Source organism: Macrosteles quadrilineatus, unplaced genomic scaffold (genome assembly GCF_028750875.1).
Source record: "Macrosteles quadrilineatus isolate MER2022 unplaced genomic scaffold, UCM_ALF_1.0 Scaffold_8__2_contigs__length_117827958, whole genome shotgun sequence".
Taxonomy (NCBI): Eukaryota; Metazoa; Arthropoda; class Insecta; order Hemiptera; family Cicadellidae; genus Macrosteles; species Macrosteles quadrilineatus.
The window spans coordinates 26,412,418-27,565,850 of NW_026542601.1; the positions used below are offsets into that span (position 1 = coordinate 26,412,418).

The window sequence follows — 1,153,433 nt, forward strand, 5'->3', positions numbered from 1 at the left end:
GGTTTCTTACAATGTCTATTTCTTTACCTGCAACTTCGTATCTAATTTCATCAAATAAGAACGCAAATGCATTATTTATAAAATGACCTTTATCATGATTTTCAATTTCTCCCTTAATATACAGATAACTCCTACATGGTAGAGTTAGCAAATCTTGATTATTAATACATATTCGAATTTCATCAGAATTATTTATTGCTAAAGTATTGTGGGAACATAGGAGTGATTTGTAATTTTAACCACACTATCGTCGAATTGGGATTTCCCTGTAACGTCTAGAAAATCTTCCATTTTTATTAATAGAAAATTTTAACTTTAGTCCTATTGATTTTAGGAACCTAGCATTTTGTACACTTATAGATAAATTCTTATAAATTCTCATATCTTTTTTATATGACAAGTAATTGTAGTTTCTTCTCCGTTAAAGTCAATTGCCTTGTCGTGCTGATCGGCAAATGTAATACTGACAACATCTAAACTTCTCTTATTTACAGGAAAATATATAATATTTCTTGGAACTTCAATAATTTTGTAGCCAGGAGGAGCTTCTGGATAAAAGCTATGTATGGTGTGTGATTTGTTGCCATTTAAATAGGACCCGTTTGCAATATTACATTTTACTCTAATCACATTTACATTATTAATGTTTATTTTATTTGTAGATTCAAACTGAACACCAGGAGTAGAAACACCTTTAAATCCCAATAAAACAGACCCTAAACATGGTTTTGTAAAATCAAACACGTAGCTAGAAAGTAGTGTAGCTTTCATAGTTTTATTATTAGCTGTAAGGAAAAAGTCTGGGACTTGCTTTTGAATTTCCTTTGCAAGCTCAACCACCTCATATGTTCCTTCAGAAATTTCTATTGTAACTGGAGCATTGTGGTTATAATAGAAAACATCATCACCTTCACTAATGGTTAATTTTTTGCCTTTAAGTTGATTTAATTTTGGAATAAGCCCTTTGAATAAAAGTTTGGATTTAGTATTAATTAATGCTTCTCCATTTTTATCTATTATAACTTTAAGTTTGCCATTTAATAACTGGTTTAAATCATCAACTGAGATATCTCCTTTTGGTAATGTTATTTTCTCTACTTTGTAATATGTTAAAGTATTTAGAGGTTTTTTCACATTAAATATAGAATTATAACTTTGAAAATCTACTAATCCAATTACATAATCATCATTTAACTCTATGGGAGGAAAGAACACTGACTTTAGCTCTGGCTCTGTACCCGAAAATGTTATAGTAAATGAATCCATTTTTATAAAGAAATATTTTTTATGAATGATAAACATAAAATTCCACAAATAGAACTATTTAAATCTTGTATTTGATCAGTTGTATAGAATATTTTATATCCCTCAAAATATTTAATTACTTCTTTTGGAGGTTGGATTCCAAATGGGTCAAAATAAATTACAATATCTTTATTTTTACGATATGCTGTCCAATGTGTGCCAGATGAACTGTCTAAATTAACTATTCCGCACTCTTTTACTCTTGGTGTTAGATTTTTTAGCTCGCTTTTTAGGTACACCCCTCTGAAGTGAGGCACGTCTTTTGCGGCCTCTAACAGCTGGTAGTTGTCCATCTTTTTTATTAAATTTTAATCCCATTCCCATTTTTGCTTTTGCCTTCATCAAATTTGTCACTGCATAAGCAGCAGCTTTTTCAGCAAGACTTGCATCATTGGCTGTAACTCTAGTCCAAGCTAAGTCTGCTAATCTCATGTCTGCTTTGTTCCGAGCAGTGGTATCGGGATTATTCATGTAGAATATGTCATGCTCTTTACAATAAGAGTCTAGTTTATTTTTTGGAGGTACATTTTTAGCTAGATTCTCACGTATATTCGTTCCAGGTCTACAGTATCGATATGATGGTATGTGAAGTGGGAATGGAAGGTTATTTATAAGAGTATTCAATAACCCTCGACCCCTGTATGGCTTTAGGAATAAACCTTTGCCCTTTTTACATGTTTTCTTATTAACATTTTTTACCATTTTTATTATATAAAAAATGTCTTTTATTCAACAAAAACACAAATTAAAAATAGTACATACTAAGGAAAATATACCAAAGAAGTTGGGTCTATTTCCTACCAATATTCGATGTGTTATTTGCGGTCCAAGTGGAAGTGGGAAGACGGTTGTAATTTATAATTTAATTGTAAGAAAGGAAGGATTAAAATTTACAAACTTATATTTAATATCCAAATCGTTAGAACAAGAAAAATATAAAAAAATAATTGAAATATTTAGTTTGTGTGATGAAGTGAAATTACACACGTTTACTGACTGTGAAATCACACCAAATGATGTAAAATCACAGTCAGTTGTTGTATTTGATGACATAAATAGTCCAAATATTACACAATTTTTCTCAATGGGTCGACATAAAAATATTAACTGTTTTTACTTGTGTCAATCTTACAGCAAAGTACACAAACATTTACGTGATAATGTAAATTTCCTAATATTATTTAAACAAGATGATTTAAATTTAAAACATGTATATAACAATCATGTTGGTAATGACTTTTCATTTAACCAATTTAGAAATCTCTGCCACCAATGTTGGGATAAAACTAAATATGGCTTTTTCGTAATAGACAAAGAAAGGTCGAAGAATAATGGCAAATATAGATTTATGTTTGATCAATTTTATAATGACCAAGAGCAAGGGTGTTGATGCCATCTTCTAGAATAAACCTCTTGTCATCGTCAAACGATAGTACTTTCTTATTCATGGTCAAGGTTTGAAGGTGATGATTTGTAGATTTAATTCTTGTTACATTCTCATAGTAGTCTTGACCAGTTGCAAGACAGTTCAAATAATGTTGATGTCTAAGGAGATGTTTAACTGTGGCACCATCAGCTCCTTTAGCTTTTTTGACCTCTAAAGCTTGCTTGTCTTCTTCATATAACCATTTTAGAGGAATATAAGAATATAACTTTGGTCTTAAACCACAATATTCATACATAATATGACCATCCAATTCATCTTTAAACTTTCCAGTGACTTTTTTATTTTTATCAGAGTATAAGAAATGGTCTTTACTATATCCAGAGGTATCAAAATAGTGTAAGTCACATTCTATTTCCTTGTAAAAGTCCTCTGTAACTATAGCATACATTAAAGAATCTGTATCTGTCATTAGAAATCTTTTATTCTTAAATTTTGACATATAATTATAGTGGAAATCATACATTATTACTTTACTAATATCCAAAATGGTCATTCCCAAATATATTGGTTTATTAAACTTTACAACTAATTTATTTAAATGTATAGCATGTAAATTGTTATCAAACTTTTTGCTACAATCAAACCTTGGATTAGTGACATATTTTGTTAATAGTGACTCATCCTTGAGATATATATCACGAAACTTTCGTTGATTCATAATTGTCCGACCAAAGAGACTATTATTTAACAATTTGTAAAAGCCTTTTTCGAAATCATTTTTAGCCCATTTTCTTTTTTCAATATTAAAATTAATATAGGGCGCAAGCCATTTTGATTGTCTAAATTTTAAAATTCTGTGGTATTTTGTAACAATCAAACCCAATTCCTCATATTTTTGTAATGCTTTGTAATGTAAAATATATTTAGTTTTGTCATTTAAATTAGGTATTAATTTGCTATTCATTTTCTCTGGTGCTAATGGATAGTCATTATGTAAATCATGTAAGCTTTTATCATATTTTAAATCAACTTCTAAAATGTATCCAAACTCATCATTTTGATTGTATTTGTAGTCTATCTCATTCGTCCAACAAAATCCATCCATGGGTAGCGACTCGCACATCGCTGTGGAGTATAGCGAGTTACAATCTAAATATATTAAATAGACACTCTCTTGATTGGGGTCATAGTGTTCGCCCATATATTTATTATTGGCTTTAGCGTAACGTGTGGAAATCATACTGACTCCTCCTCTAATCGCACTTTCTATAAACAAATGCATGTCAATATCTTTAAACAATTGTAATTTTATACCAGTCATTCTAAGACAGGCCTCCCATGTTAATCCAGGAAGTGAATACATATGTACGGGGTCAAGTTTGTAATCTTTTAAACACAGGTCTCTAAATGTCTCAAACACATCAGCCAGTAGCAATACATCTGTTTTAAGATATAAATCATGATATTCTTGTAAATTATTTATATTAAAATGGGTCCAGACATTTTTAGCATGTTCATATTCAATGGGAGAGATATGTTCTTTAGTTAGAGTACTGTAAAATGCTTCTATAGGAGGGAGATACTCTGCAAACTTATCTGGTCCCGTCATATATTCATAGGGAAATACGCCTTTACGTTGTAGTAGTGGATCGTCTATGAATCTAAATGTATTTAAATTGGAAGCTAATTTGTATAATGGAAGGGACAGAAAGTTGTATGAATCTAAAAATACTAAATCATCAACTGAGAATGATATATATTTTTCCATATCTTTAGCTATGCAATTTAATTTACGATTAAATTTTCCCAAATGTTGCATTATTAAATGGCCATCATAATTTTTCAAGTTATGGAAGAATACTGGTATTTTCTTTGTTACTTTATAGTTTAAATTACAATCATTATGGGCAGCTCCACGGTATTGGCCATTTGAATGACAATGATCTCTCACCCTATCAAAATATAAGGGCTTTTCGCAAATGTGACAGTGTGTTGAGTTTTGAAAAGATGCCTCTTGCTCTGGAGTCATTACAAGGGGAATATATATCGCCATTTGACTTTTAATGAAGTCATAAGTCTCAAACAACCTTTTGAAAAACACATCCATAACATTTTCACCACTATATAACTCTTCAGAAATAATCTTAGACTCTTTAACTACTACGAATGCAAATCCAGATGGAGTATGGTTGTTTAAGTTTATAAAACATTCAAAATCTGCATAAATCACAAATGGGGCTTTAAGTTGATATTTAAAATTTTTAAATTGTAATGTATCTTGTTTAGACATTTCCACTCGTTGAGAATCAAAGTTTTTACAATATGTTGCATGACGCTCCAATTTATCATTAGTGTAAAAATGTTGTAAACACAACTTGCAAAAGTGCTTCTTATTGTTATTTTTTGTAGAGTGGAGCATTAACATATTAAAATCACGAATTAAACAGTAATGTGATTTACGACCTTCTTGTAATAATAATAAATCTATGTGAGTATTTCTATTTAGTTTGGTTGTTCTTAATGGATATACACATTTAAGGTCTTCAACTCCAAAAACATTGACACTTATATTATTCTGTCTTTCGAATTTATCTATATCAGATATTTTTACGGGATATTTTATATTTGTCATATTTAACTGTGTTTCATAGGGTGTATAGTTAGAGACTCTTTTAGCATTTTTATTTTTAGAATTCCTTGGATATAAAGCTGCTAAAATTGACCAAAGGAAGCATTTATTGTCAAAATTTCTTATATTTAGAACTGCTTTTGTCAATTGAATACATTTTGGTGTTGGAATATATGACTTTGGAGTTAGGGGCTTATATTTGTAAACATGTAACTGCCAATATTTAGTATGGTCATATATCCATCCACTGCCTTGGGCTTGATATTTATGAATCGACGCATCAATCTTTAAAAGTGCATTTTCTATTTGAGACTTTAAATCTCTCTTCTCAATGGTTAGGATGGTAAGGCTTCTAAAATCTGCAATACATTCTTTTTCATTAATTAATTTTCCATTTTGATCTATTGTATATTTAATAAATTTGATTCTCCTTATTAAAGTCCATTTTATTGGCAGAGGACAAGACTGAAGAGTATTTTTAAGTTTAGTTTTAATCAATTCACCAACAAATTTAATCATTGTATATGGACATTTGTTGCAAGAATTTACATGTCTTTTAAAATGACCAACAACATTTCTTTTACAGAAACTACAAGTCTTGTGAGTTTGTAATATATGAGATTTTAGAGCTATGTTACTATCACAGATTAAATTACAAACTTTACACAGTTTTACCTTCATTTGATGTTTTAGCTTGTAGTGGCGAATCAGATTGCTTTTTTTGGAGAGCGACGCAGAGCAATGTTGACATGTAGTCTTCATTTTATATATGTAGCTAAAAACCTAGGTTGGCATCTTCTATATAGTAGAAATTACATTTTGAGAATTTGCAATTAATGAGAAATAATAATTAAAATCAGAATTCTAAATTTAAATATATGTTTTAATATTCAAAACAATTTTATACAATAAAATTTGACAATTGCAATTTTCAAAATCAAAACTAAATCTTAATAGTTAAATTTGTTAATTAAAAAATACTTTTTAGCAATTCAGAATGTTGAGTTTACATTTATACAGTGTGTGTACGATAGGAAAGACTACCTATGTTAACTCTGTGAGTGAAATTTGGCTAAGTGTTAAAAAATCAGGACTTAGTAAATTTTTGTATAGTAGAAGTCACATGAAAAACGACTAAGTGTAATTGGAGAATAATAATTTAAGTGTTAAAGAAAAAACTTTGTAACATTTTTCTAAGTTCAAAAATTGGGACTTTAATGTTTAAGTTTGACTGTCACAATTATATTGAGAAAAACTCTTTAGTAGAAATTACATTTTGAAAATTTCAATTAATGAGAAATAATAATTTAAATCAGAATTCTAAATTTAAATATTCAAAACAATTTTATACAATAAGATTTAACAATTGCAATTTTCAAAATCAAAACTAAATCTGAAAAAGTTAAATTTGTAAATAAAAAATACTTTATAGCAATTCAGAATATTGAGTCTACATTTATACAGTGTGTGTGTTATAGGAAAGACTACCTATGTTAACTCTGTGAGTGAAATTTTAGCTAAGTTTAACAAATCAGGACTTAGTAATTTTTTGTATAGTAAAAGTCACATGAAAAATGACAAAGTGTAATTGGAGAATAATAATCTAAGTGTTAAAGGAAAAACTTTATAATTTTTTTCTAAGTTCAAAAATTGGGACTTTAATGTTTAAGTTTGATAGTCACAATTGTATTGAGAAATACTCTAAGTGTCAAATAATAAATACACAAACAGGCAGTCACTTAACTAAGTATCATTTCCACACGAGCAAGTGAAGAAGCGTCCATACCACTGCAATTAATTATGCAGACAGACCAGTCTCAGGTGTTCTATTGGATGCCAGGACAGGGGCATGGCGCCAGATGTCTGGAGGCGACAGGTCCACAGTGCCGACGCCTTCCACTAGCGCAGCCCCGCATGTGCAAAAAAAACTTACCAGAGGAGGAGGAGGAGCTAGAGACCAAGATGGCTGCGCTGCGACGGAAGGGGACTGACTGAAGGAACCGGTTTTCCCCGCCTTTTTATATAATTCCCAGCGAGTAAATTCTATACAATTCATAAAATAATTTTTAACAATTGCAGTGTATTTGTAAAATTTATTTTAACAATTTCTGGAGAAAATTAAAATATGAAAGTACAAATTTAATTTGACACCTGTCACCTGTCATCACATCAATCAGGTCAATGCGTCTGGCGCCATGGACCTGTCTAGACATGTGTCGCCACTCTCTCCCGCGCCGCGTTCTCTCTCTCTCTCTTTCAAAACACCTGAGACTGGTCTGTCTGCATAATTAATTGCAGTGGTGTGGACGCTTCGTCGCTTGCTCGTCGTGTGGGTTCACCGAACCTTGGTGGAGGTACCCGAAGTAGCCTTGATGTGTTGTCGTTAGTGTCGCTGTTGATGGTGAGAAGACCGGTCTCACTCAAGGCCAGCAGCATGCCCAAGTTCGCGCACAAACCTCGCACTGTCAAGTTGATGATTTTGAGAATATACATATGAATGGATGTGGATTTGAAATAGTAATAAAGTTATACAATTGTATTGAACATTAATATAGGCTTGTATAGGTCGAGAGCAGGATCTTTGGAATTAGTGGCTAAAAAAAGCTCACCATGTTATTCTTATGGGGAAAAACGCCCCAAGTGACGTCATATTCTTCTATTGTCACTACTATTTATAGATAGCAATTCAATTATTTTTACTAGGAACACTTGTTTTTAATTTTTATGAGGCTTCCTCTGTATTTCCATTGTTGATTATCAATAGGTGGATATCTAAATATTTTTTTAATTTCGTTACCTAACGTTCAAAACTACCTTGATGTTTTCAATAAATAGAAAATGTTCTAAATAATGATGATACATAAGTAGTGTGGATTCTAATTTTTTTATATTCTGAAGTTAAAATTATATAATTGAAAATAGCCGTGTGTTTGATATTTACGAACCAAATTTCATTAAAACCGGACCTTCTGTGTGGTTTTTATTTAAACACGTATAAAAACCAACGTGTAATACTACGTCTTAGACTCAATGAGAACACAAAAGTAATATTTTAACCAAAACCTAAAACTCGAATATACATACAAATTCAACAACTCCTCTACACACTAACTATACGGAGAATGGTAAAAAATGGACAAATTACTTTTAATCATAGAATGTCAATGACACAGTGAGTAGCCAAAAAGGTAAAGGGATTAAGAAGCTTTTAAATTGCATTAGGCTACTAAAAGAAACATTAAAATAATAGTCAGTACAATACACGTGTATACAGTGGACGTTGGACAATATTGGCGTGTTATGTTACTGTTGTATCAGTAGTTTTACAGTGATTCACTTCAATCAAACGTGTTTTTTAATTGAAGAAAATACACTTATGTATACATAATACACGTGTTATATTTAAATAATGACAATTTATCCCTAAGTTTTGCATCCACACACAGTGTAGGTCTGTAGGCGGTATCAACATCGACATCAATAACAGTGCTGGGTTGAGGTGAATACCAACACAGCAGCTAGCGGGGATCATATATCTTTACTCTCTACCATCACGCGAAACTTAATCCATTCAATTCATTTTTTTTAATCAACCCTTTATAGGAATAGGGTGAAACTCCTAACGTGGGCAATGTTCAGAATGGCATAGAAAAATTGAACAACATAGGAAAATACGTTTGAAAATTCGTGGGATCGTATCTCGGTACTACCACTAATATTTACTTACCGGTATTTATCAGTTTGGACCATTAATGTTCTTTTTTGGCGCACCCCACACTATACTTGGTTCACATACACGCCTGAGACTGGTTAAGCTCAATTTGGGTGATATGCTTCATGATTAAAGCTCTGATGTGGTAAGCATAATAGATTTAAAGAAATATTTAATTCGATGAAAATTTTAATTCATCAAGTGGAACCTGACACAAATCAATGTAACATAACTCTTGTGGACTGTATCTTTCTAGTTTTCATCCCTGTAATTCGTATTTTGAATGGATTAATTGGTCACTCCACTTTGACCGTGGAAGCCTACCATCATGGTAAGCATAAAATTTAATTCTTTATAATAATCTGAAAATACATGGTTTTTATTTATTCCAACATTCAATATTATTTCGATTATTTTGGTCTCTTTAAAACAGTGGATAAAATCAATACGTACAATATTCTCTACCTCTATAAAATAGCTTAGGTTTAAAACTACTTTTGTATGTACCAAGCCAAACCTCACTCTCTTGACATTATTATATGAACAACATTGTACACGAGTAAAATACTAAAGGATACAAATTCTAACAAACGTTCTTTTTCACTTTTTCCTATTATTTAACACGTTTGAACAAACGATAATAGTAGTTTACGCAATCGTTGCGTAAAGATCGTGTTAACGACACAGTATATTATCGATGAACAAGTTAGCATTTGCAGTATTGTTTATTCCAATTGCACTGGAAAAGAATACAATACAGTATGAATTGAAAGCAATACAAAGAATAATTATAAAACAGCTGATTTCAAAAAGGTAGGTAAGGTTTTGTGTCCAAGAGAAAACCGTAGTTGACCACAATAAATACAAATTAACATTGATCAGCTGTTGAACTTTCATTGTTGTCGGACGTTTTGAATATAGCAAATTGAATATATCAAGTTTGATAAAAATATATCCATAAATAAGCAAACTGCAACAATTTTATTTTCCTCCATAAGAATAACATGGGAATTTTTTATTTAATACTAACTTTTATTATTTATCTCAATAACCATTAGAGAAAGAGCAAACCTTGTAACATAAAAAAGATGTATTTTTAGACGTTCTTAAACTTTTGTATTTACAAAAATTCTCTAATACCAATAGTTTGTGAGATATTGTCAAAAAAGTGAAAATTGGCTGCCATTTTCCAAGATGGCGGCTGAAGCACAGCAGGGATTTATGGGGACTTTTGAAATTTGATTTATTTAGGCTTACTAAACAACTGTGCAACGTTTCCACTTAGTCCGAATTTGTTAGGTCGAATGGCTTTATTATTCCTAAAATTCTTGGACTAGAATGCAAGATGCAGCACAAAACTGCTTACACTCAGCAATCACTTTACACAACCAACTGCTGTAACTGATACTTCACCAAGTGTTTGAGTGATTGAAAATAATTTACAAAATGAATTTTTAAATTTATTATTAGATTAAATTTTTCCCTAAAAATTAAATTTGTCCTACCATCACATATGTATGATGGAACCTGTACCATGACTCATCTTCAACCTGGGGACTGGTTAATATCATAGACTAACCAACACAAGTAGACTTCCCATCCCATGGTAAATTTTGAAGCTCGTTTTTCGTGTCTAGTTCATATCCGGTGACACTGGTGGCTAGTGTCGACAAGATTTTGTTTATATTATTTCAGAGTTAATTTCATGGATTTTGCTTTACTGTTTGGTTATATAACTAGAGGATGAGTTATTGTTTAGGATTATATGGTTTTTTTTTGTTAAACGGGGTTTTAAATGACTGAAATAACAAGAAACAAATTGTAAACAAAACACAACCTCTACAGTAAACCGGACAGAACTAAGGATAACATTGGCTATAGCTGTTCCATAAGGATGGGAAATCTACTAAGGGAGTATGTTTTCTCTATGCTAATATGTATGGTGGAACCTGTCCCATGACCCTTCTTCAACCTAGGACCTGACCAATGGTTTCAAGTCCAAGCCAGTCCTAGGTAGACGAATGGTCATGGGACAGGTTCCACCATACATATTAGCATAGAGAAAACATACTCCCTTAGTAGATTTCCCATCCTCACTAGTTTACCTTGATTTCACAGGAAGTGGAGTTAGGTCTGAAGTAGATGTAAGACCAAGTTACATTGATCAAATCAGCTGTTAAGCTCACAACCCCTTTTCCTTTTAGTTTTTCTTGCACTAAACTGAAAAAGTAATAAGAACACTCTACTGTAATCTTTTTCATTTGGGTTTGCTGTGAAAATGTTTAGTTCAAAATTAATGTATGGCAATTCACTTAAACTACTTCATCATTTTTTTTGTATTTACAGTAATTAAAAATCCATTGATGAATATATAACAAAGATAAACTTTTTTAGATTTTGTTAACACTTTGACTTTTGTGGATTATCCATATATTGAATTATTTTGATTTTATTCAATTTGAATTAATTGAATTAGGTGATCGTGGAATAAATAACCTATCGTGATTTGCTTGCTTGGATATTTGTCTAATTTTGTTTATTTCACACTTTTATTTTATTTATTTATCTATCTATACAGGGTGTTCTGGCACTCTCTACCAATATTTAATTTAGGACATTGTTCCTGAGTAAGAAACATATCCTACTATCATATTTAAACTGTCCAGAAGTCCTTGTCACTCAAACAGCCACCATTTTGTTTTTTTGCACTTATTAATAAATAAAAATGGTTAGAAATATGAAATGGAAACTTTGCACAAACATTTATGACAACAGAACTAGACAAAGCTACAATATGACAATTTTTCAAATTCACAAACATAATAGCGGTTATTTAAAATCTTAAATAATTCAAAACCCGTAGATTTTACAAAATTAAATTGACATCCCAACTTAAATATGATATTTAGACATGTTTCTTACTCAGGAACAATGCTATAAAATATTAGTAGAGAATTTTGGGACACCCTGTATATATATATATATTTATGTCACCAATGAATGAGTCAGTTGGCTCTCAACAACTAGATAAACTTTGTTTTGTTATTATCTAACTGTTTCCCCCATCAAAGTTTACTTATGTTATCAGCTTGTACTTATCAGTCAGCAGCCATTATCCGTCAGTAGGCGGCCATCACCAGCAGCGTTGGTACACATCAACCATCAACCGTAAGGACTTTTAAGCCGATCAAACAATGATTTATTACTCATAAACTGTTTTGTCACTTATTGTGTAGATATGTTTATTTATTTTGCAAGAAAATATATGTACATGCATAAATACTAGGAAATAATGTCAACTTAAACTGATAGAATTGTTCTAAACCATTATTAAAAAATGGAAGATTTAAATATTCCAAATCATGTAAAATACTGGCTTACTGAAGCAAAGCATGACTGTTTTTTTGTTGTTGGCCTTGAAAGTGGCCCCGTTGAAAGGGTTGGTGCCATGAAAACCCTTCTAATGGGTTATACCTTTGAGATCTATGTTAGGGGATGGCGAAATGGCTGAAAAAGGCGATATCCGAGTAAATGATGTGGAACCAGATACATTCAGAAACTTTCTAAAATGTATTTATGGAGTAAGTAATCTGATGCATAAGCTTACTTTTGAGGAAAAGGCAAAACTTCTCTATGTTTATGAAAAGTACTTGGTAGATGATTTTAAGAATGAATTGATTAGATATATCGAAGTCACGCTTTCATTTGAGAACATATTTGTTGCTCTTTCCCACCCAGTCTGTCATGTAACACCAAGTCTCAAGGGCAAAATGACTTCAATTGTGATCTACAATCTAGAAAGATTAGTAAGTGATGCAAGATTTTTGGAGGTCAATATCAGTGGAATAAAGTGGATACTACAATTGTGCTTTATTCCAGTCGAAGAAATTGAACTCTGGGATGCAGTTTTGAAATGGGCCAAATTCAAAACAGATTCAGTGGATGGAAACGTTCTCCGGCAGTGCATTTTTGACCTTTTAAAAGATATTCGATTTTTGACAATGAAAAACAATGAATTTTGGGATGGGGTTGTTTCTACAGAAATTCTTAACACAGAAGAAGTAAATGCCATTTGCAGATCGTTTGTATCAGGTAAACCCCATGAAATTGAATACTTGAGTGTAACAACAGTGAATCGATGTTATAGACATCCTGTGGCCAAATGTATAAAAAGCTGTCTATATGAATATCCGAAATATCTTAACAAGCCTCATTTTGCACATTTTCACTACTCTGTTCTTTTGGAAAATTTGGACACAAAGAAAACTCAATACTCTCAAAGTTATCCCTGGGGTGGGCATTTTTGGTACCTTATTGCTAGGCGTGATCACTACTTATCATTAAATCTTGGATGCTACGGGAAAACTGAATACTTTGACTGTGAAGTTGATGTTGAGATGAGTCTCATCAATCAGTGTGGAAAATCTGATGTAACCAATAAGTTTACTGTTAAGTTTAGTCCCTTATCAAGACAGTGGGGGTATTCCGAGTTTTATGTGTGGGATTCTCTAGTCAATAGGGATAATGGATTTGTAAAAGATAACAGTGTCATTATAGTTGTTAAAATACAACATTGAGTAGGCCTAAGCTTTTTTGTGGATTTTAGCTAGACAATTTGTGGGGTCTTGACTGGAATTAACCCAGCTAGATCCACATTTAATAAATATCGTGCTGATTCCACTACCCAATAGCACTCACGTAAACCCTGCCCAGCGTAAGCCAGCTTTGATAAGTCGTGAATAAATTCATTAACTACATTTTTATTTAATTTTAACTACCCCTCGCCATTGAAACTCGCCTGCAGCAACTTGCCCTAAACATGATATCGATAATTGTAAAGTTAATCTAGTTACATCAGTTAATTTATTGTTTGTTGAACCTGCCCTAATTTAGAAAAGATACCCCTTACCCCCTTTATCCCCCAAAAGATTACAATTAATTAGACATTATCGGTACTTTACCAACTGTTGACCAAGGATCAGGACCTCCTTCTTCTTCGGCGACGGATCTCAGACAAACCTGCTTGCCGGCGGTTGGTCTTTTCCGGTTGGAGCGCTAGTCTCGGTCCGACTAGAGCTGTCTGCCTGCCTTTGGATCAGCCGATGGGGTTGACTCTTACCTCAATATATATAATTATTGGCGGTGATGTGGGTTACTCCCACAGCTCTCCCCCGCTCCCCAAAAAAAGGAGCTGGAGCTAGCATGCTGGATCTGGAACTTCTGGTTAAAAGGGGGCAAAAAATTAGTGTTTGGGGTTTTGGTAGGCAAGGCTGCTGCCATGGCTACACTAGACTGCAGTTCCAGTGTTGGCAATTTACTTAGTTGGCGGGGCTTAAACAGTTTATTATAAATATACAAATAGGATAGTAATCCATAAACAAGTAAATAAATATCAATAACAAATAACAATGAATAAATAGTTTGAATTATAACAATGCGATGAAACATATAATTCTTAAAGGTGTATGATCCTGTAGGGCGCTTTTATGTAGGTTCGCTGCCCTAAGGTTAGCATGTTGATCGCATAACTGACTTAATCTACTTAAAACTACCGGTTTGAAGATGAGAGATGTGTTTGTGTAAGGATTGGTGTGTTAGTGTTGGTGAGCGTGTATCCTCAAACTATTTCGAAGTAGGTTGAGGGGAACAATCCGCTCTTCCCCACGGTCATTAGCCCCTGAACTGCGCTAAAAGATGAAAAAAGTTAAAAAAAAAAAAACTAGGCACAGTTCACGGTCTAAAAGAAAATAAAATAATTTTAAATATGCGCAAAAAATGAATTTACTCTAAAACCAATGACGTGGAGGAGAGCTGCAGCTCAGGTTGTAATGGGCGATCGCTAAACCCTGCCGCCTTCTGAAGGGCGTGCCTACGCGAAACACGACCTTAGTCACAGTTGGCGACAGGTGCAGGCTCCATCACAACCCTGTGTGTGTATGTGTGTGCTACGGAGTGAAAAATTGTACAGTATGGACTAACCTAACTTAATCTAATATCACCAGCTGAGAGGGTTCATGAGATGCGTGAGTTTTTGATTTAACGGGTGGGTGGGGGTTTAATTGATGTGGTCGTTCGTGGAAGTCCCTGATTCGGGTGAAAATAGTGCTTGAGCTGAGAGACATGAGCTCGCCTCACAACCTTTCCTGTCTTTGGATCCATTAAAATTACTGTGACAGGTGACGTGTATGCCTGTATAATAGCGGGTTGTGACCAGAGTGGAAGCAATTTAGCATTGATTTTGTTGATTGCCTTGCTCTGGTGGTGTAGTCTAAACATGACCCAATCGCCTATCTTGAAGGATGGGGGGTGTCTTCCCTGATTGTATTGTCTTTCGCGGGCTTCTCGTGCTTTAGTTAAATTTTGGTGCGCTTGTACCCATTTGTCCCTGGTTGTTTGGGGGTTTGTGTTGTAATTTAGTAATTGGTCCAAATCCCAGTTTAGTTCTAATGGATGATTGATCTGAAAACTTAAAAAAAGGTCTGCTGGGGAATATCCGGTGCTTGAGTGTTTGGCTGAATTAAAGGCTATCTGGAAAAGATGGATATTTTGGTCCCAATCAGTTTGATGATCTGAGTGATAAATTCGAATGGCTATTTTGATATTCTTGTTCACTCGCTCGGCATGGCTTGGGTTTGGATAGTATGGAGTGGTGGTTATGTGGCGGATCCCTAACTGAAGACACATGTCTGAAAATTCTTTAGATGTAAAAGACGAAACGTTGTCTGACACCAGATATTTTGGGAAGCCGAAGTAAGCAAAGAGGCCTGAGCGTAGAAGAGAAACTGTGGTTGCTGACGTTGTGTTCTTGGCCGGAAGAAAAATTGCAAATTTTGAAAATGAATCGACAATTGTGAGAAGGTATTTATTTCCTTTCTTGGAACGTGGTAATGGACCAATGTGATCTATGAAAATTTTTTCAAATGGTCTTGTCGGTACTTCGGAGGATAAGAGTCCTGCTCTAGAATTTAGGGCTTGCTTAGATCGTTGGCAGAAGGTGCAGGTTTTGACCATGTCGGTTATGGTTTCCTTAAGGGTTGGGGACCAAAAATGCTGCTCGATTCGAGACCAAGTCTTTTTGATGCCTAAGTGAGCTGTGGTTGGGGCTAGATGATAATATTTAAAGAGAAGTGGTATTAATCGGTCTGGAATAACTACTCTGGGTTTGGTTTGGCTTGGAAATTTGTGTGTCAGTACGTTGTCTACCATTGAATAGTTTGGTGGTGGTTTTTTTCCTTTCAATGACTTAATGATTTGTTGTGTAACTGTGTCTTCTGACTGATGTTCCCTAATATCTTTAAAAGCGTCTGGTATTTTAAATAAAACATTGATTTGATGTGGGTGATCTGATGTGGGTGAACAAGCTACGGGTGATGTGATTGGGGGTGGACAAGCTACGGGTGATGTGATTGAGGGTGGGCCTTCCTCGAACATGCGAGAGAGACAGTCGGCTACTACGTTGTCTTTTCCCTTAATATGATAAACTGTGAATTGGAATGAATTGATTAGTGTGATCCAACGTGCGATCTTGCCTACCTGTCTAGGATGGTTCAAAAGCCAGGTTAGTGCGTTAGAATCTGTATATAACTCAAAATGTCTGTGTTCTAAATATACACGGAATTTCTCGAGGAAGTGAGTTATGGCAAGCGCCTCTAACTCGAAGGCACTATAATTTTTCTCGTGTATGTTTGTGGGACGTGAACCATATACCACTGGCAGAAGTGCATCGTCGTACCTTTGGGACACTATTCCACTAATGCTAGTTCTACTGGCATCTGTATGCAAGACAAAGGGCAGATCAAAATTTGGCATCTTAAGGACTGTAGCCGAAGTTAAAGATTGTTTCAATGAATTGAAGGCCGTTTCCTGCTCTTTTCCCCAAGTGAACTTTTCACCCTTCTTTTTGAGTTTGTTTAAAGGAGCTGATATTTCGGAGTAATTGGGGATAAATTTAGAATAGAAGGCGGTCATACCTAAAAATCTGGACAACTGTTTGAGTGTTCTAGGGGTTGGAAATTCATCTATGGGTTTGGTTCTAGTGTTGCTAATTGATAGGGAGTTGTTTTTGATTTGATGACCTAAAAATTCGATTTCCTGCGAAGCTATCACCATTTTTCCGGGATTGACTGTGAGACCTGCTCGTTCGAGGCGACGAAGTACCTCTTGGATGTGCTGAACATGTTGTTCAAAGGAGTCTGAATAGATTACTAAATCATCGAAAAAAGAAAAAACATATTTAAATTTGATATCACCTAATACTTTGTTCATCAAATCGTTGAGTACCATAGAACCGTTGGCCAGTCCAAAAGGGACATAATTAAATTCATATTGGGCCCAAGGGAGCACAAAAGCTGTCAAGGGCTTTGACTCTTCATCGAGGGGTATTTGGTTGTACGCTGAATTGAGGTCTAAAAGAGTAAACCATTTGGCCTTACCTAAATACTGGAATGCCGTTTCAACTGTGGGGGTAGGGACTGCTTCTAGGGATAACCCATTATTTAAGGCTTTGTAATTGACGACCATTCTCGTTTTCCCTCCTTTTTTGGGAACTGTAAATGCGGGAGCTGCGAAAGGTGAAGTGGATTCCCTAATAACGTTGTTTTTTAAAAGCTCGTCGATATGTTGTCTTAAAATTTCTGCTTTTGGTGGTGAAAATTGGTATGGGCGGGACTTGGCTTGATGACCTGGTTTCATGTTTATATGGTAATTGATGAGATTGGTTCTTCCTAATTTCTTGGTTACCGTATTGGGGAACTGCTCAATTAAATTCTTAAGTTTGCGAATTTGATCGTTTGTGAGATTGTCACCAAAGGTTGGGCCTATTGGTTGTTGTTTGATTTCCTGTGGTGAATCCTCGCCGAGTGTTAATATAAGAGGTTGGGTGTATGGGAAAATGATGGTTTGCTTTGCTATGTTTATTACTGCTTTTGTATATTTCAAAAAATCTACGCCTAAAATAACTTTGACTGGTAATGTTTCGGCGATGTAAAAGGGAAATGTCCATGAGAGGTATTGAATTTTAAAGTGAAGATTGACCTTGAATTGAAATTTTAAAGAGCTTGACGACGCTGTTGTGGCTGAAGTGGAAACTTTAATTGGCGGACCTGTAACCACTCCTTTTATTGCCTTAATGATGTCAAAAAATTCTTTAGAGATAATTGAGCATGATGCTCCGGTGTCTACTAACGCCTGTGATATTTGATGCTGAAATTTTAGAGAGACAAAGGCTGATTTATTTAATTTGGCTTTGAGGTTGTTGTTACTATTGTTGGGTTGGGTGGTTTTTTGTTGTTGGGGTGTGCTAGTGTTGGTAGAGGTTGAGGCCTGAAGGGCTTTAGTTTGTGGTATGGCAGACTGAATGGTCCGGAGAGATGCGCTGCCTAATGACCTCCCCTGGTGGAGTTTAAATTCCGCTTACTATCAGAGGAAGATGGTTGATTTTCACGATTGGGCTGCCGATTGAAGTTAGTGTTACGTGGATACGTGTTGAATCCTCGACTCGGGTTACTTGGTGGCTGATATTGGGGTCGGAAATTGGGCGGTTGTGAATTGAATTGGTAATGATTGGGAAATTGTTGAGTCTGATGATATTGTTGGGGGTAATTGGTTTGCCAATGGGGTTGTCTGTGCTGGAAATTATTTGAGAAGTTAATAGATAAGTTAATAGATTAGATAAGCGTGATCACTACTTATCATTAAATCTTGGATGCTACGGGAAAACTGAATACTTTGACTGTGAAGTTGATGTTGAGATGAGTCTCATCAATCAGTGTGGAAAATCTGATGTAACCAATAAGTTTACTGTTAAGTTTAGTCCCTTATCAAGACAGTGGGGGTATTCCGAGTTTTATGTGTGGGATTCTCTAGTCAATAGGGATAATGGATTTGTAAAAGATAACAGTGTCATTATAGTTGTTAAAATACAACATTGAGTAGGCCTAAGCTTTTTTGTGGATTTTAGCTAGACAATTTGTGGGGTCTTGACTGGAATTAACCCAGCTAGATCCACATTTAATAAATATCGTGCTGATTCCACTACCCAATAGCACTCACGTAAACCCTGCCCAGCGTAAGCCAGCTTTGATAAGTCGTGAATAAATTCATTAACTACATTTTTATTTAATTTTAACTACCCCTCGCCATTGAAACTCGCCTGCAGCAACTTGCCCTAAACATGATATCGATAATTGTAAAGTTAATCTAGTTACATCAGTTAATTTATTGTTTGTTGAACCTGCCCTAATTTAGAAAAGATACCCCTTACCCCCTTTATCCCCCAAAAGATTACAATTAATTAGACATTATCGGTACTTTACCAACTGTTGACCAAGGATCAGGACCTCCTTCTTCTTCGGCGACGGATCTCAGACAAACCTGCTTGCCGGCGGTTGGTCTTTTCCGGTTGGAGCGCTAGTCTCGGTCCGACTAGAGCTGTCTGCCTGCCTTTGGATCAGCCGATGGGGTTGACTCTTACCTCAATATATATAATTATTGGCGGTGATGTGGGTTACTCCCACAAATTGAGACATGTTAATGAAAGTCAATTAACATTTATTCCCTTAACTCTATAATCTTACCTGATTTTATACCATTCCATTTAATAAGAATCTACAATTTTTTTTTGTCAACAACCTAAGTGTCTTTTAGAAAACCAGAAGATGCTGATCATTGTTAATGAATGCAAACTTATAAGAAGTGAAAAATTTAGTCTGGGAATATTTTAATTTTGGATAGCTCCAGCGGCAGCCGCTAGGTAGACTCAAGGCTATTATAGACTATCGTGAGTGTGTGGCAGAATCAGCTGATTGAGTGAGAATGAGTGAGACTAAGAATCAACTGGGGGGGGGGAGACAGAGAGAGAGAGAGAGAGAGAGAGAGAGAGAGAGAGAGAGAGAGATATTTTCTTCATTCAATCTTCTTAATTATTTGCCTCAAATTTACTTTCATATACGATCTTAACTTTTAAGTATATTGCTTCAGGAAATTTGCTATGTTAATGTACAAGTGTATAACAAAGAATACATAGAAGAAAATTTAACTTTATAGGAAAGACTATAATATTGTGGTATAATTACCTCGTCAAGTAATCCAAATGATGTGATGTTAGGCTAAAAACCTACATGTTTCATTTGGATTACTTGACGAGGTAATTATACCACAATATTATAGTCATTCATAGTAATCCAGGGGCCATCAACATGGAATTTTATAGGAAAGATTTGTCAAACAGATCGCTTATATTCAGATATTGTATAGTTGTTATAACACTTTTTAGAAGTCATACCTGAAAATGTAATTTTTGTTCTTATCTTTTAACACTTATAGACTAAATCTGACTTCAATGCTTATCTGTTTAGATTAGTCACAACACAAGATAATCATTATTGGTTAAAACTTACATAAATGTATGTAACCGTGTTTTAGAAAGTAAATTATTTCAACACTTTAAAGATAACAGCAGACACTAAAATGTTATATTAAAGATGAATTTCTGTAGCAAATTATTGCAAATAAGTATGCAAGTATGTAACGTTGACAAATCCTGGTTTTTGACAGTTGTGTTTAAAAATATTACAAAGTTTATTATATCAATTAGTTTGTCAAATCTTTTTTACCGGTACTCTAATTTAAAAAATGGTTATGATTGATTAAATATTTTTTTGTAATTATTATTGGCCTGTATTTTAGTAATAAATATATAACAAGAGTCCAACTTGCAATTTTCATAATTATTTAATTCATAGACAATATTAAAATCTGTGTGTTTGTAAGCAATTAGTTGTACTGATGATTTTAAGTGGTTTGGAAACTGTACCCTTGTAACAATTTCAAATTTTTCAACAAGTATATGGAGTCTGCAGTTATTGTGTGTTCATTTCATTCATCTATTTAGGATTTGATGCTTGATTAAATACTCATGATATCTTCATCTTAGACCAACAAAAGTTGTATGTCTTATGTTATTTTGTGTGATTCACACACATTATTTTGATAATTGTTTAATACTTTGCTTGTATTGTTATTATTATTTGTTTTTGGTTTCTGTTCCAAATTTTATTAATATTTGTTAAAAGAATACAAAATGTAAAAACAACTCTTGGCACCAGTGACATTAAATTTAATGTTTATTGTTACGCTATTATATACCGTACTCAATTTCTGATTGTTTATCTACTACTAATCATTAATTGTTTGTAATAGAATAATACTTAAATATTGAGATTTTGAATTTTTTTTCTTTAATTTTCCATTTTTTGTGGGCATGTTTCATCAAGCCTTTATGAAAGACGCCATTCTGTAGGCCTGTCATTTGTTTAGGGAAAATTATTACAGCCCTGTTTAGCTATATACTTCAACCCATTTTAATTTTTCATGCCTATTAAGGCCAGGCGCACACAGGCAATTTTGAGTCTAGCAACAGTTGCCCTGAGGGACTGTTGCGCAACCCACGAGACTTTGAAGTCTAGCGACAGTTGAGCCAGAGTGCGCACACAGGCAACTTTTTAGTAGTGAATCTAACGTAAGTTGGGCATTACATTCATTAACAGCGTTAACAGTACTGAATTGATTTCAATGATACAGCCGTAGTATGTGCTTTGTTGTTGAAGTTGTGATCTTTGATTTTATCCTCTTGTGTTAGGTTGTTCCAAATCTTTAGTAACTGCCAACTTCATCCCACGACTTCTTCAAATTAATATTCGAATTGTCTTTCAATGACTTTAATTATAAATGTGGCCTTTTCTCAACTTCATCAATTAATTGTTTGACATCCTCATCACGGACAATTCATATTAAAACCATTTTCTAAAAAATTCACACAACAAAAAGAGAGCAAACACTAGTGACAGTTCTGGCCACGAGTAGCTGAATTTCTGAGCCCCCCATACACGTAACGATCGGCGGCCAAACTGAACAGTCTGGCCTGTGAAAGGAGGGTCCCCATACACGCAACGATTCGCCTGCCGGCCGGACTGAGATTTCTCCGCCTAGTGGCAAGTGTGCAGTCAGTTTTCGTACGGCAAAAACGTTTTTGTTAACTTGCTATAAGCTGGATCTTTTAAGTCCCTGTTGTGGTATGCCTTTGTTTTGACCCTCCGCCGACATTCATGCTTTCTGTATTCTTTTATAAAGGCTAGCACGTGCTGATTAGTCCACGTAGCCATATTAGTACAAAGACTGAACAGAAAATAAAGTTAGGTTATGTCAATGACCGTGCCTGACCTTAAAAATGAACGTAAATAAAAAAATAATGCTACTACTGTACTGTCGGCCTTCCGGCGGCCTGCCGGCGACCCCATACACGTAACGATCGGCCTGAAGGCAGGGGTTGGCCGGACGACGACCCCATACACGTAACGATCGGCCGGCCGGCGTGGACTGTTCAGGCCGGGCCGGCCGGCCGATCGTTACGTTTATGGGGGGCAGACTGAGCGACACAGCGACAATTTAGTTGCATGTGTGCGCGTCTACACTTGTTTCAATGGATACCAAACCTGGAGCGACAGTCCCGCGAAAATTGAGTCGCAGAGCTGTCTCTGGCATATTGGGTCCGGGAACATCAGTTGCATCAGTTGCACGACTGTCCCTAGACTGTTTCCTTGGTGTGCGCACTCCAATTTAAAACAATGGTGAACATTTTAGGTGGGCAACTGTTGCTAGACTCAAAATCGCCTGTGTGCGCCTAGCCTAAATTGAACAGATATTTAAAAAAATGTTTATATTTATTCAAACGAAACCTATTATTTTTTGACAAAATGATATGATCCATTTAACTCTAAACAAAATGGTACAACCCACAATGCTGTTGTGAATGCAGTTGCAGTTCAAAAGTAATTGCACTTTTTTATGATTTTACTCATAAAATAAACACCAAAGTTACCCATACAAAGGGGTTTTGACAGACAAGGTAACTGTATGTTTGCTGATACCGTTTATTTTAAATAAAAATGGCCAACAGTTATCTTTAAAACATGCAGCAAAAATTCTAATTGCCTTCTTTGGACAAGATGCTAAAGTGAGTAGAACCTTTTGTGCCCCTTGGCCAGGGCTCACCGGGTCCATTTACTAATGTGGCCCTGAATTTGATCGGTATAGTTCACTCTTGTACTGTACCGGGTCACCGCTTACTTTGCTGGATGGGATACGTTCCATGCACAGGCTCAAGACCTATGTGGACAGACAGTTCTAAAGTTACATACTTTTGACAATTCAACGACAAACAATATGTATAAGGTTTACATGAAGTCAAACTTGTGGGGTTCCTTTTTGCCAACCCCTGCCTTGAGCTTCCCCTTGACCTCTGCCCAGTGGAAGGTCACAACGGGTACCGTTCTGTGACCAAGGACGTCCATGTTGGTCTGCTCCAGGCAGGGCCGGATCTAGGAACCGCGAAACCCCGCAATGCGGGGGGGCCCAAGCCCTTAGGGGGCCCAAAGAGCTCGTAAAAATTAAAATTATTTTAATGCATATAAACATAATTGAATAGGACGGCAAGTTTAGTTTTGACAGACAAATAAATATTGTCAACATCAAAGCTAAAGTTAGAATTATTAAGTAAATTTAGACTTGTGATTTTACTCGTCGACAAACACGACCTAACTAGACCTCGCCCTAGGCCTAGCTAGACAGTTCAATCTCGCCACTTTCAGTCAGTCCATACTCAGTCAGCTCAGTCCAGTCAGCACGTCAGCTGCATGGCGAGCTTCACAGATCCATTACAGTCCGATCGGACCACCCGAGCGACGTACCGAGGACTCCGTCCAAACAGTAGTTTAAACTATTGCCACGACAAGCGCTGGGTGCAGCGAGCGATCTCAATCTGTCAACGCAATTATTTTAGAGATCAGCCAAAATAGTGAATACTACTGTAGTTTTGTTTTGTGAGGTTATGTTTATCGTGCCGTGTCGCCGGTTTTCTATAGTTGTTAAATTAAATAATTAATTAATATACACAGTTGTACCTGTAGCCCAGGCAAATTAGACATATGCTCCCCAAAAAATCGTCTAAAGCTGGAAAGTGTTTTAATACCTTTTGGGGGTCCCAAATAAGAGTCCTGTGAGTTTGCGACGGATTCTGACGTCTGCTTTAGTTTTGGGAGTCGAAAAACCATGAAAATTTTGCACTTTTTTCAGTTTTTCACTTATAGCTCATAAAAGACGAACCCTACGGAAAATGTTGTTCAAAGGTCTCTTTTAGTGCTTTAAATTCTGCGTCGATTGATGTTAAATACGTCAAAATCGGCCGAGCCATTTAGCCGCTGTAGCTTTTTAAAGTTGGATCATTTTCATCAACATAGCCAAAAAGTTGATTATTTGACCAGTTTTCGGCTTACAACTCCTAATCGACACTTGCTATACAAAAATGCACCTGTAGTTAGTTTGGAAAACACAAAATTCTGCGTAACGTGTTTTTTACCAATCAATGATGGTAATTGATTGCTACCTACTTTGTATGGTCCACATTAATTGCTCCACACCCCCCAAACCCCCCGGAGCCCCGTACGCAGCTGTAGGGGCCCTTGGAGGACTTTTGCAAGGGGGCCCATATTTTGTAGATCCGGCCCTGGCTCCAGGATTGGCTCACTGCTGGTCAACTGCATATCTGTCACCTGACTAACCAAACAGATAAGATTAGATTCGTAACGTAGAAACGCATGAGTATTTTAACGCAAATGTAAGTGTAGAGTGAATGAAAATACAGATTTGTAACTACGACTAGAAGTCACCAATTCAATCCTGAGAAAATACAGAAGCTTTTTGGTGGTTCAAAAGTGGACTAGCTGTCCTTGATTTGGCTACAAAACTAGCTGATCTTTGTTGGCAATAAAGCCATACCAATTTAACCTTCACTCATATCATATACAAATAGAGTTAAATATAGACCATCAGCAGTGCTGCGGTTAGCATAAGTTCTGGCAGCCACCGCTGCGAGCGCCGCATAGTTATGAATTTTATGTGCCGCAACTACACGGTGCTCCCAGCGGTAGGCACCAGAACTTATGCTAACCACAGCACTGCGGACGGTCTATATTTAATTCTGTTTGTCTATGCTCATATTCACATTAAAACTCATAGCTTTGGTGTGTTGGCATCATTGAAATATAATCTCAAAACTTTGCCAAATTGTAGGAGCCGATGATACTTACACAGATAAATCTTCTATGTGGAAGTACAGAGACTTCAGATTCTTTGGAGATACCGAGTTGAGTTTTGTCACATCTTTTGTCTAGAATCAGAAAATGGAATAAAAATGTAAAACAATACTCTAGCTGATATTATTTACTCATGATTACAATATAAAATGCTGTAATATAATTCACTTGTATTACAGGTCCAAACAAAACATCATAGGACACGCACATGCAGTGGCGGATCCAGGGCATGATTTCAAGGGGGGGGGGGGGGGGGGCAAGTTGGATTGTAAGGGTAAAATTTCAGAGAGGGGGTTTAAGCAGTATGGAGCAAAGGGGAGGGTCTGGGGGTCCACCCCCAACAAATTTTGGAAAATTTGAACTGGAAACTCGTATTTTTATACAATCTAGAGACAAAACATCATGTTTTGCAATTTGAAACTACAGTATTTTTCACTAGATTTATTTACCAAAGTATCGTGGGGGGATTACCCCTTCCCCCCCTCGGATCCGCCACCGCACACATGTTCATACATACATTTCATAAGTATTAATTACTGTGTATTTATGAATATTCCTTTATTTTAAAACTATGATAAACATTTAAATTATCTGTTTTACCCAACAAAAAATAAAAATACCCCCGCCGCAGCAAACCTGCAGACTAAGCGAATTTCCATTAACCTGATTGGATTTACACTAAAATGCCTCCATAAAAATAGCATATATTTAGCTAAATAGCTATATATTTATTTCCTATTTAAATAGAATTAGTTTAACGAGTACTTAGGTTTGCTGCAACAGGGAGGGTAAAAAAGATTTTTATTATAAAATGACAATAGTTTAGTAAGAAATAAAAGTATTTTCCAAAATCGATCAAAATATGTTCATACAGTTGACTTATTCTCCATAAGAATAACATGGGAATTTTAAAATTACAATTTTTTGAATTTTCTCCGTAACAATTAGGCGCATAATAACGCTTCAATATACTAAATTATTTGTTTTTTTAAGCTCTACAAAATGGTTTAAAAAGAAATTGTGAAATGTTGTGTTTTTAGGGTCAAAAATGGAAAAAACCTATTTTTACCCCATAAAACACCCCATAAACCCCCGTTCCCATAGTCCGATCATGCTGGTTCGCGAACTCATTCAAGTTTATCCCGCCTTACACCTTCAAACCAAACTAGTGTACCTGTTGCTCGAATTCGAGCAATTGCGAAGCATTACAGGCGTTATTTTAAAACGAATAACAGTCATAATTTCCGATGACTTTATAAGAGTCAACTCAAAGATTATGGAAATACTCACAATGTACACAACAGTTATATATAATCAAAATTGTTTGTAAATATCTTATCTTTTTTCAAAAGCTGATCTTGTTTTTTAGTGTTTTCTACAAATTAATGATTCCACTCATAGCCGCATCAGGTTGTCTATAATAACGAATATAAATGAAAAAAAAACAAACATTATTTCTATTTATTCTACTTGGTTGTGTTTTATGACTTTCATATGTTTCCATTGTTTGCAAATTGGCTCTTTCAAAGATTGCTCAAGAAATGTAGCACAGTGTTAATTCAGTTTTATTTGTAGTATATCAAATTGTCCAGGCTTTCTCACTTTTTCCATTGTAATAACTACACCAACCCAAGTATCGTCTACAGATGAAATACGCCAAAGAATATCATCTACGTGTAACACGCCTACGTACAATCTCTAAGAAGTGGTAAAAAGAGCAGAAACCAACGCATAAGATAGATATAAGTTAACTTCATGAAAAATAATTTTAAGAGTTACTGTGATATTAGGATTTTCCACTGATTTGGTAATAGAACATTACATTGCAAAACATGACATGATGCAGAAGAAAATCGATTTTAAAATCAGAAAAAGCCATTGCAAATACTTCATTTTGACAAATTCAGTAAATCACAATTTGAATATTAACAGCTGTTTCATTAAAAAGTAGTGTAAAATTATGCATATGGTCGTAATGTAAACAAATCTGAAGAGGGAACTTTAAATGCCTCTGGGGCAGAGCCCCAAGGGAATTAACTTGTTTCTCTTTTGATGGCTCATCTACAGACCAAGACCTTTCTTTAGAGACCCCTACGAAGTTTCTACGCCCAGCCGTTCCCTGAAATTAGCTGTGACAAAAACCCATTTTCCCCCCATAAGAATAACATGGGATGGGAATTTAAAGGCCACTGGGGCAGAGCCCCAAGGAAATTTACCACGTTTCTCTTTTGATGGCTCATCTACAGACCATGCCCTTTCTTTAGACACCTCTACCGAGTTTCTACGCCCAGCCATTCTCTCAAAATAGCTGTGACAAAGAAAAACAGTTTCAAATTAATATATAGATTTTATCAAAATCGGAAAAAAATTACTCAAGTTATCGTGCGGATGGACACATATATATATAACAACTACAGTTTTCCGTAATTAATATTAATATATATATATATATATATATATATATATATATATATTGTTCTATTTCTTATACAAGAATATTATTCACACATCTTGCTTCAACAAACTCTATTTCCAAACTAAACCAATGTTTACAAAAACATGTTTACAAAAATCATGTGACAACAAAACATATTTAAACACAAATAAATCATATGATAAAAAGAACAGTACAACATCCCGCCTCAAGATGTCCACATCTTTATGAACCTCAGTACTGCCTCGGTTTCTTAATGGACCTTCCGTAACGGGTTACTGTGCCAGCTCCTGGACGATCACGTGAGTTGCATGGACGATTAAGGACCATGGATGAACAGTTTGAAAGAATACCATCTCCTCCGTAGTACGGTGCAGGAACTAAGAACTTCCTGTTTCGGCGAATGGTTCTCTTGTCAGTTTCCACAAGGTAGGAACGTGGTTCGTTCAATTTCCTGACTACCTTACCGTGTCGACGTAGATCTGTGATCCATACCATGCTTCCAACTTCTAATTCACTTAAACCACTCGCTCCATGCCGTTTATCAAATTGTATCTTGTACTTATTCTGGTACTTATTCTCCCTCTCAAGAAAATTCTTGTTTTCCACAGGATTTCCAACCAAAGTAGATGGAAGATTGTCTCTTAATTTCCTTCCAAACATTATTAGTTCAGATGGGGAAAAGCCGGTTTCAAGAGGTGAGGTCCGGTAAGAAAGTAGGGCAAGTTCAAATTTATCCTTGTTTTTCTTCATTAGCCCTTTTGCTACTTTCACAGCTGCTTCAGCTGCCCCATTTCCCTGATGGTGGTGGGGACTACTTCTGAATGTGGAGAACCCCCACTCTTTTGCAAACAATTTAAATTCACTTGAGTCAATATGGTGAAATTGTGTCCCACTATCTGAATAAACACGTTGAGGAATTCCAAAACGTGAAAATGTGGTTTTGCAAACCCGAATCACATCTGAAGCCCTCATTCGATGCATTTCCTCGACTTCAAAGTATCTTGAGTAGTGATCCACGATAACCATATACCACTTGTCTTCGTGTTTGAACAAGTCTACAGACACATTTTGCCACGGGTAATCCGGGACAGTTCTCGGAATCAACGGTTCACTGTGATTAGTTGAGTTCTGAATACACACTGGACACGATTTGATTTTCCTTTCTATTTCTTGAGAAATTCCAGGCCACCACATGGTTCCCAAAGCACGTTTCCTTGTTTTTGTGATTCCCAAGTGTCCACTGTGAAGCCTCTCGAGCATTTCCGCTCGTAATTCCTGAGGCATTATCATCCGAGTTCCTCGAAGCAATAACCCATCAATACAACTTAACTCGTCTTTCACGTTAAAGTACTCTTGAATCTCATTAGGTAAACTTGATTTTACAGGCCATTCGTCTAGAATTTGTAACTTAAGTTGTGCACAGATTGGATCTCTCATTTGTGAGTGAAGTACCTTTGTCACATTTTCATCTGTAGTGTTTATACTAATCAGACTGATTTCGTGGACGAAGGCTTCCACTTCTTCGGTCAATTCGCCATCTTCATTAGCCGGAATAGGACTTCTTGATAGTAGATCTGCTATGGCAAGGTCTTTTCCTGGGGTCCAGGTCATGCGATAATCGTATCTCATCATACGCATTCGGAATCGCTGTAGCCTCGGTGAGAGCTAGTCCAAATTTTGTGTTTTGAAGATTGAGACAAGCGGTTTGTGGTCGGTCTCAATTGTGTACATTTTACCCATTAGGAAACATTTCAAACGGTCACTTGCCCATGTGCACGCAAGCGCTTCTCTCTCAATGTTATTGTAGTTTTCTTCAGCAGGCATTAGAGTCCGAGATATATATGCCACAGGTTTCTTGTTTTTTCCTTCAACTTGAAGTAAAACCGCTCCAAGACCTTTTTTTGAAGCATCACAAGAAAGAATCGAGGGTTTTTGCGGATCGTAAACAGTCAAACATGGCTCTGATGATAAAATCTGTTTTACTGTGACAAAAGCTTTTTCTTGAGCTGGTCCCCAAAAGAAATCGTTTTTAGTCTTTAGCAAGCTCGCAATTGGCTCCAAAATCTCACTGCGGTTTGGAATAAATTTTGCCAGAAAAGTGATCATGCCCATGAATCTTTGTACTTCATTAGCGTTTCTTGGAGCTGGTAAGTCCACAATTGCTTGTACCTTGCTTGGATCAGGCTTAATTCCGTCCTTAGACAGCACAAACCCCAAAAATGTCACAGTCTTCTTGCAGAACTCCGACTTCTGCTTATTCAAGGTGATTCCATTAGCTTGCACTCTCTCTAGAACAGCCCTAAGACACTCGTCGTGTTCTTCTTTCGTTCTTCCCCATATCAGACAGTCGTCAATGTGCACTAAACAGTTCTTTGCCCCTTCTAAAGCTTTTGACATGCGGCGCTGAAACTCTTCAGGAGCGGACGTAATTCCAAAAGGTAACTTACGGAATTTATACCTTCCGAAAGGGGTGATAAATGTCGTGTAATCTTGTGACTCCTCTGCAAGGTTCAGTTGCCAGAACCCGGAATTCGCATCGATCTTGCTGAAGTACTTAGCTCCCGCAATCTCGGCCAATGAAAGTTCAATCTTTGGAATAGGATAAAACCGACGTTTCACACTGTTGTTGAGTTTGGATAGGTCTACGCAGATCCTAACCCCACCTCCCTTTTTTGCGCAAACTACCATTGGTGCGCACCAATCAGTCGCGTGTTCAACTGGAACAATCACTCCTTTCTTAAGCATATCGTCTAACTGCTCTTTCACTTTGGTTTTTAAAGGTATTGGTACAACCCTGGGGGTGGATATAGCGTAAGGAACTGCATTTTCCTTCATTTCAATCTTGTACTCTCCTTTCATATTTCCCAACCCTTGAAATAAATTAGGATACTTAGTAGCCCAGTCAATATCAGGTGAATCTACAGAAAAAATTCTCCTCACCAGGTTCAGTTCTTCACAGGAACGTCTGCTAAGAAGTGGAACAGTGATCTCCTCAGAAATATACGCAAGATCATAAACTGATACATCCTTATGTTCAAGCTTTAGCCTTAAAGTTCCCAAAATATTGATTCGTTCTTTCTTCTTTGCGCTAAACACAGGGGATTTGCACTTTCCTAGAGGCAGAGTCTTAATAAAATCACCGACAACTCCTACTGGAATCATGGTTACATCAGCTGCTGTGTCAAGTTTAAATTTTATAAGACCTAAATCTTGGTTTCCAAAGCTTGCTTTTACCTCCTGGACCCAGGCTTTGTCACTGTTGTCTATATTCCCTATGAAAATCTCAGGAACCTGTTGATAACCACTGTCTGAATCTTGCTGTTCGATTTCCTTAACAACGTTTTTGTTTTTTCTCATCCACTTTTCGTGGGAGGGACAACATCGAAAAAAATGTCCAATCTCGGAACATTTGTCACATTTGGCTTTCCTAGCAGGGCATTCGGCCAGTGATCCGTGCCAGTTATAACCACATTTCCTGCACTTTTTTCTCATAGCATCCTCGGTGAATTTCTGTTCACACAGATTTGTCTTACCGACTTGTACTGACGTTGTATTCACCATAAAAACATTAGTATTGGCAAGTTCACGTTTTTGGCGTTCTAGCTCCTCGTGTTGGCGCAAGGTATTAATTGCTTTCTCCAGAGTCAATTGAGAGTCCAGCTGGAGTCTATCACTTAGAGCCTCATCTTTCATACCAATAATGAGGACCAGAAGCACCATCTCATCGTTCAGTTCACCCCATGCGCACGTTTTTGCAAGACAATGCAAATCTGTTATGAATTTTTCAGATGGATCACTCCCTTGCTTGTGTCTCAGAAATTTTGTTCTCTCATAAATTATATTTTGTCTTGGCACAAAGTATTCATCAAAGGCCCGAAGAGCCTCGTCATAAGTATTCGGTTTTGGTGAAAACGAATCGAAAATATCTTCACTCCTACTACCCATTGTAAACAAAAGTACATCGATTTGCCGAGCGTCGGAAGTGATATCCAGACCGCAACCCCGTCTGTACCTTTGAAAGCGATTCCTCCAGGAATGCCACTCATTCGGAGTAAAAGAGAAGGTTTCTGGAGTTGGTAACGTCAGATTTATCATCGGAGTAGGAGTACACATTACTGCATTATTTTCTCGGTTTGTCTGTCCCAATGCAAAACCTAGTGACTCACCTTCAATCTTTCTAGAATCTCTTTCTGACATGTAGTTGAATTCACTTTGGGCATCGTTCTCCTCAATGTCCTCATACCTTTGCCTACGAGTATTTCGTTTTTTTCTGCCCTTAATTGACATTATGCGTGGTTTTAGACTTTGTTCGATAAAAAAATCCACTAAGCTGCCACCATGTTCTATTTCTTATACAAGAATATTATTCACACATCTTGCTTCAACAAACTCTATTTCCAAACTAAACCAATGTTTACAAAAATCATGTGACAACAAAACATATTTAAACACAAATTAATCATATGATAAAAAGAACAGACTTAATACAACATATATATATATATATATATCTATATATCTAATATATAAAATTCTCGTGTCACAGTGTTTATCTGCAAACTCCTCCGGAACGACTTCACCGATCGTTATGAAATTTGGTGTGTAAATTCTGTAGGTATGCGAATCGGACGTAAACTATTTCCCGTTTCGAAATTCTTAAAAGGGCTCCGCCCCAGTGGCTCTGGAGTTTCCCATGTTAACCTTATGAGAAATGGAATTAATGAATCTTAACAGGTGTTTCAATTAAACAAGTTGGTTCTGTTCTATGATGTTCAATAGCATTAAAGTTACAAGGATTACCAACAGGGTGCAGCACTATTATTTCTTTTACATTTATGACAACAGCTAATTTGCAACCAAAAGGTGAGTGAACGTAGCGAACGAACTTCAACCTGGAGGCGAGTTAGCGTAGCGAACGAGCTAACCTGAAGGCAAGTGATCGCAGCGAACGAGCTCCAACCTAAAGGTGAGTGAGCGTAGCGAACGAGCTCCAACCCAAAGGTGAGTGAGCGTAGCGAACGAACTTCAACCTGGAGGCGAGTTAGCGTAGCGAACGAGCTAACCTGAAGGCAAGTGAGCGCAGCGAACGAGCTCCAACCTAAAGGTGAGTGAGCGTAGCGAACGAGCTCCAACCCAAAGGTGAGTGAGCGTAGCGAACGAACTTCAACCAGGACGTGATTGAGCGATGCGAACGAGATCATCTTGAAAATTAAACGTAACGGTACTTTCTTTCCATCGGTATGTCTTAGGGGAAACCTATAACTTAGGCGATACGAAGTTCGCCGGGTCAGCTAGTAGATATATAAAAATTTGAACGAATGGTGTTTTTGGCCTCTGGGAACATCAAAATGAAAAAGTAAATCGGTCCCGGGCTTAGGTCTTACCATGAGACCTACGGTAATAGCTACTTCCCTATAGGGAAATTCGCTAAAACAAACACAATTACAAGGTTAAATAACCCTTGGAATCCAAAAACAAATGCTCCTGAGCCTAGTTGTAGCCATGAAGACTTCTACTTTGAGATATTATGCCATAGATTAATATATGTGTACCTTATTTTACACAATGACAACTTACTTTTGAAAGCTCACTGGAAAGGTCCTTTTCAGTGGAATCCAAGGCTTCAAGCAAGTTGGAATCTGAAATATAATATGTAATGGATTTAATTACTGATTCCAGGTTATGAATTCTTTTTTTTTCTTCAAATTTGATGACACATTTTGTCAAAATTATGTCTAGGAAAAAATTTTTTTAGGAAGTTTCAAAATCAGTACACCAGATCAAGCGTAAAAGAATAGCGCAGTATGAAAAAGTTTACATCATGGATGAAAAAAATATCTTTTCATCTCTCAATCATTTATATCAACCTAGACTCTGACATTAAACATGAAAATCGTTAGAGGCCTTAAGTGACAAAATATACTATAAAATGTAACAAAATTAAACTCTTTTCTTACCAAGTTGACTCGGAAGTGTAAATTGGATCGAAGTTACAAATGAAGCAGCAAGAAGCCAGTCAACAATGAAAAATCTGATGAAAAACATTTTGCTGAAAGAAAAATACAAAGGTTTACCACTAAATTTTCACTATCACTATGGCATAAAATATTCAAGCAAAACGCATATTTTACAATTTAATTCAACAGTTATACTTTCCACAAGTAAAACAAGCTAATACCTTAAAAGTTAAAATAGTAAATTTATTTTATAAAAATAATAAATTAATATTTCAATAAAATTAATTTTATGAAGAGTTTTTTAAGCAATGAAAAATCACTGTGTAACTTGTATGGATTGGGTGTTTAGTATTTATTCTACATAAGTAATCCTATAATAAATAATCCAATCATTCAAGAACCAAAGACCAATGAACTCGACTCAACTCGTGTACGTAAAGTTAAAGTTGTATGTATGTCACATATACTCATACTGATTTTCAGTTTTAATTTTTTATGAAATGATAATTTTAAAATAACCTAATTAAATACATGGTGATAATAAAGTCTTAAGTTTTCTGTACTAACTGTGCAATTTTAATTGAAAACCCTTTATAATAGTTATTTGTGCAACTAGTGAGCAATTGACTCACTCGAGAGAAATCCTTACTCACGAGCCGTAGGCGAGTGAGGAATGGTTTCTCAAGTGAGGCAATTGTACTTTGCACTCGAGTAGCACATTATATTTTTCCTACAGTTACCATAAAACAAATAAATTGGTGAAGAAACGTAACATATTTTTACACGGAAGTGACTTTTAATATAACATTTAATGTGAAGTGACAAATACAACAATACATCAACTGACCAGCTGATTTACAGCCAGTGCTGCCAACGTATTTCACGCGCCTACAACCTTGTCTGCATGTTACGCGCTTACTATTTCTTGCATTCACGTTGCAAATCTGGATTGAGACAAAGTAATTAGAGTGAGACAATGTTAACATTGTCTCACTGATGAGCGAATTGGCCACTTTGCTTTCTCAAATCAGCGAGAGAACATGTACATTGTTAGTAAAAACGCTCCGTAAAAATGATTTAGTCAGTAACACGAATACTACAGTAACAAAGCTACACAGATCATCTTAGTCCATTCTACACCATCCTTCACTCTTGGATAAAATACACACATAGTTGGCGACCCTATCTCAAATTATAATAATAAACACACTAATATCAAGATAGCATGTCAGATACCAATAGGTAATACATGCAATCTTCATGATAGGATATCGGTATTATGTTAGGTATCATCATTAAACTCTACTATTGTGAGTGGGCGATTATCTTTTAGTGCTGTTAACCGACAAATGTAATGTGTAATGTTATTTAATGTACTGTTTCGGGTATTAATATACTTGTTTATCGATTTTAATAATCTAGTATCGTTTATTATACCTAGGTTACATTTTATTTTACAGCATATATGCAAGCACTTAGTGGGAACAAAGAAAAGTATTGAAATTTTAAACATGACTGAAACCATATTAATTTATTTTTTAAATGCCAATAGGATGGAACTTGGTTCAGAGTAAACTTTATGGTCTGCTTTTTGTGGCAGCTATTTTGGTCATACATATTATAACGTACTTTTGGCCATTATTCTTTACCTAGATGAGCTAAAAATAAAAGTCCATGGCAAGCTCTTGTTTGGACTACGTTCTTAAGTTCAAACAAATCTTGATAAAAATCTTGAAAAAATTTTGTTATTTTCCCATAAGTAAGGTTAGGTCAGTAGTTAACAAATGTTACATAATTTTAAACATTCATCATCCTGCTTCATATTTCTGGCTGGTATACTTCTGGTATTTAGAAGCAATTCTGATAACAATAACGACAACAATCACTACTAGCAACGATGGAGACGCTAGGTCGGTCGCTAAATGTCTGTTGTCATAGCAACAACACGTTCTTGATGTGGATCAGTGTTAATTGATCATCAATTAAGTACTTTTAAAAGTTTGACTGTTTGTTTGTGTCTTACAGTACGTTCTTGAAGGTTTTCTGAAAAGACTTAGAAGTAGTAACGTAACCCCACAAAAATATCCAACTACGTTTGCAATTCATAAAATGTAGGTTTTTTATGGGTATACGTTTATATGTGTTGTTGTTCTATAAATGTATAAATTGCAATTCAATAATCTTTACCAGGAACACTTGTTTTAACTTTTCTATTTAATTTCAGAGGCTTAATCTGTAATGTCCAAAACATTGAGGAATTGCCATCTTTAATCATAGGTGGATATCTATTTTTTTTTTCAATTTTTCAACCTAAATTTCAAAACTACCATGACGCTTTCAATAAACATAAAATGTTGTATATGCTGATAAATGCGTAGTGTGGATTTCTATATTTTAAATTATAAATTTTGAGATTGTCTGGGTATTTAGTTACATACCAAATTTAATTAAAACTGGACTATCGATATGGTTTCTAACACGTATAAAAACCAACGTCTAATAGCACGTTTTTGACTCATTGGGTACACAAAAGTAATATTTTCACCAAAAACTAAAACTCGGATATACACACAAGAGTCAAAAACTCCTGAATACACACAAGAGTCAAAAACTCCTGAATACACTGACAGAAAACAGTAAAAATAACTGAAAATAAAAGTCATTTTGAGTAGACAAAGGCTAATTATAGAGAAAACAAAGGGTTTAAATGCATTTACCTAAAAGAAAGATTCATAAACTTATAGTCATTACGACAAGAAACGTGAATACAGTGGAAGTTGGACAATATTGGCGTGTTATGTTAGTTTTGTATCAGTAGTTTTACAGTGATTCACTTCAATAAAACGTGTTTTTTAATTGAAGAAAATATACTTAGGCTATAAATTCATAATAATTATGCTATATGTAAGGAGTAACGATAATTTATCCCTAAGCTTTGCATCCACAACAGTGTAGGTCTGTAGGCGGTATCAGCATCGACATCAATAACAGCTCTGGGTTGAGGTGAATACTAACACAGCAGCTAGCGGGGATCATATATCTTTACTCTCTACCATCACCCGAAAGTGTATCCATTCAATTCATTTTTTTAATCATCGCTTTATAAAGATAGGGTGAACTAAACTGGGGCATTGTTCAGAATGACATCGAAAAATGGAATAACACAGGAAAAACATATTTAAAAAATGCATGGGATTGCATCTTGGTACTACCATTGTACAACCCCTAATATTTATTTATTTATTTATGAAATGAAATGAAAATTCTTTATTGAGGCGAACTTAGGACCTCACGGTCCTCTCTTATAGTTAACCTCTAAAAAACTATCTAGGGCCTATAATAATAAAACATTAACAAAATAAAACAACAAAGTTTACAATAAACTAATAAGTCTAATAACTTAACATAAATTTATCCCCCTAACATACAATCACACACACATACACCCTCTGCTTCTGCTTTTGGGTGACAGGCTCCATGATTAAAACTCTGATGTGGTAAGCACAATAAATTTTTTAAATTTAATTCGATGAAAATTAAATTTATCAAGTTTAACCTGACAGAACTAAATAAAAAATAACTCTTGCGGACTGACTGTATTCTTTCTAGTTTCCATCACTGTCCTATTCGCAATTTGAGGAGATTAATAATTGGCCACTCCACTCTGGCCGTGGAAGTCTACCATCATGGTATGCATAACATTTATTCTTTATAATTATCTGCATAATACATGGTTTTTATTTATTCCAAAATTCAATATGATTTCGATTGTTTCTTGGTCATTTTAAAACAGTGGATAAAATCAAACCAATACATACAATCTTCTCTTCCTCTATAAAATAGCTTAGGTTTAAAACTACTTTTGCATGTACTAAGCTAAGCCTCACACTCTTGACCATGACATTATTATATGAACAACATTGTACACGATTAAAATACAGGGCGTTTATAAAAGCATCATCAGGTTTTAAAACATTTGATTGACGTTAATGTTTAACAAATATGGCTATAAAATATATCAACAGAAAGGAGAACTCTTAAATTTTTCTAAGATACCGCTATAAGTGCTCAATGTTTGGTCCATTAGCCGTGGAGCAAGTTTCCAATTTATGTTGTAAATCGTCCCATACACCGGCTAGCATCGCAAGGTTCATTGATTCTACAGCATTGTGAATTCGTCCACAGAGCTCTTGAAGTGTTTGAGGCATTGTCATTATAAAAACGTTGTAAAAAATCACACAACGAAAGATCAGAAGATCTACGGGGCCATTTGAGAAGGGTCAAGTCATTATCGTTAAATCTGCCAATCCACCTCAGTTTCTAAGAGAACTTTTGCGTGACCACTGCTTTTACATTTTAATACACCTCCAGAGTTCAACTGGCGATACCACCTTAAAATGCTTTAGTGTGTTTTTTTAAAATGACTCCAAAACTCACGCTGGACGGTTATTAAAGATGCACTTAATGAAAAACACTTTGTCATACCGTAATGAAAAACACAAATTTTTGTTCTTGAGTTGTAATTATTTTGCAAACATGCAAACACGTCCAATAAAAAACCAAGACTGATTATTGAACAGCTGATTATAAAACTTGGAAACATGCTTTTTAAGCACATGTTTCTAATATTAATGTGAGACAAGAATTGGGCGAGGTACATGTCATTAAAACCTGATGATTCTTTTATAAACGCCCTGTACTATAGGATACAAATTCTAACAAACCTTCTTTTTCACTTTTTCCTATTATTTAACACTTTTGAACAAACGGTAATAGTAGTTTACGCAACGATTGCGTAAAGATCGACACGAGTAGAAAATTTAAGGTACGAGCCTTGGCGAGTGCCTTAAAAACTTCTATGAGTGTCGTTAACACTATTTGCGCGAGTTGCGTACACTACTTTACCTACGACGGTGTTTTAATTACTAAAAATCACTACTCATAACTTCTAAAAGAGGTTATGTTTTTGTTTATAACATCTCATTGTCACTGGCAGTGAAGCAAGGAATCAAACACTAATTCACTAATTGCACCAATCAACAATTAAATTGGCCTGAAAAGCTGATTAGTTGAATTTCGAATCATTACAATTTTGCTTCTCCTCTCTCAATCCTTGAACCGCATTGGTCCGTTACCCGTGTTGATATGAGTAAAACTATGCTGTTATGAAAGTAAACAATGCTGTTATGAGATACTTTTCAATTCAAAGAACTGTATTGAAACGGCTACTTTAAAAAACGGTCGTAGGTAAAATACTATGTGTTACTGTAAGGTTTACAGTAACATATAACAAATATTATTCCACATGGAAATGTCAAGTTAATGTTACACTTTCGGTTCAAAGCTCATACCAGGTGTTCACTTTCCTGCCTCAGCCAACGCATTGTTAATATCACAACCAACAGATTCCCAGGACTGCTTCATGTCAAAACCTTCAACTGCAGAATGTCAGCGATGTGTGAGGGATTTCCCTTTACCTATCACATCCAAGTGAGAGTGTGAGAGTACTCTTCAGATTACTAAGATCATGCAATTAATAATATACCTCCAAAACGTGACGTCACATCTCAATTATTTTTTCTTAATCATTCGTAGTTCAGACTACGGTTAATAGACTAGATCAACAGTTGACTGTAATCCTTGTTCAACTAAAATAAAACGTTTGTGTACGAACTACTGTATCTGTAGTTGTGAATTGTCAGCGGACTAATGGTTTGGTTGATGTTTACGTTTTTATGTTTTGTTGACATGTTCAATAATTATTGTAGAGTTCGATTTGTGGGTTTGAACTGGATAAAAGACTGTTTTTTGTTGTTGTTGAGATTTTCGAGGTATAAAATATAAATCTGTTGTAGAAAGCACGTACATTTTGTTTCCAAATATCTGTTATCATATTTAGTGTGCTTTACTCAATACTACTGATTTTGTACGTGTTTTAGAAAGAGATCAGTACGAACCATGTCCGACCCGTCAACCAGTTGCTATCTAGCATAGATATAATCATGTTCTAATATTCTTTCTAGAAATCCTTTGTTAGATCGCATAATTTATTATATCCCAATGAAAAATACTATTGAAACTCATGGTGGAAGGAAATGCATAGGTGTACTATTCCCGTCATATGCTGACGTCACCCAGATTGCAAACAAACAATCACCTGATTGTATTGATATATAAGATAAGTATATATTTGTTTTGATTTGATTGTTATTGTTTTTATATTTTTTCTAAATGGTAAAATGATGTTTGCAATCTGAGTGACGTCAGCATATGACGGGAATAGCACACCTATGTATTTTCCTTCACCATGATTGATACTCAATTTTCCTACTTTCTTACACTAAAATTAACAGCTGAAAATCTCACTAACCAACCTGATTTTGAAACACCTGATATGTGAACAGACATTTATTTGTTCTCTAAACAACAACAATTATGTAAACAATTATCTAAATGAGATGCTTTCCCGTCATATTCAAGTGTATTCCAAGGGTTGACTGTTTCTGCGTATGGTTCAGTCTAAATGTCGGCGGTAATGTGATTGGTTATATGATAGTTTTAGAATCCTTCTTGCTCTTCTTCGGACTGCTCAAAGTAGAGACGGACCAAGCCTTGTCTAACCTGGTAGACGGAGTAGCGGGTTCTTGTTTGTTGATCTTCGGTCTTCTCATCATCGGCGGGATCGCTGACAAGAAAGTGTTTTGGCTGAAGATCTCTGCAGTTGGAATGTTCCCTCCTCAACTCGCGGTTGTTGTTCAGCCAATATTGTTGTCAAGCTGGTTGTCACCTCTGTCGTGTTCACAAGCATGTTTTATTTTCTCCCCATAGTATGCAGTTTGGCAGAGAAGATCGAGATTGAGGAAAAGGAAAGTTTTTAAGAACGTCGGAATTGAGAAGAATTCGAATCAGAAGGCTTTCAAATTGGAGGTGCATGTCGACGCCTTTTCTTAGAACTTCGACTGAGGTTTCAGATCAAGAATCGTCTCGTAACAGATCGTACAGCATGTGAATATCATCGTATGAATATTTAATAGAAGTAAAAGATTTCATACATAGAAAATACGGTATTAAAAAAGTAAGCCTGTTGCTAGACTAGCCAAAGAATTAATACAAAGAATGTATTAATAATACTACTTTCACCATTGTTTGTGTCAAAGATTACTTCGACCTATGTACCCTGTAGCATAATTGTGTTACCATCCATCCATTCTAGAGACCGTAATTGTGTTTTCGTCAACTAAATCAAGCGTGGTAGCGTCCAAATTACTTTACACATTTTTATTTTACCTAATTTCCTGATTTAATTTATTTTGTCTTTGAAACGTCCAAACACATTCAAACAGTACAATATCTGTGGTGTTTTACCCTATAAAACAAATCATTAAAGAAGTTTTAACAGGACTTCTAAACAGCAGTTAAACTCGTACCTGCCCTCGTTTCATTCGACTTAAGGGATATTGCGTACATTAAGAGAACAATGGTCTACTTAAGAGGTTGGAATATCTCAATGTCAATATTCCTCTATTTAGGTTATGTAGTTCATCCTATTATTTAGACTAATAAGCTGAACAATTCGGCGAATTTAATCATCAAATCGTATTTAACTCATGAACTTTGTTGAGTGATTAATATATTAAATAATTATTCTAATTTCGGATAAACTATCTTTGTCATTTGAAGTAGGCTACCTCCCTTTGGTAAATAGAATTTTACTATTGATGATACAGATCTCAGAAATGATTGAAATCGTTGCCTATTTATTTTAAATTTTATCTTATGATAAAGATACAACTCAAGGTAAAATCGTGTTCTTTAAGATGCTATTACACTAATTGTTGCCTATTTGGCCTTAGTACTTGTAATCTACTGAGTCTTGTCAGCCAATTATCTCAGATCTAAAAACAGGTATTACAATAAATATTCGATTCCAATATATTCGAAAATCAGTCTTGGTGTCAAAAATGCTTAAAATCAGATTCCACTTATAATATCAATCATGCAGTACAAAATAAAAATCCTAGGACAATTAATCACAGCTTGAACTACTTCTTTATTGCTATGAATTGAGTTAATTTTTCATCTCGGACTATAAAACGTCCAATAAAACTATCATGATGTATTTACAATCATACTAAAAGGTTCTAAAATCTACACTCAAATAATTCAACCTTTATACATTCAAATATTATAGACATACTGAAGCATTTAATTGAAGCTTATGAAAACAATGTACACTGTACCCTTCAAATGAAAGTGTTTTAAAATCACACAGAAAAATCTCTATCACAAAACATTGAAAAGTAGCGTGTCAAAACAATATCACCCAAGAAACAATGAATGATATTTTTAACAGGAGTCAGCTTAAAGAACAAAATACAAAATTTCAGACAAGTCATAACAAAAGGAGACATGTCAGTTGAGAGCAAAGTAGGGTAAATGAGGGACATTGTTGACTAACTGTTTGATAAATGATGAGCTTTATGTGCTCATGCTTCATGTCCCATGCTTCCACTAAGTCAGCCTTGCTTATTTCACAGATTTTTAACTTGTTAATGGGATTTAAGAATTTATAACTGTAAATTAGCCATAAAATGGGAAAATTTTAATTTGATATTTTGTATTGTTGTAAATCAGATATTTATTGTCACCTCTTACATACACATTAACTGCCAAAGGCTGATTCACAATTTTTTTCTATGTTAAATCTTGAAATATATTCAGTATTATTGTTGTTTTAGGAACTTAAATTTGGATGTGACTTCTACTATATTTAAGAAGAAAAACTTTCGTCTGTAATGGATTGTCAACACCTCAACTCTTCAAACTCGTTTGAACGTTTGTTTCATTTGAAGTAATATTATAGGCTATGTTATTGGCTATAGTTTATTTAAAAGCAAACAAGTGTTTTAGGCTTCAGAACTGATACCACAAAAACCCCCAACATAAACCAAAGAAGTTGTAGTATTGTCTAACGTTTCTACTACTTGATAGAGTTCGTATAAATTGATTGACAGATTTGGGTTTCTTTTTTATCAGATCAGCGGCACAGTGTGTTGGAGCTGTGCTGGCGCCGTCTGTTGCCTTGGTAACTCTGCTCAGATAATAGCTATTGATTCTGGTAATTTCCTTGGAATTTACAAATCATCAACACTTTTTCCATTTTCTCATTATGCATTACCAAAGACTTGTTTACACCATATTTCATCATCAGTTCATTGTGAGCTAAAAACTGGACTTCAACACTTATCCACAGTCATAGAGTTATACCTTTGACTGTATCCAATAGTCAATGGTTATACGTAGAGAAAGTTTTGTTATGTAATTTCTAACTTTTCAATTTGAAAGTTACACTCTCTGCTGATACATAATTAAGTTTGATAAAAAGTTATGAGTAAATTTCATGACAATTTGTAATCAGGACCTATGTCAATAGGGGTTTAGGTCAATCAGTACAAAACATTTACCTTACTTTCTTACTCAGTACCAAGACTATACAGTTTCATATACTAGCTGATGTACCCGTGCTTAATATGTTTTACCCTGACTACTGAACTTTTGTAAGGGAATCTTTACCCACAGCTCATCATGTAAATATCACTGTAAGCAAAACTAAAATAATGGAAAACTGGGAACGTTTTGTTAGAAATCCAACCCCTCCTATTATTGTTCATCAGGACACTAATTCCATCAATTTAAATAAGAAATCAACAACATAATACACAACAGTTCTTTTTACTTTCTCCCCCTATAGACGACCATGAGACACCAATATGAGGTACCCTCCCCCCTGTGGGAATTTATGACTTACGCTTTTTTTTTTTTTTTTGTTAGTATTACCAAAGATTACATATGCTACGCAAAATCTCTCTATACAAACAGTTTCTAAAAGCAATCATAAAATTTGAGACATCAAAGGGCTGTTGATGGTACACCAACAGTATTCAATATCAATTTTGGTTCAGTGAAAAGGTTTTTATCGAGCACAAATGTTAGATTAAATACATCCACTCAACATTTATTTGTTCCAAAAACTGTTTTGAAGGCTTTGAAAACATGTTCAAAGTGTTTGTTGTGGTTGATCCTCTGCTGTATGATAAATCAAACACAATTTATTGGCAAACGATTCTGCAACTCAGTTGATTGATGTGTATGTCCGAATCATAAATTGTGGATTTGAAGCAGTTTTAAACGCATGAAAATTTATAAGATTATGAACCATCAATCAACTTAGTTTACTAGTTATTTACAAACCACTCAACAACATTTTGTTTTGGAGATATTTAGTAGTCTTATTTATTACGTACTGTGTCTCAAAAATAATTAATCAAATCTACAGCCTAATATAAGTCATAGAACCATAGAAAAGTCAACTGTAGCTATAATTTAAAAAATGGCACCTTAAAGGTTTTTTTTAAAGTACCCTTCAACTGTTGATGTTACAGTAATTAGCTGTTCCATAAATGTTGGCACGTTTGAATTTTTAAAACATACAGTTCCAATGTAGAGCAGTTGAAAGCTCAGTGTCAAAAATGGATTAATAGAGACAAAGTATGTGATGTGATTTTTTTGTCTAGGGGCTTGTGAAAGACCAAGTGTATCGATTACTGACCTCAAACATGGTAAACTAAAAGCAAAGATGAAGCAAAGGGAAGCCTTTAGAAAAATATCTTATGAAATATACCAACAATTGTTAGAGCTGGAATACTGACTTGACTTTCTTTGAGCAGATAACAGAGAACATGTAGAGGTTAGGCGGTGAAACCATGGTAGGAAAACTTATGAAGTTAAGAATAAAACTGTATATAAAGCTAACTTTTTTTTCTTTAATAATGTAGTGTTTATGCCAGTTCAATTTTGATCCATTCTTTTCGGGACACAAGGTATAACGTTGAGCGTGTTAAGTTTAGTTTTTATTTCTTGTTATTCAATCAAATCCAAAACATGTAAACCAAATGAAAAATAATTTGTGTGTAACATTTCTTGATAATAAACCAATAAATCACTGTAAAATCATCATCAGCATCATTACAATAGAATACAAAGTGTTCTGGTAATATTCTAAGTCAATGGTCTTTACTAAAGATGTATAAACAAATCACATTTTGTTAAAAAATATATTTTTCCTTATTAATGAAAACCCTAACCCCCCGATTTATTTACCAAAGTAGACTTCTGATTTAAAACGTTTGTGTCACACTAAACAACAGTGCTAATGCAATTACATGGGTATTAAGAGACTTTATAATATATTAAAGAATTCCCTAGCTGTTGCTCAACAGGAAATATCTTTGTTTGGACATGGTTTAGTTCTTGTTTCTGACACCATCATCTACCGGTGTTTTATGTTGTTTTTTTTTACACAAAATATCTTTTAAATTATTTACATAATTATGCATGGCATTTTCAAGATTTTTTCAACAAGTTTTGTAAATTAAATATATTATTTTTTGAGAGAGAGAAATGCAAGAGGCGTCTACACAATTTTCAACCACAGTTCAGTAAATTTTTAGCTTTAAATTTGAATAGTGGAATCCCTACAAAATAAATATAAAATTTAAATTGACTTAAAAATGCTGGTTCCATAAATGAACATAATATACAGTGTTTAACTTATAAACTTCTCTAAAGATTTATCATTGTTCCACAACAATGTATTCAATAAAAATGAATTTATGTAACACATTTTTGTTACGTTAAACAACTGAATTGAATCAAGAAGTTAAGATAATCAGAGAATTTAACAACAGACAAGGAGTAAAAAGGAGTGAAAGGAGAAAAAATTTACAATACTTAATACTGTATAAAATTGTATTCATGTTAGAGAATCTTGGTAATATTTACAATGTAATAAATAGTATAAAAGAATACAATATTAAATATAAATATATTTACATATTCAAACACTGATAAATCTAAGTAAAAAAATACAGCTATAAACTCTTATCTAGGATTTACAAATATATTAAATTAAAAAACTACCAGGCTTTTTCCTTGTTTTTTAATTTAATTGTTTCTTTTAAAGTTATTGATATGCACTATAAATAAATATTTATTGACCAAATGAGCTAACAGAAATTCTCAAATAGAATCCCTTTTAACAATTTGAATAATCTGATCTTGATGTTGATATTTTACAAAGGTAAGTACCTACCAATTCCTTTGAAAGGATGATTTTTTCCGAAAACTTTACTAGTTTAAACATTTAGAACGTAGGTTTTCAATGAGCTTTAACTCCCTATTGAACCTAAAATGTCAAAAAATGTCCAGCAAATGAATATATAAAACTAAGAAAAAACTAATTAAACATATACTGGAAATATGACTAGATTAATTTCAACTGTAGAGTCAAAATCTTTCTCACAACAGTTCATTATTTTAGCTGTCAGAGAGTATATAATAAATAAAATAGTTGCAATACATTCATTTGTTCTGTTTAATTTAATATTAAAATTAATTTTCATGGACAAATAAAAAAATCATAAATATGAAGTTTCAAATATAAAGTTTTAAAATTATTAACAACCAATGTATAAAACAATTCATAACTATTCTAAAGTAGTGATGTACAAGCTTTACATAAATCTCAATTTACAATTTTTAATACCTAAAAATAAAATAATAAAAAATTATTACTATGTACAAAGAGTTTATGTTACTATTTGGGTAGATTTTTTCAAATTAAATTGCCCCTCATAAAATGGGGAATAAAATCGATTATGGAAAGATTTGTTAAATAAATAATAATAATAATAATAATAATGAAACAATTTTACTTGACTCGATTATGGCGCTCTATTACCCACACTAGTTTTCTAATACCATTAACAACTGACATGGTTACATTTTATAGGCCTATAATTGTTTAAAATGTGTTTCTGCACTAAACAGAAGGCCTACGCTTATAGTAAATGTGTACTTGATGGCGTACATGAATAAATACACAACTGTTATTACTGTTATTGTAAACTGGTATTATGGTTATTGTAAACTTCCACTAATTGCCTTTTATGAATGCTTGTGTAGTAATATTTGTATAAATAATAAACCACAATTACAAAATAATTTAATTTTGATTATTTGTTTCCAGACTTTGTGTTTTCTACTATCATATTAGTGATTTATAAAATCCTGTATTTGATGCATAAAAAAAAGAATACTATAAACAAAATTCTTGTTCTTAAAATGAAATAAAGTGAAACAAAATACATTATATTAAATATTTTCAAACAAAATATAAACCACAGCTATATTTTTTAAAACAGTCTTATTACTATCAAAATATGTTATTTTCTTCACAAATTTCCAGCAATTAATTATCCTTCACATTAAAAGCTTTCAGTACAAGTATTATGTACTCCACCAAATACACAAAAAAAAACATTTAAAAATTCATTTTTATTTTGTAGGAGAACACAAATATTTGGTAGTGTTTGGTCTAAATTTGCTCCACCAAACACTTTCACCATTGCAAGTATTTTACAAAATTTTATCTGTATATTCCATAAAGATTTTAATTACTAAAATTAATAATATTTTACAACTCACTCTGAACACATTAAAACTTATTACAACAATTTACAGGGTGTTTTGTTTACACAAGATGTATACAAACCACTAAAAATAATACTGAATCCTTCAACTTTTAAGTGCATCAGCTCAATGAAATACAGAAGGTATTGTGTTTGGCAAAGTATGAGTGAAATAATTAAATATGTTGGAATGATATGTCGATGATGATCTAGGTAGCAGTGTGACTGATAACAGAGTTGCTCATAAATACTAGAGGTAGCGTGTAGAGTATGTATAGATGTCACAAAGGAAATGTATTTCAGAAAGAAGAGACCTAATTTTCATTACAATAAAACCTCTTCTGACAGCACCCTGTTCAACCCAAACCCAGATTAACTGAAACTATGGTAAAAAATTCAAATCAGTTGAAAAATTAGCTGGGCAAGAGAAATTGTTTGCTTTTGCATGAGTCTGGGGGTCTGGCATGGTAAGCGGAATGTAGTCAAGCATATGATGACAATGATCTCATATTGTGATAAGAAATGAAGTATAAAAAAACAAATGATTATTTTGAAAAATCGATTTGATATAAAGTTGTCGATTTGAAGATGACAGGAAATAAAATAATGTAAAAAATCACTATTGTGGATTTTTTAAACCAAAGTAGCCTTTAAATTCCATTCATAGATTTCCTGGGAAAATATATTATCTGAAAATGGCCTTGCACCCTTCAGTTTGTTGCGGTTTTATTGTATTTGCATCAATTTGCTTATTAACAATCGCTACCTATAGTATTAGAGACTCGTTTGCAAACAGATTATGAAGAAGGCTATGGCAGTGTTTGATCACAGCTCGAGATTTTAGGTTATGTACTATACGATCAACTAGGTAGAGGACACGAGCTTAACAGTATGTTATGCAAAGACGTCATCGTCGTCCAGTCTTTTCTCTCCCCACTGATTCTAACGTTACGAATGCAGCCTTTGAAGTTTTCCCTCGACTGCAAAGTTCCGCTGGCTGCATTATCTGCAAACCAGAAATACTGGTCTAAAACAATGCACATCACAAGAGAATTACATTGTGGTTATTGCTACTTTGGTTAATTATATTAAAGCAACCAGCAGTGTATTTGTAGCATGGCAAGTGTGTATCTCCGTCCAACACCTGACTAAAATTACATGCACAGCCAAATTACATTATTTTTACACCTTACTCTAAGTCTAAGATATTCCATCACCAAATTTTAGATGTGTTCAGCTAAAATTTTGATCCATCTATTTTATATTATCTTACACTATGAAAGCACTATTGTTACAAAATAACATAGTTGTAAATAATGTTATTGCGGAACTCAAATGTATCCAAATTTTAAATAAATATATCTTTTGTACAGATTGTAAAAAAATATATTTGGACTATTGAACAAACAACCTTTTATGAATGCTTGTGTTGTAATATTTGTATTAATAAAAAAATCCTGAATACGATTTTAACTTATTTTGCTGTAACAATCAAGTTTGAAAAATGTTTGCACTTGGCAAAACTAAAAATTTAGATGGAATGGTATTAAGAGAAAATGTAATAACAGCTTTTCCTTCTTCCACAAATACCATTCAGAGATTTTATAACAAAGCAAATGCAATCTTCAAAATGTGTTAACTGCATTAGAGAGTTATTTGTTAAAAAAAAAAACTACAAACCCATATTCAACCAACACCTTTATTAGGATTAGCCTACTTACAACTCGAAACCTACTAAGGCCACTACCTCCAAAACTATGGACCAGGGGTTTACTGGGAATTTATTAAGTCTAATAATTTATCAACACAGAACACTAGTACAAAACAAAAGGAAAACAATTAATAAGTGAATAGAGGGTTGGCAATAGTAAGGCATAAAACCTATTTGTGCCCCATTCCATTTAAACTCACTAATAGTACTAGTACATTAGTCTAATAAATTTATACAAAATTTTCCTTTTCGTAGAGTTTTTTTAGACGTTTCCACCAAACCAACTTCTAAATTTCCTCAGATAAAATAGCTGGTTAGACTAGGGATCGTGGTTGTCGTAGCAGACTTATTTAAATGTGAGAGTTCGTCCTAACACAAGAAACACTAAAACTTTACACAAAAATAATTATAGTATATTACTTCGGTCCAAGGGTGGCCATGACAGTTCTTGGCCGTAATCTAACATTGGTTTGAAGACTCAAAGCAAGATGGTGGACCAGTTTTGAAAAGGTATGAGGAAGTTTGCACACGATGTGGGGGTTGCTGCCAACTGAACCTACTAGAGAGTCTGTGTTGATGAGGCCAAGTATTGTAAGGGATACGTGTGACCACTTCAGTAACTCAGTAACTAGATAAGTGTAAAGGTTTTGTGTTTCTTTTGCCCGGATTGACTCTTTCCCATCCAAGCAAGTCTAATATAAAAAAATCCTTAGAATCCTAGGCTGGAAGTACAGTTTGGATAAGAATGATTTGATTGATTGATTGTCTGCAGAGACCTTTTAGCCATTGAAAAAATAGAAAGGATAAGTTAATGTAAAATATCCCTGTCAAGTGTGAAGGATTTTTACATTGATCTCATTTCATCATGTCATTTAATACAACATATATGGAGCTGTTCAGTTCCAACTGTTTCAAATCCATATACTAGACCAACTGAAATTAATTTTTTTCTCTCCCTTATGACTCCGCCAGTCATCCTTCTTTACAGTCCTACATACAAGTTCCTCAGGAAATAAGTTTCAACTACTTATTTCTCATTAAAATTTTCTTTCTTTATTTTTATGCAAGCCACAGTTTGAAGTTTATTTATTATTTAGTACAATATATTAAAATCAATGTTGTTGGACTACAGTGAATGAACACAACATCCCATCACCACAGGACACCCTTAATTCCATCTCAACTGACTTTCAGGACTCCCAAAAGATGAAAGAAACATTTTTCATTGTATTTTAACGTTTCTAGCAATCAACAAGTTCTTCTATTGTAAAGTTAAATCGTCAACTACCAATTTAATCATCCTACAATTGTATTTTCAAAGGGAAATCAAATAGCACAAACAACTAAATGAGAAAATCAAATTAAACAGCACACTTTGTGGAATTCATCTATGTTCCATTTTAAATTTTAAAATGATAACAGCTGATCTACAGATGGAACTAGACATCAATGTCGATGATAAACAAGGTTAGTTATCAGCTGACCTGGAAGGCCGCCGATGTACAGTGGACTGCTAGTGTCCGCTTCCGTCAAGTGTCCGTGGTCAGCCAGCCAGTAGCTCTGCTCCACTCCGTCCACCCTCAGGGTCACCCGTCCCTCCGCGTATCGCGCAGACACGTGGTGCCACCTGTTGTCGCACACCGCATACTCTGTAGCAAACCCTTGCTCTACCTTCCACGGACGTCTGTCGCCCATGTCTCCGGCAAGCACTACCTGTGTACAGATGGTTCAGTGTTGATACAGTTGAATTTGAATTACAACAGTTAATAAAGTGTCAAGTGTGTTAAGATAAATAGTTCAAAACTGGACCAAAGTCCTTGATCATTGGACATTTAGTCAATCGTTCTAGTAAACAACTTTTAATATTTTCTTTGCTTGAACAGTGTTAGTTTTGCATAACAATAACAATATTTCTTCGTAGTCAAGACAAATCATCCACCCGTTACTGTAGGTGTGCAAACAGATCTAATTTTTGTTTAACAAAACTGAGTCTGAAATTTTTTTTTTAATATTATTTTAGACATTAATACAATAATAATTATCACCAAAAGCTTGTTTAAAAATACCTCTGGCTATAAATCCCTATTACAATCAAGTTTTAGTGTGTTTGAAAAATGACAAATTTGAGAAATAACTTACTTTTCCACTGTCCAGTTCCAGTGAAACCGTTGGGTAGCCCTGCGGTTCTGACACGACCAGTAGAATTCCGCTCATCTCGGACGTCCGGAATTCAAGTTCCAAATCCAGCTGACCTCCAACTTGGAAGTGTGTATCTGACAAACGAAATATAAAATATAAGCTATACAAAACTCTGGTATGGTAAATTGAAAAGAGAAAAGAATGTGAGAAAAAAAAATTAAGAAGATTTGGTTTGCATTAAGTGGAAAGCAGATAGAAACCAACATTTCTACCAAAGATGAATGAATTTCTAGCTCAGATTTTTTTGAAGCTAACATAAGCTCTTAATATCTCATTTAACTGCAGAAGTTAGATGTACAAACAAATCTTACCTCCAAGCAGTGTATTTTGATTAATCGTTTTACCCAAAAGTAGATTGACCAAACTTCTGGAATTTTAAAATGAATTCTTGTTACTCACCATAAACCGCATATGCGTCGCCAGGGAAGTATGAGCCCCGCTCTATGTGGGGAAAACACTGCCCCACCTTGTGAGGAACCGCTTTGTCCCCGACCAAATCTTCCCCGCGTCCATTCACCCTCATTCCCTCCATGCAGCCTTTGAATCCATCAATCTTTGATATCTAGGACAAACATATACATAAGTTTTCAAGCCAAATTTTACCTGTTTATTAATTGCATAGGACACATTGATCAAGAATAGTGTAAGGATTCAAATTTAATGTCAGAATAAAGCAAAGTTGTATTATTACAAAAACTTAAAAAGGATACATATTTTTTCCTTAGCAATTACAGGATTAATATAGTTTTGTTTGACGGACATTATTGCTTGCTAACTTAAGTCTTACCAATGACATTGGCAGAGCGAGGGCAGCATTAGGAACTCCTCCCACATACATTACACTGCCTACGTTCATTCTCTTGAATGGAACTTTCATCTTCTCGGGTGCAATGAAGTCAATCTTGAGCCACAGCTTTTTATCTTCTTTCTGAATCGTCACCTGTGAGGAGAGATTTTGAAAACAATTAGTTGCAGTCCGTATTGATTTTGGTTAATATGAATAGGCTATGAATGTTTTCTATGGTAAGGCCAGTAATGCTATGTCTTCCAATCACGGTCAATCAGCTGATCACTTGGGGGGGCGGGGGGGTATGAAGCGCGGGGAGGGCGTCGTAGTCGTGTTCCGGATTCAAGAGCGTGTAGACGGACTTCGATGGTCAAGGCTGGACTCCATCGCCGAATTGATAAGTTATTCTTAGTCTAAGAGATTTATGAATATGTTCTAAATTTTCAGGAAAGGGGGGATTAAGGGGTTAGGGAACTATAAATTATTCCAGCTTAATATGTAAATTATACCTTTTGAGCACACTCGTACCCTTAAGGTACGAGTGGAGGTTTTCAGTGTTCTTTTCCTTATTATATTCATAATTAGATGCATTAGTAATATTAGATCATCAAAATGGCTGTGATATGGATGTGGTTTGGCTCAGTAATTAATTTAAGATCATTATTATTCAACTCAGAATGTCGCTCGCAACACTAGATTGATTATATTGAGCCTTAACGATCCTATGAGTCCAGTACTGTTACTATAAATTATAGTAACACGCTTCATTGCCCATTTTCATGACAAATTTCTGTAAACTTTCATTTTTCAGGAAATCAGTAGTAGTTTATTACACAACAAGGCCGGGTGTTTACATTACAAGCATGATAGATGCTATTTGAGGCTTGTTGAGGGTAGGATTTAATGTGAGTAGACCTACCATTAACACCTTCTCGGATGAGTTGCGTGCAATAATTAATTGCATATAAATCTTGCCACACTACAAGCAACAATAGCATAAGAGAGGTTATGTTTTTGTTATAACCACTCATTGCCACCTAAATACAGTATAATCAGCTGATTGGTGTCCGGTAAAACTCATTACAGTACAGTAGTACACAATGAAACCCCATTTGATTTAGCTGGTGGCAAACAGCTGTTTTCTAAACTAAATCCTTGCGTAGGAAGTTCGTCATAATAATGTAGTGGCGTAAATAAATATACAGGGTAACTGAAATACAACCTACTTACAATCAAAACACTGTCTAGCCTTATATATTTTCCTATCATTTCACTGCTTTGGAAATATGGCATACTCTAACTTAAACCTCATACTTTTTGGATTTATAATGTATTCTGTAATCAATTAATACCTATGTAAATCATCAGTAATCACAATAATCAACACAATGGCAGTCCTAGATCTGAGTGATTCACGTTCAAACTAACAAAATATTAGCATTGGTTCGGAGGGCGGTGGAGGAGCTTTGTCAAACATATAGTAGGAAGCTTTGTCGCCAGTGTAGCATTGATATAGCCTATTGCAAAACTGACCAGTAAATTTACCATTCGCCATCTGACTTCATCGTACTCCAGCTGACTTTACCATCCAATTTCTTTTTTTTAAGAATGACTTTATGGTCCAAAAAGACAAATACAGAAGGCTGCTTCTTACTGTGTAGTGTGATGATTAAACTCTAACTGTTTTTTTAGTTAAATGTTTACGTAAATGCCCCACACACAAAAATTTATGCTATACCTAAACCACAATGTTGAAATAACTTTTAACTTTTATGATAAAGTTTTGGTGAGGTTTCTGTTTGAAACTGGTGTGGAAAGTAATCATCCTTGCAATAAAAGTATTTGAACTATTTTTTTAATGAACAGGTACTGCAGATTATGTTACCATGTGCGTAACCATTGACCGAACACATATAATTTTTTCAAAAAATCTGACAAATTGTTATCATTCAAAATAACCGAGACACAAATGTCTAGAACCAAAAATTTACTTTAATGGCAAAATACTTTAGCAATGGGTAAAATAGCTTTCACCCATTGCTACATTTTAGGAAGAGATTACAAAATGTCAATATAAATTCTACCATGGCATATTATATTACTTACAATTTCGCCAAACTGTATCATAAAATCTCATTTTTGTATACTTTGTACTCACATGATGCCAGGCACCGTCATTGAGCACTGCTTGTGATGAAAGCTCTACTTTTTTTCTTCCTTTCAAAACGGTGTGTAATCGGCCGTTCTGAAGCGAGACCATGATGAAATGCTGCTTCCCCCTGACACCCTGTACGTATCCAGACAATTAATTACATAAGGTTAGTTGGTCTCTTAGATACTTTTCAAACTATATTTAGTTAATGTTCTCTAAGTCCCAAACATAATGTTTTAGTTTGAAAACAAATCATACCAATATTTTGGTGTCTAAAAGTAAAATACTTAGATGGGAATGCAACTGGTGGTTTTTTGACTTGAGCGAAGGATGAATGTAGAATGGACTAAATAGAAAACAGAATTTAGTGAAACCCCTTCTGTAGCTTTACTTGTAACTAACTAAAATCAGCTGGGTTTTCAGCCAAGATCATTTATAACCCAATCAACATGGACAACTGGGTCCATTTTCCAACCGCCAAAAATCCACAAACCTATCCCATGATCAAACTGGCCTCTGACTAATAATAATAGACACGTACAGGCACAACAAAAATCAACCCTTCAGGGTAGAAAGTCCTGAAGCGTATCTCCACGGTGAAGTTCTTCTGGAAAGTGCTCCTCTTGCGGAAGTTGACGTGGACGTGAGTGTACGTGGAATCTCCAAACTTGACGGCTCCAGGCTGCAGTGTGTAGCTCGTGACCTTACGACACCCTGCGACTGCGCGACCCTCCATGACAGGTGCGACTGTAGGCGACCGGCCACCCGCGGGGCCCTCCCTGCCTATGTCCGCGTGCTCAAACGACACTGGCCGGTCAAAGTGGAGCAGCCTACAAACATAGGACAGTTAAAGTGTTTATAGAAACTCAAAAACTCAAATAGCTGATGCTTTGAATTTGAAAAATCAAGCAATAAAGAAAAGTATTCAACATGCACTATAGAAGACTGTAAATTATTTGATATTAATAATTTATTTCCTTTGGAAAAGGATTGGATTGAAACACATGTTTATATGCAAGATAATTCAACTCTTAATCTTCTCAGACAAAACTTAAATCACAATAAGTCTAGTACTTGAAAGATCATGTTTTATTTTTATATCACAAAACATGAAACAATGTTTTCTCTTCTCTGTAATAATCATTACCGTACCCAAAGTTTCCAAAAAAATCATTGGCTCAAATATTTTATCAGTTTTTTTTCCTTTAAACTTCCTTTAATGAATGTTAGACATACTTCATTGGGTTTTCAACTTAAAATCATACACCACCTTAAGTTTGATAACTTGGTCTTAAATCAGCAGTAATAATAGTTACACAAATGGCTTACTGATCATTAAATATGGCGTCCTTGATAGTGCCAATGAATGGAATACTAGAAACGGTTCGCCCAGTGGTGTTGAACCCTGGAGGCAGCCCGCCCAGGAACAGTCCTCCGGCGCTGCCCGGCGCCTTGACAACAGTGGCGCCCTCTGGTAGACTGGCGCTGGCGTGCAGAGTATCGTCTACCCTCAGCTCCAGCCGACGCCCTTGCTTGGTCAGAGACAGGGAGTGGTATCTACAGGACAATACAATAAAGTAGAATGTTGGTGTTATTCTCAGTTAGGTTAGGTTTAGATGCGTTAGAAAAAAGTCATATAAAAAATTTGGACGACGAATAAATATATTGTATAGGCTATCCAATCCACCATGAGAGTGAAAACATCAAATCACCTCTAAGTCACACCCCTACTAGTCCTTCCTGATTTTTAACACACATGTACACAAAGTTTTCTTACCTCCCATCTCCATACTCCGAGCCTGTGCTGGCCAGTCGCACCTCGCCTCGGCCTGCGTTGAGTCTCACGTCCAACTGACCTCTGCGTAGACTCACTGTGTAGTAGCTGAGGCGATCCTGCGTACAACACAACACACTTAGGAATCTCTCATTGTCACATCATACAAATAAAAGTAATTCTAATGTTACTATTTGATTTTAGTTTTATACGTCCCCAACTACAACTTGTTGAAAACAATATACCTAATTTATTTTATATAACATCAACTACCAGTAACAAAATGTAAGGGAGAAAAAGTAATTTTGGACTGTAAGACACTCTGTGTGTAGAGGGTGGAAAAAACTTTCTACTATTCTACTAGTAAAGGCCTTGAAATTGATGTGCATATTAACCTATGCTTACATTTAAGATTTTCTTCCCAATCCTAGTGGGCCGTCCCCCTGAAGAGATAGCGCATCACTGAACAATGTGTTAAAATTATTTTAATAACAAAGAACTGTGTAACAAGTTTTGAATCTATATCTTTATCTTTATCAGTTTTTGAAATATTTAACCGTCCCGGGACTTTTTTCCACCCTGCTATGTTCTTTTTTTCTAAAAGTTGGCTACAACTGGTCCATATAGATGGGATGTCTACTATGTATCCATCCAAATACAACAAAAAAGAGGTAAAAATCTAAAAATGATAACAACTTTATGTTACTAATTGATTTTCAGTATTAGAGATGCAAAAGTGATGTTTAAAAATTGGGCATTTCATCAGTAAGATTTAAGTTGAAAGTTTCGCTAGGCCTGGATCACTTACAAATCAAAATGTTAAAATGTAAAAAAGATTTGAACCAAAACTAAAACTGAATTTACAATGGAGAAACAGTAGAAATAAATAAATGGTGATAATTTGATTCCATCAGAATTACTGATGACCCTATAAATATTTTGTGTTGTCACTTGCTCGATGGAAAATTTCTTGATCTTGAATAATTTTTCATGAAAACATTTCACCGTAAAAATAGTAAGTAACCTAGGTCTCCACTATAAAATAGATTGGATCGTAAGGTAAGCCTTACATTTTAACAATCAATAATTTTTGTAAAGTCTCTTAAAATATTTTGGTTGGATGAACAAGATAGTTTCTCTCTTATTCTTAGGCCTAAACTACGACTAGCTAAATGGTATAAGAGTAACACAATGTAATGTCATGATATATTACAGCCAAATTAAGGTTAATGACCTTAATCAAACTTAAATGCTATGACAGGTATTTTTAATTTCCCATAATGCCCATGGGTCACGTAAAAAAAACTTTCCCTTTTAAAAAAAACCAAAAAAAATTAGATTATCAGAAGATGTTAGTAGAGTTCCCCTACCTCTCGTTCGATAGTGTTAGTAATTTCTTCATTTTCTTCAAGGGGTTGATAAATGCCTGCCTGAAATCAAAACACTTCATATTTAACACCCCCACATGCATAACCAGTCAACTTTAAAGAACATCACAACACAGAACCCATGTTATAATATGCCTCTTCAGGTTAAAGTTATAAATATTTTATAGTTATAAAGTTATAAATATGTATTCCTATAATCTTTTCCCCAGAATGCAATGGAATCAAAAGTTGGGCTAAACTGAATTTTAAAAGTCAATAATAACAATATCTCCTCTTAATACGCTCAACATGTATTTTGGTGATTACGGTAAGTAATGTGCAATTAATTGTCCCTTCAACGGGTTTATGTTATGCGAGCAATTAATGTTATACTTAAAAGTTAAAATTATAGGAAGAATTTGTTTTTTAAACTGAACAGTGGAAAGTATGAGAAAGATGAAGATGTTAGTAAGACTCCTACCTCTTGCTCGATAGTGTTAGTTATTTCTTCATTATCCTCAAGGGGCTGGTAGTGTCCTGCCTGAAATCAAAACACTTTCCAGTTAAGACCCCAGCATGCAAAATTAATTCCAAAGTTAAAAAAAACATTCACATGTTCAATATTAGTAAGTAAATATGAAATTTTAGGATTAAATAGATACCACCGGTGCACTAGTTCAAACATTGAATTGTTTTGGGAAAAAAGAAAGATAAGAAAAAGTGAAAAGTCTGTGAACTAAGAAAATTATGACATAGAAAATATGATTTGAAGATTTGTTTGATTCCATAATGTAATTCACATCACACGACTGATTGATGATTGATCGATTGATTGATTTAGTTTAGCCACGTTAAGTGCATGTGCAAGGCACATATTGTACAGCTTTTGCTAAATTAAAATTGTTTCTGTAAAATTAAATCTAGATGACTAAATCAATATTTTATGTAAAAAAATAATCTAAAAATGAATTTAAAATTAAATATTCAAGAAAATTCAAGAGTTTAGTTTATTGTTCATGCATTTATTAGTGTGACACAGTCTATCCGGGATTCCGGTCAGAGACAAAACCTTCAAATATTCATTTAACCAACCATAGACTATATTTATATAGCTTACCAGTCCTTCAAAAGTAGACAGCATCAGCAAAGCATCTTCTTGTGTTGTCGCAAACACAAATCCAAAAGAAGCTTTCTTCTTGAGAGAATGTGATGCCAACTCTAAGTAGCCGTTACCATTGAAACCAACTACGGTGAGAGGCTGAATACGAATAACATAACTGTTAGTATTATAATAACAATATATGAACTTAAAAACAAAAAGAAAAGTAGAGTAAAAATTGTAAAATTATGTAATGGAACTTAATCCTTCTCTTAGTCTTCTCTTTTTTCACGTCAACGAGTGAAGGTTAAACATTTGAACACATTCACAGTACGAGTTGATTAATTTTTTATACATCAAATAAAAAAAATCAGAAAGCCATATTATATAATAAAAATGGGGTTTGTCATTCATATACATTTTTCTACATATTATATAATAAAAATGGATTTTGTCATTCATATACATTTTTCTACAGTTACCTGACAAAGTGAGCTTCCTTGCACTGGTGCACGCCAAGTAGCTAATTGATGCATTTACTTCCTTTTGGCGCGCTCATTTTTTCCCGCACTCTTTTTTTTTGCTACACTCCAGTATTCACACCAAACAACAAAAAACAAACCCTTGAAAATAAGTTACCAATACTTAAAGATACAACGACTACAATCACCTGGTGCAGCGTATCCAATTTTGTTTAACCCTCTCAACTGGTCAATTATAGTTGTTTTTGTTTAGCATAATCGGGCAACTAAAAACTTTTCAATCCAAGGAAAAATATTTCAAAGAGATTTTCGGTACCGGTACCAACCTTATCAGAACAGGAAGCTTGTACGCCCCAGAAACTGTTCTTCAGCAGGTGGTATCCTTCTTGGAGTACTTGGAAGTCTGACATACATCCCAAGAAAGACCCGGGAATGTTGACGGGTGGTTTGAATCCCGGGGGAACACCACCCACGTAAAATAAAGCACCCGAAAAGTCTGGAATGGAGTCTTGACTTGGAGGTGGTGTAGGGGCTCCGTCTCTTATTTCTGTCTCTACTTTGAGGACACCTAAAGGATAATTCAAAATTAAGTTAGCCTACCATGGTATGATAAATACTCAGTGCCTTATTATATTGGATTTCGGTTTGTTTAATGTATAAAACGTAAAAATAACCTAAAAGTTTATGATTCTGAGCAATGTACAGACAAAACTCTAATTTTATTGAGCGGAGCGAGCGAAGCGAGCGAAGCTCTTTGGGATCAACTTCAATGCAAACAATATAACACCATCACTCAATAACGGCTGAACACATTTCAGCCAAACTTAACAAGACTACTTAGACTAATAATGAGATGGTTTGTAAACAAACAAATTTCAATTAGATAATGCTAATGCAATTTAAAACGAACTTAAATTTTTAAATTTTTAACATTAGGCTTATGGGACTAAAGTAGCTATGACAGTTTTTTTGTTTACAAGAAAAATGTAAACAAGAGAATCATAAGGTATTTCTGAACTTTCTATACTTTTCTTTTAAACGTTTTTAAACCATTCCTATGATTTTAATAAACAAGAAAATGCCGTTACAACATTTTTTTAAGGCGCGGAATTCACTGAAAATCGAGAAAATATACGGAACTACTTTCTCAATGCGCGGAGCATAAACAAGGAGCGGAGGGATACGGACCAGTGACTACTTTCTTGGGAACCTATTTGTGTTGCCAGCTGATTAGAAACAGCCAATGTTAGAAATCAGGATTTAATAAGCGATATATCGAACCACATCGAAATCGATATTTAATCCGATAATACATCACAGATTATATTATGTTGAATTACATCGACGGTGCAGTAAGTTATTACACTTATTAATAAAACGCAGATTGAACACTGATCTAATTTAGGCATGTGGGGAAGGTAGGTCGGGGTTTATGAGTACTCGTGACTACATTAAATGTTTTGAAGTAAGGTTAGATTAGGAAGGTAAAGTGTAGGTTATAGGTAGGTGATCGAGTTGTTTATTTGTGTTGCACCATATAATTTTTATCTTTTGGAATAGTTGGTTAAATGGGGAAACGATTTCAAAAATGTTTGCATATGGTCTTAACAAACCATCTACTGTATTCTAGCATTGACTTTATATAAAGTCAATGATTGTAGCAAATTACTACATAAAAACCAAAAGAAAAGAACATTTGGATTTGGACCTTTGCCCATAGCAAAACTAACATATAATTTATGAAATGTGAAAAGTTGTACATCATTAAATACTATTCTGTAATATTAATAATTGTTCGGCAAATCCTCATTTTAATGGCTCGTCTGAAATGGAATCTGCATTTTGTGAAACAGTAATTTGGTAACAATTCAGTAATTTCAAATGTTGATAACAGTAGCCTATCCTATATAAATACTGTTATTTGATTGCCAAGCCACGGACTATACATACGTCCAGTTATAACCGTAATAAGTAAATAATTAATTACCTGGACTTATAGAAGTACACTTTTAACCACGGTTATCTTTGACTATCAATACAACTAGACATTCCATCCCCACGTTAAATTTATAGCCAGCTTTTTCATCAAAATCTTCTGTATCCAATGGTCAATGGTTTTATTAAGGCCAGTATTAAAATGCCGTCTCTAAATCGTCCCAATAATGGTGGAAGACCTACATTCCAGTTACATTACAATCATATCAAGAATACTTGGTATTAACAATCATAAATTATTTTCAGCAAAGAAAGCTGATTTTAACCGATTGCAAGGGTTGAAATGAAGACCAATGTTTATGTTGCACAGTTGAATTTAAATGTCAAATTTTCCCTCCTGATGTTATACTTTAATACTCACGTGTTTTTTTAAATAGTTACTGTTTTTTATACTTAAATACTTTAAACCGATTGTAAGGGTGAAAAATGAACACCAATGTTTTTGTTGTAGGCTAAAGTTGAATTTGAATGTTAAATTTCCTTTCTCTTTTTTATACTTTAATGCCCTTTTTGGATGTTAATATCAGATTCCAACTACTGTAATATTTTCCTGGTCAAAACTACCAATGCACTTCTGGAAGAGGTGTCTGAATAACAAGATGTAGTAAAAACAAATTTGAATTATTACAATTATAATCAATAAAACAAGCATTAATACATCTATTGACTTTTTTACATTTAGTTACTTATACAAATATCAAATCACGTTTGTTCCGCTCAACTGGCTTTCACCTCTCTGAAAGCAACCCTAGTTTATATAGATAGTTCATAATAAGTTACTAAGATGTAATGATTTTTTATGTTGATATTTTTTTAGTTAAGTTACTTGAAAAAATAGAGTTCAAGTGTTAGACGCATAACAATAGGTTACACAACATAATATTGATATTTCGCCCTTAGATACTTTTTCATTTATGTTGACAATGTATTATTTTAAGGGTATTACATTACCATTGACTATGAGATACTGAAGTCAAAGGTATTACCGAACCTGTCAGCTACTAAGCTATTTGCTTGGCTAACTTCTAAACATAGATAACTAAACAAAATTGTATTACATTTTCCTAGGCCTACACAGCAATTACCTTTTTCAATTTTCTTCTTTCTGTCAAAATAACGACTTGCTTCAAGTCTAGTCCAGTTTCCAGTGTTGTATCTTTTCAAAGTCATCATTTCCAGACTTGAGTCGCCACCATAGCCAATTCTAAACACAACGTGTCCATGCGAGAGTGTTAGAGACACAAATCTGTCCTGAAACCACAATTTTTTTATATCAATAAAGTGAATGTTTTCATGTGTTAAGAACAAAACTTTAGATCAAAATTATATTTTTCTTTGTATAACCTCAAGTTCAAAATTAATATTTTATCCGTTTTGAAATTGTTGGTTAAATATTGTTAAAAGACAATAAAAAGTCTACCTTATTTACATGTGCATCTTGAAAATATAACATCATAGGATATTTAAAAGGTTACATTGTGAAAAAAATATCATATTCTTAAGTTATGTTTGGGTGAACCAAAGCAACCTTTGTATGCATACACATTGAGAATCAACCATTAAAAAAACTACTGGTAGATGATTTGAATTATTATTGGACCAAATATTTGAATACCTCGGTAACAGCTGTTTATTTATAAGGCAACAGGATATGTAAGGCATTTTGGGAGAAAAGAGTCGAGAGTATGAAGTGGTATTACTATTGATGACATCAATGACAACTTACTTGTTGGGAGCTGACTGACAGAAACAACAAAGCATTTTCATCGAAAGTTCGGAAGTTGACGGATACACTGAAGAGATATTTGTTGTAAGCACTGGAACTGTCTTGCCGCAGAACCACGTAACCATCACCCGTGAAAGTGAAGGACTGTTCATCTTTGACTTCTTCGGCTCTAAAATTGTAAAAAAATGAGATGATCATGAAAGTACCACGTCATGCTAAGAAAACAAACTACATAGATGAATGTAAAATGAAATAATTTTCTTGACAACAATACCGTTAATGTTTTCAAACAATTTTAGTCTACTAAATTGATTTTACTTTAAAGCCAAAAATACAATTAAAATACCATTGGCATTGATATTTAAAAATATTTGTCAATGCAATGGTTCTGTTTTTATTACTATCTAACATGGACCTATTACCAAATAGCATCATAATGAACAGTCCATAAAGGCTAATATTAAAAGCTTATTCAAAACTAATAAACATACTTAATTAGTATCAACAGAAATATAAAGCTGTACTTAAAGCAATTACCCTTCTATGCAGGCCGTACAAGCGTTATTGTCTGACTTGAAGTTCCAAAGTCCGATGGGTCGTCCGTCCAACTCAAGGCGATGCAAACACCCGACAAGGCCCGGCTGGGTGGACAGTAGCTGTGGTGGCCTGCGGGGCCCAGGGCCACCCACCCACACCCGAGCGCCGGGGCCCACGTCCAGTCTGCCCACCCCTGGGGCCGACACGTTACTGACGGGAGAGCCACTAGCTAGGGGCGACCCATCAGGCAGTACTTGGGGCCTTACTGAGAGTCGGCCCACATTGCTGATCCTACACACAACCTACTGTTTAGAAGAAAATACCTTACAGAATAGTTATCAATTATTTTAAAAAGGGTAACATTCAATATTTTATTTTCTTTTATAGGCATTTAGTATTAAAACAAATTAATACTATAGCTCACTGTTACAAACAATAAAAAACCTCAGTATCTCTGAATTGTTTTAAAAAGGTGTTGACTCTTGCTAACTAACCTGAGAAAAATATAATCCAAATACTAATGGATACAAACAAATAAATAAAAGCTGACAAAACTCTGAAGCAAAAAGAGTGGAGTGGTTTTTAATCACACTAACCATCTAAATATATAAAAGGCAAAGCCCTCACTGACTCACTCACTCACTCACTCACTCATCACTAATTCTCCCACTTCCCATTTACCTAGGAGGCTGAAATTTGGTACACCGATTCTTTGGGCATTAAATAGGAAAACTAAGTAGTTTTTATTCTGATCGGGCTTTCGGGCTCCGCCCCAGTGGCTCTGGAGTTTCCCATGTTAACCTTATGATTTTTCATATTTAAAAGGAGTTAATGAATCTTAACAGCTGTTTCAATTAAACAAGTTGGTTCTGTTCTATGATGTTCAATAGCATTAAAGTTACAAGGATTACCAACAGGGTGCAGCACTTTATTTTTTTAAATTTATGACAACAGCTAATTTGCAACCAAAAGGTGAGTGAGCGTAGCGAACGAACTTCAACCTGGAGGCGAGTTAGCGTAGCGAACGAGCTAACCTGAAGGCAAGTGAGCGCAGCGAACGAGCTCCAACCTAAAGGTGAGTGAGCGTAGCGAATGAACTTCAACCAGGATGTGATTGAGCCATGTGAATACTTATGAAGTTAAACGGGGCAAAGCCCGCGGGTACAGCTAATATCATAAAACCAAATAATAGTGCGGAAAAACAAGTGAATGAATGCTAAGAGAAGATAAATCAGGAGGCATGATAAAGTGGTGGGGAATGCGATGAGTGTTAGAAATTGAAGAGGTTTTGAAAATAAGAAAGAACAAGTAGGGTTTATTTTGACTGACCTCTCCGCCTCCACCCTGTACCAATGCTGGTCGTTGCTGAGGTCCCCAGCTGTCTGGATGTGGAGGGGGTGAGTCACCTCCCCAGGACCACCTCCTACGTTCCACACAAACCTCATCTTGCGGTTCACCATCTCCACGGCGATAAAGTCATCCTGCAACAGCCAACAACACAAAGTGAAGATGGAGTTTGAAATATTTCCAACATCATCGGCAGAAAAAGAAGAATAACTTCTAGGAATTTAAAAAAAAAAAACATGTAAAGGTTATATATTTTTTTATAATAAACCCATAGCTAGTGTGTTATCAAGGACTATAGAGTGTTGCAAGAGTAATGCTAGCGTGTTACCAAGGTAGTAACAAAGTGTTACTACGGTAGTGGTAGAGTATTCCTGGTGTAGTACCAGAGTGTTAACGTGGTAGCAACAAAGTTTTACCAAGGTACTACAGTACCAGATCAAGATGTATGGAGTGGTACCAAGCTAGTAATGGAGTATTACCAAGGTAGTATTGAACTGTTATCCAGGTAGGGTTAAGGTAATACCAAGGCAGTGTTGAAGAGTTACCATGAAAGTGTTTTAAAGCTAGTGCTGAGTGTTATCCAGGTCGTGTTAAAGTTTTACTCAGGTAGTGTTAAAGTGTTACCGAGGTGGTGCTGGGCAAGTAGAACAGCAGGGCGTCCCTCTGTTGGCTGCTGATAGCGTAACTCAGCACGATGGATGTCATGGTCGATGGCTCCAGCTGCGATGGCTCGTACGACCTCACACAACTCGCCCCCTCGCGACCAGTCATAGACAATCGGATCTGCAAACATACGACATAATCGTACAACAGTGAAAACTCACCTGGTTATCAGAAATTGGTACTACAAGGTTTTTATGAAAATTTTTTTTAAAAAAACCTTGCTTAAGTTTAGCAAGAAATGAACAAGTAAAAAATCAAACATTTTTCAAAAAGTACTTTTTTCAAACATTTTTCAAAAAGTAAATCCGTACCTAAATAACATTAGACTTGAAATTAAAGAATAGCGAACCAACTTCAAATTCAAGTAGCAAAGGCCAACTTACACCATCCGCTATATGTCTTGCTTGCATAATTTTGCTGCGCAGCTCATCAAGTTTTGCTGAGATTGAGCTGTTCCAAACTGCAAACTCTTCTGATTGTTTTCGAGCAGTCATTGTGATCTGAGAGGCAAGATCTTGAGCTTTCCGGACGTTAGCATTAACCTCTGAAACTGTACCAAATAGATTAATTTTCTGACTCCAACTCAAGTACAATAATATCAACAATATGAGTTATAGATATTCATTTAGCATTCATTGGAGAAGTTTTTCATTTGGAAAACGCTCATCATTTTCAAACAGGAAGAGTAAAACAACGTTTCCATAAATTTTTCACAGTCTATAAAAAAGTAGGCCTACTTACGAAAAGATTCACATTAAAGTTCAACTCCAACTTCAGATGAATCAGAATTTTATTTTATTTAAGAATTTCATATTGTTTATCTAGGTTTAAACAATGACTGCTAAAAACTTACTTAAATTCTCAGCTGCTGTGATACTTTCTTCCCCTTCGCTTGAAAGTTTCTTCATTGCAGGTTTTAGCTCATTGTTTACTTTATCCGTCATTAAGTCTGCTACCTCCTCGTAAGCAGTTGTCCGATCTATCAGCTCATCAGCTGCTACAATAGCTTCAGCTGCTTCCTTACCATCTGGAAAAGATTTAAATTGTTTATTTTATTTTTTTAAGAGATTAGCAGCTTTCCTTTTAACCTTGCATTTGGATTTGAAGGTTTACAAAGCCCTGTGTCTGTGCTGGAACATAGCCAGCAGAGCAAGGTGTGAGCCAAAGTACAAGTGAACTGTACTGATAAAATTTAGTGGCCGACCCCAAACACAAACCCTTGACATTGCTGTCGCGGATTCATGGTCTGTCACGTTACCAACTGAGCCACTGACTCACCATAGATTCATGGGTTTAACTTTAAATGTGTAAAAAAATATTTAAAATTTATAAAGTTTAATTTTTTAGTGCTCTTAAATCATTTTGACATAAATACAAGGCTTTTCACCCTGATTCTGTTAGTTGTATCTGTAACCTCCTCTTCTGGGCATTAAAATAACATTATGATAATAATATTTAAAAAATGGTGACACTAATCTTAAAATGTAAATATGTCTTTGTTTTTTCAACCAACATATGAGAATACATACCAAAGTCAGTCGCCAGCTTCTGCAGTTCCCGAGAGATAGCATTATCCCCGTTGCCTGCAGCCGTCAACATGTCTCGTAACACCATGACTTGTGCCTCTGGGGCTCGCACTCCTTCCCGTAGATCATCCGTCAGCCGCTTACGAGCCACCAGCATCCCCTCCAGTGTCCGTCCCTTTGCCCTCACAGCTGCTGCCTCGTCTATCAGAGATCTGTGACCCACGCCTGGATAAACCTAGTGAGAGATATAACCAGTTGACTAACATGTAATTGTAAAACTAAATCATGTATATGATTATGATCAGTAACTTAAAACATTTATCTACAAATGCTATTTAGACTCTATCATCTTCCACTGATGACATACAGGTCTGTGCAGCAGTGCCGGATTTATGATATTTGCGGCCTTAGGCAAAGTTAACTAGAGCAAACCCCCTTGGGTTGAACTTCCCCCTGATCGAGCCAAATATCAGATCAGTCGTGATATTTGGAGTTGAGACTTGGACAATGAATCATATATGTCTAATACAAGTCTCACCAAAGTGGGTTAATCGTCTTTACAGGTTATGTTAGTAGCACTGACTCAAGAACTAAATCTATCACAGACGTTTCAGTAAACAAATTTATAATATTTTAGTTTTTCAGATTTTACATTACTGACAGGTCACTTGGCTTGGTTATTAACAGATAACATACACTTGGACAAAAATATTTTAGTACATAATGAATTATATCATATGAAATAAAGTTGATATTTTGTAGTCCACATAAGTCTGGCTATTATTGCTTTACCTTCTCAAATGCAAAGTCAGCAGCCAGACTAGCATTGTCAGCTGCTTCCCTCGCCCCTTGCAGAGCGTCTGCGATGTCCTGGTAGGCCTTGCTGGCCCGCAAAGCTACACCTGCATCTTGCCTTGTGGCCACAAACAGACTACAACAAAGACAACGATTTGTTCAAGATTTAATGTGTTTATGGTTTGTACCTCCTCCCTTGACATTCCTGGACACTAGGATCTAACATTGAACCACATTATTTGAAACTAGAGTCATAGGGTTGGAGCATTATCAAATGAATGGTGATTGACAAGACTTGAACCCAGAACTTTGGGGATCAAAACCCTACGCTCTACGACTAGACCAGCTCATAAATGTGTTTATGGTATGCAAATCTGAAGTGTTAAGTATTGATTTTTCAACTATTTTCCAATCACAATTTCATCAAAATAGCGACACAACCATGCTTTTTTTATGTTGATTATGAGTGACAAATAAAGATAGATTAAATATATAGATGAGATAGTACTTTGTGTGGAGGTGACTTTAGTTTTGAGGGCTAACTCACTTAAATGATAAAGTTTCAAAAGACTCAAGACAGCTAGTTAAATACTAAATATGTTTTGCCAACATAAAACGATATTCTTCTTCATAATTGCTATCTTAATTGATTTTACGTTCATATATTTTAGCCACTACCAACTACTTACTTTTGTAAAGTCCTGAGGCACAACACAAAAACAAGAAAATATTAGTATTTTATATAAATAAACCCCAACTTGTAAACAATGCATATTTTGCATTTTTGGTCACCAATATGTATATTAAAAAATGGAAATTAAAACACAAGATTACAGTCTTTAAAGTTAAAAAAAAAATAGAATACGAAAATGTCTGACAAATTAATTAGTCCACTAAAGCCAATATGTTTTAAAGTAAAAGCTCGATGATTGAGGGCAACTGGATCCAGTTTCGAACTATCAACAAGCTTATAAGTATTCTCAATAGAGAGTTTGCCACCTTCTTACCTTTTTATTAACATGCAGTGCAGGCTTTATAAACATTGAGCTAACCAGCTATGGTTGTGAAATTTGGTACAGTATATTCTTAAAAATTATGAAAAAAAGGAAATGTCTATTGGTTATTAATAATTACCGATATAAACAGCATTGATATATTTTAAACTGGAAGAGTATCTACAGATTGAAACCATTATGCACACTATCATTATTAAATCATGAGCACATGCAATTCAATCAAAAAGTCAACAACTAACTTACTCAGCATATTGTTGAGCTTTCATCATTAAGTCTTCAGCATGCCTTTCTGCCGGCCGAACATATTCATTTTCATTTATTGGATTCATGATTGAGAGATCGCTTTTTTTCAGTTCCGTTTCGTCTGTCAAGTTTCGGAGTTGGTCTTTCATTATTCGAAGTCCCTAAGGAAAATAAAACCAAAACTAAAGTTTATAGTAGTTACAAAAAGATATTGTAAAAAAATACACAAGCACAGCCACCAATGTTGAACAGTACTATATCACACTTAGAGCCTGTGAGTGGGGGTCACAGCTAAAGTGATATAGCCGTTTCATGAACTGTATGAGTTTACCAAAATATTTTTTTAGGTCTACTATAGCATAGAAGATTGCTATCTGCCAACTGGATAGAGAGTTCAATTTGCCAAAACATTACTAAACAGATTGTAGAAAATTAAAAAGATGCTAGTTTTTAAAAAAGACAATTCAAAATTATTCTCCTCACAAAATGATAATCATTTAAAGTTTCTTGTTTCTAAAGATAAAAATAAAGAGTTTCCCACACACATAAAGTACATTAAGTTAAATAATTGTGTTTTGACAGTAGGAGAAAGATTGTCTAGGACATTTTTCATGCCACAACATGAAATATTTTAGTGGAATAAAAACATGCACACCCTTAATTTTTAATCGTGCAGGAATATTTTATGGGACTTTTAAATTTAGTAACAATGGATAGATTACCTCAAAGTTGTCCCCCGTTTCATCAAGAAATACATTAGCAGTATTTGTCATTTCTTTACTCTTATTCGCAATGCTGTTGATATCCGCTTCAATGTTTGTTGACATGTCAATGCTCTTTTTAGCATTGTCTAGAATCTTCCTGCTATCACCAGCAATTTTTGAGGCCTGAAATATTATTGAAATGAAATAATATTTACGGTAATATAAACACAGTTTTCTAGAAAGCCACTCATACCCAATAATTGTAATTGTCAGTGTACAAACATTACCTACAACATTCAGATTGCAATGTAATGTACAAAAACAGTAATGTTAATGTTGTTATATTTTTATATGTGTCTTAAATGAAGTAGAAAGAGAAAACTAATATGAACATTAAAAACTTGGAAACTGTAAGAATTTTTGATACAGTTAAGCCCAAAAATATAATAACATGGAAGATTGTTATTTAAAAAAAGTTTATTACCTTTGAAGTATATTGGTAAGGAATATGAATAATTTTTTAAACAATATTCAAAGCACCTTAGGCAATTTTAAATCATGGCAAAATATATCTACTGCAATATCAAGTAGGTACAATAGTTACAAATTAGTTACCTATCTTTTACTAGCAACACTACTTCAATAATTACAAAAATTACACCTTTCAGCACCAGGTAATAAATATTGGGTAACTTTAAATCACTTTTAAAACAAATAAGTACCTAAAATATAGAGCTTGAAGTCTATTTACCTTATTTATATTGTCTTTGACAGAAGCCACGATAATGTCCAAATCCATCACTTTTTCTTGCACATCTGACAGCCTTTGTTTTAAAACTTCAACATCGGAAAAATGTCCAATAATCTGTGGCAGATCTTCTAGTGTTTTGCTGCAGAATCTGTAAATAAACAACATGTCTGTGAATATTATATCTTATTTATTTTTAGTTAACTGTTCAGTTACACTTAATTAAGGCTCTACCTGTCCGCCGCACGCTAAATCCAAGGGTTTAGGATCTCCATCATTTTTTGCTTGGTTCTTAACTGATTGAAAATATATTTATGTTGATTTGTTTTTTATAATTTTTGTAAGCTTGTATCGTTTTAAAATTTTTGTAATAGTAGAATTTTAAGTGGGAAATGACTGGTAAATGCCTCTAAATGAACTTTTTTCTCAAGCATTTTCTAGGGATGGACGAGATTGGATTTTTAGTTTGAGACGAGACGAGACGAGATTTTTTATTTCTCATAAAATTTTGAGACGAGATCGAGACGGGATTTCCCTTCTCATACACAACGGGAAATGCACGTTCAAAATTTTTACCTGATTTTGTAACATTGTTAGATGACTGTTTAAATACAAAAATAATGATAATAGGCAAGAATATTTACAATCTTTTATTAAAAAACATCAGCATAACACTTTTTTATTAATCACGCCTAACTTATTAAAAATGCCTACAATTAGGAAACATAGTGATATCAGTTAGGATAGAGTTCAACTTATCCTAAAATAAAATAAATCATAAAATAAAAGCAATAGGCCTATTCATTTTTATAAAATAGTTACTTGTTTTGACTTTTTATAGTAATAAAACATTCCTCACACTGCTTACACTTAACAAAACTTCTCAAATATTAAAGTAATATTATTAAAATAATTAAAGTAATATTTACATTTAAAGAATTAATTAAATAAGAACGCCTTCGCAAAGGAAACGCAACTACAACACGCTCCTGTATTGCGGGTATTGCATTTACTTTCTGCAGGCGTTTTTAATTTTTTTTTTATTTTTTATTCTCGTCTCGATAAAAATCTCGGCCAAAAAAAAATCTCATCTCGTTTGTTACAAAACAAAAGCGTATTCCACTTACTTGTTGACGGAGTCAGCTGAGTTAGACAGATGTTCATAGTTGCCGAGGTCTCGGATATCTCCAATAAGAAGCTTGGCTTGAAACAACGCCTGAGCAATGCTGATTCCCTCCAGATCGCCCTTACCATAGCCTAACAGCTGATCCACAATCCCTGCGTCAGATAACACGTTAAGTTAAAACATATGTTGTATTTTGTGAGAGGGGTGGACTCGTGGTCCAAGTACGTCAACCATTAGAAAACAGAAATTGGTAGAACACCACACTTAGTAATGAATATAATCCTTCTCTCAACTTCTCATTTAACTTGGTTATGTCCTTAGAGCTTTAAGCAATGAAATATTTAGATTAAATAAACAACTGAAACCAATAACTAATAATTTTAACAAGATTCAAAAAATTTACTGTTTAAATTAACTCCATTATGAACTTAGAAAATTAGTCCTAGAACTGGAAATAGTTATTTGTGCAACTAGTGAGCAAAGGGAGCAATTGATTCACTCGAGAGAAATACTTACTCACGAGCCATAGGCGAGTGAGGAATGGTTTCTCGAGTGAGGCATTTGCACTTTGCACTCGAGTTGCACATTATATTTTTTCCGACAGTTACGATATAACAAATAAATTGGTAAAGAAACGTAACATATTTTTACACAGAAGTGAACTTTTAATATAACATTTAATGTGAAGTAACAAATACAACAGTACAACAGCTGACCAGCTGATTTACAGCCAGTGCTGCCAACGTATTTCGTGCGCATAAGACTTTGTCTGCATGTTACACGCTCACTATTTCGTGCCTTCACGTTGCAAATCTGGAGTGAGACAAAGTAATTAGAGTGAGACAATGTTAACATTGTCTCACTGAGAGCGAATTGGCCACTTTGCTTTCTCAAATCAGTGAGAGAACATGTACATTGTTAGGTAACTGTAGGAAAAGTATTTTTACAAGTAAGGTATCTTAGTTTTTAGAATAAAGAGCAACTCAAACAATAATTAATTAGTTCCTCTCTTTAAATTAATAAAATATTTAAAATTTAACTGAGTAAAATTCGCTAAACTTAAGCACCATATTTTTTAGTGTTAACTACTTACCTCTATTCTCAATGTCGGTTTCCTTGATTTCTGAAAATAGGCCCTCTGCTTCTGTTTTTGTGTCAAATGCATTAAAATTTGTTGTGTTGCACAGTTTTTCCATTTTCTTAGCCTGTAAAAGATGAAAAATTTCTTTAGAAACTGATTAAAACATACAATTATTATAGTGTACACACAAATCATTAAGATATATTTGCCTAGCCTATTCAGTTGGTTAATTCAAACTTGTTCAATTATTGGACAAGTTGTTCTGAATCACTTTTATTAGTTTTCTATTCATCATTGTTAAACATTCATTACCATGGGGTATACCATACATACAGAAAACGTGTTGATTGATTTGGTTGAAGAAGAGTAACATCTTCTACGCATAAAAGATCACAGACTGCCATAAGTTAGTCGTGGTAGATCCTTTGATGAAAGGGGTCTAACAGTCCAGGGGACTGGTCAATCGAAAGTTGTTTCATGATCCTTGGGAACCTTTGTTTCTAAATTATTATTCAGTCTAGACCACAATTTGTTGTCTGAACTCCCTTACTTTGATTTCATAAATTTGTATAGGATTTTGGTGTGAGCCAAAAACAACATTCTTGTTTCGCAATTGTTTTCTTCAAAATTTATTTCAATTCTTGTTATCAAGTCTACGTGGTATAAGATTCCTTAGAACCAATTACTTACGATTGTAATGTCCTGTGGCATGAAATTAAAAGAGGAAAAATTAGTATTTTATATTTCAATTTTCAAGCAATGCACTAGCTGGTTAAATATAAAAAATCTTTTGATACAGTAAAATCTCACAAACTCAGCACCTGATAACTCCGCAGTTCGAATTTCTCGGCAATCTTATATACCATTTGTTCACATTCCCGGAACCCTATACTGGAGTTATTTCAATTTTGTGAGAGGCCCTGGAGGAGAACTGTTGAACTCGGTAGCATTAATAGTTACACAGAACATTGCCTGTGCCATTAGGACCTAGTGCTACTTGCATACTGGGACCAGTAACAGTCAGTCAACATGAGTTTGTTGGAAAAGGGTAAGTCAATCTTATATGATTTAATTCAAAAAAATTCAAGGTAAATTTGAAATTTACTATTTTATGTATCAGTTGTTGTTTTTTGTCCTTTTTTCTTATAATCTGACAGTTTGTAGGACGGTACTGTACAAAACTGAGACACTTTGATTTGACATCTCATAATTTAATCCTGCTACCAACAGATCAACAACTCACAAGATTTCTAATAACTTTACAAATACGTTTTTGTTTTACTAACAATACGTTACAGTATATTATGGGATAAACGCCAAACTACCTTGTTAAGAAGCTGTTTAGCCTTCTTGCTAAGGGTGTCGTCTATGGTGACTGGTAGGTTATGCAGAGTTTCACTGATGTTGGCATGTCGCTGCAGCAGCTGTCTCAACTCCGTAGCCGCATGCTCCGCTGACAACAGCTGTTCCCAGGGCGGGGCCAGTGCTCCGTCTACCAGGTGTCCAGCCCCGTAATCCAGCACCGCTTGTAGTTCGTCTACCTTGTCCAGCAGTAGGCCCGTGCATCCGTCGTCACAGGCTGCAAATGTTTAAAACTATAGCTTCTACTGCCACCTTGTACAGTACAACTTATTTACGTTAATTTGTCTTGAAAATACAGTAGTATTAAAAATATAGAATATTTCTTCTTCATATAGCTATTAAATCCAAGGCACCAAAAATTCAGCAATTTGTAATTTTCTTTAATTTAACTGGACTTTATGTGTCAGATTACTGGGAGATTACACTGTCTGTAGTAAAATACTTATATATTTTTATTTTACTGTGTATTACAATTTACAACCCAACAGTGAATAGGGATAGAATATGAGATATACAGAAAAAAAAGTAACACAGAAAGAGAAAGAGAAATTAGATTTTCAAAAGTTAGAGTAAAAGAATGCCAAATAGAGTTAAGACTAAGACTGATGATATCATAAGAGGAGCAATTGAAGACAACTTTTAAGAAGAAGACTAGAATGTCAGAGATGATTTCTAGGTAAACAAAAATTGATGGTTGTAAGAGAAGGTAACTGAGAGGAAGATTAAATTAAGTTGTATTGAAGTGAAGACATATATGGAGAAAAGAGTTGAGTGAAATGGCAGATGATGGGAAAGAGGAACTGAATCGGGATAGAAGAAGATGGATATAACCATGCAATATTCAGACCTAGTTTACAGTCAAGTCAAGTCAAGTCAATCATTTATTTTCACATAACGTTTTATAGATCCAGCATAGCTGGGAAACAGGTGAAATGGTCATGGACCATTAAAATACATACAACTATAATAACTATACAATATGCTAAGAAATCAAATATATACATCATTTAAAAAATCATCAACTTTGTAATACCCTTTATTAAGCAGCAATTTGGTAACTTCTTTTTTGTATTTTTCAAAAGATTCTAATGATTTAATATTATCAGAAAGTTTATTATACAGTTTTTTCCCTAGGTATTGTGGAAGGGTTTCTAGTGAGGTAAGTCTATGAATGGGCAGTTGTAAATCATTTCGATGTCGTGTTAAATAATTATGGTTATGGTTTTCATTCATAAAATATTCAAGATTTTTTTTAATAAATATTAATGTTTGCAGGATATAAACAGACGGAAGAGTTAATATTTTCAATTCTCTAAATAATAATTTACAGGATTGCCTAGGCTTTGAAAATGTCATAATTCTAAGGATCTTTTTTTGAATTTTGAAAATGGTTTCGGCATTTGAGCAGCTGCCCCAGAACTCTATTCCATACAACATGTTTGACACAAACAAAGCATAATAAACAATCATCCTTGTTCTGAGGTCAGTAACATGCTGCAGGACAGACATCTGGAAACAGACTGTATTTAGTTTATTAGCTAAAACTAATGTGTATTTATCCCAATTTAAAGTGTTTTGTACCTGAATACCTAGAAATTTTGTAGATGACGTTTCATTACAGGACAAACAAAAGAGATTGTATGTGATACACTTCACACTAGCAGTAATATCCATCACTCAGTTCAGCATTTCTTATCCCCTGGCCAAATCCATTATTATCTGCAATCAATTTCAAACCAAATATAAATATTGATGTAGACACTTACAAGCACAGCCTTGCTCGGTGAGTATGTGTCGCGCCTGACACTGAGAGCAGTCCCGCCCTGTGATGCCTGCACGGCAATTACACTGTCCTGTCTCCTCATGGCACTCGTCACTCACGCTGCCGTAGGGACTGCACTCGCACGGCACACACGACCCTCCTGGCACCCGTGGGTAGCCGTACCACCCGTACGCACACCTGCAAACACCACCAACACTCTAGGTTATTTTCGTGTTAGTGGAACAGAATTTGTGAGATTGTCATCGTATTTGCTCATGTCTCAACAATGGATAATTCATTCAAAATTGTACCATGGTTCTATTAATTTAATTAGCTGTTGAACATAACATAAATAAATAAAGTAATAGAAAATACACTAAATAAATAACCACCACAACGATTTTAATGTTTTTTACAGGGACTAAATGTGTTCCTCATTGAACTTACGCTATGGCAAATCAGTAATTTATGTAACTAAACCAGTTTGCTTTGTTCCAATCTTGCTTACGTATTGTCTGCTTCAGTAGCCCCACAGTTAGTATTGTTGTGTTGAAGAGGTGATCTCTTCAATACAATAATATGGTAATAATATAATACAATCAGCTAAACGATCAGTTATCTCAAAAACAACAATACAACCTTATGAAGATTATGGTTTTTTTGGAAAAATTACTTATATTAAGTATATATTAAGGAATAAGTTACCCCCTTGGAAGGCAGAATTTCAAATAGGATAATTGTGTTGTAAGATCTTTTGGATGTTTTCTACCGTTTGGCTATTTTTCTAATGTAAGTTAATAGTGTATTTGTTTATTATTCCTTACTAAAATATTAGGATGAAACAAGGTTATAGTATAACAACGGTAGTATAACAACCGATATAACCAAATAACCAATTGTAAAAGTGAATTGTATTTTTACCTGTCGCATAGTTTCCCTGTGTAGCCTGGCCGGCAGGCACAAAATGGTTCTTGTCCGGGCCGCACGTCACATCTGAAGGCAAAGTTCTGCTCCACTGCAGGACAAGGACACGGCCTACAACCCCCTAGCTCAGGGTTACCGTAGAATCCCTCAGCACAGTCCCCGCAGTGATGGCCACCTGTATTATCCGCACAGTCCTACCAACAAAACACATCACCATTAGGAGCTCCAGTTTCCTCTTGGCACTATGAACACAGCTCATCCATTTATAGAATATGTTAACTTTCAGCATTAAGTGCTCTTTCAGGGAGTCATAGCATATTTTTTATTGGGGTTCCACCTCCTTTATTTCTACCGATTTTTTTATAGAGCAAGATTTTTGCAAATTTTCATCCATCTTTTTAAATCGAGACCGAAGAACCGGTCTTGCCATTGCGATTTTTACTAATACTGTTTTATCAGATAAAAACTTTTGTGACATAGCCTTTGCTTCTAATCATGCATAGTTTTTTTCTGATGCTTTAGAACCTTTAGTTTTGAAACTTTGTAATCGGGTTTGGACTTTTTTGTCAAGTTTACATATTTCTAAGCTATATGGCAATAATTAATCATACATTACAGTCAAAAAGTGTAATAGATAGTACAAGAGTATGATCACTTAGCTCTGAATGGGTAAATATGTTCTCAATTTGAAAAGAAAAACATTTGCGCTCACCAATAAATCTATCAAAAACCTAGGCTAGTAAATGTTTTTTACTAAATGAATAATACTCATGCTCTAGCAAACAATTGATACAACTCACCAAACATCTGCCAGTCTCTATGTCGCACACAGACGAACGGTTGTTGCACTGACAAGGGCGAGACTCCCCGATGACCACGGACAACAAGCTGGTCTTGGTCTTGTTGTGGTAGCGGTAGAAGCCCCGAGCAGAGTTTTGGCAGGAGGTGGCGTTGTAGTGTGGTGGACAGTCGCACTGCTCGATGCCTCTGGCTCGCGGCAAACCTCCCCCGGGCGACAGTACTGCAGTGTCCAGGGTAACGTCTTGTAGCCTACAAGGTGAAATTGTGCATTATTTATATATCTATTTACGTTTCAAACAAAACTCATTAAACTTAAATACTCTTAAAGATTGGTCATGGTCATCAAGCTTTTTTAGCTTTAGTTTTGTTTTAAGTTTTTACCGAAGCTCTCAGCCTATAACAACTCTTTAAGTTCATTTTTGGTGAAAGTTTACTTCATTTGATTACTCGTATTGAAGACATTTTCTTTCAGGACAAGCAAAAGCTTTTCACAGCATTTCAGAATGTTGAATCTCAGTTTCACTTAAGCTAGCTACCATCTTGTGAAAAATGTCAGGTTTTTTAAACTTTTTTTTTATAAAACATTTTCAGCTATGACCCATCTTAGAATTCATTTGTTTTAATTCTTTGAATACATATTGGCCACTCAGAGAAAGGAGCAAAGTGCCCGAGCAGTAATAATAATCTTACGATAAATAGTCTTAACTTTTGATTTTTTTATGCCTTTAATGCATCTACAACAGCTAAAACCACATTAAACACAAATCTCTATTTAATTTGATATGGTTTTCATAGCATTATGCATTAAAACAAACCTGAACTAAAATACTTCATGTCTAGAAATACTCACGTTGCTCGCTTTAAATCAACCGAGTCTGTGGCTCTGATCAAGATGTGTTGTAGATTTTGTAAAGCCACCAACAACATGTCTCTACTAACTTTGCTCGTTGGGTTGTTTTTCATCCGCCAAAAATGTTCATGGAACCTATAATCAAACCATGTTTAAATGACAGCACTACACTCTGTGAGCGGTTATTGATGTTCAAAAATTGATTAAGGATGTTTCATATAGATGGGATATCTACTTCAGTATCCAAAAGTTACAAATCTAAAACCATTTTATGTAGCCTATCGTATAAACTAACTTGTTTAAACTTTGCTACAGACAACACAAATCATTCCAGAAATCTTCCTTGCTCACTAATGATTCCTAAAGACGATTCTAAAATTCAAAAATGTACGTTAAAAAAAATCTAAATATACTCTTGTAAAAGTTTCAACACAACACAACTTTTGAGACTCGTCAATGTACAACACACCTGACACTAAGGGTGGCCGAGGGGTTGAACTGCATGGGGTAGTGCTCCAGTATCAGTCTGTTGCCTTGCAGCTGTATGAGAGGGTAGGAGGATAACACTGCGGCTGGCAGCTGAGTGGTCCCTCCCTCTGTCTCTACTGTGAAGCGTAGATAGCCTCCGTACGACAGGATCTGTACACAAGCAGAGAACAGCATTGGAGAAAAGTAATTTCACTGACTATTACAACTAGACATTCATGCCCATGGCTCTAGCCAGTCTGAGTGGACATAATTGTTTAACTGAATGCCACCAACAGAGTGTTTTGATATAAATTAATCTTTTCTGTTGGGTATACAAACTTTTTAACCAAGCCAAATAAAAGGATTACTTAAGCTGTAAGCCTGCAAAAACGAGGCAGGAACCTCTGAACACTTCAAATTCAAATTCTTTATTAACTCATAACATCTTTTTTGTAACAACCAATCAAGATCACTTGTGGCTGGACCTTACGGCCTTGGCCCTAAAAAGGTTGAAATCTCTGGGAAAGCCGCTACTCGAACCTGATGAGATGAGAGGAATGGGCGTCTCACAGCTTCTAGGCTGTTACAAAATATCTTACGACTGTCAAACTGAGCTGAAGAGTGCTACAAAAGATGAACAGGTTAACAGCTAGCTATAGCTGGAAGTAGGATTACCCCAAACTCCCTTATACAAAAAAAATGAAACTACAGCATTTTAGTTTTCTCAAAGACGTTCGGAAAAATCCAATTTCTTATCATAAATTCTTGAGCCGTCAGTGTCTTTACCTTGTCTTGTAATTTTTGTACCATTTGTATAACCAATACAATCATTGCAAGGTAGTAGTTTTACCTTATCACCCAAAAAGTTGGAAGGCAGTTGCCAGTAGACGGGGGAGTCGAAGAGGTAACTAACTCCGATCTCCACGTCCCAAGCGTCCCCTGGGATGATCCTCAGGTTATTGGTAATGTTTAGCCGGCTCTCGTCTCCATTCAGACTCATTCCTTTCGATCCTGGCACTGCAAGCTGTGAACAGTTCTTTATACAGTCTTGACATAGGTAATCCATAAGCCAAAAGGTGAATGAGTTATCAAAGACATAATTGTTTTGATATTTTGTAAAACTTGAATTTTATCAAGACAATTGTGAAACTTGTTATTTCACCAGTTGTGACATGTAAGACAACAGTTAAGTCACTTTCCTCCAACTCAAGGTGACCAACAGGGATGACAATTATTTTAATTAATACCCTAGAATTTGAAGAGATGTGCCTAAAATACCAAATGCAAATGATAAAATTCCTTATCATATATTTATATACTTAAGTTTCCTCAAAACCTAAAGTACTCACACCTGAAGTATACACTCACATTTATGTAGCACACCTCCTGCGTGTTGACTGGGAAGGCGTTCTCGGTGCCGGTGGTGTTGTCATAAGTGACGGTCAGTGTACGAGGTCGAGGTGTCCGCACTTGTGTCCAGGTTGCTGCTGCTTCTCTGCATCGAGTCGTGCGGTTGAAACAGAAACACTGAACACAACCGTCCTGTTGTTCCTCCTGCAGGCCGAACGTTCCTATCTTGCACTCGTCACACTTCTTACCAGCTGCGTTGGCCTGCAAAGTGGATTTAGTAAATAAGTAAACCAGGGTGTATTCAGTAAATAAATTCCAAAAGCTCAACTTCAGCTTGACTCAATAAAAAATCTTAGACACCTATATAAAATACTGATCAAATTATTGTGATTAAATAAAGGGTTATTTACCAAAAAACATGCTACAGACAACCAAACTTGCCCACACAATACACCCACCTTGCATGGGCACTGTCCGTTGTCATCGCAGGAGCACACACCACCCGGGCAGTGCTGAGGCTTGGTGCCCGGACGGTGGCAGTCGCAAGGTCGACACCGTGGGAACCCATGGAAACCTCGAGCGCAACTGTCACACTGAGTGCCTGCGTAGCCCTCATGACAACGGCACTGGCCACTGCGTTCGTCACATTGAGCGCCTACTGAGCCACGGGGGTCACAATTGCATTGCTAAATAAAACAAATCAAATTCTTTTATTTTGTCAAAAAGGTAGGAAAATAGATTACAAAATGCAGAAAATAGTTCCAAGAAACTTAATTTAAACATAGCTGTTTTCTTAAGCAAAATTAAATCCTACATGGGAAGCACCGTGCGTGGGAGAGCATTCGTAATATTAGATATGATCGTAATAGTTTTTTTTTAAGCTTTATTTATGTCAAAGAAAATTTTCTGAACTTTAGCATCACAAAAAAGTTATTCTAGCTTTCATCCATATTTACATTAAAACTTGCGTGAAAGTGAGTGAATGTACGCTAAAATTTAATTTTAGTGACAGTATACATTAGACAGGGCAGAAAAGGGGTACCAACCTTGCAGCCCTTGTTGGACTGGTAGCCCCAGCAGTTAGGTTGGCAGTATTGACACTCAGGTCCCTGTGTATAGGGAGGACACACACATCGGCCGGTGTCAGGGTCACACACGTGACCAGGCTTGTTGCAAACCTCACATTCTGTAAAACATTTAAGTAACAAAAGTGAATATTTTCAGAAAACACAAAATGTTCTGGCCACGCCAATGCCGTCACAGCCATTTTCCTGCACATTCAATTGCTTGTACAAGTGCTGCCAACCTATGTATTTTCAAAATAAAATATTCCAAACAAAAAAGAGAATATCATTTGCATCATTGTCCTTAAAAATCACAATTTCACAAGATATGTCACTTAATTGGTTACACGTTAACAAAATAAAGTGATGTACTTTCAGAATTAGTCTGAAATTAATTGTCGAATTGTGGTTTTTCTCAACATCTAAAAATATGTACTTTTATAATTTCAATTTCACATAGTTCAGACTTTTTGTATGACAATGTGTCCAATATAAGGGAGTCTACAATGCGGTTATCTTTTTGCAATAAATTGTTTGAGAAACACTTTTGAATCCTAGTTAAGTAATCACTTAGTAAACAACTAACTACAAAAAAAACTAACATCGTAAGCTATAGAAAAGGATCCTCACTCTAAAAGTTTTTACTTGATAAAAGGTTTAAGCGCTTGTCTGCGCTTAAACCTTTTGCCATCAAAGCGAACAAGACAGTACACTAATCAAACAGCAAAATAACTGAGCACACGTGGCATAAACATAAACTTCAATTATTGTTGCTCACCTGAGCAGCCGTACACAGAGAGGCCGTAGAAGAGAGGCAGACAGTGATCACACTTGAGTCCTCCAACACCAGGTTTACAGAAGCACTGTCCCGTGGCCGCGTCACAAGAGGAGTTGAAAGATCCTAGCACATCACACTGGCAGGGAGAACAAAACCCAGTCTCATGTAGGCCCCACCATCCAGCCTGTGGTCGATACAGGAGTTAAAGGGGGAAATTTAGAAATATTATGTTTAGCAACAAACACAAATTCTGCGATTATTTCATCCTGGAGGGTTTCAAAACATTTAAGTTAATTCCAAGACATATCCAGGACAAAATTATTATTTTAAAAACAGACAGTAGAGGTGAACGAATAAAATTAATTCAAGCTTTTAACTAACCTGGAAAATCCAATTTATTTTGCCTTTCCATAATCCCCAATAAGCATTGGAGGCCATATGAAACCGAGACATCCGAAATTTAGAATCTATATAATATATTTTTGAGACTCGATTGCATTCTTGCTTGGACACAAACGGTTGCCGTATTTTTCACTAACAAACTAAGTTACGGAGGAAACAAAGTTGATATGTTCATTTAATATCTACCTATCTTTAATATTTTATCTTATCAACTTAATTTTTTACTGGAGGATAGTCATGTAGATAGTTTGATAACCAAAAATAATCAAAAAGTTATTCAGACTATCCTATATGCTAAACTTATGTTTCAGAGATGACTGCATTGATAAGATCTCAAACAAGCAATGTCTAGCTCATCAGCCCAAGACTTAACCACTGAGCTACCATGTTCGCTAACTCATATTTTCACTCTTCTTTGTTCACATTGACATAATGTCATGTACTTAGATGGAAAAATTAATCAAAACTGACCTGACAAGTGTCACAGGCTCGACCCGCGACGTTGGCCTTGCACAGACACTGACCTGTGTCTATGTCACAGTCTGGACTCTCCGAGCCTAAACTGTTGCATCCACAACCTGGCAATATATACAAAAGTATTGGTTACTGTAATATTTGTATTCTGCATCATTAGATAGAACTGATGAGATACCATAACAAAAAAAAATTCACTTCAAGCAAGGAAAACTAATCTGTTCTCAGTCAACTAATCAAAAATCAAGTGAAGAAGACTAAACATAGGATAAGCTGCATAAACAATAACTTTTAGATATACTAATTTATGATGAATTATCTGGCAAAAATTAATATACCCCCGCCGCAGCAAACCTGCAGACTAAGCGAATTTCCATTTGACTGATTGGATTTACACTGAAATGTCTACTTTAAAATATAACATTTATTCTTCATTTAAATAGAATTAGTTTAACAAGTACTTAGGTTTGCTGCATCAGGGAGGGTAAAACTTTTTTTGTAAAATGTGAATTGTAAGTAAGAAATAAAAACATTTTCCAAATTTGATCAAAATATGTTCACAAACAAGCAAACTACAACAGTTTACTTATTCTCCATAAGAATAACATGGGAATTTTTAATTTACAATTTTTTGGAATTTTCTCCGTAACCATTAGGCGCATAATAACGCTTCAATATACCAAATTATTTGTTTTTTGAAGCTCTACAAAATGGTTTGGAAAGAAATTGCTAAATTTTATGTTTTTTGGGTCAAAAATGGGAAAAACCTATTTTTACCCCATAAAACCCCCCGTAAACCCCCGTTCCCATAGTCCGATCATGCTGGATCGCGAACTCGTTCGAATAAACGTACGTTTACACGTTTGTACCAAATTTCATCAAAATCGGATCATTTTTGCTCGAGTTATCGTGCTGACGGACACACACATATATATATATATATATATATATATATATATATATATATAGTTTGATTGAGCCGACGTTAAGTCCTCATTCTAGCATGAGGACGACGATAAGTGCTCGATAGTGAGGACCTGCGGTGAGTACTTAACGTTCCTTCATGCCGACGTTAGGTACTCCCCCCACCACACTTCCCTAGTCTCGCTTGCGTTAGGTCCTCACGCCACCCAAGTCCTCATTTCTAACATGTGTAGCAGATCGTGGGAATAATCCCTCCAATGTGATACGTACACAAAGTGAAAAATACCCGTTTGGTTGTAGCTTTCTCAAGTCCTAGTTTACCTTTTTTGAATAATCAGTGTATGCATCTTAATGCAAACTTAACCGAATAATTAGCTGTCCTTAATACGTGAACCATTATTAAATTTTAAATGTATTTTAAATTAATTACAGTAGTTGCAAGCCAGAAAAGCTTTGTTTTAACGATTATTTACTTTCACGTCCAGCCAGAAATGCTTATTCAATGTATTAACTTCAAACTAATTAACAAGTGGTTGGCTACCTATATAAAATAATGTTAAAATAATTTTAGATTTTTAGATTTTTTAATGCTGTATTATTGTTTATAATGAAAAGTTGATACCCACGTAGTGTGCTTGAAGTTTAACCGTTTTGCCGTATCTCAAGCCGTTTTCGAGATATAAGCATTTGAAAACAATAAAGCTGTGCCGCACCGGCAGCGCCTGGAGTTTGTAACCTTTGCACCTATTTAAGAGTCAACAGTGACACTATATTACAACGCACTGATATAAAAATGAAACTGTTTAGTTTATTGGTTGAGGTCTGAGTTTTCAGTCGTCCGAGTTTGCTAAAAATTACAAAATATTAGGAAAATCAGTTGTCCGAGGTTCATTTGTACAAGGTTTAATAAATAACTAATAATACTTCAATAAATAAACTGTCCAAGTTTTCATTTGTCCAAGAATGGTTTAAATTGGAATGACAGTATTTGGTTAAATCAACTGTCCGAGCTTTCATTTGTCAGAGGTTTTAAAAGAGTTTAAAATAATGTTGAAATATCATTTGTCCGAGTTTTTAACAGTCCGAGTATCATTAGTGCCAAAAGTGACTCCACCGCCGAGGCGCTAGTACAGTCCGCGCAAGAAGTAATCAGACCAACAACGTCATTTAATTACACAGACATACGCCTTTTAATGACATACATTCATAGTAAACATTCAGAGAAACAAAAATCTCTCAAAATTGGGTCGTTGAAGGTTCGTTATTTTATTTCCAAGTAACCATGTTTTAATAGACACTTTCACCAACCCATTGAATAAGGGAAAATTATTTAAATCTTGATGGGTACTCTAGTTTTCTCGGAGTAGGCCGCGTAAATTGGCATTTTGGCGTTATAGACACAATAATAGACAGACAAACAAACAAACAGACAGAAAACGAAATAAATAAGTGTAGTTTTGGATATCTTAAGATGTGAATCTTAAAAATAACAAAAAACTTCATGACTCTACGCAATAAACAGACAAAATAGTATATTTTGTCACTAGGGCCTTAAGTGACTCTTTTTGACCAAAGGTAACGTTTTACAATCAAGGCGAAGCTGAGGTCGGAAAATGAGCAAGGGTTAAACAGTCACTTTTTGCCCGTGTGATTAACTAAATTTTCTTCATATTGTATCAATTAACAAAAACAAAGCTAGAAAACTAAATAATTTGTATTTAATGATAACCTCTCAAAACGACTTACGACTTCCAGCTTGTTTCCAATTCTGCTTATGCAAATAAGCAGCTGTTTGGTAAGTAGTTCAATTATTTAGTCTATTACGATTGTGTTATTATACCATCGATATGTCGAGCAATCGTCAACAACAGACTAAAGCCCTAAATCAATCGATAAATAATTTCGATCAATACGATTTCGATCAATCGAAATTTACTACAATTTACAACAGCTGATTTCTCCCTAGAAAGTAAAAATGCTACTTTAAACCCACAATGCATGCATTAAAAACTGCTATTTTTGCTGTATTATGACGAAAATGTGACTTTATTTGTTTAGATGCCCAGCTGTCTTATTTGCATTTCCACTAGCATCATTTATTTGCCTAGCAAATAAATGGATAACCGCTTCTTTTAAAACATAATTAGCAACTGACGAATAAAAATGAAGAATTCGAAACTAAACTAGAGTTTTGTTTTGAAAGATTGCCAAGTATGTACACCTATTGAATTTTGTTTTCACCTTAAGGAATGTCAACGGCCAAATCGCGTGAAAAGGAAATTTAAAAGGAAATGTAAAACTAATTCATTTCAAACGAAAACCGGATGGCCTATAGTGTGTCCATGAATTTTACGAATGTCTTTATATAGTAACGATAAATTTTACGTTTTTAATAATTATACAATAATGACAATAATCAGCCACAAAGTTACGTTTGTTATATTTTGAGGTCGCCATGTCACACATTTTGTGTTTGAGGTAAATTACAATGATATATCCGTGATCATGAGAGATGATAACGACGTTGCCGTAATCGTGGGAGAAGACCACGACGTTGCTGTGGTCGTTTGAGACAACTACGATGTTGCCATGATCGCAGGAGATAGCAATCTACTTATGACGAGTTGACTGTAGATATATCACGGAATGATTGGGTACTATGTATAACTGGAGCGTGTGCTTCCGCTATCTCCGCGTTCCACCACCTCCGAACCCAAATCTGTCCCGCCACCTCCGAATTCTTGAGTGACCCTTATAATCCCGTCACTGCCTGCGTTGGTAGCTGTCATTGCATCCACGGCTGCGAAGCCCCGGGGATGGGAGATTTAATGAAAATTTATCCCGTGGGTTAGGTTAGGTTGGGTTGGGTTGGGTTAGGTTAGGTTAGGTTAGATTATGTTAGGTTAGGTTAGGTTAGGACGGAAAGTCTTAATGCAGGTAGTAACCAAGGATTATAGGGGTTACTCTGAAATTCGGAGATGGCGGGACACGGAGGTGGCGGGACGCGGAGATAGCGGGAGGTAACCAACAGATCAATTTACTAATTTTCCTTTGAACTTGTGACATAACACTCTGCTATCCGGTAGCAGCAAACAATTCTTTCTTTGCCATTTACGTATGCATATATGCTAAGGGTTGGTAGCTTTTTATGGTTCGAAAGTGAGCTCAACTGTCCTGGTCATTAGTCTTTAAATACACGATCCTGACTTATGAGACAGCTGATCTTAGACTGGCACAAAACTACACAGATCATCTCACAACATTCTAAACTCATACTTCACTCATATTTTAAGTGCGCACCTAGATGGGAAATAATGTTCCTAAATAAACAATAAAGTACTCGAAAAGGTACCAGGTTGGGAAGGGGGTTTACTGATGATTGAGTTATTTGATTGATTTATTTATTTAGTTATTAATGATTTAGTTATTTGTGACGATTTTTCACAATATTACACTTCCTTGATGAGTAAAAATATAACTGTATAAAATATAGCTTTGGTGCAAATTTTTTCAAGGGGTACGAAACATACACAAAATACATTACAAAAGTAACGCTTAAACATCCGAAGCTTACGTATCCCATTCACAAACCTTCTAAATACTTTGACGCCACGACAGTTGTTATGTAATGACAAACTGTGTACATCTTCTTAACCAACGTGCAATAGTTATTTGTGTAACTAGTGTGCGACGTAGCGCACTATGCAGCAAAGGCAATTTACATTCGCGTTACTTTTCCTACAGTTACTATGAAGCATATCTATTGTCAAGTATCCTTATGAGGGGGTTGGTAGCTCAGAACTCAAAGAACGAAACCGTTGATCTCCAAACAAATTTATATTCTCAAAACTACAAAACCCGGTGTCACACAGTCCTAAGGTCCCTAACTATTAAAACAATACAATATGAAACCCTACTATCCCTGCTACTAGCAGCCGTAACAAGTAGCACTCTCTACTTGTCTCCGCCGTTGACCCTTGACTCCGACACCATTGACCACTACAGTGCAACTCGTGGTGTACTCGGGCGTTGTCCACTGTCCAGCCGCAGAGTATGGGGAATATGGGCCTGAACGTCACACTATACATTTAATAAGAAACCTAAATATTGTGATAATTGTTTTGAAGCTGTCATGTAACCAATCACCATGTTCAAGGTTTCGTAGGTCATGGCACGTAGATTTGCAATCAAACAAAGCATTTTTGAAATTCCTTCAGGAATCTGCCCCAGTGACCTTTTAAGTTACCATGTTATCCTTATGGAGGAATGTTTTGTTAACATTTAAATAGATGAATGTTTTGAAATGTACACTAATAAATAACTCGTTGCTCGAAATCGAGCAAAACTGCAATTTGTAATAAAAGAAAAAATAATTGAAACATGAATAGAACTCAATCAAAGAGTCACTCAAAGTTACTTAAAGACTTTTTAAAAATTAAAAATAAATCTTTTTTTCAGCGTGATCAAACACTGGTAATGGGATTAAAACTCCATCTTTGCTTAATGACTGTCCCTGCGCCTTATTGATTGACATCACTAAAGCAGGAGTTATGGGGAACTTTTTCTGTTGTAGTGAAAAAATGGAGAAGTGTCTCATACACGGATGCAAAGGTACACGGGGAATAAGCATCAGCGCACCAGCTGATGTTCTTATTACTACTGCACTTCACAATATGTGTACTGTTTCTAACCTAACCGCATCCTTTGGTGCTCAAGTTTCGCATCAGTATCACCACGGCATCACCCTTTAAAATTAATATGTATAGTGGAAGCCCTGAAACGGCTAAACTATTAAAAAATTCAGTTTAGTCCTAATTCTGAACCCCATCATCATGAGTGGCCAAAATGATGTCAATAATGCCATACACTTTTGACCTGCCAGGCATTTGATTACTGCCACTCTGTATTTGTCTAATGTTCCATTGGGAGGGTGATACAAGAGGAGTAGGTGGCATTTAATTTAAACTAGTGTACATGTTGCTCGAATTCGAGCAATTGCTAAGTATTACAGGCGTAATTTTAAAACGAATAACAGTCATAATTTCTAATGACTTAAAAATATTTGACTCAAAGATTATGGAAATACTCAATATGTACATAATAGATCGATATAATCAAGATTTCTTGTAATATCTTATCATTTTTCAAAAGCTGATCTTGTTTGTTTGTTTTTTCTACAAATAGCCTTACTCATAGCCGCATTAGGTTGTCCATAATAACGATTATAAATTGTTTAAAAAAAATCTTTCTATTTATTCTCCTTGGTGGTGTTCTATGACTTTCCTATGTTTCCATGGTTTGCAAATCGGCTCTTTCAATGATTACTAAGAAATGCAGCACATTGTTAATTCAGTTATCTTTTTAGTATATAAAATATCCAGGCTCTCTCGCTTTTTTCCATTGTAATATTCATACGCCAATCCAAATTCAAATATTAAATATTTTATTTCAACCAAGTCAGTAAATGTCTGTAGCAAACTGTTAAATTAGCAAAATTTATTGACCGTTTACAATTAACATATTATGTTCTTCTTCTCACGTTTAATTTCTGACAACAGCTGGAGTTTCATAAAAATGTTTGTCTCCCATGTTAATATTATGGACAAATACGAAACTTTAAAGGGCCCTAGTGCTTCACTCTATAATTATTTCCCTAAAAAGTCACGCTCTTTCCAATGACACCAAAAACATGTCAATCGGTTCAGTAGTTTCGGAGGAGCAATTGTCACAAAATACCTGCTTGCGTATTAAATAAGTATGGATAAAACACGAAAATTAGTCAAAAAACTAAAAAAAAAACGCAATATAGAAATGTCGATACAACTTACAAATTACATTATAAAAAGGTAAGGTTACGGGTAACTGCACTGCGAATGAGCACTTTTAAACTTTCATTCATCATACCGCACTGTAACCGAAACTAAATTATAATTTACAAAAGCCATTTTGTCATTTTAGGATGTAGATGCAATTTTAAGACTTATTTACTCTTGGTATTTTCGCTCTAAACTTACTCGTTTAGGGGCTACATGAAGTAAAATGTACACCGGAAGTCATTTTTTAATCGGCTGTAGCTCCTGAACGAGTGGGTTTATAGAAAAATGCCATCAATAAAAAAAACTTTAAAATTGCACTTTCTATCCGAAAACATTATAACATATAGGATGCTCCATAAGAAATAATTTCAAATTTGGCCGCCATATTGGAAAATGGAGGCTGAATTTTGAAAAACTAAATTTATATTTTCAACTGTCACAAAAGAATTGTGGCCTCCTTGAGTTGATCACTCTGTGTATATTATAACATTGTACTAACGATTTTCTATTATATTTAAAATCCAAGCATTGGTTAAGCTTATACAGACAAAAATGTAAAGGCTTGCATAGTAGATTATGATCGGAAATCACTTAAACCTTTTCTAAACCCCCTTTAATTTTGAATATTTCATAAATCCCCGTCTACTTGTACATCTACACCATAGAGTGAGCCCCTATGTTGAAATCTTATGATTCAAGGTCATACATGTTTTGAGATAATATAGTGAACTTCTGTCAGTCGGTATTTCACCTTTTATATATTGTATAAGACTAGCTTCTGTACCTTTGTTTCGCAACGCAGAGGACACTAAAGAGAAGCATCTTATCTTAAAATCTGTTGTATGAGTACGAATCATATTAGGCGCTGATGCATGTATGAAAATACTGTACCCATATGATTTAACTTTCAAATGATACGCTTACTTAACCGCTTATTTAGTTGACACACTTGTACATAAAGGCAATAGGTAAAACGGAATCGCACGACATAAGGGTGCTGTAGTAAAACAAAACCAGTTTATATTGATTCAACAAAAAATTAATGCACCTACATCAATTTTCTTCAACCAGCTAACTTGTTGACGTTGAAAAGCCTGGGACTCATCTAGTAGGACTTGATGAACCCACAACTCCGTTTGTTTGATTATTTAGTTTGTAACCTCTTGGATTGAATACGCGTTTCGCTAAAGAAAAAGTAAAAAAAAAAAACACGTTTTACATTATATCTATTTGTTCCAAAGATTTTAACAATAAGTTACACCCACTAGTGTATAAGACACTAGCGCAATATACACATACTTAACACAGGCTGGTATAGCAAAATATTACTCGTATATGATTATAATTACTTTTTCTTTTATGTTTGTAGTTATAGTTAGTTTGTAACTTAGGTTTGAAAGCAAGCTATGGTGTCTGGGTATAGATAAATGAGAGTGGGGTGAGAAGGTAGGAAGGAATGAGACTCGGGCGGTGCCGGCGGTGGCGTTGTCCTGTAATCCAGCTACTAGGAGGTCACGAATTGAGGATATTTATAAGCATGCACTGTGGATGCGATACTCCCTGGTGTTGATTAACGTCCACACTAGTGAGTACTACGACTATCCGCAGTATTATCCTGATAGTTAGACCAAGGCAAAAATGTGGATCGGATTCCACTATAAACTGTAGGTACTTTAGTTGCCATTAGCTGTATGGGCTATTAATTAACAGATGTGTCTAAGTAATATGTCGGCCTTAGTCACTAACAAGACTAAAAGATCGCCACCACTCATCCTACACTCATTTCCATCCATACTTTCCTTAAAATACCTACTTTATGGTCGCTATTTCAAATTAAAGTATTAAAGGTATATATCCGAAATTGTATAAATCGATTTCCCTATGTGACCTTTAGAAATTCAACAATGGCGTTATGGGTTTATTGGTCGCCTTGGCATCTTTTGCAAGATAACAAAAAAAAAAAAAAATTCGTAACATATTTTTGTAAACAAATAATCTAAACTAGCACATTACAAAATTACGGAACAAAATACAAAATAACTAACCAATTAGGCTTATGCTCCATTGACATTACATACTGAGAATAAAGATTCCACGTATGTGAACCAAATTTACCATTGACTTTGGATACTGTACATAGCCATCTCATTTACAGTATGTAAACCAGATGTACACGTACCATTGACTTTGGACAAGGCAAGTCGACCTTTCATTTATGTAAACCAGAATACCAGTGCAAGGTCCTTGGATACTGCAAGGAGACCCTTTTATTTGAACCATATGATATATTGATTTTTAATACGGTACAAGGAGACTTCTCATTTACGTGAACTAGATGTAGCAATGATTTTTGAAACGGCATGTAAATATCCCATTTACAAGGTAAGTGTAACACTTACGGTAAAACAGACGTAAGTGTTACGTCTGTTTAGAAGACTTTGGCTCTAAAGCCCACGAGTTGACATCTCATTAACGGGAATAAGGTCTAGCATTGACTTTGGATACTGCAAGTAGAAATCCCATCCACGTTCATGTAAAATAGATGTAGCATTAGCTTTACAAAATTATTGGGTACGTTTGCTTCGCACAATATTGCCAGCACACAACTGTATTGTACACCTAGGTGAACACTAAATGACATAATATTACCGATAAAATTAATTTATTTTACGTGTTTTATATAGTTTTAAATAACTTCTTGATCAGCATTGTATGTGTTATTAAATTTACGGAAAGTAAATAAAATAAACGTCTTATAACACTTAAATCATATAGTTACCCTTCCAACCAGAGCATATTTTAAGGGATTTCCAGTGGGCGACAGTGGCGCCGGACTTACCGGGGGGCCTGGGGGTATTTATACCCCCATCAAAAAGGGGGATCCGAGGCCCCCCCGGAAATTTTTGGTTAAATTTAATTGAAAATCACACATTTCTTTATATGTTTTAGTGAATTTTTAGATTAGGCTATATTTGCTTGTAAATAGTCCAAAATCATACATATCTCAATACTCTAAAATATTTACATAATGTTATTTTAAATTCCTATAGATTTAAAATGTGAATCATTAAAAAAAATATGCCGGCACCACCCATAGTCACTGGGCGATAAAATCTCAGCACTGGGTGACACTTTTGTCGCCCAGTTAACATGTAATTTTATGCCCTGCCTTCCACGTATACTTACATATAGAAGTGTTATAAGACGTTTCTTTTATTTACTTTCTGTATAATTTTAAAGTAACCCTAGGAGCAAAATCTGGCTTTGCCCGGGTACAAATTATAGACCAAAAACCATCACGCATTTTCATATTTTATTTTTAATGTCATAAAACACCCAAGAATATTCAAGTTCACCCTAGAAAACTCAGAAATGTTGGAAAGAAAAATTAAAACATTTGCACACAAGTTTATATTTAACATGATCTCAAATATTTATCACCTTTCGACATAACATAACCTTTGTACATAACATACTACTTTTGATATGAACATAACCCCATTGTTACAAAACTTGATTATACGGAAATACTTAGGCTATGCAGTTCAAGATTACACATTTTCTTAAAACGCAAATACTTTAGGTCAGAAATCTACATTTAACAACATCGTAAAACCATGTAATGCCGACGATCAATAATTTTGTAAACAGCATGTAACGTTAATATTTTAGTGACAGTTTAACTACAAATTAGTTACAACAGCTAGAGCTACAGTTAGTTAAAACAAATTGCATTGAAACGAACGGCTTATAGACTTTTTTAAAAATATAAACTTAATTTATAAAATTCTGGAACCCTAAACTAAAATTATCGCTTCAACATTCTCTTTCTTTCAACATTACATTTCTTTCAACACAAAACGCACGAAAATCCGTTATGAGTTTGAGTCAGAATCTTGAAATAAAAATAGGCCTACCCTCTACTTAATAGAAATGACTTGCAATATGAATTTTAAGATACAGTATGTGAACTCGATAACTTGAACAATTGTGGTATATTTTGCTAAAATATGAACAGGGATTTTTTTAAGAATTTGTCTTTATGCGAGTCAACTAGCTGTTCTGAATTATATTCGGTTTTTAGCTACTACTCGATTCACCTATGTAGGATTGGTCAAACACTCGTTTTGAAGTAAAATAATATGTTTTGTGAATTCTGAGACTTAGTAAGTCTAATTGAAGTCTATTATCCGCATGGTTAGATTTTAAAATCCGTTTAATTGATTAAATATGAGATATAACTTGAAATTAAGTTAATAGCCACGGTAGTTTAATCATAGATTTTTTGGTCCTAGGACAGTAGGCACGTGCCCTGAATTGTTTTTCACATTACTTTAGGCTAGACCTAGGGGTTACGGCTTTACCACTTAGATAAAATCCATTGGTGATTTGGCGGAATTTGAACCCGGGGCCCTCAGGAGCCGGTCCCACGCTCTAACCACTAGACCAGCTCGACCCCCCCCAGTTTAATCATAGATTAAAGTACTCCTTTAATCTATAGTTTATTCAACAACCGAAACCACAAATACAAATCTGTATTACCGTTGCAGTGATGCAATCTCTTTGCCACTTTGCCCCAATTTTGCACACTTGCATGGAACTTAATACAAGTAACACCCTCCAAAAGTACATAAAGACTTTATAGTTTAGTTTATACCACAGGAGTGACTTCTTGGCATCCTACAGCACCCGGACCCTTGTTAGTGCGTTAAAATGAGAGTGTCTGTGTGACAGAGCGCGCCGGGATAAGTCTCAAGGCATTACAAAGTTACAGTACAAAAATCTATTTTCAAAACTGTTTTTATTGCAGCCTTTATTTGCCATATCATTTAATCAAATACAAGTTATTTTAAAGGAAATGCAACTGTAGCCATTCCGTGTTTTTTTTAAGAGAATCTCTTGGATTCAAAAACAAAAAAATCTCATAAACAGTAGATTTTTAGAAATCATTTTAAAGTTTATTAATTGAAGATTATTTTAGTAATACTTGTCGATGCCTACGTGAAGCTTAATGATTTTTTATACAAACCAAACCTCTATTGCACATGAGGTCTTATACAGATGTTTAACCTCTATACTATTATTATTCAAAATCTAATAAAGATTCTGAAAATTTCTAATATTTTAAATAAAAACTTCATTTAGCGCACTTAGGGCCATTTTTTTAGCAAATACAAAGATTTGGAAAATCTTATTTTATTTGTTTTCCCGTACAGGCATGAAAACCTAAATTGATGTACTTTCGTCACGAATGTTTAGACGTTTAAGATATACATTTTTGTACCACAAACTTTGTTCCATCACGTATAATTTAATATTATACATTTTCAGTAAATGCAAATCCTTTACTGTCAGAAAAAAATCAAATTTATAATGACTGTAAGTGAAACACCATCGATACAGTCTGTTGATCGGTTGTGCGAACGAGATCATCTTGAAAATTAAGAAGTTAAACGGGGCAAAGCCCGCGGGTTACAGCTAGTATATTATATTTTTAAACGTGACAGGGGTTTTTTTTTATTTTAAGATTCTGAATCAACCACTTTCGCAATTTTCGTGATTTTTGTGTTGAAATCAAGATAATTTTCAAAGAAAGGGAATGTCAATGCCATGATTTCATTTTTTTGTAGTTTAATTTTTTTAGTGTAGAAGCCGACACTGACAATTTAAAGTCGTTTCAGTGCTGTTTTAACTAACAGCTGGTTTCAAACTGTCATTGACGTTTTTATGTTACAAGTAGTTGATGTACTTAAATATTGATCGACGGTGTTTGCCCACATACTGTTTCAATTTTAAATGTTGTTTTTTTCTTACCGTAACCGTAGGAAATCTGTAGATTTAAACTATACATCTCTAATACTTCTACACTTGGGTAAAATCAAGATTTGTCTGAAATCAAATCTGTGTAAGTATATGTTTATGCCTCGAAAGTTATGACATGTTTTTAGAATGTGTGTAGTCTATGTCGATATAGGTACCAAAATGTTGAGGGTTATAAAAATGTGAACCGGTGTAGAAAAACACTGGGGAAAATCCCCTACCATATTTGGAGCTGATTTCATTGTTAGTGCTACTTCAGAGTATACCTTTTACAAATAGCATTAACATTTTCAAAATCTGTTTAAAACTCTATGAGGCGCTCTGTTCACAAACTAACCCCTTCCAAATTAATTATGTACATAGGCTAGATAACACTGATAATTATGCATTATGTTAATGTACGAATTATAGTAAAAAGATGAAACTGGCTTTAAAAATACTATAGCTATTGGCAACTTAATTTTAGTTGGATTTATTATTTAGTAAATAGACTAACTATAACTAAATTTATAACTAAACCTTTCCTTAACTATGTTATACAGGGTGGGGCAGCATAACTTCCTTTTTTAAATGTGCGCCATTTTGTTTGTTCATGCCATAGCGAAGACCTAGCAGTCTCGTTTGAGAGACGAGGCTATAAAGTTTTGTCCTTGCACAGTTTAGTCGCCATTATGCGTTGGAACAGTGAAGAGCGTACGTTTGCCATTGAGGCCTACTTTTCCAGTGGTGTCCTACTATTTGCCACCAGTGTCAAATGCCACCAGTAGGGTCAGTTCCCGGAATTCCTGCCTGACCGTACCTATGTGTCACAACCATGTAATTGTACTTATAATTTTTTGTATATATAAATAAATGGTTATAATTCACAGTCACAACTGTGAATTATGAAAATTAATTTTACCATCTTGTTCGGCTAAAAAGAACGCACATTTTGAGTCCAAAACTTCACATAATCACAAGTTAAACAGTATAGGCCTATCCATGTTAAGGTATTTTAAACTATTTGAATATTCCTTACATGGCCTAAGATTAGATAAATAATACAAAAATAGCATTTGTCACAGTATATGACACAACAATAAGGCTAAATCCCATTAAAATCTTGAAACCCTGCAGTGTAAGTGTTTATTATTCTGCGAATATACAGGGGGAAGAACTTAAATGTGCCACCATTGCCATCTCAGAAACTATTCGATTTAGAGAAAACATTATATGAATATGGGGAACTTCGACTATTATCTTATGACATACAAAAATATGAATTCTGGATGATGAATTCATTCTGGGTGAATGAGGACTAGGGTTGGGACTGATGACTCACCCAGCCAGGTATACAGTGGTGGTAAATGACACAAATCCTAGAGCGGTGGCAAATGACACTGGTGGCAAATAACACATATTCTTTCCAGTGGATGCTCAGTGATCGCAGCCCAGCGCGCCTTTCGGAATCGGTTTAATTTGGCCCTGTTGGCCCCTGTTCCGGACCGGAAATCAATTGTTTTGTGGCTCAATATGTTTAGACAAACTGCAAGTGCAACAAAACGAAAAACTGGAGTCCCATGGCCCATTAGATCACCTGAGAACTTTGGGGCAGTGAAAGCTTTATAATTATTGTTTTTATTATATTATAATTATTTACTATAAACATTTTATTTCATTTCCACGTGTTTCATATACATTTTGTACGTTGACGGAAAAAACTATATGTAACTAGCAGAGTACCCGTCCTTCATACAGAGTTGGTATATAAGTATAAAATGCTTATTGCAGTTATACTCGAGCTTTGCGTTTGAAATGGGGGAGGACACAGTTTGATAAAATTTGCATACTTAAATTTACGGTATACTATAGTATTACACATCTACGATAGCCATAATGTTCTACCACTTCACCTAAACAATAAAAAAATAGATTACGAAAAATTTGTAAATTATCACAAATTATTCATGAAATTAAAAATATAAACATAACTATAAACAATCCTACTAATACAGTTCTCATTGTGTATCACAGTTGTTCGTTGTTGCTTAGTTCAATAGCTGTTTTTATTCATGACAAAAATAATAGTGATGCAACCTGTTGGTAAATTTTATAACGTTTTAATGCTTTTGCATATCATAGAACAAACTTTGTTAGTTGTAACAGCTGACTAAATTCTTTAATTCCCTTTACATATGAATACTAATAAGGTTAACATGGGGAACTACAGAGGCACTGGGGCGGAGCCCGAAAGGGTTTTTGAAATAAGCATATGCATATATGTGATTCGGGAATGTGAGCTATTATCATGCCAATTTCAGCCCAATCCGTCCAGAACCTGACGAAGTTAATGCAGGTTAATGAATGTTGAAGTTAATGCGTGATTGAACTTCAAACAAACAAACAAACACACAAACTTTCACACATTTATAATATTAGTAAGATTTATACATTTGATGTATAAAATTAACGGGAAATGTCTAGAGAAAGCACAATAGGTATCGAAGTGTTAATTTGTATTTATCTTAATATTGTCAAAATTTGCGTAATAATACAAAATCCTTCCCATTCATGCCAGTTAAAATCCTTCACATTCACGAGAGTTCAGTCGAGCGGTGGTAATATGGGACAGTCTCCATCCTTGTTAACAATAGCTGGCTCGAGTCACGAGCCCAAGCCCTTCAGCAGGTATACCGGGGGAGATCATGGCAGAGGGAGACCTTTCCGGGGTGTGCATTTTGAAAACGATCGGGGGTAACGTATCCGGTTGACATTAATTGTGATTAGAAAATCGGGTAATTGTATATGATAAATGCATATAATTATCTAATTATTACGCAAACTCAAAATTAACTCGTCATATCGATTAGTGAATGCTGCAACTGAAATTGAGTGTCCGCGGCCGGAAACATCACCCCCGGTCTCTGACGTCATTATGACGTAGGGGGGTGATGTTTCCGGGGGCGACCTTTCCGCGTCCCCTGACTGGTCCACTGAGACAGAGCGACAACCAACTGACCACGTCCCCACGACACAGCTGACGGCCCTTGGTGACGTGACGGAGAGCGCACTGTCGTAGTGCGCACGTTCGCACCGTCTCTAGTGCACTGTCCATGTACATTGTACAACACTGTTTGATTTTGTTCAACGGGTTTTCTGGTTCATGTAGCCTACAGCCTGCTGTATAACCATCTATATGTACTAACTGGAAAACTTTAATCAACCAGACCTCACTCAATACTATACTAAGAACTTCCACAGGAATACTGTTTAATGTTACTAACGATTGGTAGATATTTTTTAATAACTTCGGATATTTTCATGTTTAAAAAAAAATCGTATACGTTGCAGATGTCTTGTATATAATCATATTAACAAAATAATCATCATTAACAAAATAACAATTAACAGGAAACTAATTAGTATCGTTATCCATTCTAATATGAAGCCGATGCTCGTTCTTATAAAGATAAGAAAACTGAAATGTTAATCAGAATGACAACTTCGATATCAAATTGTGTAGCATGCACATACGCTAACTTTTACTTAAAGTGCTGTCGCATAAATGATACTGGTGGATTTATTCACGGAGCTGTAGATTCTCAACTTTTATAATTATAACCATTGATTGTTGGTTGTTGTACTGAATGTTTTATTGGCTATTGTATCATGAATGCCACAAATTATCTTACTGTTTTACATAAATGATTTGATCTATCAAAAACAATGTGCTATGCACAAAAGAAACTGTATTTTACTTATAAAAAAAGTATCGGAAGTCCCAGCCCGCGCTATTTATATAGGCATTCTTCTCTCAAATATTTTGTTGGCAACTAAACAACTAACGTATAACAACTAGAAATACGAAAATAAATCAAATATATATCAATAAAAATATACCAATAATATTCAGTGTTTATATTTAAGACTATCAAGTCAAGTCAAGTCAAATAAATCTTTATTCAAACATACAACAAAGTGTACATGAATGCGTCTTAATCTTAAACTATAACTAATACTAAAACCATTTTCCTGATCCATTTTATTTTTTTACATATTTACATGTTTATTTACATATTTGAACATAGTGCAGTAAATTCTTCAAAATTATAAAACTCTCCACTAATTAGAAAATTCTTAAGCCTTTTTTTGAACTTATTTCCGTTTTCCTCATTTCTGATGCTACAAGGGAGGGAATGAAAAAATGTAACCCCAATATAATCAGGACTTTCTTTGAATTTTTCTTTTTTATGCTTTTTAATTATAAAATTTTGTTTGTGTCTAGTATTGTAAGTATGTACATCTTGCTGTCTTTGCAGTTGCGACTCCCGGCTTTTAACATATAATATAGTCTTATATATATAGAGGCTGTAAACTGTAAAGAATTCTAATTCTTTGAAACGATTTTTACATGATTCATTTTCATTTAAATTAAGGATGCACCTTATGGCCTCTTTTTGTAAATGTAAAATTTCATTTAAGTTAGATTTATTTGTTCCACCATAAATTTCAATGCCATAAGCAATATGGGAGTGTATATTTGAATAATAAACCACACGCAAAATTTCTTTACTGCAAAGGGGATATAGTCGTCTTAAAGTAAAAATACCGGAGCTAATTTTATTACATATTTTATTGACATGTGAGGTCCACTTTAGTGTACTGTCCAAGGTTAGACCTAAAAATTTGGTTTCACATGCAAAATTTTCAAATATCTTTTCGCCAGACTTTTTACATTCAAATTTGATAAAGGTTGTTTTGTTTTCATTAAGTAAAAGGTTTTTTTCATTTAGGTAATCTCCAATTATTTTGAGCGAATCTTTCATTTTTATTTCAAGAAGTTCAATATTCTTCTCATGTATAGACATACTTATGTCATCTGCATACAAGCAGAGGGCATTGTTTTCTACCCGTTCAGATAAATGTTTTGGCATCCCTCCCAAGTAGCACAGGAACAGGAATGGACCCAACACAGATCCCTGAGGAACAGAATACTTAGCTTCCCTAACATTAGATCTAACATTGTACATCTTATTTCCATCTAAATACCCAATGTTAACAAACTGTTGGCGGCCCTCTAAATAAGATTTTATCCAGTCCAGTTCTTTACCACTAATTCCATATGCTCTGAGTTTTTGCAGTAACTTTAAATGATTCACGCTATCAAAAGCCTTAGACATATCTAAAAAGGCGCCAACAACATAATTGTCCTCATCCAACTTATGTAATACATTTTCAATATAAGAAATTAGAGCTGTAGTAGTAGATTTATTTTTTCTATATCCATGCTGTTCTTGATCTAATAAGTGGTTATTTTCAAAATAATCTACTAGTTGAAAAAGTAAACTTTTTTCAAATAGCTTTGATAGAGCAGGTTGAATTGCCAATGGTCTATAGTTTTGCGGATCTTTTTTATCACCTTTTTTATATACTGGAATTATTTTTGATATTTTTAGTTGAGCGGGAAAAACGCCTGTTATTAGTGATGTATTAATCACATGTAAAAGTGGCTTTAACAAAACAGATTTTGATTCTTTAATAATTTTGATTGGAATTTCATCATAACCGGATGACCATTTAGGTTTTATTGAATCAATTATGGATGTCAAAATTGATTCATCGATGGTTTGACACCTAAATTTTATGTTTAAAATACTTTGATCAGAATGTTGTTGGGTTTTCTTTAATTTTGGTAAAACATTTTTGTCAACCATCTCAGCAAAATTATCATTTAAGATGTTTGCGACAGCATATGGTTCTTCTATTTTTTTGCCGTTATGTTTGAATAATTTTCTATTGCTAAGAAACTAAATCAGTAATTGGTAACTGATACCGGTACACTAATCTTTGTCGTAATATTTAGTTTTCCAAAAGTTGGACAATTTATTTCATTCACGTTGGCAGCAATGTGAGGACTTAATGTTCTGACAGTCAATCTTATATTCGTTAAAATATATACCCAGCAAACGTAAAGTACTCGGACTCATGAGGACCCAACGTTCCCATCGTGTATCAGATATATCATGAGTACTTAACGTTCTCCTCGTGTATATATATATATATATAAATATATATATATATATGAATTTGAACGGATGGTGTTTTTGGCCTCTAGGGACCTCAAAACGAAAAAAAAATTGGTCCCGCGTCCAGGTCTTACCATGAGTACTACGGTAATAGCTTATTCCCTATATGGGAAATTCGCTAAAAATGCATACATGCAGCAAATAAAAATTAAAGGCTGGTATAAAATAATAAGGTACTAACTGGCGCATCCAGAGTAAGAGAAGCCGTAGTGTTGAGGAAGGCAGTGGTGACACATCGGACCCTGGACACCAGGCAGGCAGGGACAAGCGCCAGTGACTGGGTCGCACATTTCACTGGCGACACCATCACCGGCACACTGGCACGGTACACAACCTGCAGTCACGTTGCCCAGCCCAGGCTAAACAAACACACACTGATAATGAAGGGGTATCTACAACTGAATTAGACCTACCTGGATGACACATAATTAAATGATTAGTGTTCTTCTTATCAAAAAGTTATATTATTCTTTCAAAAAGGTTGAAAGGTTGTGCTTGAGAAAACCGATTCTTGACCCAATTGTTAATTTAACAGGAGCTTGTTTTTTTATCCCTCAACTAGGCCAACTTGTAACCATAGAATATTGATCTGTGCGGTGATTATAAGACATAGCCTTAACATTATAATGAGAGTCGTATGAAAAAGCCATATATGGCTGCAGTTAGAAGATGAAGACAGTGCAGGCTGTCGGACTCCCACCAGCAATGTCTGTCTTGTGGGTCCAGGGCACTATCAAGCACTGAGCTATTGTTTTTTTACCAAGCATGTCAGTATAGATGTTTACTGAGCTATTCAATTCATAGATATTTTATTGGTGTTTGTAACTGACTTTGTTGTTAGTGTTGTAGCTGTTCATTTAAGAGCACATGATTTATCAATGGACACTGGTAAGTTAAAAAAAATGTCAATAATTTTCATTTGCAAACAAACCATTACAATTGCTGCACACCTGTTCTTAAGCATTCTTCACCACTACTTAACGGTAAGTATTTCAAAATGATTCAAACTTTAAGCTTAGATATTTGAACTACTTTCTACTTACAAGACATTGGTCACAGCTCCTTCCAGTGAATCTTTCCTTACATTCGCATTGTCCGTTCTCGGGATCACACTCTTCATCTAGCGATCCAATCTCATTGCATTCGCAGGCTGCAAACATATCACAATTAAGTATTCATTATTGCTGGTATCTATATTTCCAAACATTAACTTGAAAACTAAACCATGTTGCAACATCAAAACTACATAGAATTTTAATGTCAATATTTTTACCATAGGCCTTAAATCCTTAACACATTTAGAATCCTTAGGCCTTATCGTTAACACATAGCTGTCAAAATACCTGGGTTAGTACTTTTTGGAGTAAAATATCTATTAATTGAGTGTCTTCCACACTTACGTTTACAGTCGTGCAGTGAAGGGTCGCCGTAGTGTAGAGCCTTGCATTTCTCACATCGCCACCCCTCGGTGTTTCCTCGGCAACTGACACATTGCCCAGTCAGAGGGTCACACGGACTGTCGTCACAATCACACGGCTGACAGCTGGAGCCGGGCGTAGTCGGGCTGCCAAAGTACCCAGGGGCACACCTGCAAAAAAAAGCGTTAGTAGATAAGTATAAATATTGGAATTAAACATGCTGCAAGGGCAGGATTTAATGAAAAAGTAAAAGTAAATTTCTCCTAACTAATGGTACAGATTTTGTCGTTGACTACATCAACCATAAGATACATTTTAATTATTGGTATTGGTATGTTTTTTTTTTTTACTATTTAGTAAGTAGGCCTATTCTCTCGCACTCTTGAGTCTTTGAGACATGACACCCACTCAACTTGGACACTGAGTATGATCCATACTCTCAGAGAGATCAGTGGATTCCCTGGTCCTGTGAACCTCAGAATTAAAGACAGGACAAATTTGTAGTCGGATCGCTTTTTGAAAAACCTTATAAATCTGTTAATTTCCACCGTATGTATTAGTTATTTTTAGTGATGTAAAAGTACCTTACCATAGTCTGCTTTGTTAAGAGTTTCGTAATCCACATCTAATATCGTTAATGTAAATTATATATAGTGTTGGTGAAAACTACTTGCAAATACCATCCATGGTAAAAAACAATAAAATACTTAAATTTTTTATTTTAAAATTATTGAAGGAAAAACAGGATCCCACAACAGTACCGGTACTGCTCGTATTTTAATCCTTTTAGCTGTAAAAACGTAATTCAGAGGACTCCCATTTTCAAATTACATACTGTAAAACTAGGTTAGTTGTGCCAGTGCCATCAATAATATAAGTATATTCCAAGAAACCTGAAGTCTCAATACTTCAAACTTAATTCACTATCTTGAACCACTAGATTGAACAAATGATATCCCAAAAACATACTCTTGACAGTGACGGCCTTGGTATCCCTCGGGGCACTGAGTACACACATGGTCATCTCCCTCAGCGTGACACGAGGGGCTGAAGTTGTTGCCAGGGGTAGTGAGGGGACAGGAGCAAGGGCGACAGTCCTGGGGTGTCTGGCGAGTAGCGTCTCCGTAGTAACCCGCTGCACAGCTCTCACAGTTGGCACCTACGGTGTTGTGTACACACTCCTGTAACAAGTAAATAATTTAGTAGTTACTCGAATGTCCACGATTTCATCAAAACTAAACCAAATTAAATCAACCAAGTTAAATCAAAACTAACTATGGATAGTGGAGGGGTATTTCCAAAACAGGGTGGTTCTATAAAACAGTAAAAGCGGCCACATTTCCATTTTATCCTATAGAAATAAGTTTTTAGAGTTTTTAATGCTTGGATATGAAGCTGCATCTCCAAAATTGTTTTTATAAAGGACATTTGATAGCCCTACTCACTTTTGCACAGGAAGGTACAAGTAATATCATACTTCTTGTTCTTGATTAATAATTTAATCAAATTCTTAACTATAATTCTTGTGTAGTTTTTCATCCAACCCATGCTTTAGCTTCACTCACCCCACACTGGCCTGTGACCGGATCACATGAGGCTGCGTGTCCGTGGCAGTTACACTTGGAGCAGACAGCGTGTTGGCGTGCGTTGGAACCGTCCGGTAGTATCCTAGCAAAGCCAAAGTCACAGTCTTCACAGGACAGCCCTGCGTAACCGAGTGGACAGTGGCACTGCTCTAGGTAGCCCACGGCAGTCCCTCCTACACTCAGTCCCTTCACACCTGTCTCAAGCGAGGCAAACGCCAGACTGTGGACAGACAACAGATCAGGATAAATAACAAAAGGGTAAAATGTTTCATTCGATAAATTACAATTAAATGTGAAAAAATGTATCTAATATTATCAAAGCGATTGTTGGAAAATCATTTCCTCTTATTTCTTTTCAAGGGATGCAAAATTTTCCTAGTCAGTCCTCAATATCCAGTCTTATCAGTCAACTATGTTCATTAATTTTTTTTTTTTTTTTTTAACTGGCTATTATAAACATATGGATGGGATATCTAAACACTGAAGGCCTTTGCAAATTGGCAAATGAGATTAAGTAAAGAGGAAAACTGGAATTAGTAAATAGGGATTAGTTTTCAAATACTAACCTCCCCTCTACTTGGTCAGTGTGGAACTTTGCCCTCAGCATCAGATACTTGACATTGGCCAGTACACTCAGTATCAGCTGTCTGGTGGCTGGTCCTCCCTCCAGCTGGTACCAGCCAGTTTCTACCAGTTGCACTGTCACACTCATGTTGTTCTGATGATACCAGCTCTCTCCGTACCCCAGATGTACCCCATTCTCTCCCTAGTGGTAAAACAAAAGACGGTTTATTCTTTGAGGTTTAAATTTATAAAAGAATTATCAAATTTGTGTTGTCTTAGCATAGCTTTTATTTCACTTTGTGATCATGGTTCTCTTAATTTTCATCCAAATCTTTGATTTAAAAAAATTTTGTATGAAAATCTTTGTTAAAACTCCTAGACTACGTCCTGAGGTGTAGCCCTTACCACCAGTACAATATCAGGACCCATGGTGGGTTTGCCGCTAGTGTCGCCTCGCATGACGACCCAGCTGACCCGGAAGGTTAGTGTGGCTCCGTAGCTGGTCAGCTTGTTGCCGAGGTACTCCCCGGGCGCCAGCCAATAGTAGCTCTCCAGGTCGGGCAGCTCGTAGTTACCCACAGACAGCAGCCCTGTGTCTGGGTCCAGTGAGGGCAGAACTGTCCGGCTCACGTTTAAGTCACTAATCAGCCAGTTGGCCAGGGTGTTCACCTTACCAAGACAAAACCAGGGTTACCATTACAATGGAATGAACCATAGCCTACATCATTCAATTACACAAATAAGACATGTAACAGGCAACCACTAACTATGATTCTGCTGGAGAGTTTCTTAAGCAAATGCAAAAATTATGACACAGTGACTATAAGAGTGCTAAACATATTTTTTTAGTTAGTATTCTTAAAGTTGTTTTTGTAATGGAGTCAGTTGTGTGTCATGTGAGAAATGGTAGTGTGGTTAGGTTGAGTTTCATGACAAATTACAGAAAGTAAATGAAAAAGTTTTAAGCAAGTTGGTAGAAAATGAGAATCCTTATGAAGAGGACATTGAAAAGGAGATAGCAACAGCTTCTGAATACAATGAGAAGTATCATGAGGTAACTATGTTAGTTCAAAATACTCAGCTAGCTGTTGCAGTTGATTCACATTAAAATATTAGTATACTGGCCCCTTCAAATTGTAAAGTAAGACTCCCAAAAATTGAGCTTAAAAAATTTGATGGAGAAATAAAAAATTTGATTGGGTTTTGGTCTCAATTTGCTAAAATACATGATGACAATAATTTGAAAGACGAAGTAAAATTTGAGTGTCTTTACCAATCAATGAAACCCGATTCTCCTGCTCAAAAACTCATTGAAGTTTTTCCAGCATCTATAGAAAACTATGCAAAAGCTGTAGATGTTTTGAAGTCCCGATATGGGAAAGACGAGTTCCTCATTGAATATTATGTAAAGGAATTGTTAACCCTAGTTCTTAAAAGAGAGGACAATCTTTCTGTGACATATCTTTATGATAAATTGGGGGTTCAGCTTAGATCTTTAGATTCATTGGGTGTAACCAAAGACAATTTGCAGCAACAATTTTCCCTTTAGTAGAATCAGCTATCCCAGAACCTGTGTTTAAAGTCTGGGAAAGACACCGTGTTCTACACATTGCATCAACTAAAGAACCAGAAAATTGTCTCGTTCAGCTTTTGAATTTTTTAAAAGTTGAAGTTGATGCAGAGGAAAGATTAAAGTTGTGGGTTAATAAGTTTGATCAAGATACTGTTGGTAAACAAGAATGTAAAACGACTAAATCTGTAAAGCCAAAGACAAGCGTCAACGTTACACCACATCTCAAGCAAGACCAAGATGGATGTCCTTTTGTGGTTTGAGATGGCCTTATAGGTTAAGTAACAATTTAACATAATTCACTTTGACTAAAATTAGATATTATATCACTCCTTAGCAATGAAGTGTTACACCCCAATCTCTATTTATCTATAAAATTGAGCAACTCCGATAAATTATTGACATTTTATTTAGTTCAGGACAAAAACCTAACCTTAAAAAATCTTGTTTTGCAATTCCTGTGAGAAACAAAGCGAGAAATTGTTAATGAAAAATCAAAACAGTATTACCAGTAACTTACCTCATGTAGCCTATACCCTGAGGCCTCCACACAAGAGTGGGTGACTCCAGAACAGTAACACTCTGTACAGCCATCCGGATTGTCTCTGTCCAAGAAAAAGTAGCCTGGCTTGCATCTCTCACACCGGTCACCTTCCACATTGGTCTGTGTGAAATAACATTATACAGTACGAAATACAGTTAAGGTAGGACATGGAACAAGAATGAACCTTTTACGGAGGTTCACAAAAAAAGTGGTGTACAAAACTAAGTAGTAAAGTTGACAGTTGAGTTTGTTATTATTAAAATCAATAAAAAATAATGGTGATATGTTTTTAACTTGTTCTAAAGTAAAAAGTAAAGTAGCTTTTTGGTATATCCTAATGTTTTTGGGATATCTAGTGTTGCCGATACTGGCCTTTGAAATAAATGGCATTATAGATGGCTCCAAAGAGCACAGTGAACGTATCCCACTGAATAGTATGAAATAGAAATGTACATAGAGTTTAAGAGAAACTAATGTTAAGACCCACCTTGCATTGGCAGGTGCTGCCGCAGTTGTGAGTGGCTAGAGAGCCGTCCGGGTCGCAAGGGCAAGGCTCACAGTTGGGGAAGTTGTGGAAGCCGACCGCGCAGGAGTCACACTTAGCTCCAGTAAAACCCACAAGACACTCGCAAGTGCCTGCTGGCTGGCACAGAACAATCACATCAGTACAAGCCACTCTTTATCTTTCAGTTTAATAAATACAATCTATGTACGTACATGGTACAGTATTCTACTTTTGTAATGATTATGGGTATTTTTGGAATGTGAGACAGTTCAGCCAGCTTACCTGAGAAATTTAGAGTTAAGAGGGCTTAAAGAGATACACGATAAAATCTCAAGTGCAATTGTACTTCTAGGCCCTCCCCCTTTTATATCGGCTTACCTCTTTACCTAATTATTGTTTTAGAGTTCCAATGTTCCAATCACAATGTAGTCCAGCAATCAACAGATTTGAGGGGTTTTGCTTAAATTGATGATCTCTAATGCCTGAAAAGTGTACCAAGTAGTACAACTTTGTACGGTAGACTCTCGCTCATCCGGATCAGCCTTGTCCGGACTCCCGGTAGTCGGGATCGGCAATCGTGATTTTTTTTTTTAGCGGCACAGTACAGTAGAAGTCCGATTATCTGAGCGAAACGGGACCGAGACTACCTCGAATAATGAAAAAAATCGGATAAAACAGCGGTAAAAATTATTACCGGTGGAAGTCCATATGCCCGGGCTATCATTACTGTGGACCTGGAACAAAATTCAACCAAAAAAATTATGACCGGGGGAAGTGCATATGCCCGGGCTGTCATTACTGTGGACCTGGAACAAAATTCGGCAGAAAAGATTATTACCGGTGGAAGTGCATATGCCCGGGCTATCATTACTTTGGACCTAGAAATAAATTGAAAAATCTGCTATATACAGTACTGTGTATTTGCTCGACTCTCGATAGTCCAGATTTTTCGTAATCCGGACCGGACGTCCGCCACATTTGTCCGGATGAGCGAGAGTCTCCTGTAGTAATAGGTTACATAACTGAAAGGTTTTTGAGTGAAATACTGTATTTGATGAATACTGTAGTTACTGCCACTTTTAAAAATGGCCCAGGGGCGCATGAGGTTTTAATTTTGTAGGGGGCGTTATGAAGAGAAAGTTTCCCCACAAGGTAGGTGGAGAGGGGCGTAATTAACTCTCAGGCTCATAGCGAATCACATGCAAACCGCCGGCTTGCTGTAGTTCTCTATAAGATATTAAGTTTAAGCTTCTGTAAGAAACTGGTAAGAAAGAGGCTGGGGATTTTAATATATTTATTGAATGAAAAAGGATTAATATAAGACACAACAGGGTGCATATCTCAAGGCAAATATGAAGGATAAGTGAAGGATAAATGCAGAATGAATGAGACCACAGCTTTTGTTACCGATCAAGATCAGCTGGTTTTTGGCCGGGACCATTATTAAAAGCCCTTACTAAGGACAACTTAGGAAACTTTTCAAACAATATAAAAGTTGCTAACTTTTAAGAATTTAATATCTCCTACTAGTACCTTAAATATTTACACCTTCACAAGTGTTCTGTGTGGATTACCTTTCCCTGGGAGTCGTCCCTAGCACACAGGCCGCTGGAGCCCTGTCTGTGACAGTTACATGGCAGACAAGGCTCTGCTGCGTCCGGTCTCACACCCAGCGGCCGGTACCAGCCAGCCTCACACTGCTCACAGTTCACGCCCGTCGTGTGTTTCTGGACAGCAGAACAGAGCATTCAAAACAGATAGTATGATAAATCAAGATCAAGTCATCTATTTGGTAGTAGTCTCTGTCATAGACTACGACAAACAGTTCTTAATTGAATAATGTGTACAGTGGAATATCTGTTATCCAACAAAAACTTACCACAGTAAAGTTAGATAACCGGAACGATTAGAAAACATAGATTTAATAAAAAACAAACCATGTAAACAAACTGGGAATCCCTAATATGTTTACTGTCAAAAAACTATTACCGGTACCCTTCCATTCAGGCGCAGGTTTATATCTCAGATCCCTCTCTCTACAACTAATGTGTAAAGTACTCACATGTTACTGCAAACCTCTTAAAGAGCCAACCTTGATTCCAAGTCTTACTTGGTAATCTCCATGAGAGACTACCATGAGAGACTTCTTATCGAGGTTCAACAGTGTTTGTATTACGTCCTCTAGTCAAATCTGATCTAAACCATTACACTTACCGAGCAGTTGTTGCACACTCCGCCGCCAGAGAAGACTCCGTACATGTTGAGGCTGAGCCGAGCTGCAGCAACAGCTGGATCATAATGGCAGGACGAGGAGTGTCCGAAGCACTGACACTGATGACACACACTGCCCGGTCGCCACGGCTCCTGGTGGTACAGTGGACAGCAGCGGTCGCAGTGAGGACCACAAGTGTTATGGCTGCATTCACACTCCGACTCCTATAGAGAAAAAACATATTAATATGCGTTTGGTGCTTGATTTCCTGGGGATTGAGTAATCGGAACTCTACAATAGCCTAACTACTAGGATCTCAGACACTCCTCTCCATTTTCTTGCTTCCACAAAATAATAGAGCTATATGGCACAACAAAAATATGCATTATAGTATTTGTTGGGAAAAATTATCTAACAATTTTACATAAGAGTTTTGTAATTTCAGCTTCAAGTAGTCTTGAATCACTAAAACAAATAAATAAGAGGTTATTTTACCTTGATGTTGTCTAGTAATACCTTTACCTCTAAGAATGGATGATCATTTTTTCACCGACTATGTATGATACTGACTGAGACGATTGTCGTCCACACTAAGAAGTGGTAAAGGAATCCCTCCTAGACAAAAATCAAGGTAAAATAACCTTTTATTGAAAAGAAAGTTTCAAAATTCTGTTTTCCTAAACTTGAACTCAGCCATATCTGAGAAAAAATACATCATAAGGACAAAACAATTTGAGCTGACTACAAACACCACTTCTTAACTCACCCCACTAGATGAACTGAATCTGCACTCAGATGCATGTCCATTACAGATGCACTGGCCTCCCACAGTGACGTCTTTTATGGTGTAAAACATCTTCTTGGGAAAGTCAACATTCTTGAAGAAACGGTCCTTGGAGGTAGGAGCTATGAGGCCTTGCAGTCTCAGCCGGATGTAGCGAGCTCTTGTAAACCTCAGGAGCTCCTCACTGGAAGAGTTCGCACCTGGACGGCCTCTCACCAGCGACACGTGGATCTGTAGTTAACCCAGATTTTTTTTTATAAAAGGTTTAACAAGACAGTGATCTTTAACCAAAGCATTAAAGAGCAAACATCTTGTTGGTGGGTTCAAACTAATATCGGTGGCAGTAGCAGATTATAAGAGGACTTCAGAGTGACATGACTTTTCAACCGAGAACAACCAGATCACTTGATCAATTATAAAATGGAATAATATCCTATTTCATTCCGGACACAGTTTTAAGTGTTATTATCACTACTAATAATGATCCTTCCAGCAACGATTTCCTGTTCAAATTTTTGTTAACAATCAAATCTCTTCTAACAGTATGAGAAACAGTTAACAACAGGATTTTGACAGACCATTTTTAAAACTTCATAATAGTCTTTGGCAACGGTACTAAGTAAAAGAATACACTCTCTAACAAAAAATAATAATCAAATTACCAAGATTGGATAGGCTAGCCGTTTCTATACAAACTCTACCCCCAGTGAGTTTATGTATACCCATCTTTCTTTACATAGCCTGCCTATCTTTAAGTCCCTAAATTTAAACATCCTTCTGGTATTGGATCAATTTCCTACGGAATAGGTCAGCGTTAGACAATAACAAGACCAGGATTTAGACCTAAAAACGTTACCAATGGAGCTGAAAAAGCCAAAAAAAGATTCACACACCTCGCCATTTTCAAACGGCTTAGGCTTGGTGGAGAAGTAGGAGGTGCAGATGACATCAGAGTCCGTCTGCAGATCGGTGTTGTGAGGTGCTGGTCGCACTCCATGGCGTGTCCAACACTCCTCGTCCGAGGGGGCGAAGTACTGCCAGGGACTCCACACCTCACCATCTCTTGACTTCTCCAGCACCCAGGACCCTGGACGTGGGGAAGGGCCAGCCTTCACGATCACATACTGCACTTGGTACTCCTGCAAAGAAAGGACATGTTACAGAGGTAGGCCTTATGGTTATGCTTATCTCTAAGGATTTTTTCACTTGAAAGAATGTTCTTCTTTTCTTGCCTACCTACTGTCCCTCATATTGTATCGGTCCCTCTGAAAAGTCATGAAATGTTTTTGTTCAAAGAAGTATCAGTTTAAAGATGTTTCAAGATCTCATACAGGGTTAAGATATTTTATATGTTAAATAAGGATTTTAGATTTCAAACCAAGTGTTCTTAGTTAGGGAGTAAACAAATGAATCGAAATACCATGATTTTTTTACTTCTTTTATGATCAACCGATTTAATATTAGCCAACACAATCTATCATGAGAGTGTGGAAGGTTTTTTTTATATTGAATTCGAAAGTGTCAATAATGTTTATAACTGTATGTTATTTTACAATGTCTCCTACAAACGTCTTCTAAGTTAGTACTAACTCTTCTTAGGCCTACTTTCTAGTAATGACCTAATAATTTTAATAATATTCCTAACTTTCAAGGTATACTGGTAAAAGAAACAAAACTACAGCATTTTGAATAATATTTCCATTATATCCTGATTCCACTTTCACTTTGTTTGTTTTGTCGTCATTTGCGAGTGTAAACATAACCTCAAATATTTCATCACAATTTTTTCGTTGTTTTGATTTGGAACAGTTTTTTTTTGTTGTTGTTGCATCAGCTGACTTTCTGACAGCTAACTGATAAAGAATCTGTACACCACGTCTCGAAACGTGTTTTTTGCCGTTTATTTTGGCTCTTTTTCTATAATTTTGAACAGAAAAACTCGTGTCGCGATGAACTTGTATGATTATAATATAACCACGTTTCAGGAATATAACAGAAACAGATTCATATTTTTGTTTTACTAGTCAGTGATAGAAGATAGAATCCTTACGTTGTTTCTAAATTGGCATAGCACCTCTTCCTACCGAAGAGGTTTTTTTTTTTAGAAAGAGCTGATAAGAAAGCACTAAACAACATTGAGTATTTGGATTGACAAACATGGCTTCATGGCTACCGAACATTTTATGGGTACAGCAATTGATTATATCACATGGGAAGTCTATTCTGTGTATAGTCAATGGTACAACTGAACCTTTGCTTCATAGACAAACAATTTTACCGAAAAAAGGGGTTTTGTTTATGCACAGGGTTTTATGCAAGACCAAACTACCTGCAAAATCATCATCACCCCAGAATCCTTTACAATCTGCCAAACACCATTAGTTATTTCAGTCAATAAAGGGTTTGATCACGTCACCCACCACCGAAGAACGCGACAAGAATCGATTCGATCTTGATTCTTGACCACCATGACAGCTACAATAGAAACAGACATCGTGCTAGGCATAATAGACAGCATTGCGTAACAATACATGCGTGATGCGTGACAAAAATTCAAGATGGCGACCAATGAGTTGATTGAAGGCCGTTCTGGATAAATAAAGCAATTAAACAGACCACGAGATGACGTGAGACGTGATTACAGGGCGCTAACCGATGGTTTGGTCGGGGGTTTATGGTGGTCGTTGGAGTGACCGAAAACAGACCGCCGCCGCCGGGTCATCTGTGGTATTGATGGTGGTCATTTAGACTGAACGACTTACTCGGGATAATGAAGACTTCGTATCGACAGGAGTACTTCGACCGAGAGCAAGAACAATTCGGCCAAGTAGTTATTAAGATTCCACAAAAAAAAAATTAAAATGTGTTAAGGTTATTAGTCTGTATAGTGAGCTATAAGAGTGTTCTCGTTCTGGTATTTCCCTAGTTGTTATAATATTTAAGATGTCAGTTTACACAGTTTGCGTATTCCATAACGTATTTATGAGCTAAGCAATAGTTTTGGGTGAGATTTCTAGTAGTGGGAAGATCTTGATGAATTTTGAATGAATTATATGACAGCTTTGTTATTGGCTAACTATTAGTGGTTCCTTGGTCAGGGATTCTTTATGAAAAATCCAATGACGAAGGACAGTTGGGTCAATTTTTGAACAATAAAAAAACTTAATGATTTTTCCTATAGCGACATTTTGATTACAAGGCGAGCACTCAGCTACCCAGCTGTGCTTCTTAAATTGAATCCACGACAAAGGCATGTGTATTGTATGATCCCCGTGCAAAACACACGCTGATATTAACAATCACAAAAATATATTAAAAGTGAGTTGAACAGTTTATCATTTCTTCCAAGGAGGGGAAATTAGTAACTCTAATCGTGGTTCTGCCATTAGCACTCATTTCCGAAGGTCACTTTCCTCAACAATTTACATTGGCTAAGTACCGACAAGGCTAATAGGTTCATCCGCAAGCACAGAGGTAGTAAAGTAATAAAACAAAAGTCAAATAATTGGTTTCTTACAGGCTTAATTTCAACAGCACCATAGGAGTGTTTTATTTCGCACTTTTTCACATGAGAAATGCACTTGTCCGTCCAGATGTCCGGTAACACTGCCAGTTGATCTAAAACTCCAGAAATGCCGTCGGTCCGCATTCCACAATTCCAGCGTTCACTGTTTCATCGTTACAAATTCCACGTTTTTCAGCCAAACCGTGCAGATGGAAATGAGCTCCGAACCGGAGCCTTTTCTGGGAACAGAGCGTACTCCAGGGTACGTGATCTGGATGGGAGAGTGGACAAAAACTCCTGTGGGAGAAAGATAGGGATCTCATCGGCTGCCGCGGACGTGGCTGCAATAGCTGATGTCTAGTGGCGAAGGAGTAGGCAGATGGCAGGATAAAACACGGATAAATCCTCCTAAATTAATAGGTTAGTGTATTATGAAATGAAACTATAGAGGGTTAGAACATGCAACCATAGTGAATATCTTTCAAGGTACAACAGGAAGGATTTATATATGCAGTTATTAAAAGAACTAGTGACACAATGGTTTTATGGTTCACGTTTTGGATAGGAATCGGCTTCGGAGGAAACTTCGTTTAGCTCTGAGTGCAAGAGTTGTATGTATGAATTCACCAGAGAATAAAATACTGGCAAGAGTATACTGGGGAGATGAGAAACTCGATTCTAGGACCAGTTAGTTAGCGATGAGCGACTTGTTACACAATCTTCACTGATTGTAATTTATATGGGAACGAGGAAACTAGAGATCATGCAATGCTAACAACATTAAGTGGGCAAACTGAAGAGCCGAGTATGAAAATGTAAACTCATTATCAGGTGAATAAACAGCAACATGGTACAGTACATAGCAGACGCTGTCGTGGTCAAAATTAAAAATGAACTGAATGAATGTCTGAGCTTACTTTCCATTGACATAGGGAACTGCGTGTAATCTCAGATTATTTAATATTTACAGTAATACACTATTCAAGCAAAAGGTGTAGCATAGCACTGGCATACATAATTGAAATGCATGAATTTTCTATAGGAAACATTCAACCTTATCACTTGCTTTTTGATTAATCCTGATTTAATAAATTCCTATAAAGTTGAAGTATATTCTATCGATTGCAGCATACAGAGCAGCAGACACGTGCAATGTTCTCGTATTGTCAGAACAGTTCAAAGCCCTCACCCATCTTCGAATCTCATCGACACGGAGAGCTGGAGTGTTCAATAGGACTATTTCACAGCATGTTAAGAAAACATTTGTGGTCTTTTTGCATTGTAAATTGAGCCCGTTGTGATGCAGACGGCTGGACATATACACACACGCACACACACACACACATGCATGACCGCAGATCGGCGCGGAGGTCTCGTCTGACCACGTGCGCAACATTACCATAACTTGCGACAAAAAAATCTCCGCCTCTCAAACGACTCCGTAAATTCCTGGGCTGTTGACAAATATGACGTTTCCCAAGTGTGAGAAAGGGAGCCGACTGAATCTTAAGTGTAAAGTTTATGCGTGGCGTTCTCAGTGGCATGCGCTGAATAAAATCCCTTCGGTGAAGTCGGGACGGTCGTACATAACTGAAACTAGTGCATCATAAGGGAGTCATAGTAGCAAAGTGGGGCATGAGGAAGCAAAGTAAATTTTGTATTGATTTTTTCAGGGTTATCAAGGGTCGAAAAAGATTCTTAACAAAAAAATACTCTTTGGACACGTCTTAAACTATTTTTTAATTATTTCGAACGATTAAGATATTTGCCATGGTATAAACTACCGTTTGCGGGGGCGCAGCGTAACGTCGCGGCGGACACCCGATCCTTGTTTTCCACCTGACTTGACAATTCAGGAGGATCCGGTGACCTCAGGACCATCGGAAACTCCAGTTGCGAAACCAAAGTTTAGACAAAGCGAAACCTTCCGGATCAGATTGCCTTGATTACTTGTGAGACAATATTCTTGTGGAGTTGAATGGCTTTGTGTCCACATGTTGACAGCTTATGGGCATTCGTGGTGAAACAAGATAGTTTCCAAACAGAGGCAAACTTTGTTCGTGTGCATGTTGACTATGCGAATACAAACAACCAGTTGCTAATTTTAATTCTTTAGATTTAACTTATTTCTCAATTCCAACAGGACACAATCACAATCGCGGCTAACTAATTACTTCCGACTGCGATTTCCACCTTTGCCAAAGTTGTAAAACACCAGCTGGGCGCCACCACGTCACCTGACATCTGTTTTTGATCTCGCGCCAAATTGGCAACATCCGGTGAGACAAGACCTACGCCAACCTTTTTCTACGGTGGCCAATCCCGTTCAACTTTGCAGATCCGTATACCACCTAGATCTTACAGGCCAATTTCTGTGTTAAACTTTGGGTTCCATATGTGTACATTTTCATTTATTCTCATCTCCATCATGATATTTAAAGAATATCGTTTCGTTTATTTTGACCTTTAAACTAGGCACTATAATGGGGTTTTGTCGTAGTCCACTGACCTCCCACTATAAGGCTCAATCTGTTATTATCCACACCGCTCGCCTTGGGGTAGGTAACATTCATGAGACAAGCGCTCTATGCGTCAATCACAGTTAAATGTCATCTATATCGCGTATGTTCTTAGCGTTTCAGTTACATAAATCCAACAGATTCCATTTGCGTTGTTGCTGAACGGGTTTCCGCGAATTGTACAGTCAAAGGATCATGCCCTGTTAACCAATAGACCAGATGGCACAACCTGTTCCTTATTCATTACTGCTATGCTCACAGTTATTATGTATCTCTTCGCCAAATCTGTCGACAAATCAGCAATGCTGATCATGATGGGCGCCATCTTGACCCGCCATCTGCTCCGTTTCGGATCGGAGCTTATGATATTGGAGACTTCGATAGTAAAAGCCGGCTCGTCAGACTAATTATATACATGTTAATGGGAAAAGCGGGTAGGCTCCATTAGGCTATCTATTAGTAACACAAATGAAATCTCCTTCATGCGTTTTATTAACACAGTTAATGCATCGGTGTACTCGAACCGTTCTCTCACGAAAATAAGTTTGGCGTCAAGTAGTACATCAAGAAGTACATCACAAGCAAAAAAATGATGCACAACAGTGTTTGGTGCGATTTCTTAACTCTCCCTAGAACATCTTAAAGACTCTGACGATTTCTTCACACTGTGGCTGAATCTGAACTGAAGAACTTGAACGAGCTCAGTGGACCGAGCATAAAAGCTCATCTGGACGCGAAATTGCGATAAGAAGAGGCGTAATAACAGCTTCCGTGACGATGGACCGCCAGATACGTCGCTCTCAGTGGCACTTTCACCGTATCAGATGCAGTAAAGGGCAGAGCTGCGGGCTAATGATCTTGACAATTATCACCCGTGAGAATGTCACGGCTGAGACTTCCTGCTGAAACTCGACGATTGTTGGGCGAAATAAAATTGTCATTTCATTTGGCTTCGAATGACTGGCGTAAGATGAGTAATTGTTTTCTTCCAGGATCCAAATTTGTGTATGTTTTGTACCAATCTTCAAGTAATTGGTGTCGACTCCTGGCCGGTCTGATCCCTGAATACGGATTATCCACGAACTGCAACTAGTTTCCACTACAGCAACCAAGGATTACGTCATACTTTTTTAACTACAAGATAAAAGTGAGGGTTTGGACAAAGAAAGTTAAATTTCCTTTTAGATTAAGGCTGATTTATGGACTGTGGTGTTGGCATATTTATGAAAACGAATTGAGTTCCAGTTTTAGCTGCATGCCTTGGGAATTTTGAGGTCGGGACATATTGATTAAATGTAGCCTATTAGATGAACACAATTTTATTAAAATATCCAATTTAATTGGTTCCACAATATCGAGTATATTGTTTTACGTGATTTAGAATTAGTACTTTCAACTTGTCATTTTACAAACAAGGCCTCTAAAACTTAGATATTTCCAAAAGTAATCTGCAGCGCCATGAAAGCATATACCTAAAGACAAAGAGGAACGTCTTCATCTTGATAAGGAGGATCCATATTCACAGCTGACGGACCTATCCATTAAACACTTGGGTTTATAGTCTCGTCCACTGTAACCACAGGTTCACAGCTCCGACGTTTACGTTCCGATGGCCCAAACGAAAACGATTACGACGTAGGCGGGAACAACAAAAGGTCCATCGCCCAGTGTGTGGCATTAGGGCCTAATGAGGAACCTACAAAGGGCCGTTTATCTGAGGTGTGTGGTCCCAGGACAGTTGATTGTCAGATTATGATTCATCGGTTTTAGAGGTCTGTGATGCGGAACCCATTTGGCGGTCGGTGCCTTCGTCTGCCGATGTGATTGCGATATGGACGCTTGACGTGACGTGATTTGCATGGGAATGGCTAATGGCCAGATTGATTGGTGTTGATATTCTTGGCAAAATATGGACCGAGGCCCGTTATGGAACGGTGACCTGTAATCTTAGATGACTTGTTATTAGTATTTTGTTTTATTACTCTGAGGTATTGCTAATGTAAATCAAATTGCAGAAAAGTACACTACGATTTCGATTACAAATAATAATTCCACATGCAAATTCATACTTTGTCACATCTTATCAGTTGCAATTGGAATAAATTTAAATTCAAAACCAGTTATATACTACAACAAGACCCAATGATCTTCGGTCCCCGAATATTGTAATGTCGTGTGGAACCACTTCACATAGTTCAGACCACCAATCAGTCCATAGATCTTTCGATAAACAATCATTCAAAACTGGAGACAAATTATGAGATGAGAACAAGCAGTAACAGATATAGAGACGTTGAACTTGCTCTAGGCGTGTTTCTGTTTATTGACAGTTCATAGGCGCGGGTCGAACAAACATTCCAGATGTATCAATTGGTATTAGTGTTACAGGCTTTTCGCAATAATTATTGTTCTTTATAGCTCTGTGTAATATGTTGTGTACTCTGCGTGTACTTGAACAATTATAATTTTTTTTATTCCAAGCAATAAAAAGTGTTCTATGTACATCTATAAAGGCTCGCATACAAAGGGCCGAGTTTACTAGCTCCTGGCTAGCGAGAAAAAAGCTTGATGACGGGTATGACGTACCGATTCCTCCCCAAGTCTGACAAAAACAAAACTATGAGCTGTATGTTGCTTTTGTACGCGTGTGAGTAAACTATTCGTTAAAAAACAGGTGAATGGAATGCAAAGTTTATTTCGAAACAGTTACCTTTTCCATAGCTTTTTAAATACCTAGCGATTGCGGCAAGTGCAGTGGGCTAATTTACGAGATGCGTTTAAAAATCCCCGGTTAATAACCTGTAAACTCCCTGAGCAATGAAACCTTTAGATATATGCGCAGTATAAAGTTGATTGTAAAATAAAGGGTACTGTGGTTAATTTTCTAACCTGGCGCCAATACAACCCATCTGTTTTTAAACACACCTTTAGATCAACCTTATTATAGCCCCTCTCTTTCAGGCTCGTCTAGTAATAGATATTCTTAACCTTCCGAAAAGAAATCTAAGACGTTAACCACAAGCCACGAGGGTTTAAAACACGGCTCAGGGGATGTTTAATCTTCCCCTCTCCGGGATGCATGTTTCCAGATAGTTTGATAGTCTTCCCGTGTTTACTGTTTGCCCCCGTCAGTTTTTATCAGAGGGTGAAGTGTCTGTCAAAGTGTTGAGACTTCTCCTTGGGGAGTCTATCCGTCAAATCCCAGCTTCCAGCTGCTTTAACCCTTCCGACCCTGAAGATAAGGTTGATTCTGTGCCGCTGTTCAACAGAGTGGAATAACTCTTTCAAGTCAAATCTTTTGAGAATTTGAGTGTTTTGCTTTGCTCCTAAATCCGATAATATACTTCTCCGTCGATCAACTATAGAATGTTTTGATGTATCTGAAATGGCAGTCTGAGTGAATTAGCCTAGTCTCCAAAACCAAATTTGAACAGAGAGCACAAATTTGTTAACAATATGATCGAGTGAAAAATACATTTCTTTGTGATAATGTTTACAGTACTTAGCCAAAAACTGTGGGGGATACGTATTATGCGTTTGCAGCAAGTAAATAATCAACAAAGTTACAATGTTTACAATTAAACTACGGGAACGTCTTTTATGTTTTGAGTCAAATGCATGCATATTCTTCTCGCGAACTCATCGCAAGCATTGAATCAAGTAATTAGATAGTTAGGAGCCTTTACAACAGAATGGGCTAATTTGAGAGTCACTACTCCAGTAAACGTGCCCAGTAAACAGCTGACAGCTCATAAAACTGTAATAACTCGTCGGGTTCGAGTTAGACGGATGTTTTACCAATAAAAATGGGACAAATCAGTTAAACATGAAAGAAACCGGGTACGACATAGTTTGTGACCCATAAACAAGGAACTGAAACACTTGTTGAACATTCTGTACGATCATACGTGCGACGACGTCCAAGCCATGGTGGAAGTAAGACATTCAGAGTATGGCAGCATTTATCCGAAATAAATATTACATGACATAAAGGCATGTAATTTCCATGCTTTGATTACAGGATAAAGATTGAGACACTGTGTCTCACAAAAGTGTAAAATATTGTGCTCCCACAGTCGAGCTCTTCAATCAGTGATTTTACCTGTTTACACAACAAAAATCTTATTCAAATATGAGCGCGGCTGGAATAGACAGCTCGAAATTTCTGTTCTGAGGGCATAAATTAAAAATATTGCCAATGATTACGTCTTATGGGGATTATTACCTGGGTTGACAAGGTATCTACATAGAAATCGTTTTAAGGCGGGGGGAAGAAATTTCCCTATGTTGTGGAATTCTCAGCAATATCATCTTCCTATACACCCGCCAAAATATTGAGTTCAAAATGCGATGGATGAGTAATAGTTCTATAATAAAAACTCCTTATACAACACGTCCATGAAATGTGCGTCATTAAATGACGCATTTAAGTGCATTCGCACTTTTGAAGACGGCGGCGTCATAAAATGACGACTAATCTGAAATTGTCATTTAAACATAGAAAGCATAGTGACTTCTTGGTACATTATGGAATTTTGAGATATGATATAATAAACATTCAAAAAAACTATTTGTTTGTCATTTAGACATATAATCTAATGTAAGTTTTACAGATAGCCTTCCTAATATCGTCACAATGTTGATGATCATGAAGCAAGAACTGCATCTTTGAATCAATTAGAACTTGGCTTTAACTTTTTTCTAAGGCAAAGACAGCGATTTTACAGCGCAGTTAGGGATTTCTGACGATTACATCAAACATAAAGCCCATCCCTGGGTGTCGGCGGCCCTTCTGTAACAACACAACAACAGTAAACACGAAGTTTGTTGTGGCTAGACGTGAAAGTCCAGAGAAGCTAGTTCTCACAGAACCGTCAACACTTCAAGTGGGCGGTACAGACAGACAGACGGACAGACACACAGACATCACTGCACCATCAGGACCAGTAAACCATTAGACCATTAGACAATCGGCCGAAAGCAACACTATAGGTGTACGCACTTCGAAACGTGTGTACAATATAATTCATTCGTCTGAAATGTTAAGGCGGAACTTTCGGATTTGGAAGCCTAGTAGGAAGTGAAATTAGCTGAAGCCATAAATTTGCATGTTTGTCTGGTTGTTGATCGTCAGTATCTTTTCAAATGCAATGCAGATTTATTATTTTTCTAACAACATTCAATAGGCTTTTCGCAAGAGAGGGAAAGTCCGTGTGTTTATTCAAATGCATCAAAATCATCCATACATACTATCTCCTTGTTAACACTCCTTGTCTTTATGGGTAGGTTAACACATCACTTAAATAGGAGTGACCGGATTAGTTTCACAAGAGATAACAGAAAGGTCGTTTACGTGATGACTGAAGTAAAAATGTCACAGAATTTAGGCTATAACCCACTGAACTTATACGATAAACTGGATGAACTTTAAGGTATTCAAAAACTTACACTATCTAAATTTCTGGCATGATAATGGATAGGTTTAGGTTACGCCTTTCGAGACTCTAGTTAACGTAACACCCAAATAGTGCAGACCGGTTTAGTTTTATACGTAACACCAAAAGGTCAAACACAAAATCTCAAACTATTATCCACTGAACAATTTACAGCAGATAAAATCTCCGGTTGTAATCGAATACCAAAGGTTGTCACAAGTCTTGAGCCAATCGGGTGTAAAGTGAAAGCAAAGGAAGGATTTACGATCGACTGCAGTGTTGCTGATGAATTGATCTAGTAGATCTCTGATCGCTTGACAGTGAGGTCGACCCAGTTAGGGACCAACTAGTCACACATGAGTAGTCACGACAGTGTTACTCAACATCAACATCGCGGAGAAGAGGCTAGGAATGTCGGAGCTAGAGTCAATGGTGTGCAGTGTTGCTGACGAATTGATCTAGTAGATCTCTGACCACTTGGCAGTGAGGTCGACTCAGTTAGGACCAACTAGTCACACATGAGTAGTCCCGAAAGAGTTACTCAACATCAACAACATCGCGGAGAAGAGGCTAGGAATGTCGGAGCTAGAGTCAATGGTGTGCAGTGTTGCTGATGAATTGATCTAGTAGATCTCTGATCGCTTGACAGTGAGGTCGACCCAGTTAGGGACCAACTAGTCACACATGAGTAGTCACGACAGAGTTACTCAACATCAACAACATCGTGGAGAAGAGGCTAGGAATGTCGGTGCTTGAGTCAATGGTGTGCAATGTTGCTGATGAATTGATCTAGTAGATCTCTGATCGCTTGACAGTGAGGTCGACCCAGTTAGGGACCAACTAGTCACACATGAGTAGTCACGACAGAGTTACTCAACATCAACAACATCGCGGAGAAGAGGCTAGGAATGTCGGTGCTAGAGTCAATGGTGTGCAGTGTTGCTGATGAATTGATCTAGTAGATCTCTGATCGCTTGACAGTGAGGTCGACCCAGTTAGGGACCAACTAGTCACACATGAGTAGTCACGACAGAGTTACTCAACATCAACATCGCGGAAAAGAGGCTAGGAATGTCGGAGCTAGAGGCAATGGTGTGCAGTGTTGCTGATGTATTGATCTAGTAGATCTCTGATCGTTTGACAGTGAAGTCGACCCAGTTAGGGACCAACTAGTCACACATGAGTAGTCACGACAGTGTTACTCAACATCAACAACATCGCGGAGAAGAGGCTAGGAATGTCGGAGCTAACTGAGTCAATGGTGTGCAGTGTTGCTGATGTATTGATCTAGTAGATCTCTGATCGCTTGACAGTGAGGTCGACCCAGTTAGGAACCAACTAGTCACACATGAGTAGTCACGACAGAGTTACTCAACATCAACAACATCGTGGAGAAGAGGCTAGGAATGTCGGAGCTAACTGAGTCAATGGTGTGCAGTATTGCTGATGTATTGATCTAGTAGATCTCTGATCGCTTGACAGTGAGGTCGACCCAGTTAGGGACCAACTAGTCACACATGAGTAGTCACGACAGAGTTACTCAACATCAACAACATCGCGGAGAAGAGGCTAGGAATGTCGGAGCTAGAGTCAATGGTGTGCAGTGTTGCTGATGAATTGATCTAGTAGATCTCTGACCGCTTGACACTGAGGTCGACCCAGTTAGGGACCAACTAGTCACACATGAGTAGTCACGACGGAGTTACTCAACATCAACAACATCGCGGAGAAGAGGCTAGGAATGTCGGAGCTAGAGTCAATGGTGTGCAGTGTTGCTGATGAATTGATCTAGTAGATCTCTGATCGCTTGACAGTGAGGTCGACCTAGTTAGGGGCCAACTAGTCACACATGAGTAGTCACGACAGAGTTACTCAACATCAACAACATCGCGGAGAAGAGGCTAGGAATGTCGGAGGTAGATTCAATGGTGTGCAGTGTTGCTGATGAATTGATCTAGTAGATCTCTGATCGCTTGACAGTGAGGTCGACCCAGTTAGGGACCAACTAGTCACACATGAGTAGTCACGACGGAGTTACTCAACATCAACAACATCGCGGAGAAGAGGCTAGGAATGTCGGAGCTAGAGTCAATGGTGTGCAGTGTTGCTGATGAATTGATCTAGTAGATCTCTGACCGCTTGACAGTGAGGTCGACCCAGTTAGGGACCAACTAGTCACACATGAGTAGTCACGACAGAGTTACTCAACATCAACAACATCGCGGAGAAGAGGCTAGGAATGTCGGAGCTCCAGTAACTGAGTCAATGGAGTAGTGGGGTTGTGTTTGATCAGTGTCCAATAGTCAATGATCATACCAACGCAAACTGCATGACAAGAAGACTAATTGGTGAGCTATTGTCAAAATCATATTCTCTGTTGATAGCATGGCAGTTTCTGGTTTCTCCAAGATAGAACATAAAGAAAGCATTTGCTTTAAAGTTCTCCTTCCAGTTTGGCTTGGTTAAAAGTTGCCAGAGTAATCCGTGGTAGCATTGAAGCGTGAATAAATTGTTTTGGTGATTTAAAAAACCCTCAACTTAGCACATAACAATCTAAATAAAATATAGGATACCTAAGAAATCTCATATAACGGTATAATTTAGATACATTGTTTACATTTTGTGATGGTGATTTTGGATTATGTTATACGTACAATAAATTATTGCAGACGTTTTCCATCACGATTGGGAAAATACAAAAATGTCACATATCCTGGGTTACTATTTTACTATTGTGATAGAAAATGGCCGCAATAATCTCTGAAATAACAGGACTGTATTGTGCTCAAAGATTACTAATTGTCTATATTGTCCTTTGTCTATTTTTTTAAGTGGTGTCATCTGTTTCAATAATTACGATATACAGTGTGCGTAAAGGACTCACTACGTACGTGTGATCTCACAAATAGGCAACCAGATTTATGGCTTCCTTTGATTAAAAATAACTAAGGATGTAGGACTGTTTTAGATCTTACTTGCTTCGTTGATATCCTTTTTCTTCTTACTAAGCATTTTGATCTGCAGATTTTACATGCCCGTGTAAAACCTGGACAGCTTCCACATTCCGAGAAGCATGACGATAATAAAATACATAGTTTTGGTGATATTTTATTTTTGAGTTGTTGTACAAATTAATTACTTTTGAAGTTTTGTGCGGGAAAGGTTAACCATAATAAATAAATATCTCTCATTAAATACGTAAAGAAACTTAAAAATGTAAATGCGTTAAATAAAATTGAGGTTTAGTTTGTTTACTTTCTATATCCACTAAAACGTATCTCCATCCCACCAAACTGAACCCAAATGTTTGAGACTTCCACCCCATTAAAGCAAAATACTCCAATATTACCATACAATACTAAGGGCTCGAGCGGCCGTCCTACTCATAACACATTGCTTCCGTTTGAAAATATATATGGCATTGGAGTTTTTTAAATAAGACTCCCCTTCCTTTGTAGCCCTGCCACCCACTATGGGCACGACGCATGTAGCTATTGTCTAAGTACCAGTTGTCTAGACATGGCTATATAGACTCTAGAAGGAAAGTACTTAATTTTTTAGACAAACCTACTGCTATTTGTGTGAATATTTGAAAAGTCAAAGTAAGATAGTAAATACGTAAAAAAATTTCGTAGGTCAACTACAATCGAAAACAGTGAAGTATTCGTATCCTCATTTGCCGGTTGAATACTTTGAACTGAATTTTACCTATACGTTTGATCACGATGCTTATGAATATGATAGATATTATACTATCTATCTTGATCTCTCTATATGGATGGGTTTATCCTTTATCAATTCTGTAACAATCTTTGGTAACTAAAAAATTACATGTCCTCTCAAGGCCGATTAGAATACTACTATTTCAATATTTATTGAATAAAATAAAATATCTAATTTATAATTTACAAACTTTAAATGAACTGCAATTGAAATTCCTCATGGGAAACGAAGAAACAAACAAGCATTTTACCTCTTAGAAATATCCATATAATATGGTGTGTGTTGAAAAACTTCTAAAATTTCATTAAGAGTCTTCATCGGTAGATATATTGGATTTTAGTTCCATAAGAGCAATGTTAACTTTGTAACCGAATTTCTAAAAAAAAACCTGTTGTGATAAAATAATGATTGATGTGTTAAAATTAAGGTTTAGTGGTCCTCTAGGGAGTGTGGATTTAAGTTTTGTAATTTTTCCTCCACTTAATAAGTTAATGTTTATTATAAGCCTTTGGTTAAAATTTTTTTAAGACAAGAAAAAAACAAATATTTTAAATATAATTTCCTCATCCCCTAGTACTCTATGTTATAAACGTAATTATACATTTTCTAAACTTTATCTTTATAAATAACATGCAGCTTCAAATGATGGTGTGTTCTGTCAAATTTAACATCCCTCTTATGAGACTAAAATCCAATATGTCTACCACTGATGAAGACTCCTAATACGATACTTATCACTGTACAAACTACGTAAACACGATAGTGAGTAGGCGTCTTAGTTTGAAATTCAGCAACTCCTCAATATTTTACACAATCGTCGCTCAAAAACTTAAGACTTCAAACTTGTTATGGACCTTTATTATAATGGTATTTAACGATAAATTCCTATACAAACCAATGCCTTTGAGGGTGCTAAACGTTAGGGATGATGAACACATTGTTTCTATCACAGTTCTGAATCTTCAGGCCATCTCAGCTACTACAAACTCTCACTGATTGCATAGAGTTGGTAGTTAAAGTTTGTTGTGAAACGTTGCAAGAACGCTGCCGGATAAATTAAAGTGGAGAGTTTCTGGAATAATTCATGACTTCCAGCTGGAATGTGATAGCAGGGACCCCTGGCCGTCAGCCAAGGGTCTCTGATCCCAGGAGCAGTTCTGGTCGACACCGTTGCATCTATTGCACCGCTGAAGCTGCAGTTGCACATGCAAATACACCTCACATACTTGCAATGTATACCGATCCTCAACAGGAGGTCCTGCCAACCTACAGGGAAAATACTACTTGTGACATATTCCGTATGTTAATGGTGTTTTGCAAGCAGGTAGTGAGAGGGTATACGAAGAGAGGTACTCGTTAAGTCTTTCGTCTGTTCAATGCTAAAAATATGTTGATTTTTCGCTGACCTAGCTTAACTTGGACCTGGCTAAACAAATGTGAGTGAGTTAGTAAACTGAGCAATAAGTAGTCAATAAATTAGGTGAGTTGGTGGTTATGTCTGTGACGCGACAGAATACGATTCCATGGCAGCAATAGGTCCAAGACTCTATTCTTCTACCGTACTTGTTCACGCTCAGTCTCACCCCAAAGAAGATGTATGAAGTATAATCTATACCACTCAATGCTTAAACTCTCCACATCTTGGTCCACCCCTTGCTTTGCTTATGTTGCACGCATAGGCCTTTGAGGCCCAAGCTGACGGACAGAACTGAAATATTAGGGTTGCGATATTGTGTATTGGTCTAGTTTGTGAAAGCACAAATTATCTACTTTTCACTCACAGGAATCTGTATGAATACCATTACAAATGTACAACAAAACAATAATGACGAGATAGTAAAACTAGATTATTATTAAATAAACATGATAAATATCTATTTTTCATTGTTCTACGAGTTTTCGTTAAGTTTAAAAAATTTATACATATAAACATGATTTTATAACCACTTTTTGGAGAAATTAAAACTATTGCCGGTGGTGGGCATAAAATATGCTTGATAATTAAAACAAAATCGGTATTTTAAACCAGTATTCATATTTATTACGACTTCCATTTAAATTGTCTAACGTAAGTCTAATTATTACATATCAATTATTAATAGATTGTTATGGCAAGTATAGCAACAGTAGCGACAATGTCGGTGCCTAAGCAGACACTGTCTGTTGTCAAACATAGAAGACTCGGATGATGGCTTCATTTGGACCAAATCCAAAACGAACAAAGGAGCTGTTGCATATCTTTCAAACAATCTGTTACACGTAGCACCAGTAGCGCCGTTCTTCTGAACCAATGGGAGTCACTTTATTTAATGCTACAAAACAGACATTCAATCCAGTTACAGTGTAGTGTTCATGTCCAGATCATATTTTTTCCATATGCAATTATAATGTCTGAATACATAAATTGAAAGAAACGCAATATTCGGTATTGAGTTTATGAGTCGCAAATATTGTGTGTTCCTCATTGAATTATGTTTCATCCCGTATGTTTTGTGGGACTCTCGTAATCTTTAACAAAATTATTGAAACAGATTAATTATTTGAGATGGGTACGCAACCTTCTGTAGGTGGGTATTTAAACCCAAATTACAGTGAAGGATGAATGTAGAATGAAGTGAGATGCCTTGTGTAACTGCCTTATTAGTACTGACTAGGATCAGCTGTTTCATTAGCATAGACCATTTATTAAAAGCCCAATAATCAAAGACAGCTGGGTCCGGTTTTGAACCATCAAAAAGCTACTGATTTCTCAGGATTGAACCAGCGACCTTTGGATTGTTAGGCGAGGCTCTATAACTACTCAGATTGTGGGACTATATGCCACAAGATGGTTCCATTTAAGGAATGTATTACATTTAAGAGTTAAATGGAAAAAATATCAAGCCTACTGAAATTAAAATAGAACTGGACCACAGAGAAGTCATTTTGTTTGTCTACACAAACATCCAGTAAAATATATTTGATTTAGTCGTGTTTTAAATTTTTTTAATTAAAACTGTAAAAATACGTTAATAGCCACGAATTATAAATATAACATGGCTTATTAAAACACTAAACTATTAGTGTTTCACTTGTATGCAATTGAATGTTTAAGTGTCCCTGTTAAAGTGTTAAGATTTGTTTCATAACAAACAACAGCTGTAAGCTGTCGAGTGTAAACGAAAAGCACTTCAAAGCGTTAACACTTGGTGCAGTTCAAACAACCTATTGTACGACCAAACCTTTGCTTTTGGAAGGATGAAAAAATGTTTTAAGTACAAATTTAAGTGATCGAAGCATGTATCTAATGTATGTATATAATATCCCCCATTCCAGTTAACACAAATGTTAACAAAATATCTCGTTCCATGCATTTTGAGTAGTTTTATTGAATTTGTATCTGAACTAGTAAAAAAAATCATTCATACCATGTCCTGCACTTGATTGATAGCATTATGCTTATTAAGTAAAGAGTAAGCCTATACTTAGAGATGAAATCTTCAGTATTAACAGGATCAATAATGTATAGGTTTTCTGGATATCATTGTTTGTTGCTCAGTGCCCAGTTAACCCTTTGATAAACGTAAACAATTTATCCCTTTTCATTGTACGTTAAAACTTTGAAACTAGAACTTTTCATTCGTCCGATTAAGTTATTTAACTTTGTTTAACCAAGAATTGTACAGTGAAAAAGTTCTCTAACGATTAGAAATAACTGCAAGATTAAGGTGGTGTATTAAACATAAATTGGTTCTCATTTATTATTAAACATAAGAAGGAAATATATTGTAACTAGCTGTAACCCGCGGGCTTTGCCCCGTTTAACTTCTTAATTTTCAAGATTATCTCGTTCGCATGGCTCAATCGGGTCCTGGTTGAAGTTTGTTCGCTACGCTCACTCACCTTTAGGTTGGAGCTCGTTCGCTACGCTCACTCACCTTTAGGTTGGAGCTCGTTCGCTGCGCTCACTTGCCTTCAGGTTGAAGTTCGTTCGCTACGCTCACTCACCTTTTGGTTGCAAATTAGCTGTTGTCATAAATGTAAAAGAAATAATAGTGCTGAACCCTGTTGGTAATCCTTTGTAACTTTAATGCTATTGAACATCATAGAACAGAACCAACTTGTTTAATTGAAACAGCTGATAAGATTCAATAATTCCATTTCTCATAAGGTTAACATGGGAAACTCCAGAGCCACTGGGGCGGAGCCCGAAAGGATTTTTGAAATAAGAATATGCCTATATGTTAATCGGGAATGTGAGCTATCATCATGCCAAATTTCAGCCCAATCCGACCAGTATTTTTCGCGTTCACTTGTCACAAACATACATCCATACATCCATACATCCATACATCTAAACTTTCTCATTTATAATATTAGTAAGATTAACAGTAGTAGATCAGCTTATCATTCGTGGGTATGGTGTGTAGGTATATCTGAAGTCCCGCTTATAGCTCACATCTGCATACCTCAAGCAGCGAATAAATGGCAAGCAGTACTGATAGAAATTCCTTTTACATAAGATAGGCTGTGATTTATCGCCAACCATATTGATTTAGATTTACCTAAGAATCGTAGAACCTTTCAATTATCTAGTGTTAAAATTTGTGATGTAATGCAACACTTTAAGAGGTGATTACTTATTTTGGGTATTTCCAACAACTTGTTTTTATCTTGAACAGTTTAATTGTTGTGGTCAATAAAGGAAGGAAATAATACCTTTTGGAAAATGACAAACGTGTCACCAAAAAACCACCATTCTACAAGTAGAAACCGTGGAAGCCTACCCAGATAAAGGCAGAGGAAAATTTCATTAACCATATTAGTACAGAAAAAACGTTTTGACCCAAAAAAAATAGCACAAGCAAGAAATTTCGTACAGATGTTGGGTGTACCTTCCTTTTGATCATACTTAAAGTCCTCTAAAATTGAAGCTGTGCTACGGCCGCCATATTGAAAAATGGCGGCATTTCTGTATTGTTGGCTATAGTGACTTTATTATTAGAGATACAGGAAAAATCTGAGTATACAAAATGTAGTCAGTCCATCTAAAATACACATTGTTTGCATTTATCATTTTCTCTAAACCCAACAGTCGTTGAGTTAATTGCGATTAAGTATAGTTAGTTTGTTTATTTATCAAAAATCGGTGATCTTGTAGATAATACAATAGACTCTCGATAACAAGTGGATCTTTACCTAACAATAATAACAAGTGCAATTTGCATTTACCCTTGGTTTTATATTGACCTTAATTACATGTTTTTGCAATCCTCGATAAGAAGCCAACCTTGATAACAAACTTACTTCAGAATCCCCATTAGAAACTTGCTATCAAGGCCCTACTGTAGTAGTAACATCAGCAATTTTAATTACACATAGTCTAAACTCTTCTTCTTTAAATATATTCATCGTCCATCCATACAATATAGGGTAATGCATTAAACACACACTAAAAATAATATTAAATTTGAACCCGGCATTAACCTGTGTCCATACCAAGGAAATATTTAACGGTTATATGGTTGAAAATACTGGGCTTTATTTTCAGAAGTTGTCGAGATAATTTTTTGAATGCTACAATTAGCAATTAATTATAATTAACCATTTTCTGGACCATCCATTTTTAAGTGACAACCATTCGAAAAGATACCAGAAGAGAAAGCTGACCTAAAAAATAACTTCCAATTTGAAGCTGTCACAAGTCTGACCCTATCAAGGAGCATGTAAAGTCACTCATCTTCCAACAACCTGTCAGTCTAGTAATGAATACGTCAACTTATAATCAAGTGATTATAACTGGAACACCCTTGTCAGACAATCATCTTGTTAAGCTTCTAATTGTATGCTAAGATAGAGCTGTAAAATTATTGAAAATAACCAAAACTACTTCCTAGAATTGGAAACACGAGAGGTTATTATCAAAATTGTACTTGTAATCATAATTTTCCAATATGTGAAAGTTTAGAGTTGTTTAGTTTTAATTTATCAAATCTTAGAGGAAATGAGGGGGTTTTTGACGGGTTTGAAATGCCACATGCATATTGTTTTACTCAATTTGTTATTTATTTCGAAATCATTAGTAAGTCGTCTTACCTTTCCAAGTAAGGAATACATTGAATAAATAAATAATACACAGTCTATGGAAATAATCGTAGTTTTCTCAAGTGTTCTATAATTTAACAAGTGTGTTTGGATTTTTAAAATTATATTGAAAGTACTGTACCAAAAACGCACTTGAATACTTTTGGTTATAATTAACCTATTGGAAAAATTTGTTGAATCTGTGTTTATAAAGACATTGTAAACCCCGATCCACAAATTTGTAACTTATTTGATTCATGTCGCTTGATGTATTATAATTTGTGAAATGTGTGTTTTAAAAGAAACCCTACGCCCCTATTTCACTGATGTTAAATACCATATGGCTCAGGTTCAAATCCCGCCAATCACCAATGGATTTTATCATAGTGATAATGCCACGACCTCTTCTACTGTAGACTAGGTAGCTTTCTACAAAGTAGCTCTATTAAGACTATGAAGATTGTCTGTAGCGGTGACTCTAGAAAAAAATATAAAACCAGTAATCAAGTATATGTAAGCTTAATGACAATTATTGACGCCTGTCCAATATGTCAGTACCCAGTCAGCTGTGACCGCTGCAGACAAAGGTCACATATTGACAAACCTGTGCAAAAACTCAAACTATAAAAGTAGTTTTGCCGACAAACGCCTAAGGACTGACAATATGAAATGTAATCAATCTAGTTTAATATTTCAACGACCACTTGGAGTGAGTGAGTTTCGTAGATTCAAATTCAGTTCGGTAATACCAAATTGAGATGGAAAAGAGGAAAAGAAAGTAGTCTACGTTTCAGCACAACATTTTGTAACTTACATTAGTTTCAAGAAAAAAGTGACAACATTTTCAAATGAGGAGGATTAATAGAATTTTGTGAAACTATAGAGATGGTTACTGACGTAAAATAACCCAAAAAACACAAATGATCTCGGAACCTATCTATTCAAACGTATACAGAGTTCAAAAGAAGAAGAAATTTAGAATGTTTTTTTTCGGGGTACGGTTGTTCTGCAGTTAATATACGAACCTTATGTTCTCAATGCTCGCGTTCAATAACTTCAACAAACAATGACTATTTGCTGTGCTATAACACTGAAACCAAATGGCTTAAGCTACTTTAAACAGAAATTCCAACAAATCAATAACAAAATATCCCAAGATGAAACATCCTTCAAGAATAGCCGTTCAACTCCTTTTTAAATTGTCATCACAACTTATGTTTTTCCAACGAGCCTGATACCAGACAACTCTCATACAATTACAAATAGGTTCCCATGCGGCGAACGTAGAAAAATCGTGATGCAGTCAACAACGGCACGACCAGGATTGTACTCGGACATTCCTCTGACCAAACTTGGCCGACGACAATAAAACTGACCGGCTCCGGTACTAAACAATCGCCAGTGCGTGTAAAAATAGCGGCTACCATCTACGGTGCGTGAGTCATAAATGTTGAAGAGGTGGTTGAAGAAATTGACTCACGAGGGATTCGGGGAGAGTGGTGAAAACGTTGTTGCAGTATTGACGTTGGCTTTGTTGTATGGGCGATTAAAGAACGTGCCTATACATAAAATAAGTGGTTTTTATACCTACTTATTAATTCCGATTCTTGGACATTTCAGGGGTTTCAGTGGTTAACAACATAAAAATGTACAACTTATTTTAGAAGAAATTCTTTAATACTGTACAGATAACGTTTTGAATGCCTGAAATATATATATTTTTACATTTCCCCCTGTACCATAATACAGGGGGAAAGAGTTATTTTCTTTAGCATTTTCGAGATTTATTTTTGAGTGAAAATGTTGGTTTTAGGTTCCCCTGAGCCCAAAGAGTTTTCGAAGTGATGTCTGTGTGTGTGGATGTGTACGATGCTACATACCACACATGTGGTCCGATTTTGATTAAGTTTGGTACCTGTGGAAAAAATGGAAACTAATCTATGGTATCTCCAGGACATTTAAATTTTTTTATTGTTAGTCTTAAAGGTGATTTCCTCCCCCCCCCCCAATAAAAAAAATAAAATAACGGAAAAATCTCATAGTATGTTATGATAATTTCAACTCCAAACAAAATGGTGCATCCCCAAATACGGTTAAAAGGTTATTGCAATTGTTTTTATTTTCTCCATAAAATATCATAATTTACTCCCGCCACTTACCTATTTTAAGGGTTGTTTCCAAGCTAAGGGTACAAAGTATGTGTGATTGCTTATACTGTTTATTTCCAAACGTATATACAAGATCCAATACATTCATCTTCCGTACTGTCCATGAGACTGTAGTTGTGAAAACGTTGAGCAATTATCAACGATATTTTCTAGCACACATAGAATATTGCATCTAAATCCTGTATTTGAGAAACATACATATCTGTTGATACAAAATGATACGTTCCAGTTCTGACGTTTGTTCGTCTGTGAATGCTGGAGGCTCCGAGGCGTTCCCAGAATATCCTGTCATGTTAGTCCTACCAATTATACCGTGTCATATATGTGTGCGTGTGTGAGTTAGTGTCTAGCTTGTCTAGCCGCAAAAACCAAAACAACAACAAAACTTAATTTGATTCAATAGGTACCTATGAATGCACCCGGTTGACAAAAGTTTTATGAGAACAAAAAAACTTTGAATGTGTCAAGTGGTTAAAATAGGCAACGTTTTGCATGTGGGTTTTAACTTGTGTTTTATATGTATTAGGTTACGTGTTAAGCTTACGTGTGAAGTACTTGTCAGGATAATTTACTTGGTCAAGCGTGGCGTGGATGGACTGGTGATAAAACTCTGCCATAGAGATTAGTTTACCTCCAGCCAATCGCCAATGGTTTTAGCTGTGATATTGTGATCCGATGGTTAGAAAAAAACGTTCCTGGAGAGTAGAAGGTTCTGAAGAACTTAAACTCTATAAGCCCAATTAATGCTAAAGATTACTCAACTATTTGATGGTAATGTAGACATATGGGTCATGTACAAAGTAAGCCGAACCTCCAATTAAAATAGTTTCTTTTCACAACGCTAATACAATATTTGCAGATTTACATAAATTACTTGTGTTTGATTTACAATAAGTAAGTTTCATGCATAATATAGGTCTACAACTTTGGACGAATCTTTGTAGAAAGTATCATTGCTTGGGGAACTATTGAATTGTGACTAGCAATCCGTCAGCCAAATATTCAAAACACGCCAGCTAAAAAAGTAAATTTTATTTAATTTGTTTGAATTGTGGATATCGCATTCATGCAAAACTCATTCCAGAACCTTATGACATTTAATATAATCTTTGAAATTGACGCGATCGACATATTCACTGTACTGTCAATCGCATCAAAAGCTCATTCTCAAAACACAGCATTTATAAATTGAAAAATCAAATGTCATCGGCCCCTGTCGGGATTAGCCCCGCATGGGCTCGTGCGGCCAGACGGGCCAAATGTGGCCTACGAGTGATTGTATGCAAATCTAGCGGTCCAAAAAGGAGCGACGTGGGACGCGGACAAGACCGCATTCAATTCCGCATTTGCTGAGTTATCGTCGATCTTTTGTTTATTTACAACTCATTTGTTCGCTACGCGGCTAGACGAGTGACTAGCTGAGAGATATCTTGGACGTTGCAATGTGTCATTGTCTTCTGTTCTGGAACACGTTGGTTTCGTAATGTTTGTTTGTACAGTGTTTAGCTTCTGTTCTGAACCCTAGGGCTTTTAGGTGCATAGATTTGGGGTTTGTAATAGTTGGTATGATGGGTGTGACTGTCCAGCCACCAAAGTCGCCTCTATTCCGTGCCAATGGAGTACGGACGCGAACATCATTCGCATTTCCAAAAACATACCTAAAATCCACCCACGCCATAAATTGTAAAGTACCTCCCTCGTTTTACTCAATCTCTTTTAGAGGGAGGTAGGTAGGTACATGAATTGCGCCAAAGAGTTCCTTAATTGCGCCAATCCCTCAAAGGGCCCCAACAAATGTTCCTTAGTTGCGCTAAGCCCAAGCCAGGTAGGGGTGAGTTTTCGGCAGAAGGAATGTCCTTGTTTAGCCCAGGCAAATTAGACATATGCTCCCCAAAAAATCGTCTAAAGCTGGAAAGTGTTTTAATACCTTTTGGGGGTCCCAAATAAGACTCCTGTGAGTTTGCGACGGATTCTGACGTCTGCTTAAGTTTTGGGAGTCGAAAAACTATGAAAATTTTGCACTTTTTTCAGTTTTTCACTTATAACTCCTAAATAACGAATCCTAAGGAAAATGTTGTCCAAAGGTGTCTTTTAGTGCATTAAATTCCGCGTCGATTGATGTTAAAAACGTCAAAATCGGCTGAGCTGTTTAGCCGCTGTAGCTTTTCAAAGTTGGGATATTTTCATCAACATGGCCAAAAGGTTGATTATTTGGCCAGTTTTCGGCTTACAATTCCTAAAAGACGCATGCTATACAAAAATGCACCTGTAGTTAGTTTGGAAAACACAAAATTCGGCGTAGAATTATGATTTTGAATTACTAGATAGTGGTTTATTCCATGGTTATCATCTAAAGGTTTATCCAAGAATGTGTGAAGGAAAGGGTAGCAAGACACCCTATGTAATTTTAAATTTAATTTTGTTATCTGGGGTTACAAAAATTCTAGGATTCGTCCTAAGCTCCCATTTATACGATCCCATCTCTGGACACTCCAAAATGGTGTTTAGCAATTCTAATATATAATAAGATATTACAACGAGAAAGATTTTATTAAATATAGCTAAAATGTTATTTTTTAGCTTAATAAACGAAAGATGATAGTGGGACAGATGTACATAGTTTTACTATGTATTTAGCCTTAAAAAAAAATTGGGAGTTTTCGTAGATTTTACCATATAACTTTTCTACTTCTCATTATTGGAATCTTAAGAATAAGAATTCATTCTTTGCTCTTATTGGTCTTGCCACAAATGATGACATTCGGTACCATCTTTTTCGTCAGATATCGAATTGAGATAATCGTGCCCCTTGTAAGTCTTTCAGACAGTAGTGCATTATATCCCTGCATTTCAAAAGGAGCAAGATAATGTAAACCTTATTTAACATGTACACGATAGTCGAGATAGGTAGACGGAGTTGAGAAGTTCTTGTCGAAACCCATTGTTAACCCATTTTGGTGTTAATTTTCCATCTGAATTAAGTACACTTTTACATGAGCTTTAAAGGATTGGTGGATGCCCCTTTTGTTAGAATCAAAGTCAAAATTAGTTTAAAGTGTCTTCTAGAAGAGACCAACCCTCACTTGATTTGGATATTTTCTGCTCCCAACCATATATAGGGCCAACCTGCTTCTGCAACTTCGCCAAGCGTTGTAACGGTTGTAACCAGTCGGAACACAGTGAGATCCACATTGATTTGAGTAAACAGCATGAGTAGTTTTAGGCTACATGAATAGTTAGATTTTCGACTCTTCTACATCACGCTTTCTTCATCAAACTGCGCTAGTGGGTACCGTACCTATTTCTAATCCAAAGTATGATTCAAATTGAGGCTTGGATTTAATGGGGAATATCACGTGCTGACTGAGGGGGGCAGATTCTTCTTTAATCTTTGCTGTTTGCGATCACAGCTCGCAATTAAGGTCACCACTTCCTTTTATTCTGCAGAGTTTATGGTCATTATAGGCTTGCCTATTTACGATTTTCTTGCAAGCTGTGCCTTTTCATTATGCTTTATACATATCTCATGTTGATGCTATCAGATGGGATAACTGCTGAGCTGATTGACATGAGCGAACTATTTTCAGTAAATGGGTCGTGACACTGGAACCATTTGATGAATTTCTTTTTGATCCCACCGTGTATCCGTGGAGTTTATATTGTCAACTTGCTGATAATATGTTGAAGAGGTGATCCCACAATATCCCTTAATTTGATGGGTAGCATTCACTGCGATGGGCCTGCCAGCGAACCATCGGGCTAGATCCCCATCATTGATTCCCCCCTATCTCTGAAAAGCGCTCTCCACAGTAAGATGTTGCTCTCATGAGCACTTACTTGTTCATAGGCCATGCTGCAGGATCCATGACGTCACACTAGTGGATAGATTCACTGACATATCCCCTATTTTTTTGGTAATTAGGCTGGTTGTTTGCCAGATTTCAATGGTAAGATTTTAAACTTCGGAAACTTGACAAGCATCTGATCTAGTGTTAACAATCAATAGCGGTTAAATGGTGAAGCCGATCTTAATGAATTGGGAAACATTTTACCCAGACGTTTATGCCCTTCAAACTAACTACAGGAACATTTTTTCTATAGCATGCGTTAGAAGATGTAAGCCAAAAACTGAAAGATGAATACAGGGATAGGTCGAATATAATGGGTGGTTGGGATGAATCCTAGAATTTTCGGAACCTCAGACAACAATATTAAACATAAAATTACATAGGGGGTCTTACTCTCATCACACCTTATCATATAAACCTCTGGATGACCATCATGGAATAAACCACTATTTAATAATTCATAATCCATTTAAGGACAGGATCTATGTTGTTACCAATTTTAGTAAAATTTCCCATCTTTAACTTTAATACTTTTTTCAATGAAATGGCGACTATACAAAGTAGGTAACAATCAATTGCCGTTATTGATTAATAAAAAAAAACATTATTCGCAGAATTTTGTGTTTTCCAAACTAACTACAGGTGCATTTTTGTATAGCATGCGTCGTTTAGGAGTTGTAAGCCGAAAACTGGTCAAATAATCAACATTTTGGCTATGTTGATGAAAATATTCCAACTTTGAAAAGCTACAGCGGCTAAACAGCTCAGCCGATTTTGACGTATTTAACATCAATCGACGCGGAATTTAATGCACTAAAAGACACCTTCGGACAACATTGTCCTTAGGATTCGTTATTTAGGAGTTATAAGTGAAAAACTGAAAAAAGTTCAAAATTTTCATAGTTTTTCGACTCCCAAAACTTAAGCAGACGTCAGAATCCATCGCAAACTCACAGGAGTCTTATTTGGGACCCCCAAAAGGTATTAAAACACTTTCCAGCTTTAGACGATTTTTTGGGGAGCACACCCTATATTTGATCTAATTTGCCTGGACTAGTTTACGTGTCATCCTAACCTAACCTATCCTAACGTAACTAAACTAACCTACTCAATCATACAGTCATTTTGAGCAGTTATAAAACGTATCGGGTGGCTCCCTGGAATAATTAGCGCAATTCAGCAATACCCGACTTAGGTGAATTGGCGCAATTAATGCCCACCCGGTGCAATTTATTGTGAGAGTAATTTTAAAAAAATCTTGTGAATGTAGAGCAGAATTTCAAAATAAGGAACATTTGGTCTAGCCTACAGGTTTTCCAGCGTCGTATTCGATGTGTTGAAGATTTGTTTGTCATAAAATGGCTATCACTGCACCAAGTGGTATTAGGTCACTTAGCAATATGCTCTACTACCCGATGCAATAGATTGTGTAATGGCCAAATGACACCACATACAGTGCGATGCTCTACTGAAGGTGTATAACTCAGCATATTAAGCAACCTATTAGTCAGGAGATTGACTCATACACAAGTCGTAGTAATTAAATGTTTGTTGCTACTTAGTCACCGGGCGATTGGTAAAATAGAAACTGTTTGAATCCTTCAAAGTTTTTCTTCAATAATCGTTCAGAAACTTTGCCGTGTTGCAGTAAATGCTAATTTGAGATAGATATGTATACATTTTTTCGATCTGTAGTGTCTGTACATTTTGTGTCCAATCTGATATTTTTGTTTGGTCTGTGACCATATGTATCTGATATGTATGCATTTTTGGGAAGAAGTAGACCTTCATGCAACAATATTAAACCTACATGAATTTTATTTTATTAAATTTGTCTGCATAAGAATTTCTATTTGATGGCAATAAATGACGTAGATATCGGACGGCCAGACGTCTCGCCCACACTTAGCATGTAGGAGACTGAGGAAGGACTTCAAGCCGCCTTTCTGATCTTTATAGCATTTCAGGATCAACTCAACCGAGAAATCCGAGTGTAAAAGTGATTTTAAACATTTAAACATTAAACATGAGTTGCCAACTTTGAATATCATCATCAAAAGTATAAATTCGCTCAGTATGCTTAACCCTTAGACAACGCTTGGATTTGTAAAACTGTATTTCTATTGTGTATATATATTTTTTTAAATAAATTCTAATAAGGGAGATGTAGATTCTAAAAGTCTGCAATTCTGTGTTTGTGTATTTTTGCGTCGTGATGAAAAGTATCGTTCATAACTCGTACCGAAAGTTATTATCCGGCACTTGCTCCATTATTCCCGTCCTCGGCATCGCCTCGTACGTGAAAATACCTCTCACATACTCGGCTTCGCCTCGCACGGGAAATTGGGGTTCCCTGTGATCGGCTTCGCCTCACACAACAACTTGAGCACGCGCCGGAAAATGCCACTTTCGGTCCTAGTAATGAAATATACTATTTCATCAAACAAGTCATTAAATAAATGTACATTGTGCCGTATTTAATAAAAAAAATAAAAAATAAGAAGTTACGACAAAAAAATTAAACAAGACGAAATTTTGTCAAATATGTGGAAGGACATTTAATTTTTTTCGACTTTTAGTGACCTGTTATTTAATCACAGAGTAAAGGAAACACTTCAGCATGTTGCCCTCTGTTGTATATTTAACTAGATTAGGATTACTATCGTTCAATTTGAAAATGTGCTTAAAGTACTTAGTTTATAGACCTTAAATTAAAAAAAATAAACAATTTTACACCGTTGTAGGCCTATTAATCCATTGTTCAAAAAATATTTAAAATTTAATTTAAACAAATAAGAAAAAAATGTATAGACTGCATTTCTATCGTCTTGTGTGTCAAAGAGGATTTAAATTCCTAATCCATTAGTCTGTATCAGTGACACTAAGCACAGCCACCTCTAATACAAGACCTGTATTGAAGGTGGCTGTGCACTAAGTCTATAAAATCTATACTCGAATTGTATATATCTTGCATATCATACACTTATAATAGGATTAATAAGAAACACTAATAACCGATTTGTTTAAGTAAAATAGTTAAAAAGAACACGTTTTAAAGGGAATGGTAGGCCTAAACAAAAATCATCTACAGGAAACTATTATTTGATTTTTAAGACTTTTTGGAATAGTTTTATAAGCGTCTAGTACCAGTTCAGGGCCAATTGGCCGACTACAACACAGTCATTCAATCATTTGTGGCCTTGGTTTGAGTTGTGACTGACGAATTTCGGCAAACTTGACCTGGCGGGGTCATCTGTGATAGTGTTAGTTATCAACCTATAAAATTGATTCATTGATTTATTATCTTTATCATGTCCAAAACGCTGAAGGTTCACCCTAGAAACTCTTAAGTGTGACGTTTATTTACAAGTTTTTCCTAGAACCATTTTTAAGTGTTATTAATTCATGTTAATGACTTGTGTACAATATTTTACAATATTGCGAGATGAACACGATAAGAAAACCTCAATGGAATCTCAAAATGACGTTTTTATTAAAACATTAAAAATGGGATGATGTTATTCAAGTCTAGGGGATGGATCTGTATAACCTAGCTTATGTTATGACATTAAATACCAAATAAGGAAATTTTTAGGTGGAATTCCAAATTTTTAGTGTAAAATTTGAACTCTACAAGGAGTCGATATCCTCTACACCACCCTACAACGAAACACCTCAAGTGTTTTAAATTCAAGAATTCCACTCGCGCTCAATTAGCCCAAATTAATTTGTAAACCGGATTAAAGCGAGGTAACTGAACGTTGTTTATATTGAATTTAAAATTTAAATCCCGTAATTATCCGCGCTGCGGGTGGAGAATTGGAGGGAACTATTTGTGGAGCATTAATCATCGGTCCGGTTCTACACGCGGCGGAGAAAGTGCCGCTGAATTAAACGAGCTATTAAACTATTTTTCGTAATCTAGTTATAATTAAAAACAAGTTGAACGGCCTTGGAGTGGACTAGAGGGAGTGGGGAGTGGTGAGTGGTGATGGTGAGTGGGGGGCGGTCTGAGTGGTAATTGCTTGGTAACTGGTATTAATCGGAGGATAATACTGGGTATTAGGTATTAGATTGGAAGGGAGAAATGGCTATCAATCTATGCTCTATGGTGTACAGTTAGAACTATACTTTAACTAGTGAATTGTGCGCTACAATTTTCCTTCTATTTGTGCATTTATACGGTGTCTTTATATTCTGATTGTGCATTTATTATTAAGTATGGTACAGTAATATCGAAAGTATGGATGGATAGAGCTCAAATCCCGGAATGGTCTAATTTCTTTCCCTTTCGTGAACATTCCGGCACTTCTTGCGATTTATGGTGTTTTATTTTATTTATGCAGTTACTTTGATCAAGTAATTTCGTTTACGCTACATTATACTTTGTACATACATTATTCGAGTATTGTCATAAATTTCCCCACAGTAGTATAGGAAAAACTCAATATAAAAAAACCTGTTTGCATCAAAAGTGCAACTAACTGTTAACAGAATCAAGTTAACGCCAAATTATTGCCTACACTACATACTGAAAGATTGTTTCCTTCCTCTAGGGTATGTTTAATCAATATTTACAGATTGCTAAATAAATTACATCAACGCCGGACGGTTAGGTGCAATTTGACAAAATGTTTGATAATCTAAAAGAAGATCATAAATGATAATCATGGTCATAAATGATGATCACTAACCTGTTTAAGATCCAGAGTGACGGTGACCCACTCGAACTCCGCCCCGGTGGCGAGGGAGGGACTCTGCCACCAGGTGTCGGAGGCGCCGTCCACGATGTGCCTGGGGGGATGGCGCTTGCTGGGGTCGGGACTGCGGGAGTCGCATACGCCACAGCCGCTGCCGCCCCTCAGGCTCCGGCGACAGTAGACCTCCGGGCCACGCTCGCCGCACGTCGCGTTGGCGGTCACCTCCGCCCGCGCCGCGACGTTGGACACCCCAGGGTACAGCGTGCGGGAGTCGCCCGTCAACTTGTCTGAAACACGAGGTGACAAGGTGAGGAAATGAAAACAAACATGGATGGGTGGAATCAATAAACCAACATATCATAACTTCACTTTCCCCACAGCCCTAGCGCATGAACCATCGGCAATACACCAACTGCTACCGGGTTTATGTGCTGATCGTTTCGCTCGATCTTCGATAGCTGCTGTTAAGCCAAAAAGAAAACGTTAACTCTGCTGGAAAGCTTACACACCACCCACCGGCTTTTGAGTGAACTATATCGTAAAACTTTCTAGTCTTCATGATCCCGGAGGAATTGAAATGGTATGTCGTACTTGCCGACAAGTACGTCACTCGCTAGCTATATGTATCATAGCAGCATTGGTTATTTATCTACTCAAAGATAAAAACACTCAATGGAAGTACAGTAGTTGCGAACTCGCCCCCCAAGCCTCTTACTTTTACTACAGCCTTAGCCCATTTACTATTGAGTTGAGAGTACTGAGTAAAGTAATAACCGATACAATTGGGAACCAAGTGAGCCACATGCCACATTTAGGTACATCTTGCTAATACTCACCTGTCATAATCCAACTGTAAGGTTATTGTCGTATACTTTCTTTAATATGATGCTTAATTAAAATCCCAAAATTGCAAGTTTCTTGCAATATTTTAATTTCTACTATGTCGTCGATATAATATCTCTTGAGCATTTCCCCTCACTTCGAGTAAAAAGTGTTATTAATAATTTCTTTATTTTTTTCATACTGTACGTGTACTTTACTGTCGAAAATTCCCTATAAGTACTTTCCAAAGGTTTTCCACACACATTTGTACCAGAACGTCTTAACGTCTAGAAGCACGCAGAACGTTCTGGAGCACTGAACATTCCTCGCTGCAGAGATTAGCATGCGCTGTAGCGCTGCAACGGTGTAACGGTAACTCTAGAGATAACAGTTCACCCCGAGCTATAACTCGGCATGACCCGTGCCTAGTTACGTCATCAGCCACCTGTGCTTCATTACGTCACAGACACTCCACTGTTTACGATCGGCTCCGACATCTGTCAGTTACGAGTCTTTAAGAGTATTTGTCGAGAGGTTGTAAAGTGACCAAGCCACTGCGAGATTGGTCGTGTCACTTGCGCAAGCAAACAACGATTTGTTCGAACGGACAGCTATTTGATACAATGATGTAGCGTTTCGGTGGTGAGTTTCCATTCAACACAACCTTTCTACAAAAATCCCCACAGATACTAAACTTAAAGTAACTTTTAGATCGTTTCCGTGTAATCGAACTTATTTATGTTTCGAGTGATTTGTAGATTATTTTCATGTTATTCCTCTACCGTTGATATAATACTTTATACACTCCATCGTTGCCACATGCAGACTCCAGATGGGTTTTAAGTGGCAGACCAAATACACACATTTAAAAATCTTACCAATCAAATTGGAGCGTTTGTATGCAGACTTAATAGGTTTGAGGAAACATTTTGGAAGACCATATTAAACTATAAAATACCAAGAAACGTTCTACCCTGGTGCATAAGTAATGTTTATAGCAATAAGACCCATAGATTAAATATCAAAGTCATTAATGTAACTAAGAATAGTTTTCCATTTTCGTCCAGATGCAACAAGATGGAATAAATAAGTCCATTCCAGCAGGCTTTCAAGAGATTCAAACTCCGAACCCTGAACACATTCTGGACTGAAAATAACACAGGAGCCTCAATCTTTAGATCTCACGGAAAGACGGCAGGCTCGTAAAAAGACCAAATTATTGCGAAATGAAGACAGCTGCAGGTATATTATTCTTTGGTGGTTTCGAGAAAAGAGCTAAAAGGCATGATGTTCTAATTACGAGTTGAACACAAAGAATACAATGGAGCAGGCGCGAGGAGAGGCCCCCTGGGGGCTCCACGGGGGGCTTTTGGCAGGAAGTTTATGGATGTAAGGGCTTTGAGAGTATCTACCGCCATTAAACAAACAATAGTGGACCGAAGAGAGATCCTTGAGGGACCCCGTGCACTAGTCAGGGAAACGGACAGAGGAGCGCAAGTCGTAAAACTGTCAACCCCTCGGCCGAAGAATTCGTCGGGGGTAGGACCAAGGAGCGCAGATGTGCTTGCGCTCCTCGGTCCGACCCGGGCAAGAAACTAATCCCCTACTTACGAGGGTTGAACAAGACAATGCTTGCGAGTAAATCCCATTAGTCCCGCCTCACTGACTACACCATTGATTTGGGCGTACTTTTCTAGAGCAACTTATTACCAAACTAATGTGGTATCAACAAATTACCAAGCCGTACACTTTCACTTTCAAATTTAAATTGCAATATAAAAGCTGATCCTTCAGCTGAATGTTGAACCACATTTAGATTTTATTTATAAAACTGTTAATAAAAATGTATGTAAAATAGGCTACGTTTTGACAATTGCGATTTAGATAAGGTAGGCGACTTGTGTCTTCATGGTGTGGATCTAAAATCTGTATATTAGTAAGTTTATTCACTTTTAATAGCTGCTTTAAACAACCGTAATCTTTGAAAAGAAAAGGGTATTGTATCGTTAGTTTTACCTTAAAAAATGTGTTGAACCCTATTAAAATTAGCAAATTTGCAATGGGTCCCCTCGTTATTAAATACTAGCAGAACACCCGTCCTTCGTATGGGATTGGCATATATGTATAAAATGCTTATTGCAGTTATACTCAAGCTTTGCGTTTGCAATGGGGGGAGGACACAGTTTGATAAAATTTGGTTCATCAATTTACGGTAAGATATAATATAACACATCTACCATTGCCATAATGTTCTACCACTGCACCTAAACAATAGAAAAAAATATTATCAAACATTCGCACAATATCACAAATTATTCATTAAATTAAAAACTCAAACCTAACTGTAAACAATCCTACTTTGACAATTCTCATTGTGTATCACAGCTTTTTGTAGCTGCTTAGTTCAAATTAGCTGTTGTCATATATGCAAAAACAAAACAATAATAGTGCTGCACCCTGTTGGGAAACCCTATAATTTTTTAATGCTATCTATATCTATAAAAGAGGAACTATGTATGTGTGTGTGTATGTATATACGTTATGGACTCCGAAACCGCTCGACAGATTGTAATGAAACTTTCAGGCATTATTAAGCATCTTTCAAGGATGGTTCGAGTGAAGTTTGGTGTAGATCTATCAAAAGGGCTCTGCCCCAGAGGGTTTTAAGTGGGCCAATGTCAGACTTTTTGATCTACAATGTTTACAAATAAATATAATTTAAAAGCAGATGTTTACTTTTACCAACTGTTTTGTAGGTTTGAATAATTACAACATTCTGTATTAGCATTAGTCATGATTTGAAATAGTGCCACAGTGTTTCATCAATTTACGGTAAGATATAATATAACACATCTACCATTGCCATAATGTTCTACCACTGCACCTAAACAATAGAAAAAAATATTATCAAACATTCGCACAATATCACAAATTATTCATTAAATTAAAAATTTAAACCTAACTGTAAACAATCCTACTTTGACAATTCTCATTGTGTATCACAGCTTTTTGTAGCTGCTTAGTTCAAATTAGCTGTTGTCATATATGCAAAAACAAAACAATAATAGTGCTGCACCCTGTTGGGAAACCCTATAATTTTTTAATGCTATCTATATCTATAAAAGAGGAACTATGTATGTGTGTGTGTATGTATATACGTTATGGACTCCGAAACCGCTCGACAGATTGTAATGAAACTTTCAGGCATTATTAAGCATCTTTCAAGGATGGTTCGAGTGAAGTTTGGTGTAGATCTATCAAAAGGGCTCTGCCCCAGAGGGTTTTAAGTGGGCCAATGTCAGACTTTTTGATCTACAATGTTTACAAATAAATATAATTTAAAAGCAGATGTTTACTTTTACCAACTGTTTTGTAGGTTTGAATAATTACAACATTCTGTATTAGCATTAGTCATGATTTGAAATAGTGCCACAGTGTTTCTACAGAGTGCAGCACAGAAAACTATTTTACTTTTGAATAAGTCCAAATGTATTAAACCCCAATCGCAGCACACCTGTGCACTTAACAACGTTTAAATTCTCCAATGTTAAATATTAAAACATAAAAACCTTTATCTAAGTATTATAAACAATAAAAGGGATGACTTTTAAAAATTTATGACAACAGCTAATTTGCAATCAAAATGTGAGTGAGAGTAGCGAACGAACATCAACCTGGAGGCGAGTTAGCGTAGCGAACGAGCTAACCTGAAAACAAGTGAGCGCAGCGAACGAGCTCCAACCTAAAGGTGAGTGAGCGTAGCGAACGAACTTCAACCGGGACGTGATTGAGCCATGCGAATACTTATGAAGTTAAACGGGCAAAGCCCGTGGGTACAGCTAGTTGCATATAATAGAACTAACTTGTAAAGTTGAAACAGCTGACTAAATTCTTCCCTTTAAATATGAATACTCATAAGGTTACATGGGGAACTACAGAGCCACTGGGGTGGAGCCCGAAAGGATTTTTGAGATAAGAATATGCCTAAATGTTAATCGGGAATGTGAGCTATCATCATGCCAAATTTCAGTCCAATCCGTCCAGTAGTTTATGCGTGATTGAGCAACACACACAAAAACGCACAAACTCAAAAACTTTCAGATTTATAATATTAGTAAGATACAATTTGTTTATGCAGGAATGGTTTGTAAAATCCTGTTAATATAAATCTATGAATACAATTAATTGCTTTCAACATTTACTCACCATTGATAAAAAAAAACCTGAATTTTACATCTTAGTTTTAGGCCTATAGGTAATTTTAACGGACAGAAACCATATATTCTTTATGATATATAGAACGTACCTATCCATTGAAGTATTTTATTTTTCCATTGATTAATAAATATATAAGGTAATCAAAATTATACATAAAAATACGGCATTCAAGACTATTTTGATACATGCTTCTTTTAACTTCTCGAATATAACATAAATGGAACTGCCTATATCAGTTCAAAGGGAATTCCTATAAGTAGTAATATATAAGTAGTAAATATAAGTAGTAGTCCTATAAGTAAATTCCTATACTGTTATATTATACAGTATACAAAATACAAGATTATTTACAACAAACACTTATTGGACGATAAGTAAACAAGGTAAATATAAACAATAAAAAGTTACAATGAACAGAAATATGACACAAAAAAATTATTACATTACAATAAATAGCTTATTCCCTATATGGGAAATTCGCTAAAAAATATTGCATTGAAATATAAACAAAGCTACTTTGGAATTGTGAAAAAGTTTAAAAAACAAATATAAAGAGGACATGTTTTTTTAACAATATCAATTAGACTCTAGTTATTTGAACTTAAATATTGATCCTACAAAACTGACCCGAGTGACCAGAAACACCAAAAACAGGAATGGGCTGTCGTGAAAGGGAAATCTAAGAAATTGCAAATGAAATCCATTCGGAGTAATGTAGGGGATTAACGGGACATCCATGTAAGATCTTCACTCATAATTCCTTTACATTTCCAAGTATTGACTGTTTATAGTTTGTACCAAACAATAGGTCGAATAGTTTGTACCAGATGCCTACGACTACAATTTTCAACAGGTAGTACGTTCAGCATTCCCAGTAATAAAATCATTGTTTGTTCATCAATTAACAATGAGGCATATTGTGTTATTGTTCTAATACAAATGAGAAAAAATCGCCAATTTTTACTGTCCAAACATTTTTTAAATCAACCCCTGCGTAATAGAGCAGGCAGGTTACTTGCCTCTAATGCATTTCAAGCTACAGTACAGAAAGAACTACAATAACTTAAGATTTATAAATCTCTTATTTGATTCTAGACTCAAAAGAATTATTATTTTCTTCATAAATTATTCTATTATATTTTTATAAATAATTTACTTCGTAACTGGTAACACTACTTGAATTAAGACCTTGTTTTAATTTCTATTATAGTTTATTTTTTTTTTTAGATATCCGTCCAGAGTACATGCTGGTTACTGTTATTTTAATTTATCATTAACATAGAGTAGGCCTAATTATGTTTATGTTTATTCGTAATCCGGAGGCTATAACATCTACCTATAACGATGCTTAAACCATACTTGGGAAATAGCCAAGTAAACTCTGATTAAACGAATTTGTGCTTGTGTAATTAGTTAGGAATAATTATTTATAGGAACTTAAGGGTAAAGGTTTTCATTAGATAAAATTTTACGCCGGCAATAATACAGAAACGAAACGAAACAAACCCATCGATTTAAATTCAGATATTCCCAACAATATACTACTACGACAATATACTTCCAGAAAACCTAAGTAATTCTTATAGAAAAAGTATTTTTAAATTTAGACAAAGCCTATGTGAACAACACTACTTTTTGAAGTAAATTTAGTCCAGGCACATTGTAATTTGGCAAATATCACGTTCAGCAATAGGCTCACCCACCTAAGCCGGAAATGCACAACATAATATGTTGTTCTTAAGAATTACTTTCAAAAATGGTATGCGTTGCTTCTAAATAGTACGAACGTCCGGTAGTATATTGAGTCATTCAATATCCTAACTCAACCACGAGAGAAAATTTCAGGTGTTTCCGCAGGACAAAGGGTGAATCACGGGTAGAGAGAGGATCAAGACAAATTATGTACAATCATGCATGTTATAAGCAATAGTCGTCATGCCTTCAATTATACAAACTGTACCTGCAAAACAAAATACTGTACATTATTTAATAACTCTGAAACGCAGAGAGGATGTTTACCTGTCTCACATAATATAATATGATTTTAATCATAATAAAATAATGAAAATTTAGTTCCGTACTATATAGTGATAAATATTTAATTTGTATTAATCTACACTTAGAAAAATATGCAGTTTGTCTGTATTTAAAATGGGCTGATTAACGTCGGACAAAAACAAATTGTTTTTAAGATAACTTTTTTCGAATACTTAATACAGTATCTTGCATTGTCTCTGTTAAAAGTTAAAATATTTATAGTTTCAAAACCACTCCTTTCATTTTCACTTTTAAGTGGTGTATTCAGTGAGGAGTAATTTACTCGCAGGGTCGACCTAGCCATTGTCTCTTTTAATCCGTATAATTGGGGGATTAGTTCCTTGCATGGGTAGGACCGAGGCGCGCAAGGTACCTCTGCGCTCCTTGGTCCTACCCCTACGGTTTTTATTTATGACCTCCCAGTAGAGGAGGTATTGTGCGCTCCTTGGTCCGCGAATCCACTAGTCAGTAGCGCCGCGTGGACCTGCTATAAACTGTCTGGTAGATTTACTGGCTGGACCCCACAGCTTTAATGAGGGCTAAAGTAGGATAGGTCAGTTGTAATGTATGCCTTTTGAGGGATATAAAACCCCTCAAAGAGTTTAGTTCCTTGGGACTTTGAACCGGTTGATGAATCCACTGTGAGTGAAACTTGTTGGGAACCGGTTAATGAACCGACAATTGATAAACTCGTGTAATCTGTTATGTTTGATAACAAGGGACTTTAAGATTAAATACGAAATAGAGATATGATGAATCTAAAAAAAACGTAGAAACCTTTTTTTAGATACTGATAAAATCATTACACAAAGAACACAAACATCTACAAAGGATAAATTAGTTCCATTGATCACGTGGCCATTTAACTAATGGTCTGCACTAAAGAAGCAAGTACTGTAGTTAGTGACTAACAAGCCTACACACGCTATCTCACTTTACATTCATCAATCATCCATTGGTTAACACCTGTGAGTCACTGTTTTACGTTTTAATCTGAAAGGGCTTTCATCGCTGAACAGAGTATATAGTCGGCTGTAAATAATGGGTTAATCCAGTATTTTTTCTCAAATATTTACCAGGCACACTTCAAAAATGGAACAAACATGAAAACAGGTTATCCTCCCAATCGCCCACAGAAATGGCCGGATGCGGCTCCGTTGGTTTACTCGACCAGAAAATTACCAACAATCCGGAAAGTTAGAGCACTTTGTCAGGTAAATTGATCTGTCAGCTGGTTTGGTTGCCTCAATCACATAGATGAATTCATGTGGTTTCAGAGTTGTTGGCTGCATCCTCCTTCTACGCTGTAAGCAAATAAGTGATTCAACTTTCCAATACATACAAAAATTCAGGAATAAATCATGTACACTTTCCTCGTTTCTTCATTCAACAATACCATACACGCTAGTATTGGTAAATAATGCTACATAGTCAGATTACAACCCCAAAGACGTTTGCTTTGTGAAGAAAGCCAAGAGTCCCATACCTCTGGACAAGAACATCAAGCAAGATAATCTGTCGGCTTTCTTCTTCTTTGAATTATTGCTCCAGCAATGCAATTTATTTGCAGTTAACCTTCCGTTAAGTTTAAACATTTCTCTTCGCGAGAATGCCATCAAGCAACTACACGGCTATATATCTTCATCTTTACCAGCAAGTCCTAGTGGACTATGTTGGCAAAGATTCTTTGAGTTGATGGTACCTCGAACTCCTAAAAGTGAGCTTTTAAGTTTCGGTTTGGGGAGCTAAGTAAGTGGTCGCTAAGTGCGGAATCAGAATCAGAGGTTCTATGGATCGAGATTTATTTGAGCTAAGTGACAACCAACTTCGGAATCAGAGGTTCTATGGGTGGGTGGAGATTTGAGTTAGGTGGAAACTAACTTCGGAATCAAAGGTTCTTTATAGATCGAGATTGGAGGACAACTAACTTTGAAATCAGAGTTTCTATGGGTGAAGATTTGAGCTAAGTGTACACTAATTTCGGAATCGTAGTTTCTATTTTAATTGAAACTTGAATATGCATTCATTTAAGAATTTTGATTTCGAAAAACAAATCGTATCACTCTGTAATGGACACTTAAATCAACAATAGTTTACAAATTGTACAGTTATGGCCGGAAGTAAACGGCAACAAATCATCGTCGATAGGCAATTAATGTACAACCTGAAGATTGATTACGGGTTGGGTAGGGGCGTATTTAAATCGACGCCAGCCTGCAGCATTTATTGCCTAGGACAACTATCGTAAAGATCTTCCGGCCGTAGATCACGACGCTTGTAAACGTCATTTGTAGCACCCGTAGTCGCAACTCGGCGTACTCCGAGGCAATAATGGCCTGTAGTGATCCTAGAATACCATTTATTGTCAGTCGTCACACGAAGCTCTAAACATTGGTGTCTCAGCAACAGTGTAACTTTCTTTAGACGAGGTCCCATTGGCCATTAAATTATATTGTTATAGGGAACTTAAGACATCTCGTACTACCGGACTAATATTGGCTTTTGTGGGCTGAAAGATTTGTTGGATTTAGTCTCAATCGACAAACTGATGAACAAATTTGACAGCATTATGGTGCAAGACAAATTTGTCAGTACACTCACAAAGGTTAGTCAACGCTAATCCAAATATAGACTATAGTACATCTCATTCGAGAAACATTGTCTACACAATTCGGTGTCTCACCTCGTGCGAAGCGCCGAACGGACTTTTCTGGACGTTGAACCGTTCTCAACACAACCCGCTATCTCACATTAACACATCGTAAATACCTGAGATAACACAGGTAATTGTGAACTCTACTGGCACGATCGCGAAACTTACATTCCAGGTTACAGGGATGGGCTATAGATTATCTGCAATGTAGCTTTCAGAGCGAATGTCATTTCATTTACCCACGTTGTTAAGTGTTGCTGAGACAGATTCTCGGCATATATCAATCAATAATTATCAATTATCCATTATTTGAGAGGGGGACGCCATCTAGGTGAGTATTTTAACCCAAATATTAGTGAAGGATGAGTGTAGGTAGAATGAGGTGCGATCTGTGTAGCTTTGTTACTAGGATCAGCTGGTTCATTAGCCCAGAGATAAGGACATCTACAGTAAGGTATTATTATGTTATGGAACAAATCGCGTAATTTCTAAAAATTTCTTTAGTCGACTTTGCATTTTGATTTTGGTTAAAGAAACGCCAATTTAACTGAATGAAGGATGTATTTAACTGGAATCATGGATTTAAATTGGCTTTTTCAAACACTCATCGTCAGAAATTTTTCATTAGCTGATAATAAGGCAATAATAAGGCGTGTCTGTCCCGTTTCGTCAATAAAAAAAGCTGATATTATTGAATGTATCCTGGTATTGGAACCAAAGAGTAAAAACATATACTACAAAATCGCCCTAAAATGGGAGACAAATGTTGTGTTCCTCTCAAACGTCACCAGAAATATAATCAACATCAACCAAGATAACAATTCTACAATGGATAATGGAAATAAGTTTACTCTACAAAGCCCATGGTCCAGAGTCCAAGGAAAACCTTGACAATTCATTCAAATACAGAAGAATATATTGTCCTATTGTTGGCGCCATTTGATCTAAATGCGACCATTATCTACATTATTCTATACTCTACCGAACAAATTGCTTCATACAGCTGATAAGTGACTGCAGTTGCTAAGTGCCAAGTAAGTGCCGAGATGAAAGCACTCTCAAGGCGAATGGCACTTGGCACTTGGCACGACCTGCAGTTTATGTCCCAGAGGAGATCAGCGACGGGTTACTGCTTAAATATATAGCTGTTGTAACATCGGCTGATACGAACACGTGTGCCGGTCTCAACAGTCAACACAGTTCAGTCTGTTGAACTGAAAGTGTTAAATACGATGCTGAACTAGAAGATACACTGTATAGAAAACACAAAACTATTTGGTCTTTGTATTGGTATTTCTAATCAAACATATTCAGAATCAGACAACAGGATATTTTCAGTTCGTTTCAAGCCTAGTATTAACAACATTATCCGAATGAGATTGGTCACTTAGATTGGTTGCCGAAAGAAATACAATAGTTTTGTATTGATTGGATTCCTCAAAAGTCTTGTTGATGTGAAGACATTTTCCAAACTTAATGAATGCTGTATTTTTTGACTCACGCAAAGTACAGAAGAGGGCTATTCTCTATCAGGATTACGAGAATTAATGTAACCTATTCTTTAGTACGATTGTACAATAACTTCAAATACCATATCCCGCTCATCAAAAGAAGAAGTGTACAAAGTTATCTAGGATTGGAAAATTAAAAATCGTATTACAAAAATATGTGATAAGGCAAGGATTTTGGGTTTTAAACATCCTCCTTCAAACCAAGGGATATAACACTGTATACAATATTATGTTTGCAAAAATTTTTAAATCTTTCAAAGAGAAATTTGGTGTGGATTGTTGTAGGCCTAAATAAAAACAAAAATTAACTTGTGAAACACTAGGAACGCTTCTGTATCGAGATGTCTACATCAAAGCAGAACCTTCAAGAGAAATTACGCAAAGAAAACTGTAATAGTGGCCGTGAACGTGAACCCATTCGTTTGAGACAAGATCGCTCCATTCAAACAGCAACCAAGCTGGGCGGGTTCCAGTTGGTTAGAGAAAAACAAAGACATCATTGACAGTCTGAAAATTAGATTGTTCAGGAGAGAGAAATAAATCAGGAGGGCGGTCAGGCTTTGGTCACGAGCTATCGAAGAACAATCTTGTTGATTCTTCATCAACATGTAAAGTAGGTTCTTAGTCAATGTGGTTTTAATAAATTTACGAACATTTACAATATTAACCCTACACAGCTGCTACTCGTTCTTTGCTAATGCCATTGACAAAACATACTCCCTTGGTCATCCTTAAAGATATTTGTCGAAACTAAAATCTTCTAAATATTTTGAATGCAGATCCGTATACAATTTTTACATCTAAGCAAGTGGTTAGCTTGTCAAGTACTTTTTTGGTGTTAACAACTTAATTCCACTTATTTAGACAGAATATTCAATTGGAGTTCATAGCTGGTTGATGTTACTTGGAATTTAATGATTCTTTCATAGCTGGTTGATGTTACTAGGTGAATGATGGTTGTATAGAAAAGGTTCTGCTTTACCTTAAAAAGATTTTTTTATTTGAAGTTTACGTTGCAATTATTTCACCTACAACCCAAGACCTTGTTACGATTAATCTAAATAGGAATTCCAAGCGTCCATCAGTAAAATGTAAATCGTTAATGATCCAATACCAACACGAGCCATCTCACCACGTCATTCCACTACACGTGCGAATTACCAAAACATAAACAGCTGGTTTCACAAAGCAACAGAGCAATGCACAGTTTTAGAAAATGAGAGGAGTAAAAACAAACCGAGAGTCGTCGTTTAACGGGCGAGGTGAGGAACCGGTTCCTGGTCCAGCACAGGTGGCAACGTCACCGTCCTAGCGAGCAACGGTTCCCGCCAAGGAGGGAGTCTGTAGGCCGTAGTCTAGGCTAGAAGAGAGTCGTCTCGAACATTCACCTTTGCTTACTCATTTTGTATTGAAATGTTCCTGATAAAAGTGACATAAAAAGGCAAAACGGACTGTGGAAGCATTTTCTTTGCCTATCCTACTGACTACTTGGGGTGTATCGTTTCTACGTCCATGGTACTACAAGATTATTGACATTGGCAAGGTAACAGTTAAGAAAACTGTTGTTTGTTAGGATTGCGTAGAGAATAGAGATGGATCCCAAACTGATCAGTCAAGGGTGAAGGTGAAATCTATTCTACATCTTGTCTCTCGTCCAGAAGTCCATCTAGGAAGTGCGTGAGCAAGCAACAAACGTACTACCTCAAGTTTCTAATGTTTTTATAGCATTTTACAGCAGACAAGTACAGTATTGCAGTGAAGATTCATAGATAAGGTGACATATAGAAGCCTAATTAGATGCCAATCAGTAAATGAATCCGATGAAGACCATGTCGAACTCTTTTTAAACTTACGACTGCCACAGTAAAACTGCTTATAAAAAGCAGTTAATATAGTTTAATATTTTTTCGTTGTCCCGTAAAGTTTCCCCTTTACGTAGTATTTATTTGCACTATCAATCCTCAACACCTGTATCTCCAATACTTCCACATTCCAACCTTCTGTGTTTTACAACGTTTCGCAGAAGGGTGTGAACTCATTCACCTGACAGTTTCAATGGGCCTCGCCCACCCTGGCCACGCACCTGTGACACCCTCGGCTGTAGGACAGGTGTCATTGTGTCATAAATGTGCCACCTGACTCCCTCGCTTTTCACACCCTCACGTTCCTCGCGAGAATACCTCATTTGGTTGATTTATGGGATGACTTTGGAGTTTTCACGTAAAGATCACGTTTCCGACGTACGCGCTTGATTATATTTTCTTGTTGTATAACACTGGAATGTGAGAAAGTAACTTTAGTAACCCGCGTATCATATAATTGCATTTTTGTGGTTTGAAATCTCCTTCGTCACCTTCTTAAATCAAATTGGAAGACAAATGAATACAAACAATTGTTATTATTGTTACTAATTGACTTGGAGACGCAACTGGACGTGTTTTATCCCAAATATGAATTAAGTTTGAGGTTGAAGATTAAGATAACTTGTGTAGTTTTGATACCGACTAAGACCATCAAAGAGACGATGACTTGTCTTATTCTTACTCGAATGGAAGAACAAGTCATTCTACATGAAGTATTATGTATAGCAGCTTATATTAATTTAATCAAATTTAAGACATTGGGAAGCACATTTACCTTTAAGATTTTGTAATAATTCGATTGTTTAACACTATACTTAAAAAACCTAACCCGAAGGTTCACAAGCAAAAATGTATTCTGAAGTACTAAACCAATTATGAATTTAAACAAATCGTGTGTCGGAGATAAAAAGAGAGGTCCCAACTCGCACCCCTGAGGTACTCCAGAGTCGAGGACTCGGGGGAGATTTAATGATTGCTTCGTCACCACAACACTGTGTTCTTTGTTGGACTTGTGAGCCTCTACATCTTGACTGGGAATGTTCACACAATGACAGGCAGGACGGGTCGCCGGAATGGTCGCCCCCGGAAACATCACCCCCCAGGCTAAACGTGACGTCACGAAACCAGACAACCAGCTGGTATAAAATCTATGTCCGCGACCGGAATCGTTCCCCCCCAAGGCTTGACAAGTAATCTATCAAAATCTAGTTGATATGAACTAATTATGTTATTAATTATAATTCAAACAAGTAGAAACGGAAAGGTCTTCCCCGGCAAGGCATCCCCTATGTACACCCCGGAATCGTCCCCCCCTGAAACGCTACCCCTAGTAGGGCTGTGCTGCTCGGCAGCCTACCTGCTGCCCGTCCTCCTCAGTCCATTGTTCTCAGGGTCGGCCGCTCGTTCATTATTATTGTCGCTTGGACAACAGCTTTTCCACAGAAGAAAATTGCAGACGCTGTGGTGGAATATCAATCAGTAGATTTAGATGTGTATGAACTTCTAAGACAACTAAATAATGCGAGCAAAGATTGACTTTAAAAAATGATTCTTTTATACTTAATTCATAACCAACGATAATGCGTAAAGTATACATTTTTTCTGTTGCATTAAATGGTAGTTATACTTATCAACATCAGTAAACTTACCTTACACCCTATGGTAATTGTTAAGCAACACATTTGTTAAAAATAGAATAATTTCTAAAATGTATTAAAAATGAATCGCATTGCTTTAGGTTTGGCCCCGATTTAATTAATAATTTGAAAATTAGAAACAGATTATTAAATAAGAATAAACATAATATCTTTTAGGGGATTAATCCCTTAAACTTATCGAAATAATTCATTGTTAGTAATTACAACAATGTAAATGATACTATTCTAAAGGTTATGCCAAAAAGTACCTTTATTCAGAAACAGCCTAGGCTAGTTTCATATCACTGGAATAGAGTCAAAATATAATGAAAGTATAATCAAAATATCAGAATCACTTTAAATCGAGAAGAGGACTTGCAATCAGTGTTGATATACCAATTAATTAGTTTTGTTATAAGAAGAATAAGAATAAGAATAATGTTTATTTTCCCAAATAGTTACAAATGTGATATTTTGATGTGAAATTGTGATATAAGATGTATATGTTTAGAAAACCTTTTTGCTACTGAAGTTTGCAAAATTATGTTTCATAATTACTAAGGGGAAAATATACTTGAGTTCAAATTTTTAATATGTTATCAAAATTTGAAATGTTGAGCTGTAAACGTATATACTCCAATTAATGTATCACAAAGTGCCAATTATAATTAAAAATACCCCCGACAAAGCAAACCTGCAGACTAAGCGAATTTCCACTTGCCTGATTGGATTTACGCTAAAACGTCTCTGTAAAAATATCACATGTATTCCCTATTTAAATAATATTTCAATATATCAATATCAATTGATATGGGGACGCCACCTAGGTGCGTATTTTAACCCAAATATGAGTGTAGAATGGTGTGAGATGATCTGTGTAGCTTTGTTACTGTACTGACTAAGATCAGCTGTTTTATTAGCCAGGACCATTTATTTAAAGCCCAATGATCAGGAACAGATGGGTCCAGTTTTGAACCATCAAAGTTTAACGAGTACTTAGGTTTGCTGCAACAGGGAGGGAAAAATGTGTTTTTTTTTGTAAAATGATACTAGTTTAGTATGAAATTAATGCATTTTCCAAATTTGATTAAAATATGTATATAAACAAGCAAACTACAACAGTTTACTTATTCTAAGTATAACATGGACATTTTAAATTTACAGATTTTTGGAATTTTCTCCGTAACCATTAGGCGCATAATTAACGCTTCAATATACTAAATTATTTGTTTTTTAAGCTCTACAAAATGGTTTATAAAGAAATTGCTAAATTTTAAGTTTTTAGTGTCAAAAATGGGAAAACCCAATTTTTACCCCATAAAATCCCCCATAAACCCCCGTTACCTTGGTTCGATCAAGCTGGTTCGCGAACTCGTTCGAATTCGAACTCAAAACGAAAAAGTAAATCGGTCCCGGGTCCAGGTCTTACCATGAGTACTACGGTAATAGCTTATTCCCTATAGGGGAAATTCGCTAACACAAATTTAGGATTTTGTAACAAAGTTTGGAAGACAGGTACTTAAATTGAGAAATAAATACACACAATGAGTACTAAATCGTCTATTAGGCCTATACATTTTAATTATGGAAAGAAAATACAAAAATATAACTGAATAACAATTTAATATTCTACAAAGTGTCAAGGAATTTATACAGTACCGGTACAAACTTCATTTACAATATAATTTAAAACAATAAAATATATCAAAACCAAAATCAAGAGCACAAAAAGAAGAAAAAAACATAAAGATAAATTGTTTGTGCTACGCACTTTAAATTTGTGTGTTTCGTTTCTTATTCTTATTTTTATTTCTTTATATAAATACACATTTTGCTACTGTAGTACCTTTACCTATTTGGTAGTGTTTGGTAAACACCTTCTTAAATGGGAAAAGGTTGAAAAATATGTTGATAATATTTCAAATTATCAAATCAAATATTTAGTCATTTTAACTACGTAAAAAATAATGTAAGTAAATAATTAAATATATTTTCTTAATTGTTTTTGGCAACAAATAAATCATTAAAAACCTGGTAAACATTAAAGACCAAGAGCACAACAAATAAAGAAAGCAAAAAAAATTATTTGTGTCCTAAATGAAAAATGGCTGTAAAAAAATAACGTTTTATTAAGTTGTAGAATATGCCTACGGTTATCTGTAAATATAAACCTATGCTCTTATTTAAGATTTCCTTCTGACTCCTTGCGGGATGTCCCCATTATGACAGAAAACTGACAGTCTTTAAAACGTTGTTTTTAGGTGTGGTGTATATGTACCAAATCTTATTGATTTATCTATTGCCGTTTTGAAAATATTAAGCCCATGCGGGACTTCATAAATACACCCTGTATATGTGACCGTGAGCGCGGTAACTCGGGCAACAACGCTGAGAGTTTGATGAGATATGTTACAAACGTGTAAGCCTAAGTTTATTAGAACGAGTTCGTGAACCAGCATAATCGGACTATGGGAACGGGTGTGTCTGAATTGCGAACACCTCCAAAATGCTGGAGACTGAACATAAGTCGCCAAGATTGCGCACAAATATTCGGAATCGGGGAAAATGGATGAGTCACTGTTTCTTGTAATTTATGGAAGATTTAATACAATTGTTTTAAATGTAATGTTTTAAGACTTGACTTGGCATGTACAAAAACGCAAAGAGTGGAAAAGTAAACGGATAAGCAAGAATTCATATGGGTGGGTTTCATCGATTTCCACTAGAGCGTGCAATTAATTGTGATATATTATATTGTTGCGGGCTTAGCAGGTTCTTTACAAATAAAACTTGGCGATTTTATAATAACTATTTATTTACACTAAATATTATCTATTTACAAATTTTACAATTGCCTAACACCTAACTAACCCTATCTAAACCTAGCTAAAGCCTATTCTAATTTACAATGTTTCTACTTACAGCTAGCCTTTACAGGAATTATCACTACTTCTGTCACAACACTGTCACTACACTGTCACTAGTGTCACTACACTGTCCTACACCGTTACTACACTGTAACTCTCACTAGCACTAGCACTGGTCACTTTACACCGACGGGCGCTTGCTAGGACGATTCTCGGAAGGCTCAACTCAACTCAACTGCCGTGTGCCGGAAGACGGTCCCTTATATAAGTTTACCGTGGAACATTCTGGAGGCACCTAGTAGCCCAAACAAAGCTGTTTACAGATCAGCGTAGAATCTTCTGGTGGATGTCAAAGACCCTATTGACGTAGTCCGTTGACATGGGTCTATTGTCTTTCACTGGCACGTACGGAGAAACCCGTGTAAACAAACAACTTTTTTGAGACGGTGCCTGGCTATTGTTGCGCGGGGCTCCTGACTTGTAACAATATTTTTAAACGTGACAGAGTTTTTTTTTCATTTCAGGATTCTGAATCAACCACTTTCGCGATTTCGTGATTTTTGTGTTGAAATATATATAATTTTCTAAGGAAGGGAATGTCAATGCCATGATTTCATTTTTTTAAGTTTAATTTTTTTTAGTCTAGCAGCCGACGCTAATAATTTAAAGTAGTTTCAGTGCTGTTTTAACTAACAGCTGGTTTCAAACTGTCATTGACGTTTTTATGTTACAAGTAGTTTACTTAAATATTGATCGTCGGTGTTTGCCCGCATACTGTTTCAATTTTAAATGTTGTTTTTTCCTACCGTAACGGATCTTTGTATTCAGGAAATCTGTAGATTTGAACTATACTTCTACCCTTGGGTAAAATCAAGATTTGTCTTAAATCAAATCTGTGTAAGTAGGCCTATAAGTTTATGCCATGAAAGTTATGTCATGTTTGTAGAATGTGTGTAGTCTATATCGATATACCAAAATTTCGAGGGTTATAAAAAAGTAAACCGGTGTAGCAGGTCTCTAGAAAACACTGGGGAAAATCCCCTACCATATTTTGAGCTGGTTTTATTGTTAGTGCAACTTCAGAGTATACTTTTTACAAATTACATTAACATTTTCAAAATCTGTTTAAAACTCAATGAGGGGTTCTGTTCACAAATTAACCCCTTCCAAATTAATTAAGTACATAGGCTAGATAACACTGATAATTATGAATTATGTTAATGTGCGAATTATGGTAAAAAGATGAAACTGACTTTAGTAAATAACTAACTAAACTTTTCCTTGACTATGTTAAACAAACGTATTTGGCTCAGGTATTCTTGGGAGGGATACCTGAAGTGGGGAAATCTAAGCTATTTTACAAAAAATACTTCCCGCTATAAATACAGTTGTACTCTACGAATTAATAGTCTGCAAATTACAGACGAATTCCATAAATCAATACTCTGAGAGTAGTGGATACTATACTTAGGATTATGTTCTTTTGCAAACTTTTAAGTTATACGTATTAATATTCTGCGAACTACAGGTAGATTTAAATGTGTAACTTTCAAAACAATGGGCGACCGTTCATGGAATAACTGTACTACTTCAATGTCAATTTAGTTATTTAATATCAGCTGTGTGAATTAATGAAATAAAGTGAATGTGACACTGTTGCTTGTTTCTCTGTCAACGCAAACGTAAACAGTGTGAGATTTTTCCTGTTTATTGCCGAAGAAACTAACCAATATTTACTTTCTAAATTCTTTTTACGGGAAAGAGTCCTTCACCAATATCAAATCAGGAATATTCTCAATGCATTTATTTTACCATAAAATCCAGACAATTATTTAAATGTATAAAAATTAGCATTTATTGCTCAATGTTTACAATTTAAGAATTAGGAAATGTGAAAATATGTTTGTCAAGTGTGCACTGACTGTATTATGATGTTGAGTGGTTGAAGCATGCTCATAGTAATACGAGTTGATTTCTTACCTAATTGTCACTATTACTATAAACATTTTATTTCATTTCCACGTTTTTCAAATACATTTTATACGTTGACGGAAAAAAACTATTATGTAATTTATACATCATTTGATGTATAAAATTAAGGGGAAATGTTTAGAGAAAGCACAATATCAAAGTGTTAATTTGTATTTATCTTAATATCCACAACATTTGCGTAATAATACCAAATCCTTCCCATTCTTGCGAGTTCAGTCGAGCGGTGGTAATATGGGACAGTCTCTACCCTTGTGAACAATAGCTGGCTCGAGTCACGAGCCCAAGCCCTACAGCAGGTATACCGGGGGAGATCATGGCAGGGGGGGACCTTTCCGGGGTGTGCATATTGAAAACGATCGGGGTTAACGTATCCGGTTAGCATCAATTCTAATTAGAAAATCTGGTAATTGAATATGATAAGTGAATATCATATACGCATTAGTGAATTATCTAATTAATACGCAAACTCAAAAATAACTCGTCATATCGACGAGTGCATGCTGCAACTGAAATTAAGTGTCCGCGGCCGGAAACATCACCCCCCGGTCTCTGACGTCAATATGACGTAGGGGGGTGATGTTTCCGGGGGCGACCTTTCCGCGTCCCCGGCAGGACTATAGACTCGCTCCGGGGCGTCTTTCGAGCAAAGAGATGGATTTATCATCGATGAAAAGACCACTCTGTGCTGCATCCGTACAGATACAGACGATTTAACTTTGGTCTGAATAAAAAAATTTGATAGATCAGATGTTTCTTTGGTGGTTGTAAGAATGCTGTAAAGGATATTATCAAGAACAAATTTAAACAAATCTTTTACTACGTTGCAAGAGTCAAAGTTGTGGATTTGCAATTCATTGTAAAATTTTGCTAGTTCAAAAGGTTTTAACATAGATGAAACATACTCCATTGTGTTGGTTAGTCTATCGTTTTACGAGATAGAAAATTAAGTTCAACACTTTAAAGGCAAACTAGAACTGAAGTCTATAACTAAGAAGATTTAATCCTCCTATATCAATACCCTCGACGAAACGCAATAACAGTTCATTCACTTTTTCTCCTCAGCAAGAATATACAGATTTTGACATCGAATTCTCAATACTCAACGTAAAAATTGCGACATTTGCATCTTCATAACGATGGTCTTCTAAAATATCTCAATCTTCGAGGATTGCACTACAAACTCCGTTAAGTGTTCCATCATTGCCATAGTGCATTGTGTTGATAACGCAATAACAGTTCATTCCTTGTTTCCCCTCAGCAAGAATATACAGATATTGACATCGAATTCTCAATACTCAACGTAAAAATTACGAAATTTTCATCTTCATAACGATGGTCTTCTAAAATATCTCAATCTTCGAGGACTGCACTACAAACTCCGTTAAGTGTTCCATCATTGCCATAGTGCATTGCGTTGATACGAGAGCCTATTCGCTATCCAAATCCAACAGTCTCAGATCTCAAGCCCCTGAGAAGCTGGAAGCTGGGAGGTCCTCGCGGCTCGGGTTCACAATTTGATCGAGCGCGACCAACGACGACCCGCCCCAGGAGTGATTCATTTCATAGTTCTCTGGACTGAGGTTGAGGTGGTTTCTTGAACTGTTGGTCTGTCTTTGTCTCTTCTCACTCGGGTGGAACACAACGCTGATCGCTGTCGTAAACCCAAGACTGTATCGGACCGGGTTCACTTTATGCCTTCAGCTCCCCGGGGGTTTTATGGTTTTAGACGTTTTTGGCAGCGTTATCTGATATTTTTTGTTTTAAACATAGGAATGCATGTTTTCAAGTGTATTTACAATATTTTTTTATATTGGGACGATAATTAATTGAAGAAGAAAAATATTTTTGGTGGCTAAAAATCTGTTCATGTAACAATGCGTATTGTGAGAACTACTATAATATTATATCATTTCTGGCTTTTTAAAAGACGGAAACCTTAAAGGTGAAGAAAGGTTTTCGCTTGTGAAGAATGTTACACTCTAATAACAGTTGTATAAATACAGTTGTAATAAATGGCTTGTTTGTATAAATACAATTTTTGTGTCTAAACACACAAAACCAAATATTTTGGATTTTGGGTCTATTTCAACATACAATACTCTTACTGGATTTCGCCTAGATTCCTCAGTTACATAACAAAAAATGCGTTTTCAGGACGAATACTCTTGATATTGGCAGTTCAAGAGACCATCCTGAAGCAACTCTTCGCCTGGACGCCCGTAGCGGACCTCCCTGGCATCGATCATGACACTTGATGTTTGTCATAAAGACACCAGAGTCGCAAGGGGTGTCCGATTTCACACATTACCTGAACACAGTAAAGGTATTTGCAAATTTCTTGTTGTTTCCTGTTATGTATGCAGGATTACAGTTGAAATTCAGTTTTTGTGTTTGGGAAAGTACAAAGGTTTGTATGTGATTGCGTCATAGCAACATCTTAATCAAACACGAGCCGTACTCCCGTTTGGAGAACATTAACAGGGGCATGTTCTTGAAAAATAAACTCTAATCCTTTTGAAGTAAAAGTTCCAAGAAACGATTTCTCAGGGTTTTGAAAGTGGAGATCGTTATTTCAACTCCATCGAATCCAGAATATTTAAGGAAACGTCAAACACGAATTGAACTCCCGACTACCGATGGAAAGTAAAGATTTAAACACGAAATGAGCAACCCATTAGCATAAAACATTTCGGCGCTGATTTGTCAACATGTAACTCCTTCTCCAAACTTATATGGAAATGAGATGCCTTGCCCAACTGCGGCCTTTCAGCCGATCTGTCGTACTTAGGAATGATAAATGAGTTAAATCCGTGCGACGAATCTACCTCGGCAAATGGAGATGAGGTAGGCGTCTGTAGTTAACACCAGCCTTGTGTGTGGATAATTACACGTACTGTGATGATTCTGATATATCAACATGTTAACACTCTTGCCCAACGATCTTGGTACCATGACACGTCGAAGAAAGGTTGAGCTATAGTGTTTGTTAAAGTGGATACAATTTGGGTTCATCATCAGCAAAATTGTACACCAAGAGTTGTCCAAGGAGGCTTGACATGCTTTTGCTGATTATAATTTAGATGTGTACAAAATGTATACAATTATTCATAATATATATATATATATATATATATATATATACTCCTTCAGCTTCAAAAAACGGCCTACTTTCAAAATTTTGTAAATTTCATTCACATTTTTTACGGTTTTCGCTATTTTTTCATATTTAAATAATTTATTTTTGCAAATATTATTAATGCTCTGTATTCTTCTTACTTTACTTTATATTTTACTCATTTAATGGTTTTTTGTATCTCTACTCCTTAACCCCCAAAACTTAGGTTTAATGTCAAAATTTAAAGGTTTTTTACCACTTTTACAAGCCCCATGTTATTCTTATGGAGAATAACATTGAAAAATGCCGACTTTAGTATGCTCATCTGAACCACTTAGAAACGTGCTAGAGACTTGAAACTTGGTAGTATTGTAGTATGGGATCTTATATTACCGGTGAAATTCCCAAAAGTCCCATTTTCAAATTTTAACCCCCCCAAAAATCCAAAATGGCGGACCTCTGAAAACGAAAAAAACACTTTTTTTCAACCGGATGTAGCTCGAAAACGGTAAGAGCTAGAAAAGATTTGAAAGGATCTTAGCGAAAGGAAATTAAATTTTCTACAAAACCCTTTTTGCGTTTTCCGGAAATCACACTCCTTAACCTTCAAAAAACGCCCTACTTTCAAAATTTAGTAAATTTCTTTGAAATTTTTCACGGTTTTCGCTATTTTTTCATACTTAAATAATTCTTTTTTGCAGATATTATTAGGGTTTTTCGTAACTTTACTCCTTGACCCCCAAAACTACGAGCCCAATGTTATTATTATGGAGAATAACATTGAAATTTAATGGTCTTCAGAATCGTTTAGAATCGTGCTAGAGACTTGTAATTTGGCAGTATTGTAGTATGGGATACTAAGTTAAGGGTAAAATTTGCAAAACTCACTTTTAAGTCATTTTAAAATTTTTAACTCTTTTAAACTTTAGTGGGTATCTAAAGACGATATAACACGTTTTTTACGGCTATAACTAAAAAGCAATAGGTGAATGGATTTTCATGTTCAGGAATTTAATTTTCTACAAAACCCTTACACGTGTTTTCCGAAAATTTCTCCCCTTCACCCCTAAAAAACGTCCTACTTTCAGAAATTGGTAGGCCTATTTTTCAAATTTTTACCGGTTTTCGCTATTTTTACATACTTAAATAATCACTTTTTGCAAATGTTATCAATGCTTTGTATTTTCCTTGGCTTAATTTCGGTTTTAATCATACATGTTTTTTCGTAACTTTACTCCTTGACCCCGAAAACTTAAGTTTAATATCAAAATTTAAAAGGTTTTACCAGTTTCACGAGGTAATAATAGACTCTTTACCTTTTCTGTATGCACAAGGTTATTAAAACTATACAAAGTTTACTGTATTAGGGCTAACACCAAGGTATGAATATAATAAGGACCATTTAAAAAGTCCCCCCCCCTCTCGAAATCCCCCTTATATCTATCCTATAGCCACCACAGATTCATCGGTCTAAATCACGTTTACCAATTTCTAGATTAGCTAAAAATCCTGAAATTTGCACCCTGTCCCCCTGTGGCACATTTGTACTTACAAAATTTTACCCCCAATTTTCGCTACTTTTCCCAATCTAAGTAAATTATTTTTGCAAACATTATTAATATTTTGTATATACTCTGGTTTACTTAAAGTTTAATCCCCCTATCGTATTTCCAACCCCCCCTCCCTAATATTATATCCTCCCCCGCCCCAATGTTATTCTTACAGGTGCGTAAGTCTAAATCACGTTTACCCATTTCTAGATTAACTGGATGTCTGAAATTTGGCCCGATTGTAGGTCTTGCGCCCTGTCCCCCGTGGCTCATTTACCCCCAACCAAAAAAGGGGGCCTGGGGCGAGTATATATATATATATATATATATATCTTGAGTGTTTGTTTAGTGTTACGGCATCTTGTTGACACAAGTATAGTATATATTTGTAATGGTGGCATTTCTTGTTTACCGTACATTTACTACGTTATTTCGTCCCTCATCTATAAACTGCAAACCAATCAAAATTATTACAGTATAATGTTACTTTATCGGGATTTTTTCCACGGTCACTCGATCAAAACCCATGTTTCACTTGGCATAAGCACTTGACATTTTCAACAAGTACATAAGCTACAAATACAGCCTATAAAACAAGCTCGAAAGGAATTTCTCAGATCGCGGCAGCCTTCTGAAGTAATTACAGTAGTTGTCGGCTCAACCTTGAAAACGAGACTGGAATTGTCAAACGATGATAATAAATGCGACTGTCTTCCATCTTCCAGGGAACTGGCTGCAACTGCAACTTGAAACGACAAATATAGCCTTCGGCGTTCCGAGGAATAGAAACTTGTCAGTGAAGTTTGGAAAAGATCTTCATCTGCTGTGGGAAACAGTTGTAGGAAAGAAGTTATTTGGATAATTTGTGCCATAAATCGTAGTTTTACATTGTGAAAATTGAAAAATCATGACCCTCAATAAGAAGGACAAAGGAAAGACTTTCATTTTGAGAACAAAAATGCTAAATATTGTTTTTAGTCATGTTTTACTTTTTAAAGCTCCGAAGGGACCATTCAAAATAGTTTTGGACAGAACTAAGTACTTGACTCAATAGTCCTTCGGGGGGATCAGTTTATTCGTAAAGGTTGCGTACTTCGTGGTTATAAACAGTTATAATGTTTAATAGAGGATAAAAAGACAATTTCTTGATTTGAATCAAAATTAAGTATTCTTGATAAGGGTCAAAGCCAATGAATGCTCCCTCCAACCACAGAAAACGGACTACTATAACCCGTTTTCTGTGCTCCAACCCGAATGAATCCAACTACTGGATTGGCCTAAAAACTGTAAATGTATACTTACAGTACACGTTTTAGTAACCATACTAACCTGGGACAAACTTCGCCATCGAGATTTTCATCAGTCCTCAAAAGTAGAGTTTCCTGAATATGGATGGGTAAAATACTATTTTAACCAAAAGTAACGTACAAAATCTAAAACACTAAAACTATTTCCCACCTACATCGAGCCCACCCATTTCAACATCACACAGTGACGTGTCCAGAATAGTAAAGTACCACGTGACAAACAGTCTATTCGCGACGCTTGCGTACTTCATGTTTATAAACAGTGCCTGCTCACGACCCGGCCTACAAGCATTGCGTCAGTGACAAAATTGATAGCAGAACCGGTGATAAAACTAGGACTACAAGCATGCGAATAAAGCGAAGAATAACTAAGGTGAAAGGTACACCGAGGTGTGAAGTTGCATAAGATTATCGCTGCATTCCGAGCTGCAATACAGACGAATCGCCTTGTCGACACATATCGTATTTACATACACTTCCTGGTCGCTTCCGGGAATTTCTGTTCGGAGAAAAGTTTCTTGTGGTGTACGGTGGCAATCTTTATCGTCGATTGGTTTGCTACAGTTAGGCTGTTGGCAGCAGGTACTACCACGAAATAACTGAGGGACATCTTTATTTTATCATACAAAAGAGTGTTGGTGAAGAATTACCTTTCCAAATTGTTTGTGATTCATAAGCAGAAATTAAATAATATTTGCTAAACATCTTTTTTTCTTGTTCTACTCAACGCTCTGATAATGTTAAACATCGTGCAATGCATATACGTCAAACTGGTCTTCACCATTCGATCATCTTATAATGTTAGGCTAAAAAAAGAACAATATCTTATATCCTGAGTTATTTTTGGAGATCAGTTCATGTCATTAGTCAATAGTCTGGTAAAATATTTCCTAGACGTTTAAACCACACACAGCTAAAAAAATATGAAAAATCAGTAGCCTATCAACGAACATAACAGCAGTTTTGGCTCTGAAAAAGTGTGTTCCCTTAAATTAGTTGTTGCATTTGTTTACATCAATTATTTACCAATTATAAAACATTTTTATAGTGTTGAGAAAATAAATTAACTTTGTCTAATTCTAAAAGCTGCTAAACTTGACTTGTTTTTCTGTATAGCTGAGAATAGATTGTTATGATAAATTAATATTCACCCAAACAACCATGGCAACGTAGATTTTTAACAAAATATTTAAATGAACAAAATTGTTTTCAAAAAAGTTTGCAATTAATGAATCCGTTAATTGGTGGAATTTCTCTAACATAATTTGAGTAAATATACAAGAAACACTAAAAGAAATGTCTCGAAATCCCATCAAAGGAAAATACGTTAGCTCAAGCCAAACAAACAAGGATAGGGTGCTAGATTAAACTCAAGAAATAATGTTTTCAAAATATATTGAATAGCTTAACAATCTTTGTTGATGGCAAGAAAATAAATTAACCTTTACGAGTGAGATTCAACTCAAGAAGCAATTTATGCTGAAGGAGTAGAGAAATATAGCATTAAGATATAACTCCAGAAACAATGGATACAAAAGCTACAGATACGAGTTAAGAAACGATGGATGCAAAACTTACATATACAAGTCAGGAAACTATGGATAATACAAACGTATAGATATAGCTCACTTCAAAACTTATGTGAAAGCTTAGAGATGTAGGTCTAAAAAAGAACCGTTTCGCCCGAGAAGCAATAACCACAAATTAAAAGGATCGTAATCCTTATACCACAGACAGGAACTGGTGCCGATATGTTATAGGTTTGACTGAAGGTTTTCACGTAAGTACTCAAGCTTATAATTAAAAATTCCCTCAGATTCACATCTGTAAAGCAGGTGAGTTTAAATACTGTCTGGTAATACCTAAAGCTTTGAAAGTATTTAAAAATATTTCAGAAAAAATATAGTTTAACGTTTTTTGTACGGTAACTCATTCTAGCTAAAAAAGCCAAGCAGGACTTGTAATTAACTACCTAGTTGCTTTGCAATTGTTGTTTATCCACACTTGTAATTGGAAATGGAGGACTCTTAACTAATATTGAAACAATGATTTTGTAAATATTTTAAAAACGTTGTTTTTTAACTAGAAATCATTAGTTTAGTAAGGGGTATATTTTATAATTTTAAATGTAGTTTTTTTATTCTTATTGCTGGTTAATTCTTGATTTGTTCTGGGTAACCTACGGCGAGAAGGGGAGATGGAAGCTATCGAGAACACCGAAGAACCACCAAGACTATTTGATGGATATAAACTATAGATAATGGATTGGACGGGTCAAAAATATGAAAAGAAAGGTTCTCATCAACAGTGTGATAGTTGAAGAGGACAAGAAATGTATAACACAATCAATGTATCATGAACAAGTACGCGTCTTTTGGAAACTAATAAACAGGAAACATACAGACGAGGTTTTGTTCTTGATGTGTTCAAGCTGAGATTTGTTTAGAATTGTATCCAAGATGCAGATTTTACATAGATTATTTTATCTTCTAGCTACACAAGTACAATTAGCGTGTTATGGAACCCTTAACATTATGGGGGAATTTTTAGCAGCGGAGAAGAAGTAAGTATTTATGAAACAAAGACATTAAAATAAACATTTTTATCGCGATTGTGGTCATATATGACTCACTTGCCTAAAGCTATACACTGACCCTGAAAACGCCTCTCCCACATCCTCCCACATACTGTAATATAGTGTCAGGTTCATAAATAAACAATCAGATATGAGTAAAATTCTATGTTAATTACAGACATCGAACATAATCAAAACTAAATCAAATATGGTGTAATGTTGAAAAAGTTTTAACAGTGATTCCTTGTCCAGATGATTTGAACAAAAAGTAAACGTTATCAGCAATCTGACACATACTTTCTCCCAATAGCCTGTCAACAATCAACCCTTACATATGCGGTTGGAGTTAGTAGGTAACTCTATGATTTTTATCGGAACAACCACAAAAGTTGCAATAACTTTTAGACAGTAATTTTACAGAAAAGTGGGTTGAACCATTTTATTTGGAGTTAAAAGAGCCATAACATACTATATCGTTCGGTTCGTTTTTTTAATCTACTGAAATGTAAAAGAATGTGGTAATATCCCTTGCATATAATAACTGTTCAAGTATTTTAGTTATCATATATAAAGTATTAATGGGCGGATGTGAATAATTTGCAATTTGCAGAACTTAGTATCTTTTGAGAGATAAGCACCCGCATCAACAGATAATTTGTTTCCTTGTGTTGTAATAAGAATTTGGGATGCATGTGTTTTATGGAAAAATCACCTCTAAAACTTAATTTGATCAACAACTTTATCGTATTAAAATATCGATTTTATATTGTGTATTCCACGAAGTAAATGTCATCGACGTCACGAACAATGATGTGCTTCTACGAAACAAGGAATTACATTTCTTCTTCACCCTTCTATATGCTGCAAAAGACCATTTTGGAAGACAAACTAATTCCAACCTTAGCAGATCTTTTGAGGAACGTAATGGGTTTCAAAGTGAAAATTAAAGAGCTATTTGACTCAACTAGTCACACATGAGATATGTTCCATCTCCAATGTCGCGACGTCATTGAAGTGTGACGGTCTTTGAAGTGACGCGGTCGCGGATAGATACTGTAGACTGGGACCTCCGTGAGAGATTGGTATAACACATAGCCACGGAGAAGTAGACAGGGGTCATGATTCCTTGTTACTTATCTTGTCATCAATTTCAATTCTGATACTATCAGCTTGCACGAAACACAAATCCTTCGTAGTTCTGGCTATTTTAGAATAAAATCTTTCCTTAGTTTGAAGTGGGACGTATTAATGTTCTCTTTTACTTTCAAATTTTCGGTCCACTCAGCACTCCAAGATTAGGTGATAAATTGGAGGTAAAACATTAACCTTAAAAGTTTTAATTGTTAGGTTCATTCTCAGACATTTGATGTTAAATTGTAACAGTTTTCAATTATGTGATACTATTGAAAATACATAGTCGATTTGTGCTATTTTCGGAAACCAGAAGGTTCTGTTGCATGGATCGTGTTTTGGACCAAACAGCTTTACACACTTCTGCGAACCCATTGTGGTTGTTTAAACACAAACATTGCTAGTTTATCCACTGTAAACTCTCGTGTTTAGGCAAACGGTCTTGATATTGAATGTAACGTTGAGTGAAACCATAAATTACAAGAATCAACAAACAGAAACGAACCAACTACTAGCAATAACAATTCAAACTACTGACTGGAGAAAACATTACATCGGTGGGTGAGTGGAACTATAGTCAATGGTGAAACTCAAAACGTATCTAGCTTGTTTCGTCTCCAGCTCATCCGTTGGGCTATCGTACTGACCAGTGATCACGAACTACAAACTATGATCAAGAAGGAGATAGCACCGACCATATTCATAATATAGTAAAATTCACCTGTATACTTGTGTTGTCTGAAAATATAAAATGGATATGGCAAGGATTTCAAAAAGGAATATGAAAAGAACGTAAGTTGTATTTTGTAAAAGGTAATATTAAAAGACTCAGTAAAATTCTACCATAGTCTTAATACAATTGGCACAGTGTACTATCCTAACATCCAGTCCGACGCCCCAAGAAGGTCTGGAGTCTCTCTTGAGTCTTTTATTTGTCACGATTTGTCTGGCTTCCTTTGGCCCAGTAGCTATTTGTTATGGCCGTCGGAAGCCATCAATGTCTGCTTTATTTCTACAGAACCTACTAGGATCTTTAGAACTTTCTCTCTCGTAGAAGAATACCATTAGTGTAATGTTATATTGGTAAACATGAAACAAACTGTTGTTATTCTGGTTTAAATTTCCTTTAAGAGTAAAATAATTCAGAATCCATTTAGTTGTTGTGTTATAGGAACATGATGAGTTTGTATCAAGTCTTTGAAAAGTAATCACTCAATCAGTACCGGTGGCTCAGTACTGTCACATAAGAGATCTCATTACTCAATTTAACAAATCCTATTGCAAAGAGTCCTTATTAGTAAAAAAATCTTCAAGGAATATGTAAATAGCTCATGAACCATTAGTCAAGCTATATCACAGTGATCTCATGACCCAGGCAGCTTATCACGATGTTGTTGTTACGGGCGCAGTGAAAGGTGCCAACAGGCGGTGTCTTTGAGAGGAAAGCAGCCATCTTGGGCCTCAGGCCGGTGATTTAATGACCTACGGCCTCGGAACTTCAAATATTTCCGAGGCTTTTACCCGCGGTCGCCGGTTGTACTAGAACTAACTGGACGGATGAGATATATGGAGGTCTGTGTGATAAACAATGCTTGCTAATAGGATAGCTGGGAACTAGTTTTCTAGATGGAACTTTGAGGGAGTACATTTTCTGGAGTTTGGGATTGGGAGAATCAGTCACATGTCGGAGAAGAATCGCTGAGTATGACAACGTAACTGGCTGGCATCGAAAGATAAATTGACTTAATTGTTTCATTGTCAAAACACAAATATGTACGATGAGTAATCTAATTCAGTCAGTATTACTTTATCAGGGAATCTTTCAGGCGTGAAGATTGAAGAACTCGTCGTAGGCTACACTAGTTTGAGAAGGAGCCTACTAACTATTAACAACGGCATACAAAATTATTTGCTTCACGCTATGGTATTTGTTTTACGCAAGCAATCTAACGATTACAATCCGGTATGATCAAAGAGGTAGATCTTTTTAATTGCTTTCACAGATGTTAATAACAAAAATCTTGTCATATTTCCTGTGTTCGGAGTTAACTATCTTCCCCTTCAATAGAATTTTGAACCAACCTTGATGTAAAAAACGCTATTGAATGATAATTTAACACGCATAATATGAGCGCAACACTTAATTAATCATTCGTTTAAGCAAATTCAACCCCAACCAAAATTAAATCTCCAAACGAACCTCATTAGTCGTGTTTTGACACAAGCCTCTTATAAAGTCGCGGTTATTTATTTCCACGACCGAAATAGACGTTAATAATCGAACAACACGAACTCGTCTCTTCGGTAATTTACTAATCAAGTGAGATTGAACGCCAGACAGACAGTTAGACAGGAAATCAAAACAAACAACGGTCCATAACAGGTCCATTACCGTATTTTTAGCCGCAGCTGTGAGCTGTTATTGAGCAGTTTTGGTCTGGATATTTCTGTCTCCATAATCATAACCGTAGCGGTTAAATCTTGCATGTGATTGCATCGCTGTTGCAATGTTGTGTAGCTCATCCAGATAGCAGATCGTGTGGTCTATTGCAGATCGCGATACTCTTGATGTTACTAGGCTTGTTCATCATGCAAGAAAGTCTTTTAGAGCTATGGATGTTACGACCATAAAACATGTATTGCATTTTTTTAATACGGAATTGGCCATTTTATGACTTCCAGCTTTGGATACTGAAGTAGACATCCCATTTGTATGGTGCTAATTTAAAAAAAAAAAACATCGTTGAAAATGTCACTCATTGAAAACGGCGTGATAGTTGATGTGGCATAACATTGTTATATGTTGCCATTTTCTGTTTGACTGGGTTGAAAATATGTCTTATTCGAATTAAACTACCCTCTTAGTTTCCTAAAACTAGTTTAATCCATGAGAACTGAACGTCTATTAGCTCCACCGTTAGTCGAAGCTAAGTTACCAGTTACTTATTATTATTATTTTCATAATAATTTTATAAGGGACCATACTTTGGCATGTGCACCTACACTTTCTATTCTATTCCATTCTATTCTTTTTTAATGATTCTTACAAGTTCTATTTTCATTTTGATGGTCGGAATCAACTGGTACATATCTTGTGTAACCTACTAGATCATTCGCCTATTGGGTCTGATGATGATTGGAGTGTCCAATCGAAATCGATCACCACTTACCATCTTTTGTATATTTACCGTCTTGTGAGTAGCAGTATAAGGGTAAATATATGTTTTAAGTGTTATAAGACGTATCTTTATTTACTTTCCGTAACCTACTTGTAAAGAATAACTAATTACTTGACCTGTTATTGCAGTATCAAGGGTATGAAAGTGTTCTAGAGTGTTTTCTTTTCGCCTCATGTTTAGACGTGATCCGCCAAGTCAACCTCAGTACGGCTCCAGACGGAGGCTGTGATTCGTCTGTTATTTTTACTCGCACGCGCCTACCGACGCTGCTGATACTATATAAATAGATAACAGAGGGTCCTCGCCCCGTCTGACACGGAGACATGATGTGACAAGGAGCGGTATCTGGCGGAGAATCTGCAAGTTCATACTGGTAGTCAACACGACTCTGACACGAAGTTGACACATAGTGATAAGAAATCAGTGGAATCTGCAAATTGAAGCTGCTATTGGGTCTCCTCTAAATAGAGAGAACACCAAGTGGCAAGGAAGCTACACAATCTGGTAAAGAATCAGGAAATCTATGCTGATGGGATCCTAGTCTGACATGAAGAGGACACCAATAACATGGATGCAGTAGAATCTGACAAAGAATCTGCAGATTTATGCTGTTGGATGTCTAAACTTGGCAATTAAGCGAATTCCCTAATATTTTATGAAATTTCATTACGTAGTGTAAACAGATGTTAGACTACTGGAGCACTGTCAGGGTTCTAAATAAACAACCATCTTGGGAAGTATGCGAAGTCATTTTAAAGCTGACTTCTCTTGTATTAAAACTGGCCAACATGAAATAGTAGTTGTCGTTACTAGTCCCTAAATTAGGCTTTTTTGGGACGATATCGTGTTTAACTTGTGCTTTGCCGAGTCCGGAAATTCGATTAAGTCACAAAAAAGCATTTTAGGACGAATTACGAACAAGATTTTTCATTACATTTATTATAATATGTAAAAAAGACTAAATGTGTAAAAAGTCTGTATTTCATTTCAATTTGCATACATAACTTAAAAGCAGCAATTGCTGATATGGTCCTCTAGTTTCCAATTATATATCACAAAAAGAATTTAACGAAATAATTCAAATCTAATCAAACTGGACATCGCCTGCAAGTATCTCTCATGTATTTCTACACTCTTAGCATAGCCATTGCTGTACTCGGAAGTGAAAGCAGTCTGCGATAATTGATGAGACAAGAATATCTGGGACATCTTTATTAATTGTTTTTTGATTGAGCTACTCTTACCGAGGTTGATATGTCTATAAATCTTCTACCTTGAGACAAATTACCATCTCTATCTGGTTTAACTTTATAATCGCAACTTCAAACTGGTCTTTCACTATAATTTACGTAATTAACTTATATTTATTAGCAAACTTGTAGAACAAAACTCTAGGATGATTCAGTTGGTAATTTCCATTTAATGCTGTTGTCGAGCAAAATAATCCATTCATCTTTCTTATTGTTATATCTTTTGCTTACAAGTGGACAAACACAAAAAGATCTAGTCAAAGAAACGTAGTTATTAATACATTTTCATTTTCGCATTACATCCCTGGGGAAACTGTTCTTCTTGTATGGTTTTGTTTATTATTTGGTATTTATATTTAAGCTGATTACCTTCATTCTCAAAGTTCTTACCAACCCGTAATTCTTCTATCCCATTCGTATCTTTCGTTTAGTTAACTTATTTTCATTCTCTTCCTCTTCTCTTGGTTTCATTGTATCCAATTATACCCATTTTTAGTATACTTTTCTGATTGTATGTTCATTTTGTTTTCTCAATTGTGTTGTTGTTTTCTATCCGTTCCCAACTTCTCTCTTTGTATTTTACCACCCTTTCTCATAAACTGTTTTGCCCTTTCCTTCCCGAAGGATAAAATATCCGCTTCATTGTTCTTCCTCTCAGGTTTCTCGCTCCACATTCTCCTCTTCATCTTCCCTTGCACTCCCAAAGTCACGAGCTACTTCTGCTGTCATCGACTGGGTCGCGAAGGTCGAAGAGATATAGCATTGCAGTGTCGCTATTTTCTCTGACAACACCACTGATCTCTCTCTCCCTCTCGTTCGCTTCGCTCCTCTGCTACACAATAACTTACGACTAAGGCCCCGTTTATGCACCAAGTGCGGGAGCGGTGCGATAGCGGGCCCGCTCCCGCTGTAAATGAGTCTGTTTATGCACGAAGAGCGATAGCGGTAGCGGTTGGTTAAAGGAGAATGGAAGGGGGACACAGTCTTGCCAACTCAAACTCTGCCAAATAATTAACACAACTATTTGTCCTAAGTGCACCTGCGCGTGGGTCAAGTTGGCAACCCTGGCTTCAGCCCAAGCAACCGCTGCGATTCCTAACTACACAGCGGGCGAATTAGAAATCGCAGCGGGAGGTCAACCGCTATCGCTATCGCTCTTGGTGCATAAACAGCCCCATTTAACTCAATGGTGTTAGAAATCGCTCCCGCTGTCGCTACCGCTACCGCACTTGGTGCATAAACGGGGCCTAACGGTGTACGCGCCGGTCGAAGTAAACACCCAAGATGGCGGTTCCGCGAGCCACCATCTGTAATCTGGAGTTCTGAATAATCCGTTGTGAGGCTGTAGGACATGCTGAAGGGTCTTCAAAGGGAAAAAGGATAGTGAAAATAACCTTAATGGTTCTTTTATAAACATTAAACTTTACAGACATGATACTACGAAACTATGTAACCGAAGGACCAATGATGTTTACCACTACAGTATTATTTTCAAGTACAGTAATTGCTCAACTTTTCAATCATGTTTAGGGTCTATCATGATGCATCTACATAAATATTTTCTCTACAGCACATCAACTGTTGATACTTGATAAGTAATCTATGGATTTTTCCTAGACATCATCTAAATAATCGAACTTTAATGTGATGTAAAAAGTATCGATTTTACCCTTCAAGTCCACCTTTATGACAATGTGACTAATCTCTGCGACAAAATTACACCACGGATTGTGATATTTGATTAACTTCATCAATTACTGGAGCTTCAACCAGATTTTCTGTTGGTTTTATTATCCCAGTTACAAATTACCACACATAAGATTTTAATAGCTTTCAGTTTTCTTCCTGAAACTATTACAGTGCTATTTATAGCCGGCCGAGTAATCGACTGGTTGGCGAAGTCAAGGCAGGAGCTATCACCAGCGGAAGTATTGGGTCATAAGAGCAGAGAGTCAGCTGATAAAACTCTTAAGTATCTTAATGCAATCAGCTGTTAGATTGTCAGCTGTTTGTATTTATTAGGGGCTTTATTGGACCAGTAAAGTTGGACTTTGGTAATTGGGGGCTGTTGATAAAAAGTATGGTAATGAAAAAACACTAATCAAAAGCAAAGATCCGTAGATCCGTGCCTTGATGCAAGAACAAAATTTCCTAAGGCAATTCCCGTTATAGCCTACTATCTTATCGTTTCTAAGTCTGCCGATTATATTTTGGACCCATTGATGAAAATGGGAAGTGTGTTGTTGGTCTATGATTACCGTAGCGCCTTGGACTTGGGTGCAAGAAGTTCAATCCCGACATATCTCCAAAATGTAACAGCGTTAGACCACCTTCCCCTAAAGACTTTGTTATTCATTCATTTTAAAAGGATACAACAAATTAAATAATTAACACCCTAAGAAGATTCGCACTTACATTTCTTCAGGTTATAATGCCAACCAAAATAACTACAAGACAACCGGCACAAGCCAATATCGCAGGCACAAGGTCCCCCAGTTCGGATTTGGTCGTAGCGTATGAATGGACGACCCAGAGGCTCGACGCGAGAGCAGACTCAGGGTGCGTGGGTGAACCAGTGAGTACGGAGTACGACCCGGTGGGAGTCTACTTCCGGTCGTACATCAAGAGAATCACCAGGAGTCAGTACCGAAAGACTCGAAGGTCCTTTATTCCTTCATTTAGTTACGCCTAAGTATCAAACCCTTTACAGTGGATTGGTGTAGTATATTTTTTGGTCCTTCGAACCGGATGAAAAAAATAGAATAGAGGATCTGTTTTGTTTGTCCTATTTTCCCAACATTTCATCCTTGATTTTTCTACGAAACTTCAAACAATAGACTACTGATAATGTCTATGATTACCATACAGTATTACTTTTACCGGCAATAAATCCCACCTGAAAAATAAAATAAAATTTTCCCGAATTCTCGTGTATTGAACAGTTTAAAACTTAGTCACGTTTATCAAGCCTTTATTTTTTGAAAATGTCTTGTGTCCCAGGCTGTACTAGGGAAAATTGTGTGATTTGTTTGTCCTGTTCTAGTACCGGCACCCGAAAGTGTTCAGTGTTTAATCTCTACCCTTGACCGACTAGTTTGAAATAGTTGTTTCATGCTTTAATAATGTTTTGTTGTACTTCGTATTTGGATGGAAATATTTCAAGCTTAAAATCACTATATTCGCTCTTAAAATAAAAAAATAGATGTACTGTACATAGATTTTAATAACGTTACATTTTTAATACTAGCTCTTCCACCCACTCTCCCACTCTCCCTCTAATAATAAAGCAAATGAGTAAAGTGTGTCTCCACGATATCATAGGCGCCCGGTCTCTATTTAGATAACGGTTCCGCTCGCTTGAATATAGACTAATTGCCAAGTTCATCTCTTATCTTATAACACTGACAGCTAATCTAAGCCATATTTTTTTAGGGGTTTGAGCAATCATAAATATTGCAACTGTGTCCACAGGTTAGTCCGATTTTTTAATGTTCTTGTTGAAATTATGCTTGAACCAATTTGAATATGCTTGTGGAAATTTCTAGACCGGTTTCATGGTTAGGAAAAGTTTAGTTTAATTAAAACACAGAGCATAGGGCCTAAAATGAGATTTCTTTATGAATTATAGAGTTTTAGGCTTCATCATTGAATATTTTATTCATTTGTTTGTTTTAGTTTTGCGTTTTCTGAAAGCGACAAATAATAATAGCTTGGCCTCTCAGTGATTGTAGTGCTTCATAAGAAATTAGATCAACTGTAAACAGAAATTTGTCGCCTATTTTAGCTTATCTATATTATTGTAGCTTATCTACATTATGTAGATAATGACACATTCTGCTGTATGACTATTGACTAAGTCAAACATTTTACTGATGTCAACAACGAGTTTATCCTCTTTCGATGATAGGAGAATACCGTATAAGTTGTGATAGAATTACCTTTGAAACTGAGATTAACTTGGCCATTGATCTTAATCTTCACAGTAGAAACGCAGTCATTTAGGAGTGACATATATTCCACAAAATTATATTTGAATTAGCAAGAGGTGGTTTCATTCATCTATCCCATACCTAATATTCTTATGGACATTTTGTTGACTCAAAACACTGCTGAAGGTGTAGGCCTATTGTGTTTACAAAAATACAAAACTGGTAAGTTACAACTGAGAAAAGGTTATTATTACTTTATCAACTTAAGTTCATACCAATTTGGCCAAACTGAAATAGGTACTGATATTTTTCCATATATAGTCTTACACTTTTACGGTAGGTATGGTATTGACAATACAAATAATTTATTAACTAGGATAATCCACCACCTAATTAAATTAACTTTTCTTTAAAATACCTGTAAATATTTTTCCTACCTCTTTTTCCCCAGGTCCAAGCCTCCTGAGCAAGTAACACCAGGGTTAACACACTAACCACCCGCACTAACCCCATGTTAGCACTAACTCTCAGTGCCTACCATACCTATCTCTCGCACTAACACACCCGGGTCACCGACACAAACACAACAATGCGACGCAACAATTAACCTCGCCTATTATTTTTTTACAGTTGTCGCACCTGGTTAAAGGTCTTCGGAGCAGGGAAAGTTGAAGGACAAAGGTTATAACAGGAGTTAAGGACACACGTGTGCTCTGAGGCCGAAGAGGGCAAAGCACGATCTGTTTAGAGCAGAGCGAACGCCGGAGAACTGTCAAGTTGATGTTTTGAGTTGGACGCCGGGCCGCGCGACAGGCAGGATCATCGGGGAAATTTCCCTTCGCGAAGTGAAATTTCCCCGCGACTGAAAAATTTCCCTTCATAAGTTGATTGGTTTGGCTGTCGAATCTTGTGTATGTGTTTTCAGAAAAGCCCTCCTGTGACGATAGTTTTATGAATTTTGTAAATAGCAGAGTTAGTATAGGGATTTAAAATATACCGTAATTACTGTATCTATACTGTATTTCGGTTTATATAAGGTACGTAAAAGAAAAAATATTTCAATCACTTTAAATAAAAGGTAGAGGATATTGGCTATATCGTTAAATATAGGCTATGTGAAAACCTTTGGCAATTTTGAATCAAATGAAATGAATATAGATATTATGACTAATTAAAGAGTTAAATATCAAAAACCTTTTTTATGCCCTTTTTTGTTTGAGGGTACACTAGACCACAGCGCAGCGTAAAAAAACGAGCGAGAGCGCTTAGGCTGGGCGCACACTGATCCAGCATTTCACCTGAAGCAAAATGTTGCACAACGATTTGCTTGAAGCGTTTTGTTTATTTGCTTCTCCAGTGTGCGGGAGGTTCAAGCATGATTCAGCATTTGGTTTCAAGCAAAATTAAGAAAAATAAATATTAGAATTACATATTATGTCTACTCGCCTTATACTGCATTATTGTTTTGACATATGTGACGAGGAAGTCGACTATTACTGTATGTCAGTTTTTGCAAAATGCTGGACTAAATAGAAATACAACATTGGGTTCACCCAATCAATCTGATGATAAAAAGCTTTCCTCTCAGAAATTAAATCAGATCCAGGGAAATTTTACAATCATTGTCGAATAAATGCTATACTATTTTATAGAAAGGGTTTTAAATACCGTAAGAAATTATTATTAGATAGTGTCGTGATGGTTATATGTTATGGTTATATGGTTATGGTTAGGGTTAAAGTCTAAATGAACACTTAGTTTAATGGGTGAAAATAACAAAAGTATGTTTATGTTAAGATTTAGGTAAATAATTAGATTTGAAATGTTTTTGCATGATCAAGAAAAATGAGCTACTCTGCATAAACAACACGTGTACTTAACCTATACAAAGGTACTCAGTTGTATAAATTGTATCCTAGAAAAATAGTTAAATGTGTTTGATCAACAAGTATTCTTAAGGTGTATCACATTTGTCCTACTGTAGCAGTTGAAACTTACCACTAAAGCAACTTTGAACTTTGAAACATTAAATCCAAAAAGCGCTTCTTAATTTTGTTTACCGGTACCGGCTCTCAAGTTAACCGGTTAATCATAGACCAAAAATGTTTAGGTATAATGGCTCACATTCGAAGTTTTGTTTTACCCTCAATTGTTTCTCAAATTCCTCAGTGTTTTCATGGCCAATTCATTGTAGTACTTACTATCTATGAATAATAACGGGCTTATAAGGTTCATTCATTGGTTTTAATTTGAATATAAGTCATTATTAATCAAAGCCTTGTCGGAAACTAGTTTTTCTGACCGTGCTTCGCAACGGGGCAAGGATATAGGAGAATAGTGTGGGTCTGTAAATCTACAAAAGAAATCTATAAAAACACACTTACCATGCGATGATTCAGGCAAATCTCAACCGTAATTGCTGCTTATTTTTTGTGAACCATCTATCGTGTAGTTGCATTAGGTAGGTAGAATCAAAGCTAATAACTTTATCGTAATGTAAACTTATATTATGAGAATAAAAAAATATCTCAGGGAAAAATAAACAAAAACTATGAATAAAAACAAATCTAACAGCTGATGTATCTTCAATTTTTTTGAATGTGATTAAATGCTGCCCTTTATTTGAGGTGCGTGTATTGAAAAAATTATATTTTGTGGCGAAGTTTTACATAAAGAACTTTCATATGATGTATACGGTTGATGGATGTGTGGCTTATGGGTTTCTGAAAAGTTTGTAATATTTATTACTAGTGTAGTAAAAGACAATAATTTCTTTTTTAGGTGTGAAAATACAAATTTTCATTTTATTTACAAAAGAGAATCAAATTTGATGACATTTAACAAGTCTTATTTATTGATATTGACATAATGTAAGTCTTATTTGTTGATAACACGAATTAACAGAAAGTTTGATTTCAAAGCAAGTGGCAGACCAAATGGGAATAAAGTATATTGCTAATCAATCACAACAAATGTTTATCGAATTTCATTGAAAACTAAACTAAAATGTAAGAATCACAACTCTAAACACTATTCAACCATGGACTGAAATTCCCCTCATTCCCCACAGCAGGGACATTTCCCCTGCGTTGGCAACACTGGTGCGATCTGTCGTGGAGCGCGGCAACTACGCCACTATCCCATTGTTGTGGTGATTTGTGCTGGTGCGAGTTGTGCGCATTTGTCTCTTTAATCCCACTTGGAGGCTTGATATACAGCCTACGTGTAAAGACTTCATTTAATGGCTGACAAGGTGTATTTATCTTAGGACGTCAGTTGAAAGATTCCGCTCTTGTTAGTTTTTGAGCTTCAAGATCAAGATAGCAATGTTGGTTTTTACCAGTTCATTCTTCTGAAACTTGTAAACGTTTTTTTTTTGTAAACCTAATTTCTACTGCTGAGTTTGGACCGAAGTTTACAACATGTGTTAAAGGAAATACCCCCGCCGCAGCAAACCTGCAGACTAAGCGAATTTCCATTTGATTTACACTGAAATGTCTACTTAAAAATATAACATTTATTCCCGATTTAAATAGAATTAGTTTAACAAGTACTTAGGTTTGCTGCATCAGGGAGGTAAAACTTTTTTTTTTATGTTAATAGTTAGTAAGAAATAAAAACATTTTTCAAATTTGATCAAAATATGTTCATAAACAAGCAAACTACAACAGTTTACTTATTCTCCATAAGAATAACATGGGAATTTTAAATTTAAAAATTTTTGAAATTTTCTCCGTAACCATTAGGCGCATAATAACGCTTCAATATACTAAATTATTTGTTTTTTTTAAGCTCTACAAAATGGTTTAGAAAGAAATTGCAAAATTTTATGTTTTTTGTGTCAAAAATGGGAAAAACCTATTTTTACCCTATAAAACCCACCATAAACCACCGTTCCCATGGTCCGATCATGCTGGATCGCGAACTCGTTCGAATAAACGTAGGTTTACACGTTTGTACCAAATTTCATCAAAATCGGATAATTTTTGCTCGAGTTATCGTGCTAACGGACATATGTATATATATGTATATATATATATATATATGTATATATATATATATATATATATATATATATGTGTATATATATATATATATATATATATGAATTTGAACAAATGGTGTTTTTGGCCTCTAGGGACCTCAAAACGAAAAAAAAATTGGTCCCGCGTCCAGGTCTTACCATGAGTACTACGGTAATAGCTTATTCCCTATATGGGAAATTCGCTAAAACATTTTTGTGTCGACTGAAATTCGACCAACGGTTTAAATATAAACTAAATTTGCACAAAGGACGATGCATTGAGCAAAATAGTTTATAGTTAACTATAACTTATGTTAGTGCTAATAACTTTAAGTATAAATATATACAGTGTGTAAAAAATGTCTCCCCCCCCCTATTTATTTTTTTTATTTTTTAAAATAATGAAATATCGTTTGGGGAGTGATAGTAACATAACGTGAAGTTTCTTTTGACATAGTTAAAATTTTTGAATTCCCCCCCTAAATGGGGGGTAAGGGGGGTAACTCAAAATTTTTAAATGTAAACCCCTAGCTTGTGACACCTCATTTGAAAGAGCATTAAAAAACTAGGTAAATGGTGAAAACTAGAAATTTCTATCTAATTTCTAACCGGAATTACAGCCAAAAACGCTCAAAATACGATATTTTTGGGAAACTCAAAAATGTAATTATTGCATACACCCTTTGAGTGATCCCTCATTTGAAAGATAAATAAAAATCAGGCCAATGATAAGGATTAATAATTTCTAACAGGTAATTAGATGGTTTTTTATGATTTTTACAAACAAACTAACCTTAAGTGCGAAATAACAGTAGCGATGTTGTGTTCACCAAATAAATTCACAGCAAATGTTCAAACTGAAGTCCTCCTACTTCCTGACAGTAAAATAAACGAGACGTGAACTCTTCCCTCACGTTATGGAATGTTTCCTCAGTGATTTTTCTGCAGGCTTCAACAATCCTGTGTCTCAAGTCTTCAATATTCTGTACGGGAGTTTTATAAATTGTCGATTTAATAAACCCCCATAGAAAAAAATCCAAAGGTGTTAGATCGGGGGACCGTGCTGGCCATTCTATCCGGCCACGCCTGCCAATCCACTGACCATTCAGTTGTGTATTTAGAAATGCTCGGACCTGTCGATGAAAATGAGGGGGAGCGCCATCCTGCTGGAAGTGAACAATATCTTCATCAAACTCATGTGGATGTTGTGCAATAACTTCCACTATGGCTGGAAAAACCGACTCTTGAAGCATTTGCAAATAATGTTCTCCATTGAGGTTGCCATCGATGAAAAATGGTCCTAGGATATGATTACCCAACATCCCAGCCCATACATTTAATTTTTCTGGGTACTGCGTTGAGGATTCTCGGTAAACATGGGGGTTTGCAGTATCCCAGTATCTGCAGTTATGTTTATTGACAGTTCCATTAACAAAAAAAGTGCATTCGTCTGAAAAAGCTACATTATACACGAAATGTGGATTAGCTTTGATTAGTTCTTCCATTTCTTCGCAAAATTGAAGTCGACGGTCTGGATCATCGTCGTTTAATGCATGGACAAGTTTAAATTTATAAGCGTGAAATTTATTTTTCTTTAAATATTTCGAACTGTTTGATGGGATAAGTCACACAGTGTAGCAACTGATCGAGTCGACTGCTGAGGATCCTCTACAAATTCTGCCACAACTTCAAATTGTGTTTCTTCGTCTAAAGATGTTCGGCCTGATTTTGGAGCATTAGCTACGGATCCAGTTCGTCTGAACTTGCCAATTAGTTCCCTCAAATATTTTCGACACACTGGTCGATCAGGATGTGCTTCGTTGAATCTCCTTTCTGTCTCGTGGTAGTTTTCATTCGAGGCACCAAAAGTTAAAACCATTTCCACCTTATCGTCTTTGCTTCGAGCCATTATTAAAAATTTCTAATAAACTTTTAACAAAAAACTAACTATTGAATAAAGAAACTAAATTAAAAAACCTGACTAACTAAATAGCAACAAACTAACAATTAACTATTAACCTTAGAGAATTTTAATGAACAAAAAAGTCTTTACAGTTATCAAATAGTTACATAATTGTTATTATTAAATAGAAATTGAATTTATGCTGGACGCGTTGCAGAAAGTCAACAGTCCCGGAAGGTCAAATAATTTAAACCTGTGCCGCTAGGTCAAAAACTACAATGTTTGCAGTGTCTGTAGATCAAAAATCCCAGAAAGTCAAATAGTACAGTCCGGGCTAAAAGTTTAGTCTATTTTAAAGCAATTGACTTATTGGGAATTTGACTTAATGCAACAGCAGTTTTAATATAACGAAATAAGATAAAATATAAGTTCAGTTTCGCTGAGTCAACAGTGCCGGAAGGTCAAAAGTATAATCTGTTAAAAACAACGATAGTCCTCTCGACGCATGTCTTCAATAATTTCGTGTTTTGGTGTTCTTAAAGTTGTGCTAAAATTTTGAAATTTGGCACAGAGCTTCTTGGTTAGTCCTACTCGATGACTATTTTGTTGGAACTTTAAACTATTTACCGATCTAATTAATAAAAAATGATTTGTATGGTGAAATAGTTTTAAATCGTGATTTCTAACATGAAAAAGTTAGCATGCGAGATTTTTGTTTGTTTTTGGGTTAGAGAGGTTTTGTCTGTGGCAAAGTTGTAGCCAAAAGTGTAATGCGTAAAATATATTTTTTTGAATTTTTTACAATCAGTGGTTCAGTAGATAACTTGGGTTGAAGAGGACGGCAAATGTAGCATTTCGCAACGCATGGAAAGAACTACATCGTACGATGCGACTGCTGAGTGGACTTTTAATTTATCTAATTTAATTTATCTAAGGACAAGAAAAAGGTGAATATACAGATCACCAGTACATTCATATTATTTATAAAACATCTTTCTTTATTACCAGCTAACATTTTTCACTTATAAGAATACATCATAAACAGGGTGTTAAAATAAGCGGGGAGATACTTTACCTAGTAATTCCTTGGGTCAAAATAAACAGATCAAGGATAACATTTTTTCCAAAATAATTTCGTTAACCAGATATCCGCCATTTTGTATTTTTTACATACAAATATTTATCTTTGCACTTTTCCAACCGATGTTTATCAAACTTGGTATGTATGTTAAGGTAGGAGAGACCCATGTTATAAACAAAGATTCATCTCGATTCACCCTAAAATTTCAAAATTTAACACTTAACTACAATATAATATACTCTACTACACCACAATATTTACGTATCACCATAAATCTTTAACAAAATAAAACGTTAACATTTTTAAAAACCAAAGTAAATCAATATAATATTTCTTTTTTGAAAAATATATTTAAAAAACAGGCGATGGTAAAATAACGACAGGCGAGTTTCGATCTGGGTGTTTCAGGTTTGAATCTAGGAGGATTTAACATTAATTAACATTAATGTTTAATCCTCCTAGGTTTGAACTGATTGAGAGGAATACATGAAACCGAAGGGGGGAGGTAGCAACAAGTGCACTAGTATTTACTAGTGTCCAATTACAATTTGATGGATTTAACCAAAACCTTTTCTATTTCACTTATTTTCAGCTGTTAAATTGCAAACGATACGTTTTAGCGACATCATTAACGTTATTATCATCATCCTCGTTTGAGTTTGGGTTTGCAGCAATGTATTTTTATGAATAAAACCTTTAATTTGATACCAAACTTGACCTCTGCTGCTATTAATTGACTGTATGCACTATTAATTAACAGCTGTGTCTAAGGATTATGTCGGCCTTAGTCACAAACAGGACAACAAGATCGCTCCACTCATCCCACACTCATCTCCATTCATACTTGGCTTAAAATGCATACATTTTGTATGGTCGCCATTTCAAAGCAACATGGCTACATTATCAATGACAAACGTGGAAAACCTTATACGAGTGTGAGTAAGTCCGAAAACAACTCTAAAAAACAATAAGCAATAAATTGCAAGAACCGTTGCTTATATCATTGGGTATTCACGTATGTACTGACGTGTATACTCAATGCTTATATCGAACGAATGTACATCGTGAGAATTTCCATTAGTTGTTCCATTTAGTTGTGTGTCCATTAGTATAATAGTTTAGTTGGCTCTTTTAAAGTCAGCGGAAATTGTGACTGTTATTACCCTTGAAATAATGTTTGTGTAGTACTTTGCAATCCTACCAATGCTTATAGAATCATACGATTACAATATTCTGGCTAGAATATGTCGCATAGAGTGGTGACTACTGTATCTTTTTGGTTTGCTTGTAAAACAGGATCAACAGAGATTTTCCATCGACTTAAACAATACGATAGGTACTCTCAAACTGTTCATTGCTATAACAAACTATCACACAGTTTGATGAATATTTGTGTGTAAACCACATACAGTACACCTGTAGTCTATCTATTTTTCCTTTTATTTTTCCAAGACTTTATAGAAAATCACGCATTACGTGATCAGTGAAGAAAGGTGTCAACCTTGTTTTATAGGTAAAGAAGAACACTGCTTCATGTCAGAGCATTCAGTTATCTTTCAGTTATCATTCAGTTTACCAAATATTTGGTGAGAATTGTAAATGCTAGTCGACCTGTACCTACCCTTCTAGACCTGTACGTAAAAAGAAATGTACTGTACACTGTTTAAGCTCGTCAATTGTACTCTGGATGAATGGGCAAGAGATAAGAGGGGCCCAATCAGCTGTTTGATAACGGTATTCGTGCGGTTTACTATTTGAGTTTCCTCGTTCATAATTCTACTATAGGCTTTATTTCTGCATAATACAACCGACTTGCTTGCCCGTAAAATATTTGGGATTGAAACTGTTTAATAGTAATAGTATTCATTAACGTATTATTATTAAATTTCTTGTTGTCCTATTATTCAACAGCGACTCGAAAACCCTTGTTTCTCTGTAGTACAGCAATATTGTTACGCACAAGTATTAAGATTGTTTAATACTGACATTGCATTATTATATTTTAATTTGAGCCTAATTACGACGGTCTACGTACACGTTATTAGTGATATAGTAACATTGTTTATTATCATATTGTTGTATTACACGAAAGACATTAATTTACGACGATCCTTCGGCTTACATATTATAGCCCAGGAATTTTAGAAAAAATAATGCCCTAAAATAGAACAAATTAATAACTAGCTGATTTTTGTTGTGGTGTTAGTATGTCATTAGGTAAGTATTTTGTGAAAGTTCCCCTCACTTCCTCCGCTTGCTTCAACCAGTAAAGGGCTAGAAAGGGTTTAAGTGACGTAAAATACAAAAATATTTATTGAGTGACACCAATGTCACCAATTTTAGAGGTTTTAGTCTTAAATCATTCAGAATGAAAGTAGTCATGCTAAATAATCATCGCAACAATAATTCATAGCACTTTAGGGCGTTTTATTTGATATATTTTAATTTGTATACTAAATTTTAGGTTATTTAAAGAGTTTTTGCTGAGAATTTCAGCTTTTGACAGCTACTACCCCAACTTATTATTTGTTATTTGTCCTAAAATATATTCAAGAAAATTTTAAAATCAAGGAAACAATTATATAAATCATTAGTGTGATTTTGGATGAGCATAGTTAGACCAAAATATAGATGTAAAGTTAAGAGCACTGAACCACAGCGTATGAATCCTTCGCGCATTTTTGACGATTTAATTTCTCATTTATTAACCTTAAATGGTCTAATTAATAAATAAACTCACATAAAGAATGCTAGTAAATAATAATATTAAAAACCCTAATATCCATGGATACGAAAAAATAAATCATAAAAACTACAGGGTGTTGAGAAATTTAAGTTTGGATATTTTGGGTTGGCAGCTCTGAAAAAAAAACGTTTGCCTAACAATGCTTTCACATCTGTTATTATGTACGTACACAGCTTTATACGTAAAATACCCCCACCGCAGCAAACCTGCAGACTAAGCAAATTTCCATTTGCCTGATTTGGATTTACACTAAAATGTCTCCTTAAAAATATCACAATTATTCCTTATTTAAATAACATGGTACTTAGGTTTGCTGCATCAGGGAGGGTAAGAAGGTGTTTTTTTTTGTAAAATGTTAATAGTTTAGTATGAAATGAATCCATTTTCCAAATTTGATCAAAATATGATCATAAACAAGCAAACTACAACAGTTGTATTCTCCATAAGAATAACATGGGAATTTTAAATTTACAGTTTTTTGAAATTTTCTCCGTAACCATTAGGCGCATAATCACGCTTCAATATACTAAATTATTTGTTATTTTAAGATCTACAAAATGTTTTGGAAAGAAAATGCTAAATTTTAAGTTTTTAGGGTCAAAAATGGGAAAAACCAATTTTTGCCCATGTTTTTGCTTACCATGAGTACTACGGTAATAGCTTATTCCCTATAGGGAAAATTCCTAAAAACATAATTATGTTTGAAGTTGTTTTAGAAGACTCTGGTACAATTGTTCTTTTACAATATGTGATGTGAATAAGTAATAGAAGAATTTTGCTTTATATAGGTGTTGTGATTGTTGACAAGTGGAAAATGGCGTGGATCGTCACTTAAGTCTTTTTTTTCACACAAACTTCATAATAAATGGACTTGAATTAAAATACAGTTTTGAAGCTACTCAATTTTCGCTTGGTATCATGGAAAGCTGCGGCTTATGTGGAGAGAGCCTTCTCGAGGCAGGGAACCTGACAAAATGTCGTTACCCGAGGTATTCCTGCTCTTTTACATGCCAGTGAAGAGCTTGGGGACTATGTTCGACATATTTAGGAAGGTAAAACATCCTTAAAGGTCCATGGAAAGTGTCAAACGTAGTGTACACGACCATCGTCCATTGCTACAGCTAATTGCGTAGCAGTGTCAGTCATCTGATTCGTCCTGTTCGGACACAGAGGAGGGCCCCAGTCGTCTCTCTCTCTCTCTCTCTCGTTCAAGCATCGATTCGGTGTTTGACATTAAAGTTCACTGTTTGTTTTGTGGCAAAGATGCCTTGAACTGTGCCAGTACAAAACTCCCACAAAAATATAGAAAGGTTGTGCATGAAGTGCTACCCTACCAATATTTAACTCCGTCAAGAAACGTGCTATAGAATGTAAAGATGAACAGGGTCAGTTGATTTTATCCCGAAAAGCCGGTATTGGAGATTTAGTAGCCGCCCAAGCAAAGTATTGCCGTGACTGTTATTCAACATTTTTTTAGAAACCCATCAGAAAAAGGTGTTGGTAGATCGGAAGACGTCACAACAAGAGATGCATTTTTCAAATTATGTTGTTACATTAAAAATAACAACGAATCCCAGTTTATCGTCATGAGCTATGGGACCTCCCACATCTCTGTAGGATGATGAAGATGTTGATGCGGGATTGTAGTTACAAGAAAGAATGTATGTAGGTAAAGAAGATGCTTTATTTTGGACGGGTTGAAATTCGCCCCAAGAAACTGATCCGTACTTTTTTGAAATGTGCAGGAAAAATTATAAACTTATCTTAGCTATTTTTTTTTTATTTGTTGATATGTGAGTATTAGTTGTATATAAGATTAAAAAAATTAAGGTAAAGAAAGTCCAATATTACATATCTTACAAATGATGCAAGAGTTTTATTTATTTTTTTATATATATATATTTTAGATGAAAAATAAAATATATAAAATAAAACGCTTTAAAGTGCTATGAATTGTTTATGCGGCAATTCTTTAGCATGACCACTTTCATTCTAAATGATTTAAGACTAAAACCACTAAAATCGGTGACACTGGTGACACTCAATAAAGATTTTTGTATTTTTACGTCACTTAAACCCTTTCTAGCCCTTTACTGGGTGAAGCAAGCGCAGGAAGTGAGGGGAACTTTCAGAAAATACTTACCTAATGACATACTAACACCACACCAAAAATCAGCTAGTTATTAATTTGTTCTATTTTTTTACCTAAAGTGCCTGGGCTATTATTGGATCATTTGTTTACGTATCACGATTGTAAACGTTGATTGTTGGGGTATAATTTTAGCGATTTAAATATTATACAGAGCACCTACGGTTAGGAACAAACTCCTACAACAGTTTTATTGTTATTTAACATACTAATCAACAATAACGTTTGCCGCCAATTGTATTAAATCTAATATGGGTCCTTGGAACCTATTTTTGTTAGTTTGGATGTACTATCTCTTCCCGATGGTGTAAGTGCTGACTGAGCCAGAAGACAGGCAAAAAACAGCCTTGCAAGAACAACGACTCATCCGTGCCTACCACGACCACTCCCGCCGTTATCACCGTGACACTGGCGTACTACACCCAAGGCAATAGTTTTAGCATAGATTTATCATTAACTTTAGATACTGCAATTAGAGATTTCATTTAAGAGAAACAGATAAAGCATTGACTTTGGATACTACAAGTAGTCATCCCATTTATGAGAAACAATTATACAATTGACTTAGTGGACTTGTAGGAGACATCTCAATTACGTGAACTATATTTAGCATTGACTTTGCAAAAGTATTGGATTACAGTACTATGATAGCTCCGCTCAAAATTGCAAGCAGACAACTGCATTGTACACCTAGTACATATTAGTACACGCAAAATAATGCAAGGGACCTTGAAAGAAATATTGGCAATGAATTTTTCATAATGGCAGAAAATAATTACAGTACAAAGCACTGTGGTGCATAATCAACACAGTAAATCAATGAAAAAAGAAAAAAGTTCAAAATCTACACATTTCTTTCTACATCTATTATTTCTTACTTTACAAAATCACCGAAACCACGCTCTCCTCGTGTAAGTATAGATATATTGTGGGAACTACATCTGCCCTAGGTTGAATTAGCATAATAGCGCAAGTTTAAATGAGAACAATTGTATGACTAAAACTAGTAAAAATAATTGATTTGGTAACTGATGACGTTGTTTAGACCTATCAGGAAACTACACTCCTTTACCACGTAAATATCTAACATAGTTTGTACCTCTGTGATTTCGTCTAATCATATTCAGTGATTCATTATTTACATAGTTTGACTTTTTCGTAGGCCTGGTTGTAATATAGCTTATGTCTGGTTTTTCATAGGTGTTGTCGTTGGTTATACAGTAGTACTTGCACATATTCGCGCCTTTTTTAATCCCGCGCTTTTATCGAGTGCGTTGACATTGACTAGTTATTCCAACTATTGTCATCAGTTTCTTGTTCTGTAACACACATTCTAATCCTGATGTATCCCTCACTACATTTCCGCCTTGAACTGCATTATTTGACGAGCGTCTGGTTTAAATACATTAATCGATTTACAAGCTACATTATGAAATATTCATAATGTACCTTGCAAATCGATTAATAGATAGTCTACTAACTAATTTACTCCCTACAAATAATTAGGTAATACATTATTTAATACAGTGATATCAATGACAAATGTATATGATACTTTTACTAATACAATATTCTTAAATTTATTACACCTATTTGCAAATGTTTCAGCTACCTTGTCCACAGTAACATTTACATTCGTGTAGTTCTTGACAGAAGACTTTAATACAAAACTAGATGTATGTCTCTTGGACTTGACATAATTTCAAAAAGAAGTGATATTGTATACAACTCACAACAAAAATCAAATAGTTAGTATACGCTGTCCTAATTGTTATTTTTACTTCCGATTTTATAGTTGTAAACAAGGCAATAATGGTGGTTGGAAAACTTAAGTTTTTCGCATACTTGTCTTAATTTACAGATTCGGTTGCATCCTTTGTTAACCAAAAAGGATATTTACATTTATTGACAAAATAAAACTTAGACTGATCGATGATTATAAATTCGATGACAACTGCATTTGCATCACCATACTTATGCAAATAGGTCCAAAATAAATCTCTCATAGACAATATAACTTATAAAGACCGGCCTCTGCAGTAATATGGTTTACCGTACTTATTAATTGCGTACTTATTAATTTACCTTACTTATTAAAAAATAGCAAAGTGCCGAAAATTACCAATTTGTGGGTAAACCAAAGTAATCCAACCTAGCTTACTCTAACCTAACCTAACCTAACCCATGCTTAGATCAGCAAAGTGCCGAAAATTACCGATTTTGGGTAAACCCAGCTTAGGTTAGGGCTGAGGAGCTCAGCTAAAGGTTATTTTAGGGAGTCCTTGGAGGCTAGTGGCCATTTTGGATAATTTCAAACAGCTGCTGAAGAGCGATTTATCGTCCAAAAATATTTTTTCAAACACCAAAGTGATTATAATTTAACATCGAGTATAGTGTGAGATTAGAAATGTTCTTTGTAGTTTTTTATTGTTCTCCAGTGGAGTCAATGAAAGCTAACAGCCATCTTGGATTTGTCCCCCATAAGAGCGATGTTAATTACGTTAATTTCAGATAGCAGCTGGAGATTTATTTACAGTCCAAAAGTATTTTTTTCAAACATCAGAGTGATTGTAATTTAAATATCTAGTATATTGTTAAATTATAAATTGTCTTTGTAGTTCTTACATTGTTTTATGAGTTACAACGTCTAGGCTCCAAGGACTCTTTTACACTCTTTTATTGACACTTACCAGTCAAATGTGGCGATATTAATGATTTATAACGCTTTTAACGATTTTCAAACGTGTTTTTCGTGGTGAAATATGTGTTTGCTGAAAAAGTGCAAGAGGAAAAGAAGTTTGAAATGACTCGAATAATAAAAAATAGGCTTCCATTAAAAGAAAAAAAGATTTTTCAAGCGCTTATAATCGCCGATTTCTAAAGCTTTTCTCGATTTCCAAACGTGATTTTCAGGGTGAAATAGTCGTTTCCCCCTAAAGTGCCAAAGGAAAATAGCATAATTTTGGTAGATAAGGTAAAAAATGCGATAAAACATAAGTAGTGCAAGTTCAGTATTGCCTCCTGGATTTCACCAATCACGTATTCAGACCCTAATTCCAAAATTTAGTTAACCTTGCGCTGAATTTTGAGATAAATATTGCAAACCCACAACGGACCTTTCCAGTTCTTGCTTATCTTTACCGCATATCTCTCTTATCTCCAAGACTACAGACTGCGCAATGAAGGAGGGTCTCGTGCCTATGCCTAATCTGACGAAGAATGAGCAAGAGCAATCGTACATTTGTTTTTTTAATTGTGGTGTAAAACTTTTTAATTTATGTTTAGATGTTATTTAATTTCTTGTTATGTGAGTTTGAATTTAGTATGGTAGCCATTTCAGAAGAAAGTATTAAAGTAATTTGAGATGTTAAGATTATGAAGAAATGTCATTTCTTTAACAGAAATACTAAGATAACTTCTCAAAATGACTTCTAAATTGTTATTTATTTTGCTAATGCAAACAAGCATCTGTTTAGTAAATATAATTAAATTATTTCGTTTATTACGATTGTGTTAGTGTATATTACTATCGATATATCGAACTATTGACAAGAATGCCACATTTAGCTACCCCATTCAGTTTTTCATATTTAAAAATCATATCTTACAAACAGAACTTTCCAAATTAAACATCAAAATTATTTAACTGACCTTTACCCTATAGAATCAGGAATCCCCAAAGGAAGCGTACTTGAACCATACTTGTATATTCCCTTTACATCGGACCTACCAGAAATTGTAAATACTATCGTTGCCACATTTGCGGATGATATGACCATTTTATCTGTCCACGACAAACCGGTTCAAACTACAGCAAATTTACAGTTAAACTTGGATGAAATTTCACATTGGTTTAAAACATGGAGGTTCAAAATTAGTGAAAATAAATCAGAAAACATTACTTTTACCCTAAATCTGGCTACATGTCCTCCAGTATCCATGAACAATATTTACCACCCTAAAGTAACAGAAATAAAATACTTGGGCATGCACTTAGATGCAAAGCTTAATTGGAAGGCACATATCTGGACTAAAAGACAATATCTAAATTTTAAAATAACTAAGCTTAATTGTCTTCTTGGGTCTAAATCAAAACTTAGTACACAAAATAATGTTACTTTGCAGAAAAGTTATAAAACCAATTTGGACTTATGGGATCCAACTTTGGGGATCATCAAGTACATCAAACATTGAAATTTTTCAACGATACCAATCAAAATTGCTACGTAAAATTGTCAACGCACCTTGGTTTGTTACTAACAGAACACTTCATAATAATCTTAGAATTTGAAAAGTCAAAGAAGAAATTACAAAATCTAGTGAAAAAAGATAATCAAATTGGAAAATCATTCAAAATCGTCTTATACAAAACAACTTTTGCAAAACTTATGACAGCTAGCCTGACCATACTACTGGAACGAATTACACGCGGTTGGTACCAAATGAAAGATATTTTCCTGTAGATGTGATGAATCCCTTTATAAATTAAAATAGGCTCAAAAATAAACACAAGAAACGAATTTAAAATTTTAAAAATAACTTGGGCCGTATGTGTTGCCATGTAGGTAACGAAATAACAACTAAATGTAAACAGAAAATAAAACCAAATAGAAGAAATTCCATTTACATGTCTTATTTATAGCATAGGGTAAATATAGATAAGTTGGAAAAATACATACTTTTGGTCAAGTTTCCGACCACAAGGCGAGCTCTCATCTTGCACTAAATTTATTGGACAATCACAACACCATTTACGACATTTAAACCTCCCATTCAGATTCGGCTGTGTTATCAAAATTATCTTTGTCAGCTAGTGTTGAGAGTGGTAAATCACTATACTTTTAACGTTGTATTATTGTTAATGTATTTGCTTATTTTTCTACTTTTGAAACAGACTGTAAATTAAATAAAGTTGAAACCCGATTAAGCTACAACCCATTTAATAGTATATTTCGTACCTAGGGCCAAAAATAAGGTTTTGCCGGCTCGAGATAGTTCGACTTCGTCTCGATCGAGAGCTGCAAAACCATTTCGGTCCGTGGTACGAACGCTATTTTGCACCACACTATACCCTATTGCCACTATTCACCTCTATAATAATGCACACTGATGGTTAGCACAACTACAACTTTAAGGTTATGTGAAGAAATAATTCGAGGCATCAGCAAAAATAAAAATAAATTGTTGCTAGGCAACGGTGACAATAAAATAATTCTATGGATACTGATTGTGTATTTAATATGCATTCATGTTTTAAGTAAGTAAGCGGGCAGCTAATTTTGCGGCCCTAGGGACCAGCGACCACAGAATTAAAATTAAAATTTTAATTCTGTGGTCGCTGCTAGGGACCTGCTCGGTCCCCGAATAACGATGACAGCTAAAAACCTAATAATTCTATAGAATAACAAGCTGTACCCGCTGGCTTTGCCCCGTTAAACTAATTAATTTTCAAGATTAGCTCGTTCGCATGGCTCAATCAAGTCCTGGTTGAAGTTCGTTCGCTACGCTCTCTCACCTTTAGGTTGGAGCTCGTTCGCTGAGCTCACTTGCCTTGGGGTTAACTCGCCTCCAGGTTGAAGTTCGTTCGAAACGCTCACTCAGCTTTTGGTTGCAAATTAGCTGTTGTCATAAATTGTTAAATTGGCACAGCTGTTATGATTCATTAATTCCTTTTAAATATGAAAAATCATAAGGTTAAGATGGGAAACTCCAGAGCCACTGGGGCGGAGCCCGAATGCCCGATCATAATAAAAACTACTTAGTTTTCCTATTTAATGCCCAAAGAATCGGTGTATCGAATTTCAGCCTCCTAGGTAAATGGGAAGTGGGAGAATTAGTGATGATGCGTGAGTGAGAGTGAGTGTGTCAGTGAGGGCTTTGCCTTTTATAAGTATACATAGCACATTCAACCAGCTGTTAGTTAAAACAAATTATATTGGACTAAAACAAATCGATGATTACAAAGAATACTTTAAAAAATAATTTGAACATCCTACTACTGTATTTTACTATGCACATTTAATTAAACTGCCATCCTCGTACCGAAGAATTAAATGTATCAATGGTCAGCATTACACATACATAGTATAAATAAGTCAACCATAAGTATGTATTTGAATTTTCTTCCAAATGCTGAATTTGTGTCACAAATACTGAATGTTACAGCTGTTATGTTAAGCAAATTATAATGTACTAAAAGCTAGCTAGAAGCATTGACTTATTGGAGAAGGTTAGCATCGGCTGCTAGACTTTTTAAAAACTAAAACTTAATTTATAAAAAACTGGGACATTAATTTTAAATTATGGCTTTGAAATTATCTAGTTCTCAAAATTGTCTTTCTTTCAACACAAAACTAATGAAAATCCATCGACTGGTTGATTCAGAATCGTGAAAAAACCCCATTTACGTTATAATAATATATATGATAGTTTGGACAGGTTTCAACCCTTCCGTGGCGTAATACATTACACAGTTTATATGTAGACTACATTATAACTCATAAAATAGTTCTACAATTAAATGGATCTCCTTTTATTTACAAACGTATATAATAACCAGAAATGTTCAGATCGTCCTTGCGTGTATTTTATGCCACAAATTTTGACGAAAGGCTTTTCATTACATAAACTATACCTATTTACAGTGTTGACCAAACAGTTGGCAAGAAGCATTAATAAATAAGCTATGTACTAAATATGATAATTTTAGCTCTATTCTAATTATGACAAAACACGAAGTAACTAAAAGCGAGTTTTGTTGGTGTAGTAAGCGTTGCAGGAGGTCTACTTTACACTGAATCGACGTTCACTTTTATTGCTTTTGATCTTCCGACACTTTTGACTCAGCGAAACTGAACTTGTATTTTACCGTATTTCGTTATATTAATCCTGCTGTTGCATTAGGTCAAATTCCCAATAAGTCAATTGCTTTAACATAGACTAAACTTTTAGCCCGGACTGTACTATTTGACTTTCTGGGATTTTTGATCTACAGACACTGCAAACATTGTAGTTTTTGACCTAGCGGCACAGGTATAAATTATTTGATCTTCCGGGACTGTTGACTTTCAGCAACATTCCCTTTATGCTGCAGTACTGACCTAGACCTGTCTGTAACAGCTCATTGACAGAATGAGTTGAGGAAACCCATGCCAGGGCAAACAGGGAAAACCGGCTGAGCAAAGGTCATCTAATGAAACAAACTCATGTTCACGAAAATTTCTTATTGTAATAACCTTAAATTTTTAGTTTGTACTTGCTCTGTTGTGGATAACCAATACATTTCATTTTCACTTTTTTTCAAAAGATGTTATTTTGCACTTTTGCAATAATAAAGAAATAAAAGATTTTATTAAAATAATAATTTATTAGCTGTAGAAATTTTTGGCTGTAGGAAGTAACAGTTTTTTAATTTAATAACATAAGCCTGATTTTTATTGCTCTTTCAAATGAGGGGTCACTCAAAGGGTGTATGCAATAATTACAATTTTGAGTTTCCCAAAAATATTGTAATTTTGAGCGTTTTTGGCTGTAATTCCGGTTAGAAATTAGATAGAAATTTCTAGTTTTCACCATTTACCTAGTTTTTTAATGCTCTTTCAAATGAGGTGTCACAAGCTAGGGGTTTACGTTTAAAAATTTTGAGTTACCCCCCTTACCCCCCATTTAGGGGGGGAATTCAAAAATTTTAACTATGTCAAAAGAAACTTCACGTTATGTTACTATCACTCCCCAAACGATATTTCATTATTTTAAAAAATAAAAAAAATAAATAGGGGGGGGGAGACATTTTTTACACACTGTATAACTTAATTTACACTGTGTCTTAGTACGTGAATTACGAGAGAAATCTATTTTAGTCATTTTCTTAGCTGTTGGAGGAACTTAAATCAAACTCTGAGAGTGAAAATCGTCCTTCAGACTCAACTTGTGACTTTGACAGCTAGACAAAGAACTGTCAGGAAACTGTTCAGTAAAAGTCTGTACTTTGCAGCAGCGATGAGTCTTTTGTTCTTTTAGCGAATTTCCCCTATAGGGAATATTAGCGAATTTCCCCTATAGGGAATAAGCTATTACCGTAGGTCTCATGGTAAGATTTGGACCCGGGACCAATTTACTTTTTTATTTTGATGTCCCTAGAAGCCAAAAACACCATCCGTTCAAATTCATATATATATATATATATATTTATATATTTATATATTTATATATTTATATATATATATATATATATGTGTCCGTCAGCGCGATAACTCGAGCAAAAATTATCCGATTTTGATGAAATTTGGTACAAACGTGTAAACCTACGTTTATTCGAATGAGTTCGCGAACCAGCATGATCGGACCATGGGAACAGGGTTTTATGGGGGGATTTATGGGGTTAAAATTGGTTATTCTCATTTTTGACCCTCAAAACATAAAATTGTCAAAATTTTCTCTAGACCTTTTTGAAGAGCTTAAAAAAACAAATAATTTAGTATATTGAAGCGTTTTTGTAAGGTTCTTGGTTACGGAGAAATTTGTAAATTAAAAATTCCCATGTTATTCTTATGGAGAATAAGTAAACTGTTGTAGTTTGCTTGTTTATGGATATATTTTAATAACATTTGGCAAATCTATTCATGTTATACTAAGCTATTATTATTTTACTAAAAAACACACTTTATTACCCTCCCTGTAGGCAGCAAACCTAGGTAATCGTTAAACCTAATGTTATTTGAATTTGAATAGATTTATTATTTATAGGCCCTATAGATTTATAAAAACAAAAGTAATGATCAGCTGATGTTACAAATACCTTTTCCTACAGTCGGTTGACAAAGTTAGCTTCCTTGCACTGATCCTTGCAGAAAGCTGCTAATTGCTGCATTTACTCACATTGTCGCACGGTTTATACTTTGGTGCACACCAGTATTCCAACCAAACAACACAAAACAGTGTGGTTTTATTATGCACATAATCCGTGTACGCTTGGAAACAGACAGGCAGAAATTGATATATGACATGTTTTGGATTTCTTTGGCTATGATAGGTAAAAATAACCAAAAACTACACGATTCTACGCAATGTACAGACAAAACTGTATAGCTAATTTCCCATACAGGGAATAAGCTATTACTGTAGTTCTCATGGTGAGACCTGGACCCAGGACCGATTTACTTTTTAGTTTTCATGACCCCAGAGGCCAAAAACACCATCCATTCAAATTCATATACACACATATATATATATACCGGTAAAAATTATATATATAGCCTATGTGTGTGTGTCTCTGTAGCACGACAACTCGAGAAAAAATTATCCAATGTTGATTAAATTTGGTACAAACGAGTCAACCTAACATTTATTAAAACAAGTTTTCAAACCAGCATGATCAGACAATGGGAACAGGGGTTTATGGAGTGTTTTATGGGGTCCCATTGGTTTTTCCTATTTTCGACATAAAATTTTGCAATTATCTAATCCATTTTATAGAATAAAAACAAATAATTTAGTATGGTACTGAAGAGTTGTTGTAGCCTATGCCTAATGTTTACGGAGAAACTTAAAATGAAATAAATTCAATATTCCCATGTTATTCTTATGAAGAATAGTAAACTGTTGTAGTTAGCTTGTTTTTGGACATGTATTAAGAAAGTTGAGTAAATTTACATGAAATGTATCTCAATTTTCCCTGTACCAGTAATCCAAGAACTAAAATCTAAGACTTAGAAAGCTTATTTTCAAGTTGTAGATAGAATTTGTATTTTAAAATATCATTCAAAAGCAAAATAAAGGTATGAACTTAAATAGCAATTTTATTCGTGAACACATGTTTACGTAATCAGCTGATTCACTGCAGGAAAATTGGAGAGTAGCCTGTGTTGTTTTTGTAACTAAATATCTTACTAATATTATAAATCTGAAAGTTTGTGAGTTTGTGTGTGTGTTTGTGTGTGTGTTTGTGTGTGTGTTTGTGTGTGTGTGTGTGTGTTGCTCAATCACGCATAAACTACTGGACGGATTGGGCTGAAATTTGGCATGATGATAGCTCACATTCCCGATTAACATTAAAGCATATTCTTATCTCAAAAATCCTTTCGGGCTCCGCCCCAGTGGCTCTGTAGTTCCCCATGTTAACCTTATGATTTTTCATATTTAAAAGGAATTAATGAATCTTAACAGCTGTTTCAATTAAACAAGTTGGTTCTGTTCTATGATGTTCAATAACATAAAAGTTACAAGGATTACCAACAGGGTGCAGCACTATTATTTTTTTTAAATTTATGACAACAACTAATTTCCAACCAAAAGGTGAGTGAGCGTAGCGAACGAACTTCAACCTGGAGGCGAGTTAGCGTAGCGAACGAGCTAACCCGAAGGCAAGTGAGCGCAGCGAACGAGCTCCAACCTAAAGGTGAGTGAGCGTAGCGCACGAACTTCAACCAGGACGTGAATGAGTCATGCGAATACTTATGAAGTTAAACGGGGCAAAGCCCGCGGGTACAGCTAGTACCTATATACATTTAAGTCAATCACAGAAATCAGGTAAGTCTGTAGTTTTTTTTATTATCATTTAGTTTTGTGTAACTAAATTAACTAGGCTTAGTTACAGTGTACTTTTCCTGAGGGAAACAGTAGGCCTAATTGCCAATGTACCAAGATAGCTCAGCCTACAATGGTCGGGTGGAATTCCTTGATCTGCGATTAGAGTGACCACTAGCCTAAAAACCTGGACTAACTGAAGTCGGACTAGCTCATTTGTCGGCATAACTGTGAAGAAGTCACGAAACAATCATGCACTAATCACTACCAGACCAAAGCTACTCTTTCAGGGGTCATTACTTAGTTCACAACTCTGGCTTTATCCTCACAAAACAATAATTAATTTAGTAAAAAGTGACTAAAACAATGTGAGTGACACAGCAACGCTAACAACCGAATTAACAGTAGTTTACTCAAAATGAAAATTTAAGTAAGTGTACAAGTACTGTAACTAAACACTTAGTAGCTGGTCTGCATATCACTAAGTGATAGCCAGTTTTACCGTCACCGGTATTTATGATTTCTTGAACTTATCAGTGGCAATGTGATGGATGATCATGAATAAATTATTTTCCAAGTACAAAATAAACATAGGCCCCAGATAGGTGGTACATTTGCTACTGAGATAAGTAAGTATGTGAACTCTTATTCGGTTCGTGAACTGAATTTGGTGGGTTTCTTAAGTTAACCACAGAAGTAAAGATAGGCATATAGAGGAAACATGCTTATGGAACAACTGTGTGCTTTTACAATCTCTGTGCTTTTAAAAATACACGAGTACCAAGCCACAAAGAGCCTGAACGGCTATTGCTTACAGTACCAGGAGGTGGGAGTGGGGAGCGGAAGGGGACGACCAATAGAATTTGCACTAGACACAAGCGACTGGTGCTAGACAGGACTTGAGTGTATTATTGAATGTTTCCTCTGTACCTTTTCTTTTCTGCGAGTTACCATAAAATCATGTAACTAACTACCACAATCAGCCTGGACTAACCCAGTTTCTATTGAGTAGGCTATTCATATCTATCATCTAACCTACTGGCCAAGTGCAGTCAACTTTGCACGTTAAATCTTGTAGCATAAATTTGTTTTGCCTCAGAGCTATTGGTTAATTAGCACATAAATACAGCAAAAATAATCCATAGTACATCAATGTCAATAAACATATCCTATAATACTCATTACGACATCTGTTCAGAGCCATTTAAGGATTTTAATATTATTCCTGAAGGAAGCAGAATCTAGCTACTATATCATGATGATATCAGTACGGTCACATATTTATTCTAAAATAATTGAGGGATAACGATTATTCTCATATTAATCCTTATATACCTTATCCAAAATTATGAGATATTTGTCACTCACCACTAGCTGTCTCTACCCAACTCACGACTAAAACTCCAATGTTCTGATTACAATGCACTAATCACACACACTTCTTGCACACAAGAATAAGCTGGGTCATAGAGTGTAGCTCGCTCTGCCGCTGCCAATCGCCTACCTCAACAACAGACTCACAGACAGATAAGTAAGAATAACTTAGCCCATTCTACAACCAGGGAAAATGGCTTGATAAACATTCAATATCTTCTTTCAATTAACATGATACTTAAAAGAGTTAAAGGAACGAATAAATATAGATTAATTGTATTCACACCTGCAAAAGGTACAGCATTGAGCTACCAAAGTGTTATTTTTTTATATGTCAACAAAAAAATATTAACTTACACTCCGTTCACAAAATTAAGGTGGTTTAAGGTGTAGCGATTCCATCTCCACCATATTACCTTAACTTTGTAAAGAATAGTTGACAGCTGATCAGGTGAGTAATACGGGAGCTCAAGATCACTTTCCTTAAACGCAAAGGATGCGCATCCGGCAACCAAACGTCGATTAGGTGTCCGGCAGTGACGTCTACGGGTTGTGGGGGCCCGAAACACCATTAACACAACAATACGGTGGAATGCCGTCGGGTGGCATCGTCCTGTAATCCTGCAACTAGGAGATCAGGAATTGAGGATATTTATAGGCATGCACTGTGAATGTGATACTCCCTGGTGTGGATTAACGTCCGCACAAGTGAGTACTACGACTATCCGCAGTACTATCCTGATAATTCGACCAAATCGTATACACCAAGTCAAAAATGTGGTTCGAATTCCAATATTAACTGTACGGTAGGTCCCACTCCCATTAGCTGTAAGAGCTATTAATTTACATCTGTGTCTATGGAATGTCGGCCTTAGTCACTAACAAGACTATAAGATCGCGCCACTCATCTCCATTCATACTTGGTTTAAAATACCTACTTAGTATGGTCGCCACTTCATAAGAAAGTATTAAAGAAAATATTAAAGTGTTCGTGGTGTAGTGGATAGAATAGAGTAGATAGAGTCGGCTGACGTTCAAGAGGTAGGCCTACATAGATCGAATCCCCTCGGTATCACCAACTTATTGTCAAAGATTTTGCTTAGAATGCCATTTCTTCTTATGAACATCTTCTGTTAGAATTTGAAGCTGCACTTTACTTGACGTCCTACACTCATTCGATTGTTTTTTTCGATTCGATATTTTCATTTGATATATCGTTTGGTTAGTTAGGTTAGGTTATCGATATATCGATCGATATTTTCTTGGAATGAGTGTAGGACGTCAAATAAAGTGCAGCCGAATTTGAGGCATTTAAGTTATAATTTTACTTTATGAACAGAATTTAAATTTCATTTGATTTTTTTCATTATCAGCAAGTTTGGCTAGTTAGGTTAGATTATGACAGTAACTGCCGGACGTCTAATTCTTGTCCGGTTACCGGACACGTATCCTCTGCCTTCCCTAAAACTACCCAAATGTTTTGAACAGAGATTTTTTGCCTATATGGTACCAAAAACAACCTAGGTTTACTTTGGTAAAATACGGCTTATATCATAATATATACTTAAGCTTAAAATACCTACATTCGAATGGTCACCATTTCAGAATAAAGTAGGCTATGAAAGTAATAGAGGTAGGCCTCTGTATGGTTAATTATTACAAAAGTTAAATTTGTATCCTACCAATATATTATTATTAGGCCTAAGATTGGATATATTATATACATAAACAGGTCAATTTTATAAAAACGTACACAGTTTAGCTTAACCTTAATAAACTTTAGGCCTAAATGGTACTTGAGAAGAGTGCACCTGTTTAGAAATCCTAGATTTTATTTCCAAGAATGTTTCATCCTATTAAATATTCTTTTATTAAATATTATTTTTTCAAGCAACTGTATGCCTAAAACCTACAGCAAGTGTTTAGTAACAACTGTAACAGCTAATGAGTTTCTTGTAATTAATAACATGAATAACTTATAAAATGCAAAAGCAACTTGAGCGTACAACTTTAACCTTCGAAGGCTCTTTATTTTATTTATTTATACACGGTAACACCATTTATTTCTTAATCAGTCAGAATATTTGTACCTACAAGGGTTTTGACATCACTGAGTTGGTTTCTTTTCATATTTTTATTTAATGCTGACAGGCGATTTGTCTTTTCATAGAAAATAAGAGAAATTCAATGAAGTTTTCAAATAGCAGAAACGACGACATGACAATGACCAATGACAGCACCATTAGTAAACAAACAACTCGCCATCACAAAAAAACATATTTCTTAATAGCTTATAGACAGACTAGTAGCTAAAAACAACTGTTTAGTCTGGACTGGAAGTAAAACCAAAACACAGTAAACAAGAAGATATGTAACAGAGTAAGGCAGGGTGCACACTGGAGAAACGCGTTTCAGGAAACTGGTTTCATCAAATTGGTTTCAAGGAAACCATTTCTTTAACAAATGCACACAGAAGAAACGGGATTCCATCAGTTTTGTGATATGAATTCGGATGATGATGATGGTGGTGGCTAAAGAAAACGAAAAGAAGGAAGTATTGGGTTCACCCGTTGATTAGGGATGGTCACCACAGTACTTACATTGTAGCTCGTTAATTATGCAGTGATCCTGTCATTTTTTTATATTTTTAGAATGCCTATGCCTCTTTTTTAACGTTTAGTGGAATTACTTAGCCCACTAATAACAAAGAAGGACACCAACCGGAGGTTAGCTCCGAGTGCTGAGGAAAAATAACAATACACTGAGGTAAGTCAATACAATTACTAGAAACGTGAAACTGAAGCCTATACGAAATCTGTTTTTTGGATTTCATGTAAACCAGTTTCAAGAAACAAATGAAATTACAGTTTCATGCAACGCAGTGTGCACTGCCCTGTGTTAAACTAATCCATGTGTTGCGAGCAACTAAAGTTTCTCGTTTCATGAAATCGGTTTCCTGATACGGATTTCTCCAGTGTGCACCCTGCCTAACTTACGTATTGTTCAGGGGAGTATCTTTTATCATAGATAAAACATACTCCCTTAGTAGATTTCTCATCCTTATGGAACAGCTGAAGACAATTTTATTGTTAGTTCTGTACGGTTTTCTGCAGATGTCGTGTTTTGTTTACAATTTGTTTCCCGTTATTACAGCCATTTAAAACCTCGTTTAACCAAATAATACGATCTAATCATAAACAATAACTTGTCCCCTAGTTATATAACCAAACAGTAAAGCACAAAACATGAAATTAACAACAACAACAAATAGAAACAAAATTCCGTTGACACTAATGCCCAGTGTCACCGGACATGAACTAGCCATGAAACACAAGCCTCCAAATTTATATGGGATGAGATGTCTACTTGTGGTTGGTTAGTCTATGGCTTTTTACCGTAGGTCTCATGGTAAGAGTTGGACCTGGAACCAATTTATTTTTTTTATTTTGTTGTCGCTAGAAGCCAAAAATACCATAAGTTCAAATTGATCTATTATGATATTTACTTGAACTGTAATCGAATGAATTTGGCAGTTCAGTTATTAGCTATCACCAGTTATAACACCAATGTTTATGCTATTGAATTAATTCAGCAAAATTTACGTCACAAAAATTATTTCCATACAAAAGCTATTTCAGTTAGGCTTCAGTGTTATATGTTATAAATATGTTACGCTATAAAATGAAATTGTTGATTTCATTCGGTTGTTTTTGACAACAACAGATACGGTACGGAAGTCTACCCCATTAAAGAAGAAGTTTAACCAATCAGTTCAGTTTTTAAAGTGAATAGTAGCAACCAATCACAAACAGTGTTTCTCCAGCATATTCTGATCAACCAACAATTACTGTTCTGCTGGTTTAGTTTCTAATCTATTTGAAACTTGAACCTTCTTTTCGTAGTTTATCAAGTATAAAGTGTTTCGAGCTAAAAAATATTGTAAGTTGTACAAGATTGTAGATTTTTGAAAATTACTTGAAAAGTATCCTATTTAAAAAACAAAAACCTGGATTAAGAAGTAAGTTAAGATAGCCTAACTGTAATGGCCATCAAACAGTTCTTACTAGCCTATGTTCATGTTGTTACATTAGGAGGAAAATTGAACCAAATTGTAAGGAGACATCTAGCCTAGACATATTAGCCTAGGGCCTTTTATTAGGGCCTGATATTTTTGCGGACTTTTTGGGTATAATCTGCTGAAAACCCGGGATGGGCTATATTAGCTAAGCTACCTAACTTAACATTTAATTTAACATATTTATTTAACTTATTACATAAGGTGTAGGCATACACCATTTTTACAAAATATGCAATCCAAGATGGCCTAATTACAATACAATAACATTAACTTAATGCAATAAAATAATATTTAAATTGGCTTCAACGTGGTAATTGACTAAAGACTAAAGTAATTTGGCCTAAACATGCCATTCAATTAAAAAATATATTAACACAAACTAACTTAACAAGCACAATAAGTTAATAACAGGCAATAATTAAGCTAACGGGAAATAGCACTACCCAATCAAATGTAGCCTACCAAACTTAATTAACTTAGGCCTAACTAAAGTTTGAGTTACTGAATGTCTTTCACAGTTAAAATCATGCTTTGCTTTGAAATCTGACTCAATGTAAGTTAAGTTAATACTTATAAAACATAACTTAAACGTAAGTATCGATTCAATCAATAGGCTAACCAAACTGAGGTTAAATAACCTAACTTAACTTTAGCTTACAGGTACTTAAAAACCAAACTTCTTAAGTACTTATAGCGATTGTATGTAACCAGCAATAACTGCATAGGAGTCGTATAGGCTATTAAAATTTTGCCTGAATCCATTCAATTTAAATTTTAAATGTAAATAGGTAGGCCTTATTGGTTTTCCATGAACAATATACAGGGTATTTACTTACAGTTCCGCAGAGAACCTCAAGCCAGCTGTTTGTGTGTAAATTAAGGCTAAGCGCACACGGTCAATTTTTTGATCGGCTGATAAAAAAATCGGCCAAAAATAAATTGCCCTTGATTTATGTCTAGGCGCGCACGTCAAGAAATGAATTTTTTCGAGTGTGTTAAGTAGCTATCCTAAAATGGACTTTGTTGGATTAACCTGTGTTTGTGCTCTTCTAATTAGATCAAAGAATAAAAGAAGAAAACGTAAATATTGGGTTCACCCGATAGTAAGCCAGAGACTTATAAATGGACTGTTTCATAAACTGTACACGTGTTTAGGTGATGACGGTAAAAAGTTATTTAATTACTATAGAATTTCTGTTGAAAATTTTGATAAACTATTAACCCTCTGAGTATTATGTGTCGTAAAAGCGACTCATAACACATCCGCTGTAGTGTTATGTGTCGCTTTTGCGACTCACAAACACTGTTTACGGCGACGGCTCTGGGACTGACTGAATCGAATTGAACTGGATCGAGTTAGGTATCGTTTTTTTCATAAGATTCAGAGCTTTCTCCTGATGTCTGTTTCTATAAGTACCCTTTTCATTTCAGTTCCGAAAATATTGTAGCAGACAGCTGACGTGCGTATTTGTAAACAGCTTGGTTAACCTCGCACCGATGACTGATGTGTTTTATTACGTTTATCATCGTTTTAGTATTAAAAATCAAAAGTAGTGATATACGTGGTGCAAGATTTAAGTGATTTTGAAGGGCTGGTTGATGATTCTGAAGAAGTAGGTAGTGATATTGATGTAAATTATCAGCCAGATTCCTAGCTATGTTTAGGCTATGCATTCTTAGCTAAACGCTATGTACCGAAATCTGTTTTTTGTCCATAACTTATTTATTTGCAAACCTACTTCCTTATTATTATATTTTCGGAATCCTTATAAAATTCTGAACAAAGTGGCTATTTTAAAATATTTCTAGACCCATAAATTATAACAATTTATTGAGCGCAAACATAAATTTTTTTCATTAATTTTATAATTTTTGAGAAATGTTAACCACACAAAAATTGTTGAACATTTTTTTTGTAATGTTTTATATGTTACATTGAAGCCCATAATTTTCCAAACAAAATGATATATAAAACAGTATACTTTACATTGTTTTTAAGTTTCTAACATACATTTTAATAAAACCCTGCGATTGCGCAATAAATGGGCGAACATTAAGACCAAAACTAGAGACACTTGGAGGGTTGAAATGAAATGAAATGAAATGAAAAATGAAATGAAAATACTTTTTTTATTGAGGCGAACATTAGGACCACATGGTCCTTTCTTACAGTTTACCTCTTATGTACTAAATATATACTAAACAATGTATTTTTACAACACTTTTAAAACTATAACTATAACAAAATAATAAGTAAAAACTAAAGTTATAAATCTTTGTCCCTAATATACGCATACACACACACACATTCACTCTTTGCCATACCTAGGCCTAACACTATATGTTAATACACCTAATAATATATGTTAATACATATTACCTTAACTTTGTAAAGAATAGTTGACAGCTGAGCTGATCAGGTGAGTAATAGGGGAGCTCAAGATCACTTTCCTTAAACGCAAAGGATGCGCATCCGGCAACCAAACGTCGATTAGGTGTCCGGCAGTGACGTCTACGGGTTGTGGGGGCCCGAAACACCATTAACACAACAATACGGTGGAATGCCGTCGGGTGGCATCGTCCTGTAATCCTGCAACTAGGAGATCAGGAATTGAGGATATTTATAGGCATGCACTGTGAATGTGATACTCCCTGGTGTGGATTAACGTCCGCACAAGTGAGTACTACGACTATCCGCAGTACTATCCTGATAATTCGACCAAATCGTATACACCAAGTCAAAAATGTGGTTCGAATTCCAATATTAACTGTACGGTAGGTCCCACTCCCATTAGCTGTAAGAGCTATTAATTTACATCTGTGTCTATGGAATGTCGGCCTTAGTCACTAACAAGACTATAAGATCGCGCCACTCATCTCCATTCATACTTGGTTTAAAATACCTACTTAGTATGGTCGCCACTTCATAAGAAAGTATTAAAGAAGAAAGAAAAAATGGGACGGTTATCACATCACGCACAACTCGCTAAATACAAGTTTACTGGAAACTGTGGCTAGGCGGGCGAGCAGTGCGACGGTTTCCCACCACATGGTCCAACATGTCAGGCGGACGGCTCGAGTCGGGTGGTGCTATCGGACCGAGCATCCGACCTGACATATCCGTCGAGCATGTCGGGTCGGAACCCACACACTGTCCAATATGTTCGACAAGACGTCGGATCCCGACATGTCCGTCCAACATGTTGGATAGTGGGGGCTTAAAATGACGCGGGAAGAGGACAGCTGTTTTTAAGTAGGTACCTCAGACCACAGAGTAAAGTGCCTTCCACTCGGAGTAGGCCTACACGTACGAGAGATAAGAGCTGCTTTGCTCTCGCTTGTCGACAGTGTCTATTCAGGTCTCACACCCGACTTTATGTTTTGCTATTCACTGCTGAAACTTTTACTCTAAGTTTTTCCTCTTGCTTTCTAAAAAAACATCTCGTCTCATTTTTTTTAAATTTTTTATGAATTTTTTCTTTAACGAGGGCGCAAATATTGGAATGTTGAGAAGGCGTATCGGCCCACCGGCCAGTCCGCCCCTGATGTGATGATATTTTTCCCGAAAAATGCTATGGAATGATATAGCCTAAGTTATTCTTATTCACGTTTCATCAGATTAGTGCCAAGTTGCCATGTATTGTTTTGTTATTCTTGTTTCATCAGAATAGTGCTAAGTGAGCATAGGCCTATATCATGCGAGCGATATATCGTCAATATATCTTTCAATTCCTTATATGACTAAGGCCCGTAGGCCTAACTTATATATCGTTCCTTAGCACTTTTGAAATGAAAAATTAAATTTTAGCGATATTTTTTCGCACAGTAGACTTTGCCCCCAGGACAAGGCTAGCACTTTTCGGACAAAATTAGTAAATTACTCTAAAATGTTTTGGGAAATTACAAAAAAGTTCTTGATAAAATGGAAGAATTACCTTATCCAACCACAGTTGCTAGTATGACAACTAGTTTCGTTCCTTAGAATATCGTCAGGTCATTGTATGCAACCACATCATCAATGTATAAATACATTGTGGTATGTCAAAAGATCCTTTAAAACACTGTCAGAATCACAATAGTAAAAACTAGTCATGTTGATCAAATTATTAAAATTGAATAAAAAGTGATTAAACTGGTTAAAACTGTAAAGGCTGGCCAGCACTGTCTTATCACTGTCACTGACTAAATAAAACAGTTTTATTTAGTCAGTGATATTTAAATTGAATTAAAGAATCTTAACAGCTGGTTCAACTAAACAATTTGATTCTGTGATGTTCAATAGCATTAAAAAGTTATTATGTTTACCAATAGGGTGCAGCACTATTATTTTTTTTTAACTTATGACAACAGCTAATTTGCAACCAAAAAGTGAGTGAGCTTAGCTAACGAACTTCAACCAGGACGTGATTGAGCCATGCGGACGAGCTCATCTTGAAAATGAACGAGCATTTGACATAAACCCATATTAGGACAGGACGACATCTGTCGGGCCAGCTAGTTTCCAAATAACTTGCATGCAAATTATCAATTACATTTTAAAGAAGACAGTATATACTATGATTAACTGTCTGTTTTAAATGCCTATATGTATATTTAAATTAATTTTTTAATTATCCTTAACAGAAATTTGATCTAAATTATAAGAAGAAAACAACACCAATAATACTAACAGTAAGTACAAGAAGAAACAGTAAGATGAATCAACAGTAAAAGTAAGTAAAAATAACAATAATGAACCCATTCTAATGTGTTGTTGATGTTAAACCGGAACCAAACTGTAAGTACCTACTAGTAAGTACAGTAATTTATATTCTTTGGTAACTTGTGTAGAAACAGAACTTTTTATTAGTCTATTCTTAAGGAAGTAGGCCTACAATTTTTCTTTTAAAATATTTTCAAACAATATTAAACATACAAGTCACATTTTGTCAATAATTTAAGAACTTATTTTATTTTTTTCAGCCATTGAACTAATTTGTTCTTATTTCAAAGTATTAAATCAACATTTTATGATTATTTGTAAAACTTAACCTAACCGAGCCTAATTGTTTTTATTTGAAGTGATCGTAATATCTCCAACTAGGCTAATAAATTTGATTTTTTAGAGTTCAGTATAATTAGTTTGATATATATAGATTCCTATATAGATTCCATTTATATTTAAATTCTTTTACCTTTTAACTAAAAATGCCTAGACTTAAGAGTAAAAGCAAAAATCAAAGACTTGCACAAATGAAGTCTATAAAGCATAAACATAGGTCTGATGAAACAGAAAAATGTATTTCAAAAGAGATAGATAAAAACTCTAAAGCAAGAAGAAGACAAGATCCCTTGATTCGCGCTCATGATAATAGCATAAACAAAGCTTGTCAAAAAAAGAGATTAAACAATGAAGACTATGTAATGAAGCAACGAGAAAGATTAAAAGCTTGTCAGAAAAAACGTTTGGTAAATCCTGAAATGAAAAAGATTCATCAACAAAGAATAATAGAATGTCAGGCAAAGCGCTTAAAAATTCAGGAGAACCGAGAGATTCATAAACAAAGAATGGTCAAATGTCAAGCAATACGCTTAAAAATTCAGGAAAACAGAGAAAATCAACGGGCAAGACTGATAGCATGTCAACAAAATCGACTCAGTAATATTGCTAATAGAAAGATACATCAACAAAGATCACTGCTCTGTCTAAGAAAACGACTGAAAATTCAAGAATACAGAGAAAAACATCGAGCAAGACTGATAACGTGTCAACAAAATCGACTGAGTAATGTTGGTAATAGAAAGATACATCAACAAAGATCTCTACTCTGTCTAAGAAAACGACTGAAAATTCAAGAATACAGAGAAAAACATCGAGCAAGACTGATAACGTGTCAACAAAATCGACTGAGTAATGTTGATAATAGAAAGATACATCAACAAAGATCTCTACTCTGTCTAAGAAAACGACTGAAAATTCAAGAATACAGAGAAAAACATCGAGCAAGAATGATAACGTGTCAACAAAATCGACTGAGTAATGTTGATAATAGAAAGATACATCAACAAAGATCTCTACTCTGTCTAAGAAAACGACTGAAAATTCAAGAATACAGAGAATTACACCGACAAAGATTGAGAAAATGTCAAGCAAATCGTCTAAAACACAAAGAAAGCAGAGAAATACATAAGCAAAGGCTAATTAAGTGTCAAATGAGTCGCCTCATGCTCAAACAACGCCGAGATGAACACTTGATGCGACTGAGCAACTGTCAAAAGAAACGTTTAAGTAATGAACTAATGCATGAGCTACACAGGAAAAGATTGTTGACATCCCAAAACAAACGTTTGCAGGTTCCAGCTTATCTCAATCAGCACAAACAGAAATGCAAACAATCTTACAATAAAAGAGTTACAATTAATAAAATGGAATCACGAAAGAAGCTGTTTGAAAAATATAATACTGAAATAAAAGATGGACCTTATTGGGAATGTGTATCATGCTGTCGTTTGTTCTTTAAATCTTCAGTTACGTTTTGCACAAGTGACATGTTAGGTAATGTACCTTCAACACATTTAGAGACCTGTTGTTTGAAAATGATTTCAAACTCTGTTGTTGGATATTTGTGCTCAGCTTGTAAAAGAAGCTTAATGAAGAAGGAGAAACCACGGTTTTCCTTGTGCCACAAGGGTTTGGTATTTCCGACCGTGTCAGAAGAAGTGAAAAAGCTGTCTACTCTTGAAGAAAGATTTCTTTGCCCTAGAATACCTTTTATGCAAATAAGAACATGTTTTGGGAATCAACAGTATTCTGTTAAAGGAAGAGTAGTGAATGTCCCCACTGATGTGTCAGAAAATATAGATGTTTTGCCCCGATTACCACACCAAACCGATGTCATACCTGTTGTATTTAAAAAGAAAAAAACATACAAGAGCAATGTGTTGTTTCAAACTGTACGACCCAATGTAATTTTCCAAGCTCTCAAATCATTAGAGAACTGTCCAGTTTTTGAAAAAGCCAATGTGACAATAGATTATAATAAAATTAATGAACTTATAGAATTACAACAGCAAAATGAAAATGATGGAAGTATATCTGATGTTAGTGATTCTGACTCTGACGAAGAAATAGAACCAATCAATGTCCCTGCGGATGAAACTGTGATAAGTTCAGAAGCTATTGTATTTACACCTGGAGAGAATTTCCAACCTATTCCATTATTTTTAGACACTGATGCTGAATCAATGAGCTTTATCAAAATATATGGTGGTGAAATCAAACAATACCCAAAGCATATGAGTTACCAAGAAATAACAAAGTCTGAAGTTATGAGATCTGATAAAAGAGTAGCATCCTCTATTGATAAACTATTTTTTTCTTGCACTTATTTGCGGGCTCAAAAAGTATCCAATAGTATTTCAATTTGCCTGAGAAAAAGTAGTGGCAGACATAGTGCAACAGTGGGATCAGTATTGGCAGATGATTTTATCAAAACTATTACAATACATGATAGTGGATATAAAATATTTGCCCCTGATAGAAACTCACCTGCATACTGGGAACAAAAAAAGAAAGAACTTTTTGCTATGATAAGGCAACTCGGACCACCAACTTTCTTTATAACTCTCTCACCTGCTGAAACAAAGTGGGCAGAGCTTCTAGTAATATTAAGTAAGGTTGTTGATGATGTTGAAGTATCAGAAAATGAGGCTTTGAACATGACATATGAAGAAAAAGTCAGATTAATAAAACATGATCCTGTCACATGTAGTCTCTACTTTGATTATCGTATTCGAAAATTGTTCAATGTTTTGAAAACCAAAGATAGTGTTTTTCGAGAATACATACTTGTTGATAGTTACATTAGGATAGAATTTCAACAAAGGGGATCACCTCATGCTCATTGTTTAATTTGGTTGAAAGACGCTCCAAAGTTCAATCCTGACTGTTCTGAAAGCTACAAAGAATGTGAAGATTTCATTGACCGTTTTGTGTCATGTAGTAGCAACTGCTCAGGACTGTCAAGTGAACTGATCAAGTTCCAAGTGCATAAACATACATTCACATGCTGGAAAAAGAAAAAGAATGAAAAGAAATGTCGATTCGGCATTCCATCCTTTCCAATGAAAGAAACCAAAATACTCGAGCCTTTAGATGAATCTGTACCAGAAAATGAACAAAATAAGCACAAGTCAAACTTTAAGAAGATTCGAGCATTACTGGATGAAATGTATCAAAAGGAACAAGATGGAACATTTGATGAGTTTCTTTTAAAGTTAAATTTATCAGAAAATGATTACATAATGTCTTTGAGGAGTTCATTGAAAAGACCTAAATGTTTCATCAAAAGGGAAATTAAAGACATTCAAATCAATGCATTTAACCCAGAGATACTATTCTTGCATAGATCAAACATGGACATTCAATTCATTACCGATGTGTACTCTTGCGCCATGTACATCTTAAATTACATAAACAAGAGTACTAGTGGCATGTCAAAAATCATTCGTGATGCGGTAAAAGAAGTAAAAAAAGGAGATTTCACATTAAGAGAGAAACTAAAGTTCCTTGCAAATAAATTCCTAAATGCAAGTGAGTTTTCTGCACAAGAAGCAGTGTACTACCTACTTAGCTTACCTTTGTCAGTATGTTCACGTGGAACAATTTTTGTAAATACTTCTCCACCTGAAAAGCGAGTTTCGCTTCTTAAGTCCAAAAAAGAGCTAATTAAACTACCAAGTAACTCAACTGATGTATTCAAAAAAAGTGTCATAGATCACTATGCCCAAAGACCGGAGGAACTTAATGGCGTATGCCTTGCTGAATTTGCAGCTTTCTACAATATGTCAACTTGCAAAAAAACAATAGACATTGCAGAGGACAATGAATCAGACAGCAACGTTCTTAGTGAAACAGAATCATTGGAGAATGAGCCAACATCTGAAACAAAATCTTTCAGTAGACGAAAAAAACCAAAAATCTTAAGATATGTAAGATACAATGTTGAAAATGATGAGTGTAACTATTATCGAGAGCAGTTAATGCTATTTCTACCATGGAGAAATGAAGATGAAGAACTTATTAATGTAAACCACAAAAACAAATTTTCTAGTTTCAAGGACACTATTTTAAATAATAGATCTAAATTTATTTATGAAGACTCTGGAGATGATGTCCCAAATGATCCTATTGACACAGCAGTAATTGACCATGGTGCTGCTAATGAAAGTAGTGAAGATGAAAATGATATAAATGCCAATGGTGACAATGAATTTGCAGTTTTAGATGGTGGAAATAATGAAGGTGACATCTTCTTTGATACAGGTATTGATGCAAATAAAAAGAAAACTGCAGATGAAATTTCTTTTCCAGTTCCACATTTAGTTAACGATGAGGATTATGAACAAATGGTCCAATCATTGAATAAAGAGCAAAAGAAATATATGTTACACATTTTGAATTCTAATAAACTGCAAAAAGGCCCTGTATATGAATGCGTACTAGGAGGGGCAGGAGTTGGAAAGTCAAGACTGATAGAAACAATTCATCAAACACTTTTAAGACATTACAATAGTAAGGAGGGGACCGATCTAGAATCATTAAAAATTCTTATATGTGCTCCTACTGGTAAAGCAGCTTTTAATATCAAAGGTGTAACATTACACTCTGCATTTGTTCTACCTTTGAATCAATTTGGATCAGAAATGCCTCCTCTAAGTAGTAGTGTTAGTAATTCTATACTGTCTAAACTACATGATTTAAAACTCATCATCATTGACGAAATCAGTATGGTTGGTAGTAAGGTTCTTGGCCAAATAAACACCAGACTCCAACAAATTTATAGATCAAGTGAACCTTTTGCTGGCAAATCAATTATAATGTTTGGAGATTTTAACCAACTAGCACCAGTTGGTGATAAATATATTTTCAAACCAGACTCAAGCAATGCATACAGTGAACTTGTTGGAAATCCACTTTGGGATAAATTTTCCTTCTTCCAACTAACAGAAATAATGAGACAAAAGGAAGATGCAAAATTTGCAATAGCACTCAACCACTTGGCAGAAGGCACATTAACAGATGAAGAAGTTGCTATGTTTAATTCTAGAATTAATGTCGCAGAACCTACTGATGTGATAAGACTCTACAGAAGTAATGCTGAAGTCGATAGATTTAATGAGTCTGCATTTCAGAAGCAAACTGAAGTTGTGACTGTTAATGCAAGTGACAAAGTTATTGGAAAGGTTCATGAAAATGTGAAAAAAGGCCTTCTTAAAGCAATTAAAGAATTTAAAGTGTCTGCTACATATGGTTTGCCAAAATATCTCAAGATCAGCATTGGGATACATTATATGCTGACTAATAATATAAAAACTGATGATGGATTAGTAAATGGAGCTGTTGGGATATTGAAGTATATTGAATTCAATGAAGCAGGAAATGTGAAAAGACTGTGGTTATATTTCAACGACCCAATTGTTGGTAAGAAAACTCGAACTGAACTTAAGCATGTTTCAATCGCTAAGAATATTGATTCGACTTTGACACCGATTGGAATGGTATCAAAAAATATTAAACCAAGACAAAATACATTAGCATTGGTTACGAGGAGACAGTTTCCTATGGTACCAGCAGAAGCCATAACTATATACAAAAGTCAAGGTGGAACATATGACTCTGCTGTAGTAAATTTAAAGCCTGGTATGAAACGAAATGAAATATATGTAGCCTTCAGTAGAGTAACTTCATTAAATGGCCTCTTTATTCGAGGAAATTTTGTGAAGCCTCAAAAAAGTAATGATGAAGTAAGCAGAGTAATCAAAAATGCTCTTAAAGAGAAAGCAGTTAAATTGGAATTGGTGTTTTTGGATACAATCTCATCTGATTTTTCTGTTGTCTTTCATAATATCCAATCATTAAGAAAGCACCACAAAGATTTAATAACTGATCACTTCTTAACTTGCGCAAGTGTAATAGCACTGGTTGAAACCTGGACATTGCCAAGTGATTGCATTGATATCAATGGCTACAAAGAAGTTTACCGAGTAGATGTTAACAAATCTGTTCGTCATGCTTATGGTTTAGTAGTATATTGCAAAACTGAACTTGAGAATCATGCAGATGTACTATTTGAACATAATTGTGAAGAAAAAGGAAAAGCTTGCAACATGGTAACACTAGGAATTGGAGCATATAGTATCTGCATTACCTACAAACCCCCTTCAACTACTATTAAGACAATAAAATCAAAAGTTGAAGCAATGATTGATGCTGCCTTTGAAAACAGTGACAAAACAATAGTACTGGGGGATTTTAACATAAATTTAATGGATAAAAATGGAATGCACTTGGATAGATACCTAAATTCAAAATGTCTTCATAGTAAAATTAATAAGCAGCCATCTACAAATGGAATGACCCAAATAGACATTTGCTATTCTAACATAGAGTCTCTTTCCGCATCATATTTTGAGTCATACTTTAGCTACCATAAACCAATAATTGGTTTCATCAGTAAGGAAAAAGATACCAATCCAACAGAAAGTGATGTTGTTATTGGTGGTATAAACCCTTGCAGTTCTGAAGATATTGGAACAGAAACTAATGAAACTGAAAATACTATGATTGAACCAGTCGACAAAACAAATAAAGAAACTGTTAATGTTGTTGGTTTTAAAAATGTTGATGGTGTATCATGCTATGCAAATACTGTGTGTCAATGTATTCTTTTTATCCCAGTACTGCGAGAAGCAGTGGTAGCTCAACAAAATGATGTAATGATGGAATTATGTGAATCATATTTAAATCCAACTGGAAACCTCCTAAGTTCTTTGATGGTAAGACAATTAGTAGATACGATCAATGATATTGAACATTTTACCTTACCTGAACAACAAGATGTTCCTGAATTTATTGCTTACCTAATGAACTGTCTCCCAGAACTTGAAAAAATAGTTAAACATGAATTGACAATAGAATACAAATGTTTAAATTGCTCACATAATTACAAAGATGACAATGTTAATAAAAACTTGATTTTGCCAATTTATACATCACACAATACAAATTCTTTAAATCAATTATTTAAAAAATCTTATGGAAACTGGGAAAACATTACTAAAACATGTGGTATGTGTGGTTCCAACAACTCAATGACAAAAAGTACCGTTTCTCTAACTGAGCAATGCTCTGTTATTTTTGTACAACTAATGATTTTTGAAGTTAATGTAGGTAATTGGGTCAAAAATCTTAAAACCCTTACCAATCTACACAGTGAAATTGTTAAAATAGATGATGCTAATTTTAAAATATCTGGTATAATAGATCACCATGGAACAAATATTACTAGTGGCCACTACACATGTAAGCTTAGGTGTGGTAATACATGGTATCAAGCTGATGATAACAAAGTCACAAAATGTAACAAACCTGAAGTTGAAACTAACACTTATGTAATAGTACTGGAAAAATGTTAAAAAAATAAACAGAAAACAATGTTACAAAAATGTTACCTCACAATTATTAAACTGATACAATGCAATGTCCTCAACTGTTTATTACAAAAGGCAGTTAATTGTATAAATGCTATGGCAATGTCACCTTACAAAGTTGAAATGATTAAAGGCTAGTCCTCGACTGTTCTTACGAAAAACAGTTAATTAAATCTTTAAATACTGGTACAAAAGGTCAACATTACCCCCATATTCAAAATTTAAAAATATATACACATTTTTATATAGGCCTACATGTTCAGGTTTTTATGATTTCTTTGGTTACTTCGAACTTTTAAACTATTATTCATTACTTTCAATCACTTTTAAACAAATTTAAATATTCATATTTCTTTATTTGCGTAGTAATTTAAGTGTTTATATCCAATTTTCAATACAAACATTCATCACAATTTGTTTCTTTTAAAATCTTGTGCCTAGAAAATAGCTCCGAAATCATAAAAACATTTAATACTATTGGAATTTAAACAATAGATATCATATATAATTTCTTAAGGTATTTTTTGTAAGAAAACAAAACCAAAATGAACCATGGACAACAACCTAGATACATAGATTTGTTAAATTTCCTAATTTGCACACCTTTACTAATATCCCCCAAAAAATATATGCTAGTTATGGCCTTGTTTACTCATAATTTAACTTCATTACTTTTATTTAAAAAATAAAAAAATAAATAAAAAATGAAAAAAAGAAATCACTTAAAAAATTAAATGTATGTAAAATGATAAAGTCACAAAATACTACTGGTTGTGCTAGAGTCAGGATGCACTAGGTCACTGAGCACTGTTGATTAACTGATATCTTAAATAGAAAACATAATGTACCAGTACTTAAAGGCTTACAAAAATGCTACAGCAATGTCACCTAGCGATTGGGTAGGTGAATCAAGGCAATTGGCCTTAACAAGTTCTTCATAAAAGACAGTTAATAATAAAAGATGCTACGGCAATGTCACCTAGCGATTGGGTAGGTGAATCAAGGCAATTGGCCTTAACAGTTCTTCATAAAAGTCAGTTAATAAAAAAAGATGCTACGGCAATGTCACCTAGCGATTGGGTAGGTGAATCAAGGCAATTGGCCTTAACAAGTTCTTCATAAAAGACAGTTAATGATAAAAGATGCTACGGCAATGTCACCTAGCGATTGGGTAGGTGAATCAAGGCAATTGGCCTTAACAGTTCTTCATAAAAGTCAGTTAATAAAAAAAGATGCTACGGCAATGTCACCTAGCGATTGGGTAGGTGAATCAAGGCAATTGGGCCTCAACTGTTCTTCACGAAAGACAATTAATAAAAAAAATGATTTCACCTAGCGATTGGGTAGGTGAATCAAGGCAATTGGCCTCAACTGTTCTTCACGAAAGACAGTTAATAAATAAAGATGCTACGGCAATGTCACCTAGCGATTGGGTAGGTGAATCAAGGCGATTGGCCTCAACTGTTCTTCACGAAAGACAGTTAATAAAAAAAAAAAATGATTTCACCTAGCGATTGGGTAGGTGATTCAAGGCAATTGGCCTCAACTGTTCTTCACGAAAGACAGTTAAAAATATATATAAAAAAAATGCTACGGCAATGTCACCTAGCGATTGGGTAGGTGAATCAAGGCGATTGGCCTCAACTGTTCTTCACGAAAGACAGTTAATAAAAAAAGATGCTACGGCAATGTCACCTAGCGATTGGGTAGGTGAATCAAGGCGATTGGCCTCAACTGTTCTTCACGAAAGACAGTTAATAAAAAAAAATGATTTCACCTAGCGATTGGGTAGGTGAATCAAGGCAATTGGCTTCAACTGTTCTTCACGAAAGACAGTTAATAAAAAAAGATGCTACGGCAATGTCACCTAGCGATTGGGTAGGTGAATCAAGGCGATTGGCCTCAACTGTTCTTCACGAAAGACAGTTAATAAAAAAAGATGATTTCACCTAGCGATTGGGTAGGTGAATCAAGGCAATTGGGCCTCAACTGTTCTTCACGAAAGACAATTAATAAAAAAAATGATTTCACCTAGCGATTGGGTAGGTGAATCAAGGCAATTGGCCTCAACTGTTCTTCACGAAAGACAGTTAATAAATAAAGATGCTACGGCAATGTCACCTAGCGATTGGGTAGGTGAATCAAGGCGATTGGCCTCAACTGTTCTTCACGAAAGACAGTTAATAAAAAAAAAAAATGATTTCACCTAGCGATTGGGTAGGTGATTCAAGGCAATTGGCCTCAACTGTTCTTCACGAAAGACAGTTAAAAATATATATAAAAAAAATGCTACGGCAATGTCACCTAGCGATTGGGTAGGTGAATCAAGGCGATTGGCCTCAACTGTTCTTCACGAAAGACAGTTAATAAAAAAAGATGCTACGGCAATGTCACCTAGCGATTGGGTAGGTGAATCAAGGCGATTGGCCTCAACTGTTCTTCACGAAAGACAGTTAATAAAAAAAAATGATTTCACCTAGCGATTGGGTAGGTGAATCAAGGCAATTGGCTTCAACTGTTCTTCACGAAAGACAGTTAATAAAAAAAGATGCTACGGCAATGTCACCTAGCGATTGGGTAGGTGAATCAAGGCGATTGGCCTCAACTGTTCTTCACGAAAGACAGTTAATAAAAAAAGATGCTACGGCAATGTCACCTAGCGATTGGGTAGGTGAAACAAGGCGATTGGCCTCAACTGTTCTTCACGAAAGACAGTTACGTGAACTGTCTTTTTCAAGACAGTTCTGTAGAAGGGTTTACTCCATACCACAGTCCTTGCTTGTGTGACCAAGGCTGTGGGAACCTCTTTCCCTTCAGTGGTTCTCAAAAATGATTAGGATTTTACAAACATTTAAATAGTATGACAACAACTTAAAATTTTCCCAAATATTTTGAGTTATCAACTTCAATTTTTTCCCACTTAACTTTTTATTGTCTGCCTCTAAACAATAATCTATTAACTTAATAGTTTATTTAACATATAAATAGGACTGCAACAAAATTATAGACATTTGGACATTGGTGAGAATTTTAAAATATTGACTAGGAATATATCAAATATCTTGCATGAAATGGTAAAATAATAAAGGTACATATGAAAAATAAATAAAGGAACTTAATAAAATTAATAAATTCATTCTAATGTAATAGCATGAAACTTTTTATGAGAGTATTAAATAATTATTTTGTAATTTTCTCTAAACAATAATCTATTAACTTAATAGTTTATTTAACATCTAAATCATAATTGGACTGCAACAAAATTATAGACATTGGACATTGGTGAGAATGTAAAAATATTGACTAGGAATATAAAAAATGACTTGTATGAAATGCTAAAATAATAAAGGTTCATATAAAAATAAATATCGCAACTTATTAAAATCTTTATAGGCCTACCTCCGTCAGTAGTCCAAAATTGTGTCTTAATTCAACTAATGTTCATCAAAGCTTTATTAAAATCACTAAATACTAATGTAATAGCATGGCACTTTTTATGTGAGTATTAAGTAATTATTTTGTCATTTTAAGATTTTTTCTATGGGTAAATTATTTTACTGAGAACCACTGTCTTAAAAAATAGAGTGACCTCCAAGATGGTGGAGAGGTTGACGTTCCTTTGGAGGCTTTTTTACTAACATCCACTAGTGACACATTAATCTACAACTTACTTATGTCGAAAGAAGTGCAAAATTATTTCTTTTAACAAAATCAAACAATAAATAAAAAACTTAACTTCAATTTTAACCAGCTTCAAATAAACATAATCTGATATTGATGAAATTTCATAAAATTTTGATAAATTTCATTTATTTAGGCGAACGAACATGACCGAACAATGAGAATGGTGTGAGATACTTAACTTAAATGAGGGTGAAAACAAACTGTTATTAAATAAATACCAGAACTTGCCAATTCCCATCCAAATTGCCTACACCTGGGTCTAGGTGATAGCAATAGTTTAAACTTTATGAGCAATAGTGCAAAGTAACGAATACTCAAATACAATAAATTAAAAACACACTCCAACCATATTCATAACAGCACTTCAAGTCAATAAACCGACTAGATTATTTTACACTCCGAAATGATCAACTTATTTTTGTCCGATTTTAATTAAATTTGGTTTGAAGGTGTAAGGGGGATAAACTTGAATGACTTCACGAACCAGCATGATTGGACCAGGGTTTTACGGGGGGGGGGGGGGGGGGGGGGTGGGGTGGGTTTATGGGGTAAATCAAAACGCAAAGTTTCCCAATTTCTCTCTAGACCATTTTAAAGAACAAAAACCCATTATTTTGTATACCAAAGTGTTTTTGTACAGTTATTGGTTATGAGAAAAATTCTAATTCAAAATTCCCATGTTATTCTTAAAGAGTTTTGTAAAATGTTGTATTTTTCTTGTTAGTGGAAATATTTTTGATAAAACTTGGCAAATTTATATATTTTATACTAAGCTACTAATATTTTACCAAAAACACTTTATAACAAGCCTCCCTGTAGTAACAAACCTATAGGTACCCAATGGCTTAATGACTTAATGTTTTTTAAAATTGATTTCATTAAAGTCAATTCAGGCAAATGGAAATTCGCTTAGTCTGCAGGTTTGCTGCGGCGGGGGTATTTTGTACTTTCACATTTTCTCAATGTATGGCCAACAATGTACAATGTATGGTCAATGTTTGGTGCTTAAAGGTAATTTTGATAAAATGAGTTTTATATTTTATACATACACTGACTGAATGTATCTATTAAACTAGCTACTACTTGTTAACAATCCATTATCATAAAATTACAAACAACCTCACTATAATTTAGTTGAGTAAAAACACTACGTTTTGTTGACTTTTATATATTGAATATTGTAAAATTGGCACGAGGAAAATTGTTTTTCTACTATTTATAAATTCTTTTAAAAACTACCAAAATAAAACAATGCGTTATTTTGTGCGTGACGGTTGGTAAAAATGGTTTATTTTCGGTATTAGTCTGTCAAATAGAATGTACGTACTCTTCTTTACTTTATAACTATTTTAGAGTGCATTTTCTTTTTTTAAATATAAAAATGTTCTATCTTTTATTTTTACACGTTATACACTGGAGTTCTATAAAATGTAAGACTTTCGTTGACAAAATGATACACAGCTTAGATTCACTAGATGGTTGGTTTTAGGACTTAATACATATTCAACTTGTTCTTGAATAATCAATTTGTATTACAATTAGGACACAGAGATGGTCTAGTGAGCAGAGGTTTTGTCTGAAAGTTCAAATCCATCAATATAAGTTAGCTGGATAGCTGACTGGTTATGGTGTTCTGGCTGCCAGTTCAATCATAAAAACATACAAAACATTATTGAACCTTTTTTTATGTGTATTTAAGAATTGGTCATTTATGTAAAGAAAATGCTTCTGTAGGGGTTTCTGTTCACACAAAAACTTTAAGACAATTTTAATTTTCTTAAAGTTGTAATTGTATGCCTTAAAATTCAATTGTATTGCCACATCATTAATCCCAAAAGTGGTTCAGTACAGTAGGAGTAGCTTATATAAAATACAAAAAGAGTCACAAAGGAGTTTTTTTTTTCACTAGTAAATTCTTAATTGAACTTTCCTTTAATTAACTGGTTCCTGCCCTAAAATGGGAAAGTAATTTCTTCTTCATGGTTAGAGTATATAAACACCCAAAGGTACTTACAATGTTTAACATACCAACCAACCACAATAAATATGCTGGTAAGTACATTAATTGACTATACACCTCTCCTAATAGAGGTTTATTATAGCATAGACAAATATAAACAATATAGACTGTGAAAGGAAGGTCCTGGCACCCACCGCTAGGAGTGCCGTGTAGTTACGGCACACACCGCTGCAGCGGTGGGCGCCGAAACATATGCTAACCACAGCACTGCTGACGGTCTATCCTATACTCTAATACGAGCAAAGTTTGCTTGTATGTATGTATGTATGTATGTATGTATGTATGCTTGCACCAAGATCTCGAAAACGGCTCCGACGATTTTCTTCAAATGTTGTATATAGTTTATTACTGGCCTAAAAACGAGTTTACTGCAATTAGAACTGCCAACAAAAATCTAATTACGTAGAAAAATTAAACTAAAAATCACATTTTTTTTAACATTAGTCTTATGGGTTGCTAGGTAACCATGTTGGCTGAATTAAATAACAAGGAAAATGTAAACAAAAGATTTGTAAGCTATCTATCCACAGTATACATGCAAATCAAAATACAGCACAAAAGGAAAAACATCAGTTGTTACTATTGAGCAAAGATTATACTGAAGATTACTCGATTCTATAGTCAAGGGTAGCAGTGTGGAGTGTGGGATCTGTTTATGACGATTAGATTACGGTATCTGCAATCCTTAAATGCTATGGGAAGGGAGGGAAACATGCCCGCGACGTAGGAAGTAGTAAAGGCGAGCAGTCTGGAGTGTGGGAACTGTCTATTATGATTAGATTAAGGTATCTGCCATCCTAAAATGTTATGGAAAGGGAGGGAAAAAGGTCCACGACTTTGGAAGTGGTGAAGGAAGTAGTAAAGGCGAGCAGTCTGGAGTGGGGAAACTGTTTATGACGATTAAGTTAAGGTATCTGCAATCCTAAAATGTAATGGGAAGGGAGGAAAACAGGACCATGACATAGGAAATGGGGAAGGAAGTTGTAAGGCTAGCTGTGCAGAGTGTGGGAACCGTCCGTGGCATTTATGTATCTGCAATTCTAGTAGTATAAGGAAGAAGGGCAAACAGGTCTACGACATAGGGAGTGGTGAAGGAAGTAGTAAAGGTGAGCAGTCCGGAGTGTAGGAACTGTTAATAACGATTAGATCAAGTTATCTACAATCCTAAAATGCTATGGGAAGGGAGGAAGGAATCAGGTCCGCGACGTAAGAAGTGGTGAAGGAAGTAGTAAAGGCGAGCAGTCTGGAGTGTGGAAACTGTTTATGACGATTATATTAAGGAATCTGCAATCCTAAAATCCTATGGGAAGGGATGGAAAGAGGTCCGCGACGTAGGAAGTGGTGAAGGAAGTAGTAAAGGCGAGCAGTCTGGAGTGTGAAAACTGTTTATGACGATTAGATCAAGTTATCTACAATCCTAAAATGCTATGGGAACGGAGGGAAAGAGGTCTGCGACATAGGAAGTGGTCAAGGAAGTAGTAAAGGCGAGCAGTCTGGAGTGTGGAAACCGTTTATGACGATTAGATTAAGGAATCTACAATCCTAAAATCCTATGGGAAGGGATGGAAAGAGGTCTGCGACATAGGAAGTGGTGAAGGAAGTAGTAAAGGTGAGAAGTCCCGAGTGTGGGAAATGTTTATGACGATTAGATTAAGGTATCTACAATCCTAAAATGCTATGGGAATGGAGGAAAACAGGCCTGCGACGTAGGGAGTGGTGAAGGAAGTAGTAAAGGTGAGCAGTCCGGAGTGTAGGAACTGTTAATAACGATTAGATCAAGTTATCTACAATCCTAAAATGCTATGGGAAGGGAGGAAGGAATCAGGTCCGTGACGTAGGAAGTGGTGAAGGAAGTAGTAAAGGCGAGCAGTCTGGAGTGTGGAAACTGTTTAAGACGATTATATTAAGGAATCTGCAATCCTAAAATCCTATGGGAAGGGATGGAAAGAGGTCCGCGACGTAGGAAGTGGTGAAGGAAGTAGTAAAGGCGAGCAGTCTGGGGTGTGAAAACTGTTTATGACGATTAGATCAAGTTATCTACAATCCTAAAATCCTATGGGAAGGGAGGGAAAGTGGTCTGCGACATAGGAAGTTGTAAAGGAAGTAGTAAAGGCGAGCAGTCTGGAGTGTGGAAACCGTTTATGGCGATTAGATTAAGGTATCTACAATCCGAAAATGCTATGGGAATGGATGGAAAGAGGTCTGCGACGTAGGGAGTGGTGAAGGAAGTAGTAAAGGTGAGCAGTCCGGAGTGTGAAAACTGTTAATGACGATTAGATCAAGTTATCTACAATCCTAAAATGCTATAGGAAGGGAGGGAAAGAGGTCTGCGACATAGGAATTGGTCAAGGAAGTAGTAAAGGTGAGCAGTCTGGAGTGTGGAAACCGTTTATGACGATTAGATTAAGGAATCTACAATCCTAAAATCCTTTGGGAAGGGATGGAAAGAGGTCTGCGACATAGGAAGTGGTGAAGGAAGTAGTAAAGGTGAGATGTCCGGAGTGTGGGAAATGTTTATGACGATTAGATTAAGGTATCTAAAATCCTAAAATGCTATGGGAATGGAGGGAAAAAGGTCTGCGACGTAGGAAGAGGTGAAGGAAGTAGTAAAGGCAAGCAGCCCGGAGTGATGGATCTGTTAATGACGATTAGATTAGGGTATCTGCAATCCTGAAATGCCGTTGGAAGAGAGAGAAACAGGTCCGCGACGTAGGAAGTGGTGAAGAAAGTAGTAAAGGTGAGCAGTCTGGAGTCTGGGAACTGTTTTTGGGAATTACATTAAGGTATCTACAATCCTAAAAAGCTACGAGAAGGGAGGAAAACAGGTCCATGACGTAGGAAATGGTGAAGTAAGTAGTAAAGCTAGCAGTGCAGAGTGTGGGAACTGTCTGTGGCATTTATGTATCTGCAATTGTAAAATGGTATAGGGAAGGAGGGCAAACAGGTCCACGACGTAGGGAGTGGTGAAGTAAGTAGTGAATGTGAGCAGTGTGGAGATTGAGAGTGGATTAATGAATTTAAAATACTTTTCAGAGTAATCTAATAATTTTCCCCGAGCAAAGCTCGGTCCCCAGGTACTATTTATTCTATTTGACTATTATTATAGTCAATGGTACAAGGATTGTAGCTGTAGCAGGTGTAAAAGTAAAACAGGTGTTTCTAAAACTGGAATTACAGCAAAAATCATTGGGATCAGAATATTTTATTGATAATCACCCTATTGAACTTCACCACACAATAATCAAACTAAATAAGTAAAGAAACTTCACTTAATAAGTACTTTATGTACAAGACTAGACTTACTCAACAATAAAATAAAAATTATCTATTACATATTAAGCTCAAACTTATCATGACTAACTATATAATGAGAAATTCAAAATTACAAAACTAATAAAGTTATATTTATTTATAAAGTACACCAGTGCCTCTGTTGGTGGTTCAATTTAAATACAGCAAAGTTCCGCTACTCTATACTGTACCCTAATATTTCGCTGCACATTCTAAAGTTATTGGAAAAACAGTAAAAATACTAATCGTTAATTTGAAATTATTAAATTTTTTATGGCGTTGGTATGACACTTACTATGTCACCTTGAAAGTCGAAGGAGCAAGTAATATTGCCCAAAGCTAGCGATATTGATGTGTTATTGGCAATGTTAGCAATATCAGTGGGTTGAAGAATCCAGCAATGATTTCACAAATGTTAGCAAGGCTATCTATGTTGCCATGAATGTTGGCGATGTTAGTGATGTTGCCTGAAATTTCCTAGAATCAAGTGGTGATGTTGCGAACATTGAAAATGCTAGTGATATCTCCACAACAGTGACAAATTCAGTGATACCACACAAGTCGTCAATTTTTGTAATGTTGCCGCAAACATTGCAAACAGTGGTGAATATAGGTTAGTGATGTCTCTATAAGCAACAGAGGATATTTCAATACACTAAAATATTGCAGCAACATTTTCATCGATTCCTGTGATTGCGGCAACTTTGTTATTATCTCTTACTTAGGCTGCAATAACTTCATCATCTCTCGTTATCATGGCTATAACACCAACATCATTTGCGAACAGAACTACACAAACGTGAACCAATTTTGCTAATGATACGTTGACATTATAAAATCCGCTTATGCTGAATTTCCATTGATGCAAGTAGGGATCGGTCCCAGACAGTTTGGAATAACGGGACACTCTACTCCTACTGTCTATTCATGTAAACCTAATTATAAATTTTACATGGGAATGGGATATATGGGCTACTTATATACAAAGTCAAAGATACAATACAAACACATCAGTCCACTTCAGCTTGAGTGTACTGCAGACATACTGAGGAAGGTTAGAGCCTCTGCAGCATCCAACTCCTCTCTGTGCCTTCCTCTGGTCCTGAGTCTGCCCCGGGGTCTACGAGGCTTCCTGGCGGCCAAGGGAGGACATCCTCCCCAGCAGTGGAGGTTGGGGCTTGAGGAGAGTCTAGGACGGAACCTTGCGGCGCTCTCCAACCACTTGACCAGAGCTGACGTCACTGGTTTCTCTGTAGACAGTGATTCACTCCAGCAATTATCATTGTTGTTGATTGGGTCTACCCTCGATGTCGGAGAGGATTCTTGGTTGGATCCTGGGAAGATAGTTAAGCTTACTATTTGTAATTGGTAGTGAAATACATTTTGTTTTGAGGATTACATGCCTAAGAAGCTCTGGAAAAAGTTAAGTCTACTGTTGAGCAAACTATTGCAAACAAATCAAACTCACAGTTGCTTGTACACAGAGAGGATACACTCCATGGTACACTCTGCACAGTGCTCGCCTTTCGGTCTCCTCCTTGCTCGTCAAGTATATATCCGCCCCAACATATTAGAGCTGAAAGTGTGCAGTTGTCCATAAGCGTGTTTGCTCTGTACCTACTTCTCTGTGGTTTCAGAGACAAGCGGCAAGTAGAATTAGACATGGTGATGTTGGATTAATTTGTTAATAGCAAGTGCAGGTTCTTTTACTTTTCCACAACCTTGCTTTTTACCTACTGTAACTTTAGAATCCTTCACACCCTAGGAAAAGAAGAGATCCAGACATCAAAAGTAGTATGTTTTTCCTATTGGATTAGTAGCTCCTCAAATAATGTTTGTTTGGATATTTGCCCAAAGATTACACATTTACATTTCCAACAGCCCAATACTATGTCCCTTCTGACACATATTTTATTTAGTCCCTACCTGAGAGAGGTCGATGCTGCAACTTGTAGTCAGTCTCATCCCAGATGCTGTCCCTGGATGAGATGCTGAATTGTTCACAGTTACTTTTGCCTCGGACTTGATGATTGTACCCTGTGATCAGATGACCCCAGCCCTCCCCTGGGGAGTTTTGACGCAATTTCCTCCTCCAGTTGGCAAACCAGTTGCATATCTGAACATTAAATGTACAAAATATTTACATTTATGTTTTGTTTACATTTTTGCTGTTACATGAAATTTATATTTTTTACCTTAACATTTTCCTTAGCTTAGCCACAAGGACATAAATCTTTGAAAGGGCATTATGTTTACAATGTTAAATATAATTAATGAACATTACTCTTTTTACTTCAAACTTTTAACATGATAGCAGAAAACATTGGCGCTTATGAAAAGGGACGGGGTAGTAGGTGCCATTTCCATTCTCAAACATGAGAAAAACTGAATTTACTTAGCTTTTCAAGGTTTCAAAAAGATTGAAGTGACAAATAATAACGCATATAACTAAAGCAGATTTTTAATATCATTCTGGTTTGTTTATAGACAGGAAATAATAATGTTCCAACAAAACCGCATCATGACTGTATACAATGTATATATCTTTCAATGTCTTTTAGAAATTAAAGGCAAATGAAGTGCACCTTTTGAGAAACAACCAAGTACATAACTATGCCACAAGAAATTGTTTAAATGTTTTTGCACATAGACACAGGCTGACCAGAACAATTAAATGCTTCCCTGTTTCAGGTTACAGATTTTTCAACCATCTACCAGTAGCCATAAGGGACTTGCCTATTTCAAGGTTCAAGGCAGTAATGAAGGACTGGTTGATAAAAAACCCTTTTTATGACCTGATTGAATTTTATAAAGTAGGACTACCAGTTTTGTAATGCTCATGCACTGACTGCCTTGCATGGCTATTTTCTTGCCTGTTTTTTTTTTTTTTTTTTTTGCATGGTTTTGCTACAGTTTTGTTTTGCATGGTTTTATTTGTTTCCTTATTATTATATTTATCTAACTTGCATTTATTTGTGAATCAAGAGATGGACTATTTATTATTTACTTTGTATTGTAAGTGACTTAGCCTATTGCTTTTGCTTAATGGCCAAATAAATCATTGAATCATTGAATATTTTAAAGTGATTTACAGTTGTAAGTAGGCCTACTTGTTTTTGGAGGAGAGGAGAACCATTGCATCTAACCCCTTGAACCAGGAAAGAATGGATTGCCTACCCTGAAGAACTGTGACGCCCATGGCAGAAAAGCGAATATCATGTTAAAACTACCACAATAACATACTACAACATTACTGTACTATTGATTTAGCAAGTTTTATTTTACCTGCATATAGGTTAGTCCTGTTTGTAAAGCAAGTTCTTTCTTCTCATTTCTGCTGGGATATGGATGTTTCCTTCTTCTCACAAGCCACTCCTTCAGAACCTTCTTAATTTCAGGTGTGAACAATTGTTTTTTACATCTCACATTCTCCACCACTTTCCTAGTAATATCAGTAGTTAGTTATTAATAACAATATTTACACTAAGTCAAAGTCATCTATAACAATAGACAAGCACGATTCTTTAAAACATTTTTTCTCAGCTCGTGTGCATCACAGGAAAAATCTACGCATACTGTTTGAAATATATTATCCTGTAAATGTGCAGAATCCCTTTATAAATTAAAATAAGTTTGAAAATAAGCACAAAAAATGAATTTCAAATAAAAATAAATTAACTTGGGCTTTATGGGTTGCCATCCTGGTGACGAAATCTAATCTAATTTTGGCAAATTAATTCCATGCACTATACCATTAACATCTTCATCAAAACACATTTTCTTCCTTCCCTATAGCCACAAACCTAAATGATATTCGTCAAACTTAATGTAGCCTAATTTGAATATGGAATAAATCTAACATGTTAAGGAAATATTTTTGTTCAAATCCAATCAGCAAAAAACAAAATTTGCCAATCTGCAGGTTTGCTGCAACGGGGGTGTTTATAATAATTACCAACCATGGTAACCAATGTAAACTATTAGTTGATTTTGATTTTGTGTCTAAAACCATAAAATTGGAAACTCCAAATCTCCTATCCATCTCTTCAAAATTAATTTAATATAAACAACCACTATGCTATACCCTGCCAACACTCAATTCTCAATTTATAGTTGACTTAAAATACAAAATACTTATTTTCCTATGGTCCTCATTTCAGATAAATGTAGTACATTAATTAAGTCCAGTTCTCCACTATGCAAATGTTGATATAATCACTTCCATACATCACAACTTATATTATTGTAGAACACCAATTTCAAATATACTATTTTATAAATTCTTTACCTGTATTTTATATTTCTCAATGTTCTACCAGTTTTGGTCATTATGGGTCCATCCCAAACCTTTTTCTCCTTGCAATCATGAAATTCTCTGTCTTTTGTCCATTCCGAGGGAGTATTGTCATCAGGGAGCCAACATTTCACGTCCACAATAATTGAAGAAGAACCCCTTGGACTTGGAGAAGATGAAGATGCAGATTTGGACATACAATACAGTTATTCCCAGTGGTATCATGGGTTTTCTAAAACATAAATACATAAAAAATAATGATTTTCTTTTTATTTACAGGCAATTTTAGACAATATGTTCATGGTTCATATTAGGCAGTTTTAAACATTCCTCACTCTCTACATAACAATTTGGGCTATCATTAACTGTTTAGTTTATTATCTTTAGGAAGATAATTTATTCTCCACAATAACTCTGAATTTTTATATCCCATCTTCTTTGCCGTTTGTTTTCCATTTTTTTCGTGGATCTTACTGTTTACAAAATAAACCATAAGATTTTTTATTTACATGAATATTTCTTTGATTGAATGTTTTTAAATGCACCAGCCCTTGTAAGTAGGGCCTCAGGGAACATTATAACAGAGAGTCGGTAAAGCAGTCTAGTAGTTCACTGCCCCGCCACCAGAATGCACTAGTTATACAGAAACCGATCATATTTTGTGGTAAACATTTTAAAACGTGTTATTTCTGTATAACAACGTTAATAAAACTAAAATAATGAAGCTGAAAATGTATAGGCTAGTTTGCTAGCTTTGGCTTCGAAGTTATCATTCATAAATTAAATATAGTCCTATGTCATCATAAGGAATTTGATGTTTTAATTCCATAACAATACACAGTACACAGTAATACAGTAATGTATTACTGTAATTTAAATTATGTGTTCGTTGTCGAAAACATTACACTTAAACAGCAATAACATCATAAACGTATACACGTGTAATTAATTACATTATTTTCTTTTAATATTTCAATCTTTTCAATTTTTCAGGGTTTTCTTTTAATAATGTTTTAACAATTGTATATAATCTTTATTACTTTCAGTATACATATCCTTTAATTTTCTTTTCAATAAATGAATATTACAACGTTAAATTGTGTCGTCTTTAATTATTTAGGTACACGAAGTTTTTTTCATTTATTTATTATGTACTAGCTGTGTGCCCGTTCTACGCACGGGGATCTTATTGTAGTCAGTTATTGAAACCTTTTTATTAAGAACAGAATTTGGTTTGCATATTTTCAGATATGCTGGCAAAACTATTATACAGTATATAAACCTTCGCAAATACAGTAACTGACAGTTTCAAGCCAAAACAAATGCTTCGAAATTAAATGTAACCTGGGTCGTGTTGGTCCATATGTTAAATCCAATGATTAAACTAAAAAATGCTTTATAGATCTATGAGGCATAGCCCTAATGTAGGCCTATAATTGAAAGTTACCTTCCACAATGGTTAAAAGTATTTAAGGTACTACTTCATCCTCCCAATTTAACACTTTATTCGTGTTGACATTTTCATTATAAAGGTACTTTTGTCCTTTCCGTGAAACACTGAGAAATAAGGACATTAATGCTTTACTAACAGACATACACACAAAAATACAGAACTTAATTAGGGGGTTTGCTACGCTTTAAGCATAACAAAGTACTTGTAAAATTAGTATCTAAAATATTTTGTTAATGTCATCAAATTTCATCATAACAATGTATATTTGCTTGGACCGATGATGACCCGAAATGACGGCTTACTATATGAAATGAAGACGACTGGTCCAGGGTGGTCCAGCCACCCTGGTATAGACGATTGGTAATTTATAGTAAATATTACCAAAATAGGCCACTAACTATTGATACATAAACAACGTAAAGCGTTTAAACAATTCATTATGGTTAGTTGAATAAATGTTTTACTAAAGTGCGTTATCGTTTTCTTAGCATTAACTAACATTTTGGAATCAAGAAAGAAAAAGCAAAAATTGTACAGTTAAGACATCAATTAAATTGAATACGCCTGTAATAATAAATAAGGTGCAACACCAACGATAACTAATTTGTAAAGTACAGTGATGTGTTGGAACTTAAAAATGATTCTTGCTACTACCAATAGTACCAACGGTTCTAAGGAATAGAACCGGTACCAAAAACCAACGTTCACAGTTGAGAACTATAGTACAGCCGACCAATTATATGAGTTAATCAAGTCCCGAGGTTATTGATCTCTTGGTTTTTGATTTTCTCGTAAAACGTTTTAAAACGGCAATCAAAGTTATTTCCCAATAATTGCTTTATTTGTAAACAACTTTTAATGTAAACTTATCTGTGTCAGTTTTTAAAAAAACAACCTCATACAAACAACTTTTTGTTATTTAATAGATTAGGCCCTACGTACCTATTCTCTAAACAATGATTGGTAAAGGCTATCTAATAACATTAGAAGGAAATGTGACAAAAATCACACAACGTTGGGTTTTTGGACGTTTGTAATTTTATTTCTTAAGTAGGTAGGCCGTGTATTCTAGGGAAAAGTACCGGTATCAAGGATCGTCGTCGAACAGTTTGTTATGAATAATTGGGTAGGCGTACGTACCCAAGAGCATGGCTGTATGGTCCAGCGATTGCATCACACGGTGAGTAGGTACTATTGACTATATATATATAGTCAATGGTAGGAACAGAAAATAACACATTGTTATAATCAACCACTGCAGTTGTGATTTTTTACTTACCACTTTACACAACCGCCATTGAAGCGCCGTGTCAATGAGTGGAAACCATATTTCTAAGCCATTGGCGACGATCATTATTAAATTTAAAGTTTCCCAGCCGTATACAACACTGATTCAAGGTCTTCTTTCTGGTTATCAAAACTCAAGAACAATTTATACACAAAGAATCTCTGGTTCCTGAACTGGATGATGCCTAGTTATTTAATTTCATTTACACGGTTACACTATTACACTATATTATTTCACTTTCGATTAATTAAATCCGTTATGTAAGAAAAACGTTTTTAATCACTTGGGATTTACATTCAAAACGTGATTGAAAAAGGTTGCGGTATTTGTAAACAACATTTGTAAACATATCAGTGACAGCTAGGAAAAATAATCTTGATCCGAACAGCTGTTCGTTATTTCATAGACGATTATGCAATAAAAATTGGACGAAAACTTGACATAAATCGCACAAAACTACATTTTTGAACGTTCGTAATATTATTTACAAAGTAGTGAGGCCATATTTTAATGGCTAAAGACAATCTCGCCAATCCAGTGAATACATTAAAATGACTTGGATCTTGATAGGTACTCTCGTTTTCCAGGAGAAGATAGCGTAAAATGCCATCTTGAGTGTTACAGACAAAGGGAAAGACAGACAGACAGACAGACAGACAGACAGACAGACAGAAATTGAGATAAGACTCGTTTATGCTTATTTAATGTATAAAACGTAAAAATAACCTAAAAATATATAATTCTGAGCAATGTACAGACAAAACTCTAATTTTATTTATATAGATTAATGTATATAATTCATACAAACGTATCACGCGATTGCTAAACAAATGGGCTACAGCAAATAATTTGTGGTCAAATTAACAGTGTCGCAGTTGTAGGCCTAATTAAACAATGAGCGCAGTAGATTTCTTCAACATAGTTATATAGGTAAACCGTTATATTATTGTATTATGCGTATCGAAAAGTGTTAGGTTCATTTACAAAGGACGTTTAATAAAGAAGGTTACTTAATGAATTGACTAATAATTTACTTTTAGTGTATGTGACAGATTTAAATTAAACAGGTAACGACTCTTACATTCAAAGAATCTAACTTTAAGGTCCAAATACTTTATCAATGTTATTCCTGCAGAATAAATTAAATATTTCTCTGATAATATTAGCTTCTTGAAATAAAAATTAATAAGAACCACAAATAAATAAGTCGAACATTTAATCTGTTAAAATATATTTTATAGTTGTTTCGAGCTAGAATAAATCGAAGCGTGATAGTGATTTCATTTAAAAATAAAAAAAGATTGTATTGTTTTTAAATATACTAGTGTACATGTTGCTCGAAATCGAGCAATTGCAAAGAAGTACTGGAGTTATTTATAAACAAATAACTTGTTTAAAAACTAATAACAGCCATGATTTCCGGTGGTTTTAAAAGAGTCGACTAAAAGATTATTAACTAATGGAAATACTCACAATTAATTTACATAACAGTCCTATTCAGGTATAAAGGGTTAATTTTTAACTATCAAACTTCCCATGGACGGGAAAAGGTAAGCTTACAATTCAATTCAACGTAAAAAGGCTGTCAGCTTTTATAATGTACCGTACCTAAGTTATTTAGCCAATTTGTAGACAATAAGGTGTAGGCTACTTTAAACTCTACAGAACAAAGTTAGGAAAAAACTGGCAGAACTCTGAAATGGTGTTATTTATCATAGGCATACTTATATGGAAAATCCTAAAAATAAAAATTCAATATTTAATAACTCATATCATTAAACACAAACCAACATCCAAAACTATACATATTTTTAATACAACATAGATAATTTACACTTTGACTGTATACAATTAACATATGTTCTTCTTCTCACTTTTTATTTTTGCTTCGCAACGGGAAAAATCTGTTTCATAATCACTGAAATAGATTTATAATCTATCATAACGTTTAAGATTAATTAAGCCCCACCACATAGTTGTTTTATTTTTTTTATCAGCTGTCTGAAATTGTGAAATAGGCATTTGACATTTCTAGTTGTTAACATTTAAATGTCAAAGCAAATGTAAACATTGTGAATTTTCTCATGCTTCCATGGAGACCAATTATTATTATTTAATTTCTAACAACAGCTGGAGTTTCAAAACAATTTTTGTTTCCCATTTTAATCTTATGGAGAAATACGAAACTTTAAAGAGTCCCAGGGCCTCACTCTCTAATTATTTACCTAAAAAGAAAGTTTCCTGCACAACTTCACGTTACGCTCTTTCCAATGACATCAAAAACATGTCAATCGGTTCAGTAGTTTTGGAGGAGTAATTGTCACAAAAATCCTGCTTGCGTATTAAATAAGTACGAGAGGTCGTCCAGTGGTCGAAACTCGACCAAAAATATGTAATGTAAACTTACTCACTTCTCTATTTCACACTGTAAATAAAACATGTGATTGGAGTTTCTTCCATTTGTTTTGATTTTCTGTTTATATTTCGTTGTTATTTCGTCACCAGCATGGCAACGCATAAGATCCATGTTAATTTTTGAAAATTTTTAAACTCATTTTTGTGCTTATCTTTGAGCCTATTTAAATTTATAAAGGGATTCTGCACACCTACAGGAAAATAGCTTTCTAACGGTATGCGTAGATTTACCCCACGATGCACACAAGCTGAGAAAAAAGGTTTTAAAGAAACGTGCTTGCCTATTAATATATAGACTAGAGGTCGTCCAGTGGTCGAAACTCGACCAAAAATATTTAATGTACAGACTTCTTTATTTTCATTCCACACTTTGAATAGAACATGTGATTGGAGTTTCCTTCATTTGTTTTGATTATCTGATTATATTTCGTTGTTATTTCGTCACCATGGCAACTCATAATATCCATGTTAAATTTTTCAAAATTTTAAATTCATTTTTTGTGCTTATTTTTGAGCCTATTTTAATTTATAAAGGGATTCTGCACACCTACAAGAAAATAGCTTTCTAACAGTATGCGTAGATTTTCCCTACGATGCACACGAGCTGAGAAAAAAGGTTTTAAAGAAACATGCTTGCCTATTAATATATAGATAGATAGATAGATATAGATTTTTAAAGCCTCCAGGAATTACCTATATTTTGAGGTTTTCGTGTTCTTTGGACGTCACATATAGATATGCAATATCATAGACAAAAATAATTAAAAATAGAACGTCAGCTGTGCTGCGGTTACCATAGGTTCTGGCGCACACCGCTGGGAGCGCCATGTAGTTACGGCGTTAGCACTACGTAACTACAACGGCGCTCCCAACGGTGTGCGCCAGAACCTATGGTAACCGCAGCACAGCTGACGTTCTATATTTAATTATTTTTGTCTATGGCAAATATGCACGTGTCCCTGCGCTTATATCAGCTGTGCACTTCGATTGGTCATTAATTTATTTTTAACCTAAACTGCAGCCCTTGGTTTGGCATCGGTCCCCATAACTGCAGCCAACATGGTGCCAACTGTCAAACTGACGTTACCTACTAATTAAAAATATAATATTACTAATCTTATCTTACTAATATTATAAATGTGAAAGTTTGTGTGTTTGTTTGTTTGTTTGTTTGTTTGTTTGTTTGAAGTTCAATCACGCATAAACCACTGGACGGATTGGGCTGAAATTTGGCATGATGATAGCTTACATTCCCGATTAACAGATAGGCATATTCTTATCTCAAAAATCCTTTCGGGCTCCGCCCCAGTGGCTCTGTAATTCCCCATGTTAACCTTATGAGTATTCATATTTAAAGGGAATTAAAGAATTTAGTCAGCTGTTTCAACTAAAAAAGTTGGTTCTATGATATGGAAAAGCATTAAAAAGTTATAAGATTTACCAACAGGGTGCAGCACTATATTTTTTTTGCATTTATGAAAACAGCTAATTTGAACTAAGCAGCAACAAAAAACTGTGATTCGCAATGAGAACTGTCAAAGTAGGATTGTTTACAGTTATGTATATGTTTTTCATTTCATGAATAATTTGTGATATTTTGCGAATTGATAATTTATTTTTCTCTATTGTTTAGGTAAAGTGGTAGAACATTATGGCTATGGTAGATGTGTAATACTATAGAATACTGTAAATTTAAAAAAGCAAATTTTATCAAACTGTGTCCTCCACCCATTGCAATCGCAAAGCTTGAGTATAACTGCAATAAGAATTTTATACTTATATTCCAACCCCGTACGAAGGACGGGTACTCTGCTAGTATTACTATATTTAGCATTATCAATATGTACTCAATATGTAATCAAAATAACTCTTGAATTGGGTTAACATTTTAAACGTCAAAATTACATGCAGAACTATACTAATTTAAAACCATGTTTTCTTCTTCCAAACTTATTCATTGTATTTACAATTCATAAGTGCCAGGAAAGTAAGTTACCTTAAAACCTATAATCAAAATAATTACTCTGATCAATACTTGTTACATGTTAAATTTTAGGTAAGGTAATCAAAAATATGATGTACTAACAATTTAAATATATTATACTTTCCGTGTGAAAACATAATAGAAAACACCATTTCTGTAACTTACGTAACCAGCATTTAGATAAGTAAATAGCAATTTCTCGCAGATAAGTTTTTTAGCCTAAAAATTCGTGTAATCGTTATTAGTTTTATTTTTATCATAGCACAAATTGCTTATAGATAACCTTTAGAAACTTTCCACACCTCCATACCTACGGTTGAGTTTTAAAATATTTTTATTTATATTTAGCTAGTGTAAGACTTATATCCCGACCTACCTTAAGCAGTTCCAATGCACGTCCTCGGGCTATGCACAGCGCGGACTGATGGTTTAGGCTGCGCATGACTATTTTGGGAGACCACTGCAGAGCCTCCCGCGTTTGACTTTTTTTTCGAGATTTTTTCTTATCGACAGTCATTACCATTTAAATTAGGTATTTAAACATTTAAAGGACTAAAAGAGGTCGAACAGACTTTGTGTAGTTGTCAAAAGCATGTGGCATATTTATCACTGTTTGAGTGTAGAGATATTGAATTGATTTTAGATTAAGTTTAATTTTAAGAAAATTTATGAAACTGCATTAAACTGAAGTAAGTTGAGTGAAGAGTGTTTTAAAATCTACACTCATGCTTAAGGTAAATAGCATTTTTTTCGAAAGCATACCAAAGAAACTTTTCAATTTTAAAATTGATTGGAAATGCGAATTTAAATGTGTAGCTTACTGTCCCTACTACTTTCTGCAAACTTGTAAATGAAAATAGAACAATGAATTCTGTTAAATATTTATCATTATACATTAACCTCCTCTGTATGAGGGGGTTGTGAGACTTGGTAGAGAATGTGTTAAAAACCTATTTAGTCTGTGGATTACGATGGATTTATATTATGGAGTTTTTTTTATTGTACGTTTTGAAGTTCGAAACAAGTCTTATCTCAATTTTTGTGTGTCTGTCTGTGTGTTCGTATGTTTGGCGGTCGGTGACACCTTAGATTTTCATTGCGTACCCCGGAAAAAATCAGAGCACCGATCAAGATTATAATTTCCTTGTATTCACCAAATTCTCAAGAATGTCTTCACTGTTGGTCTAGCTTTTATGTAAAAAAATACCCCAGGTGTACGCATTTCATCATACACTCCTCTTAAAATTGTATGTTTTATTTACGTGGGGCTGTCAAAAACTTCCAAACCATATTTAACGGTTATTAGCATTAAGATCTGGGTCAGTGACGTCATTTGTTTATGTTAATGATTTATACCGTTTCTGTTCTAATATTCGTGTTGTTAACTGAAACTGAGACAAAATTCTAAACATCGATCAACCACATATCTTAACAGCTGGTTAGTAACAATATCTATATAAATAAAATTAGAGTTTTGTCTGTACATTGCTAAGAATCATAAACTTTTAGGTTATTTTTACATTTTATACATTAAAGAAACCGAAACAAGTCTCATCTAAATTTCTGTCTGTCTGTCTGTCTGTCTTCCTGTCTGTCACGGCCCAAGAGCCATTTTACGCGGCCTTCTCCTGAAAAAACGAGAGTACCTATCAAGTTCCAAATCATTTAAATGTATTCACTGGATTGGCGAGATTGTCTTTAGCCATTAAAAAATCGCGTCACTACTTTTTAAATAGAATGACGGACGTTTAAAACCCCAATTTTGTGCGATTTTTTGTAAAGTTTTCATCCAATGTTTATCACATATTCATCTATGAAATAACGAACAGCTGTTCGAATCCAGATTATTTCTTCTAGCTGTCACTGATATGTTTACATTGAATGTTGTTTACAAATACCGCAACCATTTCCGATCACGTTTTGTGTGCGTTTTGTCCATAGTAAAAATAAAAGTAGGCAACCGTGTATTTATGTTTTATTTGTCATGTGTATAAGTGTACAGTTCGTGTATGTGTTTCAAAAACTCAAAGACGCACCTAATGGGGAAGCTCAAGACCTTATATTAGGACTGATGATGGCGATTTAATTTCGCCGAAATGCATCTCCTGTAATAGGATACATTAGGATCGACCGGCGGACACAGGTAATTTAACCTTTTATTGATTGTCATACCAATCCGGAACAACAACAAACAACATAAAATGAAGTTATGTATAATAGTTTGGCCAGCATATCTGAAAACATACAAACCAACTGCTGTTCTTTACACTGTATATAGGAAGGTTTCAAATGAATACTATAAGATCCCCGTGCGTAGAACGGGTACACAGCTAGTGTTTTAATTCTAATATTGTGTCACAATTGATTTTGTGTTCAAACCATTATGTTCTACCACTGCAATTCATAAGTAAATTACTATCAAACAATCTGCAGTTTTTAATTCAGTTTTTCGTTATACTGCAGCATAAACAGCAGTTGTAATACACACATTTGTCCCAGTCCCATGAAACACGGCCTGTGAAATTTGTGGCTGTGTGTTTTTGAAATGACGTTTTGCAATTATATTCACAATAGATGTGGTTGATCGGTGGAAGAGACACATGACAAAGCTGAAATGGAAGCTTGCCAATTTGTGTTTACTTTCTGTTTCGTGTTTTGTAGTGATTTTGTTTTGACGTTTTGAATAGAAACAATGGACATTATGTTTTTCAAGACTAGTCGTAATCTGGGATTTAAATATATCTTCCCCCGTGTTCTATCAACGTAAGCTATATATATTTTTAAAAATTTTACGTCAATAATATTTTAATTTTTAAGGAACGGCCCAAGCGATATTTCATCACTACCTAACGTGTTACTTATATCATCGATTAAACATACCAAGGGAGTATGTTTAATCTATGCTTCTATTAGAGCGTATTGGTAGCCCAATGGCAAAAGGAAATCTATGGGTCTAGAGTCCATCCCCCCGGAATCTTAACACCAACCCCCAGATTTAAAGAGAACACAATAACCAATTGGCTAATTCGACAATTTGTTATTTTTAGCAAATTTCCCATATAGGGAATGAGCTGTTATTTACTCAGTCATGGTAAGATCTAGACCCAGGACCGATTTACTTTTTCGTTTTGATGTCCCCCAGAGGTCAAAAACAACATCCGTTCAAATTCATATACTGTATATATTTTGTCCGTTAGCACGTTAACTCGAGCAAAAATCATCCAATTTTAATGAAATTTGATACAAAAGTATAAAAATGCATTTACAGTATTAGAACGAGTCCGCGAACCGGCATGATCAGACCATGGGAACGTGGTTTTATGGGGGTGGGGGTTAATGGGGTAAAAATAGTTTTTATTCTAATTTCTTACCCTCAGAACATAATATTATCCAATTCCTCTCCAAACCATTCTGAAGAGCTTAAAAAACAAATAATTTAGTATATTGAAGTGTTTTTGCACAATTATTGGTCACGTCGAAATTTAAAAATATATTTTACTTAAATTAAAATTAACATTTTATTCTTATGGAGAATAAGTAAACTGTGGTAGTGTGCTTGTTTATGTATATATTTTGATTAAACTTTGTAAATATATTCATTGTATACTAAGTAAAGAAATTATAGATATTTACTCAGAAAAGTGGACATGGTTTTCTCATTCATTTACTCACTCAACTCAATATTTATTTACATTTTTGAAAGTAAACACTAACATTTTATTAATAATTAGAAAACATATGACTTAAATAAAGAAATTATGGTAAAGTCTAACCACTAAGCTATTAGTATTTTAATTTAAAAACACACCTTATTACTCTCCTTGTATCAGCAATCTAGGTACTTGTTAAACCTAATGTTATTTAAATAGATGTAAGTGAAAATCAAATCAGGCAAATGGAAATTCGCTTAGTCTGCAGGTTTTCTGCGGCGAGGGTATTTGTAAAATTGTACTTTAAGGTTTATATTATTTTCTACATATTTGTAATATAGGTAAGCAATAAAACTCGTTTAAAGGAGATTTAAAAGCTAAGTTAATGCTACCACACAAGTACACAATATGTTTATTGAAGTACTGTATATTAAATCTAAAAACGCTCGTATATAATCTCAGCTCATGAAGGACTAGACATAATGTTTGTTCATATTTAGCCTGGGCCTTATAGGTTTATTGGCCGCTATTACATTATTTGCAAGATAACAATAAAAAGGTAAACAAGAGTCGTAACATAAAATGTTTAGTCAACGAATCATCTAAACTATCACATTACAAAATCAGAACAAAAGAGAGGAACAAACGTATTAATATCGTTGAGCATAATTTACAACAAAATGGATAACTATAATTATGGTACCAAGAATGAAGCTAATGCACCATTGACTTAAGATAGGTAATTAATCTAAATATCCATTCCATTTATGTCAACCAAACATGTGTACCATTGACTTTGGATACCGGTACTGCAAGTAGATATTCCATATAGGCGAACCACGTGCACCATTGACTTTTAATATTGCAAGCAGGCAGCATTGTATCCTTAGTAATAAATATGCTATGAAGCACATTACTATTATTATTTCCTTTTAAACCAAATTTCTTTTATTATATCTAAGATTTAATTGTACAGGCATTTTCGCAAAATCATATGTGCACAATAAAGCATTTGACTACAACAGCAATAATAAAGTACATTACTTATTTCCTTCAAAGTACTTCAAAGTATAGTTCATTCATCTTATCCCTAATTCATCTTTAATTTATTTAAGCTTTATCTAGTTGAAGTTTTGTATGTAAAAAGCAGGGTTTGCATTAGTTTACATTTTTTGGTGCAAGTATATTCATCATATTCGATTATTACAGTCATTTTTAGCTATTTTATAACACTCTAAGAGTTGTATTTATCATTTAGTTGTAGGTAACAGTAAAAACTAAATTAATAAATATTTTAATAAATAAAATAAATATTTTGATTAATAAAATAAATATTTTATATTGATACGGAACTCTCAAGTTTGTAACTACCATTGACTATATACCATAAACGTTGGTATATAGTCAATGGTACCTACTACCAAGTACGGTATGTTAATAATCTCATGGGAAGCTCGATACCTTTTTTTTTGTTTTGACTAGTTATACTGTAATAGTTCAGTGAAGACTTGCAATATAAACATTGCATGTCATAATAAATTAAATTACATGGTATGCATAAATACACGACGCACGTATGGTTTAAACTCAAAGATTCTATTTGTCTCGATAGTCACTTTGAGATTGTCGTGACCCACATATATCAAATTAAATCTACTTTTTGTCAGGGATACCGTATTATACCCAACACCCTACTTAGCAACAATGAACACGTGACCGTGAATAACAGGTTGCACTTTAGGGGAGGAAGGTAGGGACGCTAGGGCGTAGCGGCGGACGCGTCAGTAGTGCGGCGACCGGCGACCAGCTAGGGGGTGTAATATCGATCTGTCTGTACCGTCACACTCATTGATAAGATTGATAAGACGGTGACGCAACATTGATAAGCGGCGCATGCGTGAGTCTGATCAGTGAGAGCAGGTCAGTATCAGTGTGCCACAGCCGGCGATACCATGTCTGCTCCTACTCCGCCGACCACGTGCGAAAAGGTCGTGTTGAAAAGGAAAATAACACTACTGAACGGCGTGGCGATCATCATAGGAACCATCATCGGGTCGGGCATATTCGTGTCACCGGCTGGAGTCTACATATACACGAAGTCTGTCGGGGTGTCTTTGATAGTATGGAGCGCCTCAGGGGTGTTCTCTACGCTCGGTGCTCTTTGCTACGCGGAGTTGGGGACGACGATTACGAGGTCTGGGGGAGACTACGCGTACATCCTGGAGGCCTTTGGTGATCTTCCGGCGTTCTTGAGGATTTGGGTGGCGCTTCTGATCATCAGACCGACCACGCAGGCTATAGTAGCCATCACATTCGCTCAGTACGCGGTGAAGCCGTTCTTCCCAGAGTGTGAACCCCCGGCGGTCGCTGTGTCCCTGTTGGCTGCCGGTTGTCTATGTGAGTACAACAGTGCAGTATGGTACAACATTCAAACTTATATAATTTTTTTCTTTTAGGAGAGGTAAAGATGCTCAGGATAACAGATGACCGAGACGAGACTTCTGTAGCTTCTGGTTTCCAGTGAATATCTTATAATAACAAGGTTACAGAGAAATCAGTTACAGTATTTGAGAAACAACAAAAGTCAACAAAATACGTTCAGTAAACAAAACAATGAAAAAGTTAATACGACTCATTGTTTTTATTCATATCTGGAGGAATACGTAAATTTCTAGGAACACATTTATGATAAACTTAAACACAATAATGGTTGATTGTTACGAGCAATCTCAGTTATAGGATCTTCATAGTGTTTACTTAGGTTCAACTATATTGTTTATAAAATTAACAAGTAGACTAACAACACACACCAACATGATTGCAACGTCAACGTTAGTTGGTACGAAAGGGTGTAGTACTACTGTATATTGAAAGAAATGCACAGAAAAGAAGTTGAAATCCACTAACACAACATGATTACACTGCGGTGGATATACAAGTATTTATTTCCGAATTCCGGCCCCAATTTAATTTGTTAAAACTCTGATAGGCTTATTTCTGTTGTAACAACCCTTAAACGTACAACATTATATTTTTTTAACAAGCATTTATTTACAATATATTCTATACTTGAACAATAAGTAAATTTAACATGGGTTAGTTGCACTCCATAAAGTGCACTAACATACAAAAACTTATAAAAAGTTTAACTAAAAACGATTTGGAAGGTCTATTGGATTAACTCTTTTGAGCCTATATGTAGCTTCACTGTTATCGAGGACGTTAACTGCCGGGAAATTTGGATGGCTTTCTAACTTTCTTTGATATTTTTCGCTTTGAACATATAATAAATATGTGAACCAAACGTAAACCTCCAATGGGCATTTAATGGGTTCTGTGTTCAAATCAGCGATCATAAGTTACTTTAGCTTATCAACAAAAACCATACAGTACTTGGCACCGAAGCCATTCATGGGGGCAAGGGTGGATAGTACAGGGGTTGTAGAAGGGGGGAGGGGAACTGAAACTCCGAGGGTGCTACCCTTGTGTGTCGACAGCACTGCTAATATGACGTAACTATTACTGAAAACTGTACAACTAGCTAAAATGAACAATTTAAATAGTTATTGGTTGAGACGAACTTTAGGACATCACGTTTTATTATTACAGCTAAACAATACATAAATACCCCCGCCACAGAAAATCTGCAGACTAAGCGAACTTCAATTTGCCTGATTGGATTTTAACTAAAATATTTTCATAAACAAGTCATATCTATTCCCCTTTTAAATAACATAAGATTTATTGAATATGTAGGTTTGCTGCTATTGAGAAGGTATATTTTGTATGGGATGGTATATTTTTAATTTGATCAAAATATACCCATAAACAAGCAAACTAAGACAGTTTTCTTTTTCTTCATAAGAATAAATTGGAATTAAACCGTACAGTTTTTTTTTTAATTTTCTCTATAACAATACTAGGCCCTAACTCAAAAAACGAGTTTAAGTTAAGTTACTTATTGTTGTGTTTGTTTTACGCCAACGGCGTTTTTCTAGGCTTTCTTTAGAAAACGACCCAAACCCTGGTGTAGAGTTTTTTTAGACACCATCGACAACTTCGATAGCTAATAAATGGCATCTGGGTCCAGTATAGACTTCGATTGGGATTGAACCAGCAGCCATTAGATTTGAAGACAAGCACTACACAACCACTCAATTACCCAAAGAATTTAATAATTTAATATTAACTTTACAACACTGTGTAAACGAAAGTGATTCACAGTAAAGGATAATAATTTTCACCGTTTTTATTGTTACAATGCTTCATTTTTTATTATCACACACATTAAAGGAGAGGTTAGAAGTATTGAAAAATCATGTGTTAAAATTTTAACAAAAAATGTATTTTGAAAAAATTAAATTTTTAATATCAAATCAAATCATTTTATTTGGCCAAAGTAACATTTATACAGTTTGCATTAGCCAGGTCAATACAAATATACACTATACATCAATTACTAATTATAATATGGGTTGAATACTAATTGAATATAAAGTATACCGAAATAACCAAATAGCCATCAAATTGATTAATGCAATAAAAAATAAAAAATATTAACCCTTTATGCGTTCATATTATCAGATAACACAATAAATATAAAAGCCTAATTTTTCAACCAGACTTATTAACACGAACTACACCGTAATCGAAAGTAAACTGATTAAGTTTTTGAAGGATTCATAAGATTACAAAGTGCGACCAGTCATTGTAAGTTGTATGTTTTGATTATTTGTTTGATCAGCTGATTCTTATGTAACACCTGTTGCTCCAACAATGCAATTGTCTTATCATTGTTATCAACAAACCGTGGCTACCGTTGAGGTCCGTGAAGTTGGCGTACCCATATTAGCGTATCCACTTTTGATCATACCAATCGTTGGTTCATCGTTAGTTCTCGATAGTTCCCAAATTTTTTCGTTAGTTCTCAAAAAATAAAAAAGTTATAGCCGATTATAAGTGGGTACGCTAACTTCACACTTCCGGGTTCTAGCACGCGCCGTTTTCTGAGGAGAAATGTTTACATCTATATACCAATCGTTAGTTCTTCGTTAGTCCTCGATAGTTCCCAAATTTTTTCGTTAGTTCTCAAAAAATAAAAAAGTTATGAGGCATACAAAGTGGGTACGCTAACTTCACAATTGTACAATTTCCAGCGGGAACCGTTTTTTTACTATAAATGCCTATATCTATATACCAATCGTTAGTTCTTCGTTAGTTCTCGATAGTTCTCCAAAATTAACGTTAGTTCTCAAAAAATAAAAAAGTTACGAAGCATAAAAAGTGGGTACGCCAACTTCACAGTTATAGAATTTCCAGCGGGCACAGTTTTTTTACTATAAATGACTATATCTATATACCAATCGTTAGTTCTTCGTTAGTTCTCGATAGTTCTCCAAAATTAACGTTAGTTCTCAAAAAATAAAAAAGTTACGAAGCATAAAAAGTGGGTACGCCAACTTCACAGTTATAGAATTTCCAGCGGGCACAGTTTTTTTACTATAAATGCCTATATCTATATACCAATCGTTAGTTCTTCGTTAGTTCTCGATAGTTCTCCAATATTAACGTTAGTTCTCAAAAAATAAAAAATTTAAGAGGCATACAAAGTGGGTACGCTAACTTCACAATTGTACAATTTCCAGCGGGAACAGTTTTTTTACTATAAATGCCTATATCTATATACCAATCGTTAGTTCTTCGTTAGTTCTCGATAGTTCTCCAAAATTAACGTTAGTTCTAAAAAAATAAAAAAGTTACGAAGCATAAAAAGTGGGTACGCCAACTTCACAGTTATAGAATTTCCAGCGGGCACAGTTTTTTTACTATAAATGCCTATATCTATATACCAATCGTTAGTTCTTCGTTAGTTCTCGATAGTTCTCCAATATTTACGTTAGTTCTCAAAAAATAAAAAAGTTAAGAGGCATACAAAGTGGGTACGCACACTTCACAATTATAGAATTTCCAGCGGGCACAGTTTTTTTACTATAAATACCTATGTCTATATACCAATCGTTAGTTCTTCGTTAGTTCTCGATAGTTCTCCAATATTTACGTTAGTTCTCAAAAAATAAAAAAGTTAAGAGGCATACAAAGCGGGTACGCTAAATTCACAATTGTACAATTTCCAGCGGGAACAGTTTTTTTACTATAAATGCCTATATCTATATACCAATCGTTAGTTCTTCGTTAGTTCTCGATAGTTCTCCAAAATTAACGTTAGTTCTCAAAAAATAAAAAGTTACGAAGCATAAAAAGTGGGTACGCCAACTACACAACTATAGAATTTCCAGCGGGCACTGTTTTCTGACTATAAATGCCTGTATCTATATACCAATCGTTAGTTCTTCGTTAGTTCTCGATAGTTCTCCAATATTTACGTTAGTTCTCAAAAAATAAAAAGTTTCGAAGCATAAAAAGTGGGCACGCCAACTACACAACTATAGAATTTCCAGCGGGCACTGTTTACTGACTATAAATGCTTATATCTATACACCAATCGTTAGTTCTTCGTTAGTTCTCGATAGTTCTCCAATATTTACGTTAGTTCTCAAAAAATAAAAGTTACGAAGCATAAAAAGTGGGTACGCCAACTTCACAACTATAGAATTTCCAGCGGGCACTGTTTACTGACTATAAATGCCTGTATCTATATACCAATCGTTAGTTCTTCGTTAGTTCTCGATAGTTCTCCAATATTTACGTTAGTTCTCAAAAAATAAAAAAGTTACGAGGCATACAAAGAGGGTTCGCTAATTTCACAACTATACAATTTCCAGCGGGCACCTTTTTCTGACTATAAATGCCTATATCTATATACCAATCGTTAGGTCTTCGTTAGTTCTCGATAGTTCTGTAATATTTACGTTAGTTCTCAAAAAAATAAAAAAGTTACGAGGCGTACAAAGTGAGTATGCTGACTTCAAATTTATGAAATTTCCTGCGGGCACCGTTTTCTGACTAAAAACGCTTATATATATTTACCAATTTTTAGTTCTTCGTTATGTCGTGTTAGTTCCCCAATATTATTACTAGTTCTTAAAAAATAAAAAGGCAATAAGGTCTTAAACGTGGATATGCCAACCTCAAACCCAAATCATTCCTAGCGTGCACCCTTGTCTGACTAAAAGTGCCTATATCTTAATATTAATCGTAAGATGGGCTCACTCATTTATTTTGTTAGTTCTAAAAAAAATAAATAAATATACGTATAGCCAATAATCAATAGATAAACTTATTTAATGCTTCTGATTTCTAGCGCGCACCTTCATTCAACGAAAAATTCTTACAGTATACTACTATACAACTAAATAAATATTGTCTCGACCCCGCCATACCCAATACGCCATGCTAGTAATGTGTTGTACACATTTATTCCATCCACTACTCCAGTCTCCAGTTTGTTCAAGTCCGTATGACCTTCCAGTCTCGATCCGTGCAACTGTCACTCGTAACGTGTTACGTTTAATGATGTAATTTTATAATACTAATACCGAACACAAACAAATACAAACAATACAAACGATTAGTTTAATTAACCAAACAGAAGTTCTTTGATCGTACATATTTTATCTGCTTAATCCAATTCAAATAATCACTGCTTATAAATTACTTTATACCATTTTACTTAGCAGACTCTGGTTTTCATTTTGATGGATAGTTTATTTTGTTTCCATGATGGACTTTTTATAAAATGCACTTTTTCACACAACTAAGTAGGTATAAATATGATTTCATTGCTTATCTAAAACCAATTTTTGGAAGCGTTGTCTTTTTTGGATGTTCTAATTAACTGAACATATTCAACTGTTAATCATTTTGATAACGTAATCAAAATTATCACTCCTAAAAAATAATCTAACCGAGTGACACCTGCTACTACTATTGCGGATATCACAGATAAGCGCTATCCTGGAACTGATAAGCAATCCTTTCTCTTCGAGAGAATCATAATGTGATAGTTATTCTAATGTCAGTGTTACTTTGATTTTCATTGTGTGAAGATGAATCAAATTACAATGCATGGAACTAAAAATTGGTATATAGATTTAAGCGTTTTTAGTCGGAAAACGGTGCCCGCTGGAAATTTTATAATTTTGAAGTCAGCGTACTCACTTTGTATGCTTCGTAACTTTTTTATTTTTTGAGAACTAACGTTAATTTTGGAGAACTATCGAGAACTAACGAAGAACTAACGATTGGTATATAGATATAGGCATTTATAGTAAAAAAACTGTTCCCGCTGGAAATTGTACAATTGTGAAGTTAGCGTACCCACTTTGTATGCCTCTTAACTTTTTTATTTTTTGAGAACTAACGTTAATATTGGAGAACTATCGAGAACTAACGAAGAACTAACGATTGGTATATAGATACAGGTATTTATAGTAAAAAAACTGTGCCCGCTGGAAATTCTATAATTGTGAAGTTGGCGTACCCACTTTGTATGCCTCTTAACTTTTTTATTTTTTGAGAACTAACGTAAATATTGGAGAACTATCGAGAACTAACGAAGAACTAACGATTGGTATATAGATATAGTCATTTATAGTAAAAAAACTGTGCCCACTGGAAATTCTATAACTGTGAAGTTGGCGTACCCACTTTTTATGCTTCGTAACTTTTTATTTTTTGAGAACTAACGTTAATTTTGGAGAACTATCGAGAACTAACGAAGAACTAACGATTGGTATATAGATATAGGCATTTATAGTAAAAAAACTGTTCCCGCTGGAAATTGTACAATTGTGAAGTTAGCGTACCCACTTTGTATGCCTCTTAACTTTTTTATTTTTTGAGAACTAACGTAAATATTGGAGAACTATCGAGAACTAACGAAGAACTAACGATTGGTATATAGATATAGGCATTTATAGTAAAAAAACTGTGCCCGCTGGAAATTCTATAACTGTGAAGTTGGCGTACCCACTTTTTATGCTTCGTAACTTTTTTATTTTTTGAGAACTAACGTTAATTTTGGAGAACTATCGAGAACTAACGAAGAACTAACGATTGGTATATAGATATAGGCATTTATAGTAAAAAAACTGTTCCCGCTGGAAATTGTACAATTGTGAAGTTAGCGTACCCACTTTGTATGCCTCTTAACTTTTTTATTTTTTGAGAACTAACGTTAATATTGGAGAACTATCGAGAACTAACGAAGAACTAACGATTGGTATATAGATATAGGCATTTATAGTAAAAAAAACTGTGCCCGCTGGAAATTCTATAACTGTGAAGTTGGCGTACCCACTTTTTATGCTTCGTAACTTATTTATTTTTTGAGAACTAACGTTAATTTTGGAGAACTATCGAGAACTAACGAAGAACTAACGATTGGTATATAGATATAGTCATTTATAGTAAAAAAACTGTGCCCGCTGGAAATTCTATAACTGTGAAGTTGGCGTACCCACTTTTTATGCTTCGTAACTTTTTTATTTTTTGAGAACTAACGTTAATTTTGGAGAACTATCGAGAACTAACGAAGAACTAACGATTGGTATATAGATATAGGCATTTATAGTAAAAAAACTGTTCCCGCTGGAAATTGTACAATTGTGAAGTTAGCGTACCCACTTTGTATGCCTCATAACTGTTTTATTTTTTGAGAACTAACGAAAAAATTTGGGAACTATCGAGGACTAACGAAGAACTAACGATTAGTATATAGATGTAAACATTTCTCCTCAGAAAACGGCGCGTGCTAGAACCCGGAAGTGTGAAGTTAGCGTACCCACTTATAATCGGCTATAACTTTTTTTATTTTTTGAGAACTAACGAAAAAATTTGGGAACTATCGAGAACTAACGATGAACTAACGATTGGTATGATCAAAAGTGGATACGCTAATATGGGTACGCCAACTTCACGGACCTCTACCGTTGGTATGGTATGTTTCTGATAAACAAAAAGAATTAAATATAGACTGTCAGCCGTGCTGTCTTGTAACATAGGTTGGCTCAAAAGCGTTGCTTTCTTTTAATTTAATATTATGTAAGATTTTTTTCATATATTAGGTTTTCTTTTTGGATTTGCACTGTATTGAGTATATTTTCAGGATCTTTTATATACAATTTTGAACGAATAGTTTTTTTTTTTGCCTCTAGGGACATCAACATGAAAAAAGAATATCAGTCCCGGCTCCAGGTATTACAGTGACACCTACAGTAATAGCTACTTCCCTATAAGGAAATTCGCTCAAATGTTTATTTTGCATCACTGACTCAATTTAAGACAATTGTGTGAAGCTCTTTGCGTTATTTCATGCAAGAAACGCGTAGGTTAGGTAACACCAGTACTTTGACAATTTGAAGTGTACTTGTTACGTTATTTTTTTATCAAAGATAGTCTGCTACCGATAGCAAATAAGGTGACGTTGAGATAAGAGATTGACACTGACATTGATAAGATCGATCTGATTGTTACACGTTGTCTTATCAGATTGCCATTCGATCAGAGATAACAACTTATGACCAACATCTGATAAGAAATGAGCGAACGCGGAATGTTTAATGAGCTAAAAATAGTGGAATTCATAAATCAGGTGTACATAATTGTTCAAATAAAATATAATTTTTGTTTGAATCAAGGCACAAACATCTCAAAGACAGAACACCCCCTGAGACCATACAAATCAAATCAAATCAAATCATTCTTTATTTTGTAGTTTCATTAAGAATAATACAATGGCGTCAATAAAAATAGGCCCTACAATAATATAGCTCAAACTAGTAGGCTACAAGAGTTTTTTTTTCTTTTATTTATTTTTTTTTTTTTTTCTTAACAATATCATGAAAAATTTATTGCAAGTTAATGATTCAGATCGGATTCAAGGAATTCCTTCAAGGAGTATGCAGGTCTGTTTATCAGCCACTTGAGAAGTTGTGTTTTCAGCGGTTTTCCCTTCAGTGACTTCAGTGATGGTGGTAGGCTATTGTGGACTTTGCGGCCAGTGTAGGATGGTTTTCTGGCGTACTGCGTGGTATGATGTACTGGCAGAATAAAGTCGTTTCCTCGCCTGGTGTTGTAAGCGTGAAAACTTGCACTTTTTGGCAGATTAGACTCACTCACCAGAAGGACTACTGCTTTAATTTAAAGATTTACAACAGTTAGAATACCAAACGATCTATGTATTTTGCAAAGTATCCCCGATACACCGTGAAACAACAAGTATAGCTGTAATTGGTGATAACAGTATGATGATAACAATAAGAGTTCTCCATCAATAATGCTCCACACGAGTGCAAACTTCAAACTCAAGGTGGAAAAGATCAAAGAATCACACTTGTCATTCGAATCAAAATTGATCACTCTACCTGAACGATTATGATTATCAAATAACTTAAACAACCACGATGCTAACTAGTTTCTACACAATCACGATTACCACTTTACTTAAATAATCACTGATCATTATTTGCTACATTAAAATTTATACATATGCTATCAAGGTCTACACGTTACCGCGCGTAATCACGTATGCAAAACTTTTGAATATTATCAAAATACTTTAAAAAAAATGGTTTATTCCGCCAATGCACACTGTATTATTGAATGTATGTTTATTGTTTAAATTCGTTATCTTATTTTGTGTCAGTATTTCCCCTAAATTTGTGAATTTCTACCAGGGTACAATTTGAAACTGCTTAACCATTTCTGTTACAAATGAGTTGATTTGACGTATTATCGGTGAGATGAAGGAAAGTGTCTCCAGTTAACTTGTCAACCACAGTTAGTTTATCTAGTTGACAAGACCGCCCAGATTTTTCAAGGCTGTCAAAACTAATATTCTCAGGTGACCGGCCAGATTTGATCCGCTATCTGTTTCTAGCACCGATATTTGATAGCATGTTGGAACAATTCCATTCTGTTTTTTTAGCGAATTTCCCATATAGGGAATAAGCTATTACCGTAGTACTCATGGTAAGACATGGACCCGGGACAAATTTTTTTTTTCGTTTTGAGGTCCCTAGAGGCCAAAAATACCATCCGTTCAAATTCATATATATATATATATTTATATATATATGTGTCCGTTAGCGCGATAACTCGAGCAAAAATGATCCGATTTCGATGAAATTTGGTACAAACGTGTAAACCTACGTTTATTCGAACGAGTTCGCAAACCATCATGATCGGACCATGGGAACGGGGGTTTATGGGGGTTTTTATGGGGTAAAAATGGGTTTTTCCCATTTTTGACCCAAAAAACATAAAATTTTGCAATTTCTTTCCAAACTGTTTTGTAGAGCTTAAAAAAACAAATAATTTAGTATATTGAAGCGCTATAATGCGCCTAATGGTTACGGAGAAAATTCCAAAAAAATTTAAATTTAAAATTCCCATGTTATTCTTATGGAGAATAAGTAAACTGTTGTAGTTTGCTTGTTTATTAACATATTTTGCCCAAATTTGGAAAATGTTTTTATTTCTTACTAACTATTAACATTTTACATAAAAAACACTTTTACCCCCCCCCCTGTTGCAGCAAACCTAAGTATGTGTCAAACTGATTCTATTTAAATAGGGTATAATGCAATATTTTTAAGGAGACATTTTAGTGTAAATCCAATCAGGCAATAGGAAATTCGCTTAGTCTGCAGGTTTGCTGCGGCGGGGGTATTTTTTTATTCAATAAAATAAAAGTGTAGTAAATATAAGACTACGGTATTTTAACATTTTAGAAAAAATTATTTTGACAGTTGGAATTGGATAAAAAGGAGCACTACGTAAAAATATTGAGGGTATAGTCGCTAAGTTCTGAGTATTGTAAGCCCAATGTGAAAGAAAGATAAGTGTGAACTTGGTGAGATAAATAACCCATTTTTCATGAGATGCCTCGAGAACCATTGTTACCGATAAGAAACAACTAATTCTTTATCCATCTCCAAGGCCAAAGAAACCAAACCAAAGAAGGTATATCAAACCATCAAGACCAAATTATTAGGAAGATCATTATTATTCTTGTCGTGATGAATATTGCATTGTTTACTTATGTCAATCGCTTTGTAGGAATACGGAATTACAGATGAATTTCAACTAAATAAAAATCTGAATTGTAAGTTTTAAATAAAATACTTCGGTATGGATCAATAATGGTACTTAAGTCAGCTACACGTATTTAATTCGGTTTGTCAGTCCCGCGTGAACAAGCCGAACTGACAAGCCGGAATTGAATCTGTGTATGTGATTACTCTTAAAGACAATTCCAACTGACAAGAAAACTTGAACATAGCAAGATTTAGACAAGCAAGTTTAAAATTGAGAGTTTGCATTGTTAAATTTGTCACTTTGAATCGACACAAACCTAGACCATCCTCACAAATTACCTGATCTATACTATTACATAAACAATAATACTCTTAAATTAAAATTAATATTAATACAATTTTATTTTAAAAATTACTTTATGAAATCGCTGTACACATCGATTGTAGTTTATCTGTAGTTTTTGGAACTCCCCTGGGAAAAACAGAACAATTAAACAGTTTGGTCAAAGCTAGAGTGTTTGCTGATAATCAATAAGTAGGCCAAATTACTTCAGTTCAAACAGACCGTCTCTGTGCCCGTCTCACTGCGTCTGTTGTAGGCAGTGATAACAGCTGATAACCGTAGCGCTCAACCACAGATATTTCAATGTTATAACCAGCTTATTTGACCCATATATATTTCCAGTTAAATGCAGAAATTAACTATTTTTTTAGTTATAAAAGTGTCAAATAGATTAACGTATGAAAATTTTGAAAATTGAGAATCTCAATTACTTACTCCCTGGTATTTCTCAAAGAGTATTACCGGTAGTTGAGGAATTTAAGCAATCCTGGCCAAATTTTATTTTTTAGCCCTCAAGCTTTTGCCGATATACGTGTAATTAATACCTCGAAATAAACAATTAATACATTGGTCGTCCGTAGTTTCGAACTGTTGACATTATTGCATTGCAGCTAGTATGACATTATCAAACACCTTCCAGCAACATAATTATCTGCTGTAGCTTCGATGACCCATAAACACACTCACGATTCCAATAGGATCCAATTGATTGGTTGATTACAAATTTTATGTCTGTAAAACTTGCCATTTAGAATAAATTTATATAATTTAAGTAAAATTTAACTACAGGCAGTTTTGTCAAACGACATTTTTGAAACTCCTTTTATCGGACTATTCTGAATTTACATTATTGATAGTTATATCATTGACGTTCATCAATGGTACACTTCTCTTAGATAAAGAACAGCTGGGCAGAGTACTTTGTATTTGGTAGTAAAGAAATAAAATAAGAGTTGCAGTCAAAGATTTTTTACCCATTTTAACCAAGAGAACCATTTATAATTTTATAATATAAGAGTTGCAGTCAATGATATTTAAACTAATTTCGACCAGGAGGCAGGAAGAACCCATTTTTTTCATTTTCTAGATTTTATAAAACATGTAGAAAAACGTTGTAAAATCTGTTGATAAAGTTAGTATATATTCGGAGAACATGTCTTAGCTCAATAAATGTTAGCCATTCTCTGTTGCTTAGTCAAGCAGTTGAGATAATTGAGGTTATCAGTTTTGTGATTTAAAGGGAAAGACTGAGAATCCGGGCTGAATATGTTTATTCTGAATCTCTTTTGGACTACAGTATAGATTCATAGGCATGTATTTGTTATGAAAATGCACGAAATTATAAAATACATAGGCCTACCAGTACATATTGATATTATATCACATGAAAACTACTAAATCACTCCAGTTTTTAATATCAGAACATTTTAAGACGTAAAATGTTCGTACTTATGTTATAATGCTGCTAAAGCCATGCCATGGTGGTATGTGGTATATGGTTAGTTGTCAGGAGAAGTGCGTTTGACACCCATATTGTCAACCACTGACACCCGAGCCCCTCGCCACAATCACGTCACATCCACCTAACCATCTTCCACCTCTGGTCAGCCTAGTAGGTGTCCGGTTACATTAGATCAACCTTGGTACATTGGTCCTCTTCTCACCATACAGCTACTGTACAATACTGGTATTTGGCTGTTTTAGTGAATTTTTCTCATATAGGAAAGCTATTACCTTAGGTCTCATGGTAAGACCTAAACCCATGACCGCTATTCATTTTTTAGTCCCCAGATGCCAAAAACGTCATTGAAATTAATTTATTTTATGTGTTCATTAGCACGATAACTCCAAAAATAAACCAATTTGAATGAAATTTGGTACAAAAGTGTAAACCTATGTTTATTTTAATAAGTTGAATCTATGGGAACGTGGTTTTATAGGGTGAAAGTCATTGGGGTGTCCCAGTTTTGACCTTATAAACAAACACTAAATTACATTATTTTCTTTGGCACTATAAGTTCTTTAATAAGGAATTTTCTAGCTATGCCGTTACAGTTCTAGTTTATAACTATTGGTGTGTTAAGAACAAGTTTAACCTTTGTAAACTTTTAGCGATAAAATAAGATACAAGATAACATGCTCAGCAATTTATCTTCTTCAAAATTTGTCAAGAGCAAAAGTGTCAAGTTCATCGGTTTATTTGTTGATATGGCAATACAAGGGCAAAGCCCGATTTTCCCTAAAGAATTTATAAGAATATTTTAAGTTTTCAGTTGAATTTTTTTTATAATTTTAAACCATGTTTATTTACAATAATAAAGAAACGTTTAGCCATACACTGTATTAGGTTTAGACAGTTCCTATAGAGGGAAACAATAAAGATGCCACCAGCAAAATATAGGGATTGTAATATAAACTAAGATTGTTGCGGCAAACTTACACCAAATGTCTATGTTTTAAAACTCAAGCTACTCAGTTTTAAATGAGTGAAAGATCATTATCATTACTTTAAGATAGGTAGTAGTATTTTGACCTAAAATATAAAATACAAAGGTGTGTGTGTAGAATAGTGGGAGAAGATCTGTGTAGTTTTGTTTCTGAGATCAGCTGTTTATTAAGCCAGGACTATTTTAAGCCCAATAATCAAGGACTGAAGGACATACTGCTAACCCAGGTCTTTTGATTGTATAATCACTATAACAGTCCACTAATTGGTGAAATGGACATTTGACAAGCGACATTGACAATTATACACCCACCATCCTTCATTCACTTGCTAATAACACTGGTAAGACTGAAGTCACTTCTACATTTTAGCATACATTTCATAGTTAAGTAAAAAAATGTTTTGCACTTTATTGTGCGCGCCACATCTTTATTACAGATTTTTTGTTCTAAAATGACTAGTTTGTATAAAGGTATACTCACAATACTACTTTTATTTGCATCTCACTTGTTCATTCGTCTAATAAAAGTTAGAGGTTCTAGGCCGTTCCATTGCATTCCACCTCAAATCTAGCACTGGGTATGTATAAGTATATTCCTCATGACCCATTCATTGTTAACTACATTTTATTCTTCTTTTCAGCTCAGCTGCAGTACAACCATTGACTGTATAATCCAAAACAGTTAATACACATTAGTAACTATTACTATTCACTCAACTCCATTCACCAAATTCAGGTGGTTTGGGCAGAAGTTTTCTCCAAAACCTTTTTTAAATACATAATATGGCAACTGACTGATGTTTTGGCAAACCTCAGCTGTTGAGCTATTATTTCAAAAAGGTATGTTGAAGTGGACGGGATGGATTTCTTCCCCTAAAACCGCCTTTATTTTGTGTTTAACGGAGTATAATGTATTGTTAACCTAAACTAATATTGTTTACAGTAAAAGTTACATCTTCCACAATCGTCATGTGATGTTGCAGGTTTGCTGACGGCTATCAACTGCCTCAGTGTTCGCTGGTCTTTGCAAGTTCTTTCCCTCTCAACGTATGCCAAGCTGTTTGCCCTCTTCGCTATCATCATTGCTGGAGTTTTCCATATTGCAACAGGTAACTTGACAGTTTTATTCATGATTTCATGTACATTTTTAGTGATAAATGAATTACCTCTTAACAGCTGCAACGAAATGCAAACAGCAACAAAAAGGTACATATTTTAGTCTATATTTAGATTTTGAATTATTTACTACATTTAGAACATAGTTTATTAAATAACACTTCTCTATGATTAGAGAAAAAGATCACACTCCTCAAATAGTAGTTTTCATCGCTAGGAGCAAAAGTGGCTCTTTTTGGTATCTCTATCGCCGAGATGGAAAATATGATTAAGTACCAAAAAGACACTTTTGCTCCTTATGATGAACAACTATTTTCACCATACTTTCGAAATAATTTTTTAATGTAACAAAATTAGACCACATAATTTGAGGTTATACAAAGTCATCATGAATTTTTACATTTCTATTGTTTACAAACATAGCTATATATAAATGTGATTGGCAGCTTTTTCATTACACTGATACAATTTTGAAGTTAGCGAACCGAAAAATTTACCATATATTTTTTCTGTTCCCGATTTCAAGTTACCCGAAAACAATAAATTTGCGGACGATTTAGTGGACTAAAAACAGCTGCTTTCTGGACAGTATGATGAAAAAATTTATTTGCAAGAAAATAATCATCTGATGGGTTAAGTAGATTATTATATAATTTTTAAATAAACAAATCATAGTCCAACAAACTATACCTTGATTATTTTCTTTGGTAATGGTTGCTATTTTATTTGTGTATATAGTTATTTTAATCCTATCCCATAATGTATTTTCCAACTATAGTACCATGGTGAGAAAAAAATAAAGTAAAAAAGATTATGACACTTATCATTTATTTAATTAGGTAGCCTAATGCACTTTATGAAATAACAAACAATGTCTCATGTGAATAACAGTAAGAGAAAAGTCATTCATCACATTAAACTTGTTGGCTTATAAAAAATAAGATATTTTAAAATACATAAAAATGATGCACAATTCAATCACAGAACTTCTGCAGACTATAGATTCAATGGTAACAAATCAAATTTTACTCATAGTCTCAGAGTTCTGTTCCTAACTGAGACATCCTCGGATAATGTAATTTTGGGTTTGTATAGAGACCTAATTGCAAATCAAACACTATTGATAGAGGGAATTTTCTTTTTTAGCAATTAATTAAAAAAAAACCTTTACAGTAAGGACAAAATTTTATTTAAAAGTAAAGTTATTATTAATTCTGTTTAACTGTTTTGAATCAGTATATTTGTGGATTAATATAAAGTTCAATATTGTATTGTTTTACTTGTGTTTTTCAGGGAATACGTCACATTTTGACAATGCATTTGAAGGAGACTATGACCCGGGATCAATTGCACTCGCGTTTTTCTCTGGACTTTTTGCTTTTGGAGGATGGAATTATCTCAATTTTGTCACCGAGGAGCTTCAGGATCCTTACAAGTAAGATTTAAAATTATGTTTTCAAATTGTGATATTGTGAAAAATAGATTAGACAGAAGCAGATATTTAATCCAATTGTTGTAACTTAAATTATGAAAAATAGAGTAGCATATGTTATTTATAATTTTTTTCATAAGGAAAAACATTTTTACAAGACAACACATTGAGAAAGAAAGGAAGCAGCTCAGAATCGAAGTCCAAGTGGCTTAGTTAGGAAATGGTGAGCTCTTGAACCAACAGAACATGAGAAATCTCTCAAACTGTTACCAGTGACTATTGACCTTCTATCTACTGCCTCAAAACAGTTTGAAAACAATTATTTTTAAAGTGACACTCATTAAAATGTTGAAAAACTAACTATACAAAATAAAAACTAAATAGGTACAGTTTGACTTGTCACAATTAAATTAAGTTATATAAATAATACATTTCTCCATTATTGGTTATTTATTATTACTGATATTTGATGGTTATCATTTTTAGGTTCATAAGACTGATTATAGTATGGTAACTAAAATGTCAATTACATTGTGAAAATATGATGTAAATGATACCATAGTTTGTTAAGTGTTAACTAGTATAAGAAATGGAAAATACAATCAATCATACATATTGTAGTACGTTATAACATTATTTCATAAAACTATGAAATTCATCTGAATAGTAGACCTAGTAACTTTTATAAATGAAATTCAAAACCACGCAATTAAATCCTCATTATTAAATAATGTTTATCATCACAAAGAAAGTTAATTGATCAAAAAGTAATTAACTACATCAGTATTTTTATGGACATTTTATCATATTATAATAACCTATAGTAATATAAAACATATATTTTCTTCTCTCTGTACATCAAGAAAACAAACAATTCTCCAGAGGGAATCCAATTTCTTAGTCTTTACTCAGCCTTGATTAATAAAACATGCCCTTTTACAATGCCTATCTTTTCTCTTCTTTCTCTTGTTTGTGGCCAGATCAATAACTCAAGTATTCTGCGTCTAAAAATAGGAAAATATGATTTTGTTTGTTAACACTTAAGTTGTGTAAAAGAACATTTTAGGAGGATGTGATATACCTCAGTAATAACAATGCTCATGGCTAAAATGTTACTGACATTTTTAGAAGACAAATACTAGCTATATGATATCAGATGTTTGTGAGAGAAAAAAAGCGCTTACCATATAGAAATGTTTTTGGTAAGGTTACTATACGCCAATGGTTTTCGGGGCAATCTCTGGTTTTGCCAAAGGTTTTGCTGAAGACAATGAATTGTCCCATGTTTCATGACATTGTATAAAAATAATGTTCCTTAAAACATCTTATTATGAAAGATATACCTACTATAATAAAAAATAAACGGTATGTTATCAGCAATCTGACGCATACTTTTTTCCAGTGCTCGATTTGTAAAGAATAAGGGGCCGGAACTGTATAACCTATTTAATGTGATCAGTCAAAAAATAATCAGTAATGTGATGTATTTATGCCAATATTTTATCTTTTGTAAAGATAGGTACAAGAACGCCGTTCCGCCGCAAATCGAGTACTGCTTTTCTCCCATTAGTTTGTCTATCTATATGGACCAGCTGTCAAAAATATTTTATTAAAAAAGAATGTAGTTGTGTGATCCAGCCACAGAATGTGCTAGTGTCTAGAATGGTACCTACCGGTATTTTCTACCTTATTTTTTGTTGCCGACATTAAGACATAGTTGATGGGTCATAACAGTTGCTATAGCTCACAATAAAACGTTACATCAGTTTGACTTGGTTAAATGTAAAAACATTTTGTATTCAACAGAAATTTGTAATTTAGATCAGCGCAATCTGTCTGTGGCTCACATCAACTGGATAACAATTTGATTTAAAAACTGGCGACAACTTTAACATGGGGATGGAATGTCTAGTATTAATAGTCAAAGATAGTACCAAACAACAAACATGAATTACATTAAAAACACTTAAATAAAATTCACACTTGATTTCCCTTCCAGGAACCTTCCCAGGGCCATCTGGATAGCAATGCCAATGGTGACATTGGTATATGTGTTGGCTAATCTTGCTTATTTTGCCGTTGTAACCAGCGAAGAGATGATATCTTCACCAGCAGTCGCTGTTGTACGTATTCAGTTTTATGTCTTTAAGAGAAATCTGTATTTCATGTACAAATTCACACTTATACGTAGATGGTTTTGTATGTAAAATGAAATGTTTGATACAAATTAGTAACAAATGTAGAGGTCAAAGGATGTCAAAGTAAAAGCGGCCTTAAAATATTGACATAGAATATCTTTTTTATGCAATTTTAGAACATTGTATATCTTACTTTCAAAGAACTATAACATTTTTTTCAAGGTGCTATGAACCACCATGAGTGGATATTGCCAACCACTGACTAATTAAATGAGTAAACATTTAAAATAACTTAAACGGTTTAAGTTACTGGTATGTGGTTCTCTATTAACTAATATGAGGTAATAGGTGTCACAAAGAAAATGCATATGTATAGTTGATGAGGTCTCATGAAATTGCTAATAAGATCAGTTATTTTATAGAATTGTTTTGTGGGGTAAAATTGTCCCGCACTTTTCGTTTTTCCAAATGTGGATTATTTATATTTTCCACCTCTCCCTTCAAGCTCATACATTTTTCTGTTTAAATTTTAGACCTTTGGAGACCGAATGTTTGGACCTGTCAGCTGGACTGTGCCGGTGTTTGTAGCGTTGTCTACGTTCGGAGGTGTGAACGGTGTTGTGTTCACGTCTGCTCGGCTGTTCTGTACAGGAGCCCAGGAAGGACATCTTCCAGAACTGTTCTCACATATCCATGTAGAGAAAAGAACTCCCATACCTGGCCTGATATTCTGTGTAAGTATGAGATCCAAAGATAGATGTATGTGGGACACAACCAAACTCTCACTATATATCTCGTGTGAGTAAAACAGTGGTATAAAAAAATGGCTCAAAGTTTTACTGCCGCCTGGGAGTCAAATTTTAGAACTAATATGCTTGGACTTTTGGTTGACAAATGTTTTTAGCATGGTACACAGCCAGGTCTGATCAATGGCTGACCAGTCTATGGCATTGCCCCCCCCCCCCCCCCCCCGCTAGGAGACAGCACCATAGATTGAGGTTTCAAATCCCTTCACAGTCAGGTTGGTGGACGACTCATGTGGAGTTTATCTGTGTCAGTAAACTGTAGACAGCTTGAACGGAAGATCAAATAATGAATGGATTCATCCTGAGTTATACTCCTAATCAGGCCCTCTTCTACTATTTTCTTTTCATCACTGTATGTGTCCACCAAACACTTGTTAGAACTCTTTAGTTTTTTGTGTTCACATTCACAAGATGAGGCAGAGCGAGAAAAATAAAAACGGACTTTACTAAACGACTGGAGTCAAAGTAAAAAGAAATTAAGTGTATGATTTTTACCGAGTAAATTACAGATATGCTGCTGTTACTGGTTTATTGTGACCTGCAAGTCTGCTTGAGAGAGACTGTAGCAATGTACCAGGTGACTATAAGATGTGTACTGTTGCAGTGTGCTGTCTCGTTAGTGATGGTGACAGTTTCTGATGTGTTTGCTCTTATCAACTACTTCAGCCAGACGTTGTGGCTGTCTGTAGGGGCTTGCATCGTCGGCCTGCTCTATATGAGGTGGGTCACCTACTAAAGGGTTATTCAAAGTGTTTGTATTAGATGATAACTTAAGTTAATGGTAAAACTTAACTATTCCTTATTATTTGCAATTTGAAAACTTAAAAAACTCAATATGTTGAATACTACTGAAGGTGAAATAACTTTTCAAGTAAACACAGAGAGAGTAAAAAAAAATTATGACTATGATAATGTAAGCTTTTAAATATACAAAAAATAATATAACTAGATTAAGAATAGCCACTAAACTCTCTATTTGGCAGGTAACATTCACTCCTCACGAGTAGCGGAAAAATTCACCCTAGGGATGGGGGAGATAAGAAACAGCTCCAAGTGTGTTGACAAACACAACCTTGAAAATAAAATGTTCCTCCTGAATGGCAAATAAAATTAATACTTTTTACTCAGCATATTACTTAACCATGATTAATTGAGCTGAAGTGAAGTCAATTTTCAATACTAGTCAACTTGTATTACAGGTATACAAAGCCAGATCTGCCAAGACCAATCAAAGTCAACCTAGCTGTACCAGTTGTGTTCCTGATCTGTGTTTTGTTCCTGGTTGTTGTGCCTTGTGTGTCTCAGCCATACAACACTCGTAAGTAGCCTACTAATGTATTTTTAAATAAACTTTTGATTCAATTTAAAAATAAAATAGAAAAGTGACAAGGGTGATAAATTCAATGTGACTATAGTATTTTCAATTCTACAAGGGCGGTTTTTTTAAGTAAGGGCCGCTTGTATATCTATATCTATGTCGTAGTCATGTAGGTTCCTTTTTTGCCGTTTTTGTAGCTGTGTCCTCTTGTATAAACTCAACACCGAGACTAACACCACAACTGCAGAGATGTTATTAAGTGATTTAACATTATAAACTTTGGGGTTTCTCAGAGGAAAAAAGCATAATTCAAGGTCACACATTGACAGTGGGCCAAGTTGACATTTGTTATTCAGCTATTAAATTATGACTGACTACTATGACCTAAGAATAACTAACTATATTTATTAGTTCTTCTAGAATGATTTGCAATATTTTAATGAGACAAATTAATTTATTTTCTCTGGATTTTTCTTTTTTAAGATATTGTACCATTACATTTTCTTTTTCAGTGATAGCTGTGATTATTATTCTCTCTGGAATCCCAGTTTACTTCATTGGAATAAAGTGGAGATCAAAACCTAAATGGTTCACTGCTTTGCATGGTAAATATTTCTTGCCTTGGTTTCCTGTTAAAATTTAAGACAAACTTGATAGGATATAATTAAAAAATACTGGTAGTTTTACTTCCCGTAACATAAAATTTTTCCATACTGACTCTACTAATGCACATAGCTAACCTGCAAGTACATTTTCTTACAATACATCAGTTCATTAATGCAAATCTTTCTAACAATCAGTTAATGTTGAGCTAATGTAACTTTCTGTACAATATATTTTAACCGCACAATTAATTGTAATTAGACCTTGAGGATGTTTCATTGTTTCTTTAGTGAGATTTTTTGTAATACTTTACCTAAAGTAATGCGACAGAGAAAAATATTACTGTTCTGTAAACAAATTGTCTTTTTTCAGAGGATTTTACAAGGACGGTCCAGAAGTCACTAAACGTTGTCAGGTCTGAAGCAGATATCCAGTGAAGATCTTTAAATGGCCAAGTCGCCAAATAAGTTTATTTACATGGTTACTTTTAATAACCAGACTACAAAGACCTTGCACATAACCCTACTTTGTCACATATTTTCCGTGTGTTAACTCAAGACAGGGAAGGACATACGATTTTACGGTTTTGCTGAAGCTACAGAAGCTTTTACTATTTGCCGTGACCGTAAATTAAAATCAGGTTTTCCTGGTTCAATTTCAAAAGTCCCGTTTTTCTGATACAACAAAATTCCCACATGATTCCCAGAATTTACGGTCTGTAGCCACCCTGAAGGTTGGATATGAATACTGTATGGTATGCAATTTTTTTATCATATGGTTTTTGTGGAGGTAGATCCCAATAAGAAGACAGTTTTCATCACCTGAAAACAATATTTTTATTTGTCCACATCAAGAAGAGGGGCTGCACCTTTCTGTGGTTGGTAACGTTTATTTGAAAGGGGGACTCTTCCCTGTTTGTTGACTGGAGAAGGGAAGAACCGCAACTCAATTTTGTACTAGGATCTTTGCTGCTAGCCCAGTTATACTTCTACGTTAATTTTATCTCTACAAATGTATAAGTATTTCATGTTAATTTGTTATATGTAAGTGCAACAGATGCATAGGTTTATCTCGTATTTTAGGTACTGTTATATTTTTTCTACTTCTATACTTTATTCATATACTTCAGCTTTCTTTTACTTCATATCCAGAGAAAATAGGAAGCCTAACAGTAAACTGTAAATAGGAAGGAGATATCAATAGCACTCTGTGACATATTGGGACTTTTTATACTCATATAGCAGCTTGAGTTTATTTTATAGGCTTAAAATAGATTAGATAGTATGGATACTAAAATGTTCTTACAGTAAAGTTAAGACTAATAACTAAGTATGAATTTCATAACCTGAATGCTTTACACTCCAGGGACTAACCAAAGGCGAAGCTGAACAAATTGTAATACATAATTTTTTTAGAACGAGATGTTTGTGCCACCATTATAAGGCTAGGAATAGTAAAGTAACTTTTATGTTGATTTTCATGCCCTCTCCTGCTTATAAAGTTCACTTGTTGATAAAACAAAACCCCTTTTACCTTGTTAATAAACTATGCTTTCTGAAAGAAGGCCAACATCTGACTTAAGTGGGATTGGGGGTCAGCACTGTTTCCATATATAAACGGATTACAAAATGTCTCTGGTAATTACTCATTCTTTTAAGTAAGGTAAGGTATTTTATAGTTGTTTTTTTAGTAGTTCTTAGATAAGTCCCAAATAAGCTTTACTCAAATAAATGGACAATATTTGCTAATGTTCCTTAATCCTTGTTAGTGATCTGTGAATAATTTACATTGCCAAGCTTAGATATAACATGTACTATTCATTTTATGTAAATAGGAAGTTCTACTTGAACTTTTGGAGGCTGTTAATATGTAATTAATTAGTATTTATTTTTACATACTTTGTAAATATTTAGTTAAAATTTTGTAAATATACTTTGCAGTAATGAGTTTTTATAAGTGTTGTACTTGTTGAATAATAATTGGTTTTTTCCTATTGTTAATTTGTTTTAAGATAGGTTTAAATTAATATAATTCTTACTAATATTATAGTGTGTTACAGTACCAGTACGGTACTTTTAAAAATTATTATTCAAACATGAGAATATTGGTTGTCAAACAGCAACATGATATAATTTATTTACACATTTTGAAACAGTAAAATATATAGGCTATTTTTATCTTTAGTAAATTTACTCAAACCACAAATAGCTACTTTACAACTTTGATGACATTTTAAGTATTTTCCGTGTAAGCTTTAGTACATCCTAGTTCACTTAGTAAGTAGGCTATTCTTCTTCTTCCATACACAAAAAAGAACTGAGATTACGGAATTTTATATTTTGAAGGGACCAATTTAATATACTTGAATTACAATAATTTCTAGAAATAGTTTTCCAGAAGACTTGAAACCAAGAGGCTTGTAAAATAACAGTTATATTTTTATTAGATCATAATTGATTATACGATGCTTGGACCAATACTTCAGATAAGCTCAGGGTAGTCATTGGCTATGAGTGGGAATGAATTCAGTTTAAAAAATACCCAAATGACTGAGTTAATAACACTAATTTTAGAATGATAATTATTACCTTAAAAATATATTTTTGAAAGTAAGTATTTATTATAGGTTGATAAGAAATTGTAAATAAATAACTGAATGTATATAATAGTCTGTGTAATGATTTTTAAAATGACAACATTCCTTTTACTGAAGTTTTAATGTTATAATCAATAATAGAGTTTTAATATCTCATGTAATCCTAATTTTTTTCCATAGGGTTACTCGTGTAGATACCCTTGAAGCAGTGTAAGACTTTAATTGACAATAAAACTACAAAAGTACTAAAACAGGTAAGCCAATGGGAGAAAATTAGGATGACATGAAGATTAAGTAACGTATTGGCAATTTGAATTAGTTTTGTCTACAAATATGTAATAATTGCTAAGTATTTGTAACTGAATACCATAACAAACAACTACTAGTAATAACTTTCAGAGCTATAATTTTAAATCTTAAATGTATTCCAGCTTCTAGAAGAACATAATATACCTATAGTCGGTATATCATGTCGGCATCTCTAGGCTACGTAAAAAGCTGGAGGGACCAACTTTATAAGCAAATGGTATTATTTATCAATTCACTGTGTATGTTCAAATTTAGTTTTAAATAAAAGGTTTATTAAATTAAATTATTATGTTTCTTATATGTACCCTGAGCTCCTCTGGTTGTATTAGTAGCACAAGAGGCTGTGTGCACTCTAAAAGCTGTGAGAAAAGAATATTTCTAAATAATTCAAATGAAAAAATAGTGTCCTGGGTTAAACATACTCCCCAAGTAGATTTGTCATCCTTATGGACCAGCTGAAGACAATTTTATTGTTACTTCCGTCCAATGCCGCAAGGATCGAGTTAATTATATAACCAAAAAGTAAAGCACAAATGATTAAATTAATCCTAAAATGATAGAAACAAAATTTTGTCAACACTAGCGCTCAGTGTCACCAACATGAACTAGACATGAAAAACAAGCTCCAGATGAAAAGTCTATCTACTTTTGTTGGTTAGTCTATGATAGTTTCTTTAAAGATGTGCATTAAAATATTTTAATTTATTTACTGAACCAATAACTAAATGATTGTGAGTATGACAGGAGAATCAATTATGTACTCTGAATGTATATACATTTATTTAATTTTAATTCAGCATTCATACACAATCAAAATGATACAAACTTTACAAAACTGGTAATGATAAATGGATTAATTTATTTTTCCATTTTGGAATTATTAATCTTCATGAGATAGGTTTAGCCCTACATCAGGATTTAATTAAATAAGTTGAGTCAAGATATAGGTTAACAATAAGTGTAGGCCTATTCAGAGCAAAATAATATGACTTGTTATTCTAACCTGAGTTTATGAACCTGAGTTTGAAATGCTCATCTTCTCAGAAAGTAATGAAGGGCTCTTGACTTTTCCTGAATCATGCATGAACCGCACAATCCTGAAACATGACAGATTAATAAATGAAACCGTTGCCAAGATAATGGTAACATTTGGAATGGTGTAAAGCTGTGAGCTCATAGTAAACTCATAGTAAGCTCACAAGAATAATTGGTCCAACTGGATTTGCATCCTTATAAATAAACCTTATAAAACTTATATAGATTTCATTTCACAAGTCTAGAGAAACAAATATACAATATACAACAAAACCTTACTAACTCGTTTTTCGGTAACTCGACAGTCAACAGCTGACAAAACGCAAGCAAAAAAAAATTTTTTTTTCAGAATATTTAGTTTTTATTGTTGAATATTCAACATTTTTTTGGTGATTGTTTGCTCAATATGTAAAAATTAGTCTGTTATGTATTCATTTACTAAAACACATTACAAATCTCAATGTTCTGCATAATTCGACAACCTCTGGTTCCACAAATTGTCAAGTTAGTGAGGTTTTACTTTATGTTTCGAAATGAAATCTAAAAGCTTCATCAGAGCGTGTCTATCTCTAATGATTCTATACATCAAAGGAGTGAAATAACTACAATTTACAAATCTCTTTTTTTAAAGCTGTAATCATAAATTTTCAGACCTCAACAAATTGCCTGACATAATCTTATGTATTCAGCTGTAAATTAAACATAATTGATCAAAAGTAGGCTAAATTTAGCGTATTCAGCGCAGATGAGTGTTAAGTTATCAGGTTGTAGAAAATTCTTATATCAATAGAAATATGTTGCACAAAATTTCTAAATACATTTTTTTATGTTCAAAAAGGAGAGCTGTCTACTTTGTTGCATTTAATTACTTACTCTATCAAGGCAAAGCAAAAAGGTATAACTCACCAATTTCTGTGAACTGAGTTTCTTTAGAGCAAGGTGTTAAATCTGGAGATATTCACATTCAGTGCTTATAACTGAAATTAGAAAAGATCCACTTCCAATAATGATTGTTATTATTTTGAACCTAATTCTTCAAGGATTTTCAGAGGTTTATTGGATCAGGTACTTTTTTGTATCTCATTGAAGTTGTTCCTTTGTTTTTCAGGTTTTCTTCACTAGCTCGCCAGTACACTCGTTCAATACCAAAGTGTCATTAGTTTCATCAGAAGTCTGCCAGTTATTTGAACCTTCATCCAAACAAAACTGAGATGAAAAGCTATTCACATCATTAAAGATGGGCTCAAATTCTTCACAGTTCAAAGAATCGTCTAAATCATAATCTAGCCCATTAGATTTCATGAGAAGATCATTGTTCACATTGCCATCCACAACATTCCATATTTCGCCAGTTTCCTCATTCAAATATGATTCGTTAGGAAAAGGACAGCCAAGTACCTCAGGCTGATAAGTATTCAAACCCGCAATATCAAACTCTCCTGTAAGTTCATTCAAAAACTTGTTATTTTCCTCGTTGGACATAAAATCTGCTGATGCTTTCATGAACTCCTCGTTAAGAAAATCACTATCATCATCAGAAACATCTGAGAGAGTTTCTATATTGTCTTGACTAGTTTTCTCAATAGGGCGATTGTTTGAATCCGGCCCGCTAGGATTGAAGTATATAGTGGATAAGTCTCCCGTGCCTTCATTCAGAAACAAAGCTGTGTCATCATCCTCCATAGCAGTTGGGGCCTCTGAACTTTCATCCATTTTTAGCTCTGTTGGATTTCTCACAGATTGTATACTGAAGAAACTAACCATATTTAGTTCACCTGTGGCCTCATTCAGCACCCAAGTTGAATAAAAACTATTATCGATCTGATTCCAAGGAAATATCCCATCACAATCATCAAGGCCCACTACATTAGGTTGAGGTGTTTGAGGGAACTGCCACTCATCATTATCATCTCTAAAATCTAACGAATACTCTCCAGCAGCTTCGTTAACCATGCCACTTTTCAATTGGTCACCCAAATCTAGAGTTAAATTTTCTGTTACTGGAATGGATTGCTTAGATTTGCTAAAGTTGTTTTGCACTTGAATGTTTGTTAGCGTTTCATCGTTCAGTAGTTCACCAGTAGCTTCATTTAGCCATATGTAATGATTACTTTCTAGGATTGTTTCAGAGGCACGAGTGTCGGTATCGTTGGATTTATTAGTAACGTCTCTAAATATTTGTGAGCTTAAACTCAAAGACTGTGATGAGGATGTGTAACTGGTTTGTAAGTTATTACTTAAATCATCAGAATTGCTTATTTCACAATGATCAATCTCTACTGATTGTTTTCCCAAGTTTTCTGGAATTGATCTGTTTTGCTCATAATCTGATGGATGTGAAAATAGGTTATTTAATTTCTTGGGTTCTACTGAACAACTTAGCTTATCTACTAATAAAGTCTGGTTTTGATTAAGGACAACATGTGAATTAGAAAATGTGCTGTGATTATCGTAGATGACTTGAGGTGTAGCTTCATTATCAAAACCCTGTTCCCCATTGCCTAATAAAGGTTCCTCTGCAACAGAATTATCTGAAACTAGTTTTATGGGCACCAGAATGCTAACAAACTCAGAAGGTGGTTCATTGACTTGTTTAGGTTGTTTTTTAGCGATTCGTTTTTTCTTTTCTTTAATTAGCGTACAATTGTGTTTCTTTTTCAAATGGGTACTTAATAAATCAATCCTATTAGAAAAAAATGGGCACATAGAACATTCGAATTTTGTCGCCTCAAAATGTTTCAATTTGACATGTCTGGCCAAGTTTTTCTTTTGGGTAAATCTTTTGTCACATATCTGACATTGAAAGTTCTTCGCTTTTTGTTTGATTGGTTCAAGATCGGTATCAAGGTGAAGTATCTGGTCCAAATCTTCCCCTTTGACGACTTTACTGTGCTCCTGCATATGTGATTGATACAAATTCAGATCAGTTGTGTAATAATCACAACTCCTGCAAAGGTAGCTTTCTTTGTGTGTTGTTAAATGCTCAGTCAAACTACGCTTTGATAGGAATCCTCTTTGGCAAAGATCACAGTAAAACTTTTTGTTCCTGCAATGAATTTTCAAGTGCATTTTGTGATATTCCCAATAGCGGTTTCTTTTACAGCAAATATGACAAATAAAAGGTTTTGAATCAGAATGACACTTCAAATGTTCTTTGAGTTCACAAACATTTGGAATACCAATCAAGCATATTGGACACTTGTCTTTGAGGTGATCTTCACTTTGTAAATGTTTTAGAACTTTACTTATAGAAACTGATGAGAAATTGCAGAGTTCGCAAGAAATTTTACGCCTTTTTTGTGGCTTTTTAAGAGGAGAACTGATATCTGGTTCTGGATTACAACACATAAACTCACATGACGTTTTTAAATCAGTTGTTCTTTTCGCCTCAGTTGAAAGCTCTAGAGAAGACACTGAAGAATCAATTGGGCCCTTAGGCTTAGTTGAATATGATATGGTTGTTTCTAAGTTATCATCTTTACAACATCCATTCAAATTCAATATCAATTTATCAATGTTACTATCATTGTCTTTCTGTGTATTATCAGAACAAAGCTCCTTATTTGAGGAAGAAAATCCATTGGTGACATTTGACTTGGAAACAGTGAATTGTTTTCCAATTAAATTAGGTGAACGGTTCTTTCCACTGACTATTTCTGAGGAATCTGAGAAGTCTTCTTCTTTAGATTTAGCAAATTGATTATCAGACTTCAACTTTTTTAAAGTTTTCTCTGGTAGTGTGAGGTCAAAGATCCCGAATAAAGTGTTTATCTCCGTGAAATGTTCATAGTGATCTTGCATAATTACTAGCTCTTTTAAATACATAAAGTCTATTATTTTGGAAACACAAATTAAACACAAATCTTTAGGACTATCCCATAAGGATTGCAAATCTAAAACTAAGGGGCACTTTGTACACCAATGAGTTTCTTGATGATCAAAGAGTTCATGAAAGTAAGAGCTGCAAGCAGCTAGGACACAAGCATGGGCTAACATCGTTGTTCCCTGGAGATTGAGCTGAACATCGCAGAACGATCCTTTAGTCTTGAGTTCATACAGTCTTGTCAGTAGATTAAAGGGCTCTGAGAACTTTCTTTTTCTGTTCTCACCGTCAAAATTCTTCATAATAATTTATTATAGTGTTGCTTCGGTCCACCTGAAACAATAAAGCTAGAATATAGATATGTCACACACAATATAAAAATACAGAGTAAAGCAGACCACCCTTCCAAATACTTTCACAGGTCGTATGTTTACATAGCTAGAAACGTGAAACAATTTTTTTGTACAATTTTAGAGAGCAAAAAACTAAATTTTGTCATATAAAATGCATGCTATTTTCAAAAGCCTAAAACTAAAAAAAAACTTGAAATCTGTATTTTTGTATAATACAATTACATGCATTTTATATGGGAAAATTTAGTTTTTGGTTTATTACTGAAATACTAAAAAAAAGACAGTAGGTATAAATTGGAAAATTGCTTATCTTAACAAGATGCTTAAAACAATATGTTATTTGACATATGTTGCCATTTAATTTCTTTGATTTACAGGGCTACCAACAAGGGCTAAACATTCTAAAATTGCACAATGCGAATGCGATATACCTACAGAAGGAAATTTCAAGATTCGAACCCCTGACCTTCATTTTTGGAACACCCTGTGCTTGGATCATGTTCTAAGTACCTACCTATTAAAATGGATTCTTCATAAGTGATTTATGGGAGAATAATTTTATTTCGCGTTTCTAGGGGAATCGTAGTCCCTTAAAAGTATTTGTACGTGTGGTCTGTATTTTATCAAAATATTACAAATATTACAAATATTAAATTTTACCTCATCCTGTATTTTATCAAAGGCTATTTAGGAAGATGGTAAGTATATTTTAACATAGGCTTAAGTAGTAGCAATACACTAAGTCAATCCAAGCCCAAATAAACACCTAAAGTATACTTTCTAAAGTAACTTGAGCTAATAAAAAAAAACTATAACTTCAATCAATATGAGCACTAAGAAGGTGTTAGGGATTGGTATGGAAGAAGATTGGTCGCAAGACTTCTAGAGCCGTGGTGGTATAGGATCTACCCCACGACGGAGACTCTCACAGAGAGTAAGAGGACAGAGCAACAGTAAAGTACCCTTGGCTGCTATACAATGCATACACGCAGTGGCAGTTCTAGGACCTTGTCAAGGGGGGGGGCTTGGGGGGTGTGGAGCACCCCACAACAAAGCAGTGGGGTCCGGGAAAATTTGGAATTTTCAAAGTCAAAGTTTGGTGGTTGTTTAAAGCCATTTTTAACATCTAATACCGTGCCCAATCGTCCATAAACTCCCATTTCCCCTGTTGTTTGTCATGAGAAAATAGACATTTTAAAATAAGTTAAACGATGACGTTTGCATTCATGAATTTCAAAACACACTGTAGCCTACGGCCATATCCTCCTAAAAGCCGTTGGGTGACTTTCTACAACCAGTTTTAACGTCTAGAACTGTGTGCAAAACCTCCGATTTTCCCATTTATTTGTCATGAATAAGAAGAAATTGTTTAAACTAACTATGACGATTGCATTTATATATCTCAAAACATATTGTAGGCTACGGCACAGAAAACGTACTACTATAACCCAGAATGCCAACCGCATGGTAAAAAGCATTAAGCGTTTTGAGAGAGCTTTGCCTGTCAATCCGTAGTCAGCGCCACCAGCGTTGCCATGCAATACCATAGCAACGCTGGTGGCGCTGACTACGGATTGACAGGCAAAGCTCTCTCAAAACGCTTAATGCTTTTTACCATGCGGTTGGCATTCTGGGTTATAGTAGTACGTTTTCTATGGCTACGGCCATATTTCCCTAATAGCTGTTTACTAACTTTCTAAAGCCATTATTAATGTCTATATCTGTGTCCAACTGTCCAAAAACCTCCCATTTCACCTGTTATTTTTGTCTTTGTCATGAGCAAGTAGACATTTTAAAAATCAAACTATGACAAACTTGCATTCATGAATTTCAAAACATAGGCCTATTGTAGATTACGAAGCCATATCGCCTAAAAGCAGTTTGGTGACTTTATAAAGCCATTTCTAACATCTAGAACTATGCCCATTTGTCCTAAAACCTTCCATTTTACCTGTTATATGTCACGAAAGCAAGTAGACACTTTTTTAACCTTATACGTTTTTCTCCATTTCATAGATCTGTCACAGTTGTATAGAATCGAATTCAGTAATAGCTTTGACTATATAAACTTTAACACTTTGCTGATTGATGCCCATGTAAAGTTAGTGGCTAGCAGACAATTTGACAACTAACTATGGAACATCAGGAAATCAGCTGTTTCCCCGTCCTCGCTAGCGCTCGGCACTCGCCTTTGCCCTAGCGTGTCAACAGCTGACTGCTGTAAAAATTGGATAATGCGTACAACTTTCCATAGCGTAATATTGTTTTATTAGTTGTGCTATATTGTCCACAAAGTTTATCTATGTGGAACTTAATAGGCTACTACTCCTGTCATCGCTTATTAAGTTTAATAAAAGCTACATTGATGTCCGTTTTATGACATTGTGTTAAGAACAAAATTTACGTTTAAATTTAGTTTTCCAGGGTCCAAGGGGGGGGCTTTAGCCCCTGTAGCCCCTCCCCCTCCCCCTTGGAACCGCCACTGCATACACGACTGCTACTCTCTGTAGTGTATTCCAACTTAGGTTGGGCTTCAGATATTTAGACCTAGGTATCTAAAATGTGCCTTTTAAGTATTCACACTGTAGGCCAACAATTCAACCTGGCTGAAGGTTACCATATTACGAGGTTTTTTCATATGTCTAGACCACAATAGTCTTAGCAGTTTTTAAAAGGAATCACATACATTTATTATATTAGGCCCTATCTATTGTCAAAAATATGTCATGATGTTTAACGCACCACACCAATGTTAGCCATAAAATTTTTCATACGTATTGTTTTGTTAGCATTTTATTGCATATTAGCGTACGGTATATTATTGTAAATGGTTGTTACCGTACCGTCAAATAAATAAATTTAAAGGGAAAGCGGTTGAAACACATCCAATGTTTGTCGAAATGCCAGCAACCAATCCATCCCTCTACAGGGGTGGGGCACACGGGAGGGACTAAGGCTAACATCATGTAGTGTCAGCGTTCGCCGCTAGAACCGCTAAGTTGAAAAAATTAAAATTTTTTTTTATTTTTAGTTATGAAATTAACTTTTTAATTATAAAATATTGTTTTTAAATTATAAAATAAATTTTTAATTTTTAACCCTCCAAGTGTCCATAGTTTAGGCCTTAATGTCCACCTATTTTTGGCGCATTTGCAAGGTTTTATTAAAACGGATCTGAGAAGCTTAAAACAATGTTAATTCTAATGTTCTATATACCATTTTGTTTGGAAAATCATGGGCTTCAATATTATATATAAAACATAAGGAACATTTTTTAAAAAAAAAAAATTTTAGGTAAAAAAAAATATAATTTCGAAAATTTTCAAAAAAAAAATAAGTTCGCGCTCAATGAAATTTTATAAATTATAGGCCTACAAATATTTGAAAATAGCCACTTTGTTCTAAATTTTATGAGGATTACAAATATATAATAATATAAGGAAGTAGATTTGCAAATAAATAAGTTATGGGCAAAAAACAGATTTCAGTACATAGCGTTTAGCTAAGAATGCATAGCCTAACCATAGCTAGGAATCTGGCTGATAATTTACATCAATATCACTACCTACTTCTTCAGGATCATCAACCAGCACTTCAAAACCACTTAAATCTTCTTATAATGCAACACGTATATCACTACTTTTGATTTTTAACACTAAAACAATGATAAACGTAATAAAACACATCAGTCATCGGTCCGAGGGTAACCTAGCTGTTTACAAATACACGCACACGCACGTCAGCTGTCTGCTACAATTAATTACGATCGGCTCAGAGAACGTACAGCGCTGAGACAGACCTCTGGAGAAAGCTTAGAATATTACGGAAAGAACGATACCTAACTCGATCCAGTTCAATCCGATTCAGTCAGTCATAGAGCCTTCGCCGTAAACGATGTCTGCGTGTCGAAAAATCGACAAGTAACACTACACAAAGTGTGCTGCTTGTCGAATTTTCGTCAAGTAACACTGGGAGGGTTAAATAAAACTGTCATAACATAACCTAACCAACCAGACTTGCTGATAATATAAAAACTGTATAAGATACAAATCTAATTAGTGATTACTTATAATTTTTAATTAATTATAAAATTAATTTTAAAATTCAGTAAGTTTATTATAAAATTAAACTGTCATAACCTAACCTAACCAACCAAACTTGCTGATATGAAAAATTTGTTGACAAAAAGTTAGTTCTACCAGCGGGATTCGAACCCGGGACCTCCTGAACACCAAATCAAAACGCTACTAACTATGCCACGAACGCCGCTGAAAACACTTTGTTTCGTTACGACGGTAATCGTGTTGCCTCAAGAGTAGACATTAGCCACTAGATATATGACGTCACTACACCTTTAGCCTTAGTCCCTCCCATGTGCCCATTCCCCCTCTACAGCTGCAATCCTAGACGCTAACCATTACTTTAGACCCGCAACAAACATATATTTTGAGATCGCGCCACTCATCCTTCACTCACATTTGGATTAAAATATGTACATAGTGTCGTTCCCATCTTAAATAATTGATATAATCGATGGTAAGTAATTTTAGGCTAGGTAGTTAGATGTACAATTTAAAAGAATTGAAATGAAAGCTATAGGCTATTAGCAATAAGGCTGTATAGCCTGAAACTTTATTATTAAGAGTAGTCATCAAATCAAAAGTTTGAAATTTCTCTAATCTAAAATACAAGTGTTTACGGTTGCATCAGGGTTAGCAATTGTAACACATAATAGGCCTACCTACCAGTAAGTTAGTGGTATACTAACCTAATTTACCAGTTACAGTTGATAAGTTAAAAGAAAATTAGGCACATACTAAGCCAATTTAACCTTGATGGCAAATGACACCAAACATTTTAGAATTCATTATGATAACAAACTGCAAAGATACCGTACAATATAAATATTAATGTCCACAAATCAAAATAAACCAAACGAATCAAGATAAAAACAAACAAAAACAATAAGCAGTAAGCACAAGCAGAAGTTTTGATTGTTGAATTGAAATAAATATGATAACAAAAACAAAGCCGAAGCCTTCTTCTTCTTACTCTATTCTTGTTTGCTTATAAATAGCTGGCTTAAGAAAACTACCATGTAACTACACTGTTTCAACTTAATACGCTGATGTTACTAAGGTTAATCCACGGTTAATCACTTTAGGGGTGGGGTGAGGTTCATAAAGTCCAAATTTCGCTGGACAAAGTCCAACGGTACAGTCTGGGCCAGAAGTCTCTACAGTGGTTGCCACGGTCAGATAGCAGGCACCGTCCGCCGGCGCTCAACTACTGATTACTGACGTGTCTCAACTATGTGTTAACACATTAGTGTGCAAATCAAATTTATATTTTTATATTTTTAATACCTTGTAAGATTTGGACCTTGTGAAACGCTCTGTTTATTTAATTTTTTAACGTTGGACTTTGTGAAATTTGGACACTGTGAAACGGTGATTTTTTGAATGTTATAGTTTTGGACTTTATGAAATTTGGACCTTGTGAAACGCTCTGTTTATTTGATATTTTAACATTGGACTTTGTGAAATTTTGACATCGTGAAACGGAGATTGTTTGAATGTTATAGTTTTGGACTTTATGAAATTCGGACCTTGTGAAACGCTATGTTTATTTATTATTTTTCAACCATTGGAATTTGTTAAATTTGGACTTTATGAAACGCACCCACTTTAGTTATTACATATTTATATTTCTTTTTACATATTTACGTAATTGTGGCCATAGCTTGTTTTTTTTTCCATTGGGAGCGTTTGGACAGTTTGTGGTGATTTTTAACTTCCTTTCTTTAATTTTTCATATGGAAATTATCTTATCTTAATAACAAGATTAATACCATTTTTAGAAAGGAATTATATTATGTTTAAGGACCAATTTTGATTCGTAAAAGGGAAATCAAAAACCAATGCAATGTTTACACTTATAACAAAATGTAGTACGGGCTCTTGAGTCAGGAGAAAATCCACAAATTGTTATGCATGTAATTGATTGTAAAAATGGCAATTTTGCCATAAACAAATAAATAAATAAAAATAAATGAATCTTAATCAGTTAAGAAGCTACACGGATCATCTCATACTATTCTACGATTCTAAAAGCTACGCTCATCCTTCACTCATATTTGGGTTGAAATACACACCTAGGTGGCGTCCCCATCTCGTGACAGTGTGTCAGTGTTGAGATTCTTCACTTCAATGCCAAAAAAAAACAACACAGTACAAGAATAGGAATAAGAAAAAGAATATTTATTTTCCTTTTGACAAATTACATGCATATGGAATCGTCAGTTAAACAAGGCACAATGATCACAAGGCATTCACAAGGCAAATTCAATATCAATCAACATGCTTCTACAAAACTCTCAAAATTTCTACAATAAATAAATAATCACTTTAAGCGCGTTCTGGGAACATGCACCGGTGCACCGGTGTTGCCCCGGTGAAAAAATGTGTCGATCTGGGAGACCGGTGAGTTAACCTAGCAGCCAGCTATTTCCTCTTTTTCCTCCACCGGTGCAAGATTTATGCACCGGAGAAATTGTACGGTGCATAATACACCGGCGGCCTCTGATTGGTCTGTTTCTTGGACAACAGCATGCAGCTACGGCAAGATGGTGGGTCCATCGAATAATGTTCATCAGTTTTATAGGTTATAATGAGTGAATAATTTATTCTATGAGGGGGTTAAATTACGTATTAAGTGAATAATTTTCAAATAATTTATTCTGTGAGGACAAGCTTGTTTGGTTTAAATATTATACAGTAAATAATAGGTAAATAATGTGTAAATTATAATCCGATGTGTACCGTAAACCGGTGAATAACCGTTCTGGGATACCAAGAAGACTCTTGCCCCGGGGCGGTACCGGTGAGTAAGTCACCGTTTAATCTGCACCGGTGCACCGGTACATGTTCCCAGAACGCGCCCATTATGTTCACAACTAAAAAAACTAAAAGATGCGAGGTCTAATTACACATGCAAGTCAAATACAGTATGATAATTTTATCTATCAGTTCTTCGACCTCCATGAATCCAAAAAACTTTAACGTTTGATTTATATTGGGTGTTGGTATATCCACTGTGATGTTTGCGAATCATGAGCATCATTGATTTGTTTTAATACTATAAACTCCTTTAGAAGATTTGTTTTGTGTCATTTTCAACACACCAAAATTAATATTGATTTTAATTTTAGAATTCTTGAATTCCTTTGAAGGAATGCATTAACTTATTGTAATCATTTCACCATTATCCATTCTGTGTATTTTAGTATGTATACACTTATTGAATTGCGTTTGAATTTAATTTCAAACACTTTGTCTAATGCAGCAGGCATTGACCCACGTCGACAGTCGGTTTTCAGCTGTGAATATTTTTCCGTATCGTCTGACTTTTGGACTAAATGCCAAATCACAACCGGAGAACTGTGGCATGTTTGTGTGATTTATTAGGGTTTTAATTTCCCTTTATTATTACAAATTTGAAACTACAGTAGAAAAATGGTAAGACAAGCTTTCTATTTATATTGTTTTGTATTTTATAAACTTATATGGTGAGCTTATGGTTGTAGTGCTATACTAACAGTTACCCAAGCTGTTCCTTGTCATTAAAATAAACACTAGGCTCACTTGGTTCTTCTAAGTTCTTAGTAGGCATATGGGCATGGATTTGTTAAAATTCTTTAATTATAAGTGCGCAGGTACCCAAACCTAAGTCTGCAGGTTGAGGGTTGGCTAGTCAATGTTAGTATGATGCACTTGAGAGTGATGCATTGATTACTCAGGATCTAAGCCTAGCTAAAATGGTTGATAATTATTGCATCAGGGCTTCCTTTGTAATTCTATTCCTGCATCTAACTTATAGTAATTTAAAAGACGTTAACTCTTCAGATGTTATTCCTAACACTAAATTAGGAAAAAGCCTTTTTTTGGTAGCATGTAAGATGTAATGCCTAGGCTAACTTATTAGGCCAGCTATTTAATAACTTAGTGCATCAGAACCCATCCGATTTAGTGCAAAAGTTACCTAGAGGCCTAGTGATAGCCTTGGGTACATTTCAATACATGTTGGCACAAATGACCGAATGAAAATATCGATTATTCGGATGTTTAATTCGATATATTATTTGGTTAGTTAGGTTAGGTTAACCTTTCCTAACTAACCAAACGATATATCGATCGATATTTTCATTCTGTTGTTTGTGCCAACAGACATAGAAGTCTACCCATTGTCTAAATCTAAAGAGTCGTTTGAAGTAAAACATTCTCCAAAAATTGTTTACAACAAAAAATACTAATATTGTTTATATCATTTAGTGTTAAAACAATAACGTTTAAGGGGGGGGGGGGATTTGAAAAGAGAGAGACAGAAAGGTAGCCTAGTGGTTTTAACTTGGCTCTTGTTAGGTTTTAGTTCTGTTGTTGCTATTCAAATATGTTTAAAAAAAACTTTACACTGTCACGATGAATGTGTTGGGCTGACTATTCTTTCCAATGTAAGTTAATGCAGACAAATTTGTTTTTTGATCTTAGCACCTATTAATATGATTTATTAATCTACCTATTGTGATTTTTAGTCTAACTTATAATTGTCAATCATATTAAACATAGGTTTGTTTTTTTAATGCTGTGAGACAGTAACTTTACCTAAGAATGTGTTAAGTTACTTTATTTTATTAATGTTTAATGTTTTTTAGGTTCTCATTGCTGCTGCCGTCTGCACCAAGGCAGGGAAAAGTAAGTTTTATGTAGGCACATTAAAGTTAGAAGCTTCATTGCAGGTAGAAACTGTAAAGTCCCTCTTCCAGTGGTAATCTTAAGGATTGCTTTGGCTACAATTTTATGGCATTTCTCCAAATATCTGTTTAGGTACTGTTGTTAAGGTCATTTAAGAGTCTTGTTTGAGATTACAAAATTTTTGAAAAGACCTATCTTGTGCTTAGTTAGGCACATGTCCACAATTAAGTTAGTCATCAGAGCATTAAGTCTCATTTCTCAGTAGGTAGTTTTTTCTTCCTACAATATTTCTCAGAAGAAAGAATTAACCTGTCATCAGACACTATAGTGAATCCAACAAACTAAGCCTGGGAGACTAAACTAATTTCAAATAAACACTATAGGCCTAGTTTATCATCGTAGATTAACCCTTAGTATTTATAACTTAAACTGTACATCCCTACCACATCATCCATTAAAGATGAAGCACATAAGCCTTTTCCGAGACTCTTAACATTTGATGTTTGTTTATTAGCGATAGTCTCCAGACAGTTTGTGGAGATGTCTAAGGCTCGTATTGAGGGTTTGCTCGCAGCGTTCCCTAAGTTGATGTCGACAGGCAAGCAACACACGTTTGTGGAGACTGAGTCCGTTCGCTATGTTTACCAGCCTCTGGAGAAGCTTTACATGCTCCTCATTACCACCAAAGCGTCCAACATTCTGGAGGATCTCGAGACTCTGCGTTTGTTCTCCCGTGTGGTAAGTGCGTTTTTAGTCATCTGTGGATTAAAAAAGATTTATTTTATCACAGCCCCAGGAATCCTTTATTACAAAATAACTAATAAGCTTTCTTATCTCTGTTTTTTGTCTGAATTTCTGTCAAATAATTGTGCTGACTAGTCTTGTTGCAAGCGCGAGAAGCTTCCAATGTGTTGAATGTTTAATTATTTATTTTGATATATGAATGAAATAATTAACTTAACAATTTCTTTTCTACGCCAGCGGCATTTTAATCTATTGTAAGCTAAAGTAAGATTTATCACTGTTTGAAAATGTTATGCTTACAATATAATGAAACAATTCAGGACTATTTTGTTGATCCAACTTAAATTTTAACTAGGTACATAAGAAGGTGATGAAGCTTATTTTGCCCTACCTGTGGATTGTATGCTGCTTTAGACTTTGCAGAATAATTTTTATAATAGGTAGGCCTAATGATTTTCATGCCTCTCTCTAGTTCAGGTTTCAGGATAAAATAGAAACGTCTGATAAATTTTGTATGCTGTTAGAGCATTGTATTGCTAACTGGGTAAGCTGGGCCTGGCTGGTGACTGGGGTTTATGGCTTGTTTACATCCTACTGCCCCTTCTTCCGAGAAAAAGACACTGTTGTTTCAAAAACATTGAATTACAGTTTAAAATCATTGACTTGTGTTGTTTTGGTAATTAAGACCAGCTCTCTACATTTAATTTTACATAGTTTTCCTGGAACTTTTCCCTGTAGGCCTACTTGTCCCTGTTAAGCGGCAATGCTGTAAATACGATTAGGCTACGGTATTTCAGGAGTTGAGGGTACATGCTTTAGGCTTTTTAAGTGTTTTTTTGTCATATTTGAGTAATAGTTAAGTAATGGGTTTAATAAGTTGTTAAGGTAATGTGACAATGTTTAATCATTAATAAACACAATTACATCTCCTCTACATAAAATACAAGTTAGTTACTACTAAGATGTGTAATAATTATTTGATTTAATACATAATCCTTTAAAACAACTGCCCAACAAACAGTTAACTTCTCTGAAAACTAACTTTATTTTCTATCAGTTAGTTTTGAACTAACTAATAACTTTTATCAGCTTACTTTTTACGGGACTAACTAATAACTTCTAACTAGGCCTAGTTTGAATATTTGACTAACTTTCCCAACTATGGAATTAAGATAGACAGTTAAACCTTAACTTAGTATTTAACGTGATTGTTATTATTATTATTTTCATACAGTCTAAACACTATGCAAAATCGCCTGTTTTTAAAGGTTCTGAACTTGGCTTTAAAATACAATCTCTTGTACCAACATTTTGTTTTTGAAGATCAAAATTTATTGTTATTTTCCTTTATAAATAAATTATCAATTCGATAATTGTAGGATTACTCCAAACTTGAAGATTTTTTTATTTTCCTGAAAATGTAAAAAAAAATATGTAAGGCTAATTGAAACAAGTTAAAATAAATGGAGGTGAATTTCAATAAAAAGATCCCCAATAGCAAGTCACCCTTGATAACAATTGTCATTTTTGAATACCCTCAATTTTATACTCTACTCCTAATCACATCTTATAGCAAAGCTTGATAAAAAGAGGATCTCATCTTGATTTTGACAAAAATTTGTAATATTTTGTAATTTTAAAGTATTGAGTAACATAGGCCTAACAAAACTACTATTACGGGTGGGCCTATGTATTTATAAGATAATAAATCAGGTATAAAGTATGGATAGCATTAGCTGTCAGGTGAGACCCAGACCCAGTACCTTGTTAATCTGAAGAGTACTGAATGTATGCTAATTGCCCGTTGTTCATTAATAGCAAGATGTCTGTTATTTGTTCAAAACGTCTGTTATCTCAGTGGCATTGAAGTGTGTTGTGCTCCTTGCAGTGTACTAGTGAATCACATTTTCAAGGCCATCATGATTTTACAAATTAGATAAAAAAAAATTGTCTTGTCCTATTATCTAATTTAGTAATTTTAGTGGAACAATTATTAAATAATAATGTAAAATATTTTTATTTTACTGCAAACAGTTCTTAAAATAAACGGTATCAGCATTCTGACACATACTTTCTCCCATAAGTTTGTCAACAACCTTTATCATGTGTAAGCGGTAAAGAGTAAATATACGGAAATGGGATTTATACAAATTTGTTCACAATTTAAAGGACTACATACTAAATTTTTATCAAAATCTTTCGGGCCATTTTTGTGAAAATCGGATTTTTCCGTTATTTTATGGGGTTTTATGGGAAAATAACATAATTTACAATAACTTTTGAACCATAATTCTTACAGAAATGGGATTTGTACCATTTTGTTCAGAATATAAAGGACTATAACATACAAAATTTTTATCAAAATCGTTCGGGCCGTTATTGGGAAAATCCTATTTTTCCGTTTTTTTATGGGGTTTCATGGGGAAATTCCCATTAAAAATAAAAAATTTTTAAATGAAAAACTATCAAAGTTTTAAGGACCATAACATACTATGTTAAAATAAAACCGGATTTTTTTCTAAAATCCTATTTTTCGTTATTTTATGGGGTTTTTATGGGAAAATAACATAATTTACCATAACTTTTGAACCGTAATTTTTACAGAAATGGGATTTGTACCATTTTGTTCAGAATTTAAAGGGCCACAACATACTACATTTTTATCAAAATCGTTCGGGCCATTTTCGAGAAAATCCGATTTTTCCAGTTTTTTATGGGTTTTTATGGGGAAATCCCCATTAAAAATCAAAAATTCAAAAAAATGAAAAAAACGCCTGGAGATACCATGGATTAGAACCTACATACCAAATTTCATCGAAATCGGACCACAGGTGTAGTCCCTAGCTCTGTACACATCCAGACACACAGACACACACACACACACACACACACACACACACACACACAGACATCACTTTGAAAACCACTTTTTTGGGTCCAGGGGGACCCAAAACGGATATATCCACTCAAAACTCAAACTCGAAAATTTTGACGAAAACAATACTTTCTCCATATACTATGGTATAGGGGGAGAAAGTAAAAAACTTACAAAAAACAATTTCATTCATTAGTTTAGCCTTAAAATAGCATCTGTACATTGTATCATAGACTAACCAACACAAGTAGACTTCTCATCCCATTGTAAATTTTGAAGCACGTTTTTCGTGTCTAGTTCATGTACGTGACACAAAGGCGCTAGTGTCGATGAAACTTTGTTTCCATTATTTTAGGGTTAATTTCTTGATTTGTGCTTTACTGCTTGGTTATATAACTAGGGGACAAGTTATTGTTTATGATAAGATCGTATTATTTGGTTAAACGAGGTTTTAAATGGCTGTAATAACGGGAAACAAATTGTAAACAAAACACGACCTCTACTTAAACCGTACATGAACTAACAGTAAAATTGTCTTCAGCTGTTCCATAAGGATGAGAAATCTACTACGGGAGTATGTCTGTCATCATACATTATGGATAAAAAAGTTGGGTATTATAAAAATAACATATTCAATTCTGATTTGATCTATTCATTACTCTTAAAGCCTTTTTTTTGTTATTTCAAAATATTTTTAATCTCGCTGCATCCACCTCAGAATATCAACCCATAACTTATAATGGATTGAAAGTAAGCAAAGTATGCGGTTTTTATATAATTGTTTGGAATTTGGTGTCTTAGGCGTCTCAAAAGAAAAATAATTTGGGATAATCTAGAAAGGCAGATAATCAATGTGGGAGTTCCAGGATAAACGATAGCCAATGAGTATACCCAAAAAGTTTTCTGTATGAACATAGTTTGTGTTAGTCACGGAGAAGTCTTGTTTAGAGTAAATATAATGTTTTTTCTTCATTTAGTAATAATCCATTTGAATGGAGCATTGAATGAACCTTGATGCAGCCAACATTGTCTGATGAACTGTACTGTCTAGTGTCTAGCTCAATAAGTTTACTAACGACATGAAAGAAGGTAGTATCATCCGCCTATAAATGGACTTTTTATTTAAAGAGGCAAATCATTTATATAAATTATAAAAATAAGGGACCCAGGACTGAACCCTTAGGTGTAACCCATTTCAATGTTTTTTCTTGAGAGATTTTTCCATTGGTAAAAACTATTTGCTCACGGTTTTGTAAATAGGATGAGAAAAAACTAAGAGGTGAACCAGAAAACCCAAGATAATTTAATTTGTTTAAAAGAATATCAAAGTCAAAAGCCTTACTCAGGTCTCAAAAGGTGACCAGATATAAGTACCAAAGTACTTATAAGTACCAAAGTACTTATATCTGGTATAAGGATACCTATACTTTATACCTATACTTATATTCTAGGTATAAGGAATAACCTAAATTAAATTAATTAAAAATAATTTTATTTAATGAATGAATTATCTAACCACTTTGAATTTGTAAATGCTTCTAAACATGACAGATGAAAAACACTTCTTCTTAACTAAAACTTAATTTATTTTGGCTTTTAAACTTTAAGAGTTCTAACTTAGAACAGAAAAAATTCAAATGGTTTTGTAGATGGGATAAAGTTAACAGATTGTGTCAGCTAACTAATAAACTTTATTATAGTATTTTAATACAGATTAATATACTCTGTACACAAAATTTAGGCGGTTTGAGGAGAAGTGATTCCATCCCCTCCACCTCTTCCTAACTTTAAAACAGCTTATACGTTTAAAAATGTGGTGGGGGAGCACAAGAAACCTTCCCTTTAAACCTCCAAAATTTAGTGAACGGACTATATAAACTACATTTAATAACTAAAATGTTTTAAAATAAAGCTATTAGCTACATAAGGACGAGTGTTAGTTTTAATAATTTGTTTTGCTAGTCTATCACAAATAGGCTACGTACTTAAATAAAATCAAAATATTGATAAACAAAAAACTACCTACCCAAAGTATCAAATTTTATTTCTCCATAAACTTGATAGTTTTTGATAGTTGAAATGTGAGAGTGCAGCGTTTACTTTTGGCCTACTGAAAAATTATTTCAATAAACCTAATTAAATCACTCTTTTCATGTAAGATCCTTTATTCTGTTTAGATACCCGAGTACTGTCGCAGTATGGAGGAATCAGAGATCGCTGACAACGCTTTCAACCTGATCTTCGCCTTTGACGAGATCGTTGCCCTCGGATACAGAGAGAGTGTGAACCTTGCCCAGATCAGGACGTTTGTAGAGATGGACTCACACGAGGAGAAGGTCTACCAAGCTGTCCGTCAGGTAAATATTGCAAAACTAACTCACAAGTTTAGTAAAATATTGTTTCCCAAATAAAATGATTCTGTTAAGCTTGCAAACCTGGAGCCTAACAAACCACAGTTTGGATTTCTCAACGAACACATAAATTATTCTTTAATTTCACTTAACCGTGCACAGCTTTAGTTATGATCCTGGTGGCAAACCTTAGAATTCAGTAACTCAATAGTATCTTCGTAATTTGAAGTTGCTACTATTTGTGGTCATTTGAGTCTTGTTGGACTCGGCTTATACCTTAAGACCGAAGCTCTAGCCAGTTAGTATGAACAATAACCTTGATTTTTATGGAAAAACTTTAGTAATGTATTATCTGTAGCTACATTTAAGTATATCTACGATAAAGTGTAAAAGTGATTTGTTTTGCGTGGAATTGATACAGACCAATGGAGGAAATTATTGAACTTCAAAACTTGATTTTCCTCAGACACAAGAGAGAGAGGCAAAGAACAAGATGAGAGAGAAGGCCAAGGAACTTCAACGCCAGAGGATGGAGGCTGGCAAGCGGGGCTTCATGAAGGGCTCCGGCGCTGGGGGCTTTGGCATCAGCAGCTCTGGGGGATTTGGCAGCTCTTCAGGCTTTGCCCCGTCTCCCATCATTGGTGATTCCGCTTCCATTGGAGAGATTAACAAGCCTTATTCTCCTGCCTCGTGAGTGTCTCACGGTTAAATAGTTATCTTTAAAGTCCCTTAATGTTATTTAAGAGATTATTATTGTCTGATTTTCTTTCATTGTTGATTAAAACATGTTTTCACATTGTTTTTTTTTATCTGCAATTAGATTTTCTGCACATAACACGTGGTTTTGAAAGGTATCCATTCATTTTTCTCTGAACTTCTGATAGTTTAATTTTTTTTACGCAACGTTTTGATCCTGAGGTATAAAAAAAGGATTCTACTTGTCTAATTTATACTTCCTTTCTTCATTTGCTGTTTACTTTTAAAAGACAATGACATAGCCAATTATATAGCCAAAGTATTGACATTGCTAAGTACTGCAACTAGTGAAGAAAATAATATTTGTTTTTGAAACTTACCATCATGTATATTCTTATTCTGTTTTCAGAAAGCCCAGTGCCAGCACAAAGGCCATGAAGCTGGGCAGCAAGTCTCGTGATGTTGAGTCGTTTGTTGACCAGCTCAAGTCGGAAGGGGAGAACGTCGTGGCCCCCTCCTTAGCCAAGCAGAACCCCTCCCTCAACTCCAAGCTGCCTCCTCCATCATTGGCCAACACTGATGAGTGAGTTTTGAGTAAACTAATTAGAAATAGTTACTACACTTTTGAAAGTCAATTTTGAGTGAAGGAAGTTTTTGATAATGTTAAATTCAGTGCTCAATTTGTAAGAATTGAGGTACTGGAACTGTAACCTATTTAATGGGATTGTAGCTATTTATGGCCAATACTTCTATCTTTCCAAGAGAGAGGTTTCGGAACTCCTTTCTGCCTTAACTGGTTAAATATATTTTCATTATGTAACATAGGGGTTTCCCATGCTAATTGTACAATACCATTGCTATTTTTAATATACTACTTTGGCTCCTAGTATCTTTTTACTAAGACTTTTTCTCATTGATATAATTGATTTATTTATATTACATAAATACCTGCATGAATAAGTTATGTGCCTGCAATGTTTGCAACTTAAAGAATGAGCTCTATCTAGTTTAGTGTCATCAATAGGTACTGGCACTAAAAAGCAAGAACTGATTTTGGTCAGGAACAGATAGTGCCTTTTGAAAGAGTTTAACACATCACTAATAATAGCTAGATTGAGTTTATTAGCTTCATACAAATGTAGGTATTTGTCACAAATAAAATATGTTTTTTGACAGTTTATGTTATATTCCATTTTGGTACCTTTTTTATACTAAGCCTTCTTTTCATTTTCATTTGATTTTTTATTTATAGTAGTGTAGTAGTCAATGGCTTTAACCTCTAACTAAAAGTGTCACGTATCTTATTTCCGTCACTTCACTTTCTCTTCCTTTATCTTAGATATATTTAAGGGTTTTTTTTAGGGATGGACGAGATTGGATTTTTAGTTCGAGACGAGACGAGACGAGATTTTTTATTTCTCATAAAATTTCAAGACGGGATTTGCCTTCTCATACACATTGGGAAATGCACGTTCAAAATCTTTACCTGATTTTGTAACATTGTTAGATGACTGTTTAAATACAAAAATAATGATAATAGGCAAGAATATTTACAAACTTTTATTAAAAAACATCAGCATAACATTTTTTTATTAATCACACCTAACATATTATAAATGCCTACGATTAGGAAACATAGTGATATCAGTTAGGATAGAGTTCAACTTATCCTAAAATAAAATAAATCATAAAATAAAAGTAATATTAATTTTTATAAAATAGTTACTTGTTTTGACTTTTTTATAGTAATAAAACATTCCTTACACTGCTTACACTTAACAAAACTTCTCCAATGTTATTAAAGTAATATTATTAAAATAATTAATAATATTTACATTTAAAGAATTAATTAAACAAGAACACCTTCGCAAAGGAAACGCAACTACAACGCAACTACAACGCGCTCCTGTATTGCACCCATTGCATTGACTTTCTGCAGGCGTTTTTAATTTTTTTTTTTTTTTAATTCTCGTCTTGATCAAAATCTCGGCCAAAAAGAAATATCGTCTCGTGTAACGAGATTTAAAATTTCCCGAAATTTTGAGACTTGACCATCCCTAGTTTTTTTAAGGGTCGTTGTTTTGGTTTAAATAGGTTCTACTGTAACTTCATATGTCCAGGATAGGACGACAAGAAATTGACTTTCCTTTCTTACGATTGTGTTTTTATTTTCAGTATCCACCTGCGTCAGGAGGAACGTCTAGTGTTGAGAGTGGGACGAGACGGAGGTGTGCAGAACCTGGAGTTACACGGGTTGGTAACACTGCGCATCTCTGACGAGAAGTACGGCCGTGTACGAGTGATTCTAGAGAATAAAGACACAAGAGGCATTCAACTACAGGTGAGTCCCTGTACAGCTTGAGCCTCACCATCAATAGTGATAGAATTAGTATCGCTTCAATTACACTATAGCTTTAGAATGGTTGTGATTATTTTTTTTACCTTATTGTGATTTTTCAGACACATCCAAATGTAGACAAAGAGTTGTTTAAGATGAAGTCACAGATAGGACTGAAGAACCCATCAAAGCCGTTCCCTCTCTCCACAGACGTGGGCGTCCTCAAGTGGAGATTCCAGTCCCAGGATGACTCTTGCATTCCACTATCAAGTGAGTAGATAATAATCCACAATATATTTATGTGAAGACTCTAAATATTTAAAATATTAAACAAGCAAAATCCTGCTTGAAATTAAATGTTTTTTTAGATAAAAAACAGATTCGTATACTAAGTAAATGGTCTTGAATAAAATTGATTGGTGACTAAAATAAATCTGAGCTCGTGAAAAGAATCCGCCTCTATGTCTGAGCACAGAAAACATATTACTATAACCCAGAATGCCAACCGCATAGTAAAAAGCATTAAGTGTTTTGAGAGAGCTTTGCCTGTCAATCGTAGGCAGCGCCACCAGCGTTGCCATGCACTCAGCATAGCAACGCTGGCGGCGCTGCCTACGATTGACAGGCAAAGCTCTCTCAAAACACTTAATGCTTTTTACCATGCGGTTGGCATTCTGGGTTATAGTAGTATGTTTTCTGTGGTCTGAGCTGGTTCTTACCACTGGCGAACAAAGATTCTTTTGAGCCAATTTGTTACTCTATGTGACTTTACATACTCATTTTTCCTTTGTCATCCTTCAATGAATCAAGATAGAATCTTTTAGGTTGTGTAAATGTGATGAGCTTATGTTTTCGCAGATGTCACAATGATATTTTTAATATAATTTACCTACAACTGTTTTTTAACTAGCCTTTAAATTCAATTTTTAGAGTAAAAAAGATTCACTTTCTTGACTCACATTATAGCACTAGTGTGGTAAAGTAACAGACCAAGGGGTTCAAGGCTTGAGAGAAAAGAAGTAAAATTGTAATGCTCCAAATGCCAACTTATCAGCTGGTAATGGCCAATTCAAATGTTGATCTACCAGCAACCGCTAGAAACTCACACATTCTTTCCTAAACCTAAGGTTAACTAAACGATTTGCTAACCAACTTGAAAAAGTGACAGAATAAGTATAGGTTATGAAGTTTTACAACTACAATTATAAAACAGTCGTAGGTAAAGTAGTGTAAGCAACTCACATTATCAGCCTTTACCACACTTGTAGAAGTTTTTAAGGCATTAGCATTAATACTATGTAATTTTAGGCCTAACCAATATTGAATTTTGTATTTATAACTCGTCAATGAAAAGCAGTGTTTATGGTCTGTTTGTCTTGTTTGCAGTCAACTGTTGGCCATCAGAGAACGGACAAGGTGGCTGCGATGTCAACATAGAGTATGAATTGGAACATTCACATCTGGAACTCAACGATGTCTCCATTCACATACCTCTACCGTGAGTACTATTGTAAAAGAATGCCCAATGGTGACAAGGACTTTGCAAAACACCCTTAATGCTCCTCTAATTATTTTGATTATGGATTGGTCTAGCATTCCATGGATGTGTATCGCTCTTATGTTGTTCTGGTTTTTATCTATTACAAGGCTAATAATGGGTAACTCAAGAGCAGCTGTTCTCTTGGTTTGAGCACGCTTTTGCAGTACAGGTTTGAGAAAACTCACAAATCATCAATGGGTTCAGGTAGGGTATGTGATAATACATGAACTGTTGATCAGGCCTATCTAAATGCATATTTCTCCATTTAGGAGAACTTTCTTTGTATTCGAGTAATTCTCCTCTGAAAGCCACTTGATAACTTTTAACATTAACACATAAAACCTTGTTTATTCCATTGGGGCTTGAAGTTTTACAAGTTTACGAGTAAGGAATTTGTTGAAGTGGGATAGAAAATGAACATAAAATTATATTTATTCCTAACATCAAACTTCTCAAATTATATTAAAATCTACTATCTAAAGGAGTTTTATATTATGATTACAAATCAGTGCTATGTTTGTGACCTTTTTGTTCATCTATTAGTCCGTAGATTCTAATTTCCTCCCCTTTGCAACGAATTTCCAATCATTCAATTACCCACTTTAAGTTTAACAAGGTTGTTGGTGTTGCAGTATCGGCTGCACTCCGGTAGTGACTGAGTGTGACGGAGACTACGCACACGACCCTCGCAAGAACAGTCTCACATGGAGTCATGCAGTGATAGATAGCAGCAACCGCACTGGTTCCCTGGAGTTTACAGCCGCCACCGCCATTCCCGGCGACTTCTTCCCCCTCTCCGTCTCCTTTGTGTCGAAAAAACCCTACGCCGATCTCAGAGTGAGTAGCATGAATTGTGCGTTTTGTGAGGAATATATTAGTGGTAAAGCTACCAATTTATACTTCAACTTATTAGCCTTTTGTATCACCCCTCAGTGCAGTCTTGGTAAATCATATCAAGAGAGTGATTTCTTTATTTAGTTAGATCCATAGTCACATTTCCTATGATTTTCAACCATCTAGCTAGAGCTGGACAATCAAACAAGTTTTTGGTGGGTTCTGCCTACCTTGTACAGAATCCACACTGCTCTGTTGTATCCCGTTCTTAAAATATATTTTTATCTTAAAAATGCTGTTGGAAAAGTTGAATCTGGACTATACATAATTTTAATTTTACATTTTTATCCTTCCAGGCCACAGAGGTCATTACAGTAGATGATGAACAGCCCGTCAAGTTCTCAACGGAAACAGTATTCTTTGCAGAAAAATACGAGATTGTGTAAAATATCAACAGCTAAGCACAATCAACTGCTGAACTGAGTCAGTGCAACATATACTTATGAGATCATTAAATGTCTCATTGTTATGTAAAATATATCATTACAACATGTTCAAGTGAACTCTTGTCTCATTCCTCAATCGTTCATTATAATTAAAACTGTAAATTTTTACTGAGGTAGGTAGGCCTAGTGTTATTCAAAATATATATTTACTTTACCCATAGTATGTTGATTTATATTGCATGCCATTTATTTTATTTGTAAAATATTCCATTTATAAAAAAAATTATCCGGCTTGCAATCAAAAATAATTTTTATGCTTATTTTAATTTATGAGTATTTTCTGTGTATAGTCAATGATTATATCTAATCCCAATTTTTTTCATTTTTTTGAGTTGATTTAATTTTTTTAAATCAAGCTATCAAAAACAGAAATAAACATTGTAGCAGTCCAGAATATTCTATGTTTGAAATCCCTTTATTTTGTATAGGAAGATGTAATAAATTAATTACAAAATATCTGTTTAGTTTTTTTTTACCTCAACCGTTACTCCCTTCTTTTCCTTTATTTAGTTAAATATTTGCTAATGTTTAATGTCGTTTGATAATTACAGAAGGATAAATCTGGCCTTCTGACAATGGGATGGGGGTTATAAGTGACGAATTTATTTACCAAAATAAAAGGAAAAGTAAATTAGAGAAAGGGAGGTGAAGGAATTTAGCTCCCAGTGGATTTTTTCCTCAATCTTTTGAGATCAGGCACTGTTTTCACAAAGAATAATAGTACAGTTTTATTTTAAAGAAATACGTTTTAATATTATAGATACTTGTAGTGTTTGGTAAATGGGTAATTAATTTTACATGCTGATTGTATAGTGTGTCTCAAAGTGGTGGGTGAGTTTCTCGTTCTTCCTGAACCACATTATACATCATTGTGTGGCCACAGCTCATTGACATTATAGGTCGGCCGCTTAGAAAACGACCTCCTCCAGCATTGGTTTAGCATTAGCGCGCAGGTCGTTTTCTAAGCGGCCGAACTATAGTTGTGTTACCTTCTCTTGCTGTCTGTAGAACAGCCTACGCTTACAATGAATGCAGACATTCTCAGTTTGTTTTTGGGACACAGAAAATCTCGATCAAATAACATTTTTTGATGAACAGTTATCCTATAAGAATAGTCAACATAGTTACATAACATACCTTATTTCATGTAAAAAATGTCTATTTACTTTTAAAACAGATTTAAATTAAATAAAGTTAAAAAACAAAAAAATTATCTTACTAATATTATAAATGTGAAAGTTTGTGTATTTGTTTGTTTGTGTGTTTGAAGTTCAATCACGCATAAACCACTGGACGGATTGGGCTGAAATTTGGCATGATGATAGCTTACATTCCCGATTAACATATAGGCATATTCTTATCTCAAAAATCCTTTCGGGCTCCGCCCCAGTGGCTCTGTAATTCCCCATGTTAACCTTATGAGTATTCATATTTAAAGGGACTTAAAGAATTTAGTTAGCTGGTTCAACTAAAAAAGTTGGTTCTATGATATGGAAAAGCATTAAAAAGTTATAAGATTTACCAACAGGGTGCAGCACTATATTTTTTTTGCATTTATGAAAACAGCTAATTTGATTGAACTAAGCAGCAACAAAAAACTGTGATTCGCAATGAGAACTGTCAAAGTAGGATTGTTTACAGTTATGTTTATGTTTTTCATTTCATGAATAATTTGTGATATTTTGTGAATTGTTGATAATTTATTTTTCTCTATTGTTTAGGTGAAGTGGTAGAACATTATGGCTATATGTGTAATACTATAGAATACTGTAAATTTAAAAAAACAAATTTTATCAAACTGTGCCCTCCCTTATTGCAAACGCAAAGCTTGAGTATAACTGCAATAAGCATTTTATACTTATATTCCACCCCGTACGAAGGACGGGTACTCTGCTAGTATTTAATAAATAAAACATATATTCATTTTTGGGACACTTAAAAATAGAAATTTATTGAACAATAAAATTTTTTAAATAAATGTATTTTCTATTTTCCTACTAGGGTTTGGGAAACCAAGCAGAATTAGGACAAAGTCCTGTCTTCCATTCTGCTTGGCGGGGTACGGCCCTTGAGGGAACCATTCCGGCATTCGCCTTAGTGAGGAAAGGAAACGTACAAAACTTCCCTCGGAATGGTCGGCCTGATAATCAGACCTTCCGAATGTGAGGCAACGTCACTATCATGATGCTACCTCACTCGGTCAGACTTGTATACATAGTAAAATACTTAAGACTAGATTATAAAATGGATTAAAACTAAGACTTAATGAGATACTTAACTCTAAAATTTGCACGATGTATCAGTATCACAATTTCATCTTCACAAGTCTGATTCTTTTCTAAGTCTTTTTCTTTTTTATACTTCTTCTCCTCCAAGCTATGGTGTCCTATGGCTTCCATTGTAACTCTCGTGCAATCAGCAATCTTTTTCTTCTATTCTCCAGTTATTTTCTGTCTTAGAATGTTGGATCCTCTTGTAGTTGTAACTGTTTTTCTTAGGTTCTGATCAGGATTCAACATATATAGTTCTACCTTAGGCTGTCTTGTTTTCATTGAGAGTTTTATGTTTTTTTTTCTTTCTAGGAGACTTAGTTTTACTAGGTCCTCTCTGTCAGTGTTCTAAGTGAAGGTATGGTAGCTACATGGACAATCTTGTCTACCCAAAAGGAAGTCTTTAGAGTTTCAAGTTTCACAACTGGGTACTTTACATGGTCTTCCATTCTTGAATGTATAGAATAAATCCCTTCTTTTCACAGCTACTTGATTTTCTTGATTCTTGAACTTACTACTTGAAATTTGAAGCATTTTTTACATCACTCACTTTAATGTGTCAGTGATTGAATAATTAACGTGTTTCTATAGAAACAATTACATTTCCTTACTGTTGTTAGGAGTTTGAGTTTACTTTAACAATCCACTGGTCATAGTACAAGAATTTATCTGTGATAAACTTTTGAGGAAAAAGTCTATCTAGTTTGTTATTTTGATCTAAATTTTGAAATAAGGATCATCATGTAATTTTAAATATTCCGGTGAAATGATAACAACAATGTCTATTTTCACCTCTTAAATAGGTTATACCACAGACTATAGACCAATTATATACCAACTATAGACCAATAATGGGATAATGGTCTATTGTATGTGGTTATACATAATGTCCAAAGTTACAGACTGAAGGGTTTTAAAATTATATTCAGTAGAGATAATCTTTTTGTTTCTAACGATCAGGCACAATTCTACTTTGGGGATCCTGGAGATGAATACAACACTGAGCTTCCAACTCCCCATGTATTTTGTTATATTTAAAACTTTCAATATCACTAATACTGCTCTTTTGTCTCAAGTTTTTTATGCCTCTCAGTTCTTTTGGATCTCAGTTCTTAAGGGGGAGCGAGCTGGTCTAGTGACTCACTGTAATCACAGTTCAGATTTTTAAATTAGTTTCATGCAGTCTTCCAAGGATTCTGGTTAGAGACGAACACACTATGCTCTGTGGAGGCGAAGCCTTCAGATATAAGTGGTAGAGCAAAAGACTTTGGTCCCTGAGGTCCCGGGTTCAAATCCCGCCAGATCACACCCTACTATATGTTCCCCATATGGGAAATTTGCTAAAAGAAAAGGATACCGTTGTTAATTAAATGTCTTCACAAGATTGTCATGTGACGATACCAGAGTCTATACAGTGTGTTAAAAAATGCATATGCTATTTTTTTCTTTAATTCTTTATTTGGAACTGTTTTAAAAATAAATACCCCCGCCGCAGCAAACCTGCAGACTTAGCGAATTTCCATCTGCCTGATTGGATTCAAACTAAAATGTCTCCTTAAAAATATCACATTTATTCCCTATTTAAACAGAATTAGTTTAATGAGTACTTAGGTTTGCTGCAACAGGGAGGGTAAAAATGTTTTTTTAAATGTAAAATATTAAAAGGTACTGTGGTTTAGTAAGAAATTAATGTATATTCCAAATTTGATCAAAATATGTTCATAAACAAGCAAACTACAACAGTTTACTTATTCTCCATAAGAATAACATGGGAATTTTAAAATTACAATTTTTTTTTGAATTTTCTCCGTAACAATTAGGCGCATAATAACGCTTCAATAAACTAAATTATTTGTTTTTTTAAGCTCTACAAAATGGTTTGAAAAGAAATTGTGAAATTTTGTGTTTTTAGGGCCAAAAATGGGAAAAACCTATTTTTACCCCATAAAACCCCCCATAAACCCCCGTTCCCATAGTCCGATCATGCTGGTTCGCGAACTCATTCAAGTTTATCCCGCCTTACACCTTTAAACCAAGTTTTATCAAAATCGGACAAAAATTACTCAAGTTATAGTGCGGATGGACACACACACACATATATATATATATATATACATATATATATAAAAATTTGAACGAATGGTGTTTTTGGCCTCTGGGGACATCAAAATGAAAAAGTAAATCGGTCCCGGGCTTAGGTCTTACCATGAGACCTACGGTAATAGCTACTTCCCTATAAGGAAATTCGCTAAAACAAGGAAAAAATACGCTGACAAGTTAACAACAATAACAATGAAATACATAAAAACAGTAGGCTCATAGTGGCTCAGCAGCCGTCTCAGCTGGCTATTCTTGGTCGTCGAGGCTCACATCGTGAGTAGGTCCCTGCTCCAGTGTCTTCACAGATGCCTGAGAACTACACCTGGCAGCCACAATGTGTAGAGGTATTGTGCCAATTGGTTTGAGTGTCCATCTAGTTAGGGGAAAAACTTAAAGTAGCATTTTTTTGCAGTCTCATGGACGTATTCCAAGCTGAAATCATGGTGGAGTCCCGTTGCTTACTTGGAGCTCCAGATATTAAACGAGGATTTTTGACTGAAAATTTGAATTTTCTTCATGTGGCAAAGTTTAGCCGCGCCAAAAATTTGAATTTCATAAGTCCACATAGGTTTTAGAAGAGTTTTGTAAAGTAATAATTTAGATTGTATGCATAATTTGAATTTAAGTAAAGAAAAAAAAAAAAGTTTGGTCCTGGCCCTGGCAGTCTGTTTTGTTGCAATGTGTGTCTTCCAAGTTTACCTCTTATCATGGTGAAGACCAAGATAATGAGTACTATCATTCTGAGGAATTCTTGAGTTATTTATGTACACTGAGGGACAAAAGCCTTGTCTCAATGTAAATGTTACATGATAATATTTTGCAGCCTTAACTTTCACCCTCCAGTTGTTTAACCACACTCGCTTAAAACAAAACATGTGATTTTGAAGAGTTGTTACTCGCATTAACAGGGTCTTCTGATGAACAGATTGTTACAAGTTAAACTGATAAATCGTAGCCCAGACAGCACACTTTATCCCAGGGACATCCCATAGTAGTCCCATATGTCCTGAGAATGTCTCGGGATATGTGCGCTATCCTCAGGATATCCCGCAAAATCCCGGGACGAGTACGAAATCCACAGGATATCCTACAATATACCGTAATGTCCCGGGATTTGTAAGTTAACCTCAGGATATCCTGTAAAGTCCCGGGATATGTACGAATGCCATAGGATATCCCAGAATGTCCCATGACATCCCGGGACATGTACAAAATCCACTGGATATCCTGTAATGTCCCGTAATGTCCCGGTAACAAACTGAAGAAAAAAATACTACCACTGATGAAATGTACAGTATATCTAAATTTAAATGTTCAACAAGGCCAATATATAATAATTTGTTTTTTTTCACTAGTGCTTTCAGAAACTTGGTTTCCATTTTCAGGCTGTGTTTACACTAGTACAAAAAGTAAATATTTACTCAATAAATTAATTTTAAACAAAGTTAAAACAGATGATTTAAAGGATATTGGAAAAATAAAAAATAATATTAGAAAAATTAATCTTTTGAATTTTGGATATGTTACAGTGTTGTTCTTGATGTAATTATTTTCAGTAATTCCGAATTTATAATTGGGCCATCTTCATTATTTAACTAATAATTTTGGTCTGTTTTTTTTCTAAAAATAAGATTCCCACGCATTAAGATGTTGAGGTTTTATAATTTATTTTAAAAGTTTAAGGTTTCCCAGATTGAAAATATGTCTTGTTAATACTATGGCTAGCAAGGGTTGACTTTACTTTACTGACATATTAAATGAAATGAAATGAAATGAAATGCTTTATTGTCGTTAAAACTGAGTACAAAGTTCATGACAATCGTCAAAAGAAAAAGAAAACAATCAAGATGGCAACTAAAACTAAAACTCTAAACCAAAATACTCTTCATGTTTATACAGGCAAGCCTGGGTTAGAGTAGTTTTTAAAACATGTTTAAATTTTGAAACACACAGGTTTTTGATGGATGCAGGCAAGAAATTGTACATTTTAACACCTTGGTACTCAAAACTATAACTCAAGATGAACACACTTTTTTCGTCTGCCCGCGTTCGCAAAGGCCCCACCACGAGGCTTAATACAATGTAGGACAATAGCTGACAGTAGACACGGTCATCCCGATGATGACAGAGGGTGAGGGCATTTCGTAGGTGAGGAAAGGGTCTGTGATTCACCGTGCCAAGAAGCTTGGCTTTGTTCGAGATGCGGTCTCGGTCGGTCATAAAAATACAGAATGCCAGAAACAGTGAGAGCTCTAGGACTCACATGTTCGCCTGACTTGAAGAAATGTAACAAACAAACAATCCCGGGTCTGTGGCCAACAGAGTAGAGGGTTCTTTGGTAGCTGGCCACCTATGTCAATAAAAAGCGTTTCCCCTCCTCTCCCTAGAACCTAGAAACACTGACTGAAGAGGACGTGGTCCTAGAACAGCCTCAGTCCAGCGAGGACTGGGTTTTCGACTTCCTGGGGCCCGTTTCATAATAAACTACAAGTTACAAGTTACAACTTATAACTTGTAATTTCCATAAGGTTTTCATTGGGTGATCAGCTGATTTACTAATATTATTAGTTAATATTATTAGTAATGTTATTAGTTTATTATGAAAGAGGCCCCTGGACTGAAACATCACCAAATAATACCTCTTTAAAAATACGAAATAAAAGAGGTTGTAATGTGTACGTGATCAATGGGCTTAGAAGCATTAATCAAACAACCAAACCTTGAGCAATCTAAATTCGTCTGCCTGCCCCTCCCATTGTATACTGTAGAGCATATTTGAGCTTTCTTCTTGTTTTCTTTTGCATTCGTGTTTGTCATTTTAATGTTCTGTAATAATTTTGCTGAATTTAAAATTATATCTTTTTTATTTTAAACTTTCTACACCTTTATTTTTTTAAAGTTCTTAAATAATATAGTCATTTCTTATGTTAGTGGATCGTTCTATAGGGAATTGTTGTTGGAGAACTTTATCTTTAATTATTTTGTTATCTTTGCCCTTTGCACTGGCATAACAGGGTGCCGATTCCGCATAACCTGTCTATTCATTTCGTGATAGATAAAACATCTACAGTTATTAGATTTCCTTCGCCATGGCTGCAGCCTGTAGATTGTTTGGTACCCTTGAAAAGTTATCTGTTTCCAACATCAAAAAGTTCAGTTTGCCAGGTAAGATTTATTTTTTACTTTGAACCTCAGTTCAATTTAAGCATACCCTAGGGCCAACTTGAGTAGTTTCCAAGCTATGCCTCGTTCTAAGACAACAAAATACTGTTCTTGTAAATTATGAAGGGTAATTTATGCCAGGAATATGATGGGCGATGAGCTAGTAGGCTTAAGTTACTAAATTTAGGGCCTAACTTAATTATAGCCTACATTGAGAAAGGCCTACGTCCTATGTCTTTACGACATCAATCTTTCATCAGTTCCCTTCATCGTCTACGCCAGTTATCAACTACTTTCTGGTTATGGAAATCATGCCAGGGCGCGGAGTAGGACATCAGATCAACTAAAAGCCTAGGTAGGTCGGCCTACTTTCGGCTAGGCTGGGGACTAAGTTAGTTAATGGCCCGTACAATTTTGATAAATATTAAGCCTAGTGGGCTATGTTCTACATTCTGAACAAAATGGTACATTTATTTCAAAATGGTATTATTAAATGGCGAACCAACTTAAAAAGGAACATAACCTAACTATGAATTAAAAATTTATTGAGACAGTCAGCGAGAATCAGCGTGAGCTTTGAAACATATATTCTCATCCAACAACAAACTCACGATTTTTACTTGTACAGTGTTTTTTGGTTTCTATGTATTCATTTTTTATACTGTAGGCCTAGGCTAAATTAAAATTTAAATTAAGTTGTCTTTATTTTTCCCCTTATTGAAGAATCTACAACTTCTATTTTGGTTTTCAGGTAACTTACAGTAGTAAATTTTTAGGAGATGTTTAGACATCGTAGTGAGACTGCAGCTAATCTATAAGTAACCTACTGCTCTATTTATTTATTTGCTCAACAGTTACACAATATTTGCAAAGTCATGTAATACATTTCCTCATACTTAAGCTAAAGCTAGACTAAAATAGAATCAGCAATTGAAAAACAAGTTACAAAATACAAGAACTTTATTGTTAGTAAAATAGGTACCGTACATATTGTGGTACCCTATCTCCTAACTCGTCAGTTAATCCTAAACCTTACATAAACATAATTTAACTTCTTCACCTTATAACATATTCTAGCATTCTATAATTAGTAAATTAAATTTGAGTTATCTTTAGTCACTAGCCAAAATTCGTCTATTGTGAACAAACAGAGCTTAACTTAATTAAAACTTTTCTTCACTTTCAGGATAGCCTATCAAAGTTTTGCCGAAATCTTTAAATTTAGGTCAGAATGAATAGCCTATTATAGATGATAGCCCTAGCATTTAATCTTATTAAGCAACGTTGTATACCGTGTTGCCGTATGTTGTATAGCCAGTGGGTCGGGATGGTCGGGACCCATACGACTAATGTATAAATCAAGCCAAAGATTTTTTAATTGCTAGGCTGCAAATTTTTCCTTTTTAAGTTGTGTATTACTAAGTACAATTTTTAGTTTACAGAATCAGGTCCATGGGATGCTTTCCTCCCTATCCAGATGAAAATTTGACTATTTTTTTATTGCTTGTTACCGGTACTTAGTTTGTTTCATCCAGTAAGGTTGAAAGTTACGTTCATGGATTAGTTTATCATTTTTTTTTTTGTTTCAGCTACTTCATATATATCCAAAAGAAATTACAATGCAGAGGCCACACCTTATGGAAAACATACGAAAACGAAAATTGTCAATGAAGTCTGTGTCATCACACTCGACACCCCTGGTGCTAAGGTATGTAACTTTAAAGTTTAAACTGACTGCTTTTAACAGCCTAGGAACTAAGATAGGCTTACACTTTTTTTAATTGTATGTTCCAAGAACATTTCTTAAATTCTTATTGAGCTTTAGTGAACAATCGTCTGAGTAGGCCTATTACTAGGTGAGATCATACCTTGACTTGACAACAGATGAAGCAGCACAACTTTGATTAAAGAGCTAGCTAAGTAGCTTTGGCTTGCTAACGACAGGGCCGATCTTTCTGCACCAATTTTTAAATTTAAAGGATCAACACACATTTCCTTTGATTCAGTTACATTTTATGGTGTGTAAATCGTACCATACTTCATCCAGATGCATCATGATACTGTAAATAAATTGTTATTCCATTTTGTAGGTTATATTTAACCTTGTTTTAGGCCTTATTGTTATTTAATAGGCAGCTCTAAAAAAAACCTGGTACTAATTCTGCTTAGACACTTACTAATCAAGCACGTCCAGGATGTTTATATTGCCAGAACTAAACGATAGATTACTAATCGTTGCTCAAACATTGTTTTTTTTTTAGTTAGGTTAACAGGAAAACCCCTAATTTCAGTCAAAAGGACATTTTTCAAGTCCTTTATACCTCTACTATATGTGCCAAAAGCCTACTCAGTAAAAATCCTTTCCTAACTTTATTCCTTTTGTTTTGATGTGCTGAATTAGTGGGGTTTTACAACATTATTATTTGTTTTTAGGTACTTCTTTTAAGATAAATTGCGCATTTCTTAAAAATGAAATATAGGCTAAGTTGTCTCGAGTGTAATAGATTTAAGATTTGTTTTATAGCTTTAGTAGTAGTCTATTGTTATCAGAGACCCGGAAGTTAATAGTTTTCTGGCTGCTGGCCAGACAGTTTATCTCATGACCCTGAGATACAATTACATTAGTCTACAACTGGAATTTGATCAGCTACTAGTTTTGCAAACCAAACTGTTAAACCATTTGTTTGCAAAAAAACCAGGAATTAGATAAACCGATTGACTTACATGATTTGTTATAACAATACATTGAGTAACCTATTTGATACTATTTGTGGTTTAACAAGTAACTTAATGTTCAGGCCTATTTCTACTTAATTGCTCCATAAACTAATTTTTTTTAATTAGTAAAATTTGAGTACTAGGCCTACTTTATTACAACTATGTGTGGATATTTCTTATAATGATGCTCATGACTTGCGCTTGTCAGATTATTTACTGTTTGCCTAATGATAGAGGGCTTATCTTGATAGGTGTTTGGTAGGAGAAAGTCTCAAAATGTCAAGAATTAAACTACAGTAACAAGATGGAAGTCAAAAGAAGTTGTCAACTTAAAACACAACTCATCACAAATATTATATTTTGTGGACATTATCTGTGCCTTTCTATTACACTAATTTGGTCAATAAATGAGAAATTAAATAATTCTATCAAATAAATTATTTAATAATAGCCTATACCTAAATACTCTTTTCAATAGGCTAATTTTCATAAAGATTAGTTTTATTTCTTTTCTTCAATTAGATAATTTATAACCTCATTGACATGTCTATCTCTATATGCATAGGCCATAGGCATAATTCTGTAATAGATGAATGTACCCTGATAAAAGCTGTAAAATCACTCTAAAACCTCATAAAAAAGGCCTTACCTCTTCTAAAGTGAATCCCAGCTATTAATACTATTTTCTCAAGCTTAGTAAACATCACAATTAAAAAAAATCAAACAATTTTAAAATAATTTAATCTTACCTTCATATTTACTGCCTCAAAAAAATTCAAGGTAACTTTAATCTTTGTGTCAAAACATTGGAATAAATTTGTTGACGTAAGATTTTTTTATTTTCTTCTATCAGGCGCAAGAGGACAAAAGGGTTTTATTACTAACTTAGATGAGCACATAATAGCTTAACCTGCAAAAAACGATTTTACAAATATTTTGATACTGCTAAATCAAATTTGAAATAGGCTAAAAACAAAATCTGTGATATACAAATGAAAACACTGATATTATGGAGTTAACTCATTATTTGGAGAATGTCCGTGCATTATCTGCTTGGTGGGTTGTCTGTATGTTGTATTTTAACCTTCATTAATAACATTCTTTCTCCCCATAGCGACAAACATTTGTGGAATTTCTACAGCTTTCCTTAAAACTTTTGTTAAATAAAAGTTATGAGATGTTTCTTAAATAATTTAAATTTTTTGGACTTACAAGCTAGAAAAATATAAAAACAAAATTACACGCACGGTAATTGTAAAATAATTCTTAAGTCGACATGTTGTAAGATGTCTACTTCTACTAAATCATGTACACTTTCTTAATTAGTCTGAAAAGTCTATGGTGAGTTGAAGTTTACTACAGTTTTTTGCTGTGTACACATATCGACATATATATATTGACTATGTATATATGTTAAAAAAACACTACAGATCCTTCTTGTCAAGAAACCATGCCATTCATATAGTACTAGACATAGGGTCACTCTTCAGTACATTGTCCATAGAAATGTTATTTATGAGAAAGCTACTTTGTATATGGGTGGGTGGGGAATTTTACTCACACACACTCTTCCTACCCAAATCAGATTGGCAGAAAAAATACAGATAAAAAAACAAGTGGGGAAATATTTAGAACTACTTTGTCACTTATTCAGTTGAAGAATTTGTTTGTAACTTACAGTGTCACTTTTCTTTTTTATTATCTTTTGACTTGATTTGAAAAATATTTATTTTGATTTATATTACCAATTACAACAAATACTCTTTACAATGTTTTAAGAGGAAATAAACTCACTTATCATATTATGTTTACTGGTGATGTAACACAATGTATTTTGTGTGACAAATAAAACATTTAATTTCATTACTGTGTTTTGCAGGTGAACTCACTCAGCAAGGAAGTGATGGAGGAGCTGGCGCAGGCAGTAGAGAGTGTACAGCGCAACCCCACAGTCAAGGCGGGGGTGTTGATCTCAGGCAAGCCAGGCTGCTTCATCGCAGGGGCTGACATCGGCATGCTGGAGAGCTGCAAGACCTACGACGAGGTGTTGACCATCTCACGCGAGGGACAGCGCATACTCAGCCGGGTGGAGGAGTCCAGCAAACCCATCGTGGCAGCCATCATGGGCTCTTGTCTGGGCGGCGGACTCGAGGTACGGTTGTGTAACACATGTCAAGAATACAGATCATCATCAACTGTATCTACTGAGTAATACATGAAAATAAATTAAATACATCATATTTGATATGGTTTAAGCAACATTTACGTACTGGAGTTTGCAACACGTTTTTAATTGTGAAAAAATTTAATTTAGTTTTATCTAAGACATTTCTATGTTTCAACAGTTTTCCAGTGTTAACAATAGCAATTTTGTTTTCCACAAGAAGTTGTGAACACCAATTAATTCCAATAACCAAAACCACTTAAAAATATAATGTGATGCAGTTCCACAAAGGTCTAAGTTTTGTAAACTCAGTTTGTAAAAAGTATCAATGTGAAGTAAAACCGTTCAAGTTATCACTGACTATCCATGATTGTACCTATAGGTTGCCCTTGCGTGTCACTACCGTATCGCAGTGAAGGACCGCAAAACAGGGCTGGGACTGCCCGAGGTGATGCTTGGTCTGTTGCCGGGTGGAGGCGGGACCCAGAGGCTGCCCAGACTAGCCGGCATCCCCTTGGCACTCGACCTTGAACTGACTGGCAAGACAGTGAAGGCAGATAAGGCGAAGAAAATGAGAATAGTCGACCAGCTGGTGGATCCTCTTGGACCTGGCTTGGGAAGCCCTGAACAGAGGTTAGTGTATATAGTAGATTACTCTGTGATGATTACTCCTGTTTGGTCGCAGTAAGTTTGGGTAACATGGATACCTGCGAAAACCTCTGTAAAAATGTTAAACTTATTTTGACATTAATCTAAATAAATGTACATTTTATAGTTACATAATAACACATTACACTCAAACACTTTTATAATGTGGAAACCACCATTAGGCTACTTGAAAAAAAGAGCTATAACACCACCACGGAAACAGTATAAAATAAAGCTATTAATTTCCACCATGTCACAGCTCTCCATTTTCACTTAGACATACGAATAACAGAGAGGTATGCATGTATGAGGAGTAGACAAACAGTGCGGTTATTTGTATTTATTGTAATATAATGTGTAGTCAAATGCAGGCACCTAAATGTACGATATGAATAACAAAAATTTTCTGTTTGATTTGATTTAAAAAAGTGAGGGCAGAGCGTACCTCTTGGTTGTATACTAAGCGTATAGTACCAGTTGCTAACGATAAGTAAACTAAAATAACTCCTCAGGCACATTCTTTAAAATAAAAAAAATAATGAGATGAATTAATTGTAATTTGGAATGATGTTTCTGAGCTTACTCGCTCAAATACTATAGCTAAATAGAAAAGGACAAAGTGTAAGTCTAAATTAATTTTTTTATTTGTTGTTTTAATTGCATTTTGAAATTTAAAAATGGTTTCTTAAGTAAAATTTCATTAATCAGACTGATTTGTATTATCATCTCTCAGGACTATAGAGTATCTAGAGGAAGTAGCAGTGCAGAGCGCAGCAGCTATTGCTGATGGAAAGTTGAAGATTGAGAGGAATAAGGGAATGATGGACAAAGTGATGTCTGCTGCTTTCCAACTTGACTTTGTCAAAGACATGGTGTTCAAGAAAGCTAAAGATCAGGTCATGAAGTTAACCGGTGGCTTGTATCCTGCCCCTTTGAAGGTAATGGATTTTAAATTAAAAATTAAGTATTACACTTAACAACAAAAATTCTGTAGATTAGACTAATAAAAGTTCTTAGTTGTTTTGGTAGTAGGTAAGTTTTCTGGTGCTTAAACAGACTAATTTTATTGGCAAATCCAGCAAAAAATTAGTAATTTTTTGTCAAAATTGTAATACAAATTTTGAAGCAACCTCTTACCAAAGGTTCGGGAATTGAAATTTAAAACTGCCTAAATTTATCCTGTCATCACTTTCATCAGTTAGTTTTGATTCCAGCTGTCTTTTGTCAAATAAATAGATATACTACTTACGACTTAACTTACAGAGTTAAAACATAAAACTAACTACCTACATACTGTGTTTGATATACTTCTCTTGTCTTTTCCATTCAGTTTTACCAAAGATTTACCTCAATCTTTACTTTTTCAATTGTATTGTGTAGTTGTGTATTAGGCCATATTAGGGCAATGCTACGAAATTGGCCAAGCACTCCTATATGTGAGAAATATTTTGACATTATCTTAAGGGTTTGAAAAGTCGATAAAATGTATTCATTCCCTATCCCCTATCACCACTTTTTACTGATTTAAAATAACATGAACTTTTGTTAATAGCCCAAATTAAAATTGAAATGCTGTATAGTTTTTAACTTTTTATTATTAACAAACTAAACACTACCAAAACTAAAGATTTTTTGGTGGATAGGTTGAACAGCAGGCATAAAAGGCTGAACCATGCCTTACTTAAACGTTTAGGATCTTTTTTCAATATAGTGTTTTCCTTCCCTATAGTTGAAGACAAACAAATCTAGCTCAAAGCCATATTTAATGTCTTGTACATAACCTTAGTATAACAGGCAACACAATTTTTTTAATACACATAATACAAAGTCTTAGATTTGTTATTGAGACTGCATTATCTATTGATGTTTTTGGTGCAGATCCTGGAAGTAATCAGAACAGGAGTGGACAAAGGCCCCCAGGCAGGTTATGAGGCAGAGAGTAGAGGGTTTGCGGAACTAGCCATGACTCCACAGAGCAAGGGACTGATGGGGCTGTTCCGGGGGCAGACTGAGTGCAAGAAGAACAGATTTGGAGTACCTAAGACTGAAATTAAGTAAGGTTACCTCTAATTTTTCCTCTATGATAATCAGTGATAGCATGGTTTGCAACTAAAAGTTATTAGAAGCCATCAAATTTAAAGTTTTTCTCCTGAATTAACCTGAAAGTTATAGAATTACAGTAGACCCCCTCTTAACCGACCCTAATGGGACCGGACCTACGTCGGATAACTCAAAAGGTCGGTTAAAACGGGCAATCCCTAAAATCATAACATAATGAAATGCTATTCATTTGGAATTATATAATCAATATTTTGAAGCCATACTTGCATTAGTTATAAATTAAACTACTATTATCTCCTTTTTAGTATTGATAGAAAAGTCACAAATAAACACAAAACATGGTTAAGTCTAATAGGCCTACTTTCAGTGGAATATATTATAATACTAGGCAACAGTCAATAAAATTCCTATCTCAATAACTTTAGTACTGTAATGTATTAATTGATGCTTTCTAAATCACTAAATCCATTGTAATACAGTACAGAACCTTTTGTTGAAATTAAAGATACAAGCAACCATTTTGTTACAAGGGATAGGATGTTTATTTATAACCTCTCACTGTAGGCTGGAGCGAGGCACAAAAACTAGCTTGACCTTGGAGTTGTTAACCCCTCTTCCCTGCCCTCCCTACAAGTTGCGTTGTTTGTTTACTCCAGCGATAAGATAATCAGTTCTCAAAATCGTAACACACTTTATGATGTTATAAATTTGCCACACAGATAACATATCAGATCAAATGTGCTCGAGCTACGATAACGAAAGATGATGACAAACTGACAATAGGCCATGCTATATTTTTTGTGATCAACACGAAATAACTTATTTTTAGTCATATCCTGTGGAGATTAAGCGTATGGTTCAGTTCTCATCACCCAGCGTGGGAGCGGAAATGCCGAGATTCCTAGAAAGCGGCGGTTAAACCAAGCTGCTCTCAAAGCAAAGTCGGTTAAAACAAACTGTATTATTTCACGATCCAAGGCGGATAATCCGATTATCGGTTAATACGAGGTCGGTTAAGAGGGGGTCTACTGTATTTTGATCAAACCATAAGTTAAATTTTTATGCCTGTACGTTGAGCGACTTATTCAGTTTAGCAAAGTATTATTATTGTAATCATTGTTTACCAGTAAGGTAAACTTGCAGTAGCAAGATAAGTGCTCTGGGAAATATTTTGGATAGCAGAGTGGTGAGATTTCTTGCCTTGTAATATACATCTGGTTCTATCGCAAGAAGAGTTACAAGGTTTAACTAGCCTCAACAATCCTTGATTATTCAGGATTTAGTAGATGTATGACTTTAAGTATAAGTTGGTCTAAGTCAATAAGAAATCTCCATCAAATGATTCTAAACCTTTTGTCTTAAACGACAGTGTATTCAATTTGATTGGCCACCAGAGCTAATATATAAATGTACATACCAAATTGTCCGTGGACTATCAGTGAACGTTCCCATTTGACCAATAATTATCACTATTAAGTCTAGGTGTTTTTTACATTGCTGTTTTTGTGTTGTGTTATGTGCTCTTCATGTGTGATGCTTCATGTTATCGCTAGATGGATTATTATATCTAAAAGGCGCTGATATATATGATCATGGCTTGAAAGAAACTAAAACCCAAGTCATCTACATCAAGAATGAGTCAGAGACAAATGAATGAGTATGACAAATTTAATTTGTGCATTGGCGGTGAAGTGATTAGCTGATGTCCTCTGATGGAATATTGGTTAGATATTTGGATATTACTTTTGGTTATCATTAGAATTCTAACTCAGGATATCCCAAACAGTAACTAAACTTTTAACTACGACACATCATAAATTCAAAATTTAATGTTTGAAGTCAACCGTTATTGTTAGTTTCCCGTTGCAGGACTGTGGCAGTATTGGGAGCTGGACTGATGGGTGCTGGTATCGCTCAGGTGTCAGTGGACAAAGGATACAACGTCATCATGAAGGACACAACTGAACCTGGACTGTTGCGAGGTCTGGGACAAATATACAGTGGTCTGGACGGACAGGTCAAAAGGAAAAGGATTGACGCGTAAGTTCACTTAAAGCTTAATTTCCTAGTGATTTTTATATATTTGTTTTACAAAATAAATTTCTTTTCACCATCACCTCCACAATTTGATGTAAAAGTTAAATCCACCAATGTGTCCTCAGATTGGAGAGGGACAGGTTCATGGCCAACCTGGACACAACGCTGGACTACAACAAGTTCAAGAAGGCAGACATCGTGATAGAGGCTGTGTTTGAAGACATCAAGATCAAGCACAGAGTGATACAAGAGCTGGAGCAGGTGGTTCCTCCTCACTGTATCATTGCCTCCAACACCAGCGCCATCCCCATCACCAAGATAGCTGAGGCCAGCAAGCGGCCAGACAAGGTAATACAGTAGACCCTTTCTTAACAGAATAAGAATCTTTATTGGCATTTAAACATTTTAACAGATTTTAGGTCAACTGTTAGTCAGATCAACCACCTTTGGCCAGGTAAAAATAAAAGAGCTGCCTAAATTTAAAATTGGTTAGTTCAACCGACCTTTTTTAGGAATCTAGAGGCTTTACAGTAGAGTCCACGAGAGTCTACAGTTGAGAGAGGAATGCATATTATTACTTAGCTCCATATCTGGTAATATGTTTGGGCACACTTTGGTGCCATCTGCAGACCAAATTTCACATTAAGACTGCGGACTGCATCAGTGTGTTCTTGCGGTGGCCTTGATGACTCCGCAGTTGCTTTTCACAATCCTTTGCTTTAACTATGGTGGATATTGGCTTTATTCTAGTCTTTTTATATTGTTTTTTTCTATATTATAGATTCAAAGTTCTGTTGTTCATTGATTAATTGAATCATTTCTATTGGGTTTTTTTTATAACTATATATCAAGTATGTGTGCCATTATGTAGGTTATCGGGATGCATTACTTCTCCCCGGTAGACAAGATGCAGCTGCTGGAGATCATCGCTACAGACAAGACGTCACAGGACACAGCGGCTGCCGCTGTAGCTGTGGGACTCAAGCAAGGCAAGGTAGTCATCACAGTCAAGGATGGTCCTGGCTTCTACACCACTCGTATTCTCACCACCATGGCCTCCGAGGGACTTAGACTGCTCCAGGTAATATCACTGATTGTGGTACCAGGTACTACTTTCAATGGTGTTCTGAAACTAGTTTTCTATTAAACGTTGATATTCAGTTAGTCTTAGGGAAGAGTTTGTGAACTACTACCAAAGAAATTAATAATATAACAGGAGATATTTACTTACAGGCTAAAAAAGTCTAATCTTTTTATGATCTAATTTCTTTACGATTTTGGAAGCTTATTATTAGGTATTTAAATGCTTGTCGAGTGTTCTTTCTTGTCTGATTTTTTTCTGGTATAACAAAAATATAAGTAGTTTTTAATCTGTTTCTTATCCGTCAATATCTGCCCGAGGACTAAAGCCAAGTAAGTAAGAGGAAGAAGCCAGTGGTAATTTCGCTGGCAAATACTCTGTTACTTATCTAGAAGTAACAGAGTAAAGTTTTTTTCTTAAACTATAATACTGAGAGGATCAATTTTAACTTGGCGAATTTTATAAATATGGCAAAGCCATCTTGCTGTATACTATGAATCGATACACATTGTTAAAATCTCCTTTAACCATCCAATCACCTGAATAGTCTCTTTTTTCATCAATCCAATCCTTCATAATTTAGCAATCTCTTGCTCATGCTAAATAAGACAAGTTTATTCCTCCAACTCCTAATCCATAGAAATTATGTATGAGAAACTAAGTGAATTCACAGGGAACAGAATTTGGAATACTTTACAAGAAGTCACTTAGCAATCTGTTGTTTACAGGAAGGAGTGGACCCTAAGGATCTTGACAAGATGACCAAGAAGTTTGGTTTCCCCGTGGGAGCGGCAACACTCTCAGACGAGGTGGGAGTGGACGTGGGTGCTCACATCGCGGCTGACCTCGGCAACATCTTCGGCGATAGGTTTGCTGGCGGAAGTGTTAATGTGCTCAAGGACATGGTGGATGCTGGTTTCCTAGGTCAGCATTCTTATATAACACTAGTTTGATATCAATTTATAGTCCATCAATTCCACACAATCATTTGGGTATGCAAATAAACATGTTTCTTTCCTTACTAAAATACAAACATAATTCACAGGTAGTTTGACCAACATCAAATACCACAAAAACTAGACATGTTAGCTCATATAATATGCCTATTGTCTTTGCGATATTGGGAACAATATAGTTTTATATTAAATAATTAATATTGTTATTTAATATTTTAGGTTCACCAAAAGCTTATAACAATGTTTTGTTTAATGTTTTTTACAAATATCAATTATCCTTTTCATAATTATACATTTTTCCCCGTTTTAACAAGTGAATTATTGCAGGACGCAAGTCTGGCAAAGGATATTTCATCTACAAGAAGGGCACTAAGGACAGGCCCGTCAACGATGGTGCTCTGAACATTCTGAAGAAGTACAAACTGACGCCACCCAGCCCACAGAGTGAAGAAGACATGCAGTTGAGAATGGTGTCGAGATTTGTCAACGAAGCTGTATTGTGCCTTCAGGAGGGAATACTCAACGGACCCGTGAGTTGAATTTCATGTTTGTTTGATTTGGAAACGAGTTTTGTAGAAAATTGTATTTTGCTACAGTGTTCTGGAAAAATATTCTGAGCAGTATTAGTTCTTGAACAAAACTACTTATGTTCATTAGTTGTGTATGTAACATCAGTATTTAATTTTTCTATTATGGAAGGGAACAGTCCAGCCAGACCATGATCATGTTACTATTTTTAACAGTGAAGTGCTGGTAGCAACATAAATAGCTCAATGGTGGTAGCTCAATAGCTCAACATCAATCGCTGGTAGCCAACGAAAAACCAGTCATTCTTAAGATGTAATTAGTGAGCTTTGAAATTAACCTGCAACCACTAGCCAGCCAACCCAGTACAATAATGGGAAAATGATTTTAATAGTAAATTTGCTAACAACATTATATGCGTGTTTACAACACAAAATTAATTGCTTTCCCTAACAACTACTGTACTAAAAATGACAACTGTTTTGTTTCCCATAGGTTGAGGGAGACATTGGTGCTGTGTTCGGACTCGGGTTCCCTCCATTCACCGGAGGTCCGTTCCGCTGGGTGGACGCCTACGGAGCACACAACTTGGTAGACAAGATGCTCAAGTTCCAGTCGGAGTATGGGTCCCCATTCACTCCATGCCAGCTGCTGCTCGACCACTCCAAGGACCACAACAAGAAGTTCTACCCGAATTAAGAATTAAGACTGATTCATAAGGTGAGAAATGCTAACGGATGGTTGAGCACTAGTCTTTCTAGTCTTTTGAGTAAAACTCGTTTTAAAAGAATACTTGAGGCTAAATGTCTGGGAATTTGTGTTTATTCTTTATCTGTCTTTGCCATGGATAGCAAGAACACTATTAAATTGTCATAGCTTACCAGCCATAACCAAACTCAAAACAGTATATTGTTAAGGTTTTGTTTGGTTTCCTAGTTATAGTCAGAGATTGTAGTAAAATTTCATTGTGTTTATTTCATACTGTGATGAAAAATTGTATAGTAATGATATGGTAAGAGTACTATGAATGCTGTGGAACTTGAAATACCACCTCTAACTTGAATATAACCTTAATACTCCCTTAATAGTTTTTCCATCCTTATGGAACAGCTGAAGCCAATTTTAATTTTATTATTAGTTCTGTCCGGTGCACTGCAAAGGTTGTGTTTTGTTTACAATTCGTTTCTTGTTATTTCAGCCATTTAAAATCTTGACCAAATAAAACAATCTAATCATAAACAATAACTTGCCCTCTAGTTATATAACCAAACAGTAAAGCCCAAATGATGAAATTAACCCTAAAATAATTTAAACAAAAGCTTTGTCTACACTAGCATTGGTTTTGTTAGTGTCACTGGATATGAACTAGACTAGACATAAAAAATTAGCTTCAAAATTTACAATAGGATGAGAAGTCTACTTGTGTTGGTTAGTCTATGGTAATAGTTACCACTAACTCTTGATAATAAGATTTTGGAGTGCATAAGAAAGTTAGACTATCGAGATGCGACTGTACTGCTCAAACACTAGGACATATTGTAATCTTATGTTTATGATCTGTTTCAGATTGTCTTGCATGTAAAGGTGTGTTGTCCATCATCAGCATTATTTTGTAAACCGTGCCTCTTCTTATCTTATATGTATTTTATTTAATGTAATCTTGTAATGTAATGTTGTTAAAATCTTTTAAATACATTTATATTGTTATTTTCTTAGTAATTTGCATTCCATACCCTCCTTTCTATATTAGTTCAATTATTGTGTACATTTGCAATAAAGGTTAAATAAAAATACTTGCATAATGTAATAGGTACTTTTATTTACTTAGTAGGCCAGTATAACATTGTACAGGTCAGTAAACTTCAACACCAATGATAGCATTCATAGACATGTCTAACAAATTGAAAGAAGTCAATTCTAACAATTACAAAATGCTAATTTCACTATGTACACTAATATGTATGTTGAATGAGCTTTTCTTCAACCACAGTCTAATAAGTAGTGACGACTGCTATTTCCATACCAACTATTACTTCCAATAATTGTGCAAACTGTGTTTTTAAATGAAATCATTTTAAGGTAGATTAAACTTTCTAAATTTTTTGATATGCAAGATTGTGACTGCAAACTGGACTGCTTATTATATTAGACTGTGATATTCAAATCAAACCTTATCACATGATAAATTCAATTTTAAGGTTAACGTTAAGGTAACTTTATATGGCTTTAAAGGTGGTAACATTAACACTTTATGTTTCAAAGATCAAAAAAGACTACACAAACAAGACACATATTGAAACATTCAGATTGGTTGAATTAGTCATGCAAATAGTTTTGGAAGAAGAAGAACTTAATACAAAATGTGGTAGGGGGCCTATGTACTTTGAAATTTTAATTAACTTTATTTAAGAAGAGCCATTTTTGATTCAAGAGGGGAAATATACGTTGGAAAAGATACTTAATGTGGACAATTGTCAGCATTTGTTTTCACCAGGCATTAAAATTATAAATTAAACAAACAAATGGACAAATTTTCAAATTAAAAATACATACATTATAAATGTAATCAGAGGTACTAAAGAAACATATAAAAGTATTATTATGTAATAACTGACTGTAAGAAAAAAAATGAAAACTAAAAGAGCTTCTTCAGTAACCTGTTTTAAAATAATTCAATAAACAAATTTTAATTGAGAACAATTTTGGTAACAAATAATTTGAGTTGGTTCAACTAATATGGTAAAATAATAGTGTTTTTTTTATCCTTGATTTGAGTCTGTTGCAAAAAATGTTTGTATCTTGGAATGAAACAAACTAACAAAGTACTAACAATTTTACTTTAATACGTTTAACACCATTAAATCTTTTGATATGTTATTAATAAAACAAAAACATATTACAACTATTTCTTAACTATAAGATTTGGTACATCTAAAGGAAGAAAATGGAATGTACTATTTTCAACATACACTGATAATGGAAGTTCAATATAACAGTCATTATTAAAAATAAACAATATTACTTAATACTAAGGATATTACATTCATATTGTGCTTTAGAATCACAGACATATTTACATACTATTAATTTAAATAAATTTAATATTTAAACAATCACAAATGTAAATAGTTCTCTAATATCTCAAAAATTATGTATGCACTTGTACTCTTTGGCCATTTAAAGGTCAGAGTATTTTTAACACTTATATGGGGCAGTTTGTAAGTATTGGAAAGAGTAAGTAAGTTTCAGTACTAAAATATTATGTTGATTGAAATTATATTATGCTCTCACTGTGTGTCCATATATTTGACTGAAATTTTAAATTAGTAAGTAGGTACTTATTGCAGGAAAACTATTTTTTCTTTGTATATCGTCAATTTGGCAGTGTAGTTACATTCATGTTTTACTTATTGCAAATTATACATCTGAATAAAACTTTTAGTCTCTTAAAAAATACTAATCCAACTATGCCTAGTCATTTGATTATTTTAGGTAATATAATAAAACCTTAACATTTGTGCCACACCCTAGATTAGTAAGGCTCTGAAATAAGGTTATGTAAGGTTTAGGTAATGCAAAGAAAGATCTTGTCTGAGTGAGACTACTTAAAAAAAAAATTGTAAATAGGTTCAAATACTTTTATTCTGTTCGATGAATAATTTTAATTAGTCATAAATGTGAACTAGAGATAGAGATAAATTATGGTAATAATTACGGTTTGTTAAGAGTAACAAAAAATCTGAAAAATCACTTTGCATCAATACTGTGTAAGAATATGGTTGTATTTTCCACAGAGTGCACCTGCGGTTTCCGAAGTCTCGCCCTAGTGCAGCCAGTTTGTAAATACAGTAGACACTTGCTCATCCGGATCGGCCTTGTCCGGACTCCCGGTAGTCCGGATCGGCAATTGTGATTTTTTTAGCGGCACAGTACAGTAGAAGTCAGATTATCCGAGCGAAACGGGACCGAGACTACCTCAAATAATGAAAAAAATCGGATAACACGGCAGTAAAAATTATTCAAAGCCAACATTAAAAAACTTATATGGTTGATTACCAGTGGAAGTGCATTTGCCATGGCTACCATTACTGTGGACCTACAAAAAAATTTGGCCGATATAGTATATTACGTTACTAGTCCTGAAAATAAGTGTTTACCGGACGAGTGTGGTCGTTCCCGTGCGAGACGAAGTCGAGTACGGGATAACCATACGAGTCCGGTACACACATTTTGGACGAGTTACGTACGATAGTTTACGGCATACTACTAAATCCGTACAAATCCTTATATATTTCCACCAACTAAAGGACTAATAAACACTAGTCATATATGTTTTTGTTTATAACTACTAATTGCCACGAAAATACAGTATAATCAGCTGATTGGTGTCCGGTAAAACTCATTGCAGAACAGTATTACGCAATGAAACCCCATTTGAATAAGCTGGCGGCAAACAGCTGTTTTCTGGACTAAATCCTTGCGTGGAAAGTTCATCAAAATAATGTAGTGTGGCGTAAAAATTATTACCGGTGGAAGTGCATATGCCCGGCTATCATTACTGTGGACCTGGAACAAAATTGAAAAAAACGGCTATATACAGTACTGTGTATTTGCTCGACTCTCGATAGTCCGGATTTTTCGTAATCCGGACCGGACGTCCGCCACATTAGTCCGGATGAGCGAGGGTCTACTGTAGACCCTTAGCCAAACAATTTGACTATTCATAAAAAAACGTGTTTGTGAAATACTGTGCAATACATACACTTAGCTCAGACAGCCCTACTCGACTGAACTAGGGTAGATATTTTGTATTAGTTTACATTCCAACCAGAAACTAAAGGACAAGCAGATTTTTGCCATGTAAAACTTGATTCACAGGTAAAAAATATGATTTGGCTGAATAAGGAAGGGCAAATCTGACAGTACAGTAAACTATAACGAGCATACTCTATGGCATTTAATAAAAAAGCTTTAATAAATAGACTTGTCTGGCACAAACACTACAGCAGACAAATATGTAACCTCCACTAACAGGCTTCGCTCTGACTTTGCTCACATTAGCGAACAACTAAAACGAGCAAAAGGTTTGGGGAAATTGGTTTATGAAGTCTTCTAGACTGCCTTATCAATCTAGGGTGAGATAAACAGTAAATGAGTATCCATATTTTGGTGATGAACAAAGTTAACTACAACTACATTATATGGTTATGTGAAAAAGGTCTACCGTTTTGATAGCAGCCACCTCTTACAACTTCACCATAAAACCTTAAACCATTTAAAAATCACATTAGTTAAAATCAGTGACCCCATTGACTTTGAACATTATTGAAGACAATCTTATAAAAAAATTCCAAAAAGTAGCTACGAAATGATACTTTTATACAAAAAGGACATGTAAACAAAGTGTAGCTGCTACCAGACGGTGAGGCACCTAATCCACGAGACTACATTATGCATAAACAAAAAAACTATGGGAGTTCCATCTAAATAACACAACAAATAACATAATGATAACAATCATTTGTGCTTATGGTTAGCAAACTAACAGGTAAATAATACACAACTTAAAAAAATACTCTTTGGTTCAATGCAATAACAAAATAGAAATTATTAGAAATAGAGATGAGTAGAATCAGTAAGGGTAAAATTATCAATTAATATTATGTAAAATCAAAATCACAGCTACAAGTTAAGCTTCTCTAGTTTTTCCGTTAAGTCAACTATCCCAAAGTTGAAAATGAATAGTTTTTGTATAGGAATTGTCTTTGGTTTTTTGGCCCTTGACAATTTAAAACAAGAGTATTATTACTTACTCCAGAGGGACAATTATACGTATTGGGGGTTTGCTTAAAAATGGCTACAACTAAGTTTAAAAATAACTTAAATACTAATATTGTGCCACAATTATGTGATTAATAAAATATTAACAGTGAGTATAAAATTATGCTGCAAGCAGTTGACACTAAAACAGAGCATTGGTCAAAACTGCAATAACCACTTCCATCTCGTAAGGGTAGAGAGGAGAATTAGGTTACATGAGTCAATTAGTTTTCACGAAGATAAAGGAAATGGTGAGTTTGATTTAACTCCTATTTACGTAGTTAATAATAAAATTTAAAATGTAAATAAATAATATAACAATGTAAGGTTTGGACTTATGAAAGATAATATAATACAAAATTATAACATAACAGTGTTCAATAAAACTGCAACACATTTTGTACTATCTATAACAGTTTTGTACATCTTGAAAAATGTATTTATTGCCAATTCTATTGTATTTGTTGCTACAATCAATCTGTGTAAGAAAACATACATTGAGATCACAAATAAAACTTTTAAAACTAAAATTTCAAAATATAAATCGCAGCTCCTAGGTCACTTAGGTGTTTTTTGAAACTTCTCGTTGGAAAAATACGGCTAAGATCCCAGTGGTTTGTTGGTCTGCGTATTGACTGAACGACGAAGCATCCTTTTGAATGATCAGATATGATTGCGTGAGTATAGTGTACACGTCACAAAAATATTTTCAAAAGTACCCGTCGAAAACAACTTCTCAACAAGGAACAAATTACAAAAATAGAGGAATATCCGATTTCAAATACTAAAACACTAGTCTAAAATATACTCATCGATTAACCTAGTATTGATCAACATTAATGTGATATGTCATAAGAATTAGTCTTGATTGCACACACTTTTAACAAAAACAAATACTTTAAGGTACTAAAAGTTCTAACGAAAGTAAGAATACTGAATCACTGATATTTTATCACAGTTAGCTCCCAATCGTCGTCTTTTCTTGAAGAATCAAGTGGTAACCTGCCTGGAAAAGACGCATAGCATTAAACTACATGACTTGTATGAGTTTTTTTACACGGGTTGTTTAATTCAGAGAGATGCAATGTTTATAAAAAGCTGGAAAACACATAAGTGAATTTTGTCTATTAAATATAACAGTTTTAAGCACAGGACAATAAATCTTTTAATTTTTATATAGTTTTCCAGCCAAAAGTTCCAAACTCTATCCCTTAACCTTGCCAGAGGAAATTAGCCAATTATGAAATCGCCAGAGAAAGGGTAGAATCATTGTGAGTTTGACCTCACATCTAAACAGTTTTATACGAATTATGATTATACTGTTCACAAAATTTAAGAAAAAAATTATAAAAATTTGTCAAATAAATTACTAGTCACTGGAGCTCAGCGTTCAAATTCTTGGGTGAAAAAAGTTATAAAACTGTCACTGACCTCAAAAAAATGTGAGTTTTTACTTACTTTTAAAGTTGTTATCATAATCCCAAGTTCACCGTTAGCTAGACGAGGTTCCATGAAGTCCTCGACAAAGTGAATCTCCGAACCCAGCTGAGATATGCAAGCTCTGACCACCACAAACACAAACACAGGGAACAGCTCGTCCATTGTCCACAGGTAGTTGGGTCCTAACTCTGATCTAACCACCTAAATACAGAGGATTTCAGGGTAAATACAGAGGATTTTAGGGTTGATGTAATCTTTTGTGAAAATGTAGTCAAGGAGACAACTATGACAAATATTGAATAGCCAAAACAGTATTGACATCATTTGGTAAAGACGGCATTAGACCAGATTTTGAGGATCTTGTGGATATTTTGAACACCAGGCTTACCTTACTGACAATAATAATAATAGTTGAAAATACATATAAAAAATGAAACAAAGAGTTTTCTGCACTACTAGCTTCTTCTTTAGTTAAATGCTGCAGGGCCTAAAATAATATTTTTCATGTTTTTATTTGTACTTTCAAGTACTTTTGTAAAGCCTGCTGTTCAAACTATCCACCACAAAATTGCCATAACTTTTATTCTGTAATGAGTTTTTTAGATGTCTGTTGATTGAAGAAATCAGACTTATAGTCTTTGAAACCATTGACTGATAATTAAAGACGTTTTCCATCTTGATTTAAAAAATCCAAGTTTCCACAAATTTTTGGGATCTGGAAACCACCATTTGTTCTAATTGGTGTTTTATTTGAAGATTTTTTGTTTCTTGTTTTCACTAATATAGTTATCTGAGTAGTTTTCATTTGTGATTTCCCAGCTTTGGCCATGTTTATGTACTAATGCTGTTATGATTAGTACAACAACAATTCAGGACAGGATCAGATTGCAGATACCAAAACATCATAAAATCGTTTTAATGTACTTATCATGTAGGATATCCGCAATAATCCCTCACCTAAGCTTACCATAACAAAAAACTAACTGCAAACCAAAAGTCTGCAACAACTTTATCAGAATTAAAGCAAACATAATTTAACGAAGACCTATTTTACACCAAATATGTAGAATTTGAATTTTTTGCAAAATAATTTATTTATTCAACAGGTATTTCTTTGGATCTTTTAACAGCTTGACACTTACCTCAGTCATCTGCTTGAAGGTGCTCTGTATGACCATGAGTTTCTCTAGAGGACAGAAGGTGGTCTTCAGCTGCTGAAGAGTCTCCACAGCTGTACTGAAGCGATGTTCCGCCCACACTTGCTGATTCTCATCAGCACCAAACCAGAACTTCCTTTACGGGCAGTATATATTGATATTGTAATCAGTCAAGTCATAGTTTCAAAAACAATCTTCACAATATCTTTTAACTTATCAGCCAAAAAAATAAAAAAGAAACAATGACAGTTATATTATGTGTTTTCCATGTTAACTCTTTTTTCTAAGACCTTTTAAGTAGGCCTATCACAACCATTGAGTCATCAAGAGCCTATTGGGAAATTCAGTGAGGTGACAGCTTAGTTGGTAGAAAAATGGGTAGAGAAACCACGGCAGTGATGTCTTGAGCTACCAGAGGTACTACTTAAAATATTACGCAAATCCAGTTATTTCTCATCTCTTGCTTTAGCTCATACATTCTTTGCACAGGCTGTAAATGGGCAAATGCAAGGTTAAAATAGGCCGCCCACCTCAAATTCAAGACTCACACAATTGTTCTTGTAAACAACTTTATTGAAGCCAAAATAAAAGTTTTAAAATACCAAAGATTGATTTACAAGGCTATATAGATGTTACCTGGCTACTTACTCCCAGGGCCATGCATTTTATTTTAAGGAGATATTTGCCCACACCAGCATATTATAGATCTTAGATTTTAGGGCTTGATATTATTTACTAAAAGTAATAATATACTTGGAAATACGTAGAGTATATAAACAAAATCTGATACAGTAGGAGTCTTGATTTTCTGTTAACCAACTCTCCCCATTGAGATCGCATGCTATTTCTGTGTGGTACGATTGTACAACTACTGTAAACTGTAACAGGTCTATCAAGACACACCATTCTAAAGATTTTACTGTTTAATATGATAAACCTATATTTTAAAATTTTTTACATTTTTAAACATAATTTACAACATTTTATACATTGATTTTTCTTTCTTATTTTCTGTGTTATCCGACCTTATTATGGCTGATAAGTCTGATAATCAAGAATACACTGTTACTACTCAGAAAAACCACCTTTATTACCTGTCAATTCCCAAGAACGCCAAGAGCGTGGAGTTAGGCTGTTTATTCCACTTAATAAGACGTTTCCAATAGCAGTCGTCTTGTGCCTTATTGTAGAGGGCGTACAACTCAAACAGGGCAGAGTGAAACCTCGGCAACAAGATGGGGTGGAGGATACCCGCCAAGCTGATCACTAGGCTGAAAATATGTTACGTAATGTTACCAACAGGCTTCCTTCACGAGGCTCTAGCCTGGAACCGTTTTACAAACTACTTCAGGCTAGGCCTAGAGGGTCACGGCATTATCACATGGATAAAGCGGTTAGTGATTGGCAGAATTTGAACCCACAATCTCAGAGACTGAAGGCCTTGGCCTACAAGACCAACACCATAGTGTTAAGAGGATGTTCCTTTGCTAATGTATATAATAAACTATTGGTTCCTGATTCAACAATTATGACACAATCCCTGAAAATGGTCTTAAACCTACACAACATAGGCTAAACTTGTTTCATTTGTCACCATTTCAGAAAAACCTAAATTTGTTTTTTATGGTGTTTTACAAAATTATTATATTTCAAACTTCACAGTTTAGTGCCTTAGCTGTGTTAGTGGTGTGGGTAATGGAAGAAATTTCACTTAACACTTTATGTTTTACTAAATATATAATCATACAAGTATAGGTTTGTATATTCACTGACTTCTCATTGTCCGTCAGCTGCATATCTCTCCCGGGCAATGGTAGAGCTGGGAACAGCAGTCGCACCAGCTGATACAGTCTATCAGCTATAGAATGCAGCTCGTCTACAGCGTGAGAGAGCAGCAGCAGATGTACGCGGCCTCCGTACGTAGCATTGAACGCTCCCGTCAGCTCACGCAACGCAATCCCCAGCGGGTGGTGGGTGCTCTCGAAAGCCTAAACCACAGTGATGGAGTAAAATTTAAGGTTAGTTTTTGGAGGAAAGAGCACTTGGGATCGGAATATATTGAGTAAGGAATGGATACACGACTAACTTGCACAAGAAAAGAGTTTTAGGCAGTGATAGCTGAAGTGCACAACACAACTAATTTGATATTTCGCTTATTTGGCTTCTTCAGAAGGAAATAGTACCGTACGGTTCCTTTATTGGGGGTGAAATATCGAATTAATAGAATTGTATGGTATCAACTGCATGAAATTCTTTCCTTGAGCAAGTCATTTGCATATCAATTTCTAATTTCTTGAGTAAAATTTAAATTTAGTTAAGATTCACATCGTTGAGGATACAAAGTACAGACTTTCTGTTGGTAATACCTTTTTTTGTCCTAGGACGCTAGGCACGAGCCCGGATTTGTTTTTCACATTACTTCAGGCTAAACCCAGGGGTTGCGGTATTATCACATGGATAAAATCCATTGGTGATTGGGCGGGATTTGAACTCGGGACCTCTGGAACCGAAGTCCCACGAGCTAACCACTAGACCAGCTCGCTCCCCCAGTTGGTAATACCTTGGAATAGTATTGTACTAAAAGGTGCCTACCACTTACAACAACGTTACAACACTTTCTTTTTATCATCTAACACCGAATTGTTATCTATAGCTTTTGTAATGGTTTTAATGAAGTTGGGTCTCTATTATTTAACCTAAACCTTGTACAACTGCAGTAAGATTAGATAATTTTTACACTTGTTTTTTTTCTGATTGAAATATAATTTTTTTTTTAAGAGCTTGGCGGCCTCTTTTAACCTTGCATTTGCCCGTCCACATAGATTAAGCGCCCGTGCGTGGATCGTTTACAGCAAAGCAAGGAGTGAGCCGGTACAGTACAAAGGTGAACTGTACTGACATATTTTAGTGGCAGTGACCAGGATCCGAACCCACAACATCGCTGCCTTGGGCCCGAAGTCCGCGACGCTACTGACTGAGCCACCGACTCACAATTTTCTTACCTGAGCAGAACCCGAAATGTGAAAACTTGTCTTTTACTAATTTTAATGGAAAATGTCTACTAAAAAACTTCTAATATCAACAGTAGGCCTACTTTATGTGAAACGTGTTGTCTCACCTGATTCAAGTAGGCACACACATTGTGGTAGCTCTGTGTGTCCAGGGAGGTGCGGCCAAACTGAGGGATGGTCTGCAGTGACTCGTGATGTCTATGTTGACTGGCCGGGTGTGACGTCAGGGCGACGGCTATGTTGTCCCACGCTCTCTGAGTGTCACCCTTCCCCTCCACCGCACCCAGCGCAGACCAGCACTGCCGGAATATCGCCTTCCACTTACCCTGAGGCGGCACACACAACTTGCCGAACGAACTGTGGATCACAGAAAATATAATACCTGATGGCAGGAAAGCTAAGTTGGTCAGAGGTCACACCTTGTAAGCTAAGTGTTTTTGCATTGTTTGTAACATGGTGGGAAGAAAAGGTTTTCAGGCCACGTGTGTTTGTGGAAGGGGTCATTCGGCCAGCAGGGTTTTTTGTGGACTAGAGAAATATGTAAGTATTGGTGATTCTGTCTTTGGGTTAGGTCCTCCTTGTAGTTTTTTGAAGGAAAGATTTGATTAAAAGGATTTTTCTGTTAACTTTTTCTGTTTAGTTTTATTAGTTAAAGGGGTTTGAATTTGGTTTTGGTTTTAACACAAGGAACGCAGAATTGTTTGGGGACTTGATTTAAAAGGTTGAGCTGCCTCGAGTTCTGAATAAATACTTCAATTCTCCTTTTAAATATAATTTTATATCAATAATTACAAGAAGCTACATAAACGGCAACTATCTAAAAAGTTATATCTAAAAAATTATATGAAAACTTGCATTTACCCCCACAGATTTCAACAAACGTTGAGAAACATACAGGCCTAGAAACAGACAAGTATACGAGGCACAAAGTATCTTAAGCAATTATCTATTATTGGAGTGAAATAATTAGATCAGCTATAAGTATAAGAGATTTCCATACCTCGAGATATTTAGTGTGAGTCCTATTCAATGCAGTTTAACTTTATAATATACAAAAGTAATCCAAATCAATCCTCAACCAAATTGTAACTGTTATGTTTGCATTACCTGGGTTTGTTCTTGTGTTGTTGAGGAGTGGATGTAGGCAAGTTTTTGTGCAGTGTTCCGTTTATTTTGATCCCTTCGTTCCACGTGCCGTGCAGACTTCCCTCGAACGTGTCGCCGGTGTTGAACGTCAGAGTTCCCTTCCCACTGAACTGGCCTGCCGCTCTCAGTTCGCCTTCGTAATGAGTTCCGTCTTCAAACACCATCACACCGTGACCCTGCAATCGGTTTTAAATTTTAGCAAAATAAAAACACATTTGTGTAAAATAGAGGGGAACCTTTATTCAACAAAAATCATTTTAAATACAAGGTTTATTGTCTTATTGTAAAATCCCAGATCTGTTATGATGACTTGTTCTGGTTATTTTTGCGTATGCTGTAAAACCTGAATGTTTTACCCTAATTTTACCATGAATTTGACAATGTGTGCTTTATTCTTTTTTTATAATGGCAACATGCAATACTTATAAATTGATGAAATAACAAGAAACCAATTAAAATATTGAAACACTCTATAAATACTGGCTTTAAACATAGGTACCTAGAAAAAGTCTTTAGCTTAGTCATAGGAATGACAAATATATGAGGAAGTAAGTTTAATCTCTGTATAAATTCACACATTCATACTGTATAATTTATCAACTGAAAATTATTTCAACATTAAGAAATTTGCGCCATAAAGCAACTTACCTTGGTTTCATGGTTTGGATTCAAGGATAAAACAATAACTTTAAAAAACTTATTTATCAATAATCGTAGCAGTCTGATACAGTTACACTAACTAGAAAGAGATTATTCTACTAGTTGTTTCTTTTTCAGGTACCCTACAGGATTTGTTGTTTAAAAAAATAAATATGAACATTTAACGGGCTACTTCAGTTGGTTTGTAGATTAAAATTGATTTTGGATGCGCTCCTTTTTACACACAACACTGTTAAAAAGCCTAAAGGATAAAATGTTTTAAAAACTGAGCTCAAACTAAATACTAAATTTATCTGCAGAACACTTTTTATTCATCAAGGATACTCTCAGTTTCTGAGTCTTAACATATTCTATTATATATTTACCGTAAGAACATCTTGAACGAATGTTCCTTCATAGTAAATGCCTTCTAGAGTAACGATAAGTCCGTTGCCGTTCTTCAGATTGTTGCCCCAATTGCCAAGGTATTTCTCTCCTGGCAAACACAAATGATCAGTTTTTAACATCCTATGACCTATGACACATCAACACCTCTAATCTGAATGTATTAGGATTTTAAGAAGATATAAAAAAACGTAATACTTAACATAAAAATTCAAATTCATTTATCATTGCCAAACCTCCAAGTTAAATTTAGACCAATATACATTTAGACCAAAGGTTTACACACCTTTCATCGTCAATCCTAATTTAGTCCCAGGAGACTAGTTTCAAAATAACACTTTTATTTTTAAACCTCTTGATAGTTGATTCATAAAATAATTTAAACCCATTGTCGTCTTCCACACACAAAAATACAACAATTAACACACCTGAACACGGATACATTGTATTAACATAGATGAAAGTGCGGCCAAAGATAACATTATAATTACATTTAACTTACAATATATTGCCATTGTGAATATTTTAGTCTTTGTCTACATTTTTACTTCAGCAGTTAACATTGAGTTTTCATTAACTGTTCATATTAGAATAGGCTAACTTACAATGTCTTCTAAACACACATCTATCCATAACGGTGAAATGTTTTAATTTATTAGTGTATTGTAAAGTTTTCTATCTTGTGCCATAGCAGATTCTTTCAATTCAATCCTGCATCCTCACAATAATCGTTAGAGTCAAATGAGCTCAGAATTTGAAGTACAAAGAGTAAATTGTAAATATTTATAGCTTCATAAACGTTGATATCTACAGTACCAGTGAAGATGTCGTCCATGACGCCGTAGCCTTGTCTCAGTCCGTTGACCCACTCCCCCACGTACACCGTGGCTGTGTTCGACTTGAAGCTTCCACTCTTGCGTACTCCATGTCCGCTTGCCAGCCCGTCCTTGTAGTAGCCTTCGTAAACATCCCCGTTCTCATACCTAGTGTACAGTGAAAAAATCCTTTGTTTGAGGTTCATACTGATAATTTTATGTTACTTGAGGGACTATTGAGGACCTTTTTTAGTAGACAATATTTTTCACGACAAATCATAAAAAAAGTAGAATACAAACCAGTTTGGATACCCTCAATTTTCATAATTATTGTTTTCTTTTAGGATGTTGTTATATCTTGTTTGACTAATATACAGTTCTCTAAGCAGGTATTTTGGTGCCACTTGAAAACAAGTCAGGGTGAATAATCACACTAAAGAACTGTTGACAGGATGAAAAATAGCCTACATTTGTCATATTTATTACCAGTGCTCGATTTTTGGGGGAACGCCGCAGAATGGCATAAATAGGTACTAATCATAATAAATATGTCACAGTTCCGGCACCTCATTTTTTACAAATAGAGAACCTTGTATACTATTCAGGGACTATAATGGATTCCAAGCGTAATCAAACTCGAGCAGTAAACCAGACCGCACTTACTTGGTGGATCCGAGTCCATTTTGCAGTCCGTCCTTCCACTGTCCCTCGTACACAGACACGCCAGGAGTCTCCAGTCTGCCGGAGCCGTGAGGTAAGTTACAGTGGAACTGTCCTGTGTACACCTTGCCGTCAGCCCACTGTAGTCTTCCCTGACCCTCCATCTTGGCTGTCACCCACCTACCTACATAACAATCTACATTGCAGTCTAGTTCGTTAAATTTAATTACTGTTTTGAGTTTGATTTTTAGTGAGGTCAGTAAGTTGTTAATTGTGTGAAGGTTGAGGAAGGTGTCCTTGATCATTAAGCTTTTGTGGTTCTTCTGATGATTAAAAAAAGCGGATATTAATTACAAAGCTACTAGTGATTTACGGTACCAGAAAACAATTCTCGGTACCATCAGATGTTAGTAGAAGTACGTTCGTACAAGCAGGGCTCAAAAACAACTGTTTCCAGTTATGATCATGTGGACATCAAATTTGTCTCCTGCCTTTATGGCAATATCCAAGATCATCCTAAGCGACCAAGGCAACATCATCATTATTTCCCACCATTACGAACTTCTTACTTGATGCGATTAAATGAAAAGAAAACCAAGGGACCGCCAATAATGATTGAACGATTATTATAAAAACATTTTTGAAGAAATTGGCAGCCTCTTTCTCCACCCAATACGAACTTTCCTCTTGGTTCCCTAACATCAATTTCCTTGGGCTTTTGTTTTACCAGTAGAGAAATCGGTATGATCAATGGCCGAAGAGTCTACGCACTTGTCTCTCCAACCAGGAGACAGCATTCTGATCGAGGGTTCGAATCTCATCTCCGTCAGGTCTTTGTGCTATTCAAGTTTACCTATCTGTAGTAGAGTTAGGTGGAAGAGGCTCACTTTAATGAATGGTGGATGGCTCAGGTAAAAGTTGACGAGATGGGTGGAAAAAAACTTAGTCCTGTGACTAAAGGCTTTTATTAACATATAGGCTATAGGAAAAAGGTATTTGATATGCAGAGTGTGTATTATATTTCTAACGGAATTGAAACATCATACAAAATCAACAATGGTTTGGCTGGAACCCTCTTCCCTTTTTGCCTTTTCCATAACCAGCCTTTCCTATCTACTGGTATATTCTTTGCGTTACACCTCAAGTCAGGCATATTTCTAAGTTTTTTACTGTGTAAGTGTTATATAATTTGATAATAATTTAAACATTTTTGTTCATGAAAAAACTAAAAAAAAGGCATGACTAAATCAGGGAATAATCTATTGAATTGAAATGGTTAGTACAACATTAACCATTAAAGGTGCAAGGTTATATCATATCATACACAAACAAAATAACAGAAAATACTCATTAGCCCAGTCATTTAATGCCTTTAAAAATTAAAAATAAAAATCTTATAGTTCTGGAAATTGCTTTACAATGTGCCTAGGTGTCTATTTAAACACACCAAAAAGCAAGCTCCGTGGGTGGGGGGTCGGGAAGTGGCTGCCATCTTGGATTTTAGGTTCCATTTTTAGGTATTTCCAAAATATCTTGAGAACAATCAACTTTTTGTATACTACAACACTACATTAAATTAGAAAATTAAAGAAGAATTAATTTCATACAAGAAAAGTACATGATGTAACTATTTTGGTTTAAACATTTACAAGATATAATAAATATCTTATTCCTATATACAGTACTCCTTCAATTAGGATGTGTAAATTTGTATGTAAAATAAATGCTAAATGTGGCAAAGTCTATCCACCTAAGGTCAATATAACTGATATTCACGAAATTTTGACAAAATTTTCAGCAATTTGGCACTTTAATCATCAAACTGGGCCAAAATTAAGGTGTTGGCAGCTCACAATAACCGCATTATTTGTAATAGTTTCTTAAATTACAACTTTTTTGCTGACCCTTGCCTATATGAATAATATATTATTATATCTTGTAAATGGTTGAACCAAAATAGTTACATCATAATACTTTTCTTTTAGGAAATTCAATCTTCTTTCATTTCCCAATTCAATGTAGTATACAAAAAGTTGATAGTTTTTGAGATATTTAGGAGAAACCTAAAAATGAAAACTAAAATCCAAGATGGCGGCCACTTCCCGACGCCCCGCCCTCGGGGCTTTTTGGTGTGTTAAAATAAACACCTAAGAAGACATTTTAAAGAAATTTCCAGAACTATAAGATTTTTGTCATTTTTCAAACATATTTTAAATATAAAATGACTGGGCTACATGTAAATAATATTGTTAACACACACACACACAAATATGTTGAATGAAATACCTGTGTATGTAGCGTCTTTGTAGGTGATGTGTTTTGTGAAGGTGTAGGTCGCGGATCTAGCCGAGGGTGCTTGCAGTTTGTTCAGTTTTGTTTTGATAGTGTTCTGGATCGCATGGAGCCACTCTACCTTATCATTGGCACTCGGCGCAACCAAAGTCAACGTTTCCTCTGGAGTGGTTATCAGAAAAGAGTTCTGGAAAAGGATTCCATCACCAAAAATGTTTTTGAAGATAAATAGAAAATCTGATCAAAAATAAATATAGTTAACAACCTGGGTGAAACAAATTCAAAAGAACGTCGGAAAAACAGGAGATAAACATCAAACAGGGTAAACCGTAATAGGAAGTTGTTGGTGAGGACGGATACCAATTACTGATAAGACTGAGTAAAATTGATTACTATATCACTATTCAACAATACCTAAAAACATAATAAGTAGAATCAGTTCTATATTGGAACTGAAAAAGTTCAAACCCATTGTGTTTAACAAATAAATATATGATACATTTAGCCTAAGGGCTTTTCGCTACAGACAAAAACAACATCATCATCAGTAAATGATGAGTTACTTGCCCATTATTAATTTAGTAAAAACATTGAATTATTTGCTTTTTCAGTTTTTGAAATATATTATAGTCACCACTAGTTTAGGTTGACAAATATTTATTACAAATCATATAGCCAACACTACAGAAAACTATTGATCCAGCACTTTAATACTTTCATCAATTGAAGCCATACATCTCTATTTCAATGCTAAACAATAAATAAAGCAACTACTGCGCTGAAAAGCGGATAAACCATTAGTACATGATTAACGCAGAATAATTACCTGTACGGTATCAGTGTCGGAGAGAGCTTCCACCCAGACAGTGTCGAGCTGATGCAAGGTGTGAGATCCTCCCGACACATGAACCAGAGTGTCACTAAGCAGGATGAGCCAAGGGCTGCTAGACCAGCGTGACACGTTGGGAACATTGACAGGGTGAGATCGAGACTCCCTCACAAGTCTTCGGCCAGGGGTGCTGCAATACAAAGTCACCATTAGATGTCTGCAGGTCTCTTAAATCTCTGGTTAAGGGGGGAAATAAATTGTAGACTGAGCTGAAATGCTCGATTTACAATCGCAGAAAGTGTCTACAAAGATCATGTGATTTAAATTCAAAATTTCAGAGCGACTGAAATCAAAACTGAAATCTGTGGCTCAGCACGCCCATCAGGTGTCTCGCGGGCTCAACACGCCCATGCGAGGGTGCCGGGGGCTCAACACGCCCGTCCGACGGTGCCCGGGGCTCAACACGCCCATCAGGCCCCACACCGGTGGCTCAGCACGCCCATCCGGCGGGGTCAGGCCCGAAGGCCCAACTCTTCTCGGTGCCAAACACCCTGGTTAAGTACCCGCCGAATGGTACCCAAGAGGTGGGGGTGAGTACCTTACCACCTCCATCGGAGCATCTCTCCCCTCCTTTGGAGTCACGCTGGTCTATGTTAATGATTTTGCCGCATTAATAGGAGAAAGTAAAGATTCCACTACAACAGCAGGAGACATTCACAATCTTGCCACGACCACGGTAGATGTTAATGTACAACATTGATAATGTAGAATATTTTTTGCCAGACACTTTACAGTAAGCAGCTACTTTCTGTACTCTTTTTAGACCAAATCAAATCAAAATCTCCTTTATTCATAAATGTACAAGTACAATGAATGTGTCAGTGAGAAATGTGAAACTTGTTTGCAGAAAGGGACCAGTAAAGTCATCTGTAAACGGCAAAGTTAGCTGGAGCATGGTAAATTTACCATTCAGTTTTGGAATAGGTTACAACAATGCTATAGGCTACCTCCCCCTTGTGTTATAGACCTACCCCTGCCCACTGCAATTGCTAATTTTTGTTAGTTCGAATGTGTATGGATTGTATTTTACTTACCCTGTATATTTGTTGCTGGTAATGTGGCGTTAAGTATCGTACCTGACTCATGAAGGAAGGTTTTTCAGGACACCCACATGAAATCCTATCATGCTTGGCCTGCTGACCCGTGGCCACCATTTACTTTGAATGGTGCATTTTTTGTATAGAATTCATCTATTGTTAAATCTGTAGCTTTTTAAGATGCGTGTTTTATGTCAATGACGTCTAAGTGCGCCGTTGACTAAATGTTTTTTTATCACTCTGTATTCGAAAATAGCTCATTTCCATACAGCTGAGATCTTTACAAATCGCCAATTTCCATACACCAAAAACAAATAGTGATCAGCTGACTTTCCCTGACAGAAACAATATTTTCGCTACACACAATACTTTGCCTGACATCAACAAAGTTTCAACTGAAGTTATTGTGATTTATTTGTTTGTTTTGGCATTTTGTTGATGTTCAATCAGCTGAATTTTACACTAAAATAATTGTACAGCCGTATTGTGTTTAGATTAGAAAATGAATAAATTACGAAATATCAGATGATTTTTTTATGTTTAATGAAGTTAGTTTTTTTATCGTGATAAAAACTATCGTCCAATACCCGTCACGAAAGTCCCATTTCAGGCCTTGATGGTGTTTCCCATTCTTCGACTCGCATGTAAAACACTATCTCGCCCCCGAAACGGGTCACTTTCGTGACTAGAAGTGAAATATACTATTCTTATTACTTGTAGGATATTTTTGAGCATGTGTTTTGCTCTTCTGTTAAAATGACAAAAAAGCAATCGTTTGCAATCAGAAAGTCAGATTTAATGGTAATGGTGAATAATCATTCATTGTACACACTGCATTCACTCACCGCAATGTGTCCACCAACCGGCCGCAGCTCTCCCAAAATAGCCTCGTGCTGTCTGCCTGCTTCCTCAGTGTGTCCTGCCTTTCACAAAACTCTTCCCACTTGGTGGCCTCAGCGGGTACAGAACTCTGACCCCGAGACAACATCATCTGTACACAAACAACTGTCTTTACTTACACAGTCAGCTAAGGAGGCAGAAATGTACAATACTTGGAAAATAGTCAACCAGTTCTATGTTCAAGTATAGTAAGTAGGTAAATAAGTAGGTATAGTTCAAGTTGTATGTTCTTTAGGATAAAAAATGTCAAAGGTAAGTGAGGAAAGACCTTGACTGAGTTTCTAACAAAAATATTGCACTTACCTCATATTATCTTTGTCAAGCTATGGCTTCAATTTTCACCACAATTCATTTGATACTACCATAGTTTAATATATATATATATATATTTGAATTTGTGTTTCTTCAGTACCTATTCAAATTCAAATTTTTTACAATTTTGTAAGAGAACGGTCCAACCCCTGGACTTGTTTAATATACAGTATAATATCGACCTCTGGTAAATTGTAAGATAAAATCAATATTTAATATAAATTTTAAACTCTTACCAGTTCTATGGCATTCAAAAAGCAAAACAAAAAGATTGAGTGAAAACTTATTCGTTTTAAGAGGAAACAATTAGTCTTTACCATACTCTAAGACATCTAAATATTGTATAGATTTGAATTCTACTTGCAGTATCCACTAAAAAGTAAGGCACAGAGGAAACACTCATTGGCAGGCCTACTGATAGTGTCAGGCACTAGTCCCTGGTGTCTAGCGCAAAGTCCAACACTGCCCCCCTCGCCTTCATGACTACAACGTTCTCGGTGGAGGAAGACCCTATGCTCTTTGCGATAGGAATTTCCGCACAGTGATCTCCGTTCGGACTCTTCCTTCAACACAATTATATTACCGGCACAACATACTAGAGCTAAATGCACACGGTCGTCCTGTAAGCAATTTTCCTCTGTACCTTCCTTCTCCGTGCAGTATACAAAGTCAATGGACTAAGCAGTCAAGGCGTTAGCTCATCACCTTGTACACAGAGACCCTGTTGAGAGGGTGAGTAAACGCACAGTGCAGGATCGCCTCGGGGGAAGTCTTCCGAGAGGGGAGTCGATCAGAGAATATCAGAGTCAGTTTGGCGGGGATATCCAGGACTCGAGCCATCTGAGAGAACCCACTCATGGCAATCATGTCACAGACAGCAGCGAGGTACAGCTCGTAAACCTGCGCAGTTGTATTGCCGTATGTATTTTTATTTATAGCACAACCAGCCACTAAATGTAAATTAAATCAACCACAACCCGTAAACCAGAGAAATAACAGAAACAAATTATGATAAATGACTACAGCTTGGAAAATTAAAAAGATTTTTAAAGAATAAAATTGCATCATAATATTAGAGTACTAAAGTACGATTTTATTTACAGAACATACACGCAAAAAATATCTGTGCATTATTAAAAAACTGCAATGCAGCAAAACCTTCATATCAGTAATAGTAGTGAAATAACAGTAGTGGGAAAACATAGATAGTTGGTTTAAGACAATGAAACTCAAAATATAGATTGCAGGGGTACATACATATTGGCAATCAGGTAAAATGACAAGGGCAACCAAACCAGTTGAAAAAAATTATAATGTACAAAACATTAATTAAAGGATAGAATACTAACCTAATTTTCTGTTGTTTATCCTTAAAAATAATAAACAAGTAGGTAAATAATCTTTTACTGTCTGAAATTTCATTAGTGAAAACATCTTAAAACAAGTGCGATTGCGTGATGGCTGGTCGGTGGCTAATGCGCTGTGTGGTTGAATGGGCGAGAACATTTAAATTAAGAATCATCAAAATGAGAGGCATATTGTAGCATGTTCCGTACTGCATTCCAGTTGATGTGGACGTCATTTTACAGAAACTCAAGAGATAGCAGCACAAAAAACTGCAAGCAGGCCCTCAGTATTGCCAAATGGAGGGAAATAGCAGGGGCGAAAAACCCGGATACGCCATAAAGCACAATTTTAAGGTTAGGATCCCTCCACAATGCTACACTTACTTACTTACTTACTGCCGTGGCTCTTGGTACCCAAGGAGGTACTTTGCCTCGCCAACACACTGCCTCCAGACTGCACGATCCATTGCTTCATCCTCTCTTCTTCCCATTCTTCTCAGATCTCTTCTCACTTGATCTCTCCACCTCAACTTGGGCCTTCCAGGAGGTCTTCTACCCTCGGGATTGTTGTTTAGGGCGTTTCTCACTAAGGATCCCTCTTCCTTTCTTAACACATGGCCTGCCCATCTCAATCTCCTACTTCTCACCTCAGCCACAACATCTGGGTCCCTTTACAACTCTCTCAACTCCCTGTTGTGCTTAACTCTCCATTCTCCGTTTTCAAAGGTTGGTCCAAAGATTTTCCTTAGAATCTTGTTTTCGAACACTATAAGTCGTTTCTCAGTTCTCTTGCTTATCACCCAATTCTCTGAGCCATATAGTAATACTGGTCTTATTATAGTTTTGTATATACGGATTTTAGTTTTCTGTGAGAGTAGGCGAGAACTCAACAATTTGTGGCATGCCGATAAACTTTTATGAGCTGCATTTAATCTTTGCTGAATTTCAGATGCTACACTACAGTAATTATTGTTTTTCTATTCAATTTCACTAAATCCAAGACAAAACCTCACACTACACTAAATTTGGAACAGTCCCCACCCTTGATGAAGTTGTCTGATCTGAAAACTAGTTATACCGGATTGAAGTATAATACTGGCACATCAAGCGGCAAGCGAAACGACGTTCCCCATACGAGGCTGAACTCACGCTGTATCAATACTTAAGAGTTACGAGTGCTACGTAGCTTAACGTACTCCGCGGCGCGCGCCAGTCCTGTACTCCCCATACTACGCTTAAAAATAACGTAGGCCGCACTCAATGTGTTAAGCTAGGTTATCCTAGATGCGGAACTGGGAGAGGGGAGTATGGAGAAGCAATTTCAGTAGTGTGACTTAAGAACCCACTGAAACTACACTGAGGTAGTTTTTTTATGGTGGTCCGCTTCGCTTCAAGGAGTACCATAAAATATGACTCGACAAAGAGGACAAGAAAGAGGAAATGTTGGATTACAATGTTAGTTAACAACACACAATACTGTGTTGTGTACAATGTAGTTAAAATGTTATGTGTGTGTGTGAGGAATGTTGTTAGGAGGAATTGTCCTAAGACAAGAGGAGAGCAGAATCTGCCCTCATCGCTCCGCTTAGCGCCAAGGAAAACCTAGCTTAAAACCTTTAGCTTCTGGATCATGATCATATAAGTGTAAAGGATAAAAATACTTAACTGTTCACTTTCCTGTTTATTCTTCAGACAACCACTGGTTCTGAGCCAGGTTTGTTAGCTGAGTACCAGGTTACTGTGAAAATTCGTTCCACTGGTGTAGTCAATAGTCACCAAAACAAATACATGAACACATAGAGTAGTACATAGACATAAAGGTAAAATGTGTTATTTAAACATCTTTTGATAAATTTCCTACAGAAGTTTCTGCAGTGCTTACTTGTAGGAACTCGTCAATGTGTTCCTGGAGCAGTTTAAAACTGGACACTCCCTGAGTCATGGTGTTGACACTGACAGCTGTTAGATGAAGCAGATCTGTGTACCTGACAAACACAGAGGAGAATCAACAGTCTGTCCAAACAACAATGATACTGTTCAATTAATTCAATTATTTTAAGACTTTCTTGTACGGAACGTTTTTGAATACACAAAAAGTTCTTTGCCTGAGAAACCTGTTCTTTTTTTCTAGAAACATTAGTTTTGATCATGGAACCTAAATTGGTCTCATTTTATTACTAACCATTTTGTCATACTACCTCTTAGTCAGGCCTATTTATAACTAATAGGTTAGTTTGTAAAACGCTGAAAACTATTTTTTTTAGATTACAGTCAGTAGAAAAAACAGTCCAATCAATCAAACAGACAATCAGTGGCGGTTATAGGAACTTGTCACTGGTAACAATTCTTTATATTTGTTTGGTAGTGCTTATGGTTGTGCTATGTAACTTATGTTCTCTATTGTCTAACTAAATGTATTGTTACGGTACATGTTCTCTTTATGTTTAAATCTTAATTCAGTTTGAAGTAGAAAACCAAAATGTCAGTAAAATATTGGGTTGTAAATCAAGACACTAAAACAGCAGGTAAACTTGTAAGATAGTGACATATTGTGTTGCAATTAACATAGTGTTCTCCTTGTTGACTGTGTATTATTTATGATATCGTCCATGATGTCCCTGGTGTATATTAAATCGTAAAATGAAGACGATCATTTTGATTGTAATTTGAGTATGTTATATTTCCACAAGATTGCCATTGTAACATAGTTTAATTGTAGATAAACAAGAAGTATGCATTTGTCACTAAACTCACCTGGAGGCCAAGTTAGAAAGGACTTCGTCCAAGTTGGACCGTCGTCCGAGGGGCTTCAACACTGACAGTTGAACCGTCAACATCTCGTCAAGAAAGGCCTGCTCGCTAGCCAGGTCTGTAGTGGATGCTACGTCACTGTCAACCGAGACAAGCCTCAATCAGCATAGAATCTCTTATGAAATAGTTAGTAGTTAGTAGGTGAGATTAGTAGGCTAATATTAAAAAAATATATGTATTACCATAGGTAATATGCACAAACGTTTTACAACAAACATATTGATTAATATAAGCGTTAAATTAAAAGTAATTGATAAGAAACAAAGTCTGAAGCCATTAACTGTATTTGCTGGCCATTCTAATGTGATATGCAACTGCCCTCTAGATTAGTAAAGCGGCCTACTTAAAGCAACAGACTTCTTTAGGTCAGCACAGTATCAGTTATTTGCAAGTTGACCAATAGCAAAATTTCCAGCCTACTCACGCAACACTGTCGAACACTTCCTCTTTGCTCTGAAAGTCAAACCTCAGACGACACCTTGCTTAGCTGCATCACTCAAAGTCATACCTCAATTAACAAGCCCGAACCTATGTTAAACAATTTAAATCTTACCATGGACGATTTTCAAAACATTGTACAGAATTTTGATACAGAAGAGAATGATTTGGAAAGTTCTCTTAACCTAGCAGCGGAGGTTGGAAATGCTCTCCTTGAAGAAAACAATAAACTTAGAGAGGATGTACACAAGCTGAGTCTCGAAAATGCCAAACTGTCTTTTCAAGTAACAAAAATAAAAAATGGAAATGAAGCAGCAGCTTGGGAAGAAAAAATAGACACACTATTAGACCAAAATGAAAGATTGTTAATGAAAAACAACTCGTTAGTGGAAACCATCAATAATCTTGAAAAACAGCTCGACAATGAGAAGATGCTTCGCAGAGACTTAGAACACACCTTTGAAGAATTGGACAAGGAAAAAGAAGACACATTAAAAAAATATGAACAAGAAACTCAACAACTTAAACAGAACATAAAAGATCTGACACAAAAACACAATGAAGTTCAGCTGGATGAAAAAGAGGAAAATCTGGTTAGTACAAAGCCTGCTGTAGCCCAGACCCATCAATGTATAGCTGGTCACAGTCCTTTCCTCTTAGCTGAACTTGCTCAAATTAAAATGAAACAAAATCAAATGGAACACGTCATTAACACCCTGAAAATGCAGATGAACAAAGAGATTTCTAACACCATTTCTCCGACAACTCATACAAATCCTTCCATTCCAACACCAAGTTCATTAAAAAATAAAAGGGCTCAAAGAAATCATAACAGAACTAACATATTCAGCGTATCCCTGCAAAATGCTAAATACCTAGAACAAACAAATCACAAACTTGCTACTGACTGCCGAGAAATAACCGGCAAAACCTTCAAAAACACAACGTGGAGAGCCAGACAAACTCCAACGAAAAAACTGCAAACTGAAACAACAACCGGGAGAGTCAGACAAACTCCTACTAAAAAACTGCCAACCGAGACTACAACAGGGAGAGTCAGACAAACTCCTACTAAAAAACTGCCAACCGAGACTACAACAGGGAGAGTCAGACAAACTCCTACTAAAAAACTGCCAACAGAAACTGCAACAGGGAGAGTCAGACAAACTCCTACGAAAAAACTGTCATCTGAGACCTCAACGGAACAAGTATCAACAGGGGGAACCAGCCAAACCCCGCCACAAAAACTGTCACAAGTGTCACAAACAGTAAAAGCTCAAGAAAGCCTGAAAGAGACTAAAAATAAAAATAAACTTCCACCCCTAAATGCTAAGCCAAAGAGCAAAGACGAGGATTACAATGATTTCTTTGTAAAAAATATAGGATTTTATTCAGAACATATGAAGAAGCATTATGGATATTTAGTAAAAAGGGAGGCTGCATCGCTACAGGATAATAACTTTGTTTTTTCCTCACCTTCTCAGATTATTCCAACGCAGCCTGATTTTACTTTAAGAAAACTGCAAAAATCAGCAGAGACAAGAGAAACGCAACCTGACTGTTTTTTAGACAATCGAGTCAGGATGTAAACTCCAAACTCATCCTGCTGCACCAAAATACACAGGAAGTCTCAAATAAAATAAATAGACTACAGCACCTTTTAGAAGAAACCAAACCTGACATAGTAATTCTGACAGAACATGGACTGAAACCTGAGACAATAAGTAGCACCGTCATAGCTACTGGATTCTGCCTCAAGGCTCACTATAGTAGAATAGAACACAGAAAAGGAGGTGTTTGCATTCTTGTAAAAGAAAGCCTTGAGAGCAGCACAGTAGCCATAGATGTTTCCAAGTACTGTAAAGAACTGTTATTTGAAGCAGCTCTTATAAAAATAAAATTCAAGAACTCAAATCTGTTTGTACTGGGAACCTACAGACCCCCAAACGGAGACCTTGAGGAATCATTAAACACCTTTACAGAACTAATTGAGGAAACAAAAATTGAAAATTCCCCTCTTATCATCATGGGAGATATTAACGTTGATTTGTGTAACCCAAACAGGAAACACATTATCTTAAATGAAACTCTTGCTATGCACAACATCCAGAGACTACAGCTTCCACCTACGAGAATAACAAATCTAACACAAACCTCCATTGACTGGATATGTACAAATATGGACACAAACCAACTCACTCCAGAAATCATCAATGCAGGACTTTCGGATCATACTGCTCAACTCTGTACTGTAAACTTCAACTCACACATCAACTCAAGTTATCCTGCCCAAATTGGACGCTGTCTAAAAAATAAAAACCTGCAAGACCTCAAGTATCTTCTCAGTCAAGAAAACTGGCTTAGTGTTACCTCAATAAACAATGCCGAAGAAGCTTTTAAAACTTTTAGTAACATAGTGAGAGTAGCTATGGATGCAGCCTGCCCCCAAAAGAAGATAAAAATACAAAGAAAACATAAACTAAAATTCTCCATGGACCCAGAAGCAGTGAGACTTAAAGCCGAATTTCTTAAAGCTCTAAGAAAGTTTGAGGTGACAGGAAATCCAGATGACAGAAGGGTTTCTATTGAAAATAAAAAGAACTATGACCTGTACTTGAAAACGATGCGGAAAAAGGTTAACTCTGACCAGTTGATGAAAGCTGAAAATAAATCTAAAGCTATCTGGGAAACAATAAACACAGTGTGGTCCAAAAAGGAAACATCCCTAAATGAAATAACCCTTCAAGTAGATGGCCAACTCATAAGTAATGTGACCCATGTTGCAGAGCATTTGAATACATTTTTTACACAAGTAGGAGAAAAAACAGTAGAGAAACAAAAACACCTAAAGACCACAGCTCAAACTCCTGACGTAACTCAAACAGGTCCACTGTTTTCCTCCTTTCAAAGCACAGACGAGAAGGAAGTTAAAATGATTATAAACAAACTTAAAGCAAAAAACTCGTCTGGAATTGATGAAATCTCGTCAAAAATACTTAAGCATTGCTGCAATGAACTAGCACTACCATTGGCTGATTTGATAAATAAGTCCCTAAAACAAGGCATCTTTCCTTCACTACTTAAAATAACTAAAGTATACCCGAAATTTAAAATACCCCCGCCGCAGCAAACCTGCAGACTAAGCGAATTTCCATTTGCCTGATTGGATTTACACTAAAATGTCTCCTTAAAAATATCACATTTATTCCCTTTAAATAGCATTAGTTTAACGACTACTTAGGTTTGCTGCAACAGGGAGGGTAAAAAGTTAGTTTTTTTTGTAAAATGTTAATAGTTTAGTATGAATTGAATGCATTTTCCAAATTTGGGCAAAATATGTTAATAAACAAGCAAACTACAACAGTTTACTTATTCTCCATAAGAATAACATGGGAATTTTAAATTAACAATTTTTTGGAATTTTCTCCATAACCATTAGACGCATTATAACGCTTCAATATACTAAATTATTTGTTTTTTTAAGCTCTACAAAATAGTTTGGAAAGAAATTGCAACATTTTTTTGTGTTTTGAGGGTCAAAAGTTGGAAAAACCCATTTTTACCCCATAAAAGCCCCCATAAACCCCCGTTCCCATGGTCCGATCATGCTGGTTTGCGAACTCGTTCGAATAAACGTAGGTTTACACGTTTGTACCAAATTTAATCAAAATCGGATCATTTTTGCTCGAGTTATCGCGCTAACGGACACATATATATATATATATATATATAAATATATATATATATATATATATATATAAATATATATATACATATGAATTTGAACGGATGGTGTTTTTGGTCTCTAGGGACCGCAAAACGAAAAAAAAAATCGGTCCCGGGTCCAGGTCTTACCATGAGTACTACGGTAATAGCTTATTCCCTATATGGGAAATTCGCTAAAAGGTAGCACATTAGAAGCAAGCAACTACAGACCAATTTCCCTCGTTTCCACCTTCTCCAAAATATACGAAAAAGTTGTTTTAAAAAGACTTTTAGACCACTGCACAAATCACAACCTACTAAACAACCTTCAACATGGATTTACAAAAGGGAAATCCACAACAACAGCAATAATTCAGATGGTTGAGTCCCTGATTGACAGCCTAGATGAAGGAAATCTAACAACAGGAATCTTTCTTGATTTCAGTAAGGCATTTGACTGCCTTGACCACCAGCTAATCATTAAAAAGCTGGATTCCCTGGGGGTATCAGGGATAGTAAGAGAATGGTTTCAAAGCTACCTTACAGACAGGAGTCAGTTTGTAGAACTAAGGCACAGAGATAACAGCCTAATAAGAAAAACAAGATCAAATTTTCAACCAATAAATCGAGGAGTTCCCCAAGGTTCAGTTATGGGTCCGGTACTGTTTATTCTTTTTACCAACGATTTGCCGCAACAAATAGGAGACGCCTGCCTTACTCTTATGTATGCTGATGACACAACCTTAGTGTTTAATGAACCACTAGCTGAAAATCTAGAAGTAAAATCCTATGTGTCACTCAGTATGGCCTACCAATACTGCTATAACAATGATCTCGCAGTAAACACGTCTAAAACAACTCAAATAGCTTTTGGCCGTAAATCTCAAGAAGTGCCACGACTCCCAGATGTAGAAGTGGAAGATGAAGCTAAGTTTTTGGGCATCACACTCGACAAGAATTTAACCTGGACCCCTCATGTGGACAATATATGTAAAAAATTAAGTTCAACCATCTATGCTCTTAAACATATAAAAAATGCAACAGATGACATGACAACAAAAGTAGCATACTTTGCACTTTTCGAGTCGCATATGAGATATGGACTTGTAGCATGGGGTGGAACCTCTGCCACTAACATGCAAAGAGTTCTCAGAAAACAAAAAAAGGCAGTCAGAATAACTGCAGGACTCCACAGACTCGACAGCTGCAGGGAAGCATTCAGGTCACTCAAAGTACTTACCCTTGTAGCACTCTACATCCAGGAAGTTGTGTTATTTGCAGTAAGAAATAACCCTACAAGGCGTGGCGAAATGCACCAACACAACCTGAGAAACACCATGCAGTACAACCTTCCACAACATCGCACGGCACAGTTTGAAAAGAAACCTTCATACGCAGGAATGAAAATCTACAACAGGCTACCTCCAGATCTAAGAAGCAAGTCAGAAGATGACCTCAAACCAGCTTTGCATCAATGGCTCATTAATCGACCTTTCTATTCCTTAGAAGAATACCATCAACAGGTCTTTGACCAAACAACACCTCAACCAAACATTTAGGAAAAATTGTAAATTGACGCTACTACTATTCTTAATGAATGTGTAAATAAAGATTATTTGTCTATTGTCTATTGTCTATTGTCTTTACATTTTTACCCCTCCTAATAATACAACGTGTTTAGTGTAAAAAATGTTCAACTCTAAAATAATATGTATTCCTATTCCTAGACAATTTAACTTCTTTAAATTTTTGAGCAAAATAGTTATTTGTGTAACTAGTGAGCAAAGTGGCACTTTGCTGCACACGAGAGCAATGCTTAGCATGAGCCTGCGGCTCGTGCGGAATGATCTCGAGTGCAGCAAAGGCCTTTTGCACTCGTGTTACACATTATATTTTTCCTACAGTCACTATAAAGCATATAAATAATTAGTCTTTCAAACACTATACAACACGTTTGCTTTAAAGGTATTTTCTTGTTTATTAAGATCGTAGGAATGTTTTAAAAACGTTTAAAAGAAAAGTCCAGAAAGTTCAGAAATACTGGAAAGAAAACATAAACTATAAACAAGAAATGACAGGTTAAATCGTAGTTATAATAGTCAATCAGCTGCTCATAGTATTATTATCTTTAAGTGTTGCTAACCTATTTCCATGCGTACACGGATTACGTGCATAATAGAACCACGCTGTTTTGGGTTGTTTCGGTGGAATCCTGATGTGCGCCAAAGTATAAACCGTACGACAAAGTATAAACCGTACGACAAAGTATAAACCGTACGACAAAGTATATATATGCAGCAATTAGCAGCTTTCTGTACTATAAACAGTACAAGGAAGCCAACTTTGTCGGGTGACTGTAGGAAAAGAATGTTGTTACACAGTTAAATGTATTGTGGTGAGGATGAAGCCACTTTTGTGTGAAATTACAGCTGCATATTAAAAGTGTGAAGTTACATATTTAAAAATTACATCTGCAAAATTTATTTTAAAATTCTCCCATTAGAGGTTATAAAATTCCAAATTTCTTTCAGAGAAGGCCTAAATTTGAAAACTTGTTGACTGTGAATTTCCAACGGAAGAGTAAGGTAGTTATTATTATCTAACTTTATTATATAACTTTATGAAAAATTATGTAACATGTCACCAGGGTCTCTGTTTTTAATGATTTTCGTGTTCTCATCTATAGTGGGTTCTTTTCCTAAACCTGCTTCAACAAAATACTTTTAGTATAAGATAGGTTTGTTGCAGTTGATACTTGCCTGTCGAGTGATCCGGCTATGATACAAGAGTATTCCCCGGAGCATAAAACATGGAGAGGGATCTGACCCGGTGGCAACTCTATCTCCGGCATCTCCTCTCTGGAACAGAGGATTTAACATGTGCATCAACTACAAACACTGCAGTGACTACTCTCCGGGGAGTGAGCTAGTGGCGTCCTCATCTTAAATAATTGACTTCGGTCCCTGAAGTCCCGGGTTCAAATCCCGCTAAATCACCAATAAATTTTATCTAAGTGATAATGCCGCAACCCCTAGGTTTAGCCTGAAGTAATGTGTAAAACAATTCAGGGCTCTTGCCTAGTGTCTAATGACAATAAAAACTCCCGCAGTCTAGCCGAAGAGGATCTCCAGGCCGAACAAAAAAATAATAACTTCTAAATCGTTTATTTACTCTCCGTTAAAAAATAATAGTAACGAGTCAAAATTTGAGAGATAGTAACATTTCAGTTTGGACCTGTAAAGGTTGACGTTAGAATAGGACAAGGGTTTGGACCTACTCCTTACAAAAAAAGGTATAAAATATTAATGGTGTACAAAAACACAAATACAGTTGTTAATGGTTTAAATCATTTTTAAACTTAATATGAATATAATAACTTAATAATGTTATTTTTTTTTGGTAGACTGTTTACAATTGAACCACGTTAAGTTTTTTTCTACAATATACAGAATTAAAAGAAAGTTTAGGAATTTACTTGCATACATAAAATAACCTAAAACTATTCTTGGGACAAATAAAATACTCCCGCCGCAGCAAAGCTGCAGACTAAGTGAATTTCCTTTTGCCTGATTGGATCTACACTAAAATGTCTCCTTGCTCTGTTTGAATAGCATTAGTTTAATGAGTACTTAGGTTTGCTGCAGATAGCGTAAAAACATGTTTTTTTATGTTAATAGTTAAGTATGATATGAAATAAATGTGTTTTCAAAATGTTATCAAATTATATTCATAATCAAGAAAACTACAACTGTGTTTACCTACTTATTCTTCATAAGAGTAACATGGGAATATTAAATTTAAATTGGAATTTTCTTCATAACCACTAGGCACATAATAACGCTTCAAGAAACTAAATTATTTGTTTTTTAAGGTCTACAAAATGTTTTGGAAAGAAATTGCTAAATTTTATGTTTTTGGGTCAAAAATGGGAAAACCAATTTCATCCCATAAATCTCTCATATTAATCAAAAATATTATATTGTAACATTAAAATTCATTTAACTTTGTATGAACTAAGACAAAGTATTGTAATGAGCCTTACAAAATATCACAGAACCACTCAGTCATTATGGAGATTTGATTGTAATTAACACATTAAGAGAAAGTAAAATAGAAATTTAAAACTCAAAATAAAATCCAACTATCGTCAAACACTAATCATTTACCTAGTAGCCTACACAACATGAATAACACAAATGTCCAGACACAGACATTAAACACAAGATAGTTTATCTGCTTCTGTCACTTCTGCTAACTACAGAACAATGACTCATCACTTACAACCTCCAGAAAGCATGTTTTTGGAGACAGTAAGTTATTTATAAATTTGATTGCTTTAATTCAGCCTATTAATAGATAAATATATGTACTATTTAAATATTAACAACTCAGAAAAGGTAGATTTACAATTACCTAAAAGCATTACAATTTAAATGGTGGTACATTAAGTGAAGATGCATAATCAGTAAATCACTTTGATTTGAACTGATAACAATAATTTGCTGGGAAAAATATTTAATCTGATATTGAGGCATGCATGATCATATGTTCAAACAAGTTTCAATGACAAAACATGATTAGAAATAACTAGTTGTCGTCTCCGTGCTTCGCATCAGGGAATATGCCTGCTATCAGTAATTGTATACAGTTCCAGCATTTTATATAGTGTAGGCCTACATTTAAAATATACATAATTGCAGTTATATTCTTGCTCTGCAATCGCAATGGGGGCCAAGAATCAAATTCTTTATATAAATAAATACAATTAAAGCAGAATGATCAACATACCATTAATTTTCATCACCTTTTTTATTTTAAATTTTACTTTCATATGTTTTGTTAGTAAACAAATCTAACTAAAATTCTTTCTAAATCCCTGACATGGGTACCTTTAAGACAATCCAGGGCTTAGCCCTGAAAGTTATCACGAAATCAATGGTGTATAAACCTACTTCATAAATTTCTACATGTATACCAAGTTTCCTGACCATTGGTCCAGCGGTGTCTGAGTTTATCCCTGCCAAATATAGAAGGTGACAATTAAGTCTTAGGACGATTTTATAACTTTTAAAACGAAAATAGATATCACATCCAAATTTGGCATATCATTACTGGTAATTGTGTCAACTATGGGGGTCAACCCATAGGGAGTAAATTGAAAAAGTTTAAATGTAAGCATAGGTTCATATGTACATCAATTCAAAGGTCTTGTTGAACTAAAAACAATGCTGCAAACCAGACTTCAAATGGACAACCGTCTTCTAGCGGAGGCCCCCCTGAACAGGTAGCGTTTAATGTGCGTATAATAGCATTGCAAATCCAATGAATCTTTGAACAGCGATCATTTTTGACTTGATTGTCCATTTGAGGTCCAGTTTGCGGCATTGCTTTCAGTTTATCAAGACCTTTAATTTTAAGATGTACATACCAATCTATACTTACCTTTAAGATTTTCAGCTTACTCGCCATGGGCTGTCCCCCATACGTGACATATAATCACCATGTACACAAAAAAGTAGCTTACTATTACTGGTTTATACATGCCAAATTTGGTTATGATCTCACTGTTCGTTTCTTTAGACTTAATTGTCACGCTGTATATACAAATATACAAACCAACATCCTCTTTTATACTTATAGATTACTTTCAGAATAGATCAATAAAAAAAAAGTGTGCATTGGTATTAATTACATATAAAAAATGAATATCCGGATATGAATTGGCTACATCCGGATATTGAAAAATATATATTCTGTGAATCGCATATATGAGAAACTTTTTGTGTTTAGCGAGTACTACTTATTGATAGAGATAACTATAATATTTAGTGTTAGTGTACATATTGATTGATTACAGTGGCGGATCCAAATCCAGGCGAGCCGGGCACCCGCTAGGGCCCCGCGGCCCTGACCTAACAATACGCTGGTTGGGTTGGTCGGTTAAAAGTGTGAGGCCCTTAAAATATTTATTTTCAGTCAATGCCTACTACCTACCTATAGTGCTAACTGATCAAATTTTCAGGCTGTTAATTTTTTAGTACATTAGAAAATACTATAATAGTACACAAGTAAGGTCAGTTTTATAAGTTAATCAAACACAGCTTACTAGTTTTAAAAAGCCTCAAAAACACATTTAAGGGAAATATTTTTCAAAAAATCCCAGGGGAGGACCTCAGTTACCTGGGGGGTATCCCATACTCCCTGAACCACCCAGTTAGTAGGTCCCTGTCAAAGAAAGTCTATTGCCCATGGCCACAAAAAGCCTGGATCCGTCACTGGATTGATACAAACAATAATTGTACAATTGATAAGTTCTCCTAGTTTGTGAGTGACTATTCCAAGAGTATATATTTTATAAATCCTCCATTTGATCAAACTAGTGGCTTGCAGGGGCAATAGCCCCTATATATATTCTAGTATATATTTTCTACAAATTATTAGCCTCATGGGTTACCCCCCCAAGGGGTTACCCTACCTTGAATTATCGTTTAACATTTTTGTTTATAACTGTGCAAAATGCATTTTGATGTCCGTTCTGTTTAAAATAAAAATTCCAAAGGACATAAAGTGTGTTTATAACATAAACTTTCTAATCATAATACAACTAAGTAACATTTTCTAATAATAATCTTCACTACCTACTATTATTTATATCTATATAGAGTTTTCTTTGAATATAGGCAAATTCACTTAGAAAAACACATAGAGATAATGTCATCATCCAAATCGTAATTGTAAAATGCTACTAACAAAATATCTCTGAAAACAACATTTGTTGTATAGTATCCTTTTTGGTTGATTCCTTGATCTTTATTTGGTTCCAGTACTATTTTAACATCATCTGGCCGCTTTACCCGGCAACATTAAGTTGACCATGGGTAAACCCAAGGTAAACCTGGGTTTTTCAAATAAATGCCAACTTTTGTGAAGGTTCGGCCTTGCACCACAATTTCACCAAATCAAAGTGGTAATCTATACACTACTTCATGTTCATCCGATGCTCATTTATTCTTCTTCTATTAATGTTCTTATTTCGAGGAACGATAGGTACCTCTGCATGTTGGTCTACATTATTACTGTGCAAAAAACAATACATTGTAAAGTATTAAGTTTAAAAGTAGCAAATTGTTTGTTCAAAAGATTTTATCAAATGTTTACTTTGAATAACAAAATAATGCACATTCAGGTGTGGTTATAATTTTTTTAATCTCAGCTGTGTTTACACTAAATAAAAATACATTAAATTAGATTCCCATGCTATTTAAATGTGAATTATATTATTCCGTAACAACCTTTTGGTGCATAATTAAGAAAAATGAATAATTTTCCCCAAAATTTCATGCCGAGACCTTTAACCCTCCAAGTGTCCATAGTTTAGGCCTTAATGTCCACCTATTTTTGGCGCATTTGCAAGGTTTTATTAAAACGGATCTGAGAAGCTTAAAACAATGTTAATTCTAATGTTCTATATACCATTTTGTTTGGAAAATCATGGGCTTCAATATTATATATAAAACATAAGGAACATTTTTTCAAAAAAAAAATTTTTAGGTAAAAAAAATATAATTTCGAAAATTAAAAAAAAAAAAATAAGTTCGCGCTCAATGAAATTGTATAAATTATAGGCCTATAAATATTTGAAAATAGCCACTTTGTTCTAAATATTATGAGGATTACAAATATATAATAATATAAGGAAGTATATTTGCAAATAAATAAGTTATGGGCAAAAAACTGATTTCAGTACATAGCATTTAGCTAAGAATGCATAGCCTAACCATAGCTAGGAATCTGGCTGATAATTTACATCAATATCACTACCTACTTCTTCAGGATCATCAACCAGCACTTCAAAACCACTTAAATCTTCTTATAATGCACCACGTATATCACTACTTTTGATTTTTAACACTAAAACAATGATAAACGTAATAAAACACATCAGTCATCGGTCCGGGGGAACCTAGCTGTTTACAAATACACGCACGTCAGCTGTCTGCTACAACATTTTCGGAACTAAAATGAATAGCGCTTAGAGACAGACCTCTGGAGAAAGCTTAGAATATTACGGAAAGAACGATACCTAACTCGATCCAGTTCAATCCGATTCAGTCAGTCATAGAGCCTTCGCCGTAAACGATGTCTGCGTGTCGAAAAATCGACAAGTAACACTACACAAAGTGTGCTGCTTGTCGAATTTTCGTCAAGTAACACTGGGAGGGTTAAAATGAGACCTCTCCCAGCATTCTACAGCCTCCCGTTCGCTCACAATTTCATTGAAAAATTTTGGGCTTACGGAATTAGATATATAGATGTTTAGGTACCAAATTATCTACTAATTTGGGGAATATTTTATATTTACTTCTTTGTTTTAAATTTTGTTTCAACAATAAAAAATTGTGGCTTACCTAATTTTTATGGACATAAGTCAACTCTAGATGAGCAAATAAATATTTTATAATAGGGTGATTTTAGAAAATATAATTTGTATCATTTACTACTCACTTATATTTGCCAATCCAGTGTAATCTGTGATCGCTGGCGATGAGAACGGAGTGTCTAGCTCCGGCAGCAACGTCAACAACTCGGCCCCACGACCTGGGACTGCTCTGGTCCTGCCCTTGCAACGAGCTGTCAACCTGACCAACAGTGATGACTGTTACAACACCTGAAGTCTATTGACTTGGGTTGAAACACAAAATATACTGAGATTTGGGAATGAATGGGTTATTCCTTGCATATCTGCAGCACTAAAGAAATGGCAATTAGGACGACAATGACTAACAAGTTACAAAAGGTAAGCTACAAACTACCACAACTAAGTAAGATTAAGCAAGATAATTGCAAAGATTTGGTTACCTGGCCGACTTCATTGGCACCCCAGCTGTGACATACACCTGCCAATGTGATTGCCAAACAATGATGGTCACCACACACCACCCGGTCTACACCACTCCACATCAGCTGATTGACTACCACAGGCCTGCCAACCATACACATGTCTTATTATTACCATCACAGGTTCACCAACCAATACACACTTTTTATCATTACCACCACAGGCCTGCAATTGAATTTTACTAAGAATTGTCATTACTACAGGTCTACCAGCCCCTGCATAGGCCTACTTGCAACTATCACTAACGAGACTTTTACCTAAAATATATACTAGGAATCATTGACTGTGTTCTAGGAACATGCACCGGTGACTTACTTCCTTACCGCCCCGGGACAAGAGTCTTCTGCTCCCAGAATGGTTAATCACCGGTTTACGGTACAAATTGGATGGGAATGAGTGGATGATAAAAAGCTCCTAAATCCCCGTCATCTGCTATGGTATTTTTGGGGGTTATTTGGCTTTTCCTACGCCAGTGACATTTTAGTCAAAGTTCAAAGTTCATTGGAGTGGTTGTGGAGGTTGAGCTCCGGTAAACTCACCGGTCTCCCAGAACTATGCATTTTCTGCTCCAGTCCTGCACCGGTACATGTTGTCACTAAAGGTCTGCCAACCTATAGCCAACTAGTACAGTACCACTAGTCACCAAAAGTAAAAATAAGAAAATTCAGATTCACCTGTGCCGCTTGACCATGTCGCCGGTGCCAAGTTGGCCGTGCTGTACGCCGCCCCAAGTCCACACTTCAGTTTTGACCAATCGAGCTCCTCGGGCCAATATCTGCGCCAAACGCTCCACTGTGCCTCGGTCCGAGACTTCACTACATCCTCCACTGCAGGACCATTCACATCTGCCACACAAAACATCTCACTTATTCTGTAGGCTACGTCTAAAAACATCAGTATCCCGGCAAAATTATTAACAAAATGAAAATTTTATGGCCATAGCTGTTGTAAACCAGAATGTTAGTATCAAACACGAATACTAGAAAAATACCCGTATGGATCATAAACATAAACAAATTCAAACCCTGCTATATTTGATATTTGTTATATATTTATTCTTATGTACCCGTGGTAGGAGGGAAGATATTTTTTTTTAATTTGATAGGCCTAGGCCTACTTTTTGGTTATTCATATTTCTGTTTAAAATTATGTTTAATGTTTGAACAAAATTTGAAAACTCATTTCTGCCAGTAAACACTTTTCTATACAGGCCCTACTTAATACAATAAGGGTTTTCCCTATTACATCCCGTTTTCAGCGGTCCTACTCAACCGATTTGTACAATTTAGTTGTCATTATATTATTTAGCAGTGTGACTAATGGTGACTAAAATACCCCAGCCGCAGCAAACCTGCCGACTAGGCGAATTTCCATTGGTCTGAATTGATTTTCAATTAAATCTATTTAAATAACATTACGCTTAATGAGTAACTAGGCTTGCTGCTAAAGGAAACTAATAAAGTGTGTTTTTTAGTAAAGTATTAATTAATAGCTTAGTAAAAAATAAATTTATCTGGCAAGTTTAGTCAAAATATATTCATAAGCATGCAAAATACAACATCTCTCTCTCTATATATATATATATACTAGCTGACCCGGCGAACTTCGTATCGCCTAAGTTATAGGTTTCCCCTAAGACAGACCGATGGAAAGAAAGTACCGTTACGTTTAATTTTCAAGATGATCTCGTTCGCATCGCTCAATCACGTCCTGGTTGAAGTTCGTTCGCTACGCTCACTCACCTTTGGGTTGGAGCTCATTCGCTACGCTCACTCACCTTTAGGTTGGAGCTCGTTCGCTGCGCTCACTTGCCTTCAGGTTAGCTCGTTCGCTACGCTAACTCGCCTCCAGGTTGAAGTTCGTTCGCTACGCTCACTCACCTTTTGGTTGCAAATTAGCTGTTGTCATAAATGTAAAAGAAATAATAGTGCTGCACCCTGTTGGTAATCCTTGTAACTTTAATGCTATTGAACATCATAGAACAGAACCAACTTGTTTAATTGAAACAGCTGTTAAGATTCATTAATTCCATTTCTCATAAGGTTAACATGGGAAACTCCAGAGCCACTGGGGCGGAGCCCTTTTAAGAATTTCGAAACGGGAAATAGTTTACGTCCGATTCGCATACCTACAGAATTTACACACCAAATTTCATAACGATCGGTGAAGTCGTTCCGGAGGAGTTTGCAGACAAACACTGTGACACGAGAATTTTATATATTAGATATAATCCATTGTATGTTTGTTTGTTTGTCTGTTTGTTTGTTTGTCCTTTACGGACTCCGAAACCGCTTGACAGATTGTAATGAAACTTTCAGGCATTATTAAGCATTACTCAAGGATGGTTTTTGTGAAATTTGGTGCATATCCTACAAAAGGGCTCAGTGGCTCTGGAGTTTCCCATGTTAACCTTATGAGTACTCATATTTAAATGGAATTAAAGAATCTTAACAGCTGGTCCAACTAAACAATTTAATTCTGTGATGTTCAATAGCATTAAAAAGTTAATAGCCTAGGTTTACCAACAGGGTGCAGCACTATTATTTTTTTTAATTTATGACAACAGCTAATTTGCAACCAAAAGGTGAGTGAGCGTAGCGAACGAACTTCAACCTGTAGGCGAGTTAGCGTAGCGAACGAGCTTACCTGAAGGCAAGTGAGCGCAGCGAACGAGCTCCAACCTAAAGGTGAGTGAGCGTAGCGAACGAACTTCAACCAGGATGTGATTGAGCCATGCAAACGAGCTCATCTTGAAAATGAACGAGCATTTGACATAAACCCACATTAGGACAGGACAGATTCTGTCGGGCTAGCTAGTTTTACAATATTCTCCATAAAAATAAAATGGAAATTTTTAATTTTCTCTTTTAGGCCTACCAATAACCGTACAAAAACACTTTGATTATACTAAATTATTTATTTTTAAAGCTCTCTAATAAGGTCTAGACATAAATTGGTAAATTTTGTATTCTGAATGTCAAAAATTAGAAAAGAAACCATCTTTACCCCATAAAACCCCCTGTAAAACCCCGTTCCCATGGTCTGATCATGCTGGTTCGCCTGATATTTTTCTATTCACCTATTAACTGTTTCAAACATATCATTCGCCTTCTGTTTTAATTTTCTATTTTTACAAATCAATAGAAATAACTTACTACAATGCATAAATGTTTGTCAGATAGGCTGCCTCTATCAGTAACTTAATCAGATACAGTAAACAGATAATAGTAACTAAACATGTATGACTGATTCAGCACTTCAATGTCACATGTAGAATTGAATGTAAGAGGTCAGAGAGTGCATTGAGACCTGTCACAATTTCTGGCACATTTTGGATCAGATTAGATTAGATTCATGCAACACCGAACACCAAGTTATGTATTTTAAAACAAGGCTGGGTGTTGAATGAATATTATAAATGGCCTTGTTGGCCTACTAACCAAGATCAGCTTCTAAAGCACGAGTCACATTAGGCTACTCGCCAGCTGCTGATGATAAGCGTCCGTGGGACCTCGTAACGGATACTTTTAAAGTGATTATTGAGGATGTGTAAGAAAGACCAGCTATGAGGTTTTGCAACGACTCACTGCCTCCACGACCACTTAAGCTCAGTTATTTCTACGCTACACAAATTTTAATAGCTTAGTTTAAAGCGCAGTTCTTGTCATCATGTCGTCTGTGGGTCCTCAAACCTACATAATCGATTATTGAGGATGTGAGTGGAAGAGAAGGAACTTTATTTTAAAATGCTTAACCGCAAGAAGAGGCGTTAGTGAGCCAGGCCATTATACAAAAAAAAGGAACGGTTAAGACTTCTTCAAGTCGGTTGGGGAAAAAATCAGAAACATACAAAACTGTTTTACGAATGTCACTACATATATTCTCTCAATTGCTAGAATTAGTTTTAAACCTTTCTTGAAAAAAAGAGACAGGCGCTTTTGTGTATTTAAAACCAAGTTGAAAATTACTTTTGGTCGCTGCTGGCACGCTAGGTGGTCAGACTACGCTGGTGGCTGGCGTCAGCGAATGATCACGTGAACTCTAGTGGCTGCTGCCTCGCTACCAAATGTTGAACATGTCCGACTTGGTACTTTGGTATTATCCGGAGGCCACCCTTATACAGCGCTTTGGCGGTTATGTTATGTTGTGTTATCATAAATATGTTTGTAGGACTTTCCTTGATTCATTATGAATCAAACAATACCAGATGAGTCATACTTTCGCTTGCCAAATCCCCCTCAAGTAGGCCAAGGTGAGGTCGTTGACCGGAGCGTGCGCATTATCTGTCACCGCCTGTATCTGGTGTGGCAGCTCGTGGCGGCGACACATTCGACTCTATCCTCGCCGACATTGCTGCCTACTGGGAGGCAGAACTCAAAGGCCATTAATTGTAATCTTATATCATGTCAAATATGGACAGTAAGTCAATTAAAGTATGTTTTGTCCATTTATGATAACCCAACCTAACATAACTGCCACAGCGTGCTGCATAAAGGTGGCCTCTGGATAATACCAAAGTACCTCCGACTTTGCCAGCCGCTGACAAATACTCGCCGGCTGGCGGTGCCAGCTGCGACTTTTGTGGTAACATTAAACTGACAGTAGCGGCTTCTTTCAATTGATGCCAGCCTAGTTTTACCCGTGCTTAAGCATAAATTATTTATTAAATTACCAATGATCAAGGTCAGCTGGGTCCAGTTAATATCTTTTCTCAGTAAAGTTAACCTTCTGTTGACTACAAGAAAAACTACCTACTTAATAAGTAAAAGACATACAAACCACTTAATAATAAGTAAAAGACATGATCTAGTATGATTAACTAAGTTAGAAATATATAGATGCTCTTACTTAACACTGGAAGTGTTGCTTGCATGTGACAAATTGAAGTCATCAGTTGCAAAATCATCGAACGAATCACTGTTATTGTCTGATCCACCGCTCATGTGCCTCGATAAAGTGACTACTTTATCTCCAACAGTTTTTACACCTTCATAAACAAAGCTTGCCACTGTTGAGACATTCTGTTTGATAATCTTAGTTGGAACTGAAACCTCAGCCAATAGTTCTTCACCTCCGGAAGACATCCAAGAAAGCTGCCTAGTTAGAAACTGGCGAGCTGATTCTGTATTTATATGAAGGAGGCCCATTCCATCACCTTTTTCCACAATAACACTAATACTATCTTCATCTTCTTTAGCTTCAGATAAAGAATGATCATCTCTTATGAGGGAGCAAGAATCTTCTTCTGTTGAAGAGGAGGTATTATCAATGTCGTTGTTTCTATCTTCACTATTTAAGGTATTATTTTTACTGGTTGGGGTTGAGGGACTAGGTGTGTTGTTTGTTAATGGGAGTCCTAACGGACAAGAATCGAAACATGTCTGTGGTGATAAAGGTGAAATAATATTTTCACTAAGACACTGAGGACAAGCAGCCGAAAAAGCATTTCCATCGTCACTCTTTTGATCTTCGTGATATGTTGGACAAACACCGCTCTCTCTTTTATGTGTTAGAACTACATTAAAGTCTTTGCCACTGTTAATACAAGTTATATGTCTACCTTCAAAAAAGCTTACTTTTGTTGGTTCATCGTCTTTATGGATATCTAACTGTGGATGTTCACCACACACCCACAAATGACCAGTGTCTGAAAGAAAGAGTACCCCCATGTTGCCAGCTGCAACGCTTTTTACAAATATATGCTGACTACTTGTTGTATGACCATGTGCACAGCTTTTGCCTTCTTCGAACAAAACCACTTCAGTCCACTTGTCTAAATTCTCAGAGTGGCCTTTAAACACTCGACCACCATCGCTTAAATAATATAAAGTGTTATTTGAACAAACAAAATCAACCGCTTTAATGCCAGAATCCATAAAATGTATTGATGAATCTAAAGACAGTGTTCCAAACCATATTGTGTAATTTGAGTCCAAGAGAACAAGTGTTTCTCCCAAACAACCAATTTTTGTAGGAAATTTGCATAGGTTGCCTGATTCAAACCCGATTACGTTAAGTTTAGCAGACCCTTTCCATAAATAGATGGTGTTCATGCTTAGCATGAAAAATGTTTAACACAAGCTTAAAACATGCAAGCCACCTGTAGCCAATTTTATTCCAATGGAGTTAAACATCTTGTTTGCAGTAGCGATGGTCTGGTATCATTTTGTATAGGCAATTTCACTTCTGATAAGTAATTATACTACGGCAATTTAAGTTGGACCAGCAGGGTGTAGTAAATTTTCATTGTGTTTATTTTCACAAGTTCATACACTTGTAACAAATTTACGTGTTAAAACTTCTCTGAAATTCACTTTGATAATTAACTTGAATACAATCCTGAAAGGTGGGACTTATGCAGAATTTATTTTTATTTAAAACTTAACAAAGGATGGTTGTGTGAACCTGAACTTTACATAAATTACATTAAAATTAAATAGCCTAAACTAATTATGGACAGTCTTGAACATCTTAGCAGACGACACTGGTGAACTGAGCAACAGTACTGTTCTGAAATGTTTGACAGATGACAGATGACAACTGTCTGAACTTTTTTTTCTTCTCTAAGCAGGCTAGTCAAACTACTCTAATCATGTAGCTGATAAGTACTGTAGACGATTATAGCGCTTTGATTATTAAATCCTCTAACTATTTATAGATTGGGACGGTGGCGTCGTCCTGTACTCCAGCTACTATGAGGTCACGAATTGAATTGTGGATTTTTATATGTAGAGAAATAGGCATGCACCGTGGATGCGATTCTCCCTGATGTGGACTAACGTCCGCACTAATGAGAACTACGACTATCCGCAGTACTATCACAGCAAGTTTGGTTAGTTATGTTAGGTTATTTTCTTAGAACAGTTTCATTTCATTAATGTTTGTTGATACTGAAAAAAATTTTCGTAGTTGTCAGCTGATATGTTTCAATTTGTTAATATCGATACACCGAGAAAAAAAATCATCGATAATAATGAACGTTCCCTTTAACAGGAAAGTGCCGTTTAATCTATGGTACTATCCTGATAATTAGGCTAAATTACAAGGGAAAAAGGAGGTTCGGATCCTAGTACAAACTGTAGGTCCCATAGTTTCCATTGGCTGTATAGGCTATTAATTAACAGCCTAAACTAAGGAATATGTCGGCCTTAGTCACTAACAAGCACGGCCCCCTTTAACTGGAGGCCGTGTGGCCTTCGAAGTGGCAACATTGCAATTAGGGTTGTAACAGCTGTTTTTTAGGAGGCAGCTAATGGTATTTTTGTACATTTTAAGAAAACAAAGGCTTATGGTTACTGGGCTATAAAAATATTGAATTCACTTTAAATGTACAAAAATACATTTTCAATTTAAATATTGTTGGTTTTCAATTCTATATGTTTTATTTTCAATATATTAATACTTTTATTTTCATAAATTTAAATGAATACGCAAATTAATGAGCTGGTGTCACCTGTCAGCCATGTTATCTTATGGGATGTCTGGCTAGACATCACTACTTACAATTTGCCAATTCTGGTCAATCACTAGCTCATGTTCTTCAAGTTATTTTTGTACTACTATTTATATAATTTGCTTATTGTTCAACTTGAACAGATTGTAAATTAAATAAAGTAAAAAAAAAAAATCTACCAGGCCGCGACCTGTAAAGGTAATCAAAAGTAAGTAATAAAAAAAATGGAAGGGAGTTCGTGGATCAGAAAAATCCCAATAGTTTAAAAACAGATGTGCCACTGAAATTTAAAACTGTCAACATCTGAAGCATATCTGGAATTTACTTATCTTTTATGTACAGAAGAAATGTGTATTCATAGATGAAAAACCAAGGTAAACTTTTCTATGTACCAGATTTTCATCAATTTAATTCATGTGTGTGTATCGTGACAAATATCACTTCTAGAAAATAATGAAAATACTTGTCTTTATAGGGATAAATAAAAATACCCCAGCCGCAGCAAACCTGCCGACTAAGTGAATTTCCATTTGTCTGAATTGATTTTCAATAAAATCTATTTGAATAAAAAATTAGGTTTAACGAGTACCTAGGTTTGCTGCTATAGGGAAACTAATATAGCATGTTTTAATAAAGTATTAATATAATAGCTTAGTATAAAATAAATAAATTTGCCAAGTTTGATCAAAATTTATCCATAAACAAGCAAACTACATTTTACAATATTCTCCATAAAAATAACATGGACATTTTAAATTTACAATTTTTTGAATTTTCTCCATTACCAAAAACACATTTCAGCTCGCACATAGCTGCGCAAACTGGACGAATTTACGCCTCGCTATGTACACACTTTCTTTTATACGCCTTGCTAGAGTAAGATAAATTTATCCTATATATTGCACAAGTACGGTAGACTCCCTCTTATCCGGACTCCTCGGGACCGAGGCTAGTCTTGGTAACAGGTTTTAGGGTTAAACCGACATCCCCTAAAACTCGTCTATTTTATTTTTACTTAATCAAATCTTTTCCACGAGAAAGGTCGTTTCAGTACCGCCCACTTCTTGCTGATCCAGTCCACCGATGTGCTGATAACAATTGTCGGTTTTATAGAGATTTTACATCTGTTAAGTGTAGTCCAGTTAAGAGGTGCCCAGATAAGGAGTCCACTGTACTACTAGTCTAGTTAGCAAGAGTGTTCAATCCTGGAGATTCATGTATCCCCCAATCAGTAAAGGATGGGGAAATTGACAAAAGACTGACAGCCAGGCACCTTGGGGCTTTTGGTTTAGGCTCTGGTGATTTTTAATGTTTTTTTATTGTAATTTTTTATCAAGCCAAACAGGTTTTTTTTTATTCCAGACAAGGAGATTCTGGAGGCAACACCTAAATTTTAAATATCAACTAGTTTCATATAATACCTTTTTCTTAGCAAATAAAACTTAATAGGTAATAATTCTGAGCAATCACAAAATTAAAGGAATTTAAATATAGATATTACTGGGCAAGTTAAAAGAAACCATTGATTGGTGTGATACATTTTCTTTTTTCAGTGCAGCTCTTTTTCAATGGAAGTGGTACGGGTTATTTATACTGTATCCACACATTTTGAGAAGAAAACCAAACAGCTAATCAAGAAATCTTTCAGGTACTTGGTCTAAATCAAATCTTGTGGTAGAACTGAACTGACTAACATAACTTGTTTCAAAACAGAAAGTAATAAGGGGAATACAAAAACAAAACACTCAATCATCACAATTTATTTTATAAATATAAAATTAAGGGACAAAACGTGTATTAAGAACATCATTGAAGAAAACTCAGCACCTGCAAAAATAGAGAAAAAACAGTGTATATAAAATAAAACATTTGTGATTGGATAAAAAGATAATCTATTGCTTCTTTAGTAACTCATTACAGTAGACTCTCGCTCATTCGGATCGGTCTTGTCCAGACTCCCGCTAGTCCGGATCGGCCTTGTCCGGACTCCTGCTAGCCAAAATTGAAAAAAAAATGCTATATTCAGTACTGTATTTGCTCGACTCTCGATAGTCCAGATTTACCGTAATCCAGACCGGACGTCCGCCACATTAGTCCGTATGAGCAAGAGTCTACTGTAATAGTCTAGCCTACTCACTTATTCATAATTACATATTAATTTATTTATTGAGTTACATGTCAGTATATCATAATCACAGGACATATTGTCAATGGTTAAATAAAGACTTAAAACTAATAGATCAAACTAATACATCTGTATTAATTTACACAAAATCAACTGAATCTTCCCAAAAATACAACATTGTAACATGACACAAAATTGAGCTAGAAGGAGTGGGAAGGTTTATTTATACCTAATTCTTTTATATCTTTTATAATATCTTTTTTACCTTATCTTTTATCATATAGCTTTAAAAAAATGTTGGAACAAATATGTTGTCTTGTGAAAATATTTTTTTGAGTCGTAAAACAAACAAAACCTTAATACTGTACTGTTGAACAATATACAGTCATTCATTCTGAACTGAGTAAATACTTGGTAGTTACGGTTTCAACATTTTTACACTGACCTTGAACATTTTAACAACTCAGTAGACCTTTGCAGTGGACCAGTTGCCAACAATTGTTAATGGGTCGGTGATTTCCACTCCAGTTGCGGTTATACAGCCAATTTGGTACTGAAAATGATTAATCAAGATTATACATTTAGTTTATAAAAAAGGTTCTTTTCACTAAAGCAGATGCTTGATCACACCATATACGTGTAGTCAGAACTCTGTCAGAGTAACCCTTTTGGTACCAGCGTCTGTTATATCGGATACAAGACTAACAACAAAACCAAAAAGTTAATCTATTCCAGGTCTAGGTCTTGCCATGAGACCTCAGTAATAGCAGAGATAAAAGATACTCCCTTAGTAGATTTCTCATCCTTGTGGATCAGCTGAAGACAATGTTATTGTTAGTTCTGTCCGGTGCACAGTAGAGGTTATGTTTTGTTTACAATTAGTTTTTAGATATTTCAGTCATTTAAAACATTTTTTAACCAAATAAAACAATTTAATCAAGCACTAACTCGTCCCCTACTTTTATAACAAAACAGTAAAGCAAAAATCATCAAATTAATCCTAAAATAATAGAAATAAAATGTCAACACTAGCGATCCGTGTCACTGGACATGAACTAGACTTGAATACTATAATCTAAAACAAGCGCATGTACGGGCAAACATTTTTCTGTCCGAGGATTTTTTATTTTTTATTTAATATGGAGTATTTGGCCACGATAAATCGATTGGAGTTGGTCACAAGGCTGGGAAAATCCATTTTCCGTCCTTCAGCCCTTGAAAGTGTCCGTGTTATCGTCAATATCTTTTTGTAGCTGAAGTTAACAAAAACAGCTGATACAGATTATTTTTACTGTCATCATTTTGATTTGCGTGTAAACAAAAATAACTGTACTGGTTTGTTTGGACTAAATGTTTTAAAGAGTAGTTATATTCAGTTTGGTTTTCATACATTTAACTGATAAATGTTTTCAATGTTAATTTACAAGATTAAGAATTAAACGCGGAAGGCCTCGAAAGCGAATATAAATAATCCGAAGGGAGAGAAGCTACAATCAATCCTCAGGAAACAAATTTAACCTCCTTATCTACAACTAAGCCAGTTCCAACCAGCTCATACATCTCACCAAATTTCTCAAAACCTCGGCTAAGTCGCGCATCAAAGAATAAAAGGAGAAATATAATCTAAGATCTTATGGCCGTGTAAAATAAATAATTAACAACAACAGGCCAATCATCTTCAGCAGGAGTGTCGACAAATCGCTGGTCGACGTTTGGAGAACATCAGTGCACTGCAATTCCTCAAACCTCTAAAATCATCACCATGGCAGCGGATTTTTTATATTTATTTATGATTGCTGGTATATCTATTAACATTATAAGGAAATGTGACAAAAATTACACAACGTTGGGTTTTTGGACGTTTGTAATTTTATTTCTTAAGTACCTAGGTAGGCCGTGTATTCTATGGAAAAGTACCGGTATCAAGGATCGTTGTCGAAAAGGTTGTTATAAAAATAATTCTGTAAGAGTACGTTCCCAAGAGATGGGCTATGGGCCTATTGGCTGTATGGTCCAGCGATTGCATCACACGGTGAGTAGGAACTATTAACTATATATAGTCAATGGTAGGAACAGAAAGTGACACATTGGAAAATCGAGCTTAGCATCATCCGTAAACCTCTGTTACAATCACCCTCTGCAGTTGTGATTTTTTACTTCACACTTTACACAACCGCCATTGAAGAGTCGTCAATGAGTGGAACCTTGTTTCTAAGCTATTGGTGACGATCATTAGTAAATTTAAGTTTGCCAGCCTTATACAACACTGATTCAATATCTTCTTTCTGGTTATCAAAACTCCAGAACAATTTTATACACAAAGAATGTCTGGTTCCTGACCTGGATGATGCCTAGTTATTTAATTTACGATTACACTATATTATTCCACTTGCGATTAATTAAATCCGTTATGTCAGAAAAACGTTTTTAATCTCACTTGGATGGGATTTGCCTTCAAAACGTGATCGGAAATGGTTGCGGTGTTTGTAAACATTTCAGTGACAGCTAGAAAAAATAATCTTGATCCGAACAGCTGTTCGTTATTTCATAGATGATTATGTGATAAAAATTGGACGAAAACTTGACAAAAATCGCACAAAACTGCATTTTTGAAAGTCCGTAATTTTAATTACAAAGTAGTGAGGCCATATTTTAATGGCTAAAGACACTCTCGCCAATCCAGTGAATACATTAAAATGACTTGGGTCTTGATAGGTACTCTCGTTTTCCTGGAGAAGATTGCGTAAAATGCCATCTTGAGTGTTGCAGAAAGACAGAAAGACAGACAGACAGACAGACAGACAGACAGACAGACAGAAATTTAGATGAGACTTGTTTCGGCTTCTTTAATGTATAAAACGTAAAAATAACCTAAAAATTTACGATTCTGAGCAATGTACAGACAAAACTCTAACTTTATTTATATAGATGAAACGGGTTTAATTGGACAAACATTACACAGTTAATATTATTTCAGCGATTATATATTTTTGATTTGTAATAAAACTATTTTTGTAAATGATGAAATGTGTCTGATAACGATTCTATTTTAACTGTTAAACCCTATTAACCACAATGGAGCAAGGCTCGATCCCCCGGTACTAGGAATAAAACAAATAAATCAAAGAGAAACTAGTCCATTGCTACGTAATAACGTATGCATATTACTTTATTTAATACTGAACATGGCAATAATTACTTGACACACTCTAGAGTAAGGTGATGGAAAATACCACATTACATATTGTTGAACACTCCTAACTTCAGTGTGTTTAAGCTACATACTATAACATCTATACAACAAAAACAAAAATAAATAATAGTACTGTATCAGTAATTAATTGCTTTTCGAATGTTGATCACCAAGAATTAATCTGTCAGTTTAAGCATTGACTATGGTTAAAGTGTGGTAAGAAAAATGTCAACTAGAAAAGCTTGAAAGTATTACAGGGAACATAAGGTACAAGAATTATAAAGAATTTCTTAGGAGTTACTTTAGTGACTGTGTCTATACCTTGTTAAAGGTTCGACCGTCACGATAGTATAACACCTCCATACACTTGACCAGCAGGTGCTGTGCCTCTTGCTGCGTCAAGTTTGGCTTTTTCTCTGCAGCTTCCCTCATCAACGGAAGAGCGATGTGAGCTCCGTAGCCAGTCGCAATATGCTTGTCTTCATAAGCTGTGCCGAGCATATTCACAGCTCCTAGGAATCTAGAAAATAAAAAATAAAATAGAATAGGTCTTCTTAGGCCTACATTGTTTTTGACAGATAATTAAGGTTGGCCTATCTCGATGATGGCTTTATCATCCTATTTTTCATAATATTGAGTTGAATGTACTTGCCGAGTAATTTCCATTGAAAGTCTACTTTAGAACACTTTTGCAACTTGAACTTTCTCTGGTTAAAAATCAATGTGTAAATACAGTTGAATATTGATAGTGTAATAATAGGACAGAGTGTCGGATGTCAGGAAACACGGATTGCCAAAAATTGACAATGAAATAAATTAACTTATGAACCTGATAAGGCTACTTGATGTCTTAACATATACTATTAAACTGTTACATAGGGGTACAAATTAATGAGTTTTAGGCATTATTACAAAAAACAAAAAAAGTGTTAATAAAAACAAGTCAAGTTTTAGAACTGTAATTGAGCTTTTGATTCATGTGGCACAGAGTTGGGCTACTGAATGTAGCCTAAGACTATTGAGTTTCAGACTATTGAATTTCCAACAGTGCAACTCTTAAATTTAAATTAAAGGATTTTATCAAATGTTTTAAGTTGTTTTGGGTATAAATGTCCACTGAAATGCCAAACAATGCTTGCACAAGGTTACAGGCTAAAAATGTGTCTGCATCATAGGAAAAAACTATATACTTTACATATAAACACATGTAATTAACTTTCAAAACTTACGGAACACCATCCTGTAATCCAGCAACCACATAATCATTCCAAAGCGGGTCAAACTTGGATCTGCGATTGTATAGAACTCTGGTCAGCCAGCAATGGAGAGATTTGGGCTTCAGACAAAATCCATCGTCCATACAATCCTCATCGATTCTATAGTCAAATGAATTTAGGCATTAATGGCAATAAGTCTTCCATTTATGGGATTATTAATTGTACTACGTACATACATCGACATTACAGTACATTCTAATCACCCTAAACAACGTAAGGACCAACATCTCTAGTCTTGCATTGAGAGAAGACCAACATGATCACAATACAAGGTCAAAATCCAACCTTGATATCCCTTTCTGCAGACTAAACAAAAAAAAGGACAGCTTTCCTATGTTGGCAATTAGGATGTACAACCGACTGCCACTGTACTTTAAAAACCTTGAGGCCTCAGTTTTCAAAAACGAACTGAGGGAGTGGCTACTGGCAAGACCCTTGTACTCCCTAGATGAGTTTTATAAAATTTGCGTCTAACCTGCCGCCAAACTTGTAAATATGTATATATATATTATTATTATTTTTATTTTGACTCAGTCTATCCAGCAAGAGCTGGTCAACGACGTCGAGGGAGTAAGTAAGTAAGTAAGTAAGTAAGTAAGTAAATTAAATGAGAATCAATGGAACTTCAATGAATGGAAGCTAAGTTTATCCATGAGCTATTGGCCATTATTCTGGGATTCTTTGTCCCAAATAAAATTCAAAGACTCAAATAAGACATGTCATCAAATATGATGTATAGCTCCCGCTTTTCCCATTATACTGTTTACTTTAATCTAAAATGGCGACCATACGAAGGTAGGTATTTTAAGCCAAGTATGGTGGAGAAGAGATGATCTTATAGTCTTGTTACTGACTAAGGCCGACATTTGTTACACCCTGTAAAAATAATTAGTTTGATTTATTCAACACTCAACCGCATGAATATGAAATAGGCCTATTCAAAAGTGGGTAGGCCTACTTTTTTATAATTCATAGGACTAAGAACAGGGTGTATGCATATCATAAATTAGCCTATATTTCTTCCACCGAATGTGGCTGTTTGACTTTAAATACTTGCATTTTCTGTTGGACAATATCCTTAAGATACTGAAAGTCTGCGTAGTCCCCACTAGCTCCAATCATAATGTTCTTGTTGATATTGACAATTCGGGAGCAGTTGGTGAACCGAGCTAGACTACCGTAGGACCCTAACAGGTCTGCACTCATGACCACTCCACCATCAAACTTAATAGCCAGAACTGATGTTGTGGTTGTAATTGGTCTCCTGTAAAAAACATCAATAAATTAGGACTTGAATAATATTTTGTAGCACATAAGTTAATGGTTACATGAACAATAAGTACAACGGTGTAAGAAACGTTAGTTAGGCTAAAACACTATTTTAACTAAAATATAAAACCCTCACTGCAAAACCTCAAAACATTCATTTGTTAGAGTATAAATCCGTTGACTTACTAAAGGTAGGCTATGGGTCTAATGTGAATGATATAAGCCATGGAGTCGTTAATTTGGAAACGTTTGGTAGGTCTACTCCTGACAAAATAAAACATGTACAATAAGCATTCTCAGGGATCTGAACCAGGTTGATTTTTTTACACTATGTTTTAATCAATAACAAAGCGCATATTAACAATGCTAGATTATGTAAATTGTTTAAAAACTTGTAGGCCCTAAGTTAGATATTATTTTTACTATTTAACTAGGTTTAAGTTTAACTGTTGTTCATACCCAAAGCATTTTCGAACGTATTTCAGGAGAATCCTAACTTCAGTTAGGCTAACTCAGAATTTATTAAATTTATAAGTCATTAACTTAAGTTATTATACAATTGTAGAATGTAGGTCGTAAGCAGCAAAAGATTGGGTCTTGAACATGACATCGAGGATGGAGTAGGCTAAGTTAAGTGAAGTTAGTAGAACATTGAACCTCTGCTATAATTAAAATACCCCCGCCGCAGCAAACCTGCCGACTAAGCGAATTTCCATTTGTCTGAATTGATTTTCAGTTAAATTATATTTTAATAACATTAGGTTTAACGAGTACCTAGGTTTGCTGCTACAAGGAAACAAATAAAGTGTGTTTTTGAGTAAAATATTGATAGCTTAGTACAAAATAAATAAATTTGACAAGTTTGATCAAAATATATTCATAAACAAGCAAACTACAACATTTGACAATATTCTCCATAAGAATAACATGGGAATTTTAAATTTACAATTTTTTAAATTTTCTCCGTTATACTAATAATAGAACAAAAATACTTTTATATACTAAATTATTAGTTTTTTAAAGCTCTTTAAAAAGGTCTAAACAGAAATTGGGAAATTTTGTGTTTTGAGGGGCAAAAGTGAGAAAAACCAATTTTTACCCCATAAAACCCCCCGTAAAGCCCCGTTCCCATGGTCCGATCGTGCTGGTTCGCGAACTCATTCAAGTTTATCCCGCTTTACACCTTAAAACCAAATTTCATCAAAATCGGACAAAAATTACTCAAGTTATCGCGTTCACGGACGTATATATATATATATATATATAAGTCTATATATATATATAAATACATATATAAAAATTTGAAATGAATTGAATAGTGTTTTTGGCCTCTGGGGACATCAAAATGAAAAAGTAAATCGGTCCCGGGTCTAGGTCTTACCGTGCCACCTACGGTAATAGCTACTTCCCTATAGGGAAATTCGCTAAAACTGGTCAAGGTCATAACCCAGAGTACACCCAAGTAGGGATGAACATCGATAGACCTAGCATCGATGATAACATTGATGGTTGACATCGATGTACCATCAAAGGTGAACATTGATGGTATGTCTATCGATAACATCATTGCAAAAACATCAATGTTTTCGGGGCTGCCTCAGCTAATTATTCTTATTAGCATACTCTACTAGCATCAATTAAACACACTCTCCCTTGCATTGGTATGTCTATGCTGCTAGCTATACATTCTAGATTGGCAGTTACTCTTTCACATTTTGCAAGACGAAATAACGGTATATTAATTTATGATTGTGCTGCCACTGGAATTTATAATACAGATAAATTGATTTCTAAGCATCACAAATGAACATAAGTTAGTTAGCCTATCTTACTCACTGAACACTTAGACTTATCTAAGTCTAGTACAGTAGGCCTACACAATCGCAATATTTTTGGATTCGATACTTCATCACCATTTCAACTTAGAATTACGGTAAGTCAACTTAATACTACGGTATTTTAAGTTAATTCAATTTTAATTTTCATCAAAATTGATAAACTTACATTTTAGTTAGCCTATTGAAAACATTGATATTTCAATATTTGGCCAAAACATTGATGTAAAAAGCACCATCGATAGAGAAACATTGATATTTCGAAAACATCGACTATCAATGCTCATTCCTGTACACCCAAGACTCTCAGATCACGTTTATCTTACCAAGCTGATATGGGAATCAAATTGTTTAGGCCTAGGCCTATCCGTCCTCTAAAACTGGACAGAAGGGAGACATGCAGTGGCATAGCCTAAGTTAACTTATATAAGTTAGTACTTAGGCCTATCTAATATTAACTGTAGTAACAAGTGACTGAGGAGATTTTCAAGTACCATCTTGTTGCCCTAATTAGATCGAGTTATTGAAATAACGTTTGATCAAGTTCATGTTCAGCACTGCTTGAGCTTGAGGTAGGTGACACCAAAATCCTTATGCGATCTTAGAATTCCACCAATGTTACAGGCTAATCAAGAGTGTAGCAGACAGCAACCCTTGTGAAATAGATTTGACACGTTTACATATAAAATCCAAACCTCATATTTATTCACATCTAGTTTTACAGATTTGTCATCAAACAAAATTGAATGAACTTACTGTGAATGTTGTCTGAAGCCATCGTTCATCAAACTCTTATTAGCCCTTGGAAAATCGTAAATGCAGCCTGGAGATGGTCCATTGCCCCAAAATGGAACCTCATTAGAGAATGGCCCGGAAAATGCCATTACAAATAGTTGTGAATTAAGTTAAAATATTAAAATTTAGTATAATATTATGTAAACTTTTGTAACCTCAAAGTTGAATTGCTCACAGTCACTCAAACCAAACCAAAAAACAAAAACCAAACCACCAATTTTTTCAAGCAAGACAGACGAGAATGATATGACAATTTGAGTCGAATTAAAGGCATAGAGTAAGGGTTCAGCCTAATTATTGGTATACAACGTTATATTATACCATATGATATTTAAAATAAATAAAATTATTAATTTTATGAAGCGGTTTGTTAAGTATCGTCTTTGTGTAACAAAACAATAAGAACAGTCATAAGGATTCTACCAATTTCTAATTAATCTAATTTGATCTTAAACTATCTTGTATTTGTTAAGAAAAATATCGACCTTTTTCAAAATCTGTCTCACCGGTCTCACCCTATCTCCTATGGTTTGAGAAGATTTAGACATTTCAAAACACAAAACAGCTTTTTTAAAAAATCATTTATTTTACAATGACATTTAACTGTTTAATGCACTGCCCTCTCCCCTGAAGATGGAAAATAGTGTGGACAAATTTGGCAAAGGGGTTAAGAGTCTTCTTTTGTCATGCTGTTTGTTACAGTGTTGAAGACTTTTTAAGAAAACAATGATCTTTAGTTTTTAGATTTTATCCATAAAAAAATATTGTTTTGATATGTTTAAGAAGAAAAAATTTGTTGACGCTATTATGCAGTTTGTAACAACTGTCAAAAATAAAGATATTTGAGTTTGGAAAAATTACGTTATTCAATGTTACTGGGGGCACGTTCTTGAGAATAATAGAACTTGAAGGGATCTGTTTCATTTTTTAATTTTCCGATTTTTATAGCCATACTAGCTGACCCGGCGAACTTCGTATCGCCTAAGTTATAGGTTTCCCCTAAGACAGACCGATGGAAAGAAAGTACCGTTACGTTTAATTTTCAAGATGATCTCGTTCGCATCGCTCAATCACGTCCTGGTTGAAGTTCGTTCGCTACGCTCACTCACCTTTGGGTTGGAGCTCGTTCGCTACGCTCACTTGCCTTCAGGTTAGCTCGTTCGCTACGCTAACTCGCCTCCAGGTTGAAGTTCGTTCGCTACGCTCACTTACCTTTGGGTTGGAGCTCGTTCGCTACGCTCACTCACCTTTAGGTTGGAGCTCGTTCGCTGCGCTCACTTGCCTTCAGGTTAGCTCGTTCGCTACGCTAACTCGCCTCCAGGTTGATGTTCGTTCGCTACGCTCACTCACCTTTTGGTTGCAAATTAGCTGTTGTCATAAATGTAAAAGAAATAATAGTGCTGCACCCTGTTGGTAATCCTTGTAACTTTAATGCTATTGAACATCATAGAACAGAACCAACTTGTTTAATTGAAACAGCTGTTAAGATTCATTAATTCCATTTCTCATAAGGTTAACATGGGAAACTCCAGAGCCACTGGGGCGGAGCCCTTTTAGGAATTTCGAAACGGGAAATAGTTTACGTCCGATTCGCATACCTACAGAATTTACACACCAAATTTCACAACGATCGGTGAAGTCGTTCCGGAGGAGTTTGCAGACAAACACTGTGACACGAGAATTTTATATATTAGATAGTGAGACAAGTTGTCTAATGCAGTCTGTTTATGGTGCGAAAATAGGATCCTAGCTGATTTGATGATTAACAAACAGTGTCGTCTGCAAATGTTGCGATCACTTCTTTGCGGTGCCCCCGATCCTGATTCAATTTCATGTAAAATCTGTAACTATCTTAAAGTTTAATTTGAAAGAAAAGAAAACATTTGGGCAAATACAACTTTAAAACTACATTCAGTAGTAAGTGTAAGTATTATGAGACAGAACGTTTTAATTTTGAACAATAAACTAGTATGCCAGAGCAAGGCCCCACTAGAAAAAGTTTTTTTTCTAGTGGGGCCTTGGCCAGAGCCAAACAAACGACTAGAAAAAAAACAAATTTGAAATCCTGTCTATTGACTAGTCCAGCTGGGACTTAGGGATAATATTTATTCAAGAGCATTTTCAACCTTTGTGTTATTTTAAAAATCGCAAGATTATTTTCCTACAGTCACCTAACAATGTACATGTTCTCTCACTGATTTGAGAAAGCAAAGTGGCCAATTCGCTCATCAGTGAGACAATGTTAACATTGTCTCACTCTTATTACTTTGTCTCACTCCAGATTTGTAACGTGAAGGCACGAAATAGTGAGCGCGTAATATGCAGGCAACGTCGTATGCGCGCGAAATACGTTTTGGCAGCACTGGCTGTAAATCAGCTGGTCAGCTCAGCTGTTGTACTGTTGTAATCTGTCACTTCACATTCATTCTGCAAGCCCCGTGGTATGTTAATAAAAATAAAAATATCCTTCACAAGGACAGTGGAATTCCTACGGTTGAAGAGGAAATAACCAAATTTAGTGCAAAATATCTAAAGAAACTTGAAAATCACCCTAAACACCTGGCTCTAAACCTCTTGGACAACAGTTACCAGTATATACAGGCTAAAAAGGATTAATGTTTTGGATCTAAGCACACGTTTTGTTTGAACAATTTAATTTTCCCTTGTTTATTTACATATTTATTTTTTCATTGAAATATTTTTTAAGTTAGCTCTGTCAATGGACAGAGATTAACTAACGTTTTATTAAAAGTTGTTATTGTATTTGCTAAATGTTCTAAAAACGAACAGATTGTAAATAAAATTGTGATAAAATAAAATAAACTTCACATTAAATGTTTTATTAAAAGTTCACTTCTGTGTAAAAATAGGTTATGTTTCTTCACAAATTTATTTGTTTTATGGTAACTGTCAATTGCTCACTTTTCTCACTAGTTGCACAAATAACTATTTCGTTAAGTAGATTTCAGTTGTTACTACTGTTATCTATTATGCTTATATTATTATCTGTGTTATTTATTTGTAAATCTTGCTTACTGTCTTGTATTGGTTATAACCAGTATGTTTTATCTATGTTATAACTTTTCTCTATTGTAAAGTGGTACTTAACCGTTTAAAAATGAATAAGGCTATTTCCACGGTAAATACCCCCGCCGCAGCAAACCTGCCGACTAAGCGAATTTCCATTTATCTGAAATGATTTTCAATTAAATCTATTTAACATTAGGTTTAACGAGTACCTAGGTTTGCTGCAACAAAGGAACTAATAAAGTGAGTTTTCTAGTAAAATATTAATAGCTTAGTATAAAATAAATAAAATTACCAAGTTTGATAAAAATATATCCATAAACAAACGGACTTTAACATTTTACAATATTCTTTATAAAAATAACATAGCAATTTTAAATTTTAAATGTTTTGAATTTTCTCCGTTACCAATAACTATACAAAAACACTTTTATTTACTAAATTATTTGTTTTTTAAGCTCTTTAAAAAGGCCTAGAGAGAAATTGGGAAATGTTGTGTTTTGGGGGTCAAAAATGACAAAAACAAATTTTTACCCCATAAAACCCCCCGTAAAACCCCGTTCCCCTTGGTCCGATCATGCTAATTCGCGAACTCATTCAAAGTTAATTTCGGCTTTAAACCAAATTTCATCAAAATCGGACCAAAATTACTTAAGTTATCGCGTTCACGGACATATACATATATATAAATTTTAACGAATGGTGTTTTTGGCCTCTGGGGACATAAAAATGAAAAAGTAAGTCGGTCCCGAAGCTAGGTCTTACCATGCCACCTACGGTAATAGCTACTTCCCTATAGGGAAATTCGCTAATAAAAACATTTTCAAAAAAATGTAAAATAAAGTGGGGCCTTGAATAAAGGCTATTTTTTAAACAACAACGATCAGGAACAGTTGATAGCTTTTCAAACAATAATGGGAAAAACTCCATTCAACACGAAAATTTTACAATTAGGCTGCTTTTTCACAAACGAATTAATAACCATTCAATAAAAACCCTTAAATGTGGTATTACAAACACGAAATTTAAATATAAATTACCGATAGTTAAAATGTTTGGCTGCAACATCTATTTAAAATGTTTAAGAAATTACTTAAGTTATTTATTTCACTGCAAAAGAATAATAACAAGAATTATCATAACAAATTTTATATTGTAAAATAACTTTTTATATGAATACCAATTAATTATTTTGAAATTGAATTACCAAAGAATAATCATATATATGATTTGTACCAGAGGTAGATTGATATTACCACCTCTCTCTGATACCGTTTCCAGCGCAATAATTCTCGCGGAGAGGCTGGGCGACGAAAGTTCTCTCTTGCATCGCCATTTTACACGGGCAGGGCTGGCAACTTATAACAGTAGGTACTTTTTGGTTTTACTTTGTAAAATTTGTGTTTGCTGAAAATTAAGACTGTTTGTCGAGTTAAGAATTTATGCATTTCTATTCGACAGAAATTGGTATTGTTTATAACTGTGCTGATTGTAAATATTGGTTATTCTATACTGACGATGACGAAGTTAGTTTCATCATTTCAGCCGCAAGTGCATATTAATAAAACGTCAAAGGAATTATTTATCAAAAATATTATTTACATAACCTTAACTAGCCAAGGCTAAACAACAACACAACAATAATTAATTGTGGATGGATTAAAATGATTTAACTACCTAGGTACCAAATTATCACTACTTTACATTATAAGATAGGCCTAGGCAACTGATTAATTTTTTTTTAGCCTAAATTAAATAACCTACTCAATCTAAACGCCATTGATACCCTTGTTAGTATACTCAAGCCTATCCCATGCTATGCTCAATTTCAGAAGGATTGGTTCCCTTTTTAGTCCCAATTTTTTATCTAGTGCAGTGATCAGGGAAGCCAATAACTTATTCTAGGCTTAGGGGGCCTAAACCTACTTAAACTTGTTTTCAGTTGGCGAGATTTCTCAACTTTTTGTCTAAGGTAGGTAGCCCATGTACTAGGCCTAGGGTACCTAACAAGAACAAATGCATGCCAAATTTTTTTGCCCCCCTCAGTTGCTTTTTGTTCTAACGCCTAAGTTAGTTTAATTTAATGGCGGTTTCTTTAACCCTCCAAGTGTCTATAGGCTAGTAACTAAAAGGGGAAATTATTACCATGAGGGACCAAGAGTACAATAGTAGTTTTTAATATAGGATCTTTAGAAACTAGATTTTTACCTGAAAACAATGGTGCAAACATTTTTTCTGCTGTCACAAAAACTGAATTAACTTAAGTTAACTTAACTACGAATTTTTGAATTTTATATTACTGTAATGCCTCATGTCGGCTGGTCTCTGATGCCATTAACTTAATATGAACTTACTGACTAACACGAACATGAACGATTGAAATTATCGTCTAGGGAAGAAGAAGAAACCTAAGATGATAAACAGTAAGTTTAAATAGTCTCAGTGTTGAGATCAGAGGCCTGCCAGTGAAAGCGTTCGTAGCGCACATGTCTAGGGAGTTGAAGACTAGGCCCCTTTACTCCATCAGGGAATTTTTCGAAACCCCTGACTCAGTTTGGACATCATGATCCACCGCCTTGTATATAGTGTATATAGACAAAGTTTTAAAGTTTTAATTTTTCATTTGACGCAATCTATCCAGCTATGGCTGGGCAACGATGAAGAACCGGTAAAGGTAAAGGTAAATAAAGAGGTAACTTAGAGGCATTTGTAAATTAAACTGAATGTTGACAATGAACTACTTCAGTTCTTATTTAGACATGTGAGGTTGGTAGGTTTGGTGTTAACTTATGCGGATTCATGAAGTGTTTTGAAGTTAGGTTAGATTAGGAAGGTAAAGTTTAGGTTATTATGAATCGAGTTGTTGATTTATATTATCTCCTAGACTGTTTTTGCACTTTGTAAAAACTAACACTATGTAAAAACACTATGTGTTAAACACTATGTAAAAAGTGCTACAAACACGTTAACTTAAATAATAATTTCAAAAATTCACATCCTAGATTAACAAAAAACGTGAAGTAAAAAATGCTGTAAAGTATAAGACGATTATTACACTGAAAGTAACTTGTTTTTTTAAATCTTGCATCCATAGTTAAAGTAAAAAAATATCTACCTTAAAAACAAAGATTAGCCTATTATACAATAGGTTTCAACACAACCAGTATGGTTGTCGTTACTTTACAACTGCTTGGAGTTTGACTAAATCTGGTGATCTTTCTTATGTTTTTAATTTATTTAATGTTCAGGCCTGTATCCTAAAAATAACTTTTTTACATAATATAATAAATAATTTATCACGTTCCCAACTACCTTGGAAATGATTACCGTACCATGTTCATGTTCAAATATGTACGTATGTTCATATTTTAAAATACATAATACAATCTATTTTGGTCAAGGCCGTTTTCCTCCAAATTGCCTTTCCTTTAACATATAATATATTATATTTAGCTGTGTAATTTATAAAAAAAATGTTTACATAGGGCATAGTTAGCTCGTTTACGGTTTGCAGTACTTTTTAACCCTCCGAATGTTAAGCATCGCTTAATGAACGCACAACACACCCGCTGTGGTGTTATGCGTCGCTTTTGCGACACACAAACACGTTTACGGCGAAGGCTCTGGGACTGACTGAATCAGATTTAACTGGATCGAGATTGGTATCGTTGTTTTCGTCAGATTCTGAGCTTTCTCCTGATGTCTGTTTCTAGACGCTTTTCATTTTAGTTCCGAAAATATTGTAGCAGACAGCTGACGTGCGTGCGTATTTGTAAACAACTTGGTTAACCTCGCACCGATGACTGATGTGTTTTATTACGTTTATCATTGTTTTAGTGGTCAAGATCAAAAGTAGTGATATACGATAGAGTGGGGGAATTGGGACCCATGTTTTTATTTTTTTCAATTATATTTTTATTGTCAGAAAAAATCAAAATATGAGCCTGCACAAGGTTTCCAACTGTAATTTGTCTTCTTATCACATTGTTTTTCATTTTTTAAAATACATTTTACTATGAAAAAAAAATAAATATTAATTTGGAACCCAATTACCCCACATGGGGTAATTGGGACCTATGCTTATAAACCCATAAGCACCTAATATTAATTTGTGGGGGTAATAGGGTTCTGAAAATGAAAACATAATAAACAAAATGCAACATACTTTTATTGAAAAAAATTTTTTTTTAGGACATTAGAACGGTTCAAACTATTTTTTCCAAAACATTACACTTTTTTCTAAATAAAATGGGAAAAATTAACCAGAGCAGATAACAGCCATAAAATATAGATTTAAACTGTTAAAGACATGTATAGTTAAATAAAAAAAACTACAAGTATATTTTATGTCAAACTTCTTCTCTGGTCATATGCAAACTTTCCGGAATTTTGCTTTTTCAGCCGAAAGAATTTCTAATAAATGGTTGTTATCAGTCCAATTATAAGTTAAAACAGGCCAATTATGGGCTTAGCTCACTCTTTTAGGCCCTATTTTTTTATCAAGTGGTTGTAAAATAAATTTTTCACCTTTCTGTACATCTGTGATTCCAAACCGATGTAACCACGCGATGAGACTGGTTCCCTATTACTCCATGCTGGGGTAATTGGGACCTACTTCAAAATTCTGTTTTTACACATAATACATGATAATCACCACTGCAGCCACATTTGATTATTGATTAATTATATGTGGGATTAATTATAATATTAATATTAATTATATGTGGGATAGAAAAATATGGGTCCCATTTCCCCACACCGGGGTAATTGGGACCCATTTTTTAAAAAATTTATAAAATTAATTTATAATTTTTTTAAAATTTTAAAGCCCTAACAAACTATTGCTTAAACCTTAAATGTGTCAAAAAATACATTTTGGTATGATTATTAATTCATATAATATATAAAAATAGCTCGAAATACTACCACGCTGAAGTTTTGCCATATGTTTAACATTCGGGAAAAAACACGGCTTAATTTTTTTATTTTTTTTATACATTAAACACAAGATTACAATTATCCAATAATTTTTGATGAAACCCCTTTAGAATGCCTAAACTTTAACGTATTTACAATTTTGTTAAAAAAATAAATAATACAAAATTTTAAAATTTTAAAATTTTAAAAAATAGCTCCCAATTACCCCCGGGTCCCAATTCCCCCACTCTACCCTACGTGGTGTATTATAAGAAGATTTAGGCCTAAGTAATTTTGAAGGGCTGGTTGATGTACCTGAAGAAGTAGGTAATGATATTAATGTAAATTATCAGCCAGATTCCTAGCTATGGTTAGGCTATGCATTCTTAGCTAAACGCTATGTACGAAATCTGTTTTTTGCCCATAACTAATTTATTTGCAAACCTACTTCCTTATATTATTATATTTTTGGAATCCTCATAAAATTTTGAATAAAGTGGCTGTTTTAAAATATTTGTAGACCTATAAACTATTACAATTTATTGAGCGCAAACATAATTTTTTTTAATTTATTTTATAGTTTTTGAGAAATGTTAACCCCACAAAAATTGTTGGAAATTTTTTTTGTAATGTTTTATATGTTACCTTGAAGCCCATAATTTTCCAAACAAAATGATATATAAAACAGTATATACTTTACATTGTTTTTAAGTTTCTAAGATACATTTTAATAAAACCCTGCGATTGCAGGTTTGGACAATTGGAGGGTTAAAGTAGTTTTCATTATTGTACACGGTACCTCCTATCCTCATCCGAATTTCGGAAGTAGGTGGCTAGGCCTACACTTGTCCGATCTGCCCCGAATGCTTCCGCGAAAGTGCGGATAAATGCTCCCTGGAGGATTGTTCTGAACCAATTTGGTTCGGAGCGGAGCGGATAAGTGTAGCCACTGATTTAGTCATTATTGATTATTAGCCTATGTACATCAAATAGGTAGTCAAAACAGATAAAAAAAAATCATAAATACCCCCGCGCAGCAAACCTGCAGACAAAGCAAATTTCCACCTACTTACCTGGCTGGAATTCTACTAAATTATCCCCTTAAAATTGTCATATTTATTTCCTATTTTAGGCCTATATTTCATTAGTGTTATTTTTAATGTATATTTAGGTTTGCTGATACAGGGAAGAAAATAGGGGTTTTTATTGCAATATTGATAGCTTAGTATGAAGTAAACAAAATTTCCAAATTTCATTAAAGACGTGCATAGACAAGCAAGCTACTGCAGTTTAACACGTTCATTGCTGACTACATCAATTGCTCCTATCAGCCTACATCAATTGATGTAATTGCGCAACCCCCACTACATTAGTTCAGTTTGAGCTCAGCCATTGCCGGGGAAAATTAAAATCGTTGCTACCCTGTAGCATAGATTTTTACCTTTATTTTGGTGTAGGTTGGTACTAAAACTTCCTGTAAAATCCCGTCTGACAACACTTTTGCCCCGGTTTTAGGGATTTTCTCTCTTCAAGCCATATTACAAAGCCACTGACTGCTGATCCAGGCAGTGCTGCTACCTTTGGGTGTTTTAGGGAACTAGGTCCAATCTCAGGGTAACGTAGTACAATCACTGCTGCTCTTTTGTTATTCGTCAGATTGAAATAGGCTATTTGATTGTCAATTGTGTACATTGTTAAGGTGCTGTGCCATTGGCGAGCACCTGTTGGAATACCTACCACACTGAACGTGTTAATTATTCTTCATAAGAACAACATGTAGTAATTTTAAATTTACACTTTTTTTGGCTTTTTTTTCTGTAATTGATTAGGCATACCGGTACATGAATGCTTCAATGTACTAAATTATTTGTTTTTCAAGCTCAAAAATGGTTTGGAAAGAAATTGCAAAATTTAATGTGTTTAGGGTAAAAAATGGGAAACCCCCCATTTACCCCTTAAAACATCCCATAAACCTCTGTTCCCGTGGAACGATCATGCTAGTTCGTGAACTTGTTCGGATAATTTTTGCTTGAGTTATCGTGCTAACAAACACATATATAAATAAACGGTATTAGCAATCTGACACATACTTTCTCCCATAAAAATAAGCTTGTCAACAACCTTTATCATGGGTAAGCGGTGGGAGTAACTAATTATAATTTTGTAGGGAAAAATCACAAAAGTTTCTACAACTTTTGAACCGTAATTTTTACAGCAATGGGGGGTTGCATTAGTTTGTTTAGAATTATAAGGACTATAACACATTATTTGAATCATATCCAACTTTTTTTCTAAAATCCAAAAGTGACTTTGCAGGCCTAGTTAGGAATAAAGTAAACAACATACTTAATTATAAGTTGAAACACATTTAGGCCTATCTTCCATTTTTAAAATTATTATTTTTGTTAATATTTGAAAATGTGATTATTTAACTTGTAGGGTACATTAACATCCACTCACTAACTACAGGATCAATAATTTGGTTGGGGTTAAAAAATAAATTTAACATAATTTTTGCGCGTATATATACGTCCAACGCTTGCTAAGGAATGCATTGATCTGTTTACATATGTATAACGCTTGTAAATTTTGTTTAGGAAAAACATTTATTTGTAATAAACTGTTAAAAAGGTTATTGAAATAAAAAAAAATATTATGATAAGGACAATATGACTTCTTAATTATTACTAAAAGATAAAACAGAGTTACGGTATCTAATCATAATACAAAAAAAATATAGTTTTGGATCATCTAAACGTCACTTTCAATAAACAATACACATGATATTCTAATGCGCCGAATATATTCCACTAATCTTTCAAGTTTGTTTCAACCAGCCCAGGGTATTGTTTGCAAAATTTGAAAACATCTTAAAAATTTAGAAACTTTTAAGATGTGTTACCTTTATGCTTCATATTTCCTATCATAAGATTATTATTGGTCTTTCAGATTATGAGAAATGACTGCTGACACGGAGAAACCTTCTGTCAGCAAGAACACGTCGTGTCTCGTTTGTGATGCTAGTGTTGGCGTGTCCACAAGGAACAGCTGTCCGATATTTCAACAGCATGTGACAACGTCCGACAAGCCTGTCTATAAAATCATTGAATTAGTTTTGGATCTAGAAGTTCAAGAGAATTTAGTCCATAGTGTAGTTGTGTGTAAAAAGTGTTACAAGCTCCTTAATGAAGTAGATGAACTGCAAGAGAGAATTACAGAAATTCAGTTGGAGGTTAAGGGCAACTACATCAAAACTGTGAGGTAGGTGAGAAAACTGGAAGCATGTGTATCTGATTAGATCGTCTTCTTCTCAGTAAGTTAATGTTTTCTTATTTATTGCCTTCAATTGTTTCTATTGGCGTGAGTACAATCAAGTTTTCTTTTCCTTCAAAATTGTGTAAGAATCATAAGTTTCTTTAATGAGTTAAGTTTGTTTGATGTTATTCATAATTATTTTCTGTTTATGTATAAAGGGAATTCCAGGTACCACTGGTCTTAGTTAAGTTACCAGAATTGAGAAACTTGACGAATGAACAATAAAGAATAGGCTAGGTATTGTATTGTACACTAAAGGAACCGGTAGGCCTACCTCGGTACTCAAGTAGGGCTCCGTGCCGTGGAATAGGGCAAACAGCTGTGGACATAGTAGTTAACTTAATCAACTTATATGTATTTTGATCAACTTGTAAAACTTGGTTGTTTTGTTGTATATGCCAGAGTGTATAAATGTGTTTCACTTAGTTTTGGATTTGCTTATAAAACAGGAAGAGCCCAGATTCTCTTTCTATAGAACTATTCCCCGCAGATAATACCTCAGATATTACTCTTTTCCTGCTAGTAAATTATGAATTGTAATTGCAAATACACCAATAATGATAGATAGCTATTTGTTGTAGCCTATGTTGGTCAACATATTTTTCTTATTTTTATGTCAGCGTTTGACATTTTTAGAGAAGGAATAGGCTGTAGGCGGTACCGAATAGGCCTAGTATTTGTTAAGTAACAGTACCGAGAATTGAGAATTGATTTTGGTCTGAAATAAGTACCAGTAGGCCTACCCACTTTGAAAAATTTGTACCAACATTGTCAGCTTCACTAGTTTACTTTATCAAGTTTTATTTATCTACCTGATGACCATATTTTAAGTTAGCCAACAGTGTACATTTTTGGTCTATTTGTAGATCTATTGGCAGTCATTTTGTTAAATTAGTGAGACTTTTTACACATCGGATGTTGCTGTAGTTAATAACAAAGATTACTTGTCAATGTTGTGTAGTTTTTTTATTAGGTAATTAATTTCTTGTTCATGCTTTGTCTTCCATCATTTAAAGAATAAAGGTTCATTTCGGTTGTGTTACTGTCAAAATTGTTGTTAAATGAACTTCACTTTTAAACTTGAGTGGGGATCCTGACAACGTATTTCTGTGTGCAATGGATTTTTATTTGTATCACCGCAAAATTATGAATGTTTTATTTTAAAGGAAATATGATGGTACCTTACCTCCTGATGAGGCCGTGAACGAGGAAAAATCAGTGATTGAAACTTCCAGAATAAAACAGGGGCCGGGAAGACCGAGGTATTTATCTGCTAACATTAGCAAATGTATTTTACATCACCTAGTTTGAAAGTGAACAGTTTTGTCATCTCTGAAAAAAATTAAAATGTATATGGAAAAATTGCCTTTTGATATTAAGATTTCTTTGCTTCTAAACTGGAAGTGAAGACTGCTACAATGGTGGTATTTAAATATAACTTTTTGTTTACGTGCAATTAATCTTTTTCCATTTTTGGCCTATAAATGCTTTTTCCATCTGCAATCACTTGAGCAAGTAAATAAGTTAACTAATACAATTGCAAAACTTAAAACCAGCATTTTTTTATCTTTGTTTAAAATGTGTAATTAACGCAAACAACTGTCAAGTTGTACTAAAATCAAAATTATATCCAATCCTCTGTAAATTGACTTTCTGCGTGAAAACACAGTAAGACTAACAAAGTTCATCCCAGCTCAATATAGGCCTAATGTGCAATATTATTTTTGTTCCTTTAGGCTATATTACTTGTTGGATACTGCTTTTTCATAGCTTCCTCCTCTTTCTTGGTATTAGTTTTGCCATTTCAATTAAGACTCTCCAAATCACCATCTGATGAATAAATTAACTTTGAGTTCAATATTTAGGTTTATTCTACGATTCAAATGTCTCTGAAAAAACACAGTAGTTTTTGATTCAGCACAAACAATATTTTGATTGAGACCTCCTATAAAAAAAATTAGGATAGCCTACTTAGATTTCACTTTGAAAGTATATTCTGCCTTTTAACCTTGCTTTGTGTCTTTTGTATAGAGTTGGTCAAAGTTTACTAAGCGACCAGGTTTACAAATCGCCTTGTAAATTACAAAACAAAATTTATTGCTAGGTTGAAAAAAAGTCCAGAAATGAAGCCTCCTCTTGCTGAAGTGTGTGGGGAGAGTTCGGCCAGCAATGATGATGTCACCATCGTCTTCAGCGACAATCAGAAGGTAAATATTTAAAATATTTTAATATGTGTAATATGTGTATCTTGGCGCTTAACCCCATCATTGTTGGTGTTATAATTTGTAAATAGAATCTTAAGTTTTTGCTATAAATGTTGGGATGCCATGCTTTGACCAAGGCCGCACTAGAAAAACTAGCCATGCTGCATGATCCATAAAACGTCACACTTGTGGATAGATTCAGTGTCATATCCCATCAGTTTTAGGTAAATAAGCTGGTCGTTTTGTCATATTTTAACTGTAAGATTTTAGTAAAATGTATATTCTCATTATTGTGCTACAAGGGCTAAAACATGCAAATTAATACAGTAAATACATATTTTAACATAGCCTATCAATTGGTTTTTAGAAAGCACTTGAGTAAGAATTTTGTTACCATCAAAAGGTTTATTTCCACACAATAGAATTTGTTTTTGGCTATTACTTACACGCTTACTGTAAAAGCCAGTTATTAAGTTAAAGTAGGTATCCAATTCAGTCTAATTCCAGCAAATTTCAATTAAAGTTAGGTAAAAAATTAGTTCAACCTTTAATATAGTATTAATTTCCCACAGGAAAGTTTTATGTTGAACACATAGGCCTATTACTTTTATTTTTGTTTTACCCTATAAATAATATTGTTTGTAGTGTGAAAATAATTTCTTTATAGCACTATAGAGTAGAATAGAACCCATCTTAGAAATTAACTAACAATTATATTCAAAGGCTTTATTTTAAAACAGTATGAAAGCTAGGGCTTTGTAAAGCATTGAAGTAATAAAGCAAATAAGATAGGGGGTTGTATTTAAATGAAAGTAAAAGTTAAAACCAAACAAGATATGGTAAGTTAGTTGTAAACAACTAATATGGAAGACTTATCAAGACTTTATATAGTCAATACACAGTCATGGATAAACAATAGTTCATAATGTGATTTGTATACAAAGGGTTAAAAATGTTGTGACAAACTGGCAGAATTTTTACATGGTTCAATAATATTCCTCTTGGTATTTCTAACTGTTTACATAGTTGTCATAATAGAGCCTACTAAAAGAAGAATTGGCTTCACTGTAAAATGTTTCAATCCAAAGATAAGATTTGGTGTTATAATTAGGTCCATAAACAAGTAGGCCTATAGTCCTAACAATTAATAGCTGTAAATCAATGTAACCAAGAATTTATCAAATTAATTATAAAAAATACAATTATAATTTTATGTTAATCAGGTATTCAATTATTTATTGATAAGTTAGTTTAAAACAAACTTATTATTTACAGAAATATAATTTAAATCATACTTTTGAAAATTAAATTGGTAACTTAATGTTTTAAATTTTGATGTAATTAAATATAATAATAATATAGCTTATATAGCTAGGCAATGCCTCAGAATATGTCCACGTCTATAAATTCTTTGGCTAGGCTAAAGAATGGTGTAATCCATTGTTCCCTATCTCTTCTCTATCCAAAATAGTAGTCAATATCACAATTACATTGATTTCTTTTATCATAAACTGCTTATTATAAAATGAAACTTCCTGCTAAGTTGCGCACGTCAGTGGTATACGTTTCCGCGTCTAACTCTGAAACGGTTAATGATAGAACGGTGGTTTAAGCGTCTATCTACGCCTAAATATATTGTCTTTCAAAAAGGTTATTACAACCTTTCTTTTATCTCTTATACTTTAGGCGCTAATCAACATTTATTGAAAAAAATAAAATTTAAAAATACTTAAAAATGAAATATCGGAAATATTGCGCTTGTTTAGGGCATGTTACAAACTATTTATGGTTAGAAAAACTAACAAGTAGTACAACAACACCAAGTTTAAGGAAATCGGTGCAAAAACAACAGAGCTACGTTGATTTCAGTACTGTAATATTAGACGCAACATTGAGGCACGCGTACTGTGCGTCAGCTGTCGCTCGCGACCCAGCCGTTAGTATTTTAACGTGAAATAATTTTGATTGTTGTCTCATTATTGTGTCCGAAGTAAACACTAAACGGTTTTAAGTTGTGATTAGACGTGTTTGGATGTTTTATTATTTTAGTGTTAACCATTTATTAGTGAGTAATTTAGAAATGAATATTGTGATTTGTGTATTGTCCTTGTGATTTGTGGCTGGTTCCATTTATTAATGCCAAGGTCTGTTGTCCATACAGTATTTTAATCAAGTATACGTTTGACTACAACTACATAATTGCATGAACGTAACTAACTCCAAATATTTCATGTAATTTTAGTTGCTTTGCAGAAGTACGGAAATGTACATCTTACAGAAAACATAATCAGTTTTTATTAAATTGCTACTATGGGGTATGAAAATGGCGTTTGATTTAAATGTAAAAAAAAGACAAAGACATTTGATTATGGCTTGTGTCTATTTTGCCAAGAAAAAGACGACGGTACGTTTATTAAGAATTTTAAGTTATCGTCGTTAGAGAGAGTAAGGGAAGCAAGTAATCGCAGACAAGATAATGTAAACTCTTTGATAAACGATGAAACTAAGGAGTTGCTAAAATGGCACAGAAACTGCTACTGTTCCTATGTCAGCAAAACAAATTTAGAAAGATGCGAAAAACGATTGACAGTTAGTAAAAAAAACGATGAAAGTTTTGACAGTAAAGACAAAGACGTACCATGCACTTCTAACACATTAGTCACTAGAAGTGGTATACCAAAATGTACCTTTTTAAAATGTATATTTTGCCAGCAGGCTAAAAAAAAGGTGAAACGGCCACTTTTAGATTGAGTGAGGTAGACACAGCTAAAAAGCTACTAGCATTATGCAAAGAAAGGCAAGACGAAGTATTTGTAAGATTAAGTACTTGCAGAGATGTTAATGATATTTTTGCGGCAGACGTGCTGTACCAGTATGAGAGAGAAAAGAGGGCATCTGATCATGAAAATCATGACAGATTGAGCAATGCTTTTTCTGAACTTATTTCGGAAATCGACGAAGCTTTAAATGAAAAGTGTTTTGAAGTTAGCTTCCTTACTGAGCGGTTACGCCAACTAAGTAACTGTAGTGAACTGGAAATTGATAACAGAGTAACAAAAAACTTGTTGGTTTCACATTATGGGGATTCTCTTCTTTTTTCACATTCAACCGATAGGTCAAAGTCATCCGTTGTGTTCAAAACATGTTTTAAGCCAAACGAATTGGTTGAGCATATTAGATATCTATCGGAAAATTGCATCAACACCGAGGCATTACGAAATGAAGCAAAACAAAATTCGTTTAACTTAAATGGGTTTTTATGTACTGACTCGGCCATTAGTAGTGCTTTTGATGGATTTAAGTTTACGACAGCCTGGGAATCGTTTTTTAGCCATGTTGTAGGAAAAGACAAAAAAATTACAGATGACCTGAAACGAAAATGTATTTCAGTGTACATGGATTTACATAATTTAATTATTGAACGAGAATTAACTCCAAAGCATGTAGCTTTGGCGCAATGTATTCACCACTACACGAGATCGAAGTTTATTCTAAGTGTGTTGAACAGGCTAGGGCACTGCATAAGTTACAAAACACTGACCAAGCTAAACAACCAAGTTTTGACGCATATCATTGTAACAAGTAATGAAGTTGATGTACCGGTACCCTCAAACATTGTTCGTGATCCTAGTGTCCTTATTCATGGCGCTATAGATAACGATGATTTTAAGGAAGATACGTTTGATGGAAAATCAACCAGACACGTCACAGCAATGGTACTTTATCAACCTGCAGGTATTGAAGATATGCGCCAATTTAAGGTAGAAAAGATTCCTGTGCCTTAAACTGGATTGAAAGTTCCAGAAAACACATTACTTGAATGTCAAGTGTTGAAAAAAGGGCCCCTTATAAAAAGAAACCCCGATCATTTTCCAAAGCCTTTTGACCATGTTAGTCAACCGACTGACACTAAACAAGATGTCTCAAATAGAGGCGATTTGATCTGGGTACTTACACGGCTCGATCTGGAGTCCAAAGACAATATTTTGTTTCCTAAACAAGCTTTAGTGCCAGGTTGGACCCCTTTTAACCAAGCTGTGTCAAAATCTGACATGCCGGTAACGAAAATTGGATTTTGCGTTATATTTCCAGCACCACCAACTACCAGCGATGCTGTGTACACTGTTATGAGTAACTTTTTAAGAATAAATGATCAACTAGGCCAGAAGTATGCAGTTCTAAGTTGTGACATGGCTGTTTATTTACTGGCAAAATTAATTCAACTACAAACAACTGGGTTTGAAAGACTTTTCCTTAGAATAGGAACCTTTCACTTGGCCAAAAATTTTCTATCAATAATAGGTCAGTATTTACAGGATTCAGGCTTTGTAGACATTGTTATAGAAAGTGGAATGTATGGCGAAAACACAATAAAGTCTGTACCTATTGCATGGTACTCATTATAATAGAGGAATACGTGTACACAAGATTATGTACGAAGCATGCAGAAGACTACAGTTCAAGGAGTTCTTGGAAGAACACATAGAATTAGAAGGTAAAGAGCTTCCAAAAGATCTTGTAAAGAAGTTGCAAACATATACAATGGGCTTCAAGGAAGAAGCTTCACCAGTTTTCGAGCTTATAGAGGAAGAACACAGCAAATTCTTTGAGAGTTTTAATAACTTTAGAAACGAAAAAAACAGCCAAAAACGAAACATTCAAGTACTGGGATCAATACTGTGATATGGTTGAGCTTCTATTGGATTGCGTCAAGGCAGATAGAGAAGGGAACTGGAATCTGCATATTAATGTGGTCAAAAGAATGATTTCGTACTGCCTACTATTTAACCACTATAACTACGTCCGAGGATGTGTTATGTATTTAGAAGACATGTCTAACCTTCCCGTAGAGGTAGAAAATGCTTTTCAACAAGGAAATTTTTCGGTAAAGAAAACGCCTGGAAAATTCAATAGTGTTGCAGCAGACCAGGCTCTAGAACAATCTCTCATCCACTCATCGAAGATTCAAGGTGGTTTGATTGGATTGTCCTCAAATGAACATGCTGTACAGAGATGGTGTCTTCTTTACCATCACAAAGCAGATGTTACAACGACACTCCTCAACTTTTGTGACCTAGCCCAAGACCCAACAGGGGACGCTCAGCCGACGCACAAAGAGTGGAATGTCAGCCGCATCGAAAAAGATGAACAAGACGTGCAAACTGTAGTAAACTTCTTTTTGCAACATGACAACCCTTTCGCAGACTCAAATACTCCACTGAGAAACATAGTTAGTGGGACACTGTCACCATCAGATACAGCCGCCTCGTTCCTTCTTAGTATGGATAAACTAGCTCAAGATAAATATACATCTTTTAAAACTGAAAGAATGGATAAAAAAAACAAAGGATTGTTTGCCCCAATACATCGTAATAAGACTTTTTCATTTAATTCCATGTCTACAGAAGAAAACAAGAAGAAGAAGAAAACAACACTAGATGATAGCATTTCCAAGACGATTTTGTTGGCCTCTCAAAGAAAATTAAGTTTGGATGAAGTAATGAAGCACGAGTTGATGCCAAACCCTCCTAGCTTAGCTCTTGAAAATGGACAATTAAAAAAAAGTATTAAGTCAGAACTAATCAATATCATAGCAAATGAGTCACATTGCACCGAGCCTATGCAAACCTTAGACCAACTTCAAAATCAAGTCAACATTTTTGATGGAATGGCTCTAATACATAGCACTCCAAACGCAGTAGTTTCTAAGATGGAATATTTTGAAGAATTTGGGAAACATCAAATGACTAAGATTGAAATGACACTCAACCAAAGAAATACCAGAAGAGTTGATGTTGTTTACGACTCCTATAAAGATACTTCAATGAAATGTGTCGAACACAAACTAAGAGCTGGCAACAAACTCCCCTTGGTTGTTAAAATACACAATGACTTGACGAAAATACCCACTCAGTGGTCTCGATATTTGTTGTTTACAGAAAACAAACATGATCTAGTCCAATACATTTCCAATTATATTTTGAAAACCATTCGTATTCCAAAGGGAAAACTATTAGTTTTATCTGGCTGTTTTGCAGAGGGAAAGAAATGTTTTTCTAAATATGATACCGGCGAGATCTCTGAAATGCCAAACCTAGCTAGTAATCATATTGAAGCTGACACCAGAATGTATATTCACGTTAAAGATTGCCTTACTTCTGACACAAACGTTGAGCATGTTATTATCCATAGCCCGGACACAGACGTGTTTGTTCTAGGTATCAGGTTCTGGGTAGAATTTGAAAAACTGGGTTGTAAAGGATTATGGATGAGAGTTGGCACCGGGGACAAAAGAAGGGGTTTAGGATGTCATATTGCCGCATCATCCTTAGGAAAAGATTTATGCGAAGTGCTGCCTGCAATTCTAGCTTTAACCGGATGCGACACTACCAGTAAAATAGGACAAAAAAGACAGCATTTAAATACTTTATGAAAAATGAAAACTCCTACCCTATACTGCTGTCATTGTGTCACTTGCCAATATCCCAGGAATCTATTCACCAATTAGAGTTGCTATACCTTCAACTTATTAAAAAGAAAGGCCAATCATGCGATGAGAGTCGCTTTCTTGAGTTTTCCACCACTCAATCTGCTATTCAAAATCTCAGCAAATTAGCATGCACATCTGACTGCTATAAACTGCACATACATAGATGTGCTGCTCAGTTACATCTATGGGAAAACTCTCTTCAAAGATTTGTTTGAACCATTGGATCTGGAAAGCTATGGATATTACAAAGACAAAAATAATACATTCCGCCCGTTACTAATGACTCTTCCAGCAACTCCAGCATCTGCAACCCAGCAACCCAGCAACCCTGCAAGTGCAAAAACTGTTCAAAGAACACCTGTGGTTGCTCAAAAACAAGTCTTCTTGTTGCTCATAATGTAAATGTGGAAGTGCTTGCAAGAACTCTTTCAAAAATGTAAAAAAAATATGAAGAGAGCGAAGATTAGGGAGACAAGTTAGCCATCAGAATTAGAAAAGCTGAATTTTGAACCAAAATGTAAATAAACATTGTAAATAGTGTAAATATGTAAATGAAATTGATATTAATTGAACGTAAATTGAAGAGGGATAAAATAAAAACTTAGTGTACCTCAAATACATCTAAAAGTAAGTAACTGAAACTTGTACAACATTATGTAGTAAATTAGTTAATATTATTAATAATAATTTTATCTGTTATATTTATGTGGTATTTCCTTGTTGACGTCGTTTATAGGTTCCATATCAAAACACAATAATGTTACTTTAAATTTAAATGAGCCTGTTGCATTCAAACCGATCACGTACGCAGCTTGCTATCTTTGGCGCGCCTCGATACTGGATTTACGGTCAACACTACTATGAATTTCCCACGCATACTCTTACTGAAATCAACGTAGCTCTGTTGTTTTTGCACCAATTTCCTTAAACTTGGTGTTGTTGTACTACTTGTTAGTTTTTCTAACCATAAATAGTTTGTAACATGCCCTAAACAAGCGCAATATTTCCGATATTTCATTTTTAAATTTTATTTCTTTCAATAAATGTTGATTAGCGCCTAAAGTATAAGAGATAGAAGAAAAGTTGTAATAACCTTTTTGAAAGACAATATATTTAGGCGTAGATAGACGCTTAAACCACCGTTCTATCATTAACCGTTTCAGAGTTAGACGCGGAAACGTAAACCACTGACGCGCGCAACTTCCCCCCCTCCCCCTCGAGTTATGACCACCCTTGAAATGCGACATCATCGTTTTTTTTCATCTACTAGATGTCCCGAACAATAATCAAAAGTCAAACTTTTTCAGACTTTCAGTGCATACTCAACCCGTTTGGCGCCTGGACTATATAGTCTTACGTGAATATATGGCTGTACATGAATACAGCCAGTCTTGTATATGGGCACAGACATTCCCGTTTAACATGTAGACATATCCTTAGCTCAAATTCCTTTCGGGCTCCGCACAAAATAGCAATAGCATTAACAAGTTTTAAAGTTTACCAACGGGTGCAGCACTATTATTTTTTGCATTTATGACAACAGCTAATTTGCACCAACTAGCAACAAAAAGCTGTAGTACTCAATGAGAACTACTTTTTTCTATTGTTTAGGTGCAGTGGTAGAACATTATGGCTCTGGTAGATCTGCTATACTATAACATACCGTATAAATTAAAAGAACCAAATTTTCTTAAACCGTGTCCTCTCCAACTGCAATAAGCATTTTATACTTATATACCAACCTTGTGCAAAGGACGGGTAACCTGCTAGTTTTAAAATTATATCACACATTTTTTACTCAGCAAATTTTAGAATTACAACAATAAGAAGATTTTTGGGTTTTAAGGAATTTGTTGCAATCACTATCATTATTCAATATCCAACAACATAGGCTATAGTGTATGCACAAATTGTTATTTGGTAATGTTTTAGGAGAACAAAAGTGGCAATAGTATTGAGTTGGGCCAACTTGAAGGTGATAAGGAGACAGAAGAGGGCGATGATGATGATGATGATGACACGGGAGATGTTGGTGATGCTGGTAAGTAGTTATTAGGGTATTTCCACCTAGAAGACAGAAGTAGATTTAAGAATACATTTGTTTATGCCAATTCATAGTGAAGGAGCCTAAAGTCAATTGGATTAATTAAAGTAACGAATGAGAGAGTCAAACTGTTTTTAATTAGGTAAATAACTTTAGATTTTTGTTTTGAGGTACCCCAAGGCCAAAAACACTGTTCATTCAAGTTCAGACGTAACTGTGTCTTGTTGAAACTTGTGAACCTACCACTTTTCGGACGAGTTTGGAAACCAGTATGATTGAACTAAGGGTATGGAGTTTATGTGGTAACACAATCCAAAAACAAATCAATATCGATTTGGGTTTCAAACTGTTTCTATTTTTTAACACTAAGTAAGTCTTTACATTTTTTTTTTTAATAAATAAGTTTTTATTCAATAAACAATTTTTCATGTAAGAATGAGATTACAAATTAGAATACATCTGCATCTTGTATTGCTCTTGCTACAGACGATGATGAAGACTACATTCCCACATTGGCTGAGCTCGGGAGTCTATCTCGAACGGAGTCTGGAGATGTACAGATTAAGGTAAAATATTTGACATTGCCATGATTGTGTATATTATATTCCTTTGGAGCTAAGTTCAAATAGCTACGGTACAACATTAATGCTCCAAGTTTAAGTTGTGAGTCTGTGGTGAAGTTAGTAGAGCGACAATTACAAAAATACATGGCACCAATATAAAACGCCTGCGATGTGGTGTCGCCAAATTATCAGAACATTTCGTTCTTGTATTGTACTGTTTCACATCTTACTTTGTTAGGCCTATTACACACAGACCTGAGGCCTATGTGACACAAGGCACTACCAGCCTTTAAAAAAATTCAACTATCAGAATCTTAAAAAAAAAAAAATAGCCTAAGTTAAAGAATAAAATAGACAGACATCTTGTAACTTCAACCTACAGTTTAGAATTGCTAGATTATTTTGCAAAAATGATGACACAAATATTCTTCTAGTTATTAATTATTTATTTTGTAGGTGGAGGTTATGGAAGAAGATTTAACCGACAAAGTTCTAGGAAAGAAAGGCCTTTTAAGAAAAAAGAAAGGATCCCCATCAAAAGGTGAAATGCCTGCTTTGATACCTGCTATGGTGAGTATTTTTGTTAATTAAGCAAGTTCTGGAACATGCAATTGTTAATGCACATTTATGTAAAAGATTTGTTGAAGTGTTTGTTTAATAAAGCACAAAATTCTATGAATGCAATTTGGGAACCAAACATTCTTCATTGCTACTTCTTTTTATGCCTACTTATATTATTTGTCAATCTTTTGAAAGTAAAAAATGGCTTAGGTCTGAATAAACCCTGAAAAAATTTGCTACTTGAATGTTGATTCTCCTAAACAAGTGTAATTGAAATATTGTGTGTTGGTAAAAACTAGATATTGCTCTAATTATAACTGTCTACAAACATTAAACAACAGTAAAGCGCCGCCTCATCTAATGATTTGGCTAGTTCAATACAATAATCTAGCATAGGACACAGGTTCTTTTTTCCTTGTAAGCCTACCAGGTATGTAGGTCAAGCTCGGAAAATTTGGGCCAAGGTCACCAGCAATTGGCAGAGGTAAAATTAGTGTTTGCGTTAAAATGTTACGGAAAGTAAACAAAAATATGTCTAATAACCCTTGAAAAGTGTTAGGTCTATTAGAGTATTGTTATTTATTTTCTGTAAATTCAGTAACACGTACAATGCCAATCAAGAAATTATTTAGTTAAAATGTTCAAATACCTATTCATAATTGACTCTTAGTTTTATTGTGTTTACAGTAATCTTTCAATAACAGAATTCGAGTTACCATCAATAATCAATTATCATATTTGATTTGATTGATGTTATGTCCGCAGGTGGTAAGCAGAGACGCTGCAGTCTACACCTGCCTCGTTTGTTCAGCAGAAGAGAAGTTCATAGCAGATGCCAAAGGCATCACCCACCATCTAAAGGAGTCCCACAACTTGAGATTGTACATCTGTGACATTTGTGGACAGGAGTTTTTTAAACGCAACGAACTCTCTGCTCATTTAGACGAACACACTAACATCGAAGACAGAGAATACCAGTGCGAAGTTTGTCATAGGATATTTTCTAATTTAAGACTTTTCCGAGTGCATAAAAGGTTACATTACCCTCAAGTGAAAAACTGGACGTGTGATCAGTGCGGGAAAAGATATCTGTAAGTTGTTGATGGGTATGATGATTAAATCCTTGGTCTTTTTTTACAAAATGGATTTTATTCAGTATAATATACATGCATTATGATTCAGTTTTTCTTCTTTAAAATTTACCATAGATCTAGAAAGTTCTCATATGTACTATAGGATGATGCAGTTTTGCAATTTTTATCCTCTGGAAATATCTTGTTTGATAAGTTTCATACACAAAAAATGAATTCAATTTTGCGTGGCAATTCTATTTTGCCCTTGTGGTGATTTTGAAACTAAAATTACACAAATTGCAATTTAATGTGAAACAATTTCTAAAGGTAGGTATTACAATTGAACCTCGATAACTAGCCATTCTTGATATCTAGTGTTATTTATATATATACACTTGATTTTACATTACTTTTTACCTCTAATAACAAGTTATTGAAAACCTCAGTAGGTAGTCAACACAAGTTCAATAATAGCCTATTTAACCTATTTATTTTAGCCTATTTAATAATAATCCCCACGGGAGAGTTTTTATCAAGGTTCTGTTGTAGCAGTAAGCTTAAATAAAAATTTCAACTGGAAAATACAAGTTGCTAGTCCACTATTAGACAGCTTTAGGGCCTGCCTCTGATTATTTTGATGTACCTTAGTAACAAGTTTTCCGTTCTGGTGTTCTGATGCACCTGGTCATTGCAGAAATAAGAACACTTTTTACACATAATTTAGTTATTGAGTCGAGCTTCTGCATAAAAGCTTGTGCCGTGAGCTTTTGTATATAAGGAACTTGTCTTGATTGGTCTCATTTCTTTGTTTCAGAATGTATTTTAATGTTATGATGTAGAATTAAACATCAACTTAAAAAATAGGAGCTGGAAGATTATAGTATTATTTGATTAATTTCAAGTTATTGTCTCCTACGAACACGAAAGTATCATTATTGTTCTGTGCAACCGCAGCAACGTCGTGAACATTTTCCACAATCAAGGCAACATCATAAATATTTGCCTGTGCAATCTTGACTGCTCTTTGATGTTAACACAGAAGTAAATAACTATCTGTCTTTATTCTCATCACTCAAACTTTTAACCAACGCTTGGCCTAACTAAAAAATAAAGTTGTTCACTCACTTCTACAAATAATGTTTTTGACAATAATTTGATACCTCCATATAGTGTTAAATAACTAGGCCAACTTTGAAATATATTTGAACATTTAAATCAAGGAATACTCCTCTTGTAAAGTCACAGAAAAGTAGAATATACAGAGGAAACATGATTATGAAACAACCGTGCGCTTTTAGCTCGGGAATGGTGGGGCGGAAATATACCAGTACCGAGCCAGGAACAGCCCAGGCGGCTATTGTTTACAACACTTGCAGTTGTACTGCACAGGCTCTTCCTACAGCGTGAGCACTGTAGTACGTGATGGTTAGGGGGGGAGAGGAGAGCGGAAGGGGACGGCCAATAGAATTTGAACTAGACACAAGCGACTGGTGCTAGACACAACTTAGTGTACCATTGAATATTTCCTCTGTATCTTACGTATCTGTGGTAAAGTCACTTTAATTGAACTTGGATATTGAATAGTTGTGATAAAAAATAATTGATTTGCTGTTTTTGAATTAATAGTTAGGCTATACGAGAAAAAAAAAACTTATAGAATTTTTTTGGTTTGAATGTCCTAATTGTTCTAGAAAATTGTGTTTTATTTTAAATTTATTCTTAAATCTATGGTAAGCCTGTATACGGTTCTTTAGTTCTATTCTAGAATTATGTTGATACTCAGATTGGGTTTCTAATTGCAAAAGAATCTTAACAAACTTCCATGTTTGAATTACATAGACAAACCATATAATTACCGTAAAGTTTTCATAACAAGCATTTAACTCCTAACTTTTCGCAGGTCACGTAACATGCTGGAGGAACATATGAATGTTCACACTGGCAACAGGCCCTACATCTGCTCCCAGTGTGGGAAGGACTTTGCCTCCAAGTACACTTTCAAGGCCCATGAGAAGACCCACTTGGAGCGGCCAAGACCGTTTGTTTGCAACAAATGCAACAAATCATTCCTGACCCAAGCTAACCTACAGCAACATGAGCGAACCCACAGTCCGACGAGGAACTTTGTCTGCCAGATTTGTGGTGAGTTGTGTTCCTTCAACACCATTTCGGCATTGACTTGTAGATGTTGAAGTACACTATTTTAATAAAGTGGTTTAAATACCTGCATAAAAGTTATCCAAAATGTTGCTCACGGCAACCGGTTTCAATCCACAATAGGGATCTTCATCAGGCCGATCAGGATGTCAATGGATCAGCAACATTTTGGATAACTTTTATGCAGGTATTTAAACCACTTTATTGAAATATTGGTTATCCGGAGGCTAAATCACAATACACTATTTTAATTAGCTGTAGCCAAATTTTTACTAAGACTATTGAATGAGCCGCTCACATATTGTGATATAATCAAAAAACTATATTTCCTCCCCAAGTTTTTGTCACTGTGGTAGTAGGTGTGAAAAAATCTACAGATGTTAAGTTCAGCTTGGTAAAATTATTATAATCAGCTTGGTTATAATTTGCGTATTCAAAATAAATCAGCAATTTACATCAGCACTCTATTGTTTGCTTGATTCAACAAAACTTTATTTTTATTCTATTACTGGCAAAAATTTATTACGAGAATAAAATGTCTAGTACTATCAATAGTTGCATTCTTCTTGAATCTGAATTAGTTTAAGGCAATCTCTCATTGCTTTCCCCTACATTATATTAACTTTTTGCAGGTAAGGGGTTCAGCACGTCTCGTAACCTAGAGGTCCATTCAGTGATACACACAGGCTACAAGTCTTTCATCTGCCGCATGTGTGGCAAAGCGTTTGCACGTAAAGCTGAGATCCGGGATCATGAGCGAACACACACTGGCGAGAAACCTTACCAGTGTGAGTTCTGCGGTGCAACCTTCAGGTATTTATACATTTATTGAATGGCTTTGTACCCAACTGTGAAACGTTGAGTTCTAAACTCGTTTAGTGCAATGTTATTTTATCTCTTAGTATTACATTCCACATGCATGACAGATCTTCTGTCATTCCTCATTTCAACTTCTAAATCAGTTAAATCTACCAATATCAGTATGAAAGCGTTTAAACAATGTCCACTACTTGCGTGGAAGGTTCATTCAATCCATATCCCAAAAAAGTCTGGCTCAAAAAAATTATGTTGCGAACCTGGGAAAACTAGCAAGAAAACCACCATCAAGTTAAGACGTCAAGAGCCAATGACGTTAAGAGAAAAAGGTTCCTCCTACTGATGTTATGTTAATTTGGTGGTTTTCTGGACTTAAAGACGTTCTTTCTTAGGGAGTTAATTATGAGTGGGTGGCTGAGTGATGGAGTGGATCTTGCTAAAGGCCTGCTCCTTTAATGGTCTAATTTTATCAGGTGGGGTGGAACTCTTTTGACTGTAAACATGTTTTCCATTAAGTTAGTTTTTAATTGGTAAGTCAGTGGCTTAGTCAGTAGCGTGACAGGCTTTAAGTCCATGGCAGATGTCAAGGGTTCCCTTTCCAATGTGGCCACTAATATCCATCAGTTCAGTTTATTCTTGTATAGTAACGGCTCAAGCCTACTGCTGGATATGTTGCTACAGCGGTTTTCCTAGCTGCCAATTCCAGCAGGTGCTATTCTTTGAAAAACACATGCACCAAAACTATCACATTACACATTTTATTTACAATTTCACAGCCGATTTCAGCAGACTTAGATTTGTTAAATTCCAACAGTCAAAGAAGCAATCTTCAGTCTCACAAGCGAGCAACCCACTACGATGACAAGCGGTACAAGTGTATGGAGTGTGGTAAGGGGTTCAAGCGACGCCGGCTGCTAGACTACCACATGAAAGCGGCGCACACCGGTGAGCGGCCATACAAGTGTAACGTCTGCGCCGCCACATTCATCTACCCTGAACACTTCAAGAAGCACCGACGCATACACACTGGCGAAAAACCTTTCCTGTGCGAGGTTCGTGTTCAGTTCAATCATGTGTCAAGTACTGTAACTTAATTTTTAATAGTAATTTATATATGGCCTTAGTAATTTGAACTTTCCTTTAAACCTAAGTTGAGTGTTGGCACACATTGTAGGCCTACAATGAGATTGATTGAACAAAATGTCTACTGGTCACGGAAGTCACTGAAAAGTCTGTTATTTTAATTTAAAGACACTCTAAGGATAAAGCCATAGAAATAAAATATGTAAAACAGTTAATTTTAATCTTTCATCTGAGGTTGTAAGCAGCAATGGAGAACTATATAGGTTTTTAAAACAAATTATGTATTCAGCCAAAGCAAAAAAACTTTGTAGCTGTAGCCTAAATAGCACCCTCTTAATTCGCTAAATGAACAACTCACAGCATCTGAAATTTAGGGAGTTGTACCCACCAAACTACACATACTGACAATTAATTCTTAAAAATATGGTGAAATGGTACAAAAAGGTTTAGAATTTTATATTGAACGGAGCTGATGGACACCCTGTTAAGAATAAACAATTTTACAAAACTTGTAATTACTAAGAGATTGTTTCCTATTTTGTTGAGTGTTTACTGTGTTTCCATTAGTTTTTATTGACGTTAATTTTTGAACAATGTTTCAGGTTTGTGGCAAGGCATTTAACAGCCGAGACAACCGCAATGCCCATCGGTTTGTACATAGTGACAAGAAGCCTTACGAATGTTTGGTCTGTGGCATGGGCTTCATGAGAAAACCTCTTCTGTACAACCACATGCAGACTCAGGTTAATATTTTGTCATACTATATTTGTTGCTTACTAATCTAACTTTTATTTACATCAAATTCCCACACGGTTATTTTTCTATGCAACTCAAGTCATGCACAAGGAGACTTCACCTTTGGGTTTTAGCGAATTTCCCATATAGGGAATAGTCTATTTGTTATTGGTATTGTTTCATTCAATTATGTTCCCTATGTGTTTTAATCTGTCATGCTCTGTTACCAAGAAAGAATTTTTCACCATCTTATTTATGTAACTACAAACATAAGCCACTCTCTATACAGCCTTGGACATAATGATTAATCCTGTAAATTAGGTTAATGTGTATCTTATTTCAAAAAATCATAAGAGCAACAATAGACTGACTCCTGTTTAATTTATTTGCACAGGGTCACTTGAACGACACAATAGTCGTGAACCAGCCGCGGCTGACAAATACTGAAGAAGACAACATGGTTTTGGCGCAAAACACGGCTGAGGCCATGGAGATGGCGTTTGTCACTGACAGCGATGGTAACACCAAGCTCATGCCTGCCGACTCTGTGGTCAGTAGAAACACAATCATTGTTGTCTTTACTATGTTTATATACAAACCTTAATTATAGGTTTGTCAAAACAATATACCACCAAAAATCTAGATTATCCAACGAATAAAACGATAATCCTACAGGGTATGTAGAATAAAATCGTAGGGATGGACAGGATTGTAATCTCAGTTTGGGGGTTGGGATTTTAATTTCCAACCCGATTTCCAAAACACTGCTAGCTAACCATAATTAAATTGTTTTAAACTTTAGGTTTTTAAGGCCTGATATGGTTACTAGTAGAAAAGCAGTACAACCTTAAGGAATCATAAATTTTGTTATGTGTAGGTGTGTTATGATGTTATCACAGTATCATCATGATAATAATCCATGACCCCGGCGCCACTTTGAACATCTTCCACAATCACGGCACAATGGTCAACGCAAGTCCCGCGTTTGTGGCACCATCGTCAACATGTCCCACAGTTACGGCACCGGCGTCAATATGTCTCAGTCATTGTACCATCTTCAACATATCCTATGTTCGCGGCACCATCTTCGGCAAGTCTCACGGTCACATTGCCATCCTGAACAGCACTCTCGATCGCAGAACCATTGTGAACATTTTTTTGCAATTGCGGACACATCATTATCGGCACTCGCCATACTGGCAACATCTCCTGCAAACGGGGAGGCGTCATCAACACCACTCGTGAAGCGGCAAAATCACTGACTTATAGAGCAAATCCCATCGCTGGAAAATCCTGAATCAAATATAATCTTGTCCTGATGATCAGAAATATATTATTCTCCAACATTTCGGGACCCTTGTCCATCCCGACAAGACCATAATCTGAAGTGATAGCTCAGTACATACCATCTAGTAGATATGCCTAGTTAGGTCCTCATTTTGAACGGTGGATGGAAATTACAGAAGCCACTGGATTTAGTTCAGTTCAGAGACGTAGTTTACAGGTAAATTCTGTGATAATACATGAATATGGTTATCAAACAGATAGTAAACTCAATATAGTTGATTAAAAATATGTTGTCAATTATGGTTTATTTTCTTATACAGGAGAGGTTTCAGGAGATGGACCACAACAATCAGGATACCAAGATGTACATAACTGAACTGAAGGAGCATGTGATCCTGAAGGAGAGAGATGATGGTGGAATGGTGGAGACTGATGAGATCGTAGAGGCTACAGAGTACGATGAGACTGTGCAGCACCTCATCATTGATGGCCAGGTACGTTTACAAGTATGAGTTTGTGGGCTAGGCGTTTTTACTTGGGTTCGGAAAAAATGTTGACCTTTGGGTCTTCGGCAAAAATCTGGTTGCTTTGGAAAGTACTGCTTTAAAAAAATATTAATTGTTATACTGCATTTGGTTTATGCACCTTCGTACCCTATCTCCTGCGGTCCTGGAAAAATTGTCAATGTCTTCTATGACAAATGTAAACACTTTCTGTAAAAGATAAGATAAAACTAATAAAGGTTTAGTAGAATGACTTGAGTTAGGCCTAACTGTTGTCCATCAAACCAATCTGTTGTAATATAATTAACTACAGCTAGGCCTATGTCATGCTGTGGTTAATTATACTACAACGGATAGTTTTTGACCATTTTAACAATAAGTTATGTTCAAAATTAATTCTGGTTTAATATGAAACTTCTAACCAAATATGTATATCAAAATATTAAATCAAACAAAAGCTATTCTGTGCAGGTTCATTTTGCCAATCCTGGAGGCATTGAGACTCTAGATGGTGAAGCTACGGAGATTGCTGATGTGACTGAAATAACAACTCTAGAGGACGGTACGAGACACCTGGTGGTTCCATCCTCTAGACACGGCTACACTGAGCAAACTGCCACTGTACAAACAGGTAAACAAGCTACTACAACCATTCCTCAATAATGTGCTAAAAAAATAGGCCTAATAAAAAAAACTAAATGAAACGTGTAACATTGTTTTTATAGTATTAGCCTTGTTGAAATGGCAATTTTATTCCATAAGTACTTTTGGACTTATGAGTGCGGAGGCAGGTTCAATTGTTGCACAATATTAGATTATTTATTTATATTAGATTATTTATCTTTATAATTATTTATTTATCTTTATAAAGATTATTTATCTTTATGCTCACAGCCGTGAAATGACAATCAAGCGTTAACTTCTAAATCAGCCAACATAGTGTGTTTCCATATGTAAGTTTTTTCACATGTCCCCACAGATATTCCTAAACAGACGTTAACTGTAAGAAAGGACCATGATGAGGTCCTAAGTACGCCTCAATATGCCTTCCCTACTATCGAATGTTGGTTGATTGAATAAATTTGTCTGTGTCAAACATGATCACTCCAAAAAGATCTTCCAGTTTTTCTGCCAGTAGTCGCGCAGCAAATCCGCCCCTCTGATGCTAGCACTCCGTATGACAGGGTCCTGGCGACACTAGCGCAGCCCATTGCCAGGTTGGTGAGGCATCAACTATTGGTGCGGCAATAACCCTCACATGATTTGGCCCTTATGTGACTCTCCCCTAAAACTCACTGTAAATGCTTGTCCACAGAAGGGGGGACTGTTCAGCTGGTACAGATACGCATCCCAACAGAAGGAGAAGCCCAAGCTCATTGGATCAACATTCTCCAATCTCCTGACCAATAATTCAACTCGTATAATCGCTGACTGTATTCATTTTACTACTGGATTGTAGCTTTTATAATTGAACGTACATTTATGAGTTAGGCAGATTGATTTAGTTACTTGTAAACTTTTTTTACTGTGTTTCTTTAGTAATTCGAGTATGATTTTAGTGGACAACTAAGTACATGCTATTCCAACAGTAGTTAGTAGGTTTTTAGTAGATTAGATATATTTTGACTGTTACACAATTGCTAAGCATTGGTTTTAAATAGTGCATTTTAACAAATTATGTAGATATGTTCATGTTGTTTTGTATTGCATACAAAGAATAGCCTATTAGTTTAAGTTTAGTTTATGATCGATACCACAACACTTGATATTAATTTATGTTTCGCTATTCCATTACTAATTTATCTCCTAGTGCTAGACTTACTTTTGAAAGTTTTGGTACTAATGAAACTCCATGCTTTAAACACTTGAATTTTTAGAGAGTATTTTTATTGTAAAATCATGTTTTGTTAAAATGGTCGTATTTGGAGTATTTTTAAAGTTCAATTAGTTTACTAAAAGAGCGTGTAAAATTTAGGGAACATAACTTATTACTGGTCATTACTGAATCCTTCATTTATATTTATATATAGATATATATATATATATATAATTATGTATATAAATAAATGTAATTATAAAGAAACTAAATTTGTTTGTGTATCGTTGGATGATTAAGCTCTCTCATGGTTGGGGGGAGAGGGGTTTTAGTTAGTTGTACCACTTACCCTTTGTAGTTCCTCTGTGAAGCATCTTGCCGACTTGATTGTTGGATGAAAATTAAAACAGCTAGTACAGTAGTAATAATTAATTATCACCTTGTCTTAATTGTTGAGGCGATTGTTTAGTTTTTTCTTTAGCAACTAGTTATTCAAGCATCTAAGACGGAACATAATTGAATCACACCAGTATAACATTGTTATCATTATTTCTTGTTTATTTCCAGTTGCACAAAGAGAGAATTAGTATTACTTTTTCCCCAATCTGTTATTTTATACTGTACTTGTAATTCCTGAAGTGTGTGAATAGTAGGTTTTTAAAACGTTCTAGGAGTGAAATATGCGACTGAAAATGTATATTTTGTATTGGTTTATAATTGAAAAACAAATTTCAAATATGTAAACTTTTAAATGTTAATGTGTAAATATAAATTTATCGAGGAACATGTGAACTTTCAATATTTCCTTGAATCATTAGGATGAAGTACTTGATTGATAAGCTAAGTTGCGTAACCAATGATTAACCCCTAACAACTTTGACTAAATATTTTGTTATACAGGTCTTCATATTGTGTCTCGAGTCAAGTAACTCTTTAAACTCTGTTTTGAGTTGTCAATTGCTTTTTGCTTGTATCACCAAACACAATAGCAGTTTTCGCAACGATCACATAAAGATAGTATTAACTAAGGTACGAGCCTTGGCAATGCCTTAAAAACTTCTAAGTGTCGTTACTCTATTTACGCAAGTTGCATTCACTACTTTACCTACGACCGGTTTTTAATAATCACTACTCAAAGATTCTAAGATAGGTAATGTTGTCGTTCATAACCTCTCATTGCCACTGACATTGATGCACCGACTCATTGTATCAATCACCAATTGCACTAATCCTTAACAATTAAATTGGTGAATAGCAGATTAATTAAAGTTCGAAGCATTACAATTATACTTCTCTCTCTTTCCTTGAACCTCATTGGTATCCTACCCGTGTTGTTAGGTAAAACCATGCTGTTATATAAGTAAACTATGCTGTTATGTGAAACTTTTCAGTTTTAAGAACTGAACTGAAACGGCTACTTTAAAAAACGGTTGTAGGTAACAGTAAGGTGAGTGCCTCAAAAACTATGAGGGCCGTTAACACTATTTACGTGAGCTGCGTACACTACTTTAACCTTTTGTAGTGGTACCATGTATTTAGCCTCAAAACATTTATTTGTGAATATACGTACACACATATATATATATATATTCTGTTTCAGTGATAAATGTAGAATATAATAATATAAAAATAATTTTTAAATTTTTTCTTAGCAATGCGTTCAGGCGTAGTAGCAAAAGGTTTGCAAATTTTTGGATCATGCAAGTTAGAAATTTCAAAAGCAACCCACAAGAAAACCACAAAATAATTTTTTTACACATTTGATCTTTGTGTAAAATATGATTCCCCATGCAGAAATATCAATTTTTTTTTTAAATACTCATAAAATAAAATTATTTTAAAAAATTCGACATACATATTTTCTTTTTTGAAAAAGTACCAAATTTGTTTTGTCACTTAGGAAATAATAGAATGCATCAACAGAAAATAAACATGATTCTGCAATCTTGGAAAATGGCGTCCAAAAACCAGTTTTTCCCCGATTACTCAAAAACTATTCATTCATCCTATAAAAGAACATTAAATGTGAAGAATGTTTGCCAAAGAAAGAGCTACAACTTTTGTATCAAGAATATTTCGATATAATTAACCGTTTAGCCATAAAATGCAATATTTATAAAATAAATTTGAAAATTCGTAAAAAAAACATTAATTGCCATTAAAAAAGTTTGAAATAAATTATTTAAAAATTTATTTTATTATTTTAATTAAAAAATTGGAATGATCTGAACATTTTCATAACAGTAACATAAGTTCTCCTTTCAATTTATATTTTCTGTGAAATTTTAAATGTCGTTGCTAGAATACCATAATAAACTAGCATAATAATAATAACGCGGAAACTCTTGGTAAGCAGTAGAACTTCAGTCTAATGATGAATAAGGTTGGGGCAATTATGTAACAGGATATAGTACAATGATAATTGTTTGAATTAAAAAATAATTAGTTGTATTAAAGATTTTTACAACATACAATTTTAACCTATTTCCACTGATTCAAAGGGTGTTTTTAAAAGAATGCCGGGATTTAAAATCATAATTGTTTGGGTACTATTCAAGGTAACTAAACGTTTTATACATCAAATTGAAGCTAAAATAACTAAGTTTTATTTCCCTTGTAGCAAGGAAGGAAACTTTGGCCTTGGCATGCGCAAAACAGTTGCGCGGTGGTGGACCGCTATTGCGACTCATACGCTTGACGCCAGTACGACGGTTTATGGCACAAGTGGTTCGCATAGTTTATATCTATTGCTAAATTAAACTGAATTGAAATCTACTTGATGATAAAGAAACTTGAAGCTGGTTTAATGGCACCAAAGTGTTTTGCAAAGACATTCACCTGGCTGGCTAAAAACAAGCGATGACATAGTCGAAGAAATCCAACAATTCTGCATCAGAAACCTGAAAAAATCGATTGCCCGACAAAGTCTTCAGTTGAACAAACCTAAATTGGTCACTTGATGATGTTATCTATAAAAGATAGAGTCGTTGTGCCGAAAAAGATTGAATTAAGACATCAGGAAAAACCCTCCGATCCAGTTTTACGCTCATATAAGATTGATGGAAATCATTTAAAATGTCACAGCAAATATAAATGGAAAGGAAAAGTTATGTTAATAGTATGAAAATGTTCCGAAAATTCAAATTTTTAAATACAAATAATAAAATACATTTTTTAATAGTTTATTTAAAACTTTTTTAATCGCAATTAATGTTTTTTTACGAATTTTCAAATTTAATTTTATAATTATTGCATTTTATGGCTAAACGGTTAATTATATCGAAATATTCTTAATACAAAAGTTGTAGCTGAGTGAAAATTTAAAAACGTACGTTTTCATGTCCCTGGCCTTTTACTTCGTAGCTACTGGATTTGTAGTTTATTATTATGTGTTTTAATATTTTTTGGGATGGGGGCAACATGTTACACACATTTATTTGGTTTTAAATAGGTTCTAGGTATTTTTTTCGTATTTTTAAAGTCTCGAAATTCACGACCATGACGTGTCCCTAGGGTACATTTTCCAACTTTCACGCTGTTTTTAGACTAATTATTCATGCAGCAATATATAAAGCCATATTTTTATGTCATCAATGGTTATTAAACTTACAAAAAAGGAGCATATTATAATTTTATTGTCATTGCAAACTGACTACCATGACATAATAAGTCTGTCCCTCGATTTGGCGTCACGACCATTTGGGAAAAATTTTCAACTTTGGAGCACGACAGTGGCAAGCCTGGCGTTGATGGAGTCAGTTGGTTTTAGAGACTAGTTCGGGGTGTACGTCAGGATTGTAGTGCCGGTCGTTTCGAGTTGAAAGGAGGAATTACAAGATTAATACAGGAAAGGTTGTGTTTTTTGTAATTTTGGTTTGTCCATGACCGTACATAGTCATTCGATGAAGTAGACATGGTGTTAATTTTTGTTTATAAGATATTTCAATTGCTAGATTAACCTAGAAGTCCACTTTGTATCCTCGAACATGAGGTGCAGAGCTACCGCCAGAACAGAGCCAAATAACACGTAATTTCACGACCAAAGTTTCACGACCATCGCGGGTTTTTTCACGACCTATCCAGCCTTATGGATTATAGTGTGTTTGGTCGTGACAATAACTTTAATATAATTGTAATTTAAACAGTTTAGTTCAATTGAAACACATATTTTTATTATAACTAATAGTATAATTAAAGGATTGTTTAGAAAGATTTAGATTTTTTATAAAATTCACGACCGTACCGCTTGTCCCTGACCATCACGTTTATGATTTCTGTCATAAAAATTTCAAAAATTAAAATATTGTCATATTTCAATGTTTTATACACAAAAGAAGCACGCCTCTATGCAAACATAACGATTTTTCGGGTCTCAGGTAAGTTTTTTCGGAGTTATACAAACTTAAAAAGATATTATTGGCTTTTTTTCAATTTTTTTGAGTTTTTTATTTTTTTCTAGAAAGACCAAATATACTAAAAGCTCAGTGACCTTTTTAATGTATAATGGTCATAAAAGTAAATTAGTTTATAGCAAAACATAGTTATAAAAATAAATATTAAGTATTTTTAATATTCATTTAAACGTCTGTTATGGTCGTGACAGGATTTTGTGTTTTTCCACTAAAGATGCTCTTTAAAAAAAAAACTACCAAAGATATTGCGTTACCATGGACATTTTATGAAACTTCAAATGTTAATGAAATCAAAAAAATAATAAAAGTTTTGAAAAAAGGGGAAAAAAATTTGCAAAGTGTGTTTCCTGAAAACGTACGTTTTTAAATTTTCACTCAGCTCTTTCTTTGGCGAACATTCTTCCTATTTAATGTTCTTTTATAGGATGAATAGTTTTTGAGTGATGGGGAAAAACTGGTTTTTGAACACCATTTTCCAAGATGGCGGCCGTAGCACAAGTTTATTTTCCGAGGACTTTTAGTATGTTATTCCGGAAGTAAAGTTCAATATACGTACCAAGTTTTACACTTATAAGAGTTTTTTTAGGTAATGGAGAAATTTTGATTTAAAATGACTACACTATAAGGAATTTATTGTAGTTTCAGAATATGAAATAATATTGTATAACATTTAATTGACTGCTGTTTTTGTAGTTAGGTGAAATTTTCCACCGCCAAAATCTATTTTGAACTCTCAAACTGTGTTTCTTGTTAAATAATACTCACTCAATAATGTTTTATTCATGAAAATGAATCCTCAGAATCTCATCTTTCTAATGGTATAAGATTTATTGGGTTTTTATATTTTAATAATAGAAAAACCCGACCCATGTCGTCTTGGTCGATAATCGACCAGCGCCACTGAGAACTCACGTTTTAGTGGTCGAAAATCGACCAGCGCCAGATAGAGGGTTAATTACCGGTACTAAATATTACTTACTACTCATAACTTCTAAGAGAGGTTATGTTTTCGTTAATAACCTCTCATTGCCACTGACAGTGATGCAACAAAAATTGTACCAAACAAACACTAATCGCATTGCACCACTAAACAATTATATTGGCCTGAACAGCTGATTAGTTGAAGTTCGAATCATTACAGTTTTAATTCTTCTTTCTGAATCCTTGAACCTCATTGGTCCGTTACCCATGTTGGTATGAGTAAAACGATGTTATGAAAGTAAACAATACTGTTATGTGAAACTTTTCAATCTAACTGAATTAAAATGGCTACACTTTAAAAAAACTGCCATCTTGGGTAGAGAAATAAAACTAAACTTATGAGTAAATATAAGGTGTATTGGAGTGCAAAAGCAATACAGTTGATTAAGAATATTTACAACAAAGGCTTAGTAACAAAATGTATTTCTTTGCTAGGTAAATAGTAAACTTCGACTGCATTTAGTTATAGTGTTATCTGCATTTCAAACAAATATATTTTTCTTACAGTTACCTAACAAAGTGGTTCCTTGCACAGATTATAGCACGCAATGTAGCTAATTGCTGCATTTACTTACTTACTCCAGTATTCCAACCAAACAACACAAAACGTGTGCTTTACAAGGCACGTAATACGACTACGATCAGCTGGTGCAGCTTTTCACAGCCTTTGAGTATTTATACTACGACTTGACCAGTTAATCCGTGTTTAACATTCTATTTTCGTTCAACGCTTAGATTTAACCGAGCCTAAAATGTTTGTTTTGTGTTTGAAAGACTAATAACTATGTTGTTAAGCACATAATCATAATAAAACAAATTTTTTCAAGAACTTAACTTCTTTTCTAAAGGAAATTTTAGGTCGTTATTTATGGTAAATAACATGTTGAAGCGGTAGTATAAAGAGTCTTTGTTTTAAAAGCTGCTTTATAACACTTTGAAATGTCACGTAGGCCCTAACACTTATTATTACAATTAGGCTATGTTAATTAACCTGACACTGCGACTGGCTAAACATAAGCACAATCTGGAAGTCAAGTTTTCAATCATGTTATCCAGCAGCTGAGGCTATATAGCGGCAATACACAACAGATGTTAGCTTACTAATCGGCCAACTGTTGTGGTTTATCTTTAGGTACTACAGTAGTTGGTTTACAGATCCCCACAAAACTGCTGGATTTGATGGCACCCATATTCTCAAAATTATAGAAGGCCCCAGATACTGGATCTAGGGATCAAAAACTTGACTAAGAGATTAAGCTTCATTTGAGCCAGCCGCGGCACCCACATTCCCAAAACTATTTTTTAAATGGCACAAAGGTACCAATAAATTCATTCCCATGGTAATTAACATAATTTTTATGTGTTTATGTGATTTCTAAGCTGTACACGTCTAAAAAAACACCCTTCACTATCGAAGTTTTATATTTTAACAAAGTCTATACAATCTGGTTACACTAAGCTACTATTTTGTAGATAAAAAGTAATTAAATAAAAAATAAACTTAAATCAATGACTGCTCTCTTTACTTGAATATACAGCACAATAATACATTTCTCAGTTATAGCATAGACAAAAAGAATTAAAAATAGACTGTCAGTCGTACTGTGGTTACCATAGGTTCTGGCGCACACCGCTGGGAGCGCCAAGTAGTTACGTACCGGGCCATAACTACATAGCGCTCTCAGCGGTGTGTGCCAGAACCTATGGTAACCGCAGCACAGCTGACGGTCTATATTTAATTATTTTTGTCTATGGTTATAGTCAGGATCCTAAACCATGGCTTATGAAAGCAAATAATTACTAAACACATGTAAGAGTAGCCTAACAAAATGACAGCTTGTATTAAAATATTTAACGCTTCTTATGTATGGGCTCGCACATCATCATACACGACCCAATTTGATGAAGTTGAATGTTTAGCTGCCATATTCAAGCACACTTCTTGCTTTCTCTAGCTCATGAAGAAAGGTATAAAACTGGTCAAGACCCATTTCTACATGGAAGTTCTTCAATTCGTCGCCAGTCTTGTAAGTGATTCTCAGCTGCAAAAATGTTTTCCCTTCTTGACTTTTCTCACTGCTCTTAGCTGTCACTGGAATAAAATAAAAATTAACGTATCATTATTTAACTAGGCCCTTGCTACAAAGGTAAGGATTAAGATATCATTTAACACTAACTACTCAATCATCAGTTATTTTATTCCACAGTTTGCTATTGTAATTGCTCCCATTGACGTTGAGTAGAAAGTCAGAATTTACAAAGTTATGTAAAGTAAAGTATGTGTTATGTTTAACTATAAAATACAGTAGATCAGGAAGGCATAATTTTATATCCAGAGCCGTCGCATGGGTGGGGTGACCGCCGCGGTCAGGGGGGTGAACAAATACATATTGTTTGACACCAATCACTTTATATTATATTTGCAACGTTTCAACGTAATTCAATCCGTTAAGGTGATAGTTGTTGGGCATTAAAACGCAGATAGCGATGCAACTCGCCACGCAACTTTATACGTATAACAAGCATCACTCATTGTGTATTTGGGGGGAGGGTGGGGTTCCTGACAACATCCCGCCCCGGGTGCCAATAAACTACGCGGCGGCCCTATTTATACCTAAAGTTTTAGGCCAGGCATATGCTGAGACACACGAGGCTGAGATGCACATGTGTATGTCTATGTGTATGGCACACATGTAGGTCAGCATGTCACAGTTTGTAGCACAGACACAAGTAACGCAACTCGTGTTGTATGATATCATAGACAAGCATTTGGATTTAATTCTAATTTAATTTTTCATAGGGATGTTTCATTATTTTGTCTATGATGATATTAACCAAGAGTGTGCTTAATGGCATGATCAAAATATTGGAATGGAGCTTAATAATTAGCAATTTTATTATTCCCATAGGCTATTTTTATTTTGTGATAGGCTAAGATGTTTTGAAAAATAATTTTCAGTACTTGAAATTAGTTTACCAAACAATTAAGTTTACCGAAGCTTTACAGTAGGCCTAACCTTAATAAATATGGATTACATTTGAATAACATCAAAAACAACATAAGTTAAACATGTAAAACCCTCTCTTATCTTTTTTACGGACTGTAATGCCAAGTTGAGTTGTTTACGGATATATTTTGATTAAACTTAACGAGTTTAATTGTTTTACAATAAGCTAATAACATATTAAACAAACTAATACCTAAAACGTAATAGCCTACTATTTGTAGCGAAAAAATTCAATTTCCGTATAGGAGTTGATCTTGGTGACCGAGTGTCATTTACTTGTGCTGCATGGCTTGCGCCATGAAACTTGGCTTGCTTGCGTTGTGTCATCTCAGCATACGTGGCCTTAACATTGTAAATGATTGTTGACACTAATGCACTCAACAACTGTAGGCCTAGTTAGTTGTCACATAGTGTTATTAAATTTATGGAAAGTAAATAAAAGAAACGTCTTATAACACTTAAAACATATCTTATGCTTATACTGTTACTCACAAGACGCCTATGTTATGTTTCTTTCACAAGAATCGCCTATTGGGTCTGATGATGATTGGAGTGTCCAATCAAAATCGATCACCACTTACATCTTTATCTTTTATATCCACTTTTTACTTTTATGTATATTTACCGTCTTGTGAGTAACAGTATAAGCGTAAATATATCTTTTAAGTGTTATAAGACGTTTCTTTCATTTACTTTCCATAGAAGTATTGTATTTTCCTGTAAAAATCCATTATGTGAATGATGTGAGTGATGTGAATCCATTAAATAAAAAATACATTTTAATTGGTTTCAAGAGAATATATTTTATGGTAAAAGATCCCTTAAGAAATGACCTACTTCCGAATCTTTATGAGAACACATTTTTAACTTGTTTGAACATAAATAAGGTTTTGGTTTACTTTCAACACTATTTCATAATATTGAATGATATATTTACACTTTTTTCTTTACTTCTTGTCAATGCAATGGTGTCAACTTAACATAATGTTGAGGTAACTTATATTGTAGTCCTACCTTAGCTTGGGAATGTAGATGTAAATGATTGTGTGTCTCATAAGATCTGATCAAATATACTCCTAACAAACGAGGTACTCTTCTGTCCAGACGAATCTTGGAATATGTATGACAATTTTTCACGTATTTCAGCTCTTGATAGATCCCCTCTCAGGCTCAAAAGACGACTGAGTTGATCTTCTGTTATGTCTGGATATTTGTCAACCAGACTATGAATATCCAAAGATAAAATCTCTAGATCTTCACTTTTGAGCACCTCCGCTAAGCTCTTGATAGTCTCCAAAGGGGAGTCAACTCGATTCCCTAGTTTTGGAGCTATTTTACAAAACAGAGTTTTGATCTGATTTACTTCCTTCAGAATTTTGTTACCTGCCGATCTTCTTTCTTCATACGATCTAAACGTAACTTTTTTCTGAAGCATTGCTGATATATATCTCCTTGCAACTAAATTCTCTGCCTCAGTTATGACATATTCAAAATTTTTCACTCGTAGGTGTACATAGTCTTGGAAGTAGTCGTCCAGCGTAACACAAATAGTATCAACTGGAATCGAGCTGGAAACCCAATTCATAGTTATAAGATCCTGGAAGTGAGATTCCAAATCAAGAAAAGCTTCTTCAAGAAGGAACTTTGCTGCTTCATTACGAAGATCTTGGTAGATTTTTAAAAGGAGATTGAATTGACCTGAAGATTCTTCACTGCTGAAATCAGTTTTCCAGTAGTGCTGTTTCATTTGCTGAGCTAACTCTATGAAGAGTACGCAGTTATTCACTATTGTTATCATGTAATGCGTGAAGAAAGGAACTTTGCTACGATCTTCAAAATGTCTCAATTTGAACTCTCTTATTGCTTCTCTATACATGATTCCATACTTGGCAACCTGGTCAATACTTAAAACCATAGCCTTGTGAGTCAAAGCTTGGCTTATTGTCTTCGTGACTTGTAAATTTTGATCAATCATTTGAAATATAATAACAGGGGCAGCAGTGTGGAAATAGCCATCTTGATCTCCTTCAGGGGCTACACCATTGATCCAGTCTTGTTTCTCAGTTTCAAGTGTTTTTTGCATCCAATCTTCGTAGTTTGTTTCCATGTTTGAAAGGTATTGGTGCTGCAAATCATTAATGACATTCGTTCTCAAGAGAGGCCCTACTGTCGAAATACCAATATTTAGCTCCTCATGTTGCATCAGTTCCGGTCCTGGGTAGGTATTTACAACCCAGGCTAACACTGACACATATTCATTGCCTTGAAGACCACTTTGGATGATTTCTTCCAAGTGTCTAGAGAGTGAAGTATGATACATATTAACAAATTCATTGACAATATCATAATGCGGAGGAAAACAAGGACCACAAAGTGTCTTAACAACACGCAAGTCTTCTAATATCAACTGTCTAGTTAGCTCCAAATACATAACCAGCCACATCTTATTGTTTTCACGTTCATCCACCTGGGTACCTTCAATTCTTTGTGAAACTGACTTCTTGAGTACTTCCATTGCCATTGACCTCCACTTCTTCGGTCTGCCTGGAGGCATGAAATTACTCCTACTGAATCTTTGTAGGGCAAATTCGTCTGCTTTTTCTTCTCGTTCTATAATCCTTAAAGCAGTGACAATAACAGTTGGTTCTTTTCTTACTGTGTTCAATGTTCGGCTAAGAACCAACCTCAGCTGCTTCTCAAGCTCCAAAGATACTCCTTCCACTTCTTCAAAATATGCTTTCAGTAATATTTTATCAGCTTGTTTTTGATTGGATATTTTGTGTAGCTCAAACAACAAATCATCACGGGAGTTTTCTAAATCCATTAAACTTTGATGGGCATGTAAAAGCTTCCCTTCATTAATCCACTGTTTTGTTTTTTCTACACTTTCTGGAACAGTAAATAAATGTTTCAAGTTTTCCATTGCAGTTACAAACTGTGAGTGCTGAATATTCTTATTTTTCACTTCATTAAGTTTGATACCCAACTCTGGTATGTTAGCAAATGATTCATTAATTTCTTTCAAATTTTGTCGAATCTCTTGTATATCTTGGAGGGCAGTTGATAGTTGATTTAGACCAACACAAACCCCATCAAGCTGACTTTGCATCGCTGTTTTTAACATGGCTTCAACAGATATTTTCTTCCTACTGACTCGTCTCTTAAACTGATCAACCTTTTCCAGCTGTCCAGTACGCTGAAGCATATTGATAACATGTTTAGCAGCTGTAGCTTTGGCTTCATTTTCTAACTTTTCTAACTCCATCTTGTTATAATTATCAGTAAATAAGATAGCCTATAGCCAAACCAAATAAGTTAGGCTACAATACTTTGAGAGTAAGGCTTTAGAGATTCAGTAAAGCCTGAGCTATTTTTTTTATTATACTTGTAACAATTCAATGGCAATTCTACAAAATAAGAGAGAACATCAACAAACCAATTAGCTGCAGGATAGTAAGAACAACAAACCTCCAAATCGCCAATCGATGTCAACGACGTGATTTTCCATTGTAGGCTTAGGTTAGTCAATATTCCTTAAATAGGTTAGGTACGTAAATAGAAGAAATTTAAGTTAAATCTGATCAAATTGCATGACGTGCAAATAAGATCTATAAAATTCGATTCAATGTTCAATGAATGTTCACTTCTCAACAATAGCAGTAAACGAAGAAATTAATTATTCAATATTGAAACAAATTCGTCAGTTGGGAAACTAACTAAATGCTGGTACACAGTAGGACAAGTACGAACAAATTACATAAAGTAAATACGAGTGCAAGCAAGAGTATTAAAATAAGTATTAATTTAGTAAATATAAAAGGTAAAGCCTATTTAACTTCACAATAATATTAGGATTGGGGATTGACCGATTGAGATTGACGTTAGACTACTAGACTAGACTAGACGTTGACATTGGGCGAATTGACGTTTGTTTTTGTTGTTATCCGACGACTTTATATGGCACAGAACGATGGTATGGATTTGACCATGAAGACTCGAAGTTCTTACAAATTTGTCATTTTATTTCTAGTTGACTGGATCGTCGAATTCAACAATGTTATATGCTTCATATTTTGTTGTGGTGTTTCCGGACCAATTGATTGACAAATAAATAAAAGGTTAAAATACCTGCTTGTCGCCTTGTGGTCCAAGTATTGTCCTAGTGGATTATGTACATTTCGGCGCGAGCGCCATCGTCGGATCCATATAAGAACTGTTTACACTAAACTTCCCTGAAGAGGTGCGTAAGATGTTCAGGGAAGTTTAGTGTAAACAGTTCTTATATGGATCCGACGATGGCGCTCGCGCCGAAATGTACATAATCCACTAGGACAATACTTGGACCACAAGGCGACAAGCAGGTATTTTAACCTTTTATTTAAATGTTATATGGGATTAATGGGAATTAGTGAATTAGGTGTTAATGGAAATGTCTCATATTTCCAAATTATATAATATTTGTTCCAAGGACTTTTGATATCAACATACAATAATACTAAAGGAGCAGAACAAATATCGTGATATTACGACTAGAAGCCGAAACATTCAGGACAGGGCTACGGCCGCCTTTAACTTCAGGCCGCGGCCTGGTAGAATTGGCAACGCGTAAGTATGGTTGTTTATAGTGTCAGACGTCCCGTAAGATAACATGTAAGACAATTAACATCAGCTCATTAATTCGCACTTTATTGATTTAAATTTATGAACATAAATTCACTAAAATATTGAAAATAAATCATACAGAATTGAAAACCAAAACAATATGAATTGAAAATCTATATCTGTACATTTAAAGCGCTGTCAATATTTTCATATTCCAGTAACCAAGATTTCGTAAATACATAATTACCAGTAGCTGCTTCCAAACAAAACAGCTGTTAAAACCCTACTTGTGACGTTATCACTTCGAAGGCCGTGGCCTGGAGCTAAAGGTGGTCTTGACAGGGCTGTGATAGGATCAGGTCCTCTTCAGGCTCCTGTTGGAGGCCTTCAATACACGGTGTGGAAGACCCTAAATCGAATTAGGGTCGAGGTACCAAAATGCAAGACAAACATGCAGAAATGGGGTCTCTTACCAGACGAAGAAAACATCTTGTGCACGTGTGGTGCTGTTCAGGATCCTGGCCATCTGCTGATCTGCCCACGCCTAGACCAGTCTTGCACATTAGATGATTTTTTACATGCGAATGACAAAGCCATATCGGTAGCTAATTTTTGGAAAAGCGAAGTCTGATTTCCGGACACGGAAACGAAAGGAATACAGACAATTTTTTCCACGGTTTCGTATGGGTGATGGGTGTGGAGCAGAGGTATAACTTTTTTCTCCTGTTAGACCTACCTCAGAGCTCTCAGCTGACCAGCCCATTGCAGAGTACCACCAGATAGTCAACTCGCTAGAGAACTAGATCCTCAATACCGATAGTGGGGTGATTGATTGCGGAGATTTCAAATGCTAGGGTAGAATAAACACAGTGACTGGGGGGGGTTCATGCAGCGTCTTGCCCATGTCATATTATATGCATGTACCCACACACAAAATGTCATGCTAGTCATCCTTCGCATTGTTATCGCTAACTTTAAGCATAGACTAACCAACACAAGTAGACTTCTCATCCCATTGTAAATTTTGAAGCACGTTTTTCGTGTCTAGTTCATGTACGTGACACATGGGCGCTAGTGTCGACGAAATTTTGTTTCTATTATTTTAGGGTTAATTTCTTGATTTGTGCTTTACTGTTTGGTTATATAACTAGGGGACAGGTTATTTTTTATGATTAGATCGTATTATTTGGTTAAACGAGGTTTTAAATGGCTGTAATAACGGGAAACAAATTGTAAACAAAACACGACCTCTACATAAACCGTACAGAACTAACAATAAAATTGTCTTCAGCTGTTCCATAAGGATGAGAAATCTACTAAGGGAGTATGTTTTATCTATGCTTTAAGTCTGTTGTTATAGCTTATGCATAGTTTATAATTCATACCATTGCCATAGTCTATTTTTTTGTGTTGTTGTTATTGTTGCTTGCTATTGTCCATCATTTGTTACAATTATAACTATAAAGTAGAGCATATTTGTTGATATTTATTATAGTTCTTAGGTCAAAACCAGTTCTTTATTGTTAGCTTGTATTTATTATCATTGCAATCTCTGTCATCTTGTTAATTTAGTACCAAACTGTATTAAATGGAGAAACCGGCGAAGCCGTTGGGATAAATAAAGAGGAGGGACCTCAAACAAACACGCGGGAACGGTATGTTTTAGAGATGATAGCCAGGATAGGTCTCCAATTGCTAAACATGGGTGACGTTTCCACCTTCCGTTGCCCTGGAGTATGGAAAGATGATTGATTCCTGACATCGTGTTAGACTGACCGAGATAGTCTCTGTAGATGATTTGTCCCCGCAGCAGTACCGTTTTCGTCCGGGTCACTCGACCATAGATGCCATTCATGAGTAGTTGAGGCAGTGTGGAGTGCGGAGAATTACAACCACTGGTAGCGCACTGTGGTTCTCGTCACTCTTATTTTTATTTTATTTTATTTTGCTTCCAATGGTCCAAACAAACCAATTTACAATTATGTTTACAATAAATATTCAATGTTACTAATATCTAAGGGACAAGCCAAACATGCAATGGGACGTATTTATCTTGACGTAAAGAACGCGTTCATATCCACCAGGTGACAGGAGAATGATATGCTGTGGCGCTCGAGCAAACATTCCTCGTTCCTCCTTACATCCTGTTACATCCATGTTCAAGTCCTACCTTTCCGACCCGTGTTTTGGTTTTTGACACCAGCGTAGGTCAGCGTTAGATCTCTATCACTTCTGGGGCTAAACATTTTGCGCTTAAAATCTATATGTTTTGTCGATAGGGTATTGGGTCAAGTGGAAGTAGTCATGTCCTATTACCATTAGTGAGCGCAGATTGCTTGGGGTATACCACTTTTTAGACGCTGAAGTTCGATGTATTAAAATTTAGTGCCCTCTGTGGCTTCTTAATTGATTTGAAGGAGGTCTGGAAAGAGCATTAAGGCATTTTCAGATTAGCATAATTGATCATCTCCCAATGGACACCTTTTGAGATATTGCAGGCCCATTACCATACGTCTACGATTTCCTACATACAGTCGGCCAAAGATGATAATTATTGCTCTAAAAGAGAAGAAAGAAGGAACGCGATATAGTAAAAGAACGATGATTAGCGCACGGTATTCAGTAATTTAATCATCTTTCATATTGATTAAATAAAATAATCATTCCAACTTTTCTGAACAAGTTACTCAATGACCATTGATCAAAAATCCACTGCTGCATTTATTAGGCTCTCTAGGTCTGTATTTAAAGTGCTTAGGTATTACAAAACAATTCCATTACTACTGACTGACTAGTCAGGATCAGATGCGAGTGTGTTTTCTGGTTTTCTGTATTCTGTAGTCAGATGCAGTGTTGCCAAAAAGCGGGTAATTACCCGAAAAGCGGGTAATTTAGTTACCTGGTGGTAATGCTGCGGGTAATGGCAAATAGGCGGGTAAAAAGCGGGTAAATGACAACTGATCAAATATTATTTGTTTTTCGTATTATTACTTTTATATTTCACTAAACTAAAAATATTTCCCTGTGTTTTTTTTTAAATTAAAGTAATTTCATAGACTTTTTATTGTTTTACACTACTTCTCTTAACCTTCATCAGTTTGGTTCAGTTCTCACTCAGTCACTAGTAGGCTTGTAGGCTACAGCGTTCAGTCGGTCGGTTCGGTTCAGTTTCAGTCAGTACGGTTGTTTGTAGTCTTTTCTTTTGGATTGGAGTGGAAAAACTTTTGGTTGCCTGGCCTTCCTTAATTTAATGTCTGATACCATAGATAAAACAAAGTCCCTTAGGCTGATACCATGGTGGAAGGAAAATACCGTATGTACTATAGTTCGGCCGCTTAGAAAGCGACCTCCTCCAGCATTGGTTTAGCATTAGCGCGCAGGTCGTTTTCTAAGCGGCCGAACTATATAGTCTAGTCTCTAGTCTACTTCTAAAGAGGATGAAAAACATAAAACAGGGGGATAATAATATTGATTGGTTATAATAACTATATTTTCTCCCTAAAACTAATAAAAAATTAAATTTTTAACAGTACTTTCTCATTTACTAAATAATTATATCACATAGGCTATCATAAAAAAAACCAAATCATTGTAGGCCTAAGTAACTTAATGTAATTATTTTTTTAAGGTCAGTAAGATTGAAAATTTCATTATGAAGGTTAATTACAAGTCTCAAGTCCTATATTTAGTTCTTTACATCTTAATTTGTGGGATTACTCAAAACTAATTTATCAGGATTTGTATTCGTTACTTTTAGAGACAGGCAAGAGTGTTAAAAGGGAATTTTTGGTTTGTTGAGGGTAATTTTGAGAAAAAGCGGGTAATTCTTTGCTCTGGAGGGGGTAATTGGGCCATTTTGGATTGGCAACACTGGTCAGATGACTGGTTGAATTGGATGACTCGTTGACTCGTTGATTGTTGATTCTTTGTGATTGGCTTTGGCTTGGCGAAGAGGCGAAGGCGAAGTGCAAAGAAAGAGGGAGGACGAGGACATCATTCTGCCTGGTGACTGTGAATTGGACAATAATAATTCAACTCCAGCATTAGGTGGATTTAAAGTACTAAGCTTATCTTTTTAGTTTGTGATTGTGCGTGATATTTAGTCGAGTGTTTTGATTTTGTTAGTTTTGATAAACGGGCGTGACTGAGAACATGATTTTCAGAGCTAGAAATTTAATCTTCCTATTTGCTGTTGCTGCACTTGTAAATGCCGAAGAAAGTAAGTAGGCCTACCTAGGCTAACTGTAATTGACTTATCCGTTATCCTTAATTTTAGAACTACCCTATTGTGCAATTTCAAGCACTAAATCGGAAGGTCAAGAGAATAACAACGTCACCGTTTTTAGCCAATACGTATGCTTCTAGGCTTAGAAGTAAATGCAGGAAGTCATAATTTGTAGGTTTTCTGAAGGTATCATGTTGTTTACATGAATCATTTACTTTGTCTTGTCGAGGTCAGGTAAAGCAAGGAAACAATCTACAACTCCAGGCTTTATAACTAACTTAAGACAGCCTAGTTTGGATTAATCTAAGTTAATCAATTTTTAACAAGTTAGCCTAGGCCCTAGGCCTAAGTTTTTGTACGTAGGCTTATAAAGTTTGGATTTACTAGGTATTTATGCCTAACATAGTTGGGAACCTATCAACCATCCTCATATTCTATTGATGAGCTCACCACCCACAATTTCTTTTTCTGTAGGCTATCAATCAAGCCTTACCATTGGGTAAGTATTGGATAAACTTGCTGAAGTTGTAGTGATAGTCAAAGGCCTTACCCAATCAGATCTTTTGCAAACTATTAAAACCTAGCCTATGGTAGCCTAGTTAAATTGGGCTTAGGTAGGCCTAACTTAAATAAATGTAGGCTACTAGGCCTATACATGATAACAAATCCCGGGTAGACTTCCGTATCTGTTGGCACAAACAACTTAATGAAAATAACGATTATTCAATTGTTTCATTTGATATATCGATCGATAAGTTATTTTCATTCTGTTGTTTATGCCAACAGATACGGAAGTCCACCCCAAATCCCTCGTCTTTGTCATCAACATATAGACGTCATCGTTCATCAAATAGGCCTAGGTTATTAATAGCCTAGGCCTATTGTCAGACAACAGATATTCATATTGTGTATTGCCTTCCGGATTACTTCATGAATTGTATACAAGAGGTTAAGTAACCTTGATTCTGTCCAAGTAATCCTTAAGTCGTCATTAGTGCGACCGGTTTCGATGTCTATGGCATCATTGTCAAGCTGGGCGTAAAATTGTTCCTAGGAGGTCGTCATGAGTCTTGAAAAACACGTAGGCCTCAGTGGCGGTTCCAAGGGGGGGGCTACAGGGGCTAAAGCCCCCCCTTGGACCCTGGAAAAATAAATTTTAACGTACATTTCGTCCTTTAAATACTGTCATAAAACAGACATCAACGTAGGTTTATTAAACTTAATGAGCGATGGCAGGAGTAGTATTAAGTTTCACATAGATAAACTTTGTGGACAATAATAGCACAACGAATAAAACAATATTACGCTATGGAAAGTTGTACGCATCATCCAATTTTTACAGCAGTCAGCTGACATGCTAGGGCAAAGGCGAGCGCCGAGCGCGCGAGCGAGGACGGGGAAACAGCTGATTTCCTGAGTTAGTTGTCAAATGGTCTGCTAGCCACTAACTTTACACAGGCATCAATCAGCAATCAGCGGTAGCACCACTAGCCTATTACCATTGACTATATAAACACTAAGTGTTAAAGTTTATATATTCAATGCTATTACTGAATTCAATACTATAAATATTGTGACAGATCTATGAAATGGAGAAAAACGTAAGGTTAATAAACGTGTCTACTTGCTTGCGTGACATAAAACAGGAGAAATGGAAGGTTATAGGACAATTAGACACAGTTCTAGCCGTTATGTTTTGAGTCACCAAACGGCTTTTAGGAGATTTGGCTTCGTAGTCTACAGTAGGCCTATGTTTTGGAATTCATGAATGCAAGTTCGTCATAGCTTGATTATTGTAATGTCTACTTGCTCATGACAAAACAAATGACAGGTGAAATGAGAAATTTTTGAATAGTTGGCCACAGATATAGACATTAATAATGGCTTTAGAAAGTCAGTAAACAGCTTTTAGGAGGATATGGCCGTAGCCTACAATATGTTTTGAGATTTATGAATTAATGCAATCGTCATAGTTACTGTAGATTTAATTAAAAATGTCTACTTATTCATGACAAATAAATGGGGAAATGGGAGGTTTTGTACACAGTTCTAGACGTTAAAACTGGCTGTAGAAAGTCGCCCAACGGCTTTTAGGAGGATATGGCCGTAGTCTACAGTGTGTTTTGAAATTCATGAAAGCAATCGTCATAGTTTAATTTTTAAAATGTCTATTTGCTCATGACAAACAACAGGTGAAATGGGAGTTTATGGACAATTGGGCACGGTTTTGGGTGTTAAAAATGGCCTTAGAAAGTCACTAAACTGCTTTGAAAATTCGAAATTTTCCCGGGGGAGGACCCCCTGGACCCCCCTTCTTTGTTGGGGGGTGCTCCACACCCCCCAAGCCCCCCCCTTGACATGGTCCTAGAACCGCCACTGGTAGGCCTAACACATAACACATACACAAACAAAAAACAATAAAATGCATGGCCACACACCTCATTTACAACACGGCGGCGGGTACAGGGTGTAGGTCTAGACTGACGCCGTGTCTTCCTCTCCCCACCTTCCCCCTCTTGTTACCAGCTGTTGATAATATTTCGTCGATGTTTAAGGCTGGGTCTCATAAATTATATTGGATTCAAAATAAATGAGGATTTATCATTTAGGGTGTATTGGGGATGTTTTTTGCCGGCCTTGTAAATTTCATATTCCTCAATAGTATCCAATAAGCTTCCTCTTCCTTTATGGGATTGTAGAACTTTTAGATTGGTGTTGATATCTGTGTATTCATGGTTGTTATTAGGCTAATCAAATGTCCGGAAAATGCAGAGTTATGTTGGTTAACAGATGGTTTCAGGAGATGTTCTTTAAAACGTGTTTTAAATGGGCGTGAAGTCTGACCAATAGGCTATATAAAAGCTTGGACAACTGTCACAATTCAATTTGTATACACCTGAATTTGCTGTTTGATCAGCACGGTTTGTTTTCTTATATTTTAATACTGATGAAAGTTTATCCGAAGTTTTAAATGTTCGAAACGATAACTTGGTTTTTAGACATTTCTCTGCTTAATGTACCTACTATGGTTTAAAAAACACCCCCAATACATCCTAATTGATAAATCCTCATTTGAATCCAATATAGTTTATGAGACAGCCTTAAACATCGACGAAATATTGATAACTCGAGGGGGAAGGTGGGGAGAGGAAGACACGGCGTCAGTCTAGACCTACACCCTGTACCCGCCGCCGTGTTGTTAGTTAGTTGTGTGGCCATGCATTTTATAGTTTTTTGTTTGTGTACGTGTTAAATGTGTTACGTGTTACATGTTTTTCAAGACTCATGACGACCTCCTAGGAGCGATTTTACATCCAGCTTGACAATGATGCCATAGACATCGAAACCGGTCGCATTAATGACGACGAATTATGGATTACTTGGACAGAAACAAGGTAACTTAACCTCTTGTATACAATAGATATTCAGTTCAGTGTTTCCATTCGCGGGATTATTATCCCGAAAACGGGATTTTTAGACCATGAGCGGGATTAAAACGGGATGCGGGATAAAACGGGATTTTCGGCTGTGACGACTATTTTAATTTTTTTCTACTCAATTTTAGAGAAAAACTAACTCAAATTGTTTAAATACTGTAGCAAAATATAATAGTGATGTTTAAACAACTTATAAAAATGATACGTAAAGTTTAATACTAGGTATTGTACCAACATAATCATGCGGGATAAAACGGGATTTTTCACGAATTTAAAAGCGGGATAAAACGGGATTTTTCGACCCAGTAAGCGGGATTATTTTTTTGGTCGTGTGGAAACACTGATTCAGTTACACAACTTGGCCCATGGGCCTAAGAGTTCTTTAGGATGTCTGTAGCTTCTAAGTAAGTTAGACAAGGAGGGTGGAAATGAGGAATGAGTTTGAGATAAATTTTGTGCTAGCCTATGGATTTGCATTCTTCATTTCATTTATTCATTTCATTTATTCATTTCATTTATTAATTCAACGGTTACAACCAATACAGTTAAATACATTGTTGTGCATGCTTAACAGTAGGGCTTAACAAATAAACTGATCAAGAGTGAATACATGGACGGCTGTTCATTTATGATAGGTAATACTCTAAATAAATAAAACTGACAAAGATTGAGTGCAATAGAGTAACAATAAATAAATATTCTCAAAATAAATAACAACTAACAATGAAAAATTAATAACACTGAGTAAAAATTAATAAATAACAACGGTGAGTAACGATAATTAATAAATAACAACACTTAGATAACAATAACCAAGCCAGTGATGCAATAAAATATGTAGTGTGTAACAAATATGTGTAATAAATAAATTCAAGTTAATTGACAAACAGTTTGTAATGCTGTACTGTTCAAGTTAAAACTTAAGTCCAAAGTAATGTCTGTCTATGTGTTTTTTACAAAGTAGCCTACTGTCGGTGATCCAGATTTTGGTCAGCGACCCAGGTTTCGAACCTAAAGGTTCATTTTCAAGCTGTCACCAGTTAAAACATACTCCAAATCCTCTTCATAACTGGGAAGATTCGTCAAATATACAAAACACAAACACGGAAACATTAAACAAAAATTGGCCAATTATTATAGGCCTACTGATTACTCATCTTTTGCCAGCAACACCACGCACGCTGCCGTCAGTATTATAATTGGACAGTTTTTGTTTAATGTTTTCGTGTTTTGTGTATTTGACGACACACATTTGCGCGAATAAATGCAACATTTGTACAGGCATTCACCCAATATACATAATTTAAATTTTGAAGTAAAGAATAGGTTGGTCTTTAGCTGGCAAACTAAAGGCAACTTTTACCGTGTGCATTTGCTTTCTTTTGGGTGTATTAAACTTTTTGGAGTAACACGAACAATTTCTAAACCATGTTGGTACTTTTCAATTTTATTTGTTCAAGACTAGGTCATTTTAGTAGAGTGGTTCTCCTTGATGCGAATTTATTTGCTATTTCAATTGGTTTATTAGGTTTAAAAGCAACAAGAAACATCTCATTGGTAGAAACAGTGTATTGGCAACTTGGTTCAGAGAGAGATAGAGAGAATCATTAGAGCTTGAAAGCTATAGCTATGCAAAACAACTGACATGTCCGTTATGTAAATGACCTTGAGCTTGGTAACCAGAGTCCAAAGAAAGGAGAAGCCATGCTAACTCCCGAACACTGAACACTCCCAACCCTAGTTCATCCAACTAGATATTATTTGTGTATATTCTCCGGATCTAGGTTTGAATGTACCGGTATTGCTAAAATATAAACTAAATCAGAACAATATATTCATATATTGATATATCACTGTTTCCAGCAGGTTTTGTTAATTAAGGTTCAGTTCCTAGTACCTACAGTAGGCATATAAAAGATTTAAAGGTGATTTAATAAAGCATAAGCTTTAAAATATTACTTTTTGTATTTATATGACTTCTTTTTGCAAATCTTCCATGTTGAGGAGTTAAACAGATTTATTTACTTTATCGTTTTAAGTCGCCAGAAGCCAAATCATCTTCTGGTCCAATCCATCTAACTTGTATAACTTAGGGCCTACTGTAGTATCTGTTTATACAATAACTCAAGTAAAAAAAACTGATTCTGATGAAATTTTGTAAAAATGTGTTTATTAAAACAAATTACTGAATCACCCTGATAAGACTATTGGAACAAAGTTTTATAGATAATAATTTGTGGGGAATATAATTGGTTTTTCTTTTCCATTTGGGACTTACCATTTTGCAAAGCTTAGTTAAAACCAATAATTTTGTCTTAATATTCAATATAGGCTTATATTTAAGTGTTGCGTTTTTGTACCTTAAAAGTTACCAAGAAAGTTAATGAAAGTTAATTTAAATTTTATTTTCTTGGTGAATTTGAAGTACCGTATTTTGCTAGTTTGTAGATTATGGAAAGGGTATATTTTGATAAAATTCAGCTAGGCTAATTAATTTTTATTTCCTACTGTAGAATACCTAAATTTCCTACACATTAAACCTAATGGTATTTAAATAGGGAATAAAAGGAAATATTTTAGTGCAAATCCAACCAAGTAGGCTAAATCAATATTTCCTTTACGCGGGTTTTCTGTGGCAGGGCATTGTACAATTCTATGTCTCCTTTTATTAGATTTTAAACTGCTTTGGTATTTTGTTTGAAATTTTGTTTTTGTATTCATGTGTTTTTGTTTCCTGTCTTAAAACACTGGTGAAATGTCGTCTCATGACTTGTTTAAAGTTATTTACTGTTGAATGATTTTTATACTTGTATCTACATCGCAGGCTTAGGCTGACAGCAGTTGTGAATCACACTGTTTATTCAGCTTGTTGTTATCTACCAATGACTCGGTTCTATCGGTATCTGGCTAACATCTGGTGCTTTAAATTTATAGCAATGTACAACTTTACTTCACACATTTAAAAAAATGTAATACCCTATGAACGTTTCAAATATAATGTGATAATTTTATAGTAATTTCATGAGTTAGGCTACTATACAATGAGTACTGTAGAGTGTAGCAATAACAATCTTGTCTATATTTCTACAACAAAGGATCCTGGTGATCAAAGGTGGTTTTCCTTGAGATACTTGTCTCATTAACTCTTTCCTCGTATTTCCCAGTTAAGGCACCATTGTTTTACTCTCTTGTGTAGGTTGTAGGCCTACATTATAATCTTCTTTTCATCCTGATAATGTTTAATAGACTGACCAAAAACGCAAAGAGATAGTGTTTGTGTTCTTTAGATTACTAGAAATGCAGCAGAGATAACCTTTGTACTTGGTGTCATTTGATTATTTTTGGTAAACAAAGATCTGACCTAAAGCTTGATTCATTGATTATTTCCCATTAATCTTTATATTTGTCAAGACAAGTCATATTTTATTCAAACAAAAAGTTTACTTTTGATGGAAATTTCCCATGAAAAAGTCATTTACCTTGTACATAGGAAGTCTATTTTTTACTACTATTAGTATATTGTTCGTAGCATAAAGTATAAATCCGACAGAAAAACTTAATACCCGGCCGCAGCAAACCTGCAGACTAAGCAAATTTCAATTTGCCTGACACTCTAGAATATACTGTATCCTTAAAATATCACATTTTTCCCTATTTAAATAGCATTGATTGGTTTAATGAGTATACTTAGGTTTGCTGCCACAGGAAGGGTAAAATACCCCCCGCTGCAGCAAACCTGCAGTTTAAGCGAATTTCCATTTGCCTGATTGGATTTAAACTAAAATGTCTACTTAAAAATTTAACATTTATTTCCTATTTAAATAGAATTAGTTCAACAAGTACTTCTAGGTTTGCTGCATCAGGGAGGGTAAAACAGTTTTTTTTTGTAAAATGTTTATAATTAGTAAGAAATAAAAACATTTTCAGAATTTGATCAAAATATGTTCATAAACAAACAAACTACATCAGTTTACTTCTCCATAAGAATAACATGGGAATTTAAAATTTACTTTTTTTTGGAATTTTCTCTGTAACCATTAGGCGCATAATAGCACTTAATAATAATATACTAAATTATTTGTTTTTTTCAAGCTCTACAAAATGGTTTAGAAATAAATTGCTAAATTTTATGTTTTTTGGGTCTAAAATAGGAAAAACCTATTTTTACCCCATAAAACCCCCCATAAACCCCCGTTCCCATAGTCCGATCATGCTGGTTCACGACTTGTTCGAATAAATGTAGGTTTACACGTTTATACCAAATTTCATCAAAATCGGATCATTCCCGCGTCCAGGTCTTACCATGAGTACTACGGTAATAGCTTATTCCCTATATGGGAAATTCGCTAAAAGTGTTTTTGTGTTTGTGAAATGTTAATAGTTTAGTATGAAATAAATACATTTTCCTTAATTGTTCAAAATATTTTCATAGACAAGCAAATTACAACAGTTTACTTACCTCTCCATAAACATGAGCATTTTTAATTTAAAATTTATTGGAAATTTCTCCTTAACCATTAGGCGCATAATAATGCTTCAATATTCTAAATTATTTATTTGCTAAGCTCTACAAAATGGGAAAAACCAATTTTTACCCCATAAAACCTCCCATAAACTCCCGTTACCATAGTCAGATCATGCTGGTTTGCGAACTCGTTTGAATAAATGCAAGTTTACACACTTGTACCAAATTTCATCAAACTCAGACAATTTTTGTTTGATTTATTGTGCTAATGGAAACATAAAAAATAATGTCAAACAAAGAAATTACTTTTAAAATCTTGAGTTTAGAGTTTAGTTCAGGGTCATCAAAAAACTGGTCTATTTTCACTCTTCATCAAGGTACTCTGCTAGAGAGTAATATTGTCTCTTCTTATTTTAAGTATTTTTTTTTTTAACTTTTATAAAAAAAAAAAGATTAAATAAATATCAAATAGTTTACTCAACCAGATTTAGAAATGTTTACAAGTTGTATTGGCTAGATCTTTTCCCCTTGATTTGTGTATTCAAACATTGAATTCAGATCTAGCTGGTACCAATTAAACTGTTAGATTAATAAAGAAATATAGGCCTACTGGTGCCAAAAAGTCTAATCTAGGCTACCATCATAAAATGGTTGACATTCCAAATTTTTTTGTACAGTGAATAAAACTTTAACAATTCTTATTTGTATGGCCATCAAAAGGTAAATGTACCAGTTCTTCATTAAGATTTTCTGTAAAATTTATTCTCAATAGTGTAGTGAAGCTGGCTGACATAAAATGTACACATTATATACTGGTAACACAAAAATAAAAAAAAAACATTTATTATATTTAATCTCAAACCGTTGTTTTGCTAGTAGGTCTAGGCCTAACATTATCCATTATCATACATTATTATACATATTATAACATTATCCATACATTCTTGTTGAAAATGCTTTTTGATTAGTAGTTTCGTATTGTTTCAGTTGCATAGTATTTATTTTGATGACATTCAAATTTTATAGATTAATACCAGTACTTAAAACAATAAAATGTTTTTATTTTTTTGTCCACTCTAGATTGAACTGAAGCTTACTGTACATATTAAATGATAAGCTATCTATAACATATTTGAGGCTCTTTATCATTAACAAACAAAGACCAAGCTGTGTAGAAATCCTGTTACAACTAGAATATTTCAATCTGCTACTCATGTAATATTCATAAATCCTCCGAGTATTGTTATTAATATGTTGGTTTTATTTGTAGGCTTTATAAATAAGGCATTGGACTAAGCATTTCTCTTTAACAGTTGAAATAAGTCTTGCCTGTAACTTAAATATTCAATATATTTGTGTAGCATGTTATTATTGTGTATGTTACACAGTCTTCTAAACACACATTTATTCATGAACAATAAAATATTAACAGCAAAAGTAAAAAATGTGAATAGAAACCAAAATTGTATAACATACTGAAGAGTCACTGATTTTGATTGTGGAAATTAAAGTAGGAAACTTTAAGACAATAAGGTCATTTCATTTTAATTTTCTTCCATACAAATTAGAAACAATAACAAGAAAACTATGTTTTTAGTTTTGAAAAACAAAAATAAATTGTTCAGCCCATTTATATTTCAATTAATGATCAATCCATTGTCGTCTAAAATTGAAGGGATTTTCCCCCCTAATGAAGTAACCAACAACAATAGAGAATTCTTTATAGGTCTAGTGAACATAACTTTATATATAACCTGTAAAGTTAAGTCCAACATTCAAAGGTTGAACATTTGTTGTTTAAGATAAATATTGTGCAACGGTATAGCAAACCTATGGCGTAGCACTCTTTGTGCAGTGTCATGCATAAATGAGCATGTTGTTGTATACATGATATATCTATGGTGTTTTTACTTTCAATACTAAGTTTGCTGGATACAATTTTTGCTGACGCACTGTTTGTTGGACCCAACGAATCCAAGTGGTATGCCTTCTTTTGTAACTTGTCAACAAATAGTAAGCTCCAATGTGAGCCAGTGTCTTCTTTTTTACAGTCATTACTGTTACTCAGACATAGAAGAATGTATTTACATTTGTCAAAAGAAGTCATAGCAAGGCTTTTATTCATATACTGAAATACTTGTTAATAACTTTGTGGTGATTCTAACCTCTCAAAGAGGGTCTGTGAAGCTAACATTTTTACAATTAAAATAATACTACAGTTTTTAAACTATCTTGTTCACTTATACAAATACAGTTAAACCCAAAGAGATGAAAAATTAAACTGGATTTTTCAACTAAACAATTTTTGTTTAATTACATACTAGGTCTCAAAGATAGTAAACATTACCTGTTCTAACAATAACCAGTACACTGATACACAGTCTTGCTCTGTTATGTTTACACCTTGTTACCTTGTTTATAGTTATATAGATGGCATTGTTGATCTTTAGATATATATATATATTCACTCTTGTTAATTTATTAGTCTTAGTATCTTGACGTCAACTGTACAAGTGTACAATCTTGTTTCTTGTTGAAATAAATCTTTGAATCTTTTGAATCTTTGAATCTTTGAGCAACCTAACCTACTTTGTTCACTCGGTAGTTGAGACCAACTGGAATATGAGTCAGCCGTGGAATTTTTTATCACTGGTTATCAACATATTTAACTACAGTAGACTTCCTTTTCTAGCACTGATAAATACGTACTGCTGAGGCCCGTTAATGGTTTGAAGCTAAGCTGTTAGCCAGAATGTTTATCTTCTTAACTAGATATTTGTTTACCTTTTTAATTCGGATATTTATGCTTAGTGTGAAAAATAACTCGACCAGCAAAACATCATCAAAATGAAAGTCCTGTGAAAAAAAAAAACGCTGATGCCTCAGTGTTGGCAGTAACATATTTTTTCTCGACCAACATAACAATGTAGGCATCAGATCCATCATTATGCAACATTTTTGTTTTAAGTTAGGTTTAAACATATTAGAGATATTAAAAAATAGGTTGAGCATAGCAGTTTTAACGATATATTTTACAAGTGTTTTAGGTCTTGTGTAAAAATGACCACTGCTGTAAATAACAACAGTGTATAAGTGTTACAATTTATTTTTAAAGTTTTTCTCAAAGAAAGTTTTAACAAGCTGTAGTAAGTTAAAGGCAACCTCAGCGCCTTTCAGTTCATGAATACCTCTCAAATAAATAATTTTGTGATCATAATGTCTATTTTTATATAGATGAAAACTTGGCTATTATCATACATTAAAAAACAGCCAAGTGGGCTACATTTCAAGCATAGAGTGAGCACTTTTTAACTAAATAATCAGTTAGTTGGTGTTATCAGGATGTTTAGTCCCAGACATTTGTCTGATAGCCTGTTTTGGAAGATAAGTGGTTTTGAAGCTGAAAATGAATGCTCCTAAGTATGATGGTATTGGAAAGTTCACAGCAACTGTGGTTGTTTTAGAATTTTAACAGAGAACTAGGGAGATCACTCCTACTCATAAGTCTGTCAGATCGTCAACTCAATAAGATGAACTTCAAGAAATGTTATTGGGCCAGCTTGTGATGTAGGGGTGAACAAATTTATTTAATTTTATTCAGGGCTAAAATTTGAAACTTGCAACGTTACTCTAGTCTAAATCACCTATACGTGATGCAATTTTGGAATGAAAATTATTTTTTTTATAGGAAATCTTAAATTCAGAAAAAATACAAAATTGTTATATTTTGTCAGATATCTACTGTTGTGATACAGAAACAGTGAGGTTTAGCTCCAATTGTTGAAACACCTAGGCCTACATTAATCCTGAAATTCTTTAATAATTTCATATCTAACAGAAAGTTGTGATTTGCAGACAAACCAGTGCAGCCCGCGGCTAATGGAGTGGCAACGGCAGGTCCCCAGCCAATACCTACCACAGTGACTCCGGAACCTACAACCACATCTAAACCCGAACCAACAACAGCTCCACCTACACCCGAACCCAAACCAACTACTCCATCTACACCAGAACCCACACCAACTACTTCTACTTCTACTACACCCGAACCAACCAAACCTACTACTAAGCCTACTACTCCTACTCCTCCACCTACGACTAAACCTACTACACCCACACCCAAAACCACCCCTGAGCCGACTACCCCCACCCCTGCACCAACAACACCAGCCCCTGCTCCTACCACACCCGCACCCAAAATTGAAGCCTGGACAGTCAAAGGAGTTAACGACACAATCTGCATCACGGCTAACATGGTTATCTCACTCAAAGTGCCATACAAGACAATTGAGAACAAGGTAAGTAGGTCGCTATTGGAGAGTCTCAAGAATGTTAACTGTGATAGTTGACATACCTTTGGCCTTTTACAATCATTGGTTTGTTTCTGTTGAGGTTGGTTTAGCGAAAGTAAAGGAATTTGGTACTTTTTGACAATATGTGTTAAGACTAGTTTATGTATTGGGAATTGGTTTACTCAAAACCAAGAGTTACTTCATTATCAATTTCATTTAGTAACTGTCTATCATTGATGCCAATATTAAAAATTAGGCCTACTAATGCAGTTTAATTTGAATATTAATATTATAGATAAAATGTTATATTTGAATTATTTCTTTACCATGGACATGTAAATACTCATTCATAAGTTAATATGAGTACTACTGAAGTCCACGGATGTTGGCTTGTTTTAGAAAAAAAAATTATAGGCTATTAGTTTGTATTTTATCATACAATCTAAAAGATGCCTTATTCCTGTCATAGAAAACATTATAACTAAACTTTATTCTGTTATAGCCATATAATTAGTGATAGTACAATATGTAATATTAAACAAATTATGTAGGCCTAAATTAATTCCTGCCTCGCCTTTGGGAGTTAAAACCCTTCTTTTATCATCCAAGGGTTTATGTTGTGTCTATCAGTCTTTTGATCTAGGCTGTACCCAGATCAAACTGTTATGTTTTAAAAGGCCTAATTATACTGTATTCCACAATACCAATTCAGACTTTGATCAGTTTATCAATGACTTTCTATCAACTTTGTTGGTAGTTGAGTTTAGACACTGATTAGACCTGCATCACCCTACAATTATAGAGTTAAAGGGAACGAATGATAAATAAACTAATTTTTTGTTTATCACAACATTACTGATGAATAAGTGATATATTTTATGTTTCACGTGTTAACTTCTACACTATACATATTTGGGATATATTGTCTAAACAACTCACAAGTACCGGATTAGTTTCATTGACTGATAATCTAATTGACAATATTCCAGACTGTCGAGGCTCCATTTGCTGTTAATCAAGTAAAGGATGCCAACGCGACTGGATCTTGTACCACTGGAAACAATGCTGAGGATCTCATCCTGTCTTGGGACGATGTCAACGCAACCTTCCAATTCGCTCTCAACAGCACCACCAAAATGTATTCGATCGACTCTATTAAGTTTGTCATCAAAGTTAACAACAAGACGTTCCCCAACAACACCAGTAAGTTTGTTTCTTAAACATAAATCCAGTATTTCAGTAACACTTCAATTAACCAAAGTAAAGAGAGCGAGGCTGTTTGGGAACCTATTTTGTTTTTTAATCGATGGTTGGACTTAAAAGAAAGTTTTGAATTAAAGAGATCTGCAACTGTTCCAATCTGTTTCTTACGTCTACAGATTTAGTTGTGCTTTAGTTTTTGTTTACTTACACCCGGATCAGACGTTTCAGTTTCTTTTATTTGTTTCGATGTGGTTGGTTTGTCCACAGTTATGTCTATTTTATTTAATTTTTTTACTTTAAAATAATTTGGTAAAATGTTTAAGCCCTGCACACACCAGAGCGATACTCCGTGCGATACTGGAGCGGGCACGATACTTTTTCTTAGAAATTCTCTTGCGATACCAGTGGTCCGTGCGATACCATGGAGCCTTATGGAGCCGCACACACCAGAGCGAACCGCGATACGCGATACCGAGGCGAATGCGATACCGTAGCGATAGTATCGCGGTAACGCTGCATGCACTGTTTGCAGCGCTGTATCGCGGCGATACCTATGTGGCCAAACTATGAACTACTCAGTTTTCTTTTCTCTGTACGTGTAAAAACAACAACAACATGTCGTGTATCACCGAACATTTACTTGAAGTTATTTATACATACCCGATGCACTATGATTTATATCACGTTTTAGCAACTAGAAATTTAAAATAGGGTTCGTCTTCATTATTTGTTATTAAACTACGTTTTTCTGAAGAATTTACAATAGAATTCCCAAACATTCAGACATTTTGGATTTATTAATTACTAGCTGTAACCCGCGGGCTTTGCCCCGTTTAACTTCTTAATTTTCAAGATTATCTCGTTCGCATGGCTCAATCACGTCCTGGTTGAAGTTTGTTCGCTACGCTCACTCACCTTTAGGTTGGAGCTCGTTCGCTACGCTCACTCACCTTTAGGTTGGAGCTCGTTCGCTGCGCTCACTTGCCTTCAGGTTAGCTCGTTCGCTACGCTAACTCGCTTCCAGGTTGAAGTTCGTTCGCTACGCTCACTCACCTTTTGGTTGCAAATTAGCTGTTGTCATAAATGTAAAAGAAATAATAGTGCTGCACCCTGTTGGTAATTTTTGTAACTTTAATGCTATTGAACATCACAGAACAGAACCAACTTGTTTAATTGAAACAGCTGTTAAGATTCAATAATTTCATTTCTCATAAGGTTAACATGGGAAACTCCAGAGCCACTGGGGCGGAGCCCGAAAGGATTTTTGAAATAAGAATATGCCTATATGTTAATCGGGAATGTGAGCTATCATCATGCCAAATTTCAGCCCAATCCGACCAGTATTTTTCGAGTTCACTTGTCACAAACATACATCCATACATCCATACATCCATACATCCAAACTTTCTCATTTATAATATTAGTAGGATTTTAACACTTAAACATTTGATTTGAATTATCAATAGTTTTTCCAGTGCCACTGTCAATCCAATGTTGGGTGATTGCTGACAGAATAACGTATTTAATACTGGTTTGATGATGATTCAAATTACTATTTAATAGTTCATACAATATTATATTAGCTATAGCACAGCATATTGTAGAGGTTTTGCTAGTCAGACTAGACAAACTAGAGAGATGGTAGGTAATGGAGGTGGGTGGAATGCTAAATTGATCTGTCAACTCATTGAAAAATATATCTACATACCAGTCTTACCTTAAAGTGATTGGGGAGAGAGCTGGCGTAGTGGTTAGAGCGCGGGACTTCAGTCCCAGAGGTCCCGGGTTCGATCCCCGCCAAGTCACCAATGGATTTGATCTAACTGGTCATGCCGCAACCCCCAGGTCTAGCCTGAAGTAATGTGAAAAACAATCCCAGGCTCGTGCCTAGCGTCCTAGGAAAAAAACCTTAAAGTGATTGCTAGCCGTTCTTTGGCACTCGCTTCACGGTAGTGGGTACGTTCCTTTTCGATAATGCCAGAAATCAAACTCAGCAACTCGTCAAAACATTCCTGATTAATTCCAGAATATGTAGAATCTTGTTTATAATCTTTTCTGGGTCATGAGCGTATATGGTACTCGCCAAATCGCAGCCGTTCTTTATTTATGTTGTATACCCACATTTTCCTTGCTCTCTCATCTTCTATAATAGCACGGCTAGTTAACAGAAAAGCTTCTTCTTCATCAGACCATGTTATAGTTTTAAGTTTACACACAGTACAGTATACAAACACTAACTATAACACAACACTTTTGCAACTAGAGAGTCTCACAACCACCGCACCCTCTGTGGTGTACTGGCCTTCCCGCGCGTCCCTTTCCCGCTCTGGTGTGGAAGCACCTGTTTTCGCTGCGATATTATCGCCCAAATAACGCAGATAAAAATCTAGGAATAGTATCGCGCGTCCCCAGCGATACAGTATCGCTCCGGTGTGTACAGGGCTTTATTCAACTTCAACTTGTCTTTTTGGATTAAGTAAATGTACCTAATATATTAATATCATTAACTCATTCTTTGTAAGCTAAAATCTGTTGTAAACAAGTTCTTATTTAATTTCAGTTGGTTCTTATTTTGAATGCAAATAAGTAGTGATTTGTCAAAACAAAATCTCAAACCCCCCAAACCACTGAATCTTTGGAAAAGTGTTGGTTCCAAGATTTGATTGGCATGTGTTGGAATTTAAACTAATATTGATCCAATTAAGTATTGATTCCATGATTGTTATTGCAGTGCTATCAACAAATACAAATCAATTCATTTCAGTTTTGATTGAATTTGGAATAAACATGTTATTATCTGTATTATTTTATACTCTTTCCCAGGCGAGTAAAATGTTTCGAGTTAAGGTTTTGTAATTATAATTTCTGAATCATAACAAACGAGGAATTTCTTTGGTTTTCTGGCTACTAAGAATGTAAGTCTTCTGAATGTAGTGTTTTATTTGGATAAAACATTTTAAAAGTCTGTGAAAAAAAAACAATGATTAAATAATGGACATCAAAATGTAATCATTATATACTAGACAAAATGTGTATCTTGTCTCCAGCATAACTAAGGATTACATATCTGTAAGGTTGTATGGATAATTTAAGTCTAACAATGTTATTTTCTAGTGACCAATGTGACGGAGGTGCTGTTTCTAAACACAAAGCCGCTGTTTTCCGTGTCTCAGAACAACTCGTATGTTTGCAACAACGTTCCCTCTGTGCATATGAATGGTGCAACAACTCCCTTTACCGGCACCATCAATGGCACTCTGACTGTAACCAAGGTCCATGTGCAGGCGTTTGGAACTGACCAGAATGGCAAATACCGAGCACGTAAGTAATCTTATATGTAAATAATGAATCCAGGCTGTTTTTTATGATTAAAACATTTGATGTTTTTACAGCATGAGAAAGAGTGTAGGTTCGTGCCTTAAGAGTCCACTAATCTGTACCACCTGTTAGGAAAAAGTTAACTGTGTGTAGTTTTAAAACAAAACTTTAGATACCTTACCAATAGGCGCTGGAGCCTCCAGACAAAACAGTTCTTGACAGCAGCTTCCAATCCAGCGACTCGCATCATCTTCAGGTTGACAAACTTGTTGCAACCATCTATTCCTCTTCTTAGGGTGGCAAATCTATTTGCATTTATTATTCTTTTGGACATCCTAGTTTTCTCCATTCTCCGAACATGTCTGAACCTTCTGAGCCTTTGTGGCTTTATAAACTTTACCATATCTCCTCCTTGCAGGATATCCTGTATTTCTCTGTTGGGTCAGTGCGCCAGTCTTCCTCGTCATCTAAAATAGCCACACAAATCTAATTTTTTCTGTTCAAATCTTATTTTCTTCTCCAGATCTACTGTTTTAAAATCCAACTTTCATTACATATCTTATGAGTGGTGTTAATCAGGGCATTGTATATTACCTTCTTTTTCTTTTTTTAGAAGTGTTTTATTTGCAAAATATACCCTGTTTCCACTTTTTTGTTTTTCCCTAATGGTGGCACATTTTATTCTTAACATTATCGCAGGTGAATGTCTACATGACTGTGGGAGACAATAATGATGTCTACAATTGCGCGAGAGATTATCTGAATTTGTACACGATCACAGAGAACTATGATAATGTTCAAATGACCGTAGGAGATATTCGTAATATTGCGGTGATCGAGATAGTGATGATGTTTCCATGACTGAGGAAGATATTCAGGATTTTACGAATCCATACAGAAAATATTGTCAGAAAAATTGTTCACTTCGGCTGAAATATCCAGGAATATTTCCTCGATCTTAAATTCCTGGGAATTTTACATCACTAGCCGAAACGCTAACAATAGAGATATAAATAACTTAAACATTATTGCCACCAGGACTGATGTAGAATGATATGATAGGTTACGTACCTTTTTTATTCCGTCATCAGTCCTAAAATAGTCAAAGGGTGACTAGTTGAACGGCTAGTTCCGTCGTGTCCGCCGTGCTACCTGCGTCAGTGTGTCTCTTATAAAATGTAGCCGGCTGCTTTATTTAAATGTGCTTTGTGTCGTAAATGTGTGAACTTTATGTGTCGACATGTGTTTGTACCTCTTAACGAAGACTTCTGTCGGATTTTGGACCAATCGATTTGATAAAATGGGTTTGAAAATGGGTCATTTCTGACCCGAAACTAGTCACCCTTTGACTATTTTAGGACTGACGACGGAATAAAAAAGGTACGTAACCTATCATATTATAAATAACTTCTTGATCAGCATTGTACGTGTTATTACACTTACGGAAAGTAAAAAAAAACACAAAAAAAAAACAACTGATAACACTTAAAACATATATTTAGAGATATGTAAATTTCAACATTGCCAACTACTCAATAAATTGTGTGGAGAGCTTTAAATATTTAAGAGTTCCTGTTAATAGTTCGAATTCGGAAGATCTAGAGATACAAAGTAAACTAGCAAATGCCTATAAGAGCGTTGGGGCCTGTACAAAACATTTATCATCCAATTTTTTATCAAGATGCTCAAAATTAAGATTATACAGCTAATGTTATTGTATGGAAGTGAAACATGGGTTCTCGCCAAAAGAAATGAAGGTATGGTTGATGGTGTTTGAAAATAGTGTACTTTGAAAAATATTCGGCCCAGTTTATAAAGAAGGAGTTTGGCGCATAAGGAAGAATAGAGAGCTACGTGAAGTTTAATGAAGATTCTGAAAACATAATTAAATACAGGGTGTTCCATAAGAAATTTCAAAGGTGGTTGCCATATTAGAAAATGGCATTCATTTGCAAAAATATGGAATTCATATTTTTGGTTGTCACAAAATTGTAGGTTAAGTCTCCCGTTTAAATTTTTCTCTAAATCTTTTAATTTTGAGATACCAACGGTGGCATTGTTAAGTTGGACATCCTGTATATGAATAAATTAATGATTTTTAAAAAATCCTTTGATGGTTAAAAAACGTACAATTTGATATAAATTTATCAAGATCAAGTTTTTATCTTGAGTGGTTTCCAAACTACGAAGAATCAAACATTAACATCCATACAGAGCCAACATTGGTTAAAATATCGTCTCTATTACTGTAAGATAAAATCTATCAGAGTGTTAGTTCGCTGGTAGCTTTTGGAGTGAGCAAACTTTGTAATTTTACATATTTCACTAAATGTGCCTCCCCACTATAAATATTTGGCCTATCATGTTAGTCATTAAAATACATCGTTTAAGTTTTTCAAATTTTTAACCCCTGGCTGATCCGAACAATTTGATAATCTGGACCGGGTCTGGTTTTAATTACTTCCTAATTGCGTCCTAGATTTTTTATTCAAGGGCCACTTTGTCAATTTTTTAAGGAAAGGCTGGACCATTATAATTACATTGCAGAAAGGTAGTTTCCCTCCAAATAACCCAGAAAATTACCTGCAACGAGGTAGTTTTTTTTAATTAGCCTAATAAGAGCTTAGCTGTGGTTTTCAAAATTTTCTTGCTGAATGTTTAGTTGCTTATATAACTTGGCTGGAGAACCCTGTTGTAGAGCATCAGATTTTTATAAATAAGGATTACAATACCTTACAATGCCTTGTGGTCTTTTGTTGAACGAAATATGCCATATTTATCCACACATTATTTGTTTGTGTAGCACAGTTTAAGGAATCAAATGGCCTACTAATTACAACACTGTTGACCATTATTTTCAAATCAAAGTATGACCTTCAGCTGTCCGCTTTGTTCATTGATAACAACCGCAACTGTCTACAATGAGTATTACTGGATCTGTGTCGTAATGCTCAAACAAAAGGGTGAGATACCCTGTAGCATTGTCACTGTCTTGGCTGTTAGTCAAATTGCCAGGTACCAGATCCAAGATGAATTTTAAAATATGTTTAAATTCAATTGCCCTAGGTGCTCTTTTAATCTGAAAAAGATAGCACAGTAAAACCTCAATAACTCGATACCCGGTAAGTCTTGTAAAGTGACAATCAACAGCTGACAGCTAGGTACATCTAGCTGGCTTTTGTCTTGCTATTGTGTTCAAATTTTCAAGTTTTAATTGTTGAATATTCTACATTTCTTTGAAGATGGTTATCCAATATGTAAAAATACTCATGTAATGTAAGTAATTTATAAAGGGTGCGCCAAAAAAACCTGACGGTTTCTGTTTTGTAATAAGTCAGCTGTTATACTAGCTAGAGACCTCATTGTTGTAGTGAAGGATTGCTTATGTTATGCCATTTTTAGGTTATGTTTGGTAAAACATCACGTCGTCAAAAGAAAGTTACTGTCTAGTGTGGTGCAGTGTGGTGTGGCACTGTTTGGAGTCATCGGACCATATGTTTTTGAGGACGAAAGTGGGAACACCCCCCTGTCACTGTAAACTCGGAACGCTATTTGGAAATACTGAGGGGGTTTTTGGTTCCACAACTGCGGATGTTATAAGGGATAGACATGACTAACACGTGGTTTCATCAGGACGGCGCAACTTGTCATATAGCCAATTATTCAATGTCAGTTTAGCGTGAACTCTTTGCCGGCAAAGTGATCTCTTGGTTTGGTGATGTGCTGTGGTCAGCTCGATCCCCAGACTTAATTTTGTGTGACTGTTGGCTGTGGGGATACTTAAAAAGCAAAATGTTTGTTTCGAAATGTCAAACCATTCCTTAACTCAAGCAGTGTATCAAGGAAGAGATATCAGGTGAAGGTGACTGCAAATAAGCAAAAAAAATGGGAAGCCTGTGTTTATGAGAAGTTGATATGACCTGAGTGATATAATTTTTCATAAATGAAAATGGCATAGTAGTGTGTACAATATAACGTTATTTAATACATAAAATTGTAGTTTGTTCTTGAGTTATTTAGTATTAAAAACCATCAGGTTATTTTGGCGCACCCTTTATGTAAAAATTAGTCTGTTGGGTATTCCATTAATTAAAAGTTTACATGTTATGGATGACTCGACAACCTCTGGTTCCAGAAATTGTCGAAGTTAGTGAGGTTTTACTGTAATATTTAGCAGAAAAACGGAATCATTGAAAATGGGAAAATGTTAAATACATATTTTAGCAGAAAAACGGAATCATTGAAAATGAGAACATGTTAAGTACACATTATACTACAGGACTATGAGGAATAAGAGACCAGTAAAAATTTAATCTTGTCCAACAATTTGAATTAGACTAGTTCTGTAATAAAGGGTTTTTTAAAAGTCACTTTTTGATTGTGCACTTGTCCTGTAAACTCGATTATATTTCAGTGTTTGTTAAATCTCTGCTGATTTTCATCAAGGGTCAGAGATTTGGGTGGTTTAGCCGTGATAAAGACATTGTTGCTTGATTTTAGAACGGTGTACCTATTCCTGTAGGCTTGATCTTGGTAGGACTTGTGCTCATTGTGCTGGTAGCCTACATCATCATGTATCTTACCTGTGTCTATGTTTGTTGTAGCGATGGACTGTGAAGGCCATGAGACTCCAGACATTGTACCTATTCCTGTTGGCTTGATCTTGGTAGGACTTGTGCTCATTGTGCTGGTAGCCTACATCATCATGTATCTTACCTGTGTCTATGTTTGTTGTAGCGATGGACTGTGAAGGCCATGAGACTCCAGACATTGTACCTATTCCTGTAGGCTTGATTTTGGTAGGACTTGTGCTCATTGTGCTGGTAGCCTACATCATCATGTATCTTACCTGTGTCTATGTTTGTTGTAGCGATGGACTGTGAAGGCCATGAGACTCCAGACATTGTACCTATTCCTGTAGGCTTGATTTTGGTAGGACTTGTGCTCATTGTGCTGGTAGCCTACATCATCATGTATCTTACCTGTGTCTATGTTTGTTGTAGCGATGGACTGTGAAGGCCATGAGACTCCAGACATTGTACCTATTCCTGTAGGCTTGATTTTGGTAGGACTTGTGCTCATTGTGCTGGTAGCCTACATCATCATGTATCTTACCTGTGTCTATGTTTGTTGTAGCGATGGACTGTGAAGGCCATGAGACCCCAGACATTGTACCTATTCCTGTAGGCTTGATCTTGGTAGGACTTGTGCTCATTGTGCTGGTAGCCTACATCATCATGTATCTTACCTGTGTCTATGTTTGTTGTAGCGATGGACTGTGAAGGCCATGAGACTCCAGACATTGTACCTATTCCTGTAGGCTTGATTTTGGTAGGACTTGTGCTCATTGTGCTGGTAGCCTACATCATCATGTATCTTACCTGTGTCTATGTTTGTTGTAGCGATGGACTGTGAAGGCCATGAGACTCCAGACATTGTACCTATTCCTGTAGGCTTGATTTTGGTAGGACTTGTGCTCATTGTGCTGGTAGCCTACATCATCATGTATCTTACCTGTGTCTATGTTTGTTGTAGCGATGGACTGTGAAGGCCATGAGACCCCAGACATTGTACCTATTCCTGTAGGCTTGATCTTGGTAGGACTTGTGCTCATTGTGCTGGTAGCCTACATCATCATGTATCTTACCTGTGTCTATGTTTGTTGTAGCGATGGACTGTGAAGGCCATGAGACTCCAGACATTGTACCTATTCCTGTAGGCTTGATCTTGGTAGGACTTGTGCTCATTGTGCTGGTAGCCTACATCATCATGTATCTTACCTGTGTCTATGTTTGTTGTAGCGATGGACTGTGAAGGCCATGAGACTCCAGACATTGTACCTATTCCTGTTGGCTTGATCTTGGTAGGACTTGTGCTCATTGTGCTGGTAGCCTACATCATCATGTATCTTACCTGTGTCTATGTTTGTTGTAGCGATGGACTGTGAAGGCCATGAGACTCCAGACATTGTACCTATTCCTGTAGGCTTGATCTTGGTAGGACTTGTGCTCATTGTGCTGGTAGCCTACATCATCATGTATCTTACCTGTGTCTATGTTTGTTGTAGCGATGGACTGTGAAGGCCATGAGACTCCAGACATTGTACCTATTCCTGTTGGCTTGATCTTGGTAGGACTTGTGCTCATTGTGCTGGTAGCCTACATCATCATGTATCTTACCTGTGTCTATGTTTGTTGTAGCGATGGACTGTGAAGGCCATGAGACTCCAGACATTGTACCTATTCCTGTAGGCTTGATCTTGGTAGGACTTGTGCTCATTGTGCTGGTAGCCTACATCATCATGTATCTTACCTGTGTCTATGTTTGTTGTAGCGATGGACTGTGAAGGCCATGAGACTCCAGACATTGTACCTATTCCTGTTGGCTTGATCTTGGTAGGACTTGTGCTCATTGTGCTGGTAGCCTACATCATCATGTATCTTACCTGTGTCTATGTTTGTTGTAGCGATGGACTGTGAAGGCCATGAGACCCCAGACATTGTACCTATTGCTGTTGGCTTGATCTTGGTAGGACTTGTGCTCATTGTGCTGGTAGCCTACATCATCATGTATCTTACCTGTGTCTATGTTTGTTGTAGCGATGGACTGTGAAGGCCATGAGACCCCAGACATTGTACCTATTCCTGTTGGCTTGATCTTGGTAGGACTTGTGCTCATTGTGCTGGTAGCCTACATCATCATGTATCTTACCTGTGTCTATGTTTGTTGTAGCGATGGACTGTGAAGGCCATGAGACCCCAGACATTGTACCTATTGCTGTTGGCTTGATCTTGGTAGGACTTGTGCTCATTGTGCTGGTAGCCTACATCATCATGTATCTTACCTGTGTCTATGTTTGTTGTAGCGATGGACTGTGAAGGCCATGAGACCCCAGACATTGTACCTATTCCTGTAGGCTTGATCTTGGTAGGACTTGTGCTCATTGTGCTGGTAGCCTACATCATCATGTATCTTACCTGTGTCTATGTTTGTTGTAGCGATGGACTGTGAAGGCCATGAGACTCCAGACATTGTACCTATTCCTGTTGGCTTGATCTTGGTAGGACTTGTGCTCATTGTGCTGGTAGCCTACATCATCATGTATCTTACCTGTGTCTATGTTTGTTGTAGCGATGGACTGTGAAGGCCATGAGACCCCAGACATTGTACCTATTGCTGTTGGCTTGATCTTGGTAGGACTTGTGCTCATTGTGCTGGTAGCCTACATCATCATGTATCTTACCTGTGTCTATGTTTGTTGTAGCGATGGACTGTGAAGGCCATGAGACCCCAGACATTGTACCTATTCCTGTAGGCTTGATCTTGGTAGGACTTGTGCTCATTGTGCTGGTAGCCTACATCATCATGTATCTTACCTGTGTCTATGTTTGTTGTAGCGATGGACTGTGAAGGCCATGAGACTCCAGACATTGTACCTATTCCTGTTGGCTTGATCTTGGTAGGAATTGTGCTCATTGTGCTGGTAGCCTACATCATCATGTATCTTACCTGTGTCTATGTTTGTTGTAGCGATGGACTGTGAAGGCCATGAGACCCCAGACATTGTACCTATTGCTGTTGGCTTGATCTTGGTAGGACTTGTGCTCATTGTGCTGGTAGCCTACATCATCATGTATCTTACCTGTGTCTATGTTTGTTGTAGCGATGGACTGTGAAGGCCATGAGACTCCAGACATTGTACCTATTCCTGTTGGCTTGATCTTGGTAGGACTTGTGCTCATTGTGCTGGTAGCCTACATCATCATGTATCTTACCCGTGTCTATGTTTGTTGTAGCGATGGACTGTGAAGGCCATGAGACTCCAGACATTGTACCTATTGCTGTTGGTCTGATCCTGGCAGGACTTGTGCTCATTGTGCTGGTAGCCTACATCATCATGTATCTTACCTGTGTCTATGTTTGTTGTAGCGATGGACTGTGAAAGCCATGAGACACCAGACATTGTACCTATTCCTGTAGGCTTGATCTTGGTAGGACTTGTGCTCATTGTGCTGGTAGCCTACATTATCATGTATCTTACCTGTGTCTATGTTTGTTGTAGCGATGGACTGTGAAGGCCATGAGACTCCAGACATTGTACCTATTGCTGTTGGTCTGATCCTGGCAGGACTTGTGCTCATTGTGCTGGTAGCCTACATCATCATGTATCTTACCTGTGTCTATGTTTGTTGTAGCGATGGACTGTGAAAGCCATGAGACACCAGACATTGTACCTATTGCTGTTGGTCTGATCCTGGCAGGACTTGTGCTCATTGTGCTGGTAGCCTACATCATCATGTATCTTACCTGTGTCTATGTTTGTTGTAGCGATGGACTGTGAAAGCCATGAGACACCAGACATTGTACCTATTCCTGTAGGCTTGATCTTGGTAGGACTTGTGCTCATTGTGCTGGTAGCCTACATTATCATGTATCTTACCTGTGTCTATGTTTGTTGTAGCGATGGACTGTGAAGGCCATGAGACTCCAGACATTGTACCTATTGCTGTTGGTCTGATCCTGGCAGGACTTGTGCTCATTGTGCTGGTAGCCTACATCATCATGTATCTTACCTGTGTCTATGTTTGTTGTAGCGATGGACTGTGAAAGCCATGAGACACCAGACATTGTACCTATTGCTGTTGGTCTGATCCTGGCAGGACTTGTGGTCATTGTGCTGGTAGCCTACATCATCATGTATCTTACCTGTGTCTATGTTTGTTTTAGCGATGGACTGTGAAAGCCATGAGACACCAGACATTGTACCTATTGCTGTTGGTCTGATCCTGGCAGGACTTGTGCTCATTGTGCTGGTAGCCTACATTATCATGTATCTTACCTGTGTCTATGTTTGTTGTAGCGATGGACTGTGAAAGCCATGAGACACCAGACATTGTACCTATTGCTGTTGGTCTGATCCTGGCAGGACTTGTGCTCATTGTGCTGGTAGCCTACATCATGTATCTTACCTGTGTCTATGTTTGTTGTAGCGGTGGACTGTGAAAGCTATGAGACACCAGACATTGTACCTATTGCTGTTGGTCTGATCCTGGCAGGACTTGTTGTCATTGTGCTGGTAGTCTACATCATGTATCTTACCTGTGTCTATGTTTGTTGTAGCGATGGACTGTGAAAGCCATGAGACCCCAGACATTGTACCTATTGCTGTTGGTCTGATCCTGGCAGGACTTGTGCTCATTGTGCTGGTAGCCTACATCATGTATCTTACCTGTGTCTATGTTTGTTGTAGCGATGGACTGTGAAAGCCATGAGACACCAGACATTGTACCTATTGCTGTTGGTCTGATCCTGGCAGGACTTGTGCTCATTGTGCTGGTAGCCTACATCATCATGTATCTTACCTGTGTCTATGTTTGTTGTAGCGATGGACTGTGAAAGCCATGAGACCCCAGACATTGTACCTATTGCTGTTGGTCTGATCCTGGCAGGACTTGTGGTCATTGTGCTGGTAGCCTACATCATCATGTATCTTACCTGTGTCTATGTTTGTTGTAGCGATGGACTGTGAAAGCCATGAGACCCCAGACATTGTACCTATTGCTGTTGGTCTGATCCTGGCAGGACTTGTTGTCATTGTGCTGGTAGCCTACCTGATTGGCCGCAGGAGGCACCAGGTCCGGGGATACCTGAGCATGTAAGCTGCATCTCCCACTCATGACGACACCGTGGGTCTGAAAAAAGCCTTATTATAGTTAAGATTTACTTGGGGTTCTCTAATTTCTATTTACCCATCAGTTATAAGTTTATTTTATCGACCCCAATATGTAATACCCAACATGTATGTTTTGTGAAGTAAAAATATTAAGTTGTTTAGATACGGTTCTGTTTGTTTTAATGTAGATTTGTAATTAAAAGTTCCGAATAGGTAGTCTTAGGGCTAACAATGTTTGTTGATTCCTGACTTTCTAATGTAAGAAAACATTGTGATCTATTATTAATTTAAAATAAATATTTAGAAGTATGTTTGTTTTTATTATTCCCTACATTATCTCACTAAATCCAGGATTATGTAAAATCGGATAAATTAGACAGTAACAAATTTCATATCAATAAAATGAGTAAAAAGTTGAGTTTGGTTTCATCCTCACTTCAGTAACTGCTACTAGCAAAACTAGAAAACAAAATATGGGGACTGGAGGGTTGAAATTCATAACAATTTATTTGGGGAAGTAGATATTGACGTCTAGGGGTATGAAATATCCCCTAGGAAAGGGGAGTTCTTGGGGTCCTCTCCATAGACATTTTTGAAAAACTGAGCTTTTAAAAGGTCGTTTTAGGCCTCTTTTAGGATGTAAACTGATTCATTTAATTATGTATGTATTCATATTTCAATGGTGGAATATTAATGGCAGGAAGTTCAATTGGGAAGTAAAAAAAAGAAGAGAATTGTGGTTGTTTCTGGGTATGGTAATAAACGAGGAACAGATACTTGAATATTTCAACTTGACTTCACATTGCAGGAGTTCAAACTATCAGAAGTTAAATCGATCTTCACCAACGTTCATTCTAACAGGACTCGTGGCTACAACCTCTTAACTGGTAATACACAACGAGCTTCCACAAAAAGCAATACCGTAATGTGTTTGGTTTAATTGTGTTATTCAATGTAATGTGGAACTGGAACAAGTACCAGCTCAATTCAAACTAGCACAGATGATATGGGAAGACCCTTGATGCATTGACCAGGCAAGTTCATACGGACCTATAGCTCTTATACCAGTAATGTCCAAGGTATTTTATAAACTTATTCTGAAAAGGCTATGATGTGAATCAGTTTGGTTTCAGACGGAAACTAGTACCTACCATAGGACAGGTTCACCAACGGTTGTAGCTTTGTTCACGTGATCCGTCATAGTATGGAAAATAAAAATAAAAATGTTGCTTAGTTGCCGTGTTGGTTGTAAGCTTTGACTATTCTGATGATACAAGTATTTAATAGTCAATGATGTTAGCCAGGTATTCAATAAGATTTACCCCATTCAATTTTTCCCATTTTGAAATTTTATCTTAAAACTGGACTATTTGAATTGAAGCTCAAGATGTTCTTATCTTACTGAAATCCATGGTGATGGTTTTAGGCGTCAACCGCGTCGTCAGTTGTATATCGAAGCGGTTGACGACGAAACCATCACCATGGATTTCAATGACACCGGCCGCGAAAGCCTACACGTGAAGATTCTTATCTTACTATCCAATTGAATCTTGGACTCCTCAAGGAAGTGTCCTCGGGCCCTTATAACATTTGTTTTTTCGACAACCCAGAAAATGAGTCCAAATAAATTTCTACATTTGCTGATACTGTAGTGCAATTTTCTCTATTCGCCATTATTCAGTTAAAGCATAGAATGATAAAAAATACTCCCTTAGTATATTTCTAATCCTTATGGAACAGTTGAAGCCAATTTTATCATTAGTTCTGTCCTGTGCACTGTAGGTTTTGTTTACATTATTTTGTTTCTTGTTATTTCAGTAATTTAAAACCTCGTTTAACCAAATAAAACGATACAATCATAAACAATACCTCATCCTCCTTGTTATATAACTAAACAGTAAAGCACAAATCATGAAATGAACTCTAAAATAATTTAAATAAAATTTTGTCGACACCAGCCACCAGTGTCACCGGACATGGAATAGACACAAAAAACTAGCTTTAAAATTTACAATGGGATGGGAAGTCTACTTGTGTTGGTTAGTCTATGGTTCAAGCTTCTTTATACAGTATTTACGACAAACCAGAATATAAATTTCTGACGAATATCCGATCTGTATATCCATATTACGTGAAGCCGTTTTTTGTGACCACAGCTCATCCCTTATTTGTAGACCAATTTCGAGGTGTCAGATAATTTGTCTCAATTTGTAGTTTTGCAATAAGGATTTCAAATTAAAAAATTCCTGCCATTAAGGGCGCCAGGCACTCTGAAAGGTAGATTTTTCCTCATAAGAAATACACAAAACAGATGTTTAGTTTATAAAAATAAACTCAGCAGCTTTTTGGGAGTAAATATTGATGTTAGTAATATTCAGGTTATAAAACAATGTAAATAGTTAAATCAGGAAGGACAGAAAATGCCTTGAGTTCAAAGAAGAAATATTAAAAAAAAGGAGCAGGAGACAATTAATAAGAGAAAAAATCGTTTTGTCATGGTGGTAAAGTAAACTTGCCTAATGTCAGACAAAGTGAATGAATACGTGATGCGAGAAATGTTAACTGGTAACAGCTAAAACACAAAAAGGCCAGCTTCTGAAAAATGATCAAATACTTACAATAAGTGTTTATTATATCCAAGGTTTAACAGCGTGAGTAGTTCTATTTCCATTAGTTACATAAGCTTTTATTTGAGTCTTTTTAACCCTTTGAAATTTATGACTTTTATTAGGTTGAAAATAAACTCATGTATAATACCAGTACTTGACAATCATTGCTCGATTTGGAGCATTCATAGAAAATTGTGACTGTTGTTGGTTTATAACTTAAATAACTTTGGTATAATATCAGTACTTGAAAATTGCTCGATTTTGAGCAACAGGTATACTAGTATCATTGACTTTATATCTACACCTTTATTTGTAGATAGATATAAAGTCAATGCTAGTATTTACCGATTGGTTTAAAGAAGAGATTCAAAATTAACTTAACTAAATCTGTTTACCTTTCAATATAAATCTTGTCCTCCACTCACAATTAACAACAGCCAGCTTCCTGAAGTAACGGAGGTTAAATCCTTGGGTATCCATTTAGATACAAAACTATAGAAAGCACATGCCTATTTATAGAAAATAACAACAGCTAAATTTAAAATCTAACCAGTTAAATTGGCTTATTGAACAAAAATCCAAACCAGAGCATATTTTAAGGGATTTTCACTGGGCGACAGTGGCGCCAGACTTACCGGGGGGGCCTGAGGGGTATACATACCCCCATCAAAATGGGGGGTCCGAGCCCCCCCCCCCCCCGGAAATGTTTGCATAAATTTAAGTGAAAATCACACATTTCTTCGTATCTTTTAGTGAATTTTTAGATTAGGCTATACTAGCTTGTAAATAGTCTCTTCGGCCAAAATCATAGCTCAATACTCTAAAATATTTACATAATGTTATTTTAAATTCCTATACATTTAAAATGTGAATCATTAAAAAAAATATGCCGGCACCACCCATAGTCACTGGGCGACAAAATTTCAGCACTGGGCGGGCGACACTTTTGTCGCCCAGTTAACATGTTATTTTATGCCCTGATCCAAACTCAGTCTGGAAAATAAACTGTTTCTGTATAAAATGATACTCACACCTATTCGGATACATAGTGCAACTTTGGGGATCAGTGGTAGGTTCGAATGTGCTGAGGTCATTACATGTTTTTCTCAAATTGTTTAGCAAATTTTACCAATTGATCTCTTGAGTCTTTTATTTCTTATACCAAACAACAGTTAGTTAGTAAAGTCCTAAATGTTTAAAGGAGTTATGATGATAAGAAATAAAAGTTGTAAATACATCAAAACATATAGTACAATGGTGAATCTTGTGTACCTATGTAGATTTACAAACAGTACGGTATGAAAAAAAATGCCTTCAGCTCATCTTATCCAAAAAAGGGGGTTTCATCATGCAGTTTTTATCCATACAGGGTGGCAAAAATCCTGGGAAAGTTAAATATTTCAAGAAATAATAAAGATAAAAATAACAAAAATATAGAAATAATAAAGTTAAAAAAATCTAAAAAGTCATTGGGCGCAAAAACCTGTTCTAAAACATTATTTAGTGATGTGCTACCTCCTCAGGGGGGGGGGGGTGCTATAGGAGTCAGAAGAATATTGTAAATGTAAGCATAGGTTTATATGCACATGAAATAAAAGGTCTTAAAATACAGTAGGCCTACCTACTTTGTATGGTCTTCATTATTTCATTGTAAAGTATAAAAGTATTTGGGAGTGTTATATTCTGTGGTTTTCACATATTAAAATAGTAGTAGACAATTAATTAAAAAGTGCTGAATGTCTATACTCTTGTGTTTTTCTACTTGTAGTGTGCAAGCTAAATAAGCTAAAAGTAGGCAAAATGGTTATGGTCTAATTGACACTTCGAATTGTACTGATATTCAGAAACCATTGATTTCCAAGAAACAGACATTTGCTGTCTTTAGTGTCGGCAATGCAGTACATTAGTTCAACTTGGCGCCACCAGGTAGAGCGGGGTGTTTAGCCAAACCATAGATAAAACCATAGATTAAACATAGTATGTTTAATCTATGATAAAACATAGCCAAACGAACTCCGAACACAGGAACTGGACCCGCAGATATCTGTTCGAAAATAATCTTTTTGTTGGTAAATTATAAATCACACTATGTGTTATAATGGGAATGTTGCTGGAAGTCAACAGTCCCGGAAGATCAAATAATTTATACCTGTGCCGCTAGGTCAAAAACTACAATGTTTGCAGTGTCTGTAGATCAAAAGTCCCAGTAAGTCAAATAATACAGTCCGAGCCAAAAACGTGGTCTATGTTAAAGCAATTGACTTATTGGGAATTTGACCTAATGCAACAGCAGTTTTAATATAATGAAATACGGTAAAATACAAGTTCAGTTTCGCTGAGTCAACAGTGCCGGAAGATCAAAAGCAATAAAAGTGAACGTCGATTCAGTGTAAAGTAGACCTCCTGCAACGCTTACTACACCAACAAAACTTGCTTTTAGTTACTTCGTTTTTTGTCATAATTAGAATAGAGCTAAAATTATCATATTTGGTACATAGCTTATCTATTAATGCTTCTTGCCAACTGTTTGGTCAACACTGTAAATAGGTATAGTTTATGTAATGAAAAGCCTTTCGTCAAAATTTGTGGCATAAAATACACGCAAGGACGATCTGAAAATTTCTGGTTATTTTAGGCTAAACGTTTGTAAAAGGAGATCCATTTAATTGTAGAACTATTTTATGAGTTATAATGTAGTCTACATATAAACTGTGTAAATGTATTACGCCTCGGAAGGGTTGAAACCTGTCCAAACTATCATATACATTATTAAAACGTAAATGGGGGGTTTTCACGATTCTGAATCAACCATACGATGGATTTTCTTTAGTTTTGTGTTGAAAGAAAGACAATTTTGAGAACTAGGGAATTTCAAAGCCATAATTTAAAATTAGTGTCCCAGTTTTTTATAAATTAAGTTTTAGTTTTTAAAAAGTCTAGCAGCCGATGCTAACCTTCTCCAATAAGTCAATGCTTCTAGCTAGCTTTTAGTACAATATAATTTGCTTAACACAACAGCTGTATCATTCAGCATTTGTGACACAAATTCAGCATTTGGAAGAAAATTCAAATACATACTTATGGTTGGCTTATTTATACTATGTGTAATGCTGACCATTGATACATTTAATTCTTCGGTACGAGGATGGCACAATTAATTAACTATGCATAGTAAAATGTAGGATAAATAGTAAATAGTAGGATGTTCAAATTATTTTTTAAAGTATTCTTTGTAATCATCGATTTGTTTTAGTCCAATGTAATTTGTTTTAACTAACAGCTGGTTGAATGTGCTATGTATACTTATAAAAGGCAAAGCCCTCACTGACACACTCACTCTCACTCACTCATCATCACTAATTCTCCCACTTCCCATTTACCTAGGAGGCTGAAATTCGATACACCGATTCTTTGGGCATTAAATAGGAAAACTAAGTAATTTTTATTATGATAGGGCATTCGAGCTTCGCCCCAGTGGCTCTGGAGTTTCCCATGTTAACCTTATGATTTTTCATATTTAAAAGGAATTAATGAATCTTAACAACTGTGTCAATTAAACAATTTATGACAACAGCTAATTTGCAACCAAAAGCTGAGTGAGCGTTTCGAACGAACTTCAACCTGGAGGCGAGTTAACCCCAAGGCAAGTGAGCTCAGCGAACGAGCTCCAACCTAAAGGTGAGTGAGCGTAGCGAACGAACTTCAACCAGGACGTGATTGAGCCATGCGAACGTGCTCATCTTGAAAATTAATTACTTAAACGGGGCAAAGCCAGCGGGTACAGCTAGTTATTCTATAGAATTATTAGGGTTTTAGCGAATTTCGCATATAGGGAATACATTATCACCGTAGTACTCATGGCAACACCTGGACCCGGGACCGATGTAATTTTTCGTTTTGAGTCCCTAGAGGCCAAAAACACAATCCGTTCAAATTCATATATATGTAAGTGTATAAGACATTTTGGGGACTTGACTTTTTCGGGTCTCAAGAATTTATACGAAAATACACTATTGCAATATTTTGAGGACTTGAATTTCCGTATGTGTATAAGACATTCTGGGCACTTGACTTTTTCGGGACTCGAGAATTTAGTACTTTTCGAGGACCTGTGCAATTTATTCCATTCCAAATGCAGTGCGTTATCGATCTTCACCCTTGTGTGGGCCTCCCATTCACTGACGGAATGTCTCGTGGCGTATGACGACCGGATATAAATAGTCACTTTACACTCACTTATCTCGTTATTTTTTTCAGCATATTCGTTGACCCGTCTGCAGGTCTTAATGTTGATGGGCTGTCAGAGCGTCTGTTGTAATAACTTGAATTCCTTATGCATGTTTGCTGCTGATTACGGTGAAATATTGTTAGAAATTCCACCTAATCTTTAAAGTTAAAGTGGTGTGTGTTTGTCTGTCTGCTACTTTATAACACAAAAACCACTGAACCGATTGAAATAAAATTTTATATTAAGGTAGCTTATATACCTGGTTAAAATATAGGCCTATTCCTTTTATCACATTCCCCTTGGGCTATGCCCCATGGGCTTCCGAAGTTTCAATGTTTACATTTTGGAAGAATGTAAATAGTCAAAAATATGAATTGAAGTCAGCTGTAAATATTATAATTTGACAGTTCAAATAGCAGAGGTTAAGAGGTACAGGTTCTGCTGCCAAGATTCTAAAGCTTTATGATTTTGAGAATAGTTTGATTAAAATATTTATGAAAATATACTTATTTTCATGGAGACAGAAGGATTTTATACATTACAATGTATACATTTTTGGAATAATTTTTATATGGTACCTTTTTGTTTACGAATTTGAACTGATAAACAAATGTTTGGATCAGAATTTTAATAGGTTTTAAAAACCAAGAGATGCCGTATATGTACTGTACAGTTTATAAAATTTAACCGACTCAACGTTTACAATTTTTGTATTAATTAAATTTACAAACTAAATTTCAACTACACCTACTTTCATTCAGTCCAGAGGTAGCTATTACTTATACTTTCTTCTATCATCTAATTCACATTCACTTTTTTACATTTACTGAAACCTCCTTAGTAGTTGTGTTCTTACAACCCTGCTTTAATTTGACTATGGAGAATACATATCACAAAACTAAGCTGCACGCAATTCACTTTTGTTTCTAAAATCTATTCAATGTCTATAACATAACTATTTTTCATTGTCAATGTTTTAAACGATGATGTACTGTAATTACAAATACATACTCGTTTCGAACTATGGAACGAGTTAAAATAATAACTAATTTATATTATGTTGTTGATTTATACTTAAATTGATGAAATTTGTGCCTGATTAAGAGTAATAGTGGTTGGCTTTCTAACAAAAGGTAATACAAGTTTTCCATTAGATTGTCTTTTCTTGTTATTGTGATATATACACACTGATCTGAAGGTAAAGATTTAACTTTGAAAAAAGCTCAGTTGCTACGGTAAAACATATCAATTATATATGAAATAATTAAAAACGGGGTTTTTCTTTACTACAGTGCCTTAAGTTATACGATCATTTTTCCCTTAGTTACTTTAAATGTACGTTTTTCAACGAAATAAATAAGTAAGCTTATCATTTGAAAATTGAATCATAAGGGTATATTATTTCCATCAGCACCTCATATCATTCCTAGCCTTATAAACTTATAGAACAAACATCTTTCTAACTAGCCTAGCCTTAAAGAAAGATATTTTTCAAACTAAGAGTTTCAATTGAGTTATGTTCCAGAAAACAACGGGGAATGTGTAACTATTTCATACAACAGAGTTCAAGATCAAATTTTTCGCTTTAGTGTCCTCTCCGTTGCGAAGCGCGGGTACAAGCTAGTTGATAATTGTATTTAATACAAGCCAAAGGTGTCTTATAGATTCCGAGTAAATTATTATAATCTATCAAATGGAGCATGTAAAGTGCATTATAAATAATCAACAAACCCTAAAATAATTGACTATTGATTCAGTTACTGATTCGGGAATTACAATTAATTGCTGATGATAACTGAATGCTCTGACATGAAGCAGTGTTCTTCTTTACTTCTTTACCTATAAAACACATGGGATACAGCCTTTCTTCACTGATCACGTAATGCGTGATTTTCTATAAAGTCTTGGAAAAATAAAAGGAAAAATAGATAGAATACAGGTGTACTGTATGTGGTTTACACACAAATATTCATCAAACTGTGTGATAGTTTGTTATAGCAATGAACAATTTGAGAGTATCGTATTGTTTAAGTCGATGGAAAATCTCTGTTGATCCTGTTTTACAAGCAAACCAAAAAGATACAGTAGTCACCACTCTATGCGACATATTCTAACCAGAAAGTTGTAATCGTATGATTCTATAAGCATTGGTAGGATTGCAAAGTACTACACAAACATTATTAAAAAATGGCATATTGGTAATCAACAAACCCTAAAATAATTGACTATTGATTCAGTTACTGATTCGGGAATTACAATTAATTGCTGATGATAACTGAATGCTCTGACATGAAGCAGTGTTCTTCTTTACTTCTTTACCTATAAAACACATGGGATACAGCCTTTCTTCACTGATCACGTAATGCGTGATTTTCTATAAAGTCTTGGAAAAATAAAAGGAAAAATAGATAGAATACAGGTGTACTGTATGTGGTTTACACACAAATATTCATCAAACTGTGTGATAGTTTGTTATAGCAATGAACAATTTGAGAGTATCGTATTGTTTAAGTCGATGGAAAATCTCTGTTGATCCTGTTTTACAAGCAAACCAAAAAGATACAGTAGTCACCACTCTATGCGACATATTCTAACCAGAAAGTTGTAATCGTATGATTCTATAAGCATTGGTAGGATTGCAAAGTACTACACAAACATTATTTCAAGGGTAATAACAGTCACAATTTCCGCTGACTTTGAAAGAGTCAACTAAACTATTATACTAATGGAGACGCAACTAAATGGAACAACTAATGGAAACTCTCACGATGTACATATAACAAATCGTTCGATATAAGCATTGAGTATACACGTCAGTACATACGTGTATAATCAATGATATAAGCAACGGTTCTTGCAATTTATTGCTTATTTTTTTAGAGTTGTTTTCAGACTTACTCACACTCGTATAAGGTTTTCCACGTTTGTCATTGATAATGTAGCCATGTTGCTTTGAAATGGCGACCATACAAATTTATGCATTTTAAGCCAATTATGAATGGAGTTGAGTGTGGGATGAGTGGAACGATCTTGTTGTCCTGTTTGTGACTAAGGCCACAGAAAACGTACTAGTACGTTTTCTGGGCTAAGGCCAACATAATCCTTAGACACAGCTGTTAATTAATAGTGCATACAGTCAATTAATAGCAACAGAGGTCAAGTTTGGTATCAAATTAAAGGTTTTATTCATAAAAATACATTGCCGCAAACCCAAACTCAAACGATGATGATGATAATAACGTTAACGATGTCGCTAAAACGTATCGTTTGAAATTTAACAGCTGAAAATAAGTGAAATAGAAAAGGTTTTGGTTAAATCCATCAAATTGTAATTGGACACTAGTAAATACTAGTGCACTTGTTGCTACCTCCCCCCTTCGGTTTCATGTATTCCTCTCAATCAGTTCAAACCTAGGAGGATCATTAATGTTAATTAATGTTAAATCCTCCTAGATTCAAACCTGAAACACCCAGATCGAAACTCGCCTGTCGTTATTTTACCATCGCCTTTTTTAAAAATATATTTTTCAAAAAAGAAATATTATATTGATTTACTTTTGATTTTAAAAATGTTAACGTTTTATTTTGTTAAAGATTTATGGTGATACGTAGGCTAAATATTGTGGTGTAGCAAAGTATATTATATTGTAGTTAAGTGTTAAATTTTGAAATTTTAGGGTGAATCGAGATGAATCTTTGTTTATAACATGGGTCTCTCCTACCTTAACATACATACCAAGTTTCATAAACATCGGTTGGAAAAGTGCAAAGATAAATATTTGTATGTAAAAAATACAAAATGGTGGATATCTGGTTAACGAAATTATTTTGGAAAAAATGTTATCCTTGGTTTTCTGTTTATTTTGACCCAAGGAATTACTAGGTAAAGTATCTCCCCGCTTATTTTAACACCCTGTTTATGATGTATTCTTATAAGTGAAAAATGTAAGCTGGTAATACAAAAAGATGTTTTATAAATAATATGAATGTACTGGTGATCTGTATATTAATCTTTTTCTTGTCCTTAGAACTGTAAATTAAAAGTCCACTCAGCAGTCGCATCGTACGATGTAGTTCTTTCCATGCGTTGCGAAATGCTAAATTAGTAAATTTTCCGTCCTCTTCAACACAAGTTATCTATTGAACCACTGAATGTAAAAAATCCAAAAAAATATATTTTACACATCACACTTTTGGCTACAACTTTGCCACAGACAAAACCTCTCTAACCCAAAAACAAAAAAAATCTCGCATGCTAACTTTTCATGTTAGAAATCACGATTTAAAACTATTTCACCATACAAATCAATTTTTATTAATTAGATCGGTAAATAGTTTAAATATCCAACAAAATAGTCATCGAGTAGGACTAACCAAGAAGATCTGTGCCAAATTTCAAAATTTTAGCACAACTTCAAGTACACCAAAACACGAAATTATTGAAGTCATGCGTCGAGAGGACTATCGTTGTTTTTAACAGATTATACTTTTGACCTTCCGGCACTGTTGACTCAGCGAAACTGAACTTATATTTTATCTTATTTTGTTATATTAAAACTGCTGTTGCATTAGGTCAAATTCCCAATAGGTCAATTGCTTTAACATAGACTACGGTTTTAGCCCGGACTGTACTATTTGACTTGCTGGGATTTTTGATCTACAGACACTGCAAACATTGTAGTTTTTGACCTAGCGGCACAGGTATAAATTATTTGACCTTCCGGGACTGTTGACTTTCTGCAACGCGTCCGTTATAATCCTTTAATGGTGCCGAATCACGAGAATGAGTAAATTTTGCCCTGGTGACATTTCAAATAATACGCGAAAAAATTACGAAGTTTGTTTCTGCGTCCTGTAGCTTCTCGACTATTTACGTTCTTTGGAAAAATCAGGAAAATTACTACAAAATTAAATTAAAAAATGTACTTCGGAATAAAAAAAAATATTTTAATTTAATCAATCAATATTATAGGCTCAAATAAGTAACCAGTTTATTTTTAAAATTGACTAACTGGTAGGGTACTTGTAAAACCAGGAGAGGGCACGGTTTACAGTTACCATTGTGTATCACAGTTTTTTGTCGCTGCTTGGATAAAATTAGCTGTTGCCATGCAAAAAAAAAATAGTGCTGCACTCTGTTGGTAAACCATATTCCTTTTTAATGCTATTGAATATCATAGAACCAAATTTTGTAGTTGAAACAGCTGGTAAAATTCGATTGCAGTACCAACTGGATTTTCCTCTAAAATTTCCAATCTCAATAATTTGAGCCACTGGCTTCTTTTTTCTTTTAGATATGAATACTGACAAGGTTAACATGGGAATCTCCAGAGCCACATATGGTGGAACCCGAAAGGATCTTTGACATAAGGGTAATAATATATATGTTAATCGGGAACGTAAGCTATCATCATACCAAATTTCAGCTCAATCCGACCTCCGACAAGTAGTTGATGCGTGATTGAACTTCAAACAAACAAACACACAAACTTCCACATTTATAAAATTAGTAAGATATGATATATACACAAACCTGCAACTGAAAGGACAACCCTAATTTTTACAGAGAGTAGACTTAATTAGGAAATTTACCAAACATACATTTATTTGTATAGGTTTTTGAAAACATGAAAATGATCTTGAATTGAATGCGTTGTTGATTCCAATAAATTACGAAGGACGAATAAGGAACTATCCTGTATCGTCCAGGCCACAAATTAAGAATTTCAGTTCAAGCTTTATTTCACATATTCTTTACGAAAACGGTCCCGTGTAGTTGCAATGACGAATGACTAGACCAAAAACAACTCTTTCGATGAAATCCTGAGTAATCAGATCCAATATATAAAGAGTTTATCGACGTGTTCATTTTTGTATTTTCATGCTCTATTATGTTGAATAAATATATACTGTATCCCTACTTAATATGCCTCTACAAACATTTTGAACAGATGGTAAAAAAATAAATGTTTCCAACTCCAACATACTTAAAGATATTACAGCTACATGCACAGAGTGCAGACGACAATCAATTCAAACTCACGAGAACGGCGGGAAACGCGTATGAAAATTATGACAGCTACTACACCTAGAATGGTCTGCCAGTAGTATTATGAAGAGGAAAATCTCGTGAAAAATGAATGGATGAATCTCGTTTATTGAAATTGACTGAACCATAAAGTAGAGAACTATAGGTTAAGTTTCGTTTCGGGTCAGCAGGCCTCATAGTACGCTGATAAACAGCGAATTAGTGTGGAACTATTTTTCTCGTGCGGTGGCGGCGGAAGGATCGCCGTCGGCTGCCGAGTGCCGCTGCTCATCACTGGAACGGAACTTTGCGGCGAGCGTCGTGTTTTGTGTTAGTGTTCGCGAGGGTTCGACCGTGTGAGTGTATCGTGTCGTTCGTTCGTGTGCTGTGTTTCCCTGTGTTGATGTGTAGTGTATCTTGAGTACAGGAATACACCCTGCCTACCCGGTGAGTTGTGTACTCGAGTATTTATCGGGATAACCCAAAACCCGCCCCTGTTCTAGCAGTCATTCATTTCTCATTTGTTTACATCCCGTTCTCTAGCAGAAAGCCCGAGTGTTTATTTTCAGTTGCTGTTGTCTACCAACGTACTCGTTTAAACCTCTTTGTTCAGTTACGGTGATATTCGTAATGTATATTTGCTCGACATTTTTGGCACCTCGCAGAGGTTGGTGCCCCCGCTAAGGGAGGTTATTGATTTTATGCTGTGCGTGCGTACCACCTCTCTCGCTGGTTTTCTTTACTACTCTTACACATTTTCTTTTATTAAAACTAGTATCCACACGTTGCTGTATGTTTAGTTTTAATTAGTTGTACATTTATGGTTTGTCATTTTTCGTTGGATGCAGCACTTGTTATCGATCCCAACCACGGTGTTCAAGTCTCCCCCAGTTTACCACCCCCAGTTGTTTTTTCGTTGAATTTGAACGATAAATTATTTTCATGGCGTGTACAGTCTACGCAATTTAACAACTTTGCTAAATTCAAATTTCTTTCACTTTTGAAACGTAGTTTTAACGTACGTAGATATTGAGAAACTAAGAAGCAAATTTGGTGCCCCACCCCTATAGGTAGGTAGCTAAAACGTTGTTTGACTTGTTAGCCCACAATGTTATATGGACCACCAATGAATAACATTAGTAATGCGGTTATGTGTTTGTAAAATAATTAATAGGCCTAGGCCTACTATTTTGGGTATTTTAAATACGGTAATGAAGACAAATTATCATCGAAAATGATCAGTAAGGCAAATTCAACAAAATACTATATTGTGCGAGATAGTCTAATGATTCCATTACCAAGTTTTAATACGTATAACGGCAAATCTCGTGTTTGATTGGCTACACCAATAATTTATAATATCCAAATAAACTAAGGTCAAATTTACGGTTCAATTTTTTTTGTACACATTTTTAAACAAACTCGTCGTTAATAATACGCCTGTAAGTTTATGGATATCACATTGGCATTATTATTCACTTGCCGTATATTTTTCATGGGCGTCTTTATTTTTGAGAACATTTAAAACTTAGAAAATACGGAGTTTTTCTATAGTTTCTATAGCCTCTAGACCTAGTTACAGAGCGTCTCCTATGTAGGTGGGTGCTTTACGTTTCATTCATCAAGTACGGTAGGTTGTATAGTCTATTTTATTTCCGGTTATGTTTAGACAACGGAAACTTTCTGAATACACCCCTGAGGAAAAACAGGTTTGAGAATCACTAAACTTGTGTGACTCCAATCAAACAGCCGCAATTACATGTTCCGGCGGAAGTCCGGCTCGGCGGATTTTCAATCAACACCAAAGTGTTGGCTAAAGTTAACGTTTTTAGTACCTAAGCTAAAAAACAATTCAGCGACTAATTTATGCTACCCTATGCAGAATATTGTTTAGTATTTCGTTAGAAACACAAGAGCTCCCGATGTTCGCAACTATTGATCTAGGCCCTTGAATTGGACGGTATCAAAGCCCCCAGGTGGCTGGATGATATTGGAATAACAACAAAAAGGCTCTATTTATTGGTGAAATTTTATTAACATGTGCTATTCTTGACCGAATTGTTGAATTTTTCTGTATCACATAACAAATAATGCTAGTTTCTAACCGCAATTGAAACATGTCTCGATAACTTCTGTGTCTGAAAACTTAGATTTGTCTCAGTTGTCCAATTATTGTTTAGGCCTACCACCCAAGATGCCAACTCCAAGATAAATATTTTTTTAACGGATTAAAAATAATTTAGACTAGCTCTAAACGCTCTATGAATTTTATCTCGACCATCAATGGTTTTCATCGACATTTTCCATCCAACTAATGTTGTCAGTGTTCTTGCTTAGAAAATAGCATCACAAATAGTAATGGTGTCGCATTTTGTGGAGAACGGTTCTAACTTGAATAATGTTATCTGTAGCCTATTTATTTGAAGATTAAGTTTTATAACACAATTTATAAATAAGCTTCTGCGTAATCGTTATGCCAATCATCCTTAAGCGGTGTTCACTGGGACACTTTGTGCCTTTTTTGTCATCCAAAACCACTCTATACGACTTCTGATGGCTGTACGTCATTAACTACTGTACCAGTAATATAATTGCCATATGACAGTATAGTTCTCCCACAATTTCCAATGAACTACTGGTATTGAATTTGCTTGAGAATATCTAGTTTTAAATTCAAATGGTACAAATTTCTGTAGTCCTAATTCTTCAACAGTTGAAACAACGATTCCTACCAAAATTCACCACAAACAACCAGGTGTAACCAGACATGTCAAACACGTGAAACTGCTTCAAGCTGTATTACCCAAGTTAGGCTTTTGCTGGAGAATGAAAATCTTTGTAATGTTATTGTATACGGTACAGTTTATTAGGTGTTAGATTTGTTATACCCCATCCAATATGTCATGTCACTCATTGTTACCATCTAGTGCATAACAGTCCTACAGTAATCATAATAACTATAATTTGTTGTGTGTAGGCTATCCGATAAAACAATATTGTGTTAGTTTATCAACCCACATCATAATATTTAATCCAGATTTGTTTGAAGGTTCCAAAGTATTATTGCACTCCCCTCTTCACGGACACAAAAATAACAATAATGTCACATGTTAATCACAATTAATAGGTCGGCCACAACAATTGTACTACAGTGTAGTAATTCTTACTTAGTGCCTCGCGGGGAATGACCCCCTGTAGCCTGTAGGTGTGAGGCTGGCCTATAATGGACCGTCTTATCAGTAGATCTCCCATCATAATTCTACACAGGTACGATCAGCTGTCCGTGCCGCCGTGCGTCGTCCGCTACCGCATTCACGTACAATCTGATTGTTGACGTGAATTGTAAATAGTCCCTGTCTGTCTGGTCACGCGAACAGCTGTGAATGAGCGTATATGGAACAGCTGATAAACCGAATAATTGTCTAAGCAGTAATTAACCGTCAGAATATAATTGATAACAGATTATAATGATACAGTAAATTATGTTATCTATATATTAATTTGAAACGGTTTTTCTTTGTGACAGCTATTTTGAGAGAACGGCTGGGCGTAGAAACTCGGTAGAGGTGTCTAAAGAAAGGTCCAAGTCTGTAGATGAGCCATCAAAAGAGAAACATGGAGAATTCCCTCGGGGCTCTGCCCCAATGGCCTTTAAATTCCCATCCCATATTATTCTTATGGAGGAAAACGAGGTTTTTGTCACAGCTAATTTGAGAGAACGGCTGGGCGTAGAAACTTGGTAGGGGTGTCTAAAGAAAGGTATTGGTCTGTAGGTGAGCCCTCAAAAGAGAAACGATGTAAATTTCCTTGGGGCTCTGCCCCAGAGGCCTTTAAAGTTCACTCTGCAATTTCGTTTACATTTCGACCATATGGATAATTTTACACTACTTTTAATGAACCAGCTGTTAATATTAAAATTGTATTCAAAGGTCTACCGAAACTGTCAAAATTAAATGTTTACATTATTATTTATTATTTTAAATGGATTCTCCACTGCATGGCAAGTTTTTTATAGTTTCAACAAAATGATGAATATATGATACATTTGAAATGTTTTGTTCAAAAATCTATGCTTTATTGCTCTTAGAAAATTTTAAATTATGAAATAAGTGTGACTTATCAATTTCAAAGGAACATATAACTATTCCTTATCGGGTTAGCTTATACATATTGTAAGGTTGGCACTTGCCTTTTTTTCCTACTTTCAATCACCATTTATTTTTAAATTCAAGAAAGAACACCTGAGATTCATTTATTGGTATAACAGTTTTTGATAATCGGGTTGAAAATTGTGTCATAGATGAGTACGTTAAAGGATGAGAGCTGTGTTCAAGTTTTGGAATAGACTAACTACGGAGTCTATGGTTTTGGTAAAGTACGTGAACTAATGTCAATTCAGGTATTTAAAAAAAATGTGTACACAGTTTTTACTTTGATGTACACATGCAGCTAGGTTGAACAACGCATCTAAACCTCACTACATACAAAACATTCGGAAACAACAGTGTCATCACATCTCATCGCATTTGCATAATTTGTTACCAATGCTGGACTAGGTTATGGATTTGGTTCCGCAAATGTTCAAGATTTGTGATAAAATTTCCGACAATTATGGTTCATTCCAATCCACGAAATACATGCACAGCTTTATGTGATCTATATGGCCAAGGCAAAACTACCCCATAAGTTAATGAATTATCAAGTAAGAACAGGATGATTAAATACATGGGTCGATGTGGCAAGAGAAGGATTTAAAATTGCTGAAATCGAAGTAAGAATGTTACTGTTTTCTGGAGAATCACATATTTTTATCAAAAAAAGATGAAGATTTATTTATAAATCCGGATACAATCTGAATGATTTTCCTAAAGCAGATGGAATTAGTGGTTAGTAATAAATATTGACTCTTTCCGTAACATGAGAGACTAATTATATGAACTCATTCTCCCATATAGTGAAAGTGGCTTTGGTATGAAACAAACTCATGAACAAACAATTATAAGACTCCTAAAAAATCTTTTGGGCAACCTAAAGCCGATAAAAAGAAATGTAGGAAATATTGTGTTAAACGAATTCATCAATCACGTTTTTTAGGGAACACAATCGTCATACTTATTATTGCTTATCCTCCCTTCATATAACTAAGATTTTAATGACTTCACTCTATCCAACGCAGTTAGCTGAATTTACATAAAACCTCAAGATTAACCGTCGATTTCGACGGGGTTCCACTAGTATACCTTAAATTGTAAAAAAAATTTAAACAATATTGCTTGCTACAGTCAAAATATATTGCAATACACTGAAATTCGAGCATTAAAGATTTAACTATCAACACATTTCATTCTGAACACCCCAATGATTTATGTAATGTGAAGTCATGTTTATAATTTATTTGTTTATTCAAACACGGACCTTATGAAGTACCGTACTTAAATACCTTAAAAACGTATGACTATATCTATGGGAATTTAAACGTTGGATTATACTGATTCCATGAAATTATTGTTACCGTACTATTAGATACCGTTCAACCACTAATTGAATTTAAAAAAATCTAGGCAGTGCATGAATATTATGAAATTTATTACTCCTAGTAAATATTTTGCGAAGAACACATACCAGTCATACTTTTTATCTGAACTCGTTTATTGAGATTTCTGTAAAGCAGTTTAGGCAAATTGAAAATTGTTTTTCAAGTCGTGATAATTAACCAGCAGCCTTGTATAGTTTCATTGTTTAAATTTATAGAGGATTTTATTATATATTGAATGGTGTTAGCCCAATAGTCGCAAACGCAGGGCATTGCCATCTCAGATGCACCTGTACTCTGTTCTCAGCGCTGCCTTCTGCTTCCCGCTCCAGTGGCTGCATAGAACGCGCCATATCACTCTGCTTCCAGCCTTTGTCGGCGCGACACCGACGGAGCGCAACAAAATAAATAAACTACAAAAAATAATCCGTTTGACAAGAATGTGTGTTTTTTGAAACGGAGAAGTTAAAAGGAGAACATCTGTGACAATAAATTCTGCTTTAGCTGTGTAGGGTTGTGTATGGAATTCAGTATTGGGTTTGACGAAAGGAAAGACGGAGTACATCCATTTGTGTGACCCAATTTTTCTATCCGATGATTTAATAAATCTTAGAAGGAAATAGGGCCTAGGTATTCGCTTAACAGTAATATAATTCGAGCTACGCTAATTGGAGAAATTCGTTGGCTGGTCTTAAATTTTAGCAGTAACAACGACATTGGTGGTGCAAAACATTTTCCGGTATTTTACTTGCTTTGTGACACCTCATGAAACCGTTCATTTCAAACACACTTCTTTCCAGACTCTACTCTTTTATGTAAATGCTTAAAGGAACCTTCGGGGGGAATTGAAACACGTAACTTGCGTTCATGGACTAGCGTTACTACTGCATACTTGCAGTAGGCCTAATATATAATGGGGTTGTTGTGCTTAAGATCAATGCATGTAGCGTCTAAATGACTCTTGTCTGTGGTTGCAGGGTGGACGGATGCAGCAGCACTAGCAGTGCGAGGATGTGGCCCTTGTTGTGGCTGTGTGCGGGGCTGTGCGCCTCCGCCGCCGCCGCCACAGCACGTCGCTCTGTGGACGTCATACCTCACGACATCCATCCAGGATACAGCATCAAGAAGTTCTGCAGCGACCAGTCGCTCAACTATAGACTGCTGGAGACCGGCTTCTCCCAGTTCTTCACCGTGTTAGAAGACGGTTTAGTGATGACCACAGCGGACTTGAGTCCTCTAGTGAACAGACCTGTGAACCTAGTGGTCCTGGAAGAGACGCCCAACGCGACGGCGACGCACACGTTGCAGCTGTACGTGCTGGACAGACGGGACATGCTGAGGTTCCCTCAGGACGTGTACGAGGGCGTGACGGTGCGGGAGAACGCGCCGGCGGGCACCGCGGTGACGGGCCTACCTGTGCTGACGGTGAAGGGCGGCGGCGCGGGCGGTCTGCCTATCAAGTATACGATCGTCGCGGGAAATACCGACAACGCGTTCGCAATGAAAAACGTAGAGTATACGAACAGTTCTGTCGGTGGAGTGACGTTGGTGACGAAGAAACCTCTCGACCGTGAGAGCATCGCCGCGTACACGCTCACTATCCAGGCGAGTGACGGGAAAGATATCGACAAAGCTGTGACCAAAGTGCAAGTGAACGTGGAGGACGAGAACGACAACAGTCCGGTGTTCAGTCAGAGGGTCTACAGGTTCAGTGTGAGCGGACTGAGGAACCTGGCTGCCAACGGAACGGAGTGGAAGAGGTTCGCCGCTGTAGGGAGAGTGTCGGCGACGGACGCGGACGGTGACAGAGTGGCGTATCGTCTGGCGGTGCCCAGCGACCTGGTGGTGATAGTTCCGCAGACAGGAGACCTGCTGCTGGCCGGGGAGCCTCCAGAGTCCGCAGCCCAGGAGGGGTTCGAGTGTGAGCTGACAGTGGAGGCCCACGACCTGAGAACGCCCAACAGAGTGTCCCAAGCACCCGCGCAGGTCTGGCTGGAACTGAACCCCTACGACGAGGACCTGCAGAGCCTAGACTCTCCCCACAGGATATCCAAGAGACGAGTGACCCGCGCAGTCAGACCCACTAAGAGGATCGAGTTCACGGAGGCCGACGGTGAACAGGAAGGCAGAATAGTGTTTCAACTGGAGAAAGAAACCGAGAGAGAAACGTTCAAGATTCGAGATGAAAACCCGTGGGTGACCGTAGAACCGAACGGTGCTGTTAGGGTGAAGAAGAAGTGGGACTACGAGGAGCTGGGACCTGAGAAAACCATCGACTTCTGGGTGACGATCACCAATGCTGCGTCAGGAGGTGAGTCGTGTTGCTATCTTGCATGTCAGTCATAAACACTAACAAAAACACTACACATCATTTTCATTTCATTACCTGTACGGTAATGACATTAAAAAAAATGGTTTAGTACGATGGCATTTTTGCCAATCTTCAGATGAACCGTGAACGATATTCTTGAAACTACACAAGATGCAAGTAATCTAGATAATTCCTGTACTTATCGAGATTCTCAATGAGTTGACAATTTAACTCTTTTATTAACACATTAGTTTCACTCAGTGCTGCTATCATACCCCACTTAACATTTATTTACGATTCGATGTTTTTCGCCATGTGTTTGTGTCGAGAAATTGCTGTTTACATGGCTTTACACCAATTTACCGGTCATAAACCCGGCCTGTATAGCCTACCATAATAATAGCCTCGCGCGGGTCGGCGCGCCTCTAGCCTCTCAGCAGGCCCCTGGTGGGAACAACGTTTCCGGGTGTTTCGACATCTGGCTCATATCCATCACGTTTTCGTGCCTAGAGATCAGCCTGAGACATTGCTGGGGCAGAACCAAGTTTCTTTTGCACTAGATTGTTCCTGGGTTTGTTGGATTGCCTTCTCTATACTTGAGAAGGGAATGCGTATGATTGAGCCCTCCTCAAGGATTTGCTGATTGTGTTCTGTAGGCTAGTTAAATTTAAAATTCATCTGAGAAGGGTGAATTATACTTGTTAACTTAATAGTTTCAAGGTTTTATAAATCATACTTTGTTAAAGAAATGCAGTCCCGGTACACAAAAATGGGATTTTATATCAAATAAACTAATAATATATCCCTCAAATAAAACTGTGCTCAGACATGCCGAGGAAAATAATTTGACAAAATATCAATGCACATAAATTGGATGATTTCCATGTTTGGTATTAGCCAAAGGCTCAATTTGGAAAATAGATAAATCCCAATGCAATCCTTGTACGTAAACAAGAAATGCAGATTTCAAGTTGATGTAACGAAGAATCTCCCAGTTTGGAGAAAGTTACTCTTTTGATAATACGAAATTTAAATATTAAACAAGCCAAGGTAAAGCAAGACTCGACAAGATCGTATCGTCAAAGATTGAGTTGCTCCCGTGTTTCATATTCGTGTAAGGTAAATGACTTGAAGGAGCGGCAACTCTCAGGTGAGGGGGAGGGGGGTTAGAAAGGTTAAAAATGTTGATTGATGTCTGGGTGGGCCACAGCGCCTTGTCATAGTGGTGGTGGTTTAGGTTTGTGTCAGCAATCGGTAGTACTGGAACAGACAATCTGCAAAGGTGTAAATAATGTTACCTAGAAATATCCCTTGTCTGTGTGTACAATATTCCTTGTCTGCATGTTGTAAGCTCGTCTTGGATTTTCAATCGTAAATATTAATCAGAGACTTGACCTACTACTGGTATATAGGCGCCCTATTTAAAAGAAAAAAAAAACACGGTAATGAAATGGACAATTTTTGAATTTCTTAATGTTTATTTTCAAGAACCAAAAGGTGAGCCCTATAAAATTGTTCATTACGCTGTAACCGGTCAAGTTTAAAAAATGTATCCTTCCAATTTTCCTTATGCTATAGAGGTTGGCGTACTCGACAACGTAAATTTTTGTCTTAAAACTATTTTAAACTTTAACATGGAGAAAGGGGTGTCAACTTCAATAGTCAAGTACAACCATGTTAAAGCATTTTTTAACCACAATGTACAACATGGTTTTCTAAACAATAAAATATTGAAATATTTAATCCGTCGTGCTTTAGAAACTGTATTTGTCTTTCCAAACCGTGTAATATTGTACATTTTGCCAAGAATCACAGGTGTAATCTAACAAAACTCGCACAGCTGCAAGCCAATCCATCACGGGACTCACTTTTAATTGAAACATTCCAATTAAAACTTTGTGCTGTATGGTCTTGAAGTAGAAAATTGCTGAACATTTTCATCGAAAGAGTTTGCAGTTTTATCCAATTCCGCTACAGTTTGACCTTTAAGCACGAAAGGCCCGGATTAATGTCGCGTTTCGACCAAACAGCTGTCGTTGGTTCTGGCATCTCGTTCTTATCTGCCCTCGGCATCGGTCGATTCTTCATTCAGCTGTTCTTTCATTGAGGTAGATAGTAAAATATATGTAATGCTTTATGTTACTTCATGTTGTAAGCCAGTGTTATTGATTGTACACATAGTATCACCTCTAAAATGTACAACCCCCTCTTCCCTTGGTACATCTCATAAATAGGGATGGAAATATGCTGTACATTAATCAGGCAGGGTGGTCCAAAGCTTATCTTGAGCAGAATTCACCCCCACCAATGGAGAAAATAGGGCAGATCTTTCTCTAGAGAACAACTTTCTGTATCGCAGAACGTGCTCCACTAAAGCTATAAGATAATTGTTGGAATTAAAAGTAAATAACGGAGTGATACATTTATCTACGGTGGTTATTATTTATGAAAAAATCGGTGCAAGCAGTAAAATTAATGGTTTTTATCATTGTGTTTTCTAAAAATCTTCAGAGGATTATTTAAAACCAAAAGACCTTTTTCTTCTCTTTACTCTATAAACCTTACGTAAGCCTGTCTTGGATTGGAACATTCTTTATGAAATTACCTCGTTGCCACATACCCTTAAATCGTATAAAGTTGATTTATAAAATCTTTGAATGATGATAAAATATTTAAGAAAACGTTGAATTGAGATTCCGCTTCTATCTCACCATCACATAGCATTATGAAAAATACCTCTAAAAGTGAATTGAAGGAAAACAATTCAAATTACAAACACACCCTGCATAGTGTCGACATTTGACGTTGTAGTAGTATTGTAGTATTGTAGTATTGTCGTATCATTGTATTGTAGTAAGTGCTAGGGCGACGACGTCGTATTGAGTAAGACAATGCGACAATAGGCTCAAGAGTCTCATCATGCATGATAGATGCGTAATCACACTCACACTCACACAGACACATACACCACTACACACACACACATACATCGGGCCTAATTAAAACAGCCCCTGTAGATATAATGACTGAGTCAGGTGCTCGGCTCATCTCGACCCTCCCAACCCTTCCATTTGCGAATTGCGAAACACATTACATGATACTTTGCACCAAATTGAGGATAGTTTTGAATATACCACGTACAGAACAATTTGTTTGTCAATATATGCCTTACCATTGAATATTACTTGCCAAGAATTACTAATACTATCAAGTAATTAAGTAATGCCTGGATATTGTTTACAGTAACAAATGTGTTTGCCAGTGTACACATACGAAAATTTCACCCAGACATTCAAATTTAATCTATATATGAATGAGATTTATGCCAAACCCGATTAACCTTATCCCGGAAATCCAGGTGAAGTAGAATACATTTCGGAAGTATCATTTTATATCCGTGGATACAGTTTCATCTAATGCCTGCCGTCCTGCCACTTGATAGCGTAGTGTATCTAATGGCAGGGCTGTAAACGGATTGACCATACCTGGCCGTGTTAATGGTATTAATGGCTCCGACACGTCCACAGGGCATCTCTACTAATGGAGCACCCTGTGCGTATACAGCTTTTATTTAGATTTTTAATACCAATTAAAATTGTTAACATCTACGTATAGTGCTCATCATCTAACTGCGCTTAAATGGTAAAAGTGTTAACCGAGTCCTATGCTCTGTGACCGAGTCTCATGGTTATGGAAGCCGATAATTTTTTGTCAATATAGTTTTAGACGTGAAAGGTTTATTATTTGACAATATATTTCTGCTGTAGTTTTGCACAGATAGTACAGCCTCCTTCATTGCAATATGTGTTTTAAAATTCAATGTAATTACAATATAACAAGTAAAAAACAATGACTTACTTTTTCCATTGAATTTGAATACTAGGGTAGACACCCCAACTATGCGGACTAGCTGTATCCAATTGACCATAGTTGAATAAGGCGCTCACGGAGTTTGATTTTGTACAAATTATATTTGATCCCTTTTTGTTTTATGTATTTATAACTTATGTGACGTTAAATCCACTATGGTTTGCAGTAAGTTGCTGTTTTAGTGTAATAGGGTTTGGTTTGGTATCAGTACTGTATATATGACAAAATGAGTGCTGTAATTAGAACTTGGGAATGCTAGCTACCGTACTGTCTTACAAACTCCCGTACTTTAATTCGTTTTGCTTCATAATAGAGCGTGCGTATTTGAAACAAAAAGCGCAAAAAAATGTGCACAATTAATGTGCAAAAGTTGTAATTGTGATTTAATTTGCTACGGCAACAACGTACAGTTGCGTAAAGCTAAAATGTTAACGTTAGTCTAATAACCTTTTAATTTAACGAAGATGCCATTGATTACGGATAACGTAATGACGTAATGTTTATATTCAGTGAAAACAGTTATAAAGTATTTAAAGAGATTTGTTTATCTCCGGGTTCATACCACGTTGCAACCCATGGATAAGACCAGCCTTAAACAAATAGCAATCTCTTGCACATGTCTATACCCACGTCACTACACACCACAAAGGTCACACAAAGGTCATAGTTACATCTGCATATGTTGAACACGACGTGCGATTATCGATAACTAAACATCGATTGTTCAATGTATGCAAATCGAGTACTGTATGTACACGATGAAAGTATTAGATATGTTAGATTGCAGAATTATACAGAGGCAAATCATTGGTATACTGTATCAAATAAGACACGACGTTTCTTAGGCTTTCTGCTTATCGTCATCTCATCAGCAGAAGCCAATTCCCAACTGCAAGTAGGATTGCTTTGATGAAGAGATTTCTAATATATTCAATCATTTGGTTCAATCGCTGGGTTTCTCGGAGTCGAATTGCGTTGCACCCCGTAGTACAGTATCGCTATTTGGTTCACCACTCAGTACATTGCTCAGCCCTCTACAAATGAAATGTATAAGGGAGCAGTTTTATTATTTTAATTTCGCAATTGGTGTGCTTATGGTTTAGTTTGTAAATTTTCTTTGTTTAGGAGTCGTGTTGTGGTTTACTAATGGTTTATTCTTATTCAACTTACTCTAACTAGATTTTAACTATATGCAACTACAATCGAGTAAAAAACAATAGCTTGTTCTCTGGTATAAAACACACATTAAATCCACATCACATCGTAAACTCCAGCCTAGAATAAAAGAAGAGAATTTAATTGACATTAGCGCCATCTTCATGGAACCAACATGAAACAATCGTAAGAAGATAGGTTACTACAGTAGTTCGTAAAAGGGCATTTTCACTAAAAGAATATCTAGTAAGATTTTTATCTGTTTAAATTGCACCTCAACGATGGCGTTCTCTGGTCGCCTTAAACTAATACTAGTTCATTTATTTGATAATTTTGCCAAAGAGCCTAAAACATGTGATTTCTATCAGTATATTGCTCCCCTAGTGGACATTTGGGGTTGGGAGCGACGCATTGCAGGGTTGTACGTGATAACGACTGCATTATACAACATACAACACAAGCAGTGGCTGGAGACATAGGGGATGTTCCTGGTAAACAGTGAACATAGGATCTGGAACCTATGACAAACTTTCTTTGATCTATAGCTAAAATTGTTTATAGTTTGGATAGCTGTTAATGAACCATGTGATACAAATTGATCGTTTTCGATCGAACTAGTTATTGGTGTTAAATGGAGCATTACGTTTTTTCAGTTGAAACATCATAATTTGCGCGTTAATGCTATACATCAATGAAACAGATCACCATTGAAATGGTTTATAAATATTTCCACTGTTCACCTTTTTAATCAACATCATTAATTTTTAACCAATGAAGTAGATAGATCATGACATTTTTGGGTGCCTTGAATAACAATTTATCATATGACACCCTTTCGCATAAATGTACTATATTTTTTCCTGAAAGTAAAAAAAAACCTGAAAGTGCATTTTGTTCTGCAATTTTTTTGCGTATAAGCATTTTATCTTGACCCAGCACTCGTAGATCGGTCATTTCGTAAAAATATTTGTGTAAAAATATTATTAGTTTTTCACATGTAAAACAATGACAAATATGAGCCAAATATGTTGTATTACGTATATCATTGATCAACCTATTTTCAACCTCTCATCTCCCTTACAATTTGTGAAACCGAATAAATATCTGACGGGAAATGTCTTGGCTGGCAGCGCGTGTAGATTGTCGAGTTGATAAATAATTCCAGAGCCATTCACAGAGGGCATGAGCGCAGTGCGGGTCGCTACTCGCTGTAAGGGATGAAAAGAGCACTTATCCACCCTCGACGCACAAAACGGCGCCCCAGCCTGCTGCAACGGGGGAAGCTGCGGGAACTGTGCGTCGAATCTCACAATTCCTCTGGAAATGAATGACTTCTCAATTTGAAATCTGGTGCGATTTGGGTACAGAATTTGTACGTTTTATGCGATTACATTTTGCGTCCAGTTTTAAGATGCAATAATTCCTAAATAAGGTAAAGTTCTTGTTTTATGAGCACTGCAATGAGAATGAACACAGTAGGAAATATATAATTTGTTTATTGGTTCCATACGTGTTTGTGGCTTTGGGCGGATAAATAAAAATACGTGTTGTTATAAAAATTCTCAGTATGACGTACGTAAAATTCACTAAACAAGTATTTCGATATTTTCTCTCTATGTTCTGTAAAAATAATACTATAGCAATATAAAAATTAAAACTGCACTACTTATTGGAAATGCTGTACATTTTTTACGAGTTTTGGCGTTATATTTTATTTAAATGATATTTTCGGAGGCTTATATCCCGATGTAAAAAAGTGGGGTACGAAAAATTGTTGAAACGAATTGTTTCATAGAAACCTAACGAATTTAATAAAGTAGAAAAGTATATTGTTTGTGTTATATTGTTTTGACCTATTATTCGTTGGGTTTAAATTTACGCGTAATTGGTTAGCGGGCATCGCTATGAAATTCGATATTGGGGTTTACTAGGCAAGGTACTTCACGATACTGTGACACTTGGTACTTGGCCTTGGTACTGTGGTACTTGGCGAGTACCAAGTGGTACTAAGAAGCACGCGCCGGATGCTGCGACTCCAGGAAGCCCTCGGTCCCTTTGTTCTCTCCCTCGGGAGCAAATTAAGCTATTGGACCCTCATTGTTCCCGTATGATTGTCGGATAACCTTGTTCTTCTCCTGGAGCTGTCACGACGTTATGATGGACTGGACGTTTTGACGTCTATGATTGAATCAGGCTTTGTTTTATCTGTGCCGAAACACTTGGGTTATATTTTTGATTAACTTGTTGATGTTATACTGATATGGTAGGTTTCCGCCATTGCTCATGTGTAAATGTAAGTGAAATGCATTTGCATCCAAAAATATTGCATACGTAAATTTTATTTGTGTAAACTTAATGTTAAAAACAATGAATTCCTTAGTTATGAACAGAAAAAAATAAAATACCATTAACTAGGACCTGTGCGTAGACGGAGGTGCCTATGGAGTATAGTACAACAATTGAAATTTGTTGAGAAGAAAAGAAGACTAGAGCGCTAGAGCTGTTACTGTTGTATGCTTAACGTTTAGGGAAATGTCAAAAATATTATATAAATAATAATCGTTATGCGCCATTATACATTATTATCATCATTGTACAAAAGTAAAGCACCCCACTGCTGGCAGTTTGTTTCTAATTCAATTAAATTACAATAAATTAATTTGTATTTTTACCTCATAAACGTGAATAATCTGATGCATGTTCTATAAATAATTATCGGAATAAATCATTCAAGTACAACAATAATTGTACTGTACAACCTTCAGATAATATGAAGAACTAGGAAAAAACTAGTAGATTGTATGTTTATTTTGCCTCATTGTGAAGGTCCAGAAAAACAAAATCTCCTTTTTAGGACACGCACAATTTTATTCCGTTTAAGTTTAAACATTTCATTATTGTCATCTTTGAAGTTTCTTGTTAAACGAAATTAGACGCCTTGCCTGGTTACAGGAAGGAATGAAGATAAATTGGTAAAGAGGTTTACCTGAGGTAAAACACAAAACTGCGACAACGACCAATTCTGCGATACTTTAAATTGAAACACGAATAACCTTTTGTAGTGGCAAGAAACAAAATTGGCGTTGTGATTGGAGACAGTCTACAAAGCTTTTAAACAATTTAATTTGTTTCCCTTTACACGTGGCGCATTATTTGACTTCTCTCAAAGGCGGTTTTACAATGCCTTGCTTCTTGTATGTAATTGACGTTTTATTGTGTGAATTTTTTATAAATATTGTGATTAATGTGTTATTTAGTTGGATATTTCTAATTGGGATGAGCAGTATAAATTTGAAACTTCCCCTCTTTTGAAACCCGAGTAGAATTCAGTATATGACTATACTGTATTGATGATTATTATTTATTATATTTAAAACAATTACTTTTCTTTTATAACTATAATGACTTACATGTTTGGTTTGTTCATGCTAAACGGAACTGGAGAACCCTACTGTGATAGTCAGAACACATTTTTCTGTGTAGAAAAACTGTACATAATTAATTTACAACTGTAGACAATTTGTTACAGGAGTACAGCACTGACGTTTTTCCAATAAAAAATTACATTATGTAAAGGCTAACCAGGTTTAATAGTAATTGTCAGTGGGATTGACAAAATACGTGTTTATGACAATGCATCTAATATTTAGCGTTTTCAAAATTTTACTGTGTCAAGGTATGCTGTGGTTTATCTAATGTGTATTGGTAGTATTTTGAGCAGATTAGGTGTGTTAATTCAAAACTATTTTTTTCAAACAAAAATACATTCTTTGTTCTATAAAATAATAGTGTCATGTATTCTATATTAAGAGGAATTTCCTCGTTTGTTCCAGTAAGAGTCATATGAACCGGATGATGTATGTGGGACAATCCGGTTTTACAATTTCGCTAATAAACATCCCTATTAACCCAATTAACACTGTTGGCTCTCACAGTGTAGTTAGCGTAACTGCACTCACACGTCATCCGCAACAGAACAGCGAATGTCATAGTTAAATGTGTTGTTGGACTAATTCAAGGTCCTTGGAAATTAAACTTGTTAAAGAATGCATTGTTATAGTATTCACCCATAGGGAAGCGAGCTGGTATTGTGGTTAGAGCGCGGGACTTCGGTCCCTGAGGTCCAGGGTTGAAATCCAGCTAAATTACCAATGGATTTTATCTAAGTGATAGTGCCGAAACCTCTAGGTCTAGCCTGAAGTAATGTGAAAAAAACCCGGACTCGTGACCTAGGAAAAAAAGTATTTCCCTTCCCATAGCCAATATATCTGCTGTTGACACAAAACATAATTTTCCTGAGTGGTATAAATTTGTATGGATAAGTTGAAGGTTTAACTTTTACTAAGTGATATGATGTAACTAATTCAAAGGAATCCATAAGTAATTTACCATATTAACATTGCATAAGTCTCGGTATTCTCTTTAGTTCATAGATTGGGGAGTGGAAGTGGGTTAATTAGGGGTAAAGAACTTGAAAATGTCATGTTTTTTCTCTAGTTTGCCTATTGGCAAGCTTAGTTTTAGTTATATATCGATGGTTTTTCCATGCAGCCTCATCGTTCAATATTATGCCTATTTAGGCTGCTGACCAGGTTTGTTCTCATTGATAATTCAACCCGATTTGTTCCAAATATAATTTCCTCTATTACGCATTGTAAAATAAAAAACCTTCAAACCTTCATTGAGTAGAGCTGCTTCCATCATCTCCACCCCGCGTTCCGGACCCACCTTCATTAGGCTAAACAGCTGACTCTAGATTCAATCTGGACTTCCGGTCATAAACAGATCAACCTCCGGTGGCGGTGATTGTTGCCGCTGTCCGCCAATCAGCTGACAGACATGGGTCACGTGACGAGGCGTGAAAGACGTGGACTTGGTGAATCACTTCTTTCCTTCTTTGTCATTCACTTGACCGGTGTTTATGACGAGTGACGAAAGAGGAAGCAATTCTGTAAATAATCGTTTCAATTCTTGGAATGACAATCGTCAATACAATAACTTCCTTGAAATTGATTGCATACTGCATCCAACCACGAAATGAAATAAGATTTAAATAATGTGTAGGCTACTTGCTACGGGATCTATAGAAGTAAATAATGATTGATATGGTAGACAAACTACTGATTATTATTCTGTGCCTACTCTCTTTTAGCTAAGTACTTACACGTTAGATATTAGTAAATCCAAAATGGTTAAAACTTCTCTTTAAAACATTTATAATGTACATAAGTCTTTCGATTCAGCTACACCAGGGTTTATTTTCACAGAATAAAGAAATAGAGACTACAATTACACCTGATTAGCCTTTACATAATGTTATTTTTCATTGGGAAAAGATTCAGTGCTGTTGTACACCTGTAACAAATTGTCTACAGTTGTAAATTAATTATGTACGGAATAAAGAGACATCATCTTTATCTCCCTCTCCCTTTCATCTGTTCAGCACCACAACTTTTCACCGAAGCTACGGGCAATCGTCATGGCAATGTCTGTCGGATTTGGTACATCACGAGAAATGGAGTCATTGTACAGTTAGGTCCAAAAATGCTTAAAGAGCCAAACTGTTACAAAGAAAGATTATATATAATCTTGAATGCTAAGTTGAGTGGGTGGATGCACAACGTGACGTCACTTTGACGTGATGGTCACGTGACGTGACGGTCACGTGTGCGTGGTCACGTGGTCACGCTGTTGCTGTCACGTCATGCCAGATCACTGTTATAGCTGGGAACGAAACTGACTGCTATAACATTACATGGCTCACCCACCGTGCAATGCACAGTGCTACACCTGCTGTAACATATATCATGTGTGGGGTGGCAAGGCTTATAGCGTAGAGTGCATTTCGTCCAATAACTTCAATCAAAGAAAGCTATCAAAAGAAAAGCATGCTGATGGTATAGGCCTAAATCTATGTAAAATAATCTTGGAAATGGGTAAACGTTTATTTAAGCGGCATTGAGGCTAGAAAATTAGAACTTAGCATAAATGACTAACTGCCTGATTTTGCAATATCACAGTAAATATTCGTACGTATCCTACTTGTGAGTGCACAAGATTGAGGCGCAGGTCGGTTAGGGTTGAAATGGACATTTAACCTTGGGGACATTTGACATTGGACATTTGTAATTGAACAATTGAATTGGTCTGGCAACGCATCAATGGCTATGCAATAATGCAGTGCTGGTGGTTCAGAGTCTACAGGAATCTGAAGGTCCACTTATACAAAAAATATGGTTCTCGTTCGAAAGAACGTTTTATGAATTGAAAACCTCCCAACCTCCCTCCCCTAAAAGACGCACACTTACATTTATCACTAAAATCATGGAAAGCACGTGCAATAGAAAGCTATATTGATATTAAATATAATTATATTTCAAAAACTCACCGGAGTCACCATTTATCGGTATATAAGTAAGAGGAAAGCAATTTTTGACAATGTCCGTGAATAAAGTTTTATCATCAGTGGTTGAGTTTGATGGCATATATTACCCCAGCACAAAGCAAAAGGTATATTATTCTATTTTGATCTCAGAAGGGGTGGGTTCTGTGTTATTGTTCGGTTGCTGGGATGATTCAACAGTGTATCGGTAGATGGCAGGCTATCACTTGCTGTGAGTGACACTGCACAATAATCGACGATAGCTCGCTCTCAGAGAGTGACAGAGTGACAGTGTTTGCGGTAGTAGACAGCAATGCTATCCTCGAGAAACTATTGAGATCCCCTTTAGTTCTGATCAAAAATACAAATTTATTTTTTCACGGAATTCAACTTCAAAATTCTAACAAAATCCCTTCTGTGTCAACTTGTATTCTTTCTTCACCCAAATCTTTACTACGACAAGGTGCTGTGGCCCACCCAGACATCAATCAACATTTTTAACCTTTCTAACCCCCCCCCCCCCCTTCACCTGAGAGTTACCGCTCCTTCAAGTCATTTACCTTACACGAATATGAAACACGGGAGCAACTCAATCTTTGACGATACGATCTTGTCGAGTCTTGCTTTACCTTGGCTTGATTGGTAGGCTATTTAAATTTTTGTATCATCAAACGAGTAAGTGGAAGCCGGAACATTCATCGTTACATCTACAATGATTTTTGCATTTTTTGTCAGCGCTTTACTTTACGCATTAAAAATTTATGGCTTTAGAGGGATTCAGTTTTTGCTTTTACTCACTGATGTGTGGCTACTTTATCCAATTTAACGTGATTTCCTTTTTGGTTTTTGGGAGTTGGAAATATATTCCTTATCACTGTATATAAGGGGTTTTCATGATAAAGTATCGTCTGAATCATTCGCATAAGCACGATTTAGTTTAATTTGATCCATACAGTACTACATACATGGATTCTGTGTCCTATGCTATATGTTCTGTGTGCTATCAATAGTGTCTATAATCAGATACAATTTCTGACAGTTGAGATCGTTATTAGGTCATGAACAAAAAACAGTGCCTTTAGGATGCTGAGTTGTAACAATAGTCAAAGATAAAAAAACACAAACACATACAGATGACACGAAACACATTTACCAATGTAAAACAACCAGCCTGGCTAAGTACAATGTAGTATACGATTGACGGGAGAAACGCTACTTGCGGAGTACGGAAGGCGAGTCAGGTGAGTCAAGACTATACACAGTGTTAAGTGGAATGCACTTTTGCTAAAATGCTGTTAGAAGTTTTTCTGTAAATTGAGTCATCATGTAGTAGCATTTTTTTGAACTAGCTATAGTTACATACTAAATAAAAAGGGGTGTATGTATATCTATAATTTCAATATACTGAAGGTTGCCAATTTTCCCACGTCTCTTCCACTACTCGCCATCAGACTGGGAGATGAATGGGCGGTTTTATAATACACCCTTATAAAAGTTTCACCACGCGCCCCCTCAATCAAGGACGGGGTAAAAAGCTGCAGACACATGGTCTGTCTCTCCCTACGCAGTGCCAGATGTGAGCTTCCCCCGTGTTCCGGTACACATTACACTTGCATTTATTTATACAACTCCTCGTTATACCCGGAACATTGGAACATTGGAACACTGAAGCACTGCCATACTGGAACGATAGGATTTAAGACACTACAGCTGATATGATTCATATACTGTAGCAATACAAATGAAAACTAATCTTATGATAGTCATAGGTCATAGGACGAATCTGACTTTGATTTTATTTATTTGGTAATATCATCCGCTTTAATATTTTCATGTGTCCAATACATAGGCATCGCCCTGTATGGACCAACTGTCGCCAGTCTTTTATAAAGGACGTAGTTGTGTGAGTCAGTCACAGAATGTGCTAGTGTCTAAAATTCAACTTGTATCTTATTTTTTGTTGCTGACATAATTTATGGGTCAAGTTGCTTTAGCTCACGATAAGTTTTTCCGTCAGGTTGAATTGGTAAAAGTTCGTGTGTTCGACAGAAATCAGTATATCAGCACAATCCGTCGGTTGCTCACGTAAACTACGAGTCTACGACGATTTTGAATAAAAAACAGGCAACAACTTAAACATGGGAATGGAATGTGTAGCTGTATCAATAGTCAAAGCCGATACTCAGATCTCTATTTTGTCGAACCACCTAGTAATTGGGTGGTTTGGACAGAAACCATCTTGGTTTAACCCAAACCCAAATCTCCTCCGGCTTCGTACTACATTAGTGCGGCCGCAACCTTTGATTATTGCAAACCGCTCAAACCGCGCTCAAACCGATGATGCAATCTCTATGAGGTAACAAGTGTTTTGTGTTTTCAAATTTATTGTCCCTCCTAAAATCCACAGCATAACTAAAATATTTTAAAACTGTACTCACACATTACGTTGCATCCAAATATGACACAATTATGTGGACTACATCTTGTAAATGATTCTATATGGCTTACATTCAGTGTTTCAAAGCCATATCTTCGTAACTTTGGTCCATCGCCAGCGTACTTTTAGCGTATTTATTGCCATGACTTGAGTCCATTACTTCAGCACTATTGACCCGTTTTACAACTATTATTTGTCGTTATGCCATATAACGTTATAGATTTGTCCTATTTTCTTAGTGGATGGTAAATGAACAAACATTCTGTTAAATTTGAACCCTTGTTACATTTTTTCAAAATTTGTCCAATTGAGTTTAACTTAAATAAATCATGGTTACCAAACGATGTCGACAAAATAATAATTAAAATTCAACAACTGTAAGTAATATTTAACAACCAGACTGAACTAAGTAGGATACGTTTATGATGTGCACATTAAAACTCAATTTTGTGTAATATTATCAAAACAGTCTTTTAAAGAGTTATAGTGTATTATTATTAACAATAATAATAAACCGTAATACTTACATGGTATTGTTTTATACGACATTCTTCTGTTATTATTCTACTGTGAAATTTGTCTTGCCTCCAAATTCGAACTTCAAATAAATCCCAGCAAAATCATTATGCCGGTCTTACCGCATGCTCCTAATGTTAATGCTTGATTAATTTCGACATTAGCCTCTGAAAGGTCACGGTAAGGTATTTTCGGAAGGGGGAGGTTGTGGGGGGCTGCTTCCCCCTCCCCCTAGAGCTTTATTCGCCCCCGAGCCACGCAAGTCCACTACATCAATCCATTCATATTTGCTGTTAAACCCTTATCGATCATGGCCCGGCAAGTTTGAATACTCAATAAGGCCTAAGCCATTTATGTAGTCAAATCAATAGTGAAACGGGGTTAAGCTGTTAATGAATGCTGAAGAACGTTACCGAAGGGAAATGTGTAATAGAAATTTAGTTAAAAAAAGCAGTTTGCAGTTGAAAAATAAATTGTCAGAAGCTCATGCTAATACAGTATGCGCACGATGAATATTACATAAATTAAAATTAAAAACTTTATTAGATGCTTAAACGATGGCTTTTACAAACATTTCCCTGTGTTCGTTACCGTGTTTCCTTGGAAAATAGAATCAGAATCTAAATATAAACATACGGGCGATAGTAAATTTAAAATAATTTTTCAATAAATCACGATCGGTTCCCACAACCTTGAGACCTGAATGGCGACCGCGTGAGTAATGTCGAGCCGCGGGGCTAACGGGCTAATAACATGTGTTACCAATAACGTGACTGACCATAACGGCCGCTGCGGGCGAGGACCACTCGTGCTAGACGGGGGCCGAGCTTTGCTGCGGGGGGGGGGTGTACTCGTGCTAGACGGGGGCCGAGCTTGGCTGGGGGAGTTACTCGTTCTAGACGAAGATACTCGTAATGGACCACACCGGGACCGAACAGTATTGTCCGGATGAAGAACTTTACTCGTGCTAGATGAAGGTTGAGCTTAGCTGGGAGAAGGGATTGTGATAGTGAGGAGACCGAACAGTAATCAGACGGGGACCGAGCTTGGCTGGGGAAGGTACCCGGGGTAGTGAGGGTACCGAGTATGGTAGGGGGAAGATACTCGTGATAGTGAGGGGGCCGAGCAGTATTGTCCGGCTAGGACCACGACGACTACTTTGCCTAGCTGTACTCGTGCTGGCCGTGGGCCGAGCTTATCTGGGGAAAGGTTCTCTTGATATTGAGGAGAACTTGGCTGGGTAGTCGTGTTTATGAGGAGACCAATGAGTAGATAGAGCAGTATCGTCCGGTAAAAGGTGCGTACCTGTGCTAGAAAAGGAGTCCCAAGTCTCACAAATATAATCAGGGAAGATATACTAGTGTAAGGGATGGATAATGGGGAGCGAGCTGGCGTAGTGGTTAGAGCGCGGGACTTCAGTCCCTGAGGTCCCGGGTTCGATCCCCGCCAAGTCACCAATGGATTTTATCTAATTGATAATGCCGCAACACCTAGGTCTAGCCTGAAGTAATGTGAAAAACAATCCCAGGCTCGTGCCTAGCGTCCTAAGGACAAAAAAAGGGATGGATAATATTATACATCGATGGATGGAACAAAACCTAGGAGGTGAGGGCCCCGAGCCTGATTGATGAAATAAACTCGTTACCAGTAGTTGAATCCTAAAACAACCAAAGTCCTAACATTTTTATACTATGTGATACCATGGACTTTGTAGTAGACTTTGTGATAAAGTCAATGGTGATACTTATCAACCACAAATAATTTATCGCAACAGCGTGTTTATTGTGCTCGTTTTTGTATTTTCACGCTATTGCAAAGGTTTAAACATTATGATTAAAAAATATATGTCTCTCAAGAACAGTTCTCATAGCTCTATTGTAAAAGCGGCGATGACAGGGAAGGTGGAAAAGCCCGGTCAGATGAAAATACTTTGAAAGACGGCTTGAAGTATCCATAATTTTCTGTACGATATTAATTTAAATACCGACGAAAGCTAGAATTTTCAATTCTTTATTTTCCCTCGCAACCAACCAGTTCTGTCCCCTGTGGCTGCTGCGACTGGTCGGTCGTTTTGGCGGGAGCTTGCTTTGGCGTTTTGGCGCCAACGCAGCCACCATCTGGCGGTGTGACCTTGCGAGGCTGCGGCGAGGTACTCATCATTTACTCATCTCGTACCTCGTACTTTACTACGACAACCGGTTCTCTCCGTCTCTTCCTGTCGCTAGACCTGTTGTGTTTACGGCAGCTTCTGGGTGAGGTGCCGTTGCTTTGTTGACGTTTTTATTGTGGTAACCACAATGATGGCGAGAATCGAGATTTTGTGGAATTTCTGTGTTGACTAATGTGATTGATAATCTACCAAAATATTGATTGCTTTTTACCAACCAATTGACGAAAACTTTACCCACATTAGTGTTAAAAACGCCAAGTTGTGTCCCCATCTTTGTTGTTAATTTAATAAGTTACACGCATTAAATCACCCAATCACAACCTTTAGTTTGGAGATTAGACTATACACAGCCAATAATTGTAACAATTGTGTAGTACACATCAAAAGCAATTTGGAGTTCATCTATTGAAGCCATACAGAGGTTTTCCTAATCTTCCCAGTTCTATTTGCCCAGTCCCAGTGGGGTCTGCGCGGAATCTGGCACTTGGCATCTTTCTGGACCACAACTGCCAGAACGGCGGGTCTTGGCACTGTGCCATACTGACATTCTTCCCCAGTCAACAATGTTGCCACGCATCACCGCCGCCGACCCAACTTCCTCTTTATGACGTCATAAAACAACCGTCTGCCCAATAATTTTACCAGGCCAGGTGAAACTTTGCAGCTAACAGTGCCATAAATAACACTTTTAATTTCGACCTTTGCTTCAGCTTTCGTCATTTGAGTTATACAGGGTTATCGTTTTAAGTTGGTTTAAATATAATCTAGATTTAAAAAAAAAATGATGCAAGGGTTTTGGTTCTTACTGTTTATGGCACCAATTGTATACCGATTTAAAAGATCTTGGGGTCATATTTTTCTTAAAATAATATTGTAGGTCTTGCGCGTTTAAAAATTTTAGTATAAAAAAATTACGCTATGGTTGGTAAAAATGTTAAAATACGCGTTTTTACATACATTTTAACGCATAAAAATAAATTTTAGAGACAAAATAAAACACGGGAGACGTGCAGTAGATTCTTAAAAACAAGAATCTGCAGCTTGTTTATTAAAAAGTTTAAGGATAACGATGTAATCACCCAGATTCAAAAAGGTTTGCAAGCGCTCTTCATGGCGCTGTTCATTGCAATGCTAAGGAATATCGGCGTTTAAGCAGCATCAACATCGTACTGTACTGAAATATCCGAGCTGGGGTAGAGGGTTTGGTTAGAGCGCACCCTTAATTGTTAAATCAGTATATCAACTCCGTTTTACGTTTTTATAAGATACTGCCCAAACCCGTATTGACTAGGAAATCTAACATCGACCTTCAGTTAACATAGCATGTTCATTGATAGCCCAATGAACAACTGGATCCAGATTAGACCCAGGCTAGGATTTAACTAGCAACCTTAAGATGTTGAGGCGAGCTCTAAAGCCATGTGGCTACCCATATAATTGTATAGCAAGCACAAAGGGTTCTAGATCACATTCACTTGATTGGTAGATCTAGGGAGGCATACGATGAAGAATGTTTTAAACCAAACCCATTCTTAACAGCTGTGTGCAATATAGACCTGCGGAGGTAGATGCGCAGTAACTTAGATTTCCTTACTGCCGAGCTTCTGCTCAGCCTCCACACAGAGCTATCTCAGCGGGTGTCATATTTCATTGGATTTATCTGTTGTAAGTGTTGTAGCGTAGGTACAATAAAAGCAATCCCGATGGCCAGATAGGACGAGTTCGTGATCGCGTAGTCCAGTAGCAGCTGGCTCGGTCAGTTATCTTCTTTCTCTCTCACTCTGGTTTCCAAACACGCAACTCAGAACCCACTGAGGAATTTCATGATTTTCAGTCTACGAACAGAAGTTTGTATGTAAAAACATTGTATATATGCCTACTTTTTCTAAAGTAATCTGTCAGACACCTCCCGATCAAATTCTTTTACAGCTAAGCAAGCTGTTCAACCTGTAAATAAATCAACGGCAAGGTGATTTCAATGATTACTAGTCAAAGCTTTGGCATTTGGCCAGTGATATTGACTTCAGCATCCGATAGTTAATGGTAACAGATAAGTAATATAAAAGAACAGTGTATAGGTGGGTATCATAATTCAAAATAGTTAAATAATGGTTTGTTTCTCTTGATCCAGTTAATTTGACATAATATCTTCTTCAGTATAAATCTTAAACCCAAGAAAATACAAAAGAATAGTTTTGTAAGGAAGCATGATTCAAGCATGATTTTCATTGGTTGATCCAGTCTTTTTGACATAATATTTTCTTCAATATTACTCTTAAACTCTCGTTACAGCTAGATCGTTATGTTGCCCTTCCTTTGATTCTTCACTCCCTCTAAAGTGTGATCTTCTAATCCTAGTGGTCTCCTATTCTCATTATAGGTTATACCATTGTTACCCATGTTGTAAGCAGCGGGTCCATTTTGATACGCTGTTGAAAACTATCTTGAAGTGAATAAATGCTACCAAACCTTGTGCTGTATCTCGATTTCGACTTCCTTCGAGCATTTGCAAAATCAATATTACATATTCCAGTTGCCATCACGTTGTTTTGTGAGTTGGTTAGATCAAACTACCACTTCAGTCCAGTCCACTTGCCTCCTCATCATCCCAGGCTTTGTTTATACTGCTTCATCTCTGGTTCCCGTCTCGTCGTAATCTCTTAATCTTACGTATTCCAGAAGCCAACACGGCATCACATGATTGCGCTGGGCAGTGTTCTACACTTCACTTCCAGTCCAGTTCAGTCCAGTCTACTCCCACAATTCTCATCATCGACTTCCTAAATCTCTTAATCCTCTCAGGCCTTTGTTTCGGGATCGATTAAAACAATGAACGTCTTGTCTGATCGGAGTATTGTTCTCGGTAATTCAACGCTCCAGGAGTGGAACTGATTTGGACAAGGATAAAACCTTATTGTGCTTTAATGGTGGGGAATACTGAGAATTGTGGGAACATACTGCACTTGTATCTGGAGTGAAATGGTTCAGCTCTAAAGTATTCATTTGGGATCTAATTAATCATTTACATAGGTCTGCATTTGTTTCCTGTGGATGTGAAAATGAGTTCACTGCAGGTGAAGCATGCTGGGAGTAGTGTTTGGGCGTAGTCCTAGGTGTGGGTGGCCGGCGGGAGGTCGTGGTAGGAATGGTAGGATTCAGTCGGACCATTCTTTCGCTCTGTTATGGCCACTTTCAATAGACCTTTCTCCCCCAAGGCTGAGCCGGTCCCGTCGGAAATTGACTGCGACTGTGGGAGACCGAACTGTTATTTGGTTTTGACACGAGGATTACACGGTGAATTGGTAAGTGGAATGAGATTCACCAAAATAGTTTGAGAGCATTATGTGAAGATATACAGCTTCTTCGTGCATGTTTTCGCCAGAAGCAGTCCGTTGTATGGTTGTGTTATATTAGGTTTAATACAGGTCAATCTCCTTAGCCTCTCATACACTTAGCCACTAATACAGTACTTGTAACTACTAGTATCCTATTACTACCTTTCCTTTCATTACATATTTAATTCAACTATTCAACCACACGTTCCTGTATCGTTTAGTTACTATTTTCTGTCCCATCTTCACATCCTAGGACGCTAGTTCTAGCCCGGAATTGTTAGTCAATGGTTGTACACATTACATCAGGCAAGTCCTAAAGGCAAGTCTAGAGGGTTGCGGCATCATCACATAGAAGATCCATTGGTGATTGCCGGGATTTGAACCTGGGACCTCGGGCACCGAAGACATGCTCTACCACTAGACTAGCTCGTCCCCCTGATAGTTAGTCACTCATTACCGAATTGTGAGTGATTTTAAAACATACGGTATCTAGAGTGAACAAAATTGGCAAAGTTGACATTTCCCACCACTTTTTACTATGATAAGATCAAAACGTTTGAAATCGCATGCAGATGTTTGGTTTTGAAAAACTGGATCTCTATACCTCTACTTTCAACAATACGCCCATATTTTTATGCGTTGCCCAATATTAATCCTAATCTCCTGACAGAAAGTTCTCCGCGGGCAAAACCAGCAAATAAAGCAGAGGTCTGTCTGTCAACAACAGGCCTGAACAAACGCAACTATGAGTGATGAAGGAACCGCCGCTCTGCAATGTAAACAATGCGATACAAAGCTCAATCAGTCTGGTGAATGACGTCACTCATAGATGTATCATTGTTGTATAACGTCATTCATGTTACCGATAGATATTATGTTACAGTTCATATAGATCTTGAACTGCTGGTGTGTGACGTAATTTGTATACATTTTACTCTTCAGTTGTATGATGTCATTAATAGAAACTTTAGCTGGTGTATGACGCCATTAATAAATGTTACTTCTACTGGTGTATCTTGTTTTTCGTAGATGTTATTGCTGGCAATGGGTATAAATACAATACCAGCCATTCGCAGTATTACTAAATCTTTTGATTAGTGTATCAAAACCTAATGTAACCGTTATACCATACCACGGTTATTAGATCAGAAACGGTATGGATTATAATTAGAGATATCTTGTCATAGTCGCGATTCTAGTTAAACATGTAAGCAACGACCGTCTACGTAAACACCTAATGTTCTAACAGAGAAAAAATAACATAAAAGTAAAGATAATTGGTTTTTACATCAACGAAGTGACCGACGCGACGTTGGTCCAGCACACACTACTGAATGGCGCGACATCAGGGCATTAACCGACCAAGAGGGTTATTTTGGGCTCACCCTCCGCAATTACAATTACAACAGCTCCTGCCATGTGTTCCGTGCAATTGGCGTTGTAAGTCGAATTACAAAACGTTAAAGTACTCCACAAATTGCTTCGGAGAATTACGTTGATCTGTCTTTTAGAGACGAATATATTGTGACAATTGAATGGGTGCGTTTTAAGACACCTCTTAAGATATAGCTTACTTATGTGGCGAATGGACAGGTTTATCCAACCCAATATCTGTATATATACACCCAATTAGGTATTCGATTATCTTGTACAATCTCTACCTCCATATAGAAGGGGAGCGAGCTGGTCTAGTGGTAGGGGCTTTAGAGCTTAAGGTTTCGGGTTCAAATCCCGCCCATCATCATCATCAGATTGTATCTGTATGATAATGTCACGACCCTCTTGGACTAGCCTGAAGTAATGTGTAAAACGATACCGAGCTTCAGTCTAGGATGTGAAGGTGCCACATAAAAAATATATCCCTATTAGGTACGGTATAATAATGTTTTGGCTTAGTGGTTCGCAGCCCTCAAACCCAACAGATAGTTAAGTTCGATTTATTAAGCAAAATAAGTTTTACAAACTATAAGAACTATCTCTGCATTTGAGACCTCTCTCAACAAAAAGTGATTCAATAATTTAATTTTATACACACAAACTCTCACACACCAGCCAAAAAACATATCAATACTTCCATCCCTAATATTACCTAGTCTCGCCTCCGGGGGGGGGGGGGGAGGCTCCAAATGTATTCCCCCCTCCCCACTTGATCGATCCTCGTTTCGTCTCAAGAGACTCAGTGTTTATGCAAACTAATTCAGGCGGGATTTCCTCGTCATGTAGAATTACCGCGTTGAGTCTATTTTACATACTCCATCGTAGTGAAGATTTGTTGACTGATTGTTTGATATAGACGACTCTCTTGACTCAGAGGTGGAATTGTAGTTTCGCGACTGAATTGTATACTTAGCTCAGCGTTGCTTGGATGCCTTAGTTAACATTGTTAGCTGAAAACATATGATTAAACATGTGTTGTTTTCAAATTATTTACGTAATGCAATATTTTTACTAAACGATAAATCCTATTCTTTGTTAAAGTTTATAATTGGCAATGACAAGTTTCGTGATTTTAAACGATTGTTAGGGACAATGGTTATCCCCAGTAATATTATAGTGGTACCTATGTAGCATGTTGCTCGAAATTAGTACTAAATCGACCTAGTTGAATGATATATATTGAATTTCAATTCTAATCATCAGTGCTTCGTATTTATATAGACATTAGCAAAGATTTATTTTACATTACATAAGGATAAATAATATTTCAAATCCTTAAAAAAATTAATATGCTGGGGGTTGTTGTTAGTAGTAGGGATATATTTGTATTTGTGTAGTCTTATTTATTACTTGCTGCCCACAAAATGTTTAATTGTTGTTTTATTTTCAGGTAAGTGCCAATTCACAACTACCTCATCTTTATACCACGGTTTGGTGAGTTTAAGGGTTTAAGGCACTTAAATAATTTACGCTTAAAGTGGTCAATGATACCATTAGCCTAGCAATTGTGGAGTTTTTAGCTATTGATTAATATATAATCACTAGCTTTTTAAACGATACTTCTCTCTTTTGAAACGCTTATTAACTTGTATTCGTGTTTTCACGATAGCTTACATAATGTATCAGGTGTTTAGTAGTTACAACTTAAAAGCTTTCAATTGATATTCTTTGATAAATAATAGCACACACAACGTGCACATTTTCTCGCTGTTATTTTAATTATCTTTGTAACGATAGCGAACATTTCACAGAACAAATTATAAGTCTTTGAACCCAAATATTTACAAAAATCTGTATAGGGGAAAAGAAAAAAATTATAATCAACAACCCCCTCTTTACCCCTCCTATCATTAATATTGAACGAGAACTCAAATTAAAAACACTAATAACTGCTGATTGTTTAAGAGAAACCAATTAAATTGGTTTCGTCGAATGCCTAAGGCTGCAAAAAATATTGCTGGAACCCCTTTAAAACAAGGGAAAGGATTTGTTTTTATTTGAGGGAGAATAACTTGGAATTATTAGGAAGACGTTTTCTTATATTTAACTTTTTTATTTTACAAAATTGGATATTTGGTAAAATTTTTTTATTTTAATCTAAATGCATTTATTATGCACTTAAGGTAAACCATTCGAAATATAAAATATCTGTCCAAATTCGTTAGGTGATGTTTTAACAACAAATCAAGATATGTTTCGCTAAAGATGCGCTATTGCTGATGCAAATTTACTTTTCTCCGGTTCACTTGCAAATAAAATGTTGACATGAAGGTCCTATTTACTAAAAACGTAACTGCACCCCTTTGCTTTTGCAACCGATTAAGGTCACGGAATAAACTAATAAAATGAAAAATTCCAGGAACGTAACCAACGAAAATGCAATATCGTTAAATCTGACATTGTATATCACAAAGTGCTTTTGACACTTCTGACATTAAAATGTCAAAGCAAAAATGTCGAAGATTGTCATGTGTTTTATTTTTGTTGTCATGGAAACCAATCAATATTTTCCATCGGAAACCCCCCCCCCCTCAGAAACAGTCTAGGGCAAGGCCCAGCGTAAAATTATCAACATGGCACTATTCTTAACACTCTTTGGTATATTAGCTATACTTTTGTAAATTGATAGCTAACTTGGTCAATTGCTTTTTCGTTATATAAAACAGATAGATACCAACCTCTTCTTAGAAATGACGTTTGATCTTAAACGTGCTGAAGACGTAATTGTTATGAAGCATTAGAAGAGTTTGCATTTTTTAATTTTTGATTATTTACTGCAATATGAAGAAATTGTGCCATTCAGTCATATAAGTAATTAATCTGCGAACCCGTGCGAGACTGTGCCAAGTGAACTGAACTAAACTACAGAGATTATTTAACTACAGTAATCAACAGCAGCTTCTTGCTAGTTACTGATTATATTACTCGCTCCGCGCCATATCACTGTATATCAGCAATCAGTCCCTCTGCAGCTGTAACGTATACCCAAGTATTTAGGAATTTGTGATTTGTTCAAATGATTCAGTTATTTCACAATTTAACCTCGAGCTACCGTTGTATATGAATTACTGTAACTATAAATGAATTTCTCTAGCATAGTGATATACAGAGTATGTTGATATTAGATGAATGACGTATTTGGTACAGCTTGGGAGAAAATGTGTATTCTGCAGTAGATGAGAATTTTCTCAAAAGACTAAATAAATAATTCAATACAAACAACTTGTGCCAACCCTATCCAGGCTCAATATTGGCTGTGCGGATGGCAGATGATCAGTAGGGTGGGGCTGTACCGGAAGTTGTAACTGGAAGGTGTTTACTTCCGTTTTACTCAGCCCGCGGCCCGCCTAGCAGTTTGCCAGTTACTGCGGCAGTCACTGCCTTCTACATCTCTTCTGTCATCAGCTACTTTGTCTTCCACGGCCTTACATGGTCAACGATAACAATGGTGTTATTTCCCTCTCCCACATGTATTTCAATATTTCGAAATTTCTTGCTTCAGCGTTTTTTTCAACGTGGATGAAATAATGATACATCCTCCACGAATCATCAATCAGCGAATCCCGATCACATAAATCGCTATTAAGTTATGGAATTGAAATTTGCCATACGAAATTGCTATTAGAATGTTTTTTTCATATTGTTCGATACCGCACTCGCTCCATCTGTGTTTAATTATGATTATGAAAGTACTTTAGAACCTGCCAACATTATTTGAGTCTTTATTTTTCACTTTATGTTTATACTGCACTTAAAAATTTACTTGTATGTTTGTCATTGAAAATTACCTAAAGTTTACAACTAATGCCTGAAAACAAGTACATTATGTAAAACTTATACTTGAGGATACTGAACTTAAGGCTCTGAAATATTCAGCAAATTTGCCTTTCTTATAATAGGAGATTTTACTCAAGTAACACGCTCCATAAGCGCCTTAATTACTCAGATAGGCAATTTGGTTGCGTCGTTTAATTTGCATATCTACAAAAAGCACGGCGTTCATAGCAATGGCGTATCGTTGTGGCGTATGGAGTGCGGTGATTTCAAAGAACTTCATACTTACGTTAAGTGTAAAACAAACAAACATTTCTTTGTGATTATTAAAGTTACTAGAAAGTTATTTTCGATGATTTATTCGATTATTCTATTCATTATTTGGACATTGGCGTTTTAATACATGATTTTGAACAAATGAATGAATGAAAATGATTTATTTAATCAGGCAAAGTTAAGATTTTGACATCTTACTTAGTTCTAGAAATCATTCTTTACTCACATTTGGCTTAAAATTGGTCCGGTTGCGTTCAAAGCTTTCAATTTGTAAAAATAATAATTATTAAAAACATAAATTGCAGTGCGTGAAGTGGGTATAAATGAACTAAATAAATATAAACCGTGAAATGAATGCGAAGAACGGACACTAATACATTTGCATTGTTGCAGTTAATTAATCATTGCCAATCAAAATAACTTTACTCACAGTAACAAATAAATATTCGTGTACTACTTGTATAAAATTGGAATGTAAAAAGCATAAGAAGCATAAGCAAATGTTAAGTGTGATTGTTATTAAACTACCTTCGGATGGAAATTATAGCACTTTGCTTCAATTACAGAAAATCTGTAGGAAACTCTCAAAAGAATAGATTTTCATATTTTTAGAGTGAATGCACTAAGAACAATTTACAACAGAGACTTATAAGTGAACTATTCGAGTTGAACATCGCACCGACACCGGCTTTACCACCTCACCATACCGCATCTTCGTGGACGCAAACGAGCCCTTGCCACCATAAAGAGAAGAATTCGCCATGTATGAGCCCCATAAACGCTGGGAACTGGCTCGGCGGGAGGATTCCATTGTTGTATTGTTGTAGAGCGGTAGACTTGTATGTAGAGGCTACGGCTACGGTCGTGCACCGCCCCCAGGCAATACGGCCAGATGGTAAAGAACTGGACTGCATTTAGACCGTGAACGTTTTTATACGTCTACAGTCTCGAATGATGTCGTCTAGCGTGTAGGTGTGTGTGTTTTAGCGCATATCTGTGTTATTAGAAGTCCGTAAATGGGATTTGATTGTAGTAAACATTACGCTTATAAATACACTTAGCTAGGTGAATGGTCACTGTACTCTCCTCCATAAGCACTTACTCATTCTGTAGCAAAAGGTTTAGACCAGCCTGAGAAAAGTCTATAGCGTTTGAATCCAATTGGTTTTATTGTTCACGTAACACGTGGTATTGGCTATAGAAAAAGTTTATCTTAGTCAGTAACAAAGTGACATAGGCATCTGACCACAGATAACAGACCTTGTGTTCTATTGACTGTGTGATCTAACTCAATCCAACTTCAACATGTCACTCAAATTCAGGCAAACATACACCATTTTGTGTTCGTCTCAATGTGATGGTACAATGTAATGATGTTATTTACTTGTTATCCGGTAAAACTGAACTGTATGCGTATTTTGAAATTGAGTCTACTGGAAGATTTTGAGTAATATGCTGTAACCTTGTTGTTAGTTTTAGAAATATTTATTACCTCCTTATGTATAAGATAGGGTATACAAGTGATACGAGAGCTATAGGTCGGCCGCTTAGAAAACGACCTCCTCCAGCATTGGTTTAGCATTAGCGCGCAGGTCGTTTTCTAAGCGGCCGAACTATAGTTTAAAAATTTGAAAGTTGCCGATTTTATATTCTAAAACAATCAATTTTCAACTCAGTTACCATTTGTCATCGGTTTTGAATAAATGATGTTGCTATCTGTGTAACCTACACTGGACAACGCGCAACGTTTAATAGTAACGAGACCAGAGGCTGGACAGTTCCGTTATAGAAACGTAATAAATAACTGCCGTGCAAATAAAAAAAAAATGACCTGCTCTCATTGATAAAACAAACGATCTAGTAACAATGATAATTTGTTAATATTCGCACGTTGTTCGATATAAAATCACACCTAAACACCAAGTGATCTAGAAACGACTAACAACTATTATAATAGTTGACGACATACAGTACATTACAACAACTAATAATTACAACGACTAACTAATTACCGAATATTACTTTTGGTGGCTGAAGTCAACCGAAACCGCTTGTCAGTTTTGTGTATTCCAACAACACAACGTCTCGTTACCGTAAAACAAAAGACCGACTGAGGCTTATCCTGATGATGATCACGTGCCCTTGATCCTAGCCGTGATTACAGCTGACATTCGCAACGGAGAGCGACGAGCCTGCGCTCTGCCGGCGTTCCCACACATCTACTACGCACTGACATTACATCTGCGCTGCGCTCGTCTGCGCCGGTGCGCCGTACACTGCGACTGCGCACTGGCATCTGTCCTCACGACCGGGCTAGAGTAGAGATTAGTAATATAAATAGTAATTAGAGATAACTACGATGAATCATTCATCAACCATCAATGTGCCGATAACATCGTTGTTGTTTTATGTACCCCGTGGATATTTCAGTTTTTCTCAGCATTTGAAAATATATTGTAAAACTCTACTAATTAAACAAAATTTATCACCCCCTATCATTATCATTACACAAATCTGATACTTTATTGCAGGTGCTCTTTTGCGTTGTAAAACCACGTATATTATCGATATTTGTTAAATAGTTTCATTTAACATGTGCTTACGTATGCTTCAGCTAATTGACCAAGACTCAAGCTAGACTATTTTAAACAGTATCTTGTTTTCAAGACTTAAACTGTGGGTATTATTTTTAAATAATTAGTTAAGCAGTGACTTTACATTTTGAAAATAATTAGTACGTCGTTTCAAAGTTCTGCCATTGTAACAAAAAGAGAAGCTTCCTTTGTAAAAAAATACATTAAGTGAGTAAATATACGTTTTACCCTTTACAGAACAAAATACAACGTATGTCCAAACGTAATTGTTACAAAAAGACTTGCCAAACAATTCAACTTCAATATCGAGCGCTGTAAGACGACGCCGATAACTCAATTCTACAGCCTTTTATGATTTAAATCACACTTCTCGCAGCTCGCGGTGGTGACGTGAATTACAATCATCTGCCCATGACAGCGATCGCTGTTATCGTTATCGGAAGAGCTATGTCGATGCTGTCTTATTGATTCAAGTAGTTAGAGACGCAGAGTTTTCCCCCATTTTCCCTCACTTTAGCCCTAAGGGGATTCTCCCCCTAAGTCTCCCCAAGGTTCCCTCATCGACGTCTGCTCTCAAATTCTTTACTTCGGAATCCACTTTTTCACCGAGTTTATTTATGGCCATTTTCGGCGTTTGCGTGACAAACTAAGTGGGAAATTTGTTTTGAAGCTTGCAATTGGCTAAAATGAAGTTTTCTTGTTCTCCGTGGATGATTTAGTTTCTCTCGGGAGTTAAAATATTTGAGATCTTTGCTAATGTAACAACATTTATTATCTCCTATCATTATCATTTCACAAATCTTGATACTTTATTTCAGGTGCTCTTTTGAGTCGTCGAGGCTCAGATTTGTACAACAATAATTTTAAAATATTTGGGGTTGATAGTTCCTTTAAAAAAATATTAATGGCGTAAGAATTTATAAACTTAACACTTGTAGCCTACATCGGAATGTAGCTTTATAGAAGAAGTATATTTCAGACCATTTATTTGTCCATTTGGGTCAAACACCTAATGCTGTGTGATATTAACGAAAATAAATTGAATATATGTAGGGGATCACCATTTGACCGACATGTCAACTAGTCGACAAGCCAGCTGATCGACATTTTCAACAATTAAATAGGAACCACGGTGAATACGCACGTCATCTTGGATAAATCAACACGGCGTCATTGCTAAAACCTTGCTACAATGTCAACTTTTGAGCGACTTGTCACTTTGTCGACATGCATGCCACTTGACCAACATACGCATTTGGAGTTAACGAATGGTAAATAACACTGTGTTAGTGGTGACACCTATGCTAAAAAAAATCTCCCCACCTTGAACTTCATGACCCCATAGTTACACAAGTATGAAACACCATTGCTTATACAAATCGCTAGAAAATGGGACACCAATCTCATATATGCTGTCAGAACTTATCACTAATCCCTTGTACGTGTCAAATCCCCATCGACATCTCCAATACCCCAGAATCCATCGCAACCCCTGTCACGTGACCTTGACACGAGGACCCCATATGAGTCACCCTGACCTCCCCCAAGCCTGGCCCGGGGCAAGCTGCAATTACAGTAATGCAAGGGTCGTCACCAGCACACAGGGTGAGGCATCGACCTCTAATTGGAATATACGACGCAACAGCTGTGATTGTGGATGCAGCTGTTAGTGTGTCGGAAGAATTTGTTTTGATGGGGGTTTCGAAAATATTTATTTCGACATGCATTGACGAACAGTGCAAGTATACGTAGGTATATTGTGACATCTGAATGTGTTGGGGGTTGGTGGCGTTTGAGTAAGCGCATGTCGACTGAATATGTGTTTTTAGGGTGGGTTGTATAGTTTGACATTTACTATTTGGTTGTACGTACACCAAACAAGCAATAGACGTTTTCACATTATAATAGAAATACATTACTGTACATTGATATATAGTTTAACTTTTACATGATGTTACAACGAACCTTAAAATGTGCTAGTTTTATTTGGAGACATATTTGTAATTCACGTTAAAGGTTTGATTTTCGATAAAGCTACACGCACAATCGTAAACTATTTCCACTTTGTAAGATATATTTTTGTGAAATTGGGGTCGATAGTTCAATTTTATCTTAACATTTAATCTATGTTGGTTTAAAACACAGTATGTTAATAATTCGAACAATTGTTCACCACTAACCTATAGAATAGAAAATTTACACGTTCCTAAAACAGTTCAAATTGCATATTTTACCATTGCACTGTAACAGTTTATATTTTCGTCCAGTTTTATCACACAATAATTAGTGCCACCGTGGTCCGCCCAGCGATAAATACAAACCCTGCATGTTGTAATTTCCCGATGTTATCTTCACACCGATCCATTCACCTTGTGGACGCCTGCAAACCTCGCGTGGTCCGCGGTCTGCTGGTAATTTACGCATTCTTGTAAAATTATCCTCGCGTTTCAAGCATTTACACAATTTGGAGATTCGTTCGGGTGCTTAGGAAGTTCAAGGTGTAGTTTTGCACCGGTCGTGTATCACAATCCTAGTGAACACAACGAGATTCCCATTTTGAGATTCGTTCGGGCGTTGAATATAGCAATTACATTTAGGTTCGGATTGCTTGGTCGTAAAAAATGAATGTTTATTGTGGGCTAGGTTACATGCAAATACATTGGGATTGCTTGGGGTTAAATTAATTATTTCCTCACGTATCCTTTTTTTTCGTGTTTTGTCTTTGCGTTACCTCAAAATGTTTTACCTGATTTAGAATTGCATAATTTAACGAAACAGGGGATCTTGGTCAGTTATCTAATTGTTTACTGTTAGGCCTACTGAATTTTGGCATAGACGTTTTCTTATAAATGAATGGAGGAATTTCTTTTTTTGTGTATAAACAAGTTACCTTTGATTTAAAAAGGGTCAGAATTATTTTAAATAAATACACGATAGTAATTCAATTGGAAGAAAATACATTGACTCACTTAGGTTTTCGCAGAACCTCGGATGTCCAAACATGCTATGACACTTTTGTTACATTTTATTGTTATAGTATTGGATTTCCTGGGACCCCAAACTCCGTTTCCGGGGACGAGATCTTATAAGTATTCCACTCACTGAGTTCCCCCAAATCACAATCTCGGTAACGAATCCTCCACCCTCCTGAGCCTGATTGTACCTTTTATCCCCTAACACCAATTTACCGCCACAACTTTATTTAAGAAATTACAAACTAAAATTGAATTTTTACTGAGGTATATTCCTAATTCTGCATACACCATATTTAGTTGTATTCCGTGCCTGTTCAAACGATTGTTTTATTACTGTAATACAGCTTTGCATTTTAGTACTGATGCCAAATGATCAATTAATGGTGTGGTGCATGTTTAAATCTCCCACCTACTACATAATTTTATCAATTTCTTAAATTCTTATAATTTAACCCACTAAAAACTTTTTAGAGTTGAGAAGTTGATTAACAAATTAGTTTAAGATTCTCTTTTTATTTAACTAGGTTAAAAATGCTTATCCATCATACCCGGTTTGTAGTGTATACTTATAGTTACAACTGCAACCAAACTACTAAATAACCAGTTGCCCTTTGTACTTAGGGTCAAAGCTTTATCTCATTCCATTTTACACCATATATTCATTTTCATCTTTAAATACCCACCTAGATCTATCTTATTGATGATACTAAATTGTTATCCTTCTATCAATGGTCAAAGGTACAAAGTAGTATACATCCTATGTGCAGTAACACTGACGGCGTGTATACCCTATGTGCAGTAGCAGTATACTCTGACGGCGTGTATACCCTATGTGCAGTAGCAGTATACTCTGACGGTGTGTATACCCTATGTGCAGTAGCAGTATACTCTGACGGCGTGTATACCCTATGTGCATTTGCAGTATACACTGACGGCGTGTATACCGTAGTATACCTGGTAGTATACACCCTATGTGCAGTAGCAGTATACACTGAGACGGCGTGTATACCGTAGTATACCTGGTAGTATACACCCTATGTGCAGTAGCAGTATACTCTGACGGCGTGTATACCCTATGTGCAGTAGCAGTATACTCTGACGGCGTGTATACCCTATGTGCAGTAGCAGTATACTCTGACGGCGTGTATACCCTATGTGCATTTGCAGTATACACTGACGGCGTGTATACCGTAGTATACCTGGTAGTAAACACCCTATGTGCAGTAGCAGTATACACTGACGGCGTGTATACCGTAGTATACCTGGTAGTATACACCCTATGTGCAGTAGCAGTATACACTGACGGCGTGTATACCGTAGTATACCTGGTAGTATACACCCTATGTGCAGTAGCAGTATACACTGACGGCGTGTATACCGTAGTACGACGGTGGCCAGGTGACTGGAGGGGTGACGTAGGGGTGGAGCAGATCAATAACACCACCCAGCGATGTGACGTCGTCTCCCCCCTCCCTTCCCCCTCTATGTCTCTCTCACAACCCCACGTGGCCTCACACTTCATCATCACCATCATTATAATCATCATCATCTTAGTCGTCGTCATTGTCATCGTCGTCTTCTGCGCCTCTAGGGTTAGGCGTGTGTATTCGATGCCAATAGCTGATTAAAATCTATCTTTTGAAATATAATTTTCCATTTGAGGGCTTCTAATAAATTGTCTTGGCCAGTAATGATTTTACTGCAAATAATGCTTTTAATTTGATTCCATCTCCGTTCCTCACTCATATTTTAGTTTCCTAGTTTTTGTCCCTTTCTCAATTGATCATGTAAACATTGAACTACCCAATTGAGTTGACCAATGAATACTAATTTACACTCGAACATATAATTTACGTATTTTTTACTAATTATTGATGTTATCTTCTGAGCTGACGATGACTGCCTTTTCAAAGCTTAAACTTAATGTTGAATCGAGGAATAATAAGCGTTTAATTTATGTTTATCCGTCTAAGGTGCGTAAGATGACATTTTCAATCACTAAAAAATGTGCATAACAATTCTTCGAAGTCATAAAAACACGATTAACCTAGCATAAAAATACAACCAAGTATTTTACATGTTCCAGTTTCTACATTCAGTGCCCTTTTTTAGACCCCTCCCCTGTATAAAACATGTGCTCTGCACGTGAGGGTGTCAACGTCACCGGATACGTGAAGGGCGTCCCTTGGTATAGTGAGTGACTAGAGACTCTCAACCCCCGTACACCGGTCATCTTCAGGGTTGATAGAGAGGAGATTCAGCCACCCTTACAATACGTGATATACCCCGCTGGTCAAGTACAGGATGATTAGTGTAGTTACCTCTTAACATTGCGTGTATGCATCTGAGTGGTGTAGTAAGTTAGTGACAAGCCAAACACTCTGTCACAGTTTACACAAGACAGTTGGACATATAATAATGAGTGCCAGATATGAATTTTTACGAATGACACTATTAAAACTGTCATCGAAATGGGACGGATATTTTGAAAACAGGAATATAAGAAGTTTATAATCGACAAAAACATTTTTAGCTAGAAACACAAACATTTTATTTTACAATTTGAAATATTTTGTCTCGATTTCCCGTTACAGCGTATAATGAATGAAATGTGATTTTTCTTGTATTTGTTCATTTAAATCCTTTTCTCATTACTTTACCCCACATTACCTACGAATGGATATTCACAAGTAAATAGCAAAGAACAACAAGCGTAATAGTAGCGGCATGGTAACAAAATTCAACGTTTTATTTTATGTCTTATAAATTTTTTTAAACTAGATTGATTTTCAAACTTCGACAATATAGCGGGTTCTTGCTAGTTGATCAAGTTTCCAAAGACAATTATAGCTGATCAAGAATGAGAACATGTCTGTGATGTGGGACCTAAAAGCATTGATTCTATTGTAGCCACCCAATTTATTGTTACCAGATGAAGCCTTATTTTCTAGATAGCCTGATGAAATGAGCCTTCAATAGATTGAGCTACAATTGACGTTTTATTTCATCTTTTTCTCATCAAGATTGTTCATGAAGAAATTACCTGCTGTAGTCTCCAATAAGACGTGTTACCGTATTACTTAGTATGTTAAAAAAGCTAGTGTATAAGAAAGAACGTTGCGTCGTATTTACAACAGTAATACCGAACTAAGTTATTTTCCTCCTTTGGGAATGGATAGAGCCACACAATATCCATATTAACGTTGTAGCCAGTTGTGTACCTGAATTGATCCACCGATTGAGAGCGTAATATTGACATATTTCTGACGAACTTGTGAACTTTTTAACCACACTAAACATATTACACAACCTATTGTCAACTCCGTCTATTGTAAAATATAACGTTTATTCAGTATTTCAAAGTGAACATGCAGCACTGACTTTAACATGGATTTGACATCAACTTCACACACTATTAGTCTAAGCTCAGTAGTTACTTACGTGTTCAACTCGTGTTCTACTGGGTTTAGTGGCGCAAATTTGTGCCGACCATCTGGTAATGACCAATTAACTAATCAATTACCTCAATTAACTGAGTAATCGATTGACAAGCGGAAGCGATCAACCGAGACGTCCAGATGAAGCCTTGTGCCTCTAGAATGTTAAACACTTTCCTCAATGATCCGTCTATTTCTAGAGAAAAAAAACCAACATTTTGTGATTTTCAGAAATAAAAAACAAAACTGCGTTTTATCAAATGTATAACATCTCAAATGCCACAAACTTTCTTAGCTCACAAAGCAACGCGTCTGTTTTCAGAGAATTTCTTTAAACGTGTATCAAAGATGAAAGGGGGGAAACAAAAGTAGAAAAACACGCGGGAAATGTGCGTCTCGTTGTGGCTGTGTTACCAAAGCACGTTTACACAAATCCCCCATAAACGACGTCGGTGAACCCGCTTTGCTCTGACGGTTGGAGAATCTCAAATCGACGTTTTATTTTTAGATTTATGGTATGATAAAGAAAGTTGTAATATTTTCCACAATGTATGCATACTCCTTGGTTTTCGTCGCAGTTAGTCTTAGATAAAACATACTCTCTTGGTTAGTCTATGATTGTATGTAGCCTTGCTGAGATGCATGTCCGATTTTTTTTGGAACCCCTCCGTTATATTTTGCTAAAAAGAAAAATGCTGTAATCTGGGAGCGTATGAATAAAATCGCAGAATCGTAAATTTGCATAGCAAATTTTTTAATGAATAACAATATGTGAATTTGAATGTGGCAATTCGAAGGAAGGATGTTTCTGACCCTAATACTAAACAATATAGGAGGCAATAGTTTACCAGTATGTTCTAGTAGAGACTATGATAATGTCTACTTCTCTTTAGAGATGTACATTTGGTTTAAAGACTGTGGTCCCAGACCCTAGGTTATTGAAATTTTTTTATTCCCAATAAATAACTTTTCCCAAAGTGCAGAATATCGAACCATCAGTTCTTACCGGACATTGGGGGATGCCTTACAACACTCATCTCAACCTGCCCAAAGAGAACTTCACTACACAATACAAATTAAAGCTTGGCCTTGTAAATCAACGGTGTTACTAAAGTATTAATTGTATAAGTGTAAGATTTAAAATGGACAAGCAAATTAAATTGAAAGTCAGTATAGTGCACCATTTCGTGTACTTTCCTAACATTATAGTGTATATTTGACACATTTCTCAATAAAACTCGTATTTTCCTACATGTGAATTGCACGCCTCCTGAATTTGAAGTGCTGCGCTTCTCCTAACCCCACAATCACATGTCGCAAAGTGCTTCACAACCTACGTCAGATTGTTCTCCCCTAACAACAAACCAGGAAAATTGAGCACTCTCCCGCCATTTACGGCTGTTTCCCGCTCATTTCCAGTAAAACGGAGGGAAAAGCGTGTGTATAGGATCAACTGAAAATTCTGTTGACTGTGAAAAGCAACAAAAATGATGATTGTATGTTTTTCGTTCAGCATGTCAAATATTATGAATTGTATTCAAGATTTTTTTACAGTTTTATCAGTTTGTTTTAAATCGTCAATATAAAATTATTTTCTGTTTGAAACAATGACAACTAAATGTAGATTTTAGTGGGTGTGTTGTAAGTCTTTTAGCAACTCGGACTTCGCTACGGGATATATAGGTTCGAAATGTTGAGAATTTGGTCCGATTTCCTATATAGAAATCGAGTTACTTTCATACCAAAAGTCACAAGTGTACACTAAATATCAATAGCTATAACATTGTTATCAAGTCATTAGCAATAGTCCTTAGTTTACAAGAATTTTCGTTTAGGAAATAACTCTGTATTGTGTAGCTTGGGTAAATGCAAATACATTTCTTCCACGTAACCTTATTGTGATTGGACTAGTGATAAATTAAAAACACTACCCATATTACTCGTCGAACTTCAAACTGTTTCTTTGAACGCCAACATCAATCAATGTTATGGGTGATTTGATGCGAGATCCGGCGTCAAAAATAACATCAGAAAGAAAGGGAGAAAGAACCTCCGTCGCAGCGCAGGGTTCCCTAATATAGTTAGTCGGTGTTATTTTTAATCTGGGAATTCTCCTTTTCTCCTCAGAACACATTTGCCTGTACCACGGAGGACAATTATTACATTAGATTAAGTCCCTTTTCCTCGTCTCTTCTCTTTTTCACCAAACAAAGGACGACGTTTACGCGAGGATTAGGAAGTTCTCCTTTTTAGGCTTTAATTTGCCTTCGTCAGCGCGCTTCTTATCTTGGAATAAGGATTTAAAGTTTTTGCTTTTTCAATGTTGAATCCAAACGCACTTAGGTTAATGAGTGATTTTTTTCACAACTTTTAGAGCATTTTCTTAAGTATTTTTCAATGTAAAATTTTGTACCGACGGTGTAGAAATGCTTAAAGTAAGTTACTTTTCAAATAAAGATGGGGAGAAAACACACCCACACGAAGAGTTACATTTATCATTGCAAGTGTGTTTGCCTAGTGACTTGTGCGAGTGGGAGTGACGTTTCAGAATTAGAACACAAAACCTACACGAAGCATAAAACAAAAACTTAAGCAACAAAATACAATCTTACAGAAAATAGTGATCCTCAGTCATTGCGATAAAAAAGGTTTTAAGCTTAATGTGCATAATCCACACGTCCTTTTAGCATTTTAAACACTTTCATGTATCAAGAAGATCATTTTATTTTACATTGTGCAACGAAGTCACAAAACGACATCTATATTAGAATGTTTTTTATATTTCCCACTTAAACTTTATCATTTTCCTCCTCACTCAAATTAAAAATTCTTGCACCTTTTCAATTTCGAAATTAGTTATTCATGTTCATTAATCGTTTAATTACATCCTGCATATTCCCAACGGCACTCACTGATTACTGTAGTGTACTTAATAACTTCATCGCGGATATTAATACCGGCAATTTGTTAATTTTGTGAATTAATTAAACTGTAGCCAAGACAGGGCTAGCACAGCGTCCGTGGGCTGTATAGAGACGATGTACAGAGAGGCTTGTCTGGCAATTAAAATAGAACATGGCGTCCGCCTTGATTAAAACAATTAACAACGGCCTGCCGGGTCGTCTGGGTATCCGACGAGCCATATGTTTAGCACTTGAAGTGAACCTAGATAGAAATATTATTTGGTATTCCATACACTTTATGTACAGTAGAATCATTGCTGTGAAATCACACTAATATGCAGGATATATCGAAACATATGTGTTGTGTTGTTATAACATTCAAAACGTAATACAAGTCTATGTTACTGATTTTTATGCCAAACGTATATTATTTTAATTCAGAATTTGTTACTATTTTATTTTTTTCTGTCGTTAGAAAGTTGGACAACTAGGTCAAGAATCGATTCTGTCAGAATTTAACTAGGAGCCCTAGGGTTCGAATGCCCCTAAATGAACTCGACCAACGTACTTGAATTATGTTGGAACTTGGAACATATTTTATGTAGATTTCGAGAAATCGCGATACATACAAGTCGCACATTTTGGTATAAATTGTGCACGAAAAATGTTCTTGACATTGGAGAGATTCGATGTTTTGGGACACACTTTGATCAATAAACAGATGTTTTTTTAGCTTTGGATGTATTGTTGTGTGGGGAAATTGACTAGTTAAAGGGTGACATTTTTTGTCAATAACATAATATAAATATATTACTATATTTTATTAATATACAGGGTGTCCCGTAATTCTCTGGACATATGTATACATATAGCGTTATTCCTTAGGTCAAGACAAACACATTTCACCATAGGAACATGGGTCTGTGGGGTCTAGTTTACCGACTGTCGGTATTTATGTGTTTTTTACAAAAAAACTAATAACTCCTAAACGGTTTGAGATACAGCTTTGATATTTTACAAAAATTTTTATCTTATTAAGACCTTTTATCGTTAGAAATTATACTAAAAAATCATTACCGTTTCAAAATGGCGGCCATTTAAAATATTTGATGCCAAATTTCACGAAAACCGTTAACTTTACAAAAAACGTGCAAGAGACAAAAAAGTTTGTAAATTTTATGTAGTTTTCAATGATACCTTATTTGTTAAGATTGGATAAATAATAACAGAGAAACTAGTTGTTTTCGTAATGTATGACCACCTTTTTCCATTTAAACAATGCTTAACAACGTTAAAGGAGTATTAGCATTGTTTAAATGGAGAAAAGTGGTCAGGCATTTGGAAAAGAAGACATTTCTCTGTTATTATTTATCCAATCTTAACAAATAAGGTATCATTGAAATTTACATAAAATTTACAAACTTTTTTGTCTCTTGCACTTTTTTTGTAAAGTTAACGGTTTTCGTGAAATTTGGCATCAAATATTTTAAATGACCGCCATTTTGAAACGGATAATGATTTTTTAGTATAATTTCTAACGATAAAAGGTCTTAATAAGATAAACATTTTTGTAAAATATCAAAGCTGTATCTCAAACCGTTTAGGAGTTATTAGTTTTTTTGTAAAAAACACATAAATACCGACAGTCGGTAAACTAGACCCCACAGACCCATGTTCCTATGGTGAAATGTGTTTGTCTTGACCTAAGGAATAACGCTATGTCCAGAGAGTTACGGGACACCCTGTATATTAGTACTGTATGTAGTTTAGAACTGGGCGTTGAAAAACAGCACGTTCTACTACATTCACCTACACATCTTAACTCCTCATACTGCCATCTTATCATGCTAAAGTACTTATTTGCACGTGCTGTTTTTCAACGCCAAGTTATATACTGCTATAGTAGTAGTATAGAACTGGGCGGTGAAAAACAGCACGTTCCTCTACACTCACCTACACATCTTAACTCCTCGTACTGCCATCTTAACATGCTAAAATACTTATTTGCACGTGCTGTTTTTCATACTACTGATATCATAATATGGATATAAATAAAATTGGATTTTTGTCACGATTGTGTCTAGGTTAAGCTCTGTAATTCCCATCATGTGTAACGAAAAATGAATAAATAATTAGGTCTTTTGACCCTGATGAAAACTCATTTCTGATGTTGATGGATTAATAATTAATCTAGTCAGTGTTTTTGGCTGGCAAACAATACATTTATGATAATACGTTTTAGCTGAGTGCTTACGAAATACCCTTCTATTATGCAGAACTGAACTAAAAATAATTTTCCATCCCAGATTATTTTGTATTGAATGTCGTTCGGCGAGTGGGCAACCATTCCGCGTCAGAGGTTGCTGTGACGACGCTTGTAAAAGCTGCTATTAAATGATTGCAGCCACACTGTTATGTGAATATGCAAAGGAAATTGTATGTTCCATTAAAATCAAAGTTTTCCTTTTGTCATCATAAACCAATGTTCGTGTATTTTCTCGTATTCTAATCCAGCAAATGTTTTTAAATCTATCACCATTGTTTGGTTTTAACCATTGGTTGGTTAAAATTTAAAAAAAGTTGTGAATACAAATTCAACTTAGGCGACGTTATGTACTTTGATTGACTACTGTAGTTAGCTAAAGTGTTTAGAAGGTCTTAAGATTGTCAAGGCAAGTTAATGCATCACTGCTTCTTAGCTCGTATGTTATGCCCCCTCCCCTCCACCTACCTAACCATCCCTATACATACCCAGTCTCTTAACTAAGGTACATCATACTCAACTCCTCTGTTAAGACAAGAATGTTGATTGTGCTTTGATGTAGATCCTTGTTCCTGTTGAACTGTTTAGATATCTTATGATGTTTTGTGGACGCTTTACCCGTTTTTAACGTAAAAATAACATTACAGTGTAAATACGTTTGAAAAGTTCGCCTAATTTTCTTAGCCCATCATGAATATCCGCTGATTAGTATTACATTTTAAAAATGATTTTAACTATAACTTTCTATGGCTGACACTTATTTTTTAGTATTTGTAGAAGTGGACATACTAATTTGTATTATTTGTTTAATAATATTAGTTTGATTGTATCTCCTAATTCGTTGATTCAAAGCAGAAAAATATAATATAATTTCATTTTACATGGGAACTATCAAAGGAAATTAAAATTCAGTGAAGATCCGAGAGTGAAGTTTTTACTCTAACCTAACCTTTAAGGCGAGTTAGTACTGTATTCGTCTTTCAAAAAATATATACAAGTACAGTACACATTGTTATGGGTCGAAAAGGATACCAACAGAATTGTTAAGTTCTTTTAATAAAATAAAGAAAATTAGAAGAATAAATTAAATTTATCAGGACATAATCATCCTATTAGCTTACCTATTGGCATAGGCTACAGTATATGAGTTAGCACAGTTCTAGGTTCTCTTTCTGTTTCTTTAATTATTTGAGTCCATGCCTATATATTTTTTACATACAAGACGACATTAGAGAAGTATAGGCATACGAATACTATGAAATAAATTATGTTTTGTTAGGTAAACGCTACAACCCTTCGTTTTAGTTAAATTTATTCGAAATATAAAATTACCTCGATGTTTTTAGTTCCCAAAACAGTCGAGCTAGATAAATTTCATTGAAGAGTAACATTTCATACAAATACATATTTTCATGCATTACAAAATAATTTAACACATTCATTACAGTGTTCTCTCGTATTTAAAAATGTGTAATTAAAGCTAAAAGTTGCAAGCTTACCACACAATTTGGAGGGAAGTACTCACAGAATCGCCTTACGCTGTAATCGCATTAATGATGTTATTCCGTTCTTTAACTCGCTCTACATCCAATTATAATAATCCTGTTTCGAAAGTTTTGTCAAGATTTCCATGAATAATGTATTCTTGATGCTCCTGCGTCTGTACGCAATCTCAAGAAGTTGTTATTGCGTGCAATCTCACAGACCGATCGTTATCTTGGGCATTCCTTGATGCATTATTGCATATTGCATATTGCACGTGTTTTGATGCACTATATGAGTGTGTGCGGTTTTGCTGTAGATTACCTTGTAGATTATAGAGACATTTTTTCATGGTGTTGTTTAAACAGTAATAACGAGTTTGGAGAAAAGTTGTTGACCAGAATAAATAATTTATACATTAGTCCATCTTCATTCTATGTATCGCTCTGTAGAAGCGTGTAGTTTTTATTATACATCTTGAGATAGATTATTGCGCTAATATAGATTTTAATACCAACCCAATACCAATTCCTAAAAGTACATTTCCAAAAGTACTTAGCTTGGTCGTTCCAAATTTCGTTGAAATGAAACATTTCGGAATCAAACAGACATTTTTTATGGTATGAAAATCACTTTCCACTAAAACATGTTAATCTGTGATGTATGTAATTTCGTTGATAAATACGAGGTTTGAATAGTTGAATCTGAAACACCATTTTCTTGCAGAGACCAATATTATACGCGTAGGGAGCTGGTCTAGTTGTTATGGTTGAGCGTGAGAATTCGGTCCCGGAGGTCGCGGGCTCGCGGGTTAAAATACTGTCAGTAACCCAAAGATTTTAGCTATGTGTTAATGCTGCGACCCTATAGGCCATGGTGTAAAACGATTCTGGTCAAAAGCCTTGTTACTTATAGCCTTGTACCTAGGATGGGAAGGTAGGAAATTTCTAAAATTTTATAACTTGCAGGGATTAGGTAAAAAATATGCATTAGCACTTTTCTGTAGTCTGGATAAATAAATAATTTGATTTTACAATGCAACCAACGACAGTTACAAAGACAGACAAATATCATAAATTATTATTACCATAGACTAACCATTACAAGTAGACTTCTCATCCCATTGTAAATTTTTGAAGCTAGTTTTTCGTCCCTTGTTCATGCTCGGTGACACTGATAGCTAGTGTCGATGAAATTTTGTTTATATAAGTGTTAATTTAATGATTTTTGCTTTACTTTTTGGTTATATAATATAACTAGGGGATGAGTTATTTTTTATGATTGTCTTCAGTTGATCCATTTAAGGATAATTAATCTACTGAGGGAGTATGTTTTATCCATGTTATAACGCAGTTACTGACGTCGTTGATGTAAGTTGGTAGCAGTGTTGGCAACATGATCCTTGTACTCAGGTCACGGTCCGTAACTCCTGACCCTTGACCTTAGTTAGGCCCGCTCACTGTCACCATACACCTGTAATTATCTGTACATGAGACAGGTGGAAGATCATAAGGGGCAATGATATCACTCGCTTATGGGCGAATACTTTATAACACCGAGTGTGTCAATAATAACTGTTTAAAGCTGTTCAGAAACACGTAGTTTGAGATAAAAAATGAAATTCATTAATATTTAAGGTAATTAAGAAACGATACACTCTGAAAACCTAGTACAAGCAAGGCTTCACGTTTGGTTGGACGAAATTGATTCTATCTTTTAGTTGCTTTAAGTCAATAAGTTCATTAACATCGATATTGAAGGAAATGAAAATTATCCATTTAAAAAAGGACACTTAAAGAAGTTTTAGTTGTTAATTGAAGAACATTGGTCATATCTTTGGAAAGAGGAATTCCTTCACCTGAAAAAAATATTGGATAAACTAATTTTAAATAAATGTTAGTGATGGTAAGTTTAAATTTTTGATTAGAAAAACATATGTACTACCTACATTTCAGGATATAGAACCTGAATTAAGCTTTTGAGTGGACACAACATTTGAACATGACAAGGCTAATACATTAACCGCTATAGCTTATATAAATCGCTAGAGCAATTGATTGAGAAAAAGAGGAGGAAATAAAATAAATGATTTTATCTAACTGCTAATTTTAATCTAACACTCGTGCTCCAGCAATCGGGTTTACTGATGTCACCAGATTTATCTTCTAATTTTGTGAAGATTCTTAAAGATCGCACCAGAAGCCATTTTCAAAAAAGTCGTAACATTTTAGAAATCGAAGATGGGAAACGAGCCTTTAAAATACGAAATACCAAGATGCATAAGTCTCAATTCACATGTATTACCTTCCAAAATCCCCCTGCAAATCATCAAGAAATTCAAAACTAATTATTGTTGACCTGTTGTAATCAGGTTAGTCTAAATGCAAAATAAAATGTGATACGAAACTTGATACAATGAAACATAATAGATGTACAATTTCAACAGATGTCGTGAGGTGGGGTTGATCAAATCAAAGCGCACTGATTGTAATGGCCAGTGACATGCGATCATTATTGTATTATGACTCGATCATACCGAACTGGATCACATGATATCGAGCGTAATGTGAAGCAATACGAATATAACAATCGTAAATGTACCAGTTTGTTATTATGTAATGTTATTTTAGCGTATTTAGTAGTTCAAAACTTTACCATTAAAAAAATACGATCGTTCAAAAATATATTTTACTCTTAAGTATCCAAACAATTATTGCATATTTGTTGAATACTCAATGAAGTTGGGCTCGCTTAAACTGAAAGATACTAAATATTATAAGGCAAACAGAGTATTTTTTACTTATGACTGCTATAACATTCGTGGAAGTTACATACATACTAAACATCTTTATACATTAAATGTAGTCATTTATGTTGAAAAATATATTTAGTGTGAAAAATAATAACTAGGTAGTATCAGTTATTAAATTCACAAGATTTTAAATGCTCCTTATGGAAACCATGAAGCAGTGATATTACAAGAGCTATTAAAACACGATCTTACTAATTAAAGAGAGTTTTTTTTTCATGTTCCAAACTATCTCTACGTTTTCAATTTGCTTTCAATTCGCAGTATAAATTCCAAGTCCAAGTACTTAAACAGAACATAAACTTAGTCGTCCATGTATGACAATTCAATTAGATGAAATTGCATCGTATAGTTTTACAGTGTGTATAGTAATAAATTAAAACAGTTTAATTTAACTAGATGAAATGGTTTTACACTTAATTAAATTAAATCGTCAATTTGTTAACATTCAATTATGTCTAGACTCAAATCATTTTGCATAACTTCTAATTTAGCTTTAGTTTATTATGTATTTTCAAGAAACTGAGGAATATGAGATGCTGTTGTCACAGGGGGAGTTGTATGCCAAGCGAATTGTAGATTAGATTAGTCTAGTTCTCCTTGCTCCTGTACATTAGGACAGTCAGTGGCCACTTTAACTCCACCTAACTTTCTTGGTCAACTTGTTGTACAAAGGAATCATAGAACTTGCAATGTGCTGTTTTGGTTGAAATACACTGGGGTGAACGTGATAGTGGGTTCACGCTTAGTGATTGAACGTGGGTGTATTGTTATAAATTTAGAAGAAGTTCTGTTAAATCTATTATCACTGTACATATTAAGATGGTTACCCAACTGTGATGGTTAAAAGATGTGTGTAGTATAGAGTGAGGTGTCTTAAGGAGCTTTTTCACTGACTATCTGTTTCCTTAGATAGGATAATTTAACTACCAACCATATACTAACTACCAAAAACATATAACTGTTAAACTTATAATACGATCAATGTTAATTAGAACCGTTTTTGGTTAACACCAATATTTGATCCCCAAATATACGTTGAAGATAGTGTTTTAGGTAGTTCACAATGCTTTTTTCAGTAATCATTTGACCTTTTAGTCACATTAATTAACAATAAACCGAAAAAGACGTCTATTTACAAGCTATTTCATAACATAAAATACTACACATTATAACCAAATTAGAAATATACTTCAATCAACCTCTCAACGATTTTAATGTAGCCTCGCAAGATCCACCTGCCATTTTACATCACGCAGCTTTTGAGCTTCAAACCAATCAAGCTGAAAGCGTAGAAAGCCTGAAAGCCTGGATTCATTACCATTAGCCATTGTGAATGGGAGATAAACGACTGTCTATTTAAATATTAGTAATGGCCACGCCACACTTGACGTATGGCTGTTCCCACCTGTTTAACCACGTGTGTGTGCGTGTGTGTGTGGGCCACAGATGAAGACACAGATATATCGTGGGTCTGACAGGTAGGCCGTGATAATGACATAGTAAAGACATTGGTACAATCCGCCTGACCTGTCTGTTTGTCTGTTTGTTTGTTTGTTGACCTCTGTCAGATGCGTGAGGTGTCAGAACGCTTGTTATCCACAGCTGTTTGTGTAGTCGTGCAGTTCCTGCAACAATGCAACAATGGAATGACGCGTTTGTAAAACAAGTTTAACCTTGCTGAAATTGGTTTCTGAGACAAATAGTAACACTTCATAAGTGATGAGGTATGGTTTGTTTTTGCACTCGAAGAATACTGATTTGACAATGTTCGAGGATAAGGTTACCAACGCTATGTCTTTGTGACTAGAGAAATTCTAAATCGTGTAATTGTTCGAATGTCTGAAGAAACACAATAACAGTTTTTCCTAATACTATATTTTTATGGTCGAACAATATTTAGATTTTTTTGTTTATTGCAATTAGGAAATATTCAGAAATAACTCAATAAACTGGAAAGACTACCCAAGACTAAACGAATATGAACTAGGAACTAATCTACACCTCACGACTATTGTTTCAAATAACTTGATTGATGAATGGTTATAAATTTCGTCATTGATTGTAATTATGACATTAGCCAATACAAGTTAAGGTATTTAAGAACCTAGAAGGTCACCGAATGAATTCAACCAAACGGCAGATATTTTAATTGATCCGATGTTGCTTTTCAAATTTTCTTAATTAAGTTAAAATTCTAACCAAAATAACTTAATTTTCCATAGTACATTTAAAATAATTCTGCATTGAAGGTAAAATAGCCCTTAGCATCATTTGTTGTGTAGGTAGCATAGATTATTTGCTTGAGACTTTATCGATGGTTTTCCAATAGACTTAACATACTATCAACTTTTGGTACATTTCAAAAAACAGGTTACAGTCAGATTTTACTGTTAATGTAGACTTATTCACAAAACATCTAAAATGTTGCAGTTTATGGTTGTTTGATGGTTCGGTGAGAATTGACACTTCAAACGATTTTATCCACTCCAATTACTCTGTCCTGCTAAATAAATAGATTGCAAAGTTGTTTTAAGAAGAGGCACTGAATCGGGAGTTTATTCAACATTGGCCATTGCAAATGTAAAAGAGGCTTCGCTTACTTTTGCATTAAGTTTAAAGACAACCTAAAATGAGGGTTAAATAAATAACGTAGAGACTTCTTAACACCTTTTAGAACCAAAAGAAACTTTGATTTTAGCTAGAATTACCTTCCAACAATATTTCGTGATGATTGAAAAGTTTATCGGGTTGAAATGTAAATTTAAAATATTAATTTTCATCCTCCATTGCTGGACGTGAGAGGAGGTTTTTTTTATCAGCTGATTGATAATGGCGGTCAGTCGTCAGCTGTTTGTCAGATCGTCAGGTTATGGCCAGAGATTGACTGATTGAGTGACAAGAAAATGTGACAACCAAAACCAAAATGGCGCAAATGTGGTCAAACTCATCTGGGTTGTGTGTTATTGTACAGTAATAATTCACAATCAAATACGTATATTGTTTGTTTCGCATTCATTTTAGAAGAAGTATTCTTGATTTATCACAATTTATCACCGATTGGCTAAACACAGTAGTGTCAATTTAAGAAGACATTACAGTATGAAAATCAATTGGTTTTAGACAATGATGATATAGCTATAAGTTATGGGAATGATATAACTTAATACAATGCCTAAAATGTTTAATTGTAGACATATAAAACCTTGTGAAAACATTACTGTATCAATAAATTAATGGGTAGTTAGTTATGGTCAAATGCTAAGCAAATCTATTTTCGGATCTAAACAGCATTATTTTTCAAAGTGAAATTGACATGCATCCTACATCTTTTGCCTCTTATGGTTTATTTTAAATACAAACGGAGTGTTCCACGACACATACATAAAAAAATTGACAGTGTATACATACATTTTAGTTTATAAATTATAGGCGACATGCATAAAATAACTGAGTTATTAAAAATTGTGTAATTTTTGCTACACAGATTTCCAAAGTTGCCTTCATAATACAGTAATAGTATATTTTGCTATTAACCGTGAAAAATATCTAACCAAAATATGCTCAACTTTCTCAATAATAAAGGGGTTTTTTCACGTGTAACATCACAATATCTAAAGAGTAAAAATGAAAGTTTTTAATAATTAAAAAATGTAGAACAAAAACCCCAAGAATACTTTTTTATACAATTTTAATTTCACGTAGCACATTTGTATACCAATTTTATACATACAATTCTACAGCACAATTTTAAAGCAGTAACAGTAACAATGAATGGCGAAATAATCGTTAGAGCAAGAGTCTCAAAAACATCTGAGGTCTGAAAAAACGTCCCTAAGGAATCCAAATGAGTTGTTTTTAAGAGGGGTTGTTTTGGCTAAAAGTGCTTCCGGTTCATAATAACCCAACGACTCAGTCAGCATCCCGCACCCCTTGATGTTACTTTAGCTTATTGAGGGAAGGGAGCTCTTTTGGAATCTACTTTGAAGACTGAGTGAGAGGGGTTAAAGAAATCAGGTGTCTTATTGCGAAAAATAATACCTTTTGCAACTGAAACACGTAAATGGGTCAACATAAGCATTATGAAGTTTGTACATCTTCAAGTAAAGTCAATTAACTTAGTTAATAATTTTTCCTAGAAGGCACAATTATTAGGAGACAATAATAATCAGGACAAATCAATAGCAAACATACAATTACTATTCAAATGAATAACTCGTGGAAAAAATTATGCCACGGGTATACTGAGAAATGTTAATTTATATCAATAAAATAAATGAATTTGCTATTACTTGGGAAAAACCAACAACTAAAACAGTTATCGTTTGATCAAATAACGCAGTGAAAATTTGCTCCCAAAGGTACATTGATAAATGTATATTCGTTTAGTTTCTGATAACAGCCTATTCGTATTTCAAAACTACATTAAAGATCGTATTACGGTGGATTTTTGTCTGATGGTTTTTAATCTTTGTGTTTAGATTTTTTTTAAATAGATTCATACCATAGGGAATGCGGGACTTTGTACGAGTAGAATAAAACTAAGCGATCAATTTTAGAATTCTGAATTCTGAATTTTAGAATTATATTGGAAGTAATCCAAGGGTATACTACAAAACTTGACCTGAAATAAAAAAAGTCCAAGTTGACATCACTATTAGCATTTTCAGCCGTAACCGAGCATGACTCATGGTCACAGGCTTCATAGTCATCACGGGATGAGAAGTATGCAGTATCCAAAGTGAATGGTTTTATGTGTAGGTTTGCAGCTCAATAATATTTTTACTTAGTCAAATACTGTGTTTATAAAACTTCTTTAATTACGAAATTGAATTTACAATTAATTAATTAATTAAATAACTCGTTTGTGAAGAGTCATCGGTAGCAAACTCCGGACCAGAGTTGGAAGGGTTTTTGCAAGTAACAGGTGGACTCGGCCCTTCAAAACTTTGCTCTTTTCTTTTACAGCTTCTCAAAGTTGATTTGACTTGTAAATTGTGATTTGTTTCTTATCGAAGATCCTGAATCGGTGAACTTTAAACGCATTCTTTTGAGATGAGAAATTACTAATGGTTTTGATAAAGTGTTAAGTAGGCTATGTTAGAAACCAGAAGTTTTAGTAATATTTATACGCTATTCTTACAGGATGAAAAGTTGAATGTTGTTAGTGAATAAGAAAATTAAAACTTCAAATCCTAATAAGGTAGAATGTGATCCTACAGTTACCGTAATGTAACACAACTAAACTGGATGGTAAAAAATTGGCACACAGCTTATGTTTTAAAATAATAAAAAAATAATTTGCATATTCGTAGTTTTATATAACTTGTAATCTATAACAGATTCTAAATTTGATTTCTAATATATTAAGGATTTTTTTAACCATTGTATGCAAAGGGTAAGACAGCCCATTCTGCATTAATAACTAAATTTTAATATTTAAAAATCGAAGTTCTAAACTTAATTTATTGAGTGTACTTAAATTCTATAACAGAGCATTGTCTTGTATCAGTTTCAAATTTCATACCGTATATTTAAAAAAATATACCATGTATGCATCTGAAAACCTTGTTCATTTGAACCTTTCTTACAAACTCACAAACCGACAAAAACATCTCAGTATAACAGAACTCTTTAAGTGTAAACAAATATATCTAATCTTAAAATGCAGGCTAGGTGTATCATCACCAGGGAAGTATTGGGGTCCCGAAGGCATTTGACCTGTTTCCACTGTAATGAAACCAAGAAGCAGAAGTCGCCCGGTGGCCAAACCTCAGACCAGGGTACCAGGGGGGGTAAGGGGGGAAGGGGGGTAACATTTGTTTCTATTAGCCAATAATACCTCGACTGCAATCTAACCCACCCCCGGGCCAAGTACGTTCTCTTATTCTGTCTGGACCATTCGTTCCACAGTCTTCTTATTTCCTCTTCCGTTGTAATCCTTAACGCTGCCGCAGGAAACTAGAGACGTGGTTTAATATTTTCGTTGTGATTTGTTTTAGTTTAACAAGTCAATTGAATGATTTATTTGGTTGATATGAACGTTATTGTGTTATCAGATGTAATAAAAACTGAAATAATATAAACACAGTGTTTAGTTTTAAAATGCATTTTGGTAGATTTGTTCATTCATAAATTAAAACGCATTCCTATCCCTGTTTGGATTCAAATATGTCACTAAATTAGTTTTAATATGTAAATATGCTATTGAATGTGTTTAGTTGTAGCTAGACATCCCATCCCCATCTTAAATTTGTAGCCAGCTTTTTGATCAAAATTGTCGTACTTGATGTGAGACCGACAGATTGTGCTGATCTAAATTACTAAATTCTGTTGAATGCATACAATTTTTTACCAAGTCAAACTTATGGAATGCTTATGGTGAGCTATAGTAACTGTTATGACCCAGTAACCTAGTCAGCACCAAAAAATAAGGTATAAAATATAATTTTAGACTCTAGCGCATTCTGTGACTGGCTCACACAACTCCAATATAAAAAAAAAAATGGCGACAGCTGGTCCATATAGATGGGATGTTTATTTCAGTATCTAATAGTCAATGGTTGTAGTAAATTGTTTAACTTGAAAACATTTTCATCTGTCGACCCATTCTCTTTCAAAGCCAACACCAATAAAATAATTACATCATGGATACAAATAATATTATACTAGTGAACCTGTGCGGCTCAATGCCCCGCAAAATTACATATGAATGTAGAAAACAAATTCATCGTGTTATATATTGGCTCAACGTCAAAAATTAAATACAGTAATAATAAATCTTTAGAAGAGAAGCAGTCCAGCCATTTTCTAGCTGTATGTGTATTTTATTTAATAAGTGCTCAGGTATGTTATAGGGTACCGATAGTTATTTTTTAAAATGTTTTAAAACACATTTAACAAAACTTCTTATCATATTATCAAACCAATAGGCCTATGTAGCATATTTTGAGAGTCATATAATGCTGCTTGAAGAAAACACCTTTAAAAATAAACACTAAAAAAACAATATTTTAACCACAAAATCACTTCCATGAATACTAAGATTTTAGTCTTGACGTTACCTTCAGGAAGATTACCCTCGTCAAAATTTCCTATAATGAATATGTGTAACCTATTAAAAGATGTAGCCTTACTTAAAACAACATATAATATAGTTGCTCATGACTGAAATTGGTCTGGGTAAGAACAGTGCTGATTTTTAAGTGCTTAAGTTACTTGGCTTGGTGCTTTCATAACTGCAAACTCAAAATACACCCACAAGTAAAAAAAATCAAGTTATTGGTTGTGTAACCTATTTTTGTGTAACAACGTTATTCACATGAAGTAGATGAATTGTTTGATTTGTCGATCAGCTCTTTTGTTTCAAATGAATTAATAAAATGTCAAAGATTTGTGATTTTAAATACATATATTATTATAGTAAAGTTTTCTAAATCGTGGTAACTTAATCTCAACTAAATTTTACTATTCCCAGAATTAAAATAAAGTAGTAAGATCCATTATGAGTAAACTTTAAGGTATACAATACTTGATTGAAATATAGTATACATTAACAGTCATAATACACAGCAATTATTATTTAGTAGACTTTGACTATGTTCAAGTAACAAACATATGTTTCTGTAAATAAAAATTATCTCCTATGTTATCCTTATGGAGAAATACGAAACTTTAAAGGGCGCCAGGGCCTCACTCTCTAATTATTTCCCTAAACAGAAAGTTTCTTGCACAACTTCACGTTACGCTCTTTCCAATGACACCAAAAACATGTCAATCAGTTCAGTAGTTTCGGAGGAGTAATTGTCACAAAAAACCTGCTTGCGTATTAAATAAGTACGAGAGGTCGTCCAGTGGTCGAAACTCGACCAAAAATATCTAATGTACTGTACTCACTTATCTATTTTCACCCCACACTGTAAATAAAACATGTGATTGGAGTTTCTTCCATTTGTTTTGATTTTCTGTTTATATTTCGTTGTTATTTCGTCACCATGGCAACGCATAAGACCCATGTTAATTTTTTCAAATTTTTAAACTCATTTTTCGTGCTTATCTTTGAGCCTATTTAAATTTATAAAGGGATTCTGCACACCTAGAGGAAAATAGCTTTCTAACGGTATGCGTAGATTTTACCTACGATGCACACGAGCTGAGAAAAAAGGTTTTAAAGAAACATGCTTGCCTATTAATATATAGATAGATGTCTGCGTGTACCACCTGTAAAATAGACGTCTAACAATCTAAAGAGAACAAATTTGGTTCCTAGGTCTACACACTAGTAAGCAAATATTATGTGTACAAATAAAGCAGTGCAGGTACATTTCTGAGGAAAGCTGAGCAAACCTTAAAAAGTCCTTACCCTTAGGCCAGAGGACTTCAGACCCCATCCTCAAATTTAACAAACGGCGTCTGTTAATGTAACATGCGGTTGTCAATGTTTATGATTTACTCTACAAACCGCGGTAGTCAGAATAACCGAATCAGTGTCAAAGTATAATCGCATTAATATAAATTAGTTGGATAAATCAAGCTTCAAGTTTTCAACGTGGTCTATCATCAGCGTCGGGTCGGCCGTTCGTTAACAAATCAATATGCTAATCTGGCTATATGTCTGGCGGGGTTAGCTCAAGACGCGGGCACAAATTTGGGGCCGTAAATAAAGAGATAATCTCCCCTTCTCACAATCCCCCACCACCCCCTTACCTGTCTGTTCTTACTTGGTTTAGATTGTCCTTAATTTGTAACTTCGGATCTTGTTTCTTAGGTGGTCTTGACACTGTATAGCCCCGGGATGAGCGACTGTTCCATGAGTGGCTTGTATGATGTGAATGAGAGTTAATAATTACAATTATAGGTCTGATCATCAATATTTTCGATTGTCTACACGATTGGCATTTATGATCAAAGTAACACAAACGCTTATGGGAAAGTGGTCTAAACCACTAAAAGTTTTGTGAGTTTCCGGGAATTGAACCCGTGACTTTTGTGCCGAAATCCGAAACGCTAACCACTAGGTTAGGATTACACACGGTATACATTTACCTGTATATTTTGCGAATATGTATTTTGCTTAAACGATTTTGGATACTAGGGTCTCATTTAGTTTTTATCTACCTACCTCCATAACATTCTATATGCTCTTAAGTAATGTCTAATACAATGTGTATTTATTTTGTTGTATTTAAGTTATGACTTCAGTAGCAAGTCTTGAATTAATTCCTGATCGCTTGTATGTAATATGACTACAGTATTATCAATTTTTGGCGCCCCAATCTTAAGAAAACTATTTGAATATTGGTAATTATCCTAAGAATTATAAGATCTCCACGAAATCTTCTGAAGTATTTTGTAATCATTCGGATATATTTTGAACGGGTATGTTTAGAAAAATACGTTGTAATGATTCTACACAGTTTTAATCTAATACAATAGAATCTCGAAATCAAGTCTGCTTTAAAAAAATATCATAGTAATTTTTTACACGAAAATCGTTGAACTTAATGAAAGTTATAATTTCAACTGTTATGGATACCTGAGACCATATTAGTTAGGATTATAAACTAATAACGCTTATTAAATCACTTATAATTTACCCCGCGACGGAAACTTGGTTAATTGAGGACGGAATGTTGACTTGTAGTTTTGGGTAAACATGTTCTCTAATTAAAGCGGGCATTTAGGAGATTGGGTGTAAACATTGAAATTGCTAAAGCTATCATGGAGGTAGGAACGTATAACAAACACCGTGGTGATAATATAGCCTGTGTAGAATACCCTGCCTGGAGACCAAGGTATATTAGTGTGACTGTAGAGTAATATGTTTTCTGTGCTGTAATTCGTGTATGTGGAACTAGCTAAAGAAATTGCGAATGTTACAGAGGTTTGATATAAAACGATATTTAGGATAAAAACAACTTTGAGAAATGTAATCCAGGAGATTCGTTATTTGGCTATGAACCTTATTGTTCAATAGGTTCAATGAGATATTTTAAGGACAGATACAATAGGTACAGTAATCATATTTTATATCATGACGCATTTTTTTATATGAATGTTCATATTACACTATAGACTGTAGACTAACTATTTTAATTTCAGCTCGTTGTGGAGTAATCCACGAATCAGAACGATATTGTTCGATCAACTTACAAATAACCCTAATAAACCTAGCAATATTAATAAGTCTATATTAACCTACGGAATAATTCAATACGTACACATTTACCACTAACGTTCTGATTCTGTGAAAACATGATTGGTTTATACTGTGTATTATATGATCTAATAAATGATATTTGTTTCAGGTATGTTCCAAGCTCAACAATTCATGTCTTCCTTGTAAGTGAGTGATGATTATTTATTTTATTGCATAAATATTAGTTTAATACTAGTTTGAATATAAATCTGTTCATACACGGGTTGATATTTTTTTACACTTTTCACTTAGTAAACTTATCGCTCTTGTCGGTCGCGTCGCTGTTGTCTTAAAACATTCTTCAACAGTTTAAAAACTAAATTTTTCTTGAATTCACGAATATTAGGGGGGAAAAATATTTGTGAATGTCTATTAATAGTAACTAGAGGACGTCCAGTGGTCGAAAACTCGAGCAATAATATGTAATGTACGGACTTCTCTATTTCCCCCTCTCGCTGTAAAGAAAACATATGATTAGAATTTTTTTGCTTGCCTAGATTATCAATAATCAATATGGTATTTAGACTAACCATTTTAATTATGGATCTTTATCATTCCGAAACTAGTTGCCCTAGAAAAACTTTGTATGTACTACATATTATCATTTACAAATTTTATATAAGACCCTTTTGTAGTGTAAACAAAAATATCGCTTAAAATGAGATGTTATAATGAAATAATAATCGTTTAAGTCAGCTTACTCAGGCCATTGTATGGTCACCATATATTGAAAGTCAGCAAGGGTATTGTCCACCCTACCCCGTTTTGACTTGTTTCCATTGTAACTTTATGCCCCACAAAAACCGACCCCACTAACCCCCTGTGGCCCGTGCCGGCGTTATATTCAAATATGTTTTTTGTCGCTCAATCGAGTTAAGTTTGAAGAACCTCTCTAAATCACCGAGTTGGAAAATCGTTGTTCGTCTTGTCCTGCTTTTTCCACATATTTGAAGGGTGCACTTCCCTCTGTTGTTTTACTTTATTTTACAAATACAGATTTGTTTCAATAGATGGAGTATATACTATACCACAATATAGTACAAAACATTAATTAAAATAAATCCAACCTCCTCAATAGTAAAATTATAAGTTTGGGTTTTACGACAAAAATTTAAAAAATATATTTTATTTCAAAGAATTGCTATAACTAAATATCATTCATCTTTATGAAAACAGAAATAACATTTGACTACGTCACTTACCGTTGCTATGGAGACAAATGTTTACCACCCTAGTGGCGTAACATAGATATTTCTAGGTGCAACACAACGTAGGTGCAGTATTTTTATATTAAAATACAGAAAACAACACTGTTACTTGTCGCCTACAACTTGGTTTTGAAACTACTAAAGTTGATGCGTCCTGTGGGATAAACTAAATTCATATAGCCTACATATCAAAATATCTTTTTCCTAGTGAGGTTCTATCTTGATATCGTTTTTCACATTACTTCAGGCTAGAGGCGTTGCGGCATTATCACTGGTTTCAACTAACTACAACCCGGTACCCATGACCTGATCTTGCTGGTTTGCGAACTCATCCAAGTTCATCCCGCCCTACAACTTCAAACAAAATTTCATTAAAATCGGACCAAAATTACTCGAGTTATCGTGTTCCCGGACACACCTACATATATAAACTTTTGAACGAATAGTGTTTTAGTATCTGAGGACATCAAATTTAAAATACCCCCGCCGCAGCAAACCTGACGACTAAGTGAATTTCCATTTGTCTGAATTGATTTTCAGTTAAGTATTTTAATAACATTAGGTTTAACGAGTACCTAGGTTTGCTGCTACAAGGAAACTAATAAAGTGTGTTTTTGAGTAAAATATTGATAGCTTAGTACAAAATAAATAAATTTGCCAAGTTTGATCAAAATATATCCACAAACAAGCAAACTACAACATTTGACAATATTTTCCATAATAACATGGGAATTTTAAATTTACAATTTTTTTAATTTTCTCCGTTACTAATAATCGAACAAAAATACTTTTATATACTAAATTATTTGTTTTTTTAAGCTCTTTAATAAGGTCTAAAGAGAAATCGGGAAATTTTGTGTTTTGAGGGTCAAAAGTGAGAAAAACCAATTTTTACCCCATAAAATCCCCCGTAAAGCCCCGTTCCCATGGTCCGATCGTGCTGGTTCGCGAACTCATTCAAGTTTATCCCGCTTTACACCTTTAAACCAAATTTCATCAAAATCAGACAAAAATTACTCAAGTTATCGCGTTCACGGACGTATATATATATATATATATATATATATATATATATATATATATGTCTATATATATATATATATACATATATAAAAATTTGAACGAATGGTGTTTTTGGCCTCTGGGGACATCAAAATGAAAAAGTAAATCGGTCCCGGGTCTAGGTCTTACCGTGCCACCTACGGTAATAGCTACTTCCCTATAGGGAAATTCGCTAAAAGTAAATCGGTCCTGGGTCCAGGTCTTACCAGGCCACCTATGGTAATTGCTACTTCCCTACAGGGAAATCCGCTAAAACTAACATAGAAAAAACAGCTTTGAGTTATGTAACTAACACAATTTAAAATCTTTAGTAGTGTAAAACCCAACACCCAACACCTCTTCAACCCAACCACGTAAGATGATCACTCCTTATTCGACGTTGTGCATCAACTTGTGTCATAACTTATAATGAGTCTCGCTTATTAAATTCGATTAAGTTATTACATGTTATAAACTTTAGATAACTTGTATCACGTTACTCGGGTGTAACGCACGCCAAGGTAATTACAACAAGTTTAAAGCATGTCGTATATAAATGGAGGGGTTTTATCACTGAATGAGTTAGCATTCTCTGAAGATGTGTTTGGTAAATCAGCTAATTGATAAAAAGTGGTAAACAGTTCTAAAGCATTCCGTAATATGATGACGACATTTTTACAAGTAGGCATGTTTTGCAAAATAAAAATTGGCAGAGGGATTTTTTTAGTGAGTTGTGAAGCTCCATAATTCCTTCATAATGGTGTTTTCACGCTTCCATCACCACTAATGCGTGTTGACTTTAATTTGGGCTCAGAAAAACCTGACCCTTAGCACGCCCCTGAGGGTTTCGTTTCATTTAAATTAGTTTTTTGTTACGTTCGTCGTAGGCTAAAGAACCCTCACAAATGAATTGCCTGAAGCGTTGTATTTTGTTTGGTCTATCCGTTTCGTTTATGTTTGTCAGTAAATTGTCATTTTTATGCACTATTTGGGCTCAGGTTATTTAGTCCAAAATTTCATGTAGTTCTTGTAGTTTATTTATTTTCGTATCTTAAGTTTGGCTGTTAAAATTATATATTTTAGACCTTCTCACGTGTTATATTAGGGTATAAAATACAATATGCATGTTTTTAGTTCATAAATTAATTTTAAACTATTAAGAAATAGATGAATAATATTTTTAGTAATTGACATATACCATGACTAGTTTTATCAATACGAATAAAACCAATGCAGTGCATAACTCATTCATAGTTGAGTGGAAACAATATTTTTAAATTCAAGAGAAAAGCAACAATTAAATTAGCCAAAGCTGATAACTTTTAATAACCCAATCCAATTTAAGGCAGCGCTGAACGAGTTGTTGCGAGTCTCATCTCAAGTAATGATACAAGTTCGTATCCAACAACAACAACAACACAACAATGAGTTATGAAGTTACACGTGTTGAGTTACGAATGTTAGAAAACAGCACTCGCTTCTAGACGATTCTTATTTGATAGAACAATCTTCAATGCACTAATTTAACAATTGCTCAAACATTTAACTTATACTTGATAGTTTTCGTGAAATTATCTGTACTTGGTATAATATTTTCTGAGAAACTATCCTACATACCCAGTGATAAATAAGCCTAGAAATCATTAAGTTGCTGACTTGGTTAGAGTATATACTGTAAACATTGTGAGATAAAATCACTGTAAAACATGATCTAAAAATAAGGAAATTTAACTATACCAATGTCACAGAAATTAAGCATTTTCGCAAGTGTGGGACATGATTAAATAGGTACTCTGTTTAGAAATAAGTAAGCTAAGGGCGAGTAAAAGTGATTGCAAACAGGTAGACTGCGGAATGTTTTATTGTAATTTTGTACGCATATCGATTCAATTTTGAAAAGAAAAAATGGTTTGGTTGGATAAGTTTTTTATTGTTTTTGTTATCCCCACATTACATAGGAGGCTTTATTTGATGAAAATTATTCGATAGTTAGTAATTAACAGATATGTTTGTTCATATTCCTATAAATCATTGCACATCGCAATTCCAGTTGGTACCTTACAACACAACACAATGTATTTCAATACATTACCAAATTTCTAGTCTTTCCTAATTTCGTATTTCCAAAAATTGCTCAAATGTTTCACGCTGTACAACACGAATGTTGTACATTGTACAGTACTAAAGCAGCTGGCCAGTGCTGTACTGTGGTTATGACAGTGTCCCTAATCAAAACCTTTATACAACCCCTACATGAGGCTACCTCTACATCAACACTCCACCCCTCTATACCTCCTGCCGACCTTGACCATTTACATCAACATAGGCGCCGTGAAACCGGTTACACATTAGGTGTGAAGTAGTTTGATTGATCATCTTTGATCCGTACAATGGAACTTTTATCTGGTCTAATCGAGTTTTACGGTTGAATCTAGCTCAATAATGCATTTTACTATTTTTGACCATGTAATCGTTATTAATGACGTACAAAAAAAAATCTATGATGAGAAGGAGGAAACTGATTAGAGTTTTCCCCTCTTTGGCGAGTTTGAAATAACAAAGTCATTGGAGCGGTTGGGAAAATACACCAGTGTATTTGTGTTCTTTAGTTCTGGGTTTACTCAGAATCTGCTCCCATTTAGTAATGTACAGTTTATTTTGTATACAATTTATTTCTTAAATTTGGGGTTTTATTTACGTCAATGGCATTTAAAAGGTTTTTAGCGAATTTCCCTATAGGGAAGTAGCTATTACCGTAGGTGGCACGGTAAGACCTAGACCCGGGACCGATTTACTTTTTCATTTTGATGTCCCCAGAGGCCAAAAACACTATTCGTTCAAATTTTTATATGTATATATATATATATATAGACATATATATATATATATATATATACGTCCGTGAACGCGATAACTTGAGTAATTTTTGTCCGATTTTGATGAAATTTGGTTTAAAGGTATAAAGCGGGATAAACTTGAATGAGTTCGCGAACCAGCACGATCGGACCATGGGAACGGGGCTTTACGGGGGGTTTTATGGGGTAAAAATTGGTTTTTCTCACTTTTGACCCTCAAAACACAAAATTTCCCAATTTCTCTTTAGACCTTTTTAAAGAGCTTAAAAAAACAAATAATTTAGTATATAAAAGTATTTTTGTTCGATTATTAGTAACGGATAAAATTAAAAAAATTGTAAGTTTAAAATTCCCATGTTATTCTTATGGAGAATATTGTCAAATGTTGTAGTTTGCTTGTTTATGAATATATTTTGATCAAACTTGGCAAATTTATTTATTTTGTACTAAGCTATCAATATTTTACTCAAAAACACACTTTATTAGTTTCCTTGTAGCAGCAAACCTAGGTACTTGTTAAACCTAATGTTATTAAAATATATTTAACTGAAAATCAATTCAGACAAATGGAAATTCGCTTAGTCGGCAGGTTTGCTGCGGTGGGGGTATTTAAGGACAAAATCAAAACTCTTGCCTTGTTGTTGTGTACTATCTAACGTCAAACTGTTATTTTAAAGCATTAAGTAAGTGCGGTAGGAGATCAATGTAGATTATTCCATAAATTATTAAGGATAATTTAGTCGATTGAAGAAAGTTTTCTTTATAAATTTATCGACAAAGTACTGTTGTTTGATTGTATGGGTGGTTCCACTCTGAGTTTTTATTGTAACTCCCCCGCTATTGTTGTTAGCTGCTGCTGATGTACATCCGTGGCAAGATTGTCGTTATGAGTCTATTGCGCGTTATGAGGTAATACGCGGTCAAACGAGCGATAAACTCAGTAACTACTCGAGAAATGAGTGTCAGTAATGAGTCCCATCGCTCAATGTCTCTCTCCCCCCCCGTATTTCTCGTCATCTCACAAAATCTCCCTCCTATTTACTCGGCAATACACGCACTGGCCTTTCGTCTCTAATTAAATTTGTAAAATATTTTATATTTTTGACTCTAGCTTAATGGAACTTAATTTTTCGGGGGGTGGGAGGGAGAGTGGATATCAGGGAATATCAATATGAAAGCTCTTTTGGTCTATTTTGTGCAGTAAATCAATTACAGAGTATCAAGTTTCCTATCTAATAACAAGATAATAATTGCAGTAACTTTATACTCATCTCCATTTGGTGCTTTATCATAATTTGCATGTATGTTAAAAAGTTACAGAGGTGATTTATTTAGTTCATACATTCTAACTTAAACGAAAACGAGGACAAACATAAACATTATCAAACGTGTAGAAACATTCGTCCTAAGATCGTCCACAAGAGTTATACTAAACTGAAAAAAGGTAAACATAAATTCAAAATCATAACAATATCTCGCAAAACAAAACGTTAGCGTTTAGTTGTGTTCATGATACGTATAAACAAGGTTCAAATACGGGGCAACGTTGACAATCACATTATTGGAAAACTGGTCGCTCTGGGGAAACTCTAATACTTTGGCAACATAATTTTTATCCATCTAATACCCCCGTGTTACAAAACCACAGTATGCTTTGACCGCATTTGTCAAAGTGACTTAAATGTTTCTGCTACATTGTTAATTATTATTCTAGCTACATTGTTAATTATTATTCTAGCTACATTATGAATTATTTTTTAACTACATTGTGACTGAGTGGTTCAGCTACATCGTATCTTAATGTTTTGGATACATTGTAAATTAATATTCGAATAGCATTGTGTCTCTATTACTTTAGCTTCAACGTAGCCTCATGCCACAGATTCGTTTTTATGACAAATAATAATACAAGATGTAATTATTAACTGTTCTAGAATTGAAATAGGTACCTTAAAGTACTCGCCCTTATTAAATCTGTAATTTAACTCAAGATTATGTATAACTACATTATATAACAATTTATTTGCATGCTGTTAATTTCTTTCCTTTAACTTCATCCAAAATAACTAATTCATACATAATCTAACTATAGTTATGCGTAGATTAGAAATATTCTGGCGTTTTTAAATAGTTAAAAGCGTTTCTGACACCTAGAGAGATTACCCCGTTATTTTTATAGATCCGAAAAAATACGCATTCAGTTTCGATTATCATACAAACGGAATTCACATCTTTCTAAGTTTAATTGCCGTCTTATAATGTTCAATATTAAGTTAAGTTGATGGCACAAACGTGATTCCTATAAATAACATTTTGGTTATAAATATTAAAAGACAAGAATAGAAAACTTGTTCAACTAAAAATTATTTAATATTCCAGTTTTCCCCAAGCGATTAACACGTCCTAAATGCGCAGTGCTCCGCAAAGACGACACAATGTTAACGTCAGCTGTTAGACAGGACGATCAGCTGTGAAGTCTACAGCGTTTGTACATCCTTCGAACAAGAATGTTTGCCATTTGCATTTTACGAGGCAAAACCCAAAAATAGCGACCGTGATCGGTTGTGAATATCTCAGAAGCACAGTTTACATACCATCGTGCACATAAACTTCACAAAGGACGGTAACGTAGCCCCAGCCGTCGTAAAACGTTTTGGAGTTTGCCAGTTCAAGTAGAATTATTTGTGGAATATTTTGGAAGTCTTATTGTAAAGGATTGTTTATTGTAATCCATTACAGTATCGCAGACTTTAGCCTGATTCAGGTTTGCATTAGTCTAGATACGTTCACTCCATTAAAGGTAGTTACAATTTTTTGTAAGCCAGGATTATTTTCGGAAAAAGTATGACAAAACACACCACTGTGATTATATAACGTTAACAAGACAGTGTACATACAATAATTTAATTTTTGTGACGTTTTTTTAAATCATAATGTACATGGAGACTACCTACACCTGGTTCATTTTGATGGGTCAACCATATAAGATGTTTAATATTACATAGCAAACCAGTAAATTGACGAACGATGATTTGGTGTATGTATCCCCTAGTAGCAAAGTATAGTCACACTAAACCCAGTAATTTCTTCTAATCGGTAGCAATACACAGATTTTATGACACGAAAATCATTAATCTGTTTAACAGTTTTAACCTGCCATAAAACATTAGCGACCAAAAGGTTCAGAAGGTTGACGTGCAAATAGTCTTTCATGGGCGCTTTACGTAAAAGATTTATAAGATATGATGCAAAGCAGTTCTAAAAGTATTCAACTTAGCATGACAATGTGTCCGTGGTCCGTTCAGTCATATTCAACATTCAACGATTAACAAAGACTGCACGCCACCACGAGAATTGCTATTCATGATACTCGAATGCTAAACGTAGCATAGCGTGGTCGTAGTATTCAGAGAACAATGTCAACGTGTGATATTTCCATTATAGTTAAAAGTTTGCATAAATCTCTCCCTAGGTCCCAAACGGTAGTTTAGTTTTTAAATGGAAATATACACATGCAACTGGTGACAAATTGCGACTAATGGTCTCGGTGGGGCATCCTCGTTAACTCGCAAATTCATCTCATTTCGGTTCTAGTTTCATCTCAATTCGTTGAATTTAAATATTTATTCGCAAAATTGGAACTTTACGATTTTGTTTTGACTTTGTTTTTGAATATTTTGTGGGTCTTTTATTCTGGTTCATACATTTTAGCTAGGATAAGGTAAATGGTACGTTTTCTTTACGGTACGTGCAAAAAGAAAATTGTTTAAGTTGTGTTAGGCTAGTAAATTCAACGTTGATAGTAATTTGAACTCAGTATTCCTGTTAAAATCATTGTTATTAACTGCAATTTAGCATTAGTTTGAAGCACAGTAGCACAGACTATAGACCAACTAATGGTATATTGTCTATGTTTAAAGTAAGACGATGGTCAGAAATTGTAATAAAGGGATTTCATTATAAATGGAAGCTACTTAGTAGACTAAATATCATTTATAATTTCAATCCACCTGTAGATCTCATATAAAAGATCTACAACCAAACAGCTTTTGGATGGATCGTTATTAACTTATCTAAGAAACAATTACCGTATCATATTATTTGTTTATGATAGCTCAGCCTCTATATGTTCACAGCTTCAATTAGCATCAAACAACTCTTTGAAAATAATTTATTAAACACTTAAAACTTCTATCGACTCCATTACTGAAGCAAATTAAAGTTCATCGCAACCTGGTCGAACGCACTCATAAACTTCTAGTTTTGCGCAACTCAAGCTACAGGATGGGCGCGGATCCTTGATGACCTCGCCTGTCACTCGGCGATCACTGATCAGATGTGCGTGCGAGTGCGAGGGTGTGTCAGCTGATTGATGCATTGTTGCGATACAATCAGCTGGGCGCGGGAGGAGCCAGGCTCTACGCATGCGCACTACGGCGGCGTGGTCATTACGCATAGCCCGGCGCGCGGTAATAGCAGTGCGCACCTGCTAATGGCTCTAATGTGAATGCACCCTTTCATTTGATTATCCGAAGTGCTGGAGCTCTGTCGGCACTGCAGGGCGTGCAGATGTTCCCACGAGACCTTCGGGAGGATGATTTGAGCAATGTGATGTAGATACAGATGAATAATGTACACTGTGTCAGACGTTGGTGTTTTCGTTGTTGGAGGAATTTCGTCCATACGGATGCAAGCTGTTGTAAATGTGCATTGATTGTAGGAAGAATGTTTAGGAAGGCATTTCACTCAAAATGGAAGTAAATTGTATGGGGTTTTGTTTCTATTTAATTGAATTCTGTTTTGTTTATTCTCTAGCTGGATATCTGAGTAGTTTTAGTTTTAGTTTAAAAATGTTGCTGGTGTGATTTTGAATCGCACAGTTTAATGGTGCGATATTTGGTCCATCTGTCTTTGGGTTTAATAAATGATCTTGGCTACTTGACTAGAGATAGTTAGCTGATCATAGCTAGTAAAAAAACTACAAAAATCATCTTACTCCATTCTACGGATAAATTGATCATGCATGCATAATCAGCTTAAACGGAACAACAAAATTTCGGCTTTTAAAAGTAATGCTAGCGATCCCATATTTCCTTGTCCTCCAAATGTTATCATTCAATTGCTTAAATTAGTCTTTCTGTTCCCAGTCTGTAGAGAATGTTTGTAATAAACACGCCTAATGCAAAAAATAAATATGTATAAAAAACATTGTATGAAGATTGGTCCACGACACTTAAGCATCATTGCTGAAACAATTCTGGAGAAAGAAAACACTCCTATTTTATTTGACCTTTTATTTTTCCTCTGGGTATTTCTTAGAGGGGAGAAAGGTAATCCTGTGAGATTTATTCGCTGGGATTCCAAGGCCATAAAGTGGTACTGTCGCCGCCAAACGCCCGATAACTCTTGGGCGATTCCTCGGTCGTTTGTCGGCTAGGGGGGTTATGGTCGGTGGGGGGTTTGGGGAGGTTGGGAGACGAGGGTGCTAACCAAGAAAAACTGCCGAGTGGTAAACAATTAGTGGGATATTGACGACGGAAGCCCTTGCCCCCGGGGATGTGAACCCCTAGTCTTGTAGGGTTGATTAATTTTAATGGTGGAGGGAGTGAGTTTAATCGTGATTACCTGTCGCCAAAATGAGTTTAAGTTGGGAGTTGATGGTGTTATAGTAATCTGGGTGAAGTAGGAACGATTTAATACTTTGTTTTGGTTTTGGATACTATACTTACACTGTGTAATTTTCGGTTAGAATATTTTGGACAAGTGTATGTCCTCAACGTTTTTGGAACAATCCAACTTCATAGTCTCATTGTTTACTACTAGAAATCCCTATTTAGGGTTAAAGTATACGGTGAAGTCGTAGACATACAATAATAGCTTGGGGCGGTTAATAACTTGCTTGAACATACAATAGCTTTACTAGCTTTGTAGGACGTATAATTTAATGTAATGTATAATGCAAGCACGACGGACGTATAATGTGTGTCTTTTGAGATTGGACTGTTATAGTTGGTATACATTATAATCTAGCCAAATAAAACGAGTAAATTTAGACTATTTTGAGTAGATTTGCTGAAATATCCGGCTTAGTTTGAAATAAAAATAATCATAATTAAAGAAATAAGTATAAGACGACATTGTATAGTGAAAGTAGCTAAGGCTGTGCTGAATTTTAGCTTACTCTTTTTCTTAGTAAAGCTGTCGAAATACTTGAAACAAGGCTCTCATTATGTTACAGACCTAAATTCAGTTATCTTAAAATATTCTTGCCTCGGTTTGTTCAGGTCGGAGGAGGGGGGGGGGGAGTAAGAGAAAACAAAGGTTAGGTTGGATACAATGTATAATATTCAGTTTGAGATTATAAACCCTACAAAATAATTAAATAAAATACCCTTGGAACAATTTATAAAGTTATATCCGACTACCACAGAGAAAACTTAATTAAAATTTATAATATACAATAGTTCTCCGGCTGTACTGTAGACACCTATTTACACAATTTACTCCACAAAATCCAATAGTCTGTGGCACTATGCAGGGACGCTGAAGTGAGGTTGCACAACAATAAATAAAAGTATAAAGTCTGTCTACCTTGGTTTGATGATCTAGGAAGTCCTTGGGTTAACTCGTTACCAGTTTGGGTTATAATTATTGAATCCAACTCGTATTAGTGTATTCCAGCTTCATTTACATGAATAGAGCGAGACATGAGATCCTTTATAGGCTATATATAAGAAGCCTGAAATAACCCATGATATAAATAACAAGTGTCTTATTATTGATTATTTCATTGTAGATAAGCATTTTAATCAAATATTTTTTTGATAAGTAAACAATGCAACTCAAAAGCTTTTTGTGCAAAATATTTAAGACATTTCATTATTTTATTTTAATGAGACATTATTTACTTTTAAACATAAATCAAGAATTCATTATACTTTTTTTTAACACTCAAAAATTATGAATGACATTACAAAATAGCTCTTTTTTTTGAAAGGGAGTATATACAGCTTTACAACAAAAAGTATTACAGCCTAATTAAAAATACAAGTTTACAAGGTTAATCAATTTTCAAGGATAAATATACAACAATTAAATAATACCGGTAATACAACATTAAATTGAACCATACAATGTACATACCTGATCAATGCGCCTGGTAAAATAAACAAGTTAATTTTTACTGTACAAAACAATTAAACACATGATAAAACAATTAAACACTAGAAGTAATTGATACATTTCTGTCTTTGACAAAAGAAGAGCAAATTATTCATTGCAAAATCAACTTTCAGGATATATACCTTTGTTTCAAAACAATCAATTAAATATAATTTCTCGAGTTACAAAAACAATTTATGCAAATTTTGTAACTTCATACTTGTAACTTTACCAACAGGTTTTAGTTTGTCCAAATCTAACATGTCTGTACAATTCAATTTTGGCAGTTGAAATCAAATTTTACATATTATTTAAATCACTTGAAACTACAAATTTCTTGAAAACACCTTAAATCTAATAAATTAATACATGGAATAAACTTACCCTAAGGCTTCTGCAATATTTTTTGTGTTATTCAGTAAGTTAAGATGATCCTGTATGAAAATGATTGTAACAAAACTCAGATTTTGTCAATTATAATATTAATAGACAAATTTAACTGCACTGTACTCCGAACCAAAATATGTGAACTAATACTGACTAAATAACAAATCTTCAATAATTATTGGACATAAATCCCCACAACGGGCAAGTAAAACTATGATCCAACAAGTAAATATCCTGCTACTCAGAATTCAGAGTTAGAACTAGACACAGAATGGAAGAGTACAGAAGGGGTTTGGGGGGAGGGGAAAGGGGAGAGGTATTGTAGCTGATCGGACATGAAAGAGATAAGGAATGCACCTGAAATCCAAGGTCTCTTTGTCTATCTTTCCTGTTTCCAACATATTTTCCTAAATTCAAGCTACCTTAAATTTCTCTACAAATAATACGTAGCTAAATAAATATATTTTTGTATTTTTCTTGTTTATATATTTTTTTTTGTATTTTCTTCCAATAAAATAAAATGTCACAATCCCACCCTTCCTTAAAAGACGAAGGCGCCTCTCTATGGTGATCTTCATGTCTAGGGTTCGTCAGGTGGTCTATCGGTGCTAACGTAGGGTCTCAAGTCTTCGATGTGCCATCTTCCAACACTCTGCCCATTTGTGTCGGCTAGTTCATAAATCAGAGGTGATATTTTCCGGTTGATCACATAAGGTCCGCAATATCTAGGAGCAAATTTTTCAATGATCTCCTTTTCTTTGTTTGACTGGGTGAATTTCCTTTTCCAAACGACGTCTCCTTCCTGAAACTCCATGTGTCGTCTCCTCAGGTTGTATTGGCGGGCACTCCTCACATAAGCCATGGCTAATCTCTGTTTAACTTTTTCATGGACGTTCTTTAGTTCTCTAAGACGGCTCTGATCTTGAAGTGTCTCTGGGTTTGCAGATTCTAAATTTTCTTCTAGTGGCTGCGTTATTTCTCGTCCAAAAACTAGACTGGCTGGAGTGTATCCTGTGACTTCACTTTTAGCAGTGCGAAGGGCAAATGCAAGTTTTGGAAGACAATCATCCCATTTCTTGTGAAAATCTCCAACATAAGAACGGATCATTGTGATTAATGTCCTGTTGTACCTTTCAGTTGGGTTCGCTTGAGCGTGTCTCCTAGCATTGAAGAACATTTTAACCTGGTAAGAAGCGCAAAGGTTTCTTGTTGATGCTCCTATAAACTCAGGTCCGTTGTCTGAAATAAGAGCACGGGGTATTCCAAATATTAGAAAAACTCCTTCTTCCAGATGCTGGGCGATTAATTTTGATGATAGAGATCTTAATGGAAAGAGTAGTGTAAACTTAGAAAACAGATCGGTCACAACTAAAATGTACTTGAATCCTCTTGACGTACGTGGAAGTGGTCCGATGACATCTGCAGATATGATTTCAAATGGTGATGAGGGGAGACGGGGGTTCCCCATAAGTCCTACAGGTTTCTTCTGTTCAGGTTTTGAGACTTGACATGTAAGGCAGTTCCTCACATACGATGCCACGTCAGCTTTCATCTTAGGCCAATAATACAATTGTGATGCACGATTATATGTTTTATAGAACCCAAGGTGGCCTGCACATTGGTCATCATGACATTCTCGATACACTTCCTGTCGAGAATCCTTTGGAACAACAAGTTTCCACTCAAAGCGGCGATCAATTTCTGGTTGTCTTGGCCTAATGTATTTGTAGAGGTTATTTCCTTTAACCTGCCATGAAGGGTACTTTTCGGGATAATTTAAAACACTATCAAACATTTTCTGGAACCAACGATCTTTAGTATCTTGCTTTACTTCAATCAAAGCTAAGTCAATTTCTTCTTCTTGAGCTTCCTTTGTTGCAGTTCTTGAGAGTAGGTCAGCTACTGCGTTATCTTTGCCTTTCCGGTGTTTTAATTCAAAATCAAAAGCTTGCAGACGAACTGCCCACCGGGCTAAACGTCCTCTGGGATCCTTAAGGTTTGCTAACCAGATAAGACTATGATGGTCGGTATATACAGTAAACTTGGCTCCTTCCAAATATGATCTATAATGTTCAATTCCCCATATAACTGCCAAACACTCTTTTTCAGTTGTGCTGTAGTGTTTTTCAGCTCGGTTTAGAGTGCGGCTTGCATAAGAGACTACGTGTTCTCCATCCTCATAGTGTTGTGTAAGAACACATCCAATTCCTACGTCTGACGCATCACAATGTAGCTCGAATGGTAAATCAAATTTAGGGCAAGACAAAATTGGTGCATCTATAAGAAGTTGTTTGATTATGCGAAAGGATTGTTCAGCCTCGTCATTCCATTTGAACACAACATTCTTGTGCAATAATTTGGTCAATGGTGCAATTTTTGTTGCATAATCTGGTATGAATCTTCGGTACCAGGATGTGGCTCCAATAAAACTTCTAACTTCCTTCTTTGTAGTCGGTGAAGAGATGTCAGCTAAGGCAGAAACTTTATCTGGGTCAACATGAAGTCCTCTGTAGTCAACTTTGTATCCTAAATATTTCAACTCCGATCTACACAATTGAGTCTTTTCTTTGTTTATGGTTAGACCTGCAGCTATTAAACGTTCAAAAACTTCACAAAGAACATTGATATGTTCAGAAAAGGTTGAGGTGACAATGATTATATCATCGAGAAAAACAAAAACTGAGGGCTCTAATTTCGGTCCTAATATTTGGTCAATTAATCGCTGCCAAGTAGCAGGTGCGTTGGTAAGACCGAAGGGCATTCGCTTAAATTGATAAAGACCCCTGTTGGGTATGGTGAATGCAGTCTTCTCCCGGGAATCTTCTGCGATTTTGATCTGCCAATAAGCAGATTTTATGTCAATGCTGCTTAAATATCTTGCATCTCTCAGTTGGTTCAGTATCTGGTTGACATAAGGAATAGGATATGCATCTTTCCTTGTGAGAGAGTTCAGGCGACGATAATCAACACAAAAGCGGTAAGTGTTGTCAGGTTTTCTTACCAAGACCACCGGTGATGACCATGCACTAGTACTAGGCTCTATGATGTCATGTTTTAGCATTTCGTCCAATTCTTGGTCAATATGCCGTTGAACATTTGGCGAAACTGGATAATATCGCTGCTTCACTGGTGCAGCGTCACTGGTATCAATACGATGCTCCACGAGTGATGTACAGCCATACTTAGTTGTCATTTGAGGGTAATACTTGTTTGTGAGCTCCAATAGTTGACCATTTTGTTCTTCTGTTAAGTGTTCTCTTGAACATATTGCTCGGTGATGACTTTGTAGTCTATTTGTTTCACAGCTAGCCACAGCACAATCCCTAAATTCCCTTATATGAACACTGTCGGAAAAGTACCATCTACCCCTAGATAGATCGAGCATAATACCAAAAAGTTTTTGAAAATCTGCACCAAGAATTAATGATACAGTAGTGTGGGGAAGATATAAAACTTCCATGATAGCGGTCCTTCCATCTACTTCTATCGGAACATCCATTGCTCCTCCAATAGTGCATGTTGATCCATCAGCAGTAGTAGCACGAGTAACACTAGAACATCTGACCCTATGTCCCAATATTTCTAACATTCTTCGAGTTTTATCTCCTATCAAAGTCCTATTAGCTCCTGAATCCAATAAACCCATTATATTTGAACCACCAATATTCACATGAAGATATGGCCTGACATCTCCTTCTTTGAAGGTTAATAAGGAGGTAATATTTACAGAACTATTGCCTAACATTCTATCCGGACTTAATCGATCTTGGTTTTGACTTTTGCGGAACGGTTGCCGGACACATGACGTTCCGCATGAGAGTTTTCCGACTCAGACGGGGTTGTTTTTGGTTGGCAGGAAGGGCATTTTGATTTTATAGTGTTTTCTTTGCCACAACCATAGCAAAATATTGTCTTTGGCTTAAAGCAATCAGCAAAAACATGTCCTGGTTTTCGACAATTCCAGCAGGTGTATGCAGGTTTTGACCGACTTGATTGATGCTTGGTTTTGTTCTGAGAGGCGTTGGATGACTCCACAGTTGATATTTTTATATTATCTTTCCTCACTCTAGGCTTATATGCAAGGTCAGGTTCGAGAAGACTTCGTTGTGGTTTCATGTCATAGCGTTGAGCTCTAAGTCGACCTTTCTCAAGACTACGTAGAACAATCTCTAGCTCATCAATATTTTTAACATTTTGCAAACAAAGTGCAGACTGATATTCTGGAAGAACGTTTTCTTCAATAATATCCAACATGTCTCCCTCAGATTTTGGCCTAGTCAAGCGACCAAACAAGCTACGCATCTTGGCAATGTAGACTGTCACAGTTTCTTCGGATCCTTGTTTTCTATTTTCAATTTCTCGCATTAGTCTTCTGTCATAGTCAGGATCTTGAAATGCATATAATAATTTTGTTTCAAGCCCTTGCCAGTCCTCAATTCTTCCTCTACAAGACCTATAGACTGCTAAGGCAGAACCAGTAAAAAGTTCGCCGGCAGCATTGAATAGTTCTCTGAAAGTCATATGATTTGCAACACGTTTATCCTCAACATCAGCCAGGAATGCACCAACACTATTGTTGTCATCTCCTGAAAATTTTAAGTTCCACAACCTAACAGGAGTTCTCTTGACCATGATTTTTCTTGAATTAAAAGCATGATCTTCATCTGAAATTTCAGTAGACGGTGATGACGAAGATGATTCTTTGTAGTGGCGAGACTTCTTCTTCTTCTTCTTCTTACTCTTCTTAGTTTTGTTCTTCAGTGGCTTGAAGTCAGCTTCTTCTTCACTGGAGAATTCAGTATCCGATGTAGTTGGTCGGCTAGTCTTCTTTCCTCCACTCTTCGTTTTCCTTTGAAAATTCTCATTTATCTTCTTATTTACTTCCAAAACTTTTGATTTTAATTTATGTGAGGCACTCGCTCCATTTCCTTCATCCGATGAAGCATTAGTTTGAAAACCAACTAATGTGTTGCGCCCATCAACCTTATTTGAGCTCATAGATTCCATATCTCCACTCTCATTGGCAGAATCTGTCTTTTCAGAATCACTTTTAATATCCTGTAGTGATTGGCCAACAACTTTTTCAAATCTCCTTATGATATCTTTTATATCACGGCTCAGTTTCTGACCCTCAGTCTCATAACCCTTACCTATTCTTTCAATTCTCTGATACGTGTGAAAAATCGCAGCCTCTAATCTTCGCTTCAACTTAGGTACATCAGTACCCTCCAATGGTAAAATGAGAAGATTCAACATTTCAGTAAGTTTGCCTATTTTTTCTCGGCAGGCTTCAACTTCATGCTCATCATCAGTTGCTACAGGGATAGCAGAAATTCCAGACTTTTCCTTCTTCAAAAATCTCCTTAACTTCTTCCTTAAATCCTCCATCCTAATTCCAGAATGATCCTTAAAGCTCCTAACATCCAGTTCATGTTCAAGTTCACCCCTATCCAAGTGGTTGATATGAGAAGACTTGTAGATCATTTTGAAAATTTCAAATAAATGGCGATATTCAAGTAAATGACCAAAAACACATATAAATGGGACAAAATATCATAAAGAAGCAATATACACACTATTAGGGCTGAAAACAACAATATTTACTCCTATAAATAATACAAAATACTTCCCAAGTAGTTCCTGAAAATGTAGACCTCAAATAAAATATAGGCTAAGTCATTACAAGATTCATAAAATAATCAACTTTCAGTTAGGCCCAATATATTTTCAATCAATGTTCAGTTAGGCCTAATATATTTGCAATCAATGTTCAGTTAGGCCTAATATATTTTCAAGTATGAACCAGTTGTATAAACTTATCTCACTTAACTGCATGTGCCATAGACTTCCTCAACTCCATAACTCAAAACTTCAAGTGCAAAAATCTGCCCAGAATAATTTTGGTATATTCTTCAAAAATAATTCAAGTCCAAAATTAATTATGAAGCAGTAATCCAACCACAGGCCTACCACGTTGGCTGCGCCATTTTTATTGTTACAGACCTAAATTCAGTTATCTTAAAATATTCTTGCCTCGGTTTGTTCAGGTCGGAGGAGGGGGGGGGGAGTAAGAGAAAACAAAGGTTAGGTTGGATACAATGTATAATATTCAGTTTGAGATTATAAACCCTACAAAATAATTAAATAAAATACCCTTGGAACAATTTATAAAGTTATATCCGACTACCACAGAGAAAACTTAATTAAAATTTATAATATACAATAGTTCTCCGGCTGTACTGTAGACACCTATTTACACAATTTACTCCACAAAATCCAATAGTCTGTGGCACTATGCAGGGACGCTGAAGTGAGGTTGCACAACAATAAATAAAAGTATAAAGTCTGTCTACCTTGGTTTGATGATCTAGGAAGTCCTTGGGTTAACTCGTTACCAGTTTGGGTTATAATTATTGAATCCAACTCGTATTAGTGTATTCCAGCTTCATTTACATGAATAGAGCGAGACATGAGATCCTTTATAGGCTATATATAAGAAGCCTGAAATAACCCATGATATAAATAACAAGTGTCTTATTATTGATTATTTCATTGTAGATAAGCATTTTAATCAAATATTTTTTTGATAAGTAAACAATGCAACTCAAAAGCTTTTTGTGCAAAATATTTAAGACATTTCATTATTTTATTTTAATGAGACATTATTTACTTTTAAACATAAATCAAGAATTCATTATACTTTTTTTTAACACTCAAAAATTATGAATGACATTACAAAATAGCTCTTTTTTTTGAAAGGGAGTATATACAGCTTTACAACAAAAAGTATTACAGCCTAATTAAAAATACAAGTTTACAAGGTTAATCAATTTTCAAGGATAAATATACAACAATTAAATAATACCGGTAATACAACATTAAATTGAACCATACAATGTACATACCTGATCAATGCGCCTGGTAAAATAAACAAGTTAATTTTTACTGTACAAAACAATTAAACACATGATAAAACAATTAAACACTAGAAGTAATTGATACATTTCTGTCTTTGACAAAAGAAGAGCAAATTATTCATTGCAAAATCAACTTTCAGGATATATACCTTTGTTTCAAAACAATCAATTAAATATAATTTCTCGAGTTACAAAAACAATTTATGCAAATTTTGTAACTTCATACTTGTAACTTTACCAACAGGTTTTAGTTTGTCCAAATCTAACATGTCTGTACAATTCAATTTTGGCAGTTGAAATCAAATTTTACATATTATTTAAATCACTTGAAACTACAAATTTCTTGAAAACACCTTAAATCTAATAAATTAATACATGGAATAAACTTACCCTAAGGCTTCTGCAATATTTTTTGTGTTATTCAGTAAGTTAAGATGATCCTGTATGAAAATGATTGTAACAAAACTCAGATTTTGTCAATTATAATATTAATAGACAAATTTAACTGCACTGTACTCCGAACCAAAATATGTGAACTAATACTGACTAAATAACAAATCTTCAATAATTATTGGACATAAATCCCCACAACGGGCAAGTAAAACTATGATCCAACAAGTAAATATCCTGCTACTCAGAATTCAGAGTTAGAACTAGACACAGAATGGAAGAGTACAGAAGGGGTTTGGGGGGAGGGGAAAGGGGAGAGGTATTGTAGCTGATCGGACATGAAAGAGATAAGGAATGCACCTGAAATCCAAGGTCTCTTTGTCTATCTTTCCTGTTTCCAACATATTTTCCTAAATTCAAGCTACCTTAAATTTCTCTACAAATAATACGTAGCTAAATAAATATATTTTTGTATTTTTCTTGTTTATATATTTTTTTTTGTATTTTCTTCCAATAAAATAAAATGTCACAATTAACAACTTAAGACTTACAAATTAAGCAAACTTCTATACACGAGGGAACAAAATATTGGGTTTCCTAATCAATAAATAATTAACGGTCTCCTACTTCCAGAATATTTGCTTGCTGTTTGTTACACAATTTCTTTATTCATTAGGGAATTTAGAACTGTTCTACCTTATTTTTATAGTAGCAATTTGAAATGGAATCAAAAACGAAACAATACATAACATAGAAATTCTAAAGTGATATAAAAGGTTATCGCAATTTAATGAGTTTACCTGTTATATTGCATTAAATATTCTGACAGTATTCAACACCTCAATTCATGATCACATTTAGTTAATTTATCTCTTTGATGTAGAAAATACAATTCTAAATTAATGAACGAATCGAAAACTGCAAACTGCAACAGACCTAGAATAGCAATCGGTTGAAATCGTTGCGTGAATAATGTGATAAAATCACTCTGTGGTGTGTAGATAAGCGTGGAATTTTGGCAGTGCTGTTAGTGCTCCAACTGGAATTTCTAGTGCACTAGGCGTGAGCATTGAGCAAGCGCCACTAATTTATCTGTTCCAGTCTCATCTATTACTGCTATCTACCGGCCAGACCAGTAATGAAGATGTATGCTGCCAGCCACCGCGGTACGCGATCCTGGACCTGAACAGCATTGTACCGCCGTGTATTAAGGTCGTTAATTGCTCGCGCTCGCTCCCATTGTTGTTGACCTACTGGTCCACATGTGTTTGTGAACGAGTCCCACGGTAATGAGTGGATCGGAGATGCATTAATTAGGTGAATCCTGTGCGAAAAAGCGCTTTCAAAGCTTATTGTGTAGTTTAATTAAACCATCCAACATTTGAACTGGTTTTAACATTTTAGTTTGTAATTTAGTTTTATTTACGAACGTTTCTTTTAATATTGTTTTCTCGACACTATTTTTGACACTTAATTGCGAAAAAAACATGACAATTTTTACCGTGATACTAAAAGACTTGGTAATTACTTCAACATAGCTAAATACATCAATTCCTTTATTTTAGGCTTAGATAGCGATCTTCGTTAATACAGGTTTGTGTAAAGAAGTGAAATTGACGACTAAACATTGACGTAAAAATTCTTGTATTAGTTAGGCTCAAGAAATCTAGTTAGGTACTGTAACGTACAATAGTTGGATCATGTATTTTCGTATATTTTATGAGAGCCCAACTGAAAATTTCCGTTTCCCAAAGTTGCTTCTGATTTTGGTAAATTTGTGTACAAATTTCTGACTCTAGCAGTAAATGCAATTGTGTAATTACTTGTCATTCCTCACATTCTAGTGTAGAGTTATAATTATTAGCAACAACAGTAACTCTATAAGACAGGGTTGGTATTAAAGAGTATTTTCTTTGGTTGGTATGGTCAGGGAAAACCTGGAAAAGTCAGGGAATTTGGTTGGTCTGGAAAAGTCAGGGTATGAAAAAATTCTGGAATATTCCCTGAAAGACTACTTTTTAAAAGATATGGTACATTCTGCACCTAAACATGTTTTTAACAGGTTGATGATTAATGGCAAAAAGAACGACAAGCACTGATGCAAATTTTTATCGGTACGGGGGAGGAATCGATATGTACATAGTTTGAAACAAGTTTTGTATTTGGGAGTGATTAACTAAGTAAAATATTTACATTTTTTCTAATATTTCTTGATTTTGATTAGTCAATATCGACTTGCGGTATACCTGGAAAAAGTATCAATCTGGAAAACCTGGAAAAGTCAGGGAATTTTGTTTTCAAATTTATTACCAACCCTAAAAAGATCACTACCATAGATTAAATAGATGTTTTAGTGCTTAGACCATATCTAGCCCCAAGTAACAACTATCAAACTATAACAAGTCGTCTAGCCGCAGGTCGCGGGCTCATTGTACCGCTGCAGACGTCATCATGTATTAATGCGTCCTCTGTATTCCCTCAGAGCAGACCGTCCTCCATATTTCATCGGCTCCTTTAATTGACAACCTCACTGTTCAGCCATGTCGCCAGTATTGTCTGGTATATAAATTATATTTTACATCGGTTCTTCGTAGTTGGAAATCATTTAGTCTTTTCAATTACCGACCCCAATTTCAATTAAGGTTTGAAATCTTTATGTGAATTGATTATTTACGTTGTATTATGAGTGTCTGAGACGTTTACTTGTTGAGGGATTCAGTGAATAAGACGTAAAGGATTGTAAGACTGATTTGACAATTGTTTTGACGATGTATATTCATGCAACCTTGAGGCGTTTGCAGTTCTAACACACAATCTTAATATGAATTTTCTGACGAATATTAATACAGTACATGTGAGTTACAAACAGTATCAGTACGTAGAAATTATAAGCAAAAATCGATACTGTACTAAGCAAAATTCATCTATGTACCAAAAATATGTCTATGAATGGTACTAAGGTTTTTTGCAGGTAAATTATTTCCCCAATGAAACAAAATTACTCCTAGAATTTGAAAATAACATAACCTTCTTGGTATCATATATAGCCAATTTTTGACGAAATATTATTGTAACATTTCAAAAATTCATACAACCATCCACTTTAAAACTATTAAAATTAAATATTTTAAATTAAATTTGTGCTTTGCCATAAATTGTGTTTTAAATAAAGAATGTTGTCTATGTAAAATTACCTACCATCACTACTAGTGTTTTAGCTGGCATTAATCTTTTCCAAACTAATGATTTTTTTTTCGCTAGCCAAACTGATATATTAATAATTTTGTGCATAGGCCTACACATTGTAGAAATCTGAGAGTGAGAGACAAGAAACAATGTAGTATTCAATTCAAGAGGCACTAACAAGTTTCTTACCACAAACATACACGCTACCTTACCCTACTCTCCTTCTCGAAATGTTATATCTTACATAGATACACTAGAAAGATTATTGTAGATTGCGTACACAAAGTAAATTACTTGTAATTTTTATGTTACATGGTAATAATAGTTTACTTAAATGCCTAATTGTCCTTTTATGTTGTACTCGGCCATTTAAATAATTTGTATACTACATCATTAAGTCACAACTAACTAAGAAACATGATAAGTAAAAAAAAAACAAATGTTTACTTTGAGTGGAAAATCTTTTGTATAACTTTGAACATTACATGATGATTGCACTAGTATTTTGTCTCGACAATTCTATATTTTCCATACAGAAAACATGTTTTCCTGTTTTTCCTACTAGACTTATATTGAACATATTGAACAGATTATCACGATTATCTATAGCCTTCATTATCAGTTTGAATCGCTGCAATAAGCCCATAAATATCGAGAGTTTGGCAACATATCAGTCGCTCTCAGTCTCAAATTGCACGATGAGTTACGGCCTTGTTTTTGCAATATGATTAATCGTCCGAACTGTAATTTTGATTCACGGCAGCTTTTAGTTTTGGCAAGTTCTCGAGAGAAAATAATTAGTGCGTGGTTTTGTAAAACAACTTTTGAAACTCATCTTCAGATTTTCGACAGTGGATGTACCTAAAGTACTAGAATCAAAAGGGTGTTCAAAATGTGTTTTAAAATAGTTTACGGGCTTTAACGGTCATAATTAATTGTTTTGTAGAAATAAAAGAGACATACATCTTTTCCATGCTATATATCATTATTAGTTCTGTTTGAACTGAAAAAAGCATAGAGGTAGATATCATGTGTCACCTTTCATAAAATATCAACTCTCATTCTACCAATCCATATCTGTTGTGTTTTGTTTATAACGAAGATAAATTCGACCAAGGTAGGCCTACTGTAGTTGATTGTAAAACTCGTAGCCAATACACTATAGTATATAGGTCAAGTATTACTGCACTATATCGTTAAAGCTTCCGAATGCGTATGGTTGTTATTAGCAAATCAAAGTTCACCACAAGTTGCAACACCCAATAACATTTTGCTTCTACACAACTATCTATACAACAAATTTAACTGTAATTACGCCCTACCTCAAAACACGATCATACACAGGCCATCTACAGTCCCAATGGCTCTGCATGATTTCTAATGGCTCCTTACAGCCGTTACTGTCCGCTTAATGGCTCATGCACTCCACATTCTGTACTGTGATAAGGTACATGACCATTTCATTGCTCTGTAGCCATTACATAAGCTACCTCACGTAGCATAGTCAAGCGAATTCCCTTAAGAAGTAGATACTATTGCCGTAATTCTTGTGCTTGGGCTTCGAACCACTGAACGGTTATAGGATACTCAGAAGCCCAAACACTATTAGTTATAAATTTTATATACTGTGTATATTAAAAGTACTATCATTCATGAAAAACAGTGGAAATAACAAATGTGTAAACCAACATCAATTAATGAGTTTGTGATTCATACGATTTTACTGTTTCGACGGAGTTGAAGGGGGGGGATTGATTAAAATAAATAATAAATAAATTTGAATACATTTAGGTATAGTTTGCTTATTTTCTGTAATACTTAATTTAAAAGAGAATGGTATGTAACAATCTATAACGGAAATCAAGTTAGAATCAAAACTATGGTTGGGACACACTGGACGGTTAATTCTAAGCTGTAGAGAGTAAATAATTTTAACAACAAATTCAACTAACAATTTCCGTACCATATTCATTACTCCTATCCTTCGTCGCAGATCAAGAATACAATTTTTTCAAGAACGCAAACTGAAATTTTCCACGAAATCGAGTCTTTTTTTGGTTGGGTTGTTTTGTAAATATATTGATTGCTGGTTGATTTTTAATTACATGGTGTCAATTTTACCGGTAGGCTGTGTGTATTTTGAAGTCGAGTTTCCCACAAAGAAACCTCAATTGTACTACAGAGTTGCGCTCAGCCTCGTGATTGGTGATTGCTTGCAAAGATATCCTGTTACGATCCAACTATCCCGAGTGGAACCCACGAAAATGTCATCAATCAACTTAGTTACATAAGGTTGAAGTGATTCAATTATTTTGATCTATGAACTATATTCCTAAACATTAAAAAAGTAAAAAATCAATATAGCTTCTAAAACTACCTATATTCGTGTTTGAATCTTCCCAATTAAGTTAATAGTCTACCATATTTTATTGTTTTGAATAAATCTATCAGCATAATAAATAACTAGGAGGTAGTAAAATTATCCTTATTCATGGATGCGATTTATGTATTACCATTGACTATTAATAATATTAATAGTCCTCAAACCGCCTAGATTTTGTGAAAGGAGTATATTAATACCAGACTATTGTTGATAATGGACTATTAATAACTACTTTTTTTGGTAAATACTTCTTTCATAAATCTTACAGCTGATTGACGTTTTGGCAAACCTCAGCTGTTGAGCTATTGTTTTAATTGTAGGATAAAAAGTAAAGGGGATAGATTTCATCCCCTAAAGCCGCCAACATTTTCTTAACGGAGTATATAGTAGCGTTGACTGTGAATCGTGCTTTTAGCATTTGTCATGGTGGGTAAGAACACCGAATATAAGACTGCAGTCCTATCTATATAATTAATACGCTACATGAAACTTTGTCGGTTGAACTCCTCCGCCATTTCTTAACCGATTTTATCCATTGACGTCTCATTGGAAAGAACGTGTCGCGTAGATTTGCAAACTGGCCTTACATTTTTGAAAAAGTCCCTTGGGCTCTGCCCCAGTGGCTTTGAAAGTTCCCATGTTATCCTTATGAGGAACCTAATTGTTTACAATTTGATCAGCTGTATAATTTAATTGCTGTTATTTATTTTTCAATTCAATGAAACGCATTGCTCGAGTACATTTATTTGCTATTTGAGTTTTAGTGTAAACATAACCCCCAAGACGGATCGTGTTAGTATGGATGTATCTTAAATTTGTGTAGATTTAGACGCTCTATTCGAAGTAAGTAAAAACATAAATGATAATATCTCTCACAGCAGACGGAGTATGCTGGTATTCCTAGATCTAAAAAAGGCATTTGATTCTGTTGATCGAACAAAGCTTTTGGTTAAACTAGAAAACATTGGCATTCGTGGCACCGCTCATCAGTGGTTTCAGAGCTATTTATCCGACAGAAAGCAAAGTGTGGTGATTAACGGAATTTCCAGTGACGTAAAACCCATAAACTATGGGGTAATTCAAGGAAGCACTCTTGGGCCTGTCCTGTTTTTAATGTATATAAATAATATCACAAAACTTTCAATTAAAGGCAAACTGTTTTTATTTGCCGATGATACCGTCATTCTTGAAAACGGGACAAGTTGGGAAAACGTCCGTGATGATGCTAATCATGATCTTCTTTTAATACAAAAATGGTTTGACCAAAATGTTCTATCCTTAAATGTTTCAAAAACCAAATTCTTACCTATTTCACTAAGAGATACTACTGATTATAACTTGGAAAATATTTCAATTCACTCTTGTGGCAACTTTTTAAATAGATTTTGCTCTTGTGAGCAAATTGAGAAAGTAAGTTCCTATAAATATTTAGGTGTGATTTTTGACAATCGTATGAAGTGGTCTGACCACATACATTTTTTAACCTCTAAATTACGTAAATATATCTTTGCATTTAGGAAACTGCGTGACATATTAACAACACAGGAAATGAAGCTAGCATATTACGCCTATGTCCAGTCGCTACTTTCATTTGGCATCATCGTATGGGGCGGGGCTTTTCCCACTGTTTTAGAACCTCTCTTTGTCCTTCAGAAGTTATTACTCAAAGTTTGTTTCAATAAGCCAATTCGATACCCTACTAACACATTATTTCGTGAATTATCCTTACTCAGTGTAAGACAGTTATTTATCAAATTTCTTTCAATTCATGTTTTCAAGAACTTCGATTCTATTTTTAACCAAACATCACATTCTTATAATACCCGATATGCACAGAATGTCGGAATATCTACCTCCCATTTAGCCAAGTCGTACTCATTAACAAATTCCTCTTACATTTCTGAAGTTTTATATCGTAATGTTATCTCCCGTTGTAATTCTTATCATTTGTTTCATTCTCCATCGATTTCTATTTTCAAAAAATGCATCACTGGCTGTCTGATAGAGTGGGGTGTAGATGAATCAGAACTCCTAATCAAAGCAGAGTACAGACAGACTTGACCCTACTTTACTCTCTCGTAATCTTTACTGAATAACTGAATTACTAACATCGAACATTCTTAACTATATTTATGTATGTGCCCTCCGCCTTGCCTCATTCCTCAAATTGCTCATTTCACTTATTTAGCCTTATAGTTTTACAATTATATTAAATTATTTGTTTTTAAAATTCTCTGAATATTTATGAATAGTATTTTTCCAACAAATACAGTCACTGATAGCGACTGAGCCTACGCACAGGCTTCCAGCCCATGTAGGCTTATTTCCATAATGTATTATGTTTAACATGGCTTCTCTGAGACCTACATCCTTTGTTGTTATTATTAAGTTTATATGTATTTTTATATTTAATTATTTTTATCTATGCAATAGCTAGTAGGGTGTCTGTTCACTGGAAGTTGTGTTATAATTTATATTCGGCATATTTTTGGAAATAAAGTATGTTTTGATTTGATTTGATTTGATTTATCGTTGTTTTGTGTTGCTATGACGAATCGTGTTAGCATGATTGTAACTTAAATTTGCGCATTTATCGTTGTTCTGTGTAGCTATAATTTGTTTATTTGTTGTTTTTTTCTTTTAAATGCCTTTGACGCGACGACAACGAAACATAGACAGGAGGCGTAATCGTGAGAACGACCGCAGCTACAGAACAGTGGCGCCTACTATAGGTTAGGTGTAGAGGTGTATAGTCAATGGCTCAACTCATCACAGTCAGCACCTGACCCAGGACAATCTCAACTATTAGGTTACGAATGCGCCCTAACACTACCCCAAAACGACTTTTCGTTATCAATTGACCCTCTATCAATGATCTGTGTTGCCTGTACAGCTAGGCATTTTGAGAAGGAGAAAACCGGCCGGAATGCTTTAGGTTTATCAATAACGAAGATAAACATGGACAAACTTATAACTTACGGCTAGAAGTCAGGAAATGTTTGTAGAAAACATTAAAAAACAATACCAGGTTATGAAATATGATACAATATTTAAATGAAATGTTGATTACTGTTATATAGAGTATCTCCATGAGTTACACAATGGTAATCTTTGAGTTGACTCTTTTAAACTTATGTAAATATGATTGTTATTCGTTTTAAAATAACTCCTGTAATACTTTGCAATTGCTCGAATTCGAGCAACATGTACACTAGTAATAGTTAATAGAGTTTGCTCTTAGCACGTGTTATGTATGGAGCCATTGGTACCAGCTGGCTTTAGCTTGGTAATGGCTAGGCAGCTGTTAATGTGCAATAATGGAACTAGCGGTGTAGCCAGTATGCATGTGTGACTGGAGACTTAAATTTACGGAACGATTTATTTATTTGGGAATGAAATGTCAGGTGAGTGAGATCAAAAATATTTCCTTAACTTGTTTTATATTTGATAAACATTGAGAGTATTCCTTGTTTCTAGTTTAATGTTAACCATAAAAAAACATCCCTTTTAACACTGCCATTTGTGTACTACGCAAATATTCCTTTCAAAATAGTCGTTACATATTGCCATACGTAGTGATGAAGCCTTAATTAATGTATTATGTGTCCACATTTTATGTAGGTTTATATTTTGCTTCTACGCTGCTACGCAATAAAATAAGTGTAATAGAATTTGTATTACCACATAGAAGATTCAGGCACTTGCTTAAAAACTCTTTTACAGATATTCTAGCTTATACCTCTAACTACAATGATAGTTTTTTACCCTCTCTGCGAAAACTGAACCTTCCTGAAATTTCGGTATTTAAAAGTTAAATTTTGATATCAAGTACTGTAATATGAAGCTCGCTTCAGAGTTTTGAATCAACCAAGCGTATTCATACTCCCACATTGTAAGTTTGGAAAGCCAACTTCTCATTGTAACAGTCGAAAGAGAATTCCCCGAATAAGTTGTGCGGTCTCAAAGTTGAAAGTGAATGTAGAGTTTTAACTAAGGTCGATATTAACAGATGGAAAACAAGCAGAACGAGGGTGAAAGAGGAAATCCGCTCTAAGAGGATTCTGAAATGAATCGAATGTTGTTCCTTTCTGACTCATACCAGCCGCGGAGAAATATTACCTCTATTCTACGTGGATTAGTGCTTTCATTCGCAATTAATTCAGATCGGAGGTTTGTAGAAGTTGGTTTTATCATCGTAAAATAATGCATAACACGTCGTATTGTGAATCAAATAATCATAATGATTAACACAACTTCAGGAAAACACGATAATATTGATTGATTGTCAAACCAGGCCGACTATGGTATATTATACTTTTGTGTGGACGTTACCCATCCTAAAGGTCTTTAAGGTATTTTCCTACTATAAGAAAGTATATTTTCCATTTATTATGAGTACTAGTAAGCTTATAATCATATTAATTAATTTATGATAAGTTATTCTTATTAAATAACAGGGAGCTTCAAGTTTGCTTATGATTCTTAGATTTAGGATACTTTGGTATTATACAGACCACGCCTAATAATTATAACCTAACCTAACCTAATCTAAGGATGGACTATGTTTTAGGTTAGGTTAGGCTAGCTTAGGAGAGAATGTATTTTATTATTTAAACAAAATAAAATTTGATTTGGAAGTTGATTTATGGGTGTGGTCGGTATAATACCAATGTACCAGATTTTGAAACAAAAGTTTTATGTTTTAAATACTTGAAACCGATTTTATTTACACAAGTAATTGTTTACTGTAAAAAATCATTGTTGAATACATTTTCATGTAAATATCAAGAAAAATATGTTCTGTACATGAATAAAATTTGCATGAAACTATATCTGATAACTAGAACTAATCTGTTTTAATGCACTAGGTGTACAACTTTTATATATTTTGTAAATGAAATATCATAGTAATCAGGCGAATTACTTAGTTTTCATAATAAAGCGAATTCTTAAAGAAACCGACAAGATTGTTGGAATGACGTGATATCCGATAACTCATTGAGAGGCATGAACAGAGATCAGCTAGTAGTGGGGAGAATGCTGATAGGCTACCCAGGGCTGATAGTCAATGCTGATAGTCAATGCTGATAGTCAATGCTGATAGCCAATGCTGATGGTCGTCCTAAAGTGGTCCAACTAACCTCAAGAGTCTGTTATCTTCTCCTTTCACCTGATAACATTTTACATACATATTCAGCACCTTTCCTTAATACTCTGCCTTTGTATAATACAGTAGTAAACGTACCCTTCGTGTTAACTCTTTGAATTGAGTACGAAATAAATATTTTTTGTTGTATTTATTGATAAATTTAGCTTTCTAACTAGTTTATCTTGCTATGCAACGAGCTATGACCAAGACCAAGGGTTAGAACACTTTAGTATGTTGATTTTACGAAAATCAGTCATAATGTTTCAGTATAATTTGGCTGTATCAAGATATGAAGCAAAGTTTCTGTCCACTTTTAACTTTGTAGGTTTATTTTTAGTTGCCAATCAACTTTTACTTTCCATTACTTGTCCCCTAACATTAAAATTATGTCTTAACTGTATGTAAAACACACAAAGCCGAAACATGTTTAGTTATGTAATATCACCCAAGTACGGTAACTCTTAAAGGTGTACATTAAAGGTGTTAAACCAAGAGTATTGAGTTAATACAGTGGAATCCGATAACAAGTGCCATTTTTTAATCCCCTTGTAATTATTTGACCCCTATTGCAAACCTCGATAAGAAGACAACCTTGATTACAAGTCTTATTTTATAATCCCCACGAGAGTATTGTTATCAAGGTTCTACTGTATACTTAATACGACTGTTTTGGAGGAGTTTCAAAAGATGTTAAACCAAGAAAAGGCTTCGACTTAGTATCTTTTTAGCTTATTAAAACTTGCACCTTGGATTCACGGTGATAAAATATATCTATATATTTGTCTAATGAATAGTGCCCTATCATCCATGTTATTTTAAGTAAATTGATCTTAACGCGTCTTCGTTTTGATTGTTACTGTACTCACATAGATTTCTTTAGCAGATACTTAAGTCAAGTGTAACATGTTATGTTCAATCGGTCAAATGAAAGCGAGACGCTGCGCTTCGTCGGTTTAACTTTCGTAATGCTCACACACAGGTAATTGCAGATATCCCAAATTATCTGCAGTAAAATGAAAGGAAAATCAAGGAAACTGCAATGAACCGCTGTAGGAACTAGATAAAACGGGAGGTGACATAAATACAATTGTGTCTGAAAACAATCTTACATTTGTGTTGTAGTTGTAATGTTAATGTGGAAACTAAAGGATTGCCTTTATTGAGGAAATGTTAAGAAAAGTGTTTTTTCACAATATTAGTAGCTTCAAAAACGAAAGGTATATGAACACAGAACGAAGAATTATCTATTATGTGTGACCATACGGTAGGTTTTCCTGTGAATCTGCTTTAGAAAAACATTGTTAGTGTCACTGCCGATTTTAGAATGTGACATGTAGTATGTACAATTAGTAGTGTCTCCAGAGGACGAATAACTGCACTTACCAAATCTATTTTGATACTTTTTAATCATCAGGTGTAAACTAGATAACATGTGAGAAAAGGTTTGTAAATTGGATGCAAACACAACTTAAACTCTGCAGTTTTTACTTTTTGTTTTCTTAGCCACCAATCAATTTTACTTCCCAAAGATACCTTCAGTTCATCCGGGTAGAGCTTTAGGTCGATTTTAAAACGGGAATTTAACTTCTCCCATGGTAATCTTGGGTACGAACCAATCTGTGAGAAAAATGCAAGCTGTTTAGCAACGTCGACGTTTCGACTAGGGTCGGCAAAAAGAAAGACATACATTGACATTTTTGTTATAAACAATCATATAGATTTGATATTTAAAATATCAATCAACAATCATAATAAGATTCCTTTCCCAACTCTTTTCTATGGATTAATTTATACCGAAAAATGTACAAGACGATAAATATCAAACATGCTACAATAACGATCGCTTACTATTAATGACACCCTCAACTGTAATTATCAACTCCCAATAGGAAACTCGAAAAAAAACAGTACACGCCCAATAGCTTTTACACATAAAATGCATATATAGAATTTAATTCATACCTAACTATCCAATTGGAATCAATTTAGATACGGTATGCCCACATTATATCATAGAGAAAATCTGCACTACATTTAACCGCTTCTGATTCACTTTGTTGTAAAATTTACATCTGAAACTCAACACTGTTGATGAGTTGCTAGTGCTTTACAATACTTTCCATTCAGCCTCACTAATGCCATGTTACTTGCATGTCACGAGCCGCCCCCGCCCAGCCACCCGCTCACTTTGTCTGCTGGTGGGCGACTGGGCGGCTATTTCAGTATTAATTGATCCGCAGGACGTTTTGATAACCCGCCACTTGCTGGAGTGGTAGGATTTCATTACACTTTCGCTGGAGTTGGATTTTTACATGATTAAATTACGTTATGTTTGTAGAACATGGTTTGGTGTTGTATTTATCTTAAAACAGTGTGGACTACAGATTTTTACACATGTGCCAACAGTTTGGACGATCAAAAAAGTGTTTAAATAATATTGTAGATAAAAGAAAATAGGTTATTAAAGTCTTCAATTTACCCATGCATATATTTAAGCTCCTGGGAGGTATCAAGCAAAATGAGGTGTTAGCTGGCACAGAACCAGTTTGAACTGTACTGATTAATAATATTATTGGCAGACGCTACCACAAGACATCGTAGTCGGATTCGAAATTCGTCTCTCTGTCGACTCATCTCCTGATCTACATTTTCACGGATCATAACTACAATAATTCTTAAAAACTTAAATGAATAAATGAACAAAACACAGCGTACATGCATAGTAATCACTTAAAAAAAATAATCTTTTGTCTTTTCCAAGAAGTGTGACCAGTACAGAGTAAATCATTTAAAATAAATTTGTTAAAAATGTTTGAGTCTAGGACCAAACGACATATTTTTCCACCTTTAGTAATAACTGTAGCAAATTCTGTGTGAAATTTATGAGAATCACACATAGACAATCCACAATGTTATACTAAAGAGCTGGTGAAATAACTTATACATCCTGTTAAGAAATAAGCAAAATGGTTGTTCATTTACAGGGGAAGTTGATTGAAAAATGTAATACCCAAGGATTGAAATTAATGACGAAAAGGGGTTGATTTATTTTGGGTAATTTTACAGAGTTTTTTTGCGAAACGTTTGTACTGTAAGAATGATTTCACATTATATTTTCACTGTTTCCGCTCCGGATGAAAAACAATTTTGGGCCCTAAAAATAATTGTTGCTAACGGATGAAAATGTATTTGGGATGAAATTACAAATTTAGAATATTTTAGAATTGAAGTAATTTAAATTCAATACCCAAAATTTACCAAGCAGGTTACTATTAGTGGATAACAGTTATTCTCGTTTTTTTCCCTTTAAAGAACGCATTATAGAAAATAAACATCAATACATTCGGTTCAATTTTACCTCGTATTTTCAACGATACTATCCCTCAAAACTTGTATGCAAATCAGAATAATGTTAATACAAACTTACTAACTGTACTGTACAAACATTTTTACCTTACATTATAAATACGGATATCTATTTAAGAATATTCAAAACGCTTGTTAACTACTTATGTTACTTAAATAAAGTTTAATTCAAAGCGTGACATAAAATCCAAGCAACAATATCAACTTTTTAATCCAGTTTTATGAAATCAAAAGTCATTATTGAATAGAAAACACTAGAAAGTTACCACTCGCACATTGTTGAGAACTGTGTGGTTGTTTGAGCAAATACTAGAGTACACATGGGTCTCAACTTTCAGCTTAAACTTTACACTCACAACCTCAACAAAACGTCCAGCCTTTGTGATATTTGGACTTGTGTCGTTAAACAGGCTCTGTTCACGTAATTGTAAAAAGATATAATGGTAGTTGTTCGAGTGTGTTAGAGCGAATTTCATCGTTTATGTTTGTGTTTGTAACTTAAAGATTAATTTTATTTACACCAATAACTTATTTTGGGTGTTTTAAATAGGCCTAGCTCCTATACCTACCTATACCTAATAATTTCCTATACATATAGACCAATTTTTTTTTTAAGCAAATGGATATACCTACCTCACATAGTCCAATATACGTAGGCCTATAGACCGTATATATTATACAAAACAAGGATATACAAATATTTAAAGCAATTTTGTGCAAGTTCATGAATGCTACTACATGAACACCTGTCAAATGAATTATGTTTTATATTTTCAAATTTAATTGTATGGTTGTGAAAACGTTACCTAAATGGTCAAACTCTGACGAATGTACGCTATTTAAGATTTACATTTACCTCTTCAAATGCATCATAAACGTATTAGTATATTAAATGCAGTACAATGTGTTTATACGGTTATATTCGTTGATGCCTTCAAGACAACGAACCCAAAACTTCCCTTTCAGCACCATAAGACAAACGATTCTTTAAATATAATCATAAAACATCTACTCGATTTTTTCACGTTGTTTGAAGGTATTTTCACATTTTTCATTTTTAATAATAATTTATAACACCTTTTATTGGGGGTTAGTGAGGGTAAACGTTTCGCCACCTGAGATGAAATTTTGTGCATGAATACATACATTATGAGTGTGAATATAGGTTCTCTTGCTAATAATTAGCTTGTTCATAAAATATTTTAACCATCTGTGAAGTTTCGTGTTGACTATTTGAGTGAATCTTTAATCGGTCGTTACAGAATCGTTGTTTGCGTTAACAATACATAGAGGAAATCTGTATAATCCCAGTACAAAGCCCATACCGAGTTCGCATTGTATTGTTGTGTATAATCAACAATTACATGTTTTATATTATAAATACACATTGTATTGGATATTTACTCACAATACAAGTTAGTCTACTTACACGTCCAACTGTTAGGCCGATCTTTTTGTTACTGTTAGGTACGTTTAGACAGATTATGACTTAAATCGACATAATTGATAAGCCTACATTTGTATCTATTGTTTCAAGGAAGATAATTGATATCATATACCTGGGATAAGTTTTAAGTTTCAGTCTGTAAAATGTATACTTGGTTCTATACATTGAAGAAAGATTAACATTATTGAACAAGGTTTCAATCTGCTTTTATTAACTCTTATTCTTCTTGTTGTTTTAAAAGTACTGTTTTAGGGTTTTATGTTTTTACAAAATAATAATATAACGATTATTGGATTTAAAAAAATAGATTCAATAACAATTAATCACAAACTAATTGTTCTTTAACCCACGGACACGTACATTGAAATCCAACCCACGCTCATATTATTCCATCAGATCGTATTGTGATTTCAGTTTGGCCCGGGGTTAATATATCAACAGATAGATTACTTGCTTAATTGTATCGATGACCTTTCCAGTCATATTAATGTGTTATGTTACTGTAACAATTGTTTACTCTCGTTATTAGTCAATTAAATTGAGTATAATTGAATTTAAGTTGTATGGACGATTAGGTTTAAAAACTAGGACAGCTGAAAATAAGTCTTTGTCCAGTATGTTTTAAAATCTCATTGAAATGTTTATAAATACATAACTTATATAGAACATTCTATTGTTTGGCCCACATGTATTAATTGCAGCTTCAGTTTGAGTTTTTGGTTAGTTACGCTATGTTCTTATTATTCTCGCCCCTTACTCAACCCCTAAACTACCGCCCTCCCTTACTCATGTCTTCATTAAGCGACGATGAATGGATAGGGGATATGGTGAGATATTTGACAACAAATTGGTATTGACAACTGACTCAGACATTGGGAGTAAAGATTATATACGAACTGTGTGGTTTGGGACCTAATGGCTATGCCATGAGTCAGTGATACGTCTACGTCCATTGTTAACGTGACTTCGTTCCATAAGTACACACAATTACACAAAAGTTTACTTTGAAAACGTTACAACAGTTTATAACAGAGCTTACAACAGAGTTTACAACCCGGAAGTCAAATAATTTGGATACGTGTTTTAACTATTCACTTAGGCATGATCGATCAAACCTTTAAATGCTAGTTTACTAGTGTTTAATGGTAAGGAAATGTATCAACTGTGACTCCATGAATGACTAAAAAATCAGAACAATTTAGCTGTAAGGGAAATCAAACGATACTTATTGCGTTGAGAGCTAAAGAAACATATAATCACTTTCAAGTTTTAATTCGTTTGTGTCTTCCATAAGCATGAACAAATTTAACACCATAAAAAGATAGATTTTAATTTTTACCTTGATTTTCTTTAGCATTCATGAATAATATAGGCTAGCCACGGAATGTAAAACTCGTATATGGGATACTAAGGTTTGTCATGGTACTGATTTTGATACCGGTTATAAGTTAGCTTAAAGCATTGTTCGCACAATTTTACTCAAAGTATTGGGATAATCATTGATTGATAGCTGAATAACTTTAGGCATTTTTATCCATCAGGATCGAACCAGCGACCTTCAGATTTGAAGGCGAGCACTATAACCAGCTACACAGACCACCGGACATATGCACTAAGCATTCTTCTGAAACTGTATAATGTAATACAAACCTTTTACACGGAAAACTAAATACAATCAGGAAATTTCTCACTTGCTCAATTAAAACCCTCAGCGTAAGGTGCAGACTATCCGCAGATGTAATAGATATTACAATATAACAGCGATTACAAAATTGTGCGATTGTCGCTCTGCTTGTAGAAGACGTAATGTACTTTACTTTTCTCGACAAAATCCACTTTGCCTCTCATTACCTCCCCCCCCCCCTCTCCCACTCCACCGAGGCTCTTCACAATCAAGTTACTAGGTTAGTGCTGTGTTAAATAGCGTCCTTGTTTTATCAGGACGCGTCATTTTGCATTATTTTTCATTTAAGCGGCACTAAAGTTAACGGTGTTGAGGTAGAGCAAACCACTTTACCTTGTTTTCGGTATAGCTTTGCGCCTTGATGCTTAACACTAAAGTGCAGCTGAAATGGTTTGAGTTAGAAACATTGATAGTGTAGTAAATTTGCACCTAGAATAACATATTTGATTAAAAACACAAATTTTACAAGGATACCTTACTAATTATGTTCTCAACTATCATGACTAGACGATCTCAATATTATTACTTTATCTTATATTATTTAAAATTTTACGAAACAAATATTAAAAAATTCACTGTGATCTAGTGCACAGCACAACGTGTTAAACATAGGCAAAATGCGAAATGTATTTTATTGTTACGGGTAAATGGTAATGCTACAATATGGTCTGCTCATTACAGTTCTGGTCTGCTACATTTTCGCGATACCTACTTTTATTAAAGCCAAAAATTTGTTTTTATTCGGGTTTTCTCTATACTTTTATTAATGAAGTTTAAAGATTGAACTTGATTTATATTTAATACATTTGTCGGTTGGTAATCGATATTAATAATGTACACTGTCCAATCAATGATGTTAGAAAATGCTTCACCTCACAAAGTAAGCCAGTGTAGCTAATGCTGTTTAATTTTAAATTTAAAAGATCTCCGTGCGTACAGTATCTGATTTAATCCAGATTTTTAGGATATTTGTCTAATCGTATTCTATCGTATTGTAGCATTCATACGTATATGGGCATAAACCTAATACCTTAATATAATGCAGATTTATTAATTCTCGATTCGAAACAAAGAGGCCCATTTGAAACGAGAAATTAAATACAGAACCAACATGAAATTACTGTGCATACAACTTGAAGCATAATGACTCCATATTAAACGAAATAATGGCTTGAAGTACACATTCAACATCAGTAGAATGTTATATTTACGAACTACTGTGTAGTGTGATAGAATGTAGCGAATGGTAGGTGTTATATGTCTTTTTATTAGGTGGCAACCACTCAGTTCTGTACCGGAGATAGCAACCCCCTCCTCAGTCTCCACCCTACCACTTCACCCGCCAAAACTTGGGCTTATGTGAAAACTTTGGAGGCAATCCCGAGTCGACAAAGTTGCTCGCCGCAGTTCGCAGATAGGATACATTATACATGGAATACGATGAATGTATGCTTTGGGTTACATTCTTGAATGGTGTAAATTTGATTGTTTACGGATCAAAAGGGTTCTTTTCTATTTCAATCAACAAAACAGTGATGGTATAAAATTGTGTAATAGTTGTAGAAAGGTATGCTAAGCTGACTCTCACTTTACGGTAATTTTTGTGTACTTGCCTTATGGGTAGGAATTTAAAAAAGAGATGAACCCTGGTATTAAACTTATAATATAAACTTATAAACTTATAAAAGATATGTTGTGTCTTTAAAAGGCGAATTAATCAATGTTAGATACTGCGTTGGCAAAGACTTTAACAGCAAACTTCTCTTGAACACTTTTAGTTGTAAATTAAACATACTTACTAAACGGAACGCAGTTGTGATTTGTAGATTGATAACATGTTTAGGCGAAACATACACAATTCAAGTATCCCAATACTAAAAATGCATTATTATAAATCATTTCCATTAAGTAACACAGGCATTCTATACCCTACTTGCCCTTTGGGAAGGCCCTACAAGTACAGAAGATGCACTTAAATTTATACCTTAATTAAAGGAAACTGTTAAGAACCACTTAAAACAGCAGACTTAAATACATATGACAATGTGAGCACGACATGCATTGCTAAGCTTGAAATGTTGGACATGCACATAAAAAGAATAAGTGTAGTCGTATGTAAAAAATAGCTTGTTGTATGTAATTGACTTAATTAACTTTATATTTTACACTAAAATCAAACACACATTACAGATTTAATAGTTATCCAGTTCAAACAGTAGTGTTTTCGCCGAGCAACTACGAGACGACTGAAGCTGTATTCTGTGAACGGAGTTTAATGAAGCCCATTACAGTGCAGAGACGAGGGGAATATTAACAGACTCTACAACTAACGACGTCTCGTTAAATAATATCCGAGACTTCCAGCTCATCTTGATGGTGCGATATCGGTAACTGATTGTTTTAACGCGTGTTTGGGGTAAATTACATAATTATTGGTTGTTTAAAATAATTTAGTCATATTAAATCGATTGTGTAATGTTTGTACTGAATTGTTGTGTAAACGATAGGCCTACATTATAAAGACTACTTAACCCTCGCCTCAAAGTTCTTACTCTAGTATTTCAGTATCAAAAAAGTGACTGAACTTAATCAAACCTAAGATTTTTCACTCTTGTCACAATTTCTTTTGCTGAGAACTTCGCTTAGAACGAGTGGCCCACATTGGTTCTAGTGATTCTGTCCTCCAAATTGGATTTAAATCCCGCCTATCATCAATGAATTTTACCTATGTGTTAAAGCTGCGTTCTAATGAATCGGAAACGATTTTAAAATGTCACTCCACTTGATCGTTTACATAAAATACCCCCGCCGCAGCAAACCTGCCGTCTAAGCGAATTTTCATTTGTCCGAATTTATTTTCAATTGATCTATTTAAATAACATTATTAGGTTTAACGAGTACCTAGGTTTGCTGTTACAAGGAAACTAATAAAGTAGTGTGTTTTTAGTAAAATATTGATAGCTTACTATAAAATAAATAAATTTGCCAACTTTGATCAAAATATATCCATAAACAAGCAAACTACAACATTTTACAATATTCTCCATAAGAATAACATGGGAATTTTAAATTTACCATTTTTTTAGTTTTCTCCGTAACCAATAACCGTACAAAAACACTTTGATATACTGAATTGTTTGTTTTTTAAGCTCTTTAAGAAGGTTTAGAGAAAAATTGGGAAATTTTGTGTTTTGAGGGTAAAAAGTGAGAAAAACCCATTTTTACCCCATAAAACCCCCCATAAAACCCTGTTCCCATGGTCCGATCATGCTGGATCGCGAACTCATTCAAGTTTATCCCGCCTTACACCTTCAAACCAAATGTCATTAAAATCGGATAAAAATTACTCAAGTTATCGTGTTCACGGACACATATATATATATAAATCTATATATATACCTATATATATATATATATACATATATAAAAATTTGAACGAATGGTGTTTTTGGCCTCTGGGGACATTAAAATGAAAAAGTAAATCGGTCCCGGGCCTAAGTCTTACCATGAGACCTACGGTAATAGCTACTTCCCTATAGGGAAATTCGCTAATATATAGGTCTGTATATGTTTATGGTTTTTGTGGTATCATTTTGAAGAGATCTAACTCAGTATCGAAAAAAAATCTTCCTTCAGTATCCAATAGCCAATGATAATGCTAAATGATAAAAACTTCCTTCAGTATCCAATAGTCAATGATCATGCTAAATGATAAAAACTTCCTTCAGTATCCAGTAGTCAATGATAATGCTAAATGATAAAAACTTCCTTCAGTATCCAATAGTCAATGATCATGCTAAATGATAAAAACTTCCTTCAGTATCCAATAGTCAATGATCATGCTAAATGATAAAATCTTCCTTCAGTATCCAATAGCCAATGATAATGCTAAATGATAAAAACTTCCTTCAGTATCCAATAGTCAATGATCATGCTAAATGATAAAAACTTCTTTCAGTATCCAGTAGTCAATGATAATGCTAAACGATAAAAACTTCCTTCAGTATCCAATAGTCAATGATCATGCTAAATGATAAAAACTTCCTTCAGTATCCAATAGTCAATGGTAATACTAAATGGTGCTCTTTTGTTTTCAGTTTTATTCATTATTTTTAATTTCTACTAAATAGCGCTGCTTAACTGTAGATTAATTACGAAGTAGGTTTAAAAATGTAAATACTAATACAAATTGGAATTGTCTAACACTAAACTAGCAAATATGTTGTGACTGTACCTCTAAACAGGCAATTTGGTGAAAGAGATGTCTCAAAATTATTTCTGAGAAATACAGAGACTTTTCATTTATTTCCCCTAGAAATGTGTCATAAATAAGTGTCAGATATGACCTAAATGTTGCGGCATTGAAGCTGTTTTCCAAGTAAAGTGTGTCAATAGATGTTTTCAACACCTGCACTCCAGAAGATGTCGATGTCGAGAGTAACACAAGACACATTGAACACCAGAGACAACCTTCAATAGCTGTCTTTGATGTGTTTAACGCAATTTTTCCCTATTACTGATCTTGACAGAGTATCTCAAAAGTTAAGTTTGTGAAAATTAAAAGACTGTTTCAAATTTTTCAATGTACAATTTTTTGTGTTTTTTTTGTATGATTAAATATGTATCGGTGGAGGCTTAGTAGTAATAAACGTAGTAGTATACCTGGTAATTTGAGAAACACAGAATGGTAACCGTAATACGCTCACGTAAATAGTAGATTCACTATTACAGGGTGGTAAAAAAGTCCCTGGACAGTTAAATATTTTAAAAGATAATGCAGATAGAGCTACAATACTTGGTACAAAGTTACAGGGACTAAACTCTATTTTAACACATATTCAGTGATCCAATAACTCTTCAGGGGGACGGCCGACAAGGAGTCGGAAGAAAATCTTAAATGGAAGCATAGGTCAATATGCACATCAAATTAAAGGTCTTTTTTAGTTGAATACAATGCCGCAAACCGCACTTCAAAAGGTTAATCCTGCGCAAAATGACAGTTGTTCAAAGATTCATTTAATTTACATTGCTATTATACGCTTACTCCTCAGGGGGCACAGCCCTAGGAATCGGAAGAAAATTGTTAACGTAAGCATAGGTCGATATGCACATCAAATTAAAGGTCTTCACTAGTAGATTACGATGCCGTAAATTCAAGCTCAAAAGAATGCCTGAGTAAAAAATGACAGTCGTTCAAAGATTCAAAATGGCGGATTCAAGAAATCTTTGAACATCTGCCATTTTGCGCAGGATCAACCTTTTGAAGTACGGTTTGCGGCATTGTATTCTACTGAAAAAGACCTTTAATTTGATGTGCATATTGACCTATGCTTCCATTTAAGATTTTCTTCCGACTCCTTGTGGGCCGTCCCCCTGAAGAGTTATTGGATCACTGAATATGTGTTAAAATAGAGTTTTATGCCCTGTAACTTTGTACCAAGTATTGTAGCTCTATCTGCATTATTTTAAAAAAAAATTAACTGTCCAGGGACTTTTTTACCACCCTGTATAATATATTAACATTGTGCAATGCACTTAAAAACACAATCATTAAATAAAATGAACAAATATAGTCTTTTCCTCTTCTTATTTTGTATAATTGACAATCTATTGCATACTTGGAGGTACTGAATATCAATGACTTATATAGATACTGTTGCATAAAACATCCCTTTGGTACGTACGACCTGGATTATTTTAAAAACATATTTACCAAGTTGTAAAATTATTAACATTCATAGGTGTCATAACAACATAATCACTAGTTAGAACATTATCAGCCTAATAATGGGAAACCCTATCGACGTTAATCCCACATGTAAATTGTTGTTATTTTGTAATGTATTAATCGAATAATGTACACAATTTTGATGTTTTTCAATGTGCCATACTAAGATTTTTAATTTCTTGAAAACCCTTAGTCCTGACTTTGTTTGAACTTTAATTCTTTCGCATCTTATCTGACCAAACCCTACGTGATAAGAAGATTAATTAACTTCTAAAAGTTTTCTCTAAAACGTTACTTTTTACGTGGTAAGACGGTTGTTACCGAGTTAGTTAAAATCTACGCGGGAAATCGTTGATGGGAACGAGGTTTCTTTGCCGGTTATTAAATTAGCAAACAAGTTTTAATTAGTTCGCCAGTCGGTAACCGCGCAGTCAGCCGTGAAGTGTGAAGTGTAAAGTGTAAGTCGATGACGATGGCGTCGAGTTTTAATCTCATCAACGACAGATTCTTATCTTCTTCAACACTCTTTCTGCATAATAAATCGCCAGATGGTGGTCTTAAGCAACCATTGCTTCAATATTTGTGTCAAAATATAAATCCTAACTTTAATTATTAGAAATATACTGCGAATATTTGACAAAGTGAGTGTATATAACACAAAGAAATTTGTGATTGTGTTACAAATATCATAGCTATAATTGGAATTATATTATGTCAAATCTTCTAACCACAGGTGTTTGTTTCAGGTAAATATTGATCCTGTGTTCCTCGAGGCTATCCTTGGTTAAGGACTGCGCTTTACCGATAAGTATTTTTTCACTCAAACATGATAAACAAAAATTCTAACCTGGAATAGTTGAATTTCCCACAACCTAAGTAGAACCATGATAAGGTATCAAATAATTGAATTTGTGTAGGATTGGTTAGTCATCTAAGTATTTTTAGTAGCTGAAGATTTCTTGAAGTATATTGAATACTAATATCAGTTATGGCTGTTATTTGATTTCTAAAAAAATGTTACCTTCCAAACGTTGTCATATCTTATGTAATGGAGTTCATCTTTGGTAATCGTAAGGTTATGTTATTTTAGGAATTATTAAAAACGTTTTCCAACACGAAAAAAAGTTTTTACAACATTTCAAGATCCGGAAATGATCCCGTTGTCAAACCAGAAAGAACCTAGTAGTATCGAGCACATAATATAAATAAATATTACGTGCTCGATGCCTAGTAGTAGTTAGTTTTGTTTTGTTCTTGTATCACTTAATTTTGTCACAATATTGAATACTGGAATTCAATCGGTTTTCCTTAGATTGTTCTTTTATTATTCATACTCAAGAGTTTGCAATTATGGCTCTGAAACAAACTTGTCAATGTGTTGACAACTTCCTAATCACCACTTTCTCATCAGCATCCTCCCATCAACATCCTCTAACCTCGTTCCCTGCAGTCTCTTTTCACTGTCAAAGTCACCCAATGGTTGTCCCATGATAAACATGCACCGTTTACTTCCCGTCCCACACCATCCTCACCTAGTTTAACCGACCTACACATGATTAGGCACCTTGGGTCAGGATTAGAGTGGTTATTGTTTTCGTGTTCTCATCCAATCATTATAAAAACGCTTCTAGTTTTCCATCCCTGGGAAGTGGGAAGTAGTTTGTACGAGGAATGCATGCACCTGGTCTTGTGGAACTATGTTATGGTCGAGGTGCGCTGCATAGTTCAGTAGTCTATGTAAATTTCATACGTACAAGTCTTATTGAAGGACTTTTATCCTTATAATGGTAATACTTGAATTTTTGTAAGAGTCTACAATACTTGATTAGAGGTTTTAAAGCTTTTTTGAACCTAAATTTTCTATGAAATCTAGAATAATTCGTTACCAATATTCATAATGTAAAAATGCATAGAATCTTGAACAAAATCTAATGTTAAATTATTTAGCTGTGATGCTCCGGGTCGTCAAATCCAAATCTTGTCCAAGAACCATTGCAGCTGATGCCAGTATATTTGAATTCGGGAAATTAAAATGTAGGCCTATAAACGATTAATGTAGCGAGTTTGTAGAGAAAGTAAAGTTTACAGAACCATTTAACATACGTTATCTGCATTTTATATCCAGGCCTATGAAAAGGCACTCAAACAATTTCCATAAACCGGAATTAATGTATTTTGGGCTAATACACTTAGGAAAAACCTAATCGATAAACGACCTAGTGTTAATTGACATTTGTTTATAAAAAAACACGTTACTTAAAAAAAATTAAATCGTAGAATTAGGTGTTTAAAATATTACTAGTAGTACGCTTATTCTTCACGTAACAGGATGAGTGAACATGAGCGCAATAATGAAAGAGTTTACCCACACCTAGCACACTTACCGGTGTCACTGGTGTACACAATAATGTTATTTGTATGGGCAAATCGACCCATGAGTCGGGGCAAATAATGGTGAGTCGGTGACTCAAGTCGGTAGCGTCACGCGAACTTCGGGCCCAAGGCAGCGATGTCGTGAGTTCGGATCCTGGTCACTGCCACTAAATTTTATCAGTACAGTTCACCTTTGTACTGTACCGGCTCACCAATTGCTTTGCTGTAAACGATCCACGCACGGGCGAGGTTAAAAGAGGCTGGACCAACCTCTTAAAAAAACCAAATCTCAGTCAACAACAATCCTAACTTCTCGTCCATTGATTAACCAAAGTCATTGGTAATATACGTATATCCTGTTTTCCTCTCTTCTCATAGCATTTTATTATTGCAGATACGTTAATCTAACTGTCACAAAGAGTTCCCACACTCTGGACTGTTCACCTTGACTACTTCCTTTACCACTTCCTACGTCGTGGACCTGTTTCCCTCTCTTCTCATAGCATTTTATTATTGCAGATACATTAATCTAACTGTCACAAAGGGTTCCCACACTCCGGACTCCTCGCCTCGACTACTCCCTTCACCACTTCCTACGTCGTGGACCTGTTTCCCTCCCTTCCCATAGCATTTTTAGAATTGCAGATACTGTACATTATTCTAATTATCACAAAGGGTTTTTACACTCCAGAATGCTCGCCTCGACTACTTCCATTACCACTTCCTACGTCGTGGACCTGTTTCCCTCCCTTCCAATAGCATTTTAGTATTGCAGGTATATTAATCTAACTGTCAAAAGGGTTTCTACACTCCGGACTGCTCGCCTCGACTACTTCCATTACCACTTCCTACATCGTGGACCTGTTTCCCTCCCTTCCTATAGCATTTTAGTATTGCAGGTATATTAATCTAACTGTCACAAAGGGTTTCTACACCCCGGACTGCTCGCCTTGACTACTTGCATCACCACTTCCGACGTCGTGGACCTGTTTCCTTCCTTTCCTATAGCATTTTAGTATTGCAGGTATATTAATCTAACTGTCACAAAGGGTTTCTACACTCCGGACTGCTCGCCTTGACTACTTCCTTTACCGCTTCCTACGTCGTGGACCTGTTTCCCTCCCTTCCTATAGCATTTCATTATGGCAGATACATTAATCTAACTGCCACAAAGGGTTCCCACACTCCGGAATGCTCGCCTTGACTACTTCCTTCACTACTTCCTAAGTGTCGTAAACCTGTTTCCCTCCCTTCCCATAGCATTTTTAGAATTGCAGATACATTATTCTAATTGTCACAAAGGCTTCCGACACTCCGGACTGCTCACATTGACTACTTCCTTCACCACTTCCTACGTCGTGGACCTGTTTCCCTCCCTTCCTATAGCATTTTAGTATTGCAGGTATATTAATCTAACTGTCACAAAGGGTTTCTACTCTCCGGACTGCTCGCCTTGACTACTTCCATCACCGCTTCCTTCGTCGTGGGCCTGTTTCCCTCCCTTCCCATAGCATTTTCGAATTGCAGTTACACTAATCTAACTGTCACAAAGGGTTTCTACACTCCAGAATGCTCACCTCGACTACTTCCATTACCACTTCCAACGTCGTGGACCTGTTTCCCTCCCTTCCTCTAGCATTTTAGTATTGCATGTATATTAATCTAACTGTCACAAAGGGTTTCTACACTCCGGACTGCTCGCCTTGACTACTTCCATCACCGCTTCCTACGTCATGGACCTGTTTCCCTCCCTTCTCATAGCATTTTAGAATTGCAGTTACACTAATCTAACTGCCACAAAGGGTTTCTACACTCCAGAATGCTCGCCTCGACTACTTCCATCACCGCTTCCTACGTCGTGGACCTGTTTCCCTCCCTTCCTATAGCATTTTAGTATTGCAGGTATATTAATCTAACTGTCACAAAGGGTTTCTACACTCCGGACTGCTCGCCTTGACTACTTCCTTTACCGCTTCCTACGTCGTGGACCTGTTTCCCTCCCTTCCTATAGCATTTCATTATGGCAGATACATTAATCTAACTGCCACAAAGGGTTCCCACACTCCGGAATGCTCGCCTTGACTACTTCCTTCACTACTTCCTAAGTGTCGTAAACCTGTTTCCCTCCCTTCCCATAGCATTTTTAGAATTGCAGATACATTATTCTAATTGTCACAAAGGCTTCCGACACTCCGGACTGCTCACATTGACTACTTCCTTCACCACTTCCTACGTCGTGGACCTGTTTCCCTCCCTTCCTATAGCATTTTAGTATTGCAGGTATATTAATCTAACTGTCACAAAGGGTTTCTACTCTCCGGACTGCTCGCCTTGACTACTTCCATCACCGCTTCCTTCGTCGTGGGCCTGTTTCCCTCCCTTCCCATAGCATTTTCGAATTGCAGTTACACTAATCTAACTGTCACAAAGGGTTTCTACACTCCAGAATGCTCACCTCGACTACTTCCATTACCACTTCCAACGTCGTGGACCTGTTTCCCTCCCTTCCTCTAGCATTTTAGTATTGCATGTATATTAATCTAACTGTCACAAAGGGTTTCTACACTCCGGACTGCTCGCCTTGACTACTTCCATCACCGCTTCCTACGTCATGGACCTGTTTCCCTCCCTTCTCATAGCATTTTAGAATTGCAGTTACACTAATCTAACTGCCACAAAGGGTTTCTACACTCCAGAATGCTCGCCTCGACTACTTCCATCACCGCTTCCTACGTCGTGGACCTGTTTCCCTCCCTTCCTATAGCATTTTAGTATTGCAGGTATATTAATCTAACTGTCACAAAGGGTTTCTACACTCCGGACTGCTCGCCTTGACTACTTCCATCACCACTTCCGACGTCGTGGACCTGTTTCCTTCCCTTCCTATTGGAATTTAGAATTGCAGTTATATTAATCTAACTGCCACAAAGGGTTTCTACACTCCGGACTGCTCGCCTTGACTACTTCCTTTACGGCTTCTTACGTCGTGGACCTGTTTCCCTCCCTTCCTATAGCATTTTATTATGGTAGATACATTAATCTAACTGCCACAAAGGGTTCCCACACTCCGGAATGCTCGCCTTGACTACTTCCTTCACCACTTCCTAAGTGTCGTGAACCTGTTTCCCTCCCTTCCCATAGCATTTGTAGAATTGCAGATACATTATTCTAATTGTCACAAAGGCTTCCCACACTCCGGACTGCTCACTTTGACTACTTCCTTCACCACTTCCTACATCGTGGACCTGTTTCTCTCCCTTCCCATAGCATTTTTAGAATTGCAGATACATTATTCTAACTGTCATAAAGGCCCCCCACACTCCGCAGCGCTCGCCTTGACTACTTCCTTCACTATTTCCTACATCGTAGACCTGTTTCCCTATCTCTCCATAGCATTTAAGTATTACAGATACGTTAATTTAACAGTCATAAAGGGTTTCCGTACTCCTTTCTTTTCACTGCTCACCTTTCCGCTTTCTTTACTACCCTCTACGTCGGGGACCTGTCCCCCCCCCCTTCGCATAGCATTTTAGTATAAAAATATACCAACATTTTTGAATATTTAATATTCAATGCCAACATTAAATTGAATAATGTAAAAAGCTGCTTTGTTCTAAATACATACATACCTATATACTTTTAATTAAAAGGCGAAATTTTAATACTGAACATAAACGGTATATAACTGCCGACTAATATTGTTAAGTTCAATTTATTATTATGAAAGTTGTGAGATTTAATTAGCTTAAATAACATTATTCTGAAAGCTGTGAAATTATAATGATATATATTCATAGACGCCAAACTGTTTACTCCATGAATGAAAGAGCTTAGAGTAAAAGTCGTTCTCTCTGTCTTAAGTAGACAACAAAATTGTTGGTCGCAAAACGTAAACAAATAAAAAGAAGAAGAAGGTAGCTCCTAATGTTATTCTTATGGGACAAATTTAAAAATGTTTTTTAAGTATTTTATAATTACTACTGAGCGGAATCGTCTAGAATTTTAATGGTGTCTTAACACTGGTGTCATAACTATTTGTGCAAAATTTGAACGCTATAAGTGCAACGGTTCTTGAGTTTTAGGTGCGAACACACACACACACATACTCCAGCGGACAACTTTTCTCCGACTCCGCTATACACGATACATAGATTCGTTCACGGGCCTACTAGAATATAAGGATAACCTTCTCTATACCCTTTGAGTAATAACATAATAACAAACGCAGTTTTTTAATTTATCTCATTTTACCATACTAACAAAAGTATTTTGTAGACAAATTTAATTTTTTTCAAAATAATTATAATAAATATGAACGCGTATGAGAATAATTCCATAATTTCAGGGTTGTTATCAAAGCTTTGATACATTAATACTTTTAAAACCCGGATTTAATGGCATTGTGACAGAGAAAACTAATTTTAAAAGGATTTCCTCATTAATGGAAGCTTTTACAAATATAATGTAATTGACTTATCTCTGCATTGATATAGAATGAAAAATAAAGGGTTTTCATTTCTGTAGAGTGTAGAGTGTTTTTATTTCATAAAAGAATATAGTTTGATTATAATATTTGGTAGGACTTCGTTTTGGTTTCGTCTTTATAAAATTCGTATTTTATATGAAAGTGTGTATTTTTAGTAATGCCTTTAAATTACGCACCTTCATTTCTGCATAATTTGATGAAATTAAAATTAATTTAGTAAAAAATTTAATTTTGTTGATTTGTACATACCTAAAACATACTTTTTCATGGGTAGACGAAACTTAGAATTTTAAATTCGATATTAGAGCTTCCCTACATCCCATAATTTATGTAACATTAAAACTATCCCTAGTTTAGATTTTGTCTTTACGTTTTTGGGCGTATGGATGGAATTATAAGGACTAGGTAAAATAGTTTGTGATCAGAAGGTGCAAAGTCTGAGTCAAATTAACTAGTTCTTAAACTTCCCATAAGTAAGTAATAATTTGATAGTGACCACGACATATACACGAATACAAATACACAACATTACATGTAGGCCTACCCTCATGTATTATTTTTCTGGTATTAGCCATTCTAAAAAGAGTTTTTTTTCGTTTGTTTCCAAACGTTGTTGAAAGAAAACATACTGATTGAGGCTACATAAACAACAATGCATGCTCATAAAAATAATATTACGATCTTTTCACGTAGTTTGCAGACTTTGTAACGTAATACCAGTTCAGTATGGTTAGGAGGCGCATCGAATATTCATGGCTGTAGTGTCAAAGCAGGGGTCGGGGTGGATCCATGGAGTGTTGAATGTAAAGTACATTGCAAGGGGATGCAAGTGCATTGTGCAATGTGCAATGCTGTAGTGTCTCTGTCTGTGTACATGATTGTTCTCTAGTGAGTGACAGATGCATCTAGATGTGGATGCACTTCGAGAACACCTGATACGAGTTGGTTTCGAGAGCAAAACAAAACATTACGTTTAGTGAGCGTTTACGTGTGTTGTACGTGTATTAAACACGTTTACAATTTTAGGAAATGATACTCGTTTCTTTTATCAGTTTGACAGATTGTTTGAATTTTACTTAATTTTATAATTGTGTATTTTATAATTTGTGTAAGTGTTAAATTGATCTCAGGAACAAAGCGAATCAAAATAAACTGAGATCTTGTCCAAAAACTATTATTTATCAGTTTCATAACACGAACGAATAAGAAAACGATTTTGCACAATGAACAGCAATGTGGATGTATTTATAGTCAGAACATTACGTAATATTAATATAACGCATTGGGAAAGTAGTTTTATAAATTTTAAAATCTCGAAAATGTATTGAAATGCATTAAAATCTCTAATTTGTGCGTAAAAGGTACAATTACAAACTAATTATACATGCGAACGTTGTGTTGGTAAAGTTTACGCGCGGGTTGCATGCAAATGATGATTTTACATTAACATTGGGCCTGTTTGCATTTCTAGCGTGCTCCGCCAACCTGCATGACTGATTGTTACAAGCAGTAGTGCCACCAAAACAACTACAAACACAAGCCCTGTTACCACCCTAACAACAATGAATACACGTCGTGCGCCGGTATTAATGCGAAAAGTTTGCTCCACGTTAATGCTGCATACTAAACCAGAATTGTATGTTTCGAAAACATTACTGTCATTGTTATTGTGTGAGGTGTTTATCAATACTTGAAAGAGCTCGGTTGGTTTAGAGGTTGGAGCGTGGGATTTTTCTCGAGTTTCGGGTTCGAATCTCGTTAATCACCAATATTTCTTATGGAACGCATTGCTGGTGATTCGAAGACTTCTTTTAAGACTTGAGGATCTAGAACTGTCTAAAAAACCAAGTGTAGCCGTTTCGGACGATCACTTAATCTGTCGTGGGTAAATGTTTTAAATTTTAATCTTCTGTTAAGAATACATTTAGTTCTCATTGTCAATAGCATAGATAGACTAACCAATACGAGTAGTCTTCGCTTCTCATCCCGTTGTAAATATTGAAGCTCGTTTTTCTTGTCTAGTTCATGTTCGGTGACACTGGGTGCTAGTATCCTTGTTCCTATTATTTGAGGGTTAGTTTCTTGATTTGTGATTTACTGTTTGTCTATATAACTAGGGTACAAATTATTGTTTATGATTAGATCGTACTATTTGGTTAAACAAGGTTTTACATGACTGAAATAACAAGAGTAAACAAAAAACGACCTCTGCAGTACACTGTGCAGAACTAACAATTAAACTATCTTCAGCTGTTCCTTCAGGGTGATAAATTATTAAATATTAAGGGAGATTGTTCTATATCTATGCCAATAGTTAATCTTAATAAACCGAAGTACATCAGACTTCATCATTCAATTACCTATACCACGAAAACAAAGCATGTCACTCTAAGGTACACAAAATTCAAATAACGAAAAAGGATACCTCGTCCTTTCAAAGAATCTTACATTGTCAATTAGTAAGAATCTCACACATTAAAACCTGTTAATAACTCTATGATAGCATTTCAAATTTTTTAGCTAGGGAAAAGTTGTACTAGCTCAATGATGGCAGTGCTATTTTAATAAGTTGTGTTTTTACCCTATATTTTCTTGTTCGTTGATATTTGAAAAAAATATAAATAAATACACTTTTTTACTAACATGGCAATTAATTAATACCGCTACATTAGAAATGTCACAACTAACGTCTGATCATATACCTTGTCATGTATTGAACTTGAAACAAAATTACAAATTGACTTTAGGACTATCGACTAATCTCTAGCACCTCTTTTAAAACCTATAAAGCTATAATCTTGAATTTTGCTGCATTGCTTTTAACTAATTACCACAACTTTTACTTTCAATATCAACAAGATAAAATAACAAAAGATAAACAATCTAAAGTTAAGTAATCGAAGATCAAAGATAAACAAGACAAATGCAAGGTGGCGTAATGGACGTACAACTGCAAACTGGTCTGATTGTGTTGATGAAGGATGACAACTGTGGATGGAACCTTCGGTGTCAAAGTTTCATCGCAAATTCGCAACGTCAACAGAACTGTATCGGCTCTCCATCTCGCTTTGCTGAGTCTAGCTTTAGATGCTTTGATTTGTGAGGCTGTTGTCAACCGAAATATTTATTTTTCTAAATGCATCAATTTGCTTGACAAGTTATTCGAAATTCAAATTGAATATCGTATTAATCTATCGCTAAAATATGCGCTTGTTAATTAGAGAAACACGTAGATGCTAAATATTTTTCTAACGATTATAGTACCCTAAATCAATTTAAAAATAAAAATAATCTTACTAATATTATAAATGTGAAAGTTTGTGTGTTTGTTTGTTTGTTTGAAGTTCAATCGCGCATAAACTACTTGACGGATTGGGCTGAAATTTGGCATGATGATAGCTCATAATCCCGATTAACATATAGGCATATTCTTATCTCAAAAATACTTTTGGGCTCCGCCCCAGTGGCTCTGTAGTTCCCCATGTTAACCTTATGAGTACTCATATTTAATAGTATATTTCGTACCTAGGGCCGAAAATGAGGTTTTGCCGGCTCGAGATAGTTTTTAAGTTCGAGACAAAGTTGAGAACTTAAATCGATCGAGAGCTGCAAAACCATTTCGGTCCGTGGTACGAACGCTATTTTTCACCACACTTTACCTTACCACTATTCACCACTATAATAATGCACACTGATAGTCATCACAACTACAACTTTAAGGTTATGTGAAGAAATAGTTTGAGAAATCAGCAAAAATAAAAATAAATAGTTGCTAGGCAACGGTGACAATAACACAATTATATTTATGGATTTTGATTGTGTATTTAAAATGCATTCATGTTTTAAGTAAGTAAGCGGACAGCTGATTTTGCGGCCCCGGCCTGTAAAAACCTGCTCGGTCCCCAAATTACGATGACAGCTGGCATGGCCAGCAAAACGTAACTTTCAGCCACCAATTAACGTATGTAATACAGCCAAAAACATCATAGTGTGGTGAAAAGGTAATTACAAAATTTAGGCAGCTGTTTCAACTAAAAAGTTGGTTCAATGGTATGCAAAAGCATGAAAAGTTATAAGATTTGCTAACAGGGCGCAACACTATATTTTTTTGCATTTATAAAAACAGCTAATTTGAACCAAGGGGTAACAAAAAACTGTGACATGCAATGAGAACTGTCAAAGTTGGATTGTTTACAGTTATGTTTGTGGTTTTAATTTCATGAATAATTTGTAATATTTTGCAATTTTTTCATAATTTACATTTCTCTATTGTATAGGTGAAGTGGTAGAGCATTACGGCTATGGTAGATGTGTAATACTATGGTATACTGTAAGTTTAAAGAAGCAAATTTGATCAAAATGTGTTCTGCTCTCCCATTGCAAACGCAAAGCTTGAGTATGACTGCAACATGAATTTTTAACTTATATACCAACCCCGTACGAAGGACGGGCACTCAGCTAGTATTTATTTATATAATGGACAATGCTCATTATTTCAACAGGTGATTTGTTATATTTTTGGCCGCATACTATGACAATTATTAAGTCTTATGTTATGTGTATGCAGCTACTAGCCAGTGGATTCTGTAAAACCAAAGTAAATTAAATTACTAATTTACTCATCACTTCCTGTTCAAAACAATTACAATGAAACATTAGGTGAAACTACATCAAGTTCTACTTTACTCTCAGAACACTTTGGAACTGCTTTACTTGGCAGATCGCTTATGACGACATTGGTTTTCTGATGCACAGCACAGTAAAATATTTATATCCACGCTTAAACTTAAAAAGAAAATAATATTTCCCCTTAACAATTCGTGTAAAGTGTCATGTGTACTACATCAGAGTTCACTATTCACCAGATAATTCACACCTGTGGTGTGCACTACACTGATAATAGCGTACAAGTACATACAACCCCTGTACAAGTCACCCTGTTATATATACGGTCCATTCTCTATTCATGGTGGCGCTAGGATTGTAAGGGTAGGTTGGGGGGGGGGGGGTATTGCAAGGGTTGAGAGTCGTGCATTAAACTGATGGGATCATCTCGTCTACGTGTAAATATTCAAACGCCGTTCAATGCTGGCTTTGACAACTTTTAGTTCTGTATAAAAGATTAGTTATATTTAAAATACCTATGTTTTCAACCATGGTATATGAGACTTAATCATGTTAATGTTAATGTCGATAGTACCTACGCCTATTTGTGTATTTTATTTTTAAGAGACCCCACTGAGGGTTTTATTTTTTTCTGGCCATTACAAATTAATACATGTTTTAAGAATTAAGAACGGTTTAAGACCTGGTATTTCTACTAATCTAATGTCGATACCTTTTGTTATCTAAATTTCCTTTTGATAATCAATTTAAGTAGTAAATAATTGTTATGTATTTTAATCCTTTTTTTATTAAGCTGTTTTTGGTTAATATTCAATTGGCATATAAACCAAACTTTGTTAGGTTTAAATCTCGTTACACTACTTATCTACTTACTCGTTAAACCACTTGAGTAAGGTTGTAGTTAACTTGGCTATTTGATAACTGGTTTCAAAATTATTATTTTATAGAGTTATATAAACAGTTTCAACAGTTACTATATAACGAAAATTCTACAAAAAAGTAGTTCTTATGGGTTTGGATTGATTTTTTGTCTTTAGTAACATATTTGTGTTGTTTAAATAGTACTTATTACTTAAAGGTAGTTCTGGGATTGCATGCTTAAAATGTTAAATGTTTACTGAGTAACAGATTTTTAGATATTAAATTTTCAACTAAGCAATGACTCGGTGATAGACAGTTTTGAAAACAAACTTTCAGAGATACAAAAGTATACAAACATTAGCAGCCCAGCTTGTTAGCCGTGTGTATTTAGGCCGGTTGTCCGGTATAGTTTACCTAACACACATTAGGAAGTACCAAAATAGTACAACGCCGGCGGTCCGACCACCTGGTTTGTTCCTGATGGAATTAGAATGTCACGGACGATTTACCAATGTGTACTTTATGTTGACGTTAAGTACTCAAGTACCTGTAAAGTAGACCGGACTTGGCGCCGGTCCTTTATCATTCAACTGAATAGTTAGTTGCCAGAGATATATTACATTATAGTCTTCTATTAGTTACTTAGACCACGGATTTAAACTGTGGTAGCAGTTTTTTGCATTTTGCTATACACAACTTAAAAATGCTACATTGTTTTTGCAGGCTATAACGAATAAAATTGAAAATGTAATGTTAAAACATGTAATATTACTGGAATATTTTTTAAATACTTGAAGAACAATATTTTTGCTGCAGTTGTCTGACAGTTTGTAGTATTTTTGCTATAACAAATTTCATCCCAGCTTATACCGTGTGACGCCATGTTTCACTTGTAAATTAGAAGATTCTGTTGTATAGAATTGATTTAAAAATACAATTTGAATCATAATAATCAATTTTCAAAACTTAAGCATTAGACTAGAACTATTACAAATTTATTGCCTCAACTTTTAGGTTTTGGTGTTACATTGCAGAATACATTTTATGAACGTAGCTTGAGGATATTCACTTATTAATGATGTACCTCCTTAACAATCGTTTATGATTGTATTCAATTGGTTTTGAAAAAAGTTCACAATTAATGGTCTCCTGTTTTTGCTCAACTAATGGGGTAGCCAATGCATGTTCTGTGAGGTTCTAGACTGATAAAACAACACTAGTAACGAACATTCTTACCTAATGCCATATCGATGACACTACATTGATTTCTGGGAAAACGGTAAAAAACACAAATATATTGTACCTGTCTAGGGTTGTATAGCATATAATTTTTGCAAAATTTGCGAGTTTAAACCCTTTTATTATACATCATGTGAAAACCTTTTCCCCACAATCCTTTTTGTAATTCAAACTATCCTTCGATAACTCGACAAAACTACAAATTGATACAATCACTAACAGTGAACGATCATAAACTTCTACCCACCACTCAATGTTAACCACGTATAAACACAATCTGTACATACGAGCACATTGACAATAAATGCGACCTATCAAATGTGTCACGGTATCGGTATGGAGCGCATTAAGCTGTACCGGTGCGGCCATATATTTTATCAGCCTGTATATACGACACTCACGGGACTACGTATTACGTATCCTAGCAACGCGGATAATCCTATGTATTCTGACTGGAACTAAGCACTCGTAGTGAATTTATATATGCACCGTAATGATAAAATGAGACATAACCCAGTTGTGTAGATTGTACAGACGTCAATATGGGAAGGATGTGGGTTGGTTACTATGCGATGTTTTACTACTTTATGGTGTTTGAAGCACTGTTGTGTTATTTAACATGAGTTTGACAGTTCTACAGTAAAGTTTATTACTCATACGTGATCAGAGTGTTGAGTTGTGTATGAGATTGTAAAGAGGACATTGTCTTATCTCAACGTGTATGTGATGCAATCTTAAAACGACGTTTGTAAGGAATTTAACCGAATATGTAGGTCAGTTACAAATTATTCTCACTGATAAGATTCTTTTTTCACTCAGAATTAATTATATTGAATCAAAATACTGTTTATGTGTAAAGTTACCTAATTGTTGCGTATACTTAGTACACTAACACGATATAAACATATTGTCCCTACTAAAGGCATTTTTATCACTTACAATTTATGTTTATGCTATCTTACCCCCGAGGTGTAAGGTTCAAAATTATTTTCAACAACCATGGTGCTGACTAGTTTCGTTTGTCAAAGCGAGCAACACGACAAAACATCAAAATAAATATACAGTATACCTAAAACACGGTCTACACGGACTTCACATAAAACGAAAAACGATAATGGTTTGTTGGTTGTGGTTTGAACATGTTGCAATACAATGATTTGCTGGTTAGTGGTTATTGATTCTGACGTTATACAGTCAAATCCAGCCCAAGTTCTACTTAAGTTTTGTGGAATCCCCTACTTGACAAGGTGCATATATACTAGTCGTTAACTTTCTGCATACTGTTTGAGAAGCAGTTTCACAGTTATCACGAGTGATTCGGCCATAGTACTGTCATAGACAACATAAGTAGACTTGTCATCCCATTGTTGAATTTAAAGCAAGTTGAAGCTAAGATCCTTTTTTCACCATATTCGTTTATGCTAGTATTGGTATAGTGACAAATTAACGTTAAACTCACCAATCACAGCTCCTACATAAGCCTGATACTCTCCTATCAGTATTCTACCCCCCCCATACTTTTACCCTGTACCCTCTTCTACTGTATGTGATATTTTGCTTGGTGAAGGGAAGATCCTTGTTCATTCTCATCGTTCACACTAGTATTGCTATATAGTGGAAAATTAACGTTTATTCCACCTATCACAGCTCCTACAGAAGCCTGATACTCCTTTGTCGGTATTCTACCCGCTACACTTACCCTGTACTCTGTTACTGTTCGTGATATTTAGCTTGGTGAAGGGAAGATCCCTTTTCACCACCTTTGTTCATGTTAGTTTCAATTTAGTCACAACTTACATTAATCCCAACTATCGCAGCTCCTATATAAGCCTGATACTCCTTTGTCGGTATTCTACACAATACCGACTTATATATATATCCTACACTTACTCTGTGTACTACTGTTCGTGCCGCACTACCTTACTCCGTGTCGGCCACAGTACGTTGTCCGTGGCCTCGACCTCTGAGAGATATTGTTTCCTGCGGGCTTCACCGGAAAATTGGCAGTTTTGGTGGCTCTCGAGCGCTGCGACGCTGAAAGCAGCGAACGACCCGTGAAACGACGTCAACCGACCGCTTATGACAACATCTGAAAACTGTTGGCTGACCAACGTGTAGTCTGCTATGAAATGCAAATTAGGAAAATATTTTGTTCTCATTTATATTTTGCTAAAGATAACGTCAAGCAAACAAAATTCGGAAAAAGTTGTATATTTGGATCGTATAGCGTCTGTTTTATTACTTGTGTTAATTGTTTATAGAATGAAGTTACGGTGATTGTCATAATTTGTTTTGGCAGGTGAAAACTTGTAATTTTAATGGCTCAGTAATAGTAAAAGAGTTTGATGGATCACATTGAATTTTTAGTGGTTCAATATCACTTTGTAATAATTTGATAATATTTTATGCAAATACCTGTACTAATAAGTCAATAACAAAACTACTACTACTAACACACCTACATACAACTAGTACTTAAGCACCTTTGACCGCCAATAGTTTTTAATGTTAGGAAGTATCACATAAAAGATTAACTAACACGTACTAAGTTTTACATGGACTTTTTGTCTCCACTAATCCGAGAGAACGGCTGGGCCTACTTGTTAGAGGTGAAGATGAGCCATCAAAAGAAAAAGTAGGTAAATTCCTCAATTACATTAAATCCCTTCTTCACAGTAAGAATATTTTAACATTTAAAAATTAAATTATATTTTACCGTCGATTTTATGTCAATTGCTTTAAAATCGTTATAATCATCGGTTCTAACATTATTTTCTTGCTATATCATACAAGCAATTCACTTACACAAATTGAATCGTCACTACTTACAATATTTGGCTATTTGCAGAATAATGTTTGCACCAAAGTGTATTACCTTGATAATTTCCAATATCGTCGAGACATAGTAAAGTGAAGTGACAAGTAAAGTGGGCGGCCATCAATCCATCCACCATTGATAAGGACACTTATTGTGAAGCCGTTTGATAAATGTCCACCGCCGCGCGCCGCCCTGGCTCATATTTTATTTATCAATTCAAATTTCTGTATTGCCGATAAAGGGTTATAACATTGTGGGTCGTTTGCACGATTGTTAGAGCTATTTTCACTTGTTGTCAAACCTTTTCTTAATTTCTACCTCGTACATTCACTTAAGTAGACATAACCTTTTATTTAACTTTATGAACTAAAGATTTTAAACACAAATTTTTTATTAAAAACTACCCAATCTTATTTTGTAACCTATTGTATAATAAGATTGTAACAAATTTAAATATTTTAAAGGTAAACAGCTTTTACCTAGGACTATTTGTAATATTTTGAAATACAAACATTCTAAATTATAAAATAAAATAAATTCGATTTGCCATAAACCGTTGTATTAGACAAGGATTCACAAAATTGTAGAATACATCATTGATTAAAGTTCAATACTATTCAATCGGTAATTTTACTGAAGTCGTGTGCTAAGTGGTTGAAAAAGAACAGAGGGTAATTTACATTGAGCATGAAACAATACCGGCAAACGTTTCTTGATCAATAACCTGTTGTGCTTAAAATTTTATATATACTTATGAATGGCATTTAGAGATAAACACAATTTAGGAAGGAGAACTGGTAGACTTTTTTATGTTATAACTTAAATAGGATATTCTAAATTACAGTTCATTTCAATCAGTTTTTTAATAAAAATGTATTGAGTTCACGTAACGTTTTCTACGATGATGTCCAATCTGGGTCGTTCCGTCCGGGACATGAAATTGCATTATGAACGATTCGTTTCCTGCGTTTATTGAGAAAATAAGCTAATAAATGACATGACCTTCGATGTTCGATTTATTCTCGTTGACCTTGCGATTGTTTTCCATTGTTGTTGAAGGACATTTTAATCGTTTCTTTTTTCTCTAGGATGGATTATGTAATACCAATTGTTACGAATGGCTCTTGTTTTTTTTCTATTCCATTGCATCGATGTTTTCGTCCTTCAACCTTTTTCGATATATTGTAGTGTGGCACAGAACTGGCAGTACAGATTATACTTTGGAACAAGTAAGATGAAAATGTTTTGGAGACTCCATTGTAAAACCCCGACCTTGACTTAGGAACCAGCTGTAACCAGTTTAAAACATAAATTAATACATTTCTCACAGAGTGTGTTGGGGTTCGATGAAATATTTTATTTTTCAAAACTCAAGTTGGTGCGGACATAAACACGTTGACAGATCAGCTGTATCTCATCCACGATAAATTGCCAATAATACTAAACCATATAGACAACAATGCAAAGATGCATATCAGCTGATTGTTAATGAAGTAAAGAAAGCAGGGCTGCCAACTTATGAGCTTGTTCTGTGTCAAAACAGAAACACTCTATAATTTAGGTTGCAGAAAACACCCTTGTATATTAGGAAATTTAATCATGGAAATATGTCCCTACACACCGCATCACGATGCACCCTTACCCTAAAGCATGATATTACCTACACCAGATTCAATTGAACATTAACCGATCTAATCTACTGAAGCTCAACAATTCCCTCCTTTACGAGATTGCTAGTTAATATTCAGGTAGTCTAGGTCTTTATGCAGGTGAATCGTCGCCAGAAGGGTCCGACGTCGTGTTTGGGGGTAGGAACCCCTAACCAGAAGCAATTACAGAAAGATGTACTGTTATTGATAAGGGAGGGTTAGCTAATTTTACCACTTACCTCGCTACACGCTTTTAGCATTTAAATAACCCTTGTTTAGGCTGAGTCGGGAGATACCCAATTGTCAACGCATTTAGTGATTTTGAGTTTGTTTGGACTAGTAACCTCCTCGTTGCTGTTTTAGGTTTTAGTATACAATTTAGGGAACCAGACCAAAAGTGGTTTTATACCCTTCAACTTTTACACATACTAATTATGGTCATAGTAGAGTACACTATTTCGTCCCAATGTGCGACAGGAGTATGAAGTTTCAAACCTACAGGTATTGTTTGAAAATTCTACTGACAGTATTACATTTCAAAACCACAAAAACGTCCTTGTCAACTAGAGTAGAGACTGCTCTTCAGTCGTATGGCTGTATTGTTGACTCGTACTGTATAGGTCACCCGGCCCATACATCACTGAGTATCAAATAACACCATTTCAAAAAAAAAAAAACTTTTGAAAAGTCACTTTAAAATTTTCTTTAGGTAAATTTATTTTCAAGTCAGATATAGTAGGTAAATGTGTCGATTTTATGTTAACGAATTGAAATCGGGTTCAATTCTTCTTCAAAGAGTGAATATCTTGTGTATTTGTCAACAATTAATACACTCCCAGTAAAATGTATATAAATGTAATTGATTCATTGGAGAATCTTATATCTGCATTTTTAAGCATTTAAGTATTTATGTTTCAGAGAAGTTCTTCGCCACTGTTTGAATTGCAAATGTTTTATCTGACATCCCCTTCTTTATTTACTACCAATAATATGACATTTTATGAATAAGAGGTGAGTTGGTGGCTTATTTGGAAACGACGAACTGTGAAATCAAGACAATATTGTAGGTTCGCTAACCGGTTCCGCACAGTAAATTTTATCAATACTGTACAGTAATGTACTGTACCGAACCGGATCACTTCTTTCTTTGCTTGATACTTGATTCGTTACACGCAGAGAGAGGTCTCTGATACCTATGGTAACGGGAAAATTCAATTGTAAAAAAACAATAAAAAAACATATTTATGACCCATGCTACAACATTATTGTGCTACAATGTTTGCCCTTGATGTAAAAACATTAACTGACATAACAAATATACATAACATGGAATGTCATCCTTGATTTCAATTGTTAAGGTATTATTGTGACGATAACCTCAATTAATTCAACACCACACTGCAATAAAAACAAATGTTCTTAAATTTTATGATTTTTTTAAAAATCCATACTTTATTCTGAGGTCAGTTATGGAATGTGCGGTCATCGTTGCTGCATTCTTCCATCTTGTCTCTGTCATTACAAGGCAAACATGTCATTATAGATAATCCCTGATCATCGGAAAACAATCACGACTTTTGTCCCGTTCGTCCTTGGCCTTAACTCGTCCGTGATTATTGTAGTGAGTTCCAAATGTTTCCAATATTGTTTTGAATCCGTAGCTAAATTTCTTGACAAGTAAAAAAATGTCTACTTATGTTTTGAAATAAAATTTCTACTGATTATTGTAGTATGCTCGAAGTTTTGCCAAAAATGTTTTGAATCCATAGCTAAATTTCTTGACAAGTAAAAATATCTACTTATGTTTTGAAATACTTTTGTTTCTATATAATTTTTTTCATCCAGTGTGAAAAGGTCTTGAGACGAGTACGTAACGTGTATATAGATAACTTGTTATTGTTGGGCCTTGTAGTTGTGTAATTCTGTACTTGTGGCTTTGTTTAGAATCTTAAGTAGGTAAGTTGCATAAACCATGCAACTAACCCAGTCCATATTCAACAACTTCCAGACCATCCAGACAGCCACAGAACGCCTGATACTGATGTTAATCAGCTGCTAACATTCGTTCATTATTTTATAACAATAACTTCTGCAAATTCTCCCTTGTAAAAATGCCTTCTTGCCTTTTCTGATGGAATGAAATAGCACTTACTACGTAAACAGTAATTTTTGTGAAAAAGATGATTTTTCTATAAAAAAAATAGTATTTGTTCGTTTAGCTAATAACGAAAAGATAAAGTCAAATTTCCAGTCAAAGCACTCAAAAGTAAAGAACGTCAACCTGAAAGTTTTTTAATTATCAACACAACTAATTAAAAACTTGTTATTTATTTTTTTGTAAAGTTCGTGTAACTTTTGATTACCTTCGTCCAGAGACGGGGAAATGTTCAGTTTTCCTTTTCAAAAATTGATCTAATATTGACAGTCTTAAGTTAACAGTTGTATAACGTCTCTGTACTGTCGGTTGATGAATTTGTACATCATCATACATTTGAATTGCAGATCCTTTCATCAAGATAGTTCTGGGGTAAATCTGTTTCAGTACTCTGAATTTCTTTATTGTAAAATCTTGCAAAATATTGCATTTAGACATACATCCATATATTCTCTCCTCAAATTTATTCTTATTTCATTTTGCTTCCATGCAAATCCAAAGTCTGCGTACAAAATGCTTAAGCTATGTAATAAAAGAACCTGTATAGAATGTACTATTACTACATACATTTTAGCAAACCAATGTGGAGTTTTAAGTTTTGATTTGAAATATTTAAAAATAAAAAATAAACCGCAACAATTACTGTACTACCATTGTTAACTATTGTATGTATTGGACAAACTCATTCGTGCAAATAAGAGAAGTAAATGTGGAAATAGCGTAAAGTGTTCCGCGAATAGAGATGAAAAGAACACCTTATTGAAGGCAAAAGCATTAATCAAACAGAAAGGTCGGGCTTTTGTTGAAGAACGAGCGGATTACCTTTGCAAGAAGCGTTTTTGTATTTTTATTCTGTCAATTACGCCTTTCAGGTTCATAATGATGTATAAATAATACTGCAGTTGATTTCGTAAATGTTTCATAATAGAAAATTTTTTTTATTGTAAAACTTAACATAAAAAAATTACCTTGACTTTAAAACTGATTAACATTTGAATAATTTTGACACTAATAAAAAGCTAGTCTTGCTCAGTAACTCTTGGCTCTTTGACCCTTGGCTACATTCTACACTCATTCTCTGTTCATATTTGGGCAAAAATACGCCTAAAGATGTGTCCCAATCGTAATTGGTGATACTTTCTGTTGATTGTCATCTTGGCATTTTTGAGGAGTAGTTGAAACCCTGGTCTTGACCATCAATATTTCAGTAACATTGTGTTACCTAGTAATTAATGTATTGACCACCTAAGGGAATGTAGGTTCAAAATCGATCACACGAGTGATCGAACTATCGACCTTCAGATTTGAAGTCAAGTATCATCATTACTTGGGACACCTAGACGAAATTCCGAGCTTGATGTTCCTAGTTTTACAGTCATATGCCCGATTCTGTTCGACATCTATATACTAGGGTTGCTTTCAGAGAGGTGAAAGCCAGTTGAGCGGAACAAACGTGATTTGATATTTGTATAAGTAACTAAATGTAAAAAGGTCAATAGATTTATTTACTAATGCTGGTTTTAAAGATTAAAATTATAATAACTCAAATTTACCTCTTCGAGAAGTGCATTATGGTAGTTTTGACCAGGAAAATATTACAGTAGTTGGAATCTGATATTAACATCCAAAAAGTAAAGTATAAAAATGAGAAAGGTAATTTAACATTCAAATGCAACTGTAGCCTACAACAAAAAAACATTGGGCTACATTTTTCACCCTTAAAATCGGTTAAAGTATTTAAGTATAAAAAAAACAGTAACTATAAAAAAACGAGTATTAATGTATAACAACAGGAGGGGAAATTTGACATTTAAATTCAACCGTGCAACATAAAATGGCTGAAATGTAGGTTTAAACATAAGTAATAAGTAAACATCGCATTCAGCTGATTTAGGTGAAAACAGAATAATATAATAAGTAGGGAAGACATGCCTTAAATATACAATGTAGATAATATAATTAGAAATTTGTAGCCTACTTCTGGACAGGCCTAGACAATTATCCATACCGTGGTTAAAAGTGTACTTCTATAAGCCCAGGTTTACTTATCAACGGTTGTAACTGGACGTATGTATAGTCCGTGGCTTGGCAATCAAATAACAGTATTTGTATAGGATGGGCTACTGTTATCAACATTTGAAATAACTGAATTGTTACCAAATTACTGTTTCACAAAATGCAGATTCCATTTTCAGCCGAGCCATTAAAATGAGGATTTGCCGAACAATTATTAATATTACAGAATAGTATATAATGATATACAACTTTTCACATTCCATAATTATATGTTAGTTTTGCTATGGTCAAAGGTACAAATCCAAATGTTCTCTTTTCTTTTGGTCAGTATGTAATAATTTGCTAGAATCATTGACTTTATATAAAGTCAAAGCTAGAATACTGTAGATGGTTTGTTAAGTTAAGACCATATGCAAGCATTTTTGAAATCGTTTCCCCGTTTAACCTTAACCAACTATTCCATTCCAAAAGTTAAAAAATTATATGGTGCAACACAAATAAACAACCCGATCGCCTACCTATAACCTACACTATACCTTCCTAATCTAACCTTACTTCAAAACACTTAATGTAGTCACGAATACTCATAAACCCCGACCTACCTCCCCACATGCCTAAATCAGTGTTCAATCTGCGTTTTATCAATAAGTGTAATAACTTACTGTACCGTCGATGTAATTAAACATAATATAAATAACCTATGAGGTATTATCGGATTAAATACCGATTTCGATGCGGTTCGATATATCGCTTATTAAATCCTGATTTCTAACATTGGCTGTTTCTAATCAGCTGGCAACACAAATAGGTTCCCAAGAAAGTAGTCACCGGTCCGTATCCCTCCGCTCCTTGTTTATGCTCCGCGCATTGAGAAAGTAGTTCAGTAAGTATATTTTCTCGATTTTCAGTGAATTCCGTGCCTTAAAAAAATGTTTTAACGGCATTTTCTTGTTTATTAAAATCATAGGAATGGTTTAAAATCGTTTAAAAGAAAAGTATAGAAAGTTCAGAAATACCTTATGATTCTCTTGTTTACATTTTTCTTGTAAACAAAAAAACTGTCATAGCTACTTTAGTCCCATAAGCCCAATGTTAAAAATTTTAAATTTTAAGTTCGTTTTAAATTGCATTAGCATTATCTAATTGAAATTTGTTTGTTTACAAACCATCTCATTATTAGTCTAAATAGTCTTGTTAAGTTTGGCTGAATTGTGTTCAGCCGTTATTGAGTGATGGTGTTATATTGTTTGCATTGAAGTTGATCCCAAAGAGCTTCGCTCGCTTCGCTCGCTCCGCTCAATAAAGCCAAGAGTACCTATGAACTTTTGAGAAAACTACAAGTCACACCCCCCATAAACCATATAACTTAAAATGTTCGTCATGACGAGAAACCTTGCGCAAAACTATCCATTATTTCTTAAATTGCCCTATAAGGTCGTAATTGCTTTCCAAAGGAAACTTTCGATATACCTAATGTTAAAAATACCTCATTCATTTGTATGGTATTCTTTCAATTTATTACTTTATTAAAATCATGTGAGATTATTTGTTTATATTACTGTACTTAACCTAACCAATCAATAGTTTTATTAATACTTATAAAGTCAAACGGGGCGAAGTCCGTGGGTAACAACTAGTTAGTATTCCTGTAATATTTCGAATTTCTTATATTTTTTGTCGTAAAGTTGAAACAAGTATAACGCAGTAAATAAGTATATAAGAAGTTATAATAAGTATAAGGAAGTAGTTCAACCCCGTTTACTTTGCATATTTGAAACAGTCAAATTAGTTATATAGTCAAATAGTTGTATTCGCCAGCAGGTTCCCAGGCTGGTTCCGGATCGCGAAATGTTATTGCTGATTAATGCGACGTCGTTGCGATCAATCGATGCGGCGAGCTTGCCAAGCGTCGCGACTCGGCTAACATCAGCTGCTGACGAAACTAGGATCTGGGACGTCTAGTACAGAGAGTTTACCCCAAATAACATGTCCCAGGATGCACTTTAACTATAGTACAAGTTCACATGTAGATATCCTTTTTCCCTATAGCTACTTCATTGCCTGTCCGCCGAAGTCCATATACAATGTTGCATAGTTATGTATCACAGAGTAATTGTGAATTTATTTTAAATAAGACTCAACATGGTTTTTTGCATGCTAAATGAGTATGTATTATTGTACATTAAAAGTCCATTGGTTTTATACCAAGAAAGGTTTGAAACTAAGTTTCTAGGTATGATTTCGGTACAAAAAATCTACTATAGAGTTGTCAAATTTAAGGAAATCCAGACTGCATAAAAAACGTAGACCAAAGATTCATACTCTATTTGAGCTTTCAAAAACACGTTGAATCGTATTTACATTAAATTATCAATAACACTTACACTCATAGATATCTCTACAACAATGCATATTACCTGAACGGCAATAAAGTTAAGAAAATAGATTTAACAAACATATAAGCAGATTTTGACGTTAACTCAGGGTTCACGTTGGTTGTAATTATTTGGGCCACGTTTGAATAAAACAAAACCCTCTGCAAACCTCTTGGGACCAACCCCAAGACCCCCAAGGGTTGATACCTTGATACCGGGAATATCCGGGAGCACAGGGAAACGTTTGCTGGGAATTCCTGAAATACTTCGAACTGTTGGAACTCAACCAAGTTACTGTTTATCGAAATCAAGATATTATAAATGGAAATGTGTTTACCTTAATCTTGGGTAAAAAGATGGTACCTACTGTAGTAAAACGATTGTAAATAACTGCAATATTTTTGATTGGAACAAACGTGATTTTATTTTACCTCGCTGAACCCTGCTGTGTGAATTTTGAGAGTATATTCTACCTAACTTAAACCTATTTTGGCGGTGTTGACTGCATATTTTCCCCCTACCTAGATAATTAATATATCTACACTATATATTGCACATGATGCCATTAAAAGTCAGAGCTCTTGTTTCAAATGTATGTAAACATAAACACAGCCCTTTCGACTATTGCATACTGGTTACAACAATAGGTATACAGTATTATGTATATTTTTAATTTTTAATAATCTCTTTCTTATTTTACTTAACACCATACCTATATTTGTATTCAAATTACAAATGTTGGGTCAAGAATAAAAACTTATCTTTGTTATAACGGATTTTTCTAATGTATATAAAACACTACTATCTATCTCTCCATTGTAATTATTACAAATGGAAAACATCAGCCTACAACCGTAATTTAATTAGAGATGAAACAAAAAGATGTAATCCTTTCAGTAAGAGCTTTCAAGCGCTACAGACTTCAAAGGTAAACTCTCAAAATGTCAATAACTGCAAGGACCTTTATAAAAATCGCAAATGAATTGCTTTTCTGATCTTAGCTCTGAACGATTTTAATCTTTGTTTAGCTTTGTGATTTGTGAACTTTAGATTTAGATTTTAGATTTTAGATTTGTTGTCATGAGAGCCGAAGCCCCCTGACTGCTTACCCGGTACCTATCCTACAGGACATACCCGGGCCCCATGATGTAGGCCGAAGCTTACGCACCAACCTTTAGCACATCATGGGCGGATGACTTAAGGTCATCAGGCTCGCCGGCTGCCGAAGCAGACCCTTCGGAAAGAGGGTTGCCCCTCAATCCTAACCAGGGATTCCGGCTGCTTGTTTAAGCGTCACTCCACCTGGGTTCCACTAGGTCGGAACCTAGAGGTCCATAGTAGAGCGCCCCGACGCATTTAGTGCAAGCAACACTCGGGACCTATCTCATCCCTGACAGGCAGAACCCGCCATCAATAGCCAGGAGGAAGGGGACCATCAGCACGCTGACGGGGGGAACCCCAACCTCCCATTTACACCGCTGCCCGATCGAGGCCTGACCCATTGCTGGGAACCAGAGATATCCAGAGCGATATATCTCCTCTGAGAGTTGATTTGTGAACTCTTGGAATTCAAATTAAACTAGTAATAAAGAAGGAAGGGACTTTGTTGCATTAACTTATTTTTACACATAATAGGCAAAAGTCTCGCCTTAATGATATTAAATATTTGTTCTACTGTGTCAATTTGACTCATATCCGCCCAAACACAACCTTCCTTGCCTACTACTGCTGATAGTCTCACTAACCTTAATAAGGAAGTGAATTACCTTAAATTATGGTAAAGTTGTACGTGAATCGTTTCAATTAAAGATTTCAAAAATGGTTACAGTAGTATAACCACAAACCGTGCATATTTATGTTTACATGCATATTAACTAAAGTGGAGTTTAACGCTGGATCCAAAAACATGTTTATCACTATTCCTGTGCTTCAAAATGCTTCTCGTGAGGCAATTAATCTAAGCTTGCTTGTAAAAAAACATTTGGTGCCACTAGTGTTATTTTATGCTTCGATGTTCATAATGTAGAATCAGTTTTTTGGATTCACATCAATAAGTATTTAAGTAGAAACACACGTGAAACGTAATATATGTCAAGATAGGACAAAGCTTTAGAGCTCGGGACGTGTTTTATCCAGGTACAATGTAGGTTAACATTGCTCTGAAACTATCAAACACTGTCCACGTGTTGTAAGATAAATCGAGACACGAGCCACAGACTTGTAAACATCTTACAAGAAATACTTTTACAATCCTCTTGACAACTGGAATTGAACTGTACAAGTAAGTGCTCTTCTAGGGACGTTTGGCATCATGTAATGGGTTAGCGAAGATTATATGTTTAGTAAAATATTCCAATAAATAAAGATAATGCTATGTAAAGATATTGTAAGATATTTTATGTATAGGCCTATTTACAAGATATTTTAGGACAATAGATTATGCTATAAAATTGCAATAATAATTACACGAATTTTAGTCCAGTAGATATACACTTTTTACCTGAAAAGTATTCCGAACTTGGTGGAATTTTTAAATGTTGTCTGGGGGTACTCTGGGACGTATCCTGAGTTTTTAACCTCTAGCACCCTGTGCTAACTTTAAGAGGGGTTCAAAATTTTAGGCATTAAATTTTTTTTTTTTGTATATGTTGTAAATTAAGCATATTTTGTGTACCATTGCGCATTAAAAAGTTGTAGGGCATAAGATTTGCTAAATCTTGGTTGGTAAAACAAATTTTTAGACTCAATATTAACTGGGATACGGCCGAACAAAGTTTGATTTATTTTTTATTAATTGACATCCCAATGATTTTGAAAAGCTGGGTATCCACTTAATCTATATAAGATTTCTTGTAGTACTGATCTGGTACTGTAATTTCTTGTTATAATACCAGGTGAATACAACAACCTAAGTACGCGAGAAACATGTACCTCTTAAATAAAGAACCTTGTACGTCAACGATTCGTATGTTTAAAAATCAATTCAGTCCTTGCACATTCTTAAACATAACAGTATTGTAAACTGGTCAACATATAAACAGAAAAATTATGATACTACACACTAATTGTTACAACATTGAACCTCCCTCTCAGATATTGTACAGTTCAAGATACAACCTCCAAGTCAACACCACTCGAGCGTGTTGTATATCGCGTGCCACAGACAGCACAATACGAAGCCTCTCTTTGTAGAAGCCCCGGGTTCGATCTGATACCGACCCTGCTAATGCCTGATGATACCAAAACCCCTCAGGGCTTCCCTACACGACCACTTTCTGGGTGAATACCTCTAGGGAGTAAGGGTGGTTAGTTCGAGGCTACCAAATGCGTCGGCCGTTGTACAGTCTGTGTGATGGAACCTGTCTTTCCGTCTACAGTACCTGGTTAGCCAATGGTTTAAGGCCCGGGCCAGTCTTGTAAATGTTAATTTAGACGGTTAAGGAAATAAACAAAAGATTCGTCTCAGGTTTAATACAGACTACAGTGTTCATGGATATTTGTGTTAGTTTTTTCTTTTAAGAGCTATACAACTTAATTCATTCCGGTATGTTTTTTCGTGATGACATTATCAATGTTATTCTTGGTCTGTTGGCTACTAATCACTAAATTAAAATTATACACAATTAACTAAAATAATGTGGAGGTATATTTCGAGTTTTCATCAAAACCCATCTTCAGCCTCTGGTACCAACATATCAATACCACAAAATTACGATACTGCTGCACGATCGCTACAACAAAAGTTATTCTTCAACAATTTCTAGTTTTTCTACAAGTAAATAAGTTTGTCCCCAATTAAAAAATTCATTGTAAAACATCACAGGCTCTACATAGGTTGTTAAAAAGTTAGCTTATAACCACATTTTTTTGTAAATTGTGTTTAATTTTAATTTAGCGATGAGTAGCCAACAAACCAAGATAACTATACGACTTAATAGCTCTAGAAAGGCAAAATACTCATACAATATACATACAATCTCATACAATATACATACAATCTCATACAATATACTCATACCATATACTCATAATACAAAACAAAATCTGCGAGTCTGGTTTCTAGAGTAGGTTAAAACGTTAGTCTAGGGAAATTTCTTGTATTTAATTAGTAATATGATTGCTGCAAGTATGTTTGTTTAATATTTATTCAATTTTCAGTAAAATATGAATATGTATATTGTGTTATAGTAAGTAATAACGTAAAGTTTTTGAACTTCCTTTAATTTTTTCAGGTTGGTGGACACATTTAGACATGTAACGATGGAATTGGATAGTGTGAGTGTAGAATAAAGCAAATGTACAACTTATATTATAGTAGGGTTTGTTTGTGATAAAGTAGACACACTAAACTCAGTTAAGGAAAAATCTTACAGAAACAGAAAACACCTTGTTATAGTTTTCTCGAATTTTCCCTCAGCGGAGAAATCCTTTTTGTTAGAATAACCATCGTGCATAAGTATAGTATGTTCGTAACAATATTTATAATATCGCATTGTGTAGATACTGTAAAATCCTCTATCTCCTGATCTACATTAACCAGGTTATAACAATTTGCAAAACCAGTACGTGTTACATTCAGTCATCTAGGCCAACCAAACAATCAGCATACAATAATAAATGCTGCCAACCGTACAGAGACACTACAGTATCATGTCCCCTCCACAGATACCACAGTCACGCTGTATGGGTAGACCGCAAACTCTGACGAAGATTTGGGATTATCTCATTTCTTTCTCTTTGTGGCCTCTTCTTCGGTGGTGTCCAAGTTTCAAAACGCATTGTATTATTATTTTTTTGTAAACGAAGGGAAAGTGTTTGGATCACTAATTGCTTTGATTTAGGATAAAAGTAAAGTAAAGTAATCCCATATGTAGGGACATTTTTTTATTCAAAAGACAAACATAACCGATTTTATTTTTGAAGTCATTTTTTGTATTTTAACTCTTTATACTTTGATAGTTGACGACAACATTGTTGATTATAATATGTTATAGACACTAATGCTCTTTCAATTTGGAAATAATAATAAATGAATGAATACTAAAAACATGGCGTTTCCGAGCAGTATGTTTAGTGAACCAATTTCTTCATTAATAAACATTGGCGTTGAACGTCCACTTTGTGGAAGTGTATCTATAGTCAAATAAAGTTGGTAAATGGATTAAACTCTGTCAATGGTCTTAGCATCATCAGCATGCCGTATCATTTTATGACTTTTTCTTAATGTTCCGAATAGTTTTTGTTAGAATTTTGGTCGGTGCTTTTAGCGAATTTCCCTATAGGGAAGTAGCTATTACCGTAGGTCTCATGGTAAGACTTAGGCCCGGGACCGATTTACTTTTTCATTTTGATGTCCCCAGAGGCCAAAAACACCATTCGTTCAAATTTTTATATATGTATATATATATATATATATATATATATATATGTGTGTGTCCGTGAACACGATAACTTGAGTAATTTTTTTCCGATTTTGATGAAATTTGGTTTGAAGGTGTAAGGCGGGATAAACTTGAATGAGTTCGCGATCCAGCATGATCGGACCATGGGAACAGGGTTTTATGGGGTAAAAATTGGTTTTTCTCACTTTTGACCCTCAAAACTCAAAATTTCCCAATTTTTCTCTAAACCTTCTTAAAGAGCTTAAAAAAACAAAACAATTCAGTATATCAAAGTGTTTTTGTACGGTTATTGGTTACGGAGAAAACTAAAAAAATGGTAAATTTAAAATTCCCATGTTATTCTTATGGAGAATATTGTAAAATGTTGTAGTTTGTTGTTTATGGATATATTTTGATCAAACTTGGCAAATTTATTTATTTTATAGTAAGCTGTCAATATTTTACTAAAAACACACTTTATTAGTTTCCTTGTAGCAGCAAACCTAGGTACTCGTTAAACCTAATGTTATTTAAATAGATCTATTGAAATCAATTCAGCCAAATGGAAATTCGCTTAGACGGCAGGTTTGCTGCGGCGGGGGTATTTAATAACGCTAACGATTTATTCGCGCAGAAAAACTACATTTGATGTTCAGCTGACCCTTTAACATGTATTGCATTTATCTATCTTGCTGACGTGACATCTTCTCACACTTGCTAAGGTGCTAAATTCTGAAATCCCGTTTCGATTTCGTAACTCGTATCCTGGAATGTATAAACACTATGTATTGCTGCATACTTTATACTTTAATAATGCTGCTACTTAAATAATGTAAACTTAGTTTATTCTTTCACATATACACAAGATTTTAAAACTTTAGAAGCAATAATCACCATAATTGTTAAATTGCGAAATTAAATTCTAGCCTGTCGGTTGTAAGTGCTAAGGGGGGTGAAGGAGTAGACGATGATGACGTGTAGAAGGGTGGGGGTAAAGTATTACTACAGCCGCTGTTTTGTCAGCAGCTCAGGGCGTCTCGGCGTTATTAGCTCCTACAGCTGGGCTATTGTTGGACGCTACCCCTAGTGTCATTTGTACTTTTTATTTTTTATCACCACGATAGTTTAATAAATAACACAGCCGATTATTACTGCTCTTTTACATAACTTTGACCTATATAGGCAATCCGTAGTACAATTTTTTATCACCATTGTGTTAATTGACTGTGAGGTAAAAGTTTGAAATAAAACATAAGTTAATCGAGGTTAATATTGGATGTAACTCTACACTAACGATGATACCCAGTCTTGGAGTTTTGTTGTGGAAACAGTTGTTGATTCTTATTGAATATAGAGGTACAGTGGTACAATTTACTCTGAACTATAGTATTTGTCATTGCAAGGTAGAATGTATAATCAGAATCATTGAAATACTCGAAACATGTTGACCGTTGAATTACTATTTACGGTATTGAAATGATTTATTTTAACGGACCTATTTCAAAATATTTAATACCTGTATGTTAGATGGTAGTTTAAATTTAAGTAACATATTTTGTATGGACTAAAAGTTTTCCCAATTTTCATAAAGCTGGTGAGCATTGATTAGCTATTAGCCTTAACATTGAATAAATTACATAAACCCTTGATTTGTTGATTTTAAAATCAGTACCTAAGTAAGTTACAGGAATCAATTTTGGGTGGTAGGTCTACTACAATTTTAAAAGACTGAACTACAATGTTATGGCCTATCTATATGGTATATATGGTACTGCAATTGGTGTCATTTTAACCTGGCTTATTATCCATTTGATACGTTAAAACTTTGCACGTGTTTGGCCATGATAAGGGTTGTTCAGATTAAACATATGTTTCTCTTTGATTAAAATCAGTCGAACACCAAACCAATTGTATTACAATGGTTTATGATTGTAAGCAACATTTTACCAAAACCACTACTATATGACACGTCGGCACAATTTCCCCCCTTGTGTTTTCAACAGAAGGCAGTTAAGCGACACAAACAATATCTCCCTTTATACCATAACAATATATAACTTCCCCCTGACTCCTTCCTATAAATTTGGAGCAAGTTAGGGAAATGCTTAAACAATTTAACTCCCCCTCTTGAACTGACGTCAAATACTCCAACTAACAGTGCAATACTCAATGTCAGCAAAACTTTGTATAACCCAAATATTACACAATATTTTCTTATGTCTAAAAACTGAGTGTATGTTTGTCAGAGTTTTCATTACGCAAAACTACTGAGTATTATGCTACACCTAGGGGCTGTCATCAGGTTGTCGAATTGTTCATATCGAGGTTTTGTAAATGAGGTACTTTCTTTTACAATGTTTATTGTATATGTATATCTACGCCAGGGGCATTTATTAAAGTTTTGATAAGGGACCAGTCTAAACGCTGGTCTTGTCAACTATCCAACCTCGGCCAGTTGTTAGAAATTATTTTAAATTCAAAGCCCAATGACAAATGGCATAAAACGACTTCGCTTGGAATCGAACCAGCGACCTTCAGATTAAAAGGCATGCACTAAAAACCCTCAGTTACCCAGACAATTAATTATGTCCTTTTATGTTTACTTTTACCCTCATTAATTGTTTATTTATTACGAATTTATTAATTTAGGGACTTTTCATGTTCACCCTAAGAGAATCTAATGCGATCAGTGCTAAAATTAATTTTTCATAATCAATGCTAACCTAATTTCTTAATTTAGTATCAAAAAACAACATTCCTCTTCTTTGACCCCTCTACTACGTGCTCCGTAAATCTACTCGTAATTTTACATTCAAATAATATAATTTACTTTTACGAATAAACAAGATAATTAGACTACTAAATAAAAACTCTTCAGATAACGTACCATGACTCAGTAGGTGATATTCTACGATATGTGCTATAGAGTCTGATAGTTGAGCCCAAGGCTACAATCACAATCAATACTCACCGTCTGGTCGCCTTTACCCTTTATTGCTACTCCATTATTGGCGACTGACACACTCTTAGACACGAGAATTTAGAAATATTGGTAAATAATGTTCTGTAATAGTAAAAAATGTTGTTGCAACGTATAGTAAATTACACCAAACCTCAGTACTACAAAGTTAAAACATCTACTACACTTATGTCTACTGAACACAGGTTGCTAAAAAAATAGGAAAAACCCGTTACGAAAATTTGAAAATAACCTCCATTAAAGCAGTTTTGATAGTTCAAAAAGGGTTTTCCGATATCAAAGTTGTAATAATTGATGAACATGGTAGCGAATCTAAAAATCATGGATGAAAAAGAGCTTTTCTGGAAATAAATGAAGATTCAAATTACATACACTTATAGTCCTACATCATTTCACTACTTAAAAATGGTTATATTCTTTTAAATCGTTTTAACCTATGTTTTTTCAGGTGAATGATATTGTTTGTGCAACGCATTATTGACTTGAGCATTTCCTATATCATTTCATGCTCATGTATTGTAAATAGGGCTTTGCAAGTATAAAGCTATAAAGCTACATGACAAATAGCGCAAACCTGCCCAATGGCCCCAGATATATTTCTTACCACGAAAAAAACTGTAAACTCTCTTGCACAATGAAGAAATACTATAAAAGAAGTTGAAAATAGATGCTCACTTTCAATTAAATTTATCATGAAAACCGTGTATTCATTTGAATTTCACAAAAACATCCACCCTAACAGTCAAGAACAAAAACTCACCAGGTTTTCAAGCTTTATTTTTAATTTGAAAAGTTTAAAAGAAGATTGTCAGTAAATATTGGAAATTGAAGCAATCAGTGTTGTTGGGAGTTAATTGACAATTTGCGCTGAGTCGCAGAGTGTTCGCTAGGAGTCTTCTGTCGCAGAATCCGAACAATTGAGTGAATTAAATGCTCCCCACACAACGGAGGATTCCTTAGTGGGATTCTTTTATGTTCTTTGAGATTGCTCGCATTGTGCAATTGGCATTTAGCAGCATGACGCACTTTGGAACTAAATATGACTTTTTGGGGTCGTTTTAAAGTATTTACCTTGTCCTTATTTACATTTATTATCTACCTTGTTTATCTTTGTATTTCAAAATAGTTGATGTTAACTAGGTACCTAATATCAATTATTCCTGTCTTAGTAATTAGTATATATTAAGCATGTCGAACTGTCCTCCCGATCCTCGACTTTTGAGAATTTTCTCTATAACTTAACCACTCCAAATCTTATTCCAGACCTTAAAATCCTTTAGGGATTCCAAATTTACCATTTTAAGATCATTTGAATCAGTCTATTCATGGTTTCACATGAAAATAGTATTTAAGTTGTGATATTTACATTCAGTAGTTTTGTTTACATTTTTCTAATATTTTTAAAGTTGTTTGAGAGTCTTAAAGTTATTTGAGAAATTTTTATTGAAACGGAGCACTTATTAGATAACATTTAAAAATCCGCAGTAACTTTTAATTAAGATAGTGTGAAAAATTCTATTTATTGATAATATTGGCTTTTCTTTAATGCTTCTTTAAAATACTTTTCTAACACCCCTTTACAAATTGGTTAAAGCTCTTTCAACCAGAAATATATGAAAAAACAACTTTTTTATCTCTTTGATTTAGAACATCGCAAACATCCCAAACAGGTGCATAATTGTTTACGATTACGCACACCATTTTACCAAAACCACCACTATTTGACACGTTCGCACATTTTGTCCCCCGTGTGTTTTCAACAGAGGCCGTTTACCCGACGCAAACAATAACCCCCTTTATACCATAACGATATATAACTTCCCCCACGCCGTCCCGTAAATCTAGACGTTATGTTGTAAAAGTCAAGCTCTTTCAGCTAACCCCTTCCACCTTTGGTATTTTTTGCGTCGACATTTCTCTCGTGTTTTGAAAACAAGAGATTGGAGGGGTGTCTCGTAAATATGAGCTTAGATTTCAAATGTTTAGGAGATAAATTTAGGGTGACTATTTATTAAATGACCAGTGTTGGTTTGTACGGCGTTTGTTTTAGTTCTAAAACTTTAGTGGACCTAAACAAATATTAGACTTTGTTTACAAATTGGTTTACACTCTGTGCAAATGGACGCTCGAATTTTTAGAAATTGTATATTAAAGGTTAATTTGATATAAAACTCGGCTGATTATAGGATTTTTTTGATATTGGTTATTTAAAAAAAAAACAATTTAATCCTTGGCAATATTAGCCCAATTTAGTTCCTTTTTCAACCTTTCCCTGGAATTTCCCACCGATATTCTCAGACTTTACTGATTGACACCAAAAAATGTCATTCCTTAAAAATATCATGAAAACAAACTAGTTTACATAATACATGTTGTAGAATTTTACATTTATTATGTTGCAATACAATTACAATGGGTGAAGACTGAATCTAACGCTCCAATGGTTGGTATTTTAACTGGCATTTACAATTCATTGATACTTTACTGAGCCGTACTGAAAGGAAGGTAAAACTGACAGAGAAGGGAAGGAATTTTCAATTTATTTCTTTCATCCGTCGACAAGTGAACGGCTTCTTAGTCCCTCATTTTATTGTTTGTAGTTAGAAAAGCGTTAACGGCTACTGTTTACTGACTGAAAGTGTTCTCTTTGTGCAAATTTTGATTTATTTTGCCTCAATTTACAATATAATTATTTTGCACTACGTTTAAGCATTTTAAATAGGTGCAAAGAAAACGCACTTGATCATTCTTTCGATGTTAGTTCAATATATTCTACCGCACAGTAATCGTTCTTCATTATATAATACTAGCTGGCCCGACAGACGTCGTCCTGTCCTAATGTGGTTTTATGTCAAATGCTCGTTCATTTTGAAGATGAACTCGTTCGCATCGCTCAATCACGTCCTGGTTGAAGTTCGTTTACTACGCTTACTGACCATTAGGCCTCGGGTACGATACGAGCGGCGAGCGGTGAGCGGCAAGCGGCGAGCGGCAACCTGAGCGGCACGTAAGCGGCGGTGGTGGCTACGATACAAGCGGCACATTTATACAGTAACACTCATCAAATTTCCCCAGTTTTATGAGTCAGTTAAGTCAAAAATTGTAAACTATGCTTAAATGCAAGACGTATTGCAACTTTTGTTGCTATCTGACAATTGTTTGCGTTTAAAGAAAACTTAGTTTTTAGAAAAGCCTTAACCCTAATTTTTTCCTATACTTTTCTGATGACTGAAGTGTCTTAAAACTTCCGTGCTGGTAATTCCACAAACATTCCCTGGACTGCACCTCACGTATCGAGCCGTATCGCATGTTTGCTGCTGTTTCCCTGTCATTTTAGGCCGAACTGAAGCTTGACTCACCTGAGCGGCGAGCGGCGTTTTCGCGAAAATCGGTTTTGACTTGGAACCATGAGCGGCGCTGAGCGGTGCCGCTTACCGCCGCTCGCCGCTCAGACGTATCGTGGCCACCCTCGACAAATTTACACGCATCGAAATGAGACCCGATGTCAGAGCGGCGCCGCTCATGCCGCTCGCGACTCACCGCTCGCCGCTCGCGACTCACCGCTCGCCGCTCGCCGCTCGTATCGTACCCAGGGCCTTAGGTTGGAGCTCGTTCGCTGCGCTCACTTGCCTTCAGGTTTAGCTCGTTTGCTACGCTAACTCGCCTCCAAGTTGAAGTTCGTTCGCTACGCTCACTCACCTTTTGTTTGCAAATTAGCTGCTATCATAAATATAAAAAAAATAGTGCTGCACCCTGTTGGTAAACTTATTAACTTTTTAATGCTATTAAACATATTTAACTATATTTAAACTAAACTATATTTAACTATTTAACATCACAGAATCAAATTGTTTAGTTGAAACAGCTGTTAAGATTCTTTAATTCCATTTAAATATAAGTACTCATAAGATTAACATGGGAAACTCCAGAGCCACTGGGGTGGAGCCCTTTTGACGGATCTGCACCGAACTTTACACAAACCATCCTTGAATAATACTGAATAATGCCTGAAAGTTTCATTACAATCTGTCGAGCGGTTTCGGAGTCCACAACGTGCAAATATATATACATATATACATACATACAAACTTCCTCTTTTATAAATATAGATATATAATATTTAACAGTCTTAAAAGCTCTAAAGGCATTCCACACGAACATTTTTTGAGGACTTAACAATGAAAATGGTAGGGTTAAAATGTAATCTCCTTAACAAATGCAAATTATGTAGACCTATCCCTTTGTGACAACACAACTGTGGTACAAAGGCACACACACGGTTTACGCATGCAGCTCTATTGATCCTGGCAAGACATCGTCTCCTTTGCCGTTCTGCTACCTTCAGCATTAATTTTCTACGTAATCCTGAAGAGTTTTCTCCTGTTGTATTATTACATATTGTAAGGCTCGATGAAACGTTATTCGGTTTATCGTCATGACACTTACTTTATGATTGTAATAATTTTACTACAAATAAACAACTGTAATAGAGTTTTTAAGAACAATTGTATTACCGCTAGGATGTAGAAACAGAAATACTGTTGGAACGTTAAATTTGTAGCATAAAAGTATATTTTTTGTTCAATCGTTTAAACAACATAAACACAAAACTGCTACGAACAATTCTGTAGCGTATTACCATTGGTTAGGTTTATACTCAATGGTATTACATTTAAGCCATTTTGGATAAAATACAGTGCTTTCTTTTTCGTCCAGGAGTTTATATTTTCATTTTCTCTATTTACGCGACTGAAATTATTTTACGTTCTTCGCAAAGGAGCTGTCCAAACCGTGGTATTACTGGTGCTAGATAACATCAAGCGAAAGCCTAATAACAAAAGGCATCTCGGTTTAATAAAATCGTTACTTCTTGAAATCGAACCAGCAACTTTCAGACTTGGAGATGATCACTATAATCATTTGGCTACCCAGACAATTAAATTTAAACATCTTATTTTCAGTGATACATTACCATAGAATTGTTTTCACCAACACCACTCTTATTGACGTTGTAATAAAGATAAAACATACATCCTACTATATTAATGAGATTGGTTTTATGAATTCAGATATGAGTCAGCTGATACACCCATCACTCGCCGAATCGATATTTTAAGTAGCTATTACCATTCCATCACTTAAATGCTGTATTATTAATGTGTTATCATAACGCTACTCGTACTGTAGTGGCGTCAATCAATCTCCACAGCTGTTGCATGTCAGCTGACGCCTAGATTCCCGCCATCTCGCCATCACCTGATCATCAGCTGATTGTTGCGGTCAGTCGTGCGATATTAGCTGTCAAATGATTGGTGCAATCAGTTCAATCGTGCTGGGGTGTTTAGAACGATCCAGTGATCTAGTTCGTTTATGTCTATCATAATGTGAATCAATTCGAGCTTTCTAGCATTACCTTCTCGCATTACTAATACGAAAGTAGGATTGCAATTCTGTAGATTACTATTAGGGGTATCTCGAATGTGGGGGTTTTGTATGGAGATTTTATTTATGGAAATTTAGGAAATCCAAATACAATGGGGCACTACTGAGCGTATTTGGCTCATATATAGTGGAATACTGTAGAATAAAGTGAGATGACTTTGAGGTGTGTGCTGACTAAGAAAAGCTGTTAATGTAACCAGAATACTTATTCATTAAATGATTAAATTGAGCCAATAATTAAAGAGAGTTTTGTTTAGTTTCGAAATTTGAACCACTAAAATTCCTCTGACTGCTCAGGATAGATCCAGAGTCGTTGGGATCCATGAATTATCAATATAACCTTTTAGCTGGTTGATTGTTGGATCAACAGTTAATCAAACCAATATCTCCCTGCATACAAAGAACAATGCTTAACTTCCACAGTCATTAAATATTGTCCATACTTTTGTAAATTGTGAAATTTCAGACACAACAATTGACTAGTACATATTTAAACACTTTGTACAGCAACTTTTTACAGTTGAAAAGATACAACTTATCAGTTAAAACAGCTCCGAAGTAACTACACAATATATCCATTCCATTAGCATCACTTAGTGTTATTGACTATTGATAGTATCAATGCAGTATAGTCGGAGTCGCTGATCAATTAGATAGATTGTCTGAGTAAACGGATCTTGTATTTGAGTAAATACGTATTGGAACACAATTATATTTAGTGATCACCCCTTTCAATCGGGTATGTAAATTCTCAGCTTAGGCACTCAATTTTAATTTTAATTTTTCTCATACTTCAAAACTTAAAATTGTGTGCAATCATCCCACAGGAATAGAAGCTATTGACTGTCGCTCCTCTAACTGAGGATATAGGATAATTTGTATTATAATGACATTACGTATTATTATATGCTTTTAAGTATTGAAAACACCTTTCCTTCGGTAGAAACTGGATGCTTATAAGGTCGTGCATTTTCCATCATTAATATTTCTTTCTATGTATTAAGCAGAATCTCGATAACAAGCTCTCTCATGGGGATAAGCATATGAGACCTGTCATTGATGCTCGCTTTAACATGTAGTTAGGGTGTCTATTAAAATCAGGGGTGTTACAATTGGCACTTGTTTTAACAGGTGACTTGTTATTGTGGTTCCACTTTAGGCTTGGAGATGATTTTGGATATACATCGGGATAAGAAACCCACGCAAATATCTTAAAGATTATTAGTTCGATGTAAAATAATATTTTTCACATATTATAGGAGATTGCCATTTAATTTTTATTCATAGCTCTAACAGTTTAAAAAATTTTCAAAGGTTTAACTTATCACTTTGAATTTGCAAAACTATCCTTTTAATCTAGGTAAAATTAATTTAATTAAGTTAATAGTTTATTAACGTGATTCTAAACACTATTACATAACTCATTACGATTACCTCAATCATGTTCATCAAAGCAATTAATATCTCTCATAGCGACTGTCCTTATCGCAGTTGAAATATTACACAGTTAATCGTGTAACAAATGTACACCAACTTGCGTCACTAAATCACTCAAACTTTTAAATGATGACCGAAACTATGAAACGGGATAGCGGAAATGCGAGGGTAATGGAGAGTTACATTCAATGGGACTTAAAATAAGGTTAGTTTCAATTTAGAGGGATGAAAATGGGTTGAGTTTGGAGATAGTTAAATGTGTATTGACGTGTGTATAGTATGTTAAGGAGATAATTTACCCACAACGCCCGTTGTTATCTTTTAATCGTGTGAAGACTAATAATGTGGCATCAATATCTTCTAGGCTACGTTAATCCAATTTTTTTGACTCACTAAAATGTATACGTTGTATACTATTTCATTATTTTATCTCTACGCTAGTATCATTTTGTGATTGAGAACATCAACGCTTTGAAGAGATCTTTTTGAAGTCCCAGACGCTCACTGCAAGACCAGAAACACCCCAAGTTCACATTCCTTTTCAATCAAATGGTTAAGATTTTATAGCAGATTTGCTTAGATTGATTGTTAAGATTGATAGCAGAATATAATTTTATTTCATTGTATGTGTGGGTTTACTGTAAATCGTAAATTGTAAGAAACAACCGCCTCAAATTTGGGCTTATTGCTTCTTTTCCACGAACAATCAATAGTAAAGGATGTCTCAGGAAATGAGCGATATAGTTGACAAAGGTATTAGATTGCTGTGTGGGATATATCGTTCCGTCGATTGGCAACACTGTCCACCATAACATACTGTATAGGTGTATAGGTGGCAAGATGCGCCATGGACACGTATAGCACGGTGGCGGCGCGACTAATCCCACAATAGTCGTGTTTGAAACGGTCTCCCATCGTGTGATTCCCGCGCGGTCGTCGCCTCTATCTGCGATTGTCGAGATGATGAGTTATTTATGGAACTCGAGAGTCTGTGAGAGATTGTCATTTTATAGAGTCCATCGACAAGAGCAACAAAACTTAGCTCAGATTATGTACAGAGATTCTGTGGTAGTGGTACTACCGATGAATATTGAATTTGTAATTTCTTCTTCGTCTTTCTAAAAGTACAGCATTATAATTATAAAGCAATGCAGTGTAGTAAGCAATGTAGTATAGCCCAATCACACTAATGTTATAATTGTGCTTGAACAATTATGAGATTTCGTCATTTCAAATCAAAATTCACTTGTTTCATCTTATGAGTTGGCTGGAAGAGTAGATTTAAATAGGAAGTAGTTCATCGGTTTCTATTCATGTTTTTGGTTAGGCTTTGCAACTTCCTTCATGTTGTTTTGAACCCTCTCAGTTTTCATTTAGATCGTTCCTTGTTTCTAGGTATTTTATTTTTATCGAGATACCAACCTACAGTCATAGATTTTTTTCTAAAGTCACTCTCCATTTTTTTTTTCAGCGATACAAACTTTCGTAGAAAATATGCTCAACACTTTTACAGACACGTCATGAACACACGCACGCATTCACGTGATGGCAAATGGTAGTCGGTTTCGATTGGACACCAATCATTGACAGGAAGAACAAGTTGAATGGTGGTTATAACATAACGCGTACTCGACTATGACATTGTTATAATCTTGTACCCATGCAGCTTGTAGGCCTACGCTAGCGTGGCGAGTCTCGTAGTCAAAGTTCGGGTCTTCTGTCATGTAGGCACTCCCGGTTCAGCGACCGAGTATCACACGTTACGAGGCTGAGTTTCACTGTATTTAAGAATTTTCTCTACTAAAGAGCATGCAACATTTTATAGTATTTTTGATGTATCACCATCAATTGAAATAGGGACGCCATCTAGGTGCGTAAACCCAAATATGAGTGAAGGATGAGTGTAGAATGAAGTGAGATGAAGTATAGCTTTGTTACTGACTTAAGATAAGCTCTTTCATTAGCCAAGATTAAAAGCGATGATAAAGACCAGCTTGTTCCAGTTTTGAACCTTCGAAAAGCTACAGACTTTTTATTAGGATCGATCTAACAACCTTTTTAGTCGATTGTTTGACGAGCTGTATAACCACTCAGTTACCCAACAAGTCGTCATAGCCAACCATAGTTGAATTAATTACAATTTTTAGCGAATTTCCCTATAGGGAAGTAGCTATTACCGTAGGTGGCACGGTAAGACCTAGACCCGGGACCGATTTACTTTTTCATTTTGATGTCCCCAGAGGCCAAAAACATCATTCGTTCAAATTTGTATATATGTATATATGTATGTATACATATGTATACATACATATGTACATACATACATATGTATATGTATATGTATATATATATACGTCCGTGAACGCGATAACTTGAGTAATTTTTGTCCGATTTTGATGAAATTTGGTTTAAAGGTGTAAAGCGGGATAAACTTGAATGAGTTCGCGAACCAGCACGATCGGACCATGGGAAAGGGGCTTTACGGGGGGTTTTATGGGGTAAAATTGGTTTTTCACACTTTTGACCCTCAAAACACAATATTTCCCGATTTCTCTTTAGACCTTTTTAAAGAGCTTAAAAAAACAAATAATTTAGTATATAAAAGTATTTTTGTTCAATTGTTAGTAACGGAGAAAATTAAAAAAATTGTTAATTTAAAATTTCCATGTTATTCTTATGGAGAATATTGTCAAATGTTGTAGTTTGCTTGTTTATGGATATATTTTGATCAAACTTGGCAAATTTATTTATTTTGTACTAAGCTATCAATATTTTACTCAAAAACACACTTTATTAGTTTCCTTGTATCAGCAAACCTAGGTACTCGTTAAACCTAATGTTATTAAAATATATTTAACTGAAAATCAATTCGGACAAATGGAAATTCGCTTAGTCGGCAGGTTTGCTGCGGCGGGGGTATTTTTTATGTGTGTTAGTGTGTTACATATTGGAAGTTAACTATCACGCTTGTATGAGAAGGTTGAGATTTGTAATATTTCTAATGTACAAACACGTGGCATCTGACTAAACACCACCATGTCGTGTCCAGGGAGTTCGACCGACGTGACTGAACAAGTCCCACGGCGTCATATACAGTCTAGGCTGGGGCACGTCTCTTGTAGAGGAGGACTCGTGCTGTCGCCACGATTTAATTCACTTTTTATCGCCGGTGTAACTCCGACATCCGCCGCTCGTATCCGCTATCCAGTCTCTGCACATGGACCTGTTTATGTCCTCTGTTGGTGGCTGGTCTCACTGGTGCACTAGCTGCATCCTGAATATCGAGCAAACTACTCAGTCTATTCTGTACATACAAACAATCTACATTGATCTTGGGTATGGTTCTGTAGCCGTTGACATAAAATGCCCCCAAAGTGAGCGTCCTAAACTTACCATCTTCTACGTTCAAAATGTTATTGTTAAGTCATGTAAATACGTGAAATGTGTTTTAACCAATTCTTTGCTGTTCAAGCTATGATGTTTGTACACCTCTTGTCCAAGTTTTTATGTTTGATACACCCTCTTCTGTACGAGTTTTAGATTTTGTACCCCCTGTTCTACACAGTCTTTGGATTTTATTCACAGTTTCCAGTTCATGCTTTGGATTTGTTCCCCTATCGTGTAAAAGTATTAACGTTTTCTATACCCTATACTGAACAATATTTCGAGTTATTCCCCATTCCTGTTAAGCCCTCCTTATTTGTAAAAAAAAACTTGTTTCTCTGTAATTGCGTGAAAAGACATAAAATAACAATTCTGTAATTTAAAATTGTCAAGACCTTGGTACCATAAAAAGCTTTGTTTTTCGTATCTTATCAGCAATAAAAATCAAACTACGGAGATTTTTTTTCTGTTTAAAATTTTCAACATAGAATTTCCCTTAGTACTTGAATGTTTTTGTTTACAATTTAATGTCTCTATTTGACATCTATAATTTTCATTAAAGTTTGGATAGTATTCACTTATTTCTAAACCTTGCACAAAAACTTTTATCTACCTATAGATTATTAATGATCCATAGCTATACCTGACCTAACATTTCAATGTAGCTTCCACACGTAGCTTCCACACGTAGGTTTAACATGGGAATGTTGCTGGAAGTCAACAGTCCCGGAAGATCAAATAATTTATACCTGTGCCGCTAGGTCAAAAACTACGATGTTTGCAGTGTCTGTAGATCAACAGTCCCAGTAAGTCAAATAATACAGTCCGAGCTAAAAACGTGGTCTATTTTAAAGCAATTGACTTATTGGGAATTTGACCTAATGCAACAGCAGTTTTAATAAAACGAAATACGGTAAAATACAAGTTCAGTTTCGCTGAGTCAACAGTGCCGGAAGATCAAAAGCAATAAAAGTGAACGTCGATTCAGTGTAAAGTAGACCTCCTGCAACGCTTACTACACCAACAAAACTCGCTTTTAGTTACTTCGTGTTTTGTCATAATTAGAATAGAGCTAAAATTATCATATTTGGTACATAGCTTATCTATTAATGCTTCTTGCCAACTGTTTGGTCAACACTGTAAATAGGTATAGTTTATGTAATGAAAAGCCTTTCGTCAAAATTTGTGGCGTGGACGATCTGAAAATTTCTGGTTACGTCTGTAAAAGGAGATCCATTTAATTGTAGAACTATTTTATGAGTTATAATGTAGTCTACATATAAACTGTGTAAATGTATTACGCATCGGAAGGGTTGAAACCTGTCCAAACTATCATATATATTATTAAAACGTAAATGGGGTTTTTTCACGATTCTGAATCAACCAGACGATGGATTTTCTTTAGTTTTGTGTTGAAAGAGACAATTTTGAGAACTAGAGAATTTCAAAGCCATAATTTAAAATTATTGTCCCAGTTTTTCTAAATTAAGTTTTAGTTTTTAAAAAGACTAGCAGCCGATGCTAACCTTCTCCAATAAGTCAATGCTTCTAGCTAGCTTTTAGTACAATATAATTAATTTTACAATTAAATATGCATAGTAAAATACAGTAGTAGGATGTTCAAATTATTTTTTAAAGTATTCTTTGTAATCATCGATTTGTCCAATATAATTTGTTTTAACTAACAGTTGGTTGAATGTGCTATGTATACTTATAAAAGTCAAAGCCCTCACTGACACACTCACTCTTACTCACTCATCATCACTAATTCTCCCACTTCCCATTTACCTAGGAGGCTGAAATTCGATACACCGATTCTTTGGGCATTAAATAGGAAAACTAAGTAATTTTTATTATGATAGGGCATTCGAGCTTCGCCCCAGTGGCTCTGGAGTTTCCCATGTTAACCTTATGATTTTTCATATTTAAAAGGAATTAATGAATCTTAACAGCTGTGTCAATTAAACAATTATTTATGACAACAGCTAATTTGCAACCAAAAGCTGAGTGAGCGTTTCGAACGAACTTCAACCTGGAGGCGAGTTAACCCCAAGGCAAGTGAGCTCAGCGAACGAGCTCCAACCATAGACTAACCAACACAAGACTAAGGGAGTATGTTTTATCTATGCTCCAACCTAAAGGTGAGTGAGCGTAGCGAACGAACTTCAACCAGGACGTGATTGAGCCATGCGAACGAGCTCATCTTGAAAATTAAATAGTTAAACGGGGCAAAGCCAGCGGGTACAGCTAGTTATTCTATAGAATTATTGGGTTTTAGCGAATTTCGCATATAGGGAATAAGCTATTACCGTAGTACTCATGGCAACACCTGGACCCGGGACCGATGTAATTTTTCGTTTTGAGTCCCTAGAGGCCAAAAACACCATCCGTTCAAATTCATATATATGTAAGTGTATAAGACATTTTGGGGACTTGACTTTTTCGGGTCTCAAGAATTTATACGAAAATACACTATTGCAATATTTTGAAGACTTGAATTTCCGTATGTGTATAAGACATTCTGGGCACTTGACTTTTTCGGGACTCGAGAATTTAGTACTTTTCGAGGACCTGTGCAATTTATTCCATTCCAAATGCAGCGCGTTATCGATCTTCACCCTTGTGTGGGCCTCCCATTCACTGACGGAATGTCTCGTGGCGTATGACGACCGGATATAAATAGTCACTTTACACTCACTTATCTCGTTATTTTTTCAGCATATTCGTTGACCCGTCTGCAGGTCTTATGTTGATGGGCTGTCAGAGCGTCTGTTGTAATAACTTGAACTAGGTGAAACCCGTCGAAATCGACGGTTACTTTCAAGGCTTACGCTAATTCATCTAACTGCGATAAATTGAGTGAAATTATACATATTTTGAGCATTTAGCATTGTTTAAAGATTAATAAGCGTAAAAACAATAAGAATATTAATTGCGTTTTTAAAATTTTGAAGTTTTGAGAAATTGGTTTTGGGGTTACTGTTAAAGCTGGAATTCCTAGAAATGTTGGATGTCAGTTAGTTGTCTCAGCCTTATCAATTACATAAAGTTGTCAATATAATCTTTCTACGGAATGTTAGGTGTAGTGGAATAAACTTGAAGTAATGTTGGCTTTTATTCTTGAACTGTTAGGGGCCTCCTAATTTATATGACGTGCAGCTTCATTGGCAAAAAATAATGCGAATTACATAGTAATGAAGCATTTCCAAAAAGCAAAAAATAATTTAATTGTCTGTTACGTAAATATTGATGCATACATTGTGAATCAACGTATCTTATAAAGTATGATATTGTGATCTAGTTTGAAATAAATACGACTTTCCGTCATGACAGTAGCTGATTAAATAGTATTTACTCATTGTGCCATTTTTACAGCCAAAATGTCGTTTTATTTTCAATAATGTTACCAAACCAGTGGGCCACGGTCCGTAATATAGGCCACAGTAAATAATTTGTCAATATAGGTACCATTTTAGGCAAGGTTTCTGTGTTTGGATGTTATTAGAAACGGCAAGAGCACAATAAAATTCTACTGCGGATGAATTTTCTGTTGGAGAAATATAAGCCGAGTTATAAATGTCACAATGCGAGTTTGAGCATTTTGTAACTATATTATATGGGTAAGTTACATAGATTTTTAGGCTGCTCAGTGCACTTTAAGAATATATAGTTTAGAGATAAATTAAATGGTTTTTGTTGCCGAGTAGCGCTAGTAAACAAGCACAACCCTTCTCGTTAGTCTAATAACATTCAAAGGCTCTCTAAGAGTTCAAGTTCTTATTTATATACATATCTATACATTATTATGTTTTCCCTGCTGAATGAATACATCGAAGTAACCTCTCTGAAAAGTCTGCAGTATATTGCAGTTTACCAGCTTAATGACTTTCTAAATCATGCTCATATTTCTACATAAATATTGTAAAATGTTTTATCCAGTTGCTGTAAACCACGATTAATTTAACAAAATATGGACACGGCTCAAATGGGCACCGTGCTCTTCTGCGCTTGTATTATTTTGTATTGTATTACACCATGGAAGATTTTTCCAACGATTGAAAGCATGTTTGACAATAATCTCATGAACCCATGATGATATGTTTAGAATATTATGACAAACTATAGGAAAAAGGTGTGAAAAAGTCAGACACCAACCCGTGAATTAGATATAAGATAGTTCAATGAGAAATAATTGTCTATTTTGAAAAAAGGATTTTCCACTGATTTCGTAATGGGACGTTATATTTCAACACATGGCATGATACAGAAGAAAATCCAGTTTAAAATCAGAAAATAACATTGCAAATACTTCTTTTGGACTATTCAGTAACTCCCAATAAATGTGTGTTGTTTAAAATACAATTTTAAAATTAACAGCTGTTTTATTAAAAAGTATTATCCACATGACCAAAATGTAAACAAATCTGTGGAGGGATCTTTAAAGGCTTCTGGGACAGAGACCTAATCGAATTTACTTCGTTTTTCTTTTGATAACTCATCTACAGACCAAGACCTTTCTTTGGACACCTCTACCAAGTTTCTACGCCCAGCCGTTCTCTCAAATTAGTGGAGACAAAGTTTTCAATTAAATATTTAGATTTCCCATGTTAATCTTATGGGAGAAAATCCAACTTTGGTGGATGATCTTGTCCAAACTAATAAATATATCAAAAAACGAAAAAGACTTTGCAAAACTACGGATCAGGGCAATTATTTTGACACTTTAATCATAAAAATCGGTCCAAAAATGAGGGAGGAGTTCTGTTCACAAAAATCGGCTTAGCGTATTATATATATAGATAGAAGATTCCTTATGCATGTTTGCTGCTGATTACGGTGAAATATTGTTAGAAATTCCACCTAATCTTTAAAGTTACCCATTAAATTCATAGAAATAATAATATTTAACTGTTTGACGAGTACTGTATGTGGTTTACACACAAATATTCATCAAACTGTGTGATAGTTTGTTATAGCAATGAACAATTTGAGAGTATCGTATTGTTTAAGTCGATGGAAAATCTCTGTTGATCCTGTTTTACAAGCAAACCAAAAAGATACAGTAGTCACCACTCTATGCGACATATTCTAACCAGAAAATTGTAATCGTATGATTCTATAAGCACTGTTAGGATTGCAAAGTACTACACAAACATTATTTCAAGGGTAATAACAGTCACAATTTCCGCTGACTTTAAAAGAGTCAACTAAACTATTATACTAATGGACACACAACTAAATGGAACAACTAATGGAAATTCTCACGATGTACATATAACAAATCGTTCGATATAAGCATTGAGTATACACGTCGGTACATACGTGTATACCCAATGATATAAGCAACGGTTCTTGCAATTTATTGGTTATTGTTTTTTAGAGTTGTTTTCGGACTTACTCTGTTTTCGGACTTACTCACACTCGTATAAGGTTTTCCACGTTTGTCATTGATAATGTAGCCATGTTGCTTTGAAATGGCGACCATACAAAATGTATGCATTTTAAGCCAAGTATGAATGGAGATGAGTGTGGGATGAGTGGAGCGATCTTGTTGTCCTGTTTGTGACTAAGGCCGACATAATCCTTAGACACAGCTGTTAATTAATAGTGCATACAGTCAATTAATAGCAGCAGAGGTCTAGTTTGGTATCAAATTAAAGGTTTTATTCATAAAAATACATTGCCGCAAACCCAAACTCAAACGATGATGATGATGATAATAACGTTAATGATGTCGCTAAAACGTATCGTTTGAAATTTAACAGCTGAAAATAAGTGAAATAGAAAAGGTTTTGGTTAAATCCATCAAATTGTAATTGGACACTAGTAAATACTAGTGCATTTGTTGCTACCTCCCCCCTTCGGTTTCATGTATTCCTCTCAATCAGTTCAAACCTAGGAGGATTAAACATTAATGTTAATTAATGTTAAATCCTCCTAGATTCAAACCTGAAACACCCAGATCGAAACTTGCCTGTCGTTATTTTACCATCGCCTTTTTTTATATATTTTTCAAAAAAGAAATATTATATTGATTTACTTTGGATTTTAAAAATGTTAACGGTTTATTTTGTTAAAGATTTATGGTGATACGTAAATATTGTGGTGTAGTAAAGTATTATATTGTAGTTATATTGTAGTTAAGTGTTAAATTTTAAAATTTTAGGGTGAATCGAGATGAATCTTTGTTTATAACATGGGTCTCTCCTACCTTAACATACATACCAAGTTTCATAAACATCGGTTGGAAAAGTGCAAAGATAAATATTTGTATGTAAAAAATACAAAATGGTGGATATCTGGTTAACGAAACGATTTTGGAAAAAATGTTATCCTTGATTTTCTGTTTCTTTTGACCCAAGGAATTACTAGGTAAAGTATCTCCCCGCTTATTTTAACACCCTGTTTATGATGTATTCTTATAAGTGAAAAATGTAAGCTGGTAATACAGAAAGATGTTTTATAAATAATATGAATGTACTGGTAATCTGTATATTCATCTTTTTCTTGTCCTTAGAACTGTAAATTAAAAGTCCACTCAGCAGTCGCATCGTACGATGTAGTTCTTTCCATGCGTTGCGAAATGCTAAATTTGCCGTCCTCTTCAAACCAAGTTATCTATTGAACCACTGATTGTAAAAAATTCAAAAAATATATATATATTTTACGCATCACACTTTTGGCTACAACTTTGCCACGGACAAAATCTCTCTAACCCAAAAACAAAAAAAAATCTCGCATGCTAACTTTTTCATGTTAGAAATCACGATTTAAAACTATTTAACCATACAAATCAATTTTTAATAATTAGATCGGTAAATAGTTTAAAGTTCCAACAAAATAGTCATCGAGTAGGACTAACCAAGAAGCTCTGTGCCAAATTTCAAAATTTTAGCACAACTTTAAGTACACCAAAACACGAAATTATTGAAGTCATGCGTCGAGAGGACTATCGTTGTTTTTAACAGATTATACTTTTGACCTTCCGGCACTGTTGACTCAGCGAAACTGAACTTATATTTTATCTTATTTCGTTATATTAAAACTGCTGTTGCATTAGGTCAAATTCCCAATAAGTCAATTGCTTTAACATAGACTACGTTTTTAGCCCGGACTGTACTATTTGACTTACTGGGATTTTTGATCTACAGACACTGCAAACATTGTAGTTTTTGACCTAGCGGCACAGGTATAAATTATTTGACCTTCCGGGACTGTTGACTTTCTGCAACGCGTCCTTTAACATCCAGTGATACGCATCATACGATGGGCCGCAGAGGCGGTAATTGATGATGTTATCGGCCCAAAGCGTTGTTTCAACGTTGGCAGCAATGTTATAGAGCCATTAATTACGTCTATCGATGCGAACTTCGTAGCGAAAACGTGAAACTGATGGTCGCATTCAGCTGTGAAAAACTCAACAATCCAACTGTATCAGCTGTTTAAACGATGTAAATAGTTATAACTAGTGTTTTACCCGACGTCAATTTTTAATTACCTACTTTGTGAGGTGACTGTAGTTTTTGATGGAACATTTTGCAGAAATTAGGTGATTAATTTGACTATACTTTAATTTTTGATTCGTTAAAAATATGTGAACGTTGGCATATTCAACAAAAATAATAAATTTATAGTAACGCACTCCGTGGGTGGTTCAAGTTTTATTCCGAAACTTAGAGAAACATGAAAATTGCATGTTTACTACTACATGTTATTCTTTGACTGTAAATTACAGTCAAAGAATAACATGTTCTTTGATAATTTTTTAGTGTGACGGATTGCCTGTGAATATATCACATTTTATTTTGCCCGACTACCTACGCAATCAGGTATACTGCAGTACGGCCGTTTCGGAGATAACTCCATCTTCAGGTGCGTAGTGGTACACTAAACTATGGTCTTGTTGAAGACTTTTTGTGTTAAGTGTAACAAAACTATAAGTTTAGTGTACCACTACGCACCTGAAGATGGAGTTAAGTTATCTCCGAAACGTAGTGTAGTGTCACCCCTGATTGCGTGTAGACGGTAAGAACAAAAGACAGTATATTATTGTCTTCATTTATGTCTCCGAACTAATTGTTTCGTTTGATGCCTATTGATTTTTCTACTTTTCTTTTAATGTTTTAGTTTTGTAGTAATATTATTTTGCCAAAACTAGGTAAAACGAGTTTGTATACCATTTTGGTTTCATCCACACAATTTAAAGTATTTTTAAAAAATGGTTTTAATGGTTTACTTGGTTTTTGTTTATTCAATTCTTCAGTTAATTGTTTTGTTTGTTTAGTTATTTACCACATGATTTGTTTTGAAGGTTATTGGCGTAACTACAACTACGCTGAGCGTCAGTCCACTCGTCATTTTCGTGAGTTGTGTCAGTTTGCGCACGCGCACGAGCACACGCTCATTGTTGCAACTGTGACACAAACCAGACTAACATAGTTTGTAGCCTGTCTCGTTATCTAACTAACGCCAGCGCCACAGTTCTGGATCATGTTACTAACTTGCATCATGATTGGCTGGAGTTATTGAATGCTAACATTCGTGTGTGCTGTGTTGTATGATTCTAGCACATAGTTTGGCTAAGGTTAATTGATGATAGAATAGAGCTAAAATTAACTGGACGCCAATAGTAATTTTTTAACTTTTTTAAGGTTTCTGCCATGTTATATAATTATTATTGTTCTTGCTATGACGAATATTCAATTAATAACTTTGATATGGTGATCTGGCTAACTCTACATAATGACACAGCCAATAAAACGTACATTGCATTTTCTTGAATAATCTAACGTAGCAAAAAATATAGTGGATATTGTAGTGCTTTTTACAGAAGGAATATAAAATATTCGCGTTTGCATTTCGCACTTTTATCTAGTTTAATAGCTACGAACAATTTCGTGTTCGGAAAAGACATAACTGAACCACGAACATGTTAGTTGACAACATACATTTGTCAGGAAAAGGTCATGACTTGCACATGGTAGCCTGTGCATAAGTTGTCCTTCTTTATAGTGAAATAATAGTTTTTTCTCATAATCTGGCCACTGACTGAATTTTCAACAGCCTTCTGTGTGAGTATATATCTAAGAACAATTAGTATTCAACTAAAAGTTTTGTTGGGACACACAAGCGTAAAATTACTAATGTAGTAGTACAAATTAAGCATGGTTAAATAACGATTACAATCAATAAACCCAAGTTGCCTTCAGGCCAGATTAATCAAGTTAGCCGACCCTTACAACCTGAGAAGGCAATCATTTTTAACCAATCAATTGAAGCATGACAAAGTAATACGGATAGGGTCCCCTTCACTGTGTAGTCCGGGCATATTGCTCTATGCATATTTTCATACATTTACTAACAAACACAGTTTGGCGGGTTAATTTAAATCGTTTTCTGGATGAACGAAGCTCATTTCTATTTACATAGATTAAACCTGGGGAAACCGCTTCGAGGCGGTATTACCTAGTCTAGTGTTATGTAAAATGGAGGTAGTTTTTGGAGGGTGGGGATTAAAAGGCGAAAATTGATTCAAATTAGTTATGAGACACTACCCAACTATTTAGGCTTTATTTGTTTTTTTTTAAATTTTAAAGGTTTTTTATTCTAGTTCGAAATCAAGCTATCATTGGTTTCACTAGTAAGTTAATTTTTAAACTCACAGATTCGTTGCTTCTTGTTAGAAATTTTTTTGTAAAGTTTGATTCAAATTAATATACTTTAATTAACATTTCGAAAGTGTGGCTAACCGGTATTTGACGCGGTGTAAAGTTTGCATTGGATGTCAAATCATTTGACAATCTGCAGGTAGCCCGGGGTGGCGGAGATGGATTTTGTAATTTTACACAGAACTGTTCAGCCTCGAACTTCCGGTTCCGGTTGTCGTTGCCAGATATACCCCTCCCCCCTACCACTCACCCTTGGATCAATCCGCTGGTTAAAGGGTAGCGGTTAGGTAACCAAGATAGATTAGATAACCAAATAATATAAATTAATTTTGTTGAATACATAAATTTTATCAGGTTTAGGTTGTTAACTAGCTAGTAAACTAATATGTATTTCAAGGGGCCGTGAAATTTTTAAAATGAAAATCCACGGATGGAAACTGTTATAGGAACTGAGATAATGCAACACACCCCACTAGTTTTTTTACTGATCATTAAAAAATACAGTTTTTAACGAATTTCCCTATTATTTACTCATCACACCCAAACTAGAAGGATTAGAGCGTCAATAAAGTAAATCGAGTAATAATTTATCCCGTGAATCTTAAAATTGAATTTAAAACTCTTGGAATTTTGAAGATTAAACTTTCATTCTTTTTCACCCTCATTAATGAGAAAAATTCATTTTTAAGTATTTTTTCTGTCCTGAATGAAACATTTTTATCTTTAGATTGTTGCAACCGATCCTCATAAAAGTTGGAATGTATGTTAAGGTAGAGACGGCCTATTTGAGAAAGATTTTTAATATTTATCCAATTTAGAATGTTGACATAGCGGCCATTTTTTTTTAGATTTAAATTCCAAAAAAATGGCTTTTCAATTAATGTCCCTACCTTTTATGAACTCCCTGTACACCGGTAATGTAGTTGGCATCAAAAATAATGTAATCGTACGAAACAGTGTATACAACCATTGACTATAAAAGAAAAACAACCTACATCTCGACAGAGTTCAGATTTATTTATTGAATGATAAGTCTACTCACTGTATCCAAAGTCAATGCTAGTACCATAAATTAAAGTAGTAGACCTTAAATATATGCTAGTGCTTATTTCTTAGCAACTACAAATATGCATAGTTTATATGCATTGTTGCGCAATCTCAATCTCAGCGTCCACTTATTCAACGTACACAGACTAGGATATCTCCAACACCCAGAGGCAGACGAGACACAAGTTTGGCCAAGTTTGGCGCGGTTTAATCAAGCCCAGGTTTGCGATAAGCCATCCCAAACTTCGGTCCTTTTAATTAAACAGAGACGGACTTTACTTGACTTTTTACAGTACCATCTCGCTTTTTCTCGCTGTTTCTTAGTCTAGTTTTCTGTTTGTGATTTACAACTATATTCCTTGAGATTTTTGGCTTTTCCAGTGTTTATTTAGTGTACCTTTTTATTTAAAATAAATATCAGCAAAGGATTCGGAAGTATCTGGGTGATTGTTTTAAGTAGTTTATTTTACTAGTTTATTTTAGCTGGTAAATCGATTTTCTCATTAAAGCTGAAGTAGACTAGAGTGATATGTTTCGAATCCTCATTTTCCTAGTTTCTGCATTATTAGGCTTCCTTTTGTATTGAATCATACTTATTGATATGTTCGTAATCAATGATAAAGTGAAAAATATACATATTGTAGGGAAACGATCAGGTTAAGTTTCTAAAAATAATTGTCAAATAAAGGAATATAGACTAAGTAAAAATGTCACATGTAATCAACCAATTGTGTAATTACGTGATTTCTATGCAAAATGTAAAATATTTTAACACATAAACAAATAAAATTATTACTTCATCGTATATTCAAGTTAGTGTATAAAAATGTCCTCTCTAAGTAGTAGGACATTTTAAACATTGAAAACTCTCCTAAGTATGTGAATCATGAAGAGATAGTCAAGAGATATAGAGCGGGACTTCGGTCACCGAGATCCCACGTTCAAATCCCGCCTATCTCCAAATGCTTAGCAATGTGATCCTGGCGCGTCCTAGCTTAAAGTAATGTGTAAAACGGTTCTGGGCCGGAACCAAACGTCGTAGAATGTAAAGGTGAGTCATAAAATAACTAAATTAAAAAAAATCTATAGTTATAAAATGAAATCTTAATCTATAATCCGGTAGCAAAAATTATGTATAATCACTTCTGCATTATACAGGGTGTAAATTAAGTCTGGCACACATTTTTTATCTTTTTTTCTATAGTAGATAGAAGAAATCAATTTGCGGGAATGATTAATAACAAATGTTAGGCACTTTTTACAAATTTTGAAAATAAAAATTCCCTTAAGGGCAAGGGGGAGTGGGGGGTAACTAAAAATTTTCAAATGACAACACCCATCTTGTGACCCCTCATTTTAAAGGTCATTGGAAGACAAATCCAAAGATGTGTCTAAAAATTTTTTTTTGCACCCTATCCAAGATGGCGGTTTAAAATGTACTTAGGGTTGAATGGGTAAATTAGGTATGGCACACATTTCTTATCTTTTTTACTCTTTGTAGATAGAAGGAATTAATTTGCGGGACTGAGTAAGAACAAATGTTTGGCACTTTTTCATAATTTTGAAAAAAAATCCCCTTAAGGGTAAGTTGCGGGTGGGGGGTAACTAAAAATTTTCAAATGACAACCCCCATCTTGTGACCACTCATTTTCAAGGTATTTGGAAGACAAATTTAACGATGTGTCTGAAAAACTTTTTTTTGCATCCTGTCCAAGATGGCGGCTTTAAATGTGCTTGGGGTTAAACGGGTAGGGTCTGGAACACAATTTTATCTTTTTTGCCATTAATAGATAGAACTTATCCACTCGTGGGACTGAGCCAAAATTAGGCACCTTTTTATTTATTTGAAAAAATCCCCTAAGGGTAAGGGGGGGGGGGGTAACTATAAAAATTTTCAAATGACAACCCCCATCTTGTGACCTCTCATTTTAAAGGTATTTGGAAGAAAAATTTTACGAAATGTTTTTTTTGCATCCTGTCTAATATGGTGGCTTAAAATGTACTTAGCGTTGAACGGGTGAATTAAGTCTGGAACACCTGTTTTCCTTTATACTCTAATGTTTGATAGTGTAAAAATTGATTACCAATACAATAAAATAGAATACCAAATAATTACAATAAAATAGAATACCAAATAATTACAATAATACTACAACCCTACAACAACAAAAACACAATAGCAATCAAAATTAATAGAATTCCTAAACTAAATAATAAATGTAATTGCAATAATCAACTTTACGTACTTGTTAATATTCACAAATGCTCAAACTGATGCCCAAGAGAAACTTGACAGAGCCCCAACCGATTGTAAAATTCGTTTACCACCCTGGACAGCGTTTCTTCATTAATAGATCGTGCTTCCATTATTATTCTTGCTGTGAGATCCTGGATGTTTTCTGGGCGGTTAACAAATACTCTACTTTTTAGGTGGCCCCACAAAAAGTAGTCTAACGGCGTCAAGTCGGGTGATCTGGCAGGCCATTCAATAGCTCCCCGCCTCCCTATCCAACGATCTGGAAAAACTTCGTCCAAGTAATTTCGGACTTCAGCATTATAGTGAGGTGGTGCGCCATCTTGCTGAAACCAAATGTTCTCGTTGACAACATCTTCCGGAGGAAACTCATGGGCAATGGCAGGTACTCTCGCAGTAACTCCAGATAACGGTTTCCATTTAGATTTCCTTCGATCACGAATGGCCCTATTAATTTGGTCCCGACAATGCCTGCCCAAACATTGACTTTTTGGGGATTTTGAGTATGGCATTCTTGAGCCCAATGCGGATTTTCAGGAGACCAATACCTATAGTTTTGTCTGTTCACGTGGCCATGAAGACTAAATGAAGCCTCATCTGAAAATACAATTCTATTTTTGAACATTGGATCCAAAGTACACCGTTGCATCATGAGTTCACAGAATTCAATCCTGCGGTCAAAATCGTCCTCGTTCAATTCATGAATTAACTGAACCTTAAAAGGACGAAACTTCTCGGCTTTAAGGGCTTTGTGGACCGACATGTGACTTATCCCAAAGTCATTTCCAATCCTACGTGTCGATGTGTGATGATTTTCTTCAACGCTAAGAAGTATATTCAGTCTAGTTTCTTCAGTGAGTACAGATTTTGGCCTACCACTTCTTGGTTTACTTGCAACATCCCCCGTTTCAGCAAACTTATTACATATCTTAGATACTGTAGCTCGATTAATTTGGCGATCAGGGTACAAGTTGTTAAAAATATCACACGCTTCAAGTTGAGTCCGTTTTTTATCTCCATAGCCAACAATGACAAGTATTTCTATCTTCTGTTTTGTTGTTAACAACGCCATGTTAAAATAAAAATAATAAAAGATGTACTTACGACTACTCCAAAGAAACTACCTACACAGACTGAAGGGGAATAAGGAAAAACTGATAAGATTGTTACCTGATTAGCCTGCAGTCTTAAGAAAGAGGATAGGAATTCCAAGTGAGTGCAACGTCCAAACCTGGAATCTCAATTATCAGATTTATTTACTAAGTGATAAGAGCTACATAAGTTTGTTTATTGCAGTTCGTCCTATTGTCCAAGTTGTTCTGATATAAACTATAAAATCTATTTTAACTTTATTTTTGGTAAAAAAAATAAAAATGTGTTTCAGACTTAATTTACTTGTTCAACCCTAAGCACATTTTAAGCCGCCATATTGGAAAAAGTGCTTAAACACATTTTTAGACACATTGTTAAATTGGTCTCTCAAATACCTTTAAAATGAGAGGTCACAAGATGGGGGTTGTCATTTGAAAATTTTTAGTTGCCCCCCCCCCTTACCCTTAGGGGATTTTTTCAAATAAATAAAAAGGTGCCTAATTTTGGCTCAGTCCCACGAGTGGATAAGTTCTATCTATTAATGGCAAAAAAGATAAAATTGTGTTCCAGACCCCACCCGTTTAACCCCAAGCACATTTAAAGCCGCCATCTTGGACAGGATACAAAAACAATTTTTTCAGACACATCGTTAAATTTGTCTTCCAAATACCTTGAAAATGAGTGGTCACAAGATGGGGGTTGTCATTTGAAAATTTTTAGTTACCCCCCACCCCCCCTTGCCCTTAAGGGAATTTTTATTTTCAAAATTTGTAAAAAGTGCCTAACATTTGTTATTAATCATTCCCGCAAATTGATTTCTTCTATCTACAAAGAGTAAAAAAGATAAGAAATGTGTGCCATACCTAATTTACCCATTCAACCCTAAGTACATTTTAAACCGCCATTTTGGATAGGGTGCAAAAAAAATTTTTTTAGACACATCTTTGGATTTGTCTTCCAATGACCTTTAAAATGAGGGGTCACAAGATGGGGGTTGTCATTTGAAAATTTTTAGTTACCCCCCACCCCCCCTTGCCCTTAAGGGAATTTTTATTTTCAAAATTTGTAAAAAGTGCCTAACATTTGTTATTAATCATTCCCGCAAATTGATTTCTTCTATCTACTATAGAAAAAAAGATAAAAAATGTGTGCCAGACTTAATTTACACCCTGTATAGCGCGCCTATAATTGTTGATACCATCAACTTTACCCTTAATTAACTTTTAACCACACATTTTCAACCTCTATTTCGTTCTATGACCGACCGAATTCGCCGAGTATTCCCCCACTGACCACTAACCAATGCCACGCTAGATAGTATCACAACACCATTGTCCGTATGCAACGCCTGTAGCCGCGCGATGCAATATAGACTATAATATAGACACACCCTGTACTGCGGGTTGCGGTCGCCATTGTATACGGCGCTACACACGGAATTGCAACAAATTGCAGTGTGAAATTTTAATCCAACCAGGACTTACTGCAAGGTTTATGTAGGACAGGTATATTATGTTTATGCGGAAATATGAGGGAGAAGTGTAGTTTATGAAGATTATATTGGTATGTTCTAGGTTGAAATATGAGAAGGTTACATGCTAATATTAGAACGGTGTATTTTTTACGAAGCACTATTCTGATGTTTTCTATACACATAAGAATAAAAAATTGTATACGGTACGGTCAATCACTAATATCGTATATGTTTCATGCTATGCCAGGATTAAGATGTAAGTATTGTATTCAATGTTTTGTTTACCTCCTAATTACATACAATGTGAATGCTGTGTTACAACTAATGTGCATGTCATGTTTGTTTGGATTATCATTCCAAAAAGTTTTTGAAATAAAAGTAAATGTTTTTAATGCAGGCCTACAACCCAATGTATTTGTACCAATTTATTGGTAATGTTTTTCTGTGGCATATTTATTTTATTTCTTTGTGAAACATTGACCATATCACTCTGGACAAGTCGAGATCATTTGATGATCGCCAGCCACTATGTAGCCTTAATTAATTAGTCTCTGGCATCCATCAATATCGTTAATTAATTAACTTTCGGTCCTTGTTTGCTACAGTATATAAAGCGACTAACTGCCAGTTTGGTAATTAACTTTATTATATGTTAATGTAATGCATTCGATGTTTGAATAATGGTAAACAGGGGTTTTAATTACTTTAATATTTAATACCAAACACTAATTATTCATATAATAATCTGTGAACTTTTACCTTAAATAAATCTTCAATTTTTGTAATTGGAATCACATAAAAATATTTTATTAAGTGGCATTTTATTTAAGATGTTATAAAACCAAATTTTAAAAGTTTGGTCGTGGAGTAATTGTAAATAAAGTCAATAATATCATTCTCTGAACCTGTTGACTATCTAACATTTATTGATGCAATATGCTGACTTTCGACAAATAAAACATTATAAAATCCCTTAAAATGTTTAAATAAAAATAACATACCTAAAGATATTCAGGAAACACTGCAATAGCCTAAACATTATTCTTAATAATTAGGCTTTAACTTATTCCAATGACAATCAGAATATGAAGTAAAGTAAACCTAATGTTTTAAATCATATTGTCGTATTGAAAATATAAAAGATAAAATGGATTAAAAGTAAGTTTAAACTCTTAGGTCGCTTTTGATCTCTTTCTACTATTGTTGAAATATGAAAGGGGTTTTCGTGTGCATTAAGTTTAATCTTTGTCATATTGTTTTTAAAGAACAGGAATTAGTATTATAAAAACACAATTATGTCCTTCATGTAATAATTGTTTGTAATGATCGTTATATTATACTTCAATAACGTAAAATTATTATATTGGTTTTAAAATTGATTCGATAAAATTAATGTTAGGTAACAAAAAGAACCCCCTCCCTATCCTTCATTAGAGAAATGTATTAACATTTCAAATGACAACTAGATTACATTGTTTGTTGTTTATTGTTACGCTAGACATTTCTGCAAGTTCAGTAGCTACAGCAACAAACATTGCCATGCTACGCTTTGCTTGTTTCAGCTTTATTTGTGAGCACAGATTGTTATTTGTTCACGGCTTCGTTTTGCCAACATTTGCTCTGCACTTGGCGTTTGTTTTTGTTTTATTGATTTGTTCTGTTTAAATGCATTTGTGTGTTATTGTGTTTGTTGTTGATGTTTTGTTTTGTAAATTTTGAGAGGTTTCGGTAAAATAATGTGTGGCAATTAGTTACATAATTCGCCTGTTGTTTCTTAAAGTGTTTTTGTAGTTTGTTAATTAATTATAGTATGTTAAATGTATCCTCCACAAAAATTAATAGTATGTATTATATGTTTTTGTGAAAATGACATTTTAAAACATTAATTTCTTCATAATAGTTTTACATATTCCGTTTTAAGTAAATATATTTTAATAAATATATATTTAAGCCATTTAATTAATTAATCTAACATTAGGGGAAAACTGAACATCAGTCATTTAAAAATAGCTAACCTAGTCAAAAACAATTTATAATATTATATCTTGCTCTATTATATTTCCATAAATCACAAGGCTTTAAGATAAAATTTATTGTTTACTTGATCCAGTGGTCAGCTACAACTGATGGATTTATGGGGTTTGATTTATGTAAGCTTATGTTTTAAATGTTAACATTAATCATGAATGAAATTTTTTACAAGTTTATCTATTACTGTATTTATTTATAGAATATATATCATATACGAATGGACAATAACAAATTATTATTTACGAACTATACGTCTTCATGCACTGCAGGTTATCAAAATAAAAATATTTCCTTGAAAAAGTCTTCTGCCACACACACAATGATAATCAATTAGAACAACAGATCGATAAGTATAAGGCTGGCAACGTTTAGAGATTTGCCATTTTTACTACTGAATCGTTGCAACTGCCATTCAGTTTTATTTTAATCATAACCAAATAAAAGACACTTATTATTGAAAATTCGCCAAAAAAAATGTATTTACCATAAACATTCTATTATGTTTTTTAGCTAGTGCAAACATGTCTTCTTTAGCTACCCTGTAGAGCAAAAACAGACTGGAATTGCACAGTTCACAGTCAGTCGTTCTGTGTACCTTGTTTACAATGCATGATAAATATCTGGATAGTTTACAGTTGGAGGCTAGCCACAACCCCCCTCCCCCACACAGTAGCTTTGATAATGTTGTTGTTGGTTTTGGGGGGGGGGGGTTGGTTGGTACTAGGGGTGCAATCCACCCTTGTTGACTATTTGGGTTCCTGTTCCAGTTTTGAGACTCCCCCTTTCGCTCTAGATTTCTGAGACTTCGATTTAATCTTTGCAATTTGTTAAATAGAGTGGAAAATACAGAATGTCTGTCCTAGAAAATGTTGTTGCTCAAGAAGTGTATGAAGTTTGTTGGATTTGTTCAAGTTAAAATAATGTTTTTTTCATATAGAGTTTAACAAACACAAGTAGACTTCTCATCCCATTGTACATTTTTAGTGTAATTTCATGCCCGGTGACACTGATCGTAAGCAAAATGAAATTATTACTTTAATTACAAAAATTAACACTAACAAATTGTAAACAATACACGACCTCTACAGTGCACCGGAAGGAACCAACATTCTTCAGTTGATCCATAAGGATGAGAAATCTACTGAAGGAGTTTGTTTTATCTATGGTTGAACATATGTGTAGGCTTTACGTATAGAAATATTATGACTTTAAAAACACATTGGATGAATAATTATGGTATTTTTGTTTTGTAACTTGTATTATTCCAAAGAGTTAATAATTAATATTGTAAATTAGTATAAGTACCTTTTTGTATATAAAAAAAATGTAAAACACCAACATCATGTTTATACCGGTATAATTTGACAATATTTAATTCCTTCCTCCTAAATAGCAATAAAATTCCATTCTGACATCGGCTCATGTTGTTCACTACTCAAGTTGTCTTGTACAAAATGTTGTGAGTTATGTCCCCTATCCATGAAAACTGCTTGGTAATATACTTTAGATACTTAATGTTAGTTTAAGTCTAATATAAAAGATTCTTATAAGGGAATAAGCTTTAGGTTACTAAGGGTTAAATTTTTCTGAACTATTGCTTAACAATGTGACTACCTTTTCAGTGTATTTTAAAAGTCTATGTATTTTTTATTAGTAAAAAATCAAGAGAGGTAGATAACCATTAAAAAAGTGTTACAAATTTTAAAAAACACCATATGAAAAGTTTATGCCAATACTCATGATGTGGAAATTCACAAATAATTCTAACTAAAAAAATGCAATTGATAAATTTTTTAAAACATTTCCACTAATTCCATAAAATCATGTTACAAATTAGAACATAACAAACAAGTAATAATGAGTCAGATGCAGCTGATACAAAACACGTTACTTTGACACAAAGATAACTTGGCATACTTGTAATGTAATTTAAGTTGTAATTGAATAACTGGCAAACTGATCCAGGAGTTGGGAGATAGTCTTAAGCTTAATTAACCCAGTGACTTGGGAAGAGTTCCTTTAATATAATTGGAACTGATGAAATATACAGCTTTTAATTAGCCGCCTTTACAATAACGTTCGGTGAGTTAATTTAATTACACCCACCACGCTTAGTGTGATTGGTTTTTGTTTTCAGTTTCAGTAGGTTGGTAGCATTGGGGGTTTAGTAAATATGCTGGAAAGTGATTTATAGGCAACAACATACATACAACGATATTTTGAATCGATAATTATTTTGACTTGTAGTTCTGTTAATTAAGTGAATTATGTAAATAGTTGTTAATTTAACAACACCAAGTCATTAGGTAACCATTAATCTATAAAAACATCTTAACATATTTTGTGTAACTTGATAAAATCTTTTTATTGTTAAAAATTTAATCAAAAGTGAGAAAGTTTTCAAGCCATGATATCTGACATCCCAATAGAAAGAGGAATTGGTTGACCTTCTCCTTCCCTCCTAAATCTCGAACGAGATTTGATGAAATACATTGGAAGACGTTTGTAGCATTGATAACAATGAACCAGTATCGGGTTGTATTTGGTGATCCTATACATAATTTTATTTTTTATAGTTGATAAAGTAATATCCAAGCTGCAGATCTACTTTTATCAATTAACTCAACTGAGTTAGGCTGCACAGAATTTGGATTTACTGTGTCTTAAAACAGAAAAAAGTAACTGTTTAATTTGTGCAACTCTAATAAGAAAACAACAATTTTTGCTTCGTCTCATTACCTAACTAAACACTTGTTTCGTCAAAAATAGGAGAATTATGGAAAAAGAAAAATACAGGTAGAAATATTCTTTTATCCCAAACAATAACAGTCTTCTACCTTTGACCAAAGATCGTATTAATAATGGTGGTATAACCCTCTAAAATTCATTATTGTAATTTAAAATATCAGTTAGTATTTAAAATTGCAATTCGTTTGTCAGTGAATTGCATTATCTTTATTAGTTATGTGTGTAAGTGTGTAAACATTTAAATAAATTCTTTTGAATCACAGGTCAATACTTAAATATACTGTAATTAAAAATAATTGATAAGCCTAAATTACAATTTCTACATAACGGCACAGGGAATGTAAATGCTAACATTTTAAAGTGATAAATAAATAAAATCATTCAATATATTTACTTGGTTATTTGTACCTACAAATTTTGCACACAACCATAACAGCTTGCTTATTTATGAAACAAATTGCATAGTGTTGTGCTAACGTTTTAACTTATACAATTACTTCTTTCTGTCAAAAGTAAGAAAAGTCTCGTGTGGGATGTGGTGAGAGAAAACTCCCGATATCCTGCGAGTATCGGGGATCACAACGGGATAAATCAACGTCAATGGGAGAACCGAGAACCAAATACCACAGAGAGATGTATCACTAAACTAACAGGAACTGTAAGCCTAATAGAGTTGTAGGACTGCCTACTTCATTGCTAACGTTGTGGGATATCATGTTGGATAGTGTAACTATTGTTATCGAGTAAAATGGTGTTTTTCTGAATGGTATGTATTGGGAGTTTTCAAATATTATTACTAATTTTTGATATTTACCTTGTAAACATGACTAGCTCAATTGAATATGTTCGTCCTTTTTTACGTCTAGACAAAAATATTTTTTTTTCAAAGTAATGTCAAAACATTACAATTTATCAAACAGTAATTAATCATTCAGTAATTAATTAATTAATATTGTCAGTTTTAGTCAGTTTTTTGGATTAGTTTGGCATGTTAGGCCTACCACGGATTAAAGTGTAGAACAAAAAAAATGGTCTACTGTTAATTTATGCGCATATTTGCTAATTAAACATTTGCCACGTTAACAATCACGTGTAAAAATTATAACTATTGATTGATATATAGAACTGGTGTCTTATAACTTATACCTTCTACGAACCGCTTGGTTTCAGAAAAAATTCTTCAATGTAAGCATAGAAAGCATATCAAATCAAAGATCTTTAAAAGTAGTATACATTGCCGCAAACACTAGCTCATAAACGAGTCAAAAATGGCAGCTGTTTAAAGACATCTTAAATTTTAGAATGTTGACAATTACAACGATTGTAATATTGCAAATTTAAGAGACATTCCGACTCCCAGGCTGTTATGCCAGGAGGTAGTATATCACTGAACATTGTGAAAAATATTATTTTGCCGGGTAACGTTTTTTAAGTTTTAAAGCTCGTTTGATGTTTAAAAAAATATATAACCGTTACGCGATTTTTGACAGCCTCTAATTATATAGGATCAGTTAGAAATTGACACCCCTTTTGAGACTCATACCATTGACTATTGGATACTGAAGCTGCTACCTCATTCCACTGAAAATTACTAACGTGAACACATGCGTTTGAAATATATATTTATGTCACAATAAGGTACTCGTGCTAATTACCTTGTCCATCACAATATTTTTTATAGTAAAAAATATTAAGTTGTTTTTTTACAGATTATCATTGTGTAGATTACGTAGACAAAAGTTATTTTGCCATTTACTGAATAATTGTATTAATTTTTCTCTAAACAAGCAGTGCTATGCTATAATTTGTGATTGAAATTGCATCTACCCGTGTAATATTTGGTGTGTCAATTATTACATTTTTACATGATAGGACTCTTTTGTATCTTCGTGTAATGAACACCAAGGCTTTCATTTGAGAAAACTTTTTAAAAATGTTGTCAAAACAAGAAAAGCTTGTAAAGTGAACCACCATTATTCAGGGATAGTCATCAGTTGCAGGGGATGAGCTTAAATAAGGAGACAAAAGAACTGGAGGGGAGGGAGGAGTTAGATTCATTAGGAATGACAATCACCTCGCCTGACATCGACATCAACAGCTGATAGTGAATGACACATCGGTGATCAGCTGGTTCTGTCGTTCATTACAGCTGACAAACTTTTAAATAACTACACGTCAAGACTAATTTGTTTTAAAATCAAATAATGCTTGATTAATGTGTTTTTTTACTCTAATTACCTGTGTGGGTTATACATTTGTTTAAAAAATAAACTGATAAGCTCGAGTCATGTTTTCATACTGACATGTTTTCAAAAATTATATTGACAAATATCTAATTATTATATTTTTATCGATTTATTGATTTAGAATACAGTTGATGATTATAGCCTCTAAGGTTCTTTTGTACAGTACCAACAGTTTTAATCCCTTTATTGAACGAAATTGTCAGACCTCGTTTAATTTAAACTTTGCCATCACAAAGTTGGCTTGAGTATTTCTCATTTCACCAGTAATTTACTGTAATCTGTTGGAGTTGAGTCTATTTGTTATCACTGTAAAGTTTGTGTACATTTACACCGATTGCAAACATCAGTCAAAGAATCTAGCGAGAGGAAGAAGAAAGTTCTGATTGGAAATTGCTGTTGACAGTTTTGTTACTAGTCAAAGTTTTTACTTGTTTAGTTGAACATCTTGCTTTTAGTAGTTTGACCTTCAGTTGCCTTCCATCTGATAAATGTCAGCTCAGTTGAGCAACAAATACAAGTTTTCAAGTTTGAAAAATATCTTGACAAAATTTGAAACTTACAGAAAGAAAACATTTTCTGTTATTCATTTATATTTTTTTTATCCTTTTGTAAAATGTTACTAATGATAGGTTATCAATGTTACGACACAATGTTGAAAAAGATCATAAAATTATGTTCGGTACCTAGTTAATTAGTTTATTTATTTTCTTGGCTAAAAGTTCCCTATGGGTTAATTTTTGATTGTAAAAAATATGCTGTTAAGACTTGAAAAATCACGATAATCAGTTGAGCAATATAATTTATAGGGAATATGTCCACAGAAATAGAAGTGTCTTTGGCTATATATCATCCATCTGAGTTGTTTTGGATTTGAAAGTATTTAAACAAAATTATATCATTCATAACATAGGCATACTGTTGAAAATAAATATTGATTTATTATCACATCACTACTGAAGACGTTATTTAACAATCTAGTGTTTTTTTTTCAATGATAGGATCTTGACAACTTTTTTTCTGACAGGGATACTACCAGGCATTGATGTACTGTTATTTTGTCACAGTTCCATAGTTACTTTGAAATTACATTATGCCTAGTATTATAAGATTATGTGACATTTTATGTGTTCTAACTAGTATTTTTGTAAACTGTAAAAAAATACCCACGCCACAGGAAACCTGCTGACTAAGCAGATTTCCATTTGCCAGATTAGATTTTCACTGAAATCTATTTGAATTACATTAGCTTCAGTGGGAACCTAGGTTTGCTGCTACAGAGAGGACAATAAAGGGTGTTCTTGGTTTATATTACTGGCTTAGTATATTTGCCAAGTTTTATCACAATATATCCATTAACAAACCATAACTTTTTACTTATTTGCCATAAGAATATCATGAGAATTTAAAATTGCAAATTTTTTGAATTTTCTCTGTAACCAATAACGGTATACTAAATTATTTGTTTTTTAGCTCTTAAAAATGGTTTAGAGAGAAAATTGAAAACCCCCCAAAAAACCCGGGTTCCCATGCTGGTAAGCAAACCAGTTCAATTAAATGTGGGTTAATATGTTTGTACCAAATTAAATCTAAATTATATGATTTTCCCCCGAGTTAATGAACTAACAGTGTTTTTGGCCTTTGGAGACATCAAAACAAAAAAGTAAATTGATCCTGGGGCTAGGTCTTACTATGAGACATATGATAATAGCTTATTCCCTTTTTTTGGGAAATTCACTTAAAAGACACCAGCTTGTGAATGCTCAATGATAATTATCTAAATAAAATATCTAAAAATGGTCTTATCGCTCACATTTCTACATAAATTCCGTTTTAAAATATTAAAACATGTTACCAAACAAACTCAACCCGTAAATAAAAATATATTTGATACTTTAAATATATAAAAGCAGTAAATTTAATCTAAATAATTGGATCAACTGGATGTTGGAATGGTATCAGCTATCGGTTTTGGTTGGAACCCAATATTTCATTGGGATATCGGTAAGCTTAAACCATAAATCTACAGATGAGCACAATCCCCCACCACCAACCACTATATTGAATTCCAAATCAGTAATCAACAGATATGCTGATCACCTTTGCATATATTAACAATATGTGCTTTACAATAGTGGTAGTTGATGGTTAGTTTTTTTGTGCTTCAGAGTTTTAAAAATATTTTTATAACTACTTGGATATTCTAATTCGCATATTTTCATTTAGTGAATTCCCCTATAGGGAAGTAGCTATTACCGTAGGTCTCATGGTAAGACCTAGGCTCGGGACCGATTTACTTTTTCATTTTGATGTCCCTAGAGACAAAAAACACCATTCGTTAACATTTTTGTATATGTATATCTTCACACGACAACTTGAGTAATTTTTGTCCGATTTTGATGAAATTTTGTTTAAAGGTGTAAGACGGGATAAACTTGAATGATGATCGGACTATGAGGATGGGGTTTTACGGGTCCTATGGGGTAAAAATTGGTTTTTCTCATTTTTGGCCCTCAAAACACAAAAATTCCCCAATTTCTCTGTAGCCCATTTTAAGGAGCTTAAAAATAGAAATGATTAAGTATAACAAAGTGTTTTTGTATTGGTTATGGTGAAAATAAAAATTTGCAAATTTAAAATTCCTATGTTATTCTCACGGACAACATCGTAAAATGTTGTAGTTTGCTTGTTTACGGTAATATTTTGATCAAATATGGAAAATTTATTCATTTTATACTAAGCTATAATTATTTTACTTTAAAACACACTTTATTAGTTTCCTTGTAGCAGCAAACCTAGGTATTTGTTAAACCTAATGTAATTTAAATAGATTAATTGAAAATCATTTCAGGCAAATGGAAATTCGCTTAGACAGCAGGTTTGCTGCGGTGGGGGTATTTTTTTATACCTAATGAGTACTGAGAGAAACGTGAGACACTTTTTTAAGTCACTAAACATTTATACTGAGAGAGATAAATCAAATTCACTAACAAACATTTTAAAATCCGCTCTATAGTTGTTACCAAATTTTTTCATTAGTTTGTACACTAAATATCTTTTTTAGTTTTGTTCTTAATATATACCTCAATGTTATTATAAGATGTTGTACATTGTAAGGGTTATGTTATATATTGTTTACCAAATATCAGTTTTATTCAATTATATTTGAAAACTGTGAAAAGAACCTGTAAAATATTGTATAGCGGTATTGGTTCGTTTCATAAATTAATATTTATTTATTTACCTACTTTATTACTATCTGATCATTCACTGCAATCTCTTTATTTTAGAAGTTTCATCTAAATTTTCATTAAAACCATAACAGTTAGAATTGTGAACCAACCTTTTGAATCACCCTTCACAAAGAGACTAGTATGCATGTCTTGGCACTTTCAAAGCTTTGTTGTTTAAGCTGCATTCTGCATTATTTTGTACCACACATTTCAGGGATCCAGGAATGCCAAATATGAATTGATTTACTCTCCTTTGTAATGTCTATGTTTTGCATGCCATCAAAGTTAGTGTGTATTTGATTTCAAAATGCTTTACCATAGTTAAATAATTTATACTTTTTACGTTTTGCATGGACATTATTCAATAATTCATTTGTTACATAAATCCAAAATACTCTGAAATCTAAAGATGTTACTCTTTAAGTTTTCTGTTTTGAAGCTTGAGCTCAGTACCTCAAATAAAATATACACAAGTGTAGAATATATTTCATTGGATTTCTACAAAACATTGGATACACATTTTCTTTGAGATAATTTTGTACCTATTGTTTTGACTTATACTTAACTTGCTAATGAGCAAGTACCTAATTTCTAAATGCTGAAGAACAATTGTAGTTTGGTCCCCAACATATCTTTTGGTTCCTTAAAAGGGTTCTTTGTTTCACTAAGGCTTTTAACATTATCGCTGTCGTCTACGTAAAACTATCACAACTTTGTATTGTAACTATGATGACATTTCAACCCCGCTGCTGAAATGGCCAAAATATCTGCAAAGCCAAAACATCAGCTCAACATGTTACTATGTATCTTTGTTTTTCCCCTGAAGACCACGCAAATGTTTGAATGTCCTTACTTTAAAATTTGCCACCTCTTCAAAGTTCCATCTACCAAACTTTCAAGTATTTTTTTTAGCATGAATCATTATAAGCTCCTATGGAGCTGTCACAGTTCCAGTCACATTGGCTAACCTCAGTTTCCTATGTTTCCAGACACAGACAACCAGAGAGTCATCATCCACGTCAAGGATGTCAATGATGAGCCTCCGTACTTCATCAATCGTCCGCTGCCCATGCAGGCGGTGGTGCAGCTCAATGCTCCTCCCAACACTCCTGTCTTCACACTGCAGGCGCGAGATCCAGACACTGACCACAACATACACTACTTCATCGTCCGTGACAGGAGTAAGTTGATCCATTACGTTTGTAATATTTTAAAGGAAAGCCAATTGCTATGGGAGGAATTTTTTGGAAAGGAGAAGAGTTCAGCTAACTTTCCTGAGTAAAATATAGTTCAGAGTTGAAGAGAACTTTTACTGGCTGAAGAAGTCCTTCTCCAGGACGAAATATTAGTGTTACAAGTCTGGTTCTTTTATTGTGTATTTATTAGTTCCTGAACTCTATTTTCTTGAGCTAGCTGAACTTCATACTTTTCCAACAAATTCAACTATATTTTAAAATATTTTCTGAGGATGGCAGGCTTACCTGAATGAGATAGAGTCCAAACTGGTACAGGATACACAAAACATTACACTATATACACAAAATTAGAATATTTCACTGTCACTGTCTCACCGACAGCATTTTCAACTAGGGAAGAGCGAGTTTTCTATGAACAAATAAGATTTCTATCTGAAAGAAATCTCTGCATTCCTTATAAATGCTGACAGTGACAGTGAAATATTCTTATGTTTTTTGTATATAGTGTAAAGTTTTATGTATCCTGTACCAATTTGGTCTCTTTCCCATTCAGGTAAGCCTGATATTCTCACAAAAAATCTTTAAATCCTAGGACCTCGTGCTCTATGTATATCTCCTTTTATTTTAAAATAACTAGTTTAATCTTGCAGTGAATCTTGATCATTTGATTTTTGCCTGATCTCTTTAAGAGGGAAAATAATAGATAAGCTTGTTAATATCCAATGTTAAAGCTATGCTGGTTTGGGTAAATAAAAAGGGTTAGGAGGTAATACATTGTAAATTATGAATCCATAAGTATCTGTATTTCGCTAATGTTAACCAACGTAAAGAACTGGTTATTGAAGAACCGTGAGATTCCTATATCACTTTTTGTGTGTTAAAACTGATGTCTTACTCAGTTTTAGAGGAACCCTAGTGGAATTCCTCATATGACAATTTTATGTTAACAATTTAAATTTTCATTACCACTACCTGGATTAATAATATGAGAAACCACAAACTCCTTGAGCATCCAAGTAGAATAATTTGTTGCTTGTTACGTTTTTGTTTTGCAATTTAAAATCTACATTTCAGAACCCAGTTCATTTTCAAAAAAAATTACAAATTTTACCGCACATTCCTTTTTGTTTCATTTTACAATTTTCTAGGTTTTTTCTTTATCATAGATTCTCCAATTAAATCTTGGTAACAAGATTCCAAGTAACACAGTTCATTGCTGAATACTTATATTTTATTTTCTAGTAAAACCTACACCTCATGGCCAGGCTGTTTTTATCATCCAAATTATCATTGGGAGTTATGGTTTACGGAATTTCCATCATTCACACATAAATTAAAATTTATAACAAAATAGAATAACTCATCTTTTGCAATCTTTGAAAATAATCTACAAATATATTTTAAACTTGAAGTACCTTTATGTCATGAAGGTTGAGATGTACAAATTACACTACAGCAAATCCTGACAAGTGAAAGAGTGATTTGTAGTGACAGGAAAAGATGTAGCAGATCACAAAGTTTGGTCTCATTCTTAATGGCTGCAATCTGTCATGCTTTTTGCTCGGTTTTGTTTACTTCCATGCAGTTTTGTTTAAAACTGATAGGTACTTTGGTTATAGTAGAGATCGTTTTAAATTTAATAGTAAAACTTAATGTAAAATGTGTGTATATAGTAATTACCTACCTGTTAAAAATATTTCAATTAATTATATATCTGATCTACTATGAGAAAATACTGCTATTATTTTCTCCAAAACATTATGCAGTTCTCAAATTAACAGTTTTGTAACATGAAGCAGTACTAAAAATTCACAAATGTAATGGATAAAAAAAACTTTCCTGTAACAGTTTGCAACTCATTAGTAGACTAAGATGATGAAATAAAATTTGACAAAATTATATCCAAAATCGGTTAAAATGTGATATAAATTGTATACAAATTATCATACAGGATATACAAGTTATTTTGTGTTATGAAAAGACCCAATGTAACTACTGGAAAGCCCATAAAAGTTTTCAGTACTGCAATCGTTGACTTCTTTTGTTACACAAGAATGTGTAACATAAAATTTATTTTAGAATTTAAATCATTATAAAAAAATAATGTCCCTTTGCCATTGTCACAAGGATGCATTTTATTAGTACCCAGGTGAACACAGTTTGAGATGATTCTTTGTTTGCAGCTGGTGGAAGGTTTGAGGTAGACGAGAGGTCTGGAGTTGTGCGGACCAGAGGCACCGACCCCTTCCAACTAGACATGGAGTACGTGCTGTACGTCAAGGCGGAGGATCAGAACGGACGAGTGGACGAGAGAAGGTGAGCAGTTGTGTTACTCTTACAATAATATTTTAATCCTCTCTAGGTAAAACGGATTGTGATCACATGCAATATTTGTTTAATGTAGGCAATATTCTTTGGAAGCACTATTTACTGGGATGAATGCAGTTGACGTTAAACATTTTAGGTTTGGTGGTTTATAAAAAAATCTTAGCGCTATGAGTCAAAAACAAAATAATAATATCCCCAAACTTTTACTTACAACCATCTATGAGTGTTATGCACAATATGCTTTATGCTGGGACCCCAACCTTGCCTCTCCTATAATAAGGTCTATGAGTGTATATCGCACAAAAACAGCTTAAAGATCTGCCGACGTATGCGGATACATGGGTGTCAAGTTTAGAACTGTTACACTTAAGCATTTGTTTGTCCATTGCTGTTAGTGTGGAACATAACTAGGTTTGATTTCTGGCTGAGTGGTGTTGTCCTATGTCTCTCCAGACTGTATTGGGGTTTCAAGTTACGTCTGTAACTTATAAATTTATAAACCAATAATAATGGCCCTCAGATAGTATTGAAAAAAAACTCAATTGACATTGAATGATGATTTACGGCTCGAAATTTGTAGTTTCCAACTAAAATATGAAGATAAAACCTGGACCACATAGCACCTTTGTTTAAACAACCTATAAATTTATGGTTAAGGATTTCTCACACTGCTTTATGAAATTACTGTCTCGTGTGTCTGTAAGGTTAAATTGATATCCTTTGAGGAGGAGTTCCAACCCAAACAAATAAGTATGTGCATTCACATGATTAATTTCACAGCAGTCCTCAAATGAATGTGTTTGTTTGCTAATATGTGTTTGTGTGCTGACAGCTGACATAAAAGTGAAGTAGTGTCCTATAAACCAAGTAAAACATAACCATTTGAACATGAGCTAAAAATTAGAGATTTTATTTTGTTTGTGGAATTGTAATGCCTGTGATCTAAGATTGAAAAAAATTAAAACTAAGATATACTTACTTGAATACTTACTTGAATACTTGAAGTCTGTGTCGTTGACCGATAATATCAGTATGACTGCGTCATATTTACTTAATACTATGAAAACTATTTACACACTACTTACACTGTGGCAATGGCTAAAAAGTGGCTCGTTGCCTAGCTCTTCAAGGCTGTAAAGAGGCCTATTTACCAGCCTGTCACGTAGGGCCGTCTTAAAATCGTCTAGGTCCAGGTCGCGTACATGCACCGGCAAGGAATTAAAAAACCTTATCGCAGACCTAGGATAGCTCTTCAGTGAGCGGGCTAGGCGGCATCTCGGCAAATCAATGTCACAAGCTTGACGGGTATGGTGACTATGAATATTGTCTCTCACAACAAAATGGTGGATATTAACCTTCAGCAGGATCAAGACATTGAGGACATACTGGCTATAAACAGTCAACACACCCAGCTCCAGGAAGATGGGACGACAGTGCGCTTTGTAGCCAGAAGATGTTATTATCCTCAGCGCCTTTTTCTGTAGCAGAAGTAATTCCTGTGTCCATGGAGAATGGCCCCACAGAACCAGGCCATACGTGAGGTAACTGTGAAACAGCGCATGATACACCGCTAGCAAATACGGTCTGGTAATGGTGGTTCTAAGCTTCCTTAAAAGGTGGAGAACTCTTGAGAGCTTTACACATACCTTTTCAATATGATGGTGCCAACTTAGCTTTGAATCCATCCAGAACCCAAGCAGCTTCACGCTGTTTTCCTCAAGACCGATCTTCAAGGAACATAAAAGGATCTGAGTCTTCTCCTCGTCGATCTTAAGCTTGTTGGCTATGAACCAGTCCTTGGCCAGCCTCAGGGAGTTGTCTGCCTCCTCCAGCAGCGGGTCGATGTTCTTCCCCTTTGTGACCAAGGTGGTATCATCTGCAAAAAGGAGGGCATGGCTGATTGTAGCAAGGTCATTGATCATTATTGTGAAGAGAAGAGGGCCCAGGACCGATCCCTGCGGAACTCCATGGGGAAGAGAGCCTATAGCAGAAGAAGCACCCATAATTGTTACTATTTGTTTGCGGTTGCCAAGGTAGTCCGCAAGAGAGCAGAAAACTGCGCCACCGATACCATATTTTCTCAGCTTGGCCAGAAGGATGTCATGTGACACAACATCGAAAGCCTTGCTGAGGTCACAAAGGCTGAGGTGGACCGATTCATTTTCCTCAAAGGCCTGGGATATGGTGTCGACCAGGCTCAGGAGTGCGGAGGTGGTAGATCGACCACTACGAAAGCCATGCTGTGAGTCCACCAGTAGGCCATTATTTTCAAAGTATGAGAGGAGTTGTCTCTTCATCATAGTCTCCATCACCTTAGAAAAGATAGGGAGGATAGAAATGGGGCGAAAATTTTCCATCAGTGTAGGGTTCCCTTTCTTGAAGATGGGCACAGTACGGGCCTTCTTTAGAGAGTCCGGAAAAAATCCATGAGCCAGGCACAAGTTGACCAGGTGCGTGAGAGGAACGGCCACGAGATCTGCAACAGCCCTGAGAACATGTGTAGAAAGGCCATAGACATCTTGGCTCTTGGAGTCTTTGAAATTCTTAATCATTTGGGATATCTCTCTTACACTCACCCTATTCCAGCAGGTAAATGAATGGACAGAGGAGTAGTCCGGCACAGAATCCAGAGGATCCGTCTGCAACACAGGTAGATCAGAGATGATGTTTCCAGCCACACTTGTAAAATATTCATTTAACTCATCAGGGGATGCTTGGATTTTAGGCCCGGGACCTGGCGCTCTTTCTTTATTGATAATGTCCCACGCAGCTTTACATGGGTTAGGGGCACTAAGGATGGATTCTGCATTAAAGGATTTCTTGGCCACATTGACTCTAACCCTATAGTTCCTCTTGATCTCCAAATAAAGAGAATAGAGCTGCCCTTTCCTACACATATCACTGGAGCCCTTATACAGGTCATGAACAAAAGCCATGTAATTTCTCATCCTCCTCAGTTCAGGGGTGTACCAACAATTGGCTGATTTGTTATGCCTTGAACCAGAGGCAGCGGAACAGACTTTACTCTTGGGGTTATATAATTTAGCTGAAAAAACATGATCAAATTCATCAAAAAATATACTAGAGAAAAGCTCAAAAGCAAGTTTAGGCTCGGTCAATGTGTACAGGGTACTCCAATCTACATTAGAGAGCTCATACCTAAACAGAGGCAAATTTTCCATACAGATGGGTCGCTTTATGATAGAGTAGTCCTTAAGCCAAGAAGGGTTAGAATTAAGGCTTACCTCAGAGCAATTCACACTCAGGATCACAGTACCATCGTGATCGGCCACGAGCGATGGAACAACCTCAGCTTTCACCTTCCAAGAGTCGAAGTTTGACGCCACAGAATCAAGACACGCCGTCCCTCTTGTTGGTTGACGGGATGCCACATACAGTCCGTAGGATCTGAGTAGGTTTACAAAGATTGACTCCTCAGTAGACGGACACTCAAGATGGATATTAAAATCCCCACACAAAATCAGGTTTCTTGGATTGAGGCCCGAGACATGAGTCAGGCATTGGTCCAGTTGGTCAATAAAGTTATTGAAATTCCCGTTAGGGGATCTGTAGACACACAATAATATGGTACCAGTATTGTCAATCAGAATAGCTGCTACTTCAAAGTCAAGTTCTAGACAAAAGGTATCGAGGTCAATTTTCCTGCATTCATAGTTTGACTTGGCAAATATGGCAGTACCTCCATTTTTATGAATTTTACGACAGTAAATGTTTGCAAGTTTTAAGTCAAGCAGATTCTTATAACAGTCACTCTCATCCGATGTTAACCAATGTTCCGTTAAACAAAGAAAGTCAGACTTAACTTCATGTAAAAATATAGACAGTGTTTCACTTTTGTTCCTTAAACATTGAACATTTAACGCAGCTACTTTAAAATTAGTGGAATGGGACAACTCTGTATTCAACACAATATTATTTTCACTAAGAGGCCTAGGCCTACTATTACAAGTCTGGGGGTCTGATTCGAGTGAACTACAACTATCACTATCAGTCTCTAGCCTAGGTCCATCTTTTAGGTTAGGTAACACAAGGTTTGCTATTTTACCACTGACCTGTAAATAGTCCTCCCTAAAAAAGAGTGGGGTAGTACAGAACTTCGTTTTTTGGGAATGAAATTTCTTACCAGGATTCCCTTAGGCCAGAACTTGGGATTGAGAATCACGTCAGCTAGGTTTTCAGGCAGTGCTATCTTGAAGGATTTATATGTTTTGAACCTTGATCCAAGTTCAATGCACTCACAGTCAGTTACACCCTTATCACCCAAAAATTGGGATAGTCCTTCTTTAGTCGTATTTGGTGACAATCTTGATATAAAGAACAAAGCTTGATTTCCGGCAGGTTTAAGATTAGTTTGCTCCCCACAAGTCCCTATAATGACTTCCTGTCTGTTTAATACTTTAGACTTAGCACTTTCCACCACTTTTCCTTTAGGTTTTTTACTCCCTAAAGCTTTTGCATAAGTAAGTTTTTTGTTTGGGGTTAAGTCTTTTGAGGTTAAATCTGTATCTTCTGCACGAGTAGTGTTGTCCTCAACATCCGCAGCCACGTAAATTTCATTTTCACTTTCAGTTTCAGTTCGTACAACCATTCCCATTCCAGATTCAGCTTCACTCCTTTCGGATCCATTTACTCCGGGTTGGTCTCGGTCCAGTCCGTTGACCCGCTCCGGTTCATTCCGTGGACGTAGACCGACAGTTTGCGTGTTCGATGCTCCAGCCTCTGCCAAAACTGCCTCGACATCGACATCAAGACAAGACAATACCTAACAAAACAAATTATTATCTCCCTCTATAACATAATGGTTTACAAGGTTAAGAAACACGTCTCAATGACATTGCAAGCTGACATTTTGGCCTGGTTGCTGATGGCCGTCTTCAAAGTATAGGTAATAACTGGACAGTGATAATTAGTTACTGATCGGAAGATGGCCGTCACCAACAACACATTAGTGTCATGACACAGTTCACTCTGAAGGTGTTGTTGAATGTGATTATAGAGGCTTCAATACTAATGTACCTTAACTTTAATGACCTCTTCTGTAAATTAATACAATTACCAACTGAATCTTTGCCAACCTTTCACTTAAGTAACTTAAGTAATGTCACAATTATTTATACAGATACCAGAGCACACCTGAAGAGCGTCTGTCCATCGTAGGAGGCAAAAGAGCGCCTCAGTTCTACATGCCGACATACGAGGCTGAGATTCCAGAGAACCAGAAGAAGGATTCAGAGTGAGTAAACATAATATCAACTATTTAAAATTTGATGCAGAGTCCCGCTAATCCAAACCACTTTTGAAAAAAATTACTTACTTTTATAATAGTTTTCACTATTTGTAATAAGTATGTAACATGGAAGAGGAGGGCCTTGGTTTTAAGGATATTATAAAGATATATATAGAACTGGCAGGCCAAGTTTTTTAGGTTTTTTTTTAGGTTAGTTGGCTTATCTGGATAAGGAAGAGTCACTATGGCATAAGAAACACAAAACTTAATTCACTATACACAAATGGATTACTTTAATATAAAAGCGACTCCAGACATGCGCCATTCGCCAAGTACGAAATATTTTACGTTCAGCGATCTATAGTTGTCTTGCTATTCGCCAATTAACGAGTAGACGTCTGCACACTGTGCTGTTTTCCGAGCAACTGTTAGTTTTACGTTCATTTTGGGAATAGCAAATATTCGTTCACTTTGATGTGTGCAAAAATACCGACAATGAACGGGAAAACACAAGCACAAATGTTTGCTGCTTGCCAAATAGACAAACACCCATCCACACTACTCGTATTTGGCAAGTCGCTGCTCGGTAGTTGGCGAATGGCGCATGTCTGTAGCCAAACTAATAGAATTCATAATCAAGGATGGTTATGGGAAAAGATGATAAAGTTGGTTTATTAACCAACTAACCTATTACAGTAGTTAGTCAGTGTAAAGTCTTTTTTGTACCATAGTTATCTGTTTCCTATTCAACCTGCCATCCTGACAAAATACTTGGTTGTTCCTATCATTTTCACCAAAAGTTTAACCCTTCAATCAACTTAGAATATCTACTAATCTAGATAATCTTCTTGCAGCATAATCTCCGTGAAGGCCAAGTCGTTCGCAGACCGCGAGATCCGCTATACTCTGAAGGCCCAAGGTCAAGGAGCCGGTACATTCAACATCGGCCCAACCTCGGGTATCGTCAAGCTGGCCAAGGAATTGGACTTTGAGGATCTGCGACAGCCTCATGTATACTCTCTGATCGTCACTGCCACGGAGGACTCTGGCGGATTCTCTACTTCTGTCGAGGTGAGTACCAGGAGAGTCATGAAATTTTGATCAACCTTTTAAAATGCGGTTCGTGACATTTAACTTTATTAAGTTAGTGGTCGAAAATTTAGTTATCATTCAACCTATGCTAACATTTAAGATTTCTATGACACCCTTCCATGGACTGTCATCCCAATGTATGCGTGTAATAGTTATTGAATTACAAAATAGTGAGCCATATAAACCTGTGCAAAGTTTATTTATTTGATCTGTAATGGATTGAAAACCAAACAGGTGCATCAAAACTTTTAAAACACACTGTATACAAATTGGACATGTAACAGAAAATTAGAATACTCATTTTGATAAGGTATAATAAAATTCTTCAACAGACAGCTTGATCATATTCCAATTTTCAGCTAACAATCCGAGTGACCGATGTGAACGACAACGCTCCAAAGTTTGAACTGCCTGACTACCAGGCTCACAATGTTGATGAAGACATACCTCTCGGAACCTCCATACTGAAGGTGAAGGCGACCGATGCTGACTCTGGAACCAACGCAGAGATACAGTACGAAGTGTCGGACGACCACTTTGCGGTTGACTCCAACGGAATCGTCAACAACAACAAGCAGCTGGACGCCGACAACAACAACGCTTACTACCAGTTTGTTGTCACTGCTAAGGATAAGGGTAAGCTGTTGCTTTATTGATATTCGATAAGTTACTGGGGTTAATAACTTTGATGTAGATTGTATCAATGTTGTATCCAACTGTCCTTGATAAATGGCCCTTGATAAATAAGTAGCTAATCTTAGTTGGTAACTAAGCTGTCGTCTAATTCATTTAACAATATTCCTTCATCCTCACTCATCTTCGGCTTAAAATATGAACCCTGGTGTCAGTGTCAAATTAATCTGAATAGCAAATACTTGACATCGAACTCTTTTATTCTTACCTTTGCCTGTAAAGATTTAAAATTTTTAGAATTTATTAATTTGGTACAGTAATTAAATTACTAATTGTATTGAAAATGTACCATGAGAATCGACTAGAATCTAAGCATATACGGTGATAGACAGATGATGATGTATACATTTTGTAGTAATGTTCATCTCATGTTTCAGTGAAGCCAATGTGGTTAAAGTAAATATCTAAATATCTATCTTTGGAAACCTTTATTAATGAATCTAGTATTCTATTGAAAACTTGTGAAAGGTTATCTTATTTCATACTCTGAGGAGTTGAAGATTACCAAAAAGATGTCTGTCACATCCAAAGAGATTACTCCAATTTAATTACAGTTATGTTTCTGATAACTGGCGACAGTATAAATAGGGCTGTTTAGGGTTTATTGTTTTTCTAATGACACTCTCTTTCCCCATGTTCTAAAGTTCTAACCTTTGTAAACCTAACCTCATTATAACTGAATTTTAGGAGAGCCCCCCAAGACTGGAACTGCTACTGTTAGAATATACACCAAGAATAAAAATGACGAAGAACCCAAGTTTTCACAGCAAGTGTATACACCCAATGTGGACGAGAATGCTGGTCCGAACACGTTGGTGACAACTGTCGTAGCATCAGATAAAGATGGAGATAATGTTAGGTGAGAAACTCAACTATGCTATATTCATGAAGAACAAATATAAATTAAATAGATCATAATCATCCTATCAACATAAAATTTTCACTCCCAACCCAACAAAGAAAAGTCTTTAAAACTGTATAGACTAAAATTAATTTGTCCATACTGTTGCATCCAAATTAAGGAAAACTCTGTAATATAATTATGATCTTAAAATTAAAACCAATTTATAAAGTTCTATATCCAGACACATTTTGTTGACCTTCATAACACAAGCTATCTTTAATGTTTTAGTGCAGCAAATGATATGTATAACAAATACCACATTACAGTCTGTACAAAGACATGAAAAGTTGCCTTATTTTGCCTTATAAAGCTTGTTTCTGTAAAACTGAAAGTTGTGCCAAATAAGACCATTGATCATAGGAATTATGGTTAAAAAACAAATTTGAACTAATAATATTTGTTTGCGTTTTCATTTCGGGATAGACAAAATACAATTCAAATAAATTCCAGTCCTGTGGGACGCTATTTATTGATATGTATAACAATCAATACGTGGCTATTGATACGACGCTATTTATTTATCTTTAGAATATTTGTTTTGTCTAAACTTGTTAATAGAGTCACCTTTGACCTTGTTAACTGTGCAAAAGTTTGGTGTTTGCCATTATTTGCATGGAACATCAACATGCTTACTAGATCTTGATTCCTTCATTCTATCACCAACTTACAGAAAAATTGAATTTTCTATTTTCAAACACTTATAATTTAAGTCTTTATTTCACAATTTTCTCTTGTAACCAACTAAACTAATCACTCAATGACTGTGGCAGGTTTGGATTTGTTGGAGGGGGTACGTCGTCAGGTCAATTTGTTATTGAAGACATCACCGGTGTGATTCGTCTGCACGGTAAAGCCATCTCATTGGACCGAGACAAGTACGAGTTGAATGTGACAGCGATGGATGATGGCGAATGTTGTGTCAACGGACCGGCGACCATTCACACCAGCACTGCTGTGGTGGTTGTGTTCATCACTGACGTCAACGATAACAAACCCATCTTCAAAGACTGTGGTACCTACTACCCAAAAGTAGAAGAGGGTGCTCAAAACGGAAGCCCAGTTATCAAGGTATTTGCTATTTTCGTTAACAGAGACCACCCATTTAACTAAATTAATGCAAACAAGTTTTGTTACAATTACAATTGAACAATAGTTTTATACTGCTTTTACGAAGGTTTACTACTGCCAGTTCAAAAATTGATTTATACCACATTCCCAACAACATTAACACACAAAATTAGTCCACAAAATCAACTTCCTCTAGTCAGTATTTACTTATGTCATTTTTTCTGATCCCCAAATTAAATTTTTTTTATTTGGGATGCCCTTTGGAAGCACAATGGCTGACCATCCTAAACTAGTTAGCTACATAAACTCAATTGAGTCTAGTAGTTTCTAGTAACCAATGCCACATTGTTGGACCTAAAGAGAGCATCCATTACCTCTTCAATCCATTAAAAACAACACCTTTTCATATTTCATATAACACATCTATCTATGTAACAGAATTCAACAGTTTTATGTTTTAATGTTTTAATACATTGTAACTCTACAAAGCTGAAAGTGTTAACGCCAAGACAGTATAAACTGCTGACGTATACCAGCGATTTTATTTTTGCTACAACTATTCGATCAGTCAGGTACAAAAAGATATTTGAAGTCCTCTGTCATCTGCAGTCTTTCTTTCTCTCCCCTAATCCTTACCTTAAATTGGGTTTTTATTTTTTAACCTTATAATAAACAAGTGGATAAATTAGTTGTCCACCAACTGTGGCTCTCTTTTTGTTCCTATCCCCTAGTGAAGGTTATAAAATTTGATAACCAGTGAAAAGGATGCAATCACCAAAAAATATAAAAATAAAAAAATATGAAATATAAAGAAACATAAAGAAATATATGGAAAACAACCTGTATAATATTATTGTAAAAATTACTCTTCTCTTCCTGGAGAAGTTTACTCCTGATAGGATTATCCCAATAGGCCTAAGTATTACTATAACTACCAAATACGGTTTTGAGTAATTTTTAAGTATTCAGTTTAAAATGAATTTCTTTTTAACTATGATGGAATATCTTACCTTAGTGAAACTGCAAAACAGTAAAAAATGTAACTACCAGTTCACTCAACCTACAGTAGTCTCAAAGCAATGTACCCATTTTCCTGCTTTGATCTTCTTCTTTGTGAAGTTTCAGTCCAGAGAGTTGAAACCGTACTGGACTAAGGCTGTTTTAGGACGTTGTCCCCTTCCATCCCAGCCTCTAATACTGGATTATTGCAAAACTGTCTCTTATTATCTCATATTCAAGTACTGCCGATGAGTACTACAAGTATCTCTTATCCAGGTACAAGCAACTGATGAGGATAAGGGAGTCAATGGACAGGTCAAATACTCCATTGTGCAGCAACCTAACCAGAAGGGCACCAAGTTCACCGTCGATGAAGAAACAGGCGAGGTTTTGACAAACAAGGTAACGAAAACAAATGATTTGTTGTTGTTTCACTACCTATTGAAACTATCGATCTTGTAATATCTATTATCAATTAATGTAAGTGTAAGAATAAAATAAACTATGATACATCATATTATGAAAGGATCATGTTTCCAATACACTAAGTAGCAGTGAAGCTATAAAGAAACAAGATGTTGAAAAGAAATGACATAACAATGAGGATTCTCAGATTACACTTATTGTGTAAACACGTGAAAAGGCTGAGTGGCTGAGTGTTTATAGTGCTCGCATGGTAATCGAAAAATTGGTGTATCCATCCTAAGAAATTTAATTATATTTTTGTTAATGGTTCAACAATGGACTCAGCCGTCCTGTATCATTGGGCTTTAAGTAAATAATCCTTACACTTATACTGAACTCATATTTGGGTTAAAATACAAACTTAGGTGGCGCCTTCATATCAAATGATAATGTTATGATACTCATACTTTTAAGGATACCAAATTTTTTAGAAACTTTTGACCAACTTTATGGTTACCTACTTCAACACAGTTTATATTTACAAAGACATCAATTTGGTAGAGTAATTTGGATCTAGAAGCGTTCAATTATATAACAGATTTGTAACATAAATGTAGATATTGAAATGAGGGGTTACTCATTGATTACCTGGCCTTTCATTATTTGCAATGAGTGAAACCATAGACAAAAAGAATTAAATATAGACCGTCATCTGTGCTGCGATTACCATAGGTTCTGACGCACACCGCTGGGAGCGCCTTGTAATTACGGCTTTAGCGCTACGTAACTACACGGCGCTCCCAGCCGTGTGCGCCAGAACCTATGGTAATCATGGTAACAGTAGCACGGCTGACAGTCTATATTTAATTCTTTTTGTCTATGGTGAAACACAGCTTGTACACAGGTGATAGAAGATTTAGTATTTCAAGCATTACTAAGGGTATCATACCTGATATTTGGTCATAACTGAGTAACAGAGTTCACAATCATGCTGCAGCTTGTAAAAAACAGTTGGCCTCTGACAATAGTGTGCTGTGATAACTATTCTTATTTTCATATAATGAAGAATGTATACCATATACTTTTATAGTAACCTTTCAAATTCCTCAACATCGCCCCAGAAGAAATGTAGAAGAGGCGGATGTGTGCCATCCTACGTATTCTGTTTATCTTTTGCAGTTTTTCATCTTTTGTGTGTCTGTTTATAGGTGTTTGATCGTGAAGGTGACGACGGCAAGTTCGTGTCTGTCACGGTGAAGGCCACAGATCAAGGAGATCCATCCCTGGAAGGTGTTTGCTCCTTCACTGTCGAAATCACTGATGTCAATGACAACCCTCCATTATTTGACCGTCAGGTAAATTTTAGTGTATTTGATGTAACTGTAGCAAATCTCCCAAAATATTTGCTAAAGAATTAGATATTGCTGAAGTCAAAATGGTAAAGACTTACATCAGTGTACGTTTTGGTTATTGGTTCATTGGCAAAAACTGTGTTTGTTCAAATTTTAGTGGATTTTTGTGTGTTGAAAGACACTGCAACTTATGTACAAATTATCTGATGATAAAATCTTGATAAAATTTGTAAATAGGTAGAATGAGTTGATCCAGTTTTATCTGAAAGTGTTGTTTCTGGTCTTAAATCATTACTTTAAGCACCAAACAAACTAAACCAGGAATAACACTTGGCAGCCATCTAAAAGTTTTGACTGAAGAAATCGTAAATCAATCTTTTAGTTACCAGTACATTAAAGTCCTTATTTATCAACTGTATAAGAAAATAAAGAAAAATAAAACTATGTGAACTCATTCTTTACTTATATTTGGGATTAAATAGCCCAGTCGCATCCCTATCTCAAATGTTGATGTAAGGCAAAACCGTTGTAAACGATATTTAATTGTATGTTACAGAAATACGTAGAGAATGTAAAGCAAGATGCCAGCATTGGTACCAACATTTTGAGAGTGTCAGCGTCAGATGAAGACGCTGACAATAATGGAGCGATTGTCTACTCCCTCAGTGCTCCATACAATCCTCAAGACCTGGAGTATTTTGAGATTCAGCCTGAATCAGGCTGGATCGTGCTAAAGAAGCCTCTTGATGTAAGTTTTAGTCCATCTCTTCTTCATTACTTCACCAATTTTGTTAACTAAAAGAAACAATTTCACAGTTCTTCCATTATGTTTTAATTTAAGATTTTGAGTGTGATTTCAATTTTTTTCAGTTTTAGTGGTATTTTTAAACACCAATGTAAATTTTATGTGCTTCTAATGTGTGAAGTTTTTTTTGCATCAATTGCAAGTTTGCAATATTTTACTGCTCTGAAAATAACAAAAATTAAGTTTCATTTGGCTTTTTACCACATGCAACATTATTTGCAATACATTTACGGTGTGTTATATGTTTTTGAAAGTTTTATAGGTATAGGTATATTTAACTTTTACAATTTATACTTTGTAATCTCTTCAGGGGTCAACGTAGCATCGACATTTTCTGCTGTGGATCGTCAAATTGTGTACATAATATTCTATGTTGTGACATAATGGAAGAATAACCACAACAAATTTTTATCCTAAAATTTTTTAAAATTGAATATTGAATAAACCAAGCTTTGATGATGCTTTGTTTCTGTAACGGATTAAAAAAACTTAACCACTTATCAAAGCCATTTGATGTTGAAATTTATTTACTTTTATTCTACACCGATCATTTTGTGAAATTGTTTCTTCCAATTTTCTATTGAACCTTTTTAATACATTTTTGAGGGTTTATTTTATTATTTTGCCTCCTCATTGTAGAGAGAATAGTTTAAAACATATATTTTAATTAGGAAATATTGGTTTTCTAGTGAATGATTAGTAATTTTAAACGATCAGTTCTCCAATAAGGTTTTACCTAACTTAGTTATCAAGATTTTATGGTAATGTCCGTTTATAAAGAACAAAAAGAAGCGTAAAATAAAATAAAATAAGCCCTCTTAAAACAGAGAACAAATACTTCTCATGAGGACAGTTGCCAATAAGGTGAACATGTTTAAAACAATAAACAACAAAATAATTTGTGTGCATTTGAAGAGTCAGCTTTTTCCAGTGGTTTGGTTGACGCACACTTTGTTTCCGTTAGCGAGGAGGTGTCACTCTGTTTGGTTTCTACGGCACTTTTCTACTTTCAACTATTTTCACTGTCGTCTGAAGAGCACAATGTAATCCAAACTGCACTCTTTGGTTTGCCATTCCTCCAAATGTTCGCCATAAATTTTTCATGGCTCAGCACACGTACATTTTTGTCTTCGGGGTCAGTTTTTACCCCGAAGATATTTTACTGTCATTGTCTTTTTGTGGTTTGTGACTTTTGTGGTGTCTAATTTTTTGTGCCACTTTTTCCAGCAAAGGTGTAAGTATTTTTGTACTTTTGTACGGGCAGACACCTGGTTTTTGTACTTGACACTTTTGACTGATTTTGAGAGTTCCATTTTGCAGATGGCTCTGGTTGCAGTTTTGTAGTATCAGAGGCAGTTTTTGCGATCTCTGATATTACTGGTTCTTGTGACATTTTTTCTCCTGTGTGTGGGGCAGCGACCTCAGTCCGGCGAGACGTTAGCCAGCTTTTTCATTTTTGGAAACGGGATCTCCATTTGACGTTTCCGTATTTTTTCCAACGCCTACCCCACTCCTTCCCGAGGTTTTATTTGTTTTGTTTTCATCAATTGCATCCCGATTAACTGCATGTGCTGCCTGTAATGTGTTATTATTCCCGAGTCCTCCTGGATTTTGGTATCTTTGTTTCTTTGTTTTGTTATTTAACTGCACATTTCTGTTCTGATTATGCAATCGAAAAATTCTTCACAAGGGATGTTTTCCAGTAAGTAGGTGTTTCCATTTTTCAGTAAACATGTTGAGTAGTGAAGTACATACTAGCCCTGTAAGTGGCAAAGGTTGTGGTAGCATAGCTCAAGTTACTGTATTTGATAACCTTATTCCTGATATTGGTAAGTGAGTTTGCAAAGTCATGAGTCAAGGTAGATCCGTGATTTGTCAATATTTTTATTTGTTTATAACTATTAAAATATTCTGTAACCATTGCTGTAAGCTAATAATTTTGTCCCTAAACTCCATCCTATTCAAGCGTCTTTGACATTAAAAGCTACCGTTTTACAGTATCTTTATTCCCTGACGTATTATACTTGTACCAAAAGCTGTTTTATAATGAGTGGTACACCTTGTAGAACAACAATCTTGTTTTGGTCCAATATTCTGTTGATATCCACAGAACATTCTTCTCGTAGCATCATAAAATAGTCCCAATCAAGCCAATAGCACCAATAGTGTTGTGAAAATAAGCAAAACATTAGCATTTTGCTAGAAATGACAATTTAAAAAATTCCAGTGTTAAGTTATTTAATAAGGTATGTGATTATATGACTTAGTGTGCATATAAAATTACAAAAAACTCATGTTAGTAAATCATTTATCAAGTTATGTAAGTTAATGTTCAAAAGTAGATTTGTGTGGTTGGTTTACACCTTTAAAACATTATTTAGAGATCCCAAAATAATTATTATGATTTTTATTAATTTTAAACCTTTTTTTAAAATGTCCATTTCCAGTGTTTACCTTATTTTAATTGGATGTCTTGGTTCCTAATTTTTCAGAAGTTGAAATACCATTACATCTAATTATTCACCATGATTAAGTTTTTAGTGGAAATTGATCCTTGTTTCTAATAGTGATAAAAAAATATCCAAGTAATTAATTTTAATAATTGATAACAACTGCCTATTAGTACGCATGTTCCTACTTTTTATTTTGAAGCAATTCCTAAACAAACAAAATAAAATGGACAATTAACATGTATTTGTAGTAAAATTTCTTTCACAAACCCACAATCATTGCTGAATGGAAGAAGTTATAACAGGTATAAATGGCTATTAAAACAACATTTTATTCCACACATTTAAGTCAGGTGGTTTGCATGTGATGCACTATGGGTCCAAGAGAGACTTACACCCCCCTCCCTCCCTTCTTTGCGAGGGATTTTTTCTTCCTTTCACCCCCAGAAACTTAAATGTCTTTCGTCCCTGGGCCCACCGGTCTCATATACTAAAGCGATTAATCTAAGTGTTGATGTTTTAAGAATATGAGTTTGAAACCAGTGTGGAAATGATACTGAGTATAATAAACTCTTGTTTACTATAGTAATAGAGAACCACTAATCAGGGTTGGTGAGTCAATAATAGACTTGGAGTCCATGTCTAGTAATAATAGTAAAACCATACCAACAATCTCGTGGTTGATGTTATTGAACTTTCTTAACATTTTTTCAATTGAGTAATCTGGCATTGGCCTAAGAGTTCTATAAACACTGGAAAAATCTTTTCAGTGCATTTGACGGAATTTTTGAGTATTCACGTGCAATTGGGAGTAGATACTAAAAAATCACTATAGAAAAGAGAAAATGATCCAACTTATCTTTATATATGTCTTTATGTGTAAGCAAATAAAGGCTAATTCACCATTTGTAATCATGTTTGTAAATGCTACCAGCTTCAAGTTCTTCAGTTCTACAAGCGAGTTTTGTGAGTATAATCAGTGGAAATATACATTTATGTTGTGTGTCTATTGTTGTTATCACTTTTAAAAACATAAGATGAATTAATTAAGGAATAAACGATGAACCATACTTTTCAAGTTACTTTTTTGTGTTAACACTCTTAATAAAACAAGGTTAATAATATCAGACAAAAAAATATAGATTTTGTGGTTTTAACTTGGTAAGAAATCTCATAATAATTAATTAATTTTACAAGGGCTATTAGACTACATCAATTAATCATGCATTTTTAACAATGAACATTTGGCATTTATACATGAGGTGATTTAAAATACCTCATACAAATAAAAAATAACCTTCAGTTGCTACATAATGTTGGTATGGTTTTACATATTTTAGATATCTTTACATTTATTTTAAACATAGTATTAGATCAGAGTCTTCTTAGCAAGAAGGTAAGTTATTGAAAGGTTAATTAAAATAAAATATAAAAAAATGTAATTATTGACCATGTTTTACTGTTTCCGAAATGAACATTTTTAAACACATCAGGAGTTTTTAAGAATAATTCTAATTAGGTTAGTGGCTCATTGAAACCTGGGTTTCTAGTGTAAAAAAGATACTAAAATCACATAGATGTTTTCAGAAATTTTTCTTGAGCTATGCTACCGACAACCGAACAGAGGATGTGTGTTTTTGAGGCGAACGTAAGTAAAGTTTACATCTCTTGTCTACATTTTGGTTCTCTGATTATTTCCATTTTGTTCTGTTGTGTTGTTCCCTATCCTTGACGGAAATGTTTGATGTAGCGGGAAAGGTATCGTCTGCGTGTGAAGGCCTCGGACAAAGGCGAACCTCCGTCGAGCGCCGACGTCGACGTGGAATTAGACGTTGTTGACCGGAACAATAAGCCGCCTCTCTGGGACATGAGCGTTTACGGCCCCATTCACATCAAAGAAAATGTCACAGTGGGTACAGTTGTGACGGCGGTAAAGGCGAGGTTTGTATCACCCAGGGTCTGTCCGCAACCGAGGGTCAACGCAATGTTGCCCTTCGGTTCATTATATCTAGTCTGTAAGTTGTAAGTATGACGTCAACTACGACGTGACATTGTGTGTTTCTACCCCCTTGACCCGATCCTGGTGTTTTCAATTAGCGAGAAACTTACAAGCTGGAGGCGAAGGCTGAGGATAAGGGCTATCCTCCCTTGTCGCGAACTGTCGAGGTCCAAATCGATGTGGTGGATCGGGCGAACAACCCGCCAGTTTGGGACCACGTGGTATACGGCCCGATCTACATAAAAGAAAACATGCCCGTCGGGGCTAGAGTAGTGTCCGTGAAGGCCAGGTCTGTCTGAATGTCGTTTTATTTGCCTTGTGCCTTTCGACTGACCCTGCACGGCACTACGGAGTCGTTGAGTTGTGCACGCCGCGTCGGCTCCACACCGTAGCACGTAGGTGTGGGGCCGAGCCACCCTTCTTCCATTAGTTGATGTAGTGGCTCCATATGGTACGAGTGCAACAACCACAGTTAGTTACGTTCTAAAATATTAAAACAAATTTTTATCTAACAATATTTTATATTTATATAAACATATTTGTACAGAAACAACAGAATCACATAAATACTTGATTGATAACATTTGGTTGTTAGAACTTTCCCATGTGTGAGCCACTGTAGGCTAGGCCACTGCTGCGCGGTGAAGGTAGCACTACGGTCCAGGTCACTTTTAAAACATTTGCCAAAATATTATTAAGATAAAAATAATAATAATCTTGAGGAAAGAATTTTATTACTTTTACTTGTCTTTGCCTATACTGTTGCGTGTATTTACTTTTAATTTAAGTTATTTGTTTTTCTCTATCAAAATTAAACAAAAAATGTTTCAATTTTCCTGAATAATAAGTAAAAAAATACAATCAATCTCAAGTCAAAAGCCTTAGGCCTGGTTCAAGTTTAATTTAACTGTTAAATGTTAAATGCCAACATGTCAAAATTAAGGATAAATTTCTCTAGCCAAAATTAATTATATTTTGAACGCTTTGCAATTTCGCATTTAATGTTGGTATCATTGTAGCTGTGGTTTAGATTTAGAGAATTAAAATTACAAAAACATTTTTTATTTGTGTAGCTATTTCTTTGTGATGAAAATGATTTTTTTGTTTAGTTACCAAGATAAGTTAAAAAAATCCCTTTTCCTAGTGTAAAATATAACATTAAGGATTGTTTTATAACTAATTATTACTAAAATAACCTCTTAGAGAAAGGTAACAGAAAAATTGGTATAAAATAGAGCCTGCTCTCCCTTACAAGCACCAAACTGACAACACATTTATTGGGCCACTGTTCTGAATTTAAGAAAGTAAAGCATCAATGAACAACATTTTTTTTATGTTGTGTTCATCCCAATTAAAGAAACTTGCAATCCATAGCTCCTGATAAATATTTAGTTGTAGACTCTCTATTCTTATTCAGCTTTAGACAAATCATTGATCGGAATCTAACTTACATTGTGTTTGTAAAGCCCACATAACTTCACACTTTTTATGCTTATACTGTAACAGAATTGATGAAATAATAAGCTCTCTTTAGGATTGAAAAGGTAACAGGGGTTTAATATTCATTTTGGTGGTGTTTCAACTGTGTTTTGTTTTTTGTGTTTTTGTGATGTGGCTATACAACTTTTTGTGGCATGATAGCTATTTTAAATAGTATTTTTTAATTTTGTAGTCAGTTTATCAGTGTACGTAATTTAAGTATAAAAATATTTTTTACGTAATATTTGAGACATTTTGAAATCTTTTCTTGCATGGCGTGCACTTGCTAATGTGTGAAAATACAATTCCAAACATGTTTTGAATTTTTATAACTTATTAATCATTATTAGTTCAATTCACTAAAAACTGTAGTTAACTTTAATAATTGTAGCTTTATTTAAAACTTTAATCTTTAAAACTTTATTTAATTTAAAAAAGTTTATTAGTTTTTATGTTAAAAATACACAGTGTTTGTCCATATTTACTCTAGGAAGGAAATAAAATATATTCATGTATTTGACAGCTCTGGTATAGAAGGAAATCCAACAGTTTTCTATCGCTTGATGCCCGGATCTACAGCACAGACCAACAAGTTCCACACGTTCTACCTTCAACAGAGGTCAGACAACGGGTTTACTTGGGCGGATATAAAGGTCAACCATCCACTGGACTATGAAACTATAAAGGAATACAACTTGACGATACGAGTAGAGGTAGGTTCAACCAGTTAAATGTACCATAGAGAAGTAAGGTAAAAAGAAAACAACCTTATGAGACGACCGTGCGCTTTCAGCTCTGTTGTGCCGTGTGACGAGCAAGGAAGAGCCCAAATTGCGAGCATTGTGCGGAAATTCCTATCACACACAGAGTTTTCGTCTACTGTGAGCGTTGGTTGTAGAACATGAGGGCTAGGGGGGTGGTGTTGGACTTCACCCTAGACACAAGGGACTAGTGCTAGACATCACATTAGTGCACCATTGAATGTTTCCTCTGTACCTTACTTCTCTGAGAATGTACTAAATGCAAACTAATCACTCATTCACTTCACTAGACAGTAACAAAGATTGTTAGAAATTCAGGCTTAATATAAATGCACACCCATCAGAACTTGTTTGGTTTATTTTACAAACATTTGTGGAAGCTTTCAACTCAAGATAGATTTTGGTTTAGTTTAGTTTTCTCACAGTATTTTGAGGGATGGTAGTTTCCGCCTGTAGCCCACTTGTGCTTAAGTAATTTGTTGAATCTTTCTGGAAGCACTAGTGTCATATTCAGGCTTTAGCAGTAATCGTGTCATGTGTTGATGGTAACATGGTGGCTGAATCGACTCGCGTCTTGCACTGATAAGTTCACTTCTTTCATTTATATCGGTCGTTTTACATTCACGGGGATTGTTTCCTGCACAAATATTTCCGAAGGTAGAGACAGTCAGTTAGGATGATCAGGCTGATAGGATGATTTGTAAACACTTTTAAGACCCGTTGCTGGAAGTTGACATCCCATTTCGTTACAGTTTCATGTCTCAATAAAAACAAGTTATAGGTAGTATTTAACATTAAATTAAATTTAGGTAAAAGCAGAAGTGAAGCCCTTCGATTATAACTGTACCAGGTTCCAATTACTTTTATTCTGAAGATCATGTATTCTCCTCCTTTTCTTGTCTCAATTTTGAGAAGACAAATTCTGAAACAGACAATCTTCTTCAATCATCAGTCTTTTTTAAAGATTCCCTTCTTTAGTCTGCCTACTTTTGTATTTTTGCCAACTTTTGATTTATGTTTTATTGATTCTTAAAATATGATGAATGAAGCTTTGAAATAAATGTTGTGGCTTTGCCTGATGTAATGGGATGAAACACATAAATGTGGCTATTCGTCCTAAAAAAGAGCAAATACAATTGTTTAGTTTTAGATAAATTGAATTCTTTACACATATGTTTTATGAAACTGAAATTTCTTGGTAGAAGGTCCATCTCCTAGGCGAGCAGCACGGGAGGGGAAAACGAGCAGAACGGAGAGGTAGGCCATAATCCCAGAGACAGCAAGGCGAAACAAACTTCCTCTCCACCAAAATAGCTCGGGTCTGCTTCATGTCCTCCTCACAGGCCCCAAAAGGCGCGCGTGGCGCGATAAATTTATTCCATGGTCGACGTTTGTCTCCTCTTGAACCAAATAGGGGCAATTAACATTAAAACCATGCCACAAACTTTAAGATGAAATCGGATAACCAAAAAGAGCCGACCCGGAGTCGAGCAACGCCACACAACCTATGAGTTGCTGGCGGAAAAAGAGTAATAAGAACAAAACTCACAGCCTTGTTCGGGGTCGTGGGCAATAACAAATCGACACACTAAACTAGCCTACTATAAAAAAAACACTTGAACCATTGAATATGAGTCGTGACATTCGCCCGGTGGAATTAGTCACGGCTCAAGAAAAGTTCTAGGTTTAAGTTTGAACAAAAAAAGGTACTAATTGAATTTGCACAGACATACCAGTTAATAATGGTATGTTTTTTTCTTTTAGCGCAAATATTGCTGGTGACGACTCCTAAACCAAAAATAAGTTCCTCAATATTAAGACTTATGTAAACTTTTGGAATGTACCTAAATATTGAAAACTAGATGTATGAAAGTTAACCTCACTATATAATTGATTTCATGACTTCCCTCCTTAAGGCCAAAGTCTTAAAACAGCTCTAGTGATTCGCCACCTATTAAAATATCATAATCACATCATGGTTGCTTCAGGAGTTTTTTATTAATCAATTTGAACACAGGGCAAACAAAGTTTTTAACAATTTTGTTTTTTCTGTTACAGAACAACGGAGCCCAGCAACTGGCTTCGGAAGCCACCGTGTATATTATGCTGGAGGACGTAAATGACGAAATTCCGTTGTTCACGGAGCGAGAACAAGAAACTGTGTTGGAAGGGGAACCGATCGGAACGAAGGTTACACAGGTCAATGCGATAGACAAGGACGGAACGTTCCCCAACAATCAGGTATGTTGAATCTTAGAAAAATAAATGATCTCTTTCTTAGATGGTCAAAACAGGTTTGAAGTTAACTGCAAAACACTTAAATCAAAGAAAGAAAACATGTAAAGTGACAATCTTTGTTTTGGTAAATCTTCACACAATGGAATAATAAAACTCATGTATAGATTTGGGTGGTATAAGTTGTTGTAAAAAACGTTAGGAATCAATAATCGTGGACTAAATGTTCTTTGGTAAAATATTTAAGTAATGCTTGTAGGAGCCAAAGAAAAAAAACAACAAAGGGAAAAGTTTGACAAGACATACCTACATGTACAGTTATGTAAATGATGTTTCAGATAAAAAAATTACCTCATTATGGAAATAAAAAGACAATCAAACTAAATTTCATATTAGACTTTTTGTCCATAATTTGCCACCAATTCACCCTTTTACCCATTCAAATTTAATGTTGCAGTTTCAATGTGCTCTATCAATCTCTTTTTATGAGCCTTGTGAATAGAAAGGCTCCTATTCTTCGGAAGAAGGACGTCTATTCTTCATTCACAATAGGCCGAGGGTGTTTTCTACTTAAGCAAACGGAAGTTTAGTTTTCTGAGGGTTATTTTTCAATGCAGTACATATATCTTGGCTAATAGTTTAAACAACTGTTTGGCAATTGAATTTTATGAAATATATTAGTTGGTCTGGAATTTCAGTTTTTAAGAAGAAAACTATAAAATGCCACTTAGGAATTCTTTGAAACTGTTTTGTCACGTACAACTCATGGAATATGTGTGTATGGAGTAATACTGGTGCGTGTCACAAAGATTTTAATTTGACTGCCTCTTTTATTATTTATATATTTTTCATTAACACACTTTCTTTGATTCTTATTCTTTAAATTATTTACAACAAAATCAATGCTTCCACCATGTGTAATACTTGTATACAGATTTACAAGGCTTTTGTATTAAATATCTTTTCTTCTTTCCAGGTTACGTATTATGTCGTGGATTCGCCGCGAAATGAGGGAAAAGACTTTTTTGAAATTAATTTACAAACGGGCGAGATATTTACAAAAGTGGTGTTTGATCGTGAGAAGCAAGGTGCGTACGCTCTGGAGGTGGAGGCCCGAGACAACTTCCCCTCGGCTCGACCTAACAGTGGAGGACAACCTAATTCAGGTAGGGAAAGAATTCTTTTCCTTAGTTGTAGTTGTTTTTGTAAGTTTTACACTTTGGAGGTAGAAGTCGAAGTACTGAAAAACTAGGACCCTCACGTTTCTCCCCTAATTCTTCTTAATATCACAACAATATGGTAAATCAGTATTTGTTATTCAGGAAGTTATTATGTATTTTCTATCACAATTAGTGAAGTTTTAATGTAGTTTTGGTGGGAAAGTACCCAAAACAAAACAAAGTTAATACACAAACCTAAAAAAAAGATGGAGCAGCATTTGTAGAAAAAAAAATAAATCAAATTTTCCTTACCGAAATAAAGGTTCAATGATGTTACACCTCTACCATTCATTCAGAGAAGGAAGGTACAGAGGAAACATTTAATGTTACACTTAAATTTTGTATAACATAGCTAGTGTCTTAGGGCAAAATCCAAACCACCCCCCTTGCCCTCATATACTACAATGCTCACGGTGGAGGAAGACCCTGTGCGATAGGAATTTCCGCACAGTGCTCGCCACTTGGGCTCTTCCTTGCTTGTCATAAGTATATTTCCGGCAAAATGTATGAGAGCTGAAAGCGCACGGTTGTCCCATGAGTATGTTTCCTCAGAACCTTCCTTCTTTCCTAACTACTTCTTTTCTTTTTTACTCGTTTACCAAACACTAACTCATGGTTAGTGTTCAGCCTATATTTAAGGTAATAATAAATACAATTTCATGGATCATTGCAGAACACATATAACAATAATTGTACAGCTATTAAGGATATAAATTAAAGAAGTGTTTTTCTAGTTAGGCAGTTTAGCTAGCTATAAATAAACAGCTCAAACCTGAGCCACCTTCCACTAATGCCTCTTTACACCTGATCCTCAAATAATAACTTTTGCACACTGTAAAAAAAAAAACACTTAAAATGGAAAAGTGTAAATAAAAGCCGGACTTTGAAACTCGCTCAAATTTCCCATCTTGTCATATGTCCTCAATACTTAAGCAAGTTGTTGTCAGTGCTAGTTAAAAAAAATTCTATTCATAATGACAAAAAACTTAATACCATTTCAAATGTACACTAGTGTAGTTGATAATTTTAGCTTTAAAAAATAATTATGCTAACATATGAACTGATGTGAGGAATAATTTGGTACTAGTTGCCCTGCCCGTGCTTCGCTACGGGGTGAGAATGTAGAAAAGAATAATTCGGTTTTACTGATACTATAATATACTATGAGAAACAGTTACAACACACTTACCAGGAAACATATAGGCAAAGGTTCAATCCTGCTTAGTGATTATTTAAATTAAGATCTCTTAAAGTACTGTATTACAGTATTATCATTTTATATAGTGTATATGATTTAAAATATATGCAAAACTATAATTCATTGATCACATGGCACCAAGAAACAACTTTCCTTGTAAACAATTTAAATTAAATAGCAGAACAGCATTTCTGACAACAGCTGGAGTTTCATAACAATATTTGTTTCCCATGTTAATCTTATGGAGAAATACGAAACTTTAAAAGGCACCCAGGCCTCACTCTCTAATTATTTCCCTAAAAAGAAAGTTTCCTGCACAACTTCACGTTACGCTCTTTCCAATGACACCAAAAACATGTCAATCGGTTCAGTAGTTTCGGAGGAGTAATTGTCACAAAAAACCTGCTTGCGTATTAAATAAGTATAGATAATAATAATAATTGATACTTTAGTCAAGCAATAAAGGCAAAGACCTTTCAATCTGATAGTTTTTTGCTAATAGAACAAATGAGCTTACTAAGGAGGTAAACAATTTTTAAGCCATGTAGGTACTTTTTAAAGCTGTTCAACTTACAATTAAATTTGGATGTCTTGCTTGATTGTCAAGCATATTATGATTATTATTGACGATACCTTGTAACATTTGCAAAATTTTACAAGGTTTAAAACCAATTCAGCCATTTTATTTTACCTCTGGTGTTTTTAACACTTTTATACATAAATTTAGTTTTCTTATAAGTAAAACTACAGTGGATATCCATTTAAAGTAACAAAGTAATATTATTCCTTTTTTTACTAACCATGTTATTCCCATATTTAAGATATCAGCTAAAAAAGTAGATTTACAAATTTACAAGCTATTTTATCTTCTAATGTACTGGATTGTTCAAGTTTGTTAACGGAACAGTAAGATTTATTACAGCCATAATATAGGATGACCAACCCCTGCATTATCTGTGGTACGTGCCAAAATAAGAGCTGATAAAATTGTATTTAGGGTAATAAATCTACTTTCCAATATCTTGGTGGCTTTGGCATCGCAGGGGGACCGGCTTGCTATTAAATCAGCCCCAAGCATTTCATATGTCCTTTCACTCCCCATCTACTTCCTCCTCCCTCACCTTTGGTTTTAACAACCTCTAAGGGGCCCATAAATGCAGAACTACTTGTTTTAAAATGTGTATGATCTGCTTTTAATCTGTTTGGAAGCTAAATTAGTTTAAATTTAAAATTAAATTAGTTTAAAATTTAAAATTAAATTAGTTTACTGGAGATTATAAGATTTTACATTTGTAAAAAAAAAAAAATTAAACATGTTTGATTTTGCATAAATAAAATAATAGTAACAATTTAAAATAAACAGTATCAGCAAACTGACACATACTTTCTCCCATACGCTTGTAAACAACTTTTATCATGGGCAAGCGGTGGGAGTAACTATGATATTCTATTGGGATGAATCACAAAAGTTGCAATAACTTTTGAACCGTCATTGTTACAGCAATGGGGAGTTGCACTATTTTTGTTTAGAATTATAAGGACCATAACACATTAATTTTAATCAAAACCGGCTTTTTACCTAAAATACGATATTTTTTGTTTTATTGGGTTTTTATGGGAAGTAACTTAATATAAGTTACAATAACTTTTGAACTGCAATTTTTACAGAAATGGGATCTGTACCATTTTGTTCAAAATTGTAAGGACCATAAAATACTAATTTTAATAAAAAACCGGCCTTTTTTTCTAAAATCAAATTTTTTGTTTTTATTGGTTTTTGTGGGAAAATAACATAAATTACAATAACTTTTGAACCTTAATTTTTACAAAATGGAATTCGTACAATTTTGTTCAGAATTTAAAAGACTATAACATACAAAATGTTTACCAAAATCAGATTTTTCTGTTATTTTATGGGTTTTTTATGGAAAAATCAACATAAAAAAAATGAAAAAAAAAATGCCTGGAGATATAATAGATTAGTACCTCTCTAGGTATCAAATTTCACCAAAATCTAATGACAGGTATGGTCTGTAGCTCTGTACACATTAACACACCTACACACACATAGACATCACTTCAAAAACCACTTTTTTGGGTCCAGGGCAAATTTTTAGGGATCCACTCAAAACTCAAACTAGAAAATGTTGATGACAAACAATACTTTCTCCATTTACTATGTATAGGGGGAGAAAGTAAAAATATACTTTGCAAACAGTTACTGTTATCCAAATCAAATTACAATTTTAAATACAAAAAACATTGTACAAAATATTACCTATTTCTGGATTGATCTGATATCCTTAACTTTAAAAGCAACACTACTTTACCACTCTCATTTGATCTTATAACAATACAGTTAATGGCAAGGGGGGAAATCGGTTCTACCTTAGAACTTTAGTGGATAAATCATAGTATTTTCTAATATCATTTAACAAGAAAACAATCATTTACTGATTTAAGATTTGGCTATACATACACTACTGTAATGTAGAAATTTCACTGTCACTAAGATAGTAAAAAAATATAGTCCAATAAGCTCAAGATAGATTGAGCTGTTGTAAAATATAATTTTTCTTACACACCATGCCAAACTTAAACGCAAGTAAACTGTATGCTATGGTATAAAAAAATAAAATAAAAACCAAAAATTTTACATGAAAAACTCATTTAACTTGGAGTAGAACAAGTATTCTCTCTGTTCTAGAGTGATTATATCTGTTCTAGTTAATTATACAAGATTTCTTCTGTAGTATCTAAAGTCACTGCTAGTTTTCTAGGATTATTGTAATAGTTACTATATAAAAGAGTACAGTATATGGACGGTGTGTATTATCTGAAATCTAAAAACAAATTTTGCTTATAGCCAAAACTTAAGAATTGTTTTAATTTTTTGTGTGGGAAAAGTACAATTTAATAGGAATTGGAATAGCAAGATGAAATTAATGAGATAACTTCCACTGCTCAGCTTATTGAAATTCTTGGCCACAAATATGTGAAATGACTTGCTCCACTTTATTAAACAACCATATTTATGTCTTATATGCCAAGTCTCATTTTATACGCCTCTTCATAACCTGTAGTTTGTTGTGTGTTTCGCAATATTTGTTTTGTTCTCTCCATGTCTGGAATATCTATCTGTTTATAAAATTCTGTGTTATGGAGTAAATTGTTTTCCTACTGAATAAAAAGAAAATTAGTTTCAACTATGGTAATCCTTTTAACAGAGTAAGGTAGTAAATCCTAGAGGAACAAACCTAATTAAGTGTCTATTAAGTTTATTAGTTGAGTTGAAAGTTTGTAAAGGAGAATTGTTTTAAAAGTTAGTTCTCTCAAGAAATTAAGAGTTGAACATTGATCTGGAAATTTTGGAAATTGATAGAAAGCAAACTTTTAAAACTAGTTGAAGCGAAAACTTCCCAACTGAAGCGACCGCTTTGTCACATATTCTGCTGAGTTTGATGCTTTTAACACTTTTGCTTTTAACACCTTCTGTGTTTTCCAATCATTCTTTAACCTGCTCTTCGAAAGCGAATCTTTCATTGAGATACATATACATTTTATTTTAGGTACTTATACTTAGAATGTGTTAAGATAGCCGGTTTGGAAGGTTTATAGTGGTTACCTTTTGATTTGGATGTTGTACTTCCAATCTAATGTCAAGTTAGCAATGTACTAAATGCGATTTTTTCAAATTAGCCAATGGTTTGTAATATTTTAAGTCAATCAATGCAAATGTTAACTGACATAGAGTAATAGATGTGAAAAACGTTAATGGTAATCTTTAGTATCTCATATACAGTACTTATAATATGAGATTGTCATTTTCATCAGTCTATACAATAATTACACCTATTATTAGAAATCCAATTAAATATAAAGAAAAAGAAAATTGATTGAGAGTTAGAAGGTTGTCTGAAGTGTTCAACTAAGAGCTACCACAGGAAACTAGGATAAGTGCATGGGAGCCACCACAGCTGTTTCTTATTGTATCCTTCACTTCAAGGAAGTGTTTGAAAACCTCTTGGGCCATCAAAGTATAAATTAGTTTAAACAATCAATTTTGTAGACACTTGTCAAGAATAAAAACACATTGAAAAACCCTTTTTTACTTGTTTTGGAATGTACAACCAAACCTGATGCAACTTTATGGAAATAATATAAGAAATGTACATAGAGAACACACATTAATGAACTAGAATGTCGTGAATACATTTAAAAAATTAATATATATTTTTTAGCGAATTTTTCATATAGGGAATAAGCTATTACCGTAGTACTCATGGTAAGACCTGGACCCGGTACCGATTTATTTTTTCGTTTTGAGGTCCCTAGAGGCCAAAAACACCATCCGTTCAAATTCATATATATTTATATATATATGTGTCCGTTAGCACGATAACTCGAGCAAAAATCATCCGATTTTGATGAAATTTGGTACAAACGTGTAAACCTACATCAATGTGAGTTCGCGAACCAGCATGATCGGACTATGGGAACGGGGGGTTTATGGGGGGTTTTATGGGTAAAAATAGGTTTTTCCCATTTTTGACCCTAAAAACACAAAATTTTGCAATTTCTTTTCACACCATTTTGTAGAGCATAAAAAAACAAATAATTTAGTATATTGAAGCGTTATTGTGCGCCTAATGGTTACGGAGAAAATTCCAAAAAAACTGCAAATTTAAAATCCCCATGTTATTCTTATGGAGAAAAAGTCAACTGTTGTAGTTTGCTTGTTTATGAACATATTTTGATCGAATTTGGAAAATACATTAATTTCTTACTAACCTATTAACATAAAAAAACTACCTTTTTACCCTCCCTGTTGCAGCAAACCTAAGTACTCGTTTAACTAATTCTATTTAAATAGGGAATAAATATGATATTTTTAAGGAGACATTTTAGTGTAAATCCTATCAGGCTAATGGAAATTAGCTTAGTCTGCAGGTTTGCTGAGGCGGGGGTATATTTAATAAGGGTTGATTAATGATGCAAAATATTGCATGGGAGTGGTAAACAAGGCATTTTCCTGTCAGAATATTTGCTCGTCTGAAAACCTACCTCAAATATTGAATTCTTTCGTGAAACATGTGTGTAATGTGATGTGTCTTTCCAGGTGAGAAGTTTTTCATTTGTGGAAAATGTGATCGAGTTGGTGAGTAGAAACATTTAATGTGATTTTAAGCTCTGTATACTGTGGCCCATTGATAACCTTTACTTGTTATTTTAATGTATTGTAAGCTATGGGTTAAGAGGGCATTTTTGGTGGGTATGGTGGTTGCGGTGAGTACAAAATCACTCATTTAGTACTTTTACAATTATGTGTAAAATATATTTGATCATAGTACATTCTGTAATAGATATTTTAAAATGTTTTTGGACCTCCGTACCTCCAGAATTTTTTAGTTACTAGAAGGTAACTGTTAATAAAATAAACAAAAAATAACTGCAAAGACATTTTTTGTGGTAAATCCACCATGTAACAAAGATACTAAACAATTTTTAGATTTCATGGTCAATGCTGTGTCGCATTTAAGATTTAATGGAGAAAGAAAAGATCGCCAAACGGACCAAATAAAAAATTATGTATATAGACAAATTTTTCTGAAATATTTGTAAAGTATTTAGTAATTAATTTAACATGCCCCAATAAAAAAAATCTCCTTGAAACCTATCCAAATTTGCTATTATGTACAGAGATTTCTAGCCATAGATATTATTTATAGCTTACAGAACAAGTTAATGTTAAAATATTATATTAACCATTACCATGCTTTAATATTTTTCTTCGAAAACCTTAACCCATTAACGACATTGAATTGACGGTATAATACTTAATGTTTACAACATAGTGTGTGTTGCTAGCGTTTCAAACTTTGTTCCGAGAGAGCTGGGTTCAATTCCCAGCTCATTCAGAACACATTTTAAGTTCAGACACCTTTTCCTGAAAGCGTTTAAGTACTTTCTTCTGTGATTCCTCCTCCTGTAAAATTGCCAACAGGGTAGACAACCTAAGTATTTTATTAATTATAACTTTTATATAAAATTTAAGGTATAAAAAATGCATTACAATTTTGAATTATAATCAAAACAGGACGTGTTATTTTTGTTTCAAAAGTAGAGCAAATAAAACATTGCAGCATAATATGAACTATTTCATATATTCACAAACTTTTTAATTCAAAATCCTATTAATTGAAGAAAACAAGACACAGTTGTAGAATTTTACATGTTAAGAAAATGAAATGGGATGCAATAAGAAGCAGTTTTGTAGCAAAGTTGGTCTGTGGGCCATAAAGTCAAAGTGTTATGTCCTGCCCAAATTTTAACAAGGTTTTAAAGAAGGATCTTTAGAATGTATCAATTTTCCAAAACATTTGCTTTTATGGAAAGATGCTATCATGGGGGCAAAACAGTCACGTTACTTTAAAAGTTTGTTCCTTTTCCGGTTCATGCTGTTTTTTCGGTTTATCTTTAGAAAGCCTGTAATTTTTTTCTCCTTTTTATTTTATGAAAATGATTGGATCTTTTTTTATTGCCTAAGGAAAGCACTTATAGTGAATTTACAAAAAATATTTTTTCTGTATATATTCTCAAAACCAAAATACTTTAATATGTTAAAGTGCATAAATTAATCTTGTTAGACACATAGTGGAAATATGAAGATTTATTAGCCAAGATCAAAGTTTTGTTTGAGTAAAGTTTCTTCACGTTCAAGTAGGTTTCTTGGAAACTCGATAGAAACTTTACTTGTAGTGTTAGTACTAAATTAATATAGCATTCCACATCAGGTGTGCTATATAATCAGATTTGCCGCTTAGTTTGTTTGAACCTGATTGTACTTAATTTGTAACACATACAGACTCGGCTTCTAAAGTAGACTACCTCTTTAAATAAATTAAATGGAGAAATTTAAACGGTTTCTGACTACAATGATTAACAAAACATAGATTTGAATTTAGTTTTACCACTGATCATACAGGCGGACCTACCTAAAGAACCAATAGCTAACCTTTTAATGGAGCATTCTCCTTTATTTTTTAAGATGTTTTTTGGGGATGATTTCAAATTTTAAAAATATGTCCACCATTTTCCAATTTGGCCGACAACTATGTTATTTCATAAGGGACACACTATATTTTATGACTGTTTTATAATGTAAAAGCTATTTTAAAACGTTTTCATTGTTTAATTTGTTTCTCTAAAGCTACTCGTTTAGGAGTTACAGCATGTTACCCGGGTTACGCCTAAGGAAAAAAGGCCTGTGGTGTATATTCTGCATCCTGTAGCTCTTAAAGAAGTAAGTTTAGAGAGAAAATGCAAATAATAAATAAATAGTCTTAAAACCAAATCTACATTCCAAAAAGACAAAAAATACTGAGTGTTCCAATATTAAAATACCCCCGCCGCAGCAAACCTGCAGACTAAGCGAATTTCCATTTGACTATTTGGATTTACACTGAAATGTCTACTTAAAAATATAACATTTTCCCCGATTTAAATAGAATTAGTCTAACAAGTACTTAGGTTTGCTGCATCAGGGAGGGTAAAACTGTTTTTTTTTTTGTAAAATGTTAATAGTTAGTAAGAAATAAAAACATTTTCCAAATTTGATCAAAATATGTTCATAAACAAGCAAACTACAACAGTTTACTTATTCTCCATAAGAATAACATGGGAATTTTAAATTTACAATTTTTTGGAATTTTCTCCGTAACCATTAGGCGCATAATAACGCTTCAAAATACTAAATTATTTGTTTTTTTAAGCTCTACAAAATGGTTTGGAAAGAAATTGCTAAATTTTATGATTTTTGGGTCAAAAATGGGAAAAACCTATTTTTACCCCATAAAACCCCCCGTAAACCCCCGTTCCCACGATCCGATCATGCTGGATCGCGAACTCGTTCGAATAAACGTAGATTTACACGTTTGTACCAAATTTCATCAAAATCGGATCATTTTTGCTCGAGTTATCGTGCTGACGGACACATATATATATATATATATAAATATATAAATATATAAATATATAAATATATATATATATATATATGAATTTGAACGGATGGTGTTTTTAGCCTCTAGGGACCTCAAAACGAAAAAAAAAATCGGTCCCGCGTCCAGGTCTTACTATGAGTACTACGGTAATAGCTTATTCCCTATATGGGAAATTCGCTAATTAGCTGCCATTTTTGAAAGTGGTGGCCATTTATGTACCAATAAATAACCAAATCAATATTTTTACCTATTTATATATATTTTTTAAATATGGATGCGATTTTAAGACTTATTTATTCAATGCATTTTCTCAATATCAAACAATATCATTCAATATTAAACATTTATAAAACACCGGCATTGTGTAAGAAATAACAAAGTTGTCAGCCATATTGGAAAATGGCAGACATATTTTTAAAATTTGAAACCATTCCAAAAACATCTTAAAAAATAAAGGGGAATATCCCATAAGAAGTTAAACCGCCTACAACACATTACAAAAAAGTTAGCTATTGGTTCACTTTATGTGAGACAACCTGTATTTACTATACCTAAATAGCATCTTAAACTATTTATCAGCAACTATTAAATAAAAAAAGATTAGATAGGTAGTTAGAAGCTCATAATTATAATTTCAATTAAAACTTAAGTTATTTTAACTGTAAACTCAAATAATCAACTAAAAGGACGTCCTAAACTTTAGAAACCTGCTTTAATTAACGATTCAATATCAATCATTTACCTAGAAGCTGTGGATTTAATTAGTTTATATTAATTAATCCATTTGATAAGAAATTAAGCTCTCTTAGAATATCAAAGCTAACCTATTTGCAACTGTAGACGTGGAACTTGCCTTACAATGGATGGGTAGCAAGTCTTAATTTCATTAGAGAGTTAGGTTCATTTAATCCAAAAGTTGTGTAAGTGCCCTAAATAACAGAGAGGTACGAACAAGGACAGGTTGTGTAATTAAACATTGGTCTGTCCTTTATCCAACTTCACTTCTCTGCTTAGTCTTACTGTTTTGGTATTGATGACAGTAAAATCTGACAGTTGATGATTTTTTTTACTAGTATAAAAATCGAGGGGAAACTTTAACTTTTTTAATTAATATGTTCTTTATAAAATCTAGTATTAATTGCTTAAAGGCAAACTTTGCAACATTATTCATAGGAAAGTTGTAAACAATATTTTTGGAGATAGTAGTATTTTATAAAGTTGTTACTAATGTTTCTGTTAGCTTAACTCACGTTTCACTTGGCTGACTCTCATTTCTCTCGGCTGAGTCTGATTTCTCTCAACTAACAGAAAATTCTGTCAGCTGACTCATGTAGGTATATATTTTCTCTTGGTTAAATCATGTTTTTTTTTTGTTAAACAAAACCTTATATTATTTAAATTAAATCTAATTGAAAATCAATTCAGACAAAAGGAAATTCCCTTAGTTGGCAGGTTTGCTGCGGCGGGGGTATTAAGCTTTAAGCTAAATAAGGTTTCTCTGTACTGACTCACGGCTAAATTATTGTTTTTCTCATGGCTGACTTACACTTTTTTAAGTTAAATAAGTTTTCTCTTGGCCTAATGATTTTTCTCACGGCTGACACCTTTTTTTTAAGCTAAATAAGGTTTCTCTTTACTCACTCATGTTTCTCTCGGCTGAATCATATTTTTCACGTCTCAGACCAGTTTCTCCAACTAAATCATGTTTCTCCTATTTGACTCGTGTTGCTTTTAGATCCCAATTATCTCAGCATACTCTTTATTTAGTCGAAAGCAACTAGTGACTAACTCACCGCCATGCAACTATTTTCAGTATGTGAATAACTGCTAAAAATAATAAAATTCAAAATATTCCAAAACATTATGTAATTATCATTTTGTCACGTAAAAGTTAAACTTGATCTTGTGTTGCTAAAGAGCGAGTAAACGGCAAGAAAGTGAAATGATGCGTAAAACAGATTGTGCCGTCAAGTGATCAGGACACAAAGACGGGTTATCAAGTCCCTACAGCTCGGCTCTAATATTGGCTGAATATTCCCCCCACCCCTGCGACTCACGACCTCAATATGATGTCGACACTTTTACCCCGTTTGCCAAACATGATACTCTAAAGGTTTTCAGTTTTCGATGCAGGGATGAATATCTTTCAATACTGAGTCTGGCTGTTTCCAATCTTCAACTTCTTGTCAATCATTGTTGGATGATGTTACATTCGTTGAAGTTAATGTTGTATTACATATTGATGTGAAGCAGGACATTATATGAGTAGATATGATATTATATGAGTAGATCTAAATCCCATCAGCTCTTTGGAATAATGCAAGTATTCTTGTTCTGCCCCAATTTGCAGTTTCTTGCTTATACCTTGCAAACGGCGTGTCGTAGCTTAAATTGTTCAATGTAAAAGTTAAAGCTAATTAAATTTGCTACAACTTTGATCAAATACATTATCAGTGAAAAACGCATAGTTTCAGAGATATCCGTACTCAAAAAATATATAATGTTTGAAAAAAGATTTTCACCTCACATTTTTTGTTAAAATCTTATTTTTTCCTCCTTCCTTGTTATCTTTTCAGAAATATTGACTGAAAGAAGGTTGTAGACAATTAAATTTACTTCAATAACATGTACACATATGTAAATATATATGATGTAGGTCAAAAGTTACAGCGTTTTTAAGATTAAAGAGAAAATCCTGAATTACACAAATAGTTGCAAAGTCTTGTTGTTTATCATTGCACGATTTGTATGGTTTCTTATGATTGTTTAGGCCAAACATAGGCTAAGTATATTTAAGGTTTATATTTGTAATAGTTATGTAAATAACAATGTGATAAAATAAAAAGGTTATATTGTATTTATTACGATGATCCAAGTTAAAACAATTGAAACTTACAAAATCAATTTATATTTAAAAAATCTATAGAAAAAAAACATAAACTTTACATTTTGAAAAAATAGTTTTAGTTAACTGAATAAATTTCTTCTTTTGAACGTCAATGATATTCCAAATTTAACTCGTAAAGCAATTAAATAAATTCTCAGCAGTTAAAGAGAACTTTGAAAAGGAACAAAGTAATCCCTAGGCTAATTTTTCCCCTGAAAGGCACACATTTTCAGCACGTTTTGGAGGAGGCTCTTGTGTTAGGGAGCAGAGTCATCAAAAGCACATACACTGTTCAAACTTTTACTTCTTCTATCCTTGGTTTCAATAAAAAAATATCCCAGTAAAATGTTGTATCCTGATTATTATTACTTTATATTTTATGATGTTATCAGTCTTCATAAGTTGTACATTATACTATTATTTTTTATCATGTCCCACCTCCCCATCCTAGGACATGAGCTCTGTGTCAGAACCTTTTTTAGCAATACTTCAAGCTAGGCCTTTAGTATTTTCACCTAGATCAAATACATTGATGATTGGTGGGATTTGAATCCAGAACCTTGGTAACAAATAATATTTAGAACTTATTCATCAATGCAAAAAAAAAAAAATTATTTGTTGAAATCGATTACATACTTGAATCATTACAAAAACATAGCTTTTATTGTTGTTAATATTATTAGGAGCTCTATGTTGTTTGATATATTATATATGTTTGATTATATTATCTAGTTTCACAGATACCCAATTCAAGGGTTATTTTCTTGCTTTCAGATGTGATTTTTTTAAATAAATTTAAAGAATACAAACAGATTTTGGAATGTATTGCTTTATCATTTATTACCATTTACTATTTCGAGATCAAAATAAATTTAATTAACTCAAGTATATTTTTTATAACTTTTTTTAAGAATTTAATGACACCATGAGAGTGTGACGATTCCATTTATTTATGAAACACATAATAAGAAAAGTAATAAAAGTGGATTGATACTAACCTGTTTCTCCTCTTGCTTTAATACTAACACTCAACGATACTGTGTTATAAAGGTGCTTGGCAATAAAGTGTTTATTGTTGCTACACATTAAAGGCTAAGTACAATCTCTTACGTCAATCAAATTGAACAGCCCTTCATTCTTGTATAAGTACTACTGTATTAACAATTCTTACCTGTGGAACATACCAAGATTGTTTCTCCACTAGTTAACAGTATAATTTCACACCAACACTTGTGTAGTTACCCTTTTAGCGGAAATATTAGTTATTAACGAGGAAGGAACTTTAATTAGTTCGGTCCAAGTTTGATAGAAATAAAAGATATCCATAATCAAATTATTACCACCTAGGGACATCCAAACTTTCTCTGCTAAACTTTTCAACAATAAACCTGATTATTTGAAACTAATGGGCCCACTTTCTGAATCTACAGAAGCTTATTTCTCCAATAATAATAATTTAATTTGCATGTTTCTGTTAATCAGTCTTGTTAAATTCTTAAATCAAAATAGTTTGCGGTTCGATATTGAAATAAAATGCGATAATTTATTGCATATTATTTTAATATCAAACCGCAAACTACATTAATTTTATATAATTTTATTTGATAATTTTATATTATATCCCAAGTTTATTCAAGATTAACACATATTTTTTCAGCACTTAACAAGTAATGTTAGAATAGTAAATTTTAAATGGGGATAGTGGAATTCGTATCAAACTTGTACCTGATGTCTTGTGAGTTGTTATCTTCTAATTTTTCAGTCAGTGAAACCTATGAGCTATTTAAACAAAAAATAATTCATCTTCATTGAATCCAATTTGTAATATCATCAGACTAACTTCTTTATACAGTTACATAATTTTATAATAACCTTTAAATGAGAGTAAATGGATTAGTTACATCAAATTTGAACATCATTGTTATCAGAGACATACAGTGTGATGGAAATTTACTATAGGTTAATTATGGTTGTAACTTAAAATACTTAATGCTTTCAAAGTGATAAAATTAAACACTTGTGATTATCTAAGAATTCTATAAAATTAATATACATTAAAAAAATAATTTAGTGAGTACAGTACTAGAAATCCAACCAATTGGTTAATGATATATAATACCCAAAGTTAAATTCTGTCACAGCAACCAAGGGCTGATTGTATTTAAACAATTCTTGTTCAATACATTTTTTATTTAAATATTGAATGCTAAATTAATGTTAGCCAGGAATAACAAAGTAAGACACCATATCCCTTTAACAAACAATAAACCATTTTATAAACTAACAAGCTAGACAATTTTGATTTTTTAATTAGTTTTTTAATGCAAGAGAGAGTAAAAGATTTAATTTATCTCGGATTTCCCTTATCCGCGGAGAAAGCATGGAGTTAGATTAATCGTCTTAATGTCTGCAGATTAAAGATTGTCTTCATAATAACAAGTCTCAGCTGTCCCTTATTCTTCTGTTGCTCATTCTTAATTATTAAGAAATTCTTTATGATAGTAGAATAAGCTATTTAAAAACTATTTAATATGCTGATAAGAGAATATTATTTAGTATGATAATGTCGTTGTCTTTTACCCTGTGCAAGCCATCGATGTATATAACCTAACTAGACTATATACATCAATGGTGCCAACTACTTAAAATATCTTAGGGGGGTTGTTGTAATAAATTAAATTTTGTTTAGCTTTCTCTATATCGTTCAATAGTTCCTCCTATAGTGTATAAAGTTATAAAATTAATCAAAAGAAGTTTCATAAAGACATCCATGTGTGAATATCTTTGGTTAGAAAATTATTCGGTAAGTGGGATTTCCTCTCAACACTAGAAGTTTCTTTGCTGGAAGTTTCTTGTTCAGTGAAGATTTAACTTCTGAATAGATTACGGTGATATTTGGTGGAAAGATAGGAGAGCAATGACTGGCTAACATGCTTTACCCTTATATTATGATCTAGCTCCAAGAATCGGTCTTTGTAATATGAACATTTTAATTTGATGTACTGCATAAAATAATCACATACCATACATGAAAACAGTACGCAAAATAGCTCATTGCCGCTATGGAGCAGGAATTAATAATTCCCGCTTGCAAAATCAGCTGATTTCACAGTTGTCATTCCTATTCCAACCACAGCCACTGATTTGGTACTTTAACAACCGGTAAGCAAATGACATAACCTAAATGACATTTTATACACATCTAAAAAAGTTCATCTGTGTGTTATTATTTATTTATTTATTTATTTATTTTTATTTATTTTATATACCAACGGAACATCTCCAATTTTAAAGTCTAGACATAACAATATTTCTCTTAGGTGACTGTAGCACCATAATTAACATTATGAGTTAATTATGGTGTTAGGAATACAATTGTGTATATTTCGATCACAAACAATCATTGCCTCTCTTGAAATGTAAGACCACACTCAGCCTTTCGTGCGGCCATCTGCAGTTCTCGAACAGCAATGACGTACTTTGCACTCTTAATACACAAATTAATTTAACAGGTCCTTGGTAGATTCCAAGTAAGATCGTTTCTGGACTCAGATGTGTGTTATATACTTCGATGGATGTAATCTGTCATTACGCAGCCATAGTTATTTGTAATTATGGTATTTAACTGAAGATTGAGTTGAATTGTAACAAGACCATAGGGTTTGGTCGTAGAAACACAAATAAAAAATTAAAACAGTGGTTTACTAAAAAAAAAAAAAAAAATAGTGTCCAAAAATATTACAACAAAAATAAATCCTTAACTTTATTAGTTTTAGCTGACCCGAAAAATCTTGAACTCATAATAAACATATACAGTATATTGTACTTATCAAATAAAATAAAAAAATAATATTACAATGAAAAACTGTAGGGGAAAGTGGTTAGACAGAGGTGTGATAAATCGAGGAAGATCTTGGGTTTCCTTTAATGTACAAAGTTGCCGCTGAAGGTGGCAAAGTAATTAAAGTCTGCACAGATTAATCGCTTCGTTGCTTGAGAACATTAATTGAGTGATAAACGAGAGTCCAGTGAATACAAACTTCACCTTTGCACTTTTTCCGCTAAACTCCAGTTTTAGTTTGTCTTTATGATTAATATTTGGACAGTCAAGTGTTTGGGTTTGAAAACACATCCGTAACTGAGATAGTAGCTCAAAGTGTTATATTGTGATACAAGTTTTTACTCAACTTATAATTTTTTTATGCTTAGTTTGACTAAATTTTTATTTTAATGCTGTACCTATGTAATGTACGTATGTAATAGGATGGACTTTTGGATACTGCTCTGTGAATTTCAAAGGTAGTAAAAATTTGCATCCATATTGTTTTAGAACAAAATGCACTTTGAAAATTGTTAACATATTAAAAACAAATTTTGTGAAAAAGTTAAAATGCTAAAATGTTTCTTAAAATGTTATATTTGTGTTGATTTACTGATTAATTTTAATGTTATACACTGTCGCGATAAGTTTAATATATGGTAGGGAGATGTGTTAGGGATTGCACCCCCAATGGGATTGTTTGTAGGTTCACCTTAAATTGAAGTTACATTGTTTGATAAAAATGGAATATCGAAAAACTTATTAGAAGAGGTTCAGTTTTCTTACAAATTCAAAACTATGCTGTTCTCAATCCATTCGTGTTACACTTGTGAAACATAATTAAGGCAATTTTCATCTAGTGGTGATTTTAGAATTCATCCAAAATGTATGTGGGTTTGTTAACCCTGTAATAATGCATTATTCCCACTATAACTGCCTGACGTTGCACATTTGGACGTACAGTACCAGGTCAGCAATTCTGGTCCTCAGTTGTACCAACAATATACCCTGACTAACGGTTAGACATATTTATATCTATATTATTTTGATAAAACTATTCTCAAACATTTTAAAAGTTGTATCTCTTTTTAAGTAACACAATAAACTGTAGATGTTTTAAAATTTGTATTTATTGTGTATTAAATTTCATATCTTAGCAATTAGTTCCATTAAGGTATAATTTTTTTTTTATCTTCATTCATTAAATTAACACAAAAAATCCTGTTATGTTTATAGACTACATTTTTAGAAATAGGGAATTGTTTTCGCGCCATTGTATTTTATAGAACAATGCTAGGGCAAATAACTGGAAATTAAACTGTATATAGAAAAAAACTGAAAATTTGCTTGAATTAAAATGAAATTCGAGGGAAAAGTATATTTAATCCCATCTGATGGATTTAAAAATACTTACAATCCAACAGCTTGTCAAAGAATTCTATTCATGTCCAAATAAGCCTAATTTACATTTCACCCAGAAATTCTATTCATTGGGGCAAATGTGATCTGAATATAAAGGAGTTTATTCTACGAATGTTTCTATTAATCAATAAGCCTACTTTTGTGCAATATTTTGTAGAAAATTAATTTTAGGATTATATGGATAACTTTTACAAATAATACAAAATATATAAAATTAAATCCATTCTCTCCCAAAATAATTGATAATGTATACAGAATAAAAGTATTTAGCGAAAAAAAGCCTTTGACTTTAGATTAAGTGAAACGATAAGCTCCTCTTTATCATTTTAAAAATAAAACTAAATTCTCTGCTTTGTCGCAAATTTTTTTAACTGAAGAAGTTGTTGGCAAATGAGTCGTCGCCCAGTTATGTGCCCAGCATGCATTCATTAGGGGCAGTTTTGTCATTGTAGTGGACACAACGATCTATTCACTGGAGGTTTGTTTTATTCTGGTAATGACCACTACTGCTAGATTCGCTTTATAAATCCCTGGCTTGTATAGTTCTGTTGCCATATGGTGGTGGAAAATTATACAACGTGATCATTTTGTGAACACGATTGCTAATCGATTACAGAAAAATTAATTTTACATTCATTTTCTAAAAAAGTTGTGTGAATAAAATTTAAGAATAAATAAAACTTAGGAATAAGTTTATTTTTATTTAGTTTGTTTTTAAGAGTCTTTAACATACATTTTAAACTTAATTAATTGTGGGTTTAATTTAAATTTCTAAAAAGGTTTTATTTAGGACGCCAAATACAAACATATTCTGTATACATTTGAATTGCACGTGTATTCCATTGTCAAACACGGTTGTATTTTGTTGATCCCTTGACAATACAGAAATCCGTTTGCACATTGGTTCCAGTTTCAACTTCCATGTAAAATGTTTGTTACATTGTTTAGTTCTAAAATATGTCAGTAAAACATCATACACTTGACAAATACGAATTCTGAAATGCAGAGATACTATTTATTTAATATTTTTATTTTTTTTCCATTTAAATTTGCTATAGACTTTAAACTCATAAGTCTATGAGAAAAACATATGGACACTGAAAATACCGTTACTGCGTTTAAAAAAATTCACACGTTTACAATAATTTGTCACGTAATTGCTAATGTTTGAAATAGTTTACTATTATTTAGTATAATAATGTTCACAAGTTGAATGTAGACTCCACCATGCTTTGTTATGGTTCATATCTTGTCAGTTCGAAGTGGCAGTTTTGAGATATTGGTGAGAAGATTGAATCAAGTAATGTGAAACAAGAAAGATTGACGTTAGAAATTCATGTTTTTAGCTCGCCCAATGTTTGAAACATACAGTTCAATCTGTAGTGAATAGACAATAAACCAAGTACAGTAGTTTGTTATCGATTAAAAAAATGCATTATCGTAAAACAAACTATTTATAGCAAATTTGTACTTAAATAGGTGATAGACACATAAAAAATAAACATAATTATATCAAATAGATTATTGGCTTTAATTGAATTTAATTGCTTCCACTTCAACCGTAATCCCGTTCACTAGCAATTAGCGTAGTTTTTATCCAATTTGTGTTTTGTTGAATGTTTGAGAGGATAAGCCCACTTATAACTAATTATTGTATATTGTGATTGCTATACTGCTGTTTTACTTCATCGAGATCCAAATATTTTTTTAATGTTTATAATTTTTTGTGAAAATATTCAAATGACTGTAAACAACATAATTTCTAATGACATAACACAATCAAACAGTTAGATAATTTAAGCTGAATAAACAAAATCTTTTAGAAGTTTAAGGTAACGTACTAAAATCAAATTGTTTCGATTCTAAATCTTATTTTATTTTTTAAAATAATTGGTACTTTCAAAAATCAAAATGTATTTTTCAATGTAAAATACTACAAAAAAATGTACAATAAAAATTATGATATTCACGTTAATTAATCATCTTTTGGTTTTAATAGTAAACTTGACTGAGGCTGCATCAACCTCCAACTATCAATTAAACACCTTGAGCCCTCCAATCAAGGAAGCTTAATATTACATGACACATCAGATAACCAGATGCCACTGTAGACTATCTGGCTTCAAGTCTTATCACTTTGGACAAGGTGCTTTTAATTATTTATTAAATGTTCGTTGCCTTTAAGTGATTACATTTCTGACAATTTGTATTAATATTTTATGCAGTGGAACTAATTCAAACCTGATAATTGGGACTACTTTCCACTACTATATTGATTTATTTTTTTATTCTTCATCTTATTGTTGAATTTGGACATTCATATTGATCTAATATCCTTTTGTAAAATCAGATCGTTTGAATCTTTTCATGTCTTGTTCCTTATGGGTGCTTGATTAAGTCAACATTTTCTCTCATTTAATTTTTTTTTTTTAATTGTTTCGTCATCAATATATTTTTAGGGTTATTTATTTTATGTTGTTTATGTATTTAAACACAATGTATCCACATAACCAAAATAAGAGACAATACTATTCACAATGATTTAAAATGATTTGAGTGAAAATATAATTTGGCTGAAAACAAACTTTTCATTTTGACAATTTTTTACGTAAACAAATCAAACTAGAACATTTTAGTTTAGATTTTTGCAACATTTTAACATTTTTAGCTTCTAATATATTGTTAGTGTCGTACCAACAGTTAACGTACAAAGAAACTAACAGAACCTATGGTACAGAGGAAAATAAAACGTACTCTGTAGTTGAAATGAGTGAATCCGGGGCCGTCTCAAAATAAAAGTTTCTATTACAGTCAGAGTTGCATTAGTACAAGTTGCCCACCTGGGCTCCATTCAAAGTTAATGTTTGGCAGCAATTACTTCCGTATGGTTATGACAACTGCTTGCTGTGAATAGTAAACATGTTTGCCAACAGTTAAACAAAATAAAACCGGAGAGGAGATGTCAAAAAGCTAGAATAGAATACCGTTTTATTTTACATAATTTTTTTTGTGTAAGGTTTTTTTTTTTACTTTTCTTAGTAGATTATGTCTTAATAAATTCATTGGTGGTGTATGAATAAAACTGAGTTTTTACACACACTCTAAAATAAATTTGTTTACAGGAGAAATTTTTCCCACTTCTATGTTACAATAATTTTATACACTGACTTGAAATAACACAATTATATATTTTTACCAAAAATGTGTGTTTATACACGGTCATTGATACAGAATTTGTATTTGTAAAAAAACACTTTTTCTAAACAAGTAAAAAAAAAACAATCCAATCGATTTATGTAGGGTATTTTAAACACACTTGTAAGACTCTTGTATTAAATATGTTTCTCTGTGTTTTTTTATGAAACAATATATTTTATTGCATATAAGAGAACTCAATATTACATTAACTTTAAAGCTTGTGGTGGCTCTATAAACATTATTATTGCATTTTCCTAGTGCTGATTGTTTAAGCAAAATGATAAAAGACGTAGTTTAAAAGAATTAGGGTCTTCTAGTTAAGAAAAAAAAAAATACGAAGGTTAAATTTCTCAAATTTAATGTAACTGAAATATTTAACTATCCATTTCGAATATCTGACTACTTTATCATATTATTTATTCTACTCTGTAGAACTTACCGTAATTGGCCTGCAGGAGTCGAAGTAATTGTGCCAATTTGCTGAATGCATTCAAAGTAGACAGTGAGGAATGCTATTGCAATGTCCAATTATGGACATGACGTGCAATAGCCAATTACAAGCTGAGGTTATCTGCCAGGATAATAGCGCCATGTCTCCGGCCATTCATAGCTGCTGAATGAATTGCGGTGTACCAGGGTGTAGTGGTTAATAGGTATCTAGTTTACCAAGAACTGTGTACAGCTTTTAATCAAATTAGTTTTTAATGTTGGACGTTTTCATCATTCGTCAGATATATTGTGTTACAGCATTTAATTTGTAGAAGGTTTCTTGCGTACGTATAATTTTCTTTAACCTATACTGTAAAAGTCCAAAACAAGTAAAACCGAATAAACAAATTTCATACGTAGATCTGCTAAATTAAAACCTACAAGAAAAATAAGTAAATGTAAAACTTGACTGAAAGTAAAAAGTTAATAAAGTGTCTGGCTAAAAATAACATAAACTGATTAATTATTTACAATGTTCAATAATCTTGGCAAAACTACACCACAAATGTAAATAACATCTTGTGATGAAATTCTTGATCTTTTCCTTGTAAATTTGTCATTGAGCTGACAATGAATGTGTTACTCCCCACTAAGGTTAAGTTAAATCGTAACAAGGCTAGAGTTTTGAACGTTCCTTTACCAAAAACTTACAAAAGTGGCATAAACACACAAACACTTATACTTATCACCATGTATGGTTCATTTTCATAGTTTTTCCTAACAATTTCCTTCAATTACAATAGATGACTGGTTACATAAGGTGTAAGATCAGCTATCGACCTCATTCTAATGAGATGTTTGTCTGATGAACTATAGAGCACTTTAGTAATGATGTCAACATCCTCAACTACATTGTCTTAGGCATAGTACACAAACTAATTACTGATACATCTAATGAGAACACATTGTTACATAATGCTACATTTATAACCATTATTTGAAAAGATATTGTATGTTAGCACGGTCATTGTGAGTTTATATAGAAGTAGATGTAACGTAAACTAAAAGTTAATTTTCAACCATAACCTATTTTCAAAATAGATTATTTTCAGTGTATTAAAAAATTACTTTTTCAGGGCTATCAAAATCTTTTAAACGTTTGAGAATCAGTAGTTTCTACGTCTACTTTAATGAATGAACTTTCCACTTTCCACACCGACCTACCCAAAAAAACCCCACTACTTTTACACAGACATAATACCATTATAGTACCGTAGACCATAGACCATTAATAGTTTATGGTCGGTGCTTTCACTCAATATCACATTCACCAGATTTGGGGAGGGAGGTGGTCTGGTGGTAGAGCTCGGGACTTATGAACCAAGGTCCCGGGCTCAAATCTCGCCAATTACCAATGGATTTTATCCATGTGATAACGCCGCGACCCTCTAGGACTAGCCTGAAGTAATGGATAAAAACATATTTTCTAGAATCCTAGCGTCCTAGCATGTGAAGAGGGTATAAAAAATTCCAAAATTCACAAGATCCTCGCACAGTGCCATAGTGACTATGATAGTTTTAATAAATTTATTTTACAATTAAATCATGTTAGGTGGGTATTAATATTAATTGTCCCCGCTGTTGACGTAATTATTGTTGATCGGGTAGTATTACCTATACTGCAGACAATATGTGTTGTGGCACGTTCTGCAGGGTCTACCTCAGCATTTACCTGGCCCGTATACTGATTAGATACAGTCCCCCACCCCCCTGTCATAGGTCTAGGCTCTTATGTGAAAATTACTAGGTTATGTTTTAATATAACCTTTGACTATTAATATAACAACATAGTCAATGATATAACTTAGTTTGAATATTCCTACTAAACTATCTGAGTTACAATAGACTGCTGTTTTTTTTTGTTTGAAATGTATTTTATTCATACCTTTTTGCAATTTTAGCAGTTTAAACTTTTTTTGTAATGGAACGGTAAAAAACATCACAATAAACTCAAGTCCAATTTTCGTCAATGATAAATGACGACAAGATACAGAATAGTAGTTTTCATCACTAGGAGCGAAAGTGGCTCTTTTTGTTTCGCAATCGTATTTTACGATGAAGTACCAAAAAGACATTTTTGCTCAGTGTGATGAACAAAAGCTATTTTCATCATACTGTAGAAATAACCTTCTAATTGTTACAAAATTAGACCACATTATTTGAGGTTATAGAAAGTCGTCACTAATCATTCACATCTGTCAAACAATCACGTTTCTGTTGTTTACAAACATAATTTTAAATATCGTGTGATTGGCAGCGTTTTCATAATGCACTGGTAAAATTTTGAGGTTAGCGAACAGAAAAAAAATAACCATACGTTTTTTCTATTCCCTATTTGAAGTTACCTACCCGAAAAGGATGCATTTGCTGACAATTTAGAGAACTAAAAACGGCTGCTTTCCGGACTGTATGAGGAAAATAATTTAGCTGCGAATCGAACTAGCGATACTCTTATCTGAAGGCAAGCACAATAACTATTCGGTTCGTACAATCATCTTGTATATGATTTTATAAGTATATCCAAGACAAGAGATAAACAAGTAGCCGATGTAATAATTTCCCGTTTAAAGGTTGATCATAAGAAATAAAAAAAAACACTCAATTTATCATTCAATAATTCCAATTTCCCTCAGTTTAATACATTTTTGCTACAGAGACACATTGTGTATTTATATTTTTTGCAATTTAGGTATAGAGATTGGTTACTTGTGTAGCTTTGTTAGCAAGATCAACCGTTTCCTAGTCAGTATAATTTTCAATCGAAGCCTAACTATTTTACCATAAAAATTCTACTTATTTTACAGGATCAAATTGGTTACGTTTTAATTTCTAGGCCATCTCTATAAACCCTCTACTGCAGTTAGTAAAATAGCTCAAAATAATGGTTGTGGATGCTTTATGTTATAATTTTTCTATCCACCAGAGCAAATTAAGTTTTTCCTTAAATTGTAATATTTTGGAAACTACGCCAGAAGGAAACCATGTTATACTTAACATCGAAATATCATATTATTCATCAACTTTTTCCGGGTAAATCAGGTTTCACTTTAATGAAATTCATACGTCATATTAAATTCTTTTTTCAACCGCCTCAAAAAGATAAACTTACAATTGATATTCACCGTAGCGTTTTCAATTGTACCAACAGCCAGCAGTAAGTTTGTATTAAAGTTGCAGTATATCTCGAAATCCAGGTTTATCAGGCCATAACTTGTTTCATAAGAGATGCCAATAAAAGTTGAGTCTGCAGTATACAGTTGGCCATTGTTGGAAGGAAGCTTGCGGAGTGCATATCTGTGTCGGTACTCCAATGCACCTCCATTGTAGTTTATGATTTATGTTGTTCCTGAAGTGGATATAAGTGACAGCAGGATAGTTCGTAGTTGTTCACAGGAAAAGAATAACGTTACCTTACGTTTGGGTGGTGCAAGAAAATATTTAAATGTAACTGGTTTATAAAAAAAAACGGATGAGAATGTCATGATTGTGATTATGTTGTTTCTTTCAATAATAAAATATTAGTTTTACTTATCGTGATGTTTTTTTTGTTAGTATCTGTGGAAGAAGTCTTATAATTTGTCACTGTGTTACTTTTTTCCAACTCAACCGTGTATTTGATGTTCAGGTTTAAAATACGATAAATTAGACAAAAACATGTGTAAAAAGCTACTTGGAACAGCGACTCAATTGGCTTCAAAATGTAATCATCCTAAAAGAATCATCGACCTAGCCATTGCTCGCTTTATTATATTAAAAATATAAATAAATTTTAAAAATTCAAAAGGATTTGACATTCTTAGACAATAGTGTAGTTAAACAAACTGTAACTCGTGCATTATATTTTACGCCTACTAGGTGAGATTTCTTTTTTATTTAGAGTCAATTGTGAAAACTATTTTGTAAAATTTATGGTTAAAAAAATATTTAATACTAAAATCTATTAAGAAATTTGACTACATGTTGTTTTTTTTAATTTATTTTACAAGGTAAATTATTTTAAAGATGATCAACTGTGCAGCTAATTAACTGTGTTTAGTTTAAACAAGGAAAACTGCTTAAGGTAAACTAATTTGCATTAGACAAAGCTTACAAGTATTTGGCTTATTTTTGTTTCAAGACTTTTCTCAGTTAATCTCTTTCTGTCTCTTTAAGTCCTGTGTAATCTAGTATGGCTTTTAGCTAAAGCACACTTTGCTCTTTTCATCATACTTTCTACGTATGGTTAATTGTTATAACAATTACTATACAGTTATTACAAAAAATATATATGGTTTGATACTTACGTAATTTAACTAAATTAAAAAAGAATCGGTAAATAATGCAGCTAATACCAAAATCACTGGTTTAGAATGGTCATTTAAATAAATGTTTTCATTGGGTTTCTGGTCCTTTATTTAATTACCAGGTTATTAAGTGCTTAGAAAATTCCATTTAGGACATTTTCAAATATCCTTAATAAACAAATAAATTAATTACATGTACAGAATAATGATTGTACTAACAGCAAATGTTAAATTAGTTGACGCATAGATTTTGTGACAAAGAAATTTTCTCTTAAAAGGAAATTATTGGAAACCGAAAGCGTACAAAAGTCTTAAACCCACTTAGGAATTTAATTTCCTTTAGATGTCAAATACAGAGCCCAGCTTTGTGTGACACCATAATAAATATTTGCGGCTATCCCGACTACTTTTGCCTTTTGATTTATGACGCGTAAGTTGAAGATTGTAAACATTTGGAGTTTGAATATGTGCTATTTTAATAACATTAGATTTTCCCTATTTAAAACCAGAAAAAAATTAGAATACAATTAATATTTACTTCCATTTATGTTAAGAAATATATTACCCCATGTCTTTGCTTTTAATAGACTAAAAGACTTACTAAAATAAAAACGAAATGAAAAAAGTCTATAGGAGCCTATTTAAAAAGCGAAAAAAACCTATTTAAGAGGCGACGTTAGGACTTGAAAGTCATCTCTACCACCTAACCTAAAAAAAAAACAAAAAAAAAACTATTCGCTTATGTAAATAAAATGAAATAATCTAAAGTACCATATTATAAAAATTATAAAATGAGTTTACTTATCCTAAAAAGGTCCAATCACACAAGCTGCCTACAACTCATTCTAGCGCCAGAGACTCACTTATGCATACCTTCTGCTCAATATAAGGGATTTTATCTCTGCCCCAAATCTTGCTCGGTTTTCCATGGTTTTTATATGGTCAGGAAGAGAATTCCAATGCAGACGCAGTACTAAGAATCTGTTGAACGGTGAATAGGAGTAGATAGAAGGAGAGAACCTTTCCGAAATGAAAAAAATCTTTATTGAGTGTCATAGGCTAGCAAAACCACTTTGATTTTCAGCAGTATAGTTTTCACCCAATATTGTCAGTGGCCAATATTTAAATGGTTCGTGGTGAAAACTACTCGATCTTCTAAATGCATCACATTCAATTGTGGCATCGAATTCAACAAGTAATTTTATCGGATACAAAATTTAAGTAGTACTTTACTAGTTTACCTCCCTCGATTTATTTACCCTTTGAACAGCTCCAGGTTTTATTATGGCTATTGCCGGCTCATTAACGTTTCATTAACCTTAACTAACTGATTAATAGCCCTTTAACCATCACTAGACGTTTACAGCAAGTCTTAAGTGGTTGTTTGAATTTATAAACAGTTTAGTTTAGAGTGGAAAGTTAAACTTATGTGTTTTATGAAAAAAATAATTGTTAACTATGTTGGGCACTTAAAAACACACTATGACTAAAGTTGAAAAATGTAAGTTATAGGCTTTTTAAATAACCAGGGAAATGTACAAGTTTGTAAAACAATATAATTTACTCTTTTATTGAATTTTCTGTGTAAAACGTAGCATGGGTAGCATTCAATAACTTTGCAAAAATAATAAAAAAAAATAATTGATCTTTCTTTCAAAATTTTCATATATATAATAAAACGAATATATTTTAGACGGAATTGATGCCTAGTTGACTTTAATTTGTTCAAATATTGACTTATCATGACAACTAAGGTCCTTAATACTAGGTTAAGTTACTTAGTTATTAAAAAAAAGGTTAGTAAAATCATGTGAAGCAATAAATAAATCAGCATTTTGAAATAATAAGGGTAGGCCATGTAGAATAATTCTTTACAAAAACGAATGTGAAAGTAAAATAAATAATAAATGGAAATTGTATATCAAACAATGTACTTTTTTGTTTTAATTTTATGTAGTAGATTCATCTTGTTAGTTGTACAACTCATGACCAAGCAATCTCAAGTTAGTAGTTATTGTCAACCCGGGAGGCAGCTTGAGAAATTGGTGTGAAAATTAGATCAAGGAATTTGATTTTCTGTTTCAGAACTGACTAACTCATTCATGTACAAAGGTTCAAGCCTGATTACACCCAGAGCGAAATATTATCAATTCACCATAGTTCATTGTCGAACATTTGTGGAGTTTACTTCTAACCAATGTATGGATTAATCAATTATATTTGTTTGATTGTAATACCTAAAAGTCTAGAAGACATTCATTGTTGGTCGATGATTAAAGTATTGTGCTAAACCCAAATCTCTTTCTTTTAATTTTTTTTTAAATTTTAATTATAGCAAAAATCTAAATTTCATTAACAGATTGGCTATAGAAAACATAGGAAAAATTGTAATATCTTGTTAACATTATCACTTAAACTTAAAACAAAACCTAGAAAGGTTATTCTAATGTATCTACGAAAATAGTTTGTAGATGTCGACTTGGCTTCTTCTTGTTGGTTTAGTGCAACACGATAATATAATGCACGGTTTCTAAACTCTATATGTCTCATAATAAGTAAAAATACCCCCGCCGCAGCAAACCTGCCGTCTAAGCGAATTTCCATTTGGCTGAATTGATTTTCAATCGATCTATTTAAATAACATTAGGTTTAACGAGTACCTAGGTTTGCTGCTACAAGGAAACTAATAAAGTGTGTGTTTTAAGTAAAATAATTATTGATTAGTAGAAAATGAATATATTTGCCAAGTTTGATCAAAAGATATCCATAAACAAGCAAACTACAACATTTTACAATATTCTCCATAAGAATAACATGGGAATTTTAAATTAACAATTTTTTAGTTTTCTCCGTAACCAATAACCGTACAAAAACACTTTGATATACTGAATTGTTTGTTTTTTTAAGCTCTTTAAGAAGGTTTAGAGAAAAATTGGGAAATTTTGTGTTTTGAGGGTAAAAAGTGAGAAAAACCAATTTTTACCCCATAAAACCCCCCATAAAACCCTGTTCCCATGGTCCGATCATGCTGGATCGCGAACTCATTCAAGTTTATCCCGCCTTACACCTTCAAACCAAATTTAATCAAAATCGGATAAAAATTACTCAAGTTATCGTGTTCACGGACACATATATATATAAATCTATATATCTATATATATATATATCTATATATATATATATACATATATAAAAATTTGAACGAATGGTGTTTTTGGCCTCTGGGGACATCAAAATGAAAAAGTAAATCGGTCCCGGGCCTAAGTCTTACCATGAGACCTACGGTAATAGCTACTTCCCTATAGGGAAATTCGCTAAATAATTAGTTATGTAAATTTTAAATATGAATACATTTTGAACGCGACTTATAGGAGCCCGAAGTATCATATACTGTTTTTTACACAATAAACTAAATCACAAACTTTTATCCAACCTCTTGGTCAATGTATATACTCTTGGGCGTGATATATGCAAAGACAACGTTATTTCTTGATTTATTCAATTCTTTAAGTTTTCCTTTGATGTTTGCCGCGTTAGATTAAAAATATTCAATAACTAGGAACTGTTATTTAAAACAGAATATATAATTGATTCAAAATAACAATTTATAAACCGTTGTAAAAATCGTACTCGATTTTTCATTCTCGTTGAGATCAATTTTGTGGCATTGCCAAATCAAGCAATCTTCTCAATTGGTGTTGATTGAGATTCTTTTATTGAATTCTTTAACAAACAATCCTTAATTGGTCCATTGATTGGATCCGAAAGGCATATTTGCGGATTGGACGAATCAAAAGGTTATTTTCATTCCCTTAATTGGCGTTATTAAAATCTCACCGTACTGGAATCCACTACGTAGCTCCATATTATTTACCTATGAATACCAAAAACAGCTAAAACAATGTTTTCTTTGTCCAAGCCACGTACAAATTCATACAACTAACCGTAAACATTGTAACGCGTTGTATTTAAAAAAATAATAAATTAACTAATTTCTTTAATTTTACAGAAATTTTATTTTAAAAGTTGGAATTCATACTTGAACTACCTATTTCGTTTGTCAATTAACAATTTGAAATATATAATTGCAGCTTACAACAGTAAAATATACATGATTGATTTATGAAAAAAAAAATACTTTTCTTATGACAGTGGATCCAACTCATTAACATTCGTGAACAATATTTGGTGTTCGCGAAAATGCAAACTCCACATTCATATATTAAATTACTTTCTGAATACTGAGGACTATATTTTTGTTTAAAATAGTATATTTAGCATCTGAGTTTGAAAGTAGTGTTTCGTATGTTCGAGATAATCTAAAAGAACCATTCACCCAAGGTACTAACCCTATTAACCACATTAAAAATGAACACTGTTAAAACAAAAAAATATTTACTCAACAGCAATGTTATACATTGCATTTTGAGGTTTGTGGTTATTATTGTACCACAGCAATTTAGGGTTGTTACTACTGATCTGTGTTTCAACCGATTTACATGGCGATAAACGCAAACATTTATCAATAATAATAAATACAATGATTGTTGGTCGTGGTTTGCAAAACGTAATAAAATTACGTTTCCAAAACAGCTTAACATATTGTTGTGGTGAACACAGTATTTCTTGAGTGACATATAAGATAATGTCCGTATTATCTTGTAGAGAATGTTGAGAAGTTTTGCCACGGGGTTTCAGCTGGTCAGCTCACTACAGTTGTTGTCCCAGTTTCAATTAATGTCCACAAGTTTTGACATCTTCATGTCGCCTCCTTTCCTCTTAAATTGCTCAATTGAGTAGTTACAGTTGAATTCACCTAGACATAAAACTACTTAATATACAAAGTTATAAAAAAGTTTTACTATCATTGTACAAGTATCTATGTTTCATAAACAGTATTTCCACCAAATTTAATGAAAATTCAAAAGGTATGACGAAATTTCAGGTTGAGAGACAAAATTGAGATTTTATAGTACGTGATTGCCGTCTCACCTGAAATTAGGTCACACCTTATGTTTGTCCAGATAGCTTAGCCTACAATGAGATAGTCCAGGGCTCTAACGTGTTCGTTAATTAATTATCGTTTCGAGTTTATTGGCTCAGAATATTAATTACAACAATAATGCTTACAATGTTAAGCTTACCTTCAACAAGTGCTCATCATAGCCACTCGAAAAATATGTGAAGTTAAATTTAGAATAAATTATCGAGAATGCGGATGACTAACTTAATTAGAAACTTAACTAAAACGTGATTCGGTCGTTACTTGGTAATCACCAAAGTAAACGTGTCGGGAAAATTAGACTCGGTCGATCACCAGAGTCGATACGGGGTTTTTAAACCAAATTTACGTAGGACGGTCCGGGGTAACGGGGTAAGTCGTACGTAAACCGTTCCGGCAACTTAACTGATTTCCGAAGCTGGTTTAAGACAAAAGGTAGTGTGCTCGTACGTGAAAAAGCGTGCGGGGTGCGCGCGACTGCAGCACAGTAAAATAAAAATAATAAAACTTCTCTAAAAATGAGATTAAACAAAATAAATTCGGTGGCACACTAACCTGATGACTTATGATTCTACCAGGAACGGGGGAAATCTTTAATTGACCAGAATGTAGGAGGTTATAGACTGTTGGATTGTCTCCAAACAGCAAGCGTACTGACGGTTCGGTAGCGGGTGGACGACTGATCATGAGGTCTGCTCTTCTGGTCCTTCTTCACCATCGCCCCTGGCGGCGGGGTAGGTAACTAGCGTCATCCCCTCTACGATGACGTAGGACCCTTGCCCCTACGATGCCGCTGACAACGCGGGAGCGGCTTACCCCGAACTTAGAAAATTATAATACTTAAGATGAAACTTTTTAAAATCGGGTTTTTACCCCTTGACGGGTTTTGGGTCGTTACAACCCCCCTCTTACTTCGCAGAGAAAAAAAGAAAAACGGAAAAAAGAAAAAAAAAGAATACCCAAACTTAGGGTATTTACGGCGTCTGCTGCGAAACTCTACTCGAGCAAAACATGACAAAATTGAGACTCTTCTTAAAATGGGCACGTCGCCTCAATATATGTCCTTCATCGCACGCAGCTTCTTCGTGCGGACCCGAAAAAACGTTCCATCTCCCCTGAACACCTTCATCCTCTGATTTTTCCTTCGCCGCCTCGTGTCTTCCAACGGCAAATTGGACAGGAGGTCGCGCACCTCCTGTGGCACTGACCGGTTAGACGATGCGGTGGCGATCGGGGTGTGAGGCGTATCTGCGGGAGCATTGCGACGGTTGGCTGGGGATACCTCCACCAGCGCGGCCGTTGCAACCGCGGGTCGATGGGGTGGCTCTTCTTCCTCCTCACCTTCCAGGTCGGACGTGACCTTCTTGAGGAGCGCGAAATCGTTGGCTAGACACGTCTCCAGTAGCTTGCCCTGGTCATTCGACAGCCTACTCACTGCAGCTACGTCGTTGGCGGGTCCGGAACATTCTCCAGGACCGCGTTCTACAGTGAGTTCAAATCGTGCTAAGCCGAGGTCGTTAACTTGCGTTATTCCTAAAACTAAATCGCAAGCCAATCCCGTCACATGCAACGCGTCCCATTCGTATTCGAGTTCGCCGAATAATCCGCGAACTCGGTATCCAGTCGTGATGTGAGACAGCATGCCATTCGCCATTCTTATATCAACATCGCTGTCTATAGGCGGAACCCCTTGGGATTTTAACAACGTTGCGAGACGGTCACCAATGAGGCTGACTACGGCGCCGGTATCCACGAGGGCCCTAAACGGTCGACTGAATATTTCTACGGTTACGAAGGGTCTTGTGTCGAGGGAAACAACATCGTGATTGGTCGAGACGGGGAAATCCTTTATTCGTTGGAGCCACACGCTCCATTCTTGGGGAGGTTGTGTTTCGGATTGGGGATTTTGACTCAGCCACCCCCTTCTTAGCTGAATCCTGTGGGCGGTTCCCGCCTTGCAGTTACACTTTGCGGTAGAAATGCCTTTGGTCTTGCAATAAAAGCATTTCCACGTCCTCGGTTCAGGGCAATCGCGGAACAAGTGTCCTGTACGGTCACAATTCCAGCAAACGTACTGGTTGTTGACATGGACGGTTCTCTCCAGTGCCGCCCCTCTCACATTCGTGTGGGAGTTGGGCACGGATAGGGTTTGTGCCTTAGGTCTACGGAATCGATCACCTAAATAATATTAAAGGAATCCACAAAGGATGCCATTAAAACGACCTTGTTAATGGAATGGGCATAAGGAAACATTGATTACGAGACTATCATATAATTGATAACATCATCTGTGCATCTAAACAGAACACGGTTAGAGCACAATTTAGCGAAATTGTTTTCCCAAGTTAATTGAATCTCTTGCCGTGGTGAGCGCAATACCCGATAAATAATTCTCCTGGCCCAATAAAACAATGTCACATTCCATTTGGCTGTTTGTTTGCCATATGCGGACCTTTTTGTGTTTTAAATTGAGAGGTAATGCGTAGTTAGCTGTTTTGCTACGTCGCTTTTCGTCATGTGGTGAAATAATACTTTATAACATATTATGTATTCATACAGTTCAATATATGTTTTATATATGTGTTCGATGTATCTTTTAGAGCGACAATACAATAAATTGAATTTTAAAACACAGTCAAAATCATTTAACTAATTGTTTTTGGTCTTTAACTTGTTTAGAGATCCGTGTACCAATGGGAAATGTCTATAAACGAAATGTCTAGGAACTATTTATCTTTAGAAGTTTCTATTTTCAATTTATGTTCTAACTAAGAAATAATTTTCCTTGTCATGTTGTCTGGTAACGTTTCTTTGTCTTAATTGGCGTAATTTAATTAGTCTGTCAAATAATTGTTATCCTTTATTTTTTATTTTTGCGTTATTTGCTATATTAAAAAAAAAACAACAACAAAAATGCAACTATACAAAAGCTATTTCATGTGAATAACATTATATTAAGAGTGGCCTGCATACATTTTAAGGCTAGCTGCATACAACAATGTAAAGAACTACTTTAGGTTCATATCGTTGGCTGCATATAACATTTTAGTAGTGTACTTTTACTTATAACTGTAAATACATTTACTAAACCATTTAAGAATTGTCCTCAATCTAGCCGGTAATGTGTAATCATTTGGTTTACGTTAAGTATTGTTTACATCCATTTAATGCTTTCAAACATTAAAAAGCGATAAAAGGATGAAACAGTAGTTTCGTAGCAATAACACTGACATATCCCAGAAGCGACCTTCCTAAATTGCTTCCATATCTTTGAAGGGACCTGACTTGCGGTTGTTCTTTCCTTTACTTTATAATATTCAATCATTATTTAACTGAAACTTTAACAATCCTGTTTGGATATTTGATTTTTGAATATCTATTATTAATTTCAGTAATATTTTTAATTCCAAATATGAGCGCCGGTTATGTATTGCACACGAATTACAGATACAACGGTGATAGGTTCACATGTTATTGATGTACTGACACATATAATTTCACACATTTTAGGATGATATAGATTTTTCACCACACTATGATGTTTTTGGCTGTATTACATACGTTAATTGGTGGCTGAAAGTTACGTTTTGCTGGCTATGCCAGCTGTCATCGTCATTTGGGGACCGAGCTGGTTTTTACAGCCCGGGCCGCAAAATCAGCTGTCCGCTTACTTACTTAAAACATGAATGCATTTTAAATACACAATCAAAATCCATAGCATTGCAATAGAATTGTATTATTGTCACCGTTGCCTAGCAACTATTAATTTTTATTTTTGCTGATTACTCAAATTATTTCTTCCCATAACCAAGTTGTAGTTGTGTTGTATCAGTGTGCATTATTATAGTGGTCAAAAGTGGTAATAGGGTATAGTGTGGTGAAAAATAGCGTTCGTACCACGGACCGAAATGGTTTTGCAGCTCTCGATCAATTTAAGTTCTCGACTTCGTCTCGAACTTAAAAACTATCTCGAGCCGGCGAAACCTCATTTTCGGCCCTAGGTACGAAATATACTATTAAAGTTTACTTGATGTTTATTCTTGTCTAATGCACGAGTTGACGATTTATTGGAATACTTTTATCTCGATAAGTTGACCTTCCTAATTTTATTTATATACTAAATGTTTAAATTGTTTGAAATTTTGTAGGCTATTTCTGTACAAAATTTATATTTTAACCTTGCATGGTCATAACTCTTATTATTTTTCAGGTATGTACTCATGACGAAATACGGCAACCAGCTTTTTAATTTTGTGAGTATATTTTATATTATATTCTGTTTTGTGACACAGATGGCATTATTTTAAAACAGAATTAGAATAATGGATCGTCTGGCAACATTTCAGTTATATTTTGTAAAACACGTTACATCTAGTTCTCATTGTTCACATTTAAATCTCGTTGTATGATCGAATTTAAATTAATAATTGTAGCTGTTTACAAAATGTCCAAACTTTAGCAGTCCGAGCAATGCTGGGTGAACTTTCTTATGTTATTATTGCCAAGTACTATGGTTAATAACATGATTTTCATAGGTAGGTAAATTAACATGGAGTTAAAATTGGGTTTAGTTAGTGAAATAATTTTAAACCTGTGAATAACCTGGTATTTTAATGTATACATTTGTTTTCATTATATCTACTTTATTAATTTACAATACTAGAACAATTACTCTGCACCTTATTTTTTTATTTGAACCGATGAGAATCGAGGACTGAATTCCTTACTTCCCTGTGGTTGAACAGTGTCACAACTAGTTCGAAACTAAGTGATCCACGCCCGGGTCTATAAAGTGATTTCTCATCCATTGTCCGTGTTCGTGTAAGTGAAGAGACAGGCATTTGGTCTCCGTCTACCCTTGTCACTGCAGTGTACCGTGTATGGACCTTACTGCTAAACAGAACATGCAGATTGTGTACTATTTAAATAAATAAATAGTCGGGAGATATAGTACGATAGATATTCGTAGCATACATGTGATTTGAAAATTGCGTTGAATCAATAGAGCTGAGATTTTTCAATACATTGAAAAAGTTAAACACCAAGTTGTTGTGAAAATATTTTAAGATAAATGTTCAATGACTATATAGATAGTTATTTTAAACGGTGAAATAATGTATTTGTGAATGTCTAGTTTTTTTTTCTTGTGGTGTGCAACGAATGGGTATACAAAAATATGTTCCTTCGTTGTATACAATCTTATGTCAAAAATATATAAATCTTATGTAGAAAACCTTTATCTATACCCACCATTGCCCATTGAAACAAACTCATATGCATCACTTCCTTTAGTTTTTTTTCAATATTATGTGTGGCAGGAAAAGAAATCAAAATCAAGTTGAGGTGGAAAGAGAGTTATTGTGAAGAGAGAAAATAAACACGTGGTTGATTCCTTTTCATTACGACGGATACTAATCAGTATTTACTTCCAAAAGCTCCATCTACAAACTTTATACTTAGTTGCGGTGGTATTTTAAGGACATAGTCCTACAAGCTTACGTGTTGACGGTCTACGTGTTTTGCATTTTTGAACAATTTCAGCCCATTCGATTAAATTTAAGAAGAAAATTCACATCAATTACAGATTTATCCTAGTTTTTGTGTAGAATCGTTAGTGAAATAGAATCTACCGTATGCCCTAATACTAAATACATAATAACTATAACACAACTACAGTATAACATGATAACTATACATCTTGAGACATAAACGTAAATTAACCCAAAAACACTACCTAAAGAAATACAATTTTTAATATCTGAAGCAGGCTATATTTTTCTTACTGAATTCGATCAATTTTTTGTAATTCGAGTTATTGGTTTACTTGTACCTTGGGATTTTAAATAAGTTCTTCCATTTAAATCGATGATTAAATTAAAAAAAAAGCAAATAATTAAACAACACTGTATTTATCACGTTGAACTCTTGTGGAATGCCATTGGCGTAAACTAAAAAACAATACTATTTAAAATGAACACGACACAAGTAAATTAGTAAACATAGGGAAAAGTGAAACATTTCACGTAGTAACATGTTTTAATGCAAACTGTATTTTTTTCTAATTCCAAGGTTGCTGAAGTCGACGTAATTGTTGATGTAATGCTGTGTATTTTATGAACCTTTGTCAGAAAAAGTGAAAAGACCATCTGTGTTTTGGACGTTTTGTTCGGTTTCCCTTTGTATCTTTTTGTTCCCTTCACTGACCTCATGTTGTCACGGCCAATCACAATTAGATACATTTGTAAAAGTGGCCGTTTGGTATTATGACATAATGTCAGCCATAAATTCCAAAATTGTTATGAGTAAGAGTGTATTTGATGCTTTAATAAAGTTTATTAACAATATTATAATTGTTCTCCACTACGCTTCTCCAACAAACTCGTTTTTAATTGCTCGGATGTTCACAAAATACTTCTGGTATTTGCATACCATATACCGTACGTCGTTATTGTAATACTAATCACGTGCTGAAAAAACAACATTAAATTAATCCTCTCTTTATATGACGTCTCCATTCGATCTCACATTTTTAAAATAATTACCATAAACATAAAAACAAATTAAAATTTATGTCCTTATCATACATACTTTTAAGGCAACTAGTACTGATTCTTACTTTAAGTTTTGGAAAAATAAATGGCATTTATCAATCTCTTATGAGTTACATAGTAATTCTCGGAAACAAATATAATTAGCAAAGTTTAACGTCAGGCTATTTAGAACCCAGTCTTAAACATGACGATGGTCATAACTAAGTTCATGAATTATGTTTTAAACATAGTTTGGTACAAGGAAAATATCTCGTTTCGATGGAAAACAGCTATGAACAATTCAACTCGTGTTCATAAGAGATTTAAAGTTGTGCTTTCCTCGAGCAATTCAGTCTCATGAAGCCGAAAATGAGCCTCGAAGTTTGCCGAAATGGTGCCAACTTTGCCGAAACTTGCGATGGGCGCGCGTCTGTCGCCAGACGGATATGTTCCGTCAACACCGTATTGAAAACGGTAATTGTTACCAAACGCAGTAAAGTTTTAAAATGTCTATCATTTTGTTAATATACAGTAACAATTTTCTTGCACGCAATATTATAATCATTGTAACTGGGCAAAAGAAATGGACCAAATTTTAGTTTTGAAAGTGCTAGCATTAATTTAGATAAAAATATAAACAATTAACACCAGTCAATTTAAGTCTTTAATTTCTTAGTCTTGACTCATACACCAGAAATGTGGCTGGTCTAGTGCACGAGACTTCAATCCTTCCGAGGTTCGAATCCATCCAAAGACCAATTGTGTTCAACCAATTGTGTGACTTTTTTTATACTGTAGTTCCTTTATTTAAACAACAAAAATAATTGACCACAACAAGGATTACGTTCTATATTGTAGAAAATACCTGCATGAAATCCAATTTGTAATTCATATTACTTATTGACCAATGAAAGGTGCATGCACTGAGGGGCCCTGTGTGGTGTAGTGCAAGTGGCTTCATCTAATCGCTTTAGAGCGTTGAGTGGTGGAACCGCACGGACAATAGAATCTCGTACAGCACTCACTGCTTGATTGGCTACTTGTCCACTCATAAGACTATCCAATACAGGCTGGACAATGTGCAACATTAGTGTTTGATGTGTTCATCCCCTGCGAGGGAGATATAGAGTACAAAATTCAATAACACGCGTATTTTATATACAGGTGTGCATAAGATTGAAAACACTGTAAAAACTTGGACTCAGCACTTGGAATATAGTATTGGGCCTATTTTAATACAACGCTTGGTTTATAACAGCAAATCTCTTATCAGTGAAATATCATACCACATTTTATCGTACATAGGTCTAGATTTGACACCTAGTTACCTCTGTCAGTTACTTTACAGAGCCGATAAACGCATCAGTTTTATGCTAGGCCGAAAATGTAGTTTTCTTCGAAACCATTGCATTCCTAAATATACTCTTTTAATATATTGAAATGTAGTACAAACTTAACAAAATAGTTGTTAAAAACTGTTCATATACACTTTGGATACTCTAAACAGGTTAAGTGTAAGAGAGGGCCATGTGGCCCTAACTTTGCCTGATTAAATAAATCATTTTTCATTTAATTTTCATTTTTCATAAAAGACTTGGCTTTAGGCTTTATAAAGTAATAAAGTTAGATAGCCAATTTCTCTTTAGTGATGACCTGTTTTAGTTCTTTATTTGACCAACAAACATTTTTTATACCGACGATCAATTTATATTGAAAATGTCAACAATAAAGCTAAAATATTCTTTATATTTAATATCTTCTGACAAGCATTGTTTTAACGTTTAGCAACTGGGAACAATGAAATCGCCCACGGCAGCGCGTCGTCGAAAACTGTTATAACGTCCATGGCTTTTCTTTAAGGCTCTTAGTTCAATTTTTAGCGTATAATGTTTTGCTCTAAAATACTTTACGTATTTGAAAAATCTTAAATCTAGTCAACCCATTTCACATAGAACCACTACACATTAAGAGTATTATATGCTCAATGGTTATCATCCGAATGAATTTTTTTTTACTGAATATGGTTTGTTATCCCCATATGTTACAATTGCTTTGCTACATTTTTGTTAATGTGGCATTCCATGAAACGAATCTTTCAAAACACTACCATTTCATGTAAAGTTTTTAAAATAAATTTTTACCAGTCAGAGCCTGTCATTAATTTTGGTTTTTTACTTAAATCTAAGATGTTTAAGACACTTTAGGGAAAATCGTTGGAGCCGTTTTTGAAATCATTCATCATCAAAGTGACTCTTCGTATAGTACAGGGGTTTTAGTTCGAAGTTGAACAATCACACGTTCATTAACATTTGGAAAAGGCTAATATTTCTAAGAAACACTTTAACGAGTTTTTCAACATGAAACCCACCTCTTGAAATGAGGAGCGACAAAGGTATTTAGGTGTTGGACAAATATGTATCCATTGCCCGCGTGCAGGTATTTAATACCTGGTTATTAGCTTGCTATCTGGGAGTATTTGCACGCTGTCGACGGGTGGTGGGCAGTAGGGGTGATTGGGGGTTCTAGGGTAAGTGTGGGGGGAGGCTGTACGTTACCCTCGCATATCGCGTCGGGACCCGCCGCTGTGCGTGCGTCTGTGTATGTGTGTGAGTGTGTTAGTGACCGGTACAACTAATTTGCTACTGACGGATTTACTCATGAACCATCGAATTGGTGGATACATTGTTGTGATCATGTAATAATTTAAATGTGTAGTAGGTTTGTACTTATTTTGGATTCATGTGACGTTTCTAATAGAGAAATTTTGAAGAAAATACGTCTACATAATTGCCTGCGTTGTGAATAAAATGGCGTGACATATTTAGAATTTTACCACTTAATGGATATTTATTTTTGATGTTTTAACCACTTTTAACAACGCTGTTTTTAATTTAACTGAACTCTACAAATCTGATAGTATTAATTTGATGCAATCGATTCAAATTCCATCGTAACCTTTTTATATGAAACACCTTTTTTTACATTTTGTATACACTCATTCAGGATTATTTTTGGTACAATTTCTTCCTTTTTTTGTAAAACGTATTAAAATTATAACTGATTGCATTCTTGTAATCTGCTTTTATATCTAGTATTTAGAATTTTTTAGCACTTGATTGACTTCTAAACGTTTCAGCAATACAACCTCCATAGCATTTAGGACTATGACCAAACCGAACTGAGGTCAAGAGTTCCAAAGCATTTTGCATTGGTTATTTAATGTACTGTTAACTGCCAAGATGTGTTATGCAAACAAATATACCATATTTGTAATATTTGTCAACTGCTGTTTGTGGAAGAAGTTTCCTGCATTTAATTTTTTTACAGTACAGTTTATAATTTATTTTCCAACCCAAAATAATTTAACTTCGGTTTCCTTTATTCTGTGGCTTAGGATTTTTTTGGGTCGGCCTTTCCCAAGGGGTATGGAATACCACCCAGCCAGCCGGGGGTCCGGGGTAAATGTTGAAAAATACGTGTTCAACATTGCTGAGTTGGCTATCCAAAAGGGCTAAATATTTATTTTTGATTAATATTAAAGTATTATTAGCCTTGGGGGGTCCATAATATTTAATGATTTTGGTGCTGGAATTTTGTCCACCCCCTTTCATGACGCTCCTGCATTTATTTACTGAATATCATAAATAGCTAAATTGTTTGCTGTTCATTTTTTTTAATCAGTGGTATATGTGTAACCATATTTAATTATTAAACGGTAATACAAAATACTTTCATTTTATCTTAACATAGCTTGCAGTTCAAATTTACTTTATTGCATTTAGATAAATGTATTCCCTGTCTTTTACTCCACCACTCATTAAATTAAACCAAGGAAAATATCAAGTTTTTAATCGAAATTGGAATATTTAATGGTGTACATGGGCGTTGTTTAGTACGGCGTATAAAGTGTTAGAGATAAGGGTTAAGTCGAAAAACTGATGATGACATTATAGAATTTGCAAAGTTGCGAGTAAAGTTTCGTGTAAATGTGCAGATTTCTTTAACGTTTCATACCTTCTGTGTTTAGTTCAAAACAACTAAGTTCCTTTACGTTAAGTTTATAAAGAAATGCATGTACCTTACATCTTCGTATCAGCATTATTGGAGCCGATCTATTTAAAGAAGCTTATCCTCTTATCCTCTCCATATTGTGAAGTGGATTCAAAGCCATTGTTCGATCAGAAATTCTATTTTTCAAATTTACTTTCCTGCTTCTTAAAAATGCAATCGTAGTTTGCCGCTTTAGCAATACTCCATGATTACTAACATAAGTAGTGGTTTACTTCATTAATAGTATTTTGATCGAGTTGCCAAATTTTAATCTATTTTTTAATCAGCCATTAGGTCTTTGAAATAATAAGCATTATTTCAAACTATTACACTGATACCAACCTGTTACTTATACTGTATACTGAGCAAAAACACAAGCAACTGTAGTTACATTGTCATAACGTAGCTGTGATATGGCTAAAGTGATAAATCCAATTTTAGTTTTCAAAATTTTGACAAATATGAACAATTTACATGAGCCGTTAAAAAAACTATAAAAAAACTGTCTTTACCTTTCTTACACCTAATATTTTATTATTGAAGAAATAAAGCGGTGCAAAATAGCAAAGAATGTAAAATTTAAATTATTCAATCATAAGTTATAAATAGCAATACAATAGTGATTGAAAGGCCTTCATATTACATAACAATACAATTTTTAATGTTTATTAACAAAGCAATAATAAGTTGATAGATTTTCAACAAATTTTCTTTGCAATCACTAATCGCAATTTTATATTAACAATATTCGCTTAAAGATACAACTGACGATCACTGGCAAAGAGCTCATCTATTGTAATCAAAAAATTGCACTCAAAGGTTTACTTTGTAAAATGAAACATAAGAGTTTGCTCTCACATTTTACCGTTGCCTTGTTACCTCAACTGTTACCTTGTAATTCAAATGTTCCGCTCAACTCAATTGTTAAATCATTTACCACAATGCTACCCGCCGTGCTTTCAAAATAGAAATGGCTCTTACCTCTTTTGTCTGTAGTCCTTTTGTTGTTGTTTCAAGTGGTGGAAGTATATTTTTTATCGGAACGCCATTGAATTCTCCACCACCCATGGAGTACAATTGTGCTGATTCAATGATGGAAAGTTTCGAAAACAATACAAAAACCTGTTAGTTACTGTATGACAATTGAAAATTTGGACGCAAAGTGAATTGTTTAAATATTTTTCATTGTTTTAATAAAATTAGTACTCACAATGTTTTAAATACAGCATTTTAAAAGGGCAAAGTTTCAATCATTTTAAGCAGCCTTGATATTTTTTTATTTAATTCGCAGTGCAATTTTGTAGTATTGAATTAGTATTCAGTTGGAGTGCTTTTCATTTCGTAAAATAAGTTAATCCACTCCCAATAACAACGTTTTTAAATTTTTATTTTCGTTGGTGCAGCATGCAGATTAACTATTTTAGACGATTTAAACAAAAACTGCTCTATTATACTATAAAGCACTGTTATCGTTCAAAACATAATGTATTTTTGAAACATTATTATATTCTTGATTATTTTATATTATTATTATTGTTAGCAAACGTTTCTTGCATGCCAAAAATTAACCAGTAATTAACCATTAATTAACCAACCAATAATTAACCACAACACGTTTCGCAAGGAGTCGTACCAACGCCTTATTTAGTTTTAGGTAACTGAACACAACTTAATTTGGTTTTCTGTTTCACCAAACGAACTGCATTATGAATAAAGTAGTTAGTGAGCTTTATTCAAATTGCTGTAGGGTGGTTTTCGTGAGTGGGTTGTATGGCATAGTGGGTGGTAAAGTTTCTTGTTACTTTATTAAAACTAATTGTGTTTTTTTACTAATTGTGTCACTGAAAACAACCCTGATTTAAACATACTTTTAAAACTAAAAGGTATGAATACTTAACTAATGATTGTTTAAGCTGTAAAAGCTAGTTAGTTGTATTTTTACCAAGTAAAGTAGATTTTGCAATGTGTTTTTATTCATACAAAGTGTGTACACTTATAAAAAATTTCTTTAATCATTTACAGACTTATACATTCAGTTGTGTTGTTGTTTCATAATTAACAAAATTAGTTGGTGACTGTTTTCATCAACCAACAAACACTATTAGAAAATGTAAAAAATAATATGTAAAGCTTAAAAGCTCAAGGTCAAAAATGAATCAATGTACAGATTAAGTGACTTGAAGTTTATTAAGTGGAATACCACCAAAATTAATCACATCAGCACATCAGTACAGTGTGTACAGTAAGTATATGTCAGTGCAAACTAATAGCAACCGAAATTAATGGTTAGGAGAACTCTATCAATGTTACTGTTGCAATTTATTTTCGTGATTGTTTTTCAGTCAATTAGTATTAAACAGCGATTTTCTCTTGTGTAAAAGCTCGTTAGCATGTTTGATATTTTTCTAGTACAGGAATTCTAAGTAAATTGAATCAAGAAATCCAATCGTATAAAGAATATCTTTGTAGTTCCAAACGAGGTAAATATTCTTGTCCTAAAAATTCTAACACGTATCTGTGTGAAATAAAAAAAAAATTGAAATTGGTATTTTGTTTTGGTTTACTCACTTTTTTAATTGTGAAAAACTTTTGGGGGCCTGATTTTCTTTATTGTAAAATTATATTGCGATCGTCATTTATTTTATGTTTTTGAAATACGATCTTGAGTTGACATGTTGACTTAACCTGAATTTCTTTTTGAGAAAAAAAATTAGGTTAAAATTAAAAATTATAAAATCACGTAGCCTTGATTGTTACGAATTACACCCTTCTCAAAACTAAAAAAAAAAACTAATCTGAAAACTTCTTATCATTGCTATCATTATATACCAATGATAAGCCCTATTAAAGCCCAAGAATTTAGAGCACAGTTGATGGTTCATAAGACATAGAGTATGATACAACCGCTTGATCTAGATATACCGTAGGTCTAGGAGACTTGGTTGGGTATTAGTGGCCGAACAAGTGGGTTAACTGGTACTGCGATATACGGCGTGCATATTGGCTAATAACCGTAAGCTCTGTATGCGATATCAACCACGAATGCCAATCAAACAACATGGTGGATATTGAACATGATGACAACACTATAGGATGAACTACAATGCAATGTACACAATGTATTTCACCCTTATTATCTAGTGATGTTGAAAACTATAAACTTCAAGTTATAAGACAAATTAAGTAAAATGTGTTTATTTGTTTTTGTGAAAAGGTCAGTATTTGCGATTGAATTTTAATTTCTACAATGATAGTATTACTTATTTTTGTGAGTATTAAATCATTTTGGAGTACCTTTTTCAAATATACCAATTTCAATGGGATATCAGTTACGAAAACGTCGATTTTGGATAGGGAATGAGTTGGACTTAGAGAATAAAAACCGTGAACATTTTTAATGCAGTTGAAAAACTCAGAAATTTCCTGCAAACCAAGAAATCCATAAAACTGCTCGCTAAAAAATACACCATGAAGCTCAAGTAAATAATATGATTATCAACTTTGTAATTTTTTAAAGAGATGCAATTTAAATAGGGATTGTTTATAATTAAATAATTACATTATAAGGTTTTCCTTGAATTTAATTCAAAACAAACATGTACATCTTAAACTCTGTACAGACTTAGTTAATGTAATAACTAATTGCAGCTCTGGTGGTAGCTGGAGGTTATAAGTTCTCCTTTGTACAAGATAGGATTATTATCCAACGTTTTGTAAGTGCATTATTAATTTAATTTTTAATAAATTTCGATTTTTAATAAGTAATTATGAAACAGTGTCTAAATTGCAAAAGAAAACAGAGATTTTGGACTAAGATGCTATTATTTATTGTGTATTTATATCTCTTTAAACTCTACTTACCCGACGTTATGCATACTGGTTGTATGAGCTATTTACACATTTATGTTACACTGTACATGTGAGAGGTTAATGTATACCTAGGCCTACATCATTTGCTTTTTACACTTTTGCAAAGACACGAGATATTGGTGCATACCGAGGTCGTGTGTTATATTCACCGTTCACTCTATTATAAATGCGAGAAGTTAATGCATACCTGTGTTGTGTGCTTTTTACACCTTTGCAAAGATACGAGATATTGGTGCATACCGAGGTCGTGTGTTATATTCAACCTTTCACTTAAAGGTATGTTATTTCACCTTTCACTTAAAGTTTACATACGAGAAGTTAATGCATACCTGTGTCGTGCGCTTTTTACACCTTTGCAAAGACACGAGATATTGGTGGATACCGAGGTCGTGTGTTATATTCACCTTTCACTTAAAGTTTACATACGAGATGTTAATGCATACCTGTGTCGTGCGCTTTTTAAACCTTTGCAAAGACACGAGATATTGGTGGATACCGAGGTCGTGTGTTATATTCACCTTTCACTTAAAGTTTACATACGAGATGTTAATGCATACCTGTGTCGTGCGCTTTTTAAACCTTTGCAAAGACACGAGATATTGGTGGATACCGAGGTCGTGTGTTATATTCACCTTTCACTTAAAGTTTACATACGAGATGTTAATGCATACCTGTGTCGTGCGCTTTTTGCACCTTTGCAAAGACACGAGATATTGGTGCATACCGAGGTCGTGTGTTATATTCATCTTTCACTTGAAGTTTACATACGAGATGTTAATGCATACCGGAGCCGTGTGTTACTGTATTTACACCATTCGTTTCTTGTGACAACAAAAGCACAACATTTGTCAAGTGTCGCGTCAACTTGTATCCCTCCGCCTGCTGTCAAACGTCTCTAAGATGTCTCGTTGTATCGATCCTGTAAAAATAACAGAGTTTTCCACCTTGCTGGATCACATTATTTCTGGGACGAAAAAGTTGCTTCACAAGTTTTGTTAGTTTCAATTTTTTTGAAACTGATATTGATAATAATCAATGTGACTGTGAATTGCAAGATATAATCTTCGAGATGTGTTACAGGCTTACAAGTAAATGATAATTATTGCTCATTTTCACACTAATGGTTTTATATACATGTTAGCAGATACATTTGGGTAGTAAGTAATTGTAACAATTTATTACGACATTAAAACTTACATAAGCACATTAAAAAAAAAATCTTGTATCCAACACTCGAAAATGTACCGTGGTAATAGTTTAATTTAATATTTACATTGAGTTTCATTATGCAGGCATAAAATATTGTTACCTAAGACATTTAAGCACTGGTTAAACCATCTAATGGATTAGATAATTTAACTCAGTTCATACGGTCCAGCTTAATCTAGAAGATCACAAATGTTCCTGTATTTCTAAACTTGCTTCCCTTGCACTTTGTCGTTTGCACTTTTATCCTTGTTCCAATTCTGTGAAAGGTAATGTGTGCTCTAGAGTTGTCTCTGTGAATCAGACAGTGCAGTTGATGCTGAAGATAAGGTTTACATCCTGACAAGTCTTTTAGACATTGAAGGAACTTCCTGCATTAAATAGATGAAAAGCTGATTTTCAAAAGATAATCGTGTAAAGATAATTTAATATCGAAATTTGACAAGTCAGTATTTTAAGCCATTATAATATCGACTGCACGGACAAACTATATTGAAAGAAAAAATTTTTTTTGGATTTTTTGGATTATTTTATCTTATCTTAAATAATGTTAATTATTTTACCTATTTTATCATTTATTTAGGCCCTACTTATTTTGCTAATAAGTAAGATCTTAGTTTCTTTCTTTCGTTTAGGTTACGTAAAGATTGGCTGTAATGGATGATCATGTTATATGGTTTTATCATATTTACTTTAAGACAATTTTTTATTGACAAATTTTAATAAAATTCTTATATTCACTTATCGTATACAGCATTTCACAAGATATTATAGCTGCAGATATATCTATAAATATTTATCCGTGTTTGGTTTCTGGCCAGGTCCAAATTCACCAACATTTTTGGGGTCGTTTCTAATGTCCAAATTCACCAACTTTCTACCTTTAGCAGGTACGATATTTCTCCCGGCGGGCGGGGAAGGAATTCCCTCCGAATAGTTTGCCATCGCCTGCTCCGTCTCGTCTCGGCGAGAGTGTACTGTAACCTAACCTAACCAAACCTAACCTAACCTAACCTAACCAAACCTAACCTAACCTAACCTAACTGAAACAATCACAGCTTTAACAGTACTATTAGGGCTAAGAAGTACACTCTCACAGAGACGAGACGGAGCAGGCGAGGGCAAACTATTCGGAATTCCTTCCCCGCGCGCCGGGAGAAATATCGTACCTGCTCCAGGTAGAAAGTTGGTGAATTTGGACATTAGAAACGACCCCAAAAATGTTGGTGAATTTGGACGTAGCCTTGGTGGCCATAAACGCCGTGACTAAAAAATAGAAAGCGTAAGGTTTTTTGAACTATCCACACAGTAAAAGAGTTAAGTTTCAGTATTTAAGGAATCGAATATCTAACGTATAACACAGACTCTTGCGTGCATTTTAATATACAAATTCAGAATTGGCAATCATTCAAAAATGTGTCTACCCTGATAAATCTATGTTCTAATACAGACGTCCAACTATCCTACCTCAAGTTATGACGACTTTATCCACCTAAGTAACCACAGCAGGTGACAGCTATTGCACAGCGTCTACTTGTAATTTCCCAGGCGCCCAACGGTCCATCTTTTATATTGACTTGCCAACTTTTTCAATCATTGCTGCGTCCATTTTACCCGATTTATAGTCGTTAAAAGTTTGTTTTACGTCATTTATATCAATCAGAGCTATTAATTGTAGAGTTGTTTTAGGTAGTTGTAGAAGTTTCAAAATGATTTTGCTGTAAAAAATGATTATTATATTTTGAGCGTTGCAAAATTGAAATATAGGTTTACTGACGATTCCGTGAAATTATGATGAAATGTTATAACAAAATAATCAAACGCTTTACCTGTTACAATTTAAGTTCGCTGTCATGGAGTTAAACATAATAGACGTTGAAATGTTAAGTGTGCGAAATATACTCACGTGATTAGTACAAAATTGTATATCGTAAATCGCATAGGGATCTAAATAAGTCGGATTTAGATTAAGTGAAGTGAGGTGGCTAATAAATCGTACATCTTTACCCCCCGAGTAGCATGCGTTTATTACAATTTACTTCCTCTTACTGTGACAAACCTACATAAGTTAACTCAAGGTATACAGCTAACTCGGTGTTTAGTGCTAACTTACTCGGGTATTAAAAAAAATAATTATCGCATATTTAGATAAAACCGTATGAGTACACTTTCATACATGTACCTTTTATATGATTAACTTTTTTTATTAAAGTTTTTTCTTGGTTTTAGCTTTAGTAAGGCCAAATGTTTGTATGGTAAAAAGTGGACATGCAATCATTCATTTGTTTACAATTTTACTTGTTTAACTTGAAGACTTCATTAACTTGAAGAAGTCAGTAGTTATTATGATACTTATCATTGCAGTGTTTTGTATTTGTGTACTTTTGCAGTTTCACGTCGTACTTAGATTTGAGTTAAGATGATAATACACATAGACATATGAATATAGATATATAAAGCTGATGGTTTATATACCTAAGAAATTACTATGACTGATATTTCGAAGTGAAAGAATACCGTCGGTAACATTGAAGTTCTTAGTCGATCAATAAACTGTTTGTTATTTAAATATCTACCGTCAAAACATAAACCAGTGAGACCTAATTAAGCAGTGTGGTGAATGTGCAATGTGCCGCGGTAGTGCCAGTGTAGTTCCAGTGACGACAGTGCACCTATTGGCTAATAAGATAGGGACAAGTGTAACTGCCAGCACCAGTGACGTCACGGCGGTATTGGTCACGTGACTCACCTTACCCGCCATGTCATCAACAGCTCAATGGCCGTGATCCACGAGCTTCACTGTCTGCTACGTCTAATAATCGGTGAGTCCACAAGGTCTAATTTGTCAAGAGGTCTAGTAAGGATTTGCTCATTTGCCGTCAATAGCCCGATAATTAGGCCTAAATGAAAATAATTCTTTATTGAGACGAACTTAGGACCTCATGGTCCTTTCTTACAGATAACCTCTAAAAAACTAATAATACCAAAAATACAATAAAGTTTGTAACATAACTAGTCATAAGTTAGCATAAATTTATTCATCTTCCCTAACATACAGTGACACACATACACCCTCTGCTGCATCTACGCCTAACGCACGCCATCCCGCCAAGCCATGCGGCCGGTCAAGGTAATATTCTTTCAGCGCCACCATCAGTAGGGATCGGTTTTTTATGGATTTGATGTGAAAAGGTATGGAGTTCCATTGGAGGCATGCTGTTACTAAAAATGATTTATTATAAACAGTTGTTCTGTGGTGAGGAATGTGAAGAATGGTGAGCCAGAGCAAGTATCCCTTGCGCCTCTTCCAATTAAAAATTTAAAATTCTTTGCAAGATAATATGGAATTCCAAGATTAATGACTGAATGAGTAATGGAAAGTATTCGTATTTTTCTGATGAAATCTAATTTCAAAATTGATTCATTATAATGTAATAGGGTGTGACGTGGTCATCACGCCTAAGATTGAACAAGAATCGAACACAATAATTTTGTACATGATAATTTTGTTGCCAAAGCCACAGTCATATCATTATCCACAGTGTTGCAGTTGTTGAAGTTTGAAAACGCGAGTGATTTGACCAGTAAGAGTTTAATACGTTTTTTTGTGATTTTCTGTAACCTAATGTTTCAAATACGTTGGTAGGGACCTTAATTAGGGGTTAAAGTCATTAAATGCTGTTACGTGAACTCTACATCCTCTTCCAGGATCTCTCTCTGGCTTCCACGGTCACTTAGTGGAATCTTGGTCTTGGGGTGACGACTGTGTCAAAATCGACAAATTGACTCACTAACGTTTCGGCCTCAATGAAGAATGTAGATTGCCATTCTCAGGGTGACTTGTCTCCACACATATAACAATACAAGTCAGTGAGTGAGTGATTCGTGTTTGACACGGCCAACACCATAAGACCATTATTACATCCTCGTTCGAATTTTGATTTTGTTGATGGTAAATTTATGTTATTTGATTGTTGATATTAGGTGGTGATTACAAAAAAAGTAGTATTCACGAAGTTTTGAGCTCTGGAATCTGATAGTCGTCAGGGAAGGATACACAAACACAAATTCAGTACACAAATCCAGCCTAAGGTGGAAAATCACAAAATGACAAACCACCCAAAGTTGTTCAAGACAATTGATAAAAAATAATCGTGAAAAAAGCTAGGAGTTATAATCCTTCAATCAGTAAAATTCGCGTGATTTGCGTTCTAATCTTGGCATTTTTACGTGTTACTAGAGAATGGAATCAGATTCTAGATCTCAAAACATTTGCAATACGTAAAACCTGACTGCAATAATTCTGCAAATTCTACAATAATCTTTCAAATAAGTTAACCTCCTCGGTAAACACTAAGGAAACTACACTGCCTGATTACGTTACCTAGGATGTATTGCAACAGAGAAGTAATTTAATTACCAATGCTATCCAAGTGTAATGTTCAAAGTTGTAATCGAGTCTGCCAGGTATGATTACATATTGCCACAAAACGAGGCATTGCTCGTTATACAGCTGTTCCTTGGTGCTTAACTCTCTTTTGATCGAACAACTTTTAAGTACTTATTGTGAACCACGAAAAACAGTTAAAAATTTTTCACAATCATAGTTGTATAACATACAAAAAAATTACCACAAATTAAGACGTAAATCCCTAAAAGATTTGGACAAAAGATAATTGTCTTACTTTTAAAATGTCAATACAACTCTGTGACGGTAAAATTACTTGGTAATTAGATTGAGTTGTTTCCTGCCTTGAGGGTTTTCGTCAACAACTTCTCTGGAACTAGGAAAGTTAATTTTTGCGTTAGAAAATTTTACAGAAAGTGCTATTTATCTTATTGTAAAACGAACCAAACATAAAAAAAAATGTTATGACAATTTGATTTTGTTATAAAATGCTTCCAAATATCCGAACCGTAGATTGATTTTCCCTCAAAGACGTTATCCAAGCCTCTTTATATTAGCTGAGCGATTCTCCACAATCTTATTCTCAAGTTTAATTGCTTGGAGACATTCAAAATCTATTCTTGATGGATGACGGTTTCGCTCTCATTTGTTACCGTCAAGCAATCGTTACGGTCTTCTTTCTTCGGAATTCAATTATTAGACTGTACAATAGTATCCTACTTAAATCGAATTATTCATGACATATTATACTGATATTTCACTTTAACACAATATTTTGTGCTATTAAAATGTCACACATTTTGTGAAACAGTTGTAAAAGTAAAATTTAAAGATGACATAAATAGGACATCGATTACAGGATGTTGTAGCTGATGTGATATAGACGTATCAACCTTAGCATTGGGTAATTAACTTATTTCTTTGTTACCAGTGTTTTGAAAACTGTTACTAAGATTTAATAGCACTTTGCTACTAATCTGCCTATTACTTTCAATTGACATTTTATTTATGTGCTTTTAACGTTTTGAAAACATTTTAATTTATTGTTAAATTTAGTTACTATTAGATTATACACTATGCTGCCACGTAAAATCTTTCGATTATTAGTAACTAAAGGATAAAATATTCTCAAAACTAAATTGAATTATAATATTTAGTAACTGATTAAGTGTTCATTATCAATTTTATTCCTGTCTCCCTCCCTAACTTACAAAGTTCCTCTTGTAAAAACTCTGTTTATGATCAATTCATCCACCGTCACGAAACGTAATTTAGATTTATAATTTATTCCTCCCGTCGAAGTTAAACTAAACGCATTGTTTTTAAATTCATAACTACTACTAAAACCTCAAGTTATTTTGTTGAAAAAAAGTAATTTTCTATAAACGTTAATTGACTGATATGAAATAAACAGGGTTTCCTTATGAGATGCAATCAACCTCCTAATTAGCTGAGGAGTGTGTAACTTTTAACACAAAAGCAAGCAAATTAAAAGTAATTAATGCTTATGATGGCCGACGGGATATAATGAACACATCATGATTCACGTTTTACATTTCCCGCAAAAGAAAGGGTTTGGAAGAAAAATTGTCATTTAGTTTTGTCCATCTTGAATATGTTTTACTTCAGGAATAATTTTTTTTATTAATTTCTATATTTGTAACATAGTGCAATCATTCTATGCAACATGTTGCTGTAGAAAGTAATAACACTACCCACTGATAATTAGCTCACTAATTAGTCGTGGATATAAACCTCAAACCTATTAGACATTTGATCGCTAATATACAGAGTTTGTTGCAATCTATGCAAATCAGATGGTAATTTATACATCTAGTTTCTCGAGAATGTCTAGCTGTAAGTTATGGCTAGTTATGCGTCTCTAAAGTGTACATTTGCTTCTCTGAGATGCTAAGTTTTAATCTTCCACATTTGTATGTACTGCGCCGTCGTTGTATCTTTGTAAAACTAAAATGAAGATAGTTAAAAGTCCTTTATTAGTAATGCTATGTTATAGTATTTTGAAGAAAGTTGCACTGGGCCACGTACAAAGCCTTCTAAATACTTCAATTTTTCTAACGTGTAAACCTTAGAAGCATAATTGTTGTTGAAGTAGTTTTTTTCAACTCATTTTCAAGTTCTAGAGTGTTTGAATTTTTTACTGTTTTCTATAGTCGAGATTTTATTGAGTTTATCTTATAATCTTTAGAACAAATCAATAATGTCAGCGTTCTATAACTTATTGTCACACCATTAACGAATATTAGTTTTGTATAATCATCTTCCTTTTGGATTATACAATAAGAGACGTCTATGTGTATAAGTAAATATATACAACTTTTATCGTAGCCTTAGTTTTTTTTATGTTCGACAATAATTAGTGTCTTTTTAGTCTGAAACTGATTTTAAATCTATTTTATTAGGTTTGCAGCCATTTATTTAAACTAAAATTACTTCACTCTTTTATTACTTAAATGTTTAAAATAACATATAAACTTAGTTGAGACTAAGAAGGCAAGATGGATTCGTGAGCTGCAGGTAGTTATATAAAATAACTTGCGCCGTCAAACACAAAATTGGTCCAGATTGTATCACGATGTGCAATCCCTGTCAAAGGAAGCTGTGAACCGGAAATTACTGTTCTCCATTTACTATGTCACTCGTTAAATTACTTACTGATATATCCGCCAAGCAATTTAACGATCATATTTGGAATACTCGGCTAGAAGAAATATTAGTAGGAAATTGAAAATATTTCTCTATAACTATCTAACAATTTCATACAACTCAATTTAGGAAGATTTTTTTTTGTCAGACCATTCCTGAAAATTGATTCAATTTTATAAGTTTGGTGTTGGAAGTAGTTGTAACGTTCATTGGACTTTAATTTAATAATACAACAAAAGCCAATGTACGAGTTGGATTAATTTTCATTGCTTATTTTGTAAAAGTTGTAAATATGGAGTTTGCGTGAAAGCAAATCGAAGATTTACGAGTAACAGATAAAGCGTTGACTCTGGATACTTTAAGGACACATTTCATTTACGTGAACTAGATTTAGCATTAAATTGTGATACTGCAAGTATACATGTCATTTACGTTAACCAGATGTAGCATTTAGAAAAGTATTGGATTAATATGCTTGCTCCGCTCAACATTGAAAGCAGACAACTGCATTGTACACGTAGTAGTCTATTGCCATGGGTCCAGTACCAATGTAGGCTATTCGTAGTTTTAAGGTCCCTTAAAGCAAAAAACACACCGTTTTTCCAAATATACGAACTTTTTTTGGAGTTTTTTTGGAAGAGGGAGTTTAGTTCTTTTTGTAAAACATTTTCCTTGTCTTCTGAAAGTATAAGTGGAAAATGTTCTTAGCTTGTTGTTGTTGCTAAAACTAACTATCATCAAAGTCACATCACATGACTCACATTGAGTAACATGTTTTAAATGGGTTTTTAACAGCGTATGCAATGCAAGAATAAACTACTTATGAACAACCATACCAATAAACTACCAATAAACCTATAAATAACTTATAAATGTTAGAATTCATAGCATAAATCTTAATTTATATTTAACAGTGTTTAACTTGTAAAGTTTCCAAAGTTTGGCAATAACATACAAAGTAAGTTTCGCAAATTAAACTACAGGAGCTCGCATGTTGAAAGCCCTCGGCGGCTTGGTTATTTGAGGTTTTGTTAATTTTACGCCCAACAAAACAAACTGGGGATATCGATTCAATAGTTTGAGTCAGCTGTTTAATTAATCGCTTCTATCTCTTGGGGCTTATAAACTATTCTGCTATAAATTTAAATTGCATTTTTATTATTCTCTTTTAAATTATTCAAATTGTTAAAAGAAACAATCTGGTGGTGTTAAATGCCGTACTCAATAGATTATTTAAATTAATTCTTGATTATATACATGTTGCTATAATTCATTTCCCGTTTTGACCTTGTAACTTTATCAATTTAGGTTGATCTTTATCAGCACTGCGTGATCTTATGGTTATAGGTCCATAACAACGTATGGATTTCGTTTCTGAACTTAAATGCAATTGTTATTAGGCAATTTTTAGTTAATTAATCATGCTATCCATCAAAATATCGACGTTAAACAGTAACAATGCAAGGGTGTTTCCGTTCCCTTCCGAAAACGTAAACATAATTAATACTCAAGGGGCATGCAAATAAAAAATAAATAAAAACTTCAATTCGTAGTAATATTTACGTTTAGACCTTCGACAAATATATTAATTCTGAAGTAGGTAAGAACCCGTTTAAACATGAATACTGAATATAATTTTGTGAACCAAATATTATCAGCGAACTGGAAACTTCAGAAGTTCCCTGATTATTCATGTTTACTTAGTGAACTACAAAAAGTGAAACCAAGCGTACTTTTTCGCTCGTAAGTTTGAGGGAAAGTGTTTATGTGTTTGGGTCCAGATTCTTTTCAAGTTTCCTTTTCCCTAAATAACACTAGACCCCTACATAAAACTGTTGAATGGACTCCCGAGATTTTAGCTCCAAGATGTTTATTTTGCGCTAATAAATACTACGAACTATTCATTACTTTTTTGCTATATTGTGGTTCATAGAAAATAAATGCAATTGGAAAAATGGATTTTGGTTTAATTAATGAGTGATTGAATATAAATAATTTTGCTGTTATTACGCTATTTCTGAAATAACTTGTTTTTTACTTAGTTTTTAGTCATTTTAATTAGATTTAATTGATTGATAATGTCAATTGTCCTAATATTTAAAAGAATACCTGTTAAGATTACATGATTACATTTTAATATATCTACGATTACGATTTTCCTTACACATATTCAGAAGATCTTAAACTGTAATTTTGAAATGGTCCAACAATTATTTAACATAAAAACAGTACTATACTGGAAGTAATTTGTGTTAATGCAATATTTTTCGAAAAACACAAACCTTACTTTATAAAGTACCTGACTCTTATTAAACCTGATTGTTGATTTACTAGTTGAAGAATAGCTAAAATCCTAGTCTAAAGAGTAGACCAACTCTTTTAAAGATTGTCTTCTGCTTAATCTATGCTAAAATACATGCTTTTAAATTACTAGGATTGTTTCGGGTAACTATTAGAAAAATCGTATACGAAAAAAATCTATATTTATATTATTTTTACTGTAGGCAATAACGGAGTATTATTTTCTTTAATAATATAATTTCTAACCCCAAAAGCCTTATAAAAAATATATTTCGCTTAATCATATTTGACTTTACGTACCCAAAAATTTGAAGAGTAAATTATATTCCAATATATGTTCTAAAGCACATATCTAAAACACAATACTTTGCGATAGGTTTTCAGCAGAGTACTTTATCAAACCGACAATTTCCCTTTGGAACGTATCCATTACTGTTAATGATGAATCGGAGTCGACGAAGTCTTTGTGTAACTTAAACCGAGAACTCTGTCTGTGATGCTAAATGATAACATTTCTGTCTCTACACTCGTTCATGAAGAAGTTCTAACAATTATAACAATGATAAATGACAACTATGATAAAACTTGTTATGACCAAACAAAAGCCAAGAACTATTATTTGTTGGGTATGTTGGTATCCTAGTGGTTATGGTCTCGGACTTGTGTGCGGGTTTTATTCCTGGTACATCCACAAAATTCGGGTTTGGACCGCTTTCCTTAAAAAAGTTTTTGAATTTACTTAATTGAAAAAAAAAATCCTGCACTAGCGTACAAACAAAGAAAAAAACAGCCATAGTTTGTTAGTTCAATTTGAGGATAAGACGAACTTGTCATATCGCTAAGTGTTCTAACTGCACTACGTTCCTGAATATATTTTATTAATCTTACCTTATTACATTTGACTAAATACCCTATCCAACCGATCCAACCCTACCTTTCAAATGATTTTCTTTATCATTCATTTAATAAACAGGTTAGGTTAAGGCAGTTTTGTAAATTTAGATACTAAGTTTTGAAAATTGTAGGACTTTCCTTACCCTATGTGATAGCAAAAGTCCATTTTACCTTAAAACTAAAACATTACATTCTGTAATGACTATCTTTTGACGCCATACTAGAAATCATGCTTGGTTACGTAGTTGCCATATCCTTTTCCAAACTGCCCTTTTAAGCTAATTCAACGGCGGGCTTACAATAAAGCGGCGTATCGCTGCACGGTTGACAATCGATTAATTAATCGCTTCGTTCGTTATACAAGGAAGGTGCCTCCCTTCATTGTTGATTAATTGGTTCATTGTTAGCGGAAGCCGTGATAATGCCCATTGTACGGGTTATTTTTCGCGTCAACCCTGAGTAAAATATTACTCTCGGAGGTTTATTTTAACAGGCTTGGCAATCTGGGCACTCCGAAAAAGGTTTTGGGTTATTTTTATACGCTATTTGGACTACATTTACATTGAAATTTGCTCTTCTGACAACTTTAAACAGAGATCTTATACTAATAACTACTAATTATTCTCACACTTTATTACAAGATTGTTATTCTTTTATTTATGCTTGATTGCTTACAATATTGTTAGCATTAGTTTCTTTAAGGGTAAATTATGTTTGATAATATAATATTCCAAAGGTTAAGCAAGAAGAAGGTTACATAATTTGTGTTACCAGTAGTTAGGCCCACTTATTTGTTTATTTTTAGGAAAAAAATAATAATTAAAAACATATTTTCCTAGAAGAACTCTTTTTTGTGGCGTGACGCAAATCTACATAAGTTGAGAATAAAAGTGTTTCAGTTTCTAATTAATACTATCGGAAGTTAGAAATGGTAGATTGATTTTGTGGGATTACGGATTTAGTGTGTAATATTGAAATGGAGCTTAGAGCAAACATGCATCAATATTTTAATTGGGATTTGTTAATTACACTTGTTGCGTTTTGAATCACTGTGCAAATATTTATGATGCATCAAAGCTTTTGAAAACTGCATTTATAAATAATTCCTCCATTAATTTATTACCTTTTAGTCTTTTAGTATAAGGAGAGGTATAGGCAGAAGTTTTATATATTCTAATTTTAAAGATGATTCATTAGTGTGGAAGATTACGTGTAGATATATAAATAAATATTTAGTTCTTAACGTCTTCTCAATCCAGAGGTAATACACGCGAAATTATTTCGTTTTCTGTTGTGTATTCGTCCTGTTTTGTATGTGTGTGGACCTCTGACGGAATGCAAGTAGAGAGTTTGACGTTAAATGTAAAAAAAAAAAAAAAAAAAAAACTATTTAGTTTGAGTACCCGACGATGGAGTCATCTCCGAAACAGCCACCTCTCGGTTTTAAGTCGGAGTCGGTAAGAGCTAAATATACTTGTATTTATGATTTTTGAAAGTACCAATAAATTTATGAGGAGGTTTTAAGGGCTACTGGTTTATTTTAGTTTTATACATTTATACTTTCAACCTCAGAAATATGTTAGATACATAGATTTTAAATAAGATCTTTCATTATTTATACAATAAGACATTCCGTCACCACGTTTAAGCTGTCCCCATTCTTTTAATCAAAATTATCGTAGTTGATGTGAGCCCCAACAGAATGTGCTGTTGCAAAACACTGATTTCTGTCGAATTGTTACCAAGTCGAACTTATGGAACGTTTTATTATGAACTGTAACAACGGTTATGACCCAACAACTATACAGCAAGAAAAAATAAGGTAGACAATAGAATTTAAGACATTAGTGCATTCACTGTTAAATATATTATTTTTAATAGCTTTCTTTTTTGTAAACGTGTTAATAAGCCGTATAGTAATTTTGTTGATTTCCTCGTGCTTGTATCTGGTTGTATACATTTGATAGTTTATGATCACAACATTTTTCAAAGCTGAGTTACGACTGAAGCGATAAAACAGACAAATGTTTATGCCTCCACAAACAAGGGGTTATGAATAATAAACCGTAGTCGGGCTTATTAATGATCTTGCTCAGAATTGGTCCAATAATTCCGCCCCTCATTTGCGTCACATTCGATCTCCATAATACAACGATTTTGTTTGTGGTAATGTTGTACCTTTGCTAAACACTATGATATTGTTTGTGGTTGTTTGACAAAATAAATATAGTCGGGTAATATTGTTACTTTTTTTAAATAGTATAAACTTGTCATGAATGGCTCTATATCGTTATGGCGCAGTTTAACCTTGTTAGTAAAATTATGTTTTAAGAACCAAACCAACAACTAAGCCTAATGATTTGATTAGTTATTGTACATTATAAGAAAATCTTTTGACCAATTGCAACACTTATTTTTGTTAGTTTTTAACAGGTCCTGTATTGTTTGTGTTTTAGCGAATTTCCCTATAGGGAAGTAGCTATTACCGTAGGTGGCACGGTAAGACCTAGACCCGGGACCCATTTACTTTTTCATTTTGATGTCCCCAGAGGCCAAAAACACTATTCGTTCAAATTTTTATATATGTATATATATATATAGACTTATATATATATATATATATATATACATATATATATACATATATATATATATACATATATATATATATATACGTCCGTAAACGCGATAACTAGAGTAATTTTTGTCCGATTTTGATGAAATTTGGTTTAAAGGTGTAAAGCGGGATAAACTTGAATGAGTTCGCGAACCAGCACGATCGGACCATGGGAACGGGGCTTTACGGGGGGTTTTATGGGGTAAAAATTGGTTTTTCTCACTTTTGACCCTCAAAACACAAAATTTCCCAATTTCTCTTTAGACCTTTTTAAAGAGCTTAAAAAAACAAATAATTTAGTATATAAAAGTATTTTTGTTCGATTATTAGTAACGGAGAAAATTAAAAAAATTGTAAATTTAAAATTCCCATGTTATTCTTATGGAGAATATTGTCAAATGTTGTAGTTTGCTTGTTTATGAATATATTTTGATCAAACTTGGCAAATTTATTTATTTTGTACTAAGCTATCAATATTTTACTCAAAAACACACTTTATTAGTTTCCTTGTAGCAGCAAACCTAGGTACTCGTTAAACCTAATGTTATTAAAATATATTTAACTGAAAATCAATTCAGACAAATGGAAATTCGCTTAGTCGGCAGGTTTGCTGCGGCGGGGGTATTATTTTCCTGTATTGCTACTTTTGTTTGCTTGATCTATTTGTGTTTTGAAATGAAAATTAAATGAAAAATTCTTTATTTTACCAGGCAAAGTTAGGGCCACATAGCCTTTTCTTACACTTATCCTTACAAGAAATAAAAATACAATGAGATTTCTTAATCTAATATAAATCTAAAAATTTTTTAACAAATCATGAACAGATTAAACAATAATGTAATTTAATAAAATAATAATAATTTTTATGTTTGTTTTAGCAACCATCGTGAATCTGTTCGTAATTATTCCACTGAAAAAATATCAATTTAAAATGTAAATAATTACCTTTTTACCGTCGTATTACAGTTAAAATACCTTCATTTGTGTTTTAGACATTACCTTACATTTGATTATATTCTTAAGCCTCGTATTCAAAAATATGTGAATTGAAGTAAAACCATTTTTGTTTCTAATCACGTCATAACTCTGGTGGTAGTTCACTCTACCTACAACATTACGAAAACTCGAGGTTTTCAATTTAAACGAATGTAAACAAAGAATCTACACAACCGCTGTCGTAATTTTGAGCCATATAATTAAACCCATTGTGCATGTATTTAACAAATGAAAGCTTGCCACTGAATGTAACCGCTGCTGGACCACTGTACAATGTACAATGTGCAGGTAGCGACAAGGTGATTTATTTACCCTTGCACTTAGACCGAATCCTGCTAATTTGAGACCCGGCCCTCGTCAGGGGAAATTTATTCCTGAAAAGAAAGTTTCCCTGTAGTTTTTTTTATTTGGAAAATGCAAAAGGTGAACGTCAGGGGTTTTATAGGATAAATCAGGTCACGTATCTTTGTAACACACAATAATTGGAATAACTGTGTTTAAACAAATTTGAGTATCAGAATACGTTTTATTGCCAAATCATATTTAAAACATTATCGTACTGATTAAACATCTTTTTTGGAATAATTTTCCCCTCTAAACTTATAAAATCGTGTATGGTATTTGCATGTTCAACATTTTATTCTGAAATGTACTACGACATCCAAGATTTCACGCAAGCAAAACATTTTGATAATAATTACTCACATGATTTTCTCCTCGTATAAATATACATGAATCATAACTGTCGCGCTTATATATAAAAGTCAAGGTTGGAACAATGACAGATGGTGGAGCGGTTTTGTGCCACAACATTTGTCACTCAAACATTCTCTTCTACAGACTTCTCATCCCTCAGTGACATCCACTGTATACTTCTACTGAACAACGGTTTATATTTGGAACTCGACAGGTGATGTTTTATTGCGAAATATCATATTTTTCGTAAAACATCTTGAATAAAGACGTAAAAGTATTTTTTAACTTAAAGTTAATTTTTATACTAAGTATTGAATTTTGAATCGCAAACAATGTGCGTAAGCTATAACCTAAAGTCCTAGACCAATCCCTTGACACTATCACCTAGGCACTAAACCGCTTGTGGCTTGTACATCTTCATTAATGGAGGCATTAATGATGGTGTACATGTTGTTACTGTACACCTGGCTTCACTCACTAGACCTACCTAGACCGATCCCTTGACACTATCACCTAGCCACTGAACCGCTTGTGGCTTGTACATCTTCAGTAATGGAGGCATTAATGATGCAGACTACATGTTGTTACTGTACACCTAGCCTCACTCACTAGACCTACCTAGACCGATCCCTTGACACTATCACCTAGCCACTGAACCGCTTGTGGCTTGTACATCTTCAGTAATGAAGGCATTAATGATGCAGACTACATGTTGTTACTGTACACCTGGCCTCACTCACTAGACCTACCTAGACCGATCCCTTGACACTATCACCTAGCCACTGAACCGCTTGTGGCTTGTACATCTTCAGTAATGGAGGCATTAATGATGCAGACTACATGTTGTTACTGTACACCTAGCCTCACTCACTAGACCTACCTAGACCGATCCCTTGACACTATCACCTAGCCACTGAACCGCTTGTGGCTTGTACATCTTCAGTAATGAAGGCATTAATGATGCAGACTACATGTTGTTACTGTACACCTGGCCTCACTCACTAGACCTACCTAGACCAATCCCTTGACACTATCACCTAGCCACTGAACCGCTTGTGGCTTGTACATCTTCAGTAATGGAGGCATTAATGATGCAGACTACATGTTGTTACTGTACACCTGGCCTCACTCACTAGACCTACCTAGACTGATCCCTTGACACTATCACCTAGCCACTGACCCACTTGTGGCTTGTACATCTTCAGTAATGGAGGCATTAATGATGCAGACTACATGTTGTTACTGTACACCTGGCTTCACTCACTAGACCTACCTAGACTGATCCCTTGACACTATCACCTAGCCACTGACCCACTTGTGGCTTGTACATCTTCAGTAATGGAGGCATTAATGATGCAGACTACATGTTGTTACTGTACACCTGGCTTCACTCACTAGACCTACCTAAACCAATGGCTTGACACAATCTCCTAGCCACTGACCCACTTGTGGCTTGTACATCTTCAGTAATGGAGGCATTAATGATGCAGACTACATGTTGTTACTGTACACCTGGCTTCACTCACTAGACCTACCTAGACCGATCCCCTGACACTGTCACTTAGCCACTGAACCGATTGTGGCTTGTACATATTCAGTAATGGAGGCATTAATGATGCAGACTACATGTTGTTACTGTACACCTGGCCTCACTCACTAAACCTACCTAGACAGATCCCTTGACACTATCACCTAGCCACTGAACCGCTTGTGGCTTGTACATCTTCAGTAACGGAGGCATTAATGATGCAGACTACATGTTGTTACTGTACACCTGGCTTCACTCACTAGACCTACCTAGACCGATCCCTTGACACTATCACCTAGCCACTGAACCGCTTGTGGCTTGTACATCTTCAGTAATGGAGGCATTAATGATGCAGACTACGTGTTGTTACTGTACACCTGGCTTCACTCACTAGACCTACCTAGACTGATCCCTTGACACTATCACCTAGCCACTGAACCGCTTGTGGCTTGTACATCTTCAGTAATGGAGGCATTAATGATGCAGACTACATGTTGTTACTGTACACCTGGCTTCACTCACTAGACCTACCTAGACAGATCCCTTGACACTATCACCTAGCCACTGAACCGTTTGTGGCTTGTACATCTTCAGTAACGGAGGCATTAATGATGCAGACTACATGTTGTTACTGTACACCTGGCTTCACTCACTAGACCTACCTAGACCAATCCCTTGACACTATCACCTAGCCACTGAACTGCTTGTGGCTTGTACATCTTCAGTAATGGAGGCATTAATGATGCAGACTACATGTTGTTACTGTACACCTGGCTTCACTCACTAGACCTACCTAGACAGATCCCTTGACACTATCACCTAGCCACTGAACCGTTTGTGGCTTGTACATCTTCAGTAACGGAGGCATTAATGATGCAGACTACATGTTGTTACTGTACACCTGGCTTCACTCACTAGACCTACCTAGACCAATCCCTTGACACTATCACCTAGCCACTGAACTGCTTGTGGCTTGTACATCTTCAGTAATGGAGGCATTAATGATGCAGACTACATGTTGTTACTGGACACCTGGCTTCACTCACTAGACCTACCTAGACCGATCCCTTGACACTATCACCTAGCCACTGAACTGCTTGTGGCTTGTACATCTTCAGTAATGGAGGCATTAATGATGCAGACTACATGTTGTTACTGTACACCTGGCTTCACTCACCAGTCCTACCTAGACCAATCCCTTGACACTATCACCTAGCCACTGAACTGCTTGTGGCTTGTACATCTTCAGTAATGGAGGCATTAATGATGCAGACTACATGTTGTTACTGTACACCTGGCTTCACTCACTAGACCTACCTAGACTGATCCCTTGACACTATCACCTAGCCACTGACCCACTTGTGGCTTGTACATCTTCAGTAATGGAGGCATTAATGATGCAGACTACATGTTGTTACTGTACACCTGGCTTCACTCACTAGACCTACCTAGACTGATCCCTTGACACTATCACCTAGCCACTGAACTGCTTGTGGCTTGTACATCTTCAGTAATGGAGGCATTAATGATGCAGACTACATGTTGTTACTGGACACCTGGCTTCACTCACTAGACCTACCTAGACCGATCCCTTGACACTATCACCTAGCCACTGAACTGCTTGTGGCTTGTACATCTTCAGTAATGGAGGCATTAATGATGCAGACTACATGTTGTTACTGTACACCTGGCTTCACTCACCAGTCCTACCTAGACCAATCCCTTGACACTATCACCTAGCCACTGAACTGCTTGTGGCTTGTACATCTTCAGTAATGGAGGCATTAATGATGCAGACTACATGTTGTTACTGTACACCTGGCTTCACTCACTAGACCTACCTAGACCGATCCCTTGACACTATCACCTAGCCACTGAACCGCTTGTGGCTTGTACATGTTCAGTAATGGAGGCATTAATGATGCAGACTACATACTGAATTCCGGTTTTAATATTGCCCTAAAACTATTAAACTTTCCTTTAATCTATTTTCTAGACGAGTGCTATGTTTTTAATTCGATAATAATATACAGAAAACCTTTGCCTAAAATATGGAGGACATTAGGGCTTATTCTTTGAAAACAACGTTTTTGAAGTACAGTTTGTCACATAGTTCGGAACTTAAAAGACCAAAGTTTGTATGGTTCAAGTTAGAGACATACCCGTTATAAGATGACAAGCTTAAGATTGTAATAGCTTTTAGAGTTTTCTCTTAAATAATAATGTAAATACAATTTTATGCTTGGTGAAAAATGTCAGGTAATTAATTCTACTCGTATTTATTAATTTTATTATTGTCATTCTTTTTTGTCATTTTCTTTTGTTTTTTAAGAACATTATGCGTTGCATAATGATTTGCCTAATGTGTGGAAAACAGAAATACCTTTGTTGTCATATAATACGATTATATGAATTTATAATAAAACGATTGCATAGCACTTAAGATATTATCTTCTTATGCGTTTTAGATATATTTTCAGTTTTTATGATACATTATGTATTAAAGTATAGAATTTGATTCAAACAAAGAAACCTGTTTGTTATCGTTAATACCTGGTAACATCGATCCAACACATTTCATCAAAGGAAAAATGTGATTATTTCTTCATATTTTAAAGAGGCTTGTAAAATAATTTATCACTTTGAGTGTTTAGTGCCTGCTTTGATGGGTAAAACTGCCAAAGTAGGCGTCATATCGTTCATTGCGATGCTGAAAATTATTTTATGTTGTTGCCCAGACAAAAAACATAACACAATCGTTATATATTTTTCAAAATTGAAATAGAAAAAAAGTAAAAAATCGTATTACCAAACATGTTGATTCTGATTGCCTATTTTATAGAAAAATACTAAGTCGTTTTCTTTTAACAATTTATTTTAAACACGTATTCTTATAGACCTAGTAAACAAAAATCTTTTAAATTATCGTTTTCACATACAGTAATTCCATATATATTTTGTGATCATAAGCATTCTTTGACTTAATTTATACTAACAAGTAAATTGCACAATTAAAAACATCTCTTAAAATTAAAGAAACAGTCCGCAAGAGCGGATGTTGTTTTGAAGTGGTGTTTGGTAAGTTTAATCTAAACCCATTCTGGCTCCGAGACGACAATGGTACAAGTTGGGCAGATATCACAACAGTTCCACTGTACTAATTCTGTAAATAACTTCTTGCAATTACAGTTACTTAACCTTGATAGTGTTGATTTTCAAACCGCAATCTTTGACATCCGGTTACTTGCATATGTAAAACACTGTCGTAGGTAAAGTAGTGTACCTATGCAACTCACGTAAATAGTATTAAATGCCACTCGTAGAAGCTTTAAGGCACTCGCCAAGGCTTGTACCTTAAATTTTCTACTCATGTCGTTGATACTATTTCACGCAATCGTTGCATAAACTACTATAACATCCTATTATGCGAAACTTTAAAAAGCATACTAATGTTTTAAGTATAATTTAAATTTATATCTTAATGGTAACCCATTTGACTAGACTTTTGACAAACTATTCGCAATCAAGGAACACTTTTAATCGGGGTTTTAATAGCTTAATTGTTTTTTATATTTAATTTAAAAATAATTTTTGATGAACACAGTTATTCTAGATTTTCTCATGAAACACCACACTTATAGTTGTAAATGTTATAACTTAGTTTGTGGTTATTACACAAATAACATTGTTATCTCATTAATGTTCCATATTTGGAACGATAAAATGGATATATATTATTATAACTCGTATATATTTATAGAAATCCCACAAAACATTGATTAAACAAATAGTTCTAAAACTATTGTCTTTAACCTTATTGCCTTCACGATAATTCTTTTTCTTTAAGAACGATTTGAGAGGAGACAATAGGGCGAATTTCATTCGATTCGCCCCCAAGAATTCCAACCACATTTCTGACCTCTTTTCGTCCTTTGGATGTGTCAGAAGTCAGCAATTTAAACAACCCGCCGTCCCTTCCGACTTAGAATTTCCTCAGATTGCTTTTGAGAAGGAAAAAAACTTAGCATTTCAGTAAAAAAAATCAGAGTAAAAAGTATACAATAAACTATCCTCAAATGGTTTGAACTAAAGATAAAATAAGGAACGGGTACATTAAGTAAATGAATTAATATTTTAAGTGCAAAATGTTAAACGTGCGCCTCGTCTAGTTAAAGCAACTCTTTATTTTGCACCTTTGCTAATGACTTCGTCTTGACATTTCTTTATAAAAGTAATGTTTCATGATACGGTTGGTGTGTATACAACTGCTAATTGCTACGTGTATACTTATAATATATTTTAGTACTTGGTTTCTATTTAATGTCCAGTTATTACAAAAATAAATTAAACGAAAACAGCGCTTGATAGCTGTAACCATTGAAATAATTTATTTTTATTCGTGGTTATCACAATTTTTACGTGAACTTTGAAATTGATTTGAATTTATTATACATAACAAATATATAACACTGAAGTAATCTAATAATTGTATTTTGTTACAGGTAATTACCTCCTGAGCGTATTCGTTTTCATTTTAAGGTAAGATGTATGTTTTTGTAAAATTAAGCTATTTAATGTTCGAGAAAAAAAACTTAGTATTCACTTAGTATTCATTGTTAATTGTGCGTATGGGTCTACCTAAGATCCATGATATATACAAAAATGTTAATAAGAAATTAAGTTTGAAGTAAAACTCTTAAACATCGACATGAAACTTTTCTATAGTTTCAAACAGACACAAACCGTTCAACACCGAAACGTTTCCAAACTAAAAACTTCCGCTGGAGCCCAAAAGTGTAATGGAACAAGAAAAAGTTAGTCAGGACGACCTGATGGGACTTGTCAGATAAGTTGGCGAGTTAAAGTCAGCTTCAAGTGTCCTGCTAAAGCTCTCTGCTCTCCAGATTTTAAGCGTTTATGGTCATCTGCTTGCTAAGTATTCCTAAAATGGTTAGATAATCTTTACTTATTATCACTGTTTTTACTCATTTCTGATAGGTCTAAAAGTCATTTGGTACTGTACTTTTTGGCAATATATAATTACACAATCTTATAAATTATTAATTGTAAAAAATATGTTTACTTGCGACCGTTTTTTAAAGTAGCCGTTTCAGTTCAGTTCTTGTTCTTAGAATGGAAAAGTTGTTCATAACAGCATTTTTTACTTTAATAACAACGGGTCGGACCAATCAGGTTCAAGGATTGAGAGAGAAGAAGTAAAATTCTAATGATTTGAACTTCAACTAATCAGCTCTTCAGGCCAATTTAATTGTTGATTTGGTGCAATTAGTGTTTGGTATAATGTTTCGTTGCATCACTGTCAGTGTCAGTGAGAGGTTATAAACGAAAACATAAACACACTTAGAGGTAATGATTAGTGATTTTTAGTAATTAAAACATGTCGTAGGTAAAGTAGTTTACGCAACTCGCGTAATTAGATGTTAACGTTACTCGTAGAAGTTTTTAAGGCACTCGTCAAGACTCGTACCTAAAATTTTCTACTCGTGTCGTTCACACTATATTTACGCAATCGTTGCGTAAACTACTTTTAGTATTACAAACCCTCTTAGTGTATTTTCCATCCTTATTATAGACATCCCAGAAATAAAAAAAACCCTGGGCCATTTCGAGCCGCACAGGTTTGAAGGGTACGCCACACCTACCGGCGCGAACCACGGGATCTATTCGTTTCTGCGCAGGTTGTTTTGTTCTTGGGATGTCTATATGTTCGTGTTTTGTGGGTTATGCGCATAAAAACTTCATCGTTATAATGTACTCTAAATTTTTTATATTTTATTTGGTGTACCCATGATTCATACGATGAACTGGCAACTTAATTGGTCGTGGGTCAGAGCTAGACAAGAACACGTTATTCGCTTTACTTGTATAAAGTTGATTAGTATTACTGTAAGCCAATTGACTTAAAATTCTACAAATTTTTGATTACGCTCTTTCCAGCCGTAGTAAAAACTATTAATTCGATTGATTTTATTTCTTGGTATGAAAATAATCAATAATTTAATACAATAAAGAATGATACGATTTGATTCATACGAACATTTAATTAGAATCTATAATTTCTCTGACAAACGTAAGCCAAAATGAATAAAATAACGACCGAAAGTTACTGACTAGATACATGAATAGAATTCCTTCCCTAATTTATAAATATGTTATTTAAAATGGTTTGATTGTGATACATTTCCGATTGTATCAACGATAATACTGTATAGCTTTTAACAGTATAAAACAAGATCTGAGGAAATTTCTTACTAAAATGAAACAGTAATTCTCCAATAATTGCAACTGTGCATATAAGTAGTTAGTGAGCGATTTTGAATAATGTATCATTTCTAACTTCAAAGGAACTATCTGACTATGTTGAGATGATGTGAAAAACTAGATAGCAAGGAAGCTTCATGTTAATTGGTTTAGTATCTATCAGTTATTGAATATTTAGTTTAAAATGTGCATTTGTAATATTTTCTGCAGTTTCTACTTGGTGCTTTTTAATGTAATGGGATTTGTCCGTAGTTCTCTTTGAGAAGCCGCAATAAGTAATAAGAGGTTTGTGCACGAAACGTTATTTATATTTTAATAGTACTTCAATAAGAGAACTAGTAAGTAACTGGCACAACTCTTATTTTGATCGTAATTCTCAGTTATTGACATCTTCATCCATAGTCAATGATTGAACTACACAACTTGTGCAATAATAGATAATAGTGAGAAGTTTCCGTGCTTCTGACAATGGCAACAACAAGTCCGGTAAGATCTTTGTTCAGGACGAGAAACTCTTAAAACGAGGCTTTATGTCCTTTTGAATCGATGAAAATGCATTTAATAAATCAATTCCATTTAACAAATTACATTCGGGCCTGAAAGAAAATATAAAGGACAGGATTGTATTGAAAGATTGAAATTCATTCGTTTTCCGATTCGAAAATGTAGTGACGACAGCTAATTGATTAAATTTGGTTTTCATTGATGGATTGCCTATTTGTGTGTTTTATGAGATCGTTAAACGATTTATTTTTGCACAGCAGTTAATGAATTAAAATGGCAAAATTTATTTTTGCACAGCAGTTAATTAAGAATGTAGTTTTCCGCAGTACTGGTGATACACAATTATTTTGTTTAACGATTTTCATTTTTGTCGTTAATGAGATAAATTAAAATATTGTATAAATTATATTTTTTTGTACTTTTACGCCATGTTTATTGTAAGAAATCTGTCAAAGTCTGGATACTATCATACTTTGATTGTTTATAAGGTTTCATCAATCATTATTAATGACCCATTGACCAATGGCATCTGGCCCATCTGGGTACTTATTCAACCCCGCTTAGAAAAGAACTGCCCCGAAGGTGATCGCAACAACGATAGCGATAATCTATAAAATTAAGTACTTAATTAACTATCCAATTAATAATTTAAGCAAATGTATTCATAAAAAATATTATGAGCTGTATAATTTGAGGCAATTAAACTACCGTCCGCTGCGTTAACCCACCTAAGTGCCGTCCAACCATTTGCCCACTGATGCACTCTTGTACCTGTTATTTTGCCTGATCTTTTATTCAACAGAGGTCCTGGTTTGGGTCCAGATTGGCAACATAAGGTGTGCTGCACCGACTGACCCGTGGCTGGCCATTTAAATGCGCCCAGTGTTATTTAAATATTAAAATCCGACGTCGTTGTTTTAAGATTATATTGAAGTATAAAAATGTCTCGTATTTTTAAAATTTTACTAAATAAATAAAGTAAAGGTGTTTTAGGTTTCAAATCGTTACATTCCATTATAAAAAGATATGTGCTTTAAAATAAGATGTCAAATCAGTCAGTTTTAACAATAAACTTTTGTCTTACTCATTTATGACTTCCCAATTTTTTTAACGGTTAAAATTTAGACGCCTGAATAGTGCTTGATTATTAAGAGATGAATAAATGCTAGTTTCAAAAATAATACACACATATATTCTATCTAGGGTGAAAACTTTTGACAGCCGTTTATAAAACTACAGTTTAAGTCAATTTTAAAAGTATAGTTTATGGGTTTTCTGAGTAAAAAAATATTTGTATATGATGAAGTGCGTGTGGAATTTTTACCATTGCTGTTGTACAAAACTTTCTTAAATATACCTTATTTATTTGTTAAGGACATTTGCTCTTAATTCAAACTTCACCTACAGAATTCCTCCGTGTGAAGAAATGCGAAGTTGTGACCCAAATTGATTGGAAAGGCTTAATGCAAATCTTCTCTCAAAAACGTACAATGTACTTTCTACGTTTTATCGATTACTATGCTCTCCCGACTACTTCTTACTGTAATCTTTAACTGTATTGGTTGGTAGTGAATGAGTTATCGCAATCACAATAAATAATTATCACTTCTTACTCATTTATCTTTTTAACAATGCAAGACATTCTTCATTTTAATAAAAGACAATCGGACTAGGTGTAGCAGAATTAACAATGACAAACTCTCCCTGAATGCTGTGAAAACGCAGTTTGTTCGGCGTGTATAAAGTTGTATAATTTATAACACAACCAGATGTGCAGGGACTAGCTCTATAATTACAGCGCCTTCGGGTGTTGGTCTCTTGGTTTTCATAAACATAGCTTTACCTACTCCTTGCTTACAAGTAATTAATTCTCACGTTTCATAGAATATCTTTAAAATGAATATCTAATTAAATGGAGCACATTTGTAAAAGTCGAATTAATTTTCACCATTATTTCAGTGTCTATACTTTCATATTTTCAGATTTTAAATGACTTTTTTTTTTTTTTTTTTTTTTTTTTTTTAATTTGCAAAGTTGTATTTATTTATTGCGCTAGTGCTAATATTAGAATGTAATTGAATGTAATATTGTATTAGAATGTAGAATGTAATCAACAATTGAACTACACTGAAGCACCCATCCAAATAATCCTTTAAAAATAATAAAAGACGGAACAAGCGACACTAAAATTAAAACTTAATGGTTAAAAACTATTTTAACACTTTTAAAGGTAATTATTCATTACGACTTGATTTATCATTAATAAATAGAGAATGAAATTCATTATAAAACAAAGTAAAAACATTATAATGCAAACAATTTGAGAACCGTAGAATATACGTTACAAATGTTTACCCATACTGTAAACCCTTGTTGAGGTATTATTACCATCACGTGACCTACAGAAAGCCCTCTCACGTTAAAACACGATTGATGTTCAGTGAAGTGGAACTTTTCTATGTGAATCGCGTCCTTTGAACTCGCCAAGTTCATTGTTTCGTGCATTACAGTTGCTTTTTCTTTGTGAAATTCAACGATTACACAATCACATTATTCATCTTGTGAAAACAGTTTATAACATTTCGAATATTTCAGTTTAATGAAGATATGTTCAGAGAATTGCAATAAAAATTTCAAGGAATGTGAAAAGTTGTAGTTTGATTGTCGCACCTTTTGAAAATATTTATATTGATGATATGTTCAGAGAATTACAATAAATGTTTCAATGAATTTGTATAAGTTGTATTTTCTTTGTCGCACCTTTTGAAGAGTTTTATAGTGACGATATGTTCAGAGAATTTCAATAAAAGTTTCAATGAATGTAAAATAGTTGTAGTTTGACTGTAGCATCTTTTGAAAACTAAATATATTGGTTTTTATTGATTTTGGATGTTCGGTACCTACATACATATACCATTTTATTTTTGACCCATGTAAGAAAGAATGCACTAAATATAATTATAAACTGTTTGTAGTTGATTAGTTATACTCTTGTCTCTAAACGATGAGTAAAGGTCTAAGCACATATCAATCATAAGTAATTTTGGAACATTTTGGGTTATTTATAATTAATATCTAATATTTTGAGTAGTCAAACCGATTAGGTATTTTTATCAACGTTATTATGGTATTGATTACAAATATTTCTTTACTCATCTACTTATAGACTAGCCGAAAATAATGCAAGATATAACTATGTCCCGTAATATTAGTGTTTTGGTGTTTTAAATTTGTATGAATATTTTGTATCTTTACAACTAAAATATACCATATTAAAAATATTATATCTTCAAACTTGTGTTTTTACGTAAAAATTAAAACGAAAGCACTGAGCACACTGCAAATAATTATCTTAAAGTAATACATACACATTCAGTGGACACTATTACAAGATTTATATTTTATAACAGTACAAAGAATATACACATACTATTACAATGGTAAACCTAAAATCTTTAACTTACTTTTAAAATTTCTTGCATTAAATATTTTTAATGTACTACTGTACATTGACTCAAACAGATTATTGGAACGTCCAATGGACACAAGGAAAAAATAATATCACTTAAATTTTTAGAAATCATATCTAAAATCGGTTCACCTCTCGTTACCACATTTCTTAATATCCAGACAATTCACAGTACACTCGAATGTACATGGTATTGTAACGTTGCCAACTATGCAAACCAAGTCTGTTGCGGATATTCTTCCAACTGCCACCAAGTGCTTGGCCATTTATTATAATCATTATACCTAAGGGGACGCCAATACTGCACAATAAATCGGGAAGTTTTTATTTTACTGTTAACTAATATAGGTGACCCAGTTAACACTGTAAGACCGCTGCCAATTTTCCAGCATGCAATTGACACTTAGACAACTTTTGGATTTTTGCAGTTTGAAAATCAGTTATCGTTAACGTTGCGGTTATGGGTGGATTTCTGCAGTTATTGCAATGGGTAAAAAACTTGTTGACTGTATTGACCTGTGGTCAGTGTTATTTTGTGTGACAAGGCTACTACTTTTATAATACTATCTTACACCAACCTTTCATTGAGTATTAACAATTAAATATAATTACACCATTTTTATTATTTTTTTTAAATTTTATTTCGTCATTTGGTTATTGCTTTACAAATCAAAGAATATTTTAATATTTTAATCTACTTAAGTCTTTAAATTGCTGCTTAGAAACTATAAAATCAAATTGAATATTTGTATTGTACCATTTTATGTTCTTATGCCTTTAATTATTGCTTAGCAATGATAAAATGTGAACGAATTAATTAATGAAGTGCTTTATTCTACAAAATAAATATTACCCTCAGAACAATATAAGTACACCAAATTACACAATGTGTGATTTAAATGTATTATTTTTTATTTAATAACATCGTGTATTTATTATTTATTATTATTTTAATATTATAACTTGTTTTATATTTTATGTATTTATTTTGTTATATTATTTATTTTTATATTTGTTTCACAAGCTACCATTTTCACATTTTTTAATTTTAAGTGCTTAAAAATACCATTCTTGCCGAAATGGCAACATATTTTAAGATTTTTTTCTCAATTAAATTTAAAAATTAAAACTTGGGTTTGAGAAGAATACTTGAATACTATTTTGTTGTTTTAAAATCACATTTTATTTTTCAAAATACGTGTAGCGTATAATGTTTTTTGTTTATGGAATAAATTACATGAAACGCTTAGAATGTTTAATTAAACTGACGCTATTATATTTGTACAGTCGTAAAGAATATATACGGCAATTCATCTTTCAGTCTGCTTATAATGCTATGTAAATCAGATGAATAAATCTGCGTGTACCAACAGAGTTGTTTTTGTTAAATCTGGTTTAGCTTTAGTTTATTTAGCTTGGGTAATCCCTGTTATTACCATTGAGCTTTTAGCTCTATATTATTGTTTTATGTGGCAATAATGTAATCAAATGTGTATACCTTGCTTTAAATTAACCAATTTAGTAAAAATATAAAAACAATCTTTAAACTCTGAAATATAGTTTTATTATCGTAAGTTGTATTGAACATGTAATTTTTTAGTTATATGTATTATATAACATAGAAGAAGTGATTGCGATTCTTCAAATTATTAATTCTATAGAGCTTTGAAATGTACAAAATTTACATGGTGATCATTGTTTATTAAACCTAGTTGTTATTATCAATTTATGGTGATCCCTAAGGCCAAATCGTGTTGTTGATTACATGTTTTACCCCGGGAACAAATTGAATTGGTTATATTTTGTATTTTCGCAATTTCATTGTTGCATTTGACATTACAAATACTACCCAAAGTTCACTGAGAGTAACTTTTGTGACATGTTTTCGTTTTTAATTACTATAAATAAAAGATTAAGTGGGTTGTTCTAGTATTTTGTAATACGTGTCACATTACATTAGTTTTAGATGTATGACAAAAGTCACTGACGTTTTTTCACCAAACAGGCTTAGTAATATTATATGATTATTTTTATGAAGTATTAATTTAAATTAATTAAAATGTAAATACATAATATACAGCCATTTTAGACTTTGCAGTAAAAATTATACTATCTGAAAAAATTCTGTTAAAATTTCTACATTATGACATATTACAATTAATGAAAATCACTTGCCAACAAGAATCGCTTGTTTAAAACAGTTGTCTAAATTTAACTGTCTATTGTGTCCATCAACGTTTGCGTCTTCCTAGAAACAGTTTAATGCTGTACTTTCCTGGTTCTGTATTTATTCTACAAATTTGTGGATTTGGCATTATTTACTTTACCTCAGTCGCTTTAATGTATTTGAATGACACACTGTCAAAGCATAATACATTTATTTAAATTGTTAAGTACTATAGTATATGTAATCTATGTATACTTTTAAAATGCAAAGTCTTCATTGACTGACTCACTCCTCACTAATTCTTCTACTTCACATTTTTCTAGGAGGCTGAAATTTGGTACATAAATTCTTTAGGAACTAATTAGGAAATGTAAGGAGTTTTATTCTGATCGGACTTTCGGGCTCTGGCCCACTGGCTCTGAAGTAGAATGTAAGGTATAATAGGTCTGATGGAACATGTCTCATAAGTTAACTCTCCCACTTACTCATTAAAATTTGTTTACCCATATAATTACAAAAAAGTTGTACTTATTTTATTTACATTATTCAAGAAGTTATAGTATAGTATGTTAACACGGTGAATGTGATTTTCAAATATATTTATTTGCAAATAAATATTCGTATATCTATTAATTTCTTGATAACCTGAGAATGCATGCTTATGGCCTTGTCTTGGGTTTATAATATCATAAATCCATATAAACTTCTACTTAACCAAATTTTCATTACGATTTATTTGGGTGAATATTTTTGTAGTAATTGAGTCATGCTTTAGAAATGAGCGTAGTTTAGTGTTGAAATTCCTGACGTCAAATATAATTTATACACTTTAATAAATTTAAATGTTTATTAAATAAATTAAAACTTAAATTATGTTAAATACTAGGACAATACGTATTGTTACTGTATATGTGTGTATGTGCGCTGTATATGTGTGTTGTGTTATGTAGTGAAAAGTAAAAAAAAAAAACAATGAACAAGCAGTTAACACAATTTTTTGCAATAATAAATACTTATATCAAAGTTAACTTACCAATAAATTTTGCTGTGTAAATATTACTATTATGCTGTGTGTAATCTGTTGACTCTCTAAGGAGGCTATAATTGTAATGTAAATGTAAAGAGGTCGGCTGGTCCCGAGGTGCCTTGCCTTATAAAACTACAATTGTTCGTTTATGTACGATACAGTTTACAATTTATTCCATAGCAGGATTTTTAATCTGTTCCTCTATCCCTACACGTAGCAAACCAAGCTTAAAATATCGTCAAAGAAACGTTTTAATTAAATTATTCCATTTCCAACTGTTTATTTACTCTTCCGAGATATGAAAACCGTCGTTCAATTTCTGATAGCTTTTATTAATTCTCAGATTCGACGTCCGAAAATTTTTATTCTGCGCAATCTTACAACCTACGGGCTTTTAATCTGGTCCTTGAGAGTTAATAATTAGTTTGAATTGCATATAACTATCTCATAGTTACGATTTATTCCTAGATTAAATTTCACTATCTGCTTAAGCAATGAAAAACTTTACATGTATCATATAACGTACATTTTAATTTTTAAATACTCAGTGAACACAGATTTTGCAATTCTAATGTAAAAGTTGTTCAGCCAAACAAACGTTGTTATTAAAATTGTTAACGAACCAGTTCTTTTGATCACAGTATTAAGGCTTTCCATGCATTTAAAGTGCTCGTTAATCACACTCTTTGTACGCTAAGTTTTAAATGTTTGTCTCTCTACGTGCTGTTATCTCAAATTTTAAGTGTTAAAAAAATTTCGTCGATGAATGGTGTAGTACATATTATTAGACAATATAGAGACTTATTGGTTTCTTCAAAGTACCAAATTGTAAGAGTTGTCAACAACATTAACTATGCATACCTAGTTTCTAAAATCCATTGGTACCTAAAAACAAACAAACAATCCTGTAGTAAAACAAAATACCCCCGCTGCGGTAAAACTGCAGACAAAGTGATTTTGAAATTGTCTGATTGGATTATTACTAAAATATAATTATGAACAAGTCATATCTATTTCCTATTTGATAAAATTGACTTAACGGGGTCTTAGGTTTGCTGCTACGGAGAGAGGAAGAATTTGGTGTTTATGAAATGTTAATATTGCGGTACCGGCTAATATAAATGGATTTGCCAAATTTGTGAGCAAGCTCTAAAACAGTGTTCTTTTTATTCTTTAATATGACATAGGTCCTAATAATTTTAAATTCACAGTTTTTTGGAAATTTTAATAATCTTTTTCCGTGCAACAATGCTTTAAGTATTAACATGGTATTAAGGACTTGAAAAACAATTTTTTTTTTTTCCAAACCCTGTAACCCGAATTAGCTGGTTCGCGAATCAAGTGTATTCAGCCATACACATTCATTTCAATTTTAATTAAAAGTGACAAAATGACTCGAGTTTATTGTATTCACGTACATTTGTGTAGATATACAAATTTTGACCTCTCATTTTTTGGCCTCTGGGGACACGATAAAAAAGACCTGAAAAAATCAAAATGAAAACAGTTAATTGGTCCTGGCTCTATGTTCTTCCGTGCCAACTGTAATAGCTTCTTATAGAGAAATTCGCTAAAATATTTGTACGTTAAAAATTTTAAAAGCAGTAATTATAAATACAAAATTATCCACTGCTGCGTTGTGGTTTTGAAGAACTACTTTTATTTACGACGGCAGAGTATTGCTAAGCACTCTGGGGGTGAACGAATCCCAAGCCTGAATGCATAATTCATCCACTGTCTGATATCGGCTGATGGATTGTGCCTTCTTACATTTGGCATGTTGGAATTCAAATTTGGAATGAGTATGTAAAAGAATACGTATTGTTGTTCAACATCTCAAAATAAGGAAAAAATATCCTTGATGCTTCACACAAGAAATTATGCTCTTTCGATTTCATGTATGGTAGACGACAAACAACTTATTCTAGGTCAATTATACGATAATTTGTTGAACATAATAATTTGAAACCAGTTTGTTATTTGCATTATTAATATGCTCTCTTTAAGACCTACCCGTGGGATTCAAATAAATTGGCTTTGTGCAAGTATGTGTAGTGTAACTAGTTCGTTAAAAGAATTTTCGTTGCAAACCTTCAGTCATAAACTCCAAGGAATGGGCTTATTAAATATACGGAAAGTAAATAAAAATACTTCTAATAACACTTGTAACCCTTTAACTGAAGTGTTAACCGAAACCACATTTTCAAGTGTTTTTAGACGTATTTTTAATTGCTTCCCTTAATAAATGGTTTGTCGGTTACTCATCACTAAATTATAATTATAAAGAATCACTAAAAAGATGTGGAAACATTATAAATCTTAGTTTATTTACCTAATATGTTGTTACCAGAGGCTAAAGATTCGAAATATACCATTTTGTTAGAAATTGTGTATAATTTTAATTTAGTTATGCGTAACCATCAAACCAAGAATAACATATACCTAAGTCTAATATTTAAATATTTTATAAAGTAACTCCAAGAAATTTACTTAATTGTGTTTGATCGTTGCAAAGGTGCCTTCTCCATTAAAAGTTTGAAGAGAAAAAAATAAAATTAATAAACAAGCTATCATAATTCTTTTTTGCTGTAGAAGAGTCATTGGGCATAATGGTTTACATGGCTTTGCAAATTACTCTTACATTGCTTTACAAATGACTTGAATTAAGTTATCCTCATTTACTATACCATCAGTTTCAAACACCTCGTGTAACAATATCCGTCGAAGGAACACAGTGAGATCTTCATTGGTGACAAGTTGCAATGACATTATGCAGATGTCTCTCACTTGTCAACTCTTTTTGCTAGCGGTTTTCATCTCAGCTCATTTAGGAGGAACCAGTTATTTTCTATATTACCGATTGGTCCTATTACTTCCGTTCTTACATCTGCTCTGTACTGTTCTAGATAGCCATTGCGAAGCTTAATTTGAGATTTCAAATTGCATTATGACTAAAGGTATTTTTGGGTATTCTTCGAAAATTTGTTACTTAATTATTATGTTGTATTTACAACGTAATGCACTTGTTTTTAGGTTATCGTAATGCTAAAAGAAAATAGGGAAATTGTTATCTTTTATAAAAAGTCTTGGTTAAAATAAGTAGTTGTTGTATGTAATACATGTATAATATGAAATCGAAAAATAATAGAGCATTACGCCTAGGGTGATACAAGTTACAATTATTTTATCCAAAAATATAAACTTTCTTTCTTCTAGTTGTTTTCGTAAGTGTCTTTAATAAATTGAAGTTTCCTTTACAGGTAAGAAAAATCGGCAATAACTCACAGTGATTAGAAGGTAAGAGTAGTTTCAGTCCTAAAAGTAAATCCCTTCGTTTACTTTGAAATAAATCTTCCTTCTTCACAAAATGAGCTCACACACAATAAAATTTATTGTGAGCTAAACTTTTCTACTAGCTATGTTGTTTGTAGTTAATTTTTGTACATCTTCTGTGTTTAAAACCTATATTTATAAAAAAGGTCATCAATACTACCTGACTACGTTAATGTCATCAAGATACACAGTAAATTAAGCTTTGTAAATTCTAAGTGGTGAAGTTCCATTTACTCAAATTTCTTTATGCATTTGTCTTCCTTTTTGGACTAACTTTGCTCTGAAAATCTCTGTGGTAACCCAGCTTTGTTTCCCATGACTCCTTCCTTTTATCACACAAATTTAAAATCAGTCCACAGAAGCTTTATTACTTATACAGAATAACCGAAGGGATGTGTCTAGTTTAACTCACAATAGTATACGGAATTTTCGACTTGTTTATTCAATTACTCCCTAGATTTGCCATATAGATGAGGCTTATTCACTGTGCTAGAAATACAACTGAAGGTAGCACTCGCTCGGCAACTCTGCTGGAAAATCGTCACGCTGTAATAATATTGTTATGTTGGATCCAACTAGGGCAATCAACCAGCTCATTGGCTCATCGCTTTGTAACAATCCCACAACCCTTCATTCCCCTAATATTTTAATACTTTTTGATGAAATGGCGACCATAAAAAGTAGGTATTTTAAGCCATGTATGAATGGTGATGAGTGTAGGATGAGTGGCGTGATCTACAGTCTTGTTAGTGACTAAGGCAGAAATATTCCTTAGACACAGCTGTTAATTATTAGCCCATACAGCTAATGGCAACTAAGGGAACTACAGTTAAGGTGGAATCCGAACCCCATTTTTGCCTTGATATATACGAGTTGGTCTAATTATCAGTATAGTACTGCGGATACTCGTAGTTCCAATGTAAGGAGCACGATGTACTTTACCCCTTGCACAAATGGTGGCCAACACTCCATTCTATCATTCATTGCACCTACTTATCAGTGTGCTCAGTGTGTTAGAGTGTGTTTGTAGGTTATACATTTGTATTGAATAGAATCGTTGGAGCAATTAGCCCTATTTACATTACTTCACAATAGCTGTAACGTTTACATTGATTCTATACATTGGTGGTGAGATGAGTCCTGTTCTTGGAAGGTTTGACATTTACATTGAATCACATTGATTCACTCCCGAGTATCAGCTGGGAGATGAATCTTGTTACAGTGATTGCTACATTGCTCAATGCTCATTCACCTCCGATCAAATACGCTTAGCCTTCACTGGTAGATTGAATCCCGTTGATATCTGAGCTTCCTGTTTGTTACAGTTCTAACCATTTACGTTGTCGAAGTGAGTGGTGGATTACAATTAAAATCTTAGTTTTGAAATTGATGTGACATCTAGTTTACACTAATGTTTGTAATTATACGATTTTTGATCCAATTTTAGCCAAGTTTTAATTACGAGTAACAATTAAATAAGTACTAAGACGCTAAACATTTTATACTTCATTGATTTGGGTAGGATTCCATTCATACATGTCATATCACATTTTAAATATAAAGGGTGTCAAATGTAGCAATCCTCCTGTAAAATCAGTAAATAATACATAAGAAAAATATATCACATCAATAGATTTGACGAAGAATGGCTACTAATACAGTTTAAAACAATAAAGTTATCTTATTTTAAGACTTATTTGTGGACCTACAGTTAAAATTGGCTGTGTTCTACCGGGCCACGCCTTATCGTATAGCAATTGAAATTACTGATTAGCGAGATTCGAACCCGTGCCACCTAGCTCGTAGTCATTTACTAGTCCACTTGCGTCCTTTCCCAATAGAATTCAGGATAGACTGAACTAACGCCTATCAGAGAATGAGGTATGTAACATAGATCTCAGTCGGGACGGAGAATGTGTTAAGGGATAACAATATTACCTGAGCATACATTTCCTGAACACACTTTACTTTCTTAAACGTGTTGTTTACACTCTACCCGACATCAAAGCCTTCCGCTTATTTTCCACACCAGTCGCATGATATAACAGTCAAATTTTAATCTAAAATGTATAAACTACTTTTAATACTGCAAATATCCACGCTACAAGGCAAAATCATGATTTTATGATTCACGTTTAACTTGATAGCATCACGGCTTTCTGAACATTTTTTCGATTTTTCATTTACAATTATTGCGTCCTTATTGGTTCTTGGAATTTTTATTTTAAGATATAGTATCAAGATATAGTTACACTATCAAGCCATTATGACAGGTTTTATCAGGTAAACTTGAACTTCACGTCTAATAATCCGGATTAAGAATAATACTCTTTCTCAGTTAAATTCTAAATTGAAAATAGGTACACAATAATTTTCTCAAACTCAGGATTTCCTGAAGAACATCTTATTACGTTTAGGTTCAGTATCAATATTTTGTATACCTGAATTTAATAGATTTTTTCTAAACAATTGTTGAAATGTAGTATTTTTTTAATAGTGCCTTGTTTCAAAATCTTACGAAATGCTAAGTAGTCTTGCCTGTAAGGCTTGGCGAAATTAATTAATTATTATATAGAAGTTTTTTTTAGTTCACAATGTATCTTGTGTATGAGAATTTTAAAACTGGATGAACTCGCAAATGAATACTCTAATTTACTCAGCACTTGTACGCAAAAATGTTTCACATAGTTTAAAAATACTCTATCAATTTTAATTTTATCAGTGCAAACATTTTAGCGTGAATGGTTGTAGTGTAGTAGATGTATTGGAGTTTAATTCTTATTTCCTCCCTGGAAAGGTGTATTTTCCCATTCAATATATCAACACGGCAATCATATAATGGATGAAACCCAACTTGTTCAACGCGACTAAAGACTGACTATTTGTTGTGGACTGGAATGACGAAGTAACAATATAAAATACCTAAGGGCCCATAAAGCAGTTAATGGCGAAGATTTGTCAGGCGATTGTTGATATTGTTGAGTGTCGGTTGATGGGGAGATTATGCCGGAGATTACTTACAAACAGCTCCCTAGAAACACAAATGGTCCTTGTCTTAAACGCTTGTAAATCTTGCACTGTCGTGAAAATGAACGTTACAAACTCAGGTGATTGTTACGTAAAATTAATGGCTGTTACAGTTACGACTGGAGTATTTTAAGACTTTTTAAATAATTTTTCTTCCGTCCGTTGATGGGACATTAGTTGTTGTACGCAAATTGTTAACATCAAGATTGCAGAACGTAAAGAAACAGAACTACTTATTTGCAGCCATTAATGTAAAAACATAACCTACAAAATAGCAGAGTTAAAATATAAAGTATCAAAACAAAACAGTTGAGCAGTAGAGATAGTTCGAATTCAACTTTTACAATTCACTCAAATTCATTTGGTGAAAATTGATTTTATAAAAAGAGTAAAATAAATACTTTAACTAAAGACTATCACCTTAATAAATGATCACCTATAATATATAAATATTATATGATATATTTATATATTATATGATAAATATGATAAATGATCACTATCACCTTAACCAATCAAGGAAATATTTTTGTATATTGCGTGAAAAAATAAGTCATCTTTAGCTATCATTAGCTCCTATGTATTCTATTATACGATTAACTAAGGAAATACACTAGGATTATTGCATTTACCTCCTTAATTCTCCTATTGGGCGTATGTGTATGTAATATTAACTAATCTATACGTGGGTTCAGCAGCTTCACTTGGTAATTTGCATTTAACTAGACTGCAGCGAGCCACTGTTGATTAGGAATGAAAATAAAAATAATTTGAAATTGTATTGCTATTTTTCTCACGGCTACGTCATCAAATTTACAAAAATCTAATATTAGCACTTGTAATTAATTGTAATATTTAAAAGAACTACCACCACTTGGCATTCTTTGTGCTCCTAACATCTATTTTAGCAAACAAATTGTATTACTGAAGCAGAAGATCTCGTTCGACCTATTACGAAATAAACTCAAAATGATACAACATTTTTCTTTTACGTAGTCAAATACTAAATATTGATCGCATTTAACCTTCATTCAAATGCCCCATGCGATGTTAGCTAAGCATGTTATATTGAAGGGTTGTATTGGGGTCATGGCTTGGGCAAACTAATTATTGAATGGCCACACTAAAGGGGTTTAGAGAGGTAGTTCTGACCGACACGTGGGGTATATAAGCTATGTATTTAATCTTTTAGGGATTACTAACGTTGCAACCGTGAAATCGCTTTATTTAAATTGCATATGAACTTGCATAGTAATTCGTAAATATATATTTTTGAATTATATATACTTAAAGCCAAATAAAAACTAAAAATTAAAATTACAAAGCCACGCAAGTTTTAAGCGTTTTGGAGACATTCTTGTGCACTGGTTCAATTTCCTCTTCAGACATGGAAAATAAATTTGAAACGGAGTTTCGAGATAAATTTGAAACGGAGTTTTAAGAGACAACGCCTGAAATGAGGATATGAAGAGGATTAACAAGGAGTGTCTGACGCTTAAAATGTGCGTTCGTTTACTCGGCTGGTTATATAAAAGTGAGGTAATAAAGTAGGATTAAACAGTTTAAGATGTGATATATGAATAGATGGCTTGTAAATAGTATAGATATTAAACATTGCAATTGAACTATTTTCGTTCCACTAAATTGTACTAATCTATGACCTAATATCACGTAATAAACAGTAAAATCTGGAGAAAAAGTATAATGAATACTTTAGTTTCAATATATTAAAGAACTATATACATTTTTTAACTAATCAATTAAATCAAAACCTGTAATGATAGTCAATCCCTGTACCAGAAATATATTTCATGTAGTTTAGTAATCAATAAATATGTTTTCCTGGAAACCTCCTAAAACGCTGCCGATGTAGTAGTGATAATAGTTGGGTACTTGTTTGTAAATTCTGCTTTAAACCCCATTAACCACTAATTCCACTTCCCTAATTAGTCGTGGGATTTTCCTGGTTTGGTGAACAATAGTTATTTGTGTAACGAGTGTGCGAAGTGGCACTTTGCACTCGTGCTACACATTATATTTTTCCTACGGTTACTATAAAACATAAATAATTAATCTTTCAATCTCTATGTAACACGTTTTTAAGTTAGGTTAAATCCAAGCGTTGAACGAAATTGGAGACACTGCGCCAGCTGATCCTAGTTGTAGTTTACGTGTTGCCAACTTATTTTCAAGCGTACACGTATTACGTTTCTAATAAAAGCACACTTTTTTGCGTTTTTTTGTTGTTAAAGTACTGGAATGCGGCAAAAGTAAGTAAATACAGCAATTGGCTACTTTGTGTGCTATAATTAGTGCAAGGAAGCCTACTGGCAGGTAACTGTCGGGAAAATTACATTTGTTTATTTATAACTAGAAAGCTATCTCCTTATAAAATATTAACCTTTGATGTTCATACGATAGTATTTTTAAAGAAGTACTATATTTCGGGCATTTTGACAGTACACATTCTTTTTTGTTTTAGTAACCTAAAACAATGTTATTAATTTTGATCAGCAATCAACCTTAACTATGCGTTAATTCATGTATAAGTTATTATGCTGTAAATGCTTACCTGACAAAATATAAATATTTCTAGCATACTGTTAAGTACGGTGTTTTTAACTCAACAATACAAGGTCAAAAGTGACGAGATAATAAGTTTTAAACTTCGGTTGAGAGCTTTCAGAATTTCTTCCCCAGCTGACGTTTGGACATAGTTTACAATCAAGTCTCTGATAGCTTGACAGGACTTAGCAAGACAACTGGCTTGTTTGATAGCTCAGTCCTACTTATTACTTAAATAAATTGTCTTCGTTTATTTGTCTCTATTTGGGCTTGAGCAGAGTTGGGAAATGTATAAATTGGGTCGTTCTTTAGTGTGAGAGCTTACATTCCACTTGATGTTTGTAAAGATAAATGTTGTTTGGATCCATAAATTACATGCTTTTTGTTTGAAACTAACCGTAGTATAGGTCGTTAAGAAAATGTATATGGGAGCTTTTGAAACATATATTACTTTTGAGTGAACCTTTTTACAACTATCATTCAAGTGATTGAAGAAAGTAATATTACGTTTAAAATTACATAAGGATTCCAGTTAGGTTTTTTTAGAATACTTATGACTTCAAAAAAACCTTTTTAAACGTATTTTACTTCCTCTCAAACACAGAAATAATACGTTTGTATTGGTTTTGGAGTACTTCAGAATACTAAAGTGTTTTTGCAACTCACGATTAAAAATAATGTAATTGCTGGGTGAAAGTCAAATATTCTAAAATTGGTAGTGTTATAATTTTTACCAATAGAGTAATTGGTTTTCATATTTCCACCGCGTTACAAACGCGAGAGGCGAGTGCATTAATTCACCTGGTGGTGTCACAGAGATAAAGGCTAAATTGGTTGTCTTTACTGCATATTGTTTACAGGCTGCGGTTTTATACGGTAGTAAAGACTGGCTGCGTTTATCGATTCTGTAAACACAATCCACAAAGTTTATCGACTGGGTTATTTAATTTTGATATTTCAGGGAAAAAACTGTTAACATGATATACATAAATGTGTGTTTTCTACTGGGACATATAAAGTGTAAATTTTGCCTACAGTAAATGGATTTTTCATTATGATGTTTGTTTATTTAGAGTTAAAGTGTTTTTGAAGAAGTTTATATAGAAGTTTATCAGAAAATTCCAAGAATATTAATGTTTTAACGAATTTTCTTATTACATGTATTTAATATAGACGGTGACTTCCAGTATATAAAGTGGAATCGAATTAGCATTGCTTATATCATGGCTTTTATTTTATTTGAAGTATAAGTAATTTATTATCTTTTTGAAAATAATTGCATTTAGTGTCAGACACAATAGGACTAAAGAATTAAGATTTTCAATGAAATCCGGGCTCCAGGTTGTTTTTTTAACCATTCAGTAAATTTCAAAGTATTTGCTAGGTATATGTTTAAAATTTATACCATTAATATTTTTACTAAAAATATTAGCCCATCAACAAGTTGGTGGTGTGAGACCAGTGTACTGACAAATACCCAATATTGGGTTGTAACCGTCAGAGCTGATCTCATGGGATTGTGGTTTGGGTCAAAGAGGCTCGACTGACCGCAAACGTAGCCATCACCTATCTGCTGACTGGCTGACTTGATGACTAACTGACTGCCTAGGCTAAGTCTGTGTGTCAGGTAGTCACGGCTACTGACTACCATTGTAAGAAACTTTAACATAGTAAGGCGAGGGGTGGAGTTGTGTTAAAATGTTTGTTGGTTACAAATTTATCATAAAGTGTTTCCTATGTCCTCAACTAATAGAGGTTTAAATTACCTAGTTACTGTAAAAACCATCAGTTTACAACGAATACAGCTGTTTCCCGCTGTCAAAAATAGAGCACATTATTAGGTTCGAATGTCTTGCAAGTTGAAGAAATACGGGAAGAGAAAATTACTACTTACAATGATTATGGCTGTTTTACTTCTCAAATAAGCTCCCTTTGGAAACTAAAGTTTTAGCACCCAATAAGAGGTTAATAATCTTTGTCCAATAAATCTGATAGGATGCAGAAACGGAGTATGCAGTAAGTCTATAATTTATCTGTGTATGAAATGCACAGGAGCAGCGTTGGCTGTGTGCCATTAGCTCTAGTAGAGGATTGTGAGGATATTAGGGGGGGGGGGGGGGGGGTAGAAAAGTACTCGGAAAAGTGGAGGGGCGGATCTTAGCAATTATTTAAAGTATAAAACATGCTAAACTACAGGATATTATATTCAAGTCGTAACGGAAGTTTAAGTTAAGAAAGTGAAGTACCGGAGGAAATGGACTGTTCAGGAAAGCATGTTTAATTAGTTCAAATCATGGCGTATGCTGGTTAAAATAAAAATAAAAACAGTGATATTCATTTTAAAATTAGGTAAGATATCTTATTTAATAATATCTTGTTTCTAAAACGAAGTACGTTTATTGCAGGCAGTACCAATAGCCAATATTGCATACAAAATTTCGTAGAAATGTTACAAATTTAAATTTTTCATTATTCAAATGAATTGCAACAGCTTATTTTAAACATACATGTTTGTCTATAAAGTTAAGTGAATGTTCAAACACTATCGGTTTCCTTGCAAAACGTTTTCCCTATGTCATCGAAAATGTTTACAATTTCACACACAGTTACAACCAACCAATTGCCTTTGACAAATATTTTCAGAGTTTTGATAAAATATTAACATTTTTCCTATTTACATTATACATTAATTATATTCCTATTATATCCTATATTATATTATATCCTATTATTTATATTTACATTAATAAATAATAGTTTCAACGTTTTAAAAATTTTTAAAGACATAAGCCTCAGTTGTTTAGTACCCAAAGTCCTGTGTTGGATTTGATTTTTACTCACATGGTTTTAAATTCTATTTAACGTTTTAGCAGTGGTTCAGTGGATGGTATGAGATAGGTTAAGCCACTGGGGTCTCGGACAAACATTAACAATGCAGGCAGTAATTAACTCATCATCGCATAACTGACTACTGACTATGAGACATATGGGACATATGACTTGATATAGAGGGGTAGTCAGAGTCACATATATTAACTAGCAAGAAAACCTTGAATTGATCTGTGAAAAATTCTGTCTCCGTATATCTGTGAAATCTTGATCATATGACACCTGAGTCATCATGGGTTGTGTGAGGGTTTGGTAATGGGAGTACGAAATCACCCATGTCAAGATAGGTGTTGATAAGTCTTTGAACTTTTTGTAATATAACCCCTCCAAAATAATTTATTTTCTTGAAAACTGGTTCACTTCTTCAAAATGCAACTGAATACCTTATTTTAATTACTTTAGTTCGCATCCTTCTAGCAGAGTGAATATTAATGTCAAAACTTCAATTTTGAATACTATTGATGAGTAAATATTACATACTTAAAAAAAAAATAAATACAAACATCAATACATCAGTTTATACTTCATGAAATAAATATGCCGCACATCAATATTGACAGTAACATTTTGATTTTTAAATTACATAAACATTTTTTTAATTAATGTACGCAAATATTCTCCTACGCTGGTCTTAAGCTTTACTGCAAATAAAGTAGGGCAACTGTAGTTTGTATGTTCATCTTTCCTCTGAAAGAATAATTTTGAAGTAAATCTGAGAGAAGACAACTTTTGAAATGAGAAGTTGACAATGTGATTAAGGCGGTCGTTCATACAACTTAGAAACAAGGGCAATTGTTAAGCATAGCTCAAGTCTGCTAGAAAATTGCGACTGTCTGCTATGATTACACAATTGTTGTTCAGTTTTAAGACTTTTAAGAGTCTCTAATTTTATTATTTAGAACTTTGCGCTCGCAAACTATTATAAAACATTAAGATGTTAAATTTAATAATTTTAATGTAAAGATACTGATTATAAATACAACTCTAAGCAATCTACTAATTGGGGCAGTGATGGTATAAAGATACATCGACTAAATGATCAGATTTTTGTTTTATATAAAATAATTTTATTTCAATTAATTTGACTAGTTTGTTGAACTAATTTGTTGTAGCAAATCAATAAAGTAATATAATAACAAAGTTAAACTATAATTTCAAACGTAACTCAAGGGCTTTTACTTCGCTATTACTGTAATTGATTTTAGTATTATTTAGCTAAATAAACCTTTTCCAAATAGGGTTTAAAATCCAATATTCCGATAAAAATAAGTACGGTTAGTTAATTTATATGTTAGATTCTTTTCCGTGTTATCTCAAACAATAAATTGCAATGTTTTCTTATTAAGTATAACTCATTATCTTGAAATGCATAATTGACTTAAGTATAACACAGATACATCTTGTGTTCCCATCTCTATGTGAAGCAGATTAACCAGACGGGCTCATTATAGCTCCTGATAAGGTTGACGAATGTACAATCTACCTTTTAGTTATATTACACAAAGACTAAAGTGGGAGAAATGTCTCCTATTATTCAGTTTGACTACTAAACATGGTACTTACTAACTACTTCATAACTATAAAGGTAAAGGTTTACTTAGTGCAATTTATTCTGTCATTGGTATCGTATTTTACCCCTACAATCACGTTTAAAGATAGTTTTTGAGGTTATGGTTTCTTTATGGTTTTTATATGATTCAAAGGCAGCTTAATGTGTTATGAATCTAATCAGTTATGTCGTAAAGACTTTTTTTTGTTTTAGTTTTGAAACTTATGAACAATTAGTGTAAGAATCCATCTGATATATTATCTACGTTATTTTAATTTAGTAATTCGTATAAATTATGAAACTTAGGTTCGCAAAAGTTAGACATGTATGAAGTTATAGTAAATAATAATAATAATTCGTAGTAACTGTTCTTCTCTGTAAATTCTTTCATAACTAATAACTCGTCTCTTAATACGGTTCTTTTGCCAAAGTGTCGAGCTATAAACGGAATTATTTCATTCCTCTAGTGAAATAATGATAAACTTAAAATCCTTTCTGCAATTTAGCCCGTGTGCTCATGTTATTCCGTCTAATGTTTAATTCAACAGAAGCATATTTCACATTCAAATTCTTTGTGGTGTAAAACCTTAAACTTAATTAAACCTGTTAAAGTTTCCTGACGAGTTAATATAAAACTTGTGGGTTTACATTAGTTTTAAATATTATTCTTACACAATCGTGTCAAAAATGTCATCATGATAGGACCAAAGTTATTCGAGTGATGATGTATGATAGTATAATTAAAATTTTATTGAAGAGTGTTTTTTTTTTCTTTTGACAGAACAATGAAAAAAAGTTGGTCTGGGTCTAGGATTTGCTGGAACTTACAGTAACACTGTCTACCTTGTAAATGAGCTAATACGTATAATAAAGATTATGTATAAATCCAGATTTCGACTAAGTATTAAACAATTCACACATGTTCGTGTGATCAGTTCTTCATAGCGTAAGTTTTAAAATTTCTATTGAAGAAGTACAGCAAAACCTTTTATCCGAAACAACATAATATGTTGCCAGATTATTTTGTTGTATCCGATAGCTTTCTGTTTAACAGTTTTAACCCCTTTGATGGTGGTGTAATGAGCGTTTGAAAGACAATTTTTTTGTCATACTGAAAGAAAAACGTATCTCTTTTGATCGCTTTCATACTTACGTTAATCTTCGGTTGTTTCATACTTAGGAATATACGGATTTCAGTTTCGTTGTGGAAATGCAAAAGCATCATAAAATTAGGCTTTATCCCATGAATAAGAGCAATACTAGCCTAATAAATCTTGTAGTATTAAATATTGCCGGTTGTATACTAAGATATTTAAACCGCACCTTGACCTACCACTGGCTGGCACTATAATAACGTTGGCACTTCCCCAGATCTTAGTACAGTACTTGTATACTGCTCAACATTATCATATTTCCCCTTGAGTTTACTATCAGTAATTTCAGAATGTGGAACAGGAAAATTAGAAATCTAAATATTATCCTATTTCGAGATTGTGTTTTCATGCATGGAAAATATAACGCATAAAACTGTATGGACAGTTTATTGCATTTCGTAAATAAATGCGTTTCCAATATTCAAGAAAATGATCGGATCCATCTCAACAGTTTCTTGATATCCCAAGTGAGATGTAACCGAACAAACATCCATTCTGGTCCAATAATTTTCCGATTTAGCTGTCCGCTGCTGTAAACATGTCCTCAGCAGTTTAGGTGAACGTGGGAGGTCAATAATTGAAGTAGTGGCGCAGTTTAGGTCATAAGCTATCCGGTCTCCCGAGCTCTGAGGAAATACAGTAAGGGTGTACGTACTACGTTCGGTAGATTTACTATGGTGAATTACTATCCCAAAATATTTGTGCATTTATAAATGTTATACTCAAAGGTTTGTTGCTTTTGTTTTTTGTAGAAATATATTGTGTTTTAGATAGATCTTTTGAATTTGCCTAGAATAGAAGAAATTTGAGCTTTTTCCGAAACAAGTGTGCGTCATTTTTACGAATTTTCCCACTATTGAACGTCTTGCTGTATTGAAGTTGGGCAATTCAATCAAACTTTCTGAAACAAAGTTGTCGTTACACAGTTTCGTTGAAACTCCAAAATATCATCTTTGTTATATCTAAAATAATGTTCTGATAATAAACACACAGGCATCAAAACTCATTATGTAATATCACCAGTAATTAGATTGTTTAATTGAGTCATATGATTTCTTTGCACACTTATATAGTATAGGAATGTTTTATAATTGATATCAGATTTTATTGCTTTATATGTTTAATGCTTTCATGCGGTTTAAGTAATGTTTCCAATTTAATAATAAATAAAATGAAAAAAATCCTTCCATGTTCTTATATTTTGCTTTAGAGAGTTGACGTTCAACCTCAGCAGAATTCTTCTTAGGGCTTATCCTCCCGTACGATAGTTCTTAGTTGTAAAATATTGTTGAAAAGTATTTATGAATTACACATGACACATGTGAACCCCAACATGTTGAAATCTTATAGTGGTCATACCTATTATAAATTGGGAGGCGATGCAATATAGGACTAGGCGGTCGGGTACAGTGCAATTCAACCAATCTCCAACCTTGGTAATAGGTTTAACAAAAACCTGGGCTGCTCCTATTCAATGTGGACAATGTCCTCATTTGGCATTTACAGTTTAGTTTTAACCTATTTGTATACAACCTGTATTTTAATGTTAAAATAAAGTATAGAACTTGGTTGTATATTGTCTCAAGTATGCAGTGCAGCATAACAAACTGCACTAAAACATATTTTAGTTTTAACAAAAAATTTTCTATAGAAAACTTATTTTTGTTTTATAAATGTTTATACTATTTATGGAGTTCCAATTCACTTATAAATCAGTCGAACAATAGAAAAGCTGAAAAGCTGGTATGACGTCGTGATATTTCCACAAAGCGAAAGAGTCAATAAGTCTCTGCTAAATGGTCTCAAACCATTGCTGCAATAGTTGTATGTTTTGTCCTTGCTCACCAGAGTAAAATTAAGTTTCAAGATCCTTTTCTGAAACTATTACAATCTCTTAGTTCGATCATATAACCAAACTACTATAAAATTATTGGTGGAAATTGTAGAATCACATGCAATTAATATCATTTCTACTATATTTTGTATAGTTTTTCCTTACCAGTATTTTAATAATTTCGTAAAATGATTTCACTGTGGTTTTAAAGCAGAATTTTATTGAACACTAAAACAAACTTTTAGCAAACAATCTGTTACTATAAACGGTAAACTGTGAAGTTTTAAAACAAACTTTAAACTAAGCAAACTCTGGGAATATGCAGGCGTTTTGTATTAGTTTATGAATCATACTGCAGAGTTTGTTGTCTTAAAAATAACTGTTGACTGACATTACACCATAGGATAAATACCGTTGGTTTTCCTTATCTACAGGAGAAACATTTCACACTTTGAAGTTTGTGACTTACGCATTTTTATTTAAAAAAACAACAACCTTTATTAGTCGACTACTTTTGTGTTGGAATATTCGACTTTAAAGTTATGCTGTATTTATTATGTTTTTCAATCGTCATTTTCTTTTTCTAGGTAGGTTTGAAAGTTCAAACGTTCGTAAACAAATTCTAAATCATTGATTGATCTAAATAAATCAGAATTATTGCAGTTAAAAAATCGTAATCATTGGTTCTGTTGGATAGTCAGCATTTTGTAACCTAGGCAAATTTACTTTAATATAAAAAAAAAAAATTAAAAATTTTGATCCATAAATATGTTTTTAAATTTACAATTACATAATTATCGTATGTGTAATTGCTACCCCTATAGATTTAAGCGTAGAGTTTGTTTTTTAAATGTTGTATCAAAAGAAAACTTTGCGTGAAATTTTATTTTGCAAACATTTTTGGTAACTGTAATTCCCAGTAACTAGATACAATCTCGACTTTAAGGAACCCCACAGATGAAGACTCTGATAGCAACAACGCAGTTTTTGCCGGAATTGAAAACCTGGAATTTAAACTTGTTTTTAAGTTTTCGTTATACTAAAATCTTTTATAGCTTTTACACATTTTATAAATTATTTTAAATAAATTCAGTTTTTGAACAACATTATCTGTTGATTTAATCAGTTCTAATAATTCCTTTTATTTTACCACGTTACGTTTAGAAAACCACTTTAGGTACCATCTTCTGCTTTGCCATCGCAACGCCAAAAATTTACGCGTTTGAAATTGGTGGAGTTTAAAAAAGCATTATAACTCGTTTTACTTTTGCAGTGGAATGAAATGTTATCTGCTTCTTTTTTCGCTTTATATGAAGGAAATGAGTTGCAATTAGTGCGTTTGATTTCACAGTCTCTCCGATATAAGTGATGTGTTTTATTTTTGAAACTAATTGCTTACCGACGTTAAATGTTTTGTGTTTATTATGCCTAAATACAGACAAAATTTTCATGGTTGGTGTACGTTTAAATAATATACTAAACATATATTTATTTAATAAAGTAAATAAATAATAGGAATAATAATCGACTTTAAAATAAATGTACTATGTATAAACGTCACACATGTTCATTCAATTTATAAACGGGCCAAGTTCTTAATTTTTGTTGGTTATTGAAAAACGAAATCACGAGATTCTTAGTCCTTAATACACTAGGATTTTCAAATGTAATACGTTTCAATGTCTTTGTCCATCAATAATTAGGAGTTGCATTTTCCTCCCCTCCTATTGTTTGATTTCTTAGATTAAAGTATTGGTCAATCCCACAACTATTTAATTACTTATCAATAATATGCTACTAATTATTGTCACACAATATCAAATCATTAATTATCACTCATCCTCTACTAAGTTATTGAAATATGTACCCAAGCCTGACGGCGGGTTGACAATAACGAACTAGCTAATCACTACGTTTTCCAGCTTTACGTAACTCAGATTATATTGAAATATCCATCATAACATCACGATATCGAGCTGTTAGAGCCAACACCGGCTGACGACGACGCGATTATAATGGCCTGTTGTTAGGGGAACAAAATATTCAATTGCTTAACGTTCATTACCTTTTAATCTATCTTCTCAGAATCGCGCGTATCCATTTAATATCAATTACTTCTAACTCTTCGTTTCAATCAACTGTAAGTGTAATAAGTGTGTTTTAGAAAGATCATTTTTCTTTGAAGGATGTTTCCAGTACAAATTATTCAAATTAAATGTTATACGATGTTGCCAGCTTTGGAATTTAATTAAAAGAACACTATGTAATTTGGATCTTTCGAGTGCAGTGATTTGAAGATGAACTGCAAATGAGCTGCAAATGCAAGATATTTTCACTGAAGTAATTTCTTGCATTGGGATCTATAGTGTTATCTTAGTGGGTGCTCTTGTAACAATTTTTATTTAACTACGTTTTAATGACGATAGTAAGGGGAGGTATCTGGTCTAAGGTAGAGCACGAGACTAGAGTTCCTAAGTTACCGGGTTATAAATTAAGTAATGTGAAAATCAATCCCGGGTTAGGCCCAGGGTCCTAAGAAAAAATGTGATATAGTAAAAAAGACCATAGCTGAGACGGTCTTACCTCTGCAAAGACACCAAACGATGTTTAACAAACTTGGTTCCACTGTGGGCGGTTTGTCTGGCGCTAGAAGAATAAATTGAATAAAAGTTAGAACGAGACAACTTCTGCAATGAGAAGTTGACAATGTGATTAAAGGAGTCGTTTCTGTAAGTTGAGGAAGAATAGAGTTTTTAAATTGCGTGGGAAGAAGCATATAAAAACATAAGTTTTTGACACACGTTCCGTCTTTGGTATGGCGTCTTGGTATTGTTGATAACTATGTAAAATCTACTTTTGATCGAAATTCGTTTGGTGTTATTACTTCTGTCATGTATTATCTTTGCTGCATGAACTGAATAAAAATATGATATCTTAATGGGTCAGATTTGTACGTTAACATTTAATTACTGGTGAGGGTCTTAACCTATATTGGCGAAGTACATCGTTGTATTTGTTTGTGTAACAAAAACGTTTTGTCAATTTTTACGACAAGAATTTCCTCGTGATTTGTTTCTTTGTCACCTCGCTAACGTATTCTCGTGTAAACAAGAAACCGATGTCCCACTGGACATCTTGAGGAAATCCATCAAATACACAAACAGTGTTTGCCAAGAGGAAAGTGGGTGTTGTATGTCTGACTGTAGATAACCCTTAGGCTCGGTTGACAGAATATCAATCCTGCGAATTAACAGGTGAAATTCGTTAAATTATCACGTGATAATTAATAACTGCACGTAATAATTTAGATACGCGAATGTTAAAAAGTGTTGACATTTTTATTAATCTTCTTATAGGTGAATTGATTTCCTTCAACATTAGTTAATGCTGGTACAAAACATGTTAGTGTATTTTAAACCAACGACAGACTTTAAACACAAAACATTTGAGATAATATTCAGTATGGAATTAAAACGTCAATCAGTAATTTTACCTTAAGTTTTTACTTAAGTATTTTTAGTTTTCAACCGCGCATCGTAGTTCAAGACTTCTGGTCACGTAAAATGATAAGTAATCTGTTAGTACTGTTGTTTAGAAATGATAATAATATCAAGTTTTAGAAAATGAACACAGACTAAGAGAAGAAAAATTATCTTTGTTTTAGTTTATTACACGTGCAATATTCATATCAAACTTTAATGTTTGCATTCCAGAGTTTTAATTGATTTTAATTACCTCAAATATAACTGTGGTAATCCTTTTACGAATTTCGTAAAATGCATAACTTATTAGTGTGATGAAAAAACACACAATTCGGACCATCCAAATATTTGATTCGCTTAACGTAGTGAACTCCCAAGTTACACATTTGTCGAAAAACAAGTAACCGGAGATATATTTTAACCTGGAAACAACATTTCCTGCGTGAACCGAATTTGTATTCTGAACGGTCAAGTAAACAGCTTTTACGTTGAATAACATTGGACCCCGCCCAGCCCATCAAATGGCCCAGATCTTAGGACAAGTGTTCACTTTACGAAACAAACCTCAGCGTCTACCTTAGAGCACAAGTCAGTGTTGCCTACCTATAGATTGGTGAAAAGCTATACAACATAGAATGCAGTTTTGTAAATCTATTTGAAATGTGTCTAAGATTACTTTGCTATAAATATGTGAAATACGTACTTTGTACATGTGTATATGTTATTTAATTGCATAATCATATCTGCTATCAATAATATGCTACGCCAATTTTCAATCAATCAATTATTTAAGATGGGGACGCTACTATGTGCGTATTTTAACCCAAATATGAGTTAAGGATGAGTGTAGGATGAGTGGTGCGATCTTGTAGTCTTGTTAGTGACCAAGGCCGACATATTCCTTAGACACTTTTTGGCTTGTAAGCACATGCAATAAGGCTATGATTTAAATGAAAAGATGGATACTAAACTACTACTCATACGACGTTTTAAATAAATTATAAACCGACCTTTGATGTTTTAAATCTGTTTTTCTCAATGTTAAGTAATTTTTAAAATTAGTCAAATCCAATTTGGTCCTCATGCTTAAAACCAATTATTACAAGTTTATTTCAACCCAAAGAAGCTTTTTGTCATAACGTTTATTAAATTTTGCATTTATGGTTCTTCCTACGTCTTTGAACGGTGTCCTGCTAGTGCGTTTATACAGACGGATTATTTTGATTTGTTTTATTTAATAAAAAAAACTCCATCACTTGCTGTACTTCGTGACAAACAACAGTGTAGGTAATCATAACAATATTTTGAAAAATCCTAGGACTTTTTAAAAAGAATATTGGAGAAAAGATTATTTTGGGATTAAGTCTATAAAGATTTACAAATAAAAGAGAACACAGAGCGTAGAGTCAGGCAGAGCTTATTGCGAGCTGGCTCACCACTTTCAATATTTCGTTCATATTCGTATCATATGCCGCATTGAGAATGTATTTTACGTCTATTAAAAAAACGTAGATTTTTTGTATCTCAGACAAACAATTTTTGTACATTTTTTCATTGAAAACAAAACTAATTCCATCCGTAAAGATTTATTTGTGGAAATGAAAGATTGTTACAGTAATTTTTATGAAATAGTTATTTTAGAGCAATAAGCTGAAGCAAACACAAATACTTTAATACTTTTAATATTTTTCGATGAATTTGCGACCATACAAAGTAGGTACATATTTTAAGCCAAGTATGAATGGAGATGAGTGTAGGATGAGTGGATCTTGTAGTCCTGTTAGTGACTAAGGCCGACACATTCCTTAGACACAGCTGTTAAATAATAGCCCATACAGCTAATACAAGGCCACACTAAAAAACACGTTTTTTAGTGTGGCCTTGGCTAATGGCAAAGTGACCTACAGTTTATAATGGTGATGTGATAGCTTATGTGGTTGCGATGGGGACACCAGGCTTATAGCCCAGTGGTTGCTTTTAGGACTCATAGAAGGTGGAAGCTTTGATTGAAGACCTTTTTTACCTAAACCTTATAGGCATCTTTTACGTAAACCCTTTAACCTATGGTGTAGGTACTCATTAATCTTTGAAAGAAGGTAGAAATATCTGGTTCGAACCAGATTGCACTATTATCACTCTTAAAAGATTACTGGCTTGTTTATTTTTTAGTTTAGCCGTTAGTCTCTTCACTGTCTAAAGTCTATAACACCGCACTATCCAAGGACTATGGTGAAGGCGATGATTTAAAAGATACAAAGTAATTCCTGGTGGTGTTTAACATAACCAAAACACCGGATGATTCATCGAAGGCAATCCTATGGATGTGTTTGTGACATGATCTCTCTGTAAATCATACATCGGATAGGAACTAGAGATTTGTGGTTATGAGCCTCGTACTGCGTCACATCACTTGTCAATAACATGAACACTCGTGACATAACGACTAGGCCGAGGATTTACTAGGCCTAAACACACCACAGCAATGCAGTTGTAGTAGATCAATTATATACGTAAATGTAGTGAACTATATTCAAAAACTTTGAAAATATAACTTAAAATGAGGTTACTAACCTGTCGTCAATCAGTCCTATATTGTCGTTGATGACTAGTTTCGGGGCTAAAACCCCATTTTCAAATCTTCTCTTCAGTCGTCATATGTCAAACATATCTTCTTGCACAAGCCGTCGTCAAAATTATGTCACACATACACATAACACATATAAACCGTTTATAATACAATACAAAGACATGTACATTCGCGTGTGGCCGGCCAAGGACAAAACCAGACTGCGGGGTTTGATAAGACTGTAGGTTAGTAACCTACAGATAATTTTGTAGGATAATTTTGACGACGGCTTGTGCAAGAAGATATGTTTGACATATGACGACTGAAGAGAAGATTTGAAAATGGGGTTTTAGCCCCGAAACTAGTCATCATCGACAATATAGGACTGATTGACGACAGGTTAGTAACCTCATTTTAAGTCATTAAATCAATCCTGGAGGCAAATTATGTATAAATTTGAAAATATACTTATACGAAACCTACAATTGCTGAACTTTAACTTAACTCGTCTACAACACATAACAAAAGTACAAGTATTAAGTTCCTAATAAAAGACGAGTACAGAGAACAATTTTCCTTTGTGTAAGATGAAGTTCAACAGTGTTAGTTACACAAAACAGACATACAAGAAGTTAATGTGGGAATATGTTGAAATATCTCAAAGTGGAGTGAAGACCGTATGGAAATAACGTTACTTGAGGGTTTTGGGAAATATGGATACGTTTGTCCCGCAAACTCTCGCTTCGGAAACGAATCAACTCCTTTGTTTGAATCTCACGACTCTAAAGGGATTATTTGACGTCTTCAAAGAAACATAAACCTGTTAACGAATATTCAATCTTTTGTGCAATTTTGGATTATTTTTATTGAAGATAGTTTCTTTAACATTTGGATGATCATTAATAACGTATAGATAATTTTTTTTAATTATTTTACATTAAAAATACAGGGTGATTCTAAATAATTGCTAAACTTTTTAAACTCTATAAATGAAAACTATACAACCTATCATCAGGGGAAAAGAATCAATTGAAAGAGGAGATTATAAAGTTTTGTTTGACACCACTTGGTAAATATAGTTGCAAAATTAATCCCTGCAGAGATTTTTAGAGTTTAACAACGATTTTAAATTAATTACACGATTTGAAATCAACGAAGCTCTAACAGAACACTTTTTTCTCTTTCGAAGTCATCTTCCTCTCTGCTTACAATAATGGCGAACAACAATAACTGAGCGGTAAATTATATAACTTATTGACCCCTAGTGGTATAATTAAAACTTTTGACTATTCAACATACAGTATGCAGTTTTGAGTTTCAGAGAGTTAGAAGTGTGTAATCAATTAAAAACCGTGGTTAAAATCTAAAAATGTCAACCCCTTAGTTATATTAAAGCCCACAAACTTCCATGTCTATTACTTTATGAAAATACCTTTATTTAGCTTTCGCTTTTATGTTTAAATTCCGCTGTCAAAAGTCATATCAATGACAGCAACGATGCCTTTGTGATGCCGACATACTTCATCCACACGGCAATATCGGACAGAGTCATCGTAACTGATATCATCTCTAATCTGTGATGTTGCCAGTTTATCATACGTGGTTGAAATTGAATCTTGTTCATGTAAAGCTGCGAGTAAGTTAAGTGAAATAATGCAAAAAGCCGTGTTTATTTTAGTTTGTCGTGTAAATAGGATATAATATAGATTTGATGTAAATTGCATACGAGTAATAAATATTTTGCACAAGAATGAGTTAGTAAGAAAAATTATAGTTTTATATATTACTTGGATTAACTCAAAGAAAGTCTCCAAGTACTATCAAAGTAATTCTATCATTTTTGAAATATTTCGTAAAATGACCGAAGTCGTCACGTTATACCAAGCACCAAACTCTTAAAATAGGACTAGGTATTTTTAAACATAATTCAACAATCTAAGTGTTTTTGCCGAATTTAAATCCTTAGCCTAACAGTGTTAAAAAGTAATTTCCACTGCGAGATCGCAAAGATGGCAGTAAACGGTAATTGAGTTTACAAGTTGCTATGACCTTTCGTTGTAAAGGAAATGTTCCGATTCTTACTCAAGAAATTACCTGATCGACCACTCATTTTTAAATCAGACTATTGTGTATCAGAAATGAACTTAAAAACTAACTTTTGATACAGTTGAATCGGTATTATGGGTTTGAAATTATGATTTAAAACCTTGTAAACTTGACCCCGCAAGCTCAGCAGGAGCGTTGCAAGTTATTTTTAGTTAATTTAAGAAATTGCTATAAGCAACCTATTTTTCAACTGTTGTTTATTAAATGAAAACGCAATCTTGATAAATAAAATGTTGGTTTGTTTAGACAGTTATATTACCATAGTTGTATCATACTAATTACATCAAACTAACTATACGAGAAGTTTAAGGATGAAAAGCTTTTAAACATCTTTATAAAGAGTTATAATATTTTATAGATAAAATGATGTTTTAAAAAAGTAATTAATTTACAATGGAAGGGTTTAATTAAATGTGAGGCAATAAGCTTGCTCAGACCACATCACACGCTTGTACGCTCTTGAAGGCTGAGCGTTCATTTATTTAGTGTTGAAACTCGAAAATAAAAATCTTTTTATGGATTTAATTTCATGGAAATGAGATATGCTAGAAGTAATACTTGAGTAATATTCAACACTGCAGTCTTTGAATGGATAGTGTTTAATATTTGTGAGAATAAAATAAATAAAATAATGCATTTCTAATTATAACCCCTTTTAACTTGGTCAAACTTAAGTTGTGACAGGATGTTACGGTTTTTTACTATTGTTACAAATCTTTGCAACATCAGTTTGTTCAGTTTACGCTTAGTTACCGGTACTTATTCTGGAAATACTCAAAATAAAAATGTTACTTGGAAAAGTGCTTCAATATCTAACAACATACTCAAAAGTTTAAGTCATTAGTTGGTCATTTGCCTATATTTTACCTACATACTAAATTTTGAATAAATAATACAGTATACCTACATACGTATTTGTGCCTATACATGGTGGACACAAAAGATTCGAAAATATTCAGTTGAAATCCTGTAAAAGCTTCCATAGTTGTCTCTTAGTTTGTTCTTAGTTAGTCAACTGTGGTGTTTTCGTCTAGTACATGATGTTCTTTATTATTCACTCCAAGAATGTAATCAAATAGGGTTATGTTGGGAAAACGACGTAGCCAGTATGTTTGGTAGCCAATCTTGTCCATTGTATCTGCGAGTCAACGAATTTTATTGTAGGTCACAATATATATTTAGATAAATGATCTTGGCAACAATTGTGAATTAAAATTACTTTAGTTTATGCTTGATACAACCTGATACAACCAACACAGGCAATACATCGTACGGTGAATAGTAACATTATGGTTTAGGTATTAAATTGTAATAATCTTTGGGGACAGACCCTGGATTAAAAAAAAAATCACTTCAATACTTCAGTCAATATACAACTCGAATATTTAATTTTGAAAGTTTTCAGCCCTTAAAGACTTGACAAAAGGAATAAGGTGAACTAAACCTGTGCTTTACAATGCGTTTCTTTGTCAACCTTCATAAAGCAACAACGTTTGTTGATGATTACGAACCAATATCGCCAGGTTTATGAACATATCATTATGGCATGAGTTCGTTCATGAGGATTTATGAGTCCTAAATTTAAAAAATCGTTTTTCGTGTTCATAAGCGTTTGATAGCATAGTCATCAAACCGTTTTATAATCAAAGACGCAAGCTTTCTTTGCATTTTGATGAGTTATCAACTGTATTAACACATTAATTTTTTTTCTTCTGGACTTAACTACAAATTCACTGTGACAAAACTAGAAAGTGAGTGGATGAAAGCATTATTACGGATGTATTTTGACAGTTAGTAGAAGCATTGTTTCCTAAAGCAATTATGATCTTAGCCTTTGGCACACGCTCTACTAGTAACAACAGCTATGTTCACCGATAAAATGAACGTTTTCGTAAGGTACAGTATTTTAAAAGGCTGTAAAATTCATTGATAAATTGAATATTCAATTATTGATTATATTCAACATACATTCACCATGGTCAAAATTGACTTAAGGTTGCCGCAGAGTTTAAATTGGGAGGGAGAAAATGAAAATATGTTGTATTAAATTAATAGTTATACAAATATTTTAAAGTAAATCTAAAAATATATGTCAAAATATGCTTAAGGTAACTAAAATTGACAACTAATAGTCTAAAGAATTATTATTATACCACGAACTCTCTCAGAAACAATTATATTTGTTTTGTACTTCTAAGTAAACTCATCGAAGAGGTTAAATAAATGCATCCATATTTATCGAATTTCCACTTTTCTTGTGTCGGGTGATAAGTCTGGTTCAATTGATACTTCCCTAATTATTAACACACACTTAAGTCACTGATTCGCCTGGCTCAAACCTATTACGTAAGCCGATTCATTTATTCAAGTTGGCGAAGTCCACGTGTCCCGTCGAAACCCTTTCAAGTGGTTTAACAACCAAGAGAAACCTATTACCTGGTGAATGGTGTGAACTTCAGTGTATAGTTTACACGTGAACCATTCAATAGGTCCTGCGGTCATATTGGAGATTTATATTTGTTCCAATATTTTACTGAAAATAAAGAGGTAGATAAAACAACCTTGGTTACGTAAATAGCCTGCAACCACGTTTTAAACTAGTTAAAATATGAGCTATTACTTTTGGAATAAATTATTATTCTGATTGTACAATGTAAATTATTCTGATTTATTCAGAACGTGACTGAAGACAAGTATTCTTTATATATTTTTTGTATTCATAACATTACGTAGGATTGTTTATCCACACTTTTAGTTCGTCGGAAATTAAAGTAGATGCGTTTTTAAAGGCGTTCTTATATTTATTTACGATTTGATTCAGGCTATTTGCTAAGTTAAGAGTATTCCTACCTTATTAGACAATATAAATCATAGTGTATACAATAATTATCCAATAAGTAATAAAATATTAAATCTTTTGTTTGGTAGTTCAAACTAGGACAATAAAAATCTGTGATACTATTACCTCTAAGATTTACAGAAACGAACAGATAGCTTAAGAGTTTTTTTTATTATTTATTTATTTAAGTAGATTTCAGTTACCTACGATTGTTTTAAATGTAAAGCGTTACTTATTGACATTGAATAAAGTACTATTCAATATATACATTTTCATAAACAATCTTAAATCATGGAAATACTGAAAGCTTCAAAATGAAGCAATATGACTAAAAATAATACTGTAACTCTTTGTTTCGCCAATTCCCTGATCATAGCCCATTGTTTTAGACGATTACGAGTATTTCAATACATAATTTTTATTTCATCTCAACCGTGAGTCATAAGTTTAACTTTCTACTAACTAAATTGAACATTTAGCATTCAGATGGAGGTTGAGATTGAGGGCAGCTGTGAGAGGAGAGTCTAGATTGGACAAACAATCATGCTGACCATTGTCATTGTGTCAGCTGTTACTACTGTCAGCCAGATCATCTGATCAACGTCCCTTCTGCTCCCTGCCTACCCCTTCCAAACTACTTCAGTGTGTAACAGTAGGCCTACCGTCCTTACTAACAAAGGCCTTTAGTTTGATGTGCACATTAACCTATGATTACACTTATAATTTTCTTCTGACTCCAAGCGGAGTCCCTCTGAAGAGGTTGTGTATCGCTGGATAATGTTTTTTAAATTTGTTTTACGACCACTAAGTTTGTTTTTAGTTTGGTAGCTCTGTATTTAGACTTTTTTGAAATATTTAACTGTTTAGGATCTTTTTACTCTATACAACTTCGAATGACAGTTACATCAAATATTTTGTCACTCGAATCATATTTTAATTTAGGGATACAATACCGGGAAGACGTTCAACAATTTAGTATTGAATTGACAATTGACTTGTACTTGTAAACTGTAATTTGAAAATTGTTTATTATAAAAATTGTGTTATGAAAAGAAAGTCACGCCTCCTTTGGAATAAAAATATCAACAAAGAGTAAAAGTTTGAGTCGATGCCAGCAGCCAGAGTGTATGAGCTCTTACAATGTAGGGATCGTGGTATTGGCAGTTTATACACCATTGTTGCTGTGAAACTGACCAATACGGGAGTATTAATGTAACTCTCAGTCAAATACTTTATAAACTCAATAATATATGTTTATGCCATTTTCCCTCAAAGGTAGAATGTAAAAAAGATTATTCCAAACAGGATTTTTTGTGTTGTTTAATACAAAATATAATATAAATAGAAATAATCATTTATTAAAAATACACTTAACGACAATCTGCAAAAATACCATTCAAAGAAGCAAAATGTGTTTTTTCCTTAATTACAGAACGTCAATACGAGAGGGTCTACACAAATTGACTAAAATATTTTTTCTAACTTAAGATCTCACAAAGAATAAGTCTGTCTAGACTAGAAAGAGTACAACGTTTTTAAAATTAAATGTACTTCAGCATGAGGAGACGAGAACTAGAAGGACCTTCAGGCTATTACACAGAACACATTGCTTCCTTCAACAATAACGTTCCCTTCCACAGGAATAATGCCTGGGTCCTTGTATATTTCGTTCACAAGGACTTACTATCAGAGTAGGAAAAACCAAACTATAAAACTTATAATTATTGTTTATTTAACTTTTTTTACGTTACCTATTTTGTAAAAGGCATAATCTAATAGTTGTTGTTTTGTATACTCAGCGCATTTCAAGCATTGTGTCTGCTAACTTAACTCCCCGTCATACAAAAAGGTTTTCTCTAAAACGTTGATAATTTGTGGAGAGAACTGTTAAAAATGGATTCCAAGAATCACGACTGAGAAGATTGTTTTTATCTCTTGTTTTCTTGTTATTCAAACAAGTAAAAACGCAATAAAGGAGTAAAATGAACAACATAATAAATAGAATTTATCACGCGTTTTTGTTTTTATGTATTATGAATAATATCCTATTTTCGAATATAACCTACTAGCGAATATAAACTATTTTATACCTAGGAAAAATGCGCTTTATTGTTGAGATAATTATCGATGTGGAGCACAAAAATTCTAGAATAACGTAAAACACACTATACGAAAACCTTTTCGTTCACATTTAGCTGAGTAATTTGTCTTTGAGTTTACACAGTAAATTCAAATTTCACTTTTTTGATACAATTTTAACCTAAATCATTGCATAATTTCTCAGTTATAGGTTACACATAGCTGAGACAATTGAAAAGTTCAGTCAATTGTTTGAAGGTTTAAAGTTAAACAGAAAAGTGTAGAATGCCTCGAGCATCCCTTTCACTTTTCTCATGTTATTTTTCCATTCCATAAAAAGGCCATGTTTATTCTACCCCTTGCACACTCCCAATCTTATTTTAAGTCGACGTAATAGTTTGTTTAACCAAGTACCACTATTGGATAAAAACGCTTAAACTAGGACAATAAATGTTAATTTTGGGATCAAATTTTATTTTGCATTATGCACTTCTGCCTTAAAACCTCTATTGATCTATTATCACTATTCATCGGGTTAACTATTCAAGTCAATAGACGTATACTTGGTCTATTGACATGAATAGTCAATTAATCAGCTCATGTGTAGTTCTACAAATTCGCAGACTTTACATGTTCGGCCTCCGTATTCCTCATTGGGTTAAGTTAGACTTGTATGGTTTCCAATAGTAAAAAATAATATAAATCAAAAAATATTTGCGAGGTGATCTATATTGCATATATTACGTTCATTGTTTGTCTATGCAAGCCTTAGACTCCATGGGTAAGACATCTTATTTTAAAATACATTTCCATAGCTTCAATAGTCTTTCCAATTTTTAAAACCATGTCATTATTGACGCATTGGTATTGCTCATGTTATCAAAATGTATTGCGTTGCCCTAACTTATTTAAACATCACTGTAGCATCTAACCAGTAGTTCTTAACAAGTTCTAATCCAGCAGTTCTAACCAGCAGTTCTTAACAATTCGTGAGCATTTTTATTAAAAATTGACTATCAATATAAGTTTTACTGACAAAAATAGTCAAGTTTCTTTGGTAAACCCTCCCATTAGTGAAATCTAAGATCATGTATAATTTAAAGGTTGATAATTAACTGAGGAATTAAGTCGTACCCTTGTAAGCTAATGACTTGACTTAACGACAGCATTGTTAAGTAGACTTGAAATTAACTTCGCCACAGATTACAAACGGTAAAACTGTTGTTCTCCGAATGTAACTACTAATAATTACTTCGTAAAAATAAAGTTAATATAGTTGTGGTCAGGAAATAATATGTTATTTTCTTTTTAATTTTAACAGTCAATGTGGATAGGTTATCATAACTTAATGTAACATATTAACTTTTAATTTTTTGGTGTTCATTATTACTTTAAACCGGTACATTCGTCTATAAAAGTCTATAAAGTAAATATTTGAGCAACACAACGTTTACTAAAGTACGAAACACAAACAAACAGAATAAACCTCAAAGTTGTATATAAACATAGTCAGACCTAGATACACCATAGTCAACTGTCTGTGAATATTTCGTACAAACCTTAATGATTTGAAGAAAGGTACAACGTTTATGTAACTTACAAAGATGTACATGATGAATTGCGGAGTAAATAAGTAAATAAATTACGTCCAATAACACTTAAAACATTTGTAAAAGATTAAACCCTATATGCTAACTTCTTTCGGAATCCAATCGGAAATCGATCACCACTTACCATTATTTTTATTTATGTTAAGTCTTGTGGGTCAAAAGTATAAGTATATGTATTTATATTACAAGTTTTATTAGACATATTTACTTTTCGTAAATGTAATAACACGTACAAGTCTGATCAAAAAGCTACATAATTAATTGTAACTACTGTTTAATTACATATTCCTTACATTGGTACATACTTTGACCTGCTAATTGGTTAATGGACACATGAAATTGCTGCGTATTTGCCAGACATCAACCTAACCCTCGTTTGTATGTAATCAGGGCAAAATGTGTGTTTGCCTGGGTTAGGGAATTGTTGAACTTGCGTTTATTAAAAGTTTAAATTCAGAGAATTATCATAATAATTGAGTAACTTTATGAAATTACTTTATGTAAAGTAGGAAACTCAAGCGGTAATTATACACTTATACTAGTGAATTTACAGTTATATAACAGTCTCATTCTGATAGGCTCATTAGAATAAAATCAACATAATTGTCACATGGCTTCCTTAATTTTTTAAAGGTTTATAACATTTTACTTCATAAAAATGTATTATACTGTACATAGGATTAATCAAATAGTTTGTTCATTTTGTGCTAGTATACTATTAAAATAGTTTATTTAAATAAACTCGCATTTTAATAGTTAATCCGTACATCTTCTCCGTGTATATATTTTTCTAATTTTAATGTGTTATGTTTTGTGTATAATTTCATTAAGAAACCCCTGCAATGTTTACCTGTTCGAGGCGGACAACAGTGTTGTAACTAACCAGGTTATCATAAGCCAAGCCTATAACTGTCATGATAACAAGGCATATACCACACTTATCGCACATTTTCTCAATGTTCATGTTTTAACTTTTTAAATTATTGCAGTTTTGCAGGTGGTAAAATTCCCCTCTATAATACACACTTAGTTTATAAGCATTGATAACTGGTGGGTGGATAGGAAATGAAACCGGCTAATAGACGTTATTATTAAAAATATCTAAATCTAAATTCAGTAAAATATAATTGTGAGTACTGTATATATTTATTTAAGTATTTAACATTTTCGATTCCTTTTGTTATGAACACTTTTGTATGTGTTAATTACTTTACCTTTATTTATTAACAACTTGTGCAGAAATGCCTGGAAACACAAGATATACATAGAATTTAAAACTAACACTGTAAATTCAAACTGGGAAATTTGTCTATGTTTTGATTTCACTTTTATTACTGTATGAATATATAAGTGAAAGCAACACATAGACAAATTCATCAGTTTGAATATACAGGGGCATTCCAATGTATATCCTATAAATGCTTAAATACTGTCCGTAAAAAATATTTAATTTTACAGTTTATAATCTTTTTTTCTTCGAGGCTTTCTCTTAGGTTACAACATATGTTACTACCAGTGACCACAGAATTGAAATGTTTTAAATCCTGTATTAGCTAGTTACTACTTTACGCTATACATTTCAATATTTTAAAATGAAAATTGTATGCCTTTTCCCCATAGTACCTCCAATATTGGAAGAAAGAGAATTAAAGAAAGAGAGAAAGAAAATAAAGAACCAAACCTCCAATATTTGTGTTGCTAATATAGGCCTATCAATCTTTAAAAGAATACTTGGAATTTTCCAATGCTATCATTTTTGCTTTATAAATCCTTAAATCACGTTGTAACGTGTCACTTAAACGTTCTACAGAAAATAAGACTACGTATGAAATTAAGTAGTTAATATTAAAAGTAATTAATTTAAGTAATTAGTTTTAGTAATTAATCGATAACACAGTAAATTAAGTGAATTTACTGACTCGTATAGTAAATGTATGCTTAATATTGCAATTATAAAATCATACTACACATTTATTAGGTTTTTCGCCTCTTTTAAGACAGACAAAACACCTTCTCTGCCCACTAATGGCAGGTACAGTCCCGTCTAGATAACCACTCAATATAAACGCGCCTCCGGAGAAATCAAGCAATGCGCTGTGTTATTTTGAAAGCCGGGTTAACACTCAACATTTCTTTGAGGGATTCTATTGACAACTCTTATTACTTTGTTTAGATAATAGACGAGTGTAAATATTTCGTGTAGAGACATCGTACTGTAAATCAACGGTAGTGTGATTCTACTTTTTATGATTACAAGGTGTTAAGTAAATGTACTATTAAAATGTAAATGTGTAAGTGTATTCTCATAATTTATTTGAGTTATAATATTATTTATTTTTCAGGTATGTCAGCTCTGAGTGGTACTACATGCAGTTGAGTAAGTTGTTTGAATTATACAGTAAGGTAGCTGAGTGTAGTGTCCACCGTATCAGAAGTTTATCGGTTGGATCCTGAACTACCTATATTTGTACAAATTATTAAAACTCGACCCGGTACCGACTACAGGTAGTTCTTTTACAATCGCTATGCTTCCATGCATAAGCATTGACTTTTCACCGAGTCTTTGTATAGTCAATGACATAAGCCTCTAAAGCTCATTTGAACCTAAAAACTTAAGGTTGCAATATAAATTTGAAAGAGCCCCCCCCCCCCTCACCATTTAAAACCTATCTTCACCTAATAGCGGGTCTTCAGTCAGTAACAATCCTACGAATCCCTTCTAACTCTTTTAAAACTCATATTTAAATCATATTTCTGTTACATGACAACCATTTCTCCCCTACTTATTTAACAATATTGAGTTTTCAACCATGTCCCCAAGTAAGGTGTTGTGTTATATTTACCAATGTTTGGTGTAACCTGAGACATACGTCGTCTTCAGGGGAGTTGTCGTGAAGCAGACAACATGCTTCACTTATACTCTAACCCTACAGCGAGTCTTCCTATGTAAACTATGGCGTGTTTACTAAATAAATAAGTGCAGAACCCATGTAAACACAAGCCTATTAGCCATGGGTCATACATTTGCTTATAGGAACGTATATTTATTTTTTATTTGGTTAATTTACCGAAGCTACGAATAATAAAAAAAATTGTAAATGTATTTGGCGTACGTGAATTGAATATTTTATAGTTACTAAACGCCGTTAATCACAAGGCTACGGCAAAATCTATTCATTTATTACGGCAGGAAATTTACTTATTTAGATAAAACCAATGTGTATTTGTCGAGTTGAAGAAAAGTGCTACAGTAACTATTAATATATGTATTTGAAATTTGAATAAAGTATTTAACCAACAAAAACTATACTTTCAATGTAACAGGTACCACATTGTACACAAAGCTTCTACAAAATTCATTATTTTGTAGCCTATTGATATTATTCTTGAAATTATAATTTTTTTTTTAAAGTAACGACATGGGTATTGACATTAACGGATATTAATGTGTAATATCTTGAATAACTTAAACAAAATTAATATTAAGTCTTCAATTAAACATTTAATGTTACTAAAAACTAAAGCTAACAAGTTGTAAACAATACAATAAATATTACGCTATATTTACCTTGTTATTTAATGTGACTTTTTAGATAAACGATTAACGCTAACGGATCTTAATGCGTAAGGCTTCGAACATTATTCCTGTGGGGGTAACGTTATTGCTGTAGGAAGCAATGTGTTCTGTGTAATAACCCAAAACCCGTCTCTAGTTCCAAAATTGCCAGCGTAGTTTTCCGTTTAATGTAAGCTAAAACTAGTATACAAATTTCATATTTATAAAACAAATTCAATTTTGATGTTTCAAATGCTCTCTTGTGTGTAAAAACCCCGTTAAAATAAAACTCAAAAATTAATGGAAGGCGAGAACATAAAGTGTTGAAAATCCATTGTCTGACAGAATCAATACCTCCAAACTTTGCAATTCATTCGATTGGAATGGAACAATATCAAAACTTTTGCAGGTGTAACGTAATATTTGATAACGGTTTTGAATCAATTTCGAACTATATACATATTGATATAATATTTACAGATACATGAGTTTAATAAATGTAAAACCAGAAGTAACAAACTTTTAAATATCTTAAGTCCAAAAATGTTGTTTAAAATCAATGCATTAGTTAATTTAACTATTTTATGACTTTCTGTGAAAAAAGTTTATACAAAAACGTTTTAAAATAGAGAAATATTTCGACTTGTACTTTTTTCAGATTGTGGTATACTACATATCACCTGATTGAATCCTCATCTCATAATTGAAAAGAATTGCTGATTGGAGTGAATTGAACCAATATACCAGCTGCCCCTCTTAAAACTTATGCCATATAGTTCTTGAATATGCAATTACCAAACATATTCCCTGGTTTTGCAACATTCCAAATCCGGTTTCGTTCCGATTCCTTTAATCTAATCTCTGGTAAACCCCCGTACATTGGTTGGGTATTATGTGATCGTTGGTTGGGTACAACACAGCTTCATAACAATGGCTTTTACTGACGATGCCGCAGTCACTGAGATCATACCTATCAGCTTTTGGCACCAAATAAACTTTGACTTCATTCTATTTTCCAAACAAAAGTTTATTTTCACAAGTTATTGACATGTTGATATATTTTCAATGGTCTACGGAATACCTGCGTTGTTTACTTTATTTAATTCTACTAAATATATCAGGTTCTGCTTACGATTTTTTACGAATTAAATTCTTCAGTTCAGCCTTTAAACCTACTATATACCTTACTAAAGGTATTTGATTTAACTCCAAGTCTATAAATAATTACTAGCCCACGCCGCAATAAGTTAAGTTCTCATTCGCATTCCTTCCCTTAACCCGCAACCACTTCAGACTTTACCGGTAACTTTTCACTTACGTTATCGTCTTTAATTGGTTAGAAATTTTACAAACTACGTTACACGTCAGAGTTTATTTACCAGCATTAAATGATATACAGGGTGGCTGAAAATTAACTTGCACTTGGCTATACTTGCCTTTTAAAAATGTTTAACAATCCCTACCCCTTGCAATCCCTAAGGGAAATTTTTCAAAACTAACCATAATTATTGTAGCCCCTCATTGCTAAGAAGGTTTTCACAAACAGATTTCAAATATCTCAAGGGGTTTAAAAGTCAAGGAGGGTGCAAGTTAATTTTCAGCCACCCTGTATGTTTAACCCGATCGTTGGTAATTATCGGTTGTCTTATTCTTTTTCATTTTTTGACCATTAAGTAAATATTAAATTTGTTTAACTCTTGAGAACTGTATCTTAGTTTATATTTATACTTATCATTTTAGACTATTAGCTCACAAATAATAACCTCATAATAATTATCAGGTATACTAGATCATGTAAAACCAATTGCACTTCTTACTTAGCCTATTACATTGGTCAATAAATGGTTTCTGTCCAGTTATCAATTGGAAACCACCGATGAAGGATTAGTCAAGATCAATGTCGTTTGTTTCACCCTGATTTTCCAATATACGAAGATCAAGATGGATGATTCTGTCACTTGACGAATTGTCAGTGCTTCTTATGTGGCTAGATTGATTAAATCCTTCTTTCATTTCGTTGTAAAGTAGTGTACGCAACTCGCGTAATTAGCCTTAACGACCCTCGTTTTAAAGGCACTTTCCAATACCCGTACCTTAAATTTTCTACTCGTGTTGTTAAGACTACCCTTACGCGATCGCTGCGTAAACTACTATAATAGTATATTTCGTACCAAGGGCCGAAAATGAGGTTTTGCCGGCTCGAGATAGTTTTTAAGTTCGAGACGAAGTCGAGAACTTAAATCGATCGAGAGCTGCAAAACCATTTCGGTCCGTGGTACGAACGCTATTTTTCACCACACTATACCCTATTACCACTATTCACCACTATAATAATGCACACTGATAGTCAACACAACTACAACTTTAAGGTTAAGAAACAATTTGAGGAATCAGCAAAAATATAAATAAATAGTTGCTAGGCAACGGTGGCAATAACACAATTCTATATTGCATTGCTATGGATTTTGATTGTGTATATTAAGTAAGCGGACATCTGATTTTGCGGCCCCGGCCTGTAAAAACCTGCTCGGTCCCCAAATTGGCGACAGCTGGCATGGCCAGCAAAACGTAACTTTCAGCCACCAATTAACGTATGTAATACAGCCAAAAACATCATAGTGTGGTGAAAACGAATATTAAGTCAAGTAACCTAGTTTCCAGTCTATTAATTGCATACTAATTTATTTCCTTTAACAACAAATTCTCATTTCCATCTCGTAATGTAAAACATAGTTTTCTGCTTTTACCATACTGATACTCTTTAAAATATTGAATGTCACATTCATTTTGTACTTAAAATCTAAAGATTTCTGAACCTAAGCCAAGAAGCGGGTGTAGCTTAGTAACAAACCGAGGTTGTAATAAACGACAATGCCGAAGTGAGTTTATTACCATATTATACGCGTTAATCACATGTTTTGCCTTTTGCTGTCGAGTAGCTTCTCAGTGCTGTATTGCTAGAAAAAGATTTTAATGTTTCGGCAAAGTTTTGGTATTTTTCTCTTTCAAATCCTGTAAATAATTAAGTATAATTACGTTTCCCGTAGTTTGACAATAGAATAAATATGGGTTGACTTTGCAATTATAGATCTAGATCTTAATAAGTTTACCATTTACTAAAAGACGAATTGCCCAATCCATCAAAAGCCAATAAAAAGTAAACGACCATTTGGTTCAGCTCAATTTACTGGTCTAGATTATTTTAGGTTAGGTTAGAATACATATTTGTATAGATTATATAAATTTATTTGTTTTAAAGTTCATCACCTCACAGTTGTGGATCTCATTTAGCCACCTAATGCAATACATTGAGTACTTAAACATAATCTTTAAAAAATCCGCGTACCTAGAAAATATTATTTATTTCATATTTATTCAAATGAGTAGAAAGGTTTTGGCCGTCGCCCAGTGGGAGCTGTCGTCATACTTCAGGCATTTACAAAGTCCTTAAGATAGAGCTTTAATTTCACTGACTCTGACATTTATTGCTGGCAATAGCTCTTGCGATGCGCCTAATTCTGACTCGTAAATTTTCTGCAGAGTTTTAGGAAAATTATGAAACTTGTAAACAAAACATCGCAATAAAAAGTTGTACGAAATTACAACTTTATACTCGAGCACTCAATTTTTACTAACTACTAACTTTCATTAAAACCGACCGAATTGAAATCTGTATTTAATGAAAATTTTTTGGAAATATTCTAAACCAGAGAATTCAATGAAATTTGATAATTGCTTTAGAACTGGCCAACGATAACTATTTATCCCAGTTTGTGTGTGCAATTTCATTAACTTTGTCGAGTTTAATGAAATATAACGTATAATTAGTCCAATACTATCCTCCATCTCAAACAGCTAAGGTTTCAATAATGCACGTGTGGTTATTAAATATAAAAATCGGTGTCTTGACTTGCAGTATCAGTTAGGGTTTTTGCATTAATATGACTATTAACCAATAATAGTTTTAATTAAACAAAATTTCACTCTTATTGTCATAAAACTTTAAAATATTGTATACTTTTACTCAGTTGTCGTAAGCATAGCCTACACCTAAAAAAATGTTTTCTTCTCAAGGACCTGACTAGTCAGTACAGCTTGAATTTAGCTATTAAATCTTTAGGGAGACTTATATAGTTTTAAAATTAAATACAAAATGGAGTATATTTTTTGTTTTAATATACTTAATTTACTTTCGTCTGTCTCATGCCCACTGTCAAAGAGTTAACTATGCTGTTGCCGTAAGAAGCTCTTTTTAGCTTATTAACATAATACTAGTGGTCGTCCAGTGGTTGAAAACTCGACCAAAAACACGTAATCTACACGTATTGGATACTGAAGTAGGCATCCCATCTCTATGGACCAGCTGTCACCATTTTTGTTTTTACATGTAGTCGTGTGAGCATTCACCGAAAGCGTGTCTTAAACTCTATTTTTACCTTATTTTTTGTTGCTGACAAAGTTGATGGGTGTATGGTTTTAACAGTTGCTATAGATCATTCAAAAAGTTTTCTCTATTTTCACCCCACGCTGTAAATAAAATATGTGATTGGAATTCCTTCCATTTGTTTAGATTTTCTGTTTATATTTCGTTGCTATTTCGTCACCAGCATGGCAACCCTTAAAGCCCATGTTAAATGTTTAAAATTTTGAAAGCACTTTTTGTGCTTATATTTGAGCCTATTTTAATTTTTAAAGGGATTCTGCACTTCTACAGGAAAATATCTTTCTAGGGGTACAGTACCTTCAATTTATAACTGTTCTCGAAATTTTAATTCCGTCACTAATTTCTCTTTGTCTCTAACTAGCATTATCGTTTACTTTAGGACTATTGAAAATCTGTGAACTTAGGTCAAAGAACGCAGATGAAGGCTGCCTAACTTATTGAGGTCGTTTTGTTAAAGAGCTTGTACGCATTAGAGAGTTGGATCCGAGTCAAAATACTTTGTACAACAAACTACTGTGCAAACTTGGACACGTTTATAGTTCATTGTCGCCAGAATGAAGACTCTTGCTTGACTATTGTAGTAGTAAATTGTTCTCACTTGTGAAAAAAAACTGTTTTCCATCCATACAGATTATCTGTAATTTTCCGAGTAGCTGAGTACGATATTGGTAGTCAAATAATGGTTTCTAATCCGTTTCGTACAGTAAAAGGCCAGGGTCTGAACTGTTCTGACACTAAAAACGTAAAAACGACAATAGTGTCAAAACGATGCGAATAAAAATATCACATGTTCAATCTGGTTTGTTCATTATATTTTAATTTTGGAAATGGTTATTTATGATTTCTTATAAATTTGTTTAACTGATTTAATGACATGTCCATTTATTTGGATGTATTAACACCCTCAGAATCTAATATAGGGCAACAATATAGGGAAGCGAGTTGGTCCAGTGGTTAGAGCGCGGGACTTCGGTGCCTGAGGTCCCGGGTTCAAATCCAGCCAAATCACCAATGCATTTTATCGTGATAGTGCCCCAACCCCCAGATTTAGCCTGAATTAATGTGCAAACTATCCCAGTCTCGTGTTTAGCGTCCTTGGACAAAAACATAAATTTAGGCAAACGATAAATATTTATGTTGAAATTAACCGTTATCGCATTCGTATCCGAAACAAGCATTGTGACTTTCACTGGAATGTTTCCAATCGTTCTTGGTATAACGCATTTCCTACAGGGTTACAGAATTAAATCTGCCACATTTTTTACTGTCCAACCACAGAAGGAAAAATCCAAGTTCATCCATTATGAGTGGTAACATTGATTTGCGGGACAGTTAACAAGTTAAACAAATATGTTACTCAAGCCTGTGTTGATTTTGCCTTAATTCAATGCTCTCGTTGTATTAAATTTGCTCAACAGTTGTAATTTGCTCGGTAGTTACATGGATACTTACGTCAATATTGTTTTGTGTATTTTGTCATTTTATCTTTAATTTTTTGCTCTACAAATTGTGTTGTTTTTGCTCTATAAATGTTCACTTTTAGATAGTAATCTAAAAAGTGTATTTCAGTTGTTTAACTTATTATATTCATTAATTAGTTTAAAATAAATAACCAGATTAGAATCAAATACTAAATTGTTCACGAGAAGTCCTATTATTTTAAGATTTATCAGAAACTATAACATTATTACTGTGTTGAAACAGGAATTGCGTTTCAATTTCAATAGTTTCGCATTTTCGGTCCCTAGGACAGTCGAAACCTGTCACAAACGTTTTGTTTTCTGGCATTTCTCAGAATTACACAACCAAACGTGTTGATACGTGTTGAAATGACAGCTTCAATCCCTCTCTCATAGCATCGTCTGTCATAACCCAATATATCATCCAACGCAAGGGGATGCGCCTCCTGTGAGGTTCAGGAAATTGCATTTATCTTTGTTTTTGCACATTTTATTTTCTCATTATAACTTAAATTTTAAGACCTGTTAGTGTTTTGTAATTTAACACTTTCTAATTATAATGTTCAAGTTATTTGTTTATTATTTGTATTTACAATTGCAGAAGATAAATGGTATATCTGACTAACTTTGCCTCTTAAATATACGATGTTCGTCATACCGCAGAAAGCAGCCATTTTCAATAAAAACATGGCTGGGATAAACTTGAAAATTTTTCATTTTAAGGACATCTGCAGGAGACAATATATTTAAACTTTTCCCCTAGTATATTGACTTTGATGGGGAAAATGTGTACTATTTATTACAATAATGCATTGCAAATAATGCATGTAATAATAGCATCGTTTTTAATCTGTGTTAACATCGGAATTTTATACTGTACTAAATTATAACCTCTTAATTTCATATTTATACTGATTAAAATAAAACCTTGACATTATTAAACAACTTGAACTTGTGCATCACTCAATCTTTTGTGTAAAAGATGTCTTTGGATCATAAACCGGTTCTATTACTTTACTTAAAAGTCAAAGCAATAGAAAGAGATTTGATAAGTGACTTTTAAGAGCAGTCTGGTAGACGAAGGAAGTGAAAATACACCCTTTTTAGTTTTCCACTCTAAAGGGAAAATATGTACAAGGGCTAAAATATTTGTCCTGTGGAGAAAACGTTATCGTCGAAGGAAGCAATGTGTCCTGTGTAATAGCCTAGAGGACCTCTTCTTCAGTCGCGGTCTGTTCCTTCAGACTTACATTCACTTTTAATTTTATCACACTGTCTAGACGCATTTGTTTTAAACGCAAGCTGTTGCTACTAACGACGAACCCATGTAACATATATATTGTATTTTGTTCTAGTCAATCAATGTCATGAGGTTGTATAGAAACTGACATTTTACCTAATAGCTCTATTTTTATTTTACATTGGAACCTCATTAAGAAGATCCTAAAGAACAAGTGGCTTATCGAATTTAAAAATATAATATTGAACATAATGAGACTCTTGATCCTCATAAGTCATTGGTTAGTTTATGAAAAACGCCAAAATATAAAAGAAAATATGGAACTATGCACATTGTACCCCTCTGTGTATTACATCTTCAACTGGTTGTTGTTGAAAGTTAATTTATGAAAAGAGGCCACCTTACATTAAAAGCTCTTAAAATTGTCAGCTTTAATCAAAGCATTTTCCCCTATTGGTCAGTTTCACAGCAACAATGGTATATAAACTGCCAATACCACGACTACTACATTGTGTAAGAGCTCATACACGGCTGCTGGCATCGACTCAAACTTTTACTCTTTATTCACTGCAAATTTCGTTTACAAAATACACTACGTTTCAAAATGTTTTTTATCAATTTCAAACTATATAAATTATAGCATGTTGTTAAAATATTATTCAATTTGGGTTTTTGTATCAATCGTGTTTAAACTTACAGTACTGTAATTGTTTCAATCCGTGCAAATTAAAGAGCACATTTTCCAAACGTGCATATAATAAAATAGGTAGATTACTGCTTTCAAGAAGCTTTCATAAAATTGGAAATACTCTGGCAGATTAAAATTTGTGAAATATTAACAACACTTCCTATATCTTTTGGTTGGTACCTCAACCATATCTACTTTGCACTGCTTATATGATCATGATAACAATATATAACATAACAAAACTACTCACATAAATGAATAGTTTACTGAACATTGATAAAGGATGATTAAGCTGAAGATGAAAATATGAAACCTAGGCAATTACAATGAATGATCAATGATGTAACCAACTTTTTTACAACATAATTAGTAAATAAGGTTAAATAATCGATTGCAAGGCATTTCTGAATCAAGGTAAAATATTTTCTCTGTTAATCAATATTTAAAAAAAATAATGAACAATTCCTGTATTTGATTTGCATGTAGTTCTCTTAACCATTAACGTTCTTACCCAATATTGCGTACTAAAACCTATGAAGTAGCGATAACCGTTCTTATTCCAATCACTATTCCCCGAACATTCACATGAATATTTCCTGGTAACATTCCGAGAGTGCAACGGTCCATGAATAATTCCAGTTCCATCTTGTAACATTCGAATCTGATTCGATAATCCGATTCTAGCTCAAGATTTCGGTAATACTAAGCTCAGGAAATGTTATTTCTATTTATACATGAATATTTTTAATGCACGCAAAAATAATAAAATGTAGTATTTTGAAAATAAAAAAACAACGAATTTAATTTGTTTACCAGGCTTTGTCTTGAGGTACTGAAATCTTGAAAATCTGCTGATTCCAATCTTTTTAGTGTCAATGGCTGCCGATTCTCAGATATTCCAATACACTGGGATCAAGACAGATGAACCTGTCATCGCCACCATCCATATGGTCTGCCTTTGTATAAACATTTTAGATTCATCGATTGCTAATATTTTTTTTAAGAGTTAAAAAAAGTGCAATCAAATAGTCGAGCTCAGTTTGAAGTATCAGACTTAGGTTAAATAATTGAGTTGCAATAATTCAAAAAAATTGAATATAATAAATACCGCTGGTTATTTCCCTATATCAACTTACTTTATATTTTCGAACAGCCTACAAAGATTCAATATTTACTCAAACAAGTAGAAAGGGGTTGGCTTTGGCCCAGTAGGGTCTGTCGTCATACTTCAGGAATTTACAGTCATTAAGAAAAGAGATTTAATTTCACTGAGTCTGACATTAATTGGTGGAAATAATTTATAAGATTTTCTAAACTTTCGTATATTTTTCAACTGTTTAAATCAACGATATTTTTGATTAAATTGAACGATGTGTAATAATTGTATTATGTAGGTTACTAGTTTTAGGGTGTAGTAACATCCTAATACGCACGGTTTTACATTTGTTTTTGTACCATAACTCTTGGGATTCTTCATTCAGCAGATGTATCTCATTTCGAAAAAAGCCGACACCAAAATTCGCATTTTTTGTTTGTTGAAGATTGATAGTAAAAATACACCTGTTAGCTGCAATAAACGCAGCTTCATAAAGAAGGTAAAGAATTGTATTATATTTTAATTGAATTAATGTAAAAATATTTTTTAATCTAGGATTGTAATCATATTGTCTTTGCGACAATAATTCATGTTGTATACTCAAGGTTTTTTATGCATTTTTATGTTTCATCAGTTCAGATAAGATACATCTGTGTTCACTCGTATACCACGATGGTTTATAATATCCGTCTTACGCAGTTTCTGGTCCACAACATTTCAGAGAATATTATTTGAAAGAGATCTATTGAAAGCAATCCAACAGGTTGTGTTTGGATGTATCAATATTCTTTACGTTCTCTTTGCATTTACATCTGTCAGTAGGCAGTTATTGAATAGTGTGTAGAAAATCTTTGTGTGGTAAAATAAACTCTGTATAATTATAGTGTAAATATTGTGTAAATCCTGAAGGTTATCAGTACCATTGATAGCAATGTCTAGTGGCCAGAAAACTACTAAAGACAAATTTGACACAAAAATTTCACAATTAAACTGAAATTTAATTCATGTCATCGGAAGAAAGCCAATTTTTTCTAGCGTTCATTGATTTTTTCGCTCCAGTTTCTGCTGAACAAGCAAGAGACCGAGAGATCTAACTAAGTCTGAAGTATAAATATTTGCAGCAAGTTTTACCAACATCACTTCCGCAATTGAATTATAGTGAGGTAGAGCTGTTTTATAGATTTGGCTGACGTCAACCTCCCCTGTAAGAATTTTTCAAAAATCCTATTTTTGATTAACAATAATGTTATTTATAAAAATTGTAACGAGAATAATTTAATAACTAACAATAATAGGCCTACATGTCAAGTGTCAAGTTTACGCTGTTTACTGTTTAGTAGGTTAAAACTTTAAAGTTCTAAACAAAGGTAAATTGTAGTTTAGTTCTATTTTTTTACCTTTCAAGATTCAGCACTGTTTTTTTTTTTTTTTAGTAAAATAATTATTAGCTTTTATAACCAATAGACACTTCCAAGCATCGAAAGCGTAACATTTGCTCGAAATGCGTGATGCATATTTCACGTTAATGGTACAGTCAGTCTCATAAATCCCGACGCTGTTTTCTCTACCAAACTCAAAACCGAATATCGCACTCGAGCTGCCATGGCGATATTTATATCTGGCATAAAACTAAATAATAACCTTGGCAACCTTGAAAACGTGCTTGTAACGTGGCTAAGTGTTTCGGCAGAATTTAAAACTGCATGAAAACAAGTTAAAATGCAAATTATTTAGAAAATAAAACATCGTGCAGGAGTATTGATGTAAAGAAGCTACAGCTAGACATTTCATCCCCATGTTCAATTTGTAGCCAGATTTTCTTTTTCAAAATCGTCGTAGTTGATGTGATCCACCGACGGATTGTGCTGATATATATCACTGATTTATGTAGAATACACAATCTTTTTTACCAAATCAAACCAATGGATTTACTTATTGTAAGCTATAGCAACTGTTATGACCCATCAACTTGGCCAGCAACAAAAAACCAAGGTAGATTATAGAGTTTTAGTCCCTAGCGCATTCTGTGACTGGCTCACACAACTACGTTCATTTTTACCAAAAATTGAATACAACTCCATATAGATAGGACGTTTATGTGTTTTTAATTCCCCCTAAAAAAAACTCCTAAACACAACAGAGTCCAACCGTATATTTATTTTTCTTCTAAAATTTAGTTATCTAACTAATTCTGTTAACTTATACGTGATTGATTCCTACGAAATTATAAAAGAGTGGTCTTAAGTAATTTTAAAATATTTTGTAGATTTTGATAAAGCAGCATTAATTGCCAAAGTAAATCATAGATTACCTATCAAATTGTTTTAAATTTTCATCTTAGATTTCCCATCCCATTTTGTTTGGACCTCTGATTTACCTAATAACAATCCGCTACAGGATTTGTACAACTTTGACAACTTTTTACATTAAATTTAAGGAGTTCAAGTGCTAATATTTTAAGGTTTTTCACCTTAGAAATCTCTGTTTAGTTTTGCAATCCAAAGGTTAATATTACGCTCATGAGTTAAAGTTTTCATAGTCAGTTAGTATCCAGGATTACCCCGTTTATCATAGACCATTGTTTAAACTCTAAACATCTGGGATATCCATAAGACATTACTTGCATATAAAAATATTATCCAAACAATATAGAAACTGCAATACACCTTGAATAGTAGTATTATAATTCTTCTTATGACCGACGTATTTTACTATCCGTAGATAAAACCACTTGTTATTTATGATTAATTCAAGGAGAAACAACGCAAAAGATGAAGAAGTCCTCATTGTTAGTTTGGTCACGTGGGCAGCGTCTGTCATAATTCCCAATATTTTCTGCCGCCAAGTTGTACTTTGTCTTGGAAAAGTTTAATAGGCTTGACCTTATATCTCGAGCTATGGCTTGTTCAGAAACAATTTGTAAAACTGCATCAACCTTAAGTGCTTTAAGTTGTAAATTTGTGTTTTGAATAAATTTGTGCACACAATCAAACCGCATATGAATGTTCCTTTGATTTAAAGTTTTAGACTGCAATGAACACCAGTAAAAGAAGTCTCTCTTTATGTCATATTTTGCCTATGTAGAAACACTGTCTACACTTTGAATATTGTATCATCTTGTATCAAACTGTAAAACACATATGTCATTGCCACTTACATTATTACGTAAAAGTTGTAGTATTATAAATTTACATACACTGTACTTGTTTAGTAATCACATTTGTCCTAAATTGGTGCTGGTCAATAGTTGCCAATTTAAAAAGAACCTAATTATTAATATGAATGAAGCTTTGTAAAATTGGTATAACATGAAATAAACAATTGCAGTTCCGTTAAGTATTTTATTGAATATAAGAGTCCTTCAACAATTTCTGTTTCTTTCAAAGAGGCGATAGATTTTTTCTTTTGAAGACACTTAGAGAGTCTTTAAACTCAATTATCTTCCATTGGCTTTTACAGCAAATTAGAACAGAGGAATCTCGAATGACATAATATACTCAGAATTATTCTGAATCTGGGTACAGAATATCTCGTTTAGAAACGACGAAGGGCCTGATTTTGAATCAATAACCACACAAAAGAACTATTACACTTACTGGCTTGAAAGTATATTTCGACACAGGTGGTTTATTCCCCTTATAAGATGTCTCCAGATACATAGGTGTGGGTATGTGACACTAAGCTATGTATTGAGTTATATTCGTGGAAGCTCTCAGAGGTGTTCATAATACATGGGGCCTCTAGTGCTCTCTTTCTTCCCTCTATATATATATATATATCTCAATCTCACTCAGTAGAAACGCTCTTGTGCAGTCTTGAATTGTCTTATGACTCTTATCGCATCAAGAAGTCTCTTCTGAGAACGTTTCAAGATTGGCTACTCGGCGTAACATGTAGTCTCTTAAATTGTATTAGTGCAACTAGTGTCTTTGGTAACAAGAGATAAAATTACGAATACAAGTACCCCATTCTCGTATACTTGTTTTTCTTAGTCCGTACTCGCACTACCGATTTTTAATAATAGTTAAAAGTTATAAAATAAAAACTAATAATAAACGGTATCAGCATTCTGACACATACTTTCTCCCATAAGTTTGACAACAACCTTTATCATGTGTAAGCGGTGAGAGTAAATATACGGAATTGGGATTAGTACAATTTTGTTCCGAATTTAGAGGACTACATACAAACATTTTTATCACAATCGTTCGGGCCATTTTTGTGAAAATCCGATTTTTCCGTTATTTTATGGGGTTTTATGGGAAAATTCCCATTAAAAATTATTTTTTTTTATGAAAAAACTATCAAAACTTTAAGGACCATAACATACTATGTAAAATTAAAACCGGATTTTTTTTCAAAAATCCTATTTTTTTGTTATTTTATGGGGTTTTTATGAGAAAATAACATAATTTACCATAACTTTTGAACCGTAATTTTTACAGAAATGGGATTTGTACCATTTTGTTCAGAATTTAAAGGGCTACAACATACTAAATTTTGAAAAAATCGTTTGGACCATTTTCGAGAAAATCCGATTTTTCCGGTTTTTTCATGGGTTTTTATGGAAAAATCCCCATTAAAAATCTAAATTTCAAAAAAATGAAAAAAACGCCTGGAGATATAATGGATTAGAACCTATATACCAAATTTCATCGAAATCGGACCACAGGTGTAGTCCCTAGCTCTGTACACATCCAGACACACAGACACACACACACACACACACAGACATCACTTCAAAAACCACTTTTTTGGGTCCAGGGGGACCCAAAACAAATATATCCACTCAAAACTCAAACTCGAAAATTTTGACGAAAACAATACTTTCTCCATATGGTATAGGGGGAGAAAGTAATAAAACACAGCATTTTATATCCAATCAAAGTTACGATAAATGTAAAAAGAGTACTTGATACACAGAAAATCTAATTTTCTAGCCTTTCTTAAGGTTTAAGGAGTCTTAAGGATTTAGTGACACAATCCCTTGTACGATGTATAAACAATAATAATAAAGTTTTTATTCTAAGATAAGAGAGAGGAATTGCGGAATATAAAATAAGATGTTCTGTACCCGTATGTTTGAAATTCGTTTAGTGGTTGTCTACCTTGTATAAACATTGAGTTTCGTAGATACCAAGTGGGAACGTTTATTTATACCTTCCTTTATATTGTATGTAATACATTATTTACTTATGCAACAATATATTATCGTGTACCACAGGTTTTTCTCATGCAATTGAAAATGGAATAATTCAAAGTTGTGGGCCTTTTTAAGTTTGACAATCCTTCGTCTTTGCTATAATTTCTCAGTATGTTAATATTCCTAAACTTTACTATCCACATTTTTTTGTAAGCGAGAAAAAAATGTCTGAATGAGGTCAACTGATTAACATACATATATACAAAAGTAGAATTTACGTGTAGCAGTATTTTATTAGAAAACAAAATACAATTTTTAATTTTGTTGTTTCTTAAGCATAAATTTATTTTGTATTGAAATTAATGTTTATATTTTGTTTTTAGGTAAGACAATTTTGCAGTTCAATAGTTGAAGTGGTAAGTCAGTGTTTGTATTATTAAAACATTTTATTTGATCTATATATAAACTGTATTACCCAAATATGTTGTGGTCCACAACGAAATGTTTTCAATGAAATAATCCCTATACTCAATTTCTTTTCACCGCAAACGCCGTAATGCCTTGGAAAATATACGTTGCATGAGATAATGTGTTTAAAAACTCATCATGGCTATATTTGAGCTCTTTAAGATCTCTTGTGCGATGTTCTTTAAGCATCTTGGAGAGATAACCAAGTTTCAAGCATGTTTATACCCAGCAAGAAAACTCTTTTGTGTTTTATTTCAGAAATTCACAATATTACCCTGACAGTTTTAGTCTTTGATATTTTACGGGAAAAATATTTATTTAGTTGCGAAGTATTATAGCTTGGTGTTTATTTAAAATACAATCATACTATAAACATATGAAATTTAATGAATGAAGTAAATTGTTTAACATACGTTTTACTACCAAGTTAACCCATTTACCAAAAACAATTAAATATAATGTAGTATATGTAAATATAATGTACACATGGTGAAGCTTAAAAGTTTAAATATCATAAGATATATTGACTTCTAACCGGGAAGTAATAGTTTCTACAAAGGAGATTTTGGTTATTTAGTTAACAAACAATATTTGGTTTTCTTTGCATTTCCATCCTAGTGCAATAATAAATATTGAAATGATATTTTCTGTAAATCAGTTTTGTTTCCCAGGTAACATCCACAACTCACTGCATCTATATTGGATTTGTGCATTGCGCTATACGCAAATATGATTTAATCTGAGTTTCCCAAACTTTATCTCAAATATATTTCCTAAAATATTTTCTTTATAATGTTTATGGTATATTTCTTGAGATTAAACAAATGTGTAAATGAGCATTTATTTCAAAAATAGTCAATGCGTTATAAACATCGGAACTATATTTTCTTATTACAGTAATATCATAACTTAACAACCCAATTTTTAGGTTATGATTTATCGACTGAATATTTTAATTGTGGCCATGAAGTGTATCAGTATTGCATTCCCAAGAAATAACTAGTTACAAATAACAAAAAAACCTAGATATAAGACAAAACTGAATTAGAATTTTCATCACGGATTTCTATCCAATCGGGTCAGCTATCAACTCTTATATATTAGCAACGTGAAAGATGAGTCGCTCCCGAGACGTTCAGATAGGGATGAACCCGTCTTCGCTTTGTTATATTGATGAATCTTTTCAAATTAGTTCTCTTTATAACTTCAATAAAACCAAGTTAGGAGTTTTCATTAGGTTTTATCACACAAGTGGCATTAAAATTCACAACGTATGTCAGGTGATATAACCGTCTTTGTGGGTTAGTGTTTTACGTTTTTGTGTGTTGACGTTTAGCATTTGATTAAAAGTGTTGTGGATCCTTGGCAAGTATTTGATGGATTATTGTATTTAGTAACCTAAATATATAATGATTAAAATTCTATCATTTGTAAAAATCTTAGAAAGTCTCGAAGTTTAAATTCTACTTCACCAATCTTGATCACTAACAGTGGTTTTAAAACTTTCAAAATTATATGGTAATATTTGTGATAAGGTAATGTCTCACCAAAGACATCAAATAACATATTAATTCTTTAGTATATTTTATACGCAATCTGATTAAACACTTTGGTAGACTGGGTAGCCGAGTGGCCAAAGTGATCACACACCTTTATTATGCACCTTCTAATCTGATGTGTGCCGGTTCGATCCCAAATCAAGACCAATTGCGACTATTCATTGGACCGTTAGTTTAATAAATGGTGCTTACTAACCAAAGATCGACGTCATACAAATACAAGATCAGGGTTTGGACTGTTCCCTTAAAAAAAAAACATCATGTTAATTGTCAGAAACATGTCTGGTTAATCTATTATACGTCTGGCTTAATTATTATCACAGCTATGCCGGTTTATCTTAGATGGTTATTAATTGTATCAAAATTATGTTTTGTTGCCTATGGTTCGTTAAGTTAATACATAATTTAAATTACGATTGAAATAGTTTTTTCTCAATACAAAATAGCATGTATACGTTGTATGGCGTGTTGTAGATTCATAGTGTGTTTCTAATGCATGTCTTGGGTGGCATCTGTCTCCTTGTATGAATGTGGCCACACCTGCTGTGTATTGTGTATTGCCTACGTATTGCGGTTGTATTGTTATTCCATACATGTGTTGTGCGTACACGTAAACGCAATAACTTGGCAGACGCATTGAGACATTGCATTGTTACTTTGCTTTGGATTTTCTTTTGTAATTTTCAAAAATGTTCCAAACAAATCGTTTGTGAAGAGAGTGATGTTTTTAAGTTGAATTAGTTAGAGAAAGCTTTGAATTTTTGTTAAGTTAGTGAGAGAAAACTGCATTAAAACTGTTTTTGTGAAATGTTTTTTTTTTTAATTTTGGGACACAGAATAATAAAGCCTCGTCATGTGTCCATCAAATACCTTAACTGTGTTTTGCAGAATATATAGCCTACGCATTGGGTATTATAGTACGAATAAGTATTTACTTGTAATTTTTCTATTACTATTAACACTATAGCTTAGATGAATATGTATTCTACCCCATAACTATTGATCCAACCATGGTTTAAACTAATTGTAAAAACAGTCGGTGGGCTTAAAGTAAGATATTTTATAGGCCTACTATTGATAAATGCTATAAATAAAAGTTTCTCTACCATAATTGTAAAATGTTTATTAAACGTTTCAAATAGTTTTTTTAATTCTTTGTATATGTATATTCAAGTATAAGTTTCCATTTGTTACAGGGATAACCATAGCTTTTTATGTATATTATCTTTATATTATCGTTTTTGTTAAAATGCAAACCCAACGTTTGTTTATTACACAAAATATAAAGTAGAAGAAAATTCCTGCGGAAAATCAGGTAACCAACTGTTAAGAGGCGCAACATAAAACACATTAAGCCCATTTCCCTCAGAAAATCACGTAATTGTGTGTAGGCACAGTTATCATTTCCCACGACTGTTTAGATATCTCTCAGCACGTTTGGTGTTATCAGGTTTCTTTACTAATGTGTTGGTACAAAATAAATTACATTCAAGAGAGTTTGGTAACAATAATGGGTTCTTTGGATAATTCGTTCATTGGAGTTACCCGTTTGAATAAGAATTTGAAATAATCCTTTTCACTCAGTTAATTGATTGTACTAAAAATTGACGCTGTAACTTCTGTAGGATTCAGCATTCTTAGAGAGGAATAGGTAGAATACTTTACGAATTTGAACTGTGGTTTTTAAAGCGATTCTTAGTTATTTAGCCAGTTAACCTCAATTTACTCTCCTGTTGGAATAAATTGAACTCTTTCTGTGGAATACATAAAAAAAACAATACAAAATGTAAATCATTTATAGACATACATTTGCAAAACTGCTTTTTATTATATTTAACATCTTGATACATTACAAATATATTAAATTTTTAAGATATATTTGTCATTTATCTTTTTGGTTGGATGGAAGATTGCCAAAACTACTTAACTTCCAGTCCTGGACCGGAAGGCGGGATTTGACTTGTAAACCTATGTAGCCCGACATGCACTACCGTGAGTTGGTTATTTAAAAAAAAAAAAAAAAAAAAAAAAAAAAACATTCAGAAGTAACACTTGTTTACATTTGATCTGTTATCGTTAAGTCGACGGAATGGAAAGTTGTCATAAATCTAAACTTATATCATCTTTAGTCGTGGATTAATTTAATTGAGCTTTTCACAGATTTATTATGTGGGATTTTAAATATATCTTAAATTAAAGGTATAGGATTCGATCTAACCCACTTACACACATCCATGAATCTCCTAACCTAAATCTATAACTACTTATCAAACCATTAAGATTACTTGAAGGGCTTTATAATATCGAAAAATCAAAACACATTCGCACTTTTCTATTCGTGAGACATTTGCTGGTCCGTTATGATTCGTGGTGAAAATTTGTCATTAATCTACAGCATAAAGCTTATATATTGTAGAAAATCCATAGAACATAAACTCTCTAATGTGATCAAACAAATTATACCAATAGCTCATTATATTAAATTACATTTACGGAAAACGTTGGTCATTGGTAAAATGTTAAAACTTTACGAGAAAGTATTTGAAAGATTTGACGTTTGAACCACAAGAATAATATTAGTTATGACGGTTTTGTATCCAAATAAAACTATTTCTTGGATATGACTACGAATATTAGATCACAATCCTTACTACAAGTTTCCAACATCCTATAAGATCTTACAATGCATTTATGCATTATAAGTTTCCACTTTACAGTCTATTTAACGTTACGAAGAATTAACAACATACACACATAAATATCTAAGCTATTGTCCTACAACATTGCAATGTGTAGCTGTGATTTGCATAAACAAATACGTAACTCAGCCGCGTATTGCGTTATTGCGAGCAAGTGGCGCTCTGTGCGTGTGGATACGCAACGTGTGCTATTAATATTCAAATACAACTGCTGTAATTTCTATGCAAATACCATTTCGGTTGCTTTATTAAGAAATACTGCATTATCATTGTGCTTAAATACACATTTATAGATTTGTGTTTACAAAGTGCTTTTAGTTTATTTTAAAACGTAAATTAGGATTTAATTTTGGTGGTTAGTTGAAGTAACGACTTGACTGGAGTATTAAAATATCTTATCGCTTTCTGGATCAATTAATTAGTTAACATTTTTTGAACTATGGTTTAATTCGCGTTAGTGGACATTACAGACTGGGTTTTGATGAAGAGGGATGAATTAAAATATATAAATTTTATAGAACTTTTTTATTTAAATTGCAAGTACTTCAGGAAGATGTGGTTAGCTGAACTTGGAACTTCGACGGTTGAGCTAGGCATTGCTTATTCAGCACGCTTGGTGCTAAAGTGATTACCGACCTCCCTTAGAGGCCAGTTTATGGTGGTTACCAGAATATTTGGATCACTTTTATCTGCAAACTTCCACTAATATAGTATGAATATATTGAAAAAATTAAATTATCTATTTTCGTTATGTTAGGAAACTAATTTAGCTTGCAAACAATGTAATTAGGGGTTTCGAAATTCAATAAACTGATATAAATATTTGATTACAAAAAACAAGTTTTCATGTCGTTTCGAGATCCAAAACTCTAATCCTGTCCTCAGGTGAAAAGTACCTAAAATTTAGAAAGAAAAGTAAACAAACTCAGCTTAAGTTAGAAATCACATAGAAAATCGTATAGTAAAAAGTGTTATTCTTCAGATTCTATTTGGTTTTTTGCATGTTGTTCTAACTACTATACAGCTTTCTATGTGGTTTTTCTGTGTCATGTATTTTAGCTTTAGCTGGGTTTTAGCGAATTTCCCTATAGGGAAGTAGCTATTACCGTAGGTCTCATGGTAACACTTAGGCCCGGGACCGATTTACTTTTTCATTTTGATGTCCCCAGAGGCCAAAAACACCATTCGTTCAAATTTTTATATATGTATATATATAATATATATATATATATATATATATATATATATATATATATATATATATATATATATATATGTCCGTGAACACGATAACTTGAGTAATTTTTATCCGATTTTGATGAAATTTGGTTTAAAGGTGTAAGGCGGGATAAACTTGAATGAGTTCGCGATCCAGCATGATCGGACCATGGGAACAGGGTTTTATGGGGGTTTTTATGGGGTAAAAATTAGTTTTTCTCACTTTTGACCCTCAAAACACAAAATTTCCCAATTTTCCTCTAAACCTTCTTAAAGAGCTTAAAAAAACAAACAATTCAGTATATCAAAGTGTTTTTGTACGGTTATTGGTTACGGAGAAAACTAAAAAAAATGGTCAATTTAAAATTCCCATGTTATTCTTATGGAGAATATTGTAAAATGTTGTAGTTTGCTTGTTTATGGATATCTTTTGATCAAACTTGGCAAATATATTCATTTTATACTAAGCAATAATTATTTTACTTAAAACACACACTTTATTAGTTTCCTTGTAGCAGCAAACCTAGGTACTCGTTAAACCTAATGTTATTTAAATAGATCAATTGAAAATAAATTCAGCCAAATGGAAATTCGCTAAGACGGCAGGTTTGCTGCGGCGGGGGTATTTTAAACTAATCTTGTCCGATGTTTGTGAGTACTTTCTTACCTGAGGACGGAATGAGTTTCTAGATCCCGAAACGCATACACTTTTTGCTTTTTTACTAAATTGTGATAGCCGATTCCCGGAATAATCCTCCAAACACCGTAAACCCACCATTGGAAATGGACTACAATGAAGTAATCAGTAAATCTTTAAAAAATATAAATATTTTATCTCGATTGTTTCACATTTTATAAGTTTTAATCGATATAACAGTCTGTTAAGTGGCATTGAGATTATCATTACGTCATTGAGGTTAACACAATAGTGCTTTCTATTCTCCATGAGGTGGTACTCGAACTGATGATATTATCGGAAACAAAACACTATTCACTCTGCTCACATTTCATCATGAATACGTTCAACGGTCTCTCGTGGAGGTATTACATTAGATATAATGGAAAAACTACTTCGAACAACTTTAGTGGGGAAGATTTTACACTACCTCCACCTCAAAGGAACACTTCCGTCAAGTATTTTATAGTGCCGATTGTTGAACACGATGATCAGTTTTTGGAAAGTGTCGAGATGTCCTTCAAATCTCGAGACAGTTTTTGTAAAATCTTGGTTTGGTTTTTGAAACATGGTTTGGCTGATTCCGTTATTATATTAGCTGTTTGCTCCGTGTTTATGTTTATAATTCTACAAATGGTCTCCAGTTTGGGGTATGATACTGATTTTGATGTCTAAAATACTTGAAGTTGTTTATGTGTGAAAGTGAACATTTCTTCAATAGGTGAATATGAATGGAATTATAAGATAAAATATTATTAAAGATTGTGCTATATATTGTGTTTCTTTTAGCCAGTTAGCTCAAGGGTAAGAAATGAATACCTCTTACTGTATTTTTATTTTACGTGAAATGAAATTAACGTCTATGAAATAAAATAAAATATTTTAATCATTTTTATGTTAAGAAACTTTAACATAAGTATACTAAATTTAAAGCCTCAGCTGTTTTATATTAATGTTCTGTACATTTCAAATATTTTACTTCATAGTGTATATGAAGTTTTAAAATAATTAATTTTACATTTCAGTTCAGCTCAAAATTACACTGTGTCTAAATTAATCGCTAAGTAAGTTTGTACGCAAATCGTCTTAAAAAGCTTAGTTCCCTAGGAGATTTACAACAGAAATATATATACTGTATATATTTTTGAACTAATTCTCTTAGTAAAAATATATTAATGCTTGCTATAACCTTGCTAGATATAGTTTTAATGTTGTCCATACAAAATTACAGACTATCTGAGATGTGAAGGGTTTGTAAATGCAACAAAAGCTCTGTATAATGTTTCGTATATCATTAAAATGACCTTAAGTGTTCACATGTTATAATATTTTGGCGGGACGTGAAAGTAGAATCTAAGCCTTGAGGTTGTTGAACCGGCAAAGATATGAGACTTCATTTAGCAGGAATGTCGAGCTGGTCTTGAATGTCCTCGGTAATTCCTATTGATCCAGTGACGCTGAAAGTCCAACAAGGTCTCTTGATTAGTACGGTGTGATGGAATGCATTAACTAACGAATAAAAAATATAAAATAATTGGTTACAATTAATAATTGTGGGGTATTACTATCACTTTCACTACCAACACTTTATAATAATAGTTTGAAAGACGTTTTGTTTAGCTAGTGTTGACAGTGGTCAATCACTAGCTCATGTTCTTCAAGTTAATGTTGTATTATTATTTATATCACGTTTTGTAACCAGAGAATGTTGAAAACGTGAGATTTAAATCATTTCGACATAATGTATTTGTTTTTACATACTTACAAATAAATCAGATGAATTTCGACAATGAAGTTCTCTTTTACACAATCGGATGAGTCTAATTTCTTATTTATATCTTAACATTAAGCTTAAAAAAGATGGAACTATCATAATCACAAAGCTAATATCATTGAGTATAAACCTAACTCAGGTTTATACTCAATTGAGTTAGGTTTATACTCAATGCTAATATACTGGTCACTGGCAGGATAGAATCAAGGTCTGAGAGTGAAGGTCCGCACTCTAACTAGATGTGTAGCCCACCCTTGTGCTTTGACCCTTTAGCCACCTCATCTATAGTAGCCCCTGATATCGTTACGCATTTCACAATAAAAGTGGGTTACAACAAACTGTAAATTTTACTTATTTAATTGAAATATTTTGTTATTTCTAACTATGAAGTGTACTGAAGACCGATACTTGCGAGTCAGTAAGCATCCTCACCGGGTCTCAAATCAATAACTTGACCGACATTTTCACACAATACGATTCTCCAGTCAACCAAAAGGTCTTCTTAAGTGCTCCATCAATTGTTCCATAAAAAAATACTTAGAATTTATTTGTTTGTAAAATACATTATATTAGCAATCTCTAAATAACCTGTTAGTTTTGATTTCAATAAGCTTTGCATCATATAAGTTAGCCATTGAACCTTTTACTACACATAATAATAAACCGATTCTTACTTTTTGTAAGACTGAGATGCATTGACGGTTAACCTATTAGTAGAAACCAATTATGCCAGTTAATCATTCAGATACTCAGCCATTCAAGATGATATAATGCATGGATGTGATCGTTATTTCAATTAGTCCCCAGTATAATGTGTAAAGGATAAGGCAATCTATCGCATCAAGGCTCACAGTCTGTTTACAACTGAATATTCAGGTAGTCGTGAACAAGTGTTGATAACCTTGAAATGTAAATAATTATAAGCTGTGGAATCATTAACATTTTTTGAATGAATACAATAGGTTGGTTACCTAGTTTTTAGTTTTTTAGAATATATTTAAGTACTGCATTATATGGGCTTCCTACTACAGTAGAACCTTGATAACAAGGCTCTCATGGGGAATACAAAATAACTGGTTATCAAGGTTGACTTCTTATTGAGGTTTGCAATAACATGTGTTTAGAGGTAAAATAAATTCAACGGGATTTGAAAAATACACTTGTTATCAAGAGTGACTTGCTATCGAGGGTCTTCTTATCGAGGTTCCACTAATACTACAATAGCATTCAGACTCGTAATTTAAAACCTTTTGTAAAATATGAATATTAAACAATTTGTTATATTTGTGTCGTAACTGTATATAGTGTTTAAATACTTATAGAACCAATTAATCTACACCTACTACGCATGCCCTAATTCTCATAGAATGTAATCACATACACTGCAAGACCCGAATGATGAGTTGGGGAATTTCTTTGTCCTCGCGATTCCGAGTGCCAAAATGAAGAGTCTTCTTTTCATCGTTTAGAACAGGAAAACACTTGTTAAATAAAGGTTCGAAAGTTTTCGTATAATTAACAATTATCAATGTTTTGTATTTGGCTTTGTCCATTTTTTGCTTGATTTAAGTTTCAGCACAAGGCCCTCTTGTAAGATAAAACGGTTATCTAAAGTCATAAACTTCAACACCTAAATGTAATTAATAAAATATTTAGAATCTTCAGTGCAAAAAACTGGTACAGTATTTACCAATTAAATTTTCTTCATAGTAATATTTTAAATTAAAGCCAATGATAATTAACATGCTATGTACCGTATTCCCTATTGTCATAGAACCAACTTAATATCATAAATTGTACAGGTTGAAGGTTGAATATCACAAACTGTGGTTGTCTGTGAGCTGTGATATGCAGGACCTGTGATATCTAGTGACGTCACCGCATTGTCCAGCGATATCTCAGGTGCCACATGTTTCCGGGATGGTTCACCTACCCTATACGTATCTGTGGTTAACATGACTTGAAAATGTTATACAATCAGAGTAAAAAGTATGAAGTTAGCAGCAAATACCTTTCCTTTTTGTTTATTTGTTGGTAAAACTGATTTAAATTGAATATTTTATATATGTCCAATTGTGCGGTGGTAAGCACATTTGCGTAAGGCTTAAAAGGTGAAGTAAAACATTTAGGGCTGGTTTAAAACTTTACACTACAAGTTAAGTAATTATTTTATGCTCATCATGACGTTTGGTATATCATTTGATTACCAACGAGTTGTTTATACACCACATAATTGACATTTGGTTTATTTCCAATTATCTATTTTTAAAGTGTTCGAAATACATTGATAAACACCGATATTAAAAATAAAAATTACAATCTTTACCTGTAGACTTTGTTTCTTAAAAGTACATGTTGTGCTCAAATAATTAATTTTTCATTACTCGAAAGAGACCCATTGACGATATCGGCCGGTAACCATAGCGCAAAATGATGTAACTCGAAGCATTTGTTTAAAAAAATCACAACATTTTTATAGTACAAAATCTAGGATTTCAACCTTAACGTTTTGTAGATTAATTATCATGCAACTTTGCTAACTAACTTGGTCGAATAAATTTGTCATTCATTGAAAAACTATTGGTCAGAAAACATTGGGTCGCGACGGATGATAATTTGTTACGAGTAAAAATATTTTAAATCCCCGAACTAAACCAGTGCTCGCATGAGAGGGCATGTTCTGGTGCTGTCAATCCTGCACATGCTGCGTTCCCACAAGCATAACTGATGCTGCGTGTCGTGTCTTAATACTATAAACAGATTAGCGAGTGATGCTTTACACACTGAAATGTTATTTTACAGGATTTGTCTAATTTGAGCGCAATGTTAACAATATTCAACGTATATTTCTAGAATGTTTATTTGTGTGATAAATTTTTAAATGTAGTGGCAACATTTATTTTCAAAATTACTACCCCTAGAGTTAACTATGGTTCATTAACACTAAATAGTGGTTCACTTAGGTTAACGTGCATCTGTTTCAAAGGGCCAAGTATAAATTAGATCAAATGGCTTTACTTAATTGTTTTACCTGGCCGTTGTATATATTGCAAGTGCCTTAAATCGTTTATCAAACTAAAATACTAATTACCATGTAAGTACCAAGAACTAATAGTAACAAAGCAGGTACTGAAAGTAAAGTATCCGTTATTTATTTACTAAGAGAATTTCATGTACGATATTTTTTACAAATTTAGATAGGGTTTACAATATGCTATTTAATTCAAAAATAAAACCATACAGGCAATAAATTTTTGTTATAATCTTCTTTACACTACTGGTGCTTTAATTACACTTGTCTGTTTATAAGTAGTATTTATAAGTACAAGTATAAGTAGCTTATAAATATATTACCATTTCTAAAATCAAAGGTAAAATATGTTTAATTCTCCACCAGACATTATTACGTTAGTTCAACTACTCATATAAAAGCGTCTTCCGACCAATCATTTGGATATTTCTCAAACTGTACGAGTTCAAGATCAGAGTGATTTCAGAGATGAATTAAATGTCAATTAATTTCCAATCTCAACGAGCATTATTTAAGAATTTCATTACATTTTCTCGTCATACTTTTTGCTTTACGAAGAAGTTCAGCAGTATTGAGTTTTATCAGTCGTGACATAATTTAGGTTAGGTGAGATATGTATCAAACATTCAAGAATTACTTACATTGGTCAATTTATTTATTTTACACAGAACAAGTTCAACAAGATACATTACTCACGTTTTTATGACTCATACAACATTTTTTAAAGACACATTCATTTAGTTGTATTCGGTATGGTATACAATAGTACTCAGATACTTAGGTATTCACTACCCGGTATAAAGATATCCTAGTCACAAGGCAAATACGGCAACATAAAACCTCTCAAAACATGTTTATCAAATTCATTTGCGAGTTTTCTTATCACCATCACCAACACCATCATAGCGAAACAAATGATGAACGTAAACATAACTTTTCTCATATAGTTTTTGATCAGTTGTGCGCAAGTCGTGTTCCTGCGGAAATAAATTTCCGAGCGTTCAAGAGGCATTCTGTTATTTTCAGGAATTGGAACGATATAATATTCGTGCGAATAATTGCTCATCCTAAAATACAACTATAAAAAAACTACCGGATCAGAAATTTACTCGTTATAACTAAACCGTGGTGCATCACATTTTCACTAAACTATTTGATAAAACTTTGACACGACTTTTCAATATTTGCTCTCAAGTTGATATGGCATAAGTGTTTTTGCGTTAGTTTCTGTTATTGAAGTGCTTTTATGCACAGTATATTATACGATATTTTCCGACATTGATGTTAGATTCCGTAATATCGTACTAATTAACTTATAGTAGTTATAAGTAGTAGTAGTTTAGTGTTGTTAAACTTTATAGTAAAAACCTCGTTCACGTTTCAGATCTTGTTATCTATTGTTAGTTGAGTGAATATTGTTTGTGAAATCATTCAGTAAATGAAAAAAGATAAATGTAAACGTATTATTTCGATATTCAATTGAATACAAATTCAAAGTGAGTTTAAGAAAAAAATATTTTAAAATTATTTTGAATTAATTACTTCTGACGTTTGTTTATTCCGTGTGTTAAGAAAATACATTGATTTAAAACTTGTGTATATCGTTTTAAGAATGTGGTGATGTTTCAAAACATACATATACAAACAATTTGTTCTCGTTATAATGAAATATTTCACAAATTGAACAAAATGCCCTAGTTTCGAACGCTCTCAATTCTTGTTATTAATTTTGCATATTCTGACAAGTGATATAACAAAAAAGTTTTAATATCGCTAGAAAGTAAAACTCTTTCAACGAAAGTTTAAAACCGATTTATATAATTAATGTGTTTAGCCATTCCCAAGTTTAGATTGGTTCTTTAAATGAAATTACATTGCTTAAAGTTGTTAAAGAGGTATTATTAGTCTACCTTTATTCTGTAAACATTGTACTTTGTGTTAAATTTTTTTTGGTTAACCTTTAAAGCGTCAACGAAATTAATCTTTATAAAGCATATTTTAATACATTTTGTCGCTATTAATGACCCGTTAAGTACAAGGGTAGTTTTTTTTATATGAAAATAACTTATGATGGATTCAATTAGTGTTTTATATAGTAAATACTTAGTTAGCCAAGTCAAAACAAGTTGGGAAAGAGGTAGGAAATCGGTTACTTATAAATAATAGAGAATATAAGTACTGAACACTAAATTAAAAGCAGTTGGACTCCTTCTTGAAATTATTTATAATTTATAGTATCTACTTATCTACCATATACAAGGGTCGTACCCACACGCGTTAAGACCCCATGGGTGAATCCAGAAAGTAAGTACAAATAGCAACTTTATTTAGTAATATTTTTTTCTATTTGTTATTTTCCGATATTTATTTACCAAAATTTAACATTTGTTTTTGTACAGTTATTGGCTCCTAATCCCATTTTAAATTTAGTTTGTTTCATGTGTTTGTGTGTTTTTTTTTGTTGTTTTTATTATTTGAGAATTTGTATCAATAAATTAAAAGTGTTTACATATTTTATTTACGTATATCTGTATGTTACTGTTCGGTTATATTCAGAATACTTTGAATGTTAAATAATTAGATTGCTTTATTTGTTTAAAATAGTTTCAAAGCTTGTTAAATATCAATAAAAAAAAAATTACAGACAAAAATCATCTACGTATATCAAAACGGCCTTGTATTGAAAATATATTTTTTTCGCTGATCCATAATAACGATACATAGTAAAGGAGTTTAGGTATTTTATGGTACAACCTCCTATCGTGAACACAACTTGTCATGCAACAAAAAAGACTCATGCATTTACTTACGGTTTATTTCTATTTCAACTACATGTGAGTAAACCAAACAAAATACAGCTCTAGTTAGAGAATCTAATTAAAAGGCATGCATCATTGATGTATTTTAACTTTTCCTTTAGTTTATCATCTTACAATTTTGGGGAACTTAGCTGTAAAATATCATAGTTAAGTCCTGTACATACACCAAACTTAATAGGCCTTTAGGCTTACACGCCACAGGCTGTTGCCTGTTACGGGTCAATGTTACAACGGAGACGTGGCCTATTACCCATGTAATGTTCAACATAGATTAGTGGCAAGCCTGGTTAGTAGGCTAGTTAATTTTTACTGGTCGGTAGAAGTAAATTGTGAGATCGTTGAAAGATAACCAGCTTTAAAAACTAATAATCATAACAAAATTAGAAATTTTGTACACATGTCTATTGGGTTCAATAATATAGTTTATTAATTAATAGTCCATACTGGTAATGGCAACTAAGGGACCTAGAGTTTATAGTGTAATCCGAACCACATTTTTGCCTTGGTATATATACGAATTGGTCTAATTATCAGGGCAGTACTGTACTGCGGATATTGCGCACAGCAAATGTAAATATTTCTTATGTAAATTAATTAATGTACAAACTTCATAAAAACATGGTGTGAGATTCCTATAATAGTTTACGTAGCAAACAATTTCAGACACCCAACTACAATAGTTTTATCCCTTGAAATTATTCACACGTTGTGAAAGTTATCAAATCTCGAAGATTGTTTCCAAAGTTTGTTCAGAATCGTCCCCTGCTTGGTGGCAAGAACACTTTGGATGCCAAGAGCTTTTAGGCCTCAAACTTGATAATTAGTTTTCTTTTGGACGGTTCAACTGCTTGCACTTACAACGCTTTGGTTCACAATTAGCACATAGGCCTACTCGGAATTGAATAAAACTAATATTAGTGTACCTATAATTAAGTAGTGGTTTTAGATTTTTACAACTGTTTTTTTTTCTATGATTTATTTCAAATGTTCTTTTCTCAAATTTTCTTCCTTCTTAACACTAATGCACCATGTATAGTGTGTGTGTCATCTAGCACAAAACTACATCATACATCAGTTTGGCGATTCAACTGTAAAAATATTCTCCTGAGTAGACCCATTTATTTGTATCTCTAAACTAATAAAACTGAAGACCAATATTATAAGAAAGTTCTGCTAACGATTTGTTCCATAAAAGCACGTTGTTTGAGCCCAAATTGTCTCGGTCATTTCAGGATCAAGGGTGAAATCAAAATGAACTGCCCAATTATCAGGAACATTGCCATCGCCTCGTTTGGACCCCGGTTATTGGAATTGTGGATCACTTTAGACTGCTTTATAAGGAACTAAAACAAGGAGGTGAACACGTTTACTTAAATTTAAGAATTGTACGGAATTTAAACTTAAATATTTTTACCAATCGCCTGAGTTACGAGTTTAATGTGTAAAAAGTAAAAAAAAAAACTATAAGTAATAACTGTAGTACATTGTAACTATTTAACTTAACAAAACCTTTATAAGATAATGTACATAAAAAAATATGAGGTATATGTTTAACCTATTTTAACCAGAACAGCAATTGACTTCAGCATCATACTGTGTCTAAGATAATGTAAGTAGAACATTAATGATTTATTGAAACGTATTGGAACAAGACTAGGTGTAACTAACAGTACTATCACGGATATTAGAACAAAAACTGTTTGGATCGTAAACATGACAAAATTACGTCACTGGCCCGAATCATAGTTGACCTACCAGTAGACAGATTGATAAATTGGAACATTTTTTTTAAATGTTCATTTATAAAAACATTAAGATTACTCGAGGAATTATACAAAGTAAAATGTGCTATCAATATGTATAATTAACATGGTTTAACTTCTGTAACACAGGTTACCTAGGGTAACTGATATCAAATAATGATGATTTATTAAAACATAGTGTAACAATATAATTTAGATAAGTTATTACTAAACTGCTATAAGACACAGTATTTAGAACAACAGAAAACCACAATGACACAGTGTCATCAAAACCAAATATAACTGAAGTAACATGCAACTAGAACTAATTAGGTGTAGGTAGGATCACATTCTACATAATATCTTTGACTCAGACATTACATCCCTATTTTAAATTTGTAGCCAGCTGTTTATCAAAATCGTCGTAGCTGATATGAGCCACCTGCAGATTCGGCTGATCTAAATTACTAAATTCTGCCGAATACACAATCGTTTTAACCAAGTCAAACTTAGGGAATGACTTATGATGAGTTAAAGCAAATGTTATCTCATCAACCTGGCCAGCAACAAAAAATAAGGTATAAAATAGATGTACAAAAGTATACACTAGCTCACACAATTACATTATTTTTAATAAAAAAAATTGGCTACAGCTGGTCCATATAGATGTGAAGTCTACATTAGTATCCAATTGTCAATGATAATATGTAGTGTAACTACAACATCTTAGGGTAGATAAGATAATGCAATTGTAACAGTAAGTGACTATTTTAAAACATAGTACAGAATAAGAAGCACCCCTAGTTATTACAATAACTAGATAACTAGCTAGCCTGACTCAGTTTAACCGAAAAAAAAAACTGAAAAAAACTACTATTAAGAACACATTAAAAACTAGAAAAACATGTAAATAAACAACGTAAAACAAACCGTTTCGCCGCGTCACAAAAAAAAAACGAAAAACATAAGCTAATTTAAATGATTAAGTGTGTCGGATGAATAATGCAGACCATGCATCTTATCTGTCATTTACCTGGTTGGCTTATAATGATTAACTGCCCTGCATTACCATGTTATCAAACATTATGAGACTGCATTGGTTCACATGACTGCACAATATTGGTGCATCACGTTGTATGTTAATTACTTTACCCTGATTTCGTTAATTACTCGTATAATTTGATCGTGAGTTGTCTATCATTTTGGGGAAATATTCTAAGCATATTTTGGTAACGTTTACTGCAATCGTTATTTTTTTATTTGAAAATCAATATTGAAATTCAATAGAATGAATGATTATACGACAGGTTAATTTAGCGCCAGAATTGTGTAAATTATGTTTATTGATGTGGTTGAACATTTACCAGTTTAGCCTTTGAATATAGCTATTAGTTAAATTTCTCAACTTAATAATATAGTTTTTAATTTTACTTTTTGAGGGGATGGGGTTTGTAGGTCTTTACATAACTTATTACCTCAACATAGCACGTTTTTTAAACAGGTAAAATGAGTTTTTTACAGTTTTTTACCAGAATATATAAAATTGACTAAACATTTAAATTACATAAACACTTGTTACCCCTTCCTAAATGGGGGAAATTAAACTATTGCTTATATATACAATCTCAGCATTATCTAATTATTCTTTTTTAGCAAAATCGCAGAAAGGAAACGTAATGAAAATAATTCGTGAAATGTTTCTTTTGTCATAATTTCCACAAAAACCTTCCATACACAATTTGCAGTTCCCTTAACACACTTTTAAAATCGTACACACTTATTTGTGTTGTTACAAATTTCACAATAAATTAAACACATCATTGCGTAAAAAATAAAAACTATTTTTCCACAAGTTGTCGAGCATCGTTTTGTTCACCAAACTGCACGATATCATAGGCAACACGTAAATTTGCAAGATATCCTTGTCGAAGATGTAGAAAAGCATTTTAGCACAGACGATCAGTAGTACCAACGTCACTGTTATAACCACAATAGTCGAAACTTTCTTTAGCAACCCTCTCAAGATGTCGTTGTAAGACTTGTTCTTCTTGAAACCTATCTCGACTCGTTCCAGCTGACTTGTCATAGTTTCCGTCATTTCTGGCACAGGAAGGATAAAGTATTCACTAGAGTGTCGGGCTCCCTCAGACATGCCTAGCTGTAAACAGATGAGATAATAGTGTTTATCAGGAAATGTTATGTGATTATCGTAGCAGTAATGAGTTTAATGCAGAATCTATGTTGTTTGCATTGGGTTTATTATTTGATGTGTTGTAAATATTTTGGAATATTGTTTTTGATGGAATACCGCCGTTATATTTATTTAGAAAGCTTTATTTAAGTTTATAAAGTTAATTTTCTTCTACGTGGACTAGACACTTTCGAAGCTACGAAGTATAACATTATGTTATATAATAAACTACTATTTATCATCTCATACACGTTATTAACTGTTTCACCTAAATACACCAAGGCATGGTGAAGAGATTCATATAGTCCTAAAATATGTTTCATTGAAATGAAAAACTGGAATGCCAGATTAAATAATATTGCAATTACAATTTGTCATTTAATAATACAATTTTGGCAGTAATTCAATAGTTCATACTTTTTTTTACGTTATTATTTTCTTTTCATTGCCATATATCTTTAATAATATGAATCAGGTGAACATTATTTTTTTAATCATACTTAACTATGTAATTATTTAAGTAATTAATTAGTTAATTACTAGCTGGTGTAAGAGATGTATAATTCTAATTTCGATTTACTCCGACGAACTTCCCAATTGCGTTTAATTATTTTAGAAATATTCACTCATACACATAAATATAAGTCTACAAAAGCAGTGAAACGCAGATGCGTCGGCAAGTATTCAACGTACAGTAGATCCAATCTCTGGAGGCCGAGACACAAGCCATGCAAAGCCGGTAGTAGCTCCGGCTCTTAGGAAATGGAAGCCATCCTCTTTACCCTATAAATATTCTATTATTTAATTCAAGTATTTTCTGAAAAAATCATTTCTCGTCGAAAATTCGAAGTAATATTTGTTGTTTAATCGGTATCGCTATCAGTAGTGTTTGAGAACAGTTCGCATTTGAAATACGTTTTTAAATACATAAATAAAATATTTAATAAACTATAATGTTTTATTATACATGTTAAAATAACAAAAAAGATGTATACAAATTCCTAATAAACACCAAGTGTTTGTGCTTTGTCGAAGAAACATTTTATGTACCTCGTATTTATTCAGTTCCAGAGCTATGATTGTAAATATGTTGAGAATTTCAGGACGCAGATGGCGCGCATTCGACTGTAAACTTTGTTGTTTGTATTCCGGATATTGTAAGACCCAAGTCGGGGATTCTCGCTTCGATTTGTATTCATTTATATCGTGAAAGGTTCGACTTCCGCATTCTTCGTTGAAGGTGGCTGACCCTCCGCAATAAAAAATCGGTTGTCTTAACTTTTATTCTATCAATTAATAATCATTATTTTAAATATTGAACACATCCTACGTCCGTAGAAACATTAGGTAGTATTACAATCGAGCTTTTAAATAGTTCTAACTTGATTAAAAAGTTCTATCCCTATAGTTTGAATAGATCCAATAGTTTTATTGTATTAATATTATTCCATCGATTTCTAAACCACTGCATAATATTATTTAATCTAATTATTTTTTTGTTAAGATTGTTTCAAATATGTGACTGGGTCGACTGAAGGAGATTTAAGTGAAATATAACATTGATTAGGTTTAATTTTGATTTTCATTACAGTATTTATTAAGTACGTCTGAAGAAAAATTTTATTAACGTTCCTCTAACATTAGAATATTTCATCCTCCTATGGAATGTTTAGTTAACACACACCGCAAACAGATTAACAAACAAGAATATATCCAAACAATAAATATTTGTAGATCGTTACATTTTTACAGCCATGACAATGCTATTTAACGGCTATGGGACGTTAAGTTATAAACGTTTTGAACTAACGGTTCACATACGGTACGTTAACTTTATTTCCGATTTACTTTTGCCTATAATATTTACCCGTTGATTAAACAGCACTAACCGGTAAACGATTTGGTGGGTTTTTAATTAGTATTTACACTTCTAACACAATATTAATTTTTCCACCTAAAGCTGCATCCCTAACCTTAACGAATACCCTGTCGTTTCTGTCTTATATTTAACAGATTTACGCATTGCGGCAGTAACGCATTTAACTTGTTGAATTTTAGAAAATAACTTATTACCTTAATCCGCCAAAGTAATCGAGACATTTTTACCAATCAAATCGAACCCCATTTTGTAGTTTTGCAATACTGTATAAATTACAATTAAAATCAAAGAACATCATCAATCGTTTTGGTTGAGTAATGGATTTGAATGTCGAACCTTCACCAAACTTTATCTGACCCATTAACATAGTTAAGTAATGCTGTCAATGTATGGTTACCAAATAAATGACTTGACAGTAATGTAGTGGTGAATAGTAATGCCATATGAGTAGAATATTGAATATTAACAGTGAAAATGGTAATTTGAATTGCTACAGTGTGCATATTAATGTAGTATTTAAAATTTTAATTGACGTTTGTCATTCTGCCTAAATATATGTTTACGTGTTCTTTGGAACCCACGTATTACTTTAGTGTATTATCCGATCTATTTTTATTGGATACGATCGGATTTATTGGAATTGTTTAGCTATAAAATACGATAGATTTTTGAAAACGAGTTACGCACACATCGGTAAAAGTATGCATTTTCATAACGTGATACTAATCTGGCCAGGGTTTTCTTTGTAATCATTATAAATGGAATCACATATAAATTGATATGGTTCTGTTTACTGTTTTCAAACGTAAACATTCACGTTGTTTGCACATCATGCAGTAGATTCCCAAAATAAACAAACACGATTGTTTATGTGAATTCAATATTTTTCAGTACTTTATACCTAAAGAGGTTAAACAATTTTTCGGCTGTACTTCTCCATGTATTTTATACTATAAATCATATTTGCTTCCTAAATCGGTGCCTTGTTAATTTACCTGTAGGCCTAATACTTATCTATAAAACCCAAATGAACTAACTTGTTTCTCCATACAGTGTAATTGATATTCCTATATATAACACACACTGGTCAGGGATGCTCTACTATGTATGGGAGGCCTAGTCAGCATTGTATGACAGTATCTTAATTAAGATGTACGGGACATTGCATACACATCCGTCAAAGATAAGTCTCCCTTTGTATAAATGGCGTCATCGTGAAGAATAGGTCACCAACTATATGCACTACACACTATGGTACTATATACATACTACTGTATGTTGTCTCTTTGATAGCCTTCGATTGTATTCCTTTTGTCTGTATTGCCATATAAATAGGTCCCCTTCCAATCAAAAAGTGAGTTTCATTTTAGTCACAACCAGCCTCTTTGGGAAAATGCATTGACATTTTACCACATAAATTCTAATAATGATGATTAGGGTTTATTGAATCAGCTACGAAATTAATTCAAGAAATGATATCTGAGCTTTGAATGCAGTTTAATAATGTGAGATTTTATGAAAAGGTAATATTAATTAATTAGTTTGTAAAGTTAAATAGGTACTTTTACCTTCGACCGTGTTTTAAACTAGTCGTTTCAGTTCAGTTCTTAGAATTGAAAAGTTTCACATAACAGCAGTGTTTACTTACATAACAGCACAGTTTTACTTAACAACACGGGTAACGGGCCAATGAATTTCCAAGATTGAGAGAGAAGAAGTGAAATTGTAATGATTCGAACTTCAACTAATCAGCTGTTCAGGCCAATTTAATTGTTGAGTGGTACAATTAGTGTTTGGTACAATGAGTGAATGCATCATTGTCAGTGGCAAGGTTATAAAAGAAAACCTAACCTTTCTTAGAAGTTATTAGTAGTGAATTTTTGTAATTAAAACACTGTTGGAGGTAAAGTAGTGTAAGCAACTCGCGTAAATAGTGTTAACTATACTCGTAGAAGTATTTAAGGTCTCGTACCTTAAATTTTATACTCTTGTCGTTAACACTATCATTACGCAATCATTGCGTAAACTACTATTACTGCATTAGATTTTTAATAAGCCAGATAAAAATAATATGAAATGTATGTAAAACTATCGTTACGAATAAAAACATACTTCGTATATCTTTACTTTTTTGCTCGATACCTTAAAATACTATTAAGGAAGCACTATTATGGAATTAAAATTTATCCAAACAGATACACTACCTGCTATATTTTCCAGATAGCGACACTATATTATTGATCGTCTGTTCTATCTAGGATCTATCTAAAATTCAGAAAAGAGAAAACTGTTACGTAAAATGAAAAGTAAACCTCTTAGTTTGAGAGGTGCAGTTTACTTAGAACGGGGTCGCGAGGCTACGACGGTGTTGACTTATGCTTCAATATCTTTCTGCTCGGTTTCAAAATTGAAGCATACTCATTGGAATACATTAGCCCTGGTAACAAAAACGTGGTTTGTATACTAATGATTTGTATGAAACCATAAATTTCAAAGCAGGTCACAATTTCGTCAGCTGTTTTATTGGGAAATAGTATACTCTTAAGATAAACAAAGTTATTTGACTTTGCTGCAAATCAATCACTATTTTCTATTCAAACACAGCATTTATTTTAATTTATATATACTAAATAGTACTTTTATGACTAAAATATCTGACATATTTGTTGTGATAAGTACAATAAAATTTTTAAGTATCGAGCAGTTATGTTGCGAAAGAACCTCTCCTCTCGAGAGTTCTTTTAGCTTTTCGAAGGAGGGTTTACAAGGTACAGTTCCGCGATGAGTGATCTTATTGCCTCTTCAGTCCTGTCTTTGTTAACTGGAAAATCACGGTAGACTTCCTCTTAACGGATCTGTTTGGTAAAGACTTTGGATATTCGGATTAAAGCCCCCAAACATACTCACGCTTGTGCATAGCCACGAAAAACAAAAGAAGTCACAACCCCTTTGTCTGTCACTGTTTTTGTTTAATTATTACTTACTGTTTACTCGAATTTACCAATGTCGCATACGTAGTTTGTGGTTTAGACATTTGTCAGTTTTTCATTGGATTCAGATTGTTGCAGTTTCTGACAAGGGCCAAACGAGCCCGGGGCTAATGAATACAGTTCTATAGCCCTAAAACTGTTATATCCTTGGTGTTAGGTACTGGTTATTTCGTTACAAAATACAATTTTAATTTAAAGTACCCAAATATAAATCAATGATAACGATATAGTCTAAAACATTTGTATACACTGAACACATTCACAACCCATTTAAACTGCAGCTCAAAGTTCAGGAATGCAAGCAGGTGACGTCCCAACTTCCCTCGAATCCTTAGCAGCAACAGCTGTAGTTTCAGTGTATTCCTCAGTAGATGTAGAGTTCCCCACACCTTCAGTATTGTAGGAACCGATATACTGGTTTACAGCGAACACCAACAACAATGTGATCAAAATCAGCACCAACGTCACGATCAAACTCTTCTTCAAATACCTCAATGCAACGTCCACCACTCCCTCCTGTTCATAGAACTTGAGTTCTATCTGATCCAGGGAGTTGTATGTGCTCTCTGGTACCGGGATAACGAAATACTTAACTGGGACTCCATCTCGTAGGAGAGACGGGATCACGTGTCCTCCAGAAAGACTGTAGGAGGAAGACAAGGACTCTGGACGTCGTCTCCAGGTGTCCCTAGGAAACTCCTCCATCCTGTGGTGTATGGTAGATTACGTATCTCTGTGATGAGGGAACACGGTTTTGACATTAGAGATAAGAGTAATGTGATAGTTAAAACATGGCAAATCGTTCGTGAGTAAATGGACAAAATTGACGCCATTGTGGGCAAATGGACGCATCGATAACTTATTAGATGCCAGCAATTTTTAATGTGATTTTGTATAGTGTTTTTTTGTAAACACGCTCTTTCGGTGATTTTAGTTTGAATAATGGACGCATCGATAACTTATTAGATGCCAGCAATTTTTAATGTGATTTTGTATAGTGTTAAGTTTTTGTAAACACGCTCTTTCGGTGATTTTAGTTTGAATAATTTCTAAACAATATTAAAAAATATAAATGCTATTCAAAATTGGTGGACGTCAAATTGATGGAAACGTTAACCCGCGACAATTGTCTAATTTTTAGACCAATCGGAGCTATGTTGACGGTGAATGTAGGTAAAACTGTTGTATTTTAGAGAATAGTTGTGAATGAATGGTTTGTATATTTGAAAAATTTAACTTTGGTAAAACATGTTAAACGCCCAAATTAAACATTATTTTATTTTTTGTTATATAAAATAGTATTTAAGACTTTTCAAATTATTAATTTATATTGTAAGTATATATTTTCTCGAGCTATTTTGTACCGCAACATTAATATTTTATATCAACACAGTGTTTCAGACGATTTATCGTAAAATGTCGCAATGTTTAGAGGGTACTGATCCAATAATGCTCAATAAATGTTTACTGTCTACCTTTTATTAACATCGGTTTACGATCTGGCCACTTTTATAGTTACAGAACAGTTAAACAGATAATTGCTACAGCGGTGTAAACGTCCGATTATTGTTCTTAATTGGTTTACAGCTAAAAAGCCAACAAAGTGAATTGCTATAATGTGTTTTAAATAAGAATATATTTCTTAAATTTGTAATTGTTTCTAAAACGAAATTCTGTCACAGCCCTACTTAAATACTAAAACCAATACGTGACCTCAGAAGCGATTAACACATTTCTTTTATAGTTTTTTTTACGAATTTTATTAAGGAAAAGTTCTAATTTAGCTGGAATGTAAGGGATTTCGACGCCCCAGAAATGTGGCCTATTCATCCAGGAATATTGGAAGCGTCTTGTAGGCTTCGTTGGTTGTTTGATAACAATAAAACTAGACACTTATATAGGATGTTTCTCAAAATATATTTTTTTACAATTTCATGTTTTTTTAAATTGTAATTTTTCATTATGTTCCTCTTGATTGCAGGTTAGTTGCTGACTCCTATGATTGAAGTATTCATTGGTAAGTTTTAGGTTAGTTCTTCAATACTATATTTGGGGAGCGAGACGGTCTAGTATTTAGAGCGCGGGACTTCAGTCCCTGAGGTCCCGGGTTCAAATCCCGCAAAATAACCATGAATTTTATATAAGTGATATTTCCGCTACTCCTAGGTCTAGCCTCAAGTAATGTGAAAAACAATCCCAGTCTCGTGCCTAGCGTCCTTGGGCACATAAAACTACAATAAAACAATAATTGACGTGCATTTTTTATTTATTATTCTGTTTAGATGACATGAAGGGGAACACTATTATTACAAATGAACGCAAAAAGAAGAAAGTTAACAGTAATATAAACAAAATACATGTTGTGTTACTATATAATTTAAAGGTTTATTACGAGACAATTATTTAAAGGCTGGATTTGACCACTAGTGGGAGATAAAATGTCCCTCTAAATCACAACAGACATGCTCCAATTGCCGCCATATTTCATCATCTAACACCAGGTGGTTGTTGGAAAATGGGTGCTTTATTTGAAAATAAAAATGAATTATAATATTTGAAGGATGTGCTTAAGATAATACTACCCCAGGGACTAAGCTTTCAAGCTGTCATTCAGGATTATACTTAAATATTTAAAATACAATATACAGAAATCTTCTTAACTGGGAAAACGTTACCATGCCTAAATTATCTAATATTATTTTCAACAATGCATCATATTTTGATTTTGATTTTTTTATAGCTTATCTAACTAAAAAACCGATTAATATTAGTTGTACTTAGGTTAGCTGCTACAGGGGTAGAAAAAAGTGTGTTTTTTATGTTTTCAGGACATACGAAAAAATTATTTACTAAATTTTATGAAACAACATATCGATATACTACTCAAACTACAGTTTATTTTTTCTCCATATGAATAACTGGGGGAATTTAAGGTACTTTCCTGTTAAAGGGAACATTCATTATTATCGATGATTTCTTTCTCGATATATCGATGTTTTTTGTTTTCCGATCCATTACAAATTGACAACAACTAACTGATCTTGTTTAGGCTAAAATAGTCTGTTATATGGATTAAGAAATGAAACTGTTCTAAGCTAACCTAACATAACCAACCAAACTTGCTGTACCATTTAAAATATTTCGTTTGGGTTTGAATATAAAAGGCAAGTTATAAACACGGAATTTTTAAATGTTACAGCAAGTTTGGTTAGTTATGTTAGGCTATTTTTTTAGAACAGTTTCATTTCATTAATGTTTGTTGATACTGAACAATATTTTTCGTAGTTGTCAGCTGATATGTTTCAATTTGTTAATATCGATATATCGAGAAAACAATCATCGATAACAATGAATGTTCCCTTTAACAGGAAAGTACCGAATTGGTACTTTCAATTATCTCCGTAAACGTACAAAACGCTTAAATGTATAAAATGATATGATGTTTTTAAACTCCACACGGTGGCTTAAAAATGTTCTAAGGTTTTTAAAAACCTTTAAAACCCCAATACGGGCCCGTTCCTAATACCTAATCTCCCTGGTTTGCAAATAAACCCATTCAAGTTTATCAAACCCTACACATGTATTCCAAATTCCATGGTTCGGACCAAAATACTCGCTACCATGTTTACTGGCGTTAATCATGTAACTGTATACAAACTTCAAACAATTGTGTTTGTGGTTCCGGGAATTCCTGTATAGGAAATTCGCTAAACGTTATTACAGATTTGTTTCGTACAGATGAAACAGGTGGATTACATTTCGTTTTGCATGAGTTCACATTCGTCGATCGTTTATTTTCGGAAAAATAAACTATATATACATTTGTAACTTTCCAGAGTTAGCTGAATAACTATCAAAATTAGAATACACAAATGTGGTTTACAACTAACCGTTTTATAATCTTTAGTAATGCACGACGACATTATTCGATAGTAACAAGCTAGACCAGTTGGTGGACGTAGACCATACAGAATTAAGTGTATTATCCCTCATGTGCGAGATGGGACCCAAGACGACGGAGAAGTGACTCAATTGGTGATAGTCACGTGGAAATGTTCTTCTTGTTATTCTTGTTAACTCTGTTTTACCGGACTTTCCAACATGTGACTTTATTGTTTTGTGTTGTTTTTCTCAGTATATGTTATTCTTAAACTAATTGACTTGAAACTTGTACTGATAAAACTAAGCATTTCTTTATCATGTTATAGTTGAAGCAAGTTTTTTTACTAAGGTTAAGTCAAATAAGGACACCAAAAGAGTATACGAGTAAATGACGGATCTTTCAAAAAGGGACTGAAGGAGCTGTTTTTTAAAGATTGTATTGTTTTGATGACTTTCATTCTATTTGGAAGATCATTGAATAAGGAATTGTATATAATAACCAACGATAGTTTCGATTAAAACTAATAAGGAAATGTATTGTAAATTATAGCTTTTTTCATGTCATATAAGTCTATCAAATTATATCTAAAATTGAGGCAGAAAAAAGAATTTTGACAGTATAGTGCACTCAAAAATTGGCTCACTTTATGTTCTTTTTATAGTAAATTGACTGCGGGTGGTTCATATAGATGAGATGTCTGCTTGAGTAACCAAAAATGCTAAATATATTATGTTAAAAGGCAACAATGCAAACTCATGTTATCTTAAAATATTTATTTAGTTTGCTATGAATAAAACTCAAGGTATTTTCGATTCCTCTAACATTCGGGTGGATCCAGTTTTAATTGTAAACTTTTCTAAGTCCCGGTTTCCAAGTCGTAATCCGAAAACTATAAATCAATAAATATTGTGAAACGCCTCCAGGGGCAAGATTTTTTTTGTTTCGTGAACGTATAATATCTGAATCCTACATAAATGTAGGTTAAAAATACGTTATATAAATTTATATTTTAAAACTAATTCCACTTATTAAATTTTTGGAGCTACTTAATTTGCCATTATTTGTAAACAATTTTTAATTCAAACACGTTGTTTAAGCGCCTTTTACCCTACCTGAGCCCTTCAATTGTACATGACGTGTATTATACAGGGTGTTTCCAAATTGTTTGGACATATTATGTGGACTTATTCCTTGGGGTAAGAAAAACATAAAATGCCATTAAAATGCCTAGATTTATTGCTAGATTTATTGTCAGTCTGTTTGTGATTTTTAAGAATTAATTCATATCTTGGGCATTTGCCGAGATGGAAAATTCAAAATTGGTATTAATGTGTATTTAAGTAGTATTAAATGCTATTTAATAGGACTACCATATTGTTTATTGTTACAGAGCAGTATGATAGTCCTATTAAATTAATTACGTAACTGAATGTAGATAAAAACTGATAACTCGGTTGTTTGTCATCTGATTTTATCAAACAAGGTCTCATTTGATTTGGATTCAAATTCTCTATATTTTTATCTGTAGACCAATTTCCTTTATATTTATGGTTTTCATGAAATTCGGCATTTAAGATTTTAAGTGACTGCCATATTGAAACGGCTTAAGATATTGGACCGAAACTTTGTAAGCTCTTTTTACCTACTAAAATACACATTTATACTAATTTTAAAATTTGTTTCTCGAAAAATGCCCAAGATAATTATTTCTGAAAAATCACAGACCGACAAACAGAAATCCAGGCATTTTAGAGTCTCTTACTTATACGGCAATGTTTGTCTAAGCCCAAGGAACAAGTCCACAAAATATGTCCAGACAAGTTGGAAACACCCTGTATATATTCAGGTCCACACAGCTGACAGTTTAGTTTTTTTGCGTCATATTTTCCAGAGCGGTTATAAATCACAGTTAGAGCCTGGAGACTTTAATGATATTGTGGAACGCTTCGGTTGGTCCCAGACGGACAAGGTTAATGTTGCGAACCATATTTTACCCTAAATAAACTCCCAAGACCTTTCGTTCACTCTTCAACTTTTAAAATTAAATATCCTTTCGTTAATGGTCCTGTGGGCACCTTTACTAAGTACTTCTGGGTCATTTAATCTTTAGGAGCTAAAAATTTCCGATATAATAGTAGCCTTTAGTAGTAAAAACTCCTAACTGTAAAATATATCAATAAATTATGACGTTTCATGTTTTGAGTTTACGCTCAAACAAAAATTAGTACCCACAAAGATTGTGTAAACTACTTAAATAACAATAAATTGTTTGTAATAATGAAAAGCGTCCTAGAAATAATTCTGCTAAACTCACAAATCTTTCAAACTTCTTCATGCATCTACTATGGAGCAATTTTTAAAATTCAAACTACATAATTTATTTTACGACAAAAATCTCATTGTATTACGTTTTTGACTCGCGTGTTATTTAGTCTAATTATTAAGTTAGAATTCATACTTAAACATGTCACGGATTATATTTATTGCGTAAATCGTCCATACCTAATTGAGTGGTATGACACATTATGCATAATTGTTAAACACCAAAGCTTTTTAAGATACGGATCATTACAGGTTAATAGGTTCCCCTAATATAACACACTGTTTTTAGTAGTTAACTTGAGGTTTCGCTAAAGCTACATTAATTGTGTAGTTATTATAGAACTAGGTATACTGTAATAACACACGAGATAATCTATGCACATAAAATAATGCAAAATACGATAAAATTCCGAACTTAACATAATGAAGTAATTAAACTAAAAAATTATAAAGATTTTATAGTATATCAAATCTTAGATCATTTTTAGTTTCTTTATAACCAAACAATTTCTCCCAAATAACGTTAAATGTATAGTTGACTCCTTATAAGATGTTTGTGAAAGTTAAAAGTATTATAGGAAATAAAGGAAAAATAATAACAAACTTGTGCTTCCACAAATGATAAATAAATAGTACACCATTAACTATAGTACTCGTATCTTTTAAATGCAGTGCGTGAATCTTTCATTCACCTTGCAACTATTTGACCTAGTTTCTGTTGTGTATACTCTATGCAGCTCCAACAGACCTACCAACACAAGGTGTTTGTATGTGATGTTATTGAACACTCACATCTGAGTTTGCCTTGTTGATGGATCGCACCCCTGTGATCTGTCAGTGTCGTCGTCAGAAGGGGAGTGGGGGGGAGGGGGGGGCAGCATGCAAAACATAGGCTGTGCAGGAAGATGATAACATGCAACCTATAGTTGATTATAAGTCTGAAATGAAGTTTAATAGATCTACAACTTGAATGATAACGTACATGTTACCTATGGAATTATTTATAATATTTATCTCTCCAAATTTGTTGGGAAGAGTATTATTCCCTACTACAATAGGGCGAAAACATGTGACACTGTACGTTGATCATGAATAATGTAATCTTATGAGATTGCCATTTTATTTTAAATATGGTTATTTTCCTATAATTACGTAATAAGATATTTTGAAATAATTATATTTAAACTTCTCTACAAAGATCTTAAGTCACATAATTCATCAAGTATTACTTATATTTAATTTTGTCTAAGAATGTATGTTATACAAAACCGTGCAATGCAATTTGGCAACATTTCCAACAAATATCAATAAGTTTGTCATGAATAATTATTTTTTTTATGTTTTTTAAGCAGGATATCTTTGACGAAATAATTTTGAAATACTGTAACAGATCTGAAATCGTAGTATGTTTTGAAAAATATTACATAGTCAATGTTTTACAAGAATGTCATAAGAGACTGCGTGATAAAATTACCCTGCAATAAAAGAATAGTGTTTAAACACATAAATAAGATGTAGATAAGAATATACCCCAAAAATATTTAAATTAGATCCTTTGTTCAGGAACGTTATTTTGTTTTATTTTAAGTAATAAATATATTATAATTTGTCTACTTAGCCTTTTTGCATTTCGTAACAGCTGTAAATATACCCCTAAAACTCAAATTATCAATTTTAATTTCTATTAAATTGTATAAATTTTTTATGTACAAAATAAAAGAGAAAACTGTACAGTGCCCCTACCTAGCGGCGAACAACCCAAGTCAGCTGATTTTTGATGCTGCTGCAACCTGGTGGCGAGCGCTTAAAACATCTTAACACTATTGATCCCACTGTGCAGGATTATTTTTACTTGTATCCTAAGTCCATTATAGGTAGTTTTCTTGCACAGTTAAATCTTTCTTTGATGATAATAAATTGTCTATATTTGAAATTTTTAAACTTTTTAAATATTTTAAATAAATTATAGGTCTATACTGTATTTGCATTTCAAACATCTGCTGCTGCCTACGGGTGTTTCAGGAACTACGTTCGCTAAGTTCTCAGGTTCCTACATAGAGTGTGTTCGATGTACAATTCTACCGTCTAGAACTACCATTAACTATATACCATAATAATAGGCTATAAACATACATAACTGTTTTTAGTCAATGACTACTTGAGTTGTGTACTATAGCAGTCTGCTAAAGATTTAATTTTAATTTATATTCGATCAAATTTAACTAATTGTGATGGCAAAAAAAACTTTGGGCATATCTCTTGTCTAGTCTATATCTGACGTTGTTCTTTTTGTGTCAAATCAACAAGTAAATTTTTAATTACCTCAAATAACATAAATGATTGTTTAGATTATAAATTAAATCTTCTTCTTTTCTATGTTTTGGTGACCACAATTTAATTGACGAAGTTACAACTAGTTGTTTTATTTTATTTTATGCTCTTATTCTTATTTTATGTTTTTTTTTATTCCTGTAATGGCAGAATATCTTGCAAGAGCTATAATTATTTTCTTTTTTAAGGCTTACATGTTGGATGGTGTAGAATGACAAAAGTTTTTACTGTTTATGCTCGTTAATTTATTCCCTTGAGTTAATGTTAAGGGTCGGGCAGTTGGATAAAAGTTAGAGGGTGATCAAGTATTTCTATTTTCAAGTAAAATATGTGCGACACTATGTAGGTCAAGGCTTATAGAACAGGATTGGTAAGACTACCCCTAGATACCTCAGCCTCTAGGGGATGAAGATATAGAGCCCGACTGTTGTACCTTTGTACTCTGATTCTGTTTGTCCTGAGAAAATTCTGCTCATTTTTCCTTAAAAAATATCGTTGAAAAAAGACAAATGTTTAATAGTAGGTAGGCTTACTCATTGCTAATCATCGTTCAAAATAAAACTAATTCCCATAACAAATTATATTTTGGTAGCCTACAGTAATTATCTTTCATTACCAAATAATTTTTTTTTTAATTTTTTTTTTAATAAGGCTACATTTTTTAATCAGAAAAAATTGTAAATGGTGATGCAAATAAAATGTTACCAAAAGCCTCCTTATAGTTCACTCTAACTATCAAAATTTTTCAAAAGTTTCTATTATTGATTTAAAACTGAACATGACCTTGTATTTATGGTCCAACTATTCCTTTACTCAAATTACTTTTATATTTCCATGTAACTACGCGTAGGGGTGGTAATGAATTGCTTATCTAATGGCAAGGACTGATTTGAGTTTTTGTATTTCAATGATTTAGATAATGTTAATGTTATTGAAAATGTATGTTTTTGTTCAAATTTTGTATACCAAACTTAGTTTTAAAAATATTCTTTTAAATTTGTAAAAGCTAAGGTTTAAATCAATGAAAGTTACAATGCGAAGCAAATTTTCTTTCGCTAAATAAAGTAAGATTGAATATGAGATAAGCCGTGACTAAACTATTGATCTATTGATGTATTTTAACTAAGCCTATATACAATTTGTCTTGTCCCATTGGTAATTGCTGACATCTTTACTATCCCCTCTTTTTATTATTGCGTTAAAAACTTTTTCTGGTTAGCTATTCCCTAACCTTCGAATAGCTATTCGCTTTAGCTATTCGAATTGAACTGCTAGGGTTATTTAGACTACAGTATGTGCATTTAACTATAATTACAATGAAACTTTAGACGTAGTAACAACTTAAACAGCTAACAACCTCCAACCTCCCACGTAACAACCTGAAACCAGGCTAATGGACGACGTTAGACGGCGCTACTAAGTTGAAAACATCATTTTATTTACTTTAGGAACGCGTTACGGCTCTTTAACCCTTCTTATGGGTTTTGTATTACTCATAATATTTATAATTTAGTGTTAGTAGTGTTTAAAAATAGGAGTGTTATTTTAGTGTCTAAAACGCACAAGATCCACGCATACAATATTTTGTTATAGGGTAAAATTAGTTTTACCAGCTAAAACGAAGTATAACAGTCAAGAAAGCTTTCTTTAACAAATCTTTTTTGCTCAAAACTCGTAAATAATTTCATCACGAATTACCTTGGTAGTTCTAAATTAATATTATACCTTATGAACGTTTAAAAAAATCCTGACACAATATTTGTTATTTATCTACTCTACTGAATTTAACCCACCGTCCATTTGATTTTGCTGATAAAACGCCTGAATAAAGTAAAATTAGCTAGGACTATCTGAGTCGTTATTTATTACAAACCTAATTTACAGAATTCATAATTATTCACTCATCCATTTTTCTCAACATTTTACAACTCACATTCACGTAAGTTCAAAATCTTTACTGTATAATCTACAGTCAACTATGCACAACACTGTTACATGTTTCGAAAATGCAATTTGTGCATAAATGCCTGTAATTTTAGCAAATACTTTTGCAACCTAATGAAAAATAGAAAATTGAGCATCTCATCCTCATTAGGAAATAAGGAATTATTTATGAGTTTCTCCATAATTTATAAAGATTACACCGCGTTGTGAGAAAGAAAACAGAGTTAACAGTTGAAACGAGGGGTTAGGGATCAGAGGATAAAAAATTAACAACTTCTCAGTGAAGCCGTTGTCTCTGTCATGACAGGTTTTGTTCATGAGTTTTAGTGTAAATGACAGTAAATGTTTTCTTGTACTTTAACAAAACTTATTGACACGCTCAAGGACATCAATTTGGTGTTGTCAGGTTCGCAATAACATTTACAATTCACTTTTCCAGTATAATCTTAACATCATGAAGAATATCACATCTTTTCAGATTAGATGTTATTACTACATTTATTGTCATATATGAATAGTCCATGTATAATGTATAGATATTCTGTTCAATAATTAACGATAATCAGATCTAGTCTCGTCAATCGTAACCTTACGAAATGCTGTCTGTTTGTATGAAACGAGATAAATTTTTTTCATAAATTGTAAACATGTGAAATGTGTTTTAAAACGTCGTTCAGTGCGTCTTGGATATTTATCAAAATTATTTTACTTAAGCACTTATTGCAAACCTACATACCTTGTAGTTGACATTCACTGTATCGTGAATTTACCTAATTAGTTATCTTTGACGTCCTCATACAGTATAACTCTTAGGTCAATGTGTTCAGCTTCACTAGAAGCACAGAAAACATACTACTATAACCATGCGTTTTTACCATGCGGTTGGCATTTTGGGTTATAGTAGTATGTTTTCTGTGCTAGAAGCCAGATGCAATATTTACTCATACTACGAACGAGAGACTTCCCGGCCAATTTATCCGATTTTGACAAAATACAGATCAAGCGAATAATTATCATTTGAGTTTGCGAGCCAATACCATCCGACTTTTATAAATACGATTTTATAGTAAAAATGGGGCTTGGACTATTTACCGAATATGTTTGAATATTCGGAGTAAATATATTTATTAATGGCTAAACTTAAAATAATACAAAAGACGTTATATGTTTCTAGTATCAGCAACACCCTTCCTGCCTAGAATCTAGGGAGGGACTTATTTATATTTGTATTTGGTTACGTGTAGGCTAATATTTGTTCTGAGCATTATAGAGTTACAAATCGACAGAAAATTCGTTAAGATTCCTGAAACTTTGTATTTTTAAGACTTTGTTTTCATAGATTATTATTTTCTAGTGTAACATCAACATATTTATTACCGGCCGATGAAACACAGCAACAAGCCTTCGACGTATATCGTCTGCCCATAAAGCTTCATAAACACCAGTTACATTTCAGTAGTTAGCTCCAGCCCCGGCCGCGGACATTGGACAGTGCTGATATTTGTCAATGTTTGTTACAGCAAAGGGTCATATTTCCCTCATGAATGGTTTATCCCTGATAATCCGTTTGTACTGTTTGATGAAATACTCAAATATTGCGCCATTGTTGACATTTTACTAAAATCACCAGGCTTTGTAATCACATTTTTTAATCACTCAGGACGTATTTTCGGTGAAATTTTAACGTGCATTCACTTGTGTGTCAAATTGTGGTTCAACTTACGTAATGTGACTATTAAGAAAATCGTTGAAAGAAATATAATTTGTTTTTAGAAATGCATCGGACTAAAATAATATTGAATTTGTGTTTAAGCTGATAGGTAGATTAGTTTTATCACACCGACTAATAACATGATATGTGCACAGCAAATGTCTTTTTGCCTTTTATTATTTTTAGTTTAATTTTTTTCTTTAATTTTGACAAAAATCTTACTTAACATTGTTGAAAATTATTATTCATTTAACTACAACCGTAAATATTTTTATTAATTACTTTGTAGTCAAAACTTGCATGTGTAATTTTGTTACAGTAATTATTAAACGCGTTGAAACTGTAACTCATAAACATTTGTTAACTCTTGTTTTGCGTTGAGCTTTATCCTATTGAAATGATCATAAACCTAGTCTGTCATTTACATCTACATGTTATTATTTTGATGCCTGCCTTGCTTTTCACAGGTGATAAAATAGTCAGGCGTCCCGCCTTGTTAGCCACTACATCCGCTCGGATGTGAGTTCACTTCCGGTGTGGCGTCTTACATGAGTTGCCTTAACATATGGTGTATCCTTATACAATTTATTCTCACGTCTTTGCTTTTAGCGTTTCTTCGTATTCAGGCTTTAGTCGAGATAAAAACAATTTTTTTTGTTGATTGGTTATCAATACAATTTGTATCTCAAATGTAAGATGACAGAACTATGTTCAATGTTTGAAATTTAATAAAACATTATCTTAGTAAAGTACTGTAAGTTTTCAAACCCTACGAGAGAAAATACAAATTCTGTTCACTATGCAACGTCGTAGAGTTCAATAGGTCTGGAGGCTTTGGAGAAAATCTTTTCCGAGAACGAAATGTCTAAATGCAGTAATATTACTTAAATTAAACACCGTTATGCTAAAGTTTAAACTATAATAGGATATTTATAAACAAATTTAGTACGTGAAATCGAGAATGTAATTTACAGAAGCGGGTTCAAAAATCAGTTGTATTCAATAAATCCAACTCCGTATTTAAATAATCTCTTAATTTTGCAACGTATTTCCCTTTGGATATTAATTTTCATTCAATTTGCAAACAATTATCACAAGTTTACATGCATTAAATGCACACAACGTATAGTATTGAGCAGACGGATTACAGTCTGTGGTCGGTACTATCTATGTAGCCTAGTGGTCAGGAACATGTCAACGGGATTATTCTTTTGTGGTCACTTGATCCTTTGACCTGGTTATGTAGATGTGCAGGTTCATGTTGCAGCCCTTGAAATTAACTGCAAATTTATAACTCCCAATTGGCTATGAAAACTAAAATTTTCTTTATACAGTTATCATAACGATTTTCTTTATTAGAAACGAATTTCAATGTTTTAATAATTCCTAATCGCACATTTAGTCATCACGAACTGTTTAAAGAAGTACTTTTATTGGAGGAAACTGTCGCAGAACACCTAACCAACTTTATCCACCTTCTTCAAACTTTTCCGCTTCGTCTAACTCAAGTATAGTGAAAAGTTTCAGTTGTGAAGTGCTCCAAAGAAAACTTCTCTTATGAGTTGTTTTGTTCCCGACTTACCGAGCGATGCAGTATTGATTCAGTTCAAACCCATAAATATCTGCAATTTAAGTTTGTATACATGTTTTTTCAACCAGCAATCAATACTCGAAGGGTAACACAAACTTTTTAATTGTTTCGTTAATTTGTTTATTGAGAAAGTGATTTATCCAAATTGACGTATTTTTTGGCCGCAATAAAATGTAAATTTAAACTCTATTCCCGGGACGTTTTTAACGCCTTGTATTTTCTGGTAAACGAAGATTTAAGTTCCATTAAGCATCCATATGCAAGCTTATTAGTTTTTCATGCGTTTTATGTGTTTCCCATTAATCGAATCTTCGTTACGGGACTCTTAACTTTAAGATCTTGCATCTCTGTCGAGCAATTTACATTTCATTGTTCGACAGTATGAGCTCTATATTCCCAGTTGCAGTAAGATTGGTGCCAACTATAAACTTGTCTGTGTTTTAGTGGATGTCAAATAGATTCAGCAAAGTTGTAGTCTTATAGGCACAATATTAACTGTATCTTGATTTATAAAATGAAAACTTAACGTTACACATGTTTGATATAGTTCAAATTATTTATTTAGATCATCATTGTGTTAAAAATTCTTCAATGCCCAGCGAAGATAATCCATCTTTGTTATACCGGGTATTATCCAATTCAACATTAATTCTCTTGTCAGTATGTTTTCCTGTTATATCCCTGTTATGATCGAGGTACAGGCTTATTTGCTGAAACGGATCTTTGAAGTTAAAATCAAATATTAAGTAGATACAGTAATATCTTTAACAATTTTACAATTTGAAAAATACTTGTAAACGTAGGAAAAAATTGTTAAAATTGTTCAACTGTCATTTTCCCCCAAGCTTTACAAATGAAAACACCAATTTAACACTTTACTAATGAAAATTAAGATATTGTACCATTATATACAGCAATGTATTTAATTCTAAAAATGTTTTTGCTTGTATGTCCCCAAATGTGCATAAATTAAATTTCTTTATCAATTCCATTACTACGATAAATCCATAATCAATTGTTCCAACTACACAAACTCTAACAGCAAGTTCTAAACTTGTATGATCGCAAATGGATAACATCTTAGTAGGGCAACAAATAAATCAAATTGTTTCTAGCTTCTTATCGTACGAGCCAAAATCATACAAGCAATAATTCATTTCTTTCTCTATAGTATGACACCTCTGTAGAAACGTGATTTAGCTTGTAACTGATAAGAAAAGTAATTGATTTAACCTATTTCTCTTTACCAAGATGATGACTTTAGTTTAAATGTAGTCTATAATGATATTTGATTACTTATATTTCGTTAGTCTGTTAAGATTTATAAAAAAAAAGTACAATTAGCATCGGTTTGTTACCAGTTTTTATTTTATTTATTAAAAACAATTAAAATCCATCGTCAATTTTAAACATGATACCAGAAGTATTTATTCTGGTTAAAAGTGCCGGTCCATTTTTTGCTGCTTAAGCTTAAACTCTCAAATTAATAGTCCAAGGTACCTTGAAGAGTCTTTATAATACAAATAGTTTAGTCAGCCCATTGTCACCCCTGACAACTATTTAACAAAATACATTGACTTTGACCTTATTGACGACACCCTAACACAATAATATTCACATAAACAGTTTTCCTATTTATTTCTGTAAATAACCCTCGTGTACTTTAAAATCACACATTTATAATTTACCCCTTAACGCCTACGGCTGAACATTTTCTCATCCATCCGCTAGTAGCATAAATTATTTTAATCCCTCTATTAACGTTACCCGTTGCAGAGCTGTAAAATACTGGATTTAACTCAATTAAGTTGCAATTAAGAAAAGCTGTGGAAGTTTCATAATTGTAATTTAAAGTGGTAATAAACAGCTTGCCGCGGTGAAACTGTTTACAATTAGCATAAACTCGTCAGCTGTTAAATATAATCGATTAGTGAATGTTGTAAATTTGTTCATTGTAAAAATGTTTATGTGTCAGCCTTTTTTGCTCTATTTAGGAATCGTTTTACACAATAAAGTTAATGCTAGAGAGAACGCCATTATTACGTAGCTAAAAGTCATTGGCGAATTGCGGGATTTAAACCAGAAACCTCTAAGACTGAAGCTCCGCGCTTTACCGATTAACCACCTTTCTCCCGAACTTAGTATTAATGTATTTGAGAAATACATAAATATTATCGCCTATCGCCAAATTTCATTCTGTTGTTGTGACGTAAAAATCAAATGAATAATAATACAGTGTGCAACTATGCATGTACAATATATTGTATGAAACATTTAACTGGCTTGTCGATTGTTTAATCAGGGTCTAATAACTTATATTTGCAAGGCTTAGAAATCAGCTAAACTAGTATTAATAATGGGATTAATATTACTCAATCGTATTTATTGAATAAAATTTTCATTTAACCGCTTTTTTTATTCAAGCATGCTTTATTGGGGGTTTTGGAGATAAACCTATCATATAAAATAAATAATAGTCTTTTTCTGTTAGTTTATATACTCTATATATTTTACTAACAATTGAACAATTCCCTAGTTGTAACAGTTACATCTGTAGTTCAGTAAACCAATGGGCTTGATCCCGGTCAATAATTCTAGGATTAGAGAGATCAACTTTACAACCTAATAAATTCAGCTTAGCCCAGTTTATGCACGCGGCTTAAAACGTTATTTAATTTTAGTTTTAGTTTGGTTTGAACACTCAGGATTAAGCTGGAAAGAACAATCTGTCGTCTAAAGACATTTATAATGGTTGATATTTTGCCTGGTTTTTTCTTTTCTTTTTTATAATCTTCGATAATTAATGTGCAGTACTTAACTAGAATATTAGTTTTTGTACTTAATACAAGTTTGGCTATTAATATTTATCTAGTAGGCTACAGTATACTTCTGTATCCTATACTGTACTCTTATATGAGCAATGTTTGCTTGTATGTATATTTGTATGCTTTTACGATCGAAATAAACTGCACCGAGCCATGGCTCGATCCCTAGGTACTTTTTCAGTTGATGTATTTACTTGTATACTGAATCTGACATTGAACACTTCGTTTTCCTATTAGGTGGTTAAGATGTTTAAAAGTTGAAAATGCTGATAATACCTAAACTTCCATCAAAAATATAGAAAAAATAACACGATTATGTATTGGTAAGCTGTTAGAGATGTATAACTATAGAATCGTTTTGATTAGGCTATAGTGGTAATTTTTATGTATGTTAATTATTTGACAATTTTCGAAAGTAATCTAATAATGTATTGCTGTGCTAGCTACACAGTACATTCTTTAAAACTATTTAAATTAATTACTATGAAACTACAACTAATTATTACATTTCTAATTATAATTATTACAATTACAATTAAATAGCACAGAAACTCACATGCATCTCGTTGATAAATGGTAATGGCTATATTTTAGAGTCATCAATTCAAAGATTCAACCACTTTAATTTACGCGCTTTGATCAGCTGATTTTGGGTTATTAGCTGGCGATTACTCATTATTGATCAGCTGATTAGCATTGTTGTACCTGTATGGATATTAGTTAATTAATCGGCTAGCACACTAAAATTAGTAGTTTGATTTGTTTGTAGGATTTTTCTTCAACGTTAGATTTCTTATGGTATTGATTATAGGTTTTTATTCAATAGTAATACGAATTTTATATGCTTTTAAGTTTTTTTGGGCAAGGATTTTTTTCATGTACGAGATTCTCATAAATACAGTACGAGATATGAACACTATTTATACAACTGTCAATATAGGTTCAATTTCATGCCATGTGTACATTTTACAATTTTAATTAATATTTTTAAATATGCTCATTATGTTTCTTTTTTAAATATTAATTTTTACACTTGGCAAAAACTAATTTAGCTGTATGGTACAATGGAAAATACTGGAGGTAATAATTTTGCAGGTTTATAGATAAAATTTACTGGTGTTAAAAAATCACATTCGTATTTTAACTGCATTTGATTGCTTTAAAATAAAATTGGCGAATACACATGGTATGATATGGAATGCATTTTAAATTTTGATCAATTTATAATAATATTACTATGGAAAAAAAGATAATATTACGATGGAAAATAATACTTACAATGAACAAAAAGTTTTCAAAGAACTGTGGCTGTGTATTTATGTCACATGATATTGATTTCCTTATCAATTGGACGAGAAAAATTGCGACAGTAAATCAAAATTCCTTGGCTGTATGTTTCAATGAAGAACTGTCATTCTTGGACCTTGTAAAACAAGAGTTACACTGACCATATATTTGTTTTGTCATGAAGTACTTATCTTGTTTATATCTAACACATATTTTAGAATGCATTTAAAGTTTAGTCTGCGCAATGCAGAACTATAAAATGAGTTGTCATAAATCACATGACTCTTATTCAACAGCCTGCTTTATATTGCTATTCACTTCAGACTCATATGAAAGTTTTTATCGATACCTGACTGTCTCGAAAACCTCTTGAGTGTCTGGAAACTTGGCCACAGATCTCCTTTAACTTTGTTTTATTCCATCAAATATTCCATTCAAGTAAAACCCACTTTTTCGGAATTATTTAATAAATTTCGCAAAAATCACAATTTTAATGTCACGTGATAGGGAAATATTTACTTGCAGTTCTTCAGACAATTGTTAAGTTTGTATTCTACGGTGGACTTACATGACTGTACAATTTTTTAAGTACACAGTACAATTTTAATATAATTTTCTACATTTTGAATTTAATAAAGCATGTTTTAACATTATGGTAAAGTATTGTATAGACTTCGACAAGCTCTGTATTTATTGGATTAATTTATTTCACATTATTGGATTTGATCATGAACCAAACATGCTCTATTATAGAATTATAATCCTTTTAGCCAAAGACAACGTATATTTATGTCCAGTAACGCTTTTATGCGTTTATTTTATTTTGTGATTTCTTATTTAACTTACTTTTAACTATTTTGACCATATAAAACTATGTTTTAACGTTTGGTTGGACCTTAAACATGTATACACATTATGTAAGTAGATTAAACATTTTATGTAATTTTAACAGTTAACATGTCCTATACCTACTTGTTAGGTAACAAATGCATTGCATACGTATAGAGAACGTATATTTCATGTAGGTTTAACGTATAATCTCTCACCTTTCGTAATTGAGTCCATAGTGTTATTTGTAACCAAAGCGGAGCCCTGCGGAGCGCGGAGTCCTGGTGGTCTCGCAAATTACAGAGCTGAACCCCTTGTAATCTTTATTACATGAAGATCTGAAAGGGATTGTTGCCAAAGTAGGAAAGTTCGCATGTCTCAAACTTTACTATCAGAGTTATAGAGCAGTTGCATCTATACTGCATCATCGACCAAGTTGTTAAACATTATAGGGTATAAACATTTGGATTTCGGTTCTATATAATGAAATATCAGGTATATCGTTATGTATAAAATTTCGTTAACTTTAAACATTTTTATGACTTTAACACATCCACGATTGACTAAATAAAGTGGACCAAAATATCACTCAACCACTTTTTACCTTAAAATATTTTTTTTGCAAAATTTAACTTAGGTTGAGTCAAGTAACCTTTACGTTCAACTAACTACATACGTAGCGTTACTTTTTGTTGCGTTTGTCATACAAATAAGACATGTCAAAATACTCATATTCTAATTTAAGACGATATAGGTCATCATACAAACATAGGACATATTTACATAAAAAAATAAATAATATAAATGAACGGAATGAAACCTATAAGCATAACTGAATATACTAAATAACCGCTACTTGAGTTAAAGCGAGACTGCTGACACTAGGTGGAACCTCGATAAGAAGACCCTCGATAACAAGTCACTCTTGGTAACAAGTGTATTTTTCAAATCCCATTGAATCTATTTTACTTCTAAACACATGTTATCGCAAACCTCAATAAGAAGTCAACCTTGATAACAAGACTAATTTTATAATCCCCATGAGAGTCTTGTTATCAAGGTTCTACTGTAGTAGCAGTGAAACTATTAGGCCTCAGTAGGTAGCGTTGTATGACACATTCTTGAGTATGTTGAAGCTTTAAATATCAATATCTTCCTTAGATTAATGTAATAGACCACTCTTAGAGGAAATAACTGTTTACTACATTATTTCCCAACTAGACAAATACATTTAAGAGAAGCTCAACCTTTCCCAAGTTAGTTTCGAAACAAAGTTATTATCCAGAAAGAGAGGCTTACGATTATTGAAACAGAAATTAACAGCTCCTTGTCGCTGAAACTTTGGTCTCCTTTGTTGTGGGTTTGTTGTTCTTTAATCTTTTGTGAAAACATTTGTCAAACTGAAATATTTATTCATACCATCCGGAGACATAACGACTAAATGTTCAGGACTGCAATTTTACTTATATTCAAGCTTGTAAATTCGTTTCACTAAAACATGCTGCATTATAATGAGATTAAAATATGGTATAACAATTTTTTTTTCTTCGAGGAAATGAAAACGTAAATAATTCAATAACATTCAAATCCAGATAGTTAGAGTTCTGTCAATCATGAAAATTAAGTGAATCCATCGTTATGTTCCTCCCGTAACAGGATTTACTTACGACTGTTACTGTTGCCTACGTAATTCCGTACTAAGTTGAAATATCTACAAAATAATTTATTTATACAAGTTTTTATAGAGTTTTAAGTAGTAGACGAGGCTAACCTACATAATAATTCAACGTGTTTACGCCGTTAATGCATTGCACTTTTAAATGTGGAAAAAAATCCCCGAGATTGTTTAATAATGCTGAATATTTGTTCCTACCTATAATGAGTTTTTTTTGTTTCTGAGAAATGCACTGATTATATGAATTTAAAATTTAGACAAAACTCTGGCCAGTCATTATTCAACTTAAGAAGTTAATTTAGTAACTCCCTGGCATTGATCAAGCATTTGTTTTAAACTTTGTTTATTTGACTTATTAATTTGAGTTTTTACATGGTATAAGACGCAATTTCGTGGGTTTACGGTTTTCTGAAAAAGGTGTAGAGGTTTTCTTTTTGGAAATATTTTGGGTGATTTAGTTTGCTCGAATGGTAAAATTGAACTCTACTTATCAGGAATTAGATTTTATTATTAACCTAGTACTGTTTCGTGGGCATAGTAAAATTTTGTCTTAGCCTGAAATTTGATTGGATTAATTACATTGGCCTTCTATTAAATCATGAGAATAGCTTAACCTATCTATGTCTTTAACTTCTAAAACATACAATCTCTTTCTTGGTTCAATATTAGTTTAAGTTCAATCTTGCATAGAAGCCGATTACGGAACCTGTGATCGAGTCTGGCTTTCATCCGTTTATCTTTGAGCTCAAGTCAGATTCGCTGTAAATCCTTCTTGGTGTACTTTACTTTGGCATTATCAAAACTGTAGCTAAATGCAGTAGAGAAGAACTTTTACTTTAATGACTTTGAACTATACAATATATTGTACCGACGCTTATAATCTCAAAAGATACTTTGGCATTGACACATACACTTGACTTTGAACTAATGGCTCTTTACATTAATTCTACTTTTTTATGTTTAAATGGTTCTTTCAAATTAGAAAGTTGTTATTTCAAACGCAGAGGGATCAATTCTGAACCCAATAAAAATGGACTATCTGTTAAGTATGCTATCCTTCAAAAAAAGCTTAGATGGTAAAAAAATACCAGTATTTTGGCCGTTCAAAAGATGCAAATAGTTTCAATGGCGTTTAACACATACAATTGAGGATATATCCGCTACAAATACATAACCTGATCCAAGGATACCGATGATGGCTAGCTCAAATTTAGAAGAATTTACACTTAAACGACTTTGAACCATACCTTGCACTAACCCTCATGAATACCTAAGTAGACTTAAGATTATACAGTTATTGGCCTAGTCCCCTCAGCTAAGATCCCAATGAGTTAAGTTTGCCCATTATGCATTAGAAGTTGTCGATCTTACCCATCAGCTATCTTAATGGTTGTTTGTTTGGTTTCAAATAAATATAGCCGTCTGCAACTTGCATACAGTAATATGCTTGCTGATTCCAAATAAATATGTTTTGTTGGTGCGTGACATTAAGATGTGCTGAGTTTCACTTACATAGGTTCACTTTTAATTTTATTCAACTCATATAGATACTGATGTTTTGCTATGGTGACAAAATGTTAATAAAATGAATCGGGAAACAAGGTATGAAGTTACAGCTTACTTTAATGGGTTGGATTACAAAATCGTATATAATATTTTAAATGATCGTGTAAAACAATATTAACTTTTGCAGGAAATTGTTTTTTTTTTACATAGTCATTACTGTACTAACAATATAGTTTGTTCGTATGCGTATAAGGAACATAAATATTTACCATGTAAAAGACCAAATTTGACTTTAAATACCCCAATCAACACACAGCCTCCAATGTGGTAAAATTAATCAAATCCTTCATTTGCGTTATATTGTAGACCTGAAATACGTTTTACGCGCTTCGACTCTTAAACACGCACCTTATGAATATAGCCAACATATAATTTAAATATCATAGAATTTATAACAATGGGCACATCAACTCTTGCAAGGAATACGTAAGGGTAAAAACTTCTACCTTTGAATATGGATGAGTATGAGAGACAAGATGAAACATAACAGTTGAGACATAATATTGTAAAATTCTCATAGTACATTGAATTACCTAAACATAGTTATCATTGACATTGAAATACTAGCTAAGTCATAAAGTAAACGGTTTTGCTGTTGTTAAACATAATGTAGATAAACTCTCTTCACAATATTTTGCATCCACGTGGAGCTCAAGACGAAATACGTTCTTAAGACAGAAAGGAAATTATAATTGTCACTCCGGCGGCCTAGGCTATCTCCTTAATTTATTCTAATGTTCTAATTTCTGTTTTATTTTTATCTCGTATATCATTCTCTTACACTGGACTAAACTTATGCAATTTAATTTACATTTCATTATCCACCCAGCTTTGTAAAACCTCTTTAAAATCTGCATTTTTAAAATGGGACCTTTGTTACAATCCTGTTTGGTTCCTTTATTAATTTTTTTAGCTGTCACAATTAATCATACGTTTCGTTCTAGTGGTCGTTTACATAAGCCTCAAACAATTACAAACAACTCAAATTAGCAATGCAATCTCAATGATTTCATTGAAATATTTTATTTGTTTATTTTTTTCATAATATATGAAATTTGTTAATAATACATTATTGATATTTCTATGTATTGAAAGTGGAAGGAAGAGCAACATTCCACATCATTAGCTGGGGCTCAGTCGTTACATTCTTTGTAAAACCGTTCTTGTAGTTCCCAATCAAAAAGTGCAAGAACAAAGAACTTACAGTCATTCGACTTAAATCACTCGTGACTTCTGGATTAATAAAGTAGCTCTGATCACATAAAAAATTGCACTGACTGTTATAAAATGAAAGTAAAGATAGGTAAAAAAACTGTATTCGTCGACTTACGATCCACGAGGCACCCACTGTGCAGAATAAGTTTCCTAAACTAAAACAGCTCAGACTCTTCAATCCTTTAATGGCATTCTCTAATGTGGATCAACTAACGCCACGTGGAAAACTAGAAAATCCAGTCCATCAAACCTGTAATATTACTGGTTTTATGCTCAGTATAAAAATGTACTCACTTAATATTTACTCAACACTCAATGTACCTAATATGTAATCAAATAGTTAATCTTCATTGGCTTTGTTTTATTTAAATCTGTAAAATCAATGATTTCTGCAATTAGAAAAGAGTATAAGAGTATTCACTATTTTATATATTCTATTACAATATGTCTTGTTCTAGAACTTCTTTTTGAAAAGTTCTTCTGACGTTTCTTCCCTCACTACAATCTCTATAAAGACCAAAGTAATTTCTTTAAGAGTCCATAGCACATTGTCGTAACATGATTGAATTAGTCCCATTAAACTACAACTGTAAAGGTTTATACAGCAATCGTTGCTAATAGTTTTCTTTACCTTTACTGTCTCTTTAGCAAGAATCATTTGTTGTTGTGGTGCAGTAGTTATACCGTTTTAAAACATTTCAAATTGTGAATCTTGTGGGTCCCATTTACAATGATTTACATGATTTTTCTTCCTGTGCACAATATATGTTGGGTACCACTGACAGAAACTCTATTCTATTGTCTGTGGTGATAAGAATTTTATATAAGGGTTGTGATTCCATTTAATCATCAGCTGTGGCTAGCGAGTAGGAACAACCGCTCCGTACTGAAAAACTATTTTATCAATTATATTTGATCCTATGGAACTATTAAAACTGTTTTTAACCTCATTAATTGTTATTCCTTGTAAAATAATTTTATTTGGAAATGGCATTTACCTCCTACCATATATGGTAACCCTAACTCAGAAATTGTCTAATCTAAAGGCAAAAATATCATTTTCTGTTTTTTTTTTCAAATAAGTTTATAAAAATAAAGTCTAAATTTAACAACATCCATTGGTTGTACTGCAATTTTACTACGTATTATTATTTTACTTGTAAAATGATACATATTTTCACTACTACCTTACGTGTACCTAGTTAAAGATTGTGGATTGGCGAATAGGTTAAACCATTTAACTATCTGATATTTAAGCAATTTGTCGTTCGTTTTTGCGTTCCAGGAAGTAAATGACATTATAGATTAGAAATGCAAAATACACCTGCTTGTTTTTGAGATAGAGAACAAACACAAACTTATATAACAGACTTTATAAATAATAAATTAGGTACGGTAAATAAAAAGTTATTTGTATCGCTCGGATGTTTTTCAAGTTCCACTGCCTAAAGTGTGCTCAAGATACAGGTTAAATGTATTCAGTTTATCTTGCGATCCAGGATCTTAATCATTCGAGTTTTCACTACAAGTCTCGTAGGCAATTCGCCAACTTCCGTCTACAAAACAACTGACAATTTCAATACGTTATTTATTCTACCATAAGGGAGATTGTATGATACAGATTATTACATGGATTCTACAATTTTTATTTACTAATGTAATCGTTATGCTCCTAAAAACGTTTTTTGTACTAAAGTGCTTGGCAATTAATTGGACATACAGGGTGTCCCCGTAACTCTCAGGACATATGTATATAGCGTTATTCCTTAGGTCAAGACAAACACATATCATCATAGGAACATGAGTTTGTGGTGCCTAAATTTCCGTCTGTCTGTATTTATGGGTAAAAAAAAAAAACAAAAAAAAACTAATAACTCTTAAACGGTTTGAGATACAGCGTAAAGTGTGACATACAAATAACAATAATAACATAAAACTGAGAAAATGTATTCTATTTAAAATTATTTCCATGATATTTCTTCTTGGGAACCACTGACAGAAAAAATTTAAATAATATTAACAATATTATCTAATCTGTACACAAACCACAGTTAAATACTAAAACCCTCTCGTACAAGGTTGTAAGGTTGTTAGTCGTTTGTAATAGTATCTTGCGATTTTATTTATGTTCTTGTGTTTTTGTATTTGGTTAGAATTTATTATCAGGTAGTATTGGTATATTAGTTATATTAGTTAATTATATCGTTATAAATTATACTAAAAAATCATTAACCGTTTTAAAATGGCAGCCGTATTAAATTATGCCAATATTTGATGCCAAATTTCACGAAAACCGTTAACTTTACAAAAACATTGCAACAGACAAAAACGTTATTAAATTGTATGTAGTTTTCAATTATACCTTATTTGTTAAGATAAGATAAATAGTAAAAGAGAAACGTGTTATTTTCGTAATGTATAACCACTTTTCTCCATTTAAACAATGCTAATACCCCTTTTACTTTGTTTAAATGGAGAAAAGTGGTTATAAAACACACAATTACAGACAAACGGAAATCTAGGCACGACAGACCAATGTTCCTATGGTGAAATGTGTTTGTCTTGACCTAAGGATGTCCAGAGATTTAAGTTAAATCTCTGGACATATGATTTAAGGGACACCCTGTATATGTGAAGTACACAACTTAAATCTCCTTGATAATGATTAAATGATACTAAAACAAAACTATTCATGCAAAAAAAAAACTTGATCATCTTGATAGTCAACTTCTGCTCGTCTTGCGGTAACAACTAAAATGTTCTTGAAACATTCAAGAAGATCAGAAGCCTCGGAGTTGATTGTTCAGAAGTATCAGAGGTTCACAAACCAAAGGTTCATTAGTAACAATGAGATCACGTCTTGGGTAAGAGTTACGGCCTTTGAGGTTTTGGAAACATCTGCACCGATAGTAACGGGATCGTGCAAGTTATGCCATCCGTCTTGTGGTCGGCCTCATTAAAAACGCGGTTAAATTAGTTTGGTATTATATAAGGATTCATAGTCAATGGTATTATCTTTAATCGTGATAGAATCTGAGTTGAATTTACTACCGTAATTTCTTTCATCTATCACTTTTACTACTACATTATCTATATCTTTATCTTCAATACGCAGATATGTTAGTTGGTGCTGCTTGTAGAAAGTAGAATGGGAACTGCTTTAGTCGTGTTACCGAGGGGGTCGCCTTATTATTAGTCGTTTTATTTACAGTGAATTCATTGGGTCATGTACAATATTGACGTTTAATAACAACCAGATGGGTTAAATCAACTGCGTTACCGAGATGAAGTAGCGCTAACTATGATTGCAGAGTTATATTAGCTACCATATCAACAAAACGGATATTAGCTATTTTGGTTTTACTATTTGTTTTACATCTGAGGTATTTGCGAATTTCAATGATAAAAGATAGTTTATTAAGGTTGTAAAACATGTTTATTACAGTTTCGAGTTGTATAAATGGCTTAACTTATGTTGCATATTGTGGTGGATTTTATAACATCTCAGACTAATTATAATGTCATTAAAAGTAGCAATAATTTAAACTCTACACTAACCTAATACCTTTGAGACATACTAACGAATGATAATATGTATTATTGTGTATAAAAATTATGTTGTAAAATAAAATGTCAAGTCCAACCAACAAATCTATTATCTATTGGTATTATAGTATAACAGTGGATTATAGTATACCAAATTATCTCTTTAGATTTATAACACTTATCTTACGTGATTCCTTTTGTATTTTTATTAATCTTAAAATATTATTTTGAGTTAAAAATACAAACGAATACCAATTTAAATATTAATAACTGAAATTTCATCAAAAACTTGTAATTCTAATGGTACTAAGCTAAAATTTATAAAAATTGTAAAAAAATACCAGAAAAGCGGTAAGAGCTGTAATTTATCACCGTCAGAAACACAGATTGGCAACCACTATCACCTAATACCCTTATCACCTAATGGGTTCGTCTATCAGCAAAGAGCACCAACTGATTTACAGATGACTCTAATAATGTGTGTTTATTGAGAATAGTGTAATTATTACATTTCCATGTGCACAACATGTAACTTATCGTAAATATATGAAAATGCATGTACTCAATGTGTTTATTGATTTAAACCGAATTGGCTACAAATTACAGTTCCTTTTTTTGAAGTAATATAACCTTGACAAATTAAGTACGGTGCTTAACCATTAGTACGATTACGTAGCTGTTGCTAAAGTAAATAATTTAATCTATTATCATAAAAATCGTAAACTGTTCTGTGGTATAATCGGAATTCCACACACACACACACACACACACTTCTGTTAGGTAAACACAGCCGAATATTCCGCAGCTGTTTCCATCCCCCCCGGGGACCGCACGACCCTTCAGTCTTATCACTACTCTACCTGTCACTGATAACAGCATTACCGTTACTGCCGCTATATCGTTGGCCGATACAGGATATAGGACATAAAATGGCTATCGTATTCAAACTTATGCATGCTCTGGATATCTTAAGTGCGATTTGAAAATCCATTCCTAAACCTGAATTTGGTATAAATCTTTGTTGCTAGTTTTTTTTGATACTTTTTTTTAGATTGTGGAGATTTTTACCTTCTATTTGCAGACTCAATTGGACTGATAATTTGTATTGGTGACACGAAGACACGAACCCAAAACGTCGATACCGTTGTGTTACAGTTCTTTGCCCTAATGACTAAAAAATGTTGCAATCCGCTTTTAGAACCTCATTAGTGCACTAATACCAAAACCATCTCGAGTTAGCGAAACTACGCCGTGTTTACTAACAAAAGAAATTATATCGTACACAAAAATATACTAAACATATAGATAGCTTTTATTAGTTACACGAACAACTATTTTTCTTTTTCCTTCGACGGTGAAACGGGTCAAAGTATAATTATTCCACAGCACCTGGTGATTGAAGGCTCCTAACTGGATTTGAACAAAAAAGTTAGTAATGGATTCAAAACAAAAATTTTGTTTTCTAATTTGTTTTTAACAAAGGATGATATTTTAAAATGTGCAGTGTATGAGTTCGACGGTTTTCTCACACAAATTTAAAAATTCTAATCTTTAGCACCCAAAGTAGGTATAGTAAACCACTCCAAGAATTTAAGGTGCTAATTAAGTGTATGTTGGGAGTCCAAGTATAAGAGATAAGCAAATACCAGGCATTAAAAAACTACAATTTTTTCAATCTGCTTTCGAAAGATATCATTAGCCAGTTAGGCTTGTCTGTAACGACTGAGCCCCAGCTAATGATGTGGAATGTTGCTCTTCCTTCCACTTGGATATCCTCAGATCCATCTTCTCCATCACTAATTTAACGCACAATCACACCTCACCATCTACAATGTTATATCGCATTAAGACATTGACTCAAAACATATCTATAAAACTAAAACATATTTAACAAACGAAAAAACATTCTAAACCACACAGACTTATATCATGAAATATTGATTTCACTGCGAGTCCACCAATTCCCTTAAACAAAATCGACGTATTTTCTAAAAACATTTTAAAATTTATCTCCATGATTAGAAACGTTGTCAAATTGAATGTTGCAATATTTGTTAACTACTTGAGTTCAACCGAGTGCCTGTCAGGTGCAAGTGGAGTTATTCTAGAGATGACCACAGAAAACAAACCTGGCTGCAACAGCTGACATGTTACATCTCATTTCTCATGTCTGCTCAGCTGATGTAGGTGTTTGAAACGTTCAATTACTGGGAAATATCTGTGGTGTGAGTATATGGATTTTAAATGTTCAATATGATTATTATCGGTGTTCATTGTGCGAATTGAATTGTAGCAGTAAATTATTTAAGTTGAAATATAATATGATTCATTTTATTGAATGTATGGAAGCTGTTTTACAAAGTAGTGAATGTAGAGTATTTTTCACATTGTAAGAAATGTATAGATTCTATTTAAACATTTTCCTGCTGAAATGCTCCTGTTTTAGGTCATTTATGTACTAGTCTTGTCAAATGAGTCGAAGAAGTGATTAGTTTTTAGCAATCAATAATGTTCCAAAAAAGCTTAAGTTCATCAGATTAAATACTAACACATGGTTTGAAGTGGATTAAATAATAATGCCTGAATTTAAGCGGATTAAGCAATAATATCTGAATTAAAATGGATTAAAGTAGATTCGGATTGTATCCTTACATCGTCAAAATGAAATATATTCTAAATTGTGACTAAAATTATGACTAAATTGACGATATAACTGTTTAGTAAATATATACTATGTTATAGTAAAATGGGTTCAACACCTGAATTCAAAAATTTCTGTAAATTTTGAGCTCGTCTAATTAAATATTGGTATTTAAATCGAAATAAATTAAACTGTGTTTACCTGCAACGAACATGTTTGTTAACCTAAAAATTGTAATATTTGTTCAAATATTTCTGCTGAACTTTGAGTATGTTAAGTATGACCTAATATTACAACTTTGCGTTGATTGAACACTAATTTAAGCCTTTCTAAATACTATCTTACGTTGATATAATTTTAATAAACTGCTGCAAAGAGGCTTGAGTTGCCTCAAAGTTGATTGTGCAGAAGTATCTGAGGTTCTGAGGTTCATTAGACACAATGAGATCACGTCTTGGCCAAGAGTTACGGCCTTTGAGGTTTTGGAAACATCTGCTCGATAGTTGCGACCTTTGTAAGATCCGGCTCAAGTTTCAACATACAGCTGTTTGTTCTTGACAAATTTATTCTTCTCTATTCAAGTTTTTCATAATCGTAAATTTTGTGTTTATAAATCTGGTAGAATTACGTGCGCTGTTTCATTTAAGAACTATTTCCCATTATTGGTTCGCATTTATAGTTTGTCTTATACCGTTCTCTGTTAATTAAAAGAGGCGCAGCTGGTATAAATATTAGATTGGAGGCTTAGTTCTTGGAGAACCCTGTTTGAACGGCACAAATCACAAATTACATTTGTCGCTATGACAGGAGTCCACCTAAGTTATAAAAGGTCTTTTAGACGCCATCGCTGAGTGAAATGGCTGTCTCCGAATTTAAGATCACCCGCCACAAAAGAGACACAAAATAATTTTATCTTTATATGTGTTTGTATCTTTATTCAACTAATTGTATTCCTTTGTTACAGGTAAAATTCTGAGAGTGTCCACTACTACTTAGGTAGGATATCGACTTGGTATTCAAGTAGATTTAATAGCAAAGTTATTGGTATTACTGCTACTGTTATTGCTAGGTTAATATAAATGTGACAGCATCACAATGAGGTAAAAACTACGAATGCTATGAACAGCAGCCTATTAAAATTATAGTGTTTTTATTATAGCAGTTAATTATTTTGTTAATAGAAGACATGGCATGTATGAGGAATATCATTGCAGTTACATGAAGAAAAAAGTAAATTAGTATGTTTTCTAAATAGTGTGTAACATAAGAAACAAAATTTACATTACATTCCATCAAAGCAATGCCATTTGGACCATCAAAACACTATTGTTTGATTATTATTTTAACTCTTGGTTGGTTTGTTATCTCAAGCCCAATGTTTTTACCACATTGAACATATGCATGTCTTGCATTTACAAATCAAATAATAAGAAGTTAATTATTATTATACATTTATTCACTATTGTCGATGGCATTTCTCCTATTTCTGGAGTTTAGCTTGTATAAATTGGAATTGAAATACATTAAACCTTCAACGTCACTTTCTTTAATATACGATATTAAGGGCTAATTACGTCCTGATACTGTGTAATTATTTTTACTTCGTAGCGCAAAGACTCGACATGTCAGACTCAAAGCCCAAAGAAACTGACAGAACACAAATCAGTTCGGCGACGATGACGTTGCTGTTTTGTCACATCTCACAGCTGACTTGATCGTATCGCAGTTTGTTTGTGAATTCTGTTTCTCGAATTTCCATATAAAGTTGTGCAAGTCTCAGCCGATGTGTGTGTCTGATTCGTTGATGCAGAGAAATGCTAATGCGAAATAAACTTGCTCAAAATAATTCTCGTTGAGGTATAGGTTGCATAGAAGAACGAATCCATATTTATGAAATTTGAATCGTTGAATGAAATCTCTGGTGTATTTTGAATAGTAGATTAACTATTCTAAAATATACAAAATTAATTATTAAAAATATATTTGCTAATTTAGTGACATATGCTTTATTCAATTCCTATTTAGGCTTGTCTTTGAAAAATCAAAAACGCATATATTTTATTCGCAAGAATAAATAATAACATATTATAGGGTAATAGTGCTCCAGCATAATTCCTTCTCTGAAAAATCTAAAATTTCCATTGAGTAACTCATATCTTTCTGCGACACTTTAAATACATATTGCCTAAAGTATTATAGAAATTAAATACTTTTTTTCGTAAAAGCTAAATATTACTAGTCCCTAAAATGTGAACGCCATAAAACTACTGTAAAACTTGGAATAGAACCTACAGTAATAGAACCTGTAAACCTAGACTAAAGTGTGAGTGTTAATTTAGAATTTTGACGAGTTACATGTAAAGTTTTGTTGTAAACAGCTGATCGTACATACACGTGGACATTTGGCCATGTGTCGTACAATGAGAAGCATGTGTAACAAGTTTGTTTTAACTTTTCAAATTTTTTTGTTACCAAACTCAGTTTCGATCGCTTTCAAAATGAAATCTAATTTGGAACGTTTTACCTAGAGTTCCACGGATTATCATGTGACACTGTACTGTTATGTTAATATTAAGTTAAATTTTACTAAGTATGTTAAACATAGTGCCTATTGAACTATTTAAAAACAATTCAAAATATGTGTACACTTTCTAACATTGTAAAAAAAAGAAAAGCATGTTAAATAAATTTTAAAAAGTACGAACTTTGGTTGAACTATTCCTAATTTAATTTGTTTTTAGTTTACACTACCGGATATTTAATAAGGAGTTATAAGTTAACATTGTGAGCTTTTAGAAAACTTTATTAAATAAATAATTAGGTAACCTATTTGTGTTTCAATGAAATATTTTAAATATATTATTAATATTTTTTGCAGTTTGTAAATGCATCACAAACGCTAATTGTAAATCACATCCATGCCATGAAGTCATAAACCCTAAATCATTGTACAATAATACAGAGATAAAATAATGAACTAAATTTTAACCAAAAACATGTTTCAACAATGTCACTATAACCCAACATTTATTTAGGTGGGTTCACTGTCGTAAAGTATATTTCCTATTAATATAACTTCGAGAAAAAAGGTTGATCAAATTCAAAAGAGATGAGCAGTTTTTCGGCCATGTGGCCAATTGTCAGTAATAAAGTTCAAATAGAGAAAACGAACGTTTGCATGATAATGAGATGCTTGTAAATAATGGCGTTGTCGACGCGAACAATTCGTCTGGCTCCCGACGTGAACAAACACGTAGTCCCTGTTGACCCGCAGACTGCGGACCTTCTCATCAGTTTTGGTTAATCCGCTGTTCAATTCTACTTAACAAGCGCGTGTAAAGATCGCCCAAGACTTGGGCCATTTATTCGGATATATCCGACGTAATTTACAATCCTAGAGGAAGGATGAGTTACGTTGTAGTAAAACAAGCGTGTGTACAGAATTTCTAAAACTTAGACCGTTTATTTGGATATTTATATTATCTGACGTACGGTAATTTTAAATCCGATTGAAAGTAGGATTGGGTATGTTTAAGTAAATCTTGACTAATTACTGTGTATTTAATTTTGACTACATTCTGTTACTAATTCTGATTTAGTATTGACACAAATTTAATAATTTTATGATTTAAGTCATCGTAACGTCAATCAAACAATTAATGTTGAAACGTGGTGTTTACAGATAAATTTAAGTAATCATAGTTTTATTCACTATAGGAATCGTTTTGTTAAAATATTTGATTTCACTCATAGTTCTTGAATGTATAAATTTTGTTCATCTTATAAGTAAAACATAGTTTGTCATCGTGTCTTTGATTACAATTTTATTTAGAATGAATCAATTTACAGTATATGGAAACCCCTATGCTAAACTATTGATGTAATAAATGGCTTTCTATGCCATCACAATTTGAGAAATAACTGAGAAATCTAGTTAAATAAATATTTATTTTGCATTCATTCTCAAGCAATGGTTAAATTATATGAATTTTACATTTTACGAAAAGCCTTCATTATTGTGGATTTATTTACAAACTACCATACTAGGGATTGACAATGATAAAAATATCAAAAGAAACTAGACCTATTAACGGTGGTTATGTTATTGAAAAACTTACATTCGGTCACCACTCTATTTCAATGTGTAGTGTTTTTTCATACATTCCAATAAATAGTATAATTTGATTGAACATCTGTATAGTAGAATCTCTGTTGACTGCTTATGTAAACTAAACTTTGTTTCGCATCGCACGGCTAAACATATCATAATGCTAAACGTCAAACCTTTATATGATAGACAGGTAAGTATGTTGCAACTTCACGTTTAGTTGCTACAAAGACTGAAATGTCTGTGCAGGACAAGGACTGTATTGGACGTTCCATCCCTTATTTGATATGTTTTCTGTTATGCGTGCGCTGAATAAACTTATCTATTTGGTGATTTTGATTTTATCGCAAAATACGTGTAGATAATATTTAACATGAATTGTATCAGTTTGTTTTGTAAGTTTGCTTTATAAGTGTAACTGTCTACAATAGTAGGATTTTGGTTTCTGATAGCTTTTTTTCCTCAGACGCTAGAGTCGAGACTGGGATTGTTTTCACATTACTCCAGGCTAGACTCAAGGGCTGTGGCATTATCACTTAGATAAAATCCATTTGTGATTTGGCTGGATTTGAACCTGGTATCTCAGGGATTGAAGTCTCGAGCTCTAACCACAAGACCAGCTCGCTCCCCATAGTAGCGCTGATAGTTATAGTAGCATATAATTATATTAAACTCGTTTGGGTTTGATTATTGTGCGATGATTTGGAAATGTCGTACGAGTATATACGTAAGACGTGAGTATAATATTAACGTGATTATATACGTTAATTGTATTTTAAGATGTGAAAGAAATAAATAAAAACTCTTTCAATCATGCTTAAAAATTTTTTATGATAGTTAAAATTCAACTTAGAAACAAAAGACCGCTTAAAAAATGTATTAATAAAAACCGGGATAAAAAAAATAACCAGAATTGCATTTTAAGGCATACTACTTGCAATTAGGCAGTCAATTTTAAATATTTTCCAAAACTTCTCAAACATTACAAAGGGAATATGGATAAATACATTTATGTGGTTTCCTAAAAAAAACCTTACTCGTGTGTTGAAAGATGTTAAATTTATTATCAAACAAGTTTGTAGTTTTTAGAACTACGAGTACAAAACACATTGCCAATAAGAAGGGAAATAAAGATGTGGACTTTTGAGCAACCTTGTAGCCCCGAGGTATAAAGTGTTATAGTTATACCCTAGTTATAAACCTAAACCTAACACTTGGCTTCAGTAATGGTCAAGTCGGGTAGGAAGCTTGTTATGCTCAACATAACTCGAGACCACTCTTGTACGTACAGGCGATGGTACTTATGTTACTTAGATAAAACATCTCACGTTTACGAACTTTTGGTGTAAAAGGTCAAGCATTATTTGATTAAAGTTTGCAGTGTTAATGTGTTTATTTATTGCAGTTAAAATTGTCCGAAATATAGTCACGTGTTTTTCGTTTATGTGATTTCAAGGCTTTAAAATGTATGTCGTGAAATGGTTTTAATTTACAACTTTTCTTACACACCAGCATAATATGTTACCTCCTACTAGCATGGTATGGAAAATAAATGTGAAAATATATATTTAGTCGCACTTTATATGAGAAGCGTATTCAACAAAGTTCCTTTTGATTGAAATGGGGCGGAAGCAACACTTTCTCTTTAAATATAACTTTAGATGTTTGATATAACCTTAGCGGCCTCCTTGATCGCTCTTCTGTATAGTGCTGTGATTCCTTTCACTTAGATTCAACGCTAGATCGAATCTTTACAGCTGTTTGCCTTTTCTTTCCTTCAAGGATGCTGAGACTCAATGAGTTGCAGCAATACTATCTTTGCCTTATTTGTCTCATTTTAAAACTGGAATTCTTGATTCTTTAGCTACTTATTATTCAATCTTGCTTTTTTATTGTCGTTATGATACTAAAACTTTTTTGGTAGTTTTAGTTATGAAAATTAAAATGGCCGCCAGTTTAAAACAAAAAATTGTTTTCAGAGATTACTTTTGCAAATAATTAATTGTTATAAATCGAATACCAAATTCTAAATACTATAACACAAAATTACGTATACCTCGTTAACAAATTGTTTTTGAAAAACATGATATTCTTGAATTTAGTTTTATTTTGGCTCATAGAACCATTTCCTAGAATTTGGCCGTTTACTCTTGGGTCACCCTGTATTTTCTACTCGAAAGTGAAGAGCAAGTCAAAAACATAACTAATGCTAGTTTTCACTTTCGTTTAAAGCCCTCAATTTCTTATCATAACTTGGATACATATTGCAACAGATCGCTAGGATGTTTTTGTTGCTTGTGTGTGCGTAGTTCGTCAAGTGATGTTTGAAGATACACCAAGTGTGACGTCAGAACACGTCATTGTTGTCGTCACAGATGTGCAACACTGATTAACAACATATTGTCAGCTGTTAGGATCTTGGAACTACATTAACATAAGATGATGCGTTGATGCTGTTCAGTTATCTTCTAACCCAGTTTCACGTTTACTTTCAGTCATGAACAGTATTTAGGTTTCATATTCGTGTGAAATAATTAGTTGCATTCAATAAGTTGGAATGTTTTCCTATTGAATATCAGTTGTTTCTAATGGTATGTATACAAAGTACATTTCGATTCGTTACGCTCAAATAGTAAATGTGTTGCATCTAAAACGATCTGTTTGTGATTGTATATTTACACCGCGTAAATAAAATAACAACGGGGGAAAACTTTGAAACCAATACCTACTTAACATGCGAGCTGCAAGTTATTTGTTTATTTACTTCTCTTTGTATATTTTGTAAATATATGCACTTACCAATAGTTTATGGTTTAGATAGTACAGTAAATAGTACTAGTAAATAGTCCGTTGGATTAGTTCTATTTAGTGCTATTTAGGTACCTATTTAAGGGATTAATTTGCTTAATACACCACAAAAATGTTATTTATTTAAATGGTGAGGAAATCGACCAAAGTGGAAGGTATTATTCCGAAAGAGAATTATTTAATTATTTACTTTTAAATGGTATTAAATGGTATTTATTTAAAGGTATTATTCCGAAAGAGAATTATTTAAAAGGTCGAAGAATCCACTTTGGTCGATTTCCTCACCATTTATAAGTTATTTGCAAAAAAGTCAAGTAACCTCCAAATTTCTAGTGGTAAAAAAGTTGGAGATTACTTTTTAACTTTGTACAAATAAATCTACAGTTCTGCTGGATCAATTTTGTTAAATGATGTGTCTTTGGAAGGCATAAACTCTTTAAGTTGCTTTTTCGTTTGATGCGTATTTTATAGCGGTAAGTTTAATAGTATAAAAATTATAAAGCATTAAAAATGGGTCCATCATTTGTAATAACCCTGTATTTTCTTGAAAAATATAAATTGTCACGTGAACAACGCAAATACCTTTTAATTAGTAACAAAATGTTAGAGTAACATTATGATGCTGATTTTTTCATGTTAATATTTAACCTGCATTTTTGTGGTGTATTAAGCAAATTAATCCCTTAAATAGGTACCTAAATAGCACTAAATAGAACTAATCCAACGGACTATTTACTAGTACTATTTACTATCTAAACCATAAACTATTGGTAAGTGCATATATTTACAAAATATACAAAGAGAAGTAAATAAACAAATAACTTGCAGCTCGCATGTTAAGTAGGTATTGGTTTCAAAGTTTTCCCCCGTTGTTATTTTATTTACGCGGTGTAAATATACAATCACAAACAGATCGTTTTAGATGCAACACATTTACTATTTGAGCGTAACGAATCGAAATGTACTTTGTATACATACCATTAGAAACAACTGATATTCAATAGGAAAATATTTAAGGGGATCCAGGCTTCAGAAAGTGAAAAAATTGCCAAAATTCACTTCTTTTTTTATAGTATTTTATTGTTATTTGGTTATTTATGTACAAGAAAATATAAGTTTTATAGGTATCCTACACGTTTTTCATAACAAAAAAATATATTTTCCCCAGATACTACATGCGCGCGTCTTAGTATTTTCTAGGACTTCGATCGCGATTCCCCGATAGTTGTGGTTTTTAGTGTTTTGTAACAGAAAATTTGATATATCTCAGCCAATTTTTGTCCTATCATGTTGAAATTTTTACCAGATGTTCTTTATAGTATTTACAAACTTTTTGGGTATAATTATTAATATAAGTCAAATAGTTAAAAAAATATATTTTTTTTAATTTGAAATAAAGTATAAGAAATTTTGTTTTTGTTTTTCAACCTTTATAAAATAAAAACTAATTATCCTACAAACAAAGTAATACCCAGGATTTCAGTAAGTGTACATAGCTACAAAAAGACACCTAGTTGAACAAAATTGATCAACTATTTTATGAGTTATATCAAAAATAAAAATGTGTTACGTTATGATACATAAAAATACATAAAATGGTACTGTGGTACATAGAGTGGCTACAACAAATAAAATAACAGTTTTTAAGCCCATTTGATATAATAAATATCTTTAAAAAATTATAAACATAAAAAATTAAAAAAATGTATTTTCTGAAGCCTGGATCCCCTTAAGCATATTGAATGCAACTAATTCTTTTACGCGAATGTGAAACCTAAATACTGTTCATGACTGAAAGTAAACGTGAAACTGGGTTAGAAGATAACTGAACAGCATCAACACATCACCTTATGTTAATGTAGTTTAACCAAGATCCTAGCAGCTGACAATATGTTGTTAATCAGTGTTGCACATCTGTGACGACAACAATGACGTGTTCTGACGTCACACTTGGTGTATCTTCAAACGTCACTTGGTAAACTACGCTCACACAAGCAACAAAACATCCTAGCGATCTGTAGAAATATGTATCCAAGTTGTGAGAAGAAATTTAAGAGTGGTTTAAACGAAAGTGAAAACTAGCATTAGTTGTGTATTTGTCATATGACTTAGGCCTACTCTTCTTACGCGTAGAAAATACAGGGTGACCCAAGAGTAAACGGCCAAATTCTTGGAAATGGTTCTATGAGTCAAAATAAAACGAAATTCAAGAATAACATGTTTATCACCTTTTTAGGGAGGTATACGTCATTTTGTGTTATAGTATTTAGAATTTGGCATTCGATAAAAAATAACAATTAATTATTTGCAAAAAATAATAATTGAAAACAACATTGGCTGCCATTTTAGTTTTTATAACTAAAACTATAAAAAAAAATTACTATTATACGACACCAAGAAAAGAAAGATTAAATAAGTAGCTAAAGAATCACGAATTTCAGATGAGGGAAATAAGGCAAAGCTAGTATTGTTGCTGAGTCTCAGTATCCTTAAAGATAAGAAAAGGCAAACAGCTGTAAAGGTTCGATCTAGCGTTGAAGTGAAAGGAATCACGGCACTATACAGAAGAGCGATCAAGGAGGCCGCTATGGTTATATCAAACATCTAAAGTTATATTTAAAGGTAAGAAAAAGTGTAGCTTCTGCTCCATTTCAATCAAGGGGAACTTTGTTGAATAAGCTTCTCATATAAAGAGAGACTAAATATATATTTTGTCTCACTTTATTTACGTCATCTTACATGAATCTAATTAACAGAAGATAGCTAGAAGTTCAATTATTGAAGCGCTCAGAGTCAAACCCCTTAGAAAAATATGATTTCCTATATTGGAATCAGTTGTTCACAAGCAATAATGCTTCGGCCCATGAACCGGGCTTTTCACTGATATAACCTGCTTTATTGCTTTACACGGCTTTGAATTCATCTTACAAAAATCCAATTTATCCTCCAAGGTTGTGTTTCGTGGATTTCTTTAGCATATACTCATCGTAGTTTATGTAATGATAAATTAAGTGTGTTCTCTTGTAGAATTTGCTTGAATTGTATTAAAATGGCTTGCAATAACAAATGGCTTGCGTTGAGCAAGGATATTTATAAATAAACTTGCCACCTCTAGATAATCTAAATATATGTTTCTAATATTGTATTTATGTAAAGCTTAACTTGGAGAAACTAAAACTTTAATTTCTACAACCAACCAATACACGTATATTCCTATATTTTGCCATTTTTATATATTCAAACTTGTAATAAGGTTCCTAAGTTTGAAAGAACTATTGTTTCAGATACAACCCCCCTTTTTAGGAGTTCCTATTCTTATGTTACAATTTGCTTTCAATCTACAGTACTGCTTGTCACGTATCTTGCCCACATTTTTTTTATATTTTCTTTAACATCAATTTCCCTTCCTATATGAGATTTCATATTCATTAGTCATGTTGTAGGCTGTTTTTAGATTTGTTCATACTTATTTCATACTTTTTCAATGGAATGGCTACCATAAAAAGTAGGTATTTTAAGCCAAGTGTGAATGGAGATGAGTGTAGGATGAGTGGCGCGATCTTATAGTCTTGTTAGTGACTAAGGCCGACTTATTCCTTAGACACAGCTGTCAATTAATAGCCCATACAGCTAATGGCAACTAAGTATCGCATCCACGGAATACCTACGTATCGTTCGTTTAGCCACAAGAATATAGAGTAATAATGACATGCCATGCGTTTATATTGAGTGTAGCGTTCGTCTCTATTATATTTAAGAGTATGGATTGACCAAATTAAATTTTTTGTGCTCTAACTAGATAACCGGTTGGATTAAATCTAGCTGTTAAATATATTTATTTTAGGAACCTGTTTCTCACTCATAAGTGTGCTTCGATTGACCACCTTAAATATATTCCCCTATTTAGAAATTTTTTTTTAATAAATCAAACCATCGAATAGGTATGATATTTAATAGCTGAATAAGTATGTACAAAGCGTGATATAAAATGCAATAGACGCACCCTGCAAACCCCTTAGGGATCGGCAACCCCTCCTTATCTCTGACCTGTCACTGATAACAGGCCGTTACTGTTGCTGCCAATACTCCAGGTCCGTATTCAATACACGACATTCCAGTTCGCAATTGCTAATACAGTATATCTATTACAGTAGACTCCCTCTTATCCGGACTCCTAGGAACCAAGGCCATTCCGGAAAACTGGGTTTCCGGTTAAACCGACGTCCTCTAAAACTTTTTAAATTAGAAAAGTAAAATGCAATTACCGAATTATTTTGTGGTACTAAAAGCAGTAAGCGAATAATGATTTATTGTGTAAAAATAGTAAAACCATGCACTTTATGATAGTTACTGTAAACCTAAAAAAAAGGTATCAAGGCCTTGTACCTTTTAAATTTTTAACAAACAAATTACCTTACAATTCATGGCAGGTGAAATTATTTTTATTTAAAAACAATTCTAACCCAGATATTTTAACTAAAATTTGGGATAGCATTATATTTAGACACGTGATCACTGTTCTGAAATAAACCCAAGAGCAAGGCGTTTTGATACCGCACACTTCCTGCCGATTCAGCCGAAAAAAAACGATCTGCTGATAAAAATTTACCGGTTAAAGAAATTTCACATATATCGAGTGTAGTTTGATTAAACCGATGTCCAGTTAAAAGGTGTCCGGATAAAAAGGAGTCTACTGGAAGTGTTTAGAAATTGTTGTACTAACTCAAAACGTTTCCGCAAGGAGTGTTGGGAACTTGACTCCTTAAGCATAGACAATTCACAAACATAAATATGTGTTTGTTTTTTTTCAATAATCGGGCGATGAAATTGTTTGTGAAATAGTAGATATTTGTGAGTTTCAAAGCTAAAGTCTAGCTGAGATTGCACATGTATTGCTGCAGACGCTTGTTCAAGTTGTATTGTGTCACCAAGGTCCGACATATTGCATTCTGTACAATACTACATTTCTATGACGAGTGGCACTCAATGTTATGTCAACAGTTATATCTGCAGAAAGTTCGGAGTTTTATCACCTTTTATTACTTGTCCATGGTAAATATTACGTAGTCGATACAGTAAGTTCAACTCTTAGTAGAATGCGGGAAAAAATAGCATCAAAGTCTAGTTCTAGCATATTTAGTATTGTGATGTCATAGACTTAACATTACACTATCGTTAATAATGATTCTGTAAAGTCAAGAATTCATTCATTTTGATTGTTACGCATTAAAGTTAAGGTTATCAATTTTCATAAACTGATCCTGCACTAACCATTTCAACCCAAAACGACTTATTCACTCTTATGTGCGGGGCTGGTATAGTTATCAGAGCGCGAGTCTTCTGTAATTATGACCTAAGTTCAAATACCGATCATTGCCATTGGCTTTTCAGCTATGTAATTGTGTCGCCATTGGCTTTTCAGCTATGTAATTGTGTCGCCATTGGCTTTTCAGCTATGTAATTGTGTCGCCATTGGCTTTTTAGCTATGTAATTGTGTTGTGATCAGGAATTTCGCATCCCTTCTTCCATTTCTGGTCCACGTGTATATAAAACCAATAAAATCTAGGTTTCCTAAAATTTACACTATAAATTACACTATAAGCTATAAATTTATCATACTATGTGTGTAGATTGTATCATGTATCGTATTAAAATCCTCTATCAACACGCCAAACATTGCGTTGTTCCAGTATTCAAATTTAGTTCTAAATGAATTCTCCTTTGAGTTTTCATTGACAATGTCTCAATAACAATCAATCTATTCACCCACTTGTTGAAAACTAATCAACAAGTATCGAATGTATCCTTTATGACACTAATTTGTTTGTCCCGTTTGATGAGAAACACAAAGCAATTAATTTTTTGCTGTACTTTTAAACATTTGAAACTGATATTAAACCCTTTTCTGTATATTTTTTAAATTTCTTACCATACAAAATAATACAATTGTGTATAGTATGAGATAATTATTTGTTTCTAATCAATTATTTACAACATTAAGTTAAACAAGGTTATACATAGAAGTTTGAAACCGCTTGGAAATATTTCATAAACGATTAATAGCAAAGATGAAGACCAGCGTTTGATAAACACCGTCTATTCGTACGGAATGGTTCAATCAGTCTCTGTCTAGATGGATTTGTGGATTTTCTACTTCTTATCACCTCTCAACTGCCCGTATCAAGGGAATCCTTCTGAAAGCTTTGAATCTTTGATCATCGACTATTCCACTTGAGCTCAATTCTTTGTACGTTTAAAACATTAGTAGTTTTGAAATCAATGAACTGGAAAGCGAGCACTACAACCTCTCAGCTGCCAATTTGCCAAACAATCGTTTATTTATTTATTTCAGCATATTTTATAGTTTTCTTGGTAATAGATTGGGGTGGGGAACGGTCTGTTCATTTTTAAACTAAGTATCCTAACTATGAATGTAAACAACAAGTTTGATCAAATGAAATGACCAGGTCACCTAGTCTTGAAGTAGCAAATTCCATTTAGGGATGGGAATGTAGGGAAACTTTAGGGAAAATTTAGGGTGATTTAAGTACTACAGTGGAGGGTAGAGGTTGTCAACAAAGTTCAGGAATATGAAGTAACACATTTAGATCCGACCTCCTTTAACTTTGTTCTTTATAGTAACCGTTAATATCTAATTGTACTTTACGGAAAATCCACCCTGGTTTTACGGTCGATCTACATTTTCTCTCACAAGAAACTACTGTAGTTTCTGGAAATTACTTTAACTTTACAATGCACTGAGGAATTGCAGTATATTCGTCATTTTTTATATACGGTGCTTGTTATAGAAGGAATCTTATTCCTAACAAATAATGGTAGAAAAACTATCTGAAAAATGTGATGACATAGATTCTCCACACAAAGGTTCTTTTGCACCTTTGTCAAATTGAAGGATGGCGACGTTGAAAACAAAAGTCAAGGACAAGTTTGCTTTTGTCAAGTTAATTGTGTTAAACTCGAAACTTGATATATGGCCTAATCGTTAAATTATATAGTGTAATGTAGCTACATAATTATTAATCAATAGTTTGTGTAGTCAGTTTTAGATAGTTTGAATATTTTAAATGCCAAAACTATTTAAATAATTTAAGTTTGCAAAAATGTTCGCTCTTGGTTGGAAGTGACCACCAAATCTATGAAATTCCCTTTAGTTTGGCTTTAAAACCTAAATCCTAAACGATATATTTTTCGATAGGAAAAATCTGAGATGAAAATGAAGAAATGGTTACGTACTATAGCCAAAACGTTTTATGAACATAAATTAAATGAATAATTAAAATAAAAAAAAGATTCCTTAATACATTGTAGTTCATGAAGTGATCCAGCCAATGGTCAGATTTGTTTTGTACTGTTTTATAAGACAGTTGTGATTCACGAACACAATGTAATGATTCATGAAGTGATCCAGCCAATGATCAGGTCTATTTTGTACTGTTTTATAAGACAGTTGTGATTCATGAACACAATGTAATGATTCATCAAGTGATCTAACCAATGATCAGATCTGTTTTGTACTGTTTTATAAGACAGTTGTGATTCATGAACACAATGTGGTGATTCATGAAGTGGTCTAGCCAATGATCAGGTCTGTTTTGTATTGTTTTAAAAGACAATTGTGATTCATGAACACTATGTAATGATTCATGAAGTAATCTAGCCATTTATCAAATGATCAGGTCTGTTTGTGTCCCAGTTCTGAGTTAACTAGACATTATTACATAGCTACTGTTCATTGAGTTATCTCTGGAAAACCGCCAACCATCAACGCGTATTTGCTAAACTTGCTTCGCTAATTTACCAAATCAATTCCACGACCTTATTGTTTTGCGTTTTATAGCTGATTAAATTATGATTGATCAATTGGAAAAGTAATATTATCATCGCAACATTTTTATCACTATTAAAATTAAGTTTGGTTATTTTGCTACATCTAAGCAACATAACATGCTGCAAGTATCATACAGTACCTACGAGAAGTATCATTTCTCGTTTGTTGACTATTCAAAATAATGTAGTACGATTCATCTTTTGTTTTTCCTGTAGGAATGCAGCAGCTATTACTTAATTTAAAAAAGAACTTAATTTAAGTAATATTTTGACACTGCTATACGTTAAAACCCATAAAGTTGTCTTTAAATTTCTATTTAGAATAAACTAAAATACCCTTATGGTATTTTAAATGTTAAGTTTAACCAAAATACTTGAGTGAGGAAAATGGATGGGTCAGGTACACAAGTTTTTAACAGCTACCTGTTGAGGTTGTACTAAGGTGTGAAGGTTGTCTTGTACCTTATCTGTTGGCGAGCAACTATTTGAGATTGGATTTGCAGACAATTAATGCATTTCCCTTTGATCCACCCGATTCTGAGATCCTAATAAGTATCTATTCAAATTAAAGTGATTACTATTACGTAATAAATTGTTATACATAGCTTAGCTCACTCTGCAAACCTACTATCCCAAAATCTCGTTTTAGGTACTAATAAATACCCGGTCCAGTACTTTATCAATGCACTCAAACATTTGACACGTTTCGTCCCATTTTTGCAAACCGAAATAGACTGATAATAATTTATAACATTTAATTTGAAAATGCGATTTTTATTGTTCCTTGTGGTTTGCGTTTGTGACGTTGTGAGAACATGAAATTATAAAATAACAAAAATAACCCTAAAAAACACATCATAGCACATGTGCGTTTTATTTATATAACACTTTTAACACCTAAAAAGAAATTATCCAATTTATTCAAAATTTATACGATCACTGATTATCCTTTAGCCAATTGCATTATTCTTGCGTTGGATTGAGACCAACTTTAGAAGATGTGAACTACTTAGAGCTGCCCAGAACAATGCCATTAGTTATGTCAACAGTTTAGCCACTGCTACCAGTTTTTTACTACAATATAGTTTACATAATTCGATAGCGTTTGAATTAATATGGCCATTCATAACTATTAACAATCAATAAAACAGATTTCGTTAGATAATTTTACTCTTTAACCAAAATACTCGATTAATTATTTAATAGTCTAGCATTTTATGAAATATTCCAGCGTTTTCAATGTTAATCAAACTGATACATGACGAGCAATCCCACCAGAGCAATTACATTTAAATGTAAACAGTGAAACAGTTTTATATCAGCTATGCTCAGTGCTTGAACAAATACTTCAAATCAACCACAGATCATCGAATATCGGTCAGTTCGGTGTGTTTTCCTGTGTACTATCTATGAAATCCAATAGTTAAACACTGTCGACGTACGAAGATTAATTATATAATTTTTTAAGATACTCTAACTACTGAATAATTGTTTTAGAAAGATAAGGATGTTTGTTTTAACATTTTGTAATTTAAGTTAACTATTTAGCAGTAAAAGTTATGTTCCTTGTTTAACTGGCGCTATTGAAAAGTAGTTTATACAGCCCGAGGAGTATAAACATTAAACAATAGTTTCTCCAACATTTTCTTCAACATTTTCCCTTTTAATATTTGTTTCCTGACGCTTGATTCTTTCTCGAATTAGTTTCATTAATTGTATTCATTTTTAGTTTCAAAATTCTAAATAGCAATAGTTTTGTGTAAATTTGTGGTCAGTTGTAAAGTTGTTAACCAAACAAAAGATACGTTAATCATATTGTTTAAATAAAAATGTACGTTTCCTTTAACAAACTAATGCAAAAGATCGTAATTGGCAATAAAGAAAACCTTAAATACGAAGTCACTCCACATCTATTAGCGAGTACCCATTACTGGTATTTTCTATTGATATACACCACTAATATACTGTATTAAAGTATCTATGAAGGCATAAAATGTATTTGAAACAAGTGCATTTTAAATTTGAATCCCAGCTTCACCAATCACGTATTTATAAGAGTTTACCAAAACGTAGATGTGAAGTGAATTGTATCCAAACGCCAGTTAATCACTACTAAATTAAAATCCAAACCCGACAAAGACATTGAAAATATTTTATTTGTTTACAAAAATCGCAAATTCTTATGTTATTCTATCCGATATCTCCGATGGCATATAACACTTAATCCGGTATTTGAATGTTAATCCTATCATGTTTTCCTCCATATAGGGAAGGTAAAAAACATCAATTAAAGTATTCTTTCACGATGTATTAATATGCCGTTTATAGTAAACGGACAAATTATACATTAATTATCAACGTGCAAACGGTAATTCCTGTTCATTTGAAAAATTGAATAGTTTTCCTTGAATTATTATATAACCAACCAACCATATAACATAAAACATCTGAAAAAATCCATACTTAGTTGAATATACCATTAATCATACAGTACTCGATGTATTATATTATTATACGTGATGACAATGTAAAGAGTATTGTAGCAGTAGTGACCATTATTTACAACTGTAATTATTTACTTTCAGGAAAATACGATTTATGGCTTGCTCTATCTATGGATATTTTATTTGTGATTCCAGATTCAGAACGATTGATACCAATTTCCTAAACCCTGTTTAAACGTTAGATGTGTGCTTGTTTCATTTCCCAGTCTAAAAATATTATTATTAAAATATGAGTTTCCACCCAACAAAATATAGTTGATGAATTTGTAGGAAGGAAATTACATTCGATCCTCCAGTAATAATAGATTTACAGTTAGCTTTTTATAGTAAGCATATTAAAGACAAAATTTCTTGATAGGTAGCATGTACATGGTAAAATAAATACTAGGTACTCGTTAACTATAAAGTACAGAAGTATAGGCCTAATCACTAAAACACAATATTAGAAAAACTGCGTTTAGAACATCGTATGATACGAGCTTCTTCAAAAAGACTGTTTGATTGAAGACGCGGACTATATACCGAGAGAAAAATATCTACACTTAGATTTGTATGTAATGGCTCTATCAATCGATGTCGCTCCGGATTTGAGGATTTTCCAGTTCTCATCCCTTTACAACCGGCCTTAACAGGAAAATCCTACCCAGCTATGTATGTTGTACGCTGAACGTTAAATTGTTATCTTACCGATTAAACACGTAGAGATGCCACTTTACTAAGAGGCTATTTAAAAATTAAAATGATGAAATCTGTAAGGAAATTAATATACTGTAGATGGTATTGAATATTGTCTGTTGCGCCAGGAATGTTTAAAATGTGGGGTAAGAACTTGGTTAACATTTATTTGAGTTTTTTCCTTGTGAATTATTAACTCCAATGATTTCTCCTTGGGACATGTCCCACAACATATTCATCCGTCTATCAGTTTAAACCAATGATTTTGCCATATGCAGATATCATACTATTGTAAACAGTAGCGAGATTGTCAAGAGGTAGAGCTCTAGGCCTACAAGCTATCGGGTTCGAATCCCACCAATCACCAAAATAAACTATTTGATAATTCCTCAACCCTTTTAACCAAGCTTGAAATAATGTGTTTAATGGTTCGGGCTCTGCCTAGCGTCCTTGGATGTGAAGGTAGGTCATGAGATAACGATTACAATCCCTGTTATGACGTCAATATTGTCTGCAGCCAATGTTTAGAGTTACCCTGACCCGAACCAAGCTCCAAGTTGTGCTGCGGTTGAAGCGCAAGCCGGTTTGGAAACCTTCGTTTTGCTGCCTCTAATTTGTCCCCTTTGATCTTCGAAACTCTGTAAACTTAATCGGATTTTGTAATTCGACAGCTTATAAATGCAAGCTTCGTTTTTTGGGCTATGAAAGCCCATTCGTTTAATGGTTGATCTGTTAGTCATAAAATTGTGTTTCATTGAAAATTATCATGTTTGTCGTATTGGATGTTTCTTATAAGTGTAGTTATAATGTTTTTATGACATACTATACTATAATTTTGTCATGCTTTACTTTTCGTGCTTAATATTCGTATGAATTAGTATTAATAAACTGTACATGGTAAAAATATTCTCAAAACAAACTCAAATTAACAACTTGTATTTGCAGTAATTAAACAACTCTGGTAACTTCATAAGGATAAAAAAGTTAAAAGATATTTTCAATTTCAATTAACATCAAACTAAGCAACTTGTTATTCAAAAGTTGTCTGATTGTTTAAAGGAATTAAAATTAATCCAAGTCAATCACACGATTAAACAAAAACAACCTGCATTTGCACCATGTCAGCTTACAAAAGCTAAAAGCGTCATCCAGTACCCATTATTGTTTATGACACAGTAGGATATTAAGAAAACTTATAGGCCTTACTTTGAAAGTTGGTTTGCCTTTAACCAGTTTGCATAATTTATTCGTTGGCCGGAGGCCATGTAGGCTACTTAGGCCTCTCTAATCTGAAATTAAGATATATCTCAACAATCTTCTCTTCCGCAATGTATAGGCCTACATGTTTTCGGAAAGATTCTTTAATCAAGACGTTTCCATGTTCCTCTCTAAATGCGAATCTCGAGTAATGTATCAAAAAGTAAATTATTCAAGTACACTGGTTATACGTGGTGTTTCCAAGAAGCAACTACATTTAAATGCAAATCGTTTACAAACCGTATTACTCCCCTAACACCGTGCAACTATTGTGAAGACAATGTAATCGTTATTTTTACTCAAGACAGTGTGGAAGTTTTACGTTTTTAATCCGCTAGTTTTTCGAAACAGTTCGCTCATCTTTGTTTTTCAATGTAGGTTCTTGAATAAACAAAAGACGAAAAGTTTACTTATCGGGCAAATAATCTTTAAGTTTACCTCAGTAAAAGACAACAGGCAAATCTGTGCAATGTGCAAAAAGTATGAGTTATATCCCTCGGACGAATAAGGATCAGGGTTAAAGTTAGCGTTGGGGGAAAAACTAGGTAAGGGGGAAGGGGGGAGTGGACAAATTTGTATCCAATGTAACTGGAGATCCCACCTTTCAATCTGCATTCGCGTACCTTTCCCCTCTAACCTTTGCTAGTAAAAAGCTAACTGTGTCAGTGTAACGTTAGAATTCGGTTACCTAAAGTTTTTCTAATCATTGTATTTTCGCTCTTCTTTATGTAGACAATTATCGTTACCAACATTGTCTTTGTATTTTTTTCTCATGAAACATTTTAACATGTGTACCACGTATAAGTGATTTCTTTAGTTTTCTTTAGTATATTCCAGTATACACGAACACAACACAAAATTATATTTCGGAGTTTTTGCAAAGTCTTGTTTTGGTAAATGATACAAAGTGAAACAAATTGAGCCCTATTACACAAAGGAGCTGAAAACCTGTAAAGAGATTTCATGTCTGGAGCGATTGTAATTCCAAAAAGGGCGTTGTAATCTTGTTAGGCAGGTAAGGACGGGGCGGAAGGTTTTAAACGTCTCTATGTGCGTTTGTCGACGTTTCATCTTCATTCACACAAATCTACGCACATGATCTAAAGTTGATTGGAGAAATAAAATCCTCGTTTTAATATTTTCGTCATATACAAATCCATATAGATTATTTGAGGCAAATAATGCGCCATTTTGGTTTGGGCGTTTCTACATTGATAATTCGTAGTTTACGTAGTATGATCAATGAATACGCCCTTCTGGGAAAATAACCTTCAAACTTACATAATGAGTCCTTATTATATCGATTGACATCCATAATATGCAAGTGAACAAGTGATAAATAAGTTCATTCTGCATAATATTACTTTAAGACACATCGGGTTTATGAGATTTAAAAAATCCGGTTCTTTGGTATTATACCGACCACATCGATAAATCGACTTCCAAATAAGTTTTTAATTAGTTTAAACGATAACATTTTCCTAACCTAACGTAACATAACCTAACTTAAAACATAGTCCACCCTTAGGTTAGTTTAGGTTAGAATTATTAGGTGTGGTCGATATAATATCAAATTACCAATATTGCTATAGAAAAGTCGTAGCCCTCTTGGTTTTAGGTAATTGTTCATAGCAAACTAACCAGAAATTTCATATTCCTCTAGTTAATTTTTTTCTTTTTTTTGTTGTTGTAAAGTTTGTCTCGGTAATGTATAAATACTATTAAGGAAATTTTAATTTACAAATAATATAACCATTGTTGTAGTTTGAGCTGAAATAATTTGCTCTCCCACAAAATCAAGTGTTAAAATCATATTAAAATGCGTTATCGATATTCCGGCTTTAAAAACAATACAACATTTTTTATGATTAAGGGACAAACTTACCCATCTGCAAATTCGGTTGGAAAGAAAATATATTGTAGTTGATTATTTTAAAATAAACTTAAATAATCCATTATTCTTTGCATCTAAGTAAGTTGTTAAACAGTATGCCGGATGTAATTTATAATGCTATCAAATTTTAAGAATAAATTTTAAACATTGTAATTTCGTAGTAATGATAAGGAGGTAAATACACTTCAAATGCGTAAACAAAGCCAACAAAATATACTGAGTTTGTTTTCTTCGTGATAAGAAATAACCTAAATAACAATTTGTTAACACAAAACACCTTGGAGGAAAAGTAACCCTTTGGATCACAATGGCTGGTCAACAAATTCAGTGGAAGGATAGATAATACGCTATAGCTGGATATCCTCTAACAATAGCGCTACCCTACCCATAACCCTACTGACCGTAAAAACCACCTTTGTAAGGTCTGGAAATTTGGAGCAAGGTAATTAAAACACACTTAGACTCTTGGTACAATTTATTTGCAATACACAGTATTTGAACCCTCCTGTTATAATTTCACAGATCTTGTGGTAAAAACTGTCCACTACTCAAGAAATAATAGATTACTAGAAAAGTTTTTACACGTCTACGTCTTTGGTTCGATAACTTAAAAAAGCATTTCACGTGTATTTGGCACGATTGTCGGTTTCTTACTATCTATGTGTACCATTCTATTAACATGTTGTGGTATAAGTGGACCAACAAATTTATTTTATTTGTTTTAACTTAAGTCACCGTAAAATGTTCAATCATCATTTGGGAGTATATTCCCACCACAGAATATCCAATCGCAGTCTCAGTTTGATTGTATTTCTAAATCTCTAATCATGTATTTTAAGTATTACTGCGATATTAAAATTATGTCTTTGACAGACCCAATAAATGTTCTCTCCGAAAACCTCCAGCATTAAATATATTCTAGATATCTTTTGCGACAAAAACTAATGTCGTCACTTGTAGTTGTAGCTTCACAAAAGCGGAAATAATATTAGGACGCGTTTGTCATCGAGCTACGCTGACACCGTCATCAAGACACCCTTAACAGACTTTCCGCGCTCTTTAGTCCTCAAGATCACTTTCACTGAGCTCTTTAATGTTTTGTACAAAACTGCTTAATCTACACCGAATAAGGATTTTCTGAAGAAAAAGAAACGTGGCAGGAACGTTTAATGTAGGCCTACATGAAAAAAGTTAGGGTGAACCGCTTTTATATACTGAAGACTAGAATCCGAGTATATTTGTGAGTGGTCGTGGAGATTTTAGTGATTGTGTGATAAAAATAAAAATAAATTTAGCTTGATTTTAATAATTATGTTTTTGTGATTGTATTTACATGTCAATTTATTGTTCAGACATATAGCACAACGTTTTTAGTCCACAAGGATTTGGGTTTTATATGGTATAAAGTACAATATATAAAGTATTTAAATGATATCAAACTCATGTATCTATTTTCATTTATGAGATTGAGAATTAAATGGTATTTTTCAAGTGATATGATTAAATACTTTAGTAACATTCTCTTCAAAATTAATCTTTACGTTGTACTAAAATAAGCCTTTAGTATTTGATTCAAAGGTACAATTCATTATTTACAATTACAAATCTTTTTTTAGAGTTTACAAAATAAAACTGACATTTACTTTCTCTGTTACAGGTGAGAAATCAGAAAACGTCGATTGGTAAGATTAAAAATAGCTGTAAATTCTAATAGAACAACTCACTTGTTCATAGGGTAAGTAAGCTAAAATTAAGTTGGATACGTAATAGTTGTTTGTATATAGAAAAATACATTGGAGTATGTAACGAGCATTTAGTATGCACAAAATGGTGTACAAAAAATATTCCCTTGCTGTGAATTTCACAGACCCAGTATACTATCATATACTCCATTATAACACTCTGAAATTACACTAAAAACTATAATCTGTAAAATCTTTTAACTAAAAATTTGAGGAAACAGTAAAAAACACATAACTCTTATTGACAACAATCACACAACAAAACCTCACATTCATTTTGATCTTAGACATAAAACACATGTTTTAGCGTCACATGTGTAGCACCAAAACCCTTTTAACTTACGTACAAAATACGCAAAATGGTTAATGTCTCTCATGCCTACTCATCAAAAACAATAAACTCCCAAACGTACAAACTTGTTACCCAACAAATCATCAAAACTGCTCATTGATACAATAAACCACTGAATAAACACCTCCTACTCACGAAAGCTTTACTAAACTACATTTAAAAATGTCTATCACTACCCAACTACCCAAACAACAAACATAATAATCAGGTAACCAGGTATCTTCGGTATACCTGATTTTAGAAAAAAAAACAACCTAAACCAAATCTTATGTCTTAGACCTGTAAACAACCCAAGCTACAATTGCATCTAATAAATTTACTCCCACATTGTCAAATTGGACGTAGACATCCAAAATAAATAACTTTGTCTACCGATAACAAGTATTTTTTTGTAACAATACTTCTAGCTTACTCGCATAACATTACCTGTTACGTCCTCCTTATAGAATCGTCTGTGACATTGGACACAATGGGATTTACATAGTAGGTGTCGTCGAATTTCGTTCTCACTATGCATCACTGCAGAAGCAACTGCAACAAATGGATTGTGCAAAACACAATTCATTGTCGACAAAAAAGACAGTCAATGTATGCAGGGCAGGTATATAGCACGTGTGCTAGCCCATCGTATGCTGCCTGGACTATTCAATAAGCTTTCCTACATGCTGTTTGCATTGTGTATTTTATATAAAACTATTTGCAATTAGTTTGACTTGATCTATGAATATGTTTCAAGATTTAAAAGATTGCATGTTTTGATGTCACAAATGGTATTGTTGTTACGTTGGTATTGGTGACAAAAATAATATGGTCTATCGCAACTACACAACTGTTTCATCAAGTGTCATAGTGTAAGAGGTTTTAATCCTCTTATACGCTTTAATTTCACAACCGCTTTTAATCAACTCAGTCAACGATACGGTTAACAATCAAATCCTTTTTCAGGATCGGTTAAAATGTTGTAACATTTTTAACACTTGGTGTTAAAAAAAAGTTACTGTGAAATTTGCACCATCAGTGAAGATTTAATGACAAAATACAAGTTTTTATTTGCTAACACCATTAGAAATAATTCCAAATCCTGTAATGTACCATGATTCGATGTTGCATGGTCAGATCAATTAAAATATATTAAAAAGCTATTTTTGTATGATTGTTATCAATTGAAAAAAATAAACAGTTCTATGGCAGTGTTGAGTTGAGTGTTGACAGCTGTAGTAAAACTTGCTGAACTCGCACATAATTTTTAAAAGGGTGGCGCAGATGGATCGGGTGGTTTTCAAATACTTGTCAAACTGTCAATTTTAAAGGTATTGGATTGAAATAAAGTGCAAAACGTGTAGTTACAATGGAAGTTTATTGACAAAAAATTAGTTAAGTTAATTTTTAAAAATTACATCCATCAAATGCCTTCCTTCTCGAGCAACGCATTCTTGGAGTCGGTCCTTGAGGTTCCGCATTGCTCGCTCAAGCACATCACCAGGAATTGATGTGATTTCGTTGTGAATTGCAGCCTTCAACTCCTGAAGCAAGGGTCTACATGAACAAACCCCGGACCATTCAGGAGTTGAAGGCTGCAATTCACAACGAAATCACATCAATTCCTGGTGATGTGCTTGAGCGAGCAATGCGGAACCTCAAGGACCGACTCCAAGAATGCGTCGCTCGAGAAGGAAGGCATTTGATGGATGTAATTTTTAAAAACTAACTTAACTAATTTTTTGTCAATAAACTTCCATTGTAACTACACGTTTTGCACTTTATTTCAATCCAATACCTTTAAAATTGACAGTTTGACAAGTATTTTAAAACCACCCGATCCATCTGCGCCACCCTGTACCATCACCACAACGTACATTTTTATTTAGAACGTTTTATAAAAAGGAAGGGTAGTTCCAACAAAACGTATGAATGAAGTAAGAAACCGTTCTCTCTATGTTCAAATCGCGCATTGAGTTACTAACGCAGAATCACCAGCACTTTGCATAATATAACGGTAGAAATGGGATTTTCGATTACCTCTATCGTTAGGGAGCGAATCTCCGAAATTTGTCTCAGACTCGAATGAATCAGCGAAAAGCAATCGTAAGAATTATAGAGAATCTTTCATAATATTTCTTGCAAAAGCCAAACAAAAGTTTCAGACGTAATTGTAACATTCCTTTACACATTCCATTCCTTTGTCAATAATGTGCTCCAACCAGAAACACGAAGATGTTATCCGTTGTATTTGGAGAATTTCCGTACCTAAATATTTGAATTTATGTTTGTAATATTAAACTTCGTTATACAATTCTTACAAGTTTTATTAGATTTAGGTTTGAAATTCCGTAATTCCTTTTGGATAGCACAGAGACAATTTTCAATGATAACATAAAAGAGAAATTTGAATACTGTTTGTACATGGAAGCACCTCGCACAATAGGATATAGCGGGGCTTTATTCAATAATCTACCCACTATTCAGCAGATTACCTTAACAAGAATGCTCTTATTTATTTATCTTAAACTACACGAGTATACAATTTATTTTAATCACACACACTAATATAATATAATATTTTGTAGTAAAACACTTTAAGATAAGATGCAATCAACCTCACACAGATAGCCAACGACAGTAGTTTGTTACACAACAAATAATCTTGTCTATGTAGTTATGTATTAGTATGTATTAGTATTATGAGTCTACATATGCAGTTTATTCACATCTCACTTGTTACAAAAAATAACTGCATATTAACTTCAAAGAGCGATCCCTCAAAGTTTCAAAACTAAATTAACTGCTTCAATGTGTCCCTTTAAGCCCTTTCACCGTCTTATAAACGTAACTATCATCACTTGTACCTGCTAAAGGTGTTACTCTGGAATCAAAAGAATATCATCCAATATCTGTATTTCCTAAAACCAACCCGTGTAACCCATGTTTTAGTTGGGCGGAAAACGTTTAGCTTGTCGGGTTGCAGGGTTTGTTTGGGTAAATACGGTGTGTCACAAGCGAAACGCAAAAACGACAAACACAGCTGTACGTGTGCGGAAGCCGGAATCTGGTTGATTAGTTCTGGTAAGTCACTCATCCCACCGCGCCCACATCGCTGTTTGGTTTTTGTACAGTTTTGTCATTCTTAATATGCGTTGAAACAGGAGTTATGAAAAAAATTTTGTTTAGTTTAACGTCATTATTTTTTTTACTTGGATGGTGAAGTAAAGTCGTCCAGCATTCGAAAACCCAACAGGGACCGAATGAATGTCAGATCGGCGAATTCGTTGAATTACTTCAAAGAATAATACAGTATAATTAGCCATTATACTACATCCGAGTACATTTATGATGCCTTATACTATTCGAATATTGAAGATGTTCATTTTTCAATTTAGTATTTATTTAAAACAAAACTGTTTACTGTTAAAATATAACTTTTCAGTATCGTAACTTCGGATTACCGAGTGTGTCGAACTTACGAATTACACATTTCATAGTAACAGTAAATTTGATATAGTTATTTAAAAATATGTACAAAATATAATTATGTCCGTTGGCTTAGTATTCGTAAGTAAGTCCAATTAGAAGTGACGAACACTCAACTCCTGTTGTTATACGACAGATTAATTGTTAATATTGAAATTGTAGTTTACTACTTACGATCGCTCAATTGCAGAAAGACAAAAGATTTGTGATCTCTTCTTCTTTCTTCTTGTTCGAAATCCTTAAAAATATTTCGAATTATTTCCAACTTGAAACTTTATTTTCACATACTTTTCAATGTTATAGTTTAAAACTAAAACAAATACAACATTAAATTCCTCCTAGTGCCCTAGTCCCCCACTATAACACCCAAGGTACGTCGGCAGGTCCTAGGTCCACATGTTCTCTGTTGTCGCCCCCGTCACCCGTGCCGCCGCCCACTCGTGGTGCCGCCGGCCGCCCCGGACGCATGCCCCTCGCACCAGTTCCGCCGCGGCCGCCCGTCTATACCCATGTGTGCGTCACACTCTACTAATGGTGGATCCCCTAAAGGTTTTGTGGGTCCTCACCAACAGTACTTATCTCGGTTAGTTACTAGTAAAAGTGTTAGTGTAGTGTGGTGGATTGGTGTTTTCAAAATTGTTGAGTGTTAATATTTTAGGTGCCAGGTTGGTTTGGATGGTTATTATTTTTGAAAGTGGTGAAAAGATTTATATTTTTGGGAAATGGATGGTTAAGTGCTTTTCTTTGATTACTAACACAAAATATTGAATTATCAATATATGTATTTTGTACAAAGGCTGTTAAGTATTCGGGTGCAAAACTGTTTTTGGGTATTTGTTTAGCACAACTTGAAAAATATTTTATCTTTCTTTGTTTGAAGTTCATTGTTGGTGATGGTGAGTTAATGCTGTTGGAAAATGTCCGCAATAAACCTTTGAACAACATTTTATCTTTGTTTATAAACGTTAAACAGGTTGTAATTAGTTTTTTACCCTAATAACAAGTGTTAGTTAGGCTTTTGAATATTTTATAAAAGCATTTATAATTTTTTACACAATATTTAAAACATGTATTTATCATAGTTTAAATTTTGCATTCTTATCATCATTCAATAAATTATTTCAGTTCAACAGTTTCAAAATTTTTGATAATTAATTCCAATCAGTTTTTTAGTTGTTACCAATAATCATAATTTTAAATTCAAACCATAACAAGCACAATCGACAATATTATTTGTTTATGCAGCAATTACTGTAAATAAACAAACTAGCAGCTACACATTGCAGTTATGTGTGCAATCGACATGAATACAATAAGTAAACCTTGAACCCTAAAGTTTACCATTGACTTATTATTAAATGGCGATCTCGGAACGTTGGAAGTAATTCAACATAACTTGAGAACATGTAATGACTAAAGTGTTCCAATTCCCTTAGTTAGTGGAACGTTTTTCGCGACGTGGCCAATAGTTCTTATGCTTAATTGGCAGCGGGATATATTCTCCACCGCTCGTATACTGTAATTGCATTCTGATTAGAACCGTTCTGTTTTGCCTAATATAACCGATATTGTTTAACAAATTCTTATAATAATCGTTTCTTACAATATGAACACATCGCTTTCTCTCCTTTATATGTAAATTAGGTAAATTCTTCTATTACAATACATGAAAACAACGTAAGTATCTACTTTTTTTTAGTTTTAAGTATCCTTTGATTATGGTTTAATTGTTGGTTTTGTTTATCGTTATGAAGTATTGGGACATTATTATTGTACTGTATATGAAGATTTTATATTTCGTAAATTATTCTGAGCTTTGAATGGGATACTTAGTTTAAAGTATAATTTGGTAACTTGTCTAATGAAAGTCCACTGCAATATATTTAATATTCAGTATACAGTTAAACTTGCCGCCATTTAAAAGACTTATTCAATTTTTATCCTGAGTTTTATTTCAATTGAGCAATCTTGACAGTTTTATTGAGTTATTCAAAACTGGTGACTTATATTTTTCGGTGCCTAAATCTTAAGACTTCCTCCCGCCCACTTTAACCATCTTACATTTAAAGTAAGCTATCTTAAGTATAGTATCGCTACCTAACTAATTAGTGTTTTCTTTACTTGTAAATCATTTACAGTTTATAGCAGTTATTAGCATTGATCACATCATTGAGGTATTATATTTTAACAGTTTTTAACCTGTTAAATTAATTATTATGTTAGAATGTTATTGGTCAATTTATATGAAAACGTTTTTAACACAAATTAATGTGATTGAAAAATTTATTTTAACTATTGGCAAAATATATACATGTTCTATGCCAATTTCTTAACATTTTTATCTAATTACCTCCCTTATTTACAGAAAAATATAATGATTGGCTAAATAAATTTTTCATTTTGGTTTAGGTTCAAGTTTTTAGTAAATGTTTGTGTTCGTTAGTATTATTGAATTTTTGATATACTATGTTACACTTATTTTGCAAATAGAAAAACAAACAACTTTGCAAAAACATATATGTAGGCCTTCGAATAGTTATATATAAAACCCAAGCGAGGTATTTTTTTATTTTTGAACGTTATCGTTTTGTTTTTTATCAGGAAACTCTGATCGGTTTTCGAGAGGAGTTAGTATAGAATTTTTCGGTCTGTTGGAGAGACTTAATTGATACAAGTTTAGATACATGCAGAGCTGTATATCAGCATTAATGGCTACTCCGCTGTGTAATTGGTCTAGATCAAGGACAGTACTGGGGAAGACAATAATGGCTTAATGTCATTGATTACAGAGGTAAACTAATGATTCGTTTTAGTGATAGGGGTGATTAGTGATGATAAAATAGTACAGTAATCTCAAATGTACTCCTTTAGATGAGATCAGTGTATTTATGAAATTTCGAATTCAAATATGAATATCACGTATATGTCTAGTTACGGATAGGTCCAGATTTCCGAAGCGTTAATTTTGTAAGATAGAATGCTAAATAAATTAACCTCCTGTCACATATTAATTAGATAGACTATGAGCATTATGATTTAATGACTATACATATTCAAATGTATTCGACAATTTATTATTTTTAATTGGGAGCTAAAAGCTCTTTTAGAGAATCCACATGCAAATTGTAAATGTTTACCGAAATGAAAAGTAGCAAAGTTGTATTTTAACCTCTGCAATGTAAAATGTTCGCAAATTAATATTTTTTTTAGTATACGGAACAACGTTTTGTGTAAAGGATCTGTTTGATTCGTTTATGTTTTTAACATAAGATCATTTAAGTAAAAGCCTTACATTTTCATTAAAATGAAGAGTTGTGCCCTGTTACGTTACCAAGGTGATTAAGTTAGGAAACTTCTCTATTTCAACCCCATGCTGTAAATAAAACATTTGATTGGGATTTGTTCCATTTGTTCCGATTTTCTTTTTGTATTTCGTTGTTATTTCGTCCCCATTATAGAAACCCATAAGGCCCATACTAATTTTCAAAATTTTTATTAATATTTTGTGCTTGTGTTTGAGCCTATTTTAATTCCTCACGTCTAAATGCAAATATCTTTCTAACAGCATCGGTAAATTATCCCTGCGATGCTCACGAGTTGAGAAAACGGGGTTTCAAGAAACATCTTGCCTTTTAATATTTAGGTTACTATATTTAAAAATTCTGAAACACCTTTGCTATTGTTAATTTGTATCAAAGATGTTAGTAGTTATATTAATAATTACAGTCGTAGTACTCACATCCCAACTAATTTTTACTCCTTTGTAATTGTTTATTGCTGTATTTTTCTTAGAATGAATTATACTCAGCAAGATTAATTAGATAATGATTTAACTTTACGTTTACCAAAAGATAAAATACACAGCACACTAAGCAGCCTGATTGAATTAGCTTCTATCAAAGCCGGGTTTCTCCCTAAACAGTTCATCAACTTTTTATGTAATCGAGTAAATTTTACCTTTGATTTCACCGTTGATCGTTTAACTTATGGCTTATTAAGCGCAATCAAAGGTTCAATAATTAACTTTATGTTTTGATAACTCCTGATTTCCACATAATAACGTTGCCAACGAATAAGCTGTTACATCACTGGCTCACTTTCAGTTATAAATTTAATTAGTTTAAATTTAATTATTAGTTAACTGACGCGATGTCTGGTATTTTAACGTGTCTCCTTTGTATTTTGTAAGTTAATTAAATGATCTAATTAAATTGCTACGCCAGATGAGAAAGTGATTCTAGGAATTCTTTTACCGTTGTGTAGTAACTGTAATTTTAACTCGAGTAATTTTAGACCGATTTTGATGAAATTTGGTATGAAAGAGTAGGACGGGATATTCTTGTATATGTTCGCAAATTAGCAAAATCCTGTATCGGAAACAGAGTGTTGTAGGGATTGGAATTCTTGAAAATTAGTTGTTTTGCCCTCTAAAACATGGACATGCAAAATGTTCATTACAGCCATCGTGGAGAGCTTAATAAACATACGATGTATATTTAAGCTTAAATGTATAATTAAAGGTTACGTGGAAGAAAGAAAAAAAACTAAAGGACAATAAGATACGAAATGTTTACGAACAAAATTTCCGTTTTTAATGGTAAATCATTACTTAAATACAAAAACTTTCAAAAAACTAAAACCTCCATAAAATTAGTATAGGGGAGAAAGTAAAAATACAGAGCTTTTAACGAATTTCAGTACCTTGACGAAAAGATACTGCTTCTATATTGTTTATATTTTACGAGTTTTTTTAAGTAGCCTGTATCCTTGTATGGGTCTCTAAAGATGACTTGCCGAAAAATACCACTGACGACATTGAATTTTAGTTGGGGTAAATTTCGTGTAAACTGGCCTAAAGCGAAGTGTTTCAAACGTTTGGTGCTAGAGTGGCGAATTTTACCTCTGGAACATCCACTAAATATTTCAGTAGGGGTTTGGCCTGTTTCCGTTATAGAGATATCTAGCAAATAACATAAAACATCATTACAAAATATACTGGTGTACTCACTACTTAAATAAGGAGTACGTTTTAGAAACAATAAAAATTAACAAAGAAACAAGACACATTTTGCACAGACAGTTTGTTTATGCGACACTGTGGTCTTGACGGATGATTCAACACAATATGTAGTATTCTCCGCTGCAAGTAATGTAAGTTTATTGTACAGATAAGAGACTCTGCATGAAAACTGCGTGTTGGGGAAGTTAATTAGCTTTCGTGATATAAAACTTGGGGAAGTTAAGCAGAAAATATTACACAAGTTTAACCCATGTGAACCCCTGCATTTATCTCACTGTTGCAAATAAAAAGTTGTTTTGAAGTTTGTTCATTTTTTTATTATTTTTTTCGCCTTTGAACTGATAAATTATTTGTAATTTTAAGATATATCCATTCAGGACTTTACATATGAAAAGTATTAGTTTTGTTGTTGGTTACAAGAATACATATTATTGTAATACATGCAACTTTAATTAGGTCGGGAGCTGTTACTTATTTTCTATATTTAAAAGTAGTATTAATACACATGTGGGTAATCAAAGGAAATTTACAGAACAAAATTTATTTTTATTATCTTTCTCTATCTGATAAACTGAATAGATCTACAAGAAGGCTAATTATAAAACAGTATAGATAGATTATAGTATAAACAATATAAGTCGGCCAAACAAATCCAATTTTTTGGTTGCTAAATGAATCGACAATTATGAAATCGTATTAAAATTTGATTAACTGTTCTTGATCCCATATTATTTTTATGTTTTCAACCTTTAGGGATTATAAATTGATAACCCTTGCAGTTTCTTTTTTATGTTTATTCCTTGCGGTGTTATTTTCAAGTAAATCTCACTTGGAGTTTAGTTTGTAACGTTGCATGGGTTGATATTAATCTTTATTTACCTTAAGGTTTGCATCCTTTACGGAATAATATTTTTAGTATATTACTGTCGTTTGATAATAATTTTAAATCCAATATAGCACTTAATAAATGTATCAAAACATCGTAATATTTTAATAAAACGTTTTTAAACATTTCAATATGCAACGTTCCCTTTTTCTATAACAATAACTGATGACTTTGAAGCACTCGGTGTTTATAACAGTAAGCCAGACAAATGCATGGCTTCCTCTCTCACTACCATTCTCCAAACCACTTCCCATTTGAGTCGTCAATATATCAATAGCAAATTTACAACCTTCGTATTTGGGTTAGACGTATGAAATATAAACGACAATACTTCATTTTGCTGTTTTAATTTTTTTGTTAAAGACATACTTCAATTCTCAAATTCGTTCTTAAACATTTTATCACATTTATTTACCTGTATACCGGTATAAGTAAATTCAAAATCAAAATAACGACTATTTACTAATTTGAAATAACAACTTCGCCAATATTTCTGAATTTTTAATTTTTATGAGGCCTTTCGCCAGCTATGCTGGCATCATCAGACACATCACAAAACTGAATTAACTGATTCCCAATTTGCTTTAGTATTAACAAATTGTTAATCCTTTGACTATTGCACTTACTATATTGAGGGGATACAGAAACTTTCTTTGTATGAGTTCTACAACAGTATGATAGCATTATACGTGACTTTCCTTGTAAAACAGTGCGATACAAAACATACAACTAGTCGAACACGTTGCAGTTTCAAAAGTGTAAACTGATTTTCAAATTCCAGTTTCTCATTTTTCGTACATCATTGTTCGTGATCGGAAAACATGATTGGCATTTGATAAAGTAAACTGCAACCAACACGCGTTTTTTCCAGTAATTCCAAACTTTTCCTATTCGGCTAACGAAGCTTTACACACTACATCAACGAAAGTTCCAAACGCATCGCCAAGTGTAATTCATCAGCCGAGTGTATTTTCCATTGTGTAATTTGGTTCACGTTTATAACCTGTGGAGATACCGAGTGAATAATGTGAGTTGGTGTAAGTTGAGAGGTGAATAAATGTTTCGCATCACCTCGATTAAAAGTAACGGTAAACCGCTGCGAGGAAAGCACCGGTGTCATAGAAATAGATAAATCGCAGGCGATTAATTATAAGTGCTCTTTGTTTTATACATCCAGAATACCGCTACAACCGTCCCGTTTTGCGAATTAAAGTGGTGCCAGATTTAATGTTTCAAAGTTGTTTTATTCGTAAAGTATTTTACACTAATTAGTGAGAATTAATCTACTCTTTGAAGACGATTTTATTCAATTAGGCGTGACAGTAACGATAAATTCAATGGATTACTGTTAATACGATTAGTTGGAATCGTTTTACTAGTTCAGGGATTTTCCCTATTTGTAGTCATCTAAATTTATTTTGCAACTGAATTTCTGTTTAATTAGTCTTATTACACCAAATCGGAACATTAAATGATGAGGTTGCATTAAAACAAATCAACCAAATGAAACTGATAAACGTTAAATAATTAATTTATTCATCCATCAACCCCTCTAATGTAAACGACAACAAGTGCATTGGATCAATTTAACGCCGAACCCTAATTGGAAATTGTAATTAGTGTTTGTTTATCCGAAATCAAATTATAAACCGAATCAACGAGACAAAAGGACCAATGGGAATCATGCTACTAATCTTAGGCTCTCGGTTAGTAGTTCTTAAATTTATCGGGAAAATATGCACTATGTAATTGCGGTATCTGAAACGAATAGTAGTTATAGATTTTCACCGATTGTTTAAAAAATTTACTCGAACTAATCCTTAACGTGAAATTAATTGTTGCTCATTGGCTTAAAGTACCAGGAAATACAAGGAACGAATTTAACATTTTGAACAGGAAGTACTAATACAACACAATCTGAATGTTGTTTAAGAGTCATGAGCTGGCTTTTAAATCTCGGTAGGGAGCAATCAGAAGGATTACTCAAATCGTTGTACTCATAATTTTGTTCAGTTACATTCATCACTAAATCACTTTTTCCTTCTTTGCTATATACCACTTACAATCACTAAATTTGAGTTTTGAATGTTTCGATGCAGTTAGGTTTTTGAATGTTTATGGACCTGTGTATAGCTGTATTAGCAACTCATTCCCAAACACAGACGGATAGTTTAGTTGGGAATTATTTTTCCTGTACATACACAATTTGTAACAAACATGTAACATTTATTCAGGAATAAAGAGATTTTGATTTGATTTTATTTGATTTGATTTGAATGCTCGTTCAATTTACTTAGTGAAATAATTCTCGTGCAACACTCATTACATGCTTGTAGCAAGAAAACAATGCTTTTGCTTATTCTCTCTTCCCCATAAAATCAAGAAAGTTTCAGAGCTATATTTCAAATTAGCCAGTAACATTGAATTTCACTGGGTTTTTTTTTTATAAAGTGCTCAATTGTTAATCTTATAATTTAACCAAGATTAATACTATCCTACATATACTCAAATTATAGGATTTTTTATTTTCCCGTAGGTTGCCAGTAAACTTCAGTGTATATTGCATTGTTATGAGGTGATAACCTAGAACATGTTCAAACAAATTAACGTGGTGTCATTTACAAATCAAGTAAAAAGTATCCAAGAAAAAGGAAAAAGTAAAATTTACAAAACAATCTCTTATAAGTAGTAAAAGTAGTTGACTAGAAGCTCTGCGATTAATTGTAACAGCCAAAACCGTAAATGCAGATTGTTTATTAAAAGAGTAATATTCCGGTCAGATGGGTCATTATTAATTCAACGCCTGTTCATATGTGATACTGATAGGCCATTTAGATTCTATTGGTCAGCGTTTTGCAGGGAAATTGGACTTGTAATTATTTGGATCTGACACGTGCCCAATACCTAGTGAACTGGTGTTTTCCGACGCTAGTGATATCTGTTTGTACTCACCGCACCTGGTTTGAAACTGTCTTAAATGTTTTATGGATTAACATTTACTTAGATTTGTATCCATACTTATAGTGTGTTCTGTTTATTTGTGTGAACATTGTACTTGAAAAAGAGATCACAGTCAAGCAAATATACTTTGTGCAATGTTTATTTGTATTGATTTATTCGTTACATGACCTTTTATTGAATCTTATGTTATATGCCCGTTATAAGCCCTAATAGAGGCTGTAAAAAAACTTAGCAATAATAGTTACACAATCTTGTATGGTGGTCCTAATTGTTAAATCAGTTTTTCCACAGCAGAATTCATTATGTCGAACGTGTCTTCAACAGCGACTGTATGATTTTCACTATTCTGTTTTGTTATTCACTTACTTCTTCGGATGAAATTTCATTTAAATTTCAAAACATCGCATAAACCGTATCAGCAATTTGACAATTTCTACCATTGGCTTCACGACAACCCTTATGAAATTAAAGCACCCGCCTTTATTTAAAGGGGTGCTTATGGCGAGCAATGGGAGTAACTATGGTATTTTATGGGTAAAGTCAAAAAAATTGAAATAACTTTTTAACCTAAATTTTTACAGCGTAGGGAGTATTACAATTTTGTCGAGTTAAAAGACCAAATTTCGGGAGATATGTGACAGGAGTGATAATTAATTATGATTCTGTTTGATAACACCGTCGCTTCTAAACTCCCGTTATTTGAATATTATAAAAGAGATAAAGAGACAATAATATAATCATAAACACTCGCACACAGCATTGTTCATCTTTGTAATGTAGCACCATATGTTTCCGAAGTCTATGACATTACCCATAAAGGATCCTGTTGTAATTAATTATGAATGTGTCTCAGTTCAATGTTTTACTAATTATTATTCTTTGCTTTAAGGTCATTGTTGGAAATGTTGAGTTATTGCTGTGCTTTGTGTTTTTTGCTTGTTGAGTGATTTTTATAAACATTTTAGCAATGTATAGTAAGATATAAAAAATATTGGGAACTAGAAACCGACCCAAATATGTGGGAAGGAACCTTGAAGTAAGGCAAACCACACCAAACCTATGATTTCATCCCAATAGCAGTTAACAACAAATATAGTAGTCAAATGGTTTAAGGTCAAAACATCCGCATTTATTTAAAGGGGTCCTTATTTAACCCCTAACCTTGGGTCTATATTTAAAGGTCAGAGCAGATAACACTGGCTATGGTCACATTATAGTTTATGGTTGAATATATATCTCGTTTACACAATTTTATACGCGAAAAGTTGGCTTTTATAAACGCGAGTTTCTAATATTAGGTAAATTAGTAATCCTAGATGTGTTATTTACAGGTTTAAACTGTTTCCCCAAGACCAGCTTGAATATTTAGGCCTTTTAAACTTTCTACCCTTAACACTGCTGGTTAAAGCAAACAAACATATTCGCAGCCTTTTCTTTAGATTTTTGCAATGAAAAGCTTTCCACACACATGGTTTTTGTAATGTTGTGTTAAATTTTAAATATATACTGCTTACAACAAACACCACGTAAATGTTTCCAAACACTGTCGATTGTGTTTACTTAAGCAATACAATGTTTAATTTAACTCTTGTATTTGTTACACCATGATTACTGCTGATACTTCTGACCAAGGTCAGACAACGAACGTTATTGAAGTTGTGGTCATCCGACGACAGCTCTATGTTATATTACCACTTTGATCCACTCTTTTCCCGCCAGAATTAAAAACTCCCGCCTTCCTCGAAACCTTCATTAGGACTCTGAGCTGCAAATTAATCTCACGTATATTTTACCCTTCCTCCGGCGTTTTTAATATCAGCTACTTTCTAATTTTCCTGTTGTCTCTTTAACACATATTCAACTCATGTAAGAGTTGACAAATCATTTAATCATTTCTGAATTTGAGTTACAACTTCAAAAGTATTAATTACCTAATGAAAAACCACAAACGGGTCTAAAGCGTAAACATCTTTTGAAATAACTCTAGCATAAATTCTGTTGAATAATTACTTTGAATATTTATAATAACTTTTTATTCTACATAAAACTTTAAATATACATACACTATTTCAAATTAGGTAATGTAGGTAATATTGTAAGTGTACTTCATTTGCTAAGTTGCCTTTGATTCTAATTCAAGTTGCACACTTTAATCAAGCTAATTGAGTAAATCCTACTTAAAGCATTAGGTCAGAATGCATCGGTCCGTTTTCTAAGCCTTTAGAAAAGCTTATAGATTTTCTACTCGAGTACTTTTCAATGCCTTTCAAATACGGGCAATCCAGGGCTCGGACGATTGATAAGGGATTTATCAAGTAGTCCGTTTTAGTAGAAGTTCATTTTATTTAACTAAACTTATGGAGCTTATTAAACTTTAAAGTAAAATTCCTAGATTTTAAATGCACTGTGAATACAAACTTTATAGTTTACCCGTATTGTTCTCGTAGCATACAATATATCAACTATTTCAATATCTGATTATGATATCAGAACAGTATTTAAAACATTGCTCAATATTGTAGAGAAATCGAATCATGCCATAAATACGAGCTGGCTAGTATAATACACAATACCTGAAGACAAAATACCATTTATATATTTTAGTCCTACATTTACTTTATGGCATTTCTTATGAACTGATTTTATATAATAATATCCTCTTTCAACCTTATAATTATTGTTGAACTATATTATAATAATTAGTAGTAATTCAGACACGGACAAAGTTAGGCGTATTGTTTGTAACCCAAAATGAGTGAAGGTTGAATGTATAATAGAGTAACATGCGTCACTACAAGACTTTGTTACCAATACCAACATTGGCAAATACCGTTCACGCATCTCTTATGAAGTTTCATTATCTCTTTTTGTTAGTGAATAAATATACAAACAGAAACTATGATACAATACATACATGCAGTCTCAACAGCAAAATATTATTTAAAATTAACACCATCCCTATTAAATATTTGACAAAAAATCCCAAAATGTATTTTATATGTTTTTCTTGTTTTGCGTCATCAGATAACAAACAGTTGCACAGTAACAGTTGCTCAGGAACGGTTGTGAGGAGCACATCGTGTCGTTACGTTCTGTAACGTAGCTATGACGTAGTTAACAACGTAAACACTCGCAGCTCCAACGTCTACCCAAGGGATTCAACAATACGCTAACACTTTCCCCGTGGATTTCGTTTCGACTTGATTACGACAATCCCACTCTGCCAGATTCGTTCTGAATATTTTTGTTTCCAATGGTTTTCTTCGCACTTTTATAATTTTCACTTGAACAAAACCTGATTTACACTGTTTACTGTAGTTACTCATGCGTTCTGAGGCTGTTGTTAATTGTTTGGGCGTGAACACAATTTTGAAATCACGTAGGTATGTATTTTTACGTAAATTTTGCTAATGCATGTATAATTGTATATTGTTACTTTTTTCTTATATATACAGGGTGAGTTTTAATTGTCCCCCCCCAACTTTTTTCTACATTTTTTCAAATATCAATCCCAGACCACTTCCAAACATTGTTGGGTAGTAAGTACTTCATTTTGAAAAGGTAGTCATTTCCGGCCGCCATCTTGCATCCGCCATATTGGATGCAAAATTGTTTTTTCAAATGTAAAGGTGGGGTTGTGACCCATCATTACGAACTAAATTTTTACCCTGATTACAATGCCACAAACCGTTTTTAAAAATCTTAATTCATTCTAAAGTTATGAGGGCTTTTTAAAACTTTATTTTTAGCCCATTTTAACATTATGCATTTACAAACTAAGACCATAATCTCAAAATAGTGCTAGATAAAGATAAGTATACACTACCAGTAATTGTCGACCTATTTTCACTTGGTTATGACTGATGTATTTTTTTCGGCCGCCATCTTGGATCCGCCATTTTGAAATGTGATAAATTATTTTAAATATGAAGGGGGTATTGTGACCCATCATTTCGAACTACTTTTTTAAGCTAAACTCAATGCCGCAATCTATTTTTTGTTATCAAGTTTTATTTATGAAATATTGCATTTTTTTTGTTAAAAATGTCAATATTTCAAAATCAAAAAATTAAAATGAAAAACGGATCACGGAATTAAGTTCAGATTAAAAAATTAGTTTGAAATGATGGGTCACAATACCCCCTTCATATTTAAAATAATTTATCACATTTCAAAATGGCGGATCCAAGATGGCGGCCGAAAAAAATACATCAGTCATAACCAAGTGGAAATAGGTCGACAATTACTGGTAGTGTATACTTATCTTTATCTAGCACTATTTTGAGATTATGGTCTTAGTTTGTAAATGCATAATGTTAAAATGGGCTAAAAATAAAGTTTTAAAAAGCCCTCATAACTTTAGAATGAATTAAGATTTTTAAAAACGGTTTGTGGCATTGTAATCAGGGTAAAAATTTAGTTCGTAATGATGGGTCACAACCCCACCTTTACATTTGAAAAAACAATTTTGCATCCAATATGGCGGATGCAAGATGGCGGCCGGAAATGATTACCTTGTCAAAATGAAGTACTTACTACCCAACAATGTTTGGAAGTGGCCTGGGATTGATATTTGAAAAAATATAGAAAAAGTTGGGGAGGGGGACAATTAAAACTCACCCTGTATGTATGGTAATGATTAACCATTTAAATCGTCTTACGAGTTGTGACAGAGATAGTCTTTACTGCTTTAAAATGGACCTATCCTCAACTACAAAAATGTTTTAAAGAGACACAACATTGCAAGGTTTATTATGATTAAAGAAGTAAAATATGCTCATCAAATAACTAAGCCCATAAACATTGCACGTTTAGTTTAATCACAAGGGAGAGTCCTAGGATTATCATCGAGTCGATATTTGCTATCCTCATAATCAATGTTCACATATGTGAAAAAAAATTTTGTAAGCACTTACCTTTCATGGTTACTTTTCAGTAAGTTTGTCATACTCAAATTTTGCAATTAAAAATGTTGTTACTTGTGATTTAAAAGAGTTTCATAACGGATCATGTTGTCTACGGTTTTGATCGTTTTACAATAGTTTCAATGATAAATTAAAAATAATTTATTTTACTGCCGAGTAGAATTACCGTACATGCGTATAGTTTGGTTACAATAAAGCCTCAATTATAAGCTTACATGATAAGAATTTTTAACAAAAAATAGTCAATCGATGATATGAAACCTTTGTGCATGTGAGAAAAGAAGTGGAGAAAAGTTCCACGGTTCCCTGTAAATGAAATGTATGGCTCTTAAAAGTATGGGTTCTAAATTCAAAATATTTTTTGAAGATATTAATTTCGCTACTCCGACGATGCAAAATAAGTACAGTAGTACGCTACTTCCCAAATGTGCCTAGTTGAGTTTGTGTTAAACTACTGTAGTAGTAAGTAAAGAAAACAGGTAGGTGTGATATTTTCCCTGTAGAGTACGTCTGGTAATGTGTCACTAGCAATCCTACTATATTTGGATTCAACTAAATGAACACTAATAATCCTTTGCACCCAATACTACAACTGTAATTGATTCACACGAAAGTTGCTATCGTAACAAATCGTAACATTTAAAGTTCGATTGTGGGTGTTCAGCGATATAATCCAATTATAGAATCGGGATTAGAAACACAGTCGAAAACAGCGATATTATTTCCCCTAGAGGTATTAAAGCGATATGTAGATAAAGCTACCAACTGCGTAGTGTTGTCATGAACAGGAATACAAACGCTTTATCGCGTACATAAAATAGTTCTGACGTCACAAGCGATCACCCACCTTGTTGTTCGACGTATGCTTCTTGACGTATACGTCTTGTTAATTTAATTATATGAATTTTAGATCGCAGGAAAGGGGTATGTATTGCGACAAATGTGTAACTTGTGTGGAAATAGAAATTTGTTTATTAAGAGAGCAAAATACGTCATTGCCGCTCGAGAACAGTAGATGGCTACACATTTCGAGAGTGACAATAACTGTGCTCATAATACACTAGTTATTTGTGCAACTAGTGAGAAAAGTGAGCAATTGACTCACTCGAGAGAAATCCTTACTCACGAGCCGTAGGCGAGTGAGGAATGGTTTCTCGAGTGAGGCAACTGTACTTTGAACTCGAGTTGCACATTATACTTTTCCTACAGTTACCATAAAACAAATAAATTGGTGAAGAAACATAACCTATTTTTACACAGAAGTGAACTTTTATTATAACATTTAACGTGAAGTGACAAATACAACAGTACAACAGCTGACCAGCTGATTTACAGCCAGTGCTGCCAACGTTTTTCGCGTACATACGACGTTGCCTGCATGTTACGCGCTCACTATTTCGTGCCTTCACGTTGCAAATCTGGAGTGAGACAAAGTAATTAGAGTGAGACAATGTTTAACATTGTCTCACTGATGAGCGAATTGGCCACTTTGCTTTCTCAAATCAGTGAGAGAACATGTACATTGTTAGGCAACTGTAGGAAAAAGATGTTTCCTACTGTCATTATTAAAATATAATAACACAGAGATACAATTTTTTCATGTATATTGTATAGTAAATGTAGATGTTTTGTCATTATGTTTATATTTTTAAGGTTATGTTAACTAACGTACCGGGTCCGCGGCTGTGGTTGGTCTAGAAACGACTACTGTGAAATCAGCTGATTGGTGATTTAGCGAGCGGCAGTGAGCTCTTTTGCGTACGTCATCATTTTCATGCAGTGACAGGAAAAATAATAAAATTATACATTAATGATAACTTGTTACAAGCGAATAGATTAGATGTTACTTGGTGAATTGTTTTGTTTTATAAACATTCAACTATGTTGGATTTCGTGAATAAATTAGTTGTATTAGATAAACTGAGTGATGTTGGATTCAACATATTTTAATCAATTACTGATGATTTTAATCAATTACAATTGTTTTGAGGTTGATTGTAAGAAAGTACCGTTTGGTCCTAAATTAGTCTGTAACAAATAAGTATTTTAATGATTAATTTTTCATTAACTCTTTCATTTTATTATGAATTTTCGTGCGTCAATTAAATATACCATTTTTTCGTGAAAATCAATTACAAAAATAGGTTTATTGAGTTGGCTTTATGTGCTCCGTTGCGCCCAGAAAAAGAATCGTGTATTCAGTTTTTTACTATTTTTTTTAATTGCATATAGATTTGCAGAACAACAGAATAAAAAAATTAAATAAGGTATTGCATTTGCACTTTGAACCCATTTGCGCATTCAGACACAGTCTAGCGGGCGAAAACCAGCTTTGTTTCTCTGTTTAAAAATGCAGAAGTTCCAAAGTAGGGAGCATGGAGGGGGTTTTATAGTGGCTCATCGTAGTTCGTCTCGAGATCTCATTGTTTTGCGAGACACAGACCCAGATTGGACAATATTCCAATCATGTTTAATTGGGACAGCATCGATTTTCATTGGTCGATTGTTTATTTATTTAACCAAGAAGTTCCTTTTGAAACGCTTCGATTCTAGTTCTCATTGCCTTAATTTGATTCAATCGACCGAAATTAGAAAAACTGATTGGTGATTTTAGTTTTGTTTAAATTTTCGGAAAAGTATTTTTTACTTGTATTAGACTGAAAATTGTATGTGATAGGTTCTTTACCATTTTATTTCGAATAATTTTCATTTACCCGATTGACTATATTAGAGATTTTTGTGAAGCATTTTCTTCGAAGGCAAATGTATTAACAAATAATAAACAATAAGAATTTTGTAAAGTAATTTAGGCCCTACCTTGTTTTGATAACTACGATACTTTTATGTTTTATATACAACATAAATTTACAGAACTTGTTTACAGTAATAATAATGTCTATATTGCAAACTAAATTATAAAATAAAAACAAAATGTTACTTGAAAAATGTAACGCTTTTTTTTATATCCAAAATTAAATTTGACAAATCGATTTTCTTTTACAAATAATCCACAAGATTTGGTTTCGATAAGAGAATAGATAAGGATGTGAAATTGGAGAGGTGTATTCGGCTCAAGTATATGCCTCCATTGAATGTGTGAATGGTGTTTTCCATGTTTTGTGACGGGCTTGTCTTCACAATTAAAATAAACGAAAATGGATGTTACTGCCAGTTTATGTACAACATTTTCATACTCAATACTAATATTCAATAATTCAATACGAATAATACTAATTGATTCCTTTCTATAATTTTACAACTTACTTGTGCTTTTCAATTACATACATTATAAAGGCCTACCTTGTTAAATCTTTACTAGATTTTATTTAAGTTTTATTCTAGTCGATAATATTTTCAATAAAATAAATGTTCAAAGATTCCTAGATAAGTAAATTATATTTTTATCGACCAACGTCCTTTCTTGTAGTATGACTTAAAAGTGATTATAACTGTTTTTACATTAAATAGTTAATAATTGGTTTACAAAATTTAAAGTAACAGAATTTTCCAAAGTGAGTTATCTGATTTATACCCTCCTCGTTATCCGCTAGCTAATTATCAATAATCTGTTTAGGGACTACAACAACAGAAGCTTAAATTATTGTGATAATCTTCTTTTATTGGACACTTTCATTACGAGCTTAACCAATTAGCGAAAATGAAAGTCCGGAAGAAACTTAGTAAGTTAATCACAGCATGGTGCAAATTCATTAATTAGATTACGGTATTCAACTTTTATTGTTTCGCAGGTTTTTTTTATACATCTTGTTATTATTTTATTCTGTAAAAAGTTTGTTTTTATTTTATGTTTTGTGTGTTGGCAAGTCCATTTGTTTGTGGTATGAAATGCATAACACCTTTGTTAGGGATTGTTTATATTTCATTAATTTATTTATTCGATTATCTTTGCAATAACTAAAAGTCAACATTTCTCCGGAGGAAAATTGGTGTAATTATTTTAATTGTATTTGAATAAGCATGAATACAAATAGATTATTACTTCAACAAAACAATAACATGCAAATGTTATATAGAATGAGATGAATTTATTCGAAAGTCGATGTTTCATTCAGAACCAATGAATGGAAATCCCGACTTCCGATTGGTTACAGAGATTGTTACATTCGTTATCAGGGTTAATGCATAACACGTGCTAGTATAGATCAAAGGATATTTAGCTTATAACACGTTTAGAACATGAATTAGTTTGTGAAATTTTAAACTGTTAAAACTACAGTTCAAATACTTGTATGTAAAAAACATTTGTTTAATGTGTCACTGTCAAGAAAAATAAATATTACAAATTTAAACTAATGATTTTGTTTACTTAAAATATCTACATCTATACTATTATAATGAATCATAAAAAAAAAAGAATAATATATAACAGAACCAGAAATGTTATCATCAATGTAGTCCTACCGATTTGTTTACGAAATTCTTAGTTGTGCGTTTCTTCTTTCTATCGTGGATTGATTCGATTTTTTTTTAGTACTATATTATGATCCCTCATACCTCACAATAACGTGTTCAGCAATAATGTATTGTTTTAGATAGGTTTTGACTCAATCATCGGTTTTTTAATTTATCTACGCTTATAGTTTTCTATAAAGGACGACGCAAAATATTTTGATTTTACCCAAGTACTTTCGTTTTACGTAAACGTATTCACTACTTACAAAGATATTAAATTTAACTTTGCGCTTCGACTGTAGACGTTTCAGTGCCGAGCGTCAGTCAAAAATAATATTGTTTGTAAAGGGAATTTATGAAGTAAAGTAAAAAATGACACGAGAAAGTGATCAGGAACTTCGCTCTGGTTTTTCAAATAAGTATTTATCTGACGGAAATGAGAATGTAGATTGTGTAGCAGATTCTATGATGAAGAATGCCATATTACTCTCTTTTACGAATATATTACGCATCTAACATATTTCCCTATCTATGTGTGTGGAATATATTAACTTTTATACGTGTTAGGAAGATTGATAAAATATCTGTTGTTTACGTGTAGCATATTTTGTAAAGTAAAACAGTTTATTATATTAATTCATTATTAAGTTGTATTTATTTAACTATGTATTTAAACATGGCAGTTTATGGCTATTTCAGGTATTAAAAATGTTGAATTAGAAACATTTTATTGCACTACTACAGTAAATACAATTTTTCGACCCTAACATCACTTCATATGAACGATACAAAGTACAGTACGGTATTTAAAAAAAAATATGTGAATACAGTAATTATAACATCACTTAAATATTAAATTCTGAAAATTATAACTAAATAGTTTTTGTTTAATACGTACGTTATGTATTATTGATAGAATTTCGTACACTGGGGTTTCTCACTAGAAAATAACACGTGTTCCTAAATATCAGAAACTAGTAAGTTAAGCTATTTTTCGTTCAACTTGCAAGTTAGTTTATTACAGTTTTATGTGTGTTGATTGTGTGTAGGCCTACATTAAAATATACTTTTTTACTTTGTCATGATATTTTCATGTACTTGATTATTTGTTATCATCATCAAACTAATTTAAACTTAACCTCTCATTTAGCACACAAATATCATTGTCACTGACTTATAGACCAACCGCTGGACCTCTGTCCCAAGGTCATGGGTTCAAATCACTCCAATCACCGATAGTGACTAACTATGTGTTCTCAACCCTGTGGTTCGGAGACCACTCTAGGCTTGGACTTAATTAATTCAACAAATAATTGGAGATTTCCCTCTATAATAAGACCCTCAATACGTTAACACAACCTTCAAAATAATTTAATCACCATTAACTGACTTGACCTAGTAATCTTTTTGAATCCACCCACCTCCTCTTGTTAATGCGATATACATGATTTCTTGCTGCAGTAGTGTAGACCCCACTGTTAAACGTGTTTGACTGTTCACACACTGATGTAAAGATACGACTGTATTGGTGTATTGTGAGTTCACGAGTGATGATACAAGAAGAGTGAACGATGTAGTTGAGATGATAAACCACCAAACTCTGACCATAACGTTAGTGTTATCTGCCCTGAGGGGTGTATCACATTTGATAGGTCGTTATTGCACGGGTTTGGTGTTCGTCTCATTGAGCTGGCAGATAAGACAAAACTACATTACAACTAACTTGCTACATTGCACGAATAATAACTGTCGTTTATGCAACACATACAATTCGAGCCGATCAGTTTTCTCTTCATATTTTATCATGTTAAAATTGCGTTTTCAATAGAAAAATTAGCTCTAGATAGTTGTAGTTAAATAAACAGTGTCTATGATTGGATGCTTAAAACTACTATTTAGGTATACGAGTACTTGTACTGAAATTAGATTTTAATTACAGATTTTTACTCATTTGCTCATACATACCAAAAACACGGGGTTTTTCAAAAATCGGTTTACCGAGTAAGTGTATATTAGTTTGAAGCAAAAAATAATAAATCTATTTTATTGAAACTTAATTGACACTACACATAGATTGTAAACTTAAAAGAATTGTTCAAAATGCTCTACTAACTTCAATGCATTGTTCAACTCTTTTTTTACACTTGTAACGCAATTTTATATACATTTTTATTTTATTGTTGTTTAAGGTTTCAAATTTTCTTGCGATGGCTGCTCTCAATTGCTGAAGATAGGGGCCGTTTGGCAAAAACTTTTATTTTTATTCATCCCCCAAACAGAAAAGTCAAACGGTGTAAGATCGTAGGACCAATCGATTCGTAAGAGAATTCGAAGCCTTACGACGGTAAAAATCTATGCAAAAGACGGTTGCAAGTGTAAAAAACACATTTGAAAAATGCATTTATGTTAGTGGAAAAATACTTTTTCAAATTTACAACCTATGTGTGGTGGAAATTCAGTTTCATTAAAATTATAACATAAATATTATTTATTTATTATTTGCTTCAAACAAATACACTTACTCGGTATACTGATTTTTGAAACGCCCGGTATATTTACATCTATGCTGTTAACTCACAATACGGTAATACATAAAAAACATGGTATGGTAAGTAATAAAGAAGAAGTAATCTTTTTATATCACTTCTCTGTGGTAATGTATTTTTAATAAAATAATGTATCCCATGGAGAAATGCGAACAACGATTTCGTATTTGTTATGTCCAAAACAGTATGCGTTATCTTTCAAATATTTTTCATGAATCAATACATTATTTGATAAATAATTACATTTGATTCAATCTCTGAGGTAGATCCAGTTTTAATTAGTTTCAATAATAATTACAATCAAATAAACAATTTTCGACACGAAGGTATGTTAATTTCAGTAAGAGGTCATGAGCCACTGATATAATGCCTTTGGGAAAACATTTCAATTTCAATGATTAAAACAGTCATTGGTTTTTACATCCAATGGATTTATTTTTAATACAATTTAATTTTAATAAAGGTTTCGGAGGCTTTTTAACATTAGTTTTAAAATCTCTCATTTGTATTGTGTTTTAAAATATATTTTGGTATTATACGTAAGTTTGGTAGCAATTGAAAGTAATGCAAACTGTTTGGACTTATAATATTTCTTATTCTTTTAGGTCGGTTTATCCAAATATTGCCAACGTTAACAAAATAAATGAATGATTTATTGCATTAAGTTAATAAATTAAGGTAGAATGGGCCAAAACGTTGTAACAATGCATTTTGCAGAATCTCAATCCTTCTGGTAAAGTTTTTACACCCCCACCCCTTATTTTTTCCACTCTACTGTCTTACACTGACATCGTTGAATGTTGCTGAATTGGGCTTTCAAAATTGTTACTTACTGAACGAATTGGCTTTCCAACACGAACTAAACTAAAAAATGTAGTGCGCCAGTATACAACAATCACCTTTTTCACTCATTTAAATGCTTTAGGTAACTGCATCCTAATTGAATACACCATATTTTAATGGGATCATTTACAGTCTTCACACAATTGGAGACCATTGACTTATTGTTCTAGAAGTCTTTGTCTATCTACGGAACAATGAGATGACAGTTAAGCATAGCTTACAAAGGGTCACTATAATTGGGGGAGGTGCTAGGGGGTGTTGGGGGGGGGGCAAACCAATGCATCTCTTTACTTTCAGTGCTGCTGCATTTTTAAACACTCTTTCAAAGGTGACAACGCCTCCCTAGGTACTTTTCTAATGGATTGGGGTTTTGTGGTTGATGTTAAAATATTTACTAAGGACTATTAAAATGTGGGAAATATTTACTGATCACAACGTATTTTATTAATAGTGATTGTGATTCAATTATTGATAGCTAATTTCATTCTGATTCATGAGTTATCAGTCTACTTTTGAGACATGAATGATTAAATGGCTGGAAGTTGTGACTAATTAATTTGTCTAGCTTTTGTAGCTTAAAAAAATAATATTTTTATCTGTTACTTAGACAAAACGTCATCAAACCTTCTAAAAAAGACCAATTAAAAAAAAGACAGGGTACAACGGAGTCAAACTTCACATTACACCCCCTGAACTAATCCCTCTGATGCCGTATATTTTGTAAATAAATAAAAAAAGATTGTGATATATTGTACCTTTACAAGGTACTGTATTGGTATTAGTATATTTTTTATTTAACAGAATAAGTTGTATTTTTTGGCAACACCTAAAAAAAAATATATATATATATAATATATCTGATATGATTTAGCACCAACAACGTGTGTAAGTATTTTGTCAACTCAGATATATAGAGGTCCGCCGTGATACTCGTTGTTTACATTTACTGTAACTTCCTTTACGCTGCATTCCCAAAGTCTTTGTATCCATTGTTGTCCCATTGTTTAGGTATAAGATATGTGACTCATTCATAATAGCAAATCATCCTGTGTATTTATGGACCTAATTTATTTTCCGCAAACCGCACCTGTATAATAGCAAAATATCTTACAAAGACAATCACTTCACATTGTTGTTATAGTAGTATATTCTATAACTTAGTTCGGTGGACAATAAGGGTATTTTAAAACTAAAGAATAATAATAATCTAATAAAAAATCACGACATGTTTAAACAATAAACAAAATATCTCAATAAGATTCTACTAACTGTAGAGATAAAAAAAAACGTGGTTGAAGGAATTATTAATTAACTAACGAACTATAGCGGCATGTGTGGGTTATTGTTTCATCGACGACTGTTTGAACTTTCATTTAATGACACAAACAAAATCCTGTACAAAAGTGTTAATCAAAATTTGCGAGTCATATTTGGTGAAGAATAATTTCGTATTGTCAAAAATACAGAATTTCACCTTTTACAATTAGAGTTATTTAAACAACTTGTTTATTTATTTTGTTGAATATTGACGCAAAATTTGCCAAAGTTCTCTTTATAATCCATGTTGCATGCAAAAAGTCTTTAGATTATTAATTTCATCGGATTTTCCCAAAAATGGCATGAGCAATTTTGATAAAAATTTAGTATGTTATAGTCCTTAAATTCTGAACAAAATTGTACAAATCCCATTTCTGGATATGAGGTTGTTGACAAACTTATGGGAGAAAGTATGTGTCAGAATGCTGATACCGTTTATTAAATATTGTTTTATTAGATTTACAGTTTTGATTGGGTTAGAAAATGGCTTTGCAAAATACACGTGCTATCTTAATTATCCTAACGACATACAACCTTTGATGTACCAAACCAATTAAAAGTTCGTCATGTATAATATTCCAAGACACAATCGTAGTACTAATTACTGTAGGTGTAGTAACGTACAGCATTTGTGTGTGTGTATTGACAATGTGATATATTCATCAACACACATTGTGTCATGACTTCATCGTGATGGAGACTAAATACAAACAATTAATTATTTTAACCTTTCTAAATCTACTAAACCACATGTATTACTCAAGAAAACTTTACCTTTCTTTTTTTATTTTACAGTTAAAAAAATCTGAAGTTTCATATATTTAATACTATAAATTCCGAAAATTTTAGCCAATATAAAGCTGTATTCTATAACAATGGAAGAAGACCTATTATTCACACATTCATATGCACAAGGAGGTGCATTTTATAATATCGGAGGGTTTAGTCTAAAACTGTTTTATACATAGCCTCTGGAGTGGTTTTGTTCTAAATTGAAGATAAAGGCTTAAAGAGTCTTTAGTGAAAGCCAAAATGCAAATGGAAGAAGACAATGAGGATCAGTGTTCATTTACGACTGGAAAGTAACGAAATCCGGACTTGAGTAGTCAATTTACAGTTGAAAGTGTTGGAGAAACATTTAGGATGTATTTCTTTGCTCATCTCTGGATCTTTGATTACAAAATTGAAATTGCTTTATTAATTAGGTATCTTTAAAATAAGTATTCAATATTGTTAAGCTATTCCTAGACCTAATGATAAGTCGTTAGCTTTAAAATGTTCCGAGAATATTAATAGATATTTAATGAAAATCTGCAATCTTAAGTTAAGTTCCAGGTTTGACCAATCATTACTATGTCAATAACATCTGCATACTAATGTCAATAAGTATGTAGATACTTACAGTATTTATTAAACACTATTACATTTGTTTAGTTAAATATAATAGAGATGTAATGAGAAATTTGAATGAATGCTATCGATACCAAGATTTAAAACTGGATCTTATGAATCTGTATTACAGATCCTAAAAATGTACGTGTTAATTCGACCATTTTATGAAATGATGTGTAATTTGGTATAGACAACCTGATAGAAAAGTAGTAAACCAACGATTTAAAACAACTCGCCGCAAACAAATATTAAGGGCACAATTAAGAAAACCCAAATCCAAAATGCAACAATGTTAAAATTTTAATTCTCAAAGCAAGACTTTGTAGTGGTATCTGCGTATCGTAGGAGAATACAACCTAATGACATCACAGCTTAGCAACCTACTGTCGCACCATTTGTATACATCAATTCAACGTGGCAAATTGAATAGGAATCAAAACGTATCGGAAGTATTTAATTTCAAGTTTGCGACTGAAAATTTGCGCAACAATGGTTATACATTTCATACACGTAATAACTCGATACCTTCTCAGAACAGAGTTTAACGTTTGAAATGTTACACCACCTTATTTTACAATTTGTTTATTTTAAATGTGTCGTGTGATTTATCTCAATGTATTGGATATAATTATTAACTTATTTACAAAGCTTGCGCTGTCAGTCTTGGTAGCTGAATTGTAATAATGCTCGCCTTCAAACCTGAAGGTTGCCGGTTCAATTCCAAGAAGGCAAAAATTTTGGTTTATCAAATTGCTCTAACCATTAATAATGTTATCCAGCAAAAAGGCGACGTAATACTTAGGTACAATTTAAATATGTACTTTACAATATTTAAACTGTTTTCGTGTTCTTTGATTAGGACAATTTGTTTATTTCAGATTAGATTAGTTATTGTCTAAAAAAGAATCAAAAGGCTAAAGAAGCAATTTAGAAGTATTATATTTATGGTAGCTAGGTTAGCTAACTAATTTTTTTATTAGTTAATTCCTAACAAGGAAACAAAAGAAAGTCGTACAATGGCGTATTTTATACTCTACCTGTAGTTCCATCGGGAATTCTATAGAATTACTAGGAAAATTACTTGGCCTGATTAATGCTTGTATAGAATTGTCTCTAGGCATTGTATAAAATGCCTGATTTTATTCTTTACCGGTAACATATGACAAACTATTCTATTGACATCTGATGGTTAAACTCAAAGCCTACTTGTTAACTCTACGATTCCATGATTAATGTTTCTAATCCTACAAAGTTCGCTACGTCGGCTAAACGCTTCGTCGCCATACTGTCGTCCAGAGCAATAATAACTGCCATCTGCCAACATAATTGGATAAGCCTCGAGATAGTTCTCAGCAACGGTTTTATTGTTTTCTTACTTTTGAACAGGCTTTTTGATGTACGAATCATCAAGTTTAGACAACATAATTTAAAAATGATTTTTACTATAGTTATTTTAGTTCTAATATTGACAAGATTTCTTTTAGTTGTAGGTTACTATAAGATTCAAAATTAGCCTAACATAATTAATTATTTTCATCACGGGGTAGCTTTTAACGGGGGTTTGGGACTAACTTCACTAAATCGTTGCGATGGTTCTTTGATAATAAATAAATATAGTTATACTTTCAGCGGGATAATTAAGGAGATCACTATAAATTGAAATTGTTAATTACTTCACGTTGTGTGTTGTTATGTATTATAACTACCTTGATCATAATCGCTAGTAAAATTATTCTCGAATTAATCGTCAAGTTCATTGAGATTGTAAATGTAATAAACAATTTTTAAGCATCATTTTTCTGTATTTTAACATTACATTTATAAAACATTATTTTTATCCAGTATAGATGTTTCTTTAATTAACAATGCCTAAAATACTGTATATACTAAAATACTGTATAAAACACTCTATCAACCTAAACTACTGTACATAACACTGCATCAACCTAAAATACTGTACATAACACTGCATCAACCTAAAATACAGTATATAACACTCTATCAACCTAAATTAGTCTATATTTTATGTATGTTTAAATCCATACATTATCCCTTTGAGGATAATAACTTATTGGATAAGTTTTTGTGTGATTACAATAATTAATTTTTCTAACAGAGTTTTCATACTGTTTAATAGTAAGTTCAGTTACAGTAATTAATTTTCTATATATTTTTAGGTGATTAGACTAATACGTAAAATAATAAAATTAAATAGACCTTAAGCCTTTTTAAGCTCTCTATTAACCTAAAATACTGTATAACATTGTAACTGTGATTGTAGGTAACATTATTTACACTTTCTTAGACCTAACTATACAAATCTATTATCAAAATAATGCTGAGATCACATAGTGATTATTCATACCTTAAACATAATTAAAAATTTGCATCCAAAAATCATTCAATTATGTTTGTAGTATAAAGATGAAGTAATCTTGGGTAATCAGCTAAAAGTTCAATGTTGTTAGCCGAAAGCGCTCTTTTATCCCGTAGTGTGAGTGTTAAAAATGCAGCAGTGCTTAAGCGATGAACTGCCCCTTGTTACATCCCTTGGCCCTCCGCCCCCCCTTCCACCCCCCCTCACAACATCTACCCTCCACTTGTATGCCTCTTGTTAGTGATTTACAACTGTCCGACATTTGTCTTACACCAGTGTGCATTTGAAATTATGTGGAGATCGTGGATGATTTAAAACATGAAAATCAAAGACAGCTAAACAACTTTGGTTTAGTAACACTAAATACTTTAGTTTTGGTAAATAATATTAAAAGTGTACATTTTTAGTTGTTGGAGATGTTGATACAGGGTTTTCCAGAATTGATGATGAAATAACTTATTTTAATGTATACTTATTTCGCTTAAAAGTAGTACATGTTCTATCCCCTATAAGAAAAATAATGTAACCTTTAAACGATTAACGTGCAAATCGTGAACTATGTGCAAATAACTGGAGCAAACTGTATATTTACTTTGCTTACTTGAACTTTATATTATTATTATTATTAACTTTATAATTATTCACCAGATAATATTTAATTTTTTCCATTTTAAAATAAAAATAGAAGTTAAAAGAATAGTTTGGGGCTTACCACAAAGAATACACTAACATGTTTCAACAAGACATGTTAAGTAGTACGATTGCTATTCCCGAAAAGACCTAGTTCGGTCATTTCCTCATGAAAGTACTGAACTGAAGTTAAAACAACGCATATCTGCTATTAAAATAAAACACCATCCCATATGTTCTACGAATGAATCGAGGTTCAATTGGCTTAGTTGAATTTTGCATGTAAACTAAACACGACATAACCTGATAATTTTCCTGCTGATTTCCTAGTAGTCTGGGGGTTTAAAGTAAAAAAAAATACTCTCATATTGTTTGTTAGATTAAAAAAGTATTTTACCAACATTTTATAAAATATATGCATTCTCAAAATTATGTATACACAAATAGACCAAACAAAATTTAAATGTATGCATTATTGAATTATATTAGAGACAATAAGCAGTTTTATCCTAAATTGTTTAAATAATTTTTTTAAGATATTCTGGTACAACTAAGCCTCACAACATGTATTGACAGTGTGACTTGTCACCGTATTGCTGGTAGAACGTAGCCGCACGTACGTCCAATGTGACCTGTCCTGTAATTAGCCATGTAATTGCTGAATGTCGACGTCGCTGGGGACCGATACAACTGTGTAGCTCAGGTATTGTGTTCCAACTAGGCAGTCTCACAACATGTATCGACTGTGTGACTTGTCACCGTATTGCTGGTAGAACGTAACAGCACGTACCGTCCATTGTGACCTGTCCGGTAATTAGCCATGTAATTGCTGAATGTCGACGTCTTTGGGGACCGATACAACTGTGTAGCTCAGGTATTGTGTTCCAACTAGGCAGTCTCACAACAAGTATTGACAAGTATTCTGGCTATTGTTGAGTGTATGGTTGAAAATTGCAACTCAATCCAAATTACCTATGTTTACTTATAGCTCAGATTTCTTCGAGCGTTTTCAAATCTTTTACACCTTTGTTTTAATTTCACCAGATTTAAGAATGCTATAATACTCATTAGGAATCAATTAACGTTTATAATTAATATAACTCAACAAAACCAACAACGTTGGCTATTATTTTGTACAGTGATAATTGCCAAAAACTTACGAAATAGTCTTTAAAGTTTACAAACAAAAATAAATTGTTTTTTTGTATTTAATCCTAATCAATCTGATTTAACACAAAAACAGTTTTTTTACCAACGCTAAAGATTTTCTGTTTATATTCAACATAGTAGTTCTTACAGCACAACTCTATGTGAATCTTATACGATAATCTATAATAGCTTTAGAAGCGCCTATCTGAATAATAAGCCGCTTGGTAATTCACAGAAAAGCTGTGTAAAATGCAAAAAATGCAAGAACACAGTTATTGTACATCACAACATAGAAGTTTTTTTTGTGAAATTTATATTTTCCTTTTATATTTGTCAAGTTGAGTTTAATTGCTACCCAATATTTCACCTTAGGGAAGTTCAACTTTCGGAAAGTAGTGTCTTACGTACGATGAAAATTGTCTATGTCGATGCAGAGATGTATTTTTACTAACCGCAGCGTGTCAGAGAGTAGGATTTTAACTAATCTTTTAATTTTTCCTATGCCCTGTTGATTTTTATTACTAAAAGCGCGCTATTTCGAAGTAGAAATATGTAAAACCATCAGTGTGATTGTTGGTATTTTCTCGAATGTTGTACTCTATTGCATAATCTTATGTAGCTCTTATTTAGAATATACTATGGAGCAGTGATATATCATGTAAATCTAATCCGCTAGATTGTTGGTGCATATATTATGTAGTGTGATTTAGTGCTGCCAACACTCCAGGCTCTAACGTCTCGTCTAGTGGAGCACCACATACTGTGTCTACAACTCTGTAAAGTCAAAGTCAGAGTAGAACTTAAACTCGCATGTCTATACGACGATAAACTCTGCTACATCTCACATTATTATTGATACAAAACCGTATAGAAACAGTTTCACTTTGAGAAAATTCGAAATATTTTTAAAGGATTCTTTGGGGGTCACTTATGTTTTAGAGCAGGTTAAACTAGAACACTTTTGATTTTTTTCATTGTTAACCTTATTATCCATCGATTTTTGGTCAAATTAAAAAATACTGCAGTTTTTTTGTTATTGGTGTTTTAATTTTTTACCTAAAGTTTAACAAAGCCTTATTCGTACAGAAATTGCTTCTGTAGTCGTGTTAAGTTATTTTTAGTACGGTAGCACTATTATTTGATTCAGAATATGTTTATGCAACGGTTAATGCCTTTAGATATACCTTACATTAATATAATAAGTTTATTAGACTCAATAAAATGTTTGCACAGTCTTTGTGATTCCTGGTAGTTTTCAAGTGATATTTGTATTTTCCTACATATTTCATATCATGTACACGACTTATAAACTAACACAAGTGATCTCAATGGCTATATAATTTTAAAAATCTCGTCGTTAACTGTCTATGTGGTGGTTATCAAATCTTACATTTGATTACGTCCTAGTAGTTTGGCTGTTGGAAGTGTAAAAGTTTAATTTCCCCCCGCTGCAGGAAGTGCCGACGTAGGGTGCTTAAGCTTGCTAATTGTGTTGCTGGATTAAATCCGATGTCAGATATAATTCTCGGCAAAGGTGGCTCGGAGTCTTGCTAATTTGGCTCATATTCAACTAACTTATTTGCCTTAGAAGATCCTGGTGTAATAACGATAAAATAATTAAGTTCACATTCAAAAATAAGTATCAAAATCAGTCACCTTAATTTTTTTTAGGGAATTGCATGTTAATGTACGATGAAGTACGTCAATAGTTCAAAAGTTGACGATTAAACTAATCAGGATTTGGAGAGTAGTGTAGGTCTAGTAATATTATGATTACTAAACAAAGAAAAAAACTACGATAACTATATCTATATTAAGTAATTTTTATTGCAAATCTGTTTGTCCCATTCAAACTCTAACTGTATAAATTCTTCAGCCACAATGATTAGGTAAATAGCTAAATTTAAGTTGTTAAACCCCCGTTGGATAATTTAAGACAAAAATGCACGGTACAACAACAGAAATTAATGTAATTATAACTATACAAATGTTCATAATACTGTATTTTAAAGATCTTATCTTGGTTTTATCTATTGTAACAAGAATGGTTATTAAACGCAGCTAACGAACAAACCCGTTTAAACTACTCAAAACCGCAATGCACACTTAACATGGTACACAATCAATCATATGACCATTATCTTATTGATGGCCATTATCTTAAAGCCGAACAATATGCAAGCTTAAACACAATATAGGCTTTAACTGTTGACAATGTGGATATTGGAGACAGTAATATACAGACTTGAGCAGCCCGACTGGACTAAGGGGCGTGAACTACTGAATACCACTTGATTTATCACTCCTCGCCATGAATAATGGAAATTTTGCTGCTTTTTTCGCCCGTTTGTCGCTTTAAACTGTCGTTGTATTTTTACTTGTTGCAATAGTTATGATACTTTCACCTCGTAATTGAGTGGTGTTTTAATGTACAATAAATATTGAGTGTATATCAAGGCTACGTAATATTTTTGTTGCTGAAACTACAAAATTGTTGGGAAAAGAAGAACCATTAGAAATGTGTGTTGAAGAATATTTTCCAAGCAGTGCTAAATGTTAATGATGTATTTTAAATAAATTAATCGACTGAAGTAAATAAATTATGCCAGGAAATGTGCTTCAGAAAATTGCGTCATATTTTATACTGAAATATTTAGTGTTTGAATTTTTTTATAATTTGTCGATTTTAATTGAAAGTTAAAGATGCTTTGTAGTTTGTCGTAATCTTTAAGGTTGAAAATATGTTTTAATCAAATATATTTATAACAATAAGTTTTTTACAGTATAACTACTCGAGTATTAAAATAAAGATTGGAGTTTTATGACACCAACACACGCGTGTTTTGAGGTGAAGAAAAAAAATGGAGGATGTGCGTTGAATGAATGAAATGAGCTTTGTTGCTATCAAAGATCTGCTATCTCTTTAGTTCTCGTTTTTCAATCACGTTTACCTATCATATTTCACTTTCGTAGTCTTCGCTGAAACTAATAAAAGTTGTTTGATGTTTCAGTGACAAAGTTTATTCGGATTGGCATCGCAGACAAGAATGACAACCCGCCGTACTTCGACAAGGCCCTGTACGAGGCGGAGGTGGACGAGAACGAAGACATTCAACACACCGTTCTCACCGTCACCGCCAAAGACCACGACGAGTGTGAGTACCTACTCTGTATACCTAGTGTCACCTCAGTTGTGCATTATCCAAAGACCACGAGGAGTATAAGTACCGATTCTGTATACTTTATATCCTAGTGAAATGTAGAGCTAAATGGTTAACCCGTGGTCTATAGTATAAGTATCCTTCAATAAATTACATTTTCTTTTTAAAAATTTATAACCTTTCAAAGTCAAAAACCCACACTCACATGAAATCCTAATAAAATTTCCCTGTTGCTCGGCATAACCACATAAACGCACAAATAATAAACAAACGCATCACGCGGCGCGCCGCAACGGTCGTTTTCCCGCCAAAAGGGTCAGTTACTGTGAATATTTCAAAGTTTGCGGCTGTCAGACATTATGTATGGACGACTCCCACAGTCCGACCGTAGCAAGCTATGTTTCTAACGTTGTAACTTTTAAAGTTAAATTAAGCTTGTTATTAGGTCAATTACACAAGGTTGTGTAGAGTTTCTTGGCGTTTTTATACAAGTGAGCTACACACTATCTTTAAAGGGGTAAAAATCAGTTTTAGTAAATTTTTCCGAACAAGATATTTACGATTTAGGTTCAATTTCAGCACAGCTGAGTCAATGTGTGTTTATTTTCAAGTCCGTTTTCCATCCTAAGGAGGGTTAGATTATAATTTTGGTGTTAAAAGGTTCTTTTATCCATTGATAAATCAGTAATATCTGTACCAATCAATCTCATTATGTAAAATTGTTTTTACAAACGTATTGTAGAATATTTGTTTCAAACAAAAGCCTAAATTATACTTTCAGATTTATATAGTTTCATAGTTCTACGATTACGAAGTCTGTGACAAATTTACACAGTTCAGTTTAGTTTGAGATTCCTATATGTGTTCTCTGTTTGACTTGATATGCTCTAAGTAGGGATCTTAACCTATTGGTAAATGGGAAGCTCGCGTTGAAGCGTCATGTTACGCTTGAGTGCCTGTATAATAAGTTTTTCTCATATATTTAGATACTTTCCAAATTGTTGTCTCTCGCTTTGTTTTTAAGTTGATACATTAACAAAAACGTGGTTAACGTTAAAACTCACATAACGAATAATTGATCGGAAATATACCATTTTACTATCTTCACCTGATTCGTGATAAAACTATAAATGAGTATATTTAATCGCGGTTTCTACAGTCTTTGTCTTTTCCTAAACATTTTCTGAAATATAAAACAGCTGTTTACATCGTCGCATTGTAACGTCTCCGTTAGTCAAGTGACTTTATGCAAGACGGGCAAAGGCAAACAAGAATTCGATTGCAATCATAGCCTCGTCTACAATGCATCACTAAAGACTGCATTTCGGTTCTTGGCTGTGTTGCTTGTGGACAAAGGAACGTTGCAGCAAAGCTACACAGCATGTGGAGGATGCAATCTAACTGCTATTAAAGATGTCTCTGACACTGTTCTAATCAATCTCAAACAAAGGCAATCAAAGTGTGCAGTCGAGTATTAATTATTATAGCATAACATTGTAGAACTTTGAGCAAAGATAGAGTAAAGGACTGTTGGTATTTAATTAGCATCATACTAGTTAATATCTTGTATTGATTTTGCTTGTCATACGATCGTTGATGTTGAAGTTGACAGTTTTTCTCTTAATATTTTGTGGGAGAAAATCATTTGTTTTATACTGTTTTGACGCACCTAAAATGAATAATACCATAGCTGAGTGGGAGGTTAGCATACATTCTGGCGTTTACTGCTGGGAGTGCCGTATAGTTACGTAGCGTGTACGCTGTAACTACACGGCACTCCTGGTGGTGGATGCCAGAACCTATGCTAACCACAGCACAACAAATTTAGATTAAAACACCAATAGTACAGCTCGTTTAAACATCTTTGCTTTTAACGTGAGTGTAGATAAATACGTTTTCTTAGTCAAGTTAAAGCTTCACTATAGTAAATTTTATATTTGTACAACGCTCGTGAAACCTTTATCTTACATGGCATAAAATAAACATTTATTTGTCTAATTTAGACTTTTTAGGTTTCGATTCAATAAAAAAACTAATGACCAAGTTTGCTTTAAATGTTTAAAAGGCAACACAAACGGTTTACGTAAACCCGTTGAATGCCGTGGAAGGTTTATAATTCTGAAAACTAATAACATCAAACGGGAAAAGAGGGAAAGCTTTTAATTATTAGTTGTCCAAGCTGGTCTCACCGGCACATCAAAGGCCTTGGGCTTAATGCCGAAATTAAACAAACTTTCGCAGTATTTGTTTGGCTACTTTGTTCCCAAACAGCTGAGCGGCTCAGGATTACAACGTGGGCTGTTAGCAACTGCTTCTGATTAATTTGTAAATAACTTTTTGCTCAACATTTATAATATTTTCAGTATGTGTTACTGTTTGAATGTGTGCTGTATTAAAAATTACTTCAAAACATTTTCTACTTTGGTATAGACTAAGATTTTTACCCTATGATTTATAAGGTTATAAATTACTACCGTTTTCATTACTGTCGTTATATCGTGTTACAAATTTGATAAATTATCTTACTCCTCTTTTTCTGGGCAACGAGCTGGACTAGACTTCTGTCCCCGAGGTCCAGTGTTCAAATTCCGCCAATCACCAATGGGCTTTATCTAAATTATTATACAGCAACCCTATAGCTCTGAATGTATAGGCCTAGGACTACGTCCTAGGCTGTGAAAGTAAGACTTTAAACAAAATTACATGTTTTCGTCCAAAGATAATGAATTTGCATAATTTATTTATCAACCTTATTAAGACTGAAGACATTTTTAAGGATTATATATTATTTTTATTTTAGAAAAATCTAAAACATTACTAAATAGAACGATATATTTTTAAACTAGTTCCTATTTATGTGTAGTAAACAAATGAGCAAAGCACACACAGTTTAAATTTCCTAAAATATGAGAGAGGAAAGTCCACCTCAACTCCCTGAAGGGTTACCGGACATGAGATTTCTAATGGAATGGGAAGTTTGCTTGTAGTACCCAAGACAAGGTCAACGCCTAAAACTAACTAGTTTATTGTTAATTATTTTTAATTAGAGCTGCCACGCACATCAAATTACTATACATCTTAAGCTCAAATATAGGCTCATAACAATAGTTTTCTTTAAGTACAAAGATCCAAGTAATAACTAGTGTTTATTTTTGGTAGTTCTTACCATCTCAATGCAACCTCGGAAAATTACATTTTCTTTTATTAAAATGTAGGAAATAACGCCCTGATTTTGAAAATGATAGTTTTTTTCGGCACAGAACGTTGAAAACCCCTGAAAAGCGGAAAACGGAAAAACAACACTTTTGCAGAAATAGGTAATGTGGGTACTCAAATTATTTATTTCTTCTTATGAAGAAAATATGTTCAATTGTTAAAACAGAATCTAAACGTAAATGGTTTAAATACTACTCGTAGTATTATAAAGTTAATACCCTGAAACGTTTAAATTATATAAAGGACAGTTCTTGCCATCAGTGCTTTCACCTTATTTTTAATTTTATATGTTGTGGTTAAATGGAATCACTGTTTTACATTTATGTTAAGAAATATAGTACAAAATAGTTTTGAAACCTGTATCTATTATTTATAAGCAAATAATACAATTTTACGTATTTTTATTAATTTTCTAGAATATATTGTAAGTTGCAGTAAATATAAAACACTAACTACAAACTCGACAAAATGCACGAGTCATTTGGCAATACACAGCTTAATTTCCGTTTCGTTTTGTGCAAATGTTCACTTTAAATATATTTCGTTGAATTTTGCGCTTTAAATATTAGATTTTGTTCACTTATATCACCACACATTTTATAAAAGTCAATTATAAAATATAGCATTACCGGTAGTCAAAGAAGGTGTTTCTAAACTTAAAGTTTAGAATGCATTTATATTTATGTATAATTGCTTTTTTTGGTCTTAACATTAAAAAAACTAACACTTAAAACTCTATTGAAGTTCGTCGTTTTGTATTAAATAAATCAAAGATGAATAAACAAACTTAAAAATCACCGTATTCATATTCGGGCTACATTTTCACTGTTTTGGACAAATCGAACATATTATATTAGCAATCATTGGATCTGTACAAATATATTTACAAGTGCGTAATTTGAAAAATTATTACATAATCCAAACTTTAACTCTAGTTTTTGTGGTTTAACAATATGTTTGGTACTCTGTCAAGACCAAAACATATTTTTATCAGCATTTAAATTCAAGAATAATTAACAGTTTACAAATTATTCTACTTGTACATTATAGGTATAGTAAATATGTTTGAGGAAAGTAACTTGGTCTGAAAAGCAGTCATGTACTGAAAAACTTTGGATACATATAAGTGTTTTTATTTTATTTCTGTATTATTATTGTAGTTGCCAATACCATTGGGAATACTTTCGTGATATAAAACTACCCCATCACTCAATATTAGCATTAATACATTTGGAATTTAACATCACTCTTGGGTCGTGTATGCATTCTTATCTAAAACAACTTAGTGGACAACAACAACACTGTCGATTTCAGAAATCATTACACTTAGGGAAACCTTTTAACAATGTGAGATGAAGACAGTCCAAACAGTTATCGTGTTAAAGCCTGGCCGCTTCACCACTCCACCACTTCATCGCTTCACCACTTCACCACTTCATCACTTCACCACTTCCCCCGTCTCCGTGCTGGCCAATCATCATTTTTCTCCTGTAAGTGGACATGTCCTTTTAACCCTCACATCAATCCTTATAAACCTTGCAGACAACTTCGTCCATCATCCGGGCCACCTTTGTGTCACTAACGTCCATCGCAATGGCGGAGTCTTAAAAATCTTAAAACTTTGGAATCTGAAATTTCGAATGCTCATGAGTCAGTTATGCAGCTCCATGTTGTTTATTCCAAGTGCAGCCTTATAAGAAAATGACGGCAGAAAATATATTATATAAAAACAATTCAAAACACAACGACAACGTTTTTTAATACATGAACAGTATTACTAAACAAACCATTTACTTCAACCGATTCTCGCCGATATTTGTGGTGCTTTTACGAATTACATTTCACTTTGAATATCCATTTAATGAGCTGTCTCTTGTTAAAAATACTCCCGCGTGGGAAAGATTGTAAAGGTGTCTCTCTGTGACAGAGGCGCTCTCATTAAAAGTTAAGTCCAAGAAGTGACAGATGGCGTCAGTACGGTGCTTTATTGAATTCGTATAATTTAATCTGATTTTCTGTAATTCGTGTGGTTCTGATACAATGCATTTTTGTGACAAATTCTGGTCAACCATTCATACGGGGTTTATGGCCAATTTACGTAATAAAAATAGAAGAAGAATAATGCAAAAGACTATTCTTATGACAGCATAGGGTTTCTAATTGCTCCCGTCGTTAAACTATTTGTGTTTTCAAAACTATTTTTATTCTTTATTAGAGACATTGTTAAGTATTAAATGCTATATTGTGATTCGTTGACGAACTCAATTCAACGCAATGTATTCGTTAGTTACTAGGTGGACAGTGCCGTTAATGATGAGCAATTTGATGGGTTTTTTTTACCCCAACAGCGTCTCAACAATATTTTGCTTTTCTACATACGATTGACGAACATAAAATAAGCTGTGTTCGAGCTTAACTTTAATATTAAAGGATAAAAATCACCTTCCTTATCTAAATACTCTTATTATTTTTTTCAACCGGTAATACTTGAAATCACTTAAAACAAAACTATAGTTTATCAATGAATACTGAATACTGTATTTTACAAACAGGACAGTATATTTTTCAGTGTGTACACGTACACAACTCATATCTACCTCTTTTAACCGCAGGGACAATTTTTAATTGATAACCAATTATATTGAGCAATATCGTTTTTTTTATCCGGAGAAAACTTATTAACACGCCTTATTACTTAAAAAACACATTTTAGAATGTATAATCCGTCCACTTTAAAACTTTAATCCTAACCTACTGGACGGTAAACCGAGTACTCCACCTCTCCTGTGATTGGTTTATGGACCTTTGAATATTTCATACGGTTACACCAACACACTCCGGTCTGTAATTAAAGTTGGTGGCAAAGCAAGGAACTAAATTTGTAGTTGAATTAATCACAAAATGGTAAAAAAACGTACAGTCTACGTAAAACTTAATAAAACGTAACTTAACTTTTAAAACCTAAAAACTTACGTAATTATTGTTTGTGGAACGCAAAATATATAGGTGTCATGGCACCAAACAGGTGTCTTTATTGATTAAATTACCTGAAAGTACAAAAATACTTGATCAAGAAGTTATTTGATAAAATTAATAATAACTCCTGTTTAGACAATAATAGATATATCAATATTCGTTTATTTTTTATGAAAGGTGATCAAACTATCCCACGTTTATAGTACAAATCATGCTTGCCACAAAATAAATACCTTACGAATTTATAGGAGACATTAACGTTTTGAAATCAAAATGTTGGTAATATTTCACCAAAGTTCACCACTGGTTCACCCAATCTATTTAGACAATTTCCATGTTTTTAACTTTTTATGCATATTGCAGAGGCATTTTTACATTAACCTACTTATCGTTGCAACTATTAATTAATGGCGATCTGTTAGTGTAGGATCAACTCAAGACCAACGTAAATTATAAATCCTGATTTTGTTATAATATATTTGCTAACCTTAAAAACCATAAAATAACAAAAACTTAACAAATTATTTACCATATCTCCGTAAATAATAGATAGCCTAGTATATGAATTATAACCTACGCTGTAATACAAATAAGTGTAAAACTTCAACGATGGCTCAGCATTTACAAGGCAAGTTTTAACGACATCGTTGCACAAAGTAAGAAACACTATAAAATCATACTTGCTTGGGTTACTACTTTTATGGCAGTTTAATTTTGTAGCTAACTCGTTGTTGGTGTTGTACATCTTATGTCCTGACGGTATACGGTGTAAAATTAAATTTTATCAAAGAGTGATGTTGATGCCCACCGATTTAATTAAAAATAGTAAAGTGTATTTATAGAAGTGTTAAAATTACCTTATACAGATGAAACAGTTAATTGGTTGGAATAAAACTTTATGTTTAGTAATTTGTACGAAATGGATTATGATTGTGAACTTCCATTGAAGTGTCTGTAACCCAACATTGCAAGTTGATTGGTAATATCAAATATCTGGTCATACTTGAACAATTTACTCAAATTCTGATAGAAAGAAAATTTTGTGATGGGAATTGATTGTATACGTACGTTTTTAATTTTAAAACTAATAAACTTCAAGTAAATTCGTGTGCATAATTTTTCACTGAACATTTTACGTACTTTTAAACCATAAAAAATAATCCACCTACAACGAATGATAGAGGCCCGAAAAATAAAACATTTTTCGGGCTAAGGTCCGTTTCCGGGACTCGGAACATTAAAGAAATTTAGGGCGGAGTGTTTTTGAAGTCTATATATCAAAATAACCGAAGCTAATTCAAACATATTGGCTGTCCAAGAGAAAAGCTAACGTTTGGGTTGGCCTCTAAAACCAACATTCTTGTTTGAAGCAGTAAAATATTTTTCAATTATTCAATTTGTCTGATATACTGCTGTTACACAATGTGTCCATTGATATTGTGTGTCTTTGTTAAACCCACATTATTTGACAGAAGGCCAGTTTATGCTTTGAAATAGCCATTAGTTTTATCTTCTTCCAAAACATGTCTAGTTGAGGAATGAATTGTAGTTTTTATTAGAAACATTAGTTTCCTTACAATTCAGGCCAAGAACTCAAATTCTTAATATAATGGCGATTTTGGATAATGTACAAGTATACAAAACAGATAGTTCGAATTATTCGTTAATCGCCGAAACTATTGTAGCGACCATAACTGAAATATTGCTTTTTATGATGATTTTTCCCTTTATTTTAATAACAGATTCAACTCATTCACAATTTGTGTATATTATATCCAGAGCAATATCCGAATGCACTAGGTTCATTTCGGATTTCTCATATAATCCGAACCTTTATCCACTCTACTTTTTCATCTCACGATTGGTTCACTAATACTACATTGTTCCATTGTTATTTTACACATCTTAACTCTATTATGGACAAATCCGTTCTCAGTTCGGCCCATTTTACTTGTTATTTCATGATATTTCTAGGTTTTATTGTTTGATATACTTGTTATAAAGTTTTAGTAAAGCATTAAACATCCCAGGTTTATGTAAACCTGGCTCTAAGTTGATCAGAGCTTTGCTCGGAAAATTATAATCAAAATTATAAACTTCCTGATATTTTCCATACTGTAGAAAAATATCCATCTGAATAAATTGCAATAGATTTTTTTTAGTCTGGTCCAAGTTGTCCTAGGCCATCACGCCTTTAAATTCAGAATGCGTCACAAAAATATTTCTCAATGTGCATGAGTCTAAAAGCTTGTCTGTACTGTGTACACCACCCTTTTTGGTTTGATAATTAGTATGTGGTTTGTATAGATATTTGCCGATGGAAGGAAACATATTTTCTTATTTGGAGACAATGAATTATATTTTCTTTGGACAATTTACCCGTGTAAGGTTGGTACTGGATTATATTACTCGCCTACCCAAGACCCTTGTAAGCTTATCCCAACATGCAAGTTGATGGAGCCGCCATCAACTTGGTGAAGGTAATATTTCAAAACTGATATCAAAACACTCTCCGATCTAAGGTGGGTTTGGGAAGCATCCTTCACTTTTGTCAAAGTACTATATGCTATTTAATTCAACAAACACTATGCTTAGACTAGTAAATATTAGTAAACACGAGTATTTACTTCAATGAATTATTTTGCGTTCTCTTCAAATTTGTAGTATTTCTTTTGTAACTTTAAAGTATTGTTTGATTATTTATACAATCGTCGTATTAGTATGTTTTTTAATCTAATTTTATATTTCATCTTTTTATCTTGTAAGTTTATCTTGTAAGTTTTTGTTACAGTTCTATTTATATGTTATCATTTCCAATCATATATGTACACAATATAGGAACATAATTGCTACTTCTATTCATTAATAGGAGGTACTCCTCAAACACCTACAATTATGCAACTATCACGTGCACTAAGTAGTCCATTGCTAAATAAAAGCTTACTTTTTAAATTACGCCTAAAATGTTGTATCGTTTTAGTGATTTCTTTTAAAAGCTGTTACAAAATGTGTACAAGATATTGTGTAACCCTAGGATTGTAGAAGGATTATTAAAAAGTATTTTAATAACTTAATTTACGCGTCATTTGATGTGTGGACAATTAATATTCAGAAATGAAATTAATTTATTGACCAATTAGTATTTGAGCTGCCAATTGGACGAAATGTTTATTGTCGACAGTTTCAATCAACTTTGTAGTTACTTTTATTACACGTCAGCATGTATTGAGCTAATAATTATAATGTACCGGCGCCCTACTGCTAGTCAATCTAGTGTTTCACATATATACAGGGTGTTCCAATATGAACGTGTCACTTCCATAATAGACCTTGGTGAAGCATGCAGCGCAGTTGTGAAATGTCAAATTGATGTTGCTATGCACTTTGATGCAAGTCGCTGGTTAAGACGTGACATTTAACACCAGTTTGATATATTTAGTACAGTATTGAAAATCCAGCCTTGATAATGCACACGTTTAGTGTTTGAGGTTAACTTTTTGTGGGTTTTGGTGGTTTTGTATTTTTCCTTAAATCCCACATCTCCTAGGAACTTTGTTGGAAGGTCAATTGTTCAAATAAAACACCTTACAAGCATGTTTACTAAGGTAGTTTCACAAACAAAAAAATCTTTAAAACTATTGATTCTTTAAGGGAAAAATAATTTCGAATTAAATTATTAAGTTCGATATCACCAAGTTTTCAGTATAATATTCCTTAAGAATTACTGGATCGACATGGTCTATATTCCCGAGGTCCCGGGTTTAAACCCCTCCAATCAATTGGATTTTGCTATGATATTTCATAAAACTTGTACCACTACTTTTTACATATGGCCTGAAGTAATGTGTAGGGTTCAGACTAGAGCCTATGATCTAACATCTAGAAAGTAAATTCAATTTATTTCGTCATACAATGATCATTTCCTAATTTTACGTTTCAAAAAGATTAAAATTACGAATAAGCAGACACATTTTACTATGTAAACCGGTGCCTTGTTTACATACTCTTTAACCTTTAGAAACATTTTTCTCAAGACGTTTTCGTGTCTTCTACAGTTATTGTGCGGTAACGAACAGGTCACAACACTATTGTGGAGGTTATTCATTGTTGAAGCTTCTTTTGTGGAACTGGACCGTCACGGCACCTCTTTGTACCTTGGAAGGGTCCGCAAATTGTCAACAACGGCTAGTTTATGATGTCTCACTTTGTAAAATAAATAACTGAGGCAAAATATTGAAGAAATAAATTCAGACATTCTTATTTTTCCAACTTTATGTTCACAATCAATTTATGAATCGTACTATTATCAATATATCACTAGGACGTTGTTTAACCTTGTTCGTTTCCTTGCAACGTCTTTTCTGTTGTTCTAAGACAGTTATGTAACATTCGTGTAGACAGGTCATGAGACAGGTTCCATCATACAGACTATACCCGAGAACACACTGCTACCAACAGTGTTGTGTTGCGCCGATCTCAAGCGGCTGTTCTCAAAGTTTTTATCTCACACTTAAACAACTTGTACTAACATTGATGTGTTGTTATAACTTGTGCCAATACAACTTCCACAACTTCCTTTTCTTTATTTACTCTTCAAATTATCAGAAACAGCCTTCTGCGACGTCTCCGAGACGATTATTTCGATATAAGATTGTTCCAAAAAACATTTTCGTAAATAATATACAGTATAGTTTTTTTTTTATGTATTTGTTTTAATGTCTTTATTAATATATATCTTATGTTTTTGTGGAATAGTGTGATATATACAAGTACTGTCATTTCTAAAGTAATTATTTATATGAAATATTACCTGCAATACATCATTGGTCTTGCTCACACTTCGGTCCGACCGAGCAACCAACTTATCTTTAAAATGTTGGAATCACCCGCTTTTTCTCGCCTTTTTATATAATAATGTAACAATTAAATAGCAGGGCCAATATAAAACATATTTGTAGATTTGTACATTATTTAATTTATAAACACTGTGTATATACTCTCATCAATCGCACCTTTACAACTTTTATTATTTATAAATTTAGGTAATGTACAAACTGGGCTAATAATTTAACAAAATCTGGGCTTGACTTTAAGTATTTCTATGTGCAAGAAACGCTGAAGTTTCCAAGAAATTAAGCCTCGCTTAAAGTTAAGCTTCAGGAAACTTCGTCGCAAAACTCCCATCACCAAAGCGGCTTCGCTTAAATACACACACGTACAGTGATTTTTAATAACCACTAGTTTACCTTATATTTTTCTCAATTAAAGCATTTCTTTATATTTTACGATATTTCTTTTCAGTGCAGGAAATGTACGCGTAATGTGTCCTACGTTTCGCTTATTCCCTTTATAACCGAAAAAGTTTGATTATGTTTTTACCCATGACACTGTAAAATCGTCAGGCGGAAAATGTACGACTACTTCTTCTACGTTCTACATCTAATGCCCATTCAAAAAAAATAAAATATAATATTTACGAATAAATTGTTTTGTTATTCCTTTTCTACCTCTACAAATTTCCGTATTCTCCATTTTTGGCGCGTTCGTCCCAGATATCGCGGCAATCTACGAAGTTGAGCAAGTTGAGGAGTTGAGTACATGTTTCGCAGTACTTTGCCCTCCACTCCAGTCATAAATCTTTTGCGTAAGTTTCCACATAAACCAAATGCCGGATCGGATGAGATTAGTGGTTTTCGCCCTTAATGTTGCTCACGCAGTTGACTTTTCAACACATCACGATACAGTACAACTGCTCCACTTGTCTTTGGACAGTATTCTATAGTCAATACATTTGCTCATTTTCTGTTGTTGTACTGTTGTTTTTGTAAAGTGTTATTTACTAAATATTGTGTTCTTGCCTGCATGATGAAGAAAAGGTCATTTAAACACGTGTTCACAAAGTAGGTATTATGAGAATTTATATTAAGCTGCAATGTAATTAGACGTAAGTCTGTATTGTAGCATTTGAATAAATAAATGATTATGGAAATATGAAAGTATTGAGTGAGCCAAAATAAAATGTAAAAGTGAAAGTATTAAAACGTGCAAATTCATTAAACTAACTATACAGTACTATAATATATGTGTATTTATGCATAGTCTATTTATTTATTTAATATGTACAATCTATTAATTTGTAAGTGCTGATGATGTCCATATACGTTAACGATATGCCAGAGAAACGAAGATAAAATAGTGAACTGAAAATTAAAATTGTGCTTATAGTGGTACGTTTTGCAATATTATCCATCAAATGTGTTATCCATGTTATTCTCTCTCTGAATTTCAATACTTCATTACTGTAATTGAAATTAAATAGCCTACAGTACTTCTTATGATAATTTATTTATTTATATTACAGTAATAGCCTGAAAATAAGAAATTTTATTAGAATTGAGTAGAGTAGAAAGTTATTTTTTTTTATTACTTTTACTAATGCATTGTTGCGGTTCTTACCAAAACAGTTACTGTATGTGCAGCCATTGAATTTCTTCCTAAAACTTAGAATATAGGATAGGTACCTGCTAGAAACTAATTAACTATTCCAATCAATCATCATCAACATTATAGGTTTCACAAGTCTCCTAGTTATTGTTATGTGATTAACTTTTGAAAACAAACACAAGAACACAAATGTTAGGAATCTACAAAGGGCTACAAACTCTGTGATACTAATGAGGGATAATGTAGAAGCAGAAGCAGGTAAAACATCAACTGCTGTGATGGAGTGGGAGAAGCACTTTCGTATCTTCCGGGCATCATATTTCTTCTGTTTTATGAGCTGATCTTCCACAAAACGTTTTAGCGACAAGAAAAGGCATTTATTTGATCCTGAAAATTCGGTACTTTATGTTTGACAAACTGTGTCTTAGAAAGTCTCAAAATTATGTAGGAAACTTCAAGGGGGTTTATCTAATATTTTTTGAATAAACACAAAAGAATCGTTTTTCTAAGATTTAGCTAAGCTATATTATTTAGTTAAAAATGATTTTACAAATTATGTTTATCTGATCACGATTTAAAAGTATCTGAGGTATTTAACTTGTCAGGTTTGTCCTAGTTACTTAAAGTTGCAGGTGAATTTTTAAGTAGTGTTCTAAATACATTATATGTATTGACTGTTGGAAATCGTATTTCATGAAATTTGTTTAAATCAATATATAGCTCGTACGGATTACAGCCCAGACTTCCCCAGTATTATACAGAACCATGTAGAACAGTTCTAGTTGGTTTTACAGTTATTGTACCCATAAACTCGCAACTGTGTTCAGGTGCTGCTATGGTTTTGTTGCCCTATGTTAATTCAATATGCTGCGATCATTTTATTTTGTCAGTTAGTTGTCCTTTCAATAAAATGTAATTCAATGCACACTTTCGAGGGAAATAGAAGGGTTATGCTGCAGGAATAGTGAGGGACATCAACCACGAATTAAAGTTATGTAATCATTTTCTAATAGTTCTGTAAAATTTCAAAAAATCTCAATTAAAATTGTTTAGAATACAGTATAAAAATGCCAATTTCCTTGGACAAAGAATTTTTTATTAGGCTATTTTAAACATTAAAATTACGTCGTATTGCCGATATATCGCTCAAATTTAAAAATAAGCTAGCCTACCCCAGCATAAGATTATGAAATTGACATTTGCTTAGTGTTTTACATAGGATACATTTTCCACAAATTGACTGCCCAGGATATGTTTGGTGCATTGGAAAATGTTAATGTGTATCAAAGTTATTCAATTAATTAGATTCAAGCTGTTCATAAACTTTAGGACATCAGTAGAATTCCACAAAAAATAAAAATATGACAATAATGAGAGTATATGATGGGGTTTCACATGACTGTTGGATATTGTATATTTAATGTTTTAAAATAATATTGCAAAATTAACTTAATATGAGAAAATCGTGTGTCTGATATTTACAAAACCTGTTACTTCCTTATCCTAAAAGTGCATGACAGAAAATTTACCAAATTACTAATCAATACTGTCTTTTAAACTTGTACTTTCTTTTAACAATATTTTGTTTTTGTTCTCAGCCTCGCGTATTCGATATGAGATCACAAGCGGTAACATAGGAGGTGCCTTCGCGGTCAAGAACATGACTGGTGCCATCTACGTTGCTGGCGCACTTGACTATGAAACTAGGAAAAGGGTGAGTTATATTGCAATCCTTATAACTTGTAGTCAGTCTATGTATAATTGGGTGGTATAACAGCCACCATAGTACACAAATCCAACTGTAATGCACAGAATTCCTGTGTTGTTTACAATGAATCATTTCCTCCAACTTTTCTTGTACACTTAAGTACAATTAGGTTGCGGACTGGTTACAAACTTTGGCAACTCAAGCGACAACTCATGGAGGATTTATTCCCTTGTTTTCTCTTATCAAACTTTTGTTTCAATTTATTTCCTTGTTACTCCTCAAGTCTTCGTGTAAGTTAGTTTTTTTATGATACGTAAATTCCGTTAGAAGTTTTTTTTTATAAAACAATATGTGCATTTTAACTTTTTGAGTTTCTAAAAATAATTGTTATGTGGATTTGTTGTAGTATTAGCAATTCAAAAATGTTTGTAATATTAATTCATTGGCTTATGAGTATTTTTATTAAATCACAAAATTTCTCAACCCTTTTTATGTCATTTTTTTGCTATTCTGTTCCAATAACATCAATGCATACCAGTTAAACACCCTACAAGTGCCAACATAACAGCTTTATATTTCTTATGAGCATTTTATTGTATATTCATATATAACAATATTAAATACAGTTTTTACAATTATTTAACAACCAATTTGTAAAGAGATAGTGTATTTCCACATGATCATCGGTGATCACGATTCCATTCTATGCCAAATAGAAGCATAATTAATGTGAGTGTGATAAAACCATTTACAAATGCAGCGAGTTGCCAAGTGCCAAACTTGGAACCTTATTGGCAGAGCCTCTTGCGCTGTTTAAACTATATCGAGTGATTTGCAATTTTAATACGTATCGTTAGCTTCCTGTCAGATGAAATATTGTCAGGTAATATCCACCAATTTTCAGCCAATAAATATCACTGCGATAAAACCTTTTTATTATGAGTCTAGCATTTGAATTAATCTCTTGTTTCAACCCCAGCCAACCCTACGGGGGGGGGGGATTGAATTTAATATCCGAGTTGATTTTGTTTACATTTCAATTACAAACTGTTCATGTTTTATTAGCAGTTTCATGTTAACAGAGAGAATAACAGTAATTATCTACTACTGGAACCTAAACCAATGTCAACAAGGGAATACCTTGTCCCATTATTTGAATTATCAAGTAACTTAGTTTGCATATGAATGGGCTCAATATAGTAATGGGCCTGCGGGAGATACAATTTACTCACACTGATGGACAATGCATAATCAATGAGTTTATGCCTAATAAAAAATTATGTCCATGATTATGCTTCATTTAGTATTACATAAAATATATATCAATTTTATGACTTATAAAATTCACAATTTTCCCAAAATAATACCCCAGGGACTGTAATATAATTTTATAGTTCTTTGAACGGTCAAATAAACATCCCTATAAATTTGCTTTTTAAATATCCTATTTTGTAATTGACAGATGATTCTCGTTTTCAATGCTCCTTAAATGATATTCGACTTAAGTCTTTACTAATTTAATATCACTCAATTTTTTGTCCTACTGATCAAAGAGATTCCAAAGTTGACTTTGTTTATAACAGTACATTAAACAAAGCTTGATCTTAATACAGTTTGTCCTCCTCAAGATTAATTTTAAACCCATTTGTCATCAATGCATAATCAGAATGATCCAATTTGGTATACAAAAGTAGACATTCCATCTATACAGTTATTGATGAGTTTTAACCAGTGGTGGTTCTAGGGGGGGGGGCTACACAGGCTAAAGCCTTCCCCCCCTTTAATTATCATGGTCCCTGAAAAAATAGATTTAAACATACATTTTGTTACACAAGTTACAGAGGTTTTTGGACACACTTTAGAAAGTCACCAAACTGCTCCTTAATAAAAAAGTAAAATACAAAATGATCCTCCTTTCTTACTAGGGGCACCCCCAACCCCCTGGTAGACCCCCCCCTCATAGAACTGCCACTGTAGTTCATGTTTGTTCAACTGGCTACAAATTTAATATGGCGGACAGAACGTCCACCTCTATCTGCACTCAAACACCTTCCTCAACCATATTGTAAGGGTCAGGTAATAATAAACATGTGATAACTTGTGTGGTGGTGGTGTAGTACGAGCTACGCTTAGCAGCGTCTGACAATCTCAAGGAGAACTACACAACTGTGGTGATCCATGTGAAGGACGTCAATGACAACCCTCCTGTGTTCGAGAGGCCGACGTACCGCACACAGATCACGGAGGAGGATGACCGGAACCTCCCCAAGCGAGTGCTCCAGGTCATTGGCAGCTTCACCTCATGTCTGCATGACTTTGCTTCATGTGCATGATCTGTGTTTTGTTGTTTTATTTTCAATGCCAGAGTTCGGTAATGAAAGCTGTTTACTGAGTTTTCCCCCTAATGATGATTATGAAGAAAGATTTCATAGAATGCTCAAACTTGCGTACAAACTAATGTATTTAATACAAAATATGAAATAATAAAACTTACTCACTCACCAAGTAACACCTCCACATCTTTTGCTTTATGTCATACACAATAATATCTGCAAATTATAAATTCCATTGATTTTATCAAAGTTAAGCAATTAGTTGGTTGACCCAATCGGTAAAACCAATAGTTTGGTAAAGTAATAACATTCTTACACTTTTCAAAATATGCAGTTGATATGCAGTATTGTATTCTATATTCAATAAGAATTTTCACACCCAAAATTCTTATCACTTCCAAATCCTTATCTAGATATGCTAGCTAATTTAAATAAGGAATTATTTACGATGACATTTGATTTTAATCATATACTAAACATACATACACACAACTCAAAACAAAACAATATGACTCATTTTTGCATTTTATAAATCTGTCTAAGTTAATTATTTTCCCAGTTTTGTGTTACTTAAAGTCTACTAAAATCACTTCTGCAACCCCTCAGTAGATTTTCATTGCCGAACTTTGGCATGCTAACTCGTCCTGATCTCAATGCCCAGGAGTCGTCCGGCTTCTCCGTTAGTGTTGTCAGCATGTTGTTGTTGTTGCATGAGCTTACCTGTGTCTGTTGGCATGCCAGTACGAGTTGACTTTGGTAGCGTCCGACGGCCTCAATGAGAAGGCGACCACAGTGGTTATCCACATCAACGATGTCAACGACATGATGCCAGAGTTCAGTCAGCCGGTTTATCAAGCTGTCATGGCGGAAGAGTTAGCAGGACCTTATCCTTACAGACTACTTCAGGTGCTGAGTTTTTACTTTTCATTTTTAACCATAATTTCAATAATTTTCTGTACCCAATTCATTTTTTGTTTATGAACCTTTTCTATACTAATGTTTTATTAGATATTTGTTTTTGTAAACCCTTTTTAAAAATGTTCTTCTATGTTCTATTTTGTTTCAAATATTTTATCATTAAATCATACAATATCAAATCTTATGTGTTGATAATAATTTCCAAAGACAGTACACAAATAATTTTGTCAAGCCTTTTGATGCTAGCTGTTATCAGGTGTAGGAATAAAAAACATACATTAGTAGATATGTTTCATTTTTATTTATCTATCTATCTATATATTAATAGGCAAGCATGTTTCTTTAAAACCTTTTTTCTCAGCTCGTGTTCATCGTAGGGAAAATCTACGCATACCGTTAGAAAACTATTTTCCTGTAGGTGTGCAGAATCCCTTTATAAATTTAAATAGGCTCAAAGATAAGCACAAAAAATGAGTTTAAAAATTTGAAAATATTAACATGGATCTTATGCGTTGCCATGCTGGTAACGAAAATAACAACGAAATATAAACAGAAAACCAAAACAAATGGAAGAAACTCAAATCACATGTTTTATTTACAGTGTGGGGTGAAAATAGATAAGTGAGTACATTACGTATTTTTGGTCGAGTTTCGACCACTGGACGACCTCTCGTATACATAATTTAGAATCTTAAACTGTATTAAAAATAAAACTAAAAAGAATTAATGTTTACAAATCAAGAATAAAATTATTGCTATACATAACCCAAAATATAAAACTAATAATTGTGCCAAGAGAATACTTAAAGTCTGAGTGTAAATAAGGAAATAGTAAAGGCACTTGGAAACTTAGGTTTAAGTAAAATATTTCAGCTCCAACTTATTTAAGCATAATGGTAAAATAAGGAGGTAAGTATGTTTTACTCTAAAATAAAAGACTTTGCTTGATTCTTTATTGGATGATTTACTGTATTGCTTGTGAAACTTTGCTTGAAAAAATAAAATTTATAGTCATATTTCTCCTACAATAACATTTTTTTGTTCCGCAGTTCTAATTTATTAGTTATTTTTTTACACAATAATATGTCTTAAATACTTAAAAATTATAAGGATTATAAAATTCAAATAATTTTATAATCCTTAGTTTTTAATTTTTCTTTGTTCTACTCAAGTCCACGTCAGATATCAATTATTTTATTTTATACAAACAGAAGAAAGGGAAATGATGTTCATGATCTGTGAGCAAACAGTTTAAGTTGGAGTCTAGTCATGGTAACTATATGCAAAGACATTCAGTGTCAGTGGTCATCTTTGAGCATGTTTTATGCAGTGGTCTGTGGTCCGCTCAGTGGACTAATCTTACCATATAAAACTAGAACACATAAACATTGCAGTATAATGCACTTTATATTCAGTATGTGCTATGAGTTGTGGCACGTATTGTTCTTATTCCGTAGTGCATGATTCTTTGTTGCAATGTAAATGGGAGTCGAACTGCATGTGTGCTTTCATGTGTGTTTGTACTCATCAACTTTCATGACCAGCGCATTTGAAAGAATATTTTATATCTTTATGGAGACAAATGTATGTGTACCGTGCTATATAATTTATGTCAAAGAAAATTATTGAATCTAAAAATGTATTATTAGAGAAATACATTAAATGCACATACTTGGTTAAAGGAGTACAATTTTCAAATGAGTTTTTGGAGCACCATTTTGACTCGGTTAATCCACTTATCACTTAGCAATCAAATTAGCTACTGTACCTACTAAAAAAAGATTTCATATACAGGGTGACAAAAAAGTCTGGAAACGGCAAAAATAACCGATTGTTTACAACCTACCTCGTTTATTCTGTACTCACCATTCATTAAGATCAGTCCTAAAATTGCAATGTTTAAAAACAAACTGTTTAGATAAAAATGTTTATAACAGAAGATAGGATAAACTAACATGTTGATGAGATGGAGACACAATATAATAGTTCAACCGAACCCTGGCTGATATGTGGTAGAAATTTGATATAAAACTGCAAACTGCCCATCAAATTTACTGTAATTTTATACATACTCCAATCTTGCTTTGATTTATGGCATTTCAATAAGCAAGGATTGTTTAGACATTTTCTCTTTACAGAGAGTAAATACTGCTACAGACATGCATGCCTGAAAAAATACAAGATTTTTTCTCGAAAATAAAATTGAAAACAAATTTTGATGTTTGATGCCAACAGGTGACAGCGTCCGACGGAGACAAAGATCGACCACAGAACATAGTGTATTTCCTGACTGGGCAAGGAATTGACAGCGACAACCCTGCCAACAGCAAGTTTGACATCAACAAAACTACCGGGGAAATATTCGTACTCAAGGTCAGTTACAGCCCTTTCAGCCCATCTCTAGTTAAAATTGACTGAACAACATGCAATTTGTCTACTTTTAACACACAAACTATTTAAATTTTAAAAGCTCTTGCTGAAAAGTATTATTTTATAAAAGCCTGAAATATACATATTTTCATAAGACTAAAATAATTTCAGTGATAAATTTCTCAACTGTTTAAACTCTAAAAAAGTTTCACTAAGAAAAACTGCTGAGAAATTTGCTGAGCAAATTAGTTTGTAATTTCAGGTTTGTTTTTGATTAATTGCTTACCTGATATTGACTCAAACAAAGTTACTTCTTTCCTTATCAACTTATAAGCAGTTTGTAGCTATCAAGATTCCATTAAAACTTGAATCATCAATCTTAAGTGGGTTATTTTGTAATTAAGGGAGATAAAGGTAAATCGTGTATGTGAAAGTTTTTTTCGAAGATTTGGTAAGTTTATCTCATATCAGCCTACACAAGATTTAAAATTAATCAAAACCAAAATGGTGGTATCCACTACTTATCAGATTTAAAAGTCATAGCTTAAACGTTTCTATTATGGCCATAAAAGTTGAATTTTGTTTCTAAAAGCTTGGCGGATGTGTAACTATTATATGCAACAGAAGTAAAGATTATATTTTTTAATAATAATACAAATACCTCGTCACAGCTCTGAAGTTTCTGTCTATTGGTAAAGATTAAAATGTTTCTATTTTGTGTCCTCTTCCCGTTGCAAAGCACGGGTACAACAGCTAGTACTTAATACTTTTCATTGAAATGGCGACCATACAAAGTAGAATGAATGGAGATGAGTGTAGGATGAGTGGCGCGATCTTGTAGTCTTGTTACCTCAGCTGTTAATTAATAGCCCATACAGCTAATGGCAACTAAAGGGACCTATAGTTTATAGTGGAATCCAACCTATGTTTTTGCCTTGGTATTAATGAATTGGTCTAATTACCTAAAAAAAGTATTTAAAAAAAACAAAAAAATTAGCTTTTAGACTTGGAATGTAAAACAACCCAATGTTAGTTTTGTCACACACATTTTTTACAGCAACACTACCTAGGTGCTTTTTAAGTTAAACATGAATGTAACTTGCGTTTAGAGTGGATCTGTGTAGCTTTATCACTGTCTAAGATCAGCTGTTTCTTGGGGCAAGACCATTTATTTCACATGTGACTTGTCTGCAGCCCCTGGATAGAGATCAGCCCAATGGTAGGCCGCAGTGGAGGTTTACAGTGTTTGCACAAGACGAAGGAGGGGAGGGTCTCGTCGGCTACGCAGATGTTCAAGTTAACCTGAAGGACATCAACGACAACGCTCCCATCTTCCCTCAGGGTGTCTACTTTGGCAACGTCACCGAAAATGGAACCGCAGGTGAGTCTTGCCTTTTTTAAGACATTTATTATTAAAAAAAAAAAATTAAATCTATCATAGTTTTGTCCAAAATGCTTTGTAGTTTTATATACCTCTCATGCAACAAAACTGTTTAACCCATCTCAAAGGAGAGTGTCATCAAGTTTAAAAGCTAAATGATACCTAGAGCTAGAAGTAAGATTCTTCCAACAATTTCATGTAATCTTGTTTCAATACTATTGTCATTTCTGTGTTTTTATTTTATGTACCATTCTCTATCCCAAAAATTGAAACAATTTCTCTCGCAGGTATGGTGGTGATGACTATGACTGCAGTGGACTACGATGACCCTACTGAGGGAACCAACGCCAGACTCATATACTCCATCGAGAAGAACGTGATAGAAGAGGAGACGGGGTCACCCATCTTTGAAATAGAATCAGAAACGGGAGTGATCAAGACGGCAGTGTGTTGTTTGGACCGTGAAAGAACTCCGGATTATTCAATACAAGTGGTCGCGATGGACGGTGGGGGGTTGAAAGGGACAGGGACGGCATCGATACGAGTGAAAGATATAAATGATATGCCTCCTATGTTTACCAAAGACGAGTGGTTTACGGAAGTGGACGAAACTGACGGAACAAACTTACCGGAGACTCCGATCTTGACGGTTACAGTGCATGACGAGGACGAGACCAACAAGTTCCAGTACAAAGTAAGTTTTGTTATGATTTACATTTCAACTTGATTTATATTTGGAGATTCATGTCCAATTGTCCATTTCCTTAAATTTTAAGAAATCACTCACGAACCGAGAGATTTTCAACCTTTAGTGACAATTGTTTAACAAATTGAGAACTTGAGGGAGATTTATAAAATATAACTGAATTAGTTATAGCATGGAATTGTTAGGTACCTACCGTACCTTTTGTAATAATTACAATTATTGTAAACTTATTAATACTCGTCTATCAAGACTCCTATACTTACTAATTGCTCTTCTTTCTTTTTTCTGATGACGAGGAATAGTTTCAAAGTTACAATATTTTTCAAAATTCAAACCCCAATAAAAGATAAAGATGCCATATTGTTATCATTCTATAGAATAATTATGCTATTCAATGAGATGTCTACTGTGATGGAAAAAAACAAGATTTGAAGAAAAACCAAATAATTAAACAAAAAAAACATATTTTTAACTCAGAAATTCTAGCTTTAGGGTTAAACACGTTTACACTGAAATGACTTAAGTTTATTTGGGTTAAGTTTTCCAAAGACTAAGATTTACTATATAGTGCACTTGAAAAAATATGCAGTATGCAGGTATTTGGTACGATGTTTGTCCTTTCATACCATTTATTTAAAGTTCAACTTGAACTTTGATCTAGGTTATTGAAAACAGCGGTTATGGTGCAGACAAATTCACAATGGTCAGAAATAATGATGGCACTGGATCTTTGAAAATTGTTCAACCTCTGGATTACGAAGACCAACTACAAAGCAACGGTTTCCGCTTCAGAATACAAGTTAATGACAAGGTAAGAAATAATAGACTTTTCCTTGAGTAAGTTATCTCCTTGAGGATAACCAAGCTTTTTAATGGTTCTTCTTACTTTTTAGTTATGTGGATTCTTTGATCTTATTTATATTACAGTTAACTCAAGAAGTCGATGTATTATAATTACTTCTTCAGGGTATAGTCTGATCATGGTTATCTCTTAATATCTTAGGTGGCTTTTCTACTATTATGCTTTTTTATGCCAGAATGCAACAATGAACTCTGCATTGCTTAAGTAGACAATTCTAGACTATTGTCCAGCAACAATAGCATCAGGGAAAAATCAGAGACAATGTAGTTTTAATGTATAAATAGAAGTAGATACAGATAGCTTGGATAATATTTATAGATTTTGGGCTGATCATAGCAAAGCCAAACCTCTCTCTCTCTTTTTCTTTGAGAAAAGTTTTTCAAAAACGTAATATAGCTATACCTACTTTTTTAATCATTAAAAATTATGATTTTCAGGATTGTTTTACTGGTTTTGTGCTGACTTATAGCTTTATTTTTTACGAGGAGATAGATCATAAACCATATTAGGCTTTGTTTTTTAAAGCATGCTCCAAAGCGCTGACCTTTGTCCTGAGGATATTTTCTTATGTCTTAAGCATCCAGTACCTCAATTTCTAGACATCATAGACTGGAGTTTAGTAAATACTGTTTAGCAGTATAAGCTAATAATTTGTTTGTGAAGTCTCAAACAACTAAACTGTTTTTGTAGGGTGAAGACAACGACAACGACAAGTACCATGTTGCCTACTCATGGGTTGTTGTCAAGCTAAGAGACATCAACGACAACAAGCCACAGTTCGAGCGACCGAACATTGAAGTCTCGGTTTACGAGAATGCTGAGGTCGGCAAATCTCTGGAAACATTCAAGGCTAGTGATCCTGATCAAGGAGGCAAAAGCAGAGTCTCGTTCGCCATCGACAGATCTTCGGACAGGAAGCGACAGTTTTTGATCAGTCAAGAAGGCACTGTGACGATACAACGTCAACTTGACAGAGAAGAAACCCCTCGACATCAGGTATGTATTTCACAATTTTATCATAAATTTCTTCTATATGCACAAGAGGTGTCTTTCTGTGTAGGAGTGTGTACAGAGTGACTAGATACTACTACACTAGTGATACATTTTAAGACAATACACATATTATTGTTGAAAATAAAATCCAAGTTCACTTAAACATACAATATATTGTTGCGGGCTTAGCAGGTTCTTTACAAATAAAACTTGGCGATTCTATAATAACTATTTATTTACACTAATTATTCTATATTTACAGATATTACAATTACCTAACACCTAACTAACCCTATCTAACCTAGCTAAAGCCTATTCTAATTTACAATGATTCTACTTACAGCTAACCTTTTACAGGATTTATCACTACTTCTGTTACAGCACTGTCACTACACTGTCACTAGTGTCACTACACTGTATCTACACTGTTACTGCCACTAGCACTAGCACTGGTCACTAACACCGACGGGCGCTTGCCGCGACGATTCTCGGAAGGCTCAACTCAACTCAACTCCGTGTGCCGGAAGACGGTCCCTTATATAAGCTTGCCGTAGAACATTCTAGAGTGGAGAGTTCGAGTATCCGTTGTTTACAAACCGGCGTGGAAGTGTAGAAGGTTCTGGAGCCCCTATTGAGGTAGTCCGTTGACATGGGTCTATTGTCTATCACTGGCGCGTTCGGAGAACCCGTGTAAACAAACAATCCTTTTGAGACGACGCCTGGCTATTGTTGCGCGGGGCTCCTGACTTGTAACAATATGAACTTTAATCAATTCTAATAAATACCTAAAACCAGTAAGACCTAACCGAAAGAAAGGTACCGGAACTCTGTTCCTCCGCGTTCCCCCACAAATCGAGCAATGCCTAAAACTTATTTTACCATTTATCTTTGGCTCTTGTTACAGCATTTTAGTGCTCTTAAGATGTAATATATACTAACGGTTCTTAATGTAACAATAAAAATCATACTGAACTAAGTAAAGAATCAACAGTTTCACATAATGTTATGCCTCAAAGATTTAATACACAAACCACTCAGTACAATTACTGTCCACCTTTGTAGGTGAAGATCCTGGCCATTGATGATGGGGTTCCGCCCAAGACTGCCACAGCCACCTTGACTGTCATTGTACAAGACATCAACGACAACGCTCCCATGTTCCTGAAGGAATATCGTCCAGTCCTACCGGAGCATGTTCCACCTCGCAAGGTAAGCATGTTATGTTAATTTTGTAAATTCTTTCAAGTTTGCTCTTGCTTCAAATTTCTCAATTTAAAATTCATCATTTGCCTTTTTATTTATAGTTGACAAATAGTTAACTCTGTATATTTTATTTTATTTTGGTCTATATCAAGGGGTGTTCATATTTTCATTTGCTAGCATTTTTTACCATGAATTCATTACAACATACTTAAAATGTTCTGCTTTTTGTAACATATTAAAATGTCTTTCCTCCTAAAAGTGTCTGAACCTTAATTACATTAACGCAAAAAATTCACTGAGCAAAAAATATTTTACATACTTTGACATTTTTTTCCCTGAAGGTCGTAGAAGTGCTGGCGACAGACGATGATGATCGTAGCAAGTCCAATGGTCCTCCTTTCACATTCCGAATGGATCCCAACGCAGACGACATCATACGAGCCTCTTTCAAAGTGGAACATGACCAGAGTAAGTTCCTCATAATTTCTAGTTTACTTGTCTGTCAACCCATTGTAAAATCTGAAGCGTGAATTGGTTTAGGTTTCATGTCCGATTAGGTTTGAGCTGCTATTATAATATATTAAATATTCTTCATACTTTCGGGTGAATTTTAGTGAGTGTGGATTTCTTCTTATCTGATTGAGAAATGGTAAATATTTTTTTTTATCAAATAAAATCATTCTTTATTTGTAGTTACATTTAAAAAATACAATGGCGTCATACAAAAATATAACTTAAAACTAGTACAAGATTTTTTTTTCTTACATTAAGGTATTTAAGTTGTGAAATAGCAAGTAAATAATCAGTGAAAAATAAAATACACTCAAAGTATACTGGCCAAAAACATAGACCACCTTAAAATTGTCCTCAGCTGATTGTGATCCAAAAGGATGACAAATTTATGGTATTTACTCAGGGGAGGTATAGAAGAGGCTACGATGACAGCTGAGGGCTTCTTATTAGCTGAGGGAACGCCATTACCGTAACAAAACGTTCGATAGCCATCGGCCTCGGTGGTCCAATGGTTAGCGTGCCGGGCTGGTATACTGAAGGTCCCGGGTTCGAATCCCGCTGGTTGCATTAACTTTTTGTCCAAGATTTTTTTATTATCAGCAAGTTTGGTTGGTTTGGTTTGGTTGGTTTGGTTTGGTTATTACAGTTTAATTTTATTATTAAGTCATTATAAAATTTTAATTGAGCAATTTCTAGTTTTATTTAATAAACAGAATTATTTTTCCGATTACTAAACTTTTGTTATATTATTTCTTTATCAGCAAGTTTGGTTAGTTCGGTTAGGTTATGATAGTTTAATTTTATAATTAAAAATAGTAAAATTGAATTTGAGGCATTTATAATTTTATTTTATGAACAGAACTATTTTTGCGATTAGTAAACCTTTATTGCCAAAGTGCTCTCTACTACAGCGCTGTTCACGGAGGAATTTTGAACTAAATGCCTCATTTGTACCTCCCCTAAGTCAGACCCCAAATTTATAAGCCTGTGTTAAAAATTTGCAGTATTGATCAGATTAGATTCCATATCTCTTCTAGTCATTATCTTTCCATATTGCCTACACTGTAAATTTCTTTGCTTATCACAATTTTTTAACTTCATACTCTTCATTCACAGAGGGAGCTAACGGAGACGGGATGGCAGTCGTGTCTTCACTGCGGTCGTTTGATCGGGAGCAGCAGAAGGAGTATTTGATCCCGATTGTGATCAAGGACTCCGGTAACCCAGCAATGTCCGGCACCAGCACTCTTACTGTGATCATCGGCGATGTCAATGACAATAAGATGCAGCCCGGATCCAAGGAGATTTTTGTTTACAACTACATGGTAATATCCGTAAACTTTGTTTACAGCTGTAATTTTTAAAGCAAACAAATTTATCAATCTTCACTTTTATTTTTTATTTTAGTTCTGTCTGCCTTTTTGTCCTTTTTAATTGCCCTGATATCTGTGATTGGTACACTCTCAGGTTTAAAATCATACACAGTTTACCCCTTGATTTTTATATGGAAAGCAATATTAATAATAAAAAAAAGTTATGCCAAAGTATTGAAAGTAATACATCTCAGTCTCCATTATACTCAACAAAATTCTAAATCACAGGACTGTTACAAAAAAATTATCTACTCTACTAGCTGTAAGTAATATCCTTTATTTCAACAATACAAAAAAACTAAAAAAAACATGTAATTTCAGGGTCAAGCGCCAGACACTGAGATAGGCAGAGTTTACGTTTACGATCTTGATGACTGGGATCTGCCCGACAAGAAGTTCTACTGGGAAGGACAAGAACATCCGAGGTTTAAGCTGAACGAAGACTCGGGAATGATAACGATGCGGCAAGGGACTCAGGGGGGTCGGTACCAGTTGAGGTTCAAAGTGTACGATCGTAAACACACGCAGACTGACATTCCTGCCAATGTGACAGTGACTGTGAAAGAGATTCCTCACGAAGCAGTGGTCAAGTCAGGTTCTGTGAGGTTGGCTGGGATCACGGATGAGGACTTCATCAGAGTATGGAACTACAGGGTGAGTCAAGATTTGATGGACTTTGTGAATATAATGCAATACAAATCAGAAAATAAATGTTCAAAAGACTCAAACAAAACTGACACAATTTGCAGCCATTAACGTTAAAACAGTTACTATAATCCTGAAGTGACAACTGATAAAATTAGACAAATAAAAAAGCTCTATTACATAGTTTGTTTATGGATTTATTTCAGATTTATTTAAGATTAAGATTTATTTGGATTTATTTAATCCTTCTTAGGCAAATGAACATTGTTAACGTTAACAACTGAAATCAGAATTTTCATTTCATTTCATCTATATTTTATCATATTGACGTCCCAGCAATAGTTCGGCACCAGGATTATCTCTGTGATCTTCGGTGATGTCAATGACCGTAAATGATCAATATAAATATTATCATGTTAAAGCATAATATTCACACATGTTATGTTATTGAATAATATTAGCATAATATTTTATGGTTTACATATTATAGATTTTGATAGGCGCACTAATTGAAATTTGAGGAGTTTAGGTGCAAGCAAAGGTAACAAACCTATAAAAGTTTGATTATTGAACTTAAATTGTCAGAGTTATATGACTGAGGAACGTATAGAAAAGAATCTTTAGTATTACTTTCCTCCTGCTAATTATATATTTTTGTTCAATTTTTATGACTCTTGGTCAATTGCTGCACCACCATAATCACATCAAAGTTCTCCCCAGTCATAGACTGTATTGTTCAACAAAATATGTTCTTTAGTCTCAAGATCATAAATCTAAAGACTTGATAAAATTATGAAACAACTCGTAATATGTCAAACTGTTCATTTTCACACTGTTTGTGAAAAGTACTGAAAAGCTCTAAGTAACAAGTCACAGAGTACTATTGTAAATTGTAATATTAATTATACCTTTGGACTGTTCACAGACACAAAGCATTGTGAGAAGTAAAGCAGATAGATTCAGAGACAAGCTGGCTGATTTGCTGAACACAGAGCGAGACAACGTTGATGTGTTCAGTGTACAGTTACGACGTAAACACCCTCCACTCACAGATGTGCGGTTTTCCGCTCACGGCTCCCCCTACTACAAGCCCGTCAAACTAAATGGGCTAGTGCTCATGCACAGGGAAGAGGTATGTCAAGTTACCTCCAGTTTTTTTTTCAGTATCTTACAAGAGAAAGATGTTCTTCTTACTTTGACAACATTTACAAAAGGCCAAATATAAATAGTAATATAGGACCAGGGTTTGGACCTTACTTAAAAAATGGCAATGGTGTAGAAAGATAAATTATAACACTGTATCCTCTTATGTTATTGACCTTGATAAAAACTTTACTTCAATAAAATTTATTGTACTTAAAATTCAGTAATCTTTACAAAGACTATTAAATCTTCTTTTAATATTAAACTCAAATTCTTTTCATTCAGGATTAACTTACATTTTTCAGCTTCACATATTTTAAGTTCTTAATTAGAAACTATTAAAATCTCTAATCTAATCCCCTCCTGACTCTTGTTTCATCCATGTTTTCTCATTTCAGATCGAGAAGGATGTCGGAATCAACATTACAATGGTCGGAATTGACGAGTGCCTTTATGAGAACCAGAACTGCGAGGGCAGTTGTACCAACACGCTGGATATCAGTAATTTGCCGTACATGGTGAACGCGAACAAGACAGCGTTGGTGGGTGTGAGAGTGGACGTGATCGCAGAGTGTACGTGTGGAGCCAGGAACTTCACCAAGGGAGAGTCCTGTAGAAGCAACCCCTGTCACAACGGAGGACGCTGTGTGGAGGGCAGATACGGACTGACGTGAGTGTTTTAGCCGTTATCGCTTTTTGCATTTTAAGTATTTTTTTAGACGGAAGGTATTCTAATATTTTGAACGTAGCCTGTTATTTAAATATGTCTGTACTGTAGCATTGTTTTCCAAATCCAACATCTATTTTAAGGCATTTTTCCTGAACATGATTATTTATTTGCAATACTAAAACTGGCTCTTTCATTCCAGTTATTTCTTAAACCAACAGTTTTAGGAAAGTTCACTGTAAATCTGAATTAGATTTAGGTCAACCAATGTAATGTAATTTGGGATTAAGTAACTTAAATTTTTGTATATACTAAAAATCCGGCTGAAAAGTATCCTCAAAACATAAATTATGGCACAAGGCAAGACAAAATAACGAACAAAAATATTTTATTGCTGCCAAGTACACTTACCTCATCTAATTTCCTCCATCAAATTTGCCTTGAAGCATTACTTTTGAAAAATAATTTCAGACCCAGATTATCAGATGTTTTTTTACTGCACCAAAAAGATTTTAATTTTCTTGAGATTAATAGGAAAAGTTTCCTAAACCTAATCAGTCAAGAATCCAGAGATTCTAATTCTCAACAGATTTTAAAATTATCTTTTAGCATTTATATCTACACCTTCACCCTGACACCAGTGTTTGATTCAACAGGTGTTCGTGTCCGAGCGGCTACTCAGGTCCAAGGTGTCAGCAGACGGCTCGTAGTTTCAGAGGGAACGGCTGGGCGTGGTATCCACCGCTGGAAATGTGTGATACTTCTCACCTCAGTCTGGAGTTTATCACCAGGAAGGGTGATGGTCAGCTGCTCTACAACGGCCCCATCGTCCCTCCCGAGCCTGAGGAAGCCATGGTGTCAGGTTAGTCCGTGATACTCGCCTTTGTGAGAATTTTTAGTAAATTTTCATTTATTGTGTTAATTGAGGCTAGAATTATTTTAGACCAGAGAGCCGCAATATTATCACATAGGTAAAAGCTATTGGTGATTGGTAAGATTTGAACCTAAAACCTCAGGGTCAAACTCTTCTGCTAGACCGGCGACACGCTCCCCAAATATGTGTACTTAATTGTTTCTATTTGCTGATTTAAATGTTTCTTACTTCCTTTTTATAATAATTTTTCTCTCTTTGGTGTCAAAGAAATAATTATAATGCATAACAAAATATGGTGGATAGAATCAGAAGATTCAGAAGTTTCCTAAATACCAATCCAAAATCATCAACCTTTGTGATTAATTATGCAACTTGTGTACACCATAGGAATTTAAAAAAAGAATGTACCGATTACTCTTTTCTTACTGCAGTATTGTCAGAATACTCAGAAGTCTTGTTATAGAATGTAGGTATGGGGTTACTAAAGCTAATATAAATTGTAAATAATTTCAGATTATATATCTCTGGAACTCGAGAGAGGGCAACCTCGATTGTTGATTGACTTTGGTTCTGGAACTTTAGAACTCAAAGTGAAGACAAAGAAGAGTTTAGATGACGGAGAATGGCACAGAATAGACATCTTCTGGGACACTGAGGTAAGCATCAGTTGAGTACAAGCCGCAGAAAATCTAAGGCTAAGAGAATTTATATTTACACAGGTTTTCAGTAAAAGTAATTTCAGTCTTGGATAAGGCCAGTAAAGCTTTTGAGCTTCTTTGATGCAAGGAATACAAACAATTAATTATAGTTTTCATACAATGAAATAAAGAAATTGTTTCTAATCTCATTCCTTAAAGTACTCCCGCTCTATTTTTATTTTTAGTCTACAATTTTGCTTTTTTACGGTACTTTTAAATTTTCATCAAGAGAATTATGTTTTTTTTTCAGCATTTTGACAAAACTTAATTATTGATTGATCATATCACTGTTATAGTTTATATAGTATAAACACAAACAATAAACACCAGTGGTTTTTATCTTCTAAAATTACTTTACAGAACGTGCGGCTGGTAGTGGATTATTGCAAGTCAGCTGATATTTCTGAGCTGGAGGATGGAACGCCCCCAGAGTTTGATGACTCAAGCTGTCAGGCTCGCGGTACGATCCCTCCGTTTAACGAGTACCTTAACGTCAACACACCACTACAGCTTGGTGGCAGATACGTTCAGGAGTTTGATCCTACTCTGTACCACTGGCAGGCCATGCCCTATGGTAAGGGCTTCGATGGCTGTATCAGGAATCTCTTCCACAACAGCAAAGTAAGTATAATGTCATACTGTGAAGATACAGTACTATTTGTTTTATTATGATTTTTTCTCTATATCTTTTCTCCAGTAACAATCAGTGATCAGAAATCAGTAATAGATTGCAGAACACTTATCAGAAACTAATTAAACCACATTTGTTTTCATTATTAACTGGCTACAGTTTTAACGCACGTTGAGAATATATGTTGAAAATGTATTTATAATCAGAACTTCAGCTTATACTGACTTGCCTATATTATTCTTACTGTGCTATAATTATTAATACCTGGTTCACCAACTGTAGTTTTATGCTGTAGCAAAGCACAGTTTGGTATTAACTGTCCTGTTTCCCCACAGTTATATGATCTGGCACATCCTGGCCTGTCGCGGAACAGTGTGTCTGGATGTCCACAGACAGACGAAGTGTGTAACAGTCAGGAAGCGACGTTCCGCTGCTGGGAACACGGAGTCTGCGTGGGAAGTCTGTCTGAGGCGAGGTACGCAGAAAGCTATATGTTACAATATTGTACACAACAATAGCAAAGAGAGAGCAAAGAGGTTGCAAGGAGAAAGTAGAAGTTTGATTGAGTTCATGTTTCTTTGTTCAATTGAATTTTAGTTTATGAAGTTGACTATCCTGAATAAATTTACGGGGATTGCTTTGTTCAGATGGCATAAAATTAATGGCTGAAAAAATTGGAGCTTCTGTTAGGAATATGTAGCGCTCAAATCTTAGCTTTCCTATGACAAAATTAGCTGGTCATTTTAAGGAAAACATATTAAAATACAGATTTAAGTATACAACAACAACAACAGATAGATAACAACAGATAGATACAACAATAGATTCATAAAAAATCAGGTGACAGTCCTACTAAACTGCTTGCTGTCCATTGACTGCGTCTTATTTACACTCCTGAAGCAAGGTTTGTAAGTCGTCAACACTGTTTTTCTACAACTCCTTAAAATGAATTGGGCTTTGCTGGAATTGAACTTGTTTTTTATGCTAAGGTACTAGTTATTAACCACTATAACTATTGTTGCAAGGGGAAAATATTGTTGGAAGATAAAATGTGTTCCAGACCGAGTACTACTTCTTCCGTTCACAGTTTTCTTCTAAAATCATTCAAGGAACCCCCAAAGAAACCTCCTGTGGCAGAAGAAAGGTTTATCTTCCCCTTTGACAAACCCTGTTAATCATTTACTTCCCGGTAGAATAAAAGTTGCAATGTAAACCATGAGTAGGAGTAAAGAGTACTTACCATGTTTAATTGATTTTGAGCTGTTTTTAATTACAAGTCATTAAGCATACCATAGGAACTTGACAATTAAAATTGCTTTTGAAAACTGAGTGTTTAGTGTTATGTCAGCTCGGGTCTTTACAAGTATATCTTTGAAATTATTTAGAAAGAAAAAAGTATATTTTGACCTTTTAAATTTTATACTGGTAATATATAGTCTATGGTTTTTTTTAATAACCCTAAAAGTTATTAACACATTTGTTGGTATCAAGCTGATGTAATGATTTATTGAAACCAGTTCCACTCTATTAAAAGTAAAAGAATAATAGGTAAAATCTTATTATTCCTCCCTTTAGTAAGTTTACCTATACAGTATTAAACTACTTCTCCTTATGCTCCTCTAAATATTCATCATACAGTACTCTTAAGTTTCACTAATCCTGTCACTTCATAGATTCATTTATTTGATAGTATATTGTTGTTTTCATGCCGTACCTTGGTAATAAATGATAGCACAGTTTCCAGAGTGTTTTAAGTAAATTCGTCATAAGTAACGTGGTAGCTTTAGCTTTAACCTGAAAGTAAATTTTATTTATTTCAAAACTAACTCTTGACATTCTTAAAGTGATGATTAAATCAAAAGTAAACAAATATAAAATGTTTAATTTTTTAAAGTTTTTTTTTTGTATTTTTCTTCATTGCCTTGAACTTTAATACATATTTTTTACATGAACTATAACTAAGATGTCAAAAAATTTTAGTTGTTTTAACTTTAATTTTCTAAATTTTGTTTTCATGTTGAACACTTTCACACCATTTTATGTTCTAAACTAAAGTTCTGTGTTATTTCTCCAGATGTCAGTGCCTTCCTGGTTTTACCGGGCCCGCTTGTAACACTCCCACGATACCGACTACCTTCAAGCCGCAGAGCTACGTCAAGTATGCACTCAGCTTTGAGCCGGACAGATTCTCTACCCAGATACAGCTGAGGTTCCGGACGAGGGAGGAGCACGGAGAACTGTTCAGGGTTAGCGATCAGCACAACAGAGAGTACGCAATATTAGAGGTGAGCCTGTTACAGATTTATCAGCTTATTGTTTAAGTGCAAAAAGAACATTGTTAGGACAGTAGTGTACACCTGAGTTGTGGATACAATCTTAACTGAAGTACTGTTAAACGTTGGATCAATAAAGTCGTTTTGCTTGGCTTGGTCGTTTGGAGCATTAAATAAACGTACATTACGCCAAGCAAGAACACAGTTTTTTTATGTGGGTGAAGACTTTGTCCTTTTAATTTGCAATGGTAGTCCTGTACAGCTGTATCTAATGTGGTTTAACATTAGCTACTAGAGTGAAAATATATGCTCAATGTTGTTTGTTGTGGGATGTGTATGAGTGTGTTAGATACTGAACATGTTGTATTTTGCAGATAAAGGATAGCAAGCTACACTTCCGCTACAACCTCAACAGCTTGCGAACAGAGGAGAAGGACATCTGGTTGAGTGCCATCACTGTAGACGACGGACAGTGGCACGTGGCCAAGGTAAATAAAGTCTTGATGTCTTATCATTGAATTGTAACTACTAGGATTGTAGACTGCATTAGAATGGAATATATTCTTTTGAAAATTTTTGTAAAAAAAGACACTGTAAATCTAAACGTTTAAAAAAGTATGTATCAATTTTTTTTTTACTTTTCATTGAAGTCCTATTTTATTCAAAGTCTCATAACCTGAAGATAAAAATTTTGTATAACAGTAACCATAAGGTGTTTTCTGTAAGCAGTATGTGTATAATATATTAGCAGATTTTAAGCTTTTTCCAGTTAGTTGTGCTACAGTATTCTATCTGTTCTGCAGGTATCTCGCTACGGTTCCTCTGCCACACTGGAGCTAGATGGAGGTGAAGGTCGAAGGTACAACGAGAGTTTCACATTCGATGGACACCAGTGGCTCCTAGTGGATAAACAGGAAGGTGTTTACGCAGGAGGGAAGGCAGAGTACACAGGTGTTCGCACCTTCGAGGTGTACGCTGACTACCAGAAAGGTGTGGTAGCAATTTTGTACAAAAATAGATATGCAATAATTAAGAATTTATTGGAGTAAAATGTTTAAATTATAATTATATAGTTTTCAATTTATTGCTTATTAACCTAGATTGATCTTGTTGGGTTTTAGTTTTTTAAGGAAAAGTATTATCATTAATAGTAACTTAATACCCAAAAAGTCACCTTTTCACAACTGTCTACTATTTTTCTTTTTTTTTAAGTTAAATCACAGTTAATAACTGCCTGTAATCTTGGTCTTTAGAAAATGGCCGTATCATTGAACTGGTGAACATACTGGCCTTTTTTCAAAAACTTACCGACGTGGTTAACCGCAGCTCAGACAGTCGGGAGTGTACTGTAGTTTTGTAGTTTGATTAATATCTTGATTACTGTTTTGCATACTTTCAAAATTTGCCATGTTATTCCTGTTTTTCATACAGGTTTCTTTCTCCTAAAACAAATTATGTAAAGACTGTTCTAACTCAATCCTTTGTAGGTTGTTTGGACGACATAAGACTGGAGGGCAAGCACTTGCCGCTTCCTCCCGCCATGAACGGCACTCAATGGGGCCAGGCCACCATGGCTCGGAACTTGGAGAAGAACTGTCCTTCAAACAAACCTTGCGCCAATGTCATCTGTCCAGACCCCTTCGAATGTGTTGACCTGTGGAACGAATACGAGTGCACGTAAGTGTCCCTAGTGTTCTTAGTAGAGACATCTATAAGAAGGATGAGCAACTGCTCTGCAGTGCATTCAGTCATTCCTGTTGGTTGAGTAATGCAGCAATAGACACACATTTATGCAGCACAATTGCTTTACACTTGATCTTTTTATATTTTAAAAATATGTTATACATTTTTAACTCCAGTGTTTTCTGAAGTAGAAATATGTAATGTAACAAACTAGAACTTTGAATAGGAAAATTGTTTACAGCAACCTTCAAAAGCAATACCTTGGTGTAATAGAGTGCCTAAGAGTTATGATATGAGGATTAGCAAGTCAAACTAAAATCATACATGACGTGATCTTACTAAAAAAAATCAATTTATTATTTCTGTAAGCAAAAATAAGTTACTTTAAGTCTTCCAAAGTTTGCAATCTCTGCATCTTTCAGACTTAGGAAATGATTGTTTTAGTACTTCTTGTGTAACACTTATAATTAATTAACCTCAAGAGATTATTGTTATATTTTATGATTGCAAAAAAACATCAATTTTTAAGGCCCAGCCTGTTCACTCCATTACCCTCCTCACTGTGACACAATTTCCAACATTTCATGTATCTTCAATCCTATTCTTATCCTCGTGCTCTAACAACTCTAAAATCTCCCTTCTAACTCTTCTTCTACTAACACATGCAGCTGTGGGGAGGGGAGGATAGTCTCACCTGACGGGAAGGGCTGCACAGACAAGAACGAGTGTCTAGACAGCCCTTGCCGCAACGGAGGTGTTTGTATCAACCAAGACCCGAGACTCAGGTATCGCTGTGTCTGTCTCGACGGGTTCTGGGGCGAGAACTGTGAGCTGGTACAGGAGGGCCAGACACTCAAGTTGGGGATGGGGGCTCTCGCTGCCATTCTCGTCTGTTTACTCACCATTCTCAGTAAGTCCCTCCCACCCCATACTCGCATATCCAGCTTTTGCCCCTTTCCCAAGTCGTCTTTCCCATGCAATTGATGTTTTTTTTCTCTTAAGTTTTGTTCGCTTTTTTTGGTGCTCCTTTCTGATTACCCTCTGTTGTTCCCCTTCCTCAATCTCGTTGTGTTTCCAATGCAATCAATGTAATGGCTTTCTTCTTTCGGTTTAGTGGCAATGTAATAGTGAGTTGCTTTTGAGTTGATTTTTGTGACTTAATTCACCTGACTCATATTTTTTTTCTATGTTTGTAACTCTAAAAATAACTGCTATAATATTTATTTTGGATCAAACTGTTATCATTTGTATACAGTTTTTTATAATATTGTTTAAATGCATCATCAAATGCCCAAGTAATACATTACAAGGTAAGGGTATCAAAATATTTATTCCAAATGAACTAGAGTTTTTCATCAATCAAAATGCTTTTTCAACAAATTCCGGTTTTTTTCTCTTTAGAGAAGATTCTATGCCTTACCTTACCCGTTTGCTCATGCAGTTGAGCTGGATACTCAAAAATAACTAGTTGAAATATTTACAAGAACACACAATTTTAACTTGACATACCGTACCTACTATACATTCCGTGTTACAAAAAATTTGAACTCAGCAGAACAAAAATCATCACACTATTAACATTGCCGCCCAGCCAAAGAAGCTAGCCATGTAACCCTGCACTGTAACTAGTTGTTGAATGAATGTGAATGTTGGTACTAGTTGTCCCGCCGGGTTCCGCATGCAAGGAATTGATTGTGTCAACGAGAACGAATGTGAGTGGCAACCCTGTCTGAACAACGGCGTGTGTCGAGACTACGCAGACTCTAGACGCTACGCATGCAAGTGTCCGTTAGGCTACACCGGGCTGCATTGTGAACTTGAACTGCTGCAGTCAGGAATCATTCAGCCATCGAAGGACTTTATCATTGCCGTCATTATATGTTTGATTTTATTGCTCAGTGAGTTTTTATTATTTCTTATTATTTTATTATTTCTTTTAAGTTATGTTAGAGCTTTAACACACTACATTCAGAAACTTATCTTGGCAAAAAAGAGTGAAAGGTTGAGAAACTTGTCTGCTGTTTCAAGAGGTATTTTTATTTAATTTTTTTTAACTCATTTTAATACATTTTATGCTTTTCTTGTATCGTGATTTTCTTGGATGCCCCGACCTTAAATTAATATTAGATTTTGTACAGCTTAAATCTATCCACTTGACTGCTGTTATTAAAATACACAATATTAGAATTTTTTTCCCATTTTTTTTTTAGTTAATGTTTCCTTTTATTCTTCATTTAATGTGAAGGAGTGTGGATAGCTCTTTTTTATCATTTTTTTCCATTAACTTATCTTAATTTGGTTTTATTCTTTCAACATTATGTAACAATTGACTGTGTCGTTAAAGTGTTTGTAGCCACTAATTTATATATTTATTTGTATTACGAGTAATTTTATTAATACATATGAATTCTGAATAAACAATTTAGTTTTTGCATTTTGTTGGTTCAAAGAGAATAAATATTCTCAAGAACAAAAACTATACTATATTGTATAAACTTAAAGTTGTTTGATGCATAAAATATAGAAAACGTTAAACATATGCCTACTGTAGTTTCATTAATATTTAATGTGATTAGTTAAATTTAGTTAGGTAGAGTAGAAACATTACTGTAAAAATGCAAACTTCAATATTATATCACTGATTTTCCCCACAAACAAAAGAGTACCGATACTGTTAGTCCAAGCTTTGTTTCTTTGTGTGCAACAATAGGATAAACTGTTCAGGCTACTGTCTTTCACAAATTGGTACAGTTATAATCGTATTTTCAAATCATATAAGACCCGAACCTCGTATGATTTTCTAGTGAACATTTTCCTAACGCTTCACTTGATTGCAGTTCTCGTATTGGTATTCGTGGTGTACAACCGTCGTAGGGAGGCTCACATCAAATACCCTGGACCAGACGATGACGTCAGAGAGAACATCATCAACTACGATGATGAAGGCGGTGGAGAGGACGACATGACAGCGTTCGACATAACTCCGCTGCAGATCCCTATTGGAGGGCCGTTACCGGAGATGGCACCCAAATTAGCATGTAAGTACTCAATTTTTAAATTTCCTCAATTCCTCAAATTGTATTTTTATCTCTAAAAATGTTCCATCGTATTCTTAAAACAATAACTTATGTTTTTTCCATGATACTGATGTTGGTACTGGTGATTGTACAGCTCCCATTACAATTCGAAGGCTGCTGGTTCGATCCTGATTGATTGATTGAAAATCGATCTAGCTTTCCTCAACCATTCTTGTGCTGGGCAGCTGTGTGGTTATAGTACTTTCCAAACTATCAATAGGTTGTCGGTTCAGTCCTGAATAAAGTCAGAAGCTGTTTCTTGGTTCAAAACCTTGATTTAATACTTATTTTAAACACAGTAAACGGTCGTGGTGGAAGGAAATACTGGTCTCAGTTTGTAATTTACCAATTCAATATCTCTGTTTTTTTTATACCAAGTAAATCACTAAAATAAATTATCTACTAGACATAAACATGTTGGTAGATAGAATGTTAGATTAGGGGTTGGAAGTGAAGAAAGTAGGAAGAGAAGGTAGTCTGGTTAATTTGTTATCTTTTTCTTAAATGTTCAATGTGTCTATAGTAAAACTAAGTCTAAGTAATTTAGGAACTTCTGTAGTATCCTGAGACGATGAATAATAAAACCTAAAGTAGGTTATTGGGAATAGGGAAATTATGAAATATAACTCCTATCCTCCTCTTACCTATTTTATTAATCCTCCTTGCAGAGAAATAAACTCTTATCAAGCTTATTAATTATTGGATCAATAGGTCAATGTCCAACAGCTCAGGGGCTACACACATGGATTTAAATTAATAATTATTAGTAAATTCACTACGCCCTATAATTTAACATCCTGAGTTAAAAGACAATTTAGGTATAATACAATAATTTTTAATTATAATCGAGTTTGTCCTGAATTATCCAGAGTAACAATATGGTCTTTGTTTTCCAGTTCCTCCTCTAGGGCAAGAACCAAATGTGGGCATTTTCATTGAAGAACACAAAAAACGGGCAGATTGTGATCCAAACGCTCCGCCATTTGACGACCTGAGAAACTACGCTTATGAGGGAGGTGGCAGTACGGCAGGATCTCTATCTTCGTTAGCTTCAGGTAGGAATATTTAAGTGGATTGATGTTTTCAATATTGAAATTATGACAGTTTCATGTATCAAAAAGTTTTCAACCTTTAAAAAATTTTCTTAAAAAAAAACTTATAATAGTTAGTAAAATCTAAAAGATTTTACTCATTAATACATCAATATTAAGTATAACTTAATTTTTAAATAAGTAACTAGGCATCTCAGAGAATGTAATCAAACGTGTCATTGAGTATTGTACAAAACATGTTTTCTAAATCACAATCACTGATTATTTCAAATATTATCGCCACTTGCTCAATCTGAGTAATTTGTTCTGATTGTAGGCACCGATGACGAGCAGCAAGATTACGATTACCTCGGTGCTTGGGGCCCGCGGTTTGACAAGTTAGCAGACATGTACGGACCGGATGGGGAGAGTGAAGAAGAGGAGGAACAATAAGCAAGAGACAGAATAAGAATCAAAATGAGAGAAAGAAGATTGCGCCGCCAGTTCTAGTCACTCCCTCTCAGGACTTTAGTCGTGTATATTGTGTTCTTCTTCCGACATAACTGTAGTGGCACCATGCACCTACCGTATTGTATTTATACAGGAAACCTTTAGTTAGTCGTACTCAGCTGTTTGTACAAAGTCTGTGTAGCCACCGTATTTGTATTTGTGGGAAATATGTCTTTGTTATTATTATCGGTAAGTAGAGATAATGTAAATAGAGGTGTGAAGTTTTGAAGACACCTTGGGGTGCTAAGCTATCGGGATGTTAATGAGAATTACATTCCATATCTAAATACAGGCATCAATCAAATTTGAGACTTTGAGTTTTCCTCATGTTGAGGTAGTGCCATTGTACATTTGAGGCGGATGTTTAACTATTTATTGAGGCCTAGTCGAATTAAGATCGCCGGTCGAGTAAGATTATTCGCCTATTTTTCCACAAAGATATTAGGACGAGTGTCTCCCTTGCTCGTAAGTTATGATTTAGAATTATTTAATTACGTGTCATGTTCCTTAGTGAAATTTTATTGTGTTTACCTTAGTTTTAAGCTCTCGTTCACCACAAGGTTTTGTACATGGTTCTAGGTTAAAATAATTTATTTTATCTTTGCACTCGACACAATGCAAAGGGTGTTTTTATTCTATCTGTATAAATTGCTTTATTAGTTTAATAGATTTTTTTTGTGTGAGTGAGTGAATACAAATTTTTGGTGACGGAGAAAGGACTACAAACTCCATTGCCATTGACTCTGCTCAAATTACCTGATATTACGTTTTACAACTCAGCTGAACTCCTTTGTTTGGTTTATGCATCGCAGTAGATAAATATGTCTCACAACCGACGTTTTACGTTTTAAATTACCGAACATATATACCACAGGACCCCATCCAACCTAACATTGTTTGATGAAAGTGTCATATTATTTATGTAACTGTGGAACTCATACAATCAACATTTTGTACATCACTTTGTCATATTGAATCAGACAATGCACTTGTGTTACTTGGCGTTCTGTGTCATGTGTCCTGTACTTATATTTGTAAGCCACAGTATCAAAAGTTATTGGAACAGTTTTGTATCAGAAATCAGTGTAATATTCAATAAGTGACGTCAAAGGTTGTCTGAATTAAATCTTCAAATTTATTTTATGGATGTTCTAACTACTTGACGAATAAAACTGTTTTGTATTCTATTTTTAATACCCGTGACAGTGTTCATGCGAACAACAATATATGCTATGGGACTGCTCAAATGTTCTTTGTATACATTACGATGTAGTGCACCATTCTTATTGAGCCTAAGTTAAGCTAGAACAAGCGGTGCGGTGGCTGGTTACACTGCCATTCCAACAAGCAACCGAGATAGCAATATGGATCTGACTTTGTCATTCATTTCAGTTTCAAATAACTCATCGTTCATTACTCCCTAACAGGTAGTTCTTTGATTACAACATCGTGAAGAACAATAATGTACATATATTATTTCATAAACGTTAGTTCCTACCTTTAAATTTTAGTTTTAGTATTTGATTTTACATTTACATTAATTTTTCACCTCTATCGGTTACTTTGGCAGTTTTTACACCAAACATCACAGCAGTCAAATTTTGAGAATTAGATCTCTCACCTACAGATAGATAAAACTATCTTATTCTTTTATAAACCGATTTAATTTTACGCTTTTGAAACTTTCAGTAATGACAATGTACATACGATTCTATTTGGTTTTGAAACTCTGCATTTAATGTTAATTAAACAGTAGTTACTTTTAATAACTCACAACACCTTGTAAAAACATGGACTAAAACACATTTTTAAAATAATTATAGGTGTAAGTGTACATAATTTTAACAATGACTATTTTGTGCATTGTTTTTGAAGTTGATGTTTTTTATCTGCATTTAATCTGTTTGTACATGCATTATTATATGAAAACGCAACCGATCGAAAGCTAGAGCAAACATAGAGTATATTGTTGTGTTATGGCATTAGAGTTACCCCTTGTATAGTTTTCAGTTATACATTGACTGCCTAACCATAGAGACTGAATTCCCTGTTTGTTTTTGTTGATGAACAGTTTCGTTTGATATGTTTGCTGCTGCATTTTTTATTTAATATTACTTAATCCTATGTCATTGTTACGTGCAGCATTCCTAGGTGTACTCATTACAAATTAGGACACTGATATTATTTATTTTTATATTAAGTATGAGTGTGTTTGGTTCGTACTTTGTGTGTTTTGTACAATTATTTTTACGTTCAGCTGTGATTTACCCCTCTAGCTGTATAGTTTCGACATTGAAAAATAATAATAAATTCTCACACCTACTGAACGTCTACGATCTTTTATTCTCCACTGTCACATTTCCCCACCTATTTGTATTTAGTTTAATAACTTACGCTCCAAAACTTGTTCCCATTATTTTTTTGATTTTGGGAGATTTGCTGTAAACAGATTACAATGCGATTTACTACCACTATGGTGGCATTAATACTTAAACTTGTTGATAAGTAACAGTTGTAGTTGGTAACTCATTTCTGTAAATTTATCTTAGAACAATGACACTTGAAATGAAGGATGAAAAATAACAATGAATCAAGATAAAAAGTTGTATTGTATTTCAAATCAACAAAAAAAATAGTTTAAAATATAATTAAAATAAACTTAATGTAAACAAATAACTGTATCTGACAATTAATTTATTTTGACCCCAATAATAAGTTTAGGAGCCAAAATATATTTTATTTCGGTCCAAGACTGGGTTTTTTCCCAAATAATCTTCCAAAGTGTACCGTAAACTTGTAAAATAAGAAGAAGAAAGCTGATGCTGTGAGCAAATGTAGAAAATACAACCTGAAAATAATAATTAATTCATTATTGTTATAAGCTTCATCTATCTTTTATCTACAGTAAAATCCCTCATATCTGACCATGACGGGACCGGGCCAAAGGTCAGAGCAGCCAAAAGGTCGGATATCGGGAGGAACATAACTTCAATTCAATTAAAAACGTCTATTTTTTTCATGTACATAAAATACAATTAATCACTGCAATTGAAATTAAATGAAATGTTTATTCGTCACATAAGTTTACAAGATTGTGATTTTCACATACAGTATAAACATATGACATGTCAATACTACCCTACTTTACTATCTAATAATACCTTATGCTAAATTCTTTGTTTTTATCAATCAATAAAACCTAAAGCTAAGTTTTTATAAAATCATCTAGGGAATAAGGACACAAGAGAATGAGATAAGATTTTAGTTTTCTTTTAAAGGATGACATATTTTCTTCAGTTTTAATTTGATCTGGGAGTTAATTGTAAATTTTCCTACCCATGTACCATGGCGATCCTTCATACAGAGCTGTTCTATGCACAAGATATTGAAGATCATTCCTGTGTCGGGTGTTATATTGATGAGTGTAATTTTTCAACATAAATTCCTTATAATTTCTTTTTACAAAGCTGCACAGTTGAAAAATATAAACTGCATAAATTGTCAAGAGTTTCATCTGAATAAAAAGGGGGCGGCAAGAGGAACGTGGTCTGGTATCAGCTAAAATTCTAACGGCAATTTTTTGTAAGATAAAAATATTCTTGGTAATGGGGGAGTTGCCCCATGAGATAATACCATAGGAAGACCTAGACATAAATTAAGAATGATACACAGCAAGAGCTGCATGCAAACCCGAACGTAAATTCAAACTCAAATTAAAACTAACCTAATAAATTTCAGATAATTTTTAGAATAGAATTCATATTACTTATTAATTGATATAACTCTTAAAAAGCATAAAATACATTTTTTATTTTAAAAATGTTTAAGTGTATTTCTGAATTTTTAACAATTTTCTGTTAACTGTATTTCTTTGGGGATTTATTTCCAACTTTGTGCTCTCCATGATATCGGTTATCATCTCCCGCAATCACAGCAACACCTTTAAGCATTATATCTTACGGTCTCCATGACATCAGTTATCGACCCCAAGGTTGTGATCGTCTGCCGCGATTATGGCTACATCCATGATTGGCCTTTCGGTAAACCGAACGTGCTCGGCGTTATCGCTTCCCGAAGACAGAAAACAAGTCAATGGTCATGAATAGGTTAGGATATGCCAAGGAGTTTCACTGTATGCTTATGCATGGATTGGATAAACTAAGATGCATTATTATGGCAGTGCGTTGAACTCTGTTGTTTTTATTTCATTTTACTGTTACTAAATTTTCCGTAGAAAGACATACGTCAATCTGCGTGATAGGTCAATCTGCAGGATGCAAGTTGCCACTTTTGTTTATTATTAGTTATGCTTTGATTTAACCCGTGAATATTGTCCTAAAGATCAAAATAAGATGTCAAAGATAAGAGTTCAAAATGAGATGTAGTCAATTTTTGTCAGTTTGGTAACCTTAAACATTGTTTAAAACTGTCCTTTTGTAAAAAAAATAAATACGTCATTATGTGGTGGTAAAAAAGGGAAGAATTACAAATAATGCAGATTCAATATGTGTTTGAGAATTTTATATATTTCCAAACGTTTAAAGCTTCCTTCTCAAAAAACATTTTTGATTGCAAATGCACCTAATTAATAGTGTTGTTACTGATAAGTTTTTAAGCTCAGCTTTGCCTGGCTTATGAAACTGAATTTTTTAGGCCTACTGAAAACAAGGGCTTGTAACCATAATTTTCAAAAAAGCTAGTCTAAATATAAATTTGTTTGAAATCTTAGCTTTTTTGAAATTTTTCCCTTTATTTGAAAAATCTAGGTTTTACTTGAAGTTTTTTCAATTTGTAGTGCAAACGTCCATTTAAATTCAACATTTTTATATCGTACTCCAATTTGGAGCCAATACAAACAAAGACAGTCAAACCACACTCTGCAGACTTTGAAATGTTGTCAACCAACTCACATTTTGATTCTCCTCCTGCTCGCAACAATAGTGTTGTGTCCTTCCTTCAGCAGAAACCGGCGACACCCCAACACATAGGAGCGCAAGTACACGTTCCAGTCCATGGCGGCCATGTTGAACGGGAACATCTCTTGGTCTGTTGAATCCAGTGAGTTCCACAACCTGTCAGCGTTACCTTCCTCGAACTTAAACTCTCTCGTAGAGAAGTAGACGACAACTGCAGCGTACTTATCTAGCCTCCGGTAAAACTGTGTCAACCTGTGCAGTTCAAGGTTTCCTTGTTATTTTGTTATATAATAACAAGCCTCAAAATATCGTTTGCAGTAACCTAGGTTAAATAAGCTTAAATAAAATACATACTGCTGTTAACCTCAAAATATAATATTCTGATGGTAACCTCAATTTATTGTATGTCAACTACATTTAATATATTCAGCCAGCGTGTGTTATGCACCACAACTCAACGTTGGTTATCGAACATGTAATTTAGGTTTGGATTTTTAACTTGTAAACAGCATTGACAGCAATAGTCAAGTTAACTCAAAAGGGTTCACTTAATGGTTTAAATTTGTAATAGTTGAGGCACTAAGAATTTGGGCCCCTCCTTCCCCCCACTAGCAGAAAACATATTTTTGACCCCATATAATTCAGGTTCATAAATGAAAATACTTACTTTGTACTTACTACTGACTATAGCTTTTCAAGATTTTTATTCCTTTGCTTAATGCATTCTGTTCACATTATGTCTGGGGCCAGGACTTAGCAAAGGTTTTTGGCACACCTTTAACATGGGCTCTATTGAATTCAAGGATCCAGAGTCTCTATAAAGTTGACTTCAAAAAATATTGTGTTTTGTTTCAAATAAACATTGTTTTATTCCTAATAAGGCTACTGCAGTATAGTATAAAAACAATTCCGGCATTTCAACTTGTTCACCCTCCTCAGCTGGTCTTTCATCATAAAATTCCAAGAGCAGTCACCCCCCCCCCCCCAGACACGCCACTGGCCTAAGAAGCAGTCAGTATTGAAAGAATTCTATATCTTAATCAAGTAAAAAATTTGGGATTAAGTTTTTACTTGGTAGGTTGCCCCAGCCTGGCGGTCGCCCAGTCTACCAAGGCAGCTGGGAAGTAGTGAAACAACGTTCTCAGTCCCACATAGGACCAGTGGTGTCCAGCCCGCACAGTGAACGGGTACCAGTGTAGCTTAGCCGACGGGTATTGCCACATGTAGTGGTTGAGCAGATCACCAAACTTGCCCCATGTGATGGTGTTGTCTGCCGTTGAAACAAAGTTGACCACGGGCATTTCTCCTGGGGACACCCTGTACAGATAATGTATTCTCATCTCAACGCACACACTTAAACATTAAGTACTCATATGTACTTGGTTTAATACCTCTAACCTCTTACAGTTTTAAATCCCTAATACTACTGCTAGAATTTAAGCGCAGTAGTAACACTAAATATTTAGGTGCCCAAGCAAAATTGTTTTGGAACCTATATAAAGCCATGTTATTGTAAATGAAAATTTAACATTACAGTAGACTCCCTCTTATCCGGACTCCTCGGGACCGAGGCCAGTCTGGATAACAGGTTTTCCGGTTAAGCAGACGTCACCAAAAACTTGTTATGTAAGCCAAATATTTGACTTAAATTTAGGAGAGCATTGTATTTAGATACGTGATCACTGGTCTCAAATCTTTCCCACGAGAACAGTCGTTTCAGTACCGCCCACTTCCTGCCGATCTAGTCCGGCAAAACCAATGTGCCGATAAAAATCGTCCGGTTAAAGAGATGTAATTTACGCTGAGTGTAGTCCGGTTAAAAGGTGTCCAAACTTAAATACATTCCATCATTGGTCCTAACAAATTTCATGTTAAACAATTATATTTACTGATATGTTGTTTACAACATCATATAAATCTTTTTCTTAAAGCTTGATTTGTTTATGTCTTATGGTATTCTTTCTTGAATGCCCATTACACCTGTACAATGCTTCGACCGGAGTTCGACCAGTCATATTTTACTTTCAAAAAGTTACATAAGTTATAAGTTACTAATAAACATTCAAAGTACATGAAATTTCTACAAATATTGTTTGTGCACAGCACTAAGAAACGCAAGACAACACAACACAAGTTGACATAACACAAGATTTGATTTCTATACGTAGCTGCTGACTTTTCAAGGTCAGAACTTCTAGATCATTCATGCTAGATGTTAAGTAACAGAGAGGATTTGCTATTCCTAACTTCACCTCTCAATCAAAGACATTTTTAATTTCATCATAATTTCTTAACCTGAGGGGGCATGCAGCGCTGCAGGGTGTAGAGGCCACACCACCACTGTTCAAGAGTTAAAAACTAAAAGAGTTATTAGCCAGAACAACCTTGGTTTTGACACGATGTTGGTACACTTACCACTTACAACTGCCGACAGAGTAACCCAACGCGATGATGCCATTGACTGTGTAATCAACAGGGACTAAGTTGACTTTAGCTCCGTACTTGAAGTGAGTTGTGTGCAGAAGACCAGCTGATAGACTAGCAGCCATGCCCGTAGGACCCGACACATTGTCTATCCACCCAGGAAAGGGTTCAGACTCAGAGGACAACACTAGAACCAGGCATGGTGCAGGAATTAGAATGACAAAAAACTATCAACTAGCCAAAGTTAAGCATCTTAAATTGGGAAGCTTACAGAACTTTTGCTCCATGATTTACGCTTTTTTCATTTTACCCTACACTAGTACTAGTGCAGGTTGATAAATAAGTGGTTAAGCTATCTTTTGTGACCGGTCATATCAGTAACAGACTTTATTTAGTTATTAGTTACCTACTATAAATTGCAAATCAATAACAATTATTTTGTAAAAATATTTATGCCATTTATCAACTGTATTGATGAGAGTACTAGAATAAAAATGTTGTACAAAATTATATAGAGCCAGCCAATTTTGGCATAGTAAATAGTTTCATGTCAATTAATGTATAATTTGGATAGCTACCATATAAATTAACTGTTAAATATATCCAGTGTTCCACCTAACCATGGTCTCAAAAAAAAAAACATGTTACCCATTAATATAAAGGATTTATAGAAAAATACAGAGTAGTATTAACACCACTCATGGTGTACAAGGGAAATAAATCCAAACAATCACATGTCTGATTTAAAATTAAAAGCAGCATTCATTATGTAGAATAACTTTCAAATAATGAACCATTTAATTTTAATTCTTTCAAAAATTCAATAAGAACACAAAACTAGCTGTTATTGGGAAAATCAAAGAGGTGTTAAATATTTAGTAATTCAACTAAGGACATTTAATAAAATATTTATTTAATAACATATGAACTATATACAGTCAAATATAAACAATTAATCAAGTAGTATTAACATTCAAGTCAAGTTTTTAGTTCAGTTATTGAAAGGATACAACAGCTGATATGATGACATCACTGTCCAAAGTTCACTACAGCACTTCGTACTAGTCAGTTCAGTTTAGACTCACCTCTCTCACAGTACACAGTGCTTACCTTTTGGTTTAGTTCATATTAAATATTTTAATCTCTCTTTCTCTCTTACCGCTCCAAGTGCATTATTTCATCATTTCTCATTTAAATATGGATTCCAAATTTATAGTACCAAGTGTCAAGCTAGGATCCAAGAAGATATTTTTATTTAAAGTAGATGTGTTCCCTAGTAGCACAAATATGTATTTTATAAATATTTTATATATTTAAAGTTGTATTTGATAGAACCTCGAATAAAATATAAATATAATATATCTTTAATAATAGTTTGATATATTCAAATATATATTTAAAATATTACCAAAAAGCAATGCAAAATATAAATTAAATATAAGTTTTGAATATATAAAATATATTCATAATATATATTGATAAAACAAGTATAGAATCTATAATATACATATTTTATATGTATATTTTTCCTATTAAATATTTAAAAACATTATGTGTTGAGAATATTTTAAATATATATATAAAATATTTTTGAAACTATATTATATATTTAAATTATTTATAAATATATTTTGAAACACGTCAGATATTTTTTATTAATAAAATAATATTATATTTGTAGAATATATATCCTATAATCTTTTATAATTAACAAATAAATAATTTGCATCTTTTTGTTTTTCATAGTGTCTATCAATTTATACATGCATTTTTTGTATGATAATTGCTATTGTGAAAGCGTTAAAATTAAGTTAATAATAATAAGTACTCTGAATGGTGTCACTCTATCATACACGTAAAGAAAAAAATAGCATATAGTTAAGAGGCAGTATACATGTTTGACAGCTACATTCGGGTCAAACGAAAAAAGTGTTGATGGGGTTTTTTTTATTGCAATATGTGACAATGAATGTGATCATAGAAATCTCGAATGATTGGCTAGAAAAGGGTGCTAGTGACTGGCGACCTTTTAAGAAACTAATTACGGTTGTAGATGACGTTCTAAAAATAATTATTTGATTTACATATGCCATAAATTACATAATATTTGTCATAGTATTTAAATTGATTTTTGTAGTTTACTGTATTTGTATTCGTGGAGACTACTCACTATTCACTACAGCACTATTCAACTCAACTACTTGATGCCAAAACATATTAACAGAATCATATTATACTGTAGTATCAAAAATATTTCAAGTATTGCAACCATTGCAACTGAGGGCCACTCTTTCACCATTTGAAAACTGAGGCTAACAACAGTCACAAGTAGCTCAGAGGTAAGGTAGGAGGCTCATAAGTCGGAGGACCCAGGTTCGAGACCCACCCGGGATGAAAAAATTTTATCCAGTAATTTTTTCAAAATTTGTTTTTATGAACTATTTAATCAATTTACTCAACTGATAATTGTGTTTTTCATACTAAATCTTTATTATTTTGTGTTTTTATGTTAGGGCCCCATGGGATGTTTGGAAGATATATTAAATACATTTTTTATTTAAATATTATTCACTAAAATATATTATTGGAACATATTTTTTTAATATTTAATAGATTCAAAAACATATTTTTTATATATTTAATATATTTTAAATATTATATAAAATTGACATTAATACACACTTGAGATATATAAAATAGATTTTAAATACATTTATTCACATGTATTTAATATATATTTGTGCTACTAGGGTTGTAAATTTTCGTGTACAGTCCAGAATATTCATGAGTAGTGAATTGCTTTCTTTTTATTAATGAAGAAGAGTTTTAATTTAAATCAGTGAAGAATTACATACTACACAACAATAGTCATTTCTCAACATCATCTTTCATCTGTGGTCCTTCGATTCTCGTCACTCTGGCCAGAGCCATCGCTTCTCTGCTCATCTTGTTCCTGTTCTACCAAAACCCTAATGGATCTTCAGTTTTAGGATCTAAAGGTATTTCTCACAATTTTACCTCTTAATACCATATATAACATGGTCCTCACGAGCCGGAAGTTTCCCAGCCTATGGAAAATAATCTACTGTGACTATTAAGTTTTGTATTTATTTGAACTGAATAAATTAATTGAATAAATCTGTCATCAACATTAAGTATCATTAACAAGAGGATTAAATATTTTTGATCACATTATTATCAATTTATTAAATTGTTGCAGTAATTTGTGAAATAACACATAAAGTTTTGTTGTCCCAGACAGAAAATTTTGTTCTCAGACTGTACTGTCTACAACTCCTGTATTTTCATGCATAGTTTGTCTATTCTCTATTGCGCATTATCGGGCTGCATCCTGTCTGCCCCCCTCTCTCCCCCCCTGTAATGTGAAACAAGTTTCTCTCTTGTTGCTGAATATTCAGAAAATCATGGAAGTCATACCAACTTCACAGCTGATCAACACTAGCGCTGCTGATGGATAGAAATGAAAACTTAAATGTCATTATGCAAGACTTTGTTTATGTTTTCATAACCTCAATTGTTTGCTTACACTTTTAAATTAAAGTGACAGAAGAATGTTTATTAATACGGATTGAACATTTAATTACAGTTTGTGTTTGAAATAACATGTTTTATTGAATTTCAAATTTATTATCTGGAAATAATTGCAGGTAGATATTTTCTGGGACTTAAACTTTTTATAGGCCTATACTATGGCTGAATATTTCTCTCTGATTTCAAGTTGACTAATATTAATATTTAATACAATGAATCCTGGCTGTCTTTAAATAAGTTTTGCTCATTATAAACTTATTTTAATCTGCATTTATTTTTATTTTGGAATTTTATTGAATTTAAGACTTATTCAAAATGAGGTTCTCAACTTTTGTGAAGCAATCTGAGCTTGTGCTAGCCAGGCTTAAGTCAATTGAAGCAAAAGTGCTTGCTATCGAAAAGGAACCTATCACTCCTCAACTTATAACAAAGCTCACTCTTTTGGATTCCACCGCTACAGCCAAAAATAATGATTTTGACAAATTAGTGAATAAGTTGTTCGGCACTGTGCCTTTACCTGAGGAATTAGATGAAAGTGAAAATATCACTACAATTTCAACATTACAAGATGAAATAAGTGATCTCTATGTGTCTATTCACTCTTTGTGTGTGAACTTGATACCTTCCCCAAGCTCTAACCAGTCGAGCCAGCCAAACCTGGATGATTCCAATGCAGCTGTCAGCCAAGTAGCTACAACTAAGGTTAGTGTACAGCTTCCTAAACTTCAACTTGGTACCTTCTCAGGTCAACATGAAAAGTGGATGGCGTTCAAAAATTTGTTTGAAAATACTATTCATAAAAATGATAGTATTTCTGGTGTTGAAAAAATGAGTTATTTGTTAAGCTGTCTTGAGGGAGAGGCACTTTCAGTTGTTAAAAACATCCCTATGACTAATGCTAATTATTTTATTGCATGGGAATCTCTACTTAAAAGGTATCAGAATACAAGATTACTAATCTCTCTTCATGTCAACAATGTGTTAGACTTACCAGTTCTTCACAATCCCTCAGTGAAGCAACTTAGAAGGTTTTTGTCTGTTTTAAATGAAAACATTGAAGCACTTAAAGCTCTAGATGAAGAAATTTCTCAGGAAAATTTAATTTTGACCTCTCACTTGTTAAGAAAATTTGATTCTGATTTTCGCCATCATTTTGAACAGAGTCGAAGTGATAACTCTGTAACTCCTAAGTTAGATGAGTTAACCAAAGTACATTGAGTCTCACTGTGTAAATCTTGAAGCAGCTAATCTTACTAATGTGGGATCATCTCTTAAGGTTACCTTAGGCCACCACACTCAAGTAAAACCCCCTCAGCGCTCAAATAAATCGGCGCTTATTGCAACTCCTCGCACTGTTTGTACATTTTGCGCAGGTGCAGATCACAAAATCTATCAATGCAAAGGTTTTCTTAAATTGACTTCACAAGAAATGTATAATTTTGTTAAAGGCAAAAATTTGTGCACCAACTGTCTTGGCGATAAGCATAAGGTAAAGGAATGCAATTCATGGCGTACATGTTCTACGTGTAAAAGAAAACATCACTCTCTTTTGCATTTTATGGATTCTGAAAATAATCCCTCTCCTAATGTGTCTAAAGGTAACACAGACAAACGAGCTCCAAGTTCTGACTCAAATAAAAATGAATCTGGTTTTGTTGGTTTGACAAATACAGAGAACACAGTTCTTCTTGCCACTGCTTTAATTGTGGTAAAATCAAGCGAAGGTAAGACCCTAGTGTGTAGGGGAGTTTTAGATTCTGCTGCTCAGTCTACCTTCATTACTCAAAGATGTGCTCAGTCTTAAGGGATTAAGCGCTCTCATGCTAATAAAACGCTTATTAATGGCATCTCGTCTGCTCAGGTGAAAACAAAAGGGTTAACTCATGTCACTCTCCAGTCCCTTAGTGGATATGTATTGGCAAGCTCTCACCCTGTCTTCATTTTGGATAATATCACTCCAGATTTACCTCGAGCTAAGATCACTCCTGAAGTTCGCTCACAGATGCAACATTTAATGTTAGCCGATCCTACTTTTGATAAACCCGCTCCTATTGATGTTCTAATTGGAGCTGACCTTTTTGCCTCCTCTGTGAAAGGCCAGTTTTTGTCACTTGGTGAGAATATGCCTGTAGCAATTGACACCATTTTTGGATATGCGCTCTTAGGATCGACCCCTGTCGCCTCAACTTGCAAAAATTCATTTCATGGATTAGTCACACTCTTAACCACCAATAGTTTGGATCTTCACACCTCTATCCAACAGTTTTGGGTTGTAGAGGAACCCCCTCTTACATGCAAGCAATCCTTAGCCGAAGAAAAATGTGAAAAACATTTTGTATCTACGCACTCTCGCACTCCTGAAGGAAGATATATTGTCTCTTTGCCTTTCTCAGACGATCCGTCAACATTAGGCAACTCGAGCAAAATGGCAAAATCCCTATTCTGGTCTCTGGAGAATAAATTTCGTTCTAATCCTGATTTCAAGGAAACTTATGTTGATTTTATGAGAGATTACTTGTCTTCGGGACATATGACACTCTGTCAGTCACCACGTCTTAAAAATAATCCTCATTACTACCTTCCACATCATGGAATTTTTAAAGATGGAAAATTAAGGGTAGTATTCAACGCATCAGCACCTACATCAACATCTCTGTCTCTCAACAGTATTCTTCATCAAGGACCAAAACTCCACAACAACATATGTGACATCATTCTCAACTTTCGCCGACATGCGGTTGTTTTTTCATGCGACATCAAGCAGATGTTTCGACAAGTCCTTGTAAAGGAATCTGATCAGATATTTCAACTTATTTTCTGGAGAGAGAATGATAAAATGCCTCTTCAAATCTATCAGCTAGCGACTGTCACTTATGGGCTCACATCATCGCCCTACTTGGCAAATCGTGTCATTCAACAACTCATTATTGATGAAGGAAAAAATCATCCTCTAGCCGCAACTGCTCTAAAGGATCAGATTTATGTCGATGACGCCCTATTGGGTAGTAATTGCGTAGAAAACGCTCTTTTGTTGAAAAATGATGTGGTTCAGTTACTCAAAAAAGGAGGTTTCGAGTTAAGAAAATGGTCTTCGAATAATCCATTACTCTTACAGTCGATCCCTGAAGATCACAAAGAAAAACCTATTGGTTTTCGAGCTCCCGAACAACCAGTTCATAGTGTTTTAGGACTTAAATGGATTCCTAATGAAGATGTTTTTTCTTATTCTGTAGGAACTCAAAATATTAAGGAAACTCCTACAAAAAGAATTGTTTTAAGTGTGATATCACAGATCTATGACCCGTCAGGATGGTTAACTCCTGTAACCTTCTGGTCCAAATCCTTCATGCAATACTTATGGACACTTGGTCTTGATTGGGATGAACCCCTAGACGACAGCGTTATATCAGTTTGGAACAAGTTCGCCAATGAACTTCCATATATTGAAATGCTCAAGATACCTCGCTACGTGGGACTTTCTTCTGCTAAAGATATTCAGCTACATGCTTTTTCTGATGCAAGTGAAGCAGGATATTGTAGTTGTGTTTACCTGAGAGTTGTAAATTCACAAGGAATTATATCGACTTATCTTCTGATAGCGAAGTCAAGAGTCGCACCTCTGAAGCGTATTTCCATACCTCGCTTGGAGCTCTGCGGAGCACACCTGATGTCTAAGCTCCTAAATTACTGTATACAACTTCTCTCACCTCACTGCAAGATTAGTTCATACACAGCTTGGTGCGATTCCACAATCGTGCTTTCATGGATTGGCATGCCCTCTTATCGACTCAAGGTTTATGTGTCAAATCGAGTTGCAGAAATACAGGAAAATATCCCATACCTTCATTTTGGCAACATATTTCATCACTAGAAAATCCAGCGGATGTTGGGTCAAGGGGTACCGCCCCACAAGATTTGATTAACCACACACTTTGGTGGAATGGACCTGTCTGGTTGTGTAACTCTGAAGAAAATTGGCCAAAGTCTGTCTGTAAATCTTTACCTGAAGAGTCTATCCCTGAAACTAAGATTCTCACAGTTAACACTCTCTCTGCTGTTCCGGATGAACCATTTTCTCTCCTCACTCGCTTCTCATCTTGGACAACACTACTTCATGTTTCCGCATACCTGCTGCGCTTCATTCATAACACCAGAAATAAAGTTAAACAAATTGGGAATTTAACTTCTCAGGAGATAAAAGAGGCTCATAACCTGATTTGTAAATTGGTTCAACGAGAATATTTTTCTGAAGAAATCTCATGTTTGAAATCCAATAAACCTTGCTCTGTACGCATTAGACGCCTAGCTCCTTATCTGGATAAAGATGGCCTCATTCGAGTAGGGGGAAGAATAAACAAGGCTGATATCTCTGAAGATCACAAACACCCCGTCTTGCTACCTAAAGGTCATAGGTTAGTTGATATTTTGATTGACCACCATCATGTCTTATATTTGCACTCTGGTCCAACTCTAACTCAGGCTATGCTGGCAAACAAGTACTGGATTCTCAGTGCTAGAAGCTTAATAAGATCTAGGATCTTTAAATGCATAAAATGTTTCAGATGTAAACCTCCTCATTCTTCTCCACTCATGGGGGAATTACCTATGAATCGAGTTACACCTTCAAGGCCATTTTCCATATCTGGTGTAGATTATGCAGGACACTTCTTTGTGAAGCAACATCTACTAAGACGAGTTCAACCTATCAAGGTTTATATTTGTATATTTATTTGCTTCTCTACTAAGGCGGTACACATAGAAGTAGTAACCGACCTAACAGCGGATGTCTATTTAGCCGCTCTTACCAGATTTGTCTCCAGACGAGGAATCGTTTCAGATATTCACTGTGACAATGCTACAAATTTCACAGGTGCATCCGAAAAACTCAGACGCAACTTTGAAAATTTAATCAAGGATTCCACAGTACAATGCTACGCTGAGAATTTCAATATTAAATTTCACTTCTTACCTCCACACGCACCTCATCAGGGAGGCCTTTGGGAGAGGGCCGTCAAAAGTGTGAAATTTCACCTAATAAGAGTCATTGGACAACAGACCCTGTCACTGGAAGAGTTTTCGACTTTAATCACCCGTATTGAAGGAATGATGAACTCTAGGCCTATAACTCCTCTTTCTTCTGATCCCTCGGACCTAGAAGCTTTGACGCCAGGTCATTTTTTAGTAGGTGGTCCTCTTATGACACCTCTTGAACCTGACTTGCGTAGCATTCCTATCAACCGATTAAAACGCTGGCAGGTAGTCCAACAGTTCAGTCAACATATCTGGGCTCGCTGGCAGAAAGAGTATCTGTACACTCTTCAAGAGAGAAATAAATGGGTCAACCCCAAGAAGAATATTGAAGTCAATGACTTGGTTGTCATTCATGAAGACAACTTGCCTCCACTCTCCTGGAAGCTTGGACGAGTTCTCTCCGTTTCACCTGGTACTGATGGAATAGTACGGGTCGTGCACCTGAAGACCGCAAGTGGACACCTCTCTCGTCCTGTGACAAAGGTGTCTGTCCTTCCTATGGAATAGTGAAGAGGAGTTACCACCCCCCTTTTTTATTGATTTTCTCATTTTTTGTGTTGTTTTCAGAACCCAGGGGTTCAGGGGGGGCCGGTATGTTAAATATTTAGTAATTCAACTAAGGACATTTAATAAAATATTTATTTAATAACATATGAACTATATACAGTCAAATATAAACAATTAATCAAGTAGTATTAACATTCAAGTCAAGTTTTTAGTTCAGTTATTGAAAGGATACAACAGCTGATATGATGACATCACTGTCCAAAGTTCACTACAGCACTTCGTACTAGTCAGTTCAGTTTAGACTCACCTCTCTCACAGTACACAGTGCTTACCTTTTGGTTTAGTTCATATTAAATATTTTAATCTCTCTTTCTCTCTTACCGCTCCAAGTGCATTATTTCATCATTTCTCATTTAAATATGGATTCCAAATTTATAGTACCAAGTGTCAAGCTAGGATCCAAGAAGATATTTTTATTTAAAGTAGATGTGTTGTAAATTTTCGTGTACAGTCCAGAATATTCATGAGTAGTGAATTGCTTTCTTTTTATTAATGAAGAAGAGTTTTAATTTAAATCAGTGAAGAATTACATACTACACAACAATAGTCATTTCTCAACATCATCTTTCATCTGTGGTCCTTCGATTCTCGTCACTCTGGCCAGAGCCATCGCTTCTCTGCTCATCTTGTTCCTGTTCTACCAAAACCCTAATGGATCTTCAGTTTTAGGATCTAAAGGTATTTCTCACAATTTTACCTCTTAATACCATATATAACAAGAGGAGATAATGGTTTTTACTTAGATTAGTCCATGATTCAGCCTGAATAGTTCATTTGATGAACTGAAATCTAACACATGAGTGTTGTCATAGCACTAATGAAACAAAAAAACAAGAATCACTCACCGATTGAAGGTCGAAATATAGCAACAGGTAAAGAGGTTTTGAACTTGTCAATTATTACTTCTGCAGCACACTTTGTAAAAATATAACTATTAGGTTTTGAGCCTAACAAGCTGAAAATAAAAAAAATAACATATTTTAATATCCCTGGTTTCATACGTCAAAAATGTTGTGAATATGGGAAAATAAGTTAGTTATTAAATAGTAGATCTACTGTAGTAAAATCAATCAAATATAAAATATTCATAAATTTCTTTTTAAATCACTTCATAATCACAAAACTCTATTCATACTTTCAAATCCTTCTAATAGGTCTCTATAATTTAAAAAAATATTGACCTACACTGGAGTAACTTCATCAAGTGTATTTTCATCCAAAAGATTTGGAAGGTTCATTAAATTCTCAGGAGAGATCCGACACCCAGACACCTTCTCCTGCACCAACGGACTGTCACAGTTACAGTAAGCGGTTGAAACATAGACAAATGCCTGTGGGAAAGAGAAACAAACAACTTAGAAACCATCCCTATAAAAGAAATCTAACTTTTTGGAAGCAACTAAACTGTATTCTGTTTTGCAGTAGTTCAGAAAGTAAGAAACATTTCTGTCTGACGCCAAAAGACGTGCAATGGTCAAGCGCACTTACTAGTAAAGACATGTTTGCCTCATTGACTGTTCAGCCATTACAGCCGAAGCATCATTGTGCTGCCCGGTGTTGTAAAATTAGTTTAAAGTGTGCTGCAATTTAATCCTGCCAGATGCGGAGCTACAGTTTGTAATATGATTTTTTTTTTTTTTTGTAATTTAGTTCAAAGCTAAAACCTCTGTAGAAATTTATCGCCAAAGGTGTGATATGTATGGAAGCAATGTAATAAATAGAAGGTCTGTTCAGAAGTAATAGTGTATCTATTCAGTTACAAAATAGCCAAACATAAAACTAGGCCGACATCAAATTTTTGTTTTTGCATGACATTGCCCAATCTCACAAGTCAAATTGTACACACAATCAACTTCAATCATTCAAATGTGTGATTTTCCCTCTACCAAACCATTCCAGTCCAAAACTGGTTCCAAGTGATTTTCACTTTTTGTGTGCACTAAAATTAAGACTTGGTTTGCAGCCAGCACAGTGCTTTGACCACAGCGAGAACCTCCGAAGACTTGTCACGAAATTGCTGAGCTGCAGGTGGTAAAATCCTACATAAAAGAAATTTCAAAGCTTGTCCACTGCTTTGATAATTCCTCAATTTGTTTGTTGGACATTTGGAAAAGTTGTATTTTAGTTCCTATTTTTTTTTTTTTATGTATACAAAAAAGTTGTTCCTGATGCAAACAATTTTTATTTAGTTCAAAAACATTCCTTACTTTCTGAAATCCCTCTTATATTTCTAGTTTAATTGGATTCATTGTTGAATCTCTCATTAAAGTGGTATTTCGCGGACTAATGTATAACTACCATACTTTTAATTTAATATACATATGTAGCCTACAGTATTGCTATATTCAACCCATCATTGTTTTTATGAATACTGAATTAAAAATACCTATTTAAAATCAAATTATCAAATTACCTCCAGTTTCAACATGTTTTGGGCGAGCAAACAAAGTTGTTTGGTTGCTGCAACATTTGTACTGATAGCAACACTAAGGCGCTCATCAAATCTGAAAAATTGTGATGAAGTTATTAAAAGCATTATTATTATTTTATGTCTTGTTTGTTGAAATAAATTTAAATGTTTACTGAAAACCTTTTCCTTTTAAGTTTGACTGAAAAAATTCTAGAGACAATATGTATATGATTAAAATTAGTAATCCACACATTTTAAGATGGCCAATTATTGAGAAGCTTATGTATTAAAATCTGATTAACAAGCTGGGAATTTTATTCCTAGCTTTACCTGAGTGTTGCAGCCGAGTGAAAGATGATTTGGACGTTTTGCGAGATGACAGCAACATGTTCGGGAGAAAGACCGAGCTGAGGACGGGACAAATCCCCAGGAATCACTGACAGTTTACGAGAAATCTCAGGATTCCCTTGTATCTGTCTTGCAAATACCTGCAGAAAGTTTTGATTCAAACTTAGGAGTGTTTGGTGTAATGTTGTGTTGGTTTTGTTTACATTTGGACATGGACAAGCTGAAGTCATAAGGAGTGACTCCTCTTCTCTACCTCAGTATTATTTTAAAGCTAAATTCATGATTACTGTAATATTTTGAAGAGAAAAATGTGTCTTCTCTATTTTTCATGTTTTAATAAAGTAGGCTAGGTATAAGATTTTAAGGAAATTTCTTGTAGGGCTATTGAGCATACAAATATAGACCTAACTTAATAAATTATTTACACTAAGGGTCTGATTGTTACTATTATCGTGTATTTAAAGCTATTTCCTGATGCTTGCGATGTTATGCATGATAAATTCTTGATTTTCTATTGATTTTTATAGAACCATTTTCCGGGGTGATGTTTACTTACAAGACACCCTAATTGTTTAAGAAAATATAAAAATTAAACTCAACTCATTTATTTGGTAGGCCTAGGCTTACTGTAACAGTTCTAAATAAACTAGGTATCAATGACGTTCTCTCAACATCCTTTTTAATTGATCTTTGAGGCCGTAATAAAATAATTTCTCAATCTAATCTAAAAGAAACTTTCATTTAACAAATCTAAGCAGATGAATTTTCAATATTGACATTAGTTTTCTTGTGATGGAAATAATAAAGATTAGCCTAATCAAAAGCTAACTATTTTTGAATTCATTATTTTGTAAACTTGTCCTTTTAGAACTTAGATAGGTACCTCACATTGCAGCAATTTTTTCAGCCTTTCCTCAGCTTTCATGCCCCTTTTTTCTCGCATTAATAAAAATATTTGTTTGACATTTGGACAACATCGAAGAATCTTTTCTACCAAAACCTTTCCTAGAAAACCCGTCCCTCCAGTCAAAAATATAGTCTTCCCCTCGTAATAACGTTGAATCTTTGTTTTTCCTGGATATATTTGTGAACTCATTTTCAAAAAGTCTGCAACTTTTTCATTAATTAGTCTTCATGCATTGCTGTCTACAAAAAATAGTACACGTCACGAACTAATACTATACATACACTTCACAATGTTTAGTAAATAATCATATAGACACATGCAACATGTTTTTTTACCGTAACTTTAACTAATAGGTAGTGGTTCTCTACAAAACAGTATTTTTTATGTATATATTTTTCTAAGCTATTTTTGTTGTTTGGACTTGGTTGTTAAATTTTGACTCTGCTCCTGTTTGTTTATCTTCCAGAATTTTTCAAAGTAATATACTCAAACAACTGGCAAATCTCATAATGCATCTAAATAATTATTAAAAATTAATATTCTATGTCAGTATTTTTAATATCATTACAAAAGCACAAGACAATGTCATCAACACATTAAGAATAACAACACAATAAAAACATACTAATTATTTACAGGGATCAGCTGAGTATGTAGTGTAATTTTTGGCTGGCAGATTTTTGTGTTGTGATACTGCCATTCCTTATCTTGACACTGCTAGAGCTTGCAGCATAACGCAGTGTTTTATTACTATAGTTAGTAATATAGTTAAATAAGTTAAACAGTTTTTTTTATATCTGAATAGAGTGATTATTATTATTTTATGACTATCCTCACATTGTGAAATAAAAACTGTATTGAAAAACATCTCTAATTTATTTAATACATACATTCAAAAATATATTTTTTTAAACTTACCTTTATGGTAAATGCAGTACCATGCGTTACTGGAGTCGTACTTCCCCTGATGTACAGCAAAATTGAATTTTAAACAATCGATTGTTTTTATGTTGCTCCTGAATCAAAAATAGGAGTGATGACTTTGACAACATTGCAATATGGTTTTCTTCGCCTCATAGCTTGTAGAGTACATTCTTATTCTTGATCATCTCTATTATTGCAGAACAAGTATGTTTAATGACGAGCTTTGAATCTAATAATCTATTTCAAAAGTAACAAGTGGTTTCCAACCAAGTTCCAATCCACATATTTACTTCGTTTGGGTGTGGAATATTACTGTTACTGTTACTGTTTAATGAAATGGCGACCATACAAAGTAGGTATTTTAAGCCAAGTATGAATGGAGATGAGTGTAGGATGAGTGCCGCGATCTTGTAGTCTTGTTAGTGACTAAGGCCGACATCCCATAGACAAGGACCAAGGCCACACACAGCTGTATTAAGTTTGTGTCAAACAAATTAGTACATCAACCAAACTACATTGGATGAAATATTTGAAATTCATTGGATTTTTATAAAATTAATGTCAATAACAAAACGTCAAATTTTAAGTCTTTGTTGTTAGTTCAAGATGTCAATGTCAAATATTGGTGATATCAGCAAAGTTTTCAACTTATTTTATAAAACTACAAATAACCCAAAACTTCATGATTTTGAACAAGCCAAAAAAGAAATTGTAAACTAGTTTATGATGTACTGTACCTATGTAAAAAAACCGATATTTACTTTTTCTTATGAAAAACTTCTTAAATTAAGATGGTACCTTAATGCCATCTTTTAATCTAAACCAAAATAAAATTGAATTTATGAACAGATTTCTTAAATTATCCTAGCAATTTATATTTTTTAATACTGGACCTATGATTAAAATAACAACATAAAAAATTTTTGAGTTGTAGTTATAGCTTAGGTAAAATATTAAAAAGCCAATTTTGTGTTATTTGGGAGGTATTGGTTGTCGAGGTTAAAGTGGTTGAAGATGTGGTTGAAATAACAGAGCAATTTGTTTAATTTCATTTGGTTGAAGCATTGTTGATGTCCATTATCGATGGCTGAGTCAAGTTTAAATGTCCACCGGTGACGTGCCGTTGCAACAATTGGCGGGTCTGGGATACGCCTTGGAGTGAGCCAATCAAAGTACAGCAAGTTTATAAATGACCGGGAGGACGCGCTCAGAGCCAATGTGTGACGCGTTGGTATCAGGGCGACAGAGGTAAGTAGTGGCCAGCTCCAGCTGTTCAGAGTTCAGACTACTACCACAGAGCACTAAATAAGAATTCAACAAACGGAGGCCACTTCTTCACATGTACAGAAACCTTATAATGACGTCACATGACTATATCGACTACTTTTCAGCTATCGGAATCGTGATGGTTTATGCAATCGATTATCGAAGGCCGAAGGGACACGGCTTTACATTACATCGTCACTTATTCACTTTGCTGTGCCCGGTGACCATGTTATTAGACTCGTTCTGATTATTTTCAATAAACCTACTACTTTTTAAATGGAGCCAGAAAAGTACAAGTGGGCTAAAAGCTATGATGCATTTTTAGATGTTTTAAGTAAAAGTAATAAACTATCCTACAAATTAATCGGATTACTACTACTTAATGTTTCCTTATTTATATTATGTCCCAGTACTTTCATTTATAAATAACATGATAAGGCTTAGTAAGTCTATCTATCTAACATGTTTGTATTGCACTAATTTGTACGAAATATCAAAATGGAGCTGTCCGTTGGAATGTAAAATGTAAAATAATAAAAAAAAATAATAAATAATAAGTATAACGTTATTGTGAATTAAATGGAGCCAGAATAATATAATTGGGTAAAACTTATGGTGTTTTATTAAGATGTACTAAAGGGGAAAATGAGAAAAAAGCTCTACTTTTTTCTGTAAACCTAAACCATTGATTAATATACTCACAGTACTTAGTCAATGGTTAAACTGTAGGGCCTATTTTACGTGACTGTAAATTCCATAAAATAATATATCTAAAACAGTCCTCTTGGGCTTCTTAAATTGTCACCTTACACTGATGGGCAATATCTATTAGTAAATCATTCCCAAACATTAACATAACGTTAACATGTCAAAGTTACAATTATTATTTCACTCTCTTCTAGAATCGATAATAATTTCTGTAATTCGTCTACTTTAATTACAGTTATTGTATTATTGTGGATGCTATGAAATAAATTCTTAGTATTCAACGTCCTGTGAACTCAAGTTTTTATTTTATAAGTCAGGTAAATACGAAAACAATAATTGCAAACATCTTGGATGTTCAATCCAAAGTATCAGTAATTATTTTATTCCCAGCCTGTAACGAATATTATTGTATTTCTACTATTTGATTTATAATGGATAAACTACCGAGAGTATTCAATTCGTCAAATAAAGTGTTACAAAAAAAAACCCTTTACTTATTCGGTGCAACCAATACTTACATTCCGAAGAAAAACCCGTAACCACCCGGTACAATCGATATATACATTCGATATTTATGACGTCAGTATAAGGTTTCTGTACATGTGAACTTGTGCTCTCCTCAACAAACTCACGACTTACAGCAATCCACACTAAAAAACTATGACTACTATTGTTTTTAGCGTGGCCTTGCTTACAGAAAAAAGGACAAAAAGAAATAACCATATTGTCTGTGTTGCGCTGCAGGATCTATTGTACAACCATTGATTTCTACAGTCAATTGTACAAAAATAAGATTAGAGATACTCCTTCCACCAGGACTATTCAAAGTCAATGCTATATTCATTTCTAGCGTCCCCATCTTAAATGAATATGAATATATATTACCCGATTAGTGTATTAAATTTATAATTTATTGGACCTACGTTGTAAAGAAAACATAAAAAATAGTAAAGGGTGTTTTTGTTTTGTCTATCTACACCGAAAATAAGCACATATAATTCATATTAATTAATAGACATGGTTATCGACGGCTAAACCAGTAGGAGAGATTAGAGAACAAAATCTGTACATCAAAAACTGTATAAAGCAATAAAGCTGACAAAGAAAGTAAGTTTTCTTTAATTTTATGACATAATTACATAAATAAAACAGACTTGTGTTGGTTAGTCTGGTTTCAATATGAATAAATCAGTTAATTTTGTTCGCAAAATCTATAGTCTTGTTATAGCAGGTTATAGCCTCGAACTGACCTTAAAGATCTTATTAATTAAGAAACACAATTTTGTTCTGATAAACATAATTTATATCAATATTCTCAGAGACAGATTAACCCCGATCCCCAACCATCGATGTATAATACTCTACATTATACATCGATGTCCCCAACAACACGTCATGATCCACTCTGCTAGATGTACTGCGGAACATGAGGTGCTCCCACCTCCAACAAATATTATGCATACCATTACCATAATAAGGATACACCAGATCTGCTGTCTGTACGAGGCGTACCCAGCACCCTAGGAGGATTAACCACTCACGTTAATGTTTAATCCGCCTTATATCCACCTCCAACTAAAGCTATAACCACCGTCATAAATGAATGAGAATAATTAGTCATATTTGAAGCATAACTGGACAAAATTATTTCATAAAAGCTGCAACTATAATATGGCAACAGATTGTTAACTATTATATCATAGACTGAACCAACACAAGTAGACTACTCGTCCCATTGTAAATTTTGAAGCGCGTTTTTCGTGTCTAATTCATGTCCGGTGACACCGATTCCTTGTGTCAACAACATTTTGTTTATATTACTTTTATGTTAGGGTTAATGATTTGTGCTTTACGGTACTGTTTGGTTATTGAGCGGAGCGACGCGAAGCTCTTATACAACACTCCTGCTTTTGTTTTACAAATACTCTTCCTGAACGGCTGAAGCGATCTGCACGAAATGTAGCACAGTCAGTAACCATCCATGGGAAGGTATTGATCTGAAATGGTACAAATTGGACTACAGGGCTTTTCCCTACGTGAATTTATAATTTTAGAAATTTAACATGGGCTTTTTTAAAAGGGGTAATTTGTCACCATGGAATTATTTGCAAAATAACAATAAAAAGGTAAACAAAATGTGCAAACATTATGTTAGTTTTTTTTTATTGGTAGGTGGAATGCGTTACGCACTTCCTGATACACCACCTCCTGGAGCACCTGACGTGCCGGGGGAGTGTGGGACTCCTACATCGCCCTGTAGAATACCGACTAAAGCACCTACCAAGCTTGCACCTACCCCTCCCTGTCCATGAGCTCGGGAGAGCGGTCGCAGTGTAGCAGGCTGATGCGGTGCTGCTTGAAGATCTTTCTGGGGTTGTCATCTCTAGAAGGGGTCTCTCAGGCGGGGTGGCGGATGACACGTCGTGCTCCGCTGATTCTGGGGGTTGGCATCTTGAAGTTTCCTTCGTCGCTCAACCGGGGAGGCTGCTCGTTTTTTTATGTTAGTTAACGAATCGTGTACACGTAGCACATTCCAAATACCGTACAGAGAAAAAGGGACGAACAATTGGATTATTATCATTGAGCATAATTTACTTCAAAATGAATAATCAATAATGAGGGTTGACCAAATTAGGGCTGCACTTTACTTTAGGTCCTACACTCATTCGATTGAAAATATCAATTATTCGATTGTTTCATTCGATATATCGTTTGGTTAGTTAGGTTAGGTTAACCTTGGATCAACCAAAAAATATATCGAATGAAACAATCGATTAATCGATATATAAATTGATATTTTCATTCGAATGAGTGTAGGACCTAAAGTAAAGTGCAGCCCAAATTAGACTGATGCACCATTGACTTTACTAATCCAAATAGCCATTCCATTTATGTGAACCAAATATAGGCCTATCATTGAGTTTGGATACTGCAAGAGTAGATTTTCCATTTACGTTAATGTTAATCATACTTATAATTGACTTTGGAAATTGAAAATATACATTCCGTTTATGTGAACGAAATATACCATTTCCATCGGATACTGCAAGTATATATCTCATTTACGAGACACTGGTGTAGCATTGACTTTAGAAAAGTTTTGGATTAATAATATTATGCTAGCTCCGCACAATATTTGCAAGCACAACTCCATTGTACCACGTACACCACACCTATTGTATAACTAGGGGATTTTTTTAACTCGATTTAATTTACAATCTGTTCAAGCTGAACAATAAGCAATCGAATTAATGATATAAATAATAATACAACATAACATGAAGAACATGAGCTATAGTGATTGATGACCATCGTCAAAACACTATAGTTAAAAAAGAGAATTTTGATAACACTTAGCCGGATCTGAATGGGAGGTCCAATATCATATGTCTAGGGGATGAGTTACTTTTTATGATCAGATGGTTTTATTTGGTTAAACGAGGTTTTAAATTACTGCAACAAGGAACAAATTATAAACAAAACACGACCTCCAAGTAGTGCACCGGACATAACTTACAATACAATTGACTTCAGATGTTCCATAAGGATGAAAAATCTTCTAAGGGAGTATGATTTATCAATGCTATTATCATAGATAAAACGGTGCTATTAGGAGTATTTGCCTACTATTCGAAGTCAATGTTATTTCTATTCATTTATAATTCCCTCATTTTTCCGCTTAGGCCGGGGCCACACGACGCGGATCATCCGCGCGGACGGACCACGCGGATGATCCGCGTGGTGCGACAACACATTGAATCAAATGAGAGTGGCCACACGGGGCGATCCTAAGGCCGGGGCCACACGTGGCGGATCGTCCGCGCGGCTTATGATCGTACGATCATAAGCCGCGCGACGATGTCCCGGCCACACGGAGCGGATGAACCGCTTCCGGTTGAGGTTTCCCAGCCTACGTACTGAGATTCTAACATGGTTTAATTTACTCGTTCTCGTTGTGGTCATGGAAGAAACACGTATGTTAGTTTGTGCATTAGAAGCGTGTGGTGAGCTAGAGCCTGAGGCAAACCGAAATCATTGGGTCCATCATTTCATAACCGATAAACCATTTGTGTTCCAAACCTTTCACTCATTTTCAAGCTATGGTTTCGCATGTGCTCGTAAAAGGTTTGGAACACAAATGGTTTATCGGTTATGAAATGATGGACCCAATGATTTAGGTTTGCCTTAGGCTCTTGCTCACCACACGCTTCTAATGCACAAACTAACATACGTGTTTCTTCCATGACTACAACGAGAACAAGTGAATTAAACCATGTTAGAATCTCAGTACGTAGGCTTGGAAACCTCAACCGGAAGCGGTTCATCCGCTCCGTGTGGCCGGGACATCGTCGCGCGGCTTATGATCGTACGATCATAAGCCGCGCGGATGATCCGCCACGTGTGGCCCCGGCCTTAGCCTTTGAAACAAAACTTGCAGCATGTATATGAAATATATTACTGTATTGTAGAGTTAAGTGAATTATTTTCAATTTAATTGTAAGATAACTATATTGATTTTTTGATACTAATGCCATAATACATGGTATAACAACATACAACGAAAAACATATATAATCAATTATCTTGGTGTTTGTTGGGCTGAACTGAAATTACGAAATGAAATAAAATCTTTATGTTCTTCTTCTTCATCTTAACCATTTTCTTTTGGTTTTGATTTTGTTTGATGTCGATTTCGACGATTGCGAGCCGCGAGCGATTCCGTCCGAACCGAATGATTGTGATGTCGAAGTGAACTTGTGATTGAGATTGAGATTACGAAACGTCACTTTTCTAAATCATAAAATTTCGTTAATTCGTGCTTTAAATAAATATTTAAAAGAACAGTTATATGTTACGAATCGGAAAATATCTGAAGTTATAATTAGTATAATCTGATTTAGCTTTTGCTTGTGCTATTTTTTTTATTGTAAGGCTGCGAATACCTGTTAGGTTAGGACCTAGTAGGAACAATTAATTTCAAGTCTTTTTGTTTTTATACTATCATTTGCGAAATGTGTATACAGGTTCCATTATTGGATTATGGGAAGGTAAGTTCTAAGCTGTCTAATTTTATCAGCTAATGCTTTCTTTTAAGTGCATCAACTTCTCAAAAATTGTAGTTTATGATAACCTTGGGTAGCCTATAGCTTGGAGTGAGCTATGGTTGAAAATAGCCAAGGACTTGGGCCTAGCATTAACTTAATACAAATTTTACTTAGGACTTAGGGGTAGACTTCCGTATCTGTTGGCACAAACAACCGAAGGAAAAGATCGATTAGGCTATTCGATTGTTTCATTCGATAGGCTATATCGCTCGGTTAGTTAGGTTAGGTTAACCTTACCTAATTAACCAAACGAAATATCAAATAATCGATCGGGGTACAGTTTTCTTAACTGGGCTATGCTAATATTGATTGAAACTATACCTATAATAGAAAATATTGATTAATAATCGATATTTTTTAAATATAGGCTATCTATTAAGTTATTACAAGACAACTTAGAAATTTCATGACTCAACATTTCCTTAAATCCTAGGCCTAACCTATTTACTACCTTAACTTTAGGCAAGTTTAAACCTAAGTTAATTGAGGTAGCAGAATTTTTACCCCTGAAATTATCTCCAGAGCGAAACTGACGCCACAGCCTAGGGAGTAAAATTCCAGCTGCAAACTTTTGAGTTTTACAACCTGAGTTCATGGTTTATTTAACCCTCCGAGTGTTATGTGTCGTAAAAGCGACTCATAACACATCCGCTGTAGTGTTATATGTCGCTTTTGCGACTCACAAACACTGTTTACGGCGACGGTTCTGGGACTGACTGAATCGGATTGAACTGGATCGAGTTAGGTATAGGAGTTTTTTTTCAGCAGATTCAGAGCTTTCTCCTGATGTCTTACGCTTTTCATTTCAGTTCCGAAAATATGATTCAAATGATTCAAATGATTTATTAGGCCATTCAGTGCATACAGGACAATAGGCTACGTCAATAATACAATAAATAATAAATAACATGCCAAGCTTCTTCTAGCATTCTTGACTAACAAAATTAAATTAAAAGCTGAAAAAAACATGCAGGATCTCAATCAATACAAAACATGCAAAGCAATGCATGCAACTAAAAATGAAAAAAATGAAAACTACATGCTGCAAGCCATGCAAGGCAGAGAAAAATAAATAAATTTACATTTTTGTAATACCTCTACTGGACTACTGTGGGTTCAACCCAATAGTAACAAGCTGTGCATTCCAAAACTCTTTTATGGAATAGAATGGACTGGCAAGCATCCAAGCTTTTAGTGTGGTCGCAAACTTGTTCGGTAAGAGTTGTCTTACAGTTATGGGTAAGGCATTGTAGAACCTTATTCCTGCAACAGGAAAGCAGTTGAGAGTTAAATCTAGTCTAACTCAATCTCTAAAAATATTTTCATTGTTCCTAGTGCTATAATGATGAACATTATTAACCAATGGAAAAGCTGATTCATTGTTCTTAATCTCTAACTTAACAGGCATTGGTAAATAAATACATTGTGTACAGGCATTATACTGTAGCAGATAGATTATATTATATTGTAGCAGACAGCTGACATTCGTATTTGTAAACAGCTTGGTTAACCTCGCACCGATGACTGATGTGTTTTATTACGTTTATCATTGTTTTAGTGTTAAAAATCAAAAGTAGGCTAAGTTAGTGATATACGTGGTGCATTATAAGAAGATTTAAGTGGTTTTGAAGTGCTGGTTGATGATCCTGAAGAAGTAGGTGGTGATATTGATGTAAATTATTAGCCAGATTCCTAGCTATGGTTAGGCTATGCATTCTTAGCTAAACACTATGTACGCCGAAATCAGTTTTTTGCCCATAACTTATTTATTTGCAAACCTACTTCCTTACATTATTATATTTTTGGAATCCTCATAAAATTCTGAACAAAGTGGCTATTTTAAAATATTTGTAGACCTATAAATTATAACAATATATTGAATTTTGAAATTTTTAAAATTTATTTTATACTTTTTGAGAAATGTTGACCCCACAAAAATTGTTTAAAATTTTTTTGTAATGTTTTTTAAGACCAAAACTAGAGACACTTGGAGGGTTAATCAGAAAAGAAAAATTAAATTATAAATTCTATAGGTTGTGTACGGGCCATAATTTTACCCCTGGACTTTAACTTACTCCCTTCACGACTTTTGCGGCCCGTTTTTTTACCCCCGTACCTATTTTACCCCTGTCCATATATAGTCCTATAGAATTTGGCGAGGAATACGGTACTTTACTTAATTTTGTACATGATACCTACGTGTTTTTATAGAAAGATGTTTTCAGTCAATTATTATTTAGGGCTTTTTAACTTAACTTATATTAGGGAATCGTTAAAGGAAAATTTAATTTTTAAAAATATCAAAATAGGCTAGTTCAAAACATTTAAAAAACTTAAAACCCAAATTTTTCTTTCTGTCACCGTGAAAAATATCACTAAAATAATTGTCATATCCTTAAGTTAGGCTAACTCAAATGGGATTTTATGGGAAATTTTAGTAGGTACCAACCTACACGAAAATAAAGCTCACATTCTAAGCTACAGGCTAGCAACAATTTTAACGTTCTCCAGCAATGGCTGAGCTCATACTGAACTAATGTCGTGGGGGTGGCCACTACTACATCAATGACTAGTCAATAGGCCTAGTGGACTACATCAATTGATGTAGTCGCGCCACGAGCGCTCCTATCGGCCTACATAAATTGATGTAGTCAGCACTGAACTTGTTAAATGGTTTCCTCAAGATTTAGAAGATTTACAGAAGAGTGTGTACAAGAGTATTGTCATCTGCATAGCAAATGACCCTACTTCCACGTGATAATCACAATGTAGAACAAATAAATCAAAACCAGCTCATAGTTCTGCCTAAATGTGGAATTTCATTTGTTTGGATCAGCTGTCTGAAATTGTGGAATAAGCATGTGATGTCCTGGCCATCTGCTGATCTGTTCACGCCTAGACCAGTCTTGCACATTAGATGATCTTTTACAAGCGAATGACAAAGCCATATCGGTAACAAATTTTTGGAAAAGCGAAGTCTGATTTCCGGACACGGAAAGTAAGTAGGCCTACAGTAAGTAGCATGTGATAGTTCTGTATCAAATGTTTTTAAAACTTATTAAAAAATTCTTATTGTTTACAAAATTAGCCTAACTATCCTTGCCAATTTTAAGCCAATTTTAAATAAATTCGTCTGGTTAGGGGGGAAAAAATTCCAGACTTTAAAATTTAACCAAGTAATGTGCTGTACATTTGTATTAGTAATGCACCTACTGTATTTTCAGGCATGCCGTATGGCGCAAGGAAGCCAAGAAATCGAGAAGAAAGAGGATTAGGACTATGTTAGCTGTTGCCCGTGACAAAAAATTATTGGAAGGTAAGCGATAAGCGAACCCTACCTACCTGCAGGGTTTGTCTACTTATCATTGCAATTAATTGTCTTTTTTAATTACCATGTTAAGCAAGAGAATGTTGTTGGCCCTAAAACAAAAATTGTCTTATAAAAGCCCATTTTAAATTTTGTTTAGGCTACCATACCATACTTTATTGTTCTTTATCGCAACACAGCCGTTATATCAGAATTTAAAACTAGTTTAGCCTGTACTGTTAAAAATGTTTATTTATTGTACAACTTTATAGAACAAGAAAAACGAGAGAAATCACCTACATACATAGCGTGGCTAGAAGAGCAACGTGTGTTGGAAGAGTTTAATGCTGCTGAGGAACAACGTCTTGCCATGCAGAGACAGCAGCAGTTTGATGCAGCAGAGGAGTCAGCTCTCTTGCGTTGGAGAGAGCAGCAAAGTCGCCTGGCACAGGCTAAGGCTGAAAAATTTAAACGGGAGGTTAGTGCTTGGTGTTTGAATCAAACAAAAGAAGAATATTAATGTCTTAATCATCTATGTCATCTATTTTCTTGCTGCGTCTGATGGTTCTCTTTTCTTGTTATTGCGTCCCATTGAGATAATCAAAAGGCGTGAAATAATATCTAAATTGCTGTAGGCCCTAATCTTGGGTGATAATTTCGGATTTTGCTGCAATCGGGTTGATTACGATCTAGCTGTGATTTGATCAGATATTTTCTCTCGCAAGTAACAATCGGCAGATATGATTGCAGTCTTTCAACCAATTTGAATTAAAAATCACTACGCTCATAAGCCTATTTAACCAAACTAAAAACAATATGAATGTCCCCAATATTCAATCACAGTGGCTCACTTTTTTTTATTTCATTCGTGTATCACTCACTATCAAAGCTATTAGTTATAAATCTAAGTCTTTGGGTGATGACCGCGTTGTTGAATAAGCTAAACCAGAGGCCGACATTTTGGATGCTTCAACTCTTCCAGGTTAACTACTTTTCACAGAATTAACTTCAAGAAGTTCTGTTGAATAGTGGTGTACTCTGAAGATGTAAGCTGTTACACATCCGAAATGTCAGCGTCTAGAAGCTTATTCAACGGCGCGCGGTCATCTTCTGAAGACCTAGATTTGATCATGTACTGTTACGATGGACAGTGGCGTAGATACGACCCCCCCCCCCCCTTGAACCTATGATTATTTAAAAAATTTTAATAACATTTAAAAAATAATGTTTCAACGTATGCAATGAAACAGTGAATATTTTTAATATTACTTCTTTTGTATTAAGCTTGTTTTTCGTAAGTATACTTTCAATATTAATAAATCATAAATAAACTGCAGTGGCAGTAGCATGGTTTTTGGGCGCAAAACGGAGTAGAGTCGCGGAAGGTCTTGCTTCGCTGGCAGTGCATAAGAACATACCGTTGTCGCAAGTTGAAGTAATGGATGAGTTGGCAAAGAAACCGAGAAGAATTCTTCTTAAGTAAATCAAAAGATGACTTACACAATCAAAAACGTGTTTTCTTGGTTATTTTTTAAGTATTAACAACAGATTTCACTTTTCCGAAACACTTAAAAACAGTGTTTAGAGAAGTTAATTTTTTTAATTTTCCAGGCTAAACCCCCAGACCCCCTTTGCCTACTGGGGGGTATTCCATACCCACCAGACCCCCCGGCATACCCCCCCTTGACATGAGTCCATCTACGCCCCTGACAATGGACACCTATTATCTAGATTTACCAACGCTTTTAGTTGTAATCCAGAATATCTTCAATTTTGCCACATCTACCCAACAATATTTAAAAATAAAATATCTAATCATAGATTGGAAGTAAATGTGTGTTTTCATAACTTCTTGCTAGTTTTTACAAGAACAATGTTGAGAGCAGAGCTACCTGTTACAATAACCTACCAGACAGTGAGTTAAGTAATTAGATAATTCTTTTTACAATGATTAGGTAAAAAAATATGACGGTGGCACTATACAATTTTTTTCATGATTTACCAAGATTTTGTTTTTAGATGATGATAAAAGAAGATTGGGAAAGAGAGCAGTTAAAAATACAAATAGCGGAAGAAGCTCGTAAGAGGATGGAAGATGAAAAAAAGAGAAAACAGGTGAGAAATGTGATTTGTATTTCTTTTTAGTCAGTAAATACAAGCATGCATTTTTCATGGGCTAGCTTCTAAATCTAACTAGGTCATTTAATGACAGACCTAAGTTTTTTTTGTTACAATTACACATAGGCCTACAAAATTAGTTTCTCTAAAATGTTTGTTTCATAATTGGAAACATTATTTTCAAGCGATTTTTTGTTATTAAAGAACATAAAATTTACAAACAACAACAACAGTGAACCGCAAACAAAAACCGGCTGCTACAGCAATGACTGTGTGAAAGATAAAAATTAAATGCTATGACAAATTGAACACTCCTATATGTCTACTACACACTATTAATCTGAACATTGTTGGCTACAATCATTTTTCTTCAACCAACAATGCTGCTAGCTTAAATCTTCAAGAGGAGTTTACCAAGCTTCACCTTGTATCCTATATGACAAATGTCTAGGTGATACTCAGCAATAGTCTCTTAAGAGTCCTTGGAGCCTAGACGTTCTAACTCATAAAACGATTAAAGAACTACAAAGAAAATTTCCAGGGCTGTGCGAATCCAGAAATTTTGGTTCGAATCCGAATCCGAATCATAGCTGTACAGATTTTATCGAATCCGAATATTTTAATTAATCCCGAGTCGAATCTGGGTCGAATCCGAATCTCAAATTTACAGCCATTATCGAACCTGGATCGAATCCGAATCTGAAATTTAAAGCTGTTATCGAATCCGAATATTTAAACCTGTTCAGAGTCGAATCCAAATCCGAGGAAAGTCAGCAGTACCAATTTTCACATTTTTAGACCACATTTTCTGGGGCTGAAATAACTTAGGGAATTGCTTAAAAAAATTCTTGAAATGGGCCAAATAAAAAAGTTATAAAATTTAGGCCTACCTATTTGAAGTTTTGAAACTAAAAAATTGGGCATAAGTTAGGCATACCACCTAGGCCTAAGTTACTCGCTAAAAGTGATGGACTACCAATTTGTGTAGTCTAAAACATAGGCCCAGCCTATTATACATCTCGGTGTTAATCCTCCACACAAGCCTATGTCTGCATTACTATTACAAGTAACAACTAACACTGTGAGGTTAAGTTTACTGATAGCCAAGATAGGGTTCAAATGCGACCTACACTAATGTGCCTAAAACCTAACACCAAGTTGGTCAGGTTCCTAACATGAACCAGTACACAGCAAATCGGAGTGCACAAGTAGTTTTTTAGTGTCTAAAAAATTATATTGAAAATTATATTCAATCAGAATCTAGTAAATTTGAATATCGAATCTCAACTCGGATCTATTTCCAAGAAATTCGAATATCGAATCCGAACCCGGATCTCTTACCAGTAAATTCGAATATCGATTCCGAATCCGAATCCAGTTAGAAACAGTAGATTCGTTCTCGAATCCGAATCGAATCTCTAAAAAGATTCGGATTCGATTCGTTTTTCGAACTATTCGCACAGCCCTGAAAATTTCTAATCTCTCATTGATACCAATGAAAATGAATTAAAACATGTTTTCCAGGCGGAGCTTCTTGCTCAAATAGATGCCTTTATCGAGGGTCGAGCTGAATTACCTGAGGAAGTCAATGTGTCAACCCAAACTCAGCCTGGCCAACCGGATTGTCCGTTCTTCTCTAAAACTGGAGCCTGTCGCTTCAGAGACAGTTGTTCTAGGTTTGTCATGCATTGTAATGTTTATGTTTATTGAAGTAAATCCTATCTATATCTTGGATATTTTATCTATCATTTGTCAAACATCTTTCGATAAATTCAAATTGCCTGTACATGTAATATAGCCAATTGTGCTACTTGCTTTGTGATTGGAGTTGCTAAAAGACAACAAGTTCCAACTTTCAAAAACTATTTCTTTAATCCTTTACTATTTCTCCTTAAATTGAAGGTTACAATACCAATATCAATAGGGAAGGTTGCAATAGGGTGAAATATGGAGACTCAGTTTTAGATAGGCCTACTAATCCCTACATTACAAAATAAATAATACTGAGAGTTAACCTGTTTGTTTTTAGCCTGTCCTTATTTCTTTCTGGAATATTTCACCTTCCATAGGCCCTATTAGGGATGAAGGGAAGCCTGTAAATTTGTAGGTAAAAAAATGAGTGGATGTTAATATTTACAGGACAGTATTGGTTTGGAGCATTAACTTAACTCAAGTTTAATTCTTGGCTAGGAATAATGGAATTTTTTTCTTTAGGAATCATGTACGCCCCGGAATCAGCAGAACATTACTCATACCTAACTTCTACGACCATTTTGGGCTGACGACTCTCAACCAGGATGAATATGATACAGACCTTAGCCTAGAATATGAAGAGTCTGAAACCTACCAGCACTTCAAGTAAGTTCTTTTGTTTTCAAACTGTACAGGTTAGAAATTTATGGACGTATAAAAAAATTTTAAATTGGGACTTTCGTTGCACTATAAAGTCTGCTAATTTTACGTAAGTACTGTACGTTCTTAGGTTGAAAGTTCTTTAGCTTTAATTACTGCAAGCTGATTTTATTTGACAACAAAATCCTAAAGTTTCTATTACCGATTATTAGATGACAGTCTTTTCAAGAATTGGAAAGTTATTCGTGAATTTATCAACACAAGATGGGCTTTAAACTTCTCATGATTTTGTCATAAACAATCAATACTCATCTACTCCTATTTTATTTATCTTTACACAATATTTTAGGTTATAATAAAATCAAAAATGTATTACCGGTATTTAAATTTTCTCACTTTTTACTCTGATTCTGATTCCTTAAAATGTATTCTCAATTTTGGTTCACTAATTAATCCAAAAATACAAATATAAAACTTAAACTGCTATTTTTCATTTCAGTAGCCTAATATAATCAGTACCGTAACATATGAACTCTTAAAAATATGAACAAGCTTTTTAACTTAAACAGAGTTTTATCAAAAAATATTCCTTTGCTTATTTATTAGGCCTATTAAAAAAATGTTCTTTCAGCAAGAAGACAAAGCCAAGAAATTACATTTAAAATATGTGTCTTGTTAATAAGATTAAGAATAATTTATTCCATTGATATTTTTACAAACAAATAGGACATGTCATACATTACAAAATAATCATCTAAATACAATCAAATTTCCGATACATCAAAATATTACATAAAATACAATTAGTTAGGCGTAATAACTTATTTTAATTAAAATTTAACATCAAAATTGCACTTGATAAAGTCACTTGGGCTGTAAAAAGGATTTTGAATTAGACAATTATAAATTCTATTTTTAAAAATCAATCTTAAATTTTTTATTATTTTCTAATTTTTATTATTGTATCAGAATTAATTGTAATAAGAATAAATAAATAAAAAATGTATGTAGGGTCCAGGCATTTTGACAGTAACATTTAGAAAATACACGGAAAATATGATCAGTTTGCGTAATACCAATGAATACAAACCTTATAAGAAGAGAAATGTTTATGTAGAATAGTCAGATCTCTCTAAGCCGATTCTTTGTCAGTCAGCTGACTTTGCCGCACGCTCCCGATAGCAGCACCTTCACTGCCTAGCGGACTGTCCGAAATTCAAATATTCCCAACGGAATTTTTAACATAGGCATTGCGCTTCGTATAAGGTATGTATTCATTGATAATACAGCTGGGTTTCCTTTATTTTATCCTATTCAGTACAAACAGGTTGTAAAAAAATTGGTGAACAAAACGCAGAATATTACTCAATATTTTAGAGGATACTGTATTACTCTATGATGCTATACCGTAAGACTGCATTGATGACTGTATTATTTCTAGCTATTTACCTGGTGTTACAAGAAACAGTTAAAATCGATGGAATCAGGACCAACTTTATGTGATCAATTCTTGGTTTTGTTACCAAAGCTAAATTAGCCAAAACCAACAATTTATATTTTTGGCAACACCTGTCTCTATTCAAAATATACCTTTGAGACTTCATAATATATAAAAAAAAACTTCTTGTGTTAATCTGGAGCTAAGCAACATTTTAGTGTTTCTACCACTCTATTATATTTTAATGATGCAGCTGTTTAGGAATGGTTTTAACATGTGACACTAGAATGTATGACAGTCCATTAATGTGTTGGTTGGTTCAGATCTCTTCCCTCGGCAGTGACGGGTAGACACCAAGCCAAGGTGGAGATCACTCCGTGTACATGCACCAGTGGTACAGGCTCGTAGTCACTCTGTATTCTGTAAAGAGAACAAATTTAAAATGTCAGTGTTTAAGTTGCAATTTGAAATCCCCTGTATCCTTTTTAGACAGACGGAACTGGTGGTTGAATTGTGATAGTAGCCTATAATACTCTGCATTAAAAAAAAATATATTATTTAAGTAAAAAATACAAGAAATAAAAATAAACCTAACTGTTAAAAAAATTGAAACATTTGGTAAATAATTAACAAAAATACCCAAGCTGGTCTTTGCTCCATTCACAATATTTAGGTGGTTATAAGGGAATAAATCTATTCAATATACCTTTAAAACAATAATTTAACAGCTAAGGTTTGCTAAAACGTCAATCAACTGCAACATATATATCAAGCAAAGAAAATAGAGGAACTTCCCTTCAAACCGCATACATTTTGTGAACGGACCATGGTTAAATTAAATAAATACCTATGAAATAATGTCTAAACAAACCACATGCAGCTACTGCGGTGTCAATATCAATTGAGCGATTCTGATTGACTCTTTGGAGATCTTAGATGCTTGTTGGTGAAAGCTGTCCTATGCTCACTCCTTACCCCCATATTTTACTTAACCCTCCAACTGGAAGTGGGTGAACTCTGTAGATGCGAGGGAGTATTTTTTTAGTTTTTGCAGTCAAATCTGCAAAAATTCATATAAATTAAACCAACAGAGTAAACCTGTTAAAACATATAGTGAATGGTTTGTAATGAAATGAAGAATTAGAAAGGGGCAACAGATTAATATTTACAACACCAGTTCTTAAAATTAAGTTGAAAAAACACAACAAAATTTTTTTATTCTAAAGTAATTTTGTTGCGTGAACAAAAGTTTTTTATGTAAAATTTGAGATACACAGAATGTACATAGAAATTTACCATCAAAAAGCTACAGACTTTTCTCAGGATCGAACCAGCGAACTTTTGATTGTCAGGCGAGCATTTTAACAACTCAGCCCATGATAAACTTTAGGAGTAAACTAAGTCATGAGTCATGAGTTTAACTTTGGGCCCATAAGTGAGTAAGGTTGGCAACTCCTGGTTCAACACACTAAAACTGTTAAATACAGAACTTATGATAGTTATTCTGTTTGTAAGATTGTAACCCTGGTTGCAAAATATCCACATGATTTTATATGTTTATTTATTTTTTTTTACAGAATGCCATTACATCATAAAATGGCAGGAAATTTGTCAATCAATGCATCATAATACTTAAATCTAAATAGTCAAAAATCCAAATAAAACAATTTCAACACTACTTAACCCTCCCAATTTCCACTTAAAAAATCATTTAAAGAATAAAATGTAGTTGTTGGTTCATGCTCCCATAGTTAATGGTAAGTGGCAGGTTCTGGTCTAGTACCCTTGATATTTGATATATCAATATAATAATCAACCTTTTGGGGGATAGATCCTAGGGTTAGCTGTAAATCTTATGGATGAAAAATATCCCTAACATATCACAGATAAAATTCCTTTAAAAAATCAACAGCTAACAAGTTGAGTCGAGCTAAATGAAAGCCTGACATTCTAAAATCTGCTTTTCCTAACAGCCATTTTAAAACTTAAATTGGAAGCTGGTGTATAGGCCTAGATACTTTGCTTTTGTGAGTAGCTATTAGCTTTTCTCCTTAGCTTAACTATTTTAGAGCATCCAAGATTTTTTATATTTTTAACTGAAGTTACAGTTTTTGTTTGTTATATTGAATGTGAAGTATCGTAGTATAGGATGTGCACCTATGAATTCTGCCTAGCCTTCAGTCCAGATTTACACACTCCCAAATAGACGTCAGTCAAAAAACCGCCCACAAGTAATGTACTTTAGTGTCCCCATGGCATCTGTCAATTACAATTCCTTTTAAGATTTTGATTTTTCGTTTTATGACGAAAGAGGTTCAATGGTGTAAGAGATCTTTTAATGTTTTTGATATAAACCACATCCAGGCTGTTCTTTAAAACCTAGCTTAGCCTAAGTTTGATCCTTAAATTAAACCAACAAACATTTCCTATATCTGCATTTGTTGATTTTTAAACTCAATTTGTTGCAGGGAGTTTTACAATGATGTTTTGCCGGAGTTTGAGCAGTTTGGAAAGGTTTTGCAGTTCAAAGTTTGCAACAATGAGGAGCCACATCTGAGAGGCAATGTTTACGTGGAGTTTCAGAGTCGTAGACACGCCCTCAAGGCTTATCGAACCTTTCAAGGTCGCTTCTATGCTGGCCGGCGACTCAACGTTGAGTTCACCACCATTCCGTCCTGGATAAACGCAGTTTGCGGTAAGTTATCATCATCATTACCAATCTAGCAGCTTAAGGCCTAAGGGTACGGTATGCTGTAAGTCACTCTTTCATGAATTGTTAAGTCTAGTCAAATCCTGAGCTGTAGATTTAAATAAGAGACAGTACTTTTTCCTGATATCTTCTCATTGAATTTAAGTCCCAAAATTCTGCAGACGATGACTCAAATTTCAGATTTCTTGGCAAACCTGTAGAGGCAGTACATAAGTAGCACAGAAGCCTACAAGTTTTAGTGCTGAGTAGATTCATTAGTTACTGGTTTATTGCCCTTGCCATTCGGACTTAATGCTGATTGCAGGCATTAAAGCGTAACCATACTCGTACCGGAGCGCTAAACAGTAGCCTAGAGTCAGTGTGTCAATCAGCACCAAAACCAGGATTTTTTTTAATATTCTTTAACAATTTATTTGTATTATGATTCATTATCTATGTATGGAAAATGAAGGGAAATGTATTACATTATGTATCAGTTTTATATTTGGCCTTTTTCACAATATCCCGGTATTTTTCAAAGTCAGCTCATTTGATGTACAACACACTAATTCGGAGCCTCCAACACTTTTTTTATGGCAAGATACTTTGTAATGGTTGCTACATTTCATGAGTCAGAAAATACAGATACAGACACGAATAAATACTTTTAAAGTGGTTAATAACATAATATTTGCTGAAACCGTGAAAAAACTATTTTTTAAAACTGTTCTTGTTCTTTTATAGGTCTGTTTCACCGAAAAAAATGTCCTAAGGGTAAGACGTGCAATTTCTTGCATGTTTTCCGAAACCCAAACAATGCCTTTGCAATTCATGATGGACACTCATCTTCGAGGCGCCAATTCTCTAGATCTCGCTCCAGAAGTCCTCAACACAGATCGAGGTAACAAACATTTGCTTTATTCAATGAATGTTTAATTTTGTTTGACTTATCCCTTACAAAGGTGTTTTAATAGTTATTTGTGTAACTAGTGGTGAAAGTGGCACTTTGCTGCACACGAGAGCAATGTTTACGCATGAGCCGCAGGCGAGTGCGGAATGATCTTGAGTGCAGCAAAGGCCTTTTTCACTCGTGTTACACATTATATTTTTCCTACAGTCACTATAAAGCATATAAATAATTAGTCTTTCAAACACTATACAACACGTTTTTAGGTTCAGCTGGCAACACAAATGGTGCACTAGAGAAAGTAGTACCCGCGGTCCGTATCACTCCGCTATTTTTCCTCGGCAAGAAATGTGCTCCGCGTTTTGAGAATATAGTTCTGTATGTTTTTTTGGAATTTGAAGTGGTTTCCGCGCCTAAAAAAAATGCTTTAAAGGTATTTTCTTGTTTATTAAGATCGTAGGAATGTTTTAAAAACGTTTAAAAGAAAAGACCAGAAAGTTCAGAAATACCGAAACTATAAACACAAAATGACAGGTTAAATCGTAGTTATAATAGTCAATCAGCTGCTCATAGTATTATTATCTTTAAGTGTTGCCAACTTATTTCCAAGCGTACACGGATTACGTGCATAATAGAACCACGCTGTTTTGTGTTGTTTCGTTGGAATCCTGATGTGCGGCAAAGTATAAACCGTACGGCAAAGTATAAATATGCAGCAATTAGCAGCTTTCTGTACCATAAACAGTACAAGGAAGCCAACTTTGTCGGGTGAATGTAGGAAAAATAAATTGGTGCAGTGGAGTTTTGAAATAACAGTAAAATTCCTACTATTACCATGCATATGTACAAAATTAATAGACCTGCATAGTATACATTAGTTGTTTTGGTAAGTTACATGTGCAATTCATTGGTGCACATTGCTTGATGCGTTCTTATTAGAAATGACTGGTTAGTGGTTAGTCATTATTTATTAGAAGTAAGTTATAATTATTTTTTTAAACCTCAAACTATTGTTTATGACGGTCTTCACATCGGTTTAATTCAGGCCTATATAAAAAAACTACACTCTGCTACCAATAAAAAAAATGTATATTGTATGTTTGTCATTACTTTTATTTTTCAAATGTTTATTTATAAAAACCACAACATTTTACAAAAGTGTATAACCAGCTGGAAAAGCCAGAAATTTTGGCTTGTCTGCAGCTTATAAGGAAAACTGGTTGTTAGTTTAAACAATAACTGTGACCTCAGTCACAATTTTGTCTTCCTTGTTTCTGGTGCACGTCTGCCTGACTGTTGATTCTACCTTCAAAGACAATTGTTAACCATAATATTAACAATTTTTTACTAAAATACCTATATGATGATCAATAATCATCCACAATAAATAAAGAGCATTAAATCATTTTTAAGGGTGCGCTTTACCTCAGCTCGGGCTTCAGTAGCTATGTTACACCACTGGACAGCGCTGCGAGAAGCGCTTGCAGAGGTATCCAAGATTACTGTTTTCGAATTAACCAATAAAGCTAGGGTTTCCAAGATCACGCCAGCGTGATCTGTCCGGCGTGATGTCTGTTGGCGCTAATTTTTGTCCGTCATATGTCCGATCAAGCTCGGCGTGAGAGTGGTTTGCATAAAAAGCGGACATTCGCAGTTTTTTCACATTTTTACAAGAATCCTCACAGAGTCCTACACTTGTCCGTTCGGCGTGCACGCCAGAAATGACTTGGGTCATTTCCAGCGTGCCACGCTCTAGACTCACGCCGGACAGATGGCGGGAAAACTCATGTCCGGCGTGATCGCTCGCGCTTGGAAACCGCACCCATATAAAAGCATGGCTTCAATTTAAACTTGATTACGTAATCACGCTTGTCCACTCACGCTGTCCGCCCGGCGTGATCTTGGAAACCCTAGCTTAATGATAGCTACACACTCTAAACGGCTTATAGTAATGCAAAGACCAATCTATAGTTCTTCGTTTTTCAAATTTTCAAATAACGTTTTTTTAATAAGTTAGGGCTAGTTGAAAAGACCTTTTTCTTGTCTTACAACTCAATTTTATAAGGTGTGTATTGAAAATAATTGAGATATAGAAACAACAAACTATAGAAAATTTCATCCTCTTTAATATTAGACCTTAACTTTGATTCTACCTTCAATTAGCCCAGTCAAATGGTGTTTAAAAAGGGCTCAAAGTGGAAAGTTCTGGTGTAATTGTTTTTTATGGCTTATTTTATGTTTTTGGGGTTGCTGAACACGAATCTGATGTTTTCCAACAAAAATTATTTCGGCAAATATGAATTAATTCATAAAAAAATGCTTTATTTCTAGTTTTTGGCTTACAACTTTTAAATTATAGGCCAGTAAAATAGGTTTTTGCCCAGAAATAATTCCTGGAAAGCTGGAGATCATTTTAATCCTTTCTATTTATATAGAAGTAAAAGGATTTGAAGTTTGTCCCATTTTCCAGGTGAGCTTCTGACCTGGGACCACAAAAACCTTGAAATTCAGGGTTATTTTATAAATTTTGCTAAAACGTCAAAAAACCGTCTAGCCTACAAAAAAAAAAAACAAAACAAAACAAAACAAAAACAAATCATAAATGAATTGTTGAGCATAAAATTCCGCATACATTTAGTATCTGGTGATGAAAATCGAACCATAAGTGATTTATAATAATATAAATAAAGTTATTTTATTTAGAAATTATTAAACATTGAATACCGGTATTTAACATTTATATTACTTCCAGAAAATGGATACCAAGCACATTATCATTTACAAAGTAATAAATAGAAATTACAAAATACCCCCGCCGCAGCAAACCTGCAGACTAAGCGAATTTTCACTTCAGTGAAAAGCTATTGCTCCAGATCAGAAAATAGACAGACTTAAAAGTATTTTACCCGCTCATGCAGTTGGGGAGATGGGAGTTTGATTCCTTAAAACGTTTTTAAAAAGGAAATTATCATGGGCTACAAGATATATAGATATAACAGTTGTGGATCTCAGCAACTTATATACTTCAAAGGATAATGACAAACCCTCTGTTGTGGATTTGATGTGGATTTTCAGCAAGTGGAAGATGTGTCCGACATTTTAGGATGGGGTGGATTCATGAAACAAACTACAAATAATCTCCCTTTTCAAACAATGTTCGTAGCTTGCTTGCCTTTTATTAATGCCCTGCCACCTGATTACAACATAATATACACATGGCCCTGTGTAACTTCAGTGCTACAGTGCAAATCTGCTAATCAACAAGCGACTGTGTACACTTTTGACCAACAAGTAGTTAGTCTACAAAGTGATTATTATTTTGACAATGTCATTATCAGAATAGGTAGATTCCACCTACTTATGTCCTTTCTGAAGACAATATGTTACATCATGGATGTTTAGTACAATATATGCACTGCTTTCAATAGAGATTCTGACTGGACATGCCTATTCAAGAGCTGATAGAGCACATATAAAAATGCATATGTTTTGCCCATGCATGCTTGGCAAAACTTATTTTGTAAAGAAATTGGAAACTATGTTTTCTGCTCGGCTCCAAATTTTAGCTCATCATGGTGCTACTTCTAAACTTTGGAACTTTGAGATGCTAACACTTGTTAAACTATTCATAGAAGCTGAAAGATAGGCGAACTGCAACCTTCACCTCAAAGTTATTTATCAGATGCTACCATATTTCCATGCAAGCGGACATTTCTTGTATACTAAGTGCTGTAATCTGTACCTCCAAGACGCACTCGTTGAAAGACAAAATGAGCCCTGAGGAATATTAAAAGTTTATTGGTGGTGGATTTACCATTCAAAGGACCAACATGTTCTGGAGTGGATCATGGACGGACATGTCCATAGACCAATCTCTTATGAGAGTAATGAAAATTGCTGGAGCGCTTACCCATGACCGTGGTGTAAGTGAAGGGTTTCTGTGCATATGAACAAAGGAATGACTTCACTACAAAAATTTGTGAAGAAATGGAGAAGATGTGTGGAGTGACAGAATCAGCTCTGAACAAAAAGTTAAAATGAGATAAGCTAGAATCAAAAGAGATGGAAATGATTTAAAAAAGTTAGATGATTGATTTACGCAACGTAAACCATTCGCTGATGTCTCTTAGCTCGGGTGTTGTGGGAGACAGCAATATAAACTGCCACAAGGCTAAGGAGATTGGCCAATCGTGGGAAGTGATTTTCAACAGGCAAAGTTTTACAGAAAAGGCAGAGTTTTGCCACTTTCCACAATGATCCACTCCCTTAAAATACATGATGACCTTAATCGTGCCTATCAATCCAACTACTATTTTTACAGAATGACAATTGCCAAGCAGTCTGATGAGAAACTTGAAGGCTTTATGAAATACGAACTATGCCCGTACCCAATGCCTCTATTCGATGACTTTGGTATCAGGAAAGAGGCCAAGTCTGCATTATGTAAAGCATTCACACATACTGAAGATCCAAATCTTAAAAGGTGTTTTAGGCGAAAAAGAACCTGAAAGTAGCTCTACAGAAATCATGGTACCGTTGGCCAAGAAGACTCGGAGAAATTAAAAATCTTAACTTAATCAAAGTCATTTGTATCTACCATTATGTTGGTGTTCATGTATTTTTAAATTAAAAGGGTTTAATATTTATAAATAAAACAAAATTTATGGGACATTTTACACTTTTACATCCTATTATAACCTGGAGAAGTCATAACAGAAATTAATTTGGCTTTTTTCCTAAATCAATGAGTTTTGCAGAACTTTTAAATTTAGTTTGATTAAAACTTCTTTGTTGTAGATAAAAGTTATAGAGACATAAACTGTAGAGAATTTTATGCTCTTTATTTTAGTATCGGATGATATGTGGGAAAAATTATTATTCGATAAATTATGAGCCAAAAACTAGAAAAAAATACTATTTTCATCCTATTTTTCAAAAAAATTCATACTTGCCGATAAAATTTTTGTTGGAAAACTTCAAATTTGGATTCAGCACCCCAAAAAACATAAAGAAAACAAAAGAAAACAATTACACCAAAACTTTCCATTTCAAAACACCATTTGACTGGGCTACAATGTAGCAAGTGCAAACAAATATCTTGCAAACCCTTGCATTTGGTGGCACACCAGGGGTAAAGCCTTAACTATAACATTATAGGCCTAAGCAATTTAAGCAGCAATATTTAACCAGGTTTGAAAAGATTCATTAAGACAATATAGCTACAATAATTTTCACATGTATCATTTTAACTTCAACATTAAAACAGAAAAAAATTGCTGTACAAACTCGTAGCCTGTTTGTTACTGTCTTAATTTGTAATTTATTCCTTTACCAGGATAAAGTAGGGTTGAGGGTTCCCGGATTTACAAAAACTTGGTAAATCTACAAAATATTATTGAACAGGAAAAATAAAAAACATTATAAGGGAAACATCTCTTTTTGATTCTACTTTCACTTCTCGTAACACAATTTTGTCTGCAATTGGAGCATTTTATTGCAAATGTATTGGGTAGGGTTATGACCTTGAGTTGGCTGGGCGTAGATGAGTGATTTATGATTTCTTTATAAATATATCCTACTGCGCTGCTTCCCTCTGAGAAAAAGGATCCTGCAGTTTAACAAAAATTTACCTACAGTTTGATACAAAAAAAATGACTTGTGTTGGGAATTATGACTGTCTCCGTCAGCGTTTGATTTTACTTATTGTTCCTAAAATGTGTCCTGGTTAAGCTGCAACACGATTAATCGGGAGTTGAGTGTAATAGAGTTACACACCTGTTTTGTTTTTGTTTTTAAAACTTATACAAATATTTTTTGTTTAAACAGGAGCAAAGACTTGAATTGGTCAGACAGTTCCGATTCAGAAAATGAGAAGAAAAGAAGAAGAAGTCCCAGTGGCAGCAAAAGTAGGATACGATCAAGAAAATATGAATCTGATTCCGAAAATAACCAAAGAAGTAGAAGTGTAAGTCCCAAAAGAAGCAAAGCTCGTTCAAGAAAGCGATCAAGAAGTCGTGAAAAAGATAGAAAGAGAAGAGAAGGTAAAGAAACCAAAAACCACGAATCAAGATATAGGAGTTCTTCAAGAAGTCCACATCAAGATAAAAAGTACTATAAAAATGATAAGCGTGATGATAGAAGAGCAAAAAAAGACAAACGTGAAACAGTGACAAAAGAAAAAGATGAATCTAGTAAAAGAAAGAAGTATAAAGAAGATGACAAAAAGAGGATTGAAAAAACTTTAAGTGGTAGTGGCAAAAAACATGCTGATCCTAGGAACGGTAAAGAAACCAATGGTAGACATGACTTGAGCAAACATGAAAAACAGTCAAAAAAAGATAATGATTACAAAAGAAGTGACAAGAAAAGTGAAAAAGAAGAGTACAATAAGAAACATAGGAAACATAGTGAAAGCTCTGATTCATAGTCTAAAACAATAGTTTTAAAACTAAAATTAGTTTTCAAACATGGCAATTGATATGTACAGATTTGATTTAATACAATTACCAACTAAGGTCCTTTCAAGGCTCACTTTGTAATTTTAATTTTTTCATTGAAGAATAATTTTTGTTTTGAATAGCCTAATTGTATAAATATCGTATGTGTAGAAACTTTAATTAAATATATTTTAATTAGATTTTGTGTTTTTCTCTTGACGCATATATCATTATTCAGGGTTTTAAGAACGATCTTAAAGACTGTGTGACACAGTTAAATAAAAGTCATTTTGTTTTTGAATTAATTTAATTTTGATTTTACCACAGAAATGCTAAAGAAGTGTGATAGGATATACTTAAATTACTTTATTAAGTATTAAGTACCCATTTTAATACTTTTTTTATTGAAATATTCACAGGCTTAAAGAACCAGGGACCGAGAATTGCTTGTGGTGGTGTTTAATTTCTTTGAGAAGTTAAAAAAATTAACATAAGCCTACATATGTACAACTTCCATGATATTCTAAAATATGTAATGAAACAAATTATGCTCAAGTGTTTAACTACGGAAGACAAAAAATTTTGTTTTTATTGACTAAATCCCTATTTATAATTATATATGAATAGGGAAGTTAGCGGTAATAAGAAATATATCAGGGATTTATTAATGTTAACGGGTGTATCAACATAAGGTGTTCTTGTTGATATGATAGGAAAGTTATTCTATGTAATGAATTGTCTGCCTTTTAATCTGGTCCAAACTGTCAAAGCTTGACAGGGGCATAGTTGATTAAGATAAATTAAATGCAGAAGTCATCGATAGCACCATAGAGAAGTAAGAAACAGAGGATGCATTCAACATTCAATGATTCAATGGTACGCATAAGTGGTGCCTAGCACCAGTTTGTTGTGTCTAGAGAAAATTCTTTTCGTCTTTCCCTTCCACTCTCCTTTGCCCCCATCATCACGTACTACAGCGATCACACAGTAGGAAGACCCTGTGTGCTACAAATGCTGTACATATGCTAGTTGGCCATCGCTGTTTGGGCTTTTTCCTTGCACGATACTAGTACATTTCCGCCTCAACATAACAGAGCTAAAAGCGCACGGTTGTCCCATAAGCTTGGATCCTCTGTATAGTACTTCTCTGTGATAGCTCCAACAATTAACTGGGACCTGTGGGAGACTACTAGAATGGATCTAGTTCTCGTCTGGTGCTGTTTTATTAAGTAGTTTACCAGTTCAATCCTAAGAAAAATAGTTTATTGTTCATTTTAACCTGGCCCAGCTGTCTTTGATTACTGGGCATTAAATAAAATATAAATTATCATGATCCTAGCCAAAGAAACAGTTTTTCTTAGTTGGAAATCTGTGCTAGACATTTGACTTTATTCTACTTCACTCATTTTAAAGTTAAAATACAAAGACTTTATGACTTATGTTTCAGTGTATTGAAAATTGATAACGGAAGAAAAAGGAGAATGCACAGACGAGTATATACATTAACAGTTTGTAAATATTTATTTTGTATATACAAATGACCATGAATAAAAAATGTCCATAGTTACTACTTTGGATTTTTATTAAATAAATTATTGTATGTATAAATATGAAATATATAATATAATATACAACAGACTTTTGTTAATAAAAAACGATATGTGATCACAAAGCTCTGAAAATTAAATTTCGCTTACAATAGTATGACCATTGAATCCTAGATGTTAACTAACACCAAACAAAATCTAACCCTATAGAATTATTGAGCCGTCATAATGCAGTTTTAATGTGTCGTACAAAGGATGAAATTGTGTAATGTCTTGGTAGTTAAAATTAACTTGGAATTGATATTGCTCTTCGTTACAGCAAATTGCAAGTTACCGTGTACACAACTATTTGACAAACGCATTGATAGCTTTGCGTGTCTCAGGATTACAAAAAATTAATTTTTACAAAACATTGAATGTTATACAGACCACAAGAGGAGCTGGATTACTAAGTCTATTGTAAATGTGAATTACATTCAACAAACATTTGCCTACTAAATGCATTGCATATGCATAATAAGTCTTAACTCTCAATCTAACAAAACAGCAAAATACTTCAGCATTTCAAAAGTAACTTACTAGTAACTGAGGTAAAAGTCTTAACATAAACTAAATAATCCCATAGTATCTACATAGAATAAAAGTAATTTGATCAATGATCACAGAGAGCGCAAGTCCTTAACACTGTTTGAAGTTTGTGCATTTGCAGTCATTGAACAGTGCATTGAAATATCCTATAATGGCAGTTAAGATTTAGACTGACCAAGTTTTGATCATTAATTACTATAGTACAGTAGACTCCCTCTTATCCGGACACCTTTTAACCGGACATCGGTTTAACACTACACTCGGCGGAAATGACATCTCTTTAACTGGACAATTTTTATCAGCGCATTGGTTTAACCGGACTAGATCGGCAGGAAGTGGGCGGTACTGAAACGACTGTTTTCGTGGGAATGATTTGAGACCAGTGATTACGTGTCTAAATACAATGCTCTCCTAAATTTAAGTCAAATACTGTATAAGCTTACAGCGTGCATTCAAACGGTGCGTTTTAACTAGTTTTTTGGGGACATCGGTTTAACCCGAAAAACTGTTATCCGGACTGGCCTTGGTCCCTAGGAGTCCGGATAAGAGGGAGTTTACTGTATGTGTATTTGCAAATGCAAAATAACAGTTGGATCAACTTGAAGATGAAATATCAAGGATAGAAATCATTTAATGTATTTCTAGCTATAACTCTGCTAATTTTCACTTCCAATAATAATCTGTACCACTTAGACCGTAAACTGACTCCTCAACTTACGAGGCAACATGCATTCATACAAGAAAAACAATACTTCTAATCTAATTAGCATATTTAATCAACTGTCTAAATCACTGTTTTGTAAGCCATGAGGCAGAAATAGTTCTTTGATGGATTATCACAGCCAGATTATCTAAAGTAAATGCTAAGTTAAGGTAGAACTCAAAATGTTTTTTGTGTGTTTCTTTTTTACGTTTACATACGGGCCAATGGAATTTTTACGTTTTGAAAGGGAACAGTCCAACTCCAAAACCTTAGTATGTGATTGTAATGATGGTTGAAAACCCCCTCTTTCCTTATGGGACAATCACATTTTTGTTTTAAAAGTACGTAGTTTATATGATTAAAGTATGAGATTCATATGGACTAACATTTTGATTTTAAATATATGCCACTTAACTTATAAAAACCAAATGCAGCAATCACTTTGCTATGATCTGTACCCATAATTATCCACATATAGCCTTTAAAGGCCAAACAAAACTGAAATTGGAGTTTTTGCCCTTAAAAAAATTATAGTTCTTCATGTGATGGCTTTGAGTCTATTTCTGAAAGTTGAGGGCACACACAATTCTTATTTTCTGTTTGTGGAACCTTTTCCATGCCTTCACGGACCTCGACATTTCCTTGAAGTCTTCTTGCCCACTCCTAGAAATAAATAATTACAAAATAAATCAGAGCTTAAACATTTTAAAGTTGAGACTAAGGTGATATTTTCAAAAGCTATGTTAATAGAAATTACTTTGATAACGTTCAGGTTGGAGACAATTTCTGTCAAATCTAATAATAACACTGAGCACTAAGTCTGGACCTTATGTTCAATACAACACTCCATCTAAAAGGTAACATAACACTCTCTTACAAATAAATCTGCCCAGGTAGGTTTTAAAGTGACATTTTCAGTACTAAAAAATAAAAATTTAAATTGTGAACTAAATAAAACTAAGTCAATATACATACTTTTAAAAGTACAATGTGGTAACAGAAGATATGGTCTGGTAGTAAATTCTCCCTTGCATATTTTTGTCCATTTACAGCGATTTTGTGAGCTTCTTCATCATTGTCTAGTGCCCATTGCACACGTTCAACAAGATCTGAAAGGTCTCGTTTCACTGGGACATAATGTTCCCATGGCGTCAGTTCTCCATAGAAGTGTTCATAGTAGTGAGAGTCTTGTTTGAGCACTAGGGAGCCACCAGCCAGCAAATAAGGCAATCTGTACGCTGCCACTGTGCCGTCTACTGACACTTGGTACCTGTACTGAATTATGGTAATTTTAAATACCAGTTTGTTAGATACAATACAATTAACTACAGTTGCCACTCGATAAATCCCATAGAGAAATAAGGTACAGAGAGAACTCACTTAAGTGGGAAAACCAAACACTTTCAGCCTTAGTATGTTGGAGCAGAGATATACTTGTGACGAGCAAGAAATAGCAAGAAACTGAGCGGAAATTCCTATCACACAAGGCACAGGGTCCTCCACCGTGAACATTGTAGTACATGAGGGCTAGGGTTGGACTTTGACCTAAACACCAGCGGTACTGCTAGACTACTTTAGCGTACCATTGAATAATAATTCAAGAATTCGACACAATAATTCAATTTTCTCTGTAATAATTCAACACTTGACATTGGACTTGGCACTCTGTAATTCAAAGACATAAAAAAATGCCTAATCTTATTAATTTAAATAAACCTTTATTAGAGGAGTACCGGTACTAAGATTCATTCAATTAGATATTCTTAGCTTGGTTAGGGTAAGTGTAGTGTTGTTTGCAGTATTCAAATTGTTGGTAATCACAGCCCAAAAGTGTCTTTTAATTGGTACGTTTGGGAAAAGGGGTAGCGGATTTTTATCCCCCTGGAATTTTACCCCCTTGGCAAACGAGACGTCACAAACCAGGGGGCAAAATTCCGGCCGCAAACTTTTGAGTTTTGCGACATCAGCTCGATGGATTAAACGCGGAATTAAACATATATTTTCACGGTTGTGAGTTTAATCAGAACACATCAAATTATAAAAACCTAGAATGTACGTCCCGGATTTTTACCCCCGGATTTTTACCCCCGGAATTTTACCCCCCGGAATTTTACCCCCTGGCCAGATATAAATTAGTGAGAATGATTAATTATCGTCATTCAGTTTTAATTTAATGGTAAACATTTTATTATTAAGTAGCCTATCTTAATTTATATGTAACATTAACTAATCGAACAGGGTTTTAATATTAATTATGAGATTCGAGTGTCAGGATTCGATCTTTGAAGCCAACTGTTGGTTAATATGATCAAAATAAAACAGCGAATTCTGTTTACTTAGTTGAGATTACAAAATAAATAAATAAAGATAGGCTACTAAATAATGAAATGTTTACAATTAATTAAAAACAGAAATAAGAAAATCAATCATTCAATTTCTAAAATCAGCCAGGGGGTAAAATTCCGGGGGTAAAAATCCGGCCCGTACATCTTCAGTTGCCTAAACGCTAGTTATATGGACAGGGGGTAAAATTCCGGTTTTTATCGCTAATCTAATTAATCACGCTCTGACTATTTTCATTAGACTTCCAAATCCGCGGGGGTAAAATTCCGGCCGCGAACAAACTTTTGGCAACTCAGGTTACTACGTCATAGTGACGTCAGCTTTGCCCAGGGGGATAAAATTCCGGCGACCCTGGGAAAACAGCAAGAAAGCCAATTAATTCCTCCACTCTCCAAAAGAAACAATATCTGTTTGCTGGTTTTTTAAGTTATTCATGAATGGAGAGAATTGTATGATATGGTTTTGTATTAAACAACATTTTAGAGTATTTTTCTATATTTATTATTTATGTTAATGATCTATGCAATGCTACTAAGATGTCCACCTTTCAATACGCAGATGATACCGCTTTAATTTGCACAGGACAAAACAATGAGTTCATTCAAACCTCAATAACTAAGGAATTTTAACTCCTTGGGGATTGGTTTGCAGTAAATGGCCTGTCCATGAATGTGGCAAAAACTCAACTAATTCAGTTTTCTGCATCCAATATTAACCAAGAAATAATTGTAAATAAAAGCTTAACTACAATTCATTCACAACAGTCAATAAATTATTTGGGAATAGAAATCGATTCACAACTAAATTGGCAAGAACACATTAAAAACCTATCAAAAAGACTACGTTCAGCAACATTTGTTCTCACAATAATTCGGGATACTACTAATCTAGAAACACAAATAGTAGTATATCACGCATATTTTTCATCGATTATGAATTATGGAATTACTGTGTGGGGCTCATCAAGCCAGGCCAAAAAAAATATTTATTCTCCAAAAAAGAGCTGTAAGATTAATGGCCAGAGTCTCCCGTACAACACATTGTAAAGATTTATTTATTAATTTTAAAGTTTTAACTTTTTTTAGCTCTTATATTTACAAATTGGCATTAATGGTTAAAAGTGATTTCGACACATTCATGGACTGTCAACAATCTCATCCACATAACACAAGATTCAAAAATATTATAAAACCAGTTCAACATAGGCTTAAAATCTTTCATTTATCCCCTCAGTATATGGGACCAAAAATTTACAATAAATTACCCGCTGGGATTAAAAACATTGCCTCATTCTCTAAATTTAAACTATCTTTAAAAAATTTCCTTTTAGAGAGGGCATTTTACTCGTTAGAGGAATATCTGGAAAATGAGTATATTTGAAAGATATTGCTTCTCCCATAGGTTTGTAGCTTATTATATGCTTTATTTCTTTTGTAAGCTATTTTATTTTAAAATGTAGTATTGTATTAGTATTCAGGGTGTCCACATTCTGGAATGTCAGGGATAGTCTTGGAAAAAAAATTTGGTTATTGAAAGTCAGGGAAATAGGCAAGAAGTCATGGAAAGTCATGGAAATTTCCAATTATGGATGGATTTGAGGGGACCATTCAATGTTCTAGTCAGCCGTAACCCGGACTGTTGTAGCATTTTTCAGGATTTTTCACAAATGTTCGACAATTCAATTTATTACAGTTGTATTATTTTATGAGTTTTCGGTTTGTTTTAGTTCATTGTTGTACCTATTGTACTCCATTGTTATCTGTTATTACATATTTCAGTATTTTCTGCAAAATGACATGTCCAGGCAGTATTATTTGTGTGTGTATGTTATATTATAATTTGTGTGTAAAGTTCGTGAGTCATGGAAATCAATGGTAAATGGTCATGGATAGTAATGGAAGTCATGGAAATTAATGACAAATTTTTTGTGGACACCCTGGTATTAGACTTTGTGACAAATCACCTGTCAAGAGAATTGATGTAATGTGATGATGTTTAATAAATAAATAAATAAAATACCTTGAAGAAATCAAAGAAAGAGACATGCTTTTCCTTAGGGCCATAGATGTGCTCGACATCTCGGAAGAAGAAGAAGTTTGTCATGGAAGCATTAAAAAGATCTGGGTGTTTCCTCGCAATCTCAATCAATTTGAGTCTTTCTCTGCTAGAGTCCCGACCTCTCCAAAAAGCTTTCTGTTCTCGTTCACTCCATGGTAGATCAATATTTCCCTGTACTGACAACATGTCCAAACTAACTCTGAAAAGAAAAATATCATCTTTTGGAAATATAATCATCTATAGTTAAACTACTTTTTCTTAGTTTTAAAACCTCTTTACAACTTTACCTTGATCTACCCAAGATAATCATGCTCCGACCTCAATAGCATAGGTACGGTAATTATGAATCGTTCCAATTTTTTGGAAGAAGTCAAGTCAAATAAATCTTTATTCAGACATACAACAATGTGTACATGAATGTGTCTTAATCTTAATACTAAAACCATTTTCCTGATCCATTAACAGCACCAACTAACATTAAAACCAGGCCCAATATTATGCCACATAACCTCTTCCCCTTCATTGCCATTTTTCACCGTGGTGATTTCGCTCTGACTATACTCATCTCCCTATTTGATCTGTGGCTGCCAATTCTTAGAGAGTACAGGTGACCGTATTTATCTGTTGATCAGTCACAGAGCCCTTTACATATCAATCGGTCAGTATGAAATGTACAATATCATTTTTCATTTTTCCAGTATTGATTTTTTTTTTCAAGTAATTTAACACTTGTTTATCATCAAGCAACAATGTCAATCAGAGCCAAATAAACTCTACAAATCTTGAATTTTGTTGAAAAAAGTGGCGATACAAAGTAAACCTGAAATTATCTGAATTCTTGTGTTTCCAAAGCAGTTTTTCAATCAAGTTTTCCAATTTTAATTTTAAGGTTGTTTTTTACTAACCTCGTCTAATTTAAGTTTTTAGATCAAACTTGATTAATACAAAAAACAGTTTCAATATTTTACCGATTTCTTTGGTATTTGAGTTATGTTGAAGTTTTACTGTATTTTAAAAGCATCACCTTAAATTAGAGTAACCTAGCCATTAAAATTAAACAAATGGATTTAAGGAAAAAAAATCATCATCATCTAAATATCTTGGACAATTGATAGAACTGAAAGTAGTTTTTGATTAAAAATATGAAAAAGTTAAGCTAAGCCAATGACAAAGTGTGCTGATATCAATTATTACCAATTTCTGTTCAATACACCTTTTCAACCCAGCCAAACTTAAAAGACTACTTATTGTAAACTGTAGAATCGTTTATACCATAACCAAACGTTCTATTTTAATGAAAAAATTGATATGGATGGTCCATTTAGATGGTTTAGTAACCAAAGGTCTATTGTGTCATACAAACCTGCCCATTGCTTCTAACGATGACTCTGTGATGTCATATGTAGGCATGACTATATCTAAAGACTGTCTTGAACCACACCAAGAAAACATTGGGAAAATCTTTTCAGCAGCCTTTTGCACCAACGGCCAATCTCCAAGGTTAACAAATATTTCAGTATCGGGCAACTTGACTTTGCGTGCCAATGATGACAGAGTGGCATCCATGAACATTTTGAATCCAACGTGTTGTCCATAGCATTTTCGATAGATCTGGAAGTCATTTTTCAAATTAACCATAAGTAGTAATGAGGGGCTTCAGCGGATTTTCCATATAGGGAATAAGCTATTAAGGTCTCATGGTGAGACTTTGACCAGGGACTGTTTTACTTCATCGTTTTGATGTTCCCAAAGGCTGAAAACACCATCCATTCAAATTAAAATATAGAATTTGCATCTCAATCATTAAAGTTTTACAGGTTCTAAACGTTTCCAAATTCTTGACTTGTACCAAATGGTGATCTAGTAGATGAAAAAGAATAAGAATCCTTTATTGTCAGACACAGAAGTAGTGTAATAGACATTGCGAAATCTATAAACTAAAAAAAGTAACAAGAGACATGAACATGATCACAGAGGATAATATTTTAAGAATCAAAATTTTTGTATTTACAAATTCATTAATAGTTGTCATTCATGAAAGCGGCTGGTCTCGGGGCTTCGGAACCTGAGGTCCCGAGCAAATGTATAAATTAGTAGGAAGATTAAAATTTCAGAGTAAAGAGTAAAGCTTTTTGAACGTGTTTTGATTTTGAGGATTAACTTTAAAGGAATAGAAAGCAGTATTAATGTAGGGTACCGCACCACCACTAATCATGAATCTGTAAAACACTAATTTTGGGCCCATAGTTCACAACATTATGCTATTAGGCAATCAGCATTACCTGGTTATTCCTGATAACGTAATTACAAACACTCATGCTGCCTGAGTTGTTTACGGAGCTCACAACATGGTCGTGGAATTCAGTAAAGTCAACTGTTGAGAATGGTTGAAGGTCATGTTCAATCTGGGCATAGCTTTTAGGGCAGTTGTAGTCCTTTAGCCATTTTTGTAATGAGGAGGGACAGTAACAGTCATCTGGCTGGACGACCCCTGTATTCAACAAAAACTTTTAAATAGCATTTAATGTCAACCAAGTCTTTGTTTAGATAACGATAGGTACCAATAATCATTTAGTTAGGGTTGAGGGTTCAAAACATTATGACATTTAGACTATCCTATACAAGCCTACTGTATGACAGGAAAGAGGTGAGAAAGGAATCCCCAGCTCTACTCATCTTATACTAGCAATTGTAGTAAACTACTACGACATCAACAATCGACATCAGCTCAAAGATTGTGAGGCTCTTTTTCTATAATTCCTCCAAGAAGAGTTGAAGTGGCTTTTTGAAGGTCAATGAAGTAGAATCTGCGAGGGGAAGTGAATGATTTAGAATAGCTAAGGCTAAAAACATTTAAAGGATAAATAATTATAAAATTAATTATGTGTTTTTTTATTATGTTATTCTAAACCCTTGTCTTGTCTAACATAAGTTGCTCAGCCATAAATTCACTATTTGCAGGCGCAGTGGCGGATTACCCATAAGGCACGATAGGCAACTGCCTAGTGGCCGCAGGTCTCAGGGCCCCAAGTTTACATGTGCCTAGGGGCCGCTGAGGTCATAATCCACCACTGTGCTAGCGTCAAAATCATTAAACTATGTTTTCACGAAACTCAAAATCCACTTTAAGACTTAGGCTTACATTGTTATCTTTCATTTAACATGGGTCTGTGGTCCAAAGTCTAGAATTATCTACATTTACTGTAGGCCTACCTACTAACCTTCTACTATGATTGGAGAGCCTTCAACATCATTCCCTTCATATTTTACACTTATTTCCATATCATAACAAGTTTCGTAAAGTTTATATCTTACAATAAATGAGCCATCTTTTCTATCTAGAATATTAGTCCAAACTCTGCAGTTTCTCTGATAAATGTTTTTGCCATTGATGTCCACTTTAAGATGTTCTAAAACAGGTTGTTCATGTCTGCTGAAATTCATCCAACAAATAAAATATGGTAGTTAATGTAGTAAATATTTATCAACATAAGTAAGTAATTTCTGACAACAATAGTTGTTCCTTTAACGTTGTTTGAACAGGTTGAAGTTCAAACAAAATCCACCCCTGGTGACAAACTAGTTACCTATAAGGTCTTACGTAACATCAGTCTGTTGAGTTTGTGGCAAAAATGCATGACATATGCTTGTTTACAGGACTTGTTTAAATAGTATAATTTTGCTAGGTAACTTACTAGGCCTAGTCCCGAAAGTGGCACATTTCGGGGCAAGATAGTGGTTTACGAGCCAGGCAAAACCGAGCATGGAAACAACTATCGAACCCCAAACTGGAACTTTTGTGACAAGTAAGTTTGTGAACAATAAGTTACTTTTCATCACAATGCAAATAATCACACAAGGCTTCTTGGTTTAAGTTAATAAAACAATAAAATATTAAGTAGGGCCCATGTACTTACTCTTTTGTCTAGTGATTATCTTTCAAGTTTTAAATATCATAGTGTTACAATTGATTAAAAGCAGCTGTCTAGTAACATATTTTATGTAATAAAAGAATAAATATGTAGCGTTTCTGTTGCACCAAAAGTAAACTTAATTTGTTTGAGAAAGAACAAAGTTTTTCTGGGACAGGCAACTGTTTGTTTAGGACAGGAAAAGTACCTATCTAATGTTGAGGACAGGCAAAACCATATGTTTTTTACGAAATTTTTTTAAAGCTCAGCTGTCCATACAGCTGAAACAGTTAAAAAAAAAAGTTAATCGGTCCCGGGTCCAGTACCTTGAGTACTACGGAAATAGCTTATTCCTCATCATAAGTTATGGGAAATTCGCTAATATTCAATAAATGGAACTAAGTAGGCCTACACTTAAACGAAAATTTATTTAGCTCACATATGAGCTATTTTCGTTTAAGCTTTGTTCCATTTATTGAATACTAGCTGTAACCCGCGGGCTTTGCCCCGTTTAACTTCTTAATTTTCAAGATTATCTCGTTCGCATGGCTCAATCACGTCCTGGTTGAAGTTTGTTCGCTACGCTCACTCACCTTTAGGTTGGAGCTCGTTCGCTACGCTCACTCACCTTTTGGTTGCAAATTAGCTGTTGTCATAAATGTAAAAGAAATAATAGTGCTGCACCCTGTTGGTAATTTTTGTAACTTTAATGCTATTGAACATCACAGAACAGAACCAACTTGTTTAATTGAAACAGCTGTTAAGATTCAATAATTTCATTTCTCATAAGGTTAACATGGGAAACTCCAGAGCCACTGGGGCGGAGCCCGAAAGGATTTTTGAAATAAGAATATGCCTATATGTTAATCGGGAATGTGAGCTATCATCATGCCAAATTTCAGCCCAATCCGACCAGTATTTTTCGAGTTTACTTTTCCCATACACACATACACACATACAGCAACCACCTCTTTTTTATAATAGTATAGATTTACTTAAAGTTAACTGTTTTTCAAACTGTTCCTTTTTAGCAAATTTCTCATAACTTATGGGGAATAAGCTGATACCGTTGTACTCAAGGTACTGGACCTGGGACCGATTTACTTTTTCGTTTTGAGGCCCCTAGAGGGCAAAAGTGCCCTCAATTCAAATTCATATACGGTATATATATGTGTGTCCGTTAGCGCAATAACTCAAGCAAAAATGAAATTTGGTAGAAAGATGTAAACCTACACTTATCCGAACGAGTTCGCGAACTCGTTAATTGGACTAATTAATTGGAAATAATTGGAATTGGAATTAATTGGACTATGGGAACGGGGGTTTAAGGGGGTTTTATGGGGTAAAAATAGATTTTTGACCCTAAAAATACAAAATTTCATAATTTCTCTCCAAACCATTTTGTAGAGCTTAAAAAACAGAAATACCCGTAACTTAATTTTGTATAGGTAGCAGCACCAGTTAGTCACGGACTATTTAGATGACATTTTTTAATTGAAACACAACAGTAGTGATCATAAATGTGTTCCTGAGACTTTGCTGCAAAACAATAGTTTCCCTAAAATGGCTTTATTACGATAACCTCGTCCAACTAAATCAAAGTTAAATTCAATATTACATTGTAAACTATATATGTCTTTTATTATATGAGATTTTGGTTTCAAACAATGCTATCAGAACATAAAAATGTATAGGAAAACCAGGAAAATTACAACAAAAACTAAGTTTTATTTAAAGTTTACTACAAATACCGGGATTTATCTTTGTTATATATTTTCTTATTATTCAAAATTAGCCTAATTAATAAAATAATGACAACATGAGAGTTAAAATTCAACAACAGGTAATGGAATTAAAAGGCAAACAAAAAAGTCTTACGAAATATGATTTATTGGCCTAGCACTGAAAGGGTTAAACATGATACCTATGTCAAATATAACTTAACACTCTGAATTTAATGACAAAATATAATGAGGGTTAAATAAGATTTTTCATAGCTCAAAAGCGGGATTTAACAGGATTTCTCAACTCAGTAATTGGGATTATATTTTTGGTGTATACACACCCAAGAATAAATAAATAGCCAAGGCCTACCTTTGACTCTTCTCAATGATGGTCACAAAGAAATATCTCGCTGGCATTACAATGCTATCAGGTTTTAGTCCTGGCCCATGTACATTGACTTTGTTTGGTTTACTGCTACATTCAGAGCTTGAAACGAAAGCTAGGCAAGTAAATGACATTCCAACTAAGTGCAAAAAATCCATATTGACCCACACAAGACCAAATAGGGCCTATATTTAAAACATAACCTATTAAATAAGTTACCGATATGTTGATATGGATGTTATACTGAAAAGTTATAGTCTATCTTCTTTCTATGAAAAAGTTATTCAAGTTAAAATCATATGCTTTTTAAAATTCATAAATAAATCTTAGAACACACTTAGCCTAGTTCAGGTTCAGGTTGAGATGTTGTCAGCATATGAAAAGGTAAACATACCATCATAACATAACCTCATTTTCAGTTCCAATCCAAAATGTAGTAAACAAAACATTGGACGTTTTTGTTTTGAACATAGCTTTTAGCGAATTTCCCTATAGGGAAGTAGCTATTACCGCAGGTGGCACGGTAAGACCTAGACCCGGGACCGATTTACTTTTTCATTTTGATGTCCCCAGAGGCCAAAAACGCCATTCGTCCAAATTTTTATATATGTATATATATATAGACATATATATATATATATATATATATATATATATATATATATATATATATATATACGTCCGTGAACGCGATAACTTGAGTAATTTTTGTCCGATTTTGACGAAATTTGGTCTAAGGGTGTAAAGCGGGATAAACTTGAATGAGTTCGCGAACCAGCATGATCGGACCATGGGAACGGGGTTTTACGGGGGGTTTTATGGGGTAAAAACTAGTTTTTCTCACTTTTGACCCTCAAAACACAAAATTTCCCAATTTCTCTTTAGACCTTTTTAAAGAGCTTAAAAAAACAATTAATTTAGTATTTAAAAGTATTTTTGTTCGGTTAATAGTAACGGAGAAAATTAAAAAAATTTTAAATTTAAAATTCCCATGTTATTCTTATGGAGAATATTGTCAAATGTTGTAGAGTGCTTGCTTATGGATATATTTTGTATTTTGATCAAATTTATTTATTTTGTACTAAGCTATCAATATGTTACAAAAAAACAAACTTTATTAGTTTCCTTGTAGCAGCAAACCTAGGTACTCGTTAAACCTAATGTTATTAAAATATATTTAATTGAAAATCAATTAAGACAAATGGAAATTCGCTTAGTCGGCAGGTTTGCTGCGGCGGGGGTATTTTCAATTTTTTTTTAAGGCCCCCAAGTGTGGTCTGGACTTTTTTCATGAAGCAAAGCTATAAAAACTTAGCTTATACATTTAAATTCAAATCAATAAAGTGCGAATGAATGGTTGATGTCACCTATCTGCCATGTTATTTTATGGGAGGGGCCAGGGGCAGCTGACAATAAACTAAACAACCCTTAAGCACGGGTCACACTAGGCTGTTTGCCAGCCGCTGGTAATCAGCAGCTGGCACCAGCATCACCGGCTCACCAATCCAGGCTGGGTCAGCTCAGTGTCAGCGGGAGGCCTTCTTTTAGGCAACCTTTCACCTAGGTACCATTTCACTTAAATCACATATCAAGTTGGTACAGACAACTCAACTCGGTCAGCTAGGTCCCGGCCCCTCCCTTCTGGGGGAAGGGCGTGGCTTCGCCGTGGTCACGTGTTTCGCGGTGCGGTCGCTTACCCTCTACACTTCTGAAAATTCCCGCGACTTCTTTGAATTACCTCTACTCCACCCAAATTTCAGCCTTCCTTCGTCTCGTTTCTTGTTCTGTTCTGCGTTTCTTCTTCTTCTTCTCTTCTAGATCTGCTGCTGCTGCTGCTGCTCTAGCTCGAGTTTGAGGTTGGATTTTGATTTTGGAGAATTTATTGTTTGTCAATTTCAATTGTCATACAAATTTGTATTTTAGGTGTGTATTTTCAATTTAGGCCTAAGTTACAACTACTACAGTTTAAAGAACCATTTTTGTCATCACAAAATGGGTGGAATGAGGTGGATATTGGGGACTGGGAGGACTGGAGTGATAGTGATTCAGGAGTTGAGATTTTGGATTTTGGTGAGTTTTTTGAATTTTAAACCCATATGGAAGTGTATCATAATTGCTACCATGTTTCCTCTTTGGTCCCGTAATTTTAAACTGTTTGACCTCACTGATTGTAACTATATTCCTATCCTTTGTTCGTCTGATTCTATTTTCCTCAATGTCCATTGTTCAAGTGTACCCAAATTAGGACTAAATACGAGGGCTACTCTTCCTTTCATGTTGAAGTGCCAGAACCACAATAATGATAGTCACAATAAGTGCCCATAGTCTGTGGGGACTTTAACATTGAAATGGCCAAGATGGAGGAACAAATCTCAATTAATTTCACGAACCTACTACGATCACTTGACCTAAAATGTAGTAATAAATTCCCTACAAGAAACGATGCCTGTTTAGATAATATATTAGTCAATTTTTCTCCAGATTTTTACAAAGTTTCAATTTTGCAAGGCGCTTTGGCCGATCATGATCCACTGCTTTTTAAATACCATAGACCTGCCTGCAAAAGCTCACAAAATGTAGGCCTATCTATTGAGCAGCCTAGTGTTCTTGTTAGGAAACAAAATAAACAAAATCTCAATCTTTTCCGTGAGGTACTGCAGAGCGAGTCATGGGAAGACATTACAGAAAATGAGAGTAGCCCAGTAACATTGTTTGATAGTTTTTTTGATAGGTTTGTTAACCTCTGGTACTATTGTTCTCCACCTGTTAAGAAAAAGCTTACAGTAGATCAGATAATAAGACTAATCTAGTGAAAAATAAAATCACCTATTATAGTGATAGTTTTAAAAAAAGTAAGGAAAATTGATTCTGTAAAGGCTCAGGCAGCTTATAATATCTACAATAGCTTAAAAAAACAGTACAGGAAGGATTTAAACCTTGCTAAAAAATTAGCCTGTGCAAAATACATCAACAATTCAAAGAACAAATGCAAGGCCGCCTGGGACACAATAACACAGGAAAATACAACCACACGCACATCTCATGTTACTCTTGACCCTAACAAATTAAACACATATACCTACTTTACAGATTCAGTTGAGGAACTGGCCAATCAAGTGGGCCAGACTCAAGACACACCAAGAGAACTACTGGAATCTACACAAAAATTGGACGTCTCTAAATTTGAATGGATACCTATTACACCAAATGAGGTAACAAAAACAGTCTCAAAATTTTCAAATTCTAAATCTATGGATCACTTTTGGCTTTCAAACTACATAATCAAGAATATTATACACTACATATCTACACCCCTCTCCACCGTATTTAATAGTTGTCTCCGTAATGGCTATTTTCTTGACCAACTTAAAGTCTCAAAAGTAACTCCAATTTATAAAAAGGGTGACAAGAATCTATGTCAAAACTATCGCCCAATCTCGATAGTACCAATCTTATCTAAGGTTTTCGAAGCTCTCATGTTAAAACAGTTAAATAACTTTTTTGACTCTAATAACTTGATGACTGATTCTCAATTTGGGTTTAGAGCTGGCAGATCAACTATGATGGCAGTCTCTCACATTTCCAATTATATTATTAATGCTTTTGAAAATAAAAATACTGTTTCCATGCTACTTTTTGATTTAACAAAAGCTTTCGACTGCATCCCGTTTGACATCTTGCTGGCTAAACTCAAATTCTATGGACTTAGCAAAAACACAATAGAAATGCTTGAATCATATCTGACTAATAGGAAGCAATATGTTAGTGTGGAGGGTAAACACTCAACATTGACCACAATTAAAGCAGGAGTTCCGCAGGGCTCGGTCCTAGGCCCTTTCCTTTTTATAATCGCAGTAAATGATCTTCCATGTAACACTCCTGTCGAATGTGTAATTTACGCAGACGATACCACAATTTTTACTTCTGATAAAGTCCAAACAAAGCTCTCATAAGCTCTTTCTAAAGCAGAAAAGAGTGTTTTAAACTGGTTTTCTGCAAATAAACTGATCTGTAATCAATCCAAGACCCAGAAAATTGATTTCTCACTCTCTATTAAACAATCAGACCACTCAGTAAAAATTCTTGGCTTCCACCTCAATAGTAAATTAAACTGGAAAACTCACATCACAAATTTGAGCAAAAAACTATCGAGAGTTTCATGTTTATTCTGGAAACTCAAGCCTTTTGTCGATATTGAATATCTCAAACTAGCCTATTTTGGGCTGTTTCAATCAATATGGAATCCAACTTTGGGGCCATTCCCCCCTTGTCCATGAGCTTCTACTAATACAAAAAGAAGTCATTTGCACAATGTTAGGGGCTGACCCTGCGGAGCACTGCAAACCACTTCATTTGAGTTTTTAGCATTTTATAACATAGCCTATACGTATTTGATACTCTCAGCAGCTGGAGTAGTGTGATTTTTTCTTTGATTATTGTGGCTTCACGTGACAGGTGGAGGTGGATGGCTATAACTTACAAGGTTACATGGTACACATTAAATTCATAATGATTTGCCTATTTCGGTAGACTGGCTTTTTCGTAGGCCTAAGCTTCATTGCTCTTTACAATTTCAAGAGATCTATTGTTCAAGGCGTCAATGGGCAACTAACCTAAGTTTATCGCCATTCTACCGCATTATAACCCACCCTACAGGGCCCGGATTTTGTAGGTAGCAAATGCGCAACTAACCTACCGCTTGGGCAACGGCCATCAAAACATTTTTATGTGTGATAATAAACCTTGTAGGTTAGTCTAAACTTAGTTGATACTACTAACAAAATAACTTAGCTATCTTAAAGACATCAAGTAATTAAGTAGGCCCATTTTATTGGTTGTTTAATAATCACTGATCACTATAGACTTCGTCTGAGACACATTAACTCACGGTATATAGGCTACTTGATCAATAGCGATATAGGCCTATTATCACAGTCACATTTTTATGCATAGCTTATCAAATAAATAGGCTCTATCACAGACGTTAAAATAAATAATAAGTATAGTTGTGCAGTTAAATAGATCAGGGGTAATAGTACTTGTTGTAATATGTAGTTATACTTCACCAAATCCATTTCAATGCATCAAGCAAAAGAGCTGTAACCCCATGATTAGCCTGGGCTAGTCTAATAATATTTTAAGACATTTTTATTTTATGATATTAAAAACATTAGGCTACACTAAGCTAATGAAATCTTCCCATAAACTTAGCCTACTCAGCTTTTAATTTTTGCATCGATTTTGACTGCCCTACCCGTCAATGAGGTTAAGGGTATAAGTTAGGCCTAACCTATACAAAATCCTGCCTTAATCTGAATGGGAAAACATTATTATTTGCAGATGATACAACGATGCTGTCCAGAACCTTTAGTATTATTACAGTTGTTCGGCATTTGGATCATTGCCGGCCAATCTTAAAGGATCTTAAGCTACGTTTCCATTCCTGCAAATTTGTGCCGGCACAAATCTCCAAATTTGTAGGAATGGAAACATCCTGGCTCAAGTCACGGCGCAAATCTCTCATCAATTGATTAAATGCACCTTCCAATGCTCTTTTAGCCAAAAAACTTCTTATCCTCTATCTAGGTAGTTTTCTTCTAAGTTCATTGTATGCACCAGCCATAAATAAAAAATCAGAGGCTGTTATGTCATCCATGGTGATTTGTAGAACACAATATAATCAAAATCATCCACCGAACCTCACCACATCACAATAAAAGAGAACACTGCCTTGTCTGCCAGTTGAAGTGGCGGGACTTGTGCCTGGAATGGAAACGGCATGACAAACTACGTGCGACATGTGCCTCAACTTGTGCCTGCGACTTGTAGGAATGGAAATGTAGCTTAAGGGTACTCACGGCGTAGTGCTTGATATCCTGACCCTAGAAAAGATTACGTGCAGGCAGTGGTGGATCTAGAACAGTCACAAGGGGGGGGGGCAGGGTGTCTGAGAGGTTCGGGGGTACCCCCTCCCTCCCCAAAAATTTGTTTAAACTAAGTCTTCAAAAATGGCAGTTTTATACCATTTCTTTGTCCTAAGTTAGTGTGACAAATTATTTTACGCAATTTGTATGCACTACTGTATTACATGCAGTCAAAAATATATGACATACCTATATTTCCAAACTGCGACTGCCCCCCCCCCCTCTGGATCCGCCACTGGGGTGCAGGAGTACTATACCAGAAGAGCACAAAATATAGACTTTTCCTGCTGTCGTCTCAAACTTACCTAGAATAGCTATCCTCGTTCTACTATTAACTGCAACTCATAACTGCCTACTCATTTGCAGGAGATGGATGCACCCTCCTTCAGAAGGCGCTGAAAGGAATACTAATTATAGGCCGCTGTACTCCGTAAAAGAACTTAAGGAAGAGCACCTAGTGAGATAAGTGTGTGTCTGCCATATCATCCGTTAAACAGCCAGGTTTTTGAAGGTATAGTTTATTGTAAATATTATATATAGAGTTATTTATTAAATCACTTAATAATTTACTAGCTTCTGTGCCCGTGCTTCGCAACGGGAAGATGAACTATACCGCCTAATCCAAACAGTTGTTAAGTAGTCCGAATTTATGAACAAAAGCCACCAAATGTTGGCCTACTGTATAAAAACAATTATGACCAACATTGTAATTGCCCTACTGTTTACGTTAAAATATATCAATAACATAATATTCATTTTCATATTTGAGTTGTTTTGTCTCAAGATCAATGAACCAACTATAAAAGGTATAAAATTACCTCAGTACTGCCAGATTGATCCTGTTTAGTCCTTATGGATTACGGGTTTTAAGGACTTAAGTCCTCATCATGAGATCTTTTACAAGAACATTTAACACTGTAACTTCGAAAGGGTCATCAAGAGTTTAAATGCGAAACACGGACATATACTATTTACAGTCATAGACGTTTTATGAATAAAACGAGTAGGCTTACTGACAAAAACTTACAATGTCCAACCCCAACCTCGTGCGCACAGTTGCAGATGAGGGTCATGACTGCGATGCGGAAGATGGTTGGGCGGTGGACTTTGTACAGCTCGGCTCCTTGTTCATCAGCTGTTCTTGTTTTTTTATTAGAGTATCATACAGAGCGTTAGACTGTAAACTGATTTTGTCGCTTAATAATGTGTTAGCTTGAATTTTGATTGTTTTATAAATTTCAAATTCTTCTATAGCATCCATTCCTGTATATTGCTTTAAAATTCAAAATAAACTACGCCATGGCTCGGTCCCCAGGTACTTATTTCAATTCAGGAAATTAAAGCCTTTACAACTATTATTCAACAAAAACTTCTTTGCACTAACTTGATCAGGGAAATATAGGCCTAGACAAAATATTAAAGGTTTAATTTACCTGTTGCTGATCCTGTTAAAACTGTTAACAGGGGCAGGCCAAGACCATAAAGCACTTCATCCAAAAATAAAATTATTGCGCACCCCATACAGTTGTTTTCTTGAAGTTACAAGTTCAGGCGTCCGATAAAAGCCTGTAGCTTCCCAATTAGATCCTCCTCAGGAAGATATCTATTTCTTGCCACATTAACAAGAGTTATTCTTCTAGCAAGAAGAATAACTCTTGGTAATGTGGCAAGAGGTTAACATGTGTCTTTAACAAGCAATGAAAGCCTCTCAAAGATCGAGTTTGTGTCGCACATTTGTAGGCGGAATAAACCAGTTAAAAACTTTTAGTTAAGGGTACCTATGGTAATTTATTGTAAAATAAGACCTTTTTATTTGAAACTACCAACTACACCAACCCGCATAATTTGGTACCCTTGAGTATTTTAAAATTGTGACTTTCTTTACCAAGATTAAAATGTTTGTTTCAGGAAGAAAGATGTAGCCCCAGCTCTGGACAAAAATATTATGGAGAAGGTTGGCCGCTGTACAGGGCAGCTATAGTTATTATTATATGTTGCCTTTTATTGTTATGTACTGTTTTTATACTTTACCAATAAACCTTATATTTAATCTAGAGCAGTTAATTTTGTTAAAATTCTTACCAGTAAACTTCTCTGTAATTTGTAAAGAAAACATGTAAAAATGATTATATAGTTTATTTTGATCTTCTAACTATTTTGACAGTTTTATAGATAAAATATTCTTTTTAGATATATTTTTTGATTGTTCTTGTTCGTACAGGTCTCAGATAACTATACATAAAGATAAAATGATATTTATATTTATATTATATATGCGAGTGCCAATCTTAAGAAGCAAAGTTAATATATAGCTAGTAAAATAAAATAATGTTGGTGTTTAATGACTAATGAGTGTACTGTAAAAATGAAATAAGTAATTCAAAAGTTGAAACAAAAACTCTATTTAGCCAACCCAATAAAATCACTCAAGAATTTTCCTCTGAATAAATGTTTGAACTTCATAGTCTAGAGGTGTTAGGTTAATGTCTAGAGGTGTTAGGTTAATGAGACATAAGACTGCTTAAGGGTGTTGCTCAACGTGTAATGAACAAAATTAAATTAAGAAAAACAACAAAAGTAAAGAAAAAGAAAACTTTGAAAAGGCAAAGATCAACAATAATAAGATAAATAAATTTACAACGTTATAATTTACAAGAAAAGAAAATCAATTAAAAATTTAAAAGAACGAGTTACTGACAAACTATATTACTTGTTTGTTTTACAAAACTTTAGTTATATATTTTATTCTTTTTACATACTGTTTATTGTCCCAGAAGCACACGCACCGATACACACACTCCGAAACTCTCGATCTTCTTGGTCCAGTGGCCCGTGGTGAACTCCTCGATTTGTTTCTTCTGGTCCTCCAGCTCCGAGACTCCTCACCCCTCCATTTTCTTCATTAACCCTTCTCATTGGCTGATTGGGTGTTTGACTTATAGGTTAACGATGTTTCTTGGAAGTCAGCCCTACCGGTACCCTATCGCCTAGCTCACGTCAGCTGGGAAAGGAATTTGTAAATCGATACTCATGCTACTGTTCAACTCTCTTCACACCAACTGGTCGACTATAGTCCTCGCCACCCTAAGTTGAGGCAGCCAAAGGCCGCACTAGGTATATGCCGTGCAGCCTTGGGCTGCCTCAACTTAGGGTGGCGAGGACTAAGTGTAATGTAAACAGAGTATCTGCTTAGATGAGCACCGTGGGTACAGGGTTAATCCCCTTTCTTACAATGTAAATCTATGTTGTAAACTTCTTGACATATGAGAACTACTTTAGGGACAATTTATACTAGGCGTATGCTCATTCTTCCCGTATTGGGGGCCTAAGACATTGAAAAAGGCTGTGCTGGTAAAAGCGACCAGAATACACACTAAGACCGAAGACCCTAGTTGTTGCCGCATATAAAAATTATACTGGATATATAGCAGGTATGGAGACAAAAATCATGGATGCTCAAACAGTGTCTTGCACAGCAGATCATTTTGAGAATGCCAGAGGTCTTGGCACAGATGTGCTGAATGTCTGGCCCAAAGACCAAACCCACATGGCGAGTCAAATCTGGGAAATAGTCAATATCCAGAGAATTTTGTTAATGCCAACAATTTTTAACTTATTCTTGGTGGAATCAACCATTATCTTTGGTCAAGTCTTAGCTAAGACATCATTAAGAGACTGAGACGGTGGTGTCATCCTGTAATTCAGCTACTAGGAGGTCAGGAGTTGTGGATATTTATAGGCATGTACTGTAGATGTGATACTTCGTGGTTTGAATTAACGCCCTTACTGCGACTATCCGCATAATACTATCCTGATAATTAGACCAATTTTTTTATACCAAGGAAAAATGTGGTTCGGATTCTACTATAAACTGTAGGTCCCTATAGTTATCCATTAGCCCAAAGTATGGGCTATTAATTGACAGCTGTGTCTAAGGAATATGTCGGCCTTAGTCACTAACAAGGATACAAAATCGTGCCACTCATCCATCCTACACTCATCTCCATGCATACTGGTACTTGGCTTAAAATACCTGCTTTGTATGGTTGCCATTTCAAATTAAAGTATTAAGCCTAAGGCAAAATGACTCATAATCATAGAGGGAAGCAACTTTCCTCAAACAGATTTATATCGTCAGCGAACTAAGGGATCTTGATAACTCTCTTGATGTCTTTAAAGAATATGTACAACTAAAAATATCTGTAAATTTCTTTTGATGTTTTCATGATAAATATGCAATGCAATACAACAAAGTAACTTTTGAACATTAAAAATAGCTGTTAACAACAAATTTTTCGATAAAACTCTTTACAAAAATCTGAAGGGCAGGTCCAGAATTGATGGCCTCTCAAGTCCGTAAATTGCATCTGTGATGTTGTTTAGTAAGTTCAACGCTAAATGATTATCAGTTAACTTAACTTATCCAATCAATAGTGTTAACAATACTCAATGTTAATACTTATGAAGTCAAACGGAACGGGGTGAAGCCCGTGGATATAACAGCTAGCTGTCTAGTTGATATAAAACACGTTTTTGAAAATAATTCGATTGATGCTTTAAATGCAAATGTTAGGCATTTATTTTATGAGTTATTTAATTTTTCATACAACAGATCTATGGAACATAACAATAAATTATTCTCTTTAGCGCTCCTTTGGCGAAGCACGGGTATGGCGGCTAAATATAGTACGCTCTATTTCGCAACGGGTACACAAGTTCAGAATACATTTAATTGTTTGATGTAATAATTAAGTCAATAGCCCAAAAGTAAACACATCCGATTTATTGTGCATCCTATGTTCAATTGTGTTTTGGATTTTGTCACATAACCTGAAAACCAGTTAAACGGTTACATGGAAATTGTGGGAAATTTCGCTCTACAAGTGCCTGCTGCATCCCTGCATTTATCCCACTGAGCTAGATTTATCCAACAGTGTTGTCATATTGAGGGAGTAACACTAAATTCAGGGGCGTAATCTCGCTGAATAAAATTAAAAGTCTGCAGCAACACCTATTTCAAATTTTAAAGACAGCTTTGTCTGGAGCTCCGTTTTTATATATTCTACTACTGTATTTAACTTATGGATTTTATTTTGTACCTTTCATATGTGTTATATTTAGCTAATAATCTTAACATATAAAAGTAAAAGCCCTCACTCAATGATTCATTACTAATCCAACTTCCAGACTAGCTAGAACGTTGAAATTTGGTGTACTGATTATTCAGGCATTAAATAGGAAAACTAAGTAGTTTTTATCCTGATCTGACTTTTGGGTTCCACCTAAGTGGTTCTGGAGTTTTCTTAACCTTATAAGTATCTATATTATTAAAAGACTTTGTTGGATTTTGTGTGCTGCAAATTGACCCATAAGTTTGAATGTTTATAGGCATATTGGGTATCTATATATTAAATATAGATACCCAATATATTTAATAGGCAAACACGAATTTTGTGACGAATCCGTTTTGAAGCTGCTATGCATCCGATCACCACGTAGATAAATGCTTTCCATTGACCTACCTTTATATTGATTGGCATATCACTGACAAATGATCACTATAATGTATCTCAAAACATATATAAGACCTAGAATAATAAAATTTTGCATTGGGACGACAATCCATGTATATGGTGTAGATGTACAAAGTTGGGGGTTTTGCAAAGTTCTAAATTCAAGGGTGGTTTAGGGGATTAAATCTATTTCAGAAGAAATTCGAGTATGCAAGATATTATATTTTGGTCTGTAACTTATAAGTTACAATGCTTGGATCTTAAATCTTATGGAAGATCGGTAGTGTAGAATTAAACTATCCACAACTTTTGTATTTCAAGAGTGTTTTTCTATCTCAAACTTATTTCGAGTAAAATAGGTTTACACTCAAAACTGTGAAAATTTGCTTGTTCCGCCACCTAAAAACTAGTCAGTGTCCGTACGTTTAATCATATGATTACCAATCTTTTATTTTATTAAATAGCATTATTTATTATATAATAATAATGCATAAATCAATAAAAGCTGTTAAAAACCTATCAAGTGTACTATCGCAAGTATAGCTACCGACATTATTACATTTTAGGAGCTTGCTCCCGTAAACATTTGAAATATTCTATTCTAAAGCTTCAATTCAGTATAGGTTGTTATCATTAACCGGAACTGCTACACAATTTGTTGTAAAACGGTGATAGTTTTCGTTAAACGTTAATAATAGAGTCAATCTTCTTATATTTGAAAATAAATTTAACCGATTTTCATGGTTGAGGTCTCAAATTGAAGGTGTGCACAGATTTCACTCTAAGCATCGGCATATATATTGATCTACTGTATTACTCGTCCAAAAAACATATATTTCACTTTTTCGAATTCTTACTTCAATTTAAGATGCATTTCACCAGTTATAATTATACAATCCTACATATTTTGGTCTAAGAACCTTCAGTGAAATGCCGGCTTTCATTTAAGCTATTAATTAGTTATCCAAATCGGACGGACTACAAGCAATTGCAATGTGAACAACCAACATATAAATTATTTTTTTATAAGGGTTTTCTATGATTAAAAATCAATAGGTCCACTATTGTTTATGTTTTTTTCATGTTTTTGACGCAAAATAGTAAGTTAATTAAAGGTTTTAATTTGAGCTATTTATCGTTTGAATCAGTTAAGATCAAGATACTCAATACAAATTTATAAATTTGATTATTGCTCGAATATGATTTTCATTTCAACGTTGTAGAGTAGCATGGGCCCTCTAGTAATTATTAAATGTACAGAAGGGACAACAAAATTCAAGAATAATATCAAATCAAGAGCATGCCGAGTCAGTAACGGGGAACATCATATATACAGTATATCACTAAATAAAATAATGTTTTTGTGTTACTTTTAATCCTACTTTAGACTATCTGAAATACTTTTCAATAAAGTTAGAGAAAACTAACTGTACCATTGGAAAATTTGGCTTGGAGTATGATTATGAATGAAAGGAGATATGAATACTTTAGTATTTTTGGTAAAAACATCATTCAGTTGTTCCAGAGAGGGTAGTTCCGTTCCGTAGCGAAGTCAGTGACAACTTCAGCAGGCTTATAGTAAAGAATAAAAGACGAAAAAGTATGTCAGGCGATGCAAACGGCAACAGCTAGTTAATTAATAAAATCTGACCCGTTAATACTGTAGATTTAGTTACAAGAGAAAGTAGCCTAGCAGTGACCCAGGGGCATGGAGAGAAACAGGTTCGCAAGATGATGGACTTAATATCGTATTTTGTTATTTACAGTATTTCACCTATGAAAAGTTCTAACTAGATATTTTATACATATAATTTCCTTCGGCATTTATACTGCCTACTTTGTAGCCGTAAATATCGGAATTACCCACATTACCCTTGTATGGGAATGTTTATTGCTCCAGACTTTTGGGTTGGCAGCACTGTTCACCCCATAACAACTACTCCCTCCCCCAGAAACCTTGCAGCCAATGAGAGCAGTCGATGCCCCCACCACAAGAGCAAGAGGGCGTTCATTACCTCACCAAATTGAAAAGTAACCAACCTGACCGATTTCAATATCGGGCAGGTAGGTCCCTTCACCAGTTTGAAAGGTTACCTACTTGAAGGGATCCCGTGTCAGCTGCGAATTTTGTGGTCACATTAAGCTGACAGTCGCGGCTTCTTTCAATTCGCCGCTGATGCCAGCCTAGTGTGACCCGTGCTTTACGACGTTGCCATTTCTAACAGGCCGCAGCCTGGGGTTAAAGGTGGCCGTGACCACGGCCGCCTTTAACTCATTATCAATACTTCTACAATTTCAATATTTTAATACATTTATATTCATAAATTAAAAATTAAATCAATTAAGTGCGAATTAATGAGCTGATGTCACCTGTCTGCCATGTTATCTTATGGGACGTCTGTCACTGAACAACACCACTTGCGATGTTGCCAATTCTACCAGGCCGCGGCCTGTAGTTAAAGGCGGCCGTGCCGTGACAGTATGCCCTCACTTACGATCGTGTCTTTACCTAATGACATCTTAGGAGTTGTAGTCACAACATCACTTGTTGGAGGCAAGTCTTCCGGGTTTTCCATAACACCAAAAGGAAGATGTGTTTCAAGCGCCCCAAAGTTATGATGGAGAATCTCTTGAGGAAAGTTCCACTGCCAAAAGATTGGAACAATTTTTTAGCACTAAGGAAAACAAGGCTGGCCTCACCCGCTTCCTCTCTCAAGAAATGTTCCATCATAACTTTGGGGCGTTTGAAGTTGTTGTATCTGGAGATCTTGCACATGAAGAAGATGTGAGATCAACCAACCTCGAAACTGACGTCTGTACTCTATCTGCGACCATGAAGTGGCCGACAAACTCGTTGTACTCGTTGTCCACTCCAATGCCGACAACATCGTTGTCATGGCAGGGTGTTCCGACATCTGTTTGCTTCTGATCAATCACTTTGAGAAAATTACCAGCACCAAAGTGTGGATGATGACTGGCCCAGCAAAAGAAAGAAAAATACATTCAATTCCATGCGATCCGTCAAATTTTACGAAATGCTCAAAAGAGGTATATATTGGCGTTTCACGAGGTCATGGGCTGCGAATCGACATCTCACCTAGCATTAATAACGAACAAATCAGCGTGGAAAATCTTAATTGAACGGCATGCCGGCTTCTTAACAACCTAGGCGGCCTAGGCCACGTTCCGTTTAGTGGCCAATGTAGGGAAATTCCTGGGACAGCTCTACAAGGTTGTTACAGTTTTTGTAGATTGTCCACCAAGTTAAACTTAGGTTTATTTCATCATATCTGTTTGTCTCAAAAGGTGGGCATAAAGACGTATCCAGCGGAGATGAGGCTAGACATATTTTTTGTGTGTTATAAAAAAAAACAGCATTCCTAGCCTCCAAAAGGTGATGTTCTGTGACTACAACTCCTAAGACGTCATTAGGTAAAAGACACTATCTTAAGTGAGGGTATACTCTGTATTCAATGGTTTTACAAACAAATTGATTTTTTTTGTACTGCAATTTTTTTTTACTTTCCATTTGAACGTGTTGGAAAATGTTCATCTTGCCCGACCGGTGATGATGGATTCCGAGTCATATGGCTTCACCAAAACCAGTACTTGTGAGCATTGAGCCCGTCCCAAAAGCCTCCACAGATATCCTATAGCCTGTAATTGTTTATCCAAGTGTCTATCTACAAAGTGAACGCGCAAGAAGAATGGACGGACTTGCACCAAACTGATCCACCGTTCTCGACAATGTTTGAAAATAATGGTTGATTTATTTTGTTCATATCTTCATTTAAATATTGCAATTCACATTTTTTAAACTCTGAAATGGTCTTTTCCTCATATTCCTTATTGGAACCAATGTTCTCCACAATCGTAGGAATTGAAGTAATGAGGGTCGCAATCCGTTTGGCATCAAAGAAAACGCCTTTGAAGATGTTTAAATAATGATTTCAAACAAACAAACAAGGGAGAATTTGGCGGTCATATTGTGTGCCATCTTATATGATCTCAAAAGTTGTGCAAGTGTTTGGCATCAATAAAACCCCCAATTCAGACGTCTAAATTATTATTTTAGGTCAACTAATAAGAGATAGATATGATGCGGGATGCGGATATAGAGTTTTGGGCCGCCATTAGGAACATATGCCCCCAAAAGTTATGGTGGCAATTAAATTTTGAGTGTTGCAAAGCGTTTGGCATCCGAGAAACCCCCTACAAAGATGTTTAAACTATTATTTTAGGCCAACTAACAAGAGAGATGGGCGACAAACAGGGTCTGGCCGCCATCTTGGATACCGCACTTCCGGCCGGTTCAAATTTCGCTTTGACAACAGGCATTGATTCAGCAGGGTCGAATTACCCTAAAAATCCTGTTATAATTTTTTCCCCTTAAAACACAAAATTTACCAATTTTTCTCCAGACCTTAAAAACCTAATAATTTAGTATATCAAAGTGTTTTTGTACGGTTATTGGTAATGGAGAAAATTAAAAAAAATTCAATTTAAAGTTCCCATGTTATTCTTATGGAGAATATTGTAAAAATGTTGTAGTTTGCTTGTCTGTGGATATATTTTGATGAAACTTGGGAAATTTATTTATTTTATACTAAGCTACTGATATTTTAATAAAAAAAAAAAACACACCTTATTAGTCTCCCTGTAGCATTAATAGATTGATTGAAAATCAATCCAGGCAAATGGAAATTCACTTAGTCAGCAGGTTTGCTGCAGCGGGCGTATTTAAAAAAGCCTGCTCTATTAATGTTTCCTGACCTGACATGGCCCCTTCAAAATTTCAAGCATATCAGCTGGAGATGGTGAGAAAGACAGCCGTGTTTTTTATAATGACATTATTAGTAAATAAATAATTTAAAATAGGTTATATAAATTATTAGTTATATTGTTAGTCAAATGCGTAACAAAGTATCCCGCTAGTTCTAAATTTAAAATCTCAAAGAAAATGTCTAACTCTAAAAATAACATAAGTAATTAACATTATGAATATAAACTATGGTTTACACGGTTCTTTCAAAATACAAGATTTGAACAGTTGATAGCTTACTCAACTCCAATGCATGATGCAGCAGCATTTACTCCTTTTGCTATTTTACTTTCAAACAAGCAATACTCTTGGCCCTTATTCTTTACCCCTTGATGGAGTGTTGTACCCAAGAGCATCTGAGAGTCGGGATGTCCTCTTACTAGATGGTTTCTGGAGTTTTATTCTAGACTTGCCAGAGAACCAAGACATTGGTGAGAAAGAGAGATGGTTTGAAAAGGATATCAGTAAGATGAAAGGCACTGTGTTGATGCCAGTTCCAAGCAGCTACAATGAACTTACTACATCATCATCAGTTCGAGATCATGTTGGTACGGTTTGGTATCAAAGGAAGTTCTTCATACCTACAAATTGGGGCAAACGTCAAAGAGTTTGGCTGAGATTTGGAGGAGTTCATTACTTCGCTCGAGTTTGGGTCAATGGAAAAGAAGTTATGACCCATGAAATCGGACATATTCCATTCCAATGTGAAATAACTCATTTTTTGAACTTTCAAATAGAAAATAATATTACCGTATCAGTTGATAACAGACTTGGACAAGAAACTATTCCCCATGGCAAAGTAGAAACGATTGACATTACTGTAGGCTATAAAAAAAAACAGAGCTTTAGTTATGGTTTTTACAATTATGCTGGGATCCATCGATCTGTTCATTTGTATACAACCCCCATGGTATATATTGCAGATATTTTATTGGAGAGTAGGTTTGAAGAAAACATTGTTTCCCTTCACTTTGTAATATTCTGGAAGGGAAGTTCCTCCAAGGAAATGATCTGTGTAAGCGCAACAGTCAAAGATAAAGACAATGGAACAGCTGGGACTGACTCACAAATTATCAACGGAGACATGAAAAATATCTCTGGGACGGTAAAAATGAACAATCCTAGGCTTTGGTGGCCTTACCTTATGAACTCCACTCCAGGATATTTGTATACAATAGAGTTGACAGTGGAATCATTAAATAACACAGAAATTAAAGATGTTTATAGACAACCTTTTGGATTCAGGAAGTTAGTCTGGGACCACAGATCGATTTACATTAATGATAAGCCAATATATATTAGAGGAATTAATAAACACGAAGACTCCGACATTCGAGGACGAGGTGTAGACCTGCCTACATCATTAAGGGATCACAACCTTATGAAATGGCTGGGAGTAAACACATACAGAACTTCTCACTGTCCTCACTCGGAGGAAGCTATGGACTTGGCTGAACAAATGGGATTTATGGTGATTAATGAGGTTCCAAGTATAAACACTCATAACTTCACACAAGAATTACTTATCAAACACAGGATAGCTCTTGCGGAATTGATTAATCGGGATAAGAACAGGGCTAGTGTCATAATGTGGTCTGTAGCAAGTGAGCCAGAAACAAACTCAACTGAATCTGGAGTTTACTTTGGAGCAGTGGTTGCTTTCACAAGAGAGAAAGATAAAACAAGACCGATCACGGCCATTACCAACCGTTGGCCGACTGTTGACAATGCGACCCAATGGCTGGACATAATCTGTTTCAACCGGTTCAACGGTTATTACAAAGAACCGGGTCAATTAGAGATGATCCAGGGAGCTGTGCTAAATGAAAGCATCATATGGTATGACTGGCACAAAAAGCCGGTGATCATGTCAGAATATGGCACTGAGACGTACGAAGGGCTTCACAGTCTGCCAGAGCATCTGTGGACGGAAGAGTTCCAAAGCAAACTTCTCTCTGAACATTTCAAGGCATTCGATAAACTGAGGGAAAAAGGATGGTTCATTGGAGAAATGATCTATAGCTTTACAGATACAAAATCGGACGAATCAATCAAACGAGTGGGAAGTCAGCAAAGAAAAGGAATCTTTACTCGACAAAGACAACCAAAGTCATCTGCATATTTTGTTCGAAAACGAAACTTCAAGCTAGCAGCTGAAATGAATGAGTCATCTATTTCCAAAGAGTTGGAGCTTTACTATTGACGCACAAAGGAAAACTAGTACACTTAACAGGAGATTTAATATAAAATTGTCAAACAATATTCATTCAATCTACCTTAAACTATGCATTGTGTCAGCATAATAATGGATAATGGATACACAATTATATATATTGTTGGATAATGTGATCAATCTAGTATTTATACCAAAGTATCCTGGCTAATTGCCTACACTACCGGGTACCGGTTGTCAATATCAGAAATTCCAGGGTATTTTAGGAGATCATCTAACTGACCGGGTCAGGTAGTTCTGTTTTGATTTTACTCAGAATCATTAAGGGAAACTTTCCAAGGAAATAAGACTGGTAAGAATTAAGGTAAAGCTTTATTTACTAACAATACATTTTCTATTCTGGGGTTTTCTGCCCTCATAACAGAGTTTGCTCTTTCAAAGTAGGCTACACTTCAACAGTAAAAACACAACAAAAATATTACGGTACATCGTGATCAATGATTAAACACTAGCCTCTAAGAATAAATAAACATGAAAATATACTATACACATTCCTTTTCAAGATTTGCACAGCCCTATATTATAATTTACAAGTTCTTCAACCTATTGCATGTTATATCAATGTGCCTTAATGTAAAGTAAACGAACATGTCCCTTGCCTGCAGCCTCAAACTTGTACCCAGAATCTGGAAAAGATACAAAACGTTAGCCTATAATTTAGGTATGGTACACACGCATATTAGAATATCAATCAATGTTATAAATGTACTGTAATGTTATACATTTTTTAATTTGCTAAATATTTCTGGTGTAATGTTTCCATAATTTACAATAATTTATCCTCCAAACAACAAACAACTGCGTATTGTTGTAAATTTAGCCTAAAACTTCCAAACTTCCAGAAGTTGATCCCATGATCTTTGACACACTTTAATGCATACTAGCAGCCAGCGTCACTTTGTGACTTCTGTGATATATTTGAATTAATTTACAATTTTCTATTGATCTGAGTTAAGTTGAAAATTATCAATTTTTTAATTGAACTTACCACTGACTTATAGCCTAATTTTTTTTAAGCAAACCCTAAATATAACTTTATGTGATTAGTTTTGCCAATCTATATATATCTATCTATCTATATATTAATAGGCAAGCATGTTTCTTTAAAACCTTTTTTCTCAGCTCGTGTGCATCGCAGGGAAAATCTACGCATACTGTTGGAAAGATATTTTCCTGTAGATGTGCAGAATGCTTTTAAAAATTAAAATAGGCTAACAAATAAGAACAAAAAATGAATTTGAAAACTTCAAAAAATTAACATGGACCATATGGGTTGCCATGATGGTGACGAAATAACAACAAAATGTAAACAGAAAATCAAAACAAATGGAAGAAATTCCAATGTTTTATTTACAGTGTGGGGAGAAAATAGAGAAGTCTCTACATTAATTATTTTTGGTCGAGTTTCGACCACAGGACGACCACTAGTACTTATTTAATACGCAAGCAGTTTTTTTGTGACAATTACTCCTCCGAAACTACTGAACCGAATGACATGTTTTTGGTGTCATTGGAAAGAGCGTAACGTGAAGTTGTGCAGGAAACTTTCTTTTTAGGGAAATAATTAGAGAGTGAGGCCCTGGGGCCCTTTAAAGTTTCGTATTTCTCCATAAGATTAACATGGGAAACAAAAATTGTTATGAAACTCCAGCTGTTGTCAGAAATTAAAAGTGAGAAGAAGAACATATGTTAAATGTAAACAGTCAATAAGTTTGCTACAAACATTTACTGACTTATAACACTAAAAACTAGAACACTAAAAAACAAGATCAGCTCTTGAAATATGATAAGATATTTACAAACAATTTTTATTGTATTGATCTGTTATGTACATCTTGAGTATTTCCATAATCTTTGAGTTGAATATTTTAAAGTCATCAGAAATTATGACTGTTATTCGTTTTAAAATAACGCCTGCAATATACTTAGCAATTGCTCGAATTCGAGCAACCTGTACACTAGTATATATATAAAAGGCAAAGCCCTCACTGACTCACTCACTCACTCATCACTAATTCTCCCACTTCCCATGTACCTAGGAGGCTGAAATTTGGTACACCGATTCTTTGGGCATTAAATATGAAAACTAAGTAGTTTTTATTCTGATCGGGCTTTCGGGCTCCGCCCCAGTGGCTCTGGAGTTTCCCATGTTAACCTTATGATTTTTCATATTTAAAAGGAATTAATGAATCTTAACAGCAGTTTCAATTAAACAAGTTGGTTCTGTTCTATGATGTTAAAAATAGCATTAAAGTTACGAGGATTACCAACAGGGTGCAGCACTATTATTTTTTTAATTTATGACAACAGCTAATTTGCAACCAAAAGGCGAGTGAGCGTAGCGAACGAACTTCAACCAGGACGTGATTGAGCCATGCGAATACTTATGAAGTTAAACGGGGCAAAGCCCGCGGGTACAGCTAGTACAATATAAAAACATGAATAAAAAAGTGAAACAGACTTTAATTAAAAACAAAAACTTCTTTAGATAAGTATGGTATTTCAGCCTATGTCCTTAATTTCCACAAAAACTAATGTAAGTCATTTTCTTCTTCACATTTTAAACAAATACCATTACAATATTTTAGCCTACTTGAATTCACTAAAACATCAATAAAACATACTATGAAAACGCAAAATACTATGAAAACACAAAATCTAACGCAAGTAATTTTCTTCTTTACATTTCATACAAATAATATTACAATATTTTACGGTACTTTCCTGTTAAAGGGAACATTCATTATTATCGATGATTTTTTCGATATATCGATATTTTTGTATTCCGATCCATTACAAATTGACAACTGATCTTGTTTAGGTGGATTAAGAAATGAAACTGTTCTAAGCTAACCTAAAATAACCAACCAAACTTGTTGTATTATTTAAAAATTTCTTTTGATAACAGAAAAGGCAAGTTAAACACAGAATTTTTAAATGTCACACAGCAAGTTTGGTTAGTTATGTTAGGTTATTTTTTTTAGAACAGTTTCATTTTATTATTGTTTGTTGATAGGTACTGGACAATATTTATCGTAGTTGTCAGCTGATATGTTTCAATTGGTTAATATCGATATATCGAGAAAAAAAATCATGGATAATAATGAATGTTCCCTTTAACAGGAAAGTATCTATTTTACTTTAATTCACTAAAACATCACCAACTGTAACCCCATTTTTGTATGAATATAAACAAAACTGTATCATGACCATCTGTTTTGATGTAATACATTTGTTTACATAAAAACAGATGGTCACAACACATTGGACATTTCATCTAAACAAATGTAAACTTGAAAAAGTTTAGATGATTGACAACAGAATTCAGCACAAACTCTGAAAGTTTAAAAGCCTGCAAGCTGTTGGCCCGTCCTACGTACGGGAATCGAGTAGTCCATTAAAACTGTATATAGTGTGCCTATTACTAATTCAAGCATAGTTTAAGCAGTTCAAAATTTATAGTAAAGATGTGATCATTCATGTGATCATTGTTATTTTCCCAACATTTCCTCAAAAAGTCGAGTAGTAAAATAATTTTGATAGGCTAAGCTTTCTTTTGAAGATTTGTGAGCAACATTCGTATATAGCCAATGGTTATAGAATCTTACTTAGTTTCCATAATCAATGACAAAAGCACAAAGTAAATAAACTAACCTCTTAGTTTTATAGAATATTTTTTTATTCAACCAGCTGTTAGTCACAGTAGAAACTCGATAACAAGACTCCCATGGGGATTGTTAAATTAGACTGGTTATCAAGGTTGACTTATTATTGAGGTTTCTAATAACATGTGATTAAGGGTAAAATAAATTCAAGGGGATTTGATAATTACACTTGTTATCAAGGGTGACTTGTTATCGAGGGTCTTCTTCTCAAGGTTTTACTGTATAACAATTTATATTTCACTTAAACAAACTAAATATTTTAAAGTCTGCTCAAAAAAATAAATTAGAACATCTAGTAATTTACTATGTAAAAACTCTCATCCTCTTACAGAATAAATGAACGTATCAATGGTTATAGCATTACACATAGTATAAATAAGTCAATTCTACATTATCTAATTTCATTTTCATCCAAAAGCTGAATTTGTGTTGAAAATGCTGAATGTTTACAGCTGTTACGTTAAGCAAATGGTATTATACAAAAGCTAGAGTAGAATGTTAGCGCCGGCTGCTAGACTTTTTGAAATTTAAAACTTAATTTCTAGAAACCTGAAACCCTAAACTAAAATTATGGCTATGACATTCCCTAGTTCTCAAAATTATCTTTCTTTCAACAGAAAAATCATGAAAATCCGTCAAGTGGTTGATTCAGAATCGTGAAATAAAAAAACCCTGTTTTAATATATTTGATAGGAAGGGCTTGACGAAAGACATTTACGGGATATCATCCAAACCTCTAAAAGGCACATCTAGAGAAAAAGAACCTTAAATTGATACCCAATATGCCTAAAATTAATTTAGGGGTTGATTTGCTGAATGCAAAAATCCAACAAAGTCTTTTAATAATACTTATAGATTTTAGGCAAAGGCGTGTGAAAGGCAAGTGTTGATTGAATGAGATGACAGCTTTGTTACTGACTAAGGTCAACTGGTTCTTAAGCCACTAACTTTGCCAAAAGCCTGAAATGGTGAAAGGATTTATAAACTTGACTACGGTACCAAGTTGCAGCACATGTCCGGTGTTTGTTTTGAGTTAACTGCGTCACAGAGACAACTGGAGAATGAGAGAGTTGCGAGACCTTAGCCACCATTTGTACTAAGGGATGAAGTACATTGGAAGTAGGGGAATAGGGGAATGTAATAAAGCTGGTTGATTCTTCTAGTTGGTACCAACATTACATTTTACAGTGTCTCGGTATTCTAGCCTAGTTGGCGTACCAGTGCTAACATGAATTTATAGCTCAATGGTTGAATCACACTCACAATTACACTTGTGAGAATGGTAGTTTTGTTATGTTACACATGCGCCTGAAACGCCTTTGGAACTCACAGTACAATCCTAGATCTAACAATAGTATTAAGTTTCACAAAACTTTATACAGTATATTCCATAAACAAAGTTCCAACCTTTGAGAAGTGGTTTTATTGGTGAAACAAAACCAAGATTTTACTGAAAATAACACTTTTCCAAAGCTTCATTGTTTACCAAATATCTACTACTAGTGTACATGTTGCTCGAAATCGAGCAATTGCAAAGAAGTACTGGAGTTATTTATAAACGAATAACTTGTTTAAAAACTAATAACAGCCATAATTTCCGATTATTTTAAAAGAGTCGACTAAAAGATTATTAACTAATCGAAATACTCACAATTTACATAACAGTCCTATTTCCGTTTAAAGGGTTAATTTTTAACTATCAAACTGCCCATGGACGGGAAAAGGTAAGCTTACAATTTAAGTCAACGTAAAAAGGCTGTCAGCTTTTATAATGTACCGTACCTAAGTTATTTAGCCAATTTGTAGACAATAAGGTGTAGGCTACTTTAAACTCTACAGGACAGAGTTAGGCAAAAACTGGCAGAACTCTGAAATGGTGTTATTTATCACAGGCATACTCATATGGCAAATCTTAAAGCTTATATCGAAACACAAATCAACATCCAAAACTATACAAATTTTTAATACAACATAGATAATTTACACATTGACTGTTTACAATTAACATATGTTCTTCTTCTCACTTTTAATTTTTGCTTCGCAACGGGAAAAATCTGTTTCATAATCATTGAAATAGATTTATAATAAATAATCCATCATACGATTTGGTCTCTGGAATGCCAATGGCTTGGTCAAACATCACCAAGAACTTAAAGCTTTTATTATACAAAACAGAATTGATGTCATGCTTATATCTGAAACCCACTTTACTGATCTTAGTTACTTTAAAATTCCAAATTTCTCACTTTACCACTCAAACCACCCAGGCAACGTTGCTCATGGTGGCAGTGCTATCTTGATTAAAAACTTCATATCACATTATGAATTGCCCAAATATCAACACAACCATCTTCAAGCTACCAGTATAGTAATAGAAAATAGGTCTGGACCGCTCACTATATCCGCAATATATAGCCCACCTCGTCATAACGTCACTTCCCAAAATTTTACAGACTTTTTAATACACTTGGCCCCAGGTTCTTAGCAGGTGGAGACTACAACGCAAAACATCCCATGTGGGGCTCAAGACTAGCTAACCCAAGAGGTCGACAACTATTGACATCAGTCACCAATAACAATTTTCAGTTTATATCAACAGCTGAACCAACATATTGGCCCACAGATCCTCAAAAAATTCCTGATTTGTTAGATTTCTTTATTACAAAAGGAATTGGTCAAAACTATATTGATGTGAAAGCAAGCCTAGATTTGTCGTCAGACCATTCACCAATTATTGTCACCTTAAGTTCGACTGTTGTGTGTAAAGAACAGCCTCTTAAGCTGTTTAATAAATCTACTGACTGGGACATATTTCGAGACAGAGTAAATGAAGAGCTTTCTCTAAAAATACCTCTTAAAACTCCAGATGACATTGATGACGCTGTAGAAAATTTTAACAATGTAATTCAACAATCTTGCTGGCAAGCGACTCCTAATATACAAAACACAGGAACCCATTTAACTTCCTACAACTATCCATTACATGTAAAACGGAAAGTTGCTGAGAAGAGAAGATTAAGAAGAATTTGGCAACAGACTAGAAATCCGAGAGATAAAACTAAATTTAACAGAGCAACTCAAGAACTTAAGAGGGATCTGAAAAATTTAAAAAATGAATGGTTTTCTGAATATACAGGTAATTTGTCACCTGATAAAACAACAAACTACTCTTTATGGAAAGCTACTAGAGGGATGAACCGTCCAAATATCCTGATACTGCCTATCTCTAAGTCCGATGGAACTTGGGCAAGAAACGATATTGAAAAATCTGAAGTGTTTGCAAACCACTTGGCCGCAGTGTTTACTCCCAATCAAAATCAAAATAATAATTTTAATAATCTTGACGAAATTCTTGAGTTCATTGACTCACCAAATCAGTTATCACCTCCAATAAAGCCCTTTACTCCCTCAGAAGTTTGTAAACAAATTAAAACTGTTTAAAGCCCCTGGATACGACTTAATCACGGGAAAAGTAATGAAAGAGCTTCCTAGAAAAGCATTCATATACCTGACACTCATTTTTAATTCAATTATACGGACTGAGTATTTCCCGTCACAATGGAAAGTTTCAGAAATAATCATGATAGCAAAGCCAGGAAAACCACCCCAACAAGCAAGTTCATATCGACCTATCAGTCTACTTCCAATAACATCCAAATTGTTTGAGAGGCTCTTCTTGAATCGTCTACTTGAAGAAGTAGAGGACAGAAACTTGATTCCAAATCATCAGTTTGGGTTTCGACGGGAGCATTCCACAGTTGAACAAGTACATAGATTGGTTAATACAATTAAAGAAGACCTTGAGAAAAAGAACTATTGTACAGCTGTCTTTATCGATGTAAGTCAAGCCTTTGACAAAGTTTGGCACACAGGCCTACTTTATAAACTCAAACTGAATCTTCCTCATACATTTTATATGACAATTAAATCATACCTAACCGACAGATATTTCAGAGTTAAATTTGGAGATAGCATTACAAAATTGTACCCAATTCAAGCTGGCGTTCCCCAAGGAAGTGTTCTCGGACCTGTACTATATACTCTGTTTACAGCCGATCTACCTGAAAATGTGAATACTTCTGTGGCCACTTTTGCTGACGATACAGCTATTTTAGCGTCCCATCCTGATCCAGTGGTAGCTTCACTTAATCTTCAAAATTCCCTAGATGACTTAGAAGAATGGTTGCAAACATGGAAAATAAAAGTGAATGAGAGCAAATCTACTCATGTGACCTTCACTACCAGATTAGGTACTTGTCCTCCTGTAACCTTAAATAATGTCCAAATTCCGCAATCCCACGATGTGAAATATCTCGGCATGACGATTGACAAAAGATTAACCTGGAAAACCCATATCTGGAATAAAAGAATGTACCTAAATTTAAAATTTAAAAATCTTTCCTGGCTCCTAAATAGTAAATCAAAATTGACCATTGCAAATAAATTATTACTATACAAAGTAATACTGAAGCCAATTTGGACTTATGGAATCCAACTGTGGGGAACGTCCAGTATGTCGAACATAAACATTATCCAACGATTTCAGTCAAAAGTTTTAAGGTTCATTCTGCAAGCCCCGTAGTATGTTAATAACAATATCCTTCACAAGGACAGTGGAATTCCTACGGTTGAAGAGGAAATAACCAAATTTAGTGCAAAATATCTAAAGAAACTTGAAAATCACCCTAATCACCTGGCTCTAAACCTCTTGGACAACAGCACCAGTATATACAGGCTAAAAAGGATTCATGTTTTGGATCTAAGCACACGTTTTGTTTGAACAATTTAATTTTCCCTTGTTTATTTACATATTTATGTTTTCATTGAAATATTTTTAAGTTAGCTCTGTCAATGGACAGAGATTAACTAACGTTTTATTAAAATTTGTTATTGTATTTGCTAAATGTTCTAAAAATGAACAGATTGTAAATAAAATTGTGATAAAAAAAAAATAAAAAAAAATAAAGTTTAAGATTAAATAAACCCAAGGCCCTACCACATAGTTGTTTTTTTTTTATCAGCTGTCTGAAATTGAATTGTGAAATAGGCATTTGACAGTTCTGGTTGTTTACGTTTAAATGTCAAAGCAAATTGTAAACATTGTAAATTTTCTCATGCTTCCATGGAGACCAATTATTAATATTTAATTTCTAACAACAGCTGGAGTTTCAAAACATGTTTGTTTCCCATGTTAATCTTATGGAGAAATACAAAATTTTAACGGGCCCCAGGGCCTCGCTCTCTAATTATTTACCTAAAAAGAAAGTTTCCTGCACAACTTCACGTTACGCTCTTTCCAATGACACCAAAAACATGTCAATCAGTTCAGTAGTTTCGGAGGAGTAATTGTCACAAAAATCCTGCTTGCCTATTAAATAAGTACTAGTTGCTCTGCCCGTGCTTCGCTACGGGGTGAGAATACAGAAAATAATAATTCGGTTTTACTTTGAGATACTATAATATACTATAACAAACAGTTACAACACACTTACCAGGAAACATATAGGTAAAGGCTCAATTGTGCTTATTGATTATTCAAATGAAGATCTCTCAATGTATTACAATACTATCATTTTATATAGTGTATAGCATTTAAAATATATATGCTAAAGTATAATTCATTGACCACATGGCACCAAGAAACAATTCTCCTTGTAAACAAATTAAATTAAATAGCAGAACAGCATTTCTGACAACAGCTGGAGTTTCATAACAATGTTTGTTTCCCATGTTAATCTTATGGAGAAATATGAAACTTTAAAGGGCCCCAGGGCCTCATTCTTTAATTATTTAGCTAAAAAGAATGTTTCCTGCACAACTTCACGTCACGCTCTTTCCAATGACACCAAAAACATGTCAATCGGTTCAGTAGTTTCGGAGGAGTAATTGTCACAAAAAACTTGCTTGCGTATTAAATAAGTACTAGAGGTCGTCCAGTGGTCGAAACTCGACCAAAAATATTTGATGTACATACTTCTTTATTTTCATCCCTCACTGTGAATTAAACATGTGATTGGAGTTTCTTCCATTTGTTTAGATTTTCTGTTTATATTTCGTTGTTATTTCGTCACCAGCATAGCAACCCATTAAATACATGTTAATTTTTCAAAATTTTAAATTCATTTTTCGTGCTTATTTTTGAGCCTATTTTAATTTATAAAGGGATTCTGCACATCTACAGGAAAATAGCTTTCCAACGGTATGCGTAGATTTTCCCTACGATTCACACGAGCTGAGAAAAAAGGTTTTAAAGAAACATGCTTGCCTATTAATATATAGATAGATATAGATGTTGACTTTTATTAACTAAACAATGTTTCTACCAATATTTATGAAACACGTGTGTCAAAGTATTAAATACATAATATAGAGACAATATCCCACTTTACTTGTACAATGGAATGGGCACACGTGAGGGACTAAGGCTAAAGGTGTAGTGACGTCATATCTCCAGTGGCTAATGTCTTCTCTTGAGACAACACGATTACCGTAACGAGACAATGTGATTTCAGCGGTGTTCGTGGCATAGTTGGTAGCATTTCGGATTGATGTTCAGGAGGTCCCGGGTTTCGAAACCTCTCGGGGACATTAACTTTTTGTCAACGATTTTTGATTGGAATGCGAATACTTCTTAACTGTACATCTTTTTTTAGAATTTGTTGCATTTATAATTTTATTTATGAACAGAATTTTTTTTTTTTTTAATATTGAACCTTTATTTGATTTTTATCTTATATCTTGTTTATAGTATCAGCAAGTTTGGTTGGTTAGGTTATGACAGTTTAATTTTATAATACTACATTTTAAAATTGATTTTATAATTATAAAAATTATAAGTAATCATTAATTAGACTTTTATCATATATAGTTTTTATATTATCAGCAAGTCTGGTTGGTTGGTTAGGTTATGTTCAGTTTAATTTTAAAAATTAAAAATTTATTTTAGATTTTAAAAAATTATAATTAAAAAGTTAACTTTATAACAAAAAATTAAAAAAAAATTAATTTAAATTTTTTAACTTAGCGTTTCTAGCGGTGAACGCTGACACTACAAGATATGTTAGCCTTAGTCCCTCCCGTGTGCCCCACCGCTTATACAACACTCTGTATTTACTTAGCAGGTGATTACAAAACAAACTAATATCTAGTAACGGTAACCAAAAGTGAACTTACCGGAAGATATGTGAATCATATCTCCAGGAGAAAGGGTATGATGTGATCCCAGGTGGACAACTTTGGCTTTTCCCTCGATTACGACAAATGTCTGTTAAAAGGATTACATAGCATTAGACAATTTGGATTTAGGCCTAAGTCGAAATGAAAAATACATACACATTTTTTTTTCAAATTCATATAGATATATATGTGTCTGTTAGCGCGATAACTTGAGCAAAAATGATCCGATATTGATGAAACTTTGTACCATTTTTAACCCTAAAAACAAAAAATTTTGCAATTTCTTTTTAAACCGTTTTGTAGAGCTTAAACAAATAAATAATTTAGTATATTGAAGCGCGTTGTATGCCTAACGGTAACGGAGAAAATTCAAAAATAGTGTAATTTGAAATTTCCATGCTATTCTTATGGAGAAAACTAGCAGCAAAACCTGGCTTTGTCCGGGTAAAATTGTACAATGTACAAGTGGTTATGGAATTTTTTTTTCTGTTTTCATAGATGCACACATATCTTGGTACTATTCAATCATCCCTTTAAAAATGAAAAAAAAGCTTTATGAACCTCATAAAGCTTACTCCAACACCAAAATGACTTGCAGGGCTTTGATAGGTTACCAGTGATCTGGATACCGGTAACCAATTTAATTTGTCATAAAGAGATCACCTGCTATGGCTCTTGTTAAACCTGAGCTTACTCCCACAGATCTTACCAAGTTTGATCGTATTTAGAGTGACAGTTTTATTCGAGACAGTGGGAAACATGGGAATGATTTAATTTAAATATATACTTACAATGTTTGCATTTTGTCCCTGAAATATTATATCTGGAACAACCTCTAAGTAACCAACATCATTTTTATCCGTTTTCAGACTTTTAGCGATAATTCCACCATTGGCGTGGTTAACTTTAAAAACAACATCTACAAACCGAGAGATCTGAACTGCAACAAGAGAACAAGACAATTAGACTGATGATACAAAAAGGAAAAATACCTTCAAAAAAGTGTTGAACATGTTAGGCCTAAAGCGTTTGATATTTATAAGCTTATTCTTAAATATTGGGTCTTTCATTAAAAATGAGTTATGCCAAGTACCAATCACGAAACATATAACTTCATTGACAAAACAAATTAAATATAGACTTTCAGCCGTGCTGCGGTTACCATAGGATCTGGCGTACTCTGCTGGGAGCGCCATGTAGTTACGTAGTGTGTACGCCGTAACTACATGGCGCTCCCAGCGGTGTGCGCCAAAACCTATGGTAACCGTGGTATGGCTGATGGTCTATATTTATTTCAATTTGTCTATGATAACACCAATAAACAATTATATTGATTTCATGCCCAATAATACAAAACAAAACTGTAAATTTGATCAAAAGAAAAATATTTTACTGTGAAGATTAAAATAATATCTCAATTTTTCAAATTGAATGAGAAACATTAGAGTTTTTAAGTAGTTGTTAGTTGTATTTTGAATAAAAACTAACATGCTCAATGTAGGCTACTAGGAACTATTGTCGGGACCACATAAGTTTGCAGTTGAGGGAGGAGCCTATTTATCATATGGTTTTGAATGAACCAATGAGAACCATGCGGTGTTGCCAAATCTAATAATACCAGCTGATTTGAAAATATTGCTTAGTATATTTTAATTAGTGTTGGGCGATGTGGCAGCGTCGCACTAGCCTTGTCTTGTGATTGGCTACCACCAACTGCAAACTTACGTGGTCCCGACTTTAGGAATATTATTTCTTACTTCTATATAGGCTTTAGGAACTTAATAAAATCATAAAAATCATGCAATAAAATGAGGAAATTAGGCCTACCTGAGTTTTCTTTCTCTTTACTAGACACCTTTCTAACTCTACTTTGAGGTTTTACATCAATACTAGCACTGCCTTTGGGTTCAATCTCCTGTAGAACATCAGTTTTACTAGTTTTCCTAAACTTTATTTTATCACAACTTTTCTGAACATCATTGCTCATTTTCGCCCCAATATTTTCATTCTCTTTGAAAACACACCCGTCTTTATGATCTTCACTATTACTTGGTTTTAAGTCGTTCAAATGATTTTCCTCATTCACTCCGAGTTTGGGCTTTGTGCTAGGTTCATTGTACTTTTTATTTGTCTCTTCAATTTTGTTTTTATTAATATCGCTATTTACAAATTCCAAGACACTTTCATCAATATCCGTGGTTTTTTTACATTTCCCCCTCCACTGTATTGGGAAGTTATCGGCTAGTTCGAGTGAGAGACGTACATTTTCACTTCTTTTATTGGTCTTAGAGGATTGGTGAATAGAAGCTCCGGGTTTGTAAATAGGGAATACCTCATCATCATCATCATCATCAATTTCAATCAAACTACGGTTGTTACTTGGGGAGCCAGGCAGCTTGGTCACAGTTTGTGGTTTGGTGCTGGAAGTTTTTAACTCCTTTACAACTGAAGAAACACTTTCTGATGAATTTGATTTAGTGTTTTTATTATCTTTGCTACCCACAGCAAGACGAGTTAGTCGTGTATTCGTAATCATACTGCTACCTATAAGCAGATGAAAAAATGAACATTTATTATTATGTATTATTCTAGATTTATTTATGTACATAAAAATGCAGTTACTCGTTATTTTGGATTAATAGGAAAAAATCTAGACACCAATAAATATTCTTTAGAAAACTGTATAAAGAATTTACATCAATATAAATTTAACCGCAATAGACAAACAGGGTGAGAGGTAGGAACAGGGTGTCTAGTTTATTTCCATTATAAAATTCAAGACTAATTCTAGACTTTTCAAGACTATTTCCAGATTTTTCAAGACTAGTTTTTTCAACAATTAGTGAACGTTGATACCAAAATGTATTGATTCTCGATTCTTGATACCGATACCAATTTTTATAGCTTAACCAAATTTTCTAAATAATACTACACCAACCCCTGTCTTTGTCATAAAGTAGTATTATGATAATGTGGAGTTTTCAAGTAAAGAAATAATGCAGCAATAAAAAATTCAAACTAGCAAATTTGGTTGTTTTTTTTAATCATGAAATCTTCCGCGTACCGTACGTTTAGTTAGACATCATCATTGACTAAAGCGGTTACAAAAACGTGATTGTCTTCGTCGGCGCGGAAAAATCCTGAACATTTCTCGCGGCTGTTTAGACATCACCTTGACCTTAGACATCAAATTGGAAACCTCAAAAAATAAATTTAAATCAAAATTGAAAAAGTTTCTTATCAACAAGGCTATGTACTCCTTTGAAGAGTTTTAGTTCCATAAGTTATATTGCTTTATTTCATAAGTTGAAACTTTTGGTTTTAAAATAATTTTATCTATTATTTTAATTTTGATATTTTCATGTTTAAACTTTTATATTGCACTGCTTGTTTTACTTTATTTGAGCTGAAAGAATGTTCATATGGATGGTATGTTGTTACGCCATGCTTGATAGTTATGAGTATTTTAGTTAAGTTAGATTTGTTAAATTACTCTTGACGCCATTCCTGTATCTATGTATTGTACTTTAATGAATAAAGTTCCCCCGCGGTCACGGAAACGTCATCGTCGTCGTCCGGGATCGCGGTCAAATCATGAACATTTCCCGCGGCTGTTTAGACATCACTGTCATCTCCCGCGGTCACGGAAACGTTATCGTCATCTCCTGCGGTCACGGAAACGTCATCGTCGTCGTCCGTGATCGTGACAAAATCATGAACATTTCCCGCGGCTGTTTAGACATCACCGTCATCTCCCGCGGTCACGGAAACGTTATCGTCGACGTTCGCAATCACGGCAAAATCATGAACATCTCCCGCCGCCGTGTAGACATCATCGTCGTCTCCCGCGGTCACGGAAACGTCATCGTCATCTCCCGCGATCACAGAAACGTCATCGTCGTCGTCCACGATCGCGACAAAATCATGAACATTTCCCGCAGCTATCATCATATATCATCACAGATATCATCGTCGTCTCCCACCGTCACCGAAATGTCATCGTCGCCTCCCGCCGTCACGGAAACGTCATAATGAACATTTATTGCGGCTGTGTAGACATCGTCATTGACTCCCACGGTCACGGAAACGTCATTGACTCCCACGGTCACGGAAACGTCATCGTCATCTTCCGCGGCCACAGAAACGTCATCGCCGTCTCTCGTGGTCACGGAATCGTTATCGTCGTCTCCCGCGGTAACGGTAACGTTATCATCGCCCCAGCGGTCACGGAAAGGCCATCGTAGTCTCCCGCGGTTTCGGAAACGTCATTGTCGTCTCCCGCGGTTTTGGAAACGTCATCGTCGTCATCCACTATTGCGGCAAAATCGTGAACATTTCCTGAGACCGTGTAGACATCCAATGATGATGGCTTTCGCGGTTACGTAAACGCAAGACGACGATCGCGGCAAAATCATGAAAATTCCCGACTTTGAAATCAAATTTAAGACTAAATCCCGACTTTTCAAGACCATTTTGAAATTCAATACTAATTCCAGATTTTCCCGACTGCTAGACACCCTGTAGGAAACATCGCACATGATCGAGGAGTTCCTCAGATCTAAATTGAACAGATTTATTGAGGAAAATAAAGAGCAATAGATCTGGTTTTAATAAGATGGAGCTACTAGCACACACTTCACAGTATTCTGTGGCAATTTTGAGATAAGAGTTATTTCCTGGACGTCTTCTCACTTTGCAAGGGGTCATCATTTTGTCCGTTAAGTCAACTGATTTGTCAAATAACAATTTTTTTCTTTGGGAACATTTAAATGCACAAGTGTAAAAAGCTCGCCCTAGAACCCTGAAAGTACTTAACCATGCAATCACCCAAGCAGCGACTGGCATTCTACAAAAAATGACACAGAGAACTCTGGAAAACTGGTAGAAAAGGCTTTGTCAGTGGGTCAATATGGAGGACCCCATTTACCAGACATAACTTTTAAAATCAAATAGTAGCCTATAAAGGCAAGGAATTGGCATTTTATAACATTTTGAAATACTTTAGGTCTTGTACAAGTCAAGGTAGAACTAATTGTTGGCATTGAAATGTTGTTAACAATCAAGATTTTTGCTAACCTGGAGCTCGCTCCTTTGTTTTCTTTTCTTCATTCTTCTTTGGACTGGATTTTGTGACTTGACTGTCTTGCTTAAGTTTTTTTGGAGGTTTTAAAACCAATGTTGTATTTTCCTCTGAGTCAGAATCCAAAATAACTGGAATGACACAAAAAATAAATAAAAGATAGCAAAGATAATATGAAAATGCTAAATAACAGACAAAGATAGTAAAAATGTTGACTCAAGTAAGCTGCCTTACAATACTATATAGTCAAAATAACTTTATTAACTTAAAAAACTTCATAATAATCACTAAAAGTGTTAGAATACACAAAATCAAAAGTTCATTTGGAAGATAATTAAAATCATACAGACACACAGATTAACACTTTGACTCTTTTTGGTTACCGATTTATCTGGTTACAGGATTTGAATAACTCAAAAATCATTTGTATATTGCTAACTTGTAAATAAAGTAGGTAGTAAAGAAAAACTATTAAGGTATAGATTTACAGGTGTGTACATTGCCTGCCGGCCGTCACACTCCTCTGTATGAAGGGCTTTGTGAGACATGGTAGTGAAGGTGATTTAACATTGATTGATGGTAATTGTACTGCCCTGTACTTGCCAATTTGAAATTAAAATTTCTAGCTGTTACAAGAAAATACTGAGCTACACTTACTTGGCTCAGGAAACATGTTGTAAAGGTTGCGAGAGAGGGACAATGCATTGTTACCAACTTCCTTACGGTCCACTCCAAGTTCCTTGAAAACTCCAGCTGTTGCACTTTCCGGTTTGGCTATGACAAACAAGTTACGTATGTCAAGTTAGTTATGACAAAGAAAACGTACAATTGTAGGTTTAAATGTGACTAATATATGCAACAGTTTAGTCTTATGAAACAATAAGATAATTCTAATACTAAATAGAAATTATACTTGTTATTTTTGGTGCAGACATATCCTGGCAAGAGCATAGTTAGGCATATCTTAAACGTTGGGGGTTTTTTTTATTCACAGATTTTGAATCAACCACTTGACAGTTTTTAATGATTCTGCTGTTGAGCAGGAGATCAGTTTTGAAAGGAAGGGAATGTCACAGCCAAAATTATTACCAAGGGTTTAGGTTTTTAAAAATTTAGTTTTAATTTTTAAATAGTTACAGCCAATACTAACAAATTAATTAAAGTCTAACCAGTGCAATATTATTTGCTTTTAACTAACAGCTGGTTTCAAACTGTCATTGAAATGTTCACCCTACATTTTATTTGCTTACAAAAATAATGATGCTCGGTGTTTGTTACATATTTTGAATATTTCACTTTAAAATTTAGTTTTCTACTGTAACGCGTTTATGAGTAAATGTGTAGTTTAAATTTTTAACTATATATCTCAATGCTATGAAAATGTTAACTCATGTTTAAAAAATATTTTTTTCATCAAATTATCGCTTGATTGTTTAACTTAGCTATAACTGGTTCACATCTTTGATAATTATTTTTCTTGATGTTTGAATGTATGTATGCCGGCATACCAATATGTTGGTTAAGGTAAGTTTCATTACTTCAATTCCCAGGAACATGTCGCGGCGCATGTCCCATGTAATGTTTCATGCCGTTTTTCATTCCAGGGATGTGGGGCACAAGTCCCGCTACTACGACTGGCAGATAAGGTCAGTTGCTCTCATGTTGTGATGAGGTCAGTTTCGGTAGCTGATTTTGATTATATTGTGTTCTAAAAATCACCATGGATGAAATAGCAGTACTGTATGTTTTTAATTATGGCTGGTACATAAAATAAACTTAGGAGAAAAAGACAAAACAACCTAGATGGAGGATAAGAATTTCTTTTTATAAAAGACCATCGGAAGGCTCCTTTAACTCATTGATGATTTGTGTGTACAAAGTGCTATTTTGGCACACACACTTCACTCACCCTTGCACTTGTCCTTAGTGACCTCCCTAAGGTACTGCAACCTTAAGTTGCAGCTTCTTATCTACCTCAGCATCAGTGCACTCCAAACACAACTTAATTAGCCTCGAAACCTTACACTTTGACCAATCCATAGCTGTGCGGATAATGGTAAAGCAGAGAGTACACGAAAAATCTCTAATCGCACCGACAAGCTGAAACTGAGTATTGCTGAGAATTTGAAATGCAGAGGTCTGCCCAAATTAAGTGTAATCATGATGCCAAGGTCCGGTCAAAATTGTAAGCGGACTAATTTGAATTGTTTTGATAGTTCGGTTAAGTTTGTTAACTTACTCAAAGTGACTCTTACAGGATTAGTTTTGTCAATTCTTGTTTCACTGCACCAAGTAAAATAATTTTTAACTGCCTTTTGCCAAAACTTGTTCATAACATGTTTCATGACATGATTATGGGTTCATGACATGATTATGGGTTCATGACATAATCTTTTTATAACTGAGATAGTCATTTAAATATTCGAAAGATCCTAACTCAATGTTATAGCTGTTGCAATTAGCACCAATAAGCCTTTTTAAATTGAGGAGAACTGTTTAAAAAGTAACTCTTTCATCTGTTAATATAAAATACCCCACCGCAGCAAACCTGAGGACTAAGCGAATTTCCATTTGCCTGAATTGATTTTCAATTAAATGTATTTAATTAACATTAGGTTTTATGAGTACCTAGGCTTGCTGCTACAGGGAGGGTAAAAAGTGTGTTTTTGGTAAAATATATATAACTTAATATAAAATAAATAAATTTACCAAGTTTGATCAAAATATATCCATAAAAAACAAACTACAACATTTTACAAAATTCTCCTTAAGAATAACATGGGAATTTTAAAATAACAAATTTTTGAATTTACTCCGTAACCAATAATAGTACAAAAACTATTTTGATATACTAAATTGTTTTTTTTAAGCTCTTTAAAAAGGTCTGGAGAGAAATTTGGATAGTTTGTTTGGGATACTTGTTGTTTTGAGGGTCAAAAATTAGAAAAACCAATTTTTACCCCATAAAACCCTGTTCCCATGGTACGATCATGCTGGTTCGCGAACTTATTCAAGTTTATTCCGCCTTACACCTTCAAACTAAATTCCATCAAAATCGGACAACAATTATTTAAGTTATCGTGTTCATGGACACACACACACATATATACAGGGTGAATAAAAAGTCAAGACCCCCCCTCTAATATTTTTCCAATTAAATATACAGAGATATCCTTTTGGTGGTCATGCAATCTTACCAGGAAGTTTCATTTTATGATTTTTGAAAATTTTGAGTGGATTTGGGGGGCAACTCAAATATTTAAATATAACCCCCTTCAAATGACACCTCATTTTGAAGTGTTTACAAAAACTTAAAGAATTGTGACAACTAGAGGTCTCTATCCAAAATGGTAGCCTGTCAAATGTTGTGGAAAATCAATGGTAAAATTGGTTCGTAATGGTAATATTGGCTACCATTTTGGATAGAGAAGAGATAGCGAACTCTGGTTTTCACCCATTCTTTAAGTTTTTGTAAACACTTCAAAACGAAGTGTCACTAAATAAAGGTTTAGATTTAAAGATTTTGAGAGTCCCCCCAAAAGGGGGGATTTGGGAGGGCAACTAAAAATTTGTCAATAGAAACCCCCATCAAGTGACATCTCATTTTCAAGTGTTTACAAAAACTTACAGAATGGTGAAAACCAGAGTTCGCTATCACTTCTCTATCCAAAATGGTAGCCAATATTACCATTACAAACCAATTTGACTATTGATTTTCCACAACATTTGACGGGCTACCATTTTGGATAGAGAAGAGATAGCGATCTCTAGTTTTCACCATTCTTTAAGTTTTTGTAAACACTTCAAAATGAGATGTCACTTGAAGGGGGTTTACTTTTGAAATATTTGAGTTGCCCCCCAAATCCTCCTTTTTGGGTGATACTAAAAAATTTCAAAATCATAAAATGAAACTTCCTGCTAAGATTGCACGACCACCAAAAGGATATATCTGTATATTTACTTGGATATTAGAGGGGGGTTTTGACATTTTATTCACCCTGTATATAGGTATGTGAACGAATGGTGTTTTTGGCCTCTGGGGACATTAAAATGAGAAAGTAAATCAGTCTCAGGCCTAGGTCTGATACCACCTACGGTTATAGCTACTTCCCTATAGGGAAATTCGCTAAAAGGAAAGAATTAAAGTTATCCCTGCAACTGAATTGATTTACATTAAAGTAACGGGTTGGTCTTGGTCAGCATCAGAATGTGGGTGCCGAGGCTGCACAGGTGAAGGAGACAATAGACTAATCCAAATTTTTTTCGTCCTATGGATCCGAGGCATGAGCTCAGGATTGTTTTTCACATTACTTCAGGCTAGACCTAGGGGTTGCGGCATTATCACTTAGATATCCATTAGTGATTTGGCGGGATTTGAACCAAGTACCTCAGGGATCGAAGTCCCACGCTCTAACTACCACACCAGCTCTCTCCCTGTACTACTCCCTATAGGGCCAGTAACAATATTAATTAGGCCTAAACAATATAACAATTGATTAAACTGTATCCAGGATTAAGTGTCCAGCATAACTGGCACTAACAGAACCGACAAGACCTGCTATTCAGAGATATATACTTATTTATTGTTTCAACGGCTGACGCCAATACATATGATGATTAAGGTTGTGATACAATTTAACAAGAAATAACAAGATGCAAGTGTGATACAATTCAGAACAGTAACAAGCTACGAGATAACAAGCAACAATAAATACAAGTTGACAAACTGGAACGAATTCACAATAACGATCTACTAATTCAAGGAAATTATTAGATAATGCCATTTGAGTGCAAAAACAGAAACAAAAATCATATCATGAAACAAAACAAGCAAAGCAACAAAGCAACCCAAACATAACAGAAAATATGCAAACCGTAACTGCCGTGATAACTAACAAAACAAAAAAGGGCAGAATAAAAATTTGCGTAACACAGAGAGGTGCAGGCACAAATAATAGAAATAACTTCACTTCACCACTTCGAAATCACCACACATTTCTTGAAAGCAGCCAGCGACATATTGAAAAGGTCAAAATCATCAGGTAGAGCATTTACGAGACGTTGGGCTCTAGGCAATGGGCTGAAGAGACGATAGTTGGTGCTGAGATGGTTATGAGAGAAGAGGTCCTTGGATCTTGAAGATCTACCCGCCCAGAAGTTCAGAAGTTTATACTAACCACAAAGCAGAACTAAGGGAGACAGTATTTTTAATTTAGTTAAATATTGAAACAGGCGCAGTTCTTACACTTAACATGTATTAGTATCTGCAGAAAATGCTAGGTAGAAAGTCTACAACTTTATTTTCTGCAGAAAAATTCTCTGTTCTGCAAGTAGTAACACTACAACATGTCTAAAAATGCTAAAACAGGCAAAGTTAGGGTCACATGGTCCTTTCTTACACTTAACCTGTATAAGTTTCTACAGAAAATGCTACATAAGAAGTTAATAACATTGTTTTTTGCAAAAAATATATCTGTAGAAAGTCTACATCTTTATTTTCTACAGAAAAACTGTCTGTTCTGCTAGCAGTTACGCTACAAAACGTCATGATTACAGAAACAAAAGCTGCAACGTCAATATTCGGTTCATCGATCTTGAGTATGAATGCATAGAATAACTGAATTACTAAAGCGGTTCAATGTAATTTACATACAGTAGGCGTATTTGAGCAGATACAGCATTTGAACACTTTTTTCCAAATATTCATTAAAACTATCACACATACGGTTCATTTACACACAACTTGGACCGTGTAAGCCCACAGAAATTGTTTGCATCTATCCTAGTCTGTTGCAGTTTAAAACATTCTGCTTTGGGGTACTGTATTCTAGTAGCCTACTGGCCAGTTACATTATATATTAGGATTTGCGACAATGAGTAGTCTCAATCAAACAAATTAAATATTTACACTCTGTACTAGGTTATACTGTCAATCAGGTGACAACAGCTACTGGCTGAGATTGATTAATAAATAATCAGTGATTCAGTTCAGGCGACAATTTCAACGTAAAAATATTAGGGAAGTTATCAGAACAATTGACTAGTTAACCCATAGCAAAACCTCAAAACCTGTAGGCTAATTGTTATGACAATATATTTCTGTATTATTTGTTTGTTTGTTTCATTCATTCTTTCAGTTTAAATTGATCACTTTACAACCCAACATTAGGCCTAGGTCTGATAAATAAAACAAAAAGATTTAACAGGTTGCAAGTTACGCTACAAAATATAAACCTTAAATACAACACGTTGCTTTGGTGATAGTAGCGTAATAGTAGAATCAGTGTAGTTATAACTTAAGGTTGCCGTTAAAATTTTGGAAGAAATCAACCGGTACCCAGACCGTCCCCTATGGATCCCTTGGAATAACTTTTATTCTATAGGGCCACCCTATTTTTATTTAGGCCTAAAACCAAACTTCCACTGCCATTGTTCTCGTTGAGTGATTATTTATAGTCTTTATTATTCCAAACCAGGGGCAACCATCAAATTTTGTACAGAAATTGGAGTGAGAAGGTGAGTAAGATGGATCTATTAAAGTGTTTTTTTGGTTTAGGCCTATTTATAAGAAAAAGAGATTTTTTTACAATTGTAAAACTATTGGATTTAAAAAATATCCTTAACTTATTCGAGGCCTATAATCGGATGAAATAATGTGAGGTTAACTTATGTGCCATTTGTTTACAAAATGATTGTTCACATTTAAACTGCCAGAATTTTTCTTTAGGCATGTAAAGTAGTTGTTCAACTTTGTTGAGGTATAATTTCTATAAAGTAAGCCTAAGTAAAGATTAGTGTTAGTGTGAGCATTGTGGTCCAGTATACTATCATTGACTTTATATCTATAAAGTCAAAGATACTAAGTAATTTTGTGAATAATTGTGACAGTGAGTGAGAAGTCTAACAAGGAAAATTGAACCTTACAATTGAACGTTGAACTTAATGCTCCAGTTGTTGCAAACCTACTGAATAAGCAAATATTTAGTTTCCAAGACTGTTAGATTTTCTTATCTTATCAAATAACAACTTACTTTCTTTTTTGCTTACAACTCTCCGCTTCCTAATAGCTCCAGTTTTTACCGAAGTACTTGGTTTTGAAGATACAGTTCTGAACAGAAATAAAACATGGAACATCAAAAATTGGTAGGCTTGGTAACATTTTGAAACGAGAAATCAAATAAAAGTTTAAAAGTATAAAGTTGTGAGTAAATCTCAAACTTAATAGGCCTACTTAGAACCAAACATTTTACTCATAGGCCTACAGCTCTAAGAGTAAGGGTAAGTGTTTCGGGTATTGGAGGATCACATAAACATAAACAAATAATGTCACTGGCCAGAAAGTAAACATGATTAGTTTTAAAATTCATTTTAGGCTTATTGCCTTGCGTATTACGTCACAAGTTTTATACAAGAGGTTAATTTATCTTTTCCTATCTATCTAGAAGTAGGCTAACTTAATTCTCAAATAGTCTATACCGGTATGGCAACACATACACACACACACAGACATCATAAAAAAAAAAAAATTATCCAGGGGGACCCAAAATGGTTATTTTTACCCAAAACTCAAACTAAAAATGTTTGACTAAAACAATTAGGCCTGGCGCACACAGTCGATTTTTTGATCGGCCGATTGAAGAATCGGCCAAAAATAAATCGGCCTTGATTTAAGTCTAGGCGCACACGTGGCAATTTTTTTGTCGAGAAATGGATTTTTTTTAGTGCGTTTAAGCTATCCTAAAATGGACTTTGTTGAATTAACCTGTGTTTGTGCTCTTCTAATTAGACCAAAGAAAAAAGAAGACAACTTAAATATTGGGTTCATCCGATAGTAAGTCAGGGACTTTTAAATCGACAGTTTTATAAACTATACACTTTACGTGATGACAGTAAAAAGTTCTTTAATTACTATAGAATGTCTGTTGAAAGTTCCAGTTTTTATTATAACAGCTGTGGCCTTTTTTAGCAAAGAAAACAACACAACTCACACTGAAGTTCACAGACTCCTGTGGAGAACAACAAGCGACTGGCCGATTTTTTTAGGCGCGGACTGATAACAATCTGTACGTTACAGATTTTCGGGCGACAATCGCCTCGCCTATGAATCTGTGGCAAAACCCAGATTTTAAAATCTGCGCAATTCTTGATCGCCTGTGTGCGAGCTTCCATTCAAATACATGATGCACAGATCGGCCGATGAAATAGTCGCCTCAAAATAATCGCTCGTGTGCGCCTAACCTTACTTTCTCAAAGCCTACTAACTTTAGTCTTAATGTCAGTTAAGAGAGGGTGGGCTGTATGCCTAACCTTTATTTATTTGCACAATATCACATTTTTAAGTGCTTGCTTTGCTTAACTTATGTTAGCAACATCTTCAGATTCAAACTATACCTACTTCAATAGCAGACCATTTGGGACCTTTGAATTAGACTTAGATAGTTCATTGATGGGAGAGAAATCCACGTCTTCAAACAAACTGGCAATATGCCGGGTTCTTTCCGGATGAGGTGTGCTTGAAACAAGCACATTCTTTTTTCGATTCATTTTCTGGAATAGAACATGAAATTTTTAATCATTCCAAATATAAAAAATCCAACATAAAGCAAAGTTTGTCTCCCAACTCTTTTTAACAAAATAGAGAATGGTGGTCAGTGAATGTTTTAGGCTTGACTTACCAGTAGGCCTAAAATACCTTTATGTTAGGCTACTGTAACTTAATTTAGACGTTTGACTGTACATTATTAGCTCCAAGAGAAAGGGACAGCAAACAATAAACAAACACTAAATACAAAATCATACGGAACGTATGATAGACGTATCGCGTGAACATAGACTTAGACTTGGAAATGAAACAAGACAGCGAAACGCTAGGACTCCCAACCTGGGAACAATGAATCCGGAAGAATAAGCTGAGATTAATCTTAATACCTGTTAAGGGAAACATTCAATATTATCGATGATTTATTTTGGATATATCAATATTTTTGTTTTCCTTTACGATCCATATTCCATCTATTTTAATATCTTAAAACACATTTAAATTACAGACAGACAGACAAACAGACATAGCAAATATGTCTAAGTTATACCTTACTTGGTTCAATAGCCGAGTTATTGAGTTATAGCTCGTACAGTAGAACCTCTTTAATCCGAAATGTCCAATAAACCGAACGCCTCACTGCTGTACTCTGTGAAAAGACTTTTCACCAATATGATCGACTGTCCTGAGTTACTTGATCTTATCACGTTTAGAATCCCCACGGCTACTCGGACCCAGGAGTTGTTCCACCGACATCAGTGTTCAACCAGCTACGGATTTCACAGTCCTGTTCCAAGACTCCATCGTCAGGAGAATACTCTAATTCAGCATCACGATTATGACTTCTTTAATGACAGTGATTCTGCACTGAAGAGGATCTTCTCCAATTGAAGATAGCTTCCTTTTCCCCTTCTTGTTTCTTCGCTGTGTTGTGTGTGAGGGGGGTGAAAGCAGAGTATTGGGGTTAGTGTCGTGCTCTTTAACCACTTGTTTTCCTCCATTATGTACCACATGTTCTCCTAGTTTCAATATATAAGCCATCTTTTTATTCAAGTCCAATCATTGTCAAACGATCACATTTTTTGCCTTCTTGTTATTGTTAAGTTAAATATGGGATAAAATTCCGGCGACCCGATACTGAACTTATCATAGGCCTAGTTGTCAGCTAATAAGTTAAGTTTCAATTTGTTAATATCAATATATCGGATAAAAAAATAAAATGTTTATATATCGAAAAGAAATCATTGATGATTTTGAATGTTCTCTTTAGCCTAACAGGAATGCACCTAATACTGTTCCATTGCTTAGGAAATATTATTATTAAGCTTGTCCAAACCGAACAAATAGCCTACATCATTTAAGTTAGGCCTAGTAGGTAACTCAATCAGTTTTGAAAATTACAGTAACTTAGGCCTAATTCATTCGATACCGATAGGCCTACTCTAACATTTCTTACTACTGTTATAATACCATTTAAGCAATACCGATAGCCTACTCTGAATATCAAAAGGAAAATTTCGATGCCTAGGCTACTAACTTCGTATCGGAACGTCCCTTAGGCCTATTACAAGTTGTTTTTACGTAGTAGGCCTAACTTAATGTCATTAAGTTAGGCCTACTTGTGTCTAATAAGATACTGTCCAAATACTTATAATACTTAACATATAATAATAGACTATGTAACATTTTGTAAAAAAAACTGTGTAACTGTCCATTGATAAGCTATGAATAAACAAAGGACTGCTCAACTACAACTAACTTAACTTACTTAGCCTTTATTGAAGCTTAAGCAATGTATATTTGCCTAATACATGCATAGGTAAAATGTAGTTATGTATATACTTACTTACAAAGATAACGTGTACGATAAGAACTAATGAAACTGACAGGTTTTTACAGACACCATCCAGATAAGATAATCCAAAACTACACACGAACACAACTAATCAACTACAAACGGTCCTAACTTATTAAGAACTAAGAAGATATCTCAGATTTCATATTATTCATCTCTGTTACGATTTAGGCCTAGTTAAATTTAAATTACGCAGTACTAAGCAATGAGAAGTTAATAAAATTATTGACAACGTCAGGAGTTTCGAGGTTAAAGCTGTGCTGCTGAAAATTCGAATCTTCAATCTTCTAAATGATTGTTTTCATTTGATAATTTCTTGTTTTCTTCATCATTCTACCGCCAAAAGATACACAACATAGAGTAAAACTTAGATAAATGTAGTCAATAAGGACATCCATTGATTAAACATGTATGGTCGTCGGCTGGTCGTCGGCACTATAAATTAATAATACAAATTAATACATTTCGGAATATATTTTATCGGCAAGTCATTACTAACTGGAGAAAACAATAAACGTTATATTTCTTAATTGAGTATTATTTAGTACTTAAAAAATGTTTTTGGATCACCTCAATAATTATGAACCTAATATTCTAATTGATGGCATTCCAAGGACAAAACTCATTTTTTTAGGAGTAATGCCTTTTCCTACTTGTGGAAGCTAGTAGTGTGGTGCTCGCACATAAACAGCCTCCTCATCTCCTAGGACGCTAGCCTGGAACTGTGATTGACATTGACAGTTACGCCAGGGCATTCCTGGTCGAGGTTAAGCCCGATTGAGGAATAATTAATTGACTCATTGCCATAAAATCGCAAGGTCTCTAACTTATACCGCATTGGGACCTACAGAATATAATTTGATGTACCTTTGTTACGGACGACCTTTTTTCACCACGGCCAATCAAGGGTGGAATTCCTGTGTTCATGTGTATAAAAGTCCTGCCCACCCGCTAATCTACTAATTTAGAGCACTGATGGCCTGGCCTGGAACAACTTACACACACTACAGCATCGCACATTACTTAATTCATACTAGATCATTCGATAGAGCCACTTTGAGGCTCGATATGGGTTATCTAGGGGTTTTATATTTGACCTCATGGCAGAGGCGGCCCTACATACAGGCGAACAAGGCGGTGCCTGGGCCCCATGCTTTTCAGGGGCTCCACCATTGACTATATATAACACACTACTAGTCTTATAGTCAATGGCTCCACACAGCCGTATTTCAGGTAGGCCTTCTATTGAACTTCACCTTGGGCCCCGCAATTAATCTCTAGGGCTGCGACTGCCCCAAGGGCCCTATTTTGAAATGGTTGAGAGTTAAATCAATCGTCAACACTCAACCACTTCAAAAATAGGGCCCCAAAAAGTGTGGACTGGACTGGACAAAGCGCTAGAAGCAGTTCCAGATGTCTTTTCTGGGAGTAGCTATATATAGCTACTCCCAGCTGAAGCTATAGCTACTCCCAGCTGAAGCTATAGCTACTCCCAGCTGAAGCTATAGCTACTCCCAGCTGAAGCTATAGCTTCAATGATTTTCTGTGACGTATGAGTTCTTAAAACGATGTCATAGAAATGGAGATACAATAGTTAAACACCAGTTGCACTCAAAGATGAAGGCATGCTGGCCCGTGTCGTGTCTGCTGTGACATAGGATAGTTTGATCAGTCTAAGGTGACCACCTTTCAAATTTTATACAAATAAAAACTTCAAAAGAAATTGGATGTGACTGAGAGGGCTTTCAGGCCCTGTATGAGGAGTGGAAAACAAAAATCTATACTATTATAAAAAAGAGGTGGTGTCTGTGTGTATGGGAAAAGTAAACGCGAAAACTACTGGTCGGATCGGGCTGAAATTCGGCATGATGATAGCTCATATTCCCGATTAACATATAGGCATATTTTTATCCCAAAAATCCTTCCGGGCTCCGCCCCAGTGGCTCTGGAGCAAAGGTTCCCATGTTAACCTTATGAGAAATGGAATTAATGAATCTTAACAGCTGTTTCAATTAAACAAGTTGGTTCTGTTCTATGATTTTCAATAGCATTAAAGTTACAAGGATTACCAACAGGGTGCAGCACTAGCATTATTTCTTTTACATTTATGACAACAGCTAATTTGCAACCAAAAGGTGAGTGAGCGTAGCGAACGAACTTCAACCTGGAGGCGAGTGAGCGTAGCGAACGAGCTAACCTGAAGGCAAGTGAGCGTAGCGAACGAGCTAACCTGAAGGAAAGTGAGCGCAGCGAACGAGCTCCAACCTAAAGGTGAGTGAGCGTAGCGAACGAACTTCAAAAAGAACCGACATTTCTTAAACCATGTCCTCACTCATAACTGCTATAAGCATTTGATACTTATATGCCAACCCCGTACGAAGGACGGGTACTCTGCTAGTATTTAATAATAATCTGCTAGTTAACAGCTGACATTGATGTCTAAACTATGGGTGTGGTATAAGTTTTGAGGGGTGGTCGGCCGTCACTTACGGTCTCCACTATGCAGAGAACGTCAGTGAGTAGTAGTATTTCGGATTTCCTGCATAAATGGCTCTTCTGCATCCAGCATACAGCAATGTGAAGACAAATCTTTTCTACCTCTATCAATACCGTCATGTTACTTGCCAGAACCGGTACCCATTTCATAGTTATCATTACTTTATGCTGAAAAACTTTAACGAGTTAATTACTATACAACAGTAGTATGTTGGCTGACAAATGAAACACTTACAATATGTAGGTTTTCCTGTACACCTAATTGTTAATCATGTGGTGTGGTGTATGGTGTCACATTTAAACAGTCTGAAGTAACATTTTATATACAGGGTGAAAAAAAGTTGTGGGGACAGATATTTCGAAATATAAATCAAGGTAGAGCTTCAACACTTGGTACAAAGTTACTGGGCAGTTGTATAGGTTAAATAAGCATAGGTTGATTTGATATGCACATCAAATTAATACAATGCTGTAAACCTGAGCTCAAGTGGACAACCGAGTAAAAAATTACAGCTGTTCAAAGATTCATGGAATTCACGATGCAAGACAACTGAGAACTGAACTTGAATTTTGATGATAAGGAAAAAGCTGGAAAATTTAAAGGTTTCAACAATCTGATCCAAATCACAGTTCGTAAATGTTTAGGTTGTCGTGTCATAAAATCCGCTTTCGTGGTAAAATGACCACCACAATGTGCGAGTGAAAATTTAAAAACGTACGTTTTCAGGAAAAGCACTTTGCAAATTATTTCCCCTTTTTTCAAAACTTTTTTTATTATTTTTATTTCATTAACATTATAAGTTTCATAAAATGCCCATGGTAACGCAATATCTTTGGTTTTCTTTTTTAAAGAGCATCTTTAGTGGAAAAACAAAATCCTGTCACGACCATAACAGAAGTTTAAATGAATATTAAAAATAGTTAATATTATTTTTATAACTATGTTTTGCTATAAACTAATTTACTTTTATGACCATTATACAATAAAAAGGTCACTGAGCTTTTGGTGTATTTGGTCTTTCTAGAAAAAAATAAAAAAACTCAACAAATTTGAAAAAAAGCCGATAAAATCTTTTTAAGTTTGTATAACTCCGAAAAAGCTTACCTGAGACCCGAAAAATCGTTATGTTTGTATAGAGGTGTGCTTCTATTGTGTATAAAACATTGAAATATGACGATATTTTAATTTTTGAAATTTTTATGATAGAAATGATAAACGTGATGGTCAGGGACAAGCCGTACGGTCGTGAATTTTCTGAAATAATCTAAATATTTCTAAACAATCCTTCAATTATACTGTTAGTTATAATAAAAATAAGTGTTTCAATTGAACTAAACTGTTCAAATTTCAATTATATTAAAGTTATCGTCACGACCAAACACACTATAATCCATAAGGCTGGATTGGTCGTGAAAAAACCCGCGATGGTCGTGAAACTTTGGTCGTGAAATTACGTGTTATTTGGCTCTGTTCTGGCGGTAGCCCTGCACCTAATGTTCGAGGATACAAAGTGGACTTCTAGGTTAATCTAGCAATTGAAATATCTTATAAACAAAAATTAACACCATGTCTACTTCATTGAATGACTACGTACGGTTATGGACACACCAAAATTACAAAAAACACAATCTTTCCTTTATTAATCTTGTAATTCCTCCTTTCAACTCGAAACGACCGGCACTACAATCCTGACGTACACCCCGAACTAGTCTCTAAAACCAACTGACTCCATCGACGCCAGGCTTGCCACTGTCGTGCTCCAAAGTTGAAAATTTTTCCCGAATGGTCGTGACGCCAAATCGAGGGACAGACTTATTTTGTCATGGTAGTCAGTTTGCAATGACAATAAAATTATAATATTATGCTCCTTTTTTGTAAGTTTAATAACCATTGATGACATAAAAATATGGCTTTATATATTTTGACATGAATAATTAGTCTAAAAACAGCGTGAAAGTTGGAAAATGTACCCTAGGGACACGTCATGGTCGTGAATTTCGAGACTTTAAAAAACGAAAAAAATACCTAGAACCTATTTAAAACCAAATAAATGTGTGTAACATGTTGCCCCCGTCCCAAAAAATATTAAAACACATAATAATAAACTACAAATCCAGTATCTACGAAGTAAAAGGCCAGGGACATGAAAACATACGTTTTTAAATTTTCACTCGTATATACAACGCTGCCTCCTCAGAAAATCATAATATGTAAGCATAGGTCGATATGAATATACAATTAAAGTCTTTATTAGTAGAATACAATGCCGCAAATTTTAGCTCGTAAGGCATCTGAGTAAAAACTGGCAGCATCTAGATTCAAAATGGCTATTTAAAGAAATCTTTGAGCGGCACTGTATTATACCATTCTACTAAAAAAGGTGGAGCAAGAAATGAATGGTTGTAGTTTAACTTGCTTAAAAAATGGTCTGAATCAATTTGAAATTTTTTTAAATGTATACCATAAGCTATCAAAATTTCTAAAAAAAAACACACCTTTTTACCATTCCGGTAGCAGCAAACCTTAGTACCCATTACAATAAATGTTATTTAAAAACAAATGGATTTGACTATTAAACGGAAATATTTTTGTGAAAATCCAACCTCGTAAATGGAAATTCCCTTGTTGCAGGTTTGCTGAGGTGGGGGTATTTGTTATCTAGATTGTAATTTTTGCTGTATTATTTATAGCCTAATAAAAATACTGTACTGCATGAGTTTAATTAATAGGAAATAAAATATTATTTCATTTCATCTGCAGGATATACATTACAGGGCCGTCCCTAGGGTTGGCGGCACCCGGAGCAAATGTGGTTGTTGCGCAACCTAGCCCCAGCAGTTAAAGTCGCATTTGCATATTTTAATACGATGTTAATACAAATAGTTGCTGCTCGGCGCCCCCTCAGCCACGGCGCCCGGGGCAGCTTGCCCCCCCCCCCCCCCTTCGGACGGCCCTGAGGATATACACCCGGAAGGTAAATAATATTCCTGTTGAGAGACTAGGTTGACAAATACTGTATAGCAACTGGAGACCAGGGCAGGAAAAATAAAGTTTAGGTTAAGGTTTAATAAGTCGGCTTGCCTAAGACATTCACGTTCTTGTGAATGGTGAGAAAATGGAAACTTAGTACAGTAACCTCTATACATATTCCAATCTATATATGAAATGAATAGGTAAGCATGTTTCTTTAAAACCTTTTTTCAGTGGCCGTGTGCATCGCAGGGAAAATCTACGCATACTGTTAGAAATATATTTTCCTGTAGATCTGCAGAATCCCTTTATAAACTAAAATAGGCTAAACGATAATCACAAAAAATGAATTCAAAGTTAAAAATAACCAACATGGGCCTTATGGGTTGCCATGCTGGTGACGAAATAACAAAGATAAATAAACAGAAAGAGTCATATAGATCAAAATCTGTACCATAACTTGAGCTTAATTTAAGTGGTAACTTGAGTCTAGAGATTATTAGTCATGGGATTATTAATCATAATTAATTCTGGTATGGTGGTGAACTTTTGAAACATTACAACAATGAATTCAAACGGCAAAATTCAATAAGAATAGGTTATCAGATATGATTAAAACAATAAAAATATAGGAGTATAACATTAACTTTACTGAACAAAAAACTTCTTGAAACTGACTACAAATTTATACATAGGCTATTTTAATAATTAATGGCCATGATGATCTTCCTTGTAGAATCGCAAGCCGCAATAGCCACAACTGTGATTGCCTGGTTTGTCCTGTAAATATATTGTGACATTAATAATAACTCCAGTACCGTACCTCATGCATGACATTTATTTGACTTACAGTATTTGGAGGGTAGTTTTGAAACATACAGCTTACCAATAAAGTATACTCAAGTTGCAAAGACTTGCGAACATTTACTTCTATTAACAGATAATATGGGACTAACACCCGTTGAGCAACCTCATTTGAGGACACACACCTGGACATTTTTACCCTTCCTGAGCGTTGGCCGTATATATGCAACTCAATCTGCAGGTCACAAGTGTACAAAATATATTTAAATATATTGTAGGTAAAAACAGGTAAAATGGGTATTTTGTTTCTTGGCCGTCAACAGATACCTTAGACGACTAAGCAATATTATTGTTTGCGATAACTTTTTATTTTTTGTGAAAAATTTCTGATTTGTGGCTTGGCATTTAACTGATCCCATATGACGTTTACCAAACCGGTCGGCTGAGTTTTGTTTTGTGCAGACAGTCTGTTTACGAGTTCTTGAGTGAAGTAAACCTAGTAAAATAACATTAGTGGAATATATTCAGTGGATTAGAAATGTGCTGTGTTCTTTATTGAAAACTACCTCTATATTATCAAATGCCATGAGATAGAAGTGAAAAAATTTCAAAATCAATAATTTTTAACCTCAATCAAATTATTGATCGCGTAGGGTGTAAAGCTTTGCCCTGCAGCTGCCGCTTGGAAAGGGTTAATCCATGGATTGTTCATTGATTTGATTATGCCTATTTTTATGTCAATTAGTCCAATGATAAAGACTGCTAGCTTTAAGTTATATCAAGTTGAATTTTATATAAAAAATGCTGATTAATAACACTATCTAAAAAAAAGGTCAATGTTAGATAGTAAAAATTCTAGGTTTTGGGCCGTTTCTAAAAAAAAAAAACAAAAAATGCAAGTGCCCTAGATAGAAAAAAAGTATAAGTAAAAAGTAAGGAAACGCTTGATTAATATCACAAAGAATTCATCTATCTCCTCAACTTCCACACAAGCCGTCCATTGTTTATTTTATGCGGCCCCACCTCCGAGCTTCCCCATTTCAAGTCAACTCAGAATCTTGAATAGCCTATGGGATTCGATCCCTTGATCTATGGTGCTGTTTCTTTGGCAAGCAATACAATTTAGACCTCTCAGGCTTTGAACAGTTGATCCCAAAAACAACAATAACAATAATCCTGAAGCCAAAGCGCAGTATTACTAAGATTGAAATTCACTGTGCAGGGTGCAGCGCATTTCAGGTAAAGCTTCAGTCATTTTTGTTGTGTAGTCTGACAGAAATAATTCTAAGTGGAGTTTTGTTTCACTTGGCCAACAATTGAAATTTTGGGTTCAGGGAGCTCAACTTGAGCAAAGTTTAGCTACTGGATTTTAGCCTTTTAAGAGTGACTGTGTTTTAGTGTTTAGTATCTTCAAGATATAAAATGAAACTGGTAACTGGAATACAACTACAGTAGACTCCCTCTAGTTCGGCCATTTCGATACCGGATCACCGACTGGGCAACAAAATGCCCCGACTAACAAGACAGATTATTAAAATTTAAAATAACCCTATTAAATTAACTACCAACGTTATCGATGATTTCTTTTCAATACATCAATATTTTTGTAAACTTTACGATCGATATTCCTTCTGTTTTAATATCTTCAAACATATTTAAATTACTTGTTTAGGAAAAATAATATATGGATTAAAAAATTAAACTTTTATAAACTAACCAAACTTTCTGTAGGTTACCAATTGGCCTACCTTGACTATTTCAAAATTTTGTATGATAACAGAAAAGGTATGTGGGGAATATCAAACAGAAATGTGAAATTTTACAGCAAGTTTGATTAGTTAGGTAAGGTTAGTTTAGAACAGTCTAATTTCAATATAATATATTTTTAAATGAGTTTTTTTTGCTATTGCTGATATAGTGCAGTTAAACCAAACAAAAATATATTAATGTAGTAATACGCTATACAAAGTGTGCTTCAAGGGTGTATGTAGAAAATTTATTTGTATATTGAAGTGTTATTTATGGAAAAAATCTTATTCTATAATGCATTGTTTTTATGAAAATAAAACACTGGTTTCATTAATTCATATTTTAAAATGGTTTGTTGATACTGAACAATATTTTTTTAATCATTTAACAAATCCGTAAATTAGTCTTTATTACCAACATGTGATTTTAACTTCTACATTTCATTCCATCCATTCGACATTTTGATTTGAAATTCAAGCTGCCGGGTAGAACCCACTTAACACAACCGTTTACCATGGGTAAAGTGTAACAAATCGAGTAGAGAAGCACCCAACTGACAAAACTAAACTGACATGAATTGTATACTTCGACAGCCGGAGACTTAACATTCTTAAGTTGAATCCTGTCGAAGGTACAGTAATTTTTCGAGATGATGTGACTCATCCCCCTTAAACCGACCGATCCAATCAAAGCCAAACTAGAGGGAGTCTACTGTACCTCAATAGTTAGGCCTATTCTTAAAATTCTCGTACTTTAAGTCAAGGACTAATACGTCACTAACCACAATTATATTGAAATACGTAACAAGATTACCAACAATAAATATAAATAAGACAAAATATTACCAGGTTTATAAACACTTTAGGATGTCCAGTGGGGCCACCACCACCATCACACCACACAACTCTTTCCTTCTTCGACTCTGGAGGAACTGATGCGATGAGATCAATAGCAAACTTCTTGTTAACATGCTTTGTCTTGTCTATGAATCTAACAAGACGGTAGTCATCTTTTTCAAATTTCTGAAAAAGTAAATTGTGTAGTTAGGTCTTTGAAAGAAACACTTATGAACTTAGGCCTATCAAATGTTTATTGTTGGGTCGATGTCTACTTGTACCCGCGTCTAGTTGTACCACATCCAAAGCTGTAGGTACAACTTGACTATGGCACGGACGTATAGTTGTCTCTACGTCTAGTTGTACCTCTTAAAAATCTGCAGGTACAACTTGTCGGGTATGCCACCGCCTACTTGTACCTCATACGTCTGCGTCTATTTGTACCTACGACTACATACAACTAGTTGTACCTACGTCCAGTTATACCTGCGGCTAGTTGTATCACCCCTTCAACTTGTCACCAGTTTAAGGGCTTTTTTATTGATTTGAAAAATTACAAAATCTTAGAAAAATTTGTATAAACAACTTGCTGCAAAAGCTAGGAAAATTTGGTTTGTCTGCAGCTCATAGAGAAAAACTTGTTCTTGATAACAATGTACTTTGTCCCTTGAATCAATTAAACAGGGTAACAAAATGAAGGATAGATACAACTGGACTATAAGGATGCCAAATACGCGTAGGTACAACTAGCCATAGGTACAACTAGACGTGGGTACAACTAGACAACCCCAAACAAAAAAACACTAGGTAGTGTTTTTTCGACTAGTGGTACAACTAGACGTAGGGACCACTAGTCGTATGGACAACTGGTCGCATCCGTTCAAGCTAGGTGACACTAACTTGACAGTACTTGTCGGTGGCATACACGTCTAGTTGTACCTCTTAAAAATCTGCAGGTTACAACTAGTCGGCTGTGCCACCGTCTACTTGAACCTACGTCTAGTTGCCCCTAGGTCTACTAGGTACAAGTAGACTTAGGTAACAACTAGATGGCGGTACGAGACGCGGTGCCTTATTGTTTATGGATTGCTTTAACATTCAAATGTGAGCACCCAATATTAAAAGCTAAGGAAAATTAGCCTATGTTTAAAAAATAGAGAATGCTTAAAAACTCTATTTAGTGTTTGATTATGGCCTATTGTAAATTTTCCGGACCCCACTCTTTAAAGGAAGGACATTTCATACCCCCTCCTAGAGGAGGGGGTATGAATACTACTAACCCGCCTAACTTAGTAGCCTACAACCAACAAAACTGAGTTTGGACCTGGGTTGCCACTTTTGGTTAGGGAAAAATCAAAACGGTTCCTCCCTCCCACAGCTTAGGGTTATGTTACTAACCTAAATTAGCATTTTAGACTTTGGTGCAGGGCGGGTTCAATGCCCAGCACATCCACTAAAACATTTAACTTTTAGCCTAACTTTACTTAATGTGAGTTTAGACCACTTAGGCCTACTCTCAAAAGCGTTTTACTAACGTTGACTTCTAGTAAAAACTAGACTACCTACCTACCGTAAAAAAAAACACAGGAAACAGGCTCAAAGCTGGGACTGTCCTGACAGAATCGGGACGGGTGGCAACCCTTTTTGGATTTAAACTTAACCCTCCGAGTGTCCCTTGTTTTGGCCTTAATGTCTGCCTATTTTTTGCTCATTTGCAAGGTTTTATTAAAACGGATCTGAGAAGCTTGAAAACAATGTTAATTATACTGTTCTATATACCATTTTGTTTGGAAAATCATGGGCTTCAATGTTATACATAGAACATAAGGAATATTTGTTTCAAAAAAAATTTTTAGGTAAAAAAAAAATATTTTAGAAAATCTTCAAAAAAAAAATAAGTTTGCGCTCAATGAAATTGTATAAATTATAGGCCTATAAATATTTGAAAATAGCCACTTTGTTCTAAATTTTATGAGGATTACAAATATATAATAATATAAGGAAGTAGATTTGCAAATAAATAAGTTATGGGCAAAAAACAGATTTCAGTACATAGCGTTTAGCTAAGAATGCATAGCCTAACCATAGCTAGGAATCTGGCTGATAATTTACATCAATATCACTACCTACTTCTTCAGGATCATCAACCAGCCCTTCAAAATCACTTTAATCTTCTTATAATGCACCACGTATATCACTACTTTGATTTTTAACACTAAAACAAAGATAAACGTAATAAAACACATCAGTCATCGGTCCGAGTCTAACCAAGCTGTTTACAAATACGCACGTCAGCTGTCTGCTACAATATTTTCGGAACTAAAATGAATAGCGCTTAGAGACAGACCTCCGGAGAAAGCTCTGAATCTGTCAAATAAAACGATACCTAACTCGATCCAGTTCAATCCGATTTTGTCAGTCATAGAGCCTTTGCCGTAAACAGTGTTTGTGAGTCGCTGCAGCGACACAAAACACTACACAAAGTGTGTTATGTGTCGCTGCAGCGACAAATAACACTCAGAGGGTTAAACTTATTTGCCAGTTCTTAATATGCCTAGCCCAACTAATACCGGTACACAATTCGGAAACCATAGAAGATTAGTCTAGTTTATGAAAATGGATATGTCCGTTGGTGTGTAAAATAAAAATAAATTGTGATTCCTTCATTCCTAGGAGTAGGCTTAGGTCGAAACTAACTTATAGCTTGATCAGAAAGTAGTAGGCTAAGGCTGCAAAAATTTTCAGTTTGGCTAAACTCAAAGGTTTGCCTTTAAACCATGTTACGTTTGGTTAAGTTAAATAAAACCCTGTTTATTTTCGGGATAGGCCTATTCTTACCTGACCAGTATGAGTTTCAGGATCCTCTGGGACCCAGGATGGCTCTGAGTGTTTCTGTCGTACGATTCCCAACGATGCATGGGCCTTGTTGACAAACCTAAGGGTTTCTTTTAGTACTTTTAACGCCATTATTCTTAAAAACTATTGTAACTACCTATTTTTGTAATTGAGCCATAAAATGTTTAACCAAAATATCAGACCAGACTCAACACAAAACGACAAAACCAATCCAAAGGTCGTCTGTCTATTTTCTTAGTCTCTCTGGTGGGTTCTTCTTCTTAACAATCTGCCCCAATAAACAGCTGGTAGAAAAATCAACACTGTAGTAAAGCAATCAAACTAAACCGTTTATGATTGTTGATTATTATACTGGGTTGTACCATTGACTTTATATCTACACTAGATGTGTAGATATAAAGTCAATGGTTGTACTTTCTTTGACTAAATAGTCAACGGTTGTACGTTGTACCAATGACGAAACAAAAGGGTTTATATTTTCTGTGTTGTACTTCACAAGCTTTACGATTAATAAATTAACATGCAGGGTGTACTGACCATAAACTTTGAACAGTTCAGGTAGGTTTACTGATTTACTGTCGTACTGCCCAATCGAAGATATGGAATCTGGTTTTTATGTTTGTTTCATGCTGGAGACTTTGCGTGCGGTTGCACTGAGTTTGACTGGGTGCAGGCCACCTATGCCGTGGCTGGTAGAATTAGCAAACGTCGCAAGTAGGGTTGAAGATAATTTTATTATTCTTTTATTCTTTGTAGAAGGAGCAGAAACTCCCCGACGACTACCCATATCTAGTTTCTTTCTAGTTAGTTAGTTAGTTAGTTTTTTTTTTTTCTCCGGCCGGTATCTAGTTTCCCTTAACCCGGGACCCATGGCGTAGGCCGGAGCTTATGCACCAACCCTGAGCACACCATAAGTGGTGGCTTAAGGCCACCAAGCTCACCGGCTGCCAAAGCAACCCTTCAGAAAGAGGGTTACCCCTTAATCCTAACCAGGGATACCGGCTACTTGGTCAAGCGTCCATTCCACCTGGGTTCAACCAGGTACGACACCCTGAAGGACCATAATGGAATGCCCTGAACGCTTCTAGTGCAAGCAACACTTGGGACCTATCTAATCCCTGACAGGCAGAACCCGCCATCAAAGCCAGGAGGAAGGGAACCACCTATTTGCACCACTACCCGATCGAGGCCAACCCATTTACTGGGAAACCAGAGATAACCAGGGTGATAGATCCCCAGATACCCCCAGCGGGTTGATTCCAGCACCCGATCTACTTCGTTTGCCCATCTAGCCCAACATCACTGCCAGGCCATCAGGGTTTCCCAAAAGGAGGCAGGTATAGAAGTGGGACCCACCCGGATGAACCTATCCACCAAAGGTGGCGACACCCTTAACTCAATTGAGGTTCCAGGGAGAACCCCCCACACTCTAGATAACCATACCCTCTGGGCTCAGAGACAGGGATTGGCTGATGGAGTGCGCCCAACCGTTTCCCTTACACTACGGAGAGCTACGTTCCCCCAGAGTGTTCACGTGAGCTTACGGGTACTCGCCCGATCTCACCTCCAGGAAAGGCTACTTCCAAAGTCGAGGATTTGCCTCACTAAATGTTGATCGCACACAGCAAGCGGGCCGAAACCCATAGAACCACAGCCACAGGTAGATGGGAGAATTGATGGCGCACTGCCACCTCTCCGAGAGCTAAACACCCCACCATCCTGGATAGAGGAATGTCAGTGGGTTCTCCCCCTAAAGGGCTGGCCTTCCCAGTCGTCCATGACTATGGCCTACTTGAAGTACCGATTCCAACACCGAGCAGTTACCTCCCCTTTGGGGGCTTAGCAATTTCCCGTCTTTCATCTCCCAGGAAGAGGCTACTTCCAGAGCCGAGGATATGCCTCACAAAATGTTAGTCGTACACAACAGACAATATACAAGCAAGCCCATAGAACCACGGCCACAGGTAGATGAAAGAATACTCTGAGAGCTAAACAATCCACCATCCTGGAATGGAGGGATGTCACTGGGGGCTTCCCCCAAGGGGCTGGCAGGTACCCAGTCGTCCATAGCTGTGGCCTTACCCATAAGATAACTTGGAAGACAGGTAATGGTGACATCAACCAGGACCACCTTTAACTCCAGGGGCCCATTTCATAATAAACTACAAGTTACAAGTTGGTTGTGACTTGTAATTACCATTAGAATTGCATTGGGTGATCAGCTGATTTACTAATAATATTAGTTTGTACTTTATTATGAAATGGGCCCCAGGTGTATTCTAAAAAATACACAAATTACCATTAGCCGCCTTCAAACAAAACAGCTGTTACAACCTTACTTGCGATGTTGCCACTTCGAAGGCCGCGGCCTGGAGTTAAAGGTGGCCGTGCATCAGCTCATTAATTCGCATTTAATTGAAATTTATGAACATAAATTTATTAAAACATTGGAAATAAAACATACAGAATTGAAAACCAAAAAATATGAATTGAAAATCTATATCTGTACATTTTTTAGCGGGGCCAATATTTTCATAGTCCAGTAACCAAGCATTCGTAAATACACAAATACCATTAGCTGCTACTGCTGCTACCATACAAAACAGCTGTTACAACCCTACTTGCGACGTTGCCACTTCGAAGGTCCTGGAGTTAAAGGTGGCCGTGCTGGGTGTTTACTCGATGTGCATTTTCCATTGATTGACTCAAACGGGTGGCCTGATATTATTAGTACTGATAAATATTCGCACTGGATAAGATGTATATATTTTTATTGAAAAACTAAAAGTAAAATCCTTTATATAAATTGTAATTATCACTAGAAGAAAAGTAAAATGTAAACATTGATAACAATACACATCTGTCTTGACCTTATTTGAAATTATACATATTAACTGAACCATATGTAGTCAAGATAGACTTATTGATATGACAGTCTCCCCCACTAAGAACAATCTGTTACAACGTTACAACTGGTTGTCTCTAAATCTTGAAGGCATGCGGACGCTCACGCTGTGGTCTGGCGTTGGTATTCTCAGCTTGCTCACGATATGGTATGACATTGTCAGCTTGAGCTCTTTCTGGAGATTGTACTTCTGGTTGCCTTGGTCCTGGAGCTGCAACTGGATCTGGATCCCTATATATTTCTGGTCGTCTTGGAATCCATGGAACATCAAACGACTGCGTTGGTCCATATGTAATTTTTTTTTCGTTTTCGGACTCTGTACCAGCGTTGGGCGTAGTTGATTGATGTGACTCTTCAGGATTCTATCAGGTGAGTCGAGAACTACGAGACAGTGTCTTTTCCAAAGCTTCTTCTTTACTTGACCAAACTGCCATGTGTTTTTATTATTGATAAAAAGTTTTACCTGTACCCTCTTCCCCACATATAGTGAACGTGCAGGTGAATACTGTGTAGTTGAAGGTTGAAGGTTGTACGGGAAAATGGCATTCAGTATATTAGTGTTAAACTTGATAAAAAAATAATAGACAAGCATGTTTCTTTAAAACATGCGAAAAATGAACTTAAATATTATAAAAAAATAACATGGGCCTTATGGGCTGCCATGCTGGTGACGAGTTTTCGACCACGGGACCGCTAGTTTTTATTATTTCTTAACTTTGTGACGCTATTATAAAGTTTACCGTGTGTAAAATTAAGATAATTTGATTTGATATGAACTCAAGAATCAAGTACCTAAGTCTCAAAAAATATCTATATATATTAATAGGCAAGCGTGTGTCTTTAAACCCTTTTTTCTCAGCTCGTGTGCATCGTTAGCAAAAAATCTAAGCATACTGTTAGAAAGATATTTTCCTTTAGGTGTGCAGAATCCCTTTATAAATTTAAATAAAAAAAAAATTACATTGGCCTTATGGGTTGCCATGCTGGGGCCCTTTTAATAATAAAGTACAAACTAATATTATTAGTAAATCAGCTGATCACCCAATTCAAACCTAATATGGAAATTAAAAGTTACAAGTTGTAACTTGTAACTTGTAATTTATTATGAAATGGGCCCCAGGTGTCGAAATAACAACGAAATATAAACAGAAAATCAAAACAAACGGAAGGAATTCCAATCACATGTTTTATTTACAGTATAGGATGAAAATATTTTTACATTAGATGTTTTTGGTCGACTTTTCGACAACTGGACGACCTCTAGTAAAAAGTAAGCCCAATATACAATATACTACAGAAACAAAAATAAACTAAACATGATGATAGCTCTGAGCTGCATGGCATATGTCAAAGCAGCATATTTATATTTTGTAAAAACAATCATGTTATTTAAATAACAACAATATTACCAATTCCCTAAAAGAAAGGCTTTTATCATGCTCTGTTAAAATTATATCTGTAAATTATTAACATTTTTTCACGTTTCACTCAAGACGAAAAAGTCTTGATGCACATCAAGATAAAAAACAAGACTGAAAAAAACAAAGCAACAATTTACATGAATTACAAATGTGGTTGACAGTTAGGTGGCGAGAGAAAGTTTCGAGAATTTGCCGGAGGTTGAGCTGCCATATAATTTGAAAAATGGAGACAAACTTAACGTCGACGATGTCGCCAGGGCGGCTGCCTCCTTTGAAACTCCGGTTTTTGTTTTTGGTTTAAATAATATATTTCCCACTGTAACTTCCATGCTGGAACACCCCTCTCTTATAACTCATGAATGTACACTTCTTACACTCCTGTTTCTATCACAGTTTTGCGCTATTAAATTAGGGACTTTACACGTAGTGTTACTTGAAAGAATAAAAAGTAAAGCGTTTCAATTAATAATGATTAGCATTATCACGTGATGCTTTAATCTACCACACGTTTAAAAGGAGTGCAACTTGAATTTGGCATAAAAAGGTATAATATGAGCTAAAGTAGATATTTACTGTACATATTTCAAGATTGGGCCTCTACATGTTCTAAATGATATTATTAACTTAGCATTACATGGTTCTGATGTTAACATATATTACATTTGACTATGATATTACTCATAATACAAATCAGATTTTGAATATGTTTTTGACTAGTGGTTAATCTTTTCAAATCTAAAGAGAAATTTAAACATTCTTTACCTACTATTGCTATCCAAACCTTTGATAGACTTAGTCGTGAACAATAGTCGGGTGTAACCATTAGTAAGTAAATGTAACTTTCCTAAAACCTCATCACTTTAACAACGTATAAACTCATGGCAACATCATATAAATTAGTTTTTTTGTTTCATCTAGGACTTACTGCAGTAATCGGATGTTGTATTCCAACTGAAGACCAAATTAAACTAACCGTCTGAACATTTTTGCGACCAATTTTATATCCTGATTGGTCGCTAAAACCAAACGAACTGCAACAGAGGATAACGTTCAGTTGCAATACAGCTATTCCCGCAGTCATTATATTTATCGGGGTTTTATTGCTACAGTCATTAGTTTTAACGATTCTAAAACCACTCCAAATCCGGTCAACAGTCGTGGCTCTAATTGTTATTGCTCGGATATCTTCAGTACCTATTCAAAACTCATCGACTGTTTGTTAAAGGTGGGAAAAATTTATAGTTGTTTTCTTGTCGAGATAGATATTTTGTAGTAAGTTGAATAGTGAGAATGATATAAGGAAAAAAAATACTTTCATTAGTCAAATCATCCAAATTGCTATTTAAATCTATTGTCTTGGTAGCCGAGTGGTTATAATATATCTCGTGCTGTCAATTTGAGTTATCCGGCTCAACTTTATAGTGCTCGCCTTCGAATCTGAAGGTACTAGTTAGTATGAAGATATGTAGTTAGTATGAAGTATGAAGGTACTAGTCCTACAGGAAGGGCGTTTCGACAATTAGGTACAGCCCTGAAAGATCTGGTAGAGGAAATTTTGGACTCTTTTGAGTCGAGAGAGCTTGCTGAGGCCGCATTGGCGACCTCAGCAAGGCTTTCGACAGAGCCAACCACAACTAAACTCACTTGTTAGATAAGCTAAGTTTTTATAATGTTAGAGGCAGGGAGTTATAATTTGTCATAGTTATATAGAGAATACTGTTCAAAGATATAAAATGTTACTCAGGGCGTGCCGCAGGGCTCCGTATTGGGACCTCTGCTCCTTTTAGTGTTAATCAATGATCTAGAAGTTAATGTGTCATTTGCAATTTTCATGTATGCAGACGACACCACATTGAGTACAACAAAATCAAAGAATTTGCCGAAGTTGACATCCATGAAGATTTAAACAAGGTTAGTGGCTGGCTGGATGCCAACAATTTAATTTTGAATAAAGAAAAAAAACCAACCGTGCACTATGATTTTTGGCCTGAGGGATCTGACCGGGGAAGGGTACTTCAACCAATTTCTTCGATGTCCAGCTGGATCCTCTCTTTTTTGGCAGGGCTAGAGATATACATATGTATAGGTATACCTCTAGCCCTGTTTTGTTGGTTGGATCGCTCATCGGAACTATGCATGAGATTGGCTTGTGACATTTTTGCTCTAAGACGACTATGTGGACTATACAGTGTCGCAAAATGTGGCTAGAACAGCCTATTTTGGATTATTTCATGCTAAGATTACTTATGGTTTCATCTACTGGGGCAGTGCCTCGGCACCTAAAGATGTGTTTATCCAACAAAAATGTGCTGTCTGAATCATTGCAGGAGTTCATTATAAAACTCATTGTAAGCCATGGTTTGTTCATTTAAAAACTCTTTACCCTGCTTTTGTTCTGCTAAACTTGTTATCAATTAAAAATAAACCAGATTTGATGCATAATAACGACGTGCAATCTTACAACACTAGAACAAGATATGACTTACAATTACCTTATGTTAGACTAAGTAAATCAATGAAAAAGCCATCTGTACTAGCCATAAGATTATTTAAAAAGCTACCCTTTGTAATTATGGACATGAACATCAATAAATTTAAAACTGCTGAACCAGGTTCTTGCTTGCAAAAGCATTTTATTCAATTGGTGAATATTTAACAGGAAAATGGACTTACAATGATTTTGTGTGAAGATGGGCGAGCCTTTGCTCATTTTTACTATTGTATGAATTACATATTGTAATGATATGCAATGGAAGGTAGTATAATAATTACGTATAAATAATTATGTCAAACAACTTGTCAGCCTGTCTTCTTGAATATTCATAGTAATTTTTATAGATTTCATTATGCGTAAAACTTTTTAAAACCTAATAATTTTAAAAATAAAATAAAAGTTATGTAAACAATATTATGAAAAAGGAGTTTTTAGTTTTGTATAAAATGGATGTAAAATTCTATGTAAATTTGTGTATCTTATTAAGTGTACTTATTTTGTTTCAACTTGATTTTCATAAATGTGTTTCCAGGTGTGCCAACCAAACAGACGGTCGTAGACCATTGTTTATTAAGTGTTTGATTATGTTTATGAGAGGAATATTTATTTAAAAATAAAGCACTTTTATTTATTCATTCATTCATTCACATTACATATTGTAACATGACATATCCAATGTATTCAAAAGAATATCTTATGGAAATAAAGATCATATAATATCTTAATAATACGTAAACTGTGGTTATTAGTTAGCAAGTTGTCATTATAAGAATTTGTGTTCAACCCCTGGCCCCTGTGTTACTTTTAGGTTTTTCATCATGGCCCAGACCCGAAGACATGTAATGCTGGATGTCATTACTAATATGACTCGTTGGCTGTCTGCCGAGATCCCACCCCAATATGTCATACAAGCCATCGTCCTCATCCTATAAGCTTTCGTCATTTTCGGAGGATATCATAAACTAAGCTCCGGATCTGTTAGATATTTTGATTGAAATCTCAAGTAAGCAAAATAAGGATACGTTTGATGGAAATTAGTAAAATATTGTGCAATACTTTAAACATTTCTATTTGCAGTCGAAGTGGATGAGCGTCAAATCGTTTTAGCTAAACTTGGGATTAATTTAGATGTAGTATTTTTATTGGGAAAACCTAAAAATTGTAAAAACAATGAAAACTATAAGAAATATTTACTCAAATTCAAATTAAATTAAAATTGTATCACACTACATTGTTAATCCCCTATATTGTAAATTATACAATCATTTGCCTCTATACATGACTCTAGTTAAAATTAAAGTCTCAGTAGCAACTCATAGCAAATACAAAAATAAGGTAAAATTAAATGTAAAAAAAGAATATTTTATTATTTTGTATGAAGTGTAAATAGTAATCTTGAATCTGAAAGCGTTCAATATAGAGGACTGAGACTTAATTTTAGAACGAAAGGCGCTCAACTTTGAAATGGAAACAGCTCTTGGTTTATTTCACACTCTTCATTTGAACTTCCGTTATTGCTTTTCTTCTGACAAGAGGACTTCTCCATCTCAAATGTATATTTATGATCCTTCAAACCTCAGTTGGAGCTTTCTAAGAAATTCATTTGAATTGGTAAAATAAATTATACGTACAAAATAAATAGCTCCACATTATTACTGTCATCAAGCATATATTATAACTCGTATTCATTGATTGGGCATAACCGTACTTCTTTGGAAGTTTTAAATTATTTATCTATTTATATCCATTTAAATTATTTATCTATTTATATCAATTTAAATGATTTAATCTACAAAATAGTTGTTTTTAAGGTTTAGATATACTGGTGGTTCTAAAGCCATGTAAGATCTAGTCATACGCTAATAAAACAAATTTGTTTCTTGAGTAGTGAGTTGGATTCAATCTTCTATATATTAATTGGCAAGCATGTTTTTTAAAAACCTTTTTTCTCAGCTCGTGTGCTTCGCAGGGAAAATCTACGCATAAATTAAAATAGGCTCAAAAGTAAACACAAAAATGAATTTGAAATTAAAAAAAATTTAACATGGGCCTTATGGGTTACCAGGCTGGTGACGAAATAACAACAAAGTATAAACAGAAAATCAAAACAAATGGAAGAAATTACAATCACCATGTTTTATTTACAGCATGTGGTGAAAATAGAGAAGCATGTACATTACATATTTTTGGTTGAGTTTTCGACCACTGGAGACCTCTAGTTATAATTAATACAAGATTCAAGATATATACGGTTGTTTGAAGAAAAAAAAACGTATTATGACCCTAAAAGAGATAAAACTATTTATTTTTATCCAATTAAAACGTATTGTCAAACAGTTTTAGTAGATTAATAAAATATACGGATAAATTGTGTTATAAAACTAATAATGTGTAAAAAGAACTAAAGTTTTAACTAGAGCTTGATATTTTCATCATTAAAGTTTGAATTAATGAAATAAAATTCACTTTGCAAAGGGTTTGCAACGATAGGTAACATGATAATCACTCCACACACTAGAGCACAGTAAAGTGCAGATACATGATAGAAAATGCCTTATGCAGAATAATGAGTCTTTGAAAAGACAGTTTAATGAAATTGTCAATTTTAAGGTCTGCTGCTTCAAAATTAGATTCTGTTAAAAGTGATAAGGATTTGTCTTTGATAAGAAACTGTTGGGCGTGAAATTACCGACATTGAAGAGCTTGCAGCGCGGATTATCTTCATTTTCTCACTTTAAAGTGTAATCCTGCGAGTACCGGTAGTGTTGTAGGCAAATCTATCATTTTTGTTTTGTGAATGAAATGTCATAAAATCTATTTCACACAACCAACTCGAACATTGAACACAGATTAATTCATTGTGTGCCAAACACAGCTCAAAAAGTCGTTATAATATAGAAAACTCAAGATCTTGAGGCTGTAAAAATAAAGAATAGGCCTAAATTAAAGTAATACGTAATGGAGATGAGAACTATCCTAACATAATCCGTCATGAATTAAATAATCAACATATAAAAAAGGAAACAGTGCTAATGAGACGCGAACTCGAGTTAAATATTTTAAATGAAAAATCAACAGATCGCGATATGTTATGGAGACAAACTTCTTGATTTTTTGCTATTATACATATTTTGCAATATAATAAATAGTATTATAAATATACCACTTCTCAAAATAGTACTTTCATCCAGCTGTATTCAGTATATTCCATACCCCAGTAAATACTAAGAATATTTGCTTCTAACAGTATTTAATTGTGAATAACATATATTGACTGTAAGTACACGGTTTTATATTTCATTTAAATATAATCATATATAAAACAATACTCCCTTAGTATACTGTTAATACTGTTCAATGAAATGGCGACCATACATAGTAGTTATTTTAAGCCAAGTATGAATAGTAGATTTTTCATCCTTTTAGAATAGCAAATACCCCCGCCGCAGCAAACCTGCAGACTAAGCGAATTTCCAATTGCCTGATTGGATTTACACTAAATTGTCTCCTTAAAAATATCGCATTTATTCCCTATTTAAATAGAATCAGTTTAACACATACTTAGGTTTGCTGCAACAGGGGGGTAAAAGTGTTTTTTATGTAAAATGTCAATAGTTAGTAAGAAATAAAAACATTTTCCAAATTTGGGCAAAATATGTTAATAAACAAGCAAACTACAACAGTTTACTTATTATACTAAATTATTTGTTTTTTTAAGCTCTACAAAATAGTTTAGAAATAATTTGCAAAATTCTATGTTTTTTGGGTCAAAAATGGGAAAAACCCATTTTTACCCCATAAAAGCCCCCATAAACCCCCGTTCCCATGGTCCGATCATGCTGGTTCGCGAACTCGTTCGAATAAACGTAGGTTTACACGTTTGTACCAAATTTCATCAAAATCGGATCATTTTTGCTCGAGTTATCGCGCTAACGGACACATATATATATATATATAAATATATATATATATATATATGAATTTGAACGGATGGTATTTTTGGCCTCTAGGGACCTCAAAACGAAAAAAAAATTGGTCCCGGGTCCAGGTCTTACCATGAGTACTACCGTAATAGCTTATTCCCTATATGGGAAATTCGCTAAAAGACAGTTTTATTGTTAGTTCTGTCCGATGCACTGTAGATGTCAAGTTTTGTTTAAAATTTGTTTTTGTTATTTTAGTAATTAAAAACCTCGTCCAACCAAATAAAACGATCTAATTATAAGCAACACCTCGTTCTCTAGTTATGTAATCAAACTGAAATTGACCCAACAATAATACTGTAGAAACAAAATTTCGTTGACACTAGCGATCAGTGTCACCATTTCCCCGGACTAGACACGAACAACGAGCTTCAAAATTTACAATGAAATGAGAAGTCTTCTTGTGTTGGTTAGTCTATGGTATAATCTAATAAAAACATACTAGCGGTAGTCCAGTGGTCGTAGACTCGACCAAAATTATGTAATGTACATACTTCTCTATTTTCACCCCCAAGCTGTAAAAAAACATGTAATTAGAATATCTTATATTTGTTTAGAGTTTTATGTTTATTTTTCGTTGTTATTTCTTCACCATCATAGTAACCCATAAGGCCCATGTCATTTTTTTTTATTTGAAGTTATTTTGTTGTGCTTTTTTTGAGCCTATTTTAATTTATAAAGGGATTCTTCACATCTACAGGAAATATCTTTCTAACAGTATCTGTAGATTTTCCCTAAGATACACTCGAGCTGAGAAAAAAGGTCAAAGGCTCGAGGATTTCAAGAAACCTGCTTGCCTACTAGATAAAATAAAATGACACTGAAGTACCTAAAACCATGTGATGTTTGGACAAGTTCCTAATAGGTACTGTAAATGTGACTTGTAGAAAAAAAACACACTCTCCTCCACCTCACAACGTTAAACGCCTTATGATGTTAAAGGGGTCAAGCCTTCAGGACAATTTTACGCTCACGAAACTCTTATCAAATATAAATCCTTATCATATTCAACAGTCTAATTCTAAAGCATCAGAGCATTAAATTGACAATATCCGCGACTCTTTCAAAGATTGTCGTGAATTGTACTATAAGATGATCATTATCATAATAAAGCATCCAATATAGACGATGGGTTTGAGAGGTTCAGAGAGCCTTCTCAGTCTGATTGGTTCCAGTAATCTGTTTCGTCAAATATAGCCTCTCTAAGCTTTCAATTATCACAAAGGGCCATGTCAATATCATCAACTGTTTATCTCTAGGAGAGTCTCTTACCAGCACTCCAAGCTCAAAGAGAGAGTCCTAGCCTCTTTATTATCTCCAATGTAAAGTTTTTCCATAATTCAAATTTTAACTTGCAATAGAAAGTTTAGTGTGGGAATATGTTTGTAGCTTAAATCCAGACGAACATTCAGACGAAAAAGTAATGTACAGTACATTTATTAAACGAGAAAGCTGATCATTAATGATTTTATATTTCATCCTATGGTTACTATTACAGTAATACAAACTTTCAACTTTACAAAAAAAAAAGGAAAAGCATAGGCATTTAAATTGGATTTTCCACAGTTATTCATACACACTTTTATATAACGTGGATAATTAACGTAAATATACGCTGCAAATACAATATAACAATATTTACGAATAAACATAAGACAAGACAGCAGGATAGAAGCTCACAGATTATATAGGGCCAAGCATTAACAGGTAAGAATTACAGTACTACGTTAATAAAAAAAAAATTCCCCGTGATTAAAAGTTCTATGTTATGAAACGTGATAGATTATGAACCATGTCATAAATTCTAGTTTAAATGTGTAAAAAATTTGTCTGTAGGTAGGCCTATACAATATTTAAACTAATCTTTTACTCATATTTGGGTTCAAATACGCACCTAGTGGCGTCCCCATCTATTCTATATATAATTCAGTTTTAAAAATCTTTGTACAACTAAATCTAGAGTTCTACTGGACTGATTTTATTAATTAATGGGTTGTAGGAAAGCTTAATTCGTGTAGATTTGCAAATAATTATGAAAGTTTGCTTTTGTTATGATTTATGGTGAAATATTTCAAAAAAACATGTTTTCCATAAGAAATACATTGAAAACGGTGTTTTTTAAACTTTTTATTTGGGTGAGACTTTTGGCTGCCTTTTTTGAGTGTTTCCAAGAAGTGTATGGTATCAATTTGTAGGAAATTTTATTCTCTTTCAGAATATCACCTTCCACTTTGGTCGATTTCCTCACCATTTAAAAGTTATTTGCAAAAAAGCTAAGCAACCTCCGAATTTATAGTAATGAGAAAATACTGAGTTCGGGATATTTTTGTTAAACTTTGTACAACTAAATCTAGACTTCTACCGGACCGCTTTTGTTAATTAATGGGTAATTGGAAAGTCCAACTCATGTAGATTTGCAAATAATTAAGAAAGTGTGATTTTATTTACATTTTGTGGTAAAAAAGGAAAAATAACAAAAATACATTAAAAACTGCGTTTTTCAAGTTTCTGTTTTCAAGTTTCTATTTGTAGCCAGCTTTTGGCTGTCTTTTTAAGAGTTTTCAAGAAATGCATCGCAGTTATTTGTAGTAAACTTTATTCTCTTTCAGAATATAACATTCACTTTGGTCGATTTCCCATCCATTTAAAAGTTATTGGCAATAATCTAAGTGATCTCCAAATTTATAGTGGTGAGAATATACTGAATTAGTTATATTTTTGTTAAACTTTGTACAACTAAATCTAGACTTCTACCGGACCGATTTTGTTACTTAATGGGTCGTTGGAAAGCCTAATTTGTGTAGATTTGCAAATAATTATGAAAGTTTCATTTTATTACATATTTGAGGTAAAACAATGAAAATAAACAATATTACATTTAAAATGCCTTTTTTTCTAAGTTTATATTTGTAGCCATCTTTAGGCTGCCTTTATTGAGTATTTTCCAAAAATACATAATAATAATTTGTAGGAAATTTTATTATCTATCAGAATATTACCTTCCACTTTGGTCGATTTCCTCACCATTTCAAAGTTATTTGCAAAAATGTTAAGCAACCTCCCAATTTATAATGGTGAGAAAATATTTAACTAAAGATTTTGTACAATTAAATCTACAGTTATACTGAACCGATTTTATTAATTAATAGGTTATTGGAAAGCCTAATTCGTGTAGACTTTCAAATAATTATGAAAGCTTGATTTTTTTTTTTAATAGGTGAAACCATAGATTAAATCCTTTTATCTATGGTGAAACCCGTCAAAGTCTGACAGTTGCTGTTGAGGTTGCAAGAAAGACCGTTTGACTATAAATCGATGATAAAGAACTCCATTCTTTTAAAAACATTGGGTAGTTCGCGATTTAGCAGTGTGCTTTAGGTACGTCCGGCCTTAATAATCAATAATTAAAATGGAATCTGGTATTTCACTGAAGGTTCTTAGGTCAAAACAAATAGAATAACGTAATTAGAATTGAGTAAATATATCTAAACCTAAATTCCATATCCAAGATATAATTAAATTTATGTTTTCTGATTGAGCGATTCAGGATATCTTTAACTTAACTGATTAAAACTATCAATATCTCAAGTGAAAGCCTTTGAAGTATTTTAAGACCAAGACATAAAATAACTGAAATAAAATTTGAGTTACGTATCTTAGATTGCAGATAAGTACCTACCTAAACGATTATAATTATTGTTGATTCGTGATTCAGCAGTGTGCTTTAGGTAGGATTATTAAGATTGGAATCTTAATAATCAATAGCCCAAATAAAAGCTGGTATTTAACTAAAGGTTTTTAGACCAAAACATATAGGGTTATGTAATTAGAACTGCTGGAATACATCTTTAATTGAAGTAAAAAATCAAAAAAATCAAATTTATATTTTTTTGGTTAAGTAATACATTAGATAAATTAATAATAATGCTTGATGACAAATATATGCTTGCATAGCATAATTTTTTAAGACCAAAATTATGAAAATCAGGCTGGTAGAAGAGCCAAACGAACTCGAAAAAAACTTGAAAAAACGAAATTAACTTTCATAAGAAATGTACAGGGACGCATTTTGTGCATAACTCGAAATATACGTCAAAATGAATGCCGATTAATGATGGCAAATCTGTGGTGCGTCCATACCTTTATAGTTTAAGGCCAAAATTATGAAAATCGGTCGGGTAGAAGACCTTTAACCCGACTCAGAGAAGAAAACCAATAATTTTTTATAGATGACAATAATTGGTTTACCGGTATGCATAATCTAAACATACGAAACATGTGTTAATAATTTAACAGCTTATTGTTAAATTGTTATTTAATTGATTTTTCTGTGATAAAATGTTGTTGTTGACAATTTGCATTTGTGTTTAAAGTGAGTTCCTTATGTTAAGTATGCGATTCTAATTTTATGTGCTTAATCTGTACCATTAATATTAGTGAGTAAAGTGATGTATGGATTTCACAACCATTATTTTACTAGAGACCGTTGTATTTAACCACAACGGGCTCTGTAGCTAGTCTTAAATAATTGATAAATATGTAAACATATATTATATATTAAGATATTTACCCTGAAGCTGATTTACTTAAAGTAAAAAAAAATAAAGCGTGAACAATATATCTATCTTTACATGCGAATTCAGTTTTAAGATCAAGCTATGCCAAATGACGAACGAATAATAAAATCAAATTCAAATCAGCTATAATCTTCAGTGTCTTCTGCTAAGTGTGTCATTGAACCACTAAAGGTCCACAGGATGTCTCCACGAATTGTGTCACTGAGGTAATTCAAAGCAGTAACAACAGGACGTCGTAATGAGTTATGGTTAACTAGAGGATCCCAACGACTTGGAGAAGTGCTAAAGACGGAGCTTCTACAATAAACTAGAGAGGTCGCTAATGCATCCATACGTATAAACCTGCAGACGAGAGTGATGCAGTAAAATTATAGAGTCAAATAAAGACAAAAGGGTGATTTCAACTTTACATAAACATTCGGTATTTTACAGGCAACAACCCAACAACCAACTTCCCGTGAGAGAAAGGCAGTAATGATCAAAAGAGTCATTAAATGGGGGATATTTTATAAGAGCAGTATTGATGGAAATGCATCTCATATTATTTAGCACTAGTGTAGTAGTGATAAACATTTTCCCAGAGATATTGAATGGATTTCCATTATTTTCATGTTGTTGGATAATGTGTGTGGTTCTTAAAAAACTAACGTATGCAAATTTTCTTTGTACGAGATTTCAGCCTATGTTGCTGTTTTATATTTTTAAGGTGATATGAAGGTTGGGGGGGGGATTTATGTTGTTGTGATGCCTTCCCATGAAACTATACTAATAATGAATGTTAAATGAGATTTTGAACTTTTTAGGCTCAACGAGCTGTTAATTAGTCATCACTACTAAATATGGTAACTTAATGTTAACCTTCAAACTATTGGCCTCCTAGTTCCATAGTATCATTTTAAGCACAAAAGTAGTTTTGGCAAATGATCAATAATCAAAATTACCACAGAAATGATCATTATCCTTGTCCGGAGATTATGTAATTATCCTGGTTATATGACCAGGATCATCAAATGTAACGGCTCCAAACCCCTTTGAATCCCTTGAATCTCTTCCCCTTATATTCTCTAATTGTTATTGCTTGTATGTTTCCAACTGCGACAGTGGTTTTGTATTTCTTTTACTATGTCTTATGATATTTTCTGATTGGACCTGCTAAACGATATGTTCTCAGTTTGATAGATGTTAGTGGATCAGATAAATAGTTTTGAAATAAAATAATGAAATACATGGTAGGGTGGCAATGTTAATTTATACACTAAGTAGGATGACACTAAGCTATGATTACAAAATAGGATTACAAACATGTAAAACTTAAAAAGAGTCTGTTTTAACTTACATTTATAATAGATACATTTCCTTATAAACTTCGGAAACTTTTTAATATCTGACGATACCAAACTCACACCAAACAATATGGAATCAGCGCCAAAAATTGACTAAAAATACAAATACAGACATCGTTATTTTAAGCATTCAGAAGTAATTACAATACAGTATTTTATCTGGTTTGATAACAACATCACATTTTGCTATATTATTCACTACTGTGAAAGTAACATTCTATTTTGTTCCTTTGCTAGTTCTAGCCAGTTTTAGGATAAAATAGCTTGTCGTTAAATTAATGGAGCCAATGGACCCAATGGAGCCAAAATTAATTGGCCAATGGAGCCAATTAATGACCAGTTTGCTGTTGTAAAATACAGTTTTTATTCGCCAAATTTGTAACCAACCCGAACTTAATGGGGAGCCTATTGCAATTATAGAACCTCCTATATCCGTATCCATCTACTATATGCACCTATAACACCTAAAAAAATCATAAAATAACAGATTTTTTTGTGTTTTCCGTGTTTGTGTATGTGTTTTAAGTGTATTGACGAATCTAACCAAATTGGTTAGATGACCTATTGACGTTTTTGTTAACCTGAAGATGGACTTATTTTCAAGTCTGAAACTATAGTAGTGTAATACTGAAGAAGGATCACTTGACGAAGCCAGGTAACTTAAACCATTTAGCCTAAAATAACAGACTATGGAAGCTCTCTTTATCTTTGAATAAAACCCGCTAGAGCTTCATTGTATAGATAAGTTGAATATTCCAATACCAGAAACCATTTCGTTGATTAATGTACACGTTGGCTAACGATTAACAAATGATCATGTTAATTGAATCAAATAACTATTCCGGATACAAACGAAGGAATCTAGTAATGCTGAAAAAATATCCGTTTAGAAAATCAAATAAACCTATACCCAATTCCACCCAGCGCTGCATGGACTCTATTATTATTTAAAGACAAATCTAGTATAAAGGCAGATAGTAGATATTTACTCAACCGAGTAACGAAGATAAGGAATTTCCAACTAAAGAACTGGGAACGGTGGACTTGGAACATAAATCTGTAGAGTCGAGGTGTGGACGGGGAACCTCGGACTGTGAACGGTAAATCAACGCTGTACATTTGTAATACACTGCTGCCATAAACCATCGTGGAATTGAATCATTCCAGGTCAGCGCGTCTTGAATTACAAGCTGCTCTTCCATTTCCTTTCACATGTTTACAGGAAACCACGATTACCATATAGCCTACTGGAATATTTATGTTGCTGTATTTAACATAGTTGTATGAACAAAAAGTATTTGCTCGTTACCCTTGTACATACTTATCATTATAGATATAAAATCATAATAAAATACTCCCCTTGAGTTTATAATCATTATGAATTGAAGGCAATTTTATGGTTTGTTTCTGTCAAGGTATTTATATTTTCAACTTATTTCTTATTATTTTACCAAGCTGTAAACTTTTACCACGAAACATAACGATTTATTTTTTTTAATCTATCTCATCCCCTACAATGACTTTCAAAGATAAATCAGCGCTTCAATCTGAAAATTGTAATATAAAGAGAAAGACAATTTTGACAACAATAGTGCACTTAACGGTAACTGGTAATGAAACACACATCAATACATCATTAAAATTTTATCGTAGTACGAGTAGTCTACTTGCGGCACACAAACTCGAACAAATTAATAGTACGGGTGATAATATGCACAAAATGTTTAAGTACGTTATTTAGATATTTTATGCTTATCGTCCCATAGGTAAATCGTGATTGAATTCACACACAATAGACATTAAACATTTCATAGCAACAAGAATAGTTACCCATATTACAAACAATAAAACAGCACGTAAATAGTATAAAATAAACTTTTGGGTCACACAACCGTTCTTGCATACTAAGGCAAGCGTTAATGACTTTAAAGTTTCAAAGTTTAAGTCTCAAGGGTGTAAAGGTAAGCTAAAGATTAACAAACACGTGTACAGCACAGCAGACAGAATATCAAGCAGTACAGAGACGTGGGTAGGGAACTAACAAGCAACGAGTAGACCTCTGGGTGCAACACAAGTAGGATAGCAAACACGTAGACAACACAGCAGCGTAGCTCTTAGACAGAATATTAAGCAGTATAGAGACATGGGAAGGGAACTAACAAGCAACGAGTAGACCTCTGGGTGCTGCACAAGTAGGATAGCAAACACGTATACAGCACAGCAGCGTGGCTCTTAGACAGAATATTAAACAGTATAGAGACATGGGAAGGGAACTAACAAGCAACGAGTAGACCTCTGGGTGCAGCACAAGTAGGATAGCAAACACGTATACAGCACAGCAGCGTGGCTCTTAGACAGAATATTAAACAGTATAGAGACATGGGAAGGGAACTAACAAGCAACGAGTAGACCTCTGGGTGCAGCACAAGTAGGATAGCAAACACGTATACAGCACAGTAGCGTGGCTCTTAGACAGAATATTAAACAGTATAGAGACATGGGAAGGGAACTAACAAGCAACGAGTAGACCTCTGGGTGCTGCACAAGTAGGATAGCAAACACGTATACAGCACAGCAGCGTGGCTCTTAGACAGAATATTAAACAGTATAGAGACATGGGAAGGGAACTAACAAGCAACGAGTAGACCTCTGGGTGCAGCACAAGTAGGATAGCAAACACGTATACAGCACAGCAGCGTGGCTCTTAGACAGAATATTAAACAGTATAGAGACATGGGAAGGGAACTAACAAGCAACGAGTAGACCTCTGGGTGCAACACAAGTAGGATAGCAAACACGTATACAGCACAGCAGCGTGGCTCTTAGACAGAATATTAAACAGTATAGAGACATGGGAAGGGAACTAACAAGCAACGAGTAGACCTCTGGGTGCTGCACAAGTAGGATAGCAAACACGTATACAGCACAGCAGCGTGGCTCTTAGACAGAATATTAAACAGTATAGAGACATGGGAAGGGAACTAACAAGCAACCAGTAGACCTCTGGGTGCTGCACAAGTAGGATAGCAAACACGTATACAGCACAGCAGCGTGGCTCTTAGACAGAATATTAAACAGTATAGAGACATGGGAAGGGAACTAACAAGCAACGAGTAGACCTCTGGGTGCAACACAAGTAGGATAGCAAACACGTATACAGCACAGCAGCGTGGCTCTTAGACAGAATATTAAACAGTATAGAGACATGGGAAGGGAACTAACAAGCAACGAGTAGACCTCTGGGTGCTGCACAAGTAGGATAGCAAACACGTATACAGCACAGCAGCGTGGCTCTTAGACAGAATATTAAACAGTATAGAGACATGGGAAGGGAACTAACAAGCAACGAGTAGACCTCTGGGTGCTGCACAAGTAGGATAGCAAACACGTATACAGCACAGCAGCGTGGCTCTTAAGCTGGGTTTTCCTAGCAGCGGAATCGGCCAGCGGAGAGAGGAACGCGGAGAGCGGACTCAGCTGGTCTTAGGTAATTTAATGTTACTGTTTTCCTAGCAGCGGAGCGGAATGCCATGTTAATTTCAATTCCGCTCTCCGTTGTCCGCTCTCCGTTGGCCGACTCCGCGTCTAGGAAAACCCAGCTTTAGTCAGAATATTAAGCAGTATAGAGACATGGGAAGGGAACTAACAAGCAACGAGTAGACCTCTGGGTGCAACACAAGTAGGATAGCAAACACGTATACAGCACAGCAGCGTGGCTCTTAGACAGAATATTAAACAGTATAGAGACATGGGAAGGGAACTAACAAGCAACGAGTAGACCTCTGGGTGCTGCACAAGTAGGATAGGACAAATAGGATATAATCTCCTACAACCAAAAATTTCCACCAAAAAAGGATTTATTCCAAACGTAAATTTGAATTTAACATACGTAAAAATATTGTAAATATTCAGTAGAGAGTGTTTTGATGGTTTGGAGGAGGAAAGATCTATTGCCCACTTTATCATGGTATTGTAGGCGTAATTGTTCAGGGACCTGATAGTTCAAAAGCCACCTGGATATATATTTTTCAACATAAATGTACACCTCCTTGTTAAAGAGTGATTTTCTGTATTTGTTAACTCTACTAAATTCACACGAAATATTTTTAAAATGATACCTATAATTTGATGATGAAATCAAAGAAAATATGTGCAATTGAATGGTTTCAATATTTGTAAGGATATCAATCTATTTATTTGATATAAGAAGGTGCAAGACAACTTTTAGTTTGTCTATTAGAGATAAAAATACAGGAATATGTCAGATTTATGAATAGGGTTTAGCTATCTTTAGAAAATATAGTTCTGTTTCAATCGTGTAAAGTTTTGTTAAACTTTGTAATAATTTTGTACGTTTAAAGCTATCGAAAAAAATCAACAGAAACCCTCTCTTATTCTCTGGTATATAATTGTTTTAAGTGACCAGGAATCGTAAGATTAACCCTAAAGAAAGAGAAAAACTGTCGACACAAGCGCACTTAAACATCACAAACATGACATAAAATATTATATTCCTCAGATTCACAATAGGATCAGAAATCAAATCACACATTTTAAAGTCAAAAATGTATAGTTGAATATATATGAAATGTTATAATTGATTTACAGTTCAACAAGAGTTTTAGCCATGCTACTTTTACCTCCAGAAGTAATAAATCATGTGAATATATGATAATCGACGAAATCAACATTGAACTGACAAGCTAGCCCGCCGTTGATTGTTTAATCACAGGGTATGGTTACGCTTGCATTCTAGGGATGGGAGTAGGGGTTCCTTAATTATCTCCAGTGCAAGAACATTCTCTCTTGCTGGCAAACGTAATTAAATTAGGAACGTTTCGCTGACTGGCAGACGCACAAGTAAGAGGAATAACAAGCGATTCAATTAATGTTTGGTGTTTGTAGAATGACGTTTTGGTGTTTTGTTGGTATATAGGTTTAACTAAATCAAGTTATATACAGTGATAAATACATCATGAAGAGATGTTAACGACACGAGCTATAATAATTAAGATATAAGCGGAAAGCTATTACAAACTTAAATTGCAAATACAACGATTTTAAGTCGTCGAGTAATTATGAAACATTTTTGGAAGCAATAGTTTACATTACAACGGGTAGTAAATGTATTCAGGAATCTAATCTTGATACTGATAACACTCCCATGACACGTTACGTTTTATGTTATGTTGTCGATTTAAATCGCGTTTAGCTATTATGTTAAAACTTTATTACCTAACATGGCTTTGATTAGAGAAATAGAATGCATTTTACGCAATTATATGTAAAACCACATAATCAACACTAAAAACTGAATCATGAACCAGTTGAGGGACATATACAGTACTTTTAAGTATTACATATCAACTAAATTATAAAAGTTTACCTCGAAAAAAAAAAAACATAATCCTTCACCAACAAATATATACTCATATAAAATCTCAGATAACAGTTGAAAAAGTAGTGAATAGCTTCAAATAGATTGATGGATTAAAATAATCGTAATTAGTTTTCAATTATCAAGCCGATGCAAGACAGAGAAGTTTCAAGCAGACGACAAGGTGGGAGTAACTGAGTTTACCGCGCTCTGTAATCAGTTTGCGCGGGAAAATGATGATGTAATAAGAGCCAGAGTTGTCAGCTGCTTCGTCTTCCACGTAACTTGTATATATGGGCTGTCGTCCCTACAATAAGGGCAACTTTATAAGGTGTATGTATATGTTCATATATTTTATTAAGCTGTCATATTCCTGAGAGGAGTATGGAGTATATATTTACCCCAGTTTTTCATGCTCAAATAAGGTTTTAACCTACAGCTTAGTTAAAATGATGCAAAAGATTGTATACAAAACTAACACATAATATCTACAAATTTGATCAATATTACAACAAAATAAAAATATGCTGGCTTTACTTGGTTCACTACATACTTGGTGATGTTTGGAAATACATAATAATTTACAAAATAAATTTTAGAATCGTTACCAAAACGTTATAAAAGTGAACTAGTATAATTTAACATCATATATTGTGACTGTATTGTATGTTTGTAACACCATATGATGGTGGATGGCAATATGACGACACAAGACAGAGAGTGAACATGACACTTTTCGTCACGAAATGAATGATAAACCAATATACAATCGGAGAATGCACTCAGTTCTCGGCCGTTTCGTTGTTATTGCACATAAAGACCGTCATTGTCTTTGGACCGGCCGTTTGAGACAAAGAAATCGCCTGCGTTATTTTTGCTGTTGACTCAGTGAAGTGCTGTCTGCGTGGAATGGTGGAATGCTATCTGAGCTAAGATAACGAGTCAAAAATTCATGAACGTTGTCATCTTTCTAGATTCAATATTTTGTATTTGTCTTTACTTATCATTATTTTATTTGTATCTAATTTCAATCCAGTGGGTTTCTCCTCTGTCCAACGAGATGGGAGATCCTACTGAAGTATTTAACAAAAGAGATTTTGAGGCTATAAGTGAAATAGCCTAATATCGGTACATTTTACTTTCTAGATTAGATGTAGGGTATTGAATTAATAGTATTTGTACTAAGACAATTTTAAGGAGGGCTTCAAACCTTTAGATTGCAAAAAATACCGTTGGTTTTTAGGAGGAATTGAACCTGGAACTTCAGCACAGAGGTTTCGTACTGTAACAACCAATGGTCCTTCATTTTGCATGTGGCGGATTGATTGTTTCTAGTACATTAAGCACACTTGGATAAATGCCTATTTTATGTTAAAATAAATGTGATGTGAGTCCACACAAAGTAATAAATTAAAAATTCACTATTTTCAATTACCGTCATGGATGCAAGTAAGTTCAACTTCACCTCACAATGCCCGCCTACCTGTGATGAGATCCCAACAATGCTGACTACACGAGAACTGTGCCTTTGATCATCATATTGCTGCTGTGATGAGTTCAAATCCTCTCTTTCACATGCAAATCATAACCTCCCTTCGGTTTATTATGTCATTGATAACGTTAAAAGAGCTGTAATTGAAAAATTCTATCCTAATGATTTATTTGTAATTAATAAATGTAACACTTGTCTTGGTTGAGGTAAATTTTAATATTAAAACGATATTAGGCTAACTAAACTAGTGTTAGACTATATTGGTAGATAGCTTAAGTTCAGAAAAAAAGAAGTAAAATGTGTGGCAAAATAATATAACTAAACTGGCTTAATATGTATGCAGTCTGATATCCTCCTCTGTACTGTACAAATATTTAGGTAGCCAGCTTTCTTTGTGATTTATATTAACACTAGAAAACCATACGTACTTGTCTAGAGTAGTTTTGTTGTTTTGGTGTCTCAAATCATTGTATTTATTCCAAAATATTAGCGAATAGATCCTTTACTAAACATGGGTAATCGTATAACAATTACAATATTTATCATCAACTGAAAAAGTATTATTTTCTTTGTAAGATAGGTTGGATTGTCAGCATTATACAAATTCATTTCATATAATAACTTTAATAAAAAATAACTATTCAACTTTCACCTTTTCAATACCACACCGGCAAGTTTGGGTATTCCATAAGTGTGGTTGGGTATGCGATAAGTTTGGAAATTATGGTATGCCATTTACTAGTAAAAAAATACAAATACATAATTTAAAAAAAAACTTCAATCATGCCATGTGTAACAGTTGCAAAAAAGGCTGTTGTTGGTTGTTGCTAGTGACATACATGCTGAAGCAGGAAGTGCATACTGTAACTTCTACAGTTAGTTCATCTTAAACTTTACCCATAAATTACACCCCCATTAATGTTATTCTAACAGAATGGTCTAGTAATATCTGTTAGTGGAATTAAGGACTTGAGATTAGTCCCTTACATAAGATATGTTACATTATAATCTAGCTAACTTGGATCAATTTTTTAACGTGATTTATATTGTATATACATTTTAACCAGCCAAAATTCTATTTAAACTAAATGATGTAAGCATTTAACTGATGGGATGGACATTATTCTACCCTAAAATAGATGTTTATATTGGTTATGGTCCAATAGATTCTCATTTCATCGGCTCTAATACCTTTTGCTCGGCTGGCGTTGCCAAATTGAATAGCTTCTTACCCTCTGCAAAGTTTAATCGCCCTGATAATTAAATGATATTATTAAATGGCAATAAATTATTATACTATTCAAAATACACAATGGAGTTGCTTTTCTATTATGCTTTACAATAATTAACAAGTTTTTTGTTAAATGTCTAAACCCTACTTCTAAACTAACTGTTCTATGATCTGTTTTACCAGTTTGATTCTATGGAAATTTAGCATGTATGAGCTAGATTGAATAACTATGTTTAGTAACTTTAACAATGTAGAAGAATAGTTGTGGAAAGAATGGCAATGGTGGACAAAATCATTATTTCATTATTTCAGTTGTCCCAATAAAATCGAATGTCGTATGCAGGGAGTTGAGTGGAAAGCTACGAGAATTAGTAGTCAGATTTGAACTAAATCAATAGAATCAATAGAAATAAATGTATACATGTAAATCACTTGGAACCGTAGAGTAGACGTGGGTATTCCATAAGTGTATCAATGGAACAATGGGTTGGGTATTCGATAAGTTTGGAAATTAGGGTATGCCATTTACTAGTAAAAAAAAGCTCATACTGAATAAAACTACTGCTGGAGATGTGCTGAATAAAACAAATGATTATGAGAGTAATTTCATCAGCAATTTTCAACATCCTAGTGTTGGTATGAATAACACTTGGTTGTTTAGTTTAATCCTTTTACTGCATTTTCAACTTTACGATCTAGTCTCCTTTATTTCGATTTTATTTTGTTTTATAATTTTCACTTTTAGTAAGAGAACGGTCAAACTCTAGTGTTCTCGATCTTAAGTTGACATTTTGTTGAAAATAATCATTCATTAGGCCTACATAATATTATAATACCAAAATGACATTGTCCAGAATTTATCCATAGCGAAATTCACACAGCAATCATTAGAGTACAATACATAACTTACAGCCTTGCTTGTTTACAGTAAAAATTTAAATACCGATGTTTTAACAACTTATTTTCAGTCAAGGACGCTTCTGTGTACTAGTAAAATATGACAAAGGTAAAATAAACCCAATTTAAGTTTACGGTGGATCCAGTAAGAAATAGTTCTCTTAACTCTAGAGCCACAATGCTCATGTCACACACAGAAGCTGTTAAGTCAGCTGTAAGTTGAATAACTGCTATATCTCACCTCGACTGCTTCAACACTTGGAAACCATCCATGGAATAATCCATGCACTATGAAGTGAATGTAATACAATGTGATTCACGTATGTATGAGAGTAACCCTTATTTGATTATCCTTATCAGACTTTTGAACTATATTATTATAGCCTTAATAAATAAATCGGTATTGATATGTTGCTTGCGTTTTATAATATTTCTATGATACATTTTATTATTTTATAGTTCCTCTGTTGCTGGATTGAGCGAACAGATAATGGAAAACTAACTAAACTGACACTGTTTTGACTATGCATGTAGATTATCATGTATACGCGCCAATCGTATAAGTAGATACAATATGGTACGAATTTAAAGAAATTGCTTGTTTTGTTTGTAAAATAATCAGAGTATTGAGAATTTATTATTAATTCACCATTGGTCCTATAAAATAAAAGATAAATAACCTTTAATAGTATTTGTATGTATGCTGCTTCACAAAAGTTTCATCCCAAGTAACAAATTACTGTGTTGTCATAAAAGATTTTACAAATTTATTTCAATGAAGCCTCTCTGCAACATTATGTCAGCATGTTACATGTATACATTGAACGGTGTAGTTAAATGAATTATTCAAAGTAATTAAATCCACACTAAAACGTTTATGTTCAAACAAACTCAGCACAGCATGTTGTGAGCTCATAACATAACTCAAGAGAGTTAATTATCATTGGCAAGATACTAAAACAGTGTACAGACTCGGATACAACAGATAGCGACGAGTTGTGTTTATAGTCTTAGTTTAATTGGTCACGTAGAGAAGCTGTATTTGCAGTATCGGAATGTAATCAATTGCTTCAATGTGTCACAGTTAAATAAATGTTGAATAATAATAATATAATAAATATATATATAATAAATAATATATATAATGTTGAATAAATGTTGTATGGGTTTAAATATCAATGTTATGTTCTCTTGGTAGTATTCTTGTATCGTTAAATAAGCTAGTGTATCTTCAACCTCAATCCTTAACTAGGTTAAAGTTAATATTGGTTAAACTACATTAAGTGAGTAATAAATATAGTTAAATTCCATCCCACTTATACAAGGTATGTTAGGACACACATTAATTTCGCTGTGTCAGTCAATCAGAATGTGCCTGATGTACCAGTGCTGATGTAATAAGTACTTGCTGATCCGAGAAAATATATACAAGAACATTAATACATTTCTTTTAACACTCAGCATATTTAATTTAATTACATTTATTGCATACCATAAGTTAACAACTATACAGATAAGAGTTGAATAAAATATGTATTGCGTTAACATTGTAATGTTTTTTTTGTCCTTGAAATATTTGATTTGAAAAATATCCAAGATGACTGTTTTAGGAGAAAACTCATCCTTGGGAATATAGAACTAGATATAGAAACGTATTTTTGATTATTTTATTGCAAGCCTCAAAATTGAACATCCATTTTTTTGGGGCGTATACCACAAAGCTTACTCTATATTGAAATATCAACACCCCTCAATTTTTTACCGGCCCTTCTGCTATTTGTGAGTATCACAACTTTCTCCCAGGTGTTATAGGTTTAGATTTGCTTTGAAAGCATGTTCGGTGAGTCATACACTTTATTGGTTTGACATAACAATATTAGTTATACCGTATAAACACAAATATTGATAAATTCATCCCTGAAAAGTGGGTGACACACTGGCAAGTAAAACATTCGTACCTTGATTAGCGGAAGAACAAAACTGAAAGCCAACGCAATTCAAAAACACAACTAAACCCGTCATGTGCATAAGGGGTAATTTTAACGCGCTTTAACAACAAAACTGCCCAAAAGCGTCGTTACCGGGATATTGTCCCATAATTCACACCTATAGCGCACATAGACAGGGTTTGTCACCTTTTATTGTCCCTAAATATCTCTAAACAAAAAAAATTCTTTAGTATTTTGTACACGGATTAATCTGCTAAACGATCTGGGTGCCTTTTGCCAAATGCACAATTTATTATTTAAAATATCTTAATTACTATGTTGTATTAATGTTGGGCTTAGTAAAAATGTTGTAAGTAGTTAATTGATTTGGCATGAGATGCTTAGTGCTTTTGCAATCATTATGAAATTAATACCACCATATTTGTTTCTACTGAAATACAAAATGATAAACGTCAAATTTATAACTTCACGTTGGTAAAAACTCGTTGCTTTTGTTGAAAACAATCTACGTAACTGCAAGTCTGGTTATTTTATGGCTATATTCTGTATTCATGGTTAAGTTTAAAATTGTCCACATGTTGATGAGACCCGGGTTAAATGTGTTCTGTTTGAATTAAAATAGTGTTCATCACTTTATGGGAATATGCAATTGTATATCCAAGTATGTCACGGGTTTGCATACTATTTTGCATCTCCTATGCACTTAAAATAAAATGTAATCCTACCGTTGACTTTTCATTGGGATTTCATTCTCGTTCATTGACTGTGTGGACGTGTTTCCTGTTAATTGGTCGTTATGTATACATTATTTAATTATGAAAATACATTCTAACAGTCTTCATTCCCACATGTCATTAGAGGAAAAATTGCACATAATGTATTAATATTGACTATAAAAATAAGTACTTATAACACAATGAGTTACCAAAACTGATAAAAAGGGCGAAGATTTACACTAAACATAAAGGAATCCGCCTCTGCATAATACCGTAAATCCCAACCTTTCAAGAAAGGCTTAGTCGCAACTGTATATTAACTAAGCCCGGCCTTCGTTCAATGTTTTGTCTTGACTTCAAAATTTAATTTTTTACTCCATTTTGAAAAATTGTATGTTCAATTTATTTTACTTTATCATTTATTTAATTTGAAATAACAATTCCAAGCACGCTTATCCATAAAACAGTGATGGAGGAAAACAAATATGTCATAGTTTTTAAATTGGTTTTGCATCTGAATAGTTGATTTGTATATTTTAATTAACGAGGAGTAAACAGTTCAAATATAATTTTATACAACTATGTCGATTTATTCAATTTCACAATGTTAACATATTTTGGTATGCCTGATTTCATCTCGAAATCAGCGTAATTAGCGTATTTTAGCGTTTGTAAACCTTGGCTGTGTACAAACTAGTTTTCAGTTAAAACCTTCTTATTTCGCTCATATACAGACAAATTTTTGAGAAAAGTCAAGCAAACAAATATGCAGTCATAAAGTGTTCGGACAAACCTCATATGTCATAAAATTGAAAAATCTATAAAATACCTCGAAAAAAGTGAGCACATTGAACGGTTTATAGGTTCGCAGCAGATCATTTTAGCTTGGTTATATTTTATGAGTGTATAAAATACTGCTTGCTAAAACACCTTCCCCCATCTTCCAACTTATATACTATGCAGGAATAACAAAGTAGTTTTGATTATATGGTTCTGTTCATGTAGTATGAAACAAAATCACTAGAAAGTAGTTTTTTTTATTGGTAGTTTTATTGTTGAAGTAATATTTTTAGCTTCTATACGTAAATTAAATTGGTGTGTTTTTAATTAACATATTTAAAAAGTAATATGCAAGCCTTGAGAGATACTTTTTAACCTGATTATACCTAGATTTCTGGTCAGCTTTACACTAATAACGTAGTTGGTTATTACATAAGTTGTGAGTAAATCATGTTTTATGTATAAATTTATTATAAATTCATCGTAATTTATTCAAACCGTCTTTGAAATAAGGCCTTTGTTAAGAAGAAACTTGTTCCAGAATCTTTATTATTTTTCATAATGTTGTTAAGGGTATTTCCTCCCAGTTCCTCAACATGAATACCTTACAAAATTCCTCTAAACGTAATGCTTCTTGAATGTCTACGTTTATGTTTTATGTTAGTATGATGTGCATATCAAGTTACTTTCTCAGTTTATTGTTCAAAATACATTAAGGTAAATGGAGAAGGTTATAAGTGATAATGTCTTTATCCAATCTTGTATAAACGTACAGTAAGGTTTGTTCCATTAGAAAGGTTCTACAAGAGGTTCTATGAGGTTCTAATTTATTCGTATTGTTTATGATGAGCGGTTAAATTTAATAATATTATCAAACCTTGTGATCACCACTTATAGTACCGGCTCACCCCTTGCTTTGCTGGATACGTTCCACGCACATGTGGACGGTCAAATGTAAGGTAAAAACAAAACATTTGAAGGGTTAAGTTTTTTTTTTGTTATTAAGTGACTTAAATATTTCCTTGAATGAGTTGTGTGAAAAAATTTAATAAAAACACACTAAAAGCTAATAGTATACTTGCATATATAATGGGCAATCAATTTTTCAGTGAAAGAATACATGAACCTTACACCAGTTAAGTGTTTACAGCTTCTAAATTAGAGCAAAATTAGTATTGCTGTAAATAAAAACTGGCCAGTTGTAAAATAGCACTGAAATATAGACAGAGTGAACTAAATTAATTAACGTACGATCCGAAACAGTACTAACCTTGCCTTTTATTTAACTTCCGTTTGAATTTTAAATTCTAATCGATGGTCATTGCTCCATTTTTATATTTGAATTTAGTTCTATCGACTGTATTATTTTACTCTAGAACTATTTTCAATGTGTTCGAAAATGTCATAACTTCTCTGTCCAAATGTACCATTTCATTCTTGTACAGTCCGAGGATGGTATCAATTCAGTGCCGAATCTAGTAGTTTTATGCAATTTTAAGGACAACAATAAGCAGGTTTTCTCATAATTTAATACATTTAACAGTAAACCAGAGGCCATAATCATTAATTTATATTATACTTACATACTTTCCAGTTAACTACAAAAACTTAATCTAGACAAAATTTTTTAAAAGTTTCCCTAGTCTATAGTCCATACGAAGAACAACTGCTATTTTATTTCAACCATTTTGCCATATTTTCAAATTATTATTTACCGGTATGTAAACCTTTTACTTGAGTTTTCTTACAAAAAACCACGACATTCATATTGTATAATCTTTCAGTAATATCACAAACAAATTTAAACAATAAATTAATTGTTGCCGAAATAATAACGAATTAGTTATTACTAATATTATTCCCATAGTAAGATAAGGGATAAAATCTACAAAACGGACATTTGTAAGGTAACGACACCATCTAGGTGCGCCAGTGGTGTGAATGATGGGACAATATCCCCATTCTCCAGTAACGACGCTGCAGTTATGGCGCGTAAAAATCGCCCATTGTGCATTTGACGGACCGCTGAGTTGTGTTCGAAATCACTGCGACTTCGGCAATACTTTGTAGCTCTAACGGTGATACATCCTAAAATCAAAATAGCGAAACACATTTTGAATTTTTTTTCTCGTTTTTGTAAGAAGGTTACTGAATTAAATCTATCTCTTAATAAATTTATAATTACATATATGTGATTAAAATTGCTTTGTTTTAGATTGATGGATAGTTTTTGTATTTGGCACGTTCGATTATGATATGGGAAAGTATGTAGAAGTAACTAGTTAAGTTTTATAACGTATAAATGTCTGCTAATGCCTACATTCTATATAACCAGTTTTATTTGTCTTATGAGGTATAACTTGAACTTCAATACTGAACTGGAATAATTCAAAATGAGTGATTAAACTAAACAATTTGACTAAATTATGAATTGTTACAGCCAAGGATTTGAAGCTGCTTGCACAACTAGAAACATACAGACGTTGCTAAATTAACGTGGTTAATGCATTCAGAGTAACCGGTGACTCCATTAGTGTTAATGGCTTTGAAACCCCATTTATGTATTCAGTACTTAGCGTTAGAGATAGTCACCAAGCTAAGAACTTCAGAACGTAGTCTATTTGAATAAAGTTACTACTGTATTAAAGAAGTTCAATGAGTATTGCTTTAAACACTATGTACGGATGATTCGAGTTTTTGTTCAACATCATGTCCAAATACTTAAAGCGTAACATAGACCTTAATGTTTTATTTAGTTATAATTTTTTTTATTTCGTACTGTTTGTTATGGGTTAAGACGGGGCCTAAAATTTTTGCTTTAGTGACTTAGTATTAATATAGAAACCAATAATTTAATTTGTTTCACTCTTTACAATTCGAATACCCTGCTTTCAAAGTCTAATTCTCGTTTCCAGTTCCCCTCATGACGTCACATATTTTAACACCCACCTCCCCACAGTCACGTGATATCACTGTTTTATCACGTTTGTGGAAGTCACAATAGTGACCCTGGTCGTTATATGGGATTGTCTGGATATTACAATAACAATGTCCAGCTGTATCTCACCTCTGTTTACAACATCCTCTTTATCTGTTTACTGTATAAGAATCTTTACATCGTATAACAAACGTTTTAATACAAATATGCTCTTTCAATATCGTCCTTATCAATCCATAATGAAATATTACAGCTAAACAATTCAGAATACCGATAACAGGACAATTTTATATATCTTTGATTAAAGGCAGAGTTTTATCATGGACATGGTGTTATAAATTATGAGTGTGATACAAATCTGAGTATTTAGTATTACTGGTTATACATGTTCTTACTATTTTGGAAGACGGTTGATTCAGAAGTAGCCTCATCTGAAAAAAGATGTAGTTATAATAAAAAAGACGAATCTATACTTCAAAAACTTCTTATCTGTGTCAGGTAAAATTATTTTTTTTTTACAACAAAACTATTTCGCGAGTCACTTATTTCAATAAAATTAGATTTTGAGGGTTAGAAAAAAAGTTGGGAGACCGATTCGTCCCCCTTAAAGAAGTTGAAACTTTTACGCCTCAAGTCACAGGCTTGTTTCTAACCACCAACTACCATTAGCAGCCCTTCCTCCCCTACTTGGCTAATTAAACTCAAAACAAGAACTGAATAACTTGATGAGAGCAACTAATTGAGGTTAAGATGATAAATGTTCTACAGCAAATAATAGAACTTTGGACTCATCGTTCATATGAAAGTCACTTTCATAAGTACTTTTATTTAATAAGTTGCAATAAATTATTTTATAGTAATCTTGGTTGTTGAAACGAATGATTTTCGTTATTAAATGATGAATTTAAAAAATTAGTTTAGAGATCATACCGCTAGGGAGGGCGAGCCTTGCTCGATTGTGGTCAAATGGGTTTAATCGTTAAAACAATATCGTAAAGAGACATTTTGTAATTTACGAAATTTTTTCATTACAAACCATCGAAATTTGATCGCTGAAAAAGTAACAACTCTGTGTGTAAAGGTAAGCAATTAAACAAAAATATGATGCACCTTAATGATTTTTCTTAAGTTTAAGTGCTACTCGCGCGGACTTTTATCCCCTCTGGTCATTGAAAACCGTTGTTCAAATTTTACGTTCACCAATAAAAAATAAAAATAAAAATTAAAAAATTAATTAATCTCACAAAAATATACGATACAAAAATTATAATATTCATATAATGGATGGTCTCCAAATATGCCAAATTCTGTGAGTGGAGAACGAGTTAAATTAGTCCATAACCTTAGAATCTATTTATAACACCTTATACTTCACTACATACTAATACATAATTACAAATGAAAAACACTTTCACTAGGGAGCCACACCAGACTAGACCAGAAGAAAGAGGCTCTAATACATCAATATCGGGTAAGCTGTGTAATATACGACCTCTCTAAGTAGATGTTAAACATCAATCTGACACTATCAAGGAACACATTCCAATATCTTCTAATATCAGCGGGACTAGAGCAGAAGTAAGAGGCTCTGATACATCAATATCGGGTAAGCTGTGTAATATACGACCTCTACAAGTAGATGTTAAACATCAGTCTGACATTATCAAGGAGACATTTTTTTGTGTATTTTATGTTAGAATTAAATAAATGAAATTTAAGCTGTTATAGTTATGCTACCAAGAGTAGTAAACATTTGAGCATAATTTATGGATGAAGTAAATTAACAACGATAATAGCGCTTGCTTCTTAATAATGTTGTTAAGAGTATATTTTGAACGCACTATGCTGAGATACGTTATAAGAATGCATATCTCTGATATATAGGGAATTTATATCCATAAAACGTATTAGAACATAAAATATGATTTAAGGTGAGCCTTAAACCATAGCCAAGACACCTGAATCGAATAACTCATGGCAATTGAGGTTAACTGAATTCCTACATTTTATGATAAAAATCCCATTACGCATTTCATCATAGATTAAAGAGATTAGACCAAATCAACTATTCTGTCTACCTCTAATTTATAATTTCATATAAAAATTGATAACCTTTGCGATATTTTTTATGATTTGATTACAGTGTATCGATGAACAGCACAAATATTTTACGTTTACTGGTAGCCAAACTTTAGTATAGTTATTTATTTTATGGGAGAAGAATATTATGGGATACGCAATTTAGTTAAAGAATTTTTAAATGGATGAACTTTGTACGGTGAACATTTAAAGTATAAATAAGTTGAACAAAGTATGTTGTACAGTGGCTTATATTTCGCAAAACACATTTAGCCCAGATCTCATCAACATGTGGACAATTTAAAACTTCACCATGAATACAGAACAGCCATAACATACCCGGACTTGCAGTTACGGTTGATTGTATTAACAAAGGCAACGAGTTTTCACCAACTCAATGTTATAAAGTTTACGTACATTGGCTGTTTTTACGTTTTTTCATTAGGTCCTGGTTTCCTAAATTTGGCGTTTTATGGCCCACCTTTTATACCTGTCATTGATATACTTTTTAAATTTAAACCATAAATAGGAAGGTGTATTGCGATGCTGGGACCCAAAGTTAACTGACTAAACTTGTTACTAAATTCCATATTAGCTGATTCCATGATTCGTAGGTATTAATAAAATAGAGCTCTTATTGAAACTATCCTAAGTACGTTAAATATAATTCGTGGTACACTTTCATGATTAATCAAATGGTTTGAAAATAAATTAGATTTTTAACAAAATTAATTTTTACTTACATGAGTAGTATGTTAACACGATTATTTTAAGCCTTACACCTCAACACTATTACAGAAATGCAGTCCCATGAAACATTACAAACATGTTTCTAACCAGGTTGTTGGAGTTCATTTGTTCAATCCTGTCACGAAGAAAATTGCAAGCTAAGTAGCCTATTTAAAGATAGAATCTATCTATACTTATTTAATACGCAAGCAGATTTTTTGTGACAATTACTCCTCCGAAACTACTCAACCGATTGACATGTTTTTGGTGTCATTGGAAAGAGCGTAACGTGAAGTTGTGCAGGAAACTTTTTTTATAGTGAAATAATTAGAGAGTGAGGCCCTGGGGCCCTTTAAAGTTTCATATTTCTCCATAAGATTAACATGGTAAACAAACATTGTTATGAAACTCCAGCTGTTGTCAGAAATGCTGTTCTGCTATTTAATTTAATTTCTTTACAAGGAGATTTGTTTCTTGGTGCCATGTGGTCAATGAATTATACTTTTGCATATATTTTAAATGATATACACTATATAAAATTATAGTACTGTAATACATTAAGAGATATTAATTTAAATAATCAATAAGGACGATTGAGCCTTTGCCTATATGTTTCCTGGTAAGTGTGTTGTAACTGTTCCTTATAGTATATTATGGTATCTTAAAGTAAAACAAAATCATCCTTTTCAGCATTCTCACCCCGTTGCGAAGCACGGGCAGAGCAACTAGTACTTATTTAATACGCAAGCAGGATTTTTGTGACAATTACTCCTCCGAAACTACTGAACCGATTGACATGTTTTTGGTATCATTGGAAAGAGTGTAACGTGAAGTTGTGCAGGAAACTTTCTTTTTTTGGAAATAATTAGGGAATGAGGCCCTGGAGCCCTTTTAAGTTTCGTATTTCTCCATAAGATTAACATGGGAACCAAAAATTGTTATGAAACTCCAGCTGTTGTCAGAAATTAAAAGTGAGAAGAAGAACATATGTTGTAAACAGTCAATAAGTTTGCTAATTTAACAGTTTGCTACAACAATTTATCAACTTGGTTAAAATGAAATGTTTACTATTTGAATTTGGGTTGGCGTAGATATTACAATAGAAAAAACGAGAGAGTCGGGATAAATTAATTGATATACTAAAAAGAAAACTGAATTAACACTGTGCTGCATTTCTTAGTAATCATTGAAAGAGCCGATTTGCAAAACTATGGAAACATAGGAAAGTCCTAGAACACCACCAAGGAGAAGAAATAGAAATAATGTTTTTTTTTTTAATTTATAATCGTTATTATGGACAACCTAATCCGGCTATGAGTAAGGCTATTTGTATAAAACACTGAAAATCTTTGAGTCGAATCTTTTAAAGTCATCAGAAATTATGACTGTTATTCGTTTTAAATTAACGCATGAAATACTTAGCAATATTGCTCGAATTCGAGCAACAGGGACACTAGTGGTGTATAAAAAAATCATCTAAAATAATAGCCAATTCGAATTTCATTACGTGATAATTTTTTCTAAACTATTAGGTTATTATTGACTAAAAAAGAATATTTGAGTAATATTTCATGAGAGCAATTGTACATATTCAAACTACAGTATAACTGTCAAAATATTGACAATATTTCCGTTTTTATGCCAATTATTTTTTTTAACTTTATTGGATTTTACGTTATAGGTTCCACTTAATTACTTCGGTAAATACCTAATATTAAGCAAGAATAAGGTATACTATTGTAGATTAAACCATCAAAAACATAAGTAGGTATTATTTTACATGTGAAAAGTATTTTATTTTGCAGTTTAAATAAATTACATTAACACTATGCAATTCATTTAATATATCCATATATGACATCCTTATATATAATACGTGAAGGCGATTTCTACAAAACACTACTCCTCCGTTAATAATGGACGGATTTTTACAAACGACGTGTCAAAATAAAGTATTTTTTGTGTAGACGCCCCCTTTCACCAATTCCTGTAATAAAAATATCCTCGGGCTTTGCCCCACAGGCCATCAAAGTTGGAGTTTCTCCCGTAAGATTAACATGGGGGAATCTAAATATTTAATTGGAAACTTTGTCCCCACTAATTTGAGAGAACGGCTGGGCGTAGAAACTTGGTAGAGGTGTCCAAAGAAAGGTCTTGGTCTGTAGATGAGTTATCAAAAGAAAAACTAAGCAAAATCCCTTAGGACTCTGCCCCAGAAGCCTTTAAAGATCCCTCCACAGAGTTGTTTACATTTTGGCCATGTGAATAATACTTTTTAATGAAACAGCTGTTCATTTTTAAATTCTATTTCAAACAACACACATTTATTGGGAGTTACTGAATTTACCAAATAAGTATTTGCAATGTTATTTTCTGATTTTAAAATTGATTTTCTTCTTTATCGTGAAATGTTTTGCAATACAACGTTCCATTACGAAATCAGTGGAAAATCCTTTTATCACAGTAATTCTTAAATTATTTCTTATTGAACTATCTTATGTACGGGTTGGTGTCTGCCTTTTTCACCACTTTTGCCTACATTTTATCATATTATTCTACACATATCAAATATTTTTTGTAGAAATATCTGCTCTTATCGTGTCTAAAATCCAAACATAGAAACCTTACCTAAAATGGTACCCATCTTGACAAATTATTTGCACCTGCCTATATTACCGACTTTGGCGCACTGGATGGTAACATTATTGAAAGTAACACGACATTTTGGCTGTAAAATACGGTAAAAAGAGAAAATATTATTTAAGCAGCTACTGTCATGACAGAAAGGTCATATTCCTTTTAAACTAGATCACATAATCCTTTATAAGATACGTTGATTAACAATATGCAAACATCAATATATACGTAACAGCCAATTTACAGTATTTTTGCTTTTTGGAAATGTCCCATTGCTATGTCATTTGCATTATTTGTTGCCAATGAAGCCGCAAGACCATATGAACTAGGAGGTCCCTAACAGTTCAAGAATAAAAGCCAACTTCACTTCAAGTATTCCGCTACACCTAACATTCCGTAGAGATATTATATTGACAACTTTGTGTTATTGATAAGGCTGAGACAACTAACTGACATCCCCCATGTCAAGGAATTCCAGCTTTAACAGTAACCCCACAATCAATTTCACAAAACTATGTTCACTCATTAGCACAGAAGTACGGTATGAACTGACGCAACGTGACGAAGGAAAAATCAAACTTACACTATAACGGATAGACCTCCCTTTAAAGTTAGAATATGTCTTCCAAAAAATATTTTCTTTTGAAATAAAATCATATTACACTGATGAAATCACGGAAGTGTTTAACTACAAAAGATTCACCAATACTAGTTTAATACTATTTAAAGGTTCTTCCAAGGGAAGAGATACCATATAACATACTAATAATAACTTCTATGGCGTTGGGTATGGGGAATATCTTATTTATTGAATGATCAACCAAATTTGGCAACTAACGCAAAATTAATATCATCATTGTTTTTACACTTATTACTCTTTAAACAATGCTAAATACGTATATTTCACCCAATTTATAGCAGTTGGATGAATTAACGTAAGCCTTGAAAGTAACCGTCGATTTCGATGGGTTTCACCTAGTTTATAATATTATTAGTAATCAAATATGTAGTATTGTATTAAAAGTAAAGATTTGCATTATGTATGTGAATGCTTCTCACATAAACATAGGTAATTCCAAACTTTTAAGAAAGCTTTGTCACAATTGTATCAAAATTCTGACTTTCCCTAATGTTTTTTGTTGGCTCACAAGTTAAGATTATAATATTTTTTCAACAGCTAAAATCTGATATCGGTTGAATTTATTTATTTGTTTATTTTATCAATAGTTGGTTTTTATATAAATCATGTTTAGCTAACCAAGCCAAGTCAATTGTCTATAAGTAGAAATATGGCGATTATTCTGGAGTTGTTTGGTGTTTAAACAACAGCTTGAGTTATCTGTTTTTGATTAAAACAACTTCAGGTGTGAAGTTATACTATAAAAACTATGAAAAACTCAAACGCAATTAAATATTTTTAAATACAAATTATTCGCAATCATGATTGAATACACATTTCTATAAACGAAAAAAACAGCGATTCCTCTTTTTCAGATGCTTCGTCTAATTGCACAATGGAAGTCTTTATGTGCAATAACAACGGAATGGCCGAGATCGCAGGGCAGTTTCCGGTAAGATATTGACCAATCTTTCACCTTTGTCACAAAAGGTATTGTGTTTATTTACCTTGAATTCTTGTGCATTGAATCTCATAAATCTTGGAAAGTGCCTTGAACGATTCATATGGGTATGATAATTTATTGTGTGACTATTTTCAGTTCATTACATTACTTGAAAAATGACACTTACATTTTTACATTACATTACTTTGATAAATGGCAAAATGCTTGCATTTAAAATAGAAGTAAAAGTTTGTTATTACATTATTACTTTAATTAGTACTGTTAAAAGTTAATATAATTCATGTCGAACATTGTAAATAAAATCAATTGTGTTCGTGCCTTCCCAGTAAAAAGACTGTTAGATACGAAGTATTCCAGATTAGATTAGAAGGGTTGTCAAGTTTGATTTGCTTTTCTGTGGCTCTTCATTTGGGGTTCTTTCCAGTTGATTAAAAACAGTACAAAACATATACTAATTTGTAATAAGAAATTTTATCTTTATGTCTTGTGTTTGTAAAACATTTTACAGTTTTCAATATTCCATAACTTAAATTTAGCCACGTTTTAAATTTCAAGGTAATATAGTAGCCTATTGTGAATACTTATCAAAAGTAAAAACGGTTTTGTACTGTGAAATTAAAATAAATCCCTATTTTAAATTAGAACGTAACTTTATAGCTTTTCTTTAATAGTTCGCTTGACTTGAATGGCTTGTTGGGTTGATTGTTCATGGTTGCGAGAATGTGTGAAATTAAAATAGAATCTAGATGTTAAGTAAAATTAAAGGATCTGTCTTCCTGACTTGAACTTTACGCAAACAACATTTTTAGCGATAAAAATAAAAATTATTCTCTACAATAAAATAAAGTAAACATTATGACTTGAATTGTGTTAATTAATATATTGCAGTTTGGCAGACAGATGGAATGAGCGTTATAATTGTAACACACATTACATGTACACATAAAATGATTAGCTTGATGTTACTTCCTCAGCTTATTGCTGAAAAGACATAACCTTCAATAGGGTAATTCATAGGTGATAAAAGTGCAATCTCATTTCGTGTACATATACCATTGTGTATATTGGTTGAGCAATAATAGTTCGGACAATTATTATTATAGGTGTTTCCCAATACAAATATCTGGAAATATTTTATGATATTTTACCCAATTCTTAGGTGATATTATTAAATAAGCAGGCCTATTTATTATATGAAATTATTTTCCCCTTCGTGTTTAGCCATGGAGAGAGCGCTAGAATTGACCTAATTTGACAATATTTTGTGAGTGGCAAGCCTGCTTGCCTGAATGTGTCACGGTGAATTATTGCTCCCGGTTGTATCACAATTTTAAACAGTTTCGTCTTGTGCAGCTTTTGTAGTGTTGGCTAACGATTAGTTATATTAATTACGCTTCGTTCTTTACATGCATACCACTCTGGACACTGTAAGTAAGTTACAATGTGGTAAATGTGTCTGTAACTAACCTACAAAGTTGAGCTGCAACAAACCTGAAAGCTGACCGAGGAGCGGGTGGTTCATATTGGACAGCGCTGCCAACTGCACAGAATGTGATTAACCTCTGTCTACTCAGCCGCTTCTACCCTAACGTCCCGCTGCAAGAATTTTTACGGCGCCTTCAAACTTTATGATACTTTGCGCCCATCATAACTGTGTTGTTCTGCATTGACTACTTTGCAGGGAGTAGATTTTAATCCCTAATTGCATAAAATTTGACAATGAATAACGAAGATGAAATTATTTATGAAACGGGTGATACAATACAAGAATCTACACTTTTCGATCTTACTAACGAGATAAATAGTATAGAAGCTACCTACCCTGACGTGTCTCTAGATAATATTTCCAGGCATATATCTACATTATTGCAAAATATTGAGATCTTAAATGCCGACAAGGAAAAAAAGACTAAAGATATGGAATCATGTATGGAGGAGCTGAAAATAATGTCGTCAAAACTATGTTTGGAAAAAGAACGTCTACAGTACGAGATGAACTCTTCTTTTAAAATTCAAGATGATGCTGATGTTCAGATTGCCGCCTTGAACTCACGTATCGGGCTGCTGGAGGAAAAGCTTCGAGGGAAAGATGGTGACGTGGTATCCTTGATAGCCGAAAACAGCTCGCTGAACGTGAAATTGGTGGAACTGTCTAATACAATAAAATTGATGGACTCCGACAACAAAAAACAACTAAATCTTATTTTGGATTTTAAAGTTAAGACTAGTTTAGCTCAGCAAGAGGTTATTAGCTTAAATAAAATGTTAAAAGACAAATGGGTTGACGACAGTATTATAAGTGATTATTTCCTTTCATTGCAAAGCTATGTGGTTGAAGGTAATTGTCTGTTTCTCACTCCAGCTTTGTCACAACTAATAAAGCTTGGTAATCAAGAAGTTATCTCAGACATAACTGGATCCGTTGGTTATACTAACTGTAAATATTTATTTATGTGTCTGAACAATAGTTGTGATCTGGTAAATGGGGAATCTGGATCACACTGGTCTTTGTTTTTTATTGACAGGCTCCAGCAGCATGCTTATCATTTGGATACTGTGTCAGGTGTTAACGATAAGCATGCAATCACCGCTGCTTTAAACTTAGGTATCCCCTCTGAGAATGTCCATTCAATCCCTTGTTTCCAGCAGAGGAATAGTCACGAATGTGGTATTAATGTGTTGGTCCATGCCAAGATCATCCTGCATTATTATTGTTTACCATTAGTTAATAAGAGTTTTATGGAGTGGTTTTAATATGATTTAATGGGTAAGCCTAGACTAGCTACTACTGTTGTCAACGAGCCTTTAGAATGTAAAATAGCAGATTCTAGTTTATGTAGCAAATCTCTAGAAACCACAAGTGTAAATAACAATGGGATGGTAAGCCCATTTGTGATGAAAAAAATCGATGCAAATTGGACACTTGTCAAACCCCACACAAAACATAGCTGTAAGTCCAAGTCCAGTAGGGGAAAGATTTCTCATTCTAATGAAAAAATTGAGTGTGATAATATGTATTCATCCCTTAATGTATTAGGAGAAAATGCAACCGAAGATGTGACAGAAAACTATGTGAGCAATACATCTGGCAAATGGAAAAAGTCATGTCAAAGATCTGTAAATAGCTATAAGAGTAGTTGTAATACTGAGACCAAACTTAGGAAGTCAGTTGGTAAAAACAAATGTTCTGTTAAGTTTATTGACTCCCATAGCACTGAAAGTAAAGGTAATCAAAGTGTTCGGTCCCAAACAGAGGTTGAACAGGAGGTTGGTAAACAAAAGGTTTTATTAATTGGCGACTCTATGATTCGCCATGCAAGCAAACGACTTGGAAATGATGATGTAATTGTTGACTGTTGCCCTGGTGGCAAAACTTATGAAATTAAGCGTAAGCTACTTAGATATAAGACCCATGACTTGTCAGTGATATATTTCCATGTAGGTACCAACAACCTTAGGTTGGGTTACAAGGGGAGAGCAGGTTACAATGGTGGCTGTGGGAAGCGCGAGGCGCTCCACTCCATGGCTGACCTGCTGTTCACGGCTAAGACTTTTTTTCCGAACACTAGGATCTTTGTGAACAGTATTTTAATCAGATCGGACCTCACTTACAAAGCCCTTTTTGGCTTTAATGAACAATTAGAGTTTATGTGTAGCAACTTTAATGTCTCGTTTGTTGAGGCAAACTGTTGGGTCGGGAGGAGTCATCTTGCTCGAGACGGGAGGCACCTCAACATGGGAGGAAATGCTCAGCTAGAAAGGTTATTCAGCGACATTATCAGTTGGGCTTTAAATGACAAAGTATCCACTATCTCACCAGAACAAGGCAAACAAGATGACATAAACTTGTCAAAAAAGATATTTCACCCGGAGAGTTTGGGAAACTTGAGCGACGGGTCAGTAAGAGGCGTTTCTTGAAGTTTGCTCATATTAATATGCGCTCATTGGGAACTGGTTTTGATGAGATGTGCTCTGTAGTAAAAGACTTTGATTTCGATCTTATAGGTATTTTAGAAACATGGCTATGCCCTCACACTCCCTCAAATACTTACAACATTCCTGGTTATACTTTCCTGAGATCTGACAGAAAAAGTAGTAACTATGCTAAAAGAAAAACTGGCGGGGGAGTTGCTATTTATATAAAAGAGAATATAAAATATGTGGTCAATAGTTTGAAAAACGTTGATCAGCAACTAGAGCATATCTCTGTCACAGTTCATACCAAAACAAAAAAACTTGGAATTTGCTTTATGTATAGACCTCCTGATGCAAACTACACCACTATAGAAACATTATTAAATGCTGCATTTATTGACCTTGCAGTTGGGGTCGATAACGTCATCGTGTTAGGAGATACAAACATCGACCTACTCTCCGATCACAGTGATGCAAAATACATGAAACGTCTCTTGCAAAGCATAAATACAGTCCAACTGATAAACGAGCCTACCAGGGTCACTGCCAAGTCATCCACTCTCATAGACCACGTCATCGTCGAAAACACCACAAAATTAATTAGGTGTGGAGTAATTGATACCTCAAACATAAGAGACCATAGGGGAGTTAAAATAACTGACCACAAAATGATTCATGGATGTATTGAGTTTGAATTTGATGAAAAGAATGCAAATAAAATGGTATCATACAGAGACTTTTCGAAATTTGATATTGCAAGTGCAGTGAGAGATATGGCGGCAGTGGACTGGGGATGTGCTAAGCAAATTTTAAATGTAAATTCAATAGAAAAATTCATTACCTCAAATATAAAGGCCATTTTTGACAAACACGCTCCTATAGTGCGCAGGCGTGTTACAAAGAAAAAAGCGCCATGGAGAACTACTGACATTAACAAATTATCAAAAATTAAAAATAAGTTAAGACGTAAATATTGGCAAACTAAAGATGGCAGAGAATGGGAACGGTACAAAACTATTAGGAATGAGTTGAATATTTTAGTACACAAAGCAAAAAGGTCTTACTACATGAAAACCCTGAGTAATTCAAAGAAACCTAGTGAATTCTGGTCAATCATGCGAAGTTGCAATGTAGGTGATGATAGTAGACCAAACGATTATTCATTTGCAAGTATTAATGAAATTAACAAGCATTTCGTTGACATGGGATCTAACTCAAGCCCGGATCAAAACGTAATTGAATATTACATGACCTATAAATTACACGGCATCAAAGCATTTCAATTTGCTTACGTAACAGAACTAGAGGTCCAAAAAGCAATGAATGAAATAAGCTCAAAAGCAAAGGGAAATGATGGTATAAATATTTTTATGATTAAATCAATGAGTCCGTACTGTCTTTCAGCAATTACTCATTTGATCAACCAGTCACTAGCTACAGGATACTTCCCAGATGCCTGGAAAGAAAGTATTGTGAGCCCACTGCCTAAAACTAAGCATCCGACGAATGTTAAAGATCTAAGACCTATATCAGTACTGCCAACATTATCAAAGGTTCTAGAGAAAATTGTAGTCAAACAGATTTCAGATTTTATCGAAAAAGAAAGCATTTTACCAAAACAACAATCAGGTTTCAGGAAACAATACAGCACTTGCACTTCGCTTCTAAATTTGTATAGTGATCTCTTAGAAACAAAAGATAATAGTAAATGTAGCTCTTTAATCATGTTGGATTACTCTCAAGCGTTTGATTCATTATCTCATACATTGTTGTTAGCCAAACTACACTATTTCGGATTTAATGACACAGCATTAAAATGGGTCGAATCTTACCTCAAAAACAGAACTCAGGTAACAAAAATCATCGGTAAAGTATCATCTCTCCTGTCAAAAGAAAGAGGAATTCCCCAAGGAACATGCTTAGGTCCAATATTATACAATATATACACTGCTGACATCACAAAAATTGTAAAAACGTGCAATTTACATTTGTATGCTGATGATTGCCAGATACACCTGTCCTATGGTAAAACATGTTACGCTAAAGCCTTTGATGTCATTAATAATGAGCTGAATGCTATATCTGTCTGGTCAAAGAGCCATGGATTGAAACTGAACAACGATAAATGTTCAGTTCTCCATATTGCACCGCAAGACGTTTTAAACGAAATTAGGCAAGACATGGTCAGTAAAATTAAAATAAATGGGACAGCCATCAATATATGCGAGAAACTAAAAACGCTAGGAGTAATTCTTGACGAAGACCTGACGCTAACTGACCATGTAAACCTCATGTGTCAGCGAGCCCTTGGCCGGCTGCGGGGTCTATATAGATTGAAAGGAATTTTACCTGAGAACGCCAAAATAAAACTAGTAAGGGCCTTGGTATTGTCAGTTTTTGATTATTGTCTTCCAGCATACGGAAATAGCATTACGAAAGGCGACCTAAATAAAATACAACGAATACAAAATGCATCACTTAGATTTATTTATAATTGCACGAGAAGAGATCACATAACTCCTTACAGAAACGCTGCAAACATTATGCAAATTAAAGATAATTGTATATACCTAACCTGCAGCCTGATACGTAAAGCTATAGAGCACGGCCAGCCTGAGTACCTGTGTGAGAAACTTCTCTCTCGTCGAGATGTCTCTGTCCGCAGCACGAGACAGGACAAGTTGTTGCACTTTCCTAGAGTCAGGCATGAAGTGGGGAGGCGCGCCTTCTCATACTTCGGCCCTACCATGTATAATGCTCTCCCCGATCAAGTAATAAGGGCCAACTCTTTGAACACTTTTAAAAAAAGGTTAAAGGAATATTTGTTTGCTAAAAGTAATTGTCTAAAGTAAATGTATGTTTTTATTGTTAATTGGTCTAGTCCTAGTATTGCAGATTCTGGTTATTTTAAGTAATGTTTGTTATCGATTTTATTAATATTTTAAGATTGTTTAATAGATTGTTGGTATGGATTGTTTTACATTGTTTTCATAGATTTTTTATATATTGTTTTATAGTTAGTTTTTATGAATTGTTTATTAGTATTAAGGACAAGAGTTGTTTTGAAAAGCAGAAATATTGTATCTGAAAAACGCTTGCTAAATAAAGACATTATTATTATTATTATTATTATTATATTTTTAAATATGTATTGTACTAATCAACATTTTTTATTATTTATTGTTAAGAAAATAACTAGAATTTTCTAAAAACCATAAAATAAAATAATGATAATACAGTTTCAGAAACATCCCCAAGTAATGTTCTAAGGTTTTAGTTATCTATATTTTGCTTTAAAACCAAGTTGACATTGCATTCAGTTGTAATTCATAGGTAAATGTCTGTTAATCGATTTATTTCATCCAAAGACTTTCGGACCAGTATTGAAGTTGCTTACGATACGATTAGTGATAGGATTAGTGATGTGTTCGTGTGTGTGACAGCCGTTGTGTTCCGGAGTTCAATTAAAGTGTCACTTAAGAGTCAAAGTAATTCGCGAAGAGTAAAACGAATAAATTGTTAGTTTTTTTACTGTAGCCTAAATAGATGGTTTGGATAAAGATTTAGTTACTTCTTTCACCTCAAGTGGTCAAAGTAACAGCTTACTTTAATGAGCATGTTTACATGCAATTGAATCGTTTTAATTGTACTTGGTTTACAGGTTTACTTTGTGTTCTGCACCATCAGGTTATATTGTCAATGTAACAAGACTACGTCGAACATGTTCTTACTGTTGTGTATTGAATTCATGCATGTTTAGTTTGCAAAGTCCCATCCTGACTATATTTCTGTCTCTGTAATTACATTTAAATTTTTATGTTTTTAGACTGTATGCACATAAACTCTTAGCTTTGTTTCAAGTTGTTCGTGTAAGTACAAATGTAATAACTATTTGTAATAAATTTGGGTTAATAAATTAAATGAATACTTTCGTAATTATGTTTTATTTCAATAAGTTCTACAAATTTTCATAAAGATTTTAGAAGTTCGTAAAATTCTTAAATTACTATGAATTGAAAAATTAAATACTGAAATGTTGTACAGTAATATTAAGCTGTATAATAACCACTACCCATACTTAAACATAACCACTTTTATTTCAATATAATTATTTTCCACAATATACTAATCAATTTTCAGACCACTATAATGAATTTTAAAATGTTCTATAGGAAAAAATGTTCTATAGGAAATTATTTTTCAGGAATTAGAATTTGGTCCACCTCAGACGAAGAAACATCTCAGACAAATTAATGATGAAGGTTCCGCTTCCACCACTAAATAATTTGTCTTGCCATTTCTGCCTCACTGAGGACTTGAAAAACAAAATAAGCTCTTGCTCATATTTGTATTTTTTCCAACTCATCAACAACAATTTTTAAGAAACAAGTACAATTCATCAGGGTAAGTAGCTTTAATTTAGGTGGGAAATGTTTTAAATCGATCATGATCTTCGATGTTAGTTTGTTATTTTTCTATTTAAGTACTCCTTTAAATATTGCCAGAGCAATAATACCAGATTTTTAAATGTAAATGATTTTTGTAGCTGTAGATAAACTTGTTGTTTGAATCTTTTGAGTTACAATGTATTATAACATAAGTATAACAATTACAATTAAATAACATACGACTACTAAAGGTATTGATAACTACTAACATCAGCTTCAGGCACCTTAAAAAAGTGCTACTGTCGTTGACTTCTTAGTAAAACAAATTCATTAGCTTTTTTTTTCTTTAACATAGCTGTTATGAATTTCATTAGTATTTTGTTCATTCGAACACATAAGTCAAATTACCTGCATTCATTTAAATTGAACCAATATATTAAAATAAGATGTTTTATATCTATTCTGTAATTTATGTTCAGCAACAAAATACAATCTCAATACAATATTCCATAGCATTTTCTTAAATATATTGCCTGTGGCGTCGAAGGAAAAGTTTATTATGAAATTCCGAAGAATAAGTTTTACATCAATTTTTTGCACCAAAGAAAGAAATAAAGAAAATACTGTAAATTAAATTCGCAAGCAATTCAACTACTCAAAGCAAAGTTTTTTTGTAATATTCTTTGATAGCATTTAAAAATTAAAAGTATACTTTAGATCATATATTTTACTTCATAAATATTCAAAACTTCAACTATTTTATTCATGTATTATTATTTTGTATTTTGTGTCTCACTTTATGGCCAACGACTTTCATAACACTGCAAGTCATATATGATTAAAACATATTACATCGTTCACGAACAAGTAAAAAATTACCAGGGCAAGTAATATTACCATTACATTGTATAGTCACAATAACTTTACTACTTATTCTGAGCTTAGGAACCAGAACAATGCCAAGCACATGTCACCAACATTTCAAATTAAACTTAAAATAGATGTAATGATTTTTAAGTGAACTTTGCATGTTTTAAAACATTTTCTTGGCAAGAATTTTGTTAACATTAAGTCGCATTGCACTTATGCGAAATATGAGTTAGAGCTAGGTATAGAATTTGATTTATGACAGGCGTGTTGCAAACAAGTATTTAATACAATCCGGGTACTTGAGCAATAGCAACCTTTACCAATGCCAAATTGAATTTAACAAATAAAATTGCAAATTTAGCAAGTAATTACCTACATTATTACAAATAGCCATGAATCGTATTTCGTTGTAGTGTTTTATAAATTCAAGAGAAATTTACACAACATTATATTTAGGCCTAATTGATTTATTTACATTATATTATCGTTAAAATGCATATTTAATTCCTTTAGTATACAACACAGAGATTTGTTAAAACAAAATTTGAGTGTGTTAAAATGTTCACTGGTTTTCAAACAGAGAAAAAGTATTGTGTAGTCATTGTGTTTTACTTCTTGTCCTGATACACCAGAGGTAACACAATCCCTGTCCTTACAATTCCAACTCTGAAATTCGCGGTTATGGCTCCAAAAACATTTAAGTGTTTTGGAAGCAGCAGACATTGTGTTTTATCTCTCGTTCTCACATAAAACCCAGTAAAAACCTTTTATTCATTTTTAAGGAGAGTTTTTGTATGTAATTGTAAAGCGATGTAAAATGTCGTGATTGATACAATAATGTAACTGATAGGACTTATTTAATAATACGACCATTTAAACAATAATATAAGTATTAGTCCTATAACGCTTGTAAAAAGTACAGTTTTAAATGTTGGGTAAAATTAAGCACTAATTGTTGAAATGTTGTTTAGATTAAAATTTACTCTTTGTAAAACTACTTATTGAATCAAATGCCTAAGGTAGGAATCTGTTAGGAAGGTAGGTCTGTAGTTTACCATAAGGTAACCTGTATGTATTATAAGTTATCAAATTGGTTCCGATATACCGGTTAATGTTTTTTTTATATTGTTGTTTGAAGTTTAATATTCAGACCCAGAAAAATAATGGAAGGTTTCATTCAGGCCTCCACTTTTAAAGTTGGAACATTTACGCCTTGAGTTTCTACTGTTTCTAACTACAAACCACCATTAAAGACCCTTCCCACCACACTTGACTAATTCAACTACTGCTAAAAAATTTATAGTTTGCCAACATTTAACCAACTGAGGTAAATAATATTAAACTTTCTGACGAATATTTAGTTATTTTGTAAATTGTAGATTTTATGGTCTACTTTAAACGTATTTTTTCATGAAAAGCTTCTCAGCGAGGACGAATAAATAGCAGACATAAGAAATAAATACACAAAGCCAAATACTAAATCCAACGACGAAAAACTATGTAGTAAAACTGGTACTACTTATTTAATTTTTTTCTCAGAAAAGATCTTGTTATTTCCCATGCTAACACATGCTACACATTCTCCTACAGGATTACGAACATAAATGTAAATAAAATCAAAATCTAAAAAATGGACTTAGCCACTTCTTTCCGTTAGCCCTTCTTATATGAATTATTGTTAGACAAACACAATCAGTGTGCAGCTGTGGCAAACAGGTAATATTGAATATCTTAAAATTAATCATAAAATTAATCACGTCAAAAGTTTTATGAAACGTAATGGTAAAAAAATGAGCCCAGTAATGAAAACGAAAAAAAGATTTACCATTTCGTAGTTTTGATCAAGATACGAAATTTGTTTTAGGGAATCTTTCAGTTTCTTGTTATGTAAGTTTAGAATACACCTGAGTTCACTCCCACTAAAACAGTGAAATATATCTTGATATAAAAAAAATATTTAACTTAATTATGGCTAAATAGATCAAAGAGACGATTTTTATTTAAAAACATAATTCGTAAGTTGAATTGTAAAAAGCTTGTCTGCAGCAATCCAATGCAATATACCACAGTGATTAGCTGGCATTACATTTTAAATACATGTATAGAATAATTTCTGCTTGAAAGCACCTAAGTATCTGCTAACTCTCTACTAGTATTTATAACGTAATCTATTTTTTTCCGCCTTACATCTTATACTGCAGATACATACCTATAAAGAACCTGATCCAAAAAGAATCCCTGCTTGTACACACATTGGAAACTAATATTATTCATTCAAAGCCCTCTTTTTTCTTTATGTAAACTTTTCCACCCAACCCTACTCGGCAAAGTACAAAAATATCTCACATATAACTGTTTTTATGCTGAATTCTTGAACTAAGCCAGAGAAATATAAATCTTGAATTTTATATTTTATTCGGTACATTAAATAAAAAAACATTTATGTGGGAAGATATTGTTTTCAGTGTTTCAGGTAAAGCTCCTATCCTTTTCTAACGGCGCTAATAGGCGATTGTGCTGTTATGGGGCGTAAAATGTGCCCATTGTGCATCTGACGGGTGGATGAGGTGTGTTCAAAATTGCTGAATAACTGAATCTCACGTGCATTTTACTCTACTCTAGTAAAACGTGAGTTCCTCAAATACATAAGATATTTTTTATAATGCGTTGAATGTTATAACATTCTAGAACTGTTTATTAAAAAAACTTAAACTCTATTGAGAATAAAAATGAGGATTGTAAAAAAAACAGGCTTATTTTAAATCATTTAAATCTAGACCAACGCAAAACTCGTTTAGCACATGGGAACACCTTCGTGTTGTCAGAGCTGTTAACACATTCCAGGCAGTGTTAGGGAATGTGGTACCTGTGGTTGTGTTTGGACACAAGATAAAACACAATGACTATTGCACACAAAAGCTTTCTCATTCGCATTGTGAAATACGGTGGTTATTTTAAATAGTCCTTTGGTAAATGACTAAAAGCAGATAAAAGATTATTTTGTGTGGATATTTCCAAACAATGTGATTCTATAACGAAATATTCTTGTTATTAGATACAATTCTTTAATTACTAAGAATGTAAATTTTTTATTTCAGATATCATGTATTTGAAAATTTAATATTGTTCTTAGTACAAACGTGTCACCGAACAATGTATAAGATAAACATTCTTTTTGTCATCTTCTTTATTACTTGGGTTAATAAAATAAATCGAAAAAAAAGACTAGAAACTATTTTTAAGTTGATTTTTCAGGGTCAACCAAATATTCCTGGTCAATTCGTTTGTTGTTTGTCTTTTTTTAATAAAAACAAATAGTTAATGTTTTGCAAAAAAAATTTTAAAATATAATACATACAAATATTAACAAACATAAAAAACTTAGAAGCACTGATATAAAACCACGAATAAAAATTAACATTTGTTCAGGGGAGTACTATACAAAAGTTCATAGTTTTTTGTGTCATCTACGCCACTGGCAATTATTTTTAATTTGTTTTAGGGAACTGTCAAAACATTTAGTTTTGTTAGTTAGTATCTGTCTAACGTAAACCTTTTGATAGTTAGCTTGATAGTCCGATGACAAATATTATGTATTTTCAAAACGGTCTTACTTTGAATCGAACCAGCGACTATCATACGTATTTGCAAAGTATATTTTTGCCGATGTTCATATTTTACACAATTATTACAAAAAAACTCTTTCGCTAATGATATGGTTATTTATTAGAATAAATTGATGCATTTGTGTGATATCGTATCATTTATAGTTATGATTCGGAGAATCCAAAGCAATTTAATTGTTTACTGAAATTCGTTCCTTATCTGAAATAAATATATTTCAAAGAACACAATTAACTATTGTAATATATTGTAAAATAGTTGTTTATAACTACGATTTATATTTAACACAATGTTTACAAGCTGTTACTATCACGTTCTGAAGTGTATTTTTATATTATTGTTATTATATACTTGAAATTATCAGTATATCATTGATGGTAAAGTTAGATAGCCATACGCAGCATTTAATTTAATGCAAAGGAATGTTCTTTATTGAAACAACAAAAGTTATAATTGAAATATGACTCGGCGTTCAAAATTCCATCGTAAACTTTCTCTTCGACGCTATTGGCAATATCTTGGTGGAAATATAAGAATATGAAATATTTCCATCATATTTAGGTCTGGCTTTAGCTGAATACAAATAAATCATGAGGAGTGAGTAGACGCATTCTTTTACGTATTGTATTTTTGGACGTTAATTATAGTTTATCTTCCCAAAAAAGTTGTGAAACACCAAATCATTATGATTGTTAAACGTATCAGTAAATTAAAGAAGGATGCAATCATACAGAAAAAGAATTATTACCACTTCCAACGGTTAGTAACAAATAGATCTTATTTTTACTATGAATGATAGCCAAAGAATTATATAGACCTTGACTATTTGTTTATAGGGCTTATAAGATCTAATGATTGTGTTATGTTTGAAAGGAGAAAATACACAGCACAAATGAATAAATACAGTAAATGTTGGTTTCGTAATTTAGACACCTTAAGATTATACATAAATTACTAAAAGCTGAAAGTTTACAATATTTGCTGATAATCGTTTAGAATTATAAACACTTCCATTCGAAAAAGATTATAAGATACCTTAGACCTGACGAGATATCGATTTTGAGTATTCTGGTTATCCACCCATTATACAAATTAAAAGTAGTATTGAAATTTAGTAAAACATAAAGAATACAGATTTCATTTGATTACCAATCTCCTCTGGTTGTATATGGTATTGCATGCCACGAATCTATATTATATTTTTAGGCCTTTCCAGAACAGCTCGCCCCCCCCCCCCCTAAGTACCATATTGAACTTAATGGTATTTGATATTTGAACATTTGTTTAATAAATTCATATAAATTATTGGTTTACAACCAATTAAACTATTTCATTTCATTCCATTTATATCAACGGCAAAAGTGCCAATTTATACATGGACAATTCAAATAACATGATAGTGTGCAACAAGTTTAACAAGCAAAGGCAAAGAACAATAATTTAACAATCAACAAAGGAAACAATAACAGATCAGTCAACGAGAAATATCAATAACAACAATATAACAATAACAATGCAAAAAAATTAACAAGAACAAAAATAGAACAATAAATTAATTGAGCGGAGCGAGCGAAGCGAACGAAGCTCTTATACATCGACTTTTATGCATTTCGTAATACGCAAACTCCTCCTAGACGGCTGAATCAATCGTTTTCAAATTTTGCATGGTGATAAAGACCATATCGGTGAGTGCCAACATCTATACGGCGTTAAAGAAGTCTCTCAGGAATCCGCCCCACTGGGTCTCAAAGTTTCAATGTAATCCTTATGGAATCAGTATTTGACACATAAACAAAGACATATGATCAGCTGTTGACTTTTGAATGCAGTAGATAAATAATAGCTGATAGCATTATTACACAGATATTAGAACATAAACGGTGGTATGGATCATAAATATATTCAAATGACGACACTAGCTTGAGGTCAGTGACGTAGGAAGTGGCAAAGGAAGTAGTAAAGGTGAGCAGTCTAGAGTGTGGAAACTGTTTAAGACGATTAGATTTAGGTAGGTATCTGCATTCCTAAAATTCTATGGGAAGGGAGGAAAACGGGTCCGTGACGTAGGAAGTCGTGAAGGAAGTAGTCAAGACGAGCTGCCTGGAGTGTGGGAACTGTTTATGACAATTAGATTAAGGTATCTGCATTCCTAAAATTCTTTGGGAAGGGACGAAAACAGGTCCGCGACGTAGGAAGTGGTAAAGGAAGTAGTCAAGGTGAGCTGTCCGGAGTGTGGAGAAACTGTTTATGACGATTAGATTTAGGTATCTGCATTCCTAAAATTCTATTGGAAGGGAGGAAAACGGGTCCGCGACGTAGGAAGTGGTGAAGGAAGTAGTCAAGGCGAGCTGTCCGGAGAGTGGGAACTGTTTATGACAATTAGATTAAGGTATCTGCAATCCTAAAATGCTATTGGAAGGGAAGGAAACAGGTCCGCGACGTGGGAAGTGGTGAAGGAAGAAGTAAAGGCTAGCTGTTCGGGGTATGGGATCTGTTTATGACCATTAGATTAAGGTATTTGCAATCCTAAAATGCTATGGGAAGGGAGGAAAACAGGTCCGCGACGTGGGAAGTGGTGAAGGAAATAGTCAAGGCGAGCTGTCCGGAGTGTGGAAACTGTTTGTGACTATTAGATTAAGGTATCTACAATCCTAAAATGCTATGGGACGGGAGGAAAACAGGTCCGCGACGTGGGAAGTGGTGAAGGAAGAAGTAAAAGCGAGCTGTTCGGGGTATGGGATCTGTTTATGACCATTAGATTAAGGTATTTGCAATCCTAAAATGCTATTGGAAGGGAAGGAAACAGGTCCGCGACGTGGGAAGTGGTGAAGGAAGAAGTAAAGGCGAGCTGTTCGGGGTATGGGATCTGTTTATGACCATTAGATTAAGGTATTTGCAATCCTAAAATGCTATGGGAAGGGAGGAAAACAGGTCCGCGACGTGGGAAGTGGTGAAGGAAATAGTCAAGGCGAGCTGTCCGGAGTGTGGAAACTGTTTGTGACTATTAGATTAAGGTATCTACAATCCTAAAATGCTATGGGACGGGAGGAAAACAGGTCCGCGACGTGGGAAGTGGTGAAGGAAGAAGTAAAGGCGAGCTGTTCGGGGTATGGGATCTGTTTATGACCATTAGATTAAGGTATTTGCAATCCTAAAATGCTATTGGAAGGGAAGGAAACAGGTCCGCGACGTGGGAAGTGGTGAAGGAAGAAGTAAAGGTGAGCTGTTCGGGGTATGGGATCTGTTTATGACCATTAGATTAAGGTATTTGCAATCCTAAAATGCTTTAGGAAGGGAAGGAAACAGGTCCGCGACGTGGGAAGTGGTGAAGGAAGAAGTAAAGGCGAGCTGTTCGGGGTATGGGATCTGTTTATGACCATTAGATTAAGGTATTTGCAATCCTAAAATGCTATGGGAAGGGAGGAAAACAGGTCCGCGACGTGGGAAGTGGTGGAGGAAATAGTCAAGGCGAGCTGTCCGGAGTGTGGAAACTGTTTATGACCATTAGATTAAGGTATTTGCAATCCTAAAATGCTATGGGACGGGAGGAAAACAGGTCCGCGACGTGGGAAGTGGTGAAGAAAGTAGTCAAGGTGAGCTGTGCGGATTGTGGAAACTGTTTATGACTATTAGATTAAGGTATTTGCATTCCAATAATGCTAAGGGAAGGGAAGTAAAGAGGTCCTTGACGTAGGAAGTGATGAAGAAAGCAGTAAAGGCGAGTTTTTTGGAGTGTGGTAACTGTTTATGACGATTAGATTAAGGTATCCCCAATCCTAAAATGCTATGGGAAGGCAGGTAAACAGGTCCGTGACGTAGGAAGAGATGAAGGAAGTGGTAAAGGCGAGTTTTTCGGAGTGTGGGAACTGTTTATGACGATTAGATTATGGTATCTTGGTATCTACAATCTTAAAATTCTATGGGAAGAGAGGGAAACATGTCTGCGACGTAAGAAGAGGTGAAGGAAGTAGTAAGGTGAGCAGTGTGAAGTTTGGGAACTGGAAACCGTTTGTAGCAGTTAGATTAATGTATCTGCAATGCTGAAATGCTATGATAAGGGATGGAAGCATGCCCACGACATAGAAAATGGTGAAAGAAGTAGTAAAGGCTAGCAGTGCGGAGTGTGGGCAATGTTTGTGGCAATTAGATTAACGTATCTAAATTCCTAAAATGCTATGGAAAGTGATGAAAACAGGTCCACGATGTAGGAAGTGGCTTAGGAAGTAGGTATGAACATATGTTGAGAACCGTCTGTGGCAGTTAGATTAATGTATCTTCAATCATAAAATGCTATGAGAAGGGAAGGAAACATCCCCCACGACGTAGGAAGTAGTAAAGGCTGGCAGTGCAGAGTGAGGGAACCGTCTGGGCAGTTAGATAAATGTATCTAATACTTAAATTCTGTGAGAAGGGAAGGAAACATGTCTATGACGTAGGAAATGGTGAAGAAATTAGTAAGGCTTGCAGTGCAGAGTGTGGGAACTGTCTTTGGCAATTACATTAATGTATCTGCAATCCTAAAATGCTATGGTAAGAGACGGAAACAGTTCCACGACGTAGGGGGTGGTGAAGGAAGTAGTAAAGGTGGGCAGTGTTGAGTGTGGGAATGGATTAATGTATCTGCAATGCTAAAATGCTATGAAAAGAGACTGTAGACTGTAGGTTAAAATGATTATGAAGCACGAATCGTTACATAATTCGATACGTATTCAATCGTTTACAATAGAAATTTACAACTGAGTTGACAACAGCTAAGTTTTACTCCATAGAGGCTAAAAACGAATTTTATTCCCTAAAGAGTAAAAATGCTACTTTAGACCCGCAACGCATGCATCAATGACGATGACGACTGTTTTCACTGCGGTATGACAAAAACAATATAATATGAACCATTGATGACTCCGCTCAATTTTGTGGATGCTTCTGCGAACGCCACCTAGTTTACAATGCGATAACAAAGACTAGCAAGATCTAAGCAAACAGTAAACAGTGAGTTTTTCCATCCTAGGCAGAAACAATAAGTATTTCATATCAGAAACTATTTCATATCAGACAGATATATTTAAAATTATAACATGATAAATTTAAATGAAATTAACAAACGGTTTGTATTAAAATGAGCTTTGAAATCTTAAATACAAATTGTCATACTATGATAACGACAACTTCGAGTTTCAAGGGTGCTGATCTTGTACGTTTTCACCACTGTCAACAACAGTACTTGTCTGAAGATGTCTGCAGCTGATGTTGTAGTCATCAGGACCTTTCTTTGAGTGTTGAATCCTTCTGTGGATCCACTTATGAACCATTGTGTTTTTAGAACACCAGATGAATTACAAGACTATAACGCCAAGGTTGTCCTGAGTTTGTAATTATTGTATGTATGTAAAAAACGTAATATTTCTGTGTAATATTTTTAGAGAAACATACCTAGTACCTTCAAAAAGTTGTTCCTTTTATATTTATTTCCTTAATTATCATGAACTTATTTTCATTATGAAGGGTGCAAAAATGGTTGTAGTAATTTTCTTTGTTAAACCGTTAATATACAGTTGTTTATTCAAATATCTACAACGAATAATATGCTAATAATAATGTGTGAGTTTAAGTAAAACCACATTAAAAACTCGTTTGAAGTAAATACCCCATGAACAATTTAGATATGCGTTTGTAAAGTAATTCCCTTTTCATGATAAATGACTACACGTGAAGGAAAACACCAGTTTATTGTATGACAACCTTACAATGGAAAACTTTAGATAGAAATTAAAACAATGGTAGGAGCGAAAAAGACACATTTCAACTTAATTTTAATATAACATCTTAAAACATATAACCTAAAGACAGTTTGAAGCTGACAGGCACCAATTTATTATAATTTGACACCATAATGATGTATCACAATTAAAACCATTGTTAAAATTTCACGCCAATTTAAAAAAAGTGCTTACAACTTAATAAGTAACATAGTTTCAATTTTATAAAAGAATTTCTACCTGTTTTTAGTTGCTGGTCTGATTATTCTTCAAAGGTTTTAATAAGCACTAATAATGAGGAGAGGGGGTGTTTTATCTTAAGGGATTTAATTGAACATTTCTTGAATTCATTCATTATTAAACTGCTCACTCTATAGTCTCTCCGAATTTAAACAAATATAGAACCTCAACAAAAATAATTATATTTTGGCTAAGGTATATCATTGTTATGGATATATAAAGACACTTGAACACACTGTATGGAATTCTAATCAATGAATTTCATTTATGGGGAGGAGTATAATTATTACAGTAATGCATTATATACTGCAGGTTTTCACGGGAAGAGTGTACGGTGAACATTAGTTTTAATCATTAAATTGTCGAATTTGTATTTTTGAACCACTAATGCAGGTTAAATTCACCAGAATGCCAACAATGCCGTGCAGTAATTTACATGCAGCTGTGGCTGGAAATGGCGACAACTGGGATCTTTACTGCATATTCAGCAAACTTAAACAATCCAATAAACAGTCTTATTGTAGCAGATTTTAAACTATGATGAAAATATTAATATTACATCATTCATTTTCTTACCAAATATTTTCTTTCAAAATGCTGGAAACCTTTTCAATAAGCTATTTTAATAAATATTTCTGAAATATTTGACGTTATTAATATTACTAGCTCGTGGATACATTTTACATTCTTGTCATTCATTTTCTTCAATGAAATTAAACTAAGCTATGTTCAGATAGAGTCTAACCTGAGTTATTATTAATTCAGGTTTCCCCGTACGATTAAAAAAATTAAGAAGTGGAAATTTTAGAGTAACAATCACTAAAATTGCACATGAGTTAACGTAAAATGAATAACTTAAATAAAATAAATGCATATAGGACAGAAATAATAAATTAAATAACTACACAAAGAAATACAGCTTTATTTAAAGTGTTAAGTTTTTACATCGCACACAACATTTTAAAGGAATATTTTTTTAATGAGGTAAAATGTTGTAAAATGCTAAGTACCCATTTGAAGGTACTTTAACTTGTATATTTCCCAACTGGTTCAAACCAATGCTACTCCAGTTGCCAGCACTGGAATCGATTCAACTTCAAAGAAAGGTGATAATGACTTAAACGTTAACCACAGACCTCTTCATACAAGAGGCGTTGATTGTGTGTAAAACTCTATAAGAGCATCGTTATACAGTTATACGCCAATTACGCTGAGAGTGATGTTTTTATCATCAGAATATTCCTCTATTAGTCAATATTAATAAAAATTATAGTGCGCAGCAATTTATTAATAAATAGAAAAAATCGTTTATCACGGAACAGATATATTTTGCATTATGGAATATATATTGAAAGTTTTAGTTAGCATGTAGTAGTTTTAAAGTTAGATCAACATGAATTCAACTTGTGGTAGCTTTAAGACAAACATAAACAACTATTCCCACAAGTTGGAACAAGTTTCTATTGTTCTGTAATTGTGTTTCCGTATAGACTACGGCAATAAACAAGATATATGTTTACTTGGGAAGTTTGAAATAGGAAACGTTAATTTATACATCCATACAGTCTTATAATTCCTTTTCGGCACAATTATTCACGATGCCAGATGAATTTTATTAGATAATGAAGCATTAAATTTATTATTTTTCTACTATGATCTGTAAATTAACATAATACCAAACATAAGCTAATAAGGTTAATGCATTCTTCTTCAACCACTTTGTATATCGAATATCCATACAACTTTAGGTTTAGCAATGTGCTTGGCTACATTTGTAAACTAATATGATTATGACAAGTTCGCAAACGAAATGTTTTAAATAAATATAGGAATAATTATCACCAAATTAGTTTGTGGTACTGGATATTCCGTGAACGCACTTGTACAGTTAAGATTCATTCAATATTCTCAAGTTGTAAGGAAGTCAACGAAGGCGGAGTTGTAATATCACCCTTTCAACTTTGTTTCATTACATCCACAGGAGTCTTTGTAAGATTGACTTTAAAGAATGACTTGAAAGACAAAGGACAAAAGCAAGAACTCTATTGTTGTGTCAATAGATTCAAGAGTCTAAGAAGTTTTAAATAAATTTCTACGTACAGGTCAATTGCCCTTTTCATATTTAAAATATAAAGGATATTTGAGTAATAAATAATAAGATTCATTCTTGACGGACATGCTTCCAGGACATCTTTTTTAATTGATTATAGTTTATTAACTATCAAAATATTTTTTCTATAGCGATATTACGTAATGACGTGCATAGAAAACCCAAAGCATGATCAGCCGTTACAGCGTATAAAATATATAAATAACTACAAACATAGCATTTATATTTATTATTAAAACATGAGCTAGAAATATGTAAGGGATAGCGTTGTTTTTAGTCGTTGTGCAATTTCTTTACTTCGCGGAAAATAATAACCTACCACGTCGTACTTGTCGTGAAGTGTATAGCGGCGTAAAATATTACCGAATTACCCAACTATAACCACGGTAAACGACGTCACATTATTCAATTCCATAACCTTTTTGCCTCATCAGCAACATTGAAGTATTATTATACGATTTCTATGTAATACTTGAACATTGAATTTTTAGACATGAACTATGCCAATTTCTCGGAAGGAACAATATGGGATTTGTATGTGTTACTTACCATAACATTTCCGTGACGAGGAAAAATACCATAGTTGTTACCTCAGTCTACTTACTAATGATTACTAAAGAGGTATTGTAAATTGAATTGTTTACTTTACGATTCCATGAGATTCTATGTAATATTTTACAGTCTAGTTTATTTGTATCATAATGGCAAAAAAGTAAAAGTAATATAAAGTAAATTTTCCATAAAAAGTAAAAACTTACACAAAAAAGTACTATTACATCTATTTCGCTTTCAAAACAAAATACTTTTTTAGTATTTTATTTAAATGAAAAAAAATTTTACTATTTACTATTACCAGTCTGGACATTCTATAAAAGAAAAGCAAACAACTTGAACGTCTTAAAGAAGGCAATTTAAAACGTTCATACAAAGTGGACCGGGCGGAGGTACGTGGCCAGCATTGAGATAAGTGGTGGAATCAACTTCCTACTTGGGTGTGTCTAATATAAAACCATTGCATCGGCTGTAGATAATTATGCTAATAATATTTTATTCAAGGTAAATTTCAGTAACAAACTAGATATTTTAGAAAAAGATTTTTAATGAAATATTTTAAAGTGTCTTTTATGATAGCTAGCTTCTTACGCCTAAATGATTCTTGACTATTTCATATACGTAATACATATTAGAAAAACTTGTAAATTTTTTTGTGGCTCTGGGCCACTTGTAAATTCCCAAAAAAGTTTATTCCTAACGTAATTCTCTAAATTCTAAACTAAGGGTATAGATGTATGGGTATGGGTAAGGGGATGGATGTCATAAACCTACTATTGTACGGTTCGTGTCCATAGAAACAGACAAACCATGAAGGGTGGTTTTAACCACAACCCTTAGACAAGCTTTTGTGGCATTTAAAAAGACCCTGACCATTTCAGACCTTATGTCAAATTATTTCTAAGTATAATTTCGTAAATTTTCTTCTTCTGAGCCATTGCAGTAATTAACAAGATACATACTGATTGCAATATTTCATACTGACTGAAATGTAATTATACTTTAAATAACCTGTTTTTAATTTTATTTATTGTTAACATTTCAACTAAATGAACAAATTATTAACCTTCGTAACCTACCTTCTCCAATTAAATCTGTAAGTTATGGTTGACATTCGTTTGGCTTAGTACCATTTTATCAATTTGATGAACATTTATTTTAAGACCTATATAATACATGGTTTCTCAGTAGGCGGAGACTAAGTCGATTGGAATTCTGAGCCAAAAGAGAGAGCAAACACGTCAAAGGGCCAATTGGAGTCGTACAATCCATGTGGACTGTGCAAGCCGAACGTGGTTAGACTTTTCACGACTCTCCTAGAGTTAATAAAATACTTGTCTTGAATTTTAAACGGTTGAAAAATATTTGTATCTGGTGTTAAATTCAAGATAATGCAGATAAATTAATAGAAATATCTTTGTGCGGATCATTGTGAGATATCTTGTAAAACCTCTTGATATTGTCGTATTTGAAATCTAAGGTCAAATACTTCTATCGTAGTATTTCAGAACCTTAACAACCTTCAGGCCTGTGATTTAATAGAAACTTTGGGATATCGCAGTATAATAAAATTTATTAACACTAATCCCTTACTTGCTTTAAATTAATCGTTTTAATTAAAACAATTTCGTTAATAGTTTTCAATGTTGGTTGTCTTGTGTTTAATTTGAAAAGAATTTTGTTTCAGAATGAGGAAGACAAAAATAGCTACAATATACAAAATTACATTCATCCAGGTAAATATGCAATTTAAAATATACATTTGTTTAAATACTCTTTTTTAAAACGAGTAGGCAGAAGAAAATGTCTAAGTGTCTCGAGAAACTTCTTATATTAATGAATTCCCCAAGAAATATGGAGTTAACCATGTTTCCACACGATGAATATAAAGAAACTAAACACAGATATATACACTACAAGTTATACAGTATATACCCCACTATTATATGTATAGTCAGTCTGTTCCTATCTCAAAGGGCCAAGCTGTGTACACAGTGTTTTGGTTTTGTAAATATTATATTGTTTTACTGTTTTTTTTTTACTGAAGACAAAGTTGGAATATTAATATAACAAATAGATAAGATAGTGATAGTAACAACTCGTGAATGAGTTGATTCTATTTACTATACCCACTTTATATAACGCTTTTCAAAACTATTTACTGTTTATAACAGCTATGATTATAGGGAATAAAAATCAAAATAAAATCAAATAAGTTTTGTTGGAATAAATAATAGTCTTAACTACACGAGTTAACGACCCGAAATGACTAGATAAAAGAATATCTTCCTAACAACGACTGAGCAAATTAAAGTCTTCCTAGCTCGTTTTATTTATTTCTACTTCATTAACATGAAAAAGCATCTCGTTAATCACAAGTCACCCTAGTCATAATTTACTTTGAATACTGCAACAACTAGGAAATAATTGGAATGAGTCTACAAAAACACTTAGCATCCTATTGTAAGACATAAAGCCTATTTTTAACTGTGTTTTATGAATGGTTATGTTTGACTGTCCTGATAGCATTCGAAAACATTAACTCTTTATTTCAACTTAAACTTAATCCTAACTTTTGAAATAAAACAATAATTTTTTGCCGCACAGCTGCTTACAATTCTTATAGGGAATATTACAAAAAGTAAGTTATACACAATTTAATTTTGTTTCTTATAACAATGGTGAACGTGTAATAAATATTGTGTTTTCGAACAATAGAAATTGTATAGTAAATGCCTTAAAATATGGAGCTGGTAAAGGGGACATTCGAATATTGACAGAACAATGTATCACATCTTGGGTTGTCGCCAGTTTTTGAAACAAACATATTGTAGTTGGTTTGAATGGAGTGAATTGACATAAAATAATTATTTTTACCCATGATGCCTAATTTTTACTAAGTCATGCTGATAGGTCGACCTATTGTAAGCTGAAATTATTTTATATCACGTCACATCAACTACCTCAGTAACAAAAATTAAAATAAATCTTTTACTCTAGTGAGCTGTGTGAGTAGTTATATCAACTATGTTGTAAAACAAATAAATATGCTAAATCTGGTCCATATACATTGGATATCTCCTGAAATACCCAAAAGTCAAAAGTAAAACCTGGCAGAATTTGCATACAAAAAATTATTGTTCAATAATTATATTAGAAAATAAAATTTAGCTCCGTAAACCATTTGAAAGGTCCGTTAATCAAAAGGTCATTCGCTTAAGGTAGAAATCAATCAAGATAATTTAAAAATAATAAACTCAATATCCTGAACATTCATTTAATGGATAGACAAATAGGCATATAATCTAGGAATGTTTTTGAATCGCCTGTAAAGGCCATAATGCAAAAATTAATGATTCTCAATTGTTAGTCACTTATGTTATTTTTTGTCTTAAAAACATTAATTTATTTTCTATCTAGCTTTTAATGGAAATAATATAATTATTAATATGAATTTTGAGTTTTACGAATAAAATGAATACCCAAAATGATCATGGAACCGAGAATATCTAAGATATAAACTAATATAAATTAATGGCAAACAACATTCATCCCAAGTTTGAAGAGCGGAGTCATGTTTCTCTGCCGCTAATTAGCAAAGTTTAAACTTTTTACTGTTATTCATTAGCATAGTTCCAAGTTAAACTTTCTTCATTGTGCTTAAAGTCAACAGTTCTTTCCTTGTGGAGTTTGAGATCTTAATTTTGATATTATAAATTTTAGTTGGATAAGATAAATGAAATAATTGAATTGAATGGTTTGCAAATTATATTTATCAACAAGTCTACCAAAAATATAATATAGTTGAAATTTCCGTAATGCTAGTTTTAACGTTCTGAAAAAGTTTAAATCTCGCCTTTGGCTCGCTGGGGGCTCCGACCTCAGGCCACCTTTTAAAAGTAGCCGTAATGAGAAATGTTCATATGTGACAGGATGTTGTCCGGGAATTTCTATTCCGTGTTAAAAACCAACGATAATTTAGCAGTTCTAAAGGATTTCAAAGGGGGAAGGTTTTTGTGGGGAATAGCAAACCAAGTCCTGGCATGTTAAGTCCCGATGTGTGGTTGGAGATCTAACGATTGAATTTCGCTGAGTCTTAAACTCTTAATCTTTCTTTAGTTCAATAATTATAGCAATACATTTTTTTGTAACCTTTTATTAGGATTTAGGAGGAGGTACAAATATTGTTTATGATCTTAGCCCATACATTTTAAGCCCATATCCTTTGGAAATATGGCTGCCTCATAGATGAAAAAAACCTTTTTATTCGATTTAAAACACAGTTAGCTTTATGGATTTTAAAACTCATTCAGGGTTTGAATAGGAAAATGTAAAAGTTAACAAAATGTGAAAGTCCTCATAACTTTAGTTTATTACTGGTATAAAAAGCCTTTCGGACAACAAAGGCCACCCCCGGGACAAAGAAGGCGACAAAATATTACTTAAAATATAGCCTCGTTTATTTAAACTGTTTAAAGTCTTCAAAGATAAGCGCTTTTGCTTGTTATCAGGGAAAACAATAGCTTAGGAAAAACTTTTATTTTTACGCTACATTGTTGCGACAAACGCTTTGAATAATACCATCTTTTGTCTGCGAGGACATTAAATAACGAAGATTACATACAATTTGATTCGAGATAAATGAAACAAATTTAAATGTATCACAGTAAACAGTGGCTAACATTATTTCCAAATTTATTGATTACAGTTGTGATATCAATTTACGTATCATACATGTTCGAAACGTCAAATTTAAATTCGTCTAAGTTGTATACCCAAAAGCCACATGGTGCAAGATTTTTGTCACACCGGGCAAATCTTTAGTCTTCTTATCGCATTTAATAATAAAAGTTCCTAAAAATAAGCTAATGGTAAAAAATCAAAAAATAGAGTAAAGCTAGTGAACTGTCAATATACAAACGTGTATAAAATACTGCTTAGCTTAATTCGGGGAAAGAAACAAACTTAAAAATTGTATTTTAAATTATTCCTTAAGTTGTATTAGATCACTTAAATGAAAAAGGTATTCATTGTTACAGAAAGAACCTGATTTATAGTTTACTAGAAATGTTCTTAGCATCGCTAACACCTAAAAGCCACATTGGGGAAACATAGATCCACTTAAAGGATTTTAGAGTCAGTATTATTAATACAGCTTAGCTCCAACCCCAATTAAACCTACGATAAATACAACTTATGTCTTTCCCTTGGAGCTGAGCTTAGAAACAGCTGAAAGTTTATAAATCTTACCAATCTGGTGTGTAATGTCTAGTGTGACGATGCTTTAAGGTTTGTACTTAGCTAACGTGATTAATACTTAACTATACCTACGTTGAAACGTATCTTTAGTTGTAAATGTGTTTGGTTTAATTTTGTGTGGACTTGATCACAACTGTGGAGGACAGGTCTTAATACAAGCGAGAGGATGAAAATGTTTTTTCCTACCACTGCATGGAAATGATCACATTTCCATACCTGTAAACAGTACGCAAAATAGCTCATTACCGTTCTAGAGTGGGAATGGATTATTCCCTCTTGCTAAATTAGCTGGGTTCACAGTTGTCGTTTTCTAGACTAACATTCCAATCGTCAAACAGCAAATATACTACAATATAATCATATAACAGTTGTTTTTAATTACTTTTCAGAACCAACAATGGCATTTTCAAATAAGAAGTTCCTTCAAATGTACAACAATATACATTTGTATACAAGGTTCTACATCTTACTTTTCAATATCAAAACTAAGGTAATTTATGTTAAGTCGAAGAAAAGAAGTTATTTCATTAGTAAGAAATAGATTGTAATCATAAGAATAGTTATTACAAAGTTTTTTGTTTCTAAAATATAGTGTAATGTGAAACACATTTTGCTATATGACTTAAGGCATGGACCGTGTAGGAATATTAAGGGCATATAACTACACCATCTGTAGCAACAAGGCAGGCTGAAGTAATACTGTATCACACTTACTGTAGAGCATATTAGTGTGCTAACAAGCCTGCCCAGGTCCTTACAAATTGTTAGGCCTAATTTGGATTTTAAACAAAGTGATTTGAAAGGGATCTAACTAATGTGACATAGCATAATTAATGCGAATAAATCGTTTGTAGCGTATTATGTGATCGCTTTATAAGGTAAAGTTTTTACGAACCATTTGGATGAAAATTTAACAATTTGGAAAGTATGTTTGGAACTGCCACAGTAATGTAACTGTGGATTAGATATAAAAATTGATCCAAAATCACATATCACACATGACTTAATTTGATCACACCGCTGTGTTATTTGAGAAAATACGAAACTAATCAATGTAGAGAGCATTAGGCTTAATTCAGTAGTAGAGTTTAACATTAATTAACACAACGGTCGAAAATCTAAGAGCTTAAAATTCTTAATGAGTATAAAAACAAAACTTTTCATACAATGAAGAGTTTTTTTGCTCACCACCCTTAGTAATGATACTAAACTATAACTAATTATAAGAGTAAATATTTTATCATGTAAGTAACATTGTCTTATTATGGTCCTAAACATGTCCATGTTTATAATTTTTAAATCAGATTTTGTTATCAGATGTACAAAGTCTACGTGACATAAATAGTTTGTTATGTGATATCCGATAAAACAGATTTATTACCTTGTAGACAAAAAAAGACAAGTCGAGCCTAAAAGAGTTTTATGCGTGGGATATTTTAACTGGTTAGTGTTTAGTTAGTTTAGGTGCTGTTTGAACATTCATTTAATCTAAATTAAAATGTAACAAATGATAACTGTTATTGGGATGGATTGTTATATTTAAATTATTAAGTTTGGTAATGTGAGAAATTATAGCATCAACATATACCCTAGGTTAGAAACGTTACGCAATGCAGTAAAATATTCCAGAGTAAAGTGGCTGTGGCATTATGTCTCTAGAGTAGATAGATAGATAGTTGGTGGATGCTTTTAGGTGTCGATGTTGCTTCGGCAAAACACTCAAACAAACAAACCCAACAATTTTATTTTAATCATTTGGCAGAGTGATTTAGAAATACGAGTTTAGTTTAGTTAGAAATACGTTTATAAATTTCTTATTCCGTGAGGTGTTACTATAAATTGAAGGTAAATTGAAAGGGAAATATCGGATATTCATGGGAACATTCCCTATTTCGAATGCTGTAACCACTTTATCATGAAAGATGAATGTTGCGGACATAAAATACATTCGTGATACTGGAAAGTATGTATCTCACGTCGTTATCATAACATTCATTTTCTGTTTGATATTTTCATACAAGATAAAAATACAGTTAGGTAATATTTTAAACTTTAATTATGTTTTAATATTTCCTGAGGGTGGTTTGAAGTTTTACCGTGTTTTATGTTTGATGTATGATTATGTTTAATATGAATACTAGTATATTCTTTAATATTGGTTTATGTTGTGTCTAAATTCAATAAACATTGAACGTTAGAGAAATATATTTCAACATTGTAAAAAGTACAAACACAAAAAAAAACATTAAATTGTACAACTGAAAAACAATAAATAACCAGTTGGTATTAAGATATGAAAAATACAATATTTTTATTTGACACTAGATTGAATATATCAGTTAATAATTTCAGTTTTATTTATATTGAAAAACATTCACTCAAAAATATATTAAAGTAGATAACAATATTCAGTTGGAATTAACAATAGACTTTCTCTTGATTGACTTATTTATAACAAACAATATTCCGCAAAAAAGATTTATTTTGGTTTAAAACACATAATAACACATATAAAACACACAATAATGCTGTGATACAATTTAACCTAAGCAACGTTAAACACGGACAGATAATATCATGGCAATAAACAATATAATTTTGTATGCAAAAAAACCTTATATTCTAGCAAACAATGCCACTGGATTATTGTTAAAACTACAAATAGTTTGTAGCTGTAAGCCCAATCATCAAATAAAACTTAAAGACTATACACAAAACAAATTAAAAATATATACCTCAGTGCAGCGAAAAGTATCATAAAAATTGGAGATACATTTGCTACAGCTGGCACCCTGTTAAGCAAAACCAGCTGTTGCTTATTGCCTTCTAAATTACACTTTCTTGCTTTAGTCACTTTGTGCTTGACGTGTCATGGTAGAACATTGCGCATTCAAAAACGTTATCTTATGTCAAGTGATAAGTATGGTATGAAGTATGGTTTTTTGTTACATAATCTTCACAGATCTATATGCATGGTTTGAATGAAAAACTATGTATTTGCTTTATGTTGTAATATTGGTCCTACTTTAGTAGAGTACTTCTCATGCCGGATATCGTAAAGCAACTAAAACCTTATAAGAAATATAAGTTTTTGCTTTAGTTTAGTCTTTGCAAAAACAACAATTTCAAAGTACTTCAAATGTGCTTAGTGTTTTTATTGTACTATTTTCAAACAGAGAAGACAAGACTTGGTAAAATGATAGTTCCGCTTAAATACAGTATATCAATTTCTTGAAAAAGTTAGACATAATATTTTATTTCAGCCATTCGTATTGATACTAAACTTTAAGAAAAATTACGAGTTGGCATGTATAAAAATACAAATGAAACAAAATAAAAATTAGTATATACAGTCAACTAAAATAAAATAAATGATATAGAATATAGCTGATATATTAGGTAAAATCCTTCATTTCATCCCGGATATAAAATATCTGCCATTGAAACATATTTATTATGTCAGTGAAATCAATAATTGTAGACAACTAGTGAACCTGTGCGGCTCAATGCCCCGCAAAATAACATATGAATTTAGAAAACAAATTCATCGTATTATATATACCTATTGACTCGACGACAAAAATTAAACAGTAATAATCGAAGCCTTGGAAGGGAAGCAGTCCAGCCATTTTCTAGCTGTAATGTGTATTATATTTAGTAAATTAATGTGTTCAAGTTCAAGTATGTTATAGGCAGCGAGCAAGGTTATAGGGTAGTTATTTTTAAAGATTTTTAAAACACATTTAACAAAACATTTTATAATATCAAACCAATAGGCCTATGTAGCATATTTTGAGGGTCATAAAAATGCTGCTTGAAGAAAACACACTTTTAAAAATAAACACTAAAAAACAATATTTTAATCACAAAAGCACTTCCATGAATAGCTACTACGATTTTAGCCTTAAAGTTACCTTCAGGAAGATTACCCTGGTCAGAGTTTTCCGTAACGAATATGCGTATCCTATTAAAAGATGTAGCCTTACTTAAAACAACATATAATATAGTTGCTCATGACTGAAATTGGTCTGGGTAAGAACAGCGCTGCAAATGCCAAAGGTAACAGAAATTAGCATCTTTCCATTTTAAAAGGTAAGTTTTTTCAGACGGGTGAATTTTTATCCTCGAAATCAAAATACGTCCCCACTCACTTGTTCCAGTTAAGACTTTACATTCTATTAAGTTGTTAACCATTCTGATCACATGAAGCCTTGTGCCATTAAAGGCCCTTTATGATTGTTTATTGATTTTTGAGTATTTATTCCTCACCAATAATTCCCCTGCCCCCTTTTATTAGTCTAATCTGTGTCTTGGCAATCCACTGACCTCTATATTTAAAAACTCAGTTGGATTTTCTAGATGGATGTCTCCGCTTTCGTCTGTTTTTGAGGACTCACTCTTCTTCCCCTTGGCATACTGACCATTAATTACCTAACTTGTCAAGTTCATGTAGTAATTCATTAATACTGTTAGTTTATAAAGAACATTTGATAAAAGTTACTTGGCTTGGTGCTTTCATAACTGCAAACTCAAAATACACCCACAGGTAAAAAGGTATCAAGACATTGGTTAAAAAAAACTATGGTTGTGTAATAACATTATTCACATAAAGTAGATGATTTGTTTGATTTGTCGATCAGCTGTTTAGTTTCAAATGAATTAATAATGTCAAAGATTTATGATTTAAATACATACATAAATTATTATAGTAAAGTTTTCTAAATCATGGTAACTTATTCTCCACTAAATTTTACTATTCCCAGCATTAAAATAAAGTAGTAAGATCCATTATGGGTAAACATTAAGGTACACAATCCTTGATTGAAATGTAGTAGGTATACATTAAGAGTCATAATACACAGCAATTATTATCTAGTAGCCTTTGACTATTTTCAAGTAACAAACATATGTTTCTGTAAATAAAAATTATATCCCATGTTATCCTTATGGAGAAATACGAAACTTTAAAGGGCTCCAGGCCCCAATCTCTCAATCTCTCATTATTTCCCTAAAAAGAAAGTTTCCTGCACAACTTCACGTTACCCTCTTTCCAATGACACCAAAAACATGTCAATTGGTTCAGTAGTTTCGGAGGAGTAATTGTCACAAAAAACCTGCTTGCGTATTAAATAAGTATAGATTATTTATTTGAACAAATGAGACTAAACAAAATAAATCTACATCTGAATTAATAGATAGCTCTTTTTGCAGATGCATCGTAAATCTACTAAAAGGTTGGTTAAAAATCAAAACAAAATTGCTAGTTCACTTAAAGTTTATATAAATATACAGTACACATTAAAAAACATACATTAATTGTGTCATAGAGAAGCTTTCCAAAGACAGATACTAGCCCTAACAGAGTATTTAAAGTACCCAGTATTTTAAAGAAACATATAGTTTAGAAAACCATGCTAAGACTGTTTCAAGATGAATACGTTTCCCCTAAATAAACAAGGTGTCCGACGTAGGGACGCTACAAACATTCGTATTGTTGTGTGTCTTTTGTTGTCAAGCCATTTATTACTCCTTCTTTGAACAGAAACATTGCAGTGCTTTTAAATGTTATCTGTTGTTCAACAAATAATAGCTTTTCAGGACATTTGTCAACAATGAACCACAGTTTACTGTTTTCTTTTGCAGTGGCAAACGTGAACGTTCAAATAATATAATCTTTAATCAAATTATAATCTTTAGTTTATATTATTACGGGATTTCTATAACGCAAACGAAATAAATTGCAGAAGAAAAAATAAAGGTATACTATGGGTAAAAAAATACCCATTTTTTGGAATGACTTGTAATATGATTGCAAACAGTCAACAGTTTGATTAATTTCACAAGATAAAGTAAATTCTATACAAGATTATTTGTTGAAAATGCTTGAAGAAATAAAAATCGTATGACCATCAGTGTGTGAACGTTTAAGAGTATGTAGAATTGATTTTTTTTACACGTCCAAAATTGTATTAAAACAGTATTTTTCTAGAATCATTCTCCAGCGTGCTCTCAATGTATAGATGCTTCCCTACTTATCAGTATTCTATCCTGGTTTTAACTGCACTACTTTGTATTCTACAGGAATCCACATCCTTTTATCCCTTAGTGCTATCCTTTCGCACCTTTAATTGCTTCTTATCTTTTAAACTAAGTGAAATGGATCTTTGAACTCACCTAATAATATATGAATGTTTAAATATCTCATTGATGAACGCATATTAAATTTGTCTTCATACAGCTAGCATATTTAATATAATGATTAATCTCTCGTGTTTACATTGCTATCAAAGATTTTGCGGGTAAATAACAACCCTGACCGTACCTAAATAACCAGCCTATGTCATTGCATATTAAAGTCCCGAGGTTAAACCCAGCTTATGTCCGTCGCACTGCGTCATACTAACCAGTTAACACCTTGGTTAATCTTTTGACAGAAAACATTTTGAAAAGTTAATCGAAAAAACTCAGCATTCAGAGCTCAGTTTTTTTACTCTTATCAGAGGTAATTGTTAGTATAAATTTAAGACCTATTTGATCATTACTCACAAAATGTTTTACAAACTTTCAACCCTTAGCCAATAACTGTTATTGTATTTTAACTTTTTATAAAATTTATTAATAATTAATAATAGTCAACCTAACAAATATTCCTGCTTTTGATCACATTTAACTACATGTATATTAAACCAACCACTTACCTATGATATTATCACATTATTTTAAAATGATATTCGTCATATTGTACATATTCATGTATTGTTATGTCGTACAAATTCACTGCTTACCAAATACACCAGCTTGGTTATGTATGAGTTTTATATTCAAGGGGCTTCCTAAAACCTGAAAAATGCTTCTAGTTCAAATATTCTTACTGATTGTGCTAAAGTTAAACTTACGATTATGGGTAAACAAATGTTTACAACTAACCTTTGCCGGACGAAATAGCAAAACATATTATTAATTTTAATTAAAAATACTCTAAATCATTTCCTTCAGTTGGTAAAGTAATGTCGTTTCGTTTATAAGAACTACTATACAATCTCAGAATGTCACAAGACATACGACTCTCTACATCACAGGCCATGCTGTATATTGTGTTGCAAGATTTATAACTTACATTCGTGACATCAGAGTTCCCATAGTCCAAGTCACTATGCTTACTTAAACACTTCCTTTTATTATATTCAGTAGCTCCGGTAAATAACTTTTAATAGTATTACAATTTCGCTGTAGAATTAATTTTATTATAATTATTACTATACAAGTGATAATTGTTTTATAAATTATAATTTAAATTTAGTTCAATAAACTTATACACTAAAAAAATTAACATACAGCATGCGTCAAATAAAATCTTACGGAAGATAAAATATTGATTAATGCTATTTCGTGTGGGTACTTCGTTCAATAAAGTATCACAAAGATGATACAAAAATAATTGTAATAATATGTTACATAATGGTAATATAAAGCACGTATCGTAAAAATCATTATCATTACCTATTACAAGAGCATAGGAACCATCGACTTGTGCTAGCACACTACTTAAAACAAACATTGAATGTTTCCTCTGTGCTAGTGTATTAATAAGAGGTTTTCGGTTCGTTACTTAGATAAGTACGTAGCTTTTTAATTATTCGAAACTAGACAGAGTTTTTACTAGAGAATTGGTCTTTTAATAATAAATAGTCCTAAGTATAGAACTAGCAACTAGCTGTTTCTGTAATAGGTAACGAAATTACCTAAAAAAAAAACAAGGGATCTCACCAACCTACTTTCAAGCTCATTTAAATTTAGTGTTAAGAACTTAAACTTGTGTATTACACTTACCGTACAGCAAGTCCTTAGGATGTATAGGAAAACCCATTTTAAATGGTGGTATGCCCTTGCACTAAGTATAAAACCACAAAATGTCTTTGTCTTTGATGTTAGGAAGTTATTGCTGTAAATAAAACGTTTATTTATTTTATATTCATATTAAGCATTAAGAAAGGTAGAAATTAAATGATGAAATTTCATCCCTTTTAAACATGATATTCCCATGTGTATTTCTTTTGTACAATTCATATTTTATTTACAAGTCTTACATTGTAAGAACGCAATTCTGTTATTGGTAAAACACAAATTCAGTTTAGTTCAACACGTTTTAATATTCAACGTTGTTTAAGTCGGACGTGTAATTTTGAATCAACAAAAAGGAAATCCGTATATGATGACACGTCTATCGAGCAAAAATTCGTTATGTAAAATAGTATATTTGGCAAGGTTTATTTAGTTAATGGCAGTATGAGCTAATGGCAGATGAAGCTCACTAATGGCAGCATTTGTCTCGCTAATTACTTCATGGGCAGTTTTATAGGAATTGCGTTTCCAGTTATCGGCCTTTTATTGACTGAGGTATTTCCTTTTTTATAAAAGCCTTGCATTTAGAGCTTTTATAAATTGCCTAATTTTGTTTAGTTTTTCCTAAAATTAAGTAGAATGCGGGTTTTATTACCCTATTTTTGGAGAATTATCGAACAATGGTGCAATGTTAGTTTGTATCAGGGGTCATGAATGATATGATTAATTATTTATATGATTTAATGATTTATTAGAATTATTTAATGCAAATAGGAATGTTTAATATAACAAATTTAACTGAGGTTCCACTAGAAACATATTTCAATATATGCTTTTAGAGTGAATACTTTCCACGCAAAACCTTTCATGCAAAATCTATATATGTGTAGAAGTAAATACACCTTCTCGAAGTTAGTAACAATATTCAGTATATTATTGATCTAATTCAGTAATTTACAATTAGTTTGCATTACGAAAATATTCCGTTTGATATGTTCATCTATATTTGGAGCAGTTTAAAAGCAAGTAGCGATTTAGTACGAAAATATTCCGCTTGAAATGTTCACCCATATTGTGTGTAGCAGTTTAAATGCAATCAGCGATTAACTGATCTAGTTGTAAGAGGAAAAAATAAAGCCAATGTAACCTAATTTTATAACCATACTAATGCTGAATGCTTAATCTCGGGTTAAAACTAGCTTACCTCAAGCTGTAAACGTTCATGGTGAGTTTAGACCTAATCCTTTCTCTGAGTGTAATGGGAACGTACTCTCAGTTTATACAAGTAACTTGCATGGTAATTAACATTCGTAACATTAGAGAACTAGGAGATCACCTTGATTAGATTAAGCTGTTTCTATCCTCGTAAAATTAATGTTATTCTATAGTGTTTACAAACCTATGACATGCTCATTTTCGTAAGATTTTGCTTTTGTGTACATATATAAAAGAAATCAAATGTTTCTTAATTAATACGGTCAACTTGAGATATAAGAATAAACTAAAACTGTACTATGTAGACTATAAATACATAATTAAATATTATTAAATTTCTTAATTCTTAGCGGGAGTTATAAAAAATGTTAGTCTTTTATTGATAATTTTCTGTAGGATCAATTAGTTGATGAGAAACATTAAACTACAGCTGTGGGTTACAACGACGACTTAATACTGATGATACTATACTAATGATATTAAAACCTAACACCTTCTTGTCGTCGAGGTGTAATCAACTCAAGTTGAGGTGTAATGTTGTTGAGAATTATGGTAATACTGTCTATAATTCGTTTTCATCATACAATCATATCATTTTACATAACATAGGTTTAAATTGAGTCGAATCGTTAACATTGCATAGTGCAGGGATTATAAATTAAATTGTCAGATTTTGACTTAAATGTATTACACGATTTTTTACTTTATGTATGAATTGATGTATTGTGACGTCGGTGAAGTACATATTCAATTCTACTCTTATTTAAATATTTACAAGTTACGTTCAATAGATGCAGAATGTGTAAATCAGGGTGGTTATAAATAAATCTAACATATTTAATTTGGTATGCTGTTTTTAGATATTTTAAATATACAATCGTTAGGGAATTTGAATTTAGTTTGAAAGTTTACCAATAACTCAATGTGTGTAGAGATGCTTCTAAGAAAAAAGGATGTGGATTCTTGTAGAATGTTAACTAGCAAAGTCAACCAGTAGGTCACGTAGTGATAATTAGGAAAGATCCACACCTTAGGGGAAACCTATAATGGATTAAAAAAAAACTTTAAAATATTTAGTATAGATATTCCTCACGTCAAAGTTACGTTTTTTCTTTCTTATAAATGTGTTTTATCCATGATAAATGTTGCCAAAACATCTTTGTTGCCAATAATGGGACGGGTGGCGTCGTCCTGTAATCCAGCTACTAAGAGGTCACGAATTGTGGATATTTATAGGGATGCACTGTGGATGCGATGCTCCCTGGTGTGGATTAACGTCCGCACTAGTGAGTACTGCGACTATCCGCAGTACTATCCTGATAATTAGACCAATTCGTAAAAATTACAAGGAAAAAAATGTGGTTCGGATTCCACTATAAACTGTAGGTCCCTTAGTTGCCATTAGCTGTATGGGCTATTAATTAACAGCTGTGTCTAAGGAACATGTCGGCCTTAGTCACTAACAAGACTACAAGATCGTGCCACTCATCCTACACTCATCCTTCACTCATATTTGGGTTAAAATACGCACATAGTGGCGTCCCCATCTTAAATAATTGATAATTGATAATAATTTATAATATTTGTTATTTTTCTAAGTTTAATTTTGTTTATCCTAAAACACATTGTACTCATTTTTTAAGCAACACCTACGTATATTTCTCAGTAGGTGGTTGGGACATTATAACATTGGCCTAGATCATCTGCCATTGCATTATCTTAGCAATTTGTTTAGCCTATTTGTAGGCAAGGATGGCATTTGTTTTTCCGTAAAAAATTGGACCAGATTTTGGCACAAAATGGGGTTGCTTAAAAAAATCTCGAGTACAAATATTTTAAAATGGAAATTTCGTGTTATGACCAACCCGAACATTCTAAAGAGGCTCACATTACTTCAGGCTATTCCTAGAGGGTCACGGTATTATCACATTGATAAAATCAAGATTTGACTGGCGGTATTTTAACCCGGGACCCTTGGATTTAAGCCCCATGCTCAACGCTTACAGTATAGAATGTACCCCATGCTATACGCTAATTATAGTATAGAATTACAGATTATTTAACGGTGTATGGTTTTTACGTTTGAGTAAAGTGTTAACCCCAACAACGTTGTTCCGGTTTAACTCCAACCACAGGAGGAATATTTTCTGCACTTCCTCGAGCTGAAAACATAGACTAATCTGATGATAATGTTATAGATTCATAATAAATATAGTTATATAAATATCATTATTATTACACTTTCGTCCGCAAAGATTCCCTTCAGTAGGCTAAGTGTTATATAAAATAGCTTGCCTTGTTGCCACAGATGGTGCAGTTACATGTTCTTAATATTCCAACATGGTTTACGCTTCACATCATGTACCGAATGACTTATACGTTACACTGCAGCCATACTAAACAATATATTTCTGAACATCAACGGAATACAAACTCCAATGAATAAACCCAATGAAATATTTTAAATTTTACTTTCATTTTGTGTATTTAAACACAGAACTCGAGCCTATTAGAATTAGAATACCATTATGTTTTGACAAGCAATTTAATAAGTGGCAATTGTTCAGTAAACTGAAATGATCACTTTGCATTTACTTTTTGTTTAATCATGTTTACTTCGATTAACCTGTTTCTATGCAATAGTACCGTAAATTTTTAGAAACACAATCCGTCTGAAATCTGCTCACTAAATCATTCAAATGTGGGATCCGCAAAAGTATCATAAAAATTATCATGTTATTGGTATCCTTGCATATAACATTTGCTAGAGCTGTTAGTATAGTAACTATAGTATGTAAAGTTAGGGAACAAGTTTTTTTTTACTTTGCACAGTACATCTCATTAAAATGAATTTGGCAAAGTGTATTTTATTTAGTTCTAAACAATGTTAAATTTATTGAGGCGAGAGAGCTGGGTTATTATAAATCAGGCCTAATGAGCAAGAAGATAAATCTACAATATTTTTCCTTGATAATTTTTCCTTAACAATATTTCTATTATTAATAGTACTCCTCAATTATATATTATTTTATTCACTTCAAATATTCGATGGCTTCATCACTGTATAATAAAAAAATATATTAGTAATTTATGTCAAATAAAAGTAAATGATTGAACGCTAAAATATATATTTAAATTCACATTGTCTAATATTTTCATATGCAAAATTTTTTAATTATAAAAACTCCAAATTTATGTTTTAAGATTTTTTGAACATTCTTTTACACACAGTTAAACAGTATTTAGTTCCTAAGTCCCAATCAAATACAAGTTGGAATCCGGGATGGTGAATTATTAAATAAATCTTATTATTAAATTTCCCAATTACAGCTGATTATGAAAATCTATGGTCTACATACCGATAGAATCTTATGGTGGTCCTCCGGTGGTACTGGCTAAAGTTTTTGGCTTTTTTAAGTTTCACCTTTTATTATTTACTTAAAAATGTAGTCTCTAGGTAGTTTCTAAAAATATAGCTTCCATTGCTGCTTATTTTTGTATAAACCTGTTTTATATTATAATGTAAATATATAAAATTTATAAGTTTATAATTATACTTATTTGAAAGCATTGAGTAGACGTTCATATAGCAGCAACCATATTCCTCTGTATGTGGATTCTCGTTGGGGCCTTCTGCGATTTTCCTTAGATACACCCTTCAAAATGCCTACCCAAAACAAACAATCAAATATTAATCTACATAACAGTATCCATACAGTATTTATCTTATAATGTTAAACCAGGTAATAGAAAGAAGAGTCTAATCACGTAGAACAGATTTTGATGTAATTTATTTATTATTTTGATATAAATACAAAAGGGTTTTAGTGGGTACAATCAAATTATTATACTAATTTACACAATGCAAATGTATTATCGTATATAAACCAATACATTTTTAGGTTAATATATTGGATCGAAAGCATGATAATGTTATAAAGGTATAATACCTGTACACACCATAAAGAGTTTTCCCTTAAGAAATATAAGTCAATAAAGAACATTCATATGATAATGCTTGATAAACTCATCCGATGTTGGCAAAACTTTACGCGGCTGTAAACTTGTTATTCCCCAGTTACTCATTTAATATTTCCTCCGTATAAGTTCGTAGCTCATTTCACCTCACTAGGAATATATTAGACGTTTAACGTGGTTTCACGGAAGTTAAATAAATTTCACTTATGCATTACTTTAGAGATCAGACTAAAAATTTTAAATTCTCCGTACTGTGTTTTAAAATTGGCAATTCTAGTTTTAGAGTTGGCAATGCGTGCTGAGTGTTCAATTTCTTAATAATAACTGTAATATATAGAGTTCTAAAAGTAATTAAACGTTATATGCTACCATATACTGAATCAGAAAAATAGCGCACGTTAGAACTGAAACAAAGGTATGATTACAGTTAGAAATGCTCAAATTATTGAGCGGAGTGAGCGAAGCCCTTATACTACGTTCCTGCGTTTGTTTTACAAATACTTCTCCTGAACGACTAAAGAGACCGGCATGAAATTTAGCTCACTCATAGTAACCAACTATGGGAAGGTATAAATCTGAAATGGTACAAATAGGATTAAAGGGATTTTCTTTACGCGAATTTGAATTAGATTTTTAACATGGGCTTTTGTCACTATGACATTATTTGTAAAATAACAAGAAAAAAGGTAAACAAAAGAGTCGTAACATATGTTAGTTTACGAATAAACTAACAAATTATAAATACAGAACAAAAGGGAAGAAGAAGATTAATATCATTGAGCATCATTTACTACAAAATAAATAAACAATTAGGGTCACCGGAATTAGGCTAATGCGCCATTGACTTTAGATACTCCAAAAAGCCATTCCATTTATGTTAACCAAATTTACCATTGATTTTGCATCCTGCAAGTAGACATTCCATTTACGTGAACCAGAACGTTAACTTTGCTTACTGCAAGTAGAGATCTCATTTATGTAAAGCAGATGTATCATTGACTTTAGATACTGTAAGGAGACATCTCATTCACGCAAAATAGTTTTAGCATTGACTTTAGAAAAAATAATGGATTAATATGGTAGCTTCTCTCAATATTGCAAACAGGCAACCGCATTATACCTAGTTTAGTCTATTTTAAACACATTCTTTTGTAAAAAAATATGAATTTATGACTATTAAAGTTAAATAGAATTGAGTTTAGAATTTTTGAAATCATAACCAGTTAAAGTGGCTTTGCGTAATTTGTTTGTATTAAAGTTACTATACAGTTATATTCTCTTAGAGCCTCGAACAAGGGAAACTGTTAAAGCTGGACATTGTGTTCAGTGTAATATCCAGACAATCCCATATAACGACCAGGGTCACTATTGTGGCTTCCACAAACGTGATAAAACAGTGAGACCACGAGACTGTGGGGAAGGGGGGGGTTGAAATATGTTAGGCTATGAGTGGAAGTGAAACGAGAATTAAGCTTATATTACTGGCATTGAAGTTACAAGATAAGCTGTTTATAATAAGTTGTTATTATAAACAGTTTAATATCCCTAAGCCTATAAGTTGCATTAGGGTGGATCCACCAGGTAACATTAATATATCACCCAGTTTTCCCAACATCTCATAAACAAATAAAGTTTATTATTGACAATAGCATTGACTATTGGACAGTAAATAAATCCAAGAACTTCAATGATAAGAAAACTAACGAAATATTCAACGATAATCAGACAAAATAAATAAAAAACATAGTAATGTAAAGATACATACAAAAGGTGAACCTGGACACCTGAACACCTTGATTAGGTCGTGAACCTCTGATTTTGATGGTTTTCTCCGGACGTAGGAAAATGCTTGTGACTGACATCGAATCTGCCTATGTTAATTATTGCAAGGCCCCGAAGAGATTAGTGATATAGCTGATGTGTATTAAATTTACAGCAGGAGGTGTATGTATTCATCAGTAAAGACAAATATACCAAAGAAATGTGACAATTTTCCATCTAAGCGAGGATTTTCACCTTGTGTTTCATTGCAGAAATGAAGTTTAGAGTAGAGTATAAGTAGTTAGTAGTCGTCATTCAATGAATGTGTCAGATCGAGACAGTTTGCCTAGATGATCACTATTAATGTCGGGGATGTACCAAAGTAAGTTACGTGATCCATAAGACGGTAGACGCTGTCGAGTCATGAATTAATCAAAAAAGGGAATCTAGTCCCACGGTACGTATAGATTTGATTTAATTTGAGTTTTCATCCGTTTCAACTACGGGTTGTGAATGAAGCATTTTCAGATGTTTATGAACGAATAAGAATTACACGAACTAATGTTTTATAAGCCAGCACAATATTCTGTTTCCAAGCTAACATTACAAGGTAGAAATAGTGGAGAAACATCTTTTACAACAATGTGACGCAGGACCAGCTGGTGCTTATTGCCTTGTTAATTCTTCAGTCCTCAGTTGCTAATGGTCTGAATTGTCAAGAAAATTTCGTGTGATAACTTGTGACGTAAAAACCTGAAAATGTATAGATTTATAACATGTAGCGAGTGTTATTAAAAAAAAAATACTCTAATTATTTTTTGCAATACCTTTATGCCGGTTCAATATTGTAATCTTCCAGCAATCATCCAGCAACAGACTCATATGGTTTATGTTTTCTAAGAAGATTAGTTTGATTATATGAAAATACCTTTATCATTTACGATAGTGTACTAGGCCAATATAGTAAGTATAATCCATAGTTTTATAACAATAAAAACCGTTAAAAATACACTATAACAAACTTCTTCTATGGTAATCAGAATTAAAAGCAAGCTTAAGAATATATTTTTTTTTAGGGTGAGGAGGGAAAATGCTTTTACGCATACAGGTAGCCAGCCTGTAGTGTGAGACTCCTGAGTTTATCACAGACTACTCACTAAAAAACCCCCTCTACTCTGTTGGACACAGACCTGGAATTGTTTGTCACATTACTTCAAGTCAGGCCAACATGTGACCTAAGCCTACAGGGCTCGCACCGTTTCTGGCATTATTTAATTTTTTGACCTACACCGCATCCCGATCGAGGTCAAACTTCTTGGCGCGGAGAACACCCTGGATGTAAAGTGACACACAGGTCCAATTGTCCTCACCCTCCATCATCATCGGTATGACCGTGTCCACCGACAGCAGTCCTACGAACTGTTGAGCCTCTAGGCGGGGCCTTTCCCAATGCTGGCAGTGGAAAAAAGTGTGTTCCACGTCATCGGGAATGCCTGGGCAGTATATGCAATCGGGTGACACGGCTTTGCCCATCCTGAACAAGTACGACCGGAAAAAGCCGTGACCCGTCAGAAATTGGGTGAGGTAGAAGTTCACCTCTCCGCACCGCTGATTAACCCAAGGTGGACCTGTTGTATCAGTCGCCTGGTCCAGAGCCCCCTTGTCTCATGTTCCCAGCTCTCCTGCCACAGCTGGAAGGTCCGGGTGCGTTCCTCAATTCTTGCCTGGTCCTCCCCACGGCGCTGATAAATTGCCTTCCTCTCCGCCGCCAAAAGTTTGACGGGGATGACTCCAGCAACCACCAGGACGGCGGGTTCGGACACTGTTCGATAGGCAGATGCTACCCTTAGTGCTGCCTGACGCTGCACTCGGGCGAGCCACATCCTATATATCTCCTTATTGAGAGCGTCTGCCCAGACTTCCGCACCGTACAGGAACACGGACTGGACCGCGGACCTCCGACATTGGCCATTAACCGACTAAGGGAAGAAACCATTTTAGCGGCCTTGTCCGCCGTACGGGTGATCTGGTCTCGCCAGCTGAGCTTGCTGTCCACCATGACCCCAAGGTACTTTGCGGCACGAGTGGTTTGGACTTCAACGTTCCCCACAATCAAAGGCACGATGGTGTCAATCCTCTTTTTAGTCAGAATCACAATCTCAGTTTTGCTCAGAGCGAGCGAGAGACCATGTTCTGCCATCCATGCGTTAATGGTGCGCATGACTCGATTTCGAAATCGAAGCTTAAGAATAATGGAGCGTATCTAGTATATACAAATGAAATAGTAATGAAATAGCAATATATACGATTGTATAGAGAATGATGATTATATTCAATAATATATGATAAATGAGAAATTCATTTGGGTCCAAAAAGGTTCTTAGCTTAATAAAAACCTTAGTAAACATAATAAATAAGATTTAAAATGTATGAAAAACAAATTACTTAAATTCCTATAATTGAAGTTTAACTGTGTAAAACCGTAAAGGAACATTCCCAAAAAATGTTATGGAAAACAAAAACATTTAAAAACCATTTTCTTGGTAAACGGAAAACAGTCAAGGTGTCCAACGTAGGGACGCTACAAACACTCGTATTGTTGTGTGTCTTTTGTTGTCAAGCCATTTATTACCCCTTCTTTGAACAGAAACATTGCAGTGCTTTAAATTTTATCTGTTGTTCAACAAACAATAATACTTTTCAGCCTTTGTTCAACAGGCGAAGCAATTTTTCTTACCGTATTCACTCTTCTATGAATTATATAGTTTTAAGTCTTATATTTATAAGCTAATTATTTCATTACAATTATAGTTCTATAAGTCTAAAATAGTAAAACTAAACCCTGTTTGAAATCTTTTACTTCTAGAGTTAAAAAACTTTCAAAAAAGTATTTTTTTTACATCGTAGATATATATGTTTGGATTAAAATGAAACTATGTGTAATAAATAGAGACAATAACCGAGGAGGCAAACAATATTTAATCATTGAATTTTGTTCATATTTAAGTTATACTTAAGTTTTAGCAAACTAAAAATACTCTTAGTCATCAAGATTCCACCCTGGTGAAACAGTAGCTACTAGTTAGTATTCTAAAGCCAACTTAACCTTTTATCCCTTAGAATCATCCCTTCATAAGCTTCTTATTTTCCCTTATATTTCAACTGAATAAAATTGGCCTCTGATGTACCTTCATAATAAAAGATAATTGAAATAAAATCAATCTTGAATACGTAGAGATTAGTTGCTACCTGGCGAATCCTAAATAGGTTTAACTGATGACGTACCAATAATGTTTTTCATTTTTGGAATTCATTAATTTCATTAATTTGGGTTAAAGATGATATAATAGGGCAACCCTAAATAGCCAGCTTGTGTCATGGCATATTAAAGCCCTGAGGTTAACCTTAGCTTATGTCTAGCGCATTGCACCACTAGCGGGTTAACGCCGTGGGTAGGCTTTTTTTAATTGATGGATGAAAAAAAATTTTTACGCAATTTTCTAACAATTAATACATCATTTTACAGCTAAACTGCTTCATGAGGATATATAATTTACAGTTTTTATCATCCATTACGGTTTAAAAGTATTTCCAGTCCTAATTATTGTTGAAATTTTAACATTAAAAACAACGATGATAATAAAAAAAAACCTAAGTTAAAGTGTATTTCATAGTCGCATTCTTTTTTACACCATTAAGAATATTTTTCACATATCCATGACTTGGTTACTCCTAGCTTTTTACAGAGGCTTTTCAATGTATTTACCAATTTACCAAATAGTTTTTCAATTTACCAAATAGTTTTTAACTTTTTTTAAAATTTTCGTTTGATTAGATTATTTATCACGTCCAGTTGTGAGGTTATTCTATCTACTATAATAATTTATTCATATTGTATTCTACTTGATAACCTAAATGTCTTGTATCCTTCAATAATAAATAATTACAAAACTTACTTACTCTATATTGGAATTAAGCGCGTATGATTGATACCAATGTTTTTATTTGTACAAAAAATAAACTAGACGAACTCATCTGAATACAATTTTAAACTGGAAAATACTTGGGTATGTTTCAAATGTAGTTAAATTTATGAAGAAGAACGAGGTGGATAATTAATGCTGGGCCTAATGAATGAATAGATAAATCCTCCTTATTTGTTAAGAGTCCTCTTAAATTCTCGTTACTTAATATACTTCTTATATATACTTCAATTTAAATTTATAGAAATAAAATACGAAAGCCTATACAAACTGGAAAAATGTGAGATTCTTTCCATGTTGGGTGATTGGTATGTAAACAACATTTTATTATCATTAGCTTTAAATAATAAACCTATTATTTAAAGCTAATGATAAGAAAATATTGTTCACTCACTATGTTTGCTCGACAGTTAGTTATACAGTATATCTACAAAGCTAAGATTTCTTCTTTTATACTTAAATACAAGTAAATTGTAACTTTATCCACATTTTGTTAATGAACGATTATTAATACTCCTGAACAGTCTTAATCTTCTACTGCATTGACATAAAATACGGTATATACTCATAAAGGTGGAAACGTAACTACACACTATTGTTAAATATTGTAAACCATACATTAATACATCTAATATTTCAATAAATTGATCAGTAAACATAACGACAAGAGTCGTGTGAACTCTGACGTCACGAATGTAAGTTATAAATCTTGCAACACAATATACAGCATGGCCTGTGATGTAGAGAGTCGTATATCTTGTGACATGTTGAGATTGTACTGTAAGATGTCGACATGAAATAATATGGCTTGGCCAACCCAATGAAATTTTGTAAATAGCCAGTTTTGTTTGTTTGTCACTTCATTCGGTAAAGTAGTTTGTTGAACGTGTCAAATATATCTTTAGTATTAGCACAAACAGTAATGATATTTAATATAAGAGCAGCAGCTTTTAGGTTTTAAGAATCCCTCTAACTTTAAAACCAATACATAGCCAAGCTGGTTTATAAGGTTAATGATGAATGTATACAATATGAAAATAATCGATTTAAACAAAATATAAGTGACATAGAATAAGCGTCAGTTCAGTAAAACTTATATGATCAGCAACCCCTCGTATTGGTCTTATGGTCATATATACAAAGTAACATTAACTAAAGTAACTGTTATTCGCTACGTGTTTAGGAAACTGATTAAGTTTTTTAATGTAGGCTATTTTAAAGCAACAATTTGGTCTGTATAGACAGAAACGAAACTCTAGACAGTAGCAAAGCAACATTTCAGAATACTGTCAACGTTCATTAAGTTTCGAAATGTTTTAACTCTGTCAAAAGCTTAGCCAAGGTGGTAACTGGTTAGTATGACGCAGTGCGACGGACATAAGCTGGGTTTAACATCGGGACTTTAATATGCAATGACATAGGCTGGTTATTTAGGGGAAGAGGCGGGCTTACCCCTGTAAACCCGTAAACTTTACTTGATGCATTTTAAGAGGATATTACCACCTGCGCGGTTATATTTATTCAAAATATGCTATATACAACAAGACTTAAATTTGTTGGTGTTTTTAAGCCCTTCCGTTCTTATTGGTGAGTTTAAAGGCCCATTTCACATAGTTTAAAAGATATGAAGCATTCTAATATGTGGCGGGATAGCACTAAAGGATTAAAGAATGTGGATTTCTGTAGAATACTAAGTAGTGCAGGTAACACTAGGATAGAATTCAAATAATTGTAAAAGAATCCATACACTGAGAGAATTCCTGAGAATTATTTTAAGCAACAGAAACAAAATTAGTTATGGCTATCCTCATTACGTAGTTGTGGTACCTCCCAAAAAGTTTAACACTAAAAACGCCCCAAAACGTTTAATCTATAATGAAAATACGCTAATTATTTCTTCAAACTAACTCAACAAAGCTCTACCGGTATTATATTTAAAAAAAAATCCATGAAATTCTATTTAATATATTTCATCTTAGTAAAGATTAGGATACTCCTGGGTACACATTGTACATTTTCTATTTCCCCTTTTAAATAAATTTTCTTTGCGTTTTAGTAATCCACTGGATGTGTGTTGTATAATATCAACTAAAGAACAAATTATTTAAACGTTCACGTTTGTCAAAGAAGAAACAGTAAAATGTGGTTCATTGTTGACAAATGGCCTGAAAAGCTAATATTGTTGAACAACAGATAACTTTTAAAAGCACTACAACGTTTCTGTTCAAAGAAGGAGTAATAAATGGCTTGACAACAAAAGACACACAACAATACGAGTGTTTGTAGCTTCACATTGCCGGACACCTTGTCTGTTTTAGGGGCAATTTATTTTACTTGAAATTTAAACAGTGTTAAAATGCTTTTCTATACCATATGTTCTTTTGGTTTAATGGGTATCTTATAACCTCTGTTAGTGGTAATATTTTTTTCTTTCAAAGTCCCTTAAAATTTTTGTGGAGATGTTTTTAGGTTACGTATTTTATATTTATTTTGACTTTAAGTAAACTAGAAATTATGTTGACTTGAAACAAGTCTTTCTGTAGGTATACGATGGATGGATTAACATAATTAAACTGACAAAATTAGGTTTCTTTTTAGAGCTAGATTAATTTTGTTAGCTTTAATTTTTCTATGCAACAATCATTTTCACTCTTCAGCTATTTTTATTCTATTGTTTTAATTTTATTTAAACATTTTTGTTTTTTCTGCCAAACTTTTAACGACGTCAACTGGACCGACATGTGAGCAAGAAGTTATCCTGCTGACTTACGAGATCATGGTGCAACTCAGTATCGAAACCTGGTTGTAGTATTTAACGACCATTTGAGCTACTGACAAAGGTAACTTAAAACCATTTATTAATTTTATTGTTTATGTCAGTGTTCATTTTGTTAATCCATGTCATCAAAAAGAGGTCTCAAAGTTTAAAATTACTGTAATACAATATAGTTCACGGAAAACAATTTATTATAATATGTTTGGTAAATTGTTATCAACACATAAATTATAAAAAACTATTCAAACTATTGAAATTTACCATAAAAAGCACAACCTCCGGCATGTTCCCTCCTTCTGTTGTTGGTGTAGAGTTATTTGGTAATAATACCTTACGACAAACACTAATGGTTACAAGACAAACGGCAGTAGTGGTTACCCAGCACCTCATAAAGGCTTTATTTATGCCTTGAATAAGTCAGTTGACATTCACAAACTTGTGAACCGTATACAAAAATATTTTGAAAACACGGAATATAATTTCATGTAGTTTTAAGTTGGTTAAAATGCTATTATTTTATGATAATAAAAAAAATACACAAAGCATTTCGATGTTGCTATTTTTATTCAATTTAAAATATTGAAATTTTATGATTTGATAACAAAAGTAGGTAAAACTGTAGATATTATTTGGTTTTTAAAGGTAAAATTACAGAAAGTTTAATCTGAGAAAAGGGGTTTAAAAACCCAATACGATTATCTACTTAGTGTAACATACAAGTGTAGTTTTTAGTTACACACAAATAAATAATACATAATCTTAATCCCACTTAAACTGTCAGAACGTTATAAAAGTATAAACTATGACTTAACTGCCTTTTTTTATTTGAAGATACAAGAGAAAATAAACATGATATGTGAGTAACAATATAGAAAACGTAATTTTCAGTATCACGAATGCTTTAGTGTCTGTAACATTCATCTTGACTTGATAAATTGGCTACAGCATAGAAAATATGGAATTGTAGGCTCATGAATTTCTAAGATTGTTATTTATTTGTACTTTCGATTTATTGTATTACCCTACAAAAGTATGATTCTTTTAGACTCATAGATAGTAATGTAGTAAATATTTTAAATATGACAGTAAGCTGTTGTATAGGTAGTAAATATTTTTACTACTAAGACCAACTACCATTACTGAGTGTAAAATTCATTCCACTTACGACTTCTACTGCAGGTATTCTAGTGACATAATGTCCGAAGCGAACAAACTGTAGAACATTTTACTGTTCTGCGGAACTACTGACACAGGGGAGATCTTGTAGCTAGAACATTAATTCTACAAACTCATGTACACATGCTAGATTAGCAGCCATTGATCTAGTCACCAACCTAGTTATTAATGAATATCGAATATCCTTTCTGATTCTAATGATTTTGTATTGATATTGAATATGTTACAGTTTCTAAATTTACCACTAGTTTTGTTTTGTCTGGTCCAGGATACCGTAAAGGTCGATAGAGTACGGAGGCATCTTGTAATTCAGCCTTGTTGCTACAGATGGCGTAGGCTAGTTATGTGTCCTTAATATTCCAACATGGTTCACGTTTTAAGTCATGTGCAGGTGTGTTCTACATCACACCATCATCCAAAAACATATAATTTTGCAAATTATGAAAACAATTCAATCATTACCAATAAAAGGACTGTTTCTGTTTGATTTTCCACGTATTGAGTTGTTTTTCGTAAGATACAGTTGTATATTTAGATACCTTTTTCAGAAAATCTCATTGTTCAATGAAAAAGTTGATCAAGCTAAGTAATTAAATCTTTTTGTCTATGTTAAAACTGTTCAATGATATTGTTAAACGTTTATCGTTTAGTGTTTAGAATTAATTATTAGATAGATATTTAGCATGACACCAGTTTAAGTGTTTATTGATACTTTTACATTTTTAATCATATCATGGTAGTTTTCTCTTTTAATGTAAAACAATTAATTAAAAAAAATTATGTACATAAATCTATTCAAATAGTGTTAACATTTTAAACTGTAAGAATTAAATCAATCTAACATGTGGGATGTATTGCCAACATGTAATGTAATTTGTTTGTACTACACAAAAGCAGGCAGGACTGATGTGTCTGTACTCTATACTCGATGATGACATTTTATTTGTACTAAACAATGCTGTAATTTACTTGTTAAGCTGTCAAATGTTTTGTCCTGGCTATCATCATAATTTAAAATTGTGTTTTAGCTATTTGGATAAAGTTGGCATACACATGTTTTGAAGATGGAAAAATAAATCAAACTGGCCTCTCTTTATGTAAAAAAATATCAGAACCCAAAGTTATGATATTATAACCCTCTTTTTAGGTTTCAGTTACTTATTTAGGTTTTGTATCCATAAAAAACAGTTAGGTACTATACATACATTTACTAAATGATTTTTGAGTTCTTTATTTTAGATTTTTTCTATTTTTATCCGTCTTGGTAACTTAACAACAGACATAGGTTTTTAATAATTTTTTTTTCTTGTGTCAACGCCGGTGGGCAGTAAATTGAAAAACTTTTAGGGGAAAGCGGTCCAAACTCTTTTAAGTTTTGTGGATTTGGAATTTAATTTCTCCCGTACCGAATTCCGAGGTGCTAGTCACTATTCTAGCAATACCCCTATTGTAAAAATATAGTATTTTGGTTCTGATCCTTTATTTATAGCCAATAATAAATATAGGGTATAATTTGTGTCAGCCGTTTCCAACACGTTTGATAACACTTTATTTAAGGGTATAGCTTCTGTACAGAGTTTACCTGCTCAACACAATAGTATCTAAGCCTTAATACACCTGAAACAACACATCTACAGACAGTGGTTCAATACACTACAGCTAAGCACAAAACTAAAGCAGCATCAGACTAGACTTTACACGCCAGATTTGTGGGATTTATAAGCTATCAGCTGTTTCTAAGCTCAGCTCCAAGAGAGGGACATAAGTTGTATTTACCGTATGTTTAATTGGGGTTGGAGCTAAGCTGTATTAGTTATATCGACTCTTAACTCCTCTTAGTGGATTTAAATTGTCACAGTTATAGCTTTCAAGCGTTGAAGTTTGAAGTGCTTTAAAGCAATTTCCAGTCGTAAACTAAAGCACATTTTTTGTGAAATATTGAATTATTTCATTCAAACGTTCTAATCTCCAACAAAGAGGGAGCGAGCTGTTCTAGTGGTTAGAGACTTCAATCCAAGAGGTCCCAGGTTCAAATCCCGCCAAATGACCAAATGGATTTTATCCAAGTGATAATGTCACAACCCCTAGGTCTATCCTGAAGTAATGTGAAAAACAATCCCAGGCTCGTGCCTAGCGTCCAAGGACAAAAAATCTCCGACAAAGTTAAAAATAAATTTTAAATTTTGTTAATTTCTAAAAAACGCAGTCAGTAATATGTATACGCATACAATTATTGGTACATAGAACTTTTCCAAACCACTAATTTAAGTAATTTGACCAAACATTCCTTATGTAACATCAAAAACTACGTAATCTTATAACAATTAACTTATCCTCATTTTTTTAAAGTATTTTACTCATTGGACACATTTGAAAGACTAACTCCTTGCATAGTGTGAGAGAATCAAGGACTAATTTAACCCGCTTTGTCTAAAAATATCGATGTAAAATATTAAATGACATTAATACTTTATCAACACTGTAAACAGCTTGCAAAAGTTGACAATAATATTTTACTTTAAAAGAATTATAATTATATAATTATTCTTTAACAGCATAGTAAGTAATGTTTTTTTTATCCGGAGTCTAAAAAACAAAAGAGAATATAATTCAAGGCGTTGGACACAACAATGTAGCGTAAAAATAAAAGTTTTTCCCAAGCTATTGTTTTCCTTGATAACAAGCAAAAGCGCTTATCTTTGAAGACTTTAAACAGTTTAAATAAACGAGGCTATATTTTAAGTAATATTTTGTCGCCTTCTTTGTCCCGAGGGTGGCCTTTGTTGTCCAAGAGATTTTTATGTCTGTAATAAACTAAAGTTAAGAGGACGCTGCTTTGTTTACTTCAAAAATTTTTCCTATTTAAAAGTTGAAATTTAATATTTGGATCCTTGATCAACAAAGAGCTTATTATAAATAAAATATTTGTCAATTAATAATATTTCACACAAATATCGAATTACAAATAGAGATTTATTGATAAAATAGAGAATATTCCCACGCTTTTCGTTTCACAGATTGAAGGGTTTTTAAGTTTTTTTTTAATGAACTTAAATTTTTCATACTTTCATTGTGTATTAATGTTTAAGTAGAATAATCTAAGATACAGCTACAAACACGAATAACACATCTAATGCCTATTGGCTTGTAAACACTGCTCATTTTAAATAGACAACTCTGAATTTAAAATAATATTTGTCGACATATCTGTTTTTAGAGATTTTGTTTGTAAGTTAGTTGTTTTGAGCTAATGCTTAAAGTATTATTAAATATTTACGAAAGAAAATGATCAGTTTTGTACACTGTTCAGCTTTCCCAGTATCGTGGTTATAGAGGGGGATTTGCAAAAACATGTCAAATACTTATTCATGGAGAGTTCAATGCAAATACAGTTGTTCTTATAAGTGAATAAGTAAGGTGCTACCAATATAATACCTTACATTATTTTCAAATACCCTAAATAGTATTGTAAGAATGTAATGAATAGTAGTTGAGTTGTTCTTAAATATAACATGAAAAATGTATTTAAATGAACCACAGTGTTTAAATGTTAATTTATTGTTTAAAACTGATAATTTTTATTAAAAGTAAGATCTTGAGACATGATAAAACATCAAATCAACCCTTTAAAAATTAATAACATAAAAGATAAGCACATTGTACGTGATATCAAATTCGTCGGAATTCTGTTTACAATTTATTTCTCATTCCTAAAATGTTAACTGATCAATAAATACTACTCTAATTCTAAAGCGACAATGCCCTTGTCAAGTCCAGAAGCCGTTAAACCACCACAGTTGAATAAATGGGTAACAAATCACTGAGGTGTTCTTAACTGTTTAAAACAATCTTCAAGGAGGTACATATAACAGAGTTTTTTTTAAATATTATAAAATACAATAATAACGAAATGAATTGTATAATGCATTTTTATTAGCCTTTTCTTAATGTACAATAATGACATAAATTATCGTATGGCTTCTTTGTTGACTTACGATATATTTTTTTTTACTATTGATAACTTTTTGGATGAGTCTTAAAATATCTCACTAGACGTATACAATTTACAGTATTTGCAATCACTAAAGATTGCAGTGAACATATTAGTTTTTCAGTCAACCCACGTTCAGCTTACTCAGGCCACGGATTGGACATCTTCAATTGTCCCTTTGAGTTGTTTGCTTTTTCTTGTCAGGTTTACAATATTTTTGTAGCATTATTTCTGTAAAACGCTTTTTCAGACATGTCTATGTGCATGCGTAAACATGTGTGGAATGGTTAAATTTATAAAGTGCATTAGAAGAAGTCAATTCAGTAACTAAGGTAGCCTACCTTAAAAAAAAACTAAATTTAAAGTTAGTTGGCTCATGTACAACCTTATTGGTACATTTTCCAATTTGACAGTATCATTACCTTTAATAGAATTCATGATTTATAAATATTAAAAATAACAACATCCTGAGCTTTAAATATTTAAAATTATATGAGATGAAGTAAAAAGTATACTTTACATTGTAACTGCGTATGGTAAACCATTTATTTGCCCTTTAGAACAATATGTAAATCCCAAAGAGAATCAAAGATTAGGAAAATTTTAGTATAAATATGGTGTTTGTGAATATATTTTAAGTACAGTAGGAAGTTGTATTGGAAACCGCTCCCAAATCTTTGGCAGTAACTCAAGGCTGTATATCACCAATTTGGCTCTGATCCAATTTTAGATATTTAACGGAGTTACGATACCTTAATATATATTGTAATGAGATTACTAAAATCACTATTAGTGTACATAAATACATCGAGTTTGATCTCAAAAAGTCTTTAGTTAAATTTGTCTTCATATTTTGAGGTTTTGTGATTGATCACAACAATCAGTTATGCCTGGATTAATAAAAAGATACGAAAACCAGCCCAGTCTTGTTTTTTGAAAAATATTTTTTGCTACAAATATACTCAACAACTCATTATAAAGTGACTTGTCTCGTACAAACTATGTTGTCAGCACTGCATCCGCCATAGCTACCCGCCATTTCCGTTTCCGCATTGCGTCAGCAAGAGGAAGTGGTATAAGTACAAGTGGTACTATTATCATTACAATAGATTAACATTACAAAGACCGCTAAACTAAATTGTGGTTTTGGTAAACATAACGTAAAGAGTCTACATCAGACGAGGCAATATACACTGCTTAGTAATATCGTTGTGTTAACTTTATCAAGAACCAAAAATGGAAAGCGATTGGAAGTCCCAAGATTCAGAACAATGATCATTCCAACAATTTCTTTTTTACAATAAAATTTAATTATTACTATTTATTATAAAATTAAGTAACCCTTTTTCACAGTTCATAGAAAAGAATATACAGAAAAATAAATAAAGTAATAAGGAAAATATAGTGGCAGGTCAGGTTACCTACTAATGAACTGAATTTCTGAGTCCTTCATAGTTGGTCATGGAAAAAAACTGATCAAGGTGTGTAAGTGTTTCCTAACCAGATAAAGAAGTAGGTGAATCTGAGTTGTTGTAACAAAGCGTACAAAGCAGCCCCAACAATAGCAAGACAGCCACAGTCAGGATGTTGTACTGAGGATTGTATTGTGGTAAAGCATCTCTACACTGTGTCTTACATTCAGATGGTAATGATTTTACATCCTATAGAGCTTTGTGATTACATGAGCGAGCACTGTTCATTACAATGCTTCGTAAATTACTCTTTAACATTCGTTGTTTTGTGAAAAATATATCTGTTTGGTAATTAATAGTTATTTGCGGAACAAGTTATGAAGGTGAAACTCTTGAATATTGAACGTTTTATAGCTGGCCTGCATTTTGAAGCAATGGGACGAATAGTGTCATTTACACAATGTTAATAATCTTCAATAGTTAGTTCTTAGTAAGTTTTGAATTCAACGTGGGTTTGTGTTTATTGGATAATCATTATATTTATTTATTGGATTATACTTTTTTCATTTGAACCTAAATTTTGAGATAAATTATTCAGTTACCATTCACAGGGAGCAAAGAAAGTAAAGTGAAACCACAATCAGATGTTCCGAAATCTAATTCAATTGAGCGAAATGCCAATATTTATTATAGCCAGAGGCAATATATTTCATTTGAAAGCTTACGTGTTTTGCATATGAATAAGTACTGTTTATAAGAACTAATCTTTGCTTGTGCATTTTATCATTATTTGACAAATAAATGTTCATCGTGCCTTGAAAAACATTTATTTGTGGTTGGTCGATTTATCTTTTCAAAAGTAAAATTGCATCTTTGTTTTTACTAAATATCTTGTAACGGTCTAGGAATAATCGAAACCGCAAATTGTATAAAACGCCATGCTCTACTTATAATGTTAAAAAAAATTATGTAAATCGTATAGATATTTCTGAATACAAGATTTATCTATGTTAAAGAATAGTCAAACTAATTGAAACTATATTTGTTAATAGTACTCATCAATTTGAAAAGCTACATAAATTTTGAAATTTTTTCAAAATTTGTATTATTTGTTACTTGCAGTGCAATTATATTGAAACAATTCTACAGTTCTAAAGAACAAACAAAGTAATGGAAATGGTGAATGATTTTGTAAATTTAATGCTAAATAGCTCACTTAATAAATCTTACTTTCAAACAGAAGCCTTACTTAATGAGCAAAATGTTTACAAAAATTTACACATATTTCAAATAAAGTCAATTATACAGTAAATAACAACACAATGATTTGTTAAAAGTAGTGTAACTAGGTAAGATCAGATGGGTAATCTGGTTTATCCTTATTATGCTGTAAAACTGAAAAATATATATTTATCATGACGACTGAAACACAATTATTCAATTTCGAATTCTCATTCAGCATTTATATTGCAAATAACAACTAAACTGTGAGAAAACGTATTGTAAGTTGTTCGTTATTGAAATGCTCCTCAAATCTGTAACGACGTGATCGCAATTTGCGATTTGGAATGATTGCCTTGTTATGCCGAAATTGCATGAAATCTCTCAGTCATTATTTCCCCACATTTTAATTAGTTCAATCAATTCTCCTAGAAATGATTATGTCTTGACTTGCACCGTATTTAATATCATATTTATTTTAAAATTCCTTAGGTAACGGGTTGCATTATGTTCCTAAACACTTAGGATTCGTCATTTAGTTGTTATTATAGTGCTATTTTTGGACGATTTTAAACTCTAAAACCCTAAAATTAAATTCAACACAATCAACACAATTAAATTAGTTTTAGTATTTAGTCATGATGATTAACTCAGTATATTGTAATTCTTATTTTAAATTGGTGAAATCCGTTGGCAATAAATAAATAAATATGCCGACTTAGACATATATTTTTTTATTATTTATTGTTTCCTCAAATAATTGATTACCTGTACTTTGAGAAGGAGTTGTATTATTACACTAGCTGGCCCGACAGACGTCGTCCTGTCCTAATGTGGTTTTATGTCAAATGCTTGTTCATTTTCAAAATCCTGGTTGAAGTTCGTTCGCTACGCTTACTCACCTTTAGGTTGGAGCTCGTTCGCTGCGCTCACTTGCCTTCAGGTTAGCTCGTTCGCTACGCTAACTTGCCTCCAGGTTAAAGTTCGTTCGCTACGCTCAGTCACCTTTTGGTTGCAAATTAGCTGTTGTCATAAATTAAAAAAAATAATCTTGCTGCACCTTGATGGTAAACTTATTAACTTTTTTAATGCTATTGAACATCACAGAATCAAATTGCTTAGTTGAACCAGCTGTTAAGATTCCTTAATTCCATTTATATATGAGTATACTCGTAAGGTTAACATGGGAAACTGCAGAGCCACTGGGGCGGAGCCCTTTTCACGGATCTGCACCAGACTTCACACAAACCATCATTGAATAATGCTTAATAATGCCTGAAAGTTTAATTACAAACTGTCGAGCGGTTTCGTAGTCCATAAAGGACAAACAAACATACATACTTACAAACAAACACACATTGGGTTTTATGTATATGGATAGATAAGTGCATTTTAAACCTTGTGTAATTGGTTTTAATTCTTTTGAAATCAAATATACTAGTGTACCTGTTGCTCTAATTCGAGCAATTGCGAAGCATTACAGGCGACTCAAAGATTATGGAAATACTCACGATCTACACAACAGTTAGATATAATCAAAATCTTTTGTAAATATCTTATCTTTTTTCAAAAATCTGATCTTGTGTTTTAGTGTTTTCTACAAATTTTCCCCTCTCATAGTCGCATTATAATTATTATTGTCTATAATTATTATTGTCTATGACAACGATTATAAATGAAAAAAATTATTTCTTTTCTTCTACTTGGTTGTGTTCTATGACTTTTTCTATGTTTCCATTGTTTGCAAATCGGTTATTTCAATGATTGCTCAAGAAATGTAGCATATTGTTAATTCAGTTTTATTTTTAGCCCATATCAAATTGTCCAGGATTTCTCGCTTTTTTCCATTGGAATAATTACACCAACCCGAGTTTCGTCTACAGATGCAATATGCCAACGAATATCACCTACGTACAATCTCCAAGAAGTGGTAAAAAAGGCAGAAACCAACCCAAACAATAGATATAATTTAACTCCAAAAGGAATAATTTTAAGAGTTACTGTGATATTAGGATTTTCCACTGATTTGGTAATAGAACATTGTATTGCAAAACATGACACGATGCAGAAGAAAATCCAATTTAAAATCAGAAAAACCCATTGCAAATAGGCTACTGTACTTCATTTTGACAAATTCAATAAATCACAATTTAAATATTAACAGCTGTTTCATTAAAAAGTAGTGTAAACAAATCTGATGAGGCAACTTTAAAGGCTTCTGGGGCAGAGCCCCAAGGGAATTTACCTCGTTCCTCTTTTGATGGCTCATCTACAGACCAAGACCTTTCTTTAGATACCCCTACCAAGTTTCTACGCCCAGTCGTTCTCTCAAATTAGCTATGACAAAAACCCCGTTTTCCTCCATAAGAATAACATGGGATAGGGATTTAAAGGCAACTGGGGCAGAGCCCCATGGGAATTTACCATGTTTCTCTTTTGATGGCTCATCTACAGACCAAGACCTTTCTTTAGACACCTCTACCGAGTTTCTACACCCAGCCGTTCTCTCAAAATAGCTATGACAAAGAAAAACAGTTTCAAATTAATATATAGATTCTGTAAAATGCAGTTTATTTTATGGTTTGAATTTTAGGCGTTCAGTGTGTATTTTGCATACAGACTATAATTATAAATAATCCAATATGGCCTTCCTTTTTAGAATAGTAAGGATTACTGTGTGCTACGCAAACTTAATCCGAGAAAATAGTTGTTATAGTTGTATTACAGATAAACTAATAGATATTATTAACTTATGTCTTCAATAGAAAAATGCGAATACAATTCGCTTGAAGAATCCGAGTTTAAAATTAAATATTTAGCAAAATAAAAAGCAATTATAATCGAAGAAACTGATATTAACAAACAAATAACAACTGATTCTGATAATTACTGATTCTGGGAACAACACTGAAGTAAAATATTTGTTTTATAAATAAGGTTCACCATTTTAACATTGATTTTGAAAGTTTAGGGTTCTATAAATAAAGCTAAAAAGACTATGCTTGTAATAAAATAATTAATATGATAGAATGAGTGATTTGAAGATTCAAAAATGTAATGTCTTAATTATAAACACTAGTTAAATATCGTGAAATAAATGTGTTTAAAAGTAAAATGTGATTAAGCTTCCTTCTCAATATCATATCCAAAGGTCCGTATAAGAGGAGCTATACTGAATTCCTACGCACACTAGCTTATCTTTAGCAACGTATGAACTTGAATGCAATCTACTTACAGTAAATGTCAAGCTATTTCTATTTCTACATACTGTTTGATTATATCAAACAAGCTATTTTAAGAATTTTTAACTCTCATACCTTCATTTCTTAAGGCAGCCATTCATTCTACATCATAACATTTAATTTGTTTTGGTTTTCTTAACAGTGATAATACATTAGTAAAACCCCGATTTTAGACCCATTCAAAAAAAAAGCTAAAGTATATTACCTTAATTCTTCATGGCTATTAATATAATATTAATATATATATTATATATATTAATATATATGTCGACTAGCTTTTGTATGGTTAATGATGATTGAATTTTTCTTGAATGAATGATAATATAATTGTATTAGTAATAGTTGGGTTTCGGAATATAGTACAAGTTTTTATTATTAGCGCTTCTGCACATAGTTAAAGGTAAAAATGTCAACGAACCTCAATGAACACATAGCATATAATTGTACATCCTGAAAACTAATCATCTATTTTACAAGTCGGTACCAGTAATGTTTTTTCATCCAATTTTTATTTTTTAGTTATGTATTTTTAATTATGCATATTTGAAGCTTATTTTAAGTTTAACGAAATGCACATTTGTTTCAAACAGTATAAACGCTCAAAAATCACATTTCTTGTTTTACAACGAACATTAGTATTGTTGTGTCCATTCAGTGTGACAACACAACATGTGAAAGTCATGCATGAGTTGTATTGAAAACAACATGTGTCCTCTATGTGCTATAACGTTATAACGTTATTGCTCTCTGCAGTTTATAGTTATAGTATATATAGTTTGCATTACTGACAATGTGTTCTTTAACAAAAAAAATCATATAGCAGAACTTAACAAAGAATATTACAGAACATGTTGAGCTAAGGAAAGATTCAAAGGACAATCATCAACTTTCTTTTGACAATTTGTATGCTATCTATCTTAGTCGGTAAAGCACGTAGTTTTGAAAAAGACTGATGCAAAATCCTGAGATAGTTACTGTCAATTTACCGCAGAAATGCAAATTTTCCGAGTCAACTCCAATCAGCTGGTACGTGATCGTGATTGACGAGGCGTTAGATTGCTTCGTTACGTAACGATCGTAATCTCAACTTTGAATCGGCGTCGTTATTTTCATCCCGTTGTGTCCATTTTTCTAATTTTCCAAATTTAACTTTTTGAGTAAGTCCTACTTCGTAAAAACTATTGTTTCGAGTAGCATTCATTGATAATAGCAACACAGAATTTATATCTTGTTAGCGAATTTCCCTATAGGGAAGTAGCTATTACCGTAGGTGGCACGGTAAGACCAAGACCCGGGACCGATTCACTTTTTCATTTTGATGTCCCCAGAGGCCAAAAACACCATTCGTTCAAATTTTTATATATTGTTATATATAGACATATGTATATATATATATTATATATACGTCCGTGAACGTGATAACTTGAGTAATTTCTGTCCGATTTTGATGAAATTTGGTTTAAAGGTGTAAAGCGGGATAAACTTGAATGCGTTCGCGAACCAGCATGATCGGACCATGGGAACGGGGCTTTACTGGGGGTTTTATGGGGTAAAAATTGGTTTTTCTCACTTTTGACCCTCATAACACAAAATTTCCCAGTTTCTCTTTAGACCTTTTTAAAGAGCTTAAAAAAACAAATAATTTAGTATATAAAAGTATTTTTATTCGGTTATTAGTAACGGAGAAAATTAAAAAAATTTTAAATTTAAAATTCCCATGTTATTCTTATGGAGAATATTGTCAAATGTTGTAGTTTGCTTGTTAATGGATATATTTTGATCAAACTTGGCAAATTTATTTATTTTGTACTAAGCTATCAATATTTTACTCAAAAACACACTTTATTAGTTTCCTCGTAGCAGGAAACCTAGTTACTCGTTAAACCTAATGTTATTAATGTTAACTGAAAATCAATTCAGACAAATGGAAATTCGCTTAGTCTGCAGGTTTGCTGCGGCGGGGGTATTTTATACATATTTTGTTTAAACAGATAAATTTGCCAAAATTCACCCAAGCCTTTTCAGTTAAATATGGGTGTTACTATTTG

The 1,153,433-nt window shown here is 34.2% G+C and overlaps 18 protein-coding genes and 1 long non-coding RNA gene across 38 annotated transcripts; 9 read left to right on the plus strand and 10 right to left on the minus strand.

Annotated features, from left to right (window-relative positions):
• Positions 1-47,652: 47,652 nt before the first annotated feature.
• Positions 47,653-180,540, minus strand: LOC128999821 (laminin subunit alpha-1). Its single transcript, XM_054426512.1, has 53 exons — positions 180,259-180,540; positions 142,181-142,473; positions 111,119-111,364; positions 110,208-110,456; positions 109,444-109,665; positions 108,804-108,956; positions 107,212-107,367; positions 106,701-106,844; positions 105,016-105,279; positions 104,613-104,812; positions 104,026-104,266; positions 103,430-103,641; positions 102,443-102,630; positions 102,086-102,192; positions 101,224-101,401; positions 82,415-82,521; positions 81,542-81,725; positions 80,746-80,885; positions 80,158-80,385; positions 79,718-79,960; positions 79,200-79,373; positions 78,351-78,520; positions 77,882-78,016; positions 77,031-77,280; positions 76,228-76,424; positions 75,311-75,504; positions 73,508-73,761; positions 72,195-72,306; positions 71,103-71,253; positions 69,979-70,126; positions 69,246-69,410; positions 68,524-68,684; positions 67,262-67,400; positions 66,473-66,704; positions 65,797-65,970; positions 65,327-65,493; positions 64,905-65,063; positions 64,263-64,414; positions 62,934-63,224; positions 62,397-62,565; positions 61,756-61,921; positions 59,002-59,243; positions 58,212-58,352; positions 57,576-57,635; positions 55,731-55,846; positions 55,283-55,510; positions 54,495-54,783; positions 53,960-54,088; positions 51,802-51,954; positions 51,414-51,576; positions 50,955-51,088; positions 50,300-50,528; positions 47,653-48,110 (listed from the first exon to the last, which is right to left on the minus strand). Exons 1-53 carry the CDS (start codon positions 180,332-180,334, stop codon positions 47,965-47,967), a joined length of 9,621 nt encoding a protein of 3,206 aa, XP_054282487.1. The 5' UTR covers positions 180,335-180,540; the 3' UTR covers positions 47,653-47,964.
• A 48,521-nt stretch (positions 180,541-229,061) lies between these two features.
• LOC129000800 (homeobox protein Mohawk) lies at positions 229,062-241,018 on the minus strand. Its single transcript, XM_054427810.1, has 5 exons — positions 240,977-241,018; positions 233,455-233,692; positions 232,452-232,608; positions 231,093-231,282; positions 229,062-230,500 (listed from the first exon to the last, which is right to left on the minus strand). Exons 2-5 carry the CDS (start codon positions 233,655-233,657, stop codon positions 230,187-230,189), a joined length of 864 nt encoding a protein of 287 aa, XP_054283785.1. The 5' UTR covers positions 233,658-233,692; positions 240,977-241,018; the 3' UTR covers positions 229,062-230,186.
• A 5,125-nt stretch (positions 241,019-246,143) lies between these two features.
• On the plus strand, positions 246,144-269,881 carry LOC129000128 (Y+L amino acid transporter 2). Its single transcript, XM_054427043.1, has 9 exons — positions 246,144-246,647; positions 261,022-261,147; positions 262,448-262,589; positions 264,586-264,709; positions 265,258-265,458; positions 266,135-266,250; positions 266,730-266,848; positions 267,361-267,453; positions 267,824-269,881. Exons 1-9 carry the CDS (start codon positions 246,203-246,205, stop codon positions 267,886-267,888), a joined length of 1,431 nt encoding a protein of 476 aa, XP_054283018.1. The 5' UTR covers positions 246,144-246,202; the 3' UTR covers positions 267,889-269,881.
• Positions 269,882-272,324: 2,443 nt separating this feature from the next.
• On the minus strand, positions 272,325-280,506 carry LOC129001301 (uncharacterized). Of its 2 annotated transcripts, none has more exons than XM_054428553.1 (2): positions 280,336-280,506; positions 272,325-275,547 (listed from the first exon to the last, which is right to left on the minus strand). In XM_054428553.1, exon 2 carries the CDS (start codon positions 275,514-275,516, stop codon positions 272,496-272,498), a length of 3,021 nt encoding a protein of 1,006 aa, XP_054284528.1. In that variant the 5' UTR covers positions 275,517-275,547; positions 280,336-280,506; the 3' UTR covers positions 272,325-272,495. The 2 variants fall into 2 exon arrangements, with proteins under 2 accessions (XP_054284528.1, XP_054284529.1); XM_054428554.1 differs by having other exon boundaries at positions 280,313-280,345.
• A 2,454-nt stretch (positions 280,507-282,960) lies between these two features.
• On the plus strand, positions 282,961-296,657 carry LOC128999859 (coatomer subunit delta). The gene is made up of 11 exons (XM_054426580.1): positions 282,961-283,084; positions 284,278-284,317; positions 284,832-285,055; positions 290,114-290,293; positions 290,754-290,977; positions 291,393-291,566; positions 293,159-293,324; positions 293,444-293,591; positions 294,708-294,819; positions 295,494-295,698; positions 296,052-296,657. The coding sequence occupies exons 1-11, from the start codon at positions 283,082-283,084 to the stop codon at positions 296,139-296,141; spliced, it is 1,566 nt and encodes a 521-aa protein (XP_054282555.1). The 5' UTR covers positions 282,961-283,081; the 3' UTR covers positions 296,142-296,657.
• Positions 296,658-303,376: 6,719 nt separating this feature from the next.
• Positions 303,377-317,638, plus strand: LOC129000982 (trifunctional enzyme subunit alpha, mitochondrial). The gene is made up of 13 exons (XM_054428097.1): positions 303,377-303,736; positions 305,323-305,441; positions 308,331-308,603; positions 308,998-309,248; positions 309,997-310,201; positions 311,142-311,317; positions 313,194-313,364; positions 313,487-313,709; positions 314,233-314,442; positions 315,171-315,366; positions 315,726-315,928; positions 316,419-316,643; positions 317,490-317,638. The coding sequence occupies exons 1-12, from the start codon at positions 303,661-303,663 to the stop codon at positions 316,620-316,622; spliced, it is 2,307 nt and encodes a 768-aa protein (XP_054284072.1). The 5' UTR covers positions 303,377-303,660; the 3' UTR covers positions 316,623-316,643; positions 317,490-317,638.
• Positions 317,639-320,307: 2,669 nt separating this feature from the next.
• Positions 320,308-360,047, minus strand: LOC128999741 (alsin). Its single transcript, XM_054426400.1, has 21 exons — positions 358,494-360,047; positions 354,320-354,490; positions 353,606-353,729; positions 353,252-353,385; positions 347,506-347,604; positions 340,547-340,681; positions 339,675-339,777; positions 337,152-337,346; positions 336,080-336,225; positions 334,135-334,327; positions 333,303-333,495; positions 331,020-331,200; positions 330,358-330,524; positions 329,523-329,632; positions 328,459-328,673; positions 327,459-327,708; positions 326,114-326,328; positions 325,435-325,611; positions 324,326-324,476; positions 323,202-323,384; positions 320,308-322,749 (listed from the first exon to the last, which is right to left on the minus strand). Exons 1-21 carry the CDS (start codon positions 359,705-359,707, stop codon positions 322,702-322,704), a joined length of 4,404 nt encoding a protein of 1,467 aa, XP_054282375.1. The 5' UTR covers positions 359,708-360,047; the 3' UTR covers positions 320,308-322,701.
• A 2,796-nt stretch (positions 360,048-362,843) lies between these two features.
• LOC129001005 (proteasome subunit beta type-4) lies at positions 362,844-371,778 on the minus strand. Its single transcript, XM_054428129.1, has 6 exons — positions 371,554-371,778; positions 368,751-368,957; positions 367,646-367,792; positions 366,738-366,936; positions 363,669-363,776; positions 362,844-362,925 (listed from the first exon to the last, which is right to left on the minus strand). Exons 1-5 carry the CDS (start codon positions 371,679-371,681, stop codon positions 363,687-363,689), a joined length of 771 nt encoding a protein of 256 aa, XP_054284104.1. The 5' UTR covers positions 371,682-371,778; the 3' UTR covers positions 362,844-362,925; positions 363,669-363,686.
• A 4,143-nt stretch (positions 371,779-375,921) lies between these two features.
• On the plus strand, positions 375,922-404,967 carry LOC129001048 (zinc finger protein 835-like). Of its 4 annotated transcripts, none has more exons than XM_054428198.1 (16): positions 375,922-375,986; positions 382,486-382,797; positions 384,018-384,113; positions 384,956-385,058; positions 393,478-393,586; positions 394,076-394,155; positions 394,609-394,722; positions 395,479-395,804; positions 397,687-397,928; positions 398,576-398,756; positions 399,574-399,811; positions 400,445-400,585; positions 400,972-401,127; positions 402,185-402,358; positions 402,839-402,998; positions 403,683-404,967. In XM_054428198.1, exons 2-16 carry the CDS (start codon positions 382,496-382,498, stop codon positions 403,775-403,777), a joined length of 2,517 nt encoding a protein of 838 aa, XP_054284173.1. In that variant the 5' UTR covers positions 375,922-375,986; positions 382,486-382,495; the 3' UTR covers positions 403,778-404,967. The 4 variants fall into 4 exon arrangements, with proteins under 4 accessions (XP_054284173.1, XP_054284172.1, XP_054284175.1 ...); XM_054428197.1 differs by lacking the exon at positions 375,922-375,986 and adding an exon at positions 376,014-376,300; XM_054428200.1 differs by lacking the exon at positions 375,922-375,986 and adding an exon at positions 376,014-376,300 and having other exon boundaries at positions 402,197-402,358.
• A 4,945-nt stretch (positions 404,968-409,912) lies between these two features.
• LOC129000114 (exocyst complex component 3) lies at positions 409,913-416,478 on the minus strand. Its single transcript, XM_054427015.1, has 2 exons — positions 413,599-416,478; positions 409,913-411,668 (listed from the first exon to the last, which is right to left on the minus strand). The coding sequence occupies exon 1, from the start codon at positions 415,847-415,849 to the stop codon at positions 413,636-413,638; it is 2,214 nt and encodes a 737-aa protein (XP_054282990.1). The 5' UTR covers positions 415,850-416,478; the 3' UTR covers positions 409,913-411,668; positions 413,599-413,635.
• A 4,650-nt stretch (positions 416,479-421,128) lies between these two features.
• On the plus strand, positions 421,129-447,043 carry LOC129000281 (lysosome-associated membrane glycoprotein 1-like). Its single transcript, XM_054427242.1, has 6 exons — positions 421,129-421,405; positions 433,169-433,611; positions 434,595-434,808; positions 437,923-438,129; positions 446,721-446,842; positions 446,987-447,043. The coding sequence occupies exons 1-6, from the start codon at positions 421,339-421,341 to the stop codon at positions 447,041-447,043; spliced, it is 1,110 nt and encodes a 369-aa protein (XP_054283217.1). The 5' UTR covers positions 421,129-421,338.
• A 13,930-nt stretch (positions 447,044-460,973) lies between these two features.
• LOC129000963 (neural-cadherin) lies at positions 460,974-938,086 on the plus strand. Of its 7 annotated transcripts, none has more exons than XM_054428065.1 (43): positions 460,974-461,111; positions 467,175-468,508; positions 616,957-617,007; positions 635,425-635,616; positions 637,815-637,947; positions 643,100-643,213; positions 644,062-644,278; positions 644,659-644,935; positions 645,680-645,851; positions 646,667-646,964; positions 648,240-648,365; positions 649,577-649,723; positions 650,277-650,468; positions 655,073-655,263; positions 656,977-657,166; positions 659,273-659,455; positions 660,426-660,615; positions 895,382-895,525; positions 909,766-909,881; positions 911,993-912,157; positions 915,362-915,499; positions 916,691-916,877; positions 917,165-917,571; positions 918,245-918,394; positions 919,136-919,441; positions 920,501-920,647; positions 920,983-921,109; positions 922,271-922,479; positions 922,849-923,181; positions 924,098-924,304; positions 924,714-924,985; positions 925,639-925,844; positions 926,370-926,512; positions 926,915-927,175; positions 927,521-927,660; positions 929,260-929,470; positions 929,833-929,946; positions 930,262-930,448; positions 930,946-931,135; positions 932,801-933,039; positions 933,979-934,179; positions 935,115-935,273; positions 935,587-938,086. In XM_054428065.1, exons 2-43 carry the CDS (start codon positions 467,209-467,211, stop codon positions 935,700-935,702), a joined length of 9,048 nt encoding a protein of 3,015 aa, XP_054284040.1. In that variant the 5' UTR covers positions 460,974-461,111; positions 467,175-467,208; the 3' UTR covers positions 935,703-938,086. The 7 variants fall into 7 exon arrangements, with proteins under 7 accessions (XP_054284040.1, XP_054284041.1, XP_054284039.1 ...); XM_054428066.1 differs by lacking the exon at positions 911,993-912,157 and adding an exon at positions 912,950-913,114; XM_054428064.1 differs by lacking the exons at positions 655,073-655,263; positions 932,801-933,039 and adding exons at positions 654,726-654,916; positions 931,810-932,051 and having other exon boundaries at positions 460,975-461,111.
• A 361-nt stretch (positions 938,087-938,447) lies between these two features.
• LOC129000852 (fatty acyl-CoA reductase wat-like) lies at positions 938,448-956,913 on the minus strand. 2 transcript variants are annotated; one of them, XM_054427902.1, is made up of 9 exons: positions 956,833-956,913; positions 954,990-955,147; positions 954,663-954,753; positions 953,435-953,580; positions 953,095-953,204; positions 943,091-943,286; positions 941,747-941,992; positions 940,670-940,927; positions 938,448-938,607 (listed from the first exon to the last, which is right to left on the minus strand). In XM_054427902.1, the coding sequence occupies exons 3-9, from the start codon at positions 954,675-954,677 to the stop codon at positions 938,496-938,498; spliced, it is 1,083 nt and encodes a 360-aa protein (XP_054283877.1). In that variant the 5' UTR covers positions 954,678-954,753; positions 954,990-955,147; positions 956,833-956,913; the 3' UTR covers positions 938,448-938,495. The 2 variants fall into 2 exon arrangements, with proteins under 2 accessions (XP_054283877.1, XP_054283876.1); XM_054427901.1 differs by lacking the exon at positions 956,833-956,913 and adding an exon at positions 955,891-956,418.
• A 6,648-nt stretch (positions 956,914-963,561) lies between these two features.
• Positions 963,562-983,365, plus strand: LOC129001171 (U2 small nuclear ribonucleoprotein auxiliary factor 35 kDa subunit-related protein 2). Its single transcript, XM_054428384.1, has 9 exons — positions 963,562-963,860; positions 967,142-967,233; positions 967,497-967,702; positions 969,244-969,339; positions 970,867-971,018; positions 971,557-971,700; positions 975,601-975,827; positions 976,566-976,722; positions 982,555-983,365. Exons 1-9 carry the CDS (start codon positions 963,853-963,855, stop codon positions 983,153-983,155), a joined length of 1,683 nt encoding a protein of 560 aa, XP_054284359.1. The 5' UTR covers positions 963,562-963,852; the 3' UTR covers positions 983,156-983,365.
• Positions 983,366-984,774: 1,409 nt separating this feature from the next.
• Positions 984,775-997,862, minus strand: LOC129001672 (protein O-glucosyltransferase 2-like). Of its 3 annotated transcripts, XM_054429052.1 has the most exons (8): positions 997,792-997,862; positions 996,410-996,609; positions 993,626-993,837; positions 992,687-992,895; positions 991,768-992,015; positions 990,366-990,603; positions 986,979-987,278; positions 984,775-986,666 (listed from the first exon to the last, which is right to left on the minus strand). In XM_054429052.1, exons 2-8 carry the CDS (start codon positions 996,580-996,582, stop codon positions 986,532-986,534), a joined length of 1,515 nt encoding a protein of 504 aa, XP_054285027.1. In that variant the 5' UTR covers positions 996,583-996,609; positions 997,792-997,862; the 3' UTR covers positions 984,775-986,531. The 3 variants fall into 3 exon arrangements, with proteins under 3 accessions (XP_054285027.1, XP_054285028.1, XP_054285026.1); XM_054429053.1 differs by lacking the exon at positions 997,792-997,862 and having other exon boundaries at positions 993,626-993,834; positions 996,410-996,794; XM_054429051.1 differs by lacking the exon at positions 997,792-997,862 and having other exon boundaries at positions 996,410-996,794.
• Positions 997,863-998,282: 420 nt separating this feature from the next.
• LOC129000894 (uncharacterized) lies at positions 998,283-1,004,402 on the plus strand. Of its 4 annotated transcripts, none has more exons than XR_008491368.1 (3): positions 998,283-998,494; positions 1,002,715-1,002,859; positions 1,004,257-1,004,402. It is a non-coding gene; the product is annotated as an uncharacterized LOC129000894 (long non-coding RNA). The 4 variants fall into 4 exon arrangements; XR_008491367.1 differs by having other exon boundaries at positions 998,283-998,347; XR_008491366.1 differs by lacking the exon at positions 998,283-998,494 and adding an exon at positions 999,532-999,636.
• A 5,438-nt stretch (positions 1,004,403-1,009,840) lies between these two features.
• Positions 1,009,841-1,014,886, plus strand: LOC129000282 (beta-glucuronidase-like). The gene is made up of 4 exons (XM_054427243.1): positions 1,009,841-1,009,925; positions 1,010,465-1,010,764; positions 1,013,091-1,013,231; positions 1,013,607-1,014,886. The coding sequence occupies exons 1-4, from the start codon at positions 1,009,841-1,009,843 to the stop codon at positions 1,014,884-1,014,886; spliced, it is 1,806 nt and encodes a 601-aa protein (XP_054283218.1).
• Positions 1,014,887-1,015,209: 323 nt separating this feature from the next.
• LOC129001612 (uncharacterized) lies at positions 1,015,210-1,041,900 on the minus strand. 4 transcript variants are annotated; one of them, XM_054428976.1, is made up of 9 exons: positions 1,041,885-1,041,900; positions 1,039,233-1,039,384; positions 1,037,869-1,037,945; positions 1,031,495-1,031,611; positions 1,030,834-1,030,968; positions 1,027,585-1,028,301; positions 1,026,549-1,026,697; positions 1,025,755-1,025,845; positions 1,015,210-1,015,542 (listed from the first exon to the last, which is right to left on the minus strand). In XM_054428976.1, exons 2-9 carry the CDS (start codon positions 1,039,379-1,039,381, stop codon positions 1,015,475-1,015,477), a joined length of 1,503 nt encoding a protein of 500 aa, XP_054284951.1. In that variant the 5' UTR covers positions 1,039,382-1,039,384; positions 1,041,885-1,041,900; the 3' UTR covers positions 1,015,210-1,015,474. The 4 variants fall into 4 exon arrangements, with proteins under 4 accessions (XP_054284951.1, XP_054284949.1, XP_054284948.1 ...); XM_054428974.1 differs by lacking the exon at positions 1,041,885-1,041,900 and adding an exon at positions 1,041,227-1,041,500; XM_054428973.1 differs by lacking the exon at positions 1,041,885-1,041,900 and adding an exon at positions 1,041,223-1,041,500.
• Positions 1,041,901-1,047,325: 5,425 nt separating this feature from the next.
• Positions 1,047,326-1,053,184, minus strand: LOC129000827 (NADH dehydrogenase [ubiquinone] iron-sulfur protein 6, mitochondrial). Its single transcript, XM_054427856.1, has 3 exons — positions 1,052,926-1,053,184; positions 1,050,097-1,050,273; positions 1,047,326-1,047,478 (listed from the first exon to the last, which is right to left on the minus strand). The coding sequence occupies exons 1-3, from the start codon at positions 1,053,052-1,053,054 to the stop codon at positions 1,047,407-1,047,409; spliced, it is 378 nt and encodes a 125-aa protein (XP_054283831.1). The 5' UTR covers positions 1,053,055-1,053,184; the 3' UTR covers positions 1,047,326-1,047,406.
• Positions 1,053,185-1,153,433: the final 100,249 nt, after the last annotated feature.

What these genes read in the sequence shown, in the direction of transcription:
- LOC128999821 (XM_054426512.1), bottom strand. Translation starts at nt 180,334, where the DNA reads ATGGGGTTAGTGCGGGTGGTTAGTGTGTTAACCCTGGTGTTACTTGCT. An exon ending in CTCTTACTCTGGATGCGCCA is followed by an intron (nt 82,522 to 101,223) that starts GTTAGTACCTTA and finishes ATATATTGCCAG; the next exon opens with GTTGTGGATGCAACAGTTTA. An exon ending in GAGCCTGTGACACTTGTCAG is followed by an intron (nt 81,726 to 82,414) that starts GTCAGTTTTGAT and finishes TATCGACCACAG; the next exon opens with GCTGGATGGTGGGGCCTACA.
- LOC129000800 (XM_054427810.1), bottom strand. Translation starts at nt 233,657, where the DNA reads ATGTCCAAATCTGCATCTTCATCTTCTCCAAGTCCAAGGGGTTCTTCT. An exon ending in TTGAGAAATATAAAATACAG is followed by an intron (nt 232,609 to 233,454) that starts GTAAAGAATTTA and finishes TGATATTACTAG; the next exon opens with GAAAGTGGTGGAGAATGTGA. An exon ending in CAGGACTAACCTATATGCAG is followed by an intron (nt 231,283 to 232,451) that starts GTAAAATAAAAC and finishes TTTAATGTTCAG; the next exon opens with ATATGCAACTGGTTTGCCAA.
- LOC129000128 (XM_054427043.1), top strand. Translation starts at nt 246,203, where the DNA reads ATGTCTGCTCCTACTCCGCCGACCACGTGCGAAAAGGTCGTGTTGAAA. An exon ending in CTTCACCAGCAGTCGCTGTT is followed by an intron (nt 264,710 to 265,257) that starts GTACGTATTCAG and finishes TTTAAATTTTAG; the next exon opens with ACCTTTGGAGACCGAATGTT. An exon ending in ATGGTTCACTGCTTTGCATG is followed by an intron (nt 267,454 to 267,823) that starts GTAAATATTTCT and finishes GTCTTTTTTCAG; the next exon opens with AGGATTTTACAAGGACGGTC.
- LOC129001301 (XM_054428553.1), bottom strand. Translation starts at nt 275,516, where the DNA reads ATGAAGAATTTTGACGGTGAGAACAGAAAAAGAAAGTTCTCAGAGCCC.
- LOC128999859 (XM_054426580.1), top strand. An exon ending in CTCTTGCATTCCACTATCAA is followed by an intron (nt 293,592 to 294,707) that starts GTGAGTAGATAA and finishes TCTTGTTTGCAG; the next exon opens with TCAACTGTTGGCCATCAGAG. An exon ending in AACCCTACGCCGATCTCAGA is followed by an intron (nt 295,699 to 296,051) that starts GTGAGTAGCATG and finishes TTATCCTTCCAG; the next exon opens with GCCACAGAGGTCATTACAGT.
- LOC129000982 (XM_054428097.1), top strand. Translation starts at nt 303,661, where the DNA reads ATGGCTGCAGCCTGTAGATTGTTTGGTACCCTTGAAAAGTTATCTGTT. An exon ending in GTACCTAAGACTGAAATTAA is followed by an intron (nt 311,318 to 313,193) that starts GTAAGGTTACCT and finishes TTCCCGTTGCAG; the next exon opens with GACTGTGGCAGTATTGGGAG. An exon ending in AGGGAATACTCAACGGACCC is followed by an intron (nt 315,929 to 316,418) that starts GTGAGTTGAATT and finishes TGTTTCCCATAG; the next exon opens with GTTGAGGGAGACATTGGTGC.
- LOC128999741 (XM_054426400.1), bottom strand. Translation starts at nt 359,707, where the DNA reads ATGCTAAGCATGAACACCATCTATTTATGGAAAGGGTCTGCTAAACTT. An exon ending in CATGGACGACATCTTCACTG is followed by an intron (nt 329,633 to 330,357) that starts GTACTGTAGATA and finishes TGTGTTTGCCAG; the next exon opens with GAGAGAAATACCTTGGCAAT. An exon ending in TCGTTCAAGATGTTCTTACG is followed by an intron (nt 328,674 to 329,522) that starts GTAAATATATAA and finishes AACCGATTGCAG; the next exon opens with GGTCACGGTGTGATGGTGTT.
- LOC129001005 (XM_054428129.1), bottom strand. Translation starts at nt 371,681, where the DNA reads ATGGCATTTTCCGGGCCATTCTCTAATGAGGTTCCATTTTGGGGCAAT. An exon ending in GGATTACAGGATGGTGTTCC is followed by an intron (nt 366,937 to 367,645) that starts GTAAGTTTTGAA and finishes TTTATTTTCTAG; the next exon opens with ATTCCTAGGAGCTGTGAATA. An exon ending in ACGGTCGAACCTTTAACAAG is followed by an intron (nt 363,777 to 366,737) that starts GTATAGACACAG and finishes AATCATTTTCAG; the next exon opens with TACCAAATTGGCTGTATAAC.
- LOC129001048 (XM_054428198.1), top strand. Translation starts at nt 382,496, where the DNA reads ATGACTGCTGACACGGAGAAACCTTCTGTCAGCAAGAACACGTCGTGT. An exon ending in TCTTCAGCGACAATCAGAAG is followed by an intron (nt 385,059 to 393,477) that starts GTAAATATTTAA and finishes GTAATGTTTTAG; the next exon opens with GAGAACAAAAGTGGCAATAG. An exon ending in ACCTCATCATTGATGGCCAG is followed by an intron (nt 402,359 to 402,838) that starts GTACGTTTACAA and finishes TATTCTGTGCAG; the next exon opens with GTTCATTTTGCCAATCCTGG.
- LOC129000114 (XM_054427015.1), bottom strand. Translation starts at nt 415,849, where the DNA reads ATGGAGTTAGAAAAGTTAGAAAATGAAGCCAAAGCTACAGCTGCTAAA.
- LOC129000281 (XM_054427242.1), top strand. Translation starts at nt 421,339, where the DNA reads ATGATTTTCAGAGCTAGAAATTTAATCTTCCTATTTGCTGTTGCTGCA. An exon ending in GACGTTCCCCAACAACACCA is followed by an intron (nt 434,809 to 437,922) that starts GTAAGTTTGTTT and finishes GTTATTTTCTAG; the next exon opens with TGACCAATGTGACGGAGGTG. An exon ending in TGTATCTTACCTGTGTCTAT is followed by an intron (nt 446,843 to 446,986) that starts GTTTGTTTTAGC and finishes TGTTTGTTGTAG; the next exon opens with CGATGGACTGTGAAAGCCAT.
- LOC129000963 (XM_054428064.1), top strand. Translation starts at nt 467,209, where the DNA reads ATGTGGCCCTTGTTGTGGCTGTGTGCGGGGCTGTGCGCCTCCGCCGCC. An exon ending in CTTCATCGTCCGTGACAGGA is followed by an intron (nt 635,617 to 637,814) that starts GTAAGTTGATCC and finishes CTTTGTTTGCAG; the next exon opens with CTGGTGGAAGGTTTGAGGTA. An exon ending in ACTATGAAACTAGGAAAAGG is followed by an intron (nt 909,882 to 911,992) that starts GTGAGTTATATT and finishes GTGGTGGTGTAG; the next exon opens with TACGAGCTACGCTTAGCAGC.
- LOC129000852 (XM_054427901.1), bottom strand. Translation starts at nt 956,103, where the DNA reads ATGAGTTCACAAATATATCCAGGAAAAACAAAGATTCAACGTTATTAC. An exon ending in TATATTTCGACCTTCAATCG is followed by an intron (nt 943,287 to 953,094) that starts GTGAGTGATTCT and finishes GCCTGGTTCTAG; the next exon opens with TGTTGTCCTCTGAGTCTGAA. An exon ending in AGGCTGGGGCAACCTACCAA is followed by an intron (nt 940,928 to 941,746) that starts GTAAAAACTTAA and finishes TGAACTGCACAG; the next exon opens with GTTGACACAGTTTTACCGGA.
- LOC129001171 (XM_054428384.1), top strand. An exon ending in ATGAAAAAAAGAGAAAACAG is followed by an intron (nt 969,340 to 970,866) that starts GTGAGAAATGTG and finishes CATGTTTTCCAG; the next exon opens with GCGGAGCTTCTTGCTCAAAT. An exon ending in AGTCCTCAACACAGATCGAG is followed by an intron (nt 976,723 to 982,554) that starts GTAACAAACATT and finishes TTGTTTAAACAG; the next exon opens with GAGCAAAGACTTGAATTGGT.
- LOC129001672 (XM_054429052.1), bottom strand. Translation starts at nt 996,582, where the DNA reads ATGGATTTTTTGCACTTAGTTGGAATGTCATTTACTTGCCTAGCTTTC. An exon ending in TCGTTAGAAGCAATGGGCAG is followed by an intron (nt 990,604 to 991,767) that starts GTTTGTATGACA and finishes TTTTCTTTTCAG; the next exon opens with AGTTAGTTTGGACATGTTGT. An exon ending in ACCACATTGTACTTTTAAAA is followed by an intron (nt 986,667 to 986,978) that starts GTATGTATATTG and finishes ATTTATTTCTAG; the next exon opens with GAGTGGGCAAGAAGACTTCA.
- LOC129000282 (XM_054427243.1), top strand. Translation starts at nt 1,009,841, where the DNA reads ATGCCCCCACCACAAGAGCAAGAGGGCGTTCATTACCTCACCAAATTG. An exon ending in AACATCGTTGTCATGGCAGG is followed by an intron (nt 1,010,765 to 1,013,090) that starts GTGTTCCGACAT and finishes GTTTTATTCTAG; the next exon opens with ACTTGCCAGAGAACCAAGAC. An exon ending in ATCAGTTCGAGATCATGTTG is followed by an intron (nt 1,013,232 to 1,013,606) that starts GTACGGTTTGGT and finishes TATATATTGCAG; the next exon opens with ATATTTTATTGGAGAGTAGG.
- LOC129001612 (XM_054428976.1), bottom strand. Translation starts at nt 1,039,381, where the DNA reads ATGAATCGAAAAAAGAATGTGCTTGTTTCAAGCACACCTCATCCGGAA. An exon ending in CAACATGTTTCCTGAGCCAA is followed by an intron (nt 1,030,969 to 1,031,494) that starts GTAAGTGTAGCT and finishes GTGTCATTCCAG; the next exon opens with TTATTTTGGATTCTGACTCA. An exon ending in AGGGACAAAATGCAAACATT is followed by an intron (nt 1,025,846 to 1,026,548) that starts GTAAGTATATAT and finishes TCCTTTTAACAG; the next exon opens with ACATTTGTCGTAATCGAGGG.
- LOC129000827 (XM_054427856.1), bottom strand. Translation starts at nt 1,053,054, where the DNA reads ATGGCGTTAAAAGTACTAAAAGAAACCCTTAGGTTTGTCAACAAGGCC. An exon ending in CTGAAACTCATACTGGTCAG is followed by an intron (nt 1,050,274 to 1,052,925) that starts GTAAGAATAGGC and finishes TTACTTTTTCAG; the next exon opens with AAATTTGAAAAAGATGACTA. An exon ending in CTAAAGTGTTTATAAACCTG is followed by an intron (nt 1,047,479 to 1,050,096) that starts GTAATATTTTGT and finishes ATATATTTACAG; the next exon opens with GACAAACCAGGCAATCACAG.